This window comes from Phyllostomus hastatus, unplaced genomic scaffold (genome assembly GCF_019186645.2).
Source record: "Phyllostomus hastatus isolate PE091 unplaced genomic scaffold, TTU_PhHast_1.1 phas_contig_86, whole genome shotgun sequence".
Classification (NCBI taxonomy): Eukaryota; Metazoa; Chordata; class Mammalia; order Chiroptera; family Phyllostomidae; genus Phyllostomus; species Phyllostomus hastatus.
The window spans coordinates 24060168-25213600 of record NW_025333977.1 but is presented as its reverse complement, the minus strand read 5'-3'; the positions used below and the strand labels follow the sequence as shown (position 1 = coordinate 25213600).

Sequence of the window (1153433 nt, the reverse complement as noted above, 5' to 3'; positions counted from 1 at the left end):
GCAGTTTTCAGAGGAATGGGGGATAGTAAAGGTAGAATAAGGAAAAAGGTAAACAACATATCAGATCATTTTTAATAGCTCTGTCATCCATCATTACCCCTCACAGCTGTGAGAATGATTCTTTAAAAACATACATAAAATTCTCCTCACTGAGTCCTTCAATGATTTCCTATTACATTTAAAATATTAATCCAAACTCTTCAAACTGTGCCTACCCGAAGCCCTCTCTCCACTGCTCCCGTGCCCCTGCACCACGGCCCGTTTCAACCCCAGCGCCTCACACAGCGGCTGCTGCCCTCCTCGGAATGTTCCGACCCTATTCCCTTGACTCGTTCCTTTATTTTTTCAGTCAACCTCAGCTTAAATTCATTTCCTAATAGACATATCTCTCCTATATAACAGCTTTTCAAAATAAAAACTAAATATTGAAAGATCTGTTTCTTATTAATTTTCATTCATTTGACTACAAATAAGTTCTGTAGGGACAGGGACCTAGGAGTCTCATTTTGCATTGTGCCTGTGAACTAATCAATGAATCACCCATGAATTAAGGAATATCTAAAACAATGATATTTAGATTTAAGCATTATTATTCCAAACTATTACACTCACCAATAACATATGTATTTTCTCCACAGCTACTTATTCATAACCCTTTTATTATGATTACAATTGTATAAGAAGCTATGAATATTTTAACTATGCTTTATAATCTGATATGCTAAATATTAAAATTGGCTATTAAAATTATCATTAGTTTGCTAATTTCTATTTGCTAATAACTCATTCTGAAAATAAAGTTGTCCATCTTCTAAACAAGCCAAACTTCTTTAATCATGAGCAGATCACTGCAGAGTAAATAAAAGGGTAAGACCATAGCAAATATAAGAAGTTCCTTACCTCTGTGCTAAAACTTTCATGTATTTTGAATGAACATCTTCAGCTAAGTGACTTCTGTCAACTTATTACAAGCTTTAAAATTTTGTAATTCAAATTTTTAACTTATCTGACTGTTCTTTAATTGAATTTATATGCCATTAATCATATAAATATAAAGCAAAAGTGCATGGGGAATTATGATGATGGCTATTTTCTTTTAATTTTTAGGATGTGTCTACTTTCTTTATACAAAAATATGTAAACATAGAATATTCTAAAATAAGGAAGATATGGTTATGTGTCCTTTGCCATTTTATGCCACTTTTAAATCTAGCCCCATGCTTCAATTCACGTGCAGCTGGTTAGATTTACGAACATCATTACAACCTGTGTTTTTCTAATAGTTGCTCTGCCAGAGGACAGGGCATGGGCCTTTTTGAACTGGTGAAGAAAACACAAGTTGAGATTTTGTATTTTATACCTGCAGTACCAAGCTAATAAAGCTATAGAACATATTGTTGGGAGCACCAAGAAACCAGGTTATTTTGTTCAGAGATTAAAATAAAAAAAAAATTGAATACTCTCCTCTCTTTAGAGATTAATGTATTGAAAATGATGACATCTGGATATGTGGTAAGAAAACTGCATAGGTAGAGAAAGAAACACTAATACATTTCAAAGATGTATTTTATTATTAGTTTTTTAAATGAAAGATAATATGCAAATTCAGTTTCTCTTCAAATTTTTGCTTACTAATTTCAAGATCCATCAGTGGACAAATATCAACACTAGATTGTTTGCCTAGTAGTGATTTTTTATCTCCCCCATCCTTTTGGTTTTATTAACCAAATTCCTCTGTAAGAAATATCTATATCCTCTCCAACACTGGATTAAATATTTGTGCCGGCCAAAATGTATTTGTTGCAGTCCTAATCCACAGTGTGATGACATCTAGACGTGAGGGCTTGGGAAGGTAATTAGATTTGGGTGTGGTCATCAGAGTGGTGCCCTCATGGGGTAAATAGCAACCTTATTAAAATGAGGATACATGAGAGCTGTCTCTCTGTCCTTGATGCAGGAAAATAGAAAGAAGGCAGCTAGTGGTCCCCCAGTCAGGATGAAGACTCTCATTAGTATTCCCCCATGCTGGTGCTCTGATCTTAGACTTCCCAGACTTCAGAACAGTGAGAAACAATGTCTGCTATTTAATCCACCTAGTCTATGGTCTTTTGTTATGTAGTCCAAGCTAAGACATTCACCTTGAATGATAGGTTTATATATTTAATTAAATACTTATATCAGTATGGACTTCAGTGTGTGCATTATTCTATGGGTTAATACCCAAGATTATATATATATATATTTTTAAAGATTTTATTTATTTATTTTTTAGAGAGGGAAGGGAGGGAGAAAGAGAGAGAGAGAGAAACATCAGTGTGTGGTTGCTGGGGGCCATGGCCTGCAACCCAGGCATGTGCCCTTACTGGGAATCGAACCTGTGACACTTTGGTTCACAGCCCGCGCTCAATCCACTGAGCTGCGCCAGCCAGGGTTCCAAGATTATATTTATTTTGTCATTCAAGTTATTTTAGCTTCAGTCATCAAGAGTTTCTTCTGTTTGACTCATTTTTTTAGAGTAATTTATAAACTTCTCTACAAGATGTTGTATATTCATGTTGTATTTCTCCTGCCCCATCTAGAATCAACTAATTTTCCAAGGGGTCCTTGTTCCTATATTGTAGAATGACGTTTAGACAAGACACCAGGATGTGAGGGTTGCATGTCTCAAAGTATTTCCTTGAAGAGAAATATTTATTAATTAAAAAGGGAAAGGTAGTAACTTTGCAATAGAGAATCCTCCCAGACATCGCTTTACTAAGGGAGCAGGTCAACATCACCAGCAAGGAGGCGTACTGACATCATGACCCCCTGTATGTGACACACGGAGAACACAGCGTCATTTCCATGGTGTCGTTGTTCAAAAAGCACACTGTTGCATGCCAATCATGGAAAAAAACAAACAAACCCAAGCTGAGGAACTTTCTACAAAGTAACCAATAAGCACTGTGTAAAATGTGTTGTTCATGAAGTAAAAAACTAAGGAAATTTCACTAACTAGAGAGGATAAGGGAAAAAACTAAATGCAATATGGGGGCTTAGACGGGATCTTGGGGCAGAAAAATAAAAGCATTAGGGGAAATATAAATAAGATATGTACCTTATTTAATAGTGTTTTGCCAATGTTACTTTTTAAGTTTCAAAAGCTGTACCATGGCTATGTACACTGTTAATATTAGTGGAAGTAGTGTTTGGAGATCTACAAAAACTTTGTCCTATTTTTACCACTTTTCATCAAGTCTGTAATTACTTCAAAATATTTTTAAATAAACAAAAATAATTAACTTAATAATAAGGTACAACTTTATTTTGATATACTTTATTGCACCACAAAGGAAAAAATAAAACATATACTAATAAATGAATAGCACAATGAAAATATCCAATCCATGTAAACATTCTGTATAAACATATTTTTCTCACCAAACATATATTTGACCAAAATTCTGAGAACATAATTTTTAAAAGTAATATTTTCCATGAATACTTATAATAAAATTTGACCTATTTGAATTTTTATATTTGAATCAAATAATTTTATGCAGGTTTAGAAGAACATGCAAAACATTAAATGATTACTCATATGTAGGCCTTATAAAAGAAAAACAAAACAAAAGAACAAACATATTGCCCTGGCTGATGTGGCTCAGTGGATTGAGTGCCAGCCTGTGAACCAAAGGATCGCTGGTTCAATTCTCAGTCCAGGCACACCTGGGTTGAGGACCAGGTCCCTTGTGGTGGGTGTGGGAGAGGCAACCACACACTGATGTTTCTCTCCCTCTCTTTCTCCCTCCTTTCCCATCTAAAAATAAATAAATAAAATCTTTTTAAAAACATATTGTAAGATATTGTTTAGTAACACATCTACATTAAATTAATTACCTTTATTGAGCATATAACTTTCTGTGGAGTGCTCTTGTACAGATAATATTAAGCTGCCAGATAGGGACTAGGGTATGAGTGGGGACCACCCAAAAGAGAATTTATTTATATTATTCTTACATGTTTAAACTTCAGTCACCTTCAAAGTGCTCTCCATTTGATGCAATACACCTATTGAGATTTTTTTCTACTGCTCAAAATAGTTTTTCAACTCACCAATTTTGATGCTTTTTAGTGTTTTTGTTGTTTTTTATTTCACCCCTTCCACATCAGCTGAACTTTTCCCTTTGGGGATTTTTTCATCCAGGGAAACACAAAAGAGTTGCTCAGGGCAAGATTGAGTGAATAGGGTGGTGAGGCACAAGAGTCATGTTGTTTTGGGGCAAAAACTGCTGAACACTCAGTGTGGTGTGAGCAGGTGTGTTGGCAAATCACCTATCATCATGAAATGAGCAAACATGTTGAAAAGAGCCTTCCCCCCAAAAAAACAATTCACTGAAGTCGAATGCAGCCTCTCACTGCAATGCCAGCTGGTAAACTGAAACAGATGGGATCCTAGAACACCCACCTAGAGAGGGAAGCCTGTAATACAAGGGACCTGCCCTCCAGATGATAATTCTGGTTTTGGGGGGCAGTACTCCCTCATAGAATGCAAAAATGACCACAATTCTTTATTCTTCCCTTTATTCACAGAGTTTACTATTCTAAAGCTATTTCCCTCAAGAAGCAGAGTCTGCTCCATACTACTTGAATGTGGCCTGGTTTTGTGACTTGTTTTGGCCAAAGAACACAACAGAATTGGCAGTATGCCAATTTCAAGAAAACTTGTGTGCTGTTTCTCAGTTTCTTGGGTGCCCATCTTTGCTGTGAGAACATGTCAGAGCCAGCCTGTTGAAGGAACATCACCATGTGAAAGAGAGCTCCGTTTTCTCAGCATTAGGCCACTTTATACCAGAGTTCAGTCAGTCAACCACCAGATCCAAGACGAGCTGAATCACCTAGTTAATCCACACAACTGCCTTCAAAAGCACAAGCAAACCTTGGTGAGCTATAGGCTGGTGACCCATAACAAGCCCTTGCTATTTCAAGTCACTAAGTTTTGGAGTGGGTACTTAGGCAACAGTAGCTAACTAAGTAAAATAATACAAGGATTATTTTTTCCATTGTGCAAAAAAAGGAAAATGAGGTACAGAGAAGGTGAATAAATTGTTCAAGTATGCTCCAAGATGAAGTGCAGAGTGACAGTCCCACATCTAACTTCAAAATGTATGTTTTCCATTATGCAGTACTGTCTCCCAAAATCTGTTAAGTGCATTCTTATTTTCTATGTTTCTGTAAGCATATTAAGTATCTTCCAGGGTCTCAATTTACAAAATTATGATATCCAGTTACAAGTGAATAATCTATTCTGAATAACTACATACTAAATATTGTTCTGATTAAAAAGATAATTATTATACTGGATATGCTTTCATAATCATCCCTCATTCTTTTTTAATATGAAATAAAATATGCTACACAGTAATAATTATTAAGTATCAAAGTGGATGCTTTCAAAATATGCTTCATTCTATTTAAATAGTATTTTATTCTTTTTTGCATATTTATATCAAGTATTTAAAATAGACTTTACAGTATAATAATATATAAGCATTCTAAAACACATTTGACACAATTTTAGTTTTCAATTTTAAAGTATACAAAGTAAATTATGAGGTGAGCTGAAAAAATGTTGATGAAAATTCTGTAAGATCTTTATTTAAGCTATTTGTTATGTACAGATGTATTTGGAGCCAGGTAGCAAATGATGTTTTCCTTATTTTTAGTTTTCTAAAGTTGATGGTTCAAAAAAAATAAAACAGTAATAAATTGATCTGAAAGAAATGAAACTGAGACTGAAGTGTAAGTTTCTTTGATTAAACCATGAAGTACAAGTTCCAAAGAGTCAATCTCATTTGATTTAGAAAAGACTTTCAAATATTTAATAAATAACTTCCAATGGACAAGATAGTTACACACACTGTCTCTAAGGAATGTTCTATTGTGCTGGAGATATTCAAATAAATTGAATAATAGTATAGGAGTGACTGGAATGAACCTTGGGAGATATTTTCTAGGTCATATGTTACCACAACTGAAGAACATCTTAAACAACCAAAGCTATGGTTATCACTGTATTTATATTACATTTCAGATCTTTACTCAATATCATTGGATTAAAGTTGTGACCAAGCATTTTTAAAATATATTTTGCCTTGAAATACATAATGTACTTTAACACTGTAAGCATAATGCAAATATGCTGACAATGATATTATGTTTCTTTTTCATCAACAGGTTCTTGGGTTCTTGATTAAATTCATGACCAGATAAGAATTGGGAACAAAGAATCATTTGAAGAATATTTAAGTACTTTTCTTAATAGGCCATATAAAAATTCAATCTTCTTTGCTCCTCAAATAGATTAATAATGATACACATTTGGAAAATTGGAAGTAATTGCTGAAGAAAAATTAAATCGATTCATACTTTTAAAAGAGCTCCCAGAGAGTAACAAAGTTTCCAATGGGAATGACTGCCTGGAACACTTTACCACCACAGGTGGACCAGGGGTGGTGAACGGCAGAAGTAGTGCTAAAAATATCACACATAAGAAGTAATATTGGGAAATATTTGAAAGCTGGGCTGAAGTGCAACATTCTTTAATCATCTAATGTGATTGGAATTCAATAAAATGTAAAATTACAAAAAGTGTACTGTGCATGTGAAATATGTAATCTCTTGCTTATAGACATTATAAAATTATTTTAACAATTAATATTAAAATCTTACTTTCCTTAGATTGGGCTTCATGAGTTATCTGCTTCAGTTCTTTAAACCTACCAACTTAAATAAAACTAACAGTTCCTAGTTACAAATTGTTATCATATTAGAAATATTGAGATCATAATAATAACTTCAAAATGGTGACAAGAGAACTTGGTATTTTCCATAATTTGGTAAAAAAGAAAATTTAACTCAATTGGTAGGTATAGAGGGGAAAAAAGGGAAAAGAGCATTTATTGAGCACCAGTTGTGGCGGGTTACATCATTTCATTCAGTTTAATCTTTGAACAACTATCAAATCAGTGAAGTAAGTATCCCTCTTTTCAGATGGGAATCTAAGTTTGAGAGAGATTACCTGACTTCCTGGGTGGCATGGCTACTGAGGGACTTGCTTTGGAGTCACCTGCCTCCAAAGCCCACCATCAGCCAGAGCTGCTGTCCCAGGTCAGGTTCCTATGAATGTGTGTTAGTTGTTAACCAGATGCCCCGGCACAGGATGGAGGCACGATCAATGAAACACAGCTAGCCAGCAAACAAAGCTTTTCCTGCCTAGAATATTCAGAATAAACTCTTTTGATGTTTACTGGTTTGTTTTGAAGCATTGTTTGTACAGGAAGACAGAGAAAAATGACTGTGTGACACCCGAACAGTCCCCCGGACCACTTGCGGATGAAAACATCTATGACAACAACACTGCTGTGAGAGCGGCTTTCATTCAAGACAGGCCTAGAAACTCATTACATTTTGTCGGTGAAGTGCTAGGTTAGTAAGACAAGTAGAAGGCAGTTTACAGGGAATGTTTTACCAAAAGTCTTTCAAATCAATAAGTCAATACTATATTTCATCCAGTCTATGGCATCTGTGATTATCATATACATACCTTACAAATAGCTAAAAAGGAAAGCAGCAGCCAATGGAAATTTTAAAGTATCATCAGTTGGAGGATGCATTCTAATTTCAGAAGCTTTATAGAAAAATATCTAAAATGTAGAAAATCATGAAGTATCATGGATATTACTTTGTTTTAATGTCAAAATACATGGAGATACTTTGAAAGCAAACACAAGGATTGTCATGTAAAAACCATTACTCTGTGATTCCATATATTTTCATAAATAATCCTGCCAACAGAGTGACGAGAGGTGAGTGATGCCGCACCACAAAGAAGCCCCAGGGGACAGCAGCAACAGGGAAATGGCAACACAGGATTCTAAATGTGTGAAGATTATGAAGTACACCATAGCCAGCAATTATCCTTATCATATCTTATTGTGTCTAAAATTCTTCCCATGAACATGGATAGCCATTAAGTTGCAGAAAATTAACAAGGTGAAGAAAGGCTGTGAAAACTAGACAAGGAGGGGTGACTGTGATTTTATCCATGTGCATGAAATGGCTCAAGAAACAAATCAGATCGACAGCAAATACATCTCTGAGGTGGCTTGTCCCTGTAGGGTTACCTACGGTTCCAATGAACCATTTAGCTATTGTAGCCTTTAGGGCATCCACGTATTGACAATTTAAAGAAGTTTTCTTCATTTAATTTGTTCTGCTATTCCTAAGGAGAAAAAAAAAGTCCAGTTACCTTAGCAACTGCAAGGTTACATTTTATCTCGAAGCTGCAGAGCTTTATCGAAACAAGAAAAAAAAGTGCCTCAGAGCTGACATCCCACCCTCACTGGGGGTCGGTTTCATAGTCAGGTTGAGAATACCGTGCAAGCCCCTTTGTCTTCACACTGCCCCACCCTCCATGACAGTGTTTTCATTGGTTGTCTTAATTTTTTATGGGAAACAAGGGAAGTACCAATATCAAATGTGGATGTAAAGAAATTGTCAGAGAGATGCTACAGAGAATGCAGTTCTTCACAGCTGACCTTTGTTATTTCCCTGAGAAGAGAAATTGGTGGACAATTGGCAATTGTTATAACCAGAAAATAAACATCCTGTCAAGTGTCAGTGCCTAGAAAGTCAATTTCCAGCTCTAATAGAAGGTAGCTGCAAGCCTGTCCGCAGAAGAATAGATTTTTCAGAAAGCACTAAGTTAAAAAACACAATTTAACAATTTAATTTGAAAACCACTCTAAAGCCTGTCCGTTCTTGCAGCTTATATACTTGAGGCTACATAATAAAGGGCACTTGTCCGATCATTCTATGTGACTTCAGCCATGCCTGAGGTACAATTGACATTAAAAGGAACTCAGGAATAAGAACATGGACAGGAAAATGGCATATAAGAAGGTGCATTAGGTATCTTCTCCGTAAAATGACTGAAATCCAAATTGAAGTAGCTTAACAATAAGAACAATAGAAACAGACCTTGGCTTCCCCAAACTCCCAGCCCCATCTCCTCAACCAAGGCTGGGAGACAGCCCTGCTCTGCCTGGGTTCCCTTTCTCAGCACAGAAGTCTGGAACCTTGATCTAGGCAGTGAGCTGGGCAACCTCATGAGTCACGGCTTTTGTTTCCCAACTCTCCTTGATAACTTCCCTCCACTGCCTGATGCCTAATGTTGTGAGTGCTGTTGCTTCATACACTGTGTGCAATATTTATTTGTTTCAAGCAGGAGAGTATTCCCAGCTTCTGCTATTCTATCTTAACCAGAAGCACAAGTCTTTTCCCGTCCCTAACATTTCATTCCACACACAGCTCTGACTGGTTGCCCCTGCATGTGCTGTGTTCTCCCAGGGACAGTCCCTATATCCATGCAAAGGGGACGACGCGATTAAAAAGAACCGAGTCACATAAACAAACCTCAACATGTTTGCTCTCTTTGTTCTACTGCCCGTTTCTGGAAAAACGTATAACTATTTGCCAGACAACGAAAACAAATAGGTATCAGAGTCCACTTCAGAAAACATGTTTTATCTAAATCAATGACCATCTGGGTGTCAATTCCACTCCAATCTTATTCGCCGTTTACTGTTTCATACATTTCTGGGTTATATCCGGTATCTATGCGGATTTGGCCATCAGTGGAGGACACTAAGAAGAACAAGATGTTAAGCGTGGCCCTGACAGCTCATATTCCAGAGTGTTTCCTTTGCCCAAAGCTTTCCAATTTTGTGAAAGCATTCGCAGACCCCACCTCCTCTGTTCTACATGGTGGCTCTGGGACATATTTGGCTTAGAATGGAACATGCTTGATTTGGGGCCTATCTTTCAGATATCCTCTTTTAAACATGAAGAAACAAGGCAAGGGGAGGGTCAAGCCACAGGTTAAAGGTGAAGTGACTATTAAGTAGCAAACTTGAGATTACTGAGGTACTGAATAGTTACTGTGGTGTGAGCTGAGGCTTCTCATATATCTGCCACTGCACCAGAGTGTCACCCTGCCTGTACTGCAGGGCTCGATGTTAATTCTCACCTGGGAATGTGGAATTTTATTTCCTGCTGTTTCTAAACCAAATAAATTACCCCATCCTTCACTGAGTAAAACTCATTTGCTATTTTCTTATCTGTACTACCTGTTCTTCAGTCTCCACCCCAAAACCAAGGAATGCTATTTTCTTATCTTTAGTTTACTCAGAGAAACCACATTTAAAAAACTATCATTTTTTTTATGAAGTGATGTTAAATGGGGAAAACAACAAAAATTTCTATCTAAGAAATGATTAAATATTATTTAAAAATGTATGTTGCATACACATGCCAGGAGCATAATATTCCAAAACATTATTATATTTTTAAAATCTGGGTTAACAACCTAGGTATAATTTTACTTTACTTTTCATACCTTTTTGTATTTTATAAATTTGTGATAATTGCCATGTTTTATATATAAAGTTTTCCTTAAAACCACTCTAAAAATATCTCTTGATGAAAATCTTCCCTGATTAGCCCAGTTAAATAAAATGTTATTACTTTATTACATTACAGTATTGCATAATGCATTGCTAATATTATGATGTATTCTATATGTAATTATTTATTATTTCTACCTAATTATATAAAGGCAGAAATTGTTTTTATTTTTTAATCTTGTAATAATTAACTTGCTCAGTTAAAATAATTAACCAAGTAACTTTTAAAATTGTGCTTTTCTTGCTTGTAAATCTTGGAGAAGCTTCAAATAAATACAGCTGACATCTATTGAGTTAATGCACTGTGTTTGGTTCTGTTCTAGGCAGTTTTTTATGATCTATCTTATTAGATTAACAGAATAGTTTTGTTTACAATTTTCATTTATATACCAAGAAACTCAAATGTCAGGATGCATCAGTTATCTGAGGTTTGACAGTTAGGAAGTAAGGGAACCAGTATTTGAAACCAGTTGGTAACCCCATAGGCTGTGCTATGAGCTACCATTTAATCAATAGTCTTCATACTTCAACAATATTAAAAATCTCTGTGGGGCAGGGATGAAGGAAGGAATCACGCAGGTGTATAAAATCCATTTCCTCATAGGAATTACACAAGTATCTGCCTCAAAGCACTGTTTTAAAAATTAAATAAATATATGATGATAACTTAGCCTGTTAAATAAGGAGTGTTTTATAAATGCTAAATAATATTAATATTGTTACTTGTATGTGCTAGCTAGTGTTAATTCAGTTAGGTTGGAACAGCTAAAGGCTGAGAAGACTTTATTTTTTAAGGGTAAGCGTGAACTCAGGACATGCCTGCACCCCAAAGAAATTGGTGTACTAAAGGCTTTTCTACAGAGCATTCCTGCACCATTAAGGTTTCTGCAGCCATTTCTTTCTGCGGTTCCTCCATTCCTGACAACCACAGGCTTTTGCTTTATACTTTTATTTTGAAATAAATGAATATTGCCATAAGATTATGAGCTGGTTGTCATGACCAAAAGAGAAACATATCAGTTTTTAATCTTGTGCCACAAATAAATGGTAACATAAGAAAGTCAGGTTCAAATCTTGTCTATTTTAGTAAATAGGTCAAATTATAACACAAAAGTAAAATACATCCAGGGGATTTTAATGTCAGAACCTACTACTAATGAAAACAAGGGCTTTCTTTCCTAGTCACTACAGGGATCTTATTAGAAATTCCTCCTCCGTACCCTTCTTTTTCAGATCCTTAGGTATACTTACGTAAGTGCCCTCAAATATAGCCCACTTCGAAAATAATTTTCTAAGGCTTAGTGACAAAAGACTAACTTCTATAGCCACACTCCTGTTTCCAGAGCCACAGCTGATTGATGGCTTCCAAAACCTTTTTATACAGCACTGACATTTCAAAGATACTGGCTGGCTAGTCTGAATTTTCCATCTGGCATGCCTGATTTCTTTTGTCCTACTTTCTCATAGTGACTTATTCTGTCCTTGAGCTCTAAAACTACTTTGATTTAATTTAGGCCTGGGGGTTTGGGAGAAGTTTATTTAAACAAGAAATGAGAGTAATGCCTCCAATGGTGCATGGTGATGTGGAAGCAAATCCCTGGCTCCCTGGCACTTATTTGTGTAATAATTCCTCCTTCAAGTACAACCAGAAAAATATTCCAGAACCTTCCATGCACTTACATAAAACTAGCAAGAGAAGTGGTCAATGATTGCAAAATGAGAATGTAGAGAAAATTCATTTATTTCAGGCCAAACCAAACCCTACATCTGTCTTTTGAAAAGAGATAATTAATGTAAATAAGATATATAGTACCTGGTGCTAGGGAAATAGTGCATTTTAAAACACTGGAAATAGTTAGTGCATTGGATCATTGGAGACTACCACAGAGGTTGCCCAGCATAGCCCTGTATAGTCAAAGGTAAATGATACACAGGTCTTGTTACATGCTAAGTATTCAGTTTATAGAAACATCTTCATGAAGAATCTTCATATGTATTTGTATGCAAAGACCACTAAGAGGTATGATGTATAACGTCCTGAATGAATGTTTTGTATGACAACCTTCAGAAATGTCCTTCATAGTCACATCATAGAATTAAACTATAATAAGGATATTTAAATGGGGACAATAAATGTTATTTTTTAGTTAGGCAAATGTGGTAAAGCATTTGGAAAAATATGGAAAATTAAGAGTCAATGATTCTCAAAACATTGTGTACTTAAGATTCAATTTTGCATATATTAAAGTAAATATCCATGTACACCTCAGTTGTACTAAATTAAATCTCTGGGGGAAGGGCATAGATTTTTTTTTTATTTTGCAATAAGCACTCCAGATAATTCTGTTGTATCAAATCCAGAAACAATGTTTTGAGAAACAGTCTTTACCTGGTCAATTTCAACTGTCAATTACCTCCTCTACATTCTTGGTAGATAATACAATAGAGACCCATATTAAAAAAAAAAACTTCAGTCAATTTCTTATATTTTCTCACATACAGATTTTATGGTCAAATTGGTATAAATTTCCAAATTTGTATCACACAAAACACACAAACATACACACATACACAAAACAAACACAAAAAATCAGAATGTAAAAGATAGAGATACAATGTTTTGCTTTTTTAATTTCTAGAATTCAGGAATTAAGAAGAATTACAGTTACACATTTAGTCCATGTTTTTATTTTCAACATTTTACTTCTCATGCTTATGGTGTTTTGTATCTTACAAAAAGTTGTATGCTGTTATCATTTCACTCTATTGCTACACATTAACTTCAGGAGCATGCTGTACAAAATGTAAAATTTATTATCAAATTTGTCAAAACTTGTATTTAACTATGTCTTTAGGTCACTTTCCTGGATATCCACCACATCACAGCTTTCTGGATGAACTAGAATTGAAGAGACAACAGGCATGCCTCACTTTATTGAAAGCAAGACTCTCCACCAGCAAAAGCAACACAACTTGCTTTATCATGGTGCTCTCTTTATGATGGTTTTCTGCAACTGAACCTGCACTATATCGAGCTTTGCCTGTGTAGTACATGTAAACATTAATGATTATTATTGATACCTATTAGATATGCACTTGTTTTCCACTGGACTAATTATAAGTTCTGTCATTACAGAATAAGAAAACTGCTATAGAATGACTAATTTTAATGACCTTAGAAATATCCATACAGCAATCCCATTAGGACCATGAACAAAACTTTTAATGTTAAGCATATGACCCAGCCTGAATTTAGACAGTTTAAAACTAAAATTACCTAATCCCACATAATGTACTGGAAAAATGTTTATTAATTAAAACAACTTCACCAAACCCTATGAATATATACAGAGAAGCAAAACTGGTGATGCAATGAATTCATATAAATTGAGTGAATTATTGCCTCAAGCTATAAACATATAGGGACAGACAAAATAAAAGTAATGGCAGCTCCAGATGTTAACATAAACAGAAATAGGAAGCTCTATCATCTGTCAAAGGAAATAACACTTGTGTTTTCTGCTCTCTAACAGAAAAAGCATATGACTTTTTTTCCACTTAAATATTTACAGTCTATCCCTTTTACTATTATGAATTAGTATCATCAGCATATTCTTGCTGTTTTTGATATCAGTAGGTCTTTGCTCTTAGCCAAATGATCTAGGATTATTAGCTATTTGTAGAAAATTTTAATCATGCAGAAAATGGGTCGATATTGGCATGTACTTGCCTAGTAAATAATGTCAAACCCTAGAATACCAAATCACACAGTGCACTTCCCATCAAACAAATGAGTAACTATTGCATCACCCAAACATATAGAGAAGTTACAGACATGAAATTGATAAGGATTAGGTTATTAAAAAACTGACACCATATCACTCATATAGTATGGTAACATCATCATCATTAGCATTCACTGCAACTTTTAGTAAGACTTTTTCATGTATTAAATGCATTTTGGTTATTGGAGACACATGTTGAATAAGACGCAGACTGGTCCCTCGAAGAGATCATAGACAAGTTGTATTACCTGTTTGGCATTTGTTACAGTGCAGTGACTTTTCAACCTTTTTCATCTCATGGCACACATAAACTAATTACTAATATTCCACAGGAAACCAAAAAATATATTTTTGTAGATCCGACAAAAATATATATAATTTTGATTCCTTCATACAGGATGGCTATTGCTGTGTTGGCTGTTGTCATTTTTTTAATGTGACATTCTAAGGGGGAAAAAGTCAATACTTGACTGAGTAGTAATGTACTATATGCTTTAAAAAAGTCTTGCAGCACACTTGGTGAAAATCTGCTCTAGAATACTGTGTTTAAATTAGAGACTTTTAAATGTACATTTAAAAAAATGTATACAGTATACTCCCTGTCAATCCAGAATGAATACCAAGTCAGTCACACACACATACACACACATATATTTATATATATTTATACATATATAATTTTAAGTGATGTTGATGATAACATAAGAAACACTTTAGCCATGATCATTTTATATTTCTTAACGAGCCACCACATAATCCCATTCCTGGATTACCTGATCATTTCCCTCCAAGATACACTCAATCAGTGTCCAGGAAACACTGGCTCTCCCAGGCCACAGTGAATCTGAAACACATCCATGCACTTCCGATCTCATCAGCGAGTTGCATGTTTGTCAAAATGTATTGTATTTATTTTAAAAAGCATTCATTTGTCAGTTGTGATTATTATTGTAATTACAAAACTTAATTTTACAAATACTAATAAAAGATGAATACAAAAAGGATGATTTGAATTTATGAAAATTACATCCAAACCTTTAGAATGCCTCAGTAAAGACATATTAGTAAAAGATGGCATTAGCAGATACCATTGCTTTGCTAATGCAATTCCCATTCCCAACTCTTCTAAAAATTCACTATAGGGGCAAGGTCAGCTAAAATACTAGGAAACTGGGGTAGTTATCTGACACAGTTCTGGCCATTGATACATAACATTCATTGACTGGTGGCAAGTAGGAAACTTTGCTACTCTCAGAAAAAAGGCAGATGTCCCTAGTATGTGAGTATAATGTTTGAACTTGTGCAACTGTTTGTGAAAATACTGAAAAGGCCAAGAGAAGTTTAGAGAGAATGTTACCACCTTCTAAAAAAGATTGTACTTATTTATTATGAGACAGAGGGGAAGGGAGAGAGAAAGAGAGGGTGAGAAACATCAATGTGTGGTTGCCTTTCACACACCACCTATTAGGGAACTGGCCTGCAACCCAGACACATGTTCCAACTAGGAATTGAACTGGCAACCCTTTGGTTCACAGGCCAGCACTCAATCCACTGAGCCACACCAGCCAGGGCAGAATGTTACCATCTTAATGGCACCTGTGATTATCTCCACATTTCTTGCTTATGGAGACGAAGGAAGGAAGGAAGAAAAGAAGGAAGACAGGAAGTGAAGAAGGGAGGAAGGGAGGGAGAAAAAAGGAAAAGGAATGATGGAAAGAGGGAAAAATAAAAGAAAAAAATTACATAAGACATAGGAAGACATTTTTTGGCTATTTGCAGCTGAAAGCATTCCTGATACCTGGTAGTGGTTGGGGAGGAGGGAAAGCGAGACTAGAAACATTTTTCATTCAGATTGCTTCATAATATTCTTGAGTTATGTTCCACTATGGAATTAGCAAAACTGCAAATCATATGAATGTGATTGATTCAAGGAAGATGGGATGTGTAAAAAACTTATCAAAGAACTCAAAGTATCAGTGAATAAATGTGTACTGATTCATATAGATAGATTGATAGTCATAAAATTTACATATATATGCATCATTTTTAAGGTTTTGCACATAAAATGTCTCTTTCAATAAATCAACAAATGCCAGACCAGAAAGAAATAAAAGACTTTTTACTATACTCTAAGAAAAATATCAGTTAAAATGTCACTAATGTTAAAAAAACATGTTTACATTTCAATCACAAAATTTGGTAAAATTTTATATAAACAAATTAGAAGAAGTAAATAAAAATTGAAAATTAAAATGATGAATTTAAAAAGTTACATTAAATAAGATAAAGTTCCATTAACTATTTAAAAACCTTTAAACCATTACAGATTATTGTATCTTATTATTGCTATAAAGTTCTAGAATTTTAAGAAAATAATTTCTTTTGTTGGATATCAAACCAATTAAGGAGTATTTCTTGACTATGTCTTTATTAATATCTACTCTATTTGAATAGCAGAATGTAGAGGTAGAATCTACAGTTTTATCAGAAGCCTGGTGTAAGATATTCCTTGAGTGATGGAATAAAGTATTTGCTTACACATTCTATAGGAGGGATGTACTCTATGAGTAAACTGATTGTTTAGAAATAGCTTTTCAGCCCTGGCTGGCATAGCTCAGAGGATTGAGTGTGGACTATGAACCAAAGCATCACAGGTTCAATTCCCAGTCAGGGCACATACCTGGCCCCCAGCAACCACACATTGATGTTTCTCTCTCTCTATTTCTCCCTTCCTTCCCTCTCTAAAAATAAATAAATAAAATCTTAAAAAAAAAGAAATAGCTTTTCTTGTTAAGTACAAATCAGCCAATCTTTAATTTCTGTCTGTCAGTCTCAGTATTGTTACCAGTAGTAAGACAGAGATAAGAGGATTTCTTTACCCATTGATAGGGTTCTTCCATTCTATCCCACTCACCTGCTTTCAAACTTCCTTATTTCTAGGATAATACATGCTAACTTCTTTTCTAACACTTCTGTCTTGAAATGCCTTTGGATAAATTGCCATCAAGTCTGCCCTACTCTGACCGTGCACCATCTCTTAGCATACCAGAATAAGAATAATAAATTTGAAGTTGGCCAAAGTATTTGCAAGTACAATTTACTAACAAATAGATAAGTATCTTTTGAGTTTAAAATATCTTCTTGGAAATGTCAGACATGTCTCTCCAGTATATTCTTAATATAGATATTTATATCTATTCATGCAACATAAGATTTTATTTACTTTTTTATAATACCCTAAGTCCTTGATACTCTTTTATGAATATCCTTAGTCATGAGAGTTGCCTTTTATTTTTGTTATTTTGAGTCTGAATTCAAATGATCAAAATGTATTGTAGTTGAATTACCCTGCTTTTTTGTATATATTAATTATATAGGTCACTGCTATTGGTTGGGGATACTTACAATGAGCCAGGATCAGCTTTGGATACTTTATATATACATTAACTCTAACCTCTCTGCAACATAACTAGGTAAGAATTTTCACTTGCTTTAAAGATTAGTGGCTCAAAGGAGGCTCAATATGTCAAAGTATATGGTTTAAAAAGTATATACAGATATAAGATTATTCTATGTATCACTCCAAAAGATTTGCAAAAGAGGGGTCAAAAGAGTTTTAGACAACTCTTTTAGAGCCATGACATCTATAAAAAGTGGTCCACAGATCAAGAGCATCAGCATTTTCTGGTAGGATCTCAGGCCCACACATCAGCCCTATTGAATCTGAAAGGCACCATCTTAGAGACAACATGAATCACAATCTTCTCTGATACCCATTCCCTTTCCACAATAGTGGATCATTTGAGTGAACATTTCTAGTCTCTTATTCTTTTGCAAGAAAGCTAATTCTGGGGTTATGCATGGTTCATAGTGTGAAGTGCACAATTATGTGTGCTAAAATGTCTTGTCCTCTTTGATCCGCCTTCACTTCTACTGTTGCTCCTGATCTTGGCCTATTCCCACAATTACTGTCAGAGATGTAATACATCATGATGTATTACACCCATCACTCACCACCACCCACATCCTCTGGCATTCGGCCTGACCTGCCTGGAACTGTGTGAGCCAAGCACACCTTGGACTTTGCTGCCGGCCACAGTCTACTTGACAGACTCAGACATTCTCCAGCAGATCCTAAGGCCTAAAATTGAATTTGGAATAGTTGATGCAATTTGGGTTCAGATCAAAGCTATGTTCTCCAAGAGATTTTACCTGAAAACAATTTATATCTACATTTGAACAATGATGACTAGGAGCCCAACCATTGATAAAACGTATCTCAAGGCCCACTTGATGGCTGGTGAGTTTTGTGTCTTTTTGTTGGAGAGCATTAGCCCACCCCATCACCATCTTTCACTGTTATTAGCTTTCCATACACACAAAGAGCACATGTATTTCTCAGAAGCTTCAAGTACTATCTCAGATAATTTGTCACACAAATATTTTGAGAATGGTTGAAAAATTTTCTGAAGTGACATTCCCTGATTCATATTAGATTAATACTTGCCATGTAATGGGCAAGTCTGAACATGATATGTTCCCTCTAAAAGATAATTCGGTAATTTATATTTTCACACTGACACTTTCAACTCTCGGTCATGTATCATGCATGGGATCATAGATTTAAATAAATAAAATCATCAAGTTGGTTTGACTTTTGTAACACTGTTGGATATACCTATTTCATGTGAGAACATTCAAGTACCCAAGTGTCTTTATATGTACCGCTTTCTGCTCCAAAACTTTTTTGGATTTTTTTGTAAAGTTTTAAATGATTAACTAAATAGTAAATTTAGGTTAAAAAGTCACAAATGAGTATCTGGGAAGGAATGCTTACATTAGAACCCGAGTCCCAGATATGCCATTTACTAACTCTCTAACCACAGACAGCACTTATTTTTTTCTGATTTAATATCTAAATGAGATAATATTATATTTTTCTATTAAAATGTAATGTATTATTTACATTGAAATGCATTATTCTAGCTCTGACCATTGTGGCTCAGTTGGTTAGGTGTCATGTGCATGTCATGAGGCAAAAATCACCAGTTCAATTCCCATTTGGGGCACATGACTGAGTTGCAGGTTTAGTTCTCAGTCGGGGCACATGCAACAGGTGGCCTGTCAATGTTTCTCTCTCATATAGATGCTTTTCTCCCTTTTCTTCTCCCTCCCTTCCATTTTCTTTAAAAATAAATAAATATATATATGTATTTCAAAGAAATGCATTATTCTATCCCAAGGAATGCTTTAGGTGATAATGCAACAAACTTCCATAATATAAGATTTTTAGTAAAAAAAAAGTCAACACATCCTGCCAATCAAAAATAATAATAATGATAATAATGGCTGATATTTACGTAAACTTTTATTTGCCAGAGCTGTTTTAAGGATTTTGTGTGTACTACCTGATTAAATACATTAATGTAATATAGGTAGATACTTTTATTATTCCTAATTTTACAAATAAGAAAGTTGAGAAACATGATATTTAAGAAATTTTTTGAGTCATGTACTAATAAGAACAAATGGAGGACATGATCTATATTTATATCAATATCCATATTTACACCTATATCTAAAACTATATACACATAAAGTATATCTTTGTATCACCCAAGAAACACCCTGTATTTTCTAGCTTATATTAATTTTTGAAATGTATTAGTATGATTTTCAAGTTGTTTTTTGAAATTTGCTCAACTTTTAAAAAATATCAACCCTGTGTTTGACATATGTATCTTATAGATATCAAAATATATTCTCCTCTGTGAGACTCATAAGACAACTTTCAGACATGGTCTTGAATTATACCCTAGGATATAGGAAAGCCTATAGTTTTGAAGTGTTAAGAAAGTGAAGTATAGTGGTCAATGAAAAAGTCTAATATTTAATTTTAAATATATAATCTTATCTTGTTCCAAAATTATAAACAAGAGTTTATAATTGATAACATCAATTTGGGAAACTGTGACAAATGCTTAATTCATGTGGGAAGATGCACTTAGAAATGGAAAATTAGGGCAGATTGCTGGACTCACAGTTCTAGGAAGTGCCAGAAACTAAACAAAACAGTGATGTAAAAATAACAGTCAAGTCAGCAATTTTTTCAGATTTTTTTGATACCCCTGATGCCTGTATATTTTTAGAGTTCTGCTGCTGTACCATAGAGACAAAATGACTTTGATTAGAAACACAAGAAGAAAAAGAATTACATGGAGTCAAACTCTTTTTTTTAGGAGAAAATAAAAGGAGTAATTTTAATATTGCTTTTCAGAGCAAAGATATTAAGATTCCTAGTAGCGCAGGATTATTGAGTCAGAAAGTACAAGATATTTGAGTCATTAATGTGGGCTCCAAATTATAAGCAAAAGACTATACTAGTTATAATTCATCAGCAATGTGTGCTCACATACTCTTGGCAGTATTGGGTTTCATAATTTTTTGCTTACTTAAAATGTATTTTAAAATGACACTTTCTTACTGTTGTAATTTGCATCTGTTTGATTAGATACATATTCTTTTCTTACTCCCTGCATTTTCCCCTTTGTGAGTCATCTGTTCATGGTCTTTATGTATTTATTAGCTGAGCACTTACCACATTTTTCATTGGTATTTTCAAGAACAGATTAATTTCTTGTATATATATATTAAACTCATCGTCATATATAGTAAATGTTTTAGTCACTTAGTTATCTTCTACATTTTACATTCTCAGAATTCAAAATTTATTTAGAGTCTGTATTTCTTTTGCTAATGACTTCTTATATTATTCTGGCTTTAAAAGGTATTTCATCATCCTACATCATCCATAAATTCAAAGTACATTTCTATTGCATTTTAATTTTTCAGCAGTTTTAGTAAATTTTTTTCTGATGTTAAAAGTAACATACAGTCATTTTTTAAAAAATTAGTTTTTACAGACAATGTTCCAGAAAGCAATGATGTAGATAATATGTGAAGGACATTCGTGATTTCTAGCTGACCTGAAATATGAAACTATGGCCAGGACTAATCCAGAGAGTGCCACTGTGAACTCCTCTCTGTTCACTCCCTGTTAGATGCATTGAAAGAAAAACAGCACACACCTATACCTGAGCTGCCAGTCCCCAGAGAAACTTACTTTTGCATTTGCAATAAATTAAAAAGAAACTTCTCTCACTATTGCTTTAGCATTAGAAGAATGTCCTTTTACCCACTGGGCAGAGACTTGGCATATAATCACCTGAAAGTTGATCTTATGTAAATAAAGTTACAGAAGAGGAAGAGGATCATAATGTCCAAAACAGAAAACAATTACAAGGATCAACTGAATGCCCAGGAATTTCTTTTCTTCTATCATAGGAATGCAAGGCAATACAGTCGTATCTTGCAGATTATTAGTACAATGTGTTCTTAATGCATGATTTATAAAATAAATATTCTGTGTCCTCTGGCTCTGAATGTGGGAAATCTGACTTCAGGTTTGCCCTTGTCATTCACTAGTGGCAGAGAGACAAGGACGCAAAATGAGAGAAACAAGGGCACATGCAGAGCCGACAAAGGAGGCCAGCAGGAGAGGAGGCCGGAAACCAAAGGCAGGTGGTAGGATCAGATGGCTAGAAGAAGTTAGATATAAATCGCACATCCTTTTGTTCATCTTTATGTAAAACCCTGAAGAAGAAGGAAAAAAAAACAGTAAAAGAGATTATAAGACAGCAGAGTTTATAAACAATTCTATCACCTAATAGACTATCAGTAGTTTAAACTATAATTAGTTTGCCCACTGAAAATTCAAAGTAAAGAAACATCATGAGGAGTGGTAACTTCTTAATAAAAATACTTGAAATTTTCTTAAAGTTAAATTCATTAAGAGTCTAATGTTTAGGCAAAGAGAAAAAATAATAAAAAGTATCTATTACAAATAAGCCACTAGCTGCTATGGGAATTATAAAGTAGGTTTAAATAGCTATGTGGGGCCCTTGCATGGTGCCATAGAATATAGCTACTGCTTCTCAAAAAGCTGTTCCTGACATACTATAGGAAATAATTACAAAGTTCTTGAGGTTCAAACCTGAACAAAGGGAATCAAATGGTTTTACTGTCATGCAACATTTTGAAAGTGACAACGCTGTAATAACTTGTGGTTTGCAGTTAACCAAGCAAATAATTTGACTCAATTTATATGTTTATGTTGATATAGTAAACACAATTCAAACAGCACCAAAATGATAGAGTGTTTTGAAACCTATTATAACAAAACAAACCATATAATTACACCATTGTGCTAGTTACTGCTAGACAATAGAACATAGGCACAGAGTACTAAATGTTTAGCTAGATAAAATAAATGATAGGGGTCACTACTTCAGGTTCCTCAAATGCTAGGTTTTCTCTTAGGGTCTGATTCAAACAGAAGAAAGACCATCCTTTCTCTCTTTTTAAAAAATACTCATACTTTATTGATTATATTATTACAGTTGTCCCAATCTCCCTCCTTTATCCCCTTCCACCCAGTACCCCCCGATCCCCCCGCACCCTCTTTAGTTCATGTCCATGGGTCATGTATATAAGTTCTTTGGCTTCTCCATTTCTTACACTGTTCTTAACGTCATGCCTCCCAATTCTGTACCTACCAATTTGTACTTCTTAATCCCTGCACCTTTTCCTCCGGTCTCTCCCTCCCCCCTCCCAACTGGTAACCATCCAAGGTAAATTGACAACATGGTCTACGTAAAAACAAGAGATAAGCAATTTGGAAGAAATGAAGAGGGAAGGTATTTGATCAACTTTGAGTGAAGTGAAAGTCTGCTCTTTGAAGTGAAGACTAATGCACTCACTGATCACAGTAGCCAGTTTACTGTAGTAACTCAAGAAGTTTCCTATTTTATCATTCTACTCTTTTTGACTCTATCATCTTTCTCAGCCCAGCTTCAATTAGACTTTCAAATATCAGCCTAATTGGTATTATACCATCATATCATGCTTCTGAATTTAAATCCAGCAAGCTGATTTAACAAAAAACAATATATCAGTGAAAATAAACTAGGTTCTGTTCAGTATAAGCTAAAATATACTTTATAATCATCATAAATCATAAAAGAAAAAATAACCCCTACACAATTTTTAATAACTCAGCCTCTACTACAGAGTCCTGATAAACTAAATGAAATCATCCAAGTGCCCAAAGGATTCATTTTTGATATACTGCCTTCACCAAAAAGCAGTCGATATTCAGTCCTCCCTCATTGTGCCTGCAACATCAGTTACTCTTGCCTGAAATTATGTGTTAAAGAATAGACATTCACAGACAACACATCCCTAAACATCATCATTTTCTTTACATTTGGTATCACTTAAATATTAACATACTGACAATTCAGAAGAGAAAAATGTGTGATGCTGCTAGGTTTCATGAAAGCATTTCTGAACATAAAGAAACAATCTTTCCTACATGTAATCCATATACTTCAATATTTTAATGTCATGCTATGGTAATGTTAATGCAAACAGATTACATTACACTCTTGTTCCTCTTGCCAGATTTTTAATTTGAAAATGAGTGTTTATATTGCTACACTTAATTCAAATTGAGACTTCCAGATGTTGTATCTGTGCACAGGTGTCTACTTCTCCCCTGCCCCATATGTCTATTAAAAATGAATGCTGGTATATAAAAATAAAAGAAACCTTATATGTGAGCCCAAAACCAAGAAGTGGTGCTATTCCTAAGCCAGAAATATCAAAGCTTGTCAAAAGTAGTAGAACTAGGCTAAACAAGATATTGAGAGTCAATCTTCTGAGATCCTTCTGAATACAGTAGTCTGCCTGAAAAATAAGTGGAGTACCCTTTGGTCGATTCCCTCAAAAATCCCTTCACTCACAAAGAGCTTGGAGGTGAGAACAGCCAGCGCCTGAACCAGCCAGACCACACAGAAAGGGACTGCTGCAGATTGGCTCCATCTGGAAGCAGTTATTCAGGGAAGAACCAAAGATCGTTTCAAATGCCAATGTCTACAGCAAGCAAAACCTGCCCTGGGGCTGGCAACATGCAGTAAAGAGCCACTGGCAGTGTCCACTGGCGGTATCTTACAAACATCAGGCACTGCATCATCTTGCAGTACAAACTCATTACAATATGAGGAGAAGGACATCACAGGAGATCTGTCAGAGTCGAAAGAAACAATGAAAAGGATAAACATTCATTTCTGAGTTTTAACCCTGCACCCATTTTCTGCATCACTGAAACTAAAACCAGGTGCTGTGAGGCAGATAACACTCAGATCTTTGACCAAACTTGCTGACTAAAGTCAGATGTTTGAGAAGGTTCTGCGATGTAAGAGACTGCAAAGGAAGCGTCTGCCGAATCAGGGCTACTGGATGTATCTGAAGTATTTAGCATATGCCAAGACATAAGAGAAAAAATAAACTTTTATTCACTGTTAAACTAAAATTTTAAAAAAATACAGCTTTAAAAATTAAAACAAGGTATAATAGAAAAGGTCAAAACCATACATAATCAGAAATAATTAATTGCTTAAGATAAAATATGCTTTTCAAATTTAAAGTTGTAATGCAGGCAGTGAATAACAAATTAGATACTACAGAAAAATCACATAAGTAAGTCAGAAGACAAACTCAAGAAATTCTTGTAGCACTCACAGAAAAAACAATAAAGAGCTATGATGTAAGGAACTGATTAGAGATTCAGAAGTCATCCAAGAAGATCAAAACTACTTACAATAGAAATTTCAGAAAAACAATATTTAAAAAAAGAAACCAAAATTTGATTAAACCAACCATCTCGAAATTTAAGCAAGACCTGAATGCATTGATGTAAATGTCCAAGTCCCCCTTCTCCAAATAAGACAATGAAGAGTAATATCTAGACATATCACAGTGAATTTTTAAAATTTTTAAATTGGAAGAAAAATTCCTCCAATTATGTATGCATGAAACAAAAAGCAAAGTTGACTCAAATTTTGTTTCTGTTACTAAATACAACAAAGCAATTGAACATTGTCTTTTAAAAAGTTTGGAGGAAAAAAGATTATTATTCAGGAAAAATATTTGTGTGTGAAAGCAACAGAGTATATTTGGAATATATGCAAAATATGATAACCACATTTCTATTCATTATAATTACTTAAAGCTACTCTCTAACTACTTGGGAGATAAAAGAATAAAATCAACAAAATTACCATCAAAATACAAAAGCATAAACTGCTTGATATTGAAATGATATAAAAACAAAATGCAAATAATTACTGTTAGTTATAGACCCTATTCAAATCTCAAAAATGTCTTGAAAGAATAGATATGAATATTAAAATAATAGTTCAATAAAGTAAAATGGATTTAGCAATTAAGACTATGTAAATAAAATGGAAAGTAATGCAAGAAGTGAAGGGACAGGAAACTAAAATTTTGACGTAGGCAGGGGACACTCAACAATTCAATATAGAAAACAACAATGACCATAACAGCACAATTGCAGCTGAGAGCATTCTTTTAAGTCTTTTCTAAAAACATAAATATTATGTAGAAAAAGAATTGCAAAGAAGTGAACTATAGAAAGAGAAACATAAATATTACCACACTGTTATAAAATAAATTAAGCAAATTGAAGGAAGGGGAGCAGTTCTCATCTGAGTTCTCACTCAGAAATGAACTTTTTGAAGAATTACCCATGGAAACATGAAACAAAGATGCACCATGGAAATGTGAAATGTCTAATTTTAAAAAATGTAACTCAAAGCAATGTTTTGTGGTTAGTTAATTGCTACTATTGATAAAAAATATTTTTTCAGAGTCATGAGAACATGTAGACTTTTTTTTGGAGACTTTAAGTTTTAAAACAAGCTTCTTGAAGGAAATGTTCATATTTTATTTATTTTTGCATTCCACATGCTAAGTGCTCAAGTATTTGAGAGACTGAATTGCAGTTTATTATAATAACCATTTAAATTCATTTCCATGTGCTTCTTTGCAGAGCTGAGTATATAATCTGAGAAACATCATATTTAAAATCTTTAAAAACTATTCAGTCTGACATTTGTTCAGGGCACACTCTCTCTCTCATTTTTTTTAAGTCAATTCTGTATTTCATTTAAGGACCATTAGTTACATTTATTAATACTTACCAAGTGATAGGCCAAGAGCTAAGGGCTGACTCCCAGTGAGTGGTACGGATGAAAGCCGATCATTGTGCCTTCCTTCCCACTACATGTCAAACTACACGCATAGCAAACTTTTTGTGAGAAGAAACTGCCCTTTTTCCCTCTGTTCTTCCCACAAAGCCAGAGTGGTCTTTTCAAAACACAAATCTGCTCATGTCACTGCCTTGCTTTTTAAACCTCCTAATGACTTCCCATTATACTGAGAATCTGGTCCAAACTTCCAAGGCTGCAAAGCCCTCTATTACCTGGCCACTGTCTACTCTTTCACCTCATTGTCTCATAGCTCTTTTGTCCTTGCACACAACATTCCAGACTCCTTGACATCCTTTTTCTTCCTCAAAAAGTTTGAGTGTCTCGGGCCTTGCACTTCTCTCTACTAGGAATCTTCCCGTGATCTTCACATTGCTGTATGATTTTCATCATTTAAGCTCAGGTCAAATATTACATCTTTTAAGAGATCCAAGCTGGCAATCGCTTCCTAAAGAGGTCAGACCCCCATACCCTTCCTTTGCATCCACAACCCTATTACATTTTTTCTTAATTAATACTGATCACCAGCTGATATAACCTCATGCTTGTGCAGTTTCATTAGTTAATTGTTTGTCTCCCTTCTGTCACATTGGATTAAAATGTAAACTTCATGAGAGAAGAGATATGATATGTATTGCTCACCCCGTATGCACACCGGGAACAATGAAGTGTACTCAAAAATTTTTGAATCGATGAATGTGTAAGTCATTCTGCTTTTTTAACTTAAGCACAGGAAACAAATGGCAAGGGTGTGTTTGAGGAATGCATACGGTAGGCTACTAATAAATATATTAACCACTTATTACATAGCACTAATTATATATGCGCTGACAGCATCCTTTTAGTATTTAGTTAAGGGGTGAGGACACCGAGCGGTAGGTTAACAAAGATCATCTATATCATGTTTAATAAATTAGACATTTACAGTCCACAGTGCTGGAGAGCAGTCAAACAGAAAGATGTGTGAAACAAACCTCTCATGTTAAAATTAGTAACTTTTCCTAAGGCAACATCAAAATACTAGTAGCAGTAGAATATTTTAGTGGACTGGAGAGGACTAAGGGAAAGATCAGGTGTGGAAATGGGAGTTCTTTATATATGAACAGAATCAGAGTTTTGGTATCACTTGAAGCCAAAGACACAGTTTGATAATTAGAATGGAAGTCCAGTTAAAAATGTTTGCGTGTTTATCTGTTTTTTATCTGCTTGATGGATTTGTTTGCTTACCTGTGAAGGCAAGGGAGAAAAGGTGGAGTACTTTTTAAAAACATTGCCAACTGATACATTTGAAATACAGGGTTAAATTTGTATCCCTCAATTTGACTAATATCAACACCATCTAGAAGCATTCATCTTTCCAAACAGTATTCTAGATTCATGAAAAAAATACCAGTGTGGTTTCAAATGTGCATTTGTGTTTCAAATCTGACGTAAGGACAATATGGCTATTTCACTAAAATACTGATAAAAATTAGTTATCCTCAATTGGCCTCCTAGGTCATTATCAAATGTTTATAATATGAGAAAACAATCATAGCAAGTTAATTGTTTTGTGTTTTTTAAAATAATTGTTTCATGGAAATGCTGTTCCTAAAAAAAAACAAAAACCAAAAAACAAAGCAACTCTAACCTCCATATGATCAGTGACCAAAATCTACTTTTTAAAATTCTCTACCATGTTTCACAGTTTTCCATTTTTATTAAGAATTCCCCACAAAGATAAAAAGAAAAAAATTGTTTTGATTACAAAGGTCAGTGGAAAATTATTAGATTTAAAGATTCAGTGATTTTTCTAAGAGCTTGGGGTGCATCAGGAATAAAACAAGGACTCTGCCCTCATGGAGTACAAGTTGGATTGACAGGAGACAAACCATAAAAACAGACAACATGGTAAACAAGCAATAATAAATAAACAAAAAGTCTCAAATGGTTTCCTGTAAGTTTAGCACAAACTAATTGAAGAACAAAACCTGACTTGAAATGAGATAGTGTACATTCTTTATTTATTTCATCATATGGCTATCCATACAATTCGCTGCTGAAATGTTAATGTGTTTGATAATGGTGTGCTGCCCAAAACCCCACTGAGGCTAATGAGTAACATGATATGCGCTATATAATGTTGATAAAATCTAAAAAGTTCTCCATTTAAAAACACATCTAGCCCCTGCAATTTTATATAAGGGGTTGTGAACTTAATGTAAAAACTATAGTAGGGAATGGAAATTGCAATTTTAAACAGAGAGTCAGGGTACGCCAAATAAAGTGGGTTGAATGGTGCCCCCCTTCCCCAAATATATGTCCATCTGGACCCATTGTTTATGACCTTATTTGGAAATAGAGTCTTTGCAGAAGTAATTAAGGATATTGAAATGAGATCATCCTGGATTTAGAGAGAACCCTTAATCCAATGACAGATGACCTTGTGAGAGGAAGGAAGCAGAGATTTGAGACATACCATATTTTGCCACATATAATTAATGCACACTTTTTCACACACATTTTTTAGGAGAAATCAGGATGCATATTGTACATAGGTATAATGATTACCCACCACAGGTATAATAATGGGTATGATAACCCAATGTATAATGCACACAAAATGTGCAAAATACACAGAGAAGAAGGCCATGACAAGGCAGCAAAGATCTGAGTTGTGCAGATCGAAACCAAGGCCCGCGGAGGATTGCCAGCACACACTCGAATCTGGGAGAAAGGCATGGGATGGATTCTGTCTCAGAGCCTTCAGAAGGAATCAACCCTATCAGTTACAGACCAAATGATTGTGTCCTCCCCAAGATTCACATTTTGAATCCTAATCCACAGTATAATAATTGTATTTCAATATATGGAATTTATAGTGATTATTTCATGATGGTGGAGCCCTCATGATAGAAATCAGTGCTCTTACAAAGGAGACCCCAGAGAAGCCCCTTTCCCATCCTGCCATGTGAGTACACAGCCAGAAGATGACAGTTGTATATGCACCAGGAAGCAAGCCCTCAGCCAACAAGATATCTGCCCATGCCTTGATCTTGGACTTCCCAGCCTCCAGAACTGTGAGCAATAATTTTCTATTGTTTGCCAACCAGCTAGTTCATGTTATTTTGCTATAGAAGCCAGAATGGACTAAGATACCTATCAACATACAGATTTTAAATTTTCTTTTACTCTTTAATTACAGTTGTCCCCATTTTACCCCCATTACCTCTGCTGCCCTACCCCCACCTGCCACATTCAATAATTCCTCGGATCTTTTTTCTTGCCATGGGCCCTTTATACATGTTCCTTGACCACTCTTTCCCTTCTTTCCCTGTTATCCCCATCCACCCTCCCCTCTGGTCACTGTCAGTTTGTTCTTTATTTCCATGTCTCTGGTTCTATTTTGCTCACTTGTTTTTTGTTGTTGTTGCTGTTGCTGTTGCTGTTGTTGTTGTTCATTATGTCCCACTTATATGTGAGATCATATGGTGTTTGGCTCAAATTTCTGACCCCTAGAACTGAAAGAGATACATTTCCATTCTTTTAAGCCACTCAATTTATACTAATTTGTTACAGCAGCCCTAAAAAACTAACATACCTAATTAATAAAGTAATGATTGAGCAAAGACAAAGTAGGTGAAGGAGTCAAGCCAAATGAATGTCTGTGAAAAGAACAATTTAAGCAGAGGAGTTAGCATAAAGCCCGTTAATGCAGGAGGCATATTCCATGTGTCAGGCCTGTGTCAGGCATATTCTGGACTGGCGTCTGTGGCAAGGGGTTGCGAGTTGCTTGGAAGGGGGACAAAAACAGGAGGAGAAACAAGTTATGACAAAACAGTAGCCCGTCCTTATCCATGATTTTACTTTTTGTGGTGTTAGTCACTGGCCATGGGCTGAGATAACAAAACATTAAATAAAGAATTCCAGGAATAAACAATTACAAAGTTTTAAATTGTGTGCCATTCTGAGTAGCATGCATGGTTAAATCTAGCCTCATCTAGCTCCATCCTGTCGGGGACATGGATCGCCCTGTTGTCCAGCACATCCACACTGTATGCACTACCCAACTGTCAGTCACCTGGTAAGCCATTTGGCTTTTCAGATCGACTATTGTAGTACAGTTGTGTTCAAGTAACCCTCATTTTACTTGTAATGCTTCATTCACATAATTTTCATTGTTATTGTTCTATTTTATTATTGGTTGTTATTTTTCACTGTGCTTAATTTATAAGTTACACTTTATTAGCGATATGTACATATAGGAAAACACGTATCATATGTATGGTTCTTTGCTATCCATGGTTTCATGCATCTACTGGGGGTCTTGGAAAGCATCTTCTAAAGAGGGACTACTGTAGTAAAATATTGCAAACAAAAGATGATGGTAATTGAGATCAGAGTGGTGTTAGTGAAAGTGAAGAGAAGTGATCAAACTCTGGATGTATTCTAAAGGCATAGATATTAGCATTTCCGGATGGACTAAAAGTACGCTGTGAAAAAGAAAAGAGGTTTCAATGTTTATGTTTTTTATTTGTTGTTTTTTTTTTTGTCTTTTAGGTTGAGCAGCTGGAAGAATGGAGCTACTTGCTACTGGGATGAGAACACCAAAGCAGGTTTGGAGGAGAGTATCAGAAGTGTAGCATAATTTGAGATGTCTGCTCAATATCCAGGTAGAGACGTTGAGTACATAATTGGCCATAAAAATCCAGGATTCAGGAGAATGGTCAGGAGCAGAAATGGAAAGTTCAGAGTCCTTATCATGAAGTTGTTATGTGATCACTGAAGGGAAAAGAAAACTGGATTAGAGGACGCAGGACTGACTCCTGGGGTGCTCCAGCATGAAAAGAGGAGATGTAGTACATGGACCAACAAAGGAGATTGACAAGGAGCAACTTAGTAAAGCAGGAAAAACCAAGAAAGTGTGGTACCCTAAGGCCAGGGAAGAGTGATCAACAATGTCCAGTGATGTTCACAGATAAAGTAGGATGAATTAAAATTTTACTAAGAGATTTAGAAACAAAAGTAATTAGTGACTTTTCTAAGAGTCCTTTTGGTGGAAGGTATGAGCAAACGTGTGAGGAGCATGGGCTTAAGAAAAGGAAGTAAAAGGAAAGAAATAGGAGTCTGTAAGCAAGGACAATTACTTTAAAAATTCATGTTACAAGGAAGAAAAATGGGGCTGTAGCTGGGAGAATGAGAAGAAAGGCCAAGAAAATTGTGATTTATCTATTATTCCCTTGATATTAATAAATGTAGACTTTCAAAATCTTTTAATGCAAGCCACTACACAGAATACATTGCTAGATTTACAAAAAAATTAATATATAGAAATTTTAAAATGATGTGTGAAGGGAAATAATATATATATTTCAAAGTTGTGAATGAATTGTTTACCTCAAGAAGAAAAAAAATTAATAAAGAATCATGAGGTCATAAACAAAAGCCACTTAAGTATGTGTTTGTGTGTGTATTAAAGACAAGGTCATTAAAAATAAGAAATCCACCCTAGCTGGTGTGGCTCAGGGGATTGAGTGCCGGCCTGCGAACCAAAGTGTTGCTAGTTCAGTTCCCAGTCAGGGCACATGCCTGGGTTTCGGGCCAGGTCCCCACTAGGGGGTGTGCAAGAGGCAAACACACATTGATGTTTCTCTCCCTCTCTAAAAGTAAATAAATAAAATCTTTATAAAATGTGTTATTGTATTTTTAAAAAAATAAGAATCAAATTATGCTTTTAGATCAGAGACTCTATTGGGCTGATCTACAATAATGGAGATTAACTACAAAATCTGGCTTTGACAAAATAAAGGTGCAAAACTGGGTGTCTTCTTTAACTGCAATTAAAACGATAGTCAAGGTATTACTTGATAAAATAGACTTATCATACTAATTCTGCTTGCCACTTTAACAAAGGCAAATAAAGTGAATATGGAAGGACATACATAAAATACCTTCAAAGCTCTAGTTGTGTTCTGGAAGGCTACTCATGCTTCTATAAAACAAGAAAATTAAAAAACAAAAGCAAAAGCCCAAAATGCTATTTTGGCTTGTCCTATGCTGGGAAAGCTATAAAATATTTCAGATGCATTGCTATACAAATTAACTTTAGCTAAATATGCTTATTGAGATTGAAGAAAGATAGTAATACAGAATTTTATACAAACAATGAAAGCCACAAAAGGCCTACAGGAAAGCATAACATTGGCACATTGAGTTTTCTTTTTATGTATTCTTTAATAAAAAGGACAAAGAGACGCATGGCTCTTCTTTCATCTAAGAGGCTGTTTTTAATTTTATGTGTCTTCTGAGGCACCTAATTATAAGCCAGTCAGACATCAGATATGTTATCTTCAATAAATAGCAGGACATTAGTGTAGGGGGAAGGTGGAAAAAAGGGGCTTACTTGGAAAAAACTGCATTAACTAACATATATTTAATATAGAGGAAACTTTCATTTCAGTTCTCAACTTGCCAATCAGTAATTCACTATATGCTCAAATTCAGGTGTCATTTAAACTCTTTTACCTCAAAATACCTTATGAAATTTGTTTATTTTTGAAGATCATATTAAATTGTGCCTAAATAGTTACCACCTTATTATATATCCAGAGTTAATTGCAAAGATGTTTCAAAATCAGATGCCAAAGTGACCAAATTTCAGGAGTCCAGTATGTCACTTTGCATTCTTTAAGTTCATTTTATGTCAAATGTATACATAAAAGTTTACATTTGTCCAGAACACTTTTGGTGTTCGAAGAGCCTTAAAATATGATTACATCATGAGTCTTCTTTGTATTTTCCCTAACTAGGGGTAATTCAAGTTATGCTAAACTAAATCTGTCTATAAGGAATTCACTAACTTATAATACTAATTTTTTTCTTATGAGGAAGAAAAGCACATGATGTTTAAAAGTCTTTTATATTCACCTAAAATCTCTTGCCTTACAGCTACTTCCTATGGTCTTAGTAGTTCCCCCTTGCAATTCTATATAACAATTGTAATTTATATTCTACATTACATATCTTCAAACACTGACTTAGGATACCTATAGACACTAATAGTTATGGCTCTTTCACCTAAGGAAAATGTATTTATCCTAAAATGAACCCTAAAAACCAAAGTTGAAACATAATAAAAAGTCCTAGAACTATATATTTGTATTTAAAATATTTACTTTTGTTGTTGCATTTGGCGGTTTGTGTATGGGAGTGGGGCAGTGAAGGGGCTTTTTCTGCATGCCTAATACTGGCAGAGTTGAGACATGAGCAGACTGACAAATCTCTATTTACCCCACATGTTGACCAGTGAAAGGAAGACTCAATTTAATTTAGCTCCAAGAGCACATTGATCAACTTCCTGACTTGAACTGTTGCACTGAATTACCAAGATACAACGTTTGGTGCAGAAAGGAATATCTACATCAATGCAAAATATATGCAAATAGACCTGAAAGATAAAACTGTAAGTCATTTTTTGAAATGGTACATGTGATGGGCTGAGTAGGTATGTCCTTTCAAAATACCTAAATTGAAGCCCAAATGCCCAATCTGATGGTATTGGGAGGTGGGGCCTTTGGGAGGAAATGAGGTTTAGATGAGGGCATGAGGATAGAGGACACGTGATGAGGCCAGTGTCCTAATAAGAACACCTTAGTCCAAAATACCTCTCCTTCAGGCTATCCTGCGGATGATGGCTGTTAAAGTGCAATAAAACAGAGGAAGATAATAAATCATCAACACAGTCAATAGGATCATTTAGCTATATAGATTTGCAGGGTGTGGAATTCATGTATGACCCAGCTAATGAGGAAAAATTAAAGAAGAGTGTGGAATAAGACCTCTTCAACCCTAAAATCTCAACAGATGTCATCTACGTGGTATTTTTGAAGGACATAAAAGGTGCTATCATAAAAAAGTATTTATCCCACTTATGCTTAAAATCCCACAACTACAAATATAACAATTTACTGTGAAGAATTTTATTGGATCATTTTAGGCCAAATTATTATTAGAAGATTATATGATGGGAGAGACAGAAGGGAAAGGCACTAGAGGGGGATTAGCCATGTTACTAAGAAAATGTAGCTAACAATTTTTAGAGTAAAAACAAAAATAAACTTCAACTGCTCCACTTGTTTTCAAAGGACCTCGTCTCTCCTGTTTTACTGTAATGGAGTCTTAGAATAACAACTCAACACTAATCAGTATTCTTCCCTACCATTGCAATCAATAATAAAAGAATATTTTTGTATGTGTAAAATGCATCATTCTGCTACAGTCCAATATTATTTGCCCTATTGATTAATATCTGATTACATTAAAGTATAATATGCATTATAACTTCTATAATAAAATAAATCTAGTTAAAATGTTAGTTTTTTGTACAAGTCCTACATATACATAATATTTTTTGTGAAAGATCACAAGATTTCATCTTGATCCATTTTTAGGTGGATTATTAACAGGGGACTTTAAAAATTAATGTGTTTATATAAGAATTATAGAGGTATTTTTATTTATCCTATGCATTTATCTTTATATTAGAAATATATATATCTAGCCTTTCACATTTAGTTTTAATGATCTATGCAAAATGAAAAAATAGGAAAATAATAATCTACCTTAATCCTCACTGGCAATATATTAATTTAATTTGAGATCGCTTTAAATGCTGCTGAGAAGTGCAGAAATATGTTTTGTTATTCCTGTTTTATACTGCAAATTATTGTTTATTCATAATTTAAGGGACCCAGAATAAGTTTTTTTTAGAAAATAAAATACATTTCTGTCTCTCTGGAGAAAAATTAAAAAGTCCTAACAGGATATATTAGGATATCAAATTAATTGTACAACTTTGATTAGAAAAAATATTAGAAATCATCTTAAGGTTGTTTGCATTATGAGTTCCTTGGAAATCTGATTAAATCTACTTACCTTGCATCTTAAAAAGTGTACATAAAAACAAAACTCCTTAATCTTGGGTTTATCAACCGGTGACCCATTAAAAGGTGGCCCAAGCAAAGGTTCATATTTCTCTTGAATTTCTACCCAAATGTTTGCATGTGTATACATAGTGAACAATTATTTTATTTATCATCTGCAATCTACTTTTTCACTCTTGTTTTGATTATTTCTAAAATTTAGTAATCAAGGCACCCTAGAAGTGGAGAGGTTGATACCAGATTGCACATGAACACATGTGCATATATCAGACACGTTAACCACAGTTTAGGTGGAAAGGGCCAGATTTTCTTCAAGAATTTGCTCTTATATAAGGACAGAATATCAACACTTTTTGACTCCAGTGTTTCCTACTGGTACTTAATGTGCCAAGTTAAAACACTTGAATGGTGGACAAGAAGGCAGCATGGGGATTTCCTGCCCCGGTTTCCTGCCAAAGTGACAGGTTGCATTGCAGCAGGTGCACAGCAAAGCGATTAAGAATGTACAGCTTGACAAAACACGTGTGATATGACTGCAGGCATTTTATGTGAATGACATGTCATGGCAAGTATTTGCCTCAAGACGTTTTTACCTAGGGTTTTGGGGTGGGAGGATAATATATATGGATATAAAAGCATCACTGAGAAAGTAAGCACTCAAGGAAAATAACCTTGAGTAGGGTCTATGTAAATGAAGTACATTGCAATGCAAAGTATATTTTTGCTACTTAAATATATATGTGTGTGTTTATATATCCTATTTATATGCATAGATGCAATAAGTATCTGTCTTGGGTGATGTGATTTTTTTTGACTGCTATACAACTCATTCAGCTTCTAGGGGGACAGAGAGCCTGGTTTGTCCAATTGCATGACTGGAAAAAAATCAGATGTCATCCGATTCATTTTAAGAACACATTTATCCCGTGGTATCAACCTCTCCACTCTACAATGACTTAACTATATAGTTACACATTTCTGAAGTGAAGTAAAAACAGAACACTGTCCCGCACTTAGTTTAACATTTAGCCTTAAACCTCAGCTGTAATTGGTTTTATACTATCTAGAAAAACAAAGTCAGAACTCCAGTAACTAATGTTCATTGTGCTCATATTATAAATTAATGTTTGAAATTCTCCAAGAACACTAGTCATGCCAGCATTCCTTTATACAACTGGTTTCCTCTTTCCAAAATAACTTTTTCATGTATTGAATTGAAGAATTCTTCATAAAGAACATGTATGAATGACCTATAGAGAAGGGCAATGGGGTGGAGATGGACTGTGGGAGTGGGGGATGGGGCAGGATGGAGGAGGGTAAAATTGGGACAACTGTAATAGAATAAATAAGAATAAAATAAAATAAAAATAAAAGAAGGAATTTTATATCACCTCTCTGCTTAAACTTCCCTCTTTCCATTGAGTTGCCTCCTGGAAATGTGACTTGCACATCTAGGGTAACCTGAAAGCTGGTGATAACTGTATGTATTGTTGTGACAATTAAATGAGGTGACAAATAAAATTCCCAGGACCAGTACTTTGCATATCCTAGCCTTCCTGTACCTCCTTTTAAAAGATAAAATTTTATAAAACACTGAAATCCCATGACTAATGTTTGTTCAGAAACACTAAACTGATTAAGGTGACTTATTTTACATAATTCTCAGTATATATCATTGCAGGAAGTCATAAAGTGGATGGGACATAATCGGCACCTATCAGTAACTTCTCTTTCAGTGTTTAAGATTAAAACAAAATTAAATCTGCTTTGAAATTTTCGCTTACACCTGACATGCCTAAAAACAGACTCCCTATAACCTACCTTGCTCAGATTATACCCATGATACATGCAAAGGTTACAAAGAAAAGTAGGTGGTGGCCCCCAAATGAAAGCATAATTGCAGAACATTGGATTTTTCTTCATAAAGAAATACAAAGTTGTAAACTATGTCTCAAAAATCATAGTTTAAGTTTCAGTTTTTACACACAATTAAATTTAATTGATTTGTGCTAACCACTGCATTTGGAGCCACCATTAAGAGAATTATGTACATGGAATGTGTAACAAATTCTTTAACCAATGGATTTGATTACACTGTAGGTTAGGAAGGAAGGGGTAGGGAAGAAGCGAGTGATGATTACTACTCATTAGTTCTCAATGGGAGGAGATAGGAGGTGTCCTGTGGCAAGAAAGCCAACACTGACTCCCTGCCGATGTTCCAAAATAGCAACTTTAGTAGTTGGGGTCATAAAGACATTGAAGCCCCCAAACCGAGCAAATGAGACAGCACAATATCAAAATTAAATGATTATGCCTTGAATTAGATTCTGAAATTCGAGAGGACATACTTATAGAATGTTTTATCAGAGAACTTGGGATTTATTTGGAAATAACCTTGCGGTAGGGGGAGGCACCTACTAAGAAGGGTGTTCTTCTGATGGCTGACTGGGCTCACATTTTCAAAAGCAGAACCTAGCAGCCTTTTCTGCACAGAGGCCTCTCACTCAATTGCACTTCAGGGAGAAGCCAGCGCTGCACTGCCTGCCTGCACTCTGTTCCTGCCACTTGAGCCAGCCCCTCATAAAGGAGTTTCTGGAATTCTACTTAAAACAAATAAGCCTGATGCTTAAAGTCCCATCCAATAAGAACTGCATAGCTATATCCCCATGAGCTTCTTAACTGATGACCAATCAGAGTGGGTCTGTTCTGACCATGAAAATAGTGCCCTTGTAACAATCATACTGTGGAGATTTGGAGTCCTCATTTGCATGAGGAGGAACCACTCAGGGACCAGGGGCTGGGTCTCATAAGTCAGCTCCCCTCTGGCTCTGAGAACACACTTTCCCTTCCCACCGAAAACTGTTTCCCTGGTCAAGCAGACCAGCACAGAACAAAGACAAGCTGTCTAGTCAGCTGGGAGCCTGGTCCCACGGCTGCCTCAGAAGCCATGCTATATTACAAGTGAGCTATAAAATTTTCTTCTTTACTACACTCCAAATTGGGGATTCTTGGCATTGAATTGGCACCAGTAACTATTCTCTCCTTAATCTTCTTTTTTTCTCCCCCTCCTCTTCCTCCTCCTCCTCTTTCTTATCACCATCATCATCATAGATGTTATATATGCTTAATTTTAACATAATGGAAGTTTTTACCTATTTTACTGATCCAAAGATAAAAATCTGTGATACTTACTTATAATAATCACAGTGTTCATCACTCTATATAAGCTTTGGAGAACCTTACATATGTAAGTTTAAAAAAAAAAGATTCCTAATTAGGCATTCCTTTTTTTGTATTAAAATATTATTGATAAGCAAAAGTACCATTACATAATAGCTTTTTCTTAAAACAATGGCATGTATTTCTTAACAGAAATGTGTGATCCTGGTTTCCAGCAGAAAGTTGTGTATAGGAGATAATCTTTAAGTCTCCTAACTTTTAAGTTATTCAGGTTCAACCTCCCCATAAAAAGCCCTTTACTGTACATCTACTGCCTTTGGTGCCTCTGAAATTCCTCATTTTTAGTTTGTCTGGCACACTTTCACTGGCTACAGAACAAGAAAGCAACGACTTTCTGAAGCCAGATGCTGGGGATCAATAGCTATTTCCCAAAGTTTATTGTATAATTAAAATGTGTAACAAGAATGATTTTCTCCTCAAACCCTAAGGCTAAGCCTAGAATTATTGACTAACTCAAAGTTATGTGGTGTAACATTTTTTATTTTGTTTATGGATGATATAAAAGAGTTTATGGCTTTTACATATAATTTGTTAAATTATAAACACTGAAGAGGAAATATCCTCTGCATCAGCAAAATATCTATTGTTGAAAAACCTCTTTAAAGTGTATTTTGTTGAGGTAAATCTATATTCCTTTATATTAGTTTGTGGTCACCTAAAACTTCAAACTGAAGGTTAATTGTCAAAACATTCTTGAATTTAGTGGAACCCATTTACTTCAAACTATTCCTTCAGATCTTTATCACCTTCAATAAAAGTGCCTGGAACATGAGTATGATGAAAATACCATAAGAATGTGAGGGCAGGCAGGACAAGAGAATGCATGATGTTCCCAAATGGAAAACAGTGTGTGCATACATGAAGTTTTGTCAGTTTTTGTAAACCAGAGTATCCATGGAAAAGCACATATATCAGCTACAGAATGAACTGTGAATAAAATGTTAACAGTCACTAATGTTTTTAAGATTTTATTTATTTATTTCTTTAGGCAAAAGGGAAGGGAGGGAGAAAGAGAGGGAGAGAAATATCAATGTGTGATTGCCTTTTGTGCACCCCCTACTGGGGACAGGGCCCCCAGCCCAGGCATGTGCCCTGAGTGGGAATCCAGCTGGCAACCATTTGGTTCGCAGGCCAGCGCTCAATCCACTGGGCCACACCAGCCAAGGCAACAGTCAGTAACTTTTCCACATAAATATAAATAATAATTATTTTGAATGATATTTGAGGAGTCTTTTTTTTAGGTATCTCTTTTAAAATGGTACAGCTGGGGAATGTAGAGGTTAATAAACAATGAAGTCACATACACCCTAGATTTAAATACTAGCTTTGCCCCTTATTGGTATTTACTAAATGCCCAATCATATGAGTTGCTCTTTTCATTATTAATAAAAAACCTAATCATGCAAACCCTAATGTGAATCACTAATTATCCAATGGTCTTGAAACTTTTGAATGGATAGACTTTGACCCAAATCTTATTTTGCTGTCGAGAGTCAAATTGAAGTGCAACCGCATTTCCAAAGCCTCACAGGTATGTCTCACTCATGCTGTACGGCCAGTGGTGTACATGAGCTTTGCTCTACTGTTATATAGATGAGAAGACACCACTACACCAGCTTAGTGGCAGTGAAAAAGCCTGGGTGTTCCATGTTATTTAAAAGCTGGACCTATTTGTAATAAAATGTACTCTCCCAGTTTGGCTATAATCCAGTGGCATGTAATATGAAGATAACAGCTGTAATAGGCTTACTGGGTGGTACTACACGTTAACATTTAAGTATTCCAGAATAGCAAGCTTTAGCTAAATCCACAGACAAGCCAATCACACGCAAACTCATATGTGCACACTGTGTCACACACTCGCTTACTCACACACAAACTTAATCAGGTCTCAATGAAGGTACCAATAATTAGCCTACATTGTCTCTCTGTGGCTTTTTCCACATTTATAGACACTATCTCCTAACTTCACTGAGGCTGCTTCTGGCCAATACTTTTATTTGTCCTTCATGAATTCAACACCTGCCCCCCCCCATGCCATACACATAGCCCCACTTTAACCCTTGGCTGGATGAAATCATCCTTTACTGCAGAGATGCAGGCCATTTGGCATGTGCCCCATCACCTACTCTTCTCTGGAACTGAGTGACTCTGTCATTACACTCACTCATCTTATTCTTCCTTAGAGAAAGTTGTTTCCCTGGTCTTTAAAATTACCCTACTGATCCAAGTCCTCATCTTCATCAGACACTCCTTTTATTTTAGCATCTCCGCCCTCTCCCTCACTGACATTATCTCTTCATTTGTGAAGACTAAAAATTATACAGACCTCACAGAACTGTTGTGCTGTTGCTACCCTCTTTGCTCACCCTTCTATTTTCTGCTCTCTGGTTGTGGTCACTGTGGCCATTGCCTATGGCACCCTGATGGAACTTCTACAACTTCAGACTTTGTGTAGCTTGACTTTGTAATTTCATCTTCTCCTTTCACTTCATTCCTGATAATTCTCAAATTGTTTCTTTCTCATGTCTTACCTTCATTCCAGGTCTGAATCATCAAATCCTAGCTACTGCATTATTCTGTCATTTGATATTCCTCACCCTTTTTATGTAGAAATCCCCAGAATGCATTTCCCCACAAACTCTGTCATCTGCATCTTGTCTCTTCACCGTGACTCCATCTGTTTCTTTCTTTTCTGTTCAGACTTTGGATGTTAGTGTTTTCTAGACTCTGTCATCCGTCTTCTCCTCTTCTCCCTCTAACATCTATCTTTGCGTAATCTCACTTATCCACAATGTCATCTAGTTTTAATAATTTCCAGTGTTTCAATTTCATCCTACTTCTCTTTCCCAGGGTCTAGTCTCATCTCTGAAAATTAGGTCCTGAACATCATGCATATGTAAGACTCAGAGTTTAAAATCATTTTATTTAAAGCAGTCTTGTTGTATTTCTCATCCATAAACTGTTCTCCATTTCACATTCCCTAAATCAGTTAAAAATATTTTTCTCTCAGTCACTTCAGCCAGATACATTGTTTTCACAACCCCTTACTTAATTCTTCCACATTTAATACAAACACCAATTTAATTTCAAGTATCTTTCAAATTTAATGTTTTTGTCAAATAAAGTCAGCTCTCCATCACTATGTGATGATGGATGGGTAGGGAGATGAATTTCCAATATAACAAGACGGTAGCTTTCTTTCTATAAGGAATATATAGTCATATAATTATTTATATTTATTAAGCATATATACCTCATTAGGTGGTTGTGAATATTAAATATATAATATGTGTTTAACACTTAGAACAATCCCTGACACCTAGTACATACTTAATAAATGTTTCTTCTATCACCACTGCCACCATCACCATCACTTAGTTCATACTCAGACTGGTTGAAAGCGCCTTGGTAACCCCAACCAAAGTCACTGCAACACAGAGCTTGAAGAAATGAGGAAGAAAAAGTTTTCTAACTTTGAATGACAATGCATTGTTCCTAATTTCCTAGAATACCTTATGTCAATTAAGTATTCTTCTAGGAAAAGATCTCCTTCAATTTTAAAACATTTTTATTAACCATTTTTTTAGTTAAGGCATCTTGTTTTATTATGTTCTGTATTTACCATGTTAAATGAGTGCTAGTTTTCTATGCTCAACTAATTTTCATGTTGGAATAAATGTAAATTGCATTTTATGTTTATTTTTTTCTGAGAATATTACAATTATACTTAAAATATACTATGTTTTAGTTATGGTTCTAGGCACTAGCAATACAGTAATAAACAAGCCAGCTATGGACTTTCATCTCAGAGTATTTTATGTCAGGGATATAGGCAATAAGCAAATATACAAAAATGAAGCATGGTGAGATATTAAAAGAAATAAAGTCAGGCATTAAGATAGAGACTGGCTGTTTTACATTGAGAGGCTAAAAAAGTTATCACAGAGATCATATTTGATCTGATAACTGAATGACAAACGGCAGGAAGTTCAGCAGAAAGTACCAGTGCTTGGAGGTCATAGTGAGGGGTCTATGGGCACATTTGTGGGAGGGAGAGTGGGGAGATACAGATAAGCTTCATAAAGTTCTGCCTAGAATTAGAGCCCTGGCTGGCATAGCTCAGTAGATTGAGCATGGGCTGCGAACCAGTGTCACAGGTTCCATTCCCAGTCAGGGCACATGCCTGGGTGGCAGGCCATGGCCCCCAGCAACCACACATTAATGTTTCTCTCTCTCTCTTTCTCCCTCCCTTCCCTTTCTAAGAAATAAATAAATACAATCTTAAAAAAAACAGTGACTTTAAAAAAAAGTTCTGCCTAGAATTAGTACCCAATAAATACTAGTTTGTTCTCCTTTTTACTAATGTGATTATGAAGACAAAACTATTTACTAATTAACCAACATAGGTAAATGTGAATTTCATGTGAGGAAGATCCTATTAACTAAATACTAATGTTATTGTGAATTACGTTTTTGAATCATATAAGAATGTTTTAATAAATACAATTTAGTAATTATTAATTCCTAGAAATACAAGTAATATTATAAAAAGATGATGCCTAAAAGAACTCTATAAAGGTGAAATGCTAAACTGAAAAGAATGTAACATATGAATGTAAAACTGATGAGAAATCAAACTCAGGAATGAAGCCCTGGCTGGTGTGGCTCAGTGGAGTGAGTACAGGCCTGAGAACCAAAGGGTCCCAGTTCAATTCCCAGTCAGGGCACATGCCTGGGTTGTGGGCCAGGCCCCCAATAGTGGGTGCAAATGAGAGGCAACCACACATTGACGTTTCTCGCCCTCTTTCCCACTTTCTTCTCCTCTCTCTAAAAATAAATAAATAAAATCTTTAAAAGAAAATGAAAACATTACAGTTTTCTTATTTTTTCCTTTTCCCCTCCCAAATATTTATTGACCTTTGTCCAAAATGAAAGCATAAGGCAACGTCATTACCTCACTATATCTGGAATTTATAAACTCTCTAAAGTAGATTTATAATGTATTATGAATGTTACCAATGCCAATGTGATTGTTTTACTCTTTGTCACTGCCCTGCCTATGTCCCCACTCCCTAACCAAATCTGCCACCGTGACTACTCCGAACACTTCAGTGACCCAAATGAACATGAAACTCATGCATGAAATCAGTAGAAACTCCCATGGAGAGGAGACAGTTGAGTAATACCATATGCTTATAAAATATATATAGCAGCCTAATTTTCAAAATGACCTATTTTATATTCTGAAATGTTAATAGTGTGACTATTTCAATTATGTGTATATTTAGAGTTTATTGTCTATATTTCTTCATTACTCTTTTATTTACCTTTTTCAAATTTCAGATTTGTGTTTAAAATGTTTCTGTATAAATTTTTTTCCTGACAATGTCTAGTAGGTTGGTGCAGCAGCTTGTGGAGCTCAAAGAAAAGTGCCCATGTCAAGATTCTGATGAGTTAAATAATGCCATTTTCTTTACCTCCATATATTTTTAAACTTTATTTCTCAGGATTGCCTAATCAAAACCCTCTCTTCTGGTTAGGCCTGTTTCCCGTGACCTAGAGAAATTATTCTGATTTCTATCACCATGTCTAATGGAAAAATCTATGCATCTCTTTAATAACTGATGCATTTTTATATCATTTGAACACCACACATTTTAAAACTAATTTTTTTACTTTCCTTTGGCTGCTATGCAGATTGAAAGCAAATTTGTGACTTGTTAGGTAGCTGTTTATAATGTTCTAGCACATATTTTGTATGTAAATTTTAACTGTTAAATTGCTTTAACCCTATTTTCTCTTATGCTCACTAATTTGTAGCCCATTTCAAAGAAGGACTTCTTAGATAATTCTTTTTCTTTTTAATAAAAGAGGAGTCCTGGCCTTTGTGGTTCAGTTGGTTGGAGCATCATCTCATACACCAAAAGGTTGGGGGCTCAATTTCGGGTCAGGTATATATGTAAATTATAGATTCTCTTCTCGGTCAGGGCACATATGGGAGACAACCAATTGATGTTTTTAACATCAGTGTTTCTCTTTCTCTCTCCCTTCTTCTCTCTCTAAAATCAATAAACATATTTTTTTAAAGAGAGAGAGGAGAATAAAGCAAGTAAATACTTAGATAGATTCAATTTCTATGTCTTTTCTCTACTGTTAATTTTGTCAGGAAAGACTTTTTTTTTCATTGTTGACACTTATTCTTATATGCCAGAGTCAGTTTACATTGTATCACCTCTACAAAATTCTCTATAAATTCCTAGGTTTCTCTATAATTTGTAAGTATGTGTTTGTATTTGTAACAATGGCCAAAAACAATATAACAATACACACAACCAAGAATTGGCAAGAATGGAAGCAACTTTCCTTTTTTTTTTCTCCCCAGGGTATATGTCTCTACCTCTGAAATCTGGCACCAAGAAATGTGGATATGGTGAAGAATTTTGCAGGATTTATCAATAGTTAAAGGGAAGATGGGACTTGCTTGTAATTGCATTAAACGTCCATAAACAAAGGGGAAAATAAAGCAAGGTAACATTTCAATCCTCTCTGTTTCTCATGCCCTGTTTTCAAAGAAACACATTTTTGAGAAAACAAAAAAATCAGAGAAATGGAAAGGTTTCAAGAGTTTAGTCAGTTCTCAAAAGAACTGTCTGAAGTCACACAGCACCTTGATTTTGCTTAACATGCATATCTTTTGCATGTTTATATGAATTACATTAAATTCAGTGGTTGACTTTTCTAAATTTGTCTTTGGGACTTTGTTCAGCCCCAAAGGTTTTTATACACATCCTCTAAGTCACGCTCACTTTTTTTAGTGCACAATTCACAGCTTACAATACAAAAATGGAGGGTTTAAAGAGGACATGGAGATTGTATTTCAATATAAATTATGAAGGCACTTATAAATGCACCTTCCACAGTGTTCAGCTGTGGACATAGTTAGACACCTGTCAACAGAGCAAGAAAACAGCCCGTCAAATAGAACTGTTTGCACAGACTTTTCGTAAGGAGAGATTAGAAGCTCAAGGGATCAGCCGAAGCTCAGTGCCTTTTAAGCGTTTTCAACTTAATCACATTTCCTTTCCGATCTTCACAATTGCCTTTTTCTCCTTCACTTAGGTATCAAGTGTACCTAAGGTATTTTGGTACCTTCCAATAATAAGTCAAGTACATGCTTGGTTAATAATCCTCCCCTACCCAGAGGAAAAAAAAAACTGTAATGCAAAAGTTGGCTTACTATCTTACTTGGCTAAATTTGTTTAAACTCTTTCCAAAATCTAGAGAACAGACAAACAATGTAATAATTATATAGTGTTTATACATGTATAATCATCAAATTATTACTGCATTCCTTGTTTCTTTTCTTTAAGAAAAAGAAAGCAGATTCAAAGACAGATCCAACCTTCTAACTACATGAAAAAAATTAATTGCATTATTAATAATAATGTTTAAACAATCAAGTCATCCTGTAGTTATGCATCACCTTTCCTTCAAGATTTTATAGTGATTTTAATTGAAACCTAAAACGTTTCCCTTTAAAGCAATTTCAGTGCTATAAAATATAATTTAAATCAAAGGGGATTAAACTCTACTTTTCAGGCCATTTAAGAGTACAAGAACAAACTATAAATTTCAGAGTGTTTGAGAATGGGCTTCTCCTTGGCTGCAGGTTTCAACCAAGAGCCCTGTTTTTAACCACCTTTGTCTCACATTCCATGCAAGTGCATCACTTGCTATTTTACCTCTAAAGTGTAAAGATCCTATTTATATTTAGAAAGACAAGGAAAGGAGACCTCCTCAGCTTAGTTATGTTATTTTCATGAACTCTTTCTTTTCCATTATATCAGAGTTCATCTCTGAATCTCATTTGTTGTTCCAAGGATTCCGTCTTGCACCTGGGGAAAGTCCCCAAGCCATCCTCACGTGCACCATTGACATTTAGGTCCACTCACCTGGAATTTCATGACTTAACATTCTCTGCAATTTTACTTGCTCCAAATATCCTCGATTTTGTCCTTAGAGAAGACCTCTCGAGCAAAGCTTTAACTCCAAAATGCCCTGCTACCTCACTATCTAAATATCAACTCCAAAATGTCTCAGCTCTCCACGTGATTCCAACCTACCACTATGAGCTAGAGAAAGGCTTTCCTCCTCCTGAAACAAGAGCTCCTTAAACCACTCTTAATTGAAAATGCTGTTAAAGGTCTATAAGCTGAGGAGACTCCCAGACTGGTTTGTCCTCTTTGGTGTTTTAGAAAGATTTCAAGACACTCACAGGCATGGTTTACAATGATGAATGCAGAGATATGTTTCCACCACAGAAGTAAACACACATAGCAAACCAGTATAACAGGTTGCGAGATACAGTACTGCTGCCCTCCGGCTGCAACTTAGAAGCACAGACACTAAGGCACCTTCCTGTCTAGTTTTTTTTCCTTTCACTAGCCAAATAAAGTAAGTATACTTCCTTTAAAAAACGGCTATATCATGAGAAACATTCAATGAATGTGCCTGGGTACTTTCAAGCCGACTTCCCTGGTTGTGACAAACATTAAGTAAATGCATTAAAAATCAGTGAAAGTTATGGAGTCAAGAGAAAATCCAAATCCAGATAGACCAGGTTTCAATACTGGACAATTATTCTGAGGCCGTAACTTTAGAAACTGAGAGATGTCAATAGGGAAAGCATTTATGAGTTCGACTTCCCCTTTTAAGAAATTAAAAAAACCCTAAATGCCTATAGAAAATAATGTGCCAAATTCCTCTATAAAATTATAGGCTTTAGACAGCTAGGGTGGAGACCTGGCAAATGCTTCTAAGAAATCAAGGAAAATTTCCTTCCTAGGATCTCTGTTTGCTACTGTTCAAAGTAGAAATACTGGACTCGGGGCCCTCTAAGTTCTCTGCCACCTTGGAAATTTTAACAATCTACAGATTTTTTTTCTCTAATTCTGATAACCAACTTCTTCTGTTAGCAAAGGGTTCTCTCTTCTTTGCTGACTGCTGTCTAAAGCTAGCCTTGAATTCCACAGGGTATAGACAACTCCTCTGTACTTAGAAACATTTTCCTCTGAACTCCTGATGTTTTGTAGATGTCAGTAGTTTCCTAGATCCAAAGAACTAAGAAGAGCTAAGGTAGAAAGGAGGGTTATAATTAGAAGATGCTCAAACAATTCTAAGCAGATGACTGTAGGCAGCTTAGGTAACAAGGCTGTGCTGAGTAGCCCAGGGCAGACCCCCGCCTGAAGAAATCCTTCACAGTGTTGTTCCGGCATTGAACTCGGAGATACATTTTATTCAAATAATTCCAAGGATGAATTTATATATTATATCCTTTACAATGAGGCAAGTGGCCTTGGACATGCTTTAACCAAGGAAGAGGAAAGACAGAAAATGGAAAAAGTTCACGGGGACTGCGTTGAGGAGGTGGGAGGGACTCAGGGGATGAGGAGCTTAGCTGAATAATGATAAATTCTTCCATTTGTAACAGTTCTGACTAGGGTGGGCCCTAACAAAAACTTTGAGAGAAGTAAGAAGAAAGTAAAGGGCCCTCACCTGTCCAAGGGTAGCTTGTGGGGAAACCTTAGCCTGAGGAACTTGCCAGGAAGTGGCCTGCCTAGAAGAATGCCCTTCTCTCCTCCCAGCCATGGGTGGGCTTTCACTACTGTCACAGACCAACCAGGTGCCACTCAGTGGCGCATGAGAGTTTGCAGCTATCGTGCGAAGAAATGATGCTTCCCTTTCTCGGCAAATAACAATGTTCAAAAAGCATTGGCTTCTACTTTTTTTGCCATGTTATGTATACGTTTTACTTATATTTTCAAAAATCAGAAAGAAAATTCTGGCATTCTGTTCTGCCCATGTTGTGAATCCTGAGAATAGCATAAACCTTTATGTATGGAATCGTTACATAATTCTCCATGGAGTTACTTTTCATTGGACTGAAAGGGAGAGATGCTGTTTATGTTTGAAAAGATAATTGAGATCTGTTCACAAGAAGCTGAAGATAACATTCACTTCCACTTGGAAAAAATAAGTTCCTAGTACCATTGGGAATAATAAATGGTAATAAATGGTGGGACACTCACTAACCAGGGCACACTCAACCAGCTTGTGGGATATAAAACAGGTCAGAAACCCCCAGGAAATAGCATTAAAATGAATAATCTTTGATGGTGTCTACGGAAGCCCTCCTAGTTCTGACTACAAAGGGTCCTATGAATCTAGTCAAATGAGATACTTGGCCCTAGAAAACCATTATTCAAAGCACATGACAGAGTTCTAACAATAATCTACTGTCATTTTTTGTATTCATAGCCAAAACAATGAAATCACGCATGTTTACTGTACACAACCTGGTATTTAAATAGTCATTCCTATCAGAGAATGCTCATTTATAAGTAGAGCGGATAATAACTAGTATTATTTCAGAGAACTTCGAATCTTTTTATAAATGCAGTTAAGTCAAAGTAAAATTACCTCTTACTTTCACACGTACAAGTAAAGCTGCAAATTATCTTCCTAGTGCTTTCATTTATAATTTAAAATAAATCCAGAAAGAACTAAAAACCAAAAACCAAAGTACCTTCACTTCTCATTAACTCTCACCTGATTAACAGGTTCACTGAATAATCTTAATGCAAATACAACTGAAATGGAAGCATTTCAATATTCCAACAAGATATATCTGGACTCTCTGGAGATCTACCAAAGATACATTTAACTTAGGTAAGATCAGGAGAGAACCTATTCCTCATTCAAAAGTTTTCATAAAGTAAACGAGGGAAAATACTCTGGGATAGAACTGGTCTCATGAGCATTTCCCAACTACAGAAGACTCATAGACCCAAGCACATAGTTTTGTAATTGGAACCATGACGTTCAAATTATTTACTAATTTTGGTTTTGTTTTAAACTTTGTGCATTTTCTGATAGATATATAGAGAGAGATTGTTAATTCTAAAACAACTCTGTGTGTGGATATGTGTGTGTGTATATATGTAAAAGGGTGATGTACATATCTACATATCTGTGTATATATGGCATATATACATATGTGGGATCTATGGGATATATATATATGTATATATATATATAAAAGGGTATATATGTATAATAACTGTGTGTGTGGGCATATGCATGTGTATATATTATATATATATATGTACAAGGATGATATATACATATCACCCTTTTATAGTGGGATATAGCACCAGAATTATAACATACATAGAAATATCAGAGAGAAAAAAAAGGAAACAAAAAACCTATACATATTCTAAAACTCCAAAATAAGAAATAAGTACTTCCCATGATTCTGATACAAAAAGGGTTGCTGAGGAGGCGGGGGAGTGTCTGTTTTTTCTTAGTGTATTTCACTTCCTACAACGCTGGCATGGCCACACACCTCGCAGTGCTAGGACAGGCCATGCGGGTGGCTGCCCAGAAGTCATCTGCAGTTTATACAAAACCATTATTGTATGAACTCTGACAATGTATACTTCTTCCAGGACAGCTATCACCGGTCTACTTTAGTGAGATACAAGTAATAATGACAGGCATAATATTATTTTGTACATAAAACACATGCATAAAAATATATGATTTTATAGAATTATGCTAAAGAAGTTTTTTTACTTTGTTTTTCTTCAATGGAATATCCTAAGTGATTGCTGTAGTAATCTTTAAATTAAAAATGATTTCCAAAGCATTTTATGCAGTATTTCATAAAACATTTTTAGGAAACAAACAGAAATAAAAATAAGATTCTGAGATTCTTAAGCATGTTAAGTGGAGAAATAATTAAAGAAAATATAGAAAAAACACAGGCATTCTGGAAGATAATTTAACTCTAAATTGGATGCAATACTTTTATGACCAGGCATGTCTATGATCATCTTATTGTTATCTGGCATGTGTTATATTTCATAAATGTAGTTTTATATGTTTGATTATAGGAAACTAATACTTTAAGGAAAACTGGGTGGTTTAGGAATTTTCTTGATGGTAGCTTCTCAAGAACATAATTAAACAAATAAAAAAGGCATTATAAGTAGATTTTTTAAAAAATCCTGATTAAAATGTCACTTGTAACAGTGGTAAACAATTCATTAAAAAAGAAGACTGCTAGAGATCATGTCACATATAAGCATTAACCCCCTTTACTTTTTTTTAAGAAAGAAGTTCCCTCACTCAAAAAAGCAAAAAGCGTGAGCAGCCTTGTACTCATTTCTACCAACAAGACTAACCACAGAAGCCTAGTCAAGCCAACATCAACAAAGCCAATCCCTTCAAAGGACAAAGGTATCTGATTAGGTAAGACATGTAAAATAAACCACTCTTCCCACCTGATATGCTCTCTTCTGAGATCTTGTTTTCCATTAAAAAAATAGTTATACTAATTACAAGGGCATTTAGCTGATAAACACCAGAGATGGTAAAACTTGATTACAAATAAAAATTGCACAGGTAGAGACAAAAATTCATATTCTGTCAATGTTGGAAAAGACCTAACATGAAACATGCACCACAAGTTGGCTGCAACATTTCTCCACCACTGCACTAGGGAGTAAGCTTAAGGCTCTTCCTGTGCTCCACACGCCTGTCTGTCTGTGCTGGTCCAGTTGCTGAGCACAACAGACAGCCAGCTTCTTCTGAAACAATTACCACCTTTCCTTCCCACCTTCACAGCACACCCTGAAACTCCGTGGGGGTAAACACACTCACACGCACGCACACACACACACACCGTAATCAACACTGCTTAAATTTCTGATTGCAGACCTTTCCGAGGCTGTTGGCACTTACCTTGCAAGGATGTGTTAGGTAAACTTGCTTCATTCTCTCCCATCTTATTATTTCTTTTTAAAGGGCGCCAAACAGTTTCAAGTTGTTTCAGTTACCCAGCTAGAGTTATGACCTTCTGACTTTCTACTGTAGTATTGTAACAGAATACTACCTGCTTTCTTCTGTGAATAATTACCATTCTGCTTCCTGAGTTACCTGGGCTTGCAGGACCTGTTTTACTATGAAGTGAGATCACATCCTTTGATCCAATGTACTGCTATTAATGGTCGCTTCACAAAACGTGGCTTTGTTTCAGTTTTAATATTAACTTTTAATTCCCTACTTTCACTTTTGTCCTGAAACGGATTTACATTTTTCCCCTGAAAGAGTGTTGATACTACCAACACACCATGGTACAGAGTCAGAGTTTTATTTGTTTTTTTCCTGGTGTTTCCATTCTGTTTCTCTTAAAGAAATAAAATAAAATTTAAAGTGAATTTCCCAACATTCACTTGTAAAAATACAGGGAGATAAGGAAGAGTTTGGGAATCACTTTTGTGCACTGGTGGAAAAAAAGACTCTCTAGTATCTCCAATACTAGCTATGTAAGTATAAGGGAAGAATGATACTTCTTTGAAACTCAGCTCCCTCATCTATAAAATGGAGATGATATCTATTTCAGAGGTTATTATAAAATTGAAAGCAATAATGTGTGGTTGTGCTACACATTGTAAATGGCAGATAATAAATAAACAAGCAAAATTGTCTCTTCCTTCTCCTTATCTCCCCTTCTCTTCTTCCTTTTCCTCTTCCATCTTTTTCCTTGTCTCCCCTTCTTGCCCTTCTTCTCCTTCTGATCAGTGGAAAGAATGCCAAAACAGAGCACTGACATCACTATGTTGTGACATCAGCTGTGTTACTTATTAACTGAGAGACCTTGCAGAAACCACTCAGTGCAAGCTTGGTGAGCCCCAAGGTCCTCATTTGTAAAAGGATACCAGTATCTGCATTGCTTTTTTAATAGGTACATAGTGAATATGCCTTAAACTGTTGAACCTCAAAGAAAAATAATCTCTAGCATAGATGAGCAACAAATTAGAAATTTATCTTTTTTCTTTTGTAAGTGAGAAAGTAGATTACAAAAATAAGTCAATTTATTTAAGCTCTGTCTCTCATTAGACATCTAAAATAAAAAAACAATTGGTGCTTTCACTATCTATAATTCCTTAACATTTAGCTTGCTCAGGTTAGATTAAAAAAAAATCCAAGGCTCAAATGTTTCCTTTTTTTAATAATTCTCTCATTTTCAATTTGAAAGAAGCTGCATATCATATTGTTTGCTAGCTTGTTCATGAAAAATTGATTACAAAAGTTATATAAACAAAAGAAATGGCAAACAACCAGACAAGTTTTCTCAATAGTACTAAAAATAAAAATAAACATGACTACAAAATTCTCAACACAGTTAATTTAGAGTTCTCTCTTTCATTACCTCTTTGTGTCTCAGTTTCCCATTCTGGACCATTTAATTTCTAAGGCTCATTGTATAATTTTAATGCCACAAGTCTCTGATTCAAAATTCTGGTTGTGGTTCATTTCCAAATACAGTACTCCTTTACCTAGTACAATTGCATAATATAACAAATATACAAACGTAACCTGAAATTGAATGTTTGCCAATAAAACACTATAATCATCACATTCTGACTCCCCCTTAAGAAGAGAAACACACATATCAATCCTCACTCTTTATGACAAACTTGGAAATGCATTTACATATCTGCCCTAGGCACCTAAAATTAGTCAATAACACAACCTGTATAAAGCTCCCATTATCTAACAGCTGAATTACAGCATGTAGGAAGTCATTGTGAAAGTAGAATAGAGAGTCCTATTTTTGAGCCTAAATAAATGTAAAAATATAAACACCAGAAACCTCAAAAATTTTTGTTGCTGCACAGAACATGCACTCAGTTATAATGAAAGATTTGATCCTAATGTTCATGAATACACTCTATCTCCCACCCGCCTCTCTCTCTTTCCTCCCTCCCCTCTCCTCCCCACCTTTTTCTTCCTTCCACTCCCCACCCCTTCTCTTCTCTCTCTCCGCCCCCCACCCTCCTCTCTCACCTTTAATGCCTGGAAAACTGTCTGGTTTATCACCTATCCTTTGCCTAATTCATACACAGGGACTTTTCTTAAACCCAGTCTTGGTTTCAGCCTTATAGGGGTCCAGAACAACTCACCTCCAGATGTGCTTTTGTGATATGCAAATTGTTTTGAGCTGAAGTCAACTTTAGTTGCAGGATCAAGAGAAATTTCTGCCCCCCACCCTTATCTGCCTAGAAGAGGTTGAATTAGAGGCCTTGCCCTAAGAGATTGTCAGTGATAACCTTTTTGATCCACTTACATGACAGGGCAAACTTCTACTAAGTATCTGCCCTTCTTATCACCCTGCAATGACCCTTTGAAGCTCCCAAGATGCATTACCTCATCCCTAGCTCAGAATTTCTTATATAACTAATTCACCTTTCTATCTGTGAACCTCTCCCACATGTGGAGTTTCTGATTGTCTCATGCATGTGGAGTTGCCATACATATGTATGCATTTAATCTGGTTATTTTTTCTTGCTAATCTGTCTCATGTCTATTTGATTATTAGACAAGCCAGAAGAACCTTAAGGGCAGGGGGAAGTTTCTTCCTTCTCACAGTCTCTTCTATGTACTTTCCAGATCCCCTTATCAACCTAAAACCTGACCTTTCACATAGTATCATATATGCTACTTAATTCTTCAATATTTTTGTCCCTGTAGTCTGTTTTGCCAGAGACTATTTTTGTGTGCATCACTAAAGCTCTAGCACCTAACACAGTTACTACCACATAACTATGCCTTCAACACATTTTGTAAAGATTAGATTAAAGAATCTCAAAAAAAAAAGTGAGTAGGGGGCATGGATTTGCAATGAAGATATTCCAGGAGGAAAAAATGACAAATTAAAGTTTCAAAGTTTATCTTCAAAAGCAAATAATTAAAAGCTATAAGGATAAAGGAGTAAGAATAATTATTAAAAAAGTTAAAAAAAGACTCAAAGACATAAGTAAATGAAAGAGAAAAAGACAGTTTGGAACAAACTTATAAAGAGAAAACCAAAGGCCTAAAGTGGAGCTACTCAGGCTAAAGCCGGTGATACCAGTTGTTAACACCTGAACTAATTGATGTGTCATTGTCTCCCAGAAACTTAATCTTAATCCATCAGCCTGGAATTTTCTGGTCAACACCAATGAGGTAATCTTTCCCATTTGTCCTCTCTGTCCCCCATGGAAAAAAGTAGTATGCATGATAAATAAATAAAATAAAAACCTTGCTTTTCCTCCAGAACCACTCCTAAAGAAAGATGTCCTGGTCTAAAATAATTGTTTATTATTATTATTTTTTGTTAATAGCTCCCTTCCTCCAACTTTCGTCCTACAAAAACTTTTCATTTTGTACAACCCATCAGAGAGCCCTTCTAGTTGCTAGAAGAGATTTTGCCCCATTCATGATTCACTTAGTAAAACTAATTACATAGATCTTACTTCACATTTACTTAATTGAATTTTGTTTTTATGGCAGACACATATACATATACACACACAAATGTCATGGGTGACATTAGGTAGAAAGCTTCACTGAATGGTGAAAAGGAAACAACATAATTATTAAAATTATCAAAATGTTCTTATTCTTAAGAAGGAAGTTTATGAGACTTAATGTGTTTTCTAATGCATTCTGAGACTTTGCTATAAAATTATTGAACACATTTTTAAATGACTTAGAAGACATATCAGAAAACATTCAGAATAGAAAATGTTTAACAACATCATTTGTTTGTGTATTCAACATTTTATTTCTAAAGCACACTTCAGGGAAAGAGTGGGCAAAGAAGGATGTTACAAATGTTGTCTCTTATCACTCAGTTTGAGGGTTCTATCTAAACCACACATGACAAAGAAACCAATGTTAAAGTTGAAGCTTGAGGGTGGTTATTAAATTTAGTTATGATTTTCAAGACAAGATATATGGGAAAACTTGAAAAAAAGGAAGTGGTTATTTAAAGTTCCAAATGTTGCTATTGTATGTTATGGAACTTGGGACCCTGGGTATTTAAAAAGTTACACTATTGTCCTGGCTGGTGTAGCTAAGTGGATTGATTGCCAGACTGCAAACTAAAGGGTTGCCAGTTGAATTCCCAGTCAGGGCACATGCCTGGGTCATGGGCCAGGTCCCCAGAAGGGGGTGCTCAAGAGGCAACCACACACTGATGTTTCTCTCCTTCTCTTTCTCCTTCCCTTCCCCTCTCTGTAAAACTAAATAAAATCTAAAATAAAATAAAATGAAATGTTAAAATATCTGTCTGGAAAGATTCCAGCCATTGTTAATATAATGAGAAGAGTTTGCACAACATCGATGTAACCTGGCAGCCAAGGAGAGTGGACTAAAATGTGCGTGCATGAAAAATGACAACTTCATTGTTCTAGTTAGTGGAGGCGATAGACGCTGTTGAGTGAGCATGTGTACTATGTGACTATAACATTCAAAACGACTGAGCAAGTAGAGCAATGAATCTGCATCAAATTTTTCATTAAGCTTGAATATTCCTTCACAGAACCCACTGAGATGATTCAGAAGGCCTTAGCTATGGGCAACTGGTACCTGGCAGCTTCTTGACAACAACATGCCTACTCATGCATCACGTGTAATGCCGAGTTTTCTTGCAAAGCATCAAAATCATATAAGTCAGTCAGCCAAGGCTCCTTTAGCACAGATTTGGCACCCTGTGACTTCTAGCTTTTCCTAAAACCTAAATCACCTTTGAAAGGGAAGAGATTTCAGACTGTCAATGAGATTCTGGAAAATACAATGGGTCCGCTAATGGTGATTGGGAAAACTGTATAAAGCCCCAAGGTGCTTACTTTGAAGGGGGCTGAGGCATCATTGTCTTATGTACAATGTTTTTTGTCTCTTGTATCTTCTTAAATAAATGTCTCTAGTTTTTATAGTATGTGGCTGGATATTTACTGAACAGACCTCATACATTTAATAATGACACAAACTTGGTACTGATGTTCTTGAAAAATATAACATGAATAGAAAAACAATGTGGTCAAAACCATAAGATAACCACAGAGAGAAAAGAACTAGAACTCTCAAAACTGTAACCCTGCCAAGCCTTATTGGAAGGAAAGTCCATGCTCAGAAACCAGAATGGATCTTTGAGGTTACAGTTCCAAGAATAGGTAGATGTGCTTGAAGGGTTATTTGAGCAATTGAAAGCCAGCAGATTGGTTCTCTTTACCTCCCTTAACTGCCTAAAAGTGGAAAACAAATGTCCCCTTTTATAAAGGACACTTACATTTATAAAGGAACTTTCCATTTATAAAAGTGTCTCCTTACCAGGAAGACAACTACTACAGGACTGGATGCAATTCTTATCACCCAAGAAATTCACTTAGTGAAAGATAGCCCTTACTTATAAAACACTGCTGTTTGGCTACAAGCAAGAATTCCAAGGCTGGAATTTTCTGATCCTTGTAGCTGTTAAATACTTTTGAGTCCTGTCAGAAACAAGATAGCGAGGTAAGCTAGAAAAGAGGAAAATATGCACTATACAAGAAAAATGAGTAGAGGCAAATTAAACAAGATTTTATCATGCTTGGGATTGCTGGCCCAAAATATCCTACCTCCTCTATTCTGAGTCTGAGTACTATTATCCACGGAATTGCATTAAACAGAAATTTATCGTGTATCCTTGAGTCTACACTCCCACTTCCTCAAATAGTCACTAGGTCTTATCGATGTCATAGAAATCCACATCCTTAACTTTCCACTTCCTCTAGGTGAGGCAAATTATCATCTGGTGTAAAGACAGTAACACAGTAAATGAATTGCTCCTTTCCTCTAATCCATCTTTTCTGTATCTGCCAAAGTGATCTTTCTAAAACAGTCATACCATTTTCATGCTCACCTGTGCTCACTGTTCCACAGCCTACTCAAAAATGTCACTATTTTATCACCACAATTTCCCATCCAACTGACTCTTAATCCTCCAATATCATCTAGTTCATTTAAACAAGCTTTTCTGACATCCCAAGCACACTTATAATTCTCAATAGGTGAATACAATGTGCATAAAATCATACTTATTTTTCTATATATGTGAATACAAAATAAAAAAACTGGTCAAAAAAATTAAGGCCTACTCAGTGCTTTACATTAGGATCAACTGACTGGTGGGCAAAAGTATACTTCCAATAATACTGTTATCATTGGTATTTAGCTGATTATTAATAAAAGAAATGGGAACAAAGGGACTTAGACACTGAGGTTAATAAAACAGGGAACATGAGCCTATTTGCTTAGCTAGAAAGCTAAGCTTCACCCTCCAGGGTATTATAGCATTTCTCTGGCAAGGGTATTCACACTCTTCCTTTCCCTCCTCCAGTACTAGAATTTTGGGGGCTACAGGGGAAGGTCCTAGACCATAGAGCCCATCAGTCTAACTAGCCTATCAGTCTTATGGACTTTCGATCAGTGGAACCTATCAAAAGTCCATAAAATTCATTAGTCAACTTGGAAAATCTTCTGGTATCTTCCAAACCCAAGCTAATATAATCCCAGGGAAACAAAGAAACCCTCTCTTTCTCTCTCTCACCCACACAATGACAGACTCATCTCATGCATTTGCATGTTCTTTCTTGCCCTGGATCACATGACCATAGCTGCTACTAGGGCCCACAGCAGATGGCGAGGGCTCCAAAGGACTGAGCTTTAATGTGAAGCAGAAACTCTGGGCACAGACTTTTGCTGTGGCCTCGCTAAGGACAAGATTGGACCTTTTCCATGGAAAGACAGAAGGAGATGGGACGTTCAGAAGTCAGGAGGGGAACCCCCATAATTTTACATCATCATTAAAGTTTAACATGGAGCCTCATCCTCCCTGCAGGTTTCAGGAAATTCTTTCCTTGCCACATGGCCAGAACATCCACCAATAACAATGCCACTAACTAAACTTTTAATTCTCTACCATCTTTTTCCATAAAACTGCATACAAAATCCTAAGAAAATCAGTATTGATGGAGAACAAAGAAAGAAACTTTCTTTCTGTAGTAACTAGGAAAAAAGATAAGTCATAATTAATGGCAGGTAGAGTATTGTTATCTTAATCATCTTTCTACTATAATTTTATTTAAAAAGAAGCCAAGAAACTGTATTAACTATATGGTAACACTCATATACACCCCAGAGTTGCTTAGCAATTACTGAGGCTTTGTAGGCTATCTCACATAATTAAGCTATATAATGACTCACATAAAAGTAAGAGACACAGGTGTGCCATGTTGGAAGTCAGGTAGCAGTGACACCACTGATAAGGCTCAGAGAGCAGGATTGTGTGCCACTTTGGCAGGAGGGTTATTGTGGGCCAAATGCAATCAAAATCCAGGAGATTCAGAAAAAGCTCTTCTTCATGTCCCCTCTCAACTGCCTGAATCTACACTGGAAAGGGGGCTTGTGCCACAAGGACAGCTATTACAGAGATAACTTTTAACCTAAGAAATGTATCTGTGTCACATGGTAAACTGGGTTTTCCATACATCTCCTTTGCCTTTCTGTGAATGGCCTTTTTCTCCTTTGTATCCCCAAAACCTTTACCTCCTTTCTTAGCTTTGGCATGCTACGAAGGCCTCAGCCACCTGGTTGCCCTTCAAGCCTCATGTCGCTATGGGGCTCCTGTAATTAAATTCATTTTCTCCTGCTAATCTGTCTTATGTCAATTTAATTATTAGCAAAGGCAAAGAACCTAGAAGGAAAGAAGGGGAAAGTTTTCTTTCCCTACACTACAAAGCATTCTATTTGGCTGTTGGGAACAATGCTATTCAAGACTGTGGGAGAACTGTGTAACAAAACATTAAATACAAGCTTGTAATCATAGTGTGGAGTGATTTATGCACTTTTATGAGGAGCCCATAAAATCTTGGCTTAAATGCCAGAACGTTTTAAAGCGATACACTCTTGTTAGCAAACTCAGTCTCATCAATGTGAGTCTACTGATAGTGGGAAGACTAGTAGTGATAGCCATCTAAGTATCATTTGAAATGTGAAAATAGTTCAAATATAAATGGTTATTTATTAGTATTATCACGAAATCATAAAATGAAGAGGGCACACACACTTGACTAATTTGTATATAACAAGTCATTGTTCAACAAATTCTGACAAAACTTCCTTAAGAGAAACCCTGAGAAAATCATTAAAGGAAAGGAATATGCACACTAATCACCTGATATAGCAGAGAATGGGGAACACATCAACTTGAGAATTTTAGGACTTGCTAAAAATCTACAAGAAAGCTACAAGTAAATCTACAGGTAAAACCCTGGAATAGCAAGTTTTAATAGGGAAAACAAGATAATAGAATGATAATAGAATGCCATCTTTTCAAGATGTAATAAAAAGACTTAAATGGTATTATTTATTTGTAGATAAATTTATTTCCTCAGAACTCCCTGAAATGACCAGCCCTGGAAACAAGTTTCACCTCCATGACAAAGAAGGATCTAGAAATAGCGGTGGTAACGTTCGGCAAGGATATCCTAGCCATTCCTGCTGAGGTAAAATACTCTCCAGTTTTCAGCCTCTTCACTATAGACTCAAAAAAAAAAAGACAAAACATTATGCTAAGTGTGCCGCAAGAGAACATTAACTAAATAAAAATGTTTAATAACTATTCAGGGGGTAACAGCTTTATATTCTAAGGTGAAGCTACAGTAAAAAGTAAGTCTTTGCATTGTCTTCAGAAACATTCCATTCTTCTCACTTATATTAAAACATTAATAATAGATGAACATGTTCAAAATAAATACAGCAACTATAGTGATTATTTATTAAAAATAACTCTGAATGCCTTGATTCAACAAGAAGTATCACATTAAATTTTCCTTAATTTTGTACTTGTTCTTTTATCCTTTTCTTTCTTTAATTATTTTTCTTCTCCCCCTCCTTCTCCTCCTCCTCTTTCTCCTCATTCTTCTTTAAATAAAATCAAAGTATAGAATAACAAGCTTTCCTAGAAAAATTATTCCAGGAGAACTACTTTTATGCAATATAGTAGTGAGCCACTACTTTCTACTGATTTTTTTTCCCTGAAAGCTCCTCTTCTACCTCCACAGCTGACTACCTGCCAGCTAGCACTGTTACAGAAAAGGAGATTTGAGTCTCCAACCTTCCCCCACAAGTGACTAATCTATAAACAGACTTTTTCTAGAGTGCATGGCTGCTCGCTTTCTATAGGAACCAGATTTACAAAATGAAAAAAAAATCAGAGAACAAATTAGGTAAGATAAACATAACTTCTCTGGATGGACTTTACAAAATAATGAGCTTAATGGATGAAGTGTATGAAAGAAAAAAATCCCAGGATGACACTGGAAAATACGGTATCTGTTCACTTTGAGCAATGGTGGGCTCACAAAATGTGAACAATTCTAAAGATGAATAAACATAAGAATTGGGCCGTGGCTGGAGTAGCTCAGTGGATTGAGCGTGGGCCAGGCTGCGAACCAAAGTGTCTCAGGTTCGATTCCCAGTCAGGCCACATGCCTGCGTTGCAGGCCATGGCCCCCAGCAGCCTCACATTGATGTTTCTCTCACTCTCTCTCTCTCTCTCTCTCTCTCTCTCTCCCCCTCACTTCCCTCTCTAAAAAATACATAAATAAAATCTTAAAAAAAAAGAATTGGGATAGACATGCCATTGCTAAAATTAGCTTTAAATACTTATTTTGTTGTGTCTCTCGCCTCTCTTCTAAAACCTTTAGTCTTTTATATCTTAACATATCATTTAATTTTGATTTTCTTAATATTTTAAAAAATATGCTGGGCAAACATAGCCCTGTCTTCAACTCTCAGGGCTTACTTTTAGAGCATGTGCTGTTTTTAGGTCTGCCAGATTCATTAGCATTTAATAAATACTTGATGACTGATTAATTAAAAACATAACACAATTATATTTTATCTTTGTCCTAAAATCTTTAAAACAAAAATTCATAAAAGAACACAAGGGACCTTATTAATTCAAAATGTATTTAGTATTCCTCCTTCACTCTGAAGAGACCAGAATATGCCACCCCAGAATATGCCACTTTGCTGTAAAGATTGTTTTGAGCTGAAAGCAATTAGTTCTCTGCCTTTCCACTTTCTGTTTAAAAGCATATATTAACATTTGTACTGGTGTCTATTTCTTTAGTAGGAAAAGAACTAGTCTGAAGACAACTCTTAGTGTTGTCAGTAGAAATGAGGTTCTTGCATCGGATCATGAGGGAAGCAATCCACGGACCCACACATGGGAGATTATGATGAGGCAAGATGATGTATTCAAGTGGAAATCTGCCCCTGCATTTCCAATGTTCCATCTCCCTCCATCCTACCATGGGAAAGGAACAGCCATGTCTTTAGCAAGGCCAGAAAAAAAGATAATGTCCATAGTTTCTGCAATCTTTTGGATTCCAAGCAGTTTGCCCTGGGCCAGTAGCTGCTATACCACATGGTCATGTGCTCCCAGGTGAGAGAGTACACAAAGGACCAGGGCGAGTGGAGGTCATGGAAGGGGAGTGGGAGAGAGAGAGAGAGAGCGAGAGAGCGAGCATCTGTTTCCCTAGGATTTTATTAGTTTTTGTTTGTGATGGGATGAACCAGGTGCTTTTTTCAAAATAACCAATAAACTTTCCAAGCTTTCATAGGCTTTTTGATAGGTTCATCCCCTAGTTAGACTGACAGGCCTCTATCTTCAAATACCTCCCCCTTTTCCTCTCCCCACAACCCGGTACTGAGGGGGAAAGGAGGAGTGTTGTTAATCCCTTTGGTGGAGCAGTGCTATGATCCCCTAAGGCGTGCAGCTGTAACTCCTGCTGGGGCAAACAGACTCATGCTCCTCAGTTTATTAAACTCCTAGTCTAAATCCCTTTGCTTCCTTTCTTATTAATAACTACTTAACTACCTACAGTAACATTAGCACCTGAAATGACATATGCGAATAAAAAACATGCTAAGTAACCCTTAATTTACAATACAATCCCTCCCCTCATCTTCCCGTAATCTACCTCCCTCCCCAAGAGATTTCATAATCCCCTTTCTTTTGTCCATGCTAAAATGGTTTATAAGCCTCAAATTCTGGAATCACATTTGTTTTATGCATGCATGTATGTAGGGGTATGCATCCAAATCTCTATTTTTCTCTTGTTATTGTCTTTTGTCAGTTTAATTCACAGCCACTGAACCTAGGTGAGTAAAGAAAAAGAAGTTTCTTCTCCCCTATAATTTCAAATAATGTATAATTTTACATGTAAGAAACTTACATCAGCATACTTCCTTTCCTCCTTCCTGTCCTTTATGATGCTGATACCATACATTTATTACTACATATGTTATAAACCACACAATACAGTCTTATTATTTTTGCTTTAAACAGTGAGTCATTTCTAAATACAGTCATACCTCGGTACTGATCAGCTTCAGAACTCATCGCATTTTGATGAGAAAAAAGTGTTTTGGCACTCAACACGTGCTTGGGATTCATTGCACTTGCTAGAACTTGTATGAGTCCCATTTCATACACATTAGTTTAGGCATTTGTCACAAGATCAGAATGAATTCAGGATGAATACCGAGGTACCACTGTATGTTAAAAGTGAGAAACATATTTTCTTATATTAACCTACACTTTTACTATTTTATGTTCTTTGCCCCTTGATGTAGATTCCAGTTTAATCTTTCTACTGCCTAAAAAGTGCCCTTGAACATTTCATTATAGTTCTTGTCTCCTAACAATAAATTCTCTCAGTTTGTGTTTGAAAAGTCTTTATTTAGCTTTCATTCTTGAAAGATACTTTCTTATACATAGAATTTTAGATCAATATGTTTCATTTTCTTTCATAATTTTAAATACATTTTCATTGTTACCTGGCTTAACTAGTTTCTGGCAAGAAGTCTATGATGATTTTTATCCTTTATATTCTATATGTCATGTGTATTTTGTCTCTTGCTGTTTCTATTTATTCTCTTTACTACTCATTTTTAGTTAGTATAATTATTATGTGACTTGGTGTAATTTTGTTCATGTTTATTGTGTCTGGAGTTTGTTGAATATCTTGGATCTATCAGTTTATAATGGTCACCAATGTCTAAAAAAATCTGCCATTAATTGCCATATTCAACTATTTTTCTCCCCTTTCTTCACACATTTTCCTTCTGTTACCTTTATACACATATGTTGCCCTGGCTGGTGTGATTCAGTAGACTGAGTGCTGGCCTGTGAACTGAAAGGTCACCAGTTAGATCCCCATTCAAGGAACAGGCCTGGGTTGCAGGCCAGGTTCCCAGCTGGGGGCATGTAAGAAGCAAGTGATCCACGTATCTCTGGCACACTGATGTTTCCCTACCTCTCTTTTCCCTTCCCTTCCCCTCTCTCTAGAAGTAAATAAATAAAACCTAAGAATATAATTATACTTATGCCATAAATACACAGAGAGACAGATATAGATATATAGACATCCAGCAGGTCACTGTAGCTGTTAATTTTTTTCATTCCTTTTCTTGTATATTTATGTTTGCATATTTTCTCTTTCCATGTATTTCAGTTAACCAATTGTTTCATCTGCAATATCTGTTATAATGTAAAGCTCATACCATAACACTTTCATTTTTAACTATTTATTTTTCATTCTTAGACATTCTGTTTGGAATTTTTAACACTTTTAATTAACATTCTAAAATTTTTATATCTTGTAATTTTCTTCATTTGGTTCATGTTTGCCTTAATATCATAACACATATTTATAATAGTAACTCTAAGATTGTGGCTAATTTAATCATTCTGGGTCTTTTTTATTAATTAATTTTCTCCCAATTATCAGTTTCAATTTGCTGCTTCATTGCATGTCTGGTAATTTTTTATTGGATTGAGAACATTTTAACACCCTGACTTGTGTTGTTGAGTGGTGAATTGGGTTGTATCCCTTTAAAGGTATCAGATTTTGCTTGAGTAGAATGTTATTTATCAAGCAGCCTGGTCATTTTGTGAATTGTTTTGTAATTTTTTAAAGAAGACTTGGAGTATCCTTTACAATAGTGTCTTGACTACTAAGGTGTGTGACACTTTCGGAGCTCGGCTAGATGACTTGTCCAATCAAAAAGTCTCTCAACTCTTATTGGTGGGAACATGAATTATTTCTAGCCTAGAGTGAGTTCTGGAATTGTTCATTTTGGAGCTCTCTGGTAATTGTCCTTTCATAACAGCTGTTCTTTGTTCAACATCATGTATTTGCATGCTTTGCACTAATTGCTATTAAGTTAAGACTTCAAGGTTCTCTGCAGATGTCTGAAGCTGTTTCTTTGTGCAGTTCTCTTTTCTCTGATCTTACATCCATATATATAGTACTGGTGGCTCATTCTCCCCAAAGATGAGCCTCTGTCTCTTGAACTCGGATATGTTTTGGTTCTTTCTCCCTTCATCATATTCTGAAAATTGCCTCTGGTTAGAAGGCTAGGGCAATTATAAGGCTCCCCTTTTTTAATTCCCCTTTCTCAGGAATCACAGTGCTGATATCCCTATTCCAATGTCTGAAAAACAAATGTTTTAGATATTTTTTTCCTGTGCACTAGTTTTATGTCAGAAGGCAAGTCAAATAGAATTTATCCCTTCAGAAGCAGAGCAGAAATGAGGTAACCTTTCTGGAGGACAAGTTAGCAAATAGATCTAAAATACGCAGTAAAAGTCATACCATTTGAAATTTCGCTCCTAGAAAATTTCCCAAGACAATAATCAGAAGTCTACATACAAGGTTATCTAACAACATTTATCAGTGTCATTTACAATATGGCAAATAAGCAATTAAATGCTAACAATGAGATTTTCAAAATAAATTATTAAACAATAGAATGATGGAATAATCTGCAGCTATTAATGCAGGACTGTTTATTGACTTACAAAGTGTCCTACTTATTGTGTTGTGTTTTTGTCAAGATATATGACATATGCTAAAAATATAAAAACAATTATTTCTACATTGTGAAATTATTGGCTGCTAAGTTTTACTTGCATCCCTGTTGATCTTTTGATATTTTAAAACAATTATGTGTTAATTTAGAATCAGAAGAAAGATTTATTTGCTATTTTGAGAAAAACATTAAGCCTTGTTTATGATCTTCTATTGTTCTTTATGTTACATTGGAAAGGCAGAAAACAAGAGGATCTAAGCTATGCTTTCTAAAAATGCCAAGGATATTCACACAATTAATCTGTAATTTATGTCTCATGTTTCTAAATGGAATCCTAAGCTTGTTAGTGTTATTAAATAGTTAATATAAGGAAACATTTATATGTGCATACATTGGTATTCAGTAAGTATTTCATGAATTTAGTTGATAAGGAAAATATTTTTGTAAACATTATGAAGAAATTCTTAAAGGGATCTAGGAGGAGAACCTATGGTATTATGAAAAAGCTGTACCACTATTTGGAGAGGAGGAGAAGATAAATTTCACTCAGCAGATATTTCACAGCTTGCTTCTCACAAACCCATACTTTTACAAAGAATAATGCAAGTGTCTTAGCCACCGTGTTGTTGGGAAGATTTTAGTTTGAAGAAGGAAACAGCAGGACAATGCTGTTTGAAATCCAGAAGAAATAAGCCACCTGAGAAAAAATTTTCACTCTCAAGAAACCTAGCAAAATATGTAAAAGAAAAACTGAGCTCAACATTTCTTGTTCTTTATAAAACAAAATTACGTTTTTATGATCATTAACAATGTATGACCATTAACAAAAATATAGACAGAAAAAATAGAATTTAAGTAACAAATTATTCCATTCTCAGAGGTAGCCATTATTAACTTTTAAAATACACCTTAGAGAGAAACAGAGGGAAGGGGAAACAGACTGGGTAGATAGTTACAGATATAATATAAGTGTAAAGAAATAGAGTTATAATATCATACTTACAGTAATAAATAGCGATATAAATTCTAATAATGTAGAGAACATTTTGAAACAGGTCTTTTTTGTTATAATCATACAGTGAATATCATTCTATTGATATATTTTTTATGGACTTTGGAATCAGAAAAATGTGAGGATAAGTCAGGGTCACTATTACTCCTAGCATGACCTTGAGCAAATTATTTCACATGTCTAAACCTTGATTTTTATTTTATTAAAATAAAGAAAACACCTGAACCTCCACAAGGGGTTGAGGTAATAGTTCCATATAATAATTCAGGGCCTGATCATAATAGCCTTTCAACAAAATTTTACAATAATAATGATTTATTGTTTCTATTTTCTTGTTATTATAATATTAAAAACTATTATGATCTATTGTTTTTGGAATTTTTGCCAAGTCACAATGATTTTTCTCTTATTTATTTCCCAGTCCACAGGGATGGAGCATTGTGTTCTATGTACTATAGCTCATTTCACAGGTTACAGCTGGTTGGATCAGTAGGTACATAAAACTTCAACTAGGGAGGTCAGAGATTTTGCCCCCTGGGATTTTAATTTGAGGCTGAAAATAGAATTAAAGTTAGGCTTGTAACACCTAAAGTTGGGAGCTACATGTGTAGCCATGTTTACCCCTGTGAGATGAGGGACCATAGAAAGCTATTCACAGAAGGGAGATTAATGGACTTCATTTGTATCAGTAAACATAGATAAGAGGTAAAAAGAGAAATTAGTTTGAATTACTCCTTTTTCTTTATTAGTTCCAGCCATTCCTAAGGCCTTCCCTTTGGATTTCATGGAACGGTGGCTCAACTTTATGTACCAGGATATTGGGACTCTTTTCACCTTAATGTACATGAGAAAAACACCTTTGACCCTACACAAACTGAATTCATAAGGAAATGGTTTTGAGGACCTGTTCTGTTACCCTCAGACAACTTAGCCTGACTAATAAGATAATTGATTAGAGAAAGTGTAAGAGAATGATGAAGGAATTGATGAACAAGTTATTTTGTAGAGAGCAATTGCTATGCTGTGAGACTAATCCATTTTCTTTTGCAGGGGAGAAGAAATTAGGAGAATGGTAACTTTTAGTCATCAGCTAGAGTAGAGAACCACATGAAAAGCTTTGGAATGTAAAATGTGTTTGCTGCCACTGGAAAGTGAAAAGAAAATGTCTTGACTCATGCCTTATAAAACAATCTACAGAATATCTCAATCTGGAAAGCAGGATTTAATATTTGGCCAGATAGGGTAGGCAGTATAATGGTCCCCAAAGATGTCTGTGTTCTAATCCCTTGAACATGTGTACATATTATGTTATATGGCAAAAGGGAATTAAGTTTGCAAATGCATTTAAGGTTACTAATCAGGTGATATTGACCCTGAGTTGGAGAGATGACCTTGAGACTTGATCTGCCATTGTTTCTTTATAAGGTGGAGGAAGGGACACAAATCAATGATTGCAGGTAGGCTCTGGAGACTAGAAAAGGTAGATTCTTCCCCAGGCTTCCAGAAAGGCACAGAGTCTCATAGATCCCTCGGAGTTAACCATGGTGGACTGCTGATCTACAAAACTATAAGACAATGACTTTGTTTTGTTTTAAGCCATCCTGTCTGTTAATTCATTAAAGCAACAATAGAAATCTAATAAACCAGTATGTTTTAATTACTGAGTTGGAATTATATTTGTGATTTAAAGTGACTTATAGGACTGTTCTAGTCCATGGGAATGAAAATACAAGGCATAGCATTGCAAGGTTTTGATCCAGGAAAGGAAAAGACTGTACCCATAAAGTTTAAAAGAGGAACGGAAACCAATAAACTCAGGTTCTGAACTTATCACGAATGATTCTTGTTCAATCCATTATAACAAATGATCTTTCATTAATTTCTTAATTAATTTAGGCCATAGTTAGCTTGAATTGTTTTTGTTATTTATAACCAAAAAATTTTAATGGCTAGAAATGTTAAGGATAATTATTCTAACAACAGGTAGAAATGGTCTCAGGCAGGGCTGTTGAATGCCCTAGTGCTAGAGTGGGAACAATATCTAGTGCTTCTAATTTTTTTTTCAAATGAAAGTAAATCCCTAAAACATGCTAAAAAGAGCATTTCATTTCAATCTTACAAAAACCTCAAAAAAAGTCAGCACAATATCATATGGTGAGAAACTGAGGTTCAAAAAAGTTAAATAACTTTGCCAAGTTCACAAGAGAACTTGCATCAAATCCTGGTGTTTCTGACAACAAAGCTCTATTACATCATTCATTCATCCATTCATTCACTCAGTAAATGTTTATTGATTACTTGTCAATACTAGACACTGTGATATCTAGCTTCCTGACATTTAATAAGACCTCATTATGTGCCAAGTAATTTACACATATTAATTCATATAATCCTTGATGCATTGTCCCATTCCACAGATGATGACAAAAAAGGGTAAGAAACTAGCCTGAAGTCTTGCAAGTGACAGAGCCAAGGTTCAAACTAGGTAGTGTGGTTCTTAGCGACCGTCTGTCCCAGGTGCTGATATACAAATATAGTCTCTGTTCTCATGAGGGTTACACTGTAGTTGGAGAGATAGATGAGAATAAAGCAAACAAATAAATAAGTACTAATAGTCATAGGGTTATGCAAAGTAGAATAGGATATGATATAAAAAAAAAAAACAAAATGTCAGAAGAATTCTAAAGAAGTAACATTTAAAACTTAGAGATAAAATTTGAGGAGCCAACCACGGGAAGGTTCAAGGAGTAAAGAGGGGGTGCATATTGGGACCATGAGAAGAGACCTAGAAGTAGGTAAGAATTTGGTTTTTCCTTTCAATTGAAGGAAAGCCAGTGTGCCTGAAGCAAAGATTTACTAAGTAGGATTAAACCATGAGAACTGTAGCAATAAATGGACAGATTTAATATTGATTTTATAGTTTTTTATTACTTGAAATATTTTTTCAAAATATTAACAAGAATTGATTTAAAATATTATTTTCAAATGAATTATATATGTCTAATAAAACAAATCACCTCAGCTCTCTTCCATTTATCTGTATGGGATGAACAGCATTGCCATTTGCTTCCATAAGGGACCAAATCACAGCCATTACTGACGGGCTGCTATTTCAGGTGCAGAACCAAAGGCGCCCACAGCATGAATTATAACCAGGTGGTTCATTTGGTCGGCTCACTCCGAACTTACTTATTATCAGGTCAGTTTTAGCTCATGGTAAATAAGCTAAATTAATTTTATTATTTTCAGTTTTGGTTATAAGTAAAATCAATTATGTGATATGCTGCCTCTTCAAAGCTTGCTTTATTTACTTATATTTAAAACTAGTACTGAAATCCACAGTCAAAATCAGAATGTTACTCAGAAGTTTTGTGAAAAAGAATGAATAGTAATATGCTTTTGTTAACAAGGGTACACACGTACAATTCTATCCTCTTGCTGGAATTCGTTAAAAATAAAATAAAATCACCATTCCTTATAATTATTAATAAATTCTTTAAAATATCAAATACTTTATATACAAACTAACTTTATAATTGCTATAAATTCAACATAACAGATATCACAAATAAATGACATTATTAAACATTATATGCAACTACAATAATGAAAATGTAAGAAATAATTATTTTATGAAACCTAATCTGATGAATAACCCATTTAAATTAGTATGATGACTATTCCTCTCCAACTCTGATTTGCAAAAATAATAGGAACTACTGAACATGGTAAAATTAATGACTTATAGAAGATGTCAAAATATATGTATATTTGTAAATAAAAACTGGACTTTAAGGTTTTTTATACAGAAATCACTGAAATTTGTTGGCAATCCTCTGAGACTAAAAAATATAATAACATCAAAGAAGCAGATCTTAAAATAATACTGCAAAACAAAATAATTTGTGTTACAAAGAAAAATCTCTTAATTTTCTTGTGATAAAGAAGCATAGAGGCATGAAAGAATGGTATTTTTCTTATTGGGTAGGCCAAAAATTCCATTAACTTTTTTTTCTGTAAAATAAAAGACACACTTGTCATTTTCACCAATACCATTATTGAGTTGGATATTTTGAGTATGCCATCTATCTCCCAGCTATTGTCTTCTGGTAGAAGCCATGTGGCTGCTAAACATCTTCTGATGGGGAAGGGTTTACAGGAACGAGTATAAAGGACACATGGATAAAAACTAGGGGCGGGAGGAAATGGGAGGGAGAAGGGGAGGGCTGGGTGGGTGGGTTGGGATGGGAGTAAAAGATAGAAAATTGTACTGCAACAACAATTTAAATAAAATTTTTAAAAAATAAAAATAAATTGGCCATAAAAATAAAATTTAAAAAAAAGGCAGCCCCACAGCAATGAGTTATTTGGTCAAAATGTCAGTAGTACCAAGACACTTCGCAAACCACTTCTGACACATTCAATCAGTCACAGCACCTTCTCCATACACTGCACAAATGTTTTGTTGCATTTCAGATGTGTTTTTACCTTTCTTGAAATAATAAAGCATGTTACACTGAAAATGTGTATTTTCTTCCATCTTCAATATTAAAATGGCTGCATAAAAATTCACTGATTTTGATTTTTTTTTAATGCATGCTGATATGACAGCTGTCACAATGAAATTTAACGAACTTGTTTTGAATGAAGTTAAAGACGACTAAGCACTACTAGAGCCATCTTGGTGAAAAAAACAAACTTTTGGCCAACCCAATATATCTACTATATGGGCATACTCTTTGTCAAACTTATCATTTCACTTTTCCAAAGTAATACATACAAAGTCTATTGACCAGTATATTCCTATTAAAATTTTCTGATACAGTCTATGTTTTAAGATATTGGAATAATATATGTTGCTGTATATTTGGGTTGCTGCAAATTTGCCCTCTAGGAATACTGCAGCCTCACAATCAGCAAGAAATATAAAGCATTTGCTTAATGAGAATTTGTGTTGGCAAAAAAATCCTTCAAATGGAACATTTTAATTAGGATCTCTCAATGAGAAAAACCACCAGGAATTTTTTGAAAGAAAAAAGTTGTGTTTTCTCTGTGTTTATAAAAAAACAAGAAACAGAAAACACAGACACTTGGGAGGAAGAGAAAACCAGGCTTTCTATTATGCCCACCTTTATGGCAGTGCATTTTTACAAAAGCATGTATTTATGGAGGTATGCACTTCTTAAATCTCCTATATCTTCTTCATAGTTTTAGCAGAATTACTTTCATAAAGTGTATCTAAAAGGTATAGTTATGTGGAAAGACAGGGACACATGAATTCTATGTGAGTGTTTTTCACTTTCTTTTTTTGTCCTATTTATATGGGAAAATTATGTAAATATATCAAAAAAGAAAAAATAAGTCCTTTGTTAGAGAGACACAAACTGAAATTGAATTGCCAGTGAAAGGCAAAACAAAGTAAGAGTTCACAGTATATATTCTGTAACAAAGCAGGCCATCAATTCTTTCCCCAGACCCTCAGAGTGCCCATAATGACATCTCGGATGAGCATCTGAGAACAAGACACACCATTCACACTTCCCTGCCTTTTAACATAAATGTTTCTGTACCAAAGATGCTCCTCAGATACCACAGAGAAATATATTCTCAGATATACCACGTACTATTCAACACCCATTTCAGCCCATAGGCCACTCTTCTGAGCCGACTCTCTCTGACATTCTCCCTTGTCCCTGACCCCAGCCCTGTGTGGGGCTATGTGTTCCTGTAACAGTGATACAGCTCATTTATGGGCAGAGGGTACAAATATCTATGCAACAGTCAGATCAGCCCTGGCTGACTTTGTATTTGGCCCAGAAAGAACTGTTTTCATTTTAGACTAGTCCAATATTTTCATATTATATGATTTACCATAAAATTCCAGATTTCCAGCTTTGCTGGAAAAGAACAACAATCTGCCACATTTTCACATGACAAAAATTCTTTGGATCAGAGTCGCCCCCATACAAGAGTCATCAGGTTCAAAACCCTTCCTCTTGTCTCCCTATTCTGGATCTGTCAGCTCTTACATAGTATCCTATCTATAGTGTGTGTGTGTGGCGGGGGTAGGGGGGCATTTCCATCACATACAACTATTTCTCTGCACTTAGCCCTATAATCTCATTTATTTTTGTCATTCTAGACTGTTATGTGATTCTGATGCCCCTAGGCTGTGGAAACATGAACATCACAGATAATTTGAGTGCACACATCATTTATTACTATCTTTATTAACTCAGCCAGTTTTAACCACAACATCTTCATTCCCTCACTTCAAATTCATTTTCAATGCTATTAAAAATACCTATTTATCCTTACCATTCTTCTCCTCTAATGTTCTTTCTTTTTCTTTTTCTTTTAATTTAATGTGTTAAACATGTAATGACCATAGGAGAGGCTGTCAGAAGGTAAGGCTATCGGTGATTCTCCATCTGGATAACTGATCCATATATAGAGGAGTTAGTTTAAATAGCGTCCCATGTTCTTATTTTCCTTTCTGATAATTGGCTTCCTGCCCAGCATTGAACACAGAGGCCCAGGGAAACGCCAGAAGTTCGGCCATAAGCTTCTGGAATCAGCTGACAACCACAGGGTCCTCAGGGAAGTCAGAACTCTGTATAATTGCCTGAAATCCCTCCAGGCCTAGCTAGGCTTGATTTCAGGGACAAGTGGCTCATTGGTTCAATCTGTCTGCTAGCTCACCAGGAGAACACAGGCTTTCCATCACTTGCAGTTATGTTTTTAAAAAACATACTCAAACTTGGTCTAATCTTTTGAAAGATACAGAAACGAGTGTATGTTTCTGTTTAAACACTAATAAGAATAGCGAACATTACCTAATCATCTAGTATATGCCAAGTACTGAGGGATGTGAGTTGATACATATTTTTTCATCATACTGGTCAAACTGAAGCTAGGTATTCTCATCCATTTTTGTAAATAATGGAGCTGGATTGTAAAATAAAGGTGAGATATATTTCCTAAGATAAGAGGATTAATAACTTGAAGTTCTGGGCTGTAAACCTATATACATTTGATGCCAAGCCTATACTTATTTTATACTAAGCTACGCTGTGCCTTCTCCCAAGCAGTCAAGTCCACTTATTTCCAATCTCCTTGCGGGGGTGGGGCCTTAGTTAATAAGCACATGGGCTATGAACCAGTGGTCAAAGAGAAGTCTGGAAAGCATAATGGCACCGTAAAACCCTGAGGATGCTTACCTGGGAAAGAAGACGACCTAACTGCAGTTTCTGATTATCTGTTGTCTTTAATGACTTAATGTTCATACAGAAGGGGCTTTTTATAAAAATTAACACAAAATCACAAATGAAAAATAAGTTACTAAAGTGAATATACATTTAGCATGAAAATAAATGTCAAAAATTTTAACTGTTGATATATACCACATTTACTTAACAAATCCAGAAAAATAATATAATACTATTTTTTATTAATTAACTGCCTGGCATACTTTTATAGCACTCTTTTCTCCACATTTTTGGCTGTATATTTTTCATTGCTTCCTTAATCATTGAATGGCAATGATTTTGTAATATTTTCTATAGGGAGACTAGAGAGAGTTTTTTGGCATGGTTGATTAACATTTGTTTTTTATTAATGATATTTTTAAAAAGTTTCTTTCAGTTTCACAGTCATTATTGGCAATGCCATATAAAATTTCAGATTTGTTAGCAAATTAGCATAAAACCTCTGTCATTTATGAGCTTTCACAGATGCATTCAGTGTTTATAGTACTGGTATTCACTACCCTACACCACAAACATTAACATTCTGAAGAAATCTGTTTTGTAAAGTGCCCATCAGAAACAAAATATACATGGTGTGCACTTCTAACTGAATATGATACATTACAGAATATATACCTGAGAACAGAAAACCTCGGCAAGAGAAACTTTTACAGAATTATTGCCAGAGCCCCTTTAGAATGCTGGAAGTTACTCACAAAGATATTCAAAATGTTATGTTGAATTGTATTCTTTCATTCAGTTATCACTTTTTTAAAAGAAAAACATAGAAAAAGAGAACTTTTACAAAATAAAATCTTAAAAGAAAAGGAGAAGGGAATGGAGCTGCTGAGTTTGAAGCAAAGGTAGAAGACCAAGAGCCTGCTTTGGCCCCCTCCCTTTCCCCATCACCCTACAGTGACCCTCCTACACATGAACAGAATTCAGGCTCCTGGGGCCCTAACTGTTCTATGTTCTATCCCACAGAACAAGAGCCTCCTAGTGAATCTGTACCATCCATGGGGATATCTGTATCTGAAACACTTTTTAGTCAATCTTTAAGCAAAGAGTTTTTTGTGAAATATCTCACCAAGGGTTCTCTTTTTCCTTTTTTATTGAATTTATGAGGTGGCACTGGTTAACAAAATTATATAGGTTTCAGGTGCACAATTCCACAACACATCATCTGTATGCTGTGTTGTGTGCTCACTGTCCCAAGTCAAGTCGCTGTCCACCAGCCTTTATCCCTCATGCCTTCCTCTACCTCCCCCACCCCACTTGCCCCCAGCAATCACCACACGGCTGGCCTTGTCTATGACTGGGGCATAAACTTTCCAGGTGTGACAGGCAAAGGAAGGAGATAATAAGACCTGCAAGATAAAGGCAACATGTCCTCCTGGTACATATGTTTTACTTTATGTTAAGTATATGCAATGTTGTTATATTCAAATAAATACAACAACAAATGCAAGTAATATATATGGATTTTTTTAAAGATCAAATATATAACCTCAAAGAAAATTCCAGCTGGCTGTAGACAATGGCTGTTAGGACCTCAGACCCTGTAGAGAGAGAGGTATGTGCTTTATGGATGTCTGCAGTTTGGAGTATTTCAAGGAGAAGCACTACATTAAGCTAATAGGTTCAGAATCAGGCTTGAACTTGGAGATATGGCTCCTAATCTCTGTGCCAGGAGTGTTTGAACATCTTAAAGTCAGAGGAAATGGCACCTGTCTCCCTTAATTGGCTGCAAAGATAAAAATCAATCCAAGGGATTTTTATTAAATGACTTCAGAGTTCTTGGCATTTCACAGGATGCTACGGGGTAAAGATGTGTAACAGAGTGCACAGTCTATGTCCTTTAAGAGCCTGCAACCTGACACTAACAACAGAGACAAATCAATGACTAATCTGAAATGGTTATCAGATGAAGGATCCCAGGGAGTTGTGTTTTGAAAAGCAAAATGCAATCACGAATTTTCTGTGGAATGAATTTTTTATAGAAATACACAGAACTGGTTTTATTATTTACCGTGAACATGCAGCAATCAGGAGAGCACAAGTTTCCTGACAGGACTATTTTTAAAAGATAAACTGAATGAAAGCTAGAAAATAATTCTAAAATGCTGATTGATAACGGAAGTAAACTAAGAGTTTATAAGCAGCTAAAAGTGATGCTTGTAAAATTAAAATCCTTAATGCATTACTATAAGGAGTGTGAGAAAATATTGCTAATCTTCTTTGCAAGTATTTGTTCTTAATTTTGTTACTCTGTAGTCATATCAATTTTAACTTTAAAGAACACCTGATAAGAATTACACTGTCATATTTTCATGTAAGATGTTTGCCTGGATATTTTGCTGAATACCCTATAGAATTGATAATTCAGTAATTCTCAGACTTACAATGAGGATTGTAGATGCTTTTGCCATTTTACTTGATTCCTATGGATTATCTAGTCACTCAATTTGTTTCCTTTCTTCAGGATATCTGTTTGCTATCTGTAACACTGCCACCAAAAGAAAAAAAGAGCTAAAGTCAAATTTATCAGTTTTAAGTTTGTGCTTCTTTTAAAGTACCCAGTGACAAAAACCATGGACTAAAATAATATCACATTTTGCATTATCCATGACGGTTTTCTCCTCAAGTAATGAAAAGCTTGGGGATTCTCCATTGCATAATTTGCTACCAGGTCAGTTAATACCACAAGGCCTGTGGCTTAGGCACAGCAATGTGCTCCTAAGCACTGAGCTGGCTTCCAAAATTCTAGTGCTGGCCTGCAAATACTATGAAATGTAAGCAAAGATCTATCAGGGCTAGCAGAAAAGCGGCTTGAATACGGCAAGATCAAGAAGGTCTTAATAAAGAGTGGTTAAAAGTAAGAGTTTGGGGATACAACATATCTGGATTAGAAATCAAATTCTGCTGTTGGGTCACAACAAAGGCAGTCTTGGGCTAATTACTGAATCCAAGGGTCAGTGCCCTTGTTGGTAATACCATCTTTCAGATTATTGAGGGAATGATTAAAAGTGCGTGCATGTGTGTGAGGGGGGAGGGTAAGAATATATTTATCTCTATAAGTTATCTATGTATCACTGATATACACGTAGAATGACATACAATCTAAAGACAAATATAATCATAATCTATGGGCATATATTTTGACAATGGGTGTGGTAATTAATAGGCCCAATGTTTGTTTGGTTTTTTAAAATAATTTAGGCATCTACATTTCTGGAATGGGTTGAATATTCACTCCATCATATTTTCCTCAAAATTAATATACCAAAGTTCTAACACTCAGTGTCTCCAAATGTGGCTGCATTTGGAGATGGAGTCTTTACAGAGGTAATTAAGTTAAAATAAGGTCATGAACGTGGACCCTAATCCAATATAACTGATGTCCATATAAGAGGAGCACATTTGGACACAGACTCCCTTTTCTAGATGAAGAATTGCACAGATTATTTAAATACTGTGCCCAGGGCAAATTCAATGGTTAACGGTTGAGCAAGGACAAAATCAATCACTTATTCTTCCTTCAGCTCTAGTGCTGACTTTGATGAAATGACTGGGTTTCAAAATCAATTTAAAAGATTTTAGAAACTTCTATATAGTGTTTTAAAGGTAATAAAACTATTCTAAAAAGTCTTTCTTGTTATTTAGAAATGTTATTTAAAAAACTGAAAACCATAACCTCAGGTGTTACGGACTGAAGTGTGCCGCCTCAAACAATCCGTGAAGTCCTATCTCAGTATCTCAGAATGTGACCTTATTTGGAGATCGGGTCTTTTCAGAAGCCACTGGGTTAAAGTGGGATTGTGAGGGTGGACTGTAATCCAACATGACCAGTGTGCTTATAAAAAGAGGACAGACAGACAGAAGACTGGTGTGAAGACCCAAGATAAAGACAGACTCTGCCAGCCAGAGTCTGGAACAGACCTTCCATTCCCAGTTCTCAGAAGAAACCAATCCTGTTGACACCTTGACCTTGGACTTCCCAACTTCCAGAACTTGAGGAAATAATGTTCTGTTATTTAATCCCCTCAGTCTGTGGTATTTTGTTATGGCAGCCCTAGCAAATTAATGTTGTCTAAACTGACATCTTTGCTGCATGAATGGCCACTTCTATAAAGAGCTGAGCCCAAAAATGTTGTCAAACTAAGACTTTTGAAATCATTTGGCTCCCCTATTGCATAAGCCAAGGAAAAGGTCGATTTTGTTTTTATTTTTATCTATTAATGACACATTATATGAAACATACCAACATGTGATAGAAATTCATGTTATGAAATGTGACAGGGCAAGCATGACATTGTTTTGGACTGGACATTTATCAAGCTAGATTTAACAGACATTTACCTAAGGCTTAAAATGTTTGAATAATGTACCCATAGACCATCTCTTTATGAGAAACAACACTGCAGTCAAAGCTCCAGGGTGAATTAAGTACAAAACATATTTCTTGGTAATGGAAAGAGCTGGCCTGCCACATTCTGGAAGATACCAGTCAGACCTAACTTTTGTTTCAAAATAGTCAATCTTAAAACAATCATTTCTGATAGTAGTCTTTAAACTGGACATTGTTATTACGGTGACTCCTATACACAGACAAACACACACACAAATAATACCATACAGCAAAGGAGAGTCTTTCACTGATTTATGGCAGATAGAAATATTCTCATACTAGCATTCTTTTGAACCCCAAGATGAACTTGTTGGAATTGCCACACAATCTCAATCAAGACCCCAAAGGGACAACAAGATTCAGGTTCTGACTGGAGTGTCTGTAAAGTGGCCTCAGGGAACTTGACATGAACTTGTGCAGCCTGTGGGTTTTGAAATCAATGTAAAGGTCCAGCATCTTTTGATGTCACTTCCCAAAATGGCCTTTAATTGTTCCATTAAGTAGATTCTTAAAGCTTTCTCTAAAGCAAATCTTGTTTTTCCATCATCTTCCATTAAATAATCAGAGAAGCTTCCTCTCTAGGAGAAAATAATTCACCAAGTATAAATGTGTAATGATAAAGACATTAAAATGATGGCCAAGTTCCTGGAAGGATGGGAATTTCAGCAAGCTCAACTAATTTATTGTGCCTGTTTAATAAGGGTAGTTCCTCTACTGACTTTCTTTAGCAGCATTTTCTCAATTCTATGATGCAATATATGTCAAATACAATATCTAGCTTGCATATTTTCATAACTGATAACATTCTTAAATTCTTTAAAGTAGACTTCCCACTAGAAAATAGACTCTCTGGTTTTTGCCTTCCTTTTCTGTTTTGTTTCATTTGACCATTTTCATTTGGGCATATTTTATTAGTAGAACTGAAGAGCCATACAGCACTGTGTGAGGAGGCATTAATCAGATATAGTGAGGCTGTGTTTTCCTGACCTCTAATATATATATATATATAGTACAGAATCCATTTATATTATTTTTTGTTTTGTCACAAGTGTTAACTTTCCATAATGAATTTGTCATATCAAATGATGCTTGTATTGAGAAAGTTTTGGATGTTTTTCAAAACTTAAGAGATTTAAAATACCAAATTATTCATTTGCCATTAATAATGTCTCCATAATTCTAAAATAAGCCATGAAAATTTCAAGTTAATATTATTTTTAAAAGGATAATGCACTGACATAAAAATTCAAAAGTCAGCAGACAAAATATAAAATTATATAAAATTATATGCCTTAAAGAGGACCACATAGTAACTTAGTTTGGAATATATATAAAACAATAAAAATAAAAGTAATAAGAAAAGTTTATTTTTAACATTAAGGCTATATAGGAATTTACCACTCCTTCCTTTATAGATTTATTTTAAATTGAAGGTATCTTTATGTGCATATTTCAAATCTTAGTAATTATCTATACTCAAGCTAAAAAGAAAGCAAAAGGTAAGGCCCAATATTAAAAATAATATACAAAAAAGAATGTAGGGAAGAAAGAAGACATTTTTACTGTTAAAGTCTTTCCTTCTCATTTCTACTCCTACTATTTAGACTGCTTATTTACACTTAAAATGACAAATTCATGCAACAAAATCTTAGTGATGCTATCGTATCAAATAAACAAATTACAAAAGAAAAATATGTACAGGAAAAAAGCAAAATGAAAGCGAATATTTTAGCACCAATTAAATCTGCATCTAGTTTGAATGCCATGACTGATGAAAATGGGTGGCCATCGTCCTTATGTTTCAGTGTGGACACAGCTGAGTGTGCTGTCTGAGCAAGAAGCAGAACCCATCAGTGACAAATGCTAAGTCCTCTCCTACCGAGTCATCATTCAGTTTTACTTCACTGTGCAATTTTTGTATACATTGTAGTTAACCAGAAGCAGGAGTTGAATATGTCAAAGGATGATTATTATGATATAAATGATACAAACAAAAAGTAGGGTAGTAAAAATGCTAATATAACAGACATATTCTTAATCAATTGAAGTAGGACTTCATAAAGAGCTAGTACATGAGCTAATAAAATTACAAATCCTCTAAACGCTGAGACACTAAAGCACACAAACACATTCCCAATGAACAAATCTTAATGAAGAGTACTGTATGCATACTCTGGTCTTAGAACACTCGCGTTCAATTTTAAGTTTTCTTATTTAAATTGTGAGTGTAAAATCACGTAATCACTTTTGTGCCTGATCCCTAATCTATAATTGGAAATAATGATGCTTATTCTGTCTTGTTTACCAAATGGCTGTAAGGACCCATAATCTTATCTGATGATATTACACCTGAGAAAATGTATTATAAAATGTAATGAAGAATAAAAGGGCTATGCAAATTAGCTACAGTCAAATCAGTAGGGAGATATTTGGGTATATTTGAACTTGGCAAAAAACTGGTGCAAAAAACTGGTGTGGAAAATTCTATCCACACACAAAAACCTGAGAAAGCAATCAATTACACTACGATGTACAGGGATCTGGAGTTGGGTAGTCTTAGTTGGAAGGCCCATTTCAGGTAGTAATTATTAGCTGTGCATCTGGACAAATCTGTTTTTTTTCTCTGTAAAATAGGGATAACAGTATTTTCCATTCAGATGTTTCAGGTTATTAAATCTGTCATCCATTCTCAAGAGAGGACCTATTGCCCACACTCCTAGGAGTACTGTTAGAAGTCAGCCTTTAGCTGCCAGTCCGTTCATGGTTTAGACTCAGGCAGAGAACCACCTAACCCAAGTATCTTGCGTGTTCCACATGGAATGACTGATTTACATGGAAATAAAAAGTTGATTCCCTTTAGGCCAAACTGAAGCCAGCACTAAAGGGCTATTGCAGCTCCACATCTCACTAGTGTTGGTGAAGGATTTCACTGAGACCGTGGAGCAGACCGACTTTCCCTTTGGCTCCCTCCTGCTTCCTTTCCTCCTGCCCGTAGATATTTATCCTAAGGGCGCTTGTACGAAACATCCTGTGTGCTGACTTGAAGTTAGCGTCGACTATGGAAGCAGGCTAACCTATAACAAGAGATTAGTGATAGTATACAGAAAGGTCTAATAACTAATTCATTATTCAATAAGTAAGCAAACACTGCTGTGGTTAGCCACAAACAACTATTTATACTATAAACCACAATGGTTAGTAATTGCCGCTGCTACAGAAGCCAAGAAAGATACAAGCATATTATCAGAAACAAAATTAAAGTACTTTGACAATTAATAGGAAAATTCAAACCCAACATATGAGGGGGGATACCCTAAAACAGAATTTATTCATAAAATTTGTGTATTCTTTAAACAGACTGTTTAAACTGAAGTTTAAACTCCAGTCACCTTCAAAGCACTCTCCATTTGATGACATACACCTATCGAGATGTCTTTCCACTGCTCAGAACAGCTTTTGAACTCATTGATTCCAATGACTTTTAGTGCTTCTGCTGATTTTTATTTCAGCTCTTCCACATTGGCAAAAATGTTTCACTTTGAGGACTTTTTTTCAGCTGGGGAAACAAAAAGTCACTTGGGGCAAGATCAGGTGAATAGGGAGGATGGGGCATGGTAGTCATGCTTTTTGTAGTCAAAAACTGCTGAACACTCAGCACAGTGTGGGCAGGTGATCACCCATCATGAAAAGGGCAAGCACATTGAAAGAGCCTTCAAAAACAAAATTCACTGAGGCCCAATGCAGCCAGTACAGGGACACAGATGGGTTCCTAGAACACTCACCTAGTAGGGGAAGCCTGTACTACAAGGGCTCTGCCCTCCAGAAGATGATCCCAGGGGTTTTTTTGATCCCCCCTCACAGAATACAAAATCTAGGGCATTTACATGAATAATTTAAGTCAAAAGATACTGTCACAAAAATGCCTACATAACTGAAACAGAGTTTTTCTTTAATAGTTATGAAATGTGTCCTATTTTACTTGTTTTCAATTGTGAATAGAAGATGTCAAACTTTGGCATCTTCCATTCACAGGTTTTTGGGTTCTGCAGTAGTCTCCATTTCACAGGGAGTTGACTGTGCTTTTGTAAGAAAATGCCAAAGGTGAATAGGTGAGTAAAGATTTAACAAATGACACAATGGAGACTTGACAAATTAGACTCAAGTTGAGACATAATAATTCCCGAAATGTTAACATGACATCTTACTACCAAAATGAGAAAATACTTGATAAGTATCAGCTGTTAATAAGATAGCATAAATAGAGCTAAAATTTTATAGTTCTGTGATGTTGTTTCAGACAATGCTGGATAGCAATCAACAAGTGATATGTAGAAGTTCAACACCAAAGCAAACTACAAAACAAAAAACAGTGCAGAACTATAATTTTAGAGCAATAAATAATCTTTGGAGATGTATCTATTTTCTTACCAATATCCAAGATATTGGATACACAGAATAATTGTGAATATATAAAATACATGGCATTCTTCAAATCTCATTTTGTCTAATCCTAGATTCATTAATGGGGTAGGAAGCAACCACTCTTGGTTTTACCTTCTATATCGCATTTCGATAGCCAAAAAGATCTCACAAACTAATTAGTAGTAGGAGTAGCTAACATTATATTGAGTCATAATATATGTTAGATGTTGTACTAATTACCTGTTTGGATGATCTCATTTTAACCCTAACAAATACATTGTTAGGAAGCAACTCTGCTTGTTGCCTTTTTATGGAAAAGAAGAAAATAGAAAGATTAATTAACTACACAAATGACACAGCAAGAATTTGAACTTCTCCTAGATATGATTAGAGAATTTGAACCTAAACCAAGTTAGATGAGCATAGTATCTTGTTCAATCTTCCATTAAATACATTATTATGACTTAGTAATAAAATCAAAAGGAAAAAGAATAAATCCTTCAGGAAGGCAGGGTATTTTGGAATTCTCCATTTATACTCATTTTATACTACTAATTGTAGTCATTTCTTTAACTAGTTGTAATACCTATATATACATGACCATTTTATTCCTTTCTGTAATGTAATTCAGAGTCTACGTCATAAAATTTTTGTAGAGCCTTATATACAGAAATCAGGTATATCATAATTTATAGACCACTAAGAGATTTTCAAGGGTCATCATAGATTATAAGCAATTTTCATTCCCATTGCCATATTCAATAAAATTTAATTTCACAGCTTTCTATCTTTTGTTTATAGTAGTTATCACAATCAATAAGTGCACAGTTTTATGTCATTTGTTTAATGTTTGTTTCCATACTATACTGTAAACTTCACAAAATCATAAGTCCTGCTGATTTTGCTTCTGGTGCATCCTAACATTGACATGGGCTTGTACCATGTAGAGGAACAATAATTATTGAATGTATGAATACAAGTCAGAAAGGGAGGTGTGGAGGTGTTCATATTTTAACCCAGTTAAAATCCATTCATCAATAATTGAGAATTCACATTACACATGATAATTATATAATTATAATGTAATTTAAATAAATATATATAGACCTTGACGTTGAAAACTCACAAGAGAAAATTTTAATAAAAGTATGATACCATATTTAAAAATGCCAATTGAAATAATTTTAAATGTGGGTAAAAATATTCTCAATTTAAATTATTAGTTGATAAAAAAGATAGGAATTTATAAAATTAATTCTGGCATTAATTTTTGAAACACCAATCACAATCCATTAACCAAAATAGACATACCAGAGTGTAGGCGCAGCTCTTTGGGTGGCACCTTAAGCTATCTTGATAAGAAACTCATTAAAAGTATACTTCAAAAATAATAACAATTCTAAAAATTAATGTAATATACCATATATATAGAATAAAAAAATGAAAGTATATTGTCCTTTGCATAGATATAAAAATGCATTTGATGGAATCCAACATTTTCATGGAAAAATGCTCAAAATACTAGGAATGAATGCAAAGAAGCTTCCTCAAATTGGTAGAGGGCATTTATGAATAAAACACAGCTAATATACTATTTATTGGTAAATAAACTTAATTCTTTTCCCATAAAATTTGGGATAACACAACTACTTTCTTTTTAGTTTTATTCAACACTCTAGTGGAGGTTTTAGCCACAGCAATTAGACAAGAAAACAAAATGTGTCCACCTAGGAAAGGAAGAAGTAAAACTAATTCTACTTGCAGAAAATCCTAAGGAATATACTAAAAAACTATTAGAACTAATAAACAAACTCAGCAAGATGGTAGGATACAAAATGAAATGTACAAAAATTAATTCTATCTCTATAAATTAATAATTAATTTTGGGAAAATGAAATTAAAAACTATGAAACATTGTTGAAATAACTCTAAATTGTTATAAACAGAAATACACCCCATGTTCTTGGATCACAAATCTTAATATTGTTAAGATGGCAATATTCCCCAAATTTATTTTAATTTTTTAATTAAATAATAAATTAAGTTCATTCCCCAGAGTTGTGAAAAATCTGTTATTCACTTTTTGTGTAAATTCACTGTTTAAGTTTTCCATGATGCAAATTTTCTCATGAGAACAGTGCTTTTTATGAATCATCATTTTGGTTTTAAAGTATATATTCTCATATCAAGAATGAAAAAATATTAAAGGATCACCAATATCTTAATTATACTTCTAAAACTGTAAGATATTCACAGTAACTTATGTCTTTACAATTGAAATATGCACTGAGACGTGTTAATAAAAATAGTAAAAAATAAAAATCTTTCAAAATCAGAAGTTTTCACTGGATGGTATGCTCTACCTGGGAGGGACCATACTATCTAACACTTGATAGCCTCTATGCAAAGGACATTTTTCTATGATGGTTAAACTTAGCACTATAGGGAAAAATATAACTTAGGTTGGTAACCAGTAACTGAATATCAATAGATATAAAAAAAACTACTCATTTTTCTTTATTTCATTCTTACATTCTCTCCATTCTGTTCCACTCCTCATCCTTCCTTAATAGGACCAGAATATAAAGGATGAATATGACAAAAGATTATAATAATATATTGTTTTCATATAATCAATAATTCTATTTGTTAAAACCAAAATTTGTCTAGTACTTCTAAAACAAAAGAAAGGATTAAGCAAAATAGTTAATGTTATTTGACATGATTTACTGAGTAAATATCAGAGCAATCACATACAGTAGAATGTTGTCACTCTCAGTTTCTAACCTGTTTGTCACCAATTATTAAATACATTTAAAAGTCTTACAAAATCAAGTTTTTCCATATACTTCACTTTGAAAATGATGACAATGAATGCACAGTTAGTAATAATGGGGCTTTTTGCTAATCTGAAACTCAGATTTCTCACATTCTCTCTAATTGCTCAGCAACTGTAATTGCATTAGATCATTTATATTAGACATTAGATACTTCTAAGCCTTATTATTCTTTTTTATATAATAAGTTATTATTAAACTAAATAAGTTCTTTGAGGATAAAGGCAGCAGCATTTTGAATCTGAATAGGCTCAAGTGTATCTTTGAACCGGCACAATTCAAATCACTTCTACACAGATGTAAAAGCTCCCAGTCAGACTATGTATTTTTGTGTCTATGTGTTAAGATCCTCCCTGGCCAAAAATTCAGGACTAATATAAATCCTTTTTTCAAAACAACTGAACAGTCTTAGTTGAAATAATTATTTAATTTATGCTTTCTTTACTAGAAAACAAGTCACCAAAATAAATTCATTATAAAACAACCAATTTTCAACAATATTAGATTTTATGTATAATACTTGCTTTGTTTTATAATTAGAAGAAATGACTATCTATGAATGTTGGTAAAATATCATATTGTGCCAAACAGGCCAGGACTTGGATGACTTCATCCAGAAGCGCCACATGACTTATTACTACTCCAAACTACCAATAAAAAAATAATTTGACAATAGTTTTGATGGTAATTTCTGTCTTGTTTTAAAGTTTTCCAAGTACCTATCAAGATGTGTGCCCTATATTATTGCCCAGTAAATTACTGTATTCAGAATCAAAATGAATAATCAATAGAATATACTGTAAAATACACTAAATAATCTGATGTAACCTACTTTGGGCTAGTGGTTACTCACTGTGACTATTCTCTAACTGGCTCATGTTCATAAAAATAAAAAGCCATTTTAATTGTTTTTTTACATATGAAGACCAATATAATTTACCTAAAATAATAAATTACCACTTAATGCATATGATTATTATGTCATTTTATATAAATACAAGTAAATTTTTCTATCTCATAAGACAAAAGAGTATAGTAAGGAAAAGTGAATTGGAATACTGTTTATTTCTTCAGAGAAGTATCCTTTCTAACACACTATGTACTTATGCACTTGAGGACACAGTAATCCTTGCAAACACCTCCTGAGTGCAGTGATTCTGTTGACTTACATTGAACCTTTACATTTCAATGCTTATGACACATTTTGCAGGAAGATAAAGTGACTATTTTATCTCATATAAATCAATCCAAACTCTGCTCAGTTAAAAAGAAAAAAGTTCATTGACAAATCCTTTAAACTGGCCATGGACTGTTCTTAAAGTTCAATAAAGAGAACTTATTTTAGGGAGGGCGATTCAAATGTTTATTCCATCTTCCCTTGTTACTATCCTTTATGACTGATGAATCCAGTGTTGATAAAATCTTACTCTTAATACTTTCAGATTTTATTTTTAACTTAAAAATTTTAGCTGTTTTTTTCCAAAAAGAATGAATTGCATAAGAATATAAGGTATCAAATAAAGTTATACCATAATACAATGGCTATTTAGGAAACAACTCAACATTAAGTATGGATTTAAAGCCACTTATGCAAGCTCCACAGAGGGCAAGAATCTTTGGTCTATTCACTGAAGTATCTTGTGCCTAGCTAAGTACCTAGCACACAGAGGGCACTCAATAAATACGTGTTGAATGAAATACAAATGGTGTCTGTGTTTTTGTGGTAGTTCATGCACCTTCTGTTACTTTCTTTTTACTTCAGATATTGCTTTCAAGCCAGATAAAGGCTTCACTCTTTGCTGTCTGCTATCCAGGCTTCTCATAATTATTCCCTGAGCTCCTGTCTAATTCCAGCATCTATTTAAAATGAAAGAATTTTCTACTGATGTTTATTTTGTCTCCTATCCACAATGAACTGCTGAGTCATTATTTCCTGTTCTTCAGCATAATTTTTATGTATTCTTCTCACCTTTTGGCATCACAAAACCTTTGTCCAAACCTCAATTAACTGGATTTTGGACAACCGAAAGTTTATATTAATTAGGTACTTCCTGTACAACCTCTAAACCATTTTTATAACTTTCAAAATTATTTTACATTTCCCTTATTTTGACACCTTTATTTTGTATTGTAATGACTTAGATTATCATAAATTCTTAAATATCACCACTCATAAAAATGCCCTGTATTAAAAGCTTGAATATGGTGACTAAGCTACTTCTGGGTAAACAGAATACTTTTAGGAGTAGATAAACACAAATGGAAATAATTATAAGTGTTATTTTAATTTGATAAAAACTACCTATAAATTAGACACATGCTGCATGAAAGCAATAGAACTGCATTACTTACGGTTTGAGAGTGAGATTTTTTTTGCTTGATTGCTTTTAGTTTTATTCCTAGAATTAATAATGAGCTTATACAATTTCCTATTATTCAACAGATTAAAGTACTAATAATTGTCAAGTAAATATACTCAGATGAAACTAAATATTTTAATAAGAAAGGATGCTATTTAAAAAATAAACTCATTTACTTTTAAGAGTTATCTCATAGGACTTAATTCCTTTCCATTCAATCACAAACAGGTTAATGTTATTTTTCATCCAAAATTATTAGTGTTTTTTTAATTTTTCTTTTTGTTTCAGGATTTGGGTCCTACTAACATTCAAAAGGTCAGAGGCAAAAGTACAACCAGAGGACCCAGCCTCCACCTCATCCCATTCTCTTCCCAAACTGCGCTCCACCAGGAAAACACAGAAGCTTGGTGCATGCAAGGACACCATGAGCTGCAGCAGAGCCCTATCTGGTCCTCCTTGCCCCTGCCTCACCCCCAAATCAGATACTGGAAGGGGCCTGCGCAGGGGGCCGAGGAGCACAATAAGAGTATATTTGGGACACATGATTTCTGGTTTCCTGGTACCAGCAGTATGGTGGTCCTCAACAGTGAGTTGACGGGGACAGGGAAGGAGAGACAGACACAGGCCCTAGTCAGCCATGTTCCTTTAGGAGTGATAGAGTGAGAAGCTGGCCAGAGGAGGGTCTGGAAAGAATGTGTCCAAGGCAGGGTCTTGGTTATCCAGGTCTAGGTGAAGGTGGTGGTGGGAACCAACTGTATTTTATGAGAGTTTTTCATGATGGAAAGAATCCAAAATACTTCAAACAAACACACAAACAAAAACACTCAGAAAACAGTAAGTTGTTTTTTTTTTATCGTGCTGGAAATTTTATGAGATGCAGTGAATGTAATAACTCTTGTTTCAACACACTTCAAATTGTCCTTTCCTATAGTAGCTATTCCAAAACTAATGAAGTCTAAAGCCAAACTACAAAACTCAAAATATGAACTAAAGTATACTGTATATTTTCCTTTATGCTATTTTTGTTTCTCTGCACACTATCTCACCAATCTCTACCAGGGAGCATATGTTAGGTAAATACAAAACTGAAGTAAATAATAATAAAACTGACAAGTCCTTGATTCTAAATAATTATCAACACCCACTGGAGTATGTACTGGGTATACTTATTGTGCTGGGATATTAGCAATTTAAAGATTATTACTTTTCTGCATATTGATATAAAAGATATTTCAATAAAACAAAAATTACTATTTCTTATGCACATTTTTTACAAATTACTGTTTTTAATAAATGGAGAAGAGGGGAAGAAATCAAGTTAGATGGAGCCTGCCCTTTTAGCTTAACCCAAATTATCAATTTTTTATTAAGCTCTAGTATCAATATTAGGGACAGAACAATCAGGGAGAGTTCCATGATCCTGACCCTTTCGAAAGCTACACTCTCTACCAGGAAACAGGAGCCCAGTATTTATAACTGCCAGGAAATCACCCGTGGCTCTCTGCAGGAAAACATAAAATTATCACACAGCCTCCTCCATTCGGCACAGTGAAAAAGTGGTCTCTATTTTTTTTGAGATGTTGAGGATCTCCTTTATACTCAAGGGTGACTAATGCTGTGAAACAGACAAGTGAGAGAGGTCACATTCAGTGGGCTAAGGCTCCATTGACCCATGTACTGCAACTAATGCATCCAGAGTCAGACTTAGTGGCTAGCATTTCACAGCAGGGCCTTTGTGACAGCTGACCTCAGGGGCTGTACCACTGCCTTTTGCTCAGCTTTCACACACAGAAACACCTCATGTCCTGCCTCAGTGATTTACTTGTAGATATGCTCTACGTGGGGCCATAAACAATAGAAAAGTCAAATACTGCACAAGGCAACAGCCCAAAAAGATACACTGCAAGGCAATGCATGATTAATTGCTTGAACAAGGGGTATAGACAATAAGGTTCATGGCAAACAAGAGACTAATCATTTAGCAATGCTGAGGTAGAGGATTACTCTCCAAGTTCAACAGAGAAATTTCTGCCTGGACATAAATAATTTATCACATTTTGCCCAGTTGATAAAAATTCTTTACTATGAATCCTTCAATACATTGAACCGACTAACATGTGCCAAAATTGCTCATTGACTTCAATTTGGCTCTTTATTTCCCTCACAACAAACTACCACCACTAAATTCACTATTACATCTTTAATACACATATTCAATAAAAATGACTTCATTCCACCCAGTGTTATTCTAATGATTGGGGTGCATGGTCTACAACAATCAGATCATAGGTGATTCTAAGTTAATATGGTTTGTGATGAAAAAAATGTAAAAGCAGACATAGGCTATTTAACCAAAAGCTGAGTTGTACTGCAGGGACCCATCTTCATGTAGTGTAACTGGAGATTCTACACAAATGCACCTCTGCCAGCATCATCAAAGCTAAATATTCATCTGTACATTTTTTCCTATACCACATTTTTAAAAAGTCAACATCTGACTCCTGGAGGAAGAACTTTTATTATAGAACAACAATAGAAGTGGGCGGTATTATTTTACATGAACACACATAAGTTAATTGCACACCAACTAACCAAGCAAAGAACTGCATATGCCACAGAACAAGACACTAGTTAGCTGCATAGTGACTTATTTATTAATAAAGATATAAATGTTTACCTAAATGTATATAGTAATTCATTCCCATCTTCTGTGAAACTATTTTAAAGGTAAAAAATGACAAAACTAATATTTAACAAGTCTTGAGGTAAGGGGGCAAAGCACATTCCTGGCAAACCCTGTGTTATATATAGGAGACACATTTCTTTGTAGTTCTAGCTCTAGTTAAAAGCACCTTAAGAGGATTATTTAGTTTAGCACAGCTCTGTCAAAACAACAGTGAAATCCAATAATTCATCTTTGCAAAATCCAGAAATGTAAATGAAACTCTGATGCATTTATGCAGTCTCAAGCATGGTGTTTTTATTACACTTAACTTGTGAAATATTTTCTCAGTTTGGAGAGAGGAATTAAAAAAAAACTGAAAAAATCATCACCTCTAAAGAATCAAATCCAGTTCTAAACACTAAAGACTCATTTCTTCATGTGTGTTCAAAGTGAAATAAAGCCAACTCTATTAATCAGTTAGTAAAAGTTTAACTTTGTTATTTTCTGATTTATACAATTATTTTTATATGGTGTGTAACAATTACAGTCAGATGGTTACCCAGGTGTTCTAACTTCATATGAGAATATTTCTATTTATTTGATAACTCACTAGAGAAGAAACAAGAAGCATATTTAGTTTTTGTATCTTGAAGGTAGAAGGAGAGAAGTTGAGTTATGGTCTCTTGATCTTTAATACCACGGCAGGACATCTAAGCTCCAGACAAACCCTGTGTGTCTTCAACCCACCAAGGACCTATGCCATTTATACAACTTCACAATTCAGTTTTGTACCTGATCATTGCTCATCGACATGTCTTATCATTCCCTAAATTTCTTATGTATTACTAGCAACAAAATGTTCATAAACAAAAGAGAAAAACAACAACAACAACAACAACATCTTAGGGGTACTTGTTATAACAAGAGATAAGTGAGGGTCTGGGGGGGAAATATAGGATAGACTAATCATTCTTCTGTGTAAGAATAACAAGTATCATTTTACTTTTCTCTAAAGTTTTTTTTTCTTTTTTCTTTTTTTGGCCAAGCAAGGGATCATGCAAAAATAATCAGATGGCAGCTTGATGTAGCATCACTATCTTGATGTCTCACTAGCGCTCCTGGCTGTGCCCTGGCTTTTTGGTACCAGTTAACTAACTAGAAACTGGTATAACAATACCATAGTTAATCTTGTAATCCCTGTACATTTACACAGTTACTAGCTGTGAAATATGCACTAAATCAGGAAAAAAGAATCAATATCAGCTGAGAAGAGTTCACTGTAATCCACTGAAAACACAGTCATACAGGAGGTAATGAGGAGGCAAACTTGTACAGGGAAGTAGAGTGTTAGACTGACAAGTGTTAGAGCAAAAATTCACATTTGGAACCTAATTAATAAACCATGAATAGTAAGTTTTGATTTCAAAAGCTTTAACAGTGTAAGAGAAAGTAAATAAGTAATATGGCAGGAAAGGAACATGACCATAGTCTATGTCTTATTCTCTAGAGTCAACAGCTTAATACCCACTCAATTGAAACACAGCAATATGAAGTCATGGGTAATAGTCACAGCAAGGTTCCAAACCAATAGCATCAAATCTGTATCTGTCTGGAGAGGAAATGTCAAGAATCAGTAAATTTACATAAAATCTCATTCAAAGGACAAAATAAAGTCTACTATGTCAACAAAGGAAAAATAAAACAGGACTAAAATAGCTTTTATGTTTTCCAGAATGAGCTAGTGTTAGAAAAAAGAAATAATATATTATGCATTGACCATTTACTCTTACATCATTGAAACTAAAAGTAAAGGGCTATAAGGTCTGCCCAAGCATAAAAGTAAAAAGGATTTTAGGATCTGACATATGGTAGAAGAGGACAAGCACAAAACCAGCAATTATCTGAATGTTCAAGATAAATATGTAAATAACTCTAAAGTACAAACACAATTTCCTTCTTCACTTTAAAAATATACTTTAAATAACAAAAAAACAATGTGTTTTCCCCTACATTCTAGTTGCTTTGTAAACATCAATTAATTAATATCAACAATACCCTTGTGAATGTGGCTATGTATTTTTTCTCTGTGGTCTAATAATGAGAAAACTATAATACTAATTATGTACATTTATAGAACCATTTTCCCGATAGGGGTGCAGGGTACCTTACTATTTTGAAATTATTAAGCAGACATTAATCATAACAATACCTCTGTGAGGTATGTAAACCTACCACAGGTAGGTGTGACAGAAAGTTTAAAACTGAGGAAAAAATTTTATTATGCATTTTATTCTTCCTAAAATCAACCCTGTATAATAGGATAACCCAGGTTGGATGATAAAAACTACAGTAATACAAGATACTATCTTGGAAATATGAAGATGTTATTCAGGTTTTTTTCCTCTTTAAAAACATTAAACAGCAAGCTTCAATAAAGTGTTTGAATTTTCTAATCAAAAGGAAAGGAAAAAAGGGGACACAAAATAAGATAGGAAGTTAAGGAGAATGATCACTAGGTAGTGATTCATTTATTTAAAAGTTCCTACTTAGTTCTGATGATGAAATAGCCACTATTCTAGGTTCATGGAATACAGAAATCAGCAAAGCAATGGCCTGTCCTCACAGATCTCACATTCCAGAAGAGGAGAAAGACAACAACCACAAAAAGTAAACAAGTAAAAGAACTTTAGCTGAAAAAGAAAATAGTATGAAGCAAATACATGAAGGTAAAAAGCAAAGAGTGTGGGTGTTGACACGTGCAGATTGGGACATAGAGATAACACAGAGATCCAGGCCAAGAAACCAAGGGAACAAGGCAATGTTCCATCAGTGCGAATACCCAATAGCATAGCGTGCACAAAATGCTCAGCACACAGTAATCCTTCAATATACAATTGGTTTTGTGGTTTTGTTTATTTACTGAAGGTTTTTTTTTTCCTTTGATAACTATTAAGCCTTGAATTAGTGTATATTTATCTATTGAGACAAACTTCTCCTTCTACCCAGGGAAGTATTATCATAATGGTTTTCACTCCCACCTATATATTAGAATTACCAGGAAGTGCTTTTAAAAAGAAAGATACCATGAAAACCCTTTGCAATTTCTGATAGAAGAATTTGAGGTTAGGACTGAGAATCCGTTAGCACTCTTGTGGCCTTCTCTACCCCGTGCAAGAAACCGAAACAACAATGACTTCTGAGACAGACAGATAAAGTTGATGCCCCCAAATAAGGCAGCGTAAGAAACAAACACTGGAGTCGGAGCCCTCACTACGGTATTAACGACAAAAAATATTAAAGCCCTGTGGACATTTAAAGAACAGATTTGTGGGCTGAATTTGGCCCACAAAATCATGGTTTGCCATGGCTGCAAAATGCACACTATTTGATTTCACCACGTACAAAGGACTCCAATTCCAGTGATGAAGCTCTGTGAAGGGTCAGGTTTGGCTAGGGTGTAGCCATAATCTTTCAGCACAGGGTGCAATACCTCTCCACATTGGGACAGTATCCACTGGGCTGCCCGTGCCAAGGAGTAATTCTCATTTTTATCAGGTATATAATGGTAGCAGAAATTCAGAGAAGCCTGAAGGGAACAAACCTGGAGAGGAAATAAGACTACAGCCATTTGATAAATGCTGGTAAACACCTCCACCCAGCTGAGACCCACAAGTAAGAAATAACAAAAATTGTATTTTCCATTTTACACTTAAATCTGGAAATTTTAAAAAGCATGCATGTTTAAAATAATGCAAATTTTCTTTTAAAATATGGATGGAAAACAAAATATCGACTTCATTAGACAGCCTCACAAAGATTTTGCTCATCTCTATGTACAGCTCATGTTTACATGGAAACACAATATGGATGGAATATAAGAAACAGAGGAAAACCAGCCAAGAGGAAACAAGCATTGTCACCCTAACTATGATAGAATGCATTTATGTCATTGCTTAATTTAGCCTCATTATTGCTCAATTGGGTGAATAGTTTATAAAAATTACTACATATACATTTAACACATGTACATATAAACACAGGGATTTCTAAACTTTATCTTCTTTTATCATTGCAAATATTGGAATTATTTTTGCACATTAGACAGCTGTGTAAAAGATAGCATGGCAGCAAAAGTACCACTGAAAATTAAGAGAAATAATCTATTAAACACACACACACACACTACTTTTGCACTAGCTCCTGTTCTATCTTCTGTTGAACTATGTTTCGGTTAGAGAACACTCTTAGTTGAAGTGTAACCTTGTGCTCAGGAGCAATGCTATTCTCTGGATCATCTGTTTGTTACTTAAACCATATTTTTTTATTTTTTAAGAGCATGAGTAGGAGTAAACTGTTATCAGAGTAGAGAACCAAGAACAGCAGCTGACAGTAAAAAACAATGGGTACTGGTATCTACTCTTACACTTCCCTACAAGGAGAAAAGACTCAAGTACATCTAAAGTTTTAATGATGCTGGTAAAAGGAAATAGTGTCCCTGACCTGTCTCCTAGAGCACTAAAAACCTTGTATTGAGTACCAGTGAAATCATGGAGTATTCTTTTGTTATTCCATCAGTAAAGAAGAGGAGAAACATTCACTCTCTACCATGTAAAGACACTGCCTATTTTGCTAGCTTAAATCCCTGCAATTCCTCTACAAAAATTATGACTATGGCCAGGATGTTTACTACTGTGCCTCCTGCACACATTGAACACTTGTCTCTAACTCTTTACTTATTTTATTCCTCCTTCTAGACCATTTATTTCCTTTTACAGAAAGTCTTATCCACCCATTAAGACTCACTTCATACCCTCTGTTTATCACTACACAGTCTTCTAACACTACTCTAAAGAGGAAGCATTTCCCTCTCTTTTAATTCCTATAGAACTTATTTTTAGGTCTCACCTATGGGTACTTACCATATGCCGCCTTGCTAACTAGTGTCTATGTAATATGGGGTCACTGAAACTAGGCACTTGGAGGGAAGGGATTATAGGGGTCATCTGATCCAAAGCCTAACTAATGCAGGAAGCGATTTGCCAACCACTGGCAGACGCTCATCTGGGTTTACTTAGCTTCCCACACCCTTTTTGTTTCCAAGGATGGGAAGTGCACATTTTCTTTATTAAACATAAATGCACTGAACAGAACTTGGTGCAGTGTTGCCCCAGTAAATGTCCATTGCGTGAATAAAAATACTTTGTTTGGAAGTTGAAAAACTAGTTTTGTAGTAGTTCTTCCTTACACTTGGCTGAAGTGTGGCTCTTTGTCATTTTAACTCGTGACAATTACTGGTGCATTCAGCCTCCTTCTATGCACAGTAAAAATCACATGTTTCAAGACACATTATATGATGAGGAGTGTTGTCTTGACCATGCTTGATTTCCCCTTTTGTCATTTAAGATATTTCCAAGTCCTCATTTCTTAGGACCACTTACAATTTTGAATATGGTGTTAAGAACAGGGCTCAATATTTCTCTGAATGCCTAGAGATTATGAAATACCTCTCCATTTGGGACACAGAATAATGCCCAGCACTGTGCCAATGGGCAGATAGTAAGTGTTCACTCAATGCAGGTTGAAAATCTGTTTGTGTGATTGACACAGCCTCAGGAAGCCAATATCATACCATCCCTAAAAGATAGATATATATTCATTCTTAACGATTCTGTAGTCTATGTGAATTTTTGAGATCACTTTCTGGCATGCGAATGATCATGTGATTTTCCTTATAGTTGTTGCCAACATTTCACAAGAAAATTCAAGGTAAAGGCTGTGGAGCCACGAAGGAGACATAAAGAATGGTGTGCATGTGCATGCATGTGTGGAAGGGAGAGACAAATTGCAGGAGCAGTAGACAGATCATAATCCACATTGAACAGAACAAGTTCAAAGTTGAGACATACTGTGCTTTATTTTTCATTCCTTTAACTTTCCCTCTTTGAGGAAATCAAATTTCTCATCAACTTGAGAAATGGGATAGAACAGCCAAACTATTGTTTCCTCAGAGGAGATACGCAGTGTCGCTCAGGTCTACATTATTAGGTACACCTAATTTTCATCATCTTCAGGAAATGCACTTTTCTGTTTTTGTACCTCTAAACATTGGACAATCTTTTAAGTGTAAATATACTTTTTCAACCTTTGCAAACTCTTTAATCATTTGAGGGACTTGAATTCAAGTTTTATTTATTAATTTTCACCATATCCTCATATCAGAACAAAGAAAGGAAGACAGTTGTGGCAAAGGGTTGGATCATGATTTTTATATAATACCTACACTTTAGCTAAAGTAAACTATGAGATATATGCATGTTGTTGTCACAATATTCTTTTAATTTCACACATATTTCATAGAGAGAGCGGTTTCTCACAAAGGGGCAGGGCAGTGGGCAGGGCATGGTATCTTTCCTGGGCTGGTGTCCAAGGTACCAAGGAGGAGAAGGCAGTATTCTGTCCCTTGAAAAGATTGTGATAGTTGAGAAAGGCACATAATCACTTTACTTATTGTTAGTGTGATTGAAATGAAAGTGTATGAAACAATAAACTTTAGTAAATTAATTCCTCACGATGCATGGCTTTCCACTATTTTCCAAAGCTGTTTCCCTTGCTTTTGCCCGAAAGGAATTTAAAGAAAAAAAATCTTTTAAAAGACTTTTTCTATGATCTCACAGAATGCTATGCACTCTGAAATGGATTATGCCCTTAACTATGTATATTATGTGCAAATAATAATGCAGGTTTATCGTGCATGGTGAGCAATGAAGCCCTTTATAATGGAATCAATGGAATTCCTTAATTTTATGACACTGCCACCATGATTCATAAAAAGTGCATAAAGATTCATCATAGAAATGAGAGAAATCTCTCCCATCTTCAATAAGTAAAATCAAAAGCAATATGTGCCTAGAGATTAGATCATCTGTCAGTTACAACGCATCATTAAAGGTCCTCAAATTATGAATATGTAGTCTTCTGAGTGGCAAATTTCATAGCTGAGGGCGTACAGATTAGCTTCTCAGTTCACAATGAGGTATGTAGAATTGGGGAAGGTTTCAAGCACCTAGGGACTGGATGGAGCATATGGCTCAATGTTACTCATAAAATTTCAATAAGAAGAGGCTCCAGAGCTGTGGGGCTGCAATGTGAACAAAAAGAGCACTTGAGGTCCAGATAAGAAATATATTTGTCTTGCTTGTCTAGCTCTGTCAATCAACAGCACTTATTGAGATTGCACTGTATGTAAATATTCTTCCTTGAAGAAGGCTGCCTCAAAAGGGAAGAAGGTGAGAACCTGTGCCTTCCGCCTGCTGCGGGAGACAAGATAATACATAAATATGCACTGGGGGCTTATTTTTAATTTGTCATTCCCAGGGTGTATATCCAGATAACTGAAGCACTTCTTTTGAATAGATGCTTGTTTTAGCCATGCTAGCTACAGAGCTTAGACATGCAGAGGCCCTTTAAGAAAGAACTGTGACTGTATTAAAAAAATAATAAAAAATGATAAAAAAATAAATGATGATACAAGAAAAAATGAAAAGACTTGCACAGCTAGAGGCTCTGGCATTGCCTTATCATTCCAGCAATGGAATGATAAGGTATATTGTCAGGACAACCCCTGGCCAATCACCAAGCAGGGCAGGTGGTACAAGTGCCGGGCCATTTCCTACATGGGCAACCTTCATTCTGGGGAATCCAGTTGGGAGATGTGCATGGTAGTCTGAGAGCCCCCTATACAGTCTTGCTTCTGCTCTTTTCCTTTCACAGGTGTTACTCACCAATAAGCCTTTCACATGCCTAATTCTATCTTCAAGGTTCTTCCCGAGAACCTAACTTGCAACAGAGGGTGTTTACAATGTATTAATCATTTTATTATGCAATAAAAGCCTGAAAGAGGTACTGATGAATGCCACAACATGCATGAATCTTGGAAACATTATGCCAAATGAAACAAGGCAGTCACAAAAGGCCACATGCTATCTAATTATTTTTTTCTATTTCAATGTTCTTTTTTATTGTTGTTCAGTTACAGTTGTCCTACCTTTTCCCCCATTTCTCTCCCTTGCCCTACCCCCTGCCCCCACAGCTCCCACAGTCAATCGCCACCCCAATGCCCTTGCCCCCAAGTCCTCTATTCATGTTCCTTGACTTGCCCCTTCCCCTTCTTTCCTGTGTCAGTTTCTCATGTCTAATTTAATTTTTATGAAATGTCCAAAATAGGCAAATCTGTAGAGGCAGATAGTAAATTAGTAATGCCAGGGGATGGGAGAATGAGGAGATGCAAAGTGATTGCAAATGGGTATGGGATTACTTGGGGGTGGGTGGGGTTGAGAAATGTGTCCTACAGTTGAGTGTGGTAATGGTAGCAAAATTCTGTGAATATAATAAAAGTCACTAAACTGTATACTTTAAATAAGTCTATTTTGTATAAATGAATTATCTCAATAAAGCTATTACATATTTTTACATATGAAAATATTTTATGTACTTCCTCTTTTCCTAAAAAGCCTATAACCCTGACAATGGCCCCAGTGGGTCTGTGAGTGGGCACATGCCCACTTGTTCCAGACAGCAGTCACCTCCCAACCTGTGAACATAGGGAAGCCTAACTCTTCCATTTAGTAGAGCTGCAATGAAACCAAACAACCAAACCTGTAAAATCACTAAACTACAGATGCATATAATTTAAAGGTTTTAATCTGAAGTTGGACAGAGTGAAAGCCAAGGCTCTCTGAAAGAGTACTCTCTCGTTTAGAAGTTTACTTTTCTATTACTTCTGTGGTTAGGACAGCAAAGGGTATCCAGAATCTATTTGTATGTACATGTTTATATAAGTATGTACCTGCAACAAGAGATTATGTGAGATTTTTTTGACTTAGTGCCAAATTGTCAAATATGTTAAGTACTACACTTTTAAAAGAGTACAGTCTATGAGCCACCTAAAGTAGGGATGAGATATGAGTTTACTAGAAGGAGTCAAAATAAGCCCTGCTGTCGTCAGCCATCCCTTCATCTCCTGTGCAGAAACTGTGAAAGGACAGGGCTATCGCCAAAGCCCACTGTCTTGTGACAAATCCCCGTTCATAATGAGGGACTGCTGTCTCTTCTGGAAGCCAAGAGTAGGACATGGAGGCAGTACTGAAGGACTATATGGTGTGCCTTCAAAAAAGGGGATTCAGGCATTACATTTCCAGATTAGCTATCTGTTTGGGCAGCAAACAAGTAAATCCACCTCAGAAGCCAGCTAAGCAGTGGGAAAGAACACTGGAGAGACATAGAGCTAGGACAGGGCATACCAGTGGGTCAACCTATATTTCCACCCTGTGGCATGGCAAGGATATATGAGTTACTGGTGGACCACAGAAGGTAGCTAGAGTTGTACCTATAGATTGCATTCCATAAAAGAGGGCCACGTGAGGAGCAAAGGGATCCCAACTACAAGCAGCTGTGGTTTAGATTAACAGTGTTGGGAGGAGGGGAGGTGGGGCAGTGAAAAGGGTACAGTGGGCAGATGATGGAGGGGCAGAATGCACAATTAAGGTCACATAAATAGATGAGTTAATCTTTATAAAAGTAGATCCAGATTTAGGTCAGAGTTATTATGTATTAAGTTTTGTTATTATTACCAACATTTGATTCCAGTTTCCCAAAATGAAGCCTGTAGTTAAACAATCAAAACTGCTTATTTTACTCAATCAATAGTCTCCACTGCTTGGATCAGTGTGATTAACAACACTGCATTTTTCAAATCACATTTCCTTAAATTCATTCTTTAAGGAAAACATCAATTAGCTACTTATTATAGACAATTAAAAAATCTGCACACTAATTAACATCATCTCTACTCAATTTGAATCTGCAAATATTCAAAAGCAAACTGCAATGAAAATCTGGGTGTAATACATTACTATTTCTCCCTAATGCAGTAATAAATGATTCTTGAAAAACCCTGTACATGCACTTTCATTTTCATCCTCTAAGTCATTTAGGAAGAAAAAGAGAGTAGTATACCAGCCTAGTGACATTCCAATATAGAAGACAAAAGATTGAAGATTTCAAGAAAGCAATCAGACTTAACCCACTGATTAATTTTTATATGTTGGGAAAGTTTAGTCTTATCCTATACATCAGGAGAGCATTCATAAATTATTGCCATGATCATCAAATCTAAAATCTCACTAGGAGAAACACCAAGCAATGACCTTCACAAATGCAAAAACTGTGTCCAATATGTGTCTGTGTTTCCCATGCCTGAACCTATGCCTAACCATGCAGTTAGTAAGAAAGTAGATAAAAGGCTGATTGTGTTCCCAGAGTGACTAATCTTTTCCTTATTTCCCCATGGCTCTCTAAATTCAGTCATTCATGAAGTGTTGTCAGTCTTACCCTGGAAATAGCTCTGGAATTTTCCATTTGTATTAAAACTCCCTCCAAAATTCTATAGCTTTGTTCTTTCTTATATTCTTACCACAATTTCTCCAGAAGGTTCTTTTCTTGTATTATCATTACAAGCACCTTTCTAAATAACAGGTCATAAATATCAATCTCCAAATGGCTCTGGTTTGTGGGTAAGATATAATCCAAATATCTTAGTGAAATATGTAAAGCCCCCATGATCAGTCTTCAAGCTACTTATTCACATTTATTTCTGGTCATCCCATCACCAAATCACACACATATACATATTAGCAATACCCAGTGTCTCCCTAAATCCTACACAAGCCATGCTATTGTTCATTCATTTGAATCAAGCACTAGAGGTGTTTTACATTACCTGACTTAATCCACATGCTAACATCCCAATGTTATGTGTTACAATTCCCACTTTCAAATGAAGAGACTAGGCTCATAGTTAACATTTCATGTCCAAGGTTGTCAGCAGTAACTAGCATAACTAAAACATAATCCTTTTTCATTTCCCTCAAAAGTTCATTTTCTTAACCACTAAATTATACTACCTCCCAGCTAAAGACATTATTATATCCTTATTATATTGTTATGCCTACTTATAAAAGAATTCATGATTTCCTCACTGAACGTGTTGCCAGGAAAAACATTGCCTCTCCAAACAAATTTATCACCTTGTGACTTAAAGAAAATATAATTGCCAATGCTAAAGCAAATAGATAGTAACTTGCCAGAAAGGTTTCCTGTGTAATCTGAGACTTCTTTTTCACCCACTTCCACCAGCTTGTTTAGGTGACTTGCTTCTCCTGGGACTATTACATAACCTATATCAAAATATCCCAGTCTAGGTTGAGGTAATGGTTTCTAATAGGCCTTTTTACTTCTTCTGTGTTTCTGTTCTACTGGCAGTTATTTTATTTGCTGGCCCAGTTTAAAACCGCAAACTTTCAATCTGATCAGAACCCAAACATTTGCACTCCACTGACACTGCATTCATTGCTCATTCACTCAGCTCTACATCAGGAACTTGACAGGGGAGAAAAAAAAACATCTGTACATAAAAGAGAACAAGGAAGTTACTCTTAGTTTTGATATTACTAATAATCTATTTTTGGAGAATTGAGAAAATAGAAACATAAAATTAAAGCTTCAAGAGAAAATCAACTCTTGAACATGTAAGTAAATATGTCCCAATGTTAGAAGCTGTCTCTCAAGGGTAAGTGGTGTAAGACCTGGAAAAGGCAACCAGGCTCAGTCCTTCTGGCATGAGTAGGCCAGAGCATGGTCTGCTACTGAGCATTACACCAGCAGTGGATACTGACCCACATGGGCCCCTCTGGTTGACACCATGTAATTTTGGGGCCATGCAGCATACTGGTGCTTCATAGGCAGTGAGAAAATCTACTCAGGACTTAAACATTGTTAGATCCAGATGACATGGCTTGCAAAAGGCAGTTTTTGTGATTTTAGGTAGTTATGCTGAAGTTCCAAGTGATGTGTTTAGTGGGTAACTGGAAAGATCTCACACTGGACAGGGAAATGAGCCTGGCCAACAACCTGACCATGTCTCTCTCCAAGGTATGGGAAGAGTCGAAAAGTCTGATGTCCTCTGATATCTTTTCCTGTCACACTAATTCCTTCTGTTTAACTGCAGTCAATTCTAAGTTCTATAATTTACAACCATTAAAAGCTCTTTTGTGTTCATTTTTTATCAAGTTTTAAAACCACTCCTTCAGAAAACTCAGGCCTCTCCACTCTGAAGAGACCATGTAGGACTGGACCAAAACCTGTTGCCTCCAACTAAGACCAGAACAACAGCAGGACTGCCAACCAGGATGCACTGGGTGCATACTACATGATTCCAGGGGCATGCTCAAATGGACAGTTAGGTGATGGCACTCCCAAAAGACTCGTACTGCACAAAATGCAAAACTGTAAGTGCTGGCTCTCTTCGGATCCACAGAGAGTGAAGTAATTTACACCTGCTCAGTCCTTAATATAGTACTTTATGTCCTATAACCCCTGCTAGAATATAAGCTCCCAGAAGGCAGGGATTCTGTCACTTTTGTTTCCTGATGTATACCAAGTATCTAGAACAGTGCCTTTTCCAAAGTAGACACTTCATAATATTTGTTGCATGAATGAGTCAAAGGAGGAGTCTAAATCTAGAGCAAGTAAAAAGATTCAGGTAGTGTCTAAATAATGATAATGCTAGAAAGAATGATAAAGGATCCATGACAATGGCTGAAGCAGTAGAAACATTTGTTAAGGCTCTTTGAAGAGTGAGCCTTTTTCATTTTGTTTGAAAAAGAAACGATTCAAGTTCATAGCTTTGCTTATTGGCATGTGCACACCAGGCACCCTTCCTCATCCCCTCCATTTCTTTCATTCTTACTCACATCTCAAGAGAGCATGAGTAAATTGGATAAACTAAAGAAAGCATTGGCCCTCAAGGATTCAGTAACAGATTAGGTGAAGATCAACACCGCCAGTGGCTTTGAGGACACATTGAAATGATAGCTTCAAAATGGCCTCCTCAAAACCCCAGGCCTGGTAAGCCACTAGCCACATCTAAGCAATGAAGGGTGACGGATATCTAAAATGCAAAACTGACCCAAGAAAGGTACCATGATATATCAAAACCAAATGTAAATATTGCATAGTAACAGCATAACAGAGTAAGAAAGAAGAAGGTGGTGTAAAGAGGCATTCCCCAGAGAAAGCAGAAGTCTCTTCTTTTCTTTCAAGCTGCCTTTGAAACACGTTACTAGTAGAACAATTTGAGGACAAAACATCTAAGCCATTAAGACTACTGAAGGGTGTTTATCTGAAATGATCCTGAAGTAGCCCCTGCCCTGGAAGTAAGGTTGCTATTCCCAAGGGTCTTGTGTATGAGTATCATTCAAACTGGATACAGTGATTTACTCATTTCGTGTGCTGCTCAGTGCCAGGGAGGCTTTGTCTCTCCTCCACTGTACACTGTTAGGTGAGGATATCACATTCATTTTGGCAGACAGGTTTTGTATGGTGTGAAAACTCAAGTGATAGAAAATAATGATAAAATGCACTTGTTATCATTTTGCCAAAAACGGCATGATTCTGAATAATATAAAAACCTATGTAATCTGCATAGCTGCCCCACATCCTTCATACAAAAATAAATAAGGATTCACTCTGAAGAATCTTCACTTTAAATGACCTGGTTGTCAATTTATCTTGAAAAGGCATAAATATGACTGGTATTCACTGCTACTCTACCCTTTCATGTGCTATAATAAAAAATGGTAAGTTTCTGAAAACTGCAAAACCACAGGACACTGCCAATAGAAGGCCTAGTACAGGGAGGTAAGGACACTGAGGGAGAGGGCTGCCATAAAAAGAAAAACTATTACTTAATGTCAAAAGATAAATCTCAATTCCCTTCATACTGATAATGAAACTTGTTTTTAGATGACACTATAATTCTAAGTATCCACAAAAATATGTTATAATATTAAAATAACCATTGCTATTTAGTATATTATCTGGTATATTTAAGTGGGTTCCAGTACTGAATTTGTCAATAACCAAGCTGTGTGTGTGTGTGTGTGTGTGTGTGTGTGTGTGTGTGTGTGTGTAAGTTACCAAGTCCACATTAAATCACATGATTGACTTGTTTTTCTGACCATTTAATGCCTCTTTGTGTTATTTTCATGCTGTTGCAGAAACAGGAAAGAAACAAAGGCACATCAAAAGTACATTTACATGAATACCTTCCAAACTTGCCCTAACAATTTTAGCCCCATTTGCTTCAGATGGCATTTTAGCATGGATAAGTTTCCCCCTATTGTGCCCAGTTGTAGGACTCACACTACAAAATGAATACCACATCTACTCCTCGCTGCTTAATCACTGGTCATGTTTCTCTCCTCCTCTCCATTCCCCCAGCTACTGCCAGAATACATGTCCTCACCCTTATCTGTCCCCAAAGTTACTGGCAACTAATTTTATTAACGATCAAAGTTACTAAAAATACATCCTTGAGAACTGACTGTAAACCCTGACCTCATAGGACTATGATATGTTTTTATTCATCTATTTCTAAGTCTCAGGAAACAGAATTGCACATACGGTACACAAAAGTTGCCTAGATTAAAACTGGATAAAAGCAAAAAGTCATAAACTAAGGTATATATAATCACAGTAATTACCATTTGGTAATTCTAATACTAATTGGTCAGTGAACAATGATGGTTATCCAAATGGATAACCCTGGCTCTGGCAATAATTACCTCTGTGTTCATGGCAAGTTTTTCAATCTCCTAGATCTCAAAGAGTAAGTTGGATTGTATGGTTTTCAAGATCTCTTCTTCTTAAAAAACTCTATTGTTCTATTTCCTCTTTCTAAGTTTCTAATTTAAAATCAGGAGAGATGGCAAGTTGATGAGTTAACTTTAGTCACAGCCATCTCTAAAACGTTATTGCTCTAAAACACTTTTGTTTGTTTGTTTGTTTGTTTGTTTGAGTTTTCCAGCCAAGAGGGAAAACCAGAAAACTCATGTATAGACTTTTTTTAAAAAAATCCAATTTCAAATTATTTTCAACCTACAATTTTTATCAACTTGACCATTTTCATAGGTATTTTTCATTTTCTACACCATTAACACTAGATATTCTGCAGATTCATTGAACTTCCTCTGCTACAGTCAAAGAATGAGTTTGTGATAAATGTTACTTCAACATTTTTCTCCCCTTAGTGCATAGAATCCTATGATTTCATTATATATGTAATATTAATTATTATATTCATATATTTCACTGAACAGAATTGAAAATTTAACTTCATAATATATTCTCAAAATACAGTGAAATTTATATATCAATGTAGAACATTTAATATAATAAAATGAGGCCAATCCAGTGTTTCACCATAGTGTTCATAATAGGATCAAATATTGCACTTTAAAAATTAGAAACATTTAAGGAGAAAGTAACTGTTTATTATGTAATTTCTCCTGAAATTGTGACTATGTCTCTTTATTCACAGTCTTTTTTGGAAACTCCCTCTTACATCAAGAAGCTTCAAATATTACATTGTAAATAATACATATTATAAATTATTCATTATATTAGTACAGCCCAATAACTAAGAAAATACTTTTTAAAAATTATTTAATGCTCTTATTTTTTAAACCTATAACATTAAGGTAATATGTTTCTACTAATGTTATTGGTATTACAAATGTGAAAGTTATTATTTGCATCAAATGAACAGCACCCGTCAGTCTGATTTTCTAACTAAGCTTTGCTCTGTTACAGAGTAATGCTGAGGAGTGGGCATAGCATGGTTTTCATGGCTATGCCCAGCAACTGTGTGGCCCAATCTAACTGACAACAACTGGAATTTAAAAATTACTATAAGGGTTTTGTTCCTCCTCAATCTCATTTTAAGCTGACACTGACCTAGTCCTGACCCAGGGGAAAAGGAAAGAGACTAATTTATTTAAATCATTTCCATATTGTGAAGTGTTGGTTTAGATGGTAATATAGTAGAAGGTACCTGTTAAGGATGCTCATGTGTTGGTTAAACTTAAGTTAGAATATGACTTCTACCACTGTGTGATCTTAGGCAAATTATGTAAATGAAAAGCTTCAGCAGTATATTTACAAAGGGTTGTAGACAGAATGAAAATGAGATAACACACCTTAATTACTTACTGAATTACCTTAGTACTCAGTAATCAGGTCATTAAATTACAGTTATCTGTATGATAACTATACACTTTAATTGGCTTGTTAATTCTTAATAATTACTTTGTGAGTCTTCATTTTATAGATAAGGAAATAATGTACAAAGGTTTATGTGGTTTCTGTTAAAATTTAGGAAGCAAAATAAAACCACAGTGGGGTCACAGGAGCTTGCCAGAACTGATAGTTTTATCTTTTGCCAAGCTTCATAACCAGAAACTGGCTAGAACTATCAAGAAATACTCAGGCAAAGTATACAATTCCAGTCCAAGAGAACAAGATGAAAGTCTCATTAATTCATCTCCTCCTCTCAACACACCTAATCTACAGCTACACATGAATCAATTCCATCTGAAAAAAGTTCCGAAACAAGATGACTGACATCTACAAATTGTGCAACTAAGAAAATGCCCACATCAAAATAGATCTCAACAAACCCTCACCTACTGGGAGACACTTAGAATAAAAAAGGCGGCTTGGATAATCATGAGGGCAGCCTGGACAATCACAAAGTTCTGAGGGCCACTCAAGAGCTAGGGCTGAGATGTACAATAGTGTTCATCTTCTAGGTGACATCACTCCATTGAGACTAGGAGAGGTGGCTGCTTTATCTAATGCACAGAAACCAACACAGACAATCCAGGAAAATGAAGAAACAAAAGAATATGTTCCAAACAACAGAACAAGATAAAAATCCAGAAACAGATCTTAATGAAGTGGAGATAGTGATTTATCTGATATAGAGTTCAAAAACAATGGCCATAAAAATGTTCACTTAGGTCAGAAGAACAATGCCTGAACAAAGTGAAAATTTCAACAAAGAGAAAATATAAGAAAGTGCCAAACAGAAAAGACAGAGCTGAAGAATACAATAACTGAACTAAAAATACACTATATAGGTTTACAACAGAGTAGATCAAGTAGAGGAAAGAATCAAAGAACTCAAAGACAGGGCAGTGGAATTCATCCAATCAAAGGAACACAATAAAAAAAAGAAAGAAAAATAGTAAAGATAGCTTTTGGGATTTATTGGATACTATCACATGAATCAAAGAATGCATTACAAGGGTTCAAAAAAAAGAAGGAAGGGAGAAAGAAAGGGGCAGAAAGTTTATTCAAAGAAATAATGATTAAAAACTTTCCTAGCTTAGGAAAAGAAACAGACATCTAGAATCAGGGAGCTTAAAGAATTCCTAAAAAAATATTCAAGAAGACCCTCACCAAGACACATTACCATTAAATAGTCAGTAGTTAAATACAAGGAAAAACCTAAACACAGCAAATAAAAAATAATAATAACTTGTTATACACAAGGGAAGCTCTACAACACCATAAGCCAACTTTTCAGCACAAATTTGCTGGTCAGAAGAGGTGGCATGATACATTCAAAGTGCTTAAGAAAAAAATACTTCCAAACAAGAATACTTTACCCATCATAGCTGCCCAAAATTGAAAAAGAGAGAAGGCATTTTCCAAACAAGCAGTAACTAAAGGAATCCACCACCACTAAAATGGCCTTACCAGAATTGTTAAGGGAACTTCTTCAAACTGAAATAAAAGAGCATTGATAAATCAGTAACATGAAAGTATAAATTTCACTAGTAAAGGTAAACATGTAATTGAATTAAAGATACTCTAATGTTGTAATGGTGGTGGGTAAGTCACTTGTAAATCTAGTATGAAGTTTAAACACAAAAGTATTAAAATAACTATACCTATAATAATGCATTAATGGATACCCAAGGTAGAAAAATGTAAATTGTGACATTAAAAGTATAAAATGTGAGGGTGGGAAAAGTACAAATATAGAGTTTTAGTATGAATTTGAATTTAAGCAATTATCAGTTTAAATTAGACCATTACAAGGTAAGCTGTTTTGTGTAAACAAAAGACACTTTCTCTTTTCTTAAAAGAAAAGAGAATCTAAGCATACAACTTCACAATTTATAGTTGCACAATTGTAGATCTTTTAAGAATCTTAAAAGAAAAGAGAAAGGAATCTAAGCATACAACTACAGAAAAATATCAAGTCATAAAAGGAGAGAGTAAGAGAAGAATAAACACAAAAATATTATAAAACAGCCAAAATAAATTTGTGAAATAGCTACAGTAAGTCAATATCCAACAATGATCACTTTGTAAATGGACTACATCACCAATCAAGAGACAGTGTGGTTAAATGGATAAAACATAACACCCAATTATGTGCTATCTACAAGAGATGCATTGTAGATATAAGGACACATACAGACTGGAAGTGAAGGTATGGGAAAAAGATATCCCATGCATATGGATGGGAAAAAAGGGAGTGCAGCTATACTTCTATCAGACAAAATTGGCATGAAGCCCATGACTGTAATAAGAGACAGAGGTCAACATATAGTGATAAATGAGTCAATCTATCAAGAGGATATAATATTTGTAAATATCTATGCATCCAACACAGGAACATCCAATATATAAAGCAAGTTATTAATAGATTTGGAGGGAGAAATAGACGGCAAAAGAAAAATCATAAGACATTTCCGTACCCCACTTTCAACATTGGGCACATCATGCAAACATGGACAAAAGAAAATGGTCAAAGAAAACTTTGGATTTTAATGATGTGTTAGACTAGATGAACTTAACAGGTGCATTGGGAGCATTCCATTCAAAAGCAGGAGAATTCATATTCTTCTTAATTGTACAGGGAACATTCACGAGGATAGATCAAATGTTAGGCTACAAATCAAGTCTTAATAAATTTAAGAAGAGTGAAATAATATCAAGCATCTTTGCTAACTACAGTGGCATGAAACTAGAAATTAGTTATAAGAAAACTAGAAAAGTCACAAATATACAGTGTTTAAATGACATACTACTCAAGAACAAATGGGTCATAGAGGAACTCAAAAGAGAAATAAAAAATATCTCAAGACAAATGAAAATAGAAATACAACATACTAAAACTTACCATATGCAGTAAAAGCAGTTCTAGGAGGGAGTGTCATGGCAACAAATACCTATGTTAAGAACAAAGAAATAAGGAAACAACCTAACTTCACACTTCAAGGAACTAGGGGGAAAAAGACAAATGAAGCCCAAAGTAAGTGCAATGAAAGCTGAAAGAAATAACAAAGACCATAGCAGTGATAACTAAAATAGAGTCTAAAAAAGACAATGAAAGAGAGTAATAAACCTAAAAGCTGTTTTTTAAGAAGTTAAGTAAATAGACAAATCTTTAGCTAGACCAACAAGAAAATATATGGCTGAAATAAATACAATTAGAAATGAACAAAAGATATTACAACTAATACAGGGATCAAAATAGACTCCTATGAGCTATTATATACCAAAATATGAGGCAACCTGGAAGAAATAGATCAATTCCTAGAAATATACAACCTGAACAGACCAATTATTAGTTAAGAGATTGAATCAACAGATTGATTGAATCAGTAATGTAACCAACCCCCACAAGAAGAGAAGTCTTCCACCAAATGTTTTCACTGGCAAATTCTATTAAAAATTTAAATAATATCAATCTACCTAAAGCTTCCAGATGAAAACAGAGGTCTGCTCCTTAACTAGTTTTGGTAATAGCATTTTTTTTTGGATTTGATATAAAAAGCAAGGGCAAAACAAATAAATAGGATTACAACAAATTAAAAAGCTTTCCACAGCAAAAGAAATAATCAGCAAAATAAAAAAGCAACCTAGAGAATGGGTTAAGATAGTTGTAATTCATATATCTGATAAGGGGTTAATGTTGTATGTGTGTGTATATAAAATCATAAAACTCAACAGCAAAAAGAAAAAATCCACTGAAAAATTCTTCAGAGAAACTAAATAGGCATTTTTTTTTCCAAAGAAGATATTTAAATGACTGACAGGTACATGAAAAGGTGCTCAATATAATTAATCATCAGGGAAATGTAAATGGAAATCCCAATGGGCTATTATGCCCCACCTGTTAAAATTGCTATTGTAAAAATGATAACAATAACAAGTGTTGGTGAGCAGGTAGGGACAGGAAGCCTTTGTGCACTGTTGATGGGAATGCAAATTGGTGCAGCAACCATGGAAAGCAATATAATCCAATAATTCCACTTGTGAGTATATATCCAAAGGAATATATTGAAGAGTCATCTGCACTCCTCTGTTTCTTGCAGCTTTATTTAAAAAACCAAAATATGGAAACAGCCTAAGTGTCCTTCTACAGGTGAATGGATAAAGATGTCAGAGATACAGATTTTAACAATGAAACATGATTCAGTCATGAGAAAGGAAGAAATCCTACTGCTGTAGACAACATGGATGAAAGTTGAGGGCACTACTATAAGTTCAATAAGCCAGACATGCATGACATATATTGCATGGCATCAATTACATATGGAAGCTAAAAAAGACAAACTCCAACAACAGAGATGGATCCATTCACAATGTGAAGTAAACCATCTATCTACATTTTAAACATCTAACAATTGTATATGTAATTATACCTCAGTAAAGCTGAAGTTATAAATAAAATAACATAAATAAATAAATTAAATGGGGGGAGCCAGCATAAAAATGATCCATATCTCCTCAAAGCAATCATTCCTTCTCAGGTCTGAGGCAGGAATATCACTATGTGCAACCAAAATAAATAAATGACCATGTTTTTGTGTACTACCCTCACTATCTATAATTATGATCAAACTTTAATATTTGCTTGAGAATAAGAATTTCTTATTCTGAGTGAAACCAACTATCAACCCAGGTTTTAGGCTCTCCTCATTTTGAGTTGGCATATTATTTTTCTTTCCCCAAAATTAGCTGTAATCCAGCTAATTGCATTAATAAGTGACTAATTGGTAGGTAGCTCTGTGTGCAATTATCTGATTTGCACATGTAAGTGATGTTTATTTCAAGTGTGCTTAATGCCAAGCTTTAGAAATTTGGCTCAAAAGGTCAGGAACACAAACTGAATCACAACCACATCACGCCATGTTTACAACCAACCATAAATAAATAGAGCACAAATAAATTAATGACTGTGATATGCTATTTGATGTAAAGACCTCAAAGTATTTTTAGATTGGTCTCCAGGTATTTATATGTATATTCTAAAAAGCCAAATATCCCATTTGGCAAAGTATCAAAAGATTAGACTCTACTTTGTCAGGTCATCAAGCCAAGTGGCAATAATCTGGAAGCTTGAATAACCATTTTAAGATTTAAATGAAATAAAAATGACTTTATCTTGGCAATATTACTACAACCACAAAATAATGACCTCCATCATCACCAAAATACTGGGCAAATCATAGAAAAAAGAGAAATATTAATTAACGTCTAATCTTTTTTAGCATGGCATCTAATTTCAAATGGTTGCAATGGTGAAATTTAAGAATTGCATCAACTGGTCTCTCGTATCCTCTCTCTTTCCCACTTATGACCCTCTCCTTCATTTACCACCTCCCACAAGATCAAGAATAAAAGGCATAAGGATATGTTCTCACAATATACAGATTTATAAATCATTTTCTTTTGAAAATATGTCCCAGTAGTTTCTCTTTCTCATTACAGAAAATTAATTTCCAAACTACTACATGTTAAATATGACTTTTAAACTTAAAAATACTTTTCATGTAACCAAATAACATGTTTAATTATTCAACATTTTAAATTATTTAACAGGTATATATGGAGAGGTCCCAAATAAATTAGAAGATATGTGTAAAGAAAGATTATTTCTCCCAGATGTGTAATTTTCTTTCATTTAAGAAACAGAGAAATTCAGTAGAGTGTTAGAAAATACCTTGTGTGATTGCAGGGGAGAGGGCGTTGAGTGAGGTGGAAGACGGTATAGGAGGGCTAAGTGATGATGGAAGGAGACTTAACTTGGGGTGGCAAACACACAAGATATTGAGCAGATTATATCTAGTGCAATTGTGCACCTTACACCGGTATAATTTTTTAAATCAGTATCACTCCAATAAATTAAATTAAAAATGCATGGCATGTGTGACTATATATTTGGAACAGATATCATTGTGACATTTTCTAAAATATGAAACATGTTTACCTGCAAATAATAACAACATAAAATTCAAATGCAATAGAATTCTTTAATTCTTTGTATTCTTTCTGTTAGATAAATCATAATAAATATAACCACTTACACACAATCTAGTTTTCCACTGACTTGCTGCTTCTATAACATTGTAAAGAAAATATTTACATGTTATGTAGCAAGCTTTTATTGGCTATTTGGAGTAAAAATATCTTTCACTCCACATTTAGAAAGCTTTCTTTTAAAAGTTTACTGGCTTCTGGTCACAAAACTTGTAGACCAGAAGTTTTGTGTTAGTTTTTCCAACTATCATCAATGTAAAAAAATATCAAACAGCTTTAATAAAATAATCCATAAACTGAGACTCCATGGAATTTTTCAAATCAGAATAATTAATTTCATTTATCACTATAAGGTAAATACTGGTAACATCTTGAAAATGGATTCTGGTATAGCACCATTCTTTTGGAACAATTATTTTCTTTAGAAGCAGATTTAAGATAATCTGACATGTGAGACTAGGTGACAGACTGCAGTGCACACTGTTTTCTGCGGCTTCACCTTTCAAAGAACCAGGTTCCTTGAGTGTAAAATGGCATGAAAATTATTTTCTGCTCTACCTGCTTTTTGGAGCACTGGAGATGTAAATAAGATGTACTTGAAATGTTTTGTAGACCATAAAGCATTAGTCAAATTAAAGTTACTATTATTGTATTTTATTGTATAGAAGAACAAATGTTAATAGATTTTGGTCTGGCCCTACTTCTAAACTTCTACCAATAAATCTGTTCACTGGTGATACAAATGTATTTTAATTGAAAAGGAATCCTCCATGAACCTCTGATCCATCAAAGTGTGTAATCCATAAAATTCCTGTTTCTAACCTTATATACTCCTCTTTTCCAAAAGCTAACAAAAAACTTTAAGAAGGAAACATGAATGTCTTTATAAGTATCTTAACCAATTAACAGTGCAACACACCATGTTCAAATCAATTTGTGTGGAAAATGAGAATTTCAACTTTATAAAAACATGGGAAAACTTGCAAAGGCAAATAAATTTGCATCTGGATTTTCCATGGAAATTGTTAAAAGAAAAAATGATCTTTTTTCTTATCTAAAAACAGATATATTTAAAATACCTTAACCATTCCAGATAAGCTGACTGAATACAAATGAACATAGAGCACTGAGAGCAGCCATTATGAAATAATGCAAATAGTAGACTAATGCCAGCTGTCAAATACACAAATTATTTTAGGAGCATATATGAAAAACAGATTCTTCAGTTAACTGTGAATTTCTTGAGAAACAAATATTATGTTTTTTACTGACAAAAGAAAAATATGCAGATGAAACTACTTTCAACACAACTAGATAGAATGTTTGCTGGCATAATTATTTTCACAGACATATTTTTCTAAAATGTGTTATGAATTAGAGACATAGCATTTTATAGATAAAGGAAACAGTGTATGGGGTCCAGTAGGAAACAATTAGTCTCATTGTAGATGTTGTTCAGATTTCCTTTTTTTAAACTAAGTGATCCAGCAGCACGAAAAAGTGATCTGCTTTTTCATTATCCAAAATGAAAATAAGCTGCTGAACCCATCCTAGATAGACTAAATATCCATCTGCATTACAGGACCATTAAGACATTCAACAATCTGGAAACATCTCTGTTTTAGTCCACTCAGGTTACTATAATAAAACAACAAAGAGTGGGTGGGTGGCTGATAAGCAACAAAATATTCTCACAGTTCTGGAGGCTGGGAACTGCAAGATTAAGGTACTGGCAGAGTCAGTGTCTGGTGAGGACCCACTTTCTGGTTCATAGGCAGCAATTTTCTGTGTTTTCACATAGTAGAATGGGTGGCCTTGCTCTCTGGGGTTTCTTCAAGAGCACTAACCCTAATCATGATGGTTCCACCCTCCTGACTTAGTCATCACTCATGGGCCCCACCTCCTAATACCATCACCTTGGGAGTTAAAATTTCTACACATGAATTTTAGGGGCCACCAACATTTTGAGTAAATCTATAGAGTAATCTTCATAGTTTAAGCAGGGACAGGAAGAGCATGAAGCTGTGAATCTGGATAGGTTTCCTTCTAATACCAAGCAACTGATGACAACATAGCACAAGGCTACCCCAAAGGCAAGCCTTGCACAAAGGGAGAAAACGGGATTTTTTTTTCTTCTGAGCCTGCATTCCCCAACTTTCAGGTACTCATCCTGTGTCCAGGATGCTATCCTCAAGTGCTCCCACTACATGCACTTCACCTATTCATTCCATCAATGTTTAGCCTTGGAGTATTGATGTTGACTTCCTATTTCAAGGGTGTGGATGACAGGCACGGGGGGAGAGAGAAATATCTTTGAGCACCTACTATATGCATGGCTCTATTTCAGTTTCATATGTTATTATTCCATTAGTTACTCTGAAGGTAATTAATGAAGGCTGAGAGAGTGTTGGCACAAGGATTCAACCATATGACCTCCATTGTCTTTCAGTAAATCATCCTGCCTCCATGAAGAAATAAAATACATTGCATACACCCTAGGGAGATTTGTGTTTCATCATGAAGGAAAGAAAAAATTCTAAAGTGTGGAACTGAGTCACTATGGTTTGTTCTTTTTGAGAACGAAAAGGAACCAGGACAGGGGCCTTGGCTGATCCCTACTGTGAGCGGTCGAGATCTTAAGGGTGGTGGCTGTCACCCCCAGTTCCAACCTATAACCCTCAGCTTTCTGCAGCTGCAAAAAATAATGCTACAAACTCCTAAGGTTTGTATGTGCCTTTCCCCTCCTTTGCTCATTGTAAAGAAGGTTTGATTTCTGGGGGGGAAAAGTTAAATAAATTACTTTACTAGCTCCTTCTACATTTTGCTAATCATTCATTGTTCATCCTTTTATTTGTTCATTCATTGAGTACCAGCATGTCCCAGGAATATTATTACTCCTGAGGTTTTCATCATAAACAAATAAACATGTCTGTCCCCAGAAGTATTACCTGTGCTTTCAACCCACATGAGGAAAACCACATGTAGGGTAAGTGGAGGCAGTCTGGCTTCCTCACCCAGGTTTCTGGGTAGCTAAGGGAAACAGTGTTACCACAGCCTTGAAGGGGCCTGATAAGTAGCCTTGACATTGGGTCTGATAAACCGTTCCCATAACATGAAGAGGGCTCGCATGTGCAGAAGTATGCTGTTATATAATTTTCTGGCTTTCTGCTGGCTTTGTTTGTTCTAATATTTAAGAATAAGTCCCTGCTGGGTGGCATGCTAGGGAGCAAGAGCCACAACATGTGCCATGCAGGGACATGTAGGGAGACATGCAACTTGCAGCATGCATGGCCTACCCACCCATGGATAAAGGCGTGTCACACGTCTCAATGGCTCTATGAATATTCTTCCATCTGCCTGAATACCATGAACCTGTCAGGCCTTGAATGGTTGAAACACACCACAACATCACTTTTTGTTTCCCCAAAACATCCTCTGATGGAAAAAACACTGGTGAATGACAAAGACTGAATAGTTCATAGAAAATTCAGAGGAGAATGCCATAGACCCCCACTTCCAAAATGCTCCTGAGGTAAATCTATTTGCCAAAGTCTTTTTTATATAAGCATTTAACTAGAGTCCTCTTCACCATGATCCACTCGTCATTTAAGACCCTGCCTTGCTCATTAGCTGTCTCAGCAATGGCATCTGTGAACTTGGTCTCACTGCCACCACCTGGCCCAAATCTTACAGGCATTTTTATGCAGAATAGAGGTGCTTTGCCAAAACATCTCCAGACTTGAATACTTAAATCTAAGTATTTTGTAAGCAAAGTGATCTCCAAGTATCAGGATTTCCCCTCCTTAACAAAGGCAGTTGATCATAAATAGCAATAATAAAAATAACATTCTGTCGCCTTAACGGGGTTTAGAGTCTAACACAGACATGAATATAGACAATTATTTTCTGAAAAATGATAAAACAGAAATTTATTGGAGGTAAGAGAGGGACACAGAGATGAGGGTTCTTTTTTTCCTAGCGTGGGGTATCAGGAAACATGTAAAAGGGAGAACTGCCAGGAACCTTGAAAAATAGGAGGTAGGAGTTTTCCAAGTAAGCAAGGTTGAGAAAGAGGCTCTAGGAGAAAGAAGGACAAAAGCAAAGAGACAGGAGAGGTCAGGGGATGTCTGAGAACAAATAACTCACTGCGGCTGTGAGATCAGGAATCAGAGCACATCAAACAGTGCAGCACCAGGTTTATTTCAAAAGTCACCCCATTTTCTGCCCTTTTGCACCAGCTTCTACCCGAGTGCAGAGCTGACCCCTCTTCCCACGACAGGAGACAGTGCATCCCGTATTCCGACACAACTGAATAGGATTAATACTTTTATCTTAATTCTGCTCCGAGTTTTCTCGATTTCACTCAATAAGTTTAATGCTCTCTGGCGCCAGGCTTTTGACAAACTTTCTTTAAAACCCATTATAAAAATAGTGATGTCGCTAAGGAGTATACGTGGTAAAAATCATTATTCCAGCAGATGGAGCAGAGGTGACATGGGAAGAGCTGAATATTGCCTGGCCCAGAATACACAGCAGAAGTCCAGACACTCAGGAGAGGCGTGAAATGCAAAAGACACATTTGAGAGTGAAGACTGAACATTACTGAATTCTACTTGGCTAATCACCTAATTTGGACTTAGAAAATTTCACATCCTATTCAAAATGAAAAGGAAAACAACCTTGGGCAAGTATCAAAATGATTCTTTAAAGAAACATTTATATCTTAGAGTGAGAAAGCTGTAATTTTGATTTGTTTAAAAGTCTCACTGTGGTGCTTCCCAATCATTCTGTATAACGCAGATGAGCCTGAAATTCTTTGCAGAGCCTCTAAATGAACGGCTACTCCAAGCTCCCACTGATAGTAATACATGTTTCTTTCCTCCCAGACTGTTTGTGAATTGTGTGATTGCCTGATATGGAATTATTAAGAAATAGATCAATAAACACAGCAGGCTACAGGCTTAAAATCTCTGCTTACACAATGGAACTATGAACAAAGTTACTGCCTAGAAATTGTGACAATAGAGAGCTGGTCATGCAGACGCATATTTGGGATCATATCCGCAAGTGAAATTATAGGCATTAAAAATATCCACAGAGAAGCAGATGTTTTGATTAGAAATTGTAACTGTTATATATCAGGTAATGCCAAATATGTAATGAAATTCCTTAAGAATTATTGAAATCATGAATGAAAATTTTTACAAGGAAATAATTTCTGATAGTTATTGGAAATAGGGAATATGTCCTGTTTCTCTCAAGGACGTACCATGTGTTTTGATCTGTTGATTCTTTGGCAGAACTGCATCAGTCAAAGGCAGACTATGTGTGTTCAAGGACAAAAGCAAAGTAGAGGCAACTAAAATTTTTAATTAAAACTTATATTTGGTATTTCACAAAAAGGTATCAGGGTGATCATCAGGAGAAAAAATATAATTTTGTTGGATTTTAATTTCACCAGATTTTTTTCCAATTGAAGCACTCATTGGCTGCATTCTCCAAAAAGTTTAATTCAATGGTCAAGGACATGAATTAATTTAAACCTTAGATTTGCCCCAATCTAGTTATATAATTCTCTTTCTTTATTGCAAAATGAAAATAATAAAAGTCACAAAGAATGGTAGTGAGAACTAAATGATATAATGCACGAAAGGCTTCCTTAGTTATCATTATTAATAAGAATGTCATATCCGTTAGTGGCTGGGACTGAAAGAAAGATTAAAAAAATCAGTCATAGGTGTGAGTCCCAAAGCAAGCTCTTTGGTGATATTCATATTCTAACCCAACTCATTTCAAAGGACATCTTACCTTCTGATCTTGAAAGAATACCTCTGTAATTTTGAATATGTGGAAATATGCTGCCCTCACTTCATAATTTGTCAATCTTCATTCACACAGGAATCATGAATTTCCAAGAATTTACTTAAGTATATTAAGTAATACTTTCTGAATTAGAAATTTAAAATATTTTCATTATATGTTATAAACTCATGCTTCCACTATACCTCTGTGTATTCTTTTTGACAAAAATTTTAAAAACATATAAATCTATAAAGAAAATACAAAAAAAAACCCTCCATTTTCCAAATATGTCTGATCTCCCAGTATAATCACTATCATGGTAAAAAAAACAAACAAACACATTTCTTTTCACGACTTTGAGAAAGGCACAATGTAAAATAAAAAGGAAAAAAGACACAACCATTAGCAGAGGCTTCCATAAACGAACTGGAATGCCACTGTGCTACTCAGTTCAGGCTGCCATTCAAAATACCATGGACTGAGTGGCTTCCACAAGAATTTATTCCTCATAGTTCTGGAAATCAGGGACTGTCTGTCCTTGGTTCCTGATGACAGTGTTCCTGCTGTGTCTTCATGTGGTCTTCCTTTGTTGAATGTAAGTATAGAGAGAAAAAGAGAGAGAGAAAAAATGCAAGTTTCCTGGTGTCGCTTCTTATTAGAACACTAATTCCATCATGAGGGTCAGACCCTTACAGCCTCATCTAAACCTGATTATATTCCCAAAGCCCCTTCTCCAAACACCCTCACACTGGAGTAAGGGCTTCAATGTGTTTGTCTTATGGAAACACAATTCAGTCCATAGTCACTGTTTTGCTGGAACAGACAAAGGATAACCAATAGCTAGGAGATATAAACAAGCCTAAACATTCACACATGTGTGCACGCACACAAACACGCACACCTTTCAACCCTGCTGTACATTCCTTCTCAGGGTTCCTAATTACCAGATGTTGGATAACTATTCAGTCCCTCAGAGAACTACTTACAAAAAGTACAATCGAAGGATATAATACTTGCCTTTGCTCTCATAAATCTAAAGAAAATTATAAATCTAAAATTTATAAAGAAAATTAATTAAAGATTATAAAGAGAGGAAAATTAAAAACACATGAAGTCATTTCCTGTCATCATTATTTTAGAATAAAATAGCAAGGGAAAAAAGGGAATCAACAAAGAAGTTAATTTGACCAATCAATCCCTTTACTTTCTTTCAACCATTAATCAAAGAACATATATGCATGACCCATGGAAATGGACAATGGTAGTGGGTGTAGGAATTATCTCTGGGAATGGGGGGCAGGCTGGGGAGACAGGGGCGAAGGGGGAAAATTGGGACAACTGTAGTGACACAAACAATAAAATATTTAAAAGAAAAAAGTTAATTTTCTAGCATATTAGAGATACACATACACAAAAAGTACATAGACACATACATAAATGTTACTTACATAACACCATAAGTCTTAAATGCTTAGAGAAAGTCAATGCCAGAGTACACATGAATAAAGAGGCCTCCAGTGATCTAGCTCAGTTTAATCTAAAATTAGTAACCCATTCAAATGTTTTGCTTCAACAAAACATGCCATGCTGTTTTCTACCTCTTTATATAAATGCATTGTGTGTAAACTATGTAACTCCCACTCTTCCTGAAAACTGTTGTTCTTAAAAGCTAAACACATTGTTTGAGAGAAAATTATTATTCTTAATTAGCTTACCTATTAAAATGAACAAAAATAAATTAAGACTCTACTTCCACAATTAGAAAAGGAATGACAAATTATGAAGAAGCAAAAATAGCTCAAATTAATAAAATAAAAGGCAGAGAAGAAAACTGAAATCACAATAGAATAAATTCAAGTCTGGTTATGTGAAAGAAAAAATCACTGGTGAGCTTAATTTAAAGATTACATTAAAAAAATAAAAACAAAACTAAAAATTAGAAATAAAAAGAAAAAAGTGGAAATCACAAAAAAAAATTATAAATGACAAAGAAAAATAACCAGTCAGAATAAATGTAAGAGAACTATAATAGACTATATTGCTAAACACCATGCAAATAAATGTGAAAATTGAGATAAAATTGTTACTTTTCTAAAAAACAGAATTTACAAAACTGATCTCAGAAGAGATAGAAAGTTTGAAAACTGATTTATAAAGAAGAAATGGAGAAATTTATCACTACATAATCCTAAAAGTATCAGTCTCAGATGGTTTCATGGGGAAATTTTTCAAAATTTTGAAAGATCAGACAATTTCGATGCTTTTAAAATCTGTCTATAGATTAAAGAAGAAAACTTCTTGGCCCAAAAAGATTGGCTACATGCACACATACCCTCATGTAAATATCATTATAAATATCAAAGCAAAATCTTAAATAAAATATAATCTAGGTATACACAAAATTAATATGATAACCAATTGAGGTTTATTCTAAGAATTAAAATTTTTTCAATATAACAAGGGAAAGAACAGGAAGAGTCATCAAGGAACATTTATAAAGGATCCATGTACAAAGCCAAAGGGGGGAAGGAATGAGGGTGGGGTGGGGGAAAGTGGTGGCAGGGAAATGGAGACAACTGTATTTAACAGCAATAAAAAATAAAAATAAAACAATATCTATTAATAAACTTTATTACAATAATACATCACAGAAAATATTTTATTCTCTTTATAGATGCTAAAAAGCCATTGTCAAAATTCAATACAAATTTTAGATTAAAATACTCAATAAAATAAAACTAGATAGCAATTTGCTATATGGTATACCTATCTTAACCCAAAAGCCACTGTGGTGTATCACCAAAAATCTGAAATAGGACAAAAGTCCACTACCATTAGTATCATTTAATACTATACTAGAAACATAACCAACATAATTAAATAAGATCATTAGTTACAAACATGTTATACAATGGAAGTGATAAAACTATTACTAACTTCAGTCAACGTAGAAATATAATGTTATGAATAGAATGTCCAAGATAGTTTAACTGACTTGTGGCATACACAGTTGACTAGAATCAGACATACTGATAGAAAAAAAGGTCTTGTGACAGTTGTATTTGCAAAGAGACTGTAACTGTATGACACATCCAGAACACCTCTGAGCTTTCAAACTGTTAATGCTTTATCAGTAAAGGGAATAACGGAAATGGAAGGTACTTCCAGAGGGTAAAGCCTAAATCCATGGAGATCAAAGATGAGGGAGTTTTATCCTAAGAACAGAACCAAGTCCTAATCCAAGGTAATCAGTTTACCCTCAGAGCAGTAGGAGGCCATGCTTGCCCAGAGGCGTTTCAAAATTTCTGAGGCCCTCTGACTGCTGTACTGCTCTCATCTTCTCTTTTTCCAAATGTAGTGATTGCTGCTGAAGGACACAATAAACATGGTGTAAGTGTTCTCATTTATATCCATAAAGATGCCTATGAAACTAATAAGTGATTATTGCTTCACCTAGGTGAAAATTGGAAAAACTGGGGACAAGAAGAAAAGGAGAGAGACTTTTCTCTGTGTATCTTTTTGTATTTATAATTTTTGTAAGTATGGGAACACATTCTATATTCAGTGTATAAAATGAAGGTTAAGATTTGTCAGAACTTAGTGAATTCCTAGAAAAAGGGTTAAGAATGAGACAAAAATAATGTTCTCTAATTTGGAAATACAGAGGAAATCAGAATGAAGAAAATTAAAATAAAGTACATATTTATGTGCTGTTTGATGAACTCTGCATTGCCTTAAGGGATCTAGAAAAAAAAGAACTCACTGCATCTCAGTTGTTTGATGTTTAGGTTGAGAAAAAACTCACACAGACAACTTCAGAACTCAAAAAAAAAAAAAAAGAAATCAGTAGAAAATGGTAGCCAGTTTAAAAAGACTTTCTCTATTCTTTACTAAGACTACAATGTTTTTATAAGTTTATATATCTGTACTTTAAAACCACCATCACTACAAAGAGGAGGTTTACCTTATGATGTTATTACAGTGTACTCTGAAGTTTTCAAGAATAATAGATATATTATACAAGAGTAGCCTACATGGTAAATTTACAAAAGTAAAAGACTGGTTGACAAGCAGCCGGTCTACAAAAACAAGTCAGTAGATACAAAATGGATAGACAGATCTAGAACCTTATTCTAAGATGTTTAGACGCCTGTGGCTCCTAGGAAATAAAATCACAATTAATCAGAAAATTTTGTTGGGTGGCTATTTAGTTCAATGTTACTACATTGAGCTAATACCAGGAATTAGTATAATGGGGACTTGGTAAAAGCAGAATTTCAGGGTAAATTTTACATGGGATTACATTCAGTTTTATTACTATTAAAAGAAAAAAAAACATGGCCTAAAGGCTGCATGCAGCCCAATGAAGTGTTATTGGAAAAGGAAACAAAAAGAATAAAAATATCCTACTGTATATGGGGCAGAGACATGCCACTGTTATTCCTTATAAAATATTGGAAATACCTATTTACTTAGTCCTACTGTTATTTAAATTCTCCATTTATCATCTCAAATTTGTTTATCTTAAAAATTCATAATAATATGCATAGTCTGTAATATTTAAATATTCAATAAAGTTCAAATAATTGGTAAAATAAGTGGCTACAGTAAGAGACAAAGAAGGACAGACACTTCATAATAATAAAGGAAACAATGTAACAAAAGATATAACCCTGGTAAACATTTATACACCCAACATAGGAGAACTTAAGTATGTAAAGCAAATCTCGATGACATAAAGATAGAGATCAACAGAAATAAGGTCACAGTCAGGAACTTTAACATCCCACTGACTTCAAAGGATAGATCTTCCAGATAAAAAATCAACAACAACCCCTGGCTGGTGTGGCTCTGTAGATTGAGTGCTTAACCTGTGAACCAAAAGGTCACTGGTTCAGTTCCCAGTCAGGGCACATGCCTGGGTTACCGGCCAGGTCCCCAGCTGGGGGCATGTGATCTCTCCCACACTGATGTTTCTCTCAATTTCTTTCTCCCTCCCTTCCCCTCTCTCTAAAAGTCAATAAATAAAATAAAAAAGAAAGAAAGAAAGAAAATCATCAATGAGATAATGGCCTTAAACAACACACTAGATCAAATGGATTTGTTATCTTCAGAGCATTTCACTCCTAAGCAACAGAATATACAAAGTTTTCAAATGCACATGGAACATTTTCTAGAATTTTCTAGGATAGAACACATTCTGAATTTAAGAAGATTGAAATCATTATTAAGCATCTTTTTTAACCATAATGTTATAAAACTGGAAATCACAAGAAGAACATGGAAAAATACACAAATATATGAAAGCTAAGTGGCATGCTATTAAACAATGAGTGGATCAACAATGAGATCAAGAAAGAAGTCAAAAGATACCTTGAAAAAAGTGAAAATGTGAACACAACAACCCCAAATCCATGGAACTCAGGGAAAGTAATCCTCAAAGGGACATTCATAACATTGCAGTCCCATCTCAAAAAACAAGAAAAAGTTCAAATAAACAATCTAAATTTACATTTAAAGACTTGAAAAATAATAAGAAATTAAACTCAAAGTGAGAAGGAAAAAATAATACATATCAGATAAAAATAAATGAAATAGAGTCTAAAAGAATGATACAAAAATTCAATGAATTCAAAAGCTCATTGTTTGAAAAGATAAACAAATTTGACAAGCCTTTAACCAGACTCATCAAGAAAAAGAGAGAGGACTCAAATAAAATCAGAAATGAAAGAGAAAAAATGATAACTTACTCCAAAGAAATATAAAGGATTGTAAGAAAATATTATAAACAAATATATGAAGACAAGTTGGACAACCTAGATAAAATGGATAAATTCATAGAAACATACAACATTCCAAAACTAAGTTAAAAGAATCAGAGAATCTGAAAAGACACACTACAGTTACTGAAATTGAAGCAGTGATCAAAAAATTCCCTACAAACAAAAGCTCTGGACCAGGTAGCTTCACAGGTGATTTTTTAAAAACATTTTTTATGTTGTTCAATTAAATTTTTATTGATTAATTTTAGAAAGAGAGAGGATGGACGGGAGAGAGACAGTCATTGGTTGATTCTTGTATGTACCCTAACCAGGGATTGAACTTGCAAAGCTGGTGTATCAGGTTGCATGCTCTAATCAACTGAGCTACCCAGGCAGGGTCTGCTTCACAGGTGAATTTTACCAAACATTCTGAGAAGAACTAACACCTCTCCTTCTCACACTATTTCAAAAAATTAAGAATAAAACATTGGCGAGATCATTTTATGACACCAACATTGTCCTAATTCTAAAACCAGATAAAGACACTACAAAGAAAGAAAATTATAGGCCAATATCCCTGATGAACATAGATGCTAAAATCCTCCATGAAATATTAGCAACCTGAATACAGCAATACATCAAAAAGATCAAACAGCATGATCAAATGGGATGTATTCCAGGAATGCAAGTTTGGTACAGCATTCACAAATCAATAAATGTGATATACCACACAAACAAAATGAGGATAAAAATCACATGATCACATCAATAGATGCAGACAAGACATTTGATAAAATCCAGCACCCATTTATGACAAAAACTCTCAGGAAAGTGGGATTACAGGGGACATACCTAAACATAATTAAGGCCATATATGTAAACCCACAGCCAGCATCATACTCAATGTGCAAAAATTACAAGCATTCCACTTAAGATGGGGAAGAAGATAGGGTGTCCACCCTCACCTCTCTTATTCAACATAGTACTGAAAGTCCTACTGATAGCAATCAGATAAGAAGAAATAAAAGGCATTCAAATTGAAAAGGAAGAAGTAAAACTATTTATTTGGAGGTGACATACTATACATTAGGGGTATCTAACTTTTTGGTGTTTCTGGGTCACACTGGAAGAAGAGTTGTCTTGAGTCACACATTAAATACTTTGTAACATATAATCACAGAAATATCTCATAATATTAGATTTATGATATTTTGTTGGGCTGCATTCATGGACACTCTGAGCCGTATGAGGCCACCTGGCCACCCCTGCTAAACATACAGAACCCTAAAGATCCCACCAAGAAACTATTAGAACTGATAAATGAATTCAGAAAAGTACCTGGATACAAAATTATATCCAGCAATCAGTTGAATTATTATGTGCCAATAACAAACTAACAGAAAGGGAAATTAATAAAACAATCCCATTCATAATTGCCTCAAAAAGAATAAAATACCTAGGAATAAATCTAACCAAGGATGTGAAAGACCTGTACTCAGAAAATTATAAGATACTGAAGAAAGAAACTGAAGAAGATACAAATAAGTGGAAGCACATACTGTGTTCATGGATAGAAATAATTAACATAATTAAAATGCCCAGCCTACCCAAAACAATCTAACAATTCACAAAAATTCCTATAGATTCCAAAGACATATTTCATAGAACTAGAACAAATATTTTAAAAAATTATATGGAATCACTATTTATATAGTGATCCTGAGAAAGAAGAAAAAAGTTGGAGGAATCATACTACCTGATATCAAACTATACTATAAGGCCATAAGAATCAAAACAGCATGCTACTGGCATAAAAACCGATTCACAGATCAGTGGAACAGAATAGAGAGCCCAGAAATAAACCCACACATTTATAGTCAATTAATATTCAACAGAGGAAGCTAGCACATGAAATGTGCTAAAAATAGTCTATCCAATAAATGGTATTGGGAAAATGAAAGTAGACCACCTTCTTACACCACACAGAAGAATAAATTCAAAATGGAATAAAGACTTAAATGTTAGACCCAAAACCATAAAAATCCTAGAAGAAAACATAAACAGTAAAATCTCAGACACTGTATGTGACAGTATTTTTTTCTGATATATCTCCTCAGGCAAGGAAAATAGAAGAAAAAAATAAATAAATGGGACTTCATCAAACTGAAAAGTTTTTGCACAGAAAAGGAAACCATAAACACAATAAAAAGACAACCCAGAGAATGGAAGAACATATTCTCTGATATACTGATAGGGGGTTAATTTTGAACATTCACAAAGAACTTATAAAACTCAACACTGAAAAACAAACAAACAAATCAATTAAAAAATGGGCAAAATACCTAAATAGACACTTCTCCAAAGAGAGCATAGATGGCCAATAGATATGAGAAAAGATGTTCATCACTAATCATAGAAAAATATAAATTAAAACCACGATGAGATACCATCTCATACCCATCAGAATGGCTATCATCAATAAATCAACAAACAACAAGTGCTAGCCAGGATGTGGAGAAAAAAGAACACTTCTGCACTGTTGGGGGAATGCAGATTTGTGCAACCACTGTGGAAAGCAGTATGGAGATATCTTAAAAAAGTAAAAATAGATCTGCCTTTCCACCCAGCTATCCCACTTCTGGGAATATATCTGAAAGAAGCCAAAACACTAATTTGAAAGAACATAAGCACCCCTAGGTTCATTGCAGCATTATTTAAAATCACCAAGATATGGAAGCAGCCCAAGTGTCCATGAGTAGATAAGTGGATAACACAATTATGGTATATATATATATACAATGGAATATTACCCAGCCATAAAAAAGAGAAAATTTTACCTTTTGCAACAGCATGGATGGACCTGGAGAACATTATGCTAAGTAAAACAGGCCAGTCAGAGAAGAGAAATAACATGATCTCACTCATATATGGAGTCTAATGAACAAACTGACCTAACAAGCAAAACAGAGACAGACTCATAGATGGAAAGCAGGCTAACAGCTATGGGGGTGGTTAGTAATGGAGTGACTGAGCACATAGGAAAAAAAGGACTCATGGACATGGAAAACAGTGGGATGATTGCAGGGGGAGGGGACTTAAGGGGGATAAATGGTAATAAAAAAAATTAAAAATGGTAAGGTAAGTGCTGTGTCAGAGGAGAAACTGAAACAAAAAAAGCATAATAAAATATTCTTAGATTTTTATACTTGTTACTTGCGCAATACACTATTTTATTTAAATGATAGCAATTATGTAACAGAAAAATAAATACGAAATATGTGATTTTAAATAAGTTTATATTTTATGTAAAGAAAAACATGCATGCATCAATAATTATATGTTATGTCATATATAGGACATCATATATATCTATCTATCTATAGAGAGAGAGAGAGAGAGAGAGAGAGACTGGCATAGTATGACCGTGATCTAGGTTAGTTCTCTAAAAAGCTGATCACACTTGTATTTGCATCTGAAGTGAAAGAGATTAATCTGGGCTAAAAATAAGTGTTTGGAAGTATAAAATAGTCATATCCACCATGTTCTACTTGTTAAATGCTCACACTACAACATCACACTATATTATACTAATTTGTACCCCCACTAAACAGTGAATGTCCTGAGGAGAAGTACTCTAACATAATTCCTTTTGTTTCTCAGCACCTAGTAGAGTGTCTGGCATATAATAGGCTCACTATAAATATATGTGTGAAACTATAGTTATAAAAATTTATAGAGTTTTTAATAATATTAACTTGTTACATTTGGTAGGAATATTGTATATATGAAAGAGTAATAAAAATAAGAATTGCAGCAGCACAACTTTTTATTTAAAAGGTGAATATTCCACTTGAAATAAAATCAACTTTAGATATAGTTCTCTTGGAAAGACAAATATAAAAAGATGTTTCAAGGACAAGAAAGCACTTCATATATACACAAGTATGAAATTAATACCATGTTAAGCTAACAAGGGACCACATGTCAAATTTGCAAGGAAATGTTACAGATTTATTTCAGTTACATTAGGAAATATGGCCACTTGTGTAAAGATAATTTTCAGCATCAAGTCCTAAATGAATTGTTGCCAAATAGGTTAATATGGTTTAAAGTTGATATCTTTGAAATTTACATTAATAACTACAGGCAAAACACTTATGGAATTAAGCAGGAAATATCTAACAATTGACTTGTCTACATCAAGCTAAACCATTGATGACTTGACATTCTTTCCTTCTAAAATTTTACTTAGCACTTAATGACTGACTTCATTTCCTACATGAATAATTCTATTTCTTAAAAAGAAAACTATTTCAAGTTTGTCTTTTGAAATATAACATTCTTAGAGAAGAGATAAGTAGTGATTTAAATAATTTCAGTTTCAAGGATAGATTCTAATAATACAAAAATTACCATTTCTATAAGAAATAGTGCAATAAAATTTAAATATTTATTACATTTAAATTATTTTATGGATTTCACATTAATTAATTGCATGGTACAGTACAAAGCAAAAATAGGCCAATGATTTCATTAAAATGTGTATTAAAAGAAATACAGAAATACCCTGGAGATAGTAGGGGTTCAGTTCTAAACCACTGCAACAGAGTAATATCACAATAAGGCAAGTCACAAATTTTTGTTTTCCCAGTGCATATAAAATTATGTTGTGTGTTATATATGCATGCATATATGTATGTAGCAAAAGTTATGTATACTGTAGTCTATTAACTGTGTAATATCATTGTGTCTAAAAAATGTATGTATTTTATTGCTAAAAGTACTAACCATTCTGAACCTTCTGCAAGTTGTGATCTTTTTGCTGGTGGAGGATCTAGCCCTAATAACATCAAAGATCACTGATAAAGGATCCCTATAACAAATGTAATAATAATGTAAAAGTTTGAAATGTTGAGAGAATTACCAAAATGTTGATAGGGGCTTAAGACTTGGGAAAATTTAGCTTAAGGTAAATAGTCACAAATCTAGCAAGTAATGTGTATGTTAAGTTTTTGTTTCAGTAACTACAGATAAGGCCCATCCTGGCGCCTGAGAATAAGCAGCTAACCTCCTGGAGACATCTGTACCAGGAAGAAGCAAGTAACCACCCTTCCCCCCTTGGAGGCAACTGTTGAATTTCAAAGGCTTTCGCTGACACCTTGTTTGCCCTCCCCCAAACCCCTTATGAGAGATCTGGCCAGGAAAGAAAGAGTAAGATGGTTTGTTAGGGTATGAACCTGCCATCTTCTCTGATCGCTGGCCATCTGAATAAAGCACCTATCAAAGATTCAATCACTGTCATTGCTTATTGGGTTTGGTAATGACAGGCAGCCCGAACGTCGGTGTCTTTTCCGGTTACACAGTGACACAGAGACATGAAGTGAGTTGTTGGAAAATGACTTCAATAGACTTGATTGATGCAAGGTTGCCACAAATCTTCAATTAACAAAAAAATCTGCAAACTATAGTACAACAAGGTACTTGTAGACTGAGTCTTTTCCTAACAAAGCTAATATCTTGCTGAGTAGATTAACATAAAAACCATCGTTTAGATGAAATTACATCAGGGAGGAGGTACTTAAGGACAGTTAAAAGTACCTCAAGAGCTTTGCCGTAAGTGTTCTTCTCTGTTTTTCCCTTGTATGGGCTTAATAACATCAGCAAGACACTACTATTATCCAGTGAGTTAGAAATGCACAGCTCCTGAGTGAGTGCTATCAGACTGTTTATGACACTAGGTTTTCTTTTTCCTTTGAATCACTGCTGTTAGATAATTTAACTTCCTTTTAAAAATTAGTATTGTGCCCTAAGCAAAGGATGCTCCTTAAGAAAAATAAAATAGTAGAGGGTAAATTCTGGGATAAATCACATTTATTAAGCAGTTTAGAGAGAACCTTCTGAAAGAAAAATAAATATTGTGATAACTGCCTCTTCTTTAGTTTAAGGAGACCCAGGGAGGGATAGCAAATCTCAGGCAGCACAAAATGCCTCTAACAGGCTCCAGCTTTGAGCCATTCACCAATATGTGATTTGTAATTACTTGTGCAGTTTGTCTCCGTATAACACAATCACATCTAATTGACCAGAAAATTTTGGTTATATTGTACTAAGCTGTGGCTAAATTTTCACTGTTATTATTCTGGTTTCTTTGTGAACATCTCAACTTTACTGCATCATTAAACCTTAAATTAGATTTTGATAATAAGAATATTTTATAAAATTTTTCAAACAACTACAATATTCACATAGGAGCTATAGTATTCTTAATGCCACTGTCTTATCTTCTTAAAACATTTAATTCACACACATTCTTTCTGGGTTATTAAAAACAATGGCACTTTGATTTCAATTAAATACTTATTTGAAAGCCATGACTAATAAATGTCAAATGCTAAAGGTGAACTTAAGTTAAGTGCCTATCAGTGCATCTTTTGTAGCATGAAAGGAATTTAAGACAGGGTTCTTAGATTCAGAATTGCTGATGAGGGCTGATGAGGTGTACATACAAGAAATGTGACAATTAACTACCTCAATTTAGAAACTTCCATTACTTTATTTTCATGTTGGGAATGTGGGCTAAGCAACAGATTCCATTTCCTGTCACTGATTCTCTAAAAGTAGGAAAACTAGAAATAATTGAGTTTGTTGTTTAAATGTCTACTTTGTCCGTACATTCTACGTGTTACCAAAGCAATGAAGATCCAAAGCATTTTGGTGACTGTCCAAAAAAACATACTGGAATTATTTTATGGAGGGTGTTCCCTTGTAGTACAACAGGCTTCTCCTGCTAGTTTAGAGCCCATCTGTATCATTGTAGCAGCCGGCATTGTTTTGAGAAGCTGTGCTTGGCTTGAGTGAATTTCTTTTTAAGACTCTCAATCCTTTTGCCTATTTCAAGATAACACACCTGCCCACAGGGTGCTGAGTGTTCAGTAGTTTTTGACCAAAGAACAGAATGACCCCCATGTCCTACCCTCCCTATTCACCCAATCTGGCCTCAAGCAACTTTTTTTTGTTTTCCCAGATGAAAAAAATCCTCAAAGGAAAATGTTTTGTCCATATGAAAAAGGTGAAACAAAAAAAGGCAGGAGCACTAAAATATATCAAAATTGAGTTCAAAAACTGTTTTTGAGCAGTGGGAAAAAATCCTGATAGGTGTATTGCATCAAATGGAGAGTACTTTGAAGGTGATTAAAGTTTAATTATGTAAGAATACACAATTTTTTATAAATAAATTCTGGGTTTTGGGGGTCCCCCCTCATATGACTAGAAAATAAAGAAACTGTAGTCAGTCACACTGGTAATTTTTTTAAATAAAATGCTTCCATAGAACATGATAACAGAACATAAATAGAACCATAACAAAGCCTCCTTGTATGGCTTACCTTAAATTATATCAGGTGACAGTTTCTTTTTTTTTCACTTTAAAAAGAGAGCTGAAACTTGTTTTTAATGTCAGATATTGTGGGTAAATAAAAAAAACAGATTTAATGAGGTCTAGTGAGATTGAGCATTAACATCCAAGTACCTTAGTCTGTCTTGGCTATCAAAGAAGTAGACAGCAAGTACTTAAAAACATTACAACAAGGATGAACTATAAAGTCTAATGCAAAAGCTTCTTAAAACATGATGTTGTATTATATATCTTAAGGCAGTAACAGTTTCTGTTAACACATGAAAAAATTACCTAAACAATAAAGGTAAAACATGTGTGACACTATATACCCATTCTGTAAACTTAACATACCTGAAATAACTTGAATCTATCTACAAATGCATATAATCACAAAATGAAAAACTATAGAAGTGCCCTGACTGGTATAGCTCAGTGGATTGAGCGCAGGCTGTGAACCAAAGTGTCGCAGGTTCGATTCCCAGTCAGGGTACATGCCTGGGTTGCAGGCCATGACCCCCAGCAACCGCACATTGGTGTTTCTCTCTCTCTCTCTCTCTCTCCCCCTCCCTCCCTTCCCTCTCTAAAAAATAAATAAATAAAATCTTTAAAAAAAACTATAAAAGTAATAAAGAAAAAAGCTAGTGGAAGGACGTAACTAAAGGCATAAAAATTTTAGGTCCTTCTAATTTTTTTTCTTAACCACTGGAATAATACACATGGCTCTCTACAGTCATGAGTTCAATTATCTAGTCAACATAAATTCTGATTTAAATTGAGCCAAAGAGAATAGATAAGACCCCTAGAGTATATTGCCTTGGCCCCCTTCCCATCTTCCACTAGGCTCGTTGCCTAATTGCCATTAGCATCTGATAAAATGCACTTATTTTCTCAGCTAAAATATCTCTTTGAAAGTCAGTAAAAGGTGATAAAAAGAAATTAGTATATGTCATCACTATAAAAAGAAAAATAAAGAGTAAAAATGAATGGAGCTAAAAATTATCAGAAAATATACTTATTAAAACAACCACTTTTATTTTTTTCTATATAAAATAACATTTGTATTAACACTTTAGTTGAATATTAATCAAAAACCTAAAACTTTTCATTTTAAATGTCTTTATTTTTTGCAGAATCATAAAAGTAGTCCCAAACAGATGTTACAACTTTCCTTTAACTATTTACATATTTTTTTAAACTGAAAGTACCCATTAAGAGAAAAACTACTAACCAGTGCTTTATAGGCTCGGTTTTATTTTTAAATTATTGTTCTAGGATCAAAGTTCTCATTTTAGGTCAATTAATGAAAAAAAAGCTCAGAAAAAAATTTTACACTGATTCTTAGAATTCATTCAATCCAAAGGCCAAGTTCAGTCCCCCACTTCAGACAATTCACTTCTTGGTCCAGGTTTAAACTGTTTAAATCTGAATGGTTTTGGATGGGGCACAGGTCTTACCTTACAGACCCACGAATCCCTCCTCTCTTGCACCCAGACTTCATAGATTTGCATTGCAAGCCTAATCTTCAAAGCACGTAAATTTCTCACCCTTCTCTGATTTAATCTAATTCTTTTAACTCAAAATCAAGGGAATACTCAAAAGGTGAAATGATGCATCCTCGTTCTTAAAGTGAGTTGGTGGCCATGCTGCATGTGCTCAGAGCTCCTAGTTCTTGGGTCTATTCTCTCACTGAGGCCTTTGCATCATCCAGGCCATGAAAAGTTTTATACACAGTATCCTGAACCAGCATTTGAATATTGACAGCAGCTAGTGCTCCACAGAGCAATGAGTTCTGATCACACACTAGCATCACACCCTCCCTCCCCAAATTGGAGTGCTCCAAGGAGTTATAAACTCCTTTTGGAACACGCCTTTAAAATCTAATGCCTAAATGGGAGTTCACAGTCTATGTGTGGTCATATACAAACAGATATTACAAAAGGTTAACAAATATGTGTTAATTTGGAATAAATAAGCTGTGCCGTATCATAGCACAAACTGCACTGTTGCCATTTTTAAATAAAATCACTGGACCAAGCTAAACTAAAATGTGAGACTAAATGGATTACATATAATAAAATGTATAATGGTATAAAAACAAATTGATACCACAAAAGCAAGAAAATTGTACCAACTGCAACAGCCACATGGACATTAAACGATTTGGATAATACGCTGCAAAGAAAATGGGCTAAATCCCATGGAGTAAAAGATGAATAGAATTTGGAAAACACAGGCCTTTGCAACAGAATCACGCTTGCATTTTCCTTTTCTTTTTCAGCTATTGGCACATTATAGAGTTATGCTAAATCACCATATTAAAAGTTGATTCAAGAGTAAAAGTCTTACATTCTAATTAAAGTAATTAGGTCTTACCTCAATTGAATGATCCTAGGGCAACCAGAGGGTCTTTGCAGGTTATCAGACTCTTACAAGCTGGACCCAGGGCTCTTCATCCAGGTGCCTAACAGTCAAAGCCCATTTCCTGTTCATAAATCAAACAACAGAGGTGATCAATTTAAATTGGGAACTGTATTAGATAATTTATCAGTTGGCTCCTGAATTTATTCTTGAGTTAATGCTTTTCAGATTTACTTTATCAGTTCTCTTTTTTTATTTATTGTAAGCACCTGCATTTCTTTTTTCTTCTTTAGAAATCAAGAATATATAAATAGACATTTTTTTAAAAGCACAGCATTTTATTTCAAGGACAAATGTATACACAAACACACAAATACTTTCCTCTCTTACTCTCATGTGTACATATATTTATATTTGTACTTTAATTTAGCTAGCCTAAATGGCAACCCACTTTGTGCCATGCACCACTAAACACAATAACAGATAAAGAAGGAGACAGATAATTGGACACACAATTACTTATGACCTCTTTGGGGAGAAACAACTGACCAAAGGAAGAAATATGTAGTAGAAACAGTATGTCCAGGTCTGAAAGGTTGGCACTTCTGTGGAACATGTGTGTGACCTGGGGTAATTTCTGTAACTTTTTAAATATAAATTCATTCAGTTTAAAATTAGGATTAGAAAATAGGTTAAACTATTGTGAAAATCAGAGACTTTGCATATAATGTGCCTAGCACATTCCCTAATATTCCCTATGTAATATGTACTAAATTCCTTAATATGTAATAATTAATTGAGACTATTATGAAGTATTTTAGGACATTGATGAACTTTATTATTTTATATCTTCTATGACAAGATTTGTTCTTTGATATTTCATATTTATGGGATAGGATAAGTAATAATGCAGTATCACAAGCTTGTGATTAGGAAAAAATTCTTGCTCCTCTGTTAGGTTAGTTTACTTTCTCTTTACATTTCTATTTTTCTTCCTCATTTCAAAGTCAAACATCTTTATCAAGCTTTATATAATAGGAATAATAACATGTTATAATATGCTCAATCACCAAAATATAGAGTAAAATACTATTTCTAAATTTTAATCTTAAATTTTTCTGGTTTCAAGAAGAAAAAGTTTAAGTTATATCCTGTATGTTCATCCAGTTTGGAAGTCCCAACTCTTTCTTTTCTCATAAATTTCAGAGTTTCTTGGTAAGAGTCACCTAACTTGATTAGTACATAAATTACAAGCTTTCTGGACTAACTTATCATCAAGTAAAAGTCCTTGGTTCCAGGCTAGTGACATTACATCATTAGTTGGGCACATATACACGTGCACTCACACACATAGTTCAGGACATCTTAGAATATTTCATTTGTGGGGAATACAAATAATATGAAATGGGGAGGATTGAAGTTCACTAGTCAATTCTCAACTTTTGTTTAAAAGTGCCTCAAGATTCTACTTATTGGTAAGGTTGTTCAAGAAATCAATTGTCTCAGTACAAATGTAGAGTTCTCCTCTCCCTCAGCACTGAAAATAATGAAGGATCCACAACAAAAATGATAAAGACATGCTCACAATGATTCTTGCCTTTTCCAACTATGAATCACAGGAAATCTAAGTTACATGGGATTTTTCTCATAACCTTTCTCTTGGTATTTAACAGGATAAAAATAGCCTGTTGCCATATGCATCCCTCCATTTGATTAAAAATCAAACTGAGAGAAAACATCAGCCACAACTCCCCCCCACAAAAAAACTGTAGAGATTGGGTTAGAGAGCTGAAAATTCATATGTCATCTTGTGTAATATAGTGCCTTTGACTAATCCTTGCTGAATCTAACCCCAAATTCAAAATTTTATTTACTAAATGAAATTAACTCTAGTTTTAAGCATTAAGGTACATTATTCAAGATGTTATTTTTTCAGGTTCTTATGGAAACTTGGCTGAATTAGTAGTTCCCAATGGACCTTTCAAGTATTACTTAATGTGAGAACACTGAAACTAGAATGAAGCATAAAGACTATGTCATTCTATGCAGCAGAGAGAAAGAAGGAGCTCCTACCCTTTGGGACAGCATGGATGGGACTGGAGAACATTATGCTAAGTAAAATGAGCCAGGCAGTGAAGGTCAAATACCATATGATCTCACCTTTAACTGGAACCTAATCAACAAAAGAAAAATGCAAACAAAATATAACCAGAGACATTGAAATTAAGAACAACCTAACAATAGCCAGAGGGGAGGGGGGAGGGGACAGAGAGGAGAAGGATTTTCAGAACTACTTACTATAAAGGACACATGGACAAAACCAAGGGGGAGGGTGGAAGCATGGAAGGGAGGTAGGTTTGGCTGGGGTAGGGGGAGGAGTAGTGGGGAGAAAATGCAGACAACTGTAATTGAACAACAATAAAGTAATTTTTTAAAAAAGACGATCTCATTCAAATGTTCATGCAAACATCTACCATCATCTCCCACTAAATGTTTTATTAAATAATAGATTTCACCCATAACATATATCCAAATTTCCAGGAATGAAGTCTCAGAAGTGAAAAACCCTACTTGTGTATCGAGAATTTTTCTCTATTCAGAGTCTTTTAAATGGTATACACATATCAGAAAGACAAAATGGTTCAACTCTATGGAATTGACTTTAGTTCTAATGGTGGCTTGATACAAATATATTAAAACACAAATTTTGGAATTTCTTAAGCAGAATATACAAAAGCAAAACAACAAACAAATAAACAAGCAAAAGAACAACACAACAAAAGCTGTATTTCAATTTAGCAAGTTCCTATGGTATTAATATGATATTATTAATGATTATTTTTTTGCATGGTTATCATTTACTAACTTGTAGAAAATGATTTCTGCTACAACAGTTGTCTTTAAGGCACCTACTGATCAAGAACTAATAAAAATTCCTTGTTGTCAATCTCATAAATTTCCTTCTCAGTTTAAATAACACCCATTGAAAGCCCTCCATGAGCTACTCATGTATGGCTTTGAGGTTCTTTAATATCTTGATACACCTCTTACATTTTTGAAAGCAATTACTATGCCTTGGTTTATGGTGCCCTCAGGACCTATCACTGTTTTAAGAATATGCTTAGTACATGATAATTAAAGGGCACCTGTGACTCCGAACATTTCCACTCACTTCCATTCACAGAGCTCGCTGCCCATTGGAAGAACATGCTGAATGTTTCCTTAATGCCTTTTCTCTAGCTGGTCCTCCTTGATAATTCATTCAGTCTGCTCTTTTTCATCTAGTGTCTACTTATTTTCTTGAATTCACTTATATCATGCAATCTATTATAGCCTAGACATTTACTTTCTCTCTATTTTTAACACTATACTAAACTAACAATAATCTTGGGAAGAAGAGAAGAAATACTATATTTGTACTTCTTATAAATACCTCACAGCTCCTAGCTCAATACTGGACACATAGTTGGTGGCTACCACAGAGGATACAGATGCTTTGTGAGCTAGGAAAAGATACACGTCCTGATCTTATGAGTTAGATCAAAGACTGCAAACTGGCAAATTATGGGCCATGGGCCAAGGGCCAAATTCAGCCTACTGCCTGTTTTGACAAATAAAATTTTACTGGAACATGGCCATGTCCATTTGTTTATATTATCTATGGCTGCTTTCCTGCTAAAACAGCAGAGGTGAATAGTTGCAACAAAGACTGCCTGGCCCACAAGCCTATAATATTTACTATCGACTTCATTACATAAGTTTGCTTGTCAGTGTATGAGATGAATGGTTCTCCAATGTGGGCCCCAGAAGAAATCTGGCCCATTCACAGTCTTAAGTACTGTGGTTAGACAACACTACATAATCTTGTTCTTAAAATGTAGAGCTTGGATTGACTGTACCAGCATCATCTGGGAAGTTGTTAGAAATGCAAAAATCTAAGGCTCCATCCCAGACTACAGATCAGAAATTCTGCACATGGGAATCAGTAATCTGTTTTTTGACCAGCTCTCCATGTGATTCTAATGGACACTAAAATTTGAGAACTACTGAATCAGATGTAATGATTTGGCTTGGGTGAGGCAGATTCAGTTTTTTCAACTGCTACTAGTGTGTACAGAGATTCTAAATAATAAAAACAAATCAATTATGTCTCACCTGCCTGGAAATGTAACACCTGGGGTGTACACTAAGAGGAAGGGTTACTTTGATGTGAGAATTACTATAACACTTTCAGTAAATGCTAATATAGCCACCAGCTGTCTATCCAAAAGAAAAGACAACATACCAAGTACCAAAGTGTAAAATCTATCCAAAAATAGATTGAAATAGCAAAGCAATATAGCAGATAAGCTCTGGTTTGTACAGGACTGCCTGTCAGGACAAACCTTTGCACAATGATTCCCAGCAGGGACAAGGAGAAGTGAACTGCCACTCAGTATGGAGCTCTGCTAATCAAGGATTTGTTCCAACATGCATATTCCATCTCTAAGTCTCACATGTGGCCAAATAGCACTTTCCATGACAGTGTGTGGGTAGAAATAAGGAATAATCACCACCAAGCCTTTTGGAAAAAAATATAATTGCATTGTACAACATAGACAATTTTCACAAAACGCCATGTTTAAAATTTACAATAAATCTAGCTTCTTCATTGTTTCTTTCCAAAACTAGACTGGCACCAGAGGCATGACTATGATATCAAAGAGTTAGAATGTATGAAAACATGGCAAGGTATTGATACAAGATGAGAGTGATAAAGTTCTGGGAAGAACCTTGCCTTAATTAATTTTATTTAATTATATTTAATGTTGAAATCTTAGCAACTATATCCAGAAACAACAGTAAAGTTATTTAACTTATTGAAGTGTCTCTAAGTAAAGGTTAAAAGAAACATGTCAATCAATAAGAATAAACTATTGACTGATAGCCTCTAGAAAGTTCACATTATTTTCTACTCATAAAAAATCATTATGTTTCCACCCAACAGTATAACCACTGTTTCCCTTTTGAAAATGGCACATAGATTCCATAAGCCTAAAATATATAAAACATTTTATTCAATATCCATTTAAGAGTACTTTGGCTTTAACATATGTCTATGGAAAGTAGAAAAAGTATTTAGATATGCTGTATAACAAAAAAATTGGGAAATATGGGCCTTGATTTCATACTTATGAATTTAGTAAATGATTGACCACTGTTGAGATAATCTGTTAGAATTTCAATTCAGACTTAAATTTTTAAAATTTAAATCAAAGTTTAATGAATATATAATTTGGTATACTTAAGCATAACACAGTCCCATTCAAAGACAAACAATATATAATTCTCTCTATATATCGGAACTACCATCCCATGAAAAGATAGAAACTATGCTTCACTCAGCGTTCACAGGAGATATAATACCTATCTAGACAGCAAGTGAATCACAAATAACATGAAACAAGGAAAAAGCAGAAGCTGAATATGTTACAAAGTAATTAAGAGTAATGCTCTAAAATTTTAAGGAGTGGAAAATTAGGCCAAATGTTAAAAACCTTTCAAAGGAAGTCCATTAGCCTCTAGAATCAAACTCTAGCTGAATCTTCTTCAATTGAGTCATTTAAAATTAGACAAGAGCCTGACTTTGCCAAAATACCATAGGGAATTTTTCAAAGGAAGGACTAGTGAGATGTACTAAATGAATTATTTTTAACTCATCTTTTGCATATCTAACTGCCATGATTTCACACACATTAAAAATAGTGAGAAATGAAAGTGCTCTGGAGATTTCATTCTATTTATTACTATGGCATATCAATTTACTTTTTTTTTCAAAACAAGAGAAAGATGAATGGAATAAAAAATAATTAAGAGATAAACTACTCTTAAATATTTCACTCAAAATGGTAATTCAAACAAAGGATATATTAAGAGATAGTATATTTACTTATAAAAGCTGCATAGTTAATACCATATTTAATTACTAGCAATGTCCCAGTATGATGATTAATAGGAGTTGTTAATACATAAGCACTGAATGAATGAATAAGTGAATGTCTCCCCTCTGGAGACTGTCTCTTCTAGGGTTTATACTCTTGAGACACAGGCTTACTGAGGTCATTAATTACTGAGAACCAAGCCAGACTGCCTGTAGCTGTGTGTCTTGGGACAAGGTACTTAGCCTCACTGTGCCTCAGTCCCCTCATCTGAAAAATAAGGAGGGATCATAATAGTAGTAGTGGCCTCCTGGGGTTTTTCTAAGTTCTAATGAGTTAAAAGTAGTAAAGCAGAGAAGCTGTTTGATAATAATCACTCAGTAATGGTGAGCTACCATTAATAACTTATATTAATGCATACGGTGGTCAACAGGGTAGGAGATTTTAGGAAATTAGTCTAGAAAATGTCAGAAAAGTTGGAGTGATAAACCACAGATTCTTAGTACATGACCTACTTACTAATACATTACTAAAAATCAATCAGTGCATTCAGAAAATTGACTATGGATATAAGTAGTTATTCTTCCCCAAGTTAAGCCTGATATTTTATTCCCAGGCTATGTGTCAGTTCATGGACAATCACTTAGCCTTAGCCTTCTAGGTTTTGTGCTGGATATCAAGTTCTTGACCTCAGGAAGGCAGGTTATTAATAAAACTCTAGGCTATTTGGTTTTCTGGATTTCACACTTATGATGTAACTATCCTGGTAGCTGTCCATAGATATAAACTCATATCTGTAGCTTTAGGGATAACTGTGCCTTGGTCAATCGAGTAAAAATGATAATAGATGTAAGTGTTAAGCCAACCCCTCTGGATTTCAATTCCAGCTAAACCATAACCTCTATGATCTCAGGCAAGTTACTTAACCTTTAGGCTCTTCATCTGTAAAATGAAAAAATCTATGTTATTCCATTTCATAGTGTTATATAAAAGATTACCCATAAGGTAATTCATGAAAAATGCTTACAAGTACCCTGCAGAGAGATTATCAGATTCAAATCCTAGCCCTGATATTTATTAGCTGTGTGTTCTAGAGTTCCTTACTTCGACTCACTTTGCCTTATACATGCATAGAAAAAAGCTAGCTATTGCTACTTTTAATGGCCATATATACATTTATATATGCATAGAAATATGTAAATATAAATATATATGGCTATATGTATATGAATATATATAATTTATACAACCATTTTATATAACATGATGATTTTTAGTAAATTTATGCAATAATGCAACCATCACCTTAATCCAATTTTAGAATATTTCTTCATCCCAAAAAGCTTCTTTATGCTATTTTTTAGTCAACTCCCACTCCCAATCCCAGCCCCAGGCAACCACTAATTAGCTTTTGTCTCTATAGATTGGTCATTTTTTGATATGTGATATTGTAATCATACAATACATACATGGACTTTGTTTCTGGTATCTCTCACTTAGCCTAATATATTTGAGGTTCAGCATCTCATAGCATGTATCAGCACTCCATTTATTTTTTTAATGAAAAATAATATTCCACTGTATGCATGTACCTGTTGTAGGAATTTGTACATATTCCTACAATAATGAAAGATCTTAAGATTATTTCCTTTCTTGGTGGGTCTTGAAGATTATGTTTGATTTTATGACAGTCTTTAACTCTTAAATAAATAGTAGCCTTTGATGTTTCATCTCTTCACCTGTTAATTAAGACTATAGCTACACTAGTGAAAATAAAATGAATACATTTTCAGACAATATGTTTCATGATGTAGATCTTTTTTCCATTTTCTCTAATTATCACTGCCATTTTAAATTTGTAATTAATTTCTTCCCTTTCAAGCCCTGTCACAAGTCATTATCCCACTTATGTTTTCCATGGCTCCTTGGTACAATTCATATTCCTTATAAATTTCTGAATAATATTAATGTAAGCAAATAGAATGGACAAAGGGGGATATCAGGGATTCTAGACCTGAAAAACACTGAGAGTGAATGATCAACTCTTTTGAGTGTATACAGGAAAAAAAAAAGGGCGACTCTAAGAAACTTCAACTTTTAAAATGAAATAAGAGGAGGATCCATGAGGGAGGCAAGTAAAAGAAATGGGAAATATATCAGAAGAAAATAGGGTCACAGTGCAAAGGGGTGAAGAGCCTCAACAATGTACATAAGTTTAGGTAATACATGAGGTCAAATAAGAGCAGAGCTTGGAGAATATCCAGTGGCTCCAAGGAAGGAATGTGCTTGAGACATTTGAAGCAGGCAATGAAAATGAACAAAGCAGTAACTGCACATAAAGCAATAGGGCTGCAAGGACTGTGGTGAAGAGAGTTGCAGCAAGAGTTATCAGCTCCAGCAGAATGTTGCCATGTGGGATAAGCCCAGAAATGTCAGTTCTTCTTCAAAGAACCAAATTAAATTTGGGAAATGTCTAAATTTTTAAATGTTTTGAACAAAAATATTTCAAAAACCACAATGTGTATACAAATAATTACACCAAGTGGGAAATTTTTTCCAGACACACGTGGCTGATTCAACATTCAAAAACCAATTAGTGCAATCATCACATCAACAGTCTAGAGAAGAAAAGTAGAATAGAAGATAGGGTCATATCAACAGATGCATTCATCACATCAACAGTCTAGAGAAGAAAAGTAGAATAGAAGATAGGGTCATATCAACAGATGCATAAAAGTATATATCAAAACCCAACACCTAATCATGATAAATTGCTAAGTAAATTCAGAATAAATGAGAACTTTGTCAATTTGACATACATTTCCAAAATTCTATACTTAACATACTTAATGGTGAGAAACTAAACGTTTTCTCTCTGATCAGAAACAAGGCAAAAATGTCCCCTCTCACCACTCCTTTTCAACATTGTACTGGAAGAGCTAGTTAATGCAATAAGACAGGAAAAGGAAATAACAGGTATCCAGACTGGATATGAAGAAATAAATTATTTTGTTCACAGATGACATGACTATCCATGTAGAAAATCTTTCAAAAAATTAACAAACATCTCATGGAACTAATAAGCAATTACAGTAAGAATGATACACAAGGTGAATATACAAAAATCAATTGCTTTCCTGTATGTGATCAATGAAAAACCAAAATTTAAAATACAAAATCATTCACATTAGCACCCCTTCAAAATAAATACTTACAAGTAAATCTAACAAAATCTGTACAAGATACATATGAGAAAAACTATAATAGTCTTTGGAACAAAATTAAATAATAAAATGAATAGAGAGATAGTCTATGTTCACAGACAGGAAGATCTAATATTGCCGAGATGCCTGTTTTTCCCAACTTGATCTATTAGATTTGGTGGAATCCAAGTCAAAATCTCAACAAGCTGTTTTGTAGCTATTAACAGATTCTAAAGTTCATGTGAAGAGGTAAAAGATACAGAATAGCCAACATAATATTAAAGAAGAATGAAGCTGTAGGCATGATGCTACCCTAATCCAAGACTTACAATAAAAACTACAATAATCAAGACAGTGCGACATTGATAAAAAAAAAACCAACAAACAGATCAATTAAACAGAATAGAGACCCCAGAAATAAATTCACACAAATATGGTTAACTGATCTTTGACACAGAAGAGGCAATTCAAATGAGATATAATAGTCTTTTCAGCAAATGATGTTATATTTAGTCACATGCAAAAAAATTAATATTGATATAGAAATCACAACCTTCACAAAAATTAACTCAGTATCAATCATAGACTTAAATGTAAAATGCAAAAGTATGAAATTCCTAAAATATCACATAAAGGAAATATAAATAATGGTGGGCTTGGCAGTGGCTTCTCAGATACAGCACGAAAGGCATGATTCATAAAACAAAAATTGACAAGTTAGATTTCATTAAAATATGAAACATTCTTGCTCTGCAACGTCACTGTCAAGAGAATGAAAAGGCAGCCAAAAATCAGGAGAAAATGTTTGCCAAAAGACTGTTATCTAAAACATACAAAATCTCTTAAAAACGCAATAATTAGAAAATGGACCAATTAAAAAGGGGAGGGGAAAAAGATCTGAAAAGACACCTTACCTTAAAAGATATATAGGTGGAAGTAAACACATAAGCAGATGTGCAACATCATTAGGTAAATGCAAATTACAACAACAGTGAGATAGTGCTACACTTATTAGAATGGCTAAAATCTAAAACAGTGGCAACACTGATGAATATGTAGAGCAAAAGGAACTGTCATTCATTGCTGGTGGCAATGTCAATGGTGCAACTATTTTGGAAGACAGAAAGTGCCTTTAAAAAACATATTCTTACTATATGACCCAATAATTGTGCTCTTTGGTATTTACTCAAATGAGTGAAAAGTTATGTGCACACAAAAAATAGCATACAGATTTTCATGCCAACTTTTTTCTTAACTGTCAAAACTTGGAAGCAACTAAGATGCACTTCACTACATGAATACAGGAATGCATTATTTTATTGCACAACACTTTAGCACTTCATGGATACTATGTTTTTTAACAAATGAGAGGTTGGTGGCAACCATGCATTGAGCAAGTCTTTAAATGCAATTTTTTCCAATAGCATTTGCTCACGTACTGTGTTACATTTTGATCATTCTCACTATATTTTAGACAGTCATTATTACTACATTTGTTATTGTGATCCATTATCAGTGACCTTTGACATTGCTATTGTAATTGTTTTGGGTGCCATGAACTATGCTCAGATAACATGGAAAACCTAATAAATACTGTATATGTCCTAACTGTTATACTAACTGGCTGTTCCCCCATCTTTCTCTCTCTTCTCAGGCCTCCCTACTCCTTGAGACACAATGATAAAATTAGGCCAAGTACTAATCCTGCAGTGGCTTCTAAATGTTCAAGTGAAAGAAATAATGACATTTGTTTCACTTTAAATCAAAAGCTAGAAATGATTGAGCTTAGTGAGGAGGGCATGTTGAAAGCTGAGATGAGCCAAAGTTAGGCCTCTTGTACCCGTTAGTCAACTTGTGAATGCAAAAAAAAGTCCTTGAAGGAAATAAAAGAGTCCTACTCCAACAAACACACAAATGATAAGAAAGTGGAACAACAGCCTTATTGTTTACATGGAGAAAGTCTTAGTGGCCTGAATAGAAGATCAAAACTACCATAACATTCCCTTAAACCAAAACCTAATCAAGAGCAAGGCTCTAACTCTCTTCAATTTTGTAAAAGCTGAGAGAAGTGAGAAAGTTTCAGAAGGAAAATTTGAAGCTAACAAAGGCTGGTTTTTGAGGTTTAAGGAAAGAACTTGTCTCCATAACATAAAAGTGCAAGGTGAAGCAGCAAGTCCTGATATATAAGCTAAAGCAAGTCATCTCGAATTTCTAGGATAACTGGTGAAGGTGGCTACACAAAACAACAGATTTTCAATGTGGATGAAATAGTCTTGTACTGGAAGAAGATGCCATCTAGGACTTTTATAGCTAGAAAAAAAAAGTCAATGTCTGGCTTCAAAACTTGAAAGTACAGGTTGACTCTTTAGTTAGGGGCTAAGGCAACTGGTGAATTTAAGATGAAGGAATTGCTCATTTACCATTCTGAAAATACTAGGACCCTAACAATTATTCCTGTGCTCTATAACTGGAATAAGAAAGCCAATATGATAGCACTTCTGTTTACAACATGGTTTTCAATATTTTAAACCTACTGTTGATACCTACTGCTCAGATAAAAAGGTTTATTTCAAAATATAATTGTTCATTGACAGGGAAGCTCATTATCCAATAGCTCTGATAGAAATGTACAAGGAGATTAATGCTATTTTCATGTGTGCTAACACCATAATCATTCTGAAGCCCACGGATCAAGGAGTAATTTTCACTTTCAAATCTTATTATGTAATAAAAATACTTGGTAAGAGTATAACTGCCATAAATAAGGATTCCTTTGATGGATATAAAGAAAGTAAAATTAAAACCTTCTAGAAAGAACTTACCATTCTAGCTGCCATTAAGAACATTTGTGATTCATGGGAACAGATCAAAATATTGACATTGACAGGAGTTTAGGAGAAGTTGATTCTAATCCTTATGAATGACTTTGAGGAGTTCAATATTTCAGTGGAGGAAGTAACTGCAGATGTGGTGGAAACAGCAAGAGGAATAGACTTGGAACCTGAAGATGTGACTGAACTGCTGCAATCTCATGACAAAATTTTAACGAATGTGCGGTTACTTCTTAGAGATGAGCAAAGAAAGTGTTTTTTGAGATAAAATCTACTCCAGGCAAAGAAGCTGTGAAGATCGTTAAGATAAAAACAAAGGATGTAGAATATTGTCTAAACTTAATAAAGAAATGAATGGTTTGAGACAGTTGATTCCAATTTTTAAAAAACATTCTGTGGTTAAACACTATGAAACAGCACTATATGCTAGAGAATTATTCATGAGAGGAAGAGTAAATCAGTGAGGCAAATTTCATTGTTATCATATGTTAAGAAATTGCCATGGTGACCCCAACCTTCAGCAACCACAACCCTGATTGGCCAGCAGCCATCAACGTCAAGTCAAGACTCTCCAGCAGTAGAAAGATGATGATCTGCTGGAGGCTCACATGATGGTTAGCATTTTTGTAGCAATAAAGTACTTTTCATTAAGGTTTGTACATTTTTAAAAACAGTGCCATTGCACATTTTAATAGACTACAGTGTAGTTTAAATACAACTTTTATATGGGAAATCAAAAAAAGAATGTAACTCACTTTATTGTGATATTTGCTTTACTGTGGCAGTCTGGAATAAAACCTAAAAAAATATCCTATGTATGCTTGTAAATGAATAAAAGATGTCATTTCCAGACATTGGAATATTACTCAGCACTAAAAAAGAAGTGAAGTATAAAGCCAAAAAATATATGAATAAACTTTAAATGCATATTACCAACAGACAGAAGCCAATGTCAAGGCTACCTATTCTATGAGTCCGACTACAGGATCCAGCAGGAGTAATGCCTGCTTGAGTGTGGTTGGTCAGGTAATAATATGGGTGTAATAATTTATAGTTTTTATTCCAACATTTCACCTAAAATGTCACATCATGTGCTTGAGTTGTTATGTTACAGAACTACATGCTTATGATTTTGTAACAAAAGATTCTGTAATAAAAAATGGGTGTTATTTGTGCCAGATCCTGTATATGACACTCTGGAAAGTGAAAAACTAGGGAGACACAGAAAAAACCAGTGATGGCCAGCAGTTTAGGGGGAAGTAGGGATTAACACGTGGAACACACAAGATTATTGACCAGAGAAATTATGTATAATGTTGGATACATGACAATATATCTGTGAAAATCCATAGAATAATATAAATCAGGAACCCTAATACAAACTATGGATTTTGGTTGATGGTGATGTGTGAATGTTGGTTCATCCATTATAACAAATATACATTTGGATGGGGAACTCTATACTCTCTGCTCAATTTTACCAAGAACCTAAAACAGCTCCAAAAAACAAAGTCTAAAAATGTTTAAAATAAATAAAATTAAAACACCATTGAAAGCAGAATAAAACATGTCACTCTACTGGATTACAGTTTGTTTAAAGACTATGGTAGGATATCTATTTATTACATCATCTTCTATTTCTGATTCTGGAAGGGAAACCTACTGTACTTTTCAGACTACAAGACGCACTGGGCCATAAGACACACCTAAGTTTTAGAGGAAAATAGAAAAAAAATTGAAGCAAAAAATATTTAATAAGATAAATAACATAATATTTCACTAATATAAATGTAAACAGAACTCAAAAGTTTTGCACAACTGTGTGGCTCTGCAGCTGTTGCCTAATTACAGCTCCCATAATCCCAACCTATCCAAGCATGATGGGAGTTGTAATTTTGCAACAGCTGCAGGGCCACATTGACCGGTGACCCTGCAGTGGAATTTGCCTATTTTAATGTTAATGGAGGACATACCAGTCACATGATGGAGGCACATGCAGGTGCCGCAGGTTTTCTTCCCCTAATATGCCTACATGGCCTGTGCCCTCCTCCCTAGCACTACAGTCTGCCATAGCAGGGACTCTGCTGTGCCTCCCTTGCTCCCCACCGCTAGGACACACCCTCCTCCAAGCCCAGGGCCGGCAGCACCACCCCACTCCTGCCGATGCCAGCTTCCTGCAGCGGCAACCCTGCTCCTGCCTCCTGTGGCCCCGCTCCACCACAGCGCCCTCCCCCGCCTCTCCAGCGAGCCAGCTAAGCTACATTTGGACTATAAGATGCACCCCCATTTTCCTCCCAAATTTGGTGGGGGAAGTGAGTCTTATAGTCCAAAAAATACAGTAAGTGCTAAAAAGTTAGTGGGTAATCATTTCCATACCCTTATCAAAAAAAGAGTTGTTTTAGAAAGCAGAATTCAAGCATTCACCATTCACGTACAACTGATCGAAAAGTAATAATATTTAAAAATTTCTGGAGGTAAAATAGGAGGAAAGAAATAACATTCATATCATCCAAATTCATCATGCAAACATATATTTAGATACAAACTATACATAGCTTCTAGAACAAAGCCTAAGCAATATTCAAATAAAATATTCAAATAAATTTCTGGGGAGTATGAACTTTCTTTTATTCACTGACTTATCCCTAGAATTTTAAACAGTACCTAGTACAAAAAAACACTAAATAAATATTTGGTTAACAAATAAATGAATTATATACTCACTTTAAATAAAATCATTCTGTCTGCATTGTGTATGGGAAAGGGGCCAGCCTGGAGATTAGAGGCACTTGTTAGCAGCCTATTGAACTGTTCAACTGTGAAATAATGAGAGCCTGGAAAAAAGCAATAGCAGTGGAAATGATAGTGCAGCCGGGAAGAGTGTAAACAACAGCATGCACAGAGCAATGAGGATGAGCCACTGACAGCACCAAAAACTGAAGGGCTGGAATGGAAGAGACCAGGAAAGACTGAAAAGCACAATGTTTGCTGGAAAAAAAAGGAAGATATAACCAGACAACAGTGCCACAGAAGTTCAGAGGGGACAGATTCAAGACACAGAAAAAATGGTATCAAGTGCACAGAGGTCAAGTATTGTGAGCAGAACTGGAATTTAGGATGAGGTGAGTAACACACTCACCTTTTACACAAAAAAAAGGGAGAAAAGAAAGAAAAAATTAAGACATATCAAAAAGTCAAGGAATCAAGGTAAGTAATATGTAAATGCATCATTTTAAAAAACTAACGTAAGTATCTATGTTGAGTAAAATATCAAAATTTTAAAGAGACAGGTTGTTTGTTTTATTACCCTGCATTATTTATTGTGCATCCCGACAAACCACAAATCCTGGACTTGCAAAGCCTTTATTTTCCCACTGGGCTGGTTTATGGGACTGACAACAGTGTGCCAAGACTTTGGGCAGCATGGGGCTTTTTATTCAGTCATGTTTTGGGATTATAGAGTGTTCGTTAACTTTTTTCACTTGGATGGATCTCTCATACATTCCCACTGGGATTGTAAAATGGTACAACCATTTTGAAAAATAGTTTGGCAGGTTTATTTTTACACTTGATCTTAGCCAAAAGGCCAAAAAGTGATAGGCAGGTTTATTTTTAAATATATACACATTTACTATATAACCCAGCAATCCCAAAGAAATGAAAGCTTATATCCACACAAAACTCAGACATGACCATTCATACCAGCTTTATTCATCACAGCCATGACCTGGAAACAATCAAAGTGACTTTCAGTGGGTGAAAGATTAAACATATATCCATACTACAGAATATTGCTCAGCAATAAATAGGAATATACTACTGATACACACAACTACTTCAATATAGCTCAAGAACATGATGCTGAATGGAAAAAGTCAATCTACCAAGATTACGTTAAATATATGCTTGAACTTAGAAAATTATGGAGATGGAAAGCAGATTAGTGGTTACCAGGAGTGGGGCAGCTTGGTTGAAGGATGTAGGTAAGACAATTAAGGGGTAGCTTAAGAGAGAACTTTGTGGTAATAGAACAGTTCCATAGCATGATTGCAGTGGTGGTTACCCAAATTTACACAAGTGATACAATGGTGTAGTACTAAACACACAGATTGTACCAATGTCAATGTCCTGTCTTTGACACTGCGGCACTATACCGTATGTATCTATAGTTATACTACAGTTATTTAGCTATAGATACTATAGTTATATAATATGTAAACACTGGGGGAAACTAGGTGAAGGGTACATGGGAACTCTGCAAATTCCTGTGAATGTGTAATTACTTCAAAATAAGAAGCAAGAAAGTGTTTGTTACTTAAAGTGTGACTTAAAGTGACTATTATATTTTCTGCTACTTGAAAATAAACAGAAAGGCTGTAAGAAAAAATATGGGAGGGTATTTTAATAAGTGCACAAGAGGCACACCTTTTTTCCTTTTACCAAGTTTCCAATATGGCTTGCCACAACACTGACTGAGAGTTGGAAAGCTTCCTTTGGGTTTAGCAATTAGAAAGTCTTTGGTGACTTCATAGGAGTAGATTCTATGTGGTAGTGAAGGGAGAGGCCAGACTGCAGCTGATTAAAGAGAGACTGGGCTCAAGGCAAAGGGCCAGAAAGGGAGATGTTTGAGGACAAAGGGTAGATAACCCAGGAGGCAACACAACTGCTTACTTCTTTCATTCAACAGGATACATCCAAATCTGTTTTCATAGAGGTAAAAAATATAGTTAAAAAAAGGAAAGAGGGAAAGGCCAGCCATTTCTACTGTGCTCTTTAGAAACAACCATCTTCATGAAGGCATAATTACATAATGCCTGAAGCTCTGTGCCAACCAATCCCAAATCACCGTGGTTTCAGTCAGAGTATTTCTGAAGAGTGTCTAATAACATGTATATTAATATACCTTTATACTAAACATGCTGTATCCCAGGAATAATTTCTATGAAAAAATGGTTTCCTTAAAACCTGGTGATTATTTAAAATAATCCAATTTTGCAATAATATTTAGATTTAATTTGAAGCATGTAGTAAATCTCCACTTTTAACTTTTTAGATCCATACATATCTCACAGGAGAAATTCCAAATTGGTTTATAAATGTAATTTCAGGTACAGAATGATCCTTGAGACTTAATTATGTCTTTACCCTTACAATTTTTCAGTATGAATATGCAAATGTAGACATTTATGATGACCCACCGAAAATTGAATCAGTTTCAGGGCGGGTGAGGGAGTACTAAGTAAATAAAAATGGAAGATTTCTAATTAAAACAGAATTAAACACTTCAAGAAGAAACCTATGCTTTTAATTATTTTGTGCTACTAATCTCAAAAGACTGAAGTCTGATGAATTAGATTTGCAGTTTTGCCAAGTCAAAAGCCTCCTTCCAAAGACATGTTTTTACCAGTGGCTAAATGAGAAAACATAGACACTTGAGGAACTGGAAAAGTATTTACAAGGGGAATGTGTAAAAAGATAAAATTAATACAATATGAGTTTTTAAGAAGAAAAAAATAAGTTAGTGACTTTCTCTTCAATTATTGGAGAGTAGTGCTTTTCAATGCACAGTAAAAGTTAATTCACCTCTGGGTTTGTGGGAAGTCAGATTTCTGGTCCCATCAGAATGAGAATCTGAATGGAGGGACCAAAAATCTGCATTTTTAACAAACTTTCTCAAGTGATTCTCATGGGTGGTTAGTTTTAAGAAGCACTGAATATAACATATACCCTATTGTTCATGGTATACACTCTACCATTTATACATGATGGATTTATTAGTGCAATTTTATTGCAAAATAGGTCTACCATTCCATTAAAAACATCACACAGATGTTGTGGAAACTACTTATAAAAAATTACTTAAAACAAAGTACATTAGATCCATAAATATAGTAAATGAAATAGCACCATAGGTATTTGTTGAATGTTTATAGTAAATGCGATAAACAAATTTAATATATTGGTATCTCTAGGGGTTGTGAAATATATGCATTAAATATGACTTTTTTCATTCCCTTTTTAATACTTCAGATCTAAAATGTTTTGCAATCTCTTATTTGCCTATTCCTAAAATACCAATATTCTCATTAAAGAGTAAAATATATTTAAATATGAACATGGGATTACCATATTAGTATATCAATATTTGTTTACTAAAATATTAAAAGGGCTTACCAAGTTTTCAAAGATTTTTTCTTTTTTTTTTACAGATTTTGTTTTATTTATTTGTAGACAGAGGGTAAGGAAAGGAAAAAGACAGGGAGAAAAACATCAATGTGTGGTTGCCTCTCATGTGCCTCCTCCTGGGGAACTGGTGTGCAACGCAGGCATATGCCCTGACCAGGAATTGAACCGGTGACCCTTCAGTTCACAGTCTGACACTCAATCCACTGAGCCACACCAGGCAGGGTAAGTTTTTAAAGATTTTTTTTCAGAATTACCCAATTGCTTATAATCATCTATTTCAAAATGTAAAAGCACATAAGCCACAGTCAGCATATAGCATATCTTTAGAAATATTTTTGACCACACTGTGAGAAGTACAACCTTGCCTTGCAGCTATGAGAAAGGTGAATTTTTAAAAGGTTAATTCTTAATTAATAGCTATTAATTAAGGCTTTACATTTAACTTCTTTTATTGGAGCAAGACTTTCACATTTTAGTTTAATATGTGATATGTCATACTCCATCAGAATCAGCATTAGCATCACGAAGTACAAAGGCCACTTTCAAGGATGTAAAGAGACCAGACGAAAGAAATTGTCATAGAGAAATAGTCATTTCCAAAAAGGATTTCCGTTATTCTAAGGGAATTTTTTCCCATACTCAAAAAACTTATAAACAAACTCTTGCGTATATTTGCTCAAAGAATTCATCAAATGATCGTGTTTTTAAGTAATGGGTATTGATATTGATAGCTTTCAAACCTTTTCATTATATGACTGACTCTGAAAACACAAAAACACTTTTCCAACAGTTCATTCAGCATATATCCTAAAATCCTCCAGTGCAGTATAAGCTGTATGCCTACCTGTTTCTTTTCTCTTTGATGTTTTCTGATTTGTTGGGCCATAGAAACTCCCATTGTGTTCTGGGCCTTGTTTTTAAAGGATAATACAGTAACATCAAAAGTAACAGTGATCATTTATTAACTACCAAAAAGGAGTCAGGTATTAGGAACCTGAAACAAATCATTACTAGTTCTCAAATATTCTTTATCAAAAAAGTTCAGGTTTTTTTTTCATTAGGTGGCCTTAGTAGTGCTTAGCTGCCTTTAATGTCATTCAAAACAATTTTCTTAAGTTGTATTGTGATAGCTGTCATATCAGGATGTATTAAAAATCTTATCAAAATTAGTGAATTTTTGTATAGTTATTTTAATATTGAAAATGGAAGAAAATATGCAACATTTTTGGTCTATTGTACTTTACTATTTCAGGAAAGGTAAAAATAAAACTGAAACACATACCCCCAAAATTTTGTTCAGTGTATGGAGAAGGTACTGTGACTGATCAAATGTGTCAAAAGTGATTTGTGAAGTTTCTTGGTACTACTGACCTTTTGGTCATGTAACTCTTTACTGTTGGGGCTGTCTGATGCATTAGAAGATGTTTAGCATCACCCCAGTCTCTACCCACTAGAAGCCAATAGTGGGAGATAGCCAACATACTCAAAATATGCAAATCAATAAAATTATTGCTGAAAATGAAAAATGTGCCTCATTTTACAGAAAAAAAAAACCTATATGTATGTTTTGGGCAACCCAATATTTATTATCAGCCAAATTTTATACATTTGGAAAGAAGGTCAGAAGGGTAAATTAACTTAACCAAGGTCACACAATTATTAGAAAGCAAAACTTCAAATATGAGGGGCATTCATCCTCCCTCAGTCCACTTTCGATAAAATCATAAGGCAATGAGTAAATCTCTTTCTTTCTCTCTCTGGTCTCCTATCTCCAAGTGACTCTTTCTCTGGTTATCATATGGATTTCTTTCTACCCTCTTCTCCACAGATAAAAGTATTAAATACATGTATATGTTGACTAAAGAAAATGTTTCTATTTAGGAAGACTTTTCAGCACTGCAAGGACGTTATACCAACCCCATATATAAAATAATGAGGTAAAAAGAAGATATCTACTAGTCAGCCAAACCAGTCAACTCTGTCTGACTGTAGAGTGTCATCTGCAGCCAGATGACTGCAGGCCACGGATCCTTCCACTTAATTTACTGAATTAATATATGTCACTCTTTGACTTTTAAAGCAGGTTAATTATGAAAGTTGAAATGAAAGCCAAAAGTAACAATTTAACTAGATTTAGTTGCATTATATTTACATCTGCCAACTGATTCCATTAACATTTATTAAAAGACTATGTCAATACATAAAAATTTGTATTTTGATTTTATCTCATTAATCACCCTTTAAATAAGCATAATGTAGAAGATTTAAAGTCTAAGAGAGTCTTTGAAAAATTAGGGTTTGTTGGAAAGAAGGGGAGTGAAAAAATTCAGTGTTAGTAACACAGGGGATCCCTCAGGAACTGTTAAGGATTTTTCAAACCAAACCATACCACCATGCCCTCAAAGAGAAACACCAATATGAGTTAAAGACCATGGTTTTTCTGGGCCCTGGCTAGTGTGGCTCAGTTGTTTGGGTGTTACCTCACAAACTGAAAAGTGGTAGATTAAATTTCAAGTCAGAGTCCATCCTTAGGTTTCAGGTTTGTTCCCAGGCAAGGCACATATGAGAGGCAACCAATCGACGTTTCTCTCTCACATCCATGTTTCTCTCCCTTTCTTTCTCCTCTCTTCCCCTCTCCCTAAATAAACATATCCTCAGGTGAGGATTTAAAAATAAAAAAAGAAGACCGTGGCTTTTCTGGAAAGATGGAGAATTAAGAATTTTTGCCTTTCTGGAGGATGTGACTGGAATGCGATTTGGAGCAGATATTGTTACAGGTAAAAATGGGAGGGAATAACAAAAGAAGGGAGAAAAGTGTAGGGAAGCAGTACACCATAGACTTCTTGTTCTCTTATTGTTTTGCTGAGGCTGTGGCCTTTGGCTGTTCATTCATTCAGCCCACTTTTCAGGATAGTTTATGAAACTGAATTGTGAGACATGAGATAACATCACAGGAATGCATCTCGTAGTTCTGAGATGTACTTGGTATCCTTCTGATCAAAGAATAGTCTTGCTTACTGACTGCTTTAAAAGTGGCAGGTCCTATATGCTCACGTTTCTTCATAGGTGGTATATACCCATTGCCTTCTGCAGGCTCCAGCTGGCACTCTGCATGATGATGTGGTATGTTGAGCTTGGAGAATCAACAAAACTACTTTGGCTTCTATTTACTCATGACCTCAGGAGTCTTGTGTCCTCTGTCAGCACCCCTGGAACTTTGGTAGGCTCATCTTTTAGCTTTTTGGCTCTTTTAGTGAGACTCTTACTACTTCTAGCTCTTCTTCACAAAATCAAATTTATTTTAGCCAGACATAAAGATTATTCTATTAAGGGGAAACATCAACAAGGAGCCACATCTCCCTTTTAGAACAGTTCTTGTTCAAAATTACAGAATTCAGTGTCTTTGCCACTGTATTTTGACCTCACTGCCTCATAATTTTCACCTCACTAGCAATAAAGACAGAATTTTCAATAGGGGATCTGTTTATTAACAAAGATTTTAAGTATTCTCTTATATCTGTTTATTTGAAGAAGGAAAACATTGGGAAGAATTATGCTAAATGTAGAAATACTCAATGTCCCATTCCAAATGCTTTGTTTTTTTTTAAGTATATTTTTAATCACAGCTTAAAAATGCTTTGACAGAATATTCCACTTTTCTTATTAACTCTACTAACTATGCTTTATTACTACTCATATCTAAAGTTACATCTTATTTCACATAAATATCATTGAATTCATATTTGTTAGGACAACATGTTAATATAGGGCACATATTTTATTATTAAAAATCTACCAAGAAATTGAGAGAAAACTGTACTCAAAAATGATACACTACACAGCCACACACCTGTTTCTCTCTCTCTCTCTCTCTCTCTCACTCACTGTGCTGTCTCCTCTCTTCCTGACTTTCTCTTTTTCTCACTCTGGCTAAATATTTAATAACCATTTAAATTCAACAGCAGTCTGCTTAAGTTGAAAATATTGAAATTAGTCATGTAAAAAATCATTTTAAAGTCAATCACTGGAAACACACAATTTGTGCACTTCATTTCATTTTATAGTCTCAGAGAACTATTACAATTTTTAATAAACTTGTATCTGGGATTTTAAGCCAAATACTTATACTCAAAAGGCAAGAATTTATTAAGCAAGAAACCCAAAGTGGCACTAAAATGTATTCCCCAGTGATAAGTTTTAAATGGGTTGTAAAAATGTCATTTTATTAATCTAGTCACAATTATAGAACAACAGCTGTCCCATCTGCATTCCCAACACTCACTTTTGTAATGATGATTATTTGTATTTTTTGTTTATGATACTGCTGATAAACATCTCATGGTTGCATTCCAAAACCTTATTTTCATCTCTTTAAATGAAAAATGTTTTATTTTGCCTCAAGGTTTAAAATATATGGTATTTCATAAATTTAAATTAACAATGATCTAGATCATAACAAAATACTTTCTCATTACATCCTTCTTTGTCTTTATGTTCATATCTGTATATGCATAAATATCCATATATAAATAGTACATCAATACATATATATAGCTATCACATATAGTGTATATATGGCTCATTTACCTCAGATTGTTTATCATCAAACAGAATAAATTGGTTCTAAGATTTGCTGCTAAGAAATGTTTATTAATAGCCATCCCAGTATCTTCCTTTAAAACTTTTATGAATATACTGAAATACACATTTTAAAAAAGATAATAAACAAATACCATTCCTTTAAAAAGAAGTAAACATAGTTTATATTTCAAATTTTACTTTAATAAAAGTTTATGTGACAACAAATCCTCTGGAAATTTTGTTTAAAATAAAATAATAAAACTTGTACTCCATAAAGCAAATTATTTCTGGATATTTTAATAAGACAGCTGTCAAATTCAGTCAGCTTTCTTGACAGTATGGATTAGCATACCACTCCATTGTCTAAATTCAATATTGTTTCAAACATATCAAATTAAGGAGGATATTGTTGTTTCTCCCTCACTTTATCTCTCAAGATAGCTGCAAGACAATATTCAGAGTAATACCTGAGTTATATCTTGTCATGAACATTCTAATGAATGTTTTCATTAGTCACTTTATTTCTTTGGTCGCTAAGTCCTTAACTTGGAAAATGTATTGAAAGATAAGACCTCATGAATCTATAGTACATAGGCATTCAAGTTAAATAACTTTTAATATCAAGAAAATAAGCCCTGGCTGGTGTAGTTCAGTGGATTGAGCATGGGCTGCGAACCAAAGTGTCACAGGTTTGATTCTCAGTCAGGGCACATGCCTGGGTTGCAGGCCATGACCCCCAGCAACCGCACATTGATGTTTCTTTCTCTCTATCTCCCTCCCTTCCCTCTCTAAAAATAAATAAATAAAAATAAATAAATCTTTTAAAAAAAAGAAAATAATCACTTTTTTTGTGTTTTTTTTATTGTTTTTCAAGTACAGTCTCCATTTTCATGCCACCAGTTTCCCCCACCCTGCTCATCCCTACTTCCTACCCTCAATCCTTCCCCCCTTTGGCTTTGTCTAGGGAGTCTTTATACATGTTCCTTCATAACTCTTCCCCTTCCTTCCTCCACTACCACTCTCCCCACTCCCCTCTGGTCACTGTCAGTTTTGTTCTTTATTTCAATGTCTCCAGTTCTATTTTGCTTGCTTGTTTGTTTTGTTGATTACACGATCTTAGAGGTGAGATCATATGGTATTTGTCTTTCACCGCCTGATTTATCTCACTAAACATAATGCTCTCTAGTCCCATCCATGCTGTTGCAAAGGATAGGAGCTCCTTCTTTCTTTCTGTTGTGTAGTACTCCACTGTGTAAATATACCATAATTTCTTTATCCATTCATTTATTGATGGACACCTAGGCTGCTTCCAGCACTTGGCTATTGTAAATTGTGCTGCTATTAACAGGTCACAAGATACCTCAAACTTCTATTATTTTCACTGGGGTGCATAAGTTCTTTTGAATTGAAAATAATCACTTTTAAGATCATAGTGCTAATAAACATTTAGCTTAAAGAAAGAGAAAAACTACATACTACCATTTGCAAGCAGAATATGTATATTTTGACTTCTTTACTTCCAACATTAAAGTATAAAGAGATTGGGGATTTTCGAGAGAAGTTTGATGCATATTGTGACCTATTAATAGTATTTAATGTTACTAATGTCACAGGTATAAGAATAGAAAATGGTAATTTTTAAAATAACCTAGATATTTAATATATATTTTATACCAATGAAACAGAATTGAGAACCCAGAAATAAACCCACATGTATACGGGCAAAAAATCTTCAACAATGGAGCCAAGAACATAAAATGGAGAAAAGAAAGGTTCTTCAAAAAATGATTCTGGGAATATTAGAAAGCCACATGCAAAGCAATAAAGCTGGAATGCTATTTGCCACCATACACAAAAAATAAAAGGGATCAAAGACCAAAATATAAGACCTGTAACAATAAATTACATGGATGAAAACATAGGTGCTAAATTTACAAAGCTTGGTCTCAATGATGGATTTAAGAATATCCTTATTTTCTTCTACTTGTACTTATACTAACTGCAGGATCCTGCCATTGGAAGAGAACTGCCATTCCATGGGCTTTGAGAAGAGAGACACCTGGATTTAGACAGGAAATCTAGTCTGAATTCTGAAATTCACCATCCGAGGAAGTTTGTTAAATTGCTTTACCTCTCTAGACTTCAGTTTTTTTTAATCTTTTTAAGTGAGAATTATAGCATATGTCTTCCTGAGCAAAAAGAAATGGACAACAAAAGTCATGTCTTTTTCTTCTATTTTTTGTGTGGTTGCCACGCGCATGCCCCCTTATGGGGAACTGGCTTGTAACCCAGGCATTTGTCCAGAATGGAAATCAAACCAGCAACCTTTTGGTTCGCAGGACAGTGCTCAATCCATTGAGCCACACCAGCCAGGGCACTTTTCTCTATTCTTTTTTTTGGAAAATATTTTTTATCCTTGTTCTGCTATTAAGCACTTTCTTAGCATCATTTAATCACTTTGATTCTAAGGCTCTGTATCAATAAAATAATGAGAATATTGGCTCTTTTTGTCTCAATTTCTATCATTTCATTTTGAATTGCTCAAAACAGGGTTTTAACTTTTTATTTTAGTTAGTAAATAACTTCAAAGAAATTTATGACAGAATGGTCTTAAATCTGAATAAATGATAAAAAGTACTACAATTTTCAGAGAAGGGGAAGGACCATCAAGGAACATGTATAAAGGACTCATGGACAAAGCCAAAGAGGGGGTAGAATTGAGAGTGGGAGGTGGGGTGGGGACTGTGAGAGAAAGTGGTGAGGGGAAATGGAGACAACTGTACTTGAACAACAATAAAAAATACTTCAATTTTAATAATATAAGTTATTATAATTAAAGAAGGGTAAACACTTAAAGTGATCTCAAATCCAGACAGCCAATGAAAAAAGATAAACTCCCAAAATAAAATGCTTCATTGCAGATTTTTCATTGATATATCTTACAGCTAAAGAAGGAGGGTTCTTGTGAAAAATATTTTCAACTATATTTTGTGCATATCAATTGACTCCAGAGAAAAAGTGTTCTAATATTTCCAAATTTTTAAATACTTTAAAACATCATTTCTTATTACATATTTAATAATCCATGAGGAAGTAGGCAAATTTGGAACTAGTTGGAAAAAGCAGTTACTAATGATACATGAAATACAAATCCTTAAGTAATGAGTATGCTGAGAATATACTTTAGAATTGTGGAAAAAATAACCTAAGGCACCTTTTATCATGGGTCTCTGCAAAGGATACATTTGACCTACTAAACAGAAAGATTAAACAGCTGATATTTTTCTAGCCTTCTTCTAATTAAGTTTTCTTACAAATGGAAGGTATTTTTAAATCTGTATATTGTTAGATGTGTACAAAAAGAGTGGTGTTTCATTTTTGCTTTCTATTTGCAGTCCACAGCATTATTTTCATACTTCATCAGACGAACTGAGAGTCTCTGGTGCATCAAAACCAATACCAACCTTCCTGAATTAATTGCTTCCTTCACTTTTAGCTTTATAATGAGTCTCTCTGGGAATTGGCACAATTAAAAAAAGTCACCAGCAATATAGGGGAAGTTGATGCTCTAAGGCCTGTTCTCTTTCCTCCCTTTTTCATCATTAAATTCTTCAAATGAGTATTCAGGAAGTAAAATCTCACTTCTAAGGATGATCTCTATTTTAAACAGTCTAGATTTTCAGACCATGGAGGAAGAAAGTCATTTTCAACTCTCATATTAGAAAACCAATGTACCATGGTCTTCTCTGTTTCTATACACAACAAGGTCTTTGAAAAAAAATTGGCAAATCTCACATTCATTTTGTTTGTATGTTGGGAAATAGTAATTTACCTCAAATATCTATATCTGTATCTATACCTACCAGCATTTCTCTTCTTTATCTTCAACAATTCAGAGATGGAATTGTTTTCTGAAGCTAGGTTTTTAATAACATATACATTATTAAAACAGTGATTCTCAAACTTACCTGTATATCAGAGTCCTCCCTGAATATTTTTAAATAAAAATATATGTAATATACTATAAAAATTATACCTATATCTACATAGATATAGATATCCATGCTAAATCATAGGGATTCTGATTAGGTGGTCCTGGCATGGGCTCTACTTTTCTTGTTAGATGAACACTGTCCTGATTTTATTTATATATATAAATATATATATATATTTATATATATTTTTATATAAATATATATAATATAAATATATATAAATATATATATATTTTATATATATTTATATGTATTTATATATATATATATATATATATATACACACACACACACACACACTTATATATATAATCTCCAAGGTAGAGAATCACTACATTAACACAGTATCTATTAACATATTACTATGACGCAATGAAAAAATAGATTCATTTATACTGTAGTTCAATTAGTATGTTTATATTATAGTTCTATAGAAATATAACAGAAACATGGAGTTCTCTTTTACTGATATGGACTGTATTCATTTAGAACATCTGTCTTGCTATATCATCATATTTGGAAGTTTGTGTAAAGGTTTAAATACTTAAAAGGTATGAGGCTCACCCCCTTTTGGGGGAAAGAACAGCATGCAAACAAATACAGTAAATAATAGATGTGATAATAGCCTGTCTTAGACATTTGCTCAGTCATTCACCACTAGGATTAGCAGGTTTATCTGGCTGGCTAGACACCCCTTCCTGGAACTGAAATGTAGGAGAAATACCTTCAATAGGTCCTCATAGAGAGAACTGCTATGTGGTAAGGGTTATCCATAACACTCCGCCCACCCATCTCAACCCCAAACCCTTAGGAAGATCTGTAACATGTTTTATTAGTCTCTTTTAGAATACCTTGTAACACAGCCAGCAGAAAAGAATTGAGCAGCTAAAACAATATCATGCAAGAATTTTTTTTATAACTATCTAGCCTAATCCTGAATTATACACAGCATTTCTTGAAACTAAGCTTTTGCTGATTATCAGGTGTAAATAATATACAGATCTAATATGTTCTACTGTCAGCCAGGTTGAGAGTAATAAACCTACTCCCCAAAGAAATTTGAGAATGCCACCCCATACTTAAATATCAAGTTTCCCAACACAAGGACAAGTTAATAAAATATGTGAGACTATCATCAGTATTTTCTTAAAGAATCCTGGGTTTTTGCCATCAATGGACAAGTAGTACTGATCATTTTAATCTGGTTGAAAACATTTGAAGCTCATATTATTTTCAAATATATTGCACCCATACAATGTATGACTTTATGCAACAAAACTTCCGATGAATATCTTATGATAAACTTGTTGCAAAATGCATATTTAAGTATCTAGAATAATTGGCTTACTTGGGATGCTTTGTGGGTTTAATTCAGTAAAACACTGAAGAACAGCTTCCAAAATTAATTTGGATTTGAGATGTGTTTATCTCTGATCATTCCTCTGGGACAATAATCAGATAGTAGAGTCAATTGACTAATGATAGCCATTTTCAGCTTTTGATCCTAAAAAGTTGTCACCAGTATAAAGGCAAATGTGTCTGCTCCTTTACGTGGACTGCAGCTAAGTTGGGGGTAAGAATGACCGTATGATTAGAGTTTATATTAAAGTTTTATCATAACATTATGATACGTTAAGAAGATAGCCAAAACATATCCTTGTTTATCCCATTAGAAATTATTACACAATTCATCAAGAGACCGTTCTGACCCATCCGGTTTCTCAAAGCAGTTTCAAGGTTATACTGAGAATCAATAGTTCATACTACCTAGCTAATAATGAATTTAGTCTGAGGATAAAGGAAAGAAAGAAGGCAATCAGATCTCTAGAACGTTTTCCTGTTTATACTGAATTGTTCTACACACTGTGACAGAATAGAGTGATATAACATCCTCACGCAGAATACTGGCTTAAGAAGTCCAGATTTCTGATTTACCAAGAAACAAACAAATACATAGAATCTGGATGGAATATCTGATAAGGTAAATGTTCTATAATTTGTAAAGAATAAATGTTTGTTATTAAACATGGAATGCACTACATGGAGACTTGGGGAGAGTGCTGCTTGGAGAGGACATGGAAGCTCTGTGCCCTTTCTCCATACCTTGCCCTATGCATCTCTTCCATCAGGCTGTTCCTCAGTTATACTTTTTATTACTTTCCCCCCCTCACACAAGGAGTGCTTATTGTGCTTATTGATTTTAGAGTGAGGGGAAGGGAAGGTGGGAGAGAAACAAAAATGTGAGCAACATTGATCAGTTGTCTTTTGCACAGGTCCTGACTGGAAACCAAAGCTGCAACTTAGGTATGCACCCTGACTGGAAATCAAACCTGAGACCTTTTGGTTTATGAAACAACACTCCAAACAGCTGAGCCACACGGGCCATGGCTATATTCATTTATAATGACATATGATCTTGTGAGAAGGAAGGAAGGGAGGGAGGGAGGGAAGGGAGGGGAAGGGAGGGAAAGAAAAAAGGAAGGAAGGGAAGAAACTGACCACAGTCTAATTTTAAACAGAAATATTTGTATGTATTTGGAAGTATACACGCACTGGGTAAACAGTGACAAAGACAAGAATGAAGTACTAGAAGTATACTTGTACCTAAATGAAAGTAGAAAAACTGGATATTTTACTTAATCAGCCGTAATATATGAGAAAGTATAAATGGGTAACATAATTCTACTGTTGTTATGGAGTCAGTAGAAAAATCAGCCTCCTCTCATAAGAACTACTTTTATCTACCCTGGCTGGTGTGGCTCACTGGATTGAGTGCTAGGCTGTGTAGCAAAGGGTCGTTGGTTTGATTCCCAGTCAGGGCACACCTGGGTTGTGGGCTAGGTCCCACGTAGGGGGCGCAAGAGAAGCAAACACATGATGTTTCTCTCCTTTGCTTTTTACCTCCCTTCTCCTCTCTCTAAAAATAAATAAATAAAATCTTTTTCAAAAAAGAACTAATTTGTCCACATGGAGGGAATGAAGGAATAAATTTTGTATAACATTTAATATAATCTCACTCAAGTGGCCTTTTTGCAAACTGGCTCCCAGTGCTGCCTTGCCAACCCAATTCCAGGTTTTCCAGTGATGGAAAAAAAAAACTGCAGCATCAAGGCGAAGTGGGGAATGCTAAGTGCTGTAGCATGTGAAGAGGCTGTTTCTTTACTTCTGAAAGATGCAGCATATGGATTTGAAACTGGAGCTGCTGCGGCCAGTTTTCCCCTAGGAGGGAAACATGGGGACAAAGCCATGAGCATTTCAGAGGAATGGAGCCAGAACTCTTAGAAATCCCACCTGAAGACCACATTCCCCTACTACTGGAAATTTCAGTGGTGCAGCTGCCTTAATTTACTATTGCTCCATAACAAATCACCACAAATAGCAGCTCAAAACAACACCCATTTATTAGCTCACTGTTTTACATTTTAGAAGTTCAGCACAGACAGTGTGCTCAGGAGATCGCAAGGCTAAAATCAACTTTCTGGTTTGGGGCCAGGCTGAGTTATTCCCCAGGAACTCGACCAGAAAATCCGTTTCATCAACAACAAGCTCATTCGTGTTGTTGGCAGGATTGTGTTCATTGAGGTCGTAGGACTAAAGTCCCCATGTCCTTGCTTACTGTCAGCCAGGAATTTCTATCAGGTCCAAGGGGATACCTGAACTTTTTGCCAAATGGCCTCTTTCATCTTCAGACAGGTGATGGTGCTCAAACCTGTCCTGTGCCTCAAATTTCTTACTTCCTCAACCAGCCAGAAAAAAAGTTTTCTAATTTTAAAAGGGTCATAAATTACTTCAGAACCACTCAGATAACCTCCCAATTAAACAGACTTTTTAAATTTTATTTTTGATGTTTAAATTATATTTTATTGATTATACTATTACAGTTTTTCTGATTTCTCCCCTTTTCCTCCCTACACCCAGCAACCCCAACTTCCTCAGGCCAGTGCTACACCATTGTTCATATCCATGGGTCATGCTTATAAGTTCCTTGACTACTGCATTTCCTATGCTGTACTTTATATCCCCATGACTTTTCTGTAACTACCTATTTGTACTTTTTAATACCCTCACCTCTTCACATATCCCCTCACACACCTCCTCCTATCTGGTAACCATCAAAATGCACTCTGCATCCATGTTTCTGTCTCTGTTCTTTTTGTTTGCTGAGTTTGTTTGCTTTTTAAGATTCAATTGTTGATAGATTTGTATTTTTGCCATTTTATTGCTCATAGTTTTGATATTTTTATTTTACTTAAATAAGTACTTTTAACATTTCATATAATAATGGTTTGGTGATGATGAACTCCTTTAGTTTTTGCTTTTCTGGGAAGCTCTTTATCTGCCCTTTGATTCTACGTGATAGCTTTGCTGGGTAGAGCAGTCTTGGCTGTAGGTCCCTGCTTTGCTTGACTTTGAGTATTTCTTGCCAATCCCTTCTAGCTTACAAAGTTTCTTTTGAGAAGACAGCTGACAATCGTATGGGAACTCCCCTGTAGGTAACTAACTCCCCTTGCTGCTTTTAAGATTCTCTCTTTGTCTTTAACCTTTGGCATTTTAATTATGATGTGTCTATAAGTGGGCTTCTGTGCATTCCTCTTGTTTGGGACTCTACGTACTTCTCGGAATTGAATGTCTATTCCTTCACTATATCAGGAAATGTTCTTTCATTATTGTTTTCAGATAGATTTCCAATGTTTTGCTCCTTCTCTTCTCCTCCTGGCACCCCTATAATGTGAATATTGGACCTCTTGAAGTTGTCCCAGAGGCAGCTTATATTATCCTTATTTTTTTGGAGGGGTGGTATTTTTCTTATTATTGTTCTGATTGGTTGTTTTCTTTTTTTTTCTTATGTTCCAAGTTATTGATTTTATTCTCAGCTTTACCCACTCTACTGTGGTTTCTGTGTAAATTGTTTTCTTTTTAATTTCAATTGGTGAACCCTTTGTTTCTGACTGGCTATTTTTATGCTGCTGAGGTCCTCACTAAGTTCTGTGAACATCCTTATAAACAGTGTTTTGAACTCTGTATCTGATAGATTGCTTATCTCCATTTTGTTTAGCTCTTTTTCTACAGTTTTGATCTGTTCTTTCATTTGCACCATGTTTCTTTGTCTCCTCATTTTAGCAGCCTCCCTGTGTTTGTTTCTGTGTACTAGGTAGAGCTGCTTTGACTGCTTGTCTTGGTAGTGTACTCTAATGTAGTAGGTGTTCTGTAGGGTCCAATGGCACAGCCTCCCCTATCACCCAAGCTGGTTACTCAAGGCACATCCTTCCTATGGACTCAGTACATCCTCCTCTTTGAGTTGAGATTTGGTTGCTGTAAGCAGATCAATGGGAGGGATTTCTTATTTTAGAGCTTATTTATATTTGCAAAAGTCCCTTAAAGCAGTACCTAGATTAATGTTTAACTGAATAACTGAGAGAGTGTGTATACTAGGAACTGGGTATAGTCATAGAATTCTGCCTACCACAAAATTCTGCCTATAAATAAATTCACTTTAATATGATCCTAGTCCAAATCATATTTGTGTTATTGATAAGCAAAAATATTGTAACTAATACCCTCCTTGAAAGAAGGGACATGTAGATTGAGGAGAATCACATTGAATTAGTGAGAATGGTCATTATAGAAAGGAACCATTCCCAGCATACAGGCCTTATGAGTATGAGACACAACAGTGGCCACTTAATCTTAACATTTCCTTATATTCACATTATTCTTCCACAGATGACTACTGAAAAGTTCCAAGAAGTAAATATAGTAGCTAATATCTAGAACTCTTCACAACTAAATAATAATAAACTTACCAGAATAGCCAGCACATCAAGAATTTATCTGGCTGTACTCTAGGAAGAGAATTTTGATTCCTCTTTTTAAAAAAATATTTTATTTATTTATTTTTAGAGAGGGGAAGGAAGGAAGGAAGAGAGGGACAGAAACATCAATATGTGGTTGCCTCTAGCATGCCTCCTACTGGGGACCTGGCCTGCAACCCAGGCATGTGCCCTGACTGGGAATGGAACCGATGACCATTTGGTTCACCGGCCCATACTCAATCCACTGAGCTACACCAGCTGGACTGATCCTTCTTTTAAAGTAGGTTTATGAAAGATGATTTGTAGAAACTAAAATCTAGTCACACTTCTAAATATTCTGCTTTTTCTGGATCAAAGCAGAAGGCTAGAAATTTGGATTATATTGCCTTTAGAAACTAAGAATCATCTTCCAGGAGTAATGTTTCAGTGTTAAATCTTCTTTAATAATAAAACAAATGGTCACTACAAAACCCCATTACCCTTGCAATTTCTATTCAAAGTTCTTTATAAAAAACTTCTTTGAGAATTAAGTGACAGGAAAGGATATGCCTTTGATAACTTATAACAGTCAATATGATAGAAGAAATCAGGTTTCCTTTCTTACTATAACTAGCAGAAAATTTAGAGCCAAATTTGACTATCAATTCTAATGAATATAAATGAATGTGAGATGGTAAGTTTGTGTTTTTCTTTTTTATCTCGTCTTTATATTCTACTTTACTAGTATTCTCTGTTCTTCATGTTCTGTCCAATGGATTTCAAAACTTCTGGTAAATAAGGTTGAGTTTAAATAAACAAATAAATAAATTACATATATCAAGCACACATAACCTTGTATCCATATTACAAATGCCTAAATTTTGTTTGCAGAACATTTTGGATTGAGAGGTAAGATTAAGAACTAGGTGTTCCCAACTATATGGGAAAACGTATTTGCCAATGACACCTCAGACAAAGGTTTGATCACCAAAATATATAAAGAACTCACATGACTCCACCCATAAAGACAAAAAAAAAACAATTAAACAATGGGCAGACCTGAACAGATACTTCTGGGCCCAGAGATATATGAAAAGATGCTCAGCCTGACTAGCCATCAGAGAGATGCAAATTAAAATCACAATGAGATAACACTTCACACCAGTCAGAAAACAAATCAACAAACAAGTGTTGGAGAGGATATGAAGAAAAGGGAACCCTAATGCACTGTTGGTGGGAAAGCAGACTGGTGCAGTCACTGTGGAAAACAGTATGGAATTTCATCAGAAAACTAAGAATGGAACTGTCTGTTGACCTGGCAATTCCACTGCTGGGATTATATCCTAAAAACCCTGAAATACCAATCCAAAAGAACCTATGCATCCCAATGTTCATAGCAGCACAATTTACAATAGCCAAGTGCTAAAAGCAACCTAAGTGCCCATAAGTAAATGAGTGGATCTTAAAAATTATGGTACATTTACACAATGGAATACTATGCAGCAGAGAGAAAGAAGGAGCTCCTACCCTTTGCAACAGCATGGACGGGACTGGAGAGCATTAGGCTAAATGAAATAAGCCAGGCGGTGAAGGACAAATACCATATGATCTCACCTTTAACTGGACCATAATCAACAAAAGAAACAAGCAAGCAAAATATAACCAGAGACATCGAAATTAAGAACAAACTGACAGTAACCAGAGGGGAGGTGGGAGGGGATAATAGGGGGATGGGTTTTCAGGAACAACTATAAAGGACATATAGAAAAAAACAAGAGGGAAGGTGGAAGCAAAAGAGGGAGGTGGGTTTGGCTGGGGTGGGCAGGGGGAGTGGTGGGGAGAAAATGCAGACAATTGTAATTGAACAACAATAAAATAATGTAAAAAAAAACTAGGTGTTCCAACTATATTGATAAAACTATCAAAGATCTTAGTCAAATAATCAACTTATTTTAAAAATAAAACCATTCCTATGCAAAAGAAAAGAAGATAGAACAAAACCTTTCGATTGAAAAATCAAGCACACAAAATTCCTTTTCCACCTCAGTATTTCTAAGGTGTTTCGTTTAAAATTTAAATTCTGAATGCTTTCAGCTCTTAGTTCTAGACACAATACAACTGCATACAGTGTTGTCAATTCAATCAAACCTGAAAAGATAATTTTAAAAATAGGATTCATATATAAGATAAGTCAAATCCCAATTTCTCTTGAGAAACAGATGTATTTGAAAAACAAATCTACAAACAGAAACTATCTTTTCAGCATTTGACTCACAAAGTTTATAAACTTGTTTTGCCATTTACAAATGTTATTATTTTATAATGATATGTTATAAACACAATAACTAATAGGGATTGTTTCTAAGATTGTGGAGAGAGATACTTAGAAGGATTAGAGATCAGATTTACAGATTCAGATTTATCACATAGTACAAAAATTTTGATTTAAAATTTTGATTCATGTTAATCCAGTATATCAAGAATGTAAACTGCAAAGGAAAAAGCATATTGGCAAATATTATAACCAGTGTAGATGGCTATAGTTAAATAACATTCTTTTAGGCCTAAGGGCAGTTCCCAAAGGAAATCATATTTACTTTGGTAAATGAATCAAATTTCCACTTTTTCTCTTCTACTTATTATATCCATAGCTTTCCAGAAACAGAATTGGAAAGGTGGGTGAAAGAGACAAAAAATAAAATGAGTGAAACCATACATATTACTTGTAATCTCAGACTTACATCTTTCCAAATAGCAGTTGATGGTAAATTGCCTATGGGTCCTCAGATTATGGATAGTTTTAATTTTTAGAATGTTAAGCTAGAAAGTTCTTATATTAAGAGTAAAGGGGAGTGATGATGCTGAAATGGAATGCAATTAAGTATATTATAGTTATTAGCTAATTGCATTACAGAATACAGCTAACATCTGACCTTTAAATTTCTATTTATATTTGTTTTATATATATTTGCTAGTCCCTTATCAGATATATGAATTGAAAATAGTATCTCCCATTCAACAGGTTGTCTTCTCAATTTCATGACAGTATCCTTTATAGGACAGAAGTTTTCATTTTGATGTAGTCCAGTTTATCTATTCTTTCTTTTGTTGTTTGTGTTTTCAGTGTCAAAGCCAAGAAACATTTGCAGAACTCAAAGTCATGAAGAGTTGCTCTTATATTTTTATACTTTCTTCTAAGTATTTCATAATTTTTACTCTTAAACCCAGCCACGTAATTCATTTTTCTGCATGGTATGAGTTAAGAATCAAACTTTTTTCTGCATATGGATACCCAGTTTTCTGAGCACCGTTTGTTGAAAAGACTATTTTTTCCCTATTAAATTACTTCAGCATCCTTGTCAGAAATCAATGATCATAAGTGTGTGGTTTAGTACAAAATATTTATTAGTAATTCATAAGTGTTACATTAACTGGCTTTTAACCAGCACCAATTAGTCTCAGATAACAAGCACTTCCTTTGACTAAATTTTACACTGTAAATTTATTAAATTTATTTGAAAAAGTTATTTGATTTTTTTGTTGCACTAGTAAAGAGGAATTATAAAGGTGGAAGTGAGGGTTAAATAGGTGTTAGGAAGAAGAGTACTGTAATGATATGGATGCCAAATTGGGAACACTAAATCCTGAATTCTATTTTTTTGCCAATAACTACATGCAAAAATTAACTGAGAAATTCACTTCACTTATCTGAAGTATAAGGAAAAATGGCCCTTTAAGCTGGAGCACATGCAGACCTCTCATCTTACCCAAGAGTGTGACAATTTAATGGAGCTAAAACGGAAATTTTAAAAGGAATTCTCCTTTCATGGTAAATGTGCCCTGAAATATATTAATAAGCCACAACAATCAGTTATTGTTTTAATTACTGTATTTTTCAGACTATAAGACACACTCTCCCCCATTTGGGGAGGAAGAGAGGTGCGTCTAATAGTCTGAATGTAGCTTACCTGGCTAGTGAATATAGTTTACATTTACATTGGTGAAATATTATGTTACTTATGTCATTAAGTATTTTACCACATTTTTTGCTTCAAAATTGTTTTCTTCCTCTAAAACCTAGGTGCATTTTATGGTCATGAAAATACAGTAGTTCAGGCTGTCCTAACAAAATACGATAGACTGCCTGACTTATAAATAAAATAGATTTATTTATCCTAGTACTTGAGACTGAGAAATCCAAAATAAAGGTGCTGGCAGATTCAGTCTGGGTAGAGCCCGATTCCTGGTTCATAGATGGCCAGATTTTCTATGTGTTGTCTCAGGGCAGAAGGGGGTGAGGGAATCTCTGGGGCCTCCTTGTAAGTGCACTTACTAACTTCATTCATAAGGGCTCAGCCTCCATGACCTGACCATCTTCCCAAGGCCACATCTCCAAATACAGTCACATTAGGATTTAGGTTTTGACATATGGCATTGGGATGGACACACCATCTGGTTTATGGCAATATATGTAAACTCTTATGCCACAGAACATATCGTGTTCTTCAGATAATAACTGTTACGAAATAGATATGTCTGGTATTATCCAGTTAATCAGTAGGGCATGAATTGATAATATTCCCCCTCTCTCCTGAGGTTTGAATTTACTTTTCAACACATTGTGTGTGTATATATATTTATATATGTGTATATGTGTTTATATCGGTGTGCATTGTGTGTATGTGTGTATGTGTCTTTTTTTGGTATTATAAACAAATCTATTTTATATGAATTTATAATTTATAATTCAAAAAATGACAATAATAATAAAAACATTAAAAATACCTTCTAATAAACTTTTCTCTTTGCTTCACGTGAATATTCTTCATTCAATTATAATAAAATCCCCTTTGTATCTTATTAATATATTGTAGCATACTCTCTGAATATAATCTTTTTTAAGTCTGTATCTGAAATTGCAGAAAACAGGAATGCATAAAAGGCAATTATTTAGTTCTGTAGTTTGTTCTTCCAAGGTCCCTCTTTTGTACTAAGTAGATAGCACTAGAACACTTTATCGTATCACAAACACACAAAAAAAGGAAAAGTAAAAATTTTAAAAGCTATACATTAGTGATTCAATGACTACAGTTTCAAGTTTCCACATGTCCTAGTCCATTGAATTAGAATTAAGTATTGTCAGTATCTCAGGGCCCATGCCTTCTGACTTTCTGAACCGATAATACAACAGACTCTCCTTTTCCAGAGGGTTTCAATTTAAAGTACTTAGTGTACAAACTAGCATAGATTGTTCAGTCTTAAAAAATTCTTCTGCCCTGTGAGGCCAAAGATCCTGCTTCCCCAGGATTTCAGAATGTTGTTTTAGCTGTTACATGATGAAGCAAATGACAAAGTAAAACTTCCAGAGCCTGGCAGAATATGCATTACAGATTCTCATAAAGTTAAACATAAATAAATTTTTGATGGGATATTAGCCTCTGTCTTACTTACTTTCTATGCACAGCACTATACTGTAAGAAGTTACAGGATAATCTTGTATAACTAAGAATCCTATTTAACCATCAAAAATTGTTCTACAGGACACTATTGTATAACTAACACTCTTATTCAACTGTTAAAAATTGTGCACATTTTATCCAATGCCTGTGGTCAGGATAATATCATGTAACCTGAACTTTCATGATCCCCAGGAACCTACTCAATCCAATTAACCCAGCACATTCTTTGCTCTCCAAAGATATATGAAGAGTTTTGCTGCTCTTCATATATCTCATCTCTTATCTTTATTCATTTATTGATATTATCAGTTACTAAAAGTTAGAAGCCAAACTTCTACCAGAAAACCCTCTCTGAATACTTACATTTACTTTTAGTACTTTTTCTTGGGAATTTACTTTCTGCTACCATATATTCAGTTATCTGTAGGCTTTCTTAAGGATTACATGAATTCTTTGAAAGCTGAGGCATAACTGGGTGTATCTTAATACCATACTTATCATATAGAAAGCAATTATATAAGTAAATAGCACACTGGAAAATGTTAAGCAAGGGTAACACATTATAATTACATTGGAGTTTAGCTGACAATTTTTGTATATGCTCATCAAGATCAGGTATAGCATATCCTCCTTTATTGTACCTCCAGTATTTCAAACCTGGTATATAATCATGGAATTCACATTGAATAGATGGTTGGATTAATAAATAAGTTGCCTTAAAAGAGGAAAAATAAAATTAAAAATGAAGTTGAGCATTATGTAATATGTGTTACTAGGACAGCCTTGTATGCTGATTTAAAACAACAAATTATTTGACAGAATTTAACCAGAGTAGCTAAAAAGTTCATAAACAGATGATCAACATCATTAGTCAGTGGAGAAGTGAAAGTTAAAATGACACTGTGATACCTTTCCACAGCTACAAGATGGACCGGGATGAAAAAGATTAACTGCACCAGACATTGTTGGGGATGCGGAGAAATTAGAACTCTCATACACAGTCGATGGGAATGATAATGGCGCAACTACTTCGGAAAACAGGCAGTTTCTTAAAAAGTTATAATGTAGCCATTCCACTTCTAAGTATCTACTTAAGAAAAATTAACACACATGTTCCTATAAAGACTTATATACAAATGTTTAAAAAGCCCCTCTGTTTGTTTTAGCCAAAATCTGAAAACAACACTAACTGTGGTATATCCATACAAAATACTCTTTAACAATGAAAAGCAACATCTGTTAGTACTTGCCACAACATGGATACTTCTAGAAGTAATCACTCTAAGTAAAAGACATCAGACTAAAGAGTACATACTGAGTGATTCAATTTATATAAAATTCTAATATATAGTGATAGAACTAATTAATACTGACACTAAACAGATCAGCAATATCCTGGGACTGGGGAGAGAAACAGATTGAAGGATTAAATAGGTTCATGGAACAATTTTTGTGGTAATGACTATCTCATTATCTTGATTGTGTTGATGAATATACAGGTACACAAAGCTGTCAAAACTTCTCAAATTATACAGTTTAAATCTGTGTAGTTTATTGTGTGTCAATTTTATACCAATAAAGTTGTTCAAAAAGAAAGATTAAAGGATTCTTGGAATAAAATATTCATATATTTAACCTGGTGAAGATAATATAAGATATAATTTCAGGTTTCTGAGTAGCTTACAACCTCTTTTCTGTTTTCTGGCATCTGCTCAATAGTTTTTGCTGGTGGTTCTTAAGTCCATGTGAAATACCATTTAATATAGCATTGATTGAAATGTTTATGAGTATAATCATTTTTTCATAATTGTACTTAAATAACAAAATTATAAATCATATTGAAATTTTAAGATGTAATTTATAACTACAAACTATACTATAAATATGGTATATGAAAAATATATGTAAATATATAATCATTCAACTAATGGACACTCTAAACATGTCTTCTCATTGCACATGAAATACAACCCCAACAATTTTTCCTGATTTGAAATCTTCCCTCCTGTCTATTGTTTTGAAGGTCAAACACCCTTCTTTTAAGAATAGATCACCCTGTTGCAATCCTACTGACATTCCTTTTGTTCTACATTGGAAACTTGCCCAGCTCCCTTATCTCTCAGGGCCATTGCACTTGCTGAAGCCTTTGTTACAAATACTCCCCTGAGGTCTTCAGCATAGCTCCTACCTCCTCAGGGAAGTTATCACCATAATGCAATCCAAATAGTCAATTATACTTTTCAGTCATTTTTAATCACATCACTCTGTTTTATTTTCTTCATTGCACTTATTTTTTACTTTTTATCTGTTTACTTATTTACTGGCTCTTGTCTGTCTTCCATCACTGGAATGCAAGTACAGTGTGGTAGTGGACTCGGTTTCATTAAACTCTGTAACCCTGGGATTTAGAACATGGCTGAAAAAACAGGTAGGGATTCAATAAATGTCTTTTTTTAAATAAATGAAAGGCCACTACTTAGCATTGCTTAGTGTGGCAAGCAAGTGTGGTTGCTAATGGGTAGGTTGCTTTGTCCTGGCTACCCCATGGAAACCAATAAACTGATTTTAAGTGGTTAGCTTAGGTAGTATATTATGATAATAGTTTTTGCCATTTAATTTAGATTGAATCTAAGATTGTAGACCAGATGTCAGCATATTCCATGTGGAATATAAAGTTGAAAAATCAAATGTTTGAAATGGTGTAATTTTAAAAATTGATTTTTAAAATAATTTTATTTTTTTAAGATTTTATTTATTAATTTTTAGAGAGGGAAGGTAGGGAGAAAGAGAGAGAGAGAGAGAGACATCAATGTGCGGTTGCTGGGGGCCGTGGCCTGCAACCCAGGCATGTGCCCTGACTGGGAATCGAACCTGTGATGCTTTGGTTCGCAGCCCGTGTTCAATCCACTGAGCTATGCCAGCCAGGGCAAAAAATTGAATTCTTTACTAATTTACTTCTAAGGTCTTATGTTTGTTTGTTAAGAATAGAAACTTTATGGCAAAAATTCTATAACCAAGGAAATTTCCACTTACAGCTGCATAGTAGACTAGATAAACCTCAGGCATTTCCACAACAAAACAACCAATCTTGTACCAAATATAATTTTTGGCATGTTGAAGTTTTCAATAGGAGTAACAGAAACTTCAAATAGCCCAAAACAACTAGGTAAACAAGTACAGTAAGCCGTCTGGAAGATCAGCAATGACTGTGCAAGAGAAAGAATTTACTTGACATCCCAGATTCTACTGGGCACCTGGCTGTGCAGTTAAGTTTTCTCCAGGTCAGTAATTCTCAGCATAATCCAATATAATTTTTTAAAGGAAAGGTATCTCCAAGTTAAGGCCTTAAATTTTCCACAGATTAGTTACATGTGAGTTCATAAATAAAACTCACAAGCACACTAAAAACAAGTGTCCATGGACCATATCTTGCAAAAACAACAAAAATATTCACACTAAGGAGGAAATTACAAATTAGAACTTATAGCTAGACCCAATAGAGTAACTATGTATATTTAAAGAAATATGACAACATAAAAAAGAACACACCAACACTTTAATTTCACATATTACCAGGAAAATTTGAAGCAAATCAAATTATACCTTAAAAATAAAATGTAATGGTTTTAATTGTAAATGTATGGATAATGCCAACTTAGGCCCAACTGAATATAATATAAAAGATATAGATGATGAAGCTAAAGAAATTAACCGTAATGAATCAAAGAGAGCAAGGAAATGAAGAATTTGGAGAGTTTCAACTGTTTTTTAAGGTTAAATGTAAAGGCTAATATTCACCTCAGTGTGGTCACAGGGAAGGGAATGAAGGAAAGGCAATGACTAATGAAAGAAATGAATCACAGCCCAAGGGTCCATCAGTAGATGAGTGGATAAAACAACTCTGGGATATTTATACGATGGAATACTACTCACCAGTAAAAAAAAAAAAAGAAGAAGAATTTACCTTTTGTGACAGCATGGACAGACCTGGAAAACATTATGCTAAGTGAAATAAGCCAGTCAGAGACAGGCAAGTACCATATGATTTCACTCATGTATGAAATTTAATGAAGAAACTGAACTAACAAGGAGAACAGAGACAGACTCATAGGTGGAGAGCAAGATGACAGCTAGTGGGGGGATGAAGGTTAGGGGGTAGAGGGATGGAGCAAAAAGGAAAAACAACTCATGGATGTGGACAACAGTGTGGTGATTGCTGGGGGAGGGGGTAGTAGGGGACTAAATGGTAATGGAAAAATACAGTAAAATATATATTCATAAATGAAAAGGAAAACAAGAAAAAATGAGTGTATATACATAGGCTTTTAAACATGATAAAAATAAATAAAAGTCTAGAGACACAATAATAAAACTAAAGAGTGGCAAAAACAATATCATTTTAATCCATTAAAGAAAAAGACAGGTATATAATAGCTCCAGTATTAAACAGTAGACTTCTCAATGTCAACTACAGAAGTCTGCAGACTATAGAATACCTTTAAAATCCTGAGAGGAAATCTTGACTTATCAATAAGCACAAAACATGCAGAATTATGTCTCAAGAATAAAGGTAAAATTAAAATTATGTTAGGTAAAATTGTAAGAATGTATTACCAATGTGCAATCATAAACAAAGCCATTTGAAGTAAAAGATATAGAAATATATTTTAAAATAACCCTATATAAGACTTTATTAATATTGACTTTATTAATATTCAATATTAATTTATTGATATTAATTTATTAAATTCAATATTAATCATCTAATTTTATAAAATACTATAATCACATGACATAAATTTAATTTTGATATTATTGGTTTTATATTTGTTGAGACTTCTATTTGTATTATTATAGAAAAGCTACAAGATTAGAAAATGTAGATAGAGCGACAGTTTCAAGTTCATACATATTTTAGTTATTTTTAGTAAGAATAGTGTAAGCAAACCTCTGGGGTCCATGATACATTGTATTTAAATGAGTACTTGAACCTGTTTAAATATGATAAATACTGAAGTAGATAATTCCTAACATCTTCTGAAGCTCTAAAATGGAAAAGATTTCATTTCTGAATCAATTACATAAAATGTCACTGCCTTGAGAGTTTCAACTTATTCTTATATCTTTCTGTCATTGAGTCTGTTTAGAGGGTGGGAAAAAAGAGGCATGCTTCAAGCTTTCAAGAATCAGATATAGTGACTTATTGGAAGCCTTCAAACTCATGCCTATTAGATCTTCTAATAGCTATTTACCTCTGTGAACATAATACAAAGGGGAACCCCCAAAAAACAGATTAATCTTCTAGAGGGTGGCCCCTTGTAGTACAGGCTTCCCCCACCTGTACTACCGGTGAGAGTTCTAGGAACCCATATCTATCAGTGTACTAGCTGGCAGTGTTGTGAGAGGCTGCATTCGACTTCAGTGGATGTTTTTTTTTTTTTTTTGAAGACTCTTTCAATGTGTTTGCTCACTTCATGATGAGTGACTTACAAGCACACCTGTCCATACCACGCTGAGTGTTCAGCAAATTTTGACCAAAAATAGCATGACCCCCATGCTTCACCCTCCCTATTCACCTGGTCTCACCCTGAGTGAATTTTTTTATGTTTCCCGAGATGAAAAAAATTCTTTAAAAGGAAACATTTTGCTGATGCAGAAGAGGTGAAACAAAAAATGGCAGAAGTACTAAAGGACATCAAAATTGATGAGTTCAAAAACTGTTTTGAGCAGTGGAAAAAAATGTCTCAATAGGTGTATTGTATCAAATGAAGAGTAGTTTGAACATGACTGAAGTCTAAATATCCAAGAATAAACACACAAATTTTAAATAAATAAATTCCATTTGGGGCAAGTGTCCCCCCCGATACATATCAATTATAATGTAATTGGACAAACAGGGCAACATGATTAGAAAGATTTGGTTAAACCAGAGCTTCTTACTAGGTACCTTAGGGGTATTTTAGTCTAGAAAATGTTTGGTTATCCAGGGTAGATATGTATATTCCAGGAGATTTGGCATCTACAACCTGAAAACACTGAATGTCAATATCATATATTAGTCTTTTTGACACTGTAAAACATGTTCAAACATTTCTAAATGCCCCTAAGAGGAATGGTACAATATTTCCCCTGGCTAAGATCCATTATCCACCCTGAGCAAAACTAGATTTCTGTTGCAAATTAAGAAGTAATGAATGGATACTTGTCAGGCAGTTACAGTGCCTACAAATGAATCTGAAATTTCCTTTCAGTTCTAATATCTGCAGTTCTATGCAGATAAATTAAGATTAAACTAACACACTTGCTTATAAAGAGTTTGTTTTTTCAACATTGTATTCTCATAAGTAAAAAAACTATACTTTTTAATATGAGCAGAAATATTTCTTTCTTTTTGTTTCAATACAATACTGCTACAATAACCTAATGATGTAAATTATAAAATTTTCAAATACTTTGCCATTTTGGAAAATTAATATTTTGAGCCATATTGGGGAATGAGAGGGAAATAAAAATCACCACAGATCCAAATGATCTGGTGGCTATACCCAAAATGATCGTAAGTGCATGGTGCAAGAGCAAGTTGAGAGTGAAGGATCTGGACTACCGCACTTATTCTGTGTACTGAAATTTTGCTAGTTCTTTTCTCTTGGTGGTTCTAAGTATGTTGTCTATTTTACATTAAGTACAAAGAAAAAATTTTTAATGGTCTTACTGGATACAATTCCAGTCTTGATAACAGAGGTCCTGTCATGCATATTGTTGCACCAAGCACTAAATGTAACATATAATGCTCAGTAATGATTTGTTGAATAAATGAATTTCTGCCTTTGAATTTTACCTCTAAGAAACTTGCAGCAATTGGAAGATAAAGATAATAAAACCATCTTCTGTGTCTTCATAAAATCTTTTGCATCACATTCTCATGTATAAATGAAAGTGTAAGTGTGTTCAGAAACTGAGCAAATTACACTAAAAGTTCCCTGCTTTTTTCTCTAAAAGCAGTGGTTTAAAAATCTTAGTCTCTGGATCTCCTGGGTTTCTATGACAGAGGTACCTCTAGGGTTGTGGGGAGGCTTTTTTGAAGGATGAACGGAACAAGAATGATAATGGGCAGAGCCTGGCCATTCACACCTGCTCTAACTATGCAAACCATTTTTATATTTTTATTCATTTGTGTTCTATGTAAAATTTCAGCATAAATGCACTGCTAAAAATAGTTGGGAATCACAGGTCTAGAAGAATGGATAGGTATGGTGGCACTGTCATTGTTGCTCCATCACCAGGTATGGAAAATGTCCTTCCAGGTGCGCTTAAAGATGTTCACTTAAAAAAAAAAGGTTGACCATTTTTAATGGCAAAAGTTACCTAAATAATATCCACCAAAATAAAAAGTGGTATGGGGACTGGAATCTTGTATTTGTGTCAATACCAACACCTCGTAGAAGGAAAATGCCAATTGACCTTGAAATGAAGATTATTTTATTCAATATTCACTCTAAAACTGTGCAAGGTGCTGGGGAAAGGAATTAATAGGAGATGATCTCTTCCCTTAAGGAGTTTACTAGACAGCACATAATAGATTTGCAAGATGACTTTTTTCTCTTAGAGAACCAGTTCTATCAATAACTCTCATAAGAACAGCGCAACATAACACAGACTTCATCCTTTCAGTCACAGTAATTAACCCAAGAACAGACAACTTATACAAATTCAGCCAATTATATTTCTCTATGTGGAATTTGGAATTAGGTCACCTATTCTGAGGCATTGAGGTAATAGAGAAGAGATGGGGAAATGTACAGCAAAAGAGGGCCCAAGCTGGGAATTGGGAAAGGTGAAGCCACACACAGATGGCCTAAAATTATAAAAGTACACAAACTGAGGGCCTTACAAAGAGAACTAGTTTGCAGACATGAATGGAAGAAATGTGTGCAAAGAAAAAGAACAGAGAGAGAGGGAAAGAGAGAGACGTCCCTAAAGACAGCTTTCTAGACCTGGTGAGGCCCAATATCACCAGCAAGTGGATTCTCTGCTATTAGGATCCTCAGGATGAACCTCTTTTTGTGTAGTTAGTTTAAGTAGATGTAGGTTTCCCTTTCTTTTAGCTAAGTGATTCCTGACTGGGAGAGGATGATCTTACTGCTTCAATTTCACTCCCTAGTTTTAAATAATAACTATGTATTTTTAGTGCTGCTAAAAGGCAATTCAAAAACACCATGTCACATTGACCTTTCCAATATAATTTCAGTTGTATTGCTTATCTAAATTTTTGCCAGTGAGAAACAACAGTTGCATGAGCTCCTTGGGTATAGATTCTGAATACTAGAGCTGGATAATTTCTTAGTAGTGAAATAAGGACTAAAAAGGGGGCAATTTTTAAACAGTATTTAAGAGAATATTCTTGGAGCTTCAGATAAAATATATTTTAAGAAAGACTCAGGACCCTATAAACTACTTCTACTAAGTAAAAATATTTAAAAGTTTGACATAAATTAATAAACTAAAGGAAGTAAGCTCTCTGTCATAAAAACTACAGGCTTCCATACATTCAAGCTGCATGGGCTTTGGCTTTCGGTTTTAGATGTACCCAAATTAGGCAATGATGATCAAGGCCAAGAGAATCCTGGTGAGTAATGACCAGATGTGAAGACCTGATGTTCCCAAGGACAGGACTGGGTCATTTTTTCCCACTGGGTCTGCATTCCCAGGAGATATCATAAACTGAGACTTATACTTTGATTATAGACTTAAAGGGATGCAGAGGATTTTCATGTATTTCTTTTTTTGCTGGTTTGTACTTACAATATATTTGTTGAATTTCATGTAAACATGAGTTTACCTCTGTCTCTACAAACAGGATACTGTATACCGATAACTTTAATCCGATTGAATTAAGGAACAAAATGGAGCAAAACAAGTTCTAAAATATTTAAAAGCTATTATAATAATTATAGTATTTCACATACCATTTAAACATAGTAGATGTGTAACAAACATATAAGATATAAGTGAAAAGTATTCAAATTTGCTATTAGTTCCATATGTGACAGGAATGTTTATAGATATATTCCACTTAATCAAAACCATTGTTTGAGTAGTATATTATCTCTATTTTTGAAGATGTAAATTTGGGGGTACAGATAATTTAGTAACTTGTCCTAGTATAAAAGCTCCCAAACTTCCTCTGTCCACGGAACCCATGGCATCTCAGTACATTTGACATGGGGCCCCTATGCTAACAGACATAGATGATAGACTGCTTGCAGAGAGCACGGCTCTCCAATGAGAAAACCCCAATAGGTGAAAATTACAAAACACAGCCATTTAAAGCCTATAAAATTTGTCCTAACAGTGCACAGTGAAAAAAAAAGAGACATTTATTTAAGAAAATACACTAAATGTCAGTACAGATAGTAATAGTCTGCACTTGGGCCACCACCTGCTTCCTCTCCTCCCCCTCTCCAGCTCCATGTGATGGAAGATCCACAAGAGGGTGAGGCCAAGAAGACAAGGCTGCAATCCCTCCAGCTCTCATCAAAGGGCTATGTGACATCTACAGGAGACCAGGCTGCCATCATTTATCACCATCCTCCCGCTCTGCATGGTAGAGACTAAATTCCAGGCAAGTATGGCTAAGAACGTGTGGGATCACTTTTGCACCCGGTCCCCACTCATGACACAGAGTTTTTATTGACAGGTATGACAGGCCAGGACTGCCTTAACCCAATCAGCCTTGATTCAGCTCACTTGTAGGGTGAACTTCTATGCTGGCAGATAAGACAAGAAGAGCAAAGGCTACTGTCCCCCAGAGCACTCTGCTTCTACAGCAGGGATAACACTCCAAGAGGATCAGGCCGCTTGACCCTAGCCTAGCTCTTGAGGAATTGTTCAGAGATTTGTCTGGTGGAAGAGGTAGACCATTGAAACAGAGTGATGTGAAGCTCTCTCAAGGAAACTGACTTCATTTTGAACAGAGTATGGGGAATTTCAAGCCTAATGGGTGCTGTCAGAAACAATGGATCCTTAGAGGCAAGCAATTAAGAGAAGGCTGGCAGCTTCAAGGAAGCAACAAACCAAACCATATGCCAAATAGTTTATTAAAGAGAACGAGGAAAAGGACAGTTAAAAATAGCCCTATCTGAATCAGAATAACCTCAGAGACCAGCCTCAAAAACTATGCCTGCAATTACTGGAGCCTAACAGCTGCATGTGTTCTGGAGACAGATGAACAGAGAGGCCGGTGAAAGGGACAACGTGAGTCCTACTAAATGATTATCATCCCAGGGAAACCAAACCAGTTGGCAACTTGAATCCACAGAAAAAGAAATGTTAAAGAAGGTTAATATAACAAAAACTATAAAGATGTAATTTCATTTTATCTTTCAGCACCTCTAAAAGCTAACAAATTAATAAAGTAATAACTGTAACCATCTATTTTTGGATTTGTTGGATATATTAGTGTTATATATATAACAGTAATAACATAAAATACAGCTTATAACTATAATCTTTTTTTTAAATTGAGTATAAATCTTTAATAAATTATAATTTTCTACTTCTGTAAAACAATGCCATATAATTTTTATAGGTTTTGTATTGATTTTTCTGTATCATTAATCATCATGGAAATGCAAATTAAAACTATAATAAGATATCACCTCACTCCTTTCAGAATGGCTATTATCAAAAATCAAAAAGTAATAAGTGCTGGTGAGGATGTGGAGAAACTGGATCCCTTGTGCACTATTGACAGGAATGTAAATGGTTCAGCCACTATGAAAAAACAGTATGGAGGATCCTCAAAAGAAATAAGTAAGAGGAGAACAAACTACATGATCCAGCAATCCCATTTGAGGGTATTTGTTCAATGAATTGAAATTAAGATCTCAGAGAGATATTTGCATTTCTATATTCATTATTCATAATGGCTAAGATACGAAAATAACCTAAAAGTTTATTAGCAGAAGAATAAATAAAAATATTGTATACATACAATAGAATATTTTTCAGCCTTAATAAGGAAGAAAAATCTGGCACATGCTACAGCACGAATGAACATTAAGAACTTTATGCTAAGCAAACAACCTAGCCACCAATGGAACACACTGCATGGTTTAACTTTCATGAGGCACCTAAAAGAGTCAAGCGCATGGAAGCAAAGTGTGGAATGGTGGGTGGTATCCAGGGGAGGAGGTGAAGGGGAAATAGTGAGCTGGTAGTCAATGCGTGTAAATATTCAACTATGCAAGATTATTGAGTTCTAGAGATCTGCACAACACTATGCACATAGTTAACAATACTGATTGAACACTTAAAAATTTGTGGAGAGTAGATCTCATGTTAAATTCTCTACTACAATAAAAATTAAAAAGTAAAAAATGAAGTCAACAAAAGACAGCATATACAGTAAATATTTTTAAAAATCAATAATAAAATACACAGGAACAAATTCTAACAAAACTGGTATAAACATATTTTCTGTGAAGACTACAAAAATTACTAAAAATAAATTAATATCTAGATAAATGGAAAGACACTCTACATTTATGAAGTAAAACTGTGAAGATTGTTAGGATGACACTATTCCTCAGGTTAATTTAAAGATTCAATGTAGTATCTATGAAATCCCTATGAAATTATAAGCTGATCCTAAATTCATACACAAATTCATGGTACCCAACATAGCTAAAACAATCTTAGGGAAAAAAAGAGGTAGAAGATTCATACTTCCTAATTTCAAAACTTTCTACAAAGTTACAGACTTTGTAAATTAGTACTACATGGTACTGGCCTAAGGGTAAATACAGACATCAATGGAATAGAATTAGAAGTATAGTTTTAGTCAGTTGACTTTTGACAAGGAAACCAAGATAATTCAATAGGGAAAGAAAATTTGTTTCAACAAATGGTCTTAGCAAACTAGATATTCATATGCAAAAGAATAAAGCTGAACCCCTGTCTCACACCATACACGAAAATTAAAACAAAATGTATCATAAACCTAAATGTAAGAGCTTAAATGATAAGAATCTTACAAAATACAGGAAAAAATTTCCATGACCTTAGATCAGGCTATGTATTCTCACATATGACAGACACCACAAGACACAAATAAATAAATCTGACTCGATTAAAATTAAAAAAAAACTTTTGTGCTTCAGTGGATACCATCAAGAAAATGAAAAGACATCCCATAGACTAGGAAATATATTTGCAAATCATATGTTTAATAATAGACTTTTATTCAGATTACTTATACATATCTAAAACTCTAAAAACTCGATAATAAGAAGTAACTCAATTAACAAATGAGCAAAAATATGAATAGATTTTTTCCAAATACATACAAATTGCCAATAAGCATATTAAAAGTTCATTAACCTTGAGGGAAATGCAAATGAAAACCAGAATTATATACCACTTCATACCCACTAGATGGCTATATCAAAAAAAAAAAATAAGTACAAGTGTTGGAGGGGATATGAAGAAATTGAAACTCTGACACATTGCTGGTGAGAATATAAAATGATGAAATATTTTGGAAAACAGTCTGGCAGCTCCTCAAATGGTAAACAGAGTTAAGACTCTGTAATCCCATTCCTAGCTACCAGAATATACTTTAAAAAAATGAAAATGTGTTCACACAAAAACTGGCACACAAATGTTCATAGCGGCTTTATTCATAATAGCCAGAAAGTGGAAATAACCCAAATAGCCACCAAATGATGGGTGGAAAATTAAATGTACCTAACAGCAACAGAATGTTATTCAGTAATAAACAATAATGAAATGGATTCATGCTCCAACATGAAAAACTTGGAAAACATCATGCTAAGTGAAAGAAGCCAGTCACAAGACAGTCACAGAAGACACATATTGCACAATTACACTGAGTTGGAAAGTCCAGAAGAGGCAAATGTATAGAAACAGAGAGTGCATTAACAATTGCCTGTGGCTGTAAGCTGGGGTTGGGGGTTGAAATAAAGAATGACTGCTACTGTTACAGGTTTTTTTTTTTGAGAAGGGGTGCTAAGGATCTTCTAAAATCAATTTTGATGACGGTTGCACAAATCTGTGAATACAGGAAAATTGCTGAATGGAAAAGAGCAGTGATGACAAACGTTACAAATATGACATCCTTCCCAGAGCCTTTCTACTTACAGTTGGCATCACACACACACACACACACACACACACACACACACACCTTTTAAGAAGATCATTTAGGGCCTAGGTTTGTTATTTAAAAAAGTTATTTTAAATAAAAGTGAATGTTTACATTACAATTCTACTTTAAAAATCCATTCCATATCTAAAATCGTAAGAATGAAGTGCTCCTGCTCTCCCTTTATTAACAAATTATTAAACACAAAATTAAATAAAAATCTCACAGGCATTATTCAAGTCTTTGTCACTTGTATTTCATAAAAAGGCCATTTCCATTAAAATAGCATTACATTACAAAAAAAGGGACTTTTGCCTGGGGTGTTTTTTTATCAGATTAGCTGTCCTAATAACATTTTGCTTCAGCTAATGTTAAAATTAGTTTCTGTTCCCTAAGCACATATCAACTTATAGCAAGAATGAGCAGACTTGCAATTTTCTAGGCAATGAAACTACCTACAATTAGAGATGGGCTAACTCACAATAATTAGCATATACAGACAGGTAAAATGAATTAATGGTACTGTTAACCCTTTTAAAATTTTAATTGAATTTTACCCCCCAAGAATCTTTTTAAGTGTGGAAGAAAAAAATCATAATTGATTTAAAATCATACAGAAAAAATTATCTTACATTCCAAAATTGTCTTACTTTAATTGTAAATGAGAAATTGTTGCTTATGGTTCTTTCAACACTTTAGTAAAAACCAAGACAAATGATGAATTGATCTGTTTAAATAATTTAATGAAATCACATCATGATATTTACCAGTCATTCTTGCATGCACAAGGCCTTAAAGTTCTGCCATGACTTCTAATAGCATATATTAAATATTTACAACAAGGACAAAGCAAACCACATTTTGATTCAGCTATCTAAATGAATTCTTTAAAGCTGAAGGTTAGACTGAAGATCTTTTCTTTTATAAGATCAAGGATCCATACTAATATTTTATGCATGAAAAAGTACAGTAGTTGTTGATGATCAAGAAATATTGATTAGTTGATGTGAGGGGCTTCAATAATGAATAGCTTTCTTCTTTTTTTTTAAAGATTTTATTTATTTATTTTTAGAGAGGGAAGGGAGGGAGATAGAGAGAGAGAGAAACATCAATGTGCGGTTGCTGGGGGTTCTGGCCTGTAACCCAGGAATGTACCCTGGCTGGGAATTGAACCTGGGACACTTTGGTTCCCAGCCTGCACTCAATCCACTGAGCTATGCCAGCCAGGTGAATAGCCTTCTTCTTGCTCTGACTTTAAAATGCCCTTTCCTAATATCTGACCATTCTAAAACCAAATTTTCCTCACTTCACAATATTAAAATGAAACTCAGTTTTACTCAACACCTATTTACTGAATACCTACTACGTGCAATGAATTGGATGATGCAGAGCCTTGTGGGGGGTACTAAGGCAAGAAAGAGAAGCTCTGTCTTCACCTTCTCTCCACCCCCAAACTGTAATGTGCTTGGGAATCACCCAGGGATCTTGGTTTGGGGTGTGTCCTAGGATTCTGCATTTTTAACAAGATACCTGGTGATGTCCACAATGCTGATTCAGATTATTCTGGAGAGGCAAGGGATTCAGACACTGAAGGCTGTAATTAATAAGAAGAATGTGAGAAGCTCCATTATAAGCAAAAAAAATATATTGTCTAGTTAGAAGATGGAACAGTTAGTTATCTGGAAGGCTGAGGACTACTTTTCTATGAACAGAGATCATAGAAAAAGGGTATTCGAAACACAGGGAAAACACTATTAAAAACATCAGGGTAGATTTTTAGGTTCAGTTGTTAATACTTGTGAGTTTGTCATTTTACTGTTCATAGTTTTGTTCATCTTCTTTTTCTTCGATAAGTCCTTTTAACATTTCATATAAGAGCTAAGTGAACTCCTTTAACTTGACCTTATCTAGGAAGCAGTTTATCTGCCCTCCCATTCTAAATGTTAACTTTGCTAGATAGAATAATCTTGGATGTAGGTCCTAACCTTTCATGACTTTGAATACTTCTTTCCAGCCTCTTCTTGCCTGTAAGGTTTCTTTTGAGAAATCAACTGACAGTCTTATGGGAACTCCTTTGCAGGTAACTCTCTCCTTTTCTCTTGCTGAGTTTAAGATTCTCTCCTTATCTTTAATCTAAACTAGAACAGGAATAGAATCAGAGAAATGGAGATCACTTGGAGGGTTATCAGTGAGGAGGGGGAGGAGGGAGAATGAGGGAAAAGGTACAGGGAATAAAGAGCATAATTGGTAGATACAAAATAGACAAGCAGAGGTTAAGAATAGTATAGGAAATGGAGAAACCACAGAACATATATGTAAGACCCATGGACATAAAAACTAAGCAGGGGATGTTGGAGGGAGGAGGGGGTGCAGAGCAGAGGGGCATAAAGGGGAGTAAAAATGGACCAACTGTAATAGCATAATCAATAAAATAAACAAAAAATCCATCAGGGTGGAGAATCTAGAAGATGAAGCATATCTGGAGAGAATACTAAAAAATGGGTGAAGAGAATGTACAGTTAATGAGGGAGAAATAAAGCAGGTTCAAAATTGACAAAATGTAAGTAATATGCTTTTTTTCTGTTAGTGTTAATAATCATCACAAATCTAATATTGCCCTTTAAAGTGTTTTCCTCAGGATGCTCTTGTAACAACATCATAAGATAGATTTTTGTTGTTGATGTTGTGACTCACTAGATTTTAAAGATAACATATTAATTGTCTTGGACAAGATTAAACAGCCAGCCAGTACTGGATCCAAAATCTGAAATTAATTTTTTGCCCCACAAAACACTGTCTCCTCTAACTATTTATAAAACAAAAAGAAAAAAATTTTGAGCAAAAGTAAAAGCAAATTTTTTTTGAAAAATCTACTTTTTCACAGTGATCAGGAGACATGAAAACTCTTGTCTTTTTTACTGACTTTAATGGGAATTCACCTAATGTCTCAATGTTAAATATGATAGAGCTTGTTGGTTTGAGTCAGGCTCCTTACAAAATAAGACAATAAACTTCCATTCAGAATTTCCTAATATTTTTTTCAGAAATGTGTATTGAATTTTAAAAGACTACACATTTAATCAATACATAACTGCCATATCCCAGGTACTATCTATAATTCATAGAACCCAATCATAAAAATGAAAAGGGAACCAACTAACTGTATGGGAAAACATATTCATCAATGATACCTCATACAAGGGTTTGATCTCCAAAATATATAAAGAACTCATATGATTCAACATCAGGAAGACAAACACTACAATTAAAGAATGGGCAAAGGACTTGAACAGACACTTCTCTAAGGAGGACATACAGAGGGCACATAAATATATGAAAGGATGTTCAACATCACTAGCATCAGAGAGATGCACATTGAAACCACAATGAGATATTGCTTCACACCAGTCAGAATGACCATCATTAACAAATCAACAAACAGCAAGTGTAGACAAGGATATGGAGAAGAGGGACCCCTAGTACATTGTTGGTGGGAATGCAGACTGGTGTAGTCACTGTGGAAAACAGTATGGAATTTCCTCAGAAAACTAAAGATGGAAGAGCCTATTGATCCAGTGATACCAATGCTGTGATTATACCCTAAGTATCCTGAAATACCAATTCAAAAGAACCTTTGCTCCCCAATGTTTATAGCAGCATTATTTATAACAGCCACGTGTTAGAAACAGCCTAAGTGCCCATCAGTAAATGAGTGGATCCCCAAACCATGGTATGTTTAGAATTGGAGTACTACTCAGCAGGAAGAAAGAAGGAACTCCTACCACTCATGACAGCATGGATGGAACTAGACAGAATTATGCTAAGTGAAATAAGGAAGGTGGTGACAGACAAATACCATTATGATCTCATCTATAAGTGGAATCTAATGAACAAAACAAATCAGCAAAATAGAACCAGAGACATGGAAGTTGGGAAAAACTGGCAGTGACCAGAGAGGGGAGCAGGGAGGGGGATTACAGGGGAAAGAAGGGGAAGGGTCAAGTCAAGGAAGATGTATGAATGACCATAGTAATGGACAACAGGTTAGGGACTGACTGAGGCGGGAAGGTGGGTGGGGCAGGGGAGAGCAATGGGGGGAAATGGGGACAACTGTAATTGAACAACAATAAAAAAAAGATGATTTCTCTTCAATAAGCTGCCACATTAGTCTCAGGAAAGTACAGAAAATGAAACACAGTTTAATTTGATTATAGCTTATTTTGAAAATACATAAAAAACTCACTAATCTAAGTGAAGATATTTAAAATAACTGCGAAGTCTGAATAGTTTAAAGTAACTCAATTATATTTATTATGGCTACATATAGTTAAACAAAGTGGCTTACAATACTTGAATTAAATTTTATGATAGGGTTAACAGACTCCAGTAGGAACAGTGTCAATGAATATATGACCTTAACTTATGAATCACACATATCTTTGCAAACTGATATTTTGCAGGGGTTTATGGCTACTTATTCCTTTAAGAAGTTTGAATAACTGTTTAAGCAGTTAATCTGTAATTTGTGTTGATCAAATAAAGGTAATATTTATTAGTTAAACCAGCTGAATCTCCCCAAATACTATCAATAAAAACATAATGCATAAGGGTTCAATAACTATAATTTATGTCATTTATTGTTTCAAGACCTTATTTTTAGAAAAAAAAATATGCACCTAGTATATACAAAGAAACTTATGTATAAAGAAAATGTGTGATTTGTAACATGTAAAATTATTGGCAGAAATGGCAAAATTCTATTAGTAAGTACCTGCATATGAGAGAGAGAAAATGAAAGCCTATGTATTTCCTAAATGTAATACATTGAAACCTAACAAAAATTAAAAATTGAAATGAATGTAAATGTTTCTTTGAAAACTCTTTCTAATACAATGTTAAAAATCTAAGCTATTTTAAACAACCTGAGCTTTGAACACTCTATAGCTCAAAAAAATGGATTTTCATTTTCACTTTAAATTGAATGCACAGTATGATGAATATTGGTCTTAGTGTTAAAGTAAGATTAAGAATTGTCAAGTTGAACTACCATTTCTTTTGTAAAAGTTACTTATATATTTCCATTCTTATAGTACCAAGGCAAACTTCAGGGAATACCAAATGGATCCAGAATGTTAAAAAAATATATTTAATTGCATGCACAACACATATCTCTCTATCATCTATCTATCTATCTACCTACCTACCTATCTATTGCAGTTCTATAAATTTATCAATATATATAAATCATAATTGTATTATGGAATTAAAGTTAATTTACTATTTGTTACTATCTTGTAATTTTGTTTTTCCTTCTTATCTTGACATTTTTTTATTGTATAATGCTAAAAAGCATACAAAAACCAAAGATAAGGTGTTAAAATAGGTTCAATTTGGTCACTATTACCTCTGGTTAAATTTCCAGTTATCTTGAATTTTTTATTTAAATGGGCATTTGGGCTTCTTTCAGAGTCTAATACCAAGTAGGCATGCCATAATTAGTAAAATACCTTTAAAAAATTTAGTATTTGTTTTATAATATTTGTCATTGTAATAATAAAATAGAGCATTTAAAATAGAAAATGATTTCTCATGCTTATACATAATAAAAGAAACCAAACATATGATTAGGACATGTAAATATCACGAGTCTACATGCTAAATCTGCTTAAATATGACCATAGGTACTTATTATCCTATTAACTGTGCTTTTCCCTTTGCCATTGTAAGAGTCAACTCAGTGAATAAATATTTAAACTTTGTACTATGCATAGCATTATGTTGTACTGAGATTATTGATGATGCTTCTAACTTTGACCCTCAACAAAATCAATGAACTGATGCTGAGATGTTTAAATGGTATACCCCCTCACAACAGGAGTATACCAAATTATCAAGATAATAATTGTCTTCAATTTCAGAACTGCAACATCCTACATAGAGGTTACATCTAATAACAAAGAGCAGAACACTGGGGAGGAGCTGTTTTGAGAAGGAATTGAGGAACCGCTGCATGATAGATTGAAAGCATTCTGAAGCCTCACTGCCTACTAACTCTTGCTGCTAATATCCATGGAATTCTTGTACTCAGTAACAGGAGAGATTAGTCAAATGCAATTTGGTAGATGTCCAGTATCTTTATGAGCTGTGAAAATTAATTATAGGCAATATTTAAAATTAAATCAGTCATTAATTTTAAAATGAGGAAATTAATTTAATATTCTACTATGATATCCAATGTATAATCATATTGTTGATACCATGAAGAGATTGATAAATTTTAATATAAAAGTAAGCGTTGTTTTCATCTTGAACTGGTTAGCAAAAATTCTTGTTGAGTTTCTAAGAGAAAAAAAGGAATGAATTAAGGGACATCTAAATTTATACCTCATAGAGTGATTATGCCCTATTTAGTCATCAGCATAAATTTAAAATTCTGTTTTAAATTTTTATATATGGAAAGATATGTATGTGTTACATAAAAAACCCCAGATAATTTTAACTGATTACAGGTAACTATTGACAAAAAGAAGGAATCTAACAGTCATTGAGTTTTTTGTCCCAGGCACTGGTTCTCCTTGACTTGTAGCCTTCTGCAAGGCTATCAGGCCCACCTCGTTCTCCCATCTGTCTCCCTGCTGCCCCCTGTCTCTCTGGGCCAGCATTCTCTCAGCTGCTCAGTGCCTCCTACTTATTCTGCTCCCTCTGACTGAAATACACTTTTCTCTTCTGAGTTAAGCCCTACCCATACACACCGGGCCATAGAAAACCTGCTTCTGTTTGTTTGTTTGTTTGTTTGTTTGTTTGTTTGTTTGTTTGTTTAGTGTGTGTGTGGTTTGCCTAATTGATATTAGTATCCATTTTAGAATGTAAGATATACAAAAGTGGACATATGGGTTCTATGTCCTTCTTCACTAATATAATTACAGCATTTGGTTTCGGCATTAAAAAAAATTTCTTCAGTTCTGGCTGGTGTGGCTCAGTGGATTGAGCACTGGCCTGTGAACTAAAGGGTTGCTGGTTCAATTCCCAGTCAGGCATATGCCTGGGTTACAGACCAGGTCCCCAGTTGAGGGACTGTGAGAGGCAACCACACATTGATGTTTCTCTCCCTCTCTTCTCCCCACCTTCACCGTTCTATAGAATAAAATAAAATCTTTTGAAAAAAATTCTTCAATGAATGCTCTATTTGTATTATTTATTACATCCTTTTATTAAAAAATCTCATGACCAAAATTCATGTATTTTCATCATATTACTTTCCAAGCCATTGTGTGCATTTTCAGTTTTTGGAGCACCAATTTTGAGCATGACTCAAATATAGCATGACTAAAATATCCAGAAGCAGTCATAGCCAGTTGAGTTTGGACTTTCAAATTGAAAATAAAATAAGAGAAATGCAATAAACTATAATAACGACAGATTTTGTCACAGGGTAGTAGTCAAATAAATTGTAAAACAGTAACATTGGGCAAAGTCAAGACTCCTTCCTGGAATAACTGTTTTCAGACCACCATCACAACAAACAAAGCAATTAAATTAATAAACAAATGTACTTAAAATAGTGCCCTTTTGAATGGGAGGGAGTATCATGGTGACAAGAGAGATTGGAACATGCCTGGGCATAGAGCAAGAGTTTCCCACATGTGGCGGCTACCACCTAGCACTGGGTATTCATGAGTTTAACTAGAATTTGGAAGACTGGACTTAAAAGACAATAGATTTCCATTCAAATGTCGAGGTTCTTTTAAATGGAATATTAACTTAAAGGCTAAATATATATTGCATATGATTTAGTCAAAGTGGATTTAAATCTACTAAAAAGAAATAAAAGCAATTTTCAAAAGAATTTTTATGTATTGTTGTTCAGCTACAGTTGTCCCTCCTTTTCGCCATTGTGCTCCCCTACCCCATCACCCTCCATTCCCACAGCCAATCCCCCCATTGTCCATGCCCAAGAGTCCTCTGTTCTTGTTCTTTGCTTGTCCCTCCCCATTTTTCATAACACTTCTAAAAATTATAAAAGAAGTTGCTATGAAGAGATTTAATTATTAAAATTGTTCACATTATCTGTCAGTAGGTAACCATATCTGGTTATCTTCCTAGTTTTTGTTAGTGTGCTTCAAGAATGAAATATCTTGGAAATGAACTAAAACACATCGATAAAATGAAGTTAAATGATGTGCTAGCGTCCATGATCTGAAGATGATTTCTATCCATCTTCATGCATGAGAATCATAGTTCCAAGGATATATTTCATCAACCATTTTGGATGACCAGGAGGTACTATGATAATGTATCTTTTCACTAAATAAATGTCTGGTCAGGCCAGGAATATTACGGGCCCCATGTAAGTCAAGAAACAGCAAAATTTCAACTTTTGCAACTTCATTGGTTTAGCCATTATTTTATGAGGTCACAAATATAAATTTGTCAGGCTGCCTATAATAAACATTTATGAAAATTAGCTAAATAATAGCATGGCCATCAACTATTTAAAAAAACATTATTACTTATGCAGAAATGTGCCAGTTTCAACTTAACTAAGTTCAGTGCTCACGCATTTAAAACCTGACACCTTTCCCCTTACACCATAGCTACCTGGGAGAAACTATTAAACAAATAGTTTGGACAAGAAGCACCATGAGAATGAGGCCCCTTTTATATAAGACAGAAAGGTTTCCAGTAATTAAGAGTGAACATTCTGCTAATCTATGCCCTTAGATACTCATACAGTTTATTTAACCCTCACATCAACCATAGAGGAAATAACCATTATTATCCCCATTTTAAAAATGAGGAAATTGAGGCTTAGATTGGTAAAGCAAATTTCCCAAGGAAATGGAGCTAGTAAATAAAGAATAAGCATGGACAAGTATAGAAGTTTTCTGCATCCAAAGCTCATGCATACTTAACAAGAACAACAAAATGCTACTATACTTTGACAAAAGTGAAAAGCATGGAGAAACAACTCAGCACAGCGATGTATAAAGCATTCATAGCATTTCTCTACCCCTTCTATTTCCACCAGATTTAAGTAATGGTTGTGAAAAGTCTACTGTGTCCTTCCCTACTTTTCTTAAGCTCCAAAACACGAGACCATATGTCACCATAAAAATTTGGGACTAATTTTAATTCAAGTGTTAGATCACTTCATTTTGAAAAAAATGTTTTCATACCATTCAAGAATCTATAAATATTCACATTATTTTCTATCCTTTAACAATATAATATAGTAAACTTTTTGATTCTGAGCCATTTGTAATTTAAGTTTTTATAACTTTATTTCTCTTTATAAATGAAATTTTTATTTTCAATTATAATTTTTAAAGGGTTACCATAGTAAAGATATATACTTTTTAATATTTTTCTTTTATCAATTTCCTTTACTTGTTTATTTGTTCTAACCTGGTATTAGTTTTCCGGGCATACTATTGAATCATCTTCAAATACCAATTGTTTCTCTCCTTTCCCATTATTAATATCACATATTTTGTGTGTGTGTGTGTGTGTGTGTGTAGCAATTGCATTAGCAACAACCTAAAAAATAATGTTGAATAAAAATGTTAATGGTTGATCTTCATGTTTTAGCCTTCCCAATTATGACTGCAAATTCTTCAATATGTAGCTATAACAATGAAGTTAATGTTGATTTTTAGCAAAAATCTTTATCATATTTAGGTAGCTTCTCAATTAATTTTGTACTTATATTTTCAAATTCAAAAATATGTTCATACATTTTATAAAATGCTTCCCAACTTCTATAGATAAATTCGTATTTGTTCTGTATGTTAATTTGATGTTATAATAGATTATACCAATGCATTTCTAATTTTCTCATTTTCCAATATAAATTTATCCTTGCATTACTATTACTGAAACATATACTACTAGACCTTTAATTAGTCCAATATCTTTTGACTTGCTAACATTTTATTTATTTAGAATTTTAAAAATTTGCAGTATCTCTAATTTTCAAACATTATTATATAAATATCTTATAATCTCATAATTATTCTGAAATCTTCTGTACCTCTTCTGCACTTTTCATATCCAAACTATACATTTTCTTTTTGTGTCTTATAATTTGACACAAACAATAATTGAAATTATTAGTCTCTGAATTAATATGTCCAAAGTACCAAGTTTTATTTTTATCATTTCTATACACTTATCTATTTAGTTTTATTTTTATCAAATATTTTGTGCTTTTTAAATTTTTAGTTTTATTATTAATTAGACTGTTCAGATTACTTGTGTTCAGTCTTTTTTAAAAATAAATATTTATGCCTATATATTTTCTCTCCATATAGCTTTAGCTGTGTTAACTGCAAGGTATTTTTTGTAATGTCTTCTGCTTTTCATTATTCCAAATTTCTCTTTATTCTAAGGGCTATTTAGATAAATATATTTGTTACTTTGTTTTCCCTAAAGTGAACAAGATATTTATTGGTGGCGATAGTAGGTTTTCTTTGGGTGGACAGTGGATTATTTATTTTAAGTTTATTAAATACCAGTGAGCAAATGTGACCAATCAAATATATTATTTTATATTTTTTCTTTTTCATCAAGGACCACATCATCTAAAGATCTAAGACATAATAGAAGAATGTTGATACGTATTTTTGTATTTATATGGTATATACAATTTCACCAAGGTGAATAAATGTGAACATATCATGAAAGTCTATAATACATTATATTTTCTTGCCTGTTTTTGGTTTGATCCTCTCACCGTCAGTGATTTATATTAGTAAGCCAACATACAAATCTCATTATTTTTCTCAGTGGTGATAAAGTTAGATATATATTTATTTTTAAATGTATACACTTATTTGTAGGGATATATTCTGCATTTTGTTTGTTTATAAATAGAATAATAATAGATAGCTTTTTACATCTTCATATTTTGACTCAAAAAAGCCACATGGACCTCTCTGATACTAATAATGATGTCTAAAGATCATGTTTTGTGTCTGTATATTGTATGATATAGTATATTAATTTATTCCACCCTCCACTTCTATTAATAGGCATTTACTTCATGTTCAGTCTTTGCCATTAAAAATAGTGCTGTCATACATAATGTTGCAAAGGGTAAAATCTTCTCCTTTCTGATAGTCAAGTAGAATTCCAATGTGTAAATGCCCCACATTATGCCAAGTGCAATAGGCCAGTCAGAGAAAGACAAATACCATATGATTTCACACATATGTGGACTCTAATGAGCAAACTGAACTAACAAGTAAAACAGAGACAGACTCATAGATGGAGAGCAGGGTGACAGCTAAGGAGCAGGGAGGTTAGGAGGTAGAGGGATTGAGCAAAAAGGAAAAGGACTCATGGACATCGACAACAGTGTGGTGATTGCTAGGGGAAGGGGGTATAAGCGGACTAAATAATGGGGGAAAATACAATAAAGATTAAATTTAAAAAAACTGCCACAGTAGTCATCAGTATACATATGTAATAAATATTAATGTACTTAATGGCTTTTCTCTATGGGGTAGAATCTCTAAGGTGTGATTGTGGGGCAAAAATTTATGTATTTTCACTTGTAATAATTAGTGCCAGAATGTTCCCTCATGAGCTGTTATAATTCACACTGCTAGCTCTGCTGTTAAGAGTACACTTATATCCCTTTATTGCACATGCTATTCTATCGTCAAATGAACAGCTATATGACTTCACCCTCACCTTATTTAGTTTCTGCTGAAATTTCCCCTCACCAGATATATCTTCCCTTAACAATTTATTATAACTACCCATTCAGTGATACAATTCTTCTCTGTTACCGCAGCTTACTTTATTTGTTATAGCATTTACCATGACCTGATGGTATATTACTTGGATACGTGTTTATTACTCCACTACCTGGGTCTCCTCCACCTTCTTCTCTGCTACATTACAGAGGGTTCCGTCACAAATTTAAAAAGTCCAGGCGAGTTCATTCAGGTCAGGTCTTTGGTTATAGGTTCCCAAAGTTCAGTCTTCTTCCTTCACCTCATGGTCTAGTCTAGACTCTAGAAAGTTGCAAAATTGCTAGGGCAGCTTTAACCAATAGAAATGTATTTTTCTGTGTATAATTCACACCCATGTTTTTGTGCTCATTATACATGAGATTATTACACCCATTATTATACCCATGTATAATGCTCATCCTTATGTTTTCCTAAAAATTTGGGCAAGAAGTATGCATTACACACAGCAAAAATGCTATAATGTGAGTCACAAGTGTGATCTACACATGTAATTTACAATTAGCATTGCCAGTCACAGAAAATAAAGTAATTGTGTTTGTAGAAATATATAAAATTTATTATGAATCGGTATATGTATGAAAAGACCAAACAGAAATTTTAGAACTAAAAATATAATGAAATTTAAAATTTCATAAGTTTCAGCCCTGACTGGTGTGGCTCAGTGGGCCAAGCATCATCCCACAAGCCAAAAGGTTGCCAGTTAGTATCCCAGGTGGAGGGTTAGGGCACAGGTCTGGCCTACAGGCCAGGTCCCCAGTTGGGTGTGTGGGAGAGACAACTGATCGATGTTTCTCTCACACATCAATGTTTCTTTCCCTCTCTTTCTCCCTTCCTTCTCCTCCTTCTAAAAATGAATAATAAAATCTTTTTAAAAATTATTTAAAATTTTTAAGTTTCCATAGCTCTTTAGATAAAGTTGAAGAGGGACCTATAAGATATACATGAAGAAGTTATCCACAATGCTGCATCGAGAGACAAGGAGACGGAATATATGTAAGAGAAATTAAGATAAAGGATGGAGAGAGAAAGTTAAAAGTTATTTTGGACTGACGGAGGAGAGAGAGAGAACAGAACACAAGCAATGTTAGAAAAGGTAAGGAATGAGAATCCTCAATATTGATCAAAGATGCTAACCAAAAATTTAGGGAGCTCAGTGAAGTCTACCCAGTATAAATAAACAGATTCATATCTAAACAGTACAGCAACTGTGAAGGACAGAGAGAAACGGTCTTAAAAAAAAGTAGACAATCTTCACATAAATAGCAAAGTGACAGCTTACTTTGTAGACGCATCAAAAGTTGATTATGTCTGTGATATTATAACAGAAAGGAATTGTCAACTTAGAATATATGACAAACAAAATTTGCTAGAAATAAAGAGGGTCTAAACATGTATGCACTTCCTTTACAAACATAACTTAGCCCACCAACATATCCAATGGCAAATGGGCAAAAGTTTCACACAGGTACTTTGCAAAAAAGGAAATATATAAGGCAAAAACATACTGGAAAGGTGTTCACCTTCTTCAGTGATTAAAGAAATGCAAATAAAAATCATATCACTGGGAAAAATGAAAAATTCTGATAATAAATAATGGTAATAATATGAAATAATCATAATACTGCTGTTATGGAATGTAAATTTGTACAGCAAGTTTGGAAAATTTGTAAAATTAAAAGTAAGCAAGAGTGTGACTTAGCAATTTAGCACAAATTTTGAGCTGGCAATTCCGGGAAGGTAAATACCTTAGAGAATTGTTATTATCTGTTTACTAAAAAAAAATTCTGCAAAATGCATCTGTTCCATGATCTGGCATTATCATCATCAACAAAAATCTAGTTAAAAATGTGAATTCTCAGGCCCTACTCCAAACCTACTAAATAAGAAGCTCAGGGGGTGGGCTCAGGAATCTGACATTTACCAGCTTAGAGTTTGAGAAGCACTTCAGTAAAAGACATACAATCTAACCTTTTAAATTGTGGGTTTGTGTCTATGAATTCACCTACTCTCTAAAATTTACCTGTAATTTGCTATGCTTTTGTTGTCACTTCAAGATGTATGTATGTGCAGAGGGATAAAATTTTTTATAATCCTATGTGCACATTTCCAGCTGATATGAACAAATAGACATTCGGCTTCTTATTTCATCTCTCATACATACATGTCCTTTTTGTGACCTATTTAATACCACTTTTTTTTTGCCTGTGTGTGTGTGTGTGTGTGTGTGATTTTTCTCTTTAAAATGGCCCCAAAGTGTAGAGCTGAAGTGCTGTCTGGTATTCCTAAGAAGAAGAAACTGTAAAGGGACTTTATGGAGAAAATGCATGTGTTACATAAGCTTCAGTCATGACTTACATTGCAATCGGCCATGAGTTCAACATTAATGAATTAACAATATCCATTACATAAGTTGGTTTTAAACAGGAACACATAAAATGAGCTTCGGCATTAAGTGATGGAGGCAAATGGTGTGACCAGAGGCTCCCAGCAACCTAGTCCTGTGTTTCCTCCAGGGGCAATGATTTAGTATTGGTTGAATCAGTCCTCTAGTCGACTTTATAAAAGTACCTACCATGAATGAGAATGGACTGTATATAAGCACTGTCTACATTAGAAATAAAAAAGAAAATAAACCAAAAAAATACCACAAACAAGACTTCAAATGCCATTAACCAAAGAAATAAGTAAACCAATAATGGTATATTCACATGATGAAATATAATATAGCTGTGAAAATTAATCACATTAATTAATAAGTAAGGTGGGATGTATGTAAAAGTACATTTTATTATAATATGAATGACAAAATGATATAATGTTGAATGAAAAAGAAAGTCCCAAGAGAGGTAATTCAACTTGATTATAAAGTACAAAAGCATGCAAAATTAAATATATTGTTTATGGACAAATGCATGTGTCAAACCGTGAGTATTAAAAGCAAAAAATGACAAATACCAAATTCAGGGCAAAGTCATTGCAGGACTAGGGGAAAACAGAGAGATTCCGTAGAAGAGAGGCATTTACATAAGCAACAGTTTAGTATGTACAATGTATTCAGGATATTATAAAAATATAAAACAGAAAGAATGATGGATAGATAGCTAGCATAAAGGGTATGTATGACAAATTATGACTGTGCCATGAATCAAGAATTTTGACAAATCTATATATACCAGAGTTTTTAAAAAGCAGTTGTAATGTTATACTTATTAAATTAGGTTTATTATTAGTTGTTGTAAACATATTACTATAGTGACATACTTGATAAAAGGTTTAAAACAGAAACAAAGGTGTCAAAATATTTTGTTTAGAATGCAAATGTAGGAATTATTAACTTGAAATGATTGCATATAAATGTTTTGCTTAAAATTGGTGACTGTAAATATAGACTAAGAATAGCCTTGGATGGGTGGCTCAATTCAAATATCATCTGTACACCAAGAAGCAATGTGTTTGCTTCCCAGCAGCATACCTAGGTTGCTGATTTGATCCCTTGTTGGGGCTTGCACACCGTTCAGGAGGCAAACAATGGGTGGTTTTTCTTTTTCTCTTTCTCTCTTTCTCTCTCTCTTCCTCTCTCTCTAAAAGCAATAAACATACCCTTGGGTGAGGACTAAAAAAGTATCATCAAGGAATAATAATACATTTTTATTGTGATGTAAATTTTATAAGGCTCTTCTACATATATTGTCCAACTTAAATCTATTTTCAGGCATTGCTATTTATAGAGGAAGAAAAGATCTTTGAGAAGTTAAAAAAATCAAAAACAAAATCTAGGACTTCATATTTCAATTCTAGTGATCTTTCCATTATACTAGCACCGTAATTACAATCCTTAATATATATATATGTCCATAATGGTTTACAAAAACTTTGGGATACATTTGCAAAAACTGATTTTATATAACTTAATAATATAAAGCTCACATAGGTGAATATTGGCTATATTAAAACCAAAACTAAGATATGCAGTCATTCATATAAAATGGCTGAACTATTTCCCAGGACCATCATTTTTCCCATCAACTGACTGGAGCTTTACCACAATGAAGCTATCAATGTTCCCACTCGTATGCTTTCTCTTTTAAAATATTTTTCAATCATCAAAGACTTAATTAGCCATAGAACTTCAATCCAGTGAAGAGCACTTGGAGTGATCTTCACAACTGGTCAATTACCAAGAGTGAATTTCAACTGCAAGAGTTTTACATGTGGTATAAATCTAAGATCAGCTGTAAAAACCAAAGTGGCTAACAGCTTGATCAAATAATTAGTGCATGATTCTCTAGTCCATCACAAATCAGAACACAAATAGACTGCTTCAAAGACATTCAGCATGAGCAGACCACTACATTTGAACTATATTGAAAGAAATTTTAATTTCTGCATGAACTAAAAGCAACATAATACAAAGTAAAGAGCCATACAATACTTTTTATTCCTTCTTTTTCTAGGAGGTTGTCTGTGGACACTTGAATTTACTGTGCTAAATAGTATTGTTCTAAGTAAAAGCCTCTATAAATTGCTGAAAACATTGGAACATAAAATGAAACTCAGTAGATTTACTGAAAACATTTTTTTTCTTTACTTAACATGGTTATACAATGTGTCAATTATCTAGTCACTTAGAATTCTCAGGGAGAAAGAAACAACTTTCTCTATAGAGAATCAGTTGGCTTTCATAATACTCAGGGAATATTTGCATAATAACACTGCTACAGCTGCAAGGTTAAATCCATTAATTTATTGGGAATAGAACAGGCTGTTCTGGTTGGCTGTTACAAAAATTGCTTTTTGCACTTGTCTTTTCCACCATCGAGTATTTGCTGGGAGCATACAATTACTGCAGCAAAGCCCATGTTGCCAAGCGAGGAACCTTATTTAACATGGAAAGTGGAGAACACTTCACTTTCTGAGAATGAAAAAAATTAATCTTGAAAAGCTTCCTAATTAACATTTTCTCCTTTACCAGTTGTTTCATAGAATTAAAGAAGAGGATGGCAATTCTGATGAAGGTTAACTAGATGAACCCATTTCTGCAGCACCTCTCAAGTGCAAATGTCATCTTAAATAGACTCTCTTTGGAACTGGAAATAATCTCAAAGCTTCTGAGGTATTTTCCCGCTAAATAGTACATTTAAAAATAAAACCCTTCTTTCCAAAAGTCATTAAATGAACAAACCATCTCTTGAAAACCACTTTACATATTTAAGAACTGTTTAATAAAGGTAAGACAAATTTACAGCCTTTTTATGAATCCATAGCAAAGATCAATAAAACAAGAAAGGGGTAGACTGAAAGTTAAATCACGTCTTAACAAACTGCATTCAGTCAAGTATTGATCATGCATGTAACCTACAATGTAACTAAGTTGAGAAACTTGTCCCGTCCAGGATTACTAAATCAGAGGAAACAAAAATTAATGAGAACCCCTACAAGTTTTTTTATAGTTAAGGAATTTGGAAAATGCTCACCCTTTAAAAAATAAATCAAATCAGATATAAGCATAAATAATAACATATTTATGTGTTACATTCAAGTCATACATTGAATCGTATAGTGACAGGAGTAGGACAAGTATTAGAGACAAAGCTAGTGGGGTGAACTAGGAAGTAGTGGGGCATGAGAGTGAAAAAAAATAAACCCTTTTCTTTCATTAGCCCGGTCACTTGCCTCTTCAGTATTATGTTGAAATACATGGCGGGGGGGGGGGGGCGGCGGGTAGGAGGGCATGAGAGCATTTGGGTAAAAGTAGAACGTTTCCTGTGAAACAAGGACACTCAGTATCACAGTGTTTGTGTATTTTCAGTATGTTCAACAAAAAGGCATTTTTGTGCCTTCGTTTGAATGCCTGTCTCTCTACCTTTTTTAATCTGCCAATTTTCTACTATGCCTTCTTGGTTTAAGTCAAATATATTCCCATCTATGAAGCAGCCCCAGATTCCACAGCTTAAATCAAATGTTTCTTCTTCCAAATCCCATACTATTTATTCTTCTCTTATGAAACTAAATTTGTATTAGAGTTAAACTGTTTCTTGAAGGAAGAAGATAACATCATTTACCTTTTAGTAAACCACCACGAATAATTCCAACAACATAAAGTAGGCTTGTAAAGCAACTGGTAATTGATATATGTTGAAATTCCTCCAGCAGAAAATATTCTGTTGGACTAATTCTCATATGTCGAAATGTCTCCTCTTATTTCATTAAAAAAGTAATCCACACATCATTAACTGAGAGTGACCATCCTTTACAGCAGTCACAGTGACTGTGAAAGCATATGTCTGAGTGTGTCACACTAGTCTGGTCACAAGCCCACAGTTTTCTGTTTCACTTAGCAAACAGGCCAAAGTCTTTAAAATGACCAACAAGCACCGTGCCCCCTCTGCCTTTATTTGCTTCCACTATCTTCTACTTCTCACCCCTCTGTTGAGTCACAGTGACCTCCTCACCAGGCTTCTCTCACCATAGGGCTCTGGCCTTTGCTGCTCTCACAGTCTGAGGGCTCTTCTCTCAGATAAAACATAGCTCACTCTTTGACCTCCTTTAGATCTTTACTCAAAGGTCACCTCAGTTAGACCTTTGTTATCTACCCCATATAAAATTATCCTCCCTGATACTTCCTACTGTTTTCCTCTATTTTTCTCATTAGTATTTCTCTCTGAAATAGAATACACAGATACCTCATAATCATCATCATCAATATCATCATCACTGTCATATATACTTATATCTCAAGGAAATATAAATTCCATAATGACAGGGATTTTTTTCTGATATATTTACTGTTCCATTACCAAACAATAGAGTCTGACCCAGAGTAGGCCCCTCAAAAAACGTACTGAATGTTGACTGAATCACTAAAATTTCACTGCATCTTTAGACAGAGTGCCTTTGAGCAGACAGATTTTTGTTGACATGTTCGGTTTTGTTCCATTTTAAAACTATTTACAGGAATGGCCATATTCTGAGGCTAGAGAGTCGAGTGCCAAAATTGAGCTATTATCCGATGTGGTGAAGAGAAGAAGTGAACATCGAAACACATTGTGCTGGGGAAGCAGAGTTACAAAAGGACTGAAAACATCGGAATTGCAGTTTACTCTTGGCTTACCTTAGTCAGTAAGAAAGTTTCAAACATCCTTAGATTAAAACTTCAGAAAGGTATATACACATATCAGATAATTCACAGAGATATTTGCACATCTATGTCCTAGCACTATTCAAAACAGCCTAGAGGTGGAAGCAATCCATATGTGAATAGACAGATGAATGTATAAAGAATGTGTAGTATATACATATGATGGGATATTATTAAGTCTTAAAAAATAAGGAAGTCCTGTCACATGCTGCTGTATGAATGAATCTGAGTCCTTATGCCACGGAAATAAGCAAATCATGAAATGACAAATGCTGTATGATTCCACTTATACGAAGTATTTGAAGTAGTCAAACTGGTAGAAATAGAGAGCAGAGTGCTGGTTGCCAGTGGCAGGGAAGAGGGGAAGTGGGGAGTTGTTTGTCACAGGGTATAGTTTTAGTTTAACAAGATGACAAAGTGCAAGAGGTTATGTTGTACAACAACATGAATACACCTAACCCTACTTAACTGCACTCTTAAATATGGTTAAAATGGTGAATTTTATGGTATGTGTTTTTAAGCACAATTAAATATTCTTTATAAAGAAAAACAGGAATTGTGGCTGTAGTTCTGCAGTTGCAGATAAATCAAATTTGTATACATGATGTGTATTTGTGCTAATAAAGGCTGTGTTTCCATGTTGGTTTATTTAAAGAGAGAAAATATTAAACATAACTAAAATCATTTAATGACAGTAAGAAGACATGAATTTTAAGCCACTCTTCATGGGCAATTATCTATAAAGATATTGACTTTCTTAAATATGATAATAAATTTTATGTTGGAGTACAGTTATTTTTAAATTAGAAAAGATATTGTAGTTGTTTCAGGAGTAATGATTCAATAATTGTAATTACTTAAGACTGTAATGTTCACTTCTGGTGCTTGAAAATTACTGAAAATAATTTGGGTTTATCCTCTTATCATTGGCAATTGCATCATATCTATGATTACTACATAGACATATTCCCTGGGATAGTAAATTATCAAAGGTTATTTTTAACTTTAGAAACTTCTGGTATTGATAATACTATTTTGCTAATCCATGCTAACTATATCCAAATATTATACAAATGAGTGTACATTATGTATTTTCCCATATGTTCAGGTAGCAAGTTAAATCATTTTTCTGAAAAGATATGTTGACCTTTTAACTCCAGGTACTTCCAGATTTGACCTTATTTGGAAACAGGTCTTTATAGAAGTAATCAAGGTAAATTAAACTCATACTGGATCACAGTGTCCCCTAAATCCAATGACTAGTATCTGCAGAAGAAGAGAGAAATTTAGACACAGACAGAATGCTATGTGAAGACAGAATTAGAGAATAGAGTGATGTATCTACAAGCCAGGAATGTAAAAGATTGACAGCAACTACCAGAAGATTAAAGAAAGACACAGAACAAAATCTCTACCAGAACCTTCAGTACTAATCAAGACTCCCAACAACTTGATTTTGGACATCTAGCTTCCAAACTACAAAAGAATGAATTTCTGTTAGGTTAAGCCATTCAATTTGTGGTATTTGTTATGGCATCTCTAGGAAACTAATACAATACATAGATATGTGCACAGTAAGCGAACAACATTTTCATGAAGGAGCATGGGCATTGGAGTTTCAAAATCCTGAATTCAAACTTTGTTCTTTTGATTATTTTCAATGCAATTTTGAGAAAGTTACTTATCTTCTCTGACATCAATTTTCTGTTGAAAAACTGCAATAATTGCATTGTGAAGATTAACTAAAATAATATGTAATGACCAGAATCTGTCATATGATGAGTTTAACAAATAATAAAGTTAATAGCACCTGACATTAGAACTAGGGCACACACACTTAAACAAATCAATATTTTTCACTTAACTTCATGTTTTCTTCATGTTAAATTAAATACATTAAAACTACTTTCTCTAGGAAAAGAACATTAAGTAATTTAGCTAAAATCAATATCTACATATTTTTAAGATTGCAAACTGTCTAATGCAAAATGAATATGACTGCAAATACCAATACATACTTGTGTTTTCAATGACCACTTCCTTTTACTACTTTCTTACATGCTATATTATTTCTTACAAAAGAGGGCTCTGTCCTTGGATCTTTATTAAATGATGATTTACATTTCTATAGAATATTTTTCCTGTGATAGCAGAGCTTCTTAACATTAATTAAGCATTGTATCAACCTTAGAAATTAATAATTGTTTATGTCACAGTGGTTTTGATTCAGCATTTTAGAATGATACAAAGAAAACGAAGTGCAATTAAACCACACAGATTTGGGAAGTCAATGACAAATTCAAGTATGTCCACAGAAATGTGTGCAGAATAGTGAATGGTCTAGCAAGCAAGGCCAGTGTGAGATGGTTGTAAGAAGTAGGGTTAGCCTTTAGACCTAGAAACTAAGGGTGCAAAAGAAATACCTCTCTTCAAGTATATAAAGTTCTGACAAATAAGGAGTGTCAATTTAATGTGTGTTGCTGAAAAAACAATATGTGGGTCATCAGACCAAAATTATGTGAATGCAAATATTGAATCAATAAGAAATAGCTTTATGATAGTCTGAGCTGTCTCCAAATTGAATGGGCTGCTTCGAACACAGTACAAATATCATTATCTCCCAAGGACATTTTATGATTGGGCTAGGGAAACTTTTGAGTCCTATGATTCCATGACATTTTAGATAGGAGCAATAAAACTCATTTTATAGCTATCTTGCAGGACCATAAACTTTCATAGAGCCAACCATTACACTGCAAATCCATTGATAAAATTTGGCTTCCCTGACTCACAGTTGAATTTAAAAAAGATGCCCAATAAATATATGAGAAGTTAATCAAATGTATTAATCATCCAGAAAAAAAATAACTAACCACCATTCACCCAACAGAATGACTAACATTAAACATTTTAACAATATCGAATGTTTATAAGCAAGTATTATTACTGGAACTATCATATATTGCTGGGGATATAAATCGAAACACCCATTTTCAGAAACTCTCTGGTGCCTCATTAAAATGAAAATATGCACACAATATAACCCAATAATTACACTCTCTCTATATATATCTCCCCCCATACAAATACTCACTAAAAGGTATGTATATAAATATTCAGAGCAATAATATTCAAATAAAAAATCAATGGTTGTCAACAAGATAAATAAACTGATATATTCTTTCAATGGAATAACATACAGTAATAAAAACAAATGGACTGTTGATACAGCAGCAATATGGGTAAATTTGAGAAACATAATTCTGAATGAAAAAAGTCAGATGCAAAAAAGCACATATCATGTGTTTCATGTTATAAAATTCAGTGAGAGACAAATCTAACCTATGGTGTTAAAAATAGGATTTTGGGTACATTTGGAGTGGAAGGAGAGTTTATGGAGTAATTATAATATTCTAGTTTCTCACAAATGGAGAGTTCATGGTGTAATCCTCTCTAAAAAATGAGTCAAGTTTAACTTATTTAATTGCCACACACATACATACACATGTGTTATATTTCATTATATTTGCATATATGTTTAATTTTAAAAGGTTAATTTGCTGTCTCTGAAATCAGAAGAATATATGTAAAAATCCCAAAAATGATTTTTATACACCTCATCTAATCTCAACAGAGTTTAGCAAAGAAAGATATTTAAATTCCTCACACAATGTTGTTTATAGAAATCTAGAATATTAGAGCCTGGAAGACATAGCAGTTATCTGCCCCAAATTCAAAGGTGGAGATTACGAGAAAACTACCGACAAGAAACTGAGACCCATATTTAGGAGCCATCTTTCCTAAAATTAGCTAGACGCAGAGCCAGGCCCAGAACCTCGGTGTCTAACCTAATGTCTAATGAGTTCCCCCTACCTTGGAAATCCAGGATTTTCCATTCATAACATATTTATTTCTAATTATTTTTCCTACTGTTGGCAGAAGATTGTCTACATAATTCTTATGATAATTCAAGGAAAACAACTTTCCCTTAATTTGTAGATAAACAAGTTTTAATTTCCTCTTTCTTCCCAAGTCTGCTGAGAGGTGCTGTATAAATGTTCAGGACATGGATACAATTTCCACAAGACTAAGTTTAGAGTCTACCTTGAAATGAAAAATGTTGCTGATATTTAGAAAATGAAAAATAGCAAGCTAGCCTTGTGGCTCAGCAACAGAATGTTCCACTAAGGCACAGGTTGCTTGGTATGCTATAAATCCTTTCATCTTAAGCTCTGAAAGACAGAATGAAGACCTGGGGGACTTTGTTGGTTTCAGTGATCTGTCAAGTACCTTCAGGGCCTGAAAAATTTGCATCATTTGGCATGTATAATGCCAGATACATTCAACCCATTGAGATAGTAAATCAATATTCCCTTAAATTATGAGATAAAGCAGCAAGCAGAGGAGCATAGCACCTGCCAGAAATAAGATCACCAAACAGAATTATCATTCAACCTAAATATCAGAAACTGAACATTCACAATATTAAACTGCTCAGTGTAACACATTGAATGGCTAACATGTAAACTATGTTGGTATATACATTTTAAGACATATACAGTATTTAACTGATGCCACCAAAAAGACATCAATTAATGCATAGTCATTAAAAAATCATGAATTGCTTATCAGAGCGAGACTCTATGCTTCTAAATGCCCAATAAAAGATGCTCGCAGTTCATGATTTATGTATTGATAATCTGTTAGAGTCAATGTGACATATTTGCTTAACCACAGTCTGTCTATTGTATGTGCAATATGTCAAGTGGTTACATGAATATGTACTGAAAGACTATGATTTATGATTTTTTGGAAATAAAATATTTTAGAATTATAAAGAACCAATGCCATTGTATTATTTTAAATGTAGATTCTACATGTATTTTTCCATTTAATTGCAATTCCTATTTTTTTGTTTGTCACATTTTAGTGGGATTGGCGAATTGCAATTGGCCAAAAAACATGGTAAATGTGGTAAACAAAAGTCTCTATTACTTTTCAGTGTTATTTTCACAACTTGATATATTGTCTTCCAAACACATATATCTATAAAAATTTAAAGCCATTTTTATTTTATTTGCACTTCTCTCACTATTGAAAAAGAGCTATAATAACTTTAATAGGAAAACATAGTTCTCTCCAATGATAAACTACTACATTTAGATAGATATTTAATTTTCAATTTTCAAGTAAATTCAAGTTAGCTTTTTAAAGGGCAATGGAATGCATTTTAAACAACAGTAATTTGCATTAAAATTATACTTGTTAAGCAATTGTTTTAATATTATTTAATATGAAAATTTGATATGGATAAACAGCTACATAACAGCAATTGGGCTTTATGTCACAAAGTTGTTTTGCTTTGTTACATTAGTGTAATCTTGTGAAACATGTGGACATCCATACTAATAAACATGGAGCCACTTATAAGATCACAGAGACCGTGCCCTGAACAGTTTCAAGGGCTGCCAACCCTAGTAATGCAGAGCTTACCCTGCATGGCTATATGCAATGGCCCCAGTAAGTGGCATAGCAAATAATTGAATGTAATAAGAATAACACACCCAAGAATAATACTTTCCATGTTGGGCATTGCTGCATACTTATAAAATTAGGATTTTTTTTATTATTTCCATACAGATCATCTGTAAAATTTTAATTTATCTATTCCCAACTTTTCTCTCAACAGAAATGCTTTTATTAACTCCAGAAGCAACCTTGCCTCACTTATCTCTCTGTTGCTGCAAATGTGTCTTTGCAACTCATTAGGCCTCAGGATACAACCACATTTCTGAAAAATAATTGATACCATGAGTCAACTAAGAAATATTAATAACCACAAGTAAACTAGGAAAGGTTAGATTTTGTATTAAGCTTTCTGATTAACAAGGAAAGCAAGTTTGAGATAAATCTAATCAAAGTGTCTGCCATGAATCCTCATAAAGGAAATTCTATAATTCTGACGATATTCTTAATATTTTTATAAGTATAGAACCAGATTTCATAGTGCTTAGTCTTCATTTCAAGCTGACATATTAAGTCCAAGAAGTTCAGTAAAAGTGTTCTAAAAGAACAGAGCTCCTAGTGTCAGATCCAAAAACATCATCACCAGCACCAATGTCAAGGGGCTTATAGACTATGTCTTCTTATAGGAATTAGATGTTTTCATGTCTTATATTCAATTCTTAATTCATTTTTAGTTGATATTTATACATGGTGTATGATATTTCTTTTGCATATAGCTGTCCAGTTTTTCTAATACCATTTGTTGAAGACAATATATTCCCCCATTGAATATTCTTGGCTCTTTTGTTGTATATTAACTGACCATATATGCATGGGTTTATTTCTGGGCATTCTATTCTGTTTCATTGATCTGTATATTTTTATGCTAATACCAAACTGTTTTGAATACTATAGCTCTGTAATGTACTTTGAAATCAGGAAGAAGAATACTTCCAGATATGTTCTTTCTCAAGATTGTTGAGGCTATTCAGGGTCATTTGTGGTTCTATACAAATTTTAGAATTTTTTTTTTTGCTATTTCTGTATAGTAAAACAATTGGAGGAAAAATAAAAGAACAGAGCTTTATCTGCACTAAAGATAAAATAATATTAACTATAAAATAACAATTATGATTATAGCATATGTTGAATGTTTATCACATATAAGGCCCTATGCTAGAAATTTTAGATAATTTAACATCTTAAATCTTAAAAATAAGTTGTTATTGTTGCCGCTGTTGTTGTTGCTATTGTTGTATTAACCCTAGTAGAGATGATGACTTTCTGAGATTGAGCAATATGTCATCCTAAATGCTATATCTTCACCACTTCTCAACTTGAGGGAGGAGAAGTACAAAATATCAACCAAGAGGCGTCAGGGCTAGTTGCAGGAGCCCCACATGCCTCCAATATTTAAATATGTCCTGCCTAGGTAGGGTCCCTCCTGGCTCTAAGTCACCATAGTAAAGAGTTACTAATTGGAAAATGTTTTATCCCTCACATGTATAAGTTAAGAAGAAAGTTTTAATCAACACCAATAATACAGAATAATTAATAAACTGCCTAACTTTCAAATAACTTTCCTTCAATGTTAATTATAAAAATAACCTATTCACAGAAGTTGAGCAGTTGTCAGTTCAGTTATAATCTTTTCTAAGAATTGAACATAGTATTGTGTTATTGATGAAAGAATCAAAAGAATGGACTCTGAGGTTTAACACTGAAGACTTTTAATCTAAATCCATCCTCACTAAATGTCACCTGAGGAAATAACTATAGAAAAGGCCAAGATTTTCTTCAGAAAATAATTATAGATATGTTCCAACCACAAACAAATGAACAATTAATGTGCCAAAGACTTTAATGAAGCTAAATCTTTTACTTAACCATACTTAATTGAGAGTAGGACCTCTATGCATGTAGAGGTCGCACTTTCCCCTATCAAATAACAATCAAGAATGATACACCATTTTTATCCTGTGCATAAGTGTTTCAATATTGATTTTCCTGATGGTTCTAAATAATACTTTCCTATTAATAACCTGAAAGAAATTACAGGCTCAAACACATATTTTAAGATAAACTAATTATACTTATAAAAAGGTTTCTGGGTCAATGGCTTTTTATTTAATACAGAATATCAATGCCCTTGTTCCAAAAATGAATATACTTTACTAGCTTTAATAATAACACAAAATGTATGTTCCTCTTGTTTATTAAAAAAATAGTGTTTTTTTTCTCTTGAGAGAACTGTGCAAAGGAAAATGACTATTTTTTCTCAAATGAATTTCTTATGATGAAGGCAGAAAGAAGAAAAAGTGTCCAGTGATTAACTTCTAATATTGCATGACATTTTTGATATTCATTCTTTCAACTCCTCAGAGATGTAACATATTTTTTAAATATTTTATTTATTTATTTTTAGAGAGGGAAGGGAGGGAGAGAGAGAGAGAGAGAGAGAGAGAGAGAGAGAGAAACATCAATGTGCGGTTGCTGGGGATTATGGCCTGCAACCCAGGAATGTACCCTGGCTGGGAATCGAACCTGGGACACTTTGGTTCCCAGCCCGCGCTCAATCCACTAAGCTACACCAGCCAGGGCTGAGATGTAACATATTGTTATCATAATAAAATTGGAAAAATATCTTTCTAAACCGATATTCAAAACTAACCTACAAAATTTTAATAAATATAATGATTTTGAACAAATCACTTATATTTTAAGTTAAATAAATTTGTTAAAGTATCCTAAACTTTCTCACTTTTAGAGCTCAAATCTTCTGAATCTCTTTTTGACTCAGAGTTGTGAACTTTCCTAATTTTCCCCGCAATGTTCGTGGCATCAAAAGTAATGGTGATTTTCTTAAAGTAATCCTCTGTTTTTGTCTCTGGAGGCTTCTTCCAAGTGTTGAACACTAATTCTCTGTGTGTTGATGATGATGTTACCCTATTCACTTATTGGATTTTTTCTCAACTATATCATATCTAACTGGAAGTTAATAAGCTTCTGTTCAAAGTCAGTAGGAAGTGTGTGAATCAACAACTTGCACAAAATATTAATCAGTTATACTAGTCTGCCTGCTCTGAAATTTCTTTTATCTATTCTGAGATATTTGGCAATTTCTTTTCTTCCTTCAGTTCCATTTCTTTATGGGCGATGGCCATCCTTTTACATAAATCTTAGTAACAAAATCTAATAGACCTTCATCTACTTCAGGGTATTTTCCTTTCATCCATGTAAAGTACTATATTGTTGCTTTGCAAGAAAATATAAGGTTATAGTTCTTCCTTCAATGACAGATATTTGCTCCATTGATATAAAATATATGTTCAGCTGTTTTGTCACAGATTTTTGTGTACACGACTTTTCATTTCAATGTCAAATTAGTGTTACATTTCTGAAGACATTTTAAAATAATAATTAAATGCAACATGTGTGAAGTACCATCAATACACATAACTCAGCTGACATGATGTTAATATGAGTATCTATGACAAGTCTGTGCATTCAGCCCTGGCTCATGTGGATCAGTGGATTGAGTGCTGGCCTGTGAACCAAAGGGTCTCTGGTTCAATTCCCAGTCAAGGGCATATTCCTGGGTTGCAGACCAGGTCCCCAGTAGGGGGTGTGTGAAAGGCAACCACACATTGATGTTTTTGTCTTCCTCTTTCTCCCTCCTGCTCTCTAAAAAATAAATAAAATCTTTTAAAGAAAAAAAGTTTGTACATTCACAGGCAATGTTATGCATGAACACCTTCAGCCTGGATGCTACGAATTTTAAGACATACTTGATAATATAGCATGTCCTGACTTCAGAGATTTCAAAATGTGTTTTAAAATATTTGCATTTTGTAAAATATTGCTACTAGCAACGTCCAAGATTTGGCTGCCTGTATTTTCTTCTATGATTGTTATGGCTTTGGGTCTAACATTTAAATTTTTAATCCATTTTTAATTTGCTATTGTGTGTGGTGTAAGAATCTGGCCTAGTTTCATTTTTCTTCACATATCTCTCCGATTTTCCCAATACCACTTATTGAATAGACTATCTTTAGTCCATTGTATGTGCTTGCTTCCTCTGCTAAATATTAATTGACTATAAATGTATGGGAGTATTTCTGGGCTCTCTATTCTGTTCCATTGATCTATATGTCTATTTTTATGCCATTATCATGCTGTTTTGTTTACTATGGCCTTACAGGATACCCTGATATTAGGTAGCATGATTCCTATCAGATATATCTCCCCAGGTAAGGGAAACAAAAGAAAAAATAAATGAATGGGACTACATCACACTAAAAAGTTTTTGTACAACAACAACAACAAAAGAAGCAAGCCAAGAATTGGAGAATGTATTTGCCAATACATCTGACAAGGGGTTACTAACCAAAATTTATAAAGAACTTACAAAACTCAACACAGACACACACACACACAGCTTAAAAAATGGTCAAAGGACTTGAATAGATACTTCTCCAAAGAGGACATACAGGCCAATAAACATGAAAAAGTGTCACTAATCAATGTCACTAATCATCAGAGAAATGCAAATTAAAACCACAACAAGATATCATCTCACACCTGTCAGAATGGCATCATCAATAAATCAACAAACAAGTGCTGGTGAGGATGTGGAGAAAGGGGAACTCTTTTGTACTGTTGGTGGGAATGCAGATTGGTGCAGCCACTGTGGAAAGCAGTGTGGGATACCTCCCAAAATTAAAAATGGGTCTACCTTTTGACCCAGTAATTCCTTTTCTGGGAGTATATCCAAAGGAACCCAAAACACTAATTTGTAAAAACATAAGCACCCCTATGTTCATTGCAGATTTATTTATAATTGCCAAGATACAGAAGCAGGCCAAGTGTTCATCAGTACATGAGTGGATGAAACAACTATGGGGCATTTACACAATGGAATACTACTCAGCTATAAAGAAGAAGAAAAATGTACCCTTTGCAACAGTATGGCTGGACCTGTAGAATATTATGCTAAGTTAAATAAGCCAGTCAGAGAAAGACAAATACCACGTGATTTTACTCATATGTGGAATCTAACAGGTGAATTGAACTAACAAGGAAAATGGAGACAGATTCATAGAGGGAGAGCAGGATGACAGCTAGTCGGTGAAGAGGGGTGTTTAGCAGGTGGAGGAACTGAGCAAAGGTAAAAGGACTCATATACATGGACAATAGTGTGGTGATTGCTGCAGGGTGGGGAGTACAAGAGGTAAAAGTTAATGTAATAAAATACAATATTTCTTAAAGAAAAAATTAAAACAAAACAAAAAGATGTGCAACATAAAAGTAGCTTCTCAATTTAAGTTTTTTGAAAGAAAATCCTTGTTTACATTTCTGACATGTTTACTAAAAGAGCAAAAATCAAGCCTGGCTGGTGTAGCTCAGTGGATTGAACACAGGCTGCGAACCAAAGCATCACAGGTTCGATTCCCAGTCAGGGCACATGCCTGGGTTGCAGGCCACGGCCCCCAGCAACCTCACATTGATGTTTATCTCTCTCTTTCTCCCTCCCTTCCCTCTCTAAAAATAAATAAACAAAATCTTAAAAAAAGAGCAAAAATCACTTTTCTTTCTCTCTCTCTCTTTTTTTTTTTGCCAAATCTCATTTATCTAACAGGCTGCTGCTAATTATTTCTTAAGAATACTTATAGCACTTGAGAAATAATAAAAGGAGGTAGTAGTGCCAAGTTAGCTATTTGTAATTAACTACTATACAACATGATTCTTCATTAATATTAGGATGGTCATTGATTTCATCATCATAATCTCAGGTTAATTTTGATTAAAAAATCAGGAAATAACAAACAGCTTTGAAAATTTAAGTGTTCTATACATTTTTATTTCTGCTAGTGGAAGTGCCCTGTTCTTATTGTGATAATATTTATTAGGCACACATGTATTCTTTACCAGTTTTAGAGAAATCAGTACATCCTGAGACATTGGCAGACTTTTAGTTTATTAAAAGCATGGCAGAATGTAATGAAACAAAAGGGTTTCTCCTCTTCTTTCTCCTCTTCTGTATGCCCAGAGGAATTTAGCCAAGGACATAAAGGATATAAATCATGTGCCTAACACAGGATAAACAAACCATCCACTACTAAATATTTTGATAAGCCAGGAGAGGAAGCCTAGAAAAAAATAAATCTTGAGATGATCTGCAACTGCTTTCCTGGAAATAAGTGAGAAAAAATGTTTGTGTGTGTTCAATGAACTTAGGCTCACAGAAGCTCAGAATTATAAAGCAACAATGAAATTAACTAGAAGACATAGAAAAGAACAAGACATTGAATTTATTCATATAGCTTAAATTTATAAATCAGCCCTGGCTGGTGTAGCTCACTGGATTGAACATAGGCCTACAAACCAAAGGGTCGCTGGTTCAATTCCCAGTCAGGGAACATGCCTGCAACCAGGTTCCCTGCAGGCAGCATGTGAGAGGCAACCACACGTTGATGTTTCCCTCTCTCCTTCCCTTTCCCTCTCTCTAAAATACTTTAAAAATTTATAAATCAATATCTTCTTAGTATCTCAACATACAAGTTGTTGTTGTCTGTTTGCAAATACTTGTCAATTTTTTGAACAGTTCCTTAAACTCTAGTTTTGTTTCACTCTACTATGTCCATACATATACATGCTATTATAATAATTCACAATCAGCTTATATGCTCCTTCCCTTAGGAATCCTACTACCATCACAAAGAAAGTCACTTCTACTGAATGAAATCACAGGGCATTCGTTTTTAGGCTCTTTTTTTTAACATTTAACAAATTATACTTACATAAAAGTATTTCCTTTGCATGCTTCTCTTTCCTATGGCATTGTAAACACTTGAAGAACAGAACATTTGAATTTATTCCACCCTAGTCCTGGCTCTATTGACTTAAACAACAACAGAAATCTAAGAGACAGAAACATGAAAATGGGGAATAGTCCAAAAATGATAAACAGACTGAACATTTAATAGGCAGAAATTACAAAATAGAACATACTTGTAGCATATGATTTGAAGGACATGAATGTCTAACTATAGAAAAAACATAAACATAGAGTTACAAAAAAATGTTTCAGTCTGAGCTCTGTCCCTTTTTAACCACATACTGTTTAGTAAATCATTTAACATTATCCGTGCCCTAGTTTAATCCTCTGAAACAATGAGGATAATAATGCCTAATTCATTGCTTTAATTTTAAAAAGAGAGAGAAAGCAGTTATGTAACCAGATATTAAGGAATGCTATACAAATGCAAAGAACTATTGGTATAAGATGCTCAAAAACTATTTTTCAACTTTCTTTCAATGCCCCTTCCTCTAGTTTTTTGTTCATATGTGGTATGGATTTCACTACATGTGGCATATTATATTTCCATCCAGGGGTTTAACTTGCCCCTAAAATAGACTACGTAACAAACTGAGTTGTCTCCTCAATTACAATTTTATAAAGGCCATTAGCCCACATAAAGCTAAAACAGACATTAAATGGCAATTGTGTATTGGTTACCAAGGTAGTTATTTATAAGCACTGATAACACTTGACCAGAAAAAATTTGGTTCAATAGCACTACATGAAAATATCATCAAACTTCCTGAACAATAGTTCTTAAATCATGTTCTAAATGGTAGGCCTAACTCTGACTGATAAAGAGCTAAAGAATAGGACACATGATCAACAGTAACAAGAGGTAAGAGAGTGATTTTTTCTTCCTAAAAATGTAAGGCAACACCTAGACTGTAGTAAAGAACTAATCAGTAATTCTAGCAATGATAAAATAAGTGAATGGGGGTCAAATGAAGAAAGAAAAAGAAAGAGTTAGGCTAAACACAATAATAGTATTTTATATGGAATTAGTTTTATAGGATATCATAAAACAATCAATCTGAACACAGTATTTAAAAAACAAAAAAAAATAGATTTCACTGGATTGTGTTATATGATAAGGCATTTCTGTTTGTATCTTCCCTATTTTGCATTAACTTCCTCTACAAACAGACTGTCTAACCACATGTCCTTTAACATGAATTCATTTCTCAGCAACAGTTGGCAATTACAAGCAGGACTACCCATTTGCTGTTATAATCATATTGAAGGAAAAAATAAAATAAGCTTCTTTTCAAAAAATGTTTATTGAATTTACTGGGGTGACATTGGGTAATAAAGTCACATAGGTTTCAGGTATATGATTCTATAATACATCATCTGTACATTGTCCTGTGTGTTCACCACCCGAGCCAAGTCTCCTTCCATCACCATGTATCCCCTCCCATCCTTCTTCTACCTCCTCCACCCCCCTTTCTCTCTGTTAATCACCATACTGTTGTCTTGGTCTGTGAGTTTTTTTCCCTTTGCTTAATATCTTCACCTTTTTCACCCAGCCCCCAACTTCCATCCCCTCTGATAGCTGTCAGTCTGTTCTCAATATATATGAGTCTGTTTCTATTTTTTTTTGTTAGTTTATTTTGTTCAGTACTACTTAGCCAAAAAAAAAAAAAAAGAAAAAAGGAAATCATACCTTTTGCAACAGCATGGATGAGGTTGGAGAGTGTTTGTATGCTAAGTGAAAATAAGCCACTCAGAGAGAATCAAGTACCATATGAGCCCATTTCTGTGTGGAATCTAATGGAAAATAAGTTTCTTAAGAGTAATCCTACACCTCCAAAGCTGATTTTTACTTAGTGTCTTCTTCTTAACACTGATCTATGAGATGTTAACACAGCTATTGAGAGAAAAAGGGGCCAAGGTAAACTGATGTGGAAAACCACTGGCTTAAATGAAATTCAACAGCTTCTTAATGGTGGGCATATGATAACCTTCGAAGACTCTTCAAAGAATCTTTAATATACTTACCTGGACTATGAATATCCAGAATAAGAAATGCGTATATAGTGCTTTGCATATTTATGGAACCAACTTTTTTTAAAGATTTTATTTATTTATTTTTAGAGAGAGAGGGAGGGAGGGAGATAGAGAGAGAGAGAAACATCAATGTGCGGTTGCTGGGGGTCATGGCCTGCAACCCAGGCATGTGCCCTGACTGGGAATCGAACCTGCGACACTTTGGTTCACAGCTCACGCTCAATCCACTGAGCTACACCAGCCAGGGCTGGAACCAACTTTTAATGGAGCATCTTGAAGAATATATTTTTTGAGAAACTAATCTATAAACATTAAAAGACCCTCACAGCAATTTCAAAGGCAAGGGTACACACACAAATAGGTTTTTTATCCATAGAAAGTACCTTTGGATTGTTATATTTCCCCTCCCAATCTCTGGTCCATATTCCACCACCAGCTTATAGCACAAGATGAAGAGAAAATAGTTTGAAAATGTTTGGTATCATGGCTATTATTATTGACTTGTTGCTTAGATTGAAACAGTCAGCTTTATCACATATTTATAAATTTTCTTTCAACTATGTGCTTTATAACACATCCCTAATTCTCAGAAAATGCACAAGAAATATTATTTGCATGTACAATAGACAGTGGTAATATCTTGCCAGAGAGCAATACAGTTTTTTTTAATTAATCTAAAACAAGGTCCTATTTATGACAAAAGAGATATGAAAAACAGGCACCCATGCCTCATTTTAATATGAACTCACTCTGCCACTTGAGAGAAACAGAACCAGTTTATATTCCACTCAGCCATCTGTGTCTGTGTGTCTGTATGTTTAAGTGTGCAAGGGAATGTTTTATTTCAGTCTCTCTGCTATTCTTTCTCTCTCTCTCCATCCTATTTCCAATAAGAATGTAATAATACTTGAAACAAAAGGAATACATGATTTCTCGAGGAACTGAAATTAGAAAATCATAGCAATCAGAAACTATGAAGAGCAAAGATCTTCTATATGCCTGGTATGTATATGCATGTATGAAAAAGTAGTAAATAAAAAGGTATGTAAAAGTGTGCGTATTATTTAGAAAATCAGAACCACAAACAAAGGAAACTGCAAGTACATCACTCTAATTCCTAAGATCATCTATCAAATGAGGCTCTGAACTCTCAGAAGGGCAGCAAAGAAATACAGTCACAGGTTTTCATTATTGGACTCAGTGCAATTCATCAAATGATATAAAATACCTATTACTCTTTCCCTCCTTCCACCTCTCCCTCACTCATTTCCATCCTTTCAAATCTCAACCCACGCACACTCACACACACACACACTCACACACACACACACAGCTTGCTATCTCTACAGATATATCCATGCAAGAATTAAATATACACACATTTAACTTTTAATGTACTGTATATTTCATACTTTCACATTTTCAAAGAGCTAAAATATCTTTGGATAAAGGTGTATGTGTGAAAGCTTTCTGTGGCATCAACAAAGAAAAATACATTAAAAGTATGGTTAAAAATAAACAAATACTGAAAATCTAGGTATTATCCTATCTGCACAGAAATAAGATAGTAGTATACTAGAAACCATTTTTTAAAAATAAGGTAAGATTTTTATCTTAAGTTTGCCTATATGAGGGAGAGTTGTATAAAACCCTGAAATATGTATTTAGCGTAAATTTTTGTTTACTCACGTATGTGGATATACACGCACATAAAGTGCTGTTTAACTTCTGTGGAAAAGGGAATGTAATTTTTACATTGGAAACATGTATGAGGGTCATTTGCAAAAGGTATTTTCACTATGAAGCTTTTCATTCTGCTTCCAACAATTCCAGTTTATAGAAATGTATTGGCCACTGGAATCTTTGGGCAGGTACTATATAATATTTTCCTTTCCATGACGGTGCCAGGTACATGGTTGCCATGAAATATATTTGGGTTGAACAAATGAAAGAATAAACATTCCATCAAGGAAATCAACTGATAAAGGCTGCCATTAAATACCTCCTTAGTCACAAATGCAGGGTCAATCCTACAGAATTTCTGCTAGTGAGAAATCCACTAGTGAGATGAATAATCAAGTGTCCCCCACGTACCCTCCATAAGATTGAAGATCCAAAACAAGTTCTAAATTGTCAGTGGAACCAGTCCTCAGATTTGTCTTGCTTAGGCCGTTTTTTCAATGTCTGAATTAATTGTCAACATTTAAAACAAAGGTACTTCACATAAAATTTGGACTGTACATTTCTTCTAAAATAAAAGTCTGACAAGCCTGTACCCAGAGTTGCTCAAGGCAACAGTTATGCCCAAAACACTGCTGCTCCCTCAGTCAGGGCATGTGGTTCCAGATAACCACATCACTCCCAGTGCCTTGTGCTTTCTCTGCTTCACCTGTTCACTTTCACACCTGCTGGCATCTGATTCTGTAAACTCTGCTATGCCCACAGAAGCGTTAATGGTGAGTCCAAGTCTCAGTTTTGATCATTACTAGCAATGAAACCTTTAGTGAGTAACATATCCTCTGGGAGTCTCAAGTTCCTCACGGATGGAACTGCGAAAGTAATCCTCTGTGGTACCCCAGCAAAGGAAGTGAGAACATATGTATGAAAAGCCTTGGTGAGCTGTAAAGGCCCTATGTACCTAAAGTATTATGGTATTGAAGTGCTAATAAGCAAAAAAAAAGGGCATCATATTTAGAGTATAATACATTCTGAAATAAAGTTAAAGCACTTAAGTAAAAAGCTAGAGAAAGAAACTACACATGTAAAGTGATTTAGAGGTACAATTGAAAACTGGAAAGCAAGGGGAAAATATGTCATCAGAATTGAAGTTTTTTGTCTAATCCATTTAAACTAAAGATAATTTAATCAAATGTAATGTTATTTAAGAAGAAATGTCAATTATTAAAAATATAGTAGGCAGGATATATAAATATTTTCATTAATTATCCTCAACTTATCTATAAAATAAATATTTGCTTTCGACATAAAATAGCAACATAACTTTTGAACACAATGTTAAGGTATCAAAAGCAACTATGCTTAATTACATAATATAGTATTATAGAATTAAAATTTAAATATCAGTTACTTAAAATTTTATGCTCGTTTTAATTTTAAAATGTATTTTGTACTGTGTTGCTATTGTTTTTCAACTTCTCTCTTGCATGTGTGTGTGCATTCAATTTTAAAAATTGTACCCTTCTACTTCTGAATATATTTTCTTTTTTAAAATATGGAAAGAACGCTTCATGAATTTGCATTGTCATCCTTGTGCAGGGGCCATGCTAATCTTCTCTGTATCATCCAATTTTACTATATGTGCTGCCGAAGCAAGCACTTCTGAATATAGTTTCAAAAAATGATTCCCAGTCATGGCATATAGGTGAAAATTCCAATCTTGTGCTTTCTTATTCATAGTGCAACCTCTGCTATTCACTGACTTTCTTTTTCTTGTCTAATACAACGGTGTTGGTAGGCCAGTTTTGAATCTTTAGTATCTGGTATTTACATATGTTTGATATAGCAGGGATGTTTTTATTCCACATTATCCAAAAATGTTATGCTGTCATGTATTAATATATTTCTAAGAAAAAAGAAAATTATTCCCTTTTGGCAAAATTTTTTCTTACTGAATACATAAATTTCACTGGGTTCCCCATTTACTTAATGGCTTCATTAACTTGATAAAAATATTGCTAGAGCGAACCCTTTAGTTTCATTTAACAAATCTCTTGCACTTTTTTCTCTGGATTCTTATTCAGTTTTGGTATATGATCCTCAACAATACCCTCAACAATATGTGATTTTTATATGTAAAAAGGTGCTTTTCACATTCTCCATAGTTTACTATGATATATTCCTATTTGATGCACCCTTAAAAACTACTGAATATTAGAATACAAGCAACTCATTGTTATTTTTTCTTTATTGGCCATTATTATTACCATGTAGTGAGCATTTTTCTTGAGCAGAGACTTTACATACTAAGTCACCAAATTTGTGCCATCACCCTATGAGATAAGTAGTATCCCATTAGTGTACAAATGAGGAAATTATAGCTCAAGAAACGTTCAGTAAGTTGATCGCTGCCTCACGGTGTGTAAGAGACAGCATTACAGCCAGAGTCTCTCAGGCCCCAAAGCCCCGGATTCTTTCCAAAGAATGGTTCCAAACAAAGTCCCAAATGCTTCCAAGCTATTTTCACTCTCCTTAGGAGTGAATAAATTCCCTAAAATTGATCATGGACAGAGAAAAACCTGTATATAAATAGTACATGCTGAAACAAAATCTCTGAAGATCTATGAGCCCATTTTGAAGGCAGTATAAATTATGAGTTGAGATAAAATCCATAAAGATGACTAGATTCATTGATTGATATGCACTTCATTATCATTATATGCAAGTAAGATATACCTCCATCTAATGTATAAATTTCTTTCAATTTGTTTATTTAACCCAAAACAGGAAGTAAATTCAGAAATAGGAAGGATTAACTTTATTCTAAAGAGAAACATTTCATATCCTAATTAATTTTGCCTACCAAGTACATGTTTATAGTGTATCCATTTGAATCTCATTTTTTAAAATTAAATCCAAAAATTATATTTACTATATTTGATCTAAGATGCATTTTGTGTATTATTTTTATCATGACTTAAGAAAGAATAACATTTCACTAAAGGACTTAACATTTAAGTTAGTCATACATATCATTGTTTCAGAGCTGGACCAAGTTTAAACAAAAATGTAAACTAGTAACATTTTTCGGTAGTACACATTTTGTAAGAGCGCAAATTCTAATCCAAACCCCAAAGCCTGACATGTGTGGTTGGGCCTACAGTCTCAGTTCTTTTTAGTCCTGTAAATTCCAGTTTAATCCAAAATTGGCAACCAAGTGAAAATACAGATTTTAGAAATTCACATCTCTATGATTCAGTTTATTTATATTTATTTATTTATGTTTCACTTCACTGATTTATTCATTTTTGATACTCTATTTGCCACTAAAACAATAATTTGTGATTCCAGTTTCCTCAGGTTAATTGCCATCCATGCAATTAGGCTGCCAAAATTAAGTAGTTCTGAGACTGAATATTAAATTTATATTTGAGTCCACTGATAGCCAAGAGAAAAAAAAGACAATAATACATACTCTTAAGCATCTGTGAATATTTCTTCAGCTTTAATCATAATTGAAAATATTTTTCAGATTTCTGTAACTGTTTAGCCATTACAGCATTTTTCAGGGTTATTGATGATTGCATCAAAACATACAAAAATACATACACACATACGTAATGACACATAGGTAAATGTTTAGAAGTTAGCAGTTGACACAGTCAACATTAACATAAATATGGTGCCACAATTATGGTGGTGATAGAAATATTCTAACAGGGATAGATTAAATTCACTTATATTTGCTCCAGAATCATATTTAATGCCCAGTCAGCGTCCCAGGCTAAATTATTACACTTTGAGTCAAAACCACATAAATATTCTGCATCCAAGTTAAAGTAAGCAAACAATAACTGCTTGTTAGTTTTAGGCTTTGTGATACATGTAGTATGTAGTAAATACTACAGCAGGGCTTTAAAAAATACAAGGGAATCAGATGGTAGTTTATGTCAAAGAATTGACAAGTTATTGAAAAATGCTTGTTTCACCATGTGTAATGTTAGTACAAATATAATATACTGATGCATGCTATCACATGGATGAAATTTGAAGGCAATATGCTAAGTGAAATATTCCAGACACAAAAGGACAATATTGTATAATTATACTTTTATAAGGGGCCAAGAGCAAATCCACAGAGACAGGAGATGTGGGAGGAAATAGGGAGTTATGTGGGTACAGAATTTCAGTTTTGGAAAATAACTAAGTTCTGGAAATGAGTGGTGGTGATGGCTGCACAACAACGCCACTAAACTGTACAGCTAAAAATGGTTAAAATGTCAAATTTATGTTATTTATATTTCCTACCATTGGAAAAAGGCAAAATAAAAAAATACTTGGTCTCGCTTCTAATGCATATTCTTTTATTCCATTTTTATTTTTTGCTTATATTAATTTTCATTCACTATTCACTAGCGTTGAAAGCACCACTTAGTTTTTGATATGTTTCTTTGGCCAAACCAGAAAACAAAATGAAAGGGGAAGTTCTTATCTTCCATTTTCTATTGTATTTTGATTGTGTGCTACCCATGACCTAATACAGCAGTGTTTCTCAGACATGACCTTGTATAAAAAGCACACAGTCCAAGGCCACACCAGAATTACCTAATCAGAATTTTTGAAGGTCCTGTTTAATAACTGTTTTAAAACTCCCCACTAATTCTGATTATAAACCTCGTTGGGAACCACTTTAGTGTTTTATTTGGTGTATGGTCTCAGCTGAATGCTAACAGATAGACTGACTTTTCAAAGCTACTGAAATACCATTGTCTAATTATCTCATTAAGAAATACATTTAGTCCTAGGCAGTATGGCTGAATTGGTTGGAACATCACCCTGCAAACCAAAGGTTCACAGATTTGATTCCTGGTCAGGGCACATACCAAGGTTGTGGGTTTAATCCCCAGTCGCTGGCTTTCTCTCTTTCCTGTCTCTCTAAAAAAAGGCAAGAAAAAAATTTCCATATGTAAGGATAAAAAATAGAAATAAAAACATTGAGGAATAAAGAAACCTTCTAAGATTTCTTTCTATACTGAGTAAAAATACATGAAAGTTTGTATTATTTTCCATTGATTATCTAGACTTTTGTGGTGAGTAAAAGAAACAATATATTCTTTCTACACCTAAGGCCTTTATAATAACAGCATGGTTCCAGAAAGTGTAATAATCTCCACTGATCCATAAAATTTAATGGCAATATCATTATAATTCCATCCTAAACTGTAATTTCCTTCAAAATATGCATTAATTATATTTTTCAGATATGTATATAAGGTTGGAATTCTCTTAATCAAGCTGATATTGGAAAATACACCTATTAAATGTATAATGGTCTTGCAAGAAAATATGTTGAAATTGACCCAAGATTTCTAATATGTATGTGAAAAAAGACTTATGCAAAATAAGTTAGATTTAGAAGTTCCAGAGTGCATCGGAAGACTGTCTTTCAAAGAAGAAAATATTGCCTTTTTGTAAGGGGAAATATTATGAATTGCATGGGCACAGATAGACCCTGAAGTTTTTTCTCCATCAAACCAAATTTTCACACAAACATCTGAGAGGTAATAGAGGGAAGTACATATGCTTCAGAACTTCTAAACATCAGTTGCGTAAGACGGTTTCAACATGACAAACTGATGTATGTTTTCTAATTAAAAAGAGCTTGCTCAGGCATTTTTGTATAGATGACAGTAGGTATCAAATTATTATGATATTTAGATTCCATTGGATTCAATTAATGATAACGTTAATAAGAAATTACATCTTTTGCAACAGTAAAACTAAGAAAAGTTTAGATGTGCATTTTTTAAATATGCAAGAAGGTACATAACTTTTCAAAATTATTTTAGAGAAATCCCTAGGTCATCTAATTTCCTTTTTTTACTATATGGTATGAAAAGTTCCATCATATGAAAGAGTTCAAAAATATATAAACTTATTATATAATGTATATAAACAAAGTTTTCAAAAACATTAAAATTATATAAAAATAACCTATTCTCTAATGTTACACTACCTTAATTAAGCAAACCAGACAATAAGGGACAAATATTTTTAATTAGCCAAAGGAGTTATCACAAATTCCAAAGTTAAGTCAAAGGAGTTATATTAAAGAAAGGACTCTAAGGTAACAAGAAATAGAATCTGGGCTTCATTCAAATCAGCAGGAAGACAAGCAAAAAGAGCAATCATGAGAATTATAAAAATAAAGCAATCTTGGGCCATTAAGAGAAAGGACAAATAGTTCTAGCTATCGAGTCCAGGAAGACACAACTGTATATAAGCTCCAAAATCCCAAAACAAGGAAAACAAAGGTGGAGGGAGAGGAAATATGTTTGTTTAATGCATCAATAAGTAGTAAAATATGTTTTTTTAAGAATGAATAAATTAAAGTGTCTCTCTGTAAACATGTATTAGAAAATTCATTCATGTGGAAAAATTCCTTCAATATTTCTGAATATTGTGTTAATATGCAAAAGCATAGTTTATAGTTACTTTTATTATGTCTGTAAGCTGATATTTTTTTGAAGTTTCCTTCATTGATTATGCTTATACTATTAACATAATATTATCAGTTTGTTTTTTTTAACAGCTTGATGTTCCTTCTGTGATTTCTCCTACTGTTAAGGGTATGTTTCCGTTCATACGGTTCCCTGGGTGGAAAATGCCTTCACCCTCTCCCTTCATCCTTGGCCCCTATTTTCAGCTGGGGCTCCGATGTGTCACTTGTTAGCCTTCCTTGACAATGCCAGCCAGAGTTGGGTTTCTCTGTCCCATAACTCCCAACATGTGCTTTCATTATATTAGTAATGAAACACTATAGTGTAATATTGCTCTTCACTAAATTATGCTTTAACAGAAAAAAAAAAAAACATTTTCTTGTTCCATTTATTATCTCCTTGGCTTACCAAAGAGATCGGTATAAACTACACATGCCATAATTATCTACTGTATGAAGGTCATGCAGAAAAGCCCTAAAATCTTGCCATTATTTTAAAAACAACACAATAAGCTCATATCATGCATTTGAATAACCAAAGCAACAACAAATATTTTCATTTACATTAAAACTACATGGCAATAGAAGGCAGCCTGTTGGAAGGTATGAAATGCAATAATCACTCTATTGCTATAATTTAATTTAAAAATACAACTATAAATGCATTTTATTGATATTTATTTTATTTTACATAAAAATATGAGCACTTGGTATGTTTAGTAAATTAAGAATAAACTAGATATTTTGATTATTTTGGACACACCACTCATAAAAGAATCAAAGCACTCAAACATTTATATATGTAAAACATTACCAATATTTCAGAATACATATAATTCATAAGGCCATACTATTTGTAAACATGATTTGAAAAAACAAAAATAACATTGACAAAAGAAATCAAGTAATATTCAGTTTTATTAAATCCAGAGACATATGTATAAATAAGAAAGTATTATGTACATTTGTATATTTCTATAAATCAAAGTGAACATATAGTTGTCTATTTTTAACATAGTATTTTATTACGAACATTTCCTCTGTCATAAACTAATCATAAAATATTCTTTAAAGTTGTATGGTGTCTGACATATAGATATACCATAAATTATTTAACTGTTCACAAATATAAATATTCTTCCATGAACACTATATATAAATTTTGTGTATCTTTTTGATTACTAGGCTAGGAGAAACTGGCTTTGCTTTTTGTAACTATTTGTGTGGTTCTTTTAAGATTTTTTTATGAAAGCAAAATGCCTCAACATGGAGATAATAACACTTGCATTTTAATATTTTGGTGGCTGTTTTCAGAGACAGCATTTATTTTAAGCACAGTAAAAGGAATGATTTGAAATTTTTCATTAAATCACAGACACTTCACAGCAATAGTTCTGTGGATATTGCCCAGCTCATTCTCCATGTAAATATTCGGCTGATAAATCCCCACATGAATGTCTCATCAACAGGTAAAGACTACCCAAAGAGACGGCAAAATACCGTGTCCCCTGGTAGACAATGGCAACATGAACATCAACATACAACAATGTATCCAAATGAACTGCTTAATTTTAAATAACCTACTCACTTTAAAATAACCCTACTTCATAGCCAATGAACTGCAGAGTAAATAAGTAGGTAGTACAGAAAACATTTGCGGAACCAGGCACTGTCAAAACCACAGAGAAGAGACAAACATGAACCTTGCTTTTTAGCACTTGCAATCAGGCAACGATTAATTTTCTGAAATTAACAGTTTAGTTTTACACAAGATCAGTACACCCCAATCTCCACATGATGTCAATGATTTTACACCTGATCTTCAAAATAGATGGTCATGAAATGAAATATTCACTTACCATATAATTAAAGACCCTTATATGTTAAAACATAATGTAGAGTTTTCAAATGTTTACAATGTTCAAAGATTAATTATATATATAGAAATGTGTTAATATAGAATAATTTACAGCAATCATATTTTTATCAGTGTTTAAAACATCAAAATAGTGTAATGAGAAATCAAATAGTTTAATTTTATATCTTGAAAATTTAGAATTTGAAAAATGATTAAAATCCCCAATAAAAATTGAAAATAACACTGTGTGATCTTGTAACAATTTAAAACACTATTATAAATACTGTTAAATTTAAGTTCACAGCACATCAATATAAATGATAAAACTATTTTAATATAAAGTAAAATGTAGAAAAAGTAAAACTCAATTACCCATAAAAATTTTTCTATCCACAATAAAGAAATTTAAAAGTGCAGAGCACAACAACTAATTTCATTTTCCATTCATTGGTCCACCTTGGCCTATTATCCTATAGACCAAAGTAATAACTTGCTAGAAAGAGAAGATGAAAGCTTTATATTTTGCAGTTCTGATGGGGAAATTGTCATCCAAAAGCAAGTAAATTATGAATAATATTATAAACAAGTACATTTGAGAGTAAGTCATATTCAATAGTGAATTTTTATACATTTGATTATAATTATTTAATTGAATAGAAGTTGTATTTTAAGTACACTGTCATTCAAATAAGTCCAAACCCTGTCAAACCAGCACTACTAATGTGCACAATAGTCTTAGTCTACAATTCTGGTCTCTTACATTTACCAGACGATTTTTTAGGAACTGGACAGACATTTGACATGCAAGATTTGTGTAGGTTAAGACTTAATATAGGGCCTTCAAGTGAAACATGATATTCTGGACAAGAAACTATTTATGACTTTAAAAAATCAGAGGAACAGAGGGAACAGGAAAAAGTACTAATGTTTCCTTGGTGCCTTCTATAACAGGTGATCAAAATTGAAACACTTAGTCTTAAAATTCAACAGGTAAACACCTATATATTTATTCTGTAACTAGAGATCTTTATATCATCCATAACTAGTAAATATTTGTTGACAACAAAAAAAAAGGTAGATATGTATACACATTATTTAACCTAATCATCTCAGCAACTCAATTAAGTTAGCATAACTACCCGCATTTTACAGGCAAGGAAAATGAATCCTAGGACATCAGGTAATTTATCCAGAATCAAACAATAAGTAGTGGAGTCAAATGGAGAGCATTCTAGCTCCAAGTCTATGCGTCCCTAATACACCCCACTGCCAACCACGTGGAAGAGTGTGCACTTGGCAACCCTTTTAGTTTAATGATGAGTGATGACCAGAAACCTAAAAGGAAGCCCTTCTCTGGTGTATAAAGCATTAAGATTCAGTGACCAATTACCTCACATCAAACCTCACAACTATAGTTTTTCACTAAGGAAACCCTGGCTTCAGAGGGCAAGGCAGCTGATTTGCTTCTGAAAGGAAGTAGTTGATTACCTTGCCTTAAATAATGCAGCATTCAGTTATTACTTCCTGCCAGAGTGACAGTTTAAGCACAAGGCATTAAAAAACTGTTTTCTCCTGTTCTAGCTGTCTGTTATTTATTGCCTCATACACTACTTGTCTGGAAGTGATGGATAAATATTTGAAAGGAAATATGCATCATTCTGGGTGCTCCATGAAATTCAAAATGAGTAAAAGTCAATGTTTCAGGCTCACCTATTTTAAGCTTTCTCCCTGTAATAAGGAAACAACAAGCTTTAAGTGTTTTAAAACACGCTTCTAGTAAGAAAACAAGCAAGCAAAAAACTTGGCTTTATCGGTCTCTATATGAATTTTTAAAGAAGAGTTTCTATTCCAATATTTTCAGGTTCTTTTAAGTTTTGGGAAAACTGTAACTGAAACAACTGTCTTCCTGACAACAAGATTCTGAGTTTATGCCTTATCCCTTGGCTTATGTTTTCACATAACAGCGAATCAGTGCAATGCTGGTGCTGTCCACTCCGCTGCCTGCTGTTTCTGTGATCACAGAGTAAAACCACAAATTAAAATCATTTTCTTAAAACCAAGATTGATTTATTTATAACCATATTTGCTAATACTTATTAAATACTTACTGTACTTTGAGCCAACAACTATGCTAAGATTTTTACATAAATTATCACATTTAATGTGACAGTTCTTCCCCATGACATTAGTGCCTCTCCCTGCCTAACCTCCTTAAGTCTTTGCTTAAAAATAATCTCAATGAAGCATCTCCTTATCACTTTACTTAAAATTGCGACCCTATCTTCTCCAGTACTCTTTATTGTCCTTCCTCATTTTATTTTTTTCCCAAAGCATTTGTCACTATCATACATAATGTGTATTTTACAGATGTATTTTTATTGCCTATCTCTCTAAACCTGAATGCAATCACCATGAGGGCATGGATATTTTAATTATTTATGATTTATTTATACACACCTTTTTCATTAGGATAGCTCCAATACCTATAATAGTGCCCGGCCCTAGTTGATACCCAAAAATATTAGTTTAATGAAGGTGTTTAGTCTTTTCAAACAACACTTTGTGAGTTGGAGATATTAATCAGCATATTTTGTTGAAAAAACTAAGGCTGAAAAGATCAAGTAACTCACTGAAGTCATACAGTAACTACTGACAGCTTGTGTGGACTCTCAAGTTCAAGCCTCTCTATTCACTGTACTGCTTCTGGAAAGGGGAACCATCTCTCCAAAGTCTATTTGTTCTGCATATTTATATACCTTTGAATAAATTTTGAACATGTCTAGAAACTTTATCAAGTACATCTTTTAAACGCCCTTCACGATTGGGTCTCCTTTCAGAAGGTCAGGTGGCTTTGGAAGGGACACAAACGGAGTGGAGAGGGAGACAAGGGATCAGCTCGGACCATCTGTATCAACCCTGGAAATCAATGTGCTGACAGATGTCACAGCCAGTTTTCCCTCATATCCAGAAAACTGAATGTCATGAAACATTTGCTGACATGAGAAAATAAGTTATACACAACATTTAAGCTTAGGTAAGGACTTTATTTGAAAAGAAAAAAGTAGTGAACAACAACAAATATTTAAGGTCTTCATATTCCATTCCATATACTTAATATTATACATATTCATTCAGCAATATATATTTAAATCCTGTGTCCTTTATTTTAATTATCTTCCTCTAGTCCATTTTGAAAATAAAATCCCGTAATTCAATTTTCAGTTACCCCATCACATACACATCTTTTATTACTTTTTTCACCTGCTTTCAGACAGCAATCAGAGACACAAGTCAAGATTAATCAGCATTTGAGGAATGTGATGAGGAAAATTTGTTTTGCCAATGCCAGAACAAGAGATGGTTAAATTCAGAAAGAATGTACTGCAAAGAAGATCTTTTCACCAAAAGAATCAATAACCATCCAACCATCCCTACTTTTCCTACTGTTTTCTTCTCACCACTCCCCTGGATTAGAGTGACAAAGTTATGATAAATTTGGTGAGGATTTTAAAACTTGAATTTCATAGTTAGTATAGTTGAAGAACTTTTCATAAGTACTTTTTCTGAACCCTTATGTCTATTCTTTTATGTATAAATATGTGTTACTCTTTATGATTATATTAAATAAATCAGAAGTAAGGTTTGACCAGATACAGTAAAGAATATGTAACCAAGAGAAATAGGAACAAAATCTGACCAATGAAGGATGTCAACAATATATAATGCAATATGAGAACTGGACTTTATGAGTCACACAAAAGAATACCATACTATGCTGAACTCTTCAGGATGGGGAGGGGGTGTGAAACATAGAGCCAAAATAATCCCACACCTTCTGAAAGTGGAAAAGAAGTGGAATGAACAGTCTTTACCCAGGTAATCTGTAAATGACACAACTGGACCCAAAGAAGTTCTCCTAGGAAGACTCATTCAGCTTTGTGAGTTGGGAGAGCCCACCTGAAGTCCAAGAGAACTTATTGTTAAACAGGTAATGTAAGAATATCCTAGAGATAAGCTACAAATTCTAATATTGGTTGTAATTCACCCCTAATTTTCAGTTTAACAAATTCTTTAGTAAACAGAGACAGAGCTACTGAACTAATTAATGTAATTACTTCTGTCCATCCTCCTCTTCTTCAACTGATTTGTGTCTTTTAAACTAAATTTGCAATAAGTCAAAACCTTGCTAATGGTAGTGGCTGAGAATGTCAAAGAGAAAGGCTGAAAACAGAACAGTGAATCATGATCAAAATATTTGAATACTTTTTTCCATTTGTGTTGTTTTGAACATGAAAAATGTTGGAAAAAGCGAGGGTAAATTGGGTAAGCATAACTGTATTATAAATTTATGCAGAATGATATTAGCTTTTAAATAAGTTGAAAATTTAGAACATGAATTTTTGTAAAACAAATTTTAACATGATATGAGAAACAGTAAATATACATGATCCAGGTTTTCTCCAATAAAGGGAATGCAAGTGCTGTGATGTATTTCAATAAAAGAGCAATCCTTAACATATTCCTGAAAGGCAAAATACCTACTAAAGTCCTAAGTAGTAACTTCAGGGCAGTCACTGAATGATTAATAATAAAAGCCATATTTTAATGGTATTTTATATAATATTTTATTTTAACCAACAAAATGAAAAATTACAATATTTCTGTTTCAGAAATATGTAGTTTGGTTTTTAAGTAAGTATTACATATATAATGCATTACCTTTCATTTATACTTCAGCAAAATTTAATTTAAAAATAACCACTATATGATAATATATTTAAAAGCTGCCCCAAATGGCATATTATATTGAAAATTGTAGAGTGACATACACCACATTCCTTATGCATAACATTATGCTAATAACTATCCTTTCAACGTCAGAATTCTAGAGCTAATCAGTCACTTGTGGTCCAGGGTGAAATTCCTTATTTCTTGCCTACTTATCAAGAACTACATCCTTATTTAAACTCTGGCTTTGCACATATAAGACTCAACATATGCATATATGAATGGGTAAGAAGGGAATGCTAAGTCCCTCGGAACAGCCCACAGTAGGAATGATACGGAACAGTCTCAGTAGAAAAGAGCTACCCTCTTGAATACAAAAGGGTAGAATTGTGTCAGATTTAGGATCTAAGAGAATATACCTACCTGAAAGATTAGTGTTTATAAAACTTACCCTTTAATAGAACCAGAGGCATGAAAACAAGGAACAGACTGACAGCGAGCAGGGAGGGAACCGGGGAAGGGAAATAGTGTGAAAAGAAAGGGAAGGGACTAGACAAGGAATATCTGTGAATGACCCAAGGGCATGAACAACATGATAGGGAACAACTATGGGGGCAGGGAGTGGGCTGCACAAGGAGGGCAAAGGGGGAAAAATTGGGACAACTGTAATAGAATAACAATAAAATATTTAATATAAAGTATATTATAGACTATAGCATGAAATTTAACCTCAAGAGTATTATGATCATAAAATTCACTTTCATACACCTCATACATTGTATGCAAATTAAAAGGGCTCTTCTGTCAATGCCGCTAAAGGATTACTGAGGAGAATTAAACAAAATAAACCCCAGAAGTCAAATGTGTAAGCCAATGATCGAGCTACTTATTTTCTGTATTCTGAAACACTGGAGCTGTCTTCAAAAGATAAACTGCTTTTAGCACTTGTTCAGCCTTTATCTTCAGGTCAGGATACCTAGAGGTCATACTCTACTAATTAATCAACTATAGATTTACTTAGGGCCTTAAAAACAATGCTTCTTTGCTTCTAATCTTTCTTTCCACAGCAAAGAAGGCCAAATTATTAAATATGAACATAACTGCCCCAATAATATTATAGCCTCGTCTGTATGTTCATTTACTTTTGTGATAAGAATAATAGTGTGCAGTGCATCAGATACTAGTGATTGACTAAAGAAAGTTGCCTTTTGAGGATTTTTAAAAGTATTATTTAGTAGGATTTAGTGCATGTTTAAAAACAATTATGACACTATTATCCATGTCCATAAGTCCTTTTTCTTTTCTTTTCTTTTCTTTTCTTTCCTTCCCTCCCTCCCTCCCTCCCTCCCTCCCTCCCTTCCTTCTTTTGTTTTCTTTTGTACAACCAAGGGGTACAAAATGGTAATGGAAAAAATACAATAAAGACTAAATAAAAAATAACAATATCTATAAATGAAAAAAGAAATAAAAGAAAATATCAAGTGTAAAAATTATTATTTTTGTAATCCTGTCTGTCTTGTCTCTTCTTCATCATCAACCATGCAGATATTTTAATACCAAATTTTAGAAATCTTACAGATGCACATAGGGGAGAAAAACTGAGTCATCTCTCTTACAGACAGCCCGACAAAAGTTCTATAATCAGAGGACATAAAAGGCAGAAGAATTAATCTGACAGTAAAGAGAACCAATATATATATAAAGAGAAAATTGTCAAATGAGAACAGGTATGAGAGATGGGAGAACAGAGAGTCCTATAATGCACAATAAAACATGGTTATCTCTCAAAAATAATGTAACAGTGCTGCAAAGTGTTAGAACAGGAGGGAGCACAAATAGTTCTATCACCATGAATCTTTTTTTTTATATTATGGAAATACCTTGATATGCCAAAATGAAAGAACCGTTTGGTAATCCAGGTTTTAATTTGACCTCTGCAAGAACTCAAGATGTGATTTTGATAAAGCTATTTAATTTCTTTGAGTAACAGTTTTCTGATATATAAACTGAGGGAGTAGAAATAGACAATCTTTAAGGATATTTTCAACACCTATGCTCTATTACCTGTATCTTCAAATACTTGAGGAATAAAAGTTTCTTTTTTTAACAAGAATATAAGGACATAACAACTTCCCTTTACAAATTTTTTTTAAAAATTTATTCATCGCTTCATTATTCTAATATTCTATCACAATACAGATCTCTAATAGTTTCATATCTGTTAATTTGCATATAATTGTAAGTGGCCTCAATTTTGAGATTCTGGAGGTCCTGAACCGTGAACCATGAATGAGCCTGGTACCGAGCAGACTACAACAAACTGGCACCGCACAAACGAAAGTGAGTAAAAGAAGAGGGACACTAATAGCTCTGTGAATGCATGAATCTCCTTGGTTAAATATTCACGTTTCAAAAATCTGGATTCATTTCACTTACCAAGCATAGAGGACAATTATATACAATAGGATTTGTCCTTCAAACCAGCTGGAGTAAGACCATTATTCAAAAATTAGTATTGAGAATTCTAAATGTTTATTGAAAAATAAAAGCTAAAGTAGCTCTTACCATTTATTTCATTACTTATTTCAACTAAACAAATTCCAAGAAGATAAAAAATTTCATTGGAGATATTCAAACTTAAAAACATAGAGTAAGTTAGTAAACATTGTGTATACTCTTTGGTGATAAAGACCCCTCTAAACTTGTTCCACAAACTTAAAAATATTAACCATCATGATATATTCAATCATGATATATTTAACTACTTTTAAAAATTGTTAAAATTTGTGAAAAATGTTTACTATAAATAAGACTTTAAAAATAAAAAAGCAGAAAATCCTGACAGAAAGGGTCTGATACACAAAGAACTTTTGTAAACAAATAGATAAAAACTCAGCATACTACAGAATGTCAGGCAAAGACATAAATAGGTAACTGATCACAAAGTTGATCAATTAGTTAAATTTACTTTAGTTTCATTATAACCAAATAATAGAATTTAGAATTCATTGTTCCCATTCAGGCAGATAAAGATGAAATCAATTACAACATTCAAAACTAGTGAAGGTATTAAAAAATCATACAGAATTGGTAGTATTTTCTGGAAGACTGTCTGGTGTGTTCAAACTTAAAATCAATTTTAGCCTTTGACCCAAAATCCCCTTAGTAAATTTTTTGTTAAAAAAGTAGTCTCACAAGTGAAATGCCCATTAAAAGGGATGGGATAGTAAATTATATATAGAAAGATCCAATATAATTCACTATCCCCATTTTGGTCAGATCATAAAACTAAATTCTATAGTTGTATATATGGATAAGGATATCTAGTCATACTCAATATACATTTTTAAATAAGCCAAAATCAATATTTTTATTCTTTCATTTTATGTTTGAATGCATTTTAATTATAGGAACTTTGAAAATAAGAAAATATAAATGGTAAAATAACCCAACCTTTATTACTTTTTGTATCTTTTTAAAATTTTTTTTAAATTTACTGCTGTTCAGTGACAGGTGTCCCGCCTTTTATCCCCTTGCTCACCCCAGCCCTGTCACCCCCAGCTGGCACAGTCAGTCCTCCCCATTGTCCGTGCCCATGAGTCCTCTGTTCATGTTCCTTTGCGTACCCCTTCCTCTCCTTTTCCTCGTTACCCCCTCCTCTCTCCCCTCTGGTCACTGTCAGTTTGTTCTTTATTTCCACATCTCTGGTTCTATTTTGCTCATTTGTTTGTTTTATTGATTAGGTTCCAATGATAAGTGAGTAGAGATATCAACAACATGAAGGATAGTCTTCTAGTCTTTTCCAAATAAAGTGCGCATGCATGCACAGGTATGTGTGTTATATATGTGTATTTATCTATTTAAACCACAATTACAAGTAGTTGTTTATATAGTTCTGCATTATTTTCCAGCATAACATTTTCTAAATGTAACTATATTTCAATGAAAATACAGGCATCCTTTTATATATTTTAGATTATTTATTTAGAATGAAAAACTGCTTTCCAATGTTTAAAATGTATTTTTCAAATTTTACTAAATTTTTTCTTGCCACTAGGAATTTTTTTCAGGTAAGATTTGTTTTATAAAACTTCCTTCAAAAGGAAAACAACTTTTCAATATTTTATTGGCCTTTATTTTTAGGTTTGAATACCATCCATGGACAGACAATAAAGATGTATAATTTGAATTTTCAATTTACAACCATTAAATAAAAAATGTACAATGACATAATTCTGACGATATTATTTAGATCATTCTACCTATGAATATTCACTATCTCAGAGTCTATATTAAAATGTTATTGAGGAGAAATAATTTCTGAAGAGAACGCAGAATATAGTGTCCCTAGCAAGGTGAACATCAAAATATAAGTGTCTCAAATACACTATTCAATTTCTAAAAATCCCGCTTAATGATTAGTAGCTTAAGAAAAGTTAAACATAGCACTCAAAAATGTTTGAGTGATTCCAAACAAATCACTTTCAAATTTACATATGAGAAACAATTATATTTTGCCTTTTAGATATTGCAACCCAGATAACCATTAAATAATCTGAAATTAACCACTTGGGTTTATAACATAGGATCCATGTAGTCCCATCACCGCATGGTGTCAACAAATTCATATACATTGTCCCAAATGGAGATGACTGCCATAGAATGAAATGTGCACTGAATTTAGAAAAACAGAATTTATGGAATAATTCTAAAAGAGCCTGTGGCTCCTTGAGCTGTTCTTCTTATTTCTCAGCCAACTTTTTAAAAACTTACAAACTTACAGAATTTTTATTGTATAATAATAATAAAATATATACACATATCTTTTCATCAGTTGTAAAATTTTAAATATAAAATATTTTAAAAAGTAATGAAATAAAATAGCTGCTGCTGAGTATTTTAAACTATGCTCAATAATATTTTAGCATACATAAATTTTGTTCTAATGCTCATTCTTTGTGTTAAACATAATGCTAATCCAAATATACAACTAAGTTGATCATCCTATTTTCCAAGTATTTGGCTGCATTCTTGAAAGTCTTAAAGTAATTTGATTCTTATTTACATGGGGAAGTTTGAATGTCTTGTTATAAAAATTCATAAAGATCCCTGAATCATTTCCCTGGCTGGCGTAGCTCAGTGGATTGACCGCGGGCTGCGAACTAAAGTGTCTCAGGTTCGATTCCCAGTCAGGGTACATGCCTGGGCTGCAGGCCATGACCCCCAGCAACCGCACATTGATGTTTGTCTCTCTCTCTCTCTTTCTCCCTCCCTTCCCTCTCTAGAAAATAAATAAATAAAATCTTTAAAAAAAAAGATCCCTGAATCAGTCAAAAATTGACATAAGAATGTTAAAAATAAAAAAATTTCGGGAACAACAGCATCAGCAATATTCAAGAAGTTGACTAGAGTTTTAAAAATCAGAAATTTAAAAAGATAGTAGCTGCTAAAGAATTCCATAGAATCTAAACATTCATGCTTTTTACTTATTCAACAAATAATGACTGAAACTTGGCATATATAATTTCATGTAATTCTCTCATCAATCCAAGACAGCAGATATTAAAACTGGTTGAGAGGTGAAGAAAACGGCTCATATTAAATGAGCAATATAGAGAGCTTCTATGAGGGTCCATGAGTGGCCCATCCTCTTCATTCTAAGAGGACTCTATCCAACAAGAACGTGTTCAATTACAGGAATTCATGTGTCCAGCTAGGGGGCGACATTTTCCAGACTAGATATGCCATGTGACTAAGCCACAGCTTAGGAATGTAACAAGTTGTTAGACAGGAAATTCAGGAAACCTCATCTAAAGGAACATGGACAGCTGTCACATGTTTGTTTGTTTGTTTGTTTGTTTGTTTGTTTGTTTGAACTTCTTCCCCTCCTTCCTACCTCCTATCTGAGCTTGATGGATAGAACTTCTGTACCATCTTAAACCAGGATGAGATGCTGACAGTCCCATGCCTAGGATGGTGAAGCAAAAAGAGAAATGCTAAGGAGAGTGAGACCACCTCACCACACAAGAACTGAAACTTCCCAGACCTTTTCCCATAACACAAGAAAAAATAACTTGTATATCTCATTAGTCACTCTTTTACTATACTAGCATTCAAATGTGCCTGATCAAGTTTATTATATACAAGGCCCTGCCCTAAATATTTCACCTATATTATCTCATTTATTCCATTCTACAATGTGCTTTTACAGTTGTGGAAATTGAGGCTCAACAAGGTCAAGTTACAAGCCGAAGATCATATTTCTAAATAAATGGCAGAAACAAGGGTGACTCCAGATCTTCTGTTAGAGAGATCTTTTTATAATGTTATCCTGCATGTAATCACATATTTTAGAAATATTGTTTTCTCCTAGATAGCTTCTCCCTAGTGGATCACTCATATTTTCTCACCCTTCACTCCCTGACTTGGCGATATGAAAAGTATAGTTAAGTCTTAACGCTGAGATAACGGGAGCAAGTCCCAGTGGTAATCTAATCTTCCAGAAAAGGATCCAATAGATATTTTTCGTTGATTCTCTTTTTTCTTTCCTTGAAAGCAGATTGGTGCAATAAAAATTCTACCTCTTGTCAACAAATTCTCTTAGCATCAGATAATCATCTTTTCATGAAAAAGTAGCTAGGAGAGCATTCTAGCAATTTCAACATGCTCCAGGCCTCAAATTACTAGAGAAGCTTGTGGCAATTCTGAACTAGAGGAAACTAGAAGTGTGTAGACATTGAACTGTCAGATGCATCTCTCCCTCAGATTTAGGGTTATTTTTCTATGAAATGTCTACCCATCCACTGAGATGCTATAATCATATATTCTTAAAGTGACAGCATAATATGCTCTTCCTATTCAATACATTCAGTTAGCCTAAGGTTAAAAGCAATAGAATAAAGCATCAAAAAATTCCACCTTCAAATTAATAAGATTGGTGGCCCATTATGTTTTTATTATTTAGAATAAGCCAATTCATATACTTATCTCACTAAAGGAAAAGCATTTTGACCTATTTCTTAAAAAACTTTTATCATTTGAATTGCAATTAAGTATTACCCTGAAGCCACTCAAGCTCATTTAAATTAGATTTTTTTTAATACCTTTGTGAGACAAATACACAAGTATTCCTGTGTACCCAACTGGATAACACTTTCAAAATCAATGTCATGGTCCCATTTAGTTCTCCTGAACCCCAACTTCCTATAATAGTCCCCTAGTTCAGTTTTGTATGTTGGATTCTTTAAATTTTTCTGTTGGAAATATCAACTGCCTTCCTCATGCCAGAGATTACCAAACTTTCTCTGTCCATGGTGTCCCTGGTAATTTTTTTCATAGTGTTCTAATCCAAAAGAAATACTGAACAATTTTTTAATATTATATTTAAACATCTCGAGAAGTATTTGTTAATCAAATAGCCATTTTAAAAAATAAATTGAATATAGTTCATGTAATATTCAAAAATATGGCTGTGTTTCCCATTAAAATGGTAGAACTTTAGTTCTCTTTGTCATTCATCCATATTCACCCTCTTTCATCAAACAAATATTGACACCTACTATGTGCCAGACATTGTATAAAGCTCTGGGAATGCAAACATGAATGAGTCCAGTCCTTGCCCTTCAAGTACTTACAGATCAATTGAGTGAATATCAACTGTGCCTAAGACAATGGGAACTTAAGTTGACTTGAGTAAAATGGTTTTCCTTAGATGGGTACTTTGTAATAAAGGGCGATGATATAGTGATAAAGAATATGGACTCTATTACTGTTAAAATACATCATTTGCTTCCATCATTTATAAAATGGGGATAATAGCAGTAAGAACTTCATAGGCCTCACACAAGAATTAAATGAGAAATACATGTAATTCACCAAGTATACTGCACAGTACACAACAAGTATTTTGGTAAATATTATTGCTATTATTTTGTAATGTTATGCTTTATATTGCAGCTAGACACTCAGCTCTAGAAATGGTGGAGAGAAGTTAGAGAATAAAACCTGGAAATATTAAGAAGGCAAATAGGGGAATAATTTTTTAAAATGAAGTTGTGGTTACAAACACCATAAGAAAGCACAGTTACTATTTGTTTGGAAAACAAATTCAGAGAACAGGCTCTTTGTGACCAGACTTAGAAAGCTGCAGTGTGACTGAAATGTACTGTCTGCCAAAAGTGAGAGAAACTCAAATCCCTTCATTTCATAGCTTGAAATTGAAGACCAAAAGCATCTCTTATGTCTAATCACTTTCCTAATTACAGAAACACAACCTAGCACCCCTTTGTATAAAGGCTGCCAGTATTTCCATTATCAGTTCCCATTTTCAGGGCTTATTACTAAAGCACGCGCTCCAGGGAGACTGTTGGCACAGAAGATCTCAGCATGGAAGAGAACACGTTTCACAAAATTTGGCATCAACTTTTCAACTGTAAATACAAAGAGACAGAAAGGCAACAATGAAAAGTCAAGAAAACCCAGGATGGTAGTATTGGAAAGCATGTTCAAACTAATTTCAAATGTGATGTATAAATGAAAACCCTGCTCAGGGCATTTTAAAAAGAACATACATATTTGAATTTAAACAATATCACCAAACATCCATAACAAGATGGTAGAAGCAATGCAATTTACCCACCTGTGCCCCATTAGTAAATACTGACATAAATCTAATTTTAATATCTATGAGAGATTGCTTCTGCTTCAACCTTGGCCAGAGTGTTGAAAAAGGTAGCCATCATTCTTGTTTTGAAAACATCTCTGCATTATTTTTAAAAAAGATTTAGCTCAGTAAAAATGGGGAGATGTCAGAGGTTTTCATGTTTTGTTTTTTATTTTGTTTTTGTTTTGTTTTGTTTTTTTTGCCTATGACACTGCAAAATTGTCATGTGTTTCTTGATGCTTTTTAGTAAATCAACTCAGGGTTGAGTCCTAAGCTTCTTGGTCCATATAGTCCTCAGGGAAGGGAATAACTATTTAACTCAAAACCTTTCACTTTGAAGCACTGCTATGTTATATAAACAAAAACTATATGTATGTCTGGTATACCTAATTAAATAGACAGAATAAAAAAATTTTAGAGCCCCAGTGGATGGAGATTATGAAGAGTAGACAGAATTTAATACTTTGATACTTAATTCATTCCTCTTTCCACAATACAGCATCACTGAATTTATGAGAATCTTGATTCTACCTTCCCTCTAGGAAGTATAGCAATTTACTAAAAGTGGACAAGCAATTTATGGAACAAATTTTAAAATGGGTAATGAAAGCACAGAATTATGGAGCAGTACTGACCTCAGGAAATCATTTTGTATATACCTCTCAAGAAATGACTACACCTAAAGCATCCAGGTTGACTTACTATCTACTACATTCTTAAAAGGCACCCAGAAAGAAAAATTTAAAACCTCTTTGATAGCCAGTTCTCGATTTAAAGCTATCAAGAATTTCCTATCTGTGTCTAAACTAGTAAACTAGTTTTTTCCTCCTACAATTTAAGATGCTTTCTTCTTAACTTCAGTGAAGAGGGAAAAAAGTCAGTTATGATGCATTTTAGAGGACAAGTTCATATATTATAAGTCCCTTCTTAGACATTGTATAAGCTAAATGAAGATTTTAAAGTGAATAAACATAGTTAAACTAATTGATATTTAAATTGTATTAAAAAGAAGAATACAGGTCCATTCCCTACCCAGTTTGTAAATTATCCTTGGAAAATCAGTCTTGATTCCTGCATCTGCTAAATAGTAGCTTTTATGCACAACCACAGATGCCTGTTTCATTTAACCTTTCAAGGAACAGCAGGCTGAATTAATATCTGCCATTGAAGGAGAAACTACTTTGCACTACTACTTTGCAAAACTACTTTGTACCTGTAGATCTAATTAATAATGTCAGGATGATCTCTTTTAGACTCTGTTTATGTACAGTTTGTTTTTATTACTTCCCACAATTGGAATGACAGATCAAATAAATCTGTGCCACATTAAAAATATCTTTTTTAGTTAAAGCATTTTAGTTACCACATACTTTATTATATTAAATTGTATGGTTTGTCTGCAAATGTCCAAAATTTTCTACCCCCATATAAAACCTTAATTAAAAAGAGACTTGTAATGAGATTCAAGTGACTAAATGTGTTTATTTTTCTTTCTAGTGTTTGTTTTAAAATAAACAATAGCATAGAACATGGCACCTATCAGACATAATCTATCTTTAAATGCTTTATTATTTCTGTAGTATCCCAAAATATTCTGAGTCAGACAAGAAAACATGGATCACGCTTTGTCAATCAAGTTGACCCTCCCAATGAGCTTACATGGTTGACTGAAGTCATTCCCACTAGATTTATTGTTTTAAGGCAGAAACTATGACTTATTAATCTTTGTATTCCTGAGTCTTTGCAGAATATTTGATACCTCCCAGAAGTTGAATGACTCAATAAAATCAATTTTAAATATCAAACTGTTTCACTTTAATCATGTACCTTGATATTAAGGCCACTTACACTTACTTTTTTTCACACCAAGTATTAATATTTAGTGAACACTAAAACTATATCACATGTGATATGAGTATATACAATTAAATACACAAAAATCTAAATCTATGTTTATTGAAATATTACCTTCTATACAGGTAATCAAGAATGCCAAGACAGGAAGAGTAGAGACCAGGTATGTTTCTATGATGAGGAATACCGAACTGTCCCGGGGACCCATGTTTCTACCCTGGAGACAGTTGACACTCACTCCACAGGCTTTCCTGGTGGGAGACTGCTTTCCAGTGTCTACTTTTTTGGCAGTCCCCAAACAACTATACAGTGGATAAGGAAAATCATGTGATTTTGGCGTCAGACTTAATAACCAAACAGATTTAATGACCCTGGAGGCTACCATGAGAGGAAACAGTTTCCTATTTCATACTACGAGGGAGTCTACACATACTCACAGTATCAGTAATTGCAATTTCTAGGTGAAATTCAGAATGGCTTTGAATGAATTCTCCCAGAACTCCACAGAAATACTCTGAGGTGATATATAAACAGTCAGCCATCACTCAGAGCCTTTGCAAAAAAATATCATTGCAATTCTTAATTTAAAAGCAATAAGGTACAATGTTACAAGTCTTCACTCAACTCCCAACTTCACTGTAAAGCAGCCTGTATTTATACATTCCATTGCTTTCTTAAGTGTAATCTATAGTAGCAGGATAAATCCCCTAGTAAAAAAAGTGTTAATGATCATTCTACATTTCCCATCTGATCTACTATGCATTTAACAGAACATATTCCCCCATACATTTGTAACCTCAATCAAGTACTGTGTCATGTACCTTGTGGACATTTCATGAATACTCAGAGACTCACATCTGGGTACCAGAGGTGAAATTAGGTACTCTTTGAGAGGAAACTAGTTCCTTTGTATTAAGTAATTTACATTATTTTGTTAAACAATTAGTGTAAGTACAACATACATCATTCCAATTTATTTTGGTGCTTTAAGTTTAAGCTTGCACAGAAAACTTTCAGTGGACTGCATAAGATTATGGTCCCCATGTGTTCTAGATCCTTTTATAAGGGTCAGAGTTATCATTTGACTTAATAAAATAAAACATATGGATTTGTGTACACAGTTATTTACCAACTGTACATTCCTCCTACATACTTTATCTCCTATATACTAGATATTTCTCATACTTTAAAATGTACAGTTAATATCCTAGCACAGGTCCCAGATGCCATTAACAGTAAGAGAGAGATAAAAGCAAATACAAAGTTAGAGAGAAAGATATCGACAGTAAGGAAGGGAGGCAAAAGAGAGGTAGGAGGGGAAAGAATGAAAGAAAGAAAAAGGAGATCAAAGGCCAGTTATAACTGGCACAAGCTTTGCTAATATAATCAACGATATAGACCCCTAAGAAAAACACAGCAGATTCTCCTGCAATTTTTCCTTGGGCTCATAAGAAGATAAAAAATTCTTCTTTAATACCCCGAAGGACATTTCTCTAAATACTTTCAGTGGTGGTACTATTTCTTTGTGACTGTTTCCTGAATGCCCTGAGCCTTCCAATCTATTTTTGTTAACAGAAGGAGTGGAGAGAGAGAATGCACCTCTATCAATTGCTGGCACAAGTAACATTTCAAAGTGAACCAGTGGCAGAAATGCTTGGGCAGAAAGATATGTGGGATGCCGTCTAACCCATCACTGGAAGATGGGTCTCTACTCACTAACCGAAGAACAGATCAGACCCAATTCCAGTCTCTCTGAAAAAGGAGGGTACATATTTTATTCTTTAAAGTCACCTAACAGCTTCTTCTCAACTAATGTGAAGGTGGACCTGTGGGCGAGCCTTTTCTGGGTCACTTTTTCACTCAACAAAAACCTTCATTTCTTCTACAATAATAAAGTAATTTTTCTTGCCCTAGGAACACCTTGCCAGCAAAATGGCCTACAGCAGGATATAGTCACCTGTATGAAGTAAATGCACATTTAGAGAGCACAAGTTATTTTTAAGATTACCTTTTAGGTCTCTAATTGCTGGCTATGTTGTTTAAAGAGTTAATGAATTCCATACAGGAAAACAGTGTTTCTACAGCATAAAATATCCCCCATCCAGTTGAATAAAATTCTGCTTCATCTTGAAAACATTAACTGAAAGAGTATATATAATCTGGGACAAAGATAACAATACTCTAAGGACAACAGTGCAACTTAATTTCGAAATCAATATAATTACTAACATCTGCAAAAATGTGTTAAGAAACCATACCAAAACAATCCTATTTCACCAAAGTGCTATTATGCATAATATACCCAGTGAGGTATTATAAGGGTATATTATATATTACAATAACTTTGATTAACTTAAAAAACCAGAATACTATAAAGAATATAAATATGCTATCACTATGTACAATGTCTTTTAAAAATTCAATTTTTAAATTTGAAATTTTTTCTATCAAAATTAATTTTCAACCTTATAAACACTTCTGTCCTTATTTGTCTTCTTCAAAGACTTATTTCATCATTGACAGTGCCCAGTGATCATAGTTAGGGTATTAAAACTGCCTACAAATGGAGATCAAAGGCTTTCATTGGCTTTTAAAGTCAAATTTAAGGTATATGTTGAGAAGAATTATCCTAGAGAAGAATTATCACACTTAACACTTTCTATGGAAGAAAAAAAAATGCACATGAGAGTATAATACAGTTTAATACAACACATAAATGTAGCACTGCAGGGGTGCTTACATTCCATAGCTGTTCGCTGATTTAGACACTGTGGACCTGAGAACATAAGGTTGGGACTCACATGGAGCAGCAGAAGGTAGGTAATGGTTTGTTTTACTGTGAAAACCCTGTGATGAGACAGTCTAAAATATATATGAGCTGGTGCTGAAAGATTTTACTCCCAGGTCAAGAAGCACACAAACATTAATTGGGACTGCAAAGAACAAGTGCAAATAGCACTGTTGCTAATCAAAAATAAATAAAAACCTAAAACAAAGTGGGAAGGACATCTACCAGCTGCTGCGCACAAAGGTGAAAGGAAAATACCATGCTGGACAAGCACGGACTGGAGTCAACTGGAAATTGTAAGGGAAGAAATAGAATGTCTACACATCATGGTGCTTGGTGTTGTTAACAAACTAAAATAAATTGGAATGGGACATTTTCAGTCAGGCAATTTCAGTGTTCTACTCTAGAAATGACAAACGCAGAAGAAATGGAGTGGCTTTAATACTGAGGCAAGACATTGTACAGGTGGTTAGGAACTGCAATGCAAGGTCTGACTGAATAACATCAGTTAGATTCTGGAAAAACCTATTAGCACAACCATCCAAGTCTATATCCCACCACAGAGGCTGAAAAGGTGAAATGGAAAGCTTTTATGCAATTATCCAAAAAGAAATGAATCCCCCACCAAAATGAGACATGCTGGCAAACATAGGTAACTGGACTGCAAAAGTAGGAAGAAAAAAACACAGAATTAAATGTTGTCAGAGAATTTGGACTAGGGGTCAGAAATAAAGCAGGAAACTGGCTCCTATGTTTCTGTGAAGCCAACAACTTGTCCATCAATACCACATGCTTCAATCAACCAAGCAGATGTCTGTATACATGGACATCGCCGGATGGCCAATATAGCAATCATACAGACTGTGTAAGTGAACGAAGGAGATGGAGAAGCTGTATTATCTCTGCCAAATCAAGACCAGGAGCAGATTGTGGTGCTTACCACAAACTGTTAATATCAAACATTACAGTAAAGCTGAAGAAGAGCACTAAAAGAATCATAATGCCAAAATATAATGTAAATAGCATCCTTGATGGATTTAAAGCCCAATAAAAAACAGATTTGCACTGTTAAATTTAACTTACTGAGAACCAGAAGAACGGGGGACTGAAATTAGAAATATTATTTGGGAAGAATGTGAAAATACAATGCCAGAAGTAAAAATAAAAGAAAAAAAATTGAGACAGAAGGCAGAACACTAACAATTGTTGAAGACAGGTGAGAGGCAAAAGTAAAAGGTGATAAAAGCAGGTTTAGAATCCTGAACATGGCTTTCCAATGACTATCAACTAAAAATAAAAAGATCGATTACAATCTAAAAAAGACAGAAGAGAGAGAAAAAGGAACAATAAGAAATCTCTACCACAAGACTCAAGAAATAAAAGAAAATTCAAATCCAGACTACAAATGCTGAATATCCAACACAGAAGTACACTATCTGACCAGCATAAAATAAAGGGAAGGTAAAAATCTAAACAGAAGAGACTAAACAATGACAGATACCCCTGAGGAAGATTCCTATGAGGGAGAACATGCAATTATAGAAAGTGAAGTGAAAGTGACCCTGAAAGTATTAGGAATAAATAAATCACCATGTGTAGATGGGATAGCCACAGAGACTGAATCTGTTAAAATTCTAATAAGAACATGTCAACAAATATTGAAAACAAAACCATGAACTACAGACTGGAAAGATTCAACCTACATCCCAATGTTCAAGGAAGGAGATGCCAAGGAAGGCAGTAACCACAGGGTCGCTGCTCTAGTTTCCCGCACAAACAAAGTGATGCTAAAGGTAATGCAATGAAGTCTTCTAGCTTACATGGAGTGAGAATGGTCAGATGTTCGAGACAGATTCAGAAGAGGAAGGAGCATGTAGATCTCATTGTGAACATCTACTGGATACTAGAGAGCTCCAGAGATTTTCAGAAGAAGGTTAGTTTCTATTTTACAGACTATAGTAAAGCCTTTGACTTTGTGGGTCATGAAAAGCCCTGGGTTGCTTTCAAAGACATGGGCATGTCTGTCAGCACATGACTGTCCTGAGGTGTAATCTCTATTGTGGACAGGAAGCCACAGACAAGACAGAATGTGGAAAGACATAATAGTTTCCTATAGGCCAAGGTATCAACGCTGCATTTTCCCCTTCTCTATGTATTTGTTTAAGTGAACAATTTGGCTAGACTCAGAGGAAATAAGGGTGAAAGCTGGTGGAAGAAATGCCAATAACTTCTTAAGATATGCAAATAACACCATCATACTGGCACCAGCTTGAAATGAAACAACTCTTTAAAAACTATTTATTTATCTTTACAGAGAGGAGAAAGGAGGGAGAAGAAAGGTAGAGAAACATCAATGTGAGAGAGAAACATTGATAATTTTCCCCCCATCCTGTAAGGGCCCCAATTGGGAACTGAACCCACAACCCAGGTGTGTGCCCAGACCAGGGATCAAACCATTGAACTGGTGACCTTTCACTTTACAGAATGATGCTCAACCAACTGAACAACACCGGTCAGGGTAGAAACAACCTTTTTTTAAAACAACTTTTAATAAATATGAAAGAAGAACAAGCCAAACAGGACTACATTTGAACATCAAGAAAACAAAAATCATGACTACAGAAGAAATATACAATTTAAAGATAGATAAGGAAGACACTTAAATTATTAAAGATTTTGCTTACCTCAGCTCAGTCATCAAATGAAATGGATACTACAGCCAAGAAATTCAGAGAAGGCTGAGACTCAGAGGACAGCGATAGAATTCAGAAAAGATCACCAAGAGCAAAGATGTGTCACAGAGACCATGGCTAAGAACGCCCACACCCTTGTATTCCCCATTACTATACGGATGCACAATTGGATGGTGTAGAAGGCTTCATTTGAAATACAGTGTCGGAGGAGCACTCTACAAATACGTTGGATGATCCAGAGATGAATAAGTAGTTAATTCCTAGAAGCAAATTAAACCTCAGACATTGCTGGAGGTGAAAGTGAGAAAACTAAAGCAGTCTTACTTCAGCTACATCATAAGAACAAGGTTCTTTGGGAAAAAAATAATGCTAGGAAAAATAAAAGGCAGCAAGAAATGAATTATTATCCATGGGGTAAAGAAAAAAACCTCAAAATTGTATTTTCCCTATACATGTGAAAACAACCAGATAACAACAGTATTTCTAATTTCCAACTATCTAATTTTTCCTGAGATAAAGAATCCTTATCTACTTTTTAAATTTATTTAAACATATGTTCATTACATGTAGCTTTCATTAATGCACACACACTGAAATGTAGATATAGTTACTAGAGACATGCCTCTCTCATGTTTATGGCTTTTGCACCAAGAGCCTATGAATAATTATAGGTTGAGAAAAAAACAATCAATCACTTCACCAACTAGAAAGTCAGTTTTCTCCTATTTAGGGCCATATCTGCAGGCTAACAAAGTAAATAACTGCTAAAAATTCTATTATGAAATAAATTATGCCATGACTATCATAGCGATCAACCTTGGAGCACTCTACTAAAACTATGAGATCTACTACCTGTCGATGAGCGAAGGCGCTCAGTCGAGCAGTCCACAACTGGAGAGGATTAGCTCACAACTGCTTCCACTATCAGCGAAACAGCAAGCAGACAGTTCATTTTACAAAAACTTAATGGAGTGTATGGCTCTTGCTGTTTAATACAAGCACTGACAAGGCATCTAAGCAAAAAGTCTCAGCTGTCACCACTGACAATCTGAGTAGAATTATTTGTCACAGTAGACTAGATAAGGCACCATTAGAATGGCACACGGGTCTGCTACCATACGTCTCAACATTGCAGCCAGAGACAACATGCTCATGGTTGCCTCAGACATAGAACAATGGCATGTCCTCAAAACACTTTTCATCACGTAATAGACATGAGAATGCAACATTTCTTCTTTAGCATTTCAAAACCTACAATGGCACACCAGGTCTTGATAGTATCTTTGTAAGTATATAAATATAAATATATATTTATTTTACATTTATATAGAGAAATTATATGTACATATTTACACACTCATACATATATAAGCTAGCAATATCTATGAGTCAACTTATCTTTGGTTAACTTTTGCTATCCAAACAAGGGCTCGTAGAGCCCTTGATTTTACTATTAAGAACATATACACAGATTGCTCCTGAAAATCTGACAAACACAAAAATTGTTTAGCTTGAACAAATTATATAGTCTCCTTATTCTAGTTATTAGGACACCTAGAGTATATATCTTTGCCTAACTGATCATATATATATATATATAAAATAAATATATATATATATATATAAAATAAAATATCTCTTGAGAGAATTAATTAAGTTTCTGATGCAAAGAAATAACAGAGTTTTTCTGGCTGAGTGGAAATTCACCATTTTCATGTAATCTTAAAAATATGTTCTGTGTATATAATTTAGCAGAGCCCTAGTGAAACAACAAGTTCCACTAAAACGTGGTTTTAGAAGGAAAAATGAAAATAAAAGCCTCCAACTACTTAAAAATTGATGCAAAGAGTAAAAAATTATGCACTTAAATTTAGTTTCACTAAATCAAAGTCTGTGACTAGATCTTTTAAAAATAGGAACTTGTAATTAATTTCTACTTAAACACCCTACTAATTTCCTTTTACTTCATTAGTATTTTTATTCTGAATAATATTTACAAATTGCCACGCATAAAGCTAGATGAACTAGTTAGGATAAAGTGCAGACCATTATTTTTCACTTTCAGATATTTATTCACTCCTTCAACATATTTACTGAAAACTAACTAAGTGCTCAGTATTTAGCTATGGGGATTAATTTGAGGAATGAATAGAGTGAAACATGCATCATTTACTCAAAAAGCTTTTAATATGGAGATGAGACATACAGTTAAATAAATATAATGTAGAACAGAAAGTGGTAAGTGCCATGAGAAGAAAACTCAAATTGTGAAGGCAACTCAAAGGAAGGAGAGATCAATCAACTCTGTCCAGAAAATGGACAGTGGTCACAAGGGAATTCTCAACCTATGCACTGCCATAAAGTTAAAACGAGTGAACATCTCATATTACAACATCAGAACACATTAATTACAACAACAATTATTATCCCAAACGCCTCTCCCAGCGAATCCCCCTTTTCACATTTATTGAGAACTAGCAAGAATACACTACAAAGAGTTTGAAGCCAAGGAAGGGTAAGATCAGATTTGCATTTTAAATGGCTCACTCTGCTGCAGTGTGGAGATGGGAATGACAGAAAAAATATCTTATGTAGAAAGGCTGAGTAGAAGGTGAAGACAAGAGTTAACATAACAGTTCTGAGGCTACAATCCTTACAAGGGTCTGTTCACAAGATTGACCCTTGGCTGGCATCTGCAAATTTTTATTTCAGAATAGTTCCCATCATTCTGAGAAAAGCTACTGCCCAAACTGAACACCCGATTCCCTTCTGAGAGACTAGAATCTTGGTATGCGTTAGGGAGAAGGTGTCTATGTGGTCAATTCCCAACAAAAGCCCTGGGCACAGTTTCCAATGAGCTTCCCCAGCAGTCAAAATTTCACCCGTGTTGTACAACTCATTGCCAGAGGATTTAAGCATGCCCAATGTGACTCCACTGGGGAAGGACTCTTGGAATCCTGTGCCTGCTTTCCTCCAGACTCTAGCCCATATGTCTTCTACTTTCATTGCTTTTGCTTGGTATTTTTCACCGTAATAAATCATGGCTATGAATACAACTTCTCAATATATGCTGAGTCCTGTGAATCTCCTAGATAAGCACTAGATTTGAGGATGGTCTTGGAGGCCTGAAAAAGAAGGTTTCATCTTCTCAGAGATGAAGGAGGCCTGAACTAGTGCAACCATAAAAGAGACAAGAGACTGATAAAAATAAGTGGCTGAAAGCAGGGACACTGGATCAAACAGACTTAGATGCAGATTTCAGCTCCACCATTAACTAGCCATGGGCAAGACATGTTGTCCTATGAAACATTTAATGGGAGATGTCTAGCCCACAGTTGAATGTCCTTATCTGAAGCTAGTCATGAGGTCTGTAAGAGAAAAATATTTTTGCAGTCAGACATTATAAGCACTGAACCTATGAAGAGAGGTAAATTCACCCAGAGAGAATGTCTTTAGTGAGAAGAAGAGTAAGCCCACATCTGAAAACATTTAAGGGCAAGAAGGAAAAGAGGAACCCAAAATAGCAATAGTGCAGTGAGTCTTGAAGTGTGGTTTCTAGATCCACAGGATCAGCATCATCTGGAAACTTGTTAGAAATACAAGTTTTCATTCTTGACTCAAGACCTGTAGAATAAGAGAAGCTGGGGCCCAGTAATTTGTGACTTAACAAACCTTCCAGATGGTTCTGATGTATGCTAAAATTTCAGAAGCACAGAAATAGTGGATAGAGATCTAGTGAGTAAGGCAGAGCCAGATCAACAGTCGAAAGCTGAAGAGAACCAGGCCAATGATGTGCATAGTATTGGGCAGGAGAAGATAGTCAAGGGATTAATCAGTCATATCAATGGCAACAGAAAAATATAGTAAGATAAGGGCACTGATGCTTCCATTGCATATGGTACTGTCGTTTTATAAAGAATACTTTCACTAAAGTGTTAGGGGCTGAAGTCAACAAATATTTCATCAAATTAAAAAAATGTTAAAAAGGTAGATCCCATATCATGTTATTAAAATTTAATTTAATTTAATTAAAGACAGAAAGGATATAATCATTGCAGAGAGAGACAGAGAGAGAAAGAGAGAGAGAGAGAGAGAGAGAGAGAGAGAGAGAGAGAGAGAGAGAGAGAGAGAACAGGGAAGGTAGAAGGAAAGAAAGGAGCAAAAAAATTAAAGCGTGTGAGACTGGTGCCGAAACAGTTCCTTCCAGCTCCAGCTCACCAAAGCTGAATGTGTACCTCTCTTTCCAACACTGCTTTTCTGGACAGCCAGTTGCTAAAAGTTACCAGCATACCACAAGAAAATACCAAGAGGTGGTAGAACAAAGAAGCAAGGAATTAGCCACTTAATGCCTACATATTCTAGACTCCATCAGTAAAAGTAAGAGAAAACATCCATATCAGGCACCTATAAACTAGGCCTCAGAAAGTTAAATAACTTCAGCACTGCTCAGTGTCATAGGGATATATGCACTCTAAAACTTATTCCTGTTTCCTATGCTTGCCTTATCATCAAAATCATCTGGATCTCTGGTTAAGAATATATATACAGCCCTGGCTGGCGTAGCTCAGTGGATTGAGCATGGGCTGTAAACCAAAGCATTGCAGGTTCAATTCCCAGTCAGGGCACATGCCTGGGCTGCAGGTCACAGCCCCCAGCAACCGCACATTGATGTTTCTCTCTCTCTCTTTCTCCCTCCCTTCCCTCTCTAAAAAAATAAATAAATAAAATCTAAAAAAAAAAGAAAGAATGCTTTAAAATATATATATATATAAATTTTTTCTTGTGTGCCATTCCAGGCCCAGTAAATGAGAATCTCTAAAACAAAATGGAAATCTATATGCTCCATATAATTCTTACTAGCAGGCAAATATGAAAAATACTATGCTATATCACACTGTCTCCACAGGCCCTTCTTTAGATAACTAGTGTCAGAAGACCCAGAGCTAGTACGTTTCAGGAATAAAAACTTGGCACTAGGTAGTAGTATATATTGTAGCCCTCAGTAACATGAAATATGTGAAAGACAAGGAAAAAGAATAGCCTATAGAAGTCCAAGGGGCCCTGGCTGGGTAGCTCATTTGGTTGGAGTATTGTTTTGTACACGAAAAGGTTGAAGATTTTATTCTGGGTCTAGGGCACATACCTAGGTTGCAAGTTTGATCCCTGGTCAGGGTACATATGGGAGGCCACTGATTGGTGTTGCTTTCCCACATCAATGTCTCTCTCTCTCTTCTCCCTCTCTCTGTTAAATAAATGAATGCATCCTCAGGTGAATATTAAAGGAAATTTATTTTAAAAGTCAAAACGAAGTTGCCTAAACTCAGGACCATTCTCAGCATTACCCTTTGGTCAGAGATGATCATAGCCTTGCAAATACTCCAAACAATGCCCATAAAATAATTTCTACTTTACAGTTGAGGAATAGAAGTCTTGGTTGGAGGTCAGAAAACAACTTCGAGTCACATCAGGGGAAAGCACTGAAGACAGAATCCAAACAACTGGATTGTCCCATGTTCCAGCCACTTTGCCAGATTGCCTTTGCATCATGTCTTTGATAGATTACAGTTTTAGGAAACAAGTTTCAATATTGGCAATAACTATGTCAAGTCATTGTATTTGACATATTAAAATTGATAAAGTCTTCTTTCTTCCTTTAAGTTACACTCTAAAATAGCTGACTTAGAAAAAAAAGAAAAATGTCCTGTCAGTCATATTAATCATTTGTAATCTAAAATAAGTGAACCATTAAATCTAGACATCCATGTTCTCGAACCATGTAAATATCATAGAAAAATCAAGAAATCAGTAAACTACTTCATAAACTTCAATAGCGGTGACCGTGTAATATGATAGCGCACCCGGAACCCTGCCAGCATCTGTTAATAACTTTCATGAATCATCAGTATTGGTCTCAATTATTACTCACCCATGATTACTCTTTGGGTTGCTAACATGCTGCACAGGAAGGGTGTCTTAACTGGAGGTCTGTCCTCTGTCATTACAGAAAAGTAACTGGCAGGTGAGGAGCAAAATTAGTTCATAGGCATAAAAGTCCATGGGCAAGAAAATGAACTGCTGCAAGGATTTCTGATTCATGTGTCTGAATGGTATAAACCACAGTCTGAGTATAGTCTTTAACTTATACCTCTACATAATGAGATAGCCTTACTTCCCTGTAAAAATCAGCTCCGCCCCTTTTTGCAGGAAAGCGCTGTAGACATACTAGTTAAGAGTGCGAGCTCAAGACCTAGACTGCGTGGGTGTGAATTCCATCTCTGTCACTTAGCTGTGTAACTTTAAGCAAGTATCAAAAAATTTCTTCATGCCTCAATTTTCCTATCTGCAAAATAAGGATATTAATGGTAGGTTCTTGCTCAAAAAGGAAGTTGGATTAGTTAAAACTAGTTCATCTCTTAGGGGCTTCTGGTCAAGATGGTGTCACAGGCAGATGGGGCTCACCTCTTTGCAAAACCACATCAAAATTACAAATAAAATATAGAAAAACCATCACTCAGAATTGTCAGAAGTTGAGTTGAGTGGAAGTCTGACAACTACAGAATTTCAGAAATCATATTCATCGAGACTGGTAGGAGGGGCACAGATGCAGAACAGGCTGGTCTCTCACCCACATGTGGTAAATAAAAACTTGGGAGGGATATCTCAAGGAGCAATCAGGCCCAAGCACACACCAGGCCCCCAGCCCAGGGTTCCTATGCCAGGAAGATAAGTCCCCACAACATCTGGCTGTAAAACCAGTGGGGATTAAGTCAGTGGAAGAAACTTCTGGAGCCCAAGCAGTTCCTCTTAAAGAACCCACACATGGACTCACCTACTCAAATTCACTCCCTCTGAGCTCCAGCACCAGGGTAGCAGCTTGAAGGGCACCAGTGGCATACCAGGAAAGGCTGAAGTATCTGGCATCAGGACAACCAGAGGCCATTGTGCCTTTTCGGAGCCCTTCCCCACACAGCCACACAGCTGGCAAACTAGTGCCATATTTGAGACTCCATCAACCCAGCTAACACTATTTGACCCTCCTTGGAGATCCCCAGACTCTGCCCCCTCATACTACAGGTCCACCCAAACTGCTTTCCATGTGAATGGCTGATCTTGGCTCATGCTTCACAATTTCTAAAATCCTCTCAAACAAGCAACAGCTGGCCTCAATGAGCTCCAGGCCAGGCACTAGCAACAGCCACATTAGTGGAGAGCTACAGACCACTTTGAAGCACCACCACCCTGCCCTTGCACAGTGGCTCTTCCACAGGTGGTAGAGAATGGTGGTAAGTGGTCATGGCCAATCCTTGTAGCTGACTGGCCTAGGTAAATCTTTCCCACTGATCTGCCAACAGAAACCAAATCTCAACTACAAGAGGAGGGTGCACTCAGCTCACACTAAGGGTACACCTTGAACACCCAGCTTGGGTAATAGGGGAGGCTGTGCTACTGGACCCTACAGAATATCTACTTCATTAGAGTACACTACCAAGACAGGGAGTCAAGATAGGTCTATCTAATACGTAGAAACAAACACAGGTAGGCTGCCAAAATGAGGGGACAAAGAAACACAGCCCAGGCCTGGCTGGTGTGGCTCAGTGGATTGAGCGTGGGCCCACGAACCAAAGGGTCTCGGTTCAATTCCCAATCAGGGCACATACCTGGCTTGCAGGCCAGGTCCCCAGCAGGGGGCACAAGAGGGGCAACCACACACTGATGTTTCTATGCCTCTCTCTCCTTCCCTTCCCCTCTCTCTAAAACTAAATAAATAAACTCTTAAAAAAAAAACACAGCCCAAATTAAAGAATAGATCAAAACTCCAGAAAAAGAGCTAAAGAAAATGTAGATAAGCAATCTATTAGTTGTAGAGTTCAAAACACTGGTTTTAAGGATGCCCAAAGAATTTAGTAAGGACCTCAATAGCATAAAAAAATATCATCTGAAATGCAGGATATGCTAATTGAAACAAAGAAAAATTTACAGAGAAACAACAGTAGAGTGGATGAAGTCAAGAATTAAATAAATGATTTGGAACATAAGGATTCAAAAAACAATCAATCAGAACACTAAGAAAAAAAAAGAATCCAAAAAATGAGTATAGTATAAGCAGCTTCTGGGACAAGTTCAAGAGCTCCAACATTCACATAATAGGTGTGCCAGAAAGGAGAGGAGACAGGGCAAAAGATTGGAAATCTATTTGAAAAATAATAAAAGAACACTTTCTTAATTTGATGAAGGCAATAGACATGAAAGTCCACAAAGCACAGAGAACACTAATCAAGTTGAACCCAAAAAGGACCACACCAAGACACGTCAAAATTAAAATGCCAAAGGTTAATGAAAAAGAGAGAATCTTATAAGCAACAAAAGAAAAGCAGAGAGGTACCTACAGTGGAGTTCTGATAAGACTGTCAGCTGATTTCTCAAAAGAAACTTTGCAGGCAAGAAGTATTCAGTGATGAAAAGCAAGGACCTACAACCAAGATTACTCTATCCAGAAAAGCTGTCATTTAGAATGGAAGGGCAGATAATGTTCTTTCCAGACAAGGTAAAGTTAAAGGAATTTGTCATCACCAAGCCACCATTACATGAAATGTTAAAGGGGCTTATTTAAGAAGAAGCAGATAAAAACTATGATCATTAAAATAACAAACTCAGAAATATCAACAACAGAATCTAAAAAATAAAAACAAAAACAAACTAAGCAATCAACCAGCACAGGAACAGAATCATAGGTATGGGGATCATTTGGAGGGTTATCAGCTGGGAGGGAAAGGGGGCGCAAAGGGAAATGATACAGGAATCAAGAAGTATAATTGGTAGGAACAAAATAGACAGGGGGAGGTTAAGAATAACCTCCCCCTGGGAGGGATAAGCCAAAAAACTCAACATGTATGACCCATGGACATGAACTGAGGTATGGGGGTTGGTTTGCTGGAGGGAAGTGGTGTATTGGGTGGAGCAGGACAAAGGGAAAAATGGGGATGATTGTAACAGCATAATTGATAAAATATATTTTAAAAAGTCATTGAACTCTTAGAACAGTGTCTGACATACACTAAACACAAAGAAAGTATTTGTTAATAATTACTCTATTACTCTTTCAAACAAACTGTCCCTTAGCCCAACTGTACAATACAAGAATTAGAGTTTATGCTGAGAGTAAGGTAACTCACTTAGCAATTTTCAGTTAAAATAATTTGTTCAGAATGTTGATGGGAAGAAGTTCTCTGGAATTAGCAAGTTGTCTTACTAAATCTAAGGAATGTATATGACAGTTTATGTTGTCCTAGAGGAGAATTTGAAAACCTTGATTACCGTGAGTGTGAGCACTCACCTTGCTAACCTGTTCATATAATATCCTACTTGGTTAGTTGGAAGTAGGGGAAATGATAGCTGGAAAAGCTGAAAATCTCTCTCCCTCTCAATCAATCAAGCAAGCAAGCAAGCAATGTACACTGTGAAAATTTGAACATGACTCACTATTATATCTATTTTATGATGAATTCCACTTTAAAAAAATAACTCACATAGGTATATCACTTATGTTATTACTTAAGGTATTTTCTTAAGAATAGTATTAAAGCAATAGTAAAGTGTTTAAAAATCATTTCAGCTGAGAGAATTAACATTTGATAACTGTTGAGAAGTACACAGGTTTATGTTGATGGATATCTTGGCCAAGAAAAATGAAAGAAAAACAAAATAAAAAACCAACCCCACAATATTAAAACTCATAAACCAACTAAACAACAACAACAAAAAAAAAACTAGAGAAGTGCTCTTTGAAGATGTCTGTATATTCCATACTAACATTGCATTCTAACATGAGAATTTAAAGCTCATGACTATAAAAAGACCAAATTTTATGAAAGAAAAGGAAATAAGTAAAAAAATGTGTTCTATTACACCAATCCACAATAGTAAGGTCTTAAGTGTGCAAGATGAAATTTGCACTTTTATGAAAGAAAAGGAAATAAGTAAAAAAATGTGTTCTATTACAGCAATCCACAATAGTAACCAAAATTTTCCTAAGGTCTTTAAGTGTGCAAGATGAAATTTGCACTTCTGTCTTATTCCATTTACTCATCCAAGCACTGGGTGCCGGGTAGGAAAGACGATAGAAGTTCTCATTTCCATGCTCCATCCACCAGGTTCACTATCAACTTCAAATGACGCGGTTTCCTTCACCTGACACAAGAGAGACATCCTATGAACTCACTAAACTATGGCAGAGTTATAGTGAATGCTTACCCAAACACACTATAATGGAATCATGAATTAGAACATATTTTTTAGTCTTTATGATTTTATCTATCATGGACTGTGCTTTTCTAATTGTCCAGCTAATCTAAATACAATTCCCTATTTAACCTTCTACATCTTAGGGACCTAAGAAATACATATAGAGAGTCAGGTTAAAAAAAACACATAGTTTGTGGCCCTACTTTCAGAAAACACTAGAAGCTAAAGGAGTTCTGTCTATCTCAAGACTAACAGAAAAATTTATTATTGGGTTTCTTTCAATTTGTCTATCCCCAGAAGGTCAGCCAATGTTCTTAGTCATCAACCCCTTTCACAGCCTTTAGATAATGAATAATGTCTGCCGAATCAGGGGGTTCCCTCTTGGAGAGATGTGAGTTCTGCCTTTTCCTCAGTCACAGCTACTGTTGGCTATAGTTGTGTTATTCGGAAGGGAAATCTGTTCACCTCTCTGGATTCCACACCAGCAGCGACTGTGGAGAAAGGAAACACGTGATACTAATGGAAAACTCTTTTGCAGTTTTTCTCTTGCATTTCACTGAAATATCTATGGCTAGTATTTATTGAATGTCTATTTCACTTCAAATGATGCCAAACATTTCCATGCATTATCTCAATCAAGCCTCACTACTCCGCCAAAAGAACTAAATTACTATGAGAAGAGCCCTGTCACTCTGCCCATTTTACTGATAACAACATTAAGGTTTAGAGATGTTATAATAACCTGTCCAAGGAAATAACAGTGTTGAAATTTGGACCCAGAAGACTAAAACTGGAACTTAACCTAAAAAGTATATTATACTACTGAAAGGAAAATACTCACTGCTCTGTTCATTACGTAATTGTGGGTTTTATTTTGTGGGTATTTAACAAGCCATAACTCCTTTTTTGTTGTTTATTCATACTGAAGAGGTGGATACAATTAATGAAATACATAACTTAATTCTCTTTCAAACTGATATTTAAAACATTTGGTTATTTATATTGTAATCAATTCATAATTTTAATTCAGTTTTCAAAATCCAAGCAAGAAAAGCCTTACATAATATCTTTTTAAAACTTACCTATCAGATATTTGCTAAACATTAAATAATTTTAAATCCCAAGATTAAAGGTGTAATTGTAACTAGGTAATTCAACTTGGAGCAATGAAATAAGTGTGTTGTTTTTTCATCTTCAACATAAAACAAGAAGGATCAAATTGGACTGATTATCAAAACAACTCTTTAAAAGATCTGCATATATATCCTGGTGAGGGGGCGGATCTACATATCTGATTAGTCAATTACAAAGGATCCAAAGGGAGAATTAGATAGAATCACAGTTACAGACATTAGGGAGCTTTAGAAAAGTCCAAGAGAAACATTTTGTTCTTCTTTATGCTTTTCTAATGATACTCTTTGTGACACAGTGAGGATCCTATCCAGCACCAATAGAAAACAGTAAGATATTCTGAGCCTTATCAACTAGTGTGAACAGACACAAATAATGCCAAAACCTCTAACTGAAAGGATTAAAGGGATTTTTCAAATTTGTAGATGATAGCTCAGCTTTAAAAATACCATAAGAAGCAATATAAACAAATTTTAAAAACCATCTTAGGCTCTAATGTTTAATAATATAGTATTCCACTTGTTGCAGGTTTACCAAAATGATTAACTTGTTAACACATATTTTCAAAACTGTTCTGATTTATTGACTGCTTTTCTTTTAGCTCTTCCTAGCTTCTTAAAGCCACATGTTGGTTTGAAATTCTCAAGGTATATTTCTGAAATGACTTATCCTCAGTCAACTAAACTTGCTCAAGATCCTTGCCTTCCATTCTCATTTACTGATGTGACCATAAATGGCACAATCTCCCTGAATAGCAAGTAATTTGTCAGCAAATAACAAAAGCCTTTGAATCTGCATATCCTTTGCCACAGAAATTTCTAGAAATTCATCATGGATGTGTGCACACAATTAGCTACATGGAATATAGTTTACATGGAATATAGTTTTATTTATAATATTTAAAAACAAAATAATTTCTAATGGGTACTGCTAGGGAGACAATTAAATAAAATGCAATGAGATCTACACAATAAAATAGTATTAAGGCTAGTTTAGATGGATACTGACTGGCACACAGTCAGTGCTAAATAAATAATTGCTCAATCCTATATAGATAAATATTCATTGAAATTTGCAATTGTTTTCAAAGCTGCTCAAAGTGGCTTTATCCAATGTTTGTTCATTATAATTATATTGTTACACATATAATATAACTAACACCTACAAAAAGCTTGCTATGTACAAGGCAGTAGTCTAAATGCCTTACATATATTAATACATTTAATCTTCATAACATCCCAATGAGAGACACAGTATTATTCTTCCCACTCTATGAGCTAAAGTAAAAATAGACACATAAAGAAAGTAAGTAAATTGCCAAGGTCTTAGAGCTACTCAGTGACAAGACAAGGATTCAAAGTTAGTAAATCTGGCTCCAGAGTCTGTGCTCTTAACCAGAAAACATGCTTGCCTCATGTCATAATTTACTGCTTATATAGAAATTTCTGGAAGGCTATTAAAATGAGAATAATGTGAAAGTGGTTATTTCTGCTTGTCAGGCTATTATTATCACCACTTTTCTACAATATGTGTGAATCATTGTGTCATTCTTTTTTAAGTAAAAAAAAAAAGTATTTGGATTGCAGAATGAGCCAGAGATAAGAGCACCATGAGGTCTTAAGGCTGAGAGCTACTAACACAGTTCCCAGGTAGGGGTTCTGATATCCCCCACACCCCATTGTAGACATCTCTGAGTTGACATGGAATCCGGGTGATGACTCCTTCTGAACCTTGATATCGTATAGGTAGAAGAACAATATTGTTCTAATCTCTCAAAACAGTTCCCTTGCTCTCACCCACTGTCATATTACTGATGTCCATTTTCTTCTTTAAAGCTAGAACAAAGTTTTTATGATTCTGCCCTTTGTCTTTCACTAGCAGAAGACTGAAATCAATATTTTTAGGATATTTCTATGATACTGTGAGTTCAGCTGGTACTCCTAAAATATAACCTAATGCGCTGGTTCTCAAACATAGCTACTATATTTTTTTAACTCCACAAGTGATTTGGATACAGAGTCTGGGTTGAGAGTTTCTCCAGAACTGTATTTAGAATAACTTGTCAATCTATTTATAGTACTTCAGATGGCAGAATCATAGTATTAGTAAGGAAAACTGAGAAACAGCCCATTTCAGAATATGTGTCCTTATGTGTATTATTATGTATTCAAATAATAAAAAGTTTTGTATCTTCTTCTAGAATGGGAAAATAAATATAGAAATAATATGAGAGTAAGTGTAAAACTGATAAACTAAGAGAAAGCGAGTTTCTGAAGTTGACCAAATTAGTGTATTTCCAGTGAGTAATCCCAGACTCATTAATTAAACTGAAACAGTTCTAAGTGAAATAATGTTGGCTTGATAAATAATACAGCTTTAAGATGTACACAATATCTAAGATTTAGTGAAAATTCAAAAAGGACCAACAAAATGCATGATAGCAAATAAGAACAAATACCTGAGATGGTACAAAATAAAAATTTATACTATCCTTCCCTAAGATATTTATGATCATGCAGAATATGGATCTGCACTTAAAGTTATGCTAGGGTAGTGACCATCACTTGCTGAGCCAGTGAAAATAAAAATAAAAAATGCATTTTAAGTACTAACAGCAAAAATTAAAACTAATTTTGTGAGTAGATTTGTAGGAAGTTGAAGTACACCCAGAATCATTAAAACACACACTGCATTTACAAGTATTTGTTCTCTGCCCCATTCCCAGTGCTTAAACGTGTGTGTGTGTGTGTGTGTGTGTGTGTGTGTGTGTGTGTTTATTTACTTTGTGTTACTTGGACATAAGTTTCTGGTTAAAGTAAAATTGCTTTGATTGCCACCTTCTTGAACAGATCCTTCATTTGCATCTGTAACCCTGTGCATTCCCGGTTCTCCAACTACTTCACCAAAATTCTTCATCAGAGGTTACAAAACTGGGAGTCGTGTTGCTCTAGAAACTCTATGGGAATATCCTCATTCAATACCATGGTTTCAACTACCATCTATATGCAGAGGATATCTAAGTTTTTGTCATCAGTCCTGGCCTCTCCCAGAAAACCTTGACTCATGTGTTCATGGCAGCTCTATCTGTATGTGTATCTAATAGGCTTCTCAGCTCAGAACTCATGATTCCCTTCACTCACAACAAAATGGATTCTTCTACTGTTGTGGAAAATCCACCCACACGTGGGGAGATAACGAAGCACAAACTTTATTACCCGGGGGCCCAGAGGGGGTGGTTAACATCCAAATCCTCTGAGCACCGATCCTCACTCTCCCGGGGTTTAAATAGTCCCGGGCTTCCTACCCACGTGGCGAAGCAAGGTTACAGAAGCTGAATGCGGAAGTTAGGTCCAGCTACCTTATATGGGAGACAAAGAGAAAACTCAGGAGGAATTTGCAGAAGCTACAGAGCACAGGAGCTTATCATGGGAGTCTGTGTACGCCCTTGAGTAACTGGCCGTTGCTTTGGTTACGACGTGTCAGCTTCTACAGTCCTGTGTGAAATTTTGCAAGTGTTACAGTTACAGAGCATAAGAAACTTTTGGAGTTTTCTTTTCCTGCCACACTACAAGTTGTCTTCCCAGCAAGTGGAATCCAGATATTCCAAACAAAACTTTGAATGCTACAGGTGATTCCTCGATGTTCTTCATCTCCCAAATTTAACCTATCATTAAGTCCAGAACTCATCTAGCTTTCTACCTCTTAACTATTATCACTCTTTTCCAAGCCACTATTTCCTCTAAATTTCTGCAGTAGTCTTCTGACTTACATTCCCTCTTCTAACCACATATTACTGAAACAGCAACTAGTGATGTCTTTTAAAAATATAAATCACAGAATGTCACTTGCCTGTTTAAATCCCTCCTGAAATTTCCACTTTCAGATAAAATAAAAATGCAAATACACAAGTCTGGCCTAGCCCCTCTACATGATCTTGCTCCTGCCAAACCTCATCTTATATCATCTTGCCCTTATTCACTGTGGTCTTCTCCTAGGGACCTGATTCCATTTCGAGAACATCCCAAATTCATGTCCCAGTTTGTATCTCCACACTCATCTTGGAGATCTTCATACGATATCAGAGCAGGAGAGGGGCAGAGAAGACTGCATTGTTCTCATTCCTAATGTTTCTTTTCAGGTGAAGTGATCACTGCTATGGAGCTTCTTGCCTCTCATCAGCCTTTTTCTCTCTTCTGATTGTTAATTTTTTATAGTATTTTTTATTTTAATTGTTGTTCAAGTACAGTTTTCTGTCTTTTACCCCCATCCCAACCCACCCCCTAGCCCTCCCCACCTCCCTCCTGTTTCCACCCTCCTTTGTTATTGTCCATGTGTCCTTTGCACTTGTTCGTGCAAACCCTTCCCCTTGATTGTTAAATTTCAGAAGAATAGCTGGGCATGTTCTGCTCACTCTGTCTTTCTTCCCCTGGAGAGTGACCCTGCCCACTTAGTGCATGAGCTCTCTCTGTATTGTATGTAAAGCCCTTCTACCTGAACAGCCTGTCAGAGACCAGGGTTGTGACTGTCAAATTTGGCTCTCACACTAAGCTGTCTCTCCCAACCTGGCTGTCATTAGAAAAAGGTGCTATTTCCCATATATAATCCTACTTTATGCTTTGGTTTGTTTGTAAACCAGTATAAAAGAGGGTGTCTTGATCAGTCAGGTTGCTACAACAAAATACCAGATAGTGACTGGCTCATAAAAAAATAGAAATTTCTTTTGCCCAGTTCTGGAGGTCAGAAGTCTAAGGTCAGGGTGCCAGCACAGTATTGCACGGGCCCTTTTCCAGGTCACAGACTTCCCATTATATTCTCACATGACAGAAGAGGCTGGGGCTCTAAGTGGGATCTTTACTACCAGAGCACTAATCCTAATCATGAGGACTCTACCTGTGAACATATCACCTCCCAATGGTCCTATGTCCTAAAACCATGACTTTGGGAATTAGTATTCCAACATGAGAATTTTGGAGGGACATAAACATTCAGACCATAGCAGAGGTGCATTTTTTTAGTTGCAAAAATCCTCAGAGACTTCAAAATACATTTGGATCCTTCATGTAAGGTTTATATAAGCATAAATATCTCCTCTTCAGGGATGCTCTTCTTGGTGACATGATCTATAGAATCTATCATGTTGCTGATTATCATATCACTCCCATTTTAATGCCCTGCATATCACTTATTATTGTTACTTTTCTAATTTTGTGGGGTTTTTTGCCATTTGCTATATCCGACCTTCTGCTGAAATTCATGAAAAATGAACCTTGCTCTCTTTCTTGTTTACCATAGTATCCCTGGTTCTTAGAATATACCTAGAATATGATAGTCACTCAATAAATATTTGATGAAGGTGTGAATAAATAAATTCCTACTTGCCAACCTGCACTGACCAGTATATTTTTGCAGTGAAACCCAGGCTATCTCAAGAGATGCAGACCTAGCTATGGATATTGTTCCCTCAACCCCACACACCTTTCTCAGTCCAGGTCCACTAGCCTTATAAGCAACCACAGACAAGAAAACATATGCCTTATAGATATTATTTTCATCTAGGCTCAATATAGGTAGTAGGCTTCCAAAGATTACTCCATTTGCTCACACTCTGCTAATATTAGAGGTCAGAATCTGCCCTTACCCTTAGGCATAGATAAATTACGTAACAAAGATAATACATGTATGATTTTAGATTGCATATCTTTTAAAACCAAAAAGTATGGAGTTAAGAAAACAACTTCCAATTAATATGTCACACTAATTCCTGTGTCCAGGAAACACCTCACATTTGTTTATTATCAAAAGATTTTATATAGTTAGACTTCAGAAAGCTTAGATGGGAAGAAGCATTGGGTCCTGTTTAATTATCCTGTTCCAAACTGTAATAATATTGCTTATGACAAATAAAGACTTTGATCAATTTTGTTTAATTGATGTTAATGGCTTCATCATGCCTTTTCTTATACCATGAGTCTGATTAAATACTAATTTAATAAAAACATTTAAAAAACATCAATATATGATCATGATAAAATTCTGATGCTCTTTAACTGAAACTAAGGAGATCTAACATGTGATTTGATAAAAAATAATTATATTCCTTGTGAGCATATCTTAAAACTTTGAAATTTCCAGGCTTCAGCAAAAAAAAGGTAACTAAGAACGCAGGTCAACTACTATATATGGGTTCAATTACTATTTTAAAATGATAACTATTTAACAAACAAACAAATGCAAACTGGACCCGAAATCCATAATATATTTACTGACTGAGACTGATACTAGGAATTCAACACACACTATAATTGAATCAAAATATTCCTTTGGATGAGTGAAATTTGCAAGAATTTGGCAAGATTCTTCATTTTCTAGATATTGCAGCAAAGAAAATAATAGATCCACATTCCTCTTGCTGCAACTTCATTAAATAAATTATTTAAAATAGTACACATGTAACTAACTACCAAGCAATACCAAATTCTTAAATTATACTTTATGTCTTAGATTGTAAGAATCTTGCTGACAGTAATTATACCTAATAATTTAGTATTTGATAAAAAACAATCACCTTATTAAATTATGCTACTTTAAAAATGATGACAAATCAATGAACACAATGGTATGACAGAATAACTAGGTTTAAACTTACTTATGGGAAATATAAAACATTTTGCTGCTCATTAATTTTGAAGGTGGAACTCAGAAAAAAATAGATGTGATCCTTCTGATGAGTCCCTTGTATCCAAAGATCTAAAATATGTGAAAAATTACTCCCTTTTCTATAATATGCCATCATTTTTTCTTTTATACTATGTTCATTTCAACCTTTAAAACTAAGTTCCAAAATTCAGATAAAGAAGGATATAAATCCATACTTTTCCAAGTAATGTGTGGATTATAGACAAAAGCTTTAAAAGAGAGGAAAAAGAAAAAATATAATAGCATCCAACCTCTATTTGTACCCAAGAGGCTGAGACATTATCATAATGCTTCTATTATAGCAATTGCTGAAATTAAATGCCTGCAGATTTGACCCTAAGGAGTATAGTGCAGTGTTTGCAGCAATAAAACTCTTACTGTAAATGCTTAACCTTGAATAGATTCTACATTAATACAAGTCTACAACAGCTATTTTGACAACTGTCACTATATATTTACTAAATAAGCCACAGTGAACCATTACAAGTTACTTTTTAGGTTTTCTGATATATTTTGCTTCCTCCTTGTAAGTGTATATAGCTTTCTAGAATCTTTATTAAGGTCCATATCTACTCTATAAAAAATAATGGCCTGGTACTTTGATTATTATTCGAGATTTAAAAATAACTTAATAGAAAAAATTATTCATGAAGCAGCATGTTTAGAATTGCACACAGTTAAAGTCTGACAGATTATATACAATTCAGAATAAAATTATATAATTGGCAGCACTTAACATATTATAGATTTATGCTGAACTTTGCCATCACTGTGCATTAGTGTTATCTAAGCCACTTGCTATTTAATAACCTTGTATTAAGTCATTATGTTTCATTTATAGGTGAAAATCAAAAATATGTAAATATGGTTTTACTTGCATTTGCAGAACCACCACCCTGGACAACATGTGTATCTTATGGTTTGAAAATACATTTGAATTGTTAGCTAAATGGAACCTAGATACTGCCTGTTTCATTTCTTAAAATATCGAATTTAGAAAACTAAAAATGCTTTGAATAGCAATCAAATAAGAAGTGAAGTCTTAGAAATAAATGATACATTTCTTCATATAATTGTCATATAAATTGTAGATAGAATTTTAACAGGAAAGCAGAAAGGGCTGTCGTCTTATTATCCAATGAGAATCTTTCATTTCCTGAGGCTGTTTGTGTATTCTATTAAATGTCATAAGTTTTTTGTTGTTTTTATTTTTTACACTACATTAACTTCACTTCCTGCTAACATAAGTTCTAAAAATTTTCTTAAACTACAAGCAAATATGCTTACATTTTGCACAGTCAGATATTTCCTAGTCAGCTAGTCTAGTACTGTAATTCATGATGTTGATTCCAATATTAGTTGTCTCCACTTCTATAACCCTCATTTAGTCTGTAGTCCACTGGTATTTTCTTCCTCATCACATCACTGAAACAGCCCTCCTGAAGATCACAGATGGCAACCTAACTACTAAATCCAATGGATAATCTTTTATACAACTCATCACCCTATGTTTCTTTTTCCCCTTCTCAGTTGGTACTTTTAGTAAATTGCAATATTCTGTTGAGTTTACCATTTTACTGTCTTTAAAAGCATGTTCCTTTCAGTCAAAATAGACTTAATTGTGCTACAAAAAAACAACTTCCAAGTCACTGTTTCTTAACACAATGAATATCTGTGGCTTGCACTCTGCTATTATTATGAGTCAGCAGGAGGTTCTCCTCATAGTAGTCATTCAAAGAACCAAGTAATGGTGTATCCATGATGCTGATTATTGCCTATCATTGGGCCAAAGGGAAAGAGAGGTCTAGAAATTTTCAATCAGCTTTTAATCATCACAATTCATTGGTTACAAAAACTCACTTGGCTTCAGCCATCAAAAAGGGTTAGGAGGTACAATCCTATCATGTACTTGGAAAGAGAATTAGGGTATCAGAAAATATGTGGTGAATAGTCCTAACTGTAAAACACCACTGCTCAGAATTCTTCAAAGCTCCTTACTAATGACAATATCAAATCTATTATGCTATGTATCAATTCTCTTCTCTCTCTCCTATTCCTTTCTCTGTCAATTCTTCTCATACACACCACTCAGAATTTGTGCTAGTGTTGTTGATTTACAGTTTTTAAATAAATTGCATGCACACATGCATGTATGATTTTGTTCAGTGTTCCATTTGCTCCTCTGGTACCAGAAAACCATTCATCTTTTCAGTGTTATCTCAAAATATATCTTCCCTCTGAAGTCTTCCCTGACCTAACCCACAATTTGTTCCATACTTTGTACATATTTTCCCTTCATTAAAAAATGTTATTAAATGATTTGCACTTCTTTCCTCACTAGAATATAAACAATAAACACAGAGGGTAAAGCATTTCAAATTTTGGTCCCTGGTAGCTGAGATAAAAGAAAAACTGAATGATGTGTAATGGCCAAAGCCGACTTGACTACTATATTGTTCAACCTATTTGATGACTGTTTTTAAAAACTATTTGAATTCTTGGCTCCCATGACACTGTTCTGTTTAAAAGGTTTCCCATCCTCCTTAAAGTCAGCTCCTAGAGAAATTTCACTGTTTCTCTTTCAAGAGCTGAAATAATTCACCCCTTAAATGTGGTTGTGGTAGCAGGAGGTTACTGAGGTCTAGCCTCATGCTTCCTGAGTTAAAACCGATATTTTCAAATACCATCTATGCATAGCCATCACTGGGTGGCTTGCTTGGTTGGAGCATTGTCCCTTACACAGAAAGGTTGTGGGTTCAGTTCTGGGTCAGGGCACACGCCTAGGTTGTGGGTTAGATGCCCAGCTGGGGACCCTACAGAAGGCAACCATTTGATGTTTTCCTCTCACACCTATGGTATTTTCTCTCTCTCTTTCTCAGCTTCCTCTCTCTAAAATTGATAAACACATCCTCAGGTGAAGATTTTAAAAATATCAAGTAGAAAATTATCTTTTCCATCCAAAGTCCACACTAACTTCATATACGACTTATCATACTTTTTATAGTTAACTAGAACAAACATTTGCCTTAAGATCTGACCTAAGCTAGCCCTGGCTGGTGTAGCTCAGTGGATTGAGCACAGGCTGCAAACCAAACTGTCGCAGGTTCAATTCCCAGTAAGGGCACATGCCTGGGTTGCAGGCCACGGCCCCCAGCAACCGCACATTGATGTCTCTGTCTCTCTGTCTCTCTCTCTCTGTCTCTCTCTCTCTCCCCCTTCCCTCTCTAAAAATAAATAAATAAAATCTTTTAAAAAATTAAAAAAAAAGATCTGACCTAAGCTGTATTAGTATATTTTTACTACAACTACTTCATGACTAAAATAGCATTTGATCTAGTTCATTTACCCACCTATACTAAACACTAGAGAAAAAGGAATGTGGAATATAGCTTTATCTTCTTACTTATATCAAATACCCAAGGCAATAAGATGCATATCTATGATTACCACAATTCCCACAAAAAGTCACTTAACTGTAGATTTTCCAAAGGTAATTAACAATTACCACCAAAAAATTAATTTATTGTAAGTAATTTGAGTACCAAAGGTATTCTCAAACACAATAAAGTCCTTCCTTAATATTCCAAATTCCAAGAGACTATAATTTTTATTGATATTTTGTTATCTCTCATATCTTTGTCTACATTATTCTGCTGTGTCATTACTCATTGTCACAATTCCCAAATATCTGTGCAGTGATGTAAAAAGAAATGTAATATAAAGGTGGAGATGATAACTATCTATTATTTAGTGGTTGTGGTAGTCACTATTCTAAATCCCTTTCAACTATAAATATTCTTTCCCTTGGATCTCTAAAATGGGAGAGAAAACAGTCAACTAGCATACAAACAAAAAATACAAAAATAGAAATAAATAAGAACCATTATAATTTATTGTATGTTTATATGTAGCCCTTACCTATTATACTTCCAGCTAAATAGTTGCATTCACATTAATAAATATTCAAAGATTTTAATTCTTGATTTTTCATTAAAATAGTTACAACCTAAATAATACTTACTCCTATGAAGCTTGCAAAAGACTTTTTTACTGGGAATAAAATGTATTGTGATGTGAAATGTATCTACTGCAGGTGAAAACAAACCTATTTTCCTTCTAAAACATAAAACTGAAAACATAAAAATATGAATGATATCTGCCATCATTTTAAAATTCAGTAATATTTTAAGTTATTTGAACATTGTACAAAATGCAGTTAAAACACACTGTGTATTGGTATTGAGATTGAAAAATAAGTGGAAGAGAATAAGAAGTTGACCCACAATTATATATGCAGGCAATTAATTTGGAAAAGATGCAAACACAATTCACTGGAGCAATGTGTCTTTTATAATGTATATTTATACATAGACATCCTCTCCAAAAACAACTTTGATCTATAATTTACACTATATACAAAAATTAATTCACAAGAGAATCATGGACTAAATTTAATGTAAAAGAGAAATCTTTTCTATTTTGGAGTTAGGCAAAGACTGTATGGATAGGACACCAAAAGACTGATTCAAAAAGCGGGTAGGACCAAGGATGGGAAGTGAGGGTAGGTGGGGCAGGGGGAAGTGGTGGCAGGAAAACAGAGACAATTGTACTTGAACAACATTAAAAAAAATTTCAATAGAAAATAAAACAAAGTGAGAGAAAACAAAATGATCAAAATGAAAGAGTTATGGTCTTTGATAAACACTATTATGAGAAGGAAAAAGACAAGCCACAGACCAGATAAAATGTCTGCAAAGCCTACAGCTGATAAAGAATCTATATCCAGAATATAAGAATCCCTCAAAATTCAATAATTGGAAAACAAACACGATTTTAAAATGAACACAGTAATTTACACACTTTACCAAAGAAAACATACAGATGGCAAATAAACACATGAAAAATGCTCAAACCCATTACCATTAGGGAAATGCAAGTTAAAGCTACAAGATACCACTGCCACTATCAGAATAAGCAAAATTAAAAACACTAAGATGAGGAAGTAAAGGAAATGGAACTTTCATACATTGTGGGTTGAAACTGACAGTTTATTTAAAAGTTAAAATATACCTGCAATTTGACTCTTAGGTATATTTCCAAGAGAAAAAAAAGCATATGACCTATAAAATCCTGTACTCAAATATTCACAGATCAACTATGAAAACAATCTAAATTTTTCAATACATAAATTAACTGATACATAAATTGTATGCATATTGTAGAATATGCATACAATAGTAATACTACTCAGAAATACAAAGAACTAATGTACTGAAATACACTAGAACATGGATGAACCTCAAAATAATCATGTGGGTAAAAGAAGGAGAGAGAGAGAGATGAGAATACTCTGGTGACACAGAAATGAGCAGTCACCTGGGGAAAAATGTTGGGGCAGGGACAGGGAGTGGTGGGAAAGAGAAATTTAAACAGATGATGGGCAGCTTTATTAACTTCGGGCAGTGATGATTTTACAAGTATATACATAAGTCAAAATTTCACAGATTACTTACTTTGTGTGTATTTTACTATATATCAGATATTCCTCCATAATCTGTTTTTAAAAAGTTAAGTGGATTTCCTAATGTAACCATTGAAATAAACCATACAATTGTTTCTCATCTAGGAGATACTTTTGACATGATTTTAAGAGGAAAACAGTAATTGTTAAGAACTAAAAGCCTTTTCCCATGAAAAAGAAAACATACAACTGTTTAAAATAAGTATAACTTTTTGTTACCATGACTACTCTGTAGCTCCACAGAATGTTTCAGTTAAACGGTTCTTTTCTTTTATACATTTCTGTAAGATCAAATACTTGTGTTTATATCTTTGCATATTTTCATTTGCAGATAAAATAGTTAAAATCCATTAATAATTTAAAACAAGAAAATATTTTAAGGTCCAATGATGTAAAGTTCTCCTTTCCTCTTAATAGTACAAACTGTAGAAATAATTATTTCAGTAAAAATAAATAATCCATGTAGAAATTCAGTTTAATATCAAGTATCTAAATTTTTGATTCTCTAAATTTTATTTGTTTAAGAGGAAATGTATATCAATTATCCTTCCCAGAATCACCCTCTAAAATAAAATATAGTTTAAAGGTAATATACCTTGAAACTAATAATAAATTTTAATTATTTTTATCAAAATACAGAATACCTCTATGGCACAAAGTTATTTGAATTATTTAGAGTTTGATACTATCATCCTAAAAAAATTTAAATGTGCTTAAAAGCAAACATTTTAGTGCTTAAAATGTTATAGATACCATTGTAAAACCTGGATTAAGATAAAAAATGTGGCATATGTCTGTGAAGGAATGAACGCCAATACAGACGCCAACTGGTGCTGCAGTGTCCGTCTATGTGCTATGAGTCTCCATGTCTTCGCTCACCGGGGCACGTGGAAGTCCTTCTGTATAATGGTAAGTGCTGCTTTCCTGTCAGCTAATTTCAATATCTGGTTCATCTCAGAGTCTATTTCTGTGAATGGTTTTTTCCTTGAGTATGACTAAAATTTTCCTGTTTTATCACATGTAAAATATTAGAAACTATTACCATATTTTAGGTCAAAGAGTAAGTTTCAAGACATTTCAAAACATAGATCACCTTCACTGATAACAGTGCAATTAGATTACAAATTTGTAATACACATATATATTTATATTTATATTTATATTCTAAACTCATGGGACGGGTCAGAAAATAAATGTCATAATGGCAATTTAAAAATACTAAGACTCAAATAAAAACAAAAAATACTATATATAATAACATATAACACTGTAAAATTAGTATCTAAAAAGATATTTATAACCTTAAATGTTTATGTTAGTCTTAAATAAGTTTTAGTTAGGTATTGTTGCATAAATTAATCCCAATAATTTTTTACTCTTCATGAGAAAAAGACCTACATTCTTTGGGAATACGATTTGCTTTACAAAATAACAGTATGTTTTCATTTCCATCTATCAAGAAATTTGAGTATATCCTAAACTTTGTAACAGAAATTCTTTTAAATTATTTATGATATTGCCAAAAAGTATATTCCACAAACATAAAAATATCTAGAAAAGAAATAATAAGCATCCCAAAGATATGCTCACTAGCACTAGAAAGAATGTTATGTACTTATAAACAAGAAATTATATTCAAATAGATGAAGAAGACAATATACAGAAGCCCTTTCATGTGCAAAATTAGGTGAAAACCAAGAAAATTAACAGAATCATTTCAGCTAAAACAACATATTTGTTTTATTATTTTTCTGCTGTAAAATGTCACTTTTTATTTTTTATTGTTGTTCAATTACAGTTGTCCCCATTTTCCCTCCATTAAATGTCTAGTTAGATCTGCTTTGAATATGCTAAATTATTACAAAAATTAAATTGTTATAACTTAAAGTATTTGCACTGAGTTACACAAAGATGTGACTGTGCTGGGAATGAAAGTTGGCGAACTCTGAAGATAGAATACTTCGAGGCACTTCAGATTTACCTGCTAGCTTCAGAGGCATGAAATGGCAAATCTATGGAGTAAGTACTATAAAACTACTGCCACATCACTACTGAAGTATTTAGGATTTTGACATATATTAACTTTCACAGGCCTACTTCTGTCTTGAAGATTCTATCAGCAGAAGGCAAACAAAACAACACGTTCCCACCATCATTGCTTCTTCTTGCATAGCTACAATAGGCATTATTCACATACACATATTGTATTGCGAATAGATCTACTAAGATGTGCAATAGTGTGGCCCTATTGAAAGACAACTGTGCAACACGTTGTAAATATAGTATTGCATCATAAATATAAATAAAATTGATGCACACACAGCATAAACATAAACATAAAATTAGAGTCCCACTTCAGCCTAGATATCTCACAATACCAATGTCATTCCTATTGTTCAACTGGAAAATAGTTCTTATATATGTCACTCTTTATCTATGTTTTCTGTTTTAAATTAATGCTTCAAAATCCCTTCAAATGTACTATTTCAAGTGTTTCAAAAATATCACCACCTCAATAGCACAACTCTAAGGTTAGTGGTATTTTAAATTACAATGTAATTAACATTTTCTTTCACAATCAAAGCATCAAATTTGTATGAATAGATTTAATCATAAAACTTTAAATTACTGGTACTTAAAAATGTCTCCTTCATATGATGCCTAATAGTTAAGGACAGAGTTATAAATGTGCTTTGTTAAATATGGTACTAAAGTCACATCACACAATTCCAAAACATAGAGCCTTGATTACAACATACAATATTTTCAGTATGGGATCATTTTCATATCCAATTAAATACTTCTTAAGAAATTATTAAAACAGGTACATGTTAATATCAAAAAAAAAATCAGTTATAGTACTTATTTTTCCCATAGCTCTAGAGAAAATATTTTCATAATAGAATTATTAAAGAATTTTCAAATATTGCCAAAGAACTTTTAAACAAATAAAATTCATGAAATGTACCTGAAGAACCACACTTTAAGTCCAGCTAAGAAGAAAAATATCAGTACAGGACATTTAAAGCCTTGTAAGAAATGATACAGTAGCACCATAATTCACTTTCATTTACAAGAACAATTAAACACAATTTCCACCACACTGGCCACTGACTTGAAAATGGAAAATTGTTTTACTTTATTCTGCCACAGGATTTTCTTTAAAATGGTGTTTTGGAGAGTTTCTATCTCAAAGACAGCTTGAGCAGAGACAAAGAGAGCTATTTCTCTCTTCCAAACCAGAATCATACATGAAGGTATACCAGGAGACCAAATAACAGTGATAATTTACCACATAGCTCCCAGTACCTTGAAAAATAGGAAGGGAATAAAGGGAAAACTGGTAAAAAAAAAAGAGGCAACACTAATATTCTAAGGAGAAGGGATGAAATTTCTAAGATCAAAAGCCAGGTCCCAGGTGAATTGAAAACACCAAAGACAATAACAAAAACCATCAATCAAATCATAGCAGAATACTAGAGTAAGGAAATTTTTTTATAACTAGGTTCTCAAAAAGGTTTGCTGAATAAGAGAATGAGTAAATTGCTCAAAGTTCATACAACAATTACCCATCTAACATTTATTGAGCCACACCTAAGTTCTTGTTGCTGAAGGTGAAACATGAAACAAAGTCTCTAAGAAGGTCCTGTCAGGTAGTTAGAACTACATTCTGTGCAGACTCCACAATGGATTAGCTGTGCAGACATTTACAGGTTAATGACGCCGAGTTACTGTGCCCTCCTCTGACAAATGGGGCTTAAAGACTTGCCTTGTCACCTTTCATACCCATTGTCTTTCAGACTATGCAGTCTGTGACTTATTCTCCATTTGGATTTTTAACATATAAGAGACCACTTAGCATTTGGATCTGAAAATTATAAAATCAAAAAAGATCAAAACAGAAATAACAGAAGCCTGTAATCCTCATCTATAATAAATCACAATTGGGAGCTAGACTAAAATGCAATTTAAAAGGATCCCATTGATCTGCCTAGTTGAAGAAACAAATCTATATGAAACTTAAATTTCAATTACTAGAGAATCAGCAATTAATTCTGATATTATCTAGTTATCTTGTTATTTAAGAGAGAAGAAAACTGAGACTTGGAAAGGTAAAAGTGATCTGCTCAAAGACATAATGTATTAATGGTAGGGACCTTGAATTTCAGGAGGTTTCCCACCATTCCCAAAGCTGATAACTCACTGCACCTACATTATTTGTATGAATAATATAGCTTATTCTGATCACTTACTTTTCTTCTAGTGCCTATAATTTTTGTATGGGTCAGGCAGAGGGTGCCTAAATGACCATCATCCAATAAAAACTCTGACTGTTGTGCCTCTAAGAAATTTCCTTGGTTGGAAATATTTCACACTTGTTACAACTCACTGCTGTGGGAACCACGTGCTTCCTGTGTGGCTTCCCTGGGAGAGGACTCTGTAAGCCTGTGTTTGGCTGGACTCTCCAGGTACACTTTCTGTGTTGTGTAACAGATTATAGCCATGACTGTATGCTGAGTTTAGTGAGTGCTCCTAGAAAATCAGTAAACCTCGGGGTGATATTGGAGTCCTCCTGACAAAGAGATTTTTGAAAGAAATACAAAAATGGTTCAACTTTTTATGCACTAGCTCCCCATCAATCAGTAGTGTGGGCTCCTTCCAGTTTCCTACTCCATGGTGTGAGAGACTGGCTAGCGAATGGATGAAAACATTTCTCCAGGAGCAAATGTGAAATGAGAAAAATTCCATGGCATATTCATTGAAAACTCAATGAAGAAGTACTTCTAAAAGGATTCTTCTGTAATAACAAATTTACAGGGCGAAAAAGGAACAAATTAAGAAAATCATCCCCAGAGTTTAGAAAGATAATTCATATTTTACATAGAAAAATCTTACTTAACAAGTTACTCAAACACAAGAAGAACAGGCTCTTACTTTATATATATATTTTTTTCCAAACATATTGCATGAGGTGAAACTCCTGAAACAGTTAAACTTCTTATATTAGCAACAGTAATATTGATAGTGCTGTAAAAGTAAAGATGCATTTTGTAGAAAGTCAGTACACTAGGTTTATGGTGCTTGTTGGCCTATAATTTGTTACTGTCAGGGGATTAAAAGGGCCAAAATGAAATATAATTTGCAACATGTCTTAAACATCATTATTAATATTTAAAAAATAAAATATATGGTTTCAAAGGTTGTTTTATAATGTAATTACAGATTTTTATAGAAGCAAAATATATTTCTGTAAAGATATACTAAAAATTTTAAAATTACATCAATACGTGAATGTTTTCTTTTCAAAAACACATACACTAAAAAAGTGAGCTTTGCAGATATCATGCTTAATATAAATTATTTAACTGAGAAAAAATTAAATAATTCTATAGCTGATTTATTATGTATTATGAAAGAATTGCCAGGTTTGAAAAATAAGTCAATATTTTCTAAATTTCTTTTCATTTTCAATGAAGAAAATGTATTATTTTTGCTTAAGAAACACAAAAATATTTTTAAGATGAAAAGGGGCAATCTGAAGGTTATCTAACTTTCCAATTACATTAAATGTTTAAATTAGAAAAGTTAATACTGACCTGTAAGGAAAAAGAATACACCTGTGATGTACGTTTGCTAAAATGAGACAGTTCAGCATCAGTCTCCCAAAATATTCTAAATCTTTTTCACATAAGGATAAAATATTGCAGATAGAAGAATCATTTAGGTGGTGAATCATTTCACTCTTTTTCTATAGACTCTTTAACCTTAATTGCTATAGATATTCCTTTTTCTGACACCTAAACTAAAATTGCTCACAATTTTATGATGCAATCACCTATCGTCTTGAATTTCTATTATATTAAGAGAAAACCTTATTGAACTACAGTTACTGATCACTGAGAGTTAAACTATTAGAACTAAAGTGAGAAATGAGAGAGACAGAGAAAGAAGTTATATAGAGAGTCTACTAGGAACCTGCTGTACCTTGGGCTTAAATAACACAAGGCAGGGACTCACTCTGCTTCCTTTTTTGCTTCTTGAGCTTCTTCATTAATCATCAAAGTCAATTATCTTCCTCAACTATCTTCCTTTGAAATCTCCTATTCAACCATACTAATTATAGTATTCAATCACAGTGTAGCTCTACTTAAGAAAAAAAAAGAAAGAAAAAGGCAGTATGCTTTCTGGTTAAGATAATAAACTTTAAAGCCATGGATACTTTAAATCCTGATCTAAGTCTCAGTTTGTTTGTTTTTTTCTTAATCTGTAAAACAGGATGATAGATGTAATTTCTACACCATAGGTAAATAAGATTGTGTTATGAAACACTTAGATGGAACATAGTAAACTATGTGCCTGTAGTTAGCTAACATTATCCTAGCAGCATTCTTTGTAGTATTTGAGGAAGGAAAAAGGAGCGGGAGGGAGGGAGGGAAGGAAGGAAGGAGTTCAATGTTCAATAATATGTAACATAAATAAATTGTAGTAGAATTTATTCTGTAGTATATCTATTAAATTGCAGCCATTATATTATGTTGTAGAAGAATATTTAATAATATGAAAACATATTCAAAATATATTTAACAAAAAGGTCAGCTTAGAAAACCATAAAATATATGATACCATTTTATTTATAGATAAAAAGGATAAATAAGCATAATGTTGACAAAGTGTATAATTTTTCTTTAGTTTTTTTGTTTTCTAGAAAAAACATAAATATCTTAAAATACATTTGTAAAATAAAACATGGTCATTATATATAACTGTAAAACTTTATAAACTGTGTCAAAAATGAGCAAATTTTGCAAAGCTTTTACTGTACTTAAGGACAGACAATTACCTTACACTTACTGATAACAATATCTTTAAATGTAAAACAAGAAATCACCCAATGCAGAAAAAAAAATGTTACTAGAAATCCCAGTCTGCTCATTTTCTAAATTAATCACAAGGAATGGAAAATAACTCGAATTCCATACCACGTGAACTCAAATGTTTAGGAACAGATGACAGCAAAGAAAGAATTTATCTTCTTTTGAATGTGCTACTTAACATAGTATGGAGCTAAGTGTCCTAGATGAAGATGAATATATCAAATTCAAGGATATTATTAAAACTCATAAAACCTAATTCCCACCTAAACTTATGTGGTATAAATTAAGACAGAACTAAGTTTTCCATCTTTAAAACTTAATGAATACATGAACACTTACATTAAGCATCAATAGGTAGTTATATTGTCTTGTTTATTTATTCTTTCTTATCATAAATTTTAGCACACTGTAGAGTACACTCATTAATGTCTCTTATCCCCTTAGAATAAAAATGTAGTTTGTCAATGCTTAAGATTCTAGGAAAGCATTGTTACTTCTAGTTTTCTTTCACATACACCATAACACCTTTTAGTTTTATTGACTAAATATACAATCTAAATTTGTTTTGTTTTGTTTTCCTCTATGTCCTATCACACTTGACTTACATCCCCAATTATTATAACACTTGGCATATCACACCTTCCAAAACATTACTTTATTCAAAAGCATGAGTTGAATTTAGATACATAAATTTTTTTCTATAATAAACACTGCCCAAAAAATGAATTTGAAGAATACAGGGGTAGGTAAAAGTAGGTTTACAGTTGTAATACAAATAAATAATACAATAATTAATAAATAAGAATAAAGAAAAATAACCTCTGTTTCACACATCCACAACTGTAAACCTACTTGTGCTCACCCCTGTATGCAAAAGTCCATAGCATCTGAGAATACATGAGACATGCACTGACCATACATTAACCTGGGAGGTGTTTTACAAGGAGCAACCTGTATCATACCATCAGTACCAACACTTGGGTGTCATTAAATAATGCACCTATAGAAAACTGAATGAGCAGGTGACACCTAGTGGGTGGGTGGTGGGGGGGTGCAGGGATTGAACAAAAAAAAGAACTCATTGACACGGACAACAGTGTGGTGATTGCTGGGGGTCAGGATGTATAAGGGGACTAAATGGTAATGGAAACTATTATAATAAAGATTAAATTAAAAACTGAAAATTGGCCCTGGCTGGCGTAGTTCAGTGGATTGAGCTTGGGCTGCGAACCAAAGTGTCGCAGGTTCGATTCCCAGTCAGGGTACATGCCTGAGTTGCAGGCCATGACCCCCAGCAACCACACATTGATGTTTCTCTCTCTCTCTTTCTCCCTCCCTTCCCTCTCTAAAAATAAAAATTTAAAAAATTTAAAAAATTAAAATTGAATGAATTTATTTTTGTTTAAATTCAAGGGCAGACTGGAAACATTTGGGCTGACATGCTGTCTAAAATGAAATATATAATGTTTAAAACACACACTGTGAAAAACATTTATTATTCAAGTTAAGACTTTTATAACCAATTGATTATATAATAGATAAAATATAGATAACTAAAGATTTATTTTATCACATACATTTTATCATTATTTAAATTGAAATAAAATATGTATTGGATTCTCTGCTAATATATGGGAAAAATGAATGTCTACCCAGAAAGAACAACAAAGTAAAACTTTATTTAATTGTATTTTGTCCATTAACATTCATCTCCCTTATAGCCCCTCTCCCCACAATCATGAAACTATTGTCCTTGTCCATGAATCCTTTTTCCTTTTTGTTTGAACCCGCCACCCCATAACTGCCCCATCCAGAGCAACAGCCTGCTCTCTATGAGTCTGCTTCTGTTGTGCTTGTTAGTGCAGTTTGTTCATTAGATTCCACATATGAGTGAAATCATATGGTATTTGCCTTTCTCTGACTGGCCTATGTCACCTAGCATAATGTTCCCCAGGTCATCCAAGCTGTGGCAAAGCATAAAATTTTCTTCTTTTTTATGGCTGGGTAATAATCCAGTGTGTATATATACCATAATTGTGTTATCCACTCATCTACTCATGGACACTTGGGCTGCTTCCATATCTTGGCAATTGTAAATAACGCTGCAATGAATACAGCGGTACTTACGTTCTTTTAAATTAGTGTTTCCGGTTTCTTTGGATAAATTCACAGGACTGGAATTGATGGGTCATACATAAGGCAACTCCATTTTTAATTTTCTAAGATATATCCATACTGCTTTCCACAGTGGCTGCAACAATCTGCATTCCCACCAACAGTGCAAAAGGATTCCCCTTTCTCCATGTCTTGCTGTTTGTTGATTTACTGATGATGGCCATTCTGACAGGTGTAATGGGATACCTCACTGTGGTTTTAACTTGCATTTATCTGATGATTAGTGACAAGCATCACTTTATGTGTCTATTGGCCATCTGTATATCCTCTTTGGAGAAATGTCTATATAGGTCACTTGCCCATTTTTTTAATGGATTGCTTGGGTTTTTTGTTTGTTTTTTTGGTGTTGAGTTTTATAAGTTCTTTATAAATCTTAGATATTAACCCCTTATCAGATGTATTGTTGGAGAAAATGTTCTGCCATTCAGTGGTTGTCTTTTTATTTTATTGATGGTCTCCTTTGCTTTCCATCATTAAAATGTCCATACTATCCAAAGCAATCTATAGATTAATATATTTCCTATGGAGACAGTAATGACATATTTCACAAAACTAAACCAAATATTTCAAAAAATTATGTGTAACCACAAAAGACTCCAAACAGCTGTTGCTCAATCCTGAGAAAGAACAAGGTTGGAGGAGTCACACTACCTAATATACACTTATAAGGCCATCAAAACAGCATGGTAGTGACATAAAAAACAGACACATAGATCAATGAAACAGAATAGAGACCACATAAATAAACCCACACCTTTATAGTCAATTAATATTTGACAGGAAGCAAGAACATACAATAGGCTAAAGATAGTTTATTCAATAAATAGTGTTGGGAAAATTGGACAGAGACATGCAGAAAAATGAAAGTAGATCAACCTCTTATGTCATACATAAGAATAAATTCAAAATGAATTAAAGACTTAAATGTTAGACTCAGAACAATAAAAATCCTAGAAGAAAACATAGGCAGTAAAATCTTGAACTTGCTCATAGCAATATTTTTTTCTGATATATCTCCTCATTCAAGGGAAACAAAAGAAAAAATAAACAAATGGAACTACATCAAACTAAAAAGTATTTACCCAGCAAAATTTCCTTTTGAAATAAAATCCTTAATTGGACACATCTTAAACACACTTTAAACACTTCTTTGAATACCTTAGTTGAATGTCTGTCCTTATCCTGGATAACACATATCAATGGTCAAAAGACAAAGTCTTTCAGTATTAAATAAAGGAGAAATTGCCTCCTTAACAAAGTATTTAGTATTTTAGCCAACAGAAAATAAGTCAATGGCTTTCATTTAATTCTTACTTTTATCTGCATTGCAGAATGAGGTCATAGGAGAAAATTTTTATAATGTAAACTAAGTAAACCTGGGAGCAGGATCAGAACTTTGAGAAGGTCATCACATGGAAAAATAAAGTCACATACAGGATTTGTGTCCAGGAGGACCTAAAGTATGTGACAATTTTGAGGCAGATCAGGAGCCCCAATTAGAAAAACCACAGGCCACCGCAGTGAGGCCGCTTATTTGGTCCACCTCATTTTGGTGTTTCAAGATGCACAAGTGTCTAAATGAAAACTACAATACTAAGTTAAAAGCATCCTTACAAAATTATAAACTAACAAACTTGACAATTAATTATGTATCCAGTCAGGCAAAACATAAGATTCTTTAACCTACTGGGGGGAGGTGGCAAAATTGGAAACATTCGTTCCTTTTAATTTACCATATTTCATAAATGAAGCTATATGGAAAATGTTCTTTGCCTCTGACCTTGAGCACTATTTTTATATTGCTGCTTTAATAGTAGCAATCTGCCAAAAATTATTATATTAATGTAAAATACCAACCAACATGTTTTATAATTCCATTTTTAATAGAGTGAGTAAGACTTCAGCTCTTGGGTGCTTAATAAATGTTTACATAGTGATTATATTAAATAAATATTTTAATCTCTCTTGAATATTCAAGAACACAGTATCTACTGCCTTGCCTTACATGAATTAACCATTTCACTTTACCAAGTTTTCTGTGCCTTAAATTTCACAGTATGTGCTTTACAATACTCATTTAAAAAATTCTGTCATTAAAATTGTGTCCAGTTATAGCATTGGTGCTTACATAATTTCTATTCTAGAAGAATTCAGTACACCTGAGATCCATAAAAGAGTAAGTAATACCTCATTCCCTCCCACTTCACTCCATTTCAATATTATAGATGCATTAATTCTTATTTCCTGAAAATGTGTAGCCTTGGCTGGTGTGGCTGAGTGAATTGAGTGCTAGCCTGTGAACCAAAAGGTCACCAGTTCAATTCCCAGTCAGGGAAAATGTCTGGGTTTCTCGCCAGGTCCTCAGTAGTAGGCATGTGAGAGGCAACAACACTAATGTTTCTCTCCCTCTCTTTCTCCCTCCCTCCCCCTCTCTAAAAATAAGTAAATAAAATCTTTAAAAAACATTTTTATAGATAGTGCAAAGGAAACCCAGGTGTTTAAAATAATTATAATTTGTAATTCAATTACACAAAATGACTGTTTATATAGCAAAAATATGTAAAAGCTAGATTGTATTAAATATAGGTAATCAGGATGATTTTTCCCTTTACGTTTTAGGTATAAGATCCAGTTGTATACTTTTAACTTCTCTCATTTATATAATATTTGTCTCTAGAAACACTTTGATATATGTTCACAAAATATTTCAGAAACTAGTTCCAACTGGTAATAAATCATATTTATAGTTGCACTGTAAATAAAAATGTACCATAAATTTAAAATGCATATTAGCAACTTAAATAAAGCATATTTATGGCAATCCAATCAGTGATGGGTATTTAAGGTAGAGAAAACAAGACAATGGAGTCAGGGAAAAGAAGAAAATGGGCAGTAAAATGACAGGAGTACCTTTCCCTAAATTAGAAAGTTCTTCATAGCAATCCAGTGCACCAAAGAGCCCAAGTCTGTGCCATTCACACTATCCCCAGATAGAGACATAGAAGGTAGAAAACAACCAAAGAACCTTTAGCTTGTCTGCTTACAGTGGAGTCATGTGAGTTCTTTATATATTTTGGAGATTAAACCCTTGTCTGAGATATCATTGGCAAGTATGTTTTCTGATACAGTTGGTTCTCTTTTTATTTTGATACTGTTTTCTATAGCTGTGCAGAAGCTTTTTATTTTGATGAGATCCCATTTGTTTATTCTTTCCTTTATGTCCCTTGCTCTAGGGAACATATCAGTGAAAATGCTGCATGGGAATATCTGAGATTTTCCTGCCTATGTCCTCCTGTAGGACTTTAATGGTGTCACAGCTTATATTTAAATCTTTTATCTACCTTGAATTTATTTTTGTGTATGGTGTAAGTTGGTGCTCGAGTTTCATCTTTCTGCACACAGCTGTCCAGTTCTCCCAACACCATTTGTTGAAGACGCTATTTTTACTCCATTTTCTGTTGCTGTCCCCTCTGTCAAATATTAAGGGTTTAACCTCCAAAATATATAAAGGACTCACACAATTCCACTCTAAGAAGACAAGCAGCCCAATTAAAAAATGGGCAAAGGACTTGAACAGACACTTCTCCAAGGAGGACATACAGAGGATCTAGAGACACATGAAAAGATGTTCAATATCGCTAGTTATCAGAGAGATGCAAATTAAAACCACAATAAGATACCACTTCACACCAGTCAGAATGGCTATCATAAACAAAGCAACAAACAATAAGTGTTGGAGAGGTTGTGGAAAAAAGGGAACCCTAGTGCACTGTTGGTGGGATTGCAGACAGGTACAACCACTATGGAAAACAGTATGGAATTTCCTCAAAAAACTAAAAATGGTCAGTACTGCCTTTTTACCTGGCAATTTCCCTGCTAGGATTATATCCTAAGAACCCTGAAACACCAATCCAAAAGAACCTATGCACCCCAATGTTCATAGCAGCACAATTTACAATAGCCAAGTGTTGGAAGCAACCTAGGTGCCCATCAGTAAATGAACGGATCAAAACACTATGGCATATTTACACAATGGAATACTATGAAGCAGAAAAAAAAAGAAGGAGCTCCTACCCTTTATGACAGCATGGATGGAACTGGAAAGCATTATGCTAAGTGAAATAAGCCAGGAGGTGAAAGACAAATACCATATGATCTCACCTTTAACAGGAACCTAAAGAACAAAACAAAGAAACAAGCAAAATATAACCAAAGACACTAAAATAGAGAACAGGCTGACAGTGACCAGAGGGGAAGGGGGAGGGAATTTCAGGGGACAAGGGGAAGGGTTTGCAGGAACAAGTATAAAGGGCACATGGACAAAAACAAGGGGGGTGTGGAAATGGGAGGGAGGTGGGAGGGCTGGAGGGGTGGGCTGAGATGGGTGTAAAAGGCAGAAAACTGTACTTGAACAACAACTAAAATTAAAAAAATAATAAATAAATAAGCAAAGAACCTTTAGCTTCACTGACTCTCAACAACAGAGAGAGTGGAGAAAGTCTTTCTATTTTCCTTTTAAGTGCTTTTAAAGAATTTCCTCATTATTAAAGTAATATATAGTTATTTTAGGAAATCTGGAAATTATAGAATTGCATCAATGAGAATATCTACATTTTCTCTAATCGAAAAATTTAGAAACAAAATATTATTTGTAATTTGCTACATTTTCTTCAAGTCTTATTTCTATGCACATGTACATGAATTTTAGCCTTCTTTGCACTGTACTATGATTGCAATTTAGCATTCTGCTGTTTCACTTAACATACCAGACATTCCTTATGGTATTTTAAGGAATACATTTTATTTCTAAGTATCCTTTAAAAACATCATGTTTAAGAACTACGTAATACTTCATTACATAGCTTCACCATAACTTATTTAAAGGCACTCCCATTTTAGGAATTTAGGTTGTTTCTAATTTTGTATTTGCACATATAATAGTGAACATCATAATTTTGATGATTTACTTGTAGTTTTATTTACACCTGTGAATAAAGCTATAGGTCTAAATAAAACTACAAGTAAATCATCAAAATTTTGAAATCATCTGTAAAAGTAAATGTCTAGGTCATAAATATCAATTTCTAAAGGCTGTTCATGTAGATTTACTAAATTGCCCTCTCAAAAGATGGTATTCACATTTATATTTGAGTCCAGATTTTATGAACGTGCTTCCTTTTCCACTTATAGTTTTATGTAAGAATGTGGTGACTCAGCAAAGTAGAAGTTGGTGAAGTGTTTTTAATTCATTTAAAAAAAATTTACTCTTCCAACATTTAATTTAAATGCTATAAACTGAGTCTTAAGATAGCATTTCAAATGTATGTACAATTACATTAAGTTACCTTTAATCTGCAGTTTAAAGAGTTATGATTATTTCCACCAAGTTTTACCATAATGCAACTTGACTAAGAAGTATATCTCCAAAAGGGAAAAAGTAAATTAAATAACATCTTAGAAAGAATGGAAGATTTTGAATAATATAGAGCTAAGGAAAAATAGAATATTGTACCTAATATGATGTGTAACCTTAAAAAAATTACTTAACCGCAATTTGAGTCTATTTCTTCAGCAATAAATTGAGAGAAATACCTGCATTTCTGGGATCTTATAAAATATATCAATCATCAGGTGCTGAAAACGCAAAGGCTTTCTCATTGCCATTCTGTAGTGTAGTTTACCAGAAAACAAATCCCACATAAGTATATCATTATCAGCTTTTAGTGTTTCACTGTTAAAATGAGCATTTAAGAATTATTTTTTTAAAAAAATAACTAATATATATGTGAGGAATGCCTCCAACACACACACACACACACACACACACACACACACACCATTAAACAAACAAGAAAAGGGGACCCAAGAGGGAAAAGGCTGCAAAGTGAGAAAGACTTCAAAAATATAATTAATACAGTATACCATAAATCAACAACAGGATACTATAAAACAAGAACAGTCACAGAATTAAAAGTTTCTAAAAATTAGGAAATGATAATAAAAGATAAAATCAAGGAAATCGCCAGAAACAAAAGAAATGAAAAGTAAGAGGGGAAACAAAAGAAGTGAAAAAAATCAGAGAATTAATCCAGGATAGCCAGCATTTTTAATAGGAGTTGCAGAAATAAGCAGAAAATCAGAAGGAAATCACAATAATCATATAACAATAACAGTTATATTAACAACAAGAGCATTACAAATCTGCCAGACCAGTTTGAAAGCCACATGCATTTTCAAAAAAGAGATCATAAATTTCCCTGGGAAAAGAAGTACCAAAATTACAATGGCCTCAGACTACTCAGCACAAATACTGCAAGATAATAAAAGCCCCAAAATTCTAAGAGGAAGCAACCTGTGCTCACCTGAGCTATCAATCAAGCATGTGAGTAAAATAAAAACATTTCAAGCTTTTAAGGAGTCAGAAAACTTCTCCAGGAACCCTTTATTAGAAAGCCATCTGAGACAACAATGAGATGTGGGTGACATGGGTACGAATACAAAAAGCAGAAAGGTTCCAGCACAGTTGTACCAGGTCTGGAAACAACAGTTAAAATGTGTGCAGCAGGAGGAGGGGATACAACAGGGGCATCTCCAGGCCAAACAAAAAAAAAACATGTTTAATATCTCTAATAGACTATTCTAATCTGAACACATTCCCCTCCTTCTTCCCAGTGTTTCTCTCTCTCCCCATCAAGCTCAAGAGGAGTTTATTGTGTTGGTTTTCAGAATAACATTTTACTAGTTTCTTTTGGATTCTCTTTTTTTTCATATCTTAAGGTTAATACTAAAATCTTTCATTGGGCTTCTATCTTTAATAATAAAGGCATAAAAGGCCACTCTTTTAACAACAACAACAAAATATCACTTAAAAATGTTATTGATTGCCATTTAATAGATAGATTTTAGAACATTTGGAAACAAATAGGAACAGATATGAAGAAAACTAAGCAAACAAAAAAGGAAAATGAAAATTTCAGGAAAAATGTTTAAACTACATGGAAAAGAAACAGCCATACTACATGACGTACCTTAGAAGTAAACGATATAAATTCATTTACTTATTATATATGTAAAAACCATTAATTTTATGAACTACGATATAACTTTGTAATTAAAGTGAAAGGAGGATATTTGGGATGGTGGGATAGAAGATCATAGAAAAACACATTTTCAACAATAAAACAAGAATTCAATGATAATATCAATAATTTATAAATTAAGAAATAACTATAAAAGCATAGAGCTTTGAGAAGAAAAATTACAACCATTGAAAATGTTTATCTCAGGAGCAGAAGTGGGGAGATACAGAAGAAGGTTGCTATGTTTTCATTTTAAGCCTATGTGATTTTTAAATATGTTCAGATCATATTTTAAATGATGATTAATTGTTAAAATTAATTTAATAAAAACTGCCCTAAAATTTTACTTTTTTAAATGGGAAAGTGGAAAAGAAAGGACAGAGAAAAGGGTACAAAGGAGAAAGAGGGAGAGGGAAAGAATGAAGGAAAGACAAAAGAGAAACTACGGAAAGAGTAGACTATAAAACATATTAGAAAGATGTTTTTCATTAAATATAAAAGAGGTAATCAAAATAATTTAACCTGATTGTTATTTACTATATCTAGAATGTGTTAAATTCATAAATAAGTATCAGTAAAACATAGCTGAACTGCTTACATTGTATTTCTTCATTCATTCCCCCATCACTACCCAAATTCAACCTATTCCTCTTGTGTATGGATGGGTGTCCACAGCTCCCTGCAAGCCAGCCCTGCTGCCTCTATTCCAGCACAAGGTCATTTCACAGAAGGCCCTGCCTTCGGAATGGCACTCCCAGCTCAAGAACTTACAAAAGCCCACTGTCTAGGTTTGAACTACTCTGCCTGGCTTTGAGGACCCCAACTCTATTTACCACTCCTCACATTCAGCAACTTCTCCGGACAAATCTCCTATTATAGTCACTAACCTCTGCTTCTTACACTGTCAGTCTCCCTGGATGGTTCATGCTGTGCAGTCACCCAAGGGAAAAAAATAGAAAGTTGTCTATTTATCTCTTGCATCTTCCCAAATTTTCTTCATCTATCATAGAACAGCTCATGCCAATGTGTAAAATGCCTGCTCTGAAAATTCCACAGCACACAGATTTAACCATTTTCTAACTCTCCCTAATGCTGTCTTCACCTCATAATAGCTCTCACTAATGCTGTCTTCACCTCATACACAGCATCAACTTCCACATGCTCCTATTCCCTAATTCTGTATTATTTTTTCACTGCCTATTCTGTTTTCCTAAAATTGTACATAGTTTTGTAACAGAAAACATCCTGAATTCCTCTACCTTCCAAAATAGTGAAAATCATAAATGCAGCCCACTAATGCTTCTTGAGTGTTTTAAAAAACATTTTATATCATCCATTGCATTGTCATGCACATGCCACATACTCAGGACACAATGAATGGTTGATTGTTTAACCCACTTTAAATTTACTAATTAAATATTCTACTTTTACATCCATCAAATCCCTTGATAATTAACTTATATTTTATTTAACTCTTTTTCATCTTTCTGACATGAATTTCTTCAGCACATATTACACTATGTTGTCATACATTCCAATGTTGTAATTTAGAGAAAAATAAATCAGTATGTAAAATTTTTATGGAAGATCATTCAGCTATGTGGTCGTCAAAAATAATTTCTACCACGATTCTTCATGAAATTCTTTTCATAATTTTTATTTACTTTATTCCTAATTAAAATTAAATGGAAAAAAACTAAAGGAAATGTGGGATATGACATAATAAGTATTGAGTGAAAAAAGTTTCTGAAAAGTTTTCTTGGAAATTCACGTTACTTGAATTTTAATATTTTAGGAATAAATGTCTAGTATGAGATTGGAGTTAAAGATGAGCAATATGGTAAGAGAAATAGATACGTATTCTTCACAATCATGTCATCAACGTAAAACAGCTGGCAGTTAATGGATGCTCAATAAATACTTGTTGAATAAACGAGTAAATTACTTCAACTTCTATTTTCCAGAAGCAACAGAATATTGCTAATTAGTCCATTTCATGATCTTTCAAGGAGAGACCTAAATAATCTCAAATGATGGCATGATCTATAACTAATTATATTGATTAAAATCTCTTAAAATATAATTGTATGAAGATTTACTTTAATGTACGTAATGAAAATACTGCTAGCAATTTCTAATTAGTTTCTTTTCTTCAGATCTATGTTTACTTAGGTTTCAAATTCTACTATACTACATTTTTATAAACCAATTCATATGATTGCTCAGTATGGTAAATGGCACAGAGTAAGACCTCAGTAATGTCAGAATGATAGTAGTACTGCTGGTGGACTGATTTAAGGTGATGTCAAGAAAGAATGTGTATCAATGATCTTTTATATAAATTATATGACTTATGCATTTTATATAAAATTAATTTTTAAAAGTGATAAAAATGTAGACATCTATTGAGTTCTTTCAAAATAGAGAAAAAGCAAACCAAAATATCTTCTTTACAAGTTAGTTTTGTTGTTAGTTACTATTGTTAGTTTTATTATTAGATTTAGCATGATAATAATGAACCATTCATTGTACAGGGAAAAATAATGTGAAATAAACTTGTAAAATTTTACAATGTTTTATAAGGCATGAAATAATTTTCCCCAATGTCCAAAAATGTAAGTGAATAATACCACCAACATCTGAATGCTTTCTGGCAAAAACATCAGTTACAGAAAGAAGTGTGAAAAGGATTTTTATATTCTCAAATGGCTGGGTGGTTTTACAAATATTTATTAAAGGTCGCCAATTGTCAGCTTACCTGGGGTCAAATGAAAGAGTCCCTAAACCACCAAAAGCTGTTTCCAATGTTCAGCTGGGAGATCTAAAACAGAGAGTAAAAAAGATACTTTGTGACAAAGCTGACACACTGTATTCTGGAAAGAGTGAAATCAATTGTGACATTTTTCATTTATTTGTAAATGCCTCTTTGGCAGTATACTCACTCAAAATGGCAGTTCCTTCTTAGAGTAAAGGGGAGGTGATGACAAAATAGAGGAATCCTGACAGTTGTGTTAATGAGATTTTGCATTAGGGCTACCCTAACACTTCCCTCAACAAGGAGCTGGCCTGTCATTTTCAATACCATAACTCAGGAATTTGAAATATGTTATCTCTATGAAAAATGAAACAAGCCAGTCCACAACAGCCATTGACCAGTTTATTTTCCTCTTATCTTTCAATTAGAAGAAAACATTCTAAAGTAGGTGTCTAAATAAATGGCAGCCATATAGACCTAAATTACCTCTTTCTATTAAGAGTACTGTGTTTATTAAAAACAGTAATGTAAAGTGTGAATGGCCAACTCAAGAAACACTCTCCAGTAACTCAATATCTGTATGGAAATACCAGGAAATACAATGTAAGATAATCTTCAAAGGCTTTAATTTTTATATTGTAAGTTACCAAGGAAAAGAAAATTATCAGCAAGGTAAAGTTTCACTAGTTTATGTGATGTGAGCAATTCCAAATTAAGCAATCTAAATATTACTTTATTTTATTCATTCAGTTGTTGTTTGATCATATGCTAGGGTGCACTTGAAAAGCAACATAAATCCACTTCTGAAAAATGGACATGTAAATGTAATGTTCAGGGAAAATGCAATTCGATGCAGGGCCTAGCCCCATCCCCATCACCTCTTAATCTTAGGTATTGTGCAGAACTGGTAAACCGAATAAAAATCCGTGCAAGGGAAATAAAAAGAACACGCATTTTGGCATTTTATATGCCAATGCAACTGTAGTATTATGGGCTCAAAGTCTACATCACAGAGAAATGAACTGATGACAGATCTCAATAAAGTAACAACAAATTGTCCAGGTTCCCATTTCTCTATCTACAGCAGCGATCCCCAACCTTTTTGGCACTAGAGACTGGTTTCTCCACCAGGGGAATAGGGGGTGCACAGGAGGCAGAGCTCAGGTGAGCTTCCCTCGGGTCCAGGTTCTTTTTTTTTTTAAGATTTTATTTATTTTTAGAGAGGGAAGGGAGGGAGATAGAGAGAGAGAGAGAGAGAAACACCAATGTGCGGCTGCTGGGGGTTATGGCCTGCAACCCAGGCATGTGCCCTGGCTGGGAATTGAACCTGTGACACTTTGGTTCGCAGCCCGTGCTCAATCCACTGAGCTACGCCAGCCAGAGCTGGGTCCAGGTTCTTAACAGGCCAGGTATGGTCTGTGGCCCCGGGAACCCTGACCTACAGAGTTAGTAATATTTAGTTAGTAGTTAGTAATATTAGTGCATGCATTTGTTGTAACAATGAAATAAGTTCTCGGGCATTCATCTGGAACTCCAAGTCCCAATTCTGGTATCATTTTCATTCTTGGAAAGATAGAAGCTTAAGTCATGCTAATGGACCTACATACACTAAAGTGAAATGTGCTCCTGTCTTTCTTGAATCTTCTCCATTCAAACACAGACATCTGACCTCATCTCAGCATTCCCCAAAGTCTGAACCGTGATTTAACCAAGTAATGGCTTAATAAATGGCTGGTGCATTGCACTATATTATAAATGAGGTGCCAATTGTTTATTCTGTTTCTATTTATGCTACAACTATCCTTGAATAATGATTTCATCTACCTTTTAGAATATTAAAACATAGCCACAAGGGTCACATATTTTATTTCGGAAGTATAAAAAAAAACACTGGTTTAAAAAGCACTATGCATTTTTAAGAGAAATTTAATATTTTTATTTCGGATGGAAGCCCTTACTTCTTGTGAATCCCATTTGATACATGGAAATATATGAGATGTCTTAAGATCCGTTGGTATTTCAAATGTAAATATTAAGAAAAGTTGCACTGCAGTGCAGACAGGTAATCCTGAGGCCCAGCAGAGCAACAATGATGAACAATTCACTCTAGAGTATACATTTTAATAGTATCACTCATAAAATCCGTTTCAAAGGTTACAAAACAAAATCAAGTTTACCAGAAAGCAAATAAATCACCTTGCTTTGGAGTTTCTCCTTTCATGTCTGATTTTCACATAAGCAGCAGCATCTCCCCAGGGCGGGTAACTATACCACGTGCAGATGAACTGCAGAAGTCCTGCAGTCCTTACAGGGGGCTAACTCCCACTGGGTTCTGTGCCTGGAAAACTCTACTACCAATGTTCATCCAAACTTATTTTTAAAAAGACAAAGGAGGCTTTGGGAGGTGACCTTCACATGAATTACATTTGCTGGTGGTAATTATGATGCACAATACCTATCCCAAGATCACATGGGTGAGAGGGCAATCCCAATATCACTCTTGCAATGTTGTGTGCTCTATTTGAGGGGTCTCAGTTCTGGACCCCAAACTGAGAGAGAACTTAGAGAAGCCAAGAATAAGCAAAGAGTTATGGAAATAACTAACAAGGATAGAACTAAATGAGCAAAAGCGGAAAAAAACTTATAAAATTTGTGGAAATTTTTCTGAGGAGAAACACACGATGTATACAAATACAGGTCTAAATAAACTCAATCATCAATAAAAAGGGTCATGTTTAGTGATGCCTATAGGAACTAACTAGATGATGTTCATAACATCTTGTTTTCATGCTTTTAATACCCATAACTCCTTATCTTGTTTCAAGTCTTATGAACTATTAAGCCAATGTACTTTTTGTTACCTCAATAAGCTGCTCTAACAAAGTAGTTAACATGTTCACAAAATAAAGTGATCAGATAAAAGATGAATCAGTTGCCCCATTATATTTTAATAGTCACATTTCCTATTTTCTTTTGCAATATCTTAATTTTCTTTTTTCTATTTTTTAAAAAAGCTCTTATTTATTTATTTTTAGAGAGAGGACATGGGAGAGAGAAAGGGAGAAAAACATCAATGTGCAGCTGTCTCCTGCATGCACCCTACTGGGGACCTGGCCCACAACCCAGGCATGTGCCCTGACTGGGAATCCAACCAGCGACCCTTTGTTTCTCAGGCTGGCACTCAATCCACTGAGCCACACCAACCAGGAACATTTTATATTTTCTATAGGGATATTCCTATTATACAGTTCATGCTATGGGAGTTTATAGTCTAAATGAAAAGAAAAAGACTAATATATATGAAACAGTAGCCCTTTTTAATCAATAGCCATAGTAAAATCTTATGGAAAGAGGTCATTTTTCCCGTAACAAGTGTATGAAGCATCAAGTTGAAATAAGCTCTCATGTGTATATTTAGATCTGTTAACTTTAGGACTGGCAAACTTTTTTCTGTAAAGGTCCAGACAGTAAATGTTTGTGGCTTTGCTGTCCATATGGTCTCCGCTGCAACTGTGCAGCTTTGCTGTTACAATGTGAAGCAGCCACAGACAGTATGTAAACAAATGAGCATGGTTGTGTGTTCCAATAAAACTTTGTTTATGAAAATAGATTGAGGGCCCCATGGGGCTTTGGGGAATACAACTTGACAATCAATCCCCAGTCTAGTTTTTCAGTTTGAGAAGTAACTCATCCCATTTTCAACATGAAACAGAAAGCAAGAAAAGGACTGAGGCCAAGTGGAATGTTTGTAGATACAACCTGAAACCCCAGGACATTAGAGGCATTTATATTTGAATATAATTCAAGAAAATGTGATAGATGTTTTTACTGGTTATTGTTTTATATTATCCATGCAAATTCCTCTCTCCATTGAGACCAAGTCTTTAAACCTGCCAATTAGACAAAGCTCTTTCTTAGTTTGTTGTCATTGAATTTCCTTGGCAATTGAGATAGCATTGAAAAAAATAGTCTGCACATTGAATTTTGACAATTAAAAGCTTAACTACAATTTAAAAATAAAAACAAAAGACCTTTTTCTATCACTCAGATGTACCTCAGTTTTATACATGTTTCCTAGAAATCCAAATGTTACCGTACATAAGAAAGCAGAACAGAACAAAATTAGCAGTCACCTTAAGCATCATAAAAATGTTCCCCTTTTACTCCACCCTCCATCATGTAATGTAACACAACACATTGAAAATTCTGAAAATGTTGCTAGTGATTGTAATATGGCTGTCAGTTATTTTAGTGATAAAGCACTAATAAAAATTCCACTGTTACAAAATACAAGTGCTATTTAAAATTCAACTTATTAAGACTTCTTCTCTGATAATGTTTCCTATAGAAGTGATAAAAGCAATGATGTTATCACAAATAATAGCTAATAAATATTAACTAATTATTATATGCCAGGCAATATGTCCAGTGTTATACATTTATTAAATCATTTAATATTCAAGGCATTTCTATATAATGCAGGTACTACTATTACTCTCATTATATAATGATGAAGACTGTGCTACAGAGGGGTGCTTGTCCAAGTTGTTTGCTAACCCAAGTTAAGGGTTGGTAAGCAACAATGTTAGCATTTAAAAGCAGGTGTTTTAGGCTCTAAATACTAATGATGCCAAGACCGTGACTCAGTGTTTGAGGAGGAACGTTTGCCTGCTAGCCTGGCTAGTGTGTCCTACACTCTGGAAAAAGACATCACTAACAAAGAAAAACATGAAATAAGAGCTGGAGCTAATGGTGGAGAAGTACAAGCCAAAAGCGGTAGACAGAGAAAGAGGAAAACTCCTGAAAACTCATAACTGGGAATCCAAAAGTTATTTAGTCAACACATGCTCCAGATCAATAATCCTCTTATAGATAGGTAAGCACTTCCATTTCAGGGTATGGAATCAGATGAGCCTTTTTAAATCCTAGATCCACTAGTTATAAGTAGACAGTTTTTATTACCTACTTCTGAAGCTCAGGCTCCTCTTGTATGAAATAAGGAAAACATTTAGGGTTGTTTCTTACAAATGTTATGAAGATTAAATGGCCTCACGTGGGGCTGATAAATACTGGGCACTGTCATAAGGTAGCTGCTATTATTATTCAGAGTTTTATACGTTTATTTTTAATTATACAAGTGGCAAAGAGTGGTTATGTTAACAAGTTAAAAGATGCCAGATTTCTGGATAGAAAGTTAAAAGTGTGTCCAATCATTTGAATGCCTTATCCACATAACTCTGGGGTTCTCAAAATTCACTGATTATCTATCCGTGCTGGAAACCACATTTAAAACAGATGGTTATGTTTGGTCACAAAGACAAACTCCCTAGAAGATTCACTGATTTCTCTACTTTTACCTGAAGATACTATTTGTATACAACTATTAAGTCATATATATACACACACATATATACAATGGAATATTAATAAGCCATAAAAAGAACGAGGTCTTGCCACTTGCAACAACACAGATAAACCTAAGGGAATTATGTCGAGTGAGACAAGTCAGACAGAAAAAGGTAAATGTCATATAATCTCAGCGATATGTGGAATCTAAAAACAAAACCGAGCTCATAAATACGGACAAAAATCGGTGGTTGCTGGAGAATGGGATCATTAAATGGGTGAAAGAGGTAAAAAGGTCAAATTTCCATTTATTAGTAACTAAGTCTGAGGGATGTAATGGACAGCATGATGACTATCATAAATAACACTGTATTGCATATTTGAAAGTAGCTAGGAAAATGGATCTTAAAAGTTCTCATCACAAAAAAATAATTCTGTAACTATGTGTGATGATGGATGTTAACTGGATGTATTGTGGTCATCATTTTGCAACAGACACACACTGGATCATTACATCGTATGCATGAAACTACTATAACATTCTATCAATTATTATCCAGTAAAAAGAGATAAACATTATACTTATTCTGTTCAAACTTAATTTTAAAAGGAAAAAAGAAAAATAATGTTAAAAATCATATAATTGTGATGACTAAAATAAGGCATAATTATGTTGCTATATTCAAGCAAAATTTGGCAATGATCTAGCAATATAATAGTAGCAAAGACATAAATACGGAAAAGACATAAATAGGTAGTATAAACCCTCAGGTGGGTGAGTTCCAGCAGGTAGCAAAACCTTTTAGAAACAACTTCTCTTTCATCTGTTTTTAATTCATCCAGTTCATAAGTAATAAACAGCTATTCTTGGATCTCCCCATTGTTGCCATCCTGTTGTAGGTCAGTATTAAAATTTAAGCCAACCTACTACATATATTATTTTTATAGGAAAGATTAAAGAAAACACATTTATATGGGAGATTTCAGAAAGCTTCATTAGGTCACCATAACTGATCGGATTTTATAGAGATTATTTTTGGTGTGAATTAAGCCAAAATCACCCTAACATGACAGAATGTGAGCGATAGCTATAACATTTTGAATTTATCAAGTATAACAAAAATGTATGCATACTAGTGATGTGTTTTCCTCATGGGATACTCTACGTGGACTTCAATGGTACTCCATCATTTAAGCATTTCAATAGAACAAATGAGAGTTTGTCAAACATTGTTCTTATCACCTAACAAGGGTAGTTGTCTCAAAGTTCAGGGTAATGTGATCGGACTGCCAAAATAGTCCATTCAACTGTATTAATCCCAAAACAAAGTAGCAGACACATAATGATCCCACTGTACTCGGAGGGATATACAGAATGCCATTGTACGTGGCATTTTTAAAGGGATGTTGAAAACAGAAGGGGAAGAAAGGAAGTGCAATGAAAGACAGGAAATGCATACATCCCCCACCAAAAAAAGTCTTTCATACATTCACTCCTTTCAGCAACGTTACTGAGGGCTAACCTTGATCTTAATGTTGAAGATTTTGAATGATTTGTGTTTCAAAAAACCTATGAGAAAATCGTTTCCTTGAAAAAGTTTTCCCCATGTTTAGTATAAAATCTGTATATTGAGCACTCTCTCCAAATGTTGATGTGAGCCATAATTATTATCTCTAATAATGCTCTCATTACTGTTTTTGTCTGATGTCTCGTAGGTGGAGTGTGTGTGTGTGTGTGTGTGTGTGTGTGTGTGTGTGTGTGTGTGTGTGCACGCGCAAGAGAAACAAAGGCAGGAACACAGAGAGATGCACAAAGAAAGAGGGGGAGAGATACCTTGCTGACTCACAGAAATGAAAATATATCTTCATAATGTCAGAGCTTTTCCTACTCTGGAAAATTTAAATAACTAAACCTTTGCCTTTAAAAAAAAAAACAACCATCCAGAATACACAGACTTGTAAGGTGAGGGCTGCTACCTCTGCTTCCTTAAAACATTTACCAGGCTCTGGTCTTGGAAAGGGCAACTGGGACAACCATGTGCTTAATGCAATTAGATCTGAACTTTTAAAAAATAAATGATTTATCTATCCTTTCCTTCAGATATTATCTTGCTGAAGAATGGGTAAAAGGAAGAGGAGTGGGCTGGAAGACAACATTTATAAAGGCTCATAAACAAGGGAAAGCACAAATATGGAAGAAATTTAGTCTGGCTGTAGTAAGGAATATGGAGAAAAATAGCAAGTGATGAAGTTAAACATATAATCAAAAGCTGTTAATAAAGAGCCTTCCAGATCATGTTAAGGTAATTACATTTTATTCTGAGGTTAATGGAGATTCCTTGAAAGATCTGAATGAAGCAGGGCTGTGATTTACTCATAGTTGGGGCATTTTTTTTCATTCTTCTGTCTCAAGAATGAAGAATGGGTTTGGAAAGATTTAAAGCAAAGAGATCAGCTACAAAGCTGTAGTATTAATCCAGTAGAAGACAATAGTGGACTCAATGCAAGAAGTTGGAATGGATGCAGAGATAGATATTAACTAGTAGAGATGGATGGCAAAGTGAACAGGTACGACGGCTATCGAGGAGGCAGAATTAACTGGGCTTGTTGAACAACTGGTTTTGAAGAATAAGGACAGTATAATACATTGGGGAAAAACACAAGAAACAAAGTAGGAAAGAAAACATGTCAATATGTTTGAGGTACTTGCTCCTGGACTGTGGCATTTGCAGCTCCACTCAGAGAAAACAAAGGGATACAGTTAATAGAACACATGAACCACTAAGATGAATTTTTGTTTGCTGATGGTGCAGGCATCCTGGTATCAAAAATGGTACTTGGGCCAACCTGCCATTTTTCTCTCTATCCGCATTTTAAACTATTTCTTTTACTTTCTTCTCCTACTCTCTTTCTTCTAATCTTTTGACCATACCAAATGTCTATTGTTCTCTAAGAATAATATTAGAACTTAACAAAAAAGGGTTCTTTCCTCTTCCTAAGGCATCATTTTAGGCAGTTTATAAAGTCATCTCAGACAACCTTAACCCACTGCTGCCAGTGATGTTTGCCAAGCATAATCCCATCAATAAACAAAATTCTACCCAATCTAAACTCTATTCATTTGCTCCCAGTTTCCAATTGCATTGAGACAAACTTGACATGCATTGCTGAATAAATTCAAGGTGTACAGCATAAAGGTTTTACTTACATACTTGTATACAATGTACGGCAAAATTAGATTTACAGTTATTCATGTGAAAAATAATGCAATAATTAATAAATAATAATACAAGAATAAACTAATTCATATACTCAAAACTGTAAGCCAACTTTTGAGCCTCTCTGCATTGTGAAATGATTACTGAAGTAACTTTGGTTAGCATCTCATATAAGCACACTAAAAGACAAATCAAAAAATATTTGTTTTTTACTGATGAAAACTCAAGATTTACTCTTATCAACTTTTATAAACATCATATAATGATGTTAACTATAATTATCATGTTGTACATTATGTCCCCAGTACCTATTTATTACATAACTGGAAGTTTGTACTTCAGATCTCCCAACATTGCCCCTGGTAAACACGAATCTGATCTTTTTCTATGAATAAAGTTTGTTGTGGTTTTCTCTTTTTTAGATTCCACATACAAGTGAGATCATAAAGTATTTCTCTTTTCTCTGTCTGACATATTCCCCTTAGTATAATACCCTCAAAGCCCATTCATATTGCTAAAAATAGCAGGAATTCTTAAATTTTTATGTCCAAATATTGTTCCATAGATCATTACACAGTGTGTGTGTGTTTGTGTGTGTGTGTGTGTGTGTGTGTGTGTGTGTGTGTGTGTGTATTCAGGTCTGTCTGGAAAAAGTCCAGCCATTGTTAATGTAAGAGAACAGTTTCTGACATCTATGTAACCTGACAGTCAAGGAGAGTGGACTGGAATGTGCCTGCATAAACAATGACAACTTCATTGTACTAGTCAGTAGGGGTGGTGGATGCCATTGAGTGGGCATGTGTATTGGATGGCTGTCACATTCAAAATGACTGAGTGAGCAGAGCAAAAAACCTGCCTAAAATTTTGCATTAAGCTTGAGCATTCCTGTGCAGAAACTATTCAGATGGTTCAGAAGGCTTTTGGGGATGATGCAATGAGGGCCACACAAAAAAGTGTGGCACAAGCGCTTCAAATATGGTCAAAAATCTCTTGAACGTTATCCACATTCTGGAAGGCCTACAACAAGCAGAACACCTTAGAATGTTGATTATGTTCAGGCTGCAGTCAACAAAGATTGGAAACTGACCATGGGAGAACTAGAAGCTGATTGAGGATTTCAAAAACTACAGTGTCTGAGATTTTGATAGCTGCAGCTATAGGGAACTAGTGATTGGCAGCTTCATGATGACAATGTGCCCGCTCATGCATCACCTCTCCTGCAGAGATTTTTGGCAAAATATTAAATCATCCAGGTGACTCATCCCCCTACTTTGGCACCCTATGACCTCAGGTTTTTCCCAAAAATAAAATCACCTTTGAAAGAGAAGATATTTCAGACCATCAGTGAGATTCAGGAAACTATGACCAGATATCTGATGGTGATTCCATCAAAGGATTTTGCATGTATTGAACAGTGGAAGAGACACTGGGAGAACTGTATGAGGTCCCAAGGTGGCTACTTTGAAGGGTACTAGGAATCATTGTCCTATGTACAATATTTTTTGTATCTTCTTCATATATGACTATTTTTCATAGCATGTGGCTGGATATTTTCCAGACAGACCTCATGTATATAAAACAAAATTTCTTTATCCATTTCTCCACAGACGAGATCAACACTTGACTTGTCTCCATTTCTTGCCTACTGTAAATAACACTGCTGTTAACTTAGGGATGCTGGTATCTTTCAGGTTTCATTTCTTGACAGATTTCTAGAAGTAGAATTCTTGAATCATATAAGTGTTCTATATAATTTTAAATTTTTGGAGGATCCTCCATATGTCCACACTGCTTCACACAGTGGCTGAACCAATTTACATTCCCATCAATGTGCACAAGGGTTCCTTACCTCTCCACATCCTCATCAACCCTTGTATTTTGTCTTTTTTATAATTGCCACTCTAACAAGTACGAGGTGATATCTCATTGTGGTTTAATCTTCATTTCCCTAATGACCAGTGATGATGAGCATATTTTCATGTACCTGATGGTCTTTGTATACCTTCTTTGAAAAAAAATGTCAGTTCAGGTTCTTCACTAATTTTTAAATGAGATTTTTTTTAATAAGTGAGTTTCTTTTTTTTAAAAGATTTTATTTATTTATTTTTAGAGAGGGAAGGGAAGGAGATAGAGAAACATCAATGTGTGGTTGCTGGGGGTCATGGTCTGCAACCCAGGCATGTACCCTGACTGGGAATCAAACCTGTGACACTTTGGTTCGCAGCCCGCACTCAATCCACTGAGCTACACCAGCCAGGGCCTAAATGAGAATATTTAAGGGAAGGTTGCTATTAAGCTGTATGAGCTCTTTATATATTTTGAATATTAGCCCCTTCTTGGATATACAATTTTAATAATTTATTCTCATACTGTAGGTTGTCTTTTCTCTTTGCTAATTTTTTTTGCTGTGCAGATTTTTACATTGATGCATATCATCTTGTTTATTTTTTATTTTGTTGCTCACGCGTAGGGTATCATATGCAAAATTCATTGCCAGGACCCACATCAAGAAACCTTTTCATACGTCTTTTTCTAGGAATTTCATGGTTTCAGAATTTATGTACTTAATTCATTTAACTACATGATGTAAGATAAGTGATGTAAGACAAGGGCCCAGTTTCATTCTTTTACATGTGACTATCCAATTTTTTCTGCAAAATTTATTGAAAAATTTTCTTTTATTCATTGAATATTCTTGGCTCCCTTGACAAATAGTTGACTGTACAGGCTTTGGGTGTGCGTATAAACTCTCTATTCTGTTCCTTTGACCCATGTTTATGCTAGTATGCCAAATAGCAATACACTGTTTTGATTACAATAGCTTATAATATACTTGAAATCAGGAAGTGTGATCCCTCTCATTTTGTTCTTCTCTCTGGATTTCTTTGGAATCATTTGTAGTTCCATATAAATTTTATGCTTTGTGTTTTTGTTTCTGTTTTTTACTTTTGTGTTATATGCCACTGAAATCTTTTTTTTAAGATTTTATTTATTTATTTTCAGAGAGGGAAGGGAGGGAGAAAGAGAGAGAAACATCAATGTGCGGTTGCTGGGGGTCATAGCCTGCAACCCAGGCATGTACCCTGACTGGGAATCAAACCTGCGACACTTTGGTTTGCAGCCCACGCTCAATCCACTGAGCTACACCAGCCACTGAAGTTGATAAGGGTTACATTAAATTTATAAATGGCTGTGAGTAGTATGAACATTTTAGCAATATTAATTCTTCCAATAAACACAAGATAATATTACATTTATGTATATCTTACCCAATTTCTATCATGAGTGTCATCAGTGTCATTTGCAGTGAAGATCTTTCACCTCCTTAGTAAATTTTATTTTTAAGTAATTTATTGTTTTTGATGTTATTGTAAATGGTATAATTTTCTTTCTTTTTCAGATAATTTGTTACTGTACAGAAGTGCTAGTGATTTTGTATGTTAACTTTGTGTCCTTCAACTTCACTGAATTCACTGATTAGACCAAATTGTTTTTTGGTGGTGTTTAGATTTACTATATAACATCACATTATATAAAAATAATGATTGTCTTGTATTCCTTTACAATTTAAATGATATTTCTTCTTGCCTGATTACTCTGGCTAGGACTTCCAATACTATGTTGATTAGGAGTGGTTAAAAAAAAAGAAAGAAAGAAAAGGAATATAAGTCTTGTCCCTGGTCTTCAAGGGAAAGCTTTTAATCTTTCACCATTGAGATTATAATGATATTTTTTTCTTTCATTCCATTAATGTGCTGTTATGTATCACATTGGTTGACTTGTATATGTTGTGCCATTCTTCCATTCCTGGTCTAAATTTCTCTTAATCATGATGAATGATCCCTTTAATAAGCAGCAAACTTTAGCTGGCTAGCTTACTGAGAATATTCCATCTATGTTCATAATAGATAGTTGTACTCCCTATTTCTGTGTTTGGCATCAGCAATACTGGCCTTGTAAAATAAATTTGGGAGTATTTCCTCCTCTTCAAGTTTTTGAAAAGTTTGAGAAAGATTGATGTAAATTATTAATAGTAAAATTCACCAGATAGAAATCATCTGGTCATGAGGTTTTTTTTCATTGGGATAGTTTTGATTACTGATTAATCTCATTGCTAGTAATTGGCCTATTCAGACTTGCTATTTTTTCCTGATTCAGTGTTGGAAGTGTATATGTTTCTAAGAAATGTCCTTCTCTTCTAGGCTGTCCAGTTTGTTGGTGCATATTTGTTTATAGTAGCATTTTATGATTCTTATTTCTGTGGTATCATTTTAATGTCTTCTTTTATTATTTATCATTTTGTTGATGTGGGTCCTACCTTTTTCCTTAGTTAGTCTAGCTAAAGGTTTTGAATTTTGTTCCTCCTTTCAAAGAACCAACTATTAGTTTGGTTAATCTTCTCTATTGCTTTCCTCTTTTCTATTTCACTTACTTCTGCTCTAATTTTTATTATTTTCTTCCTTCTACTCACTTTGGGTTCAGTTTGTTCTTTTTTCTAGTTCCTTAAGGCATAGGTTGTTTATTTGAGATATTTTTTGCTTCATTACCTAGGTATTTATTGCTATAAATTTTTCTCTTAGAATTGTTTTTGCAGCTTCACCTACATGTTGGGATTTTATGTGAACCTTCTTTTCTCAAGGTATTTTTAATTTTCCCTTTAACTTCTTTAATCCATTGCTTGTTCAGGAGAGTTTTGTTTAATTTCCATGTATTCATGCATCTACTAATTTTTTTCTTGTTATTGATTTCTACTTTCATACCATTAAGGTTAGGGGAGATATTTGGTATGACTTTAATATTTTTGAATTTGTTAAGACTTCTTTTCTGGCCTAACATATGGTCTAGCCTAGGAATTCCATGTGCACTTGAGAAGAATGGATATTCTAGTGTTCTCAGATATAATGTTCTGCATAGGTATGTTAGGTCCATTTAGTCTGTAGTCTTATTCAAATTCACTACTCCCATATTAATTATCTGTCTGGATGATTTATCTATTGCAGAGAGTGGGGTATTAAATCTCCCAACTATTAATGTATTTTTGCTTATTTCTCCTTCTCCTCCCTCTACTTAGATCACTGATGTTAACATTTACATTTTATATCATGTAACTAATAACAGGTTATGATAGTTATGGTTATTTTTTCTATATTTGTTTATTAACTTTTAAATAGAGTTGTACATGAATAACGCACCACCACTGATATATTACAAAATCCAATTTTTACAATATAGGTGATTTTTTACACTGCCTTCTCAGGTTTTTACATCATTAATTACCATCTTTCTATTTTCTTTTAAAGAACTCCCTTTAGCATTTCACACTTCTTATAAGGCAGGTCTAGTGGTGATGAATCCCTCTAGCTTTCATTCCTTCTGAAAAACCTTTATCAGTCCATTTCTTAAGACAACTTCACCAGTTATAGTGTACTTGGTTGTATTTTTCTTTCAATGTTTTGAATATGTCATTCTATTCTCTCCGGGCCTGAGAAGTTTCTATTGTAAATCTTCCATAGTTTTATGGGGGTTCCTTTGTATATAACTTTTCTCTTTTCTATTGCTAATTTTAAAATTATTCCTTTATCTTTAACGTTTGACAATTACAATGTCTCTCTGTAGCCCTTTCAGGAACTACCTATTAGAGACCTTGGATCCAGATGTATATTTTTCTCACAAGGTTTGGAAAGTGTTTTAGCCATCATAGATTTAAATATGCTTTGTTTCCCTTTCTCTTTCCATTCTCCTTATAGAATTCCCATATTATTATTCCTTTTCATTGTGTCCCATGTACCATAGGCTTGCTTTATTCTTTTTCATTATTTCATTTTATTCCTCTAACTGGATAATTTCAAATGTCCTGCCTTCCATGTCACTGATTCTTTCTTCTACATGAACTTCTTTGGTTTAGTTATCATATCTTTTAGCTCTAATATTTCTGGGGGGAAGGTTGTTAGTCAAAATTCCAATTCTTTCACTTTTCATTTTGTTTGTGCATTGTTTTTCTAGTTTTGTTTAGTTGTCTTTGTGTTCTCACAGTTCAGAAACTTCTTTAAGTATTTTAATTTTTTATCTGACAATTAATCTCCCTTTATGATCAGCTATTATATCTCTATTAGTTTCCTTTGTTGGTTTCACAGTTATCTGATTTTTCTTTATCCCTGATTCTTTATATTGGTATCTATGCACTTAAATAAATGTCTGTTTTTCTAGACTTTGCAGGTTCACTTTGGCAGAGACAATTTCCACCAGTCAACTCAGTTTGTTTTCTGGATGTGTCTGCTAACCTCCTTAACCAGGTAGGTACTGCTATTAACGTCTATTCTGGGGTGAGGCAACTGTTCAAGCACTGAGGGTTGTGTTGGTGTTGTGCCACTGACTGACTATAGCTGGATAGAACTTCTGGCTTGATTCCCTGCCCAAGTAAGGCTATAACACATATTTCATGGTTCCTTGGATACTCTTGTCAGGCTTTCTAGATAGTCAGGACTGGGTACTAAACTTAGCAGTGGGTAGGGCTATGAATTAAGTTCCCTAGCCTAGTGAAGCAGCATGATGAGACCCAAGACCTGCATGAGTCATTGTTTAGGTACATGAATCAGGCAACAGTGTGCATTCAATATCCTGGTCAGAAGAGGCCACCACTGTGCTCAGCAAGCATGGAAAGCTATGAGCAGTATTCTCTGTTCATGTATAAGCAGAGCTGTTGGATGGGCTACACAGCCTCCTGTGTGCTCTGGTAAGTTCTCTGATTGGGGAGCTGAAGGCTATACTCAGCAATAAGTGGAACTATGAATTAATTTTCCTGCCTGGACCCAGTGGAAGAAGCAGTTCCACACCCAAAAAATGCTGACCTGTGCCCTAAATATCCTGCACAAACAGGACCACTGGCTTTGCTCTGGGGGCAATGAATTCTGCCAGTCTGCCTCTCAGCTTAAGAGTTGATAGGTTTTGCAGCTTCTAGATGACCTTGCCAGACTCTCTTTTCAGACAATGCTGGGACCACACCACTAAGCTTTTGTGGCTTAATCAGGCTCCTGCCTGGACAGAACTGGGAGAATCCACTTCAAGAAAATCCTACACTTTCCTGAAAAAAACTTTCTGGTCCTGAGGGACTGAAAGCCATGATCAGCATTGGGCAGGGCTGTGAGTAGGCTCTTCTGCCTAGGTGTGAGCAGACCAGGCTCCAGAGCCAGCAAAACTTACTTGGGGATCTAGTTTGGGTAGACTTGTACCCCACTGAGTTCCCTGGTAAGACTTCCACTGACTTAGGTCCACAGATGAGCAAGCTGCTGGTTGGGACTACTAGTTGGGCATTGCAACTAGGACAAGATCCAAGTGATGATTGCTGTACACCTTTCCTCTCTTCTCTGCTACAGTCAGAATCCCAGTAGTTGGGCCCACAGATATCCCTGTGGTCCCTGAAGAGTAAAACCAGAGTAGGGGCTTTTTGTGAAGCAAACCACAATGCTGGGGAAGGGGTGCTAGGTCTCACCCTTGGGCTCTCAACCAGAGAAATCGTAGGCTCAGAGGATACCTCTCAGCATCTTTACTTTAAAGATGAAAAAAAAAGCCTGACCAAGGACACACAAACAACATGTGGTAGAACATAATTTGAGAGGCCTGTTCAGAAAGTATCCAGCCATATGATATGAAAAAGAGTCATTTATTGAAGATATAAGATACAAGAAACATTGTACAGAGGACAATGATGCTTTGGTCTCCTTCAAAGTAGGCACCTTGTGACTACACAGTTCTCCAGTTCACACAGTTCTCCCAGAATCTCTTCCACTATTATAATACTCTGCAAAATCCTTTGTTGGAATCACCATCAGCTGCCTGATCAGATTTTACTGAATCTCACTTCCTGAAATCTCTTCCCTTTCAAAGGTGATTTTAGTTCTGAGAAAAGCCAGAAGTCACGGGGTGCCAAATCTGGATTACAGATGGGCTGAGTCACCTGGGTTATTTGATATTTTGCTAACAATCTCTGCATGAGACATGATGCATAAGCAGGCACATTGTCATGATGAAGCTGCCAAACACACTGTCCAGAGCTGGGGTCATTCTGGTCATATTGCATCTCTCAACATACAAAAAACATTGAAGTAGTACTCCTTATTAACTATTTGGCATGGAGGGGCATACTCATGATGGACGCCACCTTCTTAATCAAAAAACACAGTTAGCATGGTTTTGATTTTGCTGTGACTTTGCTACACCTTCTTCAGGCATGGAGAAGCAGACAACTTGCATTGGGACAACAGGGCTTTCATTTCCGGATCAGAGCCATAGACCCATGATTCATCTTCAGTTATGGCCTTCTGGAGGAAATCTGGTTCATTGATAGTGGTTTCAATCAACTCATTAGCAACTGCAGCATGATGTTACTTCTGCTCTGGTAGCAGAAGCCATGGAATGAATTTTGCTATGAGCTATTTCATGCCAACATCCTGAGTCGAAATCTCAGGCACAGTAATTTTTGGAATCCCCAGAAAAGCTTCTAGTTGTCCCACACTTAGATGCCAATCTTTGTTGACTGCAGCCCATACACATTCAACATTCTTAGGTGTTCTGCTTGTTGCAGGCCCTCTAGAACATGGATCACTTTCAAAAGCTTCTTGACCATATTTGAAGCATTTGTGCCACACTTTTATTTGTGCTGCATTCATTTCATTGTCCCCAAAAGCCTTCTGAATCATCCGGATAGTTTCTGCACAGGAATGTTCAAGCTTAACACAAAATTTGATGCACATTTGTTGCTCTACTCACTCATTTTGAATGCCACAGCCACACAGTACTCATGCTCACTCAATGGCATCTACCGCCCCTACTGACTAGTACAGTGAAGTTGTCATTGTTCATGCATGCACATTCCAGTCCACTCCCCTTGGCTGCCAGGTGCATCGATGTCATGGAAACCATTCTCATTATATTAATAATGGCTGGACTTTTTCTGGACAGATTCTGTATTTTTTTTACTCCAAATCCACTTCTTTTACAGTCACAGATTGTAAAATACTAAGCCCAACAGAAAAGGGTCATCCATTACATTCATTGTGATCAAACTGACTTCTCTGCCTTAGTAAATTCATCCTTCACCATCTGATATGCCTTTTCTGAATACTATTTTCCTTGCAGTGAGCACTTACTCCAAAGTCAACTCTTGATGCCTTCCTGTTTAATGCTACTCCACTCTGATTGCTCCTTTAGAGGCTTTGCTTCATTTCTAAAACTTATTAAGTATCTCAGATCTGAACTCATTTGTACACATTCTTTATAAGTGATTTCACAGGTGATTATTCTATGACCTCATCTAGATATTAAGAGCCTTGGAAGCAGATACCAAATCAATATTTATTTTGACAGGCTCATGGTGCCGAGTGCAATTTATAAATGATGGCATGTAAGCTATTCTTTGCAGAGTATAACCCACTAAAAAAGTAATATTACTGAGTAAAAAGCAGTACTATTATTTTCTGAATTATCTTTATTTACATTTTCCAGTGGTTAATAATAAAACACACATATGATCAAGGAAAAGTAGAACATATATAAAATTTAAAAAAAAAAATAAGCAATAATATGAAAGCAAACTTTACTTTTGTGAAAAAGGAACCCCATGATATATAGGTAATTTATCCTATTCATGTATACAGCTCATTTTCACTTCTCTAAAAAAAGGTTATATAAAACTATTTAGTAATGAATCAATTTTATTTATACTCAACAAATTAAAATGTAGTCAATCTTCAATTACATCAATGGGAATAAATGAATATATGTATTTAATATACATATCTTAAATTGGAGAATTTATATTACAATTAGTTATGTATTATAGATACTTTTATATTGTTCTTCACATGGCTTTTTAATGGAACTTACATTAATAATTTTTCTGTTACTCTTGATCAAAACTACAATTAAGGCAGCAACATGTGGAAATGTCACCACAGTCATCAGATCTCTGGTATAAAATACACATCTCAAAATTTTTAAATTAAAATAGAAATATAAAATGTGAAAATCTAGAGCATCATTTTACAAATATAGTGATATAAAAATTTCATTATTTGAACAGTAGGCACAAAAACTTAAGAAAGAATGAATGATGATTATTGGGTGGAAAATATGACCAGTACAGTAAGTTCTAACACAACCAAAGAGACAGCTAAACTTTTCACTGGAAATGAACACTTTAAAGGTGGGCAGGTAGAGAGAAGAGATTTGAGTAGAACAGAGTTAGAGAATAAAGACATGAGCAAGATTGAAATAGCCAAAGACAGGGCATGTGGCTAAAGAAGTTGGGAAAATAAAAATCTAATGTTGGGATAACAAAAGAGTTTTTAAAGACAGAGATGTGGAATCTATATGAAGTGGTTTGTATTACTCATCGCAATGTCCAAACCCAGATATTTAATAAAATGTAATCTCAAAGACTTTTGTGAGTAGATTTTGTAAATGAAGCTCAGTGTCACATCTGAGCCAACGGTGTAGAGAATAAACTTAGGGAGCACGATATAACAAGAGAACCTCCAAACTCATACTATTCAATAAAAGCAAGATCTCAGAGAAAATAACATTGACAATATGAAACACCTCATTTGCCAGCCCCCACCCACAAGGGTTTTTGGACTTCACAGGACAAGATTTGGTGCTCCAGCTGACCTAACCAATATTAAATACACACACACACACACACACACACACAAACACACACACACACACACACACACACACACCCTGAAGAATATTATAAATTTATGTAAAATTCTAAATGGGCCAATTATATAATTTTAAAACTAACCATAATTACAAAATATATTCATTTAAAATGAGTAGAATAATTAAATTGGTGTGGTATTTATGAGAAAGAAAATGACAGATATTCATAACTAAATGAGTAATATACAAACAGATGGAGGTAGACAGAACATCAGCATATCCATGAAATTCAAACTTATATTTTGGCACTGGACATCTTCATTCAGAAATTGGAGACAACAGAAAGCAGACTTACACCCCATCCTTCAGAAGAAAACCAGAATAAATATATAAAAGCACTCTTTTCCTACAATGATCAACAGATAACACTGGACTGTGACTTCTGGGTGAAGAGAAACAAAAAAAGTGAGCCCTATGATTGCCCCATATGGGTGCTTAGGAGACAGTTTCCAAGACATAGCTTGGAATTAAGAAGCCAGATAGACCTCAGCTGCCTCACTGAATTGAGGAGATAGCGACTGTGGTTTGGGGAGGCCAAGACAACATCAATTTGTGGGAAAGAATAACAAGGATATCGATGCAACATAGAGAGAAAAAGCTCTAAAAATCTACCTGGAGGTTACTCCAGTAGTTAGGTGGCTATTAATCTGTCCTATGCAAGTAGAAATCACTTGAGGCCAGGAAAAAAATCACTATAAAACAATAAAATAAACAATTCTCAGAGCTCACAATATTTGGGAGAAAAATTACCACCATTTAGAAGGGCAATACATCAAAGAATAGTGAAAAAGAAGAAGAAAAACTTTCAGAAAATAAAAGCTCATGCAGAAAATCCTAAGGAATCTATATAAAACTACTAAAACAGATAATGAATTTAACAAGTACACAGGATATAAAATCATTATACAAAATCAATTGTATCCTATATACTAGCAACAATTAGAAATTTAGAAACTTTAAGTGCCACTTCAAATAACATCAAAATATGAAAGAGTGATATATTTTTTAATTTTGCAAAACTTGTATCCTGCCAACTATAAAACATTGCTGAAACAAGAAGACTTAAATGAAAAGACATACCATGTTAATAAATGGGAAGATCTGATATTATTACAATGTCAATTGTTTCCAAATTGTTCCCTCCAAATTTATTCAACCAAGTCAAAATGACAATTTCAGCAGCTATTTTTGTACAAGTGGGCATACTGCTTCTATAACTTACATTGAGATGCAAAGGCCCTTAGTCATTAAGGAAATGCAAGTTAAAACCACAATTAGGTACCACTATTCACCCACTAGAATGGCTAAAATTAAAGACACTGAGTAACACTAAGTACGGAAAGCATGTAAACTAGAATTCTCATACATTGCTGGTAGGAATGCAAAATGATATAGACACTTAAGAAAAGCATTTGGCAGTTTCTTGGGGAATTTCATACACTACCCAGTAATCCTACTCTGAGATGGGATTTTATCCTGAAGACATAAAAACATGTCCACATGTTCTGTATAAGAATGTTCTTAGTAACTGTTTTCATAATAGCTAAAAACTATGTCAGATAGTCACATGTGAATGGATAAATAAATTGTAGAATATTCAGATAGGTGAATATTACTCAGTAATAAAAGGGGACAAACTACTTGGCCATGGATAACATGGATGAATCTCACAAGCATTATCTACCTGCTGTATTATTTCATTTATATGAACTTTTAGAAAATCCCAAACCATGGTGTAGAAAGCAGGTCAATATCTGCCAGAAGCCAGCAGCAGAAGAGGGTCAATGGCAAAGGAACAAAGGGCGATGTTGTGGTGATCAAAGTGTTCTCTATTTTGAAGGTAGTGGTGACTATACAACTTTACTGATGTATGCATTATATAATATACATATTTATTGTACTTCCACAAAGCTGATTCTCAAAAATTAAGAAACTGCACACTTGCCACTATAAATGGTGTTATAAACTAGACTTATTATGGTGATCATTTTGATATGATAATTAACAATGTAATCATTATATTGTGCACCTGAAACTAATATAATTAATGTTTTATGTCAATTATACCCCAATATTAAGAAAGGAACTTCATTAAAGGAATATGTGAATTAGAAAAAATCGTTGATATGTCAGTAGAGATATAAGGAAAGTATGAAAAGAACCCATTACCTAGTTTCCAATACCCCCTGAGAGCATATCATGTAAAGCCTAGAACCCTATTTGAAAATATCCACAAGAACTGAGACATTTCAAGGCAATGAGGAAGGTGGGGCTATCCATTAAGTGGCACTGTGTAAATAGTCTAGCCATTTAGAAACACAGTAAGTTACACTCTTGTCTCAAATCATACATAAGAATAAATTTACCACAGATTAAATATTTAAAAAACTAACAGAAGAAAATTTAAATAGTCATATGACTTTGTGTAGAGTAAACTTTTATAAGAATGGCTCTATTGCCAGAAACAATAACAAAAAGATTAACACATATTTGGGACAAAGGTAAGTAAAATTAGAATTGAAAGCATAAAAAAAGTTAAAACATGGGTGAGACAAAAGATTAATATTCTTAAAAATAAAGAGTTATTAAGTAGCAATAGAAAAAGAGACAAACACTAATGGAAAAGAAATGGGCAAGACGTGAACAAGAAGTTCACAAAAAACAGTGCAATGGCTACTAGCCACCTGAAACAAAGTCAAACAATGCTGAGATACCTAAGCTCACCCACCTAATACAAGAATATCCTTGCCATAAGAACATGGCTGTAGCGGAACTATACACTTACATCTCTGGAAAGCATATTTTTTATTGGTATCAAATGCATAAATTTCCATTATTTTTATTTTTAAACTTTATTTTAAATCTGATAGTTATATAAAGTTTTATTTATTTCAGAACTCTATGTGTGGTAAAAAATTGTAATTGTTCTAAATGTTCATCAATAGCAGAGGCTATGGATGCAGTCTGAAGCCATTACATGTGAGGATGTAAACAAGTAATTATTGAGATAGAAAGATGTCCATGGCAAATTGCTATATAAAATATGAATATATCTTCAGTGTAAGCCCATTTAAAAATCTATCTTCCTACTCATCTGTCTCTCCTCTCTACACACAGGTACATAGACACATACCAAAAAATATACACAGGTATGGAAAGTATACACCAAAAAAATAAATAAAATTTATCTGTGATTCATAAAATTAAGGGAAACATTTTTTTATATTTGTCTATATTAACTAAGTTATGTAAGAAAAACACACTCTGGCTGGTGTAGCTCAGTGGACTGAGTGCTGGCCTGAGAACCAGAGGGTCACCAGTTCGATTTCCAGTCTGGGCACATGCCTGGGTTGTGGACCAGGTCCCCGGTGGGGGGGATGCGTGAGGGCCAACCACACATTGATATTTGTCTCTCCCTTTCTTTCTCCCTCCTTTCTCCTCTCTCTAAAAATAAATTCTTTTAAAAAAGAAATCTTTAAAGAAAAGGAAAATGATCATTTTTTAAAGAACTAGTTAAAACATAATTTCAAGTTGGACAACAGAAAGTAAATTTCAAACTTTTCTAGATTTTAAAAGTAAAATTTAGCTAGTCTTCATAATCAATGTTTATATGAAATACAATCTACAATGATTGTATTTTTAAGCAATTGGACTAAAATTCTAGGAAAATATCTTGAAGACTTCTCTCATGAAATGCTATTTAAGGATTTAATAAATAGCGTCTTTCTGCTACCCTTACTCCTGGTGATTTATATTAGAATAATTTTATTCTCCAATAAAAGAGAACACAGTCTTAAGTTTCATTTCTTTGAAAATTGTTTTCTGCTAGGTCTAAAGAAAATACAGTGGAACTACGGCTTCTGTCTCATTTGAGTGAAATAAATAATCTTGAGTCTTAAGCCTTCTCTGGTGTTCTCTTGATCTTCCCTGACGATGTCCAAGGTAGGAAGGTCTCATCTGCAAATTACTAAAAATAATCACCTGTGAGAAGTGACCTTGGATGAAGCAATGTTAAATTGGCCACGAAATTTTTTTGAGGCATCACTGTTATTAACTCACAATTTTTTCATTTTACTCTGCCACCGATGCTTGGCAGGTTATAATTTTTCATTTTCTCACTTGGATGAAACTCAGTGAAGTAGAGATTATGGAGATCGTGGTAGAGAATTTTTACAAAGGGATTTCTCCCTTTGTAACTCTATAGTGTTAGGTTACAAAATGGGTCTCTATTTGGGACAACTTATCAACCAAAGATACAGTTAGTCTATTAACATAATAGTAACGACCTAAACCATTATTTACTTTTTTTAAACGCTGCCTTCTGTATACAAAGTTGATGTTAGGACCTATGCATATATTTAATATTTTCATTAGTAGAGATGGTTTGGACTGGCTCTCCTTTTCACAACTTCACGTCTTCATGTGATGGTTTGCTAGCGTTTAAGAAAATGTCTGTGAAACAAAAGCACTTCTTCATTCAACATGTCCAGTGATACAAATGGGAAATAAACTTGTACTACTATTAACGAATAAACAGATTATCTCAAAGAGATGGCACCTTTTAGGGGTGTAGCCTCCCTCCATTTTTGTCTCCATTAGAGGAGTCCCAATGCCAGCAGTCTGGTGATGTCCATTTATATTCACACTCCAGAATCTCCTTTCAGCATGCTAATTAATAAACAGACACTAAATTACTAAATAGGTACTAAATTTCTAAATAGGTACTAAAGAAGTATAAATTGGCATTTCTTTAAGTTAAAAAGGAAAGAAAATTCATTTTAAAATAAGGAATATTATAACAGAAGGTACAGCAAATCAGAGAACAAATGTGAATTTGGAAATAATTCCCTATAGCAGAAGATAATGTTTAGAGACCTAGAGAAAGACCAGTCTTCTCTAATGTGAGAAAACTAAGAAACGCCCACTTGAGTTACTAATTTCCTTAACTTATCGTGACTTGGCCATTAGCATCCAATTGCAACTAAGGTAATGTCAAGTTGGAATAATCAAACTGGAAACATCTGCTTGCTAGGAAAACCATTAAGTTTTGCAACTTCCTTTAGTTTTTTAAGTGTGTCATCCCCATGTATCATCTTTGTATTCCTTAGAAGGAAAATTAAACTGTATACTTCACAGAGTCTTAGATTGAACTGTAGAATAAATTATTCTGCTCCCCTAAAGAAAACTAAGTAATACATTATTTGCGCAATAGAACATTATGATTGTCACATTATAATTTGGATATATATGGACTTTTAACCTATCTTTTTTTGTCCAACCACTGGCAAAATATGTAAATTGATGGAATAGCTGCATTTTTAAGAGTTTCCTGAGTGTCTATAGTACATTCGAGTTGACCAAAAAGATCATGCGTTTTTGCAGCAACAGCTTAGAGTGACGTTTTATTTTAACTGAACTTCCAAAATAATACACAGGAATGAGATTAAGTATTACATTGAAGAAAATAGGGCAAATCTAAACTTTAAAAACAACAAATTGCAAAAATGATAATATCAAATATACATCTTTTTTTACCGTTCACTTATTTATTTATTCATCCATTCATTTCCAAACAGTTACTGAACATATGCCATGGAACTTGGTGAAGCACTGTGGGACATGTAGGGTCATTGGGCTTCTTCCCTAATGATGCTTATAGTTTATGCATTGGAGATCATCAAATATACACCTTTATTAATCTGTACCACATGCTGTGTGCATATCAACATTTTTTTCAAAATATATGACTAATAAAATACCTTACTATATTGGGCTGACCAAAAAGTCCACCCAATTTTGATTTTTTCTGTACAAAGGGTCTAGCAGCATTTAGTTATCTTTAACTTCATTCAAAACAATTTTGTTCAATTGTATTTAACAGCTGTCATATCAGCATGTATTTTAAAAAGCTTATCAAAATTGGTGAATTTTTGTGTAGCCATTTTAACATTGAAAATGGAAAAAATATGTATCATTTTCATCATATTATGCTTTATTATTTCTAGAAAGGTAAAAATGCAATGGAAATGCAAAAAAAAATTATTTGTGCAGTGTAAAGAGAAGGTGCTGTGACTGACTAAATGCGTCAAAAGTGGCTTCTGAAGTTTCATGCTGGAGATTTCTCTCTGGGTGATGCTCCATGGTCTGGTAGACCAGCTGAAGTTGAGAGCAATCAAATTGAGACAATTGTTGAGGACTGCCCTGCCTGGTCTCAGGAAGCTGTAGACCCCTGTGACTTAGGCTGAGTGAAAGACCTCCGGACCAGGAGCCACTGAAAGAGACAAAACTTTTTTCCCTGGCATGAATGGCAGTCAATGATGGGTAACAATTCTCTTGGATAGAGAATGAACCTAAGACAGACACATTCACGAAGGAATGACAGAGACAAGACTCATGGGGCTGTGGAAATAATGAGGTGATCAACATCAATCACCAATTTTGCCAATGCCTGAGTCCTTGAGAAATCCAAGTCTCCCAGCTACCTTTGTCTCCTCTGCCCAACTCAAGCCCGTTGGAAGTAACAGGGGCGGTACAGTCCAGACCAGAAACGGCGGACTCCCGGGGTAATCAGGCCTAAGACACAGAATATGAAACACCCTGTGAAATCTGCTTTCTGGAGGATGTTCTTTAATTAGAATATGAAGTCACAAGCAGGAAACAGAACTAAGCTTTAAGTCCTGTAGTCTTTTTAAGTGATAAAACCCCAAAATCTCTGGCTTAGGATCCCAGTAGGAAATCTGCCAGCACCTTTCAAAAGCTAACTACTTGTAATTTGCAAACTGTATTGGTATTCAAGAATAAAACCCTGCTTGTGCAGGGGGACGAGGTGCTCCCCACGAGAGGGAATGACCATGGTGCCCTCCAGGAGAGAGGGTGGCCAAGGCACTCCCCACGTGAGGAGTGGACATTCTGTCCCAATTCCCCCACAGGACCTAGTTGTCTCTGTGTATGTTTTTCTCGTGTTTCGATGAACTATCTGCAGCATTCCGTGCTCACTGCAGGCAGGTGGGCACGTGTCAGACAATAATTGAAAACACTGTAACATGAGGGAGATAGCTGGCGTACTCAAAATATCCAAACAATAAAATCATTGGTGAAAATGAAAAATGTGTCTTTTATTTTATGGGAAAAAACTAAACACACTTGTCCAACCCAATAAATAATAAAGGCAAAACAAAAAAATGCTAAAAAAATTTAACGGCATAGTTTCTGACTGAATTTTTTGGAGTGACACTATGTTTTCCTGTTTTAACTACTAATTAATAGCAAATAGACTATAAGTCAGCACAGATATACTAAGATATTTTTTTTTCCTATCGGCTACTGGAGTGAAAAATAAATAAATGGAAGTAGAGGACGCAATTGCTCCTTTCTTTATTTCTTTAAAACTCTAAAGACACAACAAACACAATGCTCCAAAGACTAGAATTAACTCTACTATTTTTCTACCAGGCAAAGCTCACTTAAAGTAAAAGGTAGAATAGTTTGTTTTTCTCTTCTATAAAAGACAATAATACAGAAAAGTTAGCCCAGGTGTGGTGTTCATTTAAGGCAGCAGCATTTGGTGAAGATGGTACAGAGAAATCTACCATGAAAATTTGCTCTTTGAGAAATAATGTCAAGGTTCATTATATATTTTAAAAATTGTTGATCTGACTCTTCCAAGGACAAGTGTAAAATTGAAAGACCAAATAGTGTACAATGAATCATCTTAATATTAACTCCTAGAAAACATAAATGTTGTACATTTTATTAGAAGATATATTTCAAGAGAGATTCTTTATATTCTAATAATATAAGGAAAATTCTGATTTGAAATTTAGAAATCTCTTTATTCCTATAAAACCATTAAATTTTAAAGTAAATTAATTTTGCTGGTTTTGTATTATAGCATGATCTAATAAAATGTTTACCACCTCCAATAGTTTCATTTCTATAAAATTGTATTCATTTTGAAACAGCCATTCCAGTATTAACTTAAATAAGCACAAAGCTCTAATAAGTTGTTAAATTAACATTCCAAAAAGCATTTTTGAAAGACCATAGATATTGTTAGGAAAAACAGAGTTTGGACAATTATACTTTTTTAAATTAATAAAGCAAACTGAACCAAGTTCCAAAATTAAGTATTACTTATCTTTTCCTTAAGGTAAGTGTTAATTTTGGTAACTTCATTTTGTTGTTTTTATCATTGACTGAAATAGCAAAAATGGAAAATATAAATAGTTAAGTTATGGTTAGGTTTCCTTAAGAAAAATTGATATCAAGGACTATTTGCAGCATCTGTCAAATCCTTATGTAAATGCAGAAATCTGGCTGATATTTTTGTACTGTTATGGTACTGCAGCAAGCTACTTGGGGGATGTGGGTAGGAGGCCTATACTACATGTTCACTGCCTTGCAATCCAATGGTCTAAGCACTCAAATAGCTTCTTCCCATTTCTCTGGCTTCTAAATTGACCACTTCACACTTCTTGTACTATCAATGTTTTAGGAACATAAAAAGTTACCAAAATAGTTTTTCATATCAAGTCTTTTATATGTGCCTCAGCAACGTAACAGTTAGAAAAGTTTAACGTACATACCATTGAGAAATTGGAAAAATAATTATTCTCCCCAATTAACAATCTCCCCCATTCAAAATAGTAAAATGTAGTATATGTACATGCCAATAACAAATATTAGGCATGAAAATGATTGACTAATGAAAAATACAGTTAAAAATAATTTGGAGTAATTTAATGACCATAAATACTTTATATCATAGTGTATCCATTTTAATAACTTATCACAATATATTCATTAAATGAATGTGATGATTTTCAAGAAGTATTTCAGGTAATCAGGAAAGCAGAAAAACTGTGAATTAAAATAAAAAAGAATCACAGGAAGTAAATTTGACATCAGTTATAACTATTATATCATATAACAAAACAAATATTAGCATTTAGGCCAATGCTCTCTAAGCACTGTACTCGAAATTATGAGCATGTGCACTTTGCAAATCAGACAGTGAATCTCAATTAACAGATGGCTGCTGTCCTGACATAGGAAAAGGAAAGAAAAAGAAACATTGCTTTTAAGCATGCATTAAATCATCTGTTCCAGTCCAGGGGAGAAACAGGAAACCCTCACTTGTATCTCTTTCTTCTTAACCTACAAAATGTAAAACTAAATGAAAATAAATAAATTAAACTCAACATGATGATAAAATATGTCTAATGTGAATAATCTGTAATTCAAAAGTATAACTTTTTTAAAACAAAAAGAGCAAATTAAAATTAAATTAAAAAAAATGAAAGAATAAAGATGTTAACAGAAATCAGCGAAAGAGAAAACAATAAAAGAATTCAATAAAAAATTATTCTTTGAAATAACCAGGAAAAAAGATAAACTTCTGTCCAGACTGATTAAGGGGGGGGGAAGGGAAGACACAGAAACCAAAGATATGGCATCACTTCCAATGTTATATGAATTACAGAGATATTAAAAGAATATCATAAAAAACATGCCAAGAAATTCTACAATTCAGATGAAATTGAAAACAAATACCTTCAAACATGCATACTGTCAAAGCTCATTCAAGAAGATTTAGCCAGTCATAACCTCTATCTTCTAGAGAAATAGAATTTGTAGCTAAAACTCTTCCCACAAATAAAAATCCAGACCCAAATGACTTCACTGGAAAATTCTATTAAGTACTTAAGGAAAAAATAATTTCAACACTGCACAGAATCTTTCAGAAAAATAAGGAGGAGGGGATATTTCTCACTCAGTCTACAATTCTATTATCACCCTACTATCATGATACTGCAAAATAAGGACATTTAAGGCCAAAACGCCTCATGTAAATAATACAAAAATTCAAGACAAAATTTTGACCAATAAAATCTAACAACATATAGTGATCAAATGGGATTTATCTGTTTATCCCAGGAATTCAAGTTTGACTTAACATTCAAACAGCAATTAATACAATTCACCATTTTAACAGATTCAAAAAGAAAAATAATAACCACTTCAATGGATGCAGAAAAACCATTTAACAAAATCCCTTATGCAATCATGATAAAAATTCTCAGCACACTAGGAATAGAAGGCTACTTCTTCACAGTGATAAAGAGCATTTACCAAAACCCTCAACTTAACATTATACTTATTAGTGAAAGAATGATGTTTTCCTCCTAAGATCAGAAAAAACAAAATTATTCTGGAGGTTCTAGCCAGAGCAGTTGTGTGTGTATGAGTATGTGTTTGGCAGTGGCAGGGGGAGAAGTAAGTAGTAAAAGACATTCATATTGAGAACAAAGAACTAAAACTGTCTTTGTAAATAATCTTATATGATCATTTACACAAGTAATGCAATGAAATTTATAAAAAAAGTTATTAGAAAGAAATGATCTTGGATCATAGCAATGTTGTAGACCCAAGATCAATAAACAGTGCACAAGAAATTATAATTCTATATACTAGCAAAGAATCATCAGACATTCAAATTAAGAAAAAATGGTACTTAAAATCACATAAAATATTAAATATATAGGAGTAAATCTGAGAAAAAATATAAAAAATTGTGATGTGAAAACTACAAACATTGCTAGAAGAAATTAAAGGGCATATAATATATATAGAGAGAGGCATGCCTTATTCATAGGTCAGAAGATGCAACAGTGTTAACATATTTTTCCCAACCTAATATATAGATTCAACATATCCCAAACAAAATCACAGCAGCATTTTTACAGAAATTTTAAAGCTGATTCTAAAATTCAGGGAGAAAGGCAAAGGATCTACAATAGCCAAAAGAACTTCAAAAAAGAACAAAGTTGTTAGGCCACTATGCTGTACTCCTGGAACTAACACATAATAATATTAAATGTCATCTGTAATTTACAAAAACAAAAAATAATAATATAAATAAGAAAAGTAAAATGCAAAAAAGAACAAAACTTTTGGGCTAATTCTACCTGGTTCAAAGACATTATATAGCTAATAATCAAGAAAGTATAGTGGTAGTTCAGAGATAGGTAAATAGATCAATGGAATAAAATAGAAACTCTTAAAAAGAGACCCACGCATATGTTAACAATTGATTTATTTTACAAAGGAAAAAAGGCAATTCAGCGGAGAAAAAATAGTGTTTTCAACAAATTATACTAGAACAATTAAAAATCAATATGCAAACAAAAGAAAATTGATCCATGTCTTAATTTATATATAAAAATTACTCACAATGGAACAGACCTAAATTAAAACCTAAAAACTATAAAACTTTTACAATAATACATGAAAGAAAACCTTTGTGCCAAAAGTTTTAGACAAAACCTTCTTAGTTATGATACCAGAAAAAGCATAATTCCTTAAAAGAACAATGTGACAAATTGGATTCTATCAATATTGAAAACTTCTAATATTTAGAAGATACTACTTAAGAATGAAAAGACAAGCCACAGACTAGGAAAATGTGTTTGCAAATCACATACCTGATAAAGAATTTGTATCCCAAGTGTATAAAAAACCTCAAGTCCCATAGTATAAAGAACTCTCAATACTCAACAGAAGCCCACTTAAAAATTTGGCAAAAGATGTAAACAAACACTTTATCAAAGAATATACATGGATGGCAGCATATAAAAAGGTGTTCAACATCATTTGTCATTAAAGAAATGAACACTCAACCACAAATATATACTACTGCACCCCTGCGTAAATTAAATGCACAAAATTAAAAAGTCTGAGCACAAAGAATGTTGAAGACATGGAAGTCTCACATACCATGCTGATTGGAATGTAATCAGAATTAGTTTGGAGTTTCTTAAAAAGTTAAACATATACCTACCATCCAATCCAGCCACTCCACTTTTAGATATTTCCTCAAGATAAATGAAAGCATTGGTCCACAGACTGTCTTACATATGAATGTTCACAGCAGCTTTATTTGTGTGAGCTAAAAGCTAGAAAATCTGAAATGGTTATCAACAGAAGAATAAACAAATTGTAGCATATTCATACAATTGAATGCTGTACAACCAAAAACAGAAATAAACTATTACTGCACTTTCAGCATGGATGAATCTCAAAACTATACTTAAAAAAAAACAAAAATAATTAATATATACTATGTGATTCCATTTACATAAAACTGTGGAAAATAAAATTGAACATAAAATGAGAGAATGCAGATCAGTGGTTTCCTAGGAACTGAGGACAGGGGCCAGAGCAGAAGGGAGGAATTAAAAAGAGGCATGAGGAAACTTCTGGAGATGAATATATTCACTATATTGTGGTGAAGGGTTTGTGTGTACATACATATGTCAGAACTTCAAAAACTGTACACCTTAAATATCTGTTCTTTATCATATGTCAATTAACCTCATTAAAATTATCAAAAATAGAAAAAATCAGGCTTCCAAAATGTTAGGATTCACTGATTTTTACTTGAACTATGTAACATGTTTAGACTGAAAATATTTAGTTTTATTCCAAGGACACCATTCCTTGAATTCATCTTTCAGTTTTTGTCACTAGACTATAGCACTAAAAAGTGTTAGACCTAAATGTATTGTCACATTTGAGTCAGTCCTCTAATGTTCAAAATGATCACAAGCAATCAGCCAGAAATGAGACTATAATTTATTTGCTAAAAAATAGAGTGTTACATCTGTACCATGTAATAAGGTACTTAAAAGGATTAATAATTCTGACCTTGAGTATTGAATAGATAGCAGCATAAATATATAGATGAACAAGTAATCCTGACCTTTACCGAATTCTAACATGCATGTGTGTGCACAAGCACATGTGTGTTAACAATATTATCTATAAAATAAGGTGGCATCAATGAATACATACCTTCATCATTAGGAGAGAATTCACTGTCTTACATTCTAGGCAAACAGAAAATGAACGCATACAGTTTATGATCATGCAAGTAGCCAAGAAATGAGTCAAATACATCATCAGCACCTAATGTCAACACAGAGAGAGCCAAGTTGCTAATGGAAGTTACATCTTCTCTTTGGCCTATTCAGCTCTTCGAGAAGCCTCCAATGTTTTCATAGTACATCAGATGCGGAAATTTCAGGGTTGGGATAGTATATGCATAGACTGAGTTGGGAAATACTGAGGGAGGCCTAATGAGCTCATGGAACAAATCAAAGCAGCTGGCCTGCCGACTGTTCATTAACCAACTTAGAAGGGCCAGAGGTGCCCCACCTACAACAGCTGCCAAACCAAAAGAGAGCATCACTGGAGTTCAAGAGCATAAACATCATTCAACCAGAAAATTTTAGAGCTGGAAAGACTCTAAGAGGTCATATAGTTCAGTGCCCACAAATCCATTGGCTACTGCTGCATTTCAGCAATTCTACAAACTTCTTGAAATTATAAACACAGTTTTGTGTACACTGGGATAAGAACCACTGATCCAGTTCAGTCGCTGCATTTAACTATGGGGAAACAGTTCCACTGAAATGGAATCATTGATCACTGGTACTACATTGGAGAGAATTTCTTGATTCCCATGTATTTGTTTTTCTTATCCAACCAAGTTGTCTCCTATTAAATATTAAAAATCTTAACTTCATCAGAAAAGACAGGGATCCCTAATCCTTGCTTCTCTAAAAGATTCACTATCCCTTGTGTAATAATCACTCAAGAAGCTCTCCATGAGTCCATTTACACTACCCTTCCTTGTCAAGGTGCCAAATATAACCTAACCTGTGTGACATATGTGTTCTGGCAGCCCTTGCAACTGATACAAGTACTTGTGCCCTAGTGGTATCTAGGAAACCAAAAGTAGTCTGCCAGAACACTCAAGGGAGTAATTAGAGGAATATATAAAAGGTTTTGAGAATATAAGTGTTCAAGGATAGGGCTAGGTCATTACCCATAGTGCGTTATATGTAGTTGCCACAGAGCAAATGTTTGTTGAACTGAATTGAATTGAACAAAGCGTCTAACAAATGATCAACCTGCCCATTCCCAAAGGAAGAAGAGTTCTTGCTCAGGAAGTGCCTCCCTTGTCAATGCACTAGTGCTATTCTTAAAAATAAATAAATAAATAACTTTCCTTCAGCAACTCCACATTAAATGATCAGTCTTTCAGTTATTCCAAAACAGTTCTGAATTTACAAATAGATGCAAAATGTTTTTATGTTCAATAAATTAACAAGACTTTCAGTGTTGCTGTTATAAAAATAGTATCTCTCAAATAAGATATTTTGGCTAATAATTAAACATCTCTCATCAAAATTGTAACACCATTAAATTCAATTTCAAGTGGTTTAACTGTGGTCTTTGGGGTCTAATATATTGCTGACCTGGGCAAGATGCCACTGGATCAATGTCTACAGAGTAACTTCTCCCTGTCAAATCTAAAGAAAATATTTCTCCTGCAAACCTTTTTCTTTTCCTGTGTTAACTATTGTGATTAGCAGCATTATAATTTATCTAGTCCCCCAAACCAGAAAGTTTACTAAATTTTCCTCCCCCTCATCTGAAACATCTACTAAATACTGACGACATCCAATCATATATAGTATATATTATAAACACCAAAAAATCATGCATTCCTTTTTTCCATGTCCATTACCTTATAACAGCCCCTCATCACCCTGAGCTGGAACTCAGTTCTTCTACCTTTAATTTCTCCCATTCTAATTTTTTCTTCATATAAATCAGAATGAACTTTCTAAAAAGTAAATCTGGTAATTTCTCATTCTTGCTTTAAATCTATCAGGGTCTTCCCACTGCATTCAAGTAAACTCAGATTTTCACCTTAAACTGTAAGGTGCTGGGTAACCAAATCTTGTCCTTTCTATCCTCATCTCCAGCAACCCATAACATCTCCCATCGGCTCTCTAAAACGCCTGCCTAGAAATCTTCTCAAGGACCCTCAGGACACTCTTTTTTAATTCACTTAACTTCTAGCAGACACTATACCCACTCCATAAAACACTCTGATTCTTTTTCACTCTTGTTTAGAAGGCACCTTTCCTTCAAAATTGATGAAAGACTGTACAAAACCTTCCACGCCTGCCACGTAAGAAGCTAATTGTTTGCGATCCAAAAAATCAACCTTGCCTATATCTCTATCATAGTACTTTTAAGACAGTATGTTATAATTTGTTTAGGTGTTTATCTCTGACAACATTTCTTTTAAGAGCATAGATTACACCAAAAAATATTTTTGCCCTTAGAGCCTAACACACAAGTGAAAATGTTTGCTAAGGAATTAAGTGAATGAATGAACAAGGAATAGGGAAGAACTAGGACCACTTTTCTGTTGTATATGTAATTTGCTCAATCACATGAAATCATTTTCCTTTTTTTGCATTCTAGGACTTGCAGTGTGTATTTGTTACTACTTACCCTAGATCCAGTTAAATAAAACTCATCGTTTGCTAGGGTGGCCATAACAACACACACACACACACACACACACACACACACACACACAGACTGGGTGGCTTGAAAACAACATGAATTAGTTTCTCATAGTTTTGGAGGCTACAAATCTGAGATCAAGGAAATACAAGGATTGGCTCTTTCTGAGGGGTGTGGGGGTGTGGGGAAGAATGCCTTCTTCACTGATAGATCTCTGTCTTTACACAGTCCTCCCTCTGCCCATCTCTCTGTCCACATGTCCTCTTTTGAAAAGGATACCAATGATATTGGATTAGGGTCCACACTACTGACCTGATATTAATCTAGTCAAATTTCTAAAGACCCACTTTCCAAATAAGCTCTGTGGCACTAGGGGTTAAGTCTTGAATGTGAATATTTTGGGGACACAATTCAGCCTATAACACCTATGCTCACTTACATCAAGAAGTTTGGCTATGGTTATGTTTTTTAGCCTTTTCAGCATGTTTCTAAATAATGAGCCAGATGTTTCAGAATATTTTCTATTACCTTATATTATGAAAAAGTCCCTGAGGTCTCTAACTGGTTTTGAAGCCCAATTATTACATCAAAATCAGCACTAGAGCTGAAGGAAGAACAAGTGGACTGAAATTAGTCCTGGCTGGGCCATTAACCACTGAATTTGCCCTGGACATAGGACTTAAATAATCTGTGCCTCAACACTCTACCTGAAAAAGAGTGGTTGAACTGAATCTTTCCATTAGTCCACACATCTCAAGATTCATTCTACCTTTTCTTTTTATGCCAAACAGTTGGCCCTGCTGGATGTGACCTAGAAACAACACAAAAACACTTATTTAATTGGAGAGATTAATGTAAATTCAGTTGAGCTTAGAAATGTTTGCACAGCTAAAGACCATGAACTTCCAGACTTAGCCAAATTTTATCAGTTCTCTAAGACAGCCTGTTTTTGAAAATGGAAACGCACACAGATGTTGCTTTCAGCACATACACAAAAATACCTATGACAGGTAACCCTCATGGCAGTGCCTTATGCTACTCCAAACTGATTTTCATCACGGTTGACTTTTTCAGCAATCTTTGTTTTCTCAAAAGTTATTCCTAGAAAAATAGAATCTATCACACAATAGATTATAAGATTTAAATTATATGTTAATTTATTACAATTCACTTGCATTCCATGAGAAAATTCACAGCATCTAATTGTATTTAGTAAATGGTGTCCAGGTACTCTAACTTGTAAATTTAAAAAAGAAACACAATACTATAGCTATATTTTAAACACACCAAGTAACAACAGAATCAAAATCATGATATGCTCTTTAGTGATATGAAAGAATAAAGATGCACTTGAAAAGAATTAATTTATAAATGTGTTTTAAATCAATATAAATGTGTGTTTTAAGTTAATTTATAAATGTGTTTTCTATAAATTTGATACAAAACAATGATCAAAAGTTTTGGGAAAAATGGGATGAATGAGAATGACTCATATTAACATTTCTTCTGAGAAATAATCAAGTAGTATTTTTACAGGAAACTATAGGTTGTGTTAGGACAATTGGAGCAACACCAGTGCTAGAAGGAAACATGAACTAATATTTTAGAAGATAGTTTAGGATACAACAAATTCCTTAGAGGGGACATCTATGTCAAATTACAGACTGAGACTAATTCCTGAAGACAAAAGCTATATATTAAACTGACATTAATTTATTTAAACATATAATAGATGTTGGAGAACAAGTTAGCTGACATTAAAAAGCAACTGTCTTAATATCCAACATGGGACAATGAAAATAGTGATAAATTATTTAAAGAATATTACCAATATGAACTTTTAAGAAGAGTATAAAATTTGTGTTTGGTTTTTATCTTAACTATGTTAATGAACAACTTTTATTGACTACTCAAATTTTCTAATATTTACAAATTTTGCTTGGATTGCAGTTGCTCTTTATAGTCAAAAAGGGCTGATGGCTATTAAATCACAGCCTTACAGTTATGAGGTTCAGTAATTGATATAATGGTGAAAATGACAGAGAGTTGAAAAATGAACACCATAAATACTATGCAGGTTACCATGATTTGAGATTCATAATGAACTTTCTGAGAGTATACTGATAAACTGACATTGATAAATTAATTCCTCCATTTAGACAATACTCCATTCTACAAGTTACTGCTTATGAGATACTGTGTCTCAAAGTTCTTACATGGTTGGTTCACTTCTTACGGCCAAGTGCTCCCACAGAATGGTTTATTCATTGTTGCTGGAAATAGGTCTGGTAAATATAAATATTTTATGTACCTGTTAAATACTTTTTAAAATTGAGAGAGAGACATCAATATGTTGTTACACTTATTGATGCATGCATTGGTTGATTATTTATTGTATGTCCTCTGAACAGAGATCAAACTCACAGTTTTGACGTATTGGGGTGACACTCTAACCAACTGATCTACCCTGCCAGGGCCTACCTATAAAATACTTTTAGAGTGTCTTTCTCCTTTTCCTTCTATATTGAAAACAGCATTGCAAATTTTAATTAAGATTTGAGGTAGAACTAAATATTTTATGTGTAAGTCTAAAGTATAAAGAGATTAACTGGCCAGCTTATTTTGTTAATCATGAAATAAAAACCCATCAAATCCCACTTCGCACAGTAAGATGCCCAAACAAAAGCTCTGAAAGGCACGTTCTCTGAATAGAAAGTCTCTTCTAACCTGAGAGACAGGAGCTGACAGTATCCTTTATCTACTTAATTCTGTTCATTACCTAATCTTTCCTTCCCCTACTCTCACCGCACATTTTGAAAATTAAAGGCTGCTCCTGTTCTGCAAAGTTGCAACCAGGTGTTCTTGCCTTTTTTAAAAAAGGTCATCATTAAAATATAATTCACATACAATACAAGCCACTCAGTTGAAGTATATTATTCAATGGTAATTATTATGTTCATAGCATTGTGCAATAATCATCACATTTAATTTTGGAACACTTTTATCCTTCCAAAAAGAAGCCTGTACTCATTAGCAGTTATACCATGTCTCCCCTCCCCTAGCCCTAGGAAACCAATAATCTACTCCCTGTCTCTGTAGATTTACCAATTTGGGACACTTCCTACAAATGGAATCACAGATTGTAGTCATGTGTCATTCAACAATGGTGATACATTCTGAGAAATGCATCATTTGGCAATCAATTCCTTCATTGTGTGAACATCATAGAGTGAATTTAAACAAACCCACAAGTGCATGTATATGGAATCGCTTATTGCTCCTAGGCTACAAACCTGTACAGATTGTACTGTAGGCACCTGTAACCAAACGGTATGCATTTGTATGTCTCAATATACCTGAACATAGAAAAAGTACTGTAAGAATAGGGTCTAAAAGGTAAGCAATGTTATATCTGGATATAGCACTTGCTATAAATGGATGATGCAAGACTGAAAACTGCTCTGGGTAAGGCAGTGAGTGAGTGGTGAGTGAATGTGAAGGCCTGGGACATTACTGAGCACTGCTGTAGGTCTCATAAGCATTAAACACTTAGGCTACACTATATTTATTTTAGAATTTTCTTTCTTCAATAACATTCACTTACTTTAACTTTCTCACTTTATAAACTAATTGTTTTTAAACTTTCAACTCTTATAGTAACACTTAGCTTAAGACAAACACATTGTACAGCTCAGCTCTGCAAAAATATTTTCTTTCTTTATGTCCTATAAGGTTTTTGTCTAAAAGCTTATGTCTATAAGCTTTTATCAAGTGTTATATAATGTACATAATTATACTATTCTTTTACACAACTGGCAACATAGTAATTTTGTTTACCACAGCATCACGACAAACATGTGGCTAAGGGTCCTGTTACTAGGCAATAGGAATTTTACAACATTGTGTCACTAGGTAATAGGAATTTTTCAGCTCAATTATCATTTCAAGAGACCCTGTCACCATGCTGTCTATCATTGACTGAAAGGTCATTATGTCATACATGACTATCTGATCCTTAATGACTGGCTTCCTTGACTTATCATCATGTTTTCAAGGGTCATCCATGTAGTAGAATGTATCAGTACTCCATTCTTTTTTGTTGCCAAATAATATACAGTTGCATAGATACACCACATTTATTGTTCCATTCATCAGTTGATGGACAATTTGTTTCCACTTTCAGGCTGTATTCAATAATGCTGTTATGAACATTCATGTACAAGTCTTTGTGTGGGCAAACATGTGTTTCATTTCTCTTGCATATGTAGCCAATAGTGGAATTTCTGAGTCATGCAGAAAGTCTATGTTTAACAATTTAAAGAACTGACAAACTGCCTTTCCAAAATAGCAGCACCAGTTTATATTTTCTTCATCAACACGAGGGTTGCAGTTTCCCTCCACCTATACCAACATACGCTACTATCTGACTTGTTAATTACAGTCACCCCAGTGGATGTAAAATGGTGTGTTGTTAGGATGTTGATTTGCATTTTCTTTATATGTAATAATATCAAGTATCTTTTCATGTGCTTATTGCCCATTTGTATATTTTCTTTAGAGAAATCTCTATTCAGACTCTTTGCCCATATTTAATTGGGTTATTTCTCATTTTAGCATTCAGTTGTAAGTTCTTCATATCTAGTTCTTTGAAATCAATTTGCATTACTGAAAGTTTTAGCTACTTACAGTGGACATCAAATATTTTTTCAGTATTAACACTTCTTCCTCCATTCTCTGAGAAAGCCAGCACTCCAAAACCCATGCACATCTGAGTAACTCACTTTTCCTACGAGGCCCCAGCCAGCACTGCCACCCACTTATACTCAAACTTGGCCATAGTCATTAATTCCCATGATCTAAGGTGGGCCAGTCAGAGGGATTTTTTTCTGATATTTTTTTAAACAGACACAGGGGACAGGAGAGAGTGTTGCAGAAGATCCCTTTTCTTCCTGTTCCTGAAGCTTAGAGGATGGAAACTGGGAAGCTGCTAGTGGCCATGTCTCTGACCAGGTAGATGACATCAGCCTATAATAGGTAGGAACACAGGCAACTCAAAGGAGAAGCATAGTAGCAGGTACAAAGTCCTGTCATCACCTGTGTCATTCAGAGGACATCCTATGACTCCTTTTCCAGTTTGTTCATACGAGCTAAAAACAATTCTCCCCTTTTGCCTAAACATAAGTCATTTGCAACCAACATAGTTCTTGTTAACACATCACTTGATTATTTTAACTTTCAGACTTTAATGCAATGATTATTTTTAATGCCCATAACCTCAGAGAATCTGCTAAGTGTTCATGGAATTCAAAGAAGAAGAATACACAGGCTTTGCTTTCATAGAACTTGATGTCTAGAAAGGTAGATTAAATCCACAAAGTTAGAATAATCTTCAGTCACATGAGCTATACAAGAAAAACTGTAATTAAAAGAAGTAATCAGCCCTGACTGGTGTGGCTCAGTGGACTGAGCACAGGCCTGTAAACCAAAAGGTTGCCAGTTCAATTCCCAGTCAGGGCACATGCCTGGGTTGCAGGCCAGGTCCCCAGTAGGGGGCACGTAGAAGGCAACCACACACTGATGTTTCTCTCCCTTTCTTTCTCCCTCTCTTACCTCTCTCTAGAAATAAACAAACAAAATCTTAAAAAAAAGAAAAACAAGAAGTAATAATTATATTGAGGGAATTGGGATAGTTTTTCTGAAAGAGCTGGATTGGATTTCTGTGAGTAGTCATGTGGGGTGAGCATTCCATGTCCAATGGAAAGAATGAATAAATGCACTACATTTAGAGAGCATGTAGTATTTTTTATTTTTCAACAACAGTAATGCTACATTTGGCTGTAGGCCGCTAAGATGTCTAGACTGGAATAGGATAGTCACAGCTACAATGTGGAACTTCAAATGTGAAAATAAATCAGCTGTATTTGATTTGGTGAACATGAGGGGAGATTATTGTATTTTTCTAGTGTAGATACGCCATATCTAAATGCATTTTGGGTCTATTTTTGCAGTAGTGAATCACCTGGATTTATATAAAGAGTCAATGTTTAGAGTTACCAGTTTAGAAGATAACGAAATGATTAAGTTTAGGAGTGACAACGACTTGAAATACATCTGTGAGAGTGGAATGGAAGTGGAGATGAATGTCAGGTAATAAGGGTATGTTGGGAGAAGAAGTCAGAAGTTTCCAATGTAAGTGATTAGTTTGATGGTAATGCTAATAACCATTGACATTAGAAATCTTATCAACCTCTAGATTTTAACACCCAAGCCACATACCTCTTATACATTCCTGTAAGTAAAAGACTAAACTATGTCTTAATGCAGGGTTGTTTTTTTTATCACTGTAATCAAAAGGCCACATAATTTAGAGTCAGCTAGATCTGGTTTTAAATTTAAACTGTGCTGTTTCATAACTATGAGACTTAGATAAGATACTTAACCTTTAAAATCTCATTTTTGTCATCTTTAATGTGAATATAATAGGATTAACCTCTTATGGTGCTCCTGAGAATTAGGTGAGATAATGTATGTAAAGCAACTGAAAGAGTGCCTGGGATAGCAAGAAATCAGTAAATGATTCTGTGTTACAGGCACTGATGTTCTGCATAAGTCTCTACAAATCTGTGGAGACAATCTGACTCTACAAGTCAACCCTTACTAAGGATGCAGTATTTAAAAAGTACCTTCCTACCCAAAGAGAAGAGACTGTTCTCAATTTCATAGCTAAGGTATCTGGGTTAAACTGTTAGTCTATCTCATTACAATCTCATGGCATTTGCCAAACTTCAGTCATATTTATTTTGACTTGTTTCCTACCTTCATTTTTTAAAAATTTTATCATTGTTCAGGTACACTTGTCTGCATTTCCCCACCACCACCCTCGCACCCCAGCCATCCCCACCTCCCTCCCCTGATCCCACCCCATCTTGGTTTTGTCCATGTGTTCTTTATAGTTGTTCCCAAAGACTCTTCCCTCTTTTCCCCTCATTATCTCCTCCCAATTCCCCTGTAGTTACTGTCAGCTTACCTTCAATTTTGATCCACATCTTCTTTTGTATCCAAACTCTATGCTAAACTAGCCTACTAAGCAATAGGCTCTCACATCCTGTTTAGCTCCTGCCATTCACACCCATAAAAACCCAACCTTGTCCTTTGAGCCTATTCCTCATACATCTGCAAACTACATGGATCACATAAAATCTCTCTGCAATCATCTACTTGACTTTGCTCATTAATAGCCTTGTAAACACATGATATCATTGCCTACCTGTAAGATTTCAGCTTCCCCCCCCTTAACTCAATATCATCTTTGTTTTTGACATTGGTATGGATAGAGTCTGCATCTACTGCCACAGTGTGTCTACCACCTGGATGCTGGCCAGCCATTTCTCCACCCTACTGAAGGTTACTGACTAAACAGCATCAGAATAGATGAAAAATTTTTACATCAACTTTTACCTTAAATTCTGTACTGTTAAACTCAAAATTGTGGTCAACTGCTTTCTGACAAGTATCAAAACAATTCATCTAGGAAAGGAGAGTCTCTCAACAAATGGCGCTGGGACAATGGGATATCCACATGCAGAGAGTGAAGGTAAATAGCCTTACTTTACAAAACTTACAAAAATTAAAGTGGATCAGGGGCCTAAATGTAAGAACTGAAACTACAGACCTATTAGAAAAAAAATATATGAAGAAATCTTTATGGCTGTAGGCTCTGCAGTGATTTTCTGAAATATGGTACTATGCACAAAGAAGATAAATTATATTACCTCAAAGTTTGAAAGTGTTGTGCTACAAATTACACTATTGTATAGTCACTTAACTGCTGCATAGGAGGAGGAGGAAAGGAAAATATTAGTTTTATCAGACTGTAAAGAGTATTTTAAATTATTTCATAGAAAAGAAAAAGATCTCCAAGTATCATTTGTTTTCCTGTTCCTCATAATATTGTTCTTTCTCCAACATTCTTAAGTGGGTAGGTTCGGATTTTGCACATAGTTTGGGCAAAAGTTAAGGCTGTGTGCAACTGTTAATGAATTTTGAGACTGATATGAAAAAGAAAAGGATGATTATAATAACTATTTAGGTATTCAGTATTCCATGATCATTAAAACAATGTTACTGAATATAAATTTCAGCTTTTCTTATAAGTTTATTATTTCCTTCCTTGCATGATACTGAACTCCACTGTGACTGTTGGAAGGATCCGTCATATGCGTATCATACACACAGGATATCAAGGAACACAGGTTCAAATGGCCAGTAAGACAACATAAATGAGTTGGAAATGAGGTGATCTAGGAAGTGTCTACTCTTGAAGTGGGCAGCTGCTGTGCTGCTCCAGCCAATTGTTCTGTTGAGGGAAGGCCGACGAGTATTGTTAAACCACGTGGTTAGATTCTCTTAATGAAAAAATTCCAGCAAGTCAGGGTCATACATGAGGCCTCCTGATTTATAAATGGGAGCTACCAACTCAAATATTTTGCAAACATTGTAGTGGCCAATCAGAGCAAGCCCACAGGTAAAACTTTACCTGCTAATTTATATTCTTTGTAGATATGTTCAACAAGTATGCACTGAATGAATGCTAATATACAGAACTACTGATTTGCTGGTAAAATCATAGTTTTTCTATTAATTACATCCAAATTGTAGAGATCACTTTCTCCAGAACAAAATGTTGACCTCAGTCCAACAAAATGCTAATTAAAATTTTAACATTAACTTCAAGAATCATTCTTCTATTAATAAGAAGTATAGGCAAATGTTATTCCAAAACTGACCTCTAAAGGGGTTAGTCAAATGGATAATCCATTCTCATGGATGCCTTCTCATATGATATTAAAAGGTATCACACAGCCAGTATTTATGGGCATTCTCATTTATTTCTTTTACTTAAATGTTTAAACTGCTCAATTAAATTTCCCCATGAAGGTATGCTTATTATTTCTTTCTTTGAATTTCTACAGCCCTTATTTTTCTGTTTGTTGTTTAACCACATTTCCAAGCTTCAAAGAGCTTCTTGACTAACAGAAGTGAAAGATCTAAACAGTGGAGCTACAGACAGAACAACAAGCTTGTTATTAGGTGATCTGGACAAATTCAAATTCCTTAATTGTGGGGTCTTGGAAAGGGGGAATAAATGGCCTTCTATGTGCTACAGCAAGGACTCTTCAGCAGTAGTCAATTGAGGGAGGGTAACAAAAGGAGGAAACCAGGATTTAGTTGTCCAGGCAACTCTCAACTGGCAGCCAGTGTCAAAAGAAGGAGATAGTGATGAGAACCAGAAGAACAGTACTGATAGAATCCACTGTGAATAGGTATTGGGAGAAAGAGAAAGAATAAAAATGGATACCAAGATACATGGGTAAAAGATATTCTATCATTGAAATATCTACTTAAAATATAATTGAGTGCTCAAAGCAAATAATAATAATAAAATATAAGTATATTTATATTATATAAATAATTCTCTTATTATTCTATTTTATTACTATTATTTGCTCTAAGCACTCAATAATTATGTTTAATAATTATTATTAAATATATAAATACTTACATTTATATAAATATAAATAAATATAATACTATTTACTCATGCTAATGAATAAACTTTCTCATGGAATCTCTCCAATACTGAAAAACATAAATAAATATTGGTTCTCCATCTGAATCAATGATGTAACAGTTTCTGAAGCATTCTTACTTAAAGTATTTGATCATGTCTCCCAAGTCTGGAATTCTTGCACCTGATTGCTTCTGCTCCATCTAAATGATAGGAAGCCTACCATTACTTCATAATACATCCTAAATAAAAGCTCCTCTATTAAAGTATTCCTTGATTAATATAATCATTTATTCCAGGCTTGGGCAAACTACAGTCTTGACCTGCTTCTTGTTTTATTGGAATATGGCCATACACATCCATTTAGGTATGGTCTATGGCCACTTTCATGATACCACAGCAGAGCTGTGTAGTTATAACAGAGACTGTATGGCCCAAATAAATATGTATTTACTATATGGCCCTTATGGACAAAGGTCCCAATACCAGATTAATTCCTTTTAACCCCTACTCTTCATTTCTCTCTTCTTAACTTACATTGGAAAATCCTTAAGGATAGGGAATCAACTTTATAAGCAACACACAGAGCTTTGCAATTTTTCAGTACTTAAGAAAAATCTGTTAAATCAGATTAAGCACAATTTCTAAATGCCAAAGAGTTAAAACAATTGCAAACATGAACTAGGATGAGCTCTACAATTGTGACATAAAAAGAAGCACTGCTTCCATCAAGTTAGACTACAATACCTCCCTAACTTTTGGTTAGGCTATGGATACTTTATTAACTTTTGTCTGCAGTTCAAAGAATGTTAGAGCCAGAAGAGGCTTTAGAGGTCATCAAACCCAAGTTACTCTGTTTCAGATGAAAACACTAGGGGCCAGACAGGCTAAATGATTAGACAAAGATAAAATAAATGGTTACTGTTAACACAAAGACTAACAGCCATGAACATAAGAGATAATGGAACCAGACAGGTCCATCAGCAGGCTTCCAGAGATATGACCCCTTTCTCAAATTGTATGGCAAGCAAAATTGTGCACAGGTGCATGGAAACATCTTCCTGGGAAGAGTGTCATATTCTCATCAGAGTCAAAAGGAGTTCATAATCCCAAAATGGTTAAAGAGAAACAAAACTGAGAAAAGACTCTTTCTGGCAAATCACTAATTCTCCATCTAGTATATAACAAACCCATGGCTAGTCCACAGGTTACTGTCTCCATATTCTTCATTATATCCAAGGCAGAAGCTATACATATTCTGCCAGTGCAAAGGACCACTGTGAAAAGCTCTTCAAGCAATCCAGGCATCCTCTTTATTTTCCCCTAGGGATCCTTCAGTGCATATAAGTGCTTCTGCAGTGCTTATCAAATCAATCAAACCAAGATCATGTGTATGTGCTGTAGGGGGATGTTAATGTGCATTGAAAAAGTTGCATATTTCCTGTTCTTAATATTTCAAGGAGATTATGTTATACAAGTGAAGAAAAATAATGTAATGATAGACATCAAATAAATTATTGGTGATACATCTTATTTTTTATAAAATCTGAGTTATTATATTTATTATAATATTTATGTATTAATATTTATCACATATATAAATATATATGATAAATATATTTATAATTATATTTATATATAAATAAAATTTTAAAGTATATTTATTGGTAATTACCCATGAATACTACCACTGTATATCTTTTCAACTGATGCCTAATGCACATTTAGTACATATATTTAAAAATAAATATTTATCTTTAAAAACATGAGTATATTTTAATATATATTTAAAAATAAGTTACTAGTTAATATTTATTCTTTTTTAATATTTTATCATTTATGATATTACAGTTGTCCCAAATTTTCCCCCTTTGTCCTCCTGTGAGCATCACATTTTGATGAAATTAAAGGAAAACAAGTTATCCAAATTACATCTGATGTCTAAAACTGACTCCTTTTTTCCCCATAGTTTGAACAAGTGACTTATAAGCACCTTTCTATATACACTTTGGATAGTTTACATTGTAATTTCAACAGTGTCTAAGTATTTGTGTACCTTCATAGCACCTAGGACAGTACTCTTTTTCTAATGCTTAAATTCTCCGAATCATTGTCAGAGACTGCCACTAGAGATAGTCTTGTTTTCCAGAGGCTAAATTTAAATTGCCATGAGTCTTACAATTACACATTTTTAGAAATAAAAATTTATCAGAAGATACAATTCAAAGCACAAGATAAAATTTCCCCTTCTAAATCAGTCATGAGTTTCTGAAAACGCAACCAATCAATATTTGTAAAATGTATTGTTCAAGGTAATTTAAAAATTTGCATCATAAATAGATCACCAACTTTCCACATGTAAGATGAAAAATAAGCATATTTTAAAGAACTGACAATTGAGGTAAATTGGCATTTTTCTTTTCAGCTAAACGTAGTAACCTCCTTTCAATTCCTCATTATAATCTTCCTCCATAGATGTAGCCAGTATCTTTTCTCCATTAATCCATGAAACCCCTTTTATTTTACTATGTTTATACTACAGTTACTCCTTAATAGTTCCCATGGAAAAACTCATGAATAATAGTGAAAGAAGAATACTTGTACAGTTCCTCAGGACAATAGTCACCTATTCTATAATGTTTATAAACCAAGAATGCTAAGTCTCTTTGGCTCATTGACTTTTCCAGTTTTAATCCTTCCCTGGAGGGAATCTATGTGTGGGTAATTTTTGCTGTCAGGCACTTGTAGATTTGTTCTTGATAATAAGGAACAATGAAGCAAGGGCATGCAAAATCCTGCTCTGGAAGTATATGTTTTAATGTTGTAACTGTTATTACTTAAAAAACAAAATGAACAAGGGAGTTCTGAAGAAAGCTAATTAAACAATTTAGGCAACAACCTAATGCAAATTACTGCCCCTACTTTCACTCAACATGATGTTCAGCACTTCTCAGTTGTCAGTCTCTAAGTGCACATCCAGAGCAAGTGCCTGTTAAAAAGTGACTCCAGGTGCCTATACACGCATTCCACTGGGACACACACATGAAGCACGGGTCCTGATTTATTTTTACTTCCTCCCTTTGCCATGTGCTTTTATTCCATTTTGTTATAAACGAAATCCAAAAAAAAAATATGTAGAAAGAGTGCAGAGCTAAGAATCATCTGAATCAGATTCCAAACCCCAGCTCTATATCAAGGAAACCATGTATGGTCCAAACACGAGTTACATGACAGAACAGGGAGACTATTTCATAAATTGAAGACAGTATGTACATTTACGGTGATTTACCTTTATATTTTGCTCTTTATTTTTTGAAATATATTTCTCCACATTGATTAGTATTTGTTTAGCATAATTTAATAATGATACCTGGACATATTTACTCTAATTCAAATTTTCCACATGGCTATATAGTCAACACATAGCTTAGTGATCACTGTCATTTTATTATTTTTGAATGCTAAGGGTAATGAAATAATTTGCAGCTATAAAGCATAATGTTTTATTTGATTTTTTGTTTCCCATGTCTTAATTGTTGTTCAAATACAGTTGTCTCCATTTCCCCCCACCTGCTCTTTTTAACCTTTATATAACTTTAGTCCTCATTAGAAGCCACTATGGGTCAATTTCAACAGATAATATTTAGTTAGACCTAACTCAAAAGACATCTGGCCTTGGCAAGTGTGGCCCAGTTAGTTGGAGTGTCTCCCTGTATACCAAAAAATTGGGGGTTCTATTCCCTGTCAGTGCATATACTAGGTTGCTAGATTGCAGGTTTGATCCTGGGTTTGTTGAAGAGCAAATGGGAGGCAAGTGATCGATGTTTCTCTCTCAGGATGATGTTTCTCTCCTCCCTTCCTGGGCCCCCTCTCTAAAATCAATAAACACATTTTTTTTAAAGATTTTATGTATTTTTAGAGAGAGGAGAAGGGACAGAGAAAGAGGGAGAAAAACATCAATGTGTGGTTACCCCTCATGTGCCCCCTACTTGGGACCTGGCCTGCAACTCAGGCATGTGTCCTGATTGAGAATTGAACCAGCAACTATTTGCTTCACAGTCTCGTGCCTAATCCATGTTTTTTTTTTTTAAGACATTTTGTCCCCAAGGCTTCCACATCTGCCCTAGACAATTAGTTTCTTTGATACTAATCCCTATTTAAAACACTAAGGTTTGTTGACCAAAGTTCAATTGATATAATTAATGAAATCACTTCATTCAATGCATAAACAAGTATCCAGTGATCAGTAGGAAAAAAATGAACAATGTAACAGATAAATAATGAGATAGTATTTGACACTACTTGACACTATTTGACATTACTTTGACAGTATTTGAGACAATATTGAGACACTACTGACAAGTGGGTGACAGTTTATAAGACTTAAACCACATCTGAGCTTTTATTTACTATTATTTAAAAGTAACCTTGGTGATTCTATGACATGAGACATGTATAGTTTATTTCAGTTTAGATAGCGCACAAATGTGTTTTAAGAATCATATTGTTTGGGGTCCATTTATATACTTGCAAAAAATTTTAAATGTAAACATGAATAAAGCACTTGAATAAACTTTGAGAAAATTAGAACATTATAATGAAATATTACAGGAGAGATGATGTTTACTATTAGATGGAAAAAATAAAGGAAAGAGAGGAAGACTAAAAATGAGAAAAGAGAAATATGATAAGACATAAAAAGCAAGTATTCAATGAAAATAATAGCCCAATCCAGAAAAAAAAAATAACTGATCTTTATAAAGTTCTTGGCTGTTGTATTCTTCTCCTGCTGTGCATACTTCATTATATCAATGATAACTCTGTCCTTTACGTCAAAAAAAGACAGTTCTACTCTTCTAATTTTAGCCTTTGAATCACAAGGATAGATTTTTGGAAAAATTGTCTTATACCTTAACAAACTTGCATGTGGTCTTTGACAACAAATGATGTTGTTATCACAAGGATTTGATTATTTCATTCATAAAGTATTATATTTAAGAAGAACAATGATATTTTTAATTAAGAGTATAGAAATTAAATAAAATGCACTAATATTCTGGTGTTAATTTTTAGAATGCACCAACACCGTGTAAGTTCCCCTTCCTGGAACTAGAGATTCTATTCTCTGGAATAACTTGTCTCTGGTATCTCCTAACCACCATTTCCTCTGTGCATCTCCTTGACTAACTCCTTACTGACTGAGTCTCATTTTTTACCATAAAAATCCCTACAACTACCATAAGATCCTATGCCTTCTGGGGATTCAATTAATGGTTTTTGTTTTGTCTTGTTTTGCGTGGACAGATGAGTAGATGGATTGATGGACTAGCCTTCAAAAAAGAAAAAAAAGAGAGAGGAGGGGAGAAAATGGGGGGGGATGTTTCCTCCCTGAGCTATGAATTCCTTGAGAAATCACTCTTTATTATTCATATTTATCATTTTAGCAGTTAATATGGTATCTGGAACATATTAAATCTTCAAATGTTTGCTGAATGAGTGCCTGATTTATGTTGGCATTTCACAGACCCTGTGGTTCTTCCAGTTTAACAGTTTGTATCATTAATTAGGAACTTAGCCAGTGCTTTCGTAAATTACTCTCTTCTGTGCTTAGTCCCTACAACCACTTTTCTATGACACTAAAAGAAAGAAATTTTACAAGCTATGTAAAATATTAGACTCATTAGATTTATGACCATTGCTTATATATCTTATTTGTTCAGTAATTTAATATTTTTTCTAAAATGTATTTTGTATACACTGCAACATCAGCATTGTCCACTGTTTTCTGCAAATAGTTCATGTTTCCTTCCCTTTCAGTTCTTTTATGGAAATAATTTTTAATTTAATCAAATCAGTCCAACTTTTTATTAATGACGTTTCATTGCTTTCAGACTTTGAAACTCCCTTTCCTTCCAGATGTTTGATGAATATTCAGTTTTACTGTTTTCTAATTTATCAGTAGCTTGTTTCTTTTTACTACTCTCTTGAAATTTATTTTGCTATCAACTGCTAAGTGAAGAACTAAAGATTTCCCTAACCCCCACAAAAAAGTCCAAACACCATTTATTAAATATTATTTCTCCCCTCACAAATTTGAGTTGTCTTATTGATAGTACCTTGTATTCTTACATATGACCATGTCTAATTCTAAGGACAATGTCTACATCAGATTGTGGGGGAGGAATAAACAGGTGTGGTAGGCGTAGGTGCTACATCCACTACAAGGGAGAAAACCAATATGCTTTCAATAAATACTTACTATTCAGAAATTCCCAACAGTTTTATCTGCTCTGAGCTTTAAATATAATAATGAAAATGCATACATAGTTCTTCTGTAACATATTAGAAGGCCCTCAAAGACAAAACACCCGTCTCTCTCATTTTCAGACCCTGTGTTTAGTATAGTGCCTGACGCAGACATTCAAAAATCATTTAAGAAATGAACAAAATATGGGAAGACTAAAAAAGAGTCATATTGAGAAAGAAAATATGGTTTAAATGCAAAGAGTAAAAGATTTTTCCAAGTAAATAAAAAGTTTACTGGTGGCAGGAAAATTTAACAAGATACACAAAACTACAAAATACAGATTTCATCAACTGTCTATTGAAATCAATTACTATATAAATGTTATTGATTTTCAAGTAACTCCCTTTATCTAGGTCAGTTCATGATTATAGTAATGACAAAAATGACTCTGGCAAAACACACTTTAATTCTAATTCCTCATTAACTACTACATTATAATTCTTTAGTCAAAAATTCTCACCTTTAATGACTTGAGAATGTTTCATTTATAAATGGAAACTTGTGACCTGAATTTTCAAGCACAATCTTCATGACTACATTCAGTGTTTTTAAAAGAATCTTAATTTCAACTTTGTTAATTAAAATTTGTGAATCAATGACCTGAGGAAATTTTCACTAAAAATATGTTAAATTCATGGAGGCATTATTAGAGAATTTATGAAATTTCCATTAAGCTGAGTTGTGAAGGATGCTTTTTATATTAGCCTCAAAATAGGAATTTATCAGGAAAACACTCATTTCAAATAATATTTAATTAAATAGTAAATTATAAAACAGAGATGTATTTTATCTTTCCTAGCTCAAGGTTATTATTATTACTATATCATTCCTCTTTAGCCCAGTTGCTCACTCACCCAGTCACCCTGCCCCCCACCAAAAAAAATCCTGCAACTTTTATATCATTCTCATGAGGTAAGATAATCACTTAGTGATGAATTTAATTTCTAATGGCTCTTAAAAATGTCTATGTATATTATTGTCTTTTCACTGAGAACAACTGGTTGGCAAGTAAACAAAATAATCATGAAAAGAAAATAATTCGGTCTCCCAACCTTGAAACCCATTTTCATTGATGTATAAACTAGAGTTCACAGGAAGGAAAAGATTTCATTAGGTTAGGTGACTTGTATTATTAGCCAGAGAAGAAAGTGACATGTGATGACGGCTCTTGACACTGAAAAGGGTGTATAGAAATGACTGATGCTTTTTCAGCTTGTCTTAGTTTAGCAGAAAATGGTATTCTCTTAGGGCGGATCACCTCAGATTGCCAGGAAGGCTTTCAAAATTCAGCAATCATATGGCCTTTCTGCCTTCTAGCTGAGATCAAAGGTATTAACAGTTCTCAACCACTAACCAGATCTATCAATTCTGGCTGGCTGGCAGGGCAGGGCAAACAGTAGGAGATAACTAACATTTGCCCAGATAATTATTATTAGCCCCATTCTGCAAATATGGAGATTTAGGTTGAAGTTTTTAAGAAACATAGGAAAGATCACAGTGTTAACTGTAGGAAGTATCAGGGTTTGAATACAAATTCCTCTAATTCCAAAGACTATGTCCTTGACACTGAGCCACATTCATGTTTCTGTCGGGGGAAAAAAAATCTATAGTCCAACGCAGAGAATTATAGGACACTGAAACTTAGGAGATACTTTCATCTCTCCTACCCACTGAAGGTAGTGACATAGGAAAATAAACACGAATATGGAAAAGGCATAGCTAGTTATATAGATGGCTTTATAACAGCAACATCTGGTTCTGAGCAACATTTGGGACTTATTCCACTGTGAGATACATCTTATGCTTAGTGGTATATACACTGAGGGTTTTGTGGTTGGCAAGAAACAACGATTGTTTTCTCAAGTTTAATGAAATAAATACAGAAAAGTAAAGAAACAAAGAGATCTTGACATTTTAAAACAAACAGAAATACTATAAATGGAATTTTGTGATCCCTCCTTCTTTTTCTGATGCTAATTCCTCCCCACCCCGAACACACACACACATACGGACACTCACACTGCTACTCTCTGAGGACAAGTCTGGTTTCCAGAGCCTCCTTTCCTCAAGCATTCAGAACAATGCTGTGTGCTTAGTCGTTCAATAAACTCTTACTGAATGAACGGAAACAAATGATGAAGAAAGTTGAACTATTAAATCCAATTTAGTTCTATGAAGGAGAAAGATCTTCACACTGGAAAAGATATAATAAACATGATTAAGAGCTAACTAAAAGCTAAAATAGATGAAGAGAGTAAGCGTGCCTGGCTGTCTGGCTGTCTTATACAAATGATTTCAACTCCTCAGTCCCAAATTTAACTCAGAATTTCCTCATGAAGTACAGATATGATCACTGAATATGCCAGAAAATTGAGACTAGAAAATAAATCCTGATTCTCAAAACATAATTTTATACAAATAAAACTAGGATTACTAAGAGGAAGCTCATAGTGTAATCCCTAAATAAAAAGTTTTAGTTCCACCATATGCATTTGTAATTTTGTGGGAGATATTTTATGCGCTTACAAATATATATGTATATGTATTATCTTATCCCCTTTTTACACAGGAATCTTACCATATTTTTGCACTTAGTTTTTTTTCTTTTTCACATAACACTGAATCACAGAGAGTTTTTCATTTTAATATTTAAACAGAGTAATCGTTTTGTATAGCTACATAGTATTCCATTTTATGGAAGTACGACTGTTCATTTAACCAGTCCCAAATTGATGGTTATTCAGGATGTTTCCAACCTTTGCTATTACAAACGATGTTGTAACAAGCAACCTTACAAATATATCATCTCATGTGTAAGTATACCTATAGAAATAGAAATGTATATTAAAAGCTGTATGCATTCACAAGTTTCATAAATATTAACAAATTACTCTCCAAATGACAGATATTTTAGGCTCCTGCCAGCAATATATGAGAGCCCTTGAATTTCCCTCGCTTCCACAATGCATGGAGTTCCACAGTGTTTGAATATGAAAAGGCTTACATTCCAAGACAGAATAGGTAAATCACAGAGAAAAAAATGTTCTGTAAGTCCTGCATTCATTAATCTAGGACAGCGTAGACAATGGACAATATACTGAAAGCATCATTGGGAATTACCACTTCACCAAAGTACTGTGAAAGAAAACGAAGCAAATGTTAGCAGTAACCTTAACGTTAAGAGGGTTTACAGGAACAAATATAAAGGACACACGGACAAAAAATAGGGAAGGGGATGGAAATGGGAGGGAGGTGGGAAGGGATGGGTGGGTGGGCTGGAATGGGAGTGAAGGACAGAAAACTGTACTTGAACAATGATTAAAATAAAATGTAAAAAAAAAAAGAAAATGTTTAACAATGAGTATACAGATGTCTTGTGTATGAAACCCAACTGTCCTTAAGAAAACCCCTCCAACCCAAATTCTGTTAAAGCTGATACTAAAGAGAAAGTCCCTACATGGGGAACAGTGAATGTTTCCTAAGCTTGTCGTCGGGAGTCCAACAGGAGTACTTTTCTCATCAGGAGTCTGACTAATCATGCCCGACACACCATGCTACTGGGTCACAGGAGACCCATTCTGCAAAAATGGGAATACTGTTTCCCCTCCCTTGCTCCTGATCCTTCCCCTTAATTGGCACATAGGACAAATGAAACAAGACTACTAACCAGCATAATACAATTTAAATGTATTTTGATGACTAGTTGTGGACACCTAAATCCATTTTTCCCTTGCTTCATAGTAACAGTTTTAGTTGAATGAATGGATGTCTGTATAAAGACTGCACTTCCCAGCTTCCTTGAAGTCATATGTAGCCATGTCACAAAGTTCTAAAAAAAAATGGAATGTCAAAAAGTTTGCCCTCGCTTCAAAGGAAATCGCTTACCTTGTACTTCTGCTCTTACTGTCCTTTCTAAAACTAGAATGCAGACATGGCAGCGATTCAGATTTAGCCTTGCAGACAAGGACAACATCTTAGGAGACAGCAGTACAATAAGATATAATGAACTTGGGATTGGTATAACCTTCTGAAGCTAACTACTTCGACAGCCTGGACCACCCTGGCATTGATTTGTGGAGAAATAAGCTTCTGTCTCATTCAACCCAATGTAAGTGTTGGGTGTCTTTCTCATAGCAACCTTATCTCAACAAATACTACTAAAGACTGGACATTGGAAGTATTAAGAAAAATAAAACACTTGAGTTAAAAATGAAAGAAAAAAAGTGTTTAGGCATCAGGGAAAACAACTATAAGAAATAAAGATTAGTAAAAATTAATAAGAAGAAAACTATTAAAGAACTGATCAAAACAAAAGACATATCAGAAATGGGTATTTTCTATGCATAGAAAATTGATATAATATTGCGAAAACATTAGAAGGAAAAATGCATTATAGTTCAGACACCTGATTTTTTTAAAGAGTTAATTTATTTTTAGAGAGGGAAGGAGGGGGAGGGAGAGAGAGAGAGAAAGAGAGAGAGAGACATCAATGTGCGGTTGCTGGGGGTCATGGCCTATAACCCAGGCATGTACCCTGACTGGGAATCGAACCTGCAACACTTTGGTTCACAGCCCAAGCTCAATCCACTGAGCTACACCAGCCAGGACGGACACCTGATTTTTAATTCGAATGATTACTCCTCATAGCAGAAGTACAGTAATTTAAATACTATAATAACAACTGCATTTGAAAACATTTAAACTTTCCTGAACTTTCAAAGGATTCTACACAAATTTGGTATCTTAGCTTGATTAAAGAGTGACAAGTAAGGCTTTATGAAAAAAAGATTTTGAAACTCATCCAGTAAAAATTATTGAATATGTACTGTGAGCGAGAAAGACTCTTGTGCTGGACTCTTGGAATCAAAGACGAATAAAATCCGGTTCCTCTTTGGGACAGGATGGCTAGCAAATTTTATTGGTTGTGTTGATATAAAAATAAAAGTTTTTCAGTTCAATTGTGTCAGATTACTTTTTTGTAATGCTCATCCGAAGATATTTTATTATTGATTTGAGAGAGAAAGACACTGATGTGAGAAAGAAACATCGATAGCTTGCCTCATGTACGCACCCAGACATGGGACTGAACCCTGAGCCTAAGAAAGTGCCCTGACACAACTGAGGTAGGTGCCGTGTCTAAATCAAGCCCACAGCCTTCTGGTGTATGGATGACACTCCAGCCAACTGAGCCACCTGAACAAGGCTCAAGTTATTTTTGTAACGTCAATTACCTGAACAATTATTTTTCAAAAACATATACGCAAAGAATCATTCATATATACTCAACCTCTTTAATATGAGCATCTTTCAAGAAAAAGGTTTTTGTGTACAAAAAGATAAATTTCAAAATCATCAATACCTTTTAATCATTAGAGAGTTGTACCTGAAGTAAGATGCCAAGGTTTCTTAGATTTTTATGTGTAAACCACCTGCTCAATACATGCAAGATGCTTAAAAATGGCAATTTGGTCACTAACTTCCATTACATTCTACAACAATTTATTCTATCTATTAGAAGAAGGAAGATATCAGCAATACTTTGATATTTCATTTAACATATTCACCTGAAAAGTGAGTCATAACAGGCTATCTTAAAGTATTATCTAGTTGAAAATGACAGTTAATCTGATGGAAAAAAAAATCTTTACGTTAACCTAATTTAACATTCACTATGAATTTAGTCAAAACCAAATACTCTTTTTAACTGACTTTAATGCATTTAAATCCTGGAGCAACTATTATATTAGACAAAATGAATCATAATTGCCACCATTTTATTCATTTAAAAAATTTGTTTGACGCTTACAAACTACCACTGCTATGTGAAGGAGAAATAAGCTTCTTCTTAAGACAATGTAAATGGCTTAATGACAAAGCAACTTTTCTCTCCCCTCAAAAAAATGCCAGAAATTGCAATAAGGAAACAAGAGAAACTAGGTAGAGTCGCACCCCAAAAAATGAATCTAACAACTAATTTAAACCTGATTTTAGAATTTAACTTATAGATAAAATTCTCTACTATAATACCTATTACTGTTTAACTTTAAGCAAAAGTTTTTACAGATGTAAAGTTAGAATACAGTACTATAGTCTCATATACGTCTTTAAATACGAAACGCTTTTAAAGAACTTGAACATTAGTTTGTGGAATCAGCCTACAAACTAAAGGCAATAAGGCCTAAATCAAGTAAATAATAAAGGTTAAAACCAAGAAATACTGTAACTCAGAAATATTAGATTTTCTGGAATTCCTTATTTTTTTCCACCAATACACACATCAGCAGCCTAATAATTTCTAAAATTAGCCTTCTAACCTCTAGTGATTACTTTTAAATTTATTTTTTTCCTCAACTTTATATTATTCTGTTACTTCTACTCCTTTTTAAATGGGCGCTCAAGAGAAAAAGTAAATTTAAAAATCTGACTGCATGGGCAACAGTGTAGTGATTGCAGGGTTGGGGGGTCGAGGTGGAAGAGGGAAAAGGGGGGGAAATGGTGATGATGGGAAAAATAAAATTAAAAATTAAAAATCTGACTACAAAATTTTAAAATGGAAGATAATTATTAAACTGTAGCATTAAATTTAGCATTTAAAATTCTGCCCCTAAAAAATGCCTTCAGATATGCCTACAAATCAGGTATTGTCTACTCAACTTAATGATTTTCTCCCCTTCCAATTTTACAGCTATTTCCTAAAATAAAAAGTATATGCAAGATCATATCAGTTTATCTAACCACCCCACTACTTGGCTCCCAGTCTTCTTGTCAGGCTTGGTTATAAGGTCCTTCTCGTGTAGTTATTATTTTTCATTATTCTTTTATCCTTTCTTTCAGTGTTCCATCATTGTTACTGTTTCCAGCCAGTGGAAGGCTTTTTAATGTAGCAGGACAAAGACATACTGAACAGTGACAGCTGAGAACCTCAAGAAGTCCTGTTGGTTCTTCCCCACAAGAGACAGTGTGCTGTGATGCAGATTTTTGCTTGACTCCCTACAGAACCTCACAAAACCCTGCAAATCCATCCTTGCAAACCCAGCAACAACACTGTATTTTCCTATTTCTTCTGTACAATAGCTTGTTTTATGTGGCATTTATTTAAAGAAGGTGATTCATTGTCCCCAAGTTATCAGAGGCTGAACAATTACTTTCACTTTAAAACTCTGCATGTTTTCATGCTTAATTAAAGTCCAGAGATATATAGACTGTTCACAAGTAGCTTTATAATGACATGACAAAACAATGACAGTAAAGCCAATGGGATTACTGAATTACCAGTTTTATAAACCGGAGTCTACTTGCACGTCTATTTTACAATTTCATCAAACAATTCAAAGAAAAACAAAGACTTAGGACCCTCCCCTAAATCTGACTCTGTAATGGGGTTTGGTTTATCTTAGCTAACTTCACTGTCTGTTGTTCCAAAGAGTCCTTTCACCTTTACTTACTTGCATTTCAAGACTGGGCAGCAAGAGAGACCGTCTCCTAACTCAGAAACGCATATCCTGAACCCTCTCTACCAATGCTGACTTAATTATCTAAATTATCTCAGGCTCGTCCATTTTGACTCCAGATCTATCTTTATTTTTCAGAGCATCAGCTATTTCACATAGGAACATATATACAATACTGAAAATTCTTCCATTTAGTCCTAGCAACTTTTTTTAGCAACTTTTCATTGGTTTTTATAGTACTTCCCTACTTCTGTTCCTAAAAAAATACTTCAAACAGTCTATAGTAACAGATATTTGTTAACTATTTTGAAAATTACTCCATTATTTAATTAAAAAAAAACATAGGGAGGAAATTTTGACTACAATTTCAGCATATTTGTGAGAACAAATTGGTTATATATTGTGATTTAATTTCCATTTGGAAAGATAGTGGATGCATCATTTTATTCAATTTATTCATTAAAACTATATTTGTGTTGAGTTCTGAAGGATTTTGCAACAACCAGGGATACATGCTCTAATAATAATAACCACTCCTTTATGCAATAAGTAAAAACATTTTAAAAATAATAAGAAAAAATATTTAAAAACAAAAAAAATCAGGATTCTCCTAAGGGCAAATTAATAGTTTTGTAATGCCTTGCATGTAAAAAAAATAGTATTAAATAAATAGGATATTAAAAATTAGGGATATATTTGCAATGAAAACTGATAAAAGGTGAATATCTTATTTCATGATAAATTTCTAAAATAGTGTAAGTGAATACCACCAAAGAACACACAATTTATTATTTCCACCTCAAGTTATTCTTTTAATGAGATGTGAAATTCATAGTATTGTACATAATGACAGGTAAGCTATACATTCTTCAAAGTAATTTTAACATAGACATCTGAAGAACAGTAAACTCACTCACGCGCACACGCGCGCACACACACACAGAATATTGTGTTGGAATTCTTTTTTTTTAAGATTTTTATTTATTTTTAGAGAGGGAAGAGGGAGAGAGAGAGAGAGAAAGAAACATCAATGTGTGGTTGCTGGGGGCCATGGCCTGCAACCTAGGCATGTGCCCTGACTGGGAATAGAACCTGCGATGCCTGGTTCGCAGCCCGTGCTCAATCCACTGAGCTATGCCAGCCAGGGTGGAATTCTTTAAATATATAAGGGAACTGTGGTAGAGAAACTCTAACACTATCAAAAGGTATCCTGTAAAAAAAATGTAGACCTTGGTTTATAATCACGTTATGACTATTTCAGAAACAATTTCAACATTCAATTAAATTTTATTTCACAGATTTTTTCAAAATAATTATCATAAACTTTGGGGAAAGGAATATTTAGGCAAGTTTCCTAAAGAAATACATATTCATTTGAATCACAATCTACCTTGGTACAAAGTAGCAGCATTTTTTCCAATATGAATACAAAGATCTTAAACCTGCCTAAAAACCAAGCATTTGTTCAATACTCTTTTGCACAACACTACCCATCCTTGAGATCAATTAAAAAATACGTAAAAGTCAATCCGTGCAGCTATCAGTATTAATATTGGCATAAAACACTTCATTTTGCATACAGCTGAGGTAAATGCTTAATAATAGCAAAAAAACTTACACTGTACAGTGAATAAGTAGTATTTAATTCATTACATTCTATTTAGCTTCTTTGCACATATTCTCTCAAAGTATATTTATAGCTGTCAAGCAGCACAAAGACCTCCTCTTGAGGTTCATAGTAATTTAACAAAAGCCACATATACTTTGTACAACTGCAATACATCCACAACCACTAAGCTAAAGCTTTCATACTAGTAGTAGAGAACAATGAGTTTTTCATATTTCAAAGAATAAAGAAAGAAAAATTCCAGGTGTTAGCAAGCATGTAATTGAGAAGATAAAAGAACAAAAAATCTAATCTTAAAAAGAGTCTTTTCAATAAGCTTACCCAAATGAAGAGGAAAAACTCAACAAAACATACTTGAGTTAATTTAAAGATGCAATATTTATGCAAGAAAATGTCCAAAAACAAGGAAATAAATTTATGATGACCAAGTGAGATGATGTACCATACAATCATGAAATTACATTTATAGCAAGTTTAAAATGATATTTAAGCACTGTATATTATATTGGGAAGACACAATATTAAAATTTCTGGTATAATCTCAAAAATATATCTAAAAAATCAGAAGAAAAAACAGCAATACTGTAAAGGGCATCCCTGGGCAGTCAAGTTTTCTATCTTTTATACATTTCTAGGCTTTCTGAATGTTCTGCAATGACTATTATTCTGATTAGGAAAAATGTTTATAAACATAAAGTGTTTGTTTTTTCAAAGAAAACATTCGCTGAAAGTCAACTTGATATTAATGTAATAAATCAGAGCAATACTCTCTTTTCAAATAGTTGTGTTTTGTTATCAGAAAATGACACCCACAGTAAGCAAGCCTCATGTGTGTGATCTTTATCACCTGGATCTTTCCATCCAAACTTCTTCAAATAGGAGTAAATGCTGAATGTCCCCATTTTCCCTGCAATGTTTTTATACACAAACTAAAAAGCTACCAAACAGAAAACTAACTTTGAGATTATTTCTCTTCCTGATCCCAGAGGAAAACACAGGCAGGGCCTCCACGACATGAAGGAAGAAAGAGTTCTCAGTGTGCTTCAGTCTACGGTTCACTGCAGACGCCATGACTCAGTGTACTGGAGTACATTCTCTTCCTTGTCTGGGATTATTTATGGGTGTTATGGGGGGACCTGTTTTGTTTTGGTGTTTGGGGTTTTATTTTTGCTTTTTTTTTTTTTTTTTTTTGCTTTAGCAGCCTGCATTTATATCCCTATAAAGTCAAAACATCTGTAAAGCAGCTCTCAACTTTAATCTCAGTAATGTTACTGGTATTCCATCAACATGTTAAGGCAACTTTCCAAAATAATTAAGTACCTTTTTCCCCATCACTTTATAATTACAGAGTACATGCAATGTGACATGCAGGTGGCTCTGAAAACATGAATAAGCTACAAGCTTGCCATCATTGGGAACTCTAACACCACTTTGTAAAGCTTCAGTTGAATTCCATTTCAAAGTGAAGAAACTGTATCCAAGAGGAGAAAATATCTTTGAGGTTTACAGTGGTACACTTCATTAAGAATCCTGAAGTGCTTTAAAAATCAGCATTTAATTCCCATTTTGAGGGCAAAGCACTCAGCGATTCTAAAATTGGGCTAAATTACTGAATAAAATCTGAGCAGACACCGAGAATTTCATATAAGCATTCCTCCAAGCCACTGTCCACTGTATGTTCTTGGCGTGCCAGCTTTAACACAGGTTCTGGGAAAGCCAACCAACCAGATCTTTCCGTCTTCATTTTCCCCACTGCCCCACTGTCCTCAAACCTGACATCTCCTCCATTTTAAAACACACCAGTCAGTCTCTCGCACCTCTCTCTTCCCCGGCATCTAGTCCCTCACAGCACCCGGTCTTCCATCAAGGGGCCTCATTGGGTCTACTCTCTCTAAACAGCACTACAGATTCTCAATGACTCTTTTGGACTTCATGGATACACAAATTTAAAAGAAAGCACAACAAAAACCATGTGAGAGGAATGATATATTTTGTCAGTAACATTATTCAAAAGAGTAGGGTATACTTACAAAACTAAATGAGACTGGAAAAACTCACTGCATAGTTCTTACTTTCTTATTTTGTCAAAGACCAGTGGAAATTTCCTAAAGACCCTGCACCCCGCTCTGGACCATCTTTTTCCTCAGCCCAGTTCCCCCAACTTTCCTGCCCATTCCTGTAGGCTTTCCTCTGCCGGAGAAGAATGCTGGCGTGTTACTCTAACCATCCCTGTAGCCCCAAGAAACACATCACAGGCTTAAAGAAAATATTAACTAAATTTAACTAAATTAGAAAGCTAAAAAGCAATCTTGAGAGGCATAATAGTTCCATCAGAAAAATGTGAAATAACCAAAAAAGTGCATCTGCAGATTTTAATGGAAAAGAAAGGGAAGATCTTTACTTGTAATAAAGTTATTTCTTTTCTTAACACCAGTACATAGATTTGGATAGTAGCAGACACAAGGATCGTAAGCCAGTAGTAAGTACACCACCTCATAGCCATAGCTTGGTCTCATTTGAGTCATCTGACCTATGTGTGTCTAAGGAGGGCATTTAATACTACTTAGTAAATGAAAAGGGGCCAAATCAGATGATCTCTTACAGTAATTTACACCTCTAAGAATATAAGAATCATGTTTCCCAGAGCATCGATTTTCAACTGGTATGCTGATTTTTCAACCGGGTAGGGGCACCAACTGGGCAATGCTGATGCCAGTAGCAAGACTGAGGAGCGTGGCTGCAGGAGAGGGGCAGTGACAGGTACAAAGTTGGGAACAGGCAGTGGCAAAGCAGCCACTGTGAGACTGAGGTGGTGGGAATGCAGAGTGCAGCTAGATATGGCCCAGCTGATTTAATCTTTCCATTTCTCACGTTTTCCCTGTGAGATCCCTACTGCGCAGATCCCTACCCGATGCCATTAATGTCGTGAGCATGAGTCCAGTGGATGGTATTTCTGAGACTTAGATGTGACCCATTTACAATTCCAATTCTATTATGGATCATCACTCACTCCTTTCTGTTTAGTTCCATCTGCTTAATACCCCTCTTCAACATATTTTATACTCAGAAGCTTCCCACTTCCTTACTCACAAGTTCTTACCTACTTACTCTAGGTATCCTTGAGGACCACCAAGAAACAAACGTCACTTGTACAGACATCCTCTTCATTCCTGCCCCACTTACCCACGCAGCTGTCCACCACCAAACCCTTACATGTACGTACATACTCACACAAACACACGCTCTCCTCTTTTACAAGCTTACAAAGGGGCACAACCTGTCCCTACTGGCTATTCACAGACACTTCCAGGTAAAGAAAATTCTCAAGTCCTTTCTTCGAATCCACCTTCTCTTTAAGTATACCAGCTTTACTTAAACAGCAAAAAGCAGTGAAATGATAGCATGAAGTTGTATGTTCACCCCCTAATCCTTCCTAATGCTAGCTTAAGCCACAGCAAGGCAAAGTGTAGAGTACACTTATAAGATTGCAATCTGCCTGGGGGAGTATATCTTCACATGAGTGGCGGAGATGGAATTTGGGAGTAGCTTTGGTTTGAGCCGCTATGTTACAGCATGTTATAGGGTAGTTAGAATTTGTCATGAAGACCCATGCAATCAGTTTAACAAGCACACTCTGGGAATTGGGTCCATGTGGCAAACAGAACATGGGAGACAGAGGGAGAATGAAGACACATTGAAAACTGTGCTAATAAAGGTAGCCATATACACAAGGGAATACAGGACCACAGTGGACTGAGTGTGACTGCCTCTAAGGGAAGAGGGGACATTTACAAAATGAGATATTTTAACTGGGTCTTGCTGGTATAAAGGCATCTGCCATTTCCAGAAGGGAGAAAGCTTAGCGTATACATGTGTGCAAAGATGAGAATAGGAGAATTATACAAGGTCTGTCTGGAAAAAGTCCAGGCACTGTTAAAATAACAACAGTTTGTGCAACATTGATGTAATCTAGCAGCCAAGGAGAGTGGACTGGAATGCATATGTGTGAACAATGGTGACCTCACTGTACTAGTCATGGGGGCAGCAGATGCACAATGAACGAACATGGTACTGTGCGGCCATCACATTCAAAATGACTGAGTGAGTAGAGCAATGAATCTGCATAAAACTTAATGTTCAGCTTGAACATTCTTCCAGAGAAATTATTCAGATGATTTAGAAGGCTGCAGTTATGGTCAGCTGGTGATTGGCAGCTTCATCACAACAACACACCTGCTCATGCATCACGTCTTGTGCACAGTGTTTTGGTGACACTTCAAATCACCCAGGTGACTCAGCCCCTCTACAGCCCAGATTTGGTGCCCTGTGACTTCTGCCTTTTCCTGAAACTAAAATCACCTTTGAAGGGGAAGTAATTTCAGATCATAGGTGAGATTCAGGAAAATACAAATGGGCAGCTGATGGCAACCGGGAGAACTGTGCAAGGTCCCAAGGTGCCTACTTAAAGGGGACAGGGGTGCAATTGTTTTATGTACACTGCTGTTTCTATCTTCAATAAATATCTCTACTTTTCATATTATATGGCTGGATACCTCTGGACAGACCTTGTATTTAGGATGGGTTGGGGAAATTATATCAAGAAGGATACTTAGGATAACAGACAGTAGATAAGGGTGGAGTCTTTAGTGGAGTCTACATTATAATGCCCCTTTGCAGTGGGCTAAGGAATTTAGTTTCATCCCAAAGATAGTGAGGAGCAGCTACCAGAGATTTTTAAGCAGAGGAGTGACAAGTGACAGTATGAGATTATGAGATATCACAAACCTCTACAAAGACTTCCCTTTAAGAAAGAAAAGCCCCTTTTGTGGGGCTTTGCAAAGAACAGAGAATGAGATGGTTTCATCCTAGCCCATATTAGTCTTAGCAGGTCCACTTCCCCAAGACTGTGGAGATTGAGAAAATACTGAAAAGGGGAGGGGATAGAAAATGGAAATGGCATTTATTAAGTACTAGGTGCCAGGCAATGCACTGTATGTTTCACATACATTATTATCATATTTAATTTCAGAAAAAATCCTTGGAGGTAGGAAAAATTGCTCCTATTTTAGAGAGGGAAAAATAGATGCCGACCAAGTGGTCCAGAATCACAGAGAAACGGAATACTGCAATAGACAACTGTGGTTTAAACCCAGAGTCAACTAACTCCAGAGATACTCATGTATGTAGGTTAATACAGTTTCCCCACAATCCACCTTAACCTGCTCTTAAAATAGTCCTTGTATAGTGGACTATTAGCAAAAAATTAAATTGTGAAAAATGATAATATATATAACAAGTGGGTCAAGGAAGAGATGAGGCACAAGATGAGGACAAAGTAAAAGTACTAGAAGGGTTTATAACTCTTTAAAGCAGAGCTAGTGAAATGCAGATACGAAACTACTAAAATGTAGGTGTCTTCATCCCTCCACTAGCATGAGCACTGCGTTAATGAGCAACGTTTCATTGGTTTCAGTGCAATTTTGCCTTTATAGCAAAGTGAAGAAAGGAATAGCTATGTAGACAAAATGTGTGCTGTGAAAAGAAGCAAAGATTTCTTTTGACTACCCTAAAAAATACATAAAACAAGGCTATGAGCAATAAAGTAATTCTTTAAACAATCAGAGATACAGACCAGTATAATGACAAGGGTTTTTCTATCACGCATTAATTTACAGGTTCGTGAACCACTTCATCATGAACACACTGTGATGGGCTTTTTATTATAAAAAAATGCTTAGAGGAATTCAAGTTGGGTACATGCTAAGAAAATGTCTAAATTATAATACAAACACATCAAGCTTCTATTATGTAGTTTTCTGCTTGCTTTAAAAGTGAATTCTTGGTAACAACGATATGAAAAAAATCACAAAATTGGATTTTTGTATTTGATACTGAAAAAAATAGGATAACAGCTGCTTTTTCCTAGACACCAGACAGCAATGAAGGAAAGAGCAACTTTCTCCATTCAGGGGAAGGACTGGTATGATGAGTCACTTGAATCTCACCAACACCACCGTCTCTGACACCGGCAGTGAAAAACAAACGTTCGGCACTATCAGAATCCACACCAACACTCCCGAGTTTTGTTCCACAAAGAGGTTAGAGGGCAATGGCAGCGTACCATGCTGTTGTTGGTATGAACCAAGACACCCTTTCTGTTTGCACATACACGATATACACGATATCACATTTTTTATTAACTTACAAAGGTTCCATGTTTAACAACCATTAAAATAAATTTAAGTTTTTTATTCAAAATTAAGAATTCTGGAAAAATTATTTTCAGCTGGTAAAATAAAACAAAATATATTTGATAAGTTGAACATGTTCACTTTCTGCCTTCCCCTTTCTGTATACCCAACTTAAAATTGGTAAAGAAAATAAATATATATATACTTACACATATATATCTATTTAATTATGTATTAAAATGAAAATTGATAAGGAATATAATGAAGATGACAATGATCTGGACCTAATGTTTAAATATCACAAAAATAATAATAGTATGATAAACATTTAGATAACTGAGTAAAAGCTGGAAAAAGAAATAGGAATCCTTTGCTATTCTTTGCTTAAGTTATTCAAATAATTTAAAAATAATGTGAAAGGGCTAAGGGAGAAACAGCTATTACTATTACAGCACAAAATTTCAATAATATCTCCAAAATAAAAAAAAGTTTTAAATTACTTGTATGGCAGAAAGTGAGATGGAAGATAATTATTTCACATATACAAAATCATAAACTTTCAAGTAAATAAAGCTAGACATATCTTATAAGCTATTAAAACTAAGATATATGTAATCTACACTTTAACAGTATATATGTAAGACTAAAATCCCAGACTGCGTGGAAATACTGCTGAGAAAATTTGTTAAGAGAAACTTTAGAGACCCTAGTAACAGAATAATTATCCTCATATAATATTAGTTAAAAAAATAAGAAAGTGATGCATTCATTTGCTGTAGACATTAACATCTGTAAAATCAAATGCGGCACAGTGTCATTTAATTATGACTTTGATAATGTTATTTTCCACCAACTCTGGGTTCCACAGGAAGATACAAGGTTGCTTGCATACAAGACCTCTTTTTCTGTCTGCTTCTCCATTTTCTCTATTAAGATTTTTCTGGGCAATTCCAGCATACATAAAAGGTTAGTCATAGCAATGCAAGAAATCGCTTGATGTCATCTGGGCCCTATCTTAAGACAAATGAATGTCTAACATACCAAAACAAAAGTTTTTGAGGGCAACTTAAATTTGAGCCTTCAAAAATATGTTTCGCAGATGATTTTGTCTGTTCTGACTATTTAACTATATAAGCTTTCCTGCAGTGTAATAACATTTCATCTTTCTCTTAAATGGCTCAAACTACAAAATGATTTAACATTTGTGTTAAAATACTACAAAACTTAGATGGGAGAAAGTGAATAATTCCTTTACTAAATTAAATGTCTTTGATTCTGTTAGTATGACTTTTGCTGGGTGCCCAAAAAGGGGTCTTTGTTGTGATGGAATAGTTCTATTATCTTAATGGTAGTAGTAACTGTAAGATTCTATGTGAAATAAAGTGACATAAAACTATACACACAAATTATACTGATGTCCATTTCCTAGATAGATACAGTACTTCAGCTATGTAACATATAACCAATGGAAAAAAAACTAGATTAAGGAAATATAGGACCTCTCTGTACTATCTTCATAAATTCCTGTATATGTATAATTTCAGAAATTCAAATTCTTGTATATCTATAGTTCCTATATAACCAAAATGACAGAAAGTGTAATATCTCAATGTTGGGAGTATAGGAAAAAAATAGAAAGAATAAAGAGGAACATTATTCCCACAAATCTAAAAGATCAATGTGGATAAATACCAGGAATGCAAGTAAACCAAAGCAGGTGAATAAAGGTAATCATCTGAATTATTTGATGGTTAAAAAATAAGAATAATGGGATAAAAAATAATGCAAATATGACAACCAAACTATCTATCTGTATCAACCTGTGTCCTTTCCTGGAGTCCAAAAATATATTCTGTAGAGACCTACCAAAAAGGAATTTATTTTGAAGCCTCAACTTTTAATTTAAAAATCAAGTATTTTGCATTAAATGCCAAATTGATATTCATTTATATCTTTAAACATTTACCAGTAACATTACTTAGCTATTTTCTCCAAAGAATTTTTTTGTAAGTTTGACATTCTAAGATAGCCATGTTTATAAGTGGCTTAGAGCTCCCACCAACATAATTCACAGGACCCCCGTTAGAGATTCACCATCTTATTTTCCAGATCCAAGATGGTGAAATAGGCTGCCCAGTTCTGAGGCAGCCACTGGAAACCCAGTGAGTAGGCTATGCTTGGGCAAATCGCAGAGGGATAACTGCCAGCATTGTCTGATTTCAGCTACAACATGCTAGAAAAGGCTCACTCTGGGAACCAGAGCCTCCCTGGGAAACATCACTCACACACTGTCTCATCTCAACAAGAAGCAGTAAAGCCTTGAGGCACTTTCACAAACACACACACAAAAAGGTAGGCTTCCTGCATAATTAGCAACCATTTTACTTGAAAACATCTTGTTCTTTTTGGAAAATTTTCTGGGGATTTAGCAAAATTATATTTAGGGAAATGGTCCAAGACTATGAGGCTTCTTAAGTCATTCCCAATCAGATTCATATAACTTGAAAGGGTTGGATAAAGGATGCTTTTATCACCTAAATGTAATTAAAGATTTCAAGCTGACTTCTAAGACCAGCATTTCAAAGAAGTATTGCAAGTGCACCAGAAGGTGTTTACTTTGGTTAGAGTACACTCTTAGAGTTCTGAAGCCTAGAGGGGAAAACATTGCAGGTTTGGTTCAAAAACCCTAAAAGGCCCCCTCTGGGAGCTGACTAGGATATTAAGTGCTTCTCAGAACTAGGAGACGCTCCAAGGAGTTGTCAAGTTACTGAGTAGCATGTTAAATTAAAAATGAAAAAAAAGCACACACACACACACACACACAAAAAACAAACAAACAAAAAAAAAAACACTACTATTTACAGAAAGATTATGATTTGTTTAGAAGTGCTTCTGCTTTATGTTTTTGGCTTCCAGTGTCTAAGTGTAAAAAGATGAGGATACCCAACGTACACTTAGAAATGCATCATTTGAGGTTATTTATTTTATCACCAATGATGATGGGACTCAGTACATGGGAACAGGAGAGCACAGCTTATGCAGAATTAAAGTTTACCAATAAATAAAGCTCATCGATTTAATAAAGTCCTAAAACTGAAGTTCATGAATAATTTTACATGTCAAGGTTGTAAAAAAGCAAAATGCTATTTGTAATATAGAAAACATTCATGTGGTATTGAAGACAATGAAAGTCAGAAGATGTAAAATAAGTTTTCATTATATATTTTTAAAAGAACTCACAGTTCTTTTAAAGATTTTTTCATGACTGAATATCTAAAAAATACCATCTATCATATATTCCTATAAAATCATACTTTGGTAGTAAATACTGAAAGAATGAATTTGCATTATAATTAAAACCTAAATTTTTTAAAATTGAAACATTTGTAAATGATTAAAGAAAAGTCATACTGAGCTCAAAATACCAGGTTTCTATGAAAGATATATCATCTTTCTTATATGAATCACTCAAATCAAAATGTCAAAACAATTAAATTACAATAATTTCAATTTTGCCTGACATCAGTATCTCATGCAACAGTGCAAAACAGACAACCCCGATTTCAGGCATACTGCTTATTTTTAACTGGTAAACAAATTGAGCAATGAATCAAATTTTGTTGAAAATATGAGACATGCCGTCAGATCGTAGAGGTCAAGGAATTCATGAAGACTCACTTCCCACATAACTGTGGTTTCAGGTGAGGGGGGAAATTTTTTATCTATTTCCTCAAACAAATACAAAAACACAAATATAAGGACTAATGAAGATTCTAATACATCAATTCTAATTGCCTATACACCAAATATAACTATAAATCACATTGATTCTGTAGTTGTATGTATGGGCTTATATTTATGCTCATATATATCTGTACAAGTGTTTATGTGTGTATAGAAGGAAAAAAGAGACCTTACATTTTGCCTTAACAAACTGTGCCTCTTCCACATTGTTACCTCATCTGTTTCTCTGAACATACCATACAAAAAAATTACACAATCATAGTTTTGAGTTGTAGGCAGTCTTAAAATGAGTTACCTCCTCATTTTGCAAAGAAAAACAAAGGGGGGGCAGAGAAGGCAAGGGCACAAAAGCTAGCTGGGCCAGAACCGGGACTAGAACTCTGGGCCCCACCTCCTGAGCTTTTGCGTCATGTCACATGCTAGATGTAGACTCCTGAAAACTAATATATATTGTCAGAAGAAACAATAATATGCTCCTAGTGTATCATTTGGTATTTACTTACTTTTTAAATAGTGTTTTGCTTTCAAAAATCCCCTAAGTCTTCATGGGAAAATGCTGATGTATTAGAATCTTCTATCTAGACACATTTGAATTTCATACACTATTCAAGTGTAATGTACATTCAGGATTAGTCAGCATCTTAAAGCCTCGACATCTGTAATCACAACATGGAACTTCACTTAAGTGCAAATCATTGATTTATGAATTCATTTTCAGTGTATGATTGGCTAAAATTCTTTACATATATAGGGCTGGGCAAAGGTAGGTTCACAGTTGTAATACAAATTAATAAAATACTTAATAAATAATAATACAAGAATAAACTGTTTCTTGTACTCACAACTGTGAGCTGTGAGTACAAGACCAAACCTACTTTAGCCCACCCCTCTGAATTTAGATACATTTGTTCTATGTATTTAAAGAAAATGTAGCATTTCTAGTTAAGGATATGGATGCTGAAACAAGACTGCCGGCTCCACTACTTATTACTTTGTAACTTTGGGCACGTTACTTGCCCACCTCATGCCTTAGTTTCATTTGTAGAAAAAAACTGAACCTACCTTGGTGGGGGTTGGGGGAAGATTAAATGAGTTAGCACAAGCAAATGCGACTGACCAGATGAGAGCAGTGCTGTCCACCCAGGGAGGGGCCTCACTCCAAGAACACCTCAGAGCAGTGCCATTTCACGGCCATGCTACATCACAACTGAGCCGTTCACACTGGATCAAGTTTTCCTCCTCACTGCACCCTAAACTGGGGATTCCTGTTGGTGCTGAATTGATGCCATTGATCACTAGCTGACATGAACACTGCTCCCCTCTCCTGTATCATCAATTTCACATCTTTATGGCTCTTTCTCATTAGCATAACATAGCACATCTTAAAACTGTCTATACCCAATAGTTCTCCAAATAAGGCTCCATTCCCCCCCCCCCTCATTTCAATAAAATTCTTCAAGGAATATATACTATCAACTTGTCCAATGTGTCTTCTCCCAAACATTCGAAACAAGCTTTCACCACCCAGCACTCTATGGAAACTGCTCCCATCAGAGTGACTAGTGGAGAACTGATATAGTAAATCAATTAAAACAGCTGACCAATCCCCTTCAATGACTTCCTTCATTTGGCTTCTAGGATCCCATGCTCTCCCGTTCTTACCTAGCACACAGCTTTTGCAGCATCCTTTGCTGGTTGGTCCTCATCTCATAATGTTGGAGTGCAACAAGGTTCAGTCCTTGGTCCTCTTCAGTTTTCTAATCTCACACATTTTTTTCAGTTTTTTAATCGTTTTCAATGGTTCTTTTTGTTGTTCAAATACACGTCTCCATTTCCCCCTCACCACTCCCACCCTGTCCATCCCCAATGCCCACTCTTGATCCTACCCCCCTTTGGCTTTGTCCATGTGTCCTTTTCTCACGTTCCTTGATGGGCCTTCCTTTTTTCCCCTGTTATCCCCTCACCACCCACCTCTGGTTACTGTCAGTTTGTTCTTTATTTCCATGTCTCTGGTTCTATTTTGCTTGTTTGTTTCATTGATTAGGTTCTATTTATAGGTGAGAGCATATAGTATTTGCCTATATAAATTTATCCAATCCTTTGCTTTTAAAACAAGTTCTGTGCCAAAGAGTTCTTTATGTATATAGTTAGCCAGGACTTCAGACTGCATCATTGAGATGGCTTCTTGGATATTTAAAATCCATCTAACCCTTACTATGTTCAAATCCAAGTTCTTAATCCTCACTACTCCTTCTTTCTCCTGCTCTCTTCCATAGCTCAGTAAATAGAAATTCTGTGTTTTAGTTGCTTAGGCAATTAAGTTCTCACACTCCATATCCATTCTGTTAGTAAATCCTGTGGATTATATCATCAAAATACAGAATGGGGCATAAGCAGGTTTCCGGTTGTATGTGAAACACAGTTTATTCATGTATTATTATTTATTGATTATTATATTATTTTCCTACATTTGCCCCACCTTGTATATCAGCTCACTGTTACCATCTTGGTCTAAGCCACCACCACCTGCCACATTTACATTATTATAGTCTAACCGGGACTCCTGCTTTGGCCATTGTCTTCCTTCCATCTCTTCTCAACACAATAACCAGAGTAAGGGTGTTCAACAGTTCTTTTAAGCACTTCCAGTGAAAACACTTCAAAGGCTTCCACAACACTTCAATTGAAAGACATTCATTACCATATCTTAGTAAATCATTGAACTACCCAGCCTCTATGTTGTTTAAAACCATATATCCTACTTCCCTCCTTCCTCCACTCCACCCACAGGGGCTTCTTTGCTGACCCTTGAACACATCAATATACCCCAGGGCCTCTGCATTTTCTATTCTCTGCACTGGGCAAGCTCTTGCCCCAAGTGTCACATGACTCAGTCTCTCATCTGCTTCAAGTCTACTAAAATGTCCCCTTCTCCAGTCTGCCCATATGAGCCTACTTTAAACTGCTAAACACACACACAAACCCTTTCCTGCTTTATGTATCTCAACAGCACTTATTACATTATCACCTTGTATTTTTTCCATTTACTTATTACGAGTATAGTCTCCCTCCACTATAATGTATATTACAAGAAGACAGAGCCAAGAACAATGTCTGACACATACATAGTAAGCACTCGATGAGTATTTGTTGACTAAATAATTATTGAGCTCTGAATTTGAAACTTATGATGCTTTATATAAGTAATAAATTGTATCATTTCACTATTGTTGGTCCTGTAATGAAAGTGTGTAATGCATTAGATCACTCTGGTGAAGAGGAGTTACTTTTATATTTCCCAGAAGTCCTGAGATGAAATTATTTAAAAAACAAAATCTCTGAATGGAGTTTCTGAAGGACAGTAACTGATTCTCCTTTCTCTCTTAAGCTGTAACCAGCTACTGACATTCAAAGAACTGTACCGGATTGAAGCCAATGGAGTGACTACTACAGGAACCTGATATAACTGCTTATGTTTGTCAAGATGTCCTTCAACAGAGGCAGCACCATTATCCAGATTTCTGGGGTTGGTTTCTAACCAACCCATGTCCTCTGTTCTGCATGGCTAATTGAGGCAATAGTACAGTCCAATAATTCAGTCACATGGACAGGTCCTAGGATCCATTACTCTGCTCCTCAGGATATCCAAGTCGTAGTAAGCAAAGATTAACTGCTAAAAACTATAGTAAAAGTCAAGGATACTCTATGTGTACTTGCTATTGAAACAGAGAGGAACAAAGGAACCCAAGACAAAAAAGATTAAATACCCCAAAAAGAAAAATGGAAGATTAAAAAGTAAAATAACGTAGAAAAAGAAGTGGGGTGGGGACCAGAGGATGGAGAGCTACGTAAAAATGAGACCAGAGGGCAAATGTGGTTGCAAGCCAGGCACTAGGATGGAAACCAGCGCAGGCGCTACTAACAAGCTGCTCTTTCACAGCCTCTGCTGAACTTCCAGCGCGTCCTCTGCAGCGGCGGTGCATTGCGAGGGTGTCCCGCTGGGCGCGCCAGCCCAGAAGCGCAGGTCCTCTGCGCCGCGCGTCTTTACCCGCGTCCCGCTAGTGGCCGGTCGGGCAGCCCCGCGGGCGTGTGTGTCTGTGCGGACGTGTGAGAACCGGGCACTCCGGGGCTGCGCGCTCCGCTCCTAAGGCGGTGGGCTTGCGGAGTTTGGCGGGCGCCTCCAGAAGGGGATGGGGCGCTTTTCGGCCAGCGCAGGCCCGGAGGCGATCGCAGCCAGGTGCTCCGCGCGCCGCCCCTCGGAGTCGCTCCCGTCTCGCCGCCGACACCTAGGCGCCCCTCCGCCCTGGTACTCGTTGCCCGACCGGCGCCCTGGGACACACACTAGGGTGCGGCCAGCGCCCTGACCGCAGCCGTCTGGGCGGGACGGAGGCCAGCGCCGAGGCCTTGGCGCCTCGGAGCGCCAAGAGGGTTTCGGACAAACTTTCAAAACAGAAGGACTCCAATTACCTGAGCGGCGCGGGCGCGGGCTCGTCTGCGGTACGGCTGCCGGGCGCAGGCCGGGTTTTCAGCAGCCGTAAAGCGGGAGGAGCGCGCGCGCGAGCCGCGGTGCGGCCCTCGCCCCCGAGCGGCGGCCGCCTGGCGGGGAGCGGGCTGCGCTGAGTCATAATGAAAGACACGTTGGCCAGAGTGGAGTTGCAAGAGGGGCCTCGAGGAGCGGTGCGTAAATGGCAAGTGAGCCCAAAATAGGGAAGTTTTTTTTTTTAAGTGGGCAAAACTGGAAAATTGGCCCCACGGTGGAAGAGAAATGAGTTTATTTTATTATTTGCATGTATTGTACAAATATTCTTTGTATCTAATAAAACTTACTTCTGAAGTCAACGGTCTCTGGAGCCCAGTGGTCTGGTATAATGCTCTGCGTTGTCCCTTCCAGCTGTAGGACCATATGCAAGTTACTTGAGTTCATTCGATTTCTCATCTATTGAACAGGATAATAAAGAAACCTCCCCCAGGAGACATGCACTTTGCACTCAGTCAGTGTTAAACAGGATTTCAAAATAAAGTGCAGGTGATAAGTGAAGAGGAGCCTGGATGAACAGATTTAAAAGGAAGACAAAAAAATCAAGATTTGTTTTCAAGTGGTGTAAATTTGACAAATGTCTCCATAGAAGAAGATGAAGTTGGAGCCTCCAAGGAACAAATGGGGCCAGAGATGTAGCTGAGGTAAAAAAAAAAAAAAAAAAAAAAAGGAAGGGAAGGGAAAGAAAAAACTGCGCTCCGTGGCCAAAAAGCTGAAGCAGCATAGGGCAAGGAAGGAGGAGGATGCCCACCCTCTATTTAGAAAATCATGACAAACTCCCTCAGCTGAGGGAGATTTTAAAAAATAAAATATTTAAACAGATAAACAATTATCTAAAAATAAGCCCCAAATGAGGAGCTTCTCCTCCAATGAAGGAGATTTGGCAATTCTGCAAAATGAGGAAATTCTTCCCTGGCTGCATCTTGGGTGAGTCATCAAATCCATAGCAAAAATTAGTGGGATGGATTCCTGAAAGGCATGCCAGATGGATGCGTTCTGCTGAGTTTTAATAACTATGATGTTCCCTCTGTACTGTCAACTTAGAAGACAGGAGCGTAAAGATTTGAGTAAATTTGAAAATAAAAGACCAACTAGTTACTTGTTATGTGAGTTCACACACAGTGAGCACAGTTACAGATTCCCAACTAGTTAACCATTTCTCCTATTTTCATTCTCCCTCTCCTTTATTTCTGCTTTTATTGTATTTCTTTTAATTTACTTTTATTATGTTATTTTTATGCAATGGAGCTGACTAAAGGGAAGGTGGTTTTAATTAATACTAAAGAATGGAAGGAATTTCAACTAGGCCTGTCTAAATAGGGTCAAAGTTTTTGAAAGAAAAGTTTTTCGGTTGAAGTTTTAATGAGAGCAAGGGTAAACTGGCAGATGCAAAATCGGAAGTTGTTTTAGACAAGCAAGAAAACAACAGTAAGACTGGCAGGAGAGAGAGTATACTAAAAATCAGAAACAGCTATATTCCCTAATAACAGCACCAAAAGACTAGAGCAAAGTTTTCTCTAGCAAGTAAAGAAAAATGGATGTCTTGCTCTACTACGGAGCCTTTCAAATAGAAACAAAAGAAAGAAAAAAGAGGGGAAATAAACCTGTATCAGATTCTTGTAGTGGGTTGCATTTTCCTAGGAGGTCTCACACTGGGTAAAAATCTTGGAGGTACCTCCTAGAGCAAAATATTTGAGGGGATTAACAATTTCAGAATTGGGAAAATCCTACATCAGATGAGAATTCCACACTCTGTTTCAGTTTTGCTAAGCCTTAGGGCTGAGGCAGATACTGTCATTAAACCTTTATTAATGTGAAACAAAGAGTTAAAACTCCTCAACTCGTGTGAAGTCCTTAAACTAAAAGGAGCAAGAAAGCAAAACCAAAGCCCAGAAAATAAGGAAAGACATTAGGAAGCTTTTTGAGGAGAACCTTTGAACTTTTCACAGTCATGTGAATGCCTGTGACTTGCTTTAGACAAATAAGCAATACAAACTAAAGTTGGGAACCTAGAAGATTTGGTCAAATCAGATTAAAAGAAAGAACAGCTTGCCTGAGATATTTTGGTCAACAAAGATAATTCTATTCATTTTTTGATGGAGACAAAAACTCACCACCTAATTTTGTGTGAGTATTAACCCCTCAATCACCTGACTTCACTTCGATGTACATTTTAGTTGAACTCTTGGCACTCTGTAAATTGAACCTTAATATATGGGCTTTTGAGCCTTTTGTGAATTTATCTGAAGGTAATTTTTGACTAATGAGCATTTGCTTTTGAACTTTTTAAATCCATCATTAATTAATGTCAATAATGTAAAGAATAGAGAGATCCTCTTTTCAACCTGTTTATGAATATAGTATAATAGTTTATATCAATTTGATGACATTACAAGTGCCTCTTACACAACTGAATTGAACCTTAGCATGCTAATATGATTTTTATCTAAGATTTTACATAAGGTGATATTGGAAAGGATTGTTGGATTGCAAAAAGCTGTGTTGTGCTAACTTCAAACTTCAGTGTGGAGAGGATTTCGTGCCACACTTCATTACAAAACTACCTGTTAAATCACTACCTAACAGAAACAATAGTTAACTAGCCAGAGAGCCTCAACGAGTTTGTAGTTTCCAAAACTAACAGTCAGGAATGCTGCTGAACACTGTATCAAAACTGAAGTGGGATTCTCAAGCAACACTGGAGCTTTAGCTGAGTGAGAATTGTTCCAAGATGACAAGCTGATCCAGCTCAACGAGGGAGGACAATCTTAAAGATACAAGTCTTTGTTGTTCTCTGTCAACAACATATATGTACTAATAGAATCTGTTGTACATATTTTAGAAGAGATCTACTCCAAATTATTCAAATCTACAACACTCTGGCCTTTTTAGACACTTAAGGTAGTTTGAAGTATGATCACTCTATGGTTTGGGTTTTTAGGCAATGTCACACCTAACACTGTTCAGGCAATTTAAATTTTCATTGGTAAAATAACTGTAGGAAATAGGAAGTCCCACTGATTTCTGATTGGGGTGTAAATTGTTACAATCTCCAATGGAGAACAATTTGGTAACCATCAAAATTATAAACACCAACATTTTATTACCCTTGAAGCAGTTAAGTTTTATGTGAAGTGACTTATAGAAATAATACATATACAACATTATTCATTATAATCACAAAAGTTTGGAAAAACCCAAAAGTTCATCTGTAGCAGATTAGTTAAATTAATTATAAAAATTATAGAATACTATACCATAGGAGATATTCTGTGCAACTATAGGAGAAAAGAAATAGAATGAAAAACTCTTTGTTCACCACAGCACTCTTTTGTTTTGCTTTTTATTTTTAATCTTTTTATTGTATTTTTACATCACCTTTTAGTCCTCTTATACCTCCTCCCCCTAGCAATCACCACACTGTTGTCCATGTCCATGAGTCCTTTTTCTTTTTTGCTCAATCCTTCCACCCACTAACCTCCCCCACCCCACAACAAGTTGTCACCCTGCTGTCTGTCTATGAATCTGTCCACATTTTCCTTGTTAGTTGAATTTGTTCATTAGATTCCACATATGAGTGAAATTCTGTGGTATATGTCTTTCTCTGACTGAGTTATTTCACTTGGCATAATGTTCTCCAGGTTCATCTATACTGTTGCAAAGGATAAAATTTTATTTTTCATGGCCATGTAGTATTCCATAGTGTAAATATTCCATAGTTGTTTTATCCACTCATGTACCCATAAGATCACTAGGTCAAAAGGCAGATCCATTTTTAATTTTTGAGGTTTCTCCACACCGCTTTCCACAGTGGCTGCACCAGTCTGCATTCCCACTAACAGTATACATGCAGAATGCCAAAGATTTCACCAAGAAACTAGTAGAATTGGTAAGTGAATTCAGGAAAGTAGCAGCATACAAAATCATATCCAGAAATCAGTTGCATTTTTATACACCAATAACAAATTAACAGAAAGGGAAATCAAGAAAACAATCCCATTCACAACTGCTTCAAAAGGAGTAAAATACCTAAGAATAAACCTCACTGAGGATGTGAAAGACCTGTACTCAGAAAATTATAAGACACTGAAGAAAAAAATTGAGGAAGATGTAAATAAGTGGAAGCACACAGTATGTTCATGGATAGGAAGTTTTAACATCATTAAAATGTCCCTGCTACCCAAAGCAATCTGTAGATTCAATGAAACTCCTAACAAGATTCCAATGACATATTTCACAGAACTAGAGCAACTATCTCAAAAATTTATATGGAGCCACAAAAGGACCCACATAGCAACAGTGATCCTGAGAAAGAACAAAGTTGGAGGAACCACACTACCTACTATCAAATTGTACTATAAGGTGATAGTAATCAAAACATCATGGTACTAGCATAAAAACAGACACATAGATCAATGAAACATAGTAGAGATCCCAGAAATAAACACACACTTTTATAGTTAATATTTGACAGAGGAAGCAAACACATACAATGGGCTAAAAATGGTTTATTAAATAAATGGTGTTAGGAAAGTTGGACAGATGAATGCAGAAAAATGAACTTATACTACTTTCTTACACCACACACAAGAATAAATTTAATTAAAATAATGGATCAAAGACCTAAATGATATACCCCAAATCATAAAAATCCTAGAAGAAAACATAGGCAGCAAAATATTGCTGCAACAAAGGGTAAAATTTTCTCACAGCAAATTTTTATTGGGTATATCTCCCCAGGCAAGGGAAACAAAAGAAAAAATAAACAAATGGGACTACATCAAACTAAAAATATTTTTGCACAGCAAAGGTAATCAACAAAATAAAAAGACAACTCACATATGAGTTGGGAGAGTATATTTGCTGATACGTCTGATAAGAGGATAGTATCCAAGATTTACAAATTACCTACAAAACTCAACACTAAAAAAACAACCCAATTAAAAATGGACAAAGGACCTGAATAGACACTTCTCCAAAGAGGACATACACATAGCCAATAGACATAAGAAAACAATGCTCAACATCACTAATCATCAAAGAAATGCAAATTAAACCACAGTGAGATACCATCTCACACTTGTAAGAATGGCCATTATCAGTAAATCAACAAGCAACAGGGGCTGCTGAATATGTGGAGAAAGCAGAAAAACTCTTCTGTAAACAGTTTCGGGAAATAAAAGATACATAAAATGAAAAGCAAATTACACAACAATGTGAAAATATGGTACTGTTGTCTGTATAAAGAGCATATATTTTACATTTACTTGTACATGCATAAAGAAAATCTGGAAGGAAACATAAGAACCTATCAGTTACCTAACTGGGAGGCAGGTCAAGGTACTGATTGAACTGAGGGAGGAGGGCAAAGGAGACTTTTCATTGCACACATTTTTGTTTTTGTTTGAAAAAATTAGTTAAAATAAAAACATGCCAATAGTATTCACAATGTGTAAAAAGATAAAGTGGGAAAAGTGATTTAAAATTGAAATTATCTCCCTTTTTTAACCCCCAAAATACTGAAGTTTACTCTTAATAATTCGTGCTAACTAAATTATTTATTCTTTGTACACCTGTTTTGACTATAAAGATCCTTAGTATTTGAAAAAAGCAGATAAACCTCATACACAAACAAAATGCACTTTTATTCTTTCCAATTAAAGTTTCCAATAATAGAGAACTTATAGATAAAGTAGTACTATGTGCCCTATGCTAATTAGTTACTCAGAGTCTCCACAATTTACGATTATTTTGCTGAAAATACTGTATAGTAGTAAATTCTACATTTTAATTCTGTAATGACTAAAAGAAAATAATTCTTAAAGTACCTTTGCAGTGCAGACTTTCTCTAATTATTAACTGTATAAAGTTTCTGCTATTTCAAATGCTTTTTGGGTAAGTAATGACCCTAATATGAGGAATTCAATAAAATAAATACACGAATTTAAATCATTCTGCTTACAGAGTGTTTTGAGTTTTTGCAGAAATGTACCTGTATAGTGAAAATTACTTAGCTGAGAAAGGGATGTCCAGGAGGTGTTGGCAATATGTCAATGACTTTTTTTAAAATTAAGCAGTGTGGCAGAAACTGTTAGTCTCACTAATATCTGCATTTAGTAGCCCCGCTCCCCAACCCATGTTCTAACTCTCCATAATTTCAGTTACCTGTGGTCAACTGTGGTACAAAAATACTAAATGTTAAGTTCCTGAAATAATGTATGTTTTAAGTTGTGTGCAGTTCTGGGTTACATGATGAACTCTCCTGCCCTGTAGCTCCACCCTGCCCAGGACATGAATCATCCCTTTGCCCCGCCTCTCCACACTGTATATACTGCCTTCCCACTAGTCACTCAGTAGCCATTCTAGGTTATCAAACCAACTAGCAACACTATCGTAGTGCTTGTCTTCAAGTCACCCTTGTATTACTTAATAATGCCCCGAAGTGCAAGAGTACTGATGCTGGCAACTCAGGCATGTGAAAGAGAAGCCATAAACAGTGCTTTCTTTGAGTGAAAAGGTGTGTCTGTACAGGAGAAAATCTAGTAAAAGAAGGGCATTATCCTAGCTACCGATTGCACCTCAGGGGCTCAGAAGATGGGCCCAGTGGATGAAACTCTGATTTCTTGACAGGGGCACAGTCGGTTGCAGCTGACACCACTGAGAACAGAGGACCAGCTCTGGGAGAAGCAAAAGACAGCTGAGACCATGTCTAACTGTAGTTGTTCAAATGATGCTGACAGGAAAAAAGGCAGTCCCCTTTTTCCTTCTCCATTTTTGTGCCACCTGTTAGCACAAATTAAACAGTGTCTCAGAAATGTAACCCATCCTAGCCCCACCATCACAGAAGACACTGCAGAAAGTAGAGTTTGGAGCCCAATCAATACCCAGCAAATACCCAGCTGAGCAAATACCCAGCACATTCCTAACCTTTGTCATCTCAGTATCTGTACACACCCCTTCTCACATTCTTTTAAAGTTCTGTAGTGACAACTTCATGCTTCTGCATTTATTGAATCAGAAAATACTCTTACACTCTTCCAAAAAAGGGGAGACACAAACATGAGTATAAACATTATCTTACCAATGTATGGAATAGTTCTAGTCTATAACAGAACATGAATGTGAAAACACTAACAACCATCACCAATCCTTCTTTAAAATAATAGTGATGTAAGAGGAAAAGGGAACGGTCTTTTATGCAAAATTACTGGAATACTGGTTTCTGTAACTAGAGAGAAGGTAGTTAATGATGATAACTGTTCTGTTACCCATTGCATGTTCTTTTGATCTCAACCAGTGTCTTTGCTGGTCATGGCTATTGAGCAGGCAGAGTATTTAAATCTTTATTCTTAAAAAAATCTTGCTTCAGCAATTGTGTCTTTAATGAAATGTTATAGTTCCATTAAGTTTTACTATTAAATATGTGCACACTAAGAAGTAACCTAGATGATCCACTATGTTCCAGATATAGTCCTCTGTGTTCCCAGCAGAGAGGAAGACTCCCCAGGTTGTGGGGCTCCAGTCTAATCTTTGCTTGATGATCAGGATCAACCACTTCAGCTAAGAAAGTATGCCCTCACTGCCAGTTATTTCAGTGACATGAACAGCTCAAAATGACCAAGGGGGCAGCCTCAACTTCTGATTCAGAGGAATAGTTTCCATGTCCCCGTGTCCCATGGTGGGAACACTCCTTAGTTCCTTGGGAACTGATGTCACTAAATCACAGAATCCAAAGTGTGTGGGACAAGAACACTCAAGAACACTCCTCCATGGCAAACAGAGCTGAAAAGATGAGAAGAACCTGGGTCCTGGACATCTCCTTAGAGGAGAGCCACTAGGAGATCTACGGAATCAAAACCATCTGCTGTGGAGTTTGTGTGGAAGCAATAAACTTTCATTGAATGAAGCCACTGAGATGTTGGTGTTACCTGTAATAGCATTTAGCCTATTTTGACTAACTCAAGTGGAATATCAGGCTTCCACAAGAAATAAAATAATTCTAAAACTTCATGAAATGGTTAAAGGCAAACAATATATACAAAACTTTATTTTTTAACATATAATATTAAGAAATCCTCATATTTCTGTTGATCTATTAAGTTTCCTATCTTCATTCAGAAGTGATTTTCTATGTCTGAAATCATTAAGATAATTTGTACTACTATTATTATTTAATAGTCTTACTGTTATCATTGATTGATTTTTTCAAAATAACAATATGTTAAGTATCTCAAAATGTTTTTTGTCTTCATGAAAAGGTATGTTTTATTTTAAAAAATCAGACAAAACTACACATAAAATCAAAATTTTAATTATTCAAAATACTAAAGTCGAGATTCTTTACCTCTGTTCCTATTTTCTTCTTATGCACCCCATAATTAGCTTATTTTCTCATTATATTTCTGGTATTCCCAGATAGTTTATTAACTATCATGTATCATGTTATTAACTGAAAGGTTAATTTTATGACTTCTAGTTTTTTTATCATATTACAAACTATTAAAATGTGACTAAATCTTGAAAATTCATTTTTACAAAAATTATTGATACATGCCTAGACTGTAGGGTGAAAATAAAGATGAGAATTTCTCTTTTCCTGGTGTTCATATACCAGATGAACCAGAAAGAAAATTAAATGGTATGTGCCGCCCAAGCTCTGTTTATGGGATGGATGGCTTAGCATAAATATCTGTGAGAGTTTTCCATACTAATGCATGTCTTAAATAGCTATAGCAAAACAGTCCTAAATATGATTTAGAGTTCACTTCAATATAGAAAAAATGATTGCTTAATACAATACAGAACAGTTTAAATGACTTAATAAGTCTTGTATAAGCAAAGACAAAACAACCCATTCCAAACAGTACATAACATTTTTCTTCCAACTTTCTTTGTATAATCTATATATTTGGGGTTTCCTCAGTTCATCACTTTCATGATTTTTCTATTAAGTATGAAATTTTATCTAGTGGTATAACTTTAATCTTTTCTATCCTAGCATTTCAGTCTGCACAATGAATATATGCTACTCTACACACCCCACCCCCAACCATATGTTCTTACCTTTGGGGAAAGGTTTTTTTAATCCAATATGAATCTGATAAGACTATCTAGAAAAAGACCCTGCTTCCACCACCAGATCCAAAAATACCAATTATAATTCTTAGGGGAAAGACGATCAAGTTAGAACACTGGGCAAGCCCAGCTTCTGTGTGTTTTAAGATGAAAGCAGTATACAGAGGCCTGGGCTCAATCAGGCCCAGGGATCCTGAGTAAGCTGTAAGAATGGATGGCCCAAACCCCCATGTCACTTGCAAATGTTGCATTAACAGCTCTTCTAAAGCCTCATGGAAAGGAAGTAAGTTTGAGTTTGATCTATGAATTAACTATCTTGGTATATGATTGCAAACTGAATATAACCTGATGTTTTTACTATGTCCACTACTTAGAAATGACCCTGAAATACAGTGGTAAAAATAATCCTCTCAATGGACAGAGCATCAGCCAAGTCATCAGGTCATTCACTTTATGTAGAGAGAGAAGTGGTCCAAAGTTAAATGTGTACCTGGACTTTTAGGCAGTGATGAATGGTTCAGCTTTTTGATTAGCAGTCTGGAAGAAGCATGATTAGAAGACTGGGCTCCAGTTGGCCTAGGAAAAGGGCATGTGTTAGACCTATGGGAGTGGGTGTGTGATGTGAACATCTTTGTATTGCATGCTAACAACTCTCCCCACCCCAGTTGATGACATTTCTCATTAAAGCTATGAGATCATTTGTACCGTAGAACTTCTCACACTGTTCCACTGGACTGACTGTATCAGTGTGGTATTAATTATGTTCCTCCAAACCCATGTTTTTGCAGTGATCTGGCAGTAGATCCAGACTCAGTTAGATTAAGTTATTCTCTCTCTCTCTCTCTTTCTCTCTCTCTCTCCCTCCAGTAATAAACCACAAAGAGTTAATATCATATGTACTTTCTATTGCATCTAATGCACTATATGATTATCCCACTTTATTTAGGTTAAGTTGGTTCAAAGGTCATCAGCCATTAAATTTTTTTTCCTATATATCTTTCATCTAATAGTTTTAACACTTATTATTTTTTGTGTGTTGAAAATTGTGATGTTCAAATTTTAATATTTCTCCTGAATTCACTAGTTATGGTACTTCTATGAAGAAGAACTTTCAGAAGTGAAGGGACAATTGATACCACAGAAATACAAAGAACTGTAAGAAGTTGCTGTGAATAACTATATGCCAAGTAATTGGATAACCTGGGTGAAGTGGACAAATTCCTAGAAACATACAATCTTCCAAAACTGAACCAGGAAGAAGCAGAAAACCTGAATAGACCAATAACAACTAGTGATATTGAAGCAGTAATCAAAGAACTACCAATGCACAAAAGCCCTGAGCTAGATGTCATCACAGGTGAATTTTACCAATTATTCAAAGAAGAACTAACATCTATCCTCAAACTATTCCAAAAAGTTCAAGGGGAAGGAAGACTCCATCCTCTTTTTATGAGGCCAGTATTATCCTAATCCAGAAACCAGGTAAAAACAAGAAAATTAAAGGCCAATATCCCTGATTAACACAGATACAAAAATCCTTGACAAAATACTAACAAACCAGATCCAACAATACATTAAAAAAATCATACTCCATGATGAAGTGATATTTATTTCAGGGATGCAAGGTTGGTATAATATTTGCTATTGGGAACCACCCTGCCTGGTTTCAGAAGTTGTAACCCCTGCCAAGGCTAAGGCTGAGGGAATGGCCTTGGACCATAAGCCACCAAGTAGACAAAGTATATCTCCCTGGCAGGAGCGCCACTTCTGCTCCTTTTACTTCATCCATAACTGGCCCCCAATGTTTAGCTGGTTAGCCAATGACAGGTAAGATTCCCCAAGGGGGGAACAATCTAAGACAGGCATGATCTTAGGGGAGGCCCCCAAGGAAGGACTTGGGGGGATACAGCAAAAAAGGGTGATGGACCCTCGCCCCTCAGCTTTGACAAAGCCTGAGTCCTCATTGTCTGCGAGAAATCTCCTAATCTCTTGGCTGCTTTACTTCCCTTGCTCCACCTAAGCCTGAAACAATGACAGAGGGTGGTGAAGCCCTGTGCTGGAAAGGGCGGGTTCCCTGGGTGATCAGGCCTAAGAAAGAATATGTAAAATCCTCTGAAACTGGCTTTGTTTAGAATGCTCTCAATTAAATGATAAGGGTCCAAGCAAGAAGTAAATTTGTTCCTCAAAGTTTTACAGCTCTTTAGCTACCTGACCCTGACTCAAAATAGGCCCTCAGAGTTCTTTGTTTTCTATTGTTTGATCCTTACTGCCTGGTAATGATTAATGAGCATCATCTGTATTCCTGTGCAAATGAACCCAATAAAAGGCCATTGTGGAACAGGCTCCTGGCCCTTCTTCTGTGAGAGATCCGCCACCTTTCCTCCCCAAGCAGATCATGTCTTGGTAGATTTATTCTCATCTGTGGCAGCCAGGGGGGCCCTGCGGGCAGAGCCCCCTCCCCCACGATTTGCAAATCAATAAATGCGATACATCACATAAACAAAATGAAAGACAAAAACCACATAATCATATTAACAGATGCAGAAAAAGCATTTTATAAAATCCAGCACCATTTATAATAAAAACATTTAGCAAAGTGGGAATAGAGGGAGCATTCCTCAACATAATAAAGGCCATATATAAAAAACCTACTGTCAACACATTCTCAGTAGACAAAAACTAAAAGTGTTTTTGTTAAGACCAGGGACAAGACAGGGATGTCCACTTTCACCACTCTTCTTCAACATAGTACTGGAGATCCTAGCCACAGAGATCAAATAAGAAGAGGAAATAAAAGGCATCCAAACTAGAAAGAAGAAGTAAAACTGTCATTATTTGCAGATACCATTATTTGCAGTCAACATAGAAAACCCTATAGGCTCCATCAAAAAACTTCTTGACCTAATAAGTGAATTTGAAAAGTAGCGGGATACTTTTTCCAAAGTCAATATTCAGAAATTGATGTATGTCATTTTTGTCCACCAACAATGAACCATCAGAAAGAAATACTAAGAAAAAAATTCATTTACTATAGCAACAACAACAACAAAATAAAGTGCTTAGGGATAAATTTAATCAAGGAGGTAAAAGACCTATATTTGGAAAACTATAGAACACTGAAGAAAGAAATTGAGGAAGTTACAAATAAATAGAAGCATATACCCTGTTCATGGATTGGAAGAATTAACATCATTAAACTGTCCATGCTACTCAAAGCAATCTATAGATTCAATGCAATTCCTATTAAAAGACCAATGGCATATTTCACAGATCTAGAACAAATACTTCAAAAATATATATGGAACCAAAAAAGACCCTGAATATCCACAGCAATCTTAAGAAAGAAGAACAAAGTTGGAGGAATTAAAATACCTGATATTAAACTATACTACAAGTTCACTGTAATCAAAACAGTCTGACATGGACATAAGAACTGACACATAGATCAATGGAACAGACTAGAGAACCCAGAAATAAATCCATGTTTCTATGGCCAATTAATATTAAACAAAGGAGCCGTGAACATACAATGGAGTAAAAATAGCATCTTCAATAAATGGTGTTGGGAGAACTGGACTGGTAAATGCAAAGAAATGAAACTAGACCAACTTACATCATACACCAGAATAAATTCAAAATAGATGAAATACTTAAATATGAGTCATGATACCACAAAAAACCTAGAGGAAAACACAGGCAGTAAAATTTCAGATATCCCATATAGCATTATTTTTTCTGATTTATCTGTTAGGGCAAGGGAAATGAAGGACAAAATAAACAAATGGGACTGCATCAAATTAAAAAAGCTTTTGTATGGCCAGAGAAACCACCATCAAAATCAAAAGGGAACTGACTTCATGGAAAAACATATTTGCCAATGATCCATGTGACAAGGGTTTAAGCTCCAAAATATATAAAGAAGTCAACACCAAGAAGACAGCAATCCAATTAAAAAATGGATAGAGGATCTGAATAGACACTTCTTCAAGGAAAACATACAGATGGCCAATAGACATATGAAAAAAAATGTTCAATATCACTAGCCATCAGAGAGATGCAAATTAAAACCACAATGAGAAATCACTTTATACCAGATGGAATGGCCATCACTAATAAATCAGCAAACAAGTGCTACTGAGGTTGCGGAGTAAAGGGAATCCTAGTGCACTGCTGGTGGAAATGCAGACCAGTGCAGCCACTGTGGAAAACAGTATGGAATTTTTTCAGAAAACTAAAAATGGAACTGCCTCTTGACTCAGAGATTCCACTGCTGGAAATGTATCCTAAAAATGCTGAAACAGCAATTCAAAAGAACATATGCATCTCAATGTTCATAGTAACCCTATTTACAATAGTCAAGTGTTAGAAACAACCTAAGTGCCCATCAATAGATGAATGGATTAAAAAACTGTGATACATCTATGCAATGGAATACTATGCAGCAGAAAGAAAGAATAAGGAATTCCTACCCTTTGCAACAGCATGGATGGAACTGGAGACAATTGTGCTAGGTGAATTGTCAGTCAGTGTAAGACAGATACCATATGAGCTCACTTATAAGAGAAATCTAATTAACAAAATAAACTAAAAAGAAAAACAGAAACAGAGATATGGAAACAAGGAACAGACTGACAGCTACCAGAGAAAAGGGGAGAGAGGAGAAATGGTGGGAAGAAGGGGAAGGGAGTAGTCCAAAAACATATATGAATGACCCATGGACATGGGTAAAGGTGTGTGGATGGAGAGTGGGAGTGGGAGGTGGGCAGGATGAAGGAAGACAAAGGGGGAAAATTAGGACAACCGTAATAGAATAAACAAGAATTAAAAAAAGAACTTTCATTTTGGGGTGGTATTCTAAAATACTGTCTGAAAAAAAGGCAGAATAAATGAATACTCACTTTTTATTATTATAATAATGTTTCTGTCTTAATAACCATCAAAGTTGAGCAATGAGTTTTATATTTTAAAAATAATTATGCATTTTAGGATATATGTTTGTGTGTACAGGGTGGGGCAAAAGTAGGTTTACTGTTGTTCATATGGAAAATGCTACAATAATCACTAATACAAGAAAACTCTGTTTTGCATACTCACAACTGTAAACCTCCTTTTGACCCACCCTGTATATATCAGACATTCTGATCTATTGCAGTCATTTTTTATTGCTTACTTTGTCTATCATTTGCAAATGGTAATAGGAAATGCATTTTAGAGATAAATAAATAATAAATTTGTTATTTACTAATTTATTTGATTTTATATTTCTATCTGTTCTGTTGCTTTTAAAACATTGTTCCTTAATGACATAAATATAATTATTCATTTGCTTTATTAATGTATATATACAAAATGTACATAATAATGTGTTTACCAAATACCAAAATAGGGATACCAACATTTCTACTAACAACAAAACCACTGAAAACAATTTCAGTGGTTTTTTGTTGTTGTTGTTTGTCTTCCTCAGGATATATCCAGTAGGGAAATAGAGTCAAATACTTGTTTTAAAGTTATTTGAAATGATTCTGGACTGTGTGGTTATGGTGCCAACCAGATAAACACTTAGGTTGACTGGTATCACTTTTTTTTTCAAATTTGGGGCAAAGTTTATTATGTCACTCTTTAATTTATTATTTTTAAAAAATACATGTGACATTTACACAATATGGCATTCAAAACTAGCTTCCATCCTGGGCTCACTATGCTGTTCTTTCGTCTTTGCATAGCTAACCCATTTTATTCATTTTTGGCTTGCCATTGTTTTGTACTTTGGATTCAAACCCAGGTAGTCAGGTTCCTTAGTCCATGGTCTTTAGAAAAATGGACTGAAACTGCTTCATCAGAAATTACCAAATCCTGCAACCCAGGCATGTGCTCTGACTGGGAACTGAACCTGTGACCCTTTGGTTTGCAGCCTGAGCTCAATCCACTGAGCCACACCAGGTTGCAGGTCAGGTCCCCAGTAGGGGGCACATGAAAGGCAACCACACATTGATGTTTCTCTACCTCTCTTTCTCCCTCCCTTCCCCTGTCTCTAAAAATAAATAAATAATATCTTTTTAAAAAAGAAATTACCAAATCCTTTTTTATTTGGGGGGATGAAGTTGAAAATTATATATATTTGTAGTAGTTCTTAAGATGTATACTTGGAAAATATCATTCCACTGCTCCCTACATGTCTCACCTCCTCCATCTCCCCATCAAATTTAAAACTACCAGACAGCAGCTAAAAGCCTCTTTTATGGCTTTTTGTGTTCCAAAGCTTATGGTCTTAACCCAGATACCTACTTCATAGATTCATAGCATGCAAGCTTTGCATATATTCTTTTGAAGTTTGCATTTATAAGTCTTTATGTATCAGCTTCTGTGAATTTCCATGTGACCTGTCTGAACTTCTTGAAGACAGAGTGTGAAGAAACATTACAAGCTTTTTGTAAAAGTGAATGTAGGCTCCATATAAAAGGTTTTACCTAAATCCCGTTGTATCTCCTGTAACTATCCCTGTTCATTCTCACAAAGTTTCACTAGCCTTGGTTACTATCACATGGCTCTCCTCTGCTACTTTTGCTTGAATTCCTTCCTGTGTCTCAAACTGAGTTTCCCAGGGCCTACTCAGCATAATAAAGGCTGACAGCAGGTGGAAGTGGCTTTAGACAACAAAAGCACCAAAGCTGGGTTGTTAGTCACTTTCTAACCACCTAGTGTTCTTTATGAATGCCCTAAGGAGTCCTCAGTTTATCCAGTTATACTTAAAATTTTTCATGACCTTTGACCTAGTAACTCCTCTGGGAATCTAGCTCAATAGCATAATATAAACTGGTGCAACAAATTATCCACAAAGATGTTCATTGCAAATTTTGTATAAAAATTTAAGTTTATTACTACCCAAGTGTCCAGCAATATGAGAATGATTAAATGATGATAGCTATAGTAGGCTATTAAGGATTAATTATATAGGCTATATTATATTATACTTTAGGGATAGACATCTTAACAGCATAATGACTTAAGATAAAATATAAAAAAGTGATATATGAAGAAAATATGATAATTGTTAACAATATATTTTTGAAATCATTAATAATGATGCACAACATTCCTTCCTATATTTTTCAAATTTTCAAATTGGGGATATGTTACTTTTATTAATACTACACACACACACACACATACCACAAGACTATAAGCCTGTGAGCTAGATGTTCAAGCTTTTTATGTCTGTAAGAGGCAGATGTGAAGGACAATAGTCCACGGAGAAAAGATGGGGTTTATAGAATATCATAGTAAGGATGTGAGCTTCAAAGGAGGACAGTTTTCAAGTGAAGACAGACAAAGTCAAGATCTGGAAAAGATAGTGAGAGAATGCAACTGACATCTGCTGACCTTATGGTAACTAGGATGTAAGAGAAAGCATAGCTCATACTGGAGAAAGTGACAATGCTATTGGAGTTTTCAATAAAAAATCAGGATGACATTAAGGTAGCACTTTTAAAACTGAAGTCATTTGAGATTTTTGCCATGTTTATTTTCTACTTATTTTATTGTTTTCTCAATAATCAACTCATGACCTTTATTTTTTCAAAATCAATGTGAAAAATGACTCTGATATATTTTTCTAATGCACATTAAAATAAAATACAACTATTAAAATTTAAACATGTATCCAATAAACAGCTTAAAACAACCTTCAAGACATTCCTTTAGAGCAAGCAGATAAAAAGAACTTTCTCTGCAGAGACTGAGTATGCAGATAAGAATAGGTGACCAGGGAATGAGTGCCAGGGTGTGGAGGGCAGTCAACAGGACTGTGGGAGGTAGGCTGGGTGGTAAAGCAGACCTTCAAATGAGAGAACAGAGTACTATGCCAAAAGAATCTGCAGTTTGGGTATGCTTAAGCATTAAAGATGTGAAGCATGTATTATATTATTTGATCTATAAGCATTCACCTTTGGTTAAAGTTATCTTAAAATGTGATGTCTAGAACAGGTAGTGTGGACCCTGCAGGTATTGTGTCCTTAGTGCAAGGTGGGAAATGTCTCTGTAACCTAATGGCCTGAGGACATTGACTCCAGGTGGTAATTAAGTCCTGAGCTAGGTACAATATTAACATCAGATTGTTGGCTAAAATTCTTCTTTGGTTTCAGAAGGGAAAAGCTACTTCAGATTTTTTTCCCAAGTTATCAACAAAACCCAACTTCACTCTAAAACATGTGCACCTAATTTTTAAATGAAGAGGAGAGAAAGATTAAGCCCTTCTTGGAAGTGAACCAATATGTCAGGTATTTAACACAAATGCCTGAGGTTTCTGACTTTTCATGTCTGGAGTGCTGTTTTGCACATGTACTGAAAAGACATAGAAAGAAGAAGGAATACAATGATTAAAACTCACCACATTAAATAAAAATTATCTTTAAAGTCATTAATGAGATTTAAGTCCATGGCCTAGATCACATCTCATCAAGGAATAAACAATTTAATAGGTATACGCCCACAGTCTACCAGCATTAGAGGATTAAAAAATCAATGACTATTGATAATACACTAAAAAAGGAAACAACAGAAATACATAATTGTTTCTGGTATTTCAGAATTCCTAATATTGCCCAAATCACTTCCATTCCTAACGGGGTACCAATTTGGGGCTTGTTATGATTGCAATATGCACATCTCTCTTTCTGTAAAGTGACATAAATAATATTGCATCTCTAGTCACCCCCAACCTGGCTCCTTCCTTGCCTTCTAACCCAACTTCTCTCTCTTTAAGTGGCCGATGCTATCAATGAGTACTGCACTGAGCCCCTATAATCTTCAGACTCAGGACACAATTTTTCTTCCCTCAGACTGGAAAACAGTCAAAACCACTTTACTGTGGCTGGGCCAGGTAATTTTTCTTAAGACAGTGAAACTGTTAACGCCCATCTCCATCTCAATGACATGGCAAGGGGGAGGCTGCCTCTGCTCTCTTTTACAGGCTTGAAACATTTCTGCTTTACTCATCCCTAACGCCTCTCTTCATCCTCCTTTGCCCAAGACTCAGGAAGAGTCTGTGGAACACTTGTCCGACATTCGTCAATCAATCCCACCAGTTATTTACCTAAGAAATATTTGTTTAATAAACCTCTGCTCTGTGTCACTTTCTCTTCTAGGAACTGAAGATACAGAGGTAAAAAAAGACAAATCTCCTCCTTTCATGGAAATTATATTTCAGTAAGCAAATTAATGAAATAATGTTCCATGATGTGACAATATTAAACAGAACACTGCCTGTTAATAAAGCAAATATTATTGTCATTATATCTATTTGATGCCCTAATCTAATAAAGTTAAAGTCCGTTTCGATATCTATGAATAGACCTAAATATAAGGAACTAAAGACATATTCCTTTACTTTGGCCATGTGTGAGATTAGGTTTTCCTTTCCTATCTTTCTTCCAGCTGAGCAGGGGTACTTCTTTGGGTAACTAGAGGTCTGTTTCCCCAAAGTTCTCTGGATTTAGTGCTTGCAAAGCCTGTCTCTGCTGCTTAGCTTTCCACTATCTGTAGATCTAATGTTGCCTCTGTTGGCCAGCAGGCTCCCTGTTTGTAAATGATCTTACTATGCTAAGTTGCCACTATTTTGGTCCTGTTGTTTGAGGTCCAACTTCTCTCTTCTCTCCAAGCTCCGTACTTTTTTTCTGTTTAAAATTTCCTCTTTTAATGGTGTTCCATTGGGACAGATTCACCAGCCAGCCCCCTTTGAAGACCTATTCTAATAACACAGAAGCAGGCAGGCAGTGTTGCAGTATTTCCACGCTCCACTAATATGATATCCTCATTACTCTCCCCAGTGTTCTCTCTGTGAAGAACAGATTAGCTATATGCCTAGATAAATGGTAACATATGTGCCAACCATCCCTGTCTGTAAACTCAGACTGATGGGGTTCAAATGCCATTTGTACCACTAATATACTAACTTGTATGAAAAATTAAGTTAATTTTTTTAACCTCACTTTCCTGTTGTTTAAAATGGGATACCTAAATCTTGGGGAATGCTGGTAACTCCAAGATTTAGAGAGTAAGCTGCCCCCCACCCCCAATACTACTCTCTAGCTACAGAAGTATTCCTGGATAACGAAGAAGAGAGAGTGAAGGGATTGGGTACAGCCATCCTCTGATTTCTGGACAAGATCCCACAAGGATTGCCTGTCTTATGTTTCTAAGCAATTAAATCCTCCTAGGAAGTACTTAGGAGGCAACCTTGGCTCTTAATGACAGAGACACATGCATGATTTCCAGGACCTCTGGTAAGCAGAGAAACAGAAGACTATGATTTGAGCTAAGGAAGCCAAGCAGAGAGGATTAAGACAGAGTGAACACTTACCTGGGCACATCGTTCAACGACTCCTTGGGGTTTCCTTCTACCCTTCTGTGCATTCACCCAGCAGCTGAGTTTCAAGCTTCCAGATGAAGACTGCCTGGATTTGAATTGAGCTCTGTAATTTAGGCAAGTGATCTATTTCATTCGTGCCTCAGTTTCCTCATCTTTAAAATGATAATAGTCACATTTTCTACTTAAAAGAGTGCTTTCGAGGATTAGAAAAATTCATATACCTAAATGCTTAGAGCAGTGCCTGGAATGTAGTTAGCACGTTGTACATGTTAGTTACTGTGTTGGGGGACCCTTGGGTTGGTGATTTGTTGGAACTCACAGGGCTCAAAAAATCCATTATACTCACAGCTATAGTTCATTTATTTATGTTTTTCAAGTTTATGGAAATATAACTGACATACCACATTGTGTAAGTTTAGCATATAACTTGATAATTTGATACATGGATATATTTTGAAATGATCACTACAGAAGAGTTAGTTAACACTTTCATCATCTCATATCGTTATCATTGTGTGTGTGGTGAGAACATTTAAGATCTATTCCCTCATCGACTTTCAAGTGTTTAAAATATAGTTGGTTAACTACAGTCACTAAGTGGCACATTCTAGATCCCCAGAACTTGTTCATTAGATGACTGAAATAATGTGCCCTTTGACAGACATCTCTCCTTCTCCCTGCCTTCTCTCAGCCCCTGGCAACCACCATCTACGCTCTGTTTCTAGGAGTTGGCTTTATTTAATGCCACATGTAAGTGATATCATACAGTATTTGTCTCTCCCTGTATGACTTATTTTAATGAGCATAATGCCATCAAGGTTCATCCATGTTGTCTCAAATGGTAGGATTTTCCTCTTTCTTGTGGCTTAAAAATATTCCATTACAAATACCTTTTTTTATCCATTCATCTGTAGACAGACACTTAGGTTGCTTTCATATCTCAGCTAATATAAATAATGCTTCAAAAAACAGGGGTTCATATATATCTTTGAGATTCTAATTTAATTTCTTCGGAAATATACTCCAAAGTGGGACTGCTGGATCATATGATAGTTCTATTTTTTTTTATTTTTTTGAGGTACACCCTTACTGTCCTTTTTCTCCACATCCTCACCAGCACCTGTTATCTCTTGTTTTTTTGTTTGTTTGTTTGTTTTGGGGGTTCCTTTTTAATAATGGCCATTCTATCAGGTATGAGTTGATATCTCCTTGCGATTTTTGATTCGTATATCTCTGATGGTTCATAATGTTGAGCACCTTTTCATGTACCTGTTAGGGATTTGTATGTCTCTTTGGAAAAGTGTCTCTTCAGTTTCTCTGCCCATTATCTGAGTTGCTGTTCTCTTGCTCTTAAGTTGTATGAGTTTCCTATATTTTGGATATTAAATCCTTATAGGAATATGGTTTGTAAATATTGTCTTCCATTCCATGAGCCACTTTTTCATTTTGTTGCTTGTTTCTCTTGCTGTGCAGAAGCCTTTTAGATTGATGTAGTTCCACTTCTCTATTTTTGTGTTTGTTGCTTTGTGCTTTTGTTGGCATATGCAAAGAAAAAAAAAACAATTGCCAAGAACAATGTCAAGGAGAATTTGCCGTATGATTTATAGGAGTTTAGTGATGTCAGATCTTATGGTCAAGTCTTTAATCCATTCTGAGTTAATTTCAGTGAGTGACATAAAATAGAGGTCCAGTTCATTTTTCTGCATATGATTTCCAGTTCTTCCAACATCTTTTTTTTTAAGAAACTACCCTCTCCCCATTGAGTATTATCCTTGGCTCTGTTGTCAAATATCAGTTGATGGTATTAAGGAAGGTTTGTTTCTGGTTTCTCAATTCTTCATTTTTCTGTCAGTTTTATGACAGTACTATACTTTTTAAAAAAATTACTACACCTTTGCAATATAGTTTGAACTCAAGAAGTTGATGCCTCAAGCTTTATTCCTTTTTCTCAGGATTGCTTTCGTTATTCAGAGTCCTTTGTGGTTCCACAGAAATTTTAGCATTATTTTTTTTCTCAGGATTGCTTTCGTTATTCAGAGTCCTTTGTGGTTCCACAGAAATTTTAGCATTATTTTTTTTTCTGTTTCTGTGAAAAGTACTATTGGAATTTTGATAGGGATTGCGTTTAATGTATAGTTGGTTTTGGGTAATACAAAAATTTTATCAGTATTATTTTTTCTGATCCATGAACAAGGAACACCTTTCCATTTATTTGTGTCTTTTTTAATTTATTTTATTAATGTTTTATAGTTTTTGGGGTGCAGATCTTTCACCTTCTTGGTTAAATTGATTCCTTAGCATTATATTATTTTTAAGGCTATTGTGAATGAGATTTTTTTCTTTTTTCTTTTTTGGATATTTTGTTGCTAGTGTATAAACTGCAACTAATTTCTGTATGTGTGATTTTGTATCCATTAACTTTATTGAATTTGTTGATTTAGTTCTAAGAGATGTTTGGTGGAATCTTTAGGATTTTCCCCATATAAGATTATATTATCTGCAAACAAAGAAAATTTTACTCCTTCCTTTCTGTCTTATATGTCTTTTTGTTTTCCTTTCTTAATTGTTGCATTTGGGACTTTTAGTACTACGTTGGATAGGAGTGGCGAGAATGGACCTGTTTTGTCTCGTTCCTGATCTTAGCAGGAAAGCTTTTAATCTTTCATCACTAAGTGTGATTTTAGCTGTGAACTTGTTATATATGACCTTAATTGGTTTTGTGTGTTTCTCCTATACCCATTTTTGAGAGTTATCATGAAAACATGCTTAAATGTCATTTCTTCATGTATGGTAATTATTATATGATTTTTATTTCTCATTCTATATTTATTAATTTACAAATATTGAACCACCCTTCTCTTCCAGAGATAAATCCTACTAAATCATGGTGCATGGTCCTTTTTAATATGTTGTTGAATACAATTTGCTAACATTTTATTGAGAATTTTTGTATGTTTATTCATCATGAATATTAACCTGTCTTTCTAATTTTGGTTCAGAAAATCCGACATTTTCTAATATCAATGAAATAATTGGAAAATTTCTAACCTTTTAGACTTAGAACATGAGTTATAGAAAAGTAAAGGTTTTTGCACTTGAGCTCTGAGCTGCTGCACAGACTACTGTTGGTACAGGATTCATGACGGGATACATGAATCATGAGGATTTAGGATTCATGAGGGATTCAGAATCTTCACATAAAGATCCTGTAGCACAGCTCATGTATTCTAAATCTCTCAATCTTCATGCTGGAGGTAGAGAGAAAGCAGAAGCTTAATCCATCTGTGACTGTTCTCATCTTTTCCTATTGAGGGTCTTTGAACATGCTGTTCTTTCTCATTTTGATCCTTTGCTTGTGTCATTAAAATGATGGACCACCTCTTGACTTTCAGGTCTTAGGGTTAGGGAAACTTTTCTTGATCTTCCTCATCATCATCCCCTCTTCCTACACTGTCTGAGTCATACCACTTACTGCAATTTTTAACTGCATATTTGTTTACTTGGTAATCATCTACCTTGCCAACTAGACTCAAAATCATCTTGGTAATCATCTACCTTGCCAACTAGACAGAAGTACAGAGATTCTGTCTTTTTTGTTCCTCTTTCAACACAGTCCAGGTGCTCTGCAGAGGCCCAGTAACTCTGATGAAGGTTGTGAAGTGAGATAACAATGAATAGTTTTGAGCCAGGGTTTTCATCTGAGTTCACACTGAGCCTATCCATTTTTTTTAGATCAAGAGGGAAAAAAAGACTAGTTTTACAACTTAATCTGATATATTATTATTAAAGTTGAGAGTAAACAATTTACACAGGGCAGAATGGGGTGACAGATGGGATCTGGGCAGTTTCTTGTTAAACTGTAGTTAAACAAATAAAAAAGATAGTGTTTTCCCAAAGAAAATATAATTATTTAGTGTCTAATGATATAGGAAAAAATGCCTGATTTTTAAAACTGATGTAATAAAATAAAATGTGGTTGAAAAATTCATATAGTTGTTCAGGAAGGAATTTTTAAGCCAGGACAATTTTACAATATATAAGCTGCAGTGTCTAGTAGAATGTTCAACCTTTGTTTTCATTAAGTTATTACATTTTTATACACATTTATATTGGTAGATTACCATTTATCAATTTTTCTTGATATTTTTATTTCAAAATGGGGATGAGGAGTCAGGTAGTAGAGAGGGATGAAAGAAAACATGTCCCAAAGAAGAAATTCGTGAAGCTTTTGTGTTCTCATTTGTATAGCTCTTAGAATCCTTCTTACTCTGCACTTTCATTAACAAGTACAAGGAGATTTATCAGTGTCAATATTAATTTGTACCCAAATTTCCTCATTTACCCATTCCTTAATTTATCAAATTTCTTATACTCGACTATAAGTGTGAGAAACGAGAGAGAAATTTTTCAGCTGCGGTCATGTCTACAATGAAGCTTCTTTTCTCTTGTGTACTTTGTGTTAGGAGCAACCCACTGAATCACAATCGCGTCCACAGGTCACATCAGTAGCACTCCCTGAGATTCATATAGTACAATGGGAGCTCTGGCTGGTAGAGGGGAAGCAATTTGAGTTTGGGTTCAGAAGCCACAGGTAAATACATCTATTCTTTCGTAAGCACCTTCAATTTCTCCTGAAAACTGTAATGTAAAAAAAACTTAAATTAAACAATTTTACCATGAGTTTAAATGGGCAATTTTATGATGTGTTCCATTTCAAACCAAGGGAATCAAAAAATGTTCACAGATAGAAAAATATTTCAATTAAACAACAAAAACAAGTTAATATAAGGAATAACAAAACATAACTGAAAGTAAACATAAGTTTTCCCCTAAAATGTAACATGACTATGGTTTATTGAGCCTGCCCACACAGGGAGATAAGACTTGATAAAAGACGGTGAATAGTAGAGGGAAGCCTATGGGTGCAAAGGACTCATTCTTTGGCAGGTATAGTCTTCTCTTCACACCATTTTAAACCTTTTTTTTTTTTGGTCTTTCTAAGGCTCATGGATATTTTACATAAATCTTTACTAAACTTACAGCTCAAACAGTTTTAGTGTAAAGGTGTTTAGGGCAAAATAGAGTAAAATGTGAGTGCTACCAAAAATTTGGAAGTAACCCAAGTTCACAATAGACTAAAAAAATCAGAGAAGATATTGTTTCATTCCTTTTGAGTATATCCAAACATAGAGTACAATTTAGATTTGTTCATATGATATTCTCTCACTAGACAATCTTGTGATAAATGGGTTGGTGTGATTTTGCCTAAAACTATAATGCCAAAATATAATTTAATGTACACAAGTAACTTAAGGCATTTTAGGTTTTTAAAAAGTTGTAATACTGAGAAAAAATAATTGTCTGGAAATGGTATAACTTTTCAAGGATCTTAATGTTGAAAGTAGCAAACTGAATAGTCACTCGGTATGGCTAAGACTATAGTTTTCTACTAAGCTCTTTCCCAGATTCTGGTTTGAAGGCAAAAGAGAAAAATGACACTTTCTGAAGCCATTCATTCATAAGGGCTACTGAAGTGCCTCTGCTCCGATTCTTTGCTTCTGGAAATAGACACATATACTATGAGACATCCTTTCATCCTGACCATTGAACAGAAATTCTGCAAAGAAAGAAAATGAGCAGCAAAAATAGAAACCAGATTTGATAGGGCCAGCTGTATCTTATGCCCCCATTTCATGTGAGTATAGCCTCAAACACACCTCCTGATATTGCACATCGAGAAAGACTCATCCCACACTAACTTACTCTTTGTGTTAGATGTCTCTATAATGTTGATTCTCATGGCAAGGTAGAATTTTCCTAGACATAACTTTGACACGAGGAATTCATATTTGCAATGCTATTTCATTTTTTAAAAATGTGATCCTGTGCAAGTTACTTAACTTCTCTGTGCCTAAATTTCCTCACCTATAAAATAGAGGTAGTAGTATATATTCTCCTTATAATGGAAATAAAATGAGGCAATATGTCAAAGTTGTTAGTTCTATGCCTGATACAGAAGATTACAATCACATGCCCTTCACCACCAAGAGGACCATTTATTTATCCACCAGAAAACTATACCCTTTTCTTAATCGTGGACATTTAAAAGTTTGAGTTAAACTGAGTTTAACATCTACCTATAAAAAAGCATGATGATAAATGGTAGGCAAATATGAGGCGAGAGATAACAACTATTGAAATTATTGATAATATTCCTTTAGTATATTCCTTAGGCACTGGACAGACAGAAGTAATTGGGGCACTGAGGAAACTAATCAGCTTTAAAATGAGAATCTTTTATGAGTAAGTAAGTTTGGCTTCTTTCCTCTGGCCATCATTATGGATTATTTGTGGAACTGGAAGGTGGTAATGGCCAGCCAGGGAACATCACTTGACCCTCACTAAGTAGAGTGGCTGATCTACAGATTTTACCAATGACTCCCAAACTATTATATCTAGTGGATCCCTTTTAACAAATATTTTAATACTGTCTTAATCATGTAAAAATTAGATTTATAGTTAATATATCCTATTTACACCATAATAAAATCAATATATAATATGATTCATATAGAGGAGGAATAAAAGAAATGTGATTTACTTTTACCTAAAGAAAATATAACTTAATTATGTGGCTTACATGATTATATAGGCCTAAATCCATGCCCCCTCACCAACGTTTTCTAGTAGGGGAGGACTTATGATACTCCAGACAAGTTTGCTCTACCCAAGAAATAGTTATCAATAATGTGAAATGCCTCAAGGAATGATGGAAAGGTAATTGCAATATCAAGATTTCTTGTGACCTTAGGAAAAACAACTTTTATGGATTTATGTGTTGCCGTAGGAGACATGCTTGGAGGTGATGATATGGAACCAAGTATGCCTGGTTATAAAAGAAAAAATATTTTTTTCTCTTGCTAATCTGTCTTTTCTCACCTTAATTTGCAGGCCTTCAAATAATAAGCATAACATGGTATAGAAAAAGTACTTTTCTACCTTGACAATAGCACACCTAGCTAGAGGGAACTGAGAAGCAGAGAGGATTATTTTGCTTTTGAAGACTGAAGAAACTGAAACAGATTTATATGCTAAAGGGAGAGGGTCAGTAGAGGGAAAATGGTTCACACATGCTGAATGAAGCTGATCAATGAAAGCTGCATTTTTTTGTGCACACAGCAGGATGAAGTGGGAAAAATGGTGAAGGAATTTTTCTTGGGCTACAGAAGAGATCAGCCATGGGAGTCAAACAAAAATATCCAGGGATTTAAAGTCAACTCCAGAGAAAAGCTTGGGAATTCATGAATTTTACCCAATATGTATAATCACTAAATTTGAATTATATCCTGAGTAGATCTGGGAGTTTATTAACTTAGTTTCAATTAATTAGTTACACTTAAGCATTCATTAACTGTTTATATAAAGTATAACACGTAAATAAAATTGTATGAATCATGAAATTATAGCTCAATAAATTTTCACAAACTGCATAAACCTCTATACCCACCACCCAGGTCAAGAGACAGAGTGTTACCACAACCCTAGAAGCCCCTTCTCACCCTTTTCAGCCACAGTCTCCCCACAGCAGTGACCCCTCATGCTCCTTTTAAACCATAGAGTAGTTTGCATGTTTTTGAACTTTATAAAAGACATGGCATCCTATAATATGTCCTTTTGTATTTGACTTCTTCCCCTCTACATGTTTTTGGGATTTGTTTTGTGTGCTTGTAGTTTGTCAGTCATTGCTGCATAGATTTCCATTGTATGTACACATTCCCTATACAGTTATCATTCTACTCTTTATTTTATATAATTTCCATCATTATTTGTGCCCCCTATATCCCCTTCCACCTCCAACCAGCTCCCTTCTCACTGCCCTCCTCCCAGCAATGCCCGCATTGTTTTCCTGTCAATGAGTACTTTGTTTTTTTTCTTTTTTGCTCAGTCCCTCTATTCTAAACTCCAAGTTTCTAGTTTTGGATATTATGAATAGTATTTTTTTTTGTTTTACACATTTATACATTTCTTATGGTTGTATACTTAAGAATAAAAATACAAAGTAAATTGTTTTATTTTTTAACTGCCAAAATTTGTTGCTTCATGTTGCTAGCATGTAGAAACAGTGACATCTGGTGCATGAAATAATACATTTCAAGTCTTAGTATGCATTTGAAAATTTTAAGGAATCTATTTTTAAAGGTAATCTGAAATCTTATAAGAATCTATATGTACAATGAACTTATAGTTGCTACTCCTAATATTAAAATCAATGTAAAATGTATTCACTTTAACAATTGAATCTGAAAATTAAATTTTAAACTCTTTTAAATAATTCACAAAACAAAATAATTAGATATCATTGATAGATTTGTGTAAGAAATGCTCCATTGACGTATTGCTTCTAATGCTTCTAATGACAGTATTTCTAAAGCAAATCGCCACCATTAAAGTTGTTACACAGTGAAATATTTTAGGGTTTGTGAAGTACAAACTCTTCTTTCTAACTTAAACCAGTAAAATCTCAACAAAATAAAGTACACATACACACAATATTTTATAACAATTAGAATGAAAAATTAATGTATATAGGGGAATTTTATTGAATTCAATGAAGGGAGTTCTCTGTCCCTTTGAAATTTTCTACCTCTATTGAAAGATTAAACTTTATTTCCATTATATATATACATGATTAGGAAACATACATGTGCATAGTACTTCATTTTTGTGTGTAATCCTTGTTGTCAAAATAGGTGGGGGGTGGGTTAGGTATATCTTTTAAGACATCATTTGGATTTATACCTACTGTTCCAGAGGGATGACCCAGTTTTCTTCCTTGACACTGAGGAGCTCATAAATCAAGGTTTATCACTCTGAAACTTAATGCTTTTCCACATTTATTTTACAAATGTTTATCATAACCTTTTGTTTACCAAGCATATTAAGCTAGTGGAGTCTTGAAGGAAGTTCCTCTTTCTCCTTCCTGCCCTCTGACTCCTTTCTTTGTTTCTTTCTTTCCTTCCTTCCCTCTTTCTTTCCTCTATGTCTTCAACATGAAAGAGGCCTGAGTAAATGAAGTTAAGTGCTGACAAAAACAACAACAAAAACCTTGTTCACTGGTGATGGTGAAGACACAGGAGAGACCTGAAGTGACCAATGAAAGAGAAACCAGAAAAACAAGAATAGAGGCCATTAACTTCAGTTAGGGAAAAAAATCCTTTCAAATTGTGTCAGGGAAAAAGGCAAGAAGGAAAGCAGAATTTGGTTACTGTTTCCTGCGAGGTAATGTCTGAGATCATGCTCTGAAAGTGACATTGGAAGAGGTATCTTTCTAGTCTGAGGAAAGTGAAGAAAGTTTATGGTAGTGATTGTTGACAGTTGCTGAGAGTGGAAGCAACTAGAGGAAATGCCAATACATGGGATTCTTGAGCAGCAGTGAAGGCCCAGCTGAGGCAAACGGTGTTGAATTTGTAATGGTGCCAATCATCAGCAGTGCTCACCAAGTAAAGTTCCCTCAGAGAGAAGGAGGACAGGTGAAGTGAGGTGGGTTGAGTTTTTTAAAAAATATGCAAATTAAAGATGAAGGGACAGAGAGATAAAGCCTACAAAATGGTTATGAAAATATTTCATGTAGTTGATGTTGATCAGAAGAAAAAGAATGTTTTACAGGTAGATCATAGATAGATTTGGACAAACAGAGAATGCTGATGATTCTTTCTTACTTGGCAATTATATGAGGGAAAAGTGTTACATTAATAATAAAAGAGGAGAGCTGGTAGGGTGAGAGAGGTTCAGGTCAGAGAGAAATCGTGAATTTATAACTTTGAGAAACATTGGCAGTGATGCGTGTGGCAAATATGAAGTAAAGATGGAAGTCATTGGAAGTGAGAAAGTCAGTAAAATGAGAGGCAAAGAGATTGGATGGACGTTGATACATAACCAGAATAATTGCAGAATTTAAGAAAGTTTGACTGACTAGGCTTTACAAAGCCTTTATTGAATGAAGGACAGTGATTAGTATGTTAGTAGAAGAGAGTAGTATGTGTGAGAACCAAAGTAAATGATTGTAAGAAATTAATAATTTTCCACAGAAGGAAATTAACTGATTAAGAAGCCTGTAAAATGATGTTCAACTTTCTTTTTCTTTAAAGCTATTATCTCAGTTTGAAGAGACTTCACAATCTTTTTCTTTTTCTTTTTTTAAGATTTTATTTATTTATTTTTAGAGAGCGAAGTGAGAGAGAGAGAGAGAAACATCAATGTGCGGCTGCTGGGGGTCATGGCCTGCAACCCAGGCATGTACCCTGACTGGGAATTGAACCTGCGACACTTTGGTTTGCAGCCCCTGCTCAATCCACTGAGCTATGCCAGCCAGGACTCAACTTTCTTATTAATAAAATATCTGTAAATTAAAAAATTGGGAAACCACTTATTTTGTTCATGAAATTAGCAAAAGTAAAATCATTGTCAAGGGTATAATTCAATAAACACTTTAATAATGTGAATGTAAATATTCAAATATTTTTAAAAGCAATTTAGGAATATTTATTAGATATGTATCAATACCAAGTAATTCCACTTCTGGGAAACTATTCTAAACAGATTGTACAAAATCACTGTAGTGTTATTTCAAACAACCGAACGTGAGAAGAATCTGAGTCAATAACAGGAGAAGAAATGCTTTTCATATGTTAAGTAGAAAAATATCTTACAATATTTTATACACTTTATGATCAAATTGTTTAAAACCATATAATTAAAAAATTCAAAAAATGTCCCAAGAAGAAAGAAAATGAATGCTTTCCCCTAATTTAAAAGTATTTTTCTTTGTGTTTGTCAAATTTTCCCTAATTAGTGTTTTACCAGTTTTTGATGCAAATACAAAATGAAGTATATTCACAGTATAGATAACACCAATGACACCAGCAACAAAAGTTTTAATTAGCTAAAATATAAAAGACAATTAAAATTACATGAAAAACATCAAAATAAATAAAATTTAAAAATACTAATCTGAAAGAAACTCTAATGGTATTTATAAGAGGAATTTGATAAACTGATGGTGAAGGAATTCTTGAGTAAATGAAACAAGAAAAATGTATAGTGAAAAGTTTAATTTAGTGGAGGCTCTTTGTAAAAACTATAAGTATTTAAAATATGTAGACCCTTTGCCATAACAATTTCAATTCAGGAACTCCAACCTATATAATTTTTAGAACACATGTAAAAGATATGTATGTAATATAATGATTTCTTTTTTTATAATAACAAAACCCTATAAATTACTTAGTTGCCTGTCACTGAAGAATGGTTAAATAAATTGGGCTTTGTGCGTGTTATAGAATGCTACTCTGCACTAAAAGGAATGAGACATGGTAAGTGCCATCAAAAGATACTGAGGATATATTGCAGGTAAAATAAATTATAGGACTTCCAGCTTCTATTAATAAAGGAATACCAGATTCACTCTTCTGCTGCCAATAATTATAAATTGTGGAGGAAACAATAGAAGCAAGATTGTTAAAGGCAACCAAATCAGACAGAAAAGGTAGGCAGTTAGATCCCTGGAAGCAAAGGACCCTATCAAGACTGACAAAACTCATTCAATATTCTAAACTCTAAATTCTGGCTGCATTTGTCTTCAATCTCTGTCTTCTCAATTCGGTGATAGTGTTGGCTGCTTCTTGGTTTTACCTTTCCTGTGCTAAAAATCTGGGAATGACTTCCAGTCAGAGAGCCAAGGCAATGACAGCACTGAACTCACTTTTCTTCCTTTTCAAGGGATATGCTGTCTATTGCCCCCCATCTGAAAATCTCTTTTGTTTTCTATACTTTTTCCATTTTCTACTTGACAGAAAGAGGCAATTCTAAACCATCTTATTCCCGCATTGGCTATAAGTGGAAGTGTCACGTAGAATTTTAGATCTAGCAAAAATATCTTTTGAAAATGAAGGAACAATAATAAATTTTCCGATAAAGGATAGTTGAGAGAACTTGTTGCCAGCAGAATTCACAACTGTACAAGAAATGTTAAATGAATGTCTTCAGGAAATTGATGCCAGATGGGAATTTAGATAGACAGGAAGTAATGAATAATACTGGAAAGATTACATACAAAGGTAAAGATAAAATATTTTTCATTTATTTTCTTAAATTTTTAAGCATGGACTAGTTAAAACAAAATTAAAACACTATATCGTGAGGTGTATAATATATGTAGAAGTAAATATATGATTCATTATTGCAAAGAGTGGGAGCACTGTTAACTGAATTTTACTACTGTTTTTCCTTCCATAATATGTGAAGTGACATAATATTAATTCAAGGAGACTGTGATTAATGGATGCATGCTATAACCCCAAAGGAAACATATCAGAAACCAAAAACAAAACAACAAAAAGAAGAGCAAAATGTTTCACAAGACAGTATTAGCTAAACAGCCAATAGAAGGGAGAATATAAAATGTTAAAAAATTTACTAACCCCAAACAAGATAGAAAAGGAAGAAGAAACAGAGCAAGTAGAAAGCAAATAACATCATGGAGATTTTATCTCGACCATACCAATAATTTGAATTCAGAATTTGTCAGACTGCATAAAAAAGCAAAACCCAACTATTTTCTGCTTGTAGGAGAGCCACTGTAAATATAATTATATATATAAAAATGAAAAAAGATACACCGTGCACACCCTCAGCACACGAAACCCAGTATGCTATTCAATGTCAGACAACACTGACTTCAAGACAAGAAGCATCACTACACATTAAAGGGTCATGTTATAATCACAAAATAGTCAACACACCAAAACACAACAATTCTAACATGAATATACTTAATAATCATATTTTACAATACACAAAATAAACAGAATTAGAGAGAAGTGGATATTTTCGCCAAATTGGAGATTTTAATACTTCTCTCAGTATGCAATAAGTACACAAACTATGAGTACAGGTCATATAGGAGATTTGAACAACACTATCAATCCACTTGATCTAAGTGACATTTACACAATACTATATCCAGCAACTACATAATGCCCATTCATTTCCAGAACACATGGAACATGCACTAAGACAAATCATATGCTGAACCATAAAACACACTAACAGACTTCAAATCATGTTTTGAAGTCATGTTTTCACCCCCAAACAAATTAAAACTTTAAAGTAGTTAAACAACATAGATGATGTGATACAGTTTATGTTAAAACAGTATATGCATGTACAAGTATAAAATATAAATGGCAAATATAGATCAAAGGTATCTTGAGAGCAGAATGAAAATGGAAAAGAGATCAAAGAGGAACATTTATGTTGATTTGTATCCACTTATCACTTGTGCATTTAGGCTGATAAAATAATTCTTACAAATAATAACTGAAAACAAAGGTCCACAAAAGGTTTTACATAGAATAGTGACGAAGAAGGTCCTGCTCTTCCTCATCAGAAAGTTTTAGGTAGCTGTGGTACTTGAGGGGCAGTTACATGAAGCAACAAAGACCAGAGTGAAATAGAGTCTGATAACAGACTTATTACATATGAGCATTAAGTTGGTGGCATTTAAAAGTACTGCACAAAGGATGTAATCAGTAAACAGTGTTAGAAAAATTGGCCAAACACTTGGGGAAAGAATTAGACACTGTCGTAGTCGCACTGTCCTTTAAACACTGTCAGCTATCTCTAGCCTCATGGTTGGATTGTACTGCCTCACTGCCTTTCAGGTTAGGTGTGGATTGTGGCTGGTTTTGGCTAATTTCTTTCCTGCTGTTCCAGTAATAACTGAAGTACACAGTGAGATAGCACCTCTGTCAGAATGGCTCTTTAAGTGACACAATGAGCAGAATGCCCTCTACCTGCCGGTATTCAATGGGAAGCACTAGGGAAAAGTAAAATGCTATCATATTTAGTCACTAGACTTTGGGTGCATTTGCTACTACACTGTAAAATGATTAATGTAAAAATTGATATCTAGAATTTTGGAAGTATCGTAATAGGAAACCCAAAATTTATTGCATTGGCATGGAGGCTGGGAAGCAGGTGGGAAGAAAATTATCGTTTGAGGATAGAATATTTCTCCCTGCTCTGCAGTAGCAAAACTTATCATAAAAGTGGTGCTCACAATGATATGGATGACTAATTATGTATCTAATGAACTTTTTGTCCTAAGGGGAAAAAATTGGAAAACGGAATAATAGTAACAGGCTTTGGCTGACATAGCCTGAGTCTGGCAAATTATTACAAGAAGGTTAGCTCACACAGAAATTGCCATTTTGCAAGCATAAACAAAAAATACGGATAACAGCATCTATGAATTCATGAATTTGTAGGGATGGAAGAAGCAACTGCTTTTGAACCTCAAATAGCTAAAGGTAAAAATTAAAAATAATTATTTTAACAAATGCAATTTAAAACTCAGCTTTAGTTTATTTATAATTGCCCCAAACTGGAAATAATTCAAATGTCTTTCAACTGGAGAATGGAGAACACACATAACTGGAAAATGCTAAAGTTTCCATCCAATGGAATACTGCTAAAAGGAATAAATGACTGATATATATATATCAGTCATTTGTATGTATATATATATACATATATATATATAGTATGTATATGGAATAAAATGAATACATTTCAAATGCATTAAACAAAATAAAAGAAGTTAGGCTCAGAAAGCCACATATTCTATTTACATGATGTGTTTGTAAAGGCAAAACTATAGGAATAAAAAACAGATCAATCAATGATTATCAGAAACTGGGGGTAAGGAGAAGGCTCAAAGGAAATTAGAGGTGGGGGTCATTGAACTCTGTTTTTATTATGGTAGTGGTTAAATGAGAGTATACATTTATTGAATCTCATAGAGTTGTACACTTAATAAAAGGTATACCTGAACACATTTGTAAGCCCAGGAAGAAGTTTTTTTTAATGACTAAAATGCTGAGCACATGTGGAAGACATTTGGTGATCCTAGAGAAGATGGAATAAATTAGCCTTTCTGAGAATGAAAGAAACATTTTTCTCAGAAGTAAAAATAAAAATAACTATTTCTTGAGCACCTATGGTGTGCCAACTAGAGCCAATCTACCAAGCACATTTATGTAGAAAGGTATACTTCATCCTGAAACCTTATAACATCCTGTGGTGGAAGTGGAAGTATTATCATTCCCATTTTAAGGGTACTGAATTGCAGAGAGATGAACAAATTTGCACAAAGTTGCTCAGCTACAGTGTATTGAACCCAGGCAGATCTGACCGTTAAGCCCTGGTGGCTTCCTCGGTATAATGCAAAACGTAGAATGAGTGATGATAGCGATTCAGGTGGGAAAAGGAGGTGTAGTAAATTATATTCAGGAGACTGCTATAGCACTATTGTAAGACTGGGCCATCTGTTGATTGTGAAGGGATTGATGGGGTAAGGTAACGTTGAAGCCTTGAGTAGACTGGGAAAAATTAAAGGAGGTTGTGATGATTTCGACATTATTTGTTCTAGTCTTTGTCCTTAAATCTTTGGGATAAGACACCATTCCATTCTCGGATACATTACAGGAAAGGAATCCTGCAGCAAGTTGCAGGAGGCTCACAATTGTATTCACTGGGTGTAGCTTATCATAAGAATGTGCAATTTGAGGCCCTCTTATTTTGCAAAGACCAATTCTAATCCATTCCCCAAGTCCCATTTATTTCTGTGTTCTGTTTATAAAGAGTGTGTCATTGAAATTATAGTGTATTCCTGAGGGTGGGAGAGAAATTTTGAAGTATAAAAAGAAATTGTAATTTGCAGATGAGTGTCATACTGCTCTCTGATGAACTGATTAACTTTAATTTCTCAAAAAAAATTTTGGATTCCAGAACATAACTGGAAAGTATAACATGTAAGATTACAACTGCCAACTCCATACCTATAACATTGATGAAACACAGGCTGGATTCAGAGAGATCTTTTCTATGAATCACACTAGACTAAACTGTAAAGTTCATGTCAGTTTCCTTTTATAAAGGTATGTATCATGAAACCCTGGATATTTTCATGGTGGATATGGTGGGTAACATTTAGTGTTGAAAGTATCAGGAAACTTTCATAAAGCAAAACTGAACTGATTCAAATAGTGGTAAATGGGAAGAAGTCTTAAAATAATGTAGTTCAATTTCTTCCCTTTGTTTATGAGTGAAATAGCATGGATTAAACAATTTTGTCTTAGCTCAGGAAAATTTGTTAACCAGTTGCAGCATACCTTTAAAGAAATTGGTATTGTATTATATATGCCTTTATCAGCCTTTCTTATACTGTGCCCACAAGGTGACAACTTATGGTGACAACTTATTTTACAAATAATGTAAAAAAGTAAAAGACAAAGTTACTCTGAATAGTAATGCATGAAAGTATTTTAAAGTACTTTTACATGCATTGTATTTTTTGTTTACTTTGGAGGCAGAATAACAAAAGAACAGTGGGTTAGCGCCCGAAGACAGAGTTCTAATACTGATCTCTCTCGTCACAGCTCAGTTTCCTCATTTTATGTTCTTGGTTCCCCTAGAAAGTAAAAATCACACAGTTTTTGAAAAAAACATTATTAAAATAAGTGAGATGGTTTTAGATGATTATATAGAAGCCCTTCTTATAAGTTGGATGGTTTAAAAAAAAACTTGAAAATTATGTGATTCCTGTCCAAGAGTACATTTATAAAGAAAACAAACAACCATTAGTCTTGAATAGTGTTGAGATATTTGGAGACAAATTTGTAAATCTGACAGTCTCCTGAGAGGTTTCTTCCAGATCTATATAGTCTTATGAGTATGTCCCCAGTGTAGTAGGTGAAATATAGCTTAATAAGTTCTCGTGATTGCAGAGTTTATCTATAGATTCACAAAATCCTTCTGCATTGCCATTGGTTCACCCATGTGCCCTAGTATGCCAGAGGTGGCATCAAGGTTGTAAATAGATGATCTTTTAAACTTTTATAAGAAAATAGTTTAAATAGAACTACATTGACTAGCTGAAAATGAGTATTTATTGTGTTAAAGCTAGTATATTGGTTAGAAGCTGAGTTCTGAAATCATATTTAAACATTTTCAAAGGTATCTTATAAAATGGGCAGAATTATTATGAAGGAAAATAATAAAATAAAATAAAATAAAATAAAATAAAATGGAAAAAGTCTTTAAGCATAAACGAGTTGTTCTTTACACAGGAATGATAATGATAACACCACTGCCATTATACAGTCTCTCTGGGAGTGTTTCTCACTGCAGCTGTGATGGAAGAAGGAAAGCTTCAAGACTTGGGAATGCTGCATTTTTATGTCTGGTGCTCTCCCATTAGGTCACACTGATAAAGGCACATTGCTTTCCTAAAGGAGACCTTTCCTTCTTCACAGCAGGCCCTTATACTCTGCTTGCAGCTTCTTCTCTCTTCCCTTGTACGCCATGCAAACCACCACATTACAACAGAGTGAAAATGGTTCCTATGTAAAGCGTATCACTGTTGGCTTAAGTGGTTATTATAAATATAAAAAACATAGTTTTGATTTTTGGAAAAAAGGGGAAACTATCTTACAAGTTATATCTGGACATCTCCAGGAATGAACAGACATGAAATAGGACTGCTAGCATTTGCACAGTACATGTGTGTGGTTGCTTCTATTATAGTGCAAAGGAAGGGTACAAAGATGATGCCACACTCCCTGAAGAATAGGGAGGGGAAAACCCAATGTACAAGGCTTATTCTCATTTACTTACATGCCCAACAGTGTCAGGATCCTTCCACAGAAGAAAAAGGAGTAGAGAATATTGTGATTCTGCCTTCTTTTCAATTACTTATCTTTTTTCTCTTTTAGTTGTTCAGGACCTTGAGTTTTAAAATATCATCTTGACTTTCTCCAGCGAAATGTCAAAGGGAGTTTCCTCTAACAGAATGCTAACTCTCTTCCCTTAAAACCTAGTGATGTAATTTCATCTGATTTCCCTTCTTTTTTTTCCTGCTTAAAATCTGGGCTCTTTACAGAAACTTAGATCAAACTCACAGATATTAAAGATATGTACATATTTTTGTTATCGTGAAAACCACTTCCTGGCTTAAAAAATATAGTAGAGATGTTCTTCATATTTGAAGATGACACTGGAACATGCCCCCCGAAATTCAGATAAATAGCAAACTACCCTTCCTGAGCCAAGCAGCTGTTGGACCAACTGACTGGGCCTAGAGGGTATGAGCCAGGCCTTGGCTCTTCCATGAACAGATGGAGAGAAATGAAAGACCTTTTGTCCTTCTGTTCTTAGAATGCCTCTGGAGACAAATGATGGAGAGCTATGAGGCACTGATCAAAATTATATGAATCCTGGGGAGAGAGTTTGCCCTGCAGAGACCCACAAATCCCCAGGAGGAAAGATGAGCACTCCTGGGAAACATAATGGTCTCTCCGAGCCAGCCAAACAGGTGGTGTGTATCCTTTCTAACACCAAGGCCTGGGAAATGATAGCTTCTGCACATGGATACAAACAGAAAAAGTCTTCATGATGGTGCGTCTATTTGGGACCAATAAACTGCGGTTTCATACCCACTAGCCCTTTGCTGTGCATGGTGTTGTGCCTCCCCAAACAATGGTATCACCTGGTTTCTTAATGAAAATGCAGAATCTCAGGCCCTAGCCCAGGTCAACTGAGTTAAAATTCACTTGGGATTTTAATAAGATTTCCAGGCGACCTATACACACTTAGATTTTGAGTAGCCTGCAGATGCACAGACAGTTTCATTTCTCTTCACCTGGGGTATTATCACATTAAGGTAGATTAGCAGTTGGACTCAAATCCCACTGAGAAAATTAAAACCCCACCAATGGTGGCTCTTAGCCAAGTACTGCTGAAGGGGAATGATAAGCACATCAGGAAAAAATAACTTTTTTTGATGTTGAGAAACTTGGTGTTTGAAATGAAAATGTTAATAGATTATTTTGAAGATGAAATGTAATTGTTAAGACTTGACTAAGTGGTCTTAAATATTAAAATGAAAGAAATGTTTAAAACAAAAAAAATACCCACAAATGGGAATAATGAGGAAAATCATAGAAGAGGATAAATTCAAAAATCTTAAATTCAAATAATATAGGTTCTAGAGGAAGAAAAAGGATAGATTTGAGAAACTATTTAATTTCACAAGCAGCAGAAGAAAATGCCCTATCCTGAAGATACATTGGAATCTGTAGATTGATGGAATCTAGCAAATTCCATGCAAGATTGAGAAGAAAAGACAGATCAAATATGTCATGATAAGATTCTAAGAATAAGGAGAACATTTTACAAGCTGGATAGAAATAAAAAGTTGCTTTCCAAAAAAAAAAAATCAGATTGACATTTAATTCATGTCCATGTCCATCCTTAATATAGTCCCCATGTTAATTTTTATTTTTATTAAATATTTTGTTGTTGTTCCCTTACAGTTGTCCCAATTTTTCCCCTTTGCTCTCCTCCACCCAGCCCACCCCCAGCTCCCACAGTCAGTCCCCACCTGGTTGTCTGTGTGCATGGGTCATTCGTACATTTTCCTTAACTAGTCCTTTCCCCTTCCCATTCCTTCTACCCTTATTCCCCTGCCTCCTCCCCTCTGGTTGCTGTCAGTCTGTTCAGGAAAATTGTAATCATGCATAAAAGTGTACAGCATAATACAATAAATCTCTATACACTAATTCAATAACTTTAAAAATTAACACCTTTCTTCCAATTTTATTTTGTCTGCATACTCATCCATTCTTTTTCTTTTTGGAATATACAAACATATCCTAGTATCACATAGTTTCATCCATAAACACTTCAATTAAGAATATTTTAAGTCCTGGCTGGCGTAGCTCAGTGGATTGAGCACGGGCTGGGAACCAAAGTGTCCCAGGTTCGATTCCCAGCCAGGGTACATTCCTGGGATGCAGGCCATAACCCCTAGCAACCGCACATTGATGTCTCTCTCTCTCTCTCTCTCTCTCCCTCCCTCCCTCCCTCCCTCCCTTCCCTCCCTAAAAATAAATAAATAAAATCTTAAAAAAAAAAGAATATTTTAAATGAAAAAAATAATAGGACTATTCAGTAGGTCTGGGTGGAATCTGACATTCTCTGTTTCTAATAAGCTTGAGGGGGATATTGAAGACTCAATTCGAGTGATACGTTTTTTAAGGTCCTAGAGCACAGGTGGCAAACACAAGGCCCATGGGCCACATCTGGCCTTCCACCTTGTTTTATCCGGCCCAGCAACTTGTTTCTACCCAGCAGCAGTGCTGAACTCTTCCTTAACTGTTAAGGAGTAGTTACATTTATACACTCCTAAAATTACATTAGGCCCTTTGAAGGCAACTGTGAGGCTGATGTGGTCCCTGGTGAAAATAAGTTTGACACCCCTGTCCTAGAGGATGCAGACATGAGCTCCTATCCCCCTTTTCCACGGTTAAGATGCTGAGATGACCACCAGATAGATAAGATGTGGGTTGTATTCTGAAACTACCAGACTTTTGATCTTCCTTTTTATTTCAAGAGGTGAAAAAATATAGAAGCTTTGTATTTAAATGAAAAGTGCATACACATATTTCTGTTCCTAATCTTTAGGCACATCCAAGAGCAAAAATTATCTGAGATTAATTTGAACAAATTTGATATTGAATGTCTTTGTTTAGATTCTTCCAGAAGCAACCCACAAAACAAAGATTTGAGTCAGTAAGGAGGTGGTCCCAGGAAACACCAGTACATAGGAAATACACAGAAAAGAGAAGGAAGGCAATAGAGAGTACATTTTACCACCATGAGCAACTGGAGTTTGATTCCATCAGGGAAATATGGGAGCATGTGCAGATTATACCTTTGAATTATCTCTAGAGACAGAGGCGATTTCTTCTTTGAGACCTCCTCCTAGGGAAATGAACTCCTATCACTTTTGCTCTGATAACTGATGTACTGTGCTACCAAGCCAAGAAAAATAAAGTAGCTAATAAGAAACCACACTTATTCAAAGTAAGCAGCCTTACTTAGCCTAGAGGTGAGCACTGAGCAGACATGGGCAGGACATGGACAGCAAGTGCTCCCTGAGTAGCAGGGGCCTTTGCTAACACACAGATGAGAGGTAATTCACATAATACCATGAAGAAACTGTGGAAGTTTCTGATCAAGGGAAGAAAGTTTCTGTCACAAACAACCTTTTCTACTGAGGGTTTATAACAGGGCCTTCTGAGAGAGGGTAAGGCATCCTTGCAAATGGATGCAACCTTGTTCTTTTGATGAAAGCTGTTTTCTTTACAGTCATCAGCTGGAACTGCTATCTGGTAATACCCATTCTGCACATCTAACAAGGTGAACTGTAGGTGTTCTTAACAAGAAGTCTATTGATTGCTTTTAGTTCAGCATTAACAGTATGATAATTCACATGCTTTCAATTTTTTTCAGACTCCTTTTTCACTATCCCAATTGAAGAGGCATATGGACTATGATTCTGTAATGATCCTATTAACCAACAGTTCTTTGAAATGATCCCTTAGGTCATTAATCTCCCACAAAGCAATCCTCCTAGATTGTTCTGGAAATGCCCTTGAGTCATTTAACCTGATGGCATGCTGCTCTCCTTGGGCACATCCCACAGCCAGGTTTGTAGGGACTGACATCAGTTTTCACCTGGACCTCACCTCCTGCTCAATGCTGAAGATACCAAAAAGTACAAGAAGAGCCTCAGGTCATGGGTGTTTCTCAGACAATGCTAAAGAGAAGGAAACAAAGGCTCATTTTCCCCCTGCCTCCATGTGCGGGTAAGGCATTGTACATTAGACATGTTTGATGTGGTTAAATATCTCCTAGTGCTTGGTGCTGGCCATGGTGTTCTACAAGCTATAGGGAGAACTAACCTTCAACAGATCCACTACTACCAAACCTGGTGAAACAGGGCACATTATAGTGTTTACTGGCAGACTACAATATCTCCAAGGGATATCAGAATCATTGTCATGTACCTTGGTAGGACTTGCTCGTGGTACTCAAACCCAGTCTTGACTGGATCAGATGTTTACGCTAGAAGTACTTGAGCATCATCTTTATTTGTATTGCTACGACATGGTCTTTTCTAATTTCTGGATGTCCTGCAGTTCCTGAAGGTAGAGCCAAGAGATCTTAGTTGAGTCTATTCTTGGAGGGTTCTTCCCTGATTTTCACTGTTTTGTAGTGTTCTTTCATTGTTGAACAACTGTGGTAACTTTCTGATTGGCCTTTTATAGTCTCTACTTCCTGACAGTGAGAGGGGAGCTTCCTTGGTGTTATCACTAATACTGACTTCACTGAAATTTCCCTACATCTCTAGCAAAATGAAAGCTCAGAGTGATGTTCTAGGCTTTGTTTTATTCTTTTGCAGGGAGGGGCGAGGGGAAAAAGAAAAATTGGGTTTTATTTTGGGGAGAGGAAAGGACATCTGGCCCTCAGACTCACACAAGCCTCTATGCCACAGATTTGGCCCCAGGGTATACATAGTGATGCCCACCACCAAACCTAGGCTAGGCCACAGCTACTGGTTCTTTAGTTTTCTACTTTGTAACTTAAACTTCTAAATTGGCTGCTTTTGCCTTGTCTTCTGGGATAAGAAATCATTAGTAGTGAGGAATTACATAGGGGAAGAGGTCATTCCTTCAAGGGGTCAATCTCACATACCCATAAACTTTCAAAGGTTTTGAAGCTCAAGTTAATTACAAACCCTCTGTGTCCACTGCTCTAGGTGAAACTAATTTGCTAATTTTAACTCAAAAGACAGGTTGCCTGTTACTGTTTACCATAGGCTTTCTAGCACAAGTGATGATTGTTTTACTCATTCGTGGTGTTCAAGTGAATTAAACTTCCAGATCCTTCTTAAAGTGTTAATTCATTTTGTTGCCTTTGACTTAGTCAGCTGTAGTCCTAGAGATTTCCATAAGGTGATCCCAGCCATCCATAACACAGTGAATCTGGAAGCTGAATCCTGAGAAATCCTTACCATTACCCTGTGCTGTGCAGTAAGGATGCTTCATTCTTCCACTGGTGTAATCATGTCTTGTCAGTACCCAGGACTGACCTGCTAGGATGTCAACTCCTGCGCTAGATAGCCTTTCCCACTTCCATGTTTTTGCTTTCCCCATACAGCTGCCTATGAAGAAACGGTGTTATCCAAAGAATTCTTTCTTTTCCCCCCAAGTACTGGTCACAGACATTTCAATCTATTTTGAGCTTCCACTTCAGTCCAGTTTTCTAAGGTTTTATTTTCAGACATTTACCCCAGTAATATAGATATTGTTCTCTTTGTTATGATTTTTTTTACACATGTAACTGGCTCAAGTCTTTTTCTTTACAGAGAGTGTGCTTAACATATCTGCATCAATTAAGATCCACTGTTGTGTCATCAAGAACGTCTATTTTTCCACCCTTTTCTTCTCTGAGATAGCCTTTTTCTTCTCTAATAGCCTTTTTTTCCCTCTGAAAGGGACTCTAACTCATGTCCTTCTCCAGCTTAAAATACTGAAACTTAATGGTGAGAGACCCTGGTGAGAAAAAACATTAATAACAATTTAATGCAACTTATTCTTTCATAGATGAGGGTTCTGAGTGTCAGAAAAGTTGTTACTAAATAAATGGCAAACAGCTATTTCATGCAGTACTAGGACCTGAATGCAACACACCAGAGTCGCATCGGTGCTCTTTCCTCAATGAGAGAAGTCTTATAGTTTGTAAGCATCAGACTTTTGGTCAACATGTGGTACTTGTCACATTCTGCTATTTATTTACCAACATTTGTTTGATTGTCTTATACCCCTTATATAATTATAAACACTTCCCAGGCAGGGGTTGTGTCTCACTCTTGTCTGTATTTCCTTTATTATAAAGTACAGTGCCCTGCCCTGGGAAGCAGTCGGTGCTCACTAAGTGTTTAACTGCTAAACAATGCATGAACAAAGAAGTGAATGCTCTTTTGCTAACAGTTATAAGGCAATACAATTAAATTGGAAGAAGTAATGGGTGGCTTGGAATGCCAGTTGTTTTGCATGGCGTTAACCAAACAGCTGGCTAATTTAAAACTAATATGAGTCAAACCAATGTTTTGTCATCACGTAGACAAAAATTGGCTCATTAACTGGATTGTTCACTTTCCAGTTTGTGGCTGTGAGATCGTGTAGTTAGAAATTCATAGTGTTTTCATCTTTTGCCTAGATAAAGTAATGTTTAATTGGGTGATCTTGACCAAGGAAATTAAAATCCCCCTGGGTCTTCTCCTCTCCATCTGCTAAACCATGTAGTCAACTCTGCCAGCTCATTTGCCTCCCAAGGAAATTGTCACGCCAACATTTTCATAAAAGAGGATGTTACAGAGGGAAATAAAGGACCAAGTAGCCTACTTCCTGTCTCCTCCCAAAGAAGATTCTGTAAATGAATGATTTTATTCTAACTCATCCACCCTAATTTGTGCTCAAGCTACGGCAATTTGTGAGGCATGGACTCCTCAGCATCATCCTTATTTTTACATCCTCACCCTTGGTTGGATTTGCTCAGTAATGTGATTAAAAATAAAAACACAATGGATTTTCTTAGGTTCTTTGGTTTGTGTGGTTCCTTGGACTATAACATGCACACCCACACACATACACAAACACACACATTGAGAGAGAGATTTGCTTTTGATTATGTGTAAATTCTTTGGTTATTGGATTTCTTTGCCAATAAAGTAAAATAGAAAGAAAAAATCAATATGGACTTACTCTGACACATAATCTATTTTTTGTGAGTTTTTAAAATGGGAAATTCCAAGTTTTAAAGGGGATCGACACATAGCCCAAACACCTGACATATTCATACATGATATGAAATGCTCCTTTCTTTCCATGCCTCCTACCAAGTCTCAGTCATCTTAAGCTTTCCCTGCCTCTATTTCCTTTGTCCATCAAATCATCATCTACATTGCTACCAAGTCCATCTGCAAAACACATCTTTGATCAAGTCCTTCTCAAGCAGCCCCAATCATTCATTACTGGCTATAGCAAAACTTGTCAAACTATGGTATGTGGACCTAATCCAACTTACTCTCAGTTTTCATAAATGAAATTTACTGTAACACAGACAAGATTATTCCCTTACTTATTGCCTATGGCTGACTGCTTTTCTGCTGTAGCAGCCATGTTGAATAATTGCTCCAGACACCATATATCCCACAAAGCCTAAAATATCCACTATCTTGTACTTTACAGGAGAAAAAAAGTTAGCCAATCTCTGAACAACAGGATAAAATAAAAACTCTAAAGCCTGGCATATATGGCCTTTCATAGATGGTAGTTGGCAGGTGATCAATAAAAGCATAATCCAGGTAAAAATTTATGCCAGAAACATCCCACACTATTAAATCCTAGCACAGTCTCTTAGTGCCAACAGTTTCTGTCTCATTAGGGACAATGTGCGGTGAAATGTCATGGCACACACATAGTCTGAGTTCAAATTCAAACTTCAACATTTACTAGCTGTGTGACCTTGACTTTTCTTTTCAGAACCCTCGTTTCCTCATTTGTAAGATGGCTTCATGAGATTCTAAGAATACAATGAAGTAATACATTTAAAGTACAATGCCGGAAATACAGTAGTCACACTCAAGAAAGGCTATTGCATGGTTTCTTGATTAGTACAGGAGATAGGATTTCCTGAAGGATATATTAGTCATCCCAGGCTGCCAACATATACCACAGGCCAGTGGCTTCAATAACAGAAATTTATTTCTCACAGTTCTGGAGGCTGGGAAGTATAAGTTCAGGTGTGGGGGGGCTCCGCCCACAGGGACCCCTGGCCGCCACGAATAAGAATAAGTCTACCAAGACATGATCTGCTTGGGGAGGAAAGGTGGCGGATCTCTCACAGAAGAAGGGCCAGGAGCCTGTTCCTCAATGACCTTTTATTGGGTTCATTTACACAGGAATACAGATAATGCTCATTAATCATTACCAGGCAGTAAGGATCAAACAATAGAAAACAAAGAACTCTGAGGGCCTATTTTGAGTCAGGGTCAGGTAGCTAAAGAGCTGTAAAACTTTGAGGAACAAACTTACTTCTTCCTTGGACCCTTATCATTCAATTGAGAGCATTCTAAACAAAGCCAGTTTCACAGGATTTTACATATTCTTTCTTAGGCCTGATCACCCAGGGAACCCGCCCTTTCCAGCACAGGGCTGCACCACCCTCCATCATTATTTCAGGCTTAGGTGGAGCAAGGGAAGTAAGGCAGCCAAAAGATTAGGAAATTTCTTGCAGACAGAATGAGGACTCAGCCTTTGTCAAAGCCAAGGGGCAAAGGTCCATCACTCCCTTTTGCAGTAGCCTCCCAAGTCCTTTCTTGGGAGCCTCCCATGTGATCATGCCTGTCTTAGGTTGTTCCCCCCTTGGGGAATCTTACCTGTCATTGACTAACCAACTAAGCATTGGGGGCCAGTTATGGATGAAGTAAAAAAGCAGAAGCAGTGCTCCTGCCAGGGAGATAAGCTTTGTCTCCTTGGTGGCTTATGGTCCAAGGTTGCTCCCTCAGCCTTAGCCTTGGCGGGGGTTACGGCTTCTGAAACCAGGCAGGGTGGTTCCCAACACTCAGGTGTTGGCCACTATGGTTTCTGATGAAGGCTTTCTTCCTGGTTTGCAGATGGCCAATTTTTTGATGCATCCTCACATGGAGAGAGAGTAATCTCTCTGGCATTTCTTCCTATGAGGACACTAATTCCATGGGGTTAGAACTTCATCCTTACAATCTCATTTAAACTTAATTACCATGGAATAAGCCATATCTCCAAATACAGTCACATTGGGGTTGCAGTTTTGATGTGTGAACTCTGGGAAGATTCAGTTCAGCTCATAGCCCATGGCATAGAGAGAAGGGTGATTGACTGTGGATCAGCTGATGTTTGGTCTTGGCCAACGCACACAGAGATGCAGTTCATCCACACCAATCCATTGGAACCCCAAGTGCTATTACCAGGTAGGCTACTGAGTCAAGAAGGGTTTTCACTGGCAATCCCAACACAAGTATTGGAACCATAAAACATGTTAGTATTTTAATATATTCATCATGTAAAGCTAAAGAACAAATAAACATTATGTACTATCTGAACCCAGGGATACTTTCTAAGGATGGATATTGGGGGCAGGATAAAATATCAAGGTCCATGTGGCATGGACCAAAAATGGTCATGGACATTTTGCATAAAACTAAATATCAAGGACCTTTCAGTGTGGACAAATGTGTTCATGGATGTTTTGAACAGGACCAAATGTCCTGCAAGGTGCAGCTTGTACTTGGTGGATTGGCCATTGTATTTCCCACACAGTGGGTTTCATGTTAAAGGGAGTGGGCATTTGGTTTTCAAACTTCAAAATCCTGTCATCTTATTGTCATAGTATGACATTTATGTATACTGTTAAACTACAAAGCATATTATAGAACTTTGTATATAGTATATTTACCTTTTTTGTAAAAATACATAGAAAAAAGAATAGCAAGATACACAACCACAAATTAAATAAGGTTATTTCTTGGTGATGGAATAATGAACAATTAAAATGTTTTTCTTTTTTATTCCTTACCTTTTATATAATGAATATGAATTGCATATATAAAGGCATAACATGCAAAATACTTAGGATGGTGCTTAATATGTGTGAGTGTTGGATAAGTGTCAGCTGTTCTTATGGAGTGTGTTCAGATGACTGGGATTCCAAGTCAGATTTCTAACAAAAATGTAAGATACAGCCATATTAAAAACATAATGTAAGCACATAATATAAATAATAAAAAATTATTAATTATTAACTGCTTATAGTTTCTACAGTAAAACAATATTTGCAGATTCTTCCTAGATTTTTAGGATTTGTCCTCCATATCTTTCCATTCCATGGCTCACTTTTTATTTGATGACCTTTAGTTAGCTTTTTATCTAAAGCATTTACTTAGTTTTTATGTAAATTAACATAATAAAGATATTAACTCTCACTTTGCACTCATATATTCTATCTATGCTTCACTATTTTGTGTAACTATATGTCTCTAGTGTTTGTGGCACTGAGCAGCTCACTGGACTTGAGTTTTCATGTGCTGGGAATGTTAGTAAATTTTATGAAGTGAATGAGTTTCTAGTAAATCTAGGGGCTGCTTGAGTAGAACTTGATAAAAACCTTTAACTTTATATGGCAATATCTGGAGGAATTTCTACCAGCTGCAAAGTTAAGTAACAACACATGCTTGCTTAACTCCACATTCTGCAAAATATGAAACAGAACTTGGCATATTTATTAGGTCAATAAAATACATCAATATTTGAGGTAATTTTTTTAAACATGGAAAAATATAATATTACGATTTAAATTTTGAACACAAATAAGTCTTGAGGAGGAAGCTGTGGCTGTAAGTGATAGGTTAATATTTCACCTGCATGACTATACTTTTTCTATTTATTAAAACTTATAATGTAGATGATTTTGATGAATAAATAAAAAGTAACAGAACTTCTGGTTTCCGTTCCCCCATGGAGACAGCTTGGAAGTCTGGAGTTTTATACTTATAGCAAGGAAAAGCTAAACAAATGGAAAATCAACAATTGTCCTTAATCCCATAAGATAACTGAGGTCACAGGACAAACTGCCACCCAGAAATCTGTAAAGATAGATAAATCCAGAAAGTCACAGTCAAGGTCTTCTTACCTGAAGTGGAAGCAACTGAAAGCAGAAACCAGTAGCAACACTTAAATGGTGATTTTGATGAATTGTTGGAATTTGAGGGATGGCATTCTATTGTGGTGCTAAACCTTTACCTAACTCTACTCACTCTCACAGCTTCATCTAAAAGCCAGAGTGGTATATGAGTTGAAAGGGATATAATTTCATCAACCCTGAATTTGTTTTCTAAGACTGGCTTGACTTTCTAAGCTGCTGGACCTGTAGAACAAAGCTGTGAGGTCGCACTGTAAGTGGTCATTTGAGACCCTGTGGTCCTCACTTGCACGAGAAGAGCTAGGAGCACTGGTGGGGTGGCTTACACAACAGAAGGAATCTATATTCACCCCCACGGAGGACTGAAGCTGGGAGAGCTGCTTTGTTCCACGTGGGGAGGAAACACTGCATATTCCCTGCTATATGCTGTGTGGGTTCTTAACATTTAACCCATCACGGGACATCCCACAGAAGCTGACCTGGAACTGTTTTGGAATGAGACTACAGAGACAGATGCTTGTGGTCTTACTCTGTATAACTGTTTTCCTCAGATGTCACATTTAAATTATATTACGTTTTAATAGTCATTCAAGTACCCTATAAACAGAGCTGCTGCTCAATTTGCAGCACTTCCATTACTTGTAACATTATATCCTAAATGGGAGGCCATCTCTAAGGAAGTGATTGGCAAGTTGACTGAAGCTCCCTTTCCTTGTGTTAAAAGACCGAGACCTATATACTCTTCACTGTGTAATTTAGTAGCCTATGATTGTAACGATTGCCTTGATCCAATTATTTTGTCAGGTATCAAGTAAACTCTAATAACACTGAACATTACCCTCTTGGTGTTTGTCGGTAGGGTATTATTTAATTTAAGATAGCTCTAGCACTTCTTCTTTTAAAGCTGCAGCAGATACTTTAACTGAGAAATGAATTTTCCCAAGTATGTCCTTCCCTTCATCAAACCTTTATTATGGTGTGTTTTATTTCCAGGGGAATAGATTTTTTCCTATGTTTTAAATTGTATTTTAAAATATAATTGTGTTTTAAAGTGCATCATAACTTGGGAGTATTCTTTTCTTATTTATTACCTAGGAATCTAAAGAGACCAAGATAAAGATGCCATCTTAATCAGCAGAGCACTTATGTGAAACCTAAATATTTACATTTAAAGCAGACCCTTTAAAAATTTTTGTTGATGAACAATAGTAAACATGATACACTGATACAATAGAATGATCAAAGGCATCGCACTACTATCACTTACATAGAGATGAGGTGAAACAGAACTTCAAATACAAAAGTGGTCATTTAGTAACTGAAGTGGGAAGAAAACAATAGCTGCAGAACTGAAAAGTTAATTGGGGAAAAGTTTCTATTGAGGGGACTCACTTTTACTCATTTTTTTTTCTGATTCTGGATTTCATTGGGTCTGGCTACTTTTAGCTTGTTGCTTCACTATCCTCTTTCTTACACCTTCACATTTTTCTCTCTATTAGCTACTGCTGTAAACATTCTTAAATAACCTCAGTTCACAAAACAACTTCCTCTCAACCTCTTCCCTTGTGTCTATTGTGTTATAATTTTTCTTTCTTTTATTCACCTGTAAACATGGTCAAACTTTACTAACCTACCATTTATGTTTCAATCTTCTGCAAACTGTCACTTTGCAACTGTCTTCGTTCCATTATGGATTATCTTCATAAACTATCTCATGACAGGAATTCTGTCCCCAGTATGCATTCTGCTCCTGCTTACCACATGAAATATCTCCTCTTTTCCTGGCTTCCTGGATAACACTGTTTTTTCCTTACCAAACATTTTCCCCATTGTGAATGTTTTTTATTTTATCCCAGGATGCCTCTTCTATGCCTGGCCCTCAACTTTGCACTGCCCCCCCCCCTCCTTCTTCTCAGTGTGTGGTATTGCTGAGTGATCTCATCTATTACCAGCTCTCCATCTCCCATTAACATGCTGATGAATCCAAATTCTAAATGGAACAGACAAAGGAAAGTTAGACTAATTTAAAAAGAAAAAGTAGACACTCTGGGTAATAAAAGTGAAAGGATAATTTTAGAAAGGTTATGAAAGAATACTCAATACATTTGATTACAAAGTAGATTTACAGGCTCTGGCTATGAAAGAAAAAGAAAATTGACCTGAGGCACCGAATGTAGAGGATGTGAAGATAATGGGATTACTGAAAACTAAAATCAAAGAGTCCTCATAGTTTTTGGAGCTTAAAAATGCTCCCTCCTCTTCCCTGGATGGAGCAGGAAGTTGTTGATCCATGGCTTCCATGTGGTTTGTACTAAATAACAGACAATGTCAGCTCATGAAATTTTCTTGCCATGCAGCTTGTGAAGGAGGGAGAAGAACTAGAAAACAGTAATAGGCAATAGCAAACATCAGGATTTCTGAATCAGTCATAAACTATGCTTTTACCACATCTCAAAGTGACAAAATGAGATGAGTAAGCAGATGACTTAACAATGTTAAGGCAAAATGGTCCAGCAGCCATTGCTGACTCATTGGGAAGCATAAGTGGCAATGTACAAAGCAGAACCTGAAAATATTGCCTAAGTCAGAAGTGGATTTTGTGGGGAAGCAGTAACATGTGGGCCATGAAGTACAGCTTAAGGAGGAGGCCAGGCTTGAGTGAGGGTACAATACCAAGTACAGTGTAACTGTACTTCATATTTCAAAAAAAAAAAAAAGAACTGTACTGATTAAGTAAAGTCATGACAAGTGTTTACTAACAGACATAGCATCTGTCTATTAGACTTCTGTCTTGTGGGCCATCATACCAGGCAGCCTCTAAAAAGTAAGGGGAGTTAGAGAAATTTAAGGACATTCTCTGTGTTAGAAAACCACTTCAACAATGCTTTGCCCCAACTATAAACAAGCATCAACATTTATTCATTCACAGGGGAAATGGTAAGTTATGAAGGGTGACTGACAAACGCTTCATTGTTCCTTCTCCTGTTCAGCAGCCTACAGCCTTTTCAGCATTGTTGGCTGCTGGGACAATTTACTACTTTCAAAGTTCTCCTAATTTGGAGCTGAGATGCTCAGGAAATCATCACACTTAAATGAAGAGCCTGACTGCTATTTCCAAAACTTGGAAAATTTTGGAAAAGAACAGGAACACAAACTTTCTTTGAAGTGCGTAATGCCTTTGCCATGTGAGCTTCCCCAGTTTAAGAGGCTACTTGGCTCCTGTTTTAAATAGATAAGCCCATAGCTCCTTCTCATGTAACAAATCGAGTGGATTTATTTTTTTGCAGTGGGATTATTTCATTGCAGACTTCTCTCTCTCTTTTTGCTTGGTGATTAGTAATTTAGAAATATCTACAAATGTTGCAAATGACCTAATTTAATTAGAAATACAATATAGATGAGAGGTATATATTGAATTAGATTTTATAATAAAGTAGTCAGACTTTGAATGAGAAAGGCCCACTTTCTTGTACAGCCCAGGCATCCGTGGCAATTGGGTTTTGGTAGATATTCTTAATTTCATTTTGTTATGCTACCTGAAATTCCTATAATTATAATATTTGAGCTCAAAAATAATACTCTGATACCTTTGCCACACTTCTGGAAATGGTAAATAGCTATCAGGCATTTACATATTAGTACGGATTTATTTAATCAGGCTGTTTCCCTCCTAAACTCAGCTGACTTTTGAATATATGAGTTCTTGTTTGGAGAAAGAAAAGCAAATCATTTGGAAATGGAACACTTGGGTTGTTGTAGACCAGGTCTGGGTGGGCAACCTTGTCTGAGAGGAAGAACACTGAAGATAAAGTTGATGAATTAAAAGATGAGTTATTTTTAAGTTCCCTCTGTTCTCTGGGTGGGTGTATCCACACGTACACACACACACACACACACACACACACACACGCTAGGTTATATTCAAGATCTCAGTTCTACCAGGAAGTACAACTCAGGGAATACCAATAACACCATAACAATGAGCTATTTTATGGCTTAAGGAGCTTTTATAGACTTGCCAAGAAAATCTTTGTGAATTTCAAATTACAGACAAAAACAATAGGGCTTTGTAGTATAATTGGATTATAAATTTTTAATTCCTAGACAGCAATAAATAAAAGCAAAGCCTCTTGGATAATATTTAATGTAATACAATTATTTTTAGGGTTTTACACCCCTAAATGATTTTTCTCTTTGAAGAACTGGAAAGTTTTCTTTAATCACATAAGAATTTTGTGTCTCTTTTGGTTTGATTTTTAATAAATTCAATTTGAGACCTAATCATATTAACAAAACTAATTCTTTTATGGGCTTATATGCTGCTCTTTCCTTTTAATTGTGTGATTTGATATTTCTAATAATGCAACCTAATTATGAGCTGCCTCATCTCTTTATAAAGAAAATATGGTAACTGAGAGAAAAGGGAAAAGAAACAGAATGCTGCTATGAACAATGTGCTGCACGTTACACACGTATTATTACCTCGCTTATTCCTTTTATTTCTTCCAACGACCTATGACATGGTCTTATTATCCCACTGTCATGAATGAAGCTGGGTTCAAACAGAGCTGAAGGACAGTGTTAATATTCAGACTATAGACCCACTTTATTGAATGAACAATATTCTGATAGGTTATAATCAGGACACGGGCTTTTCTTTCTTTCATGTTTGCATTTGAAGAAGATTCTTTGTGTGTCCTCATCACTTGATCAAGAGGTTGTGTGATATTCAGTCACTTTCAGCTTAAGGATACTTTTGACTTCCAGGTATTACCAAACCTAACCTTTCCTAAAACAAATCTTCAAACATGCATCCAGTTCAAAGTTTTATCTTGGCCTTGGCTAAGGGTTGAGCAGGGCATAAGGGATTGGAAGGTAAAACTTCTGTAGGCTTTTCCCTTCTGTCCACTTACTCTGTAGTTGGCAGCTGCAGAGTCCAGGTGGGAGGTTGTAAGAGTCTGGAGAGGGGTGGGGGGAGGAGTGGAAAAGTAATGACTTTTTTGCAATAGGGCTCTAATAATTCCTATCTTGGTGTACTCTTTGATGGCAAGCTTCCAAATGCTGGCCGTCACAGGAGATTCACTTTCTGGCTGACTTCTTAAAACTTCACCTCTCCCATAGTGAGGCACATTCCCAGCTTCCTCCTATGGAACGCCCATTGGGCTGGAGTCCACCAACATATTTTAAACTCTACCTTCCAAGTAATCCATTTGGAAGGAAGGAACACAAACTTGCTTCACTAAAAGCATTTAGAGTAGTCTGCTTCCCACTGTTGCCCTCTCTATTTGCCTTGCCATTCATATCAGTTGAACCGTCTTCTGTCCAGAGCACTCCAGGTGAGAGGCAGTGAACAGCCTCTGGGTTTGGATAGATTCCGGGATTATGGCAGATTCTACCAATAGCCAGGCGGGGAGTGAGATATCCAGTGTGTCCTTTTAGAAACTCCTAATATTTTTGTCATTTTAAAAAATTCTTCTCACTTACCTTGAGGTTGGGAGTGGGGTGCGGCATACTCCAACAAGGCTGATAAATCTTTACCTTGATTAACCTACTCAATGAACTAGCTTTTATGTAGCTAGGAAGTAGGGGTCAGTTGCTGCACTGATTTTGCTGCCTGTATGGATGTATGTATCAGTTCTTCTTTAGAATGTAGGGAGTATCTATCATTCATTTTGTCAGTCTTGGGGCTTCAGCTGAAATTCAGGTGCAATAGGACAAGAGCTATTTAATACCTTGTGATACTATTTATCGAGTTCATAGTGTTTTCATTATAAACATGCTATTTTCCCAAATTTACCTTAAGTGAATCTGCTGACATATTCTTCCAATGTCCCTCTTTAACCTAGGAGTACAATATAACTATAAATGTTTATATGATACATAAAGTGAGCTGACCTTATACCGTGAAACTCTTTTCTCTCTGTTGTCTTTTATGAATACCAGGTACATGTTTTCTGCTACACACAGAGTAATGAACTGCAGCTCTAGAGATTGTCAAAACATCAGTATTTGCCAGACCCAGCAATATTTCAACGGAAATAGTTGCAATCAAGCACTAAGGACTTGCTGCTTAATTTTGGTTTCTTTTCAACATGGATACCAGTGAACCAGTTAGATGTGTCCTACAAAGAACAGCTATTTGAAAAAGGGTGTAGATCCTATTTTTGGCCTTAGTGCTACATAGTCATGTAAACTTGGTGAATATGGTAACCTCTCTTTCACTCAGAGTTCTTATAATTAAAGGATCTTACTAAGTAATCTTGATAGCCACAAAAGGTGAAGCACACGCAAAGTGCTTAGAGGAACCATTTCAATGAAGCACTGAAATCCTTCTAAATAAAGCCAGGGCCATTGAAGCTGCTGACTACAAAATATCCCCTGACTGGTAATACATCTGGACAAGCCATTATCCAGGATGGCTTGCTTTGATTTCAGTAAAGTGAAGTGCTAATCTAAGCAGTTAGTGCTTCAGAGTTTCAAGCGACTTAAGCACACTTACAGAGCATGTTGGTTTTTAAACTCACAATGCAGTGTGTGTGTGTGTGTGCGCTTGCGTGCAGAAATTAATAAATAATATTCTGATATTTTCACAAGGAATAAACTAACATTTCCAAATACATATGTTTTCAAAATACAAGTGAATATTCATTGGCTCCAGGATAATAATCAAACTCCTTGATATAAATTGTTAGGACTTTGTATGACCTGGCTTCTGTTAATCTTTTTGGTCTTGCCTCTTCCCTTGCCCTGACTCAGCATCTGTCCCTCAGCGGTACTCAGCTACTTGTTCCTGCTCGGAAGCACCAGGATGTTTTAAGCCTCCCTAGTTTCTCACAGGCTGTTCCCAAAGTCTCCTGTTCTAGTTATCTACTGACGTATAATAAATTATTCCCAAATTTAGGGGTGGTCCTGGAGTTGGCAGGGCTTAGCCGGGTCATCCTTACAGAGAGTAGTCTCTCATGTGGATCCAATCAGATGGCGGACAGAACTGGAGTTGTCAGAGACTCGCTAACTCACATGTTGGATCCTAGGCTTGAAAGACTCAAACAACTGGAATCTGAAATGGCTGCCTCCTTGGGCACCTCCATTTATGTGTTTTCTGGATATGGTTTCTGGAGCGTGGCAGCTTCAGGATAGTCAGACTTCCTATAGAAGACTGGGGCTAAAAAATATATATATCCATAGAACAAGGGAGTCTGGTGGGAGCTATATTGTCCTTGATGACTAGCCTTGAAAGTCATACAGTGTTTCTTCTGTTGTGTTCTACTAATTAGAAGTAATGACAACCCATGTTCAAGAGCAGGGGTATTAGACTTCATTTCCTGGTAGAGGGATTGTCAGAGAATCTGTGGACATGTTTTTGATCACCACACATATACGCGGCAAATACCTCTTCTCTTTCAAGACACAGCTCAACAGCCTTCGTACAAGGAAGCCTTTGGGCTGTGTTCATGTTTCACCTGTTTTTCTTTCCTCAAGTTGACCATTTGTTCCACTGTACCTCTACTCTTCCTTGTACCTACTTCTATTATTATATGTATGCTGTCTTTTTTGTAGCTATATTAGTTTATGTTTTCTGACATATTAAAACACACGTTTCTTAAAGGCAGGTAATGTTTTATATATCCCCTTCTTTAGCCCTATCTATTTATCCTACTGCCTGAATAAAAGGAGGTCTGTTCACTGAAAAGCTAATGAATTGAAAAGAATATTGAATTAAGAAACATGAGTGTATATATGAAGCTTATTGATATCAAGAAATTAATTTATTACAAAACAGATTTATTTTTTAAATGGTGTTAAATTATTTTCCCAATGCTAAAAACATGTGACTTTGGGCATTAAAAAAGTTACCATTTGCTTACAATTTTGTCCATATTGAGCCACAGGTGACAGGAAATCCTGAATTTATTTTTTCCTTGCTAATATTATAACCATTGAAAGCAATGTGTCAGATTAAGAGCCCAGGGTCTTTGTTTTGAGGCACTAAAAAAAAGAGAATAATATAGAATATATTCATCTTCTTTCTCTCATAGAACTTTAGTCTATGTCAATCTTGTAGATTTTCCATATGGATTACTGTGAGAGCCATTAAAGGTCCATAAAAGCTCAATACAGTAATGGAAGAAGGAACTTCTCCAAAATGAATTTAAGATGTGATGGATTTGCAAAATGTAATGGTTAACTTCCTGGCAATTGTGTAATGAAAGATAAGCAGAAATTAAGCAATGCACTTCTATTTGCTTTAGATTTATATGTTTGCTTTATGGATACATGCTGGCCACTTAAATTGACAGCATTAATCTTTGGCATCTTCATTTCATTTCCTCTATAAAAGCTAGTTTAATAAGATGTCACAGTTCTCACCCAAATTCATGGAAGCAAGGTTATTTATATTTAATTTTCCCAAGAGCCAGACTTTTTACTTCCTATGCATTTCTATATCAATATCAGCACTTTGGATTTTGAGAAATTCTAAAAGTTAAACAGTTTACTGGCATATTTTGGCAACCCAAGATCTCTGCCACTGGCAATCGTGACTGCATGGGGAATGGGTAATTATTCTTTAATAGTAGAAGAATAGTAGGGGTCACATTTGGCTCAGAGTCATGGGTAGCGTTTTCATTAAATATCATCCTGCAGTCATTACTCACTGTACACTTTAGCAAGACAGCTGATAAGGAAGGACGATAGAGCGGGCACATTGCCATCAAGAGGCAGAACACACGGAGGCTCAAGGATGTAATTTGGTTCAACTCGTACTTGGAGACACTTACTTTCATGTTATGTTACCCTACAACTGAAGAGTTTAGGGGATAAAAACTGTTGTTTAGGGAAAATGCGTGGTTGTCTGATAGCACTCACTTCAAATTATGTTAAAATAAAAGCTAAGACAAGTGAGAGATTCCACCCACTCTACTGTGCCTTCAGTGAATTTTAGGGCATTCAGTCCACAGTTTAATAATGTTCCCTTAAGGAATACATGCAATAGTGTCTTTCATGCAAGTGATATGAAGTGAGACATGATGTCCAATCATTATACATAAAGCTTGAAAATAGGGGGAGGTTGAAGCAGGGCTCTTTTACTGGTTTTTCTGTAGCATTTAACATAGGATGATGAACTTTTACACTGATTCCTATCACTGTTGTTTTATAGAATGTTACTGTTTATAGTTCAGAAATAGCCATAACTGCAATTGCTCATTAATTTTAAGACATTTTAACTCTAATCCCTTGCTTTGTTATTTTTTGTGTGTTCATAAAGTGAAAACCAAAACCAAAAGGTATATGTGGTGTTTTGTGTCAGCACACATGGATGGCTTAAGATTTAACCCTTTCACAATTTCTATCAACCATGCTTCTCTCCTTAAGCTTTCCCTGAAGAAAACATCCTCTCCAATAAGCAGTGAGCAGGCACATCCAGCACATCCATCAGATAAGTTTCTGAGCCTCTGATTCCAGTCAAATCACTCCATGTAATTCTGAAGTGGTCACTGCTACATTATTTTCATTGAAACACCTAACTTTCATAAAAACAGTCTACTTCAAAAATAGATACTTGCAGAAGATAGGAAAAATATTAAATCTAGGTATTATTATTCATAATGATATATTATTTAAATGATGAGAAACTTAAATTTAGAACTCTGTTAGTCATCTGTGAGGTCTGAAATAAAAAACTGTTAATGGATCTCTCATTTTCCCCCATTATCCCTCCCCCTCTCCCCTCTGGTTACTATCAGTTTGTTCTTTATTTCAATGTTTCTGGTTATATTTTGCTTGCTTGTTTGTTTTGTTGATTAGGTTATACTTACTTACAGGTGTCATCATATGAGATTTGTCTTTCATCGCCTGGCTTAAAGGAACATGTATAAAGGACACGTGGAGAAAGACAAAGGGGGTAGGTTCAAGGGTGGGGGGCAGGGATGGGTGGGGTGGGGGAACATGGTGGGGTGAAAATGTAGACAACTGTACTTGAACAACAATAAAAAAATAAAATAAATAAATAAATAAATAAATATTGAAAGAGAATAAGAGAATGTATATGGTCGGTATGTAATAATGATACATGCTTAAAGTAATTTTGGAGGGTTTTATAAACTTATTTTGGGAAAATGCTCTCTTTTACTTTAGGCTTCATGTCTTTACTAGTTTCTTATCTAGATGTTCTGTCAGTGCTGGTGTAGTTTTCTGGCCAATGGAGGCTTTTTCTCACTCACTTGTAAGACTGATAAAAGTAGAAAACAAGGCAAAAGATTTATTTCAAAAGAGGGGATGGAAAGTGACAGCAAACGCACTCTGCCTCTGTCTTTGGCTTATCTAGGACTGTCTGTCATATTTTCCTTTTCCAACCTATTGTTTTTAATTTGGCTTCTGCTTTCTAGATGACTTTAATGGCTCTAGGAAATGCCTTTTATTTTCTCATTTAAAAAGTAATGGTGACTATATTATACAGTGCATAAAACGTAATGTAGTTTTAAAAATAATTATACATATCTTATATACATTATCTATACCCAGAGCTGAATCACATTTGGCCCCATTCCTCAATAAATTTACAATTTTAGTTGAAAAGAGACAAAAGTAACTAAATATAATGAAATGTTATAGATATTTTGAAAGACAAATGCATACATATAAAGAGTAGACAACCAAAATGAAGTATGGCCAGTTGTATTTTGTTGGGGTGAGGAAGGAAAGGCCAAGGATGCTTCAGAGATGAAATTATAGGTTAGTCTTAGTCTTAACAGGCCAATGAGCAACTACCAGGTGAACAACAAGGTGGTCCCGGATTCTATCAGAGAAGCTGCAAGCCATTGAAGTGTGAAAAATGTTGGCATATTTTAAAACCACAAGCAACATTGTGGGATATAAGCCTGGAGAGGGCCTGAGTGCTTGACACATTCTTTGTAATCTCAGTTCTAAAGTTTGTGTAAGATAAGCCTGTGTACTTGGTGACCTGATACAAGGTTGTTTAGGTAGTCCAGGAAAAGATTAAAGTATGGATTAGGAAATATGATAACATTATGAAAACCTGAGGACTTTTTTTAAAAAGTCAATTTGAAGGAAGTACAATTTTCAAGAATTATTGATTAATTGGATTTAGACTGTAATGAAGGAGGATGTAAGAATCTCTTATTCTAAGACACTCCTTAGGTTGATGGTGATACCACCATGTAAGATATAAAATTCGGAAAATTTGATCCTAGACACAAATTTGGATATAGTGGAATTTATGATTGGTTCTATTTCTCATCTCAGCTCTAGTTTTCAAACAAAGAAAGGCAACACTAAGAAGAAAAATAACAGGGGGAAGAAATGTAGAACAAGGAGTCATTGGGAAGTGAGTGCCATGTGATCATTTGAGACTTTTTTCAGTCAATGTATGGTCATTTATATCCAGTATATGTTTCACTATCTTTACTTTTGTGTTCATTGCAATTTTACAGCATGGCTTTTTAATTAACATTACAATAATATGACCTTGAATTTTATCTGACACCAGTTTTTGGATACCCACACCTACATAGAACATTTTGGTCAAGTTCTACTGTATAGAAGGGGGAGAGGGTCAAAGATGTTAAATTGAGTTTTGATATTGAGTTTATGGTGCTTGCCATGCATGAACATAGAACTCATTAAATAGATATATGCACACATATATTTGAATATCAAGACTATTTCAGAGGAAAATATAGATATGGTTGCCATCAGCATATATTGGTACTTGAAATTAATATTATATTTTTTGTGTAAAGTTGGTACTTTAATTGTAGACAGAAGAGAAACCCACATAGAAAACAGAAAAAAATGATCATGCTCAAAAATATTTCAGGTGTTCCAATGAGTACAGAATAATGGAAACTGAAAGAATAGAGTAAATTTGAAAAGAAAGAAATGAGACAGTCACATAAGATTGAAAATTTCCTCTCTATTTGATAACAAGAAAGCAATCTGTGCCTTTCGTTAGAGCCATTTTGGTAGCATTCTGGGGGTGGAGGGCAGATTGTAGTGAGATGAGAAATGAATGCAGCTAACAAAGCAACATGAGTGTATTGTTTTCAAAATGTTTGAATGAGAAGGAGAGGATAGAATTTAGAGGTAGTTATTCAAGCAGATAGGGTCAGGAGGCTTTATGATGGGAGAAACTTGAGGCTGTTTGTGGTACTAGTGGCCAGAGAGACATCTAAGCCTCAGGCAAGGGAGAGGGTTGGCTATAGAACAAATCTCTTGGATATCAATGAGAATTAGGTCAATTGCCAGGATGGCAGGCTGAGTTTGAAAAGGAGGAGGACCACCTTTTTCTTAGGTTAACCAAGATAAAATTAGCATAAATTTGTATGCCAGAAGTAACCAGAAATAGATCTGAAGGAATCAGAAATAAAATGTGAACGTGGCTGCTGGCCTCTATTCTTCCAAGGAGGTAGACGGGAAGGGTTGGTGGCACACCATCTAAAGTGGCTCTTGAATGTAAACTAACCAAAATTCAAGACTGGTTAATGTGTATGATTGAGGAAACTACCAAAGTGTACCAAAATACTTTATGTTTTCTTAAGTAATTTTATAAAAACACCCTAATGAGTTGGTTACTAAAAAGAAGTAATCAGAAAAAAGCTTGTTGAAGGAGGACTAGACTCTTAGAAAGTCTGGAGACAGGCTTCTGATATCCATCTTGCCATATTTCCAGCTTCATTATATTAGACACACTGATTTAACAGGTTTCTCATCTGAAAAAGGAGAATTAAACTAACTGACCTCTAAATGTCTTTCCTGATACAAACCTAACTTTTCCATTTTAATTTTGATAAAGGCTACTAAAAAGTGTGAAGAAATTTTTAAGCCACACCATTTAATTTATATACCCATAACTTGCTGAGGATATCTGGTGGTAGGAGACTTAAAATATAGCTTCAAGTATGAAGTAGAATTTTTTACTTATTTCAAAAATATTTATGGCATTTCTACTTTGAGTCAAACACTGTGCTAGGTGTTGTGTGAATAAAAAGATATATTTGATGGGTTTGAGTCCTTGAGGGAGCTTAGAAACTAGTGAAAGAGTGGAATGTACATCTTTCAAATGCTGAAACTATAAAACCAAAGACATGAAGAGAAAATAAACATTCAAGGACTGAGCATAACAACATAGATAGTCTTTGTTCCCAGGCTGTTTGTTAATTGCCATAGACATTTGCTGTTAATTGGGCAGGACATTTTCCAGTTCAGTTCATGTGATGTGCTGCTTGTTCCCTCTCGTCTACTAAATCTGTTGCCACCATAGCCTGGAGAGATCCTAAAAGCACCACAGAAGACTACAGAAATGTTATCTCCCTGCAGAGGGAATTGGTTTGGGCATGAACTCATGAGCAGTTTAATGTCATTCAGCTGATGTCGTGTGTTATCCTTGAGCTAACTAAACTCTGCCATCAGAATCAGGGTTGCAGCTTGGGGCCTGGGGATTGGGGAGTTTCAAGGAATAGAATTCTCTTAAAGTTAGCATTAATTCCTCTTCTGCATATCTGCAAACCAAATGAATTTCCATCACTTCTCCTTTCCTCCCTCCCTCTTTTCTTCCCTCTCTTTTTTCCAGCTTTTCTCTTTCTCTCTTCTGTTGTTGTTTGCTCATATCATCTATATACATTTACCTCAATTTGGGGGAGGCCCTGTGCTAGATGATAAGAATGTAAAGATAAAAATATGGTTTCTGTCATAGAGTTCATAGTCAGAGGAAGAATACAAAGAGATCGTAATAATACACCTTGATAATTATTTTGGGGGTATTGTGCAATAAAGAAAAAGAGAAGTGATCCACCTAGAGAAGAGAGAGAGAAAAGGGACAATGGTCAGGGAAGAAATTCTGAGTCGAGCATTGAAACAGATGTGTGCCCACCTGTGCATTTGCATTTGCTTTCTGGGGAGGAATTATTGCATCTGCAGAAGCCTGAAGCAAGAAAGAGCCACACATGGGAGAGTTTGATGGAGGTCTGAGTATTCTGTCTCTGATTTACATGGTGAAAGAGAAGCTGGGAGCCTCAATCCTACTTCTGCTGCACACCTGCCCAAGTGGAGTACATCCCTCCTCCTTTCCTATTCTATGGCGCTTTCTCTCCCCTAAGGGCATTTCATCTAAACGCCCTTGGGCACATTCTCAACATACACCCATGGCCCTCAGGACCTTATTCTATTCTATTTGAACTGCTTAAAAGAAAAAGAAGAAAAGTCAGGGTTTTGGGGGGAAAATGTCTGTGTGATGTCACCCATTTTTACTAGTCAGGCTGTGGAGAACAGGACAGTGCCAGGGTGGTGGAAATGCTATAGGTTACACAGAAGTAAGGAATGCTAGGTATGAGATTAGAAAGGTATACAGGAGTGGGAGCTAGAGGTGCCTAGTGTAGATCTTATTCTGAAAGTGATGAGAACCACAGAAGATGTTCAAGAATGGGAAAGAAACAATCATACCTACATTTGGTAATAGACATGATTAATCATATTTCATAGTGTATAAGCAAGATTTGGGCATTGTAAATACATGGGTCTGGACTTTGCCCTCAACTTCTGGGGGGTAATCTGTGACAAACCTGATAGGAGTATATTTGGACAGAGTGAGGGATGGCTTTACCAAATCTTAGCATGGAGCCAGTCACACTTGAATATCTTAGGGTAGGGATGAGTTATGCCAGAGGGTATATCCATGCAATTTAGGGTGGGGTCATGGGTATCAGTCAACCTGGAAGCTGAGATCAACCACACTAGCAATTAGTCAATCCTCTGTAATGCAACAAAAATCCAATAAAAATCTCTGAGTTCTGATGCTTGGGTGAGTTTACTGTCACATGTTGATGCTGGGAAAATAATGAATCCTGAGTTCAGAGGGAGCACACCAAAGAAGCTCACATTTGGAGCTCTCCTGGGCTCTGCCCTATGCATCTCTTCTATTGTCTGGTTTTAATCTCTATACTTTCCCTGTAATAGATTGTAATCATTACCCTAATAGATTTCAGTGAGTTTTATGCATCTTTTTATTAAATTATTGAAACTAAGGGTGGCTTTGGGCATCTCCCAAAACTTGCAGTTGTTGTCAGAATTGAGGGCAGTCTTAGGATGGCACCCTATATCTTTGAAGTTGGCTGAAACATCTCACACATGAGTTGGCTGAAACTTCTTACACATAACACAAGAACAAGCTTTGGAGTCAAATCTGTATATAAATCCTAGCTTGGTTACTTTGCTTGGTTACTTTAATTTCAAAGTTTTACTTTCTTTATCAGGAACAGATGCCTTTGGTGCTCTGTCACCTCCCTTGGCTTACCTTGGATTTAGTTCCAGCTGTGCTTCATAATTCCGTCTGAGCTCAGACTCACCTCGCTGTGGTAATAGTGTGTGTTGTAGATCTCAAATGCGTGCTGTTTATCTTTTCCCTTTCTGATCCTGGGCTGAGGAAGCCTCTCAGTCAATGCAAATATGGCCCGGGGCTAGTCCTTACCGTGGGAGATGGTAGCTGTAGTAAATGCCCTAAACTCTCACTTTTTGGATGGCCATTTATTGTAGGCATTCTGTTTATTTCTCAGATATTCCAGCTCCTGTTGCTTATAGCAGCAAACCATGATTAATGTACATCATTTTGGCTTTTCTTCTGATTGCTTTATGTCTGCTTTTTAAAAAAAGATTTTATTTATTTATTTTTAGAGAGGGGGAAGGAAAGGAGGTAGAGAGGAAGAGAAACATCAATGTAGAGCTGACTTTCACATGCCCCCTACTGGGGACCCAACCCACAACCCAGGCATGTGCTCTGACTAGGAATCAAACTGGTGACCCTTTGGTTTGCAGGCAGGCTCTCAATCCACTGAGCCACACCAGCCAGGTCTGTGTTCTACCTAAGACCTTTCTCATGCACTATTTTAGAAGCTAGAGACACTATCACTGTCTTACTGTAAAGACTGAGATAACACATTTACTTGAAAGCGATTTAATGCTTAGTATATAAAGGCTGTTGTAGAAAAAGACAGAAATCAAGGTAGTATCTATACTTTGATGGTATAGTCTTCCACCTACCTGAGATGGCAGAAGGGGATTCATTTGAGAGATTTTGGGGGATCATCTGAGAGATTTTTAAGATGCCAGACAGGTGTAAAATCTGGATAGATTTGCTAAGGGATAGTGAAGAATACAAGATAACTCTCAGATTTCTGACCTTGCCACTCTTTGAGAAAGAGACTATGAAAGAGAAGTACATTTAGTGGTAAAAAGTGTTGAATGTGATATTTGATATGTAAAACTTGATACTCCTATGGGTAGACAAGTGGGACTGTTCATAATATGGTTCTTTCTCTGCATCTAGAGCTAGAAAGACAAGTGGTCTAAAAATGAGTTACCACTGGTCCTAAGTAACCCTTGACATCATCAGAGGGATGTACACAGATAGAACAGCAGTTATAAACTAGACCTGTTAGACACACACGTGGCTCTTGTGTGGTCTGAATAGTGCTTCCCCATATGAAGATTTATCATCTTAAAAATTCCAAGATTCTATTATTCTCAAAATGAGTTTTGTCCCATTTTTATCCAAAATGGTAATTTTAGGATATGTAAACTGTGGTGACTATGAAAATGCTGCTCTCAGAGCCCTAACTGTAGAGAAAATAATTCACGAATGGCCCCAGTTGCAGCACTCTGAAATTCAAGACTACAATCAAAACAACACAACACTGGTCTCTTGCTGCAGGTACAGAAGTGGGAACCAGGACCCTGTGGCTGGGAGGGAAGGCCAAAGATTCTTTTAAGAAAATTGCAGATTAGCTAGATATGGGGGGAATTGCCAGTTTGGATAAGGCCAAGCTAAGGAAGAGATCATTAAGCTAGAAAAGCAGAGTCAAATTTCCCAAGAACCTGGAGATTCCTCACTCCAGTCATCTTTGAGATCTCAGTCGTGTTCTGGAGAAAAAGCAACCTGCAAATTGGACATGTGCGACAAATGATGCTGTGAACCTGGGCACTCTGCACCCGTGCCATTGGCCTGTGGGTCTCTGAGGACACTCTCCCCCAAGGCAGACTGCCAAATTCTCCACTTTGCCTTGGGATGATGTAAAAAATTATTTGTACAATGAATGAAAATAAAACACACCTTTTGGGTAAAACAAAGCAAAACAAACAAAAAAAACCAAAAATGACAACACAGCAGATTCTGGGGGCCACTCCCAGGTCGTGACTGCCTACAGCAGGGATATTGGTGCAGGCCCACTGCTGGGGAATGTGAGACTTGTTGATGGCCAACTTTGGTGTGAGGACTGCTAATCGATATTTTGACGTGCCTCTGGTCTAAAACTCTTCTACTGACTTTTGTTTCTTCTTTGTCTTTTTTATGGGAATCAGTCTGACTTTGCAGTCTGTTGGCTCTTCTAAGCTCCTGTAGCTTCATCCTCACTTCCCTTCATAGGCACTCCTTGTAAATCTTTTTCACATTTAATTCCAGTGTACTGTCTGTTTCTTGCAGGACCTGAACTGTCACACAAAGGAAACTTTTCCCCAGGGCCCCCAGGCACACGGCATTGTCTGTTGCTCATATCTTTGCTTTCCTAGAAAGCATTCTGTGATAAATCCCAATTCATTCAGAAATGTACTATCCAAATTAATGAGTTCCAAAGTAGAATTTCCTCCCATTTTTCAGTTAATGTCACTTTCTGACCCTGCACATTTTTCATCTTCCCCTCTCTTTCACTCTAATTCTCCCTGCTCCCAGAAAAAGCAAAAGTACAACTTCTGTCTTAATTTTAAGCTGTAAAGCTTGGCCTGCATGCCGCCTTGAGAGGAACACAACAAACCACCAAACAATGGTGAACTATGCACATAGGACCAAAGCTTATTATGTGAAGCACACATACCTGTGTGTGTATATAAAAGGACTTGTTGGCATACTGGAAATGGCAGCAATGAAGAAAAAATTAACTTGATGTGGTTGAGGGGTTAGGTTTTTGGCTCGAGTCCATCCTCTGCTAATAGAATATGACCCCTAATAATTTCACTTGGAGTTTTTCCTTTCATTCTTTTCCATTCTGCGTTCCTTTTTTTTTTTTTTGTCCTCTTCATGGGTCTCACTTTTACATCTTTCACTCTCTTTCACATACTACTACATCTTCAGAGAAGAAATGGACTCTTCTCTAAAGCATATAAGCATTTTTTAATCATCTTCCAACTAAATAAACAAACAAAACTTAATACTTTCTACCGTCTCTACCTACTCTACGACAAAATGATTGATGGCCATGAAGCTGACTTGCTGTAAACTCCATGCAAACAGGGACTGTATCTACCTTAATCTGTGTTGCATCCCCAGTCTTTTGCCCAAATTGGGTCATGACAGAAAACAAAAAACAATCATTGTATGGATGAATAGAAAGTGGTGTTCAATACATATAGAAAGGCATTTATCAATCCATTTTTATCTTATTTTTGAGTAAACTTACTGAAGTGTAGAACACATTCAGAAAAGTGTGCACCTAATAGCACAGCTCAATGACATTTCATAAAGTTACCACAGTGTGTAGCCAGGACCAAGATCAAGGAATGGAATACTACTGGCACCCAGCATCTGAGCATTCCAGTCGCTACAAACCTCCACACACCAAGCTTTCTTGTACTCAGTTTAACTGATTCAGCTTCTTGTTTCAGAATTTTACCCAGATTATTTTGTGTCGTTAATTCATTCTCATGGCTATGAAATATTCTATTGTATACATATACATATGCTAAAATTCACTTATCAGTTCTACTTCTGTTAGACATTAGAGTTATTTCCAGTTTTAGGCTACTATGAATAGTGCTTCACTGAACACTTTTTAACATGATTTATGGTGTATTATATTGAGGAGTGAAGTTACTAGGTCATGTAGCTGAGTTTTTAAAGATATACATTAAAATGCCTCCTGTAAATATCCCTAAAACATCTAATGAGAAATAGAAAGTCACTCAAGTAAAAAGAATTTTATTGAAAAGTACACAAATTCCATAGAATTCAAAAAGGTAGGAAACTATCAAAAGTAGACATGTGACTTCATAAAGCATAGCATTTGGATTTAAATAGCTCTATAGTTTAATAGGTCCAGAAACATTTAAATTTTATAACCCAGAAGGATGCTCATGAAAAGGCCACTAACCCATCAAGAACAAATTAAATTGTCAAGGTTGTATAATATATTTTCAAAAAAAAATTTAAAAAATTAAAATGTAATTTGGATTTTAATAAGAAAAATATTTGCAATATGGGAATATCTCCTATCCTAATCTTGCTTTATTAAGAAGTTTAAATAGCTACTATTTTATTGAAAAGGGAATAAAAATACTTTTTTCTATAGTGAGGAGAAATACAATGGGGAACACTTAAATTTACTTTTAGAGTATTTCAGTTTTACATTTTATATACTTTAAATAAACCCTTTATAGTGATTTACACATAGTAACCATTTAATAAATATATTCCTACATATAATAATTATATAATTATCTTATGTATAATAGACACACAATGAAGTACAACTAGAAGGACTTTCATTAAAATGTGGTGATTAAATATCTATATAGTGCATATAATATATATTATGTAAATTTTATCTCCATCTTCCTACATTATTAAAAGTTCTATTGACCACACAGCTCCTCACAGGTGATAAATTTGTGCTATAATTTTTATTCTGATTTTCCGAGTGATAACCTACCTATACCATTAGGGAAGTAATTACTGCTTTGTCCAGGTGCTTACACAGGTGACCTCATGCTTTGTTATTCAACCTTCACTGAAACGTGTCATGAAGTGGAAGAAAAAACAGAACTATTATATTATTAGATAAGCAAACCTATCCCCTGAGTAGTTCAAAAGGACATTGTAAGATTAATGAGATTATATCATTGAAGTACCTTTAAATACTGCAAGAACTCAAACCATGTAAATGGTTATGACTTTAAAATAATCACCAAAGGTGTATTTCAGGAGTTTGATTGTATTCCATTCAAAAATCATTAAGTCAATAAATTAGCTTTATAATGTCACTTTTACTAAATTCAAAGGATAGACTCTTGAACTGATTTAACTTCTGTGAAGAGGCCTTTTCAGTGAGGCAGTATTCTCCCAGTTGTAAGCCTGAAAACCCAGCCCAAAGGAGCTAGCTATTAAAGGGAAATGATTGGCTCTAGTAATTGAAAAGGCTGGCAATAGTATAGCTTCAGGCATGGCTGAGTGTGGAGTCTTAAAAAGTAGAACAGTGAAATAGTCACTCTCTTCTCAGTTTTGCTTTCTCATAGAGTATTGTCATTCTCAGATAGGTCCTACTATGTAACATCATATTTGGTTAATAACAGCTTCAGAGCTTTCTCAACCCACAGGGAAACCCCAGAGGGAAAGGAAAGCTGATCTTTTCCAACACTATTATGAAGGTCTCCAGACTATTATTGGTCCCCATGGTGATGTGTCCCCACTGCGGTCAGTGAGATGTGGCCTTTGTTAGCCAAGACTGGGTTGTCCATGTCTCTTGGATTCAGTATTTCTGGTACTGGCTGATCCATAGACAGAACAGGCAGAAGCTGGCTGCCCAAGGGATGACCGGAGGATGCAGCTAAGGGCAAAAGCGGGAAGAATCAAGATTCCTTGCACCAGCATGAAACGTGTAAATTGGGAAGTGTAAAAAGAGAAATTCTGCTACCAAACCCAGTTTTGTTTTTAACATTTCTTAAAGATTGAAGAAACAGTTAGCAGTTTTGTGACTAAATATTCTGCCACTGTAAATTACCTCCTAAGCTTAGCAAAAGTACGTGTCAAAATCTTCATGGCTCTGTGTTTCAGAGATTCACTGCCACCTTTTTCCTCAGGGAGATCACAAGTATACACGTGTTAATCGGGATATTTGGGACCTTTAGTTAAAGAATTAAATGATATGTCAGGCAAATCAGATTGACCCTGTCATGTCTGAACTCATACTAATTAGAAAGAAAGCTGTAAGATTTTAGGGAACAAGTGCATGTTAAAAACTCCAACAGTTAGAGGAGACTAGAAAACTAATCCATCCGACTTTCTCTGTACAAGAAAGGCTCCACAAATAAATAATTAAAAAGGAATTTTGAGCCTCAAGGGAAAAAAATAAGATCTTATCAAATAGCAGGAAAATGTAACAAGGGCAAAGAAAGTTAAGTTACAACAGATGTACTTGTTGGTGGGTCATTTGAATTTTGCTGGCGGGGTAACCCCAGCAGGAGGGGCAGTTTCACGTCGTTTAGCAGAGGCCACAGCAGGGATAAGGAGTTCTAATCACTTTATTAGAATCCCAAAGTCATTAAAGGAGTCATGGGCATGTGGGAACTATTTATAGAAATATTCAATGAAATGCTTGTGTGACTACGAGAAATAATGGCAAGTAGATGTAGCTCATGAACACATTAAGAGAACAAATGATTTATTTTGCCTGAATAGATGGACTCATGAGATTCTCTCTGGCTAAGGAAAGAGCTGTTCTGAGAATAAGGTCAGGCTGGCAGTTTTAGGGCACAATTGTGGACCATCGACTCTAATTAAGTTCTGACACCTCCTTGGTTACAGAGATTAAAATATTAATCTACCTTATAAGGTTGATTATAATATAAAAACTTGGACAGAGTTTTTAAAAAACATCACTTTTGAAAAGGGAGTTTTGAACTATTGGGGATTCTGCTTTTTCTATCAATGCTTTCTTAATGAAATTGTTTAACCTAGATACAACAGTTCTTGGTGATTCCATAAACCTAATTTTGCTATTTAAAATCTGCTGATTCATAACACCAATCTTACTCATATTCATGGTTCAGAGAAGTCAAGTTTGGATGAGGGTTGCTGTGCTCAAGTAGCAGCTGTCAACCGTAGACCAGGGTCACTTTTAGGCAATGTGGGCATTAATTTCTCATTGCTGTGAAACAAAGCACCATCATTTAGCAGCTTGAAACAATACTCATTTGTTAGCCCACAGTTTTGTAGGCCAGGATTTCAATGGTTGAATTCTCTGCTCAGTGTTTTTCAGAGCTTAAAGTTTTGGACAGCTATATTTTCATTTGGGGGCTCTGGAGAAAATCGGTTCATTGAGGTTGTTGGCTGAACTCAGGTTCTGGGGGTTGTAAGACTGTGCTCCCTGTTTCTTAGTTGGCTGTCAATGGGGGCTGCCTCCCACTCCTAGTGACTGCCAGCATACCTTGCCACATGGCCCCGTTTGTTACCATCAGTATTTAGCTAATTATTAATAAAGGTAAGGGAAACAAAGGGACTTAAACGTTGACCTTAGTATACCAGAGAGCATAAGCCTGCTTGCTTAGTCAGCAAGCTACAGCTTCACACTGATGGGTATTACAGCATTGCTCCACCAATAAGATTAACACTCCTCTCTTCACCCGTCCATACTGGATCTTTGTTGGGGCACAGAGGCAGGTTCTAGACCAAAGAGGCCTGTCAGTCTAAATAGGGGGTGGCCCTATCAGAAGTTCACAAAAGCTTGGGAAGTTGATTGGTCATTTTGAAAATGCTCTTGATTGTAACCCCAGAGGAAGAACAAAGAACTCTCTCTCTCTCTGTTTCTTGCCCAGTGACCAACACTGGCCCAGTATACTCTCCTGTTCTCTCCATGGCCATGTGGCCCTAGCGGCTGCATGGCCCATTAGTATGTGAACTCCACACGCAGGCTTCAGGTCGGAGCCTGAACACCATAGCACAGCAATGGACTATAGCTGGAAACACACTAAGCTAGCCAGATGCTGAACTGACCTGAACACTAATATGGAACAAAAACTTTGGGCAGTGGCCTTATTCTGGCCCTACTGAAGATAAGATTAGACCTTTTCTATGCCAAGATGGACAGAGATGGGACATTAGAAAGTCAGGAGGGCAACACCCTTAATTTTACATCATGGGGAAAGTTTACCACAGAACCCCATCCTCTCGTGTGCATCTCAAGAAATTCTTTCCCTTGTGACACTGTGAGAACTCCTCTTCCACTGTTAACACTTTTACCTGCAAATCCAGCGATGGGGAATCTTGCCAAATGTCTCTTAAGTGTTGAATCTCTGAGTTCAGGAAGAGCACAATTCCATTTATGATCTACTGATTAGGCCTGGCTTACTCAGGATAATCTCTTTTTCAAAATCATCCATCCCAATTACTACAATAAAACCTCATAATGGGAGAAGAATTCATCATATTCACAGCTTCAGGGATTATGCAGGCCATGCCTCACACCAGGGAGCAGGCATTTTGTGGGTCATCTTAGAATTCTGCCTACCACAGGTAAGCCAATACCTTTGTATGACCTAAATGTAGGTGGTTAAGTCTATAATAGTTTGTGTTTCAAGCAAAGAAATCAGCGGTCCAGTTTTCAACCTATTTCCACTTACTTATCACCACCTCCCCAGCCACAAAAACTGCCCAGTTATGATACAACACTATGCAGTGGCTCCCAACCTTAAGTGTGAGTGAGTCTTTCTAGGAAAATGGTTAAATTTGTGGGTTTCTGGCTACCACTGCTTAGAAATTGTGGCTCAATAGGCCTCAGAATATGTGTTTTAATAGTGATTCTGATGTTTGCAATGAGCAGAACACAGTTCAGGAAACACTGTTGCTTCAAAATCTATGCAGTGATCTAGGCGGTCTGCTTTCACCAGAGGGAATTCTCAAAGCCTGGCATACACAGCATTGTTCAAACTGAAAAACTGTGAAAATTCTGAAAATAGTTGAGAACTAAATTTGAGATCTACTTTATCTAGTTTTTAAAATGGCAAATTATTTAAATGTAAAGCAACTTCAGATGCGAAACATAAAACAGGATGAAACGAGACAGGTATTATAGAAGAATTACTTTTCTTAAAGAGTTTTTGTGTTATTTCTTGAGTATTGTTGTTAAAATTGTCATCTTTTCAATCTGTGCTACATTTTGTTAGATTTATATTAGTCATTCTTCATTGAGATGAAGTGTCATGAATATTGATTGCATTTTGCTTGTATTCATACTTAGTAACAAGCATGATATAAAACATGAAAAAAGTTCTGTATACTCAGCACTATGGTGAAAGAAATAGCGCATTTTGAGATCATCCGTTAAAGTTTAAATATAGAGCCAAAAGCTTGATTTATGAAGAGAAATTAAAAATGAAAAATAAAAAAAATCATCATAATAAGGAACACACTCCAAAGGAATGGTTTTTTAAGATGACAATTTTTAGAGTTACTATAAAATAGGATTGTTGAATCCCCTTTTAATTTTGATGACTTCAGTTTATTCACATTTTATTTTTCAGGCCTTTCACTCCATCATTAAATTAAACACTGTTTGTCTCTGTAAAGTATCAAACACTTTAAAGAAAAAATTTGTGCATTTCAACTAATGCATTTGCAATCAAGCATACAGTGGGTTTCCCTCATGATCATGCCACTCTTTGAAAAACAATGTAGTAGATAGAAATGCAGATACTCTCTCCAGGAACTGTAATCCATATAAAATGCTCACCTTACCTTACGTGGTGAAAGGGAAATAAATCTTTTCAATTACCACTAGTGGCAATGATTGTGGTAATAAATGAATATGAATATCCAGCTTCATTTTTACTTACCCATTCACATAAACCAGTATAATATAAATTTATTTCATTTTCATGCCCGCTAATGCTACTATTAGATAAAAATCTTGACTTTTTAAAAGCAGAATTCCATTTGATAACTAAACATTTTATATGACACTGCTATAGAAAGTTATTAATTTCAAAATGTGTTAACATATGGTAATTCCTAAAGCAAATAAATTCTAGAACATATTAATTCAGCTATTATGGTTGAAATGGCAGTGTATGTCAGTGGCCTGCTTTTTCATATAAGTTCTTCCCAGGAAATATGTTTCTTCTTTTGAATTTACACCCTCCAGTCTCATCCCCCCAGTGAACTGAAAGGCAGTCTGCATTCTCTCAAGTTCAGGTCTTCCTTGAATATCTCCCATAAGTGCATGGCCCTTGCTTCCCTACGTTTTCTCCTCTTTTCCTTCTTGGTGATGGTCTTGAATTTCCCTAAGGTATTGAAAGACAAAGGTTGTAATTTAAGTAATTTCCATAATTTCCATCACCTTTCCATCACCCTTATCACTTGGAGACATGGCATAGGGTCTTCCTCCTTTTTAACTGAGGTAAACCTAAGCCCTCACACATAAAGTCCCATAAATTCCCTCTGATTTCTTCTCTGTAACTCAAAATAGATCCATATAGCATCCCCTGCTTGACTGACAGAAGAAATGCCATATTGTATTAATGTTAATTTCTTTGAATCTGGTTGGAATCTAAATGATCATTTCTCTTCTGAGAACTGTTCTATCACCACCTGCTTTTGGTTTTCAGTTTGATTAACTTTTTCTCTTTAACTTAGTAGGGGAGGAAAATTATTTTACCTCTGCCCTTCTAAGTTCTCTCTGAGACACCGCTGTACTAAATAACACATTAACACTAGAAAAATTAAATTGCGTACATTGAGTACAGGGCCCCCACAAAGCTATGAGACTCAGAAAGCAGCCAGATAATTGAATATTATGCACCATACCAAGTTAAGAAAAAGGGGAGAGGTCTGGGCCTTCAAAGGGAAGAAGGCAATTAATGGGAAGATGAGAAGAGGAGATATTTGGTAAACAAAGTTTGCCTTGCTATGCACATAGGTCTCTCAGGTAAAATAGTGCCCTCTCATAATGGCTCTCTTCTTGGTACAGCCCCTCTTTCTAATGTAAGCTTTCCTTACAAAATGTGAACTTCTATTTTTTTCAGTTTCTCCTCTGTCTGTGGTTTCTGAAAATAATCAGCTCAAAATAATCCAATGTTAAAGAGACATATTTAGGGGTGGCACATTTTGCTCCCCTTCAGCTCAAAAACACATTCACATCTCTTTTAAATAATTCTCTCACCAAACCAAAATTACCTAGATGTGCTGACTATTTATTCTACCACCAAGTTTTCCTAAAATGTCAGGCTACATAAACTTTCTCCATTTCTCATTTTTAGCTAATAATCTCTTGTGTTCTACCTTTTCCTCCTACAAACTTTCACTTTTCTTCTGAAACATTTCTCTTCCTGGCCTTTTCTCTTTTTATTCAATATGTCCTCATTTTAATATTGATTACTCCACTGCTTTGGAAACTATCTTACATAAATCATTATCACTTTGGTGATATCCCAGCATTTTTATTTTTCCATTATTTTATATCCATCTGTATCACTATACTAACTTAGCCTTCTTGATTTACTTTAACAGTTGTATACTTATATCAGTGTTCTAGTTTTGTATGGGCCTGTTGTAGTACAGCATTCACCTGCTTGGTGAATGTTCTAGGAATGCATCTGTATCAGTGTCCAACTGACATTGTTGTGGGGAGGTTGCATTCAGCTTCAGGGAATTTTTTTTAATACTCTTTCAATGCATTTGACCATTTCATGATGGGTGATATATTGAGTGCACCTGCCGACATCGCACTGCATGTTCAGCAGTTGAGCAAAATCCCCATGCCCCACCCTCCCTATTCAACCTATCTCACCCCAAGTGACTTTTTTTTTTGTTTTCCTGGATGAGAAAAGTCCTCAAAGGGAAACGTTTTGCCGATGTGGAAGAGGTAGAACAAAAAAATGGCAGAAGTACTAAAAGGCATCAAAATTGATGAGTTTAATAACTGTTTCGAGCAGTGGAAGAGAGTCTCAGTAGGTGTATTGCATCAAATGGAGAGTACTTTCAAGGTGACTAAAGTTTAAACATGTAAGAATAAATTCACTTTTTTATAAATACATTTCTGTTTTGAGGGGTCTGCCTCAAATGATGAAAACTGGGAAAAGTAACCACCTAACTACATTTCTCTTAAAGTAACTTCTATCTTGAATTTGAAAACCACCTTTTCAGTTATTTTGCTGCCTATTTCACATGGATATCCTACCTGAATCAAAGTTTCAACTTACCCAGAACTGCCACCATCATAATACTAGTCACTTTTCCAGAATGGTGCTCCTTTCTTTTCATCTTTATATTTCTACTGTTTGGCACTGGGAAGAACTCAACTCTTAAATAAAAAGCTTGCAAGGATGAAAGCTTTCCTGAATGAAAGGATTTGTTGAACCCTTTGCTATCTCCTCCCACCCCTACTCTCTGAAAAGACCAGGTCTTGGACCACGCAGTCTGAAGCTCCAGCAATAAGGCTAGGTGAGAAGGAAAAACATGTGTTCAGTACTGGAGTTGATGGGTTCTTTTATTCACTTTGGCTATTAGTAGAGGGGGTAGAAAAAGGGTTAGAGCAGAGTGAGGGCAGAGGGGGATAATGGAGAAAGAAGGGGAAAGGGGAACAAAGGGGAGAGGTCAAGTCAAGAAACATGTATACAAAGGACCCATGGACAAGGACAGGGGGCGGGTATTGAATGTGTGAGGGGGGATGGGCAGCGCAGGGGAGAGCAATGGGGGGAAGTGGGGAAAACTGTAATTGATCAACAATAAAAAAATTAAAAAAGGAAGCTTATAGCAGTACACACCTACATTAAGAAAGAAGAAAGATCTTAAATACACTAACTTTACACCTCCAGGAACTAAACAAAAGAACAACCTAGCCCAACATTAGCAGAAGGAAGGAAATAATGAATTAGAACAGAAATACAGCAAGGAATAGAAAAACAATAGAAAAGCTTAATGAAAGTAAGAGTTGATTTTTTTGAAAAGATACAACATTTAACTAAACTTACTAAGAAAAAACTCAAATAATTAAAATTAGAAATTAAAGAGGAGACATTACAATTAATGCAACAAAGATAAAAAGAACCATAAGAGATAATTATGAAGAATAATACAACAGGCTAGATAAATATCTGAAATGGAAATTAGGAAAAATTTCCATTTACAATAGCAACAACAACAAAAAATTACTAGTGAATAAGCTTAACTAAGGAAGTGAAAGACTTTTACACTGAAGACTAAAGGGCATTGATAAGAGAAATTAAATGAGACAATTGAATATGGGAGGTAGGGCTGGGCAGGGCAGGGGAGCAATGGGAGGAAAATGAGGACAACTATAAATGAACAACTATAAAAAAAAGTAGGGTTTACTTCTTTGTATTGGCAGTGGGCAACATTCCAGAAAGTTATTGTATATGCAAGAAGTAGAGACTCCTGGTGGCTGATTGTACTTGGTTAATCATGGAAATAGCCACCTGGAAGTTAATTCAAATTTCTAACTTTCATTCAGAAATACAAGATGTCCTCTGTTGGTTTTGCCTTTCTGTTAGGTGATTAACCTCTCTTGTCTCTTCCTTTCACCCTCCAGCCTGCTGTAATCAATTTAGGACATATGTCACAACAAGTTCTTCCATCTCTAACATGGGTCTTGCTTTTTTACCTGTTACTTAGGTTTAAGGCCCTAGAATTTTTTTAAATCCTTACTTTCCTTGATCATCAATATCAAAAGTCCTGCCAGCTCAACCTTTGAAATATGTCCTGCTGTCACAGTCTTTTTTTCCTATTACTTTTGTCTTCAGTTTCCAAAATATGTATCACAAGAGGGCAAGGACATTAGACTGTTTTGTTCTCAATATTAGCCTACGTGCCAGGCAAGTTCTTGGTATGCAGACAGTGCACAATAAATATTTGTTAAACTGAATCAAGGGTTCTTTTTTTTACATGAACTATTACGATAGACTTCCACCTGAACTCTGCATCCAGTCATTTTTCTAGCCCATCCTGCACACCACTGTCACTTATACACTATAGCACCCTAATCTTGGTATAAAAATTCTCAGTTTGAAGTATATGCCACTCTTTATTCTGTCTCATAGCTATCATGGTTATTTCCCATGATAACCAAACTCTTGGTTATTTTCCAATATTTGTTCAAGCTTTAGATATATAAAACATATTTTTCTTTTCCATTTCAAATCATGTCATCACTGTGAGTACTTCAGTATCTATGTATATTACCCTTTTACATCAATATCAATTTCTAATTCATTGTATGAACCATCCAGAAATTACTGAATAACTTTTAATTTGAGAGTATATAGTCTAGGCCTTTGATGAGGTGTCCCTATACATTTACTTGCCCAGCATTTCCTTGAAGTTTATGGAATGGTGCTAAAATCAGAAAATAGCTTTGGTACTTTATACAAGCCTTCATAATACTTTGGTTTCATGAAAAAAAAATTGAATCTCCACAAGACTATAACTTTACCTCTCTGATGTGGAAGACTGAGATGGAGCTCAAGAAGCTCATTTTAAATCAAATTGCAAATGATTAACTTAATATATTGAGAAGATAATATTCCATAAATGATCCTGCCAGACTTTGTAGAGACCTTCTGTTGGGTTCTTATGAGTAGCTCTCCTTGGAAAAACAAATGATTTTCTGAATCTGAGTTGCCAATCCATTTATCTACACTTTAATCAGATTAGCAAGACTCTCATTTTACTCTTTGCATTATACCTGAATGTAATATTACTGTAAAACATCTTTTAATTGGCTTTATAAATATATGATCGATGGTAATTCTACTTTATGCTCTAGATCTGTTTTGAAAAAATGCATATAAAATGGACACCATTTTTTGGAGCCATGTTTGTGTTTACATCTATTTCATTTCATCCTCATGCATGGGATGAATGGGATTCCTTCGTCATTTAGCAGAATATGTTCCTTGAACTGTCTCCCTTATTTCAACTATAATTTGCATGATTTTGGTATTTTACATGTTACAAAAAAACCCAAACTTAATTCCCTTTAAACATTGAGTTATTATCACTCATCATAATTTAATAGTTTAAGGCATCTCCTTGCCATCACCTGCAGTCTGTTGCAGAAAGCTTGGAATTAGAAATATTATCAATAGATACTTTTGAAAATTGAGCTCATATAACATTAGCAGCATTTCCTGCATTGCCACAGATGCAACAGTTTGTATATTTTAATGCTGACTTGATTAGCTAAGGTCAATTACTTAAAAATTCTAGTTCAGAAGAAAGTTAACAAAATTAAAATTAAGAAAGGCAATATGTAGGAGACCATTCTGCATGGCTCCCACTCAGAGATGCACAGGACCCACACCCCCAGGTAGGTTCTCCCATGGAGAATCAGGCCTGCAATGTACATAGGCCACCATGAGTCTTGCTTTTTGCTAAAACTCCCTCACCCTGAATTGAGGACATTTACTGCAAAGTAACTTCCTAAAATCCATGCTAAACCTTCCAATGATGAGTGTAACTGGTTCAACCACTTTTGCCTTTTCATTTGCAAATACCCCTCTTCTGTGATGTGATTAGCAGCATTGGCTCCTTTGTTTTCTGTAAAAGGTAACCACCTACAGCGAACCTGTGCATAGTAAATGAGGACCATCATGTAATGGGCGAAGAAACCCAATAAAGATCTGCCCTGGTGGAGGCCGAGGCTTTTGCTCCCCTTGAGAGAAAAGCCATGCTGTCCCTTTTCCTCCACCAGACTCGGTAGTCCATGTGAATGCCTCATTTCATCCATAATGACTCGGGAACACTGCAGGCCAGTGTCTGCATCAGCAATAAAAAGAATAAAAATTTTAAATGAGAAAAACTTAATGAAATGGATTATTTTCTAGGAAAGTATAAATTGCCAAATTTGAACCAGGAATAATTTTAAATATATAGTTAGAACAACATGGAAAGTGGATAATGGTATAAAATAATTATTTCTAGCATATCTCTGAAGCAAGATAGCTTGTTTGGCCAATTATTTAAAACTTCAAAATGTGTAATACTTATAGGACATAATAAATTACACAGCATAGAAAAAAACTATCCAAATTGATTTTTAAAACTGGAAAACCTTGCTAGCAAAACTAGAAAAAAAAACCTTTAGGTCAATATCATTTAATAATATAAATTATAAATAAATATTAAGTTGAAATAAAATATTAGCATGTCAAATTATAAATAACAAATAAATATAATTTGTAAATAAATATATAAGTATGACTAATTTAACTTTACATTAAAAACCATCATCTATCATGGCCAAGTAAAGTTCATTCCAGGAAAATATAGATGATTCAAGCTTAGAAAGTCTATTAATATAATATGTCACATCAAACTGTCAAGGAAAATAAGTTTTATGATCATTCTAATCAAGTCTAAAAAGGTTATTTCCCAAGAATACCTCTAAGAAAACTCAGAAAAATGCTTACTTAAACTCATAAACAATATCTACTTTGACCAATAGATCATTATAATGGTGAAACATAGAAGATTGCGTTAGAAATCATAAACAAGATAAGAATGGTTTCTGGTTGTCATTTCTAAAGGAAATATAGCCAAGATCACAAGATCTTCTAATCTCTTTCAATCATCAGTTGCTGATATAGTTGTTGCTACCTACCCTTAGTTTTCACACATAAAATATAACACCTTGTCTTGTATGCTACAGCTTCAACCATGCTATTGAGGAGGATGCATGAAGCTGAAATATAAAACTCAGTCTGCTGTATGGTTTACTTACTAGTGAGAAGACTAGTCAGTCTGGTAGGAAACCCATCAGTCTCAATATTATTAAACCATCTGCATTACTGTCTAATACAAAGATCAAAACTAGTTTTCCTTGGTGGCCCTGTAACCAGTACATGAATGAGATCCACTGGCTTAGATGAAGAACATAAGAAAAATGAAGTGGTTATTCCTTTAATTATTTTTTAAGTAGCTGTGACCTCCCAGGTGTTACCGGTAAATTAATATGAAATGTAAATACCAAATATATTCTATAATTGGTATCTTAACCCACACTTTCTGCTTGTCAACAAGCTATATGACATGCCAACACTATCATAAAATTGAGGTCAGCCTAGGCTCAGAAAGAGGAATACAGTCACATGATTTTAGTTTACAGTAATAGTAAAAATATCATAAGAACAACAGATACTACTTGTATTAATCTTCTATGGTGGCATAAAAAAATTTCCACAAACTTAGTGACTTAAAACAACACAAATCTATTCTCTTACTGTTTTCATAGGTCAGACATCTAATTATGGCTTAACTGAATCATCCGCTCAGGATATCACCAGGATGAAATTAAGATAACATCCAGGACTGTAGTGTCACCTGAGGTCTGAGATCCTGTAACAATCTCTTTGGTTATTGGAATGATTTATTTCCCTGCATTTCTATTACCTCCCATTTTCTTGTTAATTTTCAGCTGGGGAACTACCTCAACAACTAGAGATTACTCTCAGTGTTTGCCCATGACTACCTCCTCTTCCAAAATGGATGTCCGCTTAGTCTCTGAAGCCAGCAGAATCTTTTTCTATTTTTAAAAATTTTATTTTTTATTATTTTTAAAAATATTTTATTTATTTGTTTTTGGACAGAAGGGAAGGGAAGGAGAAAGAAGGAGAGAAACATCAGCGTGTGGTTGCCTTGCATGCCCCCTACCGGGGACCTGGCCCACAATCCAGGCATGTGCCCTGACTGGGAATCAAACCAGTGACCCTTTGGTTCACAGGACAGTGCTCAATCCACCGAGTCACACCAGCCAGGGCTCAACCTGCTTTATATCCCATATAGAACTGTCTGATGGTGATTTAAGCAAAGACAAACAAAACAGCAAATAAAACTTCTGCTCACTTGGTTGTGGCTCAATCCACTGAGCCACAATAGCCAGGGCCAGGAGAATCTTTTGACTTTCAAATGATTCAAATGATTAAGCCTAGCCCACTGAGAATAATCTCTTCTGATTAACTTATTGTCAATTGACAGGCATCTTAAATGTAGAAGAGATGCCCCATTGCATTCACTGGTTCTTGCCAGTGAGTATGATGATTAATATGAGGGAGTGCATGAGAGGAGGGAATCTTTGTGATCACCTCTGATTTTGGCATACTTCACTCATAATATTTATTGAATGCATACTTCATGTCAGGCATTATGAAAAGCCTTTTATGTGCCTTATTTTGTTATTTTGTTTTATAAAGCCCTATGACGCATATGCTGTTAGTCTTCTTTTAGAGTTGAAAATATTAAATGTCTCCAAACAACCTTCTCAAATTATCACAGGAAATAATTGCTGAGCCAGAATTTGAACCTAATTTTGAAGCACCCAAAGTAAGTCTGATTTACCTGCATACTACATTTTCTTTTCTTTTCTTGCCATTACTTAGTAGAACAACTCTTGGTTGTGCCTGATACTAATGACTGCCCTTGACATTGCTTGCGTGTGCGTTGGGTGTTTTGTCTTTTCTCTGCATCATTCATGACCACATCCTCTTCTGATGGATATATTCTTAAAGGTTTTTTTATTAAACTCAAGTATTGCTGGCCCTGGAGCCTTAAGGGGGTTTGGTTATCTCTGATCTTGTCCACCAATTTTTAATGTAATGTCCTGAAGGCAATTTATTTCATCATGCTCCTGGTATTCCCTGCAGAATTGTGGAAGGAAACATCAAGGAAGAGCTGAGTCCTGGAGAGTTCACTTCTAAAAAGTTACAGCTTTTCTCACATGAGGGAAATATAATATTATAGACACTTTTCTCTGAGGAAAAAAAAGGATGTTTTCTTCAGTAGAGTTGTTGTTATTAATCAAAGGTTATGTAAATCTTAGTTTTATAATTTATCTCCTTTTGGAATGTGTGTTTTAAGTGTTAGGAAGTTTACTCATGGTAGTTTCTGAAGAACTGGAACAAAATGCCTGACACCAGGTGAAAGCCTTCCTCATTTCTCTTAGTGCACCTGTGAACCCCTGATTCACATATTCACAGATTTCAATGCTTCCTGTAGTTATACACTGTAAGAAGGATTTTTCTTTGTTTACTACTCACTCATCTTCATATCCTCGAATCACTGTTATAATGAGCCACCTCACTGATGGATCCTTTGAGTGTGTTACTGCTGAAAAATTATTTGAGAATAATGGCCTAGAAATTAAGAAATGTATTGAAGAATGTTACTCAACTTTTTTTAGCATGTATCAGTACTTTATTCCTTTTTTCCCACATTTTTTATTGTTTTTCAAGTACAGTTGTCTCCATTCCTCCCCCCTCTACTCCCCCTCATCTCAGCCATCCCCACTTTCCACACTTGATCCCACTGCCCTTTGGTTTTGTCCATGTGTCTTTTATAGATGTTCCTGAAAGTCCTTCCCCTTTCCCCCCATTATCCCCTTCCACCTCCCCTCTGGTTACTGTCAGTTCTTTATTTCCATGTTTCTCGTTCTATTTTACTTGCTTATTTGTTTTATTGATTAGACTCCACTTATAGTGAGATCATATGCATTTGTCTTTCACTGCTTGGCTTATTTCACTTAGCATAATGCTCTCCAGTTCCAATCATGTCACGAAGGGTAGGAGTTCCTTCTTTATTTCTACTATTAGTATTCCATTGTGTAACTTTCCTATTACCATCACTTTTGCAGCATCCCATGAGTTTCAATATGTTGTACTTTCATTTTTATTTACCTCAAAATATATTCTAATTTCTCCTTATATTTCTTTTTGTATCCATTGCTTGTTCAAGAGTATGTTGTTTAATTTTTGCATATGGTCACAGACATTTACATGAGTATTTTGGTGTGTATATGGCTTTCATGGTAATTATTTTTTCATTTTGTATGCCTGTGGGACATTTGGTATCGCCTTTCTTTTCTGCAGCACCCTGTGTCCACCTCTACTATTATACATATTACCTTCCATTTTAATAATTGTTACACCATCACTCATAGAACCCTGGATTATAAATACATTAAAGGTACATTCTGATCTAGTCTTTATGATTCCAAACTCAGTGTCTGGTGGTTTATGGACACAAGTAAATTATTACTGAATCAGTGAGTAAATTAACGGAATTAAATATTTGTGTTACCAGGTGTGTTCTAACATCCCCTAACCAATAAACAAATGCACCAGTAATATGTGCATGCTATAAACATTGAATTCTGAAGCCAGCACAATTTTAAGAAGTGCATGAGGTTTGAAGGAGAGAGTGGCATCGGTATCAACCTCAGGAGGCACTGCAACTAATCCCGTGTTTGAAGGCATGAGTAACACTTCATTACAAAAGTCAATTTTCTGCCATATCCCTAGAGCAGCTAACACAGGAATTGTCAGTTTCCAACCTATTTGCAACTGTTGTATTTTATTTTATCTTCAAAGGCAGTGTGGATTTCAGCAACTTTAGTGCTTTAGAGGAGTATCACATCTGAGGCACAAGACTGGTCTAATAAAGCAGGTAGCGGACCCTTTAATTCTCTGACAGTTATGTTGTTTTGTTGTTTCCCTCAATGAAATAAAAGACTGGGACATTTTTAGAAAAAGTTTAGGAGCAGACAGTGAGCCCGAGGAAAAAATAAAAAGAAGTCTAAAAAATTCATATATATTAATCTCTCACTGCATACCACTCAGTCTAGAGTAATCAAAGTAAACTTGTAAAACAAATATTTAATATTGTGTCTTGATTTGATTCAAATACTTCAAAGGCAATTTGCTTTAATGTTAATTTTTGTCTTTGCACATTTCATCTATTATTTATATGTTGAAATAATCATAAATGTATTTATATACAAGAGTTTCTTTGTTACCTAAATGGCTTTTTTCTATACCTGTATATTCTGTGCCATATTTAAGTTTTACATGTCCAATTTAACAAGCCTTTATTCTTCCTAATTACAGGTAGGGATTCCAAGTTATACTGCAGAAATTTAAATGTGTTCAACTCTGATATAATTGACACATACTGTTTTGGTGACAAATCATGCTGATAATTATCTCTTGACTCTCACCAGAATAATAGTATATCTAGTAACATGACAGAAGTTCATGGGGGAAAAATAGTTCCATATAGTACCAAAACAATGTCATTTTGTAGGATGGCCCTTTATAAAAAAAATTGTTCTTACAGTTTACAAAATGTTTTCACAAGTGTTTTTTTGATTTTCAGCTCCATATTATTATTCTCATCAGAGAACTTTAGGAACTTTCCCCTCATTACTCAGGTCAAGGGCGTGGCAGGGGTGCCAGGTGAACTCAGATCATCCAAGCACCCATTTTACAGACAGCCTGTTAGGAAGACACCTGTTCGGTATGTGTGTTTATGAAACATCTCGTTAAGCCTTGAGAACAAAAGCAAAGGTACCCTACTTACTGGAATAGACCAACCAATCCCGAACAACAATAAATGAATACTTTGTGCATAAACAAACTATATTCCCACCATTAAAGTAACAGGTACTTCAGTTTCCTCCAAATCTTGTAAGGTTTGTAACAGGAGCTTATAATGTTTCAGATGACATTATATGGAGTCTCCTTGTGGTAGCATTCTGTAATGGCATGGGAGCAATGATTCCTTTTATACTACCTTGTTAATCACTTTCATTATCAGCGGCTCACTACAGTGTCACTTCTGAAAGGTAGTTGTTTAATATTTATTGAGTTCTTGTATATGTTAGATTCTGTTCAGAATACAAATAGCCTAAATCCTTACTCCCTGGAACAGTGGTTCCCAACCTGACACCACCAAGATGCTTTTCTGCAATTTATCTTTCCGTTGACAGTTCAGACAAATATTTTGTCTTCTAAGGAAACTGTTTACAATAGTTTACTGTGGTCTTATTTGGGGGAAAACAGAATTTTTCTCCGAGGGTTTTTTTTTTCAAGTATTTAAGTTACTTTGAAACTCCTGTGGCTGCTTCTTGGGTGTGTGGGTTCCGAGCATGCTGGTATCTCTGTGCCAAGCCACACATCCACATGCTCGGAGAAGCCGGCATCTCCATAGTGGAACAACCATCTAATTCTCTTCCTGGGCACGTTCCCTACTCCAAAATCCCCACATTTTCACTATTTCCTTGGGTGAATTGAATCAAGGATCCAGAAGGGTCTTAGTTTTTAATCCAGAAGTAGCTCTGAAGGAGAAAACTCTAACCACTAAATGTTGGACATAGAAATGGAATAAATTGAGAGAAGGTGACTAAATAAGATAGAGCAGGATGTGGAAAGATTTGACTGAAGAGGCTGTGGGAAGCCTGGAGGTGACTTGGGAACAGTGACAGAGTTGGACAGTTTGTAGACGTTGTTAGGATGGTGAGTAGTAACTAAGCAGTAACGTGTTACTACACTTAGTCCAGCCCATGAATTACTGAGTTTAGTGCAGCCAACATAGCATGTCTTTGTCTATTTCCTGTAGTAACCTCCCACTGCAATTACAAGGTTAACATTGTTTAGAACTCATTATTTTTTTTCTTTTCTGCTTTCATCTCTTTGTATTTCTTATTTGGTGTGATTTGGTGGGCTAAGATTTCCTTGCCAGTGTCTGGGCTCAAGTTTAAGAATATTAAGAGTTCAAGCCCTGACTGGCATAGCTCAGTGGATTGAGTGTGGACTGCGAACCAAAGTGTCACAGGTTTGATTCCCAGCCAGGGTACATGCCTGGGTTGCAGGCCATGACCCCCAGTAACTGCCCATTGATGTTTCTCTCTCTCTCTCTTTCTCCCTCCCTTCCCTCTCTAAAAATAAATAAATAAATAAAATCTAAAAAAATATTAAGAGTTCTTCTAATTCTATTAAATTGAGGATATGAATATTGCCTATTAGCACATACAAAAGCCTAGAATTAAATGAATTATCTAAATATTCAAATAAGATTTATTTTAGGTTGTAATAGGATATGAGTACTACTTTTGGCTTCAGAAAACCTGTCTCCATCTGTGGTCAGGTGTAGGTCGGTTATGCTCGCTGCACTTTAGTTTGGGCTCTGTGTTAGCCTGGACTGGGGAGGCCCTGGGGAGACTTCTAGCAGTATTGCTTCATGTTCAGTGGGAGAACACCAAATGTCCTTGGTAATTTGACTGGGGGATCTTGTAGAAGACAGGCTAGAGGAGCTGATTATATAGCATGAGATCATACTATGAAAGAATGTAAAGCTAAGAAATGATTTACTGCATAATGATACTCAAACCAAATGTCCAATATGAATTATTAGCTGAAAGTGGGCTCCTCTCAATTTAACCAGATGCCAGAAATGTTGCTTTAGGTGCATTTTTACTGAGGAAATAAACACACACGTATATGCTTTAACAACCTATTGGGAATTCTGGTTCGGTTGCTATTCCAGACTGGTCAGAGCCATAGTTAGCAAATGAGAGGTACGGTTGTTTTACTTAAACATTCTTTAAAATTGTAAAATATAATACATGTATATTTAAAAGAATAAAATATGAGTGTATAGATTAATTATTATAAAAATAAACAACTGTGTGTCTGCCCCTCATTTTAAGAAAGATGATGTTGCCAGCACCTCTGTAGCTTCTGTGCACCAGCTCCCAGCTACAATCCTCTGTCTTCCCCTTAGAAATAGTCCCAACTCAGCTCCTACCAGAATCACTTCTTTGTTTCACCATATAATTTTAACAACAAAGATTACATTTTGAAACAAAACAATTTAGTTTTGCTTGTTTATGCAGACAATATATTTTGGACTAGAAGTGGCTTAGCATAAGTAGAAGCACAGGTTATCACCACTCTCTACCAAAAAAGCACAGTCAACATGACCCAGTGACATAGGACAGGCAAAATATGCCCCCCCCCAAAAGCCTAGCTTTGCATTTATTAACAAGAAGTTAACTATTTTCTTCCATTTAAGCTCTTATTCCCTTGATTCCTCATTTTTCATATCCCTGCTCCTTTAAATGAATATATACATTAAAACAGTTTTATAACAAATTTTTTAAAAGTCTTGGGCTATATCTACAGTCATGGCTGTAGACTGTTCCAACCTTGACTTCAATGAAGCTAATCAACTACCATTTGTCCACACAAAGGTGTGATTGTCAGGAGCTGGGAGGTATTGATTAGTTCAGTCTCGCTGGTATCTGTAAAGACCGTTGAGCCATTTCAAAGAAAGTTGCGACTTGGAGGGCTCTTAGTACCATTCTGCCATCTCCTGCCTAGACCAGTCTATTGATCTCATCAAACTTGTGGATGTACGCCAAATTGTTTTACTTGTACAAACCAATCTAAGAAGAGTTTAGCTCTTTTAAAAGGCAGCTGCAGGGCGTGGAGAGGCTAAAAGTTCAATGCCTCAGAGTATTTGGGACTAGCAGTAAAAAAATGAAATTATTTTTCTTCGGATCAAAAAGGACTAAGGGACAAAGACTCCAACACATTAATAAATGAGATGTGACCCTTTCCACTGATCCCAGATATTAAAGCGGATTGTCCAAAGTAAAAGTTTTATTTTTCAAGAGAGACAGGGTCATGTGGGAAAGAAAAATTTCAGAAAATGAAAGGTGATGTCACATCAAAGTAGTTATAATTAATAAGTGTTACTAGAAACACTATGAAAAATGTCAAGAAACTAAAAGAACACATAATTTTAAATTACTATTGTAACTTAGAATGTTGTTTTCAAAAGAAAAAAAATACTTTCAAACACATATTTTTGTGTGTTCAATCACATTGAGCATAGTCACCATTAGGTTAAGCGTCAGCTGTGAACTAACTGATTTCAAGGCAAGTGGAATTCATCTCTCTTAGTTCCTCATGTGAAAAATGATAAGTCCTTTTATGCCCAATATTTCTTTATTTTGGGAACAGTATTAACAATATGTTAAAAGACTTTGTTGTATGGGGAATCTAAAATACATATGGAAGTGGAATAACAAGGACTTCATGTTGCCATCACCCACCTTCAACAATGGTCAGCTCAAGAGCAATGGTGCCCTAGCTGGACACCGTGGCATTCCATTAGTCAGTAATATTTCAGCACTTATCTCTAAACACATGGATGTGAACTGTCATCTTTATAGGTATTGGTGGTGTACAATGTTTGTAAAATCTTTTCTCTTGAATAATTACTTCATATTTTTTCCTCCCTCAGATGAGTTCTCCAAGGTTGGTGTAGCTGAGAATCATCAGAAGAACATCTATGATAGAGTTCAAGAATGTTCATGTTAGACACACCTACTGGAAAGTTTGATACTTTGATCTATGTAGCACACTTTGAGAAACATGACTAGAATTTCATACTAGAGCTTCAAAATAATTCAGTGTGTTAAAAAGAAAATGTATGCGGGCCCTGGTTGGGTGGCTCCATTGATTGGAGCATCATCCTATGCACCAAAAGGTTGCAGGTTCTATTCCTACGGGGGGCACACACCTTGGTTGTGGGTTAAATCCCCGGTCAATTTTTCTTTCTCACATCAATGTCTGTCTGTCTGTCTGTCTCTGTCTCTCTTCCTCTCTCTTTCCTTCCTTTTCTCTCTCTATAAGATCAATAAACATATGCTCAGGTAAGGATTATTCCAAAATGCGTATGAAGGCCCTCTTTAAAGTTTCTTCCCCTCCATGTCCATTTTAAGTATTTAGAACTGATCAGTGTAACACTATTGAATATTTCCCTTTATGATGATTCTACATGTTCTCTGATTAATGTTTAAGTCTGATGTAAGTAAATAGAGGTATTATATTCTCACATAAATAAGGGTTTTATCACTTCTTTTAGGAGATGTTTTAGAAAATATTTTCTGATCCTATAGGAATTATTAAATATTTAATTTTATAAATTGCATGCTGAAGTACTCTTGGAAAGAAGGACATAAATTGGGATTTTTCTTAGACAAAACAGCTAAATGCGAGATGGCATTTCTCCTGTTAACTAAAGAAAAGTTTAAAAATCATTGTTCTGGTGCAGAAAGTTTCAAATACTCTAGTTCATCTTTCTGACTGTCCATGAAGAGGCAGGAAAATGAAACATGGTGGTGGGGGTGGTGAGGGGAGGTGGGGAGACATAGCAACTAAGCTAACTTTGAACAAAATTCTTGGAGTAGAAAGATCATTATGAGGAAAAGCTAATGATTGCTCTTTTATATGTCGTAAGTGAGCAGGGGTTCTCACTAGAGAGACAAACAATAGCCTTCCATGTTCAAAAAAACTTAAATAGACATTTAAAAACACTCCAGGCAAGCATCAGTGTAAGTGATTTGTATCTCTACTGGCCAAAAAGGCAAGTCCTATAAGAAGAGGTCACTAAAATTCCCCAAAGAAAAATGAAAATCTAAGATTAATTTTCCTGCCCATAAAACAGCCTTAAAGAGCTGCTCTTGTTTTGGCTGCCCACTCTTGGCTGCAAATAAAAGGGCCTTCACACCAGAGACCTACATTTTCAACTGATTTTCCTAAATAACCCAACAGTGCACATTTCATCTCTTGTTCTTCTTGATCTCCTCTCTGGCCTGAGACCAGATCCAGATAAATCTGTGTTTCAAGCCTTCAGCGGAGATGTATTTCATACTCCTGGGATCATTATTCTTTATGCCCCCTCCCCTTGCTGTGACTTCCGAGTATGGAAAGGAAGGAGGCTTGAGGAGGCACCTGGACTCTGTCTAGGAAGGAGCAGGTCTGGGTTCCTGGGCTGGCTCATATGCCCCTTCCCACACCCTTTCCCAGTGACAGCAGAAGTCAGATTTCTTTGTGGAATGTTTTAATACCTTGGAGGTGTTCCATATTGTACAAAGACAGCTCTCACCACTGCAAGAAAGGACCATTTTTTTTAGTATGTTTGTTTCTCATCTTGCATCACCCATGGGGGGCTCTGAAGCCTGGGATGTAAACACATGTATAAATTACGGTATGCTACACCTGTGGAGGAAGATAGTGTTTTTAAGATAGAATTTGATACTTTCCATCATGTTCAGTTCCTTCTGCTCTTAGGATAAAGGTAATTTGGATGTTGCAAGAAGGTCCAAAGAACATCTTATAGTTCTTATAGTTCTTATAGATTCTTATAGTTTTTATAGATGTTTTCATGAGGCTTAATACAATTCCTATACAGTTGGAAGTATATTTGAGGTCCTCCTAAGTAATCAGCTGTTGAAAGTTATTAGTTGATATAAAAGGCAGATGTAGTACCAAAGGTCAAAGAAAAGCAATGTAAATGGAACTTATAACTTCAATGAAAGAGATTATTATAAGTAGAGAAATGCAGAGAGCTATATTCAAGTTCTTTTTTTTTCATTATGTCCTATTTTTTAAAAGAATTACGTATTTATTTTTAGAGAGGGGAGAAGGGAAAGAGAAAGAGAGGGAGAGAAACATCAATGTGTGGTTGCCTCTCCAAAGGTCCCTCCACCAGGCCCCCTCCCCCTACAACCCAGTCATGTGCTCTGACTGGGAATCAAACAAGTGACCCTTTGATTCACAGGCCTGTGCTCAATCCACTGAGCTACACTAGCTAGGGCTTTTATGTCTTATTCTTTAATATAAAAGTTTCACTGTTGTTTAATCACAGTTGTCCCCTTTTTCCCCTCATTACCCTCCCTTGCCCTACCCCCCCACCTCCCAAACTTAATCCTACCTGCCCCTGTTGTCTTTGTTCATGGGTCCTTTATACATGTTCCTTGATGATCCTTCCCCTTCTTTCCAATAGAAGAGAATACTATGCCCTGGCTGGCGTAGCTCAGTGGATTGAGTGTGGGCTGCAAACCAAAGTGTTGCAGGTTCGATTCCCAGTCAGGGCACATGCCTGGGTTGCAGGCCATGGCCCCCAGCAACTGCACATTGATATTTCTCTCTCTCTCTCTCTCTTTCTCCCTCCCTTCCCTCTCTAAAAATAAATAAATAAAATATATATAAAAAGAAGAGAATATTATAACTAGAGAAATGCAGGGAGCTAATTCAAATTCTAAGGTATCCAGGTCAATGTACCAGGAATGTGGCAATAGGATGTACAGAAATACAGATATTCTAGCGATTGATTGATATGCTCCACTAGGCAATCAGTCTGATTTTTGTGTTGGAGATTTAAAGCCTCTGAGCTCCTTAAACAGTGTCATCAAAAACCATGAGACATTTGGAAAAGAATGCCCTTATTTAAAGGACACATGTTTATGCATTTGGTTATATGTCAGAATATGTGCAACTTCTCCCCAAATAATTCAGTCAAAAGAGAGAAGGCTAAAACAAACAAGGCAATTTACCAGTTAAGAACTGGTAAGTTTCAGTAAAAGTTTTCATTCTTTCAATGCTTTTGTGACTTTGAAAATTTAAAAATAAAAGCTGGAGAGTAAAAGTAATGGTACAAGTATATTTATATGTATAAAGACAAATACCACATAAAGTAATCAAAAGAGTTGAAATTGATTTTCCATGGAGAGAGAAATCTGATAACAGTGGCTGACTGCTGTTTCTCATTATATGACTTCATAACTGAATCTTTAAACCCTATGAATTAATTCTTTGACAAAGAGTAAACACTGACTTTAAAAGAAAAAAAATGACATACACAAACTGGGAAATTAGATTGCCAGATGCTTCATGGATTCAGAAAACCCATTGATAAATACCCTGGTACAGTTTTATCTACATGTATAAGAAAAAAAAAAGTGCACCACCTCTGAGAAGAATACAATCACTCCAGGCAGAAGAAGATAATTACATAAGAGAGCAAGTCAGAGATGAGAGATAGAGAATCTGAGTGTCAGGGGAGGGGACAATGTTCTTTCTTTCTTAAGAAGTAGTGCAAGATAATTTATTCATGAAGAATAACATGACTCTGGTTATTTCACAGATCCATTGAAATCACTAGATGCTTTTACTGACTTACTATGTCTTCAAAGTCATTGTCTATACTTCAGCCTCATCTGTAGGTTGTAGATGTCCTAGAAAACGCAATTACTAACTACTGGTCCTTGTTCAAGAAGTCAGAGGTCACCATAAGTAGAGGAATACAGGCAGGTACTTCACATTCTGTGATTGTAATAGGGAAAGAACTCACCATTCTGGTGTTTATGTTTTTATCTTATTGTTGTTTTTTTTTAACAAAAACATTAGGTTCCCTAACAAGAGAGAAAATCCTGATGATACTTTTCTATATTCCAAAGGTTGCATCACACCTAGATTAACCATTCTCAAGAGAGCACATCTTCTTCGCTGCACTATAATCCAATCTAATGATCCTGTAATCCAATCCTGGAGCAGCTTTTCCCCACCTCCATGTAATCTTTCTTACATCACCTCCTTAATTTCAAATGTGTGAAAGAAGCTGCAACACTGTTACTCTCTGTAGTATTTGAGATCTTGCTTCCTGTGTCATCAGTTTAACTCAAATAAACTCATAAAAGTTCTCTACAGGTTTAGATATTATGTTGACTGTTATGTAGTGTTTGGTTTCAGATTCATTCCCAGCCTTTGTCTGCTCAGTATCACAAGGGGTCGATCTTGCTGGTTTCCATTTATTTTGGCCAACAGAAGGAATTGGTAAGAAATTGGAAGGCAGAGAAGTGAAGAGACCAGAGTTTTATTTCCCCTCTTGCACACTGCCTTGGGAGAAAATCATGGCAATGCCTTTGCCTCTTCTTGTGGCACCAGATCACCATTCAGTTCTTCCTTCTGTGGTCTCTTTTATTTTTTTAACCTTTATTTATTTATTGATTTGAGAGATTGGGGAGGGGAAGGAGAAAAAGAGGGCGAGAAACATTGACGTGAGAAAGAAACATCAATTGTTTGACATTTGCACACACCCTGACCGGGCACCGGACCTGCAACCTGGGCATGTGCCCAGATGGAATCGAACTGGCAACTTTCAGCTTTGTGGCCCAACCAACTGAGCCACACCAGCCAAGGCTATGGTCTCAGTTTCTATTGAGCATTGCTGGCTCCTAGGTTCTAGTAATTCTATATTGTGTTTTGTTTTGTTTTTAAATCCCTGAAGCCCGAGGGACAATGGTTGCTTTCTGTTATTGCTAAACTAAGTGTTGTCTCATCACCCATATGGTTTTGCATCTCTTTCAACACCTTTGTAACTGTTCCCTCCATTTAAGGTCCCTTTAGAACTATCTGTCAAGGGCTCAGTTTTCCTAATTAGACCTGGTTGACCTGGGCTGTAGACCTTACTGAGGTCCCAAGAGCAAGGATTGGATGTAACGCATGGGAATGACTTTTAGACATATGGGAATATAGAAGGTAATACCATTGGATTAGTGAAAACATTTGTAAAAGATCCTTGGCGGAATGGGACATTGAGAAAGGAAGATGTATTTTATGGGATGCCCATATTGGAGCTGTTAGGTGAGAAGTATGTATATTCTGCATCTAATTATTGCCATGTTTTGTCCTCTCGGTTTTGACTAGGTGTACTTGGAAAATACTCAGAACATCTAACCTTTCTCCTCCTAGCTCATTAGAAAGATCTGAGTCTGATTTTTTCTGCTAATGAATAACTATACTCACTATGTCTCTAGGTGTCCAGGTGAAGACCCAGACTTCAGTAATAAACACAAGTTGTTTGGAGGATTTATATGTGCATTTTATTAGGTTGACTTTCTTTTCCATCCAGATTTTGACTTTTGCAGGTGGTAAGGCCTATATGCAGATTCTGACCCACTTGCTAGTGAAGAAAATAAATCACGCCAATGCTTAAAAATGTTGAATGTAGGTGCACAAATGCAATTATTAAAGCAAAAAATGCCTACTTAAAAATGATTAAACTAATAAATTCTTATTTGTTGTGAACACATTGAAGATTTATTTCAAGGTTAAGTGTAACTAACAGTGTCTATTAATACAATAAAAGTTTATTTATCAACTTAATTATTGCTCAAAAATAAAAAAACTCTATGTCCTTCTAACAGTACTTAATATAGACTTAACTAATCTATTTTTTGACCATCTAGTTAGTATTTTAGTATGACCTTTAAACAGTCGCTGAAGAAGTACTTTAATTCAGTTCCTTATATTTCTAATCAATTCTTCCATTACTAGTAATTTTTCTTTAATTAAGTGCATCGGTGTGTTTATAAAAAAATAAATGATACCATAATAATATCCATAAAAACATTCAAAATATAAATTCTCAGGTTTTCCACTCATAAATTTACTTTTCACACTGAAATGTGAGAGAAAAAGAAAGGAAAGAGGTGAGCTTAAATGCCATGAACTCATATTTGTTCCAAGCTTTTGGAGAGAAGTTATAAATGGCTCAGGAAGAATGTTAAAGACCAAACTGAAAATCGCTCTATTTTATTGCAGCATGCTTCATTTCATGCTTTTGAAAACCTCACCTAGGTGATGTGTACTCGCAGTGGCAGATGCTCCAGGATTGTTTGCACAACTCCATTCAGGCAAACTGGGTCAGCGAAGGCTGCATGATTGAAATGACAAATTATTCCAGTTCTCTTTAGATTCTTTCTCCTCTCTATCTAGTTATCTCTAAACTGTTATTAAAGGGAAACTCAGATCTTGCTTCCTTTATAGACATTTTCTTCTTTGCAACCCTTTGCTTATCCCTAACCTATTTGGTCTTACTGTTGGTGCCTGTAATTGACACATTACACGGTGGGAAATTCCATCCCATTTTTCTTATTGCACTCTCGAATACATTTCCCCCCTTCAAATGTGACTTCCTTTAACTTAAAAAAATCAGAAAAACAGGCATGTTGAAAAAAACTCAAATAATGCCAAATAATTATAGTTAAAATGAGATATAGTTAAAATGTTTATTTTTCTTCTGCAGGGTCTGCTCCCTCCCAGGTGTAAACCTCAGCTCCACACGTTTTCACACGTGCTCTCTCACGCTTCCAGGGCTGCACCCGTCGTGGTCCTCAGCCTGGAATGCGTTCTCACATTCTCTGCCCATCTTTCAAGTCTCTGAAAAGGGTCATGCTCTGTAAACTGTTTCTTGATACCCTTAGTTAGCATTCAGCATTTTGTTCTCTGTACTCCCTGCTGTGCTGCTCATACTACTTGACACTCATTTCATTCTGTCCTGTTTTGTAAAGAAAAACTCTTTACTTATTATTAGTTTCACTATATTATGTTACGCTTTCCTTAATGAAATGAGCCTACTTTATTCACCTATGTATCTATTACAAAACCCAACCAAGCCACTCTTACTACATATTTAAGTCATTGAATTGAATGTACATAAAGTAGTATATTCATTATTCATTTTATGAGGCTTTGTCACAGCCAAACTGTCCATCTTCTTAGGACAGGGGCTGAGGTATTTTGCTTTTGTAATATAATAAAGATGGCAGTAAATTAAAATACTGCAACCCAGACTGGAATCTAGGCTTTCCGAATCTATGTGTATGCATATGCCTGTCCCCGTATGCCTAAACTCTGGGTTTATACTCAGCATTCTTGCAGGAAGCTGCAAACAACTTGCCTTTGCCATCATCCTGCTTCCATTCACACTCCATAGTCTAAGATACCACTGCAGACTGCTCTCTCCTGGTGAGAAGAGAAAACTGATGCTTAGAAAAGTTAGGTGACTTGGCCACAGTCAAATAGCTATCTAGATGCCCTATCCACCAAGTTGCCCTCACTCTTGCCTCGTGTGACTGACGTTTTTTCATTTAATCTGGATTGACCCTGTGTGGAGACAGCTGCATCAGCAGGAACAAAAGCATCAGGTCTGGCTCCAGATATCAGGAAAAAAGACAATGTATCTCTTGGCCAGATAGCCTCAGAGCAATATGGTAACACCACAGAGGGGGATGATTAGGATGAGGAAGATGGTAAAGACTCAGAGGATGATGAGGCATAGAGGATGTGGATGAGATGAATGATTACAGTGAGTAGCCTGATGACAGAGGGGTCTTTGAGGTGGACATGGAAGCAATGAACAGGATCAGGACCAGTTGATAATGTAGTGTAAGCCCTGATATTTGTCTTTTTTCTTCTTTATATAATCCAAGTGCCTGATTTCAGTTTGATCGCAAAGGCATCCACTGCAAAGAGCCATCCACTTCAAACACAGCTATCCACAATAAATACGTTGCCTAGATAAAGAGCCAGGCCACCTCCCTCATTGATGCTTTCTTTTGTTTTGTATCTTTTTCAGAAATCTTCTTTGAGTTCAATAATTAACCATTCGGGCCACTGGTTTGTTCTTCCTTCATTTGCTTTAAGTGCTTCTTTCATGTCTGAAATTCACCAGAAAAAGTGGTCTCATGAAACCTGAGGCCTCTACCCTTGATCCCAACAAAAGCAGGACCACCGGCCCATGTGCACACTTTTTCTTTCTCTACTCCAGATCTTGTGGTGTTGCCCCACGTGTGCTGTGTTATTTATAGTCTTGCAAATTAACTAAAATTTTTCAGACTTTTCAAAGTTTTCTGATGATTATTGCTGAAGGGTGTGTTGCAATCATAATAACCACAAGGCTTGGTCCAGCCACAGTACTGGTTATTGATAGGCTAAGATCAGTACAAAACAGATAATCTAGGTAGACAAAGCAGTGTAGCCTCAGGAAGATTCCAGGGCAGCCCAACCTGAAATGCTTTTTTAAAATGATTGTATTTATTCATTTTTAGATAGAGGGGAAGGGAGGAAAAAGAGAGAGAGAGAAACATCAATGTGTGGTTGCCTCTAATGCACCCTTCACCAGGGACCTGGCCTCAAACCCAGTCATGGGCCCTGACTAGGAGTCGAACCAGAGACGCTATGGTTCATAGGATGGTGCTCAATACACCAAGCCACACCAGTCAGGGCTTAACTTGCTTTATATCACATACAGAACTGTCTGATGGTGATTTAAGCAAAGAAAAACAAAACAGCAAATAAAACTTCTGCTCACTCGGTTTACTTTTAAGAAAATGTCACATTCAAGCCATCAGAATAAGGAAATACAGACAGTAAAATTGTCAATAATTTACTAAACTGAAGAGGTTTATCTGTTTTCCATGAGTGAGTATCTAGTTAACATAAATTGGTTAAAATTATACATCCAGTAATTGAAATTATTACCCATGAAGTGGAACCAGGGAGAAATAGATACTGAACTGTAATGCATTCCACTCACATTCCCAACACATTGATTCTGCCAACCTCACTCTCCTTCCTTTATTAAAATTTGTACAAATTAAGTTGGAAAAAAGGAAATGTGGCATGTGAATAGCCAAGCAAAAAGTGTGTTTAACAAAAACAATAAATCCTCATGTGCATTCACACACTATGCTTCAGTATAAGGAGACTGAAAGCCCTTTCAGTAATTGGCTCATACAATGTCAAAGAAAGTGGCCCAAAAAAGTAAAGGGAATTGGAAATGTATAGGGGTTTGAAGTTCCTGTGATGTCATAGAAATGTTTGCTGGGAAGATTTTAGCAAATAAAATTAACAGCAATTCCTGAAGTTTCTATGCTTTAGATCAGAGCTCCTGAAATTTGTAATGTGTAAGTGAAATGAATTGCTTGGGGATCTTGTGAAAATGCAGATTCTGATTCAGTAGGTCCCTGAGAAGTATCTAGGTTTTCCTTCTCTCACTAGATCCCATGCGTGCTGATGGACCACACTTTATAAAGCTGTGGACTATGGTAAACACTTCTGGGTTGCTGAAACACTGACATTCCCCTAAATGATTGTTAATATTTACATCTGCAAAAAATGCATTGGGGTCAGTCAGAATGTGCCAAGAATATTCTTTACCTGGATTAATGATGGTGGAAAGCCAAATCATGAGTTAAAAGTAGGCTCTGGGGCCAACTTGAGTCATAATGACATCAGTTTCAGAACTTGTTTTAATCCGTATGACGATAGGCCTACATTGTTTCTCATGTCTGTTAGTAGTGAATTATTCATATGACTGCTTCAGAACAGCCTTCTATAAATCAAACAAAGAGAATTGAATTGGGAATTACAATGGTGAGAAATTTTGAGCTCCTAACCAGATTTACCTGGGCTCTCTCTCTTATCTTTCTTTTGTTCTGACCAAATCATTCCTGCTGATTTAATAGCACCTAAATATAGCCTCAGAGACTCTTTCATTATGGCATGTGATTTTTCAGCTCTGTGATTTTAAAGCCTTGTCAGATGGATATTAGAGTGGATATTCAAATCTCAAAGTACCAGGTGAGAAATCTTCTAGAGAAAGTTTGCAGTGGTTTAGTCCAATGGGTTTTCTTAATTAACAATGTTGGACTAATATGACTCCATTAATAGCTAACTGTGATAAAAGCACCTGACTCAACTCAATTAGAGGAATATTTTGTTATTCCATCTAATAATAATACAATGTTCTCTCCTGTGCCCCTCAGGATAATGTGGCTTACAAAAGAATTGAAAAATTTTATATAGAAGAATTCCAATCATTGGCATTGGTTTTCTATTGATAACTACCCCCAAATTGGGGGCTGGGAAGAAATTGTAGTAAGAAATTGAATATGCTGCAAATTATATATAAGGAATTTTAAATGAGTTGAAGCTATCATCAATATAATAAAAATGGTTCTAAGATTGATTTTTTAAAGCTAGCTTTAATAATGCTTTGTCTTACCAGCTTCAAAAGACTAACTTGATTCAGGATGGCAGCAGAGTAGGTGGATGTTACACTCACTTCCTCTTAGGACCAAACTGGAATCACAACTAAAATATGAAGTGGTCAACCTGACTAGCCAACTGAACACTGAAAAGAAGTCTTGTAACAACGGACTTACAGAAGAAGCCACATTGACACTAGTAGGAAGGGTGGAAATGCAAAAAAGGCTGTCCCTGCTTCCATGGGCGATGGCTGAGATTCTGGAGGGATATCTCAGCTGCAAATTTCTTCCCTGAGAAAAGTGGCTTTTTAACCCCAAGCCAGGCTAGCCATCCCAGAGCACCAGAGCCAGGAAGGGGCACTCAAATAACACCTGGCTGTGAAAATCAGCAGAGATTCTGTCTGCCGAGTATAGACAGTGTCTGATTAGAGACACGGGTGTCCTTTTAAAGGGCCAATGCACAAAATATCATTGGCAGCCACTTACCCTGGGCTCTGGTAGAGGGAGGGCAGAGCAAACTAGAGTTGCTCAAGGAGAGAGAGGGGTTTGTGGTTCTGGGGAGAGAGCTGAAGTGCATGATACTTGCACTGAGTCACTCTCCCATGATGCAGACACCATCTTCCTTGGGTGGAACACTGCTCTTCTTATGGTATCTGCCTGTGGGGGATGCAATAACCCCACTCTCTGGACTCCCTGTAAACTCCTGCTGTGGAACTTGCAGCCTATGAAGTTAGCTAAATGGCCGAGGATGTAGAGATCTGAGCACACTGAAGGGTGTCAGTGACTGAGTGGTGTGGCTTTGAGATAGGGGCCATTCCCCCCACCTTCCCATGAACCTTATTGGCATTCCCCTTCATAAGAGATTTGCTAGCGCCACTCTCTGGGCTCCTGTTAGTTCCACTCTGCCAACATCTTGCCAGAATCCAGGACAGACTGAGCTTTGTGGCTCTGGGGTGAGGGCCATTCTCGCCAAGTTCCCTCAAGCCTGACCAGAAACTCTTTCTCACAGGAAACCCACCAGCCCCATTGTTCTGATTCCTGATGGCCCTGACCTTCTGAGATTAGGCTCCTGACAGTCTGGGACAGACTGAGTTGTGTGGCTCTAGGACAGAGTTTATTTTTCCCTTGTGTGCATGAGTGGTGCAGAGAGTTCCTGTCACACTGCCAAATCTTGATCTGTTTAGGCCTGATAAACTGCTGGTTCACCCTTACCTCTCCCTGAGACCTCACCCTACCCTAAAGTGTGCAAACACCCAGTGGGTGGCAGCTAGACTAGGTGTACCCTGGGTCATTTGCTGAGCCGTCTCGAACCAACCATTAGCAGCAAGTTTGAAACTATATCAGTCTGGAGAATACCACTTATCCCTACCTGGTGATTCACCGAGAAACTACCTCATGCACCTTGAGTATCACCAGAGGCTCTTTCAGTGACTGAACCCAACAGGCAGCCAACAGGTAGAGGGAAGCCAAGGCAGATGCTGAGGTGCCTTGGGACTTTTGCTGAACTACTTTCAAGTCCAATGCTGGTAATAGCTGGCCACCTTATAGAACTCCATCTTTCTAGCACATACTCAGGCTCAGCAGACGCAGCCACAAACTGTGGATCTCTTTTTTGATCCAAATGGGTTGCCTATGGTTAGTCATAGGCAGCGTCTGACATTGGCCTGCACCAGAGTCCATCCCAAGAGATCCAAGAACCAACATGCCCAGTGGCAACATCAGTGCATGACCTAATTAGCTTCACAAACAATATATCCCAAGAGAGACTTTTGCTAGGCACCAGATCCTACTGAGACAAATTCACATTAGCTCATGTAGTGGGGTTGAGGTTGATCCTCACAGCCCATCAGCCTGAGGGTTGACCTGATGCACAAATGGGCCAATAGTAATCAAGACTCTGTTGCAACAGTGGGGCCCACATAACCCACAAAAAAGACATTCAAGGAGACTCTGCCTCTGGGTCTCACAGGACACCTAGTACATAAGACAATGCTATCAGGATTGGAAGTCATAGGAGAGCGATCAAATTATAGGAATAAGCACAAAGAGGCATCCAAAGTGGGGGGACAAAGAAATATACCCCAAATGAAAGAACAGAAAAAAATCTCCAAAAAACAGCTAAATAAAATGGAGGCTAGCAATGATCAGATATAGAGTTAAAAAAAATGGTTATGGAGACACTCAAGAAACTTAGTAAGAACTATGACAGTGTGAAAAAGAACACAGAAATAATTAAAAAGAACCAATCAGAAACAAAAATATAATATGTGAAATAAAGAAAACACTAGAAGGAATTAACAGTAGGTTAAATGAGGCATAGGATCAAATCAGTGATTCAGAAGACAAAGTAGCAGAAAACACCCAATCAGAGCAGCAAAAAGAAAAAAAAAGAATAAAAAAGTGAAGGTATTTTAAGGGACCTTTAAGACAACATGAAGCATAATAAATTTCACATCATAGGGGTACGAGAAGGAGAAGAGAGTGAGCAAGGAATTGAGAACTCCTTTGAAGAAAGAATGACTAAGAATTTTCCCAACCTGGTAAATGCAAATACACACAAGTCCAGAAGATGCAATCAGTCCCAAGCAAGATAAAATAAAAAAGGCAAACACTAAAACACATGATGATTAATATGGAAAATTAATGACAAAGGAAGTGTCTTAAAAGCAGCCAGAGAAAGATAGTTGCCTGCAAGGGAGTTCCTATTAGATTGTCAGCTGATTTCTCAACAGAAACATTTCAGACCAGAAAGGATTGGCATGGAATATTCAAAGGGATGAAAAACAAGGACCTACATCCAAGACTACTTTACCCAGCAAGACTATCATTTAAAATTAAAGAAGAAAAAAAAGCATCCCAGTTAAGAAATGGTTAAATGAGTTTGTTACCACCAAACCAATATTACAAGAAATGTTAAAGAGCCTCCTTTAAAAAGAAGAATAAAAAACAGAGGAACATAGTTAAAATTAAAACCACAGTGAGATACCTACCTGTCAGAGTGTCTATCATCAATAAATTCACAAACAAGTGTTGGCGAGGATGTAGAAAAAAGGGAACGCTTGTTCACTCCTGTGATTGCAGGTTGGTACAACCACTGTGGAAAGCAGTATGGACCTAAAAAATTAAAAGTGGAACTGCCTTATGACCCAGTAATTGTACTTCTGGAAATGTATTCGAAGAAACCTGAAACACTAATTTGAAAGAGTATGTGCACCACTATGTTTATTGCAACATTATTTACAATAACCAAGATCTGGAAACAGCCCAAGTGTCCATCAGTAGATGAATGGATGAAAAAGCTGTGGTACATTTACACAATAAAATGGTACTTGGTCATAAAAAAAAGAAAATCTTCTTTGAGACTGCATGGATGGACCTGGGGAGTATTATACTAAGTGAAATAAGCCAGTCAGAGAAAGACAAAAACCACGTGATCTCACTTATATATAGAACCTAATGAACAAAATAGTTTAACAGAGTAGAGGCTAAAGCATAGCTACATAGAACAGACAGCAGTCAGAGAGGAGTGGGTTTTGGGGGTGATTTAAAAAAGTAAAGGGATTAAGCAAAACACACACACAACTCATAGACACAGACAACAGTGTGGTGATTACCAGGATCCCAGAGTGAAAAGGAGGTGGGGGGAAGTAGAACAGGGTAAGGAGAGGATAAATGGTGATTGAAAGAGAAGTAACTTGGGGTGGTGAAGACATAATACAGTATACCAATGATGTATTTGTAGGACTGTACACATGAAACCTGTATAGTAATTTTATTAACTAATGTTATTTCAATAAACTCAATAAAATTTTTTAAAGAGAGTAAAAAATAAAATAAAATGTAGAAATAAAAGATTGCCTTGAGGATCAAATAAAATAATATCTTTGAAAATCATTTGTAAAGTCTAAATTACATTGCTATTTTACTCTCCTCCCACAAAACATTTTACATAAGGCAAGCAGATTAATCTTCCTGAAGAATCACTTTGATTACATAATTTCCTAGTTCAAATACCTTCAATGCTCTTCCCAACTTCTGATAAATTGGGCTGGGCTCCCCTTGGCATTTAAGAAACATCGTGCTTTTTAGCCCCATCTCCAGCTATTTTCCTATTCTAGCCTCGTATTCCAAGGCTTTTTGGTTACATCAGATCTCCTCTGGGTTCCTGGACTAAATTTTCCATTTCTTCAGGAAAATATCATCTGGTTGTTCAATAGTGACCATAATACCAAACATGTCCAAAACTAAGCATGAGCTTTCTTTATGAATTTCCTATTTTCCTTCAGTTGCCCCAATCAGAAAATGGGGAGCTCTTGTTTTTTGTTTGTTTGTTTGTTTTTTGTTTTTTACCTGCATGTCTCTTTCTCAAGCCCACTTTCAATTAGTAATAGGAAGTTTTTCTTTAACAGCCCTTCTCCTTCAGGCCCATCCTTAATTGCTACTCACACCCATAATTTCTATCAGATATTTTTTAGGCCAAAGAGCCTATGGTTCTTTGGGTGAGCAAATATTTATGAATCACTTGACATGCATTGGCTATTGCATGAGTTTTATATTGTTGCTATAATACATTATCACAAATTTAGTTGCTTATAACAACACATTTCTCATTTTTAACTTCTGGAAGTCACAAGTCCAAATGGATATCACTGGGCTAAAATCAAGGTGTAGGCAGGTCTGTGTTTTTTTCTGGAGGTTCTGGGGAGCACTCTATTTCCTTGCCTTTTCCAGCTTCTAGAGGCTGCCTGCCTTCCTTAATGTGTGTGCCTGTGCCTCTTCCACATTACAGCTACCTAGTGGATCATTTCAACCTGTGCTTCTGTTGCTCACTCTCTCCTCTGATGGTGACTATCCTGCCTTTGTCTTTCACTTCTAAGGATCTTTGTGATTACATTTAGATTATACCTGGATAATCCTGGACAGTCTCTGCATTTCCAAATTCTTAACTTGGTTACATCTGCAAAGTCACTTTGATACAGAAAGATGGCTGTGATCAGATGGATCCAGATACAGTGTTGTATATACAGAGGGCTGGAAGGGAATATTTTTCGCTTAGAGAAAACAGGGAAGACTTCACAAATGATGTATGATTTGGGCTGGGGTTCTAAGGATGGCTGGTTGGACTTTGGTCACATTTGTGCTAAGAGAAAACATAAAAATGGGTGCATAGTCTAAGTCGCTCTTAGGTAGAGGAGTCAAAGGTTTCTGCAGAGTTCTTGGAATCTTTAAAAATCAGTTGAAGGGATGTGAATTCTAACTACAGTTTCATCTGTTTCAAACAGAATTATTCATATACTTCTATTGCTTCCACCAAGTTTTCAGAAAGATTTCTGCTATAGTTTTGTAAGAGAAATACTTAGAAATAAATCAGATATTTCCTTGTTAGAATGAGAAATAGTAAGAAATTCACAAAGCACAAGAATTTTATTACTAAACATTTTCTAGAGAAAAAAACGTTCATAATTTTGGGAAATTATTTTATAATAATTCATTCAGTATATATTAAGCACTGACTATGCAAAACAATGTGATAAGCAATGTGGAGAATATGAATATTTTAGGACATAGTCCCCTTTTTGAATCCATTTATTTTGGTAGAAAAAAATGCTGATTGGATTTACACTGCAAAGCTGTGTGTGACTCATGTGACACGTTTAGGATATAGATCAGATCAATTCTAGTGGGTCTGATAAAGGAATACTCATGCAAGACAGAACACTTGAGTCTGATCTGAAAGAATAAGCAGGGCCCAGGCTTGTATATTGGGCTGGAGGGAGCATAAACTGGTAGGGATAAAATTGAGGCAAAAAGAAGAGCATGTGAAAAATCATGGAGGTAGAAAACAGTATACTTTAAGGGAATGTACATGCCATTCTCCCCCAGATCTAAACTGAGCAGTAAGCATGGGGAGTACAACAAAAATAATTGTGTTCCTGACTTTAAGGATTTTACAGCCTTGGGGATGGTGCAGAGAAACAGACAATTGTAGTGGGATTTATGTTGTGGTGGAGATCAATAGAGAGTCCAGTTTTTACCTAGATTAGGAGTTGCAAATGTCAGAGACAGCTACCCAGTGGAGGTGCCACCTCAACTGAGTCCTGACAGATGATGACTTTGAGTTGGCCAAGCAAAAAGAAGGAAGATGAAGTCTGTGCAAAAACCCAGAAGAGGGACACCAGAAGCACAATGCATTTGGAGAACTTCTTTGTGGCTGTAGTGTAGGCATTATAGAACAAGGATGGGGAAGACTGTTGATTTAAACAACATTGGATGTTTAAGGATGGGTTATACAGGATTTTAGATACTAAATAGGAGGATGTATAACATACAAATCAGTGTGGTTGAGGGCCAAAACTATGAAATGTCAATGGGGTTAATAAAGATAATAAGGGTGAGATAGATATGAGATGCATAAAAGGAGATCTCTAGAAACTTACTCAGCTTGGGAGGGGTTTAACACAAGAGGTATCCATGGACATATTGCTTTAGAGAATGGTAAGAAAACATACTCAGTAGTCAAGTCAAGGCGAAAATGATTAGGTGGTATGCCCAGACAGAAAAGACAAAATAAGTTTGGAAATAGAAGAAGAAAGTTTGGGGGTCATGGAGGGTAGGAATAGTGAGGGAGGAACCTCAGAAAACTCAATGAAATGTTCTTTTTACATAGAGGCCAATGTTGGGAAGTGCCCTGCCTAGTTTCAGAAGCTGTAATCCCTTGTGTCTAAGGCTGAGTAAAGAACCTTGGGACCATAAGCCACTTAGGAGACAAAGCTTATCTTCCTTGTAAGGACACCACCTCTGCCCCCTTTCTCTTCACCTTGCTTGGCCCTGAGCGGATGACTGGTTAGACAATAATGGGTAAGATTCCTCTAAAGAGGGATGACCTAAGACAGGCATGGTTGCAAAGGGGCCCTCAGGGAAGGACTTTGGGGACTATAGAAAAAGTGGGTGATCACGACTCAGCTTTGACATAGCCTGAGTCCTCATTCTGTCTGCAAGAAGTCTCCTAATCTCTTGGCTGCCTTACTTCCCCTGCCTGACTTAAGTCTGAAACAATGCCTTAAGCCTGAAACAATGCTGGAGATGAGTGTGGCCCTGTGCTGGAAAGGGTGGGTTCCCTAGGGCGACCAGGCCTAAGAAAGAATGCATAAAATCCTATGAAAACTACTTTGCTAATACCCTCAATTTAAATAATAAGGGTCCAAGCAGGAAGTGAGTTTGTTCCCCAAAGTTTTATGGCCCTTTAACTATCTGACCCTGACTCAGAATAAGCCCTCAGAGTTCTTTGAATGTTATCTGTTATTTAAACAATTATGCCTAACAATGATTGATGAGCTTTACGTATACACCCTGTATTCCTGTACAAATTGAACCCAATAAAAGCTTGTTAAGGCAAAAGTTGAGGCACTTTCCCCTTGAGACAGTGGCTGTGCTGTCCCTTTTCCTCCACAGGACTCAGTAGTCATGTAAATTTGTCTTGTCTCATCCCTAATGCTGCAGATCCTAGGAGCCGGGATCCATGTTAGACCAATATAGACAAAACTAGTTAAAAAGTAGCCTTTATAATGAAGTCACTTTAGGTGGGTAAATGGAACTTGATGGGTCTTTTGATCTAAGGTGCAGAAGAGTGGCTAGATGGTTTGGCCAAGATATTTAAAGCTGAATCCTCATAAGAAAAAACAATCTCACGAGCCTCAAATCACCTACCTGCTGTTTCTCTGGTATCCACAGCAAAATGAGGTCACAATATTTCCTGATAGCTGAACATAGTTACCTTTATGTCAAAAGTATATAGATCTGTAGTTTTACGTTTGTTGATTAATTTTGAAAAGAACCTTCTGATTTAGGACAGGGAAATAAAATATTTAACACAAGATTTAAACTGTGGAAAATCCAAGGGGAAATTGACAAGACTAACTCCTATTGATGAATATTATCTTGAAGACTGCTTCTTCTAAGACTTTTCTTCGTAAATAACGGTTCCTTCAACTTCAGCTGTAATTACTAGGGACCCTCAATCAATCCCAATGGCATTACAGCCCTGAAATAAAAACACGTGCTTATTATTCAAAGAAACATTTGCTCACCAGAAAACTGGGGGGAGGATAATTCTGTCCCTTAACACCTTTTTAAATCTGTGGAATCACCCAATTGTTTTTTCTTCCTTCTTTTACCTAACCCACCCCAAAATGTTTTATTTAAAACTGTGCACACATTACTAAGCTCTTTGTTTTGCCTCCCAAATGTTGTGTGCATACATGATGGTGCATAAGCAAGTTTACAGTTGTTTGTATGGAAAACAATATAATAATTAATAGATAGTGATACAAAGATAAACTATGTTTCAAATACAACTATAAACCCACTTTTGCTTCACTGTATGTGTAGCATAGCAACCTGATATAGACATACGATATGTGGATGTAAAGTGTACTAAAACTACCAATTAAAGGGGTTCTTTACAGTTTGACTTACACAATACCAATTAACTTTAAAAAAAAATCTTCCTAAAACATATAGACCTTTATGGCATGAACTTATTTATGTTAACTAAAAGCCTTCATGGAAATTTGAACACAAGTAGATTTTGTTAAACATTCTTCAACATAGAGCCTTTTATTACTTCCTTTTATTTATTTGTTTTTTAAAAATAGCTGTTCTTAAGATCTTTGAGGTTTAGGGTAAAAAAAAGTATAGAAAGAAGTCATATAGCAGCGTGGGCCCCAAGTATCAATCTCAAAAAAAAGTGTCCAGAGAATCGAAGATGCAGTAGTGAAACAGATGTCTTCATCAATGAGGTAGTTAGACAAACAGCTTAGGTCTTTCTCAGCAGCAGGAGAAGGTGACCAGAAGATTACATTCTGTTTCACAACCAGAATGTAAAAACCACCAAGTAGGGTTCTTAAAGGAATCAAGATAACCACTGTTTCTTTAAAATATGGTAATTGGTCCCTGGCAATCCTCTGGCAGCATCTGTAAGGCATTTGGTTTAAGTCTGTAAGTCCAGAGGTAGGTGGAGGTGTGATTTTGTTGTTGTTGCTCTTTCCTGATTCCAACCTAGCTCCAAATAAGTACCCATCCTAGTTCTTGCTGTTGGTTTTTTGATTATAAAGCCCAGCAGACTTGTTATTCTTAAGCTATTTTTATAATGAGACAATATAGTTTGTAGATGTGAATAAACTGCATGTTCCAAAGCCTCATGACAGCACCTGTGTGCAGACATCATAAGCCAGAAGACCTTCTCTCCACTGGCTGGAACTCTTTGGGAGTTCCATATTTGAAAATCAGATGTCACATACTGAAGGAGCAGGCAGTTTTCTGGCATAGGCATGTAAGGAGATAGAAGTAATAATTCACATATGGTTTCACCAGCATCTTGCTCTTCTACAGTCCTATAGGTTTCAGTGGCTGAAAATAACAAGTTCTCAGCTTTCCAATAAAATAATCCATTTTACTCATCTGAAAAGTATTAAATCTTGACTTCACTAGGAAAAAAAAATAAAGCTAAATTTCTCCTTACCTGTTATGTCAACATAATTTTCAAATGAATCAAAGATTTAACTATAAACAGGAAGACTAAATACAGGAAAAATATGAGCAAATTAAAAAATCTTGGAATGGGGTACATTTTCTAAGCAAAACACAACATCCAGAAAACATAAAGGAAACTGATACATTTAAATAATAAAACTCAAACATTTCTGCCCAGCACCAAATAACAAAATTAAAGAAAAAAAATTGAGCAAAATTACTTACAACACACATGACAAAAAGTACTGATTTTATTTATCTAGAGAATTCTTATAATTCTGTAAGAAGAGATTAATAAACAAATAGAAAAATATACAAAGTAAAAGAAGGCATTTAATATAAAAAGAAATACAATGGCTTATAAGCATAAGAAAAGATGTTTCACCTCAATTTAAAAATGCAAATTAATGCAATAATGATTTTCTGTTTACATTAAAATGAAAATAATAAGAAATTGTTAATTACATTTTTTGACCAGAGTGTAGGGAAACAGGTACTCTAATATACTGTTGTTGAAATTCATGTAACATCTTTGAAAATCAATCAGAAAATAGTCAAAAAAGGAGAAAATATCCTTTGATCCAACCTTGCTATTTGTAAGATCTATCCCTTAAATGTACTTTCATTCATATATACAATACATGTTCAAGGATTACAGTCCATTTCTTATAGTACTTTTTGTTTCTTTTTCTATATTTACAATGATCATTTTGTCAGTTGCTTGATTTTTACGGCCTCCCCAAATTCAGCAAAATAATTAGAAAATCATACAATAACATTTTTGTTTTCACACAATGAAACACATCTGATGCTCTATCAGCTTTAATTTTATTCTAGAGACATATCTACTTGGGTCCCCAGTGTCACCCTCTGAACAGGACCCATTGGCCTCTGGCTTCCTGAGCGGTTACTCTGGGTGTGCCCTTGATTTCCCTGTGAATGCATGCTTTCTTTGGCTGATCTACTGGACTAACATTTAGTTTAAATATAAAATTATAGGTTGATCATAATTTCTCCTAAAAACATGAAGGCATTTATTCAATGTCTTCTAGCTTCTGGAGTTGATGTTGAAATGAGAACTCTTTTTTTTCCCCCCTCTCTGAAAGCTTTAGGAACTTCTTGTTTCCTGATGGTGTGCCTTGATGGGTGTGTTCTCCATCCTTTATACTAAGCAGTTGGTAGGCCCTTTCAGATAATAAACTCATATCCTTTATGTCTGAAACCGTTTTTATGTATCAACTTTTTTATTACAATCCTTTTTAGTAAAACATAGCACAAGTACAGAAAAACCTCATGAAATAAATGTTTGGATTAATACATCATTGGAAGAGATATACTCTGGGAAAAAACACCCACATTAAGAAATTCAGTATCACAAACCACCCCCAAAGTCCTCCACATGCCTCGTCTCAGTCACGACTTCTTTCCTCTTCTATAAATAATCACCAAATTGGACGCTTATTTACCCACTAAAGCCAGGGTTTTTTAAAAAAATTTTGTTACATTTTTCTAACTTTCATAAGATTTTTTTAATCTGCATATTATCATGCCATGTCTTTTGCTTGCATGTATTCATTGAAGAAACCAGGAAACAATTGATAAAATGTTCTGTAGTATGAATTTTGCTGATTTTATCCCCATAGTGTATTTTAACCTGCTTCTTTGTCCTATATATTTCCTAATCATTGAACCTAGAGATTTCAGCAGATAGAGGTTAATTTTTGGGTGCAAGTCCTCTTCAGAGATGGTGTTGCATATTTCTATTCAGGAGGTACATAATGACTGCTTGTTTCTATTTTTGTGATGTTACCAGCCCTCTGAGTATTGAGTTACCAATACTCAATAATTAAATCCATTAATTCATTAGGAGTGAAAAAAGGGTGAAATTCTAATACAATGATTCCTCCTCTTGTTAGCTGAAATATTTCTATAAAAAGTAAATTCCCTTCATCTACTATTTGGTAATTTATATAGTTAATAAATGGTATGACAAATTATTTAATGCTTCATTTTATTAGTTTTCAAGACAATGAGTTTAATTCCTGTAGTCATGTTCCATAAGTGACTGAAGAGTTTTTTTAACCAAAAATAACTTTTTGGATTTCCATGTGATGTGTTTCAATCAATTGAAATTATCCTTACTGATGTTCAAATTGTCTCATCTTTAGAAAGTGAAGTATTTCTCAGGTTGGCTCTTGAGTCTTTGGATAAGTCATAGGAATCTCTGACAACACGATCCCCATTTGTCTTGTGCAGTTTGTGATCTGCGCCTTGGAGATACTCACTGCTACTGGCCTGGTCATTGTTTGTATAACTTATTTGGTTGTCTATTCTGATACACATTAATATGCAAACCACAGAGTTTTTCCTTAACTATTTCTATCTTGCAAAGACAGTAAAGATGATGATAGAATTAGCATATCACAATATTCCTCATTTGCTGTATCTGTATCTCTCATTGGACAGATGAACAGTTCCAGTGTAGCAACAGCACTGCTACCAACAATATGATTACTGACTACAATTAAAATTTTTGCATATGATTTTCCTACTCTCCTCACACTGTATATAATTGTACTATATCTACATAGTCAAAACATATAGCCATTGTATTATGTACTCTCCACCTTATAACCCTCATTTAGTCATACTTCTTTGAATAAATATGTATTGTGTGCCTATCATTAATTAGACCTTATATTAATATCACCTTTCTGTTTGTCTGAAGGCCATTTTCTGGTAAGTTTCTCAGGAAGTATTCATGGGAACAACATTCCCTGAGTTCTTGAATGTTGGTAACAGTTTGTCTGCAGCCTTCATACTTGTACATAAAGTAAAGGTAGTTTACGGTTGCGTACAAAAATCAATGAGCATGTTACATATGCTACTCAATTCTTTTTCCTAGCATAAAGCATTACTTTTAAAAAGTCTTATAATAATCTAATTATGAGAGTCTCCATTATAAGAAACTTGTTCTTTTTACTTGTATGTAAATGCCCAAAGCAGTATCTTTCTTTGATATTAAATTACCTTATCAGAATATGTCTTAATGTTGGTCATTTTTAAAAATCAGTTTTCTCAGATAGTTCTCAGATAGTCCATCCTTTCAAAAGTTATTTCAAATCTTTTTCTGTTACTCTGAGAAAGTTTTCTTGAGTTTTCTATAGTTTTCATTGTACTTATTCTATTCACTGTTTTGGTTTTCTGTTTTGAAGATTCAATATATACATATACTGAATCTTTGTCTCAGTTTATTTTACTCTTGAATCCCACTCTCCTTTTTTTTTTATTTTTGTGCTTTTCTTCTTTTATACATTCTATTTCTTTTTAGGCATTTTTAATAATATATTTCTTAAAGCATTCTTTGCTCTTGTGTTTGTTTCAATGTAATCTTAACTTTGAAATCATTGTTTCTTTTACATAAGTTCTTTCTTGAGTTCAATTAAAGCATCTCTTAACTTTTCTAATTAAGATTTATATTATAATTTTTAAGTTGTATTATTTCCTTGATATCATTTAGTTTATCTAATTATTATCTTCCAAAAAACTTCTTAGAACTTGTCATCTATTATTATTAGTAGTTTTTATTCTCTTCTATTTTTCTTGTTCTTATGGGTTTATGTGTTTTTTATTCCTTTTATATTTTTTTGTGAGGATTAGGCAGAGGGCAGAAACAAAGATGCTTTTCCATCCATAATATTTAATTAGTCTATTTTTGCTTGTGCATTACCTTTTCCTTAGTGATTTATAGAAATTTCTGTTCAATACTTTAATTAACCTTTCATTGCTTAAGCACTGTAAATATTTACTTTCATTATGTGACTGTCATTATTTTAAAAATCTCACCTGATGCATTAAGATTTAACATCAATTTCCTATTCTTTTCTTCATGGTTGGAAGTGTTTGTGTTTTAATAATTTTCCCTTACTTCAAGTACATCTATTTTTTTATCTATTCTCCTAAAACATTTAAAATGTGCTTTTCATATGAATACCTTTAATTTATGAATTGTTATTTGTGTGTGGTATAACACAGAGGTAATTTTCTCCTGTGTTGATAGCTATTACCTGGAGAGTTTACCTGGAGAGTTTACCTGGACAGTTTATCCTCTCTTCTAATGTTACTTTAGCATACATCAAATTCCTTCTTTTTAATAAGTCTGCTTATGGGTTCACTGTTATTCTCCATTTGTTTCTCTTTGGATTAATACTACATTATTTTAATTATGATAGCTTAATAGTAACTTTTGAAATGTGATGGATGAAATAGATGCTCCTTACTGTCTTGCTTCAAAATGATCTTGGGCATTCTTGATGTTTAGCCATGTAATGTCTGGAAACAAACAAACAAACATACTCTGTTGCAATTTTTGATTGGGATAGGTTTAGATTTATACAACATTTTGAGACTGATTTTTATTGACCTTGATTTTCTCTAAAGCAGACATATAGTATGTTCCCATAGGTTATTTTCCAGATGAGTTAGAAAAAATAACATATACATATAATGTGCCCCCATATATATACTTTGACAATAAACATTTGAATGTATTTGAACATGAATGGAATATTTAAAGAAATATAGATGCAAGTTAGTAACTGTAAAATATTTCATTTTTTATCTTGAATATGTATTACTTGTATTACATTTTTTATCTTGAATATGTATTACGATCTCATTTGAAGGCTATACTTGACTAGCTTAAATCAATATTTTAATTATGACATGTGCTTGGTGAGAGACTTGGGGAAAATATCACAGTCGCAGAAACACATTATTTTCTATGATTTCTTTTATCTTTATACATAAAGCATCAATAACTAAGAAATATCCATAAGGATGACTATGCTGCCATTCAAATATGTAAATGGAAAGTAGATTATTCAAATGTATCTAACAATGCTCTTGTGCTTTGTGTGTAGACAAAGTGAATTGATCATTTGGTTTTCTAGTAATGGGAGGACAAAGGCTACATTTTATTCACTTTTCTATCACCAGTAGCTCAGTAACTCATATATAACAAATTCTCAATAAGTACCTTTTAGAAAATGAATTAATGAGTAAGTATATTCAAAAGTATTGGTATTTTTTAACTTTTTAAAGTGTAACATTTATTGTATTTTTTATATTACATTTTAGTTCCCTTATATCTCCCTCCCTGCAGCAATCACCATTGGTACGTATTTTTGAGAGTGGCATATTTTGGTGTATTTTAGGATATGATACAGAACCTAAAATATCCTGAGTGCTCAGCAAATGTCAGTTGTTGTTTTTCTCAGTATTGTACTATCTCTATTAATATTTCACAGCTTTGTTTCAACCTGATTCTGAACATATTTTTTTTTAATAAATGATCGGAGGAAAGATAGATGGTATGTTTATTACTTTATTAGATTTCATGACTCTGGGATAGATAGAAAGATATTCATAGGCTAAAATGATGAGGCAAATTTAATGAGATGAAATTTAATAGTGTTCAATATCCTGAAGATGAAGTAAAACTCAAATTATCAGGGACAAGATAAAGGCGGAATTTATTTAACAGCAGTATATGTAGAAGTTTAAAGGAGTTTTAATAGAAAGTAGGTTTCAATCTGAATTGCTAGTGTGCTGTAGCCACTAAAGAGAGTAACACTACCATAAGTTGTATTAAAAATACACTCTGTAGTGACAAAGTTGATAGTGGACTCTATTAAGTACAGATCTACTTATACTTGAAGCATTTATTATATTCAATCCTAGATATCACATTTCCTAAGAAACTTAGGCTTAGGGAAATATTAAAAAATGATTAGAATGGTGAAAAACTGAACTATTTGGAATGAAAATGGGAAATTTTGCTTTGAGGAGAAAATGTCTCATGGAAGATATGATAGTTGTCTTCCAATATTTGAGAAAAAGTCAGATGATGGAACCTTTGAGACCTTTATAAGTAAAAAGTGAACAGTTGATCAATATAAGGAAGAAATTCCAAATGGTCTCATACTTAGCCACTTGCTTTAGAATTCCAGGCCTGTGGTGTTATGCGGTGTTATGGTTCATAACCACATATTTAGATAGAGGATTAGAATCAGTTAAGTGGTTGGATCAGATGAGCTTTAAGCTAGAAGTTTCATATTCTGTGATACATTTTGGGACAATATAGTGTGGCTTCAGATATGGCCATATTTGTTATTGGGAAGGATTGCTACACACGTGCTTTTATTGATGGACTTGCTCAATAAAATTCAAATTAATATGGCTGTGAACTCGACCAATAATACCATTTTAAAACATAGATAACATTTTTAAAACCTACTTTTGCTCACCTGTGTAGATAAAACAAGGTATTGTACAATGATTTGGTATAGTAGATAACACAAAAAGATGATATGGGTAGTGTCTGTGTATGGCTATTCCATGCTTGGCAATACTTGTATGCTAAGAGGTAAGTCATAAGGCAGTCCCATTATCTAACACTTGACACTGTCTGGCAATGGCGGGAACCATTTGTTGAGTGAACGAATGACTAATTCCTCTCATTGCTTGACTGATGTTTACCAGCTTCCAACCTGCCTGAACCACTGCTTATTTACATCATGTTAAGACTTTTCCTACAAATTCTATACCCCTGGAGAAGGCATAAGTTAACATAGAAAAAGGCATGAAAATAGAAGCTTCAGTAATTGGTGGGAAGTTTTCCTCTCTTGTATAGGATGTCAGCTGTGAGGGGGAAACTGACTATCTTCAGGAGAAAGATAGAAAAGTTTTAAGGGGACATTCAAGTCAACTCTCCAATATTGGATCAGCAAAAAGTATATCAAATTATAGCACTCCATTGGGAGATACTGCTTTCATAGGAACAATTACAGGGTAAATTGGAATTCCTTTTTGTTTTTAAATTGGAATATCATTTTTTCTTTTTTTTAACTCAGAAGTAATATTGTGTAATTTGTAAGGAAATGTAAGATTGTAATGAGAAATAGTAATCATATAAAATAACATCAAATCCTGCAAAACATCAAAACTCTTGTGAAAAGTGACACTCTTGGAATGTCTTTCTGAACTGTTTATTTGACATTAATGGCTATATGCAGCCATGGAAACTGCAAAGTGATGCCAATTATTTTATTTAGCAATTTGGTAATAATGATCTTTAGGCCACGTACAGGGAAAGTCTTTGATGTCTCATCTCTTTGCTGTATTTTTGTCTAGGGCTGTGTTCAGATAAGAGTGGCCAGTATTTCACATAGTCTTCTCTACCAACATCACTATTAAATGCATAGTGGAAGACTAGAAAGACTAGAAATACATCACTCTAGATTTGTTTGTTTGCTTCCAGTGACACCTTTGACCAAGAGTTGACTCATGAATTAAATTTCTTGTTTCATTCTAATCTTTTCTCTAAGAACAATAGATTATGGTTTAAAGGGTTTTTTTAAATCTCTCTGTTCTCTCTTTAAATAAACTGTTATATATCTTTATTTAAAAAAACTATTTGAAGGCAAAAAAATTAACAAAGATAAAAAAGTGAGTTTTCCTTTCTTTTTATTCTCCCTCATTTCCTTACTCCTATTTTTCTCTTTCTGCTTATGTTTTCCTCTCTTTCTTTTCTGACAGGTTACATAAAAACTGTAGGAAAGTTTCCAAACCCTACTCTCAAATTCTTCTCCTACACTCACCCAGAGGTGAACAGACCAGACAGCATCGTTTCCATCAAATCGGAACTGTCAGCACATGTATGGATGATTCAAAGAAGTTGTGAGAGAATATTTATCTTGAAAATGTTTTTCTGTATGTCAAACAGAGAAGGAATCATTTCTGATTTTAAAAATAGTCAGCACAACTTGGAAAATGCAGTAATATTTATTCGTGATAAACCTGTTTTTAATGAAAGCCATGGATGTCCAAACACAACCCGAATGATGAAAACCACATGGCTTTTTGTACAAAAACCATGACATATGTTCCATTAATTTGCTAAATGATATGAGTGCAGAAAAGATGAATTAAAAATGCTAAAATCCTTTTAAATGCACTATCTAATATAGATATCATCCATGAACATGGTATTCAAAATTAGTTCCTTTAAGTTTATCTGCTGAGCTTTTGTTACTGCATCTTTACAATTTTCTTTAAAGCTTTAATTGTTATCATTCATTTCAACACAGATCTACTGGTATTTTGGCTTGACTTTCCATAGAGGACTAAGTTCTATGACATTAGTACATATATATAAAGGTATAGAAAGTCTTTTGTAAATATATGAATCTGAAAGGGCCATCCTAAGTATTCTAAACCATTTAATATTTAAGATATATATATATGTGTATGTGTGTGTATACATACACTCACATACCATATGATATATATAAGGACTGACTAGAAAAAATTATATATCTGTCTAACTTATGTTTGTCCCTAATGACTTCAGACTTCTTTTAAATTAAACTTAGCTAGTATTTGGGGAAAAGTTAAAGTTCATTAGAGATTTAGGTTTCTACACTTAAAACCACTAAATCAGATGCCTAGATAATTGTCACTTTCCAAAAATGCACTTCACTCTTTCTCAGGATTCATTTGGACCCATTTGATATCATACAAAAAATAAAATAAAATGCAAGGAAAAAAAAACTTCCTAATAAAATTTTCTTATTGGAGATTTAAAACATGGTCATCATGTTGTAACTTTTAAAATGAATTATCAGCTCTGAAAATTTTTTAAAAAGTCAATAAGGTTTATAAATCCAATCTCAGGAAGAAAGGCACTTATGCCCTGCACAAGGTTATTCCAGTATGTATGCTCTGCAACCCTTATCAAACGGAAGTGATTTCTGGCCTGAAAACAAATATAGGAAAGTGTTAAAATCAAGTCAAATCAGAATGCTTATGAAAAAAGCATTCTGATTATGAATAAAATCAAGTTAGGCTACCAAATGTTTCACACCAGTAGGAAATAGCTTTAGAAACTTGTGGAAATTTGAAGTATATGTTGTATCAAGTTCAGGAAAGGTATAAGGCTGTTGGAGAAATTCCCTCAGTTTATTGACTAAAAAGTCAAAAGAATTGTTGTTAACAGTAAAGCTTGACAAGATAATTAAATTAATGATAACAAAATCTCAGCAGGGAAGTGCCCATTAATTGAATTTATTTGGGAGTGTGTTTTCACAAGTCTAACCAAATTATCTAATTTTCACTTACATTAAAAAGTGATAGTCAATAACAACTAATTAGTAGAAATGATGGAAAATACCAGCACTCTGAACCAATAAAACAGAAGAAAACAAACATCAAGTGACCATGATATCTGACAACTTCCTGAAAATTTCATTCATCATTTGCCCTGTGAAATATTTCTGTGAAACTCACCAAGAAAAAAAAAAAGAAAGAATCCCAGTAATTCCTATGTAATGGTGTCTTTAAAGCTGGAACACATTTATCACATTCTTTGTATCCTTTTGTGACATTGACATGTGTGTCAGTAAAGCCAACAGGTGAAATAACTGAGAAGAAGGACATGTTGCAGACACAGCAACTGGGTTTGGGCATTTTCTGTAAGAAAATTAATGCCATTCTGGTTTCCAGTTTACCATTACATATAGTTAATGTATTTTCTTAATTGCTGCTATTTTCATGTTGTACCAATCAAAAAATCTAAATTAAATCATCATTATAGTCAACTTTTACATGTGAAATGAACAAAATACTCTGTATTTTACTCAGATTTTCTGCTTTGAGCTGCTGGCATAATGTCTCCAAATTAAAATGGGATATACTTAATGCCTTAGCAAATGACTTTCTAATCTCCATGCAGTTAATGATGAACCTCATAATATAGATGTAGTACTCAACTAGATTTTGTTTACAGTCAATACATTTAATAGAAATGTAAAACTATGAAATCTGTCACTTTTATTTTCATTCTCATACTGTAAAACAACATTAATCTTTTGATAATGTTTTCACAAATTTTAAGGGGTCTTGACTTTGCAATTTAATCTGAAGCAGGAATGTCTGAATTAATAAGTAATATCTAATATAGATTTTAAAATTTGTAACTTTTTTCTAAACAAAATTATCATCTACATAAACATATTTTATACATATTGTTTAAAATTTAATAATATTCAAAATATTTCTTGCATTTAAAAATTATGTTTCAGCTTTAAAAACAGTTCTTAATGTTCTGTTTATTTTGGGGTATCATTTTACATTCAGAAAACTAGCTGCTGTAATTGTAGAACTAGGATCTAACACTCATTCACAATGACTTCATCACAACTCGGGAACAGTAATGGAAACTAGAACTGCATTATCTGCAACAAAGTCAGTACTACATTAATTTAGAAAAAAGAATAAGGCTATGCTTTGTTTTCCTTAATCATTTTTCTAAATTAATACAAAATAGATGTCAGTTATGATATAGATAGGTAAATTGAATGACAGATACATTTAGAAAAACAGATAAGTACATAGATATCAGTATGGCCATCATTAAAATAGAATGTTTGGTTTTTCCAGGAGAAATAATTCATATGAAAGACTCCATTCATACCTTATTTTGTTATTTCTGTTTTTGTCTTTATCCTTTGTTCAATCAATACAGTAAAACAATTTTCCATTTAAATAATATTTTATATGCTAAATAATTGTTTATATTGGTTTACATTGTCAGTTTCCAGTCTAAAAGCATCACTACATCAGGCAAACACTGCACGGAGGCCACTCTGGATGCTGAAGAACGTTTGCTTCTAACAGGGGTTTTTACTTGAAGTTATGGAGCAATATGTACATTTTACTGATGGTTTATAATTAGGACTAGGAATTATAAGCAAAAAAATTTCTTGAAATAGGAGATTTTATCTTAGTGTCAGCTTAACGTCGTGCTCAGCACTTTAAAATTCCTTTAGAAGAATAACTTTCTATTCATTACTTTATGATCGTTCAATCACCCTTATATTATGAACCTAGATTTTCTCATTCCATGAAACATCACACATTTATTTCCAATAGACCTTTTCCTCAATGATCAGAACTGGAACCTGTGTTTCTAACAGAAAACAATTGGCACATTTTATTTCTCCAACATTTTTGTATGAGATATTTAAAAGTACAAAGCTGATATTTTTCACAAGTCCCTGGGCTTCTAAATTTATACTGTTAAATTTTCATCAGTTTCATCTTAGTTGAGAGTTGCCTATAAACACGTGATGTGTTTTCTGAAGAAGTTACCTATATGTCTTCTAAAATTTGGTTTAGAAAAATGACTCTGAGGCAGTCATGTTTCTTTTGTTTGCTTGTTTTTTTCTTAAAAAAAGACAAAACAGCAATAAACATTTTAGCTCTTTAATGAGCAAAGATCATGTCTCTTATCATTGGACTAATAGTCATTATCCAGATTATCTTTATTTCACGCAATGACCAGTGACATGGCCAAGATGTACAAAGTTGGTTCCATCAAGTAGTATACAATTTTTTTTTGTATAATAAGCTTTCATTCTTGAAAAAGAGTAACTGAAAAGAAAGGTTTCTGTTACTGCAGTTAGTTTGTCAGAGAAAGTTCTTTGCATTATCTTACAAACTATCAAAATTGCTAGTCATCTGAAAAAATGTAAAAAAAAATCACATAACTTTAGTCTAATAGAAATATAGTACAGGTAAGAGAGAAAGTATTTATTAGGATGTGCTCTTTAAGTCCATCTCAATTTTTTTAATACAAATGTACATCTGATTACATATACAAACATTTGGAAAGGTCTGTGATATACTGTTACTGGTAAACAACAGGGGATGAAGAGTTTCCTGTGGTCTTAGAATATTCATTTAAAATCACACATTTGTGTAAGACTAAAATCCTCCTGGTGTTGACTCTCCTTCTAGGTTCTGCATCTACATTGTACTCTACTGAGATTGCATGAGCAAACTGCAGTGAACGAACCTCAGTGAGAAAGATACGTGATGTGAGGAGGGACATAACTTTATATTGAATTATTAGTAGTAAACATTTTGTCATGCAACATGAGTAAATCAATTAACTGAGAACTGTAATCAGAGTGGTAATTTGGGGCATCCTCATATTATAAAAGACTGTTGCAAGTAACTCTTTGGACACACTTCATCTTACCAAAAGGAACAAAATACAGAGTAACAAAAACCACAGCAAATTATAGATCCTGTAACACATGTCCAATTAGGGTTATATTTTTATAAATTATTTAGATGGGAATGAAAAGAACATTAAAAACACAGGAAATTGTTTGTTCTGGGATTCATATCAGTGACTATTCACCACTATGCCTATAGTTTCTTCAAATGCCTTTATAACTAATTCCTTCTATTATTGAAACTACTGTGAATTATTTAATTGTAATTACTTTTGCCCCTTAAAATCTTCTTTAGGTTCTGCCAATTGATGGAAGAAGCTTCTATTAAAATTCCAATGGGATGAGAAGAATTTTAATTACAGCTTAATCAGCAGCACAGCCACCAAGCATATAAATGATCATGCACATCGTGCTAAAAATATCCAGTTTCCTTTATCCCCACAACTTTATACTGACAGCACTTAAGTGATAATGTGGTACCTGCCAGTCTTTAAACTTCTTTGTTTTACTGGCAAATTTCAGCATGAGCCTCCGCTAAGGCCATTAACAGCATTGGTGCTTTGTGTACTTATCCAAACATGTAAATGTGGTCTACACACAATAAACTGCTCCAAATAAAAACTGGTGAAAATTATCTGACATTCCATTGGTGTGTCCCTTGTGCATATTCATGGTTGTTTTTTTATTTTTATTTTTTATATTTCAGACATAGTTCTTTCCCGTTTGGTGTTCCACATGCCTAATTCCATCATGAACATAAATCTTCAAAAAATTAATTCTTGAATGTGAATGAAAAAGTATCATTCAGAACAATTGCTTCAAGCAATTGAAATTCATTTTAAAGTTGATTTGTGTATATATATATATACAATTCATTTTTTCAAAACCCCCAAAGTTCTTGATATGTATATTCACATAATATTCCTCCTTATTTAAATAGTAAGAGTCTTGTAGGTTGAAAGCCACGGAATCTTCAGTAATCTTATACTGCAATCCATCAAAAAAATAGAGTTTGTTTCTCTTATCTGGCTATACCCTGGTTGTTGAATGTGAATGGGGGTGGGAATGGGGATGGGGCAGCGTATTGTTCTGTCCTCCAGTAAATGTGTTGAATGTGTGTAAGGGCTGAATCCCCGGTATAGTGTTGGGAATCATCGTGATGGTGTTGGGCGTCATTAAGGGAACATCATCTGGTGACCTCCTCATAGCTAGTGTGTAATCTGGGGGGCAGGCGGTCCGCAGAACCACCTCATGTGGATGGATGGACTCACATTCATGATCCAAATCAGTGTGCTTCATTTGGAGGGACATGATCTCCTCTTCTTGTGCATGGGTCAGATCGTTGGTAGTAGTACGCTGAGGGCTGCATCTCCTATGAACATCATGTTTCCTCTTATCCTTTTTGTAGTAAAGAGCTGCAAATGCCAAGATATTCAGAAATAGCAGTGATGCACCAACTGCTATGGTGACGCTCAGCTCGGTGGAGTAGTCCCTTTGATCCACTGAAAATGGACTCGGTTGTTGTTTGGGATCATCCTGCTTGGCAGTGGGAAAGGCTGATGTGACAGGTACGGAATTTTTTCTCGTAGGTCTGAAAGTGATGTCAGTTGATGGCACTTTAGTTGTTGTAGAGGTATACTGAGAAATGTCATTGAGATTATGCAGATGAGGTACAAGCTCCAACCAGAGGTTCACCTTATTGGCTCTGTAATGTTCTTTAACTCTTGGTTTTAATCCAATATGGAGATACAGTTGATCTTTCTGGGAATATCTGGTCCATGCAACTTCTTCAAAACGGTTAGGTTTGGTATGAATGAATTTTGTGTCTTGAGGGACTGGTTGATTTGGGTCACTAGAAAGAAAAAAAGCAATTATGAGAACAAAATTACTTTATTATTTTTCTTAATAGAAATAGTGCCAGGTTAACATATAAATCAAGAGGTAATTCAGTAAGGCTTTAGACTGTGTTTTAATAACAACTTGGGTTAATTTAGAAATATAACTCCCATTGCAGGCAGATTGCTAAATGGGTAATGATGTAAACCCAAGTAAGCCCCACATTCTACCTGAAGATTTAAATATTCATATGCCTGTGCTCTGTCTCATAGGCAAACTAGCAGAGACAATGTGAGGTAGTGGAAAAGACAAGTAGTGGAACTGGCAGATGAGGATTCGAGGCCTAGAACTGCTACATACTAGACATATGAATATCTATATGAGACTCTGATAGCCTCATGTCCCTTCTTTGTAAAATAGAATTAACAATATCTGGCCTGCCCCACAATAACAAGTTAGTTGGGATTATCAAAGGGCATATAATACTATAAATTAGAAAGCAGCCTAAAATATTATCTGTCACTTTTGAACAATAATATTAATGTTTTATGCAATTAAAACACCAAAATAAATTTGATTGTCAACTAATGCAATAGAAGTATAAGCCTTCTTAAAAAACTAAAAAGTAAGAACTAATAAAGCAATAACTTTTGAAACACCACAGTATAGAATTTTGAAACAAATAAACTTAACATATTGCTTGTATTAATCTGTTAAATCATTTGGATGCAAAATGTATATTACTTTTAAATGCTTAAAGAGATATTTTTATTAAATTATAGAAAACTTTATTCCTTAGGTACATACCCAGTTTTAGCAAAATTTGTCCAGTATGTCATTACAACTGCACTCAGCATCACATCATTTTTGGAGAAATTGCAAGGAAATAACTCCGTAGGTCCAATCATGGGGATTCCTAGCACATAGGGAACCTCATCTCCATGAGCTGCATCAGCCCAAGCTGGTACCTGATCTGTTTGGCAATGATGGTAAAAGGCATAGAAATATGTAGGTGAACCAAAGTTTGAGTGAAGATCTGCTGTAGCTACAGCTGGTGCCACCCACTGATGGTCCGTAAACAAGGCCAATAATGTCTTTCTTCTGGTTTCAGGGTTATGACGGTCAGCCCAGTCAGTATACATGAATTTAATGGTTTCTCTCAAAACATCTTTGCCTTCTGGATATCCATATAAATTATCAACAAAATTGGAAACAGCAAAGTCAAAATCACTAGCTGATATACCATCATCACTATCTACTATATTCTCAACAAATTTTAATCCCTCTCCTTGGTTAACCCCTAACATTATGTCATAGTTGAGGAACTCTCCTTGCTCCATCAATATTTGAGGGTCATCGGGTATTACATCACCATCAATCACAGGTCCAAAGGCTATGTGGTATCGTGCTGGTTGAATATCTTGGTCAACAAGTTCTTTGTAAGGCTTCTTCTGTAGGCATTCCACTAATTCTACTGTATCTGAAACATTGCAACCAACTTTTGTGGCCAACATTCTCGCATATTTTGCAGGTTGGAAACTAACAGCCCAGCTGGAAAGGGCTGTTCCACTTTGAGCTATCGCTCGTTGAAAAAGTCCTATGGGAAAAAAACAATAAAGAATTTCTTACACCCTTTGAATAACATTGTGGCAAAACAATAACATTAGATACTTTAGCCATGTATATAAAAACCCAGATACAACTCAAGAACAGGGAGATAAAGACATTTTTGCTTAAGAGAAAGTACATAGAGGCATCCCCAGGGTATAATGAATCAGAAAAGTGGACTCAGTCTTCTCTTTGAGTTACAGCCACTTCAGAGATCAAGAGGTATAAACTGATTCTGTTTCAAAGAGGCAGTAAAGGAAGGAGAGGAGGAGAATATGTAAATACGAGTGGTTAAAAGCCTCCAATACGTCTGTGTTCAGCATGTAAACACCTATGTTGTTATCAAAGCCAACCAAAGAGGGCCAACTCTCTCCCCTTTATCTCTTCATCAGACTCTAGGATGTCTTTGAGAATATTTCTTCTAATTTGGCTGCATTTTTCTTCCTTCAGAATGACTCTGCAAGTTTATTTTAATCAGATTTTATTTGAAAAAGCATTGTTAAGAGCTCACACAACTAGGGCTGCACATTTGCTAATACCCTGGGGATAGCCCTGAGGCACACAAAACAGAATATCACTTCAGACATACTCCTAGCTCTTCAAGTCTGACACAGTATGCTGAATATTCATCTTTCAGAAGAAGACATAACATTTGGAGTGTTTTCACTGGGTTAAACAAAAAACCATCAGCAGAAGGATTTTGTGGGGTGTGGTTTAACTTTTTCCAGTGTTGAATAGGCACTGTTACATTTTATCATAAAAGATAAAAAGTACATGGTCCACTGCTTTTCACTTAATTGCATTTAAAAATTATAAAATGGCCCCATCTGCAGTTTGATTAGAGCTGCACGCCATTCAAATGTACAAATGCACTTTATCTACTCATTAAGGTATTTTCAAATAAAATCTTTGTGTTAAAATATAATTTATCTATTTTCTTTAAAAATTATATTTGTTATCATTTTCCAAATGCAGTTTGGAGTTTGGTTATTTAAACACATGCTCAATTATCCATATGTGTTAATGAGATAAAAACAGTTTTCACAAAGGTGCTAAAACAGTGTCTGAATTAGAAACAAAATTTTAGATTTTTCTCCAAACACACATATATATATTAAAAATGCAGGCTGTAATATGTTCCTAGAGAATTCTAAAAGTATTCAAAAAGTCAAACAATACTTATTTAAATGTATTTTTGTTTCTGACATCTTTATGAACATATTTTTAGCTGGCTAGAGCAAAGTATGCTAGAGTAAATGATATAAATACAGATAACTTCAAAAATTATGTAGGCTATGTGTCTCTCAATATTTTCTCAGAGAAATATTTTACTAATTAAAAAGTTTACAACTAAAATAGACCTGGTGATTTCTATAATACCCTTTCCTTTTCCAGGGACTTAAAGGCATTAACTATATACACTGAAAAACAGTTTAAGGAAAATAAATGTTATTAAACATAGTCTGAAATATGCCATCTAGATGGTACTGAGAAAAACCATATCTTTTATAATTAGTGACAATGCCTGTTGCGTGTACGCAAGCTGTGGCTGACTCCTGATTGATATAGGCCTGAGCATTGCTGCAGCCCTGGAGGGTTTACAAGCTTAAAAGTTTATGTTTGCATGGGAGACAGAATTACCTGACTGTTTCAAGACATCTCCCAAGCATCTCCTGGTCCAAATCAGGAAGCTTTGTGGAGATAAATTTAGGATTAGACCAAACATAAGTCCATTCATATGGCCAGGCCTGGACAGATTTCCTTGAAGAGGGTGATCGAATGCTGCTGTATTTTCAATTGTTTGCATAGCCCTTTGCCATGCAAATAACAATGCTAGCCAATGAGCCTATTGATTCATCTCTTTATATTAAATACTAGTTTTATACTGGGTGAAATTGGCTTTGATGTCAGTTTTATTTTTATTTTTTATTGTTTTTTTTTTGCTTTATATATACAAATAATGCTAGAAAACCTAGAAGGAAAACATTTGCAAGCAAATGGCCCTAAGAAGTCTGAACAGATTGCCTAAAGTTAACCTTGATAAACATTAGCTTACTTACTGTAGTCCTTAGCCTAGAAAAATATAATCTGTTCTATTAAAAAAACAACTAAGTTTGTTATTTCAAAATAAAGTTTCCACTACAGACCAAAATCTTTATACAGTTCGAAATGTTCTCATATGTGAATTTTGCCATCTTGAGTCAGGACTCTAATACATATGGGATGTCACAGAAACTATATCTATAAATTACCATATTTTGTCAGTATAATGTGCTCTCGTGCATAATGCACATCCACCATGTTTTTGGCCCAGACTTCCAGAAAAAAAAATTTTTGTTTTAATTGTTAATTCAATTATTTATTTATTTATATATTTATATGTAGAAACCAAACCAATTATTGTATTCCTGGGTATTATATTGCATATGGATATTGTTTTTGATTTCTAGAGTTACACTTTCAATGCATAAGCATAAATAAAAGAATTAAAAACATTTATACAGATATAACATTAGTACTGCCCATGTACAAATGTGAGTTCTTAGTTTTCCCTCAAAAATTTGGGCAAAAAAGTGTGCATTACACATGGCAAAATACAATAGGTTATAATGATATATGATTTTCCAAGTACATATACTTACTAAATTACTGGCTGATCTTTTGAAATTCCTCATTAATGTATCTTTGATACCAAAAACAAATATTCTATATTTTGTACTTATATCATAAAAATCAGTCTTATAAATTAAGATATTTCCTGAATAGTTGACAGTATATATTTCTTAATACATAAAAAATGACAAAAAAGTATGGCCTATGTTGATGTCTATTTTCTAATTTTCTATCACTTATGTATGTATGATGGAGAGAAAGTATTTGCTTTTGCAAACTTCTCCAATTAAACACGTCTTTTCTTGGGGATATAAGTTAATAATGTAAGTTGAATGAGTGACTAAACTCATGGTAAGATGGGAGTCAATAAAACTGCAACATTATGAGCTTTGGACAGGCACTTCAAAAGGGTGCCAAGGCCAAAGCATGGAGACAAGGAAAATGTTTCAGGGGTTTAAGCCTCATCAGTGCTCCATGCTGCTTTGCCAATTTTGAGGTTGAGGGGTGGGTGGGAACACTTTTGGAGTTGAAAAAGCACAAATTTGAACTTATTTTTTAAATCAAAAATTTAGTGACCTTGATGCTTTGACAATTTTGGATCATGCATGCAAAATAATCAAACATCCACTTTTTACTCAAACAATAAGTGAAAAATCTTATTTCTAGACAAACTAGCTTCTAACTGCTTCCTTCTTACTAGCAAAGGGTTTTAAATGTCTATTTTGTTAAAAGTAGATTACACCTTATCTTTGAATTAGAAAACAAAACAACCTTGTCTTTGATTTTGACTACTGAATACACAGAGACCACAGAACTATGAATATCTTTGATTTTCCCCAAAATCACCCGTTGGAGGAAAGAAAAGTAACTGTGATGCTAACTATTATGAAGTGTGCTTGAAAGGACATCCTTACCAAGCTCCACAGGAGACAAAGAGTTTGACAAAAATCGGAACATGCATATAAAAGCTAAGAAATCAAAATTTTAAACAGTCATTGAGTTCAACCTGACACTCAGCTTGAACATAGATATATATACAGAGCATCACATACTACTGATGGTGGTGGCATGCAGACACCAAAATTGTCAAAATTTGCAACCTGCATAATACCTTTGGTTGAATTGCTCCAACGGTTACCTTCAGAATAATGGGATAAAGTCAGAAGATTGACACATGAACCCCCAGCGCCAGATCCAAAAACAGTGATTCTTAAGGGGTCACCACCAAAGAATCCAATGTTCTCACTAGTCCATCTTAAAGCCTGTATGAGATCAAGGAGTCCATAGTTTCCTTTTGCAGCCTGATCCCCTGTGCTCAAGAAACCTGAAAAATAGAAATAAAAAGACACCTTAGAAAACCCTTCTGATTTGACATGAACCAAATGAGCATTTAAATACATTTAAATACAACTGAAACCTGTGTTCATCATGGTGAGTACAAGTTCTTTAGTAAAAATTATTTCCCACCAGAATAAGAGAATTTACTTTAGGAAAAATAGAAGAGACTAAGATCTGAAAAATGATATTTATCTTTCCCAAGTTATCCAGATAATAGGCAACAGGGTACAGATAAAATGAAGGGAAACATTCTGAAAGACCTCAAGAGAGACATTCCAGAGGCCCAGTTACTTGTTGGGGATATTTGGGAGAGTATCGTGGGGCATTTGTAAATGTGCTTTTGTGTAAAACACTGTGTCAGTCCTCAGGTTGCTCATGGTCTAGCGTGATTGGAATTTAAAGTATGTGTAGCCGAGTGGCAGCATGTGAGGGTGAAGAACATGTGTATTTTTCTAAAATTTGTGAATAAAATTATATGCAACTCTCTGCATGATATGTATGTACACACTTTTATTGATGATGTTCCATGGTTAAGAAAGAATCACTCTGTTAGAGGTAATTTAAACCATTTTTTATGGAATATTTTAAATGCTAATGTGAGACTTGCTAAATTAGAAAACAAGGTAGAATAATTGAAGATTTTTGAAAAGTTCTGATTCATATTTTTAGAATGCTTGAAGATCTACTTTATAGTGAATCTGGTAATGAGGAGCAAGAAATGTTGCACGGCAGAAAGAGTGGGGTGGAAGGGTGTTATACAGGTCTGAATGGCAGCATGGCAAAGGCAATTGATAAAGAGGAGATAGAAAAAATATTGTGGCAGTAAGAGCTGAATGAATTTCTAACATAGTTGTTGATCCTTGAATAACATCATTTCATGCAATGTCATTACAATACCAAGATGCCTTGGGAACTGAACTCTTTTTTATATCAATTAGCCTGTGGTAAAATTGTTATATGTTAATTTCCTTAAAGTCCCAGAACCTGTGGATGACAGTAAGTGATGGCTTACAATATATTGAAGTTATAGAGAGAAGAGTCAAATACATTAATTTTATAATACTTTAAACAGAGTCATTTATTTTGCTGACAACAGCTTTATACTGTTTGTTATGTTATAAAACAAACATCTTTCTGATATGTTTCTGCATTTGATATGAATTTGGTAAAAGTGTAGAAATCATTTTTATAAAATATTCCATTTTATAGACTATTTATATATTATATAGAAGATGTTTAGAGATATATTACACATAAATTGATTAATTATATTCAGGAACATAGTTTCCAAATACAAGTTTATAAAAATAATTTTAAAAAATTAGATTTATTTTCTTTTTGCAGACCCATAATAGAAACTCAACATAATGGTTCAGTTTTGTGGTAAAAATTATTTTATCCAATTTGTAAAAATGTAATTCACAATTACATTTGTGAAAATGAGACTGTGATAATGGTACCTATCAACTGAGTAAAATCAATCTATACCAAAATGAATATATGGACAAGAAATTTTTTAGAATCATTATAGAAGAAATAAATTTGAAAAAAATATATAAATCCAGATGATTAGCCCTTCTTTTTCTATAAGAATAAAAATCCTAAGAAAAAAAATCTCTACTCCAATGTGTGTGTATGTGCATGTGTGTTTGTATTTGTGTGCATAACCCTGAAAATATTAAATCATCCTCGAGATGGAACCTTTTAAAAAATAGGTTCCAAGTAAACATACATTTCTGGTCATACTCACTTCCTTTTATTGAATCTGCATAACAATTTAAGAAGATTTTCATTTAAAAAATAAAAAAAGCATTTTGAAATACTCGATAGCCATATAAATAAGAGCATATTAAAATACAAAACAAAAACATGGTAATTTTTTAAAACTTTATTTACTCAGGTAAATTTGGTGTAAAAGTTAACCATTAACTTAAGCCTCTGAAGGAACTTATGGCATGACTGACGGCACAAACCCTGAAAACAGCATCATGGAAGGATGACTGTGTATTAAATGGAAAGGCTCTTGAAGGATACAGGAGATATGAATGAGTGTGTGTGTTTGTGTGTGTGTTAGAGAGAGAGGGAATGAATGAATGAGCATATACTGTAGGTAGTTTATTATCTATAGTTCTATGTTACAAATATATTCAGACAGAAATTTGGTTTTTGAATGTAGCTTCTGCCACTCAACGCAATTCAGGATTTATACTTAACTCCCCTTGAAATAATATTGAATAACTCTAGTTTCATTCCAATAAATATTGACATTCATATAAAATGGATTCACTGGTAAATTAATCACTATTCAATGTGGAGCATGTAGAGAACCATATTGATAAGATTATTTATGTCTACATTAACTGAATAGTATCTACAGCCTTTGTAGTTCCAGTTTTAGTAGCACCATTTCAACTACTTTGGTATTGGTCAAGCAGTTTTGTGTTTACATACAAATTCCATAAAAACATGCCAATTCTCTAAAGAGCAACTTCTACCTTATACATACACTTTAAATAAATCTGGTAGTATCTTCAAGAAAAAAAAATTTAAACAAAATTAGCTGAATTCCAAAATTACACTGTTAAGACACTGCATGGAAAACAAAGTGATTCACCAGGTACAAGCCAGTGTTGGAAGCACAGAATGCCCAAACTACTCTGTCAAACTCTAATTTTACCCTTCAGTTCTGAATTGAATTGCCCTCATTCTTGATATCTGTATCATGTAAATGCTGTATTTGCCTATTTATCTATCTATCTATCTATCTATCTATCTATCTATTATCTATCTATCTATCATCTATCTACCTATCTAATCATCTATCATCCATCATCTCTTTCCAGTTTAGAATGAATGCAGAGAGTCACCATGAATTATTGTTAGGAAAAAATGATAGATATTGGTTACATTTACTAAGGCTAGCCAACCAATCAAATCATATCCTGTTAGACTTGATAAATTGATACTACAGGCTTGCATTAATTCTTTGATTTCTGATGCTATATATAAACAAAACTGTGTAGCTCATCTAAGAATACAAAATGAAAAAATATGAAATAAATCACTGCCTCAGAAGAGACACAGTTTACTAATTACCCAAGTGATGTACATTGGCATTATTCTTTATACCTGGCTATCCAGAGAAGTGCTTTATTCATTTAAAGTTCTGTTTTTAAATTGTTACATATGGTGTCCTTGACAGCAGAATCATTTCAGATCACTCTAGTTGAACTTCACATTGAGCTGCTCAACTACAATCTAGCCATGGCAAAACTCAATTTTGCAAAGATCTGAAAGTGTCCCTTACTTTTATGATTACTTTGGAAAAGATTGTTCCTTAATGTCACTGAAATTATTCTTAACAAATTGTCATTTACTTGATCTGGCTTTTCCTGGCCTTTAGTTGTGAGCTCCTAGTGTATAACTAATTGATATCCTAACACACTGCCACATTATTTTTGTAAGATAAAACAATAATGATTATAAAAACAAGCAATAAGATCTTCTCTTTGTGTGTGTGTGGAGGGGGGAAGCAGCAAAATATTTTTGGAAAAATTCAACTTGACTCAAATATAAAACCTTGAAAAAATTATCACATTTGAACTTAAGAGAAATTTTAAAACATTTTAATTATTATTATGCCAAGAATTGTTTCACCAGCTCAAGTATCTACTGTAATTGTCATTCAACTATGTTTTCAAACAGAATTTATTTAATACTATGCTTTCCCTTTAAAAATTCATTCTATTAAAAATATCTTCAGTCATTGCTCTGCATGGAAATACTAGTTCTACTGTTATGATTAAATTCACTGAACATTCAGATTTGACATCAATTTGATGTTTACTAGAACTAGCAACTAGGATTATTTCCAGGTGTTAGAGAGAAAACTTAGAATGCAAAAACCAAATAAATCAGGTAAGGGGAAAATAAATAAAGACATATACATATTGTGACCAAAGTATTGGCTTGGGCTGCTGATGTCCATTGAACTCAGACAGCTTGCTGAAGGAGTATGGAGCAGCTGAGTCATGGTGTCTGAGAGCAGCCCTGCAGCTTATTGGCTGACCCAATCTGTGTTCAGGTCTCTTACACGCAAACCTATGGGCAATGTTATTAGAATGTAAAAACAAGGAATGCAGAGTGTTTCTCAGTAGACAAAAACACCTCAACATATTCAGGGAGGAAACTGAGAGTAGGAAAATACAGACTGTTTACTTTTAAGGTGACATCTATAATGTCAGAAATTTAAGATATTAGTGAATCTATACTGTAGCTGTGCTTTCTTTTTTGAGACAGATGGGCAAATATGAAAAACTATGTTTATGATATTTAATTTATGGGATTGCTTAATAGAAAAATACATATATATATTCCACAGTATGTAGTTCTTGCTATTCAGAGAAGGGCAAATGTAGGTTTATAGCTGTTTCTATGGAAAATAATATAATAATAAATAAGAACACAAGCATAAACCCTGTGTTTTGTGTACTCACAACTGTAAACCTACTTTTACCTCATCCTTTAAAGAAGTAGGAAAGAAATCTTCTTTGTTTTCGTCAATGCCATTGTCAGAATACAGATGATTGTAGTCAAATTGATAAACAGCTCAAAACAGAGACCACACGAAGCATTAAAGAGCCAGCTTTGCAGATATGACACTTTAAATTATAGTGAGGCATCCTTCTGGGAACTTGGGAATATAGATCAGGCAATAACTCATTAAGGATTTTGCATCTTAAACATAAAAAAAATAGAGCTGTGGAATTAATACCTCAAAATTTCCCAACTGAAAATTCAATGGGAAATCCCATGGGCTACTTTCTTCTGTCTTCTTAGTTGCTTAGTACAACCAGTTCTTCCTTGCATTCTGTCTGTCTCTTGCTTTCCACTCATGTCACTGACTTACTTTAGGCCCTCCTCTTTTCCTTTAGACTTTTGAAATCCTTCTACTAGTCATTCAACATCCAACCTTACAGCAAACAGTTACTACATTCTATTCTGTCACCTGACTTGCTTTGAAAAATATTCTGTTTTAATGGAGAGACACTGCTATATCAAAATAAAATTCTCATGTAAGACATAATTGAATAGCTTTCCTTTCTTCTATTTAAGTCAAGATTTACAAAATGTAATGGTTTAGAATTCCCCAAATTGGAAAATTTGGGGTCTACATAGGGAAAAAGCACACATAATACTGTTTAATTATTGTTTAATGGCTCATCTGGAAGATCAAACTGAGTTAATGGCCAAGGCTTTTGGTTCCTGAGAGCTGGATGTGGAGGCATACAATGGGAAACAAGAAGGCGACTGCCACAAAGTGCCAAGGAAGAAAACACCTGTAGATACTTCTCTATTTCATTCAGTCCCCCCAAGATCACAATTTTTACCATCCCTGAGCTAAACAGTTGAGGAAGCCGATTCTTCTATGTTATATTCAATTTTAATATTTGTGACACCTTCCAAATGGAACTAAATTTTTTATTTTAACCATTTCTTTCTGATTATAGATAGTCATGGAGAGAAAATGGTGTTGATTTGCTTAGCTCTAAATTACATACACTAATCCCCCTTCAAGAATGGTCCAAGACACTAGGGAGAAAGGAATTCCCAAACCCAGCTTTCATGTCATCCCCTTTATTCTCCAGCCCAACCTAAATTTGTTGATATTCACACTTCTTGGTCTGCATGTCAGAAAAAAAAAAAGAAGCTTATCTATCATTTCCTGAAGTAGACTATGGTTTATTTCTTATCTATATCAATCTGGGCAACAAACCTGATATCAAAAAGTGATGAAATTCCTGTGCTTTCTGAATAACTGCTCTCACAAAGAAGTAAAAAAGGAGAAATCTCAATTAAGTAAATGTTAATCCTATAAAATATATTCTAATTGATATAGGTCCCCCATGTCTCCTGAATCACCTGAAAAAGTTGCCTTAGAAAAGAGCTAAATATTACAATGTTTTATTTATTTATATTTAAAATTTTTCTTCTTGTTGTTCAAGTACAGTTATCTCCATTTCCCTCCCACCATTCCCCACCACCCAGCCATCCCTACCTCCCACCCTCAATCCTACCCCATTTTGGCTCTGTCCATGTGTCCTTTATACTTGTATATTTTTCTTACTATGATTCAAAGATCATAAAACATATTTTCTGAATTAAAAAAGGATAAATCTCCCTCTAAAAAGTCAATTTAAAGAAATCCCATTGTTCTTTTCTAATTGTTTTGATTATGCAGGAATGTGTGTGATGATTTCAGTGCATAATTTACTTCAACACATGACAGTGAAGGAGTCACAATGACTACCACACAGGAAAAGCCTTCAGAACTATATTATATAACTTCAGGAACAATAATAACTGCAAAAATTATGTAAATTCTAACCATCTAATGCATATTTTGGTCTCATGTGATCCCACTATAATGTGAATGTCTGTGTGTGTACTTTGTAATGTACAAATTGTATTTATAACTCATTCATGTCCTTTATTTCCCTGGACTGTGTGCCTGCCCCACAGTGGCCATTCTATATGTGTTTGCTGAGTGAAGGCAGGACCAATGCCTTACAGCTCTGTTACCCCATAGGGACCAACCACTAAATTTTCCAAATGAAAGAGGTATAGGTATAGCTTTTCTTTCATAGCAGCAATGGAGTAGGAATTTAGAAGATAACCCTCTCTGCAGCCAATGCATGGGAAATGCTCTTTGACATAGAGTGCATGGCAGCAGTTTTAAAGGGAATATAATATGACAATACTGGGTAGGGTCTGCACGAAAGAAGAGGACATATGGATCAGTAGGCAGCCCAGATTATTGCGCAAAGGACATAAAGTTTGAGAGGCACTTGAGATTTTCTCAATAGTATTGTGAAAAGAACACCAGACTTCGTAGGACAACTTGGGTGTATAAGTAAGTTACTGAGTACAACAGGTAGATAGTTTCTCTGAGTCTCATTCTTAATAGATAATTTTTATAGTAGTGCATACCTTACAGAGTTATCATTATTTGGCACACAGGAGTGTTTAATATATGTTGGGAATAAATGCTTTGGGTTTAATCAACTAAATTTCACGTTTTTCAACCATACCAGCTTATTCAAAGTAAATCATTCTTCCATCTTTATTAAAAAGAATTATAAATTTCAGAAGAATTTAAAGAAAAATGTTTTTGAAAAATGACAAAATTATTAAACATATGCATGTAGACAAGTTTAAATTTACACAGAGGTTTTAAAATTGCTCCAAAAACTATAGTTGGAAAGACAATTGAACATACTTATATTGCAATCTAGGTTTTAGTCAAGTAGTAAGGGTATTCGTTATATCACTTAAGCAATCCTATTAAAGGTAAAGAACATGTTTGTATTCACTGTAGATAGTTCCTGATAATTCAACTCAAACATTTAAATGAGTTGTATTATAAAGAGAATAGTTTTGTGAGCCAGAACTATGTGATGATGATTAAGTGGAAGACATTGTGTCTCAATTTGCTGATCACTTTAAGAATACTTAGAAAAATTGCTAAAACATACTAGTAGTACATGTTTTTAGACTATAGAACAGCAGGAAAAAGAAAATATAAGTGATATGTATGTAATTTGAGCATTATAAAATAGTCAGTGGTAGTCACCTTCATAGAGCTGGGGCCTTAGTGGAAGGAGAGATACTGTGTGCTTCGATCCCATACTGGCTAACCCTTGACAAAGATGCAATAAAAAAGAAAGAGTAGGAGATATGATCTGGGTAATGAAAGAAGCTCAGAAGACATCACAAATTTCATATGAATATTGATGAAACCCCAGATTATTTTATTTATTGGTTTCTACAATTACAGGGTTTTTTAAAGATAAATGTCAATCTAAGGTATAACTGGTAAAATATGGTATTCATTAAATGCTACTTTTAATATTTTCTCTACTACAAATTATTTGACTGATTTAGAGATTTTAAATATTTTTTTTAGTTTTTATTTAAAATGTTTTCAATTACAGTTTACATTTAGCATTATTTTGTGTTAGTTTCAGGTACACAGCATAGTGGTTAGACAGTCATATACTTTACAAAGTGTTCTCCTTGATATATCCAGTACCCAGCTGGCATCATACTTAGTTACTGCAATATTACTGACTAGATTTCCCATGCATCCCCATGACTATTTTGTAACTACCAATCAGTACCTTTCAATCCCTTCGTTGTTTTCCACACTGTCCCCCAAAGCTCCTCCTTTCTGGCAACTATCAGTCTGTTCTCAGTGTCTATGAGTCTGTTTCTCTGTTCTTTGTTCATTTATGTTGTCCTTTAGATTCCACATACAAGTGCAATCATATGGTATTTGTCTTTTCTGACTGACTCATTTCAGTTAGCATAATATCCTCTGGGTCCATCCATGTTGTTATAAATGCTAATATTTTGGTCTTTTTTATGCCTGAGTAATATTCCATTGTTTATTTACCTCCATTTTTTTTACCCACTCATCTATTGATGGGCACTTGGGTTGCTTCCATAGATGGCTATTATAAATAATGCTGCAATGAACACAGGGTTGCACATATTCTTTTGAATTAGTGTTTTGGGTTTTTACAAATATATACCTAGAAGTAGAATTCCTGAATCATAAGGCAGTTCTGTTTTCAATTTTTGGAGGAAATTCCATACTGTTTTCCATAGTGGCTGCACCAATCTGCATTTCTACCAACAGTGCATGAAGGTTCCTTTTCCTTCACATCTTCAAGGACACTTGTTGTTTATTGATTTATTGATGGTAGCCATTCTCACAGGGATGAGGTATTATCTCATTGTGGCTTTTATTCGCATTTATTTCATGATTAGTGATGTTGATAATTTTATGATAAGTCTATTGGTCATCTGTATGTTCTCTTTGGAGAAATGTCTATTCAGGTCCTTTGGCCATTTTTAATTGGATTGTTGGGTTTTTTTTTCTGGTGTTGAGTTTTGTAACCTCTTTTTAAATTTAGGATATTAACTACTTTTCAGATGTGTCAGTGAATATGTTCTCACATTCAGTGTTTTATCTTTTCATTTTGTTGATGATTTCCTTTCCTGTGCAAAACCTTTCAGTTTGATGCAGTACCATTTGTTTATTTTTTCTTTTGTTTCCCTTGCCCAAAGAGATACAACAGAAAAAAAATTGTTATGAGAAATGTCCATGATTTTACTGCCTATGTTTTCTCCTAGGAGTATTATAGTTTTGAGTCTTATATTTAAGTCTTTAATTTTGTTTTTACTTTATACATGTATATGGTGAAAGTAATTGATCTAGTTTCATTTCTATGCATGTGTCTGTTCAATTTTCCCAACGCCATTTATTGAATAGACTGTCTTTACCTCATTATATGTTCTCACCTCCTTTGTCAAATATTAATTGAAAAGGGAACTAAGAAAACAAACACACTTATAATTTTTATCAAAAATACATAGGAATAAATTTAACCAAGGAAGTAAATTATAATTGAATCAAAAATACCCAGGAATAAATTTAACCAAGGAAGTAAAAGTCCTGTACTCAGAAAATTATGACACTAAAGAAAGAAATGGAAGAAAATGTAAATAAATGAAAGAAGTTAACATGTTCATGGATAGGAAAAATTAACATTGTTAACATAGCCATGCTACCCAAAATGATCTATAGATTCAACACAATTCCTATTGAAATACCAAAAACATTTCCATAGAACTGGAACAAGTAATTCAAAAATGTATATGGAACCACAAAAGACCCCAAATAACCACAGCACTCTTAAGAAAGAAGAACAAAGTTGGAGGGATCATGCTACCTGGTATCAAATTGTCCTGCAAGGCCATGTAATCAAAGCAGCATGGTACTGGCATAAAAACAGACATATAGGTCAATGGAACAGAAAATAGAACCCAGAAATAAAATGTTTTATTTTCAAATACTTTTGGTATTACATAAATGTACCAAGAACAGTACAAAAACTACCCTATATCCTTAACCCATATTTCCTACATATTAACATCTTCCTTTCTTCCCTCTCTTCCTCCCTGCCTCCCTCTCTGTTCCTTCTTTTCTCCTTTCCTTTGTCACTCTCTCTTTCTCTCTCTCCCCCCTATCAATTCTGGAGTCACACATTAAATTTAGTTTCCTATTTAATCTCCTTAATTTTGAATAATTTGTTGATAATTCTTTGTTTTTCTGTACTTTGACATTTTTTTTACCAATATAGGTCAGTTATTGTGTAGAATGTCCCTCAACTAAGGTTTGTTTAATACTTATCATGATTATAGGAGGAGCGACCCCCAAAACCAGAATTTATTTATTAAAAATATGTTTATTATATGTTTAAACTTTAGTCACCTTCAAAGTACTCTCCATTTGATGCAACACACCTACCAGGACAGTTTTTCCACTGCTCAAAACAGCTTTTGAACTCATCAATTTTGATGCCTTTTAGTGCTTCTGTTATTTTTGTTTCACCTTTTCCACATAAGCAAAATGTTTCCCTTTAAGGAACTTCTTCATTCAGGGAAACCAAAAAAAGCCATGCAGGGTGAGACCAAGAGAATAGAAAGGGTGGGGCATGGGGATCATGCTGATTTTGCTCAAAAGCTGCTGAACACTAAGCACGGTGTGGGCAGGTGCACTTGTAAATCACCCCTCATGAAATAGGCAGATGTATTCAAAGAGCCTTAAAAATATTTACTGAATTTGAATGCAGACTCTCTCAACAATGCCAGCTGGTACACTGATACAGATGGGTTCCTAGAACACTCAACTTGGGGGTGGGGATCCTGTACTACAGGAGGCCCACTCTCCAGAAGATAATTCCATTTTGGGGATCCCCCTCATATTTCCTTAGGTTAAGAATTTTCAGCAGAAAGGTAATAGAAATAATATTGCGCCCATCTCAGTGCCTCATAGTAGACGGCACCCAATGTTGAGTTGTTCCACTTAGTTAAGGTGGTAATTTTCCAGATTTCTCTGCTATTAAGTTACTATGTTTTTTGTGTTAATAAATATAAAGTAGACAGATAATGCTGAGACTCTCTAAATGTCCTGTTTTTCATCATGCTTTCTTCGACTAATTTTACCATCTGTTCATGATTCTTATATGAAGCAAATATTAATTTCATCATTTATTTTATTATTAGTTGAAATTGGCAGAAGATTTCCCTTATCCCCAGTTTGCATTCATTATTAGTTCATTTATTCATTCACTCATTCATTCATTTATATTGTTATGGACTCATGGGTTCTTATTCTAAGGGTCATAATCTTTTATTACCTATTAATTTGATGCTCAAGTTGTCCCGTATTTGTCCAGTAAGAGTCTCTCCAAGCTGCCGCCTATGTCAATTTGATATATCCTCATTGTCTTTCAGCACATCCTTACTTCCCATTGGCACAATAAAAAACAGCATTTTTGTGAGAAGCTTATAACTAGTTGTATGATCTTGGCCTTCACGCTGGTTAAAATGTTTAAATAGTGTTTTTATGTATAAAAGAATTTAAAATTTCTGAGTAATTATAAAATTAATTGCATTTACAAAGTAATTTAATAAAAGTAAATTAATTAAGGTTAAAATAATTTATAATAATTGCAAAAATAATTATCACAAAAAGCAAAAATGAAGCTTATTTCTGAATTTTGGAGTGTAAGATATCTCATTGGTGAAAAAGTGGCCTACAATGCTCTGAAACACTCATCTGGAACACTAAATCATCTCACAAACCCCACGTACCCAAACACCAACATGCCACTATACACACACAAACATACATGCTCACACCAACAGACAGACAACCAATAACAAAACTATAACTCAGCCAGGCTGAAAATATTTTTAATTACAATGTTTTTGAAAGATGGAAAAAGCATGGCTATATGAGTAACCTAGATGGTGCCACTAGACTAAAATAAAGTCAGTGAGGAGAGCAAGGGAGCAAATTCTTCTTTGAGGGCTTCAGCTGCGCTCTGGACATTGCAAAAGACAGGAAAAATGTACATGAAGTGATTTAGCACCCAATCCTTTGGCTACCACCATATGAGCTCTTGTCACGTTGCATTGTTACTTGGGTATTGGTCTATCTTCCTAAATAAACAGAAAACATTTTTGTGTTTTTCATACTAATTGCCATTGAATAATATTCCATATAAAATTTAATAAATAGGTAACAAATTAATGAATTTCCTGTCTGGGCTTCTGCTGGTCAACTCCTTCTTAGTCCTCAAGGCTCAGTTCAAATATTGTTGGGAAAACCTGGAACACAGTTAGCCCACCTTCCTTTAAATGCTCACCTTACTCTGGACATTCTTTGGGAGGTATGTACCAGAACTGACCTGTAATTATTTATTTGACCTTATTTCCAGATGGAGCACAGTGCCACACATATAGTGGGTGTACAGTAAATGCTTATGGAGTTAAAGGTGACTGTTTTTACATACCTTGATTCCAGCAACCTAAATACAGATATAGTTCGACTATTCTGTGTTTACATATACCAGAAAAATCCAGCACCATTCATGACATTATTTAGACAATTACTAAGGAAAAACTAAACCCCCACAAGATGGACCCAGTAAAGGTAATGTTTACTTTATCTAATATAATCATCTATGGTTATGAGTACAATAGTTAAATGCAAAGGTGAAAACAAGAGTCATGTAAGCATTCCAGAACAAACGGTCTAAGAACATGTAGATTGAGAAGTCTCAGGTTAGAAGTAGTGAGAGCTACAATATAAAGAAAATTACACTAAGCTACTTCCTAATAATCAGATCTCAAATAAAACTGGGATGATAATCCAAATTTCTGACTCCCTCAAATTTTAAATTAGAAAGATATATTTTTTAAAATGTAACTTTTCCTAGGAAGGTTCAATTAGTGGTTCTTAAGAGAAAAGCTTGTGAACCCTAGATTAGGGCCATATGGTGTGCATTATGGAGCAGCTGCTGGTGTGCAGAAAGGCATTAGAACTGGGAGCCGGAATATCCTGAGGCAAATCACTAATTCAGCTACCAATGTAGCAGCACCAGCAATTAGCCTCGGGTCTTCTTATTTACTCATGCAAAAGGAATGTATGATAGATAAGTCTTAATTAGGTGTTAACAATAAATCCACCTAATAATGAAAATTGGAATTTTTTCTCTTTTTTTTTGCTTTTGAGTTTTACTTAAACCTGTGTAACATGGTGTGATTGGTCCCCTGCAATCCATAGGAAGTATTGCCTTAAGCCCCAAATCTTTTGCTGTGTTAACCAGTGAAGGTTCACCAAGGAGGAAATTATTCATGTAACTTGGCCTTCAGTTAGAGGAATTGTTCTGAAGTTTTCCTAGCCCAGCAATTCCTGCAGTAGCTAATAGGCCTCTTCAGTGCCAAGGGTCACAGAATGCTGTTCTCTAGTGAAGAAAATACTGAAACAAGTACAAGGTCAATTTAGAAGAAGCAGTGATCTGAATCACCTCCCACAGGGTGCCCTCACATTAAGCTTGGGATTGTAATTGAAAATAAATCTTTCATGTTTGGGTGACAAGTCTCAGGTCCTGTCCTGGGCACAGTTTTCACTAAGCACTATATTTTCCAGCCTGAAGTCATTGTCTTTTTCAGCTGATTTGACCTGCAACACCACAGTAGGGTGTTGGCTGCCAAGTGATTAACTATTCAAGAAAAAGGTGGACCGGATCTTTGTATTAATATATATGAAGTCAAATGAGAAAGAATTGGAGAGTTGAAGGCACAGAGACTGATGTTACAAGCCATGCAATGAGGCATACTCCCCCAGATCCAGTAGCTAAATCAAACCCCCATAAGGAAGGGTGACATTTGGCAGATGTGGTACAAGAGACAGCTGCCATGGGTTGAAGTGACAGCTTGATTTTCTAGTACCTAATGTATAAAGAGTTAGTCCTTTTTCAGACTAAAGTGAGCATCCTGTTATCATGCCACTGAGTAAAAGGCATACAAGTGCAGAATTCTTTTTTTGTTTGTTTTATATTGAGGATTGGAGGGGAGCTATGTTGAAGAGAAGGCATAATTTTTAAATTTTAATTTGCTAACTTAACAGAGTACTTTACATCAATTTGTAGCTACTGGAAACCTCTATAGCCTATCTTCCTTCTGTTAGAAATGGCCCTCTTTCTCTTAGAAAATCATATATTACGAATATGTTAATACACCTTTGAATGAAAATAGTTCATTAAATCAGCATTTGTTGGGTACCCACCCTTTGCCTAGAACTATACTAGTTACTTAATACACAAATTTAATAAGATGTGACCCTGTTCTTCAGAAAGTTAGGTTTTGCTTAAATGTTTCTTGGATGCATTCCTTGACTTCCTGTAATCTCACCATGAAGAAAGTATATGAAAAAGAGATTTTGGATTCCACCTGCTGAGTCAATATCTGGGAGGGGACTAGCATCTCGGGGTAGAATCTGCACTTTTTGCCAGCTCCCAGGTGTTTTTGATATACACTAACATTTGTGAACTCTGATATCTTAAAGACAAAAAATGTAAGAAATTCTTAAAAAATGTTATGACTGAAAACAATTTTAGTAGCTGGAGCAATCACATAATCATACAGGTGAGAAAACTGGGGATCAGAAAGTGCATATAAACTGCCTGATGTCACGGAGTTGGCCAGGACCTAATTTCCTGTCTTCTAAGCCCCATGCTTGTAAAGGGTGAGAAGCAGGTTGTGGATTTTTTTTTACTCAAACAATTTACTACATTTTCTATGCCCCCTCTTTTGTTCTCTACTAACCAACTGTTTCTGTGTAACAGTGTTTTGTGTTATAGGCTAAAATGACAAAAGTTTGGAGTATGAAAATACCCTATTGACCCTTTCTCCACCTTTAATTGTTCTAGACAATCAGGGGTATTTTCCTGTGGGAAAAAAATTGGTTGTCCCACAACAAACAACAAGAATAAAGGGAATGCACAAGGCCTGTTATACAGACTTGAATTTTTCTTGCAGTTAAAAATAACAATTTTACCTACAAATTACCCTATATTCCAATGGAAAGGAAAAGTTGGATTTTAAAAGGTAGGACAATAAAATCCTTAATCTAACCTTTATGGTTCTATCTACCTTGGGGAAAAGTGTTCTCGTATAACCTAATTTTATCATTCTCTTTGCAAGGAAATTATTTTCAGAGCTGAAATATCTATGTAGCGTGAACCAGTTTCCTTTTATTCTGTGCTCACAGAAGATGGAAAACATCTGTCAGGTTCTTCTGGCAAGACATTCAAGGAAAATCTTTACTCTTCAGGCAAAATTATCTGATTCTCTTTTGTCTACATTGTATGGAACTATTCTCTAACTCACATAAATGAATAAGTACATAATACAGATGAATATTGGTTGATCTGAGCCAAGTTGTAGTAATTTAACTTGCAATTTATTTAAATAATGTTAATTATAACAAAGTCAATATTATAAATTCTACAGAAAATAATTTGCTCTTTAGGTTTTTCACCTGTTGCCTATGTCAAGAGAAATACTGTGCAGTGTGCTAAGAAGTTTTTGAGCCCACCAAAGGGGAAGACCCACTGGTATGTTGCATCTGACCATGTTCACCCACGTGCCATAGGGTGGCCCACAAGCAGGGCCCCCTCCTGGTGAAAAAATTACCATGGCACAAAGGAGTCAGCCTGCAGGGAACGTCTTTTCCTAACTTACACAAAGTTGCCTTATGAGTCAGTGGCAGCTGGCTCAAGAGGTCCACTGTAAGCTTCTGCCACATGTTCAGCATTGTTTGCGTGCAAACAGGCCTAGACTTCTTCCTGTAGGTCTTGAGAAGGCCATTCCACCAATCTTGTGAAGAAAACAAGAATACTGCTAGTAAATTCTACACTGCAAACTGGTCCAATGTTAAATGAACAATATTTGAAAAGTTTTCATTTCTTAGTGACCATGTCTTTGAATATCTGAGTTGTAAAAATGGCAGTTTCCTACTTTCTAAATAGTTTCCTTATGTTTTTTATTATTATAGTTGATTGATATTGCTATCATCTTTACCACTGAAGATGAAGAATTAACTCCACCAAAGCACACGAGGTGGGGTGGGCTGACTCATAAAAGTGGGCCGCACCAGCTATCAGTGCAAGCCTGGCAATAAAGCAGCCCTTGATTCCCCACTACTCTGAGCTGATACAGGTATACCGTGCTCAGTGGTAAAACAAACAAACAAGCAAACGAAACAGACCTTTCCTTGTTAAAAGCAGCATGCCAGATTCTGCCCAGAGAAACCTTGCTCAAAGGAACAAGTGTAGCTCCGAAGGTAGAAGAGGTAATCAATATTTGATTATCTATATATCCTAGGTCAGAGCTGCTTTTTCTCCCCGAGCTGGGCCATAGTTCATCTTAAATTATTTATGATCAGAAGAAAGAATGTTAACTTCTCAAACCCAGCTTCCAGGCTCAGCACCATCCGCTCTACTCCATGACCTCCTCTCCCTCTCCTCTCCTCAGGCTCTTTGATTCAGCCAGGGCAGGCATCTACTCCCTCCCTTTCTGAAGTCTTCCTCCAGGTTTTCAACCATGTCAGTGTTCTTCAACGTGTGTTTCCTTTGCCATCTTAAAGTTTCTCTGCATCAGATCCCCACTCCACAAGCAATCAATTTGTTTTTATTTTACAACCACTTTCCCTGAAATAAACCACTTAATTCAAATCAAATACACAAACTGCAAATAAAAAACAATTACTTTGATATTTGATCTGTCCAGAATATGAACTAATTACATGATTTTAGTAATGCCAATTCTATTATATAGCAATTAATAATGTTGATTAGTCTTATGTAATATAACTAAAAATTGTTAAGAAGCTTACTTTATACTAAGCACTTGGTTAAGTCCTTTGCATAAAAGGTTTCATTCTGTCTGTATAATAACCCTGAATAATAGATAAGAGTTTGGGGTTATCTAGTAAGTCAATAGTCAGACTTAAAAGCTTTGTCCTGAAAAAAGTATGTATTTAATATTTTAATAATGAAGTATGTCTTTATCCATGATCTTCTTTAAAGCAAAATATTCATCTACTGTAGCAACTTAAAATAATTTTTTTCTGAGCTTCTAAGCATCTCTCTTCTGAGCACTTAACTTTTTTCTCCTTTAACAAATCAACCAGCCTACATAACTTCTTTCTTTTCCTTGATAATATAATCTTCTCCTTTCCATAGGTCACACACTGGAACAAATGTATGATCCATTTGTGACAATGAAACACAGCAGCCTCTTTCTTATAATACAAAGGCACAATCAGAGAGGAGAAAAATAACTAAGCAAAAAAAGGAAAGTGGAAGAAAACTCCTCTGGCTTTAAACATCACTCAATAGAAAATTTGTCTTTCATCAAAAGTATTTCTAGGCTAATGACTTGTGGTTTCTTCAGCCTTCATTTAAGTAGAATAGGACTCACTTTTCATAAAGTAGGTAAGTGGATAAAGTACTCATTCAATTCTACATTAATTTTAAAGAGAATGTGAACTACCTTCACTTGATATGAGCATTCCTCTAAAGAAACCTGGCTGTCAGGTAAAGCTCCTGGGGATAGAACTGTCATTTTATTTCAAGAAAGGGCCATATTCACAGCCATGAAACTTAAACAGACTGGCATTGGACCTTTGCCCTGACTTCCCTATCCCTTTATGTCTTGTCTCAATTATGTGGTTCTAAGAAGTGGGTAAAAACTCCCTTAATTATATTCAGAACATATCTTGCGGTTCAGTTCAAAGTCGTATTGATGGGACCATGTGACAGGAACCAAGGTTAGAGAGGCATGGACAGAAGCAACACAGGAATTCGAGCTATCACATGAAATGCAGTAAAAGAAGTGCTGAAAAAAGTATGTACTTAATATTTTAATAATGAATAGTAAGTGAAGCAGCAACATAATGTGCAAGGTGGAGGAGAAAGACTATATCTACAATAGGTAGGTTTTTCACCTCTAGAAAATAGGACTTCAGTTGTGCGGCATTTTATTCAGAATTGAAGGCTATATGTAAGAGACAAATATACGGGCCCTGATGTACTTATATTATTCTCTTTAGATTTCCTTGCAATGTTCATCTGAAACTTTTAATTGTATGAAGGGCTATCACAAGCCTCCTGGACACAGAGAAGCCACAGAGTATGGCTCAACAGAGTGAAGGTAGGATAATAACATTATGGAGGTGATATAAAAAGCTCTAATAATATAAGGATTGTAAATTGGATTATAGTGCGCATTTTTATTCTAACCTCCCACACTGTAATCTGACATACAAACTTTATATTAGAGTTCTCTATTATGCAATACATCCCTAGAATACTTCCTAACAAATAGTACACTCAATAAATGTTTGCTGAAATGGTGACTATACATTTTTATTATGGATAGTCTGTATAAATAGTTATGCTCATGAATGAATCTTTTCCATGCTAGACTATAAACATTTGAAGGAGCTTGAGGGGGGGATAAAAGGAATTCACCTTTGTGTCCCCTGACAGCCTTCCGCACATAGTTCACCAGAGGTACAAATTTATAGAATAAAAAAATGGTAGATAAATTTAACTATCATTTTCCTAAACCAAAATGGGGACTCAGCTCTGCTGTCCCTTCTGTGTATCCCTCACTTGCTAATGATCAAGCTGAGCTCTGCTTGCAAATCCAAAGGTGTAGCTAGAAGCCTGGTGCCTACGGATTCCAAGCTGAACTGATTGTGCAGCGAGGCACAGCATATACTAGCACAACCAATATGAGTGCATTAGTCAGGCCTGGTCTGCTTATTCCTTATGTACAGTCACACGCTAAAAGCATGTCCTGTGAATTATTTTCCCTCAAGAATCTGCAATTTACACACATCACAGATCTGCAAATTTTCAGGCAGATTCACAGACACTCTCAGTCTTTATTCAGATAAAATCGCATATTGGAGCAAAGCAGAACAGTAGCCATCACTGTGAAGGCTGAAATGTCCAGCCTTTCACAGTCAGGGAGGTTTCCGGCTGAGATGGCTGTGAGTGCCTTCCTGAGATAGCTGTAATGGACTGTTGGCTTAGGTTCTCTATCTCATCTCCGAGCTGGGCTGCTTGATTGGTGAATGATGAATGCAAGTAGGTTTAGCTGACAGCTGTCCACTTCCAAGGGGCTATAGATAACTGTAAGTAAAGTTAAAGATTGAAGAGTCTCCTTGGCTGCACTGATAAAATCATTCAGATGAGAAGTCTGAATAAGAAGTAGAGTTGTAAGACAGAGTCAGGACAAGACAGATTTGTCACTAGGCCTTCCCTAAGGATTTTGAGAGACAGATTCTTAACAGAGAAATGGAGGTTGGCTTTTCTCTCAAAGACATAAAACATACCTTCTGCCAGTTATGGATGGAGAACCAGTGTTAAGAAGCAGCTCACTGAGGGGTGAGCCTATGGAGGTCAAAGTTTATTGTTACAGTTTCTAGGTGATACGTATCCCTAGGGCTTGACTCAATAAGTGTTCATGGATTTGAACAGAAAATGGACACAGTTCTATCAGGACTAAAAAATCACCTTTGATTTTAGTCTCCAGTTGCCAAAAAACCCCCCAATGATGACTTGTAAATTTTACTGGCATTATAAAGAAGCATACATAACTTTCTTAATACATGATTGATTTACAGTACTTTAGATAATGCTTAAGACGTATCAGTCTTCAGATTTGGAAATGCTACAATTATATAGACTCTTGTGCTATCAGTTCTTAAGAATTCGTCTGTCTGAGTGTCTACATGGCCCACAACATAACAAGGTTAGGGATCAATGGGCATTTCAGTTGGAATAGCTCAATACACGAATCACTGTCTCATAGCAGACTAACTGCGCTGCCTTCGGTTCCTACTGATCGCACCCATCAGTGTGGCCATCTGCTGATTTATCAAGCGCTGTTTTTTCTCTCACTGTAAAGGGCTTAACCACCCATTTATTCATGAATGTATTTCCTCTATGATCCAGAAAATGACCTTATTAAAAATGGAATTAGGCTCATCCCAGTCAGTTTTTTTCTAAAGAATAATAGCCCTTCCTATTCTTTCCACAAAATTTTATCTGTGTGTGGAAAGTTAGTTTTGCAATAATAATCATTTGGATTTTGAGATAAGATCATATATAGAACAACCAATATACTGAAAGGTCAATGATTTCATTTCACTAAATTTGACTCACCAAGTAGATAAGAATATGGTAGGAATCTTGCCATTTCTGCATTTTTTTAAAAGATCTGTCTGTTTTCATCTAGACTCAGCAGGAATCCAATGTTATCTTGGGCCAGTACTACCATCCTCCTTCCTAAGACATTTATTTGGAAACTAGTTAAATAATTTGATGAATGCTTATTGAAGTATAAGAGTCACTTAGTGTGTATCCCTCAGCTAACACTTAATAGACACTCAATAAATATAAATAAACTTGAACTGAAAATGGGCATAATTCTGTCAAGGACAGAGATTCACCTTTGATGTTAGTCTTCAAGTAATGCAAGTCAGGATGTCCATTAGGTAGCATTTTAACATTTTCATGTAATAGGAGACTTTTGGAGACAACATTCAGAACGGGTTATAAGTCTTAAGGATGTGAAAAGTATTTGGGCAGAATATATGATCAAAACACAAATTGATCAACTTGTTTATATAGAGAAATTATAAAACTTACATTTAGAAGACACCTAAAGGTATAATCCTTGATACTGTTAATATTTTTTCATACCATTGAGAATTGGGAAGCAACTTCATCACCACTTTTAGTCTCTGTATAGTACACTGTATCTATATCTATTCAGTAACTGTAATGGGAGACCAGATTGATTGTCTTCATAGTTTTTAATTCCAGGTCAAAGCTAGTAAACCAAGAATATTTTTTCCACACAATAACCAGTTAGGAAAAAAATAGAAAATATATGTTAAAATCAGCTACCAATTAATAAATACTGAGTGGCTATTGGCAATATGTTCTTTCAACAGTTTTTAGAATTGGTGGAATGCAGTGCTTAGAATCAAGCTCATTCATGTTGACCTTCCCCGAATTCTAGACAGAAAGCTTACTTAAGTCATGTTTTATATATTAAACAACAACTATGTAAGAGAATTAGTTTAAAAATACTAGAGGCAGTTGCCTTTTGAATTAAAAATCACAGAGATGCTAAATGCCACCTTGAAAAAAATGAGTGCTATTAATCTACTCTTTCCAAATGGAATCTGGGGAGATTAAGCTACTGCTGGCTGCACATCTGTTACAAAAAACAGCTGCATCAGAGGATATAGATTAAATAGAAATAGATGGTGCAGACGCTTTCTGGCTCTAGAATATCCTTATAAAACACCTGGCCATACACAGTCTCCCTCTAATTTTCTAGCAACAATTTAAATAAATACAAGATGTCAGACAATAGTCCCAGTTCGGGGGGAAAAAGGCTTCAATTCTACCTAAGTTAATTGAGGCTAGAATCATTCCTGTGACATCTATGGCAATTTCACATCGGTGCACTTCAATTAAGGAATAATAAGAGTGCAAAGTAATTTATACTCATAGATTAGATGTCTTCTGTGAAAAATTACCGATTAACTCAAAGGCGGCCTCTGGAGTGCTCACCAAGCATTTTAATGGTGGTCTCTCTGTCAACTCTTGTCCTATTATCTGGTCAGAAATGAACAACAATCTAAATTTGCCTTTTAAAACACTCAATCTACCTGTTTTACACATCTATGACTTCCTGTTTTAAAATTTCTCAGACCACAACTGTTTTGCAGTAATAATCAATTTTAATCATCTCTGATTTTTTTACTATTTTACCTATACTTTTAAAAATTTTAATTATTGTAGTTTTACTTACCATTAAAGTGGATTTTCTTTAATAATGTAAGAATAAAAAGGCATTGTTTCTGATAACATTGTTATTCAAATGTTTTGCACTATATTTCCACCTCAATGAGCATACATAACTACTCTCAACAATGATAAAATGTAATGTTTGTAGTAAAGAGAGACCAGACTCTTAATTGCTATTTTCTCGAAACTAAAATTTTGTCTCAATAGATGGTAGTACTATGGAGAAAATTTTGTGCATAATATTTGACCTTGTAAAACTCTTCACAAATTAAGCAGGAGGATTTTCACTTGATTATCTGTTCTCCAATCAATACTTTCTTCAAGTATCTAAATACATGGCTAAGAAACATTAAATTAAAATTAAAATACTAAAAAATAGCTTTATTGAAACCACTACTTTCCTTTTGTTCTTTGGGTATTATTTGAAGGCAAAAAAAACCCCTGAAACTTAAAGAAAACCAACATTTATTTTATTAAGGGAGAAAATGCTCTACATTCAGTTGTTGGTAATTTATTCTTAGGAAAAAGAAAGACCAAAATCAAACACATGTAGCAAGTTCACATCTTTCTTTTTCCTGTGATGATGGAAATGTCAGAGAGTTTGGACCTAAGAAAGCTAGGAAATCTGGGTCTCACAGTGGGTTCTGCTGCTTACTGTTGGTGTGAATTTTGAATGAACATTTTGACTTCCATGAAAGTGTTCTCTGAAAAATGAGGCAATACCTCAATAAGCTGAGGTGTAAATGTATTAATGTGTTGATTCTACGTACTAGGGGCAACCGTCATGAAAAAGAGATAAAGAGGGAAATTTTAAAGACATTTCAAAAAAGAAAATTTCTACAATCGTGAACTAGCTAATGTAATATCAGGTAAAAATTTATGAGCTTACAATAATTAAAATGTGGTTCTGTGTTTGGTTTAGAAGTCTTGTTTTATGTCATCAGCTTATTTATGTTGCTAACACTATTTATTTAAACCTGTAATTACCACAGTAACTAAGTCTCCAGGCTGCCCACCCACAAACCGGAACTGCCATATTGTCATTCTGTGAACTCTAGATCCGAGTAGATGAGATGTGTTTGAAAGAAGGAATTTAAATATGATCTTCTTCCTTGAAGCAAAGGGTTATCAAAGCAGAAAAAGAAGAAAAACAAATGAGACCACCAACTTACATCACACAAGAGAATAGACTCAAAATGGATAAAACACTTAAATTTAAGTCACGAAGCCATAGAAATCCTACAAGAAAACATAGGCAGTAAAATTTCAGACATCTCTTACATCAACAATTTGCTGATATGTCCCCTAAGGCAAGGGAAGCAAAGGAAAATAAATAAATAAATAGTTTTACCTCAAACTAAAAATGTCCCTCACATCAAAAGAAACCATTAACAAAATGAAAAGGGAACCATTGTATGGGAGAACATATTCATTAATGATACATCTGATAAAGAGTTAATCTCCAAAATATAAAAATAATTTATACAGTTCAACACCAGGATGACAAATAATCCAATTAAAAAATAGGCAAAGAACCTGAATAGACATCTCTCCAAACAGGACATATAGATGGCCAATAGACACATTTAAAAATCCTCAGTATTACTAATCACCAGAGAAATGCAAATTGAAACCACAATGACATATCACCTCACACCTGCCAGAATGGCTCTGATCAGTAAATCAACAAGCAGCAAGTACTGAGGAGGATATGGAGAAAAAAGAACCCTACTGTACTGATGGTGAAAATACAGATTAGTGCAGCCACTGTGGAAACAGTATAGGGTTTCCTCAAAAATTATAAATGGAACTGCTTTTTGACCCAGCACTCTTGTTCATGGGAATATATCCTAACAATCCTGAAACACCAGTTTGAAAGAATATGTGTACCCCTGTGTTAACATAGGCATTGTTACAATAGTTAAGATCTAGAAACAGCCCAAGTGCCCATCAGTAGATGAGTGAATAAAAAAGCCATGGTACATTTACATAATGGAATACTATGCAGCTATATAATAGAAAGAACTCTTATCCTTTACAATAGCATGGATGGACCTGGAGATTATTATGCTAACTGAAATAAGCCAGTCAGAGAAAGACAAATACCATATGATTTCACTCATATGTGGACTCTAATGAACAAAATACAAACAGGGGCAGGAATACATGGAACAGGCAGACCAATAGCTGTCACAGTGTATGTGGAGGGGGAGACTGAATGAAAGAAGGTGAAGGGATTAATCAAAGAACATATATGCATAACCCACAGGCACAGACAACAGTGTGGTGATGGCCAGAGGGAAGGGGGGTGGGCTTGGTGGAGGTGGGCAAAGGGAGAACAAATAACAACATCTGTAATAGTGTCAACAATAAAATAAAGTTAAAAGAAGAAATGTCTGCAATTAACATTTAAATATATCAGTGACCTGGGCCTATATAGTTATTCTAGTCAGCTTTGCAAGTTTTGGAATTAAAAATGGAATGTAATAAAAAAAACCTAACATACCCTCTCTCAATTTTCCTTCCAATAATGAAAAAGACATAGAGAAATAAAAGGCTTGAAGTGATAGTGAAAACCAAGGCTTGGAGTTTAAATTATAGTAAGCATCTTGGAGGACTGGGAAAGGTTATAAAGTTGATCAAGGTAGATTTTATTTATTTATCACCAAAGTTCAATTGTCATACACCAAGCAGTCTAAGTAATTTAAAAATGTTGACTTATTCCATCTTGATTAACCAGTGTTAATACCTTCGGCTCAAAATCATGCAGCTGGTAATATACTGAGCCTGGATTTCAACCCAGATGCTCCCTCTGACTCCAAAGTCCACGCTCAAAACCAGTATCCTTGGCTGCTGCCATGAGAAACTAGATTAAGGACATGAAACAGCTGCTGTGTTCTGTTAGCACACACCCAAACTGACAAAAAGAAAAAAAGGTGGGTGGGTTCATTGGTTTCCTACCTGTCTTCCCTAAACACTGTAAGATCCTTGAGAACAAGAACCATGTTGATTTTGTTCATTTATGTATGTTAAGTACCAGGGATGTGTTAATTTTTTTCTGTATTGGTAAATAAGCATTTGCCTGAACAACGGCTAGGAAACTATATCTAAGTGTACTGGCTCAGAAGTCCAAGGTCAACATGTGGTTGGGCATCCACTTCCATACTGTGTGAAAACTGCTTTTTAAAGTTTTAATCATCTTTTTTAATGGTAAAAGCAGTATTATAAAGAAAACTTGAAAAGAGAAAACAAATATTAAAATATAAAATAGAGAAAATACTAAGTTCACGTTAGAAAGAGAGAAAAATAGTGACTTAAGTTACAGACTAAGGTTTTTAAAAAGATGTAGAGTTATGTTCAAAGTTCCTAGTAATTAAAGTGATTATGACAAGACCTCACGTCTGCTTTTCCAGGAATGGAATAAAGAAGAAAAATTGTGTAGTGTTCAAAGTAGTGTGCAACTCTTGAAACCGTGTTTTGTCATTGTTAGCAAGTGTTAGCCTAGGACAGCACCTGCTATTTTAAGCGGCCATCAAATAAGTTAAGATAGGCTATCTCAGTTGTAAAATGGATGATGTGGCACAAAGAACACATTTTTGAAATAGTGGGGATGGATGTGTGGAAGCAGAGGAGAAACAGCTAAGGAAAAATTGAAAGCCCAGTGTCTCTCCTGGGTTGGAGAATTCCCCTGATAAGTTGAGATTCACTGAATTCCTGAATGGGGGGCAAACACAGTATGGAAAGAACTGTAAATCTGTTTATATGTACCATGTGCTTAAAGCCTCGCTGTTGTTTCAGGATGAATGCAGGTGTGATATATATTCTGAGCTCTTGAATATCTGAAAATAGGGATTTTGTGTGTGTGTAATGTCTTTGAGTTATAATGTTTTTGCCTAAAACTCCATGACCATAGATCTGTCCTCTTCTGCAATGAAGTTGCAGCAAGGACAAGGGCCAGACTGATTTTTGTTCCTTTCACTTTTTTCTTAATATTCTATCGGTTGTTTGTTTTCTTGTTTTCTTTATGGACTTTTTTTTTGAGAAAAGGGAATCTGGATAATGTATGCATCTTTCATTGTTTCTAATTCAAGGTGTCTCTTTTTCATCTTTGCTTATAATAAGGAATTCTCTTTTAATTTGGTTAATCTGGCCATTTTATAGACTCCAGGAAATTCTTCCGTAATATATTCTATTATTCTTCTATTCCAATTTTTATATCTTTTTAAGGAAATTCTATTATCCTAAAGTTAGTTTTCCATATTTTAAATATCATACCTATTATTTTATCTCTCCTCATTTCAATTCTATGTTCTTTCTTTTAAATATTATGAGTAAGCTTTTGAAGAATGACCTCCACATCAATGAATCTGTTTTCTATGGTACTGAATTTACTCTTTAATAACATCAATCATTGTAGATTTAAAATCTGCTGTTACTATTTAATTTTCTTGATATGCTACCTTATCTCACCACCCATTTTTTAATATCAGCCTTATGTCTTTTATTTCCATCTATTTTCTCCAAATTGATTTATACCTCTGTTTCAGAGGTAATGTATTATAAATTCTAGGAAAAGTGTCAAATTTCTAAAATGATATTCTGGTTTCTATTTAAGTTTCAGAGGCCAGTTTTTCTTTGAGTAAGGTGATAATTCTCTCTTGCTTGATAATATTTTTAATTAGAAAACTATTTTTTAATTTTTTAATTTTTTTCCTTAAGCATAATATCCAGACCTAGAGTTTGCCAAATTATGAGTTTTAACTTGTCCTTAGTCCTAGTTAGTCAACTTTCCCATTGTCAAAATTCCATCTTGGATCTAAGTTTGGATGACTTGTTGATATATGTTCTTAACCCAGTTTTTAGCACCTACAATTTTACAGACTTTTCAACATGCTAAAACACACAAAAAAATAATAGGGAATTATTCAAGAGGAGTCAAGAAAAAAGAGCAACAACAATAAAATGAATTTATCAGGTCATATAATGAAATAACAAAAAGTAATTGGTATTAGCCATGGCTGAATCCAGTGGTTTAACTCCTATCATCAGGACCCTTTCTTGAATAAGTTCTAGATACTAGAGGCCAGGAGAACATCCATACAGTACAAACATACTAGATGCAAATATGTTAAGTTTTCATATGTAAGTGGCACACCATTCTGCTTTTTAGCTGTAGGTATAAAATAGGTATCTAAACAGCTCCCAGGTAAGTATTTAATAACCAAAGCTGAAACATTCTGCCCATCCTGTTGAGTAGGTAGTAGAGATGATATTTCATCTGAGGATAAGAAAACTAAAGAGAGAGAAAGAGAGAGAGAAATTATCTGCATGAACCACAGTGAGTGCTTATTTCTAAAAATTACTACAGGAATTGAAAAACAAATACAGATACTATTATTTTGCATTCTCTCTGTAGGGTACTGTAGGAGACTGTTCTGTGTGGTGTGGGTCCAGCTCCCTCTGGGAGATCCACAGGACCCACGCCCACTGATAGGTTCTCCCATGGAAAATCAGGCCTGCAATGTACCTAGGTCCCTATGAGTCTTGCTTTTTGCTAAAACTCCCTCAACCTGAATTGAGGACATTTAGTGCAAAGTAGCTTCCTAAAATCCATGGTAAACCTTCCAAGGATAACCATAACTGGTTCAACCACTTTGGCCTTTCCATTTGCAAATATCCATCTTCTGTGATGTGATCATAGGCATTGGCTCCTTTGTTTTCTATAAAAGGTAACCACCTAAAGTGAACCTGTGCATAGTAAATGAGGACCATCATGTAATGGGCCGAAAAACTCAATAAAGGCCTGTCATAGCAGAGGCCAAGGCTTTTGCTCCCCTTGAGAGAAAAGTCATGCTGTCCCTTTTCCTCCACCGGACTCGGTAGTCCATGTGAATGTCTCATTTCATCCATAATGACATGGATACTGCAGGCTGGAGTCTGCATCAGGGTACAAAAATATATTGTATGTGAAATTGGATTAGAAAGTCATAAGGATAAAATAAGCCTGAACTGAAAATAGAATCTGTAAGAAGGAAGAAAAACTTAAGAACCCCCCTTATAATAGACAGCAAAAGAACAAATATACAAAAAAAACAAAGAACAGAAATTAGAGACTGAGAAAATGGCTATGTAAACGAAGAGTTACAGATATATATTCCAGGGGAGGACATCATTAGAGCAAATGCAAAGTAGGTAATAATAAAGTATAAATTAGCAAGACAAAAAAAATCAAGTATAGGGATATTATTTCTCTGAGTATAAAAACAAAACAAAACTTCTCATTTACTTGTTACTATTTATTGGAGAGCCACTGTGAGCCAGCAGTTGATGTGGAGCGTGGCTCGTGGGGTCCGCCACATTGTGGATGAGATACGAGAAATTCACACAGACTACTGAGTCCTGTGGAAGAAAAGGGATGACATGGCTTTTCTCTCAAGAGGAGAAAAAAGCTTCAGCCCTTGCCATGACTGGCCTTTATTAGGTTTCTCGACACATTATGTGAAGGTCCTCATTTACTATGAACAGGTTCACTTTAGGTGGTTACCTTTTACAGAAGACAAAGAAGACAATGCCATTAATCACATTATAGAAGAAGGATATTTGCAAATGCAAAGGGAAAAGTGGTTGAACCGGTTACAGTCATCACTGGAAGGGTTAGTGTGGATTTTAGGAAGTTACTTTGCAGTAAATGTTTGCTGCCTCAATTCAGGGTGAGGGAGTTTTAGCAAAAAGCAAGACTCATAGCAGTCTAGGTACATTGCAGGCCTGATTCCCCGCGGGAGAACCTATCTGTGGGCATGGGTCCTGTGCATCTCCAAGTGGGAGCTGGGCCCATGCCATACAGAATGGTCCCCTATAAGCAGTCCCCTGAGCACTTCACACACATCAGTGAATGACACAGACAAACCCCCTGCTTTCTTAGATTTTAATTTTAGGTGGGGTGGGGGGAGGGACATGAATAAACAAATAAGCTGGTATATATATTGTGCATTGTATGGTGAAAAGTGCCATAGAGATAAATAATGATGTATAAGGGGAAGCGGGGATGATGATTTTGGAAGAGTTTACTTTATTTCTTGCTTTTTTTGGTAGAATTTTTTTCAAACCCACTGAGAATTGGGGCTATTCCTATTTCTGGTCTTTAAGAAAACACTGTTCAATTTAGAATTAAGCCTTTTATAATTTTACAAAAGCTATTTGACCATAACAGAGTAAGTTAACAAATCCACACTTTAATATGAAAGTAGCAACTATAAATCCTATTTATAACCACAAAGAACATGAATTGATAAAATATCAAGCCTATTAAGGAGGATTTTCCACTTTTAATTAAACTAGATCCACTAGTTCTTTTTTTTTTTCTGGTTCTTAGGAATCTGAACTTATGATACATCTGACCAGAATACTATAAGAAAATAATTGGGAATACATACTAAAAAAGGTTTGTTAAGTCACTGCGTGAGAGTCACTTTATCAGACACAGATGCAGAAAAGTACTGGAATGTGAACAAGTAGCTGCATTAAGAATATGTGCTCTCCACTGTTCGCTTTTCCTCATGCCGCCCTCACTGGAGTTCAATATTATTACTCCCTAGGACTGAGGTCTCAGCCCAAAGAAAAGTTCAGAGGAAAAGAGAGGAAAAGACTGAGATACTTTCTCTGTAACAAGGAGGGGCAAGCAGGTGGACACTTCTGATTAAGTTCCCTGTTTCACTGGGTTAAATGTTCTCAAAAATCGATTTCTATATGAATTTGGGAAGAGATATTCTTGAACTTCAGAACATATGAAATCTGAGTTCTCAGCCCAAGTAAGTGACAAGGTTGAGAGAATTCAAGTCAAATGTTGTATATGTTAGTTTGATGTATTACTACCAAAAAAATCTAGACATCATTAAAATAAAATAATAAGAGCAATGATTTTGTTTGTTTGTTCACTTTCACAAAGCCCAAATGATGGGATATAAAAATAAGCATCAAAAAGAAGAAGTGTGAAGGGAAATTACTTAAAAATTCAAAATATATTAGATTTACTTATATATTTTTAAGTTGATGTTATAAGCTGTGAAATTTTATTTTACATTAATTTTTGGTACTAAAAGCAGAGCTGAATGATTTAGTGTGGAATGACTAAATTTAATATTCTTTTATTTGCATGGAAATTAAAGAACTATAGGCTGATAAAGTTTAACTTCCCACATAATGAATAAAAATAAAAAGAAACTGTATTTCAACATCTAATAGCCACAACAAAAAATATCTAAAAGTTAGCATAGAATATTGAAAGTAATAAACACTGAATTTGCATTATTATTACTAAAGAATTAAATGGGTAGGGTGGTAATGGTACCCACTCTTCAGAGATTTGTTATTTACTAAATATCATTTTTGGTGCACAAATATCTGCTGAAATTTCCACACTTAAAAATCATTCCCCTGTCTCAAGAAGACAGTTATTCACATATTCTATTCAGCTATCGGTTTCCCAGAAAGCCAAGGAATGTACAACTTCATGGTTTGATAGAGGATTAACCCAGATCTAGAAAGACAAGTGTATTTCTCCATACAACCACCAGGAAGGGGAGCTTTGACGGGTGGAGCCAAGAAAAGAGGCAAGTGTGAGCATGTCAGCACTGGCCAGGCCATCCTGACTTAGAAGGGGCATCCCCATTTGGGTTTCTGGGTAACAGAAAGGCACAAGAGCCATGGAGATCAGGAATCATGAGGCTGGAGACTGCTGGACTGGGGAGAATGTTACTGAGCAGAGAAATGAGAACTACCAAAGGCAGGGTTCACCTATGTGACCACTCCTATGCCAGTCCAGTTGGCAGCCTGCAATCTCAAACATTTCAGACATGCTATTTTGGAAATTGTACTCTGGGAATACAGATAGAAACAAAAGCAGTATTTTCTGGTCAATGAGAAACCCAGACCTATAATAAAAGATAGCATGGAAGGTGTAATAATAGAGAGTACAGAAACAGAAGCAGCCACAGAAAACCTAAGGAAGGCTTGCTGGAAGAAATAACATAGTTGGTTTTTGCAGGATAATAATAACAAAAGCTAGTATTTACTTAGTGAACACTGTGTTGTTAGTGGGAGCCATATTATGAAGGATCATGTATGCCATGCTAAAAAGCTTATCTTTTAACCTCACAGCATGGGGTTTAACATATAGGGGGGAAATAGGAGGTTATATGGATCTTCTGTCAATTTGGTAGCAACCATGGAAGTTATATTAGAAAAGTGTGAATCTAGAAGGAGGAAATTTACTTTAAAATCTATAGGGTTATTCTTGGTGTGGGATGATGCCATCTAAAACTGAAGCTGTAATAGTGAGAAGGGAAAATGGATAGTTTGTTGGAAATAACACCTTGATTTGTTACATTTTGAGGCATACTTGCATAGTGTCAGGGCTTACACCTTCACCAAATGAGGACATTGTTTAGAGTGAAAGGGAATGCTGTTAAAAACTATATCTAGAAAGGGGGTGTAAATCAGATCTATTCCTAGTAACCCATTTAAATTTGTTTTAAGGAAGTAGTGGTAGACTGACAGAGAAGTCATTTGTAGGTGATAAGGACAGAGGCACCTCAGAATGTCACAGCAGTCAACTCTCGAGAACTGTCCTGGTGAATCCTAACTCAGTCTAGTTCTTGGAGTACAGAGAGCAAATGTGCATAATTCTTCAGCCATGACTATAAGATATACAGCTACCCAACATATAGAAGTTCCCAGACTTATTGTGACAACCAACTTTTCACTGAAGCGAGTTCTCAATACCACGCACCTCCCCATGGCTCTAGTGCTCCTCCTTTGGGCATCTCCTAGTTCTCCCTGAGTTCCTTCAAGGGACTGAGCTGAAGTTGCTGGATGTTCCCTTACCCTAGCCATGCTGTGATTGAGATGTCAGAGGGTTTCACAACACTCCTTAGCGTCTGAGCAGTACAAACATAGCAACGGGCCAGATGTGCTTACGGGGACTGCCACTGGACATCACGTTGACACTTAGATAAAAGGAGAGACTATCAGATGACTTTCTGCATCAAGGGATACAATTTCTTCCCCACTGAGTTCATTAGAAAACTACCTGCCATGTGGACCAGGGATTAAATGAATGTCCATAAGCCAATCATATGCTAACATTTTAGAATACTTTGTTGTATTTTATGTCATTGGTATTCATCATATTTCCATAGTTTAAAAAGTTATATAAGTGACTGTAATAGCATGCCATTGTTAAAGAATTAAGAAAAAGAAAACTATGCAAATGAAAATAATTACCACCCATTTCTTCATCTGAATATCTACATCAAATAATGATATTACATTTATGTACACATGTACAAGTTTCATTTTGCTTTTTCACTTAAAATTTATCAGAAATAATTCCCTATGTCATTGAAGTCAATCTAAAATATAATATGTAATAGCAGGAAAATACTTTGCTTATAAATGAACTATGATTTATTAATTACATTTCTATATTTGAATGCTTAGAATAATGACAATATTTTATGAAAATAAAAAATGCTTAAGTAAACACCTCTGTGCATAAATTTCCTTTTTTTCTATATTATGATCTACTTTAAATTTCTAGTAGTAAAAACACTGGGGAGAACTCTATTCATGTTTTAAGGCAGATGTATAGAATGAAATATCTTTCAAGAAAATTTATATTTCTTTACACACCTATAATAGTGAGTGCTGTATCCATATCATGCATTACTTTTAGCACTGGGTATTATAATTTTTGTAATCATCTTTAATAATTTCATGGGGATAATGGCATCTCATTCTCTTTAAATTTGTATCTGTTTTATTTTTCAGTGAGGCTTAAAACTTTCTCATGTCATTCATTGTATATATTTAAGCTTTCTTGATTGAAATTTTCCCAGGAAAGTACTTATCTCAAGCCTCAGTCATCTTTTGAAGTTGAATGCAGTGCCTTTTCAATTTTAACTTCCTCTCCATGGACATCACTTCCTATGGCCCCTGCAAAGGCACTCTGCATATAGTGGGTGCTCAGTACATATTAGGGTGAGTACCTTGTTTGCACCTCACTACATTGTCTTCCTTGGACATTTGAGGCCTTTGTTTCTTGGGAAATTTTCTAGAAAAAAAGTATCTGAAAGCACTGGCTGATGGAGCTCAGTGGATTGAGCATGGGCCTGTGAACCAAAAAGTCACAGGTTCAATTCCCAGTCAGGGCACATGCCTGAGTTGCAGGCCAGTCCCCAGGAAGGGACACACAAGAGTCAACCACAGATTAATGTTTCTCTCCCTCTCTTTCTCCTTCCCTTCCCCTCTCTCCAAAAATAAATAAATAAAATCTTAAAAATAAATACATAAGTAAATATATTTTTTAAGAAAGTATCTGAAGACTATAGTGAAATGGGGAAAAAAAACGTTTTGATGAAAGGCATTTAAGGACCTCTCTAAATGTCATCTAGTTTCTCAATTCAAAAAGAGTGTGCTTCTCCTCGAATGAATATGACAAGAATTGGAGGCTTAAGTGTCTGCAGCACAGGCACGACTGGATAGGCAGGGCCCCAGTGCAGGCAGTAATTAGTAACAATAGCACAATAACAGTCTTTTATGAACAAGGCCACAGAAATTGTAGTGAACTTCCTACCAAAGGAAATCCTTTTGAAAGTGTTATCATATACTCACAATTACAATAAAATGGAATTCTGTTATATTCTTTTGCTTTCTTGTTATTGAAAACTTCCTTAAACCAATTCACCAAAATTCTAATCATGTTTAAAGAGTTCTAGCAAATCTACATATACAATACATGCATGCATACATATGTGTGTATTATATACATACACATATAATGCATACATGTGCATGTGTGTATAATACAAACATATGTGTATATGTGTATTTTATATATACAAACATATATAAAATGTTTATATATATAAATGTTTTAAGAAGTCATTAGCAAGAGACTTTTGCCTAAGACAGCCTAATTTCTACAAGGTAACATCCTACAGAAAATCATCAATGTCTACTTTATAAATAATATAATACAGTAGTCTACTTACATGATGAATTTTGTACTATTTCTTGTTCCAGCAGACTAGACTACAAACACCACGTTATTATTTCATCACTAAGATTTGTATAAAAATGCTTATTAAGGGGCTGGGCATATTCTGAAGAAGAGCTGTTTTCACCTGATGCAGATTAAGGGCAGACAAAATTTTATTTGCAGGAGCATATCATTGTGGAATTAAAATAGCAACTATACAGTTAACCCCACACTACAGAGCATCTGTGTCTCATGCCCTGCCTCTCCTTATGTTCATGGTCAAGAAAATACATTGATGTGTCCAGTTCTTTTCTTAGCCTCCCATGTAGTAGTTTTCTGCAAATATGTGTCTTTGGGGATGAAGGTAAATGATTTATGTTAACAGAACCATAATGAGACTCATAATTGTGCCAAATCTCTGTTATGTAGAACTGCATGCCATTTGATTTGCAAAAGTTGTTCCATCTGACTTTACAGGAGAATTCACTTATGATGTATCATTTTAATTTCTTTCATGAGCACTCACTGGGAAAAAACTAGGAAATGACAAGGTTGTTTATTTGTTACAGTACTGTTCCTTCAACATCTAATGAACAAAGGTAACCTTAATATTATGAATCAATTATCTTAATAAATACCTATGTAATCAACTGAGGAATTCTCTTTGGGAAAAACCAATTGAGAAATGATTTTAATATAAGGAAGCAAAAAGATAAAAATAATAATTCTAAGCTAATAACAAACATTCTTACCACTATCAAATATGGTATAGGAGCTTTTATAAGTACATGTAAAATAAATGAAAGATCACTTAAGTACATATAATGTGGAAATTACATCAGATTTGATTCTGTTATTAAGGAATTTAAGAGAAATGTGTTTGAGTCTATGCTATAAGTCTGATGAGCTTTTCATCCTTCTATTAATCTTTATGAACTTTAGATTCCTCATCTGTAAAATGAAGATGACAGGGAAAATTTTATTTTTTTTTAAGCAGCAAGAGTAGGTATTCCCTTAGGTGGCTATGTTTTAGTCTCACAATTCCACAGGAATTTGCTTAATATAATAAATCCATAGTTGTTAAAATTACCTAAGTGTTCACTTAGCTAATTGCACACTACTGAATATGGCTTTATGTTTTTCACATGAAGTCTACAAGTTCCTGGCAGGTAAGTACAACCATTGCTATTTCTAATTTATAAATTCAAGTAAAGTCTACTTAATTAATCCAAATCACTCTGATCAACTTACCTACTATAAACCTTACTAAACCAGGCCTAAAGTTATTTTTCATATTTAAATCACTAAAATCAAGATTGTGTCTTTACTAGTTTTCTTTCTTATATACCAGCAACAAATAACTAGGTCTTTAAAATATAATTTTATGAAAACACATGTGCTCCTTTGCAGCTGGGACAAATGAAAAAAGTCATCACCTCTGGAAATGACTACCCATATTTTGCTGTGTATAATGCACACATTTGCCCAAAATTTTTAAGGAGAAATAAGGGTGTGCATTATACATGGATATAATGATGACATATCAAGGGGTATAATAATTCCATATTTAATGTGCACTAAAACATGGATGCACACTGTACATTGGAGTGAATTATACATAGCAAAATATGGTAATTCCCTGAACTGCCAATTTGGAAGCAATGGGCAAATTAAGGCAGCCTGAGAATTGGGGGCAATACTCACAAAGAAACATTTCAGCAAGTCACTTTTTCCTTTTAGTGTTGTTTTAAATTTAGTAGATGGTATATAGCCCTTTTTAATTGAGTAACAGACATATAGCACCTGGTTCTTATGTTATAGGATACTTAAAAAGTAAAGCAAGTAACAATAAAATTCAATGCATCATGAGTCTAGTAAAAGCTGAGCTCAACAAAAACTAGTCTAGGAGTGTCTCACATAATGTCATTAACAGCACCCCAATGTTACAGCAATATAGAAAGTCAATGAAACCAGAACTTAAAATTACCATTTCTATGTCATGTTAATTAAATAAGAAAAAAAACTCCTGTAAAAGCATGACCTGTTTTGTTCTTCACACTGAGCTAAGCCAGGCTCTTGCATTGTATGAGAGATGAATGGTCATAGATATGTCTAGATAACCAGGGGAGAGCAGCTAATGGCCCATCTCTTCCCTCTATGATGCAGTATGTGCCTTTAATTAGAAACCATATGCTTTCCTGGCACCCACAATTATTTCCAAGCTGCACTCATAAAAAACTTTCTTGCTTTCTTCATAGCTGGGATAATTCCCATAATCTGTCTCTTAATCATCTCTTTGAACAGATTTTGATGATGCAGGAGGTAATAGTCTTGGCGGTCATTAATTAGTTTCAACTTCATTTCATATAAGAAACATAACATTCAGTAAAAAGGAGAAAACTATATAGAAATTTGTGATCATGTCTACTCAACATCTAATAACATAACATTCTTCTGTTCTTTTGCTATACTTACTATTGGTATTTCTGTTCTTGGAATTTTTCCTTGGCTTGCTTAATGTGCATTACTACTTTAAAGCTTAATTTTAGTGGTACAAAACAAAAACAATCCAAAATACCTGCTAAAGTGAAGATATTTCATAGTCCTAATTATAAAACTAGTGTTATCTACCTTTATATTTTTGATGTGTAAGAGTAATTGAATAGTACAGGGATAAACCAACAGAATATGACATATTGTTTCAATTTGGTTATTCATGTTACAAGTTAGTTGGTCCTGATACTGGATGTTGAACTTTCTCTTCTCTTGCCTACCACAAAAAATAAATGCCCAGTAAGCTTTAGGGGAGGGATTCCTTATATGGGATTCCTGGACATGTTTAGTGGGGTCCAAAAACCCTTAAAATTCCAGGCACATTTTTTTTTAGTCTGTAGAAAAGAACATGTTTCATAAAAAAAAAATCAAGTAGGATTCAAAACTTCTGTCTTGGGATGTTTTGAGAATATTGTATTGTAGCTAAAATCTCAGACTGCACAGAAAGCCCTTCCCAACCCAAGCATAGAGTTGAGATATTTAGGACAATTGTCTTTTTGTATCTTCAGAAAAGGTAGAAGGGAAGAAAAAAAAAGAAACTCATATCAACCCCCACCCCCAAAATGGGCTATAACTTCCAAGTTTTCCTTTTGAGTTAATCCCTGAGAGCTCTCTGAATTTGGACCTACCAATGGTCCCATTGTCCTCTGATTTCTTATCTCTCCTTATCTCTGAACAGAGAGTGGCAGGCTATACCAGTGAAGTTCAAAGCACATTTCTTGATCTCCTGGAGGTTGTGGGAAGGTATTTTAATGATCTTCCCGGGATGAAAGACCAGTAGAAGGAAGTTCATTTAGCTTTATGAACCTCCTAAAAGGAAAGATAAAGGTTGTTGATGCCAGTTAATTCATCGATTGACTTCTTCAAGATAGCAACTTTAAGGAGAGAATCTTAAAAGCAACAAGAGAAAAGTAGACAGTTACCTACAAAGGAGTTCCCATCACACTGTCAGCTGATTTCTCAAAAGAAACCTTACAGGCAAGAAGGGGCTGGAAAGAAGTATTTGAAGTCAAAAAAGGCAAGGACCTACATCCAAGATTACTCTATCCAGCAAAACCATCATTTAGAATGGAAGGGCAGATAAAGTGCTTCTCAGATAAGGTCAAGTTAAAGGAGTTCATCATCACCAACCACTTATGATATGAAATGTTAAAGGAATTTATCTAAGAAAAAAAAAGAAGATCGAAAATACCAGCAGTAAAATGACAACAAACTCACAATAATCAACAAATAAACCTAAGAAAAACACACACACACACACAAACAAACTAAGCAAACAACTAGAACAGGGATAGATTTGCAGAAATGGAGATTGCATGGAGGGTTATCAGCAGGTATGGGGGAAAGGAGCAGGGAATAAGAAGCATAACTGGTAGGTACAAAATAAACAGGGGGAGGTTAAGAACAGTATAGGAAATGGAGAAGACAAGGAACTTAAATGTACAACCCATGGATGTGAACTAAGGTAGGGGAATGCTGGTTGCAGGGGTTGCAGGGTGGAGGGTGAGAAAGGGGAGAAAAAATGGGACAACTGTAATGGCATAAGCAATAAAATATACTTTAAAAAAAGATAGCAACTTTAAATTACTTTGGGTTGTTCCTGTGGATTCCCATGTTATTTCTTTTTGAGATATTGAAATTGGTCAAACCTCAAAGAGAACGCTTTACATATGGTATGGTAATTATTAGTTTATAATTCTTTTTTTTCCAATAGGTTGTAAGTAACTCAAGCAAGACATTGTTTCTTGTTCATTTCTAGAACCTCAAAAGTAGGAGAAAAATAAGCAAATAGAATGTGAAGGAAAATAATTTATGAGACAGAATAGAGGATGGATTAAATGTTCATGACACAGGCAAGAGATAAGCAGAATTATCAGAAGTACTATACAATACTAGTCCATGCAGTGGGATAGAGACTTGGGGTTAAACTTGAGGGATATTTAATAAGTGGAATGCTTATGACTTAATGGCCAATGTGGTAAGACATATGTAAGACATATGGGGGAGAAGAGTCCATGATAACTTTCAGATTTCTGTATTGGGGTCTCATTAATCAGGAGAGCTATTACAGAAGGAGAAGCAATTTGGGAGATAACGATGATTTGTTAAATAGTGGTCATGTCTATTGGGGCAGCAAGTCTTGTGGCCCTTTGGTGTTTTGGGGTCTACATTGGACTTAAGATGCAAAATGCATGCATTTCGGTGGGCTGCAGTCAACAAAGTTTAAAAACATTTCTTAAAGAAGTACACATGAGACATTCAGTTGTCAACAAAGTACTTGTTCTGGATCTAGGATACATATTTAGAAGTCAGCAAAAGGCAGCCAGCTGTATGCACTGATTTAAGAGTTGCCAGTGGGCAGCTTAGTTGAAGGCAGGTGAGTAAGATTAGGTACAGGAAAGTGAGAAGGAAAAAACCCTGGTGAATACCAATATTCAGGGAGAGGAAAACGAGACAGGAAAAGACATGGAAAAAGCATCCTGAAAGCTAAGGGACAAAATTATACTTGTTGGAAACTTAATTGTGTGTGATTGTTTGGTTTAGTGCCAAGAAAACAACACCAATTTGAACTTGTAGGAACTTATCATCAAGAACCAAAATGACATTGACCAAATTAACAACTATTATAAAGAACAGAATTGGCCCATTGATTTGGCACAAAGGGAGCCCAAGCTAGATAAAATACATGTTTAATTAGGAAGGCAAGGGTGGGAGGAGAGGTGGGAGGTGCTGTGAGGAATAAGAAGAATGTGAAGATTTCAGCAATCCTGTGATCGATCTGAGAACCCTATTAGGAGAAGGCAAAATACTCTCAGTGATTTACAGAAGACATATATGAAATCCCTGAAGGAGTCAAGATTGGCTACTTCCCTCTCTGGTGGCACAAAACATTAAGAATCTGGGCATATAAATTAGATGAAATGTGAGAATAGATTTTGAAAAAGTGAAGAAAATATTCATGGTAAACTTTAAAAAGCAAAGTAGAACCCCAGAATGGTAAAAAATATGAGGGGAAAAAGTTCCATTATCAAATAAACACTGCCATTTATATCAGTTCAGCGACTCCATATGGTAAAATAGGTATGAACAGCAGCTGGAATGGACTAATCAACACCTGAGAAGAAACAGATGAAAGGAATGAACCAATGGTGTGTGGAAGGGAGATTACATTTACATGTGTCTCGTGAACCTGAAAAATGAAAGAGAATTGCAAAGTCAGAGAAAAAACAACTTTGCTTGCCCAAACAGGAATCTTATTTGGCCAGATATGTTTTCTGAGCTGAATCTAATGAGTTTTTGAGCACACATAAAATGGACCCCAAACCTACCTAGGAGCCTTTCATGCTAAAAATGATTGAAGAGAACCATGTTGATTGTGAAATAATAAATTATTGCTTTGCAAGTTACATATTACATCTGTTTACCATAAGAAATAATGTGTGCATTGAATCTGGGCAGTGAGAAGGCTTTGACTTAACAGTTTTCTAAACCTTAAATCAGATTGTCTTGTGCCTACCATGTCTCTATACAGAGCAAAAGAATGAGCTATCAACCATGGATGTCCTTCGCTATGTGAAGTATTTGCAAAACAAAGGACAAGAAAAAATTATACTGCTTCTATTATAGCTAACTATCTAAGAGGTTTCAAATGAAACAAATATTTGCCTCATAAATTAACATACCATAAAATCAAGCAGACTATGTCTGTATGTAATGCATATATGCAATAACCCATTAATGAAAAGACTTATGGTTTAAATTGAATACTCATGTATGTTCATCTCAAAATATTAAAAAATGTAAGACTATAAAATTAAATCTCCTACAGAATGGGGTTGAATAGTGTCTCCCCTAAATTTATGCTCACTCTGAACTTCAGAAGATGAACTTATTTAGAAATACAACCTTTGCGGATATAATTAGTTAAGATAAGGTCATACAGAATTTGGATACATCCTACATCCAATGACTAGTGACTCTATAAAAGAAAAGTGAGGGACATTCACACACAGGCACACAGGGGTGCAGGCTATGTGACAATGGAGACAGAGATTGAAATGGTGCCATGACAAGCCAAGGAACACCAGAAATTGCTGGAAGCCACGTAAGAGGAAAGAAAGGTTCTTCCCTAGAATGTGAAGAGCATGCACGGCCCTGTGGACAAATTGATTTTGGACTTCTAGCCTCCGTAAGTTTGAGAGAGTACATTCTCTTGTTTTGAGCCATCGAGTTTTTGGTCATTTGCAGTGGCAGCCTGAGGAAGGAAATACATCACTTTTTTTAGAAAGGAAAATGTTCATGTATGTTTATGGCAGTACTGCTTATTCAGGAATCTGACTTCTGACAACCTTCAAAGATGGTTCATGACACCAAGAAGTGGAGTGATTTGCCCAAGGTCATTTGGTAAATCTGCATCTTTGTTGTAATTGGAACCCAAGACCACCACTTGTTTAGAGTGTTTTCTGTAGTCACTGCTTCTCGCTGCCTCTGACTTTATGAGGATAATTCTATAGAAAAATGACTCCTGTAAATTCTGCTGTCAGTCAGTGGGAGCTGGCAAAGTGCTCGTGCTGATGGCTTTCATGATTAGAATGCAGGGCTAACAGTCCCACACTCTGGCTTATAAAACAAGCTTAAGTGTCGCCTGCTCCCTCACCTCATCATTCCTAGAATGGTACTTATCTTTCAAGCCACAAAACAGTGCTGATGCCAAGGCCATAAAAAGTATTATATGGTTCTGCCTGCCATCTTTTCAAGGTGGGCTGGCAAAGCTGAGGACCACAGACAGAAAAATGGAGTAATAAAGTTTAAATAGTAGGCAATAATATTAATCTGCTGTGCTGCAGTGCCGATTAAGAAATTGAACCAACTCCCTGCAGTTCTAATTGGATTTTCCTGTGTTTTCTACAACCCTTAAGGCTCTACACTGATAAATCCTATTTTTGCTTGCCATTTATTCCCCGTGAATGACTCTGTATAATGGACTTCTCTGTAAAAAACACACAAATGCTTGTATGGCCATAGAATTTGTTTTGTGGTTTTCTTTGCAGATTGCTGGTGTGTTACTTTCTAAAAAGCAAACAATTAATACACTGAATCACTGGGCTAATTGCTGTCTAAATATTTCATATGCAGAATAAGGTATCAGGCTATAACTCAGGTAGTGGGAAAGCACAATCACTTATAAAGTGATGCCCTGCAAAACTATTATGCTAAGACTAGGAAGATAGATCCATACATTATGATGAAAAATAACTGAGGTACTTAAAGTAAAATTAAAGAAGAATGAAGCTTTATGTATATTATTTATGTCAGGTATTTTTTTCAAATCTGTAAGATAATTTTCACATGTTCAATTCACTATCATTTTTGAAATATGCCTAAATTGACTTTGTCTAAATTGACTTTTAAGTGCGTGTAGCCAAAGAACTTCATTGTCAACATATTCCATACATAAAGATCTAATCACTGCTTGGTTATGATTCTAATAACAACCAAGTTAGTTCCAGTTATAAAACCTTAATTATGTATTCCTAGAACTAGATCAGAGATGGAGAATGTTGCATTATTGCCCCAATAGGTACATCTCTGCAGGCGATCTCTTTACTGTGTTAGAACCCAAATTTTGATTGAGCAGGTCTGCTTAAGTTGTCTGATTTTGTCGTAGAACTAATGATGCTTCTATTTACCTCAGCATGGTTTCAGTTTTGAGCTACTCTGTTATAACCCCTGAAACTACCAATCTCTGGTGATTTGCATATTAAACTTTCCCCTGCAAATTCCCAAACTCAGATAGGTTACCAAACTTTCTGCTTTGGACTCCCAAGGCAAAATCTGTTCTCCAGCCTGTGGTATCTTGCTCCTCAGACTTTATGGACACCTTCGTCCTAACTGCCAATGAGTCTACATCATCTCTCTGCTTGGCCCTTTCCTGCTACACTATCTGTTATATCTTTGATTTCTTCCTTCTACTACCTTTCTGATGGCTTCTACCTGTCTGATACCTGGTAATGGCCCTTCTGCCATGACACTTGGAAAAAACTGGACCACAGTTGGCAGTCCTGCTTATTTTCTGATGGTATGTCTTCCTTCTGTGTTGTTTCACTTGAACCAAACATTCTCTGATTCTTCTGGTCTTTTCTTTGAACTCTGATGAGCAATTTCTAACCATCTACATCAACAAAGTGTATTGAATACCTGCCAGGTGCCAATGAATTGGACTATTGGGCATACAAGGGTGAACGGGCACCGTTCCTTTTTTCAAAGAGCTGATGGTTTGTCTGGGATAGATCTGTTTTGTTGTACTCCTACTATATAGCAGGTGGTATACACTTAAATCTCACAGCTGTGGTTTTCTAGGCTTGGCAGGGCTGATAGTCATCTGGGATGTTTGCTAAAATGTCAGAGATCTGAACTGCATTCCGGATTTATTGAATCAGAATCTTCAGGGATGTGTTCTAGGTATTTGCCTAGGCAAGCAACCCCTGTAATTATGTGATTATGTCATGGATGATCTGAGGACCCAGCCTTGAAATAGACTCTCATATCAATGCAGTGGAGTAGGTTTAATAATCTCCTTTTACAGGTGAAGATATTGAGGAGTGGAGAGTTATGTAACTTTCTCAGCTGAACAGTGAAAGAGGCAGGATGCAAACCCAACTTGTATAGCTTGAGAATCCTTGTCATTTACACTGTTTTTTCACAAAGCCTCTTACCTGTGCTTTCATGTGGCTCTGGTTCCCATTCCAAGGTGGTCCCCCAGACAATCTCCATAATTATGGCAGTAATCGGTAGTAGTGACAACTATGATGGTTAATTTTATGTGTCAAATTGACTGGGCTATGAGGTGCAGGCATCTGGCCAAACATTAGTTTGGATGTGTATGTGAGGTTATTTCCTGATGAAATTAACATTTGAATTGGTAGACTTGGTAAAGCAGATTGCCCTACATAATGTGGGTAGGCCTCATGCAATCAATTAAGGACTGAACAGAACAAAAATGCTAAGTAAGAAGGCCTGACTGTTTAGCTAGAATGTTGGTCCTTTCTGCTCTTTGGACTTGGACTGAAATATCAGTTCTTCTTGAGTCTTGAGCCTATTTGCTTGTGGACTGGAATTACATGTCAGCTTTCCTGGTCTCCAGCTTGCAGACTGAAGTTGTTGAAACTTCTCAGCTTTCATAATTGCATGAAGTAAGACTTTAAAATAAAATTATATATATGTCTCATATTGGTTCTGTTTCTCTGGAGAGCCCTGACTAATACAACAGCATTTGCTAGCATTTTAAACAATATCTTGACAAGTTGCCTGAAGTTAACTTGGAAATTTTGTACTTACTTTTAAAGAGGTAGACTGAGTATGAACAAATATGGCAGAGAATAATCTAGGTCAGAATGAATCACCAGCTGCACAGAAACCACAATAGTCTGTCAAAACTAAAGCATCATCCCAATTTTGGTAAATGGCAATAACAACCCAGAGGCAATCCTTCCACTTTTAGGGAGTTGATGAACCGCTTCCAAACAATAGAAAATGGGCTACTGTCAGCTGTATCCGTCCTGAACAGAGTGGGAAACTTAGAGAATGTCAAGAGGCAAGAAACTGTAATTACAACAATGCACATAAAGGAAAATAAAGGTTATGTATCTGATACAAAGCTCAATGAGCAACACCTCAATTATGCTGTTTTGATGCACTTCTCTTCAGAGTAGTCTTATTTTGAAAATGGGGTCCACCTAAGACCCCACCTAAGAGCCTTTCAAACATAAGGATATTCGTTTGGAAGGAGGTCCACAGTATGGACCTTGGCTGCAATACTATTATGAGTTGAGGTTCTCAAGGACATAACCACTGTTTATTAAAAAAGCAACTTGCTCTTTGTGCTGAGAAGCAAAGAAAAAGAGTATTTGTACTAACAAAGATTTTGGTTAAACTAAGAAAAATTTATAAACCTGACTGAAGTAAGGCAGCATTATGCTTAAACCATTTCTGATAATCTCTGTCTTCTTCCTTAATCTCCCTCAAGGAAAGACGATGCAGCAATACTGCAAAAAACTGTACTGGGAGCATTTTTATTATCTATCTTAAATCCCCCCTACAGCAATTTTACCTTATTGCTCTCAGGAAGGTAAGGGTTGGTGGATGGACGGCATTAGTCATAGTTTTCTTGGTATGCTGTATTCCCCTGGTGGTAGATTCTATTACCGTGAATATTCTCATTTTAACTTTGCTTGATTATTTAAAGGGAACTTAAGTGCTACGGATTTCACTTTTCTAAAGCATTATTTTTTTCCCTAGGAAAAAATGGTGTAAGCCATAAAAAAGCTGTGAGAGGGCCAAAGACAATTTTCAGAGGAAATTATTCATTGACTTAATTTACATTAAATTGCAAAACTCTGCTTCTAAAGTTTATTTATCTTCTGGCAAAGGCAAACTTACTTTGTAAATTCCTCATCCCCTTGACTCCTTTAGCTCGCATGATCTTTTGTTGCCCCTGTTTGACACCTGATATACAGTCTTCTGGGTGACCAAGGACTGCCCTTCATTGAATCTCACTTGGGACACCACACTGGCTTCGTTCTGTGCTTCTTCATATTCTCCCTACTCTCTCACTGTCTCTCTTAACTTCATACAAACTCTCCATCTTTTGTCATTTTTTTCGAGGTTCTTGCTTTCTGCTAGGTGAGGTCTAACTAACCGGATAAAAAAATGTGTTAAGGGAAATTGTTATGATTTAAATCGTGCCTCCACCAAAACATGTTGTAGTCCTAACCACCATTACCTCATAATATGACCTTATTTGAAAATGCGGTCATTGCGGATGTAATTAGTTAACATGAGTTCACACTGCATTAAGGTAGGCCCTAAATTCAATATGACTGGGGTCCTTATAAGAAGCAGGCACATGAGAAGAAAACATGATGAGATGTCAGAGGCAGGGATTAGAGTTATGCTGCCATGAGCTGAGGAATACCTGAGGCTACCAGAAGCCTAAAGGCTTTGGAAGGAGCATGACCTTACAAGCACCTTGTATTTAGATTTCTAACCTCCAAAACTATGAGAAAATAAATTTTATTTCTGAATAACATACTTATGTCTATTATAATAAGACTATCAGTAGGCAATGACATAGCAGAAGCAATACCACTAATGATGTGACTCAGGTACCTGACAGGTCAATGAGAGAGATATTTTGAGATGGAAAGGGATATGTGGCATCCACCAACTACATGTGACAGATCCAGATTTCAGGCTTCTCTGAGCTGACTCAGCATCACAACCTGACCTCTAAACTATCCAGTGGAACTTCAGTTCCTAAATACTGCAAATACAGAGATGGATGTGGAAAGGGAGATAGCTATCATCAGTTGAGAGCCTAACGTATCAGACACCTTGGTAGATCCTCGTTCTTCTGCAGTTTTGCTCCTCATACAGTTTTCTCCGTATCTGGAAGGGCTCCTTCCATCTACCCAGGTGCTCATGGCCAACATAACTGAAAAATGGAAGAACAGGGACTTTTCCCCCTTGAAACCTCAGCACTTCGCATAGTGCATGGTACATAGAATGTGTTTAAAAGTTATCTGAAAGAATGAATGAAATAATAATAAGTCTAGAAAGCCTAAACTGACTTATCCTTATGACAAGGAGTCACTATTAGTTGAGGTTTTGTGGGTGATTTGCTGGGCAAGCCCTATGTCCCTCCATTTATCTCTCTCGCTGGTTCCATGAAGCTTTTTCTAATCTTTGAATGCAAATCTATTAACTGGTGATGACAAGGTGAACAGAAAGAAGTATCAGAGAATAAGTGGGAGGAGCCCAGGCTCTGGCTTTAACTCAGCTACTAACCAGATACCCAACCCTGGACAGGGCATAATTTAACAGAAATCATTAAAGAACAGAGTAGTGCAATTGAAAGTGGATTGGAAATCCAGTAAAATTGGATTTCTAATCTCTGTACTGCCAAAAAGTCACTTGTGGCGTTGTCATGACTCTCCTATGGGCCATATTTTTCTCCCATGAATATTAAGGAGATTTGATTATTTAAACAGAAGTGAGCATGAAGCAATTTGACTCTGTGGAGTGCGGGGGTTTGGCAGAGTAAGAGGAATGGAGGAGGGGAGGTTGTTACCTTGGGAAGCTGCAGCAGAAAAGATAAAAAATATCATTTTCTTTCAGAGCCAGTGATTAGTATAGAAGTTGTTTTCTTTTACTGTCCTTAAGTATATTCATCGGCAACACACTGCCCTTCTGTTACATTTCCATGGTTTCCTGTGACCTACATTTACTATGATGTTTTACTGACTCCTTCATTTGAATTAGCTGCTTTTTTTACATGCTTTCAAATGCCATTATGAATCACTGAAGCTCAGAACCATCTATCACCCTTACAAGGCATATAAAAGATGACAATCATCAGTCAAATATTTTCACTCTGCCTGAAACAGAGTTTTCTCAGTCTAGAATACTTTTCCTCCTGCCGGATTAGCTAAGATTTATACTCCTAATAGGCAAATAGTCCTCAAAGTTTTAGATAAAGAAAAGTATTCCATGCCTTGGCTCAATCATAGGCAGAGATATAATTTTAAATAGGTATTTCAGCTTTGAGGCTTACTGACAGGCTTCTGGAAGAGTCTTGTTTTTATTAGTGGGACAGCAAGTATCACTCTGTGTTCTTAATATTTCCCCAAGGAGTTCTTAGTTTGTCTTTTTTAAAAAAAATATTGTTTTTCTATTACAGTTCTCCCATTTTTCCCCTTTGCTCTCCTCTGCCCAACCAACCCATTGCTCCTGCAGTCAATCCCCCACACCATTGTCTGTGCCCATAGGTCATCCATGCATGTTTTTTTGACTGACCTCTTCCTTGTATTTCCAGCATTATCTCCTTACCCCCTCCTATGGATAGCTGCAAGTCTTTTCCATGTGTCCATGCCTCTGGTTCTATTTTGCTCATTAGATTATTTTGTTCATTAGCTCCCTCTTATTAAGTGAGATTATATGGTGTTTGTCCTTCACCAACTGGCTTATTTCACTTATCACAATAGTCTGTAGTTCCAACCATGCTGTCTCAAAATGTAGGAATTCCTTGTTTCTTTCTGTTGCAAGGTATTCCATTGTGTAAACACACCACAGTTTTTTAATTCACTCATCTACTGATGGGCACTTAGGCTGTTTCCAGCATCTGGCTATTGTAAACAGCACTGCTATCAACATAGGGGTGTATAAGTTCTTTTGAATTGGTGTTTTGGGACTCTTAGGGTATATTCACAGCAGTGGACTCACTGGGTCAAAAAAAGTTCCATATTTTATGTCTTAAGCATGTCAGAAACCTGCATGATAATAGTTAAATCCAACCATAATTTGTTTCTTGGGCTGAGAAAAAAAGTTATTTAAAAATAAAAATATAAATTGCAATACATTATAAAATCACTGAAATTTGGAAGTGGAGGAAACCCAAAGCATGTTCACTGTTAAGTCATATGATAATTTGAGATTCAAAGTTTAGGTCCTTTATTCAGGGGAAACTTCTATTAGCACCAATAGATGCTAATTAATGTTAGTTGGGCCTGAAATTCAGAAGTATTGACTTTGATCTGAGCTCTCTGTCAATTGCATTAAATTCTAATAGTTTAAATAATTAAGTTTAGCAGAAACTGTTCATTACCACTGAATATTCATTTTTGCCTTCCTTATCTGATTTTACTCTGGGTATCAATGCATCCAACCAAAAAACTACATTTTCTAGGTAAGTTTTAAATAATTTAAGTGTAAGGATTTGGTACAGTTTCTAAGAAGCTGCCATCATGGACTGTAAGGTGACCTTTAACAGGAAACTCAGGTGAAGATTATAGTATCCTGGGTTCCTGGTAACTATAGATTCACCCTATTGGTAATCTGATATCTTCTTTTCCCTGAAAAACAAATTATCACCTCTTTCATAAGCCACTATTATTTTTGGCTTTGTGTGCTATATATAGCCAAGACTAATTCTAACTGTACACTAGATTATTGCTATATTTACAAAAAATAGAAGTAAAAAACAAATGAAAGCCTTCTAAAAACTGAGTAACTATATGTTTTAGAATTTGCTATCTTGGATAATTAAAAGGGGCATGTGAGTATGGGTCTATTCTTAAAGATATAATAAGCATTATCTCAGAACATTACACTAAGAATTGTGCCTATAAATATGCTAAATACTTATTAACTCTTTTAATATGTACCACTGTTGTTGAAAGACAAAGAAGGCTAAGAATTCACTAATTACTGTCTGTTTCTATAAGCTACTTTTACAGCAATTGACTAAACATTGCAGAATAGCTAATGCAAATCCAGGTTATGAAAAGTTGGCATAAATGAAACCATTTTAAATGACAGCTTGGGCAGTCATTCCCAAGGCACCTTGCAGGCTTTACTCCTTAAACCTTTGGAATGTCTGAACTGGGCAAAATAACCTTTGGATTGGGCCAGGCCAGCCTTGTCTTCCAAACAGCACAGTAACAGAAAACCAGGGATCTTGACCCCAAAGACTAAAAATCAAGGACATTCTTTAAAATGAGTAAAGAGCCATGTATAGCTAAAAACACTACTTAGCTTATTAGCACCGATAGAAAGTCCTTTCTTCTACTCCTATAATCATTTCCCTTCTCTGTCTCAGGAAAAACAAATCGAGACACAATTTAACTTCTTACCTGAATCTTTGTCTCTGGATCATAATTGTTTTAATCAAGTAAACACTTGTTGCTTCTCACTTTGGCTTTTTATTTTTAGGTTAACAAGATAAACAATTACACATTTCAGAAACCCAATACAAGACAAACAACAATTCCGAGGACGTAACAGGCATTGGTTAATTCATTTCTGGTATTCTGGATTTTGGTTTGTGTTGATAAAAACAAAATGCTAGTATTTGAAAGGCACAAAACTCAGAGTAACATCAACATCAACATTGTTATTAAAATAATGTTTCACATATATTTTCTTGTGAATCTTTAAAAAGTTCTTTAAGATAAATAATTATAAATTAGGTATGGTATAATAGCATTGCTAAGTCTTTCATGCTTAATCTTAAATCCAAGGGAGACAAACTTTATTACTCATTACGTACAAATACAATCATTTTCAGAAGTAAATTGTAACCTTAAAATTATGCATAACTTTTAGCTCAGTAATTTTTAAGAATTTCATTCTAAACTGTAAAATTATCCAAAACTTAGAAGTGACGCAGAAGAATGACTGCAGGTCTTTTAGTGCCATTTTCTCAACAGGGCCACACGAGGATTAAAAATCACCCAGGAGAGCACCCCTGGATGTTCAATGGCAGTGTAGACATTGTGAAGTTACAACTTAACTAGCAGATTTCTCTCTGGTAGAAAAGAGTAACCTCAAAGGTTGTAATCTTATGGACATATAGAACATTGAAAAGTCTTGTTTCTTAAAACTAGCAAAATCATTCAGCATTTCTTTAATTATATACACCTCTGTTCCCCTTATATGCCTTTGAATCAGTCTTACGATCATGGCTTCTTTATTAGTTAATAAGGTAAATAAGATGTATGACCTACATTTATCTCAAACTTTATGTAAGAGTCCTATTTTAAACTTTTGGAAAAATATACTTTAATAGAAAAATTAAATATAGATGTGAGCCACTATATCAGCAAAATTTATTAACATCGAAAATGGCCTACAACCCAAATGATGCCACATATCCCAAAATGTGAACCATAATTATATTGGAAGAGGGAGATGTCACACTTTTTTCATATTGCTCCTTTCAGGATTCATAATACCACTCCCAGATGTCCACATTCTAGCCCCCAGAATTTGTGAATATGCTACCTTACACAGAAGTTTTCAGATGGAATTAAAATGTCTAATTAGTTGACCTTAATCTAAGGACTTTATCTTGGATTATACAAGGTGGACCAAAGTAAACACAATGTCCTTAAATGTAGAAGAAGAAGAAGAAGGAAGAGAGAAAGTCAGAGTGACATAAGAAAGGACCGGCCATTGCTGCCTTGGAAGATGGTGAAAGAGACCTTCCACAATTCAGAAAAAAAAAGAAATTAAAAAAATAGAAAGAAAGAATGAAAAAAAAAGAGGAAGTCGATTCTCCTCTAGAGGCTCCAGAAGGGAGAGCTGTTCAACTAACACTTTAATTTTAGCTCATGAGACCTGTGTCAGATTTCTGATGTACTCAGCTGTACGATAATAACTTTGTGTTGTTTTAACACACTGCATTTGAGGTAACTTGTAGCAGCCATGGAAAACTAATAAGCTTCTCTATATTTAAAAATGCCATTTGTAATAAAGCTAGTAGGACAGTTCCAGTTTAGAGCCTCATGGTCTGAAGCGGGTAGGGGTTTGGAAGCAAGAGGGAAAACAAAGCAAAGATAATAGACTTTGTCTCAGTTCTGCCAGTTATCACCTGAGAGACTGAGAATTTCATTCCCTTTGGGCCTCAAGCTCTTTCTAGCTTCTAAATTCTATGAGAATTTAGGGCCTCAGCCAATTTAGTCACTAGGAAGAATATACGGTGGTCTCCTCCCTACCTTTACACTCCAGTCACTTTTATTAGCACTGTCTACAATCCTCTTTGAAGAAAACAGTAATTTATTCCAAAAATACTTGTTGTATACCTGCTGTGTGCTAAGAACTCATCAAGGTGCTTAGGGATACAACAGTGGATAATATACACAAGGCCTTTAATTTCATGGCTCTTTCACATGGGAGAAGAGAGGAATACACAGGGAACACATAAGAAAATAAGTATGGCACATTTAGATAGCGGTAAGTGAAGAATGCCAAACAAAAGAATGGGACGGACAAAAACTGGTGCTCATGTGTGGGGGAGGGGTTGGGGACTATAGATGATATAAATTTTATGGAAGTGACATATGATCTCATATATACATGTGAAGGATGAACCTGCCACATGAAAATCTGAGGGAAGACCATTCCCTGAAGAGGCAACAGAAAATCCCTAAGTTAGGACCAACCTTGGCAATTCTAAAAAGAGCTAATGCCAGGGTACCCGTGGCATGGAGACCGGGGTGAAGGTGTTGAGAGATAAAGTAGGACAGGCAACAGAGTAACCAGTGGGGAGTAACAGTGTGGTGGCCATCGTCCTTCCTCCAGAGGGACAATATGACTTCTCAAATAAACGCATATTCATTCTCATTGGACCCAACTACTTTATTAGGCTTTTGTTTCCAGGAACATGTTACCACTGTGGTGAGAGATCCACTGAAAAATACAGGATTCATACTGTTTTTATGGTGACGAGTATTAAGAAACACCAAACTTTCTGATATTCTTCCATATCCTGATCTGAACTATGTATACTGTACAATGCTAAAGATAGCAATAAGAAAGAAATAGAAGAATGGTGCAGTCACAGGGAAAGATGCAGAAAGGATTTAACAAATCATCAAAACAAAAGTAGCAGCCCCTCAGTTAAAAACAGAAAATTGCTACCTGCTTATATCGCTAGACTGAGACACACACATTGCTCCCTGCCACAAATATAGTTAAAAGCCCTTACAAACACGGCAAAAGGAAAAAAGAAAAGATGAGTATTCAGTTCTTTTAGGTCTGCTGCTGATTTCCTTTGGGCCTTTGCTGATTGAATTGAGGTTTTAGGCACTGTGCTTATTTTCTCGGCCCTCATGATTGATTAAGTATTCTCTTTTTCCTCCGTAACAACATTATCTTCCAATAATGGTACACCTTTGAAGACACCATATGGATAGGCTGTCAGATTTATAAATGCAGACTACTTAAGGCCAACTATGTGCCAGCACTATTAGAGAGGGTTAGGGAACTTTCACTGAGGGCTTAGACTAGAGCTGATCCCAGACCTAGTTCTTAGAAGTAATACTAATCAGATCTCAATTTGGTGTTGGGTATGGGGGTCATGTCAGCTACACAATAGTAAATCATCTGCCTTTGCCTACCATTTGCTGCCTCTTCTTCTCTGAATAAACTTCCTGATAATGCTATGGTAGCAAATCAGATCACCCCCAGCTCCGCTCTTTGCTTCAGAGATTCAATACAAGCTTTCCAAAAAAAAAAAAAAAAAGCCTGACCTGATCGAACTCAACCATGTCCCCACTTCCTACAGACTATGCTCCCTTTCAACGGAGAATGCGAAGTCAGACTGCTGCTGTCCTTCGGTTGGTCATGCAAGAAGTGTAGAATTGGAAATGAGTGATATTTTCATGATCTGGAAATAATGGGGAAAGGACGTCTTTTTATATCATTCATTCATGTCCCCAAAAGACATTCTTAAGAAATCTCTGTTAAAATAAATTGATTTGCCTTTTGCTAAAGCTTTGTTTTATAAGGTGTCAAGGGGTCTGAAAAATCTAGGCAGTTTTCAGAGAAAGCAAAGCAAACACATGCAGTGTTTGCATTATTTACCAATTAGAATTTGGCAAGCAGTTCTAGTTTGCATATATTTGAATCAAGAGAAATTCATTTGTATGTCTCTAAGAAGAATATTTTTTTCAATTTTTACTGAAGGCCTAGAATGTGAAAATTTCTGCTGTGTTTGGCATCATGAGGGGCGCAGAGAGAAAAAAGAGGTTATAGTTTGGTGAGGCAGCAAGACACACGAGTAAAGAATTATTAATAGTTATGAAAAGATACAGGCAAATGTCTTTGGGGACAGTTATTTCTGACTGTCTTACTTAAAGAATGGGGTAAGAAAAGCATCCTAGAGTACAAAATATCCTTGTAATGGAAATTTCTCATAGCCTGTGGCATCCACGGATAGGAGCCACATACATTTGAGCTATCCATAAAATTTATTCAGTTTGCACACTTAGCTGGGCAAGAGAATGCACATCAACATTTTTGTAATAGAAAAGATATTAATTTCATTTCTGATTGAGCTGAGAACAGAACTGCATGCTGTGTGTATCCTTGGACTGGGACCCTTTGTGAGACAGATGTATCCTGAGTGCCTACTGATTGCCAGGCCCTGTGCCTAGGTTAAGGGACCTGTTGGGGTCTCACACTGCGTGGGACCCAGGCAGAGTCATTGCACCAGAAGATAAAATGGGGGGTATACTAACCAAGTATCTTATCGTCATATATTATTAGCATTTTTTGTCTTTAAATCTTACCTTCTGCATCATGAACGAAACAAAATAATGTAGAATCCTCACGTACACTCTGTATCCCTCAAGTCTAAACACTAACCTACTAGCCCTAAGCATCCAGATTTCTCTTATTTACTGTTCTCTTGACTCCTTTCAGACAGCAATTAATTCTCCAGAGGTATATACCCTCAAAACATAAACACCATTCAGTTTCAAACTCTCATCACTCTGGAAGAAGAGAAAAGAGAAAGAATTTTTGTTATCCTTTTACTTATCCCACGAAAGGCTAAACCTGCAGCCCTTGGGCCTGAGCAGGGCTGTTTGCCCATTGTGAGTCTGTGATGTGTGTGTTTCCATTGTAACTCTGACAGTAGTCAGGGTCTGAAAAAACAGAGGATCAGGTACATGTGCAGGAGATCACATTTCACATTCTCAGGCAGAAATAAGCTTTCTTGGATAACCTCAGAGGCTTATGTCAATTGAGTATGTTTCTTTGGGGGGGGGCATATCCTGTACTAGGCCTTCCGAGGTAAATAAAGGCACATTTCTGCATTCTATCAACTTTCAGTTTCACAATGAAAGGAACGTATCGTGCTGCCTGGGCTGTAATGCTCTTCTCCCCATTCTTCTCAGTCTTGTGAATGTCAGTGAAGATGAGCAGTACAGCAAGCAGTTCTCGGCAAAGAAGGTCTTAGCATGCATCATTTCACCAGGAGCTGCAAAGAAAGCCTGGAAAACCTCAGCAGGTAACTTTTACAGAACACTGACAGGTTTCCAAAGCAGTTTGGAATGCAGAGGAGTGAGTGAGGGGATGAGTCTAGAACACACGGCCCTGCTTCCTTGTCTGGGAGTGGGAGACCTTGGAGAAGAGCAGAGGTGAGAAGTCTGGAGCAAATAAAGCGTTTGAGGGGAAGTCACTGAGGCAAGGGTAAAAGAGGCAAGAGGTAACCCATGAGGTCAAAGAGGGGTTCTCTCTGGCAAGATGGAAAAGTGTTCTAGTTAAAGCTTAGTTTAGAGTTGTGCCCAGATCTGGCCCTGCTTTGGTGGAGCCTGATATCGCCTTCCCGACCAGGACCTTGGTTGACCTTGATGGCTAAAAGCCCACTTGTGCTCTGGGCACACTGATTTTTCTCTTCTCACCAAGAACACAGAGGAGACCAAGTGGAGAAAGGGACCCAGTATATCCCTGAGACTTTTGGAGGTCCCTACTCAGAAGATGATCTTTGATTATTTTGAGAGAATATAGGCTGCATGTTCTTGATCTGAAATCAAATCATACCTCTTTACTTTTGGTTTGAAACACATACGGTCTTCATATCTAAAGAGTTTTGGCAGATTTTGGGGGCTTTAAGTGTTGAAGTGTTTGCTCAGTTGCTCCATTTGTTTTTGGGGTTCTGGACTGACAAAATTAACCACATAATTTTCATAGCCATTTGATCTACATTGATTAAAAAATTTAATAAAAATAACCATGCCCACTGATTGACACTGGGTACTAGGCACTGCACTGAAGAAGTTGAGGTGTAGTTACCTAGGCAACCCTCACAAGAACCTGGAAAGGTTGAACTTAGAAGTTCAGTGACACAGTGTTTGAAATGGAGTCCTCCTTTCTCTGGAATATATTGTGGACCATTTCTAATTAGAATTTAAGTGCCAGTGCATTTCTTATTTGAATACATATGTAACTTACAGTCATCTATATTGCTATTTTTAAATGCAATATCATAGAGATTAGAAAGATGGACATATCTTCAGATAATTTAGTTCATTATTTTGCTATTGTAAAACTTAGTTTTCAAATGCCTGTTAATATAATTTAAAAAGAAATACAAACGCACTGCACATATATACTTACAGTGAGTGCAAAAAGACTTGAAAGTCCTGAAGAGTTAAAAAATTAAAACAATGATTGCCATAATAAGCACTCAAATGTTATTTTCAGTAATAAAAATGCAGTTAGTTTGGTTTTCAATATTAACTAAAGATAAAATCTTAATTTATATTAAATTTGGAGACTTGCACATACTAATTATGAAAAAAGTACTAAAGTAACAGTGAGGAATGGAATTTCTTCACATCCCTATTTTCTTTTTGAAAATTGCATTGATATAATTTTTACTTTTAATCTCAGGCTAATTGTATTTTGAAAAAGGAATATGACAGAATCAGTGTTAAAATTTCAAGGGCTTTGTTTTGAATATCTTAGTTTTCTTAAGTACAGAATTTAGTGGGTTACTAAGAGTAAAATTACTACTGCTGTATTTCCATGTCATTTGAGCTACTTGTTGAATCTCTAACATTTTCTTCTTTTTAATCATATGAAACTTATAAAAGTGCCATAATTATTTGCCAAATATTTGTGCGAAACACAATTACCTGATTTTCTAGATCAAAACTCTGCAACCAAACCATTATATGACTAGATTTGTAAGTTCTGGTACTGCCAACTCATTGCTGCCTATCACATTTAAATCCTTAGTTAATAAACCCCTGCAGACTAAGATATGATATCCTAAGGTAGATAATCCAGAAGGCTTTTCAGGTAACATGTAAGAAGGAAAAAATAAAACCTCTTTGAAGTTTAGTTCATAGATATTTTAAGGTTTTAGCTGCCTAGAAATTCAAAAGTTGGGAAGTTGTGGTATATGACATACTAAGTTGTCTTAGAGATGGAACATTACCTACATTATCAACCAATGCCTCCATCTATAAAGCTTTTCTCGGGTGTTAGTTATGGAAACACCATACTCTATAATGTACTATATACATAGATACAAATCCTTCTAATCAGATCACATCTTTGCTTCTTCATGAGCTTATGTTGTCTCAGAATTTTTACCCCAAATTTAATTTTTTTAAGGAAAACAACAAAAACAAAATCAATCTTCAGTGGAGCACATACCAACAGAATCTGACATGCCCCACTAACATCACAGGACGTTAGTTACCATTCATGAATGGGTATATCTTGTGAACGAATACAATGATCAATCAGCAGGAATGTTCAATAAAGATTTTTTTACATCAGTAGAAACATAATTAATTTAAGGTTTTAGTTAATTAAGTTTTAAGGTAAAAAGTTTGTTTCATATATAAACAATATTTCTCTCTCTGGAAACAAGTCTAGAGCAGCGATTTTCACCTGAGGTGCTGCAGCACACTGGTGTGCCACAAGAATTTTTAAAACATGCAATACCTATCTACTCAGGGGCATTGACCTCTTTTGCCTTAGATTGTCGAATGAAAAAATGACAGCAGCCCTGGTCAGTCGGTGATGCCCTGGTTGGGCATCATCTCACAAACCAAAGGTCCCAGGTTCGAGATTCCCCATCAGGGCACTTACCTGGGTCATGGGTTTGTTCCCAATTGGGTTATGTGGGAAAGGCAACCAATCCATGTTTCTCTCTCACACTGATGTTTCTCTTCTTCTCTTTGTCCCTCCATTCCCCCCCTTTTCTAAAATTAATAAGCATGTCCTTGGGTGAGGATTAAAAATAAATAAAACATTAAAAAATTACAACAGCCAATACAACAATAGCTGTCTGGTGTAATGAATCAAAATTATTCCTATTTTTGTCAGATCAGCCAAAGATATAATATATTATTTATAATATATTATTCTGGCGTGCTGCAGAATTTTAGTAATTAGTTTATATGTGCCATGAGATGAAAAAGGTTAGAAATTATTTGTCTAGAGTATTGTGGAATGATAAAATATATTCTGATTCATTGTCCTTAAAGAAAATCAAAACTACTCTGGCATTAGAGGTTATTAAATACTTAAACAAATAATATGCTAATTTTATAAATTAAAAAACCCACTGCTATACAAAAAATATTAGACATTTGGAAAATAACCCATATGTAATTAATAATTAATATATTAAATTAATAATGAATAATTACTACATAATTTCATTTTACTTATGTAGATACAAGTCTGTTGTTTCTTGTGTTTAATGGAAAGATATAAGAAAGGTAATTTTGTCCTCTGTGTGGGTACAGCCATGGAGCCAACTCTACACACAAACCAAATGTTATCAGTCAATTTTAGCAAATTTTCTTTCTGAGCCCAAATATCTGCAAGACCATGGACAACAGACTCAATATGCTGCTTTGATATATCAGTTGAGACCTACTTTCCATCCTTTCGATAGACTCTCTGAATATTTGCCTCCACAAATTATGAGAAATATATGTTGTCATATATTTCCTTTTCTTCATTCACCATTTCAGCCTTACTCTTCCCTTCAGGAAACTAATCACACAGAAAAAAATGACTATGTAGTGTCTATTGTATGCTTGGCATTGTCCTAGATAAATAACTGCCATTTTAATCCTGAGAACAAAGCATTATTAATTGTCAACATAGTGCTTTAACAAGCATAATATCAAAACCTGTATCTTTTTCTATAGAATAAAATTAAATAAACAAATAACATTAGATGAGTTTTCTAAGATTCAAAAGATGGTACATTTTAATTAGGTTTTATTTATCTTCATAGTCTGCATGTTTTTAAATAGCAGGACTCAGAGTTGTTTCCTATGCTGAATCACCTACAAAATGTCTGATGTCATTGTGTCTATTGTACACAACAAGTGAATGAAGAGCAGAGATCACATGTTTCAATCAGATCTTAAACAAAAGACTAAGAAACATCTAAAGTTACAATAAGAGTGACTTAGGTGAAACAGGATTTATGCTGAGTAAATGATTCAGATGAATGGGTGATGTTTCAAATTTAACTCTCCTGTTAATAGAATTCTGTGTGTTGTTTAATTTTGTTTTGAGTCTGATTTCTTTAATCTATTTTTCAACATGCAAATGCTAAACACAGTCCTTGGTACTTAAAGTGTGATTTGACCATAATGTTTTAATGGCTTTTTCTAATTATGACTCATGTTGTTTGGTTTACACTATAAAGTTTTGAAAGACTTCTCTTTCCTCAGTGCTCCAATGGGTAAAATGTTGAAGTTCTTTTCTTATATATTACTCCATAAAATGTTCACTTAGAGAGAAAAAAAAGAAATGCAATTTTGGCATGAGTTCCTTTCCTTAAAAAATGTTAATGCATTGAGAGGAATTTCTGTACAATCATTATAATTTTAAAATAATGACTCCAAAGGAAGTTCTATGTTATCTCAATCAAATTATAATATGTACCCAGGAAATGTGTTTTGTGTCTGTGTTGCTATGGAAATGTTTTGTTTTGTTTTTTAATAAAGAATGATTGGATTAAATCTCTAATAACAACTGAATAGCTACAGCTTTATCATTCAAATCTAGAAATTCTGTAGAAATATACTGAATAAAAAATCTACCTCTTTCAAGATCCTGCTTCATGAGCTACAGTGTCACAATTCCTAATTTATATCTGTGTAAAATGTCATCCTATGCCCGTGGTGCTGGGGAAGAGGCAATGGAAGGCTGTTCTCTGGTCTTTCATCCATTTCCTTTGAATATATGGGTATCCTGGATATATCAGATCTATATCTGCCTTTTGCAGCTGAAATAATATGGTTGACAATGGAATAGCTGTGCCCAGGGCAAGAAAAGCAAGTCCTGAGACAAAACACTGGAGGAAAGCATATTTATGATAGCTTCCTTTTTTTCTAAGATCCATCTGCCTCCAGCTGTCCAGGAACAAATGTGCAACCAACTAATCCGCAGGTGTGAAGCCCTACATGCTCCCCCCACCCTCTACTCACCCCAAGACCTTCCAAAAAGAATTTGAAACATCTCTCAGTGTAGGAAATCCTTAGTAGCAATTGGAATAGTAACCCTTTGCCAGATTGCACAAGGGCAGAAAATTACTCCTCTTGTCCAGGTCACTGCAACATCAGGGGATTTCTGCTAGCCAGGGGTGTGAGATGGTGGGTAAACAAGGCCATGAACTCTAATAAGCATAGAAGAGGTTTTAAGTGTGTGCTTCACTAAACAAGCACTTCATACAGACATAGCTGTTCATTGACACGTTCAAATCTGTCAAAAAAATTGTAAAGGAAGTGTTTTCCCTTTTATAAGAAAGAGAAAATAGAATCCCGGACTTCTAACAAAAAGTAAGGGCAATTTACTTGACTGACATGCTTCCGCACTCACAGAGGGCTAAAATCCACTCATGTGCAACTCTCTAACTTTGAGAGTGCTGACCTCTGTTGTTACGGCCACAGATATTTATTCCTGAAGAACAGATTTTTGGATGAGTCACACAGGTTCTCCTCTACTTCCCCACAGTAACGCCAGAAATCTTCATTTGCATCTCTGTTGCCATGGAAAAACGAACATTCTGAAAAGCAGGCAGGATTACAAGTTTAAGGCAAAGTCTAATGGTAAGGAACAGAGAGAACCCAGGTTGAAAACAGACACACACCACGGCTCATATTATAGAAAAATGGCAACTTAAATAACAAGAAGCAGAAAATAGAATTCCATTGAATCCCTGATCTTTTAGATAAAACATTCTGAGTTTTAAAATATATTTCAGGGTTTTTTTTTTATTAGAAAAACACCCTCAAGCTTAGGAATAAAGTAGTCATGCTGTTTTCACCACTTGGTGCAGGGCGGCTGACAGGAAGGCCATTGTGCACGGAACAGCAGATCATTGAATTTCCTCTGCACTGTGAGCCTGCTACATCATTAGCAGTCTTTACATTTGGGAATAGATGTCACTATTTAAGAGGAGCAGGAAAACAAGAATGAAATGCCACGCCCTCTGTGTTTAGCTTAGTAGTCCAAAGGGTTTATATATGGATCCAAGTCATTTTATATCAAATTCCTCAAGTACCATAAGTATTGTACACAGAAGACATGTTTTAAGGCACAGAAATAAGAAAAAATGAAGAAAGACATCAAGAGACAAGGGTACGTCAAAATAGTAAGACAAGAAGACAGAAGACTGAAGTATAAGAAGAGAAAGCAAGAAATGGAGAGACAGAGAAAGAAGCATAAGAAACAAGAAGAATGATCAAAGATTAAGAAGCAAAGAGATAAAATGAATGGGAAGAAAGTTGAATGAAGAAGAAGAAGACACGAAGGGGAAAAAATCTGCCTTCAACCAGAAATTTCACCTAAAAGGTCTGGGCAGAGTAGGTAAAGGAGAATCTTGGGAAGAAGCTAGGAGCAATGGAACATTAGTATCATCCTAGACTCATTGTCTTGTCCATCTAAGTGAGGTTTCTTTCTCTCACATGTAGGCATAAGCTTTGGTAGGAAGTTAATGGAAGTCCTAGTGAGAGACTTTCATATATGAGAAGTCTTCTTCAATGTTGCCCTCTCCTTTCATTTTAGCTTTAAGAGGAATTTGAGGATTTCTTGATTTTTTTGGTTCCTACTTTTTGTTGGACCTTATCCATTCAAATTCACAATCCCTGGATCTTCAGGCTGCAATTTTTAGCCAGCCCATCCATGGGGCAAATAAGCTGTCAGTGACCTGCTGTTGCTGAGGAGAGGTGATGTGATATGCAGGGTAGAGAGAAAGCAGAACCAAGAGGCAGGAGACCCACAATCAACCTGAGCACTGCCATTAAGAAAAAGAGACTTTAGCAGAGCCAAGAACATGCTGGAGCTAATTTCTATTCTCAGGACGTACTCACTTGGAGATTCTGAGGATATTGCTTCTCAAGGGTAAGATAAAAAGGTTATCAGTGCTTTATACTCTATATGATTGGAATATTTGTGCCTGCTGGCTAAGGAGAATAAATAGTGAGAGAGAACTAACTGGTCTGTTTAGGGTCCAGTAAGATAAAGTTGCCTAATTTAATGGCTGAGAGGGCATGTGGAGTGAGATTTTAGTCCCAGATAAAAGCCCATATAAAAGGAAAAGGTTGTTAATATTACTACTCTGTGACCTTTATTAGTTGGAAGTAATCTTTCTTCAACATTTATAGAACTTTCTCTGAACTCTGTCCTGTTGAAGCATTTACCACTTTCTACTATGCGTACCAATTATTGATGTTTATGCCTCATCTTCTCTGCCAGACTATAAGGACTTTCAGTGCCCAGTCTGTGTCTTATTAATCTTAAAGCCTTCCACAGCACCTCGATAGAGAGCCTTGTGCACAGTTAGCACTCAGCTTCCATTTGGTGTATAAATGACAGAAACAGGGAAGAAGGTCTTTTTCTAGGTGTGGATTTGAAGAGTTAAGCTTTGGGCTTATCTCCATGGGAACTTTGAGGCAAGGGAATTGAGAACACAGTATTCAAGCCTTAGAAGTTGAGTGGCCAGCACCTGAGTTATTAACAATAATTATAAATTAGTATTGTGTGCTGGGAGATTTAAAGCAGTTACATTAACATGGCAATGTAGCTGTTATTATCTCCATTTTATAGTTAAAGAAAGAGAGAATTGAGTTGTTTGTCCAAGGAGACTGACACAATGAGGAAAGGGGGCTGAATTCAAATTCAGGGCTCCTGGTGCATTGGGATGGGACCAGAGGCCTGTGCTGCCCGTATTGGAACTATACAACTTCGCCTGTTAAATCTGGTCTCCAGAGAGCTCTCTCCAAGCCCAGATGTCCAGAAAAGGTCACTAGTAAAGGGAAAAATTCTAGACTTAGTATGATGATAACTGTAATCTTTGGGCAAACATTAAAACCCTATAGCATTTGCTTCCTCCTCTTCAAATAACTACTCTGTAAATAATAGTACTTCCTTTACAGCTGTTCAGTACATTTTTGAGTTATGTTGAAATGGAAAGTCTGAAAAGCTAGAAGTGCCTCAGCACATGTTGGGAGCCTCAATGAACACTGTTTGAGTGTGAATCTCTGCAGAAGAAGTAAAATGGAATTTGGGGCACCATAGTGATAATGCAGACAGTTTTTTTCCATGAACCTTCAGAGCACATATTTGAGAGCTTCTCCAGCTCTGACCCAAACTGCAGGACAAATGTCATCTAACTGTTGTATGCATTCACGGAAACAGGCATTTGCCCAGTGAGAGGGTCATGCTGAAAGGGGCTCTCCTAGATTTTGAACTCTAGGACAACTATCCTACCCTGTTCAGACTTGCTTCCTTCCACGTGTAGTTCAGATCTCCCAGAATTTAGAATATTGTGTTGTAACAAAGGATAAGCTTGACTACACATCCACTCTCTCACTCTTTATACTCATACCACTATGACTACTGATAGTAGCTAACTTCTATAAACACTAGAATGAGTCACACATTGTCCTAAATTAATGTCTTCCTTCATTTAATCCTCACAACAAACCTACAAAGTATGTACTATTATTACCATCATCATTTTACAGATAAGGAACCTACTGTTTACACACTTGTCACAGCATTATGTATTCTCAGTGTAGTAAGGTTAAACTGAGTCTCATAAAGGTGCTCCATAAAATAAGAATAAGCAATCCAGCATAAGACCAAATCAGAAGGGATTCTACTCACATTCCCTTTGTTATTAAATAATATCTCAGGGAAGAGAAGTGTGGGTGGGCATGAGATAAATATGGTCCAATGAATGTAACTTAATTACAATAACTATGAAATAATTAGTGGAAATATAACCAGTCTTATCATTAATCACAAATACAGAGTAAAATAAGACCCCGTTTGTTTAAATTTGAAAATTTAAATGATAATGCCACATGCTGGGAGTTGTGTTAATGAAATGATCATTTTAATAATCTGCCAGGGGGGTAAAAGACGTATATTTGTAGAGGCAAAATGTATCGAGGGCTTTGCAAATTTCCACATTCTTTGATTTAATTATTCCCCAGGTAGGAATTTATCTCAAGTAAGCTGTACGAAATAATTATATGGAAGGGTATACATCATAATAGACTAAATATTAACACAAAGTAATAGCTAGCAGCTAAGAACACAAGCTCAAAAGATTGTCTGGGTTCAAATCCCAATTCTAGTTGCTATCTCTTTGAACTTTGGGAAGTTTATTTCCCTAAGTTTTAGTTTCTACCTCCATAAATTGGGACTTTGGAGAATGTTTGACATGTAATATGTGCTTAACTATTAACCATTTAATTTTTTTTAATTTTCTCCATTACCATTGTTACTTATTAAATTAAATGTGCAGCAGTGTGGAATGGTTTCATTATATATGATCATCTACTTAATGGAATCATACTCCTTTTTTGGAAAGATTTTATTTATTTATTTTTAGAGAGAAGGGAGGGAGAAGGAGAGAGAGAGAAACATTGATGTGTGAGAGAAACATGAGTTGGTTGCCTCTTGCACACCCTGGACTAGGGAACTGGCCTGCAACCCAGGCATGTGCCTTGACCAGAAATTGAACCAGTGACATTTTGGTTCATACCCTGGCACTCAATCTACTGAACCACACCAGCCAGAGCTGATGGAATCATACCCTTGAACATTAGCAATGCATAGAAATGATAACAATCAACTAAGTGACAAATGTGTAGTGAACAACTACTGGAAGGTTAAAACCATGAATATCTGTGGGATTTTGACTATGTATATCTATTTCCATTTTCTAATGATAAACCAAATTGTCTTTTGGAAATGTAAGCCCCCCCTCCCCCATCGTAGCCAAGGAAGAGTCATGTTATTAAAGCCAGGTTAGCTGAGTCCCCCTTTATTAGAATTTAAATATAGGATTTGAATAAAGCAGCCAACAGGTTGAAAATGTTTAGAATTCACTCCTCCTGTCATGGCTCCCTTGACTACTCTCTACTTAATATAAACTCGGCCTATAGTTCTGCTTTTTTCTCCACCAAGATGTAACTCCTGGTAGTTTCCAAGCTTATTTCTCCAGCCTTCCTCAGAGTCTGTGGCCTCACAATATTGTTCCAATACATTTCCTTTTGCTTTGGGTAGTGAGAGTTATCTTCTGTTACTTACCACCAGAGATCACTTCACTTGGGCTTAAACTATAGTCATGAAGAAATGGCTAAGTGAAAGCTCATTAACTCATTAGTGTTGGCTTCAAGACATGCAAAGAATTTTGGTTTATCATTAGAACACAATACACACTATGTTGCTGAACTTGTCCTTGTCTTTCAGTCCTATGCTCTGCTTATTACGGCTGGATACATAAAACTTTCTCATCTTCTGTGGGCATGACCTACCCAGCATTTCAGCAAAGGTGATGGCTAGAGAGTATAATGATTGATTGATCGATTGATTGATTGCTTATTTGTCTATTGCCATTCATGCATCCACAATAATAAGAAATGTTACCAAAAACTGTTTTAAATAGACAATGAAATGCTCATTAAAACACTGAATCTGGGCTAAGATTCAGTGATGAATGGCTAAGATGAATGACCTTGAGAAAAGTACCTAACCTTTGGTTTTCTTCATGTGTAAAATTAGAATAATAACAGTTTCTATTCATATGGATGATATGAAGGTTAATAAAGTCAACATGTTTAAAGCACTCAAGATAGAGCCTGACATATAAAAAATTCTACATGTGTTAGCTATTTTTTTCTGTACATTGTGGAACTTGACAACATTGATTACTGGTCACTATTTAAAATTTAACTGATTTATTCTTCAAATTGCTAAGTGTCATATCACTATTTGTTATAAAAAAATAAATCCAAAATATTCCTAGGTGATTTTGATCCATGATCAGTGAAAATGCTGTGGAAAAGAGGACCATTCTATAAAAAAAACACAGGAAAATTATAATGAAAGAACAACTTTTGTGCATGAACATTAAAATCATTAGCTGTGGTAGATGGTTATAATAATAAATCTGAACACATTCACATTTAATTGATAGTATTGCATGCAGAGTGTATCCAAGGTGAGTAAAACTCAAAATGAAGACCTTTGAAATGGATTTCAACTTTTAGTTTACAAATGAATATAAATGAAAATCTCAGTAATTATAATTTTTATGACCATTGGACGAGCCTGAGAAATCTGATATTCAGACTATGTACAAAGTAAGAAAAAATTGATATACAGAAGAACCCTCTGACTTATCAGTACTTCTAAAATTATGTTAGGTGCTAAAGAGAAAAACTAAATATGACAAAATTCCAGATTATGGAAAGTTTAGAGAATATTGCCAGGTCTATAATAGTCATTAGTGAATGAAATGATACTATTTAAGTGAATATGTTAAATTACTTTTTAAGAACCAAAATTTTAAGTTTATTATTGTCAGTCTCTACCTTCCTGAATGCAGTTGATTTATTGGTCATTGGAGATTCAATTTACAGGATTAGAGTGGCTTCTTTCCCAGTTAAATCTCTTCAGTCTTAGCTAATGATAGCCCTGGGGTTTCCATCCAGTGTTTGGGGTCTAGGACTGAGTTTTAATGTCTAGGTGTGGTGCTTGATATTCTTGGAATGAGCCCCCTGAACTGCAGCCTACCCCTAATTTATATGAATGTTTGAACAATCCTTATTAGTAGATTTTCACTTTGACCTCTGATTAATTATACTTCATATCTCCTGATACAGACAACTTTTTCTGAGCTTTAGCCTGCTTCACTGATGGTTTCCAAGAATTGGGCCATGATTCCTGTCTCTACCACTGTCTGGGGACATCTCTTTTAATCTAGATAGAACATATGAAATCCAGATGATGTGGCATGTGAGGAAAGAAGTGTTGCTTGTTTGCAGACACTTGGGCTATCTCGTACAGTCAATGGTTTGACCCCTAGAGATTTATCTAAACCCCCACTCAATCCAAGTCCAAATACAGATGCAAAATTTAGCTTGAGAGACAATCAGAAAATAATCTGACCCCTTATCCTTACAGTGTCTTTTCTTGCTGTATTAATTTACTTCTTCAGATTGTCTCTTTGAGTGTTAATCTAGTAAATCCTCAATCATTCTTGTCCACTTACTAAAGTTTTTTATCCTATGTTTCACTGATACAATGATAATTGATGTTAAGAATGATAACTGAAATATCATTAAAGATTTCCTTAAGGCTCTGTTTGCCCAGCAAGAGAGATCATAAACTTTTTGTATCCTTTATTTTGAACATGAAATTCCAAAAATTATTAAATACAATGGGAAGAGAAATAGTATAAAACAGAAGACTTCTGTGTTTGGGCCCAGCTGTGACCTGTGTAAAAAACATGAATTAGAGCAGGTCATTGAAACTTCCTCACTGAAACTTCCTGGTCCTCATCTTTTAAGTTTTTTTTTTTTAGTGAAAATGTTGTACTTTGTTATCAATATTTCTTTCAATTTTAAAAGGTGATGCTATACCTACTTATGTCTACATCTATAAATCTATATTTATATTCATGTGCATGTCTGTGTCATATATCTAACTAGGTAAATGTAAGCAAACAAAATGATAAACAAAATAAAGTTTATTCTAAACTCCAGGGTAACTATTAACTTCTAAATTATTTTTAAAATTAAATTTATAAAACAAATAGAAAATAATACCAGAGAAGATGTTTTAATACATATTTTCTGAATCAAAGCTTAAAAATAGTAATCTTGAATAAGATAGCACAGTGGTGCTACTTTTAGAAATGATAGCTGGATAACTTTGTTTTTCCTTTGTAAAATCAATTATTCATCCAGTCTTCCCACCTATCCATCTACACTATTTTTCCATGGCAAGATGAAATAACCTTTGCCATAACTTATTTTCCATACAATAGCAATTTCTCCATCTCTCATGAAAACCTCAAGAACTAAAGAACTGAGACAGGTGGATTTTTTTTTCTTGTAAGAAGTTTTTGGATTGTGTTATTGAGCCTCTGAGAAAATTCTTATTACCCTTATTTCTGCTTCTGCCTGAAAACTCACAATTCAAAATCTACTTCTTTGGTTTAAGGCAATTTATCACTCATTAAAATGCAAAGATTTCTGGCAAGAATATCATCGTTACACTAAGGATCTCCTTCCCAACTGTGGTGTGGAACATTTTAAGGTGACAGGCTTTTGAAGTAAAGAAGAGGGGGGTAAGAACTCTGGGGAACCAAAGAGTGGAGGAGTGTAAAGAAAGGGAGGGAGTAGGGAGCAACCACAGACAGAATTATCCTCAATGTTTTAGCCAATGGTAATTCTCAAACTAAGTCTGAAATGCAACTAATTCCCTTTGACTATAATATTTCATCTTGTTTGTTCTTTTGTACCAATTGTTATATGTCACTTTGTAGATGTTCATATGTGGCATAATATTTTGACATGGTAATTTTAATGAGACTGCATCAAAAAGTAAAATCACCAAGTTGCCAACAGATATCTCTATAGTTACCTTATTCCTCATTCTCACTTTCTCACTAACTTCTACCCCATCACTGATTCTCACCCAGATATCTCTACTCACTAGAAAAGAATTTGACAGCACTAATAAAAAAAGTATGTTGTGATGAGATTTCAATATACAGAGCAAGAAAATGTTGGCATGAAAGTTCAAGAGAAAGAGAAGAAAGAGGAGGGAAATGATAAGCAACACTGCAGTGAGGAGGCTGCAGGATACAAAGGTAACTGAAGCACAGCCCCTGGAATCTAGGAATGTTCTCTTTGGTAAACGCCTGACATTGCTTTTACCAAAGAGAAAACCATGCTGGAGATTAGAGTCAGGGAGTGGTTCTTCCATCAAATGAGTCCATTAAGTTAAGATGGAGCTAACAAATAGTTAATGTCATCATTCCTAACTTTTAAGAAGCTGTCAGCTTAGAGGCCTTACTCTAAAGTTCGAGGGCTTTTGGAGGACTCTGTTGGATTTGGTTTACTCCCTACTATGGTTGCCAAATTTCCTAAACACATCTGTGCTTACAAATCCCTAACTTCCTGATCTGAGGTAGTAAGCATGCCACTAGAATAAGATTTAAAGTTCTTTCTAGCTCTTGTTATGGCTACTAAATGAGAAGAAAATAATCAACCATTAACCATACTGCTGGAGCATGGTTTAAGACAGGACACATCATGAAGAAAATGACTTGATCTGAAATATCAAGAAGGGTTACTTCCACACTTTGCTCTCACCCACTACTTGTCCTGTGGCCCCCTCTCTTTTTCCCACAACCACGATCTGTCTGTCCATATTATCCTGTGAGGGTAGAAACCATTTATTTGTGTCATTCCATACCCCCCAGGATACATAGCATGGTGCTTCATACACTGTAAGCATTCAATATTTAGATAAATATAATTATTAAGGAAATTAATAATCTACAACAAATCTCCTGGCCATTTGAATTATTGTGTATAGTCAGTGCCTTTCTCCTCACATTTTGCCTTTCCATTTTCTGCATCTAAATCCTACCAATCTCTTAGTCTCAGATGAAATTCAAGTTATTGTTGAACCAAAAGCATTATTTCTCTAACTCTGAAAACATTTTACTAAGTGTCATATATGTATGTCAGGCACAGAACAATGCTAAGATATGCACATCTTGGCCTCTGTTATGTGCCCCCAGAGGAAAAGGTTTGGCTTTATTCAGATCATAGGTTAATAATTCCGAGACAAAAATCAGTATTATTTATTTTTCAAGTGAAAAAAGTAAAGCTCAGGGCAGTTAATGTATCGTGTCTAATGTCACACAGCTTGTAACATGGAAGCCAAGTACAAATCCAAGGCTGTTTTCACAGGTGTGTGTTCTAAATAATTGTGCTAAGTTGAATCAATTTCTGCTTTGTAGCAATTATATACATATCTTATGTGCCAGAAGAGACCATATTGTTTAAAATCAGGTTCATGCATGATTTATCTCTATGTCCCTCAAAACACTTAGAATGCAGCCTTACACAGTAAGTGGTTAATAAATATCCTGGAATTGTGTGCTTGAAACCTATATAACTTTATTAACCAATGTTACCCCAATCAATGAAATTAAAAGAAAAATCTTTGGAATTACCGTATCTGATTTTATCATTAGCAATCTAATAAAGACCAGCTTTCTTACTGATTTTTAAACTACTTGGAAGAAGAAGAAAGTAAAGATGGAAGCCAAACTTGCACTTCCCAAGGGCAAAGTAAAACAATCCCTTCTGACCTGACAGGGTAACTATGCTCAGAGGAGCAGCACTGGGAGGCAAATGCAACCAGACTTCAATCTATCAGAAATGACAAATTGGATATGCTCGTCAACATGTTAGGTCTGAAACAGAAGATTAGGCAAAACTCCAGCAATTTATTCTGATTAGTCTTTGGTGACATTTTTATCTTCGCGTACTCTTAAGCACCTTCCATGAGAAAGTAAAAGAAAAATTCTACTCTCTTAAGTTCATGGCAATATTAAAAGAAATAGTGAAAGAGCAAAATTTAAATCTAAAAGCAATGGTACTGCGTAGAACAATTGGTGGAGGACAGGAAGAAAAAGACAATTATAATTTTGTTTTAGGAAGTTATGTGAAATTACACTTAGAGGTTTATTAAGGTGTAAATACAAATCAGGTAGACATTGAAGAATGCGTTATTGGTGATAGTCACTTAGGGTCTTTGCAATAGCTATTCCTCCCTTCTGAATATCAACTTTGATTTTATTAAAATAGTTTATTTCCTGTTTTATCATTTATTTTTCTTATGCAATACACATTACTTAGTACCAACTATGTCCTAGGCTTTATGTTAGGATCTAGGGATGGAGTGAGATCAAAAGTATGTGTTCTTAAACAGCCTAATGTTTGACGACTTTGATAGAACCAAGAGAGTATAATATAAGGAGATAAGTATAACACATGTTTCACTTTAAGTCCAGTTTCCCCTGAGGTCTTTTTGATCTTTCCACCCCAAAATTTTAAGACCATGCCTGAACTGTAGAAGTACTCAACACTGAAACCCAACAGCAATTTCATTCTGCGCTACATGATAGAGCTTATATACTGGCTTCCACAGTTCCTCGCTGTTCCGACTGTTATTACTGTCTTCCAACCGTGCTTCAGTGCTCTCTGTTTCTTCTGTTTCCCTCAGTGCCCTGCTCAGCACATATGCAGGTGTTCTGATCAACTGATATGATAACCGGCTATAACTCAGTTTTGTTCAGCTTCAAAACATATTGAACTTAAAGCCTTGCAGGCACTCTAAGTCCTGGAGATAAAAGATGAAAATAAAGAATGAAATAGGAAAGTACTATTATACTTTGGGGGTGGGAAATTAAAATACATATATTTAATTGTTTTAGAAAAATTGTTCAAAGTAACACTGAGGTTGTTCTCATGTAGTATGATATTGCTCTTTACAATATGAGTAATGGCCCATTGGTATTTTTATTTACATTAATTTTTGGCTTAGTGCTTTTTGTTTGAGGTGAGATATACTGAATATTTTTTAATCATTTTACTCATTGAGTAAATGGCCCACTGTTCTTTTCATATTAATGATATAAGGTTTCTGAGTAATAATAATTCTGATAATATAATTTATTTAGTGTAAATGACAGGTAATCTTTTAAACTATTCATCTGTTTGACTGCTTATCACTTTGTCTAATGTTTTCGACTTTCATATTTTTCTATTGAGCAGAGGTCCAGAAAAGATGATAAAGATATTCTTCTCTTTTACCAATATAATAATTTATGTGATTTTCTCATGAATTGCTGTGGGCATGATTTATTTTTATTCAGGATCATCTTTGAATTGCTCCCTGACATTCAAGGTTGAGCTTTGCTTTCAACTGAAAAATAATAATTCACCTATGTTGTCTATAAGCACAGCCATGCCATCTATAAATAGGAGAAACATCGACTGCTCTCACCATGAGACCTTTCATTTCTGTTCAATCCAACATCCGAGACACAACTTCCAGGACCTAGACAAATACTAAAGTCATTTGAAAAGAAGGAGTATTCACACCCTTTTCTATCTTTTCTGTTGATTTCTGGAGCTGGGCTAAATTTGGTAGAATTTTAGGGCAGCTTAAATTATGAATATGTGTGTGTGTGTGTGTTCACATGCCCATGTGTGAGGTAACAGGCACCTCACATGTATATAGTAAATGTTTCCCCCCTCCTTACTGCAGTGTTTCTTAGTCTTTTCCTCCTGTCTTTTTCTCCTGCTCTTTCATGCCAACATTTACTTCATCTGTGTACTGAAATCTCATCACACTGTGCATTGGTTTTCTTTATTAGTACTGTCTTAAATTATTTTCTGGTGAATACAAAAAATATTTGTGGAGTAACTAATTATGATACTTTCTTTCTTTCTTTCTTTTAACTTATAGTTATTGAAATATCTTGTATAATTTGAACATAGCCTTATAGTTAAAAGATGCAAAGAAAGGTGAAATTCAGCTCTTTCCAAGGAGAGGCTCATATGGAAATGGTGGCATCAGTGGAAATAAATAGAAGAATGCGATGATATGTTATGTGCTATGGAACTTAAAGAACACTGAAATATCTAATATCTTGCTTGACTTGCCTGGCTGGTCAAGGCAGGCTTTGGGAGGAAGGGAGTTTCCTCAGAAAGATGGGTACACTCTGTCTGATAGACTATTGGGACAGGGCTTTCTGGGCAAAGGCAGCAGCCTGTGAAAAGTAGAGGTGAGAAAGAATGTGGTGAAGCCAAGATGAATGTAGATTATATGTGGGGGGAGTGGTCAAAAGTGAAGCTGGGGAGCTAGGCAGGCTGGATGGGAAGAACCTTCAAATCTGGAGTCTTTACAGCAGGTGATGGGCTTCAAGCCTTGGAGTAAAAGTAGAATTTGTGTTTTAGAAATATCTGAGCATACTTCAGAGGGTGAATAAGGTGGTTGGGAGAAAGAGTGGGAGTGTGATTATGCCGGGAACATTCAGGAAGGCTCTAGAGAGGACAGGAGAAGTGAGTCAAGTCTTAAAAACTGGCTGGGAATAGGGCATGAACTTACCATTTCTTGACTTATGTTCTGCTCTAAGCACGCAGAATTTTTTATTATATGAGGGGGGACCCAAAAAATGGAATTCATTTATAAAAAATTATGTATTTATTCTTACATGATTGTACGTCAGGCACATTCAAAGTACTCTCCATCTGATGCAGTACACCTACCAAGGTGTTTTTTCCACTGCTCAAAACAGGTTTTAAACTTGTCAATTTTGATGCCTTTAAGTGTTTCTACCACTTTTGTTCCACCTCTTCCACAAGGCAAAAGATTTCTCTTTGCAGACTTTTTGCATATGGGCAAACAAAAAAAAGTTGCTCAGGGTGAGGTTGGGTGAATGAGGAGGGTGAGACAGGGGGGTCATGCCGTTTTTGGTCAAAAACTGCTGAACCATGAGGTGAAGGAGTTCCAAAACCAAATTCACTGAAGCTGAACACAGTCTCTCAGAACAATGCTAGCTGGTTGGTTCACTGATACAGACGGGTTCCTAGTGCACTCAGTTGGGGGAATACTTTACTATGAGGTGTCCACCCTCCAGAAGATAATTCTATTGTTTTGGGTCCCCCTTGTATTTCCTACTGCCTCCACAAAGCCTACTTGCTCATAGAATCTTCAGTATGAGGTGCCTCTAAGGCACTTAATGGGTTTTAGTATCTCTGTTCAAAAGGTGGTTTACAGACAAGCAGTACCTCCACCATCTTGGAATTTGTTAGAAACGCAAAATCTCAGGCATCACCCAAGAACTACTGAGTCTATATTTTTGTAAAATCCCAGGTGGTTTGTATGCAGGGTGTACTTTGAGGAATGCTTTTTCTCAGTTCTGCATGTTCACGTTAGAGTGTTTTGGGAGTAGAGTGGTCATTTTTATGTTCTAATTCTTCTGACTCTCCCAAAGCACATATTGCAGGTGTGAAGCAGGTACTTGCAAGTTGATTTATTCTCAAAATAAGAGTGTTACTTTAAACAAGTCAACCATTTCAATTTAATAGACATTTATTGCAACTGGGAGACCAGTTAAGAGGTTATTGCAATATTGTCTTGGTGAAGAATGAGGTACTGCATTAAGGCAATGATAGTAGAGATAAAAGAAGAAGTGGCAATGGAAAAGAAATATTTAGAAGGAAAGATTGCTAGGTTCTTCTAATTACAGATATAAAAAGTGAAAGTGGGGGAAAGTACAGGATACGTGGGCGGGGTGAGTATAACTACCCACTGATTTTAATGGCCATCTAAAGATTGAATGAGATTCCAAGGTCATTGAGAGACATTCTTTCCACATTTTTCTTTTTTCTTTTTTCCAGTCAACAGTATTTCCCAGTCAGTGCCTCCCATAGGGCAGGCTTTGTTCCAGGTGCCATAGATAAAAAAGCTCAACTGATATGATTTGGTCTTTGCCTTTAAGGAATGTACAGACTAATGGAGAAGATACAAGAACAAACTGGCAACTGAAATAGAATGAAGTGCTGTGTTGAGGGTAAAAGCAATGGGCTGCATGGCCCTAAAAAAGAGTACTTAATCTAGATTTAGCATGGGTGGCTTCAGAAAAATGCTTCTCAGAAGAGGGGGTTCCCACACGGGCCTGCAAGACTGAACAGGTAGCCAAGTATATGTGCATATATTCAGTGGATAAGTAGGGATGATGCTGGTGGATTCTAGGCATCTAGGAAACCATGTAGAGAAGGGCTGGGAGAGTGAGCATAGATGGTTTCTTCAGTAAATTTATGTCGTGACATGTGGCAGCAGTGTGCAGTACCAAGAGTTGCTTTGCTATGTTGAAACACACAGGTAAATAATTTATAAATTGCTACCTATCTGCTTAATGGAGATCAAGGTACACAGTAATTTCTTCCAAACCATGTCTTTCACATGGAAAGCACAGCTACTTGGTGTTATCCTTGTTCCTCGTTTGCAATGAACTAAATCAAATTTAAATCTGTTTTCTTTGCACTCTAATCACTTCGTAGAATCCTGCTGATCTTTCAAAACTCATTTATGAGTAAATACCTCTTTAGTTAAAGAAGCTAAGCCATATTTTTCTCCCATTTCTATAATTTCAAAGTTTGTTACATCCCATTGATTCATGGGCTGCACTTTCTGAGAGTCTTAAAGTCTCATTGTCTGAGTCTTGTACTTGCTTGTGATCTCCAGGAAGTAAAGAATATTATCTTGTTTCTCTTTATAAACACCTCAGTCACTGATATCATGCTTGGTACAAAGTAGTCACAGGATAGATTTGTTATTACACACAAATTAACGGGATTCTTAAATTGTTGGGCTAGATAAAGAATTGATGATACAGGTGAAAATTGTCATCTTTATAAGAAAATCGAAAGAGGGCTTTCCTCAAATTTGCTTCATATGCATAAATTATTATTCTTAAATGAAAGGCTTTAAAGGGGGAGGGAAGATTAGCAACCTTTGTCCTCATTAAACCTTTGTTTCATTAGAGCCACTTGTAACTTGTAAAATATTTCTGGACTGCACATCTGCTTTTGCTATAATTGCATGACATTTCTATCTAAACAACTCAGAAATAAATTTGCATTTGTTCATTTTCTTTGTTAGCTGAATGCAATTGTTCATCTAGGTCAATTTCACACTAAAATTGGGCAACTCCTGGTAGCCTACAGGACCGAGAAATAACTATAAAGCCACAGACTTTCCCTCAGTCATGGGTGGTTTCTTTTCGTGAGGTGCCAGTGATACTGGTGTCCTTGACATTTTAGTCTCATCTCCCTAATGTTTGCTAAAAGGCATTCTTACTTTTGCATTGTGTTGAATTTTTCATTCATCTCTAAGTCTTCTGTGACTCTTTTGCCTCCTCACTAAATTGAAAGGAAGTGCTGCATTCTTTTCATATAGAAATGGCAATAAGGGGCATAAATTGTGTCTGACAGCTCTTTATTTTATTTTATTAAAGAAAAAATAGATGGCTTCACTGAATCAGCTTGGGATTATATTGCTATAATTCTGTCACTGTTTTGGAAAGAACGTCCCTCTCAATCCAGGCTGCCATAAATGATTAACCACGAGCACAGATCAAAAGCTGTCACTAGGTGGACTCTATGGGAAGAGGTCACAAGTTAAAAAATATATCACATAGTGGCCTTGTGGACATTTCTCCTTAAAAATGGATTTCAAATGAAAACTCTGTCCTTAAATTATTAAGGACCTTGTTAGAAAACTGAGATCACATTTGGATAGCAGTGTTCAGGGTAAAAACCCCCAGGAATATCCCATTTCTCTAGAATTCAAATATATCCATTTATCTAAAGCAGTGTATAATATTCTCATTTTACAATGGACTGTGTATTGACCCCTTCCTCTCAAGAGTTAACATGATACTCTTTAAAATCTACAAAATAAATGTTTTACGTTTAAATATATTTATACAATACTAAACTTTTTTCTTGCCAACATCTAACAAATAATATTAAGGTGGCATGGTCTCAGTCTGGGATACTTAAAAAAATCTTCTTGATATTTGATCCTGTCTATGTGTATATCAGAAACGGTCTGCATACTGATGATTCTCATTATTCTATTACAACACTACAATCTATTTTCTCTCCCACTGCACCCATCACTTTCTCAAATACACATATTCAATTTTACCTAGTCCCTCTCTTCTGCTGTTTTTCATGTTTCTAAATATTCTTGCAAGTGTACACGAACCTTAGAATCTCATTTTTTTTCTACATAATCAAGGAAAAAAGGTAACTTGCCATGTAACCAAGAACTCAATTTAATTCTATTTAAGTATAACTCAATAGTTTAAAATAGTATTCTCTTGTGAGGCAGGCAATTGATTTAAAAATATGACATATCTAATGTCATAATCTTGGCCCAAAATTGTTGGATATTTGAGGAATCCAGTAACAATCTTTGGTTTATTGCTATCATTATGATAATCTTCACAGGTAATAATAGCCTGCTGACTTAAAAAAAACACCTGAAAACTAATGATGTTGTAGTTAAAACGAGTTTGAATCACATCTTCCGAGATCTATCACAGAATGATTGTATAACCTTGAGAAAGTCACTGCACCTCTTTGTACTTTTATGCTGATCTCTTTGAAATAAAGAAAATAACTTCACCTTATTATCTATTTCAATGAAAGATATGAAGACTAATAAACATAAAAAGCATATCAGGCTTTTGAGGAGCCAAACTCAGTATAAATATAAAATATTTATGTAAAACAGCACACACAAAAAATTGTTAATACAGAGTTTTTATAATGTGTCTTGGAAGAAATACATGATATAAATAAATCATACCTTGATACTAATTTTCTGAAGTATCCCCTGCATTATTAGTCCAAATGAAAGGCCTGAAGGAATGTTTATGTCATTACATGTAACATTCAGCTATGGCTTCCCATTGCTAGGCAGTGAAACAGTCATCTTCTACGTCAAGTGCCAGACGTACTGTTCCTAACGGGAGATGTGCTTTGGTTCTAAGATTACAAATAAGAATTATGCCGAAGCAATTACTCTTAACCTCAGTTTGCTTGGCTTGCTTGCAGTGGGGTACTTTCATCTGTTTCATTTATTTTCATTCTCATTTTGGCCTAGAGGAATTTCTAAATAAATCAATCACAGTAGATGTTGAAACAAGTCTACTGAGTAACACCTATTCTGGCTACAGACATTGTGTGCAGAATGGAGAAAATTATAATTTGAGTAAAAAAAAAACAAAATATACTTCTGGAATCAAGGGGAAAAGCTTTTGCCCTAGATTAGCTAGTTTCCTTTCTTTTCGACATATTCATGTGAGCACAGGGACAGCATTTGGTGTGGCAAATGTAAAGTAAATTATGCACTGTCTTCTTTCTAAATAATTTGTCAATACCCCACATAGTATGCATGACTTTCTCAACAAACATAATTGGTAGAAATAACTAATTATTACTATAATAATTGTTTTTCTTTATCATGAACTTCCTACCATGTCAGACACTATTAAGCACTCTACCATTTTTATTTCTATGTTGTAGATGAGAAAACAGGCAAATATTAAAGAGTTTGCCCAAATTCATAAAGCTAATGTGTGGCAAAGCGAAGAATCCATCTCAGGTCTGGCACTGGAGCCTTTGCTTCATCACTTAAATCAATTTGCTTAAATATATTTAAGTTTAAATATATTTATACAATACTAAACTTTTTTCTTGCCAACATCTAACAAATAATATTAAGGTGGCATGGTCTCAGTCTGGGATACTTAAAAAAATCTTCTTGATATTTGATCCTGTCTATGTGTACATCAGAAACAGTCTGCATACTGATGATTCTCATTATTCTATTACAACACTACAATCTATTTTCTCTCCCAAAAGTAGAAGTTACTCTTCTACTTTCCCCAGATGAGCCAAATGCAGCACAGAGAAGTACTGCTGTCCAACGTGTCATCACATCACAGGTGAAGGATGATTTTGCTGTGAAGAATGTACTAAAAGTTTATTAATTGTGACTGTGCTTTTATCCCCATTATCAAGACCACTCATACTTCTTGAGAATAAAACACTCTGAATGATCATGAGTAAATGATTATATTTTCACTGAATGTAAGTATTATTGAATAAGAAAATCTGTCATTTTTCTTCACATTGAGACTTGGCTAATCAAGAAATAATCTATTTTTTTGTTCTTACTTGGGGTCAAATAATTATGTCTCTTAACTAAAAAACTGAGAAGAATCTTGTTCTATTAACATCTCATAATATTGTCCTTTGTCGAAGGTGCTGACTTGTAAATTGTTATTTCTTCATATTTACCGTATGTAATATATATATGTAAAATCAGTAATGCAGTTTATACACAAAGGATTCAAAAAATTCTTGTTAACAATCACTATGCTCATTGCTTCTAATCAGAATACTAAATAATGTTGTTTTTCAGTACATATTACAATTTTGTTCTCTATTTACTGATTTTCTAAAGTAGCTCTTAAAACCAAAACTATAAAATACTCACTCCATATAGGAAACTGTGGAGAAAATAAATGTAAAAAGAAGGGAAAATATCACCCATAATTCCTTCATTTGAAGAAAAACAATGGGTTGGCATATTTTCTTCCAATTTTTCCCATGAATACTTTAATAATAAATTATTTGTGTTGAACTAGAATGTTTGTACATCCAAAAGTTGAAATGGTTTCCAAATCTTCAGTATAGTGTATATAGGAGCACAGTTAAATTATAAAAGTATTCTCCTAAAATGAACACTATGTTTTATAATAGCATCATTTTAAGTTAAATATTTATAGTTTCTGAGATTATAGAACTCTTCTTCTACTCTAGGCCTGACCAGATAATTATTTTTATGTGTTCCATAACATTTAGCACTGCACGGTTAGAAGCCTGCATGGATTCATTTTGATAACTCTAAGAGGCAAATTTGAGCTGAAGCAAGTCATCCACATGGCCAGAAACTGTTTTTCTATCCGTATATGATGTGTATACATTATGGCCAAATGATATTAACTGTGAGTGTGTGTGCATGCACACAATTGCATCTAAAAATATATGCTTGTGACTTTAGGTCCAAATAAAATAATGTTATTGGCCTCTGCTTCCTTTTGTACAGCAATATATATTGCAAAGTCATTATTCGCTGTTCCTTCACTGTTTGGCACTTGAACACACAAGACAATTTACAATCTTGTGCAAAAAAAATTTTTTTTTAATTCGGATACTAAGCTGTAATGTCTGTCCTTCCCAAAGAAGCAGTCTGCTTAGCAGAAAAAGGGACTCTTACATCTGATGGTCTGCAGAAAAGCTGTTCACTGTACATGCAAAGTTCATTTGTTACATATTTCATGGTTGCAAGTTTCAAAATTCCACTGGAGGTTCATTTTATGTATACATAAAATTAAAGTCAAGCTAAGAGAGTAAAGTTTTAGACATGGTTTGAAAACTTTTATTGTAAAAATTCTGAATGTTTGTTTAGTATCAGAATTCAAGAGATTCTAAATTGACTACTTCCTATGTTTTATTGATTCAAATCTATTTAATAAAACTCCAATTGAGTAATCTAAAGTGAAAAGTGAAGGGTACTTTACACTAAAAATAAATAGTTTTATATTCCTATTTTCCAACCCAACTTCTAAACTATACAGCAAAGTATAATACTTCAACAAAGCAAATTTTGGAGCAAGAAATCTGACCTGAAAACAGGATGACTGGATGTGTATTAAGTACAAAATGACCTTTATAACATGTGCCTTGAACTTTTTTGTAAATATGGACTTAATACAAAAACACATGCTCAATGTGGTGAATGGGAAGGAGAAATCTAATATTTTCACCATAGGTGTGAGAAGATAAATATCACAAAGGCATTCTCAACAGCTATCACACCAGGGGCAAGAGTGGCAGAGTTGTTAAGAAGGCATTATGATATCTCTAGCATGTAGATACCAGGATTAGTGTGGCTTTTACCTAAGCCAGGATTATATTACATTGGAAAAGTCTTTGAACCTCCTCTAAGTCTCATTTTCCTCGCTCTGAAAAGGGTGAAAAATATCTCTGATGGTTTACAAATCTTTTAAAATAATTAAACATTGAGACACTTTATAAATGCTAAAGCCCCCTGCCCATGTGAGGTAGAGAGGTTAACAGATGGCACTGGGTTCTGGGAGTGGAATTTTTATGATGAATTCCTATGCTACTTCATGCCACTCAAGTAGTAGGTGGGTGTTTTAAAGGTCAGGAGAACTTCATAGGAGATATTTGGCATGCTAGAAAGAACCTTGGGAAAAACGCTTAGCATCTAAAGATCTAAAGATAGAACTTTAAATATTACCTGAGGATTACATTAAAATTTGGGGCTTAGCAAATAAATTGAAAAAAAAAGGTTATTATATTAAACAAAACAAATAATTTGGTATAGATATAAAAATTGGGGGACATAATGAAAAAAATAGCTACTGTCACCCAAGCTGGTGACCCTAACATTTGGAATAGGAGTTTCTCACGGTCACAACACTTAGAGTGAGAGGTGAATAAATTGATGACAAAGAGAGAGTCCTAGGACTGTCGAAACAAGAAGTCAGTTTCTGTGGTTAAATGTTTCATAGTTTCAGAGTAACATAATAGTTGAAAATTAAAAATCCCAAAGTATGTGATGATTTGTGGTGCTGTTTTTATGAGAGCTCTGTAAATATGCTTATGAATTCATTTTACCCAATTTTATCAGTGGCCTCAGAAGGAAATTAAAAACTTCACCATTTAAATTTTTAACATAAAAGACCTGAAAATTTTCAGGCATATTCAGGATAACAGATATCATGAGCTTTGTCCTAAAATGCATTTTGTTCACGATGTTATTTAATTTAGGAACAAAGAAGAGCAGTGTAGGCAAAATTCAGACCCACATTGTCTTCCAAAGCCCTTGTTTTCCACATGCTCCAATGGCAACCAATAGTGACGCCTGCTTTTAAATGATCTTTCAGAGTTGTGTAAGGTGTTTATTTAACTTGTTTGCAAAAATACTGACTTTATTATTCTCGAAAACATGATATTACTGTACATTTCAAACTGATTCAAAATAACTAACCCAGAGATTTAATCATATATTTGTCTACTCTTTCAAGCTTATTAATTCCCTAATAAATGTAGAAATTTAATCATATATTTGTCTAGTCTTTCATCAAACTTATTACTACCTTACCAAATGTCAAGTATTGAGTAAATGAATTACAGGTTCATGACTGGTTTTCCTTAACAAGAATGCAAATTTTTGTTTTGCCTTTTTCATGTACAAATATGTAAATAGGGAAATTCAAATTCAGTGATAAATCTGTTATCTAACAAGGATATAAAATGTAACAAGTAGTTAATTAAACATTTGAGTTAGTAGCGCAACAGCATACATGTGTTATACTTACTGAAGAATCAAAATGCACATATTAGAAAACCTATACTGATATGACTAAAATCTTTTCTTTAATTCAGATGATTCCAAGTCCCTTTAAGATGTTGCTGAACCTGGCTGGCGTAGCTCAGTGGATTGAGCTCGGGCTGCGAACCAAAGTGTCGCAGGTTCGATTCCCAGTCAGGGCACATGCCTGGGTTGCAGACCATGACCCCTAGCAACCGCACATTGATGTTTCTCTCTCTCTCTCTCTCTCTCTCTCTCTATCTATCTCCTTCCCTTCCCTCTCTAAAAATAAATAAATAAAATCTTTAAAAAAAAAGATGTTGCTGAATACTGCAGTCACCATTAGGCACAATAACTGGAAACATACCTTTAAATTAAAAAAAATTCTATCTTGTGAACCAAAAAATTTGGTGGTTGCTCTCACATGTATATAATTCAACACAAAGTTGAAAGGCATAGTGAGTTTTCCTACTTATCCAGACCCTTTTAAACCTTTTTTTTTTTTTTTGGCTTTCATTGGGATTAAAACAAATTTATGAAAGAGGCCTATTTGAAGCACGCTCTTTCCTGTCAGCCTTTGTGCTGATGATGTAATGCAATAATCCATCATGGAACCAAGGGAGCCCTGCTGATGGATTAAGGCAATGGATCATCCATGTGCCCCTGTGCTCTGTAATGCACCACTACTAAGGCACAGAAACAAAGGTGCCTTGAAAGTACTAAAAATTCCAGGAAATTTGGATTGTTTTTCAAGTTTAAAATATGTCACTAAAGGTTGTAGGAGATGAGAAATGTTGATGGATGAATTGATCAAAATTTAAAGTTGTCATCAAAGGAAAAACAAAGTTTTCTGGGTTCTGATTCACATAAAAATTTACTTTGTATATTAAAGGAATGACTTAAATTAATTAGAAGAATTAGGCTTAGAAATGCCTGTGGCAGGTATATGAGGATCTCATGAAAAGAGGGTAAAAAGAGTAACTTTCTAACATACAGAGGATGGTTGGTGCTTTCCCACACAGTCCTACCTAGCAAACATTCTAGTCTAGCAGATAGCAGTGACCTGTAGTTAGTAATAACCTTAATCTGAACAGCATTTATTAATGAGAATTTATTTTGTGAAGTTTAATCTCATCTGTGTTCCACTTGAAGATGAAGATCCAAAGGGCATGCTGTAATTCTTGGTTAACAAATGGTGGATAAAAGATGTGAACCTGAGTCTCTGGACTTTCAGTTCAATGTGGTCAAGTACAAAGAGAACAGAAGCTGTTAGATACTTACTGATAAATGTCAATAAAAGTGATAATTCATATAACTAAACCTGTGCCTGACAAAAGAACAGCCAGAGAATGAAAGTGATTTTCTTTCTTTTCCTTGTCCTCATTTAAACAGATGTCCGCTCCTTGAGGCCATCCTGATGTTTGATGTTGGGGACTGCCCTGCTTAGGTTCAGAAGCTGTAACCCCCCATGGCTAAGGCTGAGTAAGAGACCTTGGGAGCATAAGCCACTAAGGAGACAAAACTTATCCTCCTGGCAGGGGTGCAACCTCTGCATCCTTTGGCCCCTGGAGGATGGCTGGATAGTCAATGATGGGTAAGATTCCTCAAGGAAGGAACAACCTAAGATAGGCACAGTCACAAAGGGGCCATCAGGGAAGGATTTAGGGGATTGTGAAGGAGGGACAAAAGACCCTCGCCCCTCAACTTTGTCACAGCCTGAGTCCTCATTCTATCTGTAAAAGTTTCCTAATCTCTTGGCTGCCCACATCCTCCACCAGATTCAGGCCTGAAATGATGCCAGGGGTGGGGGGATAGTGCAGCCCTGTGCCACATTGGGCAGTTCCCAGCTGGGGGGTGATCGAGCTTAAGAAAGTATGCATAAAATCCTCTGAAACCTGTTTTGCTAAGAATGCCCTCAATTTAAATGTTAAGGGTCCAAGCATAAAATTAGTTTGTTCCCCAGAGTTTTATGACCCTTTGGTGTCACTCTGTCTATCTGACCCTGACTCAGAATATGTCCTTATAGTTCTTTGAATGTTATCAATTCCTTGATCATTACTGCCTGACAATGATTGATGAGCTTTACTAAATGATTGATATGCAAACTAAACACAATAAAAGCCCAGGGAAAGAGGTGCTTGAGGCCCTTCTCCTCTGAGAGATTGACCACCTTTTCTCCACAGGCAGACCATGTCTTGGTAGATTTATTCTCATCCTTGGTGGCCAGGAAAGCTCTGCTGGATGGAGCTCCCCTACAATTTTACCTTTGAACCAGGGAGATGGTTCAGATGTAGAACTCTTGACTGCATCTCATGTTAGTAAAGTACAGAAGAATTGAATAAGCAGGGCCAGGGAAAGGGAAAAAAAAACAACCTAGGAGTAACAAAAGTGTTCTTATTTCCATTTGTGTGTGAAGGGTATAATGTTTTTATTTTCATGTCTACATTGCTAAAAAAAAAAGGCATGACTAGGACATATAGGTATAAGGTACTCGGGGGCCAGATGTTCCTCAATTTAGACATAAATTATCCCAACATAAGTTGGCTATTTTTTTATATGACTGAGGGAACAACTGTGATTTCGGGTGAACTAAATGCCAGAAGATTCCTGCATTAGATGCATCTTGGACCAGTCATTTAAACCTCTTCCAACCCTAGAATTCTTGATTTTGTGGGAGCAGATGGAAGCTGCTGCTCATGGTAATGAAAAACTTAAGTCACATTGAAATGATTTTTATACAAGCTCATACAAGCACATGTATGTATTGAACACATATTAGCTTCCAGTAAATTAGCTACCCAGTAAATGTTTTCCTTCCTTGATTTCCCCCAGGAATTTCATGTATTAGGGGTGCCCAACCACTAATACATGAAACCTGCATGCAGCCCAAGATGGCTATGAATGTGACCCAACACAAAATTGTACATTTACTTAAAATCTTTTTTTCTGCTCATTAATTTTTGTTAGTGTTTGTGTATTTCATATGTGGCCCAAAATAACTCTTCTTTTTCCAGTATGGTTCAGAGATGCCAAAAGGTTGGACACCTCTGTTAGATGCTACCTACACCTAAGCAGAGACCAAGTGAAAAAATATCTTCCTTCTAAGTAAATATTGTGCCTCTGACATGTGAAACTCTTGAGAGTGAGTAATGGTTTTCAGGTCAATGATTTTGGTTGTTATTTGAATTCTGAGCTATGATCTATTAGACTGAAAATTTGTTACATATTTTTTTGGTCACAGATACAGAGTTAATTTCACAATGCTTTGCTCAAGTTAGATAAAAGAAAAGAAAACGTATCTGCATTATTAGGCTGTTTTAAAAATTGATGATTATTTTTTCAAGAAAATGAAAGTGACTACACATAATATATAATATATGATATATGATGCATGATATATGATATAATATGATATGATATAACACATGATTAATATTATATATGATATGCATGTATACTATATACCATATATTGCATGCATATATGTTATGTAACATATAATATATTATGTGTATATATTGATATATCAATATGCTGATATAACCCATATATTATAATATATTATATAATATATTAATGTATTATGTGTATATGTTGTGTTTATATATAATATGTTAACATAATATATGTATAATATAATAATATATCATATGTGATATGTATTATATTTATATATTTATATACTGTTACAATTGATATTTAATTAGGTTAACCCTTAAGATTGCACTAATTTTCAGTATAGGATTAGAGGTAACACTAAACAGAATTTTCTCCTAACAACTTACTAAAAGCCAGAAATGTTAAAGTCAAAATATTATACAATAATAACATGCCACAATGGACTTCATACTATACAAAGAACACTCACAAATATTCTCATTTAATCAATAAATAAAAGAGAAATGCATCACAGTCAGCAAGAGTACTATGGTGTGAAAGGACTAAAGTAACACGCTGTGTTTGCAAGCTGTGTTTGGAGAGAGTAATCTGGCCATGACTGGCCAATAAATGCAATAGAATATCCTATAATTTTATTTGGAGAATAGGATCATCAGAATCTATATGTGTACAAGTTCCTCACAGTTAGTTCAGGAAAAAAATAAGAGAAAGAAAATTCAAATGTGGTAAAATATTAATATTTGAAAAATATTTCAAATATTAATATTTGAATTAATTTTTGTATACAATTTTAACTCTTCTGTATGTTTGAAATTATTTTAGAATACAAGAAAAAAAGAAAAAGATGTAGTTGGTGCTGTTTGTAGAACCTGTGTGTGTGTGTGTATCTATGTCTATTTTGAGGTTCTGAGCTGGGTGAAGAGATAAAAAATCAATGCTAAAAATCAAGGAACAAGCTGAGTATGTATTTTGCATGAAAAAGAGAATCCCACAATAAACTGATTTCATCTGGCCCATTCCATGTACTTAAGAGATGCTATTGTTGTGGCTTTAACACTGCATCTAAGAGAATGAAATCAGGCCTCTATAGAGGCCTTCAGGGCATCTCGTTAAGTATCTATTGAGGGTTAGGCATAATAAGAACAGTTGAAGAGTAGTGGCTAGTGGGTAATTGCCCAGAAGCACATTCGAATTTCAAAGGATAGGGATAGCAGGTGATAACTTACTTTGATGACTGTAGTACAAATAAACTGTGGAATTGGACCAGCAGCCTAACTTGATTAACACGTCAACATCATATCCTAAGGAACTTGTCTCTTGCAGCCTCTCTATTTTTTTCTCTTCTGTGTGATTTTCTTTTTATAAGTTATTTCTTGCCTCCCCACCTCTTTTAGATCTCTTTTCTTGTTGAGATTTCTTTGTCTTTTCTTTCTTCCAACATTTCACTAGGTTCTGCTTCTCTTTTTTACCAATTCCTGTTTGTATAATCAGAAGTTGGACTTCATAAGATTGAGTTATTGAATTCAGTGAATAATGGGAGTTTTACTACATTATATTTAGAGCTAAATTTTAAAAAATACTTCTCTCAATTAAAAGCTAAACTCAGATTGATATTTCCTTGAATTTGGTCCTTTATTTATTTATTTATTTATTTATTTTTTAGTGTTTGCTGTGGTTGAGTGACCCCTTTTAAAAACCGATCAAATTGTAACTGTAGTCATGTAGGAATAGATATAAGCAGCTGTTCCCATGGCCTGGATTAACACAGAAGGTGATGGGAGAGGCCTAGTGGATGAAGGTGAGTTTATAAGGTGGAGTTCAGAAGCTCAGACATGGTGAACCTGATGTCTGCATTAAGTGAGCCTTGACAGTTGGATTAACAGGGTTTTCAAATGTAGTATGCGTATCCTGCCCTGACTTCCCTCATTCCCCTCCCATCTCCTCAGCCCCTTTCCTTAACAAGTAAATAAGCACCCACATTAAAAAAAAACAAACACTGTTCTACATTAAGAGTTTCTCAAAAATTAATGTGCACACAAGTCACTTGGCAATTTTACAGAAACACAAATTCTGACTCATTAGATCTGAAATAGAGTCTGAAAGTTTGTATTTACAACAAGCATGTAAGTGTGCCCAGGTGTTCTGGTCCATGGACCACAATTTGAGGAGCAAGTCTTCATATCATGATGAGTTTCTGGTGGATGTCAATGACACCCTATCTTATATTGGCTCAATGTTTATATGGTTATAGATGTTATCTTTCCTCCTCCCAGATTTATAAATTATTTGGGATTTGGTTTCTATTTATATGTTATCACCATATAATGTACACAGCTCCAGGTACACAATAGGCATTCAAGGAACACAAGCTCAAATAAATTCTACTTTAAATTGTATCATTTCATGTAATCTTTGGGCAAAAATTTCATCTTCACACAAGAGAAACTCATGTGTGAAATTTTGTTGGTTAGCACCACAAAACAGCATCAGGATAACTATTTGATTGGAGGAGAGAAAACACACTTAACAAGGTAAGTAAACACAAAACAAACTGCTGTTTTGTCCAAGCTTAATGTCATTGGCACTTTATTTATCACAGATACTCTCTCCCACTTCTGACCTTCCAGAAGCCCCACAATAGATGAACTAATGGACTGGAAAATGTGATTTCTACTTAGGGCAATGGCAAACAAACAATTTTAGTGTATGGTCTTATAATCTTAGATTGCGGTTTAAGGCTAAAAAGTAGTAAAGAAAAAATGGCTGTGATCTAGGAAAATATCTTACTAACATTTATTATGGTTCTTTTAAAATGTTTATTTCTTCCCTGTCCCCATTCTGTTTCTTAATCTCCTCGCAGGACTTTTTTCTTGCTTCCTCCCCATGTTTGGAGAAGCGGTGACTGCAAGTCATGACTAGGACAGTCTATTTCCAGGAGGTAGAGCAAGTAAATAGCAAGTAAAATTTCTTAGGATCAATTAGAGGTAAAAGGGACATCTGCAATGGTCTCACCCAAATGTGCAAATGGAAATGTGTATAAATGTGCAAGTTGAAATATACATATATTTACATATTTATACATACATATGTCATGCTATTTTAAAAAGCATGTTCTACTTTAACAATAAATAGCAGCACTCTTTACAAAAGCCAAGTGCTAGAAACAACCTAAGTTCCCATAAGTAGATGAGTGGATCAAAAAACTGTGTTATGTATGTACACACAACGGAATACTATGCAGCAAAAGAAGGAAGGAACTCCAAACTTTTGGGACAGGATGGGTGGAACAAGGAAGTATTATGCTAAGTGAAATAAATCAGTGAAAGACAAACATGATCTCAACTATAAGAGGAATCTAATGAACAAAATGGAACCATGGGAATGAAAACATGGAACAGGCTGAAAGTGCCCAGAGGGGAGGGGAGCGGAATAATGGTGGAACGAGGAAGAGAGGGAAAGGAGTAGACAAAGAACATGTATAAAGAACCTGTGGACACGAGCAACAGTGTGGGAATTGACTGTGGGAGCGGGGGTTGTGATGGGTGGAGGAGGGCCAAAGGGGAACAACTGGGACAACTGTAACAGAATAACAACCAAAAAATCTTCTAGAAACCCCAATAAATATCTAACATTTATTGAGCACCACCAATGTATTAAGCATTTTGTCTCTTTTTATTTATTTATTTTGGGGTAGGAGAAGGGGTTTATGTTAACTAATGCCTGTGGGGAAATTAAAGCATATACTTTAAAAATATATGGGGTGGGGCAAAAATACGTTTAAAAATAATACAATAATTAATAAGTAATAATACAAGAATAGACTGTTTTGAATATTCACAACTGTAAACCTACTTTCACTCTACCCTGTATGTAAATTATCTAAATCTATTAATGATAGGGGAGAAATTGGTGCTCATCAATATTTACTAATATGTTTTGTAATACTTTTTAATGAGCAAAAGTGTGTACCTTATATAAAAATATACTATACTACTTATTTTACTTAATATGCTAATGCATGGTAATGTGAAAGAGAAAAAGTGTTTTAAAGTTACCAATTCCACTGGTCTCTTTTTAGTTAAATTAGCATCTTGTTAAGAAGAACCCTTGAATATAAATGATCTAAAAATCTTGTTCACAGCATATTAGTCAAATTGGCTTTGGAGTAAAACACCCATTTTCTTTCCAACACATCTTCAGCTGTACCTCTCACCAATTGCTTTTGAAATTCTTGTGTTAATGTAATGCATAATTAAAATACAGGGCATGTTCATGTTATTTAAGGAATATACATATGTGCACTTATAAATGTGTGTTTACATATGTAGGGTTTAATTTTTTTAATCAAATGATTTAAATGACTCCTTACACATGATAGTGAGATATGTACATTTACCATATTAAGTGGTGTTATAGGGCAGAAATAGAGTAATATATAGTTTATAAATCACTTAGCTATGTTTGAAATTAATTTTTGATGATTTTTGTTTTAAATGTTAGCATTAATTGTACAGTTTTGTGTAAAAATTAGACTGTTAATGCTAGCAGTATCATATCTTTCAAATTTGCATATTATAAATATGAGGATCTCCTTAAATGAAATATTCCCTTATGCTTTATATTAGACCGTGTTAATTAACATCATTCTTAAAATAATTGCTTTTAATACATAAGTATCAAACCTATGTTACCCGTAACAGAATTGGATAGGAAAACCTCACTTTTCTCTTTGACTAATTATATAAAGTCACTCTATGAAAGAGGTTTCTAAATATTCCACTCAAATTAGGTTATCTTATTTTTATTCAGAAAACTAGAAGCATTAAAGAACAAAACAATTCAAGGTAGGTCAAAAAGAAAAGTCTGCTGCTAGGAACTAAATTGTTTATTACCCTAATTCAAATGTTAAAAGCCCTAATCCCCCAAGTGATAGACTTTGGGAGACAGTAGATAATTAGATTAAGATCATGTTAAGAAGATGGAGGGTGGAACCCTCCTGATCAAATTAGTGTCTTTTAAAAAGAGATGCCAAAAAAACACTACCTCTCTCTCTCTTTCCCTCTCTCTCTCTCTTTCTCTCCCTCTGTGTGTGTGTGTGTGTGTGTGTGTGTGTGTGTCTCTCTCTCTCTTTCTCTGTTTCCCTCCCTCTGTTTTTCCCTCTCTTTCACTCCATCCACTTGACCCCCCAACCTCCAACATGTGAGCATGTGAGGACACAGTGAGAAGGTGGATGCTGCAAACCAGCAGAGGGCCCTCACAGGGAAAACAAATCAGCTGCAAGTTGATCTTGGACTTCCCAGCCTCCAGAGTCATGAGAAATAAATGCCTGTTGTTGAACCCACCTGGTTCTTGGTATTTGGTTATGGCAGCCCACGCTGACTAAGATACAAGGCAATAGAAATGAACATATTTCTGGGAGCCCGACTCACTTTGATCAAAATATCTCCTAGACAGATTTCCCAGAAAAATAAGCCATTTGAAGAATAGGCGTTAGTTAAAAAAGTTATACTATAGTATTAAGTCAGCTGATTGGTTTAAATAGTATTCCTAAAGTCACTATCCTGTAAACCAGGGGTGTCAAACTCATTTTCACCAGGGACCACACGAGCCTTACAGTTGCGTTCAAAAGGCTAAATGTAATTTTAGGACTGTATAAATACAACTAGTCCTTAACAGTTAATCAGGAGCTCGGTGCTGAGGCCGGGTAGAAACAAGGTGCTGGGCGGGATAAAACAAGGTGGTGGGCAGGATTCAGCCCCACCCCAGGGGCTGGTGTTTGCCACCTGTGCTGTAAACAATGTTTCAAGTGCCTGTATCCCACTTAGGCCTTAGAGCAGAAAAGAAACTTGGCATGATGTTACTCATTAAAGAAAAACAACTTTTTTTCACCAAAGCCTCTGCCACTGCCATTAACGCCTTGACTAGTTAAAGCTGGTAAGTTTTCTTCTCACAGCCTATGAACCGTGATACTTAAAATAATCAATGTGTGCCTTAAATTTGGTTTCCTGCTGGTTTATATTACCATGGAAGGGGTTTCAAAGTATTGTAGCTAGCTTAGAAATGAAGACAAAAAACACTTGTAAGGAAAAAATGTAAAGGACTACCTTTATTTTTTTCTGTAAAACTTATAAAAGAGATTTCACTAAGATTTGCTTTGCTGTCTGAAAACACTGCAAGGCTTCCTTTATATTACCAAAAAAAATAGTGAACACGCTCCACTTCTTGCCACCCTTACTTATTTTAATACTTCTTTATTTACTTTGCATACCCTTGCTTATTTTCATTGCAATTTATGCTATATACTACTTAATATACAGAAACTCTAGCCAGGGAGACATTTCCTTTGTGTGAAAATGAGAACTGGAAAAAAATCCGTTACACCCTTAGTAGCCATGTTATTTGACATATCATTGAAACCTGAAAAACATACCAGTAAGATTTTCCTATATTGTGTAACGGAAAGTTTGTAAGCATATTTTCAGTAAATATTGTTCACAAATGCTCCATTGTCTCCTGACAAATGGTCTGTAGCAAATCTCTAAAATCTTCTCTTGCAGTACTACAGCTTAAAAGATTCATCCCATCAAACACCGCACCTCAAAGGCTAATGTCTAACTCTCCAAATTTCAAATACTGTAGCCTAATAAAAATTTCAAGTCTGAGCTCCTCGCCAGGGAGCAGCTGTCAAACATCTCTTGAAAGAAAGAAACATAAGCAGCTTCCACATAGGGTACCAATGTCTTGTCTTTGAGAAAAGACATAGTAAGGGCAAGTTTTGTTTTTTTTTTAATTAAAAAATCCAAGTTAAGCTATTTGATGTTAAAATGATGGGATTTTGATTTCCCAATAACTGAAGAACAAAACTGTTCCAAATATGTCAGATATGTTTAGGAAAGAAAAATAAAAATCCCTATATATGAAGACACACACACATTTATGCATGAACATATACACACATATTTTCTATTTTGGGGACTCTGCTTTTATGGTAAATTTTCTGTGTAAAGTCAGATTTATTTTGCTCAAAGCTGCATTACGTTAAGTCACAGCTGCCCCTGAGATAAAACAAAGTTCATTTTATCTCAGCAGCATTTCACGTTTTGCTCTACTCTCACTACGTCTGTCAATGATCCTTCATTTACACTTTCTGGTTCAGTAAAATTTTACAGTTATACTCCTTCATAAAAGCTTGATCTGAAAAATCTTGTGTGGAAAGAACCAAATCACTTACTTTATGTTATCCACAGTACAATTTGAGTACAGAGAGCCCCAGATTAAATTGGAAAGATTGCCACTTCCCTTCACAAAAATGCAATCTCATTTTTCAATTACAGCATCTTAAATGAATTTATACTATCACCCTAATAAAGAAACTTATTTAAAATCCATTCAACATTAAATTTTTTATAGCATAAAGTAAAACTATCTTTTTTGTGGTTCATTTTCTGTCCAGGATGCCTTCTGCTGACTTCTGGTTTGAGAAGAAAAAATGATCTCAAAGAATATGTCTAGACTCCTCCCTGATACTCTAATAACTTAATATAATTCAGTGAAAATAGGTTACCTTTAAAAATTTTCCATGGCCATTAACCACATATGGAAATGAGTTACATTTTAGTTTGGTTACACTGTGGTTCATCTTTTGTAAATATCAAGGAAAATAGAAAACACAAATAGAGAAAACCATAAGCAGCCATTTTGAATTGACAAGTGTTTAGAAAAATAGTGACCACTTTAAGGGGAAAAGATTCAGTTGAATTCACTCAAATCATCTGCATTTACAAATTTAGTAGTTATATGCATATTCATCCATAATTTCTTATCCAAATTATTTTGATAATTTGATTGTATCCAAACATTGTAAGCCATAATAATTTAGTACTATTTATGACAAAACTTTCAAAGTGACCATTTAGTAATTGAAATTTGGTCATTAAAAATGTCACAATAAAAAATATAAAACAATATTCAATTATAATTTTGAAATATTTATGGTTTAAAATGCAGCTGATTTTTTAAATTAATACTACAATATGTTCTGTTTTTATTCTGTGATGATGAACCAAATCTAAATTTAAATGTAATAGAATCATAGGATTATCAAATATGTTCATTATTTTAAAATCATGAAAAAATGAGTATAAATAGGAATGTTATTAAGTAGTATAGTTGACATTGGGTCAACAAAGGTAGGATTTCTAGTCATAATATATACTATTTGCAGTCCTATTTGCTCTTTAAGAAAAATGCCACATATATCTAAACTATGGCTACTTTTAATGTGTGGAAATGTGAATATCACCCTGTTTATTTCACTTTTTTTTTCAAAACTGAGGGAAATTCACATTAAACTTTTTCTTAAAGAAATTCTTCCCTTGCTTACATTAAGTACACTGGTCATACCATTGTCTTATAAAAATGCAGCTGTCACAATTTATCAAAATTATAAATTGTGGTAAATTTTATGTGATGCGGAGAAAGAGACATAAAAGAGTGACATGTTATAGGTAAACCTCTTCAAGAAGTGCCATTTCAGCTAAGACTTGAAGATGAAGTCAGCTAACAGAAAACCTGGGTTGCCCAAGAAGAGGACCTAAGCTGGTGTTTTATGGCTGACTGAAAGTAAGAGAGGGAGATGAGAGAAATGGGGTAAAGTTGGAGAGGTGGGCAAGAGCTAGACCACACTGAACTCAGTAGGAACTGACAGGGAATTTTCATTTTATTCTGAGTGCATGATGGAAAGCTATTGTAGACATACAAGCAAAAGAGTAAAATGATTTGATAACTTTTAGGGCACTGGTAGTAGGTGGTACACCGAAGTAAAAGGTTTAGGATTTTTTTATGTTGTATTAATTATCTGGATTTCTTATTTGAGTATGAAATTTAAGAAAGGGTTTCCTATAGCATAATTCACTGGGCAGTCAATGAATTTTATGTGCAAGTACCACTCATCTTGAAATTATCTTACTGTTTCATTGAAATTAAGAACATCTATTCTGTCCTTCAGGTGAAGAATCTTAATATGCTAAATATGGTTCAGATAGTATGCTTATGCATAGAGACAGGCAGAGAGACAGACAGATATATGGGTAGACAGATGTAAGCACACATACGTATTATATATAATTTTTGCTATATGAATTGTACATAATACATTTGGAGCAATCCTAGGTAAAAGGTTTAGCTTTACTTTTCTTTAAATATTTTTAAATGTTTTATTGTTATTCAAATACAGTTGTCCTCATTTTCCCCCATTACTTTCCTCTACCCTACCCACCCCCACCTCCCACATTCAATCCTCCCCCTATCCCATTTGTCTTTGCCATGGGTCCTTTATACATGTTCCTTGAGGACCCTCCCCCTTCTTTCCCCCATTATTCCCCTCTCCCCACTCTGGTCACTATCAGTTTGTTCTTTATTTCCATGTCTCTGCTTCTATTTTGCTCACTTGTTTGTTTTGTTGATTAGGTTCCACTTATAGATGATGTCATATGGGATTTGTCCCTCACTGCCTGGCTTATTTCACTTAGCATAATGCTCTCCAGTTCCATCCATGCTGCCAGGAAGGGTAGGAGCTCCTTTTTTCTTTCAGCTGTGCAGTATTCCATCATGCAAATGTATCATACTTTTTTTATCTATTCATTTACTGATGGGCATTTAGGTTCCTTCCAGCACTTGGCTATTGTAAATTGTGCTGCTATGAGCACTGGGGTGCATAGGTTGTTCTGAATTAGTGTTTTAGGATTCTTAAGGTATAATCCCAGCAGTGGAATTGCCAGGTCAAAAGGCAGTACAGTTTTTAGTTTTTTGAGGAAATTCCATACTGTTTTCCACAGTGGCTGCACCAGTCTGCATTCTCACCAACAATGTACTAGGGTTCCCTTTTATCTACAACCTCACCAGCACTTTTTGTTTACTGATTTGTTTATGATGGCCATTCTCACTGGTGTGAAGTGGTATCTCATTGTGGTTTTAATTTGCATCTCTCTGATGGCTGGTGATGCTGAACATCATTTCATGTCTCTGGGCCTTCTGTATGTCATCCTTGGCAAGGTGTTTGTTCAGGTCCTTTGCCCATTTTTTAATTGGATTGTTTGTCTTCTTGGTGTGGAGTCATGTGAGTTCTTTTTTTAACATTTTTAAAATTGTTGTTCAATTATAGTTGTCCCCATTTTCCCCACATTACTCTCGGCTCCCTTACCTACCCCCTACCTTCCACTTTCAGTTCTCCTCCATTGTCTTTGTCCATGGGTTCTTTATACATGTTCCTTAACTTGGCCCTTTCCCTTCTTTCCCCATTATCCCTGTTACCCCTCCCCTCTGGTCACTGTCAGTTTGTTCTTTATTTCCATGCCTCTGGATTTATTTTGCTCCCTTGTTTGTTTTGTTCATTATGTTTTACTTATAGATGAGATTATACGGTATTTGTCTTTCATGATTTGAGTTCTATATATGTTTTGGGAGATCAAACCCTTGTCAAAGGTATAATTGGCAAATATATTTTCCCATACAGTTGGTTCCCGTTTCATTTTGCTGCTGTTTCCTTTACCTGTGCAGAAGCTTTTTATTTTAATGAAGTCCTATTTATTTATTATTTCCTTTATGTCTCTTGCTCTAGGGGACATATAGGTGAAAATATTGTTGTGTGGAATATCTGAGATTTTCCTGTCTATGTTCTCATGTATGACTTTTATGGTGTCACAACTTCTACTTAAGTCTTTTAACCATCTTGAGTTTATTTTTGTGTATGGTGTAAGTTGGTGGTCGACTTTCATTTTCTGGCATATAGCTGTCCAGATCTCCCAACATCATTCATTGAAGAGGCTATTTTTACTCCATTTTATGCTTCCATCCCTTTTGTCAAATATTAATTGACCATAGAGACTTGAGTTTATTTCTAGGCTCTCTGTTCTGTTCCATTGATTTATGTGTCTATTCTTATGATAGTACAAGACTATTTTGATTACAATGTTTTAGTTGATCATTTTTATTTTCTACCATTGTAGTTTGCAATTCAGAAGAATATAAAAATCACACCTATTCTAGTTTGCTGCTTTACCATATGATTTATGATTAAGCCTTTTTATTATGTTTTGATGTAAGAACTAATATACAGAAGTGATTTTGTACTTATATTTTTCCTTCAAAGCCATTTTCTTTTCTATTCACATAATGAGGCCCAAAAAGTGTTAAAAATGTTCATGAGATATGTTTTTCTTAGATAACTTTTAACTTGGAGATGGGCTTTTGAAATAATTTTTTGTCCATCTACAGTGTGGGAACCAGTTTAAAAAAATAAAAGAAGAGAAATTCTAACTATTCCAAAGGCTTTAAGAATATCTGGATCTCATGTAATACGTAAATAGTACAGGCAGCATATTTGGTCTAAATCAGTCATGCAGTCCTTAATGTAAAAACCTTTTTAGAACTAGGTTGCACAAAGGAAATCCATAAATATAATACAATGATCTGAATAAATCCGTACTAAGCTGTGCTTGTTTTCTGAAGGCTATATAAAGGTATACAAAGAACAATTGTTCTAGAGATTCATGGGAACTTAATCTGCCTGTGATAAATTCTTAGGAGAAGTTTATTTGGGAACATAAATATGTTCTAACTCAGAAGCCTGAGGACATGTGAACATTCCAGAGAAAGGCAAACAGACACATAGTATGGCAGAGATGTCAGAAGAATGTTTTAAAAACTGTGCACACAACCAGCATGTTCAATGTGACAGTAACTATTTCAAATACCTGGGGGAGGTTCTCAGAAGGTAATGTAGGTAAGACATAAAACTTTAAAATATTAACAAGCATAGATTGATTGATCAATCAATAGTAATCATGCTGTTAATACACACAATGTTATAAGTTGTAATTCAAAACACCTTTTTATGCCCTGGCTGGTGTGGCTCAGGGGATTGAGTGCTGGCCTTAGAACCAAAAGATTGCAGGTTCAATTCCCAGCTAAGGTACATGCCTGCATTTCAGGCCAGGTCTCCAGTAGGGGGTGCTTCAGAGGCAACCACACACTGACGCTTCCCTTTCTCCTTCTCCCTGCCTTCCTCCCAGTCTAAAACTAAATAAAATCTTTAAAAAAAAACACCATTTTATAACTTATGTAAGCAAATTAAGTAAGAACTTCTTTTATATAACTCAATGCTCCAAAATGAAATTTTCTTATGTCATTTTCTATGTGCAAAGACCACCACTTGTCAATATATGATGTTCAGCCCTGCTCTGTTAGATAGGAAAAACAGAGGGAATTATGAAAATGGTAGGGGTATTTCCAGATTTGGGGAAAAACTATCCATGCCCCAGGGATTTTAAGGGCACAGGAGAGTGCCTGCAGTGTGGAAGATGCTATAGAGACCAATGACCTGCTGGATCAAGTCCTGCTAGTTTGAAAGAACTGAGTTAGCTGGCATAACTAGCCAGCTAGTACTATGAGGTACTATGGTTAGCATGCTACCTAATTAATTTTTGTTTTAGAATTTTTATTAGCAAGAATGTATTCCTGAGTATTTTATCATGTCTTATGTCATTGGATTCTCCAATATTAGAACTTTCTATTCTTTCCATCTCTATGCTTTCCACTCCAAATAAAAGTAGTGATTTACCATATCTTCTAATATTGACCTCCTGAATCTCTTCCAATTCTGGACATATCCTTTATAGCTTCAACAGCAATTATATAAAATGTTTCAGGACTCAAATAGTGTCACATTAGTTTAAGTTGTGTGACTCTCCTACTCCTGGCTTACCTGCAGCCCTTGATCCTGGGATAGCTCTGGCAACCCAAGATGAGCTTTAGAACAGTGATCTTAACCAGGAGCACTTTTACCCTGTAGGAGACATTGGCAATGGCTAAATACATTTTGGTTGTCACAACTGAAAGTGTGAAGAGTTCAAAAATGTTATTAAACATCCTGCAGTGTACAAGGCAGCCCTCACAACAAATACTTAATTTGGCATAAGATGTCAATAGTGCTGCGATTGAGGAGAAACTCTGCTCTAAAGGCATTTGTTTTATAATCAACTCTGCCAAAACACATGGATCTTGATATAAAAAAGAGAAGGGGGAGGGACTTATTTTTGTAGCTGTTAGTAAAGATTCACATTTAAAATATTAACAATGTCTACTATATGGCCTTATTTCTGATATTTTTGAGGAATAACTAAGTTTCTGCAGGATGGATTTTACAGTCTATATATGGTTCAAGTTACTAGCTGTGTTCCTTTTTCTATAATGTTAACTACATTGTGACTATTTTTCTAATCTTCAATTATAGAGTAAATAAAGAGAGGGAAAAATAATGCTTTCAAGTTTTCTTGGCCAAAAGGAGTAAAAGAGTAGACATTACCCATCAATAAGGATTAAAAGTTATCCATGTATTGAATAGCCATGTGTTGAGTTTATGGGAAAACGTGAGTTTGTAGGTAACATTTGACAGAACCTGACATCTGTGAATTCAACATGTTTCCCCTCAGTGACCTGCTTGTCCAAGTTTCTTGCAATACCCAATTTTGTTATCTTAGTTTCTATCTTTAACTATTATCTAGCTTTGTTATTTTAGTTTTGACTTGTAAATAACTTCAAATAATTTTAGAGATTGTTGGGTTAAATTTTTTAATGGTATTCAATTTATCAAATATTTTTCCAGTGCCTATGTTAAGAAAGTGATGAATGTTTTGAAGGCCATAAAAAATAAGAACCTAAATCTCCTTAGGCTCAGGGATTTTTACAATGTGATATACAAATAATGAGAAGCATTCTAATAACAAGCAAAGCAGAAAAATTAGAGAAGATAGGGATAGACTACAAGTTCAAGATACTAAAGTCACTGCTTTTTGTGAAGGAAAGAAGTATGAAGCTTCAGGATAAAGGTGGCTAACAAAATCTAAGCTCTTAACAGGTGGGGATGTGAGAGGAAAAAGATATTTCAAAAGACTAGTATAAAGAAACATGAAGATTTATAAAAGAATGCTAAGTTTAGGTTACAGTAAATATTTGTGGAGACCACTATTGGTGGATTAGTCAGTAGTTTTGGCTAAGGCATGACTGTGATCCAATTCTAGCCAATGAAACATTGGGGGACATCAGGGGTGGGCTTTGTGCTACTTTGAAAGTCTTTCCTCTTTATTCAAGTAGGAGAGCTAGATGACTCCGAGATGAAGCCACACTTCCAAACCTTCCTTGTTCACCAGTTCCTTGTCAATAAAAATATTCTGATTAATCATATGACCAGGTGTTACTGGAACATTAGTACACATATATTTGATGAATAAATGAAGAAATGAAACTGTATAAATAGTTATTATACAGTCTTCAATAACTCTTAAAAGTTTAATGTTTTGACCCTTATTTAATAAAGCTATTTGGATGTATAAGTGAAATTTCTTAGAATACATCTACAAATGTAAATGGTATGTGTTTCAAACAGATCTATATACTTAAGTGGGAGGACATAATTAAGTGCTAGTAAATTCAGTTACACTGCTGAGTATTAAATTATATGTTACTGAAAAGGGATTTAAAAGAATATAGGCAAGACATATTCCCTCTACTGGAGAGGGAAAAAATGAATGTAGCATAGAGATATAGCATATATTTTCAAATCAATAAGGGGGGAAATGTTGCATATTTATATTTATTTATGCACCTGTAAGTAATGAAGAATTACCTACTATTTAGGTATAATTACTTTTACCTTACCACTCCTACAGGTAATGTATGTCTTCTGTAAGACTGTATAATCTAGAACATCCTGTGTCACTTTTGAATGTAATCTAAACTAGTGAAACTAAACAGAAAACCAACTGCACTCATAGATGATACATTTTTCTAAGGCTTTTCTTTTTTTTTCAACCAGAAAAGGTTTCTATATCTACAAGTGAGAAGACACCAATACTCCTTAATCAAACTGGAGAATAGCTGATGTTTGTCGCTGACAAAATTAAAAATTCATTGTTCAGTTCAGTAGCTTGAAATGCTGTTATGTCACATTCTTCACCAGATGACACAAATTCTTTTGTAGAGTGTTCTGCTAAACGCACACTAGCATGCTGGTAATTGGGGCATGCAAATTTGTTCTGCAACTAAGAACAAGAGGTGGATTTAGAAGCTATTTTAATGTGGTGGTACAGTTGTGTTTAAAGTACAATAATATCCATGTCATTATCATGTATTATTCATATGCAGTGTTTGAAGTTGAAGTCTTTCCAAATATATTAAGCAACTCTTATTCACAATAATCTAATTAATGCCCACACCCTCCCTTCTTCTGGCTTTAGCAAATGTGAATCATCAGGATGAATTCTATCACCAGCTAGAAATGGGCACCTTGAGGGACTGATCCCGCCAGCAGTGTGTTGGTTTTCCTCACACAGTGTTTCATTTAAAAAAAATTATTTGCCAGAATCTAAAAATAGGAAACAATCACATAAAATCCAGATTTTCAGTCTCTTCTGTAAAAAATCAAAAGAGCTGGTAACAGGGAGCCTACATTTCTGCATGGCAACAATTTGCTCTTCTGGTTCGACCTGTAGGTTGGAGGCTCAAGCTCCAATTCCATGCAGGCCCCACTGTGCTGTACTTGTCTTCCCGTGGTGTAAAAAGACTTATCCAGCTCTGGGAACATTTATGATACTTCCCCTGACATTGTTACACACAGCCCAGTTCAATTTGATAGGCTCTGGCTTTAGCTGTGCTTTGGCAGGAATAAGAAATATTGACTACAACTAGAATGCTATTTCTAAACTGGGGATGAATGGCAAAGCCAATCTCAACTGTCAGGGAATTCACTGGGTGTCTACAGCTATAAACTGTCCTGAACGAAAATTTTCAATTCTGTTAAAAAGCTGTTTTCACCCTTGTTAAAGCACTTTTCATGACCTAAATTTCTTTTTTCTCATAAACCATTTTTTATGTAAGCCTTACTAAAAAAAAGGACACCCTATAAATTAGGAGTTACTTTTTTTAAAGGCCCACTTTATAATTCAGATTCATATCAGCTATTTTATGAGTTTTGTTCAAATTATCTATAAATATTCAAAATTATTTACTTTGATTTAAAATTAAAATTACACCTTTACATTTATGGGACAATTACTATTGGTTATAAAATTGTATTGATTAATTTGCATGTATTATTTCATTTAATCTAAAAAAAAGCCATATAAAGTATGTGTTATTGTTATCCCAGTTTTACTGCTAAAATTAAATCACTCCTCTAAGATCTCAGAGCCATGAAATCAAGTCTTGAGGTTGATTTTATTTGACTTCAGAGTCATGTTCTTTACCACCACAGCAGTATGAGAGAAGGACAGGGAAGAATGAAAGACACAAGGTAGGAAGGGAGGCCGGGAGGGAATGAGGGAGGAAGGGAGGAAGGAAAGTAGGAAGAAAGGGACAAAAGACTAGAGGAGAATAGAACAGAGTAGAATAAATGAATACAATAGGCTGCATCTAGGTAGATGCATATTTTAGTGGTAAATTTTGATTCTGAAACTTTTGATGCAGTTATAAGGTTTGTTCATGTACGTATGTGCACATGTTTGTGCATACATGCTAGGAAAGATGTAAAATATACATGCTAGGAAGGATGTAAAATATTTTTTCACTGTGCTACAAAGGATGTAAAATATTTTTCTTACTGTAAAACTTAATCAAAAAGTGTAAAACCATTTTACTATAAGGCATATTGTCTTTTCCTAATAGAACTTATAATATTTAATGGAATTGTTTTAATATTTTAGGTAGATGTTTAGAAGTAAACATCTTTTTAAAAATACACTATGATCCTTAAGTATGACAGTCCCCAAAGTGCTAAAATGTATTATAATTTTATAAACTAAGAATATTTGACATAAATTAGATATTCTTAGTCATTATGTACTCTTTTAAAATGGAGAATGTCACTGGAATAAAATAAATGGACTGCATAATGCAAGTAGCAATGCCTGAAATTTAAGGCTGATGACTCATTAAAAACCACAAAGTTATATTTACCAGTGATACCTCAGACAAGGGTTTGGTCTCCAAAATATATAAAGAACTCACACACCTCCACTCTAAGAAGACAAGCAACCCAATTAAAAAATGGGCAAAGGACTTGAACAGACACTTGCCCAAGGAGGACATACGGAGGGTCTAGAGATATATGAAAAGATGTTCAGTATCGCTAGCCATCAGAGAGATATAAATTAAAACCACAATGAGATACCATTTCATACTGGTGAGAATAGCCATCATAAACAAAGCAACAAACAACAAATGTTGGAGAGGTTGTGGAGAAAAGGGGACCCTAGTGCACTGTTGGTGGGATTGCAGACTAGTGCAACCACTATGGAAACAGTATGGAATTTCCTCAAAAAACTAAAAATGGAACTGCCTTTTGACCCAGCAATTCCACTGCTGGGATTATATCCTAAGAATACTGAAACACCAATCTAAAAGAACCTATGCACCCCAATGTTCACAGCACCACAATTTACAATAGCCAAGTGCTGGAAGCAACCTAAATGCCCATCAGTAAATGAATAGATCAAAAAACTATGGTACATTTACACAATGTAATACTATGCAGCAGAAATAAGGAGCTCCTGCCCTTTGCGACAGCATGGATGGAACTGGAGAGTATTATGCTAAGTGAAATAAACGAGGCAGTGAAAGACAAATACCATATGATCTCACCTTTAACAGGAACCTAAACAACACAACAAACAAGCAAGTAAAATATAACCAAAGATATTGAAATTGGGAACAAGCTGACAGTAACCAGAAGGGAGAAGGGGAGGATAATGGTGGAAAAGGATGAAGGGTTTACAGGAACAAGTATAAAGGCCACATGGACAATAACAGGGGCGTTGAAACAGGGAGGGAGGTGGGGAGGGGTGGGGGGAAGGCAGAAAACTGTACTTGAACAATAATACAAATCAAAAGTATTTAAAAAAAACACAAAGTGAAATATATGTTTATCAATGCCTTTTTGTTTAACTATTTTGTCTAATTATTTTATCTTAAGCACTTTATTTCTTCTATGGATACAAGGTAGACACATTCATTAATCAGGTGACACTGCTGCATTCATCTTCATAAATGTTTAATTAGTAGTTAATTTCTGCTGTGATGAGTTTGTTAATAAATGAGAAACTCATATCTGGTGGAGAAAAATAAACATATTAAAACCTTAAATAACTGACCATAATTTCATACTTAAGCTGTTTCTGTGATTATACCAAAAGGTGCTTTGTGGAACAGGCTTTAAACATGAATTCTTCATTGGCACCTCACAAAGTTAACCCTAAATAAAAAACTGAGTTTGATCTAATTTGTCTCATGCTGGCTGCTTCTCAGCCAGAATTATCAGCTACCACATCCATTTGGATCAAGGAGATTATGAGAGGTGACATCTTGAGTGAGATCAATTGCATTTTACATTAGAAAAATAATAATTGTAAAGTTATGGCCAAACATCCATCACAGCACCTTTGCTTTTTATGGTTTTCTTCACTTTGTTTTCATTACTTGGAGTTTTTCATAACATGCAAAATTCCCAGTAACCAACAGTGGCTTCAGTTGTCTGCTTGCTCTATGTAGTCTGTGTCAGTCTATAAATTACATATATATAAGTTATTTTATTGTTTGTATCTATATGTTATATAATAATGTGTTATATATTATATAATACCCAATCGTGTCATATATCTATATATTATTAATATATAGTGTGGACATATATTATTAATATAAAATAAACACATATAAATTTGAAGTTGGCCAACAATCTGGTCTAATCCATAAAACCATATACTCCTCATTCTGATGACTATTTCTGATGTCCTACAAGGGTACGTCCTAAGTTTTAGACCTATTGCTGTGTTTTAGATACTCAGCCCTTCTTTCTTTTCTTAGAACAACCATGCTCATTCCACCTTAGGGCATTTGCTTCTATTTCTCTTTGTTCTACATCACATTTCTAGGTATCACTACTTGAAAAACAGAAAATGTAGCTAGAAAATGTGAACACTGACATAGCCTGTGACTCAGAAATTCACCTAACTGCATACCCATAGAGAAACATGTACACATCGGCTTAAATGTATGATAAAAAATGATCAGACCTATGTTATCTGTAATTGCAAATAAATAGAAAACAAACAACCTGGAAATAATCCAACTGCCAATAGAAAGCAGAATGAGAAAATGGCCTGTGATGAACTGAACAACTAGAATATCATATATGGCACTGAAAATATATAAATATACATCAACATGGACGAATAACAGAAACATAGCGTAGACCCCAAAAAGTCAGTTATAAGAAGAAAAGCTATGATTTAATTTTTATAACATTTTAAACATGCAGAACTAAGCAATGTATTTTCAGGTACATATTCGGTTGATAAAATCATTAGATAAGCAAATAATAAACACAAAATTAAAAATGGTGGCAATTTTTGGAGGTGAGGTAAGAAAGAAGTTGAGATAAGAAGGGTAAATAAAAGCTCCAAATGTCTTATTTCTTAAGCTAGATTTGGAGAAGCTGTGTATTTTAGTTTTATATATGTGAGATACACATATGATAAATACAGGGTCTGGTGCAAATAATGCCCCCCTTTTATTACAAAATCATAAGCATGTAATTCTGTAACATAACAATATTATACTCAAGTACACCATATGCCATTTTAGGTGAAATGTTCTAATTAAAACTATAAATTATTATACCCATATTATTACTCTACCAGCCACACTCAAGCAGGTGTTATTTATGCCATATCCTGCATTATAAATAATAGTATTAAATAGTAACATTTTATGTGTTTAATATTTAAAAACTAAAACAATAAACCACCAGTCCTGAGTTCATCATGTTTCATTTTCTCATAACATCATTGCTAGTAATTCCCATATTCATTTATTGCTGATCTGTTCATGATTTTGTCTCTCTCCCTTTCCCCACCAGACTGCAGACTTCACAGAAGCTGGTACCTGTTCTGTCTGCTTCAGAGGTCAAAATAGCAGAGTGCCTCCTATTTAGTAGGCACTAAATATAGTTATCTATTGATGTAGTAAATATGTATTATCATATTCTAACTGAAGAGTATTGTAAGGAGTACATTTTTAGGTATAAGTATATGTTTGTTTACTTATATGTGTGTACATATTGTTCCCATAAGGGTCTTTAATTTTGATCATATTTGTTCAACATTATCAACATTATGTAACTTCAGGAAAGCAAACTGTTTTCTTATCAAACTATATTTCCCTTTTATGCACCCATTGCTCATCCTTGTATAGCTGACCATCAAAGTGTGTGATTTTATTTTTATCACAGGAGGCATTTTGAATTTTGGCATTTAATGAATCCTAATGCGACAAAATGAAAGATTAGGAAACACTTCAACAACCTTCCTCTCATCCATTCTATCACTGGTTAGGAAAATTACTGCTAAATTTCCTGAAGGATGTGATCCTTTTCCTGTTAACTGCCTGAAAAAATAATTTGCTTGTATTAAAGAAATGTCATCTTCTTGCTGATTGCTTAATGAAAAACTGTGTAGAAACTATTACTTAAATAGCATGGAAAAGCTCAAAGTACTTAATTACTAAAGGGAAACCAGAAAAATGTTAAGCGAAGTGTAACAACAATTATAAAATGAGCTAAGAAGCCATTAAACAACATTTAACATATGTATTTTAAAATTTTGCTTTTACCCAAATTGCACTATTTGACTGTTTAATTATTTTAGAAATAATAAATGATAATACTTGAATGTAGAAATCACAATAGATTCCTAACATCATTCCCAAGGCTTTAGTTATTATTAATATAAGTTTTTCTTAATCATAGAGTTATACAAAAATCATTAAACTTTTGGCTACATACTGCTAGTTATAATCATTTATAGAAAACATAATCTAACTGAAGTGATACCTTCTTTCTCAGGAATCTCCTCAAAATATTCATATACTCTCTGAAAAAAATAACTGATTTTTGTTTTAAAAATTAATCTACAAGATGGAAAACTTAAGGAGATACTACCAACCAAACGAAATGATAAATTTTAATGTCTCAGAAAAGAGGAACGAGGTGTTCAGTATGCACTATAACAATAGACAATCCCAGGTGGCAGAGAGAATATATTGCCTAGGTGTGATCATGATCTTCACCATGTATGAAAGAGTTGTATCATCTTCAGTAAGTTACTTCCTCTTTGCCTCATTTCCTGTCCATAAAACGGGGATAATAGTTCCTCTCTCAGAGAGTGTTGAAGGTTGAATGAGATTATACACACAAAAAAACTTGGAACCCCCCCTAGCATATACTATGTTTTACCACTGCTAAACTAAAATAAAACTTAAAGAGTAAAGATTAATTTATTGACTCTTAAATTCTATGTTACAGGAAAATAAGTATTTTATAAAATATCTATTAAAGCCTAGTTCTAGTCAATGACCATGTCTAAAATAAACTTAAGAAATACATTAGAAATAGTCAAGTTAACATTCATCTGGCAAAAAAAAAAACCCACAATCATATATTTAAAATTTTATAGTAAAAGTTTGCTCATCTGAAATCACAAATCTCTTTAAATTTGGAAAAAATAAACAATGCATGACTAATCACCTTAAAGTCACAGCTCATATTTCTACAGGAAAAAAAAAGTGGTCAACAGAAGGACAATGCCAACCACAGACCAGGGGAAAATATTTGCAATATGACATCTGATAAAGGAATGCTAAGCAAAACACAAAAGAATTCTTAAAACTCACCAATAAGAAAACTAAACACAATCTGAAAATGAGCAAAAGTCCTGGGCAGTCACCTCACTGAAGAAGATATATAGATAAAAAGCGGGCATAGGGAAAGATTAGGGAATCACAAATTGAACGGCAATGAGATACCACCACATACCTACTAGAACGGCCTGACTCGGAAACACTGATGTCACCAAATGCTGGCCGTGCTGTGGGGCAACAGGATGCCTTATGCATTGTTGATACAAAATTGTGCAGCAACTTTGACAATTTTTAAATTTATCTTCACCCAAGGATATGTTCATTGATTTTTAGATAGAGAGGAAGTGAGGGTGGGGGGAGAGGGAGAGAGAGAGGGAGAGATGTGAGACAGATACATGGATTGGTTGCCTCTTTTATGCTCCCTGACTGGGGATCAAACCCACAATGTAGGTATGTGCCCTGACCAGGAATTGAACCCACAAACTTGTGGTGTGTGAGAAGATGCTCCAGGGGATTGAGCCATGTGTCCATGGTGACAATTTGACAGTTTCTTACACAACTAAAATATTTTATCATACAATCAAGCAATTGTGCTCCTTGATTGATTGACCAAAATGAATTGAAAACTTATGTCAACACAAATATTTGCAGCAGCTTTATTTATAGTTGCTAAAATTTGGAAACAAACAAAATGTCATTTAGGAATTAAATGGATAAATAGACTTTGGTACATAGAGACAGTGGAATACCATACAGTACTAAAACGAAATGAACTATGAAACCACGAGAAGACATATAGGAAACAAATGCATATTTCTAAGTGAAAAAAGCCAAGCTGAAAAGATTATGGACTGCATGATTCTACTGGGGTCCAGGGCAGGCTGCCCCCAAATATCCCACAATAGAACATTGAGTGCTTGAATTAAAGTTACCTGACAAGCAGCTAGTACAAGAAGGGCTTGTTGACCCTCCCTTGTCTCCTCAAATGCAGGAAATATGAATAAATCTCCCCTGTGACAGGTGCCTTCCTTGCTGCAGACTATAAGAATGACACCCTAATTGCTAGAGTTAAGCAATCCAGAGCCAAAAAACATGCATAAACAAATCTTCTTACTCCTTTACTAATTACTCCCCAAGTGCAAACTTTGTTCAGATTCCTCACTAATGACAATCCAAACCTAACCCGCCTTTGTCCTGATAGTTTTTCATAGATTTATTGTTTTTCATTTTATCCAAAAAGTATAAAAAGCTGGCTGGTTCATAATTTCTAGGACCATCATCATTTATGATCCCTTGTGCATATATTAAATTGTTTTTATTACATTTAATCTGGTCTTGTGTCAACTTTATTATTAGTCTAGCTATATGAACTCAAGAAGGGTAAAAAGGGTGAAATTCTCCCCCTTCTTAACAGTTTCAATTCTGTGCCAGTGTGAAGTGGCAAAATTATGGGCATAGTTAAAAGATTAATGATTGCCAGGGGTTAGGGGGGCAGATCACAGAAAGTATTTTTGAGCAGTGAAACCATTCTGTATGATACTTTAATGGTGGATATGATACATGTCATTATATACCTGTCAAAACCCATAGGCTATACAGCACCAGCAATGAATCCCAATGTAAACTATGAACTTTGGGTGATAATGATGTCAGTGTAGGTTCATCCGTTGTAACAGATTAACCATTCTGGTACAGGATGTCGATAGTAGGGGGTGTGCACCTGTATGTGGTTAAGCGTTAACCTGGGGTAAAGGTTAATGGGAAATCTGTACTTACCCTTTAATTCTGCAGTTATCTGAAACTGTTCTAAAAATAAAGTTTATTAATTAAAGAGTTTCTGGAATGTAGATATGGACTAATCAATATACAGCAATTTTATTAGAATATAAAATCTAATCTTTCTGCAAAAGATTTTGAAAGTAGGTATTAAAAGTGTATTTGGCCTATATACCTTTTAGCCATGATAAAAACAACCAAAGGATTAAATTCAAATACAAAAACAAAAATGCTACAGAAGGCATGGGGCGATAAATAGTGATGGAAGGAGACTTGACTTGGGGTGGTGAACACACAGTACAATATACAGATGATGTACAATATTACAGAATTATACACCTAAACCTATATAACTGTATTAACCGTTGTCACACTAATAAAGTCAATTAAAAATTGTTACAAATGGATTGTTTATAATTAAGCAACTGAATGATTTAATATTTTTATTTTTAACACCCTCCCTCCCTTTCACTGTCTTTTTGTGAACAGCCAAAAATGGAAAAATAAAGATTGGTAAATGAAATTAAATAGTAATAAATTACATAGAATAAATTACAACTTAAATATAAGTATGTCATTCTAAGTTGCAGCTTTAGAGTTCAGTCTTGAGAAGGTAAAAAGTAACCTTATTAAAAATAATTTGCATAAATTTTGGCAACCAACATTTCTTTCTGGCAACTTGAATTACTTGAATAACTAGAATTAACTTACCTAGAGGCCCTATATATTGGAGAATAAATTTCCATGCCAAATTTCAAATAACTGCTATATATGTAACATACTATGTATTTTATGTGTTTGTAAGACTGAACTAGTAAATATTCCAGAAAAACAAGATTCTGCAGTCAGATTAGTTTGGAAAAATCTAATATATTAGCACCTTTTTAACAGTCAATGGACTAAGGCCTGCAGTAAAGCTACCTGTTTAACTTTGAAAGAGATCCCTTTGTGGTATAACCTAAATTGATTTAATCAGCTCCTTTTCTCATGGAATGAATTAGTGCACAATTGGCCTTGGAACAGCTTGTGAAATAGTACTTCTGTGGAGAAAATGTACTGAAAAAAATAAATGTTTGTAATATATAAAAAATAAATATTTGTAACATATAAAGAAAAAATATTTATTTTTTTAACTTAAAGCCTTGACTCCTCTAATTTAAATGATTAAATTATTGTTATCATTTTAGCATTTGGTGGGCAGGAACTATATATTACTCATCCTCTTATTTCCTGCTAATAATTGCTGGGTAATAATAATGCTATTGCATGAAGAGTAAAAATAAATGTATACTTAATTTGTAGTAATTTTCCTAGTACTGAGTAAATAAGTTATGAAGAAAAGATTAGAACTCTAACATTGAGATCTTTCTCCTCTTTTCATATGAGAATACAAATGTACACACAAACACATATACATTTTTAAAGAAAGGTAAGCTCAGAGGATAACATAGTATAGAGGCAACTCATTGACTGAAGAATACTTCCATGATAGAAAGTGAGTGGAGAAAAGGGAACCCTAGTGCACTGTTGGTGGGAATGCAGGCTGGTGAAGCCACTGTGGAAAACAGTATGGAATCTTCTCAAAAAACTAAAAATGGAACTGTCTTTTGACCTGACAATTCCACTGCTGGGATTATACCCTAAGAATCCTGAAACACCAATCCAAAAGAACCTATGCATCCCAACATTCATAGCAGCACAATTTATAATAGCCAAGTGCTGAAAACAGCCTAAGTGTCCATCAGTAAATGAATGGATCAAAAACTGTGGTACATTTACACAATGGAATACTACACAGTAGAAAGAAAGAAGAACTCCTAACTCTTCATGATAGCATGGATGGAACTGGAGACTATTATGCAAAGTGAAATACACCAGGCAGTGAAAGACAAATACCATATGACACCATCTATAAGTGGAACCTAATCAGCAAAACAAATAAGTGAGCAAATATAACCAGAGACTTTGAAATAAAGAACAAACTGACAGTGACCAGAAGGAAGGGGATAACAGGGGAAAGAATGAGAAGGATCAAGTCAAGGAACATGTATATAGGACTCATGAGCCAAAACAATGGGGGGATGGGGAGGATTAAAAGTGGAAGGTAAGGGGTAGGTAGGGCAGGGGAGAGTAATGGAAAAATGGAGACAAGTATAATTGAACAACAATAAAAAATTTTTAAAAAATTAATGAAGCTAGTTTTCTGGTAATAAAAGATTATTTTGCTTGAGGAAGGAAGGAAGGAAGGAAGGAAGGAAGGAAGGAAGGAAGGAAGGAAGGAAGGAAGGAAGGAAGGAGAAGAAAGAAGGAACCGGGGGAGATAAGGAGGGACGGAGGAAGGAAGGACCCCCCTCCCTCCCTTCCAATGTTGAGTATAATGCTCTTAACATCTTCACCAGAATGCTATGACAACACTCTAACTCCTGTGAAGGCAGGAAGTGTATTTCCTTCACTATACAGTACCTGGAACTTGACTGAAAGGGACATATGGTATTTGCAGAATGAATGTATAAAGGAATCTATACAATTCCTGTCCTTTTAGCATAATTTGATTAGTTTTCTCTCTGGGTCAGAGAGCTAAGAGTATCTTCAGTTGAAAACTCCTATTATTTTCTTCCCATAGTTTGTTTTCACTGAGTAAGTTTGCAGGAAAATAGCTCCCAACCAGGATTTGAAAAGCAGTGACTTAATACACAATAACATGAATACAATTAAGTCCCGGGCATAGAGTTGTACAAAAAGATCATTGCAGAATTAGATTACTACCAACTATGCTACTGGTGAGTCTGGACCAGGGCCAAAATGGCCTTTAGGTGCTGTTATAATCATGAATGATCACCCTTTTTTGGTGATATCTGGCTCTAGAGATAGCTCAGAAGCCTAGAGGGCTCTGACTAATTCCGGAGCACATCTCCCTGTCCTGAAGTCACATGCAAAGCTGCAATTGGCAGACCTGCCCTGAGCAGATACATTTTTAAGTGGAAGGGAGTTAGTTTATTTATGGAAAACTGAGTTGTATCCCTGGGACCTATTGAAAAAATGTCAACAAAACAGTGTTTCTCCCCTGCCTCTAACAAAATCCCCTCCCCAACTTCCTCTTAATCAGATGATCAGATCTGTACCAGGTCTGTTTTTCCTAAAACATTATAGTTAGGTAATTCTCACTGTAAAAACAATGGTGTTTGTCCACCTCTATAAATATAAACATTTCTCTATATTTAATCTAGCTTTGTGGGCTCACAATTCAATGACTTAAGTCCAAATTTCATAACACTGAGACATAAGTTTAGAGTTAGGGTTCATGGAAACAAGTGAGTATTCATTTGACCTGGTACCTTCATATAAAATGTATCTGAAAAGTAGAGTTAATAAGCACAAATAATGTTATGTATGGTTATGTACCTTTTATTTCCCTGTTCTGAATGTTAATGTGAACGTCTCACAAATACATCAGGTATATATTTTGGAACTTAACAAACATCTGCCATATTGTGTGAGTTGCAAAATATTCAGTAATAGAGAACTGTTTCCATCTTGCAATTTTGGGAGCAAAGATCCAAGCCCTCTACTATTGTATATGTAGCTTTAAACATATTAGAATAGAAGCTATGCCATGTTTAGTGAGAAATAGAAGGGTCAGATTTTAAAATTTAAAACAAATGGTTTGCAAATAAGAGTCACTTTTCACGTATTAACTTTTAGTTTCCAGTGCTTCTATTTCTTTATTTGACCAGATTCAATCTAGCTCTGAAGCTTAAAGATAGATTTTTTAGAAGCACAAGTTTAAAATAATCAGGAATTACATAGACAAGATAACTTTTGATCTGTAACTTTTATGCTACATACTTAGTAATAAACATCAATTTGTGTTTTAAATGAAGCTAAAGTGAACCCTGTATCCCCTAGTACCTGCAGGCCATATTTGGAACCCTACAAGTACATACATTCAGTTCTTGGGAGATCTACAATCACAGAATAGACTGTTAAAGTCAAAACTGTAAGAATGTTAAACCCAATTATGTAGAACAAGAGTGAAGAATACAGCTTGCTATTTTAAGTGTATCTTTGGATTATGAATAGGAATCATTGAAACCTTCTGAAGGTTAGAAACATTGCCCGCTCCAAGCATATTTCACATTGTTTACCTTGAAACACATGTTACAGCTTCATGTCACCTGCCTATCATTGGGATACAACCCAAACCAATTCTATTATGCATTCTAGGTAACTACTCACAATTGTAGCTGTCAAAATATAAAAAATAAAACTTTACACCATTCATTTACTCAGTATTTTCAGACAATTATCTAATAAATGATTTGAAATGAAGGTTCTGGGAAACATAATCTTCACAAAATTGTCTCAGATGCGGTTAACTTAGGAAACCAAATGTCTGATTAAGATGCATTGGAAATCTTAAGAAACAAGAATATTACCTATGGGATGATCAAAATGATAGCTTTTATAATGAAGACATTAGGGAAATGGTTTTAATAATCTCAGAACTGTGGCAGAGCATTAAACCACCTTTTTCTATATGAGAAGTAGCTACAATTGTTTGTGAAAAGAAAGCATTGATAGCAGGTTCTTGCAGGGAGGGTGTCAGCTCCTCCAGGAGTACCGCAGAGAGGCACAGACCCGGGTTTCTCTTGTATTCCTTTCTGAGGGTTTGCTTGGTGTCTGGAAGGCAGGATTAGTTCCTGCGCTGCGATTTCACACGAGTACCCAGCTATACCTCCACCAGTCAGCTAGCATCTCACTGATAAATTGATCCGATTCTCACTCCCCTGTTGGCTTAGAAAGTTTCCTCAGAATCACTGAGGTCCAGGCTGTCCAGCATCAAGTAATTTACTTAGAAGCTGCAGGCTCCTTTGGGTCTATGAAGACATATCAAAGATAAATCAGGTTTCCCTGTCTCCTTCACACGCCTCAGTCTCTTTAGGTAATACCATACTGGGCACCCACCATGGGGCTGGTTTCTTAACCTCTCAGTAAAATTAGGAAGGGACAATACCTCTCATTCAGGTTCACAAAGAAATACAGATTTTTCTCTCCTCAAAGCCTTTAATGCAAATACAATTTAAATTAGAAACCTTCCCAAAATTATGTATTTAACTTTGTGGCTAAGTAAATTGCTTCATGTACATGAAAGTATTGAACTGATAACCAGATAAGATGGGAAATATTTGTTTTTCCCATTTCTCTCAGTTTCACCCTTAGACTTCATAAAAGCATTGTTGGTTTTTACCTCACCAATTCCTCAGGATCTATTTAGTTCTTAACGTTTTGCAAACTGGCTTTCTCATTCACCGTTTTCTAAAATGGTCTTTCTGATATTCTTCTCAGTCTCTTGACTGCTTACCCTGTTACTGTCCTATTTCTGTCCTTTAATTATAACCATTCCTTCTTGAACTTACAGCTGCAATAAAATATAATTTGCCCTCTTCCTTTACCTTCAAGATCAAAACCAAAGAGGAACAAGGCCTTGTCTAAGAACCTATTAAGTGTCTAAGATCTTATTAGTGGTGGCTTCAAAGCTATTTCCAGATATGGAAATAACCATGACAGGTCCGCTTCCAATTTAAAAAAGGCTCAAATTTAAAAAAATTGTGTGTGTGTGTGTATGCATGTGTGGTGTTGTGTAGTTGTGTAGTGTGGGGTTGTGTGTTTTATGGGGGGTACAGTGGGGAGAGATTTTTAAAAATCACTAGTTTGTGTAGTAATGAGAAATATTCACTACATTGTGAGAAAGATGCCCTTGCTACTTAAGAAGGCAGGTGGGAGAATGCTTTTCTCTTATGGCTTTGAAATACTGCTTCCCAAAAGTTATCTTTGGCAAGTGTGTGATTTGCTCACACACACAGGGGACTAATTAAGGTCTGCAGTTCACACGGGAAGGAAGAGTTCAGTGGGACTAGACTGGGAAAGCTTGTCCACCAAAGACTTATGCCTGGTGAGGAGCACCAAAGCCTCTTTGACTATCTTCTCTTTCCTTGGTACTCAACCCTCCACCTGCTCCCAACAAAAGCCCAAGTTGTGCTTGATTCAAAAGGCAAAAGTCCTCCAAGAACTGATTGGCAGATAAATCAGGTACTGATTCACACTAAATTCCTTACACTTGGCACGTGTACTGTTGGGAAGAAAGAGGTTCTGAAGGAGGTACCCAATGGATGGAGTTTCCTAAAGGTAGTTAGAAATTTAGATGGCCAAGATTAGAAAGATATTTTCCCAGAGAGGCTCAACCTCAGGGTAAAGAAATGGGTTACAGTCCAGAATCTTTTATGAGGGAATGTCTTGTGAAGGTTTGAACTTCTTAACTGATTTTTCTATGGTTTTAAATCTTTCCCTTCCCTAAAAACCATTAATGTTATTGACCATATGACTGCTCAGAATATTTTAATAAATACGAAAACAATCTTTGTTTTCATATGAAAATCAAGGTACCAGGCTGAGCTGATATGACTGGAATAAGAATTGAATTAATTCACAGGAAGTAGGTGAGTGGAGGGTAAGGTGATCCTGAAATTCTGTGGCACCCAAGGGTTTATAAATTTGGGGAAGGCAGGCACTAGGATTTCCACAAATTATGGCCTGGGAGATGCCTAATTTATCTGTGGGTGCAGCAGAGTGATCCTAGCAGATTTATGGATTCTGTACTTAGTAAACATTGCCTTTGACTCTCCACCATCACACCCTTTAAGAAGGCTCATCCACTCCCTCGGCAGAGAGCACTCTGACACCTGGGACACGTTCAATCATCTGTTAGATTGAATTTCTTTGTTGAGATCACTTAAAATAATCTCATTACTGGATAAAGAACAGAATTATTTTGCTGACACCAAAGGCAGTGACTGAGTCCATTCTGAACACTGTTAAGCCTACAGTGACTAGTAGAGAGAGACTTGAACTCTGGGAAGTGCTTAGTAAATGTTTATTGATAATTAATCCAAAAGGTTCCAGAAGCTTTACAGGAGGTTATAAACAGGCTGAAAAAAAAATCTATAAATCCCTCCAGACAGGGCCAGACTTACAAGAGTATTGAAAATGTTTTCTCTGAGGCAGTTTTAAAGAAAAGACACATGAAAGGAAAATTCTAAACAGTCCATCTTTATGGCACAGGTTTGCAATAGCAATTAGAAGGCCAAATATTAATACAAAGAGCTTGGCTCTTTTGGTTTCTCCTTCCATTTTGCCACTTTCTATTATGAAAAATATCAAACAACAAAAAATTGATATAGTAAAATGAATGCTTATATGTATACCATCTAAATTCAAAATTAAAAATATTTTGCCACACTTGCTTGTTCTCTTTCTCATTCTAAGAGGGTTTATTTTAATGTAAATTTCATGTGTAAGTCCTCCTCTCAAATAATTCAATATCTGTCTTCTAAGAATAAAGATATTCCTATGTAGCCATATTATCACACTTAAAAATTTAACAATTCTCTACTATCATCGAATACCCAATTCATATTTAAATATTCTCTCTTGTCCCTGAAATGTCTTTTAGAGCTATTTTTTCCAAATAATGATCCAGTAAACATTCCCATTTTACATTTGTTTGTTATGTGTAGGGCAGCCTCTCTCTATTTTTACCCCCCTACAGCATAGGCTTTTTGAAGAGACCAGGCCAGTCACCTTGCAAAATGTATTTTTTTTTAATTGTTTCTTCCTGGGGTTAGTTAACCTGTCCCTCTGTTGTCTGAATTTCCTGTAAACTGGAAATTAGATCTAAAGGTTTGGTTAGATTTAAGTTTAATATAGTTTCTTCAAGAATACTCCATAGGTGACACTTTGTACCTTATATTACTTCAAATCAAAAGGCACATAATGTAAATTTATTCCAGTATTAATGAAGTTAAATAAGTTAAATAAGTAATTTGCAAAGTGAATAGTAAAATGAATGCTTCAAAGTATTCATTTGAATACTTTGAAACCTTGTAGTTATTATGTTTCCCACCCAGAACTTCCATATAGGTTTTAGCAACCATTGGTGATCCATTTCTGAATCAATGCTTTACTGAGGATTACTAAACAATTTTTATTACTACCATAACCAAAAGTTAAGTGATATCTTGAGAAAGCGAAAAGAGGATGCTAAACAATTAATAGAAATGTTTTTGTCTTCAACTCATTCAGAAGCCTCTAGATCCACATTGAAATTAACAGATAGATAGCAGATGAGATATGCTGACCACCTAGCAGAACGTATTTGTTTTTATGGAATGGATATTTGAAAATTCGTTAAAAGATACAGGGAAGTTTGAAGAAGATACTCTTTGTAGTTTACCATTATACACCATGATGGCCTTCATCAGTTGTTAGTTAACTTATTTGAAGAGAATCTCGAACAGTTTGATAACAAACATATTAGAATCAACTACCAAGAAACAAGAAACATACAGGAGGGGGGAGTTACATAAACAGTCAATACCTTGGAAGTCTGAATAATAAGATCCTAAATGTAATTTAAATTTGAAAGAGGAAGGAATAACTTTAAGAATGGGAAGGATTCTGTATTTCTCTAGGGCAGAGAACCCTAAATCTTCATGAAAATCAAGGACTGAATAAGTACAAAGGAATGAGAGTTCCTAGAGTCAGGAAGACTCACAGTGGATCTGTAAAGTAAGTTTGTGAGTTAGAGTTACTCGGATGATTTTGTCAGCCTGTGATTTCATAAGCTTATTTTTCCAGTTCTTTGATTTGAGTTAGAAATACCAAGTTTTCCTTTATTCCTTTCTCTGAGTATAAAACTTGATTATGTCATTAGCAAAAATAAGTAAAAATTATTTAAAAATTAGTCACCCCTAATTATGCCATTTAGATAAATGTTTTCTAATATTTTGGTGTCCATCATTCAAAATGTTTTTCCATCATTCATAAACAAAAATACAATTATACTATCACATATTTTTGTAATCTATTTTTCATCTAATATATCTTATGGACATCTTTCTGTGTAAATAATACAGTTCTATATTGTCACTGTCATGATGAAAATTATTATATTGTGTAGATGTATTTCAATTTATTAAATAATATAATAATCTGTTGCAAGAAAGAAGGCATTGTCAGTTTTCACTGTTGTGAAACATATAGCAGTGGTCATTCCTATATTTCAATTTTTGTGCATTGCCCTATAATTCTCTCATACAAAACTCCTAGAAGTAAAATCATGAGGTCAAAAGATATGTACTTAAAAAAACAATTCTTGCAATACATTTTTAGTCTACTTATTGCTACACATCTATTTTTCATCTAATATATCTTATGGACATCTTTCTGTGTAAATAATACAGTTCTATATTATCACTGTCATGATGAAAATTATTATATTGTGTAGATGTATTTCAATTTATTAAATAATATAATAATCTGTTGCAAGAAAGAAGGCATTGTCAGTTTTCACTGTTGTGAAACATATAGCAGTGGTCATTCCTATATTTCAATTTTTGTGCATTGCCCTATAATTCTCTCATACAAAACTCCTAGAAGTAAAATCATGAGGTCAAAAGATATGTACTTAAAAAAAAATTCTTGCAATACATTTTTAGTCTACTTATTGCTACACATTTAATTGCCCATTTAATTGTTTTGTCTAAATCTGATTCATGCCTAAATCTAGTTTTTAGAAACTTCCTTATCATATATAATTTTTAAGATTCTACAAACTTACCAGAAAGGTATATATAACATTACCTGTAATGGTCTGCTGGTCTTGTAAATAGCTTTTGCCTCTAGAATCAGAAGCTAGTGGGGTTGTAGATTTTCAGGCTGTCGGGCAGTGTATGACAATGAAAACAAGCCTTACACCACATTCTTTAACAAAGGTGATTGGCAAGCAGATTCAAGCATTGCCATACCTCGTTCTCAAGGCAGCTTACACTCCGTACTGAGGAACTCTGGAAAAATCTATGAGTGAAAATTCCTTTTCTTTTATATTCTAGGCAGATGCAACAAAGGTAGGGCCAGTCAGTTTTTGAGCAGGTCAGGCAATAAAGTTCTCCATGGAATGGGAGGGGCATAGTACCAAATGGAAAGCCAGGCCTGGATCACATTTCTGAAAATATTAAGCTTTTGAGCTTTTTGTATCTTAACACTTTGTTTAGGAAAAGGAACTGAGATCCTTACCACCTTTCCAGGCAATGACAGATTTTAAATATATGGCATTTCACTATATAGATTCCTAACATCCCTTGTACTATTTGGCAGACTCTCCAATGTAGTTTCATTAATAATATTTGAAATGCTTACATAGGTACCTTGGAATATGGGTTTCTGATTGCTACCCTTCAAATGCTTAAGTATGGATTACAATTGATTTAAACAGATGAATGTAAACACATTATTCTTTTTACACCAAGTTTTTAAAAAATATCCTCAGATAATATAATAGGTGTTATTATTTATTATTATTGTTATTAATATAATACTATTATTCCCATTTTTCAAATGAGAGAACTGAAGCTCAGGGAGTTTAAGTACTTTGCTCCAAATTATATAGCTTATATGAAAAAAAAAACCTTTGTATACATTAGAACTCTGCTATGGGCTTTTATCATTCACTGTTAAGAGGCGAGTGGCTTACACAGTTTTCTCATGCCTAATAGAAGAATCCAGAGAACTAACAGGAATATGTGTAAAACATTTATAAAAAAAATGGTTTGGACAATGCCATAGGCAATACATTTGTCCTGAATAATTTGATCAATGTGCAGATATTCCCATGTATAATTATTTCCTACATAGCTTTGGAAAAAGGCAACGGTGCTGTGCTATCTGCATGAGGAGATAAAGTGCATGATGATGCTTAAAACTTCCTGGTGACCTGGCTCAATATTGAGATGAAGCTCAAGGAATGAATGATGAGCACATCCATTACACTATTTTTTCTTCCCTCTGGAAGGGGGTATGATGAATAAGAGTCACATGAAGATCTTTCACAGTATACTTGTATATGTATATCCTTGTGACAATTTTTAAAAATATTGTCTCAGTGAGCATTTGGCAGAGATAAATGCCAGACACTACAAAAATACAATTTCTAGCAAGTGGTTTCAGAATAGGCATTCTGTGATATTGACTGAAGGACATTCTGCATGCTCTTAATTTTCAGTATAGAAACCAAATGTCTAAACCCAGTTTGTTTCATATTTTCTCATTTCTATTCCTCTTATACATTATTTTTCTGTCTTCATAAATAACTGAAACTCTGCTAATGTACTGTCTTGTCATTTGCCTTTACTCTTTTTAAAAAATGTTTATTGATTGAGAGAAAGAGGAAGGGGGAGAGACAAATGGAGAGAAAAGGGAGATATATAGAAACATCAATATGAAAGAAAAATTGATTGGTTTCTTCCCATATACATGCCCAACTGGGGATCAAACTCATCACCTAGGTATGTGCCCTGACTGGGAATCAAACCCCCAGCCTTTCGGTGCATGGGACGATGCTGCAGCCAACTGAGCCACACCAGCCAGGGCTGCCTTTATTCTCGCTGCATGCTTCACCTGGCACATCCTCACCATGCTCTCTCATGGTCACTACCTCCCACCTTTCTCTTATCTATTTGTTTCTTCTATGCACCACAATGCCTGACATATCTTAGGTCCTCAAGACTATGTGGAGTGAATAAAGACACATATTTATTTTTATTTATTGTTATTATATAACATTTGATTCATTTAGGTTCCCCAGGATTTAGAGATACCAGACAAGGAGAATATTTTGACTTGGAAACTGGGAAAGATTCACAGGCATGTGAGTGGTTCTGCAACACAGTGATTTGATCTCACAGCAGTATTATTTGCTGTCTGCTCTGATGCTCTGTCTCTTTCCTTGTTTGTGCTGCAGCTATATGCTGTAGGCTAGTATCAGACAGACCCCTACAGATGCTGATGGTTACAAGTGTGGATTCAATGACCAACATAGTGTGATCAATAGTGAATCCTAAGACATCATTTACTTGGATATTACATACAAACTTTCAATGGCAAATGTGTTGGAGCAAAGAGTGAAAATTTATACTCAGGGCCTATTTAACTTATATTTTGGTATCTTATTCTATAAAGCACATTTGTTACTTTATCTTTGCATTTCAAATTATTATTAAATATAAATATTTCTTCACAAACATGGTGGTATGGATTGACATAGTTCCCAGTCCTAGGCTTAAAGATGGAGCTATACTGTTTCATTGATGTTGATACCCACCCAGCCACAAATTTTAAAAACATCAAAGTCCTCAAAGAAAACATCAAGTCAATATTAACCCAAATGTCACATTCACCTTGACTGCTAAACCTTTGTAAACTTGGGAAAATTCTCATTTCTTAAGAACATATGAAAGTTGTGGCTGTGAATATTTTCAGTCCCACTTCACATATTTAGTAGATACAATGGAATTACTGTGTGCATGTGTGTGTGTGCATGTGTGTTGTATACCTGACAGGGGAATAGGATGAATGGTGTTGTGATGAAGCACATTTGTTAATCCATTTCACACCAGCTGACTGAGATTTTCACCTGTTTAAATTCTGAGCCCCCAAAATGAATTGCCTGGGCCTAAGTTTTCTAAGTTTTTTCTAAGTTTTGAAGGTACAGGGTGGATAAATTCTCTGGCAGAATGAAACTTCTCAAACCAAATGAAGGCCTAATAAGGACTGGACAGTCATCTACTATATGATACATATCTGCTGGCGTATTAGGTCTTACATTTCCAGATCTGATGATGGGCTAACCATACTTGTTTAGACATGTTTGAATGGAGGATTGTTAGCTATAATGTCTAGGTAATGACCTCAAACAGATACCGCAATATTTTGCTCTGCGCATTACAAACAAACACTCTGAAAATAAATATGTCTTTAATTTTCTTTGTTTCCCATTTCTCTTCTGAATCTCTCAACCGGCTGTATTTGGTAGCCAGACACATTTTCCAGATGAGGCAATGACGAAGGCAACAATCAGGACCTGCTTTATGATGTTCTTTTCAGGTGGCTTTGTGTGGCGCCATATCTAAAGAACCAGCCTTCCTGAATGTCCAGGCAGGTGGCTCCTTTATGAAGCCCACTGAAATAGCTCATCCCAAAATGGACAAGTTACAAGCTACCAGCTGAGCAAGTAAAAGCACTGCACTCTGGGTTCTCTAAGGTCAGTCAGTTTGACTAAATGTACAAAGACAAGAACTACATGGACTATAGGCTGCTTTTAAAATGGGTCAATAAATAATCACCATTCAATCAGAACAGCAGTGAAGAGACCAGATGTATTCAAGGGCAATAAAATGGAGGTGAAAGCTACTTTCTTTCCATTTAACCGGGCTGTTGTAAGGATCAGGAGAGAATCCAAATGAAAATGTTTCAAAAAATGTTAAATGCAATTCCTATCTATCCTCTACCTTATCGTTTCTATTATTATTTCACAATTTTTAATGACTCCAGCCTGAGAGAAGATAGAAGTAATATTTGAGTTATTAGCCTATATAACATTATTATAAATTAATTTCCTTTAAAAAACAAAGAATGGGTAGCATATTTCTGGCTTTCAGGTCTAGCTTGGTCTGTAGATGCATTTTGCCAGAACCGACTTTACATTTTAATGGACTAGTCATCCAAATTAAAAATTCAAAATGTTTTCTAGCAAGAAATTTGGATTTCTCTTTTTTTTTTTTACTGAGAAATTAAGAGATTTGTAAGCCATGGTCTCTCACTTATCATTCATTTATTCAGTCAGTCAGTTACTCATTCAATAATATTTATTGAGATTCTATGTGCTCGACACATTTGTAGGTATTGAGAAAATGACAGGAAAAAGTCTGCCAAAAGTAAGCAAAAAAAAAGCAGGAGCTGCTTCTTTACACAAGCATGTGCTCCCTAGCTTTATCACAGACCCCACCATACCTGTATTATACAAGTATCCTGACTACCAGTTCCACCGTACTCAGTATTGTAACTACCTGGTCCCAATAAACATCTGTGTTTATGATGCTTGCAATTTACTTGCAGTTTACACATAGTCACTCAACTTCTAGAGAGAGATATTTAATGGACCCTCTTTCTCTGGGACTCCCCTATAAAAGGAATATTGGAACAAAATGTCCCTGATACCCTTTCTGGATTTACTAGTCTATGACTTTAGAGCTGAATTTTGGGTTAAGATATACATTTTCAGGTTTAGATTTCAGTTTTTTAAAAATCAAAGTGAGATCAAGTTTGTTTTGATGATTACATGGCTCTGGGTGCCAGCACCCACTATCACAAACAGGTAAAAAACAAAAACTAAATAGGTACATCTTGGGATGTACGCTTGCTGCTGTCACCCAAAACACCAGCTCTCCTACTTCCTTCTTGGGGGACACTGCCAACTTGGTGTCAATGGATAAGACCACCTACAGGACAGGGGGCAGAGAGGGAGCCCAGCCACCCCTGGATGGTGTCCATGAGCTCTGACCAGGAGCAGGTTGGTACCAGGCACTGAGGCTGCAATGGCAAAGGGCACAGACCCAGTCTCAAGAGGACTGAATAGAGAAAAGGAGGTGGGATGTGAGTCTTGGGGAAGTGTTTCCAGCAAGGGCAATGACCTGGAAGGGGAAGTGAACAGAGAGGGGGAAGAGGTGAAAAACAGTGAGCAAGTGCAGTGGGGGCAGGTATGGTGGAGGGCAGATACAGCTGAGGAGATCAGTCATGTCCAGAGGGCAGGTGAGACTGGCAACGGGGCAGGGCCAGAGCATGCGTAATATTGCCAGCCAGCCAGGGCAAAGGATGGAACTGTGGGGAATCCACAAATGTACAGGAGTTTACAAGGATGAGATGCCACATCCCTGGTAGCAGTGACAGTGGGGACAGCAAATCAAGGCCAGGAGGAGACATACTGCCCACAAGCAGGTCTGAAGATGAGGGGACCAAGAGGTCCAAGCCAAAATGAGTGGGAGTAAGACCAGGGACTAAACCCACAATTACATTACCAGATAGCCACATGGTCAAAGGTGTTCTTTGTACTCTGGAACAAGCACTAGGTTAGAGGCCAATGATCTGACCATGGGGTGGAGGCACTGTGGGCCTGGCCTGGGGTCAGAAAGTGGGCAGGTGTACAGGTTTCACCTCCCCTGCCCCATTGGTTTGTACATTTTCTATAAAGGAAGTCTTTAACAAACAGTATTTTAAAACAATAAAATAAAAGGTAGCTGGCTAGACCAAAAGGTTAACTAGACCCAAAAGAAATTAGGATCTAATGGATAGAATACCAGTCTTACAATTGGAAAGATATAAGATTGTCTCTGTAGTAATGACATTTGCTGCTCACTGGATATCCAAGTGCTTTTCCACATTTTCTAGGCCTCTTCTAATAGTTAAAACTCTATAATTAGTTCTGACAATTGTCTGTGAGTAGGAGTGATGCAGACCACTTCTGGGCTGAAAATTTTAATGCGTCAGTCCAGTATGTGACTCTCCAGGTCATCTTCCATGGTGATGAAGAAGGCCCCTTGATCCAGATGCTATAGCTATATGATGGTAAAGCTTCAGTCAGCCAAGGTCTTGAATAATCATATGGAACAAAGCCCCACATAAGCCCACATGGATATGAACCATGAGTAAGAAATAAACCTTGGTTATGTTAAGTCACTGGGACTTAAAGACTACTTTGTTTCTGATATTATCTGGCTAATATAGTCCACAAGTCTTACCAAATTTTCTATGTATTCATTGAAAAGGTGTTTGACTACTCTAAGCCTCATTTTCTTATTTTAAAAATATGAATACTAGACTTCTGACCAAGACAGAGGCATAGGTAGACTTGCTTCACCTCCTCGCACAACCACAAGAAGGATAGCAACTGATTAAAAAAAAAAAACAGAACTGCCAGAAAATTGAACTGTATGGAAGTCCGACAACCAAGGATTTAAAGAAGAAATATTCATCCACGCAGATAAGAGGGGTGGAGAGGACAGTGTGCTGTGGTGAGGCAGTAGTGGAGGCGACAGCAAGGCGGCTGCAGCACATGGAACTTGTGGTCCCACATTAGAGTGCAGTGGATAAAAACCAGGAGGGACAACTGGGGAAACATCAGTCCCAGCCCCAGGCCAGACCATACAGCCCAGGGTTCTGTAATGGGAGAGTAAAGCCTCATAACCTCTGGCTATAAACCAGTGGGGGTTGGTACCGAGGAAGAAACTGCCAGTCTCTCAGGAGAGTCTGTTTAAAGGACCTCCAGGGTCCTAGAACATCTGCGAACCCACTCACTCTGGGAATTAGCACCAGGGCGACAAATAGAAGGGTGTTTGACATTTTCAGAAAGTGATTGGAAATGGCCAGAGTCAACAAGCAGCACTGTTACCTCTGACCCCTCCCCTACATACAACACCACAAAGCAGCAAAGAGGGCTACCCCACCCCGGCAAATACCTAAGGCTCCACCCCTTACAATGTGACAGGTACATTAAGCATGGGAATAAAAGCAGCTCTATCTAATACACAGAAACTCAGGGAGGCTGTCAAAATGAAGAGACAAGGAGAGAAGGCTTGAATGAAGGAACAGATCAAAACTCCAGAGAAAGATCTAAGTGACTCAGAGATAGCCAACTTATTATATGCAGAGTTCAAAGCACTGGTGTTCAGGATGCTCAGATAAATGAGTGAATGCAACCACAAAATAAAGGAAGAAGTGAAGGCTATGCAAAATTAAATAAAGAAAAATATACAGGGAACCAACAGTGAAGGGAAGGAAGCTGGGATTCAGATCAACAATTTGGCACAAAAGGAAGAAATAAACAGTCAACTGGAACTGAAAGAAGAAACAGAATTCAAAAAAATGAGGAGAGGTTTAGGAACTTCTGGGACAACTTTGAAAGTATCATCATCCAAATCATAGGGGTGCCAAAGGAGAATAGAAGAGCAAGAAATTGAAAACTTATTTGAAATAATAATCAAAGGAAACTTCCCCAATTTGGCAAAGAAATAGACATACAAGTCCAGGAAGCTCAAGAGTCACAAACAAGTTAGACTCAAAGAGGACCATGCAAGGCACACTGTAACTAAAATGCCAAAGGTTAGAGATAAAAAGAGAATTTTAAAAGTGGCAAGAGAAAAGAAGAGAGTTACCTTCAAAAGAGTTCCCATAGGACCATCAGCTGATTTTTCTAAAGAAATCTTGCAAGCAAGAAAGGACTCGCAAGAGATATTCAAAGGCATGAAAAGCAAGGACCTACATCCAAGATTACTCTATCCAGCAAAGCTATTATTTAGAATGGAAGGGCAGATAAAGTGTTTCTGAGACAAGGTAAAGCTAAAGAAACTCACCATCGCCAAGCCCTTGTTGTGTGAAATGTTGAAGGGACTGATTTAAGAAAAAGAAGATAAAAACTAGGAACAGTTAATTGACAACAAACTCACAACTATCAGCAACAGAATCTAAAACAAAACAAAACAAAACAAAACTATGCAAGCAACTAGAATGGTAGCAGAGTCATAGAAATGAAGATCACATGGAGGATTGTCAGTGGGTAAGGGTGGGAGGAGAGTGGAAGAAATGGTACAGGGGATAAGAATACTAGTTGATGGGTACAGGATATACAGAGGGTGTTGGGAATAGTATGGGAAGTGGTTAAGTCAATGAACTTGTATGTACGACCCATGGACATGAGCTAAGTGGAAGGGAATCGTTGGCAGGAATGGGGCTACAAGGTGGAGGGGGGCCAAGGGAGAAAAATGGAACAACTGTAATAGCATAATCAATAAAATATACTTAATAAAAAATAAAATAAAAATACGAACACTAATGTTTTCCTAATTGACAAGAGGATTAAATGAAAGCTCTTGGTATGCTTGGCAAATAGGAAATGCTAAATAAATAGTAACTATTGTAATTATTGAGTCTTACACTACATAAAAGTAACAAGAAAGATAAAGTGACAAAGTATATAGAGAACCTGAAGAACATTTTTTAAAGCCGAGCTTACTATTGGATCTCTATGCACGGCTTATAACTATAAAGCAGCTAAAGAATATTTCTAATACAATGCATAAGCAGGGTTATAATTTGCACCCATTTTATAATTGGTGCACCCTGTTTTGGCAGCAGCATCTACAGGCCTTTCTTTTGTTAACTGTAACCCAATTTCCCATGGGAACCTTTCTCTTCCTCCACTCTCAATCAGTATTCTTCAGGTGGAGTTCCAGAATAAGTTCCAGAATGTAACACATGACTAAAAGCTTAGTCAGTTATCACAGTTTTGGGCCACAGTAATTGGTTCTCAGAGCCACTGAGACGCAATGAGAATACTGGGGATCTTGAATAAAAGCTTATGTCATTCTCTTCCCATTTGAAAATGAGACATTGAAATATCTGCAGATAAAGCAGCTATCTTGAGCTACAAAGCAAGAGCCTGTGAGAAAATATAACTAACATGGAGGTGAATGGTACCAGGTGGAGGGTGGTGATGGAGAAATTAGGGTGTAGTGACATTGTTCAGGCGCCTGATCAAGCCTGTGCCTGAAAACAAAACAGACCCTGAGATTTTCACTTGAGTTAAAAATTATTAATTTAATCCAATTAGAATGAGATGTTAGTCAGAAATTATGTTTGGGTAGTTCGAAAGCAAAGTGGTCAATTCTGACTAGAAGGGGCTAAAATTTGGATCACATTCTTCTATACATGATTCCTTCCCATTCCTGGAACTCTACAAAGCTTTTTGTCATTCTTCCTGGATTTTGTATTGATGGTGAAACTACATGTTTTATAGCCAAAAATGTTATGGTTGCAGTCTTCAAATTCATGTAAAGTATACACATAAAAATTAAATATAATGTTTATGTTATACACTAGTAGATTTTAGAATATAGGTGAAATGAGAATTCAAATAAGAATACATGGTACTGATAATGTTTCTGAGCTTATTAAATAGATAAAATATGTGTTAGTAAGTTTCTTAGCTTTAGTCTGTTTGAATCTTACACATTTTATAAATAAAGCTATAAATTCTATATTTTTCAAAAAAATTGTAAATATGCTGTAGTAGAGAAAGTCTCACCAAGGCTGTGTTTAGTACATCTGTTAGTCAGCTTGGGCTATCAGGATACCATGAACTAGGTTGCTAAAACAACAAGTTATTTTCTCACAGTTCTGGAAACTGTAACTCTAAGATTAAGGTTGCAGAGGGGCTGGTTTCTGGAGAGATCGCTCTCCTTGGGTTATAGAAGGCTGCCTTCTCCCTTTGTTCTTATATGGTCTTTCTTCTATGCACTAAGGAGAGATAGAGAGACACCTCTGGTGTCTCTTCTGCTTCTTATAAGAACACCAATCCTATTCAGTTAAGGTTCCATACTTATGATCTCATTTAATTTTAATTACCTTCTCAAAGGCACTTTGTCCAAATATAATCACACTGGGGATTAAGCCTTCAACATATGAAGATGGGAAGGACACATTTAGTCCACAACAATACATATAGTGAAAGAAGAAGTTAGTACAAAAAACAGATTCTGACTTCAAATATGCAAGTTTTATGATCAAGTTCTAGGGGATCTTTAAGTTGTTTTCCATAAAAAGAATGTCTTATGAGCAATAAAGTACAAGAAAATCAGATTTTTACTATGTTCCATCTTTGTACAGGCAGATCAATCCTTATATTTGAAGGTGAAGAACTCCTATACTTTGACAAATATTTCAAATCATTCTTAGTCCAGAAATGTGGCCCTGTAGCACCTAAACAGCCAAGTTTTGACATGCAGGGGCCAGGGGTGTCCAACCTGTGGCCCACAGGCTGCATGTCGGCCAGGATGGCTGTGAATGCGGCCCAACACAAAATCATAACTTTACTTAAAATATCATGAGATTATTTTTTGTGCTTATGTTTCTCATTGTATTTAATGTATGGCCCAAGACAACTCTTCTTCCAGTGTGGCCCAGAAACACCAAGAGGCTGGACACCCCTGAACCTACACTGGATGTTGCATATCACAGAGCTTCAGTCCCATCTTCTTCTGCTTTCTCTCCTGGAGCAAAAGTAACACTCCAAATGCCATGCACATGCTCAGGTTGTCCTATGTGAAGGGCAGCATTCCTGCCCCTACCACATGGAACAAGTGTGGAATGCCGAGCCTACTCAGCATCTCACCAAACATACACTGTCAGTGTCTGGAACAAAATTGCCGAACCACAACTTCAGTCCCCTGATGACGTACCACCAACTCTTTCACCTTTTGCTTCACAAATTTACTTGACTGCTGTCTTTACTTGACTGCTGCCTTTGCAATGTTTTTCTATGAGGAATGTGAAGGTACTCAAATTATAATTTTGTAGTCACACACAAATGGGAAGCTGCAGTTAGCCTAAATGAGATGAAATACACAGAGATGCTACATAGTCATAGACACCTTGAAATCTCCTTCAGGTTGATAGCAAACATTTTTGTAAACAAGTAAATGTTCACATTGCAAACTAAGCATCAGTAGAAACTTTCTTTTATGGAAAAGAACTTTTGAGAAACCTTCAGTGTTAGCTGTATAATCTCAGGTGAATTTCTTAGCCTTTTAGAGCTTCAATTTCCTTAATAGAAAAATGAAGTGGATAATGTCTATTGCATAAAGCAGTGGTTCTCAAACTCTGACATGAATCAAATTACCTGGGGTGCTTACTGAAAATGCAGACTCTTAGGCCATGCTTCAGACCTACTGGGTAGGTATTATCAGGGTCCTGTGCTGAGAAATGTTATTCTAGGAAGTAAATTTAATGAGAAAATATGAAGCACCTGTTCTTATTAGAAGCACCTGTTCTTAGTAGTAGTCATTATTTAGAACCCCTACTCATCCAAATCTGAGATGAAAAGTGTTTTTTCAAGACTCACTTGGAGAGGGAGAGGAGAGGGAGAGGAGAGGGAGAGGAGAGGGAGAGGGAGAGGGAGAGGAGAGGGAGAGGAGAGGGAGAGGAGAGGGAGAGGGAGAGGAGAGGGAGAGGAGAGGGAGAGGAGAGGAGAGGAGAGGAGAGGAGAGGAGAGGAGAGGAGAGGAGAGGAGAGGGAGAGGAGAGGGAGAGGAGAGGAGAGGGAGAGGAGAGGGAGAGGAGAGGAGAAATTAAAGTATCATGGCTAAGTACAAATACACATAAACAAAACAGACGGGTCTGTGCTAGAATGAACCTTGCCAGCAGGTATTGTACAAGATTCAGGCCAGTTACTCTGCTTTCTTTCAAGAGGCTCATCATAATTGTCAGAGCTACAGGCACCTACCAGATGCTTATTATACAGAAGTGACAATGCATTTAAACATGTGATCTTAGAACTGGAACCTCAACTGACAAGACCAGAGAAATATGTCAGGTCTAGATGTATCCAGTAATCTATGGAGTGAGCGACCCAGTGCAATAGCCCAATAGGGGCACCCCAAATAGGAGGGTACCTTTTTGACCCAATTAAATTGTCTCTCTTAGAGATCTTCCATCTGAACCATATTTGAACTTGAAAGGGATGCTGAAGCTGTGTTCCATTCTCATCCATGATCCAGAGCTCCTAAGTAGGGTAGAAGGGCACTGAAAAAGAGAGAAGTACTGTACCTACTTGTCCATTCATGACATGTAAGCATTTCCCTGGCAGACTGGATTATAAAATCTGGTCTTGGACTAGGTGATGCATAAGATGCTTTGGGCAGTTAATTTCAAGAGTTAGGATTCTATTGGTCAGTTTGAAAAATTACCAAGTAATTACCCATCAGGGAAGTCTATTCGCCAGTGAGGAGAAAGGAAAATGGAGAGATGAGGAAGGACAGTGAAAGAATGAAGACCTGGGCCTTACCTGGGGCGGGGGGGGGGGGCTACTTTCCACCCAGGGTGCAAAGAGTTGCATACCGTCATTTGAAGAACGCCAGCAGTTTGATAGTAAGACACAGTTTAAGGACATATTAAGTACCTTGGTCACAACACTTCCCATTCCTACGAGTTTTATCCTCTCTGTGTGTAAATCTTCTCACCTGTTATACGGGTGTCCTACTAGTAGCTATCTCATAGATTTAAGAGAAGATTATGAGAGAATGCTTATAATGTTGGCTTTAAAAAACATTAATGGCTAAACCTGTGCTATGAAACCATTCTGAAGCAAAGTGCCTTGGTCATGTTTTCTCTGGTTCCTGAAGGAAGTTTTGTTGAGTTCACATTTAATGTTACAGTGTTTTTTACATGGTTGACATGAGAAACATTTAACTTTTCTTGAAACCAGAGTTTTGCATTATCTGTTATAGGACTCTTGTGTAAACACCTGAATTGTAAGTCCTTTCAACTCCAAAAGTAATATGAGAAGAGGGCATAAGAAGGAAATCCACAAAAGAACAAAGACAAACTCCCACTGAAAATAGGAAAATTTAAATATTCTCAACATGATTAATACAGAAATGACAATTAAAACATCAATGAGGCATTATTTTCATGGGTCTTGTTGTGAAGAACAAAATGTTAATTCTCACTATAAAATAGCAAAATAAGTGTTCTCTTACTGGTACAGGTAAAAATTGGTTTGAACTTTCTGGAAAGAAATTTGATCATATGTATTAAGTAGTCTAAGATTTTTCTTGGTTCTAACGCAGTAATTCTACTTAAGGAAACTTGTTCAAAGAAAACACTTATGGATGTGTGAAAGAATTTGTCTTCAGCATTGCTTTTATTTTGCTACATTCTCTCTCCAAAATCTTTAAACTACAATAATAGGACATTAGTTAAATACATTATGATATAGAAATGCGTGCAAATACTATCCATACAGCTATTTTAAAGGCTATTTAGTGGGGAAATGTTTTCTTGCATTAGTATTGTATTTTTAAGAAAGTACAGGTATTTAAAATTTTATTAAAAGTTTGTACTGAAAGTGACATTTATAATTACCATGATTCCAATTATGTATGAAAGTTTTCATGATATATTGTGTAGTTAAGGAATAATGGATTACAACTGTAATTTTTTATAAAAATATATTTCTAGATGATATTGGAATTCTATATGGTAGATGTGAATAATGCTTATTTCTGGAAGCTGCAATTGGTTATGAATGATTTTAATTTCACCATTTATGTATTCCTATATTTACTGATTTTTCTCTTAAAATTTAAAATTGAGTTTAAGTACACAAATAAGAACATACACACATACACATTCACTGTAATAAAATATTCAAATGATACTGAAGTATAAAGTAAAAAGTGAAAGTCTGCCTTTTGTTGCATTTTCCTCAAATGCCCCAAATGCTGATGCTCACTAGTCATAGGTCATTTGGAGTATCTTTCCAGAACACTTTCCAGGGATTCCCAAACCCTACCCTGCATTCCCTGCATCATTTTACAGCTTGCAGGCCACAAAGTGGTCTCTTTCAGCTATTTTTCCTGGGCTGTTCTGGATGTAGTGCTCTGCTGAACATGGGGCTCCTCTATGGGGCTTCCGGTGTCCCCTACCAATGCCAAGGGAACAGGAACTTCCTGGAAGTTTCTCCTGACCATCTCGACTTAATGACCCTAATACTGTCTGTGCCTTTTGCTTCCCTCCTCTTCCTTTGCTCTCAACCAGAAATGTTTCCTACTTGTGGGTATGAATGATGAATTTTTTTTAAACCTTTGGATTTTGAAAAATTTAGGCTCAGCCAACCAAGCCTTGGATTATAAAGGAATCTTTACAATAATGAAATTTATTCCCAATAAATCTTGTCTTTAAAGACTTTACTTCTCCTTTCCCTCACAGTTGGAGTATATGCCAGAGAGCCTCACGTTGTATGAGTTAGACTAAGCATCTATGGCTCCACTAGCTGACCACACAAATGCATAACTGGTAGCATTGACATCTGCTTCCTTGCTGGTTCCAAGTCCTCCTCAAAATATGAGGATATTTCATACATGCTTACTATCTTAAGAAGCTCTCTCCTTATCTTAGTTAAAGGATGGGATATTTATTTGTCATTTGTTTACTTTTAATTTCTTTACTTTTAAAACAATTTTACTTTTAATTTCTTTATTTTTAAAATGATGTGATGCTGAAATAATTTTTTTACATTTCTGACTATAGAGCAGTCCCAGCTATGAAAAAGAAAGAAATCTTTTTTCTCTCTATTATTTAAAAGCCATAAAATAACCATGGACAGGAATGATTCTCCCCAGGTTGAAGAAGCCAGAGCAAGCAATCTTTGTTTTTGGAGATCTAGCTCTAGTTTTGGCTTAAAAACAATGCCCTGGTTAAATCTGAAGGTCAAGCTTGCCACCTGATAATCATGGGGATATTGTAAATTGCATTTTTTCCTTCTCCCTAAAAAGGTTATTACAGAACAAGAATTATTTTGAAAATGTCATCGGAGAGGTAGAAAATATAATCTCCCCCTCTAGATAGAAGATAATAAAAGAAAAGGGAAGAGATCCTGGTGGATTTTCAGCTAACAAAGGGCACAACCCTTCTCTCAGTTAAAGCAAGAAAGAATCAAACAAGGTTACATTTCCTTTGTATGACCCTGCTATTTTCATTTTATGGTTATCAAGCCTTCCTTTTATGCAGAAGCTCTTGTAGAACATGCAGAAAGTCAATTTTCAAAATGGGTTAAATTTTAAGTGAAAAAATTGTGCTTTCAAGGAGTTTACCTCTTAAAAGAGAAAAAATAATTAGATGCAGGTGGCACATAATAACTTACAATGATTTTGTTGAGGCTGAAAATGGGCGGTATGACTGAACGTAAGAAATATGTTTAGTCGCTTTTCCTGTCCTGCTTTTTCTTAATTCCACAGGACATTTCAGGAAGCATAATCAAGAGCCAGTCCGGAGGCGAAGAGATTTCCAAGAGGGGAAAGAGAAGTCTTTACTCATGAAAGATGGGAAACTTTTTTCACATACATGACATAGGGTAAAAGAATAGATGGAGGAGAGCGTGGTTACAAATTAGAAGCAGAAACGTCTGCTTGATTTAAAGAAGCAAATGACAAGTGCAAGAATAGTGAGTGCCGTTTCTCATATTTATATGCTCATGTAGGTTCAGCTCCACAAAGTAAGGAAATTAGAAACATATGTTCTAGTAGTACATTTTAGTTTATGATTTTGTTCCCATAAAATCTCATGTACCTTAAATGAGGTGTAATTTAATATGTGGGCATTTAGTTTTCATTGTGTAAGATCCTAGAGGTGTAGGAGTTTGAACATGAAAACTGTTTGTATTTAATGAAAAATTCAGTGATGAGGATTGGAGATTTAAACATCCGGAAACGAATCTATTCGGAACAAAATTTTATTCCCCTAACTATGGAGCAATTATTTTCCCTTCTTTTTCCTGTGCTGAAAGCCTACCTTAGAACAAATGTCTGGGGCTACTCAAAGCTCAAGCCTCAATTGCTGGTTGCATTAGCTAATCCCACACACTTGCCAACTTGTCTGGAATACAAATGTGGACTGATGTGGCAATGTTGCCTCGTACTTTACACACAGCTTTTTCACACAAAGTACAGGTCACCCTACTGGGTGGAATGTGTCTGGTCAGTGATCTCAAAATAAAATGCTGTTGTACACAATAGCGCTCTGAAGCACAGAGTGGAGGTCAAGTAGAGTTGAAAAGGTCAAGGGGCTCTTAGACAGAATTCACTGCTTTTGTTCTTTCAAGTACTGTCACTAGTTACTGCTCCAAAACAGCAGAAATAATGAGCATATGTGCTAGGCCTGAACTCTTGATGTTTTACCAATTGTAGGGCACATGCAAGGCTACACAGTTGACTCTAAAGGTATCATTCAAGTTGAACTTGAATTTCCAGGGCTCTAAGGTACTTCCTAGCGCATAAGCTACAGGAATTTGAAAGTCACACACTATTAGGTTACTACAATAAATGGCTAACATAACAAGGCCCATTGCTCTTCAGATTCAGATGTATTTCAGGTCACATAATGAAAGCTGGGCCTTACTTTACCAAGAATCTGGAACACAGGCAGCATAGTGATGCCGAGTGAAGGCTGGCTTCAGAGTTAAGTAGATCCTGAGTTCTAGTCTTGGTTCCAGCCTTTTTAAAATGTTATGCCTTGGCCAGGAAACTTTATAATTTCAAAATTTAAAATTTAAAAATTTACCTTTGGGGAAGGTTTAACTTTTCTCTGTCAACTCAACCTCCACTCTACTAAGAGAGCAAGAGAGAGGCACAGATTTTTTTTCTAAAATTCAAATATGACCATGTCACATCCTGCTTTAGCATCTCCAGTTGTTACACAGTGCCACAGGATAAAGCTTAATTCCTGAGGAAGGTGAAATGGAACACTGGTAAGTATTTTCCAGAGAGTCAAATCCACAGATGGTTCAATGAGATGACCAGAGTAGAGAAGTGGAACTGATGATGATAGGACCGCAGTTTGGAACACTATGTACTTGCTATGTACTTGATGTCCTGTTGTTCATATCACGATCTCATTTGATCTCCACAATAATGCCACACTTATTTCTAGTGATATTCTTAACTCTACCATTTGATGATACTTGGAATTTAGTTCACCAGAGTTTGATATTATTAATGAGCATTTTGTGAAATATCTAGACATCTAGACCTGTGGTTCTCAAACTGTGAAGAACCAATATTTCAGGAGAAATAGTTACTACTTTAAAAAGGGGTTAGCATTCAGCCCTGGCTGGTGTAGCTCAATGGATTAAGCATGGGCTATGAACTAAAGGGTCACCGGTTCAATTCCCAGTCAGGACACATACCTGGGTTGTAGACCAGGTCCCCAGTAAGGGCCACATGAAAGTCAACCACACATTAATGTTTCTCTCCCTTTCTTTCCCCTCTCTCTAAAAATAAATAAGTAAAATCTTTTTAAAAAAGGGTTTAGCATTCATATTAATAAATGATAGATTAAACATAGGTAAATAAGTTTATTTACTACAAAAACTTTCTGACCTATAATATTAGTTGGTGCCTGTGAATACCTAAAGGGAACTAAGGCAGTATTGTATTATATGACAAAGAGATTGCTTTGGGTTTAAAACCTATGGAAGTATATTAGTGTACCACAGAACAGAATTTGGGAAATCCTGATCTAGATAAATAAATCCTTCAGTGATAAGTCTTGGTCAAACATTCCCAGAGTACTTTCTATGTAAAAAAAAGAGCATGCTGGCACCTAAAGGTGTGGCTTCTAAGTGAGTCATACAGTAATCCTAAAGTCATTCTAGGAAGAAATCCTTGTTTTGAAGCTATTTTTGAGCCCCTAACAAGAGCATGAAGTGTAGAACAGAGGACCTGAGATAGAAGTCTCCAGAACAGTTAGAGATATATGATAAAACTTTTGTACATCCATGTGAAATTAGAACATTGTCTAATCTGATGGATCTGTACAAAATTTTAAGAGAAGAGGGATTTTAAAATTAATTATGATAAATCCAAGCTATCGAGTACTTAGAAGTGGTTAAATAGAATAAGGTAAACATATGTGTACAGTAAGGAAATTTGTCTATGGTCATTTTATTAAGTGAAAAAGAAACATTTAAATAAGCATATTATATAATGATTGCATTTATATTGTTAAGACACATGTCCATTTAGAAATGCATGGAATTCAGTCTGGAAATGCACCTAAAACACTCTCAATTGTGTTTTAGGAAAAGATCAGTTGAGGGAGAGGGGATGAGTTATGGGAACAAAAAGACAATCAATTTTCACTCTATTAACTTTAGTATTGTATGACCTTTCAATAACAAGCATGTTTTGACATAGTTTTAATTGACTCATGCGTATTCTGAGCATGAGGGAAAAAACATACTACAGTGATTATTTTCTATGCCCCCTGCCTTAACTAGAGATGAAATGTCAATTAATATTGCCTTTAAAAAGAATTATAGAAAAGAATATTGAAAATACATAGGCTCCATTTACTATAGATTCTAGAAAACATCAGGCTCAGTCAGCTATGTAATCTATACCAGCCAGGGGTATAAACAGGAAGAAACACACCATGGCCATTAGTTTGGAACACAAAGCTACCACCACCTTACTTTGCACTTCACACAGGTATAACTTCTTTTCAGACTCTTCCAAATATGTAGACTTCCCCATGCTCCTTGTAGATCATGCAGAGAGGCAAATGCTAGAAACAAACTTCTTTTTACTCCCCTTCTCAGCCTCATGTTTTTGTTAAACACGTAAGAGTCCTTCAGCTGTAACTTCAGGATTTTACTCTGAGTCCCCTGACTCAGCTTCTTTGACACTACAAATAAATAAATTACTGGTTTTAAAATTTAAACCTTAGCACTTGTTACAATGTATTAAAATCTTTGTATAACCTGAGCTTTTAACACTAAATTATGTACACTTTAAAACAAATCTGTATTTATTTATTTCTTAATTTCCAGAACCTGCATACAACAGGGTTTGTAGTCAGTACTCAATTAAGTGTTTAGAAAATAGATAGCTTTGGTTATGGAGTTAGGATGCCATATGCACTACATTATAGTAAGCTTTCTGAGGGCTCTGAGTGTAGCAGACTGTTCTTCATGGTGTGGGCCCAGCTCCCACTGGGAGATGCACAGAACCCACATTCATGGATAGGTTCTCCTGTGGGGAATCAGGCCTGCAATGTACCTAGGTCGCTATGAGTCTTGCTTTTTGCTAAAACTCCCTCATCCTGAATTGAGGACATTTACTGCAAAGCAACTTCCTAAAATACATGCTAAACCTTCCAAGGATGAGTATAACCGGTCCAACTACTTTTGCCTTTTCATTTGCAAATACCCCTCTTCTGTGATGTGATTAGCGGCATTGGCTCCTTTGTTTTCTGTAAAAGGTAACCACCTAAAGAAAACCTGTGCATAGTAAATGAGGACCATCAGGTAATGTGCCAAGAAACCCAATAAAGGCCGGTCATGGCAAGGGCCAAGGCTTTTGCTCCCCTTGAGAGAAAAGCCATGCTGCCCCTTTTCCTCCACCAGACTTGGTAGTCCGTGTGAATGTCTCATTTCATCCATAATGACTCGGACACTGCCGGCCAGTGTCTGCATCACTGAGACTGGAGTAGGTATGGATGTTCCCTCTAGGAAAATATGTGAAACACATACAAAGAAGTATAATACTAAGAAGAAAGTGATTAGGAACATGAGAGAAATTTAGAGAAAATGTTTGCCTTTCCCTCTCCCTAAGAAAATTTTTTAAAAAGTTGAGCAGTTGTATATAATATTGGCTTAAACAATTGATGAATTTTAATAATAAAGATAAATTTTAAAAAAGAAAAGTCAAGTTTTAAAAATTGACTTTATTGACAAGATGAAAATTGCCATGGCAAGTGTAGCTCAGCTGGTTGGAACATCCCTCTGTACACAGAAATGTTGCAGGTTCGATTCTCAGTCAGGTCACAGACCTAAGCTGTGGGTTTGATCCCTTACATTGGGACATGAAGGCAACCGATTGATGTTGCTCTCTCACATCAATGTTTCTCTCTCTTTCTCTCTCTCCTCCCTCTCCTCTCTCTCTACAAAGCAATAAAAAATGTTTATAGGTGAGGATACATTTTTTAAATATAGACGAAAATCAACAAAAAATAAATGCTAATGACATGACCTTAGCTGAATAAAGAAAAGAAAAAAACCTCCTTGTGAAGCAAATTATTCTCTGTATATAGGATTTCTTCATTCACTTTGAAGCCAGATTTGATTCAGATACTGAAACAGAGTATGGACTTGAGTGTCTGTTAAGATTTTATGTTAAATAAGAACATTCGTAATGGTAACACTAAAAAAGAAAAAGATCTATGTACATGGAAGTGACAGAGTTTCCTTCTCATCTTTGGTTGAATCAATCACGTGTTTCATGGGCAGCTGAGCGCCCCAGTTGGTGGGCAGAAGCACAATGGTGTGTCGCAGAGAGGTTGCAGGAGAATTAGATATTGACCTCTGGCTACCCTCCGGGCCCGTTCCTCACCAGCCGTAACCAGTTGGCTCATTGATCCCAGTGACTTTCTTTGTGTGCATTGATATAAAACACTTGAGAAACATTGATTTACTGTTATTTGAAATCTTCATTCTTTCATATAAGCCAACTTTGTGATAAATTCCTCTTAGAGATGGTAACATAACTGAAGGGGACGGCAGCAAAATAAAATAGGATATAATGTTTAAACATTAATAATCATTACAAATTTAAAATTCTGTGTCATTAAAAAAGTGACTTGCCCACTTTTATCCTTAGTTTGTTTGTCTGTAAAATAGATAAAATAATATCATACTTTCATATGATTGTTACAAATCTCAAATAAAACACTAGATATTAAAGTGCTTTGAATTCTGTGTGTTATTAAATTATAAGGCTGTCAATGCCAGCTTATATTTTCTCCCTCTATGGGATAGAAATCACTTTACATACATCATCCTGTTAATTCTTCTGAGAAAGTCATTCAGGTGAATGACATTCATAAGTGAAAGTCATTCAAGGCTGAAAATTTAACTGGAATATGGCTCATATGCCTTCAATTTCAATTGTTATTATCTAAGAATATTTGAATCCTACACTGAGCTGAGTTGATATTGAAATCCAACATCAATATCCAGCTTTGTGGTATATGAGTAATGAGTATATGGTTTCCACATGCTATCTTTGCTTGTGTATTCCAATAATATTACATGTCTCAATTCATGGTACAGTACATAGTGCTGGTTAATATAATGTAATGTTGATATGATATGTAATATGTAATATGCAATATGATAGTAATGTTGATGTTGATGATAATGCTGATGGTGATAGTGCTGCTGGTAATGATGGTGATGAGGATGGTGATAATAAAAATCTTTCACATTTGACTAAAACTTTATACCTTTAAAGCCTTTTTGTTATCTAGTGTAACATTTATAAAAGTGATTATACAAATTCCATGGAGGATATTAAGTTTGGGAATTGAGGAGTTAATAATTTTCCATTCCTACTGAACTTTAATATTCCTGGAAGATTTAATATCCCTAGAAGTTTTTATTGTAAATTTTCAGAAGGTTGATGGCATATGCAGAATTTCCTGTATAAACATTTAATTCCTTCAAAACATCAAGTGGAATACTAACTATTTAGTGGAATGTAGTTTAAGATATTCTCATATAATGTATACATACATAGAACCTTAAACTTGAAGGTGACCGTGGGCACATGTCATCTAATTCCACATGTTGAGCACATGGGGATTTGGAGATCAGAGAAGTTAAATGGCATCTTTTTTACAAAGATTTTATTTATTTAATTTTAGAGAGAGGGAAAGGGAGGAAGAGAGGGAGAGAAATATCAATGTGCAGTTGCCTCTCAAGCTCTCGCTACTGGGGACCTGTCCTTCAGCCCAGGCATTTGCCCTGACTGGGATTTGAACTGGCAACCCTTTGGTTCACAGGCCTACACTCAATTCACTGAGCCACACCAGCCAGGGCTAAATAACATCTTTAAGTCTCCCTACTAAATTAGTGGTAGAGAAAAAATTACTGTCCAACTTCTAAACCTAAAGTTTTATGGTTTTTCATTCCACCATCTAAGGTATAAGAATAGTCCCACGCTTCCTTTATCTCTGCTCAGTCTCTAAGTGAACCCTGCCGCACTTTTTTCTTATCACATGTTCATGGATTCACACCTCTCATTTCTTATATCAGGAATTCAAAAGTTATCTCCATGACCTCCAGGCTCTCTGGCTTTAAGGACCTCTCCATGAATCATTTATCTTTATATGGACTCTATAATATGGTTACACATATCTGTTTAACAAATGAGGGAAACTATATTCAGACACTTAGATTTGCTCAAGGTCACACAACATTTTGTGACACAGAGAACCAGGGTGGGAGCCCAAACAATGCCTGATATGTAATTCCATTTTCCCATGTCTTTGTATTTAAAAATATAGCTATAATTTATTGAACTTCAGTGTTAGGAGTTGTACTTAACTGAGCACTTTACTTACCTCATTTGAGTCATTTCATTGGCAAATGAGTAAGCAGCAAGTCTCAAGGCTAGCAAGCAGCCTCATAGGATTTATTTATTTATTTTAATTTTAATTTTTTATGACTTGAATTTTTTTATTTAGTTACCCATAGTTTTCAGACGATTAGACACACCCCCAAATTTGGGAGGAAAATGGGGGTGCATCCTATAGTCCGAATGTAGTTTACCTGGCTCACTGTTGGAGGGGAGGGTGTCAGCCTATGTTATTTATGTTATTAAATATTTTACCACATTTTTTGCTTCAAAATTTTTTTCCCTATTTTCCTCCTCTAAAACTTACGTGAATCTTACATTTCAAAAAATTCAGTATTTTATTGTTCATGAGATTACAGTTGTCCCACTTTTTCCTCTCTTGCCCTCCTCCACTCAGGCCACCTCCCACTGCCATAATCAGTCCCCTCACCATTGTCTATGTCTTTGAGTCCTCCATATTTGTTCCTTGTCTAATCCTTTCACCTTCTTTCAATCAGTCCCCACCTCTCCCATCCCCACTTATAGCTGTCAGTGTGTTCTATGCCTCTGGTTCTATTTTGCTCATTAGTTTATTTTGTTCAACAGTTTTCCCATACATGAGATCATATGGTATTTGCCTTTTACCAACTGGATTATTCACTTAGCATCATGCTCTCCAGTTCCATCCATGCTGTCACAAAAGGTAGGAGTTCCTTCTTTCTTTCTGCTGTGTAGCATTCCATTGCGTAAATGTGCCATGGTTTTGTTTTTATGTGCTCATCTACTGGTGGGCACTTAAGCTGTTTCCAAATCTTTACCACTGTAAATAGCACTGCTCTGAACATGGGGGTGCATAAATACTTTTGAATTGGTGTTTCAGGATTCTTCACGTATATTCCTAGTTTTGTAAGATTTAAATGCAAGTCTAAACTCAATGTACTGCTTCACTGGCCACACTTTGCAGACCATGATTTTTAATTAGCAAATAGGAAAAACCAAATTCATAATAAATTTTAAAGGAGACACATAGTCCACAGTCATGGGACCACTCTAAATATTGGTGTAGTCAAAAGTCTTTTGCTAACTGGACAATAAGGATGTCTCTGCCAAGGTTTGAAAAACATAGATTCCAGTCCAACTTTTATTTTTCTTGGCTTTGTCATCTTAAGCAAAGTACTCTGAACCTCAGTTTATTTGCCTTTAATGTATGAAAAAAATGATGCCTACTATTTCATAGGCCAGTGTGAGGTTTAGGAATCTGGAGAGTCAGCAATGATTGAGACTTGGGAGACCCTTCTCTTTGAGAGAGGTGACCCAAGGGCATTGCTAGAAATCTACGAGCTGCAGTAAATAAATAAGCATTAGGTAGAGACATGTGTTTGCTGGGAACATCTGTGAGGTAGACAGTGCTAACCAGTAACATAGAAGTGCATGTAAACTATACAGCCTGATATAAATGTGACAAACGTAACTGGAAGCAATGTGAGCAAAATCATGTTCACCAAATTTGTAATTTAAGAGGGAACAGATTTTTTAAAAAGAAAGTGTGTTTATTTTTTGCTGTTGTTTTTGACAGATTAATTATTTTTTGTGACTTGGTCTAGTTGTAACTGAAAGCCTCATTGAGTAAGGCATCAGATAAATTGGTATGAAGCATCCACTTTACAATATTTAGAGCACTCCTGGGAGTTTTGAAATTGTTTATATGACATTTTAAAATGGAAGATTATGCAAAATGAGAGAAGAGATCATTTTAACAACTTCAGTCATATTACTGGGGGCTTTATGTTGATATTCATAGATTGGTATTTTAATGAGTTACATAAAGTCTCCCCCTTAATGTTTATGACATGTTTGTTACTGCAAGCTGTGTTTCTAGGAACTTAAATGCCTAAATGCTTCTAATATCCTAAAAGCCATGTGGCTGAAAACAGCCCAGGAATATAAGCAGGTTGGATCACGTGGCATAAAAACCAAAGCCTGTCCATGCACAGCACTGAAAAAGTAAAGCCAGTGCCTCAGCCTAAACTAACAGGATGCAGAAATATAGTTATGTTACACAAGAGTAGTTCCATTTCATGTATGTTGAATATTTCTAGCTAATCTTTGTAGAAGAAGGGGGAGATAAAGTTAGAGAGTAAAGCTTCTGGCAAAATAAAAAAATTGTCTTTATTATAAGTTTCACCGACTATTGCTGTGTTGAAGTTGTATTTGAGCTGATGTTATAAATCCTGATTTCCAAAGATTTATAGTTTGAATATGGACATGGACAAAAGGGTGGCAGTTACTGGGGGCGGGGGAGGGGGATAGAAGGTGACTAAATGGTAATGGAAAAATATCATAAGGATTACATATTTTAAAAAATAAAGAAGATGCTACAGACCCTTCAAATTTTCAGCATTTAAGATTTAAGTTGAATCATTCAAGTGCAGTTATGATATATAAGAACTTAATAACAATAAGCTTATCAAAATATCAGAAATACTTTAAATTATTATTACATTTCTAAATATTAGATGCATAAGACCTATAAGAATCATTTCACTAAATCTATATAAGAGCCTTATGACATAAGTGGTATTTGCATCCACACTTTAAATAATTAAATTGAGGCTCAGAGTAGTTAAGTGATTATTCCAAGGTCATGCAGCTAATAAATGGCAAAACTAGGGAGGTTGACTCTCAGCTGCAGTTTTTAACAATGTAGATGTTAAACTCATTTGTTCCTATTATCAGACCTGAAACAACATGGAGCATCTCCAGTTGTCCTTAGAGCAATAATTGTTCCAAAGTCCTCAGGACAAAAGGGGATTTAAATTCATTTTAGCCAGGGGATGCAAGAACAATGAGAAAGTCATAGTACTACAATGTTTAAATCACTTCTTATTGACTAATAAATACTATAGTAAAACATATTTGAATTAAATAGTAAAAACAGTTTCATAAACTTGGATCTCGTTTTGCATTGCTTCCCCCTTATCATTTTCCTTTAGAAACATTTGGAGCTCAAAATCACTCCATGTGATCGTTTGGTTCTTTGAAGATCATTTTCTGAAAGTACATAAAATTAATATCCTAATCTACTAGCAAGTGAAAATGTGTCCTTTGGAACTTATATAGTGTTGACAGCAAATACTGTTAGGAATGATTGATTGAAGTGAGGAAAAATGTCAAAGCACTTACTCATGGTATAGAACATAAAAAGTAATTTTTAAAAATCTAGTATGAGTGGTAGAATTATTTCTATTTTAACTATTCTCATCTTCCTTTCCTTACTAATGCTTCTATCCTTTGATAACATTATTATTCCATGGCAATGGGAATGCAGAAATTATAGAGGATACATGTGCTTGTGGGCATATGTGCTTTCAAACATATTCTATAACAATAATACATGCATGCATGCTTGTGTTTTAGCGATAAATGTTTATGGTTTCTATCAAGTTTTTTTGAGGATCAATTAAAGGAAAAAAGGTCAAGGCTTTAATTCATTTGTTCACCATTTATTGAGTGCCTACTATATACTAACCACTGTGCCACATGCAAGACCGATCAATGATAGGCCCAAAATAGAAAATAAATCATATTTGCATTTTAATTTAACGTCTCCTAAAATGTGGTAGTATTGCCTTATAAATAATTTACTTTGATTTCCTACTGTTGAATTCATCATTTTAATACAGATGTAGGAGTAATGAGTGCCATTTGAGAATGACTTTTCAATACAACTGAAGATTTAAAGTCCCTCCTGCATCTGACCCAGGCAGTTAATCTGTGTCATGGATCTATTGAACAGTGAACAGGACAGAGTAGTATTAGAAAATACCACTGAAATGACATTGAATCAAAAAAAAAGAGAAATAAGAATTGCAATGATAAGTTCAGGATAATAGCAATAATATTACTGGCTTTTTCCACATTTCACATTTATTTTAATGGCTATATTTATGAGGTTCAAACTCTACTTTGTGAATTAGTTCTTATATTCCTAACAGCCTTCTGAAGTATAGGAAAGACTTTTTAAAAAATATATAGATAAGGTAAGGAAGTAGAGAAAGTTTAAATATTTATCTATCTATCTTAATATCCAGGTGACTCTTTTCAACTGGAAAAAGTGACCTTGTAAAGTTCCTATGTATAAACAACCTGTACATCGAGACTTAGTTCTTATACTTCACATAGAAATGTTTAAGCCATTAGAGAATTTCCTAATTCATGATCTAGTGCCAACACTTTTATATTAATTTGGTAATTATTCAGATATTACTTTGTGACATTTCTTGAGTCACTTTATTAAACTCTTATTTGTCCTACATTTCAACCTCTCACCTACATAATAATCATATTGCTAGCTGTGTCCTTCTCCTAGAATGGACATGGAAAATTGGTGGACCAGGCTCACTATTAGACCTAAGAGTACGCATGTTTAACTTGGTCTAATAAGCTTTCTAATTAAACTTAATAAGCACAGAATTTAACCTCTGTTTCATGAAATACTTCCCTTAGTTATTTAACTCTCATTTGAAAATGTAGTAGCACTCAGGACCCCTTCACTCAAACCGTAAGACAGGACCCTAATAATAACCTATATCTAATAATTTATTCCTTTCCTTCCTCCACCAAATATAATTCCTAGTCTGTATCTTTTGTGTTCATCATTGCATTGTTTTCCTTTTCCAGAGTTTTATTGAATATGCATATATTTGTTAAAACTAGATTTTATAACTTTAAACTTTCCAAAAATGTAAAAAGCTAAGTAAAATATGGGGTAACTATATTTTTTATTTGATATTATTTAATCTTTAATTGCATTCTGTATTTTCTCATAATTTGTTTGTTGTAAACACAGTGGTTTTAAAAACGCATGAAACAATTGCCACTGTTTAACGATTGGGAGGGCAGAGTTCAGAAAAAAAGCCAAAGTTTCAGGTTCCCTTAAACAATTGTAACCAACCAAGGGGTAAGAATCAGCTACTCTTTCCCCTGGGAACTGTGCTTTCTAGTCCACATCACCTCCTACAGCTCTGTCCCCTGCCAACCTCACTCCCCCCACCCAGCATACTATGGAATATGAATTGGTACACCCTCTCTTAGACTGCTTGGTTAAGTATTGCTTTTCTAATAGTTTCTTAACTATTACTCTAATAGTTAAGAAAACCACACAATCTCAACTCTTTTAAATGCCTTTAAAAATGAAAATGATAATTTAAAAATGATCTGTTTTGGCTGATCCATCAAGACAAAGTTCTAGCTACTAGTGCCAGGTCGTACCCAAGTGTGTATAAGGACTGACAAATATTTTTTCAACCCTTGTCTTGGGTGTTTCTGAGTGTGACCTTTAAAAAGCAGCAGTAACTACCAAAAGCCAGGGAAGGATTGTTCTCCAGGATAATATATTTTTTGTTAAGTGCTTTAAATTTATTTAATCCATCTATATTTTTCCTTGGGTATCCCTGCATTAAAAAGAAATATTCTAAGACTCTATGTTTATGTAGTCAAATACATTGAAAAACTGATGCACTTATGTATGTAACTTAAGCAAATAGCCATGCAATCAGAAAAATAATTTCTTGGTCAAAATAACATATTTTGACAGTCTACATCAAGCAACTATCCTTTATCCTTTATAATTATTCATTTGTTTATACAATGGAATGTTCTTTGAGTAACTACTATATACTAAGCACTGTTCTTGGCGTTTGTGTTATATCAATCAGTTAACTATCAATAATGTTCATTTAGTTTTACAATGTACTTAACCCCACAAAAGAATACTTAAAGATCCAATTAGTCAGGAACATAAACATATGTTTCCAATTGGTTTCAGGTAGTTCTTATTTTCCTGGGTGTCTGATCCAAGGAACAGGAATAATACCTAACCTGACCCAAAACTATGCAAGGAAATAAACATCCCAGGCACAGTAATAATGCAAGAAACCAAACTCAGTGCTGTGAGTAGTTCATTTGGGAGGTAGAGATGTGGAAAAGAAAGTGCAAATCCATAGGGAAATGGAGCATGGCACCTGATGGAATAGAGAAATAACTACAAATCAGGGAAGCCACCCAAACGAACACGGCGGTTTTGAGCTTTAACAAGTCTGGGGCAGTCTGTACCAGCAGAGTGTTCACATCTGAAAATGACAAATCAAGTTTATACCACTCTGACAAAAATTGGGGAACACCTCACACAATTCAACAAAGGCAGTGCTTTAGGGTTTTGTGGTTCTCTGACATGTCTTTAATTCACAAAAAGGACTTTGCATTCTCTCCCTTTCAATCAACCAAGAGAGATGGTTTAGGAAACCATGGGCAGCTCTTGATTTTTCTTCAGACGTGATTGTTCCATGAGAGAGTAGCATCGAATGTGACCCTAGAAGGAATATTTAGATGCTTAAAATATCTTCACATCTTTGCTTATCCTAAATATCCCAATGAGGTAGAGCACATTAATGACTAATACTTTTTTAGTCTCTGGATAAAAATTCAATTGAGTCAAAATAAATAAAAACAAAGAAATAGTTTTAATGTCTTAGTTTCTTTATAGGGCAATATGGTCAGCAAAGGAAAAAAGGCTGTCCAAAGGAAAAAAAGTCTGTCAAAAGAAAAAAGTGGGAAACTTTTTTTTAAAAAAAACACAAGGTTTAAAATTTTTTTTAAGATTTATATTTATTTATTTTTAGAGAGAGAGGAAGGCAAGGAGAAAGAGAGGAAGAGAAACGTCAATGTGTGGTTGCTTCTCATACTCGCCCTACTGGGGATCTGGCTTGCAACCCAGGCATGGGCCCTAACTGGGAATTTAACTGGTAACCTTTCAGTTTGCAGGCCCATGGTCAATTCCCTGAGCTACACCAGCCAGGGACGAAAGTAGGGAATTTTTTGATGGTGTAGAGAGACTTGTTTTTAGATTATATTATGGTAATGTTTTTCATTTCTTTTTTTTTTGCCAAATAATTGAGTTAAATCTAAAAGCTTAGGAGAAAAACACAAGACAGTATAATACAAAAGTTATTTAAATATTCAGCATTCAACTATACAAACAGCTCTATTAAAACCTAGATTACTTTTTGCTGTAAATACATTGAACATTCACATTTATAAAATATAGGTTGATTCAATATAAAGATGTTTTTTATACTTTATTATACATAAACATAGGTATAGATACATATACAATATATGCAATCAAATACATGAATCTCCAGAAAATTAGGCTGAGTAAGAAATGCCAGTCCCAAATCTTACTTAATACATGATTCCATTTATATAACACTTTTGAAATGGCAAAATTATAGAAGTGAAGAACAGATTAGTGGTTGTGAGTGTGTTAAGGAGAAGGTGGAGATGGAGGGAAGTGGGCGTGGCTGTCAAAGGGCAGCGTGAGAGAACCTCGGGACTGAATTATTCTTTATCTTGCTTGATTATTTCAATATCAATATCCTGGTTGTGATACTGTACTAGAGTTTATCACCCCTGTAGGAAACTGGCTAAACGTAACACAGGGACTCTCTATTTATTTCTTACAACTATGTGTTTATCTACAAATATCTCAAAAATATTTAATTAAAATATGCTACACAAATTCATGGCTAGTAACTGCTTTAAATGCAATACAATTATTTTCAAAATCAGTATAAAAGACCAGAAGAGAATATTTTCTTGAGGAAGCCTAAACATAGATGACTAGAGGATTTTTATACATTTGCTTCAAGGTCAAGGGGTATTGAGAGAAAGATCAGATAGAAAAACTCTAACTTCAGCTTATAATATAAAAATGTAACCAACCTTGAATTTTTGAGGCAGTATTATATTCAAAGGAATAATGCTAAGTTTTTGGAGAAAAAAGCATATATGAGAGAATCCCTTAATCTCAAAATTTCATGTTGTTTATGAATTTTAACTAGGACTAGATTCTAACATCAGTTAAAATCATTCCTCCATGACTTTAGTTCTGAGACTGGTCAAATGATTTAACCTTTTTGAACTTTAATATGTCTACCTTGTGTTATATGTTATATTATATGTTGAAATGTATATTAAAATGCATATTATAGAATTCTGAAAGGCGAATCCATGTCTAGCGAGATGAGTTTCGAATCCCCAGTGGGCTCTATGGCACACGTAGAACACTTAGTTCTGAATGTGCAGTAAGTATTTTTGAGTAAACAAGTGAAACTGCACACATCTGCATTCCTTTATAAATATGCTGCAGGGCAATATATCTAATAAATGCTCAGTAGGAGTTATTTGAGTAAAACAGCTCCAGTGAAATATTGTAATATTTGCAATGTTCACATGGTCAATTTGAGTAAAGCATTACTATAATGTTTTCAATGCTCAAATAGCCAAATGATAACACATGAATAGAAGGACAAGTAACCAAACAACTGCACAAGAAAAAATGGAAGTAACAAAGGCTTAAAGAATAATTTGTAATACTTAAAAAAATTAGATGCCTTTGTGAAAGACTAGGAAATGAAATACTGTATTAAATATATGAGTTAACATAAAGTAAAATAATACTGTATGAGATAGAAGAAATTGTTTTTTTATCTGGTTTATATAAAAGATAAACCAGAAAATGTTATGAATAACCTATACATGTAGGGAAAGGAAAAAATAAATATCAATTGTATGAATTGCATAATGTTAGGGGTCAAAGACAAGTGAAAAAAATGAGAAAAGATATTAGACTCTAGCCATTTCTTCTCAAAATCTTAGAACAGGTTTATAGAAATTCAACAGGCAAATGTACCACTATGCCATACAGTACAGACTATATTCAAGAAATTGATAGTGAGAAATCTAGGTGTGATTCTAATAGGCAATAATATTTGATCTTATATACAACAGTTCCCCATACTGCAAATGTACTGCAACATAGCAGGCTGTGTTTCAAGGCATATTTTCTTATGAAGTGTAGATGGGTTGTTATTTTACTATATAGTAGTAACATATTTGATAATTGTGCATTCACCAGAAAATTTAACTGCCAAGAAAGACCCATTCTCCCACTGTTGAGTTTAAAATAAAATCTAAAAATTCAGATGAAATGATTCTCTGGGTCTTTGTGACTGTCTTTTCCAACAGAAAATTTTTAACTCGAGGGAGAGTTAAGGATAAGCAAGAATTACTCTTTAGAATATTCCCTCTTTTCAGTCCAAAAATTTTCAAGGAAATTGCTTTTACCTCTAATCAGTTTTCTGCTTAATCAAAACCCTTCTTAAAAGAATTCAACAAATGTAACACACCAGGAACTTCCATGTAGAAAGTGAAATGCTAAGCACTATGACTAACTTCTAAAGCAAATAAACCCAAATGTCAAAACAATGCAGAAGTTATAAGTACAACTGGAAGGAGAGAACAAGATTTACAGTTCCTCCCAGTCCTCAATGTATTTTATAGCTGCCATATGAGATTTTATTTCTGGATGAAGCTGCATTGATAAAGAGGTTTAATTGTCTTTCAGCATGCCTTATGGTGAAGTTGCTTCATTTACTTTAAGCCTGAATCTTATTACCAGTTCAATTCTCCAGGCTCCTCTCCATCTTAAGGAGGTGCTTAATTAGTGTAACTCTGGCGACGAAGGAAGATATGGCATGCTTTCCCTTCCCCACCTTTTCCTGACAAATCTAATAGACTATTGATTTTCCAGTCTCAGATCAGGCCCCATTCTGTCATATTAGGTGTCCTTTACCTTGAATCCACCACTCTGATGGGCTGTCAACACCATCAAGGCCATTCAATCAACCAATCAACACCTAGGTAGCACCTGCAGGAGACACTCTTTGAAAACCTTGCCTCAATTTCTGTTCTTTGATAGTTTTTCCTCCAATGAAGTTTCTGCTCCTATCCTCATTTTTCTTATTCAGCATTTGAATGGGCTTTCATTTCCTAAGAACTATACTCAGAAAGAGTTGTTTGCTTTTGAAAGGTTGAATTGTGTTATTCTGCTGACAAGCCATAATTTTACTCAAAACTAATTCTGCCCCTTTTCCACATCTGTAATATTTTGAAAATAATCTGACACTATAAACAGTTAGAACTTGTCAAAGCAAATAGATCCTTCTAATTTTAGAAAAAATCTCTTTATTAATTTCGACTGTAGTTTTAGAAATGTTATCATATTAAAAAGCAAAGGAGAAAAAAATGAACATCTCACTCCCCCACCACACATGTACATACATGTTCAGCAGTCAAACCAAGAGGAAAAGAAAGCCTTGCTGTGACTTTTTAAAATTGCATATCAACATAAAAGGAATCACAGTCAGATACCTCTGTCATTGAAAAAAATAGCAAAGACAAAGGCCTCTTCAGAGGATAGAGAGTCTAAACGTTCACATAAATTTTAGAAATATTCTTTGCTATATTGTAAAGTTGTAGTACCTATCATTTATTAAGATACTCATTGTGCAATAAAAATATGGTGGCCATGACCTTTGTCTGGAATGCCATTTCTTTTCCCATCTTTCCACATGTTGAAGTTCATTTTCTCTGTGAATGCTTCCTGGTCCCCGCAGTGGAAACAAATGCCATTTAGTCACTAGTCCCACTGTCTTATTATTAGGACACTTCTGACATAGAGCATGGCTTATATTAAAAACTTTTTTGTTCCTTTGAGGCCAGGTAATATATCTTCATTCACTCATTCATTAATTCATTCATTCACTCAATCAGTCATTCAGTCAGTCAGTCAATCATTTTTTAGTCTATTATACATTGGTAAAGCATTTATTACAAATCTAATGCAGCAGCTACTGAAAAATAGATGAAAGGCAAACACAAGTCTTTCTTTAAAAGGCTCAAGGTCCAGTGAAGGAAGTAACGTGTAATTACAACATAGTGCCATTAAGTTAAAAAGGAAACTGGAATTTATTGAGAGCCTGTAATGTACCAGTCACTAAGCTATGTGCTTTGCATGTATAATTGAATTTAAAAGTACAAACCACCAGAAGTTAGCTATCATTTATGGATGAAATATTGAGGCCAAAAATGTTAGTAACTGCTTATGTTTAGATCACACAGTTAATAAGGCTTTGAAATCAGACCGGGTTGACTTGAAAACAAGCCATGCTCTTGGCCTTTTACTTGCATCATAAGATTAAATAGGTATAAACTGACTTTCCTCAGCAAACCAGGGAAAATGGCCACTCTGCTTAGAAGATGCACCTTGCACACACCCTTTACAGTGAATTTAGAAAGCTTCTAGCTGGAGGTGACATTTGAGCTGAAATTGAGCAATTTTTGAGAAAGAACAAAGTGGCATTTTAGATATAATCCTTAGCCTGAGAAAAGTGGCTGGAGAGAGGATGGCCAATTGGGGGAACCACTCTCAGAGACAATATAGCTGGGATTTAGCATGCGAGATGAAGACACTGGATTATAAATCTGGGTAGGCAAGGCCAGATCATAAGAAACCTTTTATGACACACTAAAGAGGTTTAACTTTATTTAAAAAAGACTTTGGGCAACAGGACTATTGTAGGACTTTAAATCCAGAAGTAAGATTAGACATATACTTTTAGAAGATGATGTCAGCAATGGGACAGAGCTTAATAAAAGTATGTTAAATTAAATTAATAAAAATAGTATAATTCATGGTAAATAATATAGGATAAGCCAAATTAAAATAAACTCTTTTAATATAAGAATGTGTTGATTCATGCAAAATGTGAAACCATGCTGAAAGATTCCTAAATTGTCTAAGCTGTGGCATGGCAAATAGAAACAATAAGAGCAGATTACTTTGGGGATTTTCATTTCAAGTAAAACCTTAAAAATCTCACAGAAGAATTTTCTTCCCTTTTTTTTGTGCTCAACAAGGAATACCAACCCCATATTCAATTCAACATCTGAATAAACTAAATTGCATATACCTCCCGTAGTCCACAGAAAGGTCTCAGGTTCGCCATGGGTCATTGTACAGTTTTAAGACATGTTTAAAGATGATGCATCCACCTTGACAGTTGCCTTGAGGAGTCCCTGACTCAGCAAAACACATCAGAACTCTATCCCATCCATAAGTGAACATCCAGAAACACTGAAACTTTTGAAACAAAAGCTCATTGCCTGAGAGAATTAACTCCACAGATATTTTCACAGCTTATCTTCCTTTGAGATACATGTGTTGACTAACAGTGGGGTTTCTTTTCACAAGAGTGCCTATTTCACGCTAGCAAACTCTTCTGAAGTTTTTACTTATGAGATTAATTAAGACTTCCTTCTTAATTCCTTTGCCATGTTGTAGCAAATGGCTAAAATAATGGCATATATATTGCAAGTTAAAATAGTCACTGACGTTATCACTAAATACGTTGTAATTACTCTCTATAACTGTTGACCCAGATATGGAACTGAACTTTCTCCTTTAGTCCCAGATTGCAGGGACACAGCTTTTAGTAAGAACAACTAAGTCACTGCACATTTAAATGAAGTCTGTGCCAAGAAAATCTGTAAACATAATTTCAGATGAAACCAGGGAATTTTTCAAAGTGCACTACGAGATAAAATTGACCACTCTCTCCCTCCCATATGTTAAAACACAGAGATCATAAAAGAACTTAAACACAGCAAACTACCCTCTGTACCAGCATGGACTTTCTCATAGCCTGGTATCTACAGTAGAAAATAATATTTACAATTTTAAAATGTTTTAGGTATAATTTATAAATAATGTCAAAATGCACATGTGTGGATTTTCATTCTGATGAAAATTCTGATTTCACTACATATTTTATGAAATGTGGGTTAGCTGTTTGTCATCTTCAGTTTGTGGATAGAGGAAGCTTGTTCCATGGCAGAGCGGGGACTAGAATACCTGCTTCAAAATTCCTGCTGTTTCCCTTGGATACTTGCCTTTTGATTTATACAATTGTTTCTAAGGACTGTTTTTGGTTTTAACAGAAATGTCCAGCTTTAATAAAGCAATTTATCTTTAATATGACTATCAGATTTCACAGCAAGGAGCACAACATAGTTGATGTCTTCATTTTGTGTCATTTTTATTCATTTAATGAGATTTTATTTAAGTTATCAAAGCTAAAATTTCTGGTAAATGCATAGCAGACTCCTATGCAATGAATTTTCTAATGGCTTATGTAATTTTAAGACATTACTTACTTATGAGTTTTTGGTTATAACAGTCATTTGCATTATATTCAGTTCTTTAAACTAGAAATGATTCTAACTATTAATAGTTTAATAAACTAACCTTTTGTTATTCACAGCATGATTGATTTGTGAGCAGGCAGCCTTTGTTCTATTTCATTTGAAATGCAGAGACAGAGGCTGTACACTAAACTGACTCATCAAAATCAAAATTTCAACAAGATACACAGATGATTTAGATGCACTTGAAAGCTGGAGAAGTACTATTTTATGCCCTGTTTTGTGTATCACTCCTGAGCAAGACTGCAGGGAGTGGAGATGACCAGATATCCAACGTTTATTTTCTTATTGTCTACCACAAATGAAAAAGTATTTGAGGTAGCAGATTTCCTGAATTTGTAAAAAATATTCTCCATTGTTCCTCTCTGTAGCTCCACCAAGTAATTTGCTAAGTGGTAGTGAGCAAAGGAACAAATGCATATGTATATCATACAAAGAAAACTTTTATCATGCACATACTGTGAATATTGTTCTTTTATTATAAGAACAAATTTTACAAATTTGCAAAAACAGTGAACTACCAGATGTGAAATATAAATATTCAAAATATACTTAGTCCACAGTCATAAATGAAGGGAAAAATGTTTGGAGAGTTTATTGAAACTCACACAGGAAACTGGCCCGATTCCAGATAATCTTATTAAGGGCTTTACCTCAAGTAGTAACAAATTAGCAACATTATGAAAGTGTTTTGTATTTAATTCTCCTTTTTATTTTTCTTGTGAATGTGTATGCTTTAGCCCAACATTTATGGGAAATGCTTTGATTTTATCAGATGAATGTGAATAGCACCTCAGCATCTCCCTGCAGAGAAGGTCCTTACAGAGAAAACAGATAAAACAGCTAATCCAGACACATGCTTCACATGCTTAGAACTCCATGACTTAAATGGTGGGCAGTTTCACTGACAACTCTGCATCTCTCACCCACTGACAATCACTGCCTTATTAGGGGGAACTGGTGTGGACTGATAATGAGCGAGTTCCTTTGTCACTAATTAGAGGCTGTGCCACACCTCTGATCACTTCCATCAGAACTTGATCTCTCTATGAAACTCCAAGAGCTACTTCAGTTACTCTCTATAACTGCCTTCCTGGTAAACTCAAAGCAAAGATTTTTCCATTATATAGTATGTTTTTATTCACAGCTGGATACACTGACTCCAAAATACTACATAATTGTGCCTCGTATTCATACCAATTGAAATAATTTTTGATTTAAAGATTGACTATTCAAAAGGTTGAGTGAGTGACTGGCAGAATTCCCTGTATTTTTAACAGAGACTTGATTGATAGAAATGACTCATGTGCATTATATTAATATATAAAAACAATTGTTTGCATATCTAAATCAAACAATTTTAAAAGCTCCCGTTTTGGCTTGAATAATTCCATTTGACAACCTACACGGATCAAATAAATTGAACAACTGCCAAGTTTTCACTGCTGTTTGGCGTTTAGACCATCCAAAGTTATTGATTTTTGTTCACTAATTTTTGCCCTGAAAAATAAATATGAATGATTTCTAAAAAAGTATCTGAGTTTGAAGCAGAGCTATACTTTAAATTTTGATTAGTGACAAAAATGAAATGATTAAGCCTTTGAAATTCCTTGCCACAAATGGAAATGCCCCATCTGCTTATTAAGAAAACATTCAGAAAATTGGTTAATTATAGTCATTTATATGTAGCTACCATCTTTCTGCAGTGGCACTCACAGACCCATTGTCTCATTAACGCTCAGATCATTCCCAGAGTAGAGAAATAGAAGCCCTCAAAAAATACGCAATGGTAGCGAAATCCACAAGTCACTGGCTAAAAAATCACACACACACACACACACACACACACACACGCGCGTTTGTTTGTTTGTTTACTTAATTCACTCCAGTATGTTATTTCCAGAAATATTCTGCTTTGCCTTTTAAGGTCACGTATGAAAGTCTCAGAATGTTTCTAAATACCACTATCATGGTTTCTAAAAATTAAATTACATTTCTTTAAAGTCTAACAAATAGCTTTAAGAAAAACAATATTGAGAATGCCCACTAAAATAATATATGTCATAAGTTTACATACCAATGATCATTTGTAACAAAAACCCAAGTGGCAAAAAAGATTTTCCACTTTTATAACTTATGTTATAAAAATATTACTAGAAACCATGTCTTCATCAAATGTTCATCATTAACTATCTAAGTATTTATTTGGAAGTTTCCACATCTAAAAGTTATCCATTTTCAATTCAATCCTTTATCTACCTGTGTAATCTGGCAGTGGAGATATAATCTCCTGCCATTGTCCCCTGTTGGTCCCTAATACTCCAATTAGGGTTACTCTTTTTGACTCAGGTTTACAGGTCATGTTCCAATGTATGTGTTCTTTTCGAGAATGAAGGAGACATAGGTAGGTATTAAGCTACTCTGTTGATATTAACACCCATGTATTAGCCACGGTATATTACTTTATCAGATGAACTGATGCTCTCCTGGAAATCTGGATTGTAAAAGGTAAAAAAAAATGAATCTGGAGAAGTGAGTGTGACGGTTGGCAGCATCAGAGAGAGAAGAACTGCCTTTACCTTTTCTGTGAGTGGCTCTCAGGGACAGAATGGGGGGGCCATGCCATCTGTTTTCTTGCATTCCCATTAGCATCTGAGGATATTATCTAATTAAGACCAGATGCATAAAGCACTGGTGCTACCTTGTCCCTAAAAGAATTTATTTACATACTTATTTATCAAGAGTGCTATTTGTTGGCATAATTTGAGTTCACCGGTTTATAAAATTAATGTTTTTATATTAATGTAAAATTATGAGCCTCCAGTGGCCCAGGGACTGTGCAGGATACTAAGGCTACAGTGACAATGTTACATGATTTCTGCCTTCAAGAAGTCTGTAGTTCATTGGGGACCCAGAAAAGCTTCTGGAGCATTTAACAAACAGCATAATGAAGTATTAAGGGATAGAGGAATAGAAAAGAGAGGCAGCTGACCCTGTTTGGAGGTATTTGACAGTTAATAAAGAATCCATTTGATGGAGGGAGGCAGGGGAGGAGCTCCTTGCAGCATTAGTGTGGTCAGATGATATTTCGACACCTGACTACAATTGCTTTGCCATTTCTTAGCAAAGCAGAAGAAAGGATATGAAACCAAGAGTTTTTAGATCTCGTTATTATTTCTTTAATGTCAGATGTCCTAATGTTTACTTTTAAACTACATAGAGGAAGGAAGAAAGGAGCACTCACAGTTTCTGACTGATGACAAGTTTCTGTGAACAGGTTAGAAGAAGAACTGCAGCCAACCTAATGAAGCTGCAACCAGCCCCATTCACAGAAACCATGCAAGAAGAAAAGGTTAATAATATGTCAGGAGGGAATAAAGCAAGTGCTTGTCAATTTGAGAAGAGCTTTCTTTTTTCTTTTTTTTATTATTTTGAATTTGTTTCCCAAAATAGTTTCCAAATAATAGAAACTCATAGTAAGTGCTATGCAACAAAAAAGCAATCTTCAGTGTCATCTCTTCTTTGATATTGATTTTGAAAACTCGTATTTGTAATTTTTATTAACAATAATAATAATCTTTGGTAATTTTCATTTTGGGATTTACTTCTTATTTTCCTGCCTACGAAAATATTGCATGGCTAGACACATCAGCCCTCATTATTGGAAACCTAAAAGAGCATACTAATAGTAGTGATCAAGAAATTAAGCTTATCTCTTAAACCACTGACTTCTCTTCTAGTATTTCTGGGGCCACACTCTAAACCGATTTCACCCTGCAGGCATCTCTCATAGGTTAATAATGAACTCACAGTAAGTAATTTCTCTCCATTGGCCACTGCCTTTCCAAATAAGTATAGTCTTTCTCTGGATTCTGTGTCAAAGTAAGTGTGATCCCTGGGAATTTTTAAAGAAGGCTAGTCTGCACTGGAGATTGACTTGAGAGGTCCACATTATGACTCCTTTCCTTTAGTCCCACACTGATTCCTGAGGCCATGTGTCCTTTCTACATCTAGGGCATGGGGCACACAGAAGGAGTTTATTTTGCTCTTTATCTTTGGGAGTTAAGGTGATGAGTATGAATTCTGACTTCCTTATAGAGTCCAGTGTGTGAGAACAGCTTTGCCACTTAAACATTTAAATATGAATAGAAGTTTACTTTGATAAGATTTACAAAGAACTGAACATTTGGGTATTGAAAAAATACTTTACCATAGCTTGATATATGTGGTATCTTGAGAAAAATAACGTTCCCTCATATGATTTGGTCTCCGGTCTTCCAGTTTCAGACGACGCTGACCTGAGGTCCTGTGAATGTGCTGAACTCCACCACCTGGGGCATTCCATTTGCCATTCATGATGGGCATCACATAGATAAATGTACTTGCCACCCAAATTCTTGGAAATGGAATTCTAATGTCAAATATAGAAAAATCACTTGATCTTAACTGCCCATGCCTTGGAAAATTTATGAGAATAAAGTCACAATGAGCCTCATTTTTTTTTTCAAATTCACTTTCCAAATTTCCCTCAAAGCCTCTCTGAATTCAATAACTCTTGTGAGAATATTTATTCATTTTCTGACCTGTTGCAGCAAAAATAAGGTAGGAGATATAACTTTATACAGGCAATTAATCCTCAAATGATATTTCTATGATTATATTTTAAGTGTGTTTTTATAAATGTTTACACTATTAAAATATGTAGGGTTTATGTGTTCTACATTAAATCAATCCAAGTTGCATGAATGACCTTTGGGGGCCACAATACAAGATGAGGGGAAGGCCAAGTGTGGGGTTTCTCATTTTCCCTCTAAATGTTTTTTTCACAGTAGCATATTTTTATCTATTTTACATATTCAATGTCCATTACAATGGTCATATGAAAAATTATTTCATTGCTTAAAATGTTTGAAAATTTGCTTTTTATATAAAGGGATGTGTATAGTAGTATCTATAAAATGTTACACATTTTGGACTCTTGCTCAAAAAATGTGACTCCTTTATCATTTGGATACAATCTGATTCAGCATGCATCACTGCAATTGCTAGTGACTTTCCAGGAAGGTAATCTACAAGATATGTGAGGATTGCCCTTAATTTGATTGGGATTGGCTATCCATTTGTTACTAAAATTAGATTTTTCTTCTTGAACTAAATCCAGCTTCATACCCATGTAATTTATTTTTTATAAAGCACCTATATAACTTACTTTCAAAATTTCTTCAGTAGGTTCAAGGTTTACTTGTCTATTTTTCAGACCCAGTCAAGTGACCCCGTATACATTATCTTATATAGTTATGATGGACAATAAAAAAATGGCTAGGGTGCTGAGGCAGGAAAAGGCTTGTCCAGTCATAAATCCCTCCTCTTTTATCCCCAAAATGCCCCACAGGAGATGTCCAGAACATTTTTTATGGTGGCTTCATGACTGATCCACTGTCTTTGCCCCTTCCTGGGGCAGAAAAGAAGGTACATGCTAAAGGCAAGTCTTTTCTGATTTCTGATCTTTCTGCCTCCTTATAGTCTGATTATCCCTGTTACATTTCAAAAGAAAGGACCACTTGCTCACCAAGTCAAAAAGCTGCTGAGATGCAAAAAGTTGGAGTCTTTGCAAATGGCTCACAATGTATCTTTTTCTAACTGAAAATACATGCTCAACTCATATTTATTTACTTGCTTACTTACTCACTTATTGCATAGGACCAAAGAATGCTAAGCAAAAAAGCAATTTACTGTCCCTAGAAAAATAGAGGCAGAATATTTATCAAGGTTTAATGGGGAATATCAAGGGAATCCAAAAAGAGAAATAATAGATACTATTGCTTATACCCACAGGGAAGATTGCCTGAAAGAGAGAGAAGAATAGGCTTTGGAAGTTATATAGTAATAATGTTTCAATAATTGCCAAATTAGAGCTAAGTTATTAGGTAAGGGATTTGAAGATATTTTGAAAACCATCATGACAAATATATTATCATTATTACAAATTATAGCTTGGCTCTACAAAGTCAGAAACTACTGAATCCTAAGTCAATAAACACAAGACAGGAATTGACCATATATAAATTTAACTGTAATACCTGTGGTAACTAAGAGAATCTCTGCCCTTAAGATTTTTATAATTTGATAGGAGACATAAGCATGTAAATAAGAATGGAGAAACTGGAGACGTGGAGATTAGTCAGGAGTTAATGCAGATTTTCAGATAAGAGATAAATGAACACAAAATAATAATGAAGAAAAGAGTCTTTCAGATGAGGAAATCTGTTTGGGTGCAGAGAGTGAAGAAGAAGAGGAACCTAAATATGATCCCCAAGTTTACTGTAAGACTAAGAGGTGGATGGAGACATTGCAAGAACTAGGAAATGCATATGGATGAGCAGGCTTGATAAAGAGTACAGGAATGAGAAAAATAATGATGAGTTGAGCTTAAGAGCTTAAGACATGTTGACCTGAAATTTTAGCAAGAAATCTATGAGGAGATATTCAACAACAACTACTACCATTCAAATACAATCTCCTGAGATGGTGTCTCTGGACCAATTCCACTTTCATAAAGACACCTAATATTCTATTTTCTCTGTTCATTTATTAATTAGTTCATTTAGTTATCAACTATTAACTGAGTGCCTTGTATGTACTGGTCACTCAAATTAATGGAGAGAAAGGAATGAAACAGACATGATAACCTTCTGTCATGGAACCCACTGGGAACAGGAGAAGGCAAACAAGAAGTATGTTGATAAACAGGTATATAATTATACAAAGCTATCAGTGCTATAAAGGAAAAAAAAGTAAAATAGGTGGGATGTATTTTAGATTCAGTAGTCAGACACATTTTCTTGGATGAGGTGACATCTAACTTGAGACCCAAAAGACATGAAGGAGCTGGATATTTGAAGATTCTTTCAGTGAAACCCATAGCATGCAGATAGATCTTGAGGTTCATGAGAACTTGTCAGTTTTAGGAATTCAAAAACAATGTAGTATGAGATGAAACAAGTGAACATGTTAAAGTTTGCCATGGCAGAGACCTCTAAACAGACAGAAATGTAAAGTATGTATCAGACAGGAAACCAGTTTTGTCCAGTGACCAGAAAGAAGAAGGGTGTTTACTAAGAACAAAGGACTCCTTTGAAAAGTTAAACATATTTCTCATTTCCATGTACCTGGCATCAGACCTTCTTCCATTTAGAAGCATCTCAGTGAAATGAAGCAGAACAGGAGTTCACTGCAGAAAATGCAGGAGAAATTTTTCATCAAAGTAGGTCTGTGCTAATAGGGAACACGAAGTCCACATGAGTTTTTGTTGAGGTTGAAAAAAGGGAAGCCCATATGTTTAGAAATACTGTCTAACAAGGAATGAACATTTTTAAGATGGGCTATTTCAAATGTGAATGCAAAATTTTGTTTGCTATTTATAACACAAACTAAAACTGGCAAAGCAATATTCAGAGTGATATTATAGATTAACATATGTAGCACAACTTTACAATTTACAAAGAGCTCTTTATACCTCCATTTATTTCTTAAAATAATCTAGAGAAATAGATGTTATTATTAATAATTTTATTTTATCAAAGAAGGGACTGAGATACAGAAAGAAGAAAATTGTCTATAATATTACACTAGCAAATGACTAAAGCCCAAATACTCCTAAAATCCCACATTTATTCAATGATACTATTAGGCTTCACAATGTAAGTTTCAAATAGAATCTCTTAGAGATTTATTGTGGATAAATAGAAATTGTAACCTTCCAATGTGAGTCCAAGCAAAATGAAACCCAATGAATACTTAGTAAATCTCAATAGCAAATGCTCTAAATAATAAGCTGCATTTGCACATGAGGAAACTAAGTCAAACTGGTATGAAAGCACTGGAGCTACAATCCATATGAACTTTGACTGAACTGAAAGATAGCAACTGCACCTTGTAGCTATAGGTTCCCATAAGAGATGATGAATCCTTAAAAATACAAATGTTAAATAAATCACATGGAAAACAAAAGGTAGAAATGACCTTTTCATTTTGTTTTTACTATGCTATTTAAGGATATAATTTATAAATTGCTTATTAGTACAATCAAATAGTACATCAATGAAATAAAAGTGACAAAACAGTTTAAGAAAATATATAGAATCAGCTTTTTACCCTGGTTTTCAATTGGGAGCACTGATTCTTTGAATCTAGTGTATACAATAGTATATAGAACACTGGAATATAGTTTTACTTTCTTAGATAATATTCAGATTTGTATATTCACATAATAAGGACAGATTCCCTCACTTAATTACAACAGAAAACAGAATTGGCTTACTTAAATTCCAAACCCAAAATACTGAATTTGTTATATTTTCCTTTTTAGATATATGAGAATTTAGAAAAAAAAGATGATTAGAAAGGAAATTGATGAAAACACTTTAGAATGGATACATGTTGGGGGTGAGAAGAAGCAAAGAGGCTCAATCTTTATTTTTATAATAGGTAGTGGATATTAACTAAATTATTTGACATTGGCTAAACAGATTGCCTAAATATTAAAGGTATGCCAACTAGTAGGAAAATATATAACTTGAAAATTATGCCATATAATTACATTCAATTAAAATAATATATAAATATCTTTCTTGTTTTGTTTTAAGAGTTGTTTGTTTGTTTGTTTGTTTTTAGAGAGAAGGGGAGGATGAGAGAGGGGGAGAAACATCAACGTGCCCCCTACTGGGGACCTGGCCTGCAACCCAGGCATGTGCCCTGACTGGGAATTGAACCCATGACCCTGTGGTTTGCAGGCCAGCACTCAATCCACTGAGTCACATCAGCCAGGGCTAAAATAATACATAAATTACACATATTCAATTATAAGGTCAAACTTGGGAAAGAGGCAAATTCACAGGTATGATCAAATTCACACTTTAAATAAATGTTTCCCATGGTTTCATTTGTATCAAATAGGCTAATGTGCAGCATTAACCTATTGCTAGGTATTAGCATTATTGATGAGTTTCTGTGTAACCATTAATCAGTTTGCTTCAGAGAGACAAACTACTAGTAATTTGTTTTGTTAACTATACTGAGATCTGCCTTTATTTCCTTCCTCTAATGAATATGTCCTGTGCGGTGGGGTGTATATTGCTGCTGCTCCAAGCTGTGCCTCTGAAATACCACCATCTTCTATCAGCTCTGTGGGGTCATACGTATTAAAGAGAGTGGTATTCTTAAAACATGTACCTTTATAGCTTGTACTTATTTAGCCGTAACTGGATCCTTGCATCTGTTCAAATTTACTTCAGAGAGATACCTCAATTCTTCATTTTCCTTCTCGCCTGCAAAATTATTTGCTGAAAATAAGGGTCTGTGTTGGCACAGTGTATTCCTTGTTAATGTAAACACAAGGAAGATTGTATTCCTTTAGATTTTTGTTATGTGAGGCAAGGTTAAAGCTTCATTTTCATAAGGAAACTAAGCTTTTTAAAGCCACCCCAGAGTTTGATTTATTTTTTGCACTCACTGTTGTGAGGTATGGCCTGTGTGACTGGCCAGCTCAGGGGAATAACGATGAACTATGGGGCCGCTCCCTTCTGGAATCCTGGTACAGATCCAGTTCATTCTGATAATGGCTAGAGAATTTAAAGGCGTGATGGATTATAGACCAGAGGAAGGAAGACAGAGGACAGATCCATAAGTTAGAATCCGTGGGTCACATTTTAATTGGCACTTGTCCATAATTTTTGAAGACCCATAAAACTGAACATTCATATTTTTTCTCTTTAGGGATACTATGACTGGACTAACTATATATCTTCATGAAAACCATGGCTGTAGTGCAAGTGCTCAAAGCGCTTCTGTTGCAACAGACCTGAGCACCAGAGACCTAGCTTCCCCCTCACATGGACAGAGAGAGACATGCAGATGTTGGAGATGTAATGATTACAGTCACTTTCATTGGTTTGTCTCAAAGCTGTGAAACATAGGATCCTGTCATTGGTATCACTTTCATTTAGTTTTTTAAATTACCAAGTGGTAACTTATTTTGTTAACAGTTTTTAACAGGAAACAACACAGCTCTGAGAGCACATACGTAAAATTAAATCTTTTGATGTAGCCATATCCTCACTTTACCTCCCACAAAAATTTCTCTTATAATTGCTAAAAGGAAGACAAATCTCATCTGTCCTACATGGTCATGTATGGTACATGTCTTCCCTTTGTGTGTGTGTGTAGAATTGTTTCTCTCTTTTTTCTATCATATTTGTATATTTTCCTCTGCCTGCTCTCCTCCCTCAGGTTTTTCTCATCTATCTTTCCCTGCTCATCGTTTCCTCCTTTCATTTGCCAGTCTACTACGGTCTCATGAGCTCTTAAAAGTCAACTGTTTTTGGTCTCTTCTCAGAACAACTCCACTTCGTAACATGTGTTCACAAGGTCATTAGGTATTTGAGGAAAGCTTGGCACAAAATACACTAATTTCATTTCTTTCCCCATACTTGTTTATTCTCGATATATTTTTATTTATGATTATAATTTAGATATATTTGTCTCTCCATTATATGTTGAGAGATTTAAGAGCTCAGAGATTGTCAGAGGTGTATTTTTCAATTCATTTTCTCCAGGACTTCCTCATTACAGTATTCTTAGAATAGATTCAATCAATTTGTTTGATCTTCACTTGGGACTTGACTGTAGTTGAGTAGTGATATTATCAAAGTATAGATGGCAGAAAGAGCTGGGAGAACCTTTGGTTAGTAATTAATGAATGAGAAAACACCTTTTAAACAATCATAAATTTAAATGGAATTAGGTAGATTTCATAGGGTTGTATAATATTTCATGTACAAAATAAAAAGCCCCCCAAACAAAATAAATGCATTACTTTTAGAAAACAAAGTGTTAATACTGTCATAAATATGTATTCCAGTTCCTAAGGGGAAAAAAAAGATTCATTCAGCTATGTTAAAGAATGATATTTCTTGATTTAAAATAATAGTAACCACAGCAAGAGCTCTGTTAGTTTTAAAGAAGAAAGTACTATGGAAGATCAAATAATAAATTTGCATCTAGCATGGTCTCTGGCTGGATGCTATCTGATACTGGATTTAAAAAAAATACTTCTGGTTTCCCTATTCTGGAGGAGAAAATACCCCGGGTCCTTTCAGGACTCTTGGTCTTTGGGGAATGACAAAAAATGAGTGAGGGAAGAAGGGGGAAAATTGCCTGGATCCCTACAGGATTAGTTTATTAAAAAAGGAGATAATAGAAAAATACTCAACATGCCAAGGACTTACAAAGAAAATGAGGCAAAACCACACAACATGCCAAAGGCTGAGAAGGACTGCCCTTCACAAGAAGTACCACAGGAGGCATAAGGAAATCCTTAACCCTCTCAAGAAGGTATAAGCCAGGAAGCAGAAGAAACCATCCAGGGATATAAGAGGATACTCCCATTTGGACCCTGAAGAACTGCTAAGATTAGATGAGTTGAAAGGGCTTAGGGAAGAAATAAGAGTAAGAAATAAGTTTGTTGCCTTCGTAGCAAAGACATTCACACAGACCTCCTTATCGTGTGTGCTTTAGGCCTTGAATTCTATTTTTTTTTTAATCTGGCAGTAAAATCTGGCCCTTGCAGTTAGCATTTCCTGATGTATTTTTGACCTTCTTTTTACTTTTAATCATCTGGTAGAATTTTGTTTTAGGTAGTTTTCTTGTTACCAAAATCTTACTGGATTTTGTATTTTGACCCATTCTCCAGGTTTATTTTTCAACTGGGAAGTTTCACAAAAAAGGTATGAAAATATGTTCACTCCATATTGTAAAGTATAAAAAATAACAAGTTACCAAAAAAAAGAAGAAAAAAGAAAATATTTCTGCAACAGGTAACATTTGAAGTCAAACTTACTATTTTTTTTAAGTAATTGGAAAGTATTTTCTATCATCAGTGTAATTCAGTATAAATCACTTAAGGAAATTTTTAAAATTCACAGAGGGTGGGGAATACATTTCACAATTGTTGAAGAAGTAATAGAGATCATATGAAGCAGTGATCAAAATACAAAGCTATAGAAACAAATAGTTGTTTTATAAGGTTTAACTAGAGATGACCATCATTGAAGCCCTTGACTCATCCATTTGCCAGAATGATTCCAGATCACCACAAATTTCATGTTGACTTCACAAGTCCAGGTTAATGCCCTTCCGGCACCAGGTCATCTAAGATCCATCACTGCTCTGGGCAGATCAGAGCTATCTGAAAAAGAGAAATTCTACCACACAGAGTCAGCACTATACTTTCTCAGGCTACACCAACCCATGGTTCAGCAACATCTCAATGTTATTTACAATTATGAAAATCTGGAAGGGGCGGCAAATCTTTCCAAAGGCTAAACATTAGTGCTCTAAATCTAAAGTGATGACGAATCCCCTGGAGGGGTCAGAACACGGCCTGAGAATGGTATTTCTAACCAGCTCTGGGATGTTTTCTATGCTGTTGGTCTAAGGACCACACCTTGAGTAGACATGAGCTGAAAATCCCTGGGCTTTCTGGAAGACTGTTGGGATATTTAGGAAAAAAACAAAAAACTTTGTGCTCTTAAATCTCACGGTAGATCATGTACACATATTGCCAGTCCTCTTAGGTTTTTGATCCTTATGTGCCTCTATATCCTCATAGAGTTCTAATGGTTTTGTTACAGAGAATTCCTTTTAGTTTAGTTCTGAAAAGACCAAATAACATACTCTATATGAACTAATCTCAGTGTTCTTTTCCCCTGAAATATCTTTGTGAGCTTTTTTAGAGCATTAAACAATTCTTTTCCTAAATTATTCTCTATTTGTTTTCTATGGACAATGTCCAGAGGGGAGAGGGGAGGGAATTTCAGGGGAGAAGAGGAAGGGTTTACAGGAACAAGCATAAAAGACACATGGATAAAAACTAGGGAGGGGGTGGAAAAGGGAGGGAGGTGGGGAGCACTGGAGGGGTGGGCTGGGATGGAGTAAAAGACAGAAAACTGTACTTGAATAACAATTAAAAAATTAAAAATTATAACAAAAATAATTTGCATAATGTATAGAGAACATTTTGCTGGTTGTTACACAGAAACCAAACAATTACACAGAGGAATGTGTGTTCTTCTTTATAATAGACAGGTTGATTTCTCCCTATTTGTACAGCTCTTGGAAACTTTTTTCTTTGTTCGTCACTTTAGAAATTAATGCACTGAGTAAATATCTCCATTATAAGACAAATAGTGGCAGAATTTGCTTTAATGAAAAGCAAATCTGTATTTATTAAACTGCTTTTTTGGCTGATAAAAAGTTAATGGGTTAAATAAAAAATAAAGATAAACCTAGATATAATGAATGTACCATCTCAAAAACATGAGTCCACCAAATATCATGAAAGAAAAAAATGGTTTGTTTATACAGTATCTAAAGCAAATATCATACACCATGTTTTGCCATGTGAATGCATTTGTGAATTTGCCATAGAAATTCTGAATGCCCATCAATGAGGGAATGACTTCTTGAAATTAATTGACTTAAGTGAATCTGTTGCATACACCACATAAATACTACAGAGCTCTTCTAAATGATTTATTGGTGGCCTCACCCTTTATAATAAGAATAAAAGTGCTGTGGAAAGATCTTTTAGATTAATATATATTAATTACTTTTTTTTATTTTTTAAAGTAGAGGTCACTCTTACCCCAAGGACGCATAAACACAAAGGGTAAGAAATATTTTCAGGTACTTGGGAAAAACTATGCTCTTACAAAACTATGTATTCCTTTAAACTTTTGAAAGTCTGAATGTAAATTTTTTATATCCTTTCTTATTTTTTAACAAGGCTGCTATTTTTGAGGACCTTGGACTATATGTCCTCAAACCTGAGGCAGAATCCACAATTTCATGATATTCTGTTCAAGTTCTAGCTGAAAGAAATAAAAAGCAGTAATAAAGAGCAGGCTAGAGGAAGAACCACATATTGAGAATGGCTAGATAAGTTTCCAGGGAAAATATTTTAAGAAAATGGTACCCAAGACAGGTTATATGTTTATTTCCGGGACAAACTTTCACATCTTCCATTATGCTCTGAAGCAAATGAATGACGATCATGCTCTAGTCGCTGGAACTATATGCATTTAAATTAAAAATATAGAAAGCACGGCATACACTAAGGTGGGATCTATTGACTGTGTCAGTAATAGCAGCATTTTCATTTTTCCTTTTGTAATAGAAGTCATTGTGTGTGTTCAGGATGGATTCATGGTCTTTATTAATCTCAGCAGTGAGAGCGTTGGGAATTTTAAAAGCTATTGATTTTAAAAAAGAGATCGTAGTCTGTCCTATTCTCTGGTATTTTCAACTTCTATATCAAACCTGTCATAAAATGGGTATTCAGTGCAGAGGGTCCTGTACTTGGTGATGTATTTTAGGTACCTCTCTAATAGGTCTTTTAAGATTTGGACACTTGTTTAATTTTAAGGCATAACAAGTAATATTGTTTTGATTGATTTTTCTTTGTTCTTTTCTCCCACCCCTTTTCTTTTTTACAGTTAGATCAACAAGGCCTTCCATTGTGACAATAAAGATCACAAAATGGGCGCTTGTAATGTGTCTGTCATTTGCCTGTTCTCCTAAGGCTGCCTTAGTAATCTATCTAATCATATCCCTCTGAATATTATCTCCATCTTTCCTGAAGTATCTGAACATTTGTTGCATCCCAGAATGAGTAACTTTGCTTCAAGTTAACCATTAACTCATGTGACTAACATAAATACAAAATGAATCTGAAAATGTAATGTGTTTTTTCCATTAATTAGTGCATACTTTATTTTAAATCATGACATTGTAGGGAAAAAAACACAAAAAGTAATGAATTTTAACTATATATCATATAGTAAAATTTATTAAAACTTTGCTGGTATTCATAATGATTTTTAAGTCTCTACCCCTACACGCAGGACTACAAAGCACAAGACGACAATAAAAAATCCCTCCTGAGATAGAAAACCTCTTTGTTTTCTTTCTCTGTTATGTAGTTTGGAATTGAGAGAAGACCAGACCTCACACAATTCTCACTCAGGTTTTAAAATGAGAACAAATGGGGCAATGGATCTTTACACTCAATCTTGAGGGATTTCTAAGGCCATGGGCAAATACGACACACTAAAATTAAGTTTACAGCAGCCACCATAGCTCTGGCACAGAACTTTGCATTAAAGGTCAGGCTGCAGAGTCACCAAAGTCCCAGAGAATGAGTGTCTGCAAAGGTCGGAAACCTGTACCTGGGTTTGGAATTTGGTAGTGGGAGAATGGTCGCATGCTGGGTGGCTAAATTGCTGAAAACTTGGCAACAGTTTCCTTTTTTTCCTTTCACACTGTCTTTGTGATTCAAGATAATAAAGGCGTTTTGTATGCTCAGCAATTTACGTAGGAGTTAGCATTTTGTAATTTTACATTTAACTGTTATAGAAGGGTTGATCAGCTTGTTTTTACTCTGTTAGATATACAACAAAATGGCTCTAAGGAGATAGTGCTTCCAACAAACTGCTGCTTGCTTGCTTGCTTTTAAATAACAAGGGCAACCACTCAGGTTTTGTCTGTGAAAAGTTAATAGTATCCTTTAGAAGAGTTTTATATTATGCCCCAGATTAATTATATTTTGGATGCTAACAGGTTTTTAATTTTGTCTTTGGGGATGTATAACTAGATAAATGAAAACTAACATCACAAAATATTTTGATTTATAAAGAGAAAATTGGATTTCTATAATATATGTTATTCAAAGTAGAATTTTTCAAATATGTATTTCAAATAAAATACTACTTTAAATTTTCAGAAAGTGTTAAGAGTGCTTTGGGACATTAAAAGGGGGGGAAATTCATCAATTATACCACAAAGGTACAAAGACTATTAAAATTTTTGAGTTTTTCTTTGCAGTCATTTTAAGTAAGTATGGTTTACATAGTTATTTATACCATTAGAAAATTTGTTGTTTTCTGAACTTAAAATGATACTGTCTTCACTTCTTCATATTTCTACTGAGGCTTTTTTCCCTATAACTTAAAATCTTTCATGAATACTTTTACAAATATGGCTTTGTTCTTTAAGGGTACATATAGAAGTTATTAATTATTGAATTAATGTCTTGAGATCAGAAAAAATAAAGGTTACTTATTTATCGATAACATAAATCCCAAATTATACTTACACATAAGCATGTACACATGCCTCATCAAATATCTATAAAAGAGTGATTGTGTTGAGGAGGAAAGTTGGTGAGATATATGGACCATTTGATCAGAAAAGATAACTTTCCACTGTATGTATATATATATATACTATTTGACTTTTTAAAAAGTCATGGGTGAATAATTATTTTATTCAAAAATTCATTTATTTCATTAAAAATCTATTATGAACTAAGGAGGGAGATCACTGGAGGGAAGGGGGGAACTGGATGGATGGGGGCAAAGGGGAAAAATGATACAACTGTAATACCATAATCAATAAAATGTACTAAAAAATCTATTAACAATCATTATTGCAATGGAAATCAGAGGAGTGTTATGCAAAATGGTTGCTAGTGATTGTGCTGACCAATGTCATCTTTAAGAAGCAAGTTGCTCTAAGGAATCACCAGTTTGCTTTATAAGGTGGGCCTGAATCACCTGAAAGGAATGTTCTTACATTGATAATTACTGCTTTAGAATATCCAGCCCTTAATAAACAATGTACCACTAGGCTACAAGCCACCCCCAATCCCTTTCAGGTACCATTCTTTTGCTACTGCCCAAGACTCTGCTTCTGTGCATAAGTTCCCTTAATCAACTATGTTTAATGCTTGACTTATGAGCCTCTTTCTCTGGTCTCTTGACCCAGTCTTCTTCTGGAGGCAGGTGCCAGGATACCCAGGCAAATTTTCCCAACATCATTCTATCCAAAGACTAATCTTGACTATGGTAGGTGTAAATTTTTAATAATGAATGTTAAAAATTAAAGTATAAATAAATTTGTTTTTAAAAGTTGAACTTAGATTTGCATGTATTTTGAAATCTATTTGCTGCCAACAAACTGAATAAATTTACTATTTCACTTTTTAATGAGCTGTTTAGCAATAAATAAAAATTAGAATTTTCCCACCACATAAATCTCTGCTGTGGAAGAAAAACAAAGAATTTTCTCTCAAAATATTAAATGTCAGACACAATGACTCTAATACAATGTAGAATACAGGAGATAACTTATAGGCAAAGAGCTATATGTTATGAAAATTATTTAGCATAAGATTTTGAGTATCAGGTTAAAAGGAAATTTGAACAAGACCCAATGAATAAAAATAAAATCATTGATGGGATCTGTATTGCCCAAGAAATGATGGATTCACAGTCAATTTATGAGGATACAACTTCATGAAAACATATTAATAACTGAGTAATAACAGAAAGATAATTCAGTGAAACAATTAAAGCCCAATAAATGCTATTTTTCTTAATTTCAATGAGGAGTTTTTAATTGTTCCATTATAAGAAACATATTTTCCTCAACATTTTATTTGAAAGTTATTCAAATACACAGTCAAAAGAATACAGTAAACATTCATACAACAACTTTACATAACATTTTATTTTACTTGCTTTAATACATATGTATCCATTTACCTATTAAAGAGTAGATTTTTAATAAATAATTTTTATATGTTTGTGATTATAAATTTTATGAAATTAAATTGTATTTCACAACCAATGTATAGTATAAATATTATAGCATTTTTCTTCTTTCAGGGATTGATCTAACTTGGTGATGAATCTTACAATCAAAGATACTTTGTAAGTGAGGAGATATAGAAAAAATAGTTACAGAAAAAATAAATTAATTTCTGTCAGGTTTTTAAAAGAGATATTTCACATTGTTTAAATATTGGGAGTTAACTTTAGCAAGATATCAAGACTAAAACTCATCATTCCAGTATAAAAACATGAATCAAATTGAATTACAAAGAAATAGAATTTTATGGCATATAAAAGAGTGAAACAAAGATTATGGAAAGAATTTAGAGTGTTAAATGTCAGCAACAGTATTTTCTCAGGGAAGTTATTAACAAGTTGATATCACTCTCTTATTGAGTCCAGGTAACCATTTCTGATCTTTTTTTTCTACTTAAATACTGATAAATGCAACCGTAATCTCTCCCTTATTTTGTTTATCCGGGGTTTTTTTGAATTTTGAGTTCATAGAGAATAAAGAATATTTTATAAGTTAAATCCCTTGAATATTTTCTCTGTTTTTCATTCCATACAATCTTTTCAAGGAGTAGAAAGGAGCATATTCTTTATTTTATTTTTGTTTGTTTATAGCATTACCTTGAAAAGGGGGTATGAGAAAAATTAGATTTTTATTGTAATCTGCTCATTAATACTTTTTCAAGAACTGCTGTTAGTTAAATTAATTGGCTGTAGCTGTAATGTAAAATCTATACAACCTTTAAAAAGTGTATGAAAAAAATACAACTGTGGTTTGGATTTTTTAGTACTCAGTTATCTGAAACTGTTAAGAAATTAGCTATTTCATTTAATTATTTCTTCCTGCATCACATCCCACACAAAATTACTAAATTTAAAAAATAATCCTTCTAAAATGTGAGGGAAAGAAGTTCCTGCTTTACAAAGTAGTGAATTCTAATTGTAACTTAATGATGAGTTAGGAGAAAAATCACTGTTTTGTATTCATTGTACTGCAAAATACAAAGTTATATTTGTCTGCCAGAAGCTATTTGTTCCTCCACAGAATGAATGGCTCTTAGGCTTTCTGTTATTGTTTTGTTATTTTTTCCATGACTCATGGCTATTATGTCTCTGTCCTCACTATCTGACTTCCTCTCTTTCTCCTTATTTTTGTCAGATAGCCTGTTATTTATGGCCATCATCTTTTTATGCTCCTTATTGATTGTGGTTATAGGGGAACAATTGTGACCAGAGTAATAACATTGAATGCAAAATAAGACCAAATTCTCTGAGGGCTGAAGAGTCTTAAAGAATGAATTACATGAGCATCAGTATTGAAATTTCTGACATCTATGTTTTAAATATTCAACATTTAAAATCCATATTTTAATATGTTTCAAATAGTTAAGGATTTTCAGTAAGTACCTCAAAGTACAGAGTGTTACTGAATATTGTAAATCCAATTTTAAATGTTAACAAGTTTTTAAAAAACACAGGATGTTAGTTTGTCCTTAATGCATAATGTGTTTTTAATTATAAAATTAATCATAATAGTTAATACATATTGACTGCCTTCTATGTACCAGGCATTTTTAAAATTGATTTATTTGCATTACATATCTGTTACTCCCAACACACCTATGAGTTCAAATTCTCAAGTACGGGTACAATTAATAGTTGTAAAAATGTAAGTAGAGAATGTTGAGACAATTTGCCGAGACGGAATCACAATTTAAGCTCAATTAGTCTGGAAAGAGAATCTACAAGCTTAACCACTCTAGGTAGTATACAACTTCACATCATTGTATTTTAATTTGATAGATATGTTATGCTCTTTTACAAACATAATTTGTTTGTTAAAGAACACTATAAAAAATATCAGAAAATACCTGAAATAATGACCAGAATTTCTGCCACACACATGAAAACAAACAATATTTTGGCATATTTTCTTATTTTTAAAAAGCTTTATAACCTTTAAAAACGAAGCTCTAATCATATCTGTTTTTATATTGCATGTGTTTTTATTCAATTTACTATTATATCTTTTTATTAAAGATGTTGTTTGTTTATTTATTTATTTAGAGAGAAATGAAGGGAGGGAGAAAGAGGGAGAGAAACACTGCTGTGTGAAAGAGACATCCATCAGTTGCCTCTTGCACACCCCTGGCTGGGGACCTGGCCCACAACCCAGCGTGTGCCCTGACCAGGGAATTCAACCAGTGACCTCGCAGGTGTGTGGGATGACGCCCAGCCCGCTGACCCCACCAGTCAGGGTTCAATGTACTACTATTATATTTTAAACTCTTCTCCAAACTACCGTGCAGTTCTTTTGGTCATGGCTTTTCAGTGACTAACGAACAGGCCATCACTGCTTGTAAACTGATACTATTTGCAACAAAAAGTCATTGAGAAATTATTGCAAAGGTAAAATCAATAAGCCTGACAAAACTGCTACATGTTTAAATGAATTTTTCACTGACCCAATGATCTAAATAAAGTCTTAGATAATATATATATTGTATATACAGATATATAGTTATATATTAGGATTTATATTAAAAGAGAAGAATGAGTAGTCATGTCAAGAAAGTATTGAGAATATATGCATACATCTTATATAAATGTGTATTTTGTCTCATCAGAAAATCCTTAAATAAAGGACTCGATTAAAGCTGCTTGATATTTTCACTTTAAATAAAGAAGCATGTACAAAAGTATAATTTGAATAATGAAATCCATTTCTTAGACCTCCTTTTAAGTGTACATCACCATTTAAGTAATAATAATACTACTACTAATAATACAGTAGCCATTATACATTTAATATCAGTCTTGAAGCCTAAGTAGTTCATATTAGAACTTTAAATTGCTCTATGATATGAGCTAAGCTGGGTAGTAGAAATAGCCTTATATTTGATTAAATAATTCAAGGTAAGCTTCTACAGTTGAACCATCCTACTTTCCCCAAGTCATACATAAATATTATGTGAGGCCTCCTTCCTCTGATGCAGACCAACAGGGAGCAAGGCAGACGTTTTCTCTGTCCAGTTTACAACTCACAGACAAGTACATAGAGGAGCCTACACACTGATGAATATGCTCTACAGGCTCAATAGTCCAAACAACACAGCATCAGATTTCTGATATTTAGTCTCTACCAGAGCTACAGGAAAAGGTAAACTTACTCTATCTATTATGATTGAACACTTCTGTCCTATTGGTTATATAATTTGGATGTAGTCACTAGTGAATTGTTTGTTTGGAAAGGAATATAAAGCAGCAGAAAAGAAAGAATCAGATGTAATATATAAAGATCACCAGCAGTCTTTAGCCAAATGTACTAACATTGCAATCTGCAGGATGAGTAGGAGAAAAACATATTTATATTTACACACACATGCATGAACATAAGTTTTACTATGGTATTTTGAATAAAATACAATCTGAGTTTACAGAAATCCTGCTAATATTAAGGGAAACATTCTTTAGATTTGTAGGTGGGGGAGGGTTGTTGTGCAAGACAGTCCCCAGCAGGAAGGTGCAATGCATAACTGAAACACAGGTCCTCTTTAAATAACACATCCGATGTTACTTCTAATGTAAAACAGCAATCAACAAATTGATAGTCCTTGTGTTTTTCAGAGATGCTCATGAAAAGTAGGGAAAGTAAATCCCATCCTTGAGATCATTTTATGGAAAAAGAACCAAAGTCTCAAAGATTGAATAATACTCCTCAAATTACACAGATTGCAAATGTGAGTAAGAACTTATTTTGGTCTTTCTTCTGACCCCAAAGAGTAAGTAAGCTCTTTCCATTAGGCCATTACTACATTTTTGTTGTTGGGTTAGTTTTGAAATATTCATACACTTTCTTGTGAGGAGAAATTCCTATATGTACGTAAACAGGAAAACAAAATTAAGACAACATGGAATTTTAGAGTTGTGTAAACCTTAAGAAACCATATAGTTTAAATTCCTGCCCAGACCCCTTCAGATAGACAGTTGATCACTGTTAGTAGTTTTAATAAATGCTGTTGAATTCTTCTGTGTTTTTCTGAACTGAGCAAACTGTGCCAGTTCATGACAGCAAAAATAAGATGTTTTCAAACTTTTCTCCAAAAGGGATGAATCTAACATATATGCTGGCTCTCTTTTTACTCTCTATTAGCTCTTTTTCTAAAAATAAAGTCAACATATATAAATTAGATTTCTGAAATAGTCTGCTTCAGAATTTTTTAGCAATATCATGTATTTATTTTTCTCTATAGGCAATCAGCCTTGCAGCAAATATAGATGGCTTATTGCTTTTGGTTTTCTACCCCCTACCCACAGTAGGTCAACTTCAGGAAACAGCCTTATAATTCATTACAGAGTAACTGAACATCTGTGAGATTATTTTTAGGCTTTAGTTCTCTTTAGAGTCCAAATTCGGGATATTTTGAGCTATAAAAAATGTGCCTTCTTTGTCTGATTATCATTCACAAGAAAACTGAACAGTAAAGATAAAGGTCTAAACTTACCAATTCCCTTCATGTTACCTGAATATTTTCTGAGCATTTGGTACTATCTATACAATTAGTCTCACATTACCTACTTTATTATTGCAACTTATAAAATAAACTGCTTCCCTTGAATAAGGCAAGTTCCAATTACAAACCAAGTCGGTGCAGCTATTTTGCAGATTTCAATGTTGTAGTAGTGCATTAAACTCCTCTAAAATTAGAGAATCTTAGTTGATGCCTTCCGGTCTTAATGGAGCAACACTTCAAGAACAGTGTGATGCTCTGTTTCCTCCCACAATATATTCTGCATAATCTCATTTTAATAGTGAAATAGATTTTTTTCTTGGAAAAAAATCTAGTTTTCTCTGTAATTTGCCACTTGGTATTGTTATATTATTTATCAGCTAAATATGCACACACGATGCATAAACTCTCTTGGGAATCAGTTTAAAATGTCCAGTGGGTAGGACAAATCAGCTTTTATAAATATCTGAAGAAAATTCTGTAAGTTAATTGTTCATAAGGTGGCATAACTAAATCTACTTTAAATTCAATTTATTCAAAAACAGGTTATTTATTAAAAATACAAAACACCTTAAATTAAAATTACTGGTCTAAAATAATTGTCTAAAATTGGATAAATAATATAATATATAATGTTATGTATACTGTAACATAAATTATAATTTCATTGGATTAGCAATTATACGCTAATTGAATAATACAGTGTAGGCAGAGAGATATGTAAAATAAAGTGTTGTTGTTTAGCTTAATTACCTTCTCAGATGTTGTTATACCCACAGTGGATCCTCACATGACAACATGAAGTGTGTATTCTTAATATTAAATTGGCTATTTCCATGCATGATTTGATGCTGATAAAGTTAATTAAAGCAATAAAATTAAGATATTAATAGTGTATTTTCATTGCACAGAGATTTATATCTAAATGCTGACATTGACACTGAATCAATAATCAACGCTTACCAGGCTTAGTGGAAAAAAACGGGAGAAAGAGTCATATTAATTTGCAAAAACGTCTACTCCTATATAGATCCATTCTGCTCTGCATCAGAATGTGTAATTCCTGGGCAAGTTATACTGCCAACATATGTATCAGAAATAAATTTCGATTCATTTTGTGACATTTTCAATCATGTCTGGCATTTACTTTAAAGGACCACTTAACCATAAGTGTTTCTAATTTAGGGGCTCTGATTATCATTTAAATTGATTTGTTATTCATTTGTTGAAAAACACAACCAATATTATGTGGTTTAAATTTTTCATATACTAACTTATCTTGACAATATGTTTCCTTAAAATAAATTATTAAGTATATCCTAAATTCTCCAGATCCTAAGACATGGAAATACATTTTTTCAAATATTAATGGAATTTTTTTCAGATAAGTTATAAATTAAGTTAGACTATCTTTAAATGTCACTCAGAATTGGGATGAACATTCATGGTGGGTTTTATACTTCTCTGTCACATAGTCACTATAACTAAGTCAGTTAGCATCACTCTGAGAGACACCTGCTTAACTAGACCTTGCTGTGAATCCACAGCAGTCATCTCAAGAATGTATTTGGTTCAGGTGGGATAACCTCAGGTGGCCAAGACAGATAGAAAAGAAGTTTGTTCATAATTAAATGAACAAGTTACTTACTATACACTAGCAATCATGCTGTGCATTATACAACCCTGAGATTGACTACAATCAATCTAGCTCCTAGCTCAGGTGTAGGGTCACCAACCTATGTCTGGACAAGGCTGTGTACCAGCTTGTTTCACCCTCCCGTTTCCCAGGCTGATTGCTGGGAGCAGCAGAGTTCTCAGAATGTCTGGCGTAACTGTTACTCATCGAGAATCACCCACCGATGTTCCTGCAGTGAACATGTAGGAAGCCCAGGAGCTCACCTCGATGTTTGTCATAGGATAATATTCCTAATTTCTCTGCTGTTAATTTTGTACTTACTTCAAATTCTTTCCTTTAGAAAAGTAAACCTTGAATTTGCTAAAGTTAAATCCATGTCTGATTCTAAACATTATCACTTCCAATTTATCCAGATTTTCAATATGGTTTTGACAAAAAAATAAGTAATACCCCAGAAATTAAACTCACTCTTTTTATCATTTAATTGTTTATAACTATGAAAAACAGTTTTGAATTAAATATTTCCTTTTTCATGTCTGTGTTTCTAGCAAAATAAACATTATTTAATTAGTGTGAAATTAAAATCACAAGCAACCCTTAAACCACAGAAGCTTAACCATAAATATTAGCACAACATAAATTTGCCAGTAGGAAATGGGCAATAATTTTGAAATTTATAAGGTCTGTTTGATTTTCTTTATTTTCCCAGGTATTTAAACAGAGCCATTCTTAGATAAAAGCATATCAGAGATATCATTTATACTCCCAATCCTCCATTTGAAAATAAACATTTTATGTAGAGATGTTTCTTTCTACAGTGAACTCTAAATAAGCTTACATTACAAATATTCCCATTAGAACTTTTCCTGACCTTTCCATTGATTTCAGTTTGAATGAGATTGACACCTTTCCTGCATATTGTACTGGTTTCTGTTTTCTGCTAGTGTGTTCAATAAACCAACGTTTTTATATTCTGTGGAAGCTAACAGTTTACTTATTATCTCATTTCAGGTAATTATTTACATTTCAAGTCAGGATATTACTAGTGTTTTAAAATAGTGGTTTTCATTTTTTCTTTTACTTACAAAATACCACTTTAATTATCCCCTGTATGTCTCATGTTTTGAAAGATTGTGGCTATCACTTTGTATTTTTGTGGAAAAAAGTGATCAAAATGGACGTTGTGATGACCAGACATGAGATTCAGAGAAGTGTGTCTGCTCCATCAATCACATTCCAGAAGTTTCTGTGATGTCACTAACAGTTAATCTGAGATTCCGATTGGCGTGAAATTAGGATTGCTATACTTTCAACCAAATGTGAAGAAGCAAATTAAGGTTTTCATGAGGATTTCTAAGATAATCTTTTAGGCTTCATTGCTATCCATGTGGACTTTTAGAAGGAAGGGAACTGAAGCAGAGAATCAGTGTCTTAATCCAAAGGATTGATTTCAAGGTTTAGAATTTTCTACCAGAAGAGGAAATGATTTTAGGTAAATCTCATCAGCTCTATGCTTAAAAGATATGCTCTTAGACATTCATTCTGAAACTATTCAAAAAAGATTCAGATGGCCTTTTTCTGTAAGAATTCTGAAATTCTATCTTTTAATTGTTACTAAAATATATGCAGCACAAACTGTTAGTCATAGAGTAAAATACTGAAATATGTAAGAGTTGTGTATATACTTTATAATTAATTAAATATTACTTGGTATTAAAGGAATGATCTCTCTACCCTTAGGACAACTTTATTATGTTTCTTCATTTGAAAAAAAACAGAGTTGTATTAAATATTATATTTCTAATTCCAGCTGATAGTTTATGCTCTTGGACTCATTAAATCTAAAATTTTATTTTCTATTGGTTCATTATCCTCTTGAGAATCTGATTAAATATTTGAGTATTAATACCATATAAACATAATATAAGGGATTATTTAGTTAATGAAACCATTTGATACTTAGATAAAGGTCCAAACAAGAAGAAATGTTTTATTCAGAGTCATTCGTTTTATTAATAATGGAACATGATACCCTTTTTATTGGGACCAGCAATGCATCTTAATGTTCAATTTCAGTCATTTATGCATGTTTTGAATATACTACACAGGTATGGACACTTAATACTGGTAATAGCTCACTCATCTATTTTCCTGTCACTCAAATATCGTTAGCTTCTTCATAGTTACTCTCTGGCCATGAACTCATTTCAGACTCTATGGTCCACTCCTTCTGTGGACCTCCCAAACCAATCTGTGGCCCTTTGTCTATGTTAAAATGGCCATACCAATACCCTTCTCTTAGTCACCCACAGTGTCTGCCATGGCAGTTCCTTCCCTAGACTGCAAACATAGCAGCAAGCATTTGCACAGCTTTACTGATCTGGTGGACCGCACAGTCATTTTGTCCAATTTCAGCTCAGACCTCACCACTGTACCCAAATCCTCTTTTTTGTCATCAGTGCTTTTGATGTGCCCACCATGTTCATAGTTTTATTATAAGTTGTTAACTTAGAATTCCTGAGTCTATATTTTCTATTCTTGATATGGTGTTCTACTGGAATCTGCTATAAAGCAATCTCAGAACAAACTTTTCATCATCAGGCCAGATTTAGTTTTCTGCTGCCTTTTTCTGATCCCTGCGTGACAATACCATCTTTCAGTTCACCCAAGATCAAAACCTCTTCTTCCTCCTTTGCCCCTACCCCTAAGGACATAAAGTCTCTCCGTGGGATGGGGAGTCCTCATATCACACTTTTTGGTTGTGATTTTTGACAAATTAATGAATTCTCTGGTTCTCAAATTTCTCATTTGTTGAATGAAAAGAGCAAGAGGAAACAACTACTACTCAATTTAACTGTAAGGATTAAATACAATAATGTGAAAATAGTGTTCTTCCCGTAGACTTACTATCCAAAGTTTCTCCACTATGTTTGCCCTTTTCTACAGCTAAGCAGCTTCATTGCTTTTACTCCTCTGTTAGCAACCATGCTTGTTTTCCACTGTTGTTCATTCAGATGCCTTCCACATGGAATGGCTTCTATTCTTTGCCTGTTAAAATCATTATTGAAGGCATTGTCAGTCTCCCCCTTCAGAAGATGTTCCTGATCCTGCAATCAGATCTAACCTGTATGTTACCCACTTGAAAGCAAAACATTATCTCTATATCCTTGGAACCTGTTAACATCGTTTTCCACAGGAAGCATGTCCTTAATGAATAACTGAAGGAACTGAGAATATTTATTACCTGCTTGCCAGAATTATATTTCTATTTGCCCATCTGACTTCTTAGGTGGGATAGCCTACTTTTGCCTCATATTCCACTCAGTAAAACTAAATTTTCATTTATTCCTACTTAATTGATTCTATTTCCCTGCTTACCTATGTCCTTCAATAGTCTATGAATATTTCTTTGTCTTCCAGGGTTAAACACTCAGGTTTTTTTTAAACAAAATTAATCAAATAATAAGAGAAAACCAAGAGCTGCCTCAAATCTTTCTTACAATAAATTCAGAAGTTTTATTTATAAGACAGACTCATACATGGAGAGCTGTCATCTGACAGCTAGTGGGGTTGTGGAGGTCAGGGGCTGAAGGGAAGGAGCAAGTAGGAAAAAAGGACTCATAGACAAGGACAGCAGTGTGGTGATTGGTGGGGGAAGGAGGTATAAAGGGGCTAAATGGTAATGGAAAAAAAATTCATATCTTGGTCACATTCTTGACTCTTAAATGAGTACACCAACTTCATAATAATGATCAGTTTACATGTTTAGCCATTCTTGATATTCTAATAAAAATAGTTTTAAGATTAATGTTCTGATATTCAATATACAAACTTTTATATTAAAATGCCAGTGATTGTGATGCCTGTGTTATAAATTATCTGGCAAAAATAACCAACTACAATGTATAGTAACATTGACTTTAAATTTAATAGAAAAATCTTAGGCAGGAATCTTCTATCTAGGTTTTCTTTAATGCAGTCTTTCACAGTCTTAGCTTTTTCTAGCGCTTCAGAAAAAAAAAAATCAGACTCCATGACCTCCCAAACCATCATTCTCTGCTCATTTGTCTACATTAAACACCATAATAACAGCTAATATTTATGTACTGATCAATTACTATATGCCAAACTCTACACTAATTATAGCACATTAGCTGTCTCATTTAATCCTCACAATCACCCTATAGGAAAGTCATGTCATTGTTTCCACTTTATAGATGAGGATACTGAGAATTAGTAACATTTAAGTCATTCAACCCAAGTCACACAAGTAGTGACTTTTAGAGATGGTACCTAAAACCTGGTCTTTCTGCCTCCAAATCCTGTGTTAATAACCACTCTGTTATACAACTTTTTCAGAAATAACAAGACTAAGATTCAAACTACTTTTCTGTCACTCACCTGGCATACTGAGTTGGTTCCTTTATCTACTTTTGACCTCCAAACTACAGGCTCTCTTGAGGCTGCACCATCAGTGACCTCCTTCCACTGTCCCCTGTGTGGTCCCATTTCATACCTCTGTGCACTACTGTCAACTCAGTTGGTAGGATTTCTCCTCTATCCAACCTTAAAGTATTCGTTTGCACCATAAATATATGTTTAGATAACATAGGTTTTATTTTTACCACATGTAGGAGAAAGACATATGGCAAACATGCATTTGGATATCTCAGAGGTTTCATAGCCTCCCTCCCTCTCCTTAATGTGCTATATTTATATAAACAGAAATTCTCATTAATTAATTCTCCAAAATGTCTCCCATAGTATTCCTTGCTTTTCATTCTATTATTTATTTTTATTTTTTTATTGTTGTTCATATACAATTGTCTCCATCTTCACCCCACCATACCCCCCACCCCACTCTTCCCCTCCTCCCACCATCGAAACCACCCCCTTTGGCTTTGTCCATGTGTCCTTCATACATGTTCCTTGATGCCCCATCTTATTATTCACTATTATCCATCTCCCCCCTCCTCTCTGGTTACTGTCAGGTTATTCTTTACATCAATGTCTCTGGTTGTATTTTGCTTCCTTGTTTGTTTTGCTGATTAGGTTCCACTTATAGGTGAGGTCATATGGTATTTCCCTTTCACTGCCTGGCTTATTTCACTTAGCACAATGCTCTCTAGATCCATCCATGCTGTCACAAAGGGTAGAAGCTCCTTCTTTCTTTCTGCTGCACAGTATCCCATTGTGTAAATGTACCAGTTTTTTGATTCACTCCTTTACTGATGGGCACTTAGGTTGCTTCTAGCCCTTGGCTATTGTGAATAGTAGTTCATTCTACTATTATCACTTACCTGGTCACTGCAATACCCTTCTAAGTTGTCTTCCTCATCTTTTTCCAAATCACTACTTTGGTCATAGTACACCCATGCTCACAAACTGCAGGACACACTTCAATTATTTAGCCTAGCATCCAAGGCAATTATTCCTCCTCAGTACTTAATCTTACTTCCTCCTGAGGTTCTGCTACATCTAACATTTTACTTATTCTTTGTTTTACTCAAACTCACACTTATTCTAACTTTTATGTCATAGAGCTTCTCCTTGATTTTCCTGAAACATTTAAACACCATTTTTCATACATCTCCAAAGTCTGTGCAAGTCTCTTGTCTGATAAAATGAACCCCCTTTTCAAAATTACCCTTCTTGACCCCATCTCGAAGTTTAACACAGGACTACACATACACACAGCAATAACTTTTTGACCCACTAACTCACATCTTTCCATACCTGGCATGTTATAGGGGTAAAAAAATTTCTAGTATCACCCCTTCACATATATACCTTAATGTGTAATATACTTACTGCTTAACAAAAAGGTTTCAGTTTGATTTTTACATTAAAAATTAAAAATGTATTTTAATCCATCTATTATCTCAGATAAATGCCATGTTAAGAGTTTAAAATGAAGCAGAAATAAGGTCAATTAAAGGGAACTCATAGCTCAGGTCATTTCTATACCAAATATAAGTCCTTCAGGAAAATCGATATTTTCTAAATCCATTATATTTTAAAACAAACTGAAAAGCCTGCAAAGAAAATCAGTCTAAAGTCTAATCAGTCTAATTTCTATTAAGCAAGTAATGTTTTGCTAATTCCAAGTATAAAATGGTCTTACCAGGTCCAAACTGAGTACACAAGCACGCACAAGGTTTAGAGGGAGAGACAAAGAGGTCAGCGTGTCTACCACATCAGGTTCATGTTAGCGGGCTGGGATAGACTTGATGCTTTCTGGGTGTTGTGCTTCTACAAAATTTGCATTTTATATAACATTTTTGCTGTGCTACCTAACTTATCTTCAAGATAGGGCCCTAGAGTGCTTACAAAGAACAGGTATTGGCTGTACAGTGAATTTAGAACAGCTGTAAAAGGCCACCCTCCACAGAAACTCTTTCCCTCTCAGCTATTTTCACAGTGCCTGAAAAGCCAATTTCCAGTAGCCCAGTTAAAATGCAAATGCACATACATTGCTAGAAGGAATGACACAAAGGGAGAAGAAGTACTCAATCCTCACCTACTTCCCAGTTCTGCCTCAAGCCAGCCTGCTGAGAAGAAAATCCTATGTTGCTTCAAAATAAAAAACTTGGGTGCGCTATTGAGGACTTTTGTGTCCTGATTCTCAAGGCAATTCTCTGCACTTGAATATTCCACATTTACTTTTATTTAATATTTATATCCTTTTGAATCTTTCCCCAAAGGCCTCAAACTATTTTCTTCAAATAGATACATTTGATTATCTCATTTCTTAAAAGGTGTCTAAGTGTAGACATCTGGGGACCCCAGCATAGGGTGTAACAAATAACTGCAGAGCTGGTCTGCATGGATTTATAACAACTGTGTGACATGGCATTCCTCTGGTAGAACATTGTGTTCCCATCAGAGTAGAGGAGAACCAAGAACAATTATTTTCAGAGAAATCTACTCAGATCCTTCGACCTTCACCCAGCAAAAACTTCAACTATATCTCAGTAACATCACTGAAAAGTAAAATAACAATGACTTTCCACGTGGACCTTTAAAACCCATTTCTAAACAAATGTTATTAGAAATCTCTTGTCTAAGTTAAGGCAGAAGAAGATCAATTGTGTATATTGAATTTTCAGTCACTGATCTACAATTTTTAAATTTTCAGTATAAGTAAATTCTACTAGACTTCATACAGCCTTTATAGTCAGTAATAATACATTCTCAAAATACGTTCTGGCTTTACTAAATTCTTAGTTGTACTATGATTAATTTATGGGGCTTGGGGGTTAGAAAGGTAACTTTATCAAGTTTATTTCAGTCTCTTAACAACAGAAAAAAAGACCAAGATTTGCCAACTCTGACAGCTTTAAACATAGTATTATTATTTACCTATTTTATTTTGTGACAGTGTTTAATTTTTTTTCTTCATCTCAGGGAGTTACTAAGGCAACTTCTTTCAGTGAAACAGTGAAATAGTTATGTTAATTAAGTGAGAGACTTAGAAATAGCAGGAAGGAACAGTATTTTCAATTTTGTCAAATAAGTCTCTTTATCCTATTATTTTAATCATCAAGAACATCAGAGTCTGAGAAAAACATTAGTTTCAGTGAGAATATTTGAAGAACTACTTGCTATCAAATCTCTGTTGTATCAAACACCAGGCCAGTTATCAGAACAGACTAGGGTTCTGATGCTTTGTGTATATGTCATAATTACCAACACAAACAAGTCATTCATATATGCAGTCCTGCGAAAGCACACTTTGCCCCTTGAAAGGACCACTTTGAGTTTAGCACTTAAAAAAAAAGGATATTGCCCTGGCTGGTGTAGCTCAGTGGATTGAGCACAGGTTACAAACCAAAGGGTCGCCAGTTCAATTCCCAGTCAGGGCACATGGCTGGGTTGTGGGCCAGGTCCTCAGTAGGGGGTGTGCAAGAGTCAGCCACACATTGATGTTTTTCTCCTTCTCTTTCTCCCTCCCTTCCTCTCTATCTAAAAATAAATAAATAAATCCTTTTTTTTTAAGCTTTGGTGAGGGAATCTAGAGATTTCATTCTTTTTTTTTAAGTTTTTATTTATTTACTTATTTTTAGAGAGGGAAAAGAGGGAGAAAGAGAGAGAGAGAGAAACATCAATGTGCAGTTGCGGGGGCCCATGGCCTGTAACCCAGGCATGTGCCCTGGCTGGGAATCGAACCTGCGATGCTTTGGTTCGCAGCCTGCACTCAATCCACTGAGCTACGCCAGCCGGGGCTAATAAATAAATCTTTTAAAAAAAGAAAAAGGATGTCACAGAGACATAATTTTATCTTCTGGGTACATCATAACTCCTGTTGATAAGATACTAGTTATACTTGCTACGGTAGAACTATCCATAATCTAAAATTAACCAAAAGTATGAGATGCACATGCAGATACATAGATTTGTTCCATAATCCATCCAAATACTGTATTTAGATGGAATTTACATCTGGGCCAACAACAAAAACTAAATAAAAAAATAAACATTTTATTTTTAAAGCATATTCAAACTTGGAATAGATTGACAGGTTACCTACTCGTATTTGAAAGCACTTGACTGGATATCAGTACTCTTTCTTAATAAAACTTCAATTTTTTCTTTGAGCCATGTAATTCTGGAATCTATTTGGAAGCCCTGTTCATTATTTTCCATTTATATTAATTACTAGATTATCTGTTCTAAATGAAGGGGACAGAGAAAAAAGATAAAGAATGAACTACCTCTATAAATTTGTATTAATGAGACCATAAACAATTAGTTTAAAAATCATTTTAAATCATTAAAATCAGTCGGCAGTAAGTCTGTTGTAACAACAGGCCTTTTGTGATTTCAGGACACTTGGCTGGATCTTGAGAACATCATGCAAAGTGAAGTAAGTCATACAGAAATAATCCAGAACCATATGATTCCACTTATATGTAAAATATGAAACTGAAAACTACAAATGAACAACCAAGAAAAACAAAAAAATTTGTAGACACAGACAACAATATGGTGGTTACCACAGGGAAGGGCTGAGAAGATAGTGAAGGGTAAAGGGTGTAAAATGCAGGGTGATAGACTCTGGCTGGTTTAGCTCAGTGGACTGAGCACAGGCCTGTGAACCAAAGAGTCACTGGTTTGATTCCCTGTCAGGACAGATGCCTGAGTTGTGGGCCAGGTCCCTTATAGGGAGTGTACAAGGGACAACCACACATTAATGTTTCTTTCCTTCTTTTTCTCTTTCCCTTCCCTTTTCTCTAAAAATAAATAAATAAAATCTTTAGAAAATACTTGGTGATAGGAAATGATTATTTGACCTTGGGTGGGTGGGTACACAGTGCAATATACAGATGATGCATCATAGAATTGTACCCTTGAAACCTAATGTCAACGCAATAAATGTAAATTAAAAAAAATAAATGTTATTATACCATTTTGCTATTCAAATTTGCTTTAAAAATATAGTTTGCAAACCCAAGTGTATTAGTTATTTAATGCTGTGCAACAAATTAGCCAAGATTTTTATGGCTTAAAACAATATCATCTCACAGTTTCTCAAATTTGGGTGCTGCTTAGCAGGACCCTGTGGCTCATGGTGTCTGACAACACTGCAGTCAATGTGTAGGCCAGGGCTGCAGTCATCTTAAGGCTCAGATAAGGAGTCTGCTTCCAAACTCAGTCATATGGTTGTTGGCAGGATTCAGTTCCTTCACTGTTGTTGAAATGAGATGCTCATTTCTCTGGGGCCCTTGGTCAGAGGCTGGCCTCAGTTCCTTGCCTCATGGACCTCTCTGTAGGGAAACTCACAGTATGGCAGCACAGTTCCTCAGAGCAAGTAAGTGAGAAGAGTCAGAGAGAGAGAGAAAGCAAGGGCAAGACAGCAGCCATACTGTTTTATAACCTAATCATGTTAGACATAGTCTATTGAGTAGAACCAAGTCAGTAGGGACCTTGCTCGCCCCAGAGATGAGGGAATTACACAAGGAAGTATAAATACCAGGGAGTAGGATCATTGAGAGCCATTTTAGAAGTAGCCTACCACACTACACAAGGGGATTTGAACTGATATCTTAAAATGTTTAAATCATGCTTGAATTACTCTCCTACACCAAGAAAATCTCTTTCAGAAATTAAGTTTGGTAATGTATTTTAAGAATATTTTTCAAATATATTTCAGAAATGATTAAATAATTAATGAATAATGCATAAAGAATTTATCATAAAAATATTTTTTTGTTTCAGGGCTATATATGGGTTTTATAAAATAATTAGATCATTAAATATGCAGAAGCTTTTGGAAAATATTTTTAAATGTTTTATTACATATGAACTAAGATTTCTATAGGACTTACAATGTGCCCACTATTGTTTTAAGTAATATATATGAGTATATGTACATGAGTATATCCTCATAACAATCATACAGATAGGTATTGTAATTAAAGTTGTTCAAAACCAAAACCTAGAGAAGTTGAGTAATATGTCGAAGATTATATAGCTAGTAAGTGCTGGAATCAAGGTTGAAGCTCAAACTATAATTCTGACTCCAGAATTCATGTTGTAATTACTATACTCTATGTTACTGTACTGTATGGTCATACAAGTAAGGTGGTGAGTTAATACTCAGAATTATTTTCCTTTTCTTCTTTCTACTTTTCCATCTCTCAAGTTCCTTTTCATTAACTACTTCACCCAAATATATTTTGCATCTACTAAATTCCAGCACTGTGTTAGGAATGAAATCTTGCCTTTATGCAGCTTCCAAAATGTATTCCTCAGGATATTGCCTTGTTTATTTCTTTTTTATCTTTTAAAATGTATCCAGTTATTGGTACTTCAACAGCTGCTGTTTCTTTTACTCTCTTTTTATCATTAAAAATTTTCAATCTATAAAGAAGTTGAAAGACTAATAAATACCTATAAATCATTTTCCTAAATTCACCACTGTCAAAATTTTACTACATTCTCTGTCTCTCTTAATTACCATCTCTCTCTTTCTCTCTCTCATTATTGCTTTTGCTAAGCAACTATAACAATTTTAGTGCTTCATAGAAAATATGAGAACCTCACAAGAGCATTTCATTTATTCTCCCTCCTTTGTGCTACTGTTGTCATATATTTTTATACCCACATGTGGAATAAACCTTAGAGTACATTATTATTGAAAAAGAGAAATTTTTAAGGAAATGAGAATATAAAAAGCATTTATCTCTTCTTTTTACTCCAAAATTTATTATTTTCAGGATCCTCCATCTCTTCCTGTAGATCAGAGTTACCATTGGTATGTCTCACAGCATCAAGAACTTTCTTTTTCCCCTGACTGGTGTGTCTCAGTGGGTCCGGTGTTGGCACATGGCAGGAAAGGTCATCAGTTCAGTTCCCAGTTAGGACAGGCCTGGGTTGCTGGTTCCATCCCAGGTCAGGGCACGTGAGAGAAGCAACTGATCAGTGTTTATTTCCTTCTCTTCCCCCTCCCTTCTGCTCTCTCTAAAAATAAATAAACAAAGTCTTCCTTTAAAAAAAAGAACTTGCTTTTTTGAAAAGTATTTTTTGTACTACAGGTCTGCCAGTGATGGATTCTGTCAGTTGTCTTTTATCTGAATATGAATTTATTTATCTCTTAATTTTGAAAGTTATTTTCACTGAAGTAAAAAGTCTTGGGTCCAGTTTTTCCTTCAACACTTTTAAGATGGTGTTCTGTCTTCACCAATACTCCATTAATTCTGGTGGGACATCGGCCATCATCCATGTTATCCCTGTAATGATATTTTACCTTCTCTGGCTGCTTTCAGGGTTTTCTCTTTAATTTGGGGTTTTAGCAGTTTGACTAGGATGTCTGCATGTGGTTCTCTTTCTATTTATACTGCTTGATATTCACTAAACTTCTTGAATCCATAACTTGATATTTAAAAACAAATTTGGTAAACTTCCAACTATTATCTCTTCAAAAATTTTCTGCACCATTCTTTTTATTTGCTTTTTTGGGGATGCATTTAAATGCAACTTAGATTCCTTGACATTGTCAAGTTATTCAGACTGCTCATTGTTTTCAAGCTTGTTTTCTGTGCTCTTTGGGTTGAGTAACCACTGCTGGTCTGTAGTCAAGCCTACCACCCTTTCCTTCTGCGATCTCCAGTCTCCTTGTAAGCCAATTGTTGATCTTTAAAATTGCAGGTATCGTAATTTTTAATTTTAAGATTTTCCTTGGTTCTTTTTCATAGCTTCTGCTGCTTTGACGACATTTCTCCATTGCTTTATTCATTGTGAACTCCCCTTCTTTTAAATCCTTAAATGCACACAATAAAGTTCTTTTCTATTAGTTACAAAATATAAGTCATCCAAAGTCTGTTTGAATTAACTGCCATTTTGTTGATTATGAGTCATATTTTCCTGTTTATACACATATCTAACATATTTTAAAATTGTTGTCCTAAGTAGTAGGGATGGTATATTGCTGGAAGGTTAAATGATATTGTCAACACAGATGACTATAAACTTTACTCTTTACAAATCACAAGATATCCTGGAACCTATTTTATATCTTTATATTGAGGTATTTCTCATTGTTTTTCATAGCTGCATAATACTCCAATTTGTGAATGAATGCTTTATGTGTTTACTAGGAAACCATCCATATCATCTCAGTTTTCTATTTTATTTTCAGAGAGTTAGAAAAAATAACCTCATGATTTTTAGTCTCTTATCTGAATATATAGTAACATATATCTTACTTCTTTTTATTTTTCTCCCCTTATTTCTTGATCAAGATAGATAACTGTTTGTCTAATATTAATGTTTCAAAATTCCAATCTTTTAACTTGCATATTAATTGTACTGATTTCCCTTTTTCTACTTAACTTCAATTTCTTTCTTCATTATTTACTTTTTGTGGTATTTGTATACTCACATGCATATTTACCTTTGTTAGCTGATATATTCATTTATATCATTTTTCATAATACTGATATAAATGTGTAAGGTTATAAATTTTCCTCTGATCACTGCTTTATTTGTATTATGTAAGTTTGACTATATTGTACTTTTGTATTAATTTTTGAAACTCTGGAATTGGGCATTTTAATTGTCTTTTTAATTAATATCTAGTTTTGTTGTATTTTAATTAAAAATGTTGGTACTACTGAAACTTTGTATAACATAAGATTTTCTTTTCCACCTCGTGAATGATAAATTTTTATGGATGTTCCAACTGCACCTGAGAAGAACATATATACTTTATTATCATGAGATAAATTTCAATGTATATTTATAATATCTACCTTATTTATTAAGTTATATAGTTCTGTATCTATTTCGTTTTGTTCTATCTTACAGAAACATTGATATATTAAAGTCTTCTTTCACTTTGCCATGCCATTTTATATCTGCAACATTTTAAATTAAAATGAAAGATATATGCCTTTCAGAAGAGTTTGCATGCTTATATATTAAGAAATTTCATGATTTATCCACCTTACTTATCTCGTAGCTCATCTTGAGACATCTCTCTGAAATTCACACTCAAACATCAGATTCGTTTTCCATGCTTTTTAGACCATATAACTGGTATATTTTTCACTCTTGCTCCTTGAATAGACTTTGCCCAGTCAGGTTCAATTCATCTGCCTAAGCTACTGCTTCTTCTTGTTCCACTTTCTCCCTGACTGAAGTCATCCCAAATCCACTTAGGAAGCTAACTAGTGCCTCCTCTCCAGGTTGCCACAAGCATCACACATTGTTTTATCTAAGCACTTATCATGCTGGATTGTAATGATTTTTCCTCTCAGTTCTTCTACTGCCTCCTATATTTGGCAGTACTTTCTGTAAAGGCAAGAAGATTTCCTTTACTTTTACATCTTAAGTCTCATACAGTGGCTGGCACATAGAAGAGCCTCAATAAATACTTGGTAGATGGTGAGCTAATAAACTCTAACAACTCCGATTGCTTTCTGAAATCGATACCCTTAAATTATCTAACTTCCCACAATCACCCTGGTTTCTTATACATAACAAAAAGTACCCTTTTAATTACTATTGTACGTACTATATGTATATTTATAAATTTCCATTATATATACACCATGTTGAATAGCAATTATTTTCCTATATTTCTGGCTCTCTGCTAGATAGGAGGCACTTCTCTCAGAGGAAACATTCTACAGCCTGTTATAGAGCAATTGCTTAGGAGCTTTGTTGGATGAGTGAATGAATGAATGAATGAATGAATGAGAGGTACCATTGCCAAGTCAAAGGTTTGTTGCTATACTCAGTACCTAATATAACGTCATACTTAGGAGACAACCTACTAAATGCAATATTTAGTATACATCATTATCATACTTAAATCAACGTTGAATTAGTAGAGTGTTTTGAGTATGTATACTTTAAAGGAAATGTGGTGTCTTAAATTGTAAAAAATAACATTAATAAGGGACTATGTTTTATCATCACAAAGGCAGTGATGTCAATGATACTTATATTTTGGAGAAAAAATTTAGATAGAAAAATAATTTTCTTTTTGAAACAATAAGATTATTTGAATAAGTAACACATATAACAGAGAGATCAATATAGTTTCAAAGGACAATGACATAACATTCTAGTTCATATAATTATTGTTTTACTTTCAAGAAATACTTAAGCCACTGAATAATACTTCCTTTTTTGTTGATATTTAGTCAGAATATTTGGAAAGCAAAAATTTAAGAAATGTTAAGATTGTTATCTGTGAACCACTCTAACTTCTCTTGGCCCAGGGAGGTCCTTTAATGGGTGTTGATAGGGAAAAAAGTCAATTTCTACATAAAATAGAGTGCCACCTATGAAAATAGAACTATAGGAATTTTTTCTGTTTTAGAGGATAGGCCTTGATATCCTAACATGTTATAACCACAAAGCAAAACTTTTGAATAAAATTGCCAGTAATTTTCCATTGTCCCTCAATCCCAAATTTCTAAAACCTTCTAAAAAGTCATTTTAACTTTTCTAAAAAATTTAATTACTCAATTTAGATCAATGGGTCTGAATTAAGTTGAAACTTGTAACAGTAGTCTTAATTTTATAACAACATATTTTATTATTCTTTATTTCTCTTTATAAAAAACTTTATACCACCCCCTGGCCTCCCAAATACTCCTAGAGAAATACATTGAACTAGTCCTGTGGAATATCTAGGCTTCCAGTGACTTCCAACTAAAACTCAGGGAGTTGACAAGTCAACAGATGGTTTGGGGCTTGTTTAAAGAAAAAATTATTTCACTCCATATGTAAGCTTGTGAGATGTGCAATCAACTGCTGCACTTTTGCACATAATTTCTAGAATTCTATTTTAGGAAAACACATCTGAAGAATATTTAATGAAGAACTGGCACCTTTTGAGTTTCATCCCTTTCTGGGGTGGCCCAGACTTCATCTGCTTACCTTACTGGTCCTCACTACACAAACTGGCTGGCAGCTGCTGCCATTTTGATGTTATTTTTATCTCAAATCTTTTAGTCAATTTTGTGATAGGTGTTTTAATTAGCTATATGTGCAACATGGACAATTAAAGCTAAAGACAATTCTGCATATCTTTTTAGAATTCAAAGTAATCATTTATGCAAAAATTCTTATGAAAGTATTATTTCGTGTGCATTAACAATACTTCTTACAGTGGCAACCAGGAAGGCTGATAGGCTTTATCCCTCTAGTTCTGCTCTTCTTTTTGGCTGGCCCATCCACAAAGCATTTACCAATTCCACTGGCTTTCCTCTGAGTGTAATGACTTTCCTTGTACTCTGTTAAAAATATATCCCCACAAATCAAGGAGAAGCAGATTCAGACTAAGTGGCTGAGAAGATTTACATTCTATTGCTAACCCAGTTATTACTCTGCTGAAAACCCCATAGCATCAATATAATGAATCCCTCAACTTCTGCAGTGAGCGCAATTTTTCTTCCCAACCTCATTGGCTCCCAACTTTCTGCTTGACCTTTTACAATCTGTGTGCAGCAGAACTTCATTACAACCTTTTAATGATGCACAAATGGCACACAACACCAAGGTCATGGAAGATCCCAAGTGAAAACTTTTGAAACACCACTGGAATAGATATTGAGGCCTGATTTAAGAGGCAGAATAACCTTATGGAAAAATCATACCTCAGGATTCAGTATGTTTCCCAAAGATTGATAATACCAAATATTGATAATATGGTAAGTTGAATACACTTAACAACCCCCCCCTTTTTTAAGAGGAAAAGAATCTGATTTCTCAAGCTAAGAGGGACTGAAGGATCTAAATGGCCCTTTTGGTGTCCTAGCTCAGTGCTGGAAGGGTAATAGCTTTAGAATTTCAACTCAGACAGATATTGTTACATAATTCACAACATTTATGTAAGCTCAAGAAGCCAACATTCTTAGATATTTCTCTTATCAGCTTGAACCAGCTAAAAGCACCTCCAAATCCCATTGTAAAGTAAGTTAAGAATGTGAAAAGCACATAATTAGAGCATGGCTCTTCACATGATTGATAGACTGAAAGGGGAGGAATCTTGACAGCATAAGAGTAAGCAAGTTGAATTGTAGGACAAGAATAAGCAAGTTGAATTGAAAAGTGGCAAGAAAGAGAAAGGGAGATGTTGATTCTAGTCAGCAATCTTCTCCAAGAAAAATGAATATTTGCTTGGAGAGGAGAGAGTAAAGGGGGAGATCTTCAAGGAAAAGTTTTGTCCCAGTTGCTTTAAATCTTATTGTTTAAGTAGAATAGACGAGAATGCATGTCTAGTTCTTTTCGCAGATTTAAATTAGTTCCAGGGTTGGTTTCCTTCTTCTCTTGTCCTGTCCTACCTCTGCTTCCTCTTTATCTATTTTTCACAACCAAAAAGGTACAAATTAGACTTGAATGAGGCTGTGTGATCTGCTAACCTATGAGTTGCGGCAACCTGTTTAGGTTTATTTGAAATAGGGGAAATCTTCTAAGTAATGTACTGCTTCACCAGCCATTTTCATCCTCAACCCACATTTTTATTACAGAACACATGCTGCATACCACGTGAAAACACAAACAAAATATATCAAAATCTCTGAATCAAAGACCTCCAGTCCAACCATTGTGGTTCCATGATGACCACCTTCAATGTTTTAGAAAAGATAAGTAATTTTTATGGATTGCCCCATTCCAGTCCACATATTCACCAGCAGTGTTAAGGAGATCAAAAGTCAGAATTCAGAAGCCACAGACATTAGTTCTGAATCCACGAGGGTCTTGAGCCTTTAGGTGCAGTGTATACAATGGAATTAAAATGTGTTCTATTGTCCTAACACAACCAGGTTCCAATGTCCAGCTCAGACACTTGCTAGCCATTCCAGTTCAGCAAAATTACTTGCCTTTTCGGTGCTTCAGGCTTTTGCCTGTCAACTTGTAGTAGCATCTAACTTACAGAGTTATTTTTTTAATTATAAATAATAATCCACATAGAGCTTCTTGCACAGAGTTTGCATGAAAGGATTCTTATTAAATGGTGATGAAGGTCATCATAAGGCACACAACTTGATTCTGATATTGCAAGAAGTCATGGATGTTCATTTTCACCAAGAAGAGTCTCAATAACTGTAAAAAAATGGCTATTAGTTTTAAAAGCAGGTATGGTTTTCCCAAGATTTTTGCAGAAAGGGCCATTTGATTTAGTTTAGCGCACAGTTCGACAGAGAGTAAAACTGGGAATAGAGGTTGATGCATTTATATGATGCCCACAAATTTGGTTGCTTACATCGCCTCCCCCATCTCTTCATTGAGAGTAGTTCCACTCTTAAGCAATTCCATCTCATTAACACTGAAAATACTGTCACATGTAACTCTAACACACTATCTTTCCCATGCAAACGTGCCTTTGGACCATGATAACCCATGGCATTATATCATAGTCTAAATCAATGCTGAGAACAAGTGATCTCTTTACTATATTAACTAGCTAGGCTAGCCCAGGAAGAAATACTAAATTGCACCATTTGCCCTGTTAGGCTTTCTGCTCTAGGCTCCGGGGCCCAAGCAGTATGAAGACTGGAAGCTCTGGCAGAGGCACAGATGGAGAATAACTAAAGGGTCCAGTTAGCATCCGGCACATTGTGGAAGCGCAGAAAAATATTAAACAGCAACGCAAAACTGTTCACATTCCATGAACATACAGCTGTTATACACATTAGTGAATATATTTGTAGATCAGATTACTCACATTTCATCCTCAAGCCTACAGGGTTGAATGTGAAAAACCTGGCATTTGCTTTAAGAGTTCTCAATACCTTGCCCAAGGAAATGCCTAACCTTTGACAATATAAATTATCTGCAGTCACGGATATAGCTGCAAAATTATATTCTGCATAGAAATTTGCTACTTCAAAATGGTAGAAAATGGTTTAGATTACTGTAAGAAATAAAACATTTTCACAATAATCATATAAAGCTCATGTCTATTTCTAAACCACTGTTCCATGTTCTGGCAGAGGTAAGTCAGGAGAAATTTAAAATAAGAGATTTATTGATATTTCACTACTATTTAAAATACATATGCAAGTGATTTATGATGCAAATTCCTCCAGTAGTTTTTGACTCATTTTCATATATTACTTATGAATTCTTAAGTAAGAATATATGAGTATCTACTAATTGTGTTTTAGGCAATTTGATTAGCTCTGGGAAATGACAAGAAAGAAGTAAGACGAAATACAGAAATCTCTCTATGTAGTGCTGCAACATGGCACTCCAAGTGCTTTTCCAAAATCTGTAAAAGTAAGATTCATCTGCAATGGGATGGGAGCTGTGTCTAATTCATGTGCTTTTAACTAATTTAACTGAAACAGGTACTCTCTAGGAAAATGCTTTACTTTGCCATAAAATTTCATTACAGAATGTGTCAAAAATGATACAAGCACATGGAGTTAGAGTTAAGTTTTCATAATTCTAAAAAGTCAACCGTGAAAATAAAAACTGCCTCTCCGGCTGATTTCCCATGCGCAGGCTGCTTATTCATGAATAATGATATAAAAGGCTCTGAACTCATTCACTCAACAAAGAGGCATAAAAAATACTGGTAAATATATTCTTACCTGCCTTGTTACCACTTGCCATCTGTATTGTTACTGCATTCTACAGTCACTTCACTGGAAATGCAAAGAAATCATCTTAGCTACAATGTTCTCTTCCCTCAAAATCACCATCAATGCCCAGGGAGAATACCAAAATTTGAATCTTCTACTCTTCCTTCTCTATCTGACTTGACAAAAACTTCTCTTCAACATCTAAGACCGTTTCCTTTTTATTGAGAGAGAGGTAGAAAGATGGATGTAGCAAATTAAAGGACTACAAAAAGGACTAGTTTTGTAGTTATACTCAGGGAATTTGATGGCTTTAGTTGCCTGTAGCTGACTTCTCTGTGTGGGAAAGTCATCCTGTCTGGTTCAGCTTTGAGAGGGATGCTAATGGAGAACTGAGAGGGTGAAAAGGATGCCATCTAGCAAGTCAAATGAGCAGAAGGAACTCTGGAGAACACTGGGTGATAGTTGTGGCAGCCAGATCCACACCATGCCCACTGTACGAGCAGTGTTACTTTCAGCCAGAGCTGGCTTCTGGTGGCAACAATAACAGATGAGAGATTAGAATATTTTTGGAGGAGAATTCTTCAAATCCATTTCCAGGCAACTCATTTCTACGCCCTGTGTCTTAGTGGAAGGTTTCATATATATATAGCAAACCATACTTTCAACCTTTCTTTCTGGCACCCAGATCTGGGGCCCTAGGATGCCCACAAGTCCCTGCAGTCAAATTGAAGCTCATCAGCATCTCCATAGCTGCTGACTTCTGTTTCTGCTAGGCATTGCAGTGTTGTGTCTAATTACCAGGAATTCTCTCTCTCCCTCCCCCAGGAAAAACAGTGCCCTGCCAGATCAAGGCCCCTAAATTCTGTTGTGATACAAAACTCCTAAATTATGACTTCTCTTCTCTCTTCTCTTCTCTTCTCTAATTACAATTTAAGGTCAATTTGAAACAAGTTTAGTTCTTCATCCCCTCCCCCCTCAGTCTGCCACTAATAAGCCCTAAGTTACAAGAATATAAGAGGCTGTGGAACATCAATCTACAGTCACAATACTTTTAGTAGAGTTGTCATGAAATTAAAGGATTACAAAATGATTGCATGTAATTAGGTGAGGGGAAAATAAAATTTAACTCAAAATGTCAGTCAGCAAGTAATTAATCATAATATAGAAAAATGAAAAAATGTATATATGTGGCTTAAAAGTCATTTTATCAAAAAAAAAAAGCCATGATTTCCTGAAGTGAATGAAGGCATCCAAAGACAAATTAGAATTCCTTTATTATTAATTTGATCAAGGTCATGTTTATCATAATAAATGACAAGGCTTCTTGATTTATTAAAATTGCCTGAAAAAAGAATGGTTTTCTGGCCCTGGCTGGCATAGCTCAGTGGATTGAGTGCGGGCTGCGAACCAGGCATTGCAGGTTTGGATTGCAGGCCACGGCCCGCAGCAACCGCACATTGATGTTTCTCTCTCTCTCTCTGTCTCTGTCTCTGTCTCTCTGTCTCTCTCTCTCTCTCTCTCTCTCTTTCTCTCTCTCTTTCTCCCTCTCTCTCTCTCTCTCTCCCCCCTTCCCTTCCCTCTCTAAAAATAAATAAATAAAGTCTTATAAAAAAAGAATGGTTTTCTTAAGTCTGAAAAATAGTACTGGAGTTTCTTTGCAAATGACATACAGAAATGTAATGATTAATTCAGTGATTTATTGCAGGAAAATAAAAACAGAAATGGCCATTTTATCTTTGGGGAATGATGGTATAAACCCCATTATGTGTACTTGCCTTAGAGCAGTCCATAGTGAGAACTTTGAATTCTCCTTTTGCCAAAAGTAAAACCTCCAATAAAAGATGTTAAGTTTACTATGTTTTAAGAAGATTATAATGCTGAGTTAGTAAGAAAAAAATACCCAAATAGACTTTTTGTTTAAATGACAGGTGAATGATAATAATTTTATGTTATGTATTACTCAATAAAAAATAATTATTTTTTCTAAAAGGAAAAGATTTTAAAAAAGAAAATCTTCCAGTCCATCTTTGTTTCCATCCATATGAACTGCTTTCAGAACCTCAAGAACCTGATTCCAAAAAGCAGAGGAAGATAAACTACCCTGCCATTACTAAGAAAACACACTTGGAAAAGAATAAAGCATAAAGTATGGAAGAAATGTAGACTCACCCAAAGCAGTTATAACGTCACTGCAAACTATCTGAAGTGTACTTCTGGATAAACAGGCTGTAAACTATGATTAAGAGCTTGATTTCTGGGATTAGGCCCATGCTCAAATTTCCCTAGGCAAATTACTTAAAAATCTTTAAGACTTAATTTTCTCATCTTTAAAAAAGGGATAATAATAGTATCTGCCTTATAAAGGTGTGAGGATTAAAAAGTAGAGGTAATAAGCTTAAAACCCCTGAGCACACTGCTTGACATAATCCACTCTCAATACATGTTAGCTCTTATTGAAAATACAATTTATACTTACATTCTGTTGGGACAGATATACTGGCCATAAACTACTTCTAAAAAGGACCAACAAAACAAATTCAATGTCCTATTTTATTGGATACACACACCTGACATTAAGATGTTCTGAGTTCATTGGTAAGATTAAGGGGGAACAAGTCAGGTATGGAGGTGATTATTGGTAATGTTTATGGGGTGCTTGCAATGTGCTAAGCATTATTTTCCTGTTATACACATGTTCAATCACTTAGTTCTGGACAAAAATCTTAACAGAAGTTGCACTGTTGCTTGTCTGGCTATTCCATTAGGTGTTTGAGGGTGAAGATTATATTTTAGAGGGAAGACAAAACATAGTACATGACACTTAGTTGTTGCTTAGGACTGGTGAATGAACACATGAATGAACCTTTCCAGAATGCCCAGAATCTTTAATGATTTTACAAATGCCCTATTTTTCAGGTGTCTGTCTACCTTTGTCTGCCAGAAGCCCATCATTCTAGCCACATACTAAAACAAGTAACAGTTTCTTGGTCATATCACAAACTCATGACCAATGCCTCATTTTTCCCCCCTTGCTATTTCTGCAGCCTAAAATATGTTGGTTGTTCCTTATAACCACTGTTTTTGAACTCTTTTCTGTATTTCTTTACCTCCTCATTTTGGCTCTCTCTCTCTGTTTCTATGAATTAGGTGAAACAGAAAACTCTCCTGGTCTTAAGGAGTGGCCTTGTGTAGGGGCTTCCCCTTCTGTGGACTGGATGGGTCAGTTGTCTTTGTCAGGCCAGTTGGAGCTGTAGGTGGAGCTGGTCAGGGCTGAGTGCCAGGGACAAGCTTGGAAACTGGTGCAGGCCTGTGGCCTGGTCCCCTCTCTGAGGGCCCAGACTGGCTGGCTTTAGCACCTAGATGTGCTCCTGCCCTTGCAATCAAGGGGACAGAGGATGGCCTCAAATGATGCTTTTGATGACTCTTACACCAGAGAGAATTCCCACTTCGCCCATTTGTCAGATGTTCTCAGTTTAGTAAATAGATTTCCTTCCCATGCAGTCTAGGTGCCCTTTAACTACTGTTTTTTCCACTGTTCCCAGGGTGGGTGAGTCTATGCATAGTCCCTTCAAGTGATCCCTCTCTGTTCCAGGTTGGTGTGTTGGAGGTAGGGTTCCAGGGTACCCTGTGTCCATCTCTCTTACTCATTTCTGTGTGGTGCCTCTCTTGTTGGGCAGAAGCTAAGTCAGTCTTCAGTTCTACTTCAGGGGAATTGCTCTGTACATATAAATTCAATGTGTTCATGGGAGGAGCTGAGTTCAGTGTCTTCCTACACTGTCTTCATGGACCAGAAGTCTACATTCCTCTTCTCATGCTTGCCAACTTCCTCTTCTTCCCAAGGCAAGTTCAAAGGTGGCTTCTTCAGTTAAATATTGTTTAGGTCACAGGTGGCAAACAGGCCGAATTCAGCCCTCCACCTTGTTTTATCCAGCCTGGCACTTTGTTTCTACCTGGTGGCAGCACTGGACTCCTTGCCCCTAGATAAAGAGTAGTTACATTTGTACAGTCCTAAAATTACATTTGGCCCTGTGAAGGCAACTGCGAGGCTGATGTGGCCCCTGGTGAAAATGAGTTTGACACTCCTGCTCTAGGTCCTTCAGCCAGAATTAATATCATCCTATTCTGCCTTTCCAAGTTATTTACATGCGCTTTGGTTTATCTGGTGATTCATTTATTCAGTAATTAGATATCAAATGTTGATGATGACCACCAGGCACTCTTAGGCACTGTAGAGAAAAGACAGGTCTTCTCTTTAAGAAGTTAACACTCAGAAAAGTGAACCCATGTGCTCATATGCAGGTAATGAGTGCTGTGGTATATGCAGAAGGTAAGCATAGTAATGGGGCTTTGAACCATAGTGTCACATGGCTTTTGGAGGAGGTGGCTCGAGGTGCTGAGTTTTGACAGCTAAGTTCGGGGTTAGGTAGGAGTGTTGGGTAAAACCATGATCCATTAACTCACTGGCAAACCACAAAAGATAAGAGAGATCCTAAAGAGATAAAATTGGGAATAAAAATGTAGATACTTTTATGACATCAAAGTGTTAGTGGACTCATCGTTGACTTGTCTATGGTAGAAATGAGTTCCTGAGTTACACAGGGAGGGTAGCAAATCACATGTATCATGAGCCGTGTCCTAGTCACATGCAGTAGGATCATGTATTCCTCCACTGTGAATTAGAAACACAAAGTCAAAATCAACTGGTCCTTCAATCTAGTTTGAGCAGTACTGACTTAGCACACCTGAAGCATAGAAAGGGGACATGGCAAGAAATTAAAATAGACAAAAAAGTGCCAGATTATATAGGGTTATGTGGACCAATATGTTTTATTAAAGAACTAATTTAATTCCTCAAGATCATAAACTCTGATCTTATTACAGACATCTGATTGATGTCTGTAATGATTGATTTTATTACAGACATCTTTGTATTCCTCAAAACTGCCTAGGTCTGTACAACCAAATATTTTAAAAATTAAATTGTTTGTGTATGTGTGTGTGGTTTGCCCCATAGAAAACGTCTAGTTGGACTCTATATAGCAACTAAGGCTTTCCTGATATGTAAATGTTATTCACTGCTATGTTCAAACCCTGGTTTAGGTTGACCAAGTCTCAGTTTTTCATTTTGCTTAGTTACTCAGAGCTCTGAAGTTGGCACTGGGGATAAGTGATGAATTAGACCTAGCTCCTGCTGTCTAGTTGCTCATAACTGGGAGAAAACACATCAGAGAGCCGTTGCTGTTGTTCAGAATTAAACTATATTTTGAACAAATTAGCCTCTTTACAAAAGTATGGCAAGTCATTGTATGTCCCTAAAAGTTTCAGTGATCTTTTTAAGACTACCTGCATTTTGGGAACTGTTCAGATTTGTATAGGATATGGAAAAGCACTTGAGATATGGAAAAGCATCTCATGCCAAACTGGCATGAGATATTTTCATGTTAAAAATTCCAGAATTTTCAATAATAAAGGAAAGTAACAATTTTCAAGTTATAATTTTAGGCAATTTTGTGAATTTTCTTCCCTAATAACTAGACACCCAAGGAGAAGGTAGCAAACATGAAACAAATAAGGAATGGAAAAGTAAAAGTTAGGAGAGAAGGATAAGAATTAGGGAACAAGAAAAGAGAATAAAGACAGGATGGCTCTAGGAGGAAAAAAAAAGAGGGAAAAGATAAAGCAAAAATCAAAAGGGAAACAATGGTTAAATATTGCCACCTGGAGCTCAATGATCATTAGCCTTACCAGCTCCCTCTCATTCTTTTTCCAGACACTAATCTATCAAATTAATGACTTCAAATGTATACAAAGGTTTACTTGAAATGGTTTCAAACTAATAGAAGTAAAACCAACTGAAGAAAGTACATTCAATTAACTTTGATGTCAGAATTATAAATAAATACAGCCCATTTGAAATGGTGAATTTATGGTTAATAAAATTGTGGCTGTAAGATGACATAGAAGCATAGATTTTTAAAATATAACAATGATCATTTGTCTGTTGACTCACAGTTTACAAAATACTTTCACCTTTTTCATCATTTTTAATTATCAAAACAGCACTGGGACTTGAGTAGAACAAAAATTAAAATTACTCTTATTATCCTTAAATACGTGATATTAAATCATGAAGGCAAGAGATTAACCCAAATTGGTTTCTTTTATGTCCCCCATAAAAGTGCCCTGATGATAATAATAATAATAATAATAATAATAATAATAATAATATAAAAGTGCTTAAAGATAATATTGCCCCCACAGAATGCAATAACTTGAAGAAGTTCTGCACATGTGTTAGTGACAACGATGCTGAAACTGTATGTCCTCCAAGAGCGACACCCAGTTACATCACTTTTTTCCAACTATAAGATGAAAGTTTAAATAAATGATACAGTAACATTAGCCTCAAGGCTCCTCATCACATAAATTTTGTTGGTTCCATTTGATTTTTAATGCCATGTTAAAATATACCTCTATATCACCCTACTTAATGCATTGAGATACATGCTGTCATAAGAAATATGGCTATTTGCTAAAATGTATTCAAGTTAAAATATTAACAGCTCCTAATGAACTTTGCCTCATGGCTTTTCTAAGTGGTGATGCTTACTTATTATAAATTATGCATTCCCAAGTATATTCCTTGCTTAATTTTAAAAAAATTATTAATTCTCTTAAGTTTCTAATGAAGACCCCAGAGAAAACAGTTAATATTCTTATGAAGAAAAAAAAAGTAGAACATGCAATCAACCCAGAATCCTGTCAGAGCATGTCTTACACACACATTACGATTGATGCACTGAGGAATTTTGTCCCCACCTAACCCAAGCCGTCCCTCTGCACCAGGTTGAAATGTCAACTTCATTTTACGTTTCCCATCTGGCACAATTCTTAAACTGATTCATAGGGGGAAAAGTCCACTGACTTCTCTATATGAGTGTGAGGCTGCAAGTAAAAGGAGAAATTAACATCTTACTGAAGAACTGTTTGAAGTGTGTGAGCCTTGAGCTAAGTGGTAAAACATTATGCCCCATGAATAACTAAGATTCCCCACAGAAAAAAAAGGGGGGGCCTTAATGGGCATGGGAAAAGCAGAGAACACGAATGTCTAAAGCTATTACTGTTGAACACATAAATCTACATCTCTTTTTACTAGTATTGCACTACACGATTTTTCAGACAAACAGAAAATTAGAGCAAAACATGTGAGACTCATCTGTCTGCCAGGGTTTTACATTCACGTCTGGATGGGTGGAATAAATAGTGACAATATAATTCCATAGTCTTTTTTGAGGCTTTTACAAAACAAAGTAATGTCACTTATTCTCTCAAGAAACACCTCCATTAATTAGTTTGATTCCATTAGTATCTCCCCCTATCCCTGAGTGACATAGTTACCCTTTTCCCTGAGTTTTTGTGATGTGCCCTGACTTAATAAGATTTTCGATCTCATTCACATCCTCCAATCCCTGAAGCATCCTCCAGGCATTCATGTAGAGCTGATTACCGAACATAAGGGTAAGAGAAAGTCAGAGCCATTCCAAATTGATTATAAGAAATCTGCCTTGCAGCAGATTGTAAGAAATCTGCTACAACAAATGCCAATTCACAGAAAGCAAATGGGAGCTCCTTGGAGTGTGTGGCAGCCAAACAGCAGACAAAGGTGAGATTGGAATGGTCTCATCAGTGAAACGCAGGGCTTGGCAACATGTCAGAGGTGACACGCCAAGTCTTCATTTAGTCTGTCTCTTAAACTGGGGCTATGAAATGAGCCCACTCGGGACTCTTCACAGATGTGCATGGTGACATTGCGGGTAGCACCCTGGGATGAGAGACCAATGGGAACTTAGTGAGTCACTTCGATTCCCCGAACCTCATTTTTATTTTAAAAAGAAAACACTTTATAAGAGTAGAATCTTCACTCAGTGTAATAATTCCTGGAACTCCACTATGTTAAACAAGTAAAAGCAGACTTGTGGTGGAACCAGAATAGGGAACCACCCTCCTGCTTGGCCTCTTGTCTCCTGCATTTGGCCAGATGGAAGTCTAAAAAATAATAGCCTCTCACAGAACTTTCTTCGAAAACCATGAACTTGTCACTTTCACCAATTCCAAATACTCAGTGAAATGCCTCTGCAGTTTCAAGCAATTATACCAGTAATATCCTTAGAAGCACTGGTGAGGCATTGCTTAGAAACATTTCTTGACATTTCTTCACTGATTGTAGGATTCCAAAGTTAGCCAAAACTTTTCCAAGTATCTGACCTCTCAGCCCAGCACTTTCTTCTCTCTGTGGCTCTAGTCATTAAGCTCTACATGTTAAATAAACAGAAGTGACACCTCTCACCCTCAGAGCAATAGCTCTAGTCCCCATTTCACCATAACAGTTTCCCTCCTGTGAGTCTAAAATGTTCTTCAACATTCAGGAGTGCAATTTAAAGATATCATTAGCTGAGGAAAGCAGAAACTTTAAAGAAAGCCTTGGAGAGAACACGTCCAAGGGTTTGGGGTGGTACGGTTCTGAAAGAGGGAAAGTCTTAAGACTAATGTAATTAATTTCATCTTTCAATCCAAAACATAGCTCATTTTATGATAAATAGTGCACTATTTTCTATCAGTTTATCATAGACTTTTAATCTGTGAAAAAATGCTTTTCAGTCTGGTCCATACTCATGTTAGGAATGAAAAAGTAACATGTTTTAATGTATAAATTTTGCTGAATTGAATTTCCTTATTTCCATGGTTATCAACATAGGTATCATTAAAAACATGAGCCAAAAGTGATTTTTTTGGAGATCATTAGGAAGGTAAACGCTTGGGGACTCCAAGTGTTTTATAGTATTATATGCTATTGGAGTACTGGTCTTAGGAAGATACCAGTACTCCAATAGCATATAATAATGCCTATTCTTTGGCACTCCAGCCATTCGAATTCCAGAACTCTGGTGATTATTTTTGAAATAAAATGCTATTCTATAATGCAGGTGCACATGGAAGTGTTGATCATCTTTGGTATAAAATTCAGAATGCACACCCCTCTGCACAAGTGTTCCCATCCTTTTTCATAGAAGCTACAAATGACCTCTAATTTTTTATTTTAAAATTCCTTCTTATTGCTTCTTAATACTAACTAGTGAACCCAAAATACTCATTTTTTCTCTTGAAATTATTTAACATAACACAGCTCTCTTTCATCAACATTAATTCCCAAATGCGTTATCCTCCTCCATTTCTCTTTCGTTCACTATTCTTCTTTCAGTGTCTTTAGCCTTCCACATTAAACACCATATTGATTATCTGGCTTCTTTCTCTCTCAATATTCTTAAACAGGTCTCTAATGTTGGTCTGGCACATCCATCATACTGTATTCTTCCTTTATACTTACTGAATAATTGTATTTACATAGTGTCCAGTTCCAAAGAATTAAAGCACTTTAGGTTACTTTGAGGAAATATGTGTAATCAATTCTGACAGCATCTCTGAGACTCTGAGACAGGTGGAAACAAAACACCATAATCCATTTTTACTAAATAAGAAAGATGGCACTGGAGATAAGGCATTAGCCTTAGGTCACACTGTAATGTTCCAGTAGTTACAAATGACATTCAATTTCTGGCCAAGTTTGCTAAGCCTCCCCATATTCTTTACATTCTTACTACGACCTGCCTAGTTCAGACCGCCTGTACTACTGCCATAACCACACTTCCTCCTGAGACTTCCCCCTCCAGACTCTCCCTGCCCAAATCCTGCTGTACTTTGTCCTATTTGTCAGAGCCAGATGTGTCTCTCTGAAGAAATTTTTTAATCATGCCACATAATGGCACATAAATCTTCCATATCTTCCTATCATTCATCAAATTAAACATAACTTTTCTTATACCATCATTTTGGGTCTCAACCTAACTTTCAAATATATCAATAATAGCTGTTTTATACATATCTCAGCACTCAATGTGACTCCCACATAGTTACTAGTTGTTGCCCAATTGTCTCAGATTTATTTCCAAGGCTTTTCCCATGCTCAGAAACAGCTTGTCTCCTCTCTGCTTTAATCCTGTTACATATTTGGGGGGGAGATTATTTTGCAGTTTTCTATTTCTATGAATCTCATCCTGGATCTGCTCCTATTCAGATGTAACCTATCTCTTTCAAAGGGGTATACTTTTTTGCTTGCTTTTTAAACATTTATGATAATCTAATTTTGTTTTCTTTAAACTTATTTTACCAATTTTCATAGAATAGCAAAAATTTTTAGACAAATAACTTAAAAATCTTGTTACCCAGTATCGATAATTACTTATATAATAAAAATTCTTATATATTTAATTTTTATTCATTAATTGTATTTTATCATACTTACTAGTGTATCTTATTATGAAGTGCTTTTTATTATAATTCACAAATCATTTAACATAGCATCTTGAAATTCTTGAATTATTTTTTTCTATAACTTTTGTTGGCTCCTCTTTAATCTCCTGATTTTTGCATTCCTTATGGTTTAGCACATCCATCTTTATTAATTGGTTCTTGTCTGTTTTATAGTCTCTCCAGGAGAATATTTTTCCTCATAGCTCTAATGGGTGACACATGGCACTAACCTACAATTTTTTTTCAGCCCTGATCAGTCTCAGTTGCTTTATTTCCAGCTGTCTCCCTGAGGATATCAATTTACATATAACCAAACTCTGCCTCTGAGTCTCCTTTGCCAGCATTCACACCAGTGACATTACCTCTCCTTTTCCTGCACATTGAGCTGATATTTGTTCCCTCAATTATCCAATCTATCTAATCCTCTCAGTATACAAAAAAGGAAACTAAAACTTTGAAATGACCGGTCTAAAATTATACAACACAACTGATCTGCAGATCAAATTAATATTGAACTAGCAGTCCACCTAAAAGGATTTCTTATAAAACAAACCTATGAAATCTGTTGTTTAGAGCAATGATGTGTGGAGGACGTTGACTCTCTCCCATGTTCTCTTTCTGAGGATAGACTAAAAACATTTCTGTTCTTGCTGAGTTCTGAGAATAGATAGGCTTCTTGTGCCTCTGCTTTATTTAGACCTTCTAAATGGCAAACCTAGTCAGATCTCCTTTTGTATTGCCTTCTAGAAAGATCACACTACAGTTTTTTGCCCCCCCCCCCAAAAAAAAGTGTTTAAACCTGAGAGCATCAATTTTGAAGCCTAGTGTCCCTCTTTGGTTTTAAATTGTCACAAATTTTTTTCATATAAATTTTGTGAACTATTTTTGTCTTATTGTGTTTACTTTTGGACTATCTAGCAGATTTTGTAGGAATAAAACAGAATAAAACTATGTAACTATGCAAATAAAATAGTGATTACAATAGAAACAGTTATGACATTTCTAGATTCCAGTAATACACCATGTCCTTGATATTTTTATATTTACTTGATACACACAAGGGAGACCCCCAAAACACTGGAATTATCTTCTGGAGGGCAGGCCCCTTGTAGTACAGGTTTCCTCCACTTGCTAGACAAGTGTTCTAGAAACCCATCTGTATCAGTGTACCAGCTAACATCATTCTGAAGCCTGCATGAAATTTCAGTGACTTTTTAAAAATTACTCTTCCAGTGCATTTGCCCATTTCATGATGGGTGATTTACAAGCATATCTCCCCACACAGTACTGAGTGTTCAGCAGATTTTGACCAAAAAAAGCAGCACAAACCTTGAGTTCCGCACTCTATTCACCTAATCTCACTGAGTGACTGTTTTGTTGTTTTTTTTTTCCCCAGATTAAAAAAAGATCCCCAAAAGGAAATGCTTTGCTGATGTGAAAGAGGTAAAACAAAAAACAGTAGAGCACTAAAAGGTATCGGAATTGACAAGTTTACAAACTGCTATGAACAGTAGAAAAAAGTCTCGACAGGTCCACTGCATTGGATGGAGAGCACTTTGAAGGTGACTGAAGTTTAAACATGTAAGAATACATACATAATTTTTTAGAAATAAATTCAATTTTTAGGGTCCCCCTTATATCTATGGTTACCTTTGTGATGTGTGCTTATGATTTATTAATTTTCATATTCCTCCTATCAGATAGTAAAGTCCCTAAGGAGAAAAACTGTCTTTAAAAAATATTTTTGCAACTTTCTTGAGCAAGAACAATAGTATTTTCATATGGTAGCAGCTCAATAGATGGAATTGGGTTGCTCCCAATCTATCACCAAACCCTAACTTAAATCTCAAATTTCACTCACCACCTCACTTATATATGGAATTGTTTATGTGACTTTGGCTAAAACTGTAATCCTTTATTTCATAGAATAGATATGCAACCTTAGGAATTACTGCAAACTAAATTTCTGTTACTAGAATCTTGTATTCTCACTAACTCAGAGGAAATGAAAAAAAATGTGCATGTCATAAACATATACTTATAATGCAATCAGTGTTTAAAACTAGGACAACATGATATTATATAAATGTATACTTATTCCCAGAATATTAGCAATATTGTTTTTTGCTTAAGTTAGTTTAGATATAAGAAACATAGTAAGTAAAGGCACAGAAAAATACAACTTCTGATCTAATGACATCTATTTTATTTATTTAAGATTTTATTTATTTATTTTTAGAGAGAGGAGAAAAAAGGAGAAAGAGAGCAAGAGAAACATTGATCACTGTCCCACATGTGCCAGAACCCAGATCTAAACTGGCAACCCAGGTATGCGCCCAACCAGGAATTGAACCAGCAACCTTTCACTTTGTAGGACAATACTCAACCAACTGAGTCACCCCAGTCAGAGCTAATGACAGCTATTTTATATTTTATTTAAGATTTATTTTAATGTGAAAGTAAAAATACTTAAAACTCTAGAAATCACACATATTAATCATTGATAACTTCCCTTAATATTTAAAGTATATTTGTTTTTAACTCTTCAAAATTTAAAAAAGTTCTCTCAACTATACTGTGCAATTTTTACAAATATTTGCTATTGGTTCCTGTAAAATTTGTTGGATGGATGATGCCACTAAAGAAAATTAAGGAATGAGAGAGCAATTTCTTTTTTTAACCTTGGAGTCAACCCTCTGATACTTCACACATATACAATTATACAACAATTGTATTTGATATTCACCTCAATTTTATAAAGGAGACAGCATGGATGTGGAGAGCCTGCTTATGAAATAAAGGTATACATCTATATTTCCTAAGATATCATCCTTAAGAAAGTTGCATTAAGATTTTTTTAAAATTCCATGTAAGCAGAGAAAAGCATGTTTTTCCAAACATTGTATTGTGGGTTCATTCATGGAGATAAGAGGTAACTGGGGTCCAACCAATGTCACACTGTGCCTGTAAGATCACGAGTAGATCCCAGAAATCCCGCACAGCCCCACTTCCCACGCACTACTGTAAAGCTACAGGAGGCGGAAACAAACAAGGGGAAACAGTGAAAAAGTCTTTTTGCTTCTCTTAGAGGCACTATGCCTACTCTTAATAAAGCAGAGATAAATGTTATTCCACCAATGTTCAATTTTCCAGTATTATTTAAGGAAGAAAACACATGTTTTAGAGTCCATTTGAAGAAATACTATTGTCATCTTTTTATATATAAAAGCAATTTCAAGTCACTGCTAAATTATATGTAAGAAAATATACTATGGAACCTCAATTTTTCACATGCTTTTGCAAAAACAGTAGACCAGTTCTTACTAATATGTTTGCAATAAAGCTCACACATATTTAGATAGCATTTTTTAGATCATTGTTAAAACATTAAAAGTATAATGCCTTGAACAAATAGTTTTTACTTTAATAGTATAATACCTTGCTTTTTCAGATTTTCTAAAACTAAGCAAATCTGATTTGAGAGCAGAACTCGTGTTACAGAAATTATTTCAGAAGATTGAAAAGACTTCTTTTTTCAACTAATAAGAAAAAAATATCATTTTAAAACTTAATGTCCATGCTTATTCTTTGCTGTACTGTTTTTAATCACATTTGCAATCAGACTTATTCAAACACTTTTAGTACAATATCTGAGAGTAAAAACATGTCATTAAAGACATTGAGATAATGTTTAAAGAAATATTGTTTTGAAATTTGTATTTCCTTAAGGTAGCTTGTAGGTTCAAACATGTTCTATGTTCAAACAGGCTAATGTTAAATCACTTTCCACCAGATAAAATGCATGACTGGCAGGCACATTTATCTTCATCATGGGACAATATAGCAACTGGTTAGGAAAAGAGTTTGAAAACCCAGATAGACTTGTGGTCAAGTTTTAATTGTCACTTATGAGCTATGTGATGTAAACAAATTATTTCACCACTTTAAGTTTGATTCCTTATCTCTAAATGGGCATAATGAAATATTTAATAGAGTTGATTGAAAAATTAAATAAAGTAATCTGTGCTAAGAAATTTAATCTATGCTAAGAAACAGCATATTGACTATTAATTTTTGGCTATTTTTATTAATTTTATTTTTAATTAGCCACAATGTTTTTTTGAATGAACATAAATGGTGTTTTTCAGTCAAATGCAAGTTTAGAATTGTGCTTTTTTTCCTACTAGCTGTAAAATCTTGGATAATTTGTATAAAAGTCTCTGAGAAGAATCAAAGCAACCAATAAAGAAGATCCTTTTTAGCAAAGTTCTAGAAAATTGGATATCCACATGAAAAAACTAAACACCTACCATACATCATACTTAATAACTAATTTGAACAGTGGCTTATCTGTAAAATCTAAAATATTAACTATTTTAGAGAAAATAGGTGAGAATATTGATATGACTTGGAACTAGACAAAGGCTTATTAGATCATTGAAAGTAAAAATTATAAAAGAAAATTAATAAGTTAAAATTCAAATTTCCTGCTCATCAAAAAATACCATAAAGAAAATATATAGAAAAATCACAGAGTGGGAGAAAATATTTGTGAAAGATACATGTGATAAAGAACAGGTACCAAGAATATAAATGATTCTATAATTTAATAATAAAAAGTCCAATAACCCAACTTTAAAATAGGCAAAATAGTTGTGCATACCTTTTATACAAGAAAATATACAAATGGTGAATAGGAACATAAAAATGCTCAAAATCATTACTTTCCGGGAAATGAAAATTAAAACCACAATGAGCTAAAACTATAAATCAGAGTGACTAACATTAAAAGACCAACCACTACAATTTAAGTATCTGAAGCAATTGCAATTTACCAATATTGTTTGTAAGTACAAACTGGTGCAATCATTTTGGAGACATATCTCACAGCAATATCATTCCTAGGTATTTACACAAGAATATATTTTTGGACAAAATGTTTCTACAGTAATGTTCATAGACATTATATTTATAATATCCTGTTGGGAACCGCCCTGACTGGTATCAGGAGCTGAAACCCCCACCTAGGCTAAGGCTAAGGGAACGCCCTTAGAACTGTAAGCCAGCAAGGAAGACAAAAGCTTATCTTCCTGGCAGGAATGTTGCTTCTGCTGCTTTATTCATGACTGAACCCCAAAAAGCTTTGTCGGTTAGCCAAAGACAGGTAAGATTCTCCATGGGGGGAAATGACCTAAGACAGGCACGATCACTTTGGGAGGCCCCCCCCAAAAGAAGGACTTGGGGGGGGGGCTGCAGCAAAAGGGGGGTGATGGACCCTCGCTCCTTGGCTTTGACATAGCCTGAGTTCTCAGCGTCTGGGAGAAAACCTCCTTGTCTCTCGGTTGCCTTAGTTCCCTTGCTCCACCTAAGCCTGAAACAATGACAGGGTGGTGCAGCTCTGTACTGAGAAGTGCGGATTCCCCGGGGTGATCAGGCCTAAGAAAGAACATGTAAATTACTGTGAAACCTTCTTTGTTTAGAATGCTCTCAGTTGAATGAGAAGGGTCTTAGGAGGAAGTTATTTTTGTTCCTCAGTCTTACAGCTCTTTGACCCCGACTCAGTAGACCGGGCAGAGTTCTTTGGTTTTCTATGGTTCCTTACTTCCCCCTAATGAGTACTGTACTTTACCTGAATTATTATGCAGAATGAGCCCAATAAAAGCAGGTATGGACAGTAAATCAGCGCGCTCCCCACTAGGGGGGGTTGCCATTTCGTCCCTACTTCCCCACAGAAACTAGTCTGTCTCTGTGCATGTGTGTTTTTTCTCGAGTGTTGATCGTCGAGCCATCCACAGCGTTCCGTGGTCACTGCTGATCGGTGACCCACGCGCAACAATATCCTGTAACTGCAAATGGCCTAGGTGTCCATTAACTGGCAGATGAATGAACAGATTGTGGTATAATAATAGGATGGATATGTCAACTCACCAATAAAAAGAAAAAAAATACTAACAATATGGATAGATCTCAAAATGACTTTGCTGAATAGAAGAAGTATAATGGAAAAAGTGTACACTCTGATTCCATTTATAAGAACATGTAAACAAGCAAAATTAAACTATTGTGAAAAATGTCAGAATAGCAGCTGCCTCTTGAATGACTCCTGTGGTGGTGCCAGTGTCCTGCACTGTCCTCACCGTCTGCCTGCACTCAGGAGTGTTCGCAGTGGTCAAGAGCAGTGAGTAAACACTTGACATTTGTACGATTCAATTCATGGTATGAATGTGCTTATGTTTGGATGTCTTATGTCAAAAGAAAAAGAAATAGAAGCACATAGTGAATTCTAGTTAATAATATATATGCTGAGGTATTTGGGAAGAAATGTACTAATGCCTGAAAGTTACTTTGAACTACATAAAAAATAGGATATATTAATGGGTAGATAGAGAAATGAATTGATGGGTAAACACATAGTAAAATAAGTATAGTAAAATGTTGATGATGGAATTTAGGCAGCAGATGTGACATTTACTGTACATTTCTTTCAAGTTACTTGATGTTTAAAGTTTTTCATAAAAATAGTTGAAAAAATTAAAAATTTACAAGAATGTTCTTTTATCTTCTGGAAAAGGAAAAATTATAATTTCTAACTAAAAGAGTTTTCTGAAATATAATAAAACAATGATGATTGAGGTATATGTTTTGTAAATATTTTTTCCACTCTGGGTTGCTTATTTATTTTCTAACCAGCATTCATCAGTGAACAGAAGTTTTACAGTTTGATGTAGTTTATCAATTTTTCCTTTTATAATAAATGAATAATATGGCCAGCACAAAGTTGACCTTCAATAAGTGTTGGTTCTTTTACCCTTTACTTTAACTTCACTCCCCTAGAGGAGATTTCCCTACCTAACTTTTATAACTAATCTCTCCATATATAGCTGTCAATCGCTTGCTCAGAGTTTCTAACCATGTCCTTGACCTCTCCTAGCAACACACTTATTTTTCCCTGACTCCCATCACAACTCACAGAGCTAATCAGTAGATCCATCACAGGCACTGAGCCTTCTTTGTCCCCAAGTCCTTTTTTCTCTGAAAAGAGAGAAGGAGAAAGCAGAAGGAAAGAGAGCAGAAGAATCACGTCAGCCTGGATGGCATGTGTAGTATGTCAAATGCTATGAAAAATCAAGGAGGATTAGGACAGAGGGAAATGTCTTTGAATTGTGGGAGTTACAAAAACTGACCTCAGGAAGATGATTTTCAGGAAAGTGGCTGGCACATCAGAGAATTGGCCTTACTTCTATTCTGGGCTTATCAGCAGCTCGACTTGTACAAACTTTCCAACTACCATTGCTGAAACATGAAGGCCCTACCTATTTTATTTTAGTTTCTCACATTCTTAAGCAGAAAATTGTTACTTCTCAATGTTCCTTATCTTCCTACACTCAGGCAGCCACAGGCCAACAAAGGCACTGTGCACACAAACGATTCCAAACATGCTATCCTTTGCATCCGCACTGCCAGAAACCCTGACTGTGTTTGTTGGTCCTAGAAATCACTCTATTGCCGTTTTCATTTTTCAGGTGGATATATTTTGTCCTCTGCAAGGAGTGAGCTCCAACAGCTTCAATAACTTACTCAGTCTTATCTTTCTAACCTGATGCCTTTGAATCTTTCATCCTCAAGGGGAAAAACATCACTTGGAGCCAAAGAAAAGGCTTGGGAAATACACAAATTAACCTACGGATCTTGGACAGCCCTTTCATAAAACCACCCTTTTTGAAGTAGAAAATGATGTTCTCAATCTGAAGGTAAAAGTATGAAGTACCAGGGACTGGATGCCTGCTTTCTAAATGACTGGCTTCTAAGGCAGCTTCTCTTGTTTTTAATGACCAGAGGAGTCTCATACTATGTGAAACAACTTCAATTGAAATTATAGCTAGCTAAGTGAATTATGTGAACTAGAGCAATGAGCGGTTTTGATGCTTGAGATTAAGACAGTTTGTATGGAGCATATACAAGAAAAATGCCATGCATTTTTTCTAAAGGGTTATGTACATGAAGCAATTATGGAATATTTCAAAACACAAAATGATCAAGCATCACTGACTACTGTGGGCATGGAAGGACAGGCATTGAGGGATGGACTCTCTTTCCTTAGCTCTTCAAGCTTTCCAGCAAAGGAAAAGAAACACCACTTTAAGAAGGGTTTAGGAAAGGTCACCTGGATACTCAGAAAATGAAATGAAAGAGATTGAAGACTGCTCTAGATTCAGAATATATATATATTTTTCCAAAGCAAAAGACTTTAACTCTTTGTAGTTGCTATTTTTAGTTTTCTGGAAAGAAAGGGTTTCCTTAAATTCACCAGTGATGAGTTCAGTGTGTGACTTTAGAGGAAACGTTCCATGAGACAAAGCACATCACATAGACATTGTGAACGGTACTTGGGGATGACATCTAAAAAAAGTTGGCATTAAATTTTACTGTTAGTGTGTTTTTATTAACACTTTACTACACATCATCATTTAGTAGGTACATGGTGCACAAACTCTCCTTAGGATAAGCTGTAGATGAGTTTTACTGCTGAGAATATTCTTCTGAAAAGGTATTCTAGGGAAAGTCCACGTCCTACCTCACACAAGGGGCAGAGGATATGTTTAAACTCCTTTTGATACCATGAATCAGTTGAGAACTGAGCAAAAAATGGAAAGGCTGACACCTCAATGCGTTGACTTGGTACACAGAGTGAAAAAGGCTGCCCAGTAGCCACAAAGCAATTAGACACTGAATTTTAAAAAAGAATTAGTTTTTACCAAAATGTAACAATTCAGTAGGGCAGTAAAGTTCAATGACTTGCTTATAAAAGCCAAATGGGATTTACAGAATTAAACCTGATGCGAATTCTATTGTCCAGATTCACACTAACTGCCACATTCTCTCTTTATTACCTTATTTTAGTTGATATTCTTTCAGAGGCTTCATGCCTCATAACAGTCTTTGAATAAGAAACACCATTTTCCATATTTGCAAATATATTTGCATCATAAAATTCATTCAATATACTTTTATCATTATTAGGGGAATTAATATCAGCCATCATCTCTGCCCTTAATTTTTACATCAACCCTCTCTCCTTCAAACTATTGAGACCAGAGTGCTCATAACATCCTCCTTCAGTAATGTTTCACCACACTGTCATTTGTACTTTGTTTTTGTTGAAATTACCACCCAATTAATATCCTCAAAACCACTCTTACCCTTTATCTATTACTACTAATCACTCTTCTCATGAGTTGTCTTCAGAGGAAACAAAAGGTGCTAAAACATGCAAAATAGCATTAGTGACACATATAGACTTAAAAAATTAATTATCCCAGAATAATGCATTACAAATTCAAGTTCATCCTTAACTAAATAGTCTGGCTTCCTATAATATTTCCTCACCTGTATGTACATATCAGTAAGTAGTATTTTGTGTGAAGGCACTGTCTAAATATACGTGTTCCAGGGAGCTCTATGTTATTGAGCACTTTGTTCTGAGGGACATGGCATTGCTAGTGCTGACCACAACACTGGGACCTTGAACACCAAGAGACAGTGTTTGTGAGCTTAGTCATGCTGGTGGAGGTCAGCCCCCTTGTCATGAAAGTAGCACATTTGTTTCTGGCTCTAACGTGTGGAGAAACATCACTGGCAATACTCAATTTTGAAACACAAACAGAGGTGACTGAAAGTATGTTCATGCAATGTGACTTACTGCTTAAAACCTCTTTCCATAAATACTAAGGGTCATCAGATAGAATGTATTTTGGTATTGCTTCCTACTTTTTCTTCCTAAGAATTCTCAGTTGCTAGACTTATAGTTTGAGTCAAACTTCCCCATGCTAAATGAGATTTGGGATTCCACTATTGGTCTTTATTTGAAAGGAAAGAATATGTTGAAAGATACAGCTGAGAAGTGAAAGAATGAGGGCCATATATTGTAAAAGGGAGTATCTGGGAGCTTTGCTTTTCATTCTTTGTCTGTGGTTTGACCGGTGTCAGAATCACCTGGAGAACTTATTAAATCGTATATCTCTGGATCCCATTCACCAGGTTTTTGATTCTGTAAGTCTGGTGTGAGTCCAGAAAAATTGCATTTCTGACAAGTTCCCAGGTGTTGCTGAGGCTGCCCACACCTCAAGGACCATGGATACGCTCATCTTTCCCGTGACTAACCTGGTGCCTTTCTAATGCACTGGACTACGTCCTCCATTACCCTCCCAAATGCTCCATGCTCTCACCCATTCTTCCACAGCCACGTACCACCAGACCATATTCTTTTCCATTTTGGGTCACCCAGTTCAATCATTCTCAAGCCTGGTTGAAATGCCCTCTCCTCTATGAATTTTCCTCTATGCTACTTTTTTCTGTGAGCCTTTAATAACGACCTCCTGTATCTCAGCACACCTCAACATCTTTCCCATCTGACACAGCTTTCTGAGGTCAAGACCCTAGTCTCTGTATTCACTTTGTGTTCCCAGAACATAGCCTGGTAGCTAGTTACACAGCTAGTACCTCAGTATAGGTACTCAGAATGTCATTGGCTGCCAAGATAAATGTGTGCACTTTAAGTAAGATCTGCTTTGTCCAGCTCGGTGCTGTCAGGCAATTAAAACAGGTAGAAAACATGTCTGCTCTGAAGGAAAGAAGTGAGGATCTACACAAATACCCCTCAAAGTCAAGATGCACAGGGAGAAAATGAAGAAACTGGACTGGAGACTCAACTTGTTTGACTATAGAAACTACAGGATTATGCTTAATCTCAACATAATGCAATTATTCCAAGATACAAGAAAGACTAGCACTTCTCAATTGTGATCCCCAGGCTATTGTCTTTTGCCTACTCTGGGCTGCTTGGCTCATTTGACACTATTATTGTTATTTTAAATGTATCTCTGGGGTCCATTTGTGACCCTGAGCAATATAGTTCTCATCAAATTTTTCCCACTAATGCTGTGAATCTCATTTGGCTTCTGTGAGCAAGACACTAAACCTCACCACACATGTCTTAGTTTTGTGTAAAACCTGAACTCCTTTGTGCCTTGTCTGGTTCCTCTGTAGTCAGTGAGCATCAAGGGTATCTTACCATGATTTGTTAGAGCAATAAAATGTTTCCATAAAAAGTGCAGTTTGGCTTGAAGTAACAGTGAATTTTAGCATTGGGGATACTCTATTGTGCGTCCAATGATACAACACAGAAGTGGTTATAACCTTAGATTATGCAGCATCTCTGCCTGGTGGGACTCTCAGCTCTGCCACTGTCTAACTGTGACTTTTGGAATGTTACTCAATCTTCTTGTGCCTCAATTTCTTAACCAATAAAAGAGGAATAATACCTAATTCATACAGTTGCTAGAAGGATTAAATAATTTCATATTTATAAAACACCCAAAAGGATATCTGGCATCTGATAATCACTATATACAAATGTGTTATATAAAAGTAATAGTTATAAAATAAATCCCCAAAGCTAGAAAGTGTGAAGGAAGCCTGTGGAATTAATATCCAGGTTTTATTTGCTAAGGTTCTCCTGTTGATTGACAATATTTTAAAAAAATAATATTAATATTATAACATTAATGGTTTGTTTTTTTATATAAGTTCAAGAAATGTTAAATAGATTTAATAATGAAAAGATGCTATTTCCTTACTGTAAAGGTATCAAAAACCACATCATTTTGTGCATCAAATTAAATAATAAAGATATTGTCTACATTGTAAGTGGAGTGTATAAGGTTGGTGATCCAGAGGGTCATGTAACCATGAATGGGGCAGTGATAATTGGATGTAGAGTTGCCAGCATGTGGATATCTCAGGCAGTTTCACCAGCAACACCATCAGCCCTTTTCATTATTAAGTGGAATTGCAGATCACTGGCAACAAGACCCTGGATTCTAGCCAGCTCAGAAACACTGAAGCTACACTCCCTCCAGCTCTTCTCTGTAGGGTGAGATGCTTGTGGATGATAAACTGTAGCAGGGCACCAAGGCAAGAGCTGCATTAAGTGGAGCAAACTCACACTTGGCAGGCAGATGAAATGTGCTAACCACATACCAAATACAATATTAAGCCATGAGGCAAAGCTGTGAGACACTGGGGAGCAGTAGAAATTGACACCAGGATTACATGTGACAAAGACGACATGACATCAGTAACCTATGAGACAAAGATGGCCACAGACCATACATGGCAACAGGCTGGCGTGAAATGTTCTGCTGTCTTCCTGGGTCTCTTGCCTTCCTGGGAATAGTAACAGTGTATGGAGTTTTGAATAGGCTCATATGACAATAATCAATGTAGTACAAGATTAACAAACATAATGGCATGCTGAGTTCCTGTTTGCAGTTTTCAAATGTCAATTTTCTGTTTGTTGTTTCAATGTAATTTATTTAGCAAAAGGAAACAAATGCAATGCCATTGTTTGCTCTTTATTAACTTCCTTATATTCAAACATAGAGTGAATTCTACCCACCAATTGGATTTACATGAGGAATAAATGAGCTAATGAAAAGAATAAAATATGTCCTGATGTTAGATACACAGCTGGTGCTTCATCTGTAATACTCCTCTTAATACTTGATTATCTTCCTTGTTCTGAAATTGGCTACCTCTGAATTTAATATTGCTACTCCAGTGTCGTCTTGATTAAGTTTAGTATGATATGTATTTCTGCATCTTTTAATTTTTAACCGATCTGGAGTTTTCATACTTAAAGTAGATTTCTTATAGACATGTGTATTAGACACGTGTACTATTTATCCACTTTCAGAATCTATCTTTTAATTGGTCTGTATATACTATTCACAATTGGAGTAATTATTGACATCATTGGATTAATATCTACCTAGTTTGTAACTCTTTTCTATTTGCTACATTTGCTGTTTTTATCTACACCAGCCAGGGCTGAACAAGTATTTCATATGATTCTATTTTTTTCCCTCTTTTAGTGCATCAATTCCATTCCTTTAAAACTTTTAGTGGTTGCATTGGAGTTTACAATACACATTTTCAACTAATATAAATCCACCTTCAAATAACATTTTACCACTTCACATGTGGTGCATATGGTTTATAACGGAGACATCTCAATTCTTCCTTTTCATCTCTTGTGACATTAATGTCATTCACTTTATTTAATCTATAAGTTATACTTACCCAATGCATTTTCAGTATTAGTACTTTATTTATTTATTTTTTCAAAGAGAGGGGAGAAAGAGAGAAACATTGATGCAAGGAAGAAACATCAATTTGTTGCCTCTTGTTAGTACCTGGACCAGGAACCAAACCCACAACGCAGGTATGTGCTCCGATTGGGAATCTAACCTGGGACCTTTCGGTTTATAGGAGAACCCTCCAACTAACTGAGCCACACTGGCCCAAGCACTATTACTACTTTAAATGGTTATATTTTAGATCAATTTAAAATAAGAAAATGAAAAGATTCTATTTTGTCTTCATTTACTGCTTCTCTGGTGATTTGTTCTATATGTAGATTCAAGTTTCTGATGTATAACATTTTCCCCCTGCATGACAAACTTCTTTTAACATTTTCTGCAAATTAAATCTGTTGAAAATGAGTTTTATCAGTTTTTGCCTAAAAAGTCTTTAACTGTCTTTCATTTTGAAGAACGATTTTGCTGGATATAGAATTTTCGAAGGATGGAATGTTTTTCCTTTGTCAGCACTTTATAAATATCTCACCTCACTCCCTTCCTGCTTTCATGGCTTTGATGAGAAGTTCCATGCAATTTTTATCCTTGTTCCTCTATAGCCAATTTGTTTTCTGGTTTCTTTCAAGATTTTCCCTTTGCCTTTGATTTTCTGCAGTTTAAATATGATATGGCTAATTGACTGTATTTTTTGGTCTTGTTTTTGTTGGTTTGGTTGATATTTATCTTGTTTGTAATTCTCTGAATTTCCACGATATGTAGTTTTGGTGTCTGTCGCTAATTTTGTCAAGTTCCAGACCATTATTACTTAAATAACTTCTGTTGGTCCAATCTTTTTCTCTTCTGATATTACTATACATATGTTACACCTTCTGAAATTGTCCCACAGTTTGCAGCTATTATATTCTTCCTTTTTAATTCTTTTATTCAAGAGAACTTACTTTTCAGTTTAAGAAGTTTCTATTGACCTATCTTCAAGTTCATTGATTCTTTCTTCAGCTGTGTCAAGTCTGTTAATGAGACTGTGAAAAGTATTAATTTATCTCAAGTGGTTGGGATTTCTGGTATTTTGTTGTTATTTTTTAGTTCCCTTTCTCTACTTCTACACGGTTTTTGCCTTTTCTAATCACAATATTATCCTCACTTCAAGAGATACTAAATTTGATAATTTCCTGAACTTTTTGAAGATTCTGTACTATAGATTAGGCCACTTATTGGTTTAGAATTTAATTTCCTTGATATTATTTAATCATTTACCATTTGTCCATCAGGTTTCAAGACTGCAAAATTTTGTTGTTATTTTCCCTTTACCACTCTGTCTCTCTTCTTCTCACCCATGAAGTAAACATTTTTACATTTGCCTTTGCTGTTATTTTAGTTATGTTTCAAGGGTAGGATAGGTAAATACATGTGGTCAATTTGTCATCTTTGATCAGAGGTCAAATCTTTGAGGTTAGGAATCACAGTATGGTGTATGATTAAAAGCACTGGTCTTGATGAGTTTTTAATTGCATACCTTATATGGAAATTCAACTTGGCTACAAACTATCCAGATGTTTCTAGGCAGGGTACTGAGTATTCCTGTCCTATACACAATAAAGGTGATAAAAATACCTCTCTGAAAGTGCTATTAAATGAAGTCATGCTCTTGTTATCCAAGGACATTAAAGTCTATACAGTTTTACCAATGATCATAGTCAATACCCTCTATGTATTTATCATGAGCTGTACAGTGATCTCTGAGTTTTATGCAAAGTAACTCATGATTATGATCCTTAAGACTGATATGAAAGACCACATTTCCCTATTTGTAACTTTATGTTCAAAAAGCTAAAACAAATAAACTTTTAAAATTTTATTTTACAGCAAAACTTGATCTGATCTGAATTTATTTGGGGGCAAAACTTGACCTGAACTGACATGAGTCTCTGTGCCATATAGTGTGACTATCGTATGTCTTGTGGTAGAATAAAATAAAATAAAATAATTGTTATTATATTAATGCAGCCCAATATCCTTTGTGGTGATTTTTATGTACCGTATTTATTCCAAAATCCTGAAATGGAATTCTGAAATACATCTGGCTTCAAATGGGTATGACCTTGTGTGAGTACTTATTACTTTTTCCTCTAAGCTTTATCCACTGGCTTTATGTGTTGCCAATTAGGGTAATGAGTAGAGTTGCAGAGCTTAAAATGAGTAATAGAAGTAGCTATATTAAGACAAGAAAAACTAAACAAATCCAAAAGTTGAGGAAGAGGGTTTGAGGGGAAAATGTTGGAGCTGTTTAGGGAAGATGGATTTTGGAGAGAGTTGTTGTAGGATGAATAGGAGCTTAGTCAGACAGCTGAGCAAATTACATTTTGGGGACTCCTTCTGGGTGTTATACTATGCATATTGGCTTATGCTGTTTCAAAGCCTTGGTGAAGATCAATCTATGCTTTTAGTTCTTTTTCTTCCTTTCATTTTTTAAATGGAACTGAACCTAACTTAGCCAAGTTTTACTTGGCTTACATTTCTAATTATAATTTCCTTGAACACCTAAGACAATCAATCTCTTGCACACAACTGAAGCTTAATAAATGTCTCTGAATTGAATTATAATAATCCTCTTAGCATAAATGTTTTTTGGAAATATTTACTGAGAAAGCAGAACATGATATAGAAATAGGGTAAGATTAGGAACACAAAGTCAAGCAAATTTGCTTCAAGCTCTGTCTTTGCTGTTGATGAGTACATAATAGAGGGAGGTCATACTAGAAGGAGGTTTGTTTCCTTATTGGATCCCAAGTGCAGAGGGCTAGGTTAACCATTGCTAACAGTTCATTGCACATTGTCATGACAAGTATTCTAAAACTATTGACTGATTGATTGATTCCCCCTTTTATTCTTGACCCCCTCTTTCATCCAACCTCCCCTTGCCTCATACTCCATTATATTTAATATGTCTTCAATTTTGCTTGTACAACAAGTGGAAGTATTGTATGTTTATCTGTTTTTGTTTATTTATATGAGTAGCATTTATGAGATAGGGTACATTTTAGTTGTGAATTTTCTTTTGCTTATCATTATTTTTAAGATTAGCTATGTGGCCATATGTAGATATGGGGTATTAGGATTTTTAAAAATTATCTACTTTAATCTTTTCATTTTTTACTCATCCAAAATTATTTAATATTTTAATTTTTCCCTAATTTCAATTTTTAGTAAAAGGTTTGAAACTACTGATAAAATGGCTTCTTTTTCCCTCTTAAGATGTAAGAAAATATTTCCCACAAAATGCAAGTTGCTGTTTCTTTGTGACTTTTTAAATATAGGGTTTTTGTATAGCTACATTCTGCCTTGTAGCTGATGCAACAGAGCAGTCTTGTAAATGCTTTTTTGCCAGTGATAACCTTTGCCCCAGAAAGGCTCATTCAGTTTACACTCCTGTCAATAGTGCAGAAGGGTTCCAACTTTCCACATCCTCAGTAACCTTGAGAGTTGCCTCTCTAGTGTTTGCCAGTCTGCCAAAATGCTAATTGTCTTTTCACATTTTTAAAATTTCTGTTCAATTACAGTTGTCCCCATTTTCCCCCATTTGCATTTTTCCTACTTATTAGTGAGCTTAAACTTGTTTTTATAAGCTCATTATCCATGTGGGCTTCTCTTTTTGCATTTTTCCTTTCCCAGATACTTTGTCCACTTTCTCTTGGAGTCCCTGACATTGTTGTGGATTCGAAGGCTTCCCTAGTATATTCTAGATAACGATCCCCTTTATTAAGTTGAGATGCTAAATATATCTCTCATTAAGCTGCTATCTTTCTTTTCACTTTGTGTGTAATATTCCCCATTGAACAGAATATCCTACTTGCCTTGTTTATGCTTTGCATTTTTTATTTGTTCTTGTTCAGTCATGTTAAAGCCATATTTTTGAGACTCTAAGTCAAAAAGAATACAGGCTACTTATTTAACGATCCTCTGTGTTCGTGCTCTCATTTGGAAAATCTACCTTCAGCCTTTATGCTTGTTAATCAGTTTCCCAAAGCTGGATTTCTAGAAAAAAATCTACCTAATTTTATAATTAATCAGAACTGAGCATTTAGTTAAGTGAAATAAGGTATGTAAAACATTTCTAAAGCTTGGCCCCCAGGAGACATATACTAAGTAACAGTTACTATTGTTATATTATTATTATTATTATTATTTATTGGAAGTATTAGCAAGAAAGAGCTAAAGAAGGACAATGTGAGTTCATAAAAAAACATTGGGATGATTTAGGGGCAGACATTTAATTTTTATCTTGTGCAATTGAACATTAACAAAATGGAATGTGTATATTTTCTCTTTTAAAGATTTCTAACTGAAGGATGGCAGAAAATATAAATGGCATCACTACAGAGCCAACTATTTAACAATAGCTGAACGGACAGTACAGTGTCCATTGTACATTCCCAAAACACAGGCGGAAGGATGCAAGGAGTCTTCAAAGTTCATGAAAGACCTGATGGATGGTGCCCCTTGGTGGGCTATCTGACTTTTACCAGCATTTTCAATCCGACTGATAGAAGATTTCAAAGTTTTCCATGGCTTTGAAGGGTGACTATTTTAAAATATTTTATTTTATTTTTTTCCAGAAATGCCCTGGGGTGGTCTGTGGAGGGCCGCATATAAATAATTGTCTTGTGTATAAGGAAAACATTTTTCTCAGTGGGATACAGAAAGTCTAACTTTGTGAAGTATTATATATAAGCCACAAACCTGAAATATTGCCAATCCTAGCCTCTTAGTTATTACTTAGCTATTCCTTAAAATGTGATTGATTCTACACAGCAGATAACCTACCTTCCTAAAGAGAAACACATACTCGTAGAGTCTTCATTGCCTGTATTCCTCATTCAGCAGGCTAGCATTTACTGACTGAAATCATGGGCTCTCTCTCATTCTGTTCCCCAAAATACTTAACGTTTTAAGCCTTACACCCAGTAGGTACTCAAAAAATATTTGCTGACTTATGGATGATCTATTCTCTACTGTGGCAGTTTAACTGTGGTCAAGTTCATGTTATTATAGGGATGCTAGTAACATCAGGGAGCTATGAACTTCCAGCTAGAGTGGACAAAGCCCTGGTGTCCTCTTTAGGTCCTTGCAATGAAAACTTTTTTTATTTTCTTTTCTCTACACTACTATCCAAATGATCTTACCTGCACCTTATGATGTTATAAGCATGTTTTATTTCCTAAGCTTCTACATGTGATGGGTGCTGTACAAGAGCTAGGGAGATGCACTGACTACAACTCCCAGAGGTGTCATTGGCAGTCAGCTCTTCCCATTTTCCAGATCAGCCTGCCCTTCCCATAAAAGCTGCAGCTGCTGACTGCAGGGCCTGTCACCGGTACCAGTTCTGCCTCTTCATCACACAGTCAGCATGACTTTTTTGCTCAATCAAACTTACCCCGATTCGGAAATGTTCCATTGGAGTGGTCTGGCTGCTGCCACTGCTATTTCTCAGCTATTAACATAGACATTACAGCGCTCCAACCACTCAGAGACTGCAGCAGCACAGTCATCCTGGATGGCAGCCACTTCAGGGAGATCTCAGACAGATGGCTGTTTGCAGAGGGCAGAGAATTTAACAGCAGTGCCTCTCCACACTGAGATGATGAATTTCCACCTCAAAGGAAGTAATGGGCATGAATCCCCTAGAGATTTCATGATACCCATTCTATGCTCCTCTACCCATATCCCATTCCTCAACCTTGCAAACAGCAAGCAGATGCCAGCCTTTCACATGCCTGAGAAAAGGGAGCTCCAATGATTACCGAAAAGCATTGTCTATATCCTGGGAGAAGGAGGCTGCTCCCAAGGAGACCCCCATCTTCTGCAGGTAACAGCTTTGTGAACCTGGAATCAGGTAACTTTGCTGAGAGCTCCTAGTTTTCTCATCTGTAAAGTGGAGATGATAATATTTAAGTCACTAAGGTTTGGGGAGAACTGAATGAGGTGTATCTGTGCAGAGTATTCCTGGCCCTCAATAGGTGCTTGAAAAATGTGAGCTGCAGCAGGGGGCCACACTGTGACAATGGCATTTTACCTCTCTCACCTTCCTTTTTTTGCCTTTTTCTCTTTATCTTCAATGACTCCCTCTTCCAGTAATTTATGGATGCAATTTTACTAGTAATTTTTATTTCAGACTGAGCTTTTTTGTATTTTCCTTCTTAAGTAGAAATGTATTGAAGTATCCCACATGTAGAGAAAAGAACCCAAATCTTAAATGTATAGCCTAATGTACTTTCCAAGGGAACAAACCCATGTGACCAACTGCCAGATCTAAAAGACACCACTACTAGCATCTCCAGAAGTCCTTTTTGTCCCCTTCCAGATCCTGTGAGATTTTGAAGTGGAGAGCCAGAATACACTCAGCAGATTCAAAGGATCTTGAGAAACTCTGGGCCAGGGCCACATGATACATTGTACACAAATGAACACTCTTCCAGAAGAGGACCTGTAGGGTCTCTTCTCTCCCTACTCTGCATCTATCTGCTTCAGTGCTCATGGACGGCAGTGTTTCAACCACTGACCCCAGGACTTCCTCTCCAGAGATTTCTTTCCTGACTTTCCAGAGTCTGTACTCTAGGCTGTGTTCAAAAGATGACTGTCTATTTTACATCTTTCCACAAGTTATTCCATAAACTGTCTCAGCAATGCAGAATTCATTCTTCAAGAGGCAAGATCACTCACCATCAGCTAAAACTGTTGTCCTAACATCATTTATTAGACTTGGACATAGACATAAGTTTATGTCATCAAACCCATGTTGTTCAATGGAAAACTATATAAAAATAATCTGCTGAAAATCATACAGGATACCCCTATGTCCTCATTTTGTTAATAGTGAAACAACATTAGATGGTAAACTTTTATCCTTGAGTTTGACTAAAAAATGAATTCAGAGCCAAGGAATTAAATTCAAGCAAAAGTTTCTTTTTTAAATATTTTTAAATTCATATTTTTTCAGAAGTAGAAGAAGTAAGCCAACTGGGCTGCTTGGACTCAGAAAACAAGTTACAGAGGCAAAAAAAAAAAAAAAAACAGGGACACTTGGGGCTTAGGAGAAAGAAAGGCAAGAAAACACACCTGGAAGAAGGAGAGGGGGAAAGGCACTGGAGCACTGGAGACAGCAAGCCTCCTGGGGGAAGAAGGGGTGGGGGAAGGCCCGGATGTGCTCTACAGAGAGTGCAGTGTCCCCTGGGTCCTTTGTCTTAGGGCTTTTATCTGTTTTCCAAAGGTGGGGATTTTAGGAGGGGTCTCAAGAGAAAATCTCAATAGAATATTCATCAGCTTTCCAGATGTGTCCTTTCAGGGCCATGATTATTACTGATTGATCAGTACCAGGGGAGAGAGTCAATAGTCATTGCATTGATCCTGATGCCAGCCCTGGCATTGCTTTGTCTGGTTTTGTTGCTTTTCTGAACCTGGAGCTGAGACACAGCTGAGGTTTAGATGTTATCTCTACTTTGACCCCAATTCTGTCTCTATGGTCTACAGGTCTGAGGCTTTGTTCTTAAGATTATTTGATGTGGGTCAGAACCTCATTTTCCAGAGGGCTTAATGCTTAAGGGACTGGCTGGGCAAGGGTTTGTACAGGAATGATGTGAGGCTATTCTCGGGCCCCCTTGGTGTTCCTCTAAGGGGGTCTACCACATGAATAGTGATATGAAAGATCAGAGGGTCTAAACTGCCTGACCAGAAATATGTTAGGGGAGAAAAGGTCACCCTGGGGGCAGGGTCCCACCCTACAATTTTTGTGTTCCCAGGTTTTGCCAATGCTAGGCACCTGGGTCTTTCCACCCTGGTGACCTTCTGTATGACCTACGGTTCCTACTTGCTCACACCTGTCTAACTGCCTCCTATATCAGCTTCTGCACATCAGCTTTTACAATTTAAAGTTCCTGTATTCTTTCTCACTTAGCAATTCTGGGATTTTCTGGATTGCTTTATGTTACAATAACACACATGCTAACTTTCAGCCAAGTCCCAGAGCACACTGAATAAACAAAAGGAGCTGCTTCATTGGTATTGAGAGGAGACTGGAGGGTTCCCCACCAGGGGAACCTGACTACCAGCGAGTGTCTGGCACTAAAAGGAGATTTATTCAAACTGGAAATCAACTAAGCATGCACCAAGAAGCTTAGAGAGATAATGGAGCATCAGAAATTTCCCAGGGTGTGAGAGATCCCCACCACCTATTGGCCATATACAAAACACCAAGCAGCAGGGCCTAGAGAAGAGAGAGGAAACAGCCTGGAAACCTCCCTCAGACTTGAGCCCCCAAACCCACGTCAAGATTCTCACTCACACATCTGAGTGCAGGCATTGCTCCTGAAACAAAATGTTCAAGGCCCTCACAGGAAGCTGGACATTGCCCTTTCCAGAAACTCCTTCACCTGGACACACGTGTTTGCCCGTGGCTGAAACCCAACTCAAACTCTCATGTGAAAAGGAAATGCATTATTTCCTGTAATTAAAATCAAGAGCAGAGCTGCACTCAGAGATGACAAACCAAAAATTTGATGACTTCTGAATTTCTCACTCTTTCCCAAACTTTTTCTTTCTCTTTCGCTCTCCCTCTCCTTTTCTCTCACTTCACTTTCCTCTGATCTTTTGCACACAGAGTTATTCTCTCAGATCTGCTTTATTCACCAGCCCAGAACCATGGAAGCTGGCAGCTTTGAGGTACGAGTCTTCACCTGAATGCTGAGCAGAACCACCTTTCTTCTCTTAGTTTCTATTACATTGCTCTCAGGGTTCTGGTGTGTTGTAGAATAGTAAAATTAAAATTTAAAATACATAAATATTCAGGAAAACAAAAGACAATCTCTGTCTTATTGGTTTCCCAAAAGAGATATAAAGAAAATAAAATAACCTTTCTTTGATCAATACCATTGTTTTTATAAAAAGGTATATTTTAAATTCAAAATAGGTAGAGTTATATAATATCAAAATAATGTTTTCTGTTTCACCCACAAATGCACTATCACTGACCAGCACCAGTCCTTGTCAATCATTGTTCAAAGATATGAAGAGATACAAGACAAGTGTTAACGGACCTATGGTTTGAATTTATTTCTCTCTCCACACAATCTTGTTTTAAGTTTCTCATCTTTCCCACTGCCCACTATTCTCAACCCATTAGCTTACCAGAGACCAGAGCAAAGATGGGTTCATCAAAAGCAAGAAATCATGGAGAAAAGAAATACATTTGCTTAAAGATATATTCAGTGGTCTCCCATCCAAGTACTAGCCAGGCCTGGCCCTGCTTAGCTTCAGAGATCAGTCAAGATCCAGTGCATTCAGGGTGGTTTTCAGGACATGTGGACAAAATCAAGTTGGGAATGGGATCAGGGGAGGGAGGTGTGGATGGCTGGGGTAGGGGAGGGTGGTGGGGGGAAAAATGCAGACAACTGTACTTGAACAACAATAAAAAGGAAAAAGAGTAATATCTCAGTGTTTGTTAATAATTGCAGAACAAATATAATAAATTTAGTTAAAGAATGAAATGTCTGGCTGAAGGCTATGGTCACATATTTTAAATGATTAGCTATAATATTAGTTTTGGAACCCAATATTTGCTAATGTTTTTAAAATAATTACATCTGATGACAAAAGATCAAAAAAATATACTCAGTGGTAAAGTCATTTAGGGGAAAAGCATGAAGTCTGAAGGGGATTGAGATATGTCCCCTCAGAATAAGCCATTTTGACATCGGACTTATTTTCAGCTGAAGACATTTGAGTTGCTGAAATCCTTTTGCTCTCTAACAGCAGGCCTACCCAAAAGAACTCAATTGTCATAAATCCCCTGCCTCAATGCAAGTCATAGAAATATCAGGGGCTGGAAGGACTCTCTGCTCTCCCCTCTCTTCCATGAAGTGGATCAGAAGACTCATGAGAAAGATGTCTTCCCTATACCTACAGAAAAGGAGTGTCCTGTCTCCAAGGATGAAAACTGAGGAATACCCAGAGGAATCAGAAAGAAGAGGCCTTGCTGTTTCCCCCAGTTTACCACCCTTAGCTCATACCCTCTGTCCTGTGATGGTTTACTTTGACTTCCCACTCTTCGTTAAGTTTAGAATGAAAATGATCAGGCTTGTTTCTTTGGGTCTTAATTTTTGTGTGAAGGCTCCTGTGTCACATAAAATTTACAATAAATAAATGTGTATGCTTTTCTCCTGTTAATCTGCCTTTGTTGGCTTAATTTTCAGATCCAGCCAGGGATCCTATAAGGAAAAGGTTTTCCTACACTACAAGAGCCTCAATCCTTCTGGACTATGTACTTTTAAAGCCTTTCCTCTTTGAATCTGCTACACAATATAAAAACACAGACCACACCCCTAAATCTTTGCTTTTAGCACCCTTTAAAGCATACAATGTTACTTATTCAGTTTCAAATATTCATGTAAGAATAAGCATGCTAATTTGCTGGTATTGTTTTTTAATTGCATTTTACCCGTCCCTTCCCAATATCCATAACCATGAAATCTTGAAAAGTTTTTCTCCACCACTAAAGAGCAAACTGCTCCACTGAAATGTTCAGCCATTCATCAACAAGCCATGCTTTCAAATTAGCATTTGCATTAGTGAATGACCCAGATATAATGCAAAATTAATTCTTTACAAATTTATACAGGCTTCCTCAAACTGTTACTCTAATAGATTTCCTTATGAAAGCACATTTAATTACATCTTTGAGGGAGAGTAGTACATCAAGACCTATACATCAATGTTTAAAAAATTAAGTAAAATTACATTTCTAACAAAAAAAATAAAAAGTAAAAAAAATCCAAAATAATACTAAAATGATCTACATAGTTTTCAATCTTCAAAAAAATCTGATACAAATTCCCACCAATCACTTGTAGTGATTTTGGGCAGAAAAAAATGATGTCCTTCCAAGGCAATGCAGATTTTACTCAAACCTAAAGTTAAAATTTTTCTCTTTGACAAAAAAGTCACATCATATCCATTCCCCTAGCATTTATTACAGAGAACCAATTAACAGTAAAGTTAATTACAAACTATAAAATTGCTAATTGAGACAAATTACACATGATGGCTTTGCAATTTGGGTAAATGACAGGTTCAGATGGGTGTGTGACCTATAAACTTATGTCATCCAAGATATTTGTCTTTTTAACTAAAATTTTAACAAGACACGTGTATTAAAATACATGAGCAGAAGCTACTGTAATATATGACAGCACAAAATTCAATAACAGGAGGTCTCCAACCTAGAGACTTTATTACTTCAAATTTTGAAAGCAGGTCCCTGAACATTGTTGAACTCACACAACCTTGTGATACAGACCCTGAGGGCAGGACGGCAGTGAGAGTCGAAGTATGCTGTTCAGATGGTTTCCATCACATTTGCTCCCTATCTATGAGTATTACGTATGAGTCAGTCATTTGTTCGAGCACATACCTATCCACACAAATAGTTCAAACTCAATGCTAAATGAAAATAAAACTCTTTGGAGTTTTTTTCTTTGTGAAAAGTAACTTCTCCAATATGAAGTGACAAATATTAATTATAGGAAGCCTAAAAGAGTAAGAAGAAAGACAAAAATCACTTACAATTCTACCATGCAGAAATAACTCAGTTTGATTATATTAATGCCTTTCTGTTTACTTTTTTGTGTGTATTTTGAAGTGTTTCTTGAAACAAAATAGTATCATACCACACATAGAATTTAATAATTACTTACATAATATTTGTATTTTGTATGTATTTAGACATATTGGGAAAACAATTCCTCACCTAAATTAAACAATATATTTTTATTACTGCTTGTATTTAGTATTATTAAATAATGACTTAATTAATAGCCCATTTTTGTGACATTTGGGTGCTTCTGTTTTTGTTACTATAAATAATGCCGTGATCGTCATCTTTAGTTAATATTTGTTTATATTTGTGGTTATTTTTCACTTCTTCTTTCTTATATTCCAAAATAAATGGATATGCATCTTTATTGGTTTGCTCTTACTTTTTAAAAAATATGTGATTAAAGTTAAAACACACATATGCACATTTCATGGGATATAAATTATGCACAGGAGTGTGTGGCTATTTAAACTAAAGGTAATATTCAATCCCGTACGTTCTAGTCTGAAAGGGAAGTTGCAGAGGAAAGGAAGAAGGGAAGCAATCAACGTCAGTTCACTGTATTAGAGACTTGAAAGAAGAATCCTGTGTAGAATGACCTCTAGAGGCAATTTTAATTTTGTATAAGAATGCTTCTAGATGTATCAATAAAATCTAATTGCTTGAGAAGTCATGTGGAACTTTCTAAAATGACCACAAACTGAACCAATCTCAACAATTCTGCTGGGAGACAAATCATATGAATGGATCTCAACTAACTAGAATACTCCAACAGGATGTCAAAGAAATTGTTTGATACACACCTCCCATAGATTAAGGTATAAAAATCTGTATTAGAAACCTGGCCTTAAATAAAATGCTTATAGACTCTTATTAAAGCCCCAGACCCAGCATTAACCAAAAGAAGAGTGAAAAGCAAGATAAATATTGTGTTAGTGTGGAACTATGATCTATTTCCATCTACTCAACTACATTCATCCTTCAACAAATGAATACCTAGAGTTTGCAGGGCCCCTAACCATACAGGGACAGATGATGGGGCTCAGGTCCTGCTGCCCCCACATAGAGAATTTTGGCATATTGAACATTTTTAAGTCAAGGAAACTTGAGAAGTGGTATGCATAGGAGGGGCTTTCTGACCTTACCCTGAAATAAGTCATGGAACTCTGATATGAGAGGTGTCCCCTCTGTACCCGAGAGAAAGATCATCGTTACCTCTAAGACATGAAGAGGAATCTGAATAAACAGGTCTTGCTCTTTCCCCAAGTTTACTATACTTAGTTTATTCCCTCTTTTGTTCCATTACATTTTTTTTCCATGACTTTCCACTCTTCATTAAACCCTAGCATAAAAACACTGAGGTTTAACCACTTCTTCAGGGTTTTCTTTTTTTTTCCTTATGCAGGTTCCCATGTCATGTAAAACTTACATTCAATAAATTTGTATGCTTGCTCCTTGTTAATCATTTTTTGTTACAGGAGTCCCAGCCAAAGACTTGGAATGCTTGAGGAAGATGGTATTTTTCCTTTCCTACACAGCCTTGTAAGAGTTTCTTGTTGATTAGATTTTGTTTCATGTATAGTCTTCTTTCTCTACTTGTTAGCATGCTCTTGTCAAGTGCTGTGTATTATGTTCTCCAGATCATGACACCTATCTTTCATATCCCTCCTAATCAAGTAAGTCAAGCAATAAACATTTTTCTTGCTGTACTGGCCTTTATCTTTCCTTTCTCTGCTCCTTTCTCAACCCAATCCAATGCCCTTGGCAATGTAGGAGTCCAGTGATATTTCTCCCCAGCAGCCTAGGAATTTCTACTGTTCTTTGTGAGGAAGTCTTGATGGTCACATGGCTTCAGGCATTTCCCACTCAGTTGCTGAAGCTTGCAGTTGGGGATATCCTTGTTTCCAATGCCAGAACCAGCAGCTCAATTATAGGTATCCACAGAGAGTGCTGCTATTTCTTCCAGCATCTCTCCTGTCTGCTGATGCCCAGCATCGAGGGTGCCACAGTCTATGCCAAGAAAACCAGCTCTAGTCATGGTGCTGGCCCTGGTGTTGCTGGCATCTTGTGCCCTCAATGTCCCATGGCCATTTTAATGAAACAGCTCTTTCTGGGACTTACTCTTTCATTATAGTGCTCAAGTAAGGCATGGTTCTACAGGGAACTGGTCATGACACAATCAGAGTTGTATCTGGACTTGTACCTTTAGACTCTGCCATGTATAAAGCTCTATAATTTTAGAGTAAGTTATAACCCAGAAGTTTCTCTGGCTTGCGCTCTGAAGTTCCCCTGGTAAACTTACATTTTTAGGTTTCCAGCTGCATCTCAGTCTTAGGGCAAACACACTTCAGGCTCAGATTGGAGCATCTGCTACCTACACAGTTGTTGGTCATTATTCAGAACTCTTGGGGACATACTGTTATTGCGGTCCCACACTGTATGCTCTAATGCCTGGAAGGTATGCGGCTGCTTTATATAAAATTCCATCTCATGTAACATCTGCTATTCCTTCAAGGCTGCTTTAACCTTCCACACACTACTCTCTCCTATTTCCCAATTTCCTGCCACCCCTTGGATCATTCTCAGTCATCTTTTTCTCTCCCTCTTCCAAAACTTGGTTCTCTTTTATTTTCTTTGCTCTCACCCTGCGTGTGCTTTCTTAGTGGTTTGTGGATGTCTACCACTTTATGTGCTACTTATATGCTGAAACAGTGGGTGAAGTCTCACAGAACCTGAGTTTAGTTCCCTTTTATCTGTTAATTGGTGTGATGACAAGAGAGGTTAGGGCAAGCCACCTAACCTCTCCTGTCTCCTATTTTCTCACTTATAGAATAAGGGAATTTGGAGCCATGAAACCTAAGGCCACTTAAACTTTATAGATATATTGAGTCAAATATTTTATATATAATATACAATTTGATAATAGATTCTATAATAATATAATGTACTGTTTTGTTTACTGATGGCTATAAAATTAATGTGTTAACATACTTTTACCTTAACATCTACAGGAATAATACAGTCAAAATATGGTTTATAAAGATAAAAATACAACTTTAAGACACAGAGTAAGAAAAACTATGTTTTTGTCCACGTGGGATTCTACAGCCACACAGTTTGTTCACCAGTACTGGCCCTAGTCACCATGGCCACTTTCACCACTGCTCAGGTAGACTTGGAAATGACCTCCCCTCTACTACCCTTCCCTCAAGAACAGTGATGACTGGCTGTTAATTAAACCTCTACTCAGAGTTCTACTTGATTCCTATGACAAGCTTGAGAAATAGGCTTTTACCTTTATTTTATAGAGGAGGAACTGTCGGGTCAGACAGATTGAATGTCTTCCTCTAGGACATACCACTTGTGAACCAGGATTTAAAATCCTACCTTGTTTCTCTGGTTCCAAGACATCTGTCTTTTAAGATATGTCATTAGGGTTTAAGGGTAAAGCATGGTTTCTTTCCTTCAGAAACTAACACATTAATGAATGAGTTATAGGTCAAGATCAAAATGCAAACAAGTGGAGAAATGGTATAATTATTTAATAGGAGTGTTCAACAAGTTGACCAGGTGAGGGTGAGGTGATCATTTCTTCCTAAAATAGTAACATTTAAATAGGGCCTTGAAGAGTAAGTAGAATGTTGGCAGATGATGAAAAAGGAGAGAACAAAACAGATAAATTCAAGGATAAGCAATTGCCAGATGTGATTTAAATTGAAGCAAAATAAAGTATCATTCTGAAAAGGTAGATCAGGATGACATAGTAAAAAAGTTTGAAGTGGTATTCTAACAAGTTTGATGTTTATTATGTAGGACAAAAAAAGATAAATCAAATGTTCGCTTATTTACATAGAACAATGTGGTGAACCTATTCTAAGATATTTAGAAGCTATTTGGTTATTTTGTCTTTTTTTAATCTTTTCTTTACACTTTCCTTGGGGTTTGCAGTGTTTTCAATTTTGAGAACCTTTGTTAACTGTCTTGTTAACTATTCAGCACATGTAAGATCTTGGATAAAGTTTTAATTCACTTAAAACATGTAGCAATATCAACCATGCCTTTGTGCTAATAGGATCTTTATAAAACACCATTTCAAGATTTTTTAAAATGACAACTTTTCTAATGCTTTTTTTTCTGGCTTAAAAAATGTATTGGAGGCATCGCACATGCTTGAATTCTGTCTTTTAGTTTGAAATTTTAAGTTCTATTTTATCACCAATAATTTAAAATAATTGGTAGGTTATCTTGCAGTTAATTAGAGGTTGATGCCATGGTGTTGAATATGATCTTTCTGAAGATAAATTCTGACTCACTACCATAATTGCTTCTGGGTTGCTAAAACACTATTGCTTAGCATTTTAATTTTGTTATGATTTCAGCTAATTGTGAACATATTGGTCTTAAACTCAATTGCGTTTTTATTTTGAGAAAAAAACAGTTATTTTTAAATCATACATCATTTGGAAACTTTCAAATTCTTTGTAGTAAAATATTAACAGTGTGAGGACAGCTGGTAATGAGGGTTCTATTCAAGAGCACTCAAAATTCCAAAGGTCTGCTATTATTTCAAGAAAATGCCTTTAACCAGGATTGGACTCATTCAAAATGCACTTCTTTGTGAAAAATACGGAGGAGCTCTTTGAAAGACCTCATCTGTCTTGTCCATCACAATTTGAAGTTATTCTTGTTTTTGAATTTATTAAACTGTCACATTTTTGTAGCACCTGCTCTTAATTTTTGCTTTCCTTCCATACTTTGTGCTTTAAGCTTTACTTCTGCTTTGGCAACTTAACATTGAAGGGTACTAGATTATGTCACCTCCCCCCACAAATACGCTACATGGGTTATTTTGACACATGGGTTATTTTGACTTGAAAGCAGCTGAGAGAAGCAGATCGAAAAGTTGTCTGCCCTTCTCCATTTGCCTAAAAGCAGGATGTAAGTTTACAAAGGTGTCTCTCCTACCCTCTCTACCCGTAAGGGCCATGGTTAATTTCCCTGTCACCCTGAAGAAGGCACCAGAGGAATGTGCATGACAAGTTTTACTAACTATCCTCTTTCTCCTTTGGAAGCCTAAGGTTGCTTTCCTTTGTCCTGTCCTTTCTCCATAAATTTACTGTTCTTTGTGGAAGATGCTATATAAATTAGAATTCTAAGCCACCTCAAGGAGTTACTCATTTTTTCCTGTCTATCTCCCATGCATGCATGTATACCTACTAACCAACTTCCTTGTTTTTCTTTTGTTAATCTGTCTTTTATTACAAGGGTCTCAGCTAAGAACTCAGTAAGGTACAGGAAAAATTATTTTCCTCTCCTATAACAACACATCAAATTCATCACAGAAATAACAAAAGTTCTTGGCTAATTGGTATATCCAAATATAGCAGCTCCAGTACATCACTAGAGACTGGTATCTATAATATCAACCTTATTACAAACAAGCCCCCTCCAAAAACAAAAAACAAAAAAGTATTGGAGATGACAAAGAGAATGTCATCTTTCCTGGAGTTAGTCTGTGAAAGGGAATAGACCACTTTCTGCTATCATCTTAGGGCTAAGTTCTGATCAATTTTTAAAAGATTTTAATCAATCAATTAATTAATTATTTTGAAAGCTTTTATTTATTTATTTTTAGAGAGAGAAGTGAAGAGGGAGAAAGAGAGACATCAACATGTGCCAGAGAAACATTGATCAGTTGCCTCTTGCACACACCTCATCTGAGGATTGGCCTGCAACCCAGCATGTGTCCTGACCAGGAATTGAACCAGTGACCTTCTGCTTTACGGGGCAATGCTCAACCAACTGAGTCATGCTGTTCAGGGCTATTTATTTATTTTTAGAGAGAGGGGAAGGGAGGGAGAAAGAGGGAGAGAAATATCAATGTGTGAAAAAAATATAGATTGGCTAGTTGCCTCTCACAACGCAAGCATGTGCCCTGACTAGGAATGTTCCCTGATGAGAAATCAAACTGGTGACATTTTGCTTTGCAGGATGACATTCAACCAACTGAGTCACATGGGTCAGAGCGGCTCTGACAAAATTTGACCCAAGTGTTTTGAAACTGTGATGGTAAGAATAGAATTGTGAATCTTCAAGTAGTTGGCTTCAGAACTAGGTAGCTGAGGCCAGGACAGGAAGAAGTTGTAGAACTCCTCTCCTGGAGGAGAAATGGTAGAGGATGTGGACTGGGCAATAGGCACCTGGCAATGTTAGTCAAGAATAAGTGATAGAGGATGTTCCGTCATGTTCTGCTAATTCAGTTCTGTCAGAAGCTGAGGGTAAGAACATGTGCTCTTTGCATGGGAAATGGTATTTCATTTCAAAGCCAGTGAAATTTCTCAGACATTCACACTGAAACTAAAAAAAGTCAAATTAATAAGTGGAAAAGAAAATATTAAGGAAATGGGCCTCATTGAGAATGGAATTCAGGTAAATTCTTTGTCTGTTCACCAGAGCAGTAGGGCAATGTGGACTTGGCATTCCTTCAAGCTAGCATGTAGATATTGGAGGGAGATGATGTGGGGCACCTTAGAGGCCCAGGGCTATGCCAGTCACAAGTTTAGCAGCCCAGACTAACCATCATGGTGACCTGAGGGGGCAGGGGAACTGGAGCACGTCTTCTGAGCTTACAACTGGATGTCTCCTTGGGTGCTCCAGAAGCACCGAAGGATACTTTTGTGAGAAGTTCTGGTCCTACAACTATGAAAATTTGGCATCTAAAAGAAACATCTTCTAATTTTATAGGCTGTAATGATCAGGAAAGAATGAGCATCTATTCTAATTTTTTTTAAATACAGTTGTTTATGATAAAATACAAGTTTCAGTGAGAAGAGACCTTTCTAGGTTTTGTTTACTGATGTAATTTATGCTTATACCAATGTGTGGCACAATGTGAGTCTCCAAAAATGTTAATAAATGCATGTTACTTTATTTAATCCTTACAATAACTGTGAAAAGAGCTTTTCCTATCCCTATTTTACAGTTGAAAAAATAAGACTTGCAGAAGTTAACAGAACTACAGAGCCTCATAGTTTCAGAGAGAGAAAGAAGCAAGTCTAGTCTTGAACCTGAATCCCTTCATTACCTTGACACTGCTGCAACCATTTCAGTATAGTATGGATCCATGAAACATTAACTAAAGCTTTGACAAGTTTTAAGCTCCAACACTAGTTTGAATCTTGTGGTTATAGCCACTGTTTTGAGTTGAAACTCTGAATATATATTTTTTCTTTTAGAAGTACCAAGGAATTTAAAATAAATGGGCAACATTCACTAATGTGAAATTAGAACCATTTTTCTTCCAGTCCGTTCAAAAACAAAGGCACAATATGCAATACAGCAAGGTAGGAAGGCTAAAAGGAGGGGAAAAGCCAACAAACACTAAAGCCAACATATTACTCCAATAAGTGTCAGGGCAGTAATTGTGTGGGACATGGATTAATATTGAAAAGAATGGATTTGTGTCACCCTTAAAATATAAATATGAATGCTTTTGACCACAGAGTTAATAAAAGTATGTTGTCTTCCATGACTGGTAATTGATGTGAAACAGTTACTTTTATGTTATCCTGTAAATGGTAGAAACAAAGCTTCCACTGAGGGGGCTGTTCACACATAAATTGTATTTAATGGTTTCCTGTTAATGTGTTCTATTTTTATAATGAAAGTCTAGCCAAATTATAGGAGAGATGCTCTTAACTCCTTTACTGCAATCAAATTGAGCAGTAATTGAATCGGGGAAGAAATCCCCTCTGACCTTGAAGGCTGAGATTTAGATTTTACCTTCTTGTCCCATCATCAAATTTGAGACATGATATTAATTTTTCTAGCCTCTTATATTTTAGTGGAAACCTAATAGCAGTAAATAAAATTCTTAGAATTGAAAATGCAATGAATCATCAACAAACTCATCAATTTTCATACAGAAAGAAGACATTTTGATGAAGCTCAACTTTAATTCCCTAATTCAAGTTTTTCATTCAATGTTTCACCTGCTATAAAACATTTAACTCATAAGCAATTCAGATGTTATGTAAAATCTGTTACAAGAAAAATTGTGATCGCATGTAGAACAATAAAATCCGAAAGAATTGTAGTATATGGAATATATAATGTCACTCTTAGATGTCTTAACAGAAGTATTCCTAAAGCATTGAAATAACATTTAATTCAATTGAAGAGTATTATGTCTTTGTATTATTATGTTATGTATTAAAAAATCAAATAATATTTTGAAAAACAGTGTATTTTGATTCAACATGTTGAAAGGGCTGCCTCTTTATATAACTTCAGTGATTTTCAGAACATGATTTACATGCAATTGGCAAATTACAAGCTACATTAGACAGATCCATACCCATTTCAAGGGAGCAAATGGCTAATTGCATTCATGCTCATTTGAACTTCAGAAACTGAATTGGTCTTAAGCATGACAGAATTTGTCTTCAGAGGTATTATGTTTTGACCAAAAATGTATTTTTAGGTCCTGTTTTTAAGACATCCTTAAAACTATCACTCTGTATTCCATAGACCAGCTATAAAAAGTTGATACTGATTTAGAGGGGAAATTGCTCCCTATCAACTCCATAAAATTGTCCATATTCCACTAGTACAGTCACTAAGGTCCTTTGTAGTCCCAACCTTCTCTAACCTCCCTAGGTATCCTCTTCATGTAGCATAACCCAAGTCTGTGCCTGTTCTCCCCACGCAGCCACATCTTTGATTGTGCTCAAGCCACAGATGCCCTCTACCTGTGAAACTCCCACTTGTTCTTTATGCTCAGATGAGTGATTGCCCTCTTAATGAAGGGTTTCCATACCCCGCTTCTGTTGACTGTTAGAATTAATCACTCCCATTTTTCTCTATGCTTCTACGGAGCTCAGCTAACTATCTTTTGTTTTCTTTTTATTTAACCTATTTGTTTAGAAATTGCAACTTCCACTCATTAACAACTAGATAATAAGTTTCCTGAGAAGGCAAACTATGTATACTTAATGGTTAAGAGTGTGGGCTCAGAAGTCAGATTCCATGATTCAGGGTCTAACTACCAATTCCTAGCTAAGCAAATATGGTAAAGTTATGTAGCCTCTCCAAGCCTTTTTTCTTCACCTGTAAAATTATAGTATCTACCTCATAAGATTCTGTAAAGATTTAAATAAATAATGCCCCTTGTAATGCATTTATCATGGTCCCTAAAATATAATAAACACTCAAGAGATATTAGATATTTTAAGTAATACTTATTTAGTACTTTTCATAGCAGAAATCAGAACATAACAGAGTAGATACTCAATACTGTTAGATGGATGACTGAATAAATGAATGAAATGGAGTCAATAAAAAGAAAACAAGAATCTAATTTGAAAAGGGGTTTTCAATCTTTCTCAAGAAACACCGCACATATAATACCATAAAAGAACCCTAAGTTTTAGGAAGAAATTTCCCTCTAGATTGAGTAGATAATTACATATGGAAGCAGTCTATATTTATGGCCCTTTTACCTCACATTAATCTGTGTTTCTCCCTAACTCGACAGACCATGAGCTCTACTGTACAATGAGGATCATTATTTCAAAAACATTCAGAACAGGCTCTTTTTCTCCAGTGATGGGCAAGTCTGTACATGCAAATCTTAGTGGCTGCCTGAAGAGCCAAGAGTGAATTACTTGTGTTAAGATGTTAGGGCAAGACTATAGGTAAGGATCAAACTATATAAGAGACTATAAGGAAGGAAATGCTAAGGCAAAAAGCAGTGTGTGGGTTAGAGATTTTTTCCTCCAGTCTAAATTTTCTGCAAAATTAAGCATCAATATAGCCCTATTAGAAAAGAGTCCCTCTCTATGGGAGACAGCAGGCTTGGCCATGTGACATGGCTTGGCCAATGGAATGTGAGCAGTAGACACATAAGCCACACCTAGGCAGAACTTTTAACATGTTGTGTGGTCCTTTTATCTTTTCCCTCTGCCTGACCTTTGGGAGAAATAAAGAGAAAATAGAAGAGAGATACAGCTAAACTATAACCTTTTATTATTGCAACAATGGCGATTTGGGAAATTATTACCACAGTAAAGCTCAGCAAAAGCTGACTGACACAGAACTCTTCTGGGGCTCATGAACTCTTCTCTCCCCACCTCACCGAGGCGGGCTCTCTGTCTCCTCTGCATTCTTGCCCTTACGGGTGCCTACTACTGTCACTTTGGGAGTTGAACATATTTTACCTCATACAAGATACACAGACAATTTCTTAATAATTATAGTAGAATTTCCTTAAGTAATCATCATTTGTTCAACTCGGTTGATTATTCAAGGCTTTCTGTTACCTTTGGAAACAAACTGGTGGCTTTCCAACACTTGTGGAATCTGGAAGGTAGTAGGATTCTCTAGGAATCACTGACTCGCGTTCGTTTCCACAGGGGGTCTTAACTGCTTGCCAAACGTGTTCCAGAGATTTTTTTCTCATATTAATAAGTAATTTTCTTTAAGGTAATTGAAATATTTTGGGTCTCCTTGTAAAGTACGTGGCTGCCTAACCACTATGCTGAACACTTGAAACTAATAGAAATAATATTGAATGTGAACTGTAATTGAAAAAATTTTAAAAACAGACTGGAAAATGATAACTTGTTTTAGTTAGAGCATGGGAGTGTTGAGGACCTGAGAAATGTATATTAATATATTAGGGCTGCCATAATAAAATATTACAGACTGAGTGGTTTAAATAATAGAAATGTATTTTCTCACACTTCTGAGGTCTAGAAGTCCAAAATCAAGGTGTCACCAAGTTTGGTTTTTCATGAGGCCTCTCTCCTTGGCTTGCCCATGGCCACCTTCTAATTGTGTCCTCACATGGACTCTCTTCTGCGCAAATACACCCATGGTGTTTCTTTGTGTGTTCTAATCTCCTTTTCTTATAAAGTCACCAGTTCTATCAGATTAGGGCTCTGCCCTAATGACCTAATTTTAACCTAATAAATCCTTTAAAAGCCCTATGTCCAAGAACAGTCAAACTCTGAGATACTGGGGGTTAGGGTTTCAGCGTGTGAATTTGAGGGCAGGTGACATAATTCCATTCATAACAAGGTGAGCAGAGACAATAAGGTAGGAGCTGATTGGTAACTACAAAGAACTGAGATTTTGAGACCAAGAGAAAATGACACATTTAGAACTGATTTAGATAGTGTTTGTGTGTGAGAGGTATAGGATTAGGAGAGAGGTTGAACAGAACGTTTTAAATACAAGCAATTGAGGACCTCATTAAAGAGAATGTCAGTTGGAATGGAGGGAAGGAGATAACATGTGGGAGAAAATGTGACACAGAATAAATAATGAAAACAAAAATATAACTGATTTTATTTTTGTAACTGGACATCTACAACCTGATGACAAGAAAAAGGTAAAATTCTTGATGAGAATAAGAAGTCTTGAAAACAACCATACAATCTAGAGAGGTAGAAGGAGATCCTGGAGTGAGCTATGAAATTAGAGGAGGAAGGTTTTAAAAAGTCAGTGGGGTCTTTATAATTGTTTGTGGGGAAAACAAGCAAAAATCCTGAGATAGTTCATTAGATTTGAAAATATTGATAGTCTTACCAAACACCTAGGAGAGGACAGGTCATGGAGAACATGAAAGAGGAGGCTGAAGAAGGAAGCTTAACTACGTAGTGGAGAGGAGTATAAAAACAAAGGTCTTGAATACAGTAAAAAGAAAATAAAGCTAATATTGTTAACCGGTTGGGCATTTAACTTTGACAAAAATATACAAGGTAGAAACTATAATAGTCCTTAGTATATAAATAAGGAAAATAAAACATAGATGAGTAAAGTATTGTATCTAATATTAACAGCTAATGAATCAAACACCTAGATTTTACCTCAGGCATCTCACTCCATAATACATATATTCAACTGTTGTTCATTTATTTCTCTCTATAAATTTAGCTTCATGAGAAAATAAAATTTAGTTAAGGTGGCAAGAAAAGTATAAGCAATTTCATATGCCCAAGGCTGAGCAAGGCATGCTCTTGTGAGGGATTGGGGGGTGGTGCACCCTAAGAGCAGCACAAAAGCAACGGAGGGCTGATGTTGTGCACTCAACGTAAGAAATAAAACAGGTGCAATTTGATAAAATAAATAAAGTTCCTGTATTTGTACTTTGCAATTGGAGTTGTTTCCTAAGTGAAAGAGTGATAGCTATTACAGTTCATTGGTACTTTCATTCAACAAATATTTATACCACCTTCATGCACTTACACTAGAATCTAAAGATATGATGGGAAAGAAATACAGACATGGTCTCAGATCTTGTGCATTTTCTAGCCAGTAACCCTTAAAGGGATTGCTGGCAATTTGATAAAGAATAGTGCTACCTGTTTAATATCAGATGTCATCCATTATAATAAAACTACCTTCATTATTAATGGGACAAACAATTCAAGAAAAGTCATTACACCTCTGATATTCCAGTTTGTCCATCATTGAAACAGAGATCAAATTATAACAAACTGTTATATCCTTCAATAAATGGTACATGGGAGAGGTTAAGCAATAGTAATAAATGAAGATAGCATATAATATTATTTAATAACAAGAGATCTTCATTTTATTTTCATTACGGAGAGATTAATTATTGGATTTGACCCAGGCAGACTTTTCTTTTAAATACATTGAATAATCTTTAATACTTTCATCTTTTTCTCTAGAAGTAATAAAGCTATAATTTGTAAAATCAGAAGTTAATTAAATAAAAAATCTTACAATGAAATGATGTTATGGTTGATATTTAACACCAAGATAATTTAGGACATTGTTAGGGTTCCCACAGCAACCATATCTGACCATACTTCACCCTCTTTCTTTGTAACCTTCACTCTGTTTAAACAATAGATATTAACAGGTGGACTTACATTGTTTTCTGACCAAATGTCTGTATATTGAAATCTTGATGGCTATTGCTCCATATTAAATGTAAAGTAGAAAAACTTTTCCTGTTGCTTATGAATTAGCATCTTTGCATTCAGAAAGTAATTAGCCAAACAGGAGCCAGCATAGATTCACATAGAAGCTTCTTCCAAGCTCAACTAATTTTATTCTATATAGTAACTATGTTTGCAAATCAGAAACCAAGAACATTTTGATTTCAGCCAAGCAGTCTCTTAGGTTTGAACATTTTGGTCAGGTACTTAAATAAAAATATTGACAGGTATATAAAATCTGCTGATGACACAAAACATGGAGGAGTGACATGAGAAGTGACAGTATCAAGGTTCAAATTTTTCTTGACAAATACTAATAAGCTGGTCCTAAACCCAAGCAACTGGTAATGCAAAAGTTATGTTTTTACTTTCAAAAAATTCAACTGTACAATCCTAGCATGGTCAGAGACTTTTTGGCAAGAGTTCATGAGAAGGTGTTCTGATAGTTTTGGTTAGCCTCAATTTTAAACAAATGTTTCTAAATAATGTTGGTAGAGATATAGTAATAACAAAGCTTATCTGTAGGCTACACAAAATCAAGTGGAGTTTCCAGATCACAGAAAGCGATCACTGCTTGTGGAGCTGGCACTTGGTTTAATTCTGAGAGATGTATTTTAAGTTATCCTGATAATCAAACCTTCATCTAAAGACACAGAAAAAGAAATTGCAGAACTGAATGTGAATTACTTTAGGTCATTTATAAGGTCTATTTTATCATTAAAATTCCATGATTTCATGCAAAATATGAATTAATGCAGAGCAAGCTTATATCAAATAAATCCCATTAAATACTGTACATATAATCTTTGATTATATACTGCAAGTACTTTTAAAATCTGAGTTTGCATCAAAATTATTGTTATCTTGCCCAGTTCAACTGTAAAATGAAACCAATTTTTATCATATTAACTCAGGAAATCCTTTAAGCTTTACAGGTGAAATAGATGAATATATTTTTTCTTTTAAAGCTTTATTTTCCATTCAGTTTTTTTTTACAAATCTTATTTTACATTGACATTTACATGAAGAGATATGTTAAAGTTAGAAAATAATCTTTTATATTCTTGCAGGACAAGTATCTATTAGATAAAAATATTTTAAATTATTTTCAGATAAGCAGGTTTTAGAATATGAGAGAAAGGGTTTCCAAGATTATTTTGGTTTAATATAAATCTATTCACCCAAGTTCAACTCTATGAGTTAGGACAGTGCTTCTCAAATTTTAATGTGCATACAATACACCTGCAGCTCTGTGGTGGAATCTTAAATTATGTATTTCTAGCAAGGCCTCTGGTGATACTGATGCTGTTGGTCTGTGGACTACTCATTGACTAGTAAGAATTTAAAGAACTCTGCTTCACTCTGCTATCAGTTATTCTAAAGCAAACCCCACTAAGTATATCATGTAAAAATAAAAGAAGCTATTTTCAAAACAGGAAAATAACCTTTGCGAATTTTTTCCTTGCAAGTTCTTAGCACTTCTGATGCTGTTCTTCTGAATTAAGTCACTGTTACTCATTCAGAAGATTAAGGCATTCATTACACCTCCTCCACCTAAAAGGTGAGTCCATTTCTCTGCACATGGGCTCACACACTTGTCTCTCATTCAGTCCTTGGCACTTCAGCTTCACTCCTAATCAATTATGGGCTACTTCCTTTTGATTTTATGTTATACTCTTTTCACAGACCTTTGAGATTGTTATGGGATGAGTGTCAGTATCTTTTCAAATTTTGTATGTTAAAAATCTTACCCCCCCCCCCCAATGTGTGGGTATTAGGAGATGGGGCCTTTTGGAGGTCATAAGGGTGGAGCCCTCATGAATGGGATTAGTGCCCTTGTAAAAGTCACCAGACTGCTTGGCTCCTCTTCTGCTCTCCTCCGTGTGGAGTCAGCAACAAGGCAGAGGGCCTTCACCAGAACCTCACCTTGTTAGAACTCTGATTTTCAGTGCCTTATCTCCAAAAAATAATTTTTGTTGTTTATATGCTTTCCACTTTATGGTATTTTGTTATGGCAAGCTGAACTAAGAGGTCTTCCATATACTTCTCTAATTTCTTTTTACTAAAGTATTGACATGTTATGGATAAATAAATTACTCGAAAGACTATCCTAATGTACCTTGAAATCTGAACCTATAAATGAACTTCTACTTGCTATGACTAATCATACTTCTGAGCCTAACAACACCATGAATGAGTAAAGCTGGGGCAGCCCAAACATATCCCCTTCCTCATACTTCCACTGCTGCCCCAAACTTCTTACTAATAAGTAGCATAAATGGCTTTCCTCACCAGACAGAAAATTTCATAGTAATTCACTGAGGCTGTTAAAACCTGTCTGCCTTTTTAGGAACAAAGACTCAATGTCCAAGTTCATACCTCCTAATTATTAGTGATTTCATCTAGGCCAGCAGTTCTCAACTTGCAGTGCCATTAGAATGACTTGGGAAGTGTTTACAAATGATTGACTCCTGGATCCTACCCTCACTCTCAGAGTCTCATTCCATGTTTCTGTTCACTTATTTCATGTTCATTCCAAAATCCCTCTTTTTTTATTTCTATGATGTCTTTTTACTCAGGTTATGGCATTTCTTTCATATCAGGGTTTTTCAACCCTAGCAGTTTGGCATTTGGGACTGAAAAATTCTTTGTTGTAGGGCTATTCTATATAGTAAGATGTTTAACAGCATTCCTGGCCTTTCTGAGTGAACGTCAGTGGCACTCTGTATTTTAACATTAAAAAAAAAATGTGTCCAGACATCGCTAACTGTCCTCTGGTGAGAAAACTCATGTTGAGAACCACTGCTTTACATTGTTATAATTGTCACATTTCCACCACATCATTCCTCCCACATCAACTATGACTTTCCGTGTTCCAATGTATTATCTGCTGTACACAGGTAATCAATTTAATTTAATCCTCCAAATGTGCTTGTGAGGTAAGTACATTCTTTACTTATGAGGAAACATAAGCTTAAGAGATACAAAGATGGTACAAAAAATTGCCAAAGGTCCCAACCTGAAAACTGGTGGATGCAAATTCAAACTTACATCTTTCTGATTCAGACTCTAGGGTCTGAGCTGTTTACCCCCACAATATTTGTTGTATTTTACTTGATAGACTCTTTAGTTGATGATCTCCTCTTAAAACAGTTCTCTGGAAGCTTATCTCATGATGGTGTATCCTCAATCCCTGGCATATAGAAGGTATTGAGTTAATATTTATCATAGTAAATGGCATGTAACAATGAGTTTATGTTTTCCAGCCAAAGTTACCTCCGTTTTTCTGTAATTTTTGCAGGTGTCCCCGTCTTGCTTCTCACTCCAATCCTGAGTTGTCACTTATCCTCCCTCTAGCTAACACTCTCAGTACTTAGTCTTAGAAGCCCATCATTTTCCTACTCACCTCAACTCAGACTTGGCCCTCTCCAGTGGCCTTTTAAAAAAATTAATATACTTTATTTTTTAGAACAGTTAGGTTCACAAAAAAATGAGTGGAAAGCACAGAGGGCTTTGATATACTTCTTGCCCCCCCCCATATAACTTACTACACTATCGATACCCCTACCAAAGGTACCACTCTGATTAATGAACCTACATTTGATACACCAGTATCACCTCAAATCTATAATTTGCTTAAGGGCTCACTCTTGATGTTGCACATTCTATGGGTTTAGACAAAATGATAGCGATAGGTATCTACCCATTAAAGTATGATACAGTATAGTTTTATGGCCCTAAAGTCCTCTGCACTCTGCCTGTTCACCCCTTTTCCTTGCTAGACCCTGGCTGCCACTGTTCTTTTCATTGTCTCTTCAGTTTTATGTTACACAGAAGGTCAAATAGTCAGAATCACACATATGCAGTCTTTTCAGATTGGCTTCTTTCGCTTAGTAACATGCCTTCAAGTTTTTTCAGTTTTTTCAATGTCTTCTTATAACTTGATAGTGTATTTCATTTTAGTGTTAATATTCCATTGTCTAAATGTACCACAATTTCTTTATATATTTGCCTACAAAGAACATCTTTCTTACTTTCAAGTTTGACCATTGTAAATAAAACTGCTATAAATGTCTGCAAACAGATTTTTGTTTGAACTTAATTCATTTTACTTCATTTGGGCAAATGTCAAGGAGCATGAATCCTGGATCACATGGTAACAGTATGTTCAGTTTTGTCAGAAAACACCAACCTGTCTTCCAAAGCGGTTCTACAATTTTACATTTCATCCTAAAATGAATGAGAGTACCTCTTGCTCCACAGGATCACCAGCATTTAGCATTGTCAGTGTTTGTGATTTGGGCCTTTTTAATAGGAGTATAATAGTATCACTTTTTAAGTTTGCAATTCCCTATGACTTACAGTATTGAATAAGTTTTGATATGTTTATTTTCCATATATGTATCTTTTTTGTTGAGATGTCTGTTCATGTCCTTGACCCACATTAGTTTTCTCATTGTTGAGTTTTGAGAGTTATTTATATGTTTTCAATAAATAGTTCTTTATCAGGTGCATTTTTTGCAAATATTTTCTCCCAGTCTGTGGCTTATTTTCTCCTTCTATTGACATTGTCTTTGGCCATGAAGGAGATTTTCATTTTAATGAAGTCTGGTTTATCAATTATTTCTTTTATGGATCATGCCTTTAGTGTTGTATCTAAAAACTTATTACTATACCCAAGTTCATCCACGTTTACTACTATGTTATCTTGCAGTAGTTTCATAGTGTTGTATTTTATATTTAGGCATATGATCCATTTTGATTAATTTTTCCCAAAAGTATAATATTTATCTACATTTTTTCTTATGGATGTATAGTTGTTTTAGCACCATTTGTTGAAAAACATTTTTGCTCTATTATATTGCTTCTGCTTCTTTAGTCAAGATCAGTTGATTCTATTTACATGGGTCTATTACTGGGCTTTCTATTCAGCTCTGTTGATTAATTTGTCTATTGTGTTCCCATTGCACACTGTCTTAACTATTATAGCTTTATAATGAGTCTTGAAGTCTGATAGTGTCAGTCCTCCAATTTTGCCAAATTTCAATGCTGGTTTGGTTATTTCAGGTCTTTTGCCCTTCTATATAAACTTTAAAATCAGTTTGTCAATATCTATAAAATAACTTGCTGGGGTTTTAATTTGCACTACATTGAGTCTATAGATCTAGTTGGAAATAGCTTACATCTTGAGAATATTGAATCTTTATATCCATGTACATGGAATGTCTTTTCATTTATTTAATTCTTCCTTGAGATATTTCACCAGACTTTTGTAGTTTTCCTCATATAGATCTTATACCTATCTGGTAAGACATATACCTATTTCATTTTGGGGGTGCTTTTATAAATAATAATGTGTATTTAATGTTAAATTCCATTTGTTCATTGGTGCCATATAAAACAGTAACTGACTTTTGTATATTAACCTTGTACCTTGCTACCTTGCTCTAATCACTTATTAGTCCAGGGGGTTGGGCAGTTATTTCATATTTTCTACATAGAGATCATGTGATCTGCAAATAAATAAAGTTTTCTTTCTTTCTTCTTAATTTGTATGACCTTTTTAGTGCTATTACAACAGCTAGTATATCCAATACTTTGTTGAATAGCAGTAGTGACAAGGAAAAGCCTTGCTTTATTTTTATTCTTGATATTAGCAGGAAAGTTTCTAGCTTCTCACCATTAAGTGATATTTATTAGCTGTAGATTTTTTACAAAGTTTTTATTTATTTATTGTTGAGAGAGGGAAAGGGAAGGAAAAGAGAAGGAAACATCAATGTGTGTTCACTTCTTGCACTCCCCCTACAGGGGACCTGGCCCACAACCCAGGCATGTGTCATGACCGAGTATCAAACCAGTGACCCTTTGGTTCACAGGCTAGTACTCAATCTACTGAGCCACACCAGGAAAGGCAGCTGTAGATTTTTTTGTAGATTATTTTTGTCAAATTAAAGAAGTTTCCCTTTATTCCTTGTTTGTTGAAAGTTGTGTTAATCATGAATGGGTGTTGGATTTTGTCAAATGTTTTTTCTGCATCTATTGATATGATCATGTGCTTTTTCTTTTTTAGCTTGTTGATATCATGGGTTATATTAATTGATTTTTGAATGTTGAACTAGTTTTTCATATGTAAGATATTAATAATTGCCACTTGGTTGTGGTGTATAATTCTTTTTATACAATATTATATTTGATTTGCTTATATTTTAATGAGGATTTTTACATGTGTGTTTATGAAAGTCATCGGTATTTAGTCTTCTTTTCTTGTAATGTTACTGTTTGATTTTAGTATTAGGGTAATGCTGGTCCCAATGAGTTAGGAAGTGTTCTTTTTATTCTAGCTTCTGAAAGTCATTGCCTAGAATTGGAAAAATTTCTTTTGTAAGTGTTTGATAGAATTCAGCCCATTTGCATCTGTTGCTTTCTGTTTTGAAAGGTTATTAATTAGTAATTCAATTTCTTTAATATATATGAATATTTATAGGTTTATTCTAATAGTCTCTTAACAATTCCCTCTAGTTCCTGTATTTCCCCCTTTAAACACAAATTGCATTCTCAATAAAGATACATATTTATTTATTTTTATTTTTATTTTACATATTTTAGTTAATTTTTATTGCATTTTCTCATTACCATTCATCCCCTTTACCCTCTAATACCTCCACCCACCCTGCTCCCCACAATCACCACACAGTTGCACCCCATTTTCATCACAGTATTATTTACAGTAGCCAAAATTTGGGAGCAGCCCAAGTATCCATCAGTAGATGAGTGGATGAAACAGCTATGGTACATCTACACAATGGAATACTACTCAGTCACAAAAAAAAGAAGAAAATTTTACCCTTTGGGACAGCATAGATGGACCTGGAGAATATTATGCTAAGTGAAATAACCTAGTCAGAGAAAGACAAATGCCATATGATTTCACTCATATGTGGAATTTAATGAACAAACTGAACTAACAAGCAAAATAGAGACAGACTTGTAGAGAGCAGGCTGACAGTTTTGCAGGTTGGTGGGTGGAGGGATTGAGCAAAAGAGAAAAAGATAAATCCTTTAAAAACTGGAATTTTAACTCCTTAAATATTGAATTCAAATTATTCCATCATGATATTTAAGGAAAAACATGAAAATTTTAGGCTGGCAGTTTGAAAATTTATTTTAATTTTGCTCCCATCTGCTTTTCCAAATTTATCTTTTATGGGAGATACTGGATTATCGTGTTTTACAAATGTCTTTGTCTGATGAGTCCTTTGTGCAATTAAATCTTGCATTTAAACCTGACACAGTAGAATGGAACTTTGTGTGGGATAGGTGGGAGGCAGGGTAGAGGGTTAGTGTGCATTAACCTGGAGTACCACACCATAAACACTCCACACACAGTCTTTGATTGGGTTTCTAGATCTCATAGAGTTTAGATGAGCTCAAGGTTAGTGACCACCTTAAACCCCTACTTAAAGTACTTTAATACTGGCCAACTGTAGAACATACCTGACACATGTCTGGACTTGCACACGCTGCCTCATTTCTCCTTTCAGGTCAATGTTACTTCTTCCCTCCTTCACCTCAACTATTTAAATCTACTTGTCATTTGAGTTCCACTAACCTCATTGATTCTTCTCTCCCACCTCAGCAAATGGGATCTTTGTCTCCTCTGCATGCTTTCCCTATGGATGCCCACTACTATCACATTGGGAGTTTAACATCTTTTACTTTACACAAGATATGCATGCACTTCCTTAATAAATATAGCAGAATGTTCTTGACTAACTTTTATTTATTCAACTCTGTTGATTAACTGAGGCTCTTTATTCTCAAAACCTACAGAATCTGAGAGGCAGTAAAGTTGTCTCTGATTCACCCACTCACTTTTTTTTCCCCAAGTGGAGTTATCTGCTTGCCTAAATTGTTTCTGACATTGTTTTATGCTAGTTGAATTTGTTTATGTATATAAATTAGTTATTTTGTATAATAATGAATGTGAATGGAAATTGGCATTGCTATGAAAACTAACTTTGCTTCAAAAAACTCGAGTTGTTACAAATTAGGTGTATAACACTTAGTAATAGGAAACTCAAAAAAATTAGAAGTTTTTTTCTCATGTTAATGAGTAAGTTTCTTTGAGGCTTTCCTTTACTTTAAAGAAATAGAAACCAAAAATCTATAGGCAGGGTGTAGATGAGAAAGAATAAGAGGAATTCCCATCAGTGGACCAGGACACAAAGGAAAGTCTTTGATCCTGTGTCAAAACATCAGCACAATAATGTACATTCACGTTTTTAGAGATCCTAATGGGTTTAAGGTTTTCCTGCAACTCTTTATTATGATTCCCTGCTTTAATAGGCTTTTAAAATCTAGTCATATTAGAAAAAAAACTTCTGTTATTTCCTCAAATTAGTAACTCTAAAAAGCCGTGCAATTACTGCATTGTTTAAAATAAGTCCTTACTCTTCTTTTGGAGGTGCCATTGTACTCTGAAGTGCTTTGCCCTATGATGTGTTTTCATCCTTCAAGGGTGGATTCAGTTCTTTGGAATTAGTTGAATGTCAGTTGAAGCACTTCTGTGACTAAAATAATGATCATGCTGGGTAATATCCAGGTTCGGGCAGGGCAGAAACAAGGTATAACTAGAAAGAAAATTGTCTCTTTGTCTTATAAATTGACTACGAAGGCAAATGAAGTGGTAAATTCCAAAAATATTTTAAGGATGTTAAAATATAAACTGGTGGTAGGAGAATAAATGTATCCTTTAGCCATACCTCTTGAAAAAATATATTATTTTAATCAACAATTTATATTTTTAAACATTATAGTCTATGAAACTTCTGTTATTTGCATCACTTTACTGTTAGTGATTTTTTCCTATTACAAGATGTAAAGTTGAAATTATATTCCTTGCTACTTACAACACAGATTCAGAGATACCAAAGGTAAAATTATCTCCCAGAACTCCTCTAGTGTTATTTATGACCAAATACTTCAAATGAAATTAGTTCCAGAATTTTAAAACCATGAAGGGTAGTTGTTACAGAAAAACAATGTTATTTAAAAGCTTTCTTCAATACTCCTGGAAATCCCTTTTGGGGCAGAGTGTTCTGTTCTGGAGAAATGCCCGAACAGGCATTCTGTTATGAGAATATCAAGCAGCAACCCTCTTCTGAAATGGTATGACTACTTAATTCTATAACTGAGGAGTTCAACTGTTCCATCAAGTCCCAAAGGTGATTATATGGGACATCCAGAGTTGCACTGCATCTCTGGAGATAACCATGCCTACAGGCACAGGTATTATATACAGAGAAAGCATGCACTAGGTTTGAGGACTGTTGCTGGTGCTTACAGAAGTAAGCATGTTTCATTTAATCAGTGTGTACAACTACTAATGGAGTGTAGGAGCTGAAGACCAGCAACAGAAGGAATTGATTGCAAGGGACCTTTCACAGACTGCTATAGGAATAGTGCTTTCTGACCCAGATGATAACATTGAGCATGGAGTTGAGGGGAAAGATGAGTGAATGGTGGTGGAAGCTTGGAAAACACTGGAATCAGCACAAACATGGGTGTTCTTACTCAAGAGGAGCAATAGTAGGACAAACAGTGACTCCTGATGAGAATTGACTTAATTCTGGACACACGTCAGAGTTGTGGGGACTCTCACACAATTGGACTGTAGCTGGGTAAACTCTAGTGAGCTGGGAAAAGAAATTATCATAATTTGGGCTTAATAGAAGTGATATTTTTATATGATACACATAATCAATTGAAGCCTGACTTTGAGATTACACTTTACCATTTCTTCTTAATATATTTTAGTTATCTACTAAAATTAAGTAATGTTATTATCTCCTCTACTTAAACACTCAAGGAACACAGTTTTTTTTTTCAAAAGGTGTAACAGTACTCCTTGAATAAATTACATATGAATACAAAAGCTGCCTCTGAAATGGGCATATTTCAAATTCAAAAGTCACATGACAATGGAGTGTCTGGCAAGTGAATTATCAATGGATGAGGTATAAGGAATAAATACATTAGAGGAAGGTTGTACAGAGAGTTCAGCCTGCTTGTGCATCTTACTAAAAAGATAACACAGGAAAAGCTACATATTCTTTTTGGGCTTCACTTTCCTTTTCTGTAAAGTGAACATAGTAAGAGTCCCTACCAGGAGGTTTTCTAGATGGTGAAAGCTGGACGTAGTCCTCCCATCAGCTAAACTTGCATGGCTCAATTCATAGAGAAATTTGCACTGGTGGTATTATGTTGCCCACCAGGACATTAATTGTCCAAGTGTACTGACAATGGCAGGGTCTTGTTTGAATCCTCATTTAATGGGAATGACAATGAATAAACTGTGGGTCTTAATTTCAGCCCTAGATACCTTGCATCTATTAAGCCTGATTCTTTTATTCCATTGAGCTATAAAAGATTCCTTCTTAAATTAAATGGTGGGGATAAATCAGGATCTTTTAAAAATAGGTTTATTTGTTTCTTTGTTTTGAAACCTAGTGTAGTTGTGCTCTGAGAGGAATAAAAGTTAAGAACACAATCTGGAAACTTGGTCAAATTTCCAAAACTGAGGCTCAATGTGCCTCAGTTTTTTCAACTGAAAAATGTGAGTGATAATATTATCACAATCTTCATAGGATAGTTATAAAAAAGTACAGTGCTAACAATAGTGCTGGGAACATAGTAAGAATTGAATAAAAACTATTAACCCTAGATTCCATTTATTAAGAGCTTTAATTGATGAAGGATTAAGGATAAAGAGTCCTACTCTCTTAGCCTCCATTTCAAAACCCTGAGCAACTACTACAACATTATTATACTCTTAGGATTCTGGATCTGTCATCCAAATAAAAAGTGTTATGACTTTTGAAACATTTGAAAGATACAGAGTCCTAATCAATTAATATGGATTTCTCATGCTTCCTATGCTGGATAACTAATCTCTAGGTTGACTATAAGATAGGAGTATTGCTTCTCCATCATCTCATTTTGCACAGAAATGAGTGCCCTGAAGCCCTATTCAAAGTCTTCTTACCATTTATATAACATCTATCTCTAACAGTGATTTAATTCAGTTTACTGTAAATTTTTATGACCATGACCTGTATGGTGAAACAAAAGCTTCTAAGTGTAATAACTACTTTGGGTATAAACTGCTTTCTGATATTTTCCATCCAGTTCCACACATGCACAAAAAATTATGGATATAATCCACTAACTTGATTTCATCACTCAGTAACATGTCACAACCCACTATTTGAAAAACATTTTTGTATGAATTTGGGGTTTCTATTAGAATTTATTAGGGTGTTTTTCTTGCAGAAATTCCTACAGGAAGTTGTGGGGCCCTACTCATACCCAGAGTGCATCAGAAACTCTGGGTATGAGGTTGAACAACATGTTTCAATAAACTCTGCATGTTCTTCTAATGCACTGGAAAGTTTGAGAAGCACCCACTCATGAAAGGAGAATTTCTTTGCTGCTACATATACAATAAGGATCTTAAAATAGAAATAATTTAAAACATGTGGAAAGGCAAGAAAGTACTGTGTGAACTGCCAATGCACTATTGGACTTCCACAACCATTGGATAGAAGCAGAAATTAGAAGTGTTCTATTTGACGCATTTTGTGATTTTGAACTTTACTTTCAATTTAAAAAATGACAACACAAATACACTAATGCTTAAACTAGTGCTCTACTCATCTTATTTGTTGATATTTTGGAACTAATTAAAGCCATTATTATGATTAAAAGCAAAACACAAACTGGTCTATGATTAATCAAGGGTATTTTGGAGCATCTGATCAAATCAATTTACAGTAATTTTTCCTTAATTTCCATTTGATTCAGGGCAGAGGGTCTTTTGCAGCCATTTTGCACAACGGGATGCCATCTGGACACATTTAATTAGACCAGGATGAGTACCTGAGCTATTCCATCTCAAAGTCTCCCATTTAGGAACGTGGGATTGGGGTTCATAGACATCTATTTATTCCCCCTTTACACAGCTGGGCTTAAAACAAAAATTCAGGACAAGGAACCTTTGAAAGGGAGAAGGCTGGTCCACAGAAATAATGAGACAGGTACACAGAAGAAGAGAGTTCTTTAAGTCACTGGCTGCAGTTCCTTCCTTGGGAACGATGGCATCTGGCCTTTGGATTTGATAACACCTGAAAACCTTCTCACAAAAATTTTTTTAGCTTAAACCAGCTCTAGTTAGTTCCTCTCATATGCAGCCAAACATTATAAACTGTAAGCTGGTTGCTAGGTCATTTTTAAGAAACTGGGAGTTGGAAAGATGAAATCTTTGGTACAAGAAAATCCACAGAAGTAATGTGAGCATGTAGTGAATAGGAGCTACAAACAAACATTCGAAAATTTGACTTTGTCTTCAATATTTTTATACCTAATATTTTTGAATGTTGGATGCCCAAATCTGTATCTTTCACCCCTCTCCTTCTGTGACACTTTGCAAGAGTACAATTTCAGACATTTCTTCAGGAAAACTGTTGACATTGGTCTAGTTTTCTGTTTTATGTACTTTAACTATTTGATATTTGTAGAGTGCTCATGGTGTTTCAAAAACTGTTCAGAATTTTAAAAACAAAACATAATCAATCCTTTTCAGGCATTTTGCGTGTCCCCATTTCTAACTTAAAGCCCAGGCATTAGATGCTGGTCAAGTGAAAATGGATTAATGCTGTCACTCAGTTTGCCTGGATCTTTGAAGAACCAAATGTTTCACTTTAAAGGAGGCATGAATCACACATGAGCTTAAAATTTTGCCATCAGAAGATAGAGAACTACATTTTAATGGGTTTTAAAATAGAGTTAATGCATTACTAATTAGGCTTTTGTGCTTGTTCTCAAGGTTAAATACAGAGATTTCACAAGAAAGAAAATCTTACTAGGTAGAGTCTGCTAACATATTGTCTCTGTGTTTCACAAGTTTTTAACTAAAATATGAAACTAATTTGTTTTTTAGATTTATTTTATTTTTTCCATAAAATGTAAACATTAAAAATACTTCAGGCAACCCGCTTATATTGATGAATATAAAATGCCTACAATAACATGGGACAAAAAACGTATTTGCCTTAAATTGTGTCAATGTATGTGGGTATGTATACACATACACACATTTTTACTATTTAATCACTAAATGGAAAATCTGAGTTATGCTTAGTTGTCCCCTGTATACCATCGTTATATATTCTCTTTTGAATAAAGTGGAAGTATAAAAAAAGAACATAAACTGTCTAGGATGTGAACTCCATCTACTGACTAAAAGTTACCTTATCATTCTCAGATATGCACACATGCAATTTTTTGACATGTGACCTAAATACTAGCAGCTCTATTCATTTCATTGCATGATAACTTGAGTGTGCTCTGCAACAAGGAGAGTGATCATCTGTCCAAACTGGATTTGACATTATGCTATAATTACAATTAGCATAAAATGGACTATTTAGAGCCCACATGGCATATCTTTTACAAACCATAAGTAGCAACATGAATAACTAAATGAGTGAATTGTGTTAGTCACATACAAGTGAGGATAGAGGATAGATGTTTATGATAGTTTAGGTGCTCCCTTAACACACTGAATGCATTTCTATAAAAATGTTGTATCACTGAATATGGGACCTGACTGTATGTAGGCCACCCATTATAAGAGTAAACTGTGACATCAAAAGAGTGAAATGCTTGTAAGGTGCCCCTCTTCTACTTATTTACATATTTTAACAAGGAGCAGTAAAAATAATAAATGATAATGAAGAACCATTTATCCCCCAAGGGATTGAATAGACTCTTGTCCTATTATACCACGCAACCATTAATTTTAATTGCTTCAGATTGTAATCCACATGGATAAAATTAAGATCCATTTTGACAGGAGAAAAATAGACTAAGATTGTTGTAAATAGAAATACCTTCCAGACTAATTTTTAACAAATAAACACAAATATTGTTGCATTATTTTGCTTAAGGGTATAGGATAAATATATGGGCTCTTACAATGAACAGAATTTTAGACTATGTGTGTGCTATTAATATATTCTTGTCTTTTCTGAGTCTATAAAAATGAAAGAATACATTAAAAACTAAGAGTGCATTGAAACTACTTATTTACTGTTCAGCATAAAAAGTCCCCACAATATCTTTGTTCAAATTCATCACTGTATTTAAAAAAGATTAGGCTATGTTATTTATGAAAATAACTCTTACATGGGATATTTATGTTTTATTTTTATGGCAGTTAGACACTAATAAATATGCAGTTTATTTTTGAATCACTTAAAAGGGAAAATAAAGCCACAAGTGCACTTGTTGAATCAGAAATTTCTTAGTCACACAGAGGGTGCCCATGGCTTAGTGCAGGTGGACCATAAAAAGTATTCTCCCCCTGCTGTCTCTAGGCCTCTGCCCTGAGCTTTTAGGTGCAGCTGCAGGGCCTGAACAACAACTAAAACAATTGTTTAATTTGGGTCCTGACACAGTGTTGAGTCATAAGCCATTTTAATGGGCCACCCAGCAGATTTTTAAGTAATGAAATGCAGCAGAATATAATTAAAAAGATCAGTGTTCATTGCACTAATAAAGATAAATATGCTTTTGTGAAATGTGTTTTGTATGTGTATAAATACATACATTATATATTTTCTATGTATTCACATATATATTTATTTCTATATAATGATCTATGAACTGTATATGAACATATACTTGCAACTATATATGTGTATATATACACATGTGCATATGTATTTTTAGCTTATATATGCATGTGTTCTGGGTAATGAAAGATGAACTTCTCATTACGAATTGTGATAAAAAAGCAGAAATGTTTTACAGTCATTCACATGACAGCAGCAATTGATGCTGGTGCTTTTGGGCAACCTGAAGAACTCATACAGGCAGACCTTGGAACAGTGTCTTCCAAAGTGTGGCTGCCAGACCTCTGTGTCAGAATCGCTTAGTTCTGAGCTCCATTCAAAATCTACTGGTCAAGCCTCTCTGGTGTTGAGAATCTGGATGTAAAATTAGTTCTCCAGGTAATTATTCTGTGTCCTGATATTTGGAATTCATTGTACTAGACACGACCATCTCCATAATCAGAGAGGGGGCATTGAGAGCTTTCAAAAATGTACAGAAGTAGTCTTCATTCTCTTCATACTTCCTTCTGGATCTTTGATGTCCAATACAATAGTACTAGCCCCATGTGGCTATTGAAATTGAAATTAATTAATTTAATAAAATTTAGGAATCAATGCCTCAGTTATACTAACCACATATCAAGAGTTCAATAGATGCAAGTATGGGTGAATTTTGACAGTGTAGATATATTAATGCAGTCTACAAGTTTGGACAATTGTATAATGACATTATAATATCATACAAAGTAGTTTCACTGCCCTAAAAATTATCTATGCTCTACCTACTTACCCTCTTCACCCAACATATTGATTTTTTGAAATGTTAAAAAAGTCTTAGTAATTAATATAATCTAAAAGAAAATACCTCTAAAATCAATAAAATATATTATCTATATGACTTTTATGCATTTTAGAAATTATATGTGATTCAATATCCTAAATTTAATGTGAATATATTCAATGTCAAAACAGTGTGTGCCAAATTCTATAGTTCATTGAAAACATCTACATCAGGGCTGTTCAATCAAAAGTTGTGTGAAGACACAAATGTTCTATTGTATAAGACCCTGAAGAAACAAAGTGAGCAAGATGCAAATAGCTGGCAGCATATACTGTGTTCATGGATAGGAAGAATTAACATCACTAAAATGTCTGTACTACCCAAAGCAATCATAGATTCATTGCAATTCCTATCAAGATACTAATGGCATATTTCACAGAACTATAGTAAATATTCCAAAAATTTATATACTTGTGGAACCACAAAAAACCCCAAATAGCCACATTATAAGACCATGGTAATCAAAACAGCATGGTATAGATCAATGGAACACTACAGTGAGCCCAGAATTAAACCTACACCTGTAGAGTCAACTAATGTTTGACAAAAGAGGCAAAAACATGCAATGGGGTAAAGATAATATATTCAATAAATGGTGTTGGGAAAACAAGACAGATACATGCAAAATTAAACTAGACCAACTTATACCATCCACAAGAATAAACTTAAAATGGATTAAAGACTTAAATTTTAGGCTTAAAAACATAAAAATCCTAGGAGAAAACACAGGCAGTAAAATCTCAGACACTGTTCTTAGCAATGTTTTTTTTCCTGATTTACTTCTTTGGGCAAAGGAAACAAAAGAAAAAATAAACAAATGGGACTACATCAAACTAAAAAGTTTTTGCACAGCAAAGGAAACCATCAATGAAATGAAAAGACAATCAAATGAATGGGAGAGCATATTTGCAGATACATCTGATAAGGGGTTAATATCTGAAATTTATAAGGAACTTATCAAATTCAATGCCAAAAACAAAAACAAAAAGCAAAACAAAACCCACAAACAATCCAATTAAGAAATGGGCAAGGGACCTGAACAGAAACTTCTCCAAAGAGGACATACAGAGAGCCAAGAGACATAAGAAAAGAGATGTTGAACATCACTAATCATCAGATAAATGCAAATTAAAACCACACAATGAGATACCACCTCACACTTATCAGAATGGCTATCATCAATACATTGACAAACAGCAAGTGCTGGCCAAGATGTGGAGAATATGGAACGCTTGTGCACTGTTGGTGGGAATGTAGACTGGTGTAGCCACCATGGAAAGCAGTAGGAAATTACCTCAAAAAAGTAAAAATGGAACTGCCTTATGATCCAACAATTCCACTTCTGAGAATTTATCCAGAGAAATCCAAAACACTAACTCAAAAGAATATATGCTCTCCTATGTTAATTGCAACATTATTTCCAATAACCAAGGTTTCAAAGAAGCCCACATGCCCATTAGAAGATGAGTGGATAAAACAGCTATGGGGCATTTACACAATGGAATACTACTCAGCCATAAATAGGAGAAAATTTTACCCTTTGTGACAGCATGGATGGAACCAGGAGTATTATGCTAAATGAAATAAGCCAGTTAGAGAAAGACAAACACCTTACGATTTCACTTAAATATGGAATTGAATTAACAAAATTGTACTAAAAACCAAAACAGATTCATAGATACAGAGAACAGAATGACAGCTGTTAGAGGGGAAGAGGGGATAGGTCAAAAAGGTGAAGGGAATAAACAAAGAAAAAAATTCTCATAGACACAGACAACAGTACGCTGATTACCAGAGTGAAAGGTGGGCGGGGGAGGTAGAAGAGGGTAAAGGGGGATAAATGATGATGGGGATTCTTGACTTGGGGTGTTGAACACACAATACAACATACAGATGATGTATTATAGAATTATATACCTGAAATCTATATAATTTTATTAACCAATGCCACCCAATAAATTCAATAAAAAATGAAAATGTAATGAAAAACAAACAAAAGTCTCTGTACTTCTGTTAAATTTTGTTGGGAAGCTAAAACTGCTCTAAAAAATTAAGTCTAATAAAAAATCAATACATGTTTAGAAAATGTTTTAATAAGAAATTAAAGCATCTCCAAAACATTTTTATTTTTTAATCCTCACCTGAGGTCATTTTTTATTGTTTTTTACAGAGAAAGGAAGAGGGGAGGGAGGGAGATAGGGCAAGAGAGGAGAGAGAGGGAGAGTGAGAGAAGGAGAGTGAGAGAGAGAGAGGCAGACAGACAGAGAAATTGGTTGCCTTCTCACATGCACCCCAACTCGGGGAATCAAACCTGCAACCAAGTATGTGCCCTGACTGGGAATTGAACCCACAACATTTTGGTCTTTGGGATAATCCTCCAACCAACTAAGCTATACCAGCCAGGGCTCAAAAATCATTTTTTAGATTCTAATATATTTTATCATTTTTATTAAGAAAAATTAAATTAATATATTTTATTAGAAAATGTTTATGAATATGCATAACTATACATGCACATTTCATACCAACAGCTGTAACTTGTTTACCAAATTTCCTTTTAAACTATGATGACATTATCTCAAGAAGGCACATATTGCTTGAACTGCCATTATAATCAAGTTGTCAATAGAGTAAGCAAATTTCATGGTATTTATTGCATCAAGTAATATTCAAAATAGATTTAGGCCCTTTGAAAAATAAAATTTTAAGGAGATGAAACATTATTAACTGGGGTTTTTATGTGAATTGTGTAAAAATTTACATGTGCACATGCAAAATATTTTCAAAATAGTTGAAATCTTAAGTATATTTGTGTTGAACAAAATAGACCTTTCTATAAAGCTACTATTGACCTATCTTCTCTTCCCCTTTTTTATTGTTGTCCAAGTACAATTGTCTCCATTTTCCCTCCACCACTTTTGCCCACCCCACCCACTCCTACCTCCCACCCTCAATCCTACCCACCCTTAGTTTTGTCCATGGGTCCTTCATACATGTTCCTTGACAACCTTTCCCATTCCTTCCCCCAGTATCCCTCCTTCCCCTTCCCTCTGGCTTTGTTTTGAGCAAGATAGGGAGAGTAAAAAAATAGTCAACAGGCAGAGCCTGGATGAGAGAAAGAAAGGTAATGTAAGGAGTACATGGAGAAAATGATGAGGTTCTGCCTCATCGTTTACACTCTAAGAATTGGGAAATAAAGCAAGTCACATTTCCTTAAGATATAATCACCCAATGGGATGTAGTGTGGCAGTCATTTGTACTTCTTGCTTTCTAAGAGAACCCCATCTTGAACAAAGTACCCAGCTGTGCTGGATGGATCCTGATTATTTTAAACCAGTTATGTTCATGCTATTCTTCTATGCCAGTAGTTTGTCTAGAGATGAGCTGGGTATGCTGGTCTTTACACAGACAAGTAGAGTGGGAAGGAGAGCTTGGAAAAGGTGGGGTGTGGGAATGATTCTGCAAAAAGTGTGCTCCATGATGAGAGAGCCCTTTTCACCCTTCTCTCCCTTCTTCGTTTGTGGGCTGTTCTATGTGGAGTTGAAGCTGCAAGCATGATGATATGAAAAATTAAAGCACTGAGTGTGGGGAAAGGGAGTGTGGGAGTGTGGGAGAAGGTCTTCAGTAATATAATTGAGCTGCTTGTTATACTTGCTTTGACACAGTAAATTCTCAGACTCCTTTTTAAATGTCTTTGTAGGTGTAGCCAATGCAAATGGGATTTTTGGTCACTTCTGGTTGAGCACATTCTAAGCAGTATAAAGGGTGAAGTTGAAGAAATTTTTAAAAAGTCATCTTAAAGTTAAAAAGGTTGGAGTATAAATTGACTCAGTGTTTCACCATAATTAAGAGAAAACTATCCTTTCTAAAGGACACTGCTCAGAAATGAAAGTATAGAAAAAGAAACATCAGGAAAAAATAAATCCTGATTTCTCTTTCAAGGGCTAGAGGGGGGATTTTGACAACAAACTTGAAGTATTCTGACCCTGTTGTCAAAATCATCTTTGTGGTAAATAAGACTTATTCAAACTTTCTTAGCTGAGTGAGGATCATTTCTTTAAAAAAAACCCGAAGTCAGGTTGTTTTGAGTACGTTTGCCTGAAGGTAAGGAATGTGTAAGTCATGCTGATGCTGTTAGAGCATTCGAGGTGACTGTTGGGTCCCCCATTCTAAGATAGCACAGCCTTACACCTCAGGCTCTGTGGGCCTTAGTTAAGAAGTAACAACCTGTGAAAAATGTGACAGAATAAAGTTAACTGAGCCAAATCCTGGTGAAGTCACTGAATTAAGTGACAGCTCGTGAAGATTTCTTGCAGCCGGCTGGTCTCTCTTGCCAGCTTTCCTTACTTTCCTTCAACATTCTAAGTGAGGGACACAAAAGAGATGGAGAGAGAGAGAGAGAGAGAGAGAGAGAGAGAGAGAGAGAGAGAGAGAGAGAGAGAGAGAGAGAGGGAGGGAGGGAGGGAGTGCGAGCAAGGTGGAGAGAGGACTAAATAAGATGACGGGAATGGTAGATAGATATGGTAAGGAGGTTAGTCACATACTCAGGAGAGAGCAGTGGTATGACAGAACAAGACAATTACAGGTATGTTGTTAATAGAAAAAAAATAAAATAGGACTGATGAGTTCACTTGAAATAGAACTACATAAATATTATTTAGGGATAAATACATTTTCAAGACAGAAATATTGGTGTATGGAATTCAAAAATGTTGATCAGGGAACAAAGGAACTAGAAGAGAAAGGGCAACTTCTGGCTGGACAGTTGTGTGTCCAGGAAGCATTATTTACATTTATTACAACAAATATTATTCCTTTAAAGTTTTGATATGTAGGCTGTGCTAAGAAGGTAAAGCCCTTCCATTCTGGTTCTTTCAAATAAAGTCAGAGAAACTTGCTCTTTTTCTTCATTCACCCTAGAGTTGTCTAAAAATAGTGGCTTTGGGAAGTCCTAAGAAAACCCAGCAGGCTATGATCAAAGATTGATAAGCATGGCAGAGGAGAGAATAAAAACTCTGCACCTTTACCTCTTTTTAGAGAATGAGCTCTTTTTAGAGAATGAGCTAACTCACACAGAACTTTATTCTCCACAAATAAAGAACATTTAAATGAGGATCTGCCATTTGTTGTAACTCTTTTCCCATGGAGAGAAGCAGACTGGACGACTCTGGGCTCTGCCCCTGACAGAGCTATCAGACCAGACAGCTTACACTCTGTGAGCTTGTTTCTGTTTACTCTGAAGTTTGTGTTCCCAAATCGCCTATGTGTTTAGCAACAAAATGACAAATGTACTCATGAGTATATGAAGTATATTTCAAAAGGGGGCATGTTCGGTAATTGGGTAGTTTTTTACTTTAGGTAGCAGAAAAAAAGCAAGTTTTTCCAAATATAGCTGTGCATCTTTATTGTTGCTTTAGTCACATGGGCAGGGTAGAAACTACTAGATTTAGTAAAGTGAAAATATACTTTAAAATGTTGTTATTGATTAAGGAAAGGCATTTGGGATAGTTTACAATAAAGCTATGACTAATTGACAATCTCATTAATTCTCAAAGCAAGTGAGAATTAGGAAGTAAGACCTTCCTTGCTCATAATACCAAAAAAGAACTATTAAGTCTTATTTGCTAAATCCAATTGAATCACAGGCTGGCATATTCTCAATATAACGATATAACTATAAATGACTACACAGCAAAGCTAGGCCTGCACATTGATCTTTGTAGAGCTTCAGGAGGATAAAGCACTTAATGATTGTTTTGTTGGGGAAAATGAAGTTAACAATGATGACAGTAATGTTGTAGATTGTATTATTCTACTAAAGTAAGTTGGAGTAATAAAGAAAGGAACCCTAAACTGACAAGAAGAAGTCCTGGCAATTTTCATAAAACTTTTGGATTCAAACCTTGATATTTTTCATATTGTAATTATTTTCATATATATATCAACTCTCATATTGAGATTAGTACTGAATAGAAGTTAAACATGGGCACTGAGTTCCTTCCCTAACTGCAAAATAAAAATGACAATCTCATTTTCCCATCTGGTAGCATTCTTACAGTTGATTCCCTCAGATTTGGATTCCTTGACTCAATAACGGGGCCAAAATCACTTTTAAGTCACATCTGAACTAATTAGTGACAAGAGCAATTTAACTCTTCTTTTTGTTACAAGTGCCATTTTCAAGTTCTGCCTGTGTTAGCCTGGAGAGATAAGAACTACGTTAAGCTAGTCCTTAAGAAACAGTGGTAATGGTAGTAGGAATTTCAGGGAAGAGTCATTTAAATTTTCTCTATCACCTGCTTCTAATACTCACTTAAAAAACCCAAACAGTTTTTTCCCTACATATTTTTGGTCAACCTTAAGGGATTGTACAAAGTGGATTTCAAAGTAATTTTATTGCCTTTTGGTATTTATTGAAATATTTGTAATTTCTTCCAACCTTTGCTTGTTACAGCTGAAGCAAAAATTTACTACAACAATGGAGGAGGTTTCAACAAACATCACTAAGGGATCTACTCCAAGCTGTGAGCTAAACCAGCTGTTCTAGTATACAAAAACTGGAGAAAGTGGTCTGAGGATGGCTGCTCACTGACCTGAGCTGTTGTGCCCCCAAACCACCAGACATTTGATATTCTGGAGGGAAAAATTTACCTAGTAAATTTATAAATGTTGATAAAGGACCAAGAGACTGGATTCCAGCATTCTGACCCTGTATTAGTTTGCTAGACCTGCTGAAACAAAGGATCACAAACTGGGTGGACTACAGAACAGAACTATATCATTTTATATTTGTGGAGGCTACAAGTCAGCAATAAAGATGTAGGCAGGTTGGTTATTTCTGAGGGCTGCAAGGAAAGGATGTATTCCAGGATTCTCTCCTTGACTTGTAGATATCTATCTTACCCCTGTATCTCTTCATATCGCCTTCCCTCTAGGTATGTTTGCCTTGGTGCCCAAGTTTCTCCTCTTTAGAAGGATGGTAGTCATGTAGTATTACAAGTCCATCCTATCCCAGTGTGATCTTATTTTAACTTATTAACTTAAATTTAGGTCACATTCTGAATTTAACACATACATTTTGGGGGGACACAATTCAACCCAAAATAGACTTCAATAGTTTTTTTTTAAAATCACTCTATTGCCAAATGCATGACTTCAGCGCTACATAAATGTTCTTGAACAGAATCGTTATTCATCTGAAGTATGGTGATATTGTGTGAATGACAATAAAAAAGAAATCTTTTAAACTCCTTCTTTTGTTTTTTTTTTCCATGCATATTTTCTGTGGAAAAAAGAAAATGCTTCTCTGATAATCAATCATCTGACACAAAAATGTTTTTCTTCCACCAGGATAAGGTTTTCTTGGTCTGAGCCCTTTAATCTTTGTACATCTTCTGAGACTCAGAAATTGCCAGGATGGAGAAGGCTGCTTACACATGCTCATTTAATAGAAGGGGGCTATTTCTCTTCCAGGATTTTGTAAGCCTTGTAGATGATTTCAGCACAGGAAGAAGAAAATTTCCCATCGTTATAGTTCTTTCTTACTGCAGATGTAAGCCAGTTTTAGGAGGATTGCAGAACTTCTAGACTGGATAGTGAGCATGCTTAAAATGTGGCATGAGACCAAATGAACCAGAAGATAGTTATGGGATCATTTAGTCCAGTATTTCTCATACTGAATTTTGTGGAAAATTAGTTCACCATTGTTGCAGGAGAAAAAGAATGCTATGGATGATATAAGCTTGATGAGTGCTAGGTTAAATCAATATAAACAGATTTATTTCCTGGAGGATTTCAGCATTTTAAAGTTGAAAATGTGTATTGTGAATCTCTGAGAGAGGGACAGTAGTTTGAACTTCCTACATTTTTTGACCATGCAAGTGTTTTGGAAGTTCTTGAATAATTATTAGTGAATCAATATCATATAACTCCATTCCCTCCTTTTGCATATGCAAAAAATTAAGCCCTGAGAGAAAAAATCTCAATAAAGTTCTTAAGGTCTACAGTCTTCAGTTGTTTGGTCCAATGAAAATAGTGGAGTTTCAATAGCAGCAGAAAGAGACACTAAATGCCAACAATAAAGAAATAAATAATATCTAACATTATTAAGTACTTTAACAAGCATAAAATATATGAATGAAAAAAAATCTTGTGAGGGTGGGGGCTTACTGCCAGTAGTGCACTTCATTGTGTGGGGGTTTCAAACGATATGAGACTTGAATGAACAGAAGAAACCATTCATGAGAAAGGTGGGAAATGAGAGATCCAGGCAGAGGAAAAGCTGTGCCTAGTTTCTACTAGAGACATACTTGGCATGTATCAGAGACTAGGGGAGGTTGGGGCACAGGAACAAAGAGGTAGGTAGAGAGAAATGGGCACTGAAATGAGATTTCTAGGATCCAGCCTCAGAGATTTTGATTCAGTAGGTCTGGGATAGACTCAGGGATATGCCTTTCCATAAAAAATCAGATGTTTCTAATTCAGGAGGTCCATGAAAAACATTTAAGAAAATTCTGCACTAATCCTTTGGTCATACACTGGACTCAAACTGGAAGCATTTCCTGAATGGAACTAGACCCGTGTTCTCCACTAACCACCTAGATATCCAGGGCAGCTTAGAAACCACTCAATAACTGATTTGAGGAAATTTAAGCAAAGGGTATCTTGTAGTTATGCTACATATAAAGCAACTTACTAGTTAATTCTTTAGAACGTGCCTATTGACAAGGTCTACTGACACACTTGTATAAGACCAAGTAATGTCTTGCTCTTGTAATATAAAAATGAAATTTTTAAAATTGACAATTTTATAAAAAATATACTAAGAAGCTTATACAAAATAACAGGAAACTAATCTCTGAGCAGTAGTAGAAAACTTGTCATTTCAGATTACATTATCTGCATTTCATTATTTTTTTATAATTTAGAAAGAATAAGTGTAATAAGAAATAAAAATGTTTTCACGAGGAAAACACTAGAACTCCAGTTAGTCCTTCATTCTACCTCCATGCAGTATCTTTAGATGACCATGCACATTTTATTCATTTGTCTAGTGACCAGTGCCTTCTTTAAGATGGGTGCCTGGGTGTGGAGTTGCATCAAGTTGCCGTGCAACAAAGAAAAGTTTGTTGGTGACAAGGAAATGCAATGCATGACCCTCAGTTAGGAATATATTTGTAAAAGCAAACTGCAATCAGAACTTAACTGCAAAAAGAGAGTCTGATTATATGCAAGGTACTTAAATGTGCCAGGTACATATTGGCCCTGCCCTCACTAAAACTCACAGCAACCATATAAATGAAAACTGGATCATCCTTATTGATATGACAGGTAGCAGTTTGGCTCAGAAATTGATACAGGGTACATCTGGCAGAGACCATCAATCAGTTCATTCATGGCTTATCATTTTTAAGCTTTCTTATTCTCTAGAATGATCAATAATCCTTCACTCACACAGTTAACTGTCCTTACTCTAAATTTACTATCCAGCACATCCTCTGACCCCTTATCTGTGGGTTCTTTAGTTATATGGAAGAACCATTAAGGATATGTAGCAGAATTAGAATGATAGACAATTGGAGTAGGATTTTTTTCTCCTAAAAGCATTTTGGATTTTACCCTTTATCCTTATTATCTCAAGAAAAAAAGAAAGTATATATGTAGTAATTAAATATTAAAATATACATTATTCAATTTCTCATTTTTCTTTTTATTCCAACATATGAAATAATTTCTTATTTTCCTTTATTTTTTTACTCCAATATGTGGAGTAATTAAATATTAAAATATACATGATTCAATTTCTTATTTTTTCTTTTCTTTTTAGATAAAGCTCCTTGTCATGTTTCTCAGCAAAGTTATTGATTTTCTTTTAATCTTCAGAAACCAGAGTGCCTCTGTCTTGGCATTCACATTTATACCACACCAAAGAATGGGGCAAATGAGTGGTTAGAATAGAGCTGTGGGTTAGAGACTTGGGTTCTAGTCCTAATTATTTCATCTTATATTTATGTGACCATAAAAAATGCCATTTAATTCCTTGGAGTCTCAGTTTTCTCATTATAAACAAAGTACATTAACATCTGTTCTCTATTCCTCACATGTTTCAGTTGAATATCAAAACTGATTTTTAAAAACATGAGCGAGGGTGTTTTGAAAATGGTACAAAAATGTCATCTATTAAAATCATTTTACTTGAAGCAAAAATGTAACAGTGCAGCAGTTTCTCTCTTTACTATGACACTCATATGTGGAACTTAAGTAAAGTGAAATTTATTAATCAAAGAGAAAATGAGTCCTTGTAAAATGTTTTGAAAATTATAAAGTGCTATGTAAATATGTGTGTTACTGTTATATTGTTATATGCAAGAATATATACTTGGTAACTTTATGAATATGAATAAACATACAACACAAAGAGCAGACACTATTACACAGATAAAAATTATCTCTATATTAAAAAAGGACAAACCCAATAACAATAAAATAAATAGCATATCAAATCATGCCTTTATATAGCAATATAAGAAACAGAAGACATATCTAGCAATCACCATTGAACAATAGATGTAATCTATTGAATAGAATTAGATTAATATTATAATATAATATAGAAAAAGTTAGAATTATGTGTGTTTCAGTGATATCTGTAAGCAATAACAAACTCTCCAGCACTTTGAGGTAGAACAAGTTTATATGAATACACATTTGATCAATATTCCCATTAAAGACTTTACCATTCTATAATTTTTTGCCTGCTATAAAACTACCCAAACAATATCAACTCAAAGTCTTGATGAATCTACAAGAGGATGATAAAATAAAATAAAGTCAGTTAATCTTAACTTTCTTGGCTGATAATCTAAATCAGCAAGTGGGTTTGTTGAGAGCACTTAAGTATTTCATATTTAATCCTCACACAACTGTTATGCAGTAGTTATTATCATCCCCAGATGAGGAAACCTCAAGGTTTAGGTCACCAGTAGGACAATAAGAGAAACAGAGCTGAGCTTTGAATCAAGTTTCAAGTGACTACAATGCCTTGATCACTAATAGACATTGAAATATACGCTTCAAGAAGAAATTTGATACAACCTTTTAAATAAAATGTTATAGAGATTTGAATATAATAAAACAACTATAATAATTGGGAGTATATGAATTGAGAAGAACATATGGCTTGAATTACAAAGAAATGTGATAAATATATTTATAAGAAATAACTGATATTACTCAAAATACAAGTGGGCCAATATCAGTACTCAAATACTGAGGTTATCACATAAATTTGAAATAACTCCTACCCCTGCCCAAAATAATTAAAGCAAAATATATATATTATTTTATATATATATATATATCTCACAAATATTTTATATATATATACATATCTCACAAATATTTTTATACATGACACTGGCAAAGATGAGATGAGTCTGGAACCCAGAGTGGCATTACATAAGTTTTTTCTGAAAGCATACCACTGTTCACATGGATGCCTTTATATTTTAACCTTGGGAGCTAAAGATCAACAACCTCAGAGGAACAAATTAGTGGTTGTTAAGATGGCAAGTAGGAAAGCACATCTGAATCTATTGTATTGAATGTTCTTATATTTAAAAACCTTTGGCTTGCTTCCAGAGAGGATAGAAAGGAGTATTCTAGGGTCTCATAAGCTAGACTTATCTGGATAGATACATAAGCAATCAATAAAATGATATGGTGATAGGACTAGAATGGGATTATTAAAAAGCGCCATGACCATGGAGGATATAATGTGTCCCTGTGGTAACCTTAGGAAGTGTTTTAGTACCATGGTTATCTTGGATAATTCAGCATCGTGTATCAGGTTTAGCATAAACTGTGTTACAATATAACTCAATTTAGTTGTTGATGCTCAGTTATACTAACCATATCTGTAATTACTCTCACTGGGGTCTTTACATCATTGGAATTTCTTTTTATTTGTTACCCACTCACCCTAATTTATCTTCACACTGTCCCTATTAACCTAGATAATGTGAGCTATTGATTTAATAAGCTGTCATGTTTAATAATCCTCTGACCTTGTACTCTGTACTTGCCTTATAAAATCTGTGTCCTGAATTTCATCCCTTCTCCTCTGTTGATATTCCTTATATTTTATATACCTTTAATTTATCCTTCTCTATTGGATTAGTCCTAGCTACATTTGAAATGGCCAGGTGTCTCACCAAACAAGTAAGATCACCTCTCTGGCTTGCTTTCTCCTTTAGCTACTGCTTCATCTTTTCCTCTTCACAATTCATTTGGAATGGTTATATGTACTTATAGTCTACCATCCCTCTTCAGTTCTGGCTTCCTCATTCACTCCAATCTGACTTAATCTTCCCCTAGTTTATCAGCAAAATAACTCCTGATATCATTGACATCCTTAGTTGCTAATTAAAATTGATGTTCTGGTGCTCATTTTATTCATTCTGATTTTATTTGATTCTCAAGAGTATCTGACAAGAGTAACCACTCTCTTTTTATGAAAGTCCTTCTTTCATTTGCTTCAGTGGCAACACCACATTTTTAAATATTTTTCTTCTTCTATTTTTTGCTTTTATTTATTGGCTATTCCATTTGCACCTAACCTTAAATGCTGGAGTCTCTCAATGTGAGGTGCTGAGCCTTCTTTATTTGTTTAATATATCTTTTATGGGAAATTGCATGTACTTTTATAATTTCACTTACCAATTTCTTTTCATGTTAACTGTCTAGTCAACATCTGTACTTGGATGTCTCTCTCAAATCAACGTGCTTGTAACTAATCTAAAAACTTTGTTCCCATTCTGCTCTTTCTTTATATTATACATCTTAGGGAATAACGCCAATATGTAAACAACTGCACAAGCCAGAGTCTGGCATCCACATTTAGTGCTTCCTTATCACTCATCCTTCCATCCCACAGGCCACAGAGGAAGGTAGAACCAATGCCACAGAAAGCAGAAGGAGGAGATGTATGGTTCATACAACACATAGCAGTGTTGTATGATCAAGGTTTGCACAAAGCCACACCCATGCCAGACATTAATTATAATTACCAGTTAATAAAGCCATTTTTATTGGTTACTTGTATAACAATAGATTCATGACCTGTTATCCCTTGATTAGTCTCTCATAATCATCGACATGGTTGATACTCTTCCATTATCTCCTCACTTTCTTCCAATTGCTTTGCCTCTCCTTTTACACTATTGGCATTCTCACCTTCCTTCATGACACAAAATGTTAACATTTCTCTAAGCTTTTTAGCTCTCTCTCCTTTTCTCACTTGATACTTTCTCCCTATGTGATCTCATCCATGCAGATTCAATTATCATCTAGTCACAACTGATTCATACAATTATATCTCTAGGCCATAATATTCCTGTGAGTTCCAAATTTGTATAACCAACTGCCTATTTTACATCTCCTCCTGGGTATTTCAAGGATGTCTCAAATTCAACATGACCAAAATTGAATGCATAATTTTCCTTGCTTCACTCTCCAAGAGCCTGCACTCTGTCTTTTGTTCCCAGTCTCAGTAAATATCACCACTAGATTTCCAGGAGCACAAACCAGGTCATTAAAGTCATCCATGGCACCTTGTTTATCTAATATAGGAAATTCAAATTACTGGTTACAAACCCTCAATGGTTGCCTATTTATTTTAGGGTTAACCCACTTCTTAATATGCTCTACATGATCTTTATTGATTTAAACTCTACTTACTTTGCCTACTCAGATAAACCACCTCCTTCACTCTTTTCACCCTGGTTACATCACTGCACTGTTCTTTTGTCTATCCTTTGCCATATCCCTCCCATCACAGAATCTTTGCACATGCACCCCCTCCCCATTGTCCCCATCTGAAGCATACTTTTTTCCCTGATTTGCTTAATCACTGTCTGGCCATGCCTCAGATTTTAGCTTAAGTGTTCTTTTCTCAGCAAAGCCTTCCTTGATCCCTGGCAATGTCAAATAGCTCTATCATATGTTCACATAGTATGGATTTCTTTCTACTATAGCATTTGTCACAGATCTATTATATAGATCTGTGTGTGTGTGTGTGTGTGTATGTCTCCCTTTCACCCTACCAGTCTAGAAACTCTATAAAGGAGGGACTTTGATTATACTTGCTTACTATTTATTATATCTATAACATCTGGAAGTAGCTTTGGCACATGGTGGATATTCAGTACATACTTGTTACATGAAAGAGTGAATGAGTGTGAATATCTTTGCTGTCATGCTCAGAAGATTGAGTTTTGAATACTATGTTTGAACCTGGACACAAATCAATAAAGTGACAATATATATGCTTAAGAGTTTGACAAGTGCTAAAAAATCTAATTTTTAACAAGTTGAAAAAGTATTAATGAAGAAAGATGAAAGTAACTGCCAATGTTTACTTAAGAAAGTGCCAGTTAAGAATCATAGAAAGTTATAGATTCATTAAGGGCATATGTCAGGCAAAGAATCATTGACTTATAGAGTCATGCTTTTCAGTGTAGCCCAGAAAAATTAACTGAATTTTTTTAAACAATGGAGAAACTGGCTCACAGTGAGGCATATTATTCATTTAAGTCAGAGAAACAGTAAAAGAATAACTAGAATTTGTAGCCATTTATAGTAGAAAAATAATCAGAACCAGGATATCTGTGTTTGAGTTCTAGCTCTACTATTACCTTGCAGCCCAGCTGACTCAGTCGCTGAAATGTGCTGAGCATGCCTTCCTCAGCAGTATGTTGCCTACGACAGTTCTAAAATTCTGATTCTATTATTCCAGAAGAGTTTTACATGCAATGAAACTATGAGTTACTCAAAAGAAGGGACCACTTCTTATTCATGGATGCACATTCCCTAGGGTCTAGCATTCAACATTGCTCCTAGTAGACTATGTTGTTAACCTTGTTGAATCATTCATTCTACAGCAAACCCTTAAGAATATTTTGAGTCAATAAGTCTCTTACAAAAGGATATGCAGTATTTTATGAATAGGTTAGATGTACATTTGGGGGGAACAATAGTTTTTATAGTAGAGTCAAGTAAAAAAATAAAACCCTAAATGTGGAGTTCATGAATATTTATGTTACCTCTATATATCCTGATGAAATCAGTCTACACAACTCAGTTGGGAATACCCTGATTTATCACCACCTAACACACTTTGTATAGTAAATAGTCAGTTAATACATGATTCTCATGGATTTACCAATAATGTCCTAGGTCCTGGGGGTACTGCAGTGATAAACAGATTTAGAAACAGCAGTAAACAAGAAATATTATTGCTCTCAGGAGACTTAGTTTTTAGTGGAGGGAAACTAAGTAAACATGCAAACATGAAAATCAATCATAATGATAAACACAAACTAAGTCACAAAAAAGAGATAAAAGGTAATGTAACAGACAGTCACTGGAGTGGGAAGGAGTTGGTAGGATGGTCGGGGAAGGCCTGGGAACTTAGGTTTAGAGTGTAAAGGGCACTGGAAGAGGAGTCATAAGATGCTAACTCCAGATAATAGCTTATATAAGCTGTGTAAACATCAGTGAGTTGTGTACCCTTTTGAATTTCCATTCTCTCATCTTTTCAAAGATATCCCATATGCATTTTACGTATTTTAAAGAATGATTAAACTTCTAAGTTTCAGTGTTCAGGCAATTCACCTTCTTTGAGAGTCAATTGCACTTTTGTTCTGCAATCAGTATTACCCCATGGTTTATGTAGCACCAAACTGCCACCTCCTTGGGCTGTCATACTCTTTCCCATTCTCTTTCTCCAGTGAACCACTCTTCACTGATTGGAAAGTGAGATGACAGAAAAGAGTAGAAGTGCACAGGGGGAGGGTATGGAGGAGATGCCTGGGGTTGATCCCCACCCACCACACATCCTTGGGAACTCACTTCATACTTTCCCAAATTTATGAGATGAAAGCTAGATTACTTTTAGCCCAAGGCATATAAGAAGAAATTATGGACATATTTAATAATAGCTGAAGATGTCACTGTACTTGTCTTCTGAAGTGGGCACAGTCCACTTCCATGATGCTCACACCACATCAAAGCCCTGTCCTAGAAATGTATAAATCCCACTGGGCATGGGTTTCCCTTCTTCTGGAGAGTGGTACCCTGAGTCACCATGGCATTTTGAGCTCACTGAACCTGATGGTAAATGTCCAGGTGACAGGTGAGAAGAAAGTTATTGGTTCTTGAATCAAAGAGTGGAAAGCCTAATGTTAATGACTTATGACTCATGGCTCTACTTCCAGTTCCCCTTATCCAGGAAATAAGACAATGAGACTAGGAAATCAAACATATACTTTTAATTGGTATAAAGATGGTGCACGCAAACTGAGAAAACATAAAATAGGGCCCATCTTATGGAATATTGGAAAACAAAATATTCTTATATTTATCAATATGTGTAGCAGGTTATTCAAACTTTTAAGAATTAGGAAACAATCCTAACACTTTCCCTGAAGTCCCCACAAAACTAATCACTTCTTTTAAATTTCACAAGTGATTTATTTGTACTGTTATAAAAGGGTTTTCTACTTCTTTCTCCCTTAAATCATAGATTTTTATAAACATGTTTTAGTTCTCCACAAAACTCTAATCTCAAAGGTCAGGATGTGTAACTATTTTACCTCCTCTCAGTTAAGAGGTAGTGATTCATCAGTGTTTCATTTAGAGCCTTGCATCTAGTAAGCACCTAATGAATACTTGTCAAACAGATGCACAAGTGAGGACACTCTTAAACAAAAGCATATGTGTTTTATAAAAAATACCAGTGCAGTATGAAACAGTCTTAAATGTTCTTAAATATTAAAAATGTATGGGATATTCCCCTCTTTTTAAAAGCATTCAATGATTAAGACTACCAAAAATTCTTTTAAAGAATGAAGTAAATCTTTCATCAAATACCCTCCTAAAACTTTACAATTTTATCTCTCATCCTCTCTTAATCCTAATTGCACAATCAGACTTTTATTAACTCTAATTGCTCTTTGATCAGATATTTGATTATTTACCCTGAGGCTACATTGTAGATTCTAAATTGTTCTGCACAGTTGTAATTACCATATGTTTTCATTAATCTAATTCTGTTAGCTGGCTGTTTACTGAGTGGTCTTAGTGTCAATCAATTATCCTGCTAGCCCATGCATCAAAACAATTAGAATGGAGTTTAGTTCTCAAGGTGTACTCATTAGGTTACTTTATTACACACTTCCAGCCTGTTAGAGGGTAACCAGAAAAAGACAAGTAAGAGATTTTCTAATGTAGTTGTACCATTGATACCTAGTACGGATCTACTAGAGACTCATCTATGTAGCTAACATTATGATCCGAGGATATAGGTCTTTGAAAACATTATTAAACCCTTAAAAGTATTTGAAAACATGATTAAATGCTTAAAAATGAAACCATGTAGATCTAAGTGAATGAAAAAATAATCGATGCAAATTGACATTTTCTTTCAAATGCCTAGAGACCGGGCTTCTCTAGTTAACACAAAAATTGACTGTCAACAGACCACTATATTTAATATAATTTGCTAGTAATATTTTTTCAAAAAAATACTTAGTGCTCCCAAAAAATTTCAAAACATAATTATATTCCTCAAAAATTAGTTATCACATATTTGTTAGAAATTCCTACAGAATTTGACTTATTCCATAGGTGCTGTTCTGAACACATTGTTTTGCTCCTCTGTCTACTTCTTTCATCAAACAGTCCTCAAGCCCATGCCTCAGGCTGCTAAAGACATTGCACGCAGAAAGGAAAATATGAGACTGGTCCTGGGCTCAGAGTCTTGTGGCAAAGGATTAAAATAATGAGTCTATGCCACTATGGGGGCAAATGCCACAAAGCAAGGCAAACACATTAGACTAAGCAGAACTCCCAAGTCTTACAGGGGTACTTGGCATTTTATTTCATTTTTCCACAATAGTAATAATTAGCATTAGTTGAGCACTTTCACTATACCAGGGACTGTTATAAAGATTGCAGATGCACTGAGTCATGCAGACTTTACAAGAATAGTATGAGTTGGTTGCTCTTAAATATCTTTATATTATCGACTCAGAAAATGAGGCATGAGAGGTTGAATAATTTGGTAAAGGCACTCAAAAACTGACAGTGCTATGATGTAAACAGAGTACCACTATGCTTTTAAACCACTCTGTGAGACTGATTCAAACTCTATAGTGTACATGAGAATCACCAGGTAGGTTTGTTAAAACAGATAGCTGGGCTCCACTCCTGCAGTTTCTGATTCAGTAGGTCTGGCCATGGCCCAATAATCTGCATTTTTAACAAGTCCCCAGAGGAAACAACACTTTGAAAACCGTTGTGCTATTATATGCCAAGCCTCTAACAGTTTCTTCAATTTTCTGGTCTACCCACCACCTCATTACTTCTCTTATCTCTTGGCACAGAAGCTCATCACTTCCCTGAGAAAATGTTACCCAGCAAGTCATATTTCTTCTAACCTATTTCTGTTCTCTCACTCCACCCCGTCCTCCAACTAATTCTTATTATCTTCCTCATCAACTTTTCCTCTTCCACATTTGTAAAAGTTTGCTATTCAAGGTCACTGTCACTAAATGTGGACTCCATCACTCACAACCCCTTGAGACTTTATTTAACAACATGTACCAGCATGCTGAATTAGCATGACTTGTTGTATATTATTAACCTGCAACTTTATTTTTGTGTTCTCTTACCCCCTTACATGTATTCAGTGGAGGAGTCCATCTCCTCCACCCCCACTGCTGTAAAAATACAAACAGTCCATGACTTTTCTGGTCATTGGTAGGTAGTAGAAAGAAAATCACAAATAGAGTCATAAATAGAGTATCATAAATAGAGTATCTACTCTATCATAATTCAGCCCTAAATAACAATCATAACTCTAAACCATTATCCAAGCTGAAGCTTCTCCCATTGCAGTCAGGCCTCCTGTCGTAAAGGAAAAGAATGTGGTAGTCTCATGCTTTTCACTTTCTCCTCTTCCACTAAGGGAAGGTAGAACACTTATTCTGACTAATGCTGTTGTAAAATGCTTTATGTTCTCTGGTCCTCATATATTTAAAGCTGACTCTTCATGGAGATGTTTGTGGGTTCCTCAGAAGTTCCTCAGCTGAGCACTTTCCACTGCAGCTGTCATGACTGGCCAGTGGATTTCCCTGGTTTCCTGGAAGTCCACACCTCACAGACCCATCTATCCCATCACCACTCCAGGCAGCCCACCTGGGCAAGAGTCAGAATCACTCTACTCCTGTTCTCCATTGTAATTCAAATCTGCTTCAGAAGGAAAACTCACAGATCCTTGGCTCCAGCAAGTTCTTGGAAGGCACTTTTCTTAGACATTCACAAAGAAGCATTAACTTTCTTGGTGTGAGCTGAGTCCTGTGATTGAAGGGAACCCCAATCACAGCCCCAAGGGAAGCCCAAGAAACCTCAATAGACATCTCTACAGAGCAGTTGGTGCCTCATTTCATAATTTTGTATGTACTGTTTCCTAGTATTTGGGGGAAAATTTTCAAATAGAATTTATGTTACGAAATTCTTCATTTTTATGTACTTATCTTCCTCAGTCTTTCCCAGGGATATGATAATATACCCAAATTAAAAGAAAATAAAACACATCCCTTAACCTTCCCTGTCAGACTCATGTTTCTCTCTTATTTTTTTCAGCCCAATCTTTATCCTATTTCTCCATTTCTTCACATTTCAATAATTTCCAATCCATTGAGATTTGATTTTAGCCCCTTTTGCTCCCTCATAGTTGCCAGTGACTTCCTAGTTGCTGTCTTCTATGGATATGATTTAGACTTTATCAAAGCTGACTTCTTGTGGGAAACCCATAGTATAAACAATTTATTTCCTGGGATCTTTCTTTTTTCAAAAAAATATTTTTTTTTAATTTATTTTCAAAGAAAGGGGATGGGAGAAAGAAGGAAATATCGCTTGGTTGCCTCTCTCCTGCTCCCAAGTGGGGACCTAGATGACAGCTCAAGCATGTGCCCTGACTGGGAATTGAACTAGCAAACTTTCAGTTCACAGGCCGGTGCTTAACCCACTGAGCCATACCAGCCAGAGCAGATCTTTCTTTCTTTGACTTTTGTGACACACTTTTCCCTAGTTCCCTTTATGAATCTGTTTCTCTCATTTGGAGTCTTCATTTTTTTCAAGACCATTTCTCAAATTTTTGATAGTGTACCCAGGTTCTTACCTTTTACTTCATGTCTATATCTTCTTTCTAGGCAATTTCTCCATTCAACACTTCATTGTCAATTACTAACAAACTGATTTCCACTAGATCTCCACTTTCCATCTCAAATTCAACATGTCTAAACTACCAAACTCAACACCACTCCTCTTTGATTCAGTCAGTTCTCTACTAGCACTCAGTTCCTCCATCTCCTCTAGTGTTGAGCTCAATTCCACTTTTTAAGAAGTAGAAGTAGCAGCTAGCATCAGAAGCAACAAATTACCAGTTGTTGCATACTAAATAGGTACTGGGAGGTATTTTGTAGATAAGGACACTTTAGTTTAAAGATTAAATACCTTACCCAAGTCATAGAACTCTTAGTTGGCAAGGTCAGGATTTAAACCTATATCTATGCAGGTCCTTTTTGTCACTATGGTATGCTGCATTCTGGTAATAACTATGAAATATACTCTTTCTATAAATCTCTAAGCTTTAATTCATGCCTTATTACTTTTAATAAAATCCAATGCTCTTTCCATGACAAGCAAAACCCTTCATTCATTATCTGGCTTATGCATCCCTTCTTAATCTCTTCTTATCTACCCATGAAATGACTGGACTATAGCCACACTGAACTTCTTGCACTGGAATTCAACTCTCATTAAAATGCCATTCCTTCTAGCTAGAGTGGTTGACATCTGACTAACAATCAAATGGCCTACGGGGCTCAGTTTGGTGAGGTGCTTTTCCTCTGTTTTCACAAAGCACCCTGGGCATCTTCTCTCACAGTTCTTACCACAGAATACTGCACATCTTTACTAACACTTACTGGTCTCATCCTCTACTTAACACAGGTATTTTATTGGTCTTTGGCAAAAGAAATGTGCTTATCTTATCCAAGGTGCTCAAGGCTACATTTTTATTGAACTGTATTTCAAAAATACCAATCTTAATTACTGCTATTGCTTTAAGTATCAAATTCTATGAAAAGAGTTGAAAAAGAAACACTACTGTTAGATGCAACACATAATATGGATCTATTTAATGCATTAAAATAATTGAATATAGTTCACAAAAATATGAGAGGGGAAGAGAAAGAGAGGGACAGAAATGCTGTGAGATGGAAACAAAGATTGGTTGCCTCTTGTGCATGTCCCAACTGGGGACTGAACCCCCAACCCAGGCATGTGCCCTGACCAGGAATCAAACCGTGACCTTTTGCTTTGCAGGATAATGCCCAACCAACTGAGCTACACCTGTAAGGGCTATGGTTAATTTTGTTTAGAGCACACATATCCTCTCCATTATTTGTGAAGCAGAGCACTGAGATTTCAAATAAATTATCGGGCAATTACTTGGAATGAGTCAAACTCATTTTTGGTAACAATTTCAGTTCTCCATAGGCACCCCTCTGTGCAAAAGTGGTGAGAAAAAAATGAAGTATTTAAATTTTCATAACAAATGTTAGTTCTCAGCAGACTTACATCATGTTTAAAGAGCATGATTGCTATTGAATCAACTACACAGAATACTGGCACTTGAGAAACTCAAGACAGACTCCAGCCCTGAACTGACTAATACTTGATCCTATAAAAGCTCACTAAAATCAAGGATATATGAGATAGGCTGCTCAAGGGATAGGCTAAATTTTCCTCTAGGTTTCTATATGTTGCCCTTGTATAAATTTAGAATTTAAATTATCTAAACATCTGATAATCTACAATATATTTACTAATGATTTTTCACTCTTGGCATTTATAATGCATGTATAAAACTATATGAAGAAAATCTTCCCTTCTTCTTCTTCTGCAAAATATATTGCCCTTATTTTACTTTAAAGCCCTTTTTAAAATTTTGCATATGATTCAGTCTAGAAAATAATTTGTCTCTCTATATGAACTGGTATGCACTTTAAAAATTGTATCACATGGCAAATTGACCTTGTAGCTCTGACTTCAGGGAAATTAAAAATTCTCATAATTTTTGATTCTTGTCCCCTTTGGTCACATTTTGATGTTAAAATCAGCCTCTAGTCTTTTATTGTGACAGTAAGGACAATATAAAAATAACTAAAATGACAAATATGCATCAACAAGTTGACCATAACAAGGAAACTTTCTTATTTAAATTTCCTTGCATATTCTTGCTTTATCCAATCTGGTCATGTTAAAGATGATTTTTCAGTAATTGTAAAGTGTTAGAGAAAGTAAATACATTTACATTCATTTTCCAATAAATTCCAAGAAGCCTAGGATTTTATAATGTATTGATTGTAGAGGTTTAATTATATTTGAAAAACAAAAGTCCAGTCATCATATAACTTGTGTGGCATGTAAATTAGCAATTCAAAATTCAGTCATTAATTTAAAGGTTCATTTTCTATAGGAGGAAAAGATAATCCTGATAATAACTAAATCAGATTAGATATCATGAACTTGAGAAATGCATGCAATAAGTTATAGACCTACTCTAAAATTATAGAACTGAAAGACCAAGATATTTTAGAAGATTGTGGAAGTTTCAAAATATAATTATACACTTTATTATAATTCAGAGAAAATAAACACCAATGTGAACCCCTCAATTTGTAAGGGACCAAAGGAAGTTTGAAAACTGCAGCAAGTTGCATATTATGACATTTGAGCTGCATATTACTGGGGTGCACGTCACCTACTATCAAAGCTTTACAAGTCTCTGAGCACAGGCTTCTTAATAGTAGAAACCTGAACTTGAATATGTTTCAACCAGCTCTGTTTATTTGAGATTTCATGATGGGGCTTAGACTTTATGTCAATTTTCTAAGGCAGGAAAATGAATTGTTTGAAGAAATTGCAGCAAGCATGAAGTAAGATGATGGGTATTTACCTAAACTCTTCATTTTTTCTTAGCTACTATGAAAGTTAGGGTTCATGGTACTAACAAGTTCTTAGACAAGATAAGGCAGGGGGAAATGGCATAAAATATTTTTCAAAGGAAAGAAAATAATAGACCTCATAAACAAGAAGTAAAGGTCATACAGAGCCTGCTGAAGGGAACAGAAGGTAAATAAACGTTTCTGAGAAACTGAATTATGTAGTAATATGAAAACTTAAACAGAGGTTATGAAGGAACTCTGGGGTGACTTAGGAGTGAAAACAGGAACCTTATGAGGGTGCCAAAGGAGACATTGTGACAAGAACTCTTTCGTAGTGAAAATATTAATTGTGTCCATATCAACACCATGAAGACTTATCTGTATTTAAACTATTTCAAAGAGAAAGCATGTCATTTTACATCTCTATGGGGTCACTGTGCTACAGTTCAGAAAGGAGTCCTAGAGTTTGCATAGCGCAGTCACTAAAAGGAAACCACACAGGCTCTGATTGCTGTGTGCCAGCATGGTCTGTTTGCTGCTATCACTGTCCAGCAGTCGGGAGTTATGCCACATTGCTTCAAGGCCTTAGAGTACTTCTTCTGCCTACTGTGCTTACAATCACTCCATTTCAGCTAGTCTATCAGTTGCTTCGACACCATGCTGTTATCCATCTCCCACATATATCCGGCCCAGTAAATCTGAATTTCAGTGAGCCTGACTTCCATGCTGATGTCCCAGGATCCTGCTGCTGTTGACCTTGTGTTGCCACTAGATGTTAAGTATGACTTGTAGGCAAAGCTGATGAAGTTGTCCCGGAACCTGTATAGGTTTTTTGTTTGTTTGTTTTGTTTTTAGATTTTAGTCTTCAATTAATCAATCTACTGAAGAAATTTTGGCATTATCATCATTTAGCCCTAGACTTTTTTCTTTGGATGAAACTAAATGCTTCCATGTCATAGTTCCATATACTTATCTGGAAAAATATATTCTACTCCATTAAAACACTTTCAATTTGGGGGCTTAGAGAGGTCTAGTACCAAGATTGCAATGCATTAACTGTGACATTAGTTTAGCGATTATTTTGTTTATTTTTATACAGTGTTCTATTCAGTTATTGTCCTTTTAAATCCATGAAATTTGATTCTGCTGAGCTAGCAATATCACAACTCATGCAGTTTGCTTATCACTAACTGGTAACATAAGGCAGATGGACATAAGTCAGCTTATAGAAGGTGTATACACTTTCAGTGACCAGCTGGAACATCCAAACATTCTTAAGTTAATAACTAGAGGTTCCCCATATTATTTTATGTAATGAAAAAATTGATTGGTATGAATAACATACTTTTAGGTTTACTACTTAATTATCTTTATATGATTTGTTTGGTGACACAATATCTGTTTCTGATTTTAGCTTCTTGGTATCTTTAGACTAGCCACATGCCACATACTGTTTGATTTATGAGAACATGCTAAGAGGAATGAATGAACTGAAATGAGCTTTGAAAGGCAGAGCTGTAGATTTTCTTTTAATAAGTCAGATATTAAGAATGGGAAGGAGTAATTCAAGGTGAGATTCCATTGGCTCTATAGTTACAGAAGGGGACAAGAAACCAAACTGTGATGGAAATAACATTTACCTTAAATATCAGTTAATGCCAGCAAAAGTTAAAATCTTTTATTCTCATAAAAATTACAAAGTAAATACTACTGAATTGCACAAAATTGGAGCATTCCCAAATATGTATAAGCCTGGTTAATGGCAGATAGTTTTACTGATAACCTTCTTCCCCCAAATCTATGTACATACATGCATGCCCATAATATAAAAATATGTACATATGTATATTTTTAAAATTTATTTTCCAATTTTCATATTTATAGCATTTCATGTATCATCATGAAATATGTTTAATTTAGCAATTCCTTTATAGTAGCAATTGTACTTTTACTCTGGAAAGACAAGCATTTATGTTCAAAAGAGGTTTTAAAAACTTTACTCCTTAATGAAAGATCTTGAAGAAGAAGAAAAAAACTAACTCAAGATAATTTTCTCCCAACTGTGGAACACTTTTACCTTTGAGATAGTAATAGATGTTCCAGTAAACAAAACAAAACAAATACCTGCTTTGTGATGAAACAACTTTGGAAAACATGGATTCAGCAAAGCTAATCAAGGTTTACTATAAGACTGTTTAGATCTTTAACTCTGCATTTTACATTTGCACACAGGAATAGGACAAGGCTGTATTAAAAGTATGGCACCATTTGCCACAGAGTTATTTATTTAAATAATTATTATGTATTACTCAAGAAACACAATTTAGAAAACAATAGGTGAAAATATAGACCAAGACACTGGCATACCACTCGTCATAGTTGCCCTGCACAGCTCCTTTATGGTTATGTTTTTACTAAGAAAGGCCATGTAGATCTCTTCTCTAAGCAGCTACCACAAAATCCAAAACACTCTCTACATTTCAATCCATGTGCTTGCCAATACCATTCTCATGTACTACCTGAACATGTTTACTATAACTCATACAATATTTCTATTTTTTTAGGACATTGGCTTAAAATTTCCTAATAGTTATCTGAATTTAAACACATAAATAAATGTAAAGACATAAATATTCCTCACAAAAAACTATCATTAAAAAACCACAGTTACACATTTTTACCAATTCAGAATCATGACTAAAAAGTAAAAGATTTACAGCTGATTCACACAGCTTCTGTTGAGTAGGGCAAGTTTGGAAAACAAATGCAATGTTTTTCCAGCCTCTCCCTATATCCTGCAATCTATACTCAGGCTGTTGTGAAGAAGTCCTTTGTGCTTCCGACACCAAAATTATAAGCTTGAGTCTTTGTTTCTTGGTACGGTGGAAGGGACATTGAACTAGGAATCAGAAGTGAACCCTGGTCTTGGCTTTGTCCCTACCCAGCTACATGACCTTGAGCAGGTCCTGTACCCTCTTAAATGTGCTCTACTGGAACATGGCCAGGCTGCAGTAGGTAACTTTGGGGTCTTTTCTATCACTGACATTCTGTAATTTCAGTATGGTACCAAGATGAACTGTGGGATGTTGTATTGTCACTCACTATTCAGAATTACATAAAACAGTGCTATCTAATGCTAAAGTTTTAGGCTGCTACTAGCAAACATTTTTGCAAATTAAAAAAACACCATTACTTCTGGGATGATGAAATATCTCAGTAAATGGGCCCTTTCTCAGAAGACCAAAAAGAAAAAAAATAAGCCCCATTTGCTGGGAAAATTTACAACAACAAAAAAGGCTCAGGTTAGACTTCAACATCATCTTCCCCGACTCAGAGCCTTCCACAACTACCTAGGGCACCTATCATAGGCCTTCCTATTGAGATTCAGGTGCTGGACTTCCTTCAAGACCTCATTTTGTTATCATCTATCAGTTCAATGTCTCAATTTTCTCTCTCCACAGATAAATGTATTTAAGTCACCCTAGTCAAGCTCTTCTCTTGATTTCCAGCTACTTAGCTCTTAATTTACTTCTCTGCACACCCTGGCTCTATAAAGCTTCTGTTCACTTCCACACCTAGTCACCTGCAGTTTGCCCCTGAACACTTAGAGCACTGAGTTCTCAAGTCTGCCCACCTTGGTCTGCTCACTTGCTAACTAATGGGCAAACCCTCCAGACATCAATCAAGCCCTTTACTTCATTCCAGAATTCTATATTGTTGGCTATTCTCTTTATCATAAAGTCTCTGTTCTATTAACTTTGGTGATAACCCTGTTTGAATGAATAATTGTCTTAATAGCTCTAATTTTTACTGCTTATTAAATACCAATGGTCCCCAAATCCTACCTTTGTTCTCTTTCTTTTTAGCCTACAAAACTCATTTAAAATACCATCTCCATACCTGAAAGTTCAAATTCTATAATTCTAAAATAATGATGAATTTCAAAGCTATGACCCAGTCCCTTTTTCTGAACTCCAGGCCCCGACATCTAACTATTAAGCAATCCTTTCTAAAATCTCACTAGCATGTTAAGTAAAACATTGGTGAGATAGAATGTCCTTCTTGCTTTGTTCTGATCTTTCCACATTATCTAAGTCATATCTACATTATTAAGGCAATTTATAAACCTACAAAAATGTTACATAAGATTTTAAAAGTTCTTTAATGAACCCCCTTTTCTAACTTTCCCTTTTACCTTGCCACTCAATTTCCTGGCTCCCATAGCTGTCTTAGTTCAGACTGTCCTTTTTTTCTATTTTCAGCTGCCTTAACTATAGAATTGAAATTATAACTCTCTCACATGGTTGTGGCATGAGTCAGATGAGATGGTGCACTTAAAAGGCCTGGAACACAGCAGGAGTGCAATAAATGGTAGAATATTATTATTGTTGGAAATATTACTTTTATTACTACTAGGATTATGAGGTTCCATAAATTGCAACTTGACCATAACTACCACTAACTTTATTTGCTATAATAATAGTTTAGGGTTGAGCTTGATTGGATTTATTAAATTAGTTTTAAACTACATAGCATTGAAAGAAGAGATTATAGACTAACTCAACATAAGAGATCCCAGCTTCATTTCGAAATGCAAACAGATATGGTATACTGAGCATCAGTTTTCAAAAGATTAATTAGAAAGTACCCTTAGGCTATTCTGTATCAGAAGAATAACTTTGTAGTTATTGAGTCAAATCCAAGAATGTGTTTGTTAGTTAATGAAACTATTATATATGTGTGTAAGTGTGTGTACACACACACAGGCATATATATACAAAGCCATATATATATGCCTTTGCGTTAATGAAGAATTCCCAAGTTTCCTGAATAATAAATTCTTTATCCTTTCAGAAATTTAATCTTTGGGACTAAATTTCTCATTTGAACTAACCAATGATTATGTAGAAACTGTCTAAGCCATTTGAGCATTTATTTTAGAATTCCAAATTAACTTTAAGTGTGTTTGGCAAAGGGGAGAAATAAAAGGTCCAGGCTGACAGCTTTGACTAAAATGTGACCAGCCATGGGAAAGCTTTCACCAAGTACCCACTAGGGGTGAGTAAGTTCAGGCTGAAAAGAATTTTTGAGTTGATGCACTGTATTATATAAAAGAGAGTGAAATACTCTCTCTCCTGGGCTTCCAATTTAGGATAGTAATTGACTAAGAAACTACATATTTGATCCCTCTCTACAATGACACAGAAAACTCATCTAACACTCAAAACAATGCCTGATCCAACTTTTGCCTCTCTATGGACAGAAATCCTACCAACTTTTGATTGAGACAAACAAGAAAAGGAAAAATCTCTATTTCCAACTCCATCTCCATCTCCATGTACCACATAGATTTCTGCTGTTCATCTCACTATAAACCTAGAGTCTTTTGTTTGGTTTTCAAAGCTGAACTTCATTTTTTAAGACTTTCTTCCCAGTAAAAACCATTTATGAAGTGAATACAAAGGTTCAAGTCTTTTAAAAGCACTTTACTGCTTTCTTGTCTCCCTATATTCAGAGCAGCAGGAGGCAGAAGAGAAAGCTTGAGGAAGACTTGCCATAGTCACAGAGAGGCTGAAAGTCACTTCTGGAGATCAGGATAGCTGAGCAGAGAGTAGGGACAGCCCTTGTTAACGTTTAAGTGGTTAATGAAGTTTTTTGTGTTTTTTTTTAATTTGAGGTAGCTTGTATAAAGTTATTTTCTCAATTGTCTTCTCAAAGAAGAAGAATCATCAGAAGCCCCAATCCTCAGACCCTCCATTCTGCATGGAGTTGAACCTGCTCCATCTACACATGGGGTACCATCCCCATCTCTGCTGTACTCTGAATTTTTGTCCTGCCACTTGGTTGTTCTTTAGGCATACAAAAAATTGCACACACCTTATACTTAATGTCTATGTCTAACACCCTTCTCTGCTACTATCTTAAGTAGTATACAAATACAAACTACTTATATGTGTATATATTTCAGATATTACAAATAAATTGTCTACTTTATAATCTTTTTAAAAATAGCCCTTATACACAAACAATATTTTTTATAGACTACTATATTGGCCCTGGAATGGATGGAAAATCAAATTACAATACCCAGTGATTAGTAAAGCTGGGAGTATCTTAAAAGTGTCCTCAAAACCAAGGTCTGCTACACATTTTTGGTGTATATCATCTGGGCAATGATTTTCTTTAGTTCCTCTCAATTATTTCCCCCATATTGTATTTAACTCTTCATATGGCAAGAATAAGTTTCATGGGGGGAAAGCAAGATGACATGTGGTAGGAGACTGCCTGGGAAAATATAGGTAGATGGATATAATTTATATTTTATTTCATATAGCTAAAAATTTCAAGTATATATCAAAAAAAATCAGAAAAATGAACAGTAGGTTATCAAACTGGTTTACAAAGCCAAATTCAAATGTCTAAAGACAGTGCCACACCTAAAGAATGTGCCCCCAGAAAATTAAAAATAACAAGACAGATAAGGATCAATACTGAAACAACATTCAAATTCAATGTGTAGATAAGACACACATAGTATGAAGTGGCATTTCAGACATTGATGTTGCAACATTAATAATTTGTATAATACAAATTAAAGGTATTTGTACAATGCAAATATAACAACCATGAATATTTACAAAATGAATATTCTATTTAAACATATAAAGAAAAATGTTTTATAACTTCAAGGGCAAATGGACAGAAACTTTAGAATAGAGGGAAAAAATAACTTGTGTCATTATTTTAACTTAAGTATTTAGCAGATAAGTATGCCAAGCTTCTGAAAAATAAAATTAATACTTATATATAATATTTCTCTTTACATAGTTTTAAATTCTTCATTTTAGAAGCCCATGCAAATATATTTAAATTATCATGTATAAGTACCAAAACATTTGAATAAGTCTCCAATAGCAGATAGGTCCACATTCTCTAAACCCAATACTGTAAAAATTAAGGTTAGTAATAAACTGTCAACCCTTCTAAAATTCTCTGAAATTTAAAATAAAAGAACTTCACAAAATAACCATTTGGGTAAAAGAGAGATGAAAATTCCACTTGGGTATTAGTAAAAAAAATGATAGTGAGAATATTGTATATAAAAGATTTGGGAGCACAGTTAAAGGCATAATCAAAAATTAAAATTTAATCAACACAAAAAGGTAACCTATGAAATGGGAGGAAATATTTGCAAATCACACATCTAAATAAGGGGTTAATATTCAAAGTATGCAAATAACTCATACAAGTCAACAACAAAAAAACTTATTAAAAATGAGCAGATGATCTGAATAGGCGTCTTTCCAAATAGGCTAACAGGCACACAAAAAATGTTTAACTCTAATGATTATTAGAGAAATGCAAACCAAAATCACAATGAGATATCACCTTACCCTTATTAGAATAGTTATTACGAAAAATTCAAGAAACAGAAAGTGTTGGAGTGGACATGAATAAAAGGGAACCCTGGTACAGTGCTGGTGAGAATGTTAATTGATGCAGCCACTATGGAAAACAATATGGATATTCTTCAAAAAATAAAGAATAGAACTACCATATGATACAGCTATTCCACTGCTGGGTATGTATCCAAAAACACTAATTAGAAAAGATATATGAACTCTTATGTTATTGTAGAGTTATTTATAGTAGCCAGTATATGAAAACAGCCTAAATGTCCATTGATGAATGAATGATTAAGAAGATGTGATACACACACACACACACACACACACACACACAATGGAATACTACTCAGCCTTAAAAAGAATAAAATATTGCCATTTGAGACAACATGGGTGGATTTTGAATGCTAGGTAAAAGTCAGAAGGAGAAAGACAAATACCATGTAATTTCAGTCATATATAGAATCCTAAATGAACAGATAAACAAAACTAACACAAACTCACAGAAAGAGAGAACAAATCGGTGATTCCTGGAGCGGGGTGTGGGGGAGGTAAAATGAGTCAAGGGGGCCCATGGTGTGGTGCAGAAGAGTAACTAGACTTTTGGCAGTGATCACTTTGTAGTGTATATCGATTTCTAATTATAATATTATACATCTTACCGTATGTACGTAATATTATATAACTTACATACCTATTTCAATTCAATTAAACATTTTTTCTCTGCAAATGCTTTGATGATTAAGCAAAAACCTAAAGACAAATTAACTAATAAATTAATTCAAATGAGAAAAAGAAAAGCAGGAAGAGACAGTAAATAAGTTTTACAGTAAATACATTGAAGAATTGTAAAGTAGATAAAACCTGCGAAGGTTATTTGAGTAAAGTAATAAAATAATCAAACATCTGCCTTAGTACTAAAGGGGGAGGAAACAAGAGCACCATTTAAGAATGAGAAAGAAGATCCAAAATATTTTTTTAAAAGTTTGAGAATGTGCCTGGCTGGTGTAGCTCAGTGCATTGAGCGTGGGCTGCGAACCAAAGCATCGCAGGTTTGATTCCCAGCCAGGGAACATGCCTGGGTTGCAGGCCATGGCCCCCAGCAAATGCACATTGATGTTTCTCTCTCTCTCCCCCCTCAAAAATGAAAATAAATGTTTAAAAATCTAAAAAAAAGTTTGAGAATGTGATACACAAACCTTTATAATTTTCAAATCTCAGTGATGTAAATATATGTGCTTAACCAAAATTGACCAAATTGAAAAAAAAAGAAAAAGTCTTGAAATACCAATAACCATAGAAAAAAAACTGGAAAAGACTGCAAAAATATTGAGGACCAAAGTGGTTCAGAAACTATTTCTTTCAAGCTTTCAAAATCAGTATTCCTCTGATGTATAAACTATGCAAGAACACAGAAATCATGAAAGATTCTGAAAATTGTTGCCTGAATCTAGCATTACTCTGATGTCAAGCATTAAGAAAAGAAAAATTTACAGCATAATATTACTTTTTTATAAGCATGTAAATAGTAAAATAACAGGCAACTGAATTAATTGCAAACTTGACCCAGTAGAGTTTATTTCAAGAATGCCATTAAATGCATTCTGTTCCTTGAATATTAGGTTTCAATATTCACGTAATTCATAGCATTATTAAAGAAAAAATTATATCATCATCTTAATAGATAAAAGTTACATTATAAAAAGGAAAAGTTTATTTCTTTCTGATGTATCAATGTGCGGATCCTCAGTCCAGGCTCTAAGCATGGTGGCCCTAAGCTTCCGGGACTCAAACCCCTTCTCCCTGGTTGCTCCATCATTCCTGGATGTTTCCATCTCTGGTTGCACAAACATGGCCAGTGCTGCATCTATATTTAGGACCACAGGAGGCAGGCAGAAAGAAACTACTATGTATGTTTTGGGAAACAGAAAAGTATGCACATATCCCATCTAAATAAGATTATTGATTGTTTGGGAACCTAAATAAAGCAGCAATAACTCAGGAGTTCTCCAAGAAGACAAGAATGGATACTCTTGCCAATAATATCTGCTTTAGATCACATGTTTCTTTTATTTTCAGTATTTGATTCTAACCAAAGAATAATATTTCAAAAGTTCTTGATAGACTGTAGCTATCTAAAAGACAATGAGCTTTGATATTTATATATACATCATGATCTACAGGGTTTGAGCATCTCTTTTGGAGGAGAAAATTCTCCAAATGTTGCCCTTTTTGCCTTAAGGTGGGCAATGATTAATTAGTGCTGGTTTAACATAAACAATTTATCTATACAAATAAATGTCACATTTGTTTCTCTCAGAAAGTACTTTTAATGGTAAAATATTTAAAATTTGTCTTATATAATATTTGATTATCATTAAAACACTTTGCCTCAAAATTGTTAATTTTTCTGTAATTTAAGAACATGTATCATAATTCTGTAGCTATATCTCTATTATATTTTGGTTATGGATAGCCTTTCACATGAATGCCTACAGTCACCATTTCATGATATTTCCATATCATCACATCAAGAAAATTACAGCTCTGTAGGAAACAATGTTCTCTGAATAAAAGAAAAAAAACTATATGCTTAAATCAGTGGGGGAAATAATTTTCTAATTCCCATAGAAATCTGTAAGATATTTACTATGCAAGATTTTACAACTTTTTCTTAGGATTCTGGATAAGAGTGTTATATTTCATGATATCAATAAGAAGTTTCAGTCATAAACAGTATATTTAGTATATTTAGTGTATTTAGTATATTCAGAAACATGGAAATATACAGTCAGAACCACCATTCAGGCATTCATATTTTATACATTGTAATTTAAGTGAGAATACATAACATGTATTTTTAAGAATAACTAATGTAAGTAATATTTAATTCTTTCAAATTACAGTATCAATAATTTACAGCTAGCTTTCAGAAAAAGGGGAGCAGGAAAGTGAGGGGGGAGTACTGGGAGAGGAGGAAGACGAAAAAGATGATGACCTTTTGACAAAATTAAAACGTTATTTTTTATTCAGTTTACGAGCAGGATTTCTCTTATTTCCCTTGGTTATAGAATATTATATGACAAAAATACACAGATTATTGTCTTAATTTACCAATAATTTGCTATGTAATCTTAAATAAGTTTTTTTTTGCATATTTCTAGTTCATGTCTCTGTTTCTAAAATAAAGGATTTACTGCTTGGGGAGGAGATGTTGAGGGGTCTGGAGGGAAAGGAGGCACTGAGAGAAAAAGAGGAAGAAACTCCTGGACACGGACAACAGAGTGGATATTGCCAGGCATAGGAGAGGGTGCAGGTGGAGGAGGGTGTAAGAGGGACAAATGGCGAGGGTAAGTCAAGTCTCCGGGGGTAAACACACAGACGATGTGTTCTGGAGTTATACACCCAAAACCTGCATAATTCCATTAACCAGTGTCACCCCAACAACTTTTATAAAAAGAAAAACCAACTTTAAATAAAATAAAAGGTGTTTATAAACTGCATCATCAAGTGACTGTTCCAATAAATCCTCATTTATCAAAACAGGCAGTGGACTGGATCTGGCCCACTATATAGGCATAGGACAGAGTTTGTTGACCTGTTCCAGATCTTAAGCAGAGTGGTTGGTTGACAGCTGATCATTTTATGATGATGCATCACAATTTTTAAGCATAAGAACATATAAAATAGTAGGTAATACATTTTAAGATTAATTTTCAAATATGTATCAGTAATTTGTGAAATCGAATAAGATCTATAGGCTAGATAATAGTATTATAATAATGTTAAAAGAAACTCTGCCTCATCAAAATTTTTTTTTATTTTAGTGCCATTTAAGATTTTCATAAGATCTAGGAACATTTTTTCTATGTAGTTTTATATTAAAAAATCACTTCAATAGTAAAAATATTACATTATTTTGCTATTTGATATCAGGTTATAGTTTACACTTTCACATGACAAACTATTATATTCTTGAATGTTATGTCTGGTCTCTGTAATTGTATTAATAATACTGATATGTGTAGTAGAATTATTTTTAAAATGAACTATTTGACTAAGCAATAAATTAAATCTCAAACATTTTCAAAATTCTTGGCTCTCATCATTAGATCACATCTTCAGTTATAAAAGAAACAATTTTAGAATAATTTATAATACATTCATATGTTAATAACATTCTTCTTCAACTCTTTTCCCCTAAAGTTTAAGTCATGCAATTACCAGTTTCCTGTTTATATTCCATAAGCCAACCTATCAGTCAAACTGTGACTATGGCCAGACACAACGTCACAACTATCTATAGCATTATTTGATTGGCAAGAAAGCAGGTTATATATGAAACTGACATCATATCTCTGCATAATAGAGTTTCTTTTGACAGTATATTTGTCATAAACTCTTTGTGTAAAAGCCATTTAGAAGCAGTTGTTTTTATAACATTTCCTAGTGCTATAATAATCTGTATTTTCTAAAAGAAGAAGAAAAAGTATAAAACCTTTCTTTAGGAGGGATGGGAGTAAAAGACAGAAAACTGTACTTGAACAACAATTAAAAAATAATAATAATATTGAATATAAACTATAATTTAAAAATTTAAAAAATTGATTTTAAAAAGTAAAAAATAAATAAATAAAGTTGAGGAAGTCAAAAGCCAAGGTAGAGAGATGGTTTGCCCTGGTAAATGTAGTAAGTTGAAACAATCAATATAAAATTTTAGTTCTATAAAGCTCTGGTGTCAAATTTGACACTGGATAATGCTGGATATTTGGTTAAATTAATACTCTATATTTAAATAGTTCACACGAATTGTTTGCAGTATTAAATATATAATTATAAATAAAGGGTCAAATATTAAAAAAAGGAACCTCTTTTTAGACATGCTACATGTACCTTGAAGCACGTTTGAAAAATTGTGTTGAATGCCACACAGAATTCTTTACTTTTCTTTCCTTCTTGATGAGGCACAGCATTAATGCTCCATGACAGAGGTCAGCAAACTATGGCTCATAAGCCAAGTTCAGCTCATTGCTTGTTTTTCTGGGGTCTATGGGTTAAGGATATTTTTTGTATTCTAAACACTTAAAAAAGTTCAAAAAAGAATTTTATTTAGTGACTTATGACAATTATATGAAAATCAGGTCTCAATGTCGGCATCAAGTTTCCTTAGAACACAGCCACACTCATTGTAATGTTTTATCTGTGGTTGCTTTTTTGCTACGATGACAAATTCAAATAGTTGCATTCAAGATCAGATAGCCCCTAAAGCCTAAAACATTTACTATCTGGCCTTTTACTAAAAAAAGTTTGCCAGTCCTTTCTCTATGATCTGTTGATACCTTAAGAAGTTTTCATAGAGAGTGCAAATACTCAGTATTATTTCCATATTCAGTGGATAATTGACATATTTGTGATCTAGCCCACTATTCCTGTATTGGATGTACATGCATATATAGCTATATAAGGTAATATAAATAAAATGATGAAGAGTCTAGAAATAGAAACCTTAATCTCATTTTTTCTTTGTATCTGAGCCCTTGTTTAATATGGCTTAATATGAGTAATACATTATGAATGACTTCTAAATAATCAGCTATTTCTCTTACTGCTCCAAAAGTGGTTTGTTTCTACTCAAAGAATATGCATGAAGAAGACAAGACCTAAGAGAAGACAAAAATAAAAAATTGACATCTTGGTCAATTTGACAGGTGCAGTAAAATGCTGACTCCACTTTAACCTAACAGTTAATTCATCTTGCAAAGAGCATTTCCCGTAAATTTCAAATGCAGGTTTCCCAGTGACAACAGTTACACCTCTGTGCACTTCAGTGATAATGATAATAACAATAATAACATTTTACATTTATCTCAAGATTTACAATTAAGAAAGACCCTCTTAGTGGTGACTACTGGTGCAGATAATTAGTAAAGATGCTTCATTTAGCACAGTCTTGTTATAGAATGCACTGACATAGACGAACCAGGTATTATCATTGGGTCAGATTTGATTCTTGTTTCTTAAGAATAGTTTTTTGAAGGTTAGTGAATACTGCAAAAGTTAGCAGCAGGCATATACTACTTTTATTCTTCTTTTCAATAGACTACGTAGTATAATGATGATAGTATTTGAGATTTTATAAATTGTTTCCATATACACCATTATAAAATGTCTTTCTGATACCTTGTTTATTGTCAAAGAGGTACAAGTTTCTCACCAAAACTTTTTCTCTTATTATTGGGTTTTAGGGTCTTTGGTGGCCATAGAATTTTCTTCAAAATGGTATATTCTTGATAGTTAAAAGAGGGATTGTTTATAAGCACACCAAGAAAACATATAAATTGAAACTGACTTAGGCAATCTACAACAGCCCATCACTTACCAGGATATCATCCTATTTTCACATCCATTTGGATAACAATTTCTAAAAATTAACAGAACTTCAGAAAATGGTATGTCTTTTTTTATGAAGCTTTTTCTGCAAGATAATTAACATGGTATTCTTTGTTTACACAAAAGTTTGTCTTATGGTAAAACCACCTAAATAATGATAATAAGATTGAGTAGGTACTAGGTAAAGTAACCTAATACAGTAACTTGATTTATAAATGCCAATCGTTTTCTTTCACAATCTATTATATGATTAGATACAATTCATTGCCTTTTACTAATATTTTTTTACATTCAATGCAGCCCTGAATTCAATAGCAGAGTTGATAATCACCCATTGAAAGAGACAAAGGTTAAAAAGAAATTTAATTACTTTAAAAATCAATATTAAGAACAAAAATTAAATGAAAAAAGCAATAAATGCTTATGGTTTATTTTTCCGTAACAAACATGTTTTCTCTGCAAGAAACTCCATGTGGTTGTGGTTATAAATATAGACTTTGATTTCCATCAGGGATATTATTGAACACCTAATCCAGTCTCTGGCTTTGTAGATGAAATAACCACAGTGCAGATTATTAAATCTATCAGTTATTACTATGTCTATCCTCTTGCAGTTGCAAGTGATATAAATCCAACTCAAACAGGCTTAAACAAAAATAAGTTCACTTTTTAGCTGATATAACTGAAAAAATACAGGACTCAGATTAAAATGGAACAGATTCAAGAATAAAGGGGTGTCACGTGGAATTTTCCTTAGTGAGCTCTCCTCTAACAGGCAATGTGCTGCCAGTAGTTCCAGGCTGACATTTCTCACCCCAGTAACTCATTGGACAGGGTTGAGCCAAATCTGGGACTTGAGACTCATTGGCTCTGATAGGGGCATGTGCCCATCTTAAAACATACCTCTGGGAATTGGAATAGACGGGTTGTCTAGGAATGGACCACATGCTCATCTATGTGTCCGCAGGAAGGAAGTTACCATACCTAAAATATATGGACTAATGCTGTGGGAAATACTGATTTCCTAGAGAGCCCCACCCCACTACTGAAAGAGTCTCATTACAATAAGAAAGAGAAATCAGCTAGGTAAAGTATCAGGTGTCATATTAAATGTCCATGCCAGTATGTGTGCCTTTGACTATAGACACATATACTTTCTACTACACTGTATCAATTATACTGTGAGAGAATTGTATGAAATGGCTTAACAAACCATGGTGAAATCATGTGGCTATCTAAAGACATGCATTTAAATGTACAAAAATGCTATGGTATAAGACACAGAATACAAAGGTAAGAATGACTTGCTATTAATGAGGTTGCATCTATTAGGAAGAAGAAGAGAGAGGATCAGCTGTTTTGGGGCTTCGGTATTATTATACTGATCTATATGTACTATTAAAAATGCAAACCAAAAGTTTTAGTCAAAGTCTGATATTATCACATAATATATGTATGTAATAGACTAATTTTAATAAGCTGTAAAACTACCACTAGTTTTCCAAAGAAACTTCTCTTAGTATTTATTTTTTTCTAGTTAGAGACATATTTTCTTGTAACATCTAATAGTGTAAATAAAAAATCTTTATTTTTTATTATTTAATACCTTAAAAATAAGTTTGAACATGACTATATTTATTTAAACTCTCCTTTGTATGTAAGCATGTATATTTAATAAGATTAAATTTATAGTATATATTTAAACATTCTAATTCCAGAAACTTTTGTAACTATATAGAAACTATAAAAGATATTGTATAATTTCTAGTAATTATACTTTCTTGTCAGTGAATGCTTACCTAATATTTATAAATGAGACAAAAACAGCCCTGGCTGGTGTAGCTCAGTGGATTGAGCTCGGGCTGTGAACCAAAGTGTCGCAGGTTCGTTTCCCAGTCAAGGTACATGCCTGGGTTGCAGGTCATGACCCCCAGCAACTGCACATTGATGTTTCTCCCCTCTCTCTTTCTCCCTCCCTTCCCTCTAAAAATAAAAATAAATAAAATCTTTTAAAAAAATGAGACAAAAACATTTGACTAAAGGAAAGTATTACCTTTATAGAGCCAGATTTTTAAAGTATTTCCCTATTTTTTTTTCTGTTTGCTCAATACAGTTTAAAAGTTAAGCATGAATTACTGTATTAATTGTTTCTTGGAACATTTTATGGATAAATAAAAGTAATAGTTTTACCAAATTCCCTCATTTTCTTGCTTAAAAAGGATAGTAATTCTCAATATAAATAGTCATAGAACCCCAATGTTGGTTTAAGCCATAGAAACCACACAGCAAACAATTGTACCTTTCAATTGCTAACACTCAATAAACTGTTGAAACAATTTCCAGGTCTGTAAATGGAAATTTCTCCATAAACAGATGGTTAAACATTCATCAAAATCAGAAGACCAAAATTTTTTAGAAGCCACAAAGGTAATTGATCCAGCAATGCAAGACATAATGATTTCCTCCTGACACCTTGAAGTCTAGCAAGACTCTGGTAAATCTACTGTAATAAATCCTTATAAATTCTAGGTTTATTTAATTTCCTTTATAGGATTATTGCAATGCCACACTTCACTTTCTGACATAACATTATGTGGATATTCCTTGGTGTTTTTTAAGCTGAATGTTTATAGGATGCCTTTATTTTTTAGGACTTGGTTTTACCAACTGAAGAATATTTAACAATTCATCATCTTTAGCCTGAAAGTAGTAAAGACAAGGTTTTAAAAGCACAATTCAGATGCTTCTTTTACTTCAGAGTGTATAAATTGATATTTATAGCACTGGCTGTTACAGGAATTTTTTTTGAAAATATAAATAATCAGCAGTAAAATTTCCCAAATGTCTCAGGTCATATTGGAAGATAAATCTTTCTAATTACATTTTATTTATAGTTTGCTGTTTTCCACCTTGTATATTAGGAGGCCTTACAATTGTTAAATGTATCATTTCTGCTAGGAGAAAAGAGTGACTAAAGGCTGTGTCATATACACAGCTCCCTTTTGGCAGTTAATTATTGAAATAATTAAGAATATATTCAGAAAGGATATTTACACCTTGAGGATTTGCAACTGTAATAAAAGACATCTAAAAACATGTCACCCTATGTAAGGGAATTGCATATCTGGGAAGAATGTGCTAGGAGCTACTTTTCTAAATGTTAATTTATACTGATTATCTAATTGTTTAGCTGTTTCTCTTTATAAGTACCATTTTTTACATTGGTTGACTACAGTTATAAAACAAATAAAAAGAGGTGTTTACACAAAGGACAAATTTTTTTCTGGGCTTTAAAATCGTGATTTTAACAAATTATTTTCTACTTCTTAAAAATATCTTTAAATGCATTGTTACAGGTTTCTTCAAATCCCTTTCTTTTTAGCTAGGGTCTTTCTGAATTGCCACTAAATTTGAGTTTATTGCAATAAACTAAAATTTCCAGACATAGGATCACTTTAATAAAACTTCCGGAAGAATCAGGGCAGAAAGCATTTGTTCATCAGTCAGTTCATAGGCACAGGGACTGGAGTTTCAGAACAGTGTAAGACAAGCATAAATAGTCGTGTATCTGGCTGCACCCATCATTCCCCTCGCCTCCTAATACTGTGGTACAACCATCCTTCCTCCTTTCTATGAAAGATTTTCTCCTCCTGCGTCCTAGGCTCTCTTCCAATGCTCCTACTTTGTCAGGGACCATCTTTCTCCTGTAACTTTTATATCTGTGCATTTACTCACCCATATACTAATGGCAAACAAATTGATTTTTCTAACTCAGATCTTTTTTCTAAGTTTCAGGCATGCACATCCACTTGTCTTCTAGTTGTCTTAACTATGTTCTTCAGGCAACTCAAAGTCAAAACTTGAGACATCAAGCAAATGCATGGTGCATAATCCAGCATTGTCCATACAGTAATTACAATATCAACAACTAACATTCAGTTAGCTGTTCCAGGCCTTGTGCTAAGAGCTTGAAATTCCTTATTTCATTTAATTCTGACATTAACCTCTGAGGTAAATGTCCTCCTTTTGTAAATGAAGAAAGTAGAAATTGGAGAATTTATGTAACATGGGTAGTGACAACCAACTCTAAGTGGCAGACCTGAGGTGAGAAGATAGGTTTCCCTGACAACGAAATGTGTGCTCATGGCCAATGTTGGTGCTGCCTTCCCATTGTATCAGCTATATGTATGCTGATGTTATCTTTCAAACACTGTCACTCAACTCTACTTGAAGCCCAATGTCATGCCATTGAGAAGCAAATGAACATAGTTAACTGTATGACTTTTCAGTAGTTGACCTCTTATAGGAGTGAATGTTATAATTGAGTAAATTGGAGGAACCATTGTTTATTTGTTTACTTGTTTTTACTATCCAGATGGATTGTTTTCACATTTCCAAGTAACTATATATCTGCTTTATGTACTTCATTTAATCTGTATATTCCAATTGTGACAATGAGTATGAATTGGCACTTGATATGTCAGTAATAATTATATTACTAGCTAATTTATTTTTAAAACATTATTCGCAAAATTTTATCTCATGTTAAGCTAAAAATAAATTTTAAATTGTCATTCACAACATTTAACATCTACATTGGATATTTTAAAGTAATTTCATGTGAATGATTTGAAGATGTTTGGTAACATTACATTTCATCAATAAAATTAGTCTACATATAGCCCATGTACAGTCCATGTATTGGTCCAAGCTGTGAAAAAAGTACAACAATTTTTTAAAAATTAACAAGATATTTGATACAACAAGAATTATATCAAATGCTTTATATAGCTTCATAACATAGTAAAAGAATTAACATGTAGAAAATGCTAAGGATCATGCGTGACACTAAGAAAGTACTATAGAAATATTAATAATATTCTTGCTGTTATTATATATTGGGGAAATATTATACAACATATAATATGGGAATGTATTAATCCTAACAATTGATCTGTGAGATAGTTACCACTGTTGTCCACATTATACCAATTAGATAATTGTCCCAGATCTCATGATTCAGATGAAATATTGTGGGGGACCAGGACATCACAGACCTCACTCTCAAGTATGATACTAAGCTGCTACCTGAGCTGGTTTGCATGACTGAATGGAATGGCCATTAAACATATGATAACCATTTAACCTCACCAATGTAAATTTTTTAAAAATTACATTTTTCACCTGTCGTATTTGCAATGATTATAAAGAATCTCAGTGAGTAGAGGCCAGTGCAGAAGAGGACTCTTTCATCATCCACTAGTGGAAACATAAGAATAGTTCATATTTCTGTGGGGCAATTTGTGTTACATACAAAAGATCTAAAATATGCATAGTCTATGACCCAGTAATCCCATGTCTAGCAATACGTCCTAAAGGCATGATCCAAGAAATGCACAGAAATAATTTGTGCATAGCACAAACTGAGAAATGAGCTAAATGTCCATTAATAGGGAGATAGGTGAATTAAATTATTGCAATGCCACATGAGAGAGTTAGTGAAATCATACCGTAGACCACAGTTACAGACATGGAAGATGTTCATAAAGTAAGTAAAAATGTAAGCTATATGAATATATAAAAATGCTATATTTTTTGGTGAAGAAAGTAATACATATCTGTATGTAGATACACACAAAAACACACACATAAGCACATACAAACCCTTACATAATCCTCAGGAAGAAGGCACTAAAGTATTAAATTGGTCATCTGCATGGTGGATTAACAGGTTATTTTGGTTTATTAGCAGTAATTTTATAGATTGTGTGTCTTTCTTCCAGTTGAGTGTATATTACTTCTATTAGAAAAAATGTTATTTTAAAAAATCTAATATAACAAGAGGAAAAACACTGCATGGGCTTTCCCTATTATGTGGAATTGGGTGAGTGTGGAAGAAGCTGACACATCTCTAAGGAAAGGGACGATGACACAGACACAAAAATATCTCCTCTGCATTGGCTTATGGCACCAGGCAAAATCACATTGTATTTGATTCTATGCGTGATGCCAAAACCCACCCAGACAGCCCAAGGATGCTCTCCTTAAGAAGCAGTCTACTTTCACAGGGAGACTGCAACACATCTTTGTCCTTTCCTTAAAAATGCAACATATAGAGTGGAAGATTGACAGGTTGTTAAAAGCTAATTAGGAAGAGTAGGAGAGAAGCAAGCCTTGCGCAACCAAGCAGGGACATTTTTCTCCCTCAATTATGCTGAAAACTAAACCTCTCGTAAATACAAGTGGGAGAAAGTACATTTATATACCAAATGTATCATGTTAATATGTGTTAAGAGTAGAAATCCTGGATTCAAAATATAATATATGTGTAAAATAAACAACTTTTCACTGGCATTAAAAATGTGTGCATATTTCTTACAGGAGAAAATAGTATTCTAGCTCATTAAATTATGTCAAGAATCATAGCAAAATCTCAACACAGACTGTCACCTAGCATCACACAAATAATATGGCATGGGCTGGCAGCTGGATACTACAGACTGTGCAAATAATGACAAGGAAAGCTTTTATTCCCAAACCACTTAGTGCAGATTTCAGCCAGCTCTGTAAACTTCAGAGGCACTGACATTATGCACAGGGAAATTAGGTTTACACCCACTTCAAAACAAAATGCATTTGTTAGCATAGAGGTGTAGGAGAAACACCAATAGCTGCACAGATGCAAGTGATGGCACCAGAGAGCGATTTCTGATTTCTGTTCCCATCACCCCCTCTAAAGGGAGCAGAGGCATGAGGGAAAATACCCATCAATTTCAGAATTTCCAAAAGACTCCTAAAATCAAGCAGATGAGGCATAGAGTTATTCTCTCAGATCACGTTATTGACTTTCAAATCAGGTCAAATGAAGCCCAGAATGGCTGAAAGCAATCCAATCAAATTTCCATTTATGTCCAGGTAAAGGGGCTTAAGGATCTAAATTATTTAAAAAGTGGACTCCATCTCATTTTTCTTCACCATCAAAGTTTGTCAAATATAAAGTTACCCAGAAAACTCTCAGACAGAACAAATAAAAAGCTTTGTTTAAAATTTGTATCTTTATTGGGAGTAAAAGGGAAGAAACTGTATTTGAACAATGATTAAAATAAAATTTTTTAAAAATTGTATCTTTATTTGATGACCATTTTTGCAAATAATGATTACTGACTACCAACTCTGGACAACCAACATAAACTTGCATGGCCATTTTCTTCAATGAGTTTAACAGTCTAGGAGGGTGAACAAGGATAGAAAACAGATGGTTAAAACACAGTGCATCAAAATGTCAGGCTAGAAAGCCCTGGAAAGGAGTAAAGGGGTAATCAAACAGCCTAGGAATGATGGAGCAAGGTGAAAGCAAGGAAGTTTCACAACTCTCCAGCTGAATTTAAATTGATAATAGAAAAAGTCAATGAGACTGGACTTGGCCACAATCCTTTCTAATCCTAATCAAATCCCCTTTTCCTCTTAGCCTTGCTGGTCAAACTTCACCCATGACAGTGAATACCCTGTGTTTAGGATAAGATGACTGACTGCTAACATTTCATCCCAATCCGCCTGTCCAGGACGAGAGAAACCACCCTCCCAGTCCCTCTCTGCAGTCCAGCAGAGCACATCAGGGCAATGTTGCCAGGAGGGTTTCTGTTGACTTCTTGCCTGTGTACACAACACTTAAGACACAAGTTCAGGTTTGTCCCTTTTTAAGATGGTATTTTTCTTCCACATGATCATTCATGATTTTTCCAATGGAAAATTAAAATAAAAGCATGAACATACATTATTTTATAATGACCAACTGCTTTTAAGAAAAAGGTATGATGCTCGCCTCCTGAATATTTATTTTCATTTTTTTGTACAGTGACCAAAAATTTTTGTAATATTAACTGGACATTTAAAATCAGATTTTATTATAAGAAATGATGAAATGTTTCAGTTCTTCATTTTGTTTTTTGCTTTATCTAATATTAGCTGGCACATTTATATATGTCTGTCAATTAGTTGCTCATTATCTGCATTTCCTGTCACTTGTCTTGGAAAATGCAAGCAATCATATTTATTACTAATGATGTTAAGAAGAGACTGATTTTCCTCTGTTTTACTATGTCGTGAATAATTCTTTAGCAGCTGTGAAACATTAAATGTTAAGTAGAAATACAACATTGCTTCCTGAAGCGGTTCTGGAATGACAAAATGTCACTGCTTCACACTTGGGAAGCCTTGTTGGGCTCCTGAATGCTGTTCTCACTGTTACAGGCAATAATGGTAGGAAATGTGAAAAATCAGATGGCAGTAAAGGAAATCTGCCTGTAAAACACAAAAGTTCAAACCCTCCAAACCAAAGAGGTTGAATTCCTCTGAAAGCTCCGGTCATTCATTTTCAATTATTAGTGTTCCCTGGCAAAGCAGATGACACTAAATGTTTCCTAACTCAAGGAGGTGCAGATACTCCAGGTACCTACTGGAGAAAAAAGGAGGTGGAATGTAATAGACTGTGATGGCCTTCCACTGAAGTTAACTTCTAGCCTTAGGTGCTCTCCTGAGCTGAGGCGTTTTCCTGGTGAGAGTCACTGGGGGCTGCACTAAAGCCTAAAGAACTAAAGTCTAGTTCTGAAAATCCAAGAAAGAATGTATGGCCCAGCAAAAATTGCTTCATGGTTACAAGTAGAGAAATAGATAAGGTTCCTTTGAAAAGGAATTTATATATGTTTTGGCTGGTGTGGTTCAATAGATTGAGCACCAGCCTGTGAACCAAAGGTCACCAGTTGGATTCCCAGTCAGGGCACATACCTGGGTTGCAGGCCAGGTCCTCAGTAGGGGGTGATTGAGAGGCAACCACAAATCGATGTTGCTCTTTCTTTCTCCCTCCCTTTCCCCTCTGTAAAAATAAATAAATAAATATATTTTTTAAAAAGTAACTTATATGGATATCCTCCCAAAGAAAAAATGTTTGAGTATTTTATGTCTTTTATTTCAGGGCTACCAATATGCTAAGTTGTCAGTCCAAAAATAGAATTGAGAAAACTGAAATTATAATTAAATTATATATGAAAATTTAATTTTAACACTAACTCCAAGGTCTGTGCCTTTTATGGTTGGCATGAATATTACTATTTTTATGGAAGCTGTAATAAACTGTTAAATAAAAGGGAAACTAATGCAACTTTGTTCTCATAGGCACAAGAGTTCCACATCTCTTTTTATTGCATTTTGCTCTTAATGGATAAAAACATTTTTTCCTTCAAATTCAAAAAAAAAGGCTTGAAACTGAATCTTGAATTATAAGGCTCATGCCACTTTCAGAAACTGTTAGTGTTATTCCGAGACCAGTATATGCTGAAAATGCAGTAAAATCCAAACCACGTTATCATCTAAACCAACCTGAGGTTTTCATCCTCAGCTTACAACAGCTACCAGGTTGGTCCCAATGAATGATACACTTTGGGCTTACATTTTTTGATCCTGCTTCAAGCCAACACCACTAAAGTGAGTTTCTCTTTCTGGGGTTACTTTTATGAGTTAATTAAGCATATGTGACTCTAAACTTTATTGATCATAACTGTTGGCTCTAAAAGAGTAGAGCAGTCATTATAAGCTACTAAAAATACATAGTTAAACTTTAATATAAATATAAATATGTATTTACCCCTAATATCCTGAACCATGATGTTTGCCTGGAAAAAGGACCCAAACCCAAGAACACACTTAGCAGTGGAAAAGAAGAAACATCAAAATTCCACAAGTGGAGGTGTGGGCAGCTCTGTTCATCAATGTCAGTGTCTGATTGGGAACCAAGAGCCAGTGCCCCATGACATCTGTGGATATTTGCTGTTCATAAGGAGGATGTTTTTACGAGGAATGACACATGTGCATTCATGGTATGGTGTTGATTAGAAACTGATGATAGCATCTACTGGAGAGTGAAATGATCAAAATGATATAAACAAAGTCTACATAATTAATCAGCTGCATAGTGAGCCTCTGAGTAACCCAAAGATTACTTTGGACAGGACAGTCAGAAGGACAAAGAAGGACAAAGAAGGACAGCCAGTTCTCTCCATCCTATTTCCCCTGGAACACAAACTAAAGAGAAACCCTTTCAGACTCAAGAACACAGAAGGTTTGTAAAAACTGTCTGTCTGTCTGTCACTATCCACTGATTCATCTAAAGAAGCCCTCAAAAACCTTGTCTTTTCTTTATTTGAACACCGAGCAAAATAATACATTTTCATATGCTTAATGGAGTACATGAAGTGAAAGTCATATCCAGTCAACTTTTTAAGCCACTTGTTTTGTTTGAGACTTCAAACCATGGGAGTGGGGGTCCAACAGGATAATCCAAGCTGTCACTCTAAAGCATTTAGAGATGTCTGATTCTAATTAAGCATATCGACTCTGATGCCTGACTTCAATAAGACAAAGGGTGCCATCAATTAGATAAGACTCTGCTAAGCAGGGTTTAAAATTAATTCATAATTTCTTTTATGTTTGTCATGTGTTGTGAAAATGAACTGCCTTTCAATTTTTCATAAGCCATGCACAAGGAAAAGATTTAATTTCAGGCAGTGTTCTGGAAGGCCTGGGCAGTTTGGGAAACAAATTATGATTCCATACTGTGATCTTCATATAATTGGAGCAGCAAGCAAACCTATCTGGTGTGCAGACATTGACATTCACTCTCAAAGTCAATACACATTTATACAAAATAGAGATTTTCCCCTGTTTCTCCCCATAATTAACCCCTGACTGCTCCTCAAAAGCTCCTTTATCAAACTGCAACAAGTGTAACATTTAAAATGCCTAAAATTGTCTATAATTATGAAAAATGGGATAAGAATTATGAAGTTTCAGAATCAGTAAAAGTAAATGGTGACCATTGAACAATTTATAGTATTCATATATATATGTGTGTGTGTGTGTGCACGTGTGTGTGTTGACATTTATTATTTTAAATATATAATGATAAGCAGCTGGCAGGTTTCAGGAACACTCATTGACAAAGGCACATAGAGGTAATCTTAAACTGTTTATAATAATGATGTCACTGTCAAATGTCATCAGGGGGAGAAATTATAAGGCTACTTTATGAAAGAGGAAAATAACAGAACATGATTATTGGAAGATATCAAAGAATTTTAGATGAGATATTCTGCCTCCCTGTGCACAAGGGTTTTCAGAGGGGTGGATCTCCTTTATTCATGTTGAGAGTTGGAGTGAAAGCTTTAGTTTGGAACTTATTTTGTTCAGATTGGCTTTTCAGAATGGAGTATATCAAGTCTGTAGTTTTACATTGTATAAATGCTAAAATTTTCAGGGCAAAACAAGGGAAAGGTAGATTCATGCTGATCAAGTTAATGGGATCCATTATTTTCTTCAAGGAGATCTGGGTATAATATATACTGTAGACCAGAATCTGGAAGATATAACTGTTGGAGTGTGAAATGTTTAAAGGTGAGTTTTAATGTATTCATGGCTTTATTTTCTGTTCCTAGACCAGTGCTTGAGAAATAAGTTTAATATATTTTTGTTGATCATGCAAAATGTGTTTTATGTTCAAGGCCAAATAATTATTTTTTAATTGAAGATGCACTGAACCACCTTTCAGAATTCTAAGATAAATATTATCCAGCTTCTTTTAGATAATAAAATTAGACTTGACTGGATGTATTAGGCATTAGCAAGGCAAAAGCAGAAGCAAAAACAATTCAGTAATATTCTAATGGTGGCACAAGGCATGCTTCATGATTATTTGTGCAAAAATGCAAAGGAAAAGCTGAATTCTCTATTAAAAGACTTATTTCATTTTTAATATCATTATAGTGAGACCAAAAAAGTGGATATGAAAGCCAAATGTTAAAAAAACACTTTCTGCCAGCTGGAAACCCTTATGTCTGTTTTGACAAACCTATCACACATACACACACTGTCACAAGGGAAAATCTTTCAGTTTCCTCTCAGGAAGACCGTTACGGGCCTTTTCTATCGATTGTTTCCTGTGGTATGTATAATCCTCTTTGTGGTTTTGTGCTGTCCAGGGAACCTTTTGTGTGTAAACAACCACAGGTGATTAGTGATCAATGAATGATTTTAACCTACGAGATAAATACAATAGGACATGGACCTTCATGTTAAGGGCTGTTTAGTTTTCATACCCTACAGACTTAACTTGATTCTTTTCAGCTGAAGGGAGAAAAACATGAAAAAATCAATGTTGCTGGCTGAATCCAGTGCAGTTGAGCTCTGCTCGCAAGAACTGTTACATGAACTTTTCCAGCTGGAATTTTAACCTGCATTGTGGACAGTCATTTTTCTAGTGTGTGCTTATTTGACATTTTAGGGTATGCTTTTACAAAATAATTCATTTATGTAAGCCTATTTTGTATAACCCACACAACGCTTTTCTAATGTAGAGAAAAAAGTGAAGTAAGGCACAGAGGTCAAACTTATTTAATTGTCAAAATTAAACAATTAAATGACAATGGCACAATCTTATAGTTTTTATGGAGATATTTTACAATCTAACACTCACGTGCTGAAAGAAATCCTATAGGTCACCTATTGCAGGAGTTTCCAATACAACTGACCATTGGAATTACCTGAACAGTTTTCAAATATAAATACTCCTGGGGTTTTCTCCCATATATACATAACCAGAGCCTGTGTAGTCCTGGTAATATGGATTTAAACATGCAGTTAGAGAGAAATTTATTTTTTAAAAAAAGCAACATGTAGTATAACTATTGTAAATAAACCTATTTTAGCAAAAATAAAAGATTAAATGTATATACTATATATATATACACATACATATATATATCTATATCTATATATAGATATAGATATATATTCCACACAAGTACATGCACACATTTAATATTTCTGGAAGCATACAAAAACTATTTACCTTTGTCCTTTTTTGTAGTATTACATTCTAAGTGAGGGAAGTGATTTTTGGTTTTTACCTTATAATTTTTTGGTTTGGCCTGAGTTATCTTTATGTGTGATAAGCTTGTAAAAATGAACTTTTAAAGCAGGTTCCTTGGGTTATTGTGTTGACTAGCCTGTTTTGGAAAAAAATGATGTATTTGTTTCATTCCCTAATTTTATCCCTGACTCAGTTGAGACGTAGCAAATTCTGTGGGGTAGAGATTGCCGTCCCCTAAACGTTGCCCTGTCTGCCAAGGACATTTGTCATAAATCAATGAGCTGGGAGCATCTCAAGAGAAATTTCCTTCTCAGCCCTTCTCTCTGCAGAAGTTGGTAAGATGGGATGCATAACATAGAAGAAGGGCTGGGAGGCTTTCCCAATCAGGAGAGTATTTGCTCCAGTCCACCAGTCAAGTGACAGCATTGGAGAAGCCATGATAGTGATTAATTACTCATTTGATCCTGTTTATCACTAGCCAGAATAGTGTGCTGAGAACCTCTTCCTTTGTGCCTCCTTGACATTTTAGGCATAATAGCAGCATTATGGGATAAGTTATACTGTAATAGCAAAGAATTCTAAAGTCTAAGTGGCTTAAAACAACAACTAAGTATTTCTTGGTCATTGCTCGTGTTCAACACAAATCACCAAAGGGCCTGCTCACTCAAGTAGTTGCTATAGTAAACTGCATTAATAATGTCAATGGGTTGCCATCTGTCATTGTAATTTTGGTCATCCACACAGATTCCCAAGAATGTTACCATGCTTAGATGTGATTACCCTTATAGTGCTAGAATAAATGAGAGAGAACCTGGATTTCTAAACTCCTGATGTAGGGACCTGAAATAATGCAAACTAAACACATCGTGATAAACATGAAATGCATGGTACTTATGAGGACATGTAGGAGGTAGACACACCTATATGGCCATGCTTAAGATAAAAAATGGTGCTCTTAAGGAGAAAGCAGATATGAAGACTGGGTTTATAAACTACAAAACAAGAATAAATGTTTGACACATATAAAAACAATATAAAATCCGACCACTCACCCTCAGGCTATTTTGTGACAGCTATTACAAGGATTCTTGATCTAATTTTTGCCTTAAAACATCAGAGAGCCCACAAAAAAGTTTAATAGATATAGGGAAGGAGAATAAGTGTCCACAGAACTTGATTCATTATTACCTTTATACTTCACAGCAAACCTACGAGGTTGGTATAATTACCAACTCAATGTATTAGACAGATTAAACATTTTACACAGGTTTGAGTCAAAGTTCATTTTTTAAATTATAACATATAGAGTGATGTAGAACAACTTTTTTCTTTAAAAATGAGATTTCTAGAAAATTCTTTTTAACAGATGCCTTTGTTTAATAAATTTACTCTAAAAAATATTTCTAGGTGGGTGGAGGGAGAAGTAAAGGGTAAAAGGTGTCAAAGATATGGTGATGGAATAAGATTGGACTTTGGGGGCTGGGCACATAATATAATATACAGATGAGGTATCACAGAATTGAATACTTGAAACCAATATAATCTTATTAACCAACATCACCCTAATAAATTTAATTTAAAAAAGAAAATATTTCTTATATTTAGGTCCTAAATCATCTTGACAGCTGAAGTTACCAACTTTACAAGTAAAATAAACATGCTAGGCCTTGAGAGAGACCTGGTTAAAGTAAATCAAAGGAGGTTTCATATTGTGGAGAAAGACAGACACCTTCCACACTGAAAGTAGTTTTAGGAGAATTAAGAATCACTGTCTTAGGTCAGGGTTTACAAAACTTTTACCGTAATTGTCCAGATATTAAATGTTTCCAGCTTTGAGGGCCATAGGGCATCTCATTAACTACTCAATGCTGCAATTATAACACAAAAGCAGGCATATGCAATAATTAAAGAAATGAGCTGGGTTGTGTTCCAATAAAAGTTTATATGAACATGGAAACTTGAAATTTATGTAATATTTACATGTCTTTAAATATTCTTTTGATTTTTTTCAAACATACAAAATATAAAAATCATCCTTAGCTTGTACAAAAATAGGCAGTTTACTGGATTTGACCTATGGGCTGTAATTTCCTGATCTCTGTCTTGATTTTGCTCTTAAAAAAATTTTGTGACAGTTGCAAGTGAAAATAATAAATTTTAAAAAATAAAGTTAACATAAAAAGAGGAAACCATTCATTTTGAAGGGTTAGTATTAATGTGAAAATTCAGCAATCTTTATGAAGCAAGTGATAATTTTGCACAACAAATTCATGTCTATGAAGAGTTTGGGCAACTAGTTAAATATTTTCTATTAGGCACTGCCCTTGAAAATATGATTAAAAATGTTTAACTGGCTCAGAACAGCATTTGCTGAAGGCCTTGTCTTTGGAGTCTAAAAATCTCTACATATCATTTGCTATCTTCCCTCATGGTATAATTCAATATTTTCTTTTATTCTATAAATTCTGATACTTTTTGTGCCCTAGTTACTAAAAAACCCCACTTCTTTGAATGTCAACAATTGGTTTAAAAGACTCAAAACACACATACAAAAATAAAACAAAATTTCAGACCAACTACTTAGTCTATCCAAAATATCTCATTCCTGTTTCAATGGATTTTTTGGCCCAAATCAATAATACAAAGTTTGTGTGTATGTAGGTGCGTGTGCACTCTGCAGACTCCATGTTCTCATAACAAATGGAACTGGTCACTCTGAACTTCAAGGGACTAGAACTTGTCTGATTTGGGGGAGGTGTGTCGTTATTGGATTGTTTTGTTTGTTTCTCTTGGGTTTCAATAAAACTAGCATCTATTGACCTTCAGGACAGGTACAAAAATCTATATTTTCATGCTCTTCTGCATGAGAGGAAAGTTTTAGATTAGATTTTTGCTATTGATTCTTGTTTCAGATTTTAACTGAGAATTGTCTCTCACTTTTGCTAAGTTGCAGCTGAGTTCCTTCTTTAATATTTTTAACTGTATGCCTTTCGGCAAGTCTCTTAACTTTTATAAACCTCAGGTAGTTTAACTGTAAATTGGCAGACATGGGCTGGAGTTCTCTATGCTGGAGAACTAGTTTGGATATGATACCAAATGATGACTCAGAAAAAAAGAAAGAGAAAGACTTCAGAACTCTCAGAAAGAGGGGATTTAGCATGGAGTTTAAAAGCAGTGGCTAGTCTAAAAACCTAGATTTGCTTGTGAATAAGGGAGTGGTCCAGACAATCAAGATATGAAAGATAAAGGGAAAGTCTTCATTACTAGGAATAAAGATAAACTGCAATGTGTTCTCTATTGCAGAAAGTCAGGAAGCTTGGAACCCAAAGAAAAGTGGATTGTGAATCAAGTAATTCTGACCCTTCATTAAAAATAAATAAATAAATAAATAAATAAATAAATAAATAACTCTATATCTAAGTTGAATCAATATTAATGCAAACGTGGTTGGCATGTAATCACTAAAAATATCTGCTTATAATTCAAATACAAATCTTTACTATTCACATTGCTATTCATTTTTTTTTTGCAATCTCTTTCTAAAACAATGAAGTGGAATAAACAACTTAGATATTCATTGTTTATTTATCTGCCACAGAACATAAACCTTCCCAACTTTTTTTTTTCACGACTCTGGTAGATTGTTAGATGTTACTTAAAATTGTTCATTTATATCTCAATATACAGTTGCTCTACTTGTGTATGTGGTTTTTCTCTAATGATATTATACAGTCTTAGAAAGTGATCCAGTGTCTTGTGTACTCCACTTATTACTGAGAATTACAACTGCCCATCACTCAGGTGTTAAACATTTCTCCTTCAATAAATGAAATAATTGTTATGATATTGTTATATAGTAAAACAACTTTACTCAATTGCAATAGATATATTTATTAAAAGGACTGTGATCTGACAAATACCTTAAGAAAAAGAAAATCTATCAAAACCAAACTGAGCCTTTGAGATCTGCTCAAATATATGGGACTAACATTTATGGAGCACTATGAGAGTGTTTGATGTTATTAAGAACACAGAATTTCTCATTTCTAATAGACTGTTTCTTATGAATCAACTTTGAAAAAGAACTAAAGGCTAACTTGTTGAGAAACTAACAAAAATTAATTCAGAAGAGTAATCCCTTTTTGCTTGACACTTGGTAGAAAGAAGAAAACACAAGAATAACTGGATAAATATAAGTGAGTAACTTATCTATTATAGGGCCAGTGTTTTCACTTCCTAATCCAGATTCAAACACACTAAAAAACAAAACAAAAAAACAAAACAAAACAAAACTCTGCCCTCAGTTAACAGGAACCCAGTCCTTCCATTTGCCCAGGCAAAAACCTTGGAGTTATCCTCACTCCATTTTTTTTCTGTCATAACTCTCATTCAAACTATGAACAAATTGCTTTGGCAGTACCTTAGAGACACCTGGAATCTTGGCACTTGTCACTACTCTCACTGCTACTACCCTTTCCCAAACTGCCATCTCCTCTCACTTGAATTATTACGAAGGTCTCTTATCCATTCCCTTATCTTCTCCACATAGAGGCCATTATGATTCCACCAAAGGGTAGATCAAAACACAAGTTGTCTCAGAACTCCTGTGGTTTCCTTTCTTCTACTCAGATACAGCTAAAATTCTTCAGTGACCTAAAAGTCCCTGATATCTGGCCTCGTACTTTCCTACCCTATTTCTACTCACACCTTTCCCTCACTCACTGCTTTCCAGTCTCTCAGGGGTTACTGATGTTTCTTGAACACCAGAGCACACATCAGCCACAAAGCCTGGGAATGTGCTGTTTCCTCTCCCTGGATTGTTCTTTCCTCGTTAGCCACAGGACTTGCTTACTCACTTACTTCAAAGGACGTCTTTAAATATTCCCATGTTGAAGGCTTCCAGGGCAGATGTATTTGAAAACACTGTGCTTAGCCTCCACACCCCTGCCAGCCTCCACACTCCTCATCCGGCTTCCATGCTCTGTTTTCCTCCAAATTACTCCTCATATACAACGCACTTAATATTTATGGAGTTACTATGTTTGCTTCTGGTTCACCTCCCGTAAATACAACAGTGGGATCCATGAAGGTGGTACATTTTATTTGTATTCTTATTAATTTATCTGAAGTCCCTAGAATGATGTTTGAATAATTCTTGTTTAGTATTTATCAAATATCTGAATTCTTTTAAAGTGAATTAATTTATTATAAGAGAATAGAGGCAATGAATATAAAAATGTTAATATAATTAATCGTAGTGGTTAGAACTGGGGTCCACAAGTATACTAAAATAAATGTTAAAAAAATATAACAATGGATTGTTTCATGTTGCTTTGTCATTTATAAAACACTTTCGCATGTACACACTCTCACTCCCCTTAACAAGGCCATGTGAGTGAGGAGGTAATGTTATCTCTCTTACAGGCAGGAAACAGCATCAGTTATCTTAGTGACTCCCTAGCGACTGAGAAGGCAGATTTTGAGAAGCAGCCACCTTGAGTGCTTGAACAATGCTATCTCGAGGAGATTACATTGCTTTACCTTTTGTAAGAGAACTCTCCAGACCTTCAAACCACCTCCCAAATTCAGATAATGATAGGATGTTAAAAAGCACTGTGTTCCCTTTTATTATGAAGATTGGGCATCAGCAGCACCAGGATAAATATGACAATTGAATTTACCCTCTATTTTCTTAATTCATAGTTTAAGGTACAAAAGGCATGCTTTAAACTCTATCCTGCTTTCTTAGATTATCTCATTCTGTCCTGTTTCCTTAGCAGAGGTGGAAAAGCTTTTCAACCACTTGTATTGCATTACCTTAAGTACTTAAATTTCATTTTCAATGAAACCCTGTTTAATGAATATTTATGAGTATGTCCCTGCAGTGTTCATTCAATGTGTAGACTTTACTTCACAGCAGGCTACAGTTTTACATTTTGCTTTTTATTGCTAAAATGTTAGCCACACAAATGGATGTCACTTAGGAAATATGAAAATAACAGTTCCTCCTCTAACTGGAATATTTCCACCAGAGGCACCAGGTGCAGTATTACTGGTGCTAAAAAAAATAAATAAATAATAGAACTTAGAATAATTGGCCCCAATACACTGTAATGTTAATTTATATATATATATATATATATATATTTATCAGTTCTTTTTTTAATTTTTTATTTATTTACTTTTAGAGAGGGAAGGGAGGGAGAAAGAGAGAGAAACGTCAATGTGTGGTTGCTGGGGGCTATGGCCTGCAACCCAGGCATGTGCCCTGACTGGGAGTCGAAACTGCAATGCTTTGGTTTGCAGCCCACGCTCAATCCACTGAGCTACGCCAGCCAGGGCTAATTTATATTTTGATAGATGGCATTAAAGTACAATTCTCTAGTAGGTGCAGAATTTCCTAGCTAAAACAGTCATCATTTCTACAAGCATGAAAAGCAGATGTTGGGATAGATATTCCTTTCTCTTCATGAATAGCACCTACTAGTTCTTTCTCTAGGATGTATCATCAAGGGAGTTTTAGGGAGGGATGAAGTTGAAAGTGCTTATTGGACAGACATACACTTTACCAAAGAGATTTGCTCCTCCCAGAAAAGACCTGGGAAACTTGAAGCTTCTCTTTTTTCTTTCCTTTTTGTAAATGACAGTGATCATCTATGAAATATTCCATTATAACTACAGAATCAAAAGTCACATTATTCCCAACTCAGCAAAAGATAACTCCAATTAAAACTCTCAGTGGGTGGTCTGACATCTGATACTGTGTGGGCAAATCTGACAACCTGCCATATACTCTGAATTCCTTTAAGGTGAACATACAACTTAGCTGGTAATTTGCACAAAAAAAATGTGTAAGAATGCAAAGTAAATGACATGAACCATATGGTGTTCAGATTGTAAACCTCTGATGTCAAGAAGCTAGCTGATCATCCTGTAACTGTTTTAAGTCCATCCCCCCAACCCAGCCCTGCCATCTGAAGTCATTGTGAGTCACTGAATCATGCAAGGTGCACTTGGCTGCTCTCAAACCAGGAAAGAGAAAGAACTTCATGTCACTTCTGTGTGTGAGACGACACAGATTAAATAAAATGTGTCTAATCTGCCCAATTGATAGAAAACCTCTGCATTGGGTATATAGAACCTGACATTCACCAGATAATTTAGACGTTCTTTAAGAAAGTGACCCTGGACAAACTAATTGACCTTTCTGAGTTCAGTTTCCATGTATAAAGGAGTAAGAGCACTAACCAATTCTTATGCTTAATAATAGGTAACTCAGAACTCAGTATGTTAGATTTAAAGTTTTAAATTAAAGTTGTTCAGAATAACTTTGTGGTCATGATAATAAAAATAAATAATAGAAATCTATACTTGTATTCCATGAAATCTGTGTGTGACCCTGAATGCTGGTGAATTTCAATGACTGAGGCTGGGGGGGTTATTCAGTTCCTTTATACAAGGCCCTATGCTGGGCACGGGCAGGTCCTTCCAAAAGCATGAGACTCTTGGAGTCCCTTTCCCTATCACTACTAAAGCCCCAGGGACACAGGGACATAAGGGGTAAGGCTGCTGTTCAGCAGCTGCTCCCTGCTTCAGAGTGAAAAAAGGCCTTGACATTCTCTGTGGCACACTGGAATAACTATATGTGAACATATATGTCTCTGTGTGCTTACTTGTGTTTGCATGTGTATGTATGTATGTGCACAGGGGCAGCCATTAAGAATGGGAGACCATGGTGCCTCCAGTGGTCTCCAAAATGTCCCCAATCTGAAAATGAGTCTATTCTTTAAATCATGTACTAATGCTCACAGTTCCCAGGGAGGTCCTCCACACCCTCTCTTACTCTCCCTCACTTTCTCCAGCTTGGGAAGAACAAGGGGCAGTGCAGTGAACTGGGGAGAGAGGAACGGTAGCCAAGAGGAGCAGGAGAAAACACTGATTCCGTCCCTGTTCCCACCTACATTCCTGAGCCAAAGCTGGATCTGACCTAGGAGAGGGCAGAATTCATATTTGATGAGACATTTCAGCTTTAGCAGTAGGTTATACTCAACTTTAAATACTGAAAATGATAAAATTTCATTAATTCACTAAGTATCCAGAAAAGCTATGAGGAGTTTTTGATTATGGGGAGAAAAATATGATTTGCTAGAGCTTATTAAAAGGAGAGGTGGTAAGAAAGATTCAGCTGGATTTTTGCTTATCCCTTATCAAAGCCAACCCAGGCAATAAAACAGTAACACTGACATAATGACATTTTGAAGGCTGGGCTGGATTGCCTTAAGGTTTGTTGACAATGAGTTAAGGATTCTGTAAAATCAGAACTGATCATGCGGCCTGCGCTCCCTGCACTCCCACCCCCACCCACAACACAGTTTCTACAATTTCTAACACATCTGTGTTCCCTGGCTTCACTGGGCATGTAGCTACACACACTCGTACATATGGAATGTAAAAGAACATTACATGTAAAAGCACAACAAATTATAGGGACTAAAGATAGTACGGGTAATAAAAACTTCCTAAGAGCAAAGATACAAAATTTACCATTTACTAGTCTAGAGAACAAACTGTTTTCATGTAGGTAGAATCTGGATGGGTCACAGAGAATGGCAGACATGTGAATATATAAAACAGATAGGTTCATTTGAAACAGATTATTCCTAAAATTTAGTGTGAAATAAAGTTGGGGTCAAACTCGAGGTATCCTTACAAAGCAGACTCAAGTGAACTTTATTCTGTATGGGAAACTATACATTGTAGTTGGGTTTCAGGGTTAGAAAGAAAAAATAATGAAATTAAACAGTATTATTTAGGAAAAGTAGAGTTGGGGACATGATTTTTTTGAGGTTTTAGGACATACTTCAATTATAATTAGTAAAACTATAAATACAGTATATTAGTAAAGTATCTTTTCCAGAATGCAAAGTAGGTATCTTTGTAATTAGAATGGCAATTTTTATGATACAGTTTTTGTTTTTAACAGATAACATGAAAACAAAACAAACAAAAAACCCAGACCATATAAAGAATAAAATTATACTTTAAGAAATATCTTGAGACTTGGAGATTTAGAAGTATTTCATTGCACAGTCACTTTAAAAAAATTTTTAAATGGGACTATAGTATGCCATGATTTTAATAAAAATGACAGTACTAAAATAAGAACGAATGACAGTGAAGAAATTTTGAATGACATCTATAATTTTTGAAAATCTTTGCATTCTAACTGGAGTGGGAGAAATCAGAACAATGACATAGATGTTATTTTTAAAAGAAAAAAACTAGAAAAAAAACTTTTAAAAAGTACTGCAATATTCTATTTCTCAGTCTGGGTGTTGCTTTATTATATAAACTATGAATATATATTTTTCACACCTCTATGTGTCTATGGTATATTTTTAAATAAAAATTATAAGGTAGAAATATTTCAAATTAGCCTTTTCAGAATATGTGTACAAATATATACTTGTCATTAGATCCATTTTGGAGGGGGTGCAGAATCCAATGCTGCCTTCCGCTGTTGTAGGGAAGGGCTGCACCCTGGGAGCTGGCTCTCCCTGTCCTGTGTGCCACACCCAGGAACAGGACTGTTATTCCTCTAGCTTCTGAGTTAGCAGCAAGGAACACAGTGGTTCTTTAAATTGAGAGCTAAAAAAAACATTTGGTCAATAATAGTTGTTACTGCTCTACATTTGGTCTAAGTAAATACCTTTTGAATTGTTCTAAATTAGTAAAATAAAAAGCAACTGCCCAGGAATTTCTGTTATTCTTGAATGCACTGGGCTGGTTTCTCTATTGGGAAGTTCCTGTCCTTAGAATTTTTTAAATAAACTATGTTTTTTCTTCAAAATATTGTTAGTCCAAAACTTGAATCAAATGCCAACATCCCCAAAAGAACTTCCATGACTAACTTTTATTGCCCACCTACAGCTTTCTAAAATTTTAACTTAAGCACTTAAAATCGATTATAGTAGACCCCATTTATCTGAGGGGATACGTTCCAAGACCCCCTAATGAATGCCTGAGCCCTATATATACTATGTTTTTTGCTATACATACCTATGGTAAAGTTTAATTTATAAATTAGCTACAGTAGGAGGTTAACAACAACTAATAATAAAATAGACTAATTATGACAACACTGTAATAAAAAATATGTGAATATGGTCTCTCAAATTACCTTATTGTACTGTGCTCAGCCTTCTTAATGTGAGATGACACAGCATCTATGTGATGAAATGAAATGAGGTACTCATAGAGACACATAATTTAAAATGTATAAATTATTAATTTCTAGAAATTTCCATTTAATATTTTTAGACCATTGTTGAACACAAGTATCTCAAACTCTGAGTAAAGCAAAATCTTGGATGAGGAAGGCTACTGGCCCAGTATGTGTTTCTATGTGCATAGTGTTATGTTCCTAAAAGTTTTAGGAAGAATACTAAGTTGCCAAAGAGAATTTCCACAGCAAAAATAAAAATATTGAAAACAAGTTTTTAAAGATCATAACACTAAATATTTCCTTAGCAATTTTGGGCAAGATTATAAATAAATTTTTATTGAATATACCAAGTAACTATTACTTCATTTTCAAAATAATCATGTAATCTTAGATGATTCCTTAAAAAGTTTCACCAGTCATCCCTGACCAGTGTGGCTCAGTGGGTTAAGTGTTGTTCCATAAAGTGAAAGGTTACTGTATCCCTTTCCAGTCAGGGCACATGCCTGGGTCGAGGGTTGGTCCCATTTGGGCACAAGGGAAAGGCAAGTAATAGATGTTTCTCTCCCTCTCTTTCTCCTTCCTTTCCCCTTTCTCTAAAAGTAGATAAGTAAAATATTTAATTTTTAAAATGTTCCACCAGTCAGTGGCTTTTCAAAGCATTTTTGCTTACACATCATTTTTTTTTACCATTTTGTACTAGAACAATCTTATTTTTTTCACATATTTAAATTGTTGTTCAAGTACAGTTGCCTCCATTTTCCACTAAAAATATTTTAAAGACTTTATACTTTCATATTATTTAATATCTAAAATTATTTGCCCATAAATTTATTTTAAAATATATAATTTCCAATACACCATATTGGCAGATTAAAATCATTGTTCTTTACTCTTTTATTTGTATTAATTGAATCTAAATGTTATATCAATTTAATAACCCCCCTCAAACACTGCAAAATAAAATACATCAACAAGCTTTAATTAAAAAGTTGAAATGTTTGCATCGTTTCTTTTTCTCCTTGACATTTTATTTCACTACTCCCACAACACTGTATTTTAATGGAATAAATTTTACATTTGAAAGACCTTTATTAACCATCCTCATAATTTTCTGACACAAAATAGGTATATAAATAGGAAAATAATTAAAAATCCCTGTGCTCATGGTAATCTAAGTGTTAATATTTTCTTCCAGATTTACCTTATAGTATAATTATTACTACTATACACTTGAGCAAAATAAATAATATGTTTTGATAATTACTAAACATAATTTTTTTGATTTGAAAACTAATTTCTTAATGAGATGGATGGCCCATGTATTTTCAGTCTGTTCATATATTAATGGCAGAATAATTTTATTGTTATAATAAAATAGTATTCAACATAAAATTATTAGTTTTTATTTTTATATGTCAGTCCTGAGAAAAGTAACTCACATAAATGACAAAATGAGAAAAGGAATTTTGTTATAGAAATATCATTCAATTCTTTGAACTCCTTCCAAATTATGCACCAGAAATCACACAGTAATCTATAATAAAAAATTGTTAATGATCTCTCAGCTGACGACTCAATTAACATTGACTTCAATTTTTCTGAAAAAAAAAAAAGAACTGGAAATTAATTGACTTATTAAGGGATTTTTTACTCAGCCATCCTCTTTCTCAATACAATCATCAATATTTTCTCTGTTTAGTGCTCTGAAGACTTTTTGTTTTAATTCATTTATCAGATATATAGTGAAGATTTAATGAGCTAGAAGAGGGAAATTATATCATACATCACTCAGAAAACTTTAAAACCATTTCCTCAACATTGCTTCACCTTGGAAGATGTTTAACTTACTCAAGATTTTTAAACCATAGGGATCCAAACTCTGAGAGATGGATTCCATTCCTTATGAAATGGTCTTCTAAAAGAAGAGGAGAAGGACCACAGTGTAATGCCTCCACACCAGGCACACTGACAGGCAAATCCAGGTAAGAGGGGAGTAGATATGGCCATTAGGGATGGAGATGGATGTTGCTTCCTTCAGAAGTACCAATTCTGAAAACTTGGAAAATTTGGGCTTTCCAGAGGTTTGCCAGTTTAGCTTAAAGAATGCAATTATCATCATATAGGACACTCTACTCTTGGCCTCTGATTATAAAGTGAATTTTCCGCCTTGCTGCCTCATTTTTTCTACTCACTTTTAAGGCCTATATAGTTAAATTTTTTAAATATAGTCACATGAATCTTGAAGATATTGGATTAGAACATCTATCTCATCTTTTTGCTTTTTAAGTAAGGCTTTGATTTAAAAAATAACAAAATGTGGTGGCAGGAAAATAGAGACAACTGTTTTTGCACAACAATAAAAAAGAAAAAAACAAAAAAGTATAAATATATAGAGATAGCAACTGATTATTTTGTTACAGCAATATTAGCTTTCACATACCCAGATCTTGGTTTCTAAGTTATTTTACATATCACATAGCTCCAAAAATCTGCAAAATAGGGTCTGTAAAATGTTCATTGGCCTGAACTTTTTTTCTTGCTCATTTGCTCCTTTTTTATGTTGTTATGGATGATAATCCATAAATGAGATCAGCCATAATTAAAATAATTAGATTAAAATCCATGTCATCATGATAAAATTTTTATATGACATTAGATGTGAATGAACCCCTGTTAGAAAATACAAGCTAGGTAATTTATTCCTGTTTTGTGAAAGCAAATCGTATTATATTTTTACTGAATCAAACAGTACTCAGTTACAGATAATTCTGCCAGAGATTTCCGGTGTTAAGAGAAGGCAGAAATGTGTATTGTTTTTCAATAAAATCTCTAGTTTTTAATATTCAACATTAACTGCATTTCTTTTTTTAAGACAGCTGGCCCTAAATAAGACTTGTAAACTCTGCTTCCTGGCTCCTGTTAAGAAGTACAGGCTGCTCTGCTGCAAAGTGCAGCCTCATAGAGAAATACCCAGCAATTCCACTGCAGGAATTATATCCTAAGAACCCTGAAACACCAATCCAAAAGAACCTATGTACCCCAATGCTCATAGCAGCACAATTCACAATAGCCAAGTGCTGGAAGCAACCTAAGTGTCCATCAGTAAATGAATGGATCAAAAAACTATGGTATATTCACACAATGGAATTCTACACAGCAGAAAGAAAGGAGCTCCTACCCTTTGCAACAGCATGGATGGAACTGGAGTGCATTATGCTAAGTGAAATAAGCCAGGCAGTGAAAGACAAATACCATATGATCTCACCTCTAAGTGGAACCTAATCAACAAAACAAACAAGCAACCAAAATATAACCAAAGACATTGAAATTAAGAACAAACTGACAGGAACCAGAGGGGAGGTGAGAGGGGATAATGAGGGAAAAGAGTGAAGGGTTTACAGGAACAACTATAAAAGACACATGGACAAAAACAAGGGGGTGGAAACAAGGGAGGAAGGTAGGGAAGGCTGGGGTGGTGAGGAGGGTGGGGGAAGTCAGAAAACGGTACTTGAACAACAATAAAATTCAAAAGTATTTAATAAAAAAAACGAACAGGAACACCAGGGCATCGGACCAGTGAGTGAAGAAGCCATTGTGGATATTAAGCACAAGTCTTCAGATGACTAAAACCACGAGGGCCACCTGACAGAAAAGCCCAAGGGAAAACCATCCAGTTAAGCCCAGTCAACCTCAGAACTATGAGATAACTCAAAAATAAATTATTTTTAAGCCACTGCGCTTTGGGTTGATTTGTTATGCAGCAACCAATCAATAATCAGAGCAGGAACTGTGTTGTCTATGCGAATATGCCCCAGGCATGCCCCAGGTTTACACATGCCCCAAGTTTATTATCTCTGGTCCTCTGGTCAGTGGCATACATTAGCCCGTTGACTCCCAGGGTTGACTGGTTATCTAGAAATCCCTATCAGACTATCATCTTATTTGTGTTTTAAATGGTTTTATGATCTTGACTATATTGTTTAAAAGAAGAGTACAGACAATATATTTTCTCTTTTTTTCTCATATTAAGCTCTTGTATCATTTGAGCTGGCCACCTGATATACAAATGATTAGCACATGCTGCAAGTCAATGTCTTTTTTGTTGGTTTGTTTTTGTCTGAAGACAACAACTTGAATTGAAATACCTGCGTCATTACTGAGTGACTCCAGATATCTTTCACAAACATGTCTAGTGAGTCATCAAGACCTCCCATGAGTGCCCAATGCCCTCACCAGCCCCCCACCAAAATCTAACATTATTGTATTCTTCCATGGCACAATTCCTCCAGATCTTTAGGGCATATACCTTAAATCATTCATTTGATGATACCATGCAAATAAATGATTAAATAATTCTCTTTGAGTTTATTTTAGTAAACATGAAGCAAGAGACATATTGCCTGAACTATACAAGATCCATATGGAAAAAGTCCAACCATTGTTAACATAATGAAAACAGTTTGCACGACATTGATATAACCTGGCAGCCAAGGAGAGTGGACTAGAACGCTCATGAGTGAACAATGATGACTTCACTGTACTGTTCATTGGGGGCAGTGAGTCCCTTTGAGGGAGCATGTGTACTGTGTGGCCATCAATTCAAAATGACTGAGCAAGTCAAGCAAAGAATCTGCATCAAATTTTGCAGTAAGCTTGAACATCCCTCTGCAGAAACTGTTCAGATGATTCAGAAGGATGTAACTATGGTTATCTGGTGATTGGCAGCTTCATCACAACAATGTGTCTTCTCATGCATCACATCTCACAGAGAGTTTTTTGGTGAAACATCAAATCACCCAGGTGAATCAGCCCCCCTAAAGCCCAGATTTGGTGCCCTGTGATTTCTGGTTTTTCCCAAAACTAAAATCACCTTTGAAAGAAAGGGAAGAGATTTCAGACTGTCAATGAGATTCAGGAAAATACAATGAGAAAGCTGATGGAGATTAGGAGAAATGTATGAGGTCCCAACATGCCTACTTCGAAGGCGATTGAGGTGTCCTTGTCCCATGTACAATGTTTCTTGTATCATGTATCTTCTTCAATAAATGTCTCTATTTTTCACATTACAAGGTTGTATACCTTCTGGATAGACCTCATATTTATATATGTTCTTCTCTAATGCTTGGCAAATAACCTATGAAAATGTATAAAAAATATTCAAAAGTAAACATTTAGTTCTTTATAGAACTTGATTTTTACACCAAGTTGGAAAGAAAATCTATGTCTCTACACTTTCCTAAAGATTTCTAATGGTAACAGCATGATCAGTGTGGCCATTTCCATAAAGCCTTATTTTGTTGAGTGATAAATTTAGCAAATAATCAAGGAACAACACTATCCTAATACATTAGACTTAGGAAGTGTGAAGCACCACTCTGGTTGCTAAGGCCCTGAACTTAACGGTGCTATATAATGCAGTAAGAATGGCTTAGGGTAGAAAATGTGTGGGAAGTAAGAATAGTCATATCCTAGGGGTCTGTTTTAGTCAATCAAGTGATTCAAATAACCCCAATTACTACAATCAGCAATGATCAAGAGCTCTTAATTCTTCATGAATTCAATTTTTGATACAGTAAGTCCTGACTTAGCATCCTTGATAAATTCTGTAATTTTAAGTGAAACAATGTATAATGAGGTCAATTTTATGATAGGCTAATTGATGGGTACAAGAGTTAAGTTCCTACAGTAGTTCATCAACATTGTAACAAAATTGAAATACACAAAACAACCTTATTTAAGGAACTGTCATTTTTGTATTTTTTAAGTTTTTATATATAGAAAAAACATCATGGTGAGAATACATACTAGTTTTCAGGAGTCTTCAATTTCCTTTCTCATTTTGACAATTATTTACTGTATTATTTGAGACAGGTCATAAAATTCATGTGCACTTTAATTTCTTCCTTCAATGAGAATAATAAAATCCAGTTGAGAAATTACCTTAATAATCTCTTGAGTGACCTGAAAATTCATTAAATTCAATTTTCTGTGAAATAATTTTTTCTGGGGTAAAATGCATGAGATTTGGTCATACTCAAAATATATAAAACAGTAACTCAGTTGGTTACTCAGTTGGTTACATAGCCCACTATGCCAAGGTTGTAGGTCCAATCCCTGGTCAGGGCACATATAAGAATCAACCAATGAATGCATAAATAAATTTAACAACAAATTCATGTTTCTCTCTCTTTTTCTCCCTTCTGTCCCTCTCCACCTTCATTTCTCTCTTAAATCAAGGAATAAAAACATTGATTAAAATTCATATAAAACAGTCATTAGAGTGATGAAAGAAAACCGAAGGTCTTCAAATTCATTCCATAATATTAACTGAACTTGAACACACACAAAAAATAAATTACTACAACCAAAACAACAGGTTACTAAAGTCAATTGCATTATGGTATTTTCTACTCTATCTACATTAAGCATCAAACTGTAATGAAATCTGTTCCTTTGAGCTCTGTGTGAATTCCAAGTTGTTTTGGAGAATTCTTAGGTTTACTTCACTTATATTCTCAAAACTTGAAGAAATCATCTTAGTTGAAAAAAAGTCAACAAAAGATCTTGATACTGAAACACATATGTGGAGTTCCAGTCAGTTTTACATTATGTTACTTGGATTTATAATTCAATTGTGAAACTATAAGCTTTTAATTTTAAACATGCTCACATTTACACACTTGTCAACCAGGTACAATACAAGGTTCTAAAATAGTGATTTTCTCTCTTCTCTCCTCTTCACTCCTCTTCCCTTCTCCTCTCCTCTCCTCTCCTCTCCCCCTCTCCTCTCCTCTCCCCCTCTCCTCTCCTCTCCCCCTCTCCTCTCCTCTCCCCCCCTCTCCTCTCCTCCCCTCCCTCTCCTCTCCTCTCCTCTCCCTCTCCTCTCCCCCCTCTCCTCTCCCTCCCTCTCCCTCCCCCCCTCCCCCTCCTCCCCTCCCCTCCCCTCCCCTCCTCCCCTCTCCCCTCCCCCTCCCCCTCCCTCCCTCCCCTCCCCTCCCCTCCCTCCCTCCTCCCTCCCTCCCTCCCCTCCTCCCCTCCTCTCCTCTCCTCTCCTCTCCCTCTCCTCTCCTCTCCTCTCTCCTCTTCTCTTCTCTCTTGTCTTCTTTCTCTTTCTCTCTCTCCAAACTAAGAACTGAAAAGCTCTGTTGGGAGGCCTGGAGAACTTAAGTATTCCTTTCCTCCGTAACCCTCCCCCTTTCTTTAAGTGGCTCCTAAATGACTTTGTGAAGCACAGTTTAAAACATATAGGTTAGGCCAGAGACTGGCAAGTCTTTTTACATAGTAAGATGGGCTAATGGCGCCTATTGCTTTTGGGAGGAATTACAACAAATGAAGTGGCACATACACCTTTTCACAAGTTTGAAGATGGCTGAGGATGAAAACAGCCGTTAGTAGGTTGGTGGATGGTGTGGTAAATCTTTCAGCTGAGAACAATCCACACCCACACCTGTTATCCTGGGTAGACTTTCTGTTAAACTGTGCCTTCTATTTCTTTTTTGTATAAGATATGATACAATATTTAGTCCAAATCTGAAGTGAACTAAAGGTTAGAGTTTTCAACTCTTATTTAAATTAATCATACTTTTCATTATTATATGATCACTCTCAATGATGAAATAACATACACGTATTTCCACCCTTTTTCTAATACACCTGCTATAGGAATTAATGAATCATTCAACCTAAAGGGTCATTTACCCGATTTTTTGGAAATATCAGTAGACTAGGTTACTACAGGTGTTTAGAGTAGAACATCTAAAAACCATGAATAAGAATCGATTTTATTTTATTTTATTTATTTTATTATTTCCATTTACTGTAGAGACTAGAAGTATTTTTGTTTAGTATTTTCAGACTGGAAAAACAATATTGGAACTAATAATTGAGATATGTCTCAATATCTCATCCTTACTCAGGGCAGTTTACAGTCTAGGTTCCCTCTACAGAAACTTAAATAATAAATAGCATCTCCATATGCTTGTTTAATTAAATAAAGTTGCAAAGCTCTCTGACATCATGTTAACATATTTTTCATATTGATTACATATCTTCTAAGATTTATGCAAATCTTAAAAAAGATATTAACTATTTGTTATGAATAAATTGGTCATCTTTTTTGCAAAACTGTTCATATCTAATAGCTGCGTATGTAATAAAATAATATCTTTCTGTTGGTATATTTTTTAATTTTTAGTTTAGTAGCAGATAAACTCATTGGTAAAATACATAAGCAATTACCTATGTAAAGTAGCAAAGTAATCTTTAAGGACTTTTACATTTTAGGAATCATTTTAAACCATTCTAGTTAAGATACAATGACTTAAGGCAGAGCATGAGCTTGTTAAGAGGGTGAGATTGGGAATCGGGTAAGCTTGTTCCAAATTCTTGATTCTACCACTAGGGTGGCAATTGCCCTTTTAAGAGTCCTGTTTCCTTTTCTGTGAAATAGGGGAAAGCTGCCTACCTAACAAAGTGGGTGTGGTTTAGATAATTTACAGAAGTTATGTAATTTACCTTGCACAGATTCCATTACATGATAAAAACCCAATACAAACTTTTTCTACCATTTCTCCTTTGATTTTTCCTTGTAAAGTAAAATATGAACAACATTAAACTTGAATTTTTCCCTTGTTATGGCCTCTATGGCCTCAAGGGAAGAAGCAGCTTTTCCTTTAAATTTGTTTTGGTAGACAAAATAATGACTTCCCAAAGGTGATCAAGCCCTAATTCTCCGAATCTTGATTACACACAGCCTTACAAGACTAAAGGGATCTGACAAGATATGACTAAAGTAAGAGTCTTGCAATGGGGACATTGTCTTGAAATGTGGGTAGACCCAGTAAATCACAGGAGTCCTTATGAAGGAAAGAAGGAGGCTGGAGAAGGTGAACCAGAGAAAGATACGTGATAACAGAAGTAAAGTTCAGAGAGAGATAATGAGATTTGAAGATGCTGAGTTGTTGGTTTGGAAGATGAAAGAGAAGGGCATAAGCCAAAGGATACAGACAGCCTCTAGAAGATAGAAATGACAAGGAAATACATTTTCTACTAGATCCTCCAAAAGAAATTGTGACCCTGCTGACAACATGATTGATTTTAAGAATTCTGAGCTCCAGAACTTGAAGATAATAAACTTAAAGTTGTTGTTTTAAGCCTCTACATTTGTGGTAATTTGTTATAGAAGCAATAGAAAATTAATACCATCAGTGAACACAAGACGTGGATTGGAAGAGGCTACTGCCCTATGCATTTTAAAATTCTAGTGTCTAACACCCTTTGGAGATCTGTAGCAAGGTATGGAGAACTGTGATGATACTCAATATCTAGGTCATTTTATTCAATGACCGCATATAAAATGTATTATGAAGATTATGAATCTAATACTTTGGCAGATATTAATAAGTAATAATATATTATTTATATTAATAGATATTCAAAACTTACTGCAATTACTAATAAGGTAAGTAGTTCCCATACATTATCTCATTTAATTATGAAAACAAACTTAGAGATGGGTGTTCAGGCTGCAATTTACAGATGAAAAACTAAATCTGCATTTAGTCTTTCAAAAAAGACAAACAAAAAAACTTGCAAAAAAGACAAACAAAAAAGGAAGTGAAATGTTTTGAGCCGTGGTCTGTTGATATAAATTTTCATGGTCATTCACCAAAGATAAACTGAGATGAGGTAATAAAACAAAACAACACAAAAAGCTGAATAACAAGAGGCTGCTCTGCAGGAAGAATTTCAGAGTGCCTCCTTCCTAATTTCAGATAACGGTAGCTCATCCTTCCACAGATATGAGGCCTCTCAAACAAGTGGAGGCCATCAGATACCTCAGAATTTCTGCCTCACTTAGGGTCTGAAAACTCTACTTAATAGGGAGCAATTGATCTACCCATCACCCAGGACTAGCCATTTTAAGTTAGGGATTAGAAAAATTCAGAGATTAAACCAGATTTATTCTATTTACATTTTTTTGTTTTTATAAAATATGCTTTTATATTCAACTGATGTTCTAGGTCCCACTTTTTTCTTAAGAGGTGAAGCACCAGTATTATACAAGCAATTGATGGAAATTTAACTAATATTTAATAAATATTGATTTAGTGTCTGGTCCTATGCCAGTTATCATCACATATCATGCATTATATGTACTAGTGTTCCCATTTTTACAAATGGGGTCCTAAGCCTCACAAACTTTGTCTAAAATTACAGTCAATTTAATTCCAGGTATAACTGATTCTAATCATTATCATAAAGTGTCAAACCAGAGAAGTACCTGCATAAAATAATCCAAAAGGATTATTGCTATCCTTTGCTATAATAAAATGTGTGAACTTCCTCCTCATACAGTAAAATAATATCAGATTTTATAAACCAAGTCATTTACCTCCAAATTTGGCCCTAGTATCTGTAATGTAGATTTTCAAATTTCTTTGGGTTGTACTTACTCAGATTTTCCCATTAGAACTAGCTTTTGAACAATGTGTATCTCTGTCTCTTTCTAAATTATTCTCACTCAGTTAAGAACAGTGCTGGAAATCAGTTTATTCTGCATTGTAGTCTGAAGTTGAGAAAAAACAAAACAAAATGCCCATATTGGCACAAAACAAGTTTGCTTTCTGGCTCTCTGCTTCCTTTAATAGTTTGGTCTAATCATGGGAATCCATCCAGATCATTTACTTCCTCTTATTTTAAAAAATCTATACTGATTAAAACACATAAGATTTGTTCTCAGTATTCTCCAGGAGGCAGTGAACCCTCAAACGCACAATACTAGAATATCCCATTAATAAACTAGAACATCCATCCCATTTTCCAGTCTGGTCAAATTCAAGCACTTTTACAAAAAGCCTCATATCCATTTTCCAAACATTTTGTGTAATTCTCACTAAAATATGTATCTCTTTAGTATTTTCAATAATTAAAAATAACATTAAAGGAGGCATTCTGCTGAAGCTGCTGTTCTTAAAGGTCACAAGTGATTAAATGGACACCTTATCTAATAGTTTTCATGCAATCCTTTATTGTCATTATTATGATAACATTTACAAAGAACTTTTACATGTATCCAATTATTTGGTATTAAATATCATAATTAAACTTTATTGTAATTATGGACTGCCTTGTATATTATTTCCTTCAGTTAGAACTTATTATTCCCCTTGTTCCCAATGTCCCTCCCTTTATGGTGATCAATAAGAGAATGAGCCAACGATGGCACAAATATTTCTAACATAACACTGGTCATTTCACCAATTGTGCTTGGAGCGTTATAAAATTATATGTATGAAATATCTTCAATGCAATATTAATATCTGTTCAAGTATGAAATGTATAATGGTTTGATATATTTTACCCAGAATTTTAACTCTGCTTATTTAATGCTTCATAATACCTTACAACATGAAATGACCTAGTTATCAGGTATCATCCCAGTTCTCTATAGCTTGCTCATTAACCCCAGAAAGGCAATTAGTCTCAGGCTTCTCAGTATATGATGATCATAAGTGACCACAATTGCATTAAATTTTACTGTGTGCTACATGCTACACGCTACACTGTACTAGTTTATTTAATGTGCTTATCTGACCTCATTTACACAAGAAACCTAAGATGGAGAAAATCAATGCCTAAATTTTACAGATATAAAAACATAATTGGAGGAGTTAAAATGTTCTCATGACATCAATGTTCTAAACTCTGTTGCTTTTCTTATACAACCTTAATTGAGCCTAAAATAATATTATAACCTCCCCTCCAAAATAATGTATCAGAAAAGAATAAGAAGGGCTAGGACAGGCTTCAAATATGAGCATCAACCTGAGAAAAGTGCTACATGGATATTGGAAATAAAAGAAGAACATACCGTTATGGTTTCTGAAAAAAAAAATTAAAAATCTAGTCAAGACCTGAGTAGGGGAACAGCAGATGACAAGTTCATGACTCAAGCTTCTAACTGCAGTTCCCCACTACTATTTCTGACGTGTTTTCCAGAATGGCTTCCTTATTTTAATAGATTGAATTATTAATAGTGAATGTAATTCTAGAAGTTTCCTGGTTAGTTATGAGGTGATAAATCTTTAGCAGGAGAATATCTTTCCTTTTTTTTTCCTTCTTGAAAGATCTTGGAAAACATGGAAAAGCAATATTGGATATTATCGAACAATAAATGTCCTGGCCCCAGAAATAGATTTCAGTCTACTGATCTACCATGTGTAAACAATGTTTATAAAATAAATTTGTTTTATCCTGACATCCATGTAGGCAGCTACACTTGAAAATGAATGGATTAATTAGGTCTGCCATATGCAAAGATGCTAGTTACTCATGAGATGTAGGTCATAAAATTTGAATTTTTTCCAATAGGAAATCGATTTCCATTGATTTGCTCCCATGCTCTTACAAAATACCCCTTGAGACTAGAGGAATGCATTTAAAAGTGGCAGGCTGGGGTTGGAGGGACAATCTATAATCACAGAATGGTGTAAGGTTAAACAGCGTTTAAGAAATACATGCCTGTGTTTTTGGTCTTGTTAGTATGTTGCTCTAACCAGCTCAGCTAAATAGCTAAAGTCAAAATGAAAGTGTAAATAATTTTTTAAAAAGTCACAAATAATGCTATTAACTATTTCATCTATTATTTTAATATTCTGAATCAAAAATACTGCCATCCAAAAATAAAATCTCATTCAACATTCAAAGATAGACATATCAACTAATGAAATTATTAGAATATCTACAAAATATGGCACGTTTTATCTTAAATCAAAGTCAAAACAATAATCTTGAAACCGTTACTGATTTGTGGAACTGACCTACAGCTGACCTAGCATTAGAGTGAAGGACCCATATCGGGGAGCTCAAATCCTTACTCCACTCAACCTGCTAATCTTTCCACATTGATTCATGTTTGCTTTAGTCTCTGCCTGTCTCAGTGTCTCTACTCTTCTGCTTTCCCTTTTACATAGCAACAACAAACACACACACACAACACTCCTCTACTAAATATTTTGCCCTGGACCATGAAAGTATGCATAGTAATAGGTAATATTAATATTTTTACCCCTGTATTTTCTAATTTCCTTTTCCGTATTCAAGTAGCCTCTATGCTTCTTCATTGACTCAGGAGATATATAAGGCTGACCAAAAATCAGGCAGAGCCTATAAGTCTTATTAGCTTTTTGTCTTACAAAGGCCTAAACCTTTGAAAGAGGCCAAGGGAAAGAGAGGGAAAGGGAGGTTAAAGTAGAGCAGATATTGGCCTCTAATTTGAAATTGATTTCCCTGGGGATTTGGGGCGGAGATGTGTGCAGCTGACATAGTAATGGGAACTTAGCCACATGCCACAGAGTGAAGAGATCTCAAAGAGAGATGGCTCTGGGAGTGACGAGGGAGGCAGAAGCACAGCCCAGAAGATATGACCCATGAACCATAGGAAGGGCAGGGACTCTAAATTTTGAGAGAGCACATTGACTTGCCAGTGAGAATTCCAGTGGCATCCACACTTGGAGTTTAGTACCCTTTCCTTGTTTGGGGTATATCGTATAAGTCAACCGGTATGTGGTGTGATTCTGGCCTAGGGAGGGGACCCTAATGATGAATGAGACAGCACTTTTACTAAAACTGACAGGATGGTGTTTCAGACTATACTTTTAATCTTTTTCAGTATATATTCTGTTGTAAAACAGCAACCATAAAATTCAACAGAGACTCCTCGGGTAAATTAAGTATCACCTCCTGGTTAAAAGCAGAGCTGCCTAGATAAGAATACTGTGAAAACACTTCAGGCACGATTTTTTTTTTTTTTTTGGCTATTACTGAGTTCTGCTTGACATACTTTTTGCATGAAATAAAATGTGGCCCATCCTTGCCAGAGCAGATAATGGTACCTGGACACCAGCCAGTGTAGCTAGAATGTTGAGAGCGGGGAGCATGTCAGCATTCACTGCGAGACTTACCCAGCTGCCTCTGTCAATGCCTTCTTATCTGTCTCCCTCACTCCTTCCTAGGCTGTCAGCACTGAACCTGGCACTCTGTGAGCCGCTCCACTGCCACTTAAAAAACTCAGCTAGAAAATGATTTGTCTCTTAGTTCCTGTGATCATTAGTTTGATGTTATAATAAACTTTTAGCCCTATGGAAAACACTAGAATGTGGACTACAGCTGCTCTTCCCATGTGCCTGAGTCTCTAAGGCCTAAATGCTAAGTTTGGAAGAAAATACATTCCAAATGCAAACCCACCTTTTAATCAAGCCTGAAAATTGCTTTCACTCTTTCTCTTCTCCATTTACTCTGTCTCCTTGGTGCATAAACTGAAATTCTTTCACACATGGATTCTTTCTTGTAAATTCTCTTCTGATTCTCACTTGAAGCAGCACTGCTCTGGGGACATAAGGGAAATGTTCAAGAGTGTTAACAGAGCCACATTTTCGTGCCTGCCGTGGAGTTTGGGTGAATGGGTATTCCTGAGTGAAAAAGAAAGAGGAATTTAAGCTGCATTCTGCTAACCTTCCACATTAATTTTTCCACTATATTTTTTCAATTGAAAAAAATCAAGTGTCTTAAAGTGGTGTACTACATCACTATAGTAATCACTCGTAACTGTAATACCTGTATTAGTTTCACGTGGCACCTTCTTCATATACTTATATTTTATATATTAATAGTGTATTATAAAGCCCATATACCCCTGCTCTTTGTAATACTATGATTTTACATCATAAAAGTTCCTTCAAAGTCATATTTATCAGAAGTAATTTTTAAAAATAATTACATCTCTCTTAGTTTTGTTAATACAGCTGGTGTAGTGATGCAGACTTTACTAACTCATGTTTCTAATTTGAGGCATATGGATTATTTCAAAGATTTTGCTTTACAGATGCTGCTGCACCGAGAAGCACTGCATCCTGAGAGCTCTGATAGATACACAGGGCATAGACCCGACACTTACATGTGATTTATAAGGCTCCCAATCACTGTTCAGGGTGGATACTCTCAAGTGTGCTTTACAAATGAGGGAACTTGAGGCTCGTGGAGGTAAAACACTTCCCCAAGGGTACTCCGGGAACAAGTGGCAGAACCTGGATTTGAAATTCATATCTGTCTAACTCCCAATCTCATTTTTTCTCCCGTATGTCATAGAACTCTTTCTTTAGTGGAATTTCCTCAAGATAAACTCCCCAGAGTGGAATAGCTGAATCAAAGAGTGTGACTATCTCTACAGTTCTTGTTAGTTACCCATCAATGAAAATAACAGTGAAAAGGAGACATGAAAAATTATGTGAAAACCTATTGTCTACCTTCTCTAAAGATCTCAGGCTCTTTCAGATCAGAGGAGAGCACCATCAGTCTCCATTTTTATTTGAGAAAATTACATGCAGGGAAATTTAGTTATTAGCCATTTTTCATGCAACCAGCTTTCTTGTGGTTTTATAAAAATATTAGAAAAAGTGCTGTTCAAAACTTCAGCACATTAAAAATAAAACATCATCATAGAAGATTTAAAGACTTGTTTGCCACTCTATTGGCATAAACGGAATTCTTAGTAAAGGGAGAAACACATTTTTAATCTGTGAATAAATAAGGGGCCTTTGTGTGGCAAAAATTAGAGGGGTCCCTTTAGCCAGAATAAAAATAAATGTCAAGGAGACAAAGGAAGGCTTTCATGGTTTGAGATACACCATTATTATTATGCCTTTTCAACAAGTATCAATGCTCGCTCTTCCCTTTCACTGGAAACAGTGGAACCTTTGCTGAACTGACAGTGAGCTAGAGTCAGTCAACAGAAACTGCTCGGGGTCACATGGCACCAAGAACTGTTGTTGCCATCGCAACTGCACTATGATAAATTAGCCTGTCTCCACTCAGGGTTTGGTTTGCCCACATGCCCTGGAAGGTGCCGTTTCGATATTCTCCTTGACAGTTTTGAGCTAATGTCTGATCAACCTTTTTAGTAGGCTTGCTGACATTTACATATATTGGGGAAGAGTAATTGGAAAGTAATATTTTTTGCTTACTACATACATGTGTCAGTGTTTTTGAATGATTATCATAATTAAGGAGTATTTTTGCATTCTTGTGAAGTTTGATTATTGTTTTACAAGCCATTCTATGCAAGCCTAATATGGATTTATTTTACCTCTTACATACTTACATATTAGTGTCACTTAATAATTGAGATAAACTACTAGATTTAGCAAAGCTAGAGGAAAAATGTTAGCTATAAAAGCACTAGAGCTTATAATAGCTTAAATAATGATTTTCAAAAAATTAGCATGTTTTTATTGTTTGGGAGATTACTTTCTTAATAAATTCTGTGTAGATTTATAACAAACAGTTTATTTTCTCTCTAGAGGTACAGTGACTTCAGGAGGGTTTTTTTTCTTTTTTCTTTTAAATTTTCCCTGTCTCTTGTACTTTAATGAAATTCAAAGATACTTACTTGCATATGAAATACAATAAAATATATTGTGACTTCAGAAAAAATGCATGAAAATTAATGAATAATCAATATTTAGTAACTATGCAAAATTGTAAGGTGTTTCACATAAATTTTCTCTTTTAATCTTCAACATTTCATACCCATTTGATAGATGATAAAGAACAATTGTAGAAGATAAGAAAATTGCCAACGTTACAATGAAATTAAAATCACCCAGACTTAAAGTCAAATATCTGACTTCAAATATAGATTCTTAACTCTACAGCACCACCAAAATAATTGTTTCCCTTTTCCCCAGGAAGTCTGAAAGTATTTATTTACATCATATACACATTAGCTGAGAACATGGCATTCCCATTTTTTTCTGTAAGATAAGAAAAGAAAAAGAAAAAGAGAATTTCTATACAGCAGAATAAATTGTTAGCAAATTTCAAAGGTTTAGACTAGAATGACACCTTGAATTACTAGCAAGGAAAATGAAGACTGATATTCAGTTTGTTGTAGGAAAATACTGTTTGCTTGTTTTTTTTCTCTTCTGCCACAGCTACTCAGAGTACAGTCCATGGATAAATAACACAAGCTGGCCCACTGAGGGCATGTTAGAACTGTAGAATCGGAAGTGCTACCCAGTTTTACTGAACCAGAATCAGCATTTCAGCAGGACCCGGGTGATTCAGAAGCACATTAATATTTGAGAAGCACTATTTCCACTGGAGCTGTTCATAATCAGGAAAGAGAAGGAAATTGACCCTCCTCAACCCCGGTGGCCTGAAGTACTTGAATCAAGATTGCAGTGACTTTAGGGTTTAAAACTAGGAGGCCCATGGGTTAATAAATCTCTCATCCATTGACCTAACATGTCTTCCCTGTAAGAGTTTGTATAGTGGGTGGGTGCAAGGCAGCTGTACCTTGAGAAGTACAGGTTGAAATACCAGCAAGTGGCACAACAGTATAATCCACCAGCAACATTTCAGGCAAATTGATTGCTCAGTGGTGGAGACTAAACAAATGAGTCTTGATATGAGGTTTTTAAGATACCAAGAACTACACCTGGCACAGAACACACACACACACACACACACACACACACACACACACACACACCCCCTTCGAAACTAAACTTTGGGAAAAGACCCAAAGCATGCAATGATTATGTTTGGAAAGTCTTCTAATAAAGGGTGATCTGCAAAGTAGGCCCCTGGAAGCCATTTACCAACAAGAATATTCAAAAAGGAAAGAAGACTTTCCCTTTTGTTGGGAGACAAAGCCTGCTAGCTTTGTTGACTAATGAAGCCCAAGGTTAAATTGAAGCTTGCATAGTTTTTCTTCTCCAGGTGCCAAACGCTAGGTCTGCGCTTTTTCTATATCTTAACTGAGCTTCCCCACTTCCCTCAAACAAATCCTTCTTGCCTCGAATCATTCCCAAAGGACTTCCTCACCTAGTTATTAATATAATAAAATGCATATGCTAGTCATTTCCTAAAAATGAATAATATTAATCTTGGGAGATAATGTCCTAATCCAAATGTATGCCAGTGATGAAAGAATGATCTATTTTCCAGTCCAATTGGTAAGAAAAGATACTTTGTGCAAGTTGAGACAATCCGTAACTCTAAAGGCACTGGGTTTAAGCTACTTGAGTCCAGCCAGCTGAAGTTATTACATCTTGATTTTTAGACAAATTAATAAAGCAAAAAATATCATTAGCTTGGCAATAGTTCCCATTAAAATTGTTTGTATAGACATTAAAATTATGCTAACAAAATTCAAAATGAAAGAACAATAATTATTGTACAATTCCTTTCTTTCAATAAGCCAGATTATTGTCATTATTTTCTATTTTCTTCTTGTCACATACAAGCAGTGTCTATTTTTCAAAAATACAACTTCAGCAATGACATAAATATTAATTGCCCCCAACTCTTGCAGCCATACTGGAGCCTGCAGATACCTGCCACCAGGAGGCTCCGTTCCGCCGGTCCCGGAGCCAGCTCTGCACTCTGACAGGCTCCTGACTCAGCACAGGCAGGTGGTGTTATATTGTTGGGCGAGGGGTGTCAGGAATAGAAATTAATATTGTTCATTAAATTTTAGGTTATTTAAGTTGCTATGTATAATAAATAACTCTGGGTCCTTCTCATGTCACTTGTTTTCTTATTTTGAATTATTTCTTTAGGATAATTTATCACTAGTGAGATTATATGGTTTGGAAATGTAAACAACTTTTTGTAGCTCTTTAAATATTAAAAATATTAAATATTTAAATATTTTGTAGCTCTTGAAAATTATTTTCAAAAGTATGTGGAAGGCCAGAACTGGGAAGTTGCATGAAGTTTCCACAGGGTGCTCGTGCATGGCCCTGAATTGAGACCCAGGAGATAAGGGTCATGTTTTCACTGCAATCAAACTAGCCTAGATATTTTCATTTAATATTTTTTCTACTTTAGTAGTATAAATACTTTCTTATTCCCTTATGCTTATAGCTTTCACTGACATATATTTATTAATATTTCTGTAGAATGTGCCCTGTTTTCTCCTGCTAGATGAGCAGTAGGGTGAAAGGTAAAATATAATTGGAGCAACTATAAGTTACCCATTCTCTAGGATACTCCTTCCTTCCAGAGTCACTGCCAACTCTTTCCATGGAATAAAAGGAGAGAAAATGACTCTGCTCGAGGCCAGAAATACAGGGACATGGAGAAGGAGATTGTTTGTCCTTGGCTCTAAAGAAATCCTCTGTGGAATTCTAAAGTCTGGAAATTCGATGAATGGGTTGTTCGCCACCAGCAAGAAGGGACAATAGGTGTTTTAAATGGTGCCTTAACAGGGATAAATGGTGATGGAAGGAGACTTGACTTGGGGTGGTGAACACACAGCACAATACACAGATGATGTATCGCAGAATTGTACACCTGAAACCTATATGATTTTATTCACCAATGTCACCCTAATAAATTCAGTTGAAAAATATATCAAATATTAAATAAATAAATAAATAAATAAATAGTACCTCACAGTCAGACGGTATCACCTGATGCAATATTTCAATGTGAATAACAAGAACTTGCTGGGAGAAAAGAAAAAACTCTTACACTCAAATACATTTTCAGAAAAGGATGTAAGAAATGCTAGTGGTAGCATTTTTTTAATAATGAAGCAGAGCTAGAGGCCTGCCTGCTGAGCCTGACTGGTTATAAGTAGATATTTTATGTCACCAATTCTACTTCTTTAGGTTTTAATGATGACTAGCCCAGACGATGGGAAAGACCTTCAATTGTTCCCAGGGGAGAAAATGGACAAAAGCTATAGGAAAAAGTAGTTTACATTTTGCTTATTATTTGAGGTTTTCAAAGACCTTTTCAAGCAGTTGTTAATTAATTACAGATAGCCTTAGTAAGGAAGATATTTTTAACATTTTATTTTTTTAAAGGGAAAGAAACATAGTGTTTCAGAAGAAACAGATTTGAAATAACCCCCCAAATCAGGCACCATTTTGCTCTGTGTTGGGAATGATGTAAGTGTTGTTATAATTTGATCAAGTTTGTTTACAAAAAGCAATAAGTTGGTTAGATATATAGCAGTATAGCAATATACTATACTAGCATTTTTTCAGGACAGGGGTGATACGTCTATCTTTTATATCTCTAGAGACTCACAAAGTAGGCACACGGTAAGAGTTAGAGGCACTGACTTTTATCAACCATTAACACAACTCACAAATTTGTTTATCAGATACTTACTAAGTGGAAAGCTACAGAGATGGCACTTTAGTTGAATAATGTACACAGTAGGTGAACTGCATAGGCAGGAGGATAGATAGTAACAATGGTAATAAAACAGAGAGCGAATGATCTCATGCCCAGAACACACAGGCTTGGTGGACAAGTTTGGATTCAAATTCTGACTGTATTACCAACTTATCTTTGTAATCTTAAATGTGTCAGTTACTTAAACTCTCTCTTCCCAAGTTTCCTAATCTATAACATAGTGGGTAGTAACTAGTGCATAAATTCCAGTTTTCTTCCCTCTCAAAATTAGAGATCCACTTGGTTAAGGTGCCTCAGTTTCTTCACCTAGGAAACAATAGTAGTAGAATGGATGACCCTCATGTCTATCATAGAGTAAGGTTCTCACTCCAAGGCTTTCAAAATTCTACAATCTATTTATATGACAGAGTTCAGTTTCCTTAGTATTCCACAAGGATAGGGTCCTGTGATTAAATTCCAAGGACCACCCACAAACTGATGGACAAGATTTTTATTTCTGTTAGGATAAGGGTATTCAGAACCTTGCAAATCCTTCCAGATCCATGATATCCATTTTGCCTCAAAGAAAGATTATGCGCTGAGACTCCCTTGCAATCATAGAAGCAAATCGGCTGGAGAAAATATTGTTGGATCCATGTCCTCTGTTATTTTTACCAAACATTTCTGTGCTTGCTTGAAATGCCCTGAGTGATGTATTTCTTAGCATATCAGTGCATCATCACTTGCAGACCTAGTAATATAACACAGCCAACATCCAACTGGCCTGAGTATGCCCCAGAGAGAGCCACACAAGAGGTCTGTCTTTCTCTCTCTTAAAAGATTTAGGATATTGCTAGACCAAGAATGAGAAATGTCAGGAATGCATGCTATCACTCCCCTCCCTGGCCTATGGGATATATCCCTGATGTTCTACAGTCCTCTCTCAGTGAACTAGTGGAAAGCCTTGGAATCCACGCTAACATATTGCTCTAAGTGGGGAGTACTAATTAAGGTTGGAAGTTAATAGAAAATCCTTGGCTCTCCTCACTCCAGAGTCATTGTAACAATTGGGTTGGAGTTGCAAATTCAACCAGAGTGAAATGAGAATAAAGAAATAGCCAAGAAATTTATAGTGTCATTCACCTGTAGAAAATTAATCTATTTTTGAACCTGAAAGAATAGATCTCAGGGTCCTGAGGCCTCAGCCTCCTGGGGAGGTGGTCCACTTGGCAAAAAGAGCTTGGGTCAGCACATAGGGCAACTCTGGAATTGTTACCAATGACTTGTTACCCATCAGGCAGGTAGACAGACTTGCCTTTATTATCAGGAGCCAAGGGGGTTCAAAATTCCATGAGACTAAAAAATGTTGCTTTTCCAAAGTCCTTATAGAATGCCCATCTCAAGAAGATGTGAAGCAGCAGGAGCAGCAGGGTCTTCGTGGGGCCTGGAGAGCCAGGGCAGCGTGGCCTTCCGAAGGGAGCATGGCAATGTCCGCATCTCTGTGTGCCTGTGTTTGTCAGCTCATCCTTTAGCTACCTGCGCGAAGCTCCCCCTTGTTCTGCCTCAGTTGGCATTTTTCTTATCACCATCACTTTGCCGACTGTCAAGCAGAGCCACAAATGCAAACATGCTTTATAAGGTCAGATCTCATCCAAGGCATTCCCTCCCAGAGGGAGAAGTGACCCAGAAGAAGACACGAAAAGATGTGCTATCCAAATTTTCCTCCACATTGTGGATGAAAACATTCAGTGGGCTTACATGTCACATGTTTGAGTTTGCCTGTTTGAAATCTAAATGAAAAAAAAGTAAATGCTCCCCTACTCTCATATGTATGAAACTAGTCTAAAATTTATGAGCAAAGAGGCAGAAAAAATTTAAGCAAGATCCAAAAAATGCAAAGGTTATAAAGAAAGAAGCAGGTGAGAAAGAAATTCTAAACACTTGACAGTAGGGATAGCCTCTTATTCTTTTTGTGTTTCCAGGGCTAGCACATGCTTTAAATGTAATATCCCAAGAGTAATTATTTGTTGAACTAAAAAAGAATACAGGAAAAGAGAGAGAAGGAAAGGAAACAGAAAAAAATGAGAGGGGGATTTTGATACTATACCTCTTTTATTTAAAAAAAAAAAAAGTGATGCAGCCCTGGCTGGCATAGCTCAGTGGATTGAGCGTGGGCTGGGAACCAAAGTGTCCCAGGTTCGATTCCCAGCCAGGGTACATGCCTGGGTTGCAGGCCATAATCCCCAGCAACCACACATTGATGTTTCTCTCTCTCTCTCTCTATCTCCCTTCCTTCTCTCTCTAAAAATAAGTAAATAAAATCTTTAAAAAAAGCAATGTCCTTACCTATTTATTAAAAAAAAAAGTGATGCAATAATAAACTAGCATGTGATGCCTAAAAAAAATACCCCACAAGAATTTGTATGTAAACTCAAAACCTTCCTTCATTTGACTTTTCAAAAAATAAAATAAAATTGGCAGCCAAAAATCATGCAAGTTGAATATATCACAAAGTTCTTAAAGTTCCAATTGTACTGTCATATAGAAGACCTTCAAAATTTCTTGGAAAAGTGCATCTCTACTTCAAAAGTAAACTTTGTAGTTACTTAAAAATGGGAAAGAAGGAAGCCTTCTATGTATGTTCCGGGGGGAAAAAGACTACAAAAACTACAAGTATTTTAAAACCAACTTCTAGAGGGCACATCAGGATTTGAAAGGAAATAATAAAAGATCCCCTTACAGCTCCCTGAAATATATGACAGTATTTCAGGGAATTTGGCTGAGACTGACACAGACGCTCATGTGAGACTTTAAAATAGAAGACGAACTGTCCCAGCTTTCAGCAGCTGCTTAATTGTTTCAGAAGGTATATACCCTCAGGTACAGTTCCTACCTTCTCTTCTTTATCCTGTACCTGGAATACAACTGCCTTGATGCTGTAGGCCTGACTCACCAACAGATAATTCTCACTTTTTAATCACCTCTTCCCAATCTGCAGCTTCCATCTGTCCCTTCTAGTAAGGAAATATGAAAATATGGTACTAGAAAGCTTTACTTGTTAAAGAATTTAAAGAAGTATGTTTGTATTTTATATAAATATTTTATACAATTGTATAATCAAAACACAAATATGAAATCATCTTCATCATGTAGATGTTTGTTTGTTTTCATAAGCACAGATATGTCCTAAGATAAAAGTTTCATCAACTATTGAGGCCATGATTAACCTTGACAAACCCATTTCTCACTCCGGTCAGTCAGTAGCCAAGTCCGGTCTGGTCTGTTCTCTCTTCAAACCACTGCCTTCTCTTCATTCAAATCTCTTTTCCTGAAATCTAATCACTGGTTACTCTCTGTTTTGTTGTAGAACTGATATGATAAGGCGATAGCCCTATTAAATGCCTGTTGGTGGTGTCCCTTTGTCCCCAGGATAAACTCTTTATTAGAACATGCAGTGCCCTTCCTGGTCTGGCCACTGCTTACTTTACAAGTCTCTTCTCTGTGTTAAAATTTGCACTCAACTTTTCTAGACATTTACGAGAGGCATAGTTCATCTACACTACATAGAATACCCTGATTCACAAAAGCTAATTTAGGTACAAACTCAAGAGTTTGTGTAGCATTTTTATTACAGCACTAACTACATGGTGCTTTACTTGTATTTATCTATCTCACTCCGTGAAAGATCTGCAATACCAGTACTGAGTCTCTCTTCTGTTTTGTTTCCAATACCTGCACACAGTAATCACAAAATACATAGTTGTTAAATGAATGCTCCTGATATCATCTTTAGGCTTGATGATGTGGGTTCACAATATAGTTAGAGACCAGTACAACTACAATCGTGCTCTCAGGTTGACCAGAAACAAGTTCAAATTCACTATTCTGTGTCTACTCCATGCTTACTTCAATGGGGAGAAAGAGGAAGCCTAGCTAGCCTTTTGAAATATCCAATAATGAAATATTAAATATAGTGGCTAGAGGCTTGCCAGTATGAAAACAGGGTTGAATAGCCACTGGTTACTCAAATGTCATTGTGAGAATAAATACAATCTTAAGGCATCCCATCTTGTGAAAAGCAAGTCTATCTAATAATAACTAGTAGGAAACATTGCTATACAAAATCAAGTTGACCTGTAAGTTTTGGGATATCACATTTTTCTTTATCTTCACACAAACTCTTAAAAATAGCACTCTTAGTTTCAGGAGCTACAGATTTCTATATCAGTCCTGAAACCCTCACCATGCAAGAAGAGAGGTGAAAATGCGGGCCAGTCATGTGCCCATCCATGTGGAAACGCTATCCCACAGACAGAAGCTGAGATCCCTAAGTGGACTGTTCCCTGAGTCCTATCCACAAGGAAAAGGTAAACTGTGGGATTTGCAAAGGTAAAGAAAAAGTATCCATGCCAAATAAAGTTGACATACGGGATGAGGCAGAATGAGGGAAAACAGAGGGTTTCTTGAAAAAGTATGAACACTAACTAATTAGGATAATCAAATAACATGTGGCTGAGGGCTGTCTATGTAAGAAACTGAGCGTTGGATGCCAAGCAGAATGCAAACCTGTCATAATAAAAAGCTACATCAGGAGATCTGACCATTAGATTTTATACCAGCTTGTCATTAAAATGACTTAACTATAAAAGTTTAGGTGAGTGAAATATTTCTGAAGTTCCATATACACTGTGCAATGTTGTGAGACGAACGGCTCCTACTCTGACAGAGTGACTGTAATACGTCCTTTCGATTCAGCTCAGATCTCTTGAAGGGCAGTGCAGTGATTCACAAAGTAAATCAATACAATTTCACAGCATTTCTTAAAAAAGAAGTTAAGCCTCTTGTGTAAAATCCAATCATTTTCCAATAGTTTCTAAAACACAGTGATCAAATCAAAATATCTTGAGCACCATGAAGAGAGATACCACTATTTTGTACTACAGTTTTGCAAAATAGAATCTTTTCTCATTTTGTAGGGAATCCTAGAAATGAGGATCTCATTTGCCTAAATTGCATATACAGAATATGCAAATCTTGAATAAGCAAAATAAGGAATATTCTTTAAGGGGCAGCTAACAAATGGAATAAACTCCAAATGAGATTGCAAACCAATTCAAGTGTAATTTCACATTATTTAAATCTAACATGCAATAAAGAGAAATGCCAAGCTGCTGAAACAAAACAAACAACCAAAAAAAATCATACTAGCTTCCAAATATTGTTTCTATTTCTATTTTTTAGTTACTGGTTTAAGAAGCAAATCTCTACATTAATTGTGCATCTTCTTTTCCCCCTTGCACACCATGGTGGACCACACATAATACACACGCATCTAAAAGAAAGTATATATGTGCAAATTCCTAATGCATTCCCTGTAATGAATCCGTGTTAAACATTGGAAAAGAGTTTTCCTAGAAGATGAGGGGAAATAAGTTTATATGCTAAATTTTGATAAGCCAAATAACATTGACTGAACAGTTTTTATTTATTTTAATTTTATTTTAATCATGTTCAAGTACAGTTTTCTGTCCTTTACGCCCATCCCAGCCCATCCTCCCATCCGTCCCCACCTCCCTCCCATCCCCCCTAGTTTTTGTCTATGTGTCCTTCATATTTGTTCCTGTAAACAGTTTTTAAATTAGATGGTCCAAAATGTCTAACAGAGCACTCCGAGGTGCTTTTCTTAAGTTCTACACTGTTTCCCTTGAATAGTAATTGCAACAGATATGGGGTTGGAGTCAGAAGACTTAACCTCAAAATGGGGCTATATTAGTCTGTGCCCTTGTGACCTTGACATAGTCACCTCACAGTTACCTATTTTTTTCTGTTGCAATATGGGGAATAGAGCACAGGCTCCACTCTCAGGATAAAATGCTAAGCAAGTGATAATGAAGCCTAAATTGTTTTATTGATATACTAGGATATCAATAAATACTTATTGGTTACTTATGGATACTTACTTATTGGTTACAATGTGTGTTGCCCTGACTCAGTGTCCGTGCAATCTCTGCATCTTTGTACTTTGCTCATCTGCCTTCATCTTAAACTTTGAAGACCTCAAGATGGTTTGGAATTTGGGTAGATAATTCAAAGTAAATCTTGCCTCTTAAAAAATCTTGCCTCTTAAAAATGAGAAGTGAAATTCTGTTTATTCCTCCTCCACAATTATGAAAACCTATACAGGGCAGGGGAAGAAACAGAGTTATTCAAAACTACAGTTAGTAACATAAGGAAAGTAATAAAAATGGATTCATGGGGAGAAATCTATGATTTTGCAAAATCTACTTTTGTCTATATTTGGCCAGTGTTAATGTGGAGATCATTCTTTTCCTGTGGCTGGTGACCTGCTTTGCATATAAGCAGGACAAATGACTTTAGGGTATATTCATATTTACAATGTAACAGATGCATCCAAAGATATGGTCAATTTCCAAGAAGGTCCCAATTATTCCAGTGATTAGAAGCTCTTAGTATTAAAAACTTGAAGTAATGCTAAAACAGTTTACAAAACTTGGGCACATGTGAAAAGTATGTTTGACAAATTATTGCTTTTAGCATTCAGTAAAATAAAATACAATATAATAAAGAGCTCTCCTAATTTTTGCCTTGAGCATTATAATTGGACTTCTCTCTAATACTTCCAAAGAGTTTTGTCCTTTTATCCTCTGTGTTTTGGTGAGGAGAGAACATGAGAAATAGAAGACCTACCAGTTGCTCAAGAGCTCTTGACTATAGATGATTGAGAGGAAAGGGAAACCTGAAAACGTAATCTGTTACAAACTTAGTAGACTGCGTATGCATTATTTCATTGTTTACATGTTTCATAATTAACTTTTGTTGCTTTGATATCTTTAAAAATGTTGATCTTGTTAATCTGATTCAAATCAAAAGGATGGATTAAAAATAAAAAAAATCCTAGTGTAAGCCTTTTATTTTTTTTCTGAGAAGGACCATAGAGTAAAATTTTTGGCTTTGCAAACCATATCATCTCTGTTGCAACTGCTCCAATCTATCATTATGGCCCAAAAGTATCCATAAGATCATGGGAAAGAATGGATGTGATTGTGTCCCAATAAAACTTTTTTTTACGGAAATTTGAATTTTCTTAAAATTTTCACATTACAAAATATTCTTCTTGTGGTTTTTCTCAAGTATTTAAACTTGTCAAAATCATACCTAGCTCAAGGGCTGTGTAAATCAGGTGGTAGGTCACATTTGGCCTATAGTTGGTCAAGCCCTGGTTTAACACAGCTAGTCTTGTTTAACTGAGAGTTGTAAAGCAGTGGCCAATGTTTACTTATATTCTCAGTGGAAGCGTTTCATACAGGTGACTTCTTTTAGCTTTATTAAAAATGTTATTTAAAAAAATTAGCCCTGGCTGGTGTGGCTCCGTGGATTGAGCACTGGACTGTGAAGCAAAGGGTCGCCTGTTCAATTCCCAGTCAGGGCACATGCCTGGGTTGCAGGCCAGGTACCCTGTAGGGGGCACTTGAGGGGCAACCACACATTGATGTTTCCCTCCCTCTCTTTGTCTCTTCCTTCCCCTCTCTCTAAAAAATAAATAAAATATTTTTTAAAAACATTAAATCAATGTATTCTACTAATGCAAGTCAATCTAATTTTTCTTACTAGTTTGAAAAACTGTCAACATGTTCATTTTAATTGCAAAACTTATTAACACACACTGTATTCTCACACTATATCAGGTTCAGGAATATTTTGTTATTTGAGGCCATCCTTTAGGTTATTTAATCTTATATATCCCAAAACCTCTAAAGCTTTTTGTCTCTGCTAAACTAATTGAAACCCACAGCTTGATGGAGATTGAAGTGGAGATACTGGAGGAAAAGTAGAAGATACAGAACTGGATTCCTGTGCATATTATTTTGCTATAAGATTCAAATATGTATATTTTTTATAATTCTATCTCTAAACTGAATTATTTACACTTAATGTTTTCAAATAATTCTATTCTTTTTGGAAACAGCTAACTCCTTTCCCCACTGATCAAACTTGATTTGTTACTGCTATTATCATTTCCAATGTTCTCTTCAAACTAACTGAATGGCCCATAGGACAATTTCATTTCTCCTTTAAAATTCAGTTTACTTACAGTCCTTGAATCTCTAAGAATGTGTGTTGATTCTTTAGCTGATAGTTTATTACAGTGACTACTTGTGTTTGTTGCACAACCTTACTACTAAAAAAGGATTCAGAGTCCATAATGACAGTTTCACTGTAGAAAAGGATAAGTCCCTAGTTCACTCTAGAAAAAAAAAAGCCCTAAACCAAACCTAAATAAAAACAAGAATAACCATACACATGACATCAATAACAACAAAACAATTAACCAGTCCACTTGACTCCCCAGATCTCATAGCTAACTGTATTGTTATAGGAGATGTATAGAAGATGTATATATATGCTAATACCAATGGCACACCTGTTAATGCTTACAACCAGTTCTCCAGGGGATAAAAGCCCTGATTTGTAGCATTTGTTGATTTCTATTCCCACTGGCCCATTTTAAACTACCAATGTGATATCCGAATGTAGAATTGAGAAGAGACATGCTTAACGCCAGTATGAGTTAGCTTCACCAAATCACTGCCTGGCCCTGTACTAAGAAATTACAGTAATTTTTCTCCCCATGACTGAAAGAAGAAATGAAAAGCAAAACTCTTCCTTATGTTTATTTAGGCAAAATGTAAAGTAAAAATGAACAATGGCATATATTCATACAAATGTACAAAAAAAGTCTTCTAAATGATTAAAATATGGCAAAATATTGAACATAAAATACATCTTCAGGAAAACTTACATATAAAGACCTTGACACTTTATATCTTTTATTGAGGTTTAAAGCTGGTACATATAATAAAGGAGAGATCTAGCAGGGAAAAAATGATCATTTATAAATGTCAGTGGAAGATAATTTTTAAGACATAACCTTTCATTAGATATATTTTTCCCTCTCTCTCAAATCATGGCAATTCAATCTTAATTTCAAAGCTCATTTCTTTTGCATGTGGATTTTACAGTCTTTTTCCTACCCCACTATTAAGTTTTTATAGTATACAATGGCTTTTACAAATGCAAATCTGATTTATTGAAATGACTCATGGCTGCAAGAACACCATTCTATTTTATTATTGATTTGTAACATGAGCCCTAGATGTTTACAAGGAGAGAAGAAATCTATGGTTTTCTGTAGAATTGAGTCCCTAAAGCTGGTTCAGTTCAGTGAACAAGACTTCCTTCTTTTCAGATATCTGTTGTTGAGCTTGCCTTCGCTGGTGAGAACAACAATGTTTTACTTGTTTTACATTCAAATAGGGGTATCAATATGACATTCTAACTAACACAGACATGATGAGATTAAAATGTAAACAGTCCCTGGTTTTAAGGTGCACACTGTCAGTAAACTCTCTTATTAAGAAGAGCCATGCCTGCTGGTGACTGAAGCTATAATTACTAGTTCAACAACACATTTGAACTTAGTGTTCATATTTGGATCCAAATTTCTCAGTTCTAAAAACCTGCAGTGGGCATTAGCCCATGTGTTTATTGAGTGATGGATCTGTAAAACTAAAGAGAGCATGATGGAATATATTTAGTAGTACATTTGGGAATCAGAGCAGTTTGTGAACACCAACTGACAGTCCAGCTCAAAGAAGGGAGAAATGTGTGACAAGGGAGAAGGCATTTCTTTGAGTGAAATGAGAATCAAGAGTCCCAAGTTCTTGGCTGAGGGAGAAATGATTAGGTGAGAAGAGCGAGTGGGAGTGATGATCGTTTAGAAGGCTAGATTGAGAGAGCTGGAGTTTCAGGGCTGAACGGCCCATTATAATGAACAGGCGATATCCATTGAGTGAACAGGAATGTAATGAGAGGTTGGAATGGAAAGGAGAAAGAAAAAGCAGAGGCAATGGCAGAGAATTCCTAGGATAGCATATACTAACTTTCCCCCAGATGCCTACATTTCGTAACTCAAACTAACACATGCTAAATAAGGCCCTACATGTGAGGGAAGCAAAATGCTTTCCCAGCACAAGGGAAACTCACCCACACAATTCAAATCATTGCTATGCTAGGGATGCAGGTCTATGTCCAGTTCTTTCAGATTCCACACAATAGGGTATTTAGAAGACTCAATGTATGGTAGCTACCCTATTTCCGAGAACCAAGGGGACTTTTATTCCGTATGTCATTAAACTTCTAACTCTCGGAAGGACCAGCCTGACAGTAACTATTGTTTCCAATGTATAGTAGGCAGAATAATACTCCCCAAAGATGCCCATGCCCTAATCCCAAGAACCTGTGAATATGTTACCTTGCATGGCAAAAGGGACTTTTTAGATGTCATATCCAGATAGGCCTAATCTAATGACACTAGTTTTTAAAAGGAGTGTGGTCAGAGAGGCACAAGATGAAAGCATAGAGGCAGGGGTGATTTGTGGTAAATTTGGGAGGCTCTAGAAGCTGGGAGTGGCCCTCAGATGACAGCTCACTGGGAAATGGGACTCAAGTTCTGCAACTGCAAGAAATACTGTCAACAGTCTAAAAAACAAAGAAAGCTATTTTACCCTAGAGGTTACGGTAGAAAATAGTCCTGCCAAAAACTGATTTAGCCCAGTAAAACCTATGGCAGACTTTCTCATCCTTAACTATAACAGAATAATGTGTGTCATTTTAAGCCACTAAGTTTGTAATAATTTGTATGGCAGTAATAAAAAAGTAATATGGTATTAGTTATATACTCTGAAGTATTTATGTGAGAATATCTTCAATGAACATCAAAAAAAGAGTAAGAGTCCATTTATATAATCTTCCAGGGGAATGAAGTTCTTGGGGACTCCTTCCCCCAACTCAGGGGGTTAAAAAAACTTGCCAGCTGCCAAGGATTATTCCATTTATAGAAGTTTGAGTTACTGGGAGTGAATTATTGTTGGCAGCTAGCTTGTATGCCTTTCTTTTACCTCTTGGTGAGGGGCTATTCTCCATTGGTTGCCCAGAGCTCCCACTCAGGTTTCTGCTAAGTGGTGTGCTTGATCTCAGCATCAGTAGGACTAGACTAGCTATGTAATTATAATTGCATCATTATAATTATTGTGATTGCTGCATTATTATTATTGCAGTGCCCTGTGATAGAGTTGTAATGGAAGTTTATACAAAATTCAGCATTTCATAAAGGAGAAAGCAACCAGCTTACTTTGAGGAATTGAGAATGGTAAGAAAGAGGAGGTAGAGGTGTTCCATGAGATTTAAGTAGTTTACAGTTTTGTTAGTTGAATAAATTGGCAGGACAGTTCAGGCAGAAGTGAGTGCCCAGGTAAAGCCATGAAGAGGGGAAACGATGTTGGCTTCTTTTCATTCACATCCCGCATGAATGGGAAGTAAGGGCTGAGAGGCAGAAGGCCAAGGATGCTGCTAGATAAATATTTGGTGTCCATAGCATGAAAGACCTGCTATGATATAAAAACAGTTTGGGAAAGAAGGGGAAGGGTCAAGTCAAGGAACATGTATAAAGGACCCATGGACAAAGACAATTGGGAAGGAGGGTTACATGTGGGCAGTGGGGGTGTGTAAGGCAGGAGAGAATAATGGGGGGGAATGGGGATAACTGTACTTGAACAGCAATAAAAAATGTAAAATAAAGTTGGAATTTATAAACAGTAGTCAAACTACTGTAGCATTTTAAGCAGAGGAAAACAAATTGTTTTTGTGCTTCTGGGGCAGCACAAAGGACAAATAGAGGTGGGTGAAACGAGAAGAAACAGGTTTGGAGCCTGTTCAATAATGATTATACGAAAAATGATTAGGGCCTAAGGCAAAGTGACAGACAGAAGGGGAAGATTTGGAAGAACTTAGAATCTGCAGAATTTGATGAGCTTTTGTGAAGGATGATTGGGGAAAAAAGCCAAGGATCATCACTAATCATCACGGTCATCATCATAGTTAATTTTTACTTGATCGCAATAAATACCCGTCACTACTTTAAGCACTTTATTTGGGTTGTATCATGTGACTTACACAATAACACTAAGAGAAAGATATGATCGTTATATCCATTTTATTGATGGAAAAAAATGAGACTTAAAGAGGTAAAGTAAGTAAGCTTTTCAAAGTTACACTTTCAGTGTCAGAACCAAATTCAAATCCTGGCAATTGGCCTGAGGACCCACTTACTGAGAAAGCTACGCTCTTAACTACTACGCCATTGCCTCAGCAAGGCTCACATCCAGGTTGCCAGCTTGAGTGACTGGGTGGGTGAGGTTTCTCTAACTAAGAAAATTGAAAAAGAGAAGTAATAGCCTGAGATTAGAAATACATTCACTTTAGGACAGAGGTTTCAGATGCTAGGACACATATAGGTGGAGAGCCAAAGGACTTTTGGACTTATGGGTGGGTCTGATTTTTCAGGGAGGTGTGGACAGGGGATACCTACTTCCTGTCTGATTCTCATGCTGGATCAAAATTTAATGTAGCTATCAGTTATATAAGAGGCAGTGATTAGGGAATTACTGTCATACAGATTAACTTTAGAGATTATAAAAAGGAAAAAAAAAGCTTCCCAAAATTTCCAAGTCAGTACAATATTGCCACCTACTGCAGTGGCTGTCAAGGACAATATATCTTCTGAGTCAGCTTAGACTTTTAACTGCCGGTTTATGGTAGTACCTCTTGTTACTCTTCACTTTCTCTTCCACTCGACCTGATGGAGTCCCCCTCCTGTTTCCTCGTATTGTCCCGCAGCTTGGCTCCTGAACCATGATCAGGATACAGAACGGGAAAGGAACACTGCAGGTGTCTAGCAATTGAACATCACAGCAAGTGTTCCAATCTACAGATATTACAGAATAATATCTCTTCTTTCTCATTCCTAAACTGTCATTTTCTTTGCTTGTTTTGTATTTTTCTGCTGCTGATACTTTGCAGCCTGTGGGAAGTTTCATACTTTTCCAAACTCAGTTTTCTCATCTGTAAACTGGGGCTACAACTATTCACCTAAATGTGCTATTCTAAAGGTTCAAAGAAAAATGACATGTAACAAACACGTATAGGAAAATCTTGCTCCTCCCACCCTTCATTTTACCAACCTCCATTTAGAAAGAATACAACATGTCTGAAAAATAAGTTGCATGACAAGAAAATAGAGAACAGAGATGGCAGGAACTATTGACAAAGACTGAACTGTGAAAGAAAACTAACAGCAAAATTCATAAAAAAGGAAATTGCAAAAAGTGCACTTAAACATGGGTAACAAACTTCTACTGTCTTAATAATGTAAAATATACTTAGGTAAATATATAAAGTAAAAGTAGATACTCTCTCAAGTTGTCAGCTTCCATTATAAACAAAACCATTTGTAAAAATAGATACTTTCTCTCAAGTTTTCAGCTTCATTATAAACAAAACCATTGCATTTATGTGTTTAAGTAGAATGGTGATTCAGCTGACTGTTACTTCCCCATGAAGCCTTCTTCCAAAAATGTAATTGCTCTGACCTTAGCTGTAGAATGTGCATTCTGCCATTTAGTACACTTTCCTGCATATTCATTCATCAAGTATTTATTACTCACTGCAAGGTGTGAGGCAGTGTGCTAGAAGCAATTTTGTCTTTTCTGCATGATGGGCATTATTGTGACTTGATTAGGACAGAGCTAATGGGTTTATTTAGGGGTGGTATGATTAGATTTCATCTGAGCACAGGCTATCAGAAAGACCCAACCTTTCTAAATTTGAATATGTTGGAATTAAGAAGAGTCCCTAGGATCCCTCTGTGGGGGCCACACGCACCTAATGTCCTGACAAGTTTTGGGATAGCACTGGGAAGGTTGGCAAATGGTCCTGAACATTGGCCAGGAGCAAATCATACCCACTGTACCAGGTCTGCGGATGTTTCAGCTAGGAAATACCAGATTCGGGAATTTTAGAGGGAGGAATAAAGATCAAACTAAGTATGTAGAGGAAAAGAGATATGCTAAACAAAGCATAACACACATGAAAAAGAAAAACTATTTAAGGGTTGTGCTTTGACCAAATGAAATGCTCTGAAGGAATTTGAAAACCATTTGCTATATAAATATTTGAAATGATATTCTGATTATTCAGGTAACTTGAAAATACAACAAAATACTACATCAAGTGAAAGAGAATCTGGGGAGATATTATTAACCCACAATACTCCCAGCTGGGAACTGAGACATGGGGTTATGTATTTGCTCCTTTCTATTATTTAGACAGGCATTGCACCTGATCTATAGTTCAAAGAATGAACAGTGCGCACTATTACTATTGCATCTAGAAAGTTCATAATGCTTTGCTGGCACTGCCTGTCAACCTTTTTGACATCTCTGTGTTGTGTGGAACAAGTGGTCTTGTATCATCCTGTGCCATCACAGAACTAAACAAGAAGAGAGAAATGCTTTGATTGGAAAACAGCTGAGGAGAGGCCATGTCTGCTAATCTCCACTCTGTTCTTCACCAGTCTATACATTATTCCCTTCAAGATAAAGACTCAATGATGAAAGGTTCAATATTTAATTTCCTTCTCAATTTTCCCACAATCATTTAATTGAACTCTCATTACAGGTGCAACCAATTCTTTTTCCATTTGTAGCTGAAAATTGCCGTAACACACAGATTCTGACCATATTTTAATGAAGCCTTTTATTAGCACAGTGGCTTCCATGGCTACGTGTGAAGGAGCTCTCAGATTTTCCATTAGAGGCCAAGCTTCAGATGGGTTTACAACTTGAAAGTAAACCTTTTTGTCAGGTTGAAGTAGGGCAAAAAGGTTTCAACCTTAAGAGTAGTTTGTTATTTCGTAATAATAAATCAAATTTCATTCAAGATCAGAGTGCAACAACAATTTTCTTCCAATGCTATCTTCTTGCATTTCTCCAGGCTCCTACAAATGACCACCTATTACACATTTTTAAATTCAGAAAGCGTTTGTTTGGGGTCAGGGAAAAGGATTCAAGAGAAAAGCAGTTGAACAGTTTGTGCACAATGCTAATGCGATACCCATAAAGGCCGCCTAGGTTTTGCACTAAGGGGAATCTGTGTACTGGAGGCAAAGGCTACATCTCCAGTGCAGACAGCCATTTTACAAATGCATTCTGCTGATCACCCAGGGATTAAACAAGCAGGTGTGTGTAGTTCTGATTCTGAGCAAACCTCTCACCATTGTCTGACAAAGAGCAGAGGGGATAGATAGTTCCCAGGAATGAGGTTCACAAAAAGGAAAGATGGTCCCCTGTGTAAGTGGTAATGCCATCACTGTTAATTTCCTCTTTATAGTCCAGGTTCACACATACAGAATTGTAAAGAGACCAGCTTTGATTGTGGATGCCTGCTCTGTACCCTTCACAGCTAAGGTAACCTTCACAATGAGGTAACTGAAAATGTTCTTTGGGTCACCAGAAAATGCTACAGAGCCCAAATGAATGCATGTTAATTTGATCTAATCACAAACACACCTCACTCACCCATGCACATTCATACATACACTAAACAGTGAGCCCTTAATTTTTGACAAAATCTCTACCAATTTCCACAATTTGATATTCTTTCCTATGATTTTTTTGAGTCATTCAGGATTGGAGTTGGTGATGATGATATTCAAAATATAAATTTATACACTGTATCTCTTTTGAAGGCTGTGTGTTTTATTGGATGCATCTGAGTTAAACAGCTTTCTCAACCAGTACAACCCGTCCTTATTACTGCTGTTGGCAGCCAAACAACTCTCATGGTTGTTGCCAGACCTTATGCTTGCTGTGTTCTTTTATTCCTTTTCATGTATCACTGTCTTTCACTCTCAACCACCCTAGCTACCTTCTTTAACATAAATTGGAGAGAATTTTAAAACATCATTTAACAACAACAAAAAATCTTTTTATTTCTTGACAACCCCGAGAAGTAAATTCTTCTAAAGGAAACGAATTGCTTTAAAAACGACATGTCACAACTAAGTGGTTATGCCGCTGAGCTTTATAATAAAAGGTATTAACCCCTTGGGGTTCCTACACTGACCTCTCTTTTGCTCCCTTTGTCGCTGTCTCCAGTACAGCAGTGGCAGGTAGCTGGCTAGAGGCTACAGTTATGCAGAAAGAAAGGGCAGGGGGCAACGTGGCTGCAAAGATGGGTAATCCACCTGTCAGGAATTCACCATCCTGCTCTCCCCAGTAACTCTCTTGTCAGGTTGCCTACATGCAAATCTCCTTTTGCTTATGTGCAGCTCTGAAAATTATGCTTATTATTGCTATGATCTCAAAAAGGCAAATTATTATTATTATTCATTCCCATGGCCTACTTTCACACTGAACAATTATGACTTCAGATGAGAATTAACAGCTTCATATCAAAATGCTCATACATTTATGGAAATACATAGCTGTCATTCTGCATAAAATTAGAAACCTTCAATTTTAGTTTCAAAATCATTCTACATGCAAATAGTGAATACAAACAGAAATTTTCTAGAGCTGGTTTGAAAAGTAATATTCAACCCTAACCACAGAAAGTTTCCAGCCAAAGCAGTTAATTACCAACTAAATCATGATAAGCCTATCTTTGGGTATGTCTTGTAAATGGTGAGCTGTCAATAGTCCATGCTGGGTAACAAAATGAGGACCTTTCAGCTTTGGCTTTAATTGGGACACTGAAGGGTTGAAATATTCCTAAATTCTTAATACCCTCTAAACACCTAGGGGAAAAAACTCATGTATGTACATAATGTAGAAAGAGAAACACAATAAATTATTGTCAGATCTATTTTTAGGCATCAGTTAATATTAATAAAATTTTATAATATAACATGCATTCATTATGTATCAAAACCTAGCATATGTGAAATTAACATAACACAAAAATATGTTCAGTGCTATTTAGTTTATCTGTGATGTTTAGAAATACTCCAGTATCTTATATTGCTTTAGGACATCTATTTTTGTCTATTATTGTTGGGATAGGAGGTTCCAATATGCTTATAATTAAGAGTCCTGGGAATAGGATACAGAGGGTATTGTGATTTACAAAGATTTTATTCCCTGACTCATATATATGGATGACATACAGTGCACCAGTATGTTCACTGTCACTTGCAATAAGCAGTTCCTATTGGTTTTAAATAGCTGCATTATTTTAAGGAATGGGATAGAGTTAGAATGCCAGTTAAAAGTCACTTGGAAAGTTTTAATTAAAATTTATAAATAATTTCCTTGAAAAGAACCCATATTTTATTGATGATGGTAGTGGTGAGAAATGGGTTTTTAAATGTTGCTTTTGTTGTTTTAAATCTTCTGTGTGAAACACAGGGTGGGTAATGTTAAGAACCAGTTATTAAAATAATGGTAATGCTTAAGAAGCTCCCTTTCATAGCTGTTTAATTTTAGAAAGCAAAAATATATTTTACTAGTATATTTAGAAAAATATGTTTTAAAGTTAACCATGGAAAATTAGAATTAAAATTATCCTAAATAGCAACATAAGTTATTGGATAGAGCACTGAAAATGAGTCGAGAGATTTGGGTTTTCTGTCAGAATTCCAACTCTAATTTAGCTCTTGCCCTTCAGCAAGTCACTGAAAGTTTTCAAAAAGAAGGTTGTTTAGAGATTTTAAATAAACATACTTTCTCTCAGATATATAAGTTATGCCTTAAAAAATAATGGCAATGACCAATTTTGACTTCCAATTTTGATGTACATGCTGAAGCTGAGTATCTCAAGAATGATTCTGGTGACAAAACTCTCCTAGGGTTAGCTTATTTTATGGTACAAGAGGAATCGTGGTGTGTGATTGCAAAGGCATGTGGGAGCTGAGGGTTATTTTCATAGGTTTTAGTGGTCTCTGGTTATGTATGTGTTATGCTGCCAGTGAAGTTATAAGGCTACTCTTTTTCCGGAAATTTCCTATGTTGAAACACCAGGATGATATTTATTATATAATTGAAGAATTTCATCAGCCATTTTGATTTTTACACTCAACATATTTTAGATTTTACTGGTAAAATGCATTATTAAACTTATTTTTGGTTTTAAAATATCTTGCCTAATATGCTGTTTAAGGGCTCAGTTTATAAATTTAAGAGCTGTAGAAATTCTGAGAACCAGACAGATGCTTGAATTTGCCCCCTGTTGAATGTTCTTTGTTTTCATAAGAAATGTAAAAGAGTAAGTAATAAAACTGACAAAACCATTAAAAATGTAGATATACTTTATTTTTAATCTTAAAGATGCATTTTTGTTTTTAACCTTAACTTTTATATTTGCATTTAAAAATTAACAGTTGTCTAGCAGTAAATGTGAGGAGTAGACAAAGGAGAATAAACATTATTCATGGCCTTTCTTTCATACTGTATATAATCTTAAAGTTTTGAATTTATTTTTATGATAAATTTCCATAGATCTCATAGCAGTTTTCCATTTTTTAGTTAAATTTATTGGATTGACACTGGTTTACAAAATCCTGCAGGTTTCAAGCATACAACTCAACAAAACATTTGTATACTGCATCATGGGTGTATCACCCAAAGCAAAGTCCCTTTCTGTCCCCATGCCTCCCACCTCTGCCCAACTCCACCTGTCCCCACCCCCTATCCCTCTGGCGATCACCACACTCTTCCTTCATCCAGACTCCTAACCTCCTAACCTCCTCCCTCTCTGACAGCTGTCAGTCTGTTCCACTGCTCTTATTTTGTTTGCCACTTTATTTTCTTCATGAGTTTCCACCCGTAACTGAGATCATAAAAGGTATTTGTCTTTCTCTGAATGGCTTATTTCATGTAGCATAATAACCTCCAGGTCCATCCATGCTGTCACAAAATGTAAGATTTCTTTCATTTTTACAACTGAATAGTATTCTATTGTGTACATAAATGTACCACAGCTTTTTCATCCACTCATCTATATATGGGCACTTGGGCTGTTTCCAGATCTTGGCTATTATAAATAATGTTGCAGTAGATATAAGGATGCATATATTATTTTGAATTAATGTTTGGTGTTCCTTCAGATATATTCCCAGAAGTGGAATCCCTGGTTAAAAGGCAGTTTCATTTTTAATTTTTTGAGGAAACTCCGTACAGTTTTCCACAGTGACTGTTTGTCTTCATTGTCACCAACAGTGAACTGGGGTTCCCTTTTCTCCACATCCTGGCCAGCACTTGTTTGCTGATTTATTGATGACAGTCATTCTGATAGGCTGAGGTAGTTAATTTGCATCTCTTTGATGATTAGTGACATTGATCATTTTTTCACATCTCTATTGGCCATCTGTTTGTTCTCTTTAGAGAAGTGTCTATCCAGGTTCTGCTTATTCTTTAATTGGTTTATTTGTCTTCTTGGTTTCAAGTTGTATAAGTTCTTTATATATTTTGGAAATTCACCTCTTATCAGATGTACTGAATCATTGGCAAATATATTCTCTCATTCAGTGTGTTCTCTATTTTGTGGATGGTTTCCTTTGTTGTGCAAAAAAACTTTTTAGGTTCATGTTAGTCCCATTTATTTTTTCTTTTGTTTCCCTTGCCCAAGGAAACATTTTGGCAAAAATATTGCTACAAGTAATGTCTAAAATTGTACTGCCTATGTTTTCTTCTATGATTTTTATGGTTTTATGCTTTACATTTAAGTTTTTAATCCACTTTCAGTTTATCCTTGTATATTGTATAAGTTGGTGGTCTAGTTTTATTTTTGTTTTTGTTTTTTACATGTATTTATCTAATTTTCCCAACACCATTTATTGAAGAGGCTGTCTTTACCATATTGTATATTCTTGCCTCTTTGTCAACTATTAATTGACCACAAAAGCATGGGTTTTTTGTGTGTGTTCTCTATTCTATTCCGTTGATCTGTATGCCTGTTCTTGTCCCTCCTCTTGAATTTTTTTGAATAGTTGGAGAAGGATAGGTGTTAGTTCTTTAAAATTTACCTGTGAAGCCACCTGGTCCAGGACTTTTATTTGCTGGGATTTTTTGGTTACTGTTTTGATCTTATTAGTTGTAATCAGTCTATTCAGATTCTCTGATTCTTTCTCATTCAGTTTTTGAAGATTGTATGTTTCTAGGATTTTATACATTTCACCCAGATTGCTCAGTTTCTTAGCATATAGTTAGTTGTTCATAGTATTTTCTCACAGTCCTTTGTATTTCTGTGGTGTCAGTTGTTACTTCTCCTTTTTCATTCTTGATTTTATTTATTTGGGTCTTCTCACTTTTTTTATTGATGCATCTGGTTAAAGTTTCATCAATCTTGTTTATTTCTTTGAAGAACGAGCTATTGGTTCCATTGATCTTTTCTATTGTATTTTTAGTCTCTATATCATTTATTTCCACTCTGACCTTTATTATTTCCTTACTTCTACTTACTTTGGGTTTTGTTTGTTGTTCTTTTCCTAGTTCATTTAGGTGTTAGCTTGGTTTGTTTATTTAAAATTTTACTTGCTTCCTGTGGCAGGCCTGTAATGCTATAAACTTCCTTCTCAGTGTTGCTTTTGCTATGTCCCACAGATTTGGGGTTGTTGTGTTTATTTTCATTTGTCTCCAGGTGACTTTTGATTTCTTCCTTGATCTAATTGTAAACCCATTCATTGTTTAATAACATATTATTTAGCTTCCATGTGTTTGGATGTGTTTCATTTTTTTTTCTTGTGATAAGTCTGTGCAATAGTTTCATACCATTGTGATTAGAGAAGATGTTTGATATAATTTCAATCTTGTTGAATTTATTAAGATTTATTTTGTGTCCTAATATGTGGTCAATCTTTGAGAATGTTCCATGTGCATTTGAGAAGAATGTATATTCTCCTTCTCTGGGATCAAATCTTCTGTAAATATCAATTAAATCCATCCCATCCAGTGTGTCTTTAAGGTCACTGTTGCCTTGATTTTTTGTTTGGAAGATGTATCCACTAATGTCAGTGGGGTGTTAAAATCTGCTACTATGATTATTTTGATGTCAATGTCTCCTTTAATGTCCACCAAGATTTTCTTTACAGATTCAGGTGCTCCTATGTTGAGTGCATACATGTTTACAAGGGTTATATATTCTTGTTGTATCAATCCTTTTAGTATTATGTAGTAACCTGCTTTGTCTCTTATGATCTTTGTTTTGAACTCTATTTTGTCTGGTATAAATATTGTTACTCATGCATTTTTCCATTTCCATTTGCATAAAGTAATTGTTTCTCTTTCAGTCTATGTGCATTTTTTGTTTTGAGGTGGGCCTCTTATAGACAGCATATATATGGTCATGTTTTCTTCTTACCCACTCAGCTATTCTGTCTTTTGACTGGAGTATTTAATATATTTATTTTTAAGGTTATGATAGGTACTTATTTATGTCATCATATTCTTTATACATATGTTCCTCTCTTTATTTCTTGTATTTGCCTCCTTCTTAGAGCAGGCATTTTAACATTTCTTGCAATACTTGTTTGGTGGTAATAAACTCCTTTAGCTTCTTTTTGTCTAGGAAGTTCTTTATTTCACCTTCAATTTTAAATGAGAGCCACTGGATTGAGTAGTCTTGGTTGTAGTTCCTTGCTTTTTATCACTTTGAATATTTTATGCCAATCCTTTCTGGCCTGAAGTGTTTATATTGAGAAACAGCATCATGGGAGCTTCATTGTAAGTTACTGACTGACTCTCTTTCATTGTTTTTAAGATTCTATCTTTGTCTTTAACCTTTGCTATTTTAATTATATTGTGTCTTGGGTTCATCTTTATTGGTCCTCTCTGTGTTTCCTGAGCTTATATGGCTTTTCCTTTCACCAAGTTAGAAAAGTTTTCAACCATTATTTCTTCAAACAGGTTCTCTATCCCTTGCTCACTCTCCTCTCCTTCTGGTACCCCTATGATGCAGATGTTGTTACACTTAATGCTGTTCCAGAGGTCCCTCAGACTTTTTAAATGTTTTAAAAATTCTCCTTTTTTTCTGATGCTCTGATTGAATGCTTACTTTTATTTTGTTCTCTAAATTGCTAATTTGACCCTCTGCCGTATCTAATCTGCTGTTGATTCGTTTTAGTGTATATTTGATTTTAGATATTGTATTCTTTATTTCTGACTGTTTTTTATGGTCTTTATGTCTTTTTTAATGCTTACTATCTCTTTGTTTAAGTTATCATTGAAATCATCCATTCTTCTCCTAAGGTCTTGATCATCCTCATAAATATGCTTTTAAACTATACATTTGGTATCTTGGTTGTTTCCATTTTATTCAATTCTTTTTCTGGGGATATATATATATTTTTTTTTTCATTTGGGCCAAATTCTTTCCTTTGTCTCTTCATTTTGTCTCTGTGTATTAGGTAGATCTGCTATGACATCCAAAGTTGTTATGATGGATATATGTTTTGTTGGGCTCAGTGGTCCAATCTTCCAGATCACCCAAACTTGGTGTTCCAGAAATGTTTCTTGTGGGTTATGTGCACCCTCCTGTTCTAGTTGAGTCTTGAATTTCATTAGCCCTATCATGGATGGAGTGAACCCTTCAGGCTGGTTGACAATAAGGATAAACTTTGATTACCATGTATGAGTTGCTGTGCGGGGTCTGCCCCTTGAAGAAGAGTTGTTCCCAGAAGGGCCTGGTACATGCCAGAATCCCCCTTTTGGTATGTCCTTTGTGTGGGTAATTGGGATCAAGCTCTGGTGTTGTCTGAAGTTTGTCACTGATGGTGTTTTTTCTGGGTCCACTTGGGTAGAGTTCAGGTACAGGTCAATGTCAGACATTGTGTGTAACCAGTTTTGGGCTACTTGTCTGGAACTACCACACCATTCACAGTCTGTGGCTGCCTCTATTGGGCTTGGGTCTGTGTGGGAGGAACAAATCTCTGTACAAGGGTACAGCTTAGAGCTGAGACAAATCTATAAAAGATCTGAAGCTCCTTAAAGTTTCAGATCTCTACCTATCAGCTACTCTGCCTTCCCCTGAGTTTGCCTGGTCTTCTTTAAAAGCTTTCTGAAGAAAGACTATAGAGTGGGCCCAGGCTGGTTGCAACCCACAGGCCCTTTCATAGGTTGTAAGCTCTGTAGGACAGGGAGGATGGGGCCATGGGTCCCCTACTTGGGGACTGCATAATCACGCACTCAAAGAGGAAAGTGACTCCTGCTCCTGAGCCATACCACTCAGCCTCTGTCAGAGTCTCCAACTCCAGCTCTCCTAGAAAGAGTGTGTCATAGGTTCAGTTTGGGTACAGACATCTGTCACCTTTGCAAGAGCAATCTCAGCAAAACAAAACCTTGGGGCTTGAAAGGACAGGTCAAAAAAGTCTATGTTGGCTGTGTCCACAGGATAAGGCCAAGCATCTCAGTCTTTGACAGCAGCCTTCATGGGACACACTTTAAATGTCCCAGCTCCAAGCATTTTCCCTCCCCCTCTGTGGAACTGAGCTCTGCAGAGCTGGGCCACCAGAACTTGAGAGGACAGATCCAAAGAGTCTCTCATTAGGGGTAGTACCAGTAAGCCTATAGTAGGAGGGTAGTCATATCTTTCTCTTACCAAGCAAAAGCCTCCAAGAAAGGTGTGCATAGAAGGTCCCAGCTCTGAACAGCTCTCAGATCCCCTCAGGACTGAGTTCAACAGGATGGGACTCCTGGCTCCTAGAAAAGTGGGTCAAATGGTCTCCCACTGGGGAAATAGGCAGGCTGAGCTCGCAGTTTAGATAAGAGTCATCCCACCCCCAGCCATGATGCAGCCACTCAAAGCAGTACTCACCCTTGTGATTCCCAGATAAAAGCCTCCCTGGGAGACATGCTCTGAAAGTTCCAGCTCTCTATAGCACTCTGATCCCCCCTGCAGGACTTAACTAAGCAGGGAGGGGCCACAAAGTGTAGCAAGGCAGGCCAGGTGATTCAACAGGTGGAGGGAGGGAACTGGCTATGCACTTAAGGTGAGAAAGAATAGACCCCTTTATGAATTCACACTATTCAATCACTCTCTGAGTCTCTGCTAAGAGCTTCTCAAGAAAAAGGATGCCCCCTAAGTCCCTGCTACGTGCAGCTAGCAGACACTTCTGTAGGACCAGAACATGGCAGGGTGGTGTCACCAGTGGTTGGAGGACCAGGCAGCTCATTCCCCACGCTAATGTTATAATAAGGAGTGCTCCACCCCAGGAAGGTGATGTCTGGGTCTCTAGCAGGCTTTCTTCTCTCCCAAGTGGACTGCATCCCCACTGATATTCACCACAAGATGCAATGGGAGCTCCTCTTCTTTCTCTGTCGCTCTATGTTGGGGATCCCTATGTGGGCCTGAGACCTCATACTCCTGGGGCAGAGAGAGTTTTGCAGCCCAGATATCCCTCCAGCTTCTTAGCCACTGCACGTGGCATGTAGGTGCAGGGACCAGGCCTTTCCATGTTTCTGCCCTTCTTACCAGTCTCCATGTGGCTTCTTCTGTAAATCTTGGTGTGCTATTTCAGTTCAGCTAGCCTTCGGTTGGTTATTCAGGTTGATTGTTCTATAATTTAGCTGTAAATCCAGTTTGGCAACAGGAGCAGATGAATGCAGCTTCTAACTTCAGAACCTTTCTTGAAGTATTAATTTCATATTCTTTTCATAAGTGTTCTTCTTTTATAAATATAATCATACTGTTTTTACCATTTTATATGGTGATATTTAATTTAGCTGTACCCAATAAACATGTTGCCATGACCTTAGAGGGTCCATGTGTACATTATGTCTAATGGCTACATAAGACTCTTGTGGGTATACCATAATTTACCATGGCTTGCTTAAATATTTCTTTACTGATTGGGTATTTAGGTGGAGTAGAATACTTCTGTCTTGACTAACATTAAAACAAACATCCCTATAGTGTAATTTTCTCATATTTTGGATTCTTTCCTATCAATATATTCTTTGTAAAGAAAGCAATAATAACAACAAATAATATTAGCATGTATACAGTTCCTGATACAAAATTCCAACTACTTTCAAAAAAAATTTTACCAATCAGTGTACAACTGATAGTATAAAGGGTATTATTATTATTTAACAATTGTTAATTTTGGGATTGAAAATATTAATACATCTTCAAAGCCATTTCAACTTGCATTCCTTTACTTATAAGAGGTTAAATACTTTTATATATTTATTATATTTTTCATGATGATTGCTTCTTGCCTTTGGCCATTTATATTCTGAGTTTTAGTATATTTTTAGCATTTATGAGTGCTTCAGTTAATACAGATTTTCATTATTTTTAATATTTGTTAAAAATGATATCTCAATTTAAAATTTTTTTTTATTTCCTGCAGTTTATTTCTTCCCTGTGTTTCCTCTGTTTTCTGAGATTTGATGTTTAGCAGTTCAAAAATATTCAGGTGTTTAACTTAATATTTAGTGAATTCATAATAGTGGTATTATAAATTTTATTGCTTTAGATACTTAGCCATTAACCATTTATTGGATGCCCTTCTTTTCTATTAATTACTTATGGTGCTTATTTATCATATATTTAATATAGTAAATATATCAAATTATTGTATGTAACAGTACCTAGTTCTAGGCTAAGTATATAACACTTTCTATGTTAAGTATTTTAATTTTATAATATGTCTTAAATGTCTTCCTTGCCTTTAAAATCTAATAGCATAGTGACAAATAATTTAACCATCTTTTCACTTCTCAGTAATCTACTGTGAATGGCACAAATACTTTGAAATTAACTTATATAAAGTGCTTCAAATGAGCTGGACAAATATAACATACTTATGAAAAGAACAAGATACATTATATGAGTATTTTCTAAATAATTTGGGGAGTTGTTTACAAGAACAACATTAAATAATAAAATTGAGGGCAGGAAATTCTGTAGGAGATAATTTCACATTATAACATTAATATCTGCTGGATTCCTCAGGGAAGATCTTCAGAATCCATGAACATTTTGACAGTTGAGCTGAATCTTCTATATTTGTGGATTATATACATGTTCATCTGATTTTAACTCACATGAGATAAAAATAAGAACATAGGTAGAGTCTAGGTTCCTATGTATGCACATATGTAGGGGACTTCCATTTAGTTTCCCCTGTGTATTAGGAGCATGTGTGGGTGTCAAATTTGCAACTCATTCCAAACTAGGTATGTCCTCATGGAGTGACCTAAATCAGTACCTCCCATCATTCACTGGTAACAATGCATTAGTCGGTCATACAGAAAGTGTTATATTTATTCTTCTTCCTTGAAGATCACTAGCAACAGATGTAGGGCATGCCATAAATCTGAAACCATTTAAATTCAACTGTTTCTAATTACAAATAGCGCATAAGGATAAAACCTGAAGACTAAGATAGGTAGTTTCAGCATGTCCAGAAATAAAAATTAGGATCCAAGCTGAAAATTATAGGTGGTCCTATCTATATTTTTCTGCTTTTTTTTTTACTTTTAAATATATCTATTTATTGTTCTTTCTCCTAAGAATACTTATCAATTATAAAGCAAAGAATTCCTGAAAAGTCAATGTAAATTTGTTACTTTTTCAATGTTGATCTAATTTCATTGGAAATTTTTTCTACATTATCAAACACATTCATAGCTTTTAAAATGAGAAAGAAAAGGTATATCTATATACAGGATATAGCTACAAAGTAATGATTTTTTAAAAGCCCCCCAAATTTGTATGTACAGTATTGGTCTGTTTGCAAAATATACTCTGACACTCAAAGCATTTTAAAACACATTTGAGAAGTGCTTTCAAGAATCAGTTTATAAAGAATTTTATTTCTGGCCATGGCCAAGGGGATCCTATTAGAACAACTGTCCCAAAGTACAACTCTGAGTTCTGGAAAATACACAAAACTGTCTAAAGACACTAGGCAACAACCACAAACAGGAGGATTCCAGAGGGAGATGTGCACAATCTAGAGTCTCCACACTGTTGTTTATGATGACCATTATATAATGCAAATAACATTAAAAGAAATAAGAAAGCATGATACATAGTCAATAGACAACTAATAAAAACTGGTTCTAAAGTAACCCAGGTGTTGGTATGAGTAGACAGGGATTTTTAAAAAGGTATTATAACTATGCTCAAGGATGTAGGGAAACTATGCTCAGCCTTACTGAATTAATATGTCATGTCAGCTGAAAATACAAAATATAAAAAATAAACTTGAAAACCAAATAATATAATATCGGAAATAAAATTTCACTAGATAAGGTTCATAATAGATTGGAGATAGCAGAAGACTCAGTCACCTTGCAAATAGCTCAACAGAAATTACAGCAAAGAACAGAGAGAGAAGTAATTAAAAAATCTGTTGATTGCATCTCTCAAACATTTCTGTTGGGTTTGTAAATTGCCACAAATTCCTTAGGCAACGATGTGACAAGTTGGTCAAAACATGTAAATGTGCATCTAATTATTGACTCAGCAATTCTATTCACAGGGATTTATTCTAAAGCATATGAGATCCCTAAGGGCAAGGGATAACCTGTTCTGTTCTCTGCCATAACGCTAGCATCTTGAACAGTTCCTGGCACCTAACAGTTAAAAATACCTAAATATACTTGAATGAATGAATGCAAAAAAGGATGGATGAATGCATAAGCATATAAATGAAAAAAATTGATACAAAATATACATGCAAGGATCTTCATAAAATCATTTTTCTAAAAAAATGAAACCAAATATCTAAACACAGATACTTGATTATATGAAGTATAATATATTCATAGAATTAAATATTAAAAATGATGCAGATGAGTAATTATAGCTAAGGAAAGATATTCAAGGATATAATGTTTAATAATCAAAATTATATGTATGTCATGTATTTTAATTGAATAAGATGATTAAAACTATTTCTTTGAAGTTTAAAAATAAAACCCATCCTAAGACAAAAAACTGCTGGAGTCATTACTGTATGACCACAGATTATTTCTTTCCTCACAGCTTATTATTTCAAACTACCTAGCTTACTTGGCCCTAAATACTTTCTAAAGAACAAACACATTCTCAAAGACAAACATTTGCTAACATGCAGGATGTTCAAAAGGATGTGCTAGAAATTCTGAAATAAATTCCCAAGGTGTTTAAAGCAAAGGTAACATCATTATAGGGACAGAATTTCTCACAGGAAAGTCACTTATCTTGGATACCACTACACAGTAATTAGAATGCATATTGTAGAGTTAAAATTCTGGTTAAGGTCCTTCCTTCACCATTATCAAGAAGTGTGACCTCAGGAAAAACTTAACCTCTCTTTGTCTCAATTTTATCATCTTTAACATGGTGATGCTAATAGCGACTACAGAATGTTGTAAACCTTATACGAGTTAATATGTGTAAAAATTTAAAACAATGCCCGGCACATGTTGTTACATAAGTGTTAGTCATTACCGTATTGTACATGTATGTTTTATTATAATAGTTCTTTAAAAAACTTTTTACATTGAGATTAATACTTTAGCCTTAATAGAAAAGTTGCAAGTATAATACAGTTCCCACATATCTTTCACCCAGGTTCTCCTTATGTTAACATCGCACATAACAAGACCATCGGTCAAAACTAAGAAATCAACCTCAGTGCCAAACTATTATCTAAAGCACAGACTTACTCAAGTTTCTCCAATTTTTTTCACTAACATTTTCATGTCTGGCCATGTATCCAATCCAGCGTCCTGCATTGAATTTAGTTGCCCCATCTCTTTGGTCTCCTACAATCTCTGACTGTTCATGTTTCTCCTTATCTTTTATGACTTGCCAGTTCACATACTACCCAATGATTTGGGTCTGTGTGATGTTCTCTTACAATAGATGGAGTGTGTACATTACTGGGGAGGTGCCAGAGAGAGGACGTGCCCTTCTCTGTGCATTGCATCGAGGTGCATTGTATTGACACATATTACTGGTGATGTCAACCTTGATCACTTGGTTAATAAAGTGTGTGTCAGGTTTCTCCATTGCAATGTTATTATTTTTATCTTTGTAATTACACATTTGGAGAGGTAGATACTGTGGGACTATGTAAATATCCAGATTCTGCTTAAATGTTTAATCACCAATTTTTAGCATCTATCAGTGTATCCAATACAAAAGCAATCCTTACTTTGGTGTTCTCATGGTGGTTTTCTTATTTCTCTCATTCTTTCCACATTTATTCACTAGAGTTGTTACTTTAACCCCATTTATGTATTTATCCATTTATGTTTTGTGTCAGCATGGATTCATAAATATTTAAGTTCATGGTATCTAAACATTTACTTATTTAATTATTTTATTCATTTATTTATGCTATTTATTTTGTTGCTTAAGTTTTTCTAACTTTGGCAATAGGGAGCTCTTTCAGGTTAGCTACTATGCCTCCTGGGTATGCTCTATTTTTTTTTTTTTACTTTTTATTTTTTGGTAACATAAGGTGCCAGAGGCTTATCTGATGTTTTCCTGCCCTAGCTCTGGAATCATATAATAGCTTTTAAAATAACACTGTTTTTTAGCAAGGCTCCATATTTCCTTCACAGCAATGTAAACTAACAAGATCTTTCTAAAAATTCTCCAATTACTTTTTCAATTTTAGTATCCTCATTAATTATTCTAAACTGAAAGCTGTTGCATGCAAACCCCTGAACAATATTAATGAAATCTTGTTAAATTTTAAAAATAAAATAAACTCCTGAAATACTTTAGACTATGAGATATAAATATTTGGTGGTTGAGGTATGAAGAGGAAAAGTATTTTGAAAAGTGATTTAGGCTATTCTGACACACAACCACCAAAAATGCACGGTCAAAGTTATCGACTTCCACACTATCATAACCTGCTGCTCAAAAATTACACATCTTGTTTCCTCTGAGAACCCCTAACAACTTGACATTTCTTAATATGTTCCTGCCTTCCTGGGGAATCAATTTGATTTTTCAGCTCTTCATCATTGTTACTATACTTAGAATGTTATCACATTCATCAATCACTATCTTCAGTTTTAAGATTTTCTCAGGAATATTTTTGAGAGGCTTTTAAAGCATGCATTTGGCTTTAAAAACTCTTACCTACTGCAAACTGCCCTGTACTAAACTCTTGTTTGTAAGCCTCTTCTAAGTTCTTACTGGATAGTTAGGTTTTACTTATAAAGTGTTATCTATGGTTCTGCTTTAATATGAAAATTAAAGTCTGTCATTAGATGAGATGTTCAATGAAATGCTGAAATCTTGATAAAACTTTTGAGTCAGAAATCTTACATTTAAGGAGTCTAAATGTAAGAGTCTAAATGGGAGTCTATCCTATTTATATTATAAAACATATTGAAAACATAATTCTATAAAAATGTAGGCCATTATTAGGAACATCCTTGGACTAAAGCTTTAAAATCAAAATGTGTTTTCATTTAAAAATAGTGGTACCTTTTTATTTAATATTCTTTGAATAAATAAAGTCTTGTCACATTAATTTTCACTTGCTTGTACAATGTTCACTATGTTTATTTTTACTACCATATTATTATCTATATTTGCATTGCACTTCAGAACTTCTAATAAATGGTTTTGGCATGTATTACCACATCTGATGCTTTAAACAAATCATTTTAGAAGGCAGAACAGGTATGTTTTTATTTGGTTATACGCATTTTATAAATGAATATACTAAGAAAGAAATTCAGTGTACAGTCCTGAGTCAGACCTGGAGTGCAGATCTTATGGATTAAGTCTCCTGACACAGGCTCTGCCTGCCAAGGGAGGTTTTGGTGGAAGTGGCAGCAAGGCACTCTCGTGTATACAGCGAACCTTGGGTGTCAGTCTGTGTGGGCTGCTAAAACAAAATATTATAGGAGGGGTAGCTTACAAAACCACAGGCATCTTTTTCTCACAGGTCTGGAGGCCGGCAGTCTAAGATCAGAATGCCAGCATGGTGAGGTTACAGTCCTCTTCCAGGTCACAGACTTCTTGTATCCTCACATAGGAGGTGGCTAGGGAGCTAAATGGTAATTTTTTTGTGATTTTAAAATCACTGATCCCATGCATGAGGTCCCCACCTCAACTAATAACTTCTCAAAGGCCCAACCAATGAATAGCATCACCTTTGGGAATTAGGATTCCAACATATGAATTTGGGGGAGACACAAACACCCCAACCTGAGCTCTGTCCCACCAAAGCCCACATTTCAGCACTTTCTAAACACCTTGTGCTGGTCATGTCCTAGACGGAATGGTCTGACCGGAAGCCAGAGTGCTTATGAAAAACTCTGCTCTGTTGTAGGAGCAACTGAGGGGACCTGGTTTACAACCCTGACAATATGCTGTCTTTAACAAACAAAATGACCTGCTGAAGTTACTAAACATGACTGCCTGGTTGCATTGCCTTAGTGCACATACCTCTAAACACTTCAAAATCCATTAATTTAAAAAGGCAACTGCCTGAGGCCTTGGGTGAGGTTATTTTTTTCTGTAATCAGATTGTCCCTCCTAAACCTTATCTTCTGGAAACACACTACTTCTTGCAGAAGGGTAGGAGCAAAAGATGGGACAGATCTCTGCAAATTTATTACTCAAAATTCAAATCCTATTAGGTAGTCTCAAATCTTTACTATTTTACACAGTGGAGATAATGTTATCAGTGTCGTTCAATGACAGGGGTTCATAACTTCAATCCATGAACTTGGGTGAGGAAAAATATTACACATGTATCATCACTAACCTCTGACTGAAATTTTGTGTAGTGTTCCACTTTGAATGCAGACAATCAACCACAGTGGTATTAGCAGTGCTGTGACTTTGTCATCAACAGAAGGCACAGATAATTTCATATCATATTCCAATTGTCACACCTATGCCAAAGTATTATTTATGCTCATCACTCCTTGGAAAGGATGGCTGCTATCAGACTCATTTGCAGTTGTTATTCACTGTTTTTGTAAAAATGCTCATACAATCTTAAACCTTGCATTTAAAAATATTTTGATATTTTGTATTTCTTCATAATTGGTCTCCTTTACAATTTTACATATTTTATTTTATGCATTTAAAACATTACCCTGAGAAGGGATCCATGGATTCATCAAATTGCCAAAGGGGCCTTTGACATGATCACTACCGAATCCCTGCTAAAAGGGAAAGGCTGGCAGTCTAGTCACCCTCCAGGGTGAGGTGGGTTGGAAGTCTCCCAACTGCCCCATGTCATAAGACAGTTGCTGCCCAAAGTCTGCAGTTTTAGAGACCAGATGTGTAGCTGAAGGGGGAAAAATTCCATCTCTGAAACCAGGATATGACAATTTAAAAGGAGCAAGCTTTTGCAGATAACTAGGAAAAACATTCACAAAATTTACAAGTACAAGTAAATTTTGTAAAAAAAAATCTGAGTAAAAAAAAAAGAAATTCCACAATAAAATGAAACAAGAATTTTAAACAAGTTCTTGTTCTATACAAATACAGAGCAAAAACATCTAGAATTACAAATGAGTTGTTCTTTTAAATAGCTTGTAGTTAAAATTTTGAGTAATTATATTTATTTTCATTATATTGATAGACATATTTCAATGCATTGTCTTCGATTAACCATATAATATTTTACAATGCACAGTACATGCCTTCTCCCATTTAGCAAGTAGTGATTGAGTTCCTCCACGAGCCAGGCACTGTTGACTTGCAGTTTTGAGGGTATTTCATGGTCCTATGGTGTGGGTGACATCACATCATCACACTCTATGTTCTGGCTCACTTCTTTCACCTACTTTTATTATGTTCTCTCTGTCTCCTTGTGTAATAAAGAACAAAAGACAAAGTTGCCAAAGAATAAGAGAAAGTTCCAGATATTGTTCAAATGAAAACACTTTGTGCAGAGAAATAAACTACAGACAGTGAGATTAAAAGCTTTAAAACCCATATCAAAACTTTACATCTAGAGAAGCCAAATAGAAGCCAAACACTAAAATCCTTGAAGCATGCTCCAGGGCCTTGATGGGAAAGAAAAACAGTATTTTGATAGCCCTGAAGCACTTGGGCTCACCCCACACACTAAAGAAGCTAATGCAGAGGGGCCTCCACTCAGCCTCAGGGGACTAAGGAGCTTCAGGGGCGAAACTCTCTCTCTGTCTCTGTCTCTGTCTCTGTCTCTGTCTCTGTCTCTGTCTCTGTCTCTCTCTCTCTCTCTCTCTCTCTCTCTCTCTCTCTCTCCCACACACACACACACACACACACACACACACACACACACCACCAGGGAGAAAAACTTCTCCACAGTAAATATAGCATAAAAACTATTCTCAAAAAACAACAAACAAAAAATGCTTTGTTTTGTCAAGACATCACTGGGCAAATCCAGTGGTTACTTAGGCACTTTCCCAGGAGCACTGTCTACCCACAAAAATAAAAGCAAGGTGGCAGAGAGAGTACAGCAGCCATTTGTAGGTCTAGATTTTTTTGCTTTGCTTTAGTTCAGAATACACTGCAGTCAAAATCACATTCACTTAATCACTAACTGGAGACACATTAAAGACTCTTCCATTGCTCACATGCTCAATTTAGTCTAAATAGCTAGTCAGTCAATAAGTCAAATCAAATGGTCCTCCTGCCTATTTAGTGCAGACCATGGGCTTCCCTTGACTGCCCCAGCCTCTATCAGTCCATGAGAGACAGGAAACTTCCAATGCCCTGGCCCACATGATCAACTCTCCAATCTCATCACCCAGTGACCCTCACGGCAGCAAGGACTGCCTCACTTCCTCGTGATGGATCATCCAATCAGTTTTCATTTATTTACTTTATAAACCAAAGAAGCCATTCAGTAATTTATTTCTCATGAATTCCAGTTAGCTGCCATGAGTGTTTGAAAATGAAAGGTCTTATGAATAATAAATATATTGCATTTTATTTGAATGCCACCCAAGTTTTAAAAAATTTATATCCTGCCCTGGCTGGTATAGCTCAGTGGATTGAGCACAGGCTGTGAACCACAGGGTCGCCAGTTCAATTCCCAGTCCGGGCACATGCCTAGGTTGCAGGCCAGGTCCCCAGTGGGGGCCAAATGAGAGGCAACCACACATTGATGTTTCTCTCTCCCTTTCTCCCTCCCTTCCCCTCTCTCTAAAAATAAAGAAATAAAATCCTTAAAAAAATGTATATCCTTAACAATGTTCCCAAGGTTCCTGGCTCAATCAAGACAATGATTAGGCATATCACCTATTACCAAAAGCAGCGAAGCATGTATGTTTCTGTGGCCTCTATCTAGACCATCCTTCTACTAGATGAAAAGTAACACAAGCAGCAACACACAGGCTTGGCCCACTGGGGAGCTTGTTTGGAGACACTATCAAGTCTGTAGTCTAGATGTGCCCTTATTGTACTATTCCTGGGTTTCAGGTATCATACACACACACACACACACACACACACACACACACTAGTTGGGCTATCCTATCTTTTGGAGAACAAAAACTGTGATCTATCTCTAACTTGCCTTTTAGCTGAGATTGAGATATTTCAATTTAAGCAACATCTACTAAGATTCTCTAAAGTACCAGGTATTTCATTAAATCCTAGAGAAACAAAGATCAAATTCTTTCTGCCACTGGCAGCTCCTCAAAGTAAAATCCTCACTGAGTAAACAGTTAATTTTACACTCTCCCTTTTAATTGAAGGATTCCATAAAAAAACATAAAGATTGTTTCTGTCCCTTAAAATATATATATATATATATATATATATATATATATATATATATATACATTAATTATATTCCAGCTTTATGCATTTTTAAATTCAGAACCCAGTAAATTTCTCATCACAGGTACTCCTTTTACTGGATAATCAGAAGAAAACCAAAGCATTGCTTCTTTTTTGCTGAAATTACCAGAAACCGCCGAGTTAAGAAAGAGAGAGACATATATCTATGATCTCACTTACATGTGGAATCTGAAAATAAACAAACAAAAAAATGCTCAACCTCATAGACACAGAGAATACCATATTTTGCTATGTATAATGGGAACTTTTTGCCCAAATTTTTGAAGGAAAAATAAGGGTGAGCATTATACATGGATAGTACTAATTCTGTATCTGTATAAATGTTTGTAATTTTACTTATGCCTATTAAAAGTGTAACTCTAGAAAGCAATAAAGATATCCGTATGCAAAATAATACCCTGGAATACAATAATCAGTTTTGTTTCCAAATGTAAATAAATAAATAATTTAATTTAAAAATTAAAAAGAAAGATTTTTTTCCTGAAAGTTTGGTCTAAAATCATGGGTGCATAGTATACACCGGAGCGCATTGTACATGGCAAGAAAACAGTGGTTGTACTGGTGGGGGCCAGAGATGGAAAGGTGAGGTGGGGCCAACAGTGTAAAGAAGGTCAGAAGGTACAAACTTCTAGTTAACCGTACATTAGACTTGTAATATACACAAATGTCAAACATAATGCTATTCACTTGAAACTAATATACCTTAAGAAATATAAACTTATAAAATGTCAACTGTACCTCAGTAGAAAATGTAAACTTAAGAAAAAAAGAAAACTTTGGGCTAAATTAGCACTAAATTTTATTGCAAACCAGCTTCCAGGTTTCATTTGTTTTTCTAGTTGTTTTTTTTAAATTTCCCAAGTTGCCTCAAACTAAGCATTCATTCCTTCAACAAATAAGCCCTACCTAGGTGACATGTACTTTATGAAGATTTTGTGAAGATGTGTTTCCTATTTTCATGGAATTCATAGTTTTTTGTTTTGAAATCAGGAGCAGATATGCAGATGTAAATTTATTTAAAAGCTTGGATTTTAAAGAAGATAAAAGCAATGGGAAATATAATTATGCGACTTAACAGATCTGAAGAGGCACATGGTAATGTGTATTAATTACTAAAATTATTTGATACAAAAGCAAGGATCTGTACTAAAACCTAGGACAACTTGCTCTAAACCTACTTTCTGGTGACCTCCATGCTTCACACCCTGAAATGCACTCTTACTGGTCAGCACTTCCTCTCTCCCAGCCTCTGGATCTATTGCTGAATATCACAGTTAGCAGTGAAGTCAGCCACGTCTAGACAAAAAGACTCTCTTTCAAATGTGTGCTCAATTTATCTGAATCAGATGCCTCTGCCTGCTGGAATTCTCAACACAGACTAAAATTGTAATTTGTCCTCTGTCGAGCATCTGATGCAAAGAGCAACAAAAATACCAAAAAGAGACAATGAATTAGAGCCTCTTTTGCATATATTAATATGTTTAGTTCCCGAGAGTCCATTAAAAATTGGGAAAGGGGGGTAGAAGTGGAAAAATGCTGTTTTGTGTCGATTTGAGGGCTTCTCTTCCCACACCCAGAGCCTGTTTCCATTGAGGTCAGGTGAGGCTACAGACCACCAGCAAAGGTGGCTTCCTTCGAGACAGATATTTTAATCCATTTTCAATTTTAAAAATAAAAAGAGTGTCCTCTTAAGTGTAGATTCTAGGAATGGATTTAAAAGCAGCTTTCATTTTTTAAACAGCTCTTACATATTTTTCTAATTAAAATTGTGATGTAAGGATCTTGTGTTTCAAAGATTCTAGCATCTCAGTTCTCTTTTCCCTAAAATGCCATCTCTTCCAATATCAATGTCAATGTCATCAATCTTCTTTCCAATCATTCATTTTGAAGAATAAATAATGTCTAATGACCACATTTAGGATTACCCTTCCAAGATATTTCAAAATATCAAAACATCGTGTTTAAAAATCAGGGTAAATTCTCTGGAGTCAAACTACCTAAATTTAAACCCTCGTGCTTCCACTTCCCTGTTGGGTTCCCTTGATCAAGTTTCTTCCTCCTTTTGTGCCTCTGATTTTTACCTGTAATCTTGCCAATATAACAGGATGTCCCTTGTAGAGATGTACTCAAGAATAAATGATTTAGTATATGTAAAGCACTTTGGTTTATGGCACATACCATAGTATATCCAATAATTGTTGGCTAGTATGTTGTAGCACAAGAACTAAGCAGTCATTTAGATTAAAGCTATTTGGAGGTTAGGAAGTGACATTCCTAAAGATACTGAAACAATAGTATGTATGTGATCGTATAACTACCTTGCTCTTAAGACCTTAGGAGATTAAAGGTGTAATGGTGAATTCAAAATTGAAAAAATAAAGAATTAATGCAACCAAGGCTATGCTTACTTCATACTAAGTCTCTAAAATAAAGCTAAAGATGCCAACATGGAATAGCAGTTACTTTGGACAAATATTATGTTAAACTCAAAATCTTACACTGGAATTAGTACCAGCTAATTATACCATTAAACTGACATCCAATCAGAAAGAATGTAAATAAACTTTCATTAGTAAATATCATCTATATAAACTTTCTGTTATACTTTCAGGAGAAGCTGATGGAAATGTATCATGTAACCAGTGAAAGCCATGTGATTTTCTCACCAAAAGGTAGTTCAGATTCTCTTGCTCTATTTTTTTCCATCTTCCTCCTCCACAACCTACCTTTCCAGAGTTCTTCTACAATAACCCCTTCTTACCAGTAAAACTGTTTACTTTAACAGCTTCTTTACGGGTTAAAGAGATGTACGAGGTCCGTCCAGAAAAAGGCCAACCATTGTTAATAGAACGAGAATGGTTTGTGCAATACCAATGTAACCCGGAGGCCAAAAAGAGTAGAGTGGAATGTGCATCCGTGGACAGTGACAATTTCACTGTACTAGTCAGTGGGGGCGGTAGACACCATTGACTGAGCATACGTACTGTGTAGCCATAGCATTCAAAATGACTGCGTGAATAGAGCAGAGCAACAAATCTGCACCAAATTTTGCGTTAAGTTGGAATACTCCTCTGCAGAAACTATTGGGATGATTCAGAAGGATGCAGCAATGGGACAGCTGGTGATTGGAAGCTTCATCACATCAAAGCTCCTGCTCTTGCATTAGTTCTCATGCAGAATTTTTTGGCGAAACATCAAATCACGTAGGTGACTCAGCCCCGCTACAGCCCAGATCTGGTACCCTGCAACTTCTTTCTGGCTTTTCCCCAAACTAAAATCACCTTTGAAAGGGAAGAAATTTCAGACTTTTGATGAGGTTCCAAAAAATACAATGAGGCAGCTGATGGCAATTGGGAGAACTGTGAGAGGTTTCAAGGTACCTACTTTGAAGGGGACTGAGGCATCAGTGTCCTATGTACAATGTTTCTTGTATCTTCTTCAATAAATGTCTATTTTTCATATTACATGGCTGGATACATTCTGGACAGACTTTGCATGTGCCAGTGTTAAAACCATGGAGGTAATTGTAGGACCACTCAAATTTTTCATAGCATGGCTGTAAAATTAATGGCAAAATAACTATATATTTAAGGTAAACAGACAAAACATGAATGTTTTGGGGAAGACAAATGTGCAAATATTAGTCAGTAAAAGTAAAATATTTTCCTTATTATTTTCAAGATGCCAAATAGTTTAAAAATTCAAAAGTTAAATGATTCCTAGTATGATTTCCTCCTTTACGTACTGTTTTGGTAAAATTGCCTTATGATAAATATTTTCCTTAAGGGAAAGAAATTTGTTATTCATGATGTAAATAGATTAAAGACAAAGGAAGATTGCATTCTAATTAAAAATGTGACAGTAAATGATAGTCTACTAAGCAAATTGTCAATATGTATATCCAATAGCTGTCACATCCATAAACTAGGACAAGCTTGTGTTACTTCTATCTCATTTTTACAATGGAGACAAAAGGTTATTTTTCCTATCATATGCTTGCTAAACCAAGAAGTATAATATGATATTTCATAAACACTAGGCTAAATTCTTGCATTTAAACAAGACATTCAAGAGCACATAACTGGACCAACAACTTTATTTATACCAAAACAAAGTGGTTACATTTTTTTTTCCCTTTCTGATTACAGTTTTTTTCCCTTTGAGACAGATCATTACTCTTCTAATTTTCTTCTCACCTCCATTGTCCAAATATCAGAAGCCACGATGTCAGGTTGTGCTTTGGATTTGAGGGAAGAATTAACTGTTGCAGTAGACTGATCACTTTCCCTTCATTAATATAAAATAAACGCTCAGTGACAGCTGGCCAAGTTCTCTTCTGCCTGAAGACTTCCAGACTTCATCTTCTAGGTTTCTGCGTTAAGGTCATCATCCTTCTGTGGGTGCCGATTCTGCCAGTGACACAACTGATTTATGTGAAGCCAAGACAGAGCAGGGAAATACGTCCAGGAACTTGAATTTTACTTTTGTTTTCAGCTTTAGTCCAAACCCTGAAGGGAAATGGAAACTCATTGGAAGTCACAACCATCAAATTAGCCATGTGCATATCCTTCCCCTTCCTCACTTTGGTCATGACTGAAACTTATTGTCTATTAAAGATATTCAGAATTACTTCATTGGCATGAGTTCTAGCACATTCACAATGAAATTAATTGAGGAAGTAAATGCCATTGTACATTTTGTACTCGACCTAATTTTATTGTAGATAGGACTTACAAAAAAGGGAGCACTCTGCTTAAGAGAATTCTAATATGTAAAAGTAAGCAAAAGTTTTTGCTGACGGTTTGCAGATGCAAAGGATACTAATGAAACTTCAGGAAATATATTACTCATTTTGAGGAAATCTAGATTAAATAGAAACCACAAAAACAAAAGGAAAGTGTATGCAACTGAAAAAACATAAAGTCACAAATGAAAATATTCTGTCTTTAATCTTTAACCATAATAATCTGAACTTTTTCAATAAGTATTATTATTTAATAATGAATGTGTATATAAATAGATAATTTAAAAAATAAAGATAGCAAAATAACAGAAAAAAATAGTTTTCCATAGGCTACCACTCACATTACTATCAAAGTAACTTTTAATTTTAGTTATCAAAAGCTGTTGTTTCTTACTGGTTTACATAGATTATTATATAAAACAAGTGATTTCATTTATTGTGTACCCACTGTATGTCACATATCATATTAAACACTCTGCTTACATTTAGTGATTCATTCCTGAAATACTTAAAGATCTGGGGATCAACCTGGACTGGCTGCCAGGACTGCAGGTGCAAGCGAGGCACAGAGGATTCCTGTACCCAGAGCTAAAAACTTGAACATTGGAAGCTCAGAGTAAATTAGGTTAAGTTATGTATCTTGACAATGAAGTTATTAGGAATTTAATATTTTTCTATTAAAAGTGTGTAATCAATACACTGTACAGGTGAAAAATTTATATAAACAATAAAATAAAATACAAAATAAAACACTACCCAAATAAGTAGTCACTGTTATTAGTTTGGGGTGTTTCTTTCTGGATATTTTCCATGCACTTATTAATACATACATATATGCAACTTTACCATTTTAAAATAGAATATATAGTAAAACACGTAATTATATGTATTATGTTTTTATTATTCATATGAAAAATTTGATTCCATATAATTATATACAGATGTGGCTAATTATTTATCTGAACAGGACTTCTTTACTCAAATATAGGATATTAAAGTAATTATAAATTCATGTACATGATTAATTTTTTAACCATATAGAGGAGTATAAAATTAAAAGTTTAGAAACACACACACATATATACCACAGTCCCTTATCTGAACTATTCAGGAGTTTTTATTTGTAATTGTTCTGTTGGCAATCTTTTAAATTTGTATTTTTAATTGCTAAATATTATTACTAAAGTTGTGCAGTTAAACTATTATACTTGTATATGTACATCTATATGTACATATACATGCCAGTTACTGAAATTACCAGTCATACCAATATTTGAATACTGAATAATACAGCATGACTTTCTGCATGTGAACCCACTGAAGGCTATGGGAACTCTTTATCAGATCAAGTCTCAAGGCTATGGGAACACTGCTTATCTTAGTTCCACAGACATCTGGGTGAGGGAGCCAGACTGACTCTGTTTACCCTACACTTTCATTGTTTTGCTTTGTTATTTTGAGATTGTATTTATTATTTTTTTTGGTTTTCTAAGTATATTTTATTGATTATGCTATTACAGTTGTCCTATTATTTTTTCCCCCTATTCCTCTCCACCCAGTAACTCCATTCTCTCCAGTATCCCCACTCCTTAGTTCATGTCCATGGGCATACACATAAGTTCTTTGGCTTCTCCATTTCATGTACTATTCTTAACCTCCCCCTATCTGTTTTGTACCTACCAATTATGCTTTTTATTCCCTGCACCTTTTCCCACTTACTCTCTCTTTCCCCTTCCCACTGATATGATCTCCATTCCATGTGATCCCCCTTCATGTGATCTCCATTTCTGTGATTCTGTTCCTGTTCTAGTTGTTTGCTTATTTTGTTTTTGTTTTTATTTTTTTTTCTTTTTAGGTTCAGTTGTTGATCGTTATGAGTTTATTCTCATTTTACTGTCCATAGTTTTGATCTTCTTCTTTTTCTTAGATAAGTCCTTTTAACATTTCATATAGTAAGGGCTTGGTGATGATGAACTCCTTTAGCTTTACCTTATCTGGGAAGCACTTTATATGTCCTTCCATTCTGAATGAAAGCTTTGCTGGATAGAGTAATCTTGGATGTAGGTCTTTGTCTTTCATGACTTGGAATACTTCTTTCCAGTATCTTCTAGCCTGTAAGTTTTCTTTTGAGAAATTGGCTGATAGTCTTATGTGAATTCCTTTGTAGGTAACTGTCTTCTTTTCTCTTGCTGTTTTCAAGATGGTCTCTTTATTATTAATCTCTAGCAACTTAATTGTGATGTGCTTGGTATATCCCTTTTTGGTCCAACTTCTTTGGGACTCTCTGAGCTTCCTGGACTTGTATGTCTATTTCCTTCACCAGATTAGGGAATTTTTCTGTCAATATTTTTTCAAATAAGTTGTCAGTTTCTTGCTCTTCCTCTTCTCTTCTGGCTCCCCTATGATTTTGGATGTTGGAAAATTTAAAGTTGTCTCCTCAAGAGAAACTCTATAGAAATTTTTTCTAAAACCTCTCCTCATTTTTGGAATTCTTGTTTCTTCATTCTGTTCTGGTCAAATGTTTATTTCTTCCTTCTGTTTCAAATTATTGATTTCAGTCCCAGTTTCCTACCCTTCACTGTTGGTTCCCTGTATATTTTTCTTTATTTCACTTTGTATAGCTCTCACGTCTTCCTTTATTTTGCAGCTGTACTCAATCATTTCTGTGAGAAACCTGACCACCAGTGCATGAACTCTGCAGCTGATAGGTTGGCTATCTCCTTGTTGCTTAGTTCTTTTTCTGAAGTTTTGTTCTGTTCTTTCATTTGAGCCATATTTCTTTTTCTTGGCATACCTATTCTGCTGTAAGAGGCAGAGCCTTATGTATTTGCCAGGGTGGGGCAACACACTTTGCTGCTTTGTGGTGCTGTATGTGGGGGAGGAGTCAGAGGAGGAACAATGCTGCTTGCTCAGCTCTAGCTCCACTGTCGGTCACTACCTGCTGCTTCTTGCAAGCAGACTGTGTCCTTTGAGCTGCTGCCCTGATGTTGATTCCTGGGTGGGTGGGTTTGTAAAAATTCTAGAACCCTGTGGGCCCCTCCAAAGGACTGTCCTGATAGACTGGGAGTTTCTTCCACTGCAGCAACCCCTATAGGTTTAATAGCCAGAGGTTCTGAGGCTTTATCTGCCTGGCACTGGAACCCTGGGTTGCATGGTCTGTCTCACTCTGCAGTTGTTCCATCTGGTTTATTTGCACACAAATGTGGGGCTACCTAGTCAGCCAGCTGCCCCCTTGCTGTGTGTGTGTTCTTTCCTATCAGCTGAGGTAAATGTTTCTTCTTTAACTCCATGATTGTCAGACTTCCATACATTTTGATTTTCTGGCAGTTCTGATTGTTTTTTGTTTTTGTTTGTTTTTAAACTGGTTGTCATCCTTCTTTGCAAGGAGGCAAAGAGTATATACCTACACTTTCATCTTGACCAGAAAGCCCCACCTTTTTAATGTACTTTAACTAATCTAATGATGACATGAATTTTCCCTCTTTCTATAACTTTTATATCTGTATAATAATTGATCAATTCTAAAAGCATTCTTTGTGCTCTAGAATGAAATAGATGATCTTTATATAATTACAATGGCCTTAAAATTGAACAAATACAAATAATTGGTAGCCTATGAACTACAATGACAAAAATAAATATTATTAGAAATTTAAAAATAGCTAAAAATTCACAGAATACAGAACTCAAAGAATACACTTCTAAATAATGTATTGATAAGAGAAGATACTGTAATAGAGGTTTCTAAATATTTAGAAGTGATCAAAAATAAATATTACCTATAAAACATTTTCAATATATTTAAATGTTAATGTTTAATAATTAATAAAATAGTTACCAATATTAAATAATAAAAAGGAAAACTAAAATTAATGAATTAAATGTTCTAGTAAAAATTACAAAATATAACCAAGTAAACCTCAAACAACAAAAAAGAATAAAATATGACCATAAAATATAACTAGTGATAAGGAAAGTAAACAAAAAGTATGGATTAATAATACCAAATATTGAATGTATGAAAAATACATAAAATAAACACACCTCTTGTAGGGTTAAGAAAATAAGAAAGATTCACAATTTAAAAAAAAATTAGGAATAGCAAGATGTAGCAGTGATACAACTACCAATGCAATTGAAATGTAGAAATATCAGGAGAATGCAGTGAACAACTTAATGTCAAAATTTTTTACATTTGGATAAGCAGACAGTGTTTTGTGTACGTGCTCTATATAATATCTTGAACAAGATTTTCCAGTATCTAAAATAAGACACCATATCTATAAATTATTTGCTTCAAGGCCTTAAGTGTACAGTTGAGAAACTGAGGCTGAGGAAGAAATTTCAACTTTTCAATGCTGGGGAAAAAAGCTGCTTTAATTAACTGATTTTTAAATTTATTTTATCAATGCATTTGAAAAATATTATCAAATACCTGTTTTACTGTTATCTCCCTCCTTCACATCACAGGACTGTATAGCATTCTAAAGAGTGAAACAAAGACCCTTTCCAAGACTCCTGCATGGGGGCTCTCTGAATTCACTGGGTGTGGCTTGCTTTTGGGACAAAGAAATAGACTAGTAAACTTTGTGGCATCACAGTTACAGAGAGGCAGAAAAAAAAAGGAGAACCAAAGGCAAGCTTTTTATAATACAAACACTAATTTTCAAAATATAACTATATTGTAAGCTCTTGGAGAACATGATATAGTTTTCATACTGTTATTTATTAGGAAGATGTTCAAAATACTTCATTATTTTACTGTCAAACTAGATAAAATATCAAACCCCTTGAATCAGAAAAAATTCCTTTCTTTCTTTCTTTTTGCAAGATTCATTTCTATGCAAACCAAACCAACATCAACAAAAACAAAGTGAAGTAAAACCAATACTGAAATAGAATGTTAAATATACATCTTTTTAATAAACAGAGAAATACCTTTAATTTATATTTTGATTTTCTCCAATTAAAAAGCTTAGGAGGTTTTATAGTAGACAAAAGACATTTTCAAACTAAGACATGATCCATGGTTTCAATTAACCACTGATATTACTAGCTGGTTTCTATGGTTGTGAATATATGAGTAAATGATGTGAAGATGATTTTCAGACCATCCCACTGATTTTTGCAGGGATGTAGTAATGAGAAATCTAGTACTACTTGTATGAACTATACATGCAATTTAGTCCTAATGATGAATAAGAAACCTCATATAAAAATTTCATTTGGGCTCAATACTTACCAGTTTAAAACTGACATTCCAAATGAAATTAAATAATGTGTATTGGGAATTGTTGTGGAAACCATCCACACCAAATCCTTCTGCTATTAATGTGTTTACAATGGAATAACCAATGGTAAAAATCATGACCCATTGTAATCAGCAACTGTGATGAATAAGAGACTTCATAAATCAAAAACCTTATAAAATGGCAATGCTCCTTGAAATAAATCAAATCTTAGAATTTTACCCAACCTCTCCATAGGTTTGATTACTAGATTATAATTTTACAACAAAGGGTAATTATTTTTTCCGGACCTTATAAAAGTGTCTGAAATTATACATACCGGAACAGGAAATGACAAATCGTCCTATCTTTCTATTTTGTCTGGTGTGTGAATATAGAGAAAATATATGACTCAGTCCAAAGCAGAGAAATCTGACAGAGCTCATTTTTCTTCACTCATGCATTTTTAAAAAATCCAGCACAGTATTGTCCTCTGAGAATTCAAAGTGGAAGAGAGGAGGCTGGAAATCTCTTTCCAGGCTCACTGAGCATGTGAAGATGATAATAAAGAGGTAATTGTAGAATGAGGTCACTGATACAGCAAAGGAAAAAAATTACAATAAAAATGTTTTTACACCTAGGGCAATACTAAGATTTAACCTTTTATAAAAAAATACAATATTCTTTCTATTATTATCTCTTGGTAATTTTGAATTTAAAATTTGCTAATGTTTTTCATATAGGGAATGAGGGATCCTGGGGCTTTGGGTAGAAAAATAAGAAAATGGGAATATTTTGATGATTTCCAATATAGTCCAACAGATGGAAGCAGCGCTCTTGAAGTGTTTTACCCTTTTTCTCCTTCCAAAGTGGCAACATGATTTTTTTTTGTACTTGTGGATGGATTTTCAAAGCTAGTTCAACATTATCATTGCCAATTTCAAAAGCATTATTTTGTGTCACCTTGTAGGATGGGGAAGTGGGAGGCAGAAAATCAGTCAGGTCAGTCAGGTTTAAAATTGCAAGTTGACTTGAGTTTTGAACAAATATATCCTAAAATCTCCAAGACTGATATGAGAGGGAGTTTCAGGTGGAGAAGACGATGCACAAATCATAAAACTGCACATGTTTAGGGCACATGGGAGACATCAAGTGGCTTCGTTTCTCAGGCTTTTGATCACAAAGAGGGTGGGAGTGCCAGCACACCTGGCATCCTCAGTCACTGGGTTACAACATGTGCCTAGGTTGCCATGGCTCTCAGCTTCCACCTTCTGGACTTACAGACTCCCCACCCAAGGCCCACCCCCTTTTAGACTGTTGGCAGTTCTGACATGTTTCAAGAATATTTGCCAAAAGAGCCTTTCTAGGTTCCCAAGCCCAGGAGCCAGGACACTGTTGGGTTCTGTGTAGAATGGTGACTCTACCCCTGCATGGGTGCTTCCCTGTGAATCTGGGCCCTAAAACTCATCCTGTCCTGAGTCTCACAAAACCTATCATGAAATTTCATCTGTCAACTTCTGGCTTTCAGGCCACATTTTGGACCTCATGCCTCTAATCTTCCACTACTGCCTGGATGTCCATGTACAAAACCACTCTTGATTTCTTCAGATTCCCTGTAAAACAGTTTATGTATATGAATTTATGCAAGTAGACTCCAGGAGGGATCACCAAACATTCAGTTTTTGCACAGCTGGTTTTGAATATCAGCTTGGATCAAGCTGTCACGCCTGGAGTATATAATATTGCTTTTGCTTCTTCCAGACAAGAGCTCCTGGCTAAGATGGAAGTTCTTACTGACACACAGTTACTGAATATGAAGGTTGTGGTCTGTATGTAGTCAGGTCGTTTTTACCTGAGAGCAATCTGCCTTATATTCCTACTTGACTATATGATTTACAGAATGTTTTGAAACCTCTTTAAAGTTAGTTATGTTCAGTTGCCAAATAGGACTAACCATCTATAGTACAGATTGTTTTAAGGATTAAATGAAATAGCCTCAGCAAAGCAAAGCACAGCACAGCAGATAATGTGTGGTGAAAGACATGAAAAAATGCTGCTAATTTCTTTTTAGTAATGTTACTGTTACTACTGCTTCAGCAAACCAAACGTGTTGCAACAATACTACAGAGGTGAAGAAATCTCTGTGACATTCAGAAAGCAGTTTTATATTCTATGTAACACTAAAACAAGAGATGTACACTTGACATAGTATCCCAACAGGAATGCCTCAAGATCCTGATACCAGATACAACTGAGGAAAAGAATGAATATAACATGTTTGCTTTTTGCTCTTGGTGGGGAAGTAAGACATGATGATGAACATTCAGGGAAAGATTCTAAAGGACAGAGTGGTTAACTAACATGCTCAAGGTCTCACAGGTAGTAATAGGAGAATCTATAATCTGAATCCAGGTAATAAGGCTGGAGGAATCATGCTCTGCCACTATAGAGATAGCTGGCATAGAACAAATGCTCAGTATGGAGAACAAAGGAACTGATTTGTTACGAACTCCATTTATTAGACTGCGAGCTGCTTGTGAGCAGAAAACTTGTTTATCGAATGACTTCTATTCATTGCTTTGACATTCTATTCACCTAGCCTGTTTTAAATCCTCAATAAATGTTTGAATTATACAAGTAGGTGGCATTAACTTTAAATTTGTCTCCTATTGATTTACTGGTTGAGTGAAAATAACAATTATCCTTAAGGGGAGTAATTGATATGGTGAACTTTATTGTTATTTTTAAAAATGTGTCCATGTGGCCAAGGCTAGATTACAGAGAGATGCAGGTAGAAGAGGTGAAAGTAAAGGAATTTCACAATATAATTGAGTTTTATCTTTTCTCTACATCTTTATAATACAATTTTATAATAAATATACTCTTTATGAATGCCTACAACAACACAATAGTATGACCTCTTTTTTAAAAAAAAACTTCCCTTTGGAATATACCACTCTCTTTAAAGCTAACATTTCTGATATAACTGGAAGTGATCATTGTGAGGAACACTTATTTGGAAAGTTGAGGACTTGATCAAAATACCTATTTTCTCTTTGTGTTTAATTTGCACTCAGTGAGTAACATAAAAACCCTGCCATCTTTAAGATGTAAGGAAATGCATTTAGAAATCTAAGTAATGTATAAACAGTCTTTCTGCCCACCCCCAATAAGAGCAAAACAAAGCTACTTCCTGGTTGTCATCTCAGAATGCAATCCCAAGACATGTTTTAGCAACCTCTCATAGCATTATTTTTTAAGCAAGAACACATTTAACTGTGATTTTCAAGTTCATCAATTGAAACAGTTTTTCTTTAAACATTCCATCAGATAAAGAAAGACATGTAAGGTAGACACTTTTAATATACTTTTTAAGACAAGTGCTTTGGACTATTATTAAGCTTAATGGGCAATTTAACATTTTACTTTCTGATGCACTCATGGAACAGTAAAAAAATTAACTATGAAGGACTTTAAATTCTTTTAAACTTGATACTTCATGGAGCTATTTACTAGACTGGTTCCTTGAATCATTTAGACAGAAGGAAAATGTCTACTGTTCACATGACTATTAAAGGAAAAACTTCCATTTGATTTAGTAACTCATAGACAGCAGAGGATTGCATCGACACACACTCAGTGATACTAACATGCAAAAGACTGCATGTCTGATTGGTGTAGGACTGTGAGCACACTTAATTCATTTTACTCTTGAGCAAATGGTTGATCTTTGCATTGTCCATTTTCTTCTCAGTAAACTAAAATATCCTCTCCAGATGCTCTATGGTTCAATTCTGGACATTTATTGCACACTATGAAACCAGATTCCCCATCTCTCCCAGGTCAGAGTCCTGGGTATAGCAATGAGAGAATTTCAAGACTTGAAATTGTGCTGAGATCTTAATGAGTTTCCAAGTCTTGGATCCATCCTATCTTTCTTCCACCTGCCCTGGTCCCAGGCACTCCAGGTAATTTTCAAGTCTGTTATTAACTTCCATTCTAAATACTTGGGATTGTGCTCCCTCAGAGATGTCCCTGAAATTCCAGGACCAATGTACCTTACGCAAAAGCACTGAACCTTGGGTGACCTGCTATCTGCTGAGAGAGCACCCTGTTGGCCAGAGAATCTAACAGGGTGGGGAGAGATTTTTCAGTTCAATGAAGCTTCAATTGGCAACAGTGAATGGAGCTTTTAGTAAAGAACTTAGAATTTAGAAGCGATGGGTATTCTTTCATTCAGACTAAATTTTTTCAAACCAGCTACTATGTTCTAGGAGTTGTACTAGGGACACAAACAAGCAAAACGTAGCCCCCAGAGAAAACTATTGTCCTACAGGGGAGTGATAAATAGATGACTGAGGTGGATATAGGACCAGGCATTGAGTACTATGACATCAAGAAATTTTAATTAAAATTTAAAACATAAAACTTCTTGTTTTAAACTAAGAAATAAATATTAATAAAAATAGGAGAGTAAAGAAAACTGGATTCTAGTCCTATTTCTTCCTCTCAGTTTTTCCTCACCTCACCTCAATTTTTCACCTATAAGAAGGAGCTTGACTAGGTCATTTCAACTTTGATAGTCTGTTTCCTACTATGTTATCTATTAACCATCTATCTATCATTCATCTGTTGTGAATAATGCTGAATACTAAAAAATTTTTTAAAGATGCATTCTAGTAATAGTGACTTCTCATTATAATATCAAGATATGCCAGGTATTTTGTTTTTGTTTTTGTTTAATAGAACATCATTGACCTAGATGTCTTATAGTAAAAAATAGAAGGAATTTGCCCTTAAGCCTCACAGCACACAGCCATCATATATTGAAGGTCAAAATAAGCATACCTTATTATGTATTGATGCTGCAATAAAATTTCAGGGTTTGATCACTAAGACACAAGCTCATTTTACACAGTATGAGACAACCTCAAAGTATGCTTGTTTAAACATATATAGCCATGTAAGCCTGCTACTATATTAGAATTTGTTGTATTAATATCAGCAGGAATGGTGGGAACACAGAACTAACAAAATGAAGATTGAGATACCATTTTACTGTGAAATGTAAAAAACTACTGTAAAACTCAGTAGTTTTTACAGTCACTGAAAAATTCCTTTTTACATAATCCAAACCCTCTTCCCTAGAGATAGCATCTGAAATGCATGGTTCCACCAGTGCAAAGAATTTCCACAGATTATAAGATAATATCTTTATTACTATGTCAGAATTTCCTCTGCATTATAACTGTGCATCATTTTAAACTACTAGACTGCGAACTCCTTGAACTTAGCAACTGTGTCTTTCTTTCTTTTTTTGAAAGGTGTGTCACCTATACTAGAGGCTCAATAAAATTTGTCAAGTGAATAAAAATATTGATGAGTAATCATGTAAAATAACTGTAGAACGATGCTTACTTTGTTAAATACAAAAGTCTATAAATGAATGAAAATCATCAGTATTCATTGTTCCTTCCTTCCAATACTTACAGCCTAAATCAAGAAATCTAAATACAAATGAAGTATTTTTCAACCAAATTGTAAATTTTAATGACTCTGCTGTTAAGTTTTTTAGAAAGGTACTCTGAATCCAGGCCTCAGTTTCTCAGTATCAGTGTTTCAGGAACTTGTTACATTAATTATGAATTTCCTCACCAAATCTTATTCTTCACTGTTTTGATTTTCATTTTAAAAAATTTCCTTAAAAGTACACAGAATCACCTCCTCCAAATATACCTATCCATATGCAAGCACATCCACCGGCACATTCCACCAGTGTATAAAAACAAAATATCACTGGCTGGCCTGCGAACCAAAGAGCTACTGGTTCAGTTCCCAGTCAGGGCACATGCCTGGGTTGTAGGCCAGGTCCCAGTAGGGGCATATGAGAAGCAACCACACATTGATGTTTCCCTCCCTCTCTCCCTTCCTTCTCTTTTTTGTAAAACTACATAAATAAATAAAATTGATTAAAAAACAAAAATCAAGATAACACTTTCCCTCCACTGGTTTTTCCTCCTCTCCATCCTATTCCCCTTCTCTACCAAACTTCTTGATAGTGCAGGCAGCAGGCTATGAGGGTGCCTTTCCCCCACTAAATGTAATGTTCCTTAATCACTTATTGTTTGAATTCAGGACTAATCATCCTGTTAAAAACATGTTCCCAAATGTCACCCATGACCTCTTAAGTCACCAGCATTTTTCCATTGCCTCCTTGGAGGACTGAGCACTCCGTTTCATCATAGTTCACCCCTGGCTCTCCTTTCATTCCTGTTTCTTCTTACTTGTGCTGATCCATCCTCTTTGCTGTGATTTCTTCTACCACTATAGGCTTTTCCAAAATTTCTTTTTCCAATACATTTGTCTCCAAAATTTCTCTTCCAGCGATGTCATTTGTATACATGACTGCAGCTCTGCTCTCTAAAGATAGCATTCAAAGGTACTCTCCAACCAACATTGTCCTCCTGAACTATAGGCCAGTATTTGTTATTCCTCATTGGGCACATTCACCTTACTATCTCATAAACGTAAATCAGCGAACCTGTAAATGACCACTCATGTCTATCCTCCCTGAGCAACCTTCTCCCATCCCATAAAGTTTGTGAGTGTCAAGACAGTCCTTCCAATCTCATGCTAGAGTCAAAACTTTTCCAAAGCTGCCTTAATGGACAAGTACACTCCCATTTGAGAGAGATGAGGGAAAAGTTATACCAGATGGTGCATATTTCAGAAAAATGTATATACTAGCAATAATGATCAACTTAAATAAAATATCAACTAAAATATCACTACATACATTTTATGGAATACCATGCAATTATCCTATTTGATTGGTATTTAATTTGGAATACATAGATGAAGATATAAATATAGATATAAAGATGATAGGTAGAGCTTTCAAATATACCCAAAACTTGAAAAGTGATTCAATACTATAAAAAAGTAGAGAATTATCATTATAAAGCTAGTAGCTTCTATGCTTACAATGTAAAATCATCTTTTATGCTTATAGTTCTTTGCATGGGATAACCTCTAATGAAGTTGTACAGGTTAGTTGAAGTCAGGTTGTGCAAGTATTATAAACTGGATGGGGTATATCAAACACATAATTTCATCTTTGACTCCTACTTTCCTCCTCCATGCATGAGGCATCCTGAAATGGTTTGCACAAGCAAGAACAATCACCCTTTCTTTTCGTGCTCCCATTCTTAGTGCAACCCTCCCTCCTCTCTAGCTCCTTCCTCCTTCCTTCCTTTCTATGTTAGTAATGTGTTTCCTCTTTATAGCTTCCCACCAATCTTTACCTATATTTTCTTAACCACAGTCCAGACATATTTTTTGCCTCAAAAACTGTCACTAGCCCTGGATGGCATAGCTCAGTGGATGGACCGCGGGCTGCGAACCAAAGTGTTGCAGGTTCGATTCCCAGTCAGGGTACATGCCTGGGTTGCAGGCCATGACCCCCAGCAACCGCACATTGATGTTTCTCTCTCTCTTTCTCCCTCCCTTCCCTCTCTAAAAATAAGTAAATAAAATCTTTAAAAAAAAAAAAACCTGTCACTAGATTTCTGATCTTAATTTGCCTGTCAAATTAAATATAAAATATACCCTAACCCAGGTTTTCATCTATAAAACAGCACAGTAGTTAGGCTGAAATCTCTGCCCCAAGCTGTCTCTGGGTTCAAATGTTCATTCCATTATTTATTAGCAGGGTGATATTTCAAGCTACTTATATTTTTCTGTGCCTCAGTTGCTTTTTCAATTAAATGGGGAAAAATAGTAGTGCTACTAGCTATAGGCGTAATAACACATTTCCTGATGTGATGCAGAGGTTTTAGCCAGCGCATCTGAATATTCTCCTCTCTGCTAATTTGGCAGTGATTTAAGCATTATCCACACAATCTTAAATATTTGTTAGGAGAGTAGATATCAATGTTAAATGTTATTATTCCAATTTTTAAAATGTACACACTAATTTTTAAAGCTCCTCAGAGAGTGTTCAGGATCTCATCATAGTAATGACCTGACCTAGCTCATCACTGGTGAAGCTCACACACATGGCAAGTTTACATACATGTAAACATTCTAAATTAACTTGAAACTAAAAAAAAGTAACAAAATGACAGATAGGACCACTATTGACTTACATGATTTAAGTTTAATAAATTAAGAATAAAATTATGAATATTTTTTCTATTCAGATTAACCAAAGGTGACATAAGTTACTGGCTTGTATTCTCATCAGAATTAAAAAATAGCCATTCAATTCTAGTTAAAGAAAGAATACTGCAAGAGTTCTATTTTTCAATTCAAAATTTAGTTTAGTATAAAATTGAACTAAGAAAAAAATAGTTTGCTCAATAAAAGTAATTCATACAATGTAACATCTTGAACTGGATGAATGCATGCAGAAGAAAAAATACAGTCCAATAACAGTAGGACTTTTCATGTGAAGCATCAGTCAAAGTAGACTGCTTGCACATCACATTTTTATTCGCACACTCTCAGGATTCCAAACATAGAACCAATTTCACTCTATGAGTATAGAATCTATTGCCTCAGCGATCATAAGTCCCAGTTTTTTCCCTCTCTCTAAGCAATTCAAAAGTTCTTGGAAATGTTCTGAAACTCTATCAACATCATTATCCACTTTTTCTCTTACAAGTTCCATAGAAAATCAGCAGTGAGTCATTCATTCATTCAACAAATATTTCTTGAAAGCCTCCTGTATGACAGGCAAGAATTTAGAGATAGGAATCTAGCACTGAATTAGACAGACAAATTCCAGTTCTTATTAAATATTCATTGTAGTGGAATTAACTTTAAGGCTAGTGTTGGTAAAAGTTATTTATTGTACTAAACAAAGAACTTCAATGTACAAGGGCATACAACATTACTAAGCAAATTTTCACTTGATAAATGTGATAACCCAAATCAGTAAGTAAACAAATCCCTACATAAAGGCTAAAAGACTAAATGTTAATTTTAAAGAAAAAATCATGAATCTGCCACTCATCAAACACAGTATGATAAATGCAAATTATCCAAAACATGATACATACATATATATAAACTATCCAAAATCTTTGGGGTTATACTTTTTTTTTACAAGACTGTGCTTTTAGCCAAATCTGATATTAAAGCAGATAATTTTTTTTGTATGTTGATTATCAAAATACATCTTTCAACTTTCCCCAGTCAAAATACAAAACTGACCAGATGGTATGCAGTTTCACCTGCTCAGACTAAACAAAATGCTCAGGCTAACCAGTCTCTGTGTGAAGGAACAGGTCTTGACATGGGAATCACAAAATCTGGCTTTAGACTCAATTCTTCTATTGTTCCCTGTCAGTTATCTGAGTGCCACTGGTTCCCATTCTGTAAATGAAAGTCTGACTAGTTAATTTTTTCCATGTGTAAGTGTGTCATTTGTAAAATTTCAAAAATATGAGTTTTTGTTGAAGCACTATTCACAATAGCCAAGTTATAGAAACAAATTAAATGTATATCAACAGACAAATGGATAGAGAAAATACAAACCATGGAATGCATATAATACAATACATATAGTGAATATTAAGCCTTAAAAAAGAAGGAAACCCTACCATCTGTGACAACATGGTTGAACTTGGAGGACATTACACTCAGTGAAATAAGCCAATCACAGAAAAACAAAAAAAGGATGATTCCACTTCTTTACCTAAAATAATCAAATTCATAGAAGCAGAAAATGGAGTTGTGGTTACCAGAGGTTAGTGGATGAAGGGAATGTGCAGTTTTCAACTGCAATAAAATTTCAGTTATTTAAGATGAATTACTTCTAGATATTTGTGGTACAACATAGTGCCTAATGTCAATGATGCTGTTATGCATGTAAAATTTGTTAAGAAGTTATATCTCACATTAAATGTCCTTACCACAAACAAAACATAATGAACACAGCAACAATAGCAGCAAAGATATGTGAAAAAACTTTTGGCGCTGAGGAATATGTCTATTAAATTGATTGTCATGACAGTTTCATGGTATAGCCACATTTCCTAACTCACAAATTGTGTGAGTTAAATACATGTAGATTTTGGTATATCAATTATACCTCAATAAAGGTGTTTAAAAAATACCAGTTGACTTAATAAAATTTTGTTTTCAGATGAGGAATACCTTCACATTAGCTAGAATTGCATACAGTCTTCGGCAACTTCCCACCATCCGCCTCTACACAGAAACCATAGACACGGTTTTGGGTAGTTATTCTTCCATGTTTTTCTGACTTACCACAGTCAAAAAAAAGTATACTAAAGTACCCTGAGTAAATGCTCCGCAGTAAAAAAAATTAATTAGCACTTTAACATATGAATGCAAATGTAAAACATCTTTTACCATGAAATTTATATTTAAATGGTCAAGAAGTCACTGAGTTTCCATGTTGAGACTCAGAGAACCTGACAGTCACCTCATGTAACAGCTTTTTCTTGTACTCAACAATCAGACGGCCTTGTAAAGAATAGAGGCTGGCCTATCTACTGTCCAGAATAAAGATTTTCCTTTATTCTATATTTTCTATGGTGAGTATATTTAAGCATAAATGCTTTAAATTAATAGTAATGTTACTCTAAGGTATATGCATCATTTTACTTAATTTTATATGCATTTAGACCTTTGTCTTTAAAAAATAATGTAGCTTTAGTATGAACCAGTAAGGAAGTGAATTAAGAATGAAAATGTAGTACTCTTAATTTTCTTTCTTATTTTTATGTATGTTTTGGGGAAAAAAAAATTCCCCAATGATGATTTTAGAATTATTTAGTTCACAATGAAAATACATGGAAATGATTCAAAAATTCCAAAGGAGATATTAACATCTCTTATGTAAATATATTTTAGATGATTTTCATAATATACATGACAGCATTTTTTCAAAAATGAATATCATGTTACTCAGTAGATCAATATGGGGCCTTTAGATCAATTTAGCAAGTAATTATATATTCAGAATCCCTTTCCAGATGTGAGCATTATCAATTTGTTGACAGCTTAAAAAAAATCCAAATCAGAAATACCCATTTCAACTTAAAGTTATATGAAATGCTATACTGTTCTAACTTTTAGTGACACCAGAGGGATTATATCACACTGTCTGAATATAGAAAATTATAATACAGGGATAATGATGGGAATCTGAAAACTTTTATCACTCAGTAATCAAAGAGATGGAAGTTGAGTCTCAAAAGTCTAGGAAAATTTTCAGTACCATAATACCATAATTTTTCCAAGTTTACATCATTTTATTTTGGAGAATATATTGTCAGGGCTTTATCCATTTTTCTTTAAAATTAAATTTATAGAATTCTCTGATTTTTATGTAAAGTCTATAAATCAATAAACCATTATTATTGTTGTAATCCTTTGTATTATATTTTTACTACAAAACTAATAGTTGTAGAAATAATTGAAAGTGAAGTAGTAATGTGGTGTTAACCACAAAGAGTAATCAATTTCACTGTGTGAATAACACTTTAAAATGCCAATATACTTCTTACTTATAATAATGTTATAAGACTCCTAAGTCATTATATAATTGTAATGATTGAGACTTGATATATTAAGCATCATAAAGTAAGAATTATATGCTGCAAATCATTGTAGTGTTCTCGGTATCTCCTATAGTTATAATGGCATGGATTTATGTTATAGATTTTTCTTAATCATTTTTTTTACATTGTATCTTGAGTGAGGAAATCTGGTAGCAAGTTCCAGGCTCTGGCAAACAACAGCTACCAGTGGAGTCATCCCTGCTACATCCGTGAGTGTGAGACAGTGGAATTGATGCTTACCTGGCCAACTTGACAGAGATGTTGTGAAAATCAAATGAGACAAAAAACTATGAAAACAATTCATAAATGCCAAAGTGATATGCAAAGATAGTATAAGTGAGAGTGATTATATATAGATAAATATAGTTTAGCAAGACGAGAGAAAGCGTGATCTTTAAATTCATGCAGATCTGGGTTTGATTACCGGAACTGCCTCCAAATAACTGAACATACATAAGTTACTTAACTTCTCTGATGCTCAGTTTTCTCACATGCAATTACATGGTGCAAGAATTAAATGACATAATATATGTTAAGCTTGCAGCATAGTGTTGGGAAAGACAATGCTCCCTGAATGGCAATGGTTGTTGTTGTTATTACTATTACTACTGTTATTGAATTCAAAAGTTTTAGACCATATGTAAATATGAAAATTAACTAAATAAGCTTTACTTGCATCATTGGAAAACTACAGGTTCTCTATAGACTAACTCAACATTGTGGGATGTTTTCTTTTTTAAGTGATATTTAATAAAATTCCAGTAAAAATATAATAAAACTTTATAACGAAGTAAGCTGATTCAAAAATGCATGTGGAAAAAATAATACATGGAGAAAGTTGGTATTTTCCTAAAACTAAAGAGTAATAAGGGCAGAAACTAGCCATGCCCAACCACAAAATGTATAATAAAGCCATATTAAATAAGTTTGGTATGAGCATATGAATACATAAACATAATCTGAAAGACATAACAGAAAGTCCAGAATATGAATATGTATGTATGTAAGTATAATACAAATTTGGCATATGAAAATTAGCATTTTAAATTGGTGAATATGTGTGAGTGTGTGTATGACATTGGGTCCATCATTTAAAGAAAACATGGTTGTAAGCATCTTGGGGAAAGAAAACATTATTCTGCCTACCACACTACTCTTGTTCTTTGAAAACCAAATTTGAATGCCGTAACCATGCTTTATAGGTATCTAAGCAAATTTGTAACAGAAGAAACTTTAATAACTTTGACCTTTAATGAAATACTGTGAAAAAGCAAGTAAATGGATTCTCCTCTAAAGCTTCCAGAATACAACAGCATCTAACTGATGCCTTGATTTTTATCTGAGTGAAATGCATTGTGAACTTTTGCCTTCTAGAACTGTAAAATAATCAACTTATGCTGTCTGAAGACAGACAGAGACAGAGAGGGAGAATATGTGGCTGTGGGGGGAAAAGTCTGATCTCCATTTTCCACACACTAAAGCAAAATTTTTCCTGCATACCAAAATAAATCCTAAAATAATTATGTTTAATTAAAAAAAATCCATAAAAGTATGAGATTCTTAAAAAAATCTTAGACTGATTTGTAAAGATCACATAATCTTGGTTTATGAAGCAATACATAATACAATAAAGCCAAGAAGGAAAAACATATATAAATTTGACTATGTAAATATATGTAAACTTGACTACATAAAAAATTTTATTGTCTTATATGAGATATTAAAAATTATAAAGGTTGTGAATCTAGGATAAAAGACAACATTTTGCTTTCTCTTTTCTAATCTTTATTAATTTATTTACTTTTATCATGCACATGTATTACTTTTTCAATAAATAAGTTATAATACTTTTTTTTGATAAAGCATTTATTAGACATCATTCTTTCTACCACTTTTACATGTAATGGTTGCCTCCTCTTTTTTTTTCACATTTTTTTATTGTTGTTCAAGAACAGTTGTCTCCATTTCCCCATTACCACTCCCCCCACCCCAGCCATCCCCACTTCCCACCCTTGAACAGTGTTTTTTTAATGTGGGCTAGAAGTGAACTTGTCATACTTCCCTAAATTAACAAAATTAATAACTCAAGAAAATATTAGATTTGATAACTAAAAGAGTCCTTTATATATTAATAATCTTTCTGCTCTTTGAAGGAAAGTATTTTATACATCCTTATTTTTAATGTTTATATACACTTTGATAGAAAACTCATAGACTGAATTTTGTAGGGGTAAAAATGCAAGTCATGGCATAACTAAAGAATATCACATGATAAAAAAATAATAACCCCATCATGTGGTACAACTTTGAGGAGTAATGATTCCGTGAAATGTGAAAGAAACAAACTGAATAGGCAATGCAAGAAGAGCTTTCCAATGTTAACAGAACATTATGTATGTGTTGGAAGAAATGTGAGAACTTTAATGATTCAGTCATCAGGAGAATCACTTTCTTTTAAGAATAAAGAAAAAATATAGACAAGTTGCATGAAAAATATTAATAATGAATGATGGGTTGTCTATTTGGCATTTAAGGTAAATAAGAAAAACGACAGTGAAGAAAGGACTCCAAATGTTTCTGTCTAGATTATGTGTATGACTGCTGAGTTAGAAGACATAATGTGTGGCTGTGGCACCCAGCAAGAGCTCTCCCATGAGTCATCAAGTTCTTGATCAAGGGTCCTCAATGAAAAGGTTGAACACATTTTCAGGAATATTTTTAACTGCTATAAAGTGATATTTACTATACTGACCAATATTTATAGCTAATACATGCACTGATGAAGAACTATCATTCATCATTCATCATCAGTATTATATGTGTCTATGATGTAAATAGTGTGTAATATTGGCTTACATTGTTTTGCATTTTCAAGAACTATATATTTTTTCAAAATTATATAAGGCTGATCATTACAACAAAGATTTTGAAAAACTAGTATGTGTTCCATTTGTTACATGGGCTAAGTTTCTTCAATATTTCCTAGCTATATGGTGTCATCATATTTAAAAATATGTTAAAGCAAACATGTGTTCTAAGTAGATAGATAATGACAATTTATTTTGTTAAGAAGGACATAGAAATAGGATTCACATTATAAAAACTATATATTTTCGAGAAGCTCATCTCATAAATAACTTACCTGGTGTACATTGCAATTGATGCTGAGGCTTATCAGGCACTAACCTCTTGTTTATTACAGACCTATTTTGTCATTTTGATGGTAGTGATTCAAGTGTGGCAATCTTCTTTCCTTTCTCTGCTTCACTAGCTACGTGGCTTCCTTTGGCCAAAGCCATACTGAAACATACACTTGAATTTCGCACGTTAGGGCAGCCTGGGAGCTGAATGGAATCTTATTAACTGACCTATGAAATTAGAGACTTAGAAATCACAATGGGTGAGTACAAGTTGGGTTGTATACATAGATTACTGTTTTAAATATTTATCTCTTTAACATGACTATAAATCCCAGTAAACAATTTAAAAACATGGAAACATTGATAACTTGTATATTTTTTTAGCATGTAAATGTTAATATACAGGGATGGGCAAAAGTAGGTTTACAGTTGTGAGTAGGTGAAACAGTTTATTCTTGCATTATTAACTATTGTGTTATTTTTCATATGAACAACTCTAAATCCCACCCCTCTATGTTCCAATTCTAGCAATTCTATAATTTGCTAAAACTCATCTGGAAAATAGTATGTCTACTCAGTAGGGGCATCTTAGGATCAATTAGCTGTTCACTGTAGGTAAAGATAAAACATCACAGATGACTTATAACCATTAGATGTATGAATATGCTCAAGATCAAGTATTGAAAAAGATGGGCAAAATGTTTACTGTTAGAATACAAGAGGGCAAAAGAAAAAATAGAAATCTGAATGAAAGGGATTTGAGAAAACAAGTCAAGTAAACCCTACCAATGAATGCAAACCCTGAAAGTCATGATTTCTTAGATTATGAAAACCCAACAATTTCCAAAATTTTCTCTTGTAGCCCAGACTTACTCCCTGAACTCCAGACTTCCATGTCTAATGACCAAGTAGAGACCTCCACTTTGATACCTAATAGGCATTCTGCACAATATGCCAAACTGAACAGTCTTGCTACCACAGAGTTGTTCCTCCTGTCCTCTTCAACTCTATATATGGAAGCTCCTTCCTGAGGTGGCTAAGGACACACACCTTGGAACCATCCTTTGCTCTTCTAATCTATCCCTCCAGTACTATCAGCTCGACCTTCAAAAATACAGAATCTAGCAACTTCTCACCACCTCTACACTTACCACCCTGGTCCATGCCACCATTGTAACTTGCCTGGACTACTGCAGTTGCCTCCCACCTGTCTAACCTGCTTACAAGTCTATTCCTCTCCATTCTATTCTCATCACAGATGTCAAAGGACAACAGTTAAAAAGTAATTCAGGCTGTAGCATCATTGTTCAAACCTGTTCAATGGCTTTCCACAGTACTCAGAAACGAGAGCCGATTTCCTTCCAATGGCAGCACCGTTCCACTCTCCCATCCCACTCTCTAGGGTATGTCTGACTCATCACAGGCCAAGTTGCTGTTTCTTAAACACACTAATCCCCCTCACAGCTCAGTTCCTTTGCCTTTGCTTTTCCCTCTGTCTAGAACATCTTTCTCCCTGATGTCTATTGGTATAGTTTCAATCAGGTCTTTATTCAAAGCCTTCTCTGGCCACCCTATCAAAATTAGCTACTTTTTCAAATGTAGGTAATCTACCTTCTGTGATGATTTTTTTCCTCAGTGTCTATTGCCATTCAATGTACTCTGTATGTTACTTATCTCGTTTATTGTTTTTCTCTTCTCATTAGAATATGAGACAAAACTGGGATGAGGATTTTAATTTTTTGTTGGCTGCTGTGTCCACAATATCTAGTGGACATATGTCCACTAACATGATCCTTCCATCCCCATTTCTGGGCATATACTCTTTGACTAGTTTTGTAAAGTTCATAAGCATTTAAAGGGCCTACAAAATTCTTTAACTTCTAAAAGAATGACAGGATTCATACTACAAAAACAAATAAATCTGCAAAGTTAAAATTAATAAATGTTTAAATGTGTTATATGATAAAACAATAATTCAAAAATTACAGCATTATATAAGGTGAGATCCCCCAAATGGAATTTATTTATTTAAAAATTATTTATTTATTCCTACATATTTAAACTTCAAAGTACTTCAAAGTCACCTTCAAAGTACTCTTCATCTGATGCAATACACCTACTGAGAGTTTTTTTTTTCCCACTGCTCAAAACAGTTATTGAACTCATTGATTTTGATGCTTTTTAGTGCTTCTGCCATTTTTTGTTTCACTTCTTCCACATCAGCAAAACTTTTCCCTTTTAGGACTTTTTCCATCCATGGACACAAAAAAAAAAGTTGCTGGGGAAAGATCTGGTGAATAGGGAGGGTGGGGCACGGGGATCATGCCATTTTTGGCCAGAAACTGCCGAACACTCAGCATGGTGTGGCAGGTGCGCTCACAAATCACCCATCATGAAATGGGCAAATGTGATGAAAGTGTTTTTAAAAAATTTCACTAAAGCTGAAAGCAGCCTCTTACAGTAATGCCAGCTGGTACACTGACACAGAGGGGTTCCTAGAACATACACCTAACAGGGGAAGCCTGTACTACAATGGGCCCACCTTCCAGAAGATAATTCATATAATGAAATTTCAATCATAACAATGAAATAAATAATTTTAGCAAACTCAAGATTATGAAAATTATGAAAACATTTCTTACTATCTTTAGGTAAGGCAAATATTAATGAGGAGATTGATATAATTGTGTTTGTTTATTTTTGTGGGGCTCCTAAAAATAAGAAGGGGGTCTTTTAAAGTGCTATTCCTTTGTTATTTATATCTCCAAATTCTTGGCACAGTGAAATATTACTATACTCTCATTTTCAGCTCTAATAATAATGTGCAGCTTAATGTTCTCTGCATGTGTTGACCCTCAGCTCCAATGGGCAAGCTGACTCACACTCATTCTTTAAAATGCAGCTCAGGTATCCTCTGTCCTGAGTTGTTTTCTCACTGACTCTCTGCCCTGTTGCAAGATAATGGAAACAAGTTGGTTCCTATAAACAGCATATGCTCATTTATGTTACTTCTCTAGCATTCTTACCTCAGCCTGCAGGCCCTACACCCCCTGGATATTGCTTCCATTCCCAAATTCATCCCTAGTCACTCTCTTCTCATATATCATGCATGCTCCTGTGTCACTAGTCTGCTTCTATAATGTAATTATAATTTAAGAAACTTGGTCCTTTCTGTTCTTTTCTCCCTAGGATGTTGTATCACCAAATCTTGGAATGGCTGGCTCCTCGTGCCTCAGCATGAATGGCCCAATCTCAGAGCAGTCTCTTCTGATCTCATAATCTCAATTAGCTTTTCTGCTTCATCTCTGAGCATCATAATACTTTATTTTCTCCAAAGTACTTTTGACTATGTAGTGTCATCTTGTTTTGATTTGTTTATTTCTTAGGCCCCTTTCCCTACCTCATCAATGATAGAATCACTGAATCAGAAAACTCAGTCCTGATCCCTGTTACAGGAGCTCACAATGAAAGGGTAACGAATAAATACTTGTTGAATAAATGAGGTATTTCCTATAGCAGTATAATTTATAAATCTACATATCTTTTTTTCACAAATCAGTCAGTTTCTAGAAAGTAGAAAGACTATGTCTCACTTCTTTTTGTATCCCCAAATGTTTTTCAAATGCATGAATCTTCATTAACACCCTCACCGGAAGCCCTTAATTTCAAAATACTACAATTAGAAATTTCAAGAAAAAATATGTAGGAGGGAGCTCAGAATGAATCTTTGAGAGATCAAACACAGGAAGTTTGTAGTGTCTTAACACATCATAGTGGAAGTAGTAACGCTCACGACATTTCATCTGTTTCCCTATATTTACCAGCCCTCGTGCAGTTCGGTGGAGCCATATCACTTTTCTGAACTGACACAGTGAAGAGGCTGTGTGCAATTCTGTGATCTTTCTATGCCTCAGGCATACTCACTTGAAATAACACTGTTACCATCAGAGCGTTAGCTCAAATGCACTGTATTTTACTCTACCATAAAGCCTATTTAAAAACTACAATCTCAGTTTAGATTAGACGCTGTTAGCTATTAGACAGAACGTAGAGTAAAAGATTTCTAATCTTCCACCTGGGAAATCTCAAGCATTTTAGGATGTAAAATAAAAGCTCTAAATGAGGAGTATGATGATTTCAATTTCACCATTCCTTAGATCCAATTTTTTTAGTTCTACTTTTCATTAGTGGAAAAGAGAATATCAAACAACATGTAAATAAAGATCATGTTAGGTAGAGATGAACATCCAGCTAATTTGGCTGGGAAGTTCTGGAGCATTGGCAAGCAGGGTGCCAACAGCAATTATTTTTGACTAATAAAAGTACTTACATTTTAGGAAAAAACAGAATAAAAAAGAAAACTTCAAGTAACAGAATACATTGTACTGATATTACCCACTACATATGACAAGGATATAAAACCTACAATCAAGTTAAAACAGGAAAAAAATGACATAATCTCATGTGTTTTTCCACACCATAAAACATGAAAAAAAATTATTTTGAAAATTTCTCATTATCACTGTGGTATTAACAAATAAACAGTTACACTACAAATTTATTTTTTTAATAAATAAATATCAACTACAATATAAACATTTTAAAACATCCCTTAAAAATGCTTTTGCTAAAAAACTTTCTCAATCCCTGTCAGTAGAGTATCATAATCTGAAACGTAATAAAGCGTAATGTGAATTCTTAGGCAGTGGATGAAAATGAGGAATATTTTTAAAGTAGAGATTTTTATCTGTCTACTCTTGCATTGGTTGTTTGGCTGGCACTGCTTCTGTGCTCTTCCCTTGGGCACAGTTTGAGGAGGTCTAAGGAGCGATCTGGCCCACTTTAAGGCTGCCAGATTGTTGGATGGAGTTTTTATATACTCACAAAGCTGAAAGCACCCATATAAAGTTTCTGGTCTATTTAAGAATATCATGGTATGCAGACTTATTTAATGAAAGGTATTTCTATTTACTTTTATTGGACATAATAAAACTCGTACTGATGGCCAATAAGCAAAAATACTCAAAGCAAGCTATCAGCATATAATATCACCAAATCATACTCTTGATGATAAGGATGATTTTAATTTAGATCAATAGTCTTCATACTAGCCAGTGATTACCCAAGGAAATCAAAATATGATCCAAAGAGTATGGGAAGAAAATAACAAATATTTATATTTATCTTTTATAAAAGAAAAAAGAAATCTAACTTTTGTAATATACAGCATGACACTGAAAGCCTTCCTGGATATGTAAATTGATCACGCCATTTAAATACAGATGTCACAGACACATGTCATATGCAGTTCATGAGGACTCCTGAGGACAGGGAATATGTTGCCTAGCAGCCCGTTATGCTCTTGTTAATTTCATGGTTTTAAGGCATGCTTCAGATTCTGTGAGTCCGGGTACATGGATTTATCATTTATGCTGTCTAATTTAAATAAAACTAACACTGACAAGGGGTAAGTGGCTTCAAAGGATTCCTGCAAGTAAGTCACATATTGAAGATGTTGCAAGTAGCAATAAGCCACAAAAATGGAAAAACTGACACTTTTTTGCTGTTAAAAGTAAGCTGGAAGCCAATTACATTCCAAGAAACCATGACAATTTAATCCTATCTGACAAAAATTCAGCCCTCAGAACTATTAAAAAGGCTAGTATATGACTTAGAATACACTACGCTTAGCAGTGAACTTCAGTGTATACTTTGGTGTCTGCGAATCATCTTTCTCATCTCTAATAGCCATTAAAACTAAACATTAAACTGGCCTTACAAACAGTTGTCCAAATCTCTGGATGATAAAATGTAAAACTAATATCTGGAAATAATGAAGCTTTTTATAAACATATAGCTTTAAAAAAAGATGTTTCAAAAATGGGTAAGATAAAATAACTATTTTAAGTGTTATTTCACATTCAAAATTTCTGTCTTCTATGTATTTTTACAATATATATTAGTCCCATGGTATATGTGTATAATTTACAAAACATCAATGAGTTGAAAATTTTTGATTCAAAATGTTCTCCAAAGAGATGAGTTAATAATAAAAAAAAAAGAAGTTCAGTATAATTGTCTAGTGCTGTGCTGCCCAATACAGTATTTCCTGTCTCCATGTGACCACTGAGCACTTAAAATGCGACACTTTTATGTTTTAAGCACTTAAAACATGTGTTACAGAAGAACTACATTTTTTATTTCATATAATTTTAGTTGACAAATTTTAAAAATGAAGCAGTGTCAGATACTGTTTTCTGTTAAACACAACTACATTTTTTTGGTAAGGCTATATTTTACTTTAGCTGTTGAAAATATAGCGTCTGAATTGAGATGTTCTGTAAGAATAAAATATAACACCATATTTCAATGTGTGAAAGATTCAAGATGTCCAATAATAAGTTTATGTTGATTGCATCTAGAAATGATAGTATTTAGGTTGAAAAAATACTAATTTGAACAAAATAAAATTTTTAATTAATTTTGTTTCTTTTTTACTTTTTTAATGTGTATACTGTAAATTTTAAAATTGCATATGTAGATTGCACTAAATTTCTACTGGACATTTGGTCCAGGAGCAGAAAGTGGTAGATGGGGAGATCTATAAACAGAACACTTAAGAGAATGGGTTCATAACTCTTTCAAGATTCAAAACTAAAAAAGTAGACCAATTTTTCTAACATATGAAAGGTGTATTATGCATACAATTTTGAAATATTATAAAGATATTTTAATTAAGATTTACTGAGCTTAATGCACCTAGGAATTCCCATTGATACCTACCATACGCCACTTGAGTTATATAGAAAAGTCATATCTGGTTAACTAGCATGACATTAAATTGAAATTACAGAACTTTAATTCTATGTCAGGAAAATAGTAGACCATTTTTTTTCTTCTGTGAAAAGACTGGACCAAAAGCAAAGGACAATAAAATAAAAATGGATATCAATTTGATCTTTTTAAGAGGACAATGAAAAACAATGTATTTCAGTTCTTTATCATATGCCATGGTTAAAACAAAAACTTAAAAAAAAAAAAGACCTTAAGTAAATTATCCCTTCTTCTTAAGGATATTGGATGAACTGGGCCAGCCACAGAGACACCTGGTTTTTTTCAAACACGCTGACTCAGTCTGCCTAATCCAGTGAGTCAGCAAAGTAAAATAATTGGTAGTTTTCTCATACAAAATAAATATCCAATTAAGCAATTTTTCTATGAATACATAGCGTTGAAATCTCTCTCTCCATTGCTTTATTTTCCATCTTTCCTGCCTGCTCCTGTTCTGTGTCTGGGAGATCCCTCTTACAGGACTCCAGTAACAGGAAGAGAAAAGGCAACCTATGGGGTAGGCAGTTGCAGGTATGTAAAGCTCACCAAAGTATTGTACATGAATGAGTTTGAACAACAAGGTTTGGCCTGTTTCTTTTTTTAAACATTCCCACACAGAATACTATTTTTATAACTCTCTCCTAAAAATGAAATCTCACATGAGAAACTTCTTTGGAAAAAAGTAGTGCCTAGAATACCTTTGATCTCTCTGAAGAACTAACATGTTTCATAGCTGTTCGGAAATTCGGATATAAAACTTAGTAGAGTTTCCAGCTCATAGCCCAAGGTAGCAATCTTGGAAATGTTTTAAAAGTATGTTTTTCTTTGTTTTGTTCTGCCTTTCCATGTCTTCTATTTTCTCTAAGCCTCACTTTTTATTTATATTTGAACATAACTTTATTTTATATACTCATATAAGCTCTCACAAACACTTCCTAAAAAATGGAGGGCTAAAAAGAGGTAAGCTCTTAACAAATGTTAATTACCTTTCAAAATATCAAGATTATGTAAATCATAATGAAATATTACTAATCGAATATGTGGATGGTACAGAGTAGGTGGGATTAGGGAAAAGTTAGAGATGTCTGCTATGGTCCCTCGTAAACAATGTTCTTCTAGAAAATAAAAACAAATATTAATAATAGATACAAACTGTCAGTGTTGGTATAGACTGGCTCTAAAACGAAATGGCAAATATACACCCTTAAGAAAAACAATTTCTTGTTGACTTAAATAAGTAAAATTGTGGTATATTTCAAGGAAAAACAACATCTAGTAAAGAAATCTTTTTATTTATGTTACAAAGGAAGAATGCATATTTTAAGGCTTTTTTCCATAAAGTCAAGAAAACAATAAAATGACATTAAAATCATTACATCTTTTTTTCAGGAAAGTTGATGCTAATTCTAATGATACTACCACAAGACTCCATTTTTAATAACTTATTTCTGTTTGAGTATGTTACAAGTCTCCAAAAGAACTGACTTTGTTGCAGAAAAGGTGCGGATTTTCAGAGCTCAAATTCAAGGAAGGAACTAGTAAATACCAGAACAGACATTAATATTGTTCTTGGATATGTCTCATTTCATATGAGGTATATGTCTCAGTTTTTTAGGTATGTTTCTAAATGGACACTTTGTTGATATATACATCAGTTGAGAAATAGAACTTTTCTCATATTTGGAAAATATTTCTAAGAATAATGGTTAAATCTGTGATCTTCTCTGTACTGCTAGAGAAAACAGGTAGGTGTGTGAGTAATCAATAGTTTAAGATCTCTTATCCCAATCTGTCTGTGGCAATAGTTACACACCTGTAATTCAATCCAAGATAGAAGAAAAATAAAAAGGCAAAGTTAAAGAAATTACAAATATTTTCCCTTTCTTCCACCTTAAGCTGAGCTCAAGGAACTTACAGAATTCATAGCCTGTTACGTATATAATGTCACTGGTTATACTTTCTGAAATATTGTATATGTTGCAATTCAAAGAGTGGTGTTTCAGCCATATTTTTATGTTTGCTTTATGCTTATGTGCACCAATCTTTTCACTCACCATATGCTAAGCAAGAAACAAAATAAATATTAAATGCCTGGTAAATGCAGAAATTGTGAATGAGTTTAAAATAAATTACAGCTTTCACACAAGACATTTCCAGTTCATGGGGCATTTCTCCAGTGGACCCAAGCACTTTTCCTGACTGCTACTGGGGACTAAGCATTGTCATCAACAAGACCTCGCCTCACTTATGTGGGACTCCACATGAAATTGGCATGTACCTGGGTAGCACTCTTCGGTGCATACATTCTTTACTGCCAGCCATTCTTTCTACTGCTCTGTCTCCTAAGACATTCATATCATAGCCTAAGAAGAGGACAAAGAAATGTGTATGCTTATTGATGACTTGTGAATTGTGTACACAGAGCACTCTGACAGTCTTGAAGAAACTGGAGAAGCAGGTAAGACACAGTGTTTGTTTTTTGGTTTGAGTGGCAAAGCATCAACTCGATTAAGAAGTTAATACACACAATAACAAATGGAGTTGGCTTTATGCATGCCAAGGTGAAGGCTAGCCTGCCTCAGCTACGAAGCCTGCGGAAGAGATAGATCAAGCCGGCTTGAGGTAATTTTATAGACAAGTCAGGTGACAGCCGGGTTATGTAGACTGGACAAGATGGATGTACATAGCAAGCAGAAAGTTGGGAATGATGCTGTTAGGCAGTGAGGGGGTTAGCCAGGTTTGAGTGGACGGAGCTTTCCAAAAACTGATAGAAGACATGGTGTGTTAAGAAGAGCATCGACATACTGCAGGAAATGACAAGAAACCTGTGGAATGGATCCCAGAGTTGCTGAAAAACATTTAGAGATATAGAGCAGGAGAAAACTAAAGAAACTGGTATTCTGTTATATTTTTTAGGTATGTTTAAGGTAATCTAAGATATAAGTTTGCTCTGGAGGTTCAGGGGCCAGAAGATCTAGCAATCCAAGGGGCGTAGGTAGGAGTCATAAGAATGGAAAAAAGAAGAATACAAATATAAGGGATTTAAAAAATATTGAACTGTGCTGACTAAAAACTGAACAACAAAAGGAAAAGGACAAAATCCCACTGTTTGTGGAGTAATAGTTCAAGAAGGACTTTAGAAAGAGAAGGATAGTATACGGTGTCCTGGTGGTGAAACCACAACACATTTCTAAGGTGAAGTAGTGAAAGTGGATGAAATGTCAAGGGTAAGGGCATGAGGTCACAGGAAGGTATGGGAGCATTGCCTTATTTTCTGACTGAGGAACCATCAGAGGGAGGACAGCACCATTGAAAACAAGCCAGCTTGAAAAGCACAACCCGAGACCTCACTGTTTGGAACAAAGAAGAAAACTGACCCGCAGTGAGAAAGAGATCCGTATCTCCATTTAAAAAAACAGTAATGCAGGTACCGCTCCCCCTCCCCCACTGCCACAATGCCTGGCTTTTCTCAGAGATACAGGGTGGGTGAGGGAGAAAACATTTAACTTCCTCTGCAAAGCCCTAAGGTAATAATACTCTCATCCTATTGATACAATGGCTAAAGGCTAGTCACTCCCTTAAAATCCTTCCTCTGTGCATTTGTATTTCATAAACCAACTTTGCTCATTTTAATTCAAATAGAGAACATTGCCTGGTTGTTTGTGGGTGGTCTATTTGTTTGATTTTTTGCATTATTACCACAGCTGCTTGTTTAAATGACTTATTTTGGTTTCTAATTATCTTTCATATTTTAATATTCTTTCAAAACATTTTAACTATCATGTGACTTTGTGAATGGATGGGAAACAACAACAGCCACCACCACAAAACCCAAACCAGAGCTATACCATCATGACAGAACAGAGAGGCCTGTCCTGGCTTCTTTAGTTTATTTTTCACCTCCACAAAAATTATTTTTCTTAACATTTTGGCTTTTCTTGAAACACAACTTAGCAAAATCTGTGCTAACAGTTTTATTTCTTTGTTTAATGCCAATGTTTCTTATTCATTGGGGGATCCAGAGAGGAAGGATTGAGTTTGAAATTTTGAAATACCGAGGGCACAGACCTGGAACTACCAGGAACCTCTACCGGGCACTTAGCAGATACTAGTGGAATTACTGAATAAATTAATAAATGCCTAAGTGAAAATGGTAACTTCTGTTCTGAAAAGGAAACTAAATACCTTGTTTATGGCTTGTCTAGTTGCAGTTCTTTGAGTACCTGGAAATAGTTCAGTTCTGGAAGAGAAGACCTTGACTAGGAATGAGTGAAATTTTTTACTCTATGTTCTAAGGTTTTATTCCAAATTTTGAACTTAAAGTCTCAAGAAAATAAACCACATATTCCCAACTTACTCCCAGAACTAATAAAAAATAATAATATCTCCTTTTTAGGGCAATTAAGAGGTTAAATGGGACCATATTAATAACTTAGAAAGACAAATTAGGTAATACCATAATACAGTAAATTATTACAATGTCTTATATTGACCACACTCTGGAATAACTGATCATATTGATTTATACCCTTTCAAAGCAGAAATTCAAAAGAGCTCTTCATAATTATGGTTTTATTCCTTTCATTATTAAAAAAAGAGAGAGAAATTGGCAAAATCTCTGTTGCTCCTTGTATGAAAGGCAGATATTCATACTTACCTGAGTCATCCAAAGCTTAGTTGGTGCCTCAGCCTTCTCTGTGCAAATATCAGTTCAACTCACTAACTTGTCAAGCTCTTCAGTTTAATGAGACACTAGCCATGTTTTTTTTTAATATTCATAGCAGAATGTCAACTTTGATCATGGTCTAGGCTTACTCAGCAAACCTTTCAAAATACAAATCTAATCATGTCACTTATCTACTCAATGTCCTATCATTGTTTTTCATTGTTCTTAGAAGTCCTAAATCTTTAACAAGATGCTGCAGGGTGCCTTGCCTCTTTTCAACCTTATTTGACACTGTTCACCTCTTACTCAAAGCGACCAGCTGGGTTTGCTCAGTGCCTTTGACAAGTCAGGTTTTGCTCTCCTCTCCTTTCACCTGCTTTCCACTCTACGACCGCATTGGATCAGTACCTCATGACTCTTCACCATCACATTAAATTCATTCAACACATATTTTCTTAGCAAATACCATGTCCAGGGACTATAGTAAGCTCTGGAGAACTAGATGACAATAAAACAAATAAACCAAATATAAACAGGAAATGTTTGGGTATGGTCAATATAATACAAATAACTTCTAAAAGTGGATGACTTGTGATGTGGTGGTTCTTTTTGGATTTGATATACATAGATGTTTCTCTAAGAAAATATTTAAACCAAGATCAGAAGAGCAGGAGCTAGCCTTGCAAAAATCTGGTGTAGAGGTAACAGGAAATATAAAATTCTGAAATAGAAAAGAGTTCGGTATGCATGGAGAACAAAAGAAGGCTGGAAAACAGAGAAAGAGCATTCTGAGTTGAACTAAGAGACACGGGTACTAAGAGATACAGATAAAGATTTATGCAAGGTTTTGTCAGTCAGGGCAGAGAAGAGTTCGAATTTTGTTCTAAGTGAATAATGGAAAGCAACTGGAGCGTGTTAAGTGAAAAAGTGAGATGGTATAATTTATGATTCAAATAGATAATCTTATTTTGCTTTGTGGAGAATGGATTATGTATATGTAAGAAGCAAAAGTAAAAAAGGAAAATAATACAAGAGGTTCAAGGAGACTTGGCTTAGTTGGGTAAAGGGGGAAATAGAAAAAAGGAAACTGAGCCAGGATATATGTTGACAGTTCAGTAAGAGAAGCTAATGACTTAGATGTTGAGCATAAAGTACAGACACATCAGAGAGAATCTGTAGTTTTTGTTTGATCATCACAGTGGATGGCAGCACCAATTGTATGTGTACAGTGTTCTGTTGAAGAGAAGACCACCTGGGTTACAATCCTAGTTCTACCACCTAATGCTGTTTGGCCAGTATGACTGTGAAAATGTTACTCAGCCTCTCTACATGTTTGTTTCTGCATTTATGAAATCAGGAAAATAATAACCCTATTTTATAGGGTTACTGTGAGAATTTAATAACATAATTATTTTAAAATGTTTAAAACAGCATTTTGGCATATCAGTCCTCAACAATCATAGTTATTATTATTGCAATTATTATTATAATCTAAATATGGGAGAAAATGTAACATGCGAACTTGAGAAAATCTACATATTTTGCCATTAAATTTGAGGTATTCATTAGACATGCACATGGAGATGTTGGTAGGTAAGCACATGAGTCTGGAATTCTGGGGAATAGTCAGTCTGGATGATACAGTTTTGGAAGTGACTTAGTATCTAGAGCCATGTATGAAGTCCCCTAAGGAAACACTGTGGAGGAAGAAGAGATGTGATCCCCACATTGTAATGATGCACGCCTCAGTGATTAGAGATTAGGGTAAGACAGGGAGCCAGAAAGAGGGCTGAGAAAGTGTAGACAGTAAGGTAAGGGATGATCCTGGAGTGATACTAAGGAACAAACATATAAGCTGGGACTAGTTACCTATGTCCTGTGCTAGGGAGAGATTACATAACATATGAATGGGCAGGTAACCAAAGGAATCTATCATCTGGAGGTCCTGGGTTATCTTGACAAGGATTTTCTCAGTAAATATAATAAATAGAAACTTGAATGTCACTTCATCTGGGATAGCTTTTCTGAGTGTCTAGAACAGATTAGCTCCTTTCTCAAGGGACCTGTCATTTCTCTAGCACTTATCATACAGGAGATTATAAAGAAAGTCAACTTCAAACAACTCATTATCTGCATAAAAGATATCCTTTGTATAATTATTCATTTATTTTCTATTTCTCCTAATTGTTATTCATCTACTGGGTAGTAAAAATCACATCTGTCTTGTTTGTCACAACATCATTGATAACTAGCAGAATGCCTGATACATAACACTGCTCAATTCATACTGGATGAATGTCTGGAGAAGTAAATCAATGAATGACCCAATGTTGCTGCACTTAAAACACATTTTTAAAATACTGACTTCTTTTAACTAACACCCACACTAATTGACATGATTAATTTCTATTTATTTCTAAGTTTTTGGCAAAAATAAATAATTACTTTTATTGAAGGCCACCTAAAATCATTTTGGAAGAAGTAGGTAGAATAAAATTAGTAAGCAGGTACCCTAGTTTGCACTATATCTATCTAGAGTTTATTTTCCAAGAGAGGAAACAATATCTCTACTTCAGGATATTGTTTTAGCACTCAATATAAAACTGATTACTATCCAGTCCTTATTAAAACCCAGTAGACACAACTGATATTTGAGAAAATAAATCTATTAGTCAAATTAACTGTCATTCTAAGTTGATTTTTAAATTTATCCTATTATAAGTGAAATTACCAAACATCTTACTTGAATTACATTTTGATTAATTCTTTGCTGAAACGATACTACAGAAATAGTGGGCATCTGTTATCATGTCTGTGGCAGGTACAAAGAGTGAATGTAAATAATTACTTACCAAGAATATTTCTGAATCTTCTATAAAGACTATCACATTTTGTATTGCTCAGGGTCCCAAATAAAAATGACTTACATGATAAACTTATTTGCAGTACAGTCCACTGTGAGAAAAACTTTGTGTCTTTTTTTCTGATGAATATGTATTTTCCTTCTATCTGAGAATAACAATTATGAAATTCAATCCATTATCCTTTTGATCTTGATTCTAGGAAACTGGGTTATACATTTCTGTTTAATTCCAGTAGATATTCATTGTCTAAGTTCCTGTATCTTTTTTCTAATATATATGTACTCCTATTCAATATAATTTTAGCAACCTATATGTGTGTATTGGTCACAAATTATGTCCACTGTTTTGAAGTACAAAGACCATCATTAAACAAAAGAAAAATAATGTTCTTCTTTCTTCTCTTTTGTTAATACCAGAAATAACCCACTCTTCTTGGTCTTGCTCAGATAAAACCACTTTTATTGAGACATTTTTGACTCTTCAAGTACAAGCTTACTCCCTCTCCTACATTCCAAGAACATATTATAAGATGAACACATCATCTTATAAAATATGCTTATATATTACTCTCTAATATGAGGTAACATTAAGTGTTTAAAATTCATGTATTTGTTTTAGGATTTAGAGCCAGAATGAAACAAAAACAAAGCAAAAACCCTAAGAATAATCATGATGACAAATTCCATTTTAGAAATTAATATGCCTTTCTTTCTAAATAATGAACCTTCCCTGGCCTTTACTGAATCTCCTTGCTGCTAGGCTGCTCAGATTCAAATGTGGGCTCAGATTGATCCAGCTGCTATTCTATGCTTCCATTTCAGTTGTTCTGACTTTTCTTTTTATATGTCATGACAATATATATACAAATTAATTAATAAATTAATATTACAAAATATGAAGTAGCATATCAATTATTACTTTAGGCTGTTTATATTTCCCCTGATTAGTTGGAATAGTCTTTAAAGATAAGGGCTATATTGTTCTTTTTGTCCCTCGTGGGAGACGCTGCGGGAAGCAAGTGTTATGTATACAACAGCTTACCACCAGAGTTACAACTATTTCTCTCACCTGTCTGATAATACCTAAAGGATTATTGTTGCATAGACAATACCATTAAAAGGATCAAAAAATCTCATTAACCATTTTAATAAAATAAAAATAAATGTAGTGTTCGCTGAAATTGACATGCAGTTAACAAAAACTCATTTTAAATGATTTAGTACTACATGGCACTATAAAGTAAGCTAAATATTATTCTTCAAATACAAGTAAATAAGCTAGGATTTTAAATTATTTTTTCCATAGACGGATAGTATAGACATTACAGTATTAACTAAAACATTTAATTAAACTCCAAAAATTTGTCAAACTTTCAAATAGTTATCAGTAACACTTCTAAAATCTTTAAACATTTTTTCTAAAATAAATTATGCATGCTTGAAATATGAACACATAATTGACTCTAAAATTTGTATATCCAGATAAAAGCAGCATTAAATTTCCTTCATATAAGAATCTTATGTTAAGTAAATTAGATCCTAACAGTGGTATAAACTTTTCATTTTTCTCTAAAAATGACTTATATATCTATTTTAAATTAAAAGAAGTGTTTGCAACACATTTTAACACTAAATTAGTTAACACATTTTTTCATTTTTGAGATTTACAAATGTATAATTTATATTGTTTCTATTTTTAAAAATGTTTATTGCACAATATCTTAATCTGAAGTGAACAAGCTATTTCACATTTTCTCCCAGTTCTGGTCTATAGGTCCATGTGTTTATCCTGTTTACCATCCTAACATTTATTATTTTCTTCCTTTAAGAACACAAAATCAAAACATTTCTCCTTAGCTTTTCAATATGATAATTTCCATTAATTATATATGAGAGTAGTAACATAACTATTAATAATTATTTTGAATATATTTTAAAAGCAGTATGTAACCATGTATAACATAATAGAGGATGGAGAGTTACCACTGGATGAGGACAAAGAATGTATATAATCAAGCATGAAAGAAAGATTAAATGTTCCCTAGACATGTAAGACTGACTCAGAGAAAGTCACAGAGAGAGTTCATGACAAAGCTGAGAAAGGGCAGCTGGCAGGCAGAGCCCTGCAGCCCCTGACTTTTTTCTGAACCTTATTAGCAGTTTTTCTTATCACTACCAACAGCATTTCCCATGCCATCGCAGTGGTGGGTAGTCTGTGTTACCTACCACCCTAAAGGAAACCCCAAAAGGGTTTTGGTTGAGGAACTGATCCAACCTATTCCCAGTTTCTTTAGAGCACTGCGAGCTATTTTATTTTTTAAGCTATTTCTACATTGTTAAGAAAAATAAATTTTTCTTAACACAAAAATGCTTTAAACTGGAAACTTGGCTGCTAGATTGCTGTATGAATTATATGACTGAAACATTATCACATTTTTACTTATCACTAAAACAACAGCAAAAAAAATTGTAATATTTCTCCTCCTAGAAGGCAAATCCAAATCCATATGAATTGCACTGCCTGCCTCAGACGTCCTGGTTTTTTCTGTCAGTCATCGGTGAGCAACAGCATCATAATTAGCCAGTTCATACATAGGCCCCCACAATGCATTTCCTTCACACCAAAATACCCAAATCAAAACACAGTTCAAGATTTCCTCTGATGTAGGAGCAACTATTATTTTTTACTTGATTTCCAGCATCATCCTAAGAGCAAACTAAACAGCAACACTTTTGGATGCTGGAAACCTTGGCTTACCTTGTTACTGTTAGACAAATATTAATGATGACATCAAAACCCTACTGTCTTTATTGTGGTTCTGTCAGATGAACTGTTGATCTGGCTGTGGCATACCATACATGCAAACTGTACTGAAACGAATGTCCTGAAAATTTGCTTTTCATGAGTCAATTAATTTTAGTACATTTCACAAGGCCCAACACATATTTGAGAAGAAAGGGACCAGATGCCCTTAAAAGCGGTACTAAAAGTTTTCTACTTTTCCATGCTGAGAGGAAATCTATGCAGAATCAGCATTCCTGGTGATGGCTGTCGGTGCACAATGTGTTTCAGAGGAAGAAGGGAGCCAACCATAGTTAAACCCTGAACTGCAGCAGGGCACAAACAAATATTTAACCCTGGGAAAATTGTCCATCATCAACACAACATTGTTTGCCATTTTACAGACCAAACAGGGGACTGAATTCTTCATTTTTTAGCTGGTTCAGCTGCTGTCCTGCAACATAATCATTTTGAGGGTGGCACTTAAAAACGGGATATAGGAATGCGTGTGGAATTCAAATTGGATCAAAATCAGGTCCTCATCAGTTCTGAATGCATAAAACACCAGTAACGCTTATATTAACATAAAAGCATAGCTCATTTTATGGAAATCTTACTTTGTGTGATTACAATCAATAACATAACAAGGCAACATGAGGTGTGACCAAAAGATTTTTTAAATATCTTTTTAGGTGTGCATGCATGAGACTAAGTGGATGTTCAAGTCTTTAAGAACATTGTTACCACACTTTAAAATATAATAGAAAATTTTCAGTTAGCAAACTGATCACTGCATCAGGATTTAAAACATGAGAAATTCAGAAAAATACGAGAACGATAATAAAAACAAGTGAAGTATAAACAGTACTTAAAATAAAATTAAATGCATTAAAGTTATTGAAGATCCTCACATTGAAATGATCCACAAGAAACAAATGACAACACTAAAATATTTAAGAATTATTATGACCATCTCTATAAATTTTCTAATCTACAGAGTATTCAGAGGTAGGAAGACATTTAAGGCTGTGCACTGAAATTATAAGAATATCTAAAGCAATGTTTGATTAGACACTATGGAGACAGTAATGTATACTTGGACAAAGCTGCAGAAATATTGTATACATACATTGATACAGTATATCTATTATAACATTCACGATATTCCAAATTTAAAATAGAGAAGCAGAAAAAGATCAAGATTTCAACTTTGCATGACTAAAATATCTCATTCCCCCAAGCACACAAATGATTGACAAAAAAGATTCTCTTTTTATATTTTGAGATTAGCCTAAATATAGGATTATAATCACATAGGAATTAGAGTAGTGGTAACTAACACTGAAGAGAAAAACAATTGATTTCTTGATAGCTAAATATGTAATATTAACAATTATTATAAAAGCAATTATAATTAAAATTCCTTTTTCAAAATATTTTAAAATAAAGAATGAAAAAGTAAGGTACCTCTTTGTGCCCAAATAACATTGTAAAATATGCCTACTTAAGTATAGAGTATGGAATAAGACTTGGAGAACAATAAAGGTTTAAAAAATTAAAATGTTTTTGATGACTTGTACTCTTTCAGCAAATAATAACTAAAATACTCCATATAAAGGTGTTTTATTAAATTATATAGTAATTTTACTCCTTAAATTTTGACAATACTAAAAAAAATTATACAATTAGCATAGCAACCTTATTTTTTAAAAGCTGGTTAATTGAAAAAACAACATGCCTATTTCAGAGTACCTAATAAGTTATTTTGCAAATAATATTTCTCTACAGATATCTTCAAACCAGGAATCTCCAGTTTGGTTTTGCTTTACGTGTACACAATTAATGAATTGAACATGTTGCCACTTCAAATCAATGCATGCTTTTCAAATAAATAATTTTCAATCAAAATACATTCAGATAAAGTATTCAAAATTATTACCTGACAAATTAAAAAAATAACAACCTATACCACACTGGCAAATAATTATGTCACAAAGGTAGTCTGTGTATATATTCTTGAAGAGAACATAAACTTGTTTCTAAGCTCATGGCAAGCCTCAGGAAATTTCATAGCATTGTAAAAAAGAAAAGTAGAAGAGGAAAACTTTGTTCGGGGTGAATTCTTCTTCAGAAATGCCTTGCCATTTTTAACTTCCACAGTTTTTACCAAGCCAAACTTACGAAGCCTAGAACATTCTTCAGCAAGGTGAATAATTTCCTTACCATTTACTTTTAAATCTTAAAATCAAGACTAGCTGTCTTTCATCTAGTAATTTATGAACATTTCTAGAATTTATTAAAAATGTGGGAAATTGTGTTTTAAACAAAGTCAATAGGCATAGAAGGATGAGTGAAACAGAGCCAAGTGAAAGTCAAAACAAAACTATCCCATATTTCATGAGCTAACAGTGTAAGAAAATAGACTTCTTACCAAGTACCCCAAGTCGATAGTTGACTGTGATGACGATCACATTGCCATAACTTGCCAAGACACTCCCATCATACAAATTTCCAGTACCTTCCATATATGAGCCACCATGGATATACACCATCACTGGTTTGGGGCCCCCACTGTCCCGAATATCTGAAAAACAAATGGTTGGCAATTGTTCTTATCCTCAAAAACACAAACATAATAAAGCAGAGAATGCAGTTTCCATTTTAGGGACAAGAGGACATGGTTTTTATGTAGTTCTTTAAATTGCTGTTTTTGTTAAAGTGTTTCTTAAGCAACTCATAGTAAGAGCTGTTGCAGAAAAGAGCAATATCATTTTTTCTATCTAAAATTTTGTTTGAAGTTATAAACTGAACTACAAAAGTTCAACAAATCTAAAGTATTTGCGAATTTTAGTGTTTTTAAGTTAATTTCTAATGTGGCAGTAGAACCAAAAGAAATAATATAATAATTTTTAGAACTACTTTTTTAAAAATGGTATAGGCTTCACATGAAATTTATGAACCATAAACTAAGGCCAAAGGTATCACTGCTATTATGAAAAAAACAGTTTCCATTTCTTAGTAACTGTAAAGATTTGTACTGGATGCATCATAATTACATTTATACTCCAATTCGTGACATAATTACAACACTATTATACATTGCAAAAAAGTTTAATTTTGCTACTCAAGTACTAACTGTCACATGAATGTTTAGGCAGTGAAGTCATATTCACCTGTACTTCACTGGTTGTTGCATTTGGTGCATGTAGGGGACTGTCATTAAATAATGTATTTTAGTTTAGCCCAGGACATCTGCTCATTACACCTACCCACACCCTCTGGGGATAAAAAAGACTAAATTATATTTTTTACCTCTTTGCATTACTGTTATACTCTTCTTAGCCCCACTTTGGCTCTATAATTTTGTCATGCAGACATGAGACAGGATACAGCTTAATTTAATTATAAAGTGCCAATTTTAGTGATGTTGAAGTGATTTCTGCAGCTCTGAACTTTAATCAAATGTAGTTTTTTCCAAGATACTTTCCACCAAATCTAGATCAACAGGATCTAGAAATAATATATCGGGGGGCAGGAGGGAAGGTAGCTTTATAGTTGAGAATACCTGAAATCATTTACTCATATATTCTTATTTATTAATCATTGTATTATTTTCCATATGAACAACTGTATACCTACTTTTGACCCACAGCATTTAAGGAAAATATAAGCATATTTAACTGGTATGAAAAAATACACTAATTTCTATAGGAGAAAATGTTAAACTATATATTGGCCAATACATTTTTAACTATTATATAGATTGAAATGTGATATATTTATATATGATGATGAATATATGTACATAAGATATTATTCCATAATAGCCAATTATATCATCTACCTTTAACTGAAACAAAAATTGCTTCAAATGTATTATTTTTTCTTTAAAATTCCAATATTAAAGTACTATTTAAAAGTACAGTTTTTTCCATTGTTTTTGTCATTTTTTATCAAACTTAAATCTCCTATATATTTATGATTGAAGTTTCAGATTTCAGTATGGACTAAACTGATACAGTCATTAAAAAACTAGTGATTATTTACAAGCTATTTTACATTTTCCAGGAAAATATTAAAAACATATAAATGTCTTGATTTTTCTCCTATAATAATGAAGTAAAATTTTTTTAAATGAAAAAGCATCTTAGGTTCAGGAATTGCAGCTCAAGTTGTTTGTCTAAAATTTCAACTTGGGGCACAAGCTCACTGCAAAATTTAGAGACACTTTAAAAGTACTATTTAAATGTGACTGAATACCAATGCATAAACTTGCCATATTTTCTCTCCCTCACCAAGGGTGCATTTGAGAAGAATGTCTTATTTTTCAGTGGTGAGTGGAGGAAACTTTGACATAGAAACCATCCCCTAGACACAGCTACATTTAGAAGGAAAACCTTAATTTATTTTCTTCTTAAGTCCTTGGGAGGGAAATTGATATTCACTCCTTTATAAAGGTTTGGGGGCATATAAAGATGTTAGGGTAACATAGAGAAAAATAATCCTTTTGGAATTTTTAAACTATCCTCCTTAAATATCTATTTGCTGCATACAGTTTTAGCTTCCTTTCCTACTATGTCTGGCACTGAAGAAGCAATAATAAATTATTAAATTGAAATCATTAACTGACTGCTCACAGCAGACACTGTACTCTGCTAATTGTGTGCTTGGAGGTAGCACAGAGGGTGGCTGTTTCAGAATTCTTCTTTAATTAAAATTACATAGAATTACAAAATACCAACTGTGAACAGTAATGAAGTCTTGGTCGATCCATTCTGTTCACCTGGAAAACAATACAGCCCACATTGAGAAGACCTGCCACATTGTATACCTAATAACAGAATGGGGTGGACATGGCCAAGGAAGGTGAAAATAAGACAATAGATTCCAGGAGCTATATTGAGTGGTATCTCTTTATTTAAAAAAAAAAATTAGACTAGAAAATATTTCTGAAAGTTTGGACTGGTTTGAATTTCTGATTTGTGTTTTCAAACTCATAAAGATTTAAGCCTTGTCTAAAAACTTAACATACCAAATAATTTTTTTCCAGAAAATTCTATAAAATTCTAAAGTTGTGTTCTGAAAAATATTTGCTTTTGCTTAGAGTAACCCTAATTAATGCTGCATAAGGTATTAATTACCAAAGTGGGTAAAATTCTTGTACATAAAAACTTTTAATAATGCAATAAAATTGGGGAAAATATTGTATGTCTATTACAGGACAATTCGAATTCTTTGATAGTGTTTTGATTATATCAAATAGAAATAGTTTAAATTATATCTATATTTAATTTTCAAAAGAACCAAAATCTTTATAAATAAAAAGGATATAATCTGATAGGCTACTATTGAATACTATCTGCTGATGCTCTACTTTTAATAATAAAATTTTGAGGAGCCACTATGTCTTAGCAAATATACTAGATGTACTTTAGTAATTTATAATTTATTAGAGTCAATTTGTTCTTCTAAACTTTGTCTCACATTTTTCTTTACAAATAGGATAGATTTCACCTAACATTTCTGACTTTGCCTAAACAGCTGTTACTGACTTCACTAAAATAAAAATTAAACACACTCTGAGATGAAACACTAGTTCAGGTCCAGTAAAGCTACACATGTTCTTAAAGCATGTTTATACTTAATGTTGTTTGCCAGTTTTTAAAACTTTGCTTAGCATCTAGATCCCTGAAAAGAGTTAGATGTTAAAAGGAAAGTACTACACTGATGATTATTTTTCTACTAAATTTTTGATGGCAAAAGAGTAATGTTTTCACATTAAAAAGATAAAATTAGAATCTGAGTAACACCTTCACTTTAAATTTTAGTAACTATTTTACCTTTCCAATAAATCAAATTTTAAGCCAGTGTGGCATAGTTGTTGATAACTTCTTTAAGTTATCAAAAGAACTTGAATAAGTTAATGGGAATTTATTTGTGCCTGGCAACCAGTGTTTGGAATCATAATTCCTTCTAATGATCCTCATGAATAATTATTAGTCACACAACTTCTTCCTTATTGGTAGCTTTCTACCTAATGGTTTTATGAAGTTTTAATCATCCATGTTGTAGAGTTTTGGGCAGGATATTTTCATGTCCCTTACTCACTTCATGTGCCTCAGTTATCATTTCAAATCTGTAAAATAACATGGAAATGGTGGTAGAACATACGTTTGTTAAACTGTACTTAACCAAAGGCATAAATTTTAGTCCAAAAATAATTTAAAACATGGCAATATCAATTTTTATATACAATTTATGTAGAATATAAAATTGTATTTTAATATTAAAATATTAATATTAAGATATTATTACAATTTAAAAATTTTGTAAATACTCTTAAATTCCAAAAATAAATTGGTGGAAATACAGAATGTTGCTCTGACCCATTTTTATCACTTCAGATTTATCTTTTTGAAATTATGGAAATAACCAATAAAATATGCAGTTCTTTTGGTTATTATAAAACATAAATGAAAAGTGATGCACCTGTGTTTGACCTAATGATGGCAAAAGAGTATGGCAAATATGCAGAGGATTAGAAGTAGAGAAAAGCGGGAAGGCCATGGGTCAGTTTAAGTGGGTGAGGACCAGCCCACTCAATGTCTGGCATAGCTTCTGAATGAGGTGGCTGAGATAGGGTCCTGGAAATCAGGTACAGGAGTCATCAGGAGATAATTGAGGATGCCATATAAACAGACTTCTGACTAAAGTAAAAGAAGTAGTTTATCTAATAATTTATATCTGTAGCTACACATTCAGTGATATTAATTGAAAATTCAAAAGTCTTTATCTGGGAGAATATTGCAATTCACCTTTCTTGTCTTCTAAATAATTATCCAAAACAACAACACAGAGGAGTAGACTGAACTTGAATTGACTGAACTTGAATTGTCTGCTTCAACATTCTATACTTCTGAGCATTTCAAATATTTATTGATTTGATGACTCTTGTGACCAACTTGTTTAGTATCCTGAATACTACCTGCCATTTTAAATAGGGCTTAAGATATATTTAATGACTATTTTAAAATGTTAAATGTGCTGCAAAATAAATATATAAAATATACTCACATTTATAAGGCTTACCTCAATTATGGTTGTACTGTAAATGTCCTACTTGATGTTGTTTTTTACCAAAAAGAAGAGAAAAGAAGTACAATATTTTGCTATGCATAATATGCACATTTTTGCCCAAAATTTTTTAGGGAAATATAAGGATGTATATTATACAAGGATGGTACTAATTCCATATCTATAAATGCTTTTAATGTTTTTATTTGTGCTTATGTGTAGGCTAACCAGCCAACTGCAACCTCTTGACCTGTAAGTCAACAAGACCTTTAAAGCCCTAATAAAGAAAGAATAGACACCATGGATGCAGTAGGCTGGTAATGATTTAACACCTACAGGTAAGACCAAGGAAGCATCCATTGCCCAGGCTTGTGACTGGGCCTAAGACCATGGAACAGTGTCAACAAGGCAGTGGTTGTGAAATCATTTTAATAATGTGGCGTCAGCAATGCTATGTATAGAACTAAGGATGATGAAGTTTACTGGGATGAGGAACGTGACATTTTAGAAGACATCACTAATGTAGAAATTGAAGAAGATGATACTTCTGATATTGACAGTGATAAAGAGTTCTTGGCCTTCTACGATATGTAAATATTATGAATTTGTTACTGGTACATAAATTTCTTGTACCTTGTATTTGTTTTTTATTTTTTTGTAATGTAAAATTTCTTGTACCATACTATGTACTATTAAAAAATAAATGCAAAAATTCCTTTATAATATGAAAAACAAGTATCTAAATATATATAAGTAAAAACTGAATTAAAAAAATTAGAATGAAAGATTTGTTTTTCCTGAAAGTTTGGGCCAAAAACATGGATGAACATTATACATGGCATAATACAGTGCATTAAATCAGCAATCAAAATATTTTGTCAATAGAAAAATGACATATACTAAACTTGTAAGAGCTTTGAAAAAACTTGGAATTTACAGAGCTATACTCTAAGAAGTCCCTTATATTGAAGTATCATTTAAATAACAAATGTCTGCAAATTAAGGATCTCTAGTGGGTTCAACAAGTTAAAAGTCCTAACTGAAAGATGTCATCTTTGGAGAGCCGGGAAAAATAAAACATCCTCAAAGTCAATACATTTCCTGAGTGTTTGAATGCTTCAAATTTCCAAGAGCATTTTAAAAAAATCACAATTTACATTTTGGCAAATTTATTTGCAGTTATTTACCATTTAAAATGATACTCTTGGTCAGCTATAGTGATTTGTTTTAAATATTAATGATTGCTTTGTGTTTAATCTTTATTTAACTGTTGGGGTTCATAGTAAATAAGTTTTTAATCAAGTGTCATAAATTTTATGAAAAAATAATTCTTAAATACTAACTCCCAATTTAATGTTACACTTTTAATACTTCACCTCTATAATTTTATTTTCTACTGTATTTTAGTAAAGAGATATCTCAATGAAAATAATTAAAGTTGTTTAGTAAGGATTCACTCAATCATAGTTGTAATTATGAAAATCGCACTTCTGCTGGCCTGCTTGTGCACTGTTTTATACTGGAAAATATTTCTTATCATGTGATTAACATCTTTATGAAATTTAATTTTTAGGATTCTGAGAATTACTTTAAATCCTAGGATTACATTAGTTACCTCTGTAAGAATCATAGCTAGGGTAGCATTACAAAAAAGAAAAAAACGTAAGCCCTAATCAGAACCAAGATAAACTGAACAAATCAAAGGGCCTTTATAGACCCTCCGCCGAGCACCAGGTAAGATCCACAGTAGAATAACGATGTTGAGTAGCACAGCGTGTACTTCGATTTACAGAGTAAAATCAGAGTTTTATGTTATAAGGAAATGGGAAAGGCAAAATAATATTTAAAAAGTTGGAAATATTTTATTGTTTATAGGTGGTGATACTTTGAAAATAAGCATATATTTATTTACCAATCTAAAAATTATGTCTTTGAAATAAAAGAATATCATTATAAGCTTGCTGTAAAAAAAATGCTATAAATTCTACCAAGAATACTCACTGCGATGAGTCCAAAGTATATGTTATTGTTTAATGTTTACTAAACCCATCTATATAGGTGTAATTACTTAATTATCTTTAAAACCTTATTCATTCATGTGATATTTAAGCCTATTGACAGAAAACAGCATTTAAAGATCTCAGCTATATTGCTCAAGAAACACTTTATATCAGCTTTTAGTTTTGTCCTTATTGGGTGTGGGGTTCTTTTTAAACAAATATCAAATGTAAAAATGAAACACATTTTGATATTGGATAGGATATTTACATATATTAGAAAACATGCAAAGTGGGTACAGAGAGACTGCAGGGGGAGAGATTGTTAGTTCAAAGAATATGGACAAATTTCAGTCAAAACGTGGGATGAAACATATCAAAAGTCAGTTCAAGAAAACAAAAAAAATGCCTCTCTTCTTAAAACATTTTAATGGTTGGCATCAAAATGTAAAACAACATTAATTTTTTTAAAAAATTAAAAATGTATATTTATATGTAACAACAAGCAAGAGGACAAAACACATCAAAAACGAGAATTAAAAACAACTCTTCAAAAAAAGACAAGAAGTAAAAAAATAGAAAGGAGTGGAAAAAATGATTGAGGTCCTTGTCATGCAAGTAGATTTGGTGGAAAAAATACCTTCATCTTCCGCACCGTCATTATCACCTAAATCATCTGTCTGTTTCTTTGAAAGGGGACCTAGGATTGAGAATGGAGAAATGGAAGGGAAAAAAAAAGACAATTCAAGAATAAACAAGACTGAGGGGAAAAAAATAAATGTAAACACTAAAATTCTCAAGAGTATTTCCAAAAAGAGTGGGGAAGTAGTTATGTCAAAGTTGGTTATTGATTTTGTTTAAGAAAAAAAATACCTTTCCCCAAAATATCTCATAGAAGATTTGATTTGTGAGTATATTCAGTATTAAAAAAATAAATTATGGTTTGAAACTCAAGGCATAAGCAAAGAAAATGATTTTTAAATACCCATTGCATACAAAAAGTAAACAGTTTTATTATCTGAAAGAACTTAATTTATTCAGTACCTTCTCTAATTAAAATTGGTGACAACAATAAAAAATAGGCTAAACTCACTCTTTAATTTGGGACAATAACGTTAGGGAAACAGATATGAACATTTTTAGTGTGTGACTTTTTCCCTTTTTCTTCATTTTTTTCAAAGGCAATTAACACTTGGGTTTTACACATTTTTATATCATACATTTCTCAAAGCTGTGACTTTTTAAAATTACTTGTCATTAAATATTTCCCCATGTATTGTGAGTAAATATTAGCTGTGGATTTAAGTAAGACATTTGCAAACTGCACAAATGTACCATCAATGGAAGTCAGTGTTTAGCTCTCAAGGTTAACTTACCTTGACTCTTAACAGAGTCAAAACTTATATTTCATAGTCAATTTTGGAATATAATAGAATTATGCCCTAGTGCAATATCATGCCCAGTATAGTTATTTATAATGGGATCATGTCTTAGGAAAATAATTGTATTAAAACACTGTGAATGTTTAATAAATGTTTTATTGTACTTAACAATGCTAATTAGTTATGATGAAGGAGCACACCAAAGGGGAAGTTGAAGGCCATATGAAAGTAATTTTAAGTGTCACATGATTGACATACTCAAGTACAGAAAAAGCAAGTGAAGCCCCACATTTCATTTTGTTTCCACAACCATTTAATTTGTATGACATTTCATAATCCTCATGCAGAAAGCAATCATTACAAACACAGGACAGTCAAGTTCAAAGACAGCCAACCACATAGCAGTAAGCAAGAGAATTTTGTCATGCATAAAATAAGTAATAGAAAAAGGAGGGGAAAAAAGAGTGAAAGGCACATGTTGATTTCAATAATACAAATAGTAAAGAAGCAGGCATTAATTCTGAACACACTTCACAGGGGAGGATTTTAAATGTGAGAAAGATTTCTAAGTCTATTCAGTGATCGCTCTGCATTATATTTATAATTCAAACCTACACCTAATATCACAACCCTCAAAGAATATAAAACACCATCACAGAAAACAGAAGGAAAAAAGAGATATAATAATCATGTTTCATTAGCTCAGAGAGACAGCTTAAAATATTAATAATTGGCAAAGATCAAAAGTTTGGAAATGGAGAAATTGATAATGTAATTGAAATGACCTGTTGGCTACTCAGTTGTAAGGTCATGATTTCAAGGTCATTCCAAATGCAGACAGAGGAGCTGTACACAATTTAAGTGATATACTTTTATAGTCACTCCTGCCAGCAATTGTTCCATTAAGAGAAAACCTAGATGAAAACAACAGTTTATGTTAATTGACACTGAGTTGCAAGTTCACAGAAATCTATGTTTCTTTAATATAATCCTGTTTACATGCAAAAAGAACCCTAGTATTATTTGATATTCATGGAACAATGTTGCTACATTTTTGGAAAATTTCATATTTTTATTTGAATTTAAAAATTGCTATTATCACAACTACATTTGAAATATTTCAGATTTTAAAACATGCAAAATATCAGACAGGAAATTATTTTTTCAAGTGCTTTGTCTTTCTGTAAATATGTAAAGCAATAAATGAACAGACTTCAACAGATATATTTTCTTATGTTTCTCTTCTCAAGGATTCTACCTAGAAACTATGGTTTTATTTACTGGTTAACAACACAGATTAAGTACAGTGGCAGTTATTGCTGTCTACTTCAAATTTCTGTTAAATTACTTCAAATTTCTGTTAAATTACTTAATTTGCTTAGTTCTTGGCTATATTAAGAACCCATTAATGTGAGTTCAAAATTTTTTTGCTGAATCACATGTAAAACCTATGGCAATTAAATTAAGTCAGTTTCTTCATTTTGTGTAGGGATTTACAAAATATCTCTCTTGGGCAATTCAAAAGGAGGAATCTTTCCTTCCCTTTCTAGGGTCCCCAAGGCAATTCACAGGGCTTCCTTGGGAAGCCCACTAGGTTCTACAACTGCGAGCCAGTGCCATACTTTTTGCACATGTACAGAATTGCTAGCTCTTGGTCTACATAAAATGTGATAGTAAGAGAATTTTTATTAAAACATTGTCTCCCACTCCTCTGAATATGGGACATAGTTCTCAATTGCTATTTGACTTTTGGTCTGCATAAGCAGAGAAGCCATGGAAATGATCCTGCATGTAGAAAGAGGATTTTTTCCAAAGATGGAATGGCTGGCCCAGCTTTTTGCTACATATTTATCATCACCTTCCCTACTCAGGAGGCTACATGACTCTTAACTGTTGTGGGATAATGATTACAAAGGTAAGCTTCATGGGACATCTCTTACTATAGTAAATCTGATGAATTAGAAACAGATACAGATATTGCTTCAACATCATACGTGGATGGGACATCATTATCCTAAAGTAGAATTAAGTTGAGTTCTCCCAACTAAAAAATTTCATTTACTGACTATTCAAGAAAACCTTATTATTAGATGATATTAAATTGTGCCCACAGTATGCATTCCAGCAATATTTGGGAGTTCAGCATAACTGGGTTTTCTTACTATTGATAGTTTTTTACACCTCTGATCTTTGAAGGTTCCCTGGGAGAAACAGGGTTGATCATAGTTTTTGGCAAAATTGATTATAAAAAGAAAGAAAACATATTTATTTTATCTTCTGTGCCTAGAGGCACTAAGAATCAATACTGTAGAGGGTCCATGGTTGTAAATTGAGAAACTCAGTATTGGTTTCTCTGAGGAAGCCTCAAAAGAGTCAGCATATGCCAGTGGATTACAGAAACAGATCCCGACATGATCTCAAGATTCCTTGTTCCCAGGCTGAAAAGGAAACAGCCATTGCCTTGAGCCTCCATCTGTCTAGGGTATCAGCAACTTTGGCTCTTTTTCCCTTTATTGTAACTGCTACAATTGTTGTAGTTATGGATGTTAAAACTTTTTCAATTGAAAGAAAATGTTGTAAGAGGCAATAGTCACTAATTTCCTTAAGAATAGTAGACAACCATGTTTTAGAGGCCACATATTCCTGCAAGCTGATCAGCGTGATTTTCCTGAAAGGTAAAACATTTATCCTTCAACAGAAATAACTATCATCAACAGCATTCCAACACTAGCTTATGTCTCTTTTAAACTACAAATAGTGCCTGTTCAATACCAGTACCTTAAATAGGCAACTTAAAGCACCAACTTATAAAGCAAGCGAGTCCTCTAAAACCTGGGCGTTGAAGTGATTTATTCTGCCTTGAAACTCCACAGGGTCTGTGCTCCTTGAGGAATGCACACATAACTCTCATTAGAGTTAATGGGAAAGTAGACCTTGTGTCATTTTGAAAGGGAGTGAGAGTAATTACTATATTTTATATCTCTTATAGGCAATAAATAGAATCAGTGGTGAAACAACAGGATCAAGGAAAGTAAAGGGAACTCCTCGCTGTGAACATTGGACTCATTTAAATCCAAAATAGTTATTTTGCCATTAACATAGGCCTGATGCAAAGTATAGGCCTCTATAAAGGATATTCTTACATTACAGAATCTGACCATGTGCCTTTTATTTAAAAAAAAAAGAATAAAAATGTCAGCATTTTTCTGTAATTAACTGGAAAATAATTGAGCTCCTAAATAATTATTGTCCACCCAAATTAATGTTGCTTTTTATCATCCCCTTTGCTGAGGATTAATATACTTTAGGTCTCAAATACATTAGAAGTGATTATAAATTCCTTCATTAAGGGTTCAATTCATCAGAAATCATTTGTACTTTGTGTTACACATATTTGCAAGAGGCAAGTCAATGGAGGATATTATTAGCTCCTGACTTAGAAAGCTGGCCGTGAGAAATCTGTCCTTCTTAACAGAACAAGTCTTTGAAATTTTCAGGATTATTTAGAGCTCCGGGCTCCACTGAGTCCTATCTTGATAGATGGAGCGCCCGGTTAATTTAATGACCTTGCTCTCCTCTTTTCCAACCCTCTTTACCCAGCAGCCTTTGAGATAAACTGACTCAGAAGAATTCCTAAGGCCATTTCCACAGAATGGAGCAATTTAAGGATGTTGCCATTGTTGTTCTGGGACAATTGAGAGCAGCCTAAATCTTTTCATGGGTGTTTTTAGAACAAAATTTAGTTTATAAAATTAGGATCAAGGATATAAAAACACCTGAATATAACAAAAGGATATAAAAATGCCTGCTCCATATGGTGGACAGTGCTAAAATTCAATACATTTTAAATTAAAATTGCAGTGTATTACCATATTTGATTTTTTCCATATTGACAAACATTAAAATACAATGACTTTAAGAAATTAGATATCAGAGCAGTTGGTGTCATTGCAAAACTATTGAATTTTACCCATTGAAATTTAGTCAATTTTGTGGAACTACAATACACACCACTTGAGAATACAGAAATTAGTGGAGGTGACTGATTTGAAAAACACTAATTATTTTTCTATCACTATATTGATTTAACTAAAAGTAATCACAGCTCTTACAATAAGAAATATATAAACAGATATAAAGTAATCAAAGCTGAAAAAATATTTTTTTAAGTTTTCAATTAAGAAGTTAAACATTTTTGAGTCATGTAATAAATCTACATTATGAAAGAATAAAGATACAGAGAGAACCATTGTGATGAGATATTGAAAGTAAACTTTGGAACAATTGAAGGTTTTCAAAAGAATACATATCTGTGCAATTTTTGCTGGCACTACTGTGTCATTCATGACGTTCAAGTCACTTTTGGTGCACTGCATGTTTAGTCTAGCACTTCATACTTATACATGCTGTGAAAAAAAAACAGGTCCAAGAGGATGAATGCAGCAGGCGTGGTCCGTGTTTATTTTGTGTTGGAAGAAACCTCCTATGTGAACATAAAACATGTTCCCTCACAGATTTTCAGAAGCAGAGCACAGCCTAAAGCAAGACTTCTCAGAAAAGAGAATCCGATGTTAAAATAGGGCAATGATAGAATGAGAAATCTTTTGAGGTGAAGTAGGTGGAAAAAATCTCACTTATAAGAAAGATAAGTTTTTTTTCTTCATAAAATTATCTTGAATAACAAACCTTTGAATTCAAAAGCATCCTTTTTTAGAATAAAAGTGATAGCATCTGGAGACAAAAATTAGGTGAAACAAAACTAAGTAAAAATGGCTAACCCCTAATCTGAACATCACCAAATTTCCTCAAGCTTGTTACTTTTCAACACTATTTTGGGTTTTTTTAAAAAATTCAGATGCATTTAATGCCAATGCGGTATTTTTACAGCATGAAGAATGGCAGAATGGCGCACCTTCTCACCTGGAACAATGTGGCTGTGTGTTGTACAAACCCTTTAGTACTTTGTGAAATCATACTTTCCATTGCTTTCCACACATTGCCCAAATGTGCCCCTGCAGTATGGTGAGGACACAATGCCACCAGGTGCTCAGAGATATCTCAGCGAGACTTGAGACTTAGATGGCTTCTACAGCCCAACCTCCTTAACATGGCTGCAGGATTATATTATGCAAAGGGCTCAGGACACATGGAGAGTAAAACAGGCAAGACTCTTGTTCTCATGCAAATTAATTTTGCTAGAGAAAGATATTAAATACATAATCACACATATAAACCTATACTTACAAATTGTTTTAAGAAAGAGGGTAAGTCTTGGTGTTATGAGAGGTTATACAAGGAGACTTAACTGAGTTTAGGAAGTCCACAATGAATACAAGTGCCAAGTGGCTTGAAGACTGGAAAATAAGTCAATACTAAGCACGTGAAGAGGCTGAAGGTGGGTAGGTAGGATGAGAAGAGGATTTCATCTTGAAAAAACTAGCATTCAAAAAGGTTACAAAAGGAGAGTAAGCCTAGAGGTGAGTGTGGCTGCCATACAGGGATCAGAACAGGGAAGAGTGGGAAACATGGAAGGAGAGCTAGACAGGCATCAACCAGAGCCTGCAGCTCCTCTAGCCTGAAGATCTTTGTCTTAATCCTGAAACCCATAAGAAGTAATTTAAAGCATTAAAGCACACACTGGCAAACTCTGCCCTATCTGAATCTGAAACAGAAAATCAGAAAAAAGAAAAGTCATTCTAACAAATATGACTGAGAATATTTCATAGAGACCTGCATTATATTCTCATCAGAGGAGAATAGCCTTATTAGAAGAAATGAAATCACAGAAGGAGAGTCTATAATATATTATTCTACTTGTGTTTGCAAATAAACCAAATATCACCATGAAGTAAAATCTAAAACTTCAGTGCATCTAAAATTTTATAAATATTTTAAAAGTTTTCTTTATTACATTTGCATTCAGAGTTAAACTGACTTTGCTTTACAATTAACACACAGAGAATTAACATACACTAACTATCCTTATAGTCATATGAATATGGATATTCTTCAAGCCATTTCTACTTGTGTATCTTACCCTCACTTTACTATAACAAGGATATTCATCATGTCCACCTTAAAGCCAGTTTTACCTACCAACACAGGTTTTGCTCTCAGAGGTATAACCCCTCCCTCTGTTTCCCAACCCTAAATCTGGAAATAATCTTTAACCATCTACTCTTTTCCTCTCTGGTCTCAGCCAGATTCATCAATTTTTCAAGAAAATGTTGCTGCTCTCCCTCTCTTTGATTCATATTAGCCTATTAGTAGTTTAGTTTGAGGCCATCATTAGCACATTCCCAAATTATTTTATAGCCTCATGGCTGCTTCCATTGTCTTCCAGACTCTAGACTGTTTCATAAGCCATTTTGTGTGCCACAGGTTTTTGCAGATGTAGATAGTAATGCTGGCAAACTCCAAAGATGTAAACACCATGCATTATCATCAGCTAAAATGCATACATTATTCAACTCCATTTAAGATTAAAATGGTAAGCACTCCAAGTGATTAGAAACTCAAAAGAATATACAACAAACATGAACTGTGAGTTTTAAAGTAGCTATAACAAGATATTAAAACTATAGCTTAGCACTCAATTTGATGTTTTAGAAATTCATGAGCAAAAATAAGATTTTTATCCAAAGTGGAAACAATTTCTTTAAAATATTACTTTAAATTCACTTCTGATTCCTGTTCATGAAACATCACTTTCATTGTTTTACTATTCTGTTTAAGAGTCCTATCTTCTTATTCCTTATTATTTTAGATTAAATGTCCCAGACTGAATCATAAAACCCTCCTTACTCTTTTACATTTTATTTCTTCATTCTACTGCTTTGCAAAACACATATTTTTCTGAGTTCTATCAAATGTTTAATAAGAACTAGTAGCAACTGTTCTCAAACTCTGTAAAAAAAAATAAACAGAAGAGGAAGGAACATTTCCAAACCCATTTTGCAAGGCCAGCATTACCCTAATACCAAAGCCAGACAAGCACTGTGTAATAAAAGAAAATTACAAGCCAACATCCCTAATGAACATAGATGCAAAAATTCTCAACAACACATTAACAAACTGAATTCAACAATAGATTAAAAATAACATACATCATAATCAAATGGAATTAATTCCAGGCAAACAAGGATGGTTCAACACCCACAAATCAATCAATATGATACTCCACATTAACAAAATGAAGAATAAAAATCATACGATCATCTCAATAGATGCAAAAAAAGCATTTGACCCAAATCCAACATCTTTTCATGATAAAAACTCTTAACAAAGTGGGTATAGAGGTAATAGAGGGGAAAGCACACAACAAACACCATACTCGATGGTGAAATGTTGAATGTTTTTTCTGTAATATCACAAACAAGACAAGGATTCCCACTATCATCACTTCTATTCAACATAGTCTTTGATGTTATCCAGAAAAATTAGTCAAGAAAAAACACAAAGTGCATCCAAATCAGAAAAGAAGCAATAAAATTTCATCCATTTGCAGATGAAGTAATATTATGTATGAAACCCTAAAGACTCCACTAAAAATCTAACAGAACTAATACATGATTTCAGTTAAACTGCAGAGTAAAAAATCAATAGAAAAACTATGTTGTTTCTATATACAAACAATGAAATATCAGAGATATTAATTAACAACCTATGTATGTTAGCATCAAAAAAGAATGAAATGCTTAGTAATATTTAAGCAAAGAGGTGAAAGGTATATACACAAAAACTATATGACATTGATGAAATAATTGAGAGAACACAAATAAATGAAAAGATAGTCCATGTTCATGGAGTGAAAAAATTAGTATTGTTAAAGTATCTATATTATCCAAAGTAATCCATAAATTCAATGTAATCCCTATCAAAATCCCAATGGCATTTTTTACAGAAATAAAACAAATAACCTTAAAGTTTCCATGGTGTCACAAAAGACCACCAAATAGTACAAGCAAGCCAAAGAAAGAAGAGTGAAGCTGGAGGAATAACAGTACCTAATTTCAAACAATACCGCACAAACATAGTAATTCAAACAATATGGTTTTGGTGTAAAAGCCAAACACATTGATCAAAGGAACAGACTAGAGACTAAGAATATACTATAGAAAAAGGATAATTTCTTCAATAAGTAATGTTGGGAAAAATGAAAAGCCACATGCAAAAGAATCATACTGGACCACTATCTTACATGGTACACAAATATCAAATGAAAATGGATTAAAGACCTAAATGTAGGACATAAAACAATTAAGTTCCTAAAAGAAAACATTCACAGTGAATTTCTTGACAGTAGTCTTGACATAGTGTTTTTTTTTAATTTGACACCAAAAGAAAAGACAGCAAACAAAAACAAACAAGTGGGACTACATTGAACTGAAAAGCTTTTGCACAACAAAGGAAATCATGAATAAAAAGTGATCTATATAATAAGAGAAAGCATTTGTAAACCACATATCTGATAAGTGGTTATAATCCTAAATATACAAGGAATGTACAACTCAATAGCAAAAAAAATATAATCCAATTTAAAAAACTGGGTAAGGGACCTGAATAGTCAGGCTTCCAAAGACCTACAAATGGCCAATGGGTACATGAAAAAGTCCTCAACATCAATAATTACTAGGAAAATGCAAATTAAAACCACAATATCACTTCACCTTTGTCAGGATGTTGATTATCAAAAAGCAAGAATGAAGAAATGTTAGTGAAGTTGTGGGTGAAAGGGAACCCCGTGCTCTGCTGGAATCCTTGTGCACAGTCACAATGAAAACAGCATGGAGGTAACTCAAGAAACTCAAAACTGAACAGACAGAAGATCCAGCTGTTCCACTTCTGGGTATATATCCAAATGAAACAAAATCATTCTCAAAAAAAGCATAAAAACGATTGGTAGGGGCTAGGTGCTGGAAAAAATAGTAAGGGTTTGGTAAAAGGGTGAAAACTTTCAGTTATAATATGAATGAGGCCTGCGGATCTAAAGTACAGCATGGTGGATGCAGTTGAAATATTCTGTATTGTACTGTATAATTGAAATTTTCTAAAAGTATAGAACATTAATGTTCTAAAAGTGTAGAACAGAAACATGTGATATAAAACCCTAATTTTCCATATGACCCTTGTTACTGTTGCACAAAACAATAAACCTACATTCACACCTGCATGTTTTATCCCGTAGAGTTGATTACTTCAAGTCTTTATTCTAATCAGCTGACTTTAGAGAGGACTAAAAAAAGTGAATGAGCATAGGAAATCTCCACTAAACTAAAGTATAAGTTTTTTTTTCACTTTAAAAGAAAGGAATACTCTGAGACCTACACAACTCTGAAGAAAGAAGTCAAGGAAGACACGAACAACTGGAAGCATGTACCATGTTCACAGATTGCAAGAATTAACATCATCAGAATGTCCATACTACCCAAAGCAATTTATAGATTCATGCAATCCTTATTAAGGTACCAATGACATATTTCACACATGTAGAACAAACATTTCAAAAATTTATATGGAACCACAAAAGACCCTGAAGAGTTGCAGCAACTCTGAGAAAGAAGAACAAAGTAGGAGGGATCACAATACCTGATATCAAACTGTATTACAAGGCCACTGTAACCAAAATAGCCTGGTACTGGCATAAGAACATAGACCAATGGAACAGAATACAGAGCCCAGAAATAAACTGAAGTTTGTATGGTCAATTTATAGTCAACAAAGGTGGCAGAAGCATAAAATGGACTAAAAATAGCTTCTTCAACAAATGGTGTTGGGAGATCTGGACAGCTATATGCAAAAAAAAATGAAACTCGATCATCAGCTTACACCATACATACATTCAAGGTTGGTAAAAGACTTAAAAATAAGTTGTGACACCATAAAAGTCCTAGAGGAGAACATAGGTAGGACAATCTCAGATATTCCACAAAGCACTATTTTGTTCCCTAGAGCAAGGGACATAAAGGAAATAAACAAATGGGACCTCATTAAAATAAAAAAGCTTCTGTACAGCTAAAGAAAACAGTATTAAAATGAAGAAGGAACCAACCTTATGGAAAAACATATTTGCCAATGATACCTTGGACACGGCTTTGATCTCCAAAATATATAAAGAACTTACACGACTCCACTCTAAGAAGACAAGCAATCCAATTAAAAAATGGCCAAAGGAGTTGAACAGACACTTCTCCAAGGAGGACATACAGAGGGCCCAGAGACACATGAAAAGATGCTCAGCATCAGTAGCCATCAGAAAGACACACATTAAAACCACAATGAGATACCACTTCACACCAGTCAGAATGGCCATCATAAACAAATCAACAGACCACAAGTGCTGGAGAGGATGTGGAGAAAAGGGAGCCCTAATGCACTGTTGATGAGAATGCAGACTGGAGCAGTCACTGTGGAAAACAGCATGGAATTTCTCCAGAAAACTAAAAACGGAACTGCCTTTTAACCTGGCAATTCCACTGCTGGGATTATATCCTAAGAACCCCGAAAGACCAATTGTAAAGAACCTATGCACCCCAATGTTCATTAGCAGCACAATTTACAATAGCCAAATGCTGGAAGCACCTAAGTGCCCATCAGTAAATGAATGGATCAAAAAAACTGTGGTATATTTACACAATGGAATAGTACAAAGCAGAAAAAAAGAAGGAGCTCCTACCCTTCACATCAGCATAGATGGAACTGGAGAACATTATGCTAAGTGAAATAAGCCAGGCAGTGAAAGACAAACACCATAAACCTGATAACAAAACAAACAAGCAAACAAAATATAATCAGAGACATTGAAATAAAGAACAAACTGACAGTAACCAGAAAGGAGGTGAGAGGGAATAATGGGGGGAAGGGGGTAGGAACATCTGCAAAGGACACATAAAGGTGGGGAGGAATCAGGGGTGGGAGGTGGGGATGGCTGGGGTAGAGGGAAGTGGTGGGGGAAGATGGAGACAACTGTACTTGAACAATAAAAAAATGTAAAAAAAAAAGTAAAGAAAAAGAAAGGTGTACAGATGTGTGTTTGGGCCTAAACTGCTGTCTGGAAGACATGAACTAGATGACCTCCTGACACCTTCAGGTCTCACATGTGCCCCTCCTTGCTAAACATCTCTGGGCCACAAGAATGTCCAGTTTTACTGCTCCTTCTACTACATGAGGTTCTCCATGTAATTCTTCTTCCTCACCATGCAGGCTGGAGTCTATCAGAAACCCAATTCTGTACTGTCTCTGACCTGATACAATATATGTTAAGGCTACACTAGATAGTAAAGAAATACTTGTTATATCAGTGATTATGTGCCCAGATTCACAGAAAACTAAAGTGAGAAGGGACCTTGAGGAATGGTTATCAAACCCTGTCAGGTCCTTAAGGAATCAAAAGTACAGTGTGGACTGATTTTGGCCAGGCCCCAACAGCATTAAATGTAGACCTAGGTCTCAGGTTTCTTGTCATTCAGCCTTGTTATCTTCTTTCTAACAAGTCAAGTGGCAATAGAAGACAAACAGAGAAAAATTAAATAAATAAATCATAAACCAATAGATTTGCTATAACTATTTCACAATGATAAAACCTTTCATACTCCTTTAACCAGAATTTTACTGAGATGTTATTGAGGTTAAAACTTAAATAAAAAGCAAATATTTATAAAAACACCTTTAAAAAGAAAAAAATTTACAAATGAGCCAACAAATCTGGAAGGGCAAATACCCTAGAGTCAAAACCAACTAACAATACCAGTTAAGGGAAACAATTTTTCAGTAGTACATATTCTCAGACTGAGTAGCATGTAAAATAATTTAAGTGTAGAAGAATTAAATAACCAGCCTGACTTAAAAGAAGAACAAGAATAGCTAGGGCTAATATATGGGCATTTAAGCCACTGAAAGTGTGAAATGCTCTGCATAGGTTAGTAAATATTTCCCAGAACACCTGGAATCCCTCAACTTTAGCACCTAAGATGCTTTGGCCCTTCCCCAGGGTGCCCTTATTATAGTATGATTAAGAAATTAAAGGGTTAATGATTGGCATACTATGAGTCCTCAGCAACAGTGCTATGGGATAATAACCTTTCTAATATTTTTAATATTACCTCCAGATTAATCTCGAAGAATTTTCAAAACCTAAAAGTCTATGACTCTAAAATGCATTTTCAAAACTATATATTTATGCTACTTAATATTGTGATTCTGTTGTAACAGTCTTAAAAATTGAAATTGAGAGGTTTGAATATTGGCTCTTTCATGTGATAGTTGCATAAACTTGGACACATTTTTTAACTATTCAGAACCTAGGAGCACAATGTCACCCCCCCCCAAAAAAAAACACTGTTATAATAACAATTAAAAGTGTGTAGCAAAAGGGCTTACCATGGAATAATTCAGTTACATTTTGGTTATCTGTATCCTCTCCTCTAATCATTGTCTCCAATCAAATCCTTTACTGTACTCCGCCCCCCCCCCCCCCCCACACACACATACATCCTGGTATAATACTTGCTAGAAAAATAAAAAGACTTTAAAATTAGGTCAGCCTTGCTGAGGCACCTACCAGCTATGTGACCCCTCTATATTACTCTTTTTCTTTAAATGTACCTTTAGCGATGCCCACATAACAAGACTATCACAACATATTCAAGATCATACATATAAAATATCTAGTACAGAATCCATTCTATAAAGATAGTACAATAATAATAATGTTAATTATCATTGAATTATGAGTGCCTTAATACATACTAATGCCTAACATATAGATATTACAACTCTTTCCAGAGTTTATATGTTTGACCTAGGCCCCAATGCTTAATTAGCAGAACAATTTAATTAGAGTCTAATATGTCTACATTCTTGCCAAATAATCTATCACAAAACATGTACTGGCAAAATGCAATTATGGTATCTTGCACTGACCTTGAAAAGCATTAAGGCAAATTTACCAGAGTATACCTCAGAAGAAAATAGCATGCAAGCTTTATGACTCCTACCAAGCACTGAGCAACCTAGCAGGCATGTAGCAGTAGTTGAATATATGAACATTATTTTCCATCAATGACTTTCAGAAAGACTATGCTAAGTATTTTATCACCCAAGAAAAAATTTCCTGCTAGCTACACATAACTCCATATTTTGACAATGACAATCTGGCAGAAAAGCTTTTTTAAATGCATCATCAATTGAGCATCTATTTTATGTGTCTAACACATAATAGATTTGCATATATTTTTAATTGTCAGGCTAAGCCAAGCAATACAGCATAGTAATTAAAAGTATAGGTTCTAAAACTATCAACCTGCTTTTAAATCCTGCCTCTGCTGCTTAAAAGCTCTATGATCTCAATTCCTCTTTGCCTCTATTTTCCTGTCTGCAAAATAAGGATATGAATAATGGTATCTACCCATAAAGTTGTTGTAAGAGCTAAATTAGTCAATTTATCATATTTCATATTTGATAGAATGTAAATGTTCAAGCAAGCTATTGTTGTGAGGTCAATTGTATTATCTTCATGGAATAGTTTGGGAAATAGAAGTGAATAGCTTGTTTTAAAAAATGGTGCTATGCTAACTACTCCCCATGGGTTATCTCATCAACTCTGCACAAATACTTCAAATTTCAGGATTACTGTTATTCCATTTATCGGTTTGTTGACAGGGAATTTGGAGCTTAGAAAACTGATAAATTCATCCAATATCTTCTATGTAATAAATAGCAAGGCCAGGAAATGGACTCAGTTCTGTATTATTCTATAATTCACAGCCTCAAGAATATTCTTTGTTCCCATGAGATATCTAAAAATGTCAAAAAATTGCTTTCATGAAGATCAATGGAATAGCCATGAAAAATCTAAGAGTGTCTCATTAGGATGGAGATTATATATATATATATATATATATATATATATATATATATATATATCCTCCATAACCACTCATAGCAAAATCTGTTGCTAATTTATTAATTACATAGCCTTTGGTGAGTTGAAGTAATAAAGAAAAAAATAAAAGTAACAATTACAAATGTGAGGAAGTGGAGATGAGATGTGCTGGTTAACTGTTCTGCAGTGTGAGGAAAAAGATGCAAGGTTGTATACACAAAGATGTAAGGGAAAAAGGCATGTGAGTACAGTGCTATGTAAAAAGAGAGTCTTATAGATGCCCTATAGATACCATATAGAAATGCTGAGGAAGCAAGACAGGAGTAGCTTCATGAAGGGAGAGGCAATCTGGAAGAAGGCAAGAAAACAGTTTTTTTAAAATGGAGAATGTCACACTTGAACCCGAGCCTGTTACTTCTCAGGGGTGTAAGTCACAGTGGGTCCTGAGACCCACTGTGCTATAGTGAAGCTGTAGCGCAGTTGCTCCCACACGGAGAAGCCTCAGCAGCATAAGATGGCTCACCTCCAAATGACAGCTGTCAGGTTCTCTGGTGGAAGAGGCCCTAGCAGCATGGAAGCGCTGAGTTCTATGTAACTAGGTGACAATCCGTATGCATTGTCAAGTCAGTTCACCTCTCTGAGCCTTCCTTTCCTTAGGGGTAAAAAGGGAGACAGTGCCCTAGAATTGATATTGCTGTAGAATCAAATAATTGAGTGTTTGTTAACACACTGAGAAAGGCTTTTCACACATAATGTAAAAGCTTTATCTTACTGGCATTGCTAACACATAGTGAGGTAGAGAGAGTGAGCACTACGAACTACAAAGGTGGTGGGTCTGGCACAAAGGAGCAGCTGCACCACCACATGCTGTCAGGTTGCACAGTTTAAGAACATCTGCAATAGGACACGCGGCCACTGAAAGCTTCCATTCTATCTTGCACACACCATGTGTTTTGGCAAACCCATGAGCAAAATTAAGGGATTTGATCTTCAAAATATAAACATGGCATCTTAAAGAGGCTTATCTCTCAAGTATTCAATGTTTGCTGGATTACAAGAATCAATATAGGATAAGAGGCCCCATGCTTTATTGATTCTCTCCTTCCTTGCATTTTCATTCTTCCCTTTCAACTGTTAAAATGCCTCCAATAAAGCCGCTTTTTGTAAGATAGTTCAGAACAATATTTATAAAAGATAACATATTTAATACTAATATTTTGCTATTGGCTTTAAAAAAAATCTTTACCAATATAAATAGAAATGCTTTTACATTTGGTCTCCAGCATTTTTACAAAAGCTGTTTGTTTTCAAAATATATGGCAATCACTTTTGATTTTGTGAAGTGTTTCACATTTAGATAAACAACCATGTCCTCAATATTACAGAATTTTGATTTTAATGTAGCAAGCTAGAAACAGCAGCATTAAAATGTAAGGCAATAAAAAATATGCATTTGACTCTAGGCAAGATATGTGTTTCAAAAATTTGCACATGAATCAATGTTTGTACATATTAAATACACTAAGAGAGCCTACAATGTTGGTACCCTGTGGTGAATTATTTGGATAAATTCCTCTTATAAGAGAGTAATCATCCCAATATGTGTTTTCTAACTTACTATTCCTATGTTTTTTTCCTTTGCTTATGGATGCATCTGTATGTATTTAGTAGTAAAACTCACCTCTTCTGATACATGTTAAGAAACAGTATCTAATGTTTTATTTGCATCTAATTAAGGTGATTTTATCTTTTGTGATTCACCCAAAGATAACTTTTCACTGAGAATAAAAGACTTACAACATTATTTTACTGAAATGGAGTACAAATTTGTTTCTGCAGGCAGCATAATTATTCTAGACATTCCTTCTTAAGAAGTGAAGTAAGAAAACTCATAAGAGAATAGGAACATAAAAACTAAAGTGGTTTAGCATTTAAAAAATGAAAGAAGAAAAGAAAACTGAATAGATAGGGATATTCAGGGCATTTCCATGTACAAAATTCATAGCTAGAATAATTTCCCCACATCTCCCTGCCTCTGTACTTGAACATATTTTTCAGAATTAATCTCTGTAAGAAAATCAATAAAATTTAGTCCTCCAGACAGTGCTTCTCCAGCATGAGTGTGCATAAAAATACCTAGAGAGCTTGTTAAAAATGACAATTTCTAGCTTCCTTTCCTCCTGAGATTGCTTAGGGTCAGCCTAGAACTCAGTAATTTAATGATGAATAAGGTCTTTTGAGCACACTTAGAGGAAATCTTGGAATCAATTTTCTGAGTTGGAGGATCTTGACTCTTTTCCTATTTTAACTCTCATTGGGAAATAAAATGCAAATCAGTACACAAATACATAAAACTGACCCCATGGAATACATGCTTGGTTATGACAAAAATCAGCTAGAAATGTTCGTGTGACTTCAAGTTCAACTTGAGTGTCTTCTTACTGATAAGAAGATAGTAAGAAAAAACAGTGCACCCTATTTTCAGGTAGTGCTTTATTTTGGGTGAATACCTTAAACAGATGATAGATATATAAACAGATAAGTAGAGAAATTGATATATAAATATGTGCATTTACACACATACAAACATATATCATACATAAAACCCATGTACATACATACATGTGCCATTACAAGTATTAAACAGCACTTTTCCTTTGCTTTCATGTTTAGAAATATAGTCTAGAAATCATTGCTATCTCAAAATACTTCATACCATATTGGTTTAATATTTATTCAATACTGACTAATTTTAGATTCATTGAGGTTCATATATTCCAAGAATATTTACCTTACCACCTCACATATTACCATACCAGGCTTTAGTAAAACTATGGTTGGCAGGAAGAAATCATTTTTAGAGAAAGCAATGAACCCCACTTAAAGCATTTCAAGCCATACTTTTAGAAAAATTAAGGAATATAACATAAGAAGAATGCACAATTTATCAAAAAATATCCAAGGGGGATAAATGTCTGTGAATGAGTAAAATTTTCTCCCTAGAAACACAATGAAATGAACAGACATATTAACATGCAGAAGGAACACAGAACATTGATCCAAGGATAGTGGCACCTTCTGTGGCCTGGGAAACAGGAATCCTTGGTTCCCCGCCTAGTGCAGGAGCCAAGAAGGCAAGAAAGCTTTAAACTTTCAGTGTAACTGAAATCCTATTCTTTTTGTCTTCCAGCTATGGATATCTGTGTCTCTCCCCTGTTTTGTGTGTGTGGCTGTCAAATCTGCCTTTGAGTGTGTATTTATTTGTGTGTGAATTTTTCTGTCTAGTTAAGCATATGTTTTATGTTTGTGGAGTTACATGTAAGTCTTTTGTTTTGTGTATAAGTGGCTCTGAATGGACAAGACTCTACTCAATTATGTCTTGCTGCTTGTTTGCATGCTTCTGCCTTGAGCATCTCCCTGACCAGGTGTGTGTGCTCTTTCCCCTCCAATCTGTTGTATATATTTTGTGTCTCCACTTATGAGTCCCTCTTTTTCTGTTTTTGAGTATCTTTGATACCCCGTGTCCCTATTCTATCTGTATTGTGTATATTTCTGTGTGCCTCCCTGATCATTTTGCTGTATCAGTATCTTTACAATGGATGTCTCTGGGTTATTGTTCTGATAGCACATGTTTCTGTTTCAACATATATCCCTGTGTGTATGTTCTCTTTCTTTCTTTTTTTACCTCTGGGTATGGTGTGTGTGTGTGTCTTCCTTGCTTGCTTGTTCCTCTTTGTGTGGGCATCACTAAGTGCATGTTTCAGTGTGTCTACTTTTCTGTTTATGTTTCTCTGTTGAGCATGCTTGGGGGACAGTAGGCAGACAAGAGGAGCTCTCATGACATGTACCCTCTCTCAGACCCAGTGTGCCAGAGAAAAGACTTATGGAAATTATCTAGTGCTTTACTGCCTCCAGACAAGGCTACTGCTAACATATTCCATAGAGACACATTAATATTCATCTTTCCTATTTTTCCTCATACGTTCTGTTGACGCTCGAGTTTTACACTTAGAATATCTGTTCTGTGATCTAAATGTCTCTAAGTGAAAATGAAGATAAAAATCACCTTTTGTTGGATTGGTGAGAAAATTACAGTTTTAATGTTTCTAGTATATTACTTAGCACATAGTTGATGCTCCATAAATTCTATTACTCTTATCAGGCTTACATTTTTGTTGAAAAGTTAAATTTCTTGAAGGAAACTGGCTACATAGTCAAACATTTTTTTAAGAGAGATTAGTTCACACAATGTCCCTACCTTTAAAAAATAATGCTAGAGGGGTATTATAAAACAGACCTCTTCAAGGAAATATTAGGATACCTTTTTAGATGGAAAATATATTAGATCATGACTTTCTATGTTTCAGTGGCCTGTTACACTAATTCAACAGCTCCAGATTAAATGCAATCTTAGATCAATTAAAATACAGCTCAAAATGACATCTAAGGCATGATAAAATCTACCACAACCTCTTCATCCCATCCGGGACTGAATATTGTAGTAAAACATCTGCAGGTTAAATAACTATTTACTCCCAGGTGAAGACACTGAGGCCATTGAGGCCAGGAAGATGGAGAGTCTGGTGACTTGCCCCAGGTAACAGGCACCAATGGCAAATATGCGACAGAAACTCACACCCTTCAGGTTCAGAGTCTATGCTGTTTCCATTGCATTTTGCTACCTCAGTAATGGATTTCAAAATGTATCTTTAAAAATTTAATTATGTTTGTCCTGACTGATATGGCTCAATGGATTGAGTGTTGGCCTGCAGACTGAAGGGTTGCCAGATCCATTCCTGGTCTAGGCACATGCCTGGGTTGTAGGCCACGTCCCAAGTTGGGGATGTGCAAGAGGAAACCAATCAATGTATCTTTCACACATGATTCTCTCCCTCACTTCTTCCCTCCTTTCCCCCCTCTTTAAAAAAATATGTCTTCTAAGTAGATCATTCATTCATAAAATTGAAAAATCATATCAATATCAAGATTCATTGAAAAGTCATGGTCCTTGAACAGGCACTTCTTCAAGGAGGATATTCAGAGGGCCCAGAGACATATGGAAGCGTACTCAGCATCATTAGCCATCAGAGAGATGCACATCAAAACCACACTGAGATACCACTTCACACCCATCAGAATGGCCATCATAAACAAATCAACAAACAACAGGTGCTGGTGAGGTTGTGCAGAAAAGGGGACTCTAGTGCACTGTTGGTGGGAATGCAGACTGGTGCAACCACTGTGGAAAAGAATATGGAATTTCCTCAGAAAACTAAAAATGGAACTGCCTTTTGATCTGGTAATTCCACTGCTGGGATGGTACCCTGAGAATCCTGAAACACCAATTCCAAAGAATCTATGCACACCAATGTTCATAGCAGCACAACTTACAATAGCCAAGTGTTAAAAACAACTTAAGTGCCCATTAGTAAATGAATGAATCAAAAAAACATGGTACATTTACATGATGGAATACTACACAGCAGAAAGAAAGGAGCTCCTAGCTTTTGCAACACCATTGATTGGAACTGCAGAGCATTATGCTAAGTGAAATAAGCCAGGTGGTGAAAGACAAATACCATATGATCTCACCTATAGGTGGAACCTAATCAAGAAAACAACAAACAAGCAAAATATAACCAGAGACATTGAAATAAAGAACAAACAGTAACCAGAGTGGGGGAGGTGATAATGGGGAAAGAAGGGGAAGGGTCATCAAGGAACATGTATAAAAGACTCATGGACAAAGCCAAAAGTAGGTAGGATTGAAGATGGGAGGGGGGTTGGTAGGGCGGGGGAGAGTGCTGGGGGTAAAATAGAGAAAACTGTACTTGAATGACGATGATGATGATGATGATGAAGAAGAAGAAGAAGAAGGGGAGGAGGAGGAGGAGGAAGAGGAAGGAGAATAGTCGTCATGGTCTTGTTTCATTCCCCCTAGCTCCCTTGTCCGTACCTCTTCCCTCATAATCCTATTCATGCAAGTAACCACTCTCTGGTTTTGTATGTGTACTTTCCTCTATGCTCAAGAAAATCACTCATATAGCCTGATGAATTCACTTTTTCCCTTTTGCTTTTTCTACCCAACCATATATCTAAGAGATCTTTCTATAATATGTATATGAGAAACTTCCTCATCTTTTTTATAGTAGCTTCACAATATCAATTTTTTAAAAAATATAATTAGTTATGAATACTTAAACCAAAAGTTAGAAAACTGAAGTGTGCTAACAAAATATAAGGTTATGATAAAAAAAATGCCCATACCACTTTTAATTCATGGGTGGTGAGGAAAAGACAAAGAAGAGGGACTAGGCAAGCTTGGATTGGAGCACAGTAAAAGCTGCCTGGCCACCCCTGTTCTCTCTCCTGCTCTCCCCAGGGCAGTCAAAGGAGGAAACAGACAAAATACCTACAGTTACCTTATTATTTATTCCCAGTAGTAAAAGTCATAACATTAAAATGTCCATAAAATAGGAGCTGTTAGGAGAAAGTGAAATTTTTGAAAATATGCTCAGACCTACCATGTCATTAGTTTATCAACACACAGACATGCACATGCACATGCACACACACACACACACATGCATATTCACACACACATGCACACACATATGCACACATGCACAAGCTCAGATTTTTCTTACAACAATTTTTGGGGGTAGTTTTATAGTCAAACAAAGTATCCTGCTGACTTTTTTACATAATTACATTACTCATTGCCATTACTACACTGCAATTAATTTGTTATCTCTATTATTCCAGGTAATTAACATTTGAATGCCTATGAGCCTGTCAGGAAGGCTGTTAGGTGCTGTATGTATTTTCTCCAATTTAGGTCTTTCAATACCTTATCTTCCCTAATTGCCCTATGGCAACACAATTAGATTCTGTGTCTGATTTGCTTTACTCCTCCCCATCCACAAGATCCAGTAGAAAAAGATAACTAAAAACTTTGGAAGTTTCCATGACAGCATGGTTGTTTTTGTGGGGTTTACCAGGCCAGTTGTGGTAACAGTAACTAAAGGAGCAAGGAAGGCAGATTTATCTGCTCTGTCCTGCCAGTTGCCCAGTGAGATCTCAAACTTCCCTTAAATCTCAGATCAAGTAAAGTCTAATAAAATAAAATTACCTTCCGTTCTTTTTCTGGGTAACATCGCCTAGGTTTGAGCTAATAGTTTATGATTCTGCCAGCAGCATGAGTGCTGAATCTACTTTACATCTAAAAAATATTTAATCTTTTTCAAAACGCTTCTACATGTATATTGCTTCACTATATTCTCCTGTCTTGTAATTCAAGGGCTGATGTTTCTATTTTATAAATATCATCCATCTTATAACTGTAATCACAAAAACACTGGAAGTTAACCCCTCCCGTCCAAAGGTACTAACTACTGGAGGCAAGTCCACTGTCTCTGTATGTGATCCAATACTCTCACAGAGACCAATGTAGCCCACCCTCAGTCCCAGAAATGAACAGGCGGCCTTGATAACAATGTAGTCACTAAGTCAACTGAAGAAAAATAGGAATGATAAAAAAGCAAACTGGCAACTAAAACATCCATCTAAGTTTTTCCCCATCCATAACAGTGAACTCATTCAGTCTTACATATTTGTCAAAATGAATTAGGTAGATCCGTACATTCTGACAAACAAAAAAGGCAAACTCCAGAATATGGAAAACATCATCTCATTTGTACATAAAAAGGATTAAGTACAAGTTTAAATACTCATAGACATCTCCTAAATGGATATCCAATAAACTACTTTAAATTGTTTTCTCTAGGAGTGAGTATAGTATGTAATGTAGAAAAATAGGTAGAACTGTTACTTTTTCACTTACACTCTTCTCAATGTTTTCATTTTTTAAATCATGAACACATATTAAATGTTTTTATCACTTAAATATCATATGGTCAGAAATTTTAACTTGCTGTTAAACTTGGGATGAAATAAGTGAACACTCTAGGTATACCTTTAGATGAATGCTTCTCACAGATTACTTCTTTCTGTATGGTGTTTTGATTTTATGTGTGCCACCCCACAAAAAAATACTCTATTGACTCTTTGAATAAATATTTGTTTTCTAATTTATTACTATACTAGTAGGGAGCTTAACCTGTACAAAGAGGGATAAATGTATTAAATTTTTACCTCATCAATAAAATGGCCATTCAGATTGATATTCTGGTTGGATTAGCCAGACACATGCTATTGCCTTGATTACCAGTGCACTTGACATTGAAGATGGTGATGGACAATTACAAAGTGTGTATATTCTCTGAACTATTAAAAGCTTTCAGCTATTTGCACTTACTGTAGCAATTATTTCAGCTGATAAACTATTCAGTTTGTTTTTAAATTCACATTTTGGACATATGTATAATATTGTAACCCATTTATAATCCCAATAAGCATATACATGCATGTGCATGAATATATTTATGTATCACACAAAGATAAACATGTAGGGGTCATCCTTGAATATGAACTAAGTGACAGCAGTAGCAACTCTAGAGTAATACATTCTTTTACTCACATTATGATGCAGGGAAATTAGAAGCATTGTACCATGAATTAAGGACAAAGTGTCAACTTTAAGTTTAAATATGGACTTTTCAAAGAACAAATTATACATTCAATGGACAGCTGTCTGGAAAATGTGTAGCTTTTTATGCATGCAACTTTGAAATTCTATTCATGTATTTCAACTCCCTGACTCACAGACCTTATAGATAAATTAATAGCACTTTTTGGTAAAAAACAAAACAAGAGACACAAAAAACAAAACAAACAATGGTTAAAGGCATTTGTAAAATGAAGAGTCATTTCATGAATACTTCATATAATCTTACAAAAATAGTAGCTAATGTAGGGAAACTAGTCAAATATTTTCCATTATTTTACTCCATATTCTGCAACTCACCTTTAAGGTCTGTTACCCACTACATGGGACCTATACAGCTGATAACTCTTCTCAAAATTTACTTAATGGAAATGCATTCAGCTTAATTTGATCATTTTTGAATATGCAGATTTATCTTATGCTCTGTAACAGTTAGTTCAAACTACATTAATCATCCCTGTCATGCTGCTTTCAGTTGGTTTGAAGCTGTTCTGGGTTCTCCAACAGGTTTTGAGCACCTGAAGGAAAGAGGCTGTGCAGAGTTCATCCTGATACCTGAAGTTACTGCCCAGGGTTTGGCACATTTTGGAATTCATTAAAGGTTTGTTAAACAAACAAGGGCGGAATAACAAATACTAAGAGAACTTACTGGAATCAAAAAATAACCTTTCACCTAAACCAGATGTCTTCTAAAGACTCACTTAAATCTTTTCTACCTATATAGTTACAGGTACCACATGGTATAATAGTAATTGATATTCAGAATGTTGATCCTGAGGATTTTTAGACACTAAGTAGAAGGTAAAAAATAAAACAAAACAAGAAAAATGTAGCCTGTGTGCAATACAATATATTCACTAAGCCAGAAAAAAATCCGGTAATATTTCCTTGGTTTCTGAAAGGCCATTTTTGTTACAGAGGCTGAGGTTGTTAAAGTGTATTTTTAAAAAGTGTGACATTTGTTTAGTGTCCATTTTTACCACTTTATATATGATCTGTGATTATCCATTTATATTTACATTTATACTTATAAATGTCTTGACCATGCAAGCCCTCTCTTTTAGTTGAGGAATTTCTTATTTAGTTGAAACCACATCTATGTATTGCCCCCTCCCAAAGTACCTCTGCATCCCTATTATTGTTGAAAAATAAGAAAAAATTTAAAAGGTGCATCCTTGGAAAATATGCAGAAGACTTTATCAGGCAAAGTTTTAGGAAACAGGAGTGAATTTTTTTATGAGCCAATGTTTCCATCTCATTATAGATGCCTCTTGTTGGCAGAAAATAAGGACAGAAGAAAGCCAATAAACTTGCCATCATTTCCCTAAAAATATATACATAGTACAGCATATTGCACTTACAAACAAATTTTTGCCATCATTTTCTACTAATGTGTATATAAAAGTTGTTTTAAAATACAAATACAATGTTCTTGTGATGCGTATGAGCAAGCATGTAAATACACAGGGAAGAATGGAGACATACTGATCATCATAATTGTTTCTGGGAATGGGAAGGAAACAGGGTTAAGATTAAGGGAGATTCCAACTTTACGTGTAATTGGAGTGCTTACAAGCAAGATATAATCATATTTTCTTTGAACTTATAAATCTGCAAAACTAAAACAAAATAAGGGAAGGACATCATGAAATTTCAAATGCATTGAAATGTAACGAAATAAATCTATAAGATTTGATTTAGTGTAAATTTGACAAGCATAGTAATTGTAATTTTGCACTGTTCATTTTTCCATATTGTTTTTAAGCTGAATGCCTTGTAAATTTCAATGTGACTTGAAATTCAAATGTGACAATTTCAAATGCCTTGTATTATTCAATGTGAGGAAATGTGAACAAATTTGATTTTCACTTCATTATAATAAAAAGTGTTCTTTCAAATTAAAAAAAAAGTCTCTACCATACAATATTTAAGGAAAGAATACAAATTAGTCAAAACTTTAACATCTGTTTAGCAGAAAATATAAATGAACCAATAATCTTTTAATCTGTTCACATCTCCCTTTAAGAAATGGAAACACACATTTATATAACTTATAAAAGCATTCGATGGACTTTGTTTCCTCTCTGGTCAATGGCAATGATCAGTAAATTCACCTAGGGAATTATAGAATTTTTAAAAGTAAGGTTACGTTTTTCTATTTTTTGCTGTTATTGAATTCAAGACCAAACATACTACAAGTTATGATATGTTAAAATTAGAATTCTCAATTATTTCAAATTGCATATAAATATATATCTATATCTATACATAAATATATAAATCTATACAGTATATTTTGTTTCCCCATTTTCTTCCCAAAATAATTTTATTCTTATAAGAGAGCATGTATAAAATGTTTCTTTAATGAATATAAAATTTTGTTTTAAATTAAAATCTGGTATAAATATTCTAACCAACTAGTCTAATGTGGTTACTATATTTTAACAATTTTGAGATATTGGAGGGTATGGTGTTAATAATCTTTCAAAGTCTAGCATCCTGCTGATGGCTCAATAAATATTTGAAAATAATGAATGGATGAATGAAGTTTTTGTGTTTACCAGCTATTATTTTTAAAATAGTGTCACATACAAACTTTGTATAAATGAAGTTCTTAGTTTTCCCCTTGAGGACTTGCTCATTCAAGGAGCATTCTTTAGCCCTGCCAATTAAATATGAGTGAATTTATCATTGCTTTCCATTCAAGAAAATTACTTCCTCTTCAACTTTCTAGAATTAGGATATTTCTCAATATGCTCAAATACCTTAATCATCACATATGCTGATTTCAGTTTATAGATTTGATTTTAAATGATGGCATATGATTTCAAAATTAAGATGAGTCACAAAGATAATAAAGTTCCTTATTTTTCCACTCAGTTTAGTTCAATACTTCTTTTAAAGATCCTACTATGCACTAAATTGTGCTAACCATTCCCCATATGTTCACAGATCTCATTTTATTATGGAAAGGCAGACAAGTATACAATTTTAAAATCACAATGACTCGATAACTGATCTGAAAGTGATAAGAGCAAACTACTACAGAAGTGAAAGGAAAGGGATATTAGATATGTCAATGAAGTCTCAGTGAGGGCTTCTTTATGAAGAGCGTGTAAGATGAAACTTGAAAAATCATCGGGGTTCTCGGGAAAAACAGATGAAAGGCGATTGTGAGTTGAGGAAACAAACTGAACACAAAGCAAAAAATCCTCAGCAGAGGATTTTTACTTTATAACCTGCATAAACTCTGACTTCATTTGTGAAGGGCTATGTCACACATAGCCTGGCCGTGTTTTCTCGATCACAAGCTGTACTATAAAGGTAGAAGGGCTCTTAATGGCAAAATGACCAAAATAGCAGACATTTAACAAATTTTTTGTTGAGCACTTACTATATGTTAGTTGTGTCACATTCAGTACCTTGCTTAATCCCCTCAAAAGCCTTATATGGTAGAAACACTGCCACACCCATCTCACAGATGAGAAAACTGAGTCTTAGAAAAGTCAGTTATTTTGTCTAAAGTCATATTTCTTGAAAGTGGTGGACTACAGTTGTGATTCAAGTGTCTCTCACTGGAAAGCCTGTGTCTTTTATCATTAAACCATACTTTCAAAGGAACTATGTGTGCATGAGAAACTAACTGAACTAGAATTTTAGATATATGGTAGTAAACATAGATGTAATATCCTACCAACAAAAAAAGCAAAATATCAAGGGGTTACAGTGATAATAATTAAAATATTCATATATCATTCTATAGTTAATAAAATTTTTAAACAATTAATTTTAGAAAGAGCAAAAGACAGGTTAGGATAATTCATGTGCACCCTAAACTTTAGATCAACCACCAATTATCTGTGCATGCAACTATGGGCAAATCAACTCACCTCTTTGGACCCAAATTTCATTTCATTTGTGTAATTATCTTATTAATGACATTATTTTTAACTAAACCAAAATTCCCCAAAGAAGAGCTTGCTTACTCATTTTTGTCACATTGCCAGGCATTTTCTTGGCATTGTCAACCATGAAATGGGTGATGGATAAATGAGCAAGAGTTTCTTTAACTGTGAAATAAAGAGTTGCTCTAGATCTCTTAAGATTCCTGACAGCTTGAGAATTCTCTTTAACGATATCTATTTTCTAGTAGTCCAGGAGGAGAACATAACTTCCAAACACTGCTGCATCATTGGAACATAGTAAAAATTGGGAGTCTCCAATAATTGCCTTGAGCTTCAAAACTGTACATTTTGTATGCTGAAAATATAAACAGCAAGAATACTGGATATTTCTCTGGTATTCTGTAGGAGAAATGCCACCTTTTTTCAATGGGGTGGATGAGGCAAGGAAAGAGTATAGCAGAAGCCAACTGACTCTGAACTCTTCTTTTATGTAGCTCAAACATAACCAGTAAAGCCCTCCAGTTCATTTATTCACTGACAAATGCTTTTAAAAAGTTAAGTTGATGAACTCTACTTTCTACTACTCATCTATCTTTTCAAACAGTGCCTCTCCCATTAGCCTGAAGCCCATCTCCAATCTTGCCCTGTATAATTTGTGCATGGCACTGGATGGACTTCCATAAATGCAAGATTCTTTGTACATAGACCCACCACTCAAAGAGTTAAGCATCTACAAAGGCAGGCAGCTCCACACATCGCATGTATTTATACATACACACCCACATGAGTTGTCAAGGAAGCATGTGTTGAAAAGCTAAAAAGAGGTTTCTGAGCTGAATGTTGCATTATAAGAAGAAATGTGACTGGCCTGAAACATACATCACTAGTATTTGTGTCTGGGAAGACTGTTGAGAAGTGAAGTATAGATTGGGAAGCCAAATAGTTGAGATTCACCAAAACATACACTATAACTCAAGCAAGGGTGGAAGATGAGGGAGAGGCCAAGATATGGCTGCTCCTGTAAACCATGCTAATTAGCTTGGTCTTTCTCCTGGCAGAAATGGTGAACCACTGATTTTGTCAGAGAAGCTTCATGGTAAATATGATATCCCTGCAGTTGTGGAGAAGATAGATCAAAGGGAAGCAAAGGTCACTATTAATGCCTCCAAAATTATGCTGACTTATTTGGACTTTGCATGCCATAATGAGTCTTAAACACTATAGTGGAGATCTTCCTAGGTCAATTGAAGTGTTGGCTTTGGCTTTTGGAGTTGTTTTGCTTTTGACAGGAATAATAATTTAGTATTTCTGATTGACTGTTATATGTGTTTGATTAAGTAAAAGGAGGGAAATTAATTAAAACATAAATGCAGTTTGATGGAATAAATTTTTTCAATCAAACAGGTTCCTAGGAGGAGATAATTAGAAGGTGCCCTTGAGGAAATATTTGGCATATGGCATATGTAGGGTATAATCTTAAGAATAAAGATCATTCCAAGTTTGAACATTTTTGAAAGTGGTATGCTTCAGATGAAAATCTTCTCTTAATCCTAAACAGCAAATCTGCCCAGGGTTATTCACTGGAATTAGGGGAGGGAGGGACTACTCATTCATTAATAAAATACTTTGTGCATAAATTGTCTCAGCATTTTTTCTCATTTCTTTTTAAATTGTGTATAGTAATTGACAACTGATGAGTCAATTCATTCTTGATCAGAGAAAACCTTCAAAAAGATTGTCTCTGCTCTTACACAGCAGAAATTTAATATTTTTTAAAAACTTAGTGCAGTACTGCTCTCTGAACAACAACCCTACTTTTTTAATTATCAAACTCAGGAAATGAAAAATCAAATTATTTTATTATATATTTCACTACCTAATTTACAACTTCTAATGTAAACAAATTTTCTAAGTATTTCATGAATACATATGAATTTGAAAAGGAATTTCAGGTAAGAAAAAAATAGAAGTCAATATTAGAAACTCATTTCTCAGAAATAACTGTAGTTAGCTAATATTGAACTGAAATATTTAAATAAAATTAATGTTTAAATGTTCAAAGAAACTATTAAAACTACAATTCAAGTTACAAAAGTTTGTTTATACATAAAGACAGAAAGTAAAATGGTTATGAATGCAATTGAATCAAATAAGCTTTTAAATCGTTGAATTTTGATAGATGACTTGATTTGCCTAGTTTTCAAAGCTTGAAACTATTATTTAATTAAAAAATAAAACTTCAAAAAATAAAAATAAAAATAAATAAATAAAAATAAAACTTCAAAACACATGGAATATCAAGTAATATGTTCCTTATTAAGGCTCCTCTAAATTAAGTGGACCACCATTGTTTATTCTCTGTCCACTATCTTATTTAGTAAACAAGGCAGTTATATGTACAAAAAAATTGCATAATTGAATTAATTAGCTGGATAATTTAAGGCAAATAATATATTTCTCATAGAGAGATCTTGAAGAGCCAATATCTCAAACTATCTGAATAATTTTCTAGTACTACTATTTTTTAGGTGAAAATGCCTGTCCTTTTTGTAAATATCATTGTATCCTTCAGATCTGGGCCATCATTTCCTAGAGATAAAATATGTTTTTTTATGTTAAGTACAAGTCAACTATTAGTCAGTGTTGCCCATCACTCATTCACTAACATATGTTGACTACCAATTGTTTGCCAGGTACATGCTATATTTTTCTTATTGGAAGAAGTTATAAATATACTGTAATTAGGTCATCAAGTATAAAAAGCCCCTTTTGGCTTAATGTATTGCTTTAATTACCAGTTTCACATTTCTGGCTCAGTGTCTATTAGAAGACAAATATTCAATATTGAAGGAAAACATGCCAGTCGCCACCTTTGTTTTTCCAGGTTGTTAATTTATTCTCACATTATAATTACACATTAAACATTTATTGCCACTTATGCTTGAAGTTTTAAAGTACTCTCTCAAGATAGACTGTAATTCCTAACCATTTTGTCACTTTTAGATCTGGAGAATGGAGCATCAATGGAGATAATTTTAGAAGGAGATGCAGCAGATCATTTTTAATAACAATTTCAAAATCATTATTTACCTAGGTAAAAATTTGGTAATAATAATTTTTCCATTAACTCATGAGTTTATCATGCTGTCTACACAAGAAGATGTAGTTCATGTCTTAATTTGATTTGTATACTTATTCCTCAATTATACAAATGGGAAATGTTTATGATTATTTGCATATGGAAATAATTTTCCTTGTTTCTTTCAATATCCAATGGGGTTTGGGGTCACTTCTCCTTACTGTACAAATTATAAATTTTTAGCTTTGGTATTATCCTGATTCCTAGACTCAGTGCAGGGGTCCTGAGCTATTAGCTGTGTGACATATTTTTTCCTTCTGTTTCTACCCAGTTATATGGAGAGTAACATCGTAGGGCCATTTTTAGTCTTATATATAATATATGGGAGGTGACAAGCATATACTTAACGTGTAGTCATCACATACCATTCTTACTTGCTACTAATACAATTTCAAATACTGCTATTACTAATGCAAATAGGAGGAGAACAAAGATAAGGTGAATGAGAAAAAGTATGACAAAAAGGTGAAGAAAAGACAACATAAAATTTTAAGTGTTTGCACATGTACGTGTGAATATAATATGTGATATGATATAAATGTTATATGCAATACATAACATACATGCAGTGATTTAGAAAATAGAAATTTTTCCCTCTACTGTGCCACCAAAACCACCAAAGAACATAAGCAATGGAGTACACAAATGATAGAAGAAAGCCTGCAATTAAATAAGTATATACCTGTAGGGGACCGGTTTGTTTCAGTCTGGCAAATGTGACTCAGCTCTGCATGGAAAACCTACAGAAGCGAAGTGGTGGGCAGGAGCCAGACCTTCAAACTGAGTTTTCCTGTGGGAATCAGGCCTAGAAAATGCATACTGATTGGTATGGCTTGCTCTTGCTAAAACTCCATCACCCTGGTCTAAAATAACAAATGTGCATCGTATATCTTCAAGGTAATTCCCAAAGCCTGTGTGAATTCACCCAAGGACAGAGCTAATCAGCTCACCGCCATTCCCCTCTGCATGTTATTTTCATTTCCTTGATTGTACCTAAAATGTAGACAACAATATTCTATGCAATAGATAATAAATCTTTCTCTGATATAAGCCCCAAGAAAAACAATAAAAGCCTGTCAGGCAAGGGTTGGGGCGCTCTCCTTTTGAGAGAGTGGCCGAGGCACTCATAGGCTCTCTCTCCCCTTGAGAGAGTAGCCATACCATTCCCTTTTTCTCTACAGGATTGCTGTCACCTGTGCATTTATTTTCTCTTTCAGCCACAGCAAGGCGGAACTCTGCTGGCAGAGTCTGCCACATATACCAAAATAAAACGTATTGGAAGGAAATGGAAGTCATTCCATTTTATTCTCATTGAAGCAAACACTAAAAGTGTGTAATCACCTTCTCTTGGTATTTTCCCTGCATAATATAAGCTTAGGGCTTTGCATGGCATCAACGGTCACTCTAAAACCTATAGAATGAAAGGAAACTGGATGAAGGGATAGATAGAGATTGGACCAGTGGAATATATGGTTTGAAAATAGCATGCAAAAAAAATTCTATGAAACAGAATGCCATTTCTACTAAGACAATCATTGACTCTTTTGGGTTCTAGGAAAAGGAGAGGTCCGTAAGATAGAAGATTCCAGTTTAACAGGGAGAAAAGAAGTTTCAGTTCCCTTTTCTTCTCTGGCCTTAGTGGTGAACATTCTCTTTGTTTCTCTGTATATTACTGCACCTGCTCTCTGGAGACAGTATTACTGAGTCCCCACAATCTGCTTAGCCAAAAATGCAGGAATAGGTTTTGTCTGCCTGACCACTTACTTTTTATTGTTAAGCCAATGCAACTTCTCCTTCACACTGGTTTAGATTTTCACACACTGTTCTGTGTATCTTTCTTCACTAAATTAAACTTTCTCTGCTGCCCCAGATTTCTTTTTTCTTCTTGTCAATCCTCATGAACCAGAAGGAATTCTGTGAGCCAGAAGGAATCCTATCCCTAAATAAACAACTGCCCCCAAAGAAATGTATGGTACACACACACCTGCATGTGCAGTTTTGGGCACATGCCTTCACTGCACTTCTTCATCTTCAACCCTAATGATGAACACAAAGGCATTTTTAATAAATTAGCAAAAATTAGTCACTGAGAAATTTCAAATGGTATATACTGTTATAAAAATTATGCAAATGAGTGATGGATTCATTGGCATAGGAAATAAAAATTATCCTAGGAAAACTATACAAATATATTTGTTAATAAAATTTTTGATATACTAGAGAACTCTATATTTTTGTATTCTACTCCTATACAGAAAATTGTGTTTTTGAGTAGAAAGTGACATAGAAACCCTTTCATTCAACTATCCATCTGATGACTGCATCCTTCCAACAACATTCTTAGCAAGTTGTCTAGATTATACTAATTGTGACTAATGGTAACTTGGAATAGCTCAGTCTACTTCTGGCATCCATAACTATAATAATAAGCTCTGAAAAGTGAGCTGGAATACATTTCTTACAGTCTACTCACTTAACTCCTTGTATCTATAAGAACGCACCTTCAGGTAAGTGAAGGCAGCCATGCTATCTCCTCTGGTTCTGCTCTCATCTTGCTTGAATCAGCACTCAAATCTCATAGGAGGCAGTTACTCTACTGGTCAAGCCCTAAACAGAGTACAGTCTATCCACAGTCCATGGTCCACAGCCCTCTGTGGCAAATGTAAAACAAATGGTAGGTCTGATCAGATAGAGTGTAATTATCATCTTCTTTCTGCTCATTACTTTCATTATGACGCTTCAGACGAATTAGCTTTCTTGACGACCACATGCCACTCTGAACTCACTTGAGACTCCTCTTTACTGCAGTCACAAGATCTTTCTATCATGAGTTCTCATTAAACTCTCTCCATCTGAAACTGTAAAGGCTTTTATTGTTGTTTATTTGTGTTCGTTTTGTGCTGTTTGTTTGAAACTCATCTGTAAGAATAAAAAAAAAATCACAGGCAACTTCAATGGTGACTGTGTCCAATAAGAGAAGGTTTAAAAATAATAGATGAATAGTGTTTTATAATTTCTTAAAGGCAATATCTCAGACATTTGTTAGGTTATTAAACATGGTAAAGATTTTCTTGTAGATGTTTAGATACAAATGGTTTTTTACTTTGCAGGAAAGAGTGAGTTGCTGTGCTTGATGTGGACAGGACAAATGAGTGTAAGTTTGGTTTTGTCTTTACCATTATTGTTTCTTCACTTCTGAACATCTTTGTCTTCCTTTTACATTCATGTCTCCTTTCTATCCCATTCCTTTCTTTTTTGTTCTGTCCCCCATTTAAATTTTTCTTCTTAAGATCTCTCCTTTTTCTTATATCTGAAGGATAAGAGAGATGTAGGTCCACTGGGGAGAACAGAATGGAAGGCATGGAGCAATTCTAGTCCCCATAATCAATCTTAAAATCTGTTAGCTATACCATTTATGCAAATTAAGTCACAAACTTCATAGGATCAAAAAAATGACTCACAGGTCTGGGGAAAATTCACAATGAATAAGAAATAGAACGAGGTAAGATAAAAAATTTTAACCATCCTGTCAAACTACAATTATATTTATAATCTAAAAAATAAACCAAAACCATGAATTTCACCTAAGTGTTTCTCATTTCATTAAAAAAGACATGGCTAGTTATCCTGTCTTTTTGCACATTATCCAGTACATAATAAACATATGAATAAATATTTGTTGAGTAAAGAAATAAATTCAATCAAACAACAGAAGAGATATTCATACATTTTAGTGGAATTTGAACAAAAAATGGGGGGAGCTTCCCCTACATCATGTGCTGTCATAAGATACCCTAAATAATTAACAATAAATTTATCTGTCCTTAGCATTATATGAGATGTAGAAAAATTTTCTGACCAAAAAGCTTAAGAGGTTGGGAAAAGAGAAAGGAGAAAGTTCTTCAAATCTTTTCCATTTCTTTAATCATTTACCTAATAGCAGCTGTAGCAGGAAACAGGCTGCAGTCTGGAAAAACATGAAACCACATGCCGCCAAAGACATGTGCATGTGTGTGTGTATGTGTGTTACATCACAGACACACTTTCTATTGTTTGGGCAGTTACAGGATAATTATTGAAATGGATAACCTAGATACCCTAAAGTATCAAAAATCAGTATTTAGACTTTGGGTCTCAAGTTTAACACTTTTCCACCTTCTTCTATGTTTCCTGACATGCTCCAAACCTACCCCAAACTTTACCCTAATGCTGGCAGACTCGGAGTCAATGAGCAAGCAGTCACTTTTCAATATCTATGTTACTCTCTTGGAGTGAGCTAAGCACTTAAAGAGATACATTAACTTTCAGGCCACTTGGGTGCTATTCAGGGTAATGGTTTATAACAGTTAATAATGTATAACATAACTAGAGAGTGCCTTAGGCAGGCTCATTGCATAGTAAACATAATAGAATAGTTTCTTTTCAGAATCATTTGGAAATACACTATTTACCTCACCATTAAGACATAGTTAATGTAGAAAAAGATCACACTATTTGCATATTTTATATAGCTCTAGTGTATTTTATCTCATTTAGATTTTAATCACTCAAATACTTTGCTGATCACTTTTTGTATTATCATTTTTAAAAGGCACAAATACTTTTGCATTATGATTTTTATGATGGATCCCTTGCTTAGAGACCCACTGTTAAAATCATCTCTTTCCTTTTTATTAAAAAGCAAAATAATGCTTCTTTACCAGGGATGACATGTTAGATCCTCCATGTGTGCTAGTCAGAGAACATGATTCTCCGGGGTCTACTTCCACACTGTCTTACTGTTACCTTTTCTGCCTCTCTCCTCTAAGCTCAGGAATACCCAAGCCATGTTTGGCTTATTTCCTGTCCTGGAGAAGTAAATAAAATAATCAAGATGGCACCAAAATAATGCCAAAATAACATATATAAAATATATTATATAAATGTTATATATAAATAAAAAGTAATACCCAATATGGTATAAGAACTATTTTCATAGCATTTATATGGTATTAGGTATCATAAATAACCTAAAGTAATTCAGTATTACAGGTAATTTAAACTATATGGGGAGATATACATAGGTTGCATGCAAATACTATGCCCTTTTATACAAGCAACTTGATCATCTGCAGATTTCAGTACCTAGTTGGGGAGGGAGGTCCCAGAACCCATCCCCCATAGACCTGCATTACCGAAGAGTACTAAAAGTCTTAGCAGTGCATAAGATTCTCACCCATCCAACCGCCTCTAACCCTTTCACTGCTTTCTTCTTTTTAAAAAAATTACTTTATTGTTGTTCAATTACAGTTGTCTGCATTTTCTACCCACCCCCCCACTCCTCGCTGCCCCTGCCAAACCTACCTCCCTTCCTTGCTTCCACCCTCCCCCTTGGTTTTGTCCATGTGTCCTTTATAGTAGTTCCTGAGAACCCTTCTCCCCACTGTCCCCAGTTGTTCCTTTACTTTGAACTCTGAGAACTGAATGTCTCTGTTGGCCTATTCCCAGGATTTAATCAAATACTTGGATATTAGACTGGTGATTCTTGGCTCATTTTTATTAGGTTGGCCTCTGTCACTGATTTGTTCCTGGTAAGAAGTCTGCATTATCTATCCCAATTGAGAAGCTTAAATCAAAGTAAAAAAAATAATGGGGACCAAAAAATATATTTAAAAAAGCATCTGTTGAATCCAGTGGTGGCCAAGGCCTCACTTGCTCATTTTACTGCTTTTGGAGCCACTAGGAGAGAAGAAATATTTCTTAGGAAATGAAGATCACAATAGAAGAAGAATCTATTAAACATTAATGGAGGGCCCCTGACCTCAGATATGTTATGATCCATTTAATAAAAAATTTCATAAAGAGCTGCTTAAAATGAACTAAATAACCATATTTAATAGGTGGCAATGTTCCTCAAAACTTGCCAATCAACCTATCTTGTCATAGCCCTCAGTTTTGTCCCCAGTGCTACTGTACTTTTGATTCACATGTGATTGTTGACACTGGCTTCATGACATGTCACCCATTATTCCCTATCTATCTGTTAGGGCCACTATGGGCAACTTATCTGACTAACCTTTCTTCATTATTTGGAACCTCTGCCAACTCCTAGAGAGCTTTTCTTTCTCTCTTCAGAGAAAACAATGGGTCACTTCAGTGAATTTTGAGCCCCCTACCAGAACAAAGCAAATTAGGTTTTTGGAGTTTTTTTAGCACAACGACAGCATCTTGGTGTTATCATTATGTGCTAATTTGAATATTGAAAGTTATTGCACAGTGGCTTATATTCAGTTTATATGCTGAATATAAGGAGAAAAAATATGTCAAAAAGAGCAAGACTGAGTCAGCTTTCAGCATTTCTTAGTGTGCTGTACAAAACAGCTAGAACTGAAGCATAATTTTTTTTTTTTTACCCAGAGGCTACTACAAACTGTTCCTCTACAATTGTTATAGGCCCAAAGTTAAAGGTGAATGATTTTGGGCAGCTCCACGTAAACATCTGTTAATTGTTCTGTTTTGCTGATTTGAATATCATGATTTGTGTTGTGCCAACACATTAGTGAGTTTGAAATCCTTGTTGCAGTGACTTTTCTTTGCTATTGTATTACAACAAATTTTGAATCTCAAAAGTCATGATTAAGAAGATAACAATGTTTCTTGAATCGTGCAGATTTATGAACTCATCTATGTCATTCATGGTTTTAATAAGTAGAATAAATAAAAGTAAATCAAATTGAAACACCTAATAAATGTGACTACCGTACAGTGAACTATGCGTGCAGAGGGTTCTGGAGTTATGTACTAATGATTATTTGTGTTTAATCATTAGTATATTCACTCAATAACTATATGAGAAGTTTCTAGATTTCTCAAGAAACTGTGGAGAGTGCAAAAAATAAATTAGATGGGGATTTTCATTTCAAGGATTATGCAGTGAGATTGAGGAAAGACGTACATAAACAAGGGTAATTTGAGGTAGGAAGCACTAATTGCCTTAAGGAAAAATAAAGTGCTTTGATACCCTAGAGCAAGAAGACAGAATTTCCAGGTAATACGAGAGAAGGTTTTATATGAGTGAAAAATCTTAAAGCCACTGGCTGAGAAGCATACAGACCCAGAAAGATATCACAGGGTATTGTTGTAAATAATGGATCACTTAAGAGGTATTTCTATCCATTTAAAAAGGATGGTCTGATTTAGTAAATGGATGTTACAACTGACTATCCTTTAGAAGCAAGTACATTGGATCCCTGTCTCACCCAATTCCTGTTGATTAAAGATGTAATTATAAAACACTAAAAATCTTATAAGTCAATTTATATATACAACCTAGATATTTGAAAGCTCATTAAAAGCAAACTAGGAAAACTAGAAGATATGAAACAAAATATAAATGTATTTACTGCATAAATATTTAAAGTTTGTACACAGAAAAACATATTTGAAGTAGTTAATAAATAATACATTGGGAAACAAACACTTGCAGTGAAGATAATAAAAAATGGTTGTTATATATAATGTAGTAAAAGCTTTAGAAACTGATAACAAAAAGATTGACATCTCAGTAGGAAAATGTGCCAAAGAATAATAGACAAGTTTCAGGCAAGTCAAAATGACCAACAGACATGTGGCAGTGTGATAAACTACCCCACTGACAAAGAATTGTGCAAATACAAATAATCCTGAGATGTGGCTACATCCCCAGCAGATGGCATATGGTCAAAGGCGTGATAATGCCTCACATCCCCCATGGAATAAGGTACTGTCATACATTGCTTAAGGAAATGTAATTCTCACATACTTTTTAGAAAGCAATGTGAAACCATGTGTTGGAATAAAATATACCAGTGATTCCACTCCCATAGAAGAAAAACCACTTCTGTATACAAGCATGTTCATTAATGTATTGTGTTGGTGGCAAAACTGAAAATAAAATTCCATACTTACCCTTGGGGAATGAATGGTTGAATATATTTATCTCTACTGTGAAATATTATGAAGTTATTTTTTTAATGAGTCAGGTCTTCCTCAACTGATATGGAGGAATTTCTGTAACAAGCTGTTAAGTAAAAATAAATAGATGGATAGGTAGATAGATAGATGATAGATACATAGATAAAATTAAACAAGTAAAATACAGAGAAGTATAGAGGAAATATTCTTATTTTGTAAACCAAAGACTTGGAACTTGTGTATGTGTGCATGTATATAATAACATCAATTTAAAAAATGTGGAAAAATGCATAGAACCAAGTTAAAACAGATCCTGAGATGAGCATGAAAATGGTAGGAAAGGGGAGGAAAATGTAGAATTTAAAAGAAAAATAACACTTCATATGTACAGTCTGACATTCTGCAAGTACATAAGTGCAAAACTAAGAACTCATCAATAAAAGTATTGAAGGAAGGAGACATCCCTGCACCAGTGGGGCTCCCTGAATGAGAGCCATAGGAGAGGATCTATAATTCTACCAGAAGTAACCCTATAGCCAAGCTGATTAAAGTTTATTACCAGTTCCCTAGGAAGGAAAAATTGAGAGCTGATATCAGAAACTACACAGCCTTCATCTATTAGTGGCATATAACCCGGTATAGTAACTGCTTAGTTATCTTTTTTTATTTTCATGTAAAAAATTGAGCTGAACTTGAAGAATCATTGCAAATATAAATGGAGACAGAGTATTTTTGATGATGTAAAGTTAGTTCTTTTGGTTGAAGTGTAAGGATATGTTACAAGAGAGCAGAGGGAGACATTTCTGGAAAGATTCATTTAGAATATAATTATGGAAAAAAATGACAGGCTACAAGCTTAGACTTTCTCTTGTAAGCTGTAAAATACTATGGATAATGTATTAGCAGGAAAGCTACTAGGTCAGATGAATTGGGGTTAGAGAGCTGAGTAGCAAAATGAGGATATGAATTTCAAATAACATTTTATTTTTATTGACATGGGTCAAAAACTTTTAGCAGAAGAATTTTTTAATTTTCAAAATACATAAAATTAGAGAGCTTAATATAATTAATTCCCATATGTCCATTGTTTTAGTCTCCAAGATCTGCCATAACAAAATACCATAGGTTGGGTGTCTTAAACAACAGAAATGTACTTCTCAGAGTTCTGGAGGCTGGTGATCCAAAATCAAGGTGCCAGCTGAATTAGTTTCTGGTGAGGACTATTCCTGGCTTACAGACAGCTGCCTTCTTGCAGTGTCCTCATGTGCCCTTTCCCTGGTGCTTGCATGCATGTGGAGAAAGAGGGATACCCTCTCTCCTCCTCCTTTTATAAGGCCACCAATCCTATCAGGTTAGGATCTCACCCTTAGGAGCTCATTTAACCTTAGTTACTTCCTAAAAGTCCTATTTCCAAGTGTAGTTTCATTGGGGGTAAGGATTCAACATACAGATTTGAGGGAGACACAATTTAGTCTTGAACATTCATCATCCAAGTTTGATAACGATCAAGATTTTGTCACTCTTATATCATATATTCTACTTCTTTTTTTAAAAAATGAATTTATTGAGGTGACACTGGCTAATAGCGTCATATGGGTTTCAAGTGTACATTTCTATGATACACATATAAAGTATTTTAAAGTAAGTTTCAGGTATCATTTCATACCCATAAACTTCAATATAGAATTTTGAAATATTTGAGCTTTTATTTCCATAAATATCTGGTTATTCCATACCTAATAAAATTAACAATAATTCCTTGGTACATTGTAACAACTATACCATTTTAAAATCAAGATTGTCTCCAAAATGCTATTTTTCTGTCGTTTTGATTGAATCAAGATATAAATGATATTCACACTTGCTATTGGTTGTTCTATATCTTAAATATCTTTTCATATAACTGTCTTTTCTCATCTATTTTATCCTATCATTAGCTTAATTAATAAACTGAGCCAGATTTTTTGTAAAATATCTATTTAATAAATGTATGTTTTCTTATGATGTCATTTAATTTTTCCCATAATCACTTGTATCTCTTGTTAACTAACAGTTAACTTTAAAAACTTCATTAGATTCAGGGATAACTTTTTTTTGCAAGAATATTTTATAAGTGATTCTATTTATTTGATTTTCCAAAATATCATGATGAAAATGTCACATAATGTTGGTTTGTCGTGCTTTTAGTAATTTAAGATTAAAAGTAGATCAAGATGGTGATATCTGATTTCCCATTAATCTTTTATCTAATGGTTTCATTTACTGATGATTTTACCCAAATGAGTCACTTCATTTAACATTACAAAAATATGGATTTTTGAAAATTATACTGTCTTTCACAATTTATATACAGAATTCTTTATAAAGGAGAATCTTTTCTCATCAGCTATTAAATGTTTTAAAAGAAGAATCAGTACTGTCTTGGGCTGACTACGTGTTTGAATATTTATTTTCTTGCATTAGTGACAAAACTTTTACTCATCTTACAGATTGTTCATTCATTTATCAAATATTTCTTGCATTTCTGCTATATGTTAAGCACCATACTAAGCCAGGGAATACATTAGTGCACAAATAGTAAAAAATTCTTACACTAATAAAATCATTAATGGGAACACTGATAATAAACCTTAAATAAGTACATTATGTAGTGTTGTATATGGTGATGAGTTCCCTGGAGAAAAGAAGAGAAAAAACACTAGGGGGTGTTAGGGAAAGGGGACATTGTAATTTTGTATTGCATAGCTAGGAAAAGCCTTCAAATCTGATGACATTTTAGTGAAGACTTTAAAAACTTGAGGACCACATGACACATATAGTAGAGGGAGAGAACATTCTTACAGAGAGAACATTAAGTAAAAGTCCTGGGGTTGGAGCACGGCTGCCTTTGAAGAAGCACATGCAGGCTCGTGTAGCTGGAGCACAGTGAGAGAACAGAGAGTAGATGACTCAGAGGAGCCACAGGAGCTAGATTTTTGTAAAGTCTTCTAGGCCCCTGAGTGGGCTGTGGTTTGCATTCTGAATGGAAAAGGAGTCACTGAAGGGATCTAAGGTGCGGAGTAATACAATATGCCTTATGTTTGAATATAATCACTGTGGCTGTTGAGAATAGGCCTAGAGGGGCAAGGGTAGTAGAAAGGAAATTATAATTCAGATGAGAGATGATGGTGTTTCAGACCAGGTTGCATATAGTAAGAAAATATTAAATTTGAAATATAGATGGTAGGGGAAAAGTAGGTTTAGAGTTCTTTGCATAGGACATAATTCAATAATTAATAAATAATAATACAAGAATAAACTGTTTTGCATACACATAACTGTAAACCTAGTTTTGCCCCACCTGTATTTTGAGGATAGAGACCACACAATTTGCTGGCAGATTAGATACAGGGTATGAGAAAAAGCTGAAAGTCAAAGGTGACCTCAGGACTTTTAATCTGAGCCATTGGGTGTTTGGAGTTACTTTTCACTAAAACAGGTAGGATCTTTAAGCAAATATGGAAAGAAGAACAGCTTGGACATGTTAAGTTTCAGATGAACATCGGATACCCAGATAGAAATAGAGAATAGACAGTGAAATATCTGAATATAAATTGAGGGGGAGTCCTGGAGCAGAAATTTAAATTTGAGCCCATAAATTCATACATAGTATTGAAAGTCACGGGTCTAGATGAAATAAGTATGGATTTAAAGAGAACTCTTTCAAATATTGAGCTCTGTAACTTGTGTATATGTTGATGGTGCCACAAAGGGTGTTAGGTGGAATTTTCTGGGACAATGCCCAGGGGATGGCAAAGGTGAAGGTGTCTAGTATAAAAGTTGAAGGTTTGGCCTTTCTTGGAGTATAAGAGTAGAGATGAAGGTAGGCAGTAGGTAGACGGAGCTGAGTAGACATTCTTTTCTCATTGCTTCTAAGTTTTCCTTGAAACAAAAAGCAAGGCAATCAGCTGAGAGTGAAGATGAGAGGAGCTGTTAAAAATTTCATGGGAGGAGAAATCCACTAGGGAAGGAGGAAGGAGAATGAACAGGTAAACTGTAATACAAACACTGGTCAGCTTGGGAGCCCCTTGATGTGGGCCATGTGTTTACAGTAGTGGGTCACTCAACAAGGCTGCATTTTGGGGTTTCTTTTCCCCTCTCATGCTTAGCAGAATGAGTGAAGTAGTCAAGCAGGCTTTAAGACAGAGGTGTAAGGGAATTAATTACAGTGGTAGGTAGGAGACAACAAAGACGGACTATACGCTGTTTAAACAGAGAGAAGAAGATATCAATGGAGTAAGAAACAAGACCTGATTGAATCAACAACTGCATTGCTGAGTAGAACTGAAGAATGTGTAATTTTTGCCACATTGAGGGGAAAATGTAGCTGGTGGTTGGAGAAAGGAATGCTGGGAAGCGAAATCATGGAGGAGACTTCTGCTTATGACAAGGTATAGAGTGTGCCTGTGGGAGTGAATGGCTGACACCAGAGTGGAGGGCAGGAGGGAAAGAGAAGTGTTCGGAAGGTTGACAGTATGCATATTAAATACTGGGAAAGTTTTCCACGTTCAAAGAAGTCAAGTCAAGAACACAAATCTACATTTTTAAGAATCAGGAACATCTGTTATTTGCTCCTTAGAAATCTGGTAGGAGGTACATTTGGTATAACCACAGTCCTGGAATTAATGTACATTCATGCATGAAGTTTTGAGACTCAAAAAAAAATACAAATATAGTGTCCTAAATCCCTAAGGCCTTCACCAGCCTGGTAAAGAGATTGAGATTCTGACACTTTTCCCAGAACTGTTTTTTCCAGCTGTGCCAAACCACTGACATTCAAACACAGATCTCTCACCGTGCAGGAATTGAAGTCAGAATAAGACTCACATCACAGCTCCATGATTTACTATGTGTCAATTTGGTCAAGTTATTTAACCCCTGAACCCTAACTTCTTATCTGCAAAACAGAGAAAGTAAAATTGACTTGAAAAATAGTGTGAGACTCCCCTTGTATATGTAAAACTCTTAGCATAGTGTCTGGGAGAGTGCTTAGTAACTATTATAGTTTATTTCCAAATTTCCTTAAATTTTACACTTTCATGACTTTCCTTCTGTTGTCCTCTTTTAAGGAGACACTCTTCCTTTCCTGTTTATGACGGAATTGTTGATTCACCTATCTAGACTGCCGATGCCTTGGCAGAAGTCTTTGTCCTATCAGTGGGCAATTCTTAGTGCCTCAGACCCGGACCCACAGAGGAAATTTAGTTAAGGCCCGTTTGACTGAATTGCATAAATAGATGCCACGTGGCCAGAATTGAGGGAGAAGAGAAGTGATAGCTATGCTTACATTCTTTTACTTTTATAAAAATGTATAGCAAATAAAGGTGACTAAAGTAAAGCTACTTTAAGAACTATAAATCAATGTTAGATTAAATAAAAAATTACAACCATCATGTCTTAAATAATGTGTATATTGAATAAATGATAAACATGCTATCTGCTTTTATAATATTCCTTTGCAAGCAAAAAGTTGAAATGAAGATTGTTTAGGTCATTTGAAATCAGACCATGGGAGTTACTTCTTTTTCAAGAAAGCGAATGTTCCGTCCTTACGGGGAAACATTATGATAGCTAATGTAGTCCTATTATAGGCATGCCCCTACTCTTTTCATCTTGGAATCATATTTTGAAATTCAGAGCTATACCTGCTATAATTTGTAGCCAGAATTCACAGTTTTAAGAAACATATTTGTCACATGGCTGAACATCTGGCCTTCTAATTGTTTTTTGAAACATATTCTTCTGAAACTATTATGCTTAACAGGAAATTTCCTCCAACTGCAGTGGTTAAAGTACTTCTTCTGAAGCACTGTTCATTCTCCAGGCAGTTGAGTTGTACTGAACTGTTCTAATGATCCCCAGGTCAAGTACATTACAAAGAACTTTTTTTGTCTCTGAATTTTCTTCCACACATCATAACTCCATTGGAGTTTGGACCTTAATGTAAATTGCAGCAAGACCAGCATTATATAAAGGGATTATGCACAATCTAAAGAATTAACTACAGGAAAGTTGATTTATCTACCCTTCTATCAAAAGAAACCTCTACTAACTGCTATTTCTGCAGTGTACAATAATTAGAATGCATAATGATTTCTTTGAGCCACAAAAGTGCATGCTGAATTCTCAATAGATATAAAATTAATTTGGTACATATCCACTACTACTTGTACCAAACTGTGTTCTAGTTCTTAGAAAAATGACAAATCCCATTTGATCTGTAAGCTAATGTTTTGTTAAGTTTTGTCAAGTACAAAATATAATACTCTGACTATGCTGAGGAAATGTTTTCTAACTTAGTTCAGTAACCTCCAATTTGCAGAGGCAATGCAATCCAGTGACACACTCTCATCAGAAATGGTATTATCTGAACTTAAAACAAATATAGGAAGCTTATGGATATGATCTAAGGCATGTAAAACGTGTTGTGGTAATAAAATATTATATGGAGCACAATAAAGTCACCAAGCCTGGGCAATATACACATAAAATAGACTTAAACAGACAGTTCAAAATAATCAGCAGGGCTACAAGGGGTGGAGGGAGAGGATGGGTGTGTCATGTGAAAGACAAAGGGTAAAAGGTTGGCTTCAGTACCGGGCAAATCAAGGAGGGGCAGGTTCCACATTCTGGAAGAAGCCTCTGATGGAATGACAAAGTCAACTCCAAAGTTTCAGCTGGACCAAGTTCTGACCAGAGTAAAGGGAAAGCATAGGACAGGAGACCGGGGACTAACTTCTTTAAATTTACTTAGTTTGGGCATTGCTGTCTGTAACTGAGCATGAAAAAAACAAAGATACACAAAATTTACATGAAATGCTTCTGTGCAGATAATTATATAGGTTATGAAAATGTTATTGTACAATGATATAGTTACCCTGTCACCAAGGCAGTTATTCCCCCAAAAATCAGATGAAGAAAGCACACTCATTCTGTTAGTACGGACTAGTCATCATGGCACAACGACAGCAATGTTTAATGAGTTATAATAGTGTTTTATTAGAAGAGAAATGTTTTGTTTTAATATTTTTATTTATTTTTAGAAAGAAGGAGAGAGTGAGAGATGAATCATTTGATCATTTGGTTGCTTCTCCCATGTCCCCCACTGGGGACCCAGCCTGCAACCCAGGCATGTGCTCTGACTGGAAATCGAACCAGTGACATTTCAGTTCACAGGCCAGCACTCAATCCACTGAGCCACACCAGCCAGGTCTGGAAGAGAAATGTTATGAATGTACATGTTACTATAAGTTAATTTTTAGAATAGAAATACTAGTTAAGGGAATTGTTTCTTACATGTGGAATAAGGATGACTGGTATTGTTTCAAGGTGGGAAGTTAAGCATTTATTTTGAAGACAGTGTTTCTAATTAATTACATCAAAAGTTATGGTTTGATAGATTGACATTCAAGTTATGTCTACATGAATTAAATTTGTCCACAATTTTTAAGTCATGGAACCCAGTATAAAGTGTATGTTACAATTAGAAGGGATCTTAGAGATCGCCAGCTAAGACAATCTCATCTTACAGATGAGGAAACTGAGGCCTAGAAAGACAAACCAATCCATCCAGGGCCAGTAGGGTTCCTGATATCTACCTGTTCAATAATATTTTAACTAAACTGTTTGGTCATAAGAAAAAAATCACTTTGTAAATCTAGCAGGCCATAAATCACTTTCTTATTTTGCACTTTTACTTTATGTTAAATTTGCTTTCTTAATTACAGCAAAAAATGTTTAGGTGAAAAAAAAAAGAGTGAGTGAGAAAAACATATTTTTGAAGACAGTCTGTATATTTAAGTCAATTACAGGGTTTCTCCCTTATATTTCCAGTTTTCAGTCATTGGTTAACTAGAGCAAATTAGGCATAAAATAAAAATATTCTACCTAAGTTTCTCCTTCTCTGGTGTAGATCTTTAGTTCCCTTGAGAAAGAAAGCAAAAGGAAAGAACGTAGATAATTTTTTTAAAGGAAAAAAGAAAGCACACCCAAGAGTATGACCAGGAAAAGATGACCATGCATCCAATTAGGTGCCAAAACAGGAAATGTCGCCAGCAGGACCTAATTGATGTGCCAAAGCTTTTGAGTGTGCCAGAGTGATACCTAAGCATTCTAATTACCTACATATGATGGCATCAGGCATACAGAATATGCCACATATGTGCAAAAAAGGCATATGCACTCATTTGAACAGATCTTTTTTTTCATTCACAACAACAAATCACGCTGTGTACATACCATGACTTCACAAGTTTTGCAAACGCAGGGTGATAAACAACCTAGATTCTCTACTGTCAGGAGCAGCACCAGTGAGTAGCCCCCCTATTATCTCAATTACCTTCTCTTTGATGCAATCCAAACTTCGCCAAATAAACAAGTAATCTTGCCCAACGGTAACCTTGATCTACGAGGACACAAATGTTGGGTTCAGAGGTAAATGCAGATCTGCCACTCTTCCAAGTGCATTGCTACCAAAAGCCTCTCATAGAAATTTTAGAGTTTCTTCTTGTCCGTTATGTATGAGAACTGTAGAGTTAGGCTGGATCACATTCATAATGAGTAGTGCTTAGGAGGCAGCACCTAGGCCTTTGGACTAATGTGTAAATAGACTTTAATTTGGAGTCTATTTGAGAATTCAGACCCAATAAACCATTAAGCACTGCAATTATCATAATATAATGCAGACTGTTTTAAAGAATCAAATTATCCCATATACGTAGGCAAGAACTTGACCTCACCTAAAAAGGGGTCTGACCTTTCTCTTGGCTAATTTAAACCCTTGGAATTCCCTGAGTGACGGGAGCGTCTTTGTACTTATGGCCCCTCTCCCCTCAGACCTTCTAGTTTCTCTGAACTACTTGGTTTGTGGAGGGTATTATGGCCCACACATGATAGTTTATGATGACAAGGAGATTTAGTATTGAGGGCTGGCCATACTAAAAAAGCCAACCCCATGGTTTCGAGCCACATATCTTCATGTATCTCAAGGGAGATGAGGGGAGCTAGAAACTGAGTTTGATGTTTTGGGTAATAATTAAATGAATAATGCCCAGGTGATGAAGCCTCACTAAAATTCTGGACACAAAATGCTCAATTGATCTTCCTGATTGGGAATACTTTCTATTTTCATACAGCAATGCAAGGAGGGTAACTCATCTGCTGGAATGATGGAAGTTTCTCCTCTGGAACTCTCTCTGACTTCAACAGATGTGTCTCTTCCTTTTTGTGGCATATGTAGTATAATGTGGCAAAATGAGATACTGCTGTGGCTGCTGTGGCGTTCTTGCCCTAAATTCCCCTCACTTGCAATGAGTGTTGGCTGCTAAAGGTCACTGCTTCACCTTTCCTTGGAAGATTCTCTTTGGGCAAACAGATGCCACCTCACCCAGGAGATTAGGTATTGCATCTCTGGCGTGCCTCTCCCCACTGAAGAACATGTTGGACAAAAGAACAACTGCCCATACATCAAGGTGGGACCAGCTCTTTGGGATAATTTGTATTCCAGGGCTCCCCGTGGGACGTAAAACCACTTAGCTTATGAGCTTTATCTCCTCCTGTATCCTGCCTCCCTAGTGCTGTTTCTTGCATGGGCATTTCTCCAGGACTCACCTGTACAAGAATTTTCCACCTCAGGCTCTACCTCTAGGTAACTTGAGATAGGGTGAATAAATTAGCCAGTATAGGAGGAAATGTGCTATAAATAATTTTTATATCTTTAAATTTTATAGTTCATATCTCACATTGTGAAGGATCCTTCTATTTTCTAGTGTTATAAAAATGCTAATTTATTCCTGGCCTTTAAACTGAAAACAAGTAAATGTATTTTCACCTATTTTAAGTGCTGGGTGTGGAACAGACACTGTGCTGGGTACCACAGCACTACGTGTGTGCAGATGCACAGAATCGTTTTGTCTCTTCCCTCATTCCGTGGGACCAAACAGGAGCCAGGAGCTGGGGATTGGGGGGTCTGAGGCCACAGTTTGTCATTTTTCAGTCACTATGCCATTCCCTCAGAAGATGATATGAATGTCCTATATGCTACAGCACTCAGTGAAAAATATTGAAGCATGTAAATAAGCTGAAATTCTGATGATTTTGCAGTATGTCACTTCTGTGCATGCATCTGTTTTATTTCTTTATCTCTATTTATTTACTTTTTTATACTGCACCTTATTCCACAAAGGTTATTTTTTGTTTTGTTTTTAAAATAGCTACAATTAAATTGCCACATTTCTTTTTAACTATGTGAAAGGAGAATGTTTCAGCTAACTTAACTCTCCACCCCTAGACAACCCTAACCTAGAAATAGGGAGCCCATATATGCTCATGTAAAATTCATTTTAAGAGTAATGGTTTCAGCCTATAGTTAATTAAAAGCTGAACATTAAATGCTAATAAATTTTAAATTAATATTGGAAGATAACCAAAATGTTATTAACTACACTGGATAAGGTGAAATTATCAGTTCACTTTTAACTTTCAAAGTTATTTTCAAAGACTGACAGATACTAATTGATGCCAACAATGTGAATTCCTAGTGAGGAAAGTATATGTTTATAAATATATTATTTATATAAAATATATTTAAACTGGATTACATATACATATATAAAATGTGTTTTATATACTAAGAATTGCATCCAATTAAACTGTATACACAAACGAAGTACTTCTAAGTCATGCTCTAAAGCCTCATTATTCATACAGCACTTCCAGCTAGAGAGATATCAGTGTTAATAAGGGGAAATCTTAGCAACAGCAGAATCTGAATACAAGCATATCATTATAGTTTATAATCTAAGTTTCTGAAACTATTCTCTATGTGAACATGTATTTAATGGACATGACTTAAATTTATTATACCCCGAGACTAATACTTGCTTCTGCAAATCTGAACATGACTTTCCACTTTAATGTTTATTAATTTTGGACACATCGATCATGATAACATTGTTTTTACATCCTTCGAGAATTATTGTGAGAATTCAATAAGAAAAACATATTAAAAAATACTTGGTGATATTTCAAAGCTAATTCCAATATTGGACACTACTGTAATTGTTAGTAAACAATAGGAATTTATCTGGCCATGATCAGTTCATACAGAAAAAGTCTTTTAGCACCGCAACGAGAAGAATTTGGAGCCACCATCAGATTTACTTCTCAGACTTCATGCCAATATCCCAATGCTGTGCTATGATCGTTTTAAACATGTTTTCCCAAGGTATGATATTATGACCACATTTGCAGATAGGTGGTTGTTTACATAGCTGAATACTCCAAATGAAGATTGAAAAGCATGAAGGCCACGGTCAAGCAGTTTTTTGTTAATGGGTCATCTTATGGAAAAAGGTGATTTTTTAAACATTATGTCTGGATGTCTTGTTGATATGCAGACATACTCAGTCACCATGAGGCTAATTCTTCCCATTCATCTTTTTCTCATTCTCCCTCTCTCATTTAGATCTGAGGAGGTAAACAGTCCAAGTTTACATAGAGATGAAATATCCCACCAGTTTCTTCTCACACATATTAGAGGATAACTCTGGGGGAGACACATCCCACTGTGGTATTTTCTCTCTAGAAGCTATCATTAAGAGGCACAAATCGATCTGCACACACTAGGTAGTTACCATTTCCTCCGTTACAATTTCCACTTGCCCTATGAGTCCAGATGGAATGCTCTGCTTGGGAAGGTGGGGAAGTCAGCAGCAATGGTAAATCTAAGGCGTAAACTGTTTTCTTCTGTGCTCGAAATTTTCTATTACTTGCTCCCTTCTAGGTAAAATGTTTCTGATTCTTACAACAAAAGAAAACAATGCAGTTATTTTTAGGTCAATAATATATCAACAAATAATATGCTTTTAGGCTCTTAAGTGTATGTCTTCAAGATTTTGTTTTACGGGCTTCATATCACACCCTAGTATTTGCACCTATCCTAAGCATATTCTTTAACTGACAAAACTTTGAGTGGCTTTGGAACAAAAAACAACAGTATTCGTTGTTGTTGTTGTTGTTGTTGTTGTTGTTGTTGTTTTGATGCCCAGTTTCATTCAACAGGTGATAAGTAAATGTGTGCCAACGAATGAATGAGTGCACAAAGAAATCTCTCCTAAAGAAGCTGGAAGAGAGCATAAGAAAACATACCTTTGAGATCAGAAAGGGACTCTCCTTTGTTAATCAAGCAGAGTAAGGACAAGTCATTCTTAGACAGAATCATTCCTTTATTCAGAGAGTTACCAAATAATTGTTGAGGGCCTAGTACTATATACCAGGCTCTATTTTATGTGCCAGGGTGATATATTGAGCAAAAAGAAATGATCCCTGTTTCATGGAAATTACTTATATTTTGAAGATGAAAATAGATCTTGAAAAAAAATTATATAAATAAATATATCAATACATCGTGACTATAAAGAACCCATTAAGACATTCTATAAAATCATGTGACAAATCAGACTTAATGCAGAGTAGATAGATAGTTAAGAATATATTTCCTGAATGGTATTTAGACTCAGACGGAAAATGAGTCAAAACTAGCTAGTGTAGAGGCAGCAGCATGTGGGAGTCCTGCAAAAGCTAGAGAAAAGGACAGTGCTGTGTGGCTGAATGGGAGATATTAGGAGATGTGCCAGAATTGCCAGAAGAGGGTCAGCTATAGACAGTTAAGTAGAATCTAGATTAAGGAATTTAAAGTTGATCTTCAGAAAAATATTGAAGGCATTTAACAGCATCCCCTTCACCTGAGATCATCATGTAATGGATGGATGGGTATAAACCCTGTATTCCTTCTGCTGGCTGAATTAGGAGAACAAGATGTCAATCTTCAGAGAGAAAATCCTTATAATTATCTTCACAACCCACTGTCTTGTACAATTCCTTTTTTAGGGAGGCATTCAGTGAATACTAGGTGAGTTTTGATTAAATCTGGTGCCCTGGCTGCAGATCAGTGACACGTACTTGGTTTGGCATACTGGGATGATGCTCTAACCACCTGAGCTACCTTGCTAGGACCATAGCTACACATCCTTGCATAAGTGACTGCAGTGCTCTCAGTCTTCATTTTCCCTTCTATGAAGCGAATGTATCTGATTTATAGTTGTTCTGTCAAAGTTTGCCTTTGTCAAAAGTAAATGAAGAAGGAGAAATATAACCCCCTTTTTTTCTGGAGTAGCTGTTTCCTGGCACTAGGTCACGAGGCAGCAAGTAGTCATGTCACATTGAATCCACACATCTTACCTGGTGCTTGGAGATTCCCGTAATTTCCTGCTACATGATCTAAGGCATGTCACATATTCTCATCTATAAGACAAGAGGTGTAGACTGGATGATTTTAAAAATTCTTTTTAGTCCTCAAATAACCCATTATTTTCCTTTCTGTTCTTATCACAGATGCAACTTAGGCAGTGCTAGTTTCCTTTGGACTTATGTCTGTGCGAAATAAATAATAAACCAACTCTTCCCTGTGAAAAAGCTTTAGCTATAATTATGTGGAAAATAATGTCATCAATTTATTTAACTAAATTAGCCAATCACTAAATGCTAATCCAATTACGTATAAACTAGGTAGGATCTCTAAAGATCTAATACTTAAAAAATGATGTTTGGGAACATATTTGGATGAGAAGGAGATAGGAAAGGAAAATGAATGTTCTTTCAGTGCACAGAGAAAGCTGTCATCTGTTCCTAGTTTCTGCGTTTTTTTCTTTATTTGAACTGTAATAAGGACATTAGTCACAAGTAAAGCATCTCTGAGCACAGAAAACATGGTAAGAGCTGAATTATCAAGTCACTAAGTTCTACAGACATTTCACAGTAGAAGAAGAGAACAACTGCTGCTGTGCGTGTTTGCCACTGTGTGCTCACACACAGGGCTCTTATGCCCGGTTAGAACGAGCCATTAAGAATGCACACCACTGATCCAGCTGTACCTCCCAGTTTCAGTTTATTGCAAGAAAAGACAGGTGGCCTGTTAACAATGCTGGGAACATCTGGAGTTAGTGATGTGGACAAAGTGATTGATGTGCTTCTGCTGAAGGATAGAGAGATTTTCTATTGGTTGGAGGGTGTGTGCACTAGTGGATGAAGATCTATCAACCTCATCTCAAGAGAGCCATGAAGAAGCCGAAGATGAGGAACAGCCTCCTCGGTATCACTGCTGATCAGTGGCCTCCAGAAGTGACCTGAGGCAGGAACATACAATGGGAAAGATGGAGGGAGATCTAAGGATGGGATGCACTTCAGAGCAGCAATCAACTAATTACAATTCTTTGGGTGGATTTTACTTTTCTAGAGAAAGAATTAAAAGAGACTCATGTTTCATAATGGTGATGATAGTGATGGTGATGATGACAATGATGATGGCTTTTAACCTCTACTTATCTTTCAGATCCAGCTCTTAGCTCAACTGTCACCCTCTCACAGCAGTCTTCCCTGGCCTTAGTGACAAACTCAATCCTAATACGCTCTCACCTGTCCCTCCCTGCTGCAGTACCTGCTACAGTGAGACTGTGCCTCTATTTGTATGACTGTCTCTTTGGTGCAGTTTGAGCCAGTCAGTTATACTGTCCCTGTGGGCAGATGGCACATCTGCTTTTGCTTATCATCGTCTCCTGCAACCTAAGCATAGCATCTGGGGGTTCAATACATGTCTGTTTAAAAGGAGAAGAAAAAGGGAGGATGAAAAAAACACTTCTGTACACCTGTGATGTAGCATCCATTTCCCCGACGTGCTACACATTTCTCATGACAACCCTTCAAGGCCAGTCCTATTATTTCCTTTTCACTGAATCTCAGAATGAAGTGCATGGTCTTAGGTTTTACAACTAAAATGGGTAAAGCACAGATATAAAACGTGATCAGTTTGACACTAAATCCATGCTTTTTCTACCCCCTTACTATATCATGCTGGGGTTTTTTTTAATGTTATAGAAATTTGACTTCCTAACTAGCTTATTTAAACTTTTTAAATGGTGATATTCCAGTATTCAGAAATCTGACATGTTGATAACTATCTCCTTTGTCAGGTTTTATTATGTTTAATATGAAACTTATGACAAATGAAATCTGAGCATCCATTTCTGAACATTGGATTCTGCAGGCAAAGAAACTGCATGAGCTGGAGGGAACCCTGAAGGAAAGACAGAGAACCTGCCTAGACAACCAGAGTCTATTCTTGCATAGTCCCCACGACCTCCCCACCAAACTACCCAAAGAGTGGCCCGCAGGCTTCTGCTTCTGTTATTTCATCCCTGTAGCCCCAGCAAAGATAAAACATTTCCTCTAAAACAGAGAAGAGCACATTGGCAATGCTGTTTCCAACTTGAAAAATAAATGAAAAAGAAATACTGAAGAAAAAAATATCCTGTTTTTTTCCTCAAGTCTATGTAATGGGGGCAAAGATGGGAATACCTGCTACAATATATTTGATAGTACAAAGCACTGACATGAAGTAATGTGAATAATAAGTAGCAGCTGTTCAAAGAAGAAAATATAGCATGTTAGAATAAATGGTGTGTTAGTCCCTTGAGCTGATGAGTACTTAGTCACTACGAAATCCTTCTCACAGAGAACATAATTTAGACTACACTCCAGAACAGGCTAGTTAGGATTCTATAGATGTCATCACTTTATGTTAGATATTTGTGTGATTTTAAATATTAAAGCTATTATCAAATATTAATGATAAAAATAAATTAAATTTAGGCTGCAGAACTCCACTGTTCCCATATATTGCTGAAGTGTGAGTTTATTATGAGTCTTTAAGGGTCAACAGCAATAAACATCTACGTAGAGAAACGTCACAGTAATCCTTCTAGGTAAGTTTGGGTAAACCGAGCATACTGAGGAAACCAAAGGATGCCCTATATTCATGTTCTGTAGCAAAGCTGCTGCTATTAAAAGAGATGATCTAGACAGTCAATATCTTCACTGAAGTTTTTAATGGTTGGTAAAATTATTTACCAATAATTTTATTGGTAAAATAAAAACAACCCACTCCAAAATCTACAGGAATAATTCATTCAAAATGCCATTACATGTATTTTCTGCCTATATTGGTTGTATATTGGCAGGTCCTGACTGTATTAAAAAAAGCATATGCATTTTATGTATGTGTAAAAGGTAGTCCATTCTTAAACTGTTAAATTCACCCAAGAAGGTGATGAAAGTGTGAATGCAGTGTTAAAGAAAAGAGAAGTCATAATTTTTCAATTACCCCTACTGTATGATTAAACCAGTATAACACAAAATACTTTCAACTACCTAGTTCAGTTGATGCCTAGCAATTTCCATTGTTTGGCTTCTGTGGCAGCCTCCAGGGGTAGTACTGTGTGATAATTTACCTACCTACGTATTTTACGTGTTTATCACAGTAAGTTGGACCCATGTGGAGGAATGAACTGTTTTTTTAAGTCGCTTACTAGGCTATACAACCTAAAGCTAAGGTAGGGTTTTTTATTTTCTTCTTTTTTTCATTAAATTTATTGGGGTGACATTGGTTTAAAATTATATAGGTTGCAAGTGTATAACCAACTGCAATTGTTTCATCCCCAGTATATTTTAAACCATCTGTTAGGAAATAAATCACCATTGCAACACTGTTTAATTTTCTCCTGACCATCAATCCAGAGTGAAAGAAACACCCAGAATTTAGGAGTTTCTACCACCATTATCAAGACAAGTAATGCTGAAGAGTATTCACCACCTTTGTTTTGTGAACAAATCGTTTATTCAGTGAGCTGCTGGATTAGAAGTCCTGAGCCACAAGGCAGAACCTCAGCCTTTTTTGTAAAGTATAAAAATATTTTGACCAGACAGTTATATTTTACCATTTTCCAAGTAGAGTCATTTTTTTTCTCTGCCCTTGCCATGATGTGACATTTAATTATGGATTCCCCAGAAACCTTTCCCTGAGGTCTTTTACATCAGAAGTACCTTTTCTGGGGAGGACTCCAGGGGTGTTTTTCATTGTGACAGCAGCTCCCTATGGCTTAGCTTGCTATTAAATTCTGAATTAATATAAGCAAACCCCTTCCATTGACAAGATAAACAATGTTTCCCTTTGTTTTCCAGGAGATCTACTAGGCTGGTTGTCACAGCTGGGAGCCTTTAGTAGGTAGCCTTTTGTATGGGTTAAAATCTTCACAGATATACATGCTTTCCATCTAGTAAGACTTTACAACCTCTACCATAGCACATCCTCAATCAAAAGATGGCAGTGGTTCATCATTGCCTACCTGTACAGGCTAAACCCCTAGAAAATGGCGTTCCTTATCAGATAGAATTTAATTTTGCAGAAAGAAGAACTAAGATAGATAGATAGACATATGACAGATCTATCTATAGATAGATAGATGGCAGATAAATGATAGATAGATAATAGATAGATATATTATAGGTGATAGCTATATCCAAATCTATAAAGAATTTTTTCCTACCTCACAATGGGAGCAGAGACATCTTCTTTCTGGGATACCTAAATTCAGACTCAAAACATTTTCTTCTGGCTGTGATTTATTGGTTAAGATTGGCATGATTTTGGTATTTTATATATTTCTTTAGCTATGACACTAATGCACAGATGTGCTAAAAATACCTAAATACTTTTAATTTGTATGTCCTCAATTTTCCTGCTGATGCCAAACATATTGAATGAACATAAGGCAAGGGTGAGTGCATAGATTTTTTTTGTCTCTGTCTGAAAATTTCAGCCTAGTTTTATAAATGTTTTGCTCTATAAAAGTGAGGCTACTCCTAAACAAAACACAAGCAAACTATATCTAGGAACATATAAAAAGGATCATCCACCATGGTCAAGTAGGATTTATCCCAAGAATTTCAGGTTGGTTTTACATTCAGTTAATGAAATATAACATGCCAATGGAATAAAGGACAAAAATCACACAGTTACTGCAATATAGGTAGAGAAAAAACATTTGAATGAAAGCCATATGCCTCTGCGTGATAAAAGCACTCAACAAACTAGAAAGAGGAAGGGCCTTAACCTGACACAAGGCATCCACCAAACACCCAGAACTCAAGTCACCATTTCAATTGTAAAGTACTAAATGCCTTTCCCATCACCTAGAAAAAGACAAGCATGTTTGCTCTTGATACTTCTATCCAACACTGGACTAGAGGTTTTTGCCATGGCAAGTAGGCAAGATACTAAAATCAAAGGTACCATATTAGAAAGAAAAAGCCTACCATGTTTTGCCATAATATGCACCCACATTTTTGGCCCAAACTTTCAAGAAAAAAATTTTTTCATTTTAATTTTTAATTGAATTTTTATGTATTTATGTTTAGAAACAAAAGCAACTATAGTATTCCGGGGTATTATTTTGCGTATGTATATCATTATTGCCTTCTGGAGTTATACTTTTAATGCATAAGCATAAATAAAAAAATTTATATGGATATAGAGTTAGTACTACCCATGTATAATGTGCATCCTTATTTTTCCCTCAAAAATTTGGGTAAACAAGTGAGCATTATATATGGCCAAATATGATATACCTATTTTCAGATGATTTCTTGTTGTATAAAATCCTAAGGAACACATTAAAAAACTATTAGTACTAATAATGAGCTCTGAAAGTGTGCAGTCTACAGGATCAATATTAAAAATAAATTGTATTTTTATATACTAACAGAATAATCAGAAAATGAATTAAGAAAACAATTCCTTCATAACAGCATCAAGATAGTTATAAAATACTTAGAATAAATTTTAAAAGGAAGTGTAGAGTGGATTGTTTGAAAACTGCAAACTACTTTGAAGACAAAGTAGTCCTGACCCATCAACATGTGAGGCCTTTTTTTTCATAATGCTTAACGTTGTACAGTTGGCTGGCAGTGACCTCCAACCTGATCCACAGATCCAACACAATTCCTATAAAAACTTAAGCTGAATGCTTTGTGTACACTTACAAACTGGTCTCAAAATTCACACAGGAATTCAAGAGACCCACAAAGGCCAAAATAATCTTGGAAAAAAAAAACAAAGTTGGAGGACTCATAATACCCAGTTTCAAACCCACTGCCAAACGATACTGTGTGGTGCTGGCATAGGAATAGAAGTCAGAGTCCAGAAATAAATCCTCATGTTTGCTGTGATTAATTTTTGACAAGGTTTTCAAGTCGGTTCAATAAGGAAAACATAGTTTTTTCAACAAATGGTATTGGGTCAAATAGATATCCACATGTAAAATAATGAAATTGAATCTTTTCTTCATATCACTAACAAAATTAACTAAAAATGGATGATAAACCTAAATGTAACAGCAAACCTATCAAACTCTTAGAAAAAAAAATAATGAGTATATCTTTGTGACCTTAGGTTAGGCAAAGCCTGTTTGGAAATGACAGCAAAAGCACAAATGGCAGAAGAATAAATTGATTAATGTAATGTCATCATGATTAAACACCTTTGTGTTATAAAGAATACCATAAAGAAAAGATCATCCAGAGAATGAAAGAAGATATCTTCAAATCATATATAAGAAACACATCTAGAATATATATACATACATACATACATATATATGTATATATACAAAGTTCTTTCACACTCAGCAATAAAAATGCAAAAAGACCAATTAAAAATGGGCAAAGGATCTGCATACATCTTTATCCAAAGAATATATACAAATGGCCAACGGTTGTTCAACAACATTAGTCATCAATGAAATGCAAATCGAAACCACAATGAGATACCACTTTACATTCACTAAGATTGCTACAATCAAAATGACAGATAATAACAAAGTTTGTGAGGATAAAGAGAAGTTGCAACCCTCACACACTGCTGATGGGAATGTAAAAGGGTGCATTTACTTTGGAAAACAATCTGTCAGCACCTGAAAAGTTTACAATGCAGGGTTTTCATATGGCAGAGCAAGTTCACTCTTAGGTGTAGACATACCTAAGAGAAATGAAAACACATATTTCATGTAAAATCTTGCACACAAATATTAAAAGCAGCATTATAAATAATAGCCAAAAAATAGGAAAACTCAAATGCCCATCAACTTATAGATAAATAAAATACTGGATATCCATACAATGTAAAATTATCTATCAATAAAAAGAAATAAGCAGCAGTAAGTGATATAATACAGATGGATACTCAAAAGACCATGCTAAATGAAAGCCAAAAGTTTAATTATTGTTTCACCCGTTTATGTGAAATGTCCAGAATAGGCAAATCAACAGACAAAAATGAGATTAATGGTTGTCTAGGGCTGTGGGTATTGGGGGAAAACGGGTAGTGACTTCTAATGGACTAGGGTAATAAAAATGTCCTAAATTTGATAGCAATGATTGTACAACTCTGTGACTATATTAAAAACCCATAAACAATAAAAAGAAAATAAAGAAATTAAAAATGCATCTCTACTAATTATGTACTGAATATTTATAACTTCAGATATAATAAACCTATTATTTTTAAATAGAAAAATTATATTAAAAACCATTGAATCATACACTTTAAAGAGGTAAGTTATGTGTTATGTGAATTGTTTTATTATGTATATAAATCTGTTAAAATTTTTTAAAAGATTTTATTTATTTTTAGAGAGGGGAAGGGAGAAAGAGAGAGAGAAACATCAGTGTGTGGTTGCCTCTGGAATGCCCCCTACTGAGGACTTGGCCCACAACCCAGGTATGTGCCCTGTCTGGGAATCAAACCAGCAATCCTTTGGTTCACAGGCCAGCATTCAATCCACTGAGCCACACCAGCCAGGGCTGTTAAATTTTTTTTAAGTGAAGCTACTCTGTCAGCAACCATGCTCAGCACAAGAAATAATTTCTGTTGGCTACTGTGTAAACAGCTCACACTGGTTCACACTATTCCTCTAAGCAAATTAAATCTGAATTCCAAACAGGTTCACAGTAGAGTTGGCCTTTGTACTTATCAAATGATCTACTAATACAAATACCTTTGGTTTAATAATATGGCAATGATTTAAAAGACTCTTTGTAAAAAACAACAGACATTTTAAAATGGGTAAAATGAAATCATAAATTGGTCCTCTGATTTACTGTTAAGCATTAAAATTGCAGATAACCTTTACAATGAATTGTCTGAAGTACATTGCTCATTATTAAATGTGTGTTATATAAATGTTTATAATGTTGATTTATCAATAATGAGCATTTCCAGCCAATATATGGAATATACACAAGTATATTTCTACTTGAACTCACATTTTTATTGTACATAAATTAAGTTGAGATTGTAAAGTTATTTTTTAGTTTAATAACTAGTTTACTAGTATCTTTAAATGCTTGATGTGTATGTGGATCTCTAAGCAAAAACTCTCTTTGTTAGCTCTAATAGCTCCTTTCTCACACAGTAATCCTCCTCAAGCTCCCAAACCTTCCTCCTAAAAAAGAAGTCTCCATGAAAAACTTTTTTTGTTAGGAAATAAAAACAAAAGGATGAAGGCTTAATCACATCTTGTAACTATGTTCTGGTTCCTTTCTGTGTTTCCATTTATCCTCCATTCCTTTGATGTTGTGTCTGAATATCTGTATGTAAATCATGTCCCCTGAATATGACAATTCACACTCATTATATACAAAGTGTACAGAATGAAGCTACATGCTTTGTCCAAGCTCAGTAATCCTGTTGGCAGGGCTTTGCAGGAAAGGAGGATGAGGTACAGGACAAATTCCCTCTTTCAACTGCAGACACTAATGAGCAATTTCACCTCTTTGGATGAGAAGGAAGAAGAAAAGAGGAAGGGCAAAAGGAACTGAGGGTGGATAGAAAGCATTTTCTTTTCATATATTAAGTAGCAAATATAAAGCCAAAAAATGAATCAAGGTGAGTTCATTTTTGCTCTACTCCCACAATCCTATTATCTCTAACCTAGGATATCCACTACCTTAAGCCCATGCCTATCTCCCAATTTTTCAATAGGTTTATTGAAATATTCTAACTTTTCCATGCTACCATCTGCTTGGAGTTTGGGAATAAAATTTTGAAGAGCTATTCCAAAGACCAAAGTCACCCGAAGGGAGATATAGATATAGAAAACTAAAAAATATTCGTATAAAGTGCTTGAGTGGCACATAATATAGGAAATAAATTTTAAATGCCACCTGTAATTTAAAAAGTAATATTTACATAAAAATGTATTTTTAAAAAATCATGTGGATATCACCACTCCCCTGTGCAATATGAGTCAACTCTAATCCTGAGAGTGACAAGCCTAGCTGAATTGTTGATCTTTAAAGTTATTTCAGGACCCTAAAAGCAGAAAGTTCTTGCACAGTCTCCTATGAAAAAGGAATATCAAAAATAACAAAAGCAAATTTTATCCCCAAAGGAACTCTGCTCCTCTCAGAACTTATCTCTATGCAGATTTGAGACAAGAAGAGTTGGCCTGGTGTGCTAGTAACAAGCTTTCCATGCTGCTGAAGAATGAAAAGTGAAATATAATTCATGAACTGGTAAAAAAATTTTAGTGCTTTTCATAAACTGGTAAAAGTGGTTTTTTTCCTAATCCTTTGAGTTTGATTTGCAGTCATCTGGGGCGTGAGATGGAATGGCTTCCTTAGTATTTTACCTTCCTTGTCTCCAGCTCTGCAGTAAAGTCAAGTGGTCAGTGATGAACTGGGAATGGAGAAATTTGTTCCACTACTTCTGATGTGCAAGAACCGTAGAAAGAAAGGACATGAAAATAAGCCCCAAGATATAAGAACAATAAAATATTCACTTCCTGGAATCAAGATTGTTAAGACATTGGCTTTTATTTGTTATTAGTTCTTCAGGAGCAGTTGGAGTTTGAATGAATCATCTTTGCATTTGCATTTTATGTTCATTTATAATCATTAAAAATGTGGAAACTGAAATAGTAATATGACATGCAAACTGAAGGAGCACACACAGGCAAACTGAAGTTTTTCCCCTCATCAGAGACTTATCAGACCCTTATCTGCATAACCTGATTTATGACTGACAAATATGGTACTAAATTTAATTCTTAGAGGGAAAAGAAACATCTTTTCAGAGAACTATGTGGTGCCATGTTAATTGTGCATTAGGAGGTCTGTACATAATCTGAGGAAAGATCCATTGTGGATTTGATACCAATTATTCTGACCACTTTAAATCAAGGTCCAGAAGGAAACTATTACAATACTTAGTTGAAGATACTAACTCTGGGAGAAATTCCACTGAGGAAAAATAAGAGAAAAGCCTTTTGTTGTTGTTGTTTTTAAGTAGGAGGAATTGATTTATTCAGATTACTTACTAAAATGAATTAAATATTTACATAACTTAATTATTAATATAACTTACAATGAATAAAGAAACAGCACACCAATTACTTCAGAAATATAAAGTAGGTATCATCCTAAACCAGTGATTTTCAAGTGAGTCTTGCAAGAAATTTTAAAATAGGCAGTACCTGATTATTTAGTCAGGGGCACTAGCCTCTTTTCCCTTAGATTGTCTAATGTAAAAAAAATGGCAACAGCCAACACAACAATGGTCCTCTGGTGTGAATAAACAAAAATATACCTATTTTTGTCAGATTGGCAAAGAAGATAATATATTTTTTGGTGTGCTGCAGAATTTTTGTAATTCATTTATATGTGCCATGAAATTAAAAGGTTGATATTCTCTGTCCTAAACTAAAGAATCCAAAATCCTATCTATGGTTCAAATAAATTAGACTAGGACATAAAAATTATCAATACTACAAAATATTATTTAGTAAAAACAACCAATAAAGGGATTCTGTAATATTGAGAAATGCAATATAAACTGTTCTGATTGTTTCTGCAGAAAGAATAGACAACTAAAATTTTTTTATATTTAATATTTAAGATATAACAGTAAAGTGTATTTAATATGCTCATAGAAATAGCACTAGGTAATCAGCCTAATAGGGCTCTTTGTTATTTAGGTTCTATGTTCATTACTAGTTTGTACATCTAAATAAAAAATACACAACCTATTCAAACCCAATGATTTTTTCTTTCTTGTTCAATTTGGCTAAATGGGCAACTCCTTTCTGGGGAATTTAGTACATAAACACCATCTTTCACTGTGACAAATGCCAAAGGACATAACTTTGTTACATTTCAGAGGTAATTTTGAGGACCTAAGAAAGTGAAGTCTACAAGGAAAGCTCTGCATGCTAACAACCACAGGCAAAAAGAGAGATCAGGCACAGAAGAGTGAACTTGAAAAGCGGAGCCCTGAGCAAACACCAAAGTGAGGTCAGGAACCTTCTTGAATCTCTCCCAGGTGACGCACGTGCAGGCAACATGCCCGAATCTCTCCCTGTACACCTGACAATAGAAACAATATATTACCATTCCCACCACCCAGGTGCTCTGCTTTGGAGAACATACTTCATCCTGACAGTACACCAGCTGAAAGCCACTGTGAACAGGAAACCATGATTAAACAGGAAGGGAGGGAGAGAGTGGAGAGCAGTTAAGACTATCCATTCCAGTGACAAGTCAAAGCCCTAATTATTTCTCCTTGAAATCATAATGACTGTTTCAAAATAAACAAAAATAAGAGCAACCATCTTTGAAGATTTTACAAGATTCTTTTTAAAAATCTTTGCTCTGAATGCACTTATAACTCAAGCACCACCTACTGGTTCAGCACTGGATCTCCCTGCCCGGCCAACTACAATTCCAATTTGACATGTTTTCGAATAAACCAAGAAGGCAATTCAATTTTTCATAGGTATGAGGCAGGCCACTACTGATTTTTAAAACCAGACAACCAAAAATTGTGTAAAGATTTAAAACAGGCTTTGTATTTCCACTCTACCTTTAAATCCAAACAACCAGCTTTTGGTAAAATATTAACAATTTACTATTACAGGAACTGAAAGATAACTTGTTAATATGAATGACAAAACTTATGTGCATGATATTAAAATTAGTGAATATTTCTGTTACTCTTATTAGTCACTATGTTACAAACAATGCCTTGCTAATTATTTTTATTGTAAAAATATTTTTATGATAATATATGGATCTTTCAACAGTTTAATAAAAATAAACTGTGATATTTACCCCACAGACAAAATGAGAATCTAACAATAAAAGACACTATCATATGAAGAAGCTTGTATAAATGACTCCCTCTGATTTAGCTAGTTACTTTTCCAGTACTTCAAGAACCAAAATATTATATTCTTGGTGAATGTGTCTTACAATTAGGTCACAGAAGCAATTTTGCATTTGTTTTTAAAACCAGTAACTTTTATCCTCTCTCACAGAAAACTGAAGTAAAATGAAAATAACTATTTTCAACATAACTACTCAAAGAATACAGTTTGTTGTTTCATTAATCAAAATGTACCTCCCTAAAACATCTCTGTTAATTTTTTCTAATTTATTAAAAAGCAGCACTTCCAGGCGTGGCCTCAAAGCCTAACTCATAGCAGCATCTTAGGGCTACATTAACTGTGTATCCTAGGCAACCAAGTAATGGCTAAAGCACCACAGTGTTTGTTTAAAACGTGATGTGGAAAGCAATCAGAGGCGCTTCAAGTCCAGGGAAATTCCTTTTCAATGTGAGCCTCACACTGTATTAGAGCTCTGCTGTTGGTGCCATTATAATTAACATTGTGGCACCATATTCATTATTTTCAAGGATTTGTAACTGAGCTGTAAAAAATTAGTCATAGTAATTAAAAGATGGAGAGCATCTAGTTATGCTAAGATGTCCTACTGGGGCATTTAGGGTCCTAGTGAAGGTGTTTGAGCAATTCAGATGATAGAAAATATGTTATCTTAACTAGCTTAAAACACTCTCCTAGCCACCAACAAATTGAAGGCGTCCATAAGACAAAGTGTAAAAAATAATTTAGTCTGTACTTCTTTTGATAAAAGTATATACCAGCTTTTCTTAAATTATGATTTTTCTTTATAATTTTCATTGAGCAAATTCCTTAGTGATTTTATCTTTTGGTTGACCTTGGCAAAGACTAAGACATGTTCATTTCAAAAAATTATTTTTAATTTTTGACTACTTCAAGAATAAGTTATGATGCAAAATCTAAATACCTTATTTCCAGTTCTTGCTTAAATATTTATATATCTACATAATTATAGGAGCAAGATTTTGTTCTTGATGTATTTTTTAAACCGAGTTTATTTTTTCCCATTAGTTTAAGTGAGAAAATAATTTTTTTCATCTGCTGTTTTTCAGATTGAGGAAAGAACTTGATTTTTTTAATAGGGAAATAGGCCATAATTGGAGTAAAAGAGAAAGGTAGCTAACCTTTACTAAGAGCCTGCTGTAATAATTACACAATGCTATATGTGACATTTACTTCCTTTAATCCTCTCAACACAAGTGGAGATATTATTGCTCCCATTTTACATTGAAAAAGCTCATAATCCTAATGGACTCAGGATCCAAAGCCCATACATTCTCTTATACCCTTTGAGTATTTTGGAAGTGAAAATTTTAAATTAAACACAGTCTGTCCTATATTTAAGTGATTTTACAGAACACTAGAAACAAAATTATAAAGTAACTCCATTTTTTCTGAGTCTCCATAGTTCACTGCCAAGTTTCATTGTCATATTTAATTAACAAATGTATAAAACTTATTAGGACTATAAACTCATTAAGAATAAAATGAACCTAAGAATTGGAATAAAAAACATTTTCTACTTAAAGCTGTCTAGTAACAACACAATCTAAATTATACATAAAATAGTGTTGAGACTCAGTGTGCTAAATATCGGCCTGAAAACAGTCGCGGGTTACATGGTAAAACTACTCTGCAGAGCTGCTCCCAAAGAAAGAACTCGCTGGCCAAGGATCTCTCCAAGTACATGCCATGGCTTCTTAGAAGCCTTTTCCAAATGTATACATGTTTGCATTTTCTTTAAATTTCTAAATTTAGAAGATATTTGGCCAATCATTTTTAGATAACACATTAGAGATTTTATTATCTACTCTTGATGCCCAAATTTCACATTTTTATAATGTAAGCTCTGAAACTTTTCACCTTTATATTTTTTAAAAAGTCCTTTAAATAAATCCTATAATTTTTGCTTTTATATTTAAATACTTGAGAGAACGATTGCATGTAAATCTTTGCTACTCCCCATCTTTTCCACTTGAAGAATGTGGAACAAAGAAAAAATAAGAAATGTATGAATTCACCAATGACTCCACTTCAAGTGGAGAAGACAGAAAAAAATCAAAGTGTCTGTCACAGTGGCCACTAGCCACATGTGGCTATTGAACACACGATGTGTGGTTAGTCCTCATGGAGACATCTTCTTGTATGTGGAAAACTCCCATTGAATTTTTTCAATGCATATTTTAAACACACACACGCCCACAAATGTAAAATGTCATTAATAACTTTGATGTTACTTTTTGTAATGATAATATTTGGAAATGCTGGGTTAAATAAAATGTATTCTTACCATATTTTATCAATTTGAGGGGAATTTTTCACATGGTGGTAGAAAATATTACTTTTGTGGCTGAACACTATACTTCACATTTGATTTCTTTGAAACAGCCCTGTGTCAGACAAAGCATGAGACACTGCAGTTTGGATTTGAAGTCATTGATATTACCTACAAAATATTTCCTACAACAAATGTGTTGCACTATTTCACGTATACCCTGATATTTCATATATAACTGATACAATTATCTCTTATACATACATATAAGCATATATACAGATTTTACTCTCCTGCTCAATGTTACATTGTTAATGTCTAGATAGCATCTGGCTAGTAATAGGCACTCAACATATAACTGTTGACTGTATTTTGAACCAATGTGGTCTTCCGGCACTAAACCCAATTCAGAGTAGGAGACTCTGGTTCCCAGCTGCACTTACAAATTCAAAGTTCCATAAATGTAATATTTGAAACAAAGAAACATGCAAATGAAAAATGGGATTTATGAAGCTTTTAGAATATTATGGAAATTGGCAATAAATAAAAATTTTACATGATCATATTTTAATACCACCTATTTATACGTTAGACAATGTATATATTTATAATGTGGGCAACCTGGGAATTTTAAAATGCATTCACCTTTAATATAGGCAAGCATGGCTATAAAATATACATTTTAAGCTTTCTATTCAATGTTGGTGATCTTTCTCATTAAAAAAAAAGGTCACTTGCCAGTGAACATCTTTTATAAATAGCAGTAACTTAGATTTGCATTCCATCAAAGACCTTATGATAAATTAAGAAAACCATTAGAAAAGCTCAAATATTTTCCATACTGCTGCACTGTGACTTTAACTGTATGGGAGTGTGTACATTTAAACCCACCCACACAATTTATGTCCCTCGGTAAAAAAAAAAAAAATCAAAGGTTATAAAAATCTTTAGATACAAAGCCTGAAGAACTGGAAGAGCTAGAAACAAAATAAAGTTCTTTCAAGTCCAAGAGGCTCAGAGATTCACAGAAGTTCCAAGAAGCCTAAACGCAGAAGGAAGAGGTCTTGTCTGAGGCAGGAACCCTTGATTCTTTGCTGGATCTAATTAGTTAATAAAAAAAATGTTTTTGTAAAGATCCTTAAACCTTAAAATGTATTTGCCAGGAGTTGCTCAGAGCTGATAGAGGAGAAGAGTTAATTTGCTTGGTGGGTGTTAAGCTCCACTCTTATTTTAAGAATCCTGCCTCCACAGTTACCACCAGGGTGTCCTCTAGCAAAAATCCTTCAAAGCTTGTTTTTATTTTTTTAATTTAAAAAGGATGTTATAACTGTCCCTCCAACACAGATTTCCATGAACTTATTTGAATAACGTACTAAGTTCCGTGTCTATAACAAATTACCATAGACTTGGTGGCTTGCTATGACAGAAGTTAGTTCTGGAGGCCACAAGTCTGAAATCAAGCAGCTGGTAGGGCCACTCTCGCCTTGGAGGATCTAGTGAAGGATCCTCCCTTGACGCTTCTGAGCTGCCAGTGGCTTCTCAGCAATACATGGTGTTCCAGGACTTGTAGCTGCCTCAGTCCACAGTCTACCCCTGTCTCCACATGGCTTTCTTCCCCATCTGTGAATCTCTGTGTATCCCCTCCTGTTCTGCAAGGACACTGGTCACTGGGGATTGGGAACACCTTAATCCAGCTGGACTCCTCTTTTCTAATTATATCTAGAAAGACCCTATTTTCAAAAAAGGTCAAGTTTTGAAGTTCTGGGTGAACATACATTTGGGAGGGGCACTATTCAACCCACAACAGATATTTAACTAATTCAAAGGCTTATATGGCTTTAAGCAAAATAAGAGAAAGGCAAAAAAAGATAGAGTATAAAAGAGATAGTCACTTCTTATATAGTGTCTTCCTGAACATACCTATAATGTCTAATTCAACCTACAGTGCAAAAATATTTTTTTTCCATTTCCAAAACTGGGCTTGAAGAGAGCTTCTAGTAAAGTTTTTTTTTTCTTAAGACTTATATAGACTAGCCACATCTTATCCATCTGCCATTTACCTCCTGTCACTAAGTCTAGCTATTTTTCTCTACTGTGTATCTCTCATATCCACCTTTCTTTCTTACTTCTAATTCTACCCAAACTTGATACTTCACACCAGCATGGATATAATTACTGTCAAAGCAATACCTGCCTGAAGACTTGTGAATCATGGGAAAAACCACTACAGATCATTTTTCTAACTTTCTTTCATATTTTCACATAATCACTAAACCATCAGTGGCTCCTTATCTCTTTGGGGTAGAAGGTGAGCTCCGCAGACCAGCTGCAAGCACTTTTGTGATCTGACCCAACCAGTTTACCTAAATATCCTTTCATTTACAACTAAATGGCAAACCACAACTCCAGGAAGCCCAGGTTTATTTTGTCTGAGGACTTCCTTCACTTCTTGCTCACACAGTAACAGAAATTCCTTTCTGGTCATGTCAAAAAATGTCCAGAAAAATTGTGCCTTCATCTCAAAAGGAACTTTTAACCAGTGTTCTAAGGTAGAAAAGTTTTGTAGGTGTACCAGAATGTCTTCTCTGAATGATAGATAAAGAAATTGAATGAATATTTTGGGGAGACTGGGCCCCATGGCACATACGAGGTACTGTTCTTATGGATAAGGAAGGGGAAGTGGGTGAGGCAAGAACTTGGATGAAAGGTTAAAAACTAGCTTTCGCCATAGTGGATTTCAATTGAAAGAGGAATATTCATTTGGAAATGTCTAGCAGATGGTGAAGAACAAGCCTGGGCTGTGTCAATATAATTTCTAGGAGATCATTTAAGATGATAAAAGGGCATACTATACTAGCACTAGATAATTGGGTTGGCAAGAACGTCTCTTTAGTTTTTTCCATAAAACAAAAGATGCATTTTTCATTTTCACCAATATCTTTATTGATTTGGATATTTTGAGTATGTCAGCTATATCCTTCATGGTATAAGGTTGATTATTCTTAATTAATGCCTCGATCTGATTACTATCAACTTCAACTGGGCTACCAACCATGGAGTATTGTCCAGCGAGAAACCTCTAGCAAAAAATACAAACCACTTTCGACATGTTTGATCAGTCACAGCACCTTCTCTACAAATCTTTTTTTGAATTTCAGTTGTGTTTTTACCTTTCTTGAAATGATAAAGTAGAATGTGCCCAAAATGTTGTGTATTTTTCATCTTCAACATTAAAATGACTACATAAAAATTCCCCAACTATGTTCTTTTAAAAATGCATGCTGATATGACAGCTGTCACAGTACAATCTAACAAAATTGTTTGTAATGAAGTTAAAGACAACTAAGTGCTACGAGAGACATCTTACGGAAAAAAACAGACCAAATTTTTGGCCAACCCAATAGATCAGTCACAGGCATAAATGGAAGATATTGGCAGGACTGAACTACTTTAATGAGTATATTAGGAGATGCATTTGATGAAAGTATTTTTTTTAATGTTGGAGAAAAAAGTTTTGGCCTGCAAAAAAAGAATATGTTTCTCTACTGGGAAGTCAGCTCTGTACATCACATAAGATTTCTGAGAATGGTCATTTAAGGTTGCCCCTTGACCACTGACGTGGTCCCATGGACTCAGATTTCGCTACGCCCTAATCAGCTCTCCTTCAGATGCTGACTGTTGCTTTCTCCTCTCAAATATCGATATGGGTCTTCTGGGATTTGGAAGCCATAAAAGTCAAACAAATCCCCAATTCTATTTTCAATACTGAGAAGAAAAATTAGGCTTCAAGTTTCTTTCTCTCTGTCTTTCTCTCTCTCTCTCTTTCTCGCCTTTTTTTTTACTCCCCTGATAAACCACCAGAAAGCTTCTGATCTTTTTATTTTAATAAGGAAATAAAAGTGAGTTTCTTCTGAAGCAGGAACATAACTTTTATTATCCCTATTCCCTGTTACTGACTGTTATTAATTTTAAACTTTTGTTGCATTTTCCGGGTAATAAAAAAAGCAATAAAGTAGTCCGTTAGTACAAACTGTGCAACACTTGTGTTTTGCTTTAAAAATCAAACATATTTTGTAAAGGAAGGTAAAACTATCTACTGCTCCCAAGATAAACAAAACTAGTTAGAAACCAAATGGAGAAAAACATGTTTTATTTATTCAAATAAGTAAATTTGAGAGCTTCCTATGGATGAGGTTTAGAGCAAGGTGAAGGGCCACAAGCCATTCATAACATTACCATATCTTCCCAAACTGCAAATGAAAGCTCAGAACCAGAGTTTAATCATTGATAAAGAATGCTGTTATGCTCAACATTTATCTTTACATGAGTTATTTCATATCATAGTCCTGGGAGTCCTGGGAGAAAAGACGCTAGGAACACTGCCATCACCATTTTAAAGATGGAAAAACTGAGGTTCTGACAGACTAACTACTTTGTCCTATTCACATGACAAAAGTGAAAATGCTAAGATAGGAGCTCATGTCTTTTTACCTTTAGTCTGTGCTCTCTTATTTCATGATTAACATGAAGAACAGAAATTTCACTCTCTTCCCCAAGTTGTAGGCTATAGGGATAATCTAATAAGAGGCAGAAGGGGAGGAGGACATTAAGTAGGATCCTTACAGATTCCTCTCTCTTTGAGCATGTGCATTGCAATTTACTTGTTTCTGACCAACAGAATATAACAAAAGTGATTTTATTTCCTTGACTAAGTGACACTATATGACAAAGATGGTGGGTTGTCATTCTCCTAAGTATGTTATGCTATATCCAACTTAGCAGATGAGAGCTGAAAAGTTTCTCTTGCTGTCCTTGAAGAAGAGGGCATGCTTTAAACTGCCTGTGGATAGTGTCACATGGCAAGGAATAGGAGGTAGCCTCTAGGAAATGAGAGTAACCCTTATCCAACAGCCAACAAGTAGGTGGGGACCTCAGTCCTATACCTGAATGCTGCCCATAATCAGAGGAGCTTTGAATTAGAACTTTCTTCAGTGGAGCCTACATTCCTGGATAGCATCTGGTTGTAACCTAATGGGATCCTGAACAAAGAGAACTCAGCTAAACTATACCCAGACTCCTGAGCCACCAAAACTGATATGCTAAATGTATGTTGTTTTATAAGTTATAATAAAGCTAAGATTTTTTGAGTTAGGCATTGTTGAAGATCTTTGTACATTTACATCAACTAGACTTCTAAATGTTGGAGAACTCCAAGACTCGGTCCTTGGAACACTCTTTTCTAATCTCATTCTCACTCAAGGCCAGTATTTTTCAATCTGATGAGTGTGTAGTAACTTTGGGTTTTTGAACAACAAAAAAAGAAAAGCAGAGACAAAAAACAAAATGTATCATGGAGAATAAGATAAAGTTACATGAAAAAATTACATCTCTTCCAATGTGTAGGTTGTGTATATTTGTGATATAAAATATTTTTTTTGTGGATAGAGGTCCAAAGCTTTGAGAAACACTGCCCTGGGTGATGCTATCTTGTTTCATAGTATTAAAAAGCATCTGTACTAGGATGTTGTTGTTTTAGGTCGATTTTCTATCTCTAGACTGTATCATTTCTCTGAACCACATGTATATGGGTAAATAATTTTTGACAAAGGAACCAAAAGCATGCAATGAAGAAAAGTAAGCCTCTTCAATAAATGGTGCTGGAAAAATTGGAAACCCACATGCAAAAGGATGAGACTAGACTACAGTTTGTCCCCATGAGCAAAAATTAATTGAAAATGGATCAAAGACCTAAACTTAAGTCTGACACATTAACTACAAAGAAGAAAACATAGGTACTAAACCTACAGACCTTGGTGTTAGAGCAGATTTTATGAATTTGACTCCAAAGGTAAGGGAAGCAGAGGCAAAAATAAATGAATGGTACTATATCAAACTAAAAAGCTTCTGCAAAGCAAAAGAAACTTACAAGAAAACATGAAGGCAACCAATTGAATGAAAGATGATATATGCAAAAAATATCTCTGACAATGAGTTAATATCCAAAATATATAAAGAACTCACACAACTCAGAAACCAAACCAACAAACACTCCAGTTAAAAAATGGGCAGAGGACCAAAAAGGACACTTCACCTGAGAAGACATACTAATGGCAAACAGAGATATGAAAAGATGCTCAACTTCACTAGCTATTGGTGAAATGCAAATGAAACCTACAATGAGAAACCACCTCACACCTGTTAGAATGGCTATTATTATTATCAACAAGGCAGATAATACTGTGTTGGAGAGGCTGCACAGAAAAGGAACCCTCATTCACTGCAGGAGAGAGTGTAAACTACTATAACCACTATGAAAACAGTATGGAGTTCCTCACCAAAGTAAGAATATAGTTACAATAAGGCCCAGCAATCCCTCTTCTGGGTATCTACTGAAAGACTTGAAAACTTTTGTTCACAAAGACATATGCACCCCTGCTATACTCATTGTAGCATTATTCACGGTGGCCCAAACATGGAGACAACCAAAGTGTCCTACAATAGAAGATTGGGTAAAGAAGATGTGGTACATATACATTATAGAATACTACTTGGTCATAAGAAAAGATGAAATACTGTCATTTGCTACAACATGGATGGACCTGGAGAATACTATGCTAAGCAAAATGCTAAGCCAGAAAAAGCTAAGAACCATGGGATTTCACTCATATGTAGGATATGAGATGGAAACTCACAGATACAGACAACAGTATGGTGGTTACCAGAGGGAAAGGGGTTGGTGGTAGTAAAGGATAAGGAGGGTCAAATATATGATGACAGAAGATGATTTGACTTTGGGTGGTGGGAACACTGTACAAGTGGATGTACCATAGAAATGTCCACTTGAAACTTATTCAATCTTATTAACCAATGTCCCCTAATAAATTTATTAAAAAAGAGAGTTTCAAGTAATTTTATAAGCATATTTATATATTTTAAAATATTATTTAATTTTTTTATATCTCCCCACCCATTTTGGAAACAATTTAAATTAGATAGAACCATACCCTGAATGGGATCACACAGGCAAGCAATGCATCAAATTTCAAGATAATCGTTGACTTAAATCTGACATGTAAGGATCATATGTACATGCAACTTCTAGTCAGAATTATTAATTTTTACAGTTGACTAGAATTTTTAGAAATATAATGTACAACTCCCTTCCCTGTAAGTTGTGTGATGTGGTCTAGAGCAGTGTTTTACAAACTGAGAAATACTTACAAATACTGAAATTGCTTTAGTGATTTATAACCAGCATTTCCTTTGTATGCAATAGCATAGAATGGAATATAGAGTCTATTGTCTGTATGAAAAGTATTATTCTGTGAAACACTTTTTTTTAAGATTTTATTTATTTATTTTTAGACAGAGGTAAAGAGAGAAAGAAAGGGAGAGAAACATCGATGTGTGGTGGCTTCCCACGCATCCTGCACTGGGGAACTTGGCCCACAACCTAGGCATGTTCCCTGACTGGGAATTGAACCAGTGACCCTTTGGTTTGCAGACCAGTGCTCAATCCACTGAACCATACCAGCCAAGGCCTGTGAAACACTTTTTTAAAAAAAATTTTTAACATACTTTGTGTACACCATGTCACCCTGTAAAATGTGTTATGTGCTGTGGACATAGTCTAAACAGCTTGCAGATCACTGGGCAAAGGCTGTTCCAGAAAGCTAGAACCAAGACCTCTAGGTTCCTACCTCTCATGCACTGCCCACTGTCTAGCTTTCTATACTTTCTTGGTAGAAATGGAAATGAGAAACTATCAAGTCAATATACTTCCTTTAAGAGACCATAATATCTAAAAAAATGAAAATGGTTTTTCTTTATTCTTTTTTCATAAAATTTTCAATTATATTAAAGTCTGGGAGAGGATAAAATAAACATAACCATTTCAGATCAGACTATATCAAATTCTATTAAAGACCAAAGTTCACTCTACAAGTCCACTAAATCGAAGGATTGATTCATAATAGTGAATTATCTAGCTGAAATTTCTTTTCTTAAATGTTTCTTTAATGAACTTCTTATGACAATGCAATAAAAGGATGAGCTTAGAAGAAGTTAAAAGCCATCTACTAAAGCTGGAGTCACTTAAATGCAACTTGTAATGGTTGCTGGAGGCAAAATCAAATACTAGAAATGAATTCAGGTGTTGGGATCAAAGGCATAGTTTCGTTAATGTGTCAGGATAGACGGTCTGAGGCAGTCCCATACTTTCCATTCATTCAATGTGCTGCTATGATATCTTCATAAAGTTACAGGAAATTATTCACCTGGGAACAGTAGGCAATAAATGAGGGTAGAAGAAGGGAAACATCCTAATTAAAAGGGCAACTTATCAAATAATAATCTAAGTTACGTTATACTTCCCCCGATTGCGGTGTTCTTTCTCAGACTTGAGGATACATTTGGCTCCCAGCAACAGTAAAGCTCATTATAATCATCATTAAAATAACATTTTTCTCAAGCCAGCAGGAGTGGGGTGTCTTGCTGAAGCTGTGCATTCAGCCACCCTAGAAGGAATATCAGGCAGTGAATCAAGTGAACCCCTGGGATAAACTTGAATGGGCTCTGATGAGCTCCAAAGGGGTGTGATCTCAAGGTGTTCTGGGGACAAAGACACTGCTGCCTCTTGCCTCCAGGCTGCTGTAAGAGAGAAACTGAAGTAATGAGTCACTTTCTTCTAGATTATATATATTGTGCTTCAAATTGAAATGCAGACATTATGTATATATGTTATATGCAACACACAAATAAAAAATCAACCTATTGACAAGCACTCATGTATTTAGATAAAATGAATATATCTATGGAATCGGTGACCAATCTTTCCAGAAAATGAAAAATGTTCCAGTTAAACTCAGAAATTAGAAATGTCTATAAAGATTAATTCCTTTAAATCCCTTTCTAATACTTCAAATTTATCGTCTCTACCAACTCTTGTATATAGCCAATTTTGACAGGAAACCAATAAAGTTGCAGACTCGCTCAATTTTGTTTTGTGAAATAGCTCAAAGCTTTTTATATTAATGATAGGATTGTTTTATGAATATCTCTGGCTATTGTAAATATGTTTATTAGGCACTTTAATATATTCCAAGTAATTTATAAAAAAACAACTTTCTACTATTTTACCTAAATGTTTTTGATCAGCTAGAGATGAAAATATTAATAAAAAGCTATATAAATAAATGAATTTTTAAAAAATAAGTCTGAAACCCCATTTTCCTAGTATTGTAACATAAATGTGTAAACAGAACAAGGATTTTTTTCATTAAATTATCAACCAAAGTAGTATGTGGAATACTTTATATATTCTTGGCTAATTAAGTTTCTATATAAGCAATTTAATTTTTCTCAGCAATGTAATATCAGGAAGTATAATTGAGTTTCTATATCTGTTCAATGGGCAGAAAATGAAGAGAAAACCAAAATATACTTTGTATAAATAGGATAGAAAACCTTTCCCCTGACACACAGAAATAGCTCACTTAGTCCTTTTTTGCTACCTTTATTATGTAATAGGGCAAAATAAGACCCTTAAATGTTAAAGCTCTTTAATAATAGAGATGAATCACACCAAGAAAATTATTCATCACTTAAGGAACGAGAAAAAAAGAAGTGGCATATTCATTTCGTTTATTCTCTTAGTTTTAGAGCCATGGATTTAACAAATTTCAAGTAGAAATAGTGTCTATGATATTTATGGAACTGAACATGAACAATACTTACATCAAGGCCAGCATACATGAGAATTACAAGTTCTTATTTGGCAAAAATACATCACAGTGTCCAGATTTAACTTGGAAATAAAGTTAAGATGTGTTTGAAATAATCATTTAAGCCAAGGCCTGTGCTCCATTGTGAAGAGGTGAGGAAACATCAATCCCTATTGATTTCTCCTGACTAGAATCCAACCACTTCTGTCTAGACCCACTGTCATGCCTTTTGTGGGGGCTGCAGTGACATCCTGACTGGATTTTAGGAAGCACTTCCAAAGTGGTTACCTTTCTAGAAACTGCCTTCCTTTCCTCTGCTCTCCCTGTTGTACCAAAGTGAAGAAAAGAGTAATTTGGCAAAGTTTCAATTCTCATCACGTGAGTATTCCTAGGAAGCCCTGGCAGTCTAACCTCCCTAACATTCAGGACACAATCCTTCTGATCTCACCCCCACTCACCTTTCTCTTTATCTCCTACCAACTGTTCCACTCCCCAAAGCCTACTCCAGCTATACTTGGCTAGTACTTGAATTTTCCCAAAAGTGTTCTGGGCACATGCAGTTCCTTCTACTTTTGTTACCCTTCCCAATCTGTTCTCAGGTTAATCTAATTGTTTCAGGATTCATTACAAAGATCACTTTTTCCAGAAAGGCATTCTTCATTCCCTAAAATAAATGGGTTCCTATTACTCTTTATCTAGCAACAGACTATAGGTACTTCTATCCACTTCACAACAATTATCATGCTGTATTTTAAGAGTTTGTTTATTCTTTAGTTGCCTCCAAATGACTGGTTATCTGGCCAAGACCATTTCATCACGTCTCTCCTAGCCTAAGGATTAACGTAACATAATCACGTTATCTCCTAGCCTAAGGATTAATGTAACATAATCACGGTTATGATAACAACATGCAAACAAGGTGTCAAGCACAGTTCTAAGCCCTTTACCTGCATTGGTGCATGTAATCTCATAACTGTCTGATAGACACTATCATTGGCTTTTTTTTTTCAAATGAAAAAATCATGGAACTCTAAATGAGAGATTATTTAGGATTGTAGCTATTAGAAATGGAAATGAATGTTGAACACTAAGTCATTTGAACCCAGAAGCTGTTCTTTTAATTTAATTTTTCAATTACAGTCTACATTTAATACTATTTGCTATTAGTTTCAGGTATACAGCACACAGAGCCTGTTTTGTTTTTTTTTTCAATTTTTTAAAAACAATTTTTAATCTTGAAATTAAAAACAGATTAAAATTATGGAAGAGAGAAAGAAAGAGAGAAGGAGAGGGAAACCTCAATGTGACAGAGAAATATCAATTGGTTGCTGCCCATACACACACACCCTGACCTGGGATCGAACCCACAACTTTGGTATGTGCCCTGACCAGAAATCGAACCTCTAGCCTTTTGATGTATGGGACAATGTTCCAACAAACAGCCAAACTGACCAGAACTCAGAGTTCATTTTCTTAAATGACACTTTTTTAAAAGTTCTTAACAAAGATTTTGTGAATGAGTGAATGAAAGTTTATATACCTAGAGTTATCAAAACCTGCATTTCCACTTCTAAGACATTATCAGTTGAGCTGGCACTATAACATGAAAAATACAAATGTTTTCAAAAGATATTGTTATACCCAATCATTATAACCAATGCGATGCTGTAACTTGAATCTTAACCAGTTAATATCCTCAAAAGACATTATTATCTAATAATACAGAATAGTAAGTATATTTTCATTTGCATTCAAACACTTGTCCCTCCTTTCCTTTGTTTAGCCATCCCTTGGTCTTTCTCTTTTAGCTGTGTATCCTTGACCATCTCTAGCTTGATAAAGACAGAAAATAAATAAAAAGCATGACTCTTTAGGAATAAATCCATATAAAAGGAAAGTATCACTTAGGCATTTTTATAATATCTAATAAGTGCATATATAACTTGTTTTATGGGAAATAAACTAAAGAATATAACCATGCATATAATAGCTACTGCTGGTAGTTAATATCTATTGAGTATAGATAGGTATAAGGCACTATTCTAAACATTTTTCCATATATTATCTCACTTAATTCCCAAAAGAGCCCTGTACTGTCATTCATCCCAACTAAAAGACAAAAGTATGGAAAATTCAAATAACTCTAAAATTGCCATATAGTAAGTGGTGAAGTTCAGATGCAATGCTAGAAAATCTGGTCACAGTCTACAGGATTATTACAATTTTAAAAATGAAAATAAGTTATAAATTTGTCAAAAAGTAAAGAGAGTAAGCACCAAATCTGAAGATATAAAGGTCACATTTGTGCAATCCTTTCCCTTTTCTTAACTGTTCTACTCTTCCAGTGCACTATCCCATCAGCACTTGGCTCCCCTTAAGTAAAAAAATAAAGTTGGTTTTAAAAACAAATGAAAAACTAAGTTATAAAACCACATGTCGCTGTTATTTATAAACAAGTGGGCATAGTTTATTGAAAAGAGACCACTGATAAAGTATTTATTTTCTTATTTTTTGCTGGGGGCCTATCTCTGTTTTTTACACTGATTTCATGTTTTCAAAGAGTTCCCAGTGACACTGTAACAGCTATTTTTTGGAAAGCTTCATTTCAGCTTATATCTAAATAAATACAAATAAAGATATCTTGATATCTGCCTAGATTTATGAGAGTATAACCTTGTTTAAAGTAATAGTTCATTTGAAATCACAATCTAATTGTATTACATGATGAACAGTCTCTCGGGATGACTATTTGTGTCTTTGTCTTTAAGTTTACTGTCGTCTCAAACCTGGGTGTTGCGGTATGCATATCTTGCTGCCTCTCCCTCCAAGCCTGTCCCCTTCCTTATCATTTTTCCTTGCTCTTTTGTATTTCTTTCCATCCTTGCCAGTTTTAAAGTGTTAAAATGAATTACTTAACATAGTATATTCCTTAATTTTGAAAATTTGAATTTTAATACCTGAAGTGTAAAAAAACAATTCATTCATTTATTTATAAGGTTATTGTTTCATCCTTATTTGTAGGATATCCAGGTGGTATTCGATATTTAGTACCAGTAAGGATAACAACAGCACTAAAGGCTACTATTCTTTTTTAAAGATAGAGAGAGAAGGATAGAGGGAGAAAAAGAGGGAGAAACGCAGTGTGAGAGAGAAACATTGATCAGTTGCTTCTTGCCCACCCTCAACTGGGGACCTGGTCAGCAACCCAGGCATGTGCCCTCACTGGGAATTGAACTGGAAAACTTTCAGTTTGCAGAATGACACCCAAACCACTGAGCCACACCAGTCACGGCACTAAAGGCTTATATTTATGAAGTACTCATTATGGGCTAGGTGCTATTTGATGTAAGTACTTTCTATGTATTAACTCATTTAATATTAATGATACATAGCCCTAAGAATTAAATTATATCTTTACCCTCACTTTACTGTGAGAAACCTAAGGTTCAAAAAAGTAAAATAACTTGTTCAAATTCATACATGTAGTAAATGGTGGAGCCAGGATCTGCAGCCTTGTCTGAAGTTCAAATTTTAACCACTTGGCTAAAAGTCTAGACAATCCTAGTGGTTAAGAATCTTAAACATGGCTAACGTAATAAAAAGTGGCTACGTTAGGCTGTGAAATTCGGCAGACGTGGGTTTGATCACTTTTCTATTTACTGGCTATGAGTTCCTAGGCAAGCATCTCACCTTCTTTAAACTTCCTTTTCTTCATCTGGAGATCCAGGTATAACACCTATGTCACTGTGAGGAGTGAACTAACACACCAAAGTCAATCAACACAGCGGCTAGCACGCTGTATAAATTATTATTAAGCACAGCCATAGAGGTATGTACTGCCTGATCTGTATTCAGTTCACTTTTCAAAGCTTCATGGAAGCAGGAACTCAATGGCACACTGTGGTTCTTAGCAAACATCAAATTCAAAAGTAGAATGGTCTGTACTACTCTGAGCCCTCACACTTCTCTACTACTCACTCTCTGACAATTCGGTGATTAGCCTTTGTCTCAGTGCCACTCCAAACCCCGAACAAGTACTGTCTGTCCTCCGGGGAAATGTAAAGGGCTGTTGCTCAGCTTGTTGGACAGCATCCAGGCAGCCTTGTTGCCAGTCAGGATCTAGGCTCTAACCTTACCTCCTCGGGTAGCCAGATTGCCATTTCATGGAATTCAACATCCTCCTGGTAGGCCAATTCCAGTAACAAGCACACGCAGGCCCCATACATTGTGGGTGCCCTAAGAGCAGGTAAAAGTCCAAGATGAAGAGAAATCCCCTTCCCAGTGCAAAAGGACAGCCTCCATTTTTCTTTTAACCCTTTGGCTGACCTGAACCTAAAAATATGAAAATACTGAGCTTCTCTGCCTTCATGCATTAGCATGGGAAACACAGATGATGCACAGTAAGTGGTAGCTGTTACAGCCTGTGTTCCACTGTGGGACTTTTCTTTCTGCCCTGTGTCTCAAGGTGGGAGACTGCCCTTTGCCTCCCTGACCTGAAAGGCAAGTTATATTCTGATTTTCTCCCACTGTCACCAGAAACAAATTAACTAGCCCACTGTTGGCTCTGGAACCAGAAAACATTGAAACATTGATACCTGTGAAGTATCACCCCAAATCATTTAAATCCCAAAACATGGCCACAATGAGCTCAGGAAAACTAGGTACCTGTTATAAAATCAGTCCTATTATTCCTCCTAAAAATGTTTGCATCTCTTGATTTTATGTTTTTTTCTGTTTGCCAAAATTGAAATAGGGCAATCAAGGGACCTCCTTGTTTATTAGGGTAAATACTAAAATATATGTGTGTATACATATACACACATATTCACATGTGTATATGTGTATATTACATATACACATGTATACACATATACACATCTATATACATACTGCATAAACTAGAATCTGGGTTTTAGAGTCTCAAACTCATAGCCAGATACCCAAATTTTGCCCATGGAAGTGTTGAATTCCATGGCACAGTACTTAAAAGTAGTTCTAATTTGAAGACCATTTAGAGATGTATGCATTCCCAGATCTCTGCAGGAGCCACAAGTCTCAGTTTTCATATGGACCAATTTACCCTCTCATGGTACTTGAGTGGTTCTTGTTATGCTTTTGAGTTTGCTAATCCTGCGTTAGAAGACTCCAAAAGTCTACTCCGAAGTATCTCAGGTAAAAAAGGACTTCATTGCTAAAATATCCTCAGCTAATGAAAAATTTACAGATGCAATTAAAAATGTAATTATTAAGGTTTCATCAATTTAACAAAAGCCCTGCTATCAGAAGCAATGCATGTGTGTGCTGTGCCGCATTGCAAGCACAGACTTAGAGAATATTCATAAACCAAGTTATGGAAAATTAAGTTACTTTTAAGCAATATGTCTTAATTTTATTAGGTAAAATTACAAATAACTTGTAAATACTGCATTTAAATCTTAGTTTAGATATTTAAATGCTGAAAAATGAGACTTCTAGACAGTTAAGTAAGAAACAAATGCATGGATCTTGGGAAATCTATGCAGTTTTTGTGTGTGTGTGTGAGTAGAAATACAGTTAATAATAGAGTATTAAATGAAACATTAAGCACGGCAGAGTTCCAAAAATTCACAAAGGGAAATCTGGGTACCATGTTTGTCCTTTTTTATTTTATGTAAGTCTAATATTTGTTGCCATAACTTTGTGTGTTCATTATAATTTTCTTAAATATATATTCATTGATTAAGTATTTGAAAAGTCCATAATTGTGTCTACCAAATTTCAAATTTAGAGATATGTCCATCACCAGTTTGGTATGGTATTAAAGTAAAACTAATGTGAGATGGCCAAATATTTCACAATCAACATAGGAGCATTGCATTAAATAGTTATACTTTTAAAGTCTATTGTAAGGGCTTAGTTTTTAAATATTACAAAGGTACTGAAAACACTCATAAGTTTTAGAAATGTAGACTCCATACCCAAGGAAAGCATTGTTAAAAATTTGGTGCCTATGTTTCTAATGTTTCTTGATTTTCTACATGTGCACATGTATACAGTACACAAGGTTAATTATTAATCTTGTTAGACAAATACCTGGACTTGTATTTGGTGCATACACTTAATGGCTGTGGTTTTGCCTGTGTTTAAATTATTTAGTGTGCTTTCTATCTCTGATACATGGAAACTAGATTTCTCAATAACCACATGCCCCATAAATACGTTAAACAGAAACAATACCACAACACAACAGAACTCACATTACTGAGAACCTTATTTTTAAAACAAAATTAAAATACTAAATAATGCATTGGCTTGAATATAATTCTTTTCTTACAGTGTCTATAATTTAAAATCAGTGCATTTGATTTATTATCATCCCTGAGATATTTGTGCCATTATCTCATTGACATCTCTGAAATGTATTCAGGTGCTCAGGGGTGGAACTGTGAGCCTTGTACTTCTCACTACAGGTTGCTGCCATCCTGTTGTACTCTACCGGAGGCAAGGAGTCTGTAGGGCCAAATGGATGTGTCCACCTGCAGTTTATAGTAGCTTTTCTAGACCATTCTCCAGGTATCTAAGACTCTGACATTTTCTGCCCTAATGGTCCTGAGCCCAGGCCAGGGCCTGTGCAGGTCTCTTTCCTAGTCCACCTGCCTGAAAGAATACTATGTATCCCTAAACCTACACCAGAATGTTGGCCAAGGTATAATAGCCTTTGGGGCATGGGAGGTGGTGTTAAGAAGCTTAGAAGTATGATTCACTAGAAGCAGAGTATGAAATCCTTCATGCTGCAGCTCTCCGCAGGGCTGGAAAGGTAATGGATCAGGCAACAAACTAAGGGCCTGCTGTTCAGCCGAGATCTGATGTGAAAGTCCAAGAGTTGAAGAATCCTGTATTCAAATCTGGGGTTCTAAGCTATTATGAAAGTATATTTATGGAGAGAGAAGAACATATTTAAGAGTTTAACTTATGTTACAATTTTTCTCTATTTTCCCACTCCCCATAAAACCTTAGGGGCAGGACGATATATGATTAGTACTCAATCTCAGTATAAAACTGTGATGATCAAAATATAATTTCTTTTATAATTGCCAACATAAATTCAACCTGACTGTAAGAAGCTTCACCTGTCACTGTTAATTAAAACTGTGCTTTGTCACCTGTGATGATCCATTTATTACAGTAAAAGGTGTTCATTTTTGGACCAACAACAAATTACAGAATGTAATTGCAAGGGCTGTTTTATTTCTAAGGACAGGTAGCAATATCGCCTTAGTATTCAACGATGGCGGGTGATTTTTGAGTGTTAACATTCCTATCTCACAGGCCACTAGGTGTATGTGGGCAGTAGGCCTGCTCTAATTTTTCAGTTTCTTAATTAGATCTAGCCATTAATTTAACTGTTCTATCATACAGGAAAGAGAGTGTAACCCTATTTCTGAGTTGATTTTTCTTTCTGCTTTTACTAAACAATTGCTGATGCATGCATATGGTCATAACATTTACATCTGGAATCCTATTATCTATTCGCGTACTTAAGATTCATTTCATATCATCGGGTAAACATCCAGAAAGCTCGGTCTTCTTATTTACTTTCCACTGATATAAAAATTCACATTTTTGCTATAATAATATTTATGCTTACAGACAATATGTAAAAACAGTCTTCTTATTTACTTTCTACTGATATAAAAATCTGCATTTTTGCTATAATAATAATATTTATGTTTATAGAAAAAATGTAAAAAAACACTAGTCAAACCATTATATTGTTTATCCTTCATGTTTTGCGGAGTATATTGTTATTACTTTCATTTCACAGATGAATTAAACTGAGGATCATAGAAGATAAGGAACATCCCAAAGCCACACAGCAATTAAGTGGCAAATTCTCTGACTCCAAATCCCATGTTCTTTTCCAGAACACTATACTTTTCAAAAATCATATCTTCTATGGCAGACGATGGAAATTCAGAAGTACACAGCACTGCTTATTACCTTCCCCAGATCAATAAATATCACCAGATCATAAGGTACCTGTGGAGGATAAAAGATGAGTGAGACACAGTTCCTGCAACCGGAGAGCTTACCGACTGATACGGAAGCTGAGATATGCGTGGATCAAATTAAAGAGAGTAGGATAAGTGTCCCAGAGGAGAGCAAGTCACCACAGACGTTCTAAGGAGGAAGATAAGATTTCTGACTGGAGCAATCAAAAACAACTATGGCTCAGTAGGGATGGTGGAATAGGAGCTCAGCTTCCCGGGATGAATCAAGGCAAACAGAGAGCTATCAAAGTTTCCAGATGAAACAGCATAAGCAAAGGCTTGCGGTGAGGGGGTGGGAGAGCGAGTGTGTGGGTTTGTGTGTGCCTGTGTCTACATCTACATGTGTAACTATACCTGTACCTGTACCTATAAGTGTGTCGGAGTCTACATCTATAGCTATATGATCTATATCTAGATCTACATCTACATCTATATCTATATCTATAGGTTTGTTAATACTTGCTGGATGTGACAGCTGAAAAGAGGACCAACCTACTAATGGAAGAGGGCAGCAGATTTAAAAACCAATCAGAAATTTTAATGTATCAAAGTAAAACAGAACAAAGATAATTAAGGACAATGTTACTGAGGAATGTGGAAACACAAATTTTCATACACTGATGCTGAGAGTGTGAAATAGTGCCAGCTGACTAAATACCTTTGAGCCAGCATGAATAAGGATATTTACTGTGGTAGTACTATTGATAAAGGCAATTTGAAAACAGTCCAGATCTTAACCATATCAAATTGTTTAAATAAATTAGAGTACATTTATTTCTACACTGTTATAGATCTATAGGTATTAACAAATCCTCATTACATTGTTAAAGGAACAGAGAAACTGATGGACACTATAGTATGCCTGTATTTACATAGATAAAATATAAGTACTTACTTATGCATAAAGAGCATAAGTGGTAAATAAATTATACACCAAATCATAAACATAATGATAAACAACAATTCTGAAAATAGGATTGAAAAGAACTTTCAAGTTCTATTTAACACTGAAATGATCTGAATGTTTGCAAGGTGTATGCAAATTATTTCTAGTTTAATTATTTCAAGTTTAATCGTCTTAAGTTATCATAACTCCTAACACATGATTCTGCCCAAACCCTACTGCATATAAAGGATAAATTATTCAAAAAAATCCAGTCTTATTTAGAATGTTTTCCTTGATTATGTTTGATCATCCAGATGACACAAAACAGCACTACAACAGACTTCCATAAGGTCTACACACTTTGAATATGAAGGACTTGTTTTTTTGGCCAAACTGTCCAAAACATAGCATGAACAGGTTTAAAGGATCATGTTCTCAATGGAACATACTTTCACATATAAGGGGGATAAGGACAGGTAGCCTAGGCTTCCTTCACGACAGATTAATTATTCCAATCATTTTTATGATGAAAAAGGTCATATTAATTTAAGCAAAAATTTCTATCTGTTCAGGTTTTTCTAGGGTTTTCTATTTTCTTCATATCTTTTCCATAAGAGAAACACTCCTTCAATAATCTTTCAACAATATTTTAATAAGCCAATTTCTTATACAACTATAAGCCCCTGTTAGGATTTCAAGAATCTCAGGTATGCTTCCAAGCAACAATATGAATTTTTGCCTATCTGAAATCCATTACCCAAGATAAAATTTGCCAAGTGATAATATAAAGGTATTTTTCTGTTACTTCTTTTATCCAGGAGAAAAATTTTTTAAAAATTAATGTTAGACAATACACATCATAGTGCCACCACTGGTTTCTGTGAAAACACTTTCACAATGACCTATTCCTTTATATCAAAAACGACAGGCCCGCCCCACTCCCCACAGGTGTATTTCACCATGGATCATGCAATTTTATACAACATTTTTCAAACTTTCAGGTTTGCCACTAGATTTAGGTCACAAATTTATATTGTTTCTATTATTTCAGTAAAAAAAATGTTTTCAAATGATACTAGTTGAAAAGTAGTATGGATTTGTACCTGCACAGGTCTATGGCTACCATTGCAATTTGGGGGTCGATCACTCCTGATGCTGTAGGTCTGAGTAAAGATGGTGAGTCAAGTAGAATGATAAGACACCTAAGCAAGGTAATTTTCCTCTAAAGATGAGTATTAAGGCTGAAAGTATGTGGGCTCTTATTAATTATTTAGTATCAGAAGTAGAGTTGCCTGAGCAAATGGTAACTGGCTAACATGTTGAAGATACAGAAAGGACAAACACTGTTAAGTTCAAGTTGAATGCAGCATATACACACAGAGTTTACTGTCAGTGGATAAAAGTTTTGGAAGAGGGAATGCCAACTCATCATCACGACTGGGCAATTTACTCCAAGGTACTCTGCAGTCTATAGGAGCCTTTTAATACAGAAATAACAATGCTTTTCATCACCATTAAATTATTAGCAATAATCTCATTGAGTCCTTCTGTGTCATGAAGAATGCATGTGGCACAATGACCAAAATAATCAAGCAAAATTTTCTACCATAATATCAACTTCTCTCAAAAACTATTAAAACTTGCAATATATTTTATAATACTGCCAGATCTCACCGGCAGAGTGTCTGACCCATCATGCAAATCGAACTCTCAGAAACAAAATGATTGTTACAACTGTTATACACACTTTTGAAAAATGCCCCTATTATTTACCTCACCGACAACAAGTAATTTCCAACTGACTATAAGAAGCAAATAATTATTCTGGTTTGACATATCCATACTTACTAAAAAAGTATAGTTTGGTCACTTCTGGCCACCCTTTTAAATAATGAAATCACTTTGCCACTTTAGAGAATAAGTAAAGACTTGTTTTTCTACTCCTGAGAACATAATTATTCTGGGGACAATGTCAGACATCAGGATGCAATGCCATGTGCCAGACTTACACTCATATAAAAAGTTTCTCTCCCTAGCTTATGACTCCAAAATCAATTTTTGCATTGCCTAACAATTACTCTCTGTACTCATAAGTAATTTAAACTTCTGCATCTGCTACTGCAGGTAAAAAATAAAAAGCACCTGGCTGGCATAGCTCAGTGGATTGAGCGCGGGCTGCAAACCAAAGTGTCTCAGGTTCAATTCCCAGTCAGGGTACATGCCTGGGTTGCAGGCCATGACCCCAGCAACCGCACATTGATGTTTCTCTCTCTCTCTTTCTCCCTCCCTTCCCTCTCTAAAAAAATAAATAAATAAACCTTTTAAAAAATAAAAAGCAGGCAATAAGACAATGTACATGTGATTTAAGGGATGGTTCCACCATAGCCTCTAATTGCTCTCAGGATCTGAATTGGCAAAACCATAAGACATTCAACAAAAGACTCTATACAGGTGGGCCTATAAAACCTAATTATTTCTCACAAAGCAGACCATCCCATTTAGAATAAGAGAAAGCTATGAGCAGTAAAGACCATGCCATTAACAATTAGTCTTCTGCACATATGATTAGACTAGGAGAGATAAGGCAGTTTCTAAATTCAACAATGGAGCCCATATTTCTAGTGGGTTCAATATTCTGTCCTAATTATGTTGAAAGTCCTTGTGCTTCTTCAAAGTACTTGGACTGCAAAGTATAACACTATCTTTCTGAATTCACTGTTAACAGTTAACTTTGATATTAAACTACATTTGAATGCATGAGTTTAGGAGTGATTTTTTTTTTTTTTGCTTTCTTAAAGCCATTTCTAAAATACTTCCTGGTATGTCTGTAATTCAGCATTTCATAGAACTTTAAAGACAAGCAGGCTTTATGTGAGGCAAAGAATCCTATTTGAAGGCAGAATTAAAATAAATTAAGAGGTCTAACCAGTAAATAAAGCCAGTGTAAAAGGGAATTCATACTGGGGAGTCATATCTGCTGTCTAGTAAATATTTTTAAAAATAATTTAAAATGAATGATGCAAAAAGAGGCAGAATGGAACCATCAGAATCCAGGAATGAACACTAATGCAGCATTTCTCTATTAAATAGGATTACCATGCCTTCTCTAAGTGGAAAAGATTTGTTCTTTCATATAGCTTTGTACTCATTTGGTTCTATAAAGGGTACTTTCTTACTAGCATGCAAATACAACTCCAGTTAATAAAAATGGAAGTTATCTACACACCACAGCTGTGCAAAATACCGAAGTTGAAGTCATTGGTAGTGTTTCATGTATAAGTTGTTTAAAAAACTTAAGTAATATAATGCCAAAAAATTTAGATTTATGAACCACAGAGGAAACACTATCTTCGCCATTAGAATGGGATAGTTAGAAAAGATCTCATTTTCTGTTGGACTGTACTTAATTTCTTTTATAGTCTTTGTGAAATAAAACAGAATCCTATTGGCATTTAAATGATATTGCTTGAAAAGAAAACCATTTTAATTTTATTTCTGAATGTGTGGAATAGGAAAACAAGTAAAAAACAGTTTTAAAGCCACAGGGAAGCGGAGGAGTCTTTTTCCCTCTAACTGCACAATAGTTAGAGTCTCCATAGAAACTGATGGCATTGCAGTGAAGTATCATCAACAAACCTGGGCTTCTAAAATGTATACAAGTGTATTTCCAAAGACGTCAAAAAGCACAGATATACTATATGCAACCTTCTCAAAGTAAAAATCAATTATTAAATTTCTGCAGAGCATGAAAAACAGCTCAAAATCATGTGATGCTCTCTTGATGAAACTAGATTCTGTTTTTGGTCATTATCTTATTCAAAGCCCATATAGATTAATAGGAAAGTTCCTTGCATATTGGGATTGAAGAGTACTTTGCAGAATCTTGCCCCTTATAAGTTGTTAATTAATTAGAATTATTTTGTTTATGTGTGCCTTCCTAACTAACAGATGCGAAGAGAGCAGGGGCATTGGCTAATCCATTCATGACTATTTGCCTAATCTGGAATTTAGCAGGTCATATACAAATTCTTATTCTGAAGTGACCTCTCCCAAGCCTTATTCCCTCACCCTTACTTTTACCCTAACTTTGTATCACAACATTTGAAATACTTCTTAAACTGGGACCTTTTTGTAAGAAAATGTTTTCAAGCTATGAAACAGAATCAGTATGGTAGAAATTACATGTCAGTGGTGTAAGAGCCATATGTAGCCTCAAATTTAGTCTCATCCTTGTCACTAACTAGCTGACACCTTGTCACCTTCAGCAGGTCACTTACTTCCTCTGGCTTCAGTTACTCAAATGCAATTGGCTTGTACCACTGTAGATATATTCTAGTTCTAGTATTTGAAAAGGACAAAATGGCTCAGGGCTGTGTCTGAAGCACTGTGTTCTCATTTATCCCTCAGAATTCTGTAGTCTAAATTTAAAAAGACAGAGTAACAACTGTGTATTAATTTTCTGTTTAGAAATTACCACAAATGTTAGTGGCTTAAAATGTCAGAAACGCATTACCTGACAGTACTGGAGGTCAGAAGTCTGAAATCAATTTCCTAGGGCTGAGTTAAGGTGTTGGCAGGCCTGCCTTCTTTCTGGAGATTCTAGGAAAATAAGACTTCTTTGTCCTTTCCAGCCTTGAGCAGCAGCCCGTGCTCCTGGCTACATCATTGCCTCTGCTTCCTTGTCACGTTTCCTTTGGACTCCAATTCTCCTGCCTTCCTTTTGTAAGATCCCTTGTGATTACATAGGTCCCTCCAGATAATCCAGCATAATCTCCCCACCTCAAGATACTTAATTTAATCACCCCTACAAAGTCACTTTGGCCATATAAAGTAACCTATTCAAAGATTTCACGGGTTAGAATATGGACACCTTTGGAGGTGATTGTAATTCTGACTATATGCTTCAGAACCTGGCACCTTTTTGAGGTCTAGATTTTAAGATTCCTATTAGTCACTCCCAAATACAAATGTTAGCATTCTGCTCTAGCATTTTCATAATTGGTTGCCCTGCCATTTATCAGTTATAGCTTTTATAGGAAAATCTTTTGTATGCAAAAAAGAAATGTAGCAAAAATCTTTGGAGACCAGGTTACACTCAGGTAATAGGAGGACACCAAAAATACAAATGTAGGTTTCTGCCTACAGATTATGCATCAAAAAGGAGAAAACAGGGATTTCATTATATACAGATGACATGAAAACTCCATGAAAATATGACAGAAGTTCTGTGTTCAACACAAGAAACTCATTATGAAAACATAAATCACTACCTTTCAGCTCTCCTCACACAGTCTTAATGATGGTGGAATTTATTTGTTTCCACCTGTAGAGTACAAAGTAAATTACAGTAATACAGAGGTCTGGGTATATCTTTTCCCACCTTGAGAGAGTCATTAACCAGGATTCACATCTATAACAAGACAGTTTTCTGTAAGGTTTAATTAAAATGAATGAACCTGGCTCCTTTGATTGCTTTTCAAATTATCCTGTGTTTTTCCAAGAAATAGAACATTATAAAAAGTAAGGAAATATAGCACTTCTGCAGTAGTGATTAAACATGAGTACATTTACAAGAATTTTTGTAAATATACAATTAACAATAATATTTTAGTATATTTCCCAGGAGCCCATGGTGTTTGTCATTTAGGGAATACATTCCATTATGCTGATTTGCCCATATCTTACCCAGTTATTTCCCAAAAGATGAATAAGTAGATAAGCAGAGTTTCATCCTTCGGATAGGAAGAATGTAAATTTGCTCAGTTTGGTACGTACTGAGCTTTTTTTACCACAAAGGTCCACTTAATAAATTATGCTCCAGTGCCCTAAATAGTACCTCTGTGACCTGCAAAATTCTTTTTTTTTCTTTTTCTTTACTTATGGTTCTCTAACCTTCCAATGGTGGGTAATTTTCTCCCCACCATTGGGAGAAGATATCTCATTATTACTTGTGAGACATTTTATGTCTTTATTCACCAGCCCTCAAAAAATTACCTGTTGCTGCTCTGATGTCTTTCCACATTACTCTTCTCCAAAAAACCTTAGGCCATAAAATAGTCTCTCTCATACTGTAAGTTCCCATTTTCAAGAATGAAAACCAAGAAGTCAAGGCCGCAGAGGCTACATGGGGACTAGGTGCTGGAGACAAGGACTTGGATCTGTGACTTTAAAACTCCCATTCTGTTGCTTAGCTTACTGAATAGGAAGTTATATTTATATTCACTGTAAGAGCAACGTATTTCAAATAACCCGTGAGAAAGTGGAATAGTTTTTACTGCTTCTTCTGAAAAAATCAGGCCATCTGGCTGCCCTCATGACACATTTGAACAAGAATATCAGGTTAGAAATTTAGGTCAAAGCAAACCGAGAGAAAAGGGCTTGACAAGGAAGGGCAAGCTAACGTCTTTAATGTCAAGTTGATTTTGGATTTGCCCTACAATTTATGGATGTACATTTTTAAACTGTATTGTTGACATTTAGTTTGGATTCTTTTATCTTATGTTCATGCTTAGTAAATCATCATGAAATTTGGGCTTTGAAATAGAAAAAATAGGTAAGGTAGATAGAATGCAGGATAAAGTTAAAATGGAAGGATTTTAAGTTGCTCCTATTTTTTAAGGTGCTCCTTTCTCTTAGAAAAATGCTTGTTCATATTTAGGGAAACACAAACAGACTGTATTGTAGAAATGAATCATCAAGTTACTACAAATATAGTTGTACATGAAAATACCTATACGTGTACAGCAATATCATGCACGAATTACTGTTAAGTTTCAAATTACAGTTAAACAAATGACTATATTGAGGTAAGGCTTCATAAACTTTTTAAAAATGTTATTGTATTTTTTCCATTACTTTTTAACCCCCTTATGTCCACCTTCCTCTTGCAATCACCACACTGTTGTGTTTAAAACAAAGTATCACATATTTTTAAGGCCATATCCTGTTTTTGAGATGAAAATTTATTTTAGCACCCAAATCATTATCAGTTTTGATTACAAGTATGAATGCAAGAAGTAAGTCTAGAAGGGTACATATAAAAGCAAAAACAAAAAGAGATATGTTATAGATTATAATACTTGGGTCACAGTGTTTTACAAATTAATGTTGTTAATACAAATAAAATTAACATTGATTTGGATTACTCTTCTTTATGATTATAAGAAGTATTGTGACAAGTGACCATTATTAAGCTAAGTATACATAAGACAGCTGCCATAATTCTACATCCCAGACAAAACATACAATTTGGGGCTCATTATACTATTAATTCATCTAAAATTGTTTTTTAGAACTAGATAGAAGAGACACTTAGGACAATAAATAAATGGTCTCATGATTGGCTATTATGAGGATTTAATCATGATTTATGGGTATGGCTGAATATATTAGTAATCTATTAATTGGCTTTGCCATAATTAAAGGGGTAAAAGGTCCCAAATTTTTGTTTTTAACAATTCATTGTTTTCAAATTGTACAATGTCCAACATTTCTCCCCATTTCATGACTGGCACTCCACAGAGGCAAATAATACCAAGAGAGAAAAAATTAAAGTCTTTTTAACTAATCATTTATATAATTGGGAGAGCTTGATTCCCATATGTGTGGACAACAGAGTCAGAATTTCAGATTTTTTTCTCCATAATATAGAAAAAATATCTGGCACAAATTTTGTTTTTTTTGAGACACATTTCTTTTGTATGCTCCACAGGGCATGACATAGAACAAGGTATACACTGAGAACAGAATAAATACAGTAGCTAACTGAATCTGAGAAGTAACTACCATTTTGATATTTTGCCATCCTTTGGTCAAGCCTTACACATTAAAAAATAATATGGTTGTTCTCCTATTAGAAAGTACATGACTCTATTAGGAGAGCAATATCTATGTAATTGAATAGTTTGGAAAGTCTCTTTCTCATTAGCGGAAGAATAAACATTTGAAAGAACAGAGTCTGGTTTTGTTTTTACTTGTGTACAGGAAAAAAAATCTTCCATGTGATAATTCAGTAATGCCATGTGATCATTTTCTCTCCTGGACTTCCTTTTCTTGGAGAAAAATGAAACACGATTATGATCAAGCGGCATTTATTGAAGGTCTACCAGTTCAGAGGAGATACAAAATCTCCACACATCAGCAGCCATCTGCAACAAAAGGATGACTCTCCTAAGAACTTTTGGCCCTTACAAACTAAAACATGAGAAAGTAGATAGGTTACAGAAAGAAAATTTTCTCACATTTAAAGCCTTATCTTTATGCTTTTAGGCCACTGGTTACCATTCAATTTACAACATGGTCCCAGTAATCTAAAAAAAATTACTCTGCTACTAAGAAGTGAGTAATTTACACTTTAAAAACAAAGAGGGTCCAACCTACAAAAGAGACTGACCATGAAAATCTGATTGAAAATCATTCTTCTCCTCCATGTCTCTCTAACAAATATAGATATTTTTATGTTACTTTGTATATCTTATTTAAAAATTGTATAAAATCAGACAACAAAAGATAAAAATGGCTGCTAATTCATTCACAATTATCTCTATCATCAGTAACCTATATCAAAATACTGTATTTTAAATATTTTGCATGAATTATTTATTTGATTATCACAAAAGATCTTATAAGATAAACAGTATTTATTATCTCCATTTCCTTTTTTAACAGATGTAGAGATTAAGTCTTAGAAAGGTAAAATAACTTGCTTGGGGGAACACAGACCTGAAAAAAAAACAAAAAACTCCAAACACTTGAGCCCTGATCTGACCCCCTCCAAAACCTGTGCTTCTAATACAGTGCCATGTTAGCTCTCATCAGGTTTTTCTGTGCATCTCTATGAAATTTTACTGTAATTACAGTATGTATCTACATGCTAGTAAATAGGAGAATGAAGAAAATCTGAAGAGAAACATTAATTTTCCCCAGGATCTGGACTGACATGGTAACATTACTTCTGAATGCATTTTTTTAAATTATATGAAAAGAGCAGCATTGGTAATTACAGCCAAGTACACATTTCAGCTAACTCTGTGACTAGAGCAGAGGGTCCATTTTCAGGAGAAACTAGTCTACTTTCTTCACAGAATACCTTTTCTTATCTGAAAAATACTTTTTATCAAACACACTACTCTGCTCAGATGTTTACCTTATTATGTTTTCAGAATTCCTTATAGGTGAATAAAGATGGTAACATAACCATGGAAGTATAATTAGTTTACAGAAGTTCATAATTTTTTGTACATAGGGCAAACAAGTTCTTGCAGTTGTCAATGGGCCACATTCTTCTTAGGTAAAAGGGGAAAAAGAGAAGGAAAGAAGGTGAAGGAAGGAAAAGAAATAACAAGTGGATGAAACAGGGCTTTTGCCCAACCCTTTTTCCATATTCTAGAAACATCAGTGTACTACCTTCTCACAGATAGATGTTGTATGAATCCCCACCTCCGTTCAGGATAACTCCTTTCTTTAGTCACAGGTGATGAGTTCTGCACAGGTGATGCGTTCTTCACCACCTGGATTAATAAGGTCACTCAAATTCTCTTCATTGGGTTAAAAAAAATGGAAAAGAAAGCACTGGGAATAAAATATCATTTTCTCACTATGCTATGGAAAAAGTTAGAATTCTCTGGTAGCTACTGAAGTCAAGATGCATGGATGGAACTGGAGAGCATTATGCTAAGTGAAATAAGCCAGGCAGTGAGGAACAAATGCCATATGACCTCACCTTTAACTGGAACCTAATCAACAAAACAAAAAAGCAAGCAAAATATAACCAGAGACATTGAAACTAAGCACAAGCTGACAGTAACCAGAAGGGAGAGGGTAGGGTATAATGGTGGAGAGGGGGAAGTGTTTTCAGGAACAACTCTAAAGGACACATTGACAAAATTGAGAGGGAGTGGAAGCAAAGGAGGGAGATGGTGGGGTGGGGGGACTGGTGGCAAGTAAATGCTGACAACTGCAATTGAACAACAATAAAATATCTTTGTAAAAAGAATACAAAATCCCTTAATGGCATCAGAAGAAAATCATAAAATAATGATACTATGATTTTTAAAATATATGGCTAGTTTTTGTAAAAATATTTTATGGTGATATGCAATGAGTTTTTGTTATTTATAAATTAATTTAAAACACATAACTTTCTGTTTTAATTATAATGCAAAACAGTCAGTATTAGATATAACTCATTAATATATCAATAAATATAACCCATTAATATTAATATATTGTTGGGAACCACCCTGACTGGTATCAGAGGCTGAACCCCCCGCCCTGCTAAGGCTAAGGGAACGCCCTTGGAACTGTAAGCCAGCAAGGAGACAAAAGCTTATCTCCCTGGCAGGAATGCTGCTTCTGCTGCTTTATTCATAACTGAACCCCAAAAGGCTTGGTCGGTTAGCCAAAGACGGGTAAGATTCCCCACGGGGGGAACGACCTAAGACAGGCACGATCACTTTTGGGAGGCCCCCCAAAAAGAAGGACTTGGGGGGCTGCAGCAAAAGGGGGGTGATGGACCCTCGCTCCTCGGCTTTGACATAGCCTGAGTTCTCAGCGTCTGGAAGAAAATCTCTTTATCTCTCAGTTGCCTTAGTTCCCTTGCTCCACCTAAGCCTGAAACAATGACAGGGTGGTGCAGCTCGGTACTGAGAAGTGCGGATTCCCCGGGGTGATCAGGCCTAAGAAAGAACATGTAAATTACTGTGAAACCTTCTTTGTTTAGAATGCTCTCAGTTGAATGAGAAGGGTCTTAGGAGGAAGTTATTTTGTTCCTTAGTCTTACAGCTCTTTGACCCCCCAACTCAATAGACTGGCAGAGTTCTTTGTTTTCTATGGTTCCTTACTTCCCCCTAATGAGTACTGTACTTTACCTGAATTATTATGCAAAATGAGCCTAATAAAAGCAGGTATGGACGGTAAATCAGCGCGCTCCCCACTAGGGGGGGTGGCCATTCTGTCCCTACTTCCCCACAGAAACTAGTCTGTCTCTGTGCATGTGTTTTTTCTCGCGTGTTTATCGTCGAGCCATCCACAGCGTTCCGTGGTCACTGCTGGCCGGTGACCCACGTGCAACAATATATAACTCATTAGTTTATCAATAGATATAACTCATTAGAAAAAGATGCAGAGACAAGCAAAAACAAAAGCTTAAGAAAGAATGTTGTCAGCACTTAAACCTTTGTTTGTGGTTATTTTGGAGGGCTGGTTGCTTCTGTCTAATGCCATTATTTTATGGTTCAATTTTTCTTGAAACATCTAATCCAATGGATTTCCTTCCATTTTTTGCTCATGTTATTGGGAGCTTTGTTTTGCCACAGACAGCATTTAAAAAATCATAAACAAATGGCTACTACACATTGAGTATCTCAGTCTATGCTGGGCACTGTGACAGACACTCACAAAAGTTCTAATAGTCACATACAGTCTGTGACAAAGGTATTGCTCTATGCATTTTACAAGTAGAGAAACTGAGTGAGAAAGATCAAATTGCCCAAGGTTTTACTGCAAGAAGTGAAAGAAGACCAAGTTGATTTATGGTTGCAGACACACTTCCTATGACACTGGTTAGGAAAAAATCTGTGGACTACTAACAGGTATTGGATTTTAAAAAATCAAATTTTTACAGGTACCATAGTAGTGGGAATGGCACTGGAAAATAATAAGGATTGAAAAATTCAAATATGAGGTCCAGTTTTGCAACTAAAATTTTATCAGTATTAGAACAATAAATGGGGTGATAATAAAATCCAAGTATGAATATATCCCCGTGAGTGGCACTGTTTTTTGAGGAGAATTTTGTGGAACCTAACCACCATTTCCTACTTTAAAAAACATAAATGTGAGAACATAACTCCTTTGAAACTCAGAGACTGACTATATTAATAATGTTCAGCTTGATAAAATATTAACAATTAAACAGACATATTTTCAAAGTACTTCTGGTACTGAAAGTAGATATTCTCTTTTGCTCCTAAAAAAGTAATTTACATTGAAATACATCCTTTTGGCAATTTTATTTAGCCTGTACAATGTATGACTATTACTAATTATCTAATCTCTGTGGTAAACAGTATGGAATTTCCTAAAAAAAAATAAAAATGGAACTACCCTTTGACCTACAGATTCCACTGCTGGGAATGTACCCTAAGAATCCCAAAACACCAATTCAAAAGAACTTATGCATCCCTATGTTCATAGCAGAGTTATTTACAATGACCCAGAGTCCTAAGTGCCCATCAGTAGATGATTGGAGTAAGAAACTGTGGTACATATACACAGTGGAATTCTACACAGCAGAAAAAAGAAGGAATTCCTACCTTTTGCAAAAGCATGACTGCAACTAGACTATCATGCTAAGTGAAATAAGCCAGTAGGTGAAAGACAAGAACCATATGATCTCACTTATAAGAGAGATCTAATGAACAAAATGAACTAATGAGCAGAATAAAACCAGAGGCATAGAATCATAGAATCGACTGACAGCGATAAGACATGAGGAGGGAAGTGGGGACTATTTAAAAGAGGGTGAAGAGATTAGTCAAAGAACACAGGTGAAGGACCCATGGGCATAGACAACAGTGTGGGGATTGACTGTGGAAGTGGGGGGCGGGCTGAGTAGATGGGGGGGTGAAGGGGGAAAATTGGGACAACTGTAACACCATAAACAATGACAATAAATAAATAAATAAATAAATAAATAAATAAATAAAGCAAGCTTAATTAGAATTCCTTAACTACACAAAGGTTTAACATATAAACTGAAAGACTCTGGAAAAGTCTCAAACACCAAAGACAAAATTTTCAATACCATTATTGAAAAAGCAGATAATTGACAATTATTCTCATTTAATTCTCAGCACTGAGGAGAAAAAAAAAAACCTGAGTTTCACAGTGATACCAACCAGCAGCAACCAATATATGTCCCACAAAAATCACTAGTAGGGCCGGTCAATCTCACAGAAATCTCTGTTGATACTTTAAGATTCAATTTCCTCTGGAATCTCCTCCTGCTTTCCAAGGACACATTCCTTCCTATTATTTTCCTGTATTTCCATTATTCAGACTGTGTTTTCCTTAAAATGTATTCTCTTCACATTTTTCTACAAATTTCATTCTGCATCATGGATTAAACTAATATCTCTATAGTAACAGTTTTCTAATTAATTTTATCTTATTTTCCAACCAAGTATACCAACTTTCCGTAAAAATATTTGCTCTGGATATAAACTCAACATAAATAAACTCAAGAAAAATCTTTTTTTGGTAAATTCACTTTTGCTGTTTTTGTTGTTATTGTTCTAAACACATTTTTCTGTATTCTTTTTGTTCATTATTTTCTATGACATCTTTTCCCCCAAATATTACTTGTAGTTCTGCCCCACAGCCAGTGTTAGAGGGAAAACAATTCTCTAATTCGTGGGACTGAATTTCGGGTAGTAAAGGCTAATATGAATTAAAGTTCTAATAAAACATAAATCTAACCAGCTTGGCTTAGTGAGGGAAATTCTCTTTAATAAATATATAATTTAATGTATTCAGAGTTTAAGTAACTTTCATGGGTTTTTGCATTTTGAAGTACTAGAGAAATTTAAGGTTGCAGTTTAGAATTTCCACTGAATATTACTCTCTAATTGTCATCAGAATATTTATGGTAAACCCTTTAGCATATGTCAGAATGATCAATCTAACATCCTGCGGTCTGAAATTGGTCCTGCAGGTGTTAGTTTTTCTTGCCCAATTGTAAAATATAAGTTGGATTTGAATACTTGTTGTGTGGGGTCATTTACTCTGCATTTTCCCATATCCTTACTCCATTGTTCTACTCCATTTCCTGCCCTGATAAGTTACATATTTCTGCTGCTCAGCTACCCGTAAATGCATTTGCAGCAATGGCAGTTGTTTTCTATAGCCAGGTAGGTCAATTTTATTTCAGTTCCCCCTTGAATTTTACAATTAAAACCTATCTCCAGTCCCCTACAGGACTGACTTTCCAGATGGTCCATGGTCATCCAAAATACAGCCTCCCGTTCTGCAAGGTCTGCAGCACTTCATCGCATTCTGCTTCAAGATATCAAAATCACTGGCTCTATCATTTATCATAAAATTATACAATTTCTTAGCTAGCTTCTCACTTACTCTAGTTCTTACTCTCACTTGCAAGTATATTTTGAGAAAATCATTTTAACAAATCTCTCTAGGCCACAAACTTGGACCACGCAAAACGTCAAGTAGACTTATTTGATTGAACAGTCCTACTGGTGAGAAGACACTTGAGTGACTGGCTTTTTCTAAAATCAGACATATACTCTTGATTATACCATGGATGTTCATAAGGAAGTGACCCCTCAGTATTTTTATCAGAGTTATTTCCAATGTATTTAATCCTGTTCACAGAGACCATCTTCCGAGCAGTATTAGAAGTAATACTGCTAAAGACTTCTGAGTATCTTGCAAAAAAGTTAGCTTTTAAATGTAAGGTGTTATCATTTTAGTTCATATTAAATTCTAGCAGCTCACCTTTGCCTTCAGGGCAATTCTAAATCTCAGCTATCAAACTCATCTCTAAAATATTCAATGTAAAAGAATGTCATATGTTACCAAGGATTTTTGACACCCACTTCAGATATTTGGTAAGTCCAATCTTACCTCTGCACTGCAGAGAGATGTGGTTAGGAAAAGTCAAAGATTGCGTTTTTATAGAATTTTGTATTTCCAAAGACATAACTGATCCCTTGTTTTGTGATACAGCAGTCACATGGTATTTGGGCCCTACAGAGATATTTATAGGATGATCCTTATACCACAAATGCAAGGCATTGGTGGTTCAGTGGTAGAATTTCCGCCAGCCACAAATGCAAGTAAGTATATCATTGCTTTTCTAAAACAAATTTAAGTAACAGTGGGTTTCTACCATGCACAGAGAAGTGACAGCTGCTAAACAAGATTTATAGTTTCTCCTGTACACCTGAAAAGACAGTAACATAAGTAAATGATGTAACAACATCTATGATATTAATATCAAAACAACCTCTTCAACACTAATGGGCTTAACAAAATGTTGATTTTAATGAAAATTTCTTACCTCTAACAATTAAATATAAATTAAGTCCCAATGAAGCCAGATTTTCACATAATATGCAGTACATTCAGCTTAATTTATTGATTATTGCTATTGGAAAATAAATGCTCTCCTAATTTCCGATATAGTAAATCCACAGTATGCAAGACATTATATGCACCAATAACAATGAAATTAGTTTTGGAGCCAGTTACAAAGTGTTACATGCCTGACGATCTTGACTTTCACATGGCTGAAATCCTTCCACAAATGGGAACTGAACTCATATTTCAGTTGCCAGCCAGAAAATGATAACTCTCTTTCAAAAATCTTCAGTGTAAAAATATTTCACCTAGAGAAAGTAATTGTTGTTGCTTCATTTTGTTTTGATTTGGGGACAGACCAATACCATTCAGAAAAACGTACAGTGAAGCTGGCAGATGATCAAGCTAGATAGCACCACTGAGGGTCAAAAATGCAATACAAACCACGGGTACTGATTTCATATTCCATTCCAACACCAGCTCTAGAAAGGACTCTAAGGTCTCCTCTAATTCTTAAACTTTTATTTCTAAGTTGACACTTGGATAATAGGTTCTCCCACTTCAAGTTAAAGATATGAATTAAACACACACAAACCTAGATCAATAATACTTGGCGTACATAAGAACATAATATATAATCCCTAGCTATAGAGATCTTATTTTCCATATGATGTACACAAGAAACTCTGGACTACTGAATGAGGCTATATAATAAGATAAAAAATATTTTAAGAAGTCAACTAGAAATTAAAAGTGAAGAATTAAGAAGGATGTTAATTTTGTAGTGAATGCAATAAATGTAGAGGGTGTGGAGACAGGAAGAATGAGAAAGGGTGAGGGAGAGAAAGAGAGAGGTCATTGACTGGAATAATCAGAAAAGCCTCATGGATGAAGGAACTTGAACCATCCCTTGAAGGGATATGAGCTAGAAAGAGGTGGGAAGAAAGGGAAAAAGAATCTTCCAGATGGGAAAACAGCATGAGCAAAGGACAGGAGTAGGAGTACTCCCTAAATGTTATTTCAAGTTCCCTTTCTCAAAAGCCAACAATGGCTCCCAATTATCTCCTGAATATAATTAAAGATTTCTAACCACAAGCTTCAAAGCTTCCACACCCCCATCTTCTAGACTCCCCAGCTCATACTTCAGTCAGGCATATCAATTTAGTAACCTCGACACAGAACTTGTGTTCACCCTTTTACAACTTCTGCGATTTCTAGAGCCTCTCCTAAGGCACTTTCCTTGAAGCCCATACTTCAAGTGGTTTTAACTGAAGCCTTTCTGTCTCTGGATTTCCTCACTAACCACACTTAGCTCTGATATGCTTTTATACAAGATTAGTCACATAGCTATGTTTGTGTTTTATTGTGTTTTTATTCTTGCATGCATTCAATGTTGTTGTAATCAGAAGCAGAAATTATGTCCTTCATTAACTAAATCAGATTATAAAGTCCTTCAGCCATTTATGTACTAGGAATTACTATAAAATATAATAAGATCATGGGCCTTCCTTATATACTTAATGTGTTCACTTATCAAATATTTACTGGTAACTGTGAGCAAGGCACTACATAAAATTACAGTATGTAGTATTTGGATCATAAACAGGTTTCATTTCAAGGGGAAGCCAAACAATGATTCAAGCAGCATGTGGAAAATTACACATAAGATAACATGAAGAGCTGAGAGCTTATTTCTAGATGTGATAATCAAAGTTAGATTTATGAATAAGGATGTATCTGAGTTGAAAAAAATATTATAAAGCCTAGAAGTGAGAGAAGATGACATTTTAGGAATGAGAAACCAAAAGCACAAAGCTGTGGCATATGTAAGTCCTGGTGGGGGCGGTGAGCAGCCTAGTTTCACTGGCGCAGAGACCTTGTGAATATTTTATAACGTAATATTTTATAGAAGTCAGTCTGACTGTTATGCCAGAAGAGTTATTTCATTTTTAAAAGTATCACCTGCAAATGGGTTCACTCAGCAAGAATTCTGGAGTCCTGCCTCCGATCCTGACCCTGCTAGTCACTAAAATGATTACTACAAGGAGTGTTCTAAGTCTCTTTAAATACAAACAAAAAATAGAACTACCCAATTTCTTCAAACCTCACACTGTTCTCTTCTTTAACCTTCTGTTTACTTATTTTGTAACACTAATTCTAATTTTCTTTATTTGTATGTACTTATTTCGTGCCTATTCTCTACAAATGCAATGAATGTAGGGATCATGTCTACCTTCCCAATCACTGTATTCAAAATGACTAGTTTACTGAGGGTATGTTTTTAAAACTATTAAAATTCTGTTTTGGTGTGTATTTTTGAGTTTTTTATTATAGATCTCCCAAGGTACTTAACTGAATGGGGCAAGGAAGACTAGGAAGGTTAGGTAACAGATGGACTATAAAAAGAAACAAATCGAAATAAAATTAAGCTTTTCATATTCAGACTAGTGTTTTACAACACACCTCAGCCTTGCAAACCAGGCTACTGTCTTGAGAAATAATTTTCAAAATTCTATTGACTTTTCCTTTAGGGTAACAAGAGTCAGACCTGGCAAGGCGAAAGGGAAAAGGTTATGGGGCCAAACCCTGCCCTTGTTTTCCTACCCCAGAGACTACTGGGAAGGAGCAAAAGAAAGTAGAAGAGTCATCACAGCAGATGTGTGTTTCAACTTCCCCAGATTTGCTCGACAGATAAGGGAGAGATACCAGGTAAGTGCGGGTAATGTTAAGAGTGCATTGGGGCTTCTACAACTGCAAGCTCCACCATTACTCCAGTCTGTATAAGGAAGCCACCTCACAGGCCATCCCATACTGTTCCAATATATAGCTAAATCTAGTAATTTTGAGACAGAATTGATCAAAAGCAGCTCTTTCATGGCTTTGCTTTTCCTATGTGGCAAGCACCACCCCACATGGCCAAGACAGTAAGTAGAGAACCAGCAGGCCTGCTGTCTGGTCCACCAGGGTCATATACAGGAATTTAAAGTTGAAAGTGAACCTGGGCAAAAACCAGGGTCTGACTTTCTTGGAGCCAAACGGGCCCCAGGCAGTCAGTCAGAACAGGATATAAATTGTATTAGCTACAGATGTCACTCACAAATAATTGGGACACCCAAGCAGAAGGTGCAGGGGTTAAATGTGACAATAGCATGTCGAAGCGGAGAAACTCAACTTTGCCTGCCTCATATATAGAGACCACTGTTCCGAACACTCTCTCTGGCAAGATTATAGGGAGAGAAAGGGCAGTGACAAAAGCTGATTTCAGAAATTACCAAATTTGTCCATGAGATTTTGAAGACGAATTTTAAGTGCTGACGGAAAGGACTGTTTAAAACAGATTGAATGCTTAATTTTTAACCAGTAGGGGAAGGTGATTAGTTTCCCTACACATCCAGTTAGAGTAAGAGGGGGACCACATGACTTGCCTAAAATATATTTGATAGCATAGTGTCTGACATATGTTTAATGTTCGATAAATGACATTATTTTAATGATGGAAACAATTAAAGAGCTCTCTAATAGCTATGACTCTTTGATTCTAGTGTATTGTAAAAATTAAAAAGAAAATGTAAATGACCTTTACGTTGCTGTCTGCTGCCCAGCCAGGCAGCAATCAGAGGAATACAAGTCCTAAGAAAGCAGTTTTGTTTCCAGAGGCCCAAATTCAAAGTCTAGTGAATCATCAACTTTATCTAAGCTTATTTAAACTTACTACCCCTCGAGAACAAATGAATTAAGAGGATTTGATTGCCTTCTCAGGAGTCATTAACAGACTTTTTGTGTATTTCAGAAAATCTCCATAATGGAATTGTTAGCATTTGCAGTTTCTTTAAACAGTTTACAAAGCATGCTCACATGGGCCATGCCGTGTAGTATCATTTAATATTAGAAGAAAAGAGCATTGAGCGGTCAAGGCACACGGCCACCAGGACCTCACTCAGCCTTGGTCTGGGTCTACAACCCAAACAAATACATGCATTTCTATGTATGAATTTCAGAACAACTGTAATAGCAGGCATTTTAGACACCAGCATGTCTTACAATTACTTTCCCCACTATTATATTTGATTTTAGACCTTTCCTTATTTCATAAAAAAAATTCATTCTATCTATTTCCTGAAATGTAACTGAGATTTAAAAACTAGTAAATAGCTACTAGGGTAGTAGCTGCCATCTACTTTGGTTGTGTCCTCCTGTCTGTTTATTTTTTATTGTTATTTTAATGTGGGAGTCTCTCTCATTGACTGTTAGGTACTATTGCTAGATGTTCTGTATTCAAGAACAATCCTGCATAATAAGAGTTTGGAGATGATGAACTCCTTTAACTTGACCTTATCTGAGAAGCACTTTAACTGCCCTTCCATTCTAAATGAAAGCTTTGCTGGATAGAGCAATCTGGGACATAGGTCCTTGCCTTTCATGACTTGGAATACGTCTTTTCAGCCCCTTCTGGCCTGTAAGGTCTCTTTTGAGAAATCAGCTGCCAGTCTTACAGGAACTCCTTTGTAGGTGACTGTCTCCTTATCTCTTGCTGCTTCTAGGACTCTCTCCTTCATTTTAATCTTGGCTACTGTAATTATGATGTACCTTGGTGCATTCTTCCTTGGGTCCAACTTCTTTGGGATTCTCTGAGCTTCCTGGACTTCCTGGAAGTCTATTTTCCTTGTCAGATTGGGGAAGTTCTCCAAAACAGGAACAGAACCATAGAAATGGAGATCACATGGAGGGTTAGTACAGGGAAGTGGGAGGAGGAGAGAGGGGGAAAAGGTACAGAGAATAAGTAGCATAGATAGTAGGTAGAAAATCAACATGGGGAGGGTAAGAGTAGTATGGGAAATGTGGAAGCTAAAGAACTTATAAGTATAACACATGGACATGAACTAAAGGGGGGGAATGTGGGTGGGAGAAGGTGTGCAGGGTGGAGGGGAGTGAAGGGGGTAAAATGGGACAACTGCAATAGCATAATCAACAAAATATACTAAATAAATAAATAAATAAATAAAGTATTTTTTAAAAAAGAACAATCTTGCGGAGTAAATAATTATCCTACATCTCACATAGCTTTCAAAATACCTTGTGGAATATATGTAAGTGAAAAAAATTATGTACACACAGTTATCTAAGCCTATGATAACTCTGTTTATATATATTAATACTTAAATATCTTATTTTTGTTAAAGTTTAATATAAGTATGAATTCTCTCAAAATACAATAATTTTACAAACCCAGAGAAGTTTGTATTTTATTTTCCAAATCATCATCAAGCATCAGTTACCACTTAGGAAAGTCAGGTGACTGACCACAGAGTTGCTTATGGTATTTGTGTCTCCAACACAACACAACTGTATCTGCATGTCAGCCTCTCCATGTTAGCTGTTCTAAGTATAGGCATGATCATCTAACTTCTACTGAAGCCATATCCATGCATATATACATAATAAAATATATACCATTTTAATTAGTTTTAAAAATAACACACATCTGTGGATAATATCATTTATTAGCTTAATTCCAGTATAATTAAAAGTACTTTACAAAGGATTTTGCACAAATGAGTTACTGGGTCTGATCATATTGAGAACCACTGTTTTACCAAAGTCCACTGTGGTTCTACAAACATATGGTTAAGTCCAAATCCGAGGAAAACACCCTGATTGCGGATTCATCTGGGGTTCTGCAACCACAGCAAAATCCAACAACATACAGACTGTCGCTGTATCAGTGCTTCACTTTCCCACCCATAAGAACCACTCATCCTGGAGACACATTTCTATGCAACACACAACATTTCATATGAGGCCCCTGAAAGTCCATTCACATGCATGATATTGGGGAGGGGTTATTGATCGCACCAAATGGCTGGGAGAAGCCTGGGTAAGGAACAAAATACCTAAGATTAGAAGTTGACATAAATTTATATAGCAATGAAAACAAAAATTAACCATCCTTTGGAAATCATCAAGGGGCATCATTTCAGTTCAAAACTTTAAGGATACAGCAATTCTGACTTAAGAGAAGTGCAATAAAAGAAAAATAGTTAAAACCATTTTTACAAAATGAAAATAAGGAAAGCAAAAGAAACTTTCACTCATTAAACTGTGGGATTATTATGTTTTTGTTTTGATTTACTTTCAGCCAAATACTTTGTGTTGTCCTCCATGTCACAGTATAATATTAAAAAAACTCTGAATTCAGTGATTCAAGAACAAGGTAAAATTTCTCTAGCTTCACAGTTATCTCAGTATTGCTCCAGAGTAATGCTATGAAAAATCAATTGTGTACTGTAACGAAAAGAACAAGTTCTAGCTCTTGGTGTTAACTCACATTGATCCCTCCCATCATGCTGATCTTTTGACATAGCATCTATAGAAAGTCCCAGTCCCTATCACAGTTATTCCAAATTACCCAACCTTTATATGTTAAGCTGATTTACTTAATATTCTGCATTTGGGTCTTACCAGACATAGCTGTCTTCCTGTCCTATCAACATGGAGTTCACCATCTTGAATCACTGACTTCCAACCTATCTCTGATAATTAGATCCTAATGTTCCCTTTTCTTTAGATTTGATGTCTGCCTGGCAGTGGCAGATTGTATGCAGGACTGAAGGATGACAGTGGTCCTATTAACATAAGACCTCAAAAATCACCCAGTAATTTTGTTTGGGTAGATACCATGGGAGCATTTTTACTATAGTGTTTAGGACACTTCAAATCATTGATGCATTTAAAACACGTTTAGCATTTAATTTTCATGAGTTATCAGTAACCTCAATCCACATAGCTCATAAACCTGGAAATATGTCTTAACCATATGTAAAAAAATGATTCAAATCTGTTCTCTGCTTATCCACAGGGTTTTTAATGATTTTGCCTCATAATTAGTAATTACCAATAAACTTCATTTTGTGTCTATTGTAATATTGGGAGCAACTTATTTAAATTGACTGCTACTAGGTATCCTGTAATTATCTTTTATGTAACACAAACCATACAGTATTAAATGAGTTTCCATTATTAAAGAGACAGGCCGGTGGATGTTCTAAAAATGAGGGCTAACCTCATGGTGTGACTCAGCAGGCACCGCCTTGGGGCACAGAGGATTAAAATGGCCGTGTAAATTAAGTTCTATCAGGATGAAATAATATATCATGTGCAATGCAAAAGAACTTTATTAAAAACAATAACTTCTGAATCAACAGATGTAGGACAAGGGTTACTTTTAAAGGCTTTTGGAATAACATTCCATTGTTCATTTGATTAAGTTTTAGAATAGCTTACTTATGACCTTATGCTTAGTTATGAGATGAATATATATAATTAAAACACATTCAACTTTCAAATTTCAAATATCTTCTCCATGACATACAAACTTGATATAAATTCTCAATATATAGTTTTAAAACAAGCAAAACAATAATAATAAGCTGCTTCAGTGCCTGTAACTTTCAATATGCTCTAACTTGGATATCATATGAGCTTAAGCATCTAGAGGGACTGCTTTAGCACATTTTTAAAATTTAGTTCTTTGGACATCATAAGCATATTTTCCTTTGGTCTAGTTCTTCAAAGCTCACATGTGTGGAAAGCTAATGGCCTGTAAGTAAATTACAGCATTAAACATCTTTTATATCTTATTACCCAGGCACATTCATACTTACACGACCATGAAAACATGGAAAGTACACTATGTAAATTCTGACTTTTAACTTTCACATTCAGTTTTTTCAAATATGCTTCATCTATTTCCTGAGCTCAAAGTAAAAAGCCACTATAGGGGCACATCAGTCTAGCTAAAACACAGTTCTGGAAATCAGTATATAAATGAAGTCCCTAAAAATCAAATTGTATCTTAATGGCACTAGTAAAAAAAATTTTAAAGGACACTATTGTGTCTTCTAAAACAAAGAAATCTTTTAAAAAATTAGTAGTTACTCTGAATGATTTTCTGGTTTAGCATGTTTGAATTTTAGCACACTGAATAAAATGAGATGGTTCTCATAGATATTTAGGTAATCATAATAATGTCTTATATTTATACATTGTGATAAAGAATAAAGATACTAGCTTTGGAATCAGCTGGAGGTTGGTAGAAATCAAACCCTACTTATTAGCAGGCACTTATTAGCAGGTATCCTCAGCCCCCATTTCTTCATCGGAAAAATGGTGATAATATGCATTTCTTAGACTTGAAAAGGTGATTAAGTTCAAAAACATTTGCCAAATACAAAGCATAGTACTCGACATACCTTTCTCAACTTTCCAGTTCATCATGTACTTCCATATACATTATCTTTTTGATCCTATCAATTATGTGAAGGGAATTATTATGTCTAAAGTGAATGGATGGAAACTGAGTTTGAGAAAGCATTAAATGATTTGCTCAAAATAAATCATTAACTTGAAATTAATTCATTAATATTTTTACTACTGTGAAAATGGGGAGTGAGAAAAATCATATTTTGAGTTACTACCTCTAGGTTATCAAATCTAGTCTTGTCTTTAATCCTTATCCTGCTACATGTCTCAGCAATGCTTACTGCCTGTCACTGGGAGTCCCCCATTTAAAGTCAATTCCACATACTCAGTTTTGACAGGCTAAGGAAAGCTTAGAGGGATCTGAAGACATGTCATCTCTACCTTCCAGAAAGATAACACCAGCACTTACTAAACGTGGTATTTTCAAACACACAGTGCATGAAGCAGTGTTGAAGTTATGTGGATGGGAAAAAGAGGGAGGACTTGAAGTGTGTAGGAATGATCATTCCTATACTGGGAACATAAAGCAATAAAGATGAAAAAATCAAATGAAATCTCTGTATTTTAAAAAGAGAAAAATAGCTACTTACACATCATTTATAAATACATGCCAGCTACATATTAATACCAAATGGAAGAAATATTTAAATTTAGTTTTGTAAAAGTAACCACAAAAATGCATGTTATATACAGAATTCCCTATAATGAAAAGCACAACTTTAATCTCTGTCAACAGCTGCAAGAGCAGCAACTTATACAAGATGACAATTTAATAAAAGTCTCTGAATATTCTCTCTTGCTGCAGAAAACTACTTAAATTACAATAGCTTTGGTGAATTTCTTCAACTAGAGAGGTGTCTAAATTTAATATGAACCTCAGGTTTCAACATCTATAACTTTCTGGTATATAATTCATTGATACTTTGGGCAGCAACTTAAGACACTTGAATACTTAGATATGGAAAATCATGGCATATATAGTAGTAGTTATCGTTTTATAGGTGGGCAGAGGTGACTTCACAAAGGGAATTATTTAATTAAAATTTTCAAAATAATATTAATAAAACAATGACTACTATTTCTTGAATTAACTATGTCAACCACTATGTGAAGTGGTGTATATACACTCTCTTATCTAACCTTTCAAAACCCTTTGAGGTGACTATTACTATTATTATCACCATTTTCAAAATGAGAAGTGCAACAAAGAGAGGTTAAACAAACTGCCCACAGACAAACACTAGTATATGGCATAATGAGGTTCAAATCAGGTCTCAAACTTCACAACCCATTTTCCTACTTAATAGATCTTACATATATCTTTCAATTCTTAGTAAGTTCATTTCACAAACCTCAGAATGCTTTACAATTTTTTTTAGAAATAAGGGGGTTGACTGGAGTAGTTAAATGAATCCCCAAACATCATAGTAAGTACAATATTAAGCATTCATTGAGTGCTTATTAGCATTACGCTGAAGGCATTACATGACTGTTCATTCAAGTGGACAATGTCCCTGGGGGATAGGTTACTATCTGTTAATATTCCCATTCTCAATTTAGGAATCTGGTGCAGACCGCTTGAATAACTTGCCCTGATCATGCATCAAACAGATAATTACTGGCAGTCTGAGTCCACAGCCCAAGCACTTAGAACATTTAAATGCTTCTTATCCAGGGAGTTTCTCATTAAAAACCAGTTCCAGGAAGATTGCACAGGTCTAGCCCTAAGAGGCAGGGAATGCAGAGATGCAAACTTCAAGTATATCAGCCAGGGAGGGTTGGAGGGGCCAAGGATGGATTCATCATGAGGCTCCAGAGGACTGTCACAAAAATACCTACTTACAATTACCGATAACAGCTTGAGCCATGGAAATATATTATTTAGAATGACAGTGAGGAAGCCTCAGTGAAAATTCATCCATGCCTTTGGAAGAGTGAGAACAGCTAAGAGTCGATTATTATCCATCAAAACATCAATCTTTTATTTCTCTCTCATATCCAAACACTGACCATAAAGTCATTTTGTTACCTTGGCATGAAGCAAACATTTCATGTTTCTATTTCCTTACTATATTTTTAAAAAATAGTGCTCAGCATATAAAACAACCCCTGCTTATCTCATCTCACAGAACCAAAAACGTTACATATATTTTGAAGACAAGAGTGGTCTGAACATACACTGTTAACAGTAAATCCTGTCATCTCATATTTGATTGCCTAACAAATTTCAATAAAAATATGTAGCTAAAATCCCTACTGGTAAACATTATTTTTTTGAAAACTACAGCTTTAACAAGAAGCAAATGGGCAATCTTTAAGATGAATTGTTCTAAGGGTTATTTTTTTTTAAGGTAGCCTGCAGCAGAAAGAAAATCTGACCCAGTTTCCTGTGTCTCAAATTCAAATTCTAGGCCTTGAAATTGCTTAAGTTGGAACCAAAAAGGGTGCATTTGTTTCAGTTCTTGGTTCAGAATGTTATTTGACATCATATTATATATATATAATGTATATATTAGAATACATATTTAATATGCATGATATATGTATATATGTATTTATAAATACATATAAATATATATTCATATATAATATATGTTTATGAGAGGTCTGTCTAGGAAAAGTCCAGCTATTGTTAATATAATGAGAACAGTTTGTGCAACATTGATGTAACCTGGCAGCCAAGGAGAGTGGATTGGAATGTGCATGTGTGAACAATGATAACTTCACTCTACTAGTCAGTGGATAAGTATGTATATTATGTGGCCATCGCATTCAAAATGACTGAGCTAGTACAGCAAAGAATCTGCATCAAATTTTGCATTAAGCTTGAATGTTCCTCCACAGAAACTACTGGGATGATTTAGAAGTCCGAAGCTATGGGTAACTGGTGATTGGCAACTTCATCACAACAATGTGGCTGCTCATGCATTGTCTCATGCAGAATTTTTGGAGAAACATCAAATCACCCAGGTGACTCAAGTCTCCCTACAGCCCAGATTTAGTGCCCTGCAACTTCTGGCTTTTCCCAAAACTAAAATCACCTTTGAAAGGGAAGAGAGTTCAGACATCCATGAGATTCAGGAAAATATGACAGGGCAGCTGATGGCGATTGGGAAAACTGTGAGGTCCCAAGGTGCCTACTTGAAAAGGACTGGGGCATCATTGTCCTATGTACAATGTTTCTTATATCTTGTATCTTCTTCAATATATGTCTCTACTTTTCATATTATATGGCTGGATACCTTCTGAACAGACCTTGTATATAAATACATACAAATATGTATTTATATATAATACTCATATATACATACATGTGATATATATATATATATATATTTTATATCTGGTCAAAGAACATTCTGAAACAACAGAAACAAATAAAATCTTATTTTTCAAACCCCAAAGTTACTTCAGTTTCCTTACATAGCCCAAGTCACAAAGGTCTAACTAGATTGTCAACAAACGTTCTCTCCTTCAATTAACTGCCATTAACATATTCCAACTGTAGTCTGGACTATCATCATTACCATAGAATGGTGTTATTGAGAAAACAAAAGAACCATGACCGTAATCCATTTTGCCACTTGATATTAAGAGAATTAGAATTTAAAGTAAATTTGTATGATTACTGATGATTACATTTAAAATTAAACCAAAGATAGCATTGTTACCTTTCAACCTTTGCTTTTACTTGTAGGATTTTCTAGAACTACTACAGTGGTGATTTATACTAAAAAAATATTCTCTTCATCCCTAAAGTGGCATTTTTCAAATAATACTGTTACCTTTATATAAATTACTTTGTCAATAAGTAATTGACAAGCATATTAGTGAAATACCTAAGAAATCTGTAGTATAGTCATATAAATGGGCATAAACATCACACCCTGAGGTGGGGGGCACTTTTAAAACGACATTTTCCCCACAGCATAGTCTTCCGTGTTCTCCTTTTCACTTAGCCTCAAAATATCTTCTATTCCAAAATATTTCCAACTTCTTTTTTTTTTCAAGCCAAAACCCTGTACCCCTTCCAGGTATTAATCCAATATTGTCTTTTTTGTACAACATTCCCTGACTTCTCCCAGTCATAATTGTTCCTCACCATGCACTTTCCAAAGAACTATCGTAAAACATGCCATACTATTCAGGACATAGAACAGAATTCCGTGTGTTAGCCATCCGTGGGCTGTGTCTAGTGACGGCACTCATGCAGTTGGTTTGTTATGGTGTAGCAATGACAAAATCAAATATTGGTACTACCTCAGGCATTTGCTTGGTTTCTGGATTCAATTTTAATAAAATAATTAATACATTCATGAAAAACTCTTTTCTCCTCAAGGCCAACAGATTTTACTATACTACTCTTTACTCCTCTCCCTAATCATTTCTTTTACTGATCTTCCAATCATTCCCCTATATTAAATAAATTAAAATAAAATAACCCAGCTTACAGTCTCCCTCTTCAATCTAACTCCTGTAGTAATTTTGAGTGATTTCGATAAATGGAGAAAACCTATTCAATTTCCTAGTTTTTCAGTTTTTTAAATCTCTTTTCTGTAGTAATGTTCATCCCCAAATTACTTCAGCAAACTCACTCATAGGACCCTAATCTATAAAGTAACATATGACTCAGAATTTTTCTACACATAAAATATTTAAACTATTTTCAGCACTTCTATTTCCTTGTTCTTTCTGGAAACTTTCATTCCTTGATATGTATTTTCTGCTGATCAGCTTCTTTGTGTTCTCATTCCTTTTTACTAAACCTGCTATATCACATTTTTCTCTCACCAAAAATCTCAATCAATCCTTGTATTTGTCTTTCATCAACCCTAGATCACTTTGAAAATCTGATTGTAACCTTCTTGCATCTCGGCTGCATAACACAGCAGAAAAGATGTGGTGACAGACTAGGTCCGTACTAGTTGGTGGTTTCTAGAGTATTTTCAAACTCAACAACATACTTAAACCAAACTTATTCAACTCCCAACTAAATGCTGCTCCACTTACTAGATTCTTTATTTGAGTTAACTGAACCACCCATTTACTACAGACTCTTCGACTGCAGCATAGTTTAAAGCAACACAGTCTCCTAAATATCTCTAATATCTGATCCTCAATTCCCACCGTTAACACCTTAGTTGAAGGCCCCAGTATTTCTCTCCTAGAGTAGGTCTGTGGCTCCCTAACTAGCATTCTTTCAGTTTTCTCCAAATATTTTTCCATGTTGTTGCCGAAGTGATCATTTTGAAACTCATATCTGACCACATCACTCTCGTGGTTTAAAAAAAAATAGCCATAAGTGGGTTTTGTTACCAGGAGAATGAACACTAAATCCCTTGACTAGTATACAAGGTCATTTAATAACTGGCCCCAACATACCTCTCTAAACTTCACCTTTAATCACTTCAACTCCTGTACTCCATAGTCACTACAGCAACAATGAATTATTGCAGTGCCCTGCAACTTGCATGGCATGGATCTTCTGTCTGGAAAGAACCCAGCTGTTGTCCACCTGATAACTCCTACTACTCCTTTGAATCATAGGGCAAGAATCCATCATCTCCTTTGTGAAGTCTGCTCTCGTTTCCCCACGACTTCATAATAACTAGACAAAGGTAAGCTCACCCTTCTTTGTACAACAAATGGCCTTTTATGTTACCTCTACCTTTAACTACTCTATGTAGTCAATATTTCTCACACATCCCTTCTACGGGTCTGTGAGTGCCTTAAGAGCAGGAACCATGCCATGTTCATCTTAGTTTCCCAGTATATAGAACAAGTGTGGATAAGTGGTAGGCATTTAGCACATGTTTGTTAGATAACTTTATCAGAGATTCTGTGAGAATGAACTATTCCTGTGACATTTAAGGCATGTGGGCTCTCATATTGACTAGATATATGGTATTCAATATAGAACTGTTTCAATAGCTGGCATCATAATTGCTTTCACATGTAGCAACGTAAGGGACAAACTGAAGACATTACCCATATATAATCTCACTCACAGAACTGATAATTTTTTTAAATATACCAGAAATTGTAGATAACAAAATCAAATTTATATACAAACATATATATATATATATATATATATATATATATATATATATATATTTGCAATAGCAACATGGTATCACAGAATGAAGTCATAAAATACAATCTCATCTCAAGTATTTTTGTGTGACTTTTAAATACTCAATATTTCCAAAGTTTTATTTCTGTACCTATAAAAGCTGGTCATTAATATACAATAAAGGGATAATTGTTAGGAAGTTATGTGAGTAGTTACACACACTCTCTCTCTTACTAAAAACAAGATAGTCCTTTATGGGAGTTCTTTTTGTCATGGATCTAAATACTTATTTATCTATACCTACTCTTCTGTCTATATTGAAAATATTCTGAAGACTACATCTTCAGAATGCAAATGCTCTATACGTTGTTCATATAGTTTTAAATGTCTATGGGGGTCTCTGGGCAACAATATTTCTGTCCATCTGTGAAGAAACTGTCCTGGTTAAAAGAAATTGTTGATAAGGAAGTCAAAACAACTTCTCTCCTCAATAATTTATAGGAAACTTGAATAACAATGATAAATTTATTAATAAATTGAGGCAAATGAAAAAACAGTGAAAGCAGACAAATGAAATATGAGATGCATGCAAAAAAGCTTAAATTTTGTATATGTTTCTGGATAAGGCTAGATGTCAGAAATATATTCCAGCATTTAGCTCCAAGCAGATTCAAGATGGTACTACCTATAGTCCTGATAGAAGACAGCACTCCATATAATTGACTGGCTCCCTGTTTGTATTCCTAGCTGTGAATCTTGGTCTCCAGATCACCCCTCTAGCCCAGATGGTAGCTGCATTTCATTCCACAGCTGCCTGGACATCTGTACATCTATCCTGATTTCTCAACAAAGCACTTGTCTGATGATTAACGAAATATTGTTTCTCTGTGTTTCAGGTTGTTTAGCTATGATTCTGTAGCTTTCACTTTCCCTGAAAATTTAATATTGCTCAGTAGAGTTATACATGCTATGTCACCAGATTTTTGTCCCTACAATTTACTTTTAAAGTATTTTCAAACTACATTAATTAAGCAACAGTATTTGCAAAATATTATGCTAGACATTGAGTCCCAGGGTAAAAGGAAGAAGAGAGACACAAAGAAATGAAGAAGAATTATTTCTAGGACTCAATGTCTAGACAGGAGAGAAACATGAAAACATATAATTATAAGAAAGAATGACAATTGCTTTGTTTGGAATTTGTTTGGAGCTATGCCATGAAAATTTAGACATTCTTAACTCTAAGGGTGGATATTAACTTAATATTTCCAGTATTCAGTGACTACATGTTCACAATAAAAACTTACTTGATTAAATGTATTTTCTATTTTACAACATGTATATTTATATAAAAATACAATACACCAAAATTAAATACGTGAAATCAGTTATATGTTTAACATAGTACTTTCATTATAAAAAGGCACACAAAAATTCATATTATCTGGAAAAGACAGCATATGTATTCTTTATTGTAGCAATTATTGGGGCTAAATGACCACATCAGGGCCCAAGAAGGGTAAACTAGCTAAAATTCTTTACATGGGAATGTTACTAATTTAGAATATAGCAGGGTTCTGTCCCCATTGCCAGGCCTTGTTGTTTGTTCCAGTTTCCGTCTGGACCCTTTTACCATCCAGTCCTGTTGAGCCGCCTGTTAGCCTCCTCAGATTCTACAATCTGTTAAAGATGTCTCTACCCCACTCTCTGGCTGAGCAGAAAGCAGGAAAGATCAGCAGGCTCCAAAGCTTACTGAAGGTTTCCCTTTCCATGTTCCCATGGCTACCTTTTTAAAAATTTGACTTGTTTCAGATAACTGCAGATTCACATGCAGTTGAAAGACATATTGCAGACAGACCCCCTGTACTCTTTACCAAGTTTCCCCCTGTGGTAACATCTTGAAAAACTATAGTATCATAGATATTTACAATATCTGTCCTTATGCATATTTCTTCAGTGTACTCATACTTAAGCATGTGTGTGTATGCATGTGTGTATATGAATTTACTTGTATACATGTATGTATATGGATGGTGGTTGTGGATGTGTACAGTTCTAAGCACTTTTATCACATGTGCAGGTTCATGTATTCATGAACAAAGTCAAGACACAGAACGATTCCACCACCAGAAAAATCCCTTATGTTGCTCTTTCATAACCACATCCATCCACTTCTGGCTTGCCCCCTCCCACCTACACTCCTTTCCTAAACTCTAGGACCCATTAATTGGTTCCTCATGTCTATAATTTTCTAATTTCAGGAATGTTATATATCCCTGGTTGGTGTGGCTCAGTGGATTGATTGAGTGCCAGACTGAGAACCAAAGGGTCACAGAATTGATTCCCAGTCAGGGCACATGCCTGCATTGCGGGCCAGGTCCCCAGTAGGGGGTGCTCAAGAGGCAACCACACATCCATGTTACTCTCCCTTTCTTCTCCCTCCCTTCCCCCTCTCTAAAAGAAAATAACTAAATAAAATCTTTTTTTTAAAAAAAAGAATGTTATATCAATGGAGTCACATGGTATATAACCTTTTAGGATTAGCTTTTTTCCCTACTGAGCATAATACTCTAGTTTCACAGAACTTGTTTAGTGTATCATTAATTAGTTATTTTTTATTGCTAAGTAGTGTGCCATGGTACCATTGCTACATATTTTAGTGCATTCCATTCAAATAAGGCACCACAGAAGGGACCATGGGATTTTGATTCAGGCAAGCTTGGGTTCAATCTCAAGCAATGTAGACTTGAAAAGTTATATAACTTTTTAAATGCATACATCAACCTCAAATATTTTTAGAACATTAAATTAGGTATTTAAAGATATCTAGCATGGTTCCTGCCATCAATAAATGGTAGTTAATAAAGGATTGGCACTTACCAAGAATAAAATATTGGTGAAAAATACAGGGTAAAGTGATACTTTCCCTACTGATAACCGCTTTCTTCTTATTTACCTATGGTTTGATTTTCAGATGAGTTCTTCTATTTAAGGACTTCTCAGAGTTGCTTTTGCTTATTTTATCTAATAAATTACCCAGTTTACATCTGCAACCCAAAGCTCTTAAATGTACTAAAATTGACAGTTCTGGAAATCAATCTGGCTGGTCAATTGAGAGATGCATGTGCAACAAAGCGAGTCTCGGAAACTAGTATCTTAAAAATCAAATATTTTGAAGACCAAAAATAAACAAAAAAAGAATATTATTTTACATTCATTCATGTTCAGATAAAAAATATTTTATTAAGAAGGATCCACATGGACATCAGTGAAATTATTTTCAAACATTTAATCAACGAAGATTTCTTCCCTTTTATTGCTTCTCACTCCCTGTATACTAAATCCAAAACTTTATGTTCTTATTACTAAAAAAAATATCAGTTATCAATAATAAATACATTTTATAAATCAGAGCCATAGAGCTGCCATTCAAAACTTCTAGTCTGCATGGAATGCTACCATCTGGTTGATGGAATTTAAGTAAAAACAAAGAAATTTAGTTAACCTGAAAAATCTCATCATGCAAAAACATGGGAAAACTTAGGATTTTTGTAACAGTAAATATAGATCTCAAATCCCTATTATTACTATTCATTACAGATTCCGAGGGGCCAAAAAACCTAGCTTAATCTGGGTCATTTTCTCCACGTTAATGAATGTATGCCTCAGCCCAAATACAAGTCTAAATTCTCTTACCATATCTTATTCATTACAAATTAGGGAAAATAACTTTAGGAAAGGACTTTATGCTATAAACTTTAAAAGCTGCCCAAATAACTAACGGGCTTCAATCTTTAATATACTATTGTCTTAATTAACACTTCAGCAATTGTATTTTATGCAGGTACAGAGCTATCCATTCATTTCTGAAAGGAAGGCTTTCATTTCTTTAACAAATTTTCCTACAGCTTTGAACAAACATGTTCAATATTTAATACTAATTTTTAACCTATAAGTCTTCCTCTTCACCCCAAGAGATAACATAGCACAGACTTTAAAGTTATCAGGACACTGGCTCAAATCTTAGCTTGTCCAGTTAAGCCCTTGTGACCTTGGATAAACTATTGAAACACCCCAAGCCTCAGTTTCTTCCTCTGTAAAACTGGGAGAATAATGTGAATGCATCATGGTTGGTACACAATAAGGTTTCAATAAATACTCTTGATCCAATGACTGATAATTAATATGAAAAACAATATTTCAGATAAGATCATTCTACTGATTGTCTTTATATTTTCTTTCTTCATTTACAGAAATTTGCCAAATTTTTTTTAATTTTTGTGTATTTTTCATTCACCTTTTATTACTCTAGAACATAAAACAAAACTAGGACCTTGACATGAATTTCTAGACACTAATGATTACTGGATAACTGCATGTATTTTTTAAAAAATGGATATTGTAGATAGATATTGCATTCTGATGCCTCAGTAGTTGCATGAAATTAATAAGATATTTATTCTCTCCAAGCCCCAGTTTTCTTGTGTGTAAAATGAGATAATAGCATTGAGCTTACAGGATTATTCTAAGAACGAAATACCATGATGTAGGTATGGGACTTGGCACCATGCTTAACAATCCTTTCCTTTTATATAAAAAAAATTATGTTTTAATATTACTGCAAAAATCATGATCAATAGGTATGCCACCTTGACATACCAGACTAGTATTTCAAAAGTAGTAAAACAGATTATGTTTTATTTCACTTTTAATTTTTCATTATTGTTCAATTACATTTGTCCCCATTTTCCTCCATTACTCTCTCCTGTACTACTCACACTCCACCTCCCACATTCAATCCTCCTCCACCATTGTCTTTGTCCATGAGTCCTCTATACACGTTCCTTGACTGGACCCTTCCCCTTCTTTCCCCCATTTATCCCTCTCCCCTCTTCCCTCTGGTCACTGTCAGTTTGTTCTTTACTTATATATTCCTGTCTCTATTTTGCTCATTTGTTTGTTTTGTTCATTAGATTCCACTTATAGGTGAGATCATATGGTATTGTCTTTTACCACTTGTCTTATTTCACGTAGTATAATGCTCTCCAGTTCCATCCAAGCTGTCATGAAGGGTGGGAGTACCTTCTTGCTTTCTGCAGCTACTAGTCTTTTTGACCCACTAATTTACTGATGGGCACGTAGGCTGTTTCTAGCACTTGCTTATTGTAAATAATGCTGTTATGAACATTGGGGTGTGTAGGTTCTTTAGAATTGGCATTTCAGGATTCTTAGGGTATAATCCCAACCCTAAGTGGTATTGCTGGGTCAAAAGGCAGTTCCATTTTTAGTTTTCTGAGAAAATTCTATATTGTTTTTCACAGTGGCTGCACCAGTCTGCATTCCCACCAACAGTGCACTAGCATTTCCTTTTCTCCACAACCTTGCCAGCATTTGTTTGTTGATTTGTTTATGATGGCCATTCTAACCAGTGTGAAGTGGTATCTCACTGTGGTTTTAATTTGCATCTCTCTGATGGCTAGTGATGCTGAGCATCCTTTCATACTTTTATAGGCCCTCTGTGTGTCCTCTTTGAAGAAGTGCCTGTTCAGATCCTTTGTAAAACATGCTATATTTTAATGCTTCTTTTAAAAATATGTTCTAATGTTGTCATACTGCTTTCAGAATAAATGCACAAGAATTTTATCATAGCAAATTGGAAAACATTATATCACTCTATGTGAATGACATGACCACTCATCATATATTAAGAATTGCAATAGGAGTTAACTGGAACTCATACCTAGTTATTGTCAAAGGAATGACTCAAGATGAATTATGCTCAAACTAAAATCAGTGTCTTTAGAGACATGCTTCACAATTTGGTCATTATGGTTTTTTGGCAACTAACTTTGCTTGATTACTCAGGGGTATATTTCATAGTATCAAGAAAATGTCATTTTAATCATGAACAATTATCCCACACTATTTATGAGGGAACATATTGATACTGATAACATAAATCTTTGAATTACCTATTAAATTTCCTAAGATCTCCATTTAGTCATTTAAAAAACCAAACTTTATCTATCACAAACCAGCTCCTTTGCCATGGTTCTTAAAATTATATCAAATTCCAAACTCCTTTACTCTCAGAGATCAATTGTTTATTGACAAAGTTTAAACCAGAAAAACCTACAATGAGTCCCTAAAGGACTATCTCCTTTTAAAATATCTCCTAACTAATGAGTAATGCATAATCATTTGTGCTGTTATAAAGTGACATTGATCTGTATTTTTCAGCAAGAGGAATAAAACAATATAGTTGAAAGAGGTACACACTAATAGGTCCTTAAACTTGAGGATAAAACTATAAAATACTGTAACTATAGTAATGAGGTAAATAGTGACTAGGCCTCATGGAAGTAACCTAGGCTAAAATAATAAAAAACTGTCTTAGGTGGTGGGGAGTGGAGAGAGGGAAGAACTACATCTTAAGAGCATCACGCCTCTCTTAGGCAATTTATATGCTATCCTTCATTTAATCCTAAGGCCAACTCTGTCCAAGAGTTATTACCAGCTTCCCAATAGTTACTAATGAAGCACGAAGTCTCTCTGTGCTTTAAAAACTTGTCCAAAGACATTGAAAATTCAGCCAGAATTTAATCTTCACCTTTCCAAGGATTTCTGCATCATAAGTTGTCTGTCCCTTAAGCATTTGGGCCAGTCTTCATCTACTATAATGGCCTCTAATTGCTATCTCACAGGTATATTAATAAAATTTAAAAAATTTCTTTAATCTCTTTGGAAGAAGATAGCATATAAATTCCAAGTGTTACTCTGCTTTAACCTTAAAGACCAGTATAGCTTCATGACTACAAATAAACCGTTTCTTTATTGTTTGGACTCTGCTAAGTTCTAAGTCCATATTCTGGAGGGCATAAGGGGACAAAATGGTCATGGAAAACATGTAATAAAAATTGTATATAAAAATAATAAGATTAAGAAACCTGCCATTATATACTATAAAACTTTGCTGTTTATGACATTTTACATTATTGCAATTTATTTGAGTAGTTTTGGAGAACTGTGTTTTCTTTTCATACACTGGAATTTACAGTACCACTTTTAGCTTTTATTTTTATGCTAAAACTTCTGACATTTTTCCATTGGAACATAATGATTAACATCTTTGCTTTAGGCCAGAAGCTAAAAACTGATAGGCCCCTGCATACAGCAACACCTTTCACAGTCACACACTTCAGCAGCTACGAATTTTCCAGCCCAGTGCCAGAAGGTGACATTTTGATAAATTTGCAAATGATTTTCAAACTATTTATTAGTTCAATACATGAAAAAGTACACCTTCGGTAATGACATTTTGTTCTCAAAAACAAATTCATATCCTTTCCCAATTTATTTATTTTTAAAATCAGCTACTTACAGGATTTTTGAAAATACCACCAATAACTTTTAATTAACAAATGTCACACTTGTGTTTCTCTTCTCATTATGCTGAAAAGCCTTGCATTTTTATTCGAAGTCCAAAATTATTTTCCCAGAAATAAAAATCATTGACATGACTCTTTATAATTTTCCTTTAAATGAATGAGATAAACATCATTTTTCCCTCTTCCTCTAGGTTAAAATAAGACCAAGTGATTTTAAAGTTATTTTTCTCAGTATCAAAAAATAGGCTAACAGTTAAACTAAAAACAGCATGGATACAGGAAAATAATCCAGTTCACTACTTATGTCACTTGTGTGATGTGGTGTTATAATCACATCCAGACACCAAGCATCTACTAAGCTTTTCTGTGCTCAGAACATAATGATAGTTTTCCAACTGCATGAAAATTAAGATGTAGATGTAAAAGCTATCAGTTTTGATAAATCCATTGGTGTTTTGAATTTTCTGCTTTCTCTTTATTTACAGGAGAAATCAACTTAAAGACAATTCTGGGAAAAATCATACTTTTACTATCATAATAAAACTAACAAATTTAATATGTTAAAATTCAGACGTGTGTATACATGCATGTTTCTTGCATAGTTTTAATTATGTTGTAAACAAGATTATAGACACCATCCTACATTTGCCCAGTAGTTAAATGGTGAAGTTGTTTTTGATTAGCACAAATGAGCAGAGGCAGCTGGTTCTATTATAGAACTTACATTATAACTAAAAAGTAGTTACAAATTGTTACCATATCATTATCACAATGATGGTCCCAGAAAGGACCATTTCATCATCTGACCCTGAACTCAGAAAGAACAATGTTATAGGTTTACTTGTGTCCCTATAAATTTATAATTTTGAAGTCTTAACCTCCGGTACCTCAGAATGTGACCTTATTGGCAAAAAGGGTCATTGCAGGTGTAGTCAGTTAAAAGGAGGTCTGACTGGAGTAGGATGGGCTCCTAAACCAAGTGAGTGGTGTCCTTATAAAAATAAAGCTACACAAAAAGATATGCATGCACACAGGGAAAATGCCATTAGAAGACTGGAGTTATGCTGCCACAAACCAGAGAACCAACAGAAGCAAGATCCATTCTTAGCACTGTCAAAGGGAGAATGGCCGTGCTGACACCTTGATTTCAGACTTCTGACCTCCAGAACTATGAGAGCATAAATTTTTGTTGTTCTATGCCACCCAGTATATGGTACTTTGTTATACCATCCCCTGAAAACTAATATGAACAATATATCAAAAGATTTTACACTATTGCCCTCTACACAATCAACAAAATATAACACCTTCTTAAGAAGTCTTACTGTCTCTTAAATCCCTTCATGCCACTTCTCAAATTGTCACCACACTGTTCTTTCTTAAATTAATAATGCAATCACTTTGGCAATGTGAATGGGTGCAGCCACTGTGGATATTACCATAGAGGTTTCCTAGAAAATTAAAAATAAAACAATCATATGATCCAGGAATCCCACTTTTGGATGTATACCCCAAAGAAATAAGTGCAGAATATTGGAAAATATATCTGCATTCTTGTGTTTATTGCAACATTATTCACAATAGCTAAGACCCAGGAACAACCTACATGTCCATCAGCAGATGAATGGATAAAGGAGATGACACACACAGACACCTATTATTCAGCCATGAGAGAGGAAATCTTGCAATTTGTCACAAAATGGATGAGGCTTGGGAGAATGATGAAATAAACCAGACTGAGAAAGGAAAAGACTGCCTGGTACCATTTATAAGTGGCATCTAAAAAAGTCAAATTCTTAGAAACAGAGGTGGAAAAGTAGTCCCCTGGGGCTGGGATGTGCAGAAAATAGGGAGGTGTTGGTACAAGGGTATAAGCTTTCAGCTGCAAAATAATGTGTGCAGACCTGATGGCTCTGATAACATGGTGACTCTACTTGATATGATTGAAATCTGATAAGAGAGTAGACTTAAATGTTCTCACCAATAAAAAAGTAAATAAATATGTGAGGTGAAAAATGAAAAAAAAAGAGTAATTATTTTCTCAACTAAACTTACCCAATCCCAGTTTTTTAAAAAGAATTGTAATCAACTTTACTCTTCTGCTTAAAATGACTATAATGACTTCATGTCTATAGGGAAAAATTAAACATAGCATGAAAATACAGCAGTGATAGCTTTAATATTTGTAATAATCTACTTTGGGCTATGCATGAGGTTTAGCCACATTTTTTACATTCTCTTAGCCTCCCTTTAATTAAGCATTAGTATTCCCATAATTAAAGATTAAAAAAAAACAAGCAAATAACCAAACAAAAAAAACCTAAGACTTAGTGTGGAAGTCAATTACCCACGTCCACACCACTACAAAAGGGCCACTACAGAAGGTAAGATAGTTAAAGTATACAATGTCATGATTTGATATACACCTGCATTGTAAAAAGACGCCTCCTCTCAAGTTAGGTACCTCCATCATTTCACTTATTTACCCTATTTACCCTTTCTCTCCCCCATTTTTGTGAGAATGTAAATGTGATTAAGTTAAGAGGTTTTTTATGGTTGCAAGTTTTTGCTATTTTAAACAATATTTCAACATTTGTACCAAAGTGTAAGTCTTTTTTCTCTTTAATGGATCTTTCTGAAACCAAAGAAGACAGCATTCCCTGGCCCCAAGTAACTGCTCAATATCTGTTTGAATAAATGTTGAATCTTAAACACATTTCCTTGAATATTACTGTGGGGGAACTCAGATGCAACATGGCTGCAGCAGCAAAAGAGGTTAGGAAATGTTGGACTTTCTGTCTAACCTTCTGTGACTGTTTAACTCTCTGTAGCCTCAGGCTTGGTTTACCAACAAGAAAACTGGAGCCCAAAGATAAATGTCATGCCCCCAGGAAAAAGGTTACTGAATATACAGAGTGTAATAGCAGCTTGAGTCTATTAATTTAGGAATGCATTGCTCTCTCTGGCAGTCACCATGACTTCCTGCCATATGGTTTTACTGTTAACCCCCTATAAAGAGAGGGACCCTGTCCTGGGAGGGCTGGATAGTTCCCTGCTGGCCACCACTGGGAGCACAGTTGTTTTGCCCGTGTATGTAAGTTTCTCCTATTAAACCTCTTAGGTATTTGAATAAGGCTACGTGTCAGTTCTCCAGAATTGATCCTGAATCTAGACTTTTGGGGTTTTTCTCCAACAACTAGCCAGCAGGTAAAATAAATAGGATAGATCTATATATATCAACACTGTTAAATCTAAAAGACATAATGGTAATATTGAAGAGTCAAAAGCAAGCAGAGAAAGTATATGGTTTTGTGCCTATGATATGATTTAGATAAAAATTTGCAATGTATAATGATTTATAGTATCTATGATCAAATATAACGTATGTAAATATGATGCATGTGATTAATAAATGACAAGTTCCTAGAATGGGAAGGAGAGTAAAGGTGAAATAGAAAGGAATTTCATTGTCTATTATGTTGTATTTCTAAAGATATATTGACACAAAATATCACATGCAAAAATAAGAGATATAAAGTACTAAATGGTATCAATTTATTAAAACAGGTTAAGCAGTGCCTAGATAACTGTTATTTTCTGATTTTTTTTAATTATTTGAATTATTCCCTAATTAAAAATAAAAACAAATCATTTCAAATGTGTAGTATCAATATAGAGGGAAAGGAAATTTAAAAAATCCCCATCAGGCAAGATTTATTAATGGACACTAAAATTAGTGGGCAAGAAGTGAGGACAAACAAAATGTTTGTGTAGCCTCAAAGTATCTCTTCCAAGGCACTTAATTCCAAAGGGAAACACAGCAACTCTGTAGTGGAGAAACCCAGCAGACATCACCTTATCCTCATGCTCAAGGTGGGTAATGTGACCAGTGGAAAGATATATGACACCACAAAACCCACTGTGAGAGAAGTGATGTGATTTCTCTCAGACTCTTGACAAGAATGCATAACTTCATTTGAATCATAGGAAAACCTCATACGAAACTACACTGAGGAATATTCTATAAAACAACTGACTGGTATATTTCAAAAGTGTCAAAAATCATGAAAGGCAAAAAAAGACTGAAGTGTCACAGATTGGAAGAGACTAAAGATGAATAACAACTAAATGCAAAGCAGGAGAGTGGTACAGAAACGACATTGCAGAAAACACTGGTGAGTGCCCGTAAGGTCCCTATCATGCCAATGTCATTCTCTGGTTTTGATGGTTGTCCTAGGTACACTACATGATACCATTAAAGGAAGGGAGGGATGTTGGGAAACCCTCTCTATTATTTTTGCCATGTCTCTGTCTATCTAAAATTAGTTATTTTTAAAAGTTAAAAAGTGTGCATGACTATTAATCCCACCAGTTTACCTGTAAGAATTTATCTCAAGGATATAATCCACAAAAGCCCACAAGGCTCGATATGTTCATGTAACAGGGTGCAGCCAAGAGTGGGGAGCCCAAATAGGGATTTGGATTGGAATGGGGTCCAGAACTCAAGGTGTTCTTGAAATATTAGGATGTCCTCACCCCCCACACACAGGTGTGGGCTGGGGGAAGGGACAAATGGAGCAGGGCCATTGAGAGCCATTTTGCATAGCAACAGCTTTGCAGCTAACCTCTGGTGTGGTCATTTAACATATCTATAACCTTTAACTGGTTACATCGATATGTTAAATAGCTGGGGCCATGCTCTGAGCCAGGGGGATGGAAGTAACTTTCCCAAGGAGAGGTAACGGAGGCAGGGGGAGGGGGGGGAGGTGCCCCAAGTTACAGCAACTGCATGGGAGCTTGGAGAAGACTGGCTCCATGACAGGGAGCCACACCTGCCCAGACTCACAATGGCAGCCCAGTAAAGCTGGAAGGATATGAAAGTGTCAGCAAGTGTAGCCAATTTTGGGAGGAGTCGGAAATGGAGCTGCAAAGGAAGATTAGCACAGGGATTTAAGCCCAGACACGGCAACCACTGGAGGGAGAACCACGCAGCTTTGCCAGAGTGGGAACCCCTGCAGCTTTAGAATGGGGAACCACCACCCAGCTTTAGCAGAGATCCCGGTGACATAGCTGATGGTGCCGGGAACCGAGAGAGGCCTACCAGCCGAGACGGATTACTGGGAAGAACCAGGGGCCACCTGAGCCACGGACTTCTATTTCTTTTCCTGAGATATGGTACCCCAGACTGGGCAAAGGGGATAAGGAAGGATTGTGTGTCTTTATGGGTGTTTTAAGGGACTTTGGGATTTTAATGAAGACATTAGGTCACTACTTTAAGTCGATATAGCATTAAATAAGCATTTCCTTTTCTTTTCATGAATCTCTGGCATCAAGAGATGTCTTTCCTATAAGGCGGCAGACATAACAAACCTGGGGGGTTCCTTTCAGTAATAGTACATTGCCCTTGGCCCCCCCTTGTGTTCTGTAACATTCATACATGTTCATATGTGTGTATTCTCTTTTGGCATGGTTTAAAAAATTAAAATGGAAATAACCTAAGCCCAACAAATAATTGTTACATCACTATATGCTATCATAAAATTTATAATATTCCTTTAGACTTATTGACATATAAAGATGTTTGCAATCTATTGTCATGTAAAATAAAAACTGTAAAAACTTACTTTATCTGTAAGTTTAATTTTTTCCCTTTAAATATAAAAATTCCTATTTCTGAACATGTGCAAAGAAATTGATCTTAAACAATATTAACTTTCTATGTGAATTAGGATAATGAGTGCTTTAGTCATAGATGTGTATTTTCAATAGTTCTGACAGTGCTATTAAAAATTGTGTTGTTTGCAGAATTTGAGATATTTTGGTGATAGATACCAGAAAAAACAAAGTAATATTATAAATAAAGCTGCTCATCTTATTATCATTTTAGTAGTATTTATGCAAATGTAGACTTTAAAAAAATATCACTGGAGCAGAGATTTCACCCTCAGGATAGCAATGAATCTCTGACACATCTGAAAAGAACTGGGATCATTTTCAAAGAAAGACAGCACCATCCAGAGAGTCCCCGTTAGGGAATGATTGATTGGTTAATCACATCTGTGTGCAGGAGGAAAGCTCCTTAAACCCTGACATCCTTTAATTAAAATGGAACTGTATTGTTTCTAACAACACATTTTTTCTTCAAAAACAAATTGTTTCAGCACAAATATTTCAAGCATGCTTTCAACTCCAGTCATAGTATAATTTTTAACTATTACTATATAGTGTTCATTTAAAGTGATACACATTTTGGTCTGAAATTATGGTTTGGCCCAGAGTGGCATCAATGTATCCTATCAATAGAGAACTTAATTTTTTATAAAAGGATCCTTAACTTGTGTTTATCTATGTCAAAAGAATATAACTATCAGAGAGGAAAAAGGCTCTATGATTGTACTTATCAGAAATTCAAAGTCAAGAGGCGTTAAGAGAAGGTTTAAGGCTAACATTTCCTGTTCAGGATGATGCTTTTCTCAACCATACCACAATTTGCATCCTTAATCATATGCAACAGTATGGGAAAGCATGAATTCAGCCATTAACCACCTGCAGGGATACAGAGATGAATAGCCAGTCTCTGCCCTCCAGGTGTTCCTGAGAAGAGGTCAGGCATCCAAACAAAATGTTTGAGCAGCACTCCATTATAATACCAATGGGGGCTAGAAACTAATAGCAACTAAGAGTTTTTTTTTTAAATGTGAATAATCCTAACAAACCTCATATTATGAAAACAGTTTACCAGAAGGATTTGTTCACAATTATTTTAGATCTCCTAATTACAGTTTATTTTCCCCCATTTCACATTACCAATGCACAAACCATATGAGTAAATGTAAATGGTGTCCTGTTAAATACATGTACATTTATCTTTCTCATGCTGTTCTAAACAAACAGTACTTCTGAACACACACCTAAAGGATTTTTTTTTCTTTTTTGGTAAGGTTTTTCAAGTGGACACATGTTGGTGTCTTCAGTGTCAGTTACATAAACCTTGTCACTTCAGTAGAAATGTTACTACACATTTTTTTAACACTGACCTGCAGATGCTTTGACAGATATACCACTCTCACCCTTGTCTGACAAATGGGGACAGACATACTTCATGGATATTTTCAGTATCGGCATCTAATTAACAAATATTTGCCGGAACCAACCTCATGCCAGCCACTAGACTGAGTGTTTAATGAGTGACTGAGACGCAAGAGTCATGGCTCTTGACAGTGAGGAGTTCATCTCTCAGTGGAAATTTAAAGTAGTGATCTTGAGAGTGTTTAACTAAAAACACATATAATGCAAGGCATGTGATTTAGAGGGAAGGGCATCAAACTCCAGAGACCTTCACGTCTGCTCTCAAATTCAGACCTACACACTAGCTGAATGAGCTTAACCTTTCAGCAACGCAGTATCCTCATCTATGAAATATACACAACACAGCTCCATTCAACTTGGGTGGCTATGAAGATTCTATAAGAACCCATGAGAACATGTCAGAAGAGTACTTTACCTACTGAGGCTGCTCAATGACGAGAAATTGCCTTATCCTGTTGCCTTAGGACAACAGAAGAGAGAGAGGCTAATTGTGTTTACTGCTCTGTTGTTAGACTCTTAATTTTTTTCTTACCCAAGCTGCCCATTTCTTTTTCATAAAGGAAATGATCTTGCCATACTTAACTCCAGAAGTGGCTCCATGTACAATAAAGTGTTTCTATATTCATAAAAATTAGACACTGACTCCATTTAAGTGTTCATTTTCAGAAAGAAGCATCTTAGTAAAAAGAGGTGGTGCACATAATATATTCTAAATTAAGCTGTGGTGAGCTTTCAGGGAATTATTAAAATTTTTCTAAAGTTCATTTTTGGTCCAACTGGAAGAGTAGCCCTTAAAATGTACTGATAAAGATTTTAAGTACTTTGTTTCTGAAAAAAACTGTAACTTTTTAAATTGAGAAAATAGCATTCTCTCAGCTAAAATATATGCATAATTCAATAGGGACCCAGTTCAATTGTTTCATTTTATGGAGAAGACATTTTTTAACAATTCATATTGTTTTGGCACAGAAATAAATTACAGTGCTAACAAGGCCCAGAATAAATATAATGACAGCATACCTCATGTTGAATACTCCTCCATCTTCCCAACAGTTTGCCAAAGGGGAAAAACACCTAAGAAGTACTTCTGCAGTTCTCTCAAACAACGCACTCCTACTCATTAGGTAAGATTCCTTTGGGAAACAGACTGCTCATAATAGAAAAGAACAACACTGATATGCAGTTTAAACTGATGATTTTCAGGGAGCTTGGCTATCAGGTGTCTGTGAATTCATTGCTCTACAGCTGACCACTTTCTGGTCAAGGTTATTGACCCTAATAGGACATGTCAGTGCAGTAAAGATGAAATGTTTAGAAATAGAACATGTTGAAATGGCTTTCCAGCTACCAATACATTGCTAGGCATCTTTCAACTGTGGCTTTTTTCTGATTCATTTGTGGGTGGTTTTAATATCTTTAGGAGCTTCTCTTGTTCAGCAGAGTTCTGCACAGTATCTTTCCAATGCTATTTATTATTTTGGCACCAGTTACTATATATGCAAGTACTTTCATTTTTACAGCATATAAACTTATTTTCCATATATTTTTAAATGGGAAAATACTTTTCTAAAGTTTTTTTCTTATTTTCTTTTCTAGTTTCAATAAATAATAGAAGTATATCTCAATATTCATTTCTGCAATAAAGCCTTAATAAATAAGCTAAACAACAGGTACAAAGATAAATTTCATTCATTTAGTAAATTGATTTATTAAATCAATGAACAAAATCATACTATTCACTAAAATCATCGTAAACATAGTTATGTCATTATTCACTTTTAAACAGTTTTTAGTTGTAGGCAGTTAAAGCTCTATTTTAAGTCTTACTACAATGAAAGAAAGACATAATTAAACACCTCTCCAGATAAGAAAACACAGACACACAAAAGAAAATAAGTTTCCAAAGTTCATATAATTATCAAATGATAAAATGCAGATACGGTCTCATGTGTCATGGACGTACACTACAGAGTCTATCTCTTACCATCGAACCCACTGTATTTCAAATATTTCTTTGTAGAGATTAAACATAGAAATTTTTCAAAACTAAATCATGCTTGATGCTTTTAGTATACATAATACATTGATTTATACATTTTCCCTGTAATCTGCCTTATAATATTTGGTACAAAAAAAAAAGACTCCCAGACTAGTTCCTCTTCATTCTAAAGTACTCATTTATTTTAGAATTTTGCAACCTTAGTACTATTGACATTTGGGTCAGGATAATCTTTTCTTGGGGTGAGGGGTCTGTACTTTACATGGTAGTATATAAAAGAACATTCTTTCCTCTGCCCAGTTTATGACAATCAAAAATGTCTCTAGACATTACCAAATGTCTCCAATTAAGAACTATTGATTAAGATAAAGGAAATTACTAAATTTGTATGCTAATGGCAAAAATGATCCCCATTTTCTATAGAGAATCAAATATCTAATATTTTATAAGGAATAAGTAAGGATAGAGCAGCATACAGCCATCTTGAAAAACTAGGTATCTCAAATGGGCAAATTTGGAATCAACCTTAAACTGCAGAGATTATTCCAATAACTTTAAATAGACATTATAAGATTAAACACAGTTAGACAAGCAGGCTTTAAGATATCATAGATGAATGACAGCTTGAATTGTACAACCTCCTCATTTCATATGTGAGGAAACAGATTGAGTTGGTCAAGGCTGGAATTTTTTTAAAGGAGTAGAAATAAATTATATAGTCTTATTTCATTATTCCCTTCTCATGATTTAAGTACCATGATTTACCTACCAGGGCCTAATTGACAATGGAATTAGACAGCCTTAATATTTTTTTTCTTAATGTCCTACAATGTTCTCTGTTATGAATACACATGAGCTAAAAGAAATCTCTAGTAACCAGGAAAGGATATCTTATTTACCAATCATTGGAAGGGTAACACAATTATAATCCATACAATGAAGAAAGTAAAATAATTAAGGAATGTAATGTGTACAAACACATGTATGAGTCTTGTCAGTTGAGTTCTGACAAACAAATATCTTCAGTAATCAACCGCAGGAACTTAATTCGTAAAAAGCTGTTATCCTCTTATTAACCAGGATCCCAAATGCTATTGCATTCACCCCTGCATGCTCTGATGTGCCCTGTTGCCTTGCAGATGGCATAAGTTAGACCACAGTTTACATTAACTATGCAAATGTAAATTTTTTAATCAATAAAATGGTTATTGTAATGACCTTCACTAAATGGCCAAACATGTTGACAATGATATTTACTGACTGATTTTAAATAATTTATAGTCATGAACGGCAGCTTCACATAGAGATAGCTAAACACAAGGAATGATATACATTTCTCCAAGCATAACATAGACATGTCTGATGAAAGAGTTCTAGGAACATGCATGCCAAATATCTAATCAAAGCAGAAATTCTTTTTACAAATGTAGAAGGTAAACTAGGTTTCCTAAAGGACATTATTAGTGCTCTACACTGTCACTATCACTATATGATATAATAATGACTATGTACCCATAATTTGGTATGGTACCTAAAAATGGGACTTGGGCTTTGAAGTTATACACAGAGTGAAATCCAGATTTTCCCACTTATTAGCTATGTAATACTAGATAAGGTACTTAACTTCTCTGATTTTAACTTCCCCTTCTGAACAATGTGAATAGTATCACTCACCTTTTACTAAGACACATAGAAGTAGGCTTTAATAAATATTAAATATTATTATAATCATCATAGAGCCATCAGCCAAAATTCTTCTCTGGGAATTCTATAGAAACTTCACAAAATGTTTTAATTCCTTTGATCCTATCCATCTAAATATTTCATTACTTAGTTCACTTCTTTCCATCTCTGCTGCTACCACACCTATGGAAGGCATGACCATCCTCCAGTGGACTATTACAACCTTAACTGGACACTACTCACTCACACTTTCTCCCCAGTCTCTTGAAATGTTGCACAAGGACTCTCATACTCTTGTGGTTTCCAACTGAGGAATCTCATGCCCAAATAAGTTCATGAACTTGAGGCCACACAAAGAGTAAATAGTTGAACCTGAAAATCAGCCAAAGTTCCTTCTAGCACTAATGATACCACCAAGTATAATGTGAAGAGAGGACAGATTAGGAAGACTCAGATAAAATATGAACTGATATTTCTCTCAACAAAGAGACTTTAGGATGGAGAACAACATATACTTTGGTCCTGATTCCTCATTTTAAACTAGTAGTAAAGTTTTAACATTTTAATAGTGTCTTAGATAATAAATAATACATTAAAGCAATTTGTTACCAAATATAATTGTTTGACTTTACCTCTAGTTTGTAAAGCTGAATTAATGTATAAAGCATCATGTTCCAAAGATCTTCACTTAAATGCCATTCCCATATTAATTGACTATGGTGGTTTTCATCCTCATTCAGGCAATTTAATAGTTTTGATGACTTTTCAGTGATTACATTAAGGAAATTATATTCAGAAATATATAACACAACATTTGAAAGTTGGGGATGATATGCATTTCAATGCATACATCCAGAAAATATCTTTAATGGACTTCCAAGTATATTTTTCACTTCAAAAGAAAATACAGGTATGACAGGTCCAGTGTGGTACCCTTCCTTCCTCTGATAACCAGGTTTTGTCCCCAGAGCTACGATATCTGAAACAAGTGTTCCATGGGTGTCAGTGAAGTTTAATGAGTGATTTATTTTACAGTGGAAACTACTTTACATTCCCTCTAGATGCTTTTACTGTGTGTAAAAAGACAAAGCTCCTCTAGGTTGGGGCTGACATAGTGGAACATAATTCACCTGCCTCTGTCTCTATCATGGAGATTTCTACAGAATGGCAAGAATAACCACTTATTTCATTAGAGTATGTCCCACATTTTTTCCTTCTATATACTTAGAACATGAGACCTACATAAACCAAAAGAGGAAAAAAACAACAGAGGAGGAAACTTATTTATAATTAAACACAGGAAATAAATAAATTCAGAAAAAAAACACATAAGACTTTCAGGCATCACAGCTTTCAAGATCAATATTGGGTGAAAGTCTGCTATGATCCAGAATTTTGACAAAATATGGAACCACACACATATAATTCCTAGTTAAAAACACAGACATGCAAATAATAAAAGCAGTGAAGAGCTCTTCACCACCCCCCCAAAAAAAAACCAGGCATGCAAAGAAGCCCAAAGAGCCACAAATAAGAAGCAACAATACACAGATCAAGACCTGAAGCTTGCAATGCTATAAAATTTGTGAATCAGGGTTCAAGACATCACAATGTCCCTTTTATGTCACAAACTCAATATGTTAGCTGGGAAGGAAGACCCTGTGGCCCAAGGCTATTTTTTAAACTGCTGCTCTGGAAGGTTCTAAGTGCTAAATGATTCTGGTCATACTTACTTGCTTTTTAAATGACTCCCATATGGTTAATATTTCTGACATACCCTTGTATACTCCAGGTAGATGGTTATGACATGCCGTGATTGTCATTTCAGCTCTCACAAACAGTAGACAATTCAGCGAAAAGAGGAGTCAGCAAACAGGACAGACTTAGAAATCACCGCTTGCTTGTTTGAAAAATTGCAATACTGATGACTTTTCTTTACTCCACTTTGTTTTTAACAGCTTATACATTACCATTAAATATGAGAATATGTATATCTTAATTTGTCACTGTTCTGAATTCCCAAGTCCATCTATATTTATGGTTTATTTTCACCAGATATTTTATTATTACTTGCATTCATTTATTGCTCACAATAACACTAATAGTAAGTCAATACTCTTTAGTTAAAACATAAAAATAGAAGCAATAGAAGTTAAGGGCCCCATGCACCTAATGAGACATCCCGAGGCTTCTGGTTCTAGCTATTACATTTTTCTATAGGAGAGGAGAGGACTGAAATAATTGTGTGCCTGTCTTTATAGAAACATCAAATGAGACTACCTGGAAGATTTATTCTCTTTGAATAACTGCACTTTTATAGGACAGTTTTGCAAATGTTTTGATGATAGAACTCCATTCTATGCATCTGTATAAATCATATATATGTAGTACTTTCAGAAGAAATTATAATGTACATTATATACCACACAGATATTATGGCTCAATGGATCATTTGGGGCCTCCACTGAGAGACCACTGTTCAATAGCACTGGGATCAACATCATGCCTTCATACCCTTGGAACAGGACCCTGGGGAGGTCTGGCAAGATTAAACCACAAGAAAGTCTGGGTTTAACAACACCTTTAGCTTTGAACCAAAGCAAATTAGCAAGACAGCTTTGGTACGTTCTTCCCCCTCACTGCTTTCTGCAAGGGCATGCACCACTGAGACTGGACACATTGGAAGTCATCTGATGTAACAGGAAGGTCCTGTGCTATTTCCAAATTAATGTTAAAGTAGGCAAAATGCTGCAACACGGAGATGAAAATAGGATTGCACTAGCTTTTAAAAAATTCCCATTATCATTCTTACAGGTCACTATTCTAGATTCCACCTTAAAAATCCAGACTGCTTTTCCTATTTCTCACCAAAACTTGTCTATCCTAACCTACTTCTCTATTATATAAAGTAATCATGGAATTTCACCCAATAAAGAGCCAGTGAAAGAGTAATGTAGGATATTATCAGTGCCTAAACACAAATATGGCAGCAACAGACCTAAAAAAGATGAGAAGCTGTGGAACCTGTTTTGCAAAGGCCAAGGATCTTCCTAAATGCTAATAGATATATGATGTGGTGCCTTGAATTTATGGTACAAATATGTGTAGCCACAGCCATCTAGTAATATATACACTGTCATGTCCATTAAGTTACTCTAACTTAGATATACAAGCTATGCCATTTTTCTTTCCTTAATTATCCATGTTTAATTGGTAGGTTTAATGAAACCTGATTTCTTCCAACCCCCTTTACTGGATTTTGGTGGAAGTATCTACGCACCGTCAAACTTAGCTTTATCACTCCCACAGAAGATAGAAGCACCCATCTGCTGTCACATTTATCAGCTTTTATAAGATAAAAAAAGAAGTAATAAGAAACTTAGAAAAGAACATTGCCAGCAAGGATCAACATCCAATACTTTTCAAAATTCACATCCATTACTCATGGCTCCCTTTCTCTAGGGTAGCCTTGGGGTGTGTGTGTGTGTGTGTGTGTGTGTGTGTGTGTGTGTATGTATTTAATATTACTGAGAATAAAGTGATCAGTTTGGGGACTTGCAGTGGGTAAGATAATTCTAAACTCTCTAGCTGAAGGCAATATATATATATATATATATATATATATATATATATATATATGCCATATTTTAAAACAATGGTGTGAATCAGGTTTCCAAGTAATAATTTTGAAGAGAAAGCATTTACACTTTAAAAGAATAAATTCAAAAGAAACACTTTCCATTAGATTTCAGTGCTTGGCAATACACCTTAAAACAACAGCTCAAAGCCTTTGAAACAGACAAAATTTCACTAACAAAAGAAAGAGAGCAGACAATAGTACTATTTTAGATGCCAGGATGTGGAAAAAACAAGAAGTACTTAGTTAAGAAAGTTGCTCCCTAAACTGGCAGAAAAGAAGGTCAAAAACCAGCCCAATTTATACTGCAGAACTCCTAATGTCCCAGGAACTGGCAGCAAAAGTAGTTGCAAGGGTGGTAAATCCAAGCCTAAAAAGATGGCAAGAGTGTTTGAAATTCTCTGTGAGAAGCGGGATTCATAGATTACCTCATCCCCGGAATTTAAGGCTCTTACCTGAGACACTGTAGGGAGTGGCATTCCAGGTCAAACACACCATGAAACCCCAAGCTCCTATGCTATGCAACTTCTTTAGCATAGTTCAATTTTTACACCATGTTTTCCATGATAATATTTAAAAACTGATTCTCTCTTTTTTAAAAATGTCATGGTTTTCAAAACACTTTACATTTATTGTTTAATGGGATCAGCACAACAACTGACTCCAGTAGGTAAGACAAAATACCTTCCTGTTTTTAGATGAGAAAGAAACTGAGGCAGAATTAATCAGCTTGCTAGTTGTGAAACCTTGGATAGTGGCATCAAAAGTCTTCAGCTCTCAAATTTGTTGTCACTTAGATTGCTGCTCATCTCTCCCCATAGGTCTACTTCTCTAAGAAAGTGATTTGCCAACATGAATGTTTGTAACAACCTGCTGAGGAACTTGATTAAAATAACCCATTTCCAAAGATTTTTATTGAATGAGACTGTGGTGAGTTTTTAAATAATTAACTATTTAAAGTGATTCTCATGCAGGTGGTGGGGAAATACTTTATTAAATATTCTAATTGTCACCAGAACAGAAGGTAATACATCTGGACCCATTAGCTATGTCTCACCAAAAACAAACAAACAAAAAAAACCCAAATCCAAAACCAACTAACACTTTGACCAAATGACATTATCGAGGTATATGCCTATTAGCAAAGGTGACTGAGATTTGGAGAACATCTCTGCAGCTTTTACAGATACTCTGCAGGGGATATTTTTCCTAATTAGAAACTATGCAAGAATTTTTTTTTCAGAATTCAGAACAAGAAAAAGTAAATAGAACTAAAATGTAATTAACTTGGAAGAGTCTCTATTATAACCGATGTTCCTTTCTATTTTGCCTACTAGGAAGTTCAAACCTAACTTTGATGTAAACTACCAAGATTTTTCACATATGTACTCTTTCACTGAGAACCTCACCCCTACATACACTCATATGAGTTTGAGCTATTTTTATTTTAATTGTCACATTATACTTGAATTTTAAAAAGTTATCTTAAAATCATTGGTAAATAGGCAGGGTACAAATTACATGTGAGAAATAAGTAGATAAATTAATGTAGAAATAATTTCAACATGAAGAAAGGACAAGCAGCTAGAAATTTGCCATAACAAAGTGAATTTCTGCAATACAAAATGGTTTGTACACAATTAGACCTTGAAACTGTTGATTATTTTGGGTCTCTTTTTAGACCCTAAAAAATTTTTCAGAAGCACTTTTCTTACTTGCTACAGGGATTATAAATATAAGGGAACAGTAGCTGATGTAAATGAATAGCATCTGCTTAAATAAATCCTATTATGATGATGTAAAGTCTTATTCCCCTTTTCTTTTTTTCCCCCATAAAATACTTGGCTATTTTCCTCCCTTCTAAAGTCGTTCAGCCTTTTATTTAATAAACATTTGCATGATGCTAACTATCTTCAAATAATTTCCTATATGCTTTATACATATTAGCACACTTAATCTTCATAGCAGACTATAATATAGATAAAATTCCCCACATTCACATAGCTACTGTGGAAGAGCTGAGATCTGAATGAACTCAAGCAACCTGATTTCAGCACCTATAACCACCATATACTTTACTGCTTCTATGGTATAAATTTTGCAAAAAGAGCACTGCCTTAACAGAGAAAAAATAGAATTGAGTACAAATTCCTCACCTCCTATGCAAATTAGAATATGTGTCTATCTACATATGCCATTTCAAACAAAATGCCTGAAGAATTTTCTTGCAGATAATAGACATCTATGAGGTCTGTCCAGAAAAATTCTAGCAATTGTTAATATAATGAGAACAATTTGTAAAATATCAATGTAACCTGGCAGTCAAGGAACATGGACTGGAATACACATGTGTGATCAATGACCACTTCACTGTACTAGTCGGTGGGGGTGGTAAATGCTGAGTGAGCATGTGTACTGTGTGGCCTTTGCTTTCATAAGACTGAGCAAATAGAGCAAAGAACCTACATCAAATTTTGTGTTGAGCTTGAACATTCCTCCACAGAAACTGCTTGAACGATTCAGAAGGTCACAGCTATGGAAGCTTCATCACGACATAGCACCCACTCAGGCATCATGTCTCATCAAGAGTTTTTTGGTGAAACATCAAATTACCCAGGTTACTCAGACCCCCTGAAGCCCAGATTTGGTGCCCTGAGACTTTTGGCTTTTCCCAAAACTAAAATCACCTTTGAAGGGGAAGAGATTTCAGACTGTGAATGAGATTCGGAAAATACAATGGGGCAGCTGATGACAATTGGGAGAACTGTGTGAGGTCTCAAGGTACCGACTTTGAAGGGGACTAAGGTATCATTGTCCTATGTACAATGTTTCTTGTATCTTCCTCAATAAATGTCTCCATTTTTCATATTACATAGCTGGATACTTCCTGAACAGACCTCATATCTATAGAAATTTTAATTGAGGGGAAAAAGTTCATGATGTATGCACAATTCCTTGTAAGATACTTCTTTGATTTAATAATAGCCTTGGGGGAAAGACCAGTACATTACACATACATATCAATCACAAGCAATCTAATTGATAAATATTAACATGCTAAAACTATGAAACTTAGAATCAAGAAAATATCATAATTAAATCCCTTCTTTATATAGGTTTCTGTTGGGAACCGCCCTGACTGGTATCAGAAACTGAGACCCCCGCCTAGGCTAAGGCTGAGGGAACGCCCTTGGAACCGTGAGCCAGCAAGGAGACAAAAGCTTATCTTCCTGGCAGGAATGCTGTTTCTGCTGCTTTGTTCATAATTGAACCCCCAAAAAGCTTGGTCGGTTAGCCAAAGACGGGTAAGATTCCCTCACGAGGGGAACAACCCAAGCCAGGCACGATCACTTTGGGAGGCCCCCCAAAAGAAGGACTTGGGGGGCTGCAGCAAAGGGGGGTGATGGACCCTCACTCCTCGGCTTTGACAAAGTCTGAGTTCTCAGCGTCCAGAAGAAAATCTCCTTATCTCTCGGTGGCCTTAGTTCCCGCGCTCCACCTAAGCCTGAAACAATGACGGGGAAGTACAGCTCGGTACTGGGAAGTGCGGATTTCCCGGGGTGATCAGGCCTAAGAAAGAACATGTAAATTACTGTGAAACCTTCTTTGTTTAAGAATGCTCTCAGTTGAATGAGGAGGGTCTTAGGAGGAAGCTAGTTTGTTCCTCAGCCTTACAGCTCTTTGACCCCCAACTCAATAGACCGGCAGAGTTCTTTGTTTCCTATATTCCTTACTTCCCCTAATGAGTATTGTATGTTACCTGACTTATTATGCAAAATGAGCCTAATAAAAGCAGGTATGGACGGTGGATCAGTGCGCTCCCCACTAGGGGGGGTGGCCATTCTGTCCCTACTTCCCCACAGAAACTGGTTTGTCTCTGTGCATGTGTGTTTTTTCTCGCGTATTGTCGAGCCATCCACAGTGTGCCGTGGTCACTGCTAGCCGGTGACCCACGCGCAACAGGTTTCTCCTTCAATTTTCTTATAATAAGGACCTGACATATATATGTGTGTGTGCATATATACACATACATACATATATATATACACACACCTTTGTAACTGTCTTGAATATTTATTTAAAGCAAATAAAAGTAATAAGGATATTGCTTTTAATTGTAAGAAATTTTATTTCTTTTACAATAGTTCTCATGTCATTCAGGATTAATGTTTTATAAAATGTTACCAAAACTATCAATGTTTAAGGTAAAACATTTTCTTAAATACAGTATACAAAAATACTGTATCCCAATATTCATAGAATACAGTAGGAAAATAAAATTATGAAGCATTTACAATGGCATCTTAATGTACATAGGAAGTTAAAATATTATCTATCTAGCTTTAATTCTCCCTTTGGTAACTGCTCTGGCAATCTATTGCTATGTAATAAACTACACCAAATATCACTGGCTTAAAACAGCAATAACCTTTAGTAACTATTTACTTCCTTTAAAAATCTACAACCTGAGTAGAGCCTAATCTCTGCTCCATACAGCATCAGCTGAGGTAACTCAATTACGCTGGAGAACCCACATCTAAGAAGACTCACTCAAACAGCTGGCTGGAAACTTTGGTTCCTGTCCATGTGATCTCTCCATGGAGCCGCTTGGATTTCCTTACAGTGTGGTATCTGGGACCCAAGAAGTCCCAAAGGACCTAGAAAGTATCTGTGACAATTTCTGTCCCCTAGCCACTAGATCCCAGAATGTCACTTCTGCTACATTCTGTTAGACAAGCGAATTACTATGGGTTGCCAAAGTTCAAGGGAAGGGGAACTAGACTCTGCGTCTTCATGTATAAGTATTAACGCATTTGTGAGTAGTAAAGAATTTGCAGGACCTTCAACCAACTATATCAGTATATAACTTGAACATATCTATAAAAATGCTAAGTTTTTATTTCCTGGAGCTAAGTAAGTTAATGCTAACATTAATATAACAGAATAAACATGTAAGGATAGCTAAGAAATCCTAGATAAGAATAGTTGGCTACCAGTTCTGCCAGATATGAAAACATGCTCTATAGCCTGTATAATTAACACTGTATGATGCTTCTCAAATGGAACAAAATAGAAGACCAGAAATAGACTAAAAAATCTATGGAAATTTAATATGTTAAAAATAGTATTCTAAACCAATGTGAAACAGATATTTCAAACACATTATGTTGAGATAAGTGGATAGTCACTCTTAGAACAGATTGGCTCTGCCCTGAAAGATGCCTCAACTGCTTGCCTGCCAGCCATGTTGCTTGCTGCCAGACCCAGTCCTATAACCTTCACTCTCTCTGCTTCTTGACTCAAGTTACCTTCCTGCCTAGTTGATCTTCCAGGACTGCAAGACCCTTTCCTTTCCTACCTCACTTCATTGGGTAGGTAGATATGACAGAAACTGCTGTTGCTTGGGAGCATTTCCATAGGATGTCACCTAACTTAGCACAAAAAAAGGAGAGGACAGGAGAGAGGAAGAAAGGGAAGGTAAGGGAATGAGAGGGCAGGGGAGGGCAGGGGAGGGCAGGGGACGGGAGGAGGGAGGGAAAAGAAAGGAAAGAAGAAAGGAAAGGGAAGGGAAGGGAAGGGAAGGGAAGGGAAGGGAAGGGAAGGGAAGGGAAGGGAAAAGAAAAAAGAAAGGAAAAGAAAAAAAAAAGAATATGTTGGCCATGAAAACTATATATTGATTAGATCATCTATTCTTAATTACCAGTCCCATTATTTTTAGAGCCACAAAGCAAACATTTAAAAGAAAATTTTAACTGGGTGAAGTATCTTATATCAAAGATTCAAGTTCAACAAGACTACTTCCCCCATCCCTACAGCACTCCCAATCACTTTAGCATTCCTGTTTAGCATACAAAACAGTCTAGAAATAATACAAAGTCATTACAATCACTGAATTTAAAGTTTTAATTATTTTTCCTTTTTATAAGCATATCACCCTTATTTATTCATAAATAAAATAAAATATCCCATAATTCATGTTTTACATAAATGATTCACCTATGGTAACAGTAAATATACTAGAATTTAAAAGTATGGGAGTTATCAACTCTGGAGCTCTGTTTGAATTTTTCCTTAAGTTCTCACTTCTTTGAATTTTTAATATTATGAACACACTTCTCCAATTTATGCTGCATTTTGTTCAGTGTATGGTAGTAACTTCCTGCACTACATGCATATATCCGATCAACTCAAAAAGCAATTGATGCTTTTAATTAGTACATGAAGATTAATGTATGAAAAGAATTCCCCCCTTAAAAGCTACTCTGGATACTTCTCACAGTGTTTTTTACAGGAGAAATGATCACATAACCAACATCAAATTTAAATCATATTTTAAAAACTGTTATTTCCATAAAGAGGATTTCCCTCATGAACCTTCCATCTCTGATAAAACAATCCATTAGAAGCATGTGGCCTTAGAGTTGAAACTCACACTTCCTCAGCTAATTGCTTGTGTAGTAGATATCATATTCATTTCACAAATGAGGAGCAAAAATATCAGAGAGATTAAGAGAACTAACATCACATGTTCAGGGTTGATATGGGGGAACTATTAAAAAGTAAAAGCAAAATGTTTATAAGAATATGATCTCAACAATGAAAAATAAAAAAAAATAAAGAAAGAAGAAAATAACATTTTGCACACTTAAAAAAATCCACATCTATATTTTTTAATAATGCTTTCAAACCTACAACTGATTGGCCTTTCAATTTTGTAACAATTTTTACATAACCTTTCTTATTAAAACATAAAATCAACATCTGTCTACTGAAGTTGACTGAATCATCAAGCTCATTTTACACCCACTTCATTTCACAGCTACAATTACACTTTCTCACCCTGGAACATCAAAACAGAGGCACAGCCAGGGCTTTTCACCTTTATGGCTGCATAAAAGAAATACTCTAACAAATGCATTTTCTCAACTATTCACTGGTTTTAAAAAAAATGTACTCTACTGATGAATGCATAAAACCAGAGTTTTATCCAGATGGGGCAAAAAAAAAACATATCTCAAGTTTTAGCTCTCTGGAGGATGCAAGAAAAGCAAACATCTCTTAGTAAAATCTACCAATATACTTGACAGTTTATCTCTACATTGAGTGATTTAATATGGAAGTTTCACAATTTTCACTTCCAAATGTTGAAAGGTAAGAAGGAAACAGTATCTTTGGTTATATTTGTCCTGTCCAGAGAGCTAAATCCAAAACATAGATACAAAGAAGCATAAACACTCATCAAAGTTTATATCCTATGTGCATACTATGGTGACCTAAGCCCTCCCCAAAAAACATTCTCATTGCTCGTCAATGTAATTTCTTCATGGTCTTCTCAACCATACCTCACTTCTGTACTTCAAAGCATCAGAGATATTTTCCTGAGCACAGTTTCCAGAGAGCAAACACTGTTGATATGTAAACATGCCTAATAACATCACAGTATCTCAGTATCTTTACCATAAAATAACGATTGTGAAAGCAATAAGGGTAATAAAAGTCTAATTCTGGTTATATTGGGATCCTTAAATAAATATACTGTTATATGGCCAGATTTTAAATGTGACTTTCATTACTTTATAGTAACTAACATAAAAGCATATAAAAACATATATGAGGGACTAGTGGTAAAAATAATTTTCTATGACTTACACCAAATGTGGGTCATTCCACTTGAATGCTATTCAGAGGCCAATTATGGACCATTCTGACCAGTCTTGTCTTTATATATTATGATAGAAAAAAATAAGAGCATACTAAAATTATTCTCAATATTTTAAATGAAATATTCCAAAGATATTTTATAATAAATTGTTACTTAGATATAGTTACCTAATTACTCCATGTGTAATATGCTAAAAAGTCTCATAGGCCTCTTTAATTAGTTTCCTCAACTCTCATATTTTGGAGACAGGTGAGTCCCTACACAGCCAAGTCCTCTTCTTGGGAATAAAGAGTGTTCCATACCATCCAGTGTGGGCTGTTCAGCCAAAGTAATGATTTTTTTTCTGAGTTTACCACAAGGGAAACTGAATTATATTATTTACTATTAGACTAAAATAAGAAGACAAAAATTTTTCCTCAAATTTATCTTATTTCTATTTGTACTTTAAATCATAAAATTAACAACTGAGAACTTATTTCTTTTTTAGACTGGTTGAGGCATATAGCACAGTCAGGAGACACTCTATTGACCTGTTTTCACTAGAAGTCATTTTCACCCTAATGCTTTGTTTTAGGTTTCTAATATTATTTGTTATTATAATTTTTGTATTTATTAATGGCTCCAATAGTGTATAAATCCAAAAACATATGTTATTGTAGAATCTAGAAGAAAACTATTCTTTCCATCATTACAGTTATGTTGGGTTAATGTTAGATCTCCACGGAACTATTCCTCAACTAGTACCAAAAATGGACAAAAGTTGGTAATAATCATGTTCTGAAATTCCAGACCAAGAGCCCAGTTCTTTTGGCTTACAAATTTTTAGTTATAATATACCAAAGATGTACTAGTGAAAAGAATTAAAAGAGAGAAGTAGAGAGACACACACACACACACACAGAGACTAAGGGTGAAAAATGAAAATGTGGGATGTTCTGGTTAATAGTATAGTACGAAAAAGGAAGGAAAGAAGGAGGAAGGGGAGGGAGGAAGGAAGAGAAGGAGGAAAAGAGGGAAAGAGGGAGAGAAATGTCATGGACAAATTGTGACCTTAGGGGAGATATTCAACTTCTGAATCTCAGTTTTGTATTCTACACAATGGATATAATTTTCTTGAAGGGTTTATGTCACTCCTTTAAATTATTTTTTTAATTTTCACCTGAGCATACATCACTGATTTGAGAGAGAGAGGAAGGGAGACAGAGAGAGAGAGAGAAAGAGAGAGAGAGATGTGAGAGAGAAATATGGATACATTGCCTCTTGTATGCACCCCAACTGAGGATCAAGCCAGCAATCTCTCTCTCTTTTTTTTTTTTTTTTGGTGTACACAGGACAATGCTCCAACCAACCAAGTCACCTCTCCAAATCTTGCACCTTGTTTCTCATACTCTTCAGGTCTCTGTATTATCCCTACAAGTAATACAACCACCTCCTTGACCCTTGTACTGGAAAAGGTGGTTGATACAAAAATTTTTTTCCTTATTTTCTTTCTTTTTGCACTGGTGGAAGTATCAAAAGGAAATGACAAAATGTGCTCTTGTTTGGGAATGCAGCAGTGAGGTGAGGGAAACCACAGGTATAACTTACATATGGCATTTTTTCGCTTATACTGATTAACTACATTCTACTAAAAAACAAACTGATAAATACCATAGTTATTTTTTACATTTTAATACAAATACAGAAACTAGGATGGGTTACAAAATAACAAATCAAACTATTTTAGAAGCTGGGAATAAAACACTGCCACTCTTGATGTCTGAATGGCCAATAAATAACTACAGTTCTCCTCTGCTTGGAATTGCACCTAGGAGCCTGCTCAAGTTCTCGATCACTGTCATCTGCCATGCCTATTTATTAACAGATCGATCGTAAAAGAATTCAATAGAATGTGGGTTTCACTTATTGAACATAAGACTCTGTCCTTTCAAAAATATTTTATCCAATTACCTCCCTATAGACATAACTTTGAGAAAGAATGAATGTTGTTTTGAGCTTTAGTTGGTAAAAAAAAAAGTCTTCTAATTAACAACAGTAATGAGAAAATTAAGATAATAAAAGAAAATTATTTGGAGTATAGAAAGCACCCAAACAAAGGAAGAGAATTCAAATTGTCATCAGTTCCTCAAATGGCCTGGTGAGCATTCATTTCCAGAAAAGTGTCTTCTGAAATCATTTTCTTCAGAAAAATCTTTTCTTGTATATTTCTATGTGAAATACAGTGAAGATATTATGGATACTTGTGATTGTCCTTATCTGCTGAAGCAGTGTAGCTCCAAAGATAATAAATCACTATAAACTTAAATTACTCAATATCTCCGAACCACATAAATCAAATAAAACAGGAATGCTTCCCTCATGGAGGGATTGTGGACAGCAGATGGCATGTATATAAGAAGCAAATGACAGATGAAAACATACAACAACCTATAGATATTTTGTTATTATTAATAGGATTATACCACTATTAGTGTTTTGAGGCAAAATAAACGTTCATGGACTCTGTCAAAAGTGATTTAAAGTGGTGTTTTACTACTGACGACTGTCTGTCTCTTGACGGTGTCAGAGTTTAGAAAAAATCCAACTTAAATTTATCTATCCACATGTCACAGTGGAATCATTTCTGCATTGTACAGCAAAGCACTTTCTTCTTGTCTTCCCCCCATGGCACTTGTGTGCACCTTTTCTCTGAGTTCCAATTCTTAATGCACACCGATGACAGAACAACCTCTCTAAAGCATGGTTCTCACTAACAATAGTAAATAAGCTGAATTATAAATACTCAAAATAAAGTAATGCTTAGTATGCATTTCCAAATATATTTTCAAGACAGGAATTGTTAAATGAATCACAATATATTCCTCCTACTACCTATGTATTAAAAATTAGTAAAAAAAGAGATATGCATTATTAATGTGGGAAAAGGTCTATTAATGTATTATTACTTGAGAAAAAAGCAAATTGTTGAAAGAGATTTATTAGGTCACTCCATTTTATAATAGTAAGTCATATACTTATTCATATGACAGATACTTGAAATATATATATAAACATATTACATGAGACATAGTAATACATGTAAACACAGAGGATTATGAATTTGCAGAAAGTAATCATATCTGTAGAGTGGAACTTGGGAGCATGGGGAAGATTTTATTTACTTATTCATTTCTTTTATAGAAAATATAATGGGCATTTTGTTAAACTTTTTTTTCTATTTAACAATATTTTTGATATATGTTGTCAACAGATTACCTAGTGAAACTAAAAAAGTCCATGGGGATTTTCACTCATTGTTTTATCCAATACTATATTGCCTATTTAAAAAAAAAAAAAGAACATTTGTTTCTTTAGTAATTTGAAAAAGTTTAAGGACCATAATTTTTTAATTAAAATATAGATTTAGGCAAGGCTATCTTTATTGGCAGATGCATCCTTGAATTACTTAGACAAGTTGTCATTTATTACACCATCATCTCAGAATTCTATTAAAATGCGCAACAGACAACACCCCACAGAGTTGATGTGAGTATAAGCTAATATAAGTGGATTATACACAAGAGGCTTAACAAACTATGGGAAATCAGCAAGGGTTATGTGAAAATCAGCCCAATATATTCTCTATTCCTATAAACACTGTAGTGCTAAACAAGGATTTCTAGGAAAAATCAGGAGTTTCTTTTCTGGTATGGGCCCTAGAAGTCTCATTTTCTTCACCTGAGAGTCTTTAACAGAAATCCTTTTCTCAGAAGGACTTTGTGAAAGTTCAAAAGACTGTGCATCCTTTGCAGTTGGCAGTTTGCCAGCTTGTCAGTGGAGGATTCCACATGTCTGAATGTTAAGGTAAGTGTTTGAATTAGACACCTCTAAGGTGCCTTCCATGTGTGAGCTGCTGGGCTACAGAGTTCCTCTTTCCAGGAATTTACAAATTCTACCATTCCTATCAGATCAGTTGTAAACACTCAGCCTGTCACTTACTGATATGCAGTTCATGTATACAGAGCTAACAGCAAACCATAAGAAAAACTACCCTAGTGAAAAATACATCAGAAATGCTAACAGAAGGACAAAGTGACTGCTGAGTAAATGTAGAATCAGACAAAGCTAGAAAACTGGCAGAGGCCAAACCATATGAAGAGCAAATGAACACCCTAGAAGAGTTTTTCACCACAGTCTACAGGAGGATGATAAAATAATCAGTCAGTCAGAAAGATATCCATTCTGGCTGTATTTTTAAGAACGGATTGAAAGGGGTCAACAATGTCTACTCCTGTCAGTCCTTGGCTCACATCCCTGCAAAAACTGCTCATCTCAAAGAGTAAAAGCTGAAGTCCTTAAAGTATACCCTATAAGTCTTTCTGTGACATCACCCTTAGTTCTCAGATTTTAGCTCCCATGAAGCTCTGCTACATAACAAATCTTTCATTGTATAAAAGTCAAAAATATTTTGAAAGCAATATACAAACTTTCAGTGACTGAAAAAATTGTGTCTTGAAACAATTAGAGCAAGTACCAAATGTAATCTCATCCCATCTCTTTTTTAGAAGACAGCAACTACAAAAACCAGCTCTCAAGGGGAACCCTCTGTGCTTACCAAAAATCCTACCTACACTATTAGAGAAACATAAATATCTGAGGTTGTTCTCCTTGGTTCTTAATCTCAGGAGAGAAAGACTGAACAGTAGGAGCCTAGTCAACTGTAAGAAAATCCTGCCTCATTGAGCTTCTTAGAACATATAAATATTTGAGCACCCAACTGGTAGTCAAATATCTAACAGTGATTGACTGAATTCTCTGACCTTCACCTGAACATAAAGCATAAAATGACAGAGCTAAAAGTAAACCAAGGCCATTTTGTTCTGCTACACTTGGTTTCTGGTCATTTGTTGAATTTGTAGATACAGACCATCAACAAAAGCATACCTTCAGATATATAAACTCACAGTGATTTCAAGCATTTTCTATTAAGACTAGGATGCACCAAAATTTTTGAAAGGGAAGCAAAATGAAATTTTTCAACCTGCTCCTAGAAAGTTCAGAGCTATGTTTCCCAGACATTGTGGGGGGAAAAAATGAAGCAGAACAAATGTTTGCACAACCACCATTTGGGAAGCCCCATATTGTAACCAAAATGTCTAGCGAAATTCAAGAAGTACTAAGTGTTATGTACAGCATACTAAACCCATTTCCACTGATGCTGCCCTCAGCAAAATTATTATTTTTTCCTCCAAGAGAAAGCAACTTCATTTCCTACAATCTGGAACGCTCAAGATAGACATTGCAGATGCATCTGAAAACAAACTTCTATGTTGTCAGCACATCACGAAGATTGAAGGCTGCCTCCTAGCACTGGTAGATTTAAGTTTATGGCAGCATTTCTATTATAAACAACATTTTCCAAGGGTTTATAACCCAGCTGTAAAAAATCTGTTCCCAGATCAAATTTTGTTGGTTTAAGAAAGGAGAAAATAGTAAAGTTCATTATAAAATAATAAAACTTTTTAAACCATTTCTTGAAATTGGAAATTACAAAAACATAATTAACAAGGTAAACAACAAGGTTTAATTTACCACAAACTAATTTTAATATGTAATGCAAGAAAAACAAAGACCAAAAATTTATGGAATGAAAACCTATTTTCACCTCTTCAGAATGTATGCTGAAAAACAACCACAAGTAAATAACTGTCATTCAGAATAAATTTTACTCCTAGTTAGGCCAGATTTATTCTCGTAGCCATGGGTATAGGTAACTACAAATATCTGTACTTACTGAGTTGTCAAAAAATATTATACTTCAAAAACAACTCTGGGATAAAAACCAGCATTTGAAGTACAAAGATAGAAGTGAAATTCTTGCTTCTGGTAGCATCTCTTTCTTTCTCTCATATATACATACATCTACACAAACACTTTGTCTCCCCCCACACCCTATATATATATAGATCACACACACAAATGGACACAGAAGTGCCAAGGACAAAGCCTTTTACTGCTTTGGGTTTTTCAGGAGTGAAAGGAAAGTTAAACCCCAAAATAAATAGGAGGGGGAAAAAGGATCGTTAAGCCCTGAAAATTAAAAAATCTGCACTTAGAAAAGATGAACAACTAGTACAGCAATCATAAACATTCTTACTCCAAACAAAGATTCAGTATTCTCTACATGTGCAAACCTCTTCGTACTTTGTTAAAAGGACGTTCCTTACTCAGTGACCATTTCACAGATAGTTGCTAATGATAATAACTTAAACCACACATCTGATTCAAAATAACCCCTTTCCATATGAATTTATCCCTCCCAGATTATTTAAATCTAAAACTACCAATGCAGTTACCAATCAGAAAGATCAATGAGAAGGCCAAGTTGTCACACCACACCTGCATCTCCTAAGAAGGCAACTTACCTGCTGGTTCTCATCTTAAAATTTTCTCTGAAGCACCCCTGCTCTGAGTAACTGCCACTGAACCCACCCTCTTCTCTCCTTCATTTCTTTACTATACCTCTCATTCTTGACTCTTCCAAGAATCTCCCTCCCCATCCTCCAGCAACTTCAATATTTGCATACAATGTTAATTGGAGTAACAAAGTCAAGAGGTTTGTAGCACTTGAAAGAAAATTTAAGCAAGACGTGTCAATAGGATATTACTCTAAAATAGGGAAACAAGTAAGAAAAGAACTTTTAAAGGACAATGATGTTTAAAAAGACATGTACTTGCAGAGATAATAAATAGACCTCACAGAAGACTGTAAGTCTTTCTGTAAAAGAGAAGAAATTCTGAAGGATGATAATATTAAATAGGGGTGATATTAAAATGGATTATTGCACCCCAAAAGGGGGTAAGGATGAGATGTACTTATAAAAAAATGGTCCATATGATCCACCTGAAGGAAATATACTAGACTAGAATAGAATCTAGATTCTAGAATATACTAGAATATACTTGATTTGGGAGAAAAGGCAGAACTCTGCCACAACATATACTTAATATAGTTTTAATTTTTTTTTCTTTAAGATTATACCCAGCTTTATTTTGAAATGGCCTTTGGATTTATAACCCTAAATATACCAGACTCACTCCCAAATTAAAGAAGAGTAGATAAGTATGAGAATAATTACAGTTAGGGATTCAAAAATTTCAAATATTTTACTTTAAAAAGATGACTGTTCACTGTTCAAGATGCTAATAGAAGAAAACATTAGCTCTGAGCCTTGAAAAATCTCCCTCCTGCTTTGGAAAGAATATCAGCCGTTTAAGTGCTTCCCTAAAAATACTTTTTTCCTTGTCTCTGTAGAATTGGTAATACCTTCCAAAATAGCTTAGCTTCCCAATTACATTTGACTTGGCCCTGCCTTTGTTCACTTCCCCAGGCATGGCTCCTAAGTAACTGAAAAAGATAATTTATTCTAAACACATGCATTTTTTTCTTTTCCTTTATCTGTAAAAAAAATCCTCTCAAACAACTCTTGCCTTCTTTAACCTTCAGCATTTTACAAGCTCTTCTGAATTTTTGGTATACACTATAAAAAAAACTTTTCTAGAAAAGCTAAAAAGAATTTATTGAATTTTGAAGGCTTTTTCAACTATAATTATACAAGTCTGATAAAGTCCGAAGTGGAGATTGATGTCTTCAGTGTTTTAACAAAGTCAAGCTTTTCTGAAGAAATGAAGGTACAGATATTTAAGCCAACAATATGAAACAAGATGTAAAGGAGTTGGAAATAAAGGAATTAGTTGTGCATATATGATTCAAAGAGAGTCATCTAATAGAAATTTAATATAGAGCTTGCTGAAAGGCCTCTATTTGAAGGATTCTCAAGCTTCAAACAACCTTTCACTGGATATTTTAAAACCTGTTGTTACATGGCTTTTCCTTTAAATCTAAACTATTATTTTCTTTATGTAGTGAGAAAAAAGGCTATCTCTGAAAAAAGAGAAATATTTTAATTTGAGAAGTATTTGTTAATTGAAAAAGGTAATCGTCAATTAATTGTTTTGCTCTTCTTGAAGCCTAATTTTTAGAAACTTAGGGATGGTGTTTGCCAACCTAATTACATTAGATCAACCCCAGTGTGGGAATATAGTCCGTGTATAGGGATATAATTAGATTATCCTATTTAGAAGACTTCAGGGGAAAAAAAAGAGTAACAAAATATTTTACAACTGAGCTACATCCCTCACCATTGTGATTAAATTGAAGAATAAAGAAAGAGGATTATATAAATGTTAAAAATGCTTATACAGTAATAATTGTTATTTATATAATGCCCTGAAAAAGTGCTTTGACCTCATTAAGTAATTAAAAGATTACATTCAGCTTTTTACACAAAATTTAAGTTACATCAGGCCCCCAAACAAGTTAATTTCTTAAAAATGAAGATGTGGCTTGAAGTATCTCTAAGATTCTTCCCAGTTTTATTAGACTATAACTACAGGTTTTACATACTAACTGAATGCATATTTAAAACTTTTATTTGCAGTATCCTATAACTCCTTTCTTTGTGTACATATTTACATGTTCTCTTCCATATCTAAGATCATAATCACAAAATAATAAGTTGTTCTGCACAGCTTGGATGCTCAATGGCTATGATTAAAGGCAAAATCTAAGGCATTTTCTTATGAATTTCTGGCATAAAAAGTATTGATCATAAAAGGAATAACAGAGAAATTTTGTGAGTTTTTTCCTCAGCTGAGTGGCTTGCTCTATGGCCAAATGACATTCTCACATCTCTAAGAAGAACAGAAAACAGTCTCCACTAGAAGAGCATGTTCTACACAGAGCAAGGATATCCAGAAGGTGAGGAATTCAAGCCCTCTCCAGTAACCAATGGGCTCCAGAAAGCTTGCTTCCCCCGGCTGCCAGGCTCAAGTTATTAAGAACTATTTTCACTGTCTAAAGTTCCAGCTCTGCAAATGATAGAAGATGAGAGCACTATCTGACAGGAAGCAAAACGAGCATTCACATAAAAAGAAAGATCTGGAGATATAAAAGAGAGCCGTTCAATGGACAAATACTGGAATCAGGTACAACATCAACAAATGCCTCACAGGAGACAGCAGAAGAATTCACACAATGCTGAATGGTTTCCTTTGTTGAACAGACAACAGATAAAAAGAAAAAAATCTCACCTGGATGAAATGTACAGCCAGCTGCTTGAATAATTTAAAGCATGAGTCTTTGTGAGGAAAAAAAATAAGCACGCAAAATAAGTGACATGTTCCTTGCTAAAATTAGGAAAAACCCAAGCTGCTATTAAAAAAAGCATGAGTTTTTTGAGGAAATTCCATACTGCTTCCACAGCAGCTGCACCAGTCTGCATTCCTACCAACAATATACTAGCATTCCTTTTTCTCTACAACCTCACCAGCACTTGTTGTTTGTTGATTTGTTTATGCATCCACTGTGGAAAACAGTATGGAATTTCCTAAAAAAAAAAAAAAAACCCAGAACTGCCTTTTGATCCATCAATCCCACTGCTGGGATTATACCCTAAGAATCCTGAAACACCAGTCCAAAAGAACCTATACACCTCAATGTTCATAGCAGCACAAATTACAATAGCCAAGTGCTGGAAACAGCCTAAGTGCCCATCAGTAAATGAATGGATTAAAAAAACTGTGGTACATTTACACAATGGAATTCTATAAAGCAGAAAGAAAGAAGGAGCTCCTACCCTTTGCGACAGCATGGATGGAACTGGAGAGCATTATGCTAAGTGAAATAACCCAGGTGATGAATGACAAATATCATATTATTTCACCTATAAGTGGAACCTAATCAACAAAACAAAAAAACAACAAAATATAACCAGAGACATTGACACAAAGAACAAATTGACAGTAACCAGAGGAGAGAAAGGAGTGGAATAATGGGGGAGAGTAAGGGAAGGGTGGTTAAGGAACATGTATAAAGGACACATGGACAAAGCCAAAGGGGAGAAGGATTGAGGGTGGGAGGTGGGGGTGGGTGGGGCAGAGAAAGTGGTGGTGGGAAAATGAAGACAACTGTACTTGGACAACAATAAAAAAACTTTCAAATAAAAAAGAAAAGCATGAGTAAAAGAATAACAATCTTAAAATTAAGAGATTTATACCAATGACTGGAATAAGCTTATTTGCTACAAAGAAACCAGTGCTCCTTGATATGATGCAATGATGCACGTCATACGTATTTCGGCTCTAGGTTAATATGTGAGAATATCACAAACTGCAAATGTTTTCATTTAATGTGTTCAACTTCAAACCATGGCAGATCAGAGTAAAGCAAAGAAAACAAAAAAGAAAATACTGCTGTTGATGACATTCGTCTCCTCATGAGCAAGTTTTATGAAATTTTTTTGTTTCCCAGTCAATGACCTCCAAGAGATCCTAAAGGAAATCTATATTTTTCTCCCACTGTTATAGTTTTGCTGTTTTTGGCAACAGCTAGTGTTTGAAAATTTAGAACAGATTATGAATCATTAGCACAGTCTTAGAAAATGATTTGAAATGTCAACTGTTATAATGGTCAATTTAAAATCTCTAAAAAAACTTTGTGACAAGTTTGTAAGCCGAGAGTCATAAAAACAAATAAATATATCTCTAAATGATTAAGTCATTTTCAGGAACCCATTCTAGAATAACTGGGGGTATGTGGCCAATCTGTTGTATATCCTTAGGAGAAAATATGACATACATTAGTTCTAAAAGCAAAAAGTTCTTAAGTATATATCTCTTGGGAAAAGTATCAGCAAGAACACCCTACATAAAATAGCCTTTGTTGTAACGAATTGTTTTGAATGACTTTTGTTTTACTTTTAAAGTAGTGATAATAATTTTCCTGCAAAAAAGAATTTGTAAAGTGCTGGTTAGGGAAATTTTATAGTATTATTCTAACATGACTGATGAAAAATAATCATACAGCAAGTGCTGGAAAGGATATGGAGAAAAGGGATCCCTTATGCACTGTTGGTGGGAATGTGAACTGGTGAAGCCACTGTGGAAAGCAGTGTGGAATTTCCTCAAAAAACTAAAGATGTAACTGCCTTTTGGCCCAGTGATCCCACTGCTGAGATTACACCCTAAGAATTCTGAAACACCAATTCAAAAGAACCTATGCACCCCAATGTTCATAGCCTTGCAATTTACAATAGCCAAGTGCTGGGAATAGCCTAAATTTCTATCAGTAAATGAATGGGTCAAAAATCTGTGGTACATTTACACAAAGGAACACTAAGAAACACAAAGCAAGAAGGGACTCCCACCCTTCGAGACAGCATAGAGTGAACTGGAGAGCACTGTGCTAAGTGAAATAAGCCAGGGGGCAAAAGACAAATACCATATGATCTCAGCTATAAGTGAAATCTAATGAACAAAACAAACAAATGAGCAAAATAGAACCAGAGATATGGAAAGAAAGAACAAACCGACAGTGACCAGAGAGGAGGGAGAAAAGGGACAAAAGGGGATAGGAGGGGAAGGGTCTAGTCAAAGAACGTGTATAAAGGACCTGTAGTAATGGGCAACAAGTTGGGGACTGACTAAGGGAGTGGAGGGGTGGGTGGGGCAAGGGAGAGCAATGGGGGGAAAACGGGGACAACTGTAATTGAACAACAATGAAAAAAATACTTTATATATTCTATTTAAATAAGTTAATTTCCTATAATAATGTCTACCTATTTTCTTCCGGATTAAAAAAATTTTAAAACACAGACATTAAACTGTTACTCAAATTTGGAAATCCTAGATGACTTTTATTTTCTAAAATGGTAGCTATTAATCATTGATAGCTATTTAAATTTTAATTTACATTAATAAAAATTAAATAACATTAAACGGTTCTCAGTTGCATTAGCCATATCTTGAATACCCTACAACCGCATGTAACTAGTGGCTGCCATATCAGTCAGAGCAGACACAGAATGTCTCTAGAACACAGAAAGTTATCTGAGCTCTGACCTACAAGCTGTAAAAGGAGAAGGGACTTGACACATTTGAATATATTGTGATATAGATGCTAAATTAAATTCAATTGCCAAAGTTATATTACTAGCTATAGAAAAATGAATCATACTAAATTTCAAATATGTTTCTATCATCCTTTATATTATAACAAAGTCCACAGTCTTACCAGTGAATTTAGTTTATTTTTGTACTGAGCTTTTCAAACCTCTTGTAACTCTTAAAATTCAATTGATGTGTGTCTAAAAGCTCCTTAAAGACTTACATCATTTCATTAAACATTTCAAGGCTTTCTAGGCAGATACAGGTGAATATTTCCTTGAGTGAGTACTCCTTAATTATCTTATTATTTTATTAGTTACCATATTCTTTTAATATTATATCACTAACTAAAGTAAGAATCTATTATCTAAGTCATAAATATTACATAGCAGGTTATTTAGTAAATGGTTCATTATCTGTAGCTTCAAATACACATCTTTTGTGTCTTCTAAAGAGAGAAGAGAAAGACAGAGACTCTCCCAATCATACCACACCCGCATGAACATATTGACTGGGAGGAGGGAAGAAGCAGTCTTTTCAAATTCTGCAATCACCAAATACCTGCTCATATCTCAGAAATGGTTCACATTAGTTTATCTCTAAAACCCATATCAAGGATACTTTTTCTAATTCATATAATATCATTTCTTTACCCCAGTTTTTCACCTTCTAATTCATTTGTCCATTTTTGTTCCATAAAATAGGAAGGGAAAAATTTAAAGAGAACAACACTTCTAACAGTGAAATCCCCAGCATAGTCAGTCTGCTAAATACTGTTTAAATATCATAGAATAAATCCAAAAACAACTGCAATCAAAGAAATGGCAAGTGGATGGAGCTGAAAATATTTGACTCACCCATTTTCTACACCTGTCTGACAAAACAGATATGGATGTAATCTCTGACAGTTACTGTAGAGTTCAAGAAGATTGTCACTTTAATATATATCAATCATGTTATCCTCACAAGCCTTTTACAAAACTAGCTGAATTCTCCCAACAGGAGGGTAACATAGAGAGAGAGAGAGAGAGAGAACAAGATAATAAAATATAAAGGAGAATGATTAACCATATTATCTTCCTAGTTAAGAAAAATTAGACAACCCATGAGCCATATGTTGGAAACACCACCATCGGTTGCCTAATATTCTCTATGTTCAGCTATAATTAATTAATTAAAATGCAATAGCTTCTTTTTGTTCTTAACTTTCTTGTATTTGTGTTTTCACAGCAAATCTAGGTTATTTAAATGATTCCCTAGCAGATATAACTAAGATATACCAATATTATACCACAGCTAATTCATTTAAATCAGTATTCTAAGTCTTTTTAAATATAAAGAAGAAAATGTACCCTGGATGTAGCCTTAATTCATTGTAGGACATGGGAGCAGACATCTGCAACAGTTTAGTTTCTTAGAAACAGGAAAAAACAGCAACAGTAGCATGACAAGAAAACATTAAAGATGGCATTTAAACTGTTGCAAGAAATGAAACGAGCTCATGCTCCATTAAATTCATGCATGAAGTGAACTAATCCTTCTTTCTAGAATTCTAGGGGAGTCAGTGAAATAGGCAGAAGAAAATGCAGACACATATTAACCCTTTTATCCACTGCAATTGCCTTTTTTCTTATAAAAACCTGAAAATGTGAAGAAATACAGAAATGACCCTAGGGGTCATGGAGCCCAAACTCTCATTTCAGAGAAGTGAAAACTGAAGACCAAAGAGGTGACATGACTTGTTCAAAGCCACACAGCCAGGCAGTGACAGAGCCAGACGAGGAAGCCATGAATCCAGCCATAAGTCTTTCCAAAGCTAATGCATAGGGAACAAGCCAGAAGCCCCACCCTTTTCCCAGAGTACAATCTTTCAATTTACCTACCGGCTCTTCCAAAATACCTTTCTTTCTTTGAGAAAAGGAGGGGAAACAAAACAAGCTATAACATACTTTATTGTCAGCCCTTTGGAGCCTTTTAAACAGATATCAATGGGACTGCAGGAAAATTTAAGTATTTATGAGATTTTTAAAATCACTGATCAAATACTTGTCAGATGACACGATTATATGAAAGACCATTAACAATTTTTTGCAAGTCCCAGCCTCTTATAACATCAATCTAACCAAAGACAACTAGCAAATTAATATTCCTAAAACATTTTTAATCATGTCACTCTTTTATGCACAAACATCTGGAGGCTCTCCTTTGCCTACCAAATTAAATGTAAAATCCTCTCACTGGCATTCAAAGTCCTTCACAAAAGTCCCAATCAATCTTTCTCTCCTGGCAAGTCTTACCTGTTTCCAAGCCCAACTCCAGCTACACTGTAGTCATGATCCTTATTCTTTCCCACCTCCATGCCTCCTTTGGCTCCTTCTATTCTCTTTCTTGGCACACATTCTCTCCTTCCATATCTACCTGTCAACAGTCTGTATTATTCCAGGTCACCTCAAAATCCTATCAGTTTCTGATTGTCCACTCTCTAACCTCATGCAAAACACATTCACAATTAGGTATCATTCCTCCTTCTTTTTAAGCCTTCCAAGACTCACTTCTTCTTCACTAATGAACATTACCATAGTCCCTTACATTTACAAAATGTATGTACCTACCCTAACTCCCTTTCCCATCAGACTGAGCTTCTTAACTGCACAGTCAGTAGACCCCCCTGCTGCCTCCCTTCAATCAGTATTGCTTACTTGCATGCCAAAGCCTTTTAAGGGCAGAATTCACAAGCCTTGTTTAACTTTCACTAAAGTCAACCTTCACTGAAGTTTATGTGGACTCCATGTTAGAGGCTACCAACATGGACACGGAAAGAAAAAAGTGAACTAAGAGAAAGAAATATATGTTGCTGTGGATGGTGGTGGGCCAGGCTGCTTGCATTTTGGATTTCAGAAAGTCATACTCTGGCTCTTCAGTCAGCTGAGCTTCTCTGGAACTCAATACTCCCTCGGGTGTCGAATGCATTTAGAGGCTCTTTTAACTCTTTCAGCATAATTAGTGCACTGAAGGAAGTCATTTGTTCAATGATGTGGAAGGCAGTGTGTGCTCCACTAAGGCCTGCATCTGGTATTGGGCAGGAAATGTGGCAACTTGCTGTGTTTACTAATTAGGTCAGCCAGTAACTTTGCTGTTTTATTTTTCAGAAATCTCAAATAATAAGTAATTTTCTTAATTGAATCATATTAGGAAGTATGATCAGTATGAACACTTGACAAATGATAACTTTCATTTTCCTAAAATGTCAAAATGAGTTTGATTTTTCCCTCTTATTTTTTTCCCCCTGGAACTATTTCTCTTCTTCTTCCAGCAGGTCAGCATCAAAAGGCAATCTGGGCATTCTATCATGCTCTGATCTCGCCAGATGTTCCTGCCTTTGCTTTAGATAATTTTCTACTTCATGTCCCACATTCTGTATTCTCATGCTTTCTCTGAGGATGATGTGGTTTTAATGATCTAGGTGTAGAAGACTCAGGGAAAAACCTTACCAGTCCCATCTGTATTTCCCACAGCAAGACATGTAGTCTCACCACTTTCAAGTTCTTTGGGTCAACTCCACTTCCATGCAAATAAACCAACACTTGATATGAACAGTTAAATAGCTGGAAAAACAGGCAGAGTCTGTGCAATTGGCCTTGTATACATTCCTTAATCTTGGCTTGTCAGTGAGAATTATACTCACACAGCCTATGGCTGTGGGTGGCCTTTTTTTTCTGAGAGAAGTATTATGTACCCTATTCATTTTTTGTCGGGAAATCTAGCACTATACACAGCTCAGAAATGACAGTAATAGAGAAATTTTAGTGCAGAAGATGCATCATCTTTTTATTCTCTTCTTTGGTAAAAGCTGAATGTAGGATTTTTTCCAAGAATTTCTTTGTGTTAATGGGGCTAATATTTTATTTGAAGACACTACAATGGCATAAATAGTTTCCCTTACACTTCCACATTGATAGGAATAAATAAAAAGAGTGGTAAATTCATTCACATGATCAATGTTGCTGAAAATTTCATATGCTCATCTATTCTGGGGTAGATCTGGAAATAATGGTTTATTAATAGCATCACCTGCCTCTGGGCCATACAGTCTCCAATCTGCTGTTAACTGGGCCAATGTCTTTTTGCTCACTTCCTGCCTTCATGTTTTTGCAATCAGTTTCCAATTCTGCTTTGAAATGTCTCTCAAATATATCAACTTTTTATTTATCCTCCACCACTTTTTACATAAACCGTAGGGCTATTGCCTCTTATCTAGTTTCCTTTCATATAATTTAATCAATTACCCACACTTCCTGCTCCTTGCTGACCCTCCTCTGAAACCACACTCATTGTTATCACAATCACATGCCAAAAACATCATTCATACATAGCAGTTGATAGTGAAACCACACATCTTGGGCTGCTAGGCCTTTGGATATTTCACTACAACCAATATTCCATCACAATTAGTATGTTCTATGATCCCAATAACTGCATACTCACTGCCCCCAGACTTTAACTGCTATGTTTTGTTTTGTTGTTGTTTATTTTTGCTAAACAAAAGCCTTACATCTCTGCCTTCTGAGAGATTGTTCGTTCTTCAAGGCCAATCCAAAATATTACCTAGTTTAAGAACTTTTCTGTTTCTTCTTCTTTTTATTGTTTATTCTATTACAGTTGTCCCAATTTTTCCCCTTCATCCCCCTTCACTTAGCCCAACCCTTACTTCCTCAGTTGATTCCCACACCATTGTTCATGTCCTTGGGCCATTCATATATGTTCTTCGACTAATCCCTTCCCTTTTCTTCCATCTTCCTACCCTTCTCCCCTCTTACAGCTGTCAGTCTGTTCCCTGTTTCTATACCTCTGGTCTTATTTTGCTCATTAGTTTATTTTGCTCATTAGATTCCAGCTATAAGTGAACTCATACGGTGTTTGTCTTTCACCAACTGGCTTATTTCACTTAGTATAAAAGTCTCCAGTTATACTCATGCTATCGAAAAAGGTAGGAATTCCTTCATTTTTTCTGCTATATAGCATTCCACTCTGTAAATATACCATAGTTTTTTAATCCACTCATCTACTGGTGGGTTAGACTGTTCCCACAGGGAACAGGCTGTTCCCAACACTTGGCTATTATAAATAGTGCTGCCATGAACATAGATTCTTTTGAATTGGTGTTACAGGATTCCTAGGGCATATTCCCAGCAATAGAATTGCTGGATCATAAGGCAGTTCCATTTTTAACTTGGGGTGGGGGGAATTCCATTCTGTTTTCCACAGTGGCTGCACCAGTCTGCATTGCACTAGGGTTCCCTTTTCTCCACATTCTCACCAGCACTTGTTGTTTGTTCATCTATTAAATGATGGCCATTCTGACTGCTGTGACGTGATATCTCATTGCAGTTTTAATTTGCATCTCTCTGATGGCTAGTGATGTTAAGCATCTTTTCATATGTCTATGGGCCATCTGTTTGTCCTCCTTGGAGAAGTGTCTATTCAGGTCCTTTGCCCATTTTTTAATTGGGTTGTTTGTTGTCCTGGTGTTGAGTCATATGAGTTCTTTATATAATTTGGAGATTAAACCCTTGTCCAATGTATCATTGACATATATGTTCTCCCATACAATCAGTTTCTTTTTTTATTTTGATGATGGTTTCTTTAGCCATGCAAAAGACTTTTTATTTTGATGTAATCCCATTTGTTTATTTTTTCCTTTATTTCCCTTGCCCAAAGAGATACATCAGCAAAAAATTGCTATGTGAGATATATGAAATTTTACTGCCTATGTTTTCTGCTAGGACTTTTATGGTGTCATGACTTACATTTGAGTTTCTTATCAATTTTGAAAGAACTTTTCTGATTAACATCCAACTCAGTAAGTTTTTGAATTCTTATGGCTATCTATAACATTTTATTTCCAGCCCCCATGACCTCTCTGGTCTTGTGGTATATGTCATTGATTATTTAAAATTTGCCTTCATGCTAGATTTCAAATACCTGAGTGTAGTGTACATGCGTATGTCTCTATGTGTTACTAATTTGTATAGACTGGATTTGTATTCCAATCCCTAGCATAAAGCATACCACTCAGTACTCCAAAAATACATGTTGAATTCAATGAACATGTATTTTCTGAGTTACTAGTGTTCTAAAAAAATTATGTTCATTTATCATGGCATTAATACAAATCTACATAAATTATGCACCTGTCTGTTCTTAGCAATTTTCATTTAACTAAATGATTTCTTTCCAGTTGACAATTTGTGATTTGTTGTCTGTGCACATATTCTCATTTTCAAGATGTCCCCAACTAAGGGTTAGTTACAGAGTCGTGACTCTTTCCTCTGTCTCATTGCCCACTTCCTGTCACCCATCTCTATCTTGTTCTGACATAATTATCTCCCCTTCAAGTTCTATTTTTAAAAGATGACTCAGTAAAATAAATATAGGTGTGTGTGGCATTATTTTCAACAGTTTGCCTTACATTTAGCATATAGCAGATAAAAAACTGTTCAGTATTCCATCCAGTCCTTCTGTTTGTTTTTTAAGGGGGAGGGGTCTTTGTTTTCCTTTTATCTTCCTCCTCTGCCACTTGTACTTCCCATTTTCTCAAACTTCATTCCTTCATTTTAACTCATTCTCTATCCTATTCCTCCTTCTTCAGTCCTGGTGAGGAAACCATGTTAGAGAAAGCTGGTTAAGGACAGTACGAACCACAGGTCAAGGAGAAAGGCTCTGGCCAGTGACATTCAAGGCTCCATCCCTTACTCTGATCTCTCAACAACCAGTCAGCCCCCCAGTCCTATGGAGCTGCCAATAAACACTTCTTATCCTTAATTTCTTCTTTCCTACCTCAGTCATTGCTCATGGTCAATGACACACCATTGTATAATATTCTTGCCTCATCTTTGGATTCTGTCATTTATACTGCTGTCAGAGAGAATAGTCTAAAGTGCTCACCAGATGATGTCAAACCTTTGCTTGACGTTTTTAATGACTCGCCATCACCTAGAGAAAACCCCCAAGCTCCTCAGACGCAAAGATCCAGAAGCTGCCTTATCCAGGTTTATCTTTCAATGCATTCTCTGATCACATGCTGCTCTCTACCCAGCCAACCCTCTCACCTCATCCTGGGAAATCCTCTTCCTTCATGGAGGGGCCGTTTCCTCATTCTTCAAAGACCCATTTCAAGCAAAGTTATTATGATAAAATATTTTCTCACCATCTCCCATCCGAGAGAGCTGGTCATTTCCTCCTTTGGGCAGCATCCTATCCTACATAAACTTTAATTACTTCCCTCATAGCACCTCTAACATTTCGTACACTTAGTAGCTACACACACAGTCAATAGAGTTAAGGTGTTTGGCTTTGGATTCTGGCTCTACCTCTTTCTAGCTGTGAGACCTTACACAGTTTATGTAACTTATCTGTGCCTCATGTTCCTGATCAGTGCAGTGGGAATACCAATAGTAACAACTCCAAAGGGCTTTTGTGAGAATTAAGTAAGTTAATATAGTCATGTGCCACATAATGATGTTTCGGTCAACAATGGACCCCACATACGATGGTGGTCTCATAAGAGTATAATGAAGCTGAAAACATCCTGTTGCCTAGTTGTGTTGCAGCTGTACTCACCTGCTTGTGGTGATGCTGGTGTAAACAAACCCACTGTAATCCAGTCATATAAAAGTATAGCATGTACAATTATATACAGTATGTAGTACTTGATAATGGCAATAAACTATGTTACTGGTTTATGTATTTACTATATACTATACTATACCTTTTATCATTACTTTAGAGTATACTCTTTCTACTGATAAAATGTTTGCTAGATAACAGTAGGAAATGTTATACTGGCAGCAGCCTCACGCATCTCGTGTTTACCACAGCTCCTGATTGCATCATTTTCTCATCTGCGTGACTTAATTTCATGTTGTTTTGTTCGTCCTGATTCCTAAGCATTTGCACAATAACAAAATCACCTAACAATTCATTTCTCAGAACATATCCTCCTCACTAAGCAACATACGACTATATAAAATCCTAAAAACAACGGCCACTTTGTGATAAGCACTGTACAAACAGTAGCTATTAAATAATTATTTTTTATCCCTTGCTTGATTTCCCCTTATGGGCAAATACCACATACAGTTGTTTTTATCCTGTGTCTATTATAGTTCCTAGGACATATTAGACACTTAATAACCATTTTATGAGAGAGTGAACAAACCAATGATAATAGGCATAAAAAACCAGACCTTTTATTTCCCCAGGTTACACCATGTCCTTTTTCCATCGTTCCCCTTAGATGTGCAGGGAACTATAAGGGTACAACACAAATGTTTGTAGTGTTTCAGTTAAGGGTTTTAACCGAGTGTTTCAACTTGCACAGAAAGTTTCTATTCCACTGTCTTTTCTAATCATACGAGCACCTAGGAGTATGCACCATGGGGAAAAGGCCAGCAAAGCCAGGAACCAGGACTGGCTGCACAGCTTGTGGAGCTCAGTGCCAAATGGAAATGCAGAATCCCATGTTCAAAGATTATTATAAATTTCAAGACAACGACACTAAAATGTTTAAGTGTAAATCTATTTTGAGCACAGGGATTGGTTTGACATCCCTGATTGACTTTCCATGAGGCCAACTCTTCCAGGAATCTAACACCCTTTTCTTCATCAACTCCGAAAATGTCTTAAGACATTGATCTAGTCTTTCTTACTGCCATATTTGTCTCTCCAATAGAGATTCAGTATTCTAGATGCTCTGTAATGCTCTTACCATGCTCCTCCACCCTCAACCGTCTAGGTGCAGTCTCCACTATCCACTAGAAAAGCCAGTGGCCTCTCCATGAATCTTAGTAATCCAAGCTGCCCATCAGCTGTCATGCTCAAAATGTTACTTTATTTATCAACAATTTACTGGGTACCAACCATTACCCAAAACTCTGCCATGGTTCTGTATATACAATAAGGTCTCATCCTCTGGTTGGCCCTATTTTATAAAGTGGTTTCTGTTTTGTTTTTTTCTGGGAAAGAAAGTAGTTGTTAATATTAAATAAAAGAAGAAAATATAACTGTCTGGATGCATGTGCATGTGAATATGATAGGAATCAACTAAGGGCTAAATCATAAGGAAGGAGACCCCCAGCACAGATCTCTGGAGGGCTTTTTGATGGTGTGTAGAATATCCATTAAACAAATCCAGTTTGACCTGTTATTAGATCATCCAGACCTCAGGCTCTGCCTCTTCACAAATGCCAAATGATATTCCTTAGCAGAAACAGTGGCAAAAAGTCCTATCACAGAGACGGATGGTAGAAAAAGGACAAAGAAAGTAAAATAATTGCGAGACAAGATATATGTATCACAGGAAGGAAACCGGGGTTGAGTAAGAGGAAAAGGAAATTAAATTAGAAAGTGGAAAGGAAAAAATGAAGCTTTTGGTCTGGAAAAGAAAAATCATTCTCCATGCTCCTATTACACAAATGCACTGTTGGCATCCTGTATTAAAATATAAATTCAGCACAGAGGCAATAAGGCTGGAAGTAACGTGCACAGGCAGAGAGCCAAGAGCCTCGGCTGTTGGCAGCTACTGGGCCCTGAGGGCCCCTGCAACAGAGTCCAAGTTATATCTGTCAGACACTGAGCCACTGAACACTGTTATTTCTTAGTTAAGGACTCTGATGTTGGCTTTGAAATTTTCTTCATTTGGGGAGCCATAAACAAATCATGATTGCAGAGTAGAAAGGAAGAGAATATATTCTTACATGCTATGTCTGGTGAGGAATGATTCCAGGTGTAGTATTACTCAAATAAATGCAGATAGTGGGAGATGAAGGATCTCTCCAATGAAGTGCATTGTTTCTTAGGGCTGTTTATGTTTTCAATGAATATTTTTAAATCCCCTGTGACTACTGGGGATATAGCAGTGAAGAAGAAAAATGTTCTTTTGGGACAGACAGAGAGTAAATATGTAAGCACATAAATCAACAAGATAACTTTATATAAAGATTAAAGCATAATGAAGGAAATATCCAATTGTATATAAAGTAATGACTGGAGAAAGAAGGTGAGGTGAGATCTGCTCAAAGGAGAGCTCAGCAAATGCTGCTTAGACAGCTGGTGTTTTTTCCAAGACTGGAATTATAAGACTTAGGAAGACTGGTAGACACTGTATATTCAAGGTAAACGGAACAGAAAGTGCAAAAGTCCTGAGGCAGGACAGATATTGGCTATTCCAATGACCAGAAAGACATCCAAACTAGACAGTAGAGTGCAAGGGGAGACATATTACGGAAGGAGATGGTGGAAGTGGACAAGGGTCACTACACAGGGTCGCATAGGCCATGGTCTTGAGTCCTACATTTATTCTAAAAGCAACAAGAAATTCCTGAGGGAGTTCAAAAGAAGCAACATAATCTAATCTGAGACATTAAAGTAAAGATCACACTAGATGCTATATGTAGAATGAATTCCAGGAGCAGAGTCAGAAATAGAAAGACCTGTTAGGAGGCTAATACAGTGGTTCAGGCAAAAAAAAAAAAAAATACAGAGGTTTTAAATTAAGGTGGGGAAACAGAGAAGGATGGAGGGCACAGGTACACAGAAGTGGCAGCATATTGTCTGCAATGTCCTGAGATTCTGGTTAAGCGATGCGGGCACACATCCCAGAGAGGTCACCTGGTGAGGACAGGGCTGGCTCCAACAGCCTCACGCTTATTAAACACCTCATTTATTGGGAAGTTACTTCCTCAAAAGCCTCAGTTATTTAGTAAATAAAACTGAAGTAATTGTCTTTGAACAAAGTCAACATATTTAAGTTGCTATGGATTACTCATAACGGCTCATATCAAGCCTATTGGCATTTATTTCGCAAACAAATGTTTTTCTTCGTTTTGTGTTTTAAGTATGGCTGCTCTGTTTTCCATCCCAGGAGAGATCAGCTGGAGCTCCTCAGAAGTGAGCAGGCAGTGTCTGTAAAACCTGGCAAAGTGGGAGCAGTAAGAGAAAATAACTGATATACAGGCAATGAAGAAGGAGACCTACACATACACATACATACATACCCACACACACAAATAAACAAGCAAACATTAGTTAAGGACTCAGAAATATTTTAACCTGAAGTTACACAGGAAAATGATCCCACTGACCACACTAGCAAGGGATTTCAAAGTCATTCCTGAGGGCTCACATCAGGGACAACTTTTTATCACAAAATTATTCTAAACCATAGATACCTCTCCTTCTGTGTTCCCATAATGCCCCTCTGCTTCTCTTCCTCAGGGTGCTTACTGCGTTGTTATTTTCTCTTTCCCTTTCTCCTGCCCTCGCCCCATAGTTAGCACTTCCAGGGCAGCCTTTTAATGCCCATTTTATCTCTGTGTCTCTGGGATCAAACACAGTTTCCTGCACAAAGTAGACACTCAACCCAAGTGTAGGAAGAGCTATTGAGTGACAGTTATTAATTTCCCTCTCAAAGAGACAGCCTGCAGCCCAATAACAGCAGCTGTTTTATCAGTGGATAAAGCATTCCCAAGGTTTACAGAGATAGTATAAGTACGGCATCGGCTTTCTTAATTTTTTTTAAACAGGTGGATAGAAAGTTTTAAACTACTGCCATTTGGCAGACCAACTAAGGTGGGCTTAGGCAACAGGGCTGATCTAATTATAATTTTGGTTTTGCCTGATGTATTTTATTCTGATGTGCATATTCTGTGCTCCATATGCATTTAGAGATTTAATTAAATGTTTTATTATAGGAAACACAGTGCCAAATATCAGCATCATTACCATATTTTTTTCCTAGAAACAGCCATTCCCTCATTTACTTTTGAAATTTTAATACAAATCAAGGTTACATTTAATTAGAAATATTGAGTCGGCCATCAACAAAAATGTCCTGTTTCTTGTTATAAGTAGGCTGTCATTGCAAAGTAAGCTCCATCAGGGCAAAAAATATACCCTGCCCAACTGAGCCTCAGTGGTGCTGGACATGGGTAGCTTGCCCACAGTAGATTCAAGCTGAGAGAAAGAAGGAATAGCTACACAAGAAATCTGAAGCAGTGCCTTTTGGGCACAGAACACAAAAATGGAGCAAAGCAACATCAACAGAACACAAGACAGAGCAGTCACAACAACAGTAATGACAACAATAATAATAATAAAGGAAAGAAGGCAAGCATTACTGTGATAACCAAATATTCCATTTTATGACATTCTGACATGCCAGTACACACCCTACAAAGATTTATGGTGGTTTTCTTTTTCTTCCTCAAAATGACCTTTGTTAAACCACACAGGTGGTCAAAGGTCTTCACTGGAAAAAAAATCTCATTCCTGCCTGGCTTTTCAGAGTGAGTTGGAATACAAAACATTTTAAATGGTCATTATAGAAAAAATTTTCTCTTCTTCAGAATCCAAATTTATAGAAATTTTAATTTTCACTAAAATGAGTTCCAAACTTCTTGAAAACAACAGAATTCCCATCCACATTCATTTTTTTCTTTTATTTAAAAAATCTTGGCACTGTGGATGAACTCTCCCTATGTGTAAGGGATGCAAAGCCAAGCTGCCCTGGTGGTTTCGGTGTGTGAGAGCATGAAGGTATGTGAAACAGTGGGGATGGGAGTCAAGAGGGGTCCTGGTAGGATGCTGAGATGCCTACCTCTGAGGCATTCCTTTTTCCAAAGACTGCTTTATGAGGATATATCTATTCCTAAGAGGCCTAGGAATCCAAATCAGAGGGGGCATATATAATCTTAACAACTACCCAGGGCTCCCTCCTCCTGTTCTAGAAACAGCTATATGTGCAAATACTTCTCATCTACTTGGCAAGGTTCCATTTGTTCTCTCCTACCTGCTCTGCGCACTTACCCCTCTACCCCTCTCTTTTCCCTTCAACCTTCACTTTGAGGAAATTGGGAAGAATATTCTAGAAGAGGAGCTTGAGCTTTTTCAGGAAACAGAACAGGGACCCTTTTGCGAGAGAAAGAGAAGAGAGTGGAGGAGTTTTTGTATTATCCTTCTAAGGCTAGGAGACAATATGTCATTTCTTTTTGGAGTAGTTGCTTTAAAGATTTTGCCTCAAAGAAAAAGGATGAAAGGGAGAATAAAGACCTTCTTCCTTCACACCTGAAAGGAAGAGCAAAAAATTAAGACCATTGTTGATTAATCAAGTTGTCTACTTTTGAAAATTATTATTATGATTGCAATGACCCCACTTCTTTTATTATGATTTCTTTTTGTCATTGTTTAAAGTTGATTTTTGCAATGTTTTACATGCTTTAATGAGAATTATGGGCAATATTAAATTGTTCTAATGCTGTCATTACAATGATACCACATGAATGGGATTACAGTAAACAAAAAATAGGCCTTAAATTAAAAATTATTTTAAAAAGAACTTCGCCTAAATATGACACATGAAACAGCATTAAAAATCAATGCCGCTACACTTTTAAATTGATAGGATCTTAATTTTAACTAAAACCACGTTTGCATGTAAGTACCCAGCTGGATAAAATGCTTAAAATTCAGGGGAAGATAAAAAATAATCTAAATCATTTTGTCTATATAGAGTCAAATACTTGGATATATACAAAGAGCTAGACTAATGCACATAGTAATCAATCTTGACATAACAAATATTTAAAAACACATTTTAAAAAACACTCAGGAGAGCACAGAGAATCTGTATCTGTTGGAGATCCTGAACATCCCATGACATTTGAGTTTTGACTTTAAAAGGAGGCCCAGCCTTCCTCACTAGCAGCCATGTGACCTTGGGGTGTTATTTAACCCCAATAAGCAATTAATTTTCAACATATAAAATGGGCATAATGATATGTACATTTGATATTCTCAAAATGGGCATTGTGAAATCTTCTGGGGAATTCAATTTGAAAAAAGTAGACATGTGCTTGCTGTTCCTCGAGAATTAATGTCCAACTAGAACCTCAGAATTTGACTAAATTATGTTACCCCCAAATCCATGTTTGCATACTAACCCTGGAGAGCTTGTACGTGACCTTATTTAGAAATAGGGTCTTTATAGATATAACTAGCTAAAACGAGATCATTATTAGGCAGGCTCTAGCTCAATATGATCAGTGTCCACATAAAAAGGGGTCATTGGAACAGACAGATACAGGGAGAATGCTGTGTGCAGAGCCCCAGAGAGAAGATAGCCATCTATAAGCCAAGGAGAGAGACTCAGAACAGATATTTCCATACAGCCCTGGGAAGGAACCAACCCAGCTGACTCTTTGATCTCAGACTTCCAGCCTCCAGAATTATGAGACAAGCATTTTCTCCTGTTTAAGGCATGTGGTTTGTGGAACGTTGTCAGGGCATCCCTAGCAAAGACGCAGGGGCTTTGCAAATGTAATTAAGATGAGGTCATACTGGATTAGAGTGGGCCATAAATTCTATGACTGGTGCCCTTATAGGAAGGTCATGTGGAGACTCAGAGATGCTGGAAGACACACAGGGAGGAAAGCACTATGATAACAGAGGTAGACACTGAAGTGATGCAACTACAAGCCAATGACAGCCAAGGACTGCTGGCCACCACCAGAGGCTAGGAGCAAGGCAGGGAGAGTCTCCTCCGTTGACGTCCCCAGAAAGAACCAAGCTTGCCAACTCCTTGATTTTGGACGTCTCCACTCCAGAACTATGAGAGAACAAATCTCTGCCCTTTAAACCACAGTTTGTGGCAATTTGTTACAGCAGCCCTAGGAAACCAACATAGAAAGTGTTTATATGAAGCTGTCCACTTGTAAAGAGCTCTAAAGATTTATGATTAAAAAATATAGCTTCCACATCTAGTACAGAGTTTAAGATTATCAAATTAAAAATGCACTTAAGATTATTACTACCAAATTTATATACCGATGTGACTTTTAAGTTATTTTTCAATTACAGTTGACGTTCAATATATTAGTTTCAGGTGTAGAGCATAGTGGTTAGACATTTATGTAACATACAAAGTGATCTCCCTGATAAGTCTAGTACCCACCTGGCACCATACATAGTTATGGCAATATTATTGATTATATTCCCTTTGCTGTACTTTACGTCCTGTGACTATTTTGTAATTGCCAATCTGTAGTTCTTTACCTCCTCAACTTTCTCACCCTAAACCTCCTCACACACTAGAGTTATTTTTGAAGTTGGCCATTTCTTAAACTACTTTACCACCATGTGAGAAGGAAGAAAAAGAGTATGTATAAGAGAAATATTAAAGGCCAAAAGATTACCAACAAAATCTGTAATGGTAAGTAATATAGAAATGAATTAAAGCAAAGATTGTATCATAATTATTAAGCTAATAGTGTGTTGGATATATGAAAACAATACATAAAGAAAATGTTATTACACTGGATAGGAGAAAGGAAAGCAGTTTCTACAAAGGATTTATTTTATGGCATAACTCTTTTTGCTGATGGCATAGGTCTTAAATGTTTTCAATTTCAACCCAAGTTTCTATAAGAAAAAAAAGTATTTATTCTCTCAGAAAATGGAGTTGGGCAACTATAATGGTCTTTTAATCATCTGCTTCAGGAGACTATCTCTGCCTGTCAGTAAACAATGGAGCAATTGATGTCGGTCTTTTAGAACGTTACAGCCCTTTAGATCTACTTCAGTTCAGAGTTTCAGCTTAAACAGCTCAGCTTTGAGATGACTTAACCAGATCTGTCCAGGGCTACTAACACAAATATGAAGAAAAACCACTTGTTCATCTTGTTTCTCATTTATCTTTAAACTCAAAGTAAACTAGATGTGATTTTTCTAAGAGCAAATTAGCTGCCATTTCCTATGTGATCTGGAATCCCACATAAACAGTTGCTGTTTTGTTATTTTGTTTTATCCCCTCTGTTCTAAAATAAATCTCCTCAAAGAAAATACAGTTGGTCATCAACAAATTCCATATCTTTGGGCAAAATACTTAATCTCTTTTGTCCTCCATTTCTGCATTTGTGGCATGGGAATAAGGACATCATAGGATTGTTGTGGTATTAAATTAATTAATAAGGCTAAATGTCTAGAACACATTAAGAGTTGACCAGTTTTAATTCTATCACCATGACCATTAATATTACACATGAAACAACTAAAATGGGAGCAATCAGAAGAGATTAGAACCCCACTACCATTTCTACCCATGTACTGATAGACTCTGCCTAGTTATATGCTCATCTAAAGGATCTATCTATGATCTTTTTAATCCCAAACCTTCTATTGTGAACTATGCCCATCTTTCTCTCAGGATATTGTTCTAGCAGGCTACCATCTTTCTCCTATATTTTTCATTGTTCACCTTCCTTCTATATACAAACATTTATTTATTTCTTCTGTCTTAGCTACATCATCAAAAACAACCTCTATTGTTCTTGTGTTCCCATGTTTTTCTACTCCTTTTTGTAAAAAAATTCCTTAAAATGGTTATATTTATGCTCAGTGACTACAAACCTTCTTCCATTCAATTGCAGCCCCACTCCATGTGCCACCCTCAATCACCCTACAAAAGTTGGTCAGAGTTGATCACTGTCTCTTATTTTGATGCATTTTCTTTATTTCACTTCCAGGGCAACAACAACAAAAACTATTGCTTTACATCATATCTCAAAATGCAACACTTCCCAGTCTCCACTGCCTTCCTCTTCTCCTCCCAGACCTCTTCATGTTGGAATGTCCCATGGCTTAGTCTTTGGTAACTTTCTTCTGATTTCTTTTATTCTTACTCAGCCTCATGACTCCAAATCCTCACCTTCTATATCACAATGACTGCCAAGTTTGTATGTCCGCCCAGACCTCACTCCTGAACCTCAAACTGGTTCCTTGATATCCACAGTTAGATATCTATGAGTTACATGAATTTAAACATGCCCAAAACTAAGCATCATCTTTCTACTGCACCTCCCAACTAAACCATCTTATCTTTGATTTTTTCTATCTGAATTGATGACAAATCTGTTCTTCTAGGCACTCAATCTACTCTTAATATATCAACCTGGATGATCTCTTCAGCATAAACTCAGATTATCTTAATCTCATCCCCTCTCTCTTTCTACATTTTCCAAGTGTACAGCACCACTAGATGTTCCTTGAACACCCAAGGGGGACCCTCACCTTAATGCATTTGCCCCAGTTGTCCTCAGGTACCCACTTCACTTCCTTCCCAGTGAGGACTATTCTGATTATTGTATTTAAATGTACCTTCATCCTCCACACCAGCACTCCTGAGCCTCTATACTCTGTTTATTTTCACCCTATACCTTTTAAATGTGGTTGTTTATTGTCTACATTTGTCTTCACACACTAGGATGTAAGCTCTAGAAGGGCAATATTTATTTTGTTTTTCATTTGCTTCTCTGATATATTTCTGAGGTCTAGAGCAGTAATCTAGTTGGCATGGTGTAGGGACTTAATAAATATTTATTAAATGAATAAATAAATTAAAAATATATCAGCAAGAAACAGAACATTCTAGAATATAATCTTTTAAAAGTCCTAAACACGTTGATAGTGACAAGAGTCATTATATATATACATAATTTTGGAAAAATCATTTTCTGTTCAACAAACAACCAAACAAATCCTAAATCTGTAGAAAAGTTTTTTAATAAGTTAAATATTATTTCAGGTAAAGATGATTAAGCATATCATATGAAAACAAAATACTTATGAAAAGCACTAATAAAATGCTCAACAAGTCAAGAATTGTACCAGGGACATCTAGAGATTTTTATTTTCTGTACACTAAAAATTAGGGTAAATGAAAAAAACAATTTCTTGACATTGCAAAAATAAAAATTAACTCTGTATTCATCTAAGAAGAACTATGCAACTAATAGTCAAATTGCTGGGAGAATACAAAGTTACACAGCTATAGGATATCCATGAGCCAGTCGATTTGCCTCTGGATTCGCTGCCTCTCTGGTACCTCCTTTTCATATTTACTGCCTGATATTTGACCGCTGTACCATTTGCTGACACTCTGAGAGAAAGCAAACCTGAGGGAAAAAATGAAACATGAGCAAAATAAAGCTTCTCTTGATATCAGCCAGGAGACTACACTGGGCTCTTGGTCCAGACAGCGAGAAAAAAAACCACGGAAGCTATTTAAAAGTATTCACTAAAATTAGTACAGGAAATGTTTTCTGGAAATCAGTTGCTAATATTAGCTGACCCAATTCAATTGAGGTGAGCATTAAATCTGTCTTAAATAGAGTCAAGTGATAAAATAAAAAGAATTCATAATACATTTAAATGTGCAAATGAAGGAAGAAAAAAGGGAGGGTAGGAGGGTGGAGAGATACAGCGTCTAACATAGAAATTATCTACAGGAAGAAATATAGCATAATGAAAAAGCATCTAATATAAGCAAGAACTGGGAACAAATCTGACTCCACCACTTACTACCAGTAAAAAACGGGTTGAAATATTTAACTCATAACCTACTTTCTTATCTGTATAATAAGAATAGCAGTAAACTTTTCTCATAAACTTTTTGTGATAAATTATGTCTGGATAAATTCCAGCTTCTATCACATGTTATTAGCCTACTTCGCCAAGTAATGATAGTCTTCTCATTTTAAACCTCATCTTTTCTTTCAATTTTACAAAGATAAAACCCTAAAGAAATATCTAGAGAGTAATTAACATATAGCCAAAACTATCATGGGAAAAATAAAAAGCTAGTTGAAAAAGTGCAACTGGGACCTGTTTTAAATGAAAGGCAGCCTACTGGCAAAAATATGTTTTTCTTCAATTGCACAGGAAAATATAAAAGCTCTAATTAAAAACTATGGCAAGGCATCTCTTGGAGGAGGAAGATTTTCCTCCTTCTATATAGACTAAAATGCAAAAAAATGCTTTGTTCTTTGAAAACTTGGTTGAAAGTAAGTTCTGTGATGAGAAGGATCTTTGTTTCATTCATTACGAACTCCCTTGAATAGTTTAGGTCTTATAATTGCCAATTAAGAAATAGTTTTGAATGAATACAGTACACACTTGGCACAGGGGTGGGGTCCATCTGCCTCTGCAGTTGACCATACACAATTGAAAAAGTAATAACAAGCCAGAATTTAACACCTATATTATTCACACCTACACAAAATGCAACATAACTATTTTTATGGTTTATGAGCTATCATTTATAAACACTAGAATTTTGTTGAAAAACTGCATAGTCCATATGCAATATCTATTAGTATATGAACAAAGATAAAATATCTAATACTTTATTGAACCAAAAGAATATGTTCTTGAAGTGACCAGAATATAGACTCTTTATAATAGAGAAAGAAAAAATGTTAATGTTCAGAGAAAAATTTCTACTCCTCTGCTTAGAAGTCAAGCTCTAAACTTTAGCTTTGTTTATTTTTAAAAGACCATGTAAAAAACAAAATTTAAATTCCTTGTTATTTAGATGTGGGATGATGTAAGACAGCTGTAATATTAGCAGGATATAATATTTTAGAATGTTTACTATAAAAACACAATAGATATGGACTGTAAATAACACAGAATAAAGTGGTGATCTATAGACATTGTCCTCGGGCTAATTATGAATTCGTTCAAAATTTACCAAAAGAAATAGCACAGCCTACTTCCCTCCTTGCCAACTTTCTCATAAAGCAGATAGAACCAACAACCCAAAGGGTAATGAAAAAGAATTCTCTAATGAATCCATCCCCCTCTGAAGTTGTGTTAGAAGAAAGGTCACTTTCTCACTTCCTAGCTTATCTTTTGGTGCCCTTCTCATTTTTTGATTGTTGATATTTTTATGTATTATGCTGCATTTATGCATTCTTCAGTAGCATCTTTATTTATGACTGTGAATCAACATCTCTGTGATAAGAGGTGAAAGTCACTTAGCTAATTACACATACATACTTGAAAAGCTGCATAATAACCACTGCAGTATTGTACATTAGTTGAAGAGATGTAAATTACTACAGTTATTCTCATTTGAGGAAAGACAAGAGATTTTGTTTTAGTTGTTTAAAACACCCTTCTTAGTTGCCCGCACATCCACCTTCTTAAGTATACTACAATTTTAACCCAAACCATGGTATCAATAATAAAATAAAGGTTGAGTCTCATTCTACCAGTATGCCCAAAGACATAAGAACAAAAACAAAGCAAAACAAAATTCAATTCAGTGCAATACTTCTGATCTGCAGGCAAGACTTTTTTTATGTGAAGCTTCTTCCGCACAGTACAATCCCGGTAAAACAGAACAACAGGTTAGTCACCCCCATCCGCAACAATCGTTGTAATGAAATCTGACTTGGCCCAGCCAGGAGATTAGAAGCGCATAGAGAGACAGAATGTACAGCACTAGAGTATTAAGATGACTTCTGTATGAAGATTGGAAATTCTACAAAGTTATGAATAAGGTCAAAATAACACTTAGATGATTTACTGCCATAGAAAATCATAATCTTCTATGAGTGATTTCCTGGATGTTACATAAAAATGAAGTGTGGACAAGCTACATTCAGATGCAAGCTTGCAGCTGTCAGTGTCTACATTTGCTCAATCTGGCTAGAGGATGATTTGAAGGTTGATTTAATTGTAGCTTCTGAATCATGTTCTTCTCTATGTTTTAAAGTGTTTAACATAAATATAAAAATGTTAAAGTAATTTTAAGACTGTAAATATTTAGTATAAAAATCTGCAAAATCTCATTCTCTTTTCTGGGAGAGTAACTGAAAATGAAAAGACTATCTGGGAAAAATACCATTACCTAATAATAAAAATTGCCCAATAGTTGTGTCAAGTTTACCCTTACATGAGAAAGTTCAGAGGGTGTTCAGAAAGAGCTAAAAACAAACAAACAAAAAACTAAGTCCATGACTGAATTTATCCGTTTTAAGAGGAATAGAAACCTCTGTAGAAGAGTTCAGAGTTCAAAAGTTTACCAGTTGGGAAAGAAGCACTGTTTGGGTTCCTTACAGGCAACATAATAACCTAAGTATCTTTTCCTCAACACACCAACTCAAAGTAGAGATTCAAGTCCTACGGATGCTACCAGCACCAGAACACAAAGCACCACCAATGAGCTCTATAAATCTCATCTACTCACCTAGAACTCTCCTAAACCATCTTTCTATTCCTTGACAGCCTTTATTAAATTCCACATATTACCTAACCATTCACTTCCCAACATCAGCACATCAGCCTTAGGGAGAATATCTTGTTCTTCCTCTGAAAGCTTTTTCCCATTGTTTTATTTCCACTTTTATACATACCTCCTTTTCTACATATTTTCTTGCCGGGTTTTCTGGCACATTCCTTGGATATTCTTTTTACTGAAAAATGAATAGAAGACTAGAAAATAACATGGCGCTCCATTACAGACCGCCGTAACATGCAACACCACTATCTAACTTAATATGCTCCTGTTTTTACTGAGTGAGAAAGGTCCCCAATTTGTTGAGCCTGCACATGCAATGGAGAGATGTTGATGCATCTTCTCAGAAGTCATTCGGTAGGAAATGGAAAGGAGGAACCCATTTCTACCTAAATATACGTGCTGTGGAGGAAAGAAAATGAGTAGGCACAGGAAATAAATAAGAACAGGTTCACCAACACACATAAACAAAAAGAGCAGCATGCACGCATGTAAAATATGTCTACATGCCAACAGGAAAAGCCATGCATGCTACCAGTACACATGAAGTAATATTGTTAAAACTTAGAGTAGAAAAGAAAAATATAAATATATCTCCCTGGTTTTCCTGCAATGAACTCACCATCCTCAGTTGGGACATATATGTTTAAATACAGGCAATCTTCACTCTGGTCTTGTACATATGATGAAACCACATCCAAGTTATTAGTAAACCACACAGGAAGCATGACTTCTGGCAATCGGCCATCAATGATATTCTGGGGACACACTGGAGCAAACTGTGTGGCATTCCTGACATCTGACCAGGGAGACGGTGGTTCCGGAGGCTGAAAACGATGTTCCCCTGTTGGTGGTGCTGCATATGGAACCCCAAGAAACTGAATAACAGGCCCCAAAATTTCATTATTGAGTTCTTTCTTAATCCCTCTTATCTTGCCAAAGTTGGTAGTCACCAGTGGATCTGCATCATCCAGTTTTTGGGAGATCACCTGGGCAGCCTGGAGCAAACATCCCAACACACAGAGAGTCAATGAGGCACCCGATCTCCTGTGTGCCAAGCATGCCATCGCTGCTCTCCAAACATAATTTGGCCACGTGTATCTGGGTAGTGCCATGGTCCCACATTAGTTGTCCAGTTGTCCGGTTACAGTGAAGCAAAGTATTTGTATCCACTTGAGAGAGACCTTATAATGGCAGAATACACCTCCTTTCTTAAAGGTGAGCTTGTCGAGAAAAGCTCAGAAAGCTCTTCTTGCAGCCAGGACCTCCCATTGATTTCACAGGTGTTGAAGGAGCATCTTCAATCATCACTACTTATCAGACCATATCCTATTGACCATTCTGTATTCCATGGTAGCCATGCAGTGAGAGTGGCCATTGACTGTGGATTTCCCTCTTGTTAATCAAATCCAGTTAGCTGCAGGTCTATATCCTAGAAAAAAATGAAAATAACTCATTAGTACAGACAAGCTAAAATAGACAGAGTGATAACTAGATGTTTTACAAGCTACAGGACACATTAATAGTGGCTAGAGTCAAGTAAGTTAAATACTACTATAGGAAAATTAGGGTTTGACATGAGATGACAAGTGAAATACCTATTAGACTGAGAAATGTCTTTGCCAACTTTATACACTTTCAAGTGGAAACAGGCCTTGTCAGAAATACAATTTCAAGAGCATTTCACAGTACAGCTTTTTAAAAAGTTATGTGTGAAATTTCCCCTTTATTGATAGCCTTCAGTCACTTCAAAGAGACAATTATCAGCAAACATGCTCAAAATGTACATTTAGAATTATCGAATTAGAATTCGATAGCATAAAACCTTTTAAAAAATACTGATAGAGAATTAGTACAATGTAAGCATAATCTTCAAGTATGAATAAAGAACAAACAAAAAGTGGTCCCCAATCCCATGCTATGCAGAAAAAACAAAGCTAAAGTTATAACAAGAAAACTACTATTAGATGAACTATGATCATTTAAATACAGCTACCTAATAAGGTAAACCTCCTTGCTAGTTCTCAAAAGTCTGCATATAATCATTAACTACAGGCCCCTCACCTTAAATTAAGGTTCAAAAATTTTAAACACAAAGCAGCTTTAGACACAATGTAAAAAGGAGACGGAGATTGGCATCACTTTTATAGGGAGTTTTTTAACCATCTAGCAATACAGATTAGATATTAGTAAATCTGCAATGTGAAAATTAATTTCTAAGTCAAAGTCAATATATTTTAAATTACAACTTTTGTTCTCATTATTTGTTAGAAATCAGAAAAAGAATACCAAAAAACAGGCTGCTCAGTAAGTTAAAAGAACAATCATATGTAATCATGGCATCTTGCATATTAACACTGATCAAACATCTAACACTGTTTACCCAGTTCAACTTCAAATGCATCAGAATAAAATATAACATTCAATGCAGTGCAATTCACAGTGTAATGTTACATTAACTGCAAAATAGCATACAACTCAACAAATCTGTCTTTTCTTATTCAAGCAACCTTTTAAAGTGCTCACTTTGAAAATAATAGTGTTGATATGTATGACAGATGCTTCTGTCATGTTATGGAAAGATGCCTGAAGATGCGCTGGTCTGGCAGTGAGGCTGCCCTGACTGCGGTATTGAAAAGGTGATTGTAGAAACCGGAGAGGGCAGCAAGAGGTTTGGTTCAGGCCCAGTGTTCCTTTAGCTCTTAACAATCCACCACAGAAGGCAATAAGGAGATAAATGTCTTTCTTCAAAGATACTTCAGTGTTAATTCGAATACCTTTGCTGTGAAAGCACATTATCATACAAAAGACAGGCTTAGACCTATCCCATTCCTGTCCTAGAATTCTCGTATATTGAGGATTTAGCTACACAAACCCATTTCTGTCTGGAGTATATTATGCTTATTCTTGTGCAGAATCTAGGTGGGTCACAGCATGGCTGAGTCTTTCCTGGTAACACTGTGGTGTTAAAAAGCACACTTTTTGTACCTAAAATAAGGAGCCTGTGGGGAGGCCTGAAAAGTCTCCATCAGCCTAGTTTTCAAGTAAAACAATTTCTAAAAGTTGTTCTTTACATACTTCTTATTTCATTAATATTTCATTTGTTCAGTTATTAACAAAGTGACACTTCTTTTTGTATTTACAAATCCTTACCTGTGTTAAAAATAAAGGGGATCCTGCTTCCCACCGATGTTCCACTTAACATAGACTGTGAAGGATACAAATTCTGTATGCCATGGCAAATTTTCAAATTATAATAATGCTTAGTATCTGAGGTTACAAAATGTCTCATTTTTTCAATGGGCTTAATGTACGGAGAACTACAATATTAACCCCAAAGATCTTTCAGAAGTTGCTGTTATAATAGCAAGCATCCAAGTCTAATATGAAAATATAGCTTGTTTAAATAACTGAAATTAAAAATATACATAGATGTATTTTTCCTACTTATTGGTCCTTCTTTAGTACATGTCAAACCCCTAGTTTCATGCATTTACCTCTCATTCACAACAACCTCATTATGTAAGTTCAACATTGTCCCCTTTTCACTCATGAGGAACCAAGAGTGAAGGAGGTTAAATACCTTGGCCAAGGTCTCTCAGCTGATTAGCTGATCAATAGCAGATCCAGGAGCCCAGTGACATCTGATTTAAAGGCCATCCTCTTGATCATTGTACATGATATAGTCTTTAACTCTGCAATTAGCACTTTAAAAAATGATCCTAGCACATTTAAAATTGAATTGTAAGAGTATTTTAAGTTCCTTCAGAAGATAGAGTCTACATAAATACTCTGACAATTTTATCAAAACAGGTCTACCTTGTTCTTAATGAAAGTTTAGATTTTATTGTTACATTTTTTACCTTTTCAGCTTCACATTGAATTCAGTGATTGACTGTTTATGTTAAAATAATGGGTAACTAAAAAAAAATCACTACTACATAACAGCCTAAATGTCCACTAATAGATATTGATAAATGAATTATGATATATTCACAAATTAAAATTCTGTACTTCAATGAAAATAAGGGACCTCAAACTAAATATATCAACATAGATAAATATCACAAATTTTGAATAAAGTTGCAGAAGACCTGGTGCAGTAAAATGCTATTAAATAAAGCATAAAATATGTAAAACAATACCATATATTATTCACAGATACATAAATATGTATTAACAAGACATTTGTCATCCCTGGGTAAGGAGGAAAGAGAATGAAATTAGGTCTAGCTAATAATTAATTAATTCACACAATTGATTAATTAATTGAAACCTAAGATGGATAATCTGTGGTGAAGCCTTTTAAATCAGCTATTAATTAAGTTTTACATATATTAGCATTCCATAGTGTTGGGTGATAACACACACACACACACCTTTGCTATGGAATTCTTCGTATTTTCCTGTATGTTTGAAATGTTTTATAATAAATATATTAAAACAATGAGGTCAGAAAAGTCTTACTCAGCAGACCAGGCAAGTAGATGAGCCTATTAATCAATACAGGACTAACTTCATCTGACTCTGAAGTCTGTGGAGATACTGGCTCACAAATCCCTCCATTAGTTCTCCCTTTGGGTTAAAGCCTGCGTTACCACACTGAGAGAAATAAAATAAAAAATAAAGAATACTTAAAAGACATAAATGGGAATATATTATCCCTGCATTATGTCTTAAAAGACATAAATGGGAATATATTATCACTTGCATTAATTCATTAAAATAACTAGTTTGATCAGCTAGTTTGTTCCTAAGTGAGCCAGACCAAAGAGATGATTACAGAGAGAGTGGAGAGAATTGTCTGGGATATTAGATAAGCACAGTGAGTGGGCCACGTTCATCAATTTTTCACTCAATCAACAAACATTTGCTAGCTGTCTGCAAAGTGCAGGCCATTGTACTAAATGTTACAAAAATTTAAAGACAAGTACAATCCAGTCACTGCTTCTAAATAGCTACAATATTGTAAAAGGATGAGTAACATAAAGAATGGTGTTAATGCAGGTTGGAATGTGACATGTTTTCAGTAAATACACGAGGAATGGGGGAGGTGGTGCTCAGCAGGAAGTCTCTGACTTCTAACTTTACATAGCTTTTCATGTGTTGTCTTTTTAATTTCTACCTTGCTTTGCTTTTGTTCTATTGTTGAACTCAACTCACCCCACTACCACCTCCACTGAATTTCTAATCCAAGGGCAAGGACTTCATGTTGTTGTGTTTTTTTCAATAATATCTTTATACCCATCATACAATCTATGTGAAAATCCTTTACACAGTGAAGGCATGGGTAAATCTCAGCTGATCTGGATTGACTGCATGCTTATCGCCGAGCTACGTAGAGCCTGGCCAATACAAGTGATTGACATTATTCACCGTAGCTATGTTCTATAAAGTCACTGCAAACACTGAATAAGGGAACACAGATCCATTGTCCCTAGGGAAATGCACACTCAAGCTCACACACACAGAGCCAAACATACACATATACACACATATTGAATATAGTTATAAATTATAATCTTAAATCCTAAAAATAATTTGTTAGTATATTCTATTATATTTATTCACAAAAGAGAAAACAAGGTTCTGATGTGTTAACTGACTTGTTGGAGGATACCTCAGTAACAGGGGCCCAAGCTGGGACTCAATGCCTCTTCAACTGACCAAGAACTAGAGTTTCAAGCACTACACTGCACTGCCTCTCTCCCACCCCTCTCCTCTGTTCAGCTCTGTGTGAGAGGCAGAACAAGAGGGCAAACAGAGTGTCACTTTGTTCAACGTCAGCTGGAAACATGCTCTAAGGGCGACTCAAATCTTGTACAACTTTGCCCATGCCTGTGAATGACTGTAAAAGCACCATGGGTATTGATTTGGAGTTACATATACATTTTAATGACAAGGCAAATTTGTAAATAGAGATCCAGGAATAACGAAGACTGACTGTATTAACTAAAGTTAAATAATAATGTTTACCTGTGAATTTAGTTTTGAGTTCAGAACATATCAGCCTGCTAACACTGCTTAGTAATAATATTTTATTTCAGAATTGTGTTCAGTAATAATAATGTAAGAACACTTGAATGTAATAATAGTTGATTTCAGTGGAGTGGCCATTGATTTTCAGTGGCCAAGTCTAGCCACGTAAGTGGAATGTGCCTGTGTAACCAGCTCACTGTAAGAAAACCAAACAGCCAACACATGTTGGGCTTTCTGTACTGATATGTTCCACATGCACACTGGTGTTGCTTCGAACCTGGAGACAAAGGGTACCCCGTGTGACCCTGCAGTGTGAGAACAAAGAAGGCTGAGTCTGAGATTTCCAGACCTCGCTCAACACATACCCTACACTTGCTGTTGCTCTATTATGTTCTTTGCCTGTAACGAAGCTGTCCAATGAGTATAAACTATTTGAGTCCTGTGAGTCCTTTCAGTAACTGAACACTTAGAGTAACTAATGTATCATTAATTTACATAGAAACTACTTAAAATGGGATGAATAGTAAAGGAATGTAATTGCACAAAATGTCACTAAGCTTTAAAAGAAGAGACAGGTCGACTTTGAACTAGTAGGTTAAGAAAGTTCACAAATTGGAGGACATTTCAGATGGGCCTCAAAAAATGCACAGGATTGGAACAAATGTTGAAGGTCATCAACAGATCCCAGGCAAAGGGCACATTCTAGAAACAGTAGAAAGGATATATAGCAGATACTGTGGTACTCAACCTCCCTGGGGTGAGCTCACATTCCAAGGACTGGTCCCTGCCAGTGTAGGAAGCCATGGCCTTCTTGCCTCAGTGCAGACCAACTCGGAAGGGTCACCCCAACCACAAGACTCCCTGTGGAAAGGGGTATGGGAGGACTTGGTTGAGATTCTCTCACTCCCTTCCAGTATTTTGTCCAATGACATGCCCCCGTAAACATCCTGCGGGCAAACTTCCATCCCAGAGTCTTTATATTTTCCCTGGGAAATCTAACCTATCAACAGAAAAGGAAAGAAGAAGCCACATGTGAGGAGGGTACAGTTTAGTTTGGCAAGAATACAGAGTAAATGAGGTTCAGCATTGAGTGAGACAGGAAAGTCAGGTTACAGCCAAATCAAGCAATCCCTTCATTAAAAGGCTAAAGAGTCTGGATTTTATTCACTGGATGATGAAGAGCCATTACATACTCCTAGCAGGGGAAAAGTATTATAAATTAATTCACAAGAAAATTAAACTAGCAGTACTGTGGAGCAGGGATCTCCAAAGCAGTGTGCTCATATGCCACCAGAAGACGGCCAGATGGGAAAAGAGGAGGAAATCGCTGAAGTTCTGTGTATCATAATATTTTACATAAAGCAAAAAGAGAAAGAAATTAAGCTTTGCTAATGTGAATACATGGTCTTAAACCATGGTACTTCACATGGTTGTGTGGTGCCTATAGCACTAGAGATGCTCTTGGGAAGGTATGAGACTCTTTAATGAGGTAGGTTTGCCAGCAGTGACATTTTATTGTTGTTAGGGTTCTTTTTCAATGCCTGGTGATGTATTAGAGTTTACATCATTGGATAGGTGGATTTATACACTTACATCCATCATGTTTTAATTAAAGTAACCTTCACAAAACAGACTACCAGATTTTTTTTCCCCACAAGATAAATGTAGATTAAAGGAGATACTAGTAATACAATCATAAGAACAAGAAACAAAGAGAAATGAAACTTCTACTTTAGTACAAGCTCTTCTTCAGCTTCATTGCAAGATTAAAACAAAGACTATTTATTCATTTATAATAACGAGACAATAATATTTGAAAGTGTCGGGAGAGACTGGGTTTGTTGTGCTGGCAAGAGAGCTGATGGGACAGCCCCAGAGATCCCTGAGCTGACTTCCTCTCCCACACCTCAGATGCCATCTTTTCTGGGTGGAGCACTATCCTCCATAGGACATTAGTCTGGGGAATAGCAATAGCCCCACCTTCTGGACACCCTGTAACCTGACCCTGAGGAGTATCCTGCCCAGGAGTCAGCTGCCTGGGCCAAGGTGTAGAGTTCTGGGCAGACTCAGGGGATGCCAGTAACCGAGTGGTGAGGGTTTGGGGCAGAGACCATTCCCCCCACTTCCCTGTGAATGTGACTGATTCTCCTCCTCAGTGAAGATTCACTAACCCCACTCTCCGAGCTCCTGTTGGCCCCACCCTTGGCATTCCTGGTGGCTCAGCCCTGCCAAGGTCTGGGTAGACTCCAGGACAGACTGAGTTGTGTGGCTCTGAGGTAAGGGCCACTCCCCCCACCCTCCCCCAAGACTGAACAGCATTTACCCCTCAAGGAAGATCCACTAGCCCCAGTCACCCCACTCCTGGCCCTGCCCAGCTAAAATTAGGCTCCAGATAGAATCTGGGACAGACTGAATTGTGTGGCTCTAGTATGGGGGACATTTTCCCCTCGAATGCTTGACAGGGGTAAAGTACTCCCTTCACTGGCCAAATCTTGATCTACTTGGGCCTAGTAATCTCTGCTGACCTCACCCTGATGACTCCCTGAGACCCTGCCCAACAGGTGGCAGCTACAGTTGGTATACCCTGCGATATTAGCTGAGTGGCCTCAGACCCAGCACTGTCACTGAGTTTGAACGTATACAGATCTCGTGAACACCAGTCACCTCTATCTTGTGACTCACTGAGAAAGTACCTCATGCAACTTGAGTACTGCCAGAGGCTCCTTCAGTGACTGAGCTTAAAGGCAGCTGACAAGTGGAGGAAGGCAGAGACTAATGTTGTGGTGCCTTGGAACTTTTGCTGACCTGACCCTGGGCCAGTATTGGTAAAAGCTGGCTTTGGTGCACAAACTGGTCCTTCCAATATACAATCAGACCCAGCAGAGGCAGCCACAAACTGTGGATCACTTTGTAGCTCCAAAAAGTTTGCCCAGGGCCAGACATAGGCATTGTCTGACATTGGCTTGCACCAGAGCCGCTCCCAAGAGCCCCAGAACCAACACACCCAGTGGCCAGCTTCAGACAATATCAGAGGACGATCCGATTAGCTTCACAAGTGGCACATCCAAAGGGAGATCTCAGCAGGCACAAAACCCTGCTGAGGCAAATTCTGCATCATGTGGTAAGCACCTGCACAGCAGTTCATACACTGTGGTCAGGCTTGATCCTCACAGTCACACAGACAGCCTGAGAGTCAGTCCCACACATAAATGGGCCAATAGAAATCAAGACTCAATAACAGTAGGAGGGTACACATAACCCACACAACAGACATTCTTGAAGCACCCAGAACAGATGATCAAGGAGACTGTGCCACAAGTCATAGAAGATCCACCTAATACACAGAAACACATACAAAGAGGCAGCCAAAATGAGGAGACAATGTTGAAGATATATACCCCAAGTGAAGAACAGTCGAAATCTCCAGAAAAAGAGATAAATGAAATGGAGGCAAACAATTTTTCAGATTTGAGTTCAAATAAAGATTATAAAGATGCTCAAGGAACTTAGTGAGAACTACAACACCAGGAAAAAGGACATAAAACCCATGAAAAAAGTCGTAAATGAACAATGCAATATCTGAAATGATGAATACACTATAAAGAATAAACAGTAGGTGGGATGAGGCAAAGGATCAAATTAGTGATTTGGAAGACAAGGTAGGAAAAAAACACCCAGTCAGAGCAGCAAAAAGAAAAAAGAACTTTAAAAAGTGAAGGTAGTTTAAGGGACCTTTGGGACAACATGAAGCACACAAACATCCTCATCACAGGGGTACCAGTAAGAGAAGAGAGAGAGCAAGGGATTCAGAACCTATTTGAAGAAATACTGGTTGACATTTTGCTTTGCCCCCCAGTGAGACTAATTCAATGAATTCATATGCTGAGTTTGAAGGTCTGAAGAGAGTAAAACACAAAGGACACCAATAGAAAGGAAATAAAAAGACTGCTAATCTGCTGAGCGGGGTTAATTAATAGGCATAATTTGAAGCAGTTCCAAACAGTATGGTATCGTGACTTTGCCCAGCAACATTGCATAACCTGAAGCAGAGAATAAATGATGGAAGTTAGAAGTGTGAATAAGCAAGGCAAGAATAGTAGAATTTCAAGAGCAAAGGTCATGATAAATGGTAATTATAGTGTGAAATATAGTAACTAAATTTGGGTAGGAAGGTATTTGGCACCAAAATGGTACAAGGAGAAAAAAATAAGAAATAATCAGAACCAAGGATTATGAAAGGGCTCCTCTGAGATGGAAATATCCAAGTTCCAGACCTTGATTATGTAGACGTGCAAAGGATGGCATGGCCCATGTTGTGTTCATACTAACCTGCAGCTATTGAGAACTAATGTGGTGACAAATATATCCTGCCATGACCATTATTAATTAATAACTGGATTAATGGCTAACACCCACTGATTACAGACTAGAGCCAAGCAGCAAGCTAACTGCATCATCTCATTTAATTGTTTCTAAATACCACAAAGTAGAGACCATTATCATCTCAGTGTAACAGATAATTAAACTGAAGGTCTGAAACACAAAGCCACTGAAATACTTTTCAATAAAACAAGAACACAGTTTTGTGAATGTAGTGAAGTCCAATAAATAGAGATAAGGCAGAAGAATTAATAGACTTTATAAACAGACCCTGCCTCCTTCTCAATTTTGTCCAGAAACTCCTCCTAGGATGAAAGGTAGGCAAGTCTCAAGTTTCTCAGTTACATCCTATTCCCTCTTCTGCTGCAGAAATTGTAAGCAATTCTACTTTTCTTTTTCTCTTTGGGCTACTTCTACTCTAAATGAACCTTTCCAATCATGTAAGAAAATGAAAAAATAGAATGTTAAGGGGAAAAGGCAAACCAAAATTTGATAGTAATAGAAGAAACAAATTACTGACTAAATATTTTGAGGAATATCTAGGAAAAAAATCATGAATGCTGGCAGAAGTTAGAGTTGGTGGTATCTATCTTTGCGGAAAAAACGATCGTAAAGGAAGGCAGCACACAGCACTGGGGGCAGTGGGCAATAATTGGGCCTAACTTGTTTACCAAGACCTTTCTTCCTGGGAAATACTCTCCCTCAAATCAGTTTTTACCTGGAGGGACCCCAGAGAGCATCCCACAATGCCTGGCTCCAAGGTCAGTACTTCCTTCCCAGATTCTCCCAGCCACAAAGAAAATCCCTCCCCTCAACTCTCAAAGCTCATGCTATCTCTCTGGCAACTGAATGGGTAGTAGTCACAATAACTTACAAGTAAGCTTCCCTTTTCATCCTTACATTATTTACTGTGAATTACTGGAGAGGCCAATGTGAACAAAGTAGGAATAGTGCTGATTCTCATGGAGACTACAGTTCAGTGGGGCAGATAAAATTTATGTAAATCAATTACACAGATAACCATCTAGTGATGATGCTTTGCCAAAAATGATAATGCAGGGGGTTCTAGGAGGAGACTTAATGAATCTGGAGTGGGAAGGTGATCTTGAAGAAGTGATCTGCACACTGGGTTCTGAAAGATGAGTATGAGCTGGCAGATAAGGACCAGAGGACAGAATGGGTCAGACAGAGGCAAGAAAAGTCCTGAATGCTGTGAAGCCAGGGGTTTTACAACAACACGGAGATCAGTGTGACTTCAGAGGAGTGTGGGGCAACAGGCTGGAAAGGATGTGACAATTCAAAAATTTCTGGGCCATTTTAGGTATGTGAGACCATATCCCAAGTACGAGAAGAATTATAACAATAAAAAAAAGAACATGATCAGATTAGCCTTACTATTCAAAAATAGAAGCTATCACTCTGAATTGTTGACTTTTAGCAGCTAACCTCAGAACAATTCATTACAGTGTAGATCATCAGAAAACATCTCTTAAATGAATAACCCATTCTTTCGTTATATTGCTTTTCGTCTATTAACCCTACCTTCAGATTTTGAAAACCCTGTTTGTGGGGATTGATCTCTGCAATGGCATTAACTTGATTGGAGCTGGAGCAGGAGGGGTTGCACAGAGAAGATACGGAAGCAGATGAAAGGGCACCCATAATCTTTCTCAGGCAGGGGAGTGAGTGGATGGCCATAGACACTAGTAGCTAATTCCACTACTGTTTGGCAAAAAAAACAAAAACAAAAACAAAACAAAAACAAAAACAGGATTCTGAGATGCCATCACAGCTCTTCTGACAACATGAAGAAAAAGAGGTCAAAGTGATTGAGCTCTTCCTCCTACATTCCACATATTGCACTGAATGTCTGCAATAACCACCACTACGACTAATGTGTAAATATTAGAGAGGGTTTTGTTTGTTTTGTTTTCAAGAAACAGCTGAAACAAGCCATTAACATTTAACTATATGAAATGAGTTTTAATTTCTGTTCACTCTAAACTTACTCTCAGATAGAATCTCCAAATACTGTTAAATCTAGAATCTACTTAGAAGTCTTGACTTCCCAAGCATGAAGAAGATGAGTTGGGTGAGTGGCAAGAATAGGTAAGATAAAATGTTGAATATTTTTAATGTATGGGCAATGATTTTAATGTATATGTAAAATACTGCAGGGCACATTTTGAAGACCAATTGGCAGCCGTGTGATCACCCAGAAGAAAATGAATAATTACTCAAGAGCTCAGGAGAGACAGCTCAGGTAGAGCTGATTACTTCCCTTGATATTAAATTGATGCTTTGGTCTGAAAGGGGCCACCTTTGGGTCACAAGTTGTTGCTTCCAGAAGCAACTTAATTATGCCTGTCAGTGTCTTTACAGAGAAGATAGCACAACCTAAGAGAAGTGCTACATTATCAATTAACTATTTAAGCTTATTTTTTGTTCCTAGAGAATTACTGTGCTTGGGAATAGTGGAGAATTGCCATTCCTGGGGCCCTGCTTAATTCAAGTCCTCTTATAAAATATCCCTCCTTGCTAGACAATAGCTACAACTTTGGCAGAGACAGTGTTAAGTTTCTCAGTATGGCCCTATGCCAGAGTGTGTCAGTTTTGACCCCTTGGAAGATGATTAGCAGAGATGAGGTAGTTAAACCTTTGTGTGCATTCACTCCCAGGCTTCTGCTGGAATTGGCAAATGCTATAGTAAAACTGTTTAGAAAGTAACTGTCTACTAGAAATTGGACTAAGACCACCAAATCCTTTCATATAAGTCACCACCAACAATAATGGCTTCCTGTCACTCCTGACCTGTCTTAGAGCTCAACCAGTGCCCCAAAGGAGAAAAAATATTACACTAGCAACCTTCTTCAGATATCCACATCTTTTATTTCCCTTCGTATTACAATTCTACTAGTGTAATATTAACAAGATTCAAAACAAAGTTCTGTTCATGGGCCACTTGGGTAACAGAACACCAATGATATTCAGAAGAATTTAATATACAGATAGAATAAAAGTTGCTAAATAAATACACCATTTAAATAAAATTGGATAATAAGGAGCTTGAAACTATGTTTTTTTAATGAAAAAAAGTCTTAAATAATGATCAAAACACTAAACGTCATTATATTATATTGTCCATGTTCTGAGTGAATGAAATAATTTTTAGTGCTTCCAAAATTCCTTTAGATATCATATGTTCTTCAAGGCAGAAAATAACTCTAATGTACATTTTGGTAAATTATAACCAGAAATAATCCTATTGTACTTGTAAATCTAGATAAAAATCATCTACCAAAATAAGGTAAATAAACTATATGCAAAATTTCAATTATTATTTGATTAAAATTCAAATTTTTAAATATATTCCTTTTTTACTTTTGGAATTCTGCACAGAACTTCAAAATATCTATCAATTCAAATAAGAAATAATTTAAGAAAAAATAAAAAGCAAAAATGAAGTGACCAATTATTAAGCAAAAAGGTGACATGCAAGGCTAAAGCCAAGTCTTTTTATTCATTTAACAAGCATTCATTGGTCTCCAGCAATGTGCTAGGTGTCGTTCTAAGGGCTGGCGAGAAACACAGTTTTGAAAAAACAGACAAAAATCCCTGCCACGGTGGAAGTTAGATAGACTGCTACTACAATATTGTTTCATTATGTAAAATATTTTACCTTTGTGTAATCAGTAAATCCTCAGATGTTATTACTAATGACCACAGCTTTAAATAATGGGAACCTTTGGTATCGATCACAAGGTACACATACACTTAGCATAAAGAGATAATGAAACTGATGTTTTGTTTTGTTTTGTTTTGTTTTTACCCATAAGAAAAAGGATAGATAACATTGTCACTTATGTGTAAACTTTTGGACAGCTAAGTAATATAAATTTAAATTAAAAATGACAGATGCACTTCCTTGAAACATAATGGTTACTGAAGTGAATCTTTATTCCTCCTGGTGTTATGGTTAATCATCAAATGGCTCAAAAATCACTTTCAGGTACACATTTTGTGACAACTGTTGTTCAATGTCATAAGCAGTAATCATTGTCAGTTCTGTCATAAAAGAAGTGGTTGTCCCATAGGGAAAATTTATACTAGTGATAATCCCAAGTTAGTTTTTATCAAATCAGGGTTCATTAATTTAATATGTGTCCTTGTTGACTTTTCAAGCATAGTGAATATTCCATGTGACAGTACAAAAGTACTCACCCTAACTTTTTAGAGAAAGGTAACAAACATTTTTAATTCATTTTGAAATATTACAATTAACCTCTTTTTCCCCTAAAAACTCAACATTCATTGGGTTTCTCAAGAAGAAAACACTTCTGTTACACATAAGTGATGCCAAGCATCTGTATGAAGAATAAATTGTACATCAGTTGGATGTTTCCAAAAAGGTAGTTCTTGAGAAACATATCTAAGACCTCCATGTTGTTGCTGGACTTCTCCACTCTTTTCAGAACTTACCTATTTACTTAGATACAGACAAAATGTAAGAAAACCACATTCTAAGGACATATTTGCTTGATAGTCTATCTCCTCCCTACCTCCTGCACCCCCAACACATTGCAACTACCAAATAAATAAATAAGCAAGAAAACAAAAAAATCTACTTATTTTCTAGATTATGCCAAAAATTAAAAGAATGATTGGTGCAGGTACATGGGTATGTTTCCTATTGAAACACCCACGTAACAGCACACCCACAGGGATGACAAGGGCCCGCAGGCAGCTCTGACTGAAGGTACGTGTGGTTTCAGAAAAGCAAGCTACAGAAAAAGAAGAGGTTACTCTGTGGCCTGTCTTGAAGAAAAAAGTTTATGTACAGAAGGCATGCTACACATATAGTTAAAATAATAAACAAACCTTGCTACAGAGGTGGAAAAAAGTGAAAACACTGTTACACATATTCTTCTATTTTTTAAGTCATCCCAAGCTCATCAACTGAGGGGCATGTCCTAAGATGTCAACTGCATTGAGGCCCAGCCTGAAACTTTGTTTCCTGTGATACATCACTGTGGTTTCTGATTTTACATCTGTAGCAGTAACTTAAATTGAATTTGTTCCAAAATGAATTTCATGCTCAACTTGTTTTTCTTAATTAAACTTCCTTTAGCAGTCCCTAATATGTGTATTATTAAAACTCATTAGCCCTGTTCACGCTTGCCTGTCAATTTTTGGCTACACACTCATATATTGAAGTGCTCTGTTGCTATATATAGAAAGAAAATGAAATAATAAATATGGGGACTTGAACCTTTTATGAGTGTCAGAATGGGCAAGTGCCTGCAAGGCCCATGAGGTTTCACACAAAAGAGGCATTACTGCTACAGCTAACATGCTGACACGTCTCTGATCTATAAAGTCTGCAGTAATGGCAGCAGTAAAGTGCTTTGCCATTGACTAGATTTCTCTTACATGCAACGGAAATAGGCAAAGAACAGATTATATTGACTGTTATAAAAAAGAATTCATGTTAACCCCCCTCAAAAGTTTAATGTCTAATCATTTCAAATGCCTGGGGTGTTTTACTAGTTTTCTCTGACTTCAGTTAAGCTTAGATTTGGCAGTCTTTCTCTTTTATACAGTTTGGCCACCAAATGGGTATAATTGTTTGGGGGTGGGGGGGGATCCTGAAGGCAGAACACTCTTCTAAGAAATAGGGGAGAATGTTGCTATCCCACAAGATAAAGTGATTGGCTACCTCAAAATATTTCAAATTCTCTTTTAAAATGTATTAAAATGACACTTTAGATTAATTATGAGTATTCACTACTTTATTTTTTAAGTATTTATGGGCTTTGCACATTTGAGATACTAAAAATTGCAATTTCAAATGAACTGATTTTTTTTTCTTACATTTTCAATAAAGCCAAGATTTGCATGTGGGCATGCCATTCGTTAAATTTCTACAAATCATTTAAAAAGGATTGCCCTTTTCATTTTGCTTTCAGTTGAGTGTGCAGTAATTTAATTTTTAAAAATGTAGAATAACATTTAACTGTATTTAATCATCTCAAAAATCAAAGGAAGCTGCAGCAAATGTGTTATCTCCCCCTGAATGTTAGGCCTCTCAGAACACATGGGAGGTTTTCGAGGGACAGGTGCAACTGTCAAGCAAAGCTCCAGCAAATGCAACATCAATTTCTCAAGTTTGGGGAATATGATGTGATTTCTTGTCACATACACTAGGAACTGTATTTGCAATTTTTAAGGCAAATTGAGAGCTTCTATCCCTTTACCTCAAACTACTACATTCTGTGTTATTCTGTAGCAAAATTGGAACTGGCAAAAGCCACCATATTCTTCTTGATAATCATTACCAAAAATATGTATTTGCATATAGTAGAGCAAAATGTAATTTTCTAAGTGAACTTTTCAGGTTTTTCAGTAGTTCTAGGAGTCATCCATTTTATTTATGGAGAACATTTATTTAGTTGGGTACTTTCCCCTCAGTTACTGACTGGTTTTAAAAATTGTTGTGGTGTGGAGTTTTGTTTATTTCCATTGTTATTGACCTTTCAAAGTGAATTTACTGCGTACAAAGTTACCACAGTTTTGTGTAGGAACAGCTCATAGAAACCTAAGAGTAGGCCAAAGTTTCCCCCTTATCATTCTCTCTGCCAAAAGAGAGTAAAATGGAGTAGAAAGTACTGATTATTCTTAATAGAGAAAAACATTCTTCAGACAAGACAAAGGCACATTAAATAGAGTTTTCTTCTTGAGCACTATAGAACATGCCATGACCACCAGCTCAAAGGTTGCAAAATATGCAAATTAACTTTTAAAAGAACCCCCTTTTTTCATGTTTCATACTCTTCACCTACATTTATATCAACATTATATCTTTGGTCCTAAAATGAGAAATCTCAGCCCACCTCTTATTCAACTTCACTATTTATTTAATATCATCACTTATTATTTATTAACTATTTATTATTAATTAACTATTAACTATTATTATTTATTAACTTTTGTTGCTAATTTCATTTTTTTAAGGTGTTAAATTTTGCTGGACTGCCGTAGCTAGGATCAGTGGCTAGAATGTACCAACACACAGAACATCCATTCTTCTAGTCCACACTGCACTCGAACCATGTGACTTAGAGCTGTGAAATAAAAGGCAAAGCTAGCCTCTCAGATATCTCCTTAAGGCTCACAATTGGGCTTAGAGAAACTACTCCTTGCTATTTCTATGATTTTGAGGCAAGCTTGTGCAGAGTCTGCAGAAATAAAAATGAACTTTTCCACTGTAGGACTCTTGGGAGACAAAAGTTTTATATTTTGCTATTTCATCTTAAAAATAAAAAAATAGAAATAGCATGTGTTTGTTTCAAAATTTAGATTTAAGAAACACATATGCACACACAAAGCCAGGAAGAAAGTTTGGTGAGGCTCCTCTGTTAATACCAGAATGTCTGATGCATCTTGAATGCCTGAAGTAAGTATTGGGGGAATGAGTGCTTCAAATGACATTGAGGAGTTGCCTTTCAATGAGTTCACAAATCTTAAAGAGGCTTCAGTATACTAAAACCATAGAGGTATCTACACATATTTCATAAGCTGTAAACAGAAACCCCTGAAAAATATTTGATTCTTTTCTTCAAAAGATTAAAATGTACACATACATTATTTTACAGTTTAATGACTATCTCCATTTTATTCTAATGCATTTGAATTTCTAATGGTTTAAAATTTAATGATTTGGCCTTAAATTTAAAAAGCCAACTGAAATTTGGATGCTGACATGTCAGAAGGATGAGGGTGTTCATTAACGTATTAACATATCTCTATATCTATGTACATACTCTAAATGAATCAGTTCTTCATATGTCATGGTTCTGAACCTATGTGGATTCCAAAATTGGTTCAGAATAATATGCTTTTCTGGATTCCAAAGCAACTTTTAGTTCCCTAAGTCAATTAATATTCACTCATTTGAATGATTAATTTTAATTATATCTGCTAAAGCTGATTTTGCTTCTACAAGTAAAGATGAGCTTTTCTTGTACAAAAATCCTCTTTTTAAAAAAAAAAAAACGAAAAAATGCTCTGAATTCTGCTGCAAGAAAATGTCTGGGAACGCGCGCGCTCCGTTCAGTTGTAAAGAAAAGCCAGTTAAGTGGCGAGGCACTCAGGGCAGGGACGCATCAGAAATGCAGCCGGCTGCCTGGCACACTCGCCATCCTGGGCCCTGGGCAGAAAGGCTGCATCGCCTTCCTGGACTCGTCCAACTCGAAGAAAGTTCCCTCGGACTGTATTATGCAAAGTCGTGCAAGTAAATTACAAGGTAGCATATGTGGCGAGTCACTCACTTCTGTCTCTATCCCATGCAGTAATCCTGTAACCCTTTAGTGATCGGCTGAGAGAAAGGGGAAGCGGAAAGGAGAAGGGAGAAAGAGGGGGGGAGAGAAAGAGACAATATGAAAACTGCTAATTTCCTCTGCAAAATTCCTTGAGAAGCCAAGACAGCCACCGAAACACGGGCCCAGGCAGCCGCGATTTCCGCTGGGGCTTTCCCCCTCCACACTGAGGTTTTCCAAGGCATCCCTGCCTCTTCTCCTTAAAGTATCACTAGGAGAAAACACTGGATGCAGAAGGGCTCTCTCAACTGAGAGATTTTCAATGCAAAGTTGAGAGCTTGGAGGGTTGCTTAGCTTCCCCACCGATGCCTCAAAAAAGGTTTTTAAGCTCGATCTAGGTAGCTCCCTAGCGATCCATCCGGAGATGCTCGAGGTGGTTTTGCATCCCCTCCTTCGCTCCCATGTCACAGGCACCGCGTCCGCAGCACCTTCCGCGCAGAGGCACACAAACCCCGGCAGCCCCCCTCCTCAGCAAAGACCCCCAGACTTACCCTTAGTAAGATAAATCCACAGAGGGAGACCCCTCATCTTCCCCCAGTCCCCTTCCAATAATTCAAGGAGACAGTTTCTACAACACTTCGCCTTCAGATTCAAGCTGAATTGGTCAAAGTATTTACCAGTTTCTATACCTTTTTTGTTTTTTTGAGTCTTGAGCACCCTCCTTATATTGTTTCAGAATTCAAGATGCTTCCTTTATTTTTTTTCTTCTTTAAGCGGCCGCAACCCCAGTTTTGCGCCCCCCTCCTTTTTTCTTTTTCTTTTTTTTTTTTATTCACCCACGAACACTTCCAAAACGTGTCGATTGATCTTTTTTTCTCTCCAGCTGCAACCAGGATCCAGAATCCTGGGGACCCAAAGCCACCTCCATATAAATCCGACCATCAGGCAAGAAATACAAATGATCGAACAACGTTACTTCTTTCAGCTGCAATCAGATAATCCTACTAATCCAATAGATTTATCTCGATTGGAAATTGACCTCAAAAATGAATCCCCGGTGCTGATGTTCAATAGAGAGCGATTTCATAGTCCAGTTCGGGTGACCGAAAGAACTGCGGTTTCTTTCTTTCCTTCTTTCTTCTTTTTAAAAATCTTTTTGGATTCTGGGTGCACTGCTCGCAAAAATGCCGAGGACCCTGGTTTTCCACTAATATAGGTTTCTACTCCAAATCGGTACAGGATGAAAAATGGTACAAAGATACCCCTAGTGGCTTGAGGTAATATTGCAGGGATTTCACTCCCCCCGCCCCCCTCCCAAACCCCTCTCCTATACCTTTATTTTCCCTCCTCTCCCCTTGTAGATAACTGGCTGCTATAATAGTTAAACAAGGCTGAATGGAGAGTAACATGAATAGTATATGACTACTTGCAAAAATCATCTGATCTTTTTGTTTTACTTTACTAAATCTTCTATGCTTTTCTCCCCAGTATCCATCTCCCCCCCCCCCACCCCCCCACAGAACTTTCCCCAATGGCACTTAGTAGCTATAATGCCAAATTGGGGGCAGCTAGTGATTTCAAAGCAAGTGTATCTGTTTCCTGAGTAACTATAGATATCAAAAGAGGCTGTTTTTCTGAATATAATGCTTCTGGTAAAACTTTTAACATTTTTGCTTCCTTTAAAATATGAGTATGTATAATCATATGAATGTGTGTGTGTGTGTGTGTGTGTGTGTGTGTGTGTGTGTATAATCATGTCTTCTCATTTTAGACTTTGAAAGTTCATTCAGCAGAGCAGATGATGGCTGTGGGGGCCTGTGGTAGAAAAGCAGGGTCTGAGAGTCATTATATGGGCCTGGAAGATGCTTGCCTGGATTCTTTGCAACTCAATGACCTCAAGATTGCTACCAGCATTTTGACAGGTTTTGGAGAAAAAGGGCCAATGCAAAACATTTTAGGACTCCTTTTTCAATAATACTTCACAGATTTACTGTGCCTACCAACAACCCATGAATCTTTTTAAAATGAGGATTATGATTCTGTAGGACCAAGAAAGGAATGAGATTCTGCATTTCTAACAACTCTGCTGACCCCACTCCAGTTTATCAAGAGCATAGTAAACTCTGGAAGTCAGATTCCTTTTCAGGCTGGTGGGTGCAGAAGCTGCAAGGACTCCAAGATATTTTTGTTAACTAAATAATTAAGCCTTTTTAATGCAGAAGCTGTTATGAAGTCAAAAGACCTCCCTTTTACCACCAGTTTTGCTATTAACCGGCTGAATGTGGGTCATCAATTTTTGGCCCATAATACATTAATTTATTATAATCAAAGAGTAAACCCAAATGAATGAACAAATATGTATCTTCCCAGATTAGGGAGACTCAATGTTGTAAATTAATCTATAAAATTAATACAATATTATGAAAATCTCACTATAGTTTATCATGGAACTTGGAAAGTTGATTCTAAAATGTGTTTGCAAGAGCAAAGGTTCGAAACTTGTCAATACAATTTTAAAGATCATAGTATGGGGAATTTTAATACGAACTATTAGGGCTTAATTTAAAATGATAGTAATTGAGGCAATGTAGCTTTGCTTCAGAAATAGAAAGTAATTAATTAGAATGGAAAGCTCAGAAATGTATTGATGTATTTACAGAAACTTGATAAATAAGCAGCATAAGGGAGCAGTTCAAATAAAAGATTTATTCACACAATAAATTAAACATATGAAAATGTTATAATACTACCTCTTGACTTCACACCTAAATATGTACTTAAGTTAGAATAAAGATTTAAAGATTCAGAGGAAGAGCTTAAAAGCATTTAGAAAAAGATAGCTAATGATTTTGGGCAGATTGGAAGAGAAGGGTGTACTAAAGATTAAGACACAAGAAGTAAATGCCATAAAGAAAAAATGTTAAATTTAATATTTTAAATTAAAAGTTCATGCACATCAAAGAAGTCAAGGCATAGACTGAGAGGGGATGCTTGCTATGCCTATAACCAAAGAAGGATTAGTATCCTAGTACATAAAGATTTCTTATAAGTCTATAAAGACAAATGATAGGGAAAAAATGAGCCAAGAAGATAAACAGTCAATTAATAGAAAAAGAGTATTGATGTCCAGTAGACATAAGAATAAAGTATTTAATTTCCCTAGTTATTAGAGAAATACAAGTTAAATGATAGGACATCATGCCACAGCTATTAAGTTGAAAAGAAGTTTATAAGGCCAACAATGTATTAATGAGGATATGGAGCAACCACGGAGAGTATACAGTAGGGCAACAACTTCAGAGAGCAGTTTAGTAATATTTAAAGATTTGCATATCCAGTTTCTCCCCTCCTCTGTACTTCTCCACACATGCATAGACAATATGCATTTCATAATTACTTGAAACAGAAAAAAAGGAAATAATCTAAACAACTTTGGATAAATAAATGAACAAGTAATTTATAGGCTCTTCATACTGCAATACTGTCGTAAATGTGGTAAAAAGAGAAAAGGGACTCATTATAACTTCTAGAGTCAGCCTGGATTTATCTCCAAATGCAATGTGGAGTACCAACAACAAAAGCAGGTTGCAGAAAGGGATGATATCATTTATAAATCAAGTTTAAAGCATGCAATTATTTTTTAACATATGTGCATGTAGATAATATGTGTACACATGCATAAAAATGGTAAACATGGAATCCAGGGTAGCAGTCATCTCCAAGAAGATGGAGTGTAATAAAATGGGGAAGGCATCAGAGCAATTTTCAGCCAGATCTTCAGTGCTTTATATTTCAGGCTGAATCTTGAGTATACAGATCTTTATAATATTACACACAATTTGTTTGTATGCCTGAATTATTTCATTAAGAGGAAATAGTTAAGCTAAATTATTTCTATGAACTCAAAGTATTAGAAAATTTTCTAATTAGAATAAATACATGTAGAAGTAAAAGCAAACAATATGAGATTTTGGAATATCATGATGTGTTCTAAATATGCAAATTTAAAAATCTGTAGTACTTTATAATTCTAAGAAGTAAAAATGGATAGATGCTTATTTATTTCTGTAATGAATATGAAAATTTCTAGCTAGCAAACAAAAACCACCACTTAATGAGGAAAATGTGTTGAAATGAGGGAAAAAATACAACCAACCCTCAACTTACTCTCATACTTTTCCTTTGATCTCACATATCGTACCTCATGTATAGTAACAGCATGGCCTCTGAAATTGTGAAATAGGTAATCAATCGATCGCGTTCAGTTCCGACCATGTTGAGACTCCCCTGGCAGAAGAGAGAACACCAAAAGCCAGACTAGCCCTAAGCCAAACTACAGCACGAAAGATAATTCTTCCAGAATATTTAAAATACATATGTGAATGCAAGTAGGGTGGCTTTGTTGATAAAAAATATGAGAACTGAAATCTCATTTTAAATTCATTAATAATATTTTTCATAAATTCATGAAAAAAGGAATAGACAGCCAATACTAGGAAAGAATTCTTTTTTAGAGTCCAATCTTAGAAATAAAATAGAGCAGTAGTTAATATCAACTCAGGCTGAACTCAGGAAAAACGAGTTCAATCAATTCTCAACTATTCAGAACAGTGTCCCTGAGCAATAACCAAAGCAGTTTTGTGATAAAGAAACACTAAGAGGACAATTTGATTTCCTTTGATTATGGAACAAAGGGGAAGAAGTAAATGTAATATATGTGACATTTGGAGAGGCTGACATTCTTTCAACAACCACTTATTGAAAACTACCCTTTGCATACTGGACACAGCACAGAGCATTTCACGGGAGAGCTGACTTGAAAACAAACAACTACCCCAAACCCTTAACTTGCTATTAATATTGGCTTGGCCAACAAGTTCATGTGTTTTCTTCCATAAGATGGTTCTAGTAGCACTTAGTTATCTTTTAACTTCATCTGAAACAATTCTGTTAGGTTGTATTGTGACAGCTGTCATATTAGCATACATTTTTTAAAAATCTATCAAAATTGGTTCATTTTGGGGCAGCTATTTTAATATTGAGGATTGAAGAAAATGTGCAACATTTCAGTGTATTATGGTTTGTTCTTTCAAGAAAGGCAGAAATGCAACTGAAACACAAAGGAAATTTGTACAGTGTATGGAAAAGGTGCTGTGCCTGAGCAAATGTGTCAAAAATAGCTTGCGAACTTTCATGCTGGAGACTTCTCACTGGAAGACACTCCATGGCTGGATAGACAAATTGAAATGGATAACTGCCAAATCAAGACATAAATTGAGAACAATCAACATCATACCACAGGGGAAATAGTAGTTGACATATTCAATATATCCAAATAAATAAAGTTATTGGTGAAAATTAAAAATGTGTCTTTTATTTTATGGAAAAATCTAAACAGACATTTTGGCCAACCCATAACTAATCTGTAAACGGTTAGTAGTTATTTTGAATTGGCACTTCACTATCCATGCTGAAGATGAGATAATAGATATTAATACAGAACTAAAAGTTCATTTTCAGTGTGTTTAAGTACAAACTGGTTTGAAGTTCAAGGTAGCCAATGAAGGAGGAAAAATAAAAGAAGAAGTAGGAAAATAAAGATGAAACATGAATGAAACTCATTCCTCCCCCTGGTGACTTACTTTACAGAGAAGATAGTAAGTTACTTAATCATTGTGCCCCTCGGAGAACAAATTAGTAATAAATGAATGACAGTGGATCAAAGAGTGAAATTAGTTGGTACATGAAAAAATTATTCTCTATATTGGATGGACATGCTAATGCCTTCTCAGAGAATCAAATTAGTGAAGGAGGGAAGTACAAAAAAAATACTATGACTAACATTAACGAGGAAGGAAAGGCCAAGATCGGCAGACTTGAGTGCCACTTGGAGTATGATAAGATTGCCGTTTGATTATGTCACTAAAATCACAGCTGTGCTAAGCCCCATGGTAGGATTACACATCCCATTTTGTTTTCTATACTTTAAACAAATAAAAATGATTAATTAATACCACATAGATAATGTAAAGAAATAGCATGGGTCTACTGAAACATAGATGAGAAAGTGTTTGTTGCTTTTAATGCAGTAAGAATCATTATGAAAAGAGAGCTATGTTCTTTTTTTGGGAGGGGGCGGTAATTGACATAAAAGCACATCTTTTATGACCAGATCAAATCAATTACCTTTTGCTTGGTAGTAAGAACTTTATGATATCACAGAAGATGTGTGTTCTATGTCTAAAAAATAAATAAAATATTATAAAATAGATTTCTAAAACAAGTGTTGGAAAAGAATATTCCTCTACCATCTTCAGAACTCCCCAAATATAACCCAATTTTAAGGGCTTAGACTTGAATCTAAATGAATGGTAATTGGGAATTATGAAAGGCATAAAAATAAAGTTTTGCAACATTACAAGGCCTAACTACTGCAGAGGTAGCTGTTTATGAAGAGGTTCTTTCTACAGAGAGAATCTGCTCATACAATCCTTAATTAGAAAAGACTGTTTAAAACACCTGGCTGATACTGAATATTTCAGGTATGCATTGGAAGAAAACACCTGCTTTAATGCTAAATTTACCAGGTACATTTTTATGTTTCATGTTTTAAAGACTTGTAAAAGAAACCAAGGAAGTAATGATTAAGACTAGATATTTTAGGATCAGACTGTCACACAGAGAAATGGAACTTTCGCATTAAGGTTGTCACAACATATTTTTAAAGTTAGGGGCTTACCCTGGCTGGTATAGCTCAGTGGATTGAGCACAGGCTGTGAACCAAAGGGTCATGGGTTCAATTCCTTGTCAGGGCACATGCCTGGGTTGTGGGCCAGGTCCCCAGTAGGGAGCATGTGAGAGGCAAACACACATTTAACTTTCTCTCCCTCTCTTTCTCCTTCCCTTCCCCGCTCTCTAAAAATAAATAAATAAAATATTTAATTTTTTTTTGAAAAAGCAAAAATAATAAAGCTAGGGACTTAAGACAGAAATAAATCCAAATTTTCAAAGTTTATTCAAATAATTTTGAACTGTTAAAAACTCTCAAATATTGGTGCCATTATGCTAATAATTATTTTGTTTCTTTTTTAATCTTACTGCTTCTTCTTTACATCTATAATTTATAATTATACTTGATTGCTACAATTATTATTTACTTAAATACATAAATATTCAACTTCAAAGGTTTTAGCTGTAAATACTTTAACACATTATCTTGTGAAGTATTTTATTTATTTTGACATATATACTTTTATACATTTATGAAACTAAATAGTATTTTATTGACCCTGTAATAATGTCATAGCAGATTTTCTTGATGTATTAGCTGCTTTTGACTCCATCATACCATGATTGATTTTAGTCCACTGCAGTGTAGTCCAGAATGGTTAAGTTACATGAAATTATCTTAAGTATCTCCATAGGCCGGTTTGAAATACAACACAAAAAATGAAATTTTGATAATTTATTTCTAAATTCTACTAAGAGGAAGGGAGAAAGGCAAAAGGAGAAAATAGTAAATTTTAAAAAACAGTTGCTTAAGAAGATTATGCAGAAAAGGTAATGTCAAAAAAGTTCAAAGTTTTATCACAACTAAGATAGACTATTAGGGTACATAGTTCATTTGTTAACAGAAATTTTACCTGTTACATGATGGAACAAGAGTATAATTCTTTCCTAACTGCAATACATTAAATCAATTCATAATTCACATCTTCACCATTCACAAGTTTGATAAAAAATATATAGGACATACCTTACAGCTGAAATTGGTTTTTACCAAGACTCAAACTAATCATTAAAACAAATAGATTACATTTGAACTATGGCCCAAAGAATTGTAGTTTTATAGTTCTTGTATAGACTCCAAAGATTTCCTTTTGCTAAACAGAAAAAAGCCAAGAAGGCAAATGGCTGAGTTAATAAGGTCACACAGAGTTCAGTGGCATCACTAGATGAGAAGCTGTTGTACCGTGCCACTTCAGACTATGCTTTCAAGTTTGGCTCTTGGTATTAAAGTGTTGTTCCTAAAGTATTTGACCACAAACAAATTTTTAAAATTAAAATTAACTAATTGGAAAAGCACAACACTAAATATACTTAATAGAGGACACAGAATAAAAGATGTCCCTAGAATGGTAAATATGTTTCCTTACACAACACAGGGACTTTGCTGATGTGCTTGAGTTAAGAATCTTGAGATGGGGCCAATGTAATGGCAAAGGTCCTTATAAGAAGAAGGCAGAAGAGTCAGAATCAGAATAAGAGATGTGGTAACAGAAGTAGAGATCAGAAATAGATGTAACAAGAAATTTGAGGATGCTATCCTACTGGCTTAAGAGATGGAAAAAAGTGCCATAAAACCAAGGACTGTAGGTGGCTCTATAAGTTAGAAAAAGCAAGAAAATGGATTCTCCCATATAGCCTCCAGAAAGAATGCAGCCCTTGGCAACCCACTTTACAGTTCTGGCTTCCAGAACTGCAAACTCGTAAATGTATATTGTTTTAAGCCACTAAACTTGTGATAATTTATCATAGCAGCAAAAGGAAGCTGCTGTGCTTAATTAAAAATATTAAAACTATTCTGGGAATAATCAATGCTGCCCAATAGAAATATAATGTGTGCTACATAAGCAATTTAACATTTTCTATCATACACTTTAAGAAGCATCAGGTAAAATTAAATTTAACATTATATTTTATTTAGTCCAATATATAAAAATATCATTTTGACTTATAATCACAATCAAAAATTAATAATGAGATCTTTTATTATTTTTCATACAAATGCTTCAAAAACCTAATCGTGTACTGAATATCTGGTGTCTAGAGCACATCTCAGTTTGGACTAATTCCATTTCAACATGAATCAATAGCCACAGATGGCGAGGATTGCCATATTGTATAATGCAGCTGTAGACTGTAAGAGACAAACTAAAAAGAAAAATTCATATACTTTATACAAATTATTCTAATATTCCTTTGTCTGTAATGATCTAAAGTGAGAATCATAAAGGCACCTAAAGAAATCAGGATGGTAGTGTGGCCAGTTGTCTGAAAACTTTGTACTTGAAAAGTATACTTAAAAAGTGCAGAAAAGGAACAAAAACAAAAAATAACATGAAAGAACAGGATGATTACTTAATGATATGTAGTTGTCTGATGCTTATGAAAATAGCTAAGGATAAAAGAAAAGAATTCTCTGGTATTTTCATAGCAAAAAGATAGCCAAAGATAGAATGAGATGGCATTACTTGAGGCCAACTGTGTAACATGACCAACAGAAAAGCAAAACTATCAAAATTTCAGCTTCCAATTTCTTCACAGAGAATGATATTTAAACTGCAAAAGAATATAATGATGAAGAAATGACAAGAAAGCCTGAAAGTGATTTAAATTTGCTTTAAGATTCGAGGTTCAAATCCATTACCTACCTAACAGAATAGTAAAAATACCTGGAAATAAGTTCTTGGAACTAATACCTACTGTCTTTGAGTTACCATGGAGAAATGCCGTAAAAACTGTTAACTGTACTGGTTTTCAAACAGGATTCCAGGAACTAAACTCTATATTTCTGACAACAGAAATTCTAGAACACATGCTCATATGTGTTCATTAAGTATATGTCTAATCAGAATAAAATCTTTTTTATTAGTCTACTAGAGTAGCAGATTAAACATGTGGTTTGAATTGTTTATGTTGACTTCATCCAAGACCCTTTTATAAAAACCACTCATAATTTTCTTCCAAACAAAATTATGAAGTATATAAGGGTGGAATAAAGCTATAGTTGAGTATATCCTTTGAAAGTTGAAATACCATTCTTCTGCAGCATTCAATGAATGTTATTTGATGTCCTCTTCTTTTTTCCCTGTTTTGAGGATTAAAATTTCTAAAGGAATTTGTTTTGTAACTAGGTCTGTCCATTAAGCAAATTAGTCTAATGGTGGATATGAGCGAGACACTAGCAGGAGCCGACCTTAAGTCAGAGACTTTTAAATAGATTACTAAAACCATCAACTGTTTTTGGAATTATGTTTTCTGATGATACTTTTCAAACTGTTAAGGAGTTTGATATAAATTATTTTTATATTAAATTTTAATTTTCATTTTAATTAAATTTAAATTTTAGCATCTAGAGTCTCTCTGTGTACTCTATTGTAAAATAGAAATCAACATATCCTTATTTTGGTTTATTCACTGATAAAATATAAATATTTCTGTCTAATTAATCAACCATATTTTTTGAATGGTATTTCTTATTGATAGTATTTCATTGAATTACAAAAACTTTAGGTTATAGACTGATTTTAATAACAGCTTCAAAATTAATCCAAACTTAAGTCAATTAAAATGCAACTCAATATCAATCTTAACTTTGGCTACATACATTTCAAACAAACTTTTATAATATAATGGCTCTTCTTTTATCTTTTTTGACTCCTAATCTAGGCAAAATAATTTCTCTATCCTCCCCCTCCCCAAATATATGAAGAGGTAGATCAGAAAGCAATATAATAGAAAAATAATAGTAACAATAATAGAAAACAAAAGAAAGTATCACTACAACTTGCCTCTCTCCTTTTCTCATGCTGTCTCTTTCCATGTTCCCTTCTCTTTTGTTTTTATATATAATACAACATATAATGTATAATTATATTTTATATTAAATATTTAATCATGTTAATATATTTAATATACATATAATGCAATAAACATAACATACAAATGAGTATATACATATTCCCACAAGGCTATTTGCAAAGACTAACATTTTTACTTACTTCTTTGCTCTCTCAGCTTTCTTGAAGTTATGCAGTCTTAACAGTCATAATGAAAAAAATAATGTCAACTCTCATTTATTGAATGCATCCGTTGTACTAGGATCTTGTATGTTTCAAGTTTGAAGGGTACATTTAATTTTTCCTATTTTTACATGTGAGTAAACTGAAACCCAATAACACTAAATGACTTGCTGCCACTAACAGATTAAAATGAGATTGTAATCGAATTTAAATTCAAGCCTCTTGTACTTTCTGTTCACCGTGAACTCATGAAGCTGCAGAGTATGGACACTGAAGCAATGCCTGAGTGCTCAAGAATGAATAGAAATGGAATGGTCGGTTGGGATACACCACCAAAGCAGAGAGGATCACCCTTGGGTAATGTCCCATGCACTTCTCAAGAGGCAGGAACAATACCATGATTAGATTAGCTTCTGACACCCTGTCTCCTATAGGGCCAATGCTGTTGACTGTTTTGTTTTAAAGAATAATAGAGGGTGAGGGTGTCCCCTGTAGAGACATGGTGATCTCATCCTTCACAAAGTCAGAACTAGGTACTGAAGTGAGAGACTACATCAGGAGAGCTTTGCCAAGCATTCAACTTGAGAGCAGTTAGTAAAATCCTATTTAAACACCATTCCGATGAAAGAAAACACCCAGCCAGCACTCTGGTTGGCTTCCCTGATTATCTGGGAAATAGCACTGGCTAGCAACCACAGAGAGGACCAACACTGAGAGATGTAGCCTGACAGACCAGGGAAGTATGATCAGAGTAGACTATGACAGTGAAAGTGTCCACTAAGGTTAGAAATTGAGACCACAGAATATCTGGTGACAAGATTCTTTATCCAGGAATTGCAGGTGACACTTGAATGATAGACATGGACCCATGTCAGTTCTTGGCGGCTGCAAGGTTGTGCCAGCCTCTTCACCAGTCTCCCTTCTCCTCATCTAATTGTCCTTCTCCCTTCCTCGCATGGACACCGCTTTCTCTATTAATTATCACCAGATCTGGTGGTTTTCACCACTAGAATCCCTTGAGGGGGAATGTTAAAAATATCAATGCTTGGGTCTGTCTCTCTCCCCCAACAGACCAATTAAATCAGAATTTCTAGAGCCTAAGCTAGGTCACCCACATTTTTAAAACACTAGCAACTGACTCTCATTTGTAGCCAGAGTTAAGATCACTGACTCTATGGTACATTTTAGACTCCACAGAACGGTAATAAAGCTTTCTTAAACTTGACTCTACGAGCACAGAGCAATGTGCCCAGGATTTGTTCTCAGACAGACCTGGCTTCAATTCCCAAATTTTTCACTTGCTAGTGGCACTTAATGCACTCTGAGTTTCTCTTTCCTCATCTGCAATACGGAAATGGATACAGTATTTGTGCAAAGACAGAATTATCTATTTCCCTCAAAGTCAGTCTTTCCCTTCTTCACTCATGGTAAAGATCTTTAAACCTAACACATGTCTAAGTTTTGCTACTGGAAATGATTAATATTATTAAAAGAAAGGCTTGTTGATTTTGTAAACATTCCATTAAAACACCACCACCACCAATAAAAAAACCCAACACCTAAACCTACTCTCCACAGATTTGTGAGGAATATAGTATAAACAGCAGATACATAGTATTTCAACTTAATACATGCTCACAGAGTGAATAAGTAACTCATGGGAACATCCTGGGGTACAGGATTTCCATCACTTTCTAATGAAGTATAGAATGCTTATTAATATTATTTTTCAAATAAAATCCATTCTGATGCATTTTAAAAGTGTATGGTGAAAATTTTCCAGGACTAAGATTTTTATCTCATTTCTAGGGAGATAAATTTGAGCCAATATTTGTGTAATATAAGAAGCTGGACACTTCCATTAGATAACCAGATCCTTCATGCCAAGGGCATCTTTGATATAAGGAATTCCAAAACATAGAAACGTCTTTGATCATAAGTGATATTCTCCTTAAGAAAAGTATGAAATAGAATATACAGATATCAAATCATAATGTATACCTGAATTTTATATATAATTACCAATGTTACATCAATAAATTTAATTTTTAATATATCAGTCATTTATAAAACATAATTCACTAAGTACTCTAACATATTTCATTTTTTATGACTTTTGAAAAATACCTTTTTGAGAAAAGTAAAAGAAACAAATTGACTTCTTTATGGCCACATACGATTTGTTCTCTATAAACATCAGACCTTGGACCCTTAGCCTGATCTTCTTTGCAACAGTACACATTGCTATATTTTTCTAAATTGGCAGAAAGACCTAAGATAGCTTAACTTATAGCTTTCAAATATTTTTGGTAGGGGTAACTTTTCAAAAACAATAATCATGTGAAATGGTAAAATACTTCAAATACAAACAGAACTGGTATAGTAGAAGAGAAGGAGGCATGTTTGAACTTGTTCACTGTCACAATAAAAATTTTGCTGAAAGAAAAAATGCAAGAATGAATAAATGCTATTTTCTAAGTAATTGTTTTCAGGAAGCGTGAATGTGGAACAGTGCAGTTTTCTTTGCAGGAAAGCGAGCCTCACTTGAACTTACTACAAGCAATATCATATTTCCAGGAAACAAGACTGCCATGACCTTCAGCAGCTCCTAATTTGCAGCCCTAAAACTTTACATTCCTGAGAAAGAAAAAGCTTCTACATACCTATATTAAACAATCTAATTTTGTATTCATAAATGTGAACAGAAAAACAAAAACAGCAAGCATTTGAGGGAAACAAATAGCATTAAAAAGAAAAAAGATAGATAAGTTTAAAAAATTAAATACAGTGAGGAAGCATATATTTAAGGAAACAGAAGAAAATATTTTTTACACATTTCACCTGTTACTCTAAATGAGGGTCAAGGGACTCTTGTTTTAAGAAAACAAAAATTGGTTTCTATGAAAATATATCTGTATGATAATAAAGAACTTTTAAATATAATTTGAATATTAAAATAAAAATTAATAGTAGAAGCCGTGAGTAACCAAGTGCAGACTGCTGAAGAATAATTCATAACTGAAAAATGGGGTGAAAATCTCCCCCATAAGAAATAACACATAATAGATTATGAAGAAACATTTATATGAAGGCTCAGAATCCCTAGATTTCCCTTGATTTCTTTTACTTCTGTTGCCTTCAAGAAAAACAATGTAATGATTGTATTAAAATTATTCTAACAAGACACTTTCAAGCAGTACACAGTGATCTCATATAACTGATATGGTAAACTAGCACATTATAGATTTTACCATACATTTTAAAAACCACAATGTTTCTATTGTACTTTTGCATTTTTCAGCTCAGTCAAAAGCACTGAGAAGACAGACATGTAGCACTGGAGAAATAAGTCCTGGAAACTCCTTTTCTTTCTGACTCTTATGTTTTTCTAACTAGCTTCTTAAATTATTTTGTGTCTAATATTTAAATTGTTCCTGAAATATCTCAAATAATTGTCATGAATTTCATTAAGCTTTGAGATTTGAATGCTCAACAGATTTCTGTATTAAAAAGGAAAATATTTCCACTTCTCCCTAAAGGTGTTTGCTGGAGGTTAATATAGCCCAGTGGTTTAATTATCCAATCTCTGGAAAATTTATCCAAAGAAATAAACACAAAGACAGAAAATCTATATATATAAAGATGTTCCTTGCAATGTACTTTATAATAGCAAAAATAAAAACAATAAAAAATCTAGAATTAAGCCCTGGCTGGCGTAGCTCAGTGGATTGAGGGCAGGCTGGGAACCAAAGTATCGCAGGTTCAATTCCCAGCCAGGGCACATGCCTGCGTTGCAAGCCACAGTGCCTAGCAGCCGCACATTGATGTTTCTCTCTCTCTTTCTCCCTCCCCTCCCTCTCTAAAAATAAATAAATAAATTTTTTAAAAAAATCTACAATTAGTTATATGTAAGTATATTTAAGTAATATTTAGGAAAATATTTTAAAAAAGAGAAAAAGAAAATATTTAAGTAAAATATGGTGGTACGCTTGCTTGATAAACATCAAGAGTTATGCAATAACATGGAAAAATGCTCAAGACACAATATAAGTAAAAGAAAACATTTTCAAAATTAAATGTGTGCTCTGATCTCAATATAAAAATATAAATATTTTAATTTGAAGAATTTTGAAGTAGAACATAAAAAACATTTGATTTACTTAAATGAGCATGTACCTCCCTTGTTTCTATTTATTTTAATAAAGTTAGTGCAATAGAATTTTAGGAAGAACAACAAAGAGGAAAAACAGCAGAATTTTTCATCCTGACCATCAATATCTAAAATTTATTGAGATTGAGGTACCCATAATAGAAAAAATATTGTTTCAAATCAACAGAAATAATGTTCCAATGACACGAAATTTGTGGGTGGTCTTGAAATGGATGAATGTGCCTTCTCTAACTGACCTTATTATGTGGAGAGTGATCATTTTAATGCAGCAACAGAAATTCACATGTGCATTACTTTGCAGTTTCCAGAGTTTGTACACACACATGCACAGTTATTCAGTTCTCTTAACCATGAAAAAGGTTAAATAAGTAAGAGAAACAGGTATTCTTGGTAGTATCTTCCTTTTAATAAGTAAGAATAAAGGGGTTAAATGAATTTTCTTTCTAAGGCCCCAAAGGGGCATAGAATAAAATTCATTTCCAGCCCTTTCTTCTACATTAGTGTTATCTCATGACACCATTTGATATTAGAATAATTGATTACACATTTAACTTACAAAGGGGAAATGTTGTTTTAGTTTTCAAAGTTTAAGAAAGTTTTAATTCTTTATATTTAATTTGTTCATTCCTTTTTTCAACACAACAAACTCTGAAGACACATTATGTTCCTCACAGTCTACCAAGTCCTGGGGATCCCTAAGATACAGTCCATCCCTAAAAGATCTGCAGTCTACAAAGGAAGACACACAAATAAATAAAGAAGTATGAGTCAATGTGAAAACTGCTGAAGCAGAGATATCAATAGCACACAGATTTAAAAAATGCTTACTCATGTGTGGGATGAGGGTAAAGCGGAAGTTGCAGAGTTGAGAATGCTAAGTATGGAATATGAATAGCAGTTAATAAGATGTGAGACAGGGCAGAGAGTGATAATAGTTTAGAAAGTAAATTATTTTTCCAAATTTAAAGATGTCATAAAAGTCTATGAAGGGATGTCACTAAAGAATGCAATTTTGGAAGCATTATTTAATTCACAAATAATTTAGCCTTGATTCACATATGGTTTGTTCTATTAGACATATTTTAGTGACCTACTAACCCATGCAATCAACTAATTTATCTGAATGCTATTGAGGTTAACGTTAGGAAAAGTCAAGAACAATGCCGAACAATTCCACGCAGCAATATTTTTGCCAATGTGTCCCCTAGAGCAAGGAACATAAAGGAAAGAATAAACAAATGGGATCTCATCAAAATAAAAAGCTTCAGCATGGCTAAAACATCAGCAAAATAAAAACAGAATGAACTGTATGGGAAAATATATTTGCCAATGATACCTCGGACAAGGCTTTGATCTACAAAATATACAAAGAACTCACAGAACTCCACTCCAGAAAGACAAAAAACTCAATTAAAAAATGGGCAAAGGACTTGAACAAACACTTCTCCAACGAGGACATACAGAGGGCCCAGAGACATATGGAAAGATGCTCAGCATCACTAGCCATCAAAGAGATGCAAATTAAAACCATACTGAGATACCACCTCACACTGGTGAGAATGGCCATCATAAACAAAGCAACAAACAACAAGTTTAAGAGAGGTTGTGGAGAAAAGGGAACCCTAGTCCACTGTTGGTGGAAATGCAGTCTGGTGCAGCCACTATACCAAAACAGTATAGAATTTCTTCAGAAAACTAAAAATGGAACTGCCTTTTGATCTGGCAATTCCACTGCTGGGATTATATCCTAAGAACCCTGAAGCACCAATCCAAAAGAACCTATACACCTCAATGTTCATAGTAGCACAACTTACAATAGCCAAGCACTGGAAGCAACCTAAGTGCCCATCAATAAATGAATGGATCAAAAATCTATGGTACATTTACACAATGGAATACTACATAGCAGAGAGAAAGAAGGAGCTCCTACCCTTCACAACAGCATGGATGGAACTGGAGAGCATTATGCTAAGTGAAATAAGCCAGGGGATAAAAGACAAATACCATACGATAACCTATAAGTGGAACCTAATCACCAAAACAAACAAGCAAGCAAAATATAACCAGAGACATTGAAATTAAGAACAAATTGACAGTAAGCAGAATGGAGGTGATAGAGGATAATGGGGGGGAGGGGGGACGGGTTTTCAAGAACATCTATAAAGGACACATAGACAAAACCAAGGGTGGGTGGGATCAGGGATGGGAGGTAGGGATGGCTGGGGTGAGGGGGAGTGGTGGGAGGAAATGGAGACAACTGTACTTGAACAACACACACACACACACACACAAAAAAAAAAACATAAAAAAAGAAGAAAGAAAGAGCAATGCCTAACCATTAAAAGCCTAGGGGAGAACCTAGGCTCTGTAGCTTCAATCTCCATCCTGAAGCTATTTCCTGTTGAAATCATGATGTGAGAAATTCGTGGCTCAGTTACCCCATTTACTAACCAGATATGCTGATGAATATTTTACAGCTCTCTTCAGATGAATTTGAAATAATAAAGTACAATTGTATAATAAACACCAGACATCAGCCATTTAGGTGCCGTTCATCATTGGCTTACATCTCCTACACCTCACTCCTTATAGGTCATTCTGTCCACAGTTCCACCACTGTCAGCAACTCTCCTTTCTCTGTGAATCCTTCTATTTGCTTTGAGTTTGAAGAGGATAAACATAGCAAGGGATTAAAATTCTGTTTACATTTAATGAAAAAATTAGTTGAATTCACTGAACTCTTAAATGCCTATAACTGCTTTAGCTGATATTTTCTTTCATTCAGATAGTGTTCTTCAGTGCACATATCTATAGTTTAGTAAAATTTTGATTGTAACATCTGCTTCATTTTCACTTCACTTAATTCTGATGAAATTGTCAGATCTTTCTGTCAAAGCACCTTGGTGGTAGTATAAATCAGTTTATGTGGTAACTCATGTAACAAAAAAAAAACAAGGAGCCATATCTCAAAAGCATCTTTCTGAAACTGCTCCTTTTTCTGTGGTGGCAGATATCTTGCAACTTCCCTTTTTTTCACCATGCAAAGGGAAAAATACACCTATCTCTCTAGAGAAGAGTCTGTATTTCTTCTACCACCTTTTAGTGCTTTGCCTTCCCTAGACCCATCATAATCGTTAGAAGTAGTTACTAGCTTTCAGAATGCCCTCTACCTCTTTTTCCAGCTTCAGCCAAGTAGAACAAGTGATAATTCAGCAGCCCAGGTCCTGGGATTTAGTAGAGTTTGGAAAGTATAATTTTGCTGCTCAGCTGCCAAATAAATCCTAGTCACTTTTAGGCAATCTCCCTTTTCCAACTTGTATGCTGCCCCACTGCAAAATACTTGCCCTCACCTCCACATCCACCTCACCCTCCATCTGCCTATCTCACTCCACTTAACCTACTCAGAGGACCTGGAGGTGACTACCCTCTGTGTTCTTCACTGACTGCCTGGCCTCTACCTCTTTCTCACAGGGCCCATTTCAAGGTCTGAGCTCTCATGGTTCTCTGCTGCCTTCCCAACCTTACATGGGTTGTCAACCAGCTTGACATCCCCTCTAAATTTCCCCTGCATTCCTAGTTTTCTTCATCCTCATCATCCTGGCTTGGATTTCTCTCTGGGCAGGAGGGTGTCCCCGTAACTCCCTCTGCCCAACATGTATCCCCAGCTTCTGCTAGGCTGTAAGCTCCATGAAGAAAGGACATTTTGTTGATCACTGTAGTCCTAGTGTCTAGAAAATAGAGGTGGCTAATACATATTAATTAAATGAAAGAATTGATGTTCCTCCTGAATTCCTGTTAGCTTTCTGACTTCTTCATGAAAGATAGGACTGGTAACATAATGATAGATGTGAAACAACAGTATCTCATTCAAAATAAGTTAGGTAAGGCTATAACAACAAGTTTACAATCCCTGCATGCACATGTCAAACAGCAATTGAATCAAATGCTGTTACAAAGATAATCAAAAATAAATTTCTAAGAGTCAGACAAGTTGCAACTCTCATGAGCAATCTTAACCAACTGATCCTGCTCTTTCTCACTACCTCTCCTTCACGTAAAGATATTAACATTATGCTCAGGGGGGTTGTTTAGTCTCCTTTCATATCTAAAAATCACTGCTGCCCTGCATATCAGCCAGCAGAGGGCTTAATGAGAGAATTTCCAAGTCCTCACAAAATAGGTAAGAGCACCTCTGTTAGTCGGCTTTGTTAAACATGTAATTTGCCTCTTAAATCCGCACAGGCAGTGTAGCTGATTATTCGTATTAGTTGTTAAACCTAACCACTACTTAATGTTCCTTCAAACAGTTCTCTTTTCACTTGTCACATATATCCAATTATTCACAGGCATTTTTAGTACCGGAGTGGACAAATCCAAGAATTTTAGAGTTGAGAGTCATTTCCGAAGTCATTCCTCCGAGCTCTTTCGGGTTAAATCTTTTACCTAGGAGGCTCTTGTAACAGTGCTCCTGACAGATAATTGGGTAACCTCTGCTTGTGGAGGAGAGATAAATAGGTATCATTTATGAGGGAATGTACTGCACATATTCACAGTTCAATTATCTGGCACCAAAATCACTTTCCCATAAATTCTATTCATTGGCCCCAGTAATTCTTTCTGCACCTACATGGAGTAATTTTAATTCCTCTTTTAGAGCTTCCATCATGTCTTCAGATTCTGATATGAGTCTTAGTAAACAATATAATTTTATTTTCACACCTATCTACATGCAATTGGTTCTCTTTTTATTTAGATTTATTTTAATGAACTAGTTAACTGTGGTGATCCCTATCACTTTGGAAATTTGAGTTTGCAAGACTAATCCCTCAAGTATTTATAATTTAGATGTGTAACAACCTCCAAAGTCAGGAATAGCTTTGTGTTCTAACCCAATGCCTCTCAACCTTTAATGTGCATTGAATTACCTGCAATCTTATTAAAACACAATATCTGATTTAGTAGTTCTGGGGCACGGCCTGAGAGTACACATTTTTAAAAAGCTTTCTTGTGGCTGGTCCACAGATCACATTGAGGAACAGGGTCTTAATAGAGTTTCTTAAATTTCACTAAATTTCAAACATATGGCATGCTTTTCTACACAATTTTATGCAAGTATATAACTAAAGCAAAACATTAACACTGGCACATAGATACAAAAAAAATAATGTTGTTTTATTCAAGGACCTCAGATTTATAGGAAAATTAGAGGCATTTACACTAGCTAACTACTGCTAACAATTATTATCTGATAGGTGGATGCTTTGACCTAGGAAAAAATATACTTTCAAATTATCTCAGATTTTTAGAAGCTAATAACTGCTGAAACTTGTGCTGTAATTAAAATCACCATAACTTTTCTGACCCTGTAGCTGTTAATTAAGAGTACGGTTTCCATAGGCTGATTTTCCTTCCTCTCTGGTGACCAGCTCTCACTTTTAGCATCAAAAAGACTTTTTCACTTTTTCACAAAGGTGAAAATGAATTTATTATCCAGGGGAATAGGCACATATACTACAGAAATTTTCTCCTGTGTTACAGCATGAATTTTGCACGATGAGTCTATTTCAATATGGAATAAATAATGTTCTCTTCCCTAACGAGAGAATAGAACATTGCTGAACAGTGGATCATCACTGGGCTGCCTTACAGAGAATATTCCCTACCATTTTGGATACATTTGTTTTACTTAGTTTTGTACTAATTTACTAATACAAATTACTATAATTTATGACTGTATAAATAATTACTGCTATTTTACTGCAATGTCTAGAAACTATATAAGAGCTTTCATTAATAACAACAGTAAAACAATGACTACCATCATTTAATGAATGCCTGTCTCATGAAAGCACTGTCATTGTTTGTACTTCCAGAATTATGGGTAAGTATAATTGTAAGTAAGTATATTGTAAGTATACAATATAATCATTATATTGATGAAGAAATGGAAGTTCAAGGATGTGAAATAGCTCAGCTGGGGCCACTTGAGTAGTAAGTGGTTAAGCTGGGTTTGGAGCCAGGTGACTTTGGAAACATAATAACAATGCAACTCTGCCTGCCTTTGGAAGGGGTTTCATATTAATGTATAAAAGTCCTTCTGTTTAAGAAAATAATTATTATCATGGTTAAAATATGAGATTACATCAAACTGGGTCCAAAGAACATACAAAAGACAAAAGGACCTTTGTAAATATGGAGTATCCTCATGACCCAACTATAAGCCTTCTTAGGATCAACGATCATTAAAAAGAATTTATGTCAAATGCAATACTTTTTAAAATGTGAAACAATTACTATAGCATTTAAGGTATTTAAATTTCACATATTAACTAAGTGGTTAGGAGCATTCAACCAATTTAATGAATCAATAAAACACATTAGTAGAACCAGCAGCTCATGTGTTTAGTTTAAGTAAGCCCTGATTTGACCTAGCTTTGTGCTTTGTTTTCCAAGATATGATGATCCTTAATTTCAATTCCTTCCAATTTTACTTCTCTTTTTTTTTGTAAAATCTTTTGGTAAGAACCTGAAAACCGAACTACCTATCCCTGGTATCCCTTTGCCTTCTGTAGTTATCACTTCACCTCCTGTCCACAACTTCATCCCAACTCAACCTGTGACTTCTCCGCTATATAAGTTATAGAGCAGAGGGTGAGACAAAAGTATTGGTGATTAGAACAACCAGAATAGCTTTTTTCAGATAAAGTAATCTGATTCGATCTACAGAAATGTTTGAGATGAGAAAAGACAAGTTGTCATATGTGTAGGGAATTTATATAAAAATGTATTCTTTGTACATGTAGCTATAAGTATTTAAATTGCATTTCATATTTTAATAAGTCAGAACCTCTGGATGTCCAAGATGTATCATGGTGGTATCTTAGTTTTTTATTCTATTGTTAAAGTTACCGGTCTGCCAGTAAAATTTATGTTAGTAAAATTAACTGTGCTAAGTTGTAGGATAAAGTTCTCACAAAGTTATTGCAGGTTACAAATGTTTGTGGACTTGAGAATTTAGCAAATACTTTTAATATTTTCCCAATAGTTATAGGAAATGTACATAATAACAAGTAGCCATATGATAACTATGATAGCTTTCAAGTTATTTGTCAATTTTGTGGGGAGAGTATGTTGAAGGCAAATGTAAGATAAATCCCTACCATAATTCTTAGTCATGAACTCATTTATGTCCTCTTCTTTACTCACCTGCTTCCCTGAACATCAGTAATTTGTGAAGACTTATGGAGAACACAATAAGAGCAGAAGATCCTTTCCTGACACCACATATGTGTGTTTAAACATGCTATTTATCAAAACTCAACATATATTGAATCCCATACCTAATCAAGGGCTGAAGAGGATATTATGGCTGTTTGCTCTAAAGCTCTGCATGTGTTTATTAAAAACAAAAATTTGTCCACTTTAATTATGTAAATATAATTCTCATTCACTTGGAAAAATTTATAAGATTACTTAAAAAAATACAACAAACTGCAATACTGTACAGGAAAGGCAAAACTGATACTAAGCTCAACTGAGATATTAAAAGACAAATCTTGCCTGAGCCAACAACAGGACTCATGACCCCTTTCCCCCTTTCCAAATCTAACTCAGGTGACACAGATCCTCATAATCACTCCATCACCTTCTGTATTTTGAAAACTGTCATCTGCCAGCGACCTGTGGAATCCACTACTGAGGTAGAAGGTAAGGTTATGTCACCGAAAACAGCCGCTGGGAAAGGTTAGCTTTTGAGAGAGACTATGTGACTGACTTCCATAATAGAATAAACAGGGTTGGATGACTTTCAAGGAAATACGAACATAATTTATAAAGGATTGGTTTGTCCTCCAAACCCTAATGGTTAACATTGTCAGCTAGCTAAATTTGTTCCAGAAACATGCACAGTCATCTTCCATGAATAATATAAGCACCATAAAAAAACTGGTTCAAACAATTCTTATAACAAGCAGTGCATGATTTAGCATCCCTCCTGTAAATAATTTAATCTAATAAAAAAAGAGGAAGCATTGTTTTCATTCAAGGAGAGAGTAAATTTTAGTATAAAATGAGAGGCAACGTTTTTATTGACACAGGAGGACAGACCAGCAAACAAAGGAGAAATAACTGTGTGGCTCACTGAAACCTCACAGCTATATTAAAATAGATACACAATGTGAAAGTTATTACACATAATCATTTTGTTTGCTTAAGCAAAATTTGAAATGTTTTCTTCTGCCTTCTGCTAAAGAATATTTAGAGCTTGTAAATAGGATGGTATCATATTCTGAGAAGCAGTCTTTCATTTAACTGGGGAACAGGTGAGTAACAGTTAAAAGAAAAATCTTGATATTCCTTTTAATCATTGAGTTCATCTTGATTTACTACCTCATTGGGTAAAAGGGGGACAGTCACAGATTATTTTGATCCACAGTAATGGTGAACATATTTATCATCTTTATACATAAAGTATGGTACTTTTGATCTAACAAAAATTCAGAGTTACTGGTTAAAAAAAGCCCAGTGCATAAACATGTCTCACACCAATCTTTTTCTGAAATGACAGCAATTGTGATAGGAAGGATATAATACAGAAATATATACTCAAAATATTGAAGGAGTCACAATAGATCAGTGATTTTGAAACTGCTGTTTATGACCCGTTAATTGGTTGTGAAATAAGTCTAAGGACACATGACCATGTGTTTTTAGTGGTACACAGCAGAGCAGAAGGGGCAGAATACGCCACAGAACACTGCACAGAGTAAAATAAGAATCATTAAATAAAACCTCCATCTCCTATCATATATATATATGATATATATATAAACATAAATCTGTATGTATTTACATATATATTTATGCATGTACACATGTCAGAGTGTTTTTGTGTACTATATCTTATTGTAAAACAATAGAACTTTTTGTAAGGGCTGGTCAAAATAATTAGAAAACTAGTTCAAAAAATAATATCAAAGCTCAGTCTTTATCACTAAAATCATATATTGTGCTTTCCTTCAGAAAACTAAAATTAAATGACCACAAATAGCTTCATAGTCATATCATATTACATGTCATACATTATTTCTAAAACCATCACCAAAACATCACATATTCTGGAAATAAAAATTTAGGTACTGGTCTCATAAAAACATTTTAGTTTCCAAAAAGGTTTCAGTATAATTTCTTCAATGCTTTCTTTTTCACCTTTTTATTATATTAAGATGTGAAAAAAACTGATGTCTAGCTGAATTTTTGTATCTTCATTTGACTTGGTCAAATTTCTACAAACCTCCCTTGATATCTGAACTGGAAATTAATATCATGCTGGGAACCGCCCTGCTTGGTTTCAGAAGCTGTAACCCCCGCCAAGGCTAAGGCTGAGGGAATGACCTTGGACAATAAGCCAGCAAGGAGACAAAAGTTTATCTCCCTGGCAGGAACATTGCTTCTGCTTCTTTTACTTCATCCATAACTGGCCTCCAATGCTTGGTTGGTTAGCCAATGACGGGTAAGATTCCCCAAGGGGGTAACAACCTAAGACAGGCACGGTCATGTGGGAGGCCACCAAGGAAGGACTTTGGGGGCTACAGCAAAAGGGGGTGATGGTTCCTCTCCCCTCGGCTTTGACAAAGCCTGAGTCCTCATTGTCTGCGACAAAATCTCCTAATCTCTTGGCTGCCTTACTTCCCTTGCTCCACCTAAGCCTAAAACAATGACAGAAGGTGGTGCAGCCCTGTGCTGGAAAGGGCGGGTTCTCCAGGTGATCAGGCCTAAGAAAGAATATGTAAAATCCTGTGAAACCTGCTTTGTTTAGAATGCTCTCAATTAAATGATAAGGGTCCAAGCAAGAAGTAGGTTTGTTCCTCAAAGTTTTACAGCTCTTTAGCTATCTGACCCTGACTCAAAATAGGCCCTCAGAGTTCCTTGTTATCTATTGTTTGATCCTTACTTCTTGGCAATGAGTAATGAGCTTTACCTGAATTCTTGTGCAAATGAACCCAATAAAAGCCATTGAGGAAAAGGTTCTTGGCCCTTCTCCTTCGAGAAATCGGCCACCTTTCCTCCCCAAGTAGATCATGTCTTTGTAGACTTATTCTCATCCATAGCAGCCAAGGGGGCCCTGCGGGTGGAGCCCTCCCCACCCAATAAGTTCAGAGAAGCAGAAGACATTTATAGCCCATGTGACAGGATGATAAGCCATGATGTCCCAAGAAATTTCGGGAACCGGGTGGCTGCAGATGTTGAGACACCAAAGATGTTTTTGGTGGGCATTGGTTGGATCAAGAAAAACAGAAACAGTCACAAACATGATCTCAAAACTTTCAAGCTTTTGAGTGGTGGAAAAACAGTGAATGAGTAAGTTAATAAATTTATAAATTATCATAGTGGGAAGAAATGATTGGGGTGAGGAAAAGAAATTTTTATCAGGGAAAGAGCTTTTGGGAGGGAAATCAAAATATGTGCAGGTTTTGTTCTTATAAAGTCATTCAAAATAAATATCTGGTCTCCTTACCAAGACTTCTGTTCTTGCTGTCTGTAATAGAAATTGTGCTCCTTCCTGCTGGCCTGGAATTGTAATCAGACCAGCTTCATTTGATATATCCCCAAGACAGTGCTAAAAACTTCTGATAGTCTGGGAAGAACTCAAACCACTAGTCCATTGTCTATAAGCACTTCATTCTCATACCAATGCCATAAACAATCTAATTCTGTAAAATCTGACACATAATACCTAGCATGAAGAAAAGAACTTACGTTTAGTAGCAACCTGAGGAAAAATAAGTATATAAAATCAACAAGGAAGCATCAGTGTGGTTCACTAGAGATCAGGGACTGCATATCTGGATATAACATTGGATAAATTGAGAAAATTAGGGCAATCATGGATCAAAAGTTGTAAGACAGCATTTTTTTGTATCACAGAGACCCCTCAGGAAAACCCTGGCTCAGCAATGAGTTCATTTATCACAGGGATAACAACCCAAAAACCTTCTTCTGGAGACACTGTGGAAACTATTTCCTTTTTAAAAGAAAGGCACCTGTGGAACTAATTAGAATGAGGTACTTCTTTCAAAGTATGGGCTATAATCCTGTTGAGTGAATAAAAGATTTTCAAGACTGTAGTTCAGAATGAGAGAGAGAACAAAAATGACAGCTAATGGTGGCCTTTGGTATAAAAATAAGGAGATTTGAAGAAATTCAGACTGATATTCACTGAGACAGTTGCAAGAGAACACAGTAATTGTGCCCAAGAACAATTTAAATAATGCAAGTCACTATCTCCCCAAATTCAATTACCAAGTGTCCCAAAGTGGATAAGCCTTTCCTGCAATGCATATCTTACTTATAGATTCAAGGGAAAGTTCTAAAAAAATGGTTCCCTCCAGGGAGTAGGCCAGAAAATTATGGTAAGCGATAATGTTTTTATTTTATATCTTTTAATTTTGCATTGTCTTCTTTTTCAAAAAGCATTTGTATGAATTATTTTAAAAATAGTATTAAAGAAGAAAGAATATTGTTGATTATGTTAACAGATATAAGATATTTTTTCTTAATTGAAGATGCAGAATGATTTTTTGTTTGCAAATTTGTGTACACTGCTCAATTGATGTATGTAACTAAAAGCATGTATAAGTGAATGACATTGGATGACTGCTCTCATTCCATTGTTAGCTGAACAATAATGTAGAGATTTGATAGCACAAGCCAACTGCCAAGGCGAATCATATCCATACATAACAGAGAAGGAGACATTCTGCAACCAAAGAATCAGATAGACCTTAGAGATCTAGGGAAATCTAATTCTTGTGCATTTTCTTTTTATTCATACCCTAGTAAGATAATCTCACATTTGGCTTAAAATTAATCTATTTATCAACCTAGCTTAATCTACCAATTCTTCCCTGACAAGGCTTCAGAGAAAGCCAATTCTCATGTAGTTCCTTAGAGTTATAAGTCTTCTGAAAAGTATATGTTTCTAGCTCTGCCTGTACACTGCCTCTGAGGCTTCAGTTCATTTTTGTCAAAACCTTTGTGGCATCATCAATGACCTTCTCATAGCTAAATCTAAGAGATAACTCATACTCTTTTCATTTCACATTTCACATGATACACAATATCATTTCACATTTTTTTATTACATCTTCCCTCCCTCTTCCTTCACCTTCTTTCCCTAGTTCTCTGATATATTCCTTCTTGTTCTTTCTTGCAATTCTAAGTCTTTGTTGGTCTCCCATCTCTTCAATGTTAAGGTTCCTCAATTTCCTCTGATGGACCCTTCCCCTTTTCATGCTAGCCTCTTTCCAAATTGTGAAATGAACTCTATGGCTTCATTTGCCACCTGAGTAATGAAAATTTCCAAATATATATACTGGTTCAATTTTTTAGAAAAACCTATATTTTCTAACTATTTACTACATATCCCTATTTGGATGTTCCCCAAGAACTTCATACTCATATATCTTGTCTTAAGGGATTTCTTCAAACCCAGCCCTTTCCATGAATTCTTTTTGTCAGAGGATACTGATGACCACTTAATTATCCAAGCAAAATGATAGTGTTTCCTCAGTCTTTTTTCCTTATTCATTATATCCAGCAAATTGCTACAATATACACATTCTGTAACATCCACTTTTCTCTGTTCTCATTGCCACTTCTTTATCTTACACAAAATAAATACTTAGTCCTGTGACCCCTTGCTTTCTTATGCTGCTTCTCTCTCAACTATTCTTTACACAGCAGCTGGAATAGCCACCCTATCCTTCTATCACACCCAATTCAACATAACACTCAGTCACTCAAAAACATCATTCTGTTACTCAGTAACACTATGTTTCAGAATTTCCAAGTGCATTTTCTCTAAAACACCCATCTTTGGCCTCCTATTTGCCTGGTTAACTTTTATGCATCATTTAGATTTCAGCTAAGCTGTTATTTCCACTGGAAAGATTTCCCTGACCGCTACACCTTCATCCAAGTCTTTGTTTACTGTCGCTCATCTATGTAGTCATGACAAGTGATGTTTTGTTGAATTTATCACATTGTATTACAATTCTCTCTTTGCTTGTCTCTGAGCTTCATGAAGGCAAGAGCTGTGTGTGTCTTCTCTACCATTTTATTTCTAGCTCCTAGCATAGTGACTAGTACAGAGTTTGAGTTCAGTAAATATTTTAATTGCATGTATAAGTGAATGAATCATCATCATCAATCTTATCAATATCTTATTCTCAGAAATCCAAGGGTCTTTGGGTACTCTTACAAGAATTTCACTTATGATATCTTACTTTATTTAATCTATTTTAGTGATGTTTTGGAACAAAATATAATATTAGAATATACTTGCTGTCTTCTGATAAATTTCCCACTCAATGGACACTGTCAAAGTCATCAAAAATCTTCAAGACAATTATTGAAGAACTGGTTTTATCTTAATGGATATGCTCATATATATACATCAGGAGTTTATGTGCTGCTTTGAAAAGGCAGGATAGTTCTGGGAATGAATTATTATCGTGAAGATTCTCAAAGTTCTGTACTAAGTTGTGCCAGGGAAGCCCCACATCCAAGTAATAGATTGCATTAGTAGTATATCCATTTTTGCTATTTTGTAGAACATTCCTAAGTGCTATGCTAATAGACAAAAGTAGAAAATCAAAATATATGTCAGGAAATTAGCTGGAAGCTATATAAACAGTAATGTTTTCTTTTTGTTCTGGATGAAGAGTTCTGGTTCAAAGGGTACAAAGACATCATTTATGACATTTTAATATGCAAGAAAAAACAATGAATGATGGGTATTTCAAACAGAATTTAAAAATTGAACAAAATGAAGCAAGGTGGTATGCTCATCCCAGAGGGATAGTCAGTGTAGCAGGGGAACTAGATAAAACGCTGTAACCCAGGGGTGTCAAACTCATTTTCACTGGGGGCCATATCAGCCTCTGGTTGTTTTCAAAGAGAAGAATGTAATTTTAGGACTGTATAAATGTAACTACTCTTCAACTGTTTAGGAGTTGAAATTACATTTGGCCCTTTGAAGGCAACTGCAAGGCTGATGTGGCCCCCGACGAAAATGAGTTTGACACCCCTGATACTGCATTTTCCTCAATACATTCTACTGGACCACTTACTGCAAATTAAGAGTTGAAAACAGGTCATCTGAACATGGTAGGATGGAAGAGTTAGAGGAGCTGTTCAAAATACTAGAGACAAATAACACCAGCTACAACTATTTAGACAAAAGGATATATTCCATAGTTATTGGAATGTAACAGAATAGCGGACACCTATAACAACAATTTCTTTAAATTTAAAGAACAAATTTATATAATAACAATAGAGTTGAGGGAAAAGACAAGAAACTGAAAAAAGGGGGGAATTAAATAATAGTCTCCAAATATAAGCTAAATACCTAGCAGTTCATCCCTTAACCATGGTCAAAAACAAAACAAAAAATAGAGGGTTCTTCTCTAAAGAAAATATAAGAAGAAAACTCAGCATCTGACATTTATAGTCCCAGTGTAAGGGCTGGTTTATTGCTTATTCACCATAAAGAGAAAGCTGATGGTCAATTCTGTGCAAAACTAAAGAGCTTCGAGGAAATGTTTACTCACCTTATTTCTAACCATTAAAGATAAACAATGATTAATAGTTATTTAAGAAAAATAAGCAATGTGGGCAAAAATAAAAAGACAAACTAAGCCAACAGAAAAATCAACTCCAAAAGAGACAGGAAAAAATTAGAGAACAGAATAAGACTTTTAAAAATGCTTTCATTGCTATCTGAGAAGATCTAGGAAGACCTTATTTTCATAGGAAAAAAAGTGAAGTCAACAAAAATGAAGCAATAAAAGAACCAGAATGAGCTCTTAGAAAAGGAAAATAAAATTTCCAAAATAGAAATCCAATAAAAGAAATCAAAGTTACACTTAAGAAAATATTCTAAAAAGAGTAAAATATTGAAAAGATTAAATAAATAAGAGAAGATATGTAATGCAGGAGTTCAAACAAAAAACATCCATTATCTGATTAACTAGAATACAACAAGAGAATAGGGGGATAAAATAGAGGAAAAGAAATTATCAAAGGAATATTAAAAGAGAATTTCCCAGGGCAAAGGGATATGACTTTTCAACTGAAAAAAACTCATCAAGTGCTCATCAAAAAGAAAAAAAATACACATCTAGATATGTATTTATAAAAATTAATATCAAGTTCAAGAATAAAATCACAGATTCTTTTAGAAAGAAAAAATATGTCACCAATGGAGAAACTAGAACCAGACTGGATTCTGGTAATACAGGCAGCATGGAAACGAATAGAGCAAACTTTCAAAATAATGGACTGTAAACAAAGAAAGCACAACTAATCTATCAACTGAGTATGAGGGCATAATAAAAACAATTTTAAACATGCAAAGAACCAAAAATTTACACTCCTTCTCCTTTCTTAGAAAGTCAATCTTCCCATCCACATCACAAAATCAGTTTCCCCCACGGACACCTTTGCAATTTCAACAGTATAGCTAAACCTCCAATCAAATATCATGAATCACAGACCGTATGCACTGACTCACCATTCTGGAGAATCAGAAAGGATATTAGTGCTCTCACCCTCCCCTCATCCACTTTTTTTTTCTACCCAAGTTTTGACAGCCTTAAATTTATATTTATATAGTAAGATTAGTTTCAAAATTTCAAACTTTGTAAGTATTATGACTATAATAATGATGTTCCAAATGTAGTTTGTACAACCTTCAGTCATATACTAGGATTATATCCCATCTCCTGTAAGTCTAATGTTCCTTATTCTTCTACAAAATACCTTTCTGAGTCAGAATGAATTCTTCTTTTTATATCCTCTACCGAGTGTCATTACCATATTCTCAATTTTGTACAAGTTCTTAATGATTCTTTATATTTTACAGAGTCCCCCTATTCCCCAGAGTCTTCCATCCAGCTTTTTGTTCTTTTAGTGCTCTCTAAGCCAGAAATACAGCTGTTATAGTGATATAGCACATCACTGTGCTTCTCAGCTAAACCCACTTTTTACTTGACATCATGTATTCATCTCTCTTTGTATATCCTCTTCTTACTTCCTTAGAAGGCAACATAGTGGGGGCAAGGGGCAAAGGTAGGAAACAGAGAGAAGGTGATGGGGTGAATGACCTAAACTCTTCTTTCATAGCAGAAAATCGATAAATAGTGTATAAGCCGATTTTAAAAAAGAAATATCAACATATCCTGGGAATATGAACCAGAAGAGCTAAACACAGAAAAAGAAATGATTGTTACTTAGGGACAGAGCCTGCGTGGAGGGAGTTTAGTAATAAGCCCTTACTTTTCAATATAACTGGTGCTATTTACCAAATATTCCCAGTATCTTTGCCCCCTGAACACATGGCAGGACTGTACTTCTTGATCCTGGTAGAGTTGCATGAAGTTGTATTACTAGTCACAGCCAATGACTTGTGAGTGAAAGTGACATGTCACTTCCAAGTAGAGACTTTTAAGAGCCAGTATACAATTCACCATTCTGTCTCTTTTTCTTTGTAACATTAATCAGAAAGTTGGTGGCTGATCATCAGAATGAGTACACATGTTTCAGAGCTAGCCTTCAGACAACTTGTGATAGATATACAGCATGAGCCAGAAATAAGCCTTTTCTATTATGAGCCACTGTAATTTTGAAGATCCTCACTACAGCTAATGTTAGCTAAAAATGCCATTTGGTCTGTTTTAATACATGCATGATTTTCTTTGATAAAAAGACATTTTAAAGCATCCAAAGACATACCAAGTCTCTAATTTGTCTTAAGTAATATAAACATCATGTCTTTGTTAATGGTTAAGAATGTCAAATTTATAAACTCAAATTATTGTAGTTCTCCTTCTTAATGGATTCTTCCTCTGAATTTCAGAACACAGAAAATTAAGTGATTATTTTCTCCATTATCCTAGCATTAGTACATAACTACTATTATAGTAGAGGCATAAGAGGAAAGCTAATTCATTACATATAACTGATATCCTAGGTCATTAAGGATTAACTCCTGGCAGATCCCCAGCTGAGATAGGTTGCTTGGACCACAGTCCCCATAAGGAGTTACTTTGGTGACTCCAAGAAATATAACTAGCCATTCTCTAACATTGTGATGCCAGAGTAAAACATTAAATAATTAAAATCATAAAATCATAAAAAGCAAGTAAAATTACATTTTTGCTATGCTAGCTTATATAAGATACTGATTCTCAAACCTCACTGAGTCTGGTGTAGGGATGAAAAATTTGCCTTTTAACAAGTACATGAAGACATTTTGATGTGGATATTCCACAGACATACTTTGAGAATACTGGCTTAATATCTGTATTTACAAATCAAGTTCAAAAGATTGTTTACTTTTTCTCCCACATATCAATAAGTGATAAACTTAGGGAACAAAATACTGAAAATAGAAACTGGAAAGAAGTTGAAAGCACAACTAAAATAGAATTAAATATTCATTATCAGTAAAGATTAACCATGTCAAGAATTTCTGTGATTAAGACATGGCAGACACACTGGAGATCCAAGATGGCAGCAGGGTAGGTGGATGTTACACTCACCTCCTCCCAAAACCAAACTGGAATCATAACTAAATTATGCAGCAATCAACCTGAATAACAAACTGCAGACTAGCTAAAGAGAAGTCTTATAATCAAGGATTTATGGAGGAAGCCATATCAAGATTGGTAAAAAGGGCAGAGGTATGAAAAGGGCTGGCCCCACCACCACTGGTGGAGCTCAGATTTCAGAAGGATATCTCAGTTGTAAAAGTTCCCCCTGAGAAGCATGACAGTCTCACCTCCAAGCCAAACTCCCCAGCCCAGGGCACCAGAGCCAGGAAGAGGTGCCCACACAACATTCTAGGTGTGAGAATCAGCATTGCTTCTGTCTACCAAGGAGAGGAGGAAATCCACTAGAGACACAGGCACCCTCTTAAAGGGCCAATGTACAAAATCTCATTTGTAGCCACTTTGGGCTCAGAGGGAAGGCAAAGCAGACTACAATCTCATGAGGAGAGACCAGGGTTTCTGGCTCTGAGGAGAGAGCTAAAGGTACAGCCACCAGGATCCATGAGCTGAGTTCATCTCCCATACCACAGACCCCATCTTTCTTGGGTGGAGCACTCCCTTTCATAAGGCAGCAGCCTGGGGGAAGGACCCACCTTCTGGACTCCCTGACACCTTGCAAATCTTGAGGAGTCAGCTCTCAGCGCCAGGGTACAATGGTGTGGGCAGATTCAAGGAGTGTCAGTAACTCAGCTGTGTGGCTTCAGGGAAGGGACCTTCCCCCCACTTACCTGTGAGCCTGACTGGGGCCTCCCCCTCACCAGAATCCACTAGCCCCACTCTCCACAGTCCTGGTGGCTCCATGCTCTCGACTCTTGGTGACTCTGTCATGCCAACGTCTGGGAAGAACTTAGGACAGACTGAGTTGCACGGCATTGGGGTAGGGCCACTCCTACCAACTTCCCCTAAACCTGGCCTGCAATTCCCCCTCCCGGAAGATCTCCTAACCCCACCCTCCCAACTCCCAGTGGCCTGCCTTGCTGAGATTGAGCTCTGGGCAGAATCTGGGACAGACTGAATCGTGTGGTTCTGGAACAATGGACATCTTTCCCTTGCACTACTGAAAGGTGCCAAGAACCCCTTTCACACAGTTAAATTTTGGTCTGTTTGGGCCTTATAAATGCTGCTGACATCACCTTGATGATTCCTTGAGACCGCATACACCCACAAAGGTTTGCAAGCACCCAGTGGGTAGAAACCAGAATTGTAAGCACTGTGATATTTGCTGAAGGGCCTCAGACATAGCAATGGTATGGACTTCAAACCTGTATCAATCTGGTGAGCACCTCTTGCCCTTACAAGGTAACTCACTGAGAAACTACCCCATGCAATTTGGGTACTAGCAGAGGCTCTTTCACTGACTGAGCCTAACAGACATCCAGCAGATAAAGGAACATGGAGATGGATCTTGGGGTGTGTTGGGACTTTCGCTGACATGGCCCTGGGTCCAATTCTGGGAAAAATAAGCTTTGGTGTGCAGCTTGGTCCTTCCTGAGAACACTCAAGCCCAGCAGAGGCAGCCACAAACTGTGGGTCACTTTATAGTTCCAAACAGGTTGCCCAGGGCCAGTCGCAGGCACTACCTGACATTGGTCAGCACCACAGTACCTCCTAAGAGACGCCAGAACCAATATACCCAAAGGCCAGTTTCAGTCAACAAAAGAGCAGGATTTAATTAGCTTCACAAATGGCTTATCCAAAGAGAAATCTCAGCAGGCACCAGACCCTTCTGAAGCAAATTCCTCTTCATGTGGTCAGCACCTGCACAGCAGCTTGTGCACTATGTTAGGGTTCATCCTCACGATCACACAACCTGAGGATGGATCCCAAGCACAAATGGACCAATAGAAGTCAAGACTCAATTACAATAGGAGGTCCAATATAATCTACACAAAGAACATTCCTAGAGCACACAACTCAGGTGATCATGGAGACTGCATTACTGGGTCCCAAAGAACATCTACTCTTTAAAGTCATCTTACGAAGACTGAGAGTCATAGCAGATCTGCCTAATACATAGAAACAAACACAAAGAGGCAGCCAAAATGGGGAGACAAAGAAACATACCTCAAATGAAAGAACAAGAGAAATTTTCACAAAGAGCTAAGTGAAATGGAGATAAGCAAATTATCAAATATGCAGTTCAAAAAAAGTTATAAGAATGCTCAAGGAACTTGGAGAGAACTATAGCAATGTGAAAAAGGACATAGAACCCATTTTATTTAGAAAGACAGAATGCACCACGTTTAATGAAAAAGTGAGTTCTGTTGTGCTGTGTCACAAGGCAAAACTCATCAAGTAGCCATGGAAAAAGCCATGCTGTATTTAATATATTTCCACTACACCAAAATGTGCCTGCATATGTTACATTTTCCTTGAGCAAGCTGTCTTGCCATACTAGGAAAACTAAATTTCATACTTATTATATATCTACTTTGGTGTTATACTCTTATTTTCCTTTATTCCATTTTTTCCATCCATTTATTGTTACTCTGATAAATCGTATGAATTTTTGCAAGCTACCTCACAGCATAGCCAGGCTAAAAACATTTAAGTAATACATAAGTACAAATGGAGCAAGACAGAGAGATAGTGTACATGTATAGATGATCCACACACTGAAATGGTGGCACTGAAGCTTGGGAGGGAGCTCTTGCCCACCTGAAACGGACCCTCCCAGAATGTTGTGTGATTAGTCTTCTTTCATTAAGGTGATGGAAGATAGAGGTATTGCGTTCAGTCATTTTTACTTATGCCTTTTATCCCTTCAGCTTCTTGTGAATAATGTAAGAATCACTAATAATAGTAATGATGGTTAAGAAAATTTGAATGTATTTATTAATCAAGTAAAAGCATGAATCAAGGCACTATGTTGACTGTTCCATAGGAGTTGGCCAGAGGTGGGGGCAGGAAATGTGAATGGTAATACAGAACTCCGGTTTTAGATAGAGGCCAGTTTGGATTTGAATGCTTCCTGTTGGCATCACCTTGGGTATTGGGCTCAATTTCCTTTCATCTACAAAACAGGAATAAGATAGTTTTCTAGTTTGTCTGCTTTAGAGATTTCAACTGAGAAGAGGGCTAATGCAAACTTAGTGCCAACTTTGTTTTCCACTCATTTTTAGTTGATTCCTATTATGATAGTTCCTTCCATAAAAACTTAAGCTTTATAGAGCATAAGTCTTATAGACAAGACTACAGTTGAAAGGTACATGTAATGCATGTCATAAAAGTGGCATGCGCAAAGTGGTGTGGGAAGAGAGCAGAGAAAGACATGATCAAAGTCGGAGACCCAGCAGCGGAGCCAGCTTGAAGAACAAAGGGCTACCGAGGGTGTTTGAGAACACACAGTCAAGGCACATCAAGACTCAGGGTTGAAGGACAAATTGGAACAGGCTGCACAATTTGAAAGTAAATTTTTTTAAAGCTATCAAGAAGAAACTAATAATGAGAACACTTCTTCTGTAAGAGGAATCCATCTGTGAAAAGTACTATGTTCTTTATGTTGACAACAATTAGGATGTGGAGCTCCATTATAACTCTTCTCATAACAACTGCCATTTATTGTACAATTAATATGTGCTGAAAGTCTGTTGGGCACATAACAATCCTACCAGGTAAGAATTATCCCCATTTTCTAGAGCAGATGAGGCTTAATGAGCTTAAATACTTTGATTAGAGTCACTTAGAAAATGGCACAGTAGAGATGCTTCCTGACTACAAAATCCACGGTCCAAAGCCTGTGATCTTCCATGATGAGCCTTTGCCTCTCTGCATAATTACTTCTTATGGGATCTTTTTTGATGATCATGGGAAAAATGAGGTTTATTTGTTTTCCCTTTGGGGTCCTCATGTAAGATCTTACAATAACTCTGTGAGAGGGTCATTAGGTGACCTTGAATAAATAAGATTACAGGTTTTATTTTTCAGAAGAAACAGGTGACATCAATGCCAGTTCTGTCTCAAAGAAAGATTAGTTGCCCCTATACTCCTGAGGTAAAAAGTAACTCATTTTTTCTGGACTCCCCATGGCTGTAACTCATGAGAGTCTGTTAACTGCCATAAACTCCCTGCTATACTGGAAACATGTCTCTGTAGCATTCTGAAGAATACATACGAAGTTTTTCAATTTGGGGAAATATAGAGAGAATATAATGTACAAACAAAAATGAAGCAATAACTTTCCAAAGTTTGTTTTTCCAAATTTTCAACTACATATTGAATTTGAACTGTAACTGTTGTGTGCAGTTTGTCCAACAATGACTAAGCCTTGCTCAGAAACTGAAAGTACAATAACTTAAGCTGCCTCTAAAGGTTATTTAGCAATTTTCATTAAACTATAAAAAATGATGGTCTGATTGCCAAATAGCATTTTCACATAGCCAACTGTACGAAAACAAGACAATTGAGGCCATTTCCCATTAAAGGGACTATAATCAGTAGAGAAAAGCAAGCAGAAAGAACTTTCCAAAAGACTGTATAGTATTTATGTTATTTGCCATACGCTTTTGGCAGTTCATCTCCTGGAAGCCTTGTAGTACTATACATCCTGATCTCTTGTTGCTTTGTTGGACCATGTGACTTATGCTGGTCAATGAATCAACAACAGAGTTATGAAGTAAGTCACTCCCAGGCCACAGCATTTCATTATTTATTCAAGATCCCTAGAGTTCTCTTTACCTGGCAGACTTGAGTTAGTAGCTGCTCCATCAACTTGGGATCAACTTGGGTGAAGAGATACAGAGCATAAGTTTTAGTCAACCAGCAACTGCATGAGGGAGAATTAAACCATCATAACTAAAAGTCACTAAGATTTTGTGGTTGTAACTGTAGCATAACCTTGCCCAGTACTGTCCAATAAAGTAGAATGTAAGCCACATATGTAATTTTAAGTTCTCTAATAGCCACATTTAAATGCAAAAAGACACAGGTGGAATTAGTCACTAGTCACTTTTCAAGTGCTTAAGAGCCACATGTGGCTAAACAACTACTGTACCAAATAGAGCAAATTTTTCTTATTATGGTGATAGGGACCATATATAGTATTTAATTAATCACTGTGGCCTCATCAAGGAACATACAATAAGACAAATGGTTTAGCAATACAAGAGAGTTGGTAAATTCTGGTTTGGTCTAAGATGGCAATGGGTTATCATAGTGGATACCCCCTCTGGGCAGTATAACACACAGACACAAAAAAAGCACAGAACATTAGAAATATAGATGAGTTCCAATTATTATCTTTCACTCTGCCAGTTCCTAAAAATAGAAGAGTAGAAAGCTCAGTTACCTTGAAATTCTCACAGTTGGTCTCAAGAGCCCAAATAATATAAATGATTTTTTTTTAAGTTTCAAGATACATCTGAAAGAGATGACATCAAACATCTACTAGTCATACGGTCTTGGAGCTGAGAAAAAAATGTACCAAAGAGAGTTTTAAAAATGTCTAAAGTAATCAAGAGTAAAAATGCAAGAACAGAGTGAAACCTTTGGTTTTGTATCAAGAAATGATTATTAGTGACATTTGAAAGCATAGCTTTGGTGAATTCATGAGTTAAGGGACCAAATTAATAGAGCTCCATTTTAACTGAAAAGCCCAAGGAAACTTAATAAGAGCAAAACAGCCAATTGTGGGTCTGTGTGAAGCGATAATGACATGCAGGATTTTACAAGGAGATGAGTGACATGGGCAAAAAAGAACAGAGGTCTTAGATAAGGATCAAATATCCTATCTGGAGGCTTAAAGGAATAAAATGTAAGGTAGAGCTTCAGACTGCCTACCAATCAAAGGTGAAATATAAGATCTATTGAGAATTACATGTTTAAATAAATGGTTGCCTTGACTTTGAATGAAAGGAAAAATGGGATTTATAGTAGCTAGCCATTTAGCTGGTATAAAGAAAATGAGAACATGATTTCTATAGAATGTGTATGCACTTTTTCATACAGGTAAAAATGAATAAAATTTTTAGAAAAAATAAAAATAAATCAAAATCAAGTCCATCATATAAATTAGAAATAACTTGAGGAAGAAAAACTTAAAAAATTGATTTGAAAAAATTAAATACCATAAATAGATGTGTGCTTTTAAACATCCTAGAGAATAAACAGTAATATAAAATGCCAGAAAAGTTTTTCCAATACTTATCACCATTTCATATTATTTTGTTTATGTATTATTTTTCTAAGTGTATACCAAACTTCAAAATTCTTGAAAAATCAAGGTCTCCAAAGACTATACCTCTATATATTCTTATCCCCCCCCATACATTTTGACATCAAAGTGTTTGGGAAAATACCAATAGCACTAAAAAAAATGAAGGCAAAAACTAAAAATTATCTGGATTAATATGCGTAAATATAAAATTTATGGAACATATGTTAGTTTTAAGAAAAGTAACAATCACAATAGATTAACATATATTTTCTTCCTTACAGGATAATAATACATGTTAAAAGAGAAGGGCAGTATAGATTACAGAATACCAAAAACAATAGCAAAGATTTGAGAAGAAAAGAAAATATTTTGTTAGATTCAAAATAGCTAGAGAACCGGAATGTTATGTCAATTAAAGCAAAGCCCAAGATGATAAAAAATACTTTAAGAAAATGA

At 35.1% G+C, this 1153433-nt stretch overlaps 2 protein-coding genes and 1 non-coding gene across 8 annotated transcripts in view; all 3 read right to left on the bottom strand.

The window, feature by feature from the left end:
* NAALADL2 (N-acetylated alpha-linked acidic dipeptidase like 2) overlaps positions 1–366077 on the bottom strand; it is a 1144210-nt gene extending 778133 nt beyond the window's left edge. For 2 of the 5 annotated variants that reach the window (XM_045851214.1, XM_045851215.1), the window contains exon 1: positions 51450–51680. In XM_045851214.1, the coding sequence (XP_045707170.1) occupies positions 51450–51492 (43 nt within the window). In that variant the 5' untranslated portion in view covers positions 51493–51680. Of the gene's footprint in view, positions 1–51449; positions 51681–133982; positions 134092–200328; positions 200438–291607; positions 291671–365632; positions 365765–365992 lie in introns of those variants that run through there. The other 3 variants (XM_045851218.1, XM_045851217.1, XM_045851216.1) reach the window with 3 other exon arrangements.
* Positions 221598–221708, bottom strand: LOC123827569. The gene has a single exon (XR_006787233.1). It is a non-coding gene; the product is annotated as a U6 spliceosomal RNA (small nuclear RNA).
* A 118918-nt stretch (positions 366078–484995) lies between the features above and the next one.
* On the bottom strand, positions 484996–1115425 carry NLGN1 (neuroligin 1). Of its 2 annotated transcripts, XM_045852090.1 has the most exons (7): positions 1114784–1115425; positions 1096181–1096990; positions 919225–919284; positions 911945–912097; positions 492870–493082; positions 488345–489134; positions 484996–487553 (listed from the first exon to the last, which is right to left on the bottom strand). In XM_045852090.1, exons 2-7 carry the CDS (start codon positions 1096671–1096673, stop codon positions 486731–486733), a joined length of 2532 nt encoding a protein of 843 aa, XP_045708046.1. In that variant the 5' UTR covers positions 1096674–1096990; positions 1114784–1115425; the 3' UTR covers positions 484996–486730. The 2 variants fall into 2 exon arrangements, with proteins under 2 accessions (XP_045708046.1, XP_045708047.1); XM_045852091.1 differs by lacking the exon at positions 919225–919284.
* Positions 1115426–1153433: the final 38008 nt, after the last annotated feature.

Coding starts and splice junctions, on each gene's coding strand:
- NLGN1 (XM_045852090.1), bottom strand. CDS start 1,096,673: ATGGCACTACCCAGATACACGTGGCCAAATTATGTTTGGAGAGCAGCG. Junction 912,098..919,224: donor TGACGGTGCGGAAGATGAAG/GTATTTTTTCCA, acceptor TTTGTTTTTCAG/ATATTCGGGACAGTGGGGGC. Junction 489,135..492,869: donor TTGGAGCAATTCAACCAAAG/GTATTATGCAGG, acceptor TTTTTCCCATAG/GACTTTTTCAACGAGCGATA.